At 36.8% G+C, this 846,565-nt stretch overlaps 2 protein-coding genes, 2 long non-coding RNA genes and 1 pseudogene across 9 annotated transcripts in view; 3 read left to right on the top strand and 2 right to left on the bottom strand.

The window, feature by feature from the left end:
* The window catches only part of TPH2 (tryptophan hydroxylase 2), a 97,992-nt gene extending 11,641 nt beyond the window's left edge, over window positions 1-86,351 (top strand). The window contains exons 5-11 of the mRNA XM_003906783.4: window positions 3,895-3,962; window positions 23,362-23,558; window positions 30,152-30,287; window positions 45,555-45,681; window positions 73,573-73,668; window positions 82,356-82,489; window positions 82,617-86,351. Of these exons, the coding sequence (XP_003906832.1) occupies window positions 3,895-3,962; window positions 23,362-23,558; window positions 30,152-30,287; window positions 45,555-45,681; window positions 73,573-73,668; window positions 82,356-82,489; window positions 82,617-82,791 (933 nt within the window). The 3' untranslated portion in view covers window positions 82,792-86,351. The remainder of the gene's footprint in view (window positions 1-3,894; window positions 3,963-23,361; window positions 23,559-30,151; window positions 30,288-45,554; window positions 45,682-73,572; window positions 73,669-82,355; window positions 82,490-82,616) is intronic.
* A 115,057-nt stretch (window positions 86,352-201,408) lies between these two features.
* Window positions 201,409-292,070, top strand: LOC103875845. 2 transcript variants are annotated; one of them, XR_634817.4, is made up of 4 exons: window positions 201,409-202,190; window positions 202,340-202,546; window positions 220,935-220,999; window positions 291,991-292,070. It is a non-coding gene; the product is annotated as an uncharacterized LOC103875845 (long non-coding RNA). The 2 variants fall into 2 exon arrangements; XR_002515715.2 differs by lacking the exon at window positions 291,991-292,070 and adding an exon at window positions 223,120-227,158.
* Window positions 292,071-302,137: 10,067 nt separating this feature from the next.
* Window positions 302,138-314,226, bottom strand: LOC108581025. The gene is made up of 2 exons (XR_001892774.3): window positions 314,186-314,226; window positions 302,138-304,242 (listed from the first exon to the last, which is right to left on the bottom strand). It is a non-coding gene; the product is annotated as an uncharacterized LOC108581025 (long non-coding RNA).
* A 4,023-nt stretch (window positions 314,227-318,249) lies between these two features.
* On the bottom strand, window positions 318,250-337,037 carry LOC101001574 (annotated as a pseudogene). The gene is made up of 3 exons (XR_001892771.3): window positions 336,500-337,037; window positions 320,136-320,497; window positions 318,250-319,361 (listed from the first exon to the last, which is right to left on the bottom strand). The product of XR_001892771.3 is annotated as an uncharacterized LOC101001574 (transcript).
* Window positions 337,038-337,220: 183 nt separating this feature from the next.
* On the top strand, window positions 337,221-754,234 carry TRHDE (thyrotropin releasing hormone degrading enzyme). 4 transcript variants are annotated; one of them, XM_009181217.3, is made up of 20 exons: window positions 337,221-338,241; window positions 351,619-351,892; window positions 442,366-442,492; window positions 536,537-536,691; window positions 539,839-539,952; window positions 569,874-570,011; window positions 612,009-612,074; window positions 632,288-632,353; window positions 632,981-633,168; window positions 643,726-643,814; window positions 650,372-650,505; window positions 650,604-650,659; window positions 698,938-699,085; window positions 701,165-701,262; window positions 701,697-701,804; window positions 741,044-741,211; window positions 741,746-741,886; window positions 745,591-745,672; window positions 747,368-747,538; window positions 751,682-751,765. In XM_009181217.3, exons 1-19 carry the CDS (start codon window positions 337,331-337,333, stop codon window positions 747,533-747,535), a joined length of 3,231 nt encoding a protein of 1,076 aa, XP_009179481.3. In that variant the 5' UTR covers window positions 337,221-337,330; the 3' UTR covers window positions 747,536-747,538; window positions 751,682-751,765. The 4 variants fall into 4 exon arrangements, with proteins under 4 accessions (XP_009179481.3, XP_017801497.2, XP_017801498.2 ...); XM_003906790.4 differs by lacking the exon at window positions 747,368-747,538 and having other exon boundaries at window positions 337,336-338,241; window positions 751,682-754,234; XM_017946008.2 differs by lacking the exons at window positions 698,938-699,085; window positions 701,165-701,262; window positions 701,697-701,804.
* The last annotated feature ends 92,331 nt before the right edge of the window (window positions 754,235-846,565 follow it).

The raw sequence follows: 846,565 nt of genomic DNA on the forward strand, positions 1-846,565 counted from the left end.
TTCTTGCAATAGTTTGCTGAGAATGATGGTTTCCAGCTGCATCCATGTCCCTACAAAGGACACAAACTCATCCTTTTTTATGGCTGCATAGTATTACTTGGTGTATGTGTGCCACATTTTCTTAATCCAGTCTATCATTGATGGGCATTTGGGTTGGTTCCAAGCCTGCTATTGTGAATAGTGCGCAATAAACATACGTGTGCATATGTCCTTATAGCAGCATGATTTATATTTTTTAAATTACACTTTAAGTTCTAGGGTACATGTGCACAACATACAAATTTGTTACATATGTATACATGTGCCAGGTTGGTGTGCTGCAACCATTAACTCGTCATTTACATTAAGTATATCTTCTAATGCTATCCGTTCCCTGTCCCCCACCCCACAATAGGCCCCGGTGTGTGATGTTCCCTACCCTGTGTCAAAGTGATCTCATTATTCAATTTCCACCTATGAGTGAGAACATGCGGTGTTTGGTTTTCTGTTCTTGCAATAGTTTGCTGAGAATGATGGTTTCCAGCTGCATCCATGTCCCTACAAAGGACAAAAACTCATCCTTTTTTATGGCTACATACTATTCCATGGTGTATATGTGCCACATTTTCTTAATCCAGTCTGTCACTGATGGACATCTGGGTTTATTCCAAGTCTTTGGTATTGTGAATAGTGCCACAATAAACATACATGTGCATGTGTCTTTATAGCAGTATGACTTATAATCCTTTGGGTATATCCCCAGTAATGGGATGGCTGGGTCATATGGTATTTCTAGTTCTAGATCCTTGAAGAATCGCCATACTGTTTTCCACAATGGTTGAACTAGTTTACAATCCCACCAACAGTGTAAAAGTATTCCTATTTCTCCACATCCTCTCCAGCACCTGTTGTTTCCTGACTTTTTAATGATTGCCATTCTAACTGGTGTGAGATGGTATCTCATTGTGGTTTTGATTTGCATTTCTCTCATGGCCAGTGATGACGAGCATTTTTTCATGTGTCTGTTGGCTGTATGCATGTCTTCTTTTGAGAAATGTCTGTTCATATCCTTTGCCCACTTTTTGATGAGGTTGTTTGTTTTTTTCTTGTAAATTTGTTTGAGTTCTTTGTAGGTTCTGGATATTAGCCCTTTGTCAGATGAGTAGATTGCAAAATTTTTTTCCCGAGATCATTTTTAAATCAGACAATGATTCTGTAGGGCCTAGGATTCTGTATTTCTGGTGATCTCCCAGATAAGGCTTGTACCAGAGAGCCTGGGGACCACATTTTGAGGAGCCAGCATCTAGACTGGGAAGGTCTTTCGAAGTGGGGTTCAAGGTTCACTCATAAGGTGTTTGTTAAAAATACAATATCTTGATGCTCATCTGAAGCCTACTGATTCAGAACTTTCAGGGATGGCCCAGGGATCTGCATTTAAAAGTATCTGCAGGAGACCTTGACGAGATCTAAAGTTTGAGAACTAATGTCTTAATTAATGTTCTAGCTCAGTGATTCTCATCCTTAGCTTTCCACTCAAATCACATGTGGAGAATTAAAAAGTACTGATGCTGGGGCCTCTGGGAATGTAGCCAGGTTTGATGTTTTATTTAAAGCTCCCAGGTGATTCTAATATTCTGTGAAGGTTGACCTATTTGGGATAGCTACTTGAGTGTCAACAGAAATTTAGCTGAGCACTTTGGAGTTCAGGCTGGGTCTTCAATTTCCTTTGATTTAAATTGAGAGAGGGAGGGTGGGTACTCTCTGGATGCTAGGGTTGCCAGATTGAGCAAATAAGCATCTGGGATGCCCAGTTAAATTTGAGTTTCAGATAAGGAAGGAATAGTTTTAGGGTATAAGTATGTCCCATGCAATACTTGGAACATATTTATACTAAAAAGATTATTTGTTGTGTATCTGAAATTCAAATGTAACTGAGTGCCCTGTATTTTATCCAGTAACCCTATCCCTGGCTTCAGTTCAGAATGGATGGCCAAGGAATGCTGTTTCTCTGTCACTACTAGTGCAGCTAGCATCCCTGTTTTACTTTGCCAGTACATGGTTCAATCCAGGAAGTTTTGGATCGCCCACAACATTTGCGTAATCACTGCCACACTAAGCTAATGAGGCATGATGAGTAAATCACTCTCTTGCGTCCTTGGAAAAGGTGCAGGTGTTTGCAGAAGAGAGGCAGTTGAGATTCTTCAGGAGGCCCAGCAGATTATGATGCCGTTACCATGGTGTCCAGTCTGGCAGGAACCGGGGAACAGATGCTATGCTTTTCACAGGACGCTTTTCCTTCTGTCATGGCCTGTTTTCTTTTTGAATAATAAAGGTGCTTAGAATTCTTTGGTTTTACCATCTCAAGTAGTTTTACTAGTGAGTGTTGAAACAAGTACTTTCTAGCATTACTGCGTCTACCCTATACAGCAGGAGACCTTTTCTAAAGGGCACAGATCTATTTGTGAATGTGGTAACTATTTATTTTATTATTATTATTATTATTATTGTTTTTGCCAAATACCCAAACTTCAAGGACAGTGGTAACTATTTTGTAAAAATTTTTATATAGACATTTTAGGACTTCACAAGCCTGTCTGTGAACCCCAGTTTAAAAACTCCCAATTCACAGTAAAAGAAAGTGCTAGTTTCTTGGACAGAGGATACTTCATTTCTACATGGTGTAAAGGTGGTCTCGAGTCATCTTCTCTCTCCTCCTCTTAGTAACTCTCTTGTCATTCCTGAAAGAAAGGTTGTTGACAATGGAAGTTCTTCATTTCTGTCCAGCAGATAGCCCTGTGAAGATTTCTAGCCTCGAGGCCAGTTTTCTTCAGCCAGGCAAGCGAGGGGCAATTTGCTAATGAGTTTGAGGCTCCTCTTGGGCAGCCCATCTTGCAGAACTGTCTTAGGTTCAGCATAGGTAGTCTAGGCCTTTGTGGGCCTCACCCTGTTCTTTCACTCTCCAATAGCATGATCCCAGTGGCTTGTCTCCTTGCCTGGCCTCCATTCTTAGGAAGCCATTGCTTTCTGGTTATCCTTCCAGGTTGCAGGGCCGTAGAGGTAGGAGTCAAATTGCAACAATTCCTTCTGAGCTTCCAACAGCTGGAAGAAACAACCCTGGAAAGAATTGATTGTCTGAAAGTGCTTAAAGGAAAGGAAAATGGAAAGTCTGTTGACAAGAGGAGAGATTTTTGAGTAAACCAAGAAGTCCTCTCTGAAGGATTTCACTTGACTGAAAAATGACAGACATAATGTTTAATTTCCCCAGTGGATGATGATGGATAAAAATCTTGAAGTTGGCTAAGACTAACTAGAATTGTAAGAAGTCAGAGTGGAATGGTGCTAGGCTGCTATCCTGTGCATGAATTCCCTAAAATCGATTTTGCATTACGTGGCTGTAGTCATAAAATAAAGCAAAACCTCTTTAATTCATACTGATTTGGGAATGTGTTGATTATTCTAAATGATAGGATTTATAATAAATGTCACATTTATTAGTTATTTATACAAAGCAATTAAAATTAGGTGAAGTTACTGAATAATCATGTTAAAGGGATCTGTTTTAAGGAATAGGATAGGATTAATTTGTGATTAAGATCAATTACATGCAAATGATGTTTGAAAACCTAAAGGTATTGTTTACAATATCAACTTGCTCAACTAAGTTATTCTGCTTACTTAGTGGAAAGGTAAACTTTAGCCTGAATTGCCACACATCCTAAATTAGTACAGCCCCAATTTAATGAAGTTTTACTGTAAGCACAATTTGTTTCTGTCTGTGTCATCAAGATGGCCATCCTAGGATACGATTTACATATGAATTGAACACTGAATAAACACCACAGTGATTTTCTTTTAGGTCTTCTGCAGCTAATTTTCAGCACTTTGTTAAATAACTTAATCTCTTTTGTGTTTAAGGGATTTAAGGACAATGTCTATCGACAGAGAAGAAAGTATTTTGTGGATGTGGCCATGGGTTATAAATAGTAAGTACCTGTATAACTCTTTCTTGTCACTGGCTAGTTAGGAAAAACACATGCTGTGTTAAACAAACCTGTCATCTCTTCACTTTAACTTTTGCAGAAGGCAGGCGTGAACCATTTTAAACACTCACCAACTCTGTAGGCTCTAAATGCCAACATTGATGTTTGACATCTGGGTATAATTGTAAAATAATGAGACCTGCGGGCCACATGCCAAGAGCTACATTTACACCATTGTGTTCCCAGCTCCACCAAGACAAAGACCATTTCTGTGCACTCTGCAGGTCTCAGAAACTGTGTTTTCATTTTAATTTTACTTTAGCCTTGACTTTTCAGTAACTCCCTTCAATCTCCTGCTTCCCCAATGAAAGTAGAGGATTCAGCAAGAATGGTGAAAGGGCTCATTTAAGGAGCCGTAATAGAAAAGACATGTGTTTGCTTTACATGGAGAGGAAAATTTCCTGTAAACTGCAGGGGTTATGGATGGAAGAGGAGGACCTCATTTCTCGGGGTGAGGACTGTGCATAGTACATGATGCTATGTGGTAGTGACAGGATGTGTTTGCGATGTTGTATGTTGACTGTAGGCCACGTTTAGAAAAATGCAGTGGTGGTTAGGCCTGTGTTTGTTCTACTCACGCTAGTATAACTCATAGATCATCACAATGCTCTCTTTCCTCTGTCTGGTATGGGATCAGCTACAGGAAACTTGTCATCAGAACAAAATGTAAATCCATACCTCGTAAGGGAAAGATTCGTCCTACCCCAATTGAGAGTAGGTGTGAAACTTACTGTCCTGAGAGGCAAATTTGTCATTGGTGAAAGTTTAGGACATTATGTACATTATAGAGGGTCTCAGTATGAGCTTTTTTTATAAAAAGGAATTTGACACACAGGTGCTTAAGACTGATGAGAAGATTCTTCATCCCACCTCTCACTGGGCATCCCTAGCTTCCTTTGATGCTTAGGTGCTCTTCCCTTCATCCTCCCAAGTCCCAGGCATCCTTCCTCTTTTCTCTACCACATTTAGGAAAACCATATTCTTGAAAACCAGGACCACATGGCACATGCCCTTTCACATATGCCTATTCTCATCTCCTCTGTTCTAAGCACCTTCCTTGCCCTCTCTACTGTGAATTTCCATCTCTTGCAATATCAGCATGCACTTGCCCTAGCCCAAGCCCAACCTCAGGCTCCCTTCTTACCCTCAGTACCACCACCCCTCTAGCCCCATCTCCCAGTGTTTCCTGATTAAATTGCCAAGAGAGGACTCGGACCAGCTGAGCTCACGTTTTCACCTCAGGCCCTGATAATGGTTGTGAGCCTTATGATTGGCTCCCCCTGGTCCACAGGCTTCTTCTGTGGAATCAGGTCATGACTGTATAGGTGGATCCTTAGAGGCGGTGTGGGCAGGGCAGTTTCTTTGTAGCATGACCTGCCAGAACATGGTAGAAGCTCAATGCCTGGCAGAGCCTTTTCCCTTAGATAAAGTAGATTGCTTTGTCACTCAGTCTGCCTCCTGAGTAGCTGGGACTACGGGTGTGTGCAACCATGCCCAGCTAATTTTTAAAATTTACTTTTTGTATTTTTGACAGGGTTTTGCTGTGTTGCCCTGACTGTTCTCAAACTCCTGGGCTCAAGTGATCCTCCTGCCTGGGCCTCCCAAACTATTGGGATTATAGGTGTGAGCCACTGTGCTTGGCCAGAAATTGTATTTTATATGTGGATGCTATATGTTTCATATATGTGTGTGTGTACGTGTGTGTGTGTATAAAATGACATGATTTCAGCTGGGTGCAGTGGCTCACGCCTGTAATCCCAGCATTTTGGGAGGCTGAGGCAGGCAGATCTCCTGAGGTCAGGAGTTCCAGACCAGCCTGACCAACAGGGAGAAAACCTGTCTCTACTGAAAATACAAAATTAACCAGGCATGGTGGCAATTGCCTGTAATCCCAGCTACTCGGGAGGCTGAGGCAGGAGAATCGCTTGAACCTGGGAGGCGGAGGTTGCAGTGAGCCAAGACTAAGAGACTAGCTCAAGTGTTACTTATTTCTTCTTGATAGAATTCAAAAGCTAAACAAAGGCAAGCTGATGTTGTGGTGATACAAGTAGAATATATGAGTCAACTAGTTTCATGGAACTTTGATAATGAGGAGTCATTTGGTTTTAAAGAAAATATATTTATATGGAGAGGACAGAAAATGAGCATATAGTCAAAATGATGGAAAGCGAGGTTCTCAAAGGGTTAACAAGATTTTGCATTTGCCACCTTTGCATAGCTAAAGAGTAAAATGAAGGTGTGATATCTGTAGGGAAAAAAATAGAAAATGGAGAAATTGATGGACATTTATATAATAGAGGGCTGGATGGAGCTGGGGCATTCCAGGATCTGGACCCAGTTTAGAGGGTTGGGGAGTGCTAAGGTTCAAGGGGCTTGACTCTTGGTAACTGAATGTTCAGGAGGCCAAGAGAGCCAGGAAATGGCCAATTCATCATTTTATAGTGAGAAACAACCCTCAAAGGACTCACAAAACCATCCTTATAGTCATGATAGCAGAGGAGGCAGGACTATAACCTTAGGCTACTTGGTGGCTGCAGAGTCAAAGCAAAGGATATTTACCTAACAGAGTTTAGAATCCAGGGCATTATAGCCCTCTCCCCTGGATGGTGCTGAGACCAAACTGACTAGACAGGATAACGGCAGGCTTAAAAACTGGGGCATTGGACTCCGACAGTCTCGGCTTATATGCACTCCACTGCTCCGAGCTCGGTGTGCAACCTCATTGTGCCATGGCTGTTTCATCTGGGAAGTGTGCCCAACAATAGGACCCATTTCACGGGGTTGTAGTAAGGACTAAAACAGAGAATGCATGTGCTGTACCTCACACAGAGCCCAACACATGACCAATGATTGTAAATGTCACTTACATTATTAACACATCTCCCCCAACCTTTTCCACAGGCTGTCTTCCATTTCCAGTGGACCTACTGTTTTCTTCTTTAGTGATGTTAATACCATTGTTTATGTGCCATTTTATCAAATAATGTAGCTGAAAACATTCTTGGAAGAAACTGTTTAGTTTCCCATTGAAGGGCTGTTGCATATACAGAAGCATTTTGTGTTGACCTACATTCCTCTTTACAGAGAGATTTCATAAAAAGCAGTCATATTCCTCCCCACTCCCTTTTTTTTTTCTGCACATGGGAAGCTGCCAAAATACTAATAACAGATTGCCAGTACTTCTTGTGAGTGGATGGACCAAGGAAGGTGCCTACCAAAGGTAGTTAAATCAGGAAAGCACGAACCCAGGACTTGTGGGAAGTAGAGCCAAAGATCATTCCTTAATGCCCTGTATGCTGTCATTGCTAAGGTTTCTCTGAGTGTGAGTTTGAGGATGGATAAGAGAGAGACAGTCCTGTGTGTCACTTGTGGGCTCATGTGCCTGCTGTGGTGCTGGCGGGGGTGGGGCACAGACACTGACAAATTCCACGTGGGCCTTCGCAGTTGTGTCCAGGCTGCCATGTAGCAGGTAAGGTTTCCCTTCAGTTTACAGGAGACAGGGATGCAGTTTCTAATTGAAATAGGTCTTTTTCTAGTGCTGATGGTTTTCTGAGTACATGAAGGAGAATGATGTGAATACCATAATTACTTCAAATAATCTCATTTAAGGGTGCAACAACCTGATTTTCCAAACTGACATTTAGAACCACTTTGTCCAAGGAATGGATCATTTGAGGTTGGGGTCGTTTTGAAAAATCCGGCATAGGCGGTCCTCACAAATATAGTTTGGTGATAAAATTAGGGACCATGCTGATGGGGAGAACAATTCGATTCCCTTCCCTGCTGATCATTAGTTAAGACTTTCTGGACAATGAGAAGAAGTCAAACATGTGGTCTGAAATGCAGAGAAAGATGGAGTATGGATATTTTGGGGTTGTAATAGGGGTTGGCAGGATGTAGTTTGAGGCGTCTAAAGGTAAGGAGAAGGGAAAGAAATGAAATACAGAATAATATATATTGAAACCACAGCCAAGAAGCCCTCTGGGGGATTCGTGTTGAATACTATATTTTCTGTGATATTCTTGAAAGGATAAAGCAGGGGGGAAGAATAAACACAAGCAGAGAAAAATGAAAAAATTCCACTCTATGATGAAAAAACAGCAGGCTCAAAGTCTGTATTACCATGAGCCCGAAAGAGGAGAGGGAGCGGGAAAGCGCCGGCATGCTGAGAACTGTCAATAGATGCCACTCAGGCGAGCTTCTGATTGACAGTGCTGCCGAGAAACATGATTGATTACCCAGAGGCCCACAGCCGCCTGCAGACATGAGTGTGGGAAGGCCTAATTGCCTCACCAATAATAGCACAGGAAACATTCATTAGTGCAAATATCATTCTTCATAGAAGATCTGAGAATGAACACCCTGGATCGAGAGGACACTGTTTCTGAAATCATCTGTGAGAGAATGTCTAACACACAGATCACACCTCTCCTCCCCCGCCCAAATAAAATAAATTCTAGTATAAACAGGAAAAAAGTACTCCATGATTAGATAATGTGATGTGCATATAGACTTGCAGTTCAGAGGAAATGGAAGTGCGTGGCGGGCAGATGGCATGTGAAGGAAGAGGAAATTGTGACTGCGATGTTGTAGCTGTTAGGTTTGTCTGAAACTGTCCAGTTTTCTGTCTTTGGTGCCTTCATATTTGAACCTTAGCATTAACTTTGCTGCATTTCTGTGGACTTCACAATTACTATATTGTTGGGGGAACAATCAATGATACATTTTTTCAGTTGACTGGAAATAAACACATTTTTCTTTTGGGGGCTGTTACAATGATTATTCCTCAACGATATACATGCATATTTAATTTAATTATATTTTTCGTGGGGATGGTGGTAGTTATTTCAATCCATCTTATTCTTTTGGAAAGAGGCCCTGAGCTCTAGCTTTAATTATGCCACTCTTGTTTGCTTAAAATGATTTTGAATATTATTGTGATTGTGTTTTATTATGAATGTACTTACTCCTGGTTGAAAGTAAGGTAGCACATGAACCTCATGTTCTTCTCATGGGGCTGCTTCCTCTTTGATTTATGTATTTTTATCCATGGAATCTGAAATGTAAATAGGCAACTACAACTGTCAATAGGTAAGGTAAACAAGAGAGTTTCAGCATGTCAGAATTTCCAACTCTAACCTAAATTAGAGCCGGAAAATTCCTTAATTTGCAAAGAAAACTCATTTGATTTCGAATTCAGGGATTCAAATCATCCCTTAACATTGCTTAGCCTCAGTTTTTCTCCTCTGTAAAGTGGAGATTAAAATATCTCTTCTGCCTCTCCTGGGAGTTTGTTTAAAGGATTAAGTGAAGTAAGTGGGGCATTGCTATACAATGTACTTTATTATCCTTATTAAAACAAGAGTCAAACACTCTAGACCAAAGGTATGGGGTTTACTCAGACCGCTGACAACATAAAGGCATTGGCTGTATTTCCTGTTTTTCTTTAGATCTGAGAGGCAGCGTGTGAAGTTTTTAAGTGTCAGAAGTTGGAGCTGCACTGCCTGGGGTGAATCCCAGCTTTACCATTTACTAACTGAGTGACCTGGGCAAATTGTTTAAATCTTCTGTACCTCAGTTTCTTTATCTGTAAAATGGGGATAACTCTAGTACTACTTTATAGGATTGTTATGTGGATTACATGAGTGAATATAGTAACAAAACTTAGAACACTACACGTGCTATATAAATATTTGATAATATTGTTATTTTCTCACTTCAAATGACCTCTTCTTTTTGTCTGTCCTCATGCTCCAAATCATTTTATTACCCTTTGGTTGCCAGCTGTCTCCACTCCCCTTGGCCAAGGCTTTTGTGCAATCCTGACTTCTGTCTGATTTTTACACTACATTAATTATTGCTACATAAAAAACAATCCCCAAATTTCGTACCTTAGAACAACAAACATTTATTATCTCACATAATTTCTGAGTGTCAAGAATTTGTGAACAGCCTAGCTGGAGGGTTCTAGATTAGGGAACCCTAATGTAGAACCCTAATCATAAAGCAAACTGTTGACCAGCGAAGCAATCATCCAAAGGCTTGACTGGGGCCAGAGGACCTGCTTCCAATATGGTTACTCACAGGGCTGTTTGCAGAAGGCCTCAGTTTTTAGCAACATGGCCTCTCTACCAGGTAGCCTGAATATCTTCAAGATATTGTAGCTGGCTTCTCCCAAATCACGTGATCCAAGAGAGAGAGCAAGGCAAAATCTATAATGCCTTTTATAACCTAGCATTGGAAGTGACACACCATCACTCTTGCTGTATCTGTTAATTTCATAGATCAACTGTGCCACATTGTGGGAAGGGAGACATTAAGAAACTTACTAAAGGTTACACAGCTGATCGTGCCACTTGCATAAAACACCAGGTATAGATGCTTCAAATTCCTTGGAAATAGAGCAGTAAATTGAAGAGTAGAACTGAAGCAAATATTTATAGTTCTAGGGTCATTTCCTGGATGGCCAGAATAGTTTCTGAGTAAGGTCACTTTTAGAGGTTTCAAGAATGCCACTGGTAGAATCTAAATGTCCGCTCAAAATTCCACACCCTTTTCTTTTTTGTTTTCTGAACAACAACAAAAAAAGTGGCTTTAGCAACTTCCACTTGACACAGGTGGTTTCATACACAAGCTGGAAATAACAGTGACAGAACTAAGTGACTTGCCATTTGTAACAGTTATTCTCCTTACAGAATTCTCAGCATATTTGAAATGCACAATCCTTGTAGTATTCAATATACTTAGAACTTTATGGACTCAGAACTCAAACCAGCCCTGTGACACTGCAAAACCATGCTGTTTCTCGCAGGTTGTTGGGGACATCTGCCAGGGTCTGGCATGGCAGTAGCATGTTTCCATTCCATGTGCTGATTTTTCCCTCTCTCCCAGGCCCCATGCTCTTCTCCTCCTACCCAAAGCCTGACCCTCGTGAGACATAGAATGAATGGAAATAAACACAGCTGGGCTGGGGCTTGAAAATTAATTGCCAGGAATGTGTCACTCTGGTTTTTACTAGCTGCTAGCCTATTTATTTCTTGATTTTTTTTGATTTATAAAATTGCACCCTTTGTGATTCATTTGCTCTGAGTGTAAGTACACAGCTAAACAGAGACCCTAAAACAAAACAGCTCCAAAAGAGAACTAGCATATTTGAAAAGTGCAATCACCAGCTCAGCAGGCACCTTCAATTTGGGTGAGCTTGTGAATATTCTACTCAGCTCCATCAGAGAGACAGAGAATTTTCTTCTTTTACATGCAGTGGTGGTGATGCTAACCTTCTCTTCTCATCAAAGCACAGAAGGGCATTTTCTTTTTTTACCCCTCCTCTTCCTGCTTATACCGCCAAGTACTACATGATGTCAAAACAAAGCCCTTTGGGACTGAGATTTGGTAACATACAGTGCATTTTAAGATATTTGAGTAGATACGTAAATATGGAATGGATGTGCCTTGGAATGAACATATTGGATTTCCAAGCCAGTATCTCACTTCTTAGGAGGTCTTCTCAGTTTCCTCTTTCACTAGATGACTCAGCCATAGGTCTGCAAAGAAAAAGAAAGAGATGGATGATCAGAGACCAATAAGAGTAGACTGCAGACTTGGAGTAGAGCTGTTTTGCTGCCCTGCCTCTCGCGCCCTACTGCTCAGTACTGAACGAACTGGGGTTTCTTCCGCTTGCAGGGAGCTGTGACAGTTTAGCTTTGTGTCTGAGCTAGGGGATTACTGCTGCTGAGTTTTTCCTAAGAGGCATTTGCAATTATTGCAACTTGCAGAAAAATAACTGGGGTGGCTTTACCTCTCCACCTTTCCAGAAATTTCAGTTGACCTTAGCATTTCTCATTTCATGAGAGAAGAGGCATGATTTATGGATCCTGCTTGGTTTCAGAATGTAGCTTAAAGGAATACATTACTAACAGGAGTTGTGAGTGCCACATTACCTATTTTTAGATAGGCGAATCTTAATTGGAAACATAACAAGTAGAAGGTAGAGGAAGAATGGAAGTGAAGGTTATGCTTTCTTAACAGGGAAAAAACTTAACTGGGGGGTTGCAAGTTTTTCTTATTAATGATGTTTTCCTCATCAGTTTCATTGACAGATAGTCACCTTGATGAATTGTAGGCTCTACTGTGATGTGAAACCAAGCTTTAATTTTTTTCGTTTCTCTGCCCTTTTGAGAAGAGGCACCTTAGAAGGCGAATATGTTTTCTCCCTGACTGAGCTAATTTTATCCCATTCCATTATCTTCCATTGATTTGCTTTCCCAGGTTTTGAATGAAACTGAGATATATGTGGCTCTTTGGGTACTTTGTGACTCCTGCATAAACACCAGTTGTTGATGCTTTAATTTCTCTGAAATGAAGCGGTAAATTGAAAAGTAGAACAAAACCAAATATTTGTAGTATTGGGGTCATTTCCCAGATGAGTAGGATAGTTTCTGAGGAAGGTCATATTAGGGACTTTTAGAGTGCTTCTCTTGTAGAATGCAAATATCTTTCTCTGCCCAAGATGCCACGTCTTTTCTTTTTTAAAAAAATCTGCTTAGCAACTTCCATTTGACATAGGTGGTATCCACACACAGGTCGAAAATAAGACCAATCGAATTAAGTGACTTGGGTTTTTATAAAGTTATCCTTCTCTTTACAGAAGTCTTAGCAGATTTGAAATGCACAGTTCTTATAAGGATTTAAAAGACTTCAGGCTTTATGGGATAATCATTTTCATGCCAAACGTTTCTCTCTACCTGAAGCGCAGCTCAATGGCTGAAAGGAAGGGAGCCTGAGAGTTGCAAAGAAAGACAAAAGGGAAAATTGATTTGGAAAATGTTTCTCCTTTTTGCTTTTTGGGCTTGGTGGGTTTTTTAGATGTGTGTGAATGCCTCAGTAGGATGCTGTCTGATTATAGTGTGGCTCCCACAGCTGTGGAAAACATTAACGCAGTATGGTCCTGTATCACTTACTGACAAGGACAACAGTTGCACCAAATTCTAATGTGTTTCACAGGGAAAGAGGTATGAGTATTTTTACTTTAAAATGATTTTCATGAACATGAAGGATTTGAATTACTTCTACAAGTCCTGCTTGAGAGGTGAATGGTTTACATGGAACAGTGCTGTTTTGTCATCTCCAGACCTGTTCCCAACCCTGCAGGGAAGTGATGAAATTTTATTCATTTTTATACACCTGGAGGAAGAGAATCAACCATATTGAGTACCTATTAGGCACTAGGCACTGGCCAGGATGTTTTACAGATGACCTCTCATTTGATCCTCACGATGTGAGAAGCCTTACTTCCCTGTTTTGAATGAGGAAATGGAGGCCAAACCTTGATGCTGGGTCCGTGTTGGGTACTCAGTACATTGTACTGATATGTATTGGTCAAGAGTGGGGTCTCTAGAGCTAGCCTTCCTACCTCTGAGTCCGCACTATTCTACTTACTAGCTGTTTGATCTTGGACAGATTATTACATTTGTAAGCCTCAGTTTCTTCAACAGTTAAGTGAGGAGATGAATAGTCATTTAGTGACTCTGTAAGATAAGCATTTTATGACATAATCCCTGTAATGAACTATTATAGTGTTGTTATTGTTACAGTGAAATGGGTGGGTGAATAAATGAATGCCACTATTAATTTGCACAGGGCCATGAGCTGTAGGATAATCACGCTTCTTCATCTATCACTCTGAAAAAGATCAGGGCCTAGTAGTTAACTGTGTTCTGTCCCTTTCAAACAAGGTGCAAGATGTATCTGATGAAATCTGTGGCTCTTAGAGACTCTACCTCTGTGACTCTTCATTCTAGTGGCCCAAGACTGTTAGCTGCTATTGGCGACTGGGAATTTTAGCTCTTTTCTGTATCAAGTTTTTTGAGCTCAAGCTCCTTGTGTATGTTGAGCATGCACATATTGATGGATGTTAGATACATTGTTGTTGCTGTTGATATTTAATTTCATGATAGTTTTTGCAGATGAAAATTACTTCTCTAGAATATGAAGAGGGCTTTCTGCCAGGTGAGAAAATGGTGGGAAGCCCTATCCTGTGGTGCACAGGACAAATAAAAACAAATAATTTCTAGGAGTTAAATCTTTGTTCTCCCTGAGGCTCCCTAGGTGCAGTAGTTTATTTTCATTATGTCTCTTGTAAAGGCAGCACCAATATTAACAATGTGAACAAAACAAACTAACGTTTTTGTTTGCTCCCATCTGAAAGTTCCTTAGGGCCCATAGACTCATTTACGAAAATTCATGTGCGCAAAACTCATTTGCAAAAGCAAATAAAATATGTGATCGCAAATGCTCTTTACCTGACTGGCCTAGGGGACTAGCTGAAAATGCGTTTATGCCTTTATATTTACTCTATGGCATGGCTTAGCAGTCATGGGGCTCCTAACCTCCTCTACAGATGAGTCCCCGTCAAGCCACGTATGTCAGCTGACTTGACTGTGTTTTGAAATTTAGGCGTAATTTAGATGGTTGTTAAGTTGCTGTACTGATTTGTGAGTTTTTGTTTGTAAAAAAATATTATTAAATAATTGTGGTCTGTAGCCTTGAAAATGCTTTTGAAGTTCATTCATTACAATGTCCAGCCAAGGAAACATCTCTGTATTTGGTTGAGTTTGGACTTTTCTCTCCCTTTGGGTTTACATATGCTGCCTTCTTTCCTGGTGAAAATTTTGGTTACAAGTATGACTGAGTGATGATGTCTAGACAAGGGTCAGGAAAACTGAATTGAGAAAATTAGAAAAAAGGAACCCTTGCATGTAAATTGTACATAGGAATAATTGGAAGTTACCAGAAAGTTTGTTAAAATCCTGAATCTTTGCTTTTTGCATAGTAATTGAAATATATGAGGCAAGACAAATACATATCTGCCAGACTCTAATGTATAACTACTTTTTCCCCAACATTTAAATTTGTATTTTGCTTTAGGCTGATTGATTGATTTTCTCACTCAACAAATATTATTTTTTTGTTTTGTTTTGTTTTGAGATAGAGTCTCTGTCATCCAGGCTAAGCTGCAGTGGCATAATCTCAGCTCACTGCAACTTCTGCCTCCTGGGTTCAAGCGATTCTCCTGCCTCAGCCTCTCTGGTAACTGGAATTACAGGCACACGCCACCATGCCCAGTTAATTTTTGTATTTTTAGTAGAGACAGGGTTTCACCATGTTGGCTAGGCTGGTCTTGAACCCCTGACCTCAAGTGATCCACCCGCCTTGGCCCCCCGGAGTGTCGGGATTACAGATGTGAACCACCGTGGTGCCTGGCCTGAACAGCTCTGCATTCCAGGCTCCACCCTGGGTAGCAGGGATACAAAAATGAACAAAGCAACAAAAATCTCTGCCTTCAAAAAGTGTGTATCCTAATAGGGAGACACATTTAGCAGAATAATATTTTGAATATTTTACTTTTTGCTTTTTTGCCTCTGGGCATTACTGATAATATTTTATCATAAATTTATTGAGTGTCCTTTATGGTCTGAATTCTGAAGTCTAATTTTATCAAATGCAGGACTCCCAGACTTTTCTTATGAATTCTTGGAAGTCAGTAAATCAAAATTACATTTGTTTTCTGGTTAACCCTTAATTAGAATTCATCATTAACTCCATTTAGTGTGTGTGTGTGTGTGTGTGTATATAATATATATGATTATTTTATATATAATACATATCATATATATAAAACCATATATATTATATATATACTAATACTATGTATTAGTGTATGTGTATATATATGTACTGCCCAAGAGACCACATGTTTTCTTTTTTAAAATATCTGCTTAGTGGCCAGGTACGATGGCTCACACCTGTAATCCCAGCTCTTTGGGAAGCTGAGGTGGGTGGATCACGAGGTCAGGAGTTCAAGACCAGCCTGGCCGATATGGTGAAACCCTGTCTCTACTAAAAATACAAAAATTAGCCAGGAATGGTGGCATGCGTCTATAGTCTCAGCTACTCAGGAGGCTGAGGCAGAGGAATTGGTTGAACCTGAGAGGCAGAAGTTGCAGTGAGCCGAGATCGTGCCACTGGATGACAGGATGAGACTCTGTCTCAAAAAAAAAAAAAAGAAAAGAAAAGAAAAGAAAAAAAATCTGCTTAGCAACTTGCATTTGACACAGGTGGTACCACACACAGGTTAAAAACACGACCACTCGAATTAAGTGACTTGGGTTTTTAAAAAATTATTCTTCTCTTTACAGAAATCTCAGCATATTTGAAATGCTGAGAATTCTTGTTGAAACCCACCAAGCCCAAAAAGCAAAAAGGAGAAACCATTTCAGAGAAATTAAAGCATCAACAACTGGTGTTTATGCAGGAGTCACAAAATACCCAAACAACCACATATATCTCAGTTTCATTCAAAACCTGGGAAAGCAAATTAATGGAAGATAATGGAATGGGATTTTATATATATAAGTGTGTGTATATATACACACACACATACATACTGGCAATATTCTGGGCATATATATACACATATATATTAGTATATATGCTTATTATATATTATATATTAGTATATATAGTATTCTGGCAATATTCAGAATATATATATATGTGTGTGTGTGTGTGTGTGTGTGTGTGTGTGTGTGTGTATGTATATATATGTAGTTGTTTTGCTTTGAGACAGAGTCTCTGTCGTCCAGGCTGAGTTGCAGCGGCGTGGTCTTAGCTCACTACAACCTCCACCTCCTGGGTTCAAGCAATTCTCCTGCCTCAGCCTCTCTAGTAGCTGGAATTACAGGCACACGCCACCGTGCCCAGTTAATTTTAGTATTTTTAGTATTTTTGTATTTTTAGTTGATGCAGAATATATATATATATTCTGGCAATATTTTTCCAGTCTCAGAGGCATAAGCAATCTTCTTGAATACTCATTCAGTATTTGGCTGTACTCTGTAGACACCTGGATGCAGGTGATACTATTTCGTGAAGGTGGTACCAACTAATGTAGTACTAGGCAACACTATGGTCACTGGCTAAAAGTGAGAGTCATCAATTATTGATTGAAATTTCTACACACCTGGTGTGACATCTCAGTTGTGAGACGTGCAACAAATGCTTGATAACAATTAATTATAAATTTTGTGATGATGAATTCTTTGTTTTTTTTTTTTTTTACTTTTAGTTTAGGTTTAGGGGTACATGTTTGTTACATAGGTAAACACGTGTCATGGGGTTTTGTTGTACATATTATTTCATCACCCAGGTGTGAAGCCTAGTACCCAATAGTTTCCTTTTCTGCTCCTAGCCCTCCTCTCACCCTCCACCCTCAGGAGACCCCAGTGTCTGTGGTTTCCTGCTTTGTGTTCATAAGTTCTTATCATTTAGCTCCCACTTACAAGTGAGAACATGCAGTATCTTTCTTCAAAGGCTCTGTCTAAATCTTTTTTTTTTTTTTAAAGGATTCTGTGGTTTTATTGATTCAACACCATAAATTACATTTTAGAAATTAAGATATAGTTTACACACAGTAAAATTATATATATATTTTATTATACTTTAAGTTCTGGGATACACGTGCAGAATGTGCTGAGGAGTGCTAATTGCTAATGAATTCCAAAGTTGATGCATTTAATCTCTTCTTATTTGTTTTCTGCAACCCTCAGGTAGAAATGTCAATCAAGACAGAAACACCAAAGGTGGGGAAAGAAAGAAAAGATGAGAGGAACAGTCTATTCCAGGCAGATAAACATCTCTTGAATAAGTGAGGCATTTCCTGCCCTAAGGAACATGTAATGAAATAAAATAGTAAATGAGTTCATTCTTAACTGTTTCTATCAGATTCTCCCATTCCCTTACTCAATTCTCTGTTATCTTCTGCTCTGTTTGGTCCTTGCCACTGAGAAAATCTGGCTCTTTTCAAATAACACAATTGGTGCTGTGTTTCAGACAGTCTTGCCATCTTGATGTAAATACTATCAATTGCAGCCTGTCACATCTTCCTCCAATGAATAAGTGAATTGCTTCCTCACACTGAAGTTTCTCTAAAGATAACACAAGCTGAGAAACTGCATCTCATATTAGGAATTCTAGCAGCAAGGATTCTAGGAGGCAGCCAGGATATAGCATCACAATCGAGTATTTTCCAATTCCCCTAATTTAAAAAAATGTGTAAGAAACATAGCTTGCTGTTAGACCTGATGGAGGAGAAGGAGAAGATCAAACAATAGTTAAATAAAATGAAAGCATTGTTGCTTATGCATCTGGCTGTAGAAAGAACTTCCACAATTTCAGTCTCAGTGGGGTATATGTCCCTGGATTTCTAAGTGTTTGTTAAACAACTTTGGTCTAACAAGCTCCGGACTCACACAGAATAACTACATCTATACCTGCCCTCAACTAGATTAGTCTATGCATTTTCCACTCCCTCTTCTCTGTAGGCACAAAGCTGGTTTTTCAGAATCACCTCCCTGTCTCTAGGAAGAGTGGAGTTTAACCATACAGGGAGACAGATGCCTCCCACAGCCTTCAACATTTTCAAAGAAAGTTCTTAGTCATCTCTGAGTAACATAATCCACTAGGGAGTTTTCCCTGTTTTCAAGTTGACATCCCCATGGTGACCATTTTAGCTTCTTTCTAGTACTGTTGTCTCTGAACGCTGGTTCCGTATCAATGCTCATACAATCTTAGTTTGCCATTCTTTGATAAGAGGGCAGAATCTACAGTGAATGGAGACTACTGAAAGTCCCATTTGTTTTTCTCCAGTAAATTAAGAACCTGTAAATTATAATTTTGGTGGTTGTTGAGAATACTGTAATCCCAACTAACTCCATATAAATGCAGGAGACTCTCTAGATATCCAATTATAATATTTACATATAATTAGTCTGTTGAGGAGTATCATTTTGTAGCAACACAAAATGGTTTTATTTTTCCCACTCTTTACTTTCAACTGTATTGGGTTGAATTCTATTTTCCTGCTGGGAAGCAAGTTCCTTAGCAACATCTAATTTCCTGTCATTTTCAATTATCAGTAATGTCTCGTTTGGGTATTTAAGACCTGGTCTTGTTCATTTAAAACATATTAATCTCAAACTTGATTCAAAGTATATCCTCCCTCTCCTGCAGTTATTTGGAGTGAATGTGTGGATATGCATGTGTTTTTTTGGGATTCTCTGGTTCTGAGACACTTTTCCTTCCCTTCTCTAGGACCTATTTCTTCTAGAGTTGGGGGCTGCGAGGAGGGAGGGAGGAGGCTGAGGCCCTTTTACATGCTTGCTGGAATGTCAGTGTGAGTAGGTCTCAGGCCACACTCACCCTGGTTCTGACAAATCCTTTTGGATAGAGTGTTCTCTGCTGAAATGGTGTTATTCATAGTTTTCTTGGGTGAGACCCTTCCCCCACCTCCACAGCTGCAGAAGTGTGCTCTGCCTCCCCTGGCCTTGTCAGTGACATACCATAGCTGGCGCAGCCCTCAGAGCTTCTTCATGACGGTGATGGGACCACTGTGGTGTCTTCTGCCTCCTGAGAACTGAGCAGAACTGGATGGTGTGGGACTTTACCGTCTTTCTCGCAGGCACACCGCATTGGGTCTCACATGAATGTCTAGATTTTGCTGGGCATTAGACTTAATGTTCACATGAACCTTAGATTTCAGAGAACATATGTTTAGGCTCCCCATGGTACACCATCCTCCCAGGCCTCCAGACACTCTCCCAGGGACTGTCAGTCCCCTGCTCTGCAGTGGTGGCAGCACCTGGGGGCCTGGATCCTGCTGCCCAGTAAGGGACCAGTTGGGAAAGAAAGTGCCCTACTCCACTTCTCACAGGTGCGCTCTCAGGGAGCAGCCTGCTGTCTTGACTTTGAGAGGAGGAAAGAAAGTGCCCTTTCCCTCAAACACGGACCTCTTCACAATGCTGAGCATTTCTGATTCCCTAGTACACTGGTGGATGAGGTCTGGGGAGAGTGTGGCACAGGTGAGTACAGGAGGAGTTTGTTGGTGGTAGGACAATTTGTGCTGCCTCTCACCAAGCCCTGTAAGGAGATGGTTGGCTTCAGCTGCTGGGGAATTTCTGTAGGATGTGGAGTCCTTACGTAACTTTAGTTTTCGACCAGAGCAGAGTTGTAGGATGCTGGAATATGACTTCTGTTATATACACATTACAACATGTGCCCACAGAAAGATGCATGATGACATATAAGTATATATCGAAGGCCCTGAAAAGACCAGGGTACCCCTCTCTTACATGATTTACAAAAAACCCACTAACCCATAACAAATTCAAAGAAATACAACACATTCTCATTTTCCCCATGACCATGATTTTTTTCCCAAATGTCAAATTTCAAAGTCCTAAAAAAATGTGGGTGCCCTGCATTCCTGGTGCCCCAAACACATGTTTATTTTGTTGAGGAGCCAGAAAAAACCTCACAGTCTTACTGAGAAGTTTAAATAAGTGAATAAAGATGAAAGTACTCTTTGTGATCCACAAATATATCCTAGTATCATGATGACATATGATTGTATATGAAATTTTCTACATAGGAATATATACACCAAAAACTTTATTTTAGTTTGGTATGTGAAAAATAAGTTGGGATGTGAAAAAATCAATTTTACTCCATCAGTCTGGAGTACAATTTTTCATTTAATTTGTGTATACTAATCCATTAAGATTACAGCCAGTCTTCAGCTAGACTGACTACGTTTTAAGCCTGAATCCATGATTTTAGACAAGCAGCTTAATTTCTCGGAGCCTCACTTTCCTCATCCATAAAATGGAGATAATAACAGTATCTACCTCATGGAATTGTGAGAATCAAATGGGTTAATTCATATAAAAACACTTAACCTTAAACATATGCCTGGCACATAGTAAGCTCTCAAATATCAGCATTACTGTATGCTTATATTAACTACACAGAAAAATGGAAAATTTCTTATTTTTTCTGTATTTTGGATATTTTCAATAGAAATGAAGTAGATAAAACTAGTATTTACTTTGTGATCAAATTGATTTTTAAATATTTACTTTAAAGAGTTACCTGGGGTGTGGGGTTAGAGTGGTATGAGAAATCTGTTGGTATGACCAGAGGCAGACTTACTTCTTACTTGGGTTTAGGGTAGCAGCAGTACATTGCACCGACTTTTAACTCAAAGAGCAGGACAAGTTATCCAGGACAGACAGACAGAACAGTTGACAACACACACGACCACTCATATTTCCAAGACTGTGAGGCTGGAAGTTCATTATTAAGTAACAGACCTATGTAACTCTTTCTTCCTATCCTAATTTACACGTGATCTCTTTCTGCCTCTTGAATATTCAGCTCCCCTCTGAAATGCTGCATGTTTGCAGATTGATACTGAAGGGAAAAGTTTGACCTAACGATTCTTCTCAAATGGCTTTTTGTTATTTCCTTTATTGTCCCAGCCTCATTGCTTTCCTACCTTCCGATCATACACAGCCCTTTGTAGGTTTACTGGCTTACCCAATTCAAATAGAGTTAGTTGAATTTTCTGGAACCAGAGGCAGACCATTTATTACTTATTTCCTTCCATCTTTTCTGTTTTTGTCTTTTCATTTCAAGCTTTCATTCTACATTCGTCACAGGTGCGAGGTCTTAGAAGCCTTGATCTTCTCAGAAAATATTTGCCAGGTTGTAGTTTTTTATTTGTTATCAACAGCCAAATTTAACCAAGGCTAATCTTGTTCTAATTTGGTTTGTGGAAGACCTAGTCTTGGTATTTAGAGAAAGTAAATGTGAATTTCTGTTTTTTTCTTCAGTATGTGTTATTCACTCATCCCTCATGTACTGCAATTAATTTTTTTTTAAACAAAAATAATTTGGGGGCAGGAGAAACTCCATTTGGATCCGAACTTTAAACAGAAAGTATTTTGCCGAGAACACTGAAGTAGGTAGAGGGCTGGGGAGGAGGAAGGCAGCTAGGGATCTGTTTGATAGCCTATTCCTGTTATCATCCTCTGTCTCATTTTTCTCTACCTCGGGGTGCTCCTCAACCATTCCAGCTCATTGAAGATGCCCCTCTCACTGCAGCAACCCTGAGTGACAGTTGCTCTCTGTGCATGGGTTCCTGTGGTGACCGCCTGCTATAGGCTGGATTTGTAGATTGCAGGGGCACAAATCCTAGTTTTATGTGTGTATGTTTGGGCTTCCATATGTTGTACGTGTATATTTGCTAATTGCGGAGGCAGAATTTCTGATGCATGGCCGGGGTGGGAAGTGAGGGCGTGCTGCAGGTGGCTGTTGAGTATGTCAAGAGAGGGTTTCTCAAATCCTAATTGAGTTTCAGAATAGGCGTCTTAATCAGAGGCTAAATTCAGATTCAAGTCCCTCAAGCAATAGCTTACAAAAGCACACGTTTATATTCTCTTCATCCCTGGTTGCATCACAAGGTATATTCCTTGCCTGTGGCTGCTGGCTGCTATTATATTAGAGCACCAGTTTCTCCTGACTTTCTTTTTATCAGAACCTGCAGGTCCTACCTGGCCAAAAAGTGTCAGCTCAAGTTGTGCCTCCTCCAGGAAGCTCTCTGACCACTTCAGTCCAGCACAACGTCTCAATATTCTAAACCAGTCATCAGCACACTACAGTTTATGGGCCAAATAAAGAAAAGTTTTGTTAAAATACACCTACATCCATTTGTTATTGTGTATGGTTGCTTTTGAGACATAGTGGCAGAATCGAACAGTTGTGACAGAGACTATATGACCCACAAGCCTAAAATATTTACTTTTTGGCTCTTTATAGAAAAAGTTTGCTGACCTCATTCTACATTGGGGGGCTTAATGTATGTATCCTTCAGCATGACCTGCAGTGAATGCTCCTTATTTTTTGGTTTGCAAAACTTTCATTTTTAAATTCAGCATAGTCTTTCAGTATCTCCCAGACATTTTGGACATTGAACAAATAATCTCAAAATTACACACTTGAAGATTGGGGTGAGTCTGGGCAAGGGACAGAGAGAACCCATAAAGCAATTTTATTTTTAAGAGACAAAACATTTATTTGTTACTGTTGTCAGGTGTTTGCAGAAAATGCTCTCAGAGAATAGTTTTGTACCTAAACCAGTTCCTTCCAACCCAGAACTATTACTTGTTACTGACCTCAGTTTAAGAATATAAATCTTACCACATTTTTCTAAGGATGTGTGAAGATATAACTTAATTAAAAAATAATTTATATGGAAATTCAAATACACATGCACAACATTAGAAGGTTAGCATTTGCTTTAAAAAATAATGCTTAATGGGATCCTTTCAGACGCTCACGTGCTCCACTTTGTCAGGGTCTGACTTGCGATAGGTATTGAGGTGAGAAAATACTTAACTCAGTGATTCAAAGCTAGATTCATTTCGTTTTCTTCTCTCCTGCCTAGTGGTCAGCCCATTCCCAGGGTGGAGTATACTGAAGAAGAAACTAAAACTTGGGGCGTTGTATTCCGGGAGCTCTCCAAACTCTATCCCACTCATGCTTGCCGAGAGTATTTGAAAAACTTCCCTCTGCTGACTAAATACTGTGGCTACAGAGAGGACAATGTGCCTCAACTCGAAGATGTCTCCATGTTTCTGAAAGGTAAGATTTCACACAGGCTGTCTCTTATTAGTCAATATCCTCAATTGCCTTCCAAGGACACAGGTTGTAGCAATGGCTCTTTTTCCAAAAGAGGAAAAATAGTGATTTAAAAAAATAGTTGGCTTTGAGCCAACAATTAGCTGTGACCACCCGTGGGAAGCAGAGCAGGGACTCAGCTGCTTTTGCAGCTCTGGGGCTTGCTGAAGCCTCTTTGTGGCTGGCTGCTGTAAATGTTAAGGCCCAAAGATATTTACAAGTTCAGCTCTGAGCTTTTTCTGATCCAGGAGCTGATATGCTGGGCTATATGAGTATGAAATGACCTCCAAAGGTGCCTTTTTTTTTGCATTGTTAAAAATTATGTACTGAATGATGAAATCTTATGGATAATGTTGAATATTAGTGACTTTCCTCTGGGGGAAATCAGGCAACTGTCAGAGGCGTTTGGACCAGAGCAACTCCATCTTGAATACGGGCTGGGTAAAATAAGGCTGAGACCCCCTGGGCTGCATTCTCAGGAGGTTAAGGCATTCTAAGTCACAGGGTGAGACAGGAGGTCAGCACAAGATACAGGTCATAAAGACCTTGCTGATAAAACAGGTTGCAGTCAAGAAGCCAGCCAAAACCCACCAAAACCAAGATGACGATGAGAGAGACCTCTGGTCATTCTCACTACTCGTGAAACACTAATCACAAGGCATTGGCGTGCTAAAAGACACTCCCACCAGTACCATGACAGTTTACAGATGCCATGGCAATGTTGAGAAATTACCCTAGATAGCCTAAAAAGGGGAGGAACCCTCCATTCTGGGAATTGCCCACCCCTTTCCTGGACAACTCATGAATAATCCACTCCTTGTTTAGCATGTAATCAAGAAATAACCATAAAAATGGGCAACCAGTGATCCATTCCACAGCTCTGCCTATGGAGTAGTCATTCTTTTATTCCTTTACTTTCTTAATAAACTTGCTTTCACTTTACTCTATGGACTCACTTTCAATTCTTTGCGTGAGATCCAAGAATCCTCTCTTGGGGTCTGGAATGGGACCCCTTTCTGGTAACAAAACTAGTCAATCAATTAACCAATTGATCAATACTTTACGTTATAATTTGTGTGTCAGGGATTGTACTTGTTGCAGATGTTACACTAGTGAACCCAGTGAGTCATACAGTGACATCATTTCACACTCTACGTGGATCCCTTCACTGACAACACCTCCTTGGAACAACAGCTAGGAAATAGGCTTGTGAGGGGTTGGGGGAAGAGGCAAAGTTTCATGGTGGTCCCGCTTCCTCCTCTGTTTTTCCTTGTGCTTAAATCCTTGGATTCTCTGCCTTTTCTCTCTCTTCTTTCAAGTGCTATAGTTCCAAAAGCAAAAACTTCATTGCCTGCTCTCTTTCCTGGAACTTCCTTTCTTGCTTGTCTTCCCAGTTTCTATCAGTACTGTTTTCTCTGCACTCTTCAGGCTTGCCTATAAGGACTCCTCTGAATTCCTACCCACCTGATCCCCCAATCCCATACTCAGTCCTTCTTTGTGTTAGTGTCCAATTATAGCTGTAACACATTACCACAAACTTTGTGACTTAAAACAACACAAGTTATCTCACAGTTCTGGAGCTCAGAAGTCTAAAATCAGAGTGTTGACAGGGCTCATTCCTTCTGGTGGCTTCCGTGCCCTGGCCTTTCCGAGCTTCTAGAGTCCTCCTGCACTCCTTGGCTCGTGGATTCACCTTTCCATCACTCCAACCTCTTGCGTCCATTGTCACATCTCCTTCTCTGACTCTGACCCTCCTGCCTCCCTCTTATAAGGACTCTTATGATTATATGGGCCCCACTCAAATAATCTAGGACAGCCTCTCCGTCTCAAGATCCTTAAGTTAATAACATCTGCAAAGTCTCTTTTGCCATGTAAGGTCACATAGTCACAGATTCAGGGGATTAAGATGTAGGCATTCTTTGGGGGCCATTATTTAGCCTACCACAATCTCTCCCTGTTGCCACTTATGGCTTCATGACATGAGGTAAATCTGTCCTTTTCTTTCCATTCTACTGCTACCACCCAAATTGAGGTCCTCATCATTTTATAACCTTGATGCCTATATTTTCTTCCCTTAACTCTCCACTGCCCATAAACATTACTTTCCAAAACATTACTTTTTTTCTGACATCTCTGCTCAGAAACTATCATTGGCAGCCGGGCGCGGTGGCTCAAGCTTGTAATCCCAGCACTTTGGGAGGCTGAGACGGGCAGATCACGAGGTCAGGAGATCGAGACCATCTTGGCTAACACGGTGAAACCCCGTCTCTACTAAAAAAATACAAAAATCTAGCCGGGCGAGGTGGCGGGTGCCTGTAGTTCCAGCTACTCGGGAGGCTGAGGCAGGAGAATGGCGGGAACCCGGGAGGCGGAGCTTGCAGTGAGCTGAGATCGTGCCACTGCACTCCAGCCTGGGTGACAGAGCAAGACTCTGTCTCAAAAAAAAAAAAAAAAAAAAAAAAGAAACTATCATTGGCTCCCTCTTGTTTTCACTGGGACTGGCAAACTTGTTTTGTAAAAGGCCAGATGGTAAATATTTTAGGCTTTTTGGGCCAAGAGGCAAAATCAAGGCTATTATATAGGTACTTTTATAGCCATTTAAATGTGTCTATTAAAAAATATAAAAACTGGCTGGGTGTAGTGGCTCACGCCTGTAATCCCAGCACTTTGGGAGGCCAAGGCCGGTGGATCACTTGAGGTCAGGAGTTCGAGACCAGCCTGGCCAACATGGCGAAACCCTGTCTCTACTGAAAATACAAAAATTTTTGTATTTTCTGTAGTCGCAGCTACTGGGCCTGCAGTCCCAGCTACTTGTGGGGCTGAGGCACGAGAATCGCTTGAACTTGGGAGGCAGAAGTTGTAGTGAGCCGAGATCGTGCCACTGCACTCCAGCCTGGGTGATAGAGTGAGACTCTGTCTCAAAACTAACAAACAAAACTATTCTCACTTACGGGGTGTGCAAAAACAGGCAGTGGGCTGGATTTGGCCTGCATGTGATAGTTTGCTGATCTCTGTTTTACACGCTCAAGTTTGAACAGCTCAGCCTCAATCCGAGGCCCTGACCCAGGTTTCCAAGTTAGTTTCCTGCTGCAACTGCCCTGTACAAACCCTCTGCCCTTGCTGTGGGCTCTCTTTACCTTTGCTGAAACTCTGTTCCTTACTAGAAAATTTCATCTCTTCTCCACCTACTCAAATTCTACCTGTTCTTCAGGACTCACTGCAAATCCTGCCTCCTTCATGAATCTTGATCGCAGCAGCCACCATGATCTCTCCCACTCTGATTTCATTCTGTGTTATGTGTGAACATCATCTACTATGTTTGTTATTGAGGAAAAGAGATTGAGAACTACTGATCAGTATCACTTAATTAACACCTAATTACATCATGTCTTACGTTGTTGTTTAACTAGACTGTATTCTCCTGTCTCGTTTTTCTTTGTTTCCCACAGAGCTATATGCATGTTACCTCTTTACCAAGAGCTCCTTATATGGAGATGGTTTTTTACTGCATTGTTCCCCAAACCCCAATAGTTAGAATATCATCTCATAAATATTGCCATATTTGCTCCCCCAATTAATATTCTTATGAGAGGCAGTATGGTCTAGTGGCTTGGACCATAGACCCTGGATGTAGAATGTCAGGGCTTGAGTCCCCACTCTGCCCCTTCCTAGCTATGTGACCTTAGAAGAGTCACCTTAACCTTTCTTGTCTCTGTTTCCTCCTCTGTCAATGGAGATAGTAATTTTATCTACCTCACAAGGTGGTTGGGAGGAGAAATTAATTGATATACCTTAAAGGCCTAATGTGCCTAACACACATTAAGCATAGCAGAGTCTTAGCTATTTCTTTCATTATTGTTTTCCACAACCCTTGGTGAACTGGATATATCGCCTAGTTTGTATCACACACTGGCATGTAGATAGTATGATTTCAGTATAGGTGTCCTTATATAATTTCATTGACTCACTTTTAAAATACCTAATTTATTTAAAACAGAAACTTTTAAAGCAATGGTATCTACAGATTCAAAGTTCTTGATGTCATGGTTTTATATATTTTTTAATTCACATAAAAATAAAATACGTAACTATTAAAATAAAAAATGTTCCTCTGTGTACTGTTATATGTGTCCCACATGTGGGATATACTGGCTTAATTGATGTAATATGGAAAAAGAAGAAAATACACTTATCTTTTTGATATTCACCAGGGAATAATCCAAAGTGAAGGCTTTTGGAATGAGCATAGTGCTGTTCAAATTATGGGTCTGAGGATGCCTGAGAACAGGTTATTTCCAGCAGGTACCAGAAATCCCAGGATGGGCCTGTTTTATAAGCTTAGTTGGTTCTTGCCTCTTAAGATCATTTTCAACCATTGTGTGGTATTCTCCTAATGAGTTCAAGTTTTCAGAATGGGAACCTTTACAATGCTAGAATCAGGGATAAGAATAGCCTTCTAGAACATTATGCTAAGTGAAACAAGCCAGACACAGAAAGAAAAATACTGCATTATCTCATATGTGGAATTTGGAAAAGTTAAATACACAGAAGCAAAGAATAGAACAGTGGTTACAAGGGGCAGGAGATGGGGTAAGTGGGGAGATATTGGTCAAAGAGTACAAAGTTGCAGTTAGCTAGGATGAATAAGTCTAGAGATCTTTTTTTATAATTATTATTTTTTAGACAGAGTCTTGTTCTGCTGCCCAGGCTGGGGTGCAGTGGTGCAAGCTCGGCTCACTGCAACCTCCACCTCCTATGCTCAAGCAATTCTTGTGCCTTGCCTGTGTTCCCCGAGTAGCTGGGACTACAGGTGCGTGCTGCCTATGCCAGCTAATTTTTTTATTTTTAGTAGAGACGAAGTTTTGCCATGTTGCCCAGGTTAGTCTCGAACTCCTGGCATCAAACCATACCATCCACCCACCTTGGCTTCCTAAAGTGCTGGGATTACAAGTGTGAGCCAAAGTGCCCAGTAATCCAGAGATTTAATGAATAGCATGAGGACTATAGTTAATAATACCATATTACATAAGGGAAATTTGTTACTAAATTTTATGTGCTCTTACCACACACACACACACACACACACAGACACATACACACACACACACGTGCACATATAACTATATGAGAAGAAAGATATATTAATGAACTTGAATGTGGTAATCATTTCGTTATTGCAGTAAGTCCTCACTTGATGTCATTGATAGGTTCTTGAAAACTGTGGCTTAAAGTGAAACGATGTATAACAAAACCAATTTTTCCCCTCATCAACATTATGACAGTACAATGTTGAAGGAAATGATATTATTCTGGGCACTGCTTTATGTCATTTCACTTAAAGACGCAATTTCCAAAAACCTTTTGACGACGTTGAGGACTTACTGTACGCGTGTATCAAAACATAAAGTTATACATCTTAAATATATACAATTTATATTAAAAATAGAACTGCTCTTGTGAGAAGAGAACAGAGCATAAAGCAGCTATTTAAAAATAGTCATGTACCACATATAGACTTTTCAGTCAACAATAGACCATATGCATAGTGGTGATCTTATCAGATTATAATACTGTATTTTCACCGTACCTTTTCTATGTTTAGATATGTTTAGAGACACAAATACTTACTAATGTGTTACAATTGCCTACAGTATTCAGTATAGTAATGTGTTGAACAGATTTGTAGCCTAGAAGTAGGCTGTACCATCTAAGTTTCTGTAAGTACACTCTATGAGATTTACACAACAACAAAATCACCTAACAATGCATTTCCTAGAATGTATCACCATTGTTAAGCAATGCACGACTTTATACAACAATTTAATAAAATGTGTATTTGGAAAAAAAAAAAAAAAGAATACCCCTTCTATTGTAAGTTTTCTGGGCCTTCCTGAGAAGAAAACATTATGTAACCCTTAGACTGAGAACACTCACAACTAATTCAATTAGTGGTATAGGACAGTTTTATAGACTTTATTGTATTCTTACTTTGTTTCCTCTTACCATAAACCAATAGAGCATGTAGGGCTTTGGTGTACCTCTTTAAATCATGATGATTAATATAACATCAAAGAAAACAATATAGAATGAAGGAGTTAGCGGGTATGGGCAATAGAAAGCCTCAGTGTGAACTGATTTGAAGATGCTAGTGAAGGGGGTGCTTAGCTGTGTGTCACTGAACACATGCACACAGAAGAGATCCCTAGGAAGGTCTCTTAGAAAGATACCAGGTGATGTGGAACCACACAACATCTGATTTCTGAGATTTCTTATCCTAATTGGGCTTCTGAATTTAAATCTCTAAATACTTTTTTCACCCTTCTTTTCATTTTTTTGAATGTCTTGTTCTCCTGGAAACCATCATTTGAGAGTGATTTTAGTCATCAGAAGCACCAAACATGATAGCTGTTAACAGTATATGTCATTCAGTTGTCAAGAGGTTTATGACCTTGATTACTTTGTTTCTGGATCTTCCTTATAAATCGTGGAAGCTTCTGCTTGGGCCCTCAAGTCTTGCTGGGTTAATATTTAGTTGGCTCTTTCTGTTGCCTTTTTAGAAAGGTCTGGCTTCACCGTGAGGCCGGTGGCTGGATACCTAAGCCCACGAGACTTTCTGGCGGGACTGGCCTACAGAGTGTTCCACTGTACCCAGTACATCCGGCATGGCTCAGATCCCCTCTACACCCCGGAACCGTGAGTACCTACATTAAAGCCCAGGCCGGACAGAGACCACCACACCACAAAGTGGTCAATGATCCCTTTACTTGAAAATGACTTCGGCCCTGTTTTACTTCCAAACTAATTTCTTTGAGTCAGTGAGAGTCACATCACTCACCTAAAGAAAAAAGGGCTCACTGAAGGTTCAGACTCCTCAGCTGGGTCCGTGGGGGTTCCTGATATTCCAGCTCTGGCTCGTTGCTCTAGCTTTACCCCAACACTGAGCCATCTGCTTGGCCAGATCTCCATTTCTGATGGGGAAGAGAAGGCACAGAAGTGTAAAGTAGACACTAACACATGGTCAGAACATGTGAGGCTTTCTCATTAGGAGGCCTCTTTCATGTGAAGGAGGTTCATGTCCACACACCATAGCAACTCATTACTAATCCCCTCTCATCTCTTTCATCACCTCCAAACTCAGAACTCTGTGCTTTGCTCTGCCTGCCATTTTAGTTTCTTGACCACTTCTCTAGTCCTGCCCGTCACCTCCAGATATAGATGAGGTTTGTGATTCTTCTCTGGTTCTGTCAGTTTTCCTTTGGGGCTTTTATCCATTCTCTCCTGGACAATGGGTAAGCTGGGAGTGGGGAGGGAAGCTAAGAGGTGATGCTATACTGCTCTGACATGGGTAGGAAGCAGGAGTAAGCTGGGAACACCCACATGTTAATCATTTGGCCTAATCACACATGGGATTGCACAGTCTCCAAGTGTGAAATGCCCTGTATCATATTTCTTTGAGTGCTTTAAAATATGTAACAAGTATTTACTGGGAGACAACTACATGCTTGGATTGTCTGGGAATGAGACAGCATTCCTGCCCTTCCAGGTGAATGGTGAAGACAATGGTTAGCATACAGACAGACAGATAGGTAATATGGTGTCAGGTGTAAGTGCTTCCATAAAGAGCTAATAAGTGCTGTGAAGACAAAGAGAGCATGGGGAGGAGACAGAGAGTCCTGGGTGCTGTTTTTTTGGATTGGGTCAGTACAGCTTCTTGGTAAACAACATCTGAGCAAAGACTTGAATGTGTATATGATGGGGTGGAGAATTTCAGGCCGAGAGAACAGCAAAAGCAGAGACCCTGAGGCTGGGAGCTCTGGGGTTCTTTTGCCTTCCTGGGCTCCATTAAAATGAGTGCCTTGCTTTAATCTTACCCCACTGTTCTTCAGGCCACTCAGGGTATCGCTTTGCTTATGATGCTGCTTTACTTGAATGCACTTGTGGTTAATGGGTTGCCATGGTCTTCACTGGGGAGCAGAGAAGCTTTTGAGGTTCAAGCAGTTAAGTAGCTGATGGTAGTGGAAGTGAGCAAGGATAAGTCAAGTCTCTGAAGCACCCCTCCTCTTCCTAGGCTGGCATAAGGCTCACTGTCCAGGTAGGTCCCTGTCGGGTCACTACCTTTTTTTTTTTTAAGCTTTTTTCGGCTTCCCTGAAAGTGTTTTCAGGGTAAACAAAGGTTACTTATAGGACCCCAGACATTTGGAAAAGAAATGCTTCTTTCAGTGGAGTGAGTGCTCAAAGAAGCATTGTCAGAGTTAGAAAGGCAATCTCTAAATCTAGCCCAGAGGGTTTACAAATGGCCCTGTTTACAAATAGAAGGCACTTTGTTAGTTCCCATTGAATAACTGGCCCTCCTGAGACCTGTGATAGCGTGCCAATAGGTATGCAGAGAGAGAGAGAGAGGCAAAGAAATGAGATGTTAGCCACAGAGGATACTGTGTTGCATTTTTACCAAAGTACTTTCGGCCAATTCATTCAGCAAACATTTATGTGCAATGCTAGCAGGGCGGTGCAGTGGATTCAGAGATAAATAAAATATAGTAGCTTTTTTGTTTGTTTGTTTTTTAAAGCAGCTCACATTCTGGCAGCAGAGATAGAAACATAAATAACTAGGAAATAGTGTGGTTAGGGTTATAATTAGTGTGTGTACAAAGTGCTGGAGAGCACAGAGGAAGGCACAGTCCTGAAAGGCTTTTCAGAGAACGTATAACCTGTGTGGGGGTCTGGAAGGATGAGCAGAAATTTCATTTTTGTACAAGGCTGGGTGGGGAGTGAAGGGGAAGCTTTCCAAGTCAGGAGAAACAGCAAGTGCAAAGTTGTGGAGACACGCAAGAGGCATACATGTGCAAGGCTTGTCAGACCAGAATAGCCAGGGTACAATTTATGTAGTAGGGATGAAATGTATCTTCAGGCCATGTTATAAATGACCATTTGTCAAACTAGGACATTTGGACTTTATTCTGTAGGCAATAAGGAGCTATCCAAGGTTCTTAAGCATAGTCAGGTATGTGTATTGGAGAAAAATGACTGGGGTAAGGACTGGGGAATTGTTGAGAATGAACCACATGGAAAACCGGCTGGGGAGCTCACATTCTATGAAGGAATATAGTTCATAAGGTGTGGAGCTAGATGAGGTCAGAGGTATAGTACAAGAGAGCACCTATTTGATGCCCTCTTAACACCATAGAGATGGAAGTAACAATATCCAGTGACTACAATAGGATTGAGACGAGGGGAGGGCCCCTAAGGTAATGCTAAGGTTTTTGTTTGGGATGCTGAGTGGAAAGTCATTTCTAATAATGACTGAGAATATTGGAGGAGGATCAAGCTTGGAGGGAAGAGAAAAGGAAAGAGGGAGGGAAGAGGAGGATGGGTTTAGGGTATGGTGTCTGTGAAGTGCCTATGGCTGGAACCTCCAGATGGAGAAGTTTCTCGTAGTTACAAATAAAGATGATAAGCTCAGAAGTGAATACAAAGCACCCACAATAGATTTGAGTAATTATTTTTCTCCCACGTCTCCTATGACTACACAGATAAGAGGAGACTAAGTCAGAGGATGGAAACTTGGGATTCACTAACTTGGGGTTGTTTTTACAAGCTCTTTATTTTTTGTGGGTTTCATATCATTTGTATTTTTTTTTTTTTTTGACAGAATCTCACTCTGTCACGTGCAGTGGTGCAATCTTGGCTTACTGCAACCTTTGCCTCCCGGGTTCAAGCAATTCTCCTGCCTTAGCCTCCTTAGTAGCTGGGATTACAGGCATGCACCACCATACCCAGCTAATTTTTTGTATTTTTAGTAGAGATGGGGTTTTGCTATGTTGGCCAGGCTGGTCTTGAACTCCTGACCTCGGGTGATCCACCTGCCTCGACCTCCCAAAGTGCTGGGATTACAGGCCATTCATTTGGTTTTTTAAATTATTACTTTATGAATAGGTAATACATATGCATAATTCAGAATTTAAAGTGCACTAAAAGGTATATACTGTGAACAGTGAGTTTCTTTCCATCCTCTGTCCCCTTGATACCCAGTGCATCCTCTCCAGAGGCAACCACTGCTACTAGTTTCCGTTTCATCCTTCCAGAAATATACTATGCAGACAAAATTCTCCGTAAAGATCTTTTTAATCCTTGTCTATTGCAAAGTCCTAAGTCCCTTCTCAGCCACATAGTTTGAATCTATGGGTACTATACTGGAAGGGATGTTTCCTGCCCAAGCACTTTCACAGGCATTGTCTTCGTAATGAAATCCCATTTCCTCAATTGAAAACCAACTGGAGGGCAGATTCTCCAATTTATGAAGTTCAGCTTGGCTACTGTGTTTGGTGCTTGTACTGTGCTTCCAAATAGCTGCTTTCAATTGCTGAACTGTTGTAGTGGAGGCTGCACTAATGAGACAAAGGTGAGCCCTGAAGACCCAGGTAGAAAGGAGCATGAAGCAACAAAAAAGACATTATCTGAAAAGAGAATTTTATTTTCGCTTTCAGTCTGGTAGAATGGATTTTGCCATCACAGCTTTCAACACACACTGGATTTTAAACATATCTTCGACTTCTTTTTACATTTTACAATTTTAAAGGCTCTGACTTCTCTAAACCTGGTACACTGGAAACCAAACCTCGCCATTACACAATATATTCCTGTAACAAATCTTCACATGGATCCCCTGAATCTATCAAAAGAAAAAAACAGTGATGGCAGATTAGACTGGTTTCCTGGGCGAAAGTTTTCCGGCCTGGAGGACAATAGAGAACCCCTGGTGAATTAGTGACTTCTGGTTTTCCTGGTGGGAGGAGTTGCTTTTCTATGCATTAATGCCTGGATTGAAAGGTCACTGATCTACTAGAAGAGGAAATGGACTCTTGCCTTTTCTCCCTTTGAGCAGTGCCTGAGGCAATGAATCTGCATTTCAGTATTGCCTGGCTGCATGCTTTGATCAGCTGTGATTGCAATGTTCTCACTAATCGGGTAAGGAAGTTTGCAAATAATTTCCTTTAAAAAAAATCAACTGGGCCAAATTCAAAGTTATTCCAATTGTACCTTCCCTCTCACTCACTGGAATGAGAGGGAAAGATGCAGAGTTCCAAGTTATGTAGCTATGTGAGCATCGCCTGGCATGTGTACAGTGGCAGAACAAAATCTTGAGAAGTTCTCGATCTCCCTGATCTCATTTTTGTCTCTCTGGGAAGTCCATTGTGCGCGCTCTCATGCTATGCCCTCCTGCCACCTCATCTTCTTTTAGAACAGGGTTACTTGCAGATCCGAGGCAGAGAGGGTGCAGTGTATCAGGAAAGCAGTCCTCCTTCAACCCTGGGCCCTGTGGATCGGAATGGAGAGTCAGGCAGAGAGAGGAGAGAGAGAGAGAGAGAGAGAGGGCACAAACCCTGGCAACTAGCAGAGTGTGAGCCCCTAAGGTTCGTGGTCAGATGCCTCAGTGGTCTGTTTAAAAGGCAAAGTGGGGGCGCAGTCTGCTAGGTAGGAACAATAACTCACAGTTCTTTTTACTGGCTGTCAGCTTGGCATATATGGGTGCGGTGTTCTATTTCTAATGCCAAGGCAGCACCCTTTGCTGTGTTGTTCCTATTCCACACATCTCTTCTTTTCTGCCGGTGTCACTTTTCAAATCAAAGAGCAAACTTTCAGCATTAAGGAATAATTCAGGGTACCAGTGACTAATACTGCAACTTATATTGCCATAATACAATGAGATACATTTGTGTTAAGGAACATCTTTTTTGTTGCAGTCGACCAGTTTAGAGGCAATTAATGTTATTATTAAATATAACTGTTTAAAGGCTTTGCAGTCAGGTGATTTTTCTTATAATTGCTGCTGTTTAATTTTATAAGGAAAATAAAAGTGAATTATTTCTGACACTATTTTTCATCCATTTCTAAGTAAAGTAAATGAATTTTTTGCTTAACCCTTGCTTATTAGGAAAGCTTGGTTGCTCCCGTCTTGATTGAACAGATGCCTCTCACTAGGTCCATAATGAGAGGAAAAATATGAAGTTTTCTTTCCCAACTTTTCCTCCTTGTTCCCACCTGAGAGGTTCTGGGACTTGGGCCCTGGCTGTTGTTGGTGTTTTTAATATCGGGCCTTGCTGAAGTCATCTCAGCATGGTCTTCCTGCAGAGCTGGGAGGATAAACCAGAGCTTTATGGAGTTTAACCTGCATGCCCACGAGCTGTGTTTAGCTTAAACTTGTTCTTTCCCACAGGACATGCGAGCCTGGTGCCAAGCTTCCTGCTCATCCACCTGGCTTCTTCCATAGCACTATTACCATTCTTGCTGCTCAGGATTGCAGAGCAGAATTATTACCAGTGATTCTTGGAAAATGGCATGTTCCCAGAAAGCCGGTCCCATCTGGCCTCCCTTTCCTGCTTTGTAACTGGTGCATATACCCTCAGTTTGGTAGCCATCCTCTAACTTAAGAGAAGTCTGGTTTGGGCTATACTGAGGGTCAGTTAAGATGTTAGTGGCCTCAAGACCTGAAAATACTTGAACTCCTTCCATCCTCTAGCATAGATAATCTTGACAGCAACCACAACAGCAGTAGCAACAATACTTTTACTATGAATAGCAAACAAACATGTCTACTATATATCAACTGGACACAGGTTTACTGTTAATAGCACCTGACACTATTTTTTGTGTTATGTATGGATGAACTCACCTAATAGTACAACACTTTGAGTTGTTATTATTATTATTCTGAGTTTATAGATGAGGAAATGAGGCACAGAAAGGTTAAATACATTGCCCAAGGTAACATAGCTGGTAAGTACGTGAGTCAGGGTTTGAAATTCAGGAGTAATACCAGCACCTGTGGGCTTAGCCACTATTTTGTTAATCAGTAACACTAAACAGAAATACTCACAACTTATTTCTATGCTGAGGGTGAATAGCATTTTTGTTGTTGTTTTCCAATGGTACATTTTGTAGAAGAGATTTGAAAAGACTCCTTTCTTTTTTTTTTTTTTTTTTTCAGATGGAGTCTCACTCTGTTGCCTAGGCTGGAGCACAGTGGTGCGACCTTGGCTCACTGTAACCTCCGTCTCCTGGATTCAAGTGATTCTCCTGCCTCAGCCTCCTGAGTAGCTGAGATTACAGGGGGCCGCCACTACAACTAGCTAATTTTTGTATTCTTAGTATAAATGAGGTTTTATCATGTTGGTCAGGCTTGTCTCGAACTCCTGACCTTGTGATCTGCCCACCTTGGCCTCTCAAAGTGCTGGGATTACAGGCATGAGCCACCGTGCCTGGCCTTGAAAGGGATACTTCCTTACTTTTATTTGGTGACCCTGATTTGCCAGAACCATAAGACTGTTTATGGCTATTATATAGTTTAGTGCTGTGCTGCTCCATCCAGTCCTTGGCCCAACTTCCTGGTTCCTTGGAGGCCCACCTTCTCCTTTGATTTTCACAAGGTCACAGTTGGTCTGCCCCATTTATCAAGAGGAGGAGGCATCTGCTGTCTCACTGGGAAAAAGAAGGGGACAGCACCTCTCTACAGTATTGAGCATATCTTATATGCTAGGCTTTTCTAAGCACTGCAGACCCAAATATGAACATGGCCTCACCTCTGTCCTGGAGAAACTTACTCCTTCTTAAGTGCTAAAGTACCTTCTGAGAGGGCAGTAATACAGATAGGAGACTGCTGTGTCCTCAGGCAGAAGGACCTGCCTGCCCAGAAATGTAGGCCCCACTCTCAGCTCCCAGCATGACTGTCAGCAAGCCATTTAACCTCCCTGTGTGAGCGATGATGAAATAACACTTTGATCTTTGGAGAGAAAAAAGCTTTATAAAAATACCAAGTAAGTCCACCCTTACTCGGCACCTCTTAAATTCATGTGGAGGGCTAATGTGCATCATAAAATTCCAGTGTGTCCTTAGTTACAAGGCCATGTTCCTAGACCTGGACTCCCAAGTTTTCAATCATAATATTGTGTCTAGTTTTGTGAAGTGCCTAAAAGCAAAAATAACCCCTGAGGCTTCTTATAGAGTCTTTTGTCTCAAGAGCTTATGCATTCTAACAATATACATTCTACTTTTTAAAAGTCCTATACATTATTTAAAATGTGCAGTGTGAAACCAAAATTGCATCTAAGTGTCTGCTGGAACCCTGTTTTTGTTCTTTTAGGCTGTTTTCTGTAGTGACTTGGGATAAGGCTTCAATGCTTCAGCCACCCTTCTTCTTCTTCTTCTTCTTTTTTTTTTTTTTTGCTGATTCAAAGCAGGATTCCTTATGTCACTCTTCCCTACCCCTGCACCCAGTTCTGTTTGCCTTGTGTGGAGCCCATAATCCAAAATTAGCACTCAGAAGTACCTGGCCCAAATCAAAATTTATATTCCTCCAGCACTCTGTAGTCAGGGAGAAGTTCATTATGTATTTTCAGGTGTGGAAGACTGAGATGACCAGGGAGAAATTTTTCCAGGAGTATTTGCATTTTTAAATTGCAAGTTCAGAAGAAGAAATCCAAAATGATTGAATTTTATGCAAGAAAGAAGTAATCACTGTTCATACCTCTTTACTACCGTGTAGAGAATTACATCTATGGATGGGCACAGAAGCCACCACAAGAGAGAAGGAAAGAGGGAGCAGACATTTCCCAAACACATTCTGTTTGTCTGGCATCATCCTACTCATCTCTATTAGGTCAACAGGATTGTCACCATTTTACAGATGGCAATTCCAAGGTTCAAAGAAGTCAGGTAATTTCCCTAAGGTTACACAACTAGAAAATAGCAAAACCAAGTTCTGGTCCAAAGCCTTTATGTGACACTGGAAATTAGAAAAACCATACTTGAGTTTCACTTGGATTCACTTCTATTTGGAGCAATAGAGCCCCATCATCACCTAGTCTATTCAGTTGAGTTAAAAAAGCAGTTATTGAGCCTATCTTATGTGCTAGGCTTTTCTAAGCACTGCAGACCCAAATATGAACATGGCCTAATCTCTATCCTAGAGAAACTTACTCCTTCTTAAGTGATAAAGTACCTTCTCAAAGGGCAAAACTTATTTGAGTATGATAGGCTTAGATATAAATACAATGTAATGTAATGAATAATAATACCTAACTGATGGGAACTAAGATTTTCCATGCATTCTCTTACTACATTGTTTAATAATGTAAGAGATGGCTGGGGGCAGTGGTTCACGCCTGTAATCCCAGCACTTTGGGAGGCCGAGATGGGCAGATCACCTGAGGTCAGGAGTTTGAGACCAGCCTGGCTAACATGGTAAAACCCCGTCTCTACTAAAAATACAAAAAAATTAGCTGGGTGTGGTGGCGGGTGCCTGTAATCCCAGCTACTCGGCAGGCTGAGGCAGGAGAATCTCTTGAACCCGGGAGGCGGAGCTTGCAGTGAGCTGAGATGGGGCTACTGCACTCTAACCTGGGCGATATGAGGGAAACTCCATCTCAATAAGAGAAAAAATAATATAAGAGAGAAGAAATCTTACAATCTCTATTTTATAGATGAGAAAACACTATGGCTGTGCTGTCCAATATGGTAAGATGTGGTTACCTACATTTATTAATTAAAATTAAATAAAAGTACACATTTAGTTCTTCAGTAGCACTAGTGACATTTCAAGTGTTCAGTAGACACCTGTGTCAAGTGGCTATTATATTGGATGGTACAGCTACAGAACATTTTTATTGTTGCAGACAGTCCCATTGGACAGTGCTGCTCTAAGTAATTTGCCTACAAAAGAATATGAGAGATGAACTTAAGTCTGACACTAGGGTATATGCTTTTGACTGTTGTGTTATATTGCTTTCTTAATACACTGAACTTGGAGAGGTGGAGAGAAAGTTAAATATCTCTTATTTCTCCAATAAATAAGAAATACTTCAGAAATGGTGGGTTTATTAGGTCATACTTGCATTGCTATAAAAAATACCCGAGACTGGGTAATTTATAAAGAAAAGGGGTTTAATTGGCTCATGGTTCTGCAGGCTGCACAGGAAGCATAGTAGCATCTGTTTCTGGGGAGACCTCAGGAAGCTTCCAGTCATGAGGGAAGGCAGAAAGGGAACAGGCACTTCACATGACAAAAGGAGGAATGAGAGAGAGAGAGTTAGAGGGGGTGTGCAACACACTTTTAAATGACCAGATCTAGGGAGAACTCACTCACTATCCTGAGGACAGCACCGAGAGGATGGTGCTAAATCATTCATGAGAAATCCACCCCCGTGATCTAGTCACCTCCCACCAGGCCCCACCTTCAACATTGGGGATTACATTTTAACATGAGATTTTGGTTGGGTACAAATATCTAAGCTATATCAGTAGGGAGCTAGTGACATACCAAACAGAATTTCCATTGCAGTCTTTCTGTGGTCCCTCTAAGAACTGGAAATTGTTTCTTTTGATGCATCAGGAAAGTTTGTACTTGCTATTTGATTGCCTTTTTCTGAAACCAGATGGTGACTTTTGCTAGGAGTTATTCTAAGATTATGCCTTGTTTACTTTTAAGCCCGAGTTCCTAATATAGCACCTGGTACAAATAGGCACACAATGAACTAAATTTTAAGAAAGACAACTATAATATCTGCCAGTCTTAAAAGAATTGTAATAAAGAAGAGAAACATCAGTGCACGCCCATGTGATTCCTAAGGGAAAAAGCAAAGAAGATTTTCTCCAGGGCAACATCCAGGTGCCCGACTTTAAAAAAAAAAAGAAAAAGAAAAAAAGTGACTTTGTAGTTATACTATGATAGGAATATAAGAAGGAGTGAGCATAAGAATTGCCTAAAATCTTATCTGGGTCAGATTTTACAGTATGCTATTTTAAATCGAAACTAAAGAAACTCTGTATATGGCTCCAAAATAAGCCCTGAGAGAAAGTTGCCTCACTACCAAGTTAATTCCCCTTATCATCTTTTGCAATGAAAGCAAACCAAGTCACCTGTCTGCAATGCATCCCAGTGTGTTATCCCACATTACTTGCATTTACCCACCAAATGTTGTGTGAAAGCCGAAAAACGCACCCTATTTTGCCTCCCAGCTCATCCTCCTGCTTCCTTTTATTAATGCAAAGTTTCCACCTCTCCCACTCATCTGCCTTTCCTTCTCTTCATGATTTAGCTAAAGTGTTGGCTTCTGTGTCATTTAGAGCAAACAAAACCTATAGAAATACGTTTTAACAGACAGATGTGCAGATTTGGGATGGGAAGCAAATGTTGGACGCTCACTCAATGCCTCGTAAAGGCTTTAATTTACACCAAAAATAAAAAGGAGTTGTTCAACATGTAGTGCAAGGAGTCAGCTTTGAAAACTGATAAGAGGAGGAAAATGCCAGACTCATTTTGAATTTGAACTTAACAACCAGAACCCTTATTTCTTCATAGCAAAATGATGGCTACTTTCTTGGACTGAGTTAAGAATTTCCCAGAGACATTTCACCGAGGCTCCTTTGTGGACCTATTTCTGCAGGCTTTAGAATCCCCCTAGCAGGGCTTATCAGAGAAGATTCCAATTTAGAGCAGCAAAAGTTTAGTGTCTGATATCAGCTCTTGCTTTTTTTTTTTTTTTTTTTTTTAATAAAAAGGAGACATGATGTTTTACAGTGTTAACAGCTTTGAAAGGTCTTGTATTTCCAGTGAACAGAGCACGTTTGTAAAAAGGACTCTAAAAAGCATTATTCAGGCAAAAATGTATCAAAGCAATGGGAGTTAAAAAGAGAAAAGTTTGCTGATGTAGAGATTGGAGGCAGCATGTGCTGACAGGTGCAATTATGGCCAAATAATTGAATCTTTTTGGAGAGATCTGGTGAGATAAGGCAATAGTCGTGAACTCACATCAGAAACCTGTTCATAATTAGATACTCAGGGGTTCGGCTGTGGATGATACAACCAAAGTAGGGATCTCAAACTACTTTACATGCAGGACCCAGTGCAGTGGCATTTGCACTTTGTAAAATAAAGTTTAATAGCATAATTTCAGCCCAGCAGACCTTAATTGGTACAGAGGTTAGAGAGAAGGTTTTTGCGGTCTGCAGTCTCCTTCAGACTACTCATAGCCTGGAACCCCTTTCTGCCCCAAAGAGTGGAGGTCACTTCAGCTTCTAAGTCCTCTGGTCTCAGAGAATCTAAAAAACGTAAACTTTTCAAAGTTAATGAATTGCTTTTATTAGTAATGTTAAAAATCTTTGCTCTCTGGTTGAAGAGTTTCCAGGCACTTCAATTTCCTTTGTCTACATGTACCTTAGCCAAAGACAGTGGGATAGAGAACAATATGGTGTTTATTTCTGAGAATGTTTCGCCAAAGACATAAAATATAATAACCTTGTTCTTGGTCTTGAAATACAGGTGCTCAAAGCCTTGGCCCCATGACATACTGTGTCCACACTTTGTTCAGGAATCTGAAGGGAAGGTCTTTCTCAGGGTCTCTGCATGGAAATGGAGCTGAGAAGAGGGCACAAGCTAGCAAAATACAGCATAATCATTTCTACTTGTAATAGAGAAAGGGTATATCTGAGGTTCCATTAATAATTCTGCTAGACATCTCGCTTCAGGCTTTCATTCTTAATGAAACAATATAACTCACTCTGCCGTATTGTATGATTCTTTTCTTCCAAATTTATAACTTCTTTTATCCTCTTCTTTGTGTAGTTAGATTACTTTGTTATTGTGATGGTATTAAAGGTTCTTAAGTTGGCTAGTGAGTTATAGGTTTCTGATAATGACATCTTAACACTCAGGTGATAGCTCCTTTTTCTACCATGGAGAACTGACTCCTGAATGTCTTTGGATCTCTAGTATTTTCCTAACTGCTAACTTTTCACCTTACCTTCTACCAGTAAGCTTTTGGACTCCATTAGTATCTAAGTAGACAGAAGACTGTCTTTTGGATTGGCCTTCTTCAAGTATTTAACAAGTTCAAAGGTAAATTCCGTATTGCACCAAGCATCTAACACCACTGTAGCTTTGACCTACCCTATTCTCTTCTTACGTTATGAAGCATTTAGCACAGTGCCTGGCTCATAGTAAGCATTCACTATAATTGTTACTTTAGTTTCTGCTCATCTTGTTTATGCAATGAGAGAATACTCATCATCTTCAGTATTTTCTTGGAGTTGACATAGTGACTAATTTAAAATTATTGTTGCCACATCTTTTGCCTGGATCAGTGGGAGCTCTTTAGCATTTACATCATGAGCTACAATGGAGGTTTTCAGATTTTTCCATGGTGGGTTACTTGATCTTAATTCCAATATTGGCGCAGGCGGCATGACCTTTTAAAAAATTGATCAGAAGAATGAGTCCATAGGGTCCACTCCCGGCTTAGAAGTATTGGACTTCTAACTGAATCAAATGCACATGGAGAAGGAATTAGTTACCCATCTACCTCTCAGTCACCACCTTTCATTATTCTTCAGTATCATGATGTAATTTTATTGGGATTAAACTTGAGCAGCTCTCGATTACATAATCACATTCAGTTGTAGTTTTAAGTACTGGTTGCTTGAAGCTTGCTAGGAGAGCTCCTAGAGTCATCAGTTATGACAGTGAATCTCAGCCCTGGCTGTGTCTTATTATCACCTGGTGAGAGTTTTAAAAAAAAATGCTCAGGTTTATCTCAGGGAGCCTGATTGAATTAGTCTAAGGCAGGGCCTAGTCATTCGGTATTTTTAAAACACTCCTCAAGTGATTTGGAAAGTTGAGAAGCACTGAGTTGGAGGAAAAGAGACTTAGGAAATACTGACTACATTTCTTACTTGTGCTAGCTAGCTTGACTAAACTCTCTTCCTACGGCCTAAGCTATGTACGCCCCAGCCCCTTTCTTGCTTACACCATATCTACAAATTGAAACAACAGAGAGCTGAAAGAGTGTAGGTTTGGAGTTCAAAAAATTTGATTTCGAACCTTGTCTCTGGGCTGGGTGCAGTGGCTTATGCCTATAATTCCAGCACTTTGGGAGGCCGGGGTGGGAGGATTGCTTGAGGTCAGAAGTTCAAGACCAGCCTGGGCAACATTGTGAGGAACCCCTCCCAACTTCCACCCCTGACATTTCTACAAAAAATTAGCCAGGTGTGGTGGCATGTGCCTGTAGTCCCAACTGCTTGAGGGGCTGAGGTGGGAGGATTGCTTGAGCCCACGAGGTCCAGGCTGCAATGAGCTGTGATTGCACTACTGTCCTCTAGCCTGAGCAACAAAGGGAGATCCTGATTAAAAGAAAAGAATTGTCTCTGTCTTTGCTAAAAATGTGGTAGCTTAGGAAAAGATTCTTAGATTTACTAAATTTTAGCTTCCTCATTTGTTAAATTGGAATAATAAAGCTTCTCTTATTTATATTTATTATTCCTTTATAAAACACGTAAGGAAAGAGTCAGTTACCAATGTTACTTGAAAACATTTAGCACATTACCTAGTACATAGTAGGAGCTCAGTATATTCTCTCTCTCTTCTTTATTTTTCATTTCTTCATATGTAAAATGAAGGGCTTGGATTACATTTAAATGCCCCTATACCCTGAAATCCAGTGCATCTGCTTCTTTGCCATAAGCAATGCGATTGCAGAATAACAACCTCATATTCCTTTTTTTTAAAAAAAAAACAAATTCAGTTCAGTTCATGTACAGAAAAGGAAGTTATTGACACAGTTGACAAGAGATGAATTTGGAGTTTGTTTCAGTATCCTGTTCACTATTCTCAATTGGCTGCCCTTTCAACCTGCTCTCTATGAAGTAACTGGCCAAGGTTGGGGATATGGTTTGGGTTGTGAGAATAAGACTTTTTGATTGAGTGATTGAGTGATGCTATCTATTTCATGTGGGCATCAATCTTGGCTCTTGACCATCATTCATTTGCTTCAACTGTGTGACCATCCAACATACTTTATAATTGTGATAATGGTAGCACCTGGTATTTGTATTCTAGCACCTATTTGAAGTGATAGATTTCAGAGGAGTACAAGTGAAATCAAAAATATCTTTTAATTACTACCTAGGTAATTGGTATTTTTTTTGGTCAGTAATTTAAAATGTTCCTGCATCTCAATCCATTCCCAGACAACCATAGGGGAATTCATTCCATTACAGCTTGGTATCATGGAACAGTTCATTATTCATGGCAATGACTCAGGAAGGCATCTGCCTTGTATTGTTGTGAAAGATACCTGTCTTTTGCCCACTTATCTGGCTCCAAATGAAAGCTCAGACAAATGAGAGGGGTTCCAGGCTTCTATTATTACCTAGTTCAGGCTAACCAAAGCAGAGAACTGGGAGATTCTTATAGTGTGTTATCACGAGAAAGTTGCTTATATTAGAGGTATAAATCATCTACTGGAAAAGCTACTTTGATGATGATGACAATAGAATCCTCTCCCGTTACCCATTGCCTGGCAAAGTGTAACAGAGTTGCAGTACAACTTAAGGGTTAACAGCAAAAGTTTAAAAATCATGACAAATTGGATTCCAATTTTGCCTTCCTCACTATGGCTCTATGATCTCAGTCACAACTACTCAACTCTGCAGTGTGGTCAAAAGCGCCACAGGTAATACACAAGTGAATGGGCATGGCTATATTCAAGTAAAACTTTTTTTTACAAAAACAGGCAATGGAACAGATTTGGACTGTGGCTGTTGTTTTCCTATCCGTGATCTATAGGATCCTGTGCTAACAAGTTACTTCAATTCTCTAAGGTTATTTTGAGAATAAAAGAGATAATGCATACAACAAAACACCTACCATGTACTTGGCATATAGTAAGAACTTGAAAATGGTAGTTGCTTTTATGTTATTAAAATATTATATATCATATGTTTTAATTGCTGTTAATTATGAGATGCACTGGGATTTCAGACATATTAAAATGATTAAAAAGTCCAAGGATTGATGAACTATAGTAACTAATTAATTATAGTGACAAGGTCTTATTTAGGATTTTAAGTTGTGTTCTACCAGTGGTAATTTAAAGCTTCTTATACAACATGTCTTTGTGATGTCTTTGTCAGAGACACATGCCATGAACTCTTGGGACATGTTCCACTACTTGCGGATCCTAAGTTTGCTCAGTTTTCACAAGAAATAGGTCTGGCGTCTCTGGGAGCATCAGATGAAGATGTTCAGAAACTAGCCACGGTGAGTTCATTTTCAACTTAAAACCAGTTATATTTATGTCCATTTGTAAGGTAAAGAAAGCTTCAGGGTTATTGACTATGAGTTATCGGTAAATTTTCTGGAGAAAGCATGGTGAACTTACCTTTTCCTGTGTTGTATTCTTTTGAAGCACAATGAGTTCTCAGCTTATTGACCACCAAAACATTTGTATTTTATCATTCTTATTCAGGGGTCAGCTAGAGATAAAGGGCTAGATAGTAAACATATTAGGTTTGTGGGTTGTAAGGTCTCTGTCAGAATTACTCAGCTCAGCCACTGTGGTATGAAAGCAGCCACAGACAACAAAAAAGTAAATAAATGAGTGTGACTGTGTCCCAATAAAACTTTATTTATAAAAGCTGGTAGTGGTCCAGATTTATCCTGTGTGCTGTGGCTTGCTGACCCTCACAGAAATATTAGTAATAGTAAAAGGCATGCATTTATGATAAAGTAGGGGTTGCCCCTAAAACTATCTCTGATTATTCTAGATGGTTGTAGTCAGACATAATTTGAGTCAACAACCAGTAAGATACTCAGGCTCAACAATTATTCTAAGTACAAAGCCAGAAAAATATTTAATGGGTGTTACAGTATCTTCCTAAAACTGAAGTTCTTCTGAAAACAAGCAATATGAGAGGAAAGGTCTAATGTTGGCTGCTACCTTTAAGATGCTGAAGGACCAAATCTAACATGCTCATATGCCTTACCCTAGCTCCATTTCTAAGGGTCCAGGAAGAGAAAAAGCAGTTTTAGCCAACCCATCACCTACAGGGACCAGTCAGTTAGCCTAGTGAGCAAAACCACCAGGGGATGAAAAATGTGTTCTTAAATTGTATGTATTCAGCACAGGTACACAACAGTGGCATATTTGATATGCAGGAATATTCTTCATTTCCGCTCAGAAATAAGTTTTCTCCTGGATTTCTTGAAAACACACAGACCTTTCAGTACATCTTTTGTTTCCTACTTTTGATAAAGATATAGGAACTGGGAAATATTTCTCAACTAAAAGTTAAATAGCAATGCAGAAGCCATCTAAATGGCAAGGACCTCTGGGGTCAGTATGGAGATGAATAGTCTCTGGTGGTGGCTGTGGTGGATGAGGGACAGCGTGTCTCTTGTATAGCAGGTGCTCAGCTTCCACTGCTTGTTACCAGAGGTGGGATGTAGGACTTTGTGTTGCTAGAAATCTCCTAAATTTTTTTAGAGAGACTGGCAATCTAGATTTCTAAATGAAATGTAATTATTTTTAAATGTTGGCTTATTAAAAAAAATCCCACTATTATGAGCTGAAGAAAATATATTTGTAGACTGAATCTAGATCTTGACTTCCAATGTGTAACTTCTGGTATAAGGATTGTATCTCATGTATATTGGCTATCCATCATGATATAATAAATTATCTCAAAGCTTAGTGGCTTAAAACAACAAACATCTGTTATATCATAATTTCTATGGTTGGAAATTTGAAAGCAGCTTAGCTGAGTGGTTCTGGCTCAGGGACTCTCAGGAGGTTGTAGTCAAGATGCTGGCTGGGCCTGTAATTGTCTGATGGTTTGGGAATTGGCTTCCAAAATGGCTCACTCATGTGGCTATTGGCAGGAGGCCTCAGTTCCACACTGTGTGCGTCTCTCCTTAGGCTACTTATGACATGGCCACTGGCATCCTCCACAAGTGATGAGAGAGAGTGAGAGCAAGGAGAAAGCTGTCATATCTTTTGTGGCTTGATCAGATGCTGTTCACATTGGCCATATTCTGTTCATTAGAAGGGACTCATTTCAGCCCACACTCAACTGGAGTGGAATTAGTTTTCACCATTTGGAAAAAGGATTGGCAAAGTATTTGTGGATATATTTTAAAACCACCATATCGTAAGTTGTTTAGTTCTGAAACCTTGGTTCTGGTTTTAAATGCCTTGTTTTGGAACCTTTTCTGTGCCTTTCAGATTTGCCTTGACATTTTCTGGTTTCATTCTTTGACTTCCTTCCGTCTATACCCTTGATCATGGAGCAAGATATATTGCTCACTTGTCTGACTTTGAATAGCCATAAACTGATACTCGATGGCCAGGCTGTGTGGAGCTGACTTGTGTGCGTGTGTGTGTGTGTGCATTTGTGCATGTGAACATGTGCATCCAAATAGAGGAGAAGAAGAAAAGCAGAAGTTTATGAATGTAAATGTAGGTGGATCCTCGTGAGTGCTGTTAATCCTTTTTTTGTTTTATTTTTATTATTATTATTATTTTGAGAAAGAGTCTCCCTCTGTTGCCCAGGCTGGAGTGCAGTGGTGCAATCTCGACTCACTGCAAGCTCCGCCCCCCAGGTTCATGCCATTCTCCTGCCTCAGCCTCCTGAGTAGCTGGGACACAGGCGCCCGCTACCATGCCTGGCTAATTTTGTTTTGTATTTTTAGTGGAGATAGGGTTTCACTGTGTTAGCCAGGATGGTCTCGATCTCCTGACCTCATGATCGGCCTGCCTTGGCCTCCCAAAGTGCTGGGATTACAGGCGTGAGCCACCGCGCCTAGCCTGTTAATCTCTTTTTTAAAAGCAGTGACATGAATACTGTTTTATTGTCCTTTATTTTTATAGTCCATCAAATTATGATTAATTAATTCCATCATTCAAATTACACTTGTAAGGAATATGACATTGTCCTCCCCACTTTTTGGAAAATTATAGCTTATATCGACAAAACAGATTTTTTAAGAGGAAGTTTGTACTGAATCTTTAAAGATGAGAAAAGATAGTCAAGTGGAGAAGAGTGAAAGAGGGAATAGAGGAATAGTTTCAGTCAGAATAATCTCTCCGGTTTGGCAGGGCTGTGTTCCTTTATGGGGGCTCTGGGGCATGATCTGTTTTGTTGCTTTTTCCACCTTCTTGAGGCAGTCTTCATTCTTTGGCTCATGGCTTTCTTCATTCCTCTTTAAAGCCAGCAACGCTGCATCTCTTCGATCTTGTTTCTGTCGTCACACCTCTCTCTCTCACTGACCAAGACTGAGAAAGGTCCTGTGCTTCTAAGGGCTTCTGTGATTAGATTGGGCCTACCCGGATAATTTATGATAATCTTCCCATCTCTCTATGTGTGGCCATCATCAACATCTGCAAAGGTAACATATTCACAGGTTCTGGGGATTAGGGCATCAAAATCTTTATAGGATCATTACTCTTTGTTTCTACTTTTATACTTTCTGGAAAAAATGAATACTCATACCTTGAAATCTATTTTACTAGGCCAGCAATTTGTAGGATGAGTAAGTTTTCTTTAGGAGCTTACATTCCTTAGGATAATTCCAACACTCTTGGCCTTGGGTTGCTTGAGCTCCAACAGCTAAAACCCCTTCCATCTGGTAGAGAACATTAGGCCATTAATCATGTTTCACCATCTCTCTTTCTCTCCCTCTCTCTTTTATTGTCCTTTCCCTGAAATGTACCTGCTTTTTTGCAAAAGTCAATTTAAGCTACCAGGTATTCTTTAAATGGCTAAAGGATCCTAGCTACCATGAGGTAGGGACAGGGGAAAAAAAAGAGCTGGTAGTTTCTTCAAGAAACTCACAGTCTAGTACTCCAAAATACAAAAAGCCCAGAGTCAATATTATTTTTTATTTATATACATGAGTAGTTATGTAGAAGAAATGGATTTAGCTGAATATTCACCGTGTGTGAGTGAGTTCTGAGTTAGTGTTGGAGGCTGGGCTTCAGGATAGGGGGCAGGAGCCGGAAGAGATGGTCTTCTCTGTATAGGTCATGGGTAGGAAGGATCAAGTGTCCACCAAGGAGGTCAACCTACCTGCAGTCTTATGATGATTTTGAAAGCTTAAAAAAAAGCGTAAACTTGCAAAGGACTTAACATAAACACTTTAAATGCAGTGAAGAATTTGGGATGGAGTAGGGTTGGGTGTTTGCCTCACCATGGTTTTGCCTAATTCACTCATTTCTCTTTTCTTTATACTGCTTGAGCTCCCACCCCAACTCACTCTGACTTTCTCTCTCTCATGCACCTTCCAGTTCCAAATTTTCCCAATTCTATAGACTGCCCATTTACTTCAAATAGTGTTTTGCAGACCAAAGAGAAATTTGGAAGGCTTTTTCTGTATTATGTGGAGAGTATGGAGGAGGATAACCTCATACAGTGTGAGGAGGCTAAGGGAGATTGTTCCTGAGATGATACTAAAACTGCTATTGACTTCAAGAGCCACATACCATCCATCAGTTAAGAACAAAGTGAATAGAAAATTGCCAGAAGATAGTCTTGGGGGAAAACACACACACACACACACACACGCGTGCGCGTGTGCACACACACACACACACACACACACAGATTCCAACCAGGCAATTTCAAAGTAAGCCCTGGCATAAATAACCTGTTGGATACCATGCATATTAATGAACCTCAAGCCATATACTGAAACTAGAAGGCAAATTTAATGACCCACTTGCAGAAACAAAAAGTTTAAGAGCTCAGGTCTTACTGGCAGGGATAAAAAGTCCATGGCAGGGGAATAGTGGTAGCTAGCAAGGCCAGAGGAGAAATAGAGGTATTATTAGCTGATTTCCTCCAAGTTGTTGACATTAAGTCTTCTGAAGAAGTAGAGGAAAATGAGCAATGAGATGCACCAAAGGAGAAAAATCTATAGAGAGGACAAATGGAAAGCCATGGAAATCACTATTTATGCAGAACAATGAGACAGGCCATATTACTCTTTGACTCTAGGTGAGATTTATATTATTAATGACTCTGTTTCTATAGTGCCTGTTTTTCCTTGTTTAGTGAATTTAAGCACTTAGGAAAAAGAGAGTCATGCCTAGTGAAAGCAGACACGTAATAACTTTCTGTGATGTACTATCAACAAATCCATCTAAAGAAGAAAATAGCCTCCACTAGGACTAATCGGCAATGCCAAACTCTTTGTCCAAAGCAGCTTTTGAACTTCTTGGTCTGATTTTCCAAGGTACTAGACTATATTGCCTATGGCTACTCTATCTCCTTGCTATATTTCTATAGAATATTTATTTTGACATTTTAATAGTGCTCAGTTTTGAGAATAAAGCTATCTCTGCTGTTTAATGGGGGCAATGGTTTCTATGCCCCGAGAACCATTTAAATGAACTCTTTTGTATCTGAAGAAATTGATGACAATACTTAGAAAATGTATTTCAAGTGCATTGTTATACATGTAAATAAATTGCCCTCTGGTGGATAATAAATAAGACCACTGGTTGTGGCAGCATTACTCTCTTCATACTCATCATGGCTGTCCAAGGTCTGTGTGTGATAGATATGCAAAAATATTCCCAATAAAGGCTGCTTAGAGTGTGTTATACTTTTGAGACCAGCTATTTACCACTGTAGCACCAGTGGAAGTGAATTTAATAGATTAGTGTGTATGTTAGGAGTGGTAAACTTAAATGTTACTTCAGTGGCCAGCTAGGTAGCACACATGTGTGAAATAGCCTGATATAAGAAAATAAGGAGTATTAGAGCATGTGGACAACTGGAGAATATATATTATGCTAAAGGGCTTCAAATTCAAAAACTGAAACAAGACAAAATGTTCTTTGGCTGCGAGTGGTGTCTGCAAAAAGCTGAAACAGAACTACAAGGCTCTCAATTCTCTGTCCTTGTATCTACAGTTAAATTCTACCTTAGACTAGACCATCCTTGAGGGACAAGCCCATGCTAGATTCTTCTTTATATCACATTGCACATTCTCAATTACTGTTTTCTGGACAGCACAATATTTTTCCTAAGAAAAGACAGCGATTACAGTGTTCAGTAGAGATAAGTATCTTATTGCAGTTGAGAGGTGACTGCTTGTGAGTTATAACTTTAAACCTGTTACAAACAACGACTCTCATACATATGCACTGAACATGTGTCAAATATTTATTTAAAACCCATTAATGAGGGAAAAGCAGGATGGTAAATCTAGTTCAAAGAAGAATTTGAGGAACCAAGAATATATAGTCACTGAAGGAAAGAATCTTGAAATAAGATGCAAAATGGTTAATGTTCTGCAGGGCAATAAAACTATAACCTTGAGGTTGTCTTTTCTACTGGGCAGAAATTATTTGCATGTCTAGTGGACAAAATAATTTGCAATTTATCGATCTTCACAAATTAACATTGAGCTTTACAGTCTGTGGACCCTAATAAATAGGAAGTCAGACAAAGATTATATCCCTTGGATCAGTGCTTCTCAAACTGTGTTGTATATGAAGTAACCTGAGGATCGTGTTAAAATGCAGATTCTGATAGAGTGGGTCTGGAGTGAGGCCTGAGACTCGGCACCTGACAGATCTCACATGATGCTGACGCTGCAGGTTCAAGGACTACACTTTGGTAGCAGGAAGGGTGGGTGACATTTTAGACATGCAGATCCATTAGACAATAGGAGAGTATGTCTTTCAAAAGGCACATAGTAATCTTTCATCCTTATTTCCATATTTTGCCTGATTTTCTAACAACTGGATGAACAGGATATCACCAGATAAATATCATGCAGTATGAGATGAGTGTATTTATGACTTATTCAAGCCCTGTAAACAGACCTTTGCATCTATGAGAGCCACGTCATTGCTTCTGTTTTGTGTCTCTGCTCTCATCCTCTTCTGTCTGCTGTTTTTCCATACGACTTACATTATTTATTTTTATACAAATACACAAACAGAAATTTACTGATCAGATGAATTTAGGAACTAGTCCCTGAAATATATTGATTTCCTTTCCCCCAAATGTTAGAAAATGTAAAGGGGCATCTTTTGTCAAACAGTACAACCCATCCTATGATGCAGATGGCTTCAATTCAGTCAGTCTATTCATTTCTCATATCATAAAGGCATTTGAAACAGACAAAGCTGTGAATCATCTGTAGGGGAAAGCAATCAGTATGAATACACCACAGATGTTTCCAAAGCAGAATAAATCGGCCTCTGGCCCAGTTGGAAGTTTTCCTCCACAAGAGTTTTAGGTGATCCATTCAGTTCTGTCAACCCTGAAACATGGTTGCCTTCACTTTCTAATTGAAGGATTTCTGTTACTGGGTCTTGGTAATGCTGATGAGAGGAGTCTTGGCTAAGGGTAATGAGGGAATAAGGAGTCTTTCCCAGAACCGGTTCCTGGAATGTTAGACTTATGGCCTTATGAAATGGTATTATGAGTTCTGTAAAAGGAGGGACCCATGGGCAAATGTATTTGGACAGCACTAGCTTAAATAAACAGCTTCGTGGTTTTTTTTTTTTTTTTGAGACAGAGTTCTCTCTTGTTGCCCAGGCCAAAGTGCAATGGCATGATCTCAGCTCACCGTAACCTCCACCCCCGGGTTCAAGCGATTCTCCTGCCTCAGCCCCCCAAGTAGATGGGATTACAGGCATGTGCCACCATGCCCGGCTAATTTTTATATTTGTAGTAGAGATGGGGTTTCGCCATGTTGGCCAGGCTGGTCTCGAACTCCTAACCTCAGGTGATCCATCCACATTGGCCTCCCAAAGTGCTGGGATTACAAACTTCTTAGAACCTTTAATAACATAATATGTGGAATGAATCTCCAAAAGTAATAAAAACTTATTTTTCTAAACTTACCATATCTCCTGCATTCGAAGGTGCCATTGGTTGTAAAACATAGTGTTAATTTAATAGTGGCTTTTTTTTTTAGAAGGAAAAAGATTCAGCTAGCAAAATTTTTGATATTGTAAGATGGAGCTCCATTTTGGAAATGTTAAAGTATAAAAAAAGTAAACTTGAGAATTGTTGGTCAAAGGGTACAAAGTTTTAGATAGATAGAAGGACTAGGTTTTGAGGTCTATTGCACAGAAGGGTGACTATAGTCAATAATCATGTATATTTCAAAATAACTAAGAGAGTAACTTTCAAATGTTTCACCATAAAAATAATAGGTAGGTAAGTGAGATAAACGGACATGTTAATTAACTTGATTTAATCATGCCACGTCACATACAAATATCAAAACATCACATTGTATCCCATAAATACATACAACCATGATTTGTCAATCAAAAATAATATTAGAAAAAGATAAATGCCATGCAAAGAGGGTCTGGCTGTTTTTACTCCCAGCCGACAAAGAAAGGGTGGCCAGTGCTTACAGTTATAAGCAGAACCACAGATGTCACTAGATGAATGAGGGGGAGAGAGACAGAGACAGAGAAAGAGAGAAGGGGAAGAGAAAGAGACAGCGAGAGACAGACAGAGAAAATGAGAATACACTGTAATCGTAAATTAGAATTTGGTTCTTTATCTGACCAGGAAAAGGGTGGAAGAACCGTGGCTACATCTGAGCTCTGATAATGGCAAGGGTAGAACCCTAAACATTTAGATACTGATTGCTATGGAGTGCACTTGACAAGTAATACAAATCTTAGAAACAAAACAAAACAAAAAAGAAAGAAAATACATTATATGGTCACAGTGGTCTCTTTTTATGAAATGCATATTAGCATCCCAAGCTTTTAGTATTCCAATAAACACATTTTAGGAGGTATAAATCTAGAATGTTTTTTGAAAGGGTGAAATTCATTGTGAACCTGACCAGACCGTCAGCTATTTTATTTTATTTTATTTTTTGCAGGAAAGAAGAGTCAGGAAATTAATAATACAGGGTTCTGTTTCTACTTTCCTTGATTGAAACAAATAATTTATTTGTTCCAAGTAAAAGAATTTGCATTGATTGGGGCTTTTGGTGGTCATGAATCACGTGTATTTGAATTTTCAGGATAACCAGTACTTTCTCATGCTGAGAGTTGTAATGAAGTGTACAGTCAGTCTTAAACTGATAATCAACTATAATTTATATTAGGAGTGTAATTATAAAGGTAACCTTAGTTTATAAATTGCTAATTAATATTTTCCTGCCTGCTGAGGATATTAACTTGTTTCCTGGTCCCTCTTGTCTTTGCGTACCTGGCTGGGAATGGGGAATCTTTGGATGCTGAAAGACTTATGCACAGTTGTAGTTCTTTCTGAACATGGATGACATTAAAAATGACCACTTTAGTATCTCTACAGAAAGCTTGAAATAAGCCTCAGGCTTATTTATTCCATGTAGAGTCTTTGAACTAGTTCAGCTGTTTGGATCATTTGATACAAAGCTGACAAAGGGCTGGGAGGAATGCACTTTTATACATTCTTAATTGAGATGTTTGTGTGGATGATCAGTTTGTGTGTTATTTCTAAGAGTAACTTAATTAAAAGTTAATAATATCTATTCCAAGTCATTACTTTCACTTTTATGTCTGCTGTGCATATAGAAAGGTAGTAGCATCTTGCAAGAAGCACTCGAATTCTTTAACTACTCACATAGACCTTGACTTCTGTCCTTTTTCAGTATTTTCACCACTACCTTTTCTTGGTCTTTTTCTACCTGGGTGCTCTACCACACTTCCTGCTGACTAATTCTCTCCTGAGAACTTTGATATTGTAGCCCAGGCTGTTTTGTTCTACTCATATGTTCATGTTTCCCTTATGATATTTGTTGTTGCCATTAGGAGGTGTTTGCCATCTATTTATATTATGATGAGAACACCACAGTCATCTGGAATTGCAAAAACAAACAGGAGCTCTGCATTGCCCACTATGTTCAGAAACAAATATATTTGCAATCTGGAATAGTTATATATTTTTGCAACTCAAGTCTTTCTTTGTTATTTAGAACTGTATGCTAGGGCTCTCAGAGAGCCATCATATAACTGCAGATGAGAAACAAAGCAACACAATCCTATTTTAGATATTTGGAAACTCATAAAGATAGGACTACCTTGGTAACTCTTTATTCTCTGTTCATGTGCTGAGTTGGGTGCTGAACCCACCGTTCTCTGCACACACTTCATTTTGTCCGTGTAGAAACACCATGGTCAACAGCTGGGATCTCTCAGCACTCATCCGAGCTTGATGAAGATGCTATTCGGGATGTTTGATGTGCAGTATGTGGTGTGGTGCAATGTGGTGAAAAGAATCTGAACTTGAAGTTAGCCCAACTGGGTTTAAGTGTTAGATTTGTTACTTCCTAACCTTGTGCTCAGCTTAGGCACAAAGCAACAAATTATATGTCATCTTTCAAACGAAGATATTCTTCTACCACCCAGTGTTGAATAAGGAGTAAAGGAGATGGCATACTTCAGTGATGTACATATGACATTATCTACATCATACCCAGGTCTGGAAATAGTTCTTCTCACCATTACCTAAAAAATTCTAACTGCATCAAAGGAGGTGTGTTATTGGATATATAATTTTAAAGTCATTTTAAGTCCTCCAATTCTCTAGTTCTTCCCATAATTCAAAAGTCCTGACATTGAGGCCTTCTTACTTTTTCTTCTCAAAGTAAGCTAGAATACATTCATCAAGCACAGATTTCTGCAGTCATTTCAGTTTCCATAAAGATATACAAAAGAAAGAGTTTTCTGGTTTAACTACAATGGAGTAGGCTCTCAAAATCTTAGACTTGTATTAACAGAAATATCTGTGGTGTAATTCCATTTCTAGCAAAAGCAGAAAGAAGATGGTTGGGATTTTTTTATGAGCTAGAATAGCAGAGGTAATGTTATATCAAACTATAGGGATTTAATTACCCCATTCCACAAATGTAGTTTTCAAATAAAGGAGTCAAAAGGATTTCTAAAGCTATTCTTCTGAACTGTGATATAAAAACCCAGAATACATTTAGTAGATGTAAAATGTATTACTGTACATTATGAGCCACCACAATGAATGGTATCACAATAAGAAACACGACATGAGATTGAACACACAGTGATTAGAAATCTCTTTGCTCTCTTCTTAGAAATATTGCAATTTGCTTAGAGTTTTATAGGCTTGTCACTTTAGTAAGGATGGGCATTTCTGGACTATTTCTGATGGGTGAATTTCACACTGGGGAAATGTCTCCTAGAAAAAGGAAATGCTGTCATTTGAGGGCTTAAATCCAGACTAGGGGTAAGTAAGAAATGCTGTTCGGTTTGGGAGGAATGAATCACCTTGTGAGGGGGGTGCTCATCATTTTTTTCAGCATTTGAAAGTCTGTCCTTTAGAATGTCCATAAAAAATCATCTCTTCAGCAACGAAGAGGAGGCTGATGCAGGGTGACTCAGGGACTTCTTTACTGAGGGGGCTTTAAAGTCTTCACAAAAACCTTTTTCCCTCTTTCTCTTATTAAAAAGGTAATATATATTTATTGTAGAAAATTTTAAAACATAGATAAGGAGGGAAAATAAAGATCACTTACACTATCACAGCAGCAATAAACACTCTTAACATTTTGGCATATAGTCTTCTAGTTTTTCTGAAAAGTCATTTTGCCAAGTCAAATAAGAACTTAGTGAATGGAAGTTCTGTCATTGGAAAAAGGAGCATGGAGGTGTGCATCCATTTATCAAACACTTGTGCTGTCAGGAGAGTCTTTATCTTTTATATCTACAGAGGAAAGAATAAATTGGGTATATTCTAGAAATGTGGGGTTTGTGACTTCCACTCAACTAAGTTGCAAAGTGTTTTAGTGAACATTATCTGCAACTAATGAGTTTTGTTTGCTTTTCCTTCTTTGTTTTGAGAAAACATTGAGCAGATACCACTTTTTAATTAAATAATTGTTTTCCACACATATTTCCTCAATCTTCAAATTTTCCTTTAGTTCTGTCCCCATTAGTGAGAGCTATTTTCATCCAATCTAATCAATACTTGCCCCTGTCATTGTTCTAATTTTGAGTTTAGATCATAAATATACAACTGCCAGTAGCAAAGTATTCTAAAGCTCGCCCACTGCACTTGGTCGCAGACACTCAAACTGGTAGGGTGTAAAAGGGAAACTGGAATCCACAAAATAGAGTGAACTCTACTGTATATGACACCATGCAGTTTTCCAGAGCTGTGCACTATAGGCACCTGCTAATGAGGCAGTATAGTATAGTGGGTGATTCCGAGTGCAGGTTTTGGGGTTAACTTACCTGGGTTTATACCCAGGTTCTGTCATTTACTGGCTGGATGAGGTTGAAGAGAAGATTATTCATAACACTTGTTAAAGAATGGTAAGGAAGACTTTATGCAGGATTATCAGGATAGGTGCAGAAACCATTGCGATCAAGTTTTGCAGTAGGGGAGGAAGATTAGGCTCAAATCCTGATACAACCAAGAAAAGTGAGAATTTATAGCCAAGGAACAGGGTTGTGGAGGTGGTGGTCAGTGCATGGAGAGTTACTAAGAGGAAACATCAGGGGCAAGGGAGGATTCTGGCTAAACTGACCTAACTGGACTCCTGTGGAAGGCAGGCCAGGATGATTCAGACATCATCCGGGGAAAGGTAGGGAATGAGGAATCTGATCAGATTCTGACGATGATCGAATATCAAGGGTGATTCCAATCAGATATCGAGGGTGATCAGATGCCAAGGGTGAGGGATTCTGGCTGAATTAAACAATTTAGCAGGATTCTTGCTAACATTGGGCAATGTAGACATGAGCACAGAAGCACCAAAGTCAAGATGTCACTGGAAAAATGGCTCAGAGGAACCTGATTAGAGTTTGGTTAAGATGAAGATCTTTGTCAGTAACCTTGGACAAGTTACCTAACCTCTCTGTGCCCCAGTTTTGTCGTCTTTAAAATGAGGCTAATGATATTATCCTATCTTGTAGAGCTGTTGTGAAAATTGACGAGATAATGTATTGCGAAGCTGCTTAGCACAGTGCTAAGTGTTCAAAAAATGCCAGCTAGCATGTTTCACGTGAGTGTACTCTCAGACTTCTAGGTGGCCATATCAGAAAGCACTCATGTCCAGGAAAGGCCCCTGGAGAGTTTCTCACTTTCTCCCGTGACCTTGGGTAATCCTCTAACTTTCAGCAACTCACATTTTCCCTTCTGAAGTGCAGACTATGCAGTTTATATTACAGAATGGTTTTAGATGGAGATAGCATGCTACTTTGCAATGTAAAGTGTTTTAACCATAAATAATAGAGGTAAGGCCTCCCCTAAGAGATGTCGAGCTTCTCCTTGGAGATGGAGGAGGCTTCCCCTGAGTTAACAGCACACCTCCCCTGAGCATAGAGAAAGGCAAGTCACAGGAAGCAGCTTGGGGAAAACAAATGAGAAAATATTGTTTGTGCCAGTGAGGGCCTGTGAAAGATGAATTCCTGACTAAACTTCTTAAGCAGATTAGGAGTGATGCTGTTCATAAATACATGCAGCCCTCCCTGAATAACTAAATAAAGCAATAAATTTGGGGTTTCAAATCTCGGCTGCTCCTCCTTATGAGTTCAAGCTGCTGAGAACTCCAGCCAGGTGTTTGCAGTTTGGCTGTAAGATGGCTTCATTAACATACAAGTATGCGAAGAAGCCATTGGAAGAGTTCCCAAATATGTTGTTTGCTCTAGCTTTGATGCGTTTTGGATATGTCTTCATGTTTGTACACAGGGGTCCTATGTTGGTGTCTAACTAGCAAGGTTGAAAAGTTCTCTGTAATAAAACAAGGGGAAGTACCTTAAAATGACATGCTTTAGAAACATATAATTGTTTAGCTCTCACAAAAACTTTTTTTTGGCTGTTCACTTTTTCCTCTTTCAAATCTAATTAAGGAGTCTTAGTTCTTCCAAGAAAAAAGCCAAGGCTATAATAGGCAAGGTAAGGGCATTGGATTTTGCTTCTTTGCAAAGGTGTTCTAGCAAAGGCATACTCTTATTGTATTCCTATTAAATATATTTTCCACAGCGCTGATAGAATCAGTTGTAGCCCATTCATTTATTCATTAAGTGATATTTACTGAGCAACTACTATGTGCCAGGATTTAGGAATTCAACTGTTAAACAGCTAGTCTTACTTTTTGGGAGCTTACAGTCTACCGAGGGATATAGATAAGTGAACAGGGACTTTATAGCTTGTGAAGGCAAAGATAGAAGAAGGAGGGCACTCACATCAGGTTCAGGGAGCAAGATGGCTGATCAAAGGTGATTTCCTGAGGGGAGGCTTCTCTCAGCAGTCAAACTGGTAAAGTTTAATTTGCTATTACATATGCTTACTGATAGAATAGATGTCAATACTTCAGGAAACGTTTGCATCTAATGGATTATCTCTACATTGGAAAACTCCTTAGATTGAGATTCAGAAACTGTTGACCTATAATTAAGCCCATGCTTGCCTAATAATAATTAGCTTGCCTAATCTCAGATGGGATGAGTCAGCCACACAGATAACTTTGTTCCTTATTGTCCCAGAGAAGGGAATCTTCACCTGAGTTATAGCTCTTACATTTATTTAGCATCTGACATGTGTTCATTCATGTGAGTCTCACAATGGCACTTCAAGGGAGGCAGTTTTCATATTATCCCTTAACACAGTCCTGGTATTCATTCACATGATGCTGCACACACAATTGGTGCTTAATACAATTTTGGTGAGGAAAGGAATCCCCATTTTAATAGGTGAATAAAGGGAGGTTCAGACAAGTTAAATGTTGTGTGTAAGACCATAATGCAGAATAATGGCAGGGGCTGAGCCATGTTTTCTGAGTCCTGGTCCAGTCTAGCAAACCACTTCTCAGGAGTTTAGGGTGTTAGGGTAAGTTGTGACCAGACGATACAGCAGAGGCCCTTGTTCATTGTCCTGGAGAGGCAATTTATTGCTACAAAGTGGATTTCAGGGTGTTTAAATCATGCAATCCTCTAAAAAAGGGATTACAAAGCAGCATCGTCTGGTCTGGTTAATATCTGAGGAGTGTGTGTGTGTGTGTGTGTGTGTGTGTGTATGCCTGCATCTTGCTTACGGTGTAAAAAATTGCCTATTTTTTACACATCAGAGGATATCACATGACATCCAGATTCTTAGCTTCTCTCAAAAACAAAAACAAAAAAAAAGAAAACCAGCTTCTCTGGCAGTCAGATTGCTTTATACCAGTGGCCAATTGGTCAGAGTTGAGTTGCTGTTGTCCCCTTAAATTGGGTTCATGATCCTCCACTGGGAAGTGGAACTTCATCTTCAATCACCTGCCTGTCCTGCCTCTACTGATTGATTGGGGGAAGGGAAAGAGAAGAGAGGGATTGTCATTCTAAGCTTGGGATTGTCATTCTAAGCTTGGGATTGTCATTCTGGCTACCAGCTCTCTTGGTAGCCAGAGCCAGAGAGTAAGTGGCAAAATAACTTGTCATGAGACACCAGAAATATTTCAAGTCATCATCCTTTATTGTCTCATGAATTTTCACTATCCTTTACCAAATTAATTTTGTGTCCATCAAATAATGCAAACATAAGTAGAATGCTGTAAAGTAATATTACATAGTATTTTGTTTTGTGCTTTGTAATATGGCTTTTTAACAGAGACACAACTTATTATATTTCTAAACTAGCCTCATTGATTGTAATCTCAGCTCTCACGAACGGTGCTAATTGGAGTGCCATTTCCAAATGGTGAGACTAAGAGGACTAGTCTTCCTTTTGTGATTTATTTATAGTGTGTGTTCCTCGTTGACTTTCAACAGGCCTGTGTTGTGTTTCTTAGGAGATCCAGGAGTCACAAAGGAAATGAAGGCACCTATCCCAGGGCAGGACATGGCAGAATGGCTGCAGGAAAGCTAGACAGACCCCTGTCTTTTCTGGCATACACCAAGCTCAGCTATCAAGAACACGATGTAAACATCAATTCTGGGGGTCTGTAACCTTCAGTCACTCTGGGGACAGGAGGATAGTGTGGTATGGTAAAAAACAGCATAGTCTTTGGGGGTTAGGCACACTTGATTCCAATCTACTTCCATTGCCCTTAAATTTGCAGAAGTTACTCAAGCTACATCTCAGTTTCCCCATCTGTGAAATGGAGGATTTAGCACTGGCAAATAATATAACTTCAATAAGTAGTAGTTATTTTATTTTCTCCATTTTACACACAGGGAACCTAAAACACAGAATGGTTAGATAACATCTCCAAGGTCAAGTAAATGGCAGAGCATGCCCTTGAACCTTGGTCTCTCAATCCAAAGTCAATGCTCAAACTACCACATTACATTACTTTCATAGTGTCTGCCTCTCAGGGTTGTTGTGAATATGATGTAAAGTGCTTAACACTGTGTCTGGTGGAGTGCAGGCTTCAGTAACTGGCAGTGATTATTATTAGAGAGAGGTGAGCTCAACTGAGCTTAAATGCCTTCTAGAGGTTCAATTACTAAAAGACCCTCAATGTGACAGGGACCCCAGTTCACAGGTGTATCTTTTCAGCCCCATTTACACATACAGATGCTTGGTGTCAGCCCTGAGTATGACAGATGATGATGCTAGTGGTGATGGTTAGTGACTAGAAAAGAAACATGACTTCATTAATAAAAACTTAAAATAGAAGACTGCTCAGTGCAATGGAGTGGCAAGAATGACTTTCCCTGCCAAACATACCTTTCTCGTCAGTTTTCAGACATAAAGTCATCTTCCAGGATTCTCTGTCTTGCGTGGAAAGAAATAGGGGAGAAAGTGCAAGCTCCTTAGACCCAATGTCTAGGAGGGTGTTGCTTTTAGTAATACAGGAATAAAAATAAAATGACCCTCTAAAAGGCAGTGGTGACTACCCACAGCTCACGTGGGAGTCAGTAAAAACCTCATTTTTCATAGTAGCATTTGAGAGCTGACCTTTAAAATCACCACATCTGGGGAGAATGTGTGATTTGATGCAGAACATTTTAGGGCATGCCAAAGGATGAATGGCTGAGAATGCGCTCATCAGTTTTCTTTTTCAAGGAGCTCAGAATTGCTTAGATTATAAAAGTCAGTTCCTGGGCACTGCCAAAGCTATAGAATTTGCTTAAGCAGGTCTTCTGTGCAAAGTAGATGAAGCACATATATAAATGGAATGCTGATCCATGAACCTGATATGAAAATGATATGTACCTGTGTGTGTGTGTGTGTGTGTGTGTGTGTGTGTGTCCGTGTCCTCACAGTGAAGTTTAGCTGTTTCAAGGTAGCTAGTTATGTAAGTTCAACAAAGGGTCATTTGGGAAAAGATGGACCTGCTTTAAAAGAAGAGCCAAATTCTGTCAATTGCTTTGTTATGGAGATGTTACACTGAGGCTCATGTACTATTTCTAAGGTTCGATGAGTGAGACTGCTGAATATAAAACTAGCTTTTGATTCGTGAAACTCAAAATACCTGCAGGTCCAGAAGGAATAAAAGCAGCCTGTTTGTATTCGTAAAACCCATTTTTAAAGAGACATTGAATTTTGTAAAAAACAGAATTGGATGGATGGACATCTCACAGATTCATCTCCAAGAAAAAATAGCATCTGTCTGATCTTGTGTTTCATCATCTGCTAAATGAAGGTCTGGGCAGTGATGCTGAGAGAAATTCCTCGTAGCTGCTAATTCTGAGCAGGTTGGGCTGTGAGGCACTTTGGAGCTTGGATCTATTACAAACTCCTCCATTCCCTAGCATTTTCCCTGGCTAGTCTCCAGTTGGCTACAACCTTCAAAAGCAGCAAACTGAAAAACTTTCCCCCTGACATTTTTGGATGAGAATCCAGATGTCAGAATCAATGGGTCTTCAGAGTTGCTGCTTGTAATGAAGGAGACCAGAAACCACTTAACCACAAAACTGCTGCCTATCTTCTATAGGAGCTACCTGCCAACCAACCTTCATCCATGCTCCAAAAGGCTTGTGGTGTCTTGGGGCCTGACTGTGGCAAGGAGGCTGGTTCCATCCTTCCTCACTGACTTGGGGACCACTGGCTATTGTTTAAAGGGAGTAAAGAGAGAGGTCAAAGAGCAGATCTATTTCTAAACCTATAAGTGAAAACCACTTTGATGGCTACTGTAGACTTTTACAGTCTGTAATACTGGAAAATTGACTGAGGTTAGTAATGACTCACTTAGAAGGCTGGCATCGGCTCTGTTGGCATGCCCTGCAGGGCAACTCTTCTTGCTTATCTATTTCCTCCCTCCCTCTCTTTATCTCTTTCTACCTTGACTATTTGCTGAGTACCTTCTGCATGTCAGGCGGGATGATAGAGGGCAGGAATTCAACAACAACAACAACAAACAACAACAACAACAACAGCAGCAACAACAACAACAACAAAAGTCAGACCTTGTTCCTGATTCCAGGAAGCTCAGGGTCTGGTGGAGAGGACAGGCAGGAAGACTGGCAGTTTCTTTGTGGATTCATATGGGCTACCTTGGGGATGGGAAGAGGGCCACCTAACCAGCCAGATGGACACGAATAAGACAAAGGGGCTGGGCAATGACAAGAGCATTCCAAGCAGAGAGAACACAGTGTGCAAAGGCCCAGGTGGAATCTGCAGAGAGCAGGATCAGTCTGTGCAATTGCCACTAGTTCCGCATGGGGTGGACAATTGGGAGGAAGAGGGTTGAGCAATGAAGGTTGAGAGAAAGCGGTGGCTAGACCATGGAGGGCCTTTTCTGCCACCTAAAGAAGTTTGGACTTTTACTCTAGAGCAGTGAGACAATGAAAGGTTGACACTGGGCTACCAGATGGTTGTCATGACCTACCATTGAGTCTTGGAGATGGGAGTATCTTAGATGGGTCTTGCCAGAGTTTTAAGTGTGGGCCAACTGCTTGGGTGGCACCAATGTCAAATGAATGCATGACATTCCTGTTAATCCTTAAGTGAAAGGAAGAGATTGGGGTATATTTCTTTCTTCTTTTTTTTATTTTAGAAAATACCATTAAAGGCTGGTATAGGAACTAGTGTTAAATAATAAGTCAGGTGGCCTTCTTTGCAGTTGAAAATGCTCCCGGATAAGCTGAGGAAGGGGCAGTAAAACTGAAATGGCCAGAGAACACTTAAACACAATCATCCATTTATTCTTGAAAGCAACCCAAAAGATATAGGAAGAAATAGTTAAGAAACACACAGAAAAATTCAGACTAAAACAGCGCTGCTGAAAATCGCCTACGTCGACGTATTCTTCAATAAAAGTTGTTTTCTGCTGACGCTTTTTTTTTCTTCCTACGGATGTCCCTCTTATATTTGATGATCAATTTTCCACAAGGTTTGCCGTAATGTTTCCTCAGAGTTTAGGTTTTTACATTTTAATTCATTCGATGACTGTTCTTAACCTAAGACAATGCATGCTGTTTTCACAATTCAGGGTCATCTTTTTCTAGCTGACAAGATGTTTCTCAAATTCCAACTCTTCTCTTTTCTCCACTTGTTTTTCCCTCTCTTGCTTTGAGGAGAATCACTGGTAAAAGAGGCCGTCTCTGCTGGTCTCAGGGGAGCCTGTGATCTGGTACATTCTGTAATTTGACTGACCTCCACCTTCCTATGACGTGCCTTTTGGGTTCACTGAAATCACCCCCATCCCACCCAATACCTCAGGCTAGTGTCCTAGACCATTTACTTTTTCCAATAACTTCTCTACTTGCAATCCTTCTAAGATCCCATTTCTCCTTCAAAATTTGGCGCAAGCATCATATTCACATCCTGAGACAGATAAGCAACGATGATTTCAAGATAGAATGAAATGTTTGTGGTAGGAGTAAAAACAGGAGAGATTTATTGTTATCATTAGTCCCTCTGTATCCATATCGTGCCTTTCTTAAGCAGAGAGACCATCTCTTCAGCTACTTTTGTCATCTCAACCAGAGCATAGCACAGCGGAATTTAGTACATTTAGTTTAAAAAATGTGGTTTGATGAAGTTGTGACCTACTGATTGCTATGGACCAGCCCTAATGTCTTCCGGCTGTAAGTTTCGAGCATATTTTACACTCTAGCTGGGGTAGGTGGTAAAGGGGTGAGAGTGGGAGGGGACCCTGAGGGGTCTTTACCTTTTCAACAGCAGTGAAATCGTGGGTTTCATTGAGAGGCTCAAAGAGAGTATATGGTAAAATATGAGAATAGAAATCTACGTTTAGTCACAAAAGGCATTTGGACCAGTGGTACTTGGAATCTATATGATGACCGCCTCCCAAATCTGTGAATGCTTGATTAGTGGGTTCCTATTGCCAAAGGGAAACTTCAAGACGTGACATGGGTGACTTGTGATTACAGAGCAGCTGCAGCGCCAGGATTGCACAGAACCATGTTAGTGAGGACTAGAACTCTGGACCAGCCCTAACATCTTCCACCTCAAAGTTTCTAGCATTTTACAGTCTTAATTTACATAGGACTAGCCCAGGGCAAAATAATAAAGCATGCAAAAACCTGTTTTCTGCTATCTCTTGAAGCCTAGTCCCAGAATTTTTTTTTTTTTTTTTTTTTGAGGAGTCCTACTCCCTCACCCAGGCTGGAGTGCAGTGGAGTGATCTTGGCTCACTGCAACCTCCGCCTCCCTGTTTCAAGTGATTCTCCTGCCTCAGCCTCCCGAGTAGCTGGGATTACAGGCAACCGTCCCCATGTCTAGCTAATTTTTGTATTTTCAGTAGAGAAGGGGTTTCGCCATGTTGGCCAGGCTGGTTTCAAACTCCTGACCTTAGGTAATCCACCTGCCTTGGCCTCCCAAAGTGCTGGGATTATAGGCGTGAGCCACCATGTCCAGCACAGAAAAATTTTTAACTCAAGAATCCTTGCTCTGCAAAACAAAGCACTGGTGTAGTCGTTGATGCCTTAGTGTGATTTGGCTTTATGTGTGACTCTCAGGAGTATTTGGAGTTTAAATGATTGAAGAGACAACAAAAATTGATGTCTGGTGGGAGGTTTGAATGAATGATGTTGGGATAGATATTTCAGAGGCAGTGGGACCTCCATAGTTTAAGCAATGCAGACTCTGTTTTCACTTCTGATTTCCGATGTTGATTTTTGTCACCTTAAAACTTCTATTCCAAAGCTTCCTGTTTAGCTATCAAGCCTCATTCTTATTTCAGTACTATTGTCATTTGCAATTCAATCAAGATTAAGGAATCTTGGTTAAAGGTGGGAAAACACTTGCTGCTTGTAAACTGATATTTTGATATAGCAAAATTCCAACTCTAGTAGCTGGGGTAGGTGGTAAAGGGGTAAGTGCGAGCGGACCTTGAGGGGCCTTTACCTTTCAACAACTTTGTAAGTGTATACATTGACATGCTAGTTGTCTCAAAAACTAGATGGAAAAATGTTAGCAAAAACACTGTGAAAGGAAGGCTGTGAGCCACAGAGCCCTTTTATGTGTTTTTATTTGCACTTACCAAAGCTACAGCCACTGATGTTAGAATATCTTTGAGTGATATTCTTCTTTTCTGAGATTTATCTTTTTGTTATGACGTGGGCCCCTAATAGCACAGATGCTTGCTAGATTAGCATCCGATCAGGATCCTGGAATTCCCAGCTTTATAGACATTGAGCCTTTATTGGCCAGATCATGAAGAAGTGACAGTGGTGGGGAGGGTGCGGGGGATGAAATCTAGAAAGGGATGGGGCAGTGTCAGTGGCTGGGGTCATGAGGAGCATAAGGTGATAGCTATTTACACTCATCCTGGAAATATTTCAGTATTTCAACAACAGGAATGGCTGTGCCAGTGTGACTGGCTGACAGTGGCCCTGTATCCATAAGTGCAGTTACTGATAAGAAAAGAATGCTGGATTTGTAGTCGGGAAACTTGTGCGTGATTCCTAGCTTTGGCAACCACTAGTTTTGGAACTGGGCAAACCACTTGAACTTTGAGTCTCAGTATTCCCATCTGTAAAATGGAAATAATAAGTGCTCTATCTACTTCACAATGGACAGTAAGGTAACATATGTGAGAACACTTTATTAAATGAGGAAGTCTTCTTCTGGCTAAGTTTTCCTATTATTTTGTTATTTCTGTATAATTGATGAATTCTGTTCTTTAGTGATAATGTTAATATGGAGCATTTATTTACTCAAACACCAAATATTGTATTGCTGATCTTTTTGGGTTGGGCTGCTTTTTGCACATATTTTTCTTGTTCCCCTCCTAAGTGATGGTGTGGGTTTGGAAGCTACGTAACTAAGCTTTATTAGAACTCGGTACAAGATAAGGATAACTAGGGTCTGAGGACCTGAGGGATTATCTTATAAGTGAAGTACACCAAATTTAGCGTATAACTTTTTGTTACGTTTGGCATATCTCAAACCAATCTCAAATCCATCTTAAAAGAGTCCTTTTAAGTTCTCTTTGATAACTTCTTGCTTCCTGCCTATGTGCTAGATATATAGATAACGGAATTCTAGATGTGGAATGATGTATGTGATTATTTTAAAATATATGCTACCAATATGCAAGATCAAATTTTTAGGGAAGGCGATAGAGAAAATATATCACTCAGTCACTTCCTCACTTGCTTACTCAGGAATTTATTTCTTAAATGACGTGTGTAAGCCAATTTCCTGGAGAAAGTGAAAGAAGTAGGCAACTCGGGCTTCCTCCTAGAAGTTTATATGTATCATTTTAATCTAATATGTGAATATTCAAGGACCCTTAGGAAGAGGCTATGTAATTATTTCAAGGAGGGATGCAGAGGGAGTGAGAGGAGGGAGGCAAAAGGGCCCTTCAGTAGGGAAATGGGAACAGTAAATTTCTTTCCCATCAAGTGTTCCTTGACAAAGTCATACATCTCTTTAATTGTGACCTTAGCAAGAACTTCAGGTGCCTAATGCCAAACATAACAAGGGTTTTTCATAGAGTGCTTCTATAAATCACCAGGTGACACCATTACATATTTTATTGGTGTGATTCTGTGTCTGCGGACTTGGTCCCTTCAAGCTTTTGCCACTGCCCGTTTGGCTAGGCCGGAACTGCTGCGAGAATGGTATACTACCAGTAGTGATCTGAAGATGGCAGCATTGGGCGACCTATCTCATTTTCCTAAGCACGCACACTGCAGCTCGGGTCCACAGCGTGTTTGGATTTCAGATTGTCACTCAGACTTTCTTCTGCTTAATGACTGTATGTATGTAAATGCCTCTGCTATTATTCCATAAAAGAAGTCGAGCTATCATTTCTGTTTTGTTTTTTAGTTAATGATTATATGTAATTATATCCAAATAAAATATTTATAAATAATTACATGTCATTAATGGTATGTGAAATTTGGAATTCATGAGCACCAGCTTTGATGAAAGGTACCCTTCAATTTGGGAGGTGTTAGTCTTAGTATTATTATTTGTTTCTGTTTAAAAGACATTAGTCGCCAAGAATCTGCAATTTTCTTTTACAGGTATTCTTACAAGTCTCAGCGTAGTTTTATTTTTTGGTTTTCTCGATAATAGGTAGGATTATTCATTTGATAAATCTCTAGGGAATATATTATAGAGCTACATCTGGAGAATTCTCTGAGGAAACCAAATTATATTTTCTTAAACTTTCATGAAGCAATTCATTATCCTCAACTTCTGAAGGGTCTTCAGGGGTCTTGAGTGCAACTCTAAGTAGGCTTTGCATTTAAAACTGTAGCAATGTGTGGTTGTCTCCTCCTCCTGATTAGTGATCATGCCCTATGCATTCTGAGGTCTTCACCAGTATTGAAAACAGAAAGAGAAAAAGAAAGAGAAAAATTATCCTAAGCATGTTTGTGATTCGAATTTTGCTAATAACCTAATTTCAGATGCAACTTACCATTTCTCTTTATCTGTTAGCCACACATGGAGCTGCAAACAGAAAACTGTCTCAAACCAAAAGGTTTAATTCTCTAAACAGAATGGGCTGCAGAAACAGCATTTAGGGGCCTTCCTTGGTTGAGGACAGCAGGAAACCAAAGGGAAAGGTAGATAAAGAATGAGCAGATGGCAGTATGTAAGGCCAGAGTTTCTGGAAGCACTCCCAGATGAGGTCTGGGGCCAGAGAGCATTCTGAGCGATGGGAAGGAAGAGCATAGGGGCTCGTTCCTCTGAGGTTGCTCTGATTCTAGAAGCACATTAACCAAAGACACACTGGGTGAGAGATTTAGCTTTCGAACTTTAGTTGAATTGGTGCAGACCTACCTTTTAATTCCTACCTTAGACTAGAATGGTTTGCTAAATCTATGTGAAGACGGTGTCTATGGCACACCAGATTTTTTCAGAGGCTCTCTTAGTGTGTTTTGGTTTAGATCATAAATGTGACCATGAATTATGTATGCATTGATTTAGCATAAAAAAATTAAACATGTGCTTAATAGGCTGACCCAAATGCTCCTGTAGCTGGCTCTGAATGTGTATTTTGGATGCTTTTGAATTTGACAGCACATTTTTTCCACAAGCTCTTCTATATTCAATGTTAAGGCTCCAAGGATTTCATGCCAGGTGTTGTAAGTGCAATATAAATTAGGAAAATCAGCCAAAGGCACACTAAGAAGATATTGTGACATTCTAGATTTCCTCCATTTTAGATTTTTATTTCTCCATTATTTGGTTGTGAAGGAAAATTATGCATCTATTAATTTTTTTATCTAGAAACTTTAAAATGTGACAGATGTTGATGTCAAGTTCCTTAAAATCCTGAGCTCTAGAGCTCTTAAATGTCACCGTCTAGACTGCTCCTGGGCAAATCACTTCATCTTCCTCAACTTGAATTTTCCTTTTGGTAAAATAGGAGAGCTGAACGTCCAGGATACTTCCAAGCCTTTGTTCTGTATTCTATGACTGTATGATTACTTCCCTTAATTGCATCCAGAATTATGCAAATTTTTTGGAGGATATACTTGAAGACTGTATTTTAGCTTTTCAACATGTATTTACATTTTTTATCTTGGTTCTTCTCCTAAGGGCTCTGTGATATTTACTTCTCCCAACTCCCTGCCATCCTTAGCCCAAGTCATACTCCTGTTCACTCACCACTCTTGTGTGCCACTGCCTTCTAGCTGGTCTGTTTCCACTCACTGTTGCTCCCCTACAATCTATTTTCCATGCAATACCTCCATGACCTTTTGAAAGCTAAGTTAGTACATATCTTTCACCTGCCTAAAACCCTCCAGCAACTTCCCATTGCTCTTGGAAATAAAAACCTATTCTGCCTCAGGGTCTTTACACTTGCTGTCCTCTCTTCTAGGAACATCATTTTCTCTATATCCTTGCACAACTGCCTTTTAAATTTCTTAATGAAAAGCTGCTTTTAAAGCTGTTTGCAGCTTAAACATTACCCCTTCACAGAAACTATCTCTGACCCTTTTTCTAAAATAGTCACATTCCCTGCTTAATATTTGACATATTATATGGTTTTGTTATATATATAGAATTTATTCCACCTGACATTATCTGGCGATTGATTTTTGTTTTTGTTATTGCCTGTCTCATCCCAGTAGCACATATGCTTCATGGGATCACAGGCTTTGTTGCCTTGTTCATTGCATATCCTTAGCATCTAGGGCAGAGTCTGGCATGTAATAGTTGCTCAAGAAGTATTTGTAGAGTAGGTGAATGAATGGATGGATGGATGTCACAGAATAGATGAACGAATGGATGGATCGAAGTCACAGGCAGGAAAACTACAACCCTGAGATCGGAGTCACATAGCTAATTAGAAGCAGAACTCAGACTAGAACTTGGATCCCTTTGTGTGTTTCTTTCTTCCAGGTCATTCTGCCACATGCCAGTTTAACTTAGAGATCATTAATTCATTCACCATTTATTTATTAACCCAGTGCTTATTGAGCTCTTGTTATCTTTCACACACTAGTCTAGATCAGTTGTTCTCAACCAAGGATGATGTTGCTCTCCTGGGAACATTTGCCAATGTCTGCAGACATTTTTGGTTATTAAAAAGGGGGTGGGGATGATACTGGCACCTAGTTAGTAGAGGCCAGAGATGCTGCTAAACATCCTACAATGTACAGGACAGACTTCCACAACAATTATGTAGCCTAAAATGTCAATAGTGCTGACTTTGGAAAACCTTGTCCTAAATGAACAGAGATACCTGCTTTTGTGGAGTTTATAGTCTAGTGTGGGGGGATAGATGATAAGCAGCACATATCATGCATACAGAAATTGCAGTCTATGTCAAAAAGTGGTTCATAGAAAGAATGAAAAGGTGGAACAGAGTAAGGAGGAGTGCTGCTAGGTGCTGTAGGTTGTGATAGAGGGTCAGAAGGGCTGTTATTTTATCTTATTTTTGAGATGCAGTTTCTCTCTTGTTGCCCAGGCTGGAGTGCAATGGCACGAACTCAGCTCACTGCAACTTCTCCCTCTCGATCTCCTGCCTCAGTCTCCTGAGAAGCTATGACTGTATGATTACTTCCCTTAATTGCATCCAGAATTATGCAAAAATTTTGGAGGATATGCTTGAAGGCTTTTTACAGGCACACCACCATGCCCAGCTAATTTTTGTATTTTTAGTAGAGACGGGGTTTCACCATATTGGCCAGGCTGGTCTTGAACTCCTGACCTCAGGTGATCTGATTGCTTCGGCCTCCCAAAGTGCTGGGATTACAGGAGTGAGCCACCACGCCCAGCCTAGGGCTGTAATTTTAGCCTCTTTGGAAGGTAAATCAGGAAAAAAAAATTTACTTCTGGAGGTTAAGCTCCATGACCTGGAAATGGTCAATCCTTTGGGTCCAGCCCAGTGCTGCAGAGCTTTGGATAATTCAACTTCAGAGATCACCCTGACATCAAAAAAATATATAACCTTCCTGAACCAAGGGACATCTTAGCCTCCAAATAAAAATAGAGCAAACTGCCATGTGCTGGAAATAATTATTATTTTCTGCCCCTTTTCAGGAGTGTTTAAATTCTCTTTCTTAACACCTTCAGTGCTCTATCATCACTAATGCAGGACAGTGTTAATTTGATGGAATTTTTATTGCTTGTTGTCAGCATCTCACTTTTCTTTCAGAGCAAAAATAGCGTGAGTTCAGCCTCTCTCAACAGCACTGCGAGATTTTTTTTTTTTTTTCTCGTTGTGCAGAGTTTCCTCTGTCTGTTTAGGTTGATTTCCTAAACCCAACAGAACCAATTTAAGATATTAATGTCCTGGAGAAGTTGTAGTAGTTGATGCTGATAAAACTTGGGCTAAGAAAGTGTGTGTGTGTGTGCGTGTGTGTGTGTGTATATAATAACCGCCCTGCTGCTTTCCAATTTATATTAGATCAACTTACAGTTTTTTTTGACTTCATGATGGTGTGACAGTGACATGCATTCAGTAGAAACCATACTTCAAATTTGGAATTTTGATGTTTTCAACACTTTATTATGAAATAGGCTTTGTGTTGGATGATTTTGCTCAACTGTAGACTAATGTAAGTGTTCTGAGCACTGTTAAGGTAGGCTAGGCTAAGCTAGTCTGTTCAGCAGGTTAGATGTATTAAATGCATTTTCAACTTAGGATATTATTTTCAACTTACTGGGTTTATTGAAATATAAACCTATTGTAAGTTGAGGAGCACGTACCTACACAAATACATATATAAAGCTACACATGCATATACACATGCAAACATAGATATACATTTAAGATTTTACTAAAAAATTACACTAAAATTGTGGTTTTTGGTAATTTGGTGTCATATAGAGGTACTTGCTTTCTTGGTTGCTCTCTTGTTTCTTTACCAAGCACTGGCACCAACAAATGTTTGTTGAATTGATAAACAAACTGCCAAAAGCAGTTAGCGATTACTGGATTCCAACTTATTTTTCCACATTTGCATAAACTGATTTATGTCACTGAAACACAATTTGGTAAATATATAGCATATTGTTATGGAGGTATCATTGTGATATATTTATTCATTTCTGTATCTGTTTTTTGTTTTTAAAATGATTGCAGGGGATATAATTTGACTCATAGGGCTTCTGAATTCAGGGAGCATAAGACTCTTAGTAGTTAATACTTTTTAAAAATACATTCAACCTAGGGAGAGAATATTAAGCAAGGGAATAGATTTCAATAAATATTCTCAATTTAAATGTATTTAAATTGATAATATTGAAGAAATTATGCACAGCACAGCATTTAGTTTTGGGTGCCATTTTATCCTATCAAATAACTCATTGACCAGTTCACTGGATATGTGTTCTTTTTTTTTAGTGCTATTTCTTCACAATCGAGTTTGGTCTTTGCAAGCAAGAAGGGCAACTGCGGGCATATGGAGCAGGACTCCTTTCCTCCATTGGAGAATTAAAGGTATGAAGCTGTGAATGAAAATACCCTTCCCATGCAAACTGGTTCAAGGTCAGAGAAAATATTGATTTGTTTGTCTGAGCATTCCTACTCACAGATACTCCATAAATATTTAACATAGAGGATTTGGCACCTCAGATGTGGGTGCTGAACTCACTTTTTGCACTTCTGAAAATGGGTCATGCCTTTCTGGGTTTGTAGTGTGACTCAAATGGATGAGCAGCCGTTTGTACAAATCAACAGCAATGAAAAATGTATGCCCAAATCTTGGGTAACAAATGGCTGGCCTAAATTTAATGCTGAAAAGTGGGCCGTGAGCTAGCAGTGATCCTACTGATTGAAGTTCACTCGTGAGCGTGGCTTGGCTCCTCTGATTTCCAACACCTCCCTGGCTCCTTTGGACTCCCCAGCATCTACTTCCTAAAGGGGAGTTTGATGTTATTTCAGCTTCTTCAAAATTAATGTACATTAAAACATGTGTGGACATAAACAATTTGGAGAAATAAACCAAATAAGTATATTATCAGAGAGGTATCTATTATGTGTAATGATGCCTAAAGAATGTCATTTTTTTGGTTTTAAAATACAATAAAATGGTTATTTTTTCCAGAAATGTTGAGACCTGGAATATTCTGATAATTTAAATATTCTTGCCATTTAAACCATGGGGGGATAGCAAGTTTTGGTGAATTTTAAATACAGTGTGATATACAATCTAGAATAGTACTGAAAATAATTGAACCTTTCTTTGACTATTCAGACTAAGGTCAGGATTGTGGATCATTCTTATTTTGAGCATTGATTATCCTTATGTAATATAAATGGGAAGTATATAGTTATTGATACTTTTTGGCCATTTGCATTATTGAGAGATGCAAAGTAATTATAGTTTTATTGAGTCTGGTTATTTGATGACTTCATTCATTCTTCAAACATTTGGTTGAACACCTAGTGCCATGTACTATGGCAGTCACTGGGGATAAAAAGACAAGTAATAATGATGAAGAATAAGAAGAAAGGCCAGGTGCATTGGCTCATGCTTGTAATCTCAGCACTTTGGGAGGCTGAGGTGGGCAGATAACCTGAGGTCAGGAGTTCAAGATCACCCTGGCCAACACAGTGAAACTACACCTCTACAAAAATGCAACAATTAGCTAGGCATGATGGCGGGTACCTGTAATCCCAGCTACTCAGGAGGCTGAGGCAAGAGAATCACTTGAACCCGGGAGGCGGAGGTTGCAGTGAGCCGAGATCACGCCACTGTACTCCAGCCTGGGAACAGAGGAGACTCAGTCTGGAAAAAAAAAAAAAAAGAAAATAATGATAACAGTCAGAACAAGCATTTAAATAGACAATATTTCTGGTGCTTTAGACGTATTAACCCATGTAATGCTCATAAGAACCCAATGAGATAAGGGATATTTTTATCACAGATGAGAAAACTGAGGCATAAAGACATTAGGGAACTTGCCTAAGATCACACAGTTAATAAGTGCTGAGCTGGGCTCAAATCCCAGCCATCTAGGCTCTAGGATCTGAGCTCCTAACCACTAGGCTGCACTCCCTGGGATCCCTGCCATCAGAGAGTTTACAGTACACTTTAGTGCAAGAGATGAACAACCAACCACATAATACAAAGAGTGTGACAATGCAAGAAATGTGCCTGGCTCATATTAGGCCATTCCTGAGAAGCCTTCCTGTCAAGGGCCCTGCTGTCCATGGTGATTCTTGAGGGATGGAAAGGGTAAACAAGGAAAGGATGGGGTACACAGATCTGTCAGTGGAGGGCCACGTGTGGACCCTCAAGATTCTAGTTGAAGTCTGGTCCATTGAAAGAACTGTCTGGAGTTCACTGGAATACAGGATAGTAATATTCAACCTAACAAAAACTTGATGACCTGATGTAATGTGGTAATTTTTTTAAAAACTAAATTCTCAACAAAGAATCTATTTGCTGTTAATCTTAGTGCAGTGGGCAAAGCCCACAGCAACAGCGTGATGTCATATCCCCATAAGACTATGCACTCTATAGAGTGTTTCTTGATTTCCCTGAATAATAGAGTCAGAAAATGATGTAGTTCTTGAGCTGTGTCTATTTATATCCTCCTCAGACGGTTTATAAGTTGCACCAGAAACAAAGGAAACAGATCTCTCTCATGGCCCTGACTTTCCACAGGGTCTTCTGGTCTGGTTAATGAGGCATGTGTGGGCAGCATTAGGATGAATCTGTTGTTTTTGTTCCTACCAGTGTGGACAGAATCATCTGGAAATGGAAATCAGCCAGAAATACGTACCAAGAAGGGCATTGTTCACAGAGTACCTTCTTGCTCTGGTCCATTACCTCCAATCATTAGCGTTCTTCCATTCTCAAATTTCAATACCTCAACATCCTTATGATTGCTATGATTGGACCATTTTTACAGTTCAGAAATACTTTTTATGTGAAATATCTTCTGATTTTTCACAGAGAATATGTAATACAAGATGCTTTCCCTAGCACCTCTTCCCCCACATTCTCCTTGCCCTGCTTGTGAAGGTACCCCAGAGCCCTCTCAAAGCATTTCTGAAAACTTTTAACCTTTATTTAAATGAAAAAATGATAGTCCTGGACCCATGTAGGAATAACTTTATAAATAACGTTATCATTATTCCTGTGTAAACAAGCTTACAGTTTTGAGTGCAGTTACCTTTTGCGGTAAAATATTTTATGCTGTTCCAACTGCAGCCCAAATGTAAGTCCCAGCTACTAGAGGGTTTTGGTGTCATCTTTATAACTTTTTAGATGGAGTTGCTGGAGGTTTTGGTGTCATCTTTATAACTTTTACATAAGTATCCACAATCACCTTCTCTTCTTAAACAGAACACATTCTACACTTTGTGCTATAAGGGGCTAAATTTTCCTGAGGCATAGATGTTGCTCTTTAGAGCTGGCCAAGTACTTCCAAGTGGTTTATCTATAGTTCAGATAACTTTCATTTTTTCCTCTTTTTTTTGGACAATAGAAACTTATTCTTTTTGAAGATAGAAACAAAATAAATATGGAAAAGCTTGTAAAAGTTAGCATAAATCTTATAACCATAAACACCACCTTTTCCCCCACAGCAGTGGTTGCCCCTCTTTTATTCTAATGATCTATTCTGTGGTGTACTTACAGGAATACCAAAAAGTGCATTTGGGTGGGGCTTTTCCATACCTTTCATCACTGTGGAGAACAATTAACAATGAGCTGAGTCACCTGGAACACTGACTTTAGAGAAAAGTTTGAAAGTAGGATAATTGCTTTACCCATAGTCTAACTTGTGTCTTTCACACTTTTTCTCTTTATCCTGAGTTAATCTAACTATATGTCTATCATTTTTGATTTATTATTTGCTTGCTTATTCATTTATTTTGTTCAGCAAACACAAAATTGATGGTCCAAGATTTCAAGAACTTGGAATGTAGTAGGGAAATTCTAAGAAAGTGATGATATGGATCTTTGTTGAGTCCAATTCTCTTAGAGAAGTGACAGTAAAGTTTTTTCACTTTAGGTGGTGAGGAAATGATTGCTAGTCAATGAATTGGCTGAGTCTTATATCAAAAAGCTAACCCATCTCAAAAGCAAAAGGCAATTTCTACTTTTTCATGAGTAAGGGTAAGGTCTAGATATTTATATCTTTTAGGCCAGAGATTAGATTTTTTTTTTTTTTTGCAAGTAGCCTTAACATCCACCCCATAGTAGTTGCTGACATATTACATATAAATATATCTATTTTGCTCTTTGAGTTTTGAAAAAGCTGATGGTTTAAACAAATTTTACTTATGATTTTTTGGCTTTAGTTTTAGGATATCTTGCATGACAAATTAATTGTGTTGCCTTGATATAGCTATTAATCAGCATTCTCAGAATAGCTTTATATTTAATACAAGCAATTTGTATTTATTACCACTTGCAGCAACTCTGGGAGGTGGTCAGAATTACTGCTAGTCTGTATAGGAGAGGCCCAAAGGCTTTGCAGGTTCTCTGGTGTCATCTGTTTGGTCAGTGGTGTGACTAGAGTAAGGACTCGCTGCTCCTGAGCTCTCACACATTTACCTTGTTCAGATGGCTTTCGAGTCCCTTCCTCCTGCTCTTTCTTCTCATGAAGTTGGTAGTGCTGTTGGTAATGACAGAGTAAATGCTGGATGTTGGGAGCTGGAAACTGTGTCTTTGGTTTTTGTGGAACGATTGCTTGAAGATGGAGGTTGTTCCCTTGGCCCTGCAGCTTATTCAAATTGGTGTAGCCTAATTGCCAATTTAAAAAAGTGTAATGCATCATTGCCTAATTTGGCAATGGGGATATAGATGTCACATTGTGCTTATTTGGCAGGATAAGCCTTTGAGGGAGGCTCAAAAATATTATATAGACACATAATGCATTTATACATATATGTATGTATTTGTTGTTCTTTTGATGTGGGAAAAGATGATTGTGGTGTGAGTGTAGAGTGTTTGCAAATTCTTATTCAGCATCTAGGGCCCAAACTATTCACAAACCTGACTTCATACTTGAGGTTTTTTTTTTTTCAACTTTAACCAGTCCTAATATAGATAGTGAGGATCACAGGGTTTGCGTCTAAAATAGTTGAGATAATAACTGTCATTGCAAAAGCAGGTGTCTGGGAAGGAAGATTTTAAACTGATGAACCCAGGGCAGGCACTATCATAGTCTAGGACCTGAAAGCCTCAGATCTGGGGCCATTTCATTCTCTATGGGTTTCAGACCCCTGAGGGAGGAGGGCTGCACAAATGGTGGAAGGTTTGGCTGAACATATTTGTACACAAAGCATCATTGCTGGACTGAATTAGTGATGATAACTAAATATACTGAGCACTTCCCGTGCCAGGCACTTTGCATCCATTATCTCTTTTAATTTTGACCACAACCCCAGGTTATAGATATGACTATTAGTATTTCCATTTTCCAGATGAATACCCAAATAGGCTTACAGAGATAAAGTAATTTGCCCAAGGACACGTAGTTAGGTAGAGATGGAGTCAGATTTACACCTCAATTCTTAACCATAAAGACCTGTATTCTTAACCATAAAGACCTGTATTTTTAACTACCTTATAGTATTGTCTACTAATAGTTGGATTCTGGGAAATTTTTTATATTGAAAAGAAATTTTTATATTAAAAAAACTGGAATGGCAAATAAGTCTTAACTTGTGCACCAAAGTCAATTAATTGGTAGTAACCACCTCTGTGGAGAAGGGTGGGAAGTCCATCCCCAGGCCCAGTGGGAAGGGCTGCTATGGTCAATTTATTGTGGCTGGTGTGGAGGGAGGTAAAGGTAGTATGAGTGCTGTATACTTGCGGTCTGTTAAAATTATATTTCAAGAAGAGTCTTAGAATTCATCTAGGTCAATCTTTTCAGTTTATCAAAGATAAAGCTGCTGCCCAACATGGGGTAGTTTCACTCATTTGATATTATACGTCTAGCCTCTGGAGACAGCTACATTTAGAACCCAGGTCTCCTGGTTCCCAGCCCTGTGCCCTTGTCTCTAGCACTATGGGTAAATCCAAAATAGTCCTTTTAGAGAGTGTTCTGAGGAGAGAAGGTGACTCTCAAGCATTCCTGTACTTTAAAAATGGCTTCAAAGTAAAAGATTGTCAACCAGATTCTGTCAGCATTATAAAGCTTCTCTCTGCAGGAAGTTGGATTAATTCTTGCAAACTTCAGGATATCAGACTGCTACCATTTCAAGATGGAATCACTGCAGAGTTCCCTGGGGACATCAAGTAGTTTGGTTCAATGTTTACAGAGAATCCACTCTGGACATAGAGAAGAGGGTACAATAGCTGCTCCCCAAAACTGAGGGGCTTAGAGTGAGACCTGGATAGAAACTGAGAAGCAAACTCAGTTGGACTTCTGCATTGGGCAATAGAAGGTGGAATCAAAGACATGGATGCTATTTTATACCTCTTGGGACACACTGTAATATTCAGAGATAGGAGATTTCGTGGGCTGCATGGATGTTCCTGGAACTCAGCACACAGTCAGCTCATGGTCAGGTAAATGAGGCCATTTATATGGGTGATCATCACTTCGTTTGTTGGCTTCATTCACTGGCTGCTCCCCCAAATCCAGGTTCTTGTCATCTCCAGGCTAATCCATGGGTACCATTATTACCCCTGTATTCATTAACAGCCAAACAGCAGCACTGGTCCCATACTCCTTGGGTGGAAAGGTCTCCAGCAGGTAACCAGCATATCACATGCATAGCAGGCTCCTGAGGATAGTCTGCATTTTTGAGAACTTAAGACAATTAACTTCCAGTTTTTCCTTTAAATATTACATTGGCCAAGTGTGATCTATATTGCCAAATGGTCTGTCTCAAATTACACATGTGTGAACCCACTGTTTTTTCTTGAAATCTGGGGCAGAGTGTCCTATGCTCTGGGCCTTTTCTTGATCTACTTTAATCCTTTTTAGCTGTTAAAATGACTAAATAAGTATCTGGATATCCAGTGGAATTGTCACAAAATGATTTTTTTTTTCCAAAACCACACTGATTTCAGTCTCTGTCATTGCATAAACACCTCTGGAGGCATCCTCTATACATAGTGACTGCTAAGGTTGCTAATGTCTTATAGAAGCAATGGAGACACAAACAGATGAGTTTCACTTCTTTCTTGTGCTTGTCCTTGACCCAGTGAAATGTCTTTAGCTTAGCAAGGATGTCCCAAGGGAGCCATGGCTTTAATGTTCTTACAGCCTGTTCTGCTACCACTCTGGCCATGCCCCTGAATGCAGGGATGAGAGAGTAGAAAGATTGAACACATTGAGCCAGCCACTGTCCTTCTTTCCATATGTACTGATGGATGAATGGACTATTAGAACAACATAGTACATTAATTGTAACCAGAGTGTATGGATGCAAAGAAAGCTAATTTGAATTCTGAAAATCACGGCAAGCCAATAGGAAGCCAATTTTTGCAGAGAAGCAACAGCTTTCATAAAGGGACATTTTGTTTCTTGAAACTGCGAATTTGTTTCTAAAATTGTGGACAGAATTATTGGTCATGTGGAACCAAAATCCCTTGATGTTCACTGCCCTGCGTTGAATCTAGCACAAATGCATTTGCAAGTGTAGTGACCTTCTGCTTATAATGAAGTTGTTCTGTGGGCCAAAAAAAATGAGTTCACACTGAGAGGCCCTCTGCATTCTGTGATTCATACGTGCATTTATCTGGACAACGGAACTTTGTAGGAAAGCAAATCACATGCAGGGTGCCCTTTCTCTTACATGTCAGTCTTTTGGTTCTCAATTGCATTTTCAAACTTAGGGAACCACAGACTTCTTCATGGAGGGCTATAAATCATTCCATGCATTTTGAAATTGTTGGAGGAATGCACCAAGAATATTGAACAGGAAAGGGTTTTCAGAACTTCTCCAGGGAACCTTAGCTGTTAGACACTGAGAAGGTAGAAAAGCACAATGGGTAGAATCCAGAGGCTGGCATAGAGATTGTCTTCAAAATCTTCCAGACCTGGACTAAAGTTACTCAGACCTGGACTGAAGCCCCAGTTTTCCAACTCTCAGTTCGCGGCAGTTTCTGCTACTCCATTTTTTTTCCTCTCTGCTTCTCTCTCCCAACTAATTTCCCCCTTAAATTAAGAAAAAGAATCAAGAGGAGTATTTCTCAAAATATAGTTCACAACCACTTATGTCAGAGTCACCTTGGATTCCTTTAAAATGAAGATTTCTGGGTTTCATCGAGACCTGCCAAATGAAATTGAGACCCTGGATATCTACATTTTCATAAGCTCCTCAGTGATTCTTATGCACATTGCGTTTTTAGAACCATCAATCTAGGGTCTATAAATAGCCAGGCGGCACATGGCAGGAAATGACCACTAACTTTTAACATCACTGAATTTATCTTGAGAATATAGTCATTCATTGTTCCCTGCTGTTCTTAGTGCCAGTCATGTAGTGAGCTGAACGGAGCTAATGATGGTTCAAAGAGTAATTACACCAGCTTTCCCGTTTTTCTAATACCTGCTCTTGGCATAACTCTAACTATTAGTATGAGCTCCTTTTCTTCTCAACTGGCAATATGTATCTGCTGTATATTGCTCTGCTGTAGTTGCTGGAAGGTAAATGAATGCTTTGTAAGTATCCTCAAATATACAGGCCCATTCCAGACTCTGTTGATACACAGTACCTGGCCTCAAAATATCCTGCAATGAGTCAACAAATAGTTTAGTCAGAGCCTCAATTACCTCTCCCCGCAGATAATTATTACTTCTGCCATTTAAGTGAAATTTTAGTACATTGCTTATAGCAATAAATTTAGGAGCATATTTATGCTGTCCCTGATTCTACTCATAGCATATATTTAAAATCCCATTTCTGTGGGGGTATAGCTCTGAACTGTCCTTCAGTATGAATTTGGTTGGTAATAAATTAAATAATACCATAATCTCATTTTCTCCCACAGTACCTAGTACACTTAAAAAAACAAAACAAACAAACAAACAAACAAAATCCTAGTGTCCAATTTACCCTGCACACAGGAGAGTTCTATATTTCATGACAGGCTAGTAACTGAGCAGCTCTGTAGGATTACCAAGCTATCAAATGTGTTGTAAAAATGTGATGTCACGGCACTTTGGAAGTCTCATTACAGAGTTTAACGGGTTTTGTGGTATATTTTGCAGCATGCCCTTTCTGACAAGGCATGTGTGAAAGCCTTTGACCCAAAGACAACTTGCTTACAGGAATGCCTTATCACCACCTTCCAGGAAGCCTACTTTGTTTCAGAAAGTTTTGAAGAAGCCAAAGAAAAGATGAGGTAAACTTTTTTTCTCCTACCTAGAGAAAATAACTCTTTATTTTTGTGTCTCTATTCCTTCCTTTTGTCTATCTCTTGTACAAATGAGGGTTGATCACATCTCTTTCTATTTCTGTTTATTCTGCAGGGACTTTGCAAAGTCAATTACCCGTCCCTTCTCAGTGTACTTCAATCCCTACACGCAGAGTATTGAAATTCTGAAAGACACCAGAAGTATTGAAAATGTGGTGCAGGACCTTCGCAGCGACTTGAACACAGTGTGTGATGCCTTAAACAAAATGAACCAATATCTGGGGATTTGATGCCTGGAACCAATGTTGTTGCCAGCATGATCTTTTTGCGGCTTAGCAGCAATTCCATCAGTGTCATATAACACAAATAACCTTCTGTGTCATGGCTTGGCTAATAAGCATACAATTCTGTATATCTATACCATCTTGTAACTCACTGTGTTAATATCTAAAACACCATAAGAAACCCAATGGCAGATAACCACTCATTGTATGAAAGAATGTAATATGTTTAAATGTCTTAAAAAGATTTGACATTCCTGCTTAGTCTCCTTAACCAAACTGCATCTACTTAAAATTCGTAAACAAATAGCCCTCTTACGAGTCTAACTTAAGCCCTTTTCTTTTTCAGATCTAAGCCTTTCCTCTGTGTTCGTTAGGTAAAATGAAAAAAGCAGTAAAGCTATTTCCATTTTCAACAGTATCAGTGTTTTCACAGCGTTATTTGATATAAACCCAGAATTGTAGGAAACTTCTCATCACAATAACAAAAGATTCAATATTCTGTTTCAAAAATTGTTGAGGTGATACAGCATTGGAATGATTCTTAGGTTGAATATTTACACAATGCAAGAAAAGACCTTTTTATAAATGGAATATGGAGGTTGCATTGACCTTGTAGAACCTGAGTTGTGGAAAGCTTCCTGAAGCATTTTGGAAGATAGTACTTTCAGAAAGGACATTAGGAAAGACTAAACAGTGGACAGTCAATCTTGGGACTATGAATTTTTTGCTGAAATAAAGTAAATTATCATGCTTAGGAGGTTAAACAATTTTTTTCTGGTCAGAGGAGAATAAAATCACAGAGCTATAAAGATCATCTCTGATTTCAGAGATGTGGAAATTGAGTCACAGAGAAGTTGTGATTTGCCTGAAGCAGCACAGTTAGTTGTGCGCTAGCATTCATCGTCCATTGCACTTTCCTTTTGTTTTCCTGATAAATTCGTCCTGGTGTGTGCATGTGTGAATATGTTATTGGAGATGGGAAATAATGCCTATCCAAACTAATGTTTATCAGTAAATAGAACTTGGTTTGTGGTCAAGGGTTGCCAACAGTATATTTGTTGTTTCCCCTCACAGCTGCACATCAGTCCAGATCTGTGGAAGGTTTTTCACTTTCCCAAAGTTTGGGCAACTTTGGGTAAACAGTAGTGACGCAGCACAAATTTTTGGTGGTCTTTGCAGTAAAAGATGACATTAAGTGGTTAAGTGAACAAATAGAAAACTGCTAAGAGTGAACGAATTTCTTCGGATTCCCTCACCGAACATAACTACTGTTCTTCTGATTCTGCATTTGGTAGTAAGGAACACTGGACTGGGGAAGGAGGGGGCAAGAAAAATTAGAGAAAAAAAAAATGATAAAATAACTTTTAGCAATTTAAAATATTTACTTGAGCAATTTCCAAAGATGTTCTTTTAGTAAGAAATTACATATAATTTTAAACTAATTCATACTCTTATATGGAGCCCACTAAGGGTCAGAAATCTTTGAACTAAATATATTCAGGAAGAACATGAGAAAGAGCTAAAAGACACATCAGGGAGAGATCAAACTAAAATGAAAACCCAGATGTTTGAGTGTTGGTTGTCTTAACTATTGAGGATCTTTTATCTCTGAAGCATTCTCAGAACAACTGAATTTTGAGAAATAATTTGGTGGATAGAATGTGAGAGTCACAAAATATAAACGCTATTCCGGGTGAAGGGAATAGTGCCTTGAAAAACTGGTGGTAGAGAAATGAGGAACAAGTTAAACCAAATTTAAAAGATCTAGATTGATCAAGCAGTCACAAATTTTGATAGTTTCATAGATCCATAAATATATAGCTTCTTATATCTTGCTTTGCTAACTTTAGATGACCCTGAATAAATTACTTATAAATTAGAATCCAGAATCATAATCCAGAATAGCATATCCACAAATTTTCAGAACTGGTTGCTGAATTTTCTCAGAGAAGAAAATTGCCTAAGAAATGCTCAGTGTCTGCCTTTGGTGTTATTTTCATAATTTGGTATTGCTTTAGACACAAGTCCTAGAGTCCTGTCATATATATATTCATTAAGAAACCCCTACAAGTAGCCATGAAGCTTCCCCCTCTAGTCGCATGAGATTAGAGCTTCTTAATTAAATATACTTGAGAGAAAATTATATTTAATTGTAAACAAATTCCCTCAACAAAAATAGCATTTGAGGTGTCTTCTGCTTGGCTTGTAGTGGAACCCAGTTTTCTAATATGTGCAAAATCTATCTTGTTTCAAAAATAGAAGAGTTACAAAGTAAATGGGCTTTCCCACAGAGCTTATATAGGTATCATACAAGGAAGTGGAATTACTTGATTCTTTTTAGATTTGTTCTCCATTTGGAATAGCAGTAACCGTGGTTTTCCCCCTGTGAAACAATGGAATCACGGTTTTCATTTGTTGTGAGCATTTAACATGCAAATGCCATTACAGCTAATGGTGGGAAAAATCCTATAAAATTTAATAGCCATCATAGGAAAAGTGTTGGCAGAAAAATTCCCTGTAAGGAAATAGTGTAACAAAATAATCACAGCCAGCTTCTTGTCATATTTGATACCTGCTCAGTGCAACCATTTATCTCAATTACGCTTCATAACCTAAAGCTAAATTAAATAGATCCAAGGGCAATTATAAATTTAAAGACACTTGCTCACTGTCATCTCACGGTGAGTTGTTACTTTATTATGGCTTTGCTGCTGACTTCTGTAATCAGCTAATCAGAAATCAACACAAAATTCCTGGCAGGACCAGGGTGCTTATGCGTCACACTTTGCAAAAGATAGCCAAAATCTGATTAGTCCAGTTTTATTCTTGAAACATTTTAGTCTATTATGAGTTAGAATAAGGCATACGGTATATTCTTGAATGTTCATTTTATTTGGCATAATAAAAGCATAATAGACTATTTATAAATTATACCTTTTAAGAGTGGGAAAATTTGACCTGAAATTTCTTCTTCTTCTTCTTTTTTTTTTTTCCACATTAGTGGTGAAAGTTGTGAGACTCGGGTTTCTGACTTAGTCTCATTTATTTACTGTGTAATTTACAAACGATGCTTTATGGGCATGATATATCTGTGCTTGTCTTGCTTGCTTATAGTAAATGGGCCTGAGCCTAATGATTGTGAAGTATTGCAACATTTACCAACATGAAAAGTCTGCAATGAGAAACAGTGTGTTTTAACGTGAAATCGAATAGAAATACAGAGTTTCATTTTCAAATGGAGTCATGGCTCGCATCACTTCATTTTCTTCATTCGAGAAGGAAAACATTAACACAAGATGTAGTTGTCCTCCAATTCATTTGATCTAATTTTCAGCTTCTAAAGAATCAAGCCCTGATGTTTATTCTCACAAACTTGTATTACTTACAATGAAGAAGAAAGCAGTCCAGAGTTTTCTGGTGTGTCTGAGTTTTTTTTTTTTCTTTTTGGAAAATGATTCTTATGCAAATTGTCATGTTCTGGGGAGAGTCAAGGGAATTAACAATGGGAGACTGCTTCTTGTAATATTAGATTTGCAAATGTTTGAAATAAAACCAGTTCTAGAACATAAAATGGTGATTCTTTATAATGCGACTTGGAGTTTCAAAACATTCATCCAGTTTCTTGGAACATGTCAGGCACAATATCAGCATTATTTTAGACACTGAGGATGTAGTGATGAATAAAGTAGAGGAAAGTTTATACCCACTTTGAATCTACCTTTTAGAGGGAGATACAGGCAAAACAAAACACAACAAAACAGATTAGTTGAAATCACAGCAAGTTCTATGAAGAAAATAATCAGGATGATTTGCTAAAGAGAAATGGGGAGATGGTGTCAGGGGGACTGGAAAGGCCTTTCTGAGCAGGTGGCATTTGACCACGAACCAGGGATGAGATGGAGCCAGGCCTGAAGAGGGGCATGGTTAGAGTGCTATCGGAAGAGGGAGCAAAAAGGACTGAAGGCTCCAAAGCAGAAATTGGGTTTATGTGTTTGAGGAAGAGACAGATTGTCAGTGGGTGGAATGGAATTATATAAGGGCAGCATGAAGGACAAGGATGAGATAATAATACAGGGTTCCACAAGAGCTCAGGTGCACTCTCTGTGCAGCGGAAGGTCAGCGGAGGGATGTAAGGAAGACAGTGACAAGATCTGATTTACATTTTTTTCTTTTTCTTTTTTCTTTTTTTTTTTTTATTATACTTTAAGTTCTAGGTTACATGTGCACAATGTGCAGGTTTGTTACATATGTATACATGTGCCATGTTGGTGTGCTGCATCCATTAACTCGACAAAAACAAGAAATGGGGAAAGGATTCCTTATTTAATAAATGGTGCTGGGAAAATTGGCTAGCCATTAGTTGATTTACATTTTTAAGAGCTTACTTAGGCTGCTCTGTGGGAAGGGAGTATAGTGGGGTTAAAGGGTGAGTGTGGGAATAAGAGTAGAAGTAGTGAAACCAATTAGGAGGCCATTGCAATATTGGGGATCTGCAAAATCAATATCTTACTTGATCATGGTGGATGTTGTTAAAAATAGTTGTATTTAAATAAGTTACAAAGTTAAGAGGATGGGTGCCATCAGATGAAAAACAGAAACTGGAATGAACTGTACCTGGGTTGATTCGCATTTGGCTGGAAAAGAAGGCGTCCAAACATACCCTGTGTCTTTCACAAATACTTAAACCTTCCTTTGACAAACATCATGTGAAACTTTTTCTGGCCAGTTTTTAAGGGAGAAAAAGCTAGAATGAAAAGCAAATGCATTTTTTTTTTCTTGTGACTCACAGATATTGACAACAGAAGCAAAAATGACACAGAAAATGAGGCATTATTGGTGAATGTTGGTGGTGCTGACATATAGGTTAATTCAGGGGGAAAAAAAACCCTCTCTTACCTCTAGGCAAACTGAATAGTTGTGTTCACTGTTCACTCTGCTATTTCTGTAGGAATAAGCCATATAAACGTTAGTGGATTAGTTAAGTCTATTTCCACTCTTCTCTCTGCCTCCCATCTCCCCAAATGCATAGTTCAGATATTCCAGAAAAGGTTCACCTGCTGTGATTTTGTCCTCTTTCCAAGAAGGATGGGTCTGGTGCAGCAGCTGGAAGTATATTTCCTTCTTTGGGAAGATTGCAGTGAGCCTGATGTTCAACCCAGGGGCATCTGTGGTTATGGTGCCTGCAAACAGCATTCTCATAATCCAGTCGATACAGTTTTTATAACTGAACAACAAAAACATCTGACAGATGTGGGCAGGGTAATTTGAAAGCTAGATGGCACAAAGAAATCAAGTTCATTTTCTGTCAAAATCAAATCTTTAAAAAACGGTACAGAACTAGTCCTTAGTTTACAGGTTGCGAAAGGCAATATTAATTATAGGTAGGTGGGAGGAAGTTCCTGGTCCCTCCTTCACTCCTAGATCTCTTGCAGTCTCCTTGTTTTTTAGCTTGTTCATTTCCATGGAACTAGCAAGATTGCTGATTCAGTAGGTCTATTATTCCCAAAGGTTTGCAAACCACTGAACACGTCTAATGTACAGCTTGCCCAATTTTAGCGAACAGCTAACTTCACAGACGCTAATGAGGCCAATTATTGGCAAGTGAATTTGAAGTGAAGAACACATTAGATTTGCCACTATAGCAGTTATTTGTTTATCAGGATTGATTGAGGCACGCTTTCTTTTGATCATTACATCTGATTGATCACTGCACATGGCATTATGAAAGAATGAGGTTTCCAAGTTAGATAGCTACTTGTAAGAAAAATCTCTACCTTGCAAGGACAGAACATGTTTCCCTATCCATTTCAGTGTGAAAGCCTAGCCATTAAATTGGAATGGATCCTAATTAGTCTCCTTGCAAATCTCTAAAACTTCTTGGTCTTTCCTGTTGAGCAGAACTTCAAAGAATCCTAAATTTCTCCCTTGCCCACGTAGAGTCAATATCAAAGAAAATAACTTGCACGGTATTACTGCTGAAAATGAGTGCAGACATAGCAATTCTGATTTGAAGTGGCATTGGAAAGTATAATTTGATTCACCCAGCCAAATGATTACTGAAGTACAGATCATCAGCATGGCCCACTCCAGGACATTTGAATTGGTGATGAGCTGACAGCTAATTGCCAGACTGAGTCTGCCTCTTGAGCTTCTGCCTGAGAACAGAGGGAAAAAGCCCCATAGCTCCTACAAACTCCTAACCTGGACGGATGCTATTTTTCCATGTTGGAAATATGTCTTTTAGGATGATTGTCTCTCTGATCATACCAGCCAGCTGTTGTTAGCCCAGTATCCATACCTTCGTTGTCCTATGACTGCACCATAGTTTTCCTTTTGTGAATCCTGTCCCTCGCTCTTATTCCTTATCTTGGGTGGGGCTGATTCCACTTCTCAGTTCTAGGGGTGGGCTTATGACCAGTGTTTAATCAGTGAGCTATTATATTCTTCTGGTCACAATGATTGGTTCATCGTTAGGCCAGGACCTGGGTTGGGCCAATTAAAGCCAAACCCTGGACTTTTCTGAAACCATTGAGAAAGAGGTGTGCTGCTTTCTCCTGTAATTTAAGGTGGTAGAAAGTGAGTCTGGAACTTCCATGGCCCACCAAATAGAGAATGCAAGGCCAAGAGTAAAAGATAGAGACGATGTCTTAGTGAGATTGTCAAGCTCACAGATTTAGCTGTGCATGTAGCTAGATGTACCTTTAGACTTTCTAGGTCCATGAGCTAATAAATGACCCCTCCTCTCTGCTCTCATTTTCCTGCATGCTATCACTGGCATCAAAAAAGTGCTAACATCCATGATGAAAGCAAGAGAGAAGGGGTAGAGGATTTTAGATTGCTTTCTTCACACTTTTCCTGTTGGTTCTGGGAATCACAACTTCCTGAAGAAGTACAGGCAAACCTCAGATATATTGTGTGTTTGGTTCCAGACCACTGCAATCAAACAAATATAGCAATAAAGTGAGTCACACAAATTATTTTGGTTTTGTTTTTTCAATGTATGTAAAAGTTATATTTATACTACACTGTAGTCTAGTAAGTATGCAATAGCATTATGTCTAAAAATGTAGATATCATAATTAAAAATACTTTATTACCAACAGATGCTAACAGTCATCTAAGCCTTCAGTGAATCATAATCTTTTTGCTGGTGGAAGGTCTTGCCTTGATGTTGATGGCTACTGACTGATCAGGGTGGTGGTTGCTGAAGGCTGGGGTGGCTGTAGCACATTCTTAAAATAAGACAACTGTAAAGTCTGCCATATTGATTGGCTTTTCCTGTTATGAAATATTTCTCTGTAGCATACTGTGCTGTTGATAGCATTTTACCCATGGTAGAACTTCTTTTAGAATTGGAGTCAATCCTCTTAAACCTTGCTCTTGATTTAAGAATTATGTTTATGAAATATTCTAAATCCTTTGTTGTCATTTCAAGAGCTCATAGCATATTCACCAAGAGTCAGGTACATCTCAAGAAAACACTTGCTTTGCTCATCCATAAAATGCAGTTCCTCATCTGTTCAAGTTTTATCATGACGTTGCAGCAATGTAGTTACATCCTAAGACTCCACTTCTAATTCTAATTCTCTTGTTATTTCCACCACATCTGAAGTTGCTTCCTCCACTGGAGTCTTGAATCCCTAAAAAGTCATCCATGAGGGCTGGAATCAACTTCTTCCATACTTCTCTTAATGTTGATATTTTGACCTCCTCCCATAAATCACAAATATACTTAATGACATCTAGAATACTAAATCCTTTCCAGAAGGTTTTCATTTACTTTGCCCAGATGTATCTGATAAATCACAATCTATGGCAGCAAGAGTCTTATGAAACATGTGCCTTAAATAATAAGACTTAAAAGTCAAAATTACTACTTGATACATGGGCTGCAGAATGAACATTGTATTAGCCAGCCTGAAAGCAATATTATTCCCTTGTATATCTTCATCAGAGCTCTTGGGTAACCAGGTACATTGTCAATGAGCAGTAGTATTTTGAAAGGAGTCTCTTTTTCTGAGCAGTAGGTCTCAACAATAGGCTTAAAATAGTCAGTAAATGATGCTATAAATAAATGCTCTTTCATCTAGGTTTTGTTACATTTCTACAGCACAGGTGGAGTAGAATTAGCATAAGTCTTAAGGGCCCTAGGATTTTTTGCAGTGGTTAATGAGCATTAGCTTCACCCTAACAGTCACCAGCTGTATAACAAAAGAGTCGGCTTGTCTTTTGAAGCTTTGACTTCTCCTCTCTAGCTGTGAAAATCCTACATGGAATTGTCTTCTGATAGAAGGCTATTTTGTCTACATGAAAAACCTGTGGTTGGTGTAGCTACCTTCATCCACAATCCTGGCTAGATCTGTATAACTCTGCTGCAGCTTCCCCCTCAGAACTTGTTGCTTCACTTGGCACTTCAATATGATGATGATGGCTCCTTTCCTTATATCTCATGAACCAACTTCTAGCTTCATACTTTTCTTTTGCACCTTCCTTACTTCATTCAGCCTCAAAAGAATTGAGCAGAGTTAGGACTTTGCTCTGGATTAGGCTCTGGCTTAAGGGAATGTTGTGGCTGGTTTGATCTTCTATCCAGACCACTCAAACTTTCTGCATAGCAGCAATAATGCTGTTTAACTTTCCTATCATTTGTGTATTCACTAGAGTAGAACTTTTAATTTCCTTCAAGAATATTTTCTTTGCATTCACTACTTGGTTAACTGGTACAAGAAGTTCAGCTTTTGGGTTATCTTGGTTTTTGATATGTCTTCCTCACTAAGCATAATCATTTCTAGCTTTGGATTGAAAGTGAGAGATGTATGACTCTTCCTTTCACTTGAACACTTAGAGGTCATTGTAGGGATATTAACTGACCTAATTTCAATAATGTTTTGTCTCAGCAAAGAGTAGATTTGAGGGTATGGAGAGAGATGGGAGAATGGCTGATTGGTGGGGCAGTCAGAGCACATATAACATTTATTGATTTAATTTGTCTTATGTGGGTGTGATTCATGGTGCCCCCAAACAATTACAATGCTAACACCAAAGATCACTGATCAGAGATCACCATAACATATAATGATAATAAAAATGTTTGAAAGATTGCAAGAATCACCAAGATGTGACACAGAGACAGGAAGTGAAGACATATTGTTGGAAAAATGGTGCTGATAGGCTTGTTCGATGTAGGGTTGCCACAAACCTTCAATTTGTAAAAAATGTACTATTTGTGAAGTGTAATACAGTGAAGTGCAATGAAATATGGTGTGTCTGTACTATTTGTGTCTTTTCGTCCTTCCTATGCTACAGAAATATGGGTTATCTGACCTGTTTATACTCCTCTAATGTTGGGAGTGGTGGGACTTGATTCCAGGGAGATGTGGCCAGCAAAATTGCTCAACGGAAGTATTAGATTCCAGGTGACAACTTGAGATTCATTCTGTAGGTCACTCACTGGTTTGTTCTATGGAAAAAGAAAACTGAAGTGAATTCAACTTGTGATGGGAGGCAGCTTAGATAACTGGATAAGACTTTTGCTGTCTCAGTTTTTCACTGTAACTCTTAGGATGATCTGGTTTTCAGTAGGATGATCTGGTTTTCATTAGGCACCTTTAAATAAAACTTGTTTCCCAGAGCATAGGAGAGAGAACATGGGCATTGACATCATGTAAACAGAAGTACGAATTCTGGTATCTCTACTTACTGGGTGATCACTACAGAATTATTGACACTTTTGGGGTTTCATTTTAGTTGTCTGAAAAATAGGAATGAAAATACCTCATTTATAGACTTATCATGATTATTATACATATAATTGAACTGTGGTAAGTGGGCTCTGAGCCATTCCACAGTTGTCTTTCTTGGAAAAACTGAAATACAGGGCATAGTGGTTGGTGGGTGTTATGTTCTAGTCACCAGACCATCTACTAAAAGGAAGGCCAAATCAATCCCCTCTATATTAGAGGTACTGCGTTCCCAAGGCTTCATTTCACAAAGCAATTGCTTAAGTTGTCTCTGACTAAAATAAACTCCTGGTCAGAGGGAACAAATTAGGTCCAGAATATAAATGTATATTATTTGCAGAGCAGGAAAGAGAAATGCTAAGTAAAAACAGGAAATTGGAATATTATGTGTTGAGAGAGCAATTCCTTTCATCCTTGCAGCTAATGGGCTGAGCAAAAGTGAACAATTTGTTTCATGTGATGATTCGCTAATACTAACTGACAAGGTTTCCATTTCTAAGTACCATTCCACATTCAGCTGCTTGTTTTGTAGTGCAGTAGTGCAATTATCCATCTTTTGCATTGCATAAACAGAATGGCTCAAATGTATGTGAGGAATACCCATAACTGCTTAAGTCCTTCCTGTTAAAAAAAGGAACAAGGGAAAGGCAATATGGAAAGTCTCCTACTTTCCTTAAAGTAACCATCTGTTTCTTTGTGATGTCCTCTTTGCTGGAGAATTCACTTTTAGAAAAATATCCTAATATGGGAAGGGGAACAATGGTTGGGTTCATTTTCCCTTTGAGCTTTATTTTTCTCTTCATTTTATCTTTGTTGTAAACAACATTGAAAGGAGCACTAATTCTAACCATCAGCCTAGACACAGAGCAATTATGCTTGTGGCTTGCCTGTATATGGGGAACCAGGGTAGGCCTTGGGAGAGCTGACATGTGACAGCCTACCTCATTTCAGTAGGGTTTATAATTAAAGACTGGTTCAGTTTTAGCTTCATTTTCCATTTCCTACATTTATTTTGTTGACTTTCATTTTTGTATCATCTGTATAATTTGGGTTTGCTTGGCAAACTAAAGGGAGCTTCATTGTATGTGGCTCACAGAATCCAAGAGCAGGGATGTGGTGGTCTTCAAAAGGAATGAGAGCTGGGAACTGAGAAGATTTCAGAATTTTCTCTCTGCCTCTACTATGCCTTCTCTGCACATGTGTTTCACTCTACCGTCTGTGGCTTTCTTTTCTTCTTTCTTCTCTGCAGATGGGATTTTTTGCTTACCCATATACATGATGGGATATGGTGACTTTATAACTTCTGAGTTACAGGTTATAGTTTTAGAAAAAGACAGACTCATTGCCTCTGATTTCAAATTCCAAAATCTTGGGAAAGGGAATCTGATAGATCCAGTATGGGTCAGCTGTCCATTCCTGGTCCAGTTTACTATGGCCAGCACAGAAGGGTAAAGTGACTTAGATATGACTGCAGAGACCCTCACCTGTGGGTAGGGAGGCTCTCCGGGAAGCAGATGGGCTGGACAGAAATCTGAATAGATCTTTAGAGTCCAGACTACAACCATTGGCCCTTTTGGAAATCACCATGCCTAACAGAGCTTGTCCTTGGGTCCTAAATGATCAGACTAAAGGGGTTCAATTTATGAACCCCTTTTGGATTTGCTGGCTCTTCATCCAAATATTCTAGTTTTTAGAATGGTTAAAGTGAACTTATACTACAGGTAAACCACCTTTAGCCCATCCATTCTTTCCTTCTCCCTTTTCCTCTCCCTTTCCCTAATGTCATCTCAAATGCAGGCTGGAAATGCTTCTGGGGGGACTCTTATGGTAAATTGGTGGCTGAAGAGGAGGAATGATGCAAACAGGAGGAGCATCAAGAGAGATAGGAGGCTTAGCAAAGTGTGGTCCCAGCAGCCCGAGGAGAAGGACTTTAAACAAAGGTTAAGGAACTATGGACTGTGCAAAACTGAGACTATGGTCTCTCCAGAGGTGTTGGTGGAGACCCTGGGCACTGGGCATAATGATGAGCAAAGCTGGACAAGTTCCATGCTTGTGGAGTATGTGTTCCTACAGAGATTCTTGCCTTACTCTGGGAGTGGTCTTTTTCTTGTTTTTAAGAAGTAGGTAGATTTTATTGCAGCCTGGTTTCTATCAAGATACTATCAGAAAAATAGGCTGACACAACAGATCTAAATCTCATTTGACTAGCTAGATGTCATATATGTGAAAGGTTTGTGGTACCCACAGTGGGAAAATTTGGTCCTGCTTATTTTCTCTGTCTTAAACTGTTCCAAAACCTTTTTCCTTTGTATACTGTGACCTTGTGGTTATGTTGGTTTGTGCTGTATAACCTAGAAAAATGAGGGCAGAGGCTGAAGTTTAAGAGGTCTACACAGTGTCAAATGTCTTCTTTAATCTTAGAAAGAAATTGACTCATTAACTTCACTCAATGCTTCAGAGTTGAAACTTCTACCTATACTAAAAATGTTGGCTTCAAATGACCACACTTGAGTTGTAAAGATATTTATAGTTTTCCTCTCTCTTTTTTGAAATGTGTAGTATTTTTTAAAAATGAGTTAAAGTGTTTCACTAACTAATCATAGTTTATCATTTAGAATTACCTATCTCAATCCAGAGAAAATTAGATAACTGCACACTAATATTAATTAGCTTGTTTTGTCAAGATTAGTTTAATATCCATTATTTTTAGTATAATTGCTACACATAAAATGGCACCAAAGAGAATGTAACAGTGGATTTGTCTGAAGACAACATCACGTTGTCCTGTATTTCAGAGGCACACACACATACAATTAAACAATGTCTCTCTTTTAGTTTATAGAATAATTTTCTTTTTCTTCTTCCTGAATGAGATTTAAAGCTTATCAAACAGTCAGTATTCTTCCAGTATTGATGAAGAAACAGGTTTGCTTAGGCTCAGCAGATATGTGGATTTTTTTTTTTCTCTGTGAAATTGGGGCTAAGAATGTAGATCCTGGGGTTAAAAAACACAATTGAGTACTCAATTCTGCTACTAACAGGGGTAATTGGCCTAAATGCTCATTTTTTTTTTTCTGTGAAATGAGAACTAATAATGGTACTGATATTATAGAGTGGCTGTGAATACTAAATGAGATGATACGTTTAAAGCACTCAGAATGGCACCTACCACCTATCTCACAAAGTTTTTGTGAATAGAATAATATACGGAAAGCATTTGGCCCAACGCTTGACACATGACATTTGTAGACACCCAATAAATGTGAGCTATTATTATTTTATCCATTGTTCATTTTTAATCATATGGTTATATCTTCATAACTTTTCTTTTTTCATACAGTTAATATGTCAATACATTGGACATGAGCCAAAGACATACAAGAATGGAGAATGAAGTGTGAACATTTCCTTTTGTCACCCACCTCTGTCAAACCCAATTAACTGTCAACCTTTGCTTTAGGGAGTTTTTGGTCACCTCATAATCAATCCTTCCACACCATTCTTTAACAATGACATTTTCTGTTTTTTTTTTTTTTTTTTCCAGTTTATTCAAAGGCTCAAGCAAACACAGCTTGGAACTGAGGATATTCTTAAAATGTCTGATCTCTACATCCACTTTCTATGCATTGTATTCACAAACATACGCCTTTCTCGGTGTGCTTGTATTTGGGACCATATTATACATAGTGTTCCTTTACTAGCATTTTAAAACTTGGAGTTATTTCCATATCAAAGTGTGCAAGTCAATCTCATACATTTATTAAACAACTCTGTCATGTCTATAGTACAAATAAGTCACAATTCATTAACTATTTCTATTTTAATGGATGTTTTTATTTGTAATTTTCCATGATTACACACGATATTGCAATAAATGTTCTTTAGAATTCCTGAACATATGTGGCTATTTCATGGGATGGATTTATTTCTGGAAGTGTAATTTCAGCGTAGAAGAATGTGCGCATTTACAATTTTGATAGCAATAGACAACTCAGAAAAACTTAATGAAAAACATATCAATTTAAACTACCACTAACTGTAAGAATCCTCATTTCTTATATACCTACCAATATGCAATGTCGTCAATCATAAATATGTTTTGCCAATTAGAGGAGCAAAGGATAAAAATGTCATTTTATTATTCAATTTGCATTCTTAATTACCAATAAGGTTACATCACTTTTTTGGGGGAAGTTTTTAGCTGTGATTTCTGTGTCCTTTTGTTAGCCCTGCCCTTTTTCTTCTCTCCTTGCAAGACTCCAGTGACAGGAATGTTAGATCTTTTGTTATAGTTTCATAAGTCCCTGAGGTTCTTTTCATTTTTTTAGTCTGTTTTCTCTCTGTTATTCATACTGCTTAATTTCTGCTGCTCTATCTTCAAGTTCATTGATTTTCTTCCTGTCTCATTTATTCTGCTGTTGTCTTTTGTTTTGGCTTTTGTATTTTTCAGTTCTAAAATTTTTATCTGGTTCTTCTTTATATCTTCTATACTTCTGTTGAGACTAGTTTTTGTTTGTTTCAAGTATGTTTGTAATAGTTTATTTCAAACATTTCTATAATGGCTGTCTTTAAAATATTTGTCAGATAATTCTGCCATCTCTGTCATTTTGATGTTGGCATTTATTGATTGTCTTTTTCCATTCAAGTTGAGATTTTCCTGGCTCTTGATATGATGAGTGATTTTTGATGGAAACCTAGACATTTTGGATATTATGTTACGAGACGTTCAGTCTTATTTACACCTTTTGTTTTTATTGACTTCCTCCAACACCACTCTGGCAAAGAAAGGGGTGGAGCCCGCCTTGTTACTACCAGGTGGGGGTAGAAGTCCAGGTTCCCACTCAGCCTCTGTTGACACCTGGGATGGGGAGGGGCTCCTCTTACTTCTGAGAGAGGGTAGAGGTGCCTTGTCGCTGCTTCCATGTCCCCATGTGGTCTCCACTGACACTGTAGGAGAGGACAGGCCCAGTTATTGCTCAGTGATGATGAAAGTCCCAGCTCCCTACTCATCCTTCTCTGACATCGTCTGGGTAGGGGGTTTGAGCTACTTCCTTACAACTTGGCAAAGAGAAAAGTCTAGGCTCCCCTTTGGATTTTGCTAGTTGGGGTGGGGCCACCGTTTTTTCTGCCATTTTGTCTGCAGTAAAGTGGTATTGTCTTGGAAGGCTGCACATTTCGTGGTTCTTTGGGTGTAGAGAGTGGCATTTGCTGGGGCTTTTGTTTTTTTTTGTCTGTACCTGTTGTTGTGTCTAGGTTACTGGCTTCTCCAGCACCCATTGTGGGATATGTAAGCCATAAAGGAAACCCCGGGAACTTACTGCTATGTTGTTGCTCAGATCCCAAGGTCTCCAACTGGTATGACTTCTTTTCTCCAACTTTCAGAGTCTTCTTATTTTGTTTTACATATAATGTCCTGGAGAGTAAGAGAAAAACCAAGAAAGAGAGCTAGTGAAAGAGAGTACAACACAGAGACACAGAGACAGAGACAAGGAGATATTTGGTCTGCTAATTAGGAACTGATAATTGTTAGTAGGGGAGTAACAGCACTATGCTTCCAGGTGAATTAATATTCTGACCAAAACAGGGTGAGAACCACAGAGATATAGGTGGGTTCTTGCCACTTCCCTCTGCCTTTTCCTTGGTTTTTTTTGTTTTGTTTTGTTTTGTTTTGTTTTTTTTTTTTTTGAGACAGAATCTCACTCTGTCACCCAGGCAGGAGGGCAGTGGCATGATCTTGGCTCACTGCAGCCTCTGCCTCCTGGGTTCAAGTGATTCTCCTGCTGCAGCATCCCAAGTAGCTGGGATTACAGGGACCCACTGCCACGCCCGGCTAATTTTTGTAGTTTTAGTAGAGATGAGGTTTCACCATGTTGGCCAGGTTGGTCTTGAACTCCTGACCTCAGGTGATCTGCCTGCCTCAGCCACCCAAAGTGCTGGGATTACAGGCGTGAGCCACCATGCATGGCCTGCCTTTCCTCTTGGTGAGCTACACAATACACTGCTTGTTCGTTCCTTGCAGATACAGATTGGCAATATGACCCGTACAAGCACTGTTTGGGGTGTTGTTCCAGAAACACAATTGATGTCTCCTAGGGGTAGTAAGACAACAGGATAAGCGGTGAGTTGAAAAGTTTCTCTGCTTTCAACTTGGAATGCAGTTGAATCATTGGAATGACCCAGCCCTGCTCTCAAATCTTCCTTTATGATTCATGGGTAAAATCTACTGACTTCATTCATTCAAAATATTTACTGAGCACCACCTATTCATTCATATGTATAGATTATGGAGCAAAGTGTCTTATGTGAGGGCATATATGTTTGTGTCTTGTGTGTGTGAATATATATGTGTGCATATATATCTATATATACACACATAGACACATAAACAAGACACATTGCTCTGTGATATAAACGTAATCATGAAGAAAATGCACACATATTATGTTCATACATGGATTTTACAATCACAAACAGAAGACAGTAATGAAATAATCATAAAATTAATGGAAAATGTTACTTTATCAGTTATAATGATTGCTATTAAGGAGAAGTATTGGCTCTGGCAGCATCACAGGCTGTCTGGGAAATCTTTCCTGAGGGAGTGAAGTATAAGCTGAAATCCTAAGGATGATGACGAGGTAATGTGGTGAAGGAAATGGATGGACATCATGTGGGGAGGAAAAAGCTTTCCAAGAGGAGGCAACAAACAGCATACGTGACTTGGAAGGATGGACAGGTCATCAGCAGAGTGGCCGTGGATAGCATTGTTTCTTTCCTAGTGTGTGTTTGGACCTTATTCACGCCTTGTGCCAATATTAGGTCCATATAGACCAGCTTCTTGATTACAGAGAGTTACGTTTAAGCCACATAATTATATGGAGCTTAATTAGGAAAATACACTGTCAACAAATAATTGAGTCTGTTTATGACTGGGTTTACCAGACCAAAGGGGAAAATCATAGAATGTCAAATATGAAAAAATGTCCAACTTTAACAATAATGTTAGCTATGTATAATACACTACAGATATCCATTCCATTCAACTGCTGTTAATTGAGCCCCTGTACGTGATATGGAAATGTGCCAAAATAGGGACATTTCCCTTCACCAATGCTCAGGCTAGCTGGGAGACAGATCTGCAAGTAAATATATCATCTACTGTCAGAAGATTTAGCCAAATTGAGATTTTAGCCAGACTCTGAGAAGAGGGTAGGATGTATTTCTGCAATTTTCTGGATCTGATCTCTCTTGCTCTGAAAGAGTAACTACTGAACTGGTCAATTCCTGAAAAATGTCTATTAGTTCTTACAAAAAAACTACAACATTAGTGACTAGCATGAGCAATTGAAAGTGCAACCCGGCCAGGCACGGTGCCTCACGCCTGTAATCCCAACACTTTGGAAGGCTGAGGTGGGTGATCACCTGAGGTCAGGATTTCGAGACCAGCCTGACCAACATGGAGAAGCCCCATCTCTACTAAAAATACAAAAATTAGCTAGGCATGGTGGCACATGCCTGTAATCCCAGCTACTCGGGAGGCTGAGGCAGGAGAATCGCTTAACCCGGGAGTCGGAGGTTGTGGTGAGCTGAGATTGCGCCATTACACTCTAGCCTGGGCAACTAGAGTGAAATTCCGTCTCAAAAAAAAAAAAAAAAAAAAAAAAAGTGCAACTCATTTGAACTCTAGTTGGTATTTAGTCCATGCCACTTACTATGTTAATTATTTTGCATGGATGTATTCTGTCTCCCCAAGTAGACTCTAAATTCCTTGAGAATAGGGATTGTGTATTATGTGTTTTTGTGTTCACAAGACCTAGCATTGTGTTTTGCTCAGTAATATTTTTCTGATGGAAGGCCAAGATAAATCAGGTTCTGGAAACTACTACTATCATATAAGTAGTACCTGTAGGAACAGGGAGATTTATGCAACAGAATATCTACTGGTAGATACAACTTTCTTCAGCCACGTAATTAACATCTGTGAATTAGCTACCTTAATACACTCCTATAAACATTCATAAAACTGTATGTTTTGTCAATTATTTTCCACTGCTACTGCCAATTTTACCAAATTATAGCCTAACTTTCCTTTTGAGCTTCAAGGGAGTCAAACTTCTTTTGAATGATGTTTTTCTTTATCCTGTTTTTATAAAACTTAAAATTTTTTTTCTTTAAATGGACTTTTCATGATACTTGGGAGGGGACTTGGGAGACATTTAGGTTTTTGGAACATTTAAAAAATAATTTTGAAAAGCAAAGAAAGATGACAAAAATAACTTCCAGTTGTATGGAGTCTCGTTTATTATTTATCAAATACAATGCTAGGCTAAGCCTTTGAAATGTGTTATACCATTAATCTTCACAACAGCCTGATGTGATAGATAATAAATAATAAAGATGTCTCTTTTTATTATGCTTTTTCCTTTTTAAGGTAAACAATCTGAAATTGAGAAAAGGTAAGTAACTTACCCAAGGTCATACCAAGTGCTGGTGTCATTTTTTAAAACCTGGAATGAGTGACCCCATAGTCCAGTCTCTGACCTCTGTGCTATTTTGCCCTATTTGTGCTGAAGTGGTACCAGGCACTGAAACTGCATAGATAAGTAAGACCTAATTCTTGCCCCCATGTAGTCCATTGTCTGAAGCAAGAGAGAAGCCAGAGCCTGTCTGCAGCTTAGCTCTGGAGTCACGCTATCTGGGTTCAGATTCTAGCTCTACCACTTAGTAGCTGAATAACTGTTGACAGGTTACTATACCTTTCTGTGCTTCAGTTATCTTGCATGTAAAATGGGTATAAAAATGTTCAGAGTTATTGCAAGGATTAAGTGAGATAATACATGTGAAGCACTTGGAATTGTACATGGCAGTGCACACAGCAAGTGCTCAATAATGCTAGCAGCTATTATTACTATCCTTGGTCATTTTCACTGAGGTTGGCTGAGACCAACTGGGCTGTCATACCCACTGAAGGAACAAGACTAGGCTGAGAATCTCAAAGGGACTCCTCCCATTCACAAAATGTGGGTAGATGAAGGGCCTTGTTTGGGACAATTACTTGGCATTTTCATGGTGCTCAGCTACCACAGCTCTGAAGAAGTTGCTTTTCTCCCAAGGACATATAGTGCCTCTCAAGCTTAGTGTGTCTCCTTCTTCCCATCTAGCATTAATATCCCATTTTGGCTGGGGCTTTAATTTGTATTTGCTCACTAACCAGAGACGATGATTTTGGTCCTACAATTTATTTTTAGGTTTAAATAAATTTGGCTTGACCCCACTAAGTCAGAGAACATAGTTCTCCTTTCCTCCTGGGCATACATGTAGATCACATTTCTTAGCCTTTGTGACAATTAGGTGTGGCCATATGACTGAGTTATGGCTAACAGAATGTTGAACATAGAAATATCTTGCATGGTTATCCACTCTTTCTCTCTCTCCTACCAAGAGCTAACTGATTGTCCAGGTTGACTTTGGAACCCATGTGATGTACCCTTTATCAGCCTGGGAACTTGAATAACTGTGTGGAGCAGAGTTCACACCTTGTCACTTGCTATCCATTGAACTGTGATATGACATAGAAATAAATTTCTATTGCTTTAAATCACTGAGATCTTGAGACAGGCAGGTAGGGTTACCTTAATACGCTCAATAATTTCTGTCTTATAGGGTGTCCAATACCCTAGCTATATTTTCTATCACTTCCTACGGAAGTGATATTATATATTTTATGGTACCTCTCTTTTCAATTTCTCATTTCCTTAAAGCCTTGAAGCTCACTCATCTCTCAACTCCTAGAGTGATTCTTTTCTTCTTTGCCTGCACCAACAAAGAGGGATGTGCAACTAGCTACTGTCCTTTGATTTTCTCAAAATATCATCATCCAAGGCATTTATATGCAAGGCATAGTTTACTGAGGGTTCACAGCGATCCTAGTGAATTGGATATTTAGAAATCTGTGTCTTATAAATCCTTACTTCACCTACTGTTGTGTTACTTCACTTCCTATTCCCTCTCCTCTTTCCATTTGTCTACTTTTCCTCCACCCCCAAATTAACCTTTTATGCAGAACAGTTTGTCTAGTCATTCTTTGGAAATCTTTTTTTGGCTATCAAGGCTATCCCTGGAAAGCTTCCTTGTCCCCAAAAACCACAGTCACGAAGGAATCTTAATTTATTTTGATCTCTAAGCCAGATGCAAAGAAAAAACAAAAAACAAACCCTCTGGCATCTCTTGGGTTAATATGAAATGGCCCTTTAGACTATTGAGCATGATGACACAAAAAGCATAGCAAAATCCAGGCAGTAAGCTCCTTTAGAAAAAAATCAGAAGAAATGGCAACAATGGGTGCACATTCTCAGATACAAATGGGCTGGAACTGAGTTTTTGTTGTCTGTATAGATTGGCAAGTGATCTTCAGTATGCCACAGATGCCCCCACTGTCATCTTCCATGTTATCTCTTATATAGGGACCATTTCACTCATTTATGTCACTTGCCTGCCTCCTTTAAGCATATGAGCTTGCTAGTTCTTTTCCATCTGGAAACAGTTTCTATCCTGATCAGAACAAAGTACTCAACTCTCAAAACAACAAATGTTCTCCCCTGTACACATATACATTGCCCATTTTGCTATTTATCTTGTCCTTGGAAGACCCAATAGTAACATATAAATGTATCATAATTTATCTATTTCTTTCAAGTTGTTAATTTAGGGAGTCTCCAAATCTTTGTATATAAGTGTTTATTTACTCTCCATGTTCACAGACCACATTTCTTGATGTAGTATCACTTGATGAAGATGTATGAAGAATTTATAGTACCCGTTACAGTCACTAAATTGTTCTGAAAAAGGTGATATCCATAATGGGTATCAGAATTTTGCTTGTAGTGGTTAACAGGGTTACAACTCAGTCTTCAATCATGGCTCCTAAAATACCTGGAGGGGTTTTTAAACGTTGAACTTTAATTTTGACTGAATTAATTGTATGAGATGAAAACTACATATAGTTTAGTATCTAGTTAACTTAAGTATAATTACATATAATAAACTATCAATGATGATAAAGAGACCAGGATTTTAACTCGCCTTTATTAAAGAGTGAGTACAAACCTGAGCTGAACAGCTAAACATGTTTGAGACAACAGTTTTGGTTCCAAATTTTCCTCCTGGTCCATCCAAGTTTTGTTGACTCTTTCCCATGTATTTCATGGTGTCCTTGTTCTACATTAGAAGATTATTTCCTTCGAGCAGGACATTTCTCACTATTTGCAGCAAATTTTTAGTTTCCTTCTGCTTCTGAAAACTATACAGTCTATTCTAGTGTTTGGAAGAGACTGATACTCTCTTCTGTCATGCTAAATACTTCTCATCTGCTCCATCCTACCTTAATGATATATATATTTTTTAATTTATTTATTATTATTATACTTTAAGTTGTAGGGTACATGTGCATAACATGCAGGTTTGTTACATATGTATACTTGTGCCATGTTAGTCTGCTAAAGGTCCTCTTCAGAGTCTTTCTTTGTTTCATGGATTGCCTGGTTATAGTAGTTTCATCTAATATTTTGGATTTAGGCAGAAATATTGGTCAAATTGTCTAGTAGCATAATCACCAGGATGTTTTCTATGTCACACTGTTAAGTGTCACTCAGGACTGGAGCAGATCAGTTTAATTATTTAACTACTTCTTAACCATATGCATGCAGCCTACACTGGTGAATGTAAAGTTACAATTTACTACAGCAAAACTCTTATTCTGACAAAAGCATTCCAAGGGAAACTTCAATGCAGAGATTCTCATCTATTTAGGAATTCACAAGCAGCTTGCCTTAAAGGCAAGTTTGTGGTTGATGCTCTTGTAACATTGTTCCTTTTCCAATAATTACATGATGAGACTTTACACCAATAACAACAAAAATCAAAGTTACTGTCCAGTTCAACCAAGTCATGTTTTTTCCGTGTTTATAAAGGATTTACTTTAAGAACGAATCATTGGATCTCTGTGTTTTGCTTGTCTAAGATAGCATCAGAAGTCCATTAATCTAGTTCATTCAAGACAGTAGTTGGTTAAAGAAGTTAACTGAAGAAGTTGCTTAAAATAGGAATTATTTTAAAGAGACACATTCAAGATTTTACTTACCTTAAAACATGTATATTTGTATTCACTCATCAATATTTTGATGGAGACCCACTGTCTTCATTTCTAGTATGGGTCCCCTGGTTGAAGCTCTGCATTGTCTTTCTTGCATCTACCACAACCACAATTCATTGTCTGTGAGTTCTGGTTTTGCTTTTGTAAGTGGAGCAATAACCCAAAGACATGGGTAAAGCAGTCTGAGTGCTGATACCTTCTATGTTTTTATGATTCTTTAAAAATATTTTGTGTTTGTCTCACTCACACCTAATCTGATAGCATGTTTCTTAGTGACTTATCTTTATAAAATCTTTCTAGCATTCCAGGTGGTTTTCAAAGAAGCCACATTTTTGCATTCATATATCATTGACTTATATAACATCTCATGAAACTATGTCATTATGTAATTATAAGGTTGAATTTAAGAGGCACTAACAGTGTTGGAAATAAACATAACTGACTCTTGGCAAGCATCCAACTCAACTAGTGGGAGTAGAACTGAGTGAGCAGACCAGAGAGCAATCTCTGCCAGGGGCTTTCTCTCATCTTTGGGCTTCAACAGAAACGCTTTGCAGAGAAAGGGAAGCATGTGGATAGGTAATCTGGCAAGTTGGCTGAGTGGAAATGGGTTACGAGAGTTCTACTGTGCTTTTAAGATCCTTATTAAATGCTTTATAGAACAATTTGAGTGCTACTTGCTATGATTTCAGTTTAGGTATGAAATATTTTGCAGAAACGCAAAATCTTTTACTTTGAGTTTCTGGAAAATTTTACGTTTTACATCATTGGCACTCTAACAGTACTCCTGCCCTAATCTTGGCAATTTCAATATCTGGATTGGATATTGGAAGGTGAACTTTCCACTACATTGACTTCTCACTTTCTTCATCTCCCCTCCTCCACCTCTCTTGTCCTCCACCCTTCAGATAGTTCTTCAGTCTCAAAGTCTATACCCCATCTTTGTGGTGGTTGATACCTGCAATCTCTCCATAAGCTCTGTTTCAAACAACTGCTTCCTGCCATCGCCACCCTGACTGTGAAGCTTCCTTCAGTAATCACAACTCTAAAAGTGCTTCCATCCAGTCTTTCACTTCCCCTCACTCCCCTCCTGTACACATTTCCCTTTCTCTCCAGCTTCAATTCCATGGTCATTCATTATTATTCCCTTGCCTGTGCTCTCAGCTTCCCTCATGTACCCTTTTTATAAGTTTTGTTTGGGAGAATCCTAACCTGTGTAAATCTAATTATACCTCTACTCTATGGCTACACCCATGAGACAATGTGATTGTGGATAAACACAGAACTATGTGATTGGTCTCGCTTTAAATTTGTGATCACTCACCTGACTTTAGGTAGTGCATTCACTGTTCTATTCTCCTATCTGATTATTTCACACTTTCTCCTTTCTTATTGAATGCTCAGATCTCCTCCCTCATTCTCTCTTAGCTGACCTTGCTTCCTGTTCCACTTGGAAAGTATAAGCAACCAAAAGATACTTTCTTTATGCTCTTACTCAACACTGCTTGCCTTCCAGCATGAGTTTCAATATACTCTGCCTTCTCTCCGGTTTATCAATTAGTCCCCTCTCTTCTTCATCAGGTTTTCTTCTCTGCTGGATCATTCTCATCAGCAAATAAAAAAAGCCATTCTCAATGCTATTAAAAAATCAAAAACTCCTTTTTAAACCTATTTTTTCTCTCTAGCTACTTTCCCATTTCTCTATTTCTCTATATAGCAAAACTTAATAAAGTCACCAGAACTTCACACTGCAGGATCCAATGGTGCTATTTCAGTCTTCATCCTACTTGACCTACCAGTATGTAATTTGGTCCAGTGGACCACTAATTTGGTTTGGCTCTGTGTCTCCACACAAGTCTCACCTTGGATTGTAATAATCCCCATGTGTTGTGGGAAGGACCCAGTGGGAGGTAATTGAATCATGGGGACAGGTTTTCCTATCCTGTTCTTGTGATAGTGAATAATTCTTACAAGATCTGATGGTTTTATAAAGGGAGTTCCCCTGCACATGCCCTCTTGCCTGCCACCATGTAAGATGTCCCTTTGCTCTTCCTTCACCTTCTGCCATGATTGTGAAGCCTCCGCAGTCATGTGGAACTGTGAGTCCAGTAAACCTCTTTTCTTTATAAATTACCCAGTCTTGGGTATGCCTTTATTAGCAGCATGAGAGGGACTAATACAGTCACCTGCTCTGCACATCATATTATTCACTAAACTTCCAGGTGCCATTCCTTTTTGGACCTTCTCCAGTACCTTTGTCTGCTCCTGCTCAGTCTCTTTTGCTAGTTCTTTCTCATTTTCCTAACATCTTGACACTGAAGTGTCTCAAGATTTAGATTTCATCTATTCTTTATCTACATTCACTTCCTAGAAGATCTTAACTGGTCTCATGGCTTTAAATACCATCTAAACTCTTATGATGCTTACATTTATTCATCCTATACCTCTTTCTTGGTATACGCAATTCCTATTCAATCTCCCCTTTAACATCTCAAGTTTAATATTTCCAAGACTAAAATCCTGTTTTCTCCCCCAAAACTTGGTCTTCCTGCAGAATTCCTTATTTTAGTAAATATAACTTTATCCTCTAAGTTGCTCAGTGTATCAGCTAGCTATTGAATCATAACAAACCACTCCAACCCTCAAAAACTTAAAACAACAATCATTAATTATTACTCACGTGTCTGAGGTTGATTTAAATTTGGCTGATCTGGGTTTGGCCAGGTACCTCTGCTTCAAGCTTCAGAGGCCAAGGCAGTTCTACTTCCTACTGCAGGTCTGTCGGTCACTTGAGCAGCTCTCTTATACCTGTTTCTTATCTTCCTAGAACATGAAAGCTGGTTAGGGTATATTCTTTTCATGCTGATAGAACAACTGTAAGAGGGCCAGAAATAATGTGCAAGGCCTTTTAAGTCCTAGGCTCAGAATGAGCAGGCAGTCACTTTTATACATGTCATTCGCCAAAGTTAAATTTGTGTTTGAATCCATAGTTAAGAAATGGAAAACCAGATGCTGCTCACAATGAGGCCACAGGGAGGGCATGGATGCTGGGAAACATGAAGAATCATATGGCTGATTACACTCAGCCAGAATCCTTGGTGTCGTAGTAAATTCCTCTTTCTCACATTCCTCTCCACTCCCCCTACATCCATTCAGTAAATCCTATGGACTTTACCTTCAAAATATATCCAACTCCTGATCACTTGTCACTACCTTCACTGCTTCCACTCAGGTCCCAGTCACCATCAGGTCTTATTTGGATAACCATAATAGTCTTCTATCCAGTTTCCCTGCTGCTATCTCTTTTTCTTGATCATATTTCTTAACAAGGTAACCAAAGTGGTCCTGTTAAAATGTCAGATCATGTCATTCTTTTTGAACTCTTCCAGAAGCTTTCTAACCTAGGAAAAAAGCCAAAATTCTTACTATGGCCTAAAAGAATGTACCCTGATCTTAATCCTATTCCCTTACCTCTATGATATCATTGTTACTTTCTTCTGTCTCGTGTTGCTGCAGGCTTATTGCACCTCTTGATGTTTTTTGAAAATGTCAACCATACCCTTGGGTCAGGCAGGATCTTTGAACTTGCTGTTCCTTCTACCTGAAATGCTTTTGCTGCAGGCAGCAACATGTCTTATTCTCTTACTTTCTTAGGTTTTTGCAAAAATTCTATCTTTTCAGTGAGGCCTTAATTATTCAATTTGCTTCTTTTCACTCATCTCAAATCTTGCCATCCCCAGCACTCCCCATTATCCTTTCTTACGTTGTTTCTCTATAGTATTTATCACCATCTAACATACATATGTTTTACTTTTTTGTTCATTTTTATTTTTGTTTACTTGAGTATAAACTCTCTTCTTACACCTTTTTTCTGAGTTTTCCCCCCCATCTTGTTCACTACTGTATCTCCATTGTTTCAAAGAATGCTTGGCATGTGGTAGTCCCCTAATAAATATTTTTTGAATAAAAGAATGATTGAATGAATTTTACTGTTTTATCAGTATTTAGTTTATAATGGACAGAAAGATTATTCATTTGCTTATTTGTGAATAATTACCAGTAAATATCTTAGGGATGTTTAACTTTTGACATATTATTATTTATAGTTTTCTGCAGTCAGCTATGGATTTAGGAATTATTTTGCTAGAATATTTTTATCATTTACATGTTGATACATTATTGTTACAATGGTAGACAATATATTCATTGGAATTATTTCTTTTTACCTGAACTTCATTTTTATTTTTTCTTCTTCTTGTTTAATCCATATTACTTACTCTGAACAGCACAGAATCTATGTCATTTATGTCTTTTGTAAAATGACTGTTTTTGGAATTTCAGCAAAAATTACCTCAGTTGTAGAAATAGATAAGTTTAATTCTCCTTTAGATTTTGAGATGAATAAGATTGAGAATGGGTCAGATTTTTTATCTGTTATTTTTTCAGCTTTAAACATTTATTTTCAAGCTAGTTTATTTTTCTAAGCCCCCCCAACTTTTTTCCTCCACTGAGGGCAAAGTAAATTTCTTTACCTTGCAGAAATGTGCCAGGAGCATCCTGCAAAATCATTGAGGAAGCTTATCCATTGTCATTAATTTTGAAAGATTCATGGAGCTCTGAAAATACATAAAAACTCTATGTTAGGAAGCTGGTTATTATTATTCACTTTTCTTTCCTTTCATATGCAAGGGGTAGGTGGGCATATTGCCTCAGTTTTAATGATAGTGAGACATGATCAGAGATCATGATATTGTCAAGCTCAAATGGGAGGGAGTGACTGCTCATCCAAGAAAATGGAGGCTGGTCTGCAGTCAGATTATGTGTGCGTGGATGAAATGAATTGGCGTAGGTCTCCTAGTATATATCAATAAGTTTACTTTCCTTTGCATATTTTACAAAGTTCCTTTCATTTCTTTTACTTTATGAAAGGTGATTGAAGTGGAGGTTTAAAAGAACTAAATATATTGCTGCAATTCTCTACAACTATTATGTTTCCTTCCGTATGTCAGGCTGAAGACAATTATCAATAAAATGTACAGAATTATTATTTAGCACCGACACACCACTTCTCATGCACATTTGTAAACGCACAGGAGATGTGTTGGGTTAGGTTTTCAAGTCTTTATAAATAGCTCTTTTGATTTTTGATTGTTTTCATTCAAATTTAAATGTTTTAAAATTCATTTTTAATCTTCAATTTGTATAGGAAACAAAATCCTCATTATCCTGCTTCTTCATGTTCCACATCCCAAAGGAGGATTTTTCTCTTTTTTTGGGAGGGGGGAGCACTGCGCAATCTTGTGTTTCTTTTTTTCCTCCAAAATCATCAAATGAAAATTTCTCTTTATATAAAAAATGGAACTTAATTGATGTCATTTTTAATGGCTGGCATATATTAAGAAAAATACTTTACATCTGGTATTTAATCTCATTCCTAAAATAAAAGCAATAGAGCAGTGGGTCTGTGAGAATGAATAGTGACTTTAGTATTTTCTTACTGAAACCTTTTCAGTTTGTCAATATGATCTTCTCACGTTTTCTTTGGGGCCCAGTGATCCTTTGTCCCCACGTCTCTTCCAGAAGATAAATAGGAGACTCCACCTTAAAGAAACAAATAGGAAGGAAAATGAATGGACATATCACCATGTACATACTTTGCAGATACTTCCAAAGTTAATTTCTCCCCAAGGAAGGGCAGTAAGCAGTCATTCACTTTGGAAGGTCAAAGTCTTATTTTTAGTCATTTAAAATGGGAATGTTAATAAGAACACAATTAGAGTAAACAGTCTACAGCCCATGTGAGAATCATCAAAGTTATGAACAAGAGGAGGCATTTAAGTGATAAACATAATTGCTGAAATCGGGTTGTAGAGATAAAAGGAGATTAGACTGAGAATATGCTGTGGGGGATTTTAATCAGATCTTTTCTTTTTTACAACATTCTACCTCCCACTCCCTTCCAGCCAAGTATTGGGCAAACTATGGTCATCCTCTTAGGCTAGAGGACAGGGTGTGTAAATCTTCATAGACAAGATAGTGAACATCCACTTTCCCTTTCCACTTCCTACCTATGACAACCTATTGACCCAGCCACTCCTGGTGGGTTACAATCCTTGCTGTAGCCACAACCACATGACTAGGAGGGAGAACCATTTTCCTCCACAGGAGGGTATATAGGGCGTGAAGTGCTGTTAAGACTTTCTCTACCTTAGGGGAAAGCTGAAAAAGGGGGTTGGTTGGACCTCAGCACACCTTTTTAAAATGTAAAAGCATTACGATAGGCACTATTGTAGAAAGAGGTTTTAAGTTTCTGCTTTTAGAGATTGTCAATGAAAACATTCAGTTAATCAACAGCTATTCACTGAGGCTTATTTTGTTTTCATGTTCAGAGTTTTCACATCTGCTGTCATATGACTATACCAGGACATTGAGGGCACAAGGAAGTTCTTTTTCTGCATCATTTAGACTTCACTTGTTTGAAGGCGAGAGGCCCCACCCAGTCTGCAGAGCCAGGAGACAGCTGGCTGGTAAAGAATGTGGCCTCTGTAGTCACATTGCCTGGCTTTGAGTCCCGGTTCTTTTACTCGCAAGCTGTGGGACCTTAGTAATTTGAATCTCTCTGTGCCTCAGTTTCCTCATCTGTAATATGGGGGAAATAATAATGCCTCCCTCATAGGGTTGAGGTAAAGTTCTTAGAACAGTGTCTGACACATTGTAGCTCATGAGCTGCGAGTGGAGGAGGCTGAGACTAAGAATGATTCTACTTTTTATTTAATGTGAGATGTGACTGAACCATGTAAAATTAAAGTGACTCATTAAAAAGTGCTACAGCAGCCGTGAATTTTATTCCACCCCAACACTTAGGTGTAAGATATTTCTTTTACTGGCATACCTCAATTTTTGCACTTCACTTTTTTACACTTCTCAGATATCGTGTTTTGCATTTTTTTTTTTTTTTAACAAATTGAAGCTTTGTGGCATCCTTGTGTTGAATAAGTCTATAGGCACTATTTTTCCAACAACGTGAGTTTGCTTTTTGTCTCTATGTCACATTTTAGTAATTCTTGCAGCATTTCAAGTGTTTGTATTGTTATTGTATCTGTTATAATGATTTGTGACCCACACTCTTTCATGTTACTATTGTATTTGTTTTAGGATGCCATGAACTGCACCCATATAAGTTGGTGAACTTAATCCATCAATGTTGTATATGTTCTGAGTGCTTTATCAACTGACCATATCCACATCTTCTTCTCTTCAGACCTCTGTGTTTCCTGAGATACAATAATATTGAAATCGGGCCAGTTAATGACTCTATAATGGCCTATATGTGTTCAAGTGAAAGGAAGAGCCACATATCTCTCACTTTAGATTAAAAGCTAGATATGATTAAACTTACTGAGGAAGGCATGTCAAAAGCTGAGACAGGCTGAAAGCTAGTCTTCTTATGCCATCAGTTAAACAAGTTATGAATGTAAAGGAATAGTTCTTAAAGGAAATTAATAGTGCTACTGCAGTGAACACACAAATGAGAAGAGAGCAAAACAGTCTTATTGCTGGTATGGAGAAAGTTTTAGTGGTCTGAATGGAAGATCAAATCAGCCACAGCATACCCGCAGGTCTAAACTTAACCCAGAGCAAGGTCCTAACTTTGTTCAATCTTTTGAAGGGAGAGTGGGGTGAGGATGCTACACAAAAGTTGAAAACTAGGAGAGGTTGGTATATGATGTTTGAGAAGAGAAGTTGTAACATGAAAGTGGAAGATGAAGATTCAAGTGCTGATACAGAAGCTACAGCAAATTATCCAGAATATCTGATTGAGATCATTGATGACAGTGGCTATACTAAATAACAGATTTTCCATGTAGACAAAATGGCCTTCTATCAGAGGATGAAGCCATACAGGATTATTATAACAAGAGAGGGGAAGAAGGCAATGCCTAGCTTCAAAACTTCAAAGGACAGGCTGAATCTTTTTAGGGGATAATGCAGTTGGTGACTTTAAGTTGAAGCAAATGCTTATTGATTATTTAAAAAATTCTAGTACCTTTAAAAATTATGCTATATCTACTCTGCCTATGCTCTAGAAATAGAACTACAAAACCTGGATAAAAGTCCATCTGTTTATAGTACGATTTACTGAATATTTTAAGGCTATTATTGAGATCTACTGCTCAGAAAAAGAGACTCCTTTCAAAATACTACTGCTCATTGACAATGTACCTGGTTGCCCATGAGCTCTGAGGGAGGTGTACAAGGGAGTAATGTTTTCGGGCCTGCTAATGCAACATACATTCTGCAACCCACGGATCAAGAAGTAATTTTGACTTTTAGGTCTTATTATTTAAGACATACATTTCATAAGGCTATAATTGCCATATATTGTGATTTATCTGATAGATCTGGGCAAAGTAAACGGAAAAACTTCTGGAAAGGATTTAATATTCTAGATGTCATTAAGAACATTTGTGATTCATGGGAAGAGGTCAAAATATCAACATTAAGAGAAGTATGGAAGAAATTGATTCCAGCCCTCATGGATGACTTTTTAGGGGTTCAAGACTCTGGTGGAGGAAATAACTGCAAATGTGGTGGAAACAGCAAGAGAATTAGAATTAGAAGTGGAGCCTGAAGATTGGATTGAATTGGTGCCATCTCATGATAAAACGTTAATAAATGAGGAGCTGCTTCTTACGGATGAGAAAGAAAATGGTTTCTTAAGACAGAATCTATTTCTGGTGACAGTGCTGTGAACATTGTTGGAAATAACAACAAAGGATTTAGAATATTTTATAAACTTAGTTGGCAAAGCAGCAGGATTTGAAAGGATTGGCTTAAATTTTGAAAGAAGTTTTACTATGAGTAAAATGCTATCAAACTGTAATGTACGCTACAGAGAAATCTTTCCTGAAAGAAAAAGTCAATCAGTGTGGCAAGTTTCATTGTTGTCTGAATCTAAGAAATTGCCACAGCCACCTGAATCTTCAGCAACCACCACAATGATCAGTCATCAGCTATCAATATGTAGGCAAGACAATCCACCAGCGAAAAGATTACAATGCACTGAAGGCTCATGATTTTTTTAGCAACAAAGTATTTTTAATTATTGTGTGTACTTACTAGACTACAGTATAGTGTGAATATAACTTAAGTATGTACTGGAAAACCAAAAAACATTCATGCGACTTGTTTTATTGCAATATTTACTTTATTAGGTGATCTGGAAAAGAGCCCACAGTATCTTCAAGGTATGTGTATACTTCTCTAAATCAAATTTAATCTGATCCAAGCCTTCATCTCATTGTATTGACTAAAAGTTCAATTTCAATAATTATTGGAGTTTTTTTCCATTTCTGGATTGGGCAAAGGTGCTGTTTAGAGTAGATGGGTGGAAGGCAGATCTTGATGTTTTTGGTTCAAATGGATTTCTGCCCAAACTCACATCAGCCCTTGAGGGGAAGGGGATCTTCTACTTTTGTTTCAAGCTTCAGCCTGTGTCTTCATGAGGCTGGGTGCCCAGGCACTTAGTGTCCAGTCTCCCTGCATACACAATGCAGTTGTTCCTTTCAGATGTCTGCCATCTCCTCCTTTTGTAGAACCTCCTTGTAGAACCCACAGATCTCAGACCCCATTGTAGTCTTGGGAGAGGCTTTCCCTTGACATATTCACCTTATTTTCTTTTCTTCTTACCCCAAAGACCTAGCATAACTCCCCAGATGAGTTTAGGATTTTAGGAAGAAAGAATACAGAAAAATGCATAATCTTTAGGTAAATTCTTTGGTCGTACAACATGAACTCCTCTAAGAAGAAAACCTGAAGACCTGGTTACCATCTTGGAGCCAGGAAACAAAATGATAGGAAAAATAAGACACATATGAATCTATGACTATCTTCATTCAACATTGGTTTCAGAATGTAGAACATGGGAGTTTTCTCTGAAGTTTGTGTTGATACGTCTTTCACACTTTTAAGAGTCATCTTAAATCCAGTCATGTTAAATGGCAGTCTACACAGTTTTAGCAATTTCTGGCCTATCTTAGAATCCATATATGTTCTTTCATTGGCACATGCAGTATGGTTCTTCCCACAACAGACATCTCAAATGATGGAGATGCAATGCACACCAGCACAGATCTTGAGGGGCCCAAACACACAGAGATAATACTATGTTAATTATATTTGGTCTGGATTTTAGAATTGATTTTTTGATTCATAGACTTGAAATAAGCCAATAACCTTTACTTCTGTAAAAACACTATGGATTTTTAAAAGTACAGTGAAGTAGGCTTTGGTCGTTCATGACTTTGAAATCTCTGCCTGACCTTGAAGGAATTACTGAGAGTCTGCCAATTCTCTATTGCAGGCTTATTGGTCTCTTTCTCTTCTATTTTCTATTTATTATTATTTCTTTCTCTTTTTCTCCTATGCTCTTCCTTATTACTTATTCTTTCTGTTTCCCCTGCCTCTTTTCCCTAATTTTTTTTTTTTTAAATCATAGAATAGTCATTTTATAGCCCCATCAAGAACATTCAGGACTAAAATGACAATTTCTATGTTAAGGTATTTTCTTTTTTTTTAAACTGAAGAGCTTCTTCATTTTCCCTTTAAGAGAATATAGATATGTTAATACTTTTATCTATCTATCCATCTATCTATATATATATATAGATGTGTATATATATATATATATATATACACACACACATAAATGGTGGTTTATGCAAATAGTGTTTGTTATTCTTTTTTTTTTCCTACCTCAAGGAACTAAACTATAATTTAGGGAAGCAACATAATCTCAGCAGTAAATATCATTCCTAGAGTTCACATCAGAAAAAAATCAGGTCAATTTTCTCTACACTAGTTCTTATGTTTCTAAACTGATATTCCCTTGGATCTTTTTAAGACCCACTGGTAGTATTGAGGTCAGGACTTTAATTGTGAAAATCCAGAGATTTTTGTTTTCATTAAGAAGCTGTATAAAAAAGATGTTCCATCCTGTTTCCATTTCTGCAGCAGCATTTTCCTAAAAGTGGTTAGTGTCAGTTATCATTGCTCCATATCTTGCTCTCTCCTGCCCTCTCTCCTTCTCTTTCTCTCTCTTTGTGGGTATATGTGCAAAGATCAGACTCCAAAATCAAAAGAATAAAGTTCTCCAAGTAGTTCGAGTCAATTCAAAAACTGCAAAGAGGATAAAAATAGTTCCTAGCCTCTAGAACAATGTTCAGCAAACTATGTTTGGGCCAAATATGGCTCGCTGCATGTAAATATAGTTTTATTGGAACATAGCCATGTTTGTTTCCATATTGTCTATGGCTGCTTTTGTACTTCAATGACAGGGGTCAATAGTTGCTACAGAAATGGTATTGCCTGAGAAACCTAAAATATTTCCTCTCTGGCTCATTATAGAAACCATTTACTTACTCTTGCTATGGAAGCTTACATTTAGTGTGGGAGTGCTGTGGAGAGTAATGGGCAAGGAGACATAGATGCCTGTTTGCTCAACTTTACTATATGTTGTGCTGGGTGAGGAGGCAAAATCATTTGTGTTTCCACTGTATCCTGTATATACTTCTTTTAAAGCACTTGCCATTAGGCAATTGCTGTTATTATTTCTAAATAACTGTCTCCCCTAGTACTTAACTGTGTTTCTTTTAAAAACGCTTATTGAGGGCCTCCTTTGTGCCAGGTATGGAAGATATAGTAATAAACAATAACAGCAAAATATTGACTCTCTTTCATGGGATTTCCAGTCAAGCCCAAGTGTTGCAAGTCCAAATGTTTTCAGGGAACAGGTTGGTAACGTAAATGAGTGAAGCAGCCCAGGTATAGGTCACTTTCTTTGACTATTAAGTGTGTAGAAACAACTTTCACTTCCACAGAGTTTGTGCTATTTCTTGGTTTTATTGAAAAATGAGTTTCTCTTAGATTATCCTTCACTTTTCCAATTATGATAGAGACACCTTTGAGATATATTTCTCTTCTACGAGAAAATAACAATGTGTGATGGCTGAGGGGGACTGACACTTGGCTTTCATGTCAGGAAAACGATAAGGAATGTTGGGGACTATTACACACTGGAGACCACTCACTTCTTCCAAGGGAACACCAGCTACTCAAGTCCAGAGTATTATTGTCATATAGGAATGGTAAATCCTTCTTCTTCCTCCCCTTCCTCCTCTTCCTCCAGCTTTTCATTTTCTGCTTGTCCTTTTTCTTCTCCATCTCCTTCTTCTTTTGAGGGGAGAGAGAGAAGCTGAAGAGCTAATCTGAATTTTAAGTGAACTTCTGATTTTTAAATGTTGACTGAATTTATAAAATACTGTGCAGGCCAAACTCAGTATATGTGCTGGTCAGATTTTGTTCACAGTCCATCGCTTTGTGTTCCCTGTGTGAGAATGACGTAAGGTCCTTGGGAACAAATACGTTGGTGTAAAAATGACAATATTCTCAGTGATTCTTTAATTGTGTGTTATTAGTTATATTAGTCCGTTCTCATGCTGCTAATAAAGACATACCCGAGACTGGGAAATTTATAAAGGAAAGATGTTTAATGGACTCACAGTTCCACATGGCTGGGGAGGCCTCAGTCACAGTGGAAGGTGAAGGAAGAGCGAAGTGATATCTTATGTGGCATCAGACAAGAGGGTATGTGCAGGGGAATTCCCTTTATAAAACCATCAGATCTCATGAGACTTATTCACCATCACAAGAACAGCACTGGTAAAACCCATACCCATGATTCAATTACCTCACACCGGTCTCTCCCACCACACGTGGGGATTACTATAATTCAAGGTGATACTTAGGTGGGGACACAGATCCAAACCATATCTTTTCACCCCTGGCCCCTCCCAAATCTCATGTCCTCACATTTTGAAACCAATCATGCTTTCCCAATTATATTAGTAAATTTGCACTCTGCTGATAAAGACATACCTGAGAGCAGGTAATTTATAAAGAAAAAGGTTTAATGGACTCACACTTCCACATGGCTAGGGAGGCCTCACAATTGTGGGAGAAGGCAAAAGACATGTCTTACATGGCAACAGACGAGGAAAAATGAGAGCTTGTGTAGGAAACTCCCCTTTGTAAAACCATCAGATTTCATGAGACTTATTCACTATCATGAGAACATCAGTGGAAAGACCCCCTGCTCCCGTGATTCAATTACCTCCCACTGGGTCCCCCTGACGACACATGGGAAATGTGGGATCTACCATTCAAGATGAGATTTCAGTATTAACTCAAAAGTCCACAGTCCAAAAAGTCTCATCTGAGACAAGGCAAGTCCCTTCCACCTTCGAGCCTGCAAAATCAGAAGCAGGTTAGTTACTATCTAGATACAGTGGGGGTCCAGGAATTGGGTAAATACACCTTTTCCAAGTGGGAGAAATTGACCAAAATGAAGGGACTACAGGCCCCATGCAAGTCTGAAATCCGGCAGGGCAGCCAAATCTTAAAGCTCCAAGATGAACTCCTTTGATTGCGTGACTCACGTCCAGGTCACACTGATGCAACAGGTGGGCTCTCATGGCCTTGGGCAGCTCTGCCATTGTGGCTTTTCAGGGTACAGCTCCCCTCCTGGCTGCTTTCATAGGCTGGTATTGAGTGTTTGTGGCTTTTCCAGGTGCACTGTCTAAGCTGTTGGTGGATCTACCTTTCTGAGGTCTGGAGAATTGTGGCCCTCTTCTCACAGCTCCACTAGGCAATGCCCCAGTGAGTACTCTGTGTGTGGGCTCCAACCGCACATTTCCCTTCTGCACTGGCCTAGCAGAGGTTCTCCCTGAAAGCCCCATCACTGCAGCAGACGTCTGCTTGGACATCCAGGTGTTTCCATACAGTCTCTGAAATCTAGACAGAGGTTCCCAAACCTCAATTATTGACTTCTGTGCACCTGCAAGTTCAACATGCTGCCATGACTGCCAAGGCTTAGGCTTACACTTTCTGAAGCCATGGCCTGAGCTGTACCTTGGCCCCTTTTAGCCATGGCTGGAGCAGCTGGGATGCAGGGCACCAAGTCCCTGTGCTGCACAGAGCAGGGAGTCCCTGGGCCTGGCCCATGAAACCATTTTTTCCTCCTAGACCTCCAGGCCTGTGATGGGGGGAGCTGCAACAAAGGCCTCTCACATGCCCTGGAGACATTTTCTCCATTGTCTTGATGATTAACATTTGGCTCCTCATGACTTGTGCAAATTTCTGCAGCTCACTTGAATTTCTGTTCAGAAAATGGATTTTTCTTTTCTATAGCATTGTCAGGCTGCAAATTTTCCAGACTTTTATGCTCTGCTTTTCTTTTAAACATAAGCTCCAATTCCAAACCCATATCTTTGTGAATACGTAAAACTGAATGATTTTAACAGCACCCAAGTCACCTCTTGAACACTTTACTACTTAGAAATTTCTTTCACCAGATGCCCTAAATCATCTCTCTCAAGTTCAAAGTTCCACAAATCTCTAGGGCAGGAACAAAACGCCTCCAATCTCTTTGCTAAAACATAACACTAGTCACATTTGCTCCAGTTCCCAACAAATTCCTCATCTCTATCTGAGACCACCTCAACCTGGATCTCATTGTCCATATCACTATCAGCATTTTGGTCAAAACCATTCAATAAGTATCTAGCAAGTTCCAAACTTCCCCACATTTTCCTGTCTTCTGAGCCTGCCAAACTGTTTCAACCTCTGCCTCTTACCCAGTTCCAAAGTCGCTTCCACATTTTCAGGTATCTTTACAGCAACACCTCACCCTACTGGTACCAATTCACTGTATTAGTCCATTCTCATGCTGCTAATAAAGACACACCTGAGACTGGGTAATTTATAAAGGAAAGAGGTTTAATGGACTCACAGTTCCACATGGCTGGGGAGGCCTCACAATCATGGTGGAAGGTGAAGGAAGAGCAAAGTGACATCTTACTTGGCAGCAGGCAAGAGAGCATGCGCAGGGGAACTCCCTTTATAAAACCATCAGATTTCATGAGACTTATTCACTGTCATGAGAACAGCATGGGAAAAATATGCCCCCATGATTCAATTACCTCCCACTGGGTCCCTCCCACCACACTTGGGGATTATTATAATTCAAGGTGACATTTGGGTGGGAACACAGAGCCAAACCATATCATTAGTATTTCTATTTTACAAATAAAACTGATGTTCAGATAGAAGTAACTGGTCTGAAGTCCTGAAAAATGTCTCCCTCTTTCTCCAAGAAAACACTGCCAAAAACAAAGGACATTTGTAATCATTTAAAGAGGCGATCTATGTGAAAATTATTTTGTAAACTATAAAGCATTGTGTTTCATGTGAAATATATGTGAAAGTTATTTTGTTAACTGTAAAGCCTTGTGCTTATATTGGTACATATTGATGCTTATATTGGCATATAAAGTGGTAAAAGAGAGATTCCACATGATTTATAAGAGTGAGGGAGAGAGGGATTTATTTGCTGTCAGAGACTTTGATGTGGACTTTCACAGAAGGCTGGGACTTTGAACATGTGGAAAAAGAGCATGTCCCAGGCAGAAGGAACTGCCTGAACAAAGGCCAGAGCACTTTCCTAAAAGATTTCTGGGAAGTCCACTGAAGCAAAGGCGTTTGAGAAATGCTGGTTTAGAAATAAGTAGCTCTAACTTCCCTTAGGGAACTGAGCATAATTGTGTGATGGAAACACAGTTGTGCCTACTGAACACATGTTTGGAGAGTTGGAAAATTGCTACATTGCAGAGGGCCTGAAGGGTGAGTCTGGAGAATCTGAACTTTATTCTGTAGGAAACAGGCATTAGTAGGGGTTTTAGGTAGGCAAGAGATATCTTTATACTTGAGTTTAAGGGGAAAATACACTCCCTTAACAGGCATAGGCATGATGGATAGCTTTGGGGAATTGACCAGAGGCTGGGAAACAGGTTTGTTCAACTAGGAAGACAGCCAACAAGTGCAAATGAAGGGTAGGATTGGGAAACGTTTTCCATAGTCATTCTCTTATCTTTGGTAAAGGTGGATTTTAATAAGGAGATATTTAGATCTGGCACGATTCATCCCAGAGAACTTAAAGAACTTTTATATCACTAAATTTGATCCTTCTGTCACCAGCAGTTTAGAGACATGAAAGCACTGGAGAAAATGACATACATTCATTTTTATTTAGAAAAATTTAAGTATGTGATGAAAAATCCATTTGGTGGTACCTGATGTCCTGATGTTCATGAAATATGGTGCACTGGGTTTACATGCTGGATCTGCAATAAGGATATGTTCTTCTAGGCTGTTGGTAGGAAGCTTCTAATACCTCCCCTCTCTTTATTTAGTGGTAGTGTTTAGACTTTGCTCCGTTTACTTGCTTCAGAATATTATCTAGTTTAGCAACTCATACCAACTTGTTCTGTTGTCATTATTTCTAGAGTTCTTGGGCAGATTTTTTTTTTTCTTTTCCCTTGTAGAGTTCTTTATCTAACAGATAATAACTCAAATGCTTCTGTCAAAGGCTAGTTTTCCAGGCCTATTGGAGACAGACTACTTGGACAAGAAACAGTCAAGAGACTTTATCATCTGTTTCTCCTATGTCTAAGTCAGTATTCTGTATCCACAGATGTTTTAATAGTATAGGTGTCTGATATCTCTTTGTAAGTCTCTAATTTCTACTTTAGCTTGTAAATGGACATCTCAAGAGAAAACTAGAGAAAAAAATCTGAGTAGATGGAGTTTATGCAGATTGATTCAGATTAGCATTATTCATTAACCTCGGCAGTTTGTGCTGGTTAGTAATCACCAACACACTACACTTTGGCCGATTACTTAGGTGGTGTAAATGTCCCTTTAAAGACGTTCTTGCTATTTCATTTAAAAGGCAATGAATTAGCACTGGACATCTGCCATCTATAATTTCTATCTAGTAGAAGTGCTCTCTTCTATAAAACATATTAGATTTTAGTGCTCAGAAAATTTCACCATCAAATAATATTTTGTTTCTCTAATGGGAAAAATAATTGAAGACCAGAATAATGTCAGGAGTGATAATAAAATTTACATAGGATTTTTTAACACAAATTGTTTACAGTTTATTTTTAAAGTACCAAGTAAATACATATTTAGATCAGGAAATATATATTGCTGATGTGACATTATTTTAAAACAGACTCAATTTTTATGGTCTAGAGGGTGATAGCTCAAATTCTGGAGACAGACAGACCTGGGTTCCATCTTAGTTCAGTCTCCTGTTAGGCATGACATGGATAAATTACTTAACCTCTATGAGCTTCAATTTCCTCAGTGCAAAATGAGGATAATAACAGCTACTTTATAGAGTGGTTTTGAGGATTAAGTAGACAGTGCTTAGAAAGCACTTAGCAGAGTACATAATACAGGATAGGCCCTTCTTAAATGGTAGCTATAATTATTATTGAATCAGATTCTTCCAAAAATTAATCTATTCCTTGATTTTAATTTTGACATATAATTTTGAAATAAATTCTTTCAGACATTTCTTTGTAGAGTTTGAAATAAGAATGAATGGTTTTAGAATGTATGATCTGCCATTTACTTAACTGTGTGACCATGGACAAATCATTCATTCATTCATCTACTCATGCATTTATTCGATGTAATTTGGTGCCATTATATATTAAGTTTTAGGCATTGGAACTAAAGAGGTGAAGAAGAAAGACAAGTCCTTTATCCTTATAACTCTGACGTTCTAATATCACATGTTGACAACCAAAACTGGACTGAAATGATAATAAAAAATAAAATAATTTAAACTAGTATTGTAAGGGGCGTAAAAATAGACTATTATTTTGGAAGGTAATTGGGAGGGGCAGATAGATAGGGTGGCCAGGTCTGAGAAGATGTATTTCATTTAGGACTTAAATCACAAAACAATTGAACATGCAAGGACCTGTGAGAAGAACATTCCAGATAGAGAGAACTGTACGTGCCAAAGCCCTGAGAGGGTAATAGCCTTGGCGGGGAGGCACAGGAAGAGGCCTCGTGCAGCTGGAATGCAGTGTGTGAAGGGGAAATGGTGGGTGATGAGAACAAAAAGGCAGATAGGGCCAGATGAGGAAGGCATTGTATATTATGGTAAAGAGTTTGGATCTAATTTTAAGATGAATAGGAAGCCATTGGAGAATTTTAAATCAGGAGGAAGGCATGTTCTGATTTCCATTGTTTAACCTTTTCCTGGATTCTGTTTCTTATGTATAAAATGTAGACAATAATGGTAGTTACCTGATAGGATGTTGGGGCATTAAATGAGATATTGTGGGTAAAGCACTGTCATATATAACCACAAAATAAATGTTAGTTTTTTTTTTAAAATGTATTATGACAACTGCTATGGAATGAATTGGGTGCCTCCAAAATTCCCAAGTTGAAGTCCTGACTTGCAGCGTGACTGTATTTGGAAATAGGACCTGCAGGAAGTAATTAAGGCTAAGTGAGGTCATAAGGGTAGGGCCCTAATTCGATAAGTCTGGTGCCTTATGAGAAGAGGAAGAGACGCCAGAGCTGTCTTTCTACCATGTGAGGACACAGTGAGGCTTGTTGGTGTTGATTACATGGGTACGTTTGATTTGTGATAATCCATTAAGCTATGCAGTTATGTTTTGTGCACTTTTTTGTATATATGTTTTACCACAACAAAAATGCAAATTCAGGAAATGAAAAAATTAGATTAAAAATAGGCTACAATGTAGATTAAATACAAAGCTTTAAGATAGTTTATCTCAAATGTATAAGGAGCATGAATTCCTTGCAGAATTAAGAAGCAGTATTATATCCTTGTGTTCATGTCAGTGACCATGCCCACGGCAGGCCTAGGTTTGGGCTGATCGTCCAGGATCTATAAGTAGGATTGGCCTCAGCTGGGCAGGAGAGAACGGGGCCGGGCTTTCACATAGTGAGCACTGTGAGGTAAGCCGGCAGGGGGCTAGCTGGTATCTGGGAGGCCTGGCAGTGGTCTGTAGGCAGATGTCCTGGCTAGTGGGTTAGGGCTCTCAAACTGGCAGCAGGCAGGCAGTGAGTGTCCAAGCCGGCAGGTGGTCCATGCGGGGAGTCCTTACAGCACGTAGTTCTGATCATGCCATGATAATAGGGTTCAGGGACCGGCCTTCATATCATGAGAGAGTTGGAGGAAAAAGATTGAATTAAAATCTCAGAGGAAGAGAGTACAAGGGAGAAAATAAGGCAGTGACTTAGTTCTTGAAAGTGGGGTACAATGTGGAGGTTTGGTCATAAGAGTCTCAAAGCCTGAAGCTATTTTGAGCCTACAGGTGGGAGTTAAGTGTTTGCAGCTGTACAGCTTGTGGGCTAGGAGAAGGAACCAGGCTGCTATACAATTTATAGTACCTAGGAAAAAATAATAGAAACATAAAATGTTAGTACCAGAAGGGACCTTAAAGCTCATCTAACTCAGTTCCTAATATTATTGAATATATACCACCTGTATGAAATGCCATTGATTGCTTTTAATAAGCTAATCTGTCTGATCCTGCTAACCACCCAGTGAATGAAATAGTTACTATTTTTCTTACAGATGGATCAGAGAAGTTAAGTAACTTCCTCTGTGTCACACAGCACAGTCAATATGTTTGCTGAAATCTGTACTGTTTTAAAGCCCTGTGCTGATTGTACTTCACTGCATACCAAGTTAAGGCACAGTGGGGTCTATAATTACGCCTTTTTGACTTCTAGGTTTATTCCATATACAACACAACAGAAAGGGCTAATTGTACTTACGTGTATTGACTGAAAAGGAGAGGATCTAAGATTTCAATCTCTTCTATCTCACTTGAGCTAAAAACATGGATTAACTGATTATTTACACTGCAAGCATTGGGTTCCTGTGTCTGAAGGTTGTTGAAAATCTGATTTGTGCCTGAAATGGCCTCAAACACAGAGAAATGGTTGAATGGATCAAATTGTATTATAGAGTTCCAGTTGAATTTTTCTATGTACAGCCTTAGTTTAGGGAAACCAGAGCGTGCTAAAGTAAAAAAAAAAAAAAAAAAGAAAGAAAAATAGGAGAAAAAAAAAAAAAAACCCCAAATACGAAACTTCTAGCCAACTATTCTGAAACTCTTTCTGGTGAGAGGTGAGCTGATGGAGTGGAGAGAGGCTAATGACACCCTTGCAGCCTACTCTCAGAGACCTATTAGCCCTGCGGCAGAAGTGGGGAAGACAGTGGAGGCACTCCACAGGGATAGAAGAGGAGAAATTTCCAAAGCCACCTGAAAAGCTAAATAATTATAGAGAGTCACCTGAAATTTAGCCAGAAACACAGCATGGACAAGTCACTTAACACCTTTATTCATCCTGTCTGAATTGCAGATAAAAGCTTTTTATCTATTTACCTTATAGAGACATAAGAATACATGCAATTTTTGTTGTAAGATTCTTCCAATTATTTCACAATGAATACTATCTAAAGACAATGTGTTGTTGTTACCATTTCTTTTTGCTTTGTGTCTAGGGAGATTTTGAAAGATGCTATAAATGAGTCAGATGGGTGTCATGGATAACATCTCCATCCCCCAGGAGTTGAAATCCGTGGATGGCAAGCTATTTTTATCCTCAGCATCTAAATGTAGAAATGCAAATAAACACATATCAATATGTACATAATATATAGAGAAGATGCCATTGTCGTAGTTATAGTGTGTTAATCATCTACATGTTAGTCAAGTGAGTCTTCTTGTTCTCTCTATATATCTTGCTATATGTGTTGCTCCTTTTTTCCTTCCTGCTGGTGCTCATTCTGCATTCCTTGTCAGAAATGTCTACATTTATTGAGATGTTATTTCACTTTCAAGTCCCTTTTCTAATCTTAACTTTTCATTGATCTTGTCAGCTTTCCCTGATCTTTGATTCTTGAGTTATTGTTGTAGTTATCTGAATATAACTATTCATTATTTTCTAGTTGTTCCATATATCCTATTTGGCACAATTTTCAGCCTCTATAGGAACTTTTATTTTATTTTTTATTTATTTATTTTTATTTTAAAAAACCACATGATAACAAAACTCAGTAATATGTCCTACTATTTTTTTTTTCCCTAATAGGTCATTTTTTGTTCCATAGGCTTTTGGGGAACAGGTGGTATTTGGTTACATGAGTAAATTCTTTTATTATTATTATTATGATTATACCTTAAGTTCTAGGGTACATGTGATCAATGTGCAGGTTTGTTACATATGTATACATGTGCCATGTTGGTGTGCTGCACCCATTAACTCGTCATTTACTTTACATTAGGTATTCCTCCTAACGCTATCCCTCCCCGCTACCACCACCCCATGACAGGCCCCAGTGTGTGCTGTTCCCCACCCTGTGTCCAAGTGTTCTCATTGTTCAGTTACCACCTATGGGTGAGAACATGTGGTGTTTGGTTTTCTGTCCCTGTGATAGTTTGCTCAGAATGATGGTTTCCAGCTTCATCCATGTCTCTACAAAGGACATGAACTTATCCTTTTTTACGGCTGCATAGTATTCCACGGTGTGTATGTGCCACATTTTCTTAATCCAGTCTTTCAATAATGGACGTTTGGGTTGGTTCCAAGTCTTTGCTATTGTGAATAGTGCCACAATAAACATACGTGTGCATGTGACTTTATAGTAGCATTATTTATAATCCTTTGGGTATATGCCCAGTAATGGGATTACTGGGTCAAATGGTATTTCTAGTTCTAGATCCTTGAGGAATCGCCACACTGTCTTTCACAATGGTTGAACTAGTTTACAGTCCCACCAACAGTGTAAGAGTGTTCTATTTCTCCACATCCTCTCCAGCACCTGTTGTTTCCTGACTTTTTAATGATCACCATTCTAACTGGTGTGAGATGGTATCTCATTGTGGTTTTGATTTGCATTTCTCTGATGGCCAGTGATGATGAGCATTTTCTCATGTGTCTTTTGGCTGCATAAATGTCTTCTTTTGAGAAGTGTGTTCATATCCTTCACCCACTTTTTGACGGGGTTGTTTGATTTTTTCTTGTAAATTTGTTTAAGTACTTTGTAGATTCTGGATATTAGCCCTTTGTCAGATGGGTAGATTGCAAAAATTTTCTCTCATTCTGTAGGTTGCCCGAGGAACTTTATTTTATACATTTTATACACTGATTTTGGTATCCCATTTTGCCATGCACAGTTCCAGGCACATAAAAGTGCTTCACAAATGGTCATTTGTTTCTCCCCCCTCACTGAAGGTCTACTCCTTTTCCTTTCTTCCCTCCTTCCTTCCTTCCTTCCTTCCTTGCATTAATTTTCCAAGATGAAACATGAAAATTTTTTTCATTCAGAATTTTTCTATGTGTTGACAAATATTCAAATGCTCGTAAACATCTGGAAATTTGAAAGTGTCTGTTTGGTATAATATTGAAAAATATGCAGACACTCCATTTCAATCCAGTGTTGGGACTAGTATGATAACCTAACAAAATGCCCCAGAGGTAAGAAACATGTGGTTCTCTCAGTCTAGATTTCATTTTATAAAGTAAAGTAGGCCAGGGGCTGTGGCTGACACCTGTAATCCCAATACTTTGGGAGGCCAAGGCAGGAGGATTGCTTGAGTTCAGGAGTTCAAGACCAGCTTTGGAAACATAGTAAGACTTTAAAAAAATATTTAAAAGTAGAAAAGAAATTAGCCAGATATGATGGTGTGCACCTGTAGTCCCAGCTACTTGGGAGGCTGAGGCAGGAGGATAGCTTGAGCCTAGAGATGAAGACGGCAGTGAGCTATGATTGTGCCATTGCACTCCAGTCTGGGTGACAGAGTGAGATATTGTCTCAAAAATAAATAAATAAATAAATAAATTTAAAGATAAGCAAATAAAGTAAATATACTTATATATGGAAAAGTATTAATGACTATGGCATGAAAAATAGATTGTGCACACTTGATAAAGAATTGTCGGCCAGGTGCGGTGGCTCATGCCTGTAATCCCAGCACTTTGGGAGGCCAAGGCAGGTGGATCATTTGAGGTCAGGAGTTTGAGACCAGACTGGCCAACATGGTGAAACCCCATCTCTACTAAAAATACAAAAATTAGCTGGGCATGGTGGTACATGCCTGTAAGGCCAGCTACTTGGGAGGTGCGCCACTGCACTCCAGCATGCGTGACAGAGTGAGACTCCGTCTCAAAAAAAAAAAAAAAAAAAAATTATTGATGGGAGGCAATGAGGAGATGTTGAGATGTTGGTTAAAGGTTATAAAGTTTTGCTTTAGATAAGATAAATAAGTTCTGAAAATGTATTGTACAGCATGGTGACTATAGTTAATGTACTGTCTACTTGAAAATTCCTAAGAGAGTAGATCTGAAATGTTCTCACTATAAAAAAGATAAATATATGAAATGATAGATATGTTAATTTGATTTAATTATTTCACAATGTACACTTATATCAAAACATTCATTGTATACCACAAATATATAGAGTTTTATATTTTTTCAATTATACCTTGAGAAAGCTGGGAGTAAAAAGAACTATTGAAAAATAGACTAGGGTCTGGAGCCAATATGGGGTGGTAGGAACTGTAGTTATTTATCACCACATGATAACATAGGGACGGTGTAGGCAGATTTTTCAAAATTTTAAGAAAATTCAGAAATTTCCATTTTTAATGTGCAATTTTTCAAATATTGGTAATCAATTAACAATCTTTTAAGATGCATTGGTAGGGCAAATGAAACATGTCTGTGGGCCAAATTCTGTTTATAGGCCCCAGTCTTTCAGGTAAGATATTGGTGAAAAATTTAGATTTTCATATACATGCAGTGGGAAATAATTGAATAGTCTTAGCAGAAGTGATGTGCTCTAATTTATATGTCCCAAAGAACCTCCTTGCCACAGGGTAGAAAGTGGTTTCTTAGGAGAGCAAGAGTGGAAGCAAGGAAAACAATGAGAAGGTAATTGCCATGGGCGTATTGAGATGATGGGCTTTGGAATATGGAGGTGACAATGAAAGTAGAAGAAGTGGAGTTACATTTTAGAGTTAAAAGGAAAGGACAGAATCAAGGAGGTCACACAAATTTCAGGCCAAAGCAATTGCATAGGTGGTGGTGCCATCTACTGAGATGGTGAAAAAAGTAGTAAGTTTCAGATAGGATTTTGGGCAAGTTCTTTCTTGAATCTCTTACTTTGAATGTTTAATTCACTAATATTTTTTTTAAAAATGGTGGTATTTCTGTTTTGACCCCATAAAGATTGTGATTGTGATTTTTATTTTTTGGTGACTTGTCCCCCAAGAGTCTGTTATATTTTTTATTTCCTTTTCAACCCAACTTTGTTTAGTAGAATATTTTTAGATATGTAGGAGGTCCTGGCTTTGTTATTGACTTCTTTTAATTGCACTGTATTTAGAAAATGGAGTTTATTAAAATTCTGCCTTTATAAACTTGTTGAGATATTCTTGGTTTCCAGTATTACATTTGTTCTTTTGGGAAAAATATCGATTTATTCACTTTACCAAGGCTTCAATATTTTAGAAGGCCTATCAGAATTTCATACTCAGATCGACTTCAAGAAACAAGAATTATCATTCTGTTTAGAATAATTTGCCAGTTATTGGAAATATCTAATACAAAATCAATCTTACGAGCAGGTAATGCCATACCATTTTTTCACATATATTTTCAGGTTAACACGGTGAAAATTTGCTGTAGAGTATTTACTTTAGATCAGACTTGGCCAAAAGGCAATTTCATTTTGGACTTTGTCCAAGGGAATTTGACTGCTTCCAAGGCATTGAAGCAACTGAAGGCTACAGTGTTACAGAGTCTCCAGGACACTTTCTCCTACATGTTCCCAGCCCTTGCACAACCTGCTGTTCCAGGGGCTGGTGCTCTCTCCATCGCAGATGCTCCCGTCTCAAGTGTATACTTCCTTTGATTCCCTCAGATGCTCTCATCACCTCTTTCTTTCACAAACCCTCATTTCTGTGAGTTCTTTGAGAACATCGATGAAGAGCTGAATCTTACGCACATACATTTCTTGGTACTTCCCTCTCTAGTTCAATATTGTGCAGCTGCTCAACAATGGAGTGATCATCTGATTACTGCCACTTTTTCCTGGCTTTTTCAGCCTCCTTTCTCTTCTTTTCAGTAATCGGTCAAGCAGAGCAAACTCTTGCCAAACTCCTATTTTTCGTTATATTCCATTGATTTATTTGTCAGTTTATTTTTTCAGTTTTATTTTCTCCTTTGGTTCCTATAAGGTGTTTATTTCACAAGCATAGGTAATTTTTAAAATGCCTTGTAATACAATATTCAACTGTAAATCTGTTTATTTTGTACTATTTTGGACTTCAAAGTACACATTTTTATATTCTCTTTGTGAATAGCTGAACTTCATTTTTAGTAGAAAGAAAATAATGAAAAGAGTCTAATGAAGTACCTTTATAGCCAAAAGCTCATGTAGGAAGAGATTCTCTCTGATGCAGGTTCTGAAATATCACTGAGGGAAAGGTTATACCAAGGGTGAGGTAAGGTAAAGAATTCAATTCAAATTCTTTCCCAATTGTTAGCTAGTATTTTTAGTGTACATTGAAAATAAAGTAGTCTACCAGTTACTAAGTAGGCTTGAATACGTTATTTTAGGAAAAAAATTATATGGGATTTAAGTGCAAGCTCAGGAAGAGAGAGGCCTAGGCTAGCTTTCTCATCTCCTCTGGTCCTCATTTAGTTGCAGTTGCTTCTGAAAGAAGCAATCAGCAGTGGTTTATGATGCTCAGACATTTCTATGATGTGCACTCACTGAAAATCATTGATATTTCTACTTTAACTAGATTTAGCTACTTTGGGTTGAAAGCTCTATGCTGCCTGAAATCCCATTTTACTAAACCCGCCAGTGAGTAAAACCACTGATTCCTTCAGGAAAATTCCATTGCACAGTTAGAGGAAGCTGTTAATTACAGCTACAATCAGTACAAAAACTCTACCTTAAAGGTGCAGAAATTCTGCCTGCTCCAACTGGTCTTTGTATCCAGCCCATGTGGCGCCATTCAAGTGGCATCATGTGGCTTAGACTCTTTTGATGTGTTTCCTGGGAACCTATGATTATTGTGTCCCTGCAAAAGGCTTTGAGAGCAAGGCCACAGATCTTTCAGGCATCTCTTCTCTTTTCCATTTCTGGGATTCCAGACCTCCCCATTCTGCATCCATCCTCCCTATCCCTAGCTTTAGCAAACAGCTAATCCTTAAAAAATAAGTCTAAACCAGCCCCACACTTGATTATTTGTAGAACTGGCCCTTTTGCACGGAAAATGTTACCTTGGGAACTAGGGCAAACTGTAGGCTTATGGATTATAAAGATTTTTTTTTTTTTTTGCCTTAATGAAAATTTAATTTGTTGTGAATGGTTCATCATAACATATGCCAAGAAGAGTGTGCCAGAAATAACAATCTGAAGGAACACACGGGATCTAATGCTTCCATACTTCTCCAAGAGTAAAAGAGATCATCGAAACAACACATGTCAGATGCTATTACTGTCATATTGTTGAGGCCATCTGTTAAAAACCAAGATCAGGACCTGCTGCGTTCATTGAATTTGGAGTTCTAGAAAGGACAATGTCACATAAAATTAAGTTGATTTTGTTAAGAGGAGTATATCTGAGGGATTAATTTTTTTCCTGAATGATTCATCCTTGTTATTTGTGTAAACGTCCATATAAACACAGCAGCTTTTAAAAAAGAGAACTCAAATTTGCATCACTATGCTAATTATTCAGTTTTTGAAACACTAAATAGCAATAATAGTTTGTATATCTAGATAGCTATTTGGATGCATGCATGTAAAGATGCAGAATGTGGATATACACCTGATAAAGCTGGCACTTAGAATGCTTAAGGGCTTTTGGAACAAATCAAGAATGACTGTAAAAGAATATGTGAAATTTGTAGGAAAAAACGTGCTATCTCCTTTGATATTCTTATGAAGCCAGAAAGGAGAATTTAAGAGTGTTTTTTAATGAGGGGTTTGCTCACTTTTCAGCCATTCTTGCTTTTATATTGAAATATCAAGCTGCTTTTATTAAACAATAACTACATGGGCTTCTCAGTCTCCTAGAATGTTTCTTTGGGCAGTATTTCAAGTGTCCCTGCTAACATCCCATTTGTCTCTATTCTGTGCTTTTTCACATTCTCTCCCAATACACTCTCCCTTCACACAAATAACAAAAGAGTATAGCTTCTCTTTCTAATTCTGTTTCTTAACTCTGATCAGTCTCTGTGGCTGGCATTCTTTAGTAAAAGCATGTTTACTGGGTGCATTGGTTCTTAACCAGTGGCTGAATGCATTAGGCAAGTCATGGGCAATCTTTTGATTTTAGTTTCCTCATCTATAAAATGTTTGGAGTAAATGTAAAGGTCACTAATATTATTTCTTCCTCTATAAGTCTAGGATTCTAGGGAAAGCAAAGTTGTGCCTATGTCTATAAAGCAATATGAGATGCTATATTTGATATTTATCCTACCAGATAATATAAAGTTAATGATATGTATATCAAAATTGGCAAGAAAATCTAAGACTTAGAAGAATCATATTTGATATAAATCTTTACCCACTGAAGACAAAGACATACTTTCCAAATATTTCTCTAATTTTTCTATAGATGTCTATATTTCCACTGAGAGTTTCTTCATCTTATTCCTTGTTTCACCACAAATTCATCTCTATCTGTCCTTCCTTCCTTCCTTCCTTCCTTCCTTCCTTCCTTCCTTCCTTCCTTCCTTCCTTCCTTCCTTCCTTCCTTCCTTCCATCCATCCATGCTTGCATTTATGAAGTTTCTTTTAAGGTCATTAATGACTTTGATGGATGCAGCTGATTTTTCACTTATTTTCTGTGTGTAAAGGTCAAGGCTGTTTTCATGTTATCATAAGTCTAGGGAATTGTTTCCAGTTTTCCCATGCATAACAATTGGATGGGAGGGGAAAGGAGGTGGAGTGGGGACCAAACCAAAATGGATGCAGACCCAGATGGTTAGAACTATAGGGCAACACTAAAGCAGTAGTGGTGGTTGTGGGTGGAGACAGGAGGCTCACTTTAAGGGTTTGAGGTGGGATTTTATTGCTGAAATCCTGTTATTTATCACTCTCTTTCCTGGAACTTCCAAAATAGGGAGAACAGATACTGAGAACTAATTTTAAGTAGAAAATAACATCTGAGTAGTTGCCTGATGGGCCTGTTTAATAAATGCTGGCGCATAAGACTTATTCCTGGAAGCCCAAGAGCCAGTTCCCATTCATTCCTTCTCACCTAATAGTTGACCTTCATGGCAGACCCAGTCTGACTCACTCAGCCATAAGTTATGAATTAGGATTTCTAATTTAACTGCAGTGATGCTGTTCACTTGTGAAATGAATCCAGCATTTGCCTTGGTCTCTGACTAGTGTCCTGTAGCATCCATTCCCTAGTTGAGTTCTGGGGAATTATGTATATGTGTGTGTGCGTGTGTGTGTGTGTGTGTGTGTGTGTGTGTGTGTGGCAGGGTGGGGTGGGGCGCTGGGTGGGGGGAGTGAAGAATGGAAATGAGCTAGTAAGGGAGTGGACAGTGGTGGAAGCATAGACAGGAGACATCCCTGTAGCAGAGCAGAAATACAAAGAGAGGGACAGAAATGCTCCCTGACGCCAGCACTTCTTATATAAAGAGTAAACATACCAAATATGGTCAGTTGTTCACCTTCTTTGCTCTACTACTATTCTTGGGGAACTTCCTGCTTACCATTCCAGATTGTTTTAAGAATTTAGCTTAATGAGATTGTACTTATTTACATTTGGGGATCAAAATACTTTCATCTTCCAATAAGGAGGGATTTGCTTATCAGGTTGATTGGAATTTCCTCTGAATTTATTTAAGTAAGCTACTGATTCATTATGACTCTTCGTAGATTGAGAGAGGGTCTCTAACCCCCGGGAAACTTTTAACTGGATTTTAATCTACATTTGATTAAATTAAACAAACCTTATTGTCTACCATATGAAAATCTCTGTAGGGTATGCAGAATTGTTTCTTGTTCTTGAGAATCTTACAGTTTGGTTAAAAATGTTAATACTGTACATATGGATTCTAAGAACACATGTCAACATTTCTAAAATAGGGATTCTTACAATTGGTGGCATGACATAGTTTAATTGACAGCTTTAAAATTTTCTTAATAGTATATAAAATCATGTGTCTTAAAGCTAATGTCTTCAGATTCAAAGAGATATGGTTGCACCAGCAATTTGGGCAACTCTCCCTGCCTGCCATTTTCCTTGATAAGCATATGGTGTCAGTGATTGAGGGTTAGGAAGTACAGATCTGTAGTTCTATAGCTCAGTGCCGGTTTACACATGTCTCTCATTGTGTATCTCACCAGCTGAAAGTGATTTCTAGGATGTAAAGATATATAATTGTCTTAGAACATGCTCTCTAAATGCAAACCAATTACCTCACTTGGCATTTAGTAAATGAAACAGAAATCTCTTCCAATATGGGAACACTGGGTATTCTAGAATTACTAAAATATAATAGACTTTAACTTGGTACTTTTCTAAGAGATTTTGAAAACTAATCTGATTATACATATTTTCCATCCATAAATCATAACTAAAAGACAATGTAAGATATGTTTTCACTTTATATTTGTTTTCACTTTACAGAACTAGTCAGGATATGGCATTTTTGATGTTGGTAGGAAGACTGTATGATGTCCAAGTCATTTCCATGCATTTGTACACTTGGAAAACATATCAAATGCCTATTATGTTAATGCCTACCCAGTCTGGAAGAGTATAACTGAAGGGACCAAGAGATATCATTATGATTTTTGCCTTCAAGGACTTTGTAATATAATACAGCAAAGTATATACAAATACTTAAATGAGCAAATAATTGTTGATATTATTAAATGAGTTAATATTTTAAAATGCATTTAGAACAACGTCTGAAACACTGTAAGTGCTACATGGAAGTGTTTGTTAACAAAAAGAAAGATACAAACAAAGGAAGGACAAACTGTAGTATAGTACAGTATGTGGTAAGCAACCTAAGAATGGTGCCAAAAATGCTATGGAAATTCAAATAGAGTGACATACTCCAGCTAAGGGAATTTTTGAGCCAAGTCTGTTAAGAACAGTAGGATTCCAGTGGAGAGATACAAGATAAGGCACTCCTGATCCAAAGAGCATCAGAAGAAAAGTCCATATAAATTAACTTACTATATCACATTGGAGCTTGTTTGCTACAGGAGAAAGCAAAGGGCAAGATAAAGTCTGAAAACACAGAAGAAAAATGGGATCAATAATAGAACATTACTTGGAGAAGAGGTAAGAGGTGATAGAATCCAGAATATGGGCCTAGGGATTAATCTTAGACAAGAGAAGTATGGAAGTCCTTTGGGACAGAAAGAAAGGAAGGAGGAGTAGTACAGATGCAAATGAATTAACTTTGGGGGTCAGGAACTTGGAACTAGAGGGAATTTGTGTCTGATGGCTCTATTTTCTCTTTGAAATAAAGAGGAGATAAGGTTTTCTGGTGATATGGAATGGGATAGTGTGCGTAGTGGCGGTAGTGGGTGGGTGAGAATTGATTAGAGTGATGAAGGCTTGGAACAACTGCTCAGGGAACAGGAGAGAAAACCGAGCAAAGACAATACGAAAAAAAATATTGCTCAGCAATACTGGAGGCACATTTGATTGTAGAAACCATAGCTGGTAGCAATCTGGGCAGTTGTGTGATTCCCCAAGCACCGTTTACCAGCTGAGGTGTAGGAGAACAGTAGGAGTAGGACTGCAGGATCTCTACAAGGTTGAGTTGTCTTGGAAGCTGCAGCTCAATGGAGAAAAAAGTGAAGTCAAGAAGGTATCCAAAGGAAAGGAAATTGAGGGTTCAGGATATGGAGGACTTGAAAAAGTTTATCCAAAATGTTTATACCAAATTTGTTTAAAAATTTGGTGGAAATTATGGAGAAGGTTATATGAAGGACAAGGAAATCCAAGAGGTTGTGTTTACAGAATAAAGTACTAGCATCTTGGGTGCTTAGGCTGAGTAAGGTCCCAGCAGTGGAAAAGTGGCTGTTGGATAGTCATCCACATAGATATCAAATTAACTCATCTTCCAAGTCCTCAATGTATCTTGAGAAGTGATATGAAGGTCAAAAGATGATAATAACAAGGAAGACTGGAAACAGTTACAGGAGAATCAAATGTACCTTGAAGAAGTGAGGGCACGTTTTTAAAAATTGTGAGTGGAAAGAGAAAAAATCTGCAAGAAACAATGGGAGAACGGCGAGTGATATCCAAATATTTTAGCATTAAAGTATATAGGCTGTTTGACAATGGATATTTGAGAGGTATATTAAAAACCTAATATTTTTAGAGGAAAGATGTGCCTTGAAGATTAGGTAGGTAGCAGTTTAGCATTCTAGATTAGAGTATGGACTCCAGCATTACACAAATCTAAATGAAATCCAGGCTATAGAGCTATGTGATCCTCAGCAGCACAACTTTGCTGTGCCTCAGTTATCTCATCTGTAAAATGGAAATGATGAAGTATCTGGCTACTTATGGGATTAAATGCTTCACAGACCTCCTATCCTGAGTTCTGTTTTCTCAGATCTCTCATCCTTTACTGGTTCTTTCTCTTCTCTGGGCTTTTACTATTGAAGCATTGTAGTGCTCAGACCTTGCTCTGCTTCATTTTCTAAACATTTCTTTTTCTCTGCTTCTCTTCTCCTTTTCTCTCCTCCCCTCCCATCTCCTCCCTTCTCCTGCCTTCTCTTATCAGTCAGCTTCTTGGTTTTAAATACCATCCATATGCTAATTCCCAAATATGTATCTTTAATATAGACCTTTCTTCCAAACTTCAGACCCATATATCCACCTGCCTATTAGACCTCTCCATTTGGATGGCTATTAGATATCTCCAAATCAATACGTGCAAAAATAGAAATCTTGATCCTTCTTTTCAAACCTCCTTTACCCATGGCCTTCCCTATCTCACTGATGGCAACTCTATCCAGTTTCCAAGGTCAAAACACTCGAAGTCATCTTCATCGTCCTCTTTCTTTCAGACACTACATCCACATGGCTCTAGTTAAAAAGAAAATCCCGAAAAGAACAGCCACTTCTCACCACATTCGCTGCTACCATCCTCATCTGAGTTTGTTACCTACATTGTTTTCAGCATCGCCCTCTCCAGTTTTTTTCCTCTCAGCAAGCTTGAGCTTGCCAGAGAGATCTTTAAAGACGTAGGTCAGATCATACCACTCTTTTAACACTGTACATTGGATTCCATTTCTCTCAGAAAAGTAAAGTCCTTTACAAAGGTCTACAAGACTGTATATAATCCATACTCTCCTTACTTCTCTGGCCTCATTACCTTTTGCCCTCTTCCTTTCTCATGCTGCCACAATCTGTGCAGCCTTCTTGGGGTTCCTTGAACAAGTCATTTAGGCTCTTGCACTAACAATTTTCTCAGTCTAAAATGCTTTTCCTTCATGTATTTTCTTATTTAGTTTCCTCATCTTCAAATATTTGTTCAAATCATAGATTCTTAATGAAGCCCATGCTGACGACCCCATTTAACAATGCACCACGTACCTGCCACTACTCCCCACCTTCCCACCCCTTGTACTCCCAGTCTGTTAACCCTGCTTTACTTTTTATTATCACTTCCTTACATACTGTGTAATTTACTTATTTATTCCATTTATTCTTTATCACTCCTCTCCTATGCAATGAGAAGTCTATGTGAACAGGGATCTGCATCTGCTTTCCCCTCTGATATACGCTAAGAACCTAGTATGGTGCTTGGCAAGTGGCGAATACTCAGTAAATATTTGTTGAGTAAATAAAACAATGAATAGATGATGGATGACTAAAGATACTTTTTATATGCTGAATATTATGCTAAGTACTCCATTAGTGCTACCTGTTGTTATTGGTGTTACTTTTTAGTTGGCAGAGAGAAATGAATACATCTTAGGAAGATTTGGGAAAAAGGAAGAATAAGAAGGAAAACATTTTAGGTTGACATAGACTGTGGCAAGTGGATTGTGACCCAAAAATAAACCCTAGTAGGCTATTGGTTTCTCTGTAAAAGCCCTCTGGAAGAAGGTGTCTTAGGGAGAGCATAGTTAGGTAATAATTTGCCCAGAGATAATTATTACTAACAAAGATGAGTCTTTTCACACCCTGACTCACTCAATGGAGACTACTTTTAAGTAATTATGTTGATTAAGTTTTATTAATCTTTTGGCACTGAACAAAATGGTGCACTTTATTGGAGGGCAGTATTCACCACTGAGGTTTTAAAGCTCTTGGGGGAGCATTTGAATGAGAATAGAATTTGATAGCAGGGTTGATTTAGGAGTGGTTGTTCACATTTTACTTACTTTTCCCCTTTTTATATCTTGAATGTTTGGGCAATTAGTGTGTTTAAGAGAGAACTGCAAAATTTTAGTTCAGAGAATATGAAATTTTCTGATTACTTGGAGTGTGTTTTTATGCCTTTTGAATTTTGATGCTTCATGTTCTTGTAGTGCCCATTGCCTTAAATATGGCTTGAAATGACTTAATTGCTATATTTGGACTGGGAATTTTATGGTAGACCCAGGGATATAGGTAGATATTTTTAAGTTAAATTAACCTTTTATATTACTGACATAATTCATACTTATTATAGACAATGATAAAATGCAGAAAAGATATAAAGAAAAATTCACTCTTATCTCTAGAGATAACCATTTGGCCTAGTGGTGTATTGTGCATGTTTTATTTTTAGTTATTTCAAAGATTGGATTTATTTCCTTTGGAATTTTTTTTTTTAAGGGACAGTCTCACTCTGTCCCCAGGCTGAATCTGTCCCCAGGCTGAAGTACAGTGGCACAGTCATAGCTCACTGCAACCTCTAACTTCTGGGCTGCAGCATTCTCCTGCCCAGCCTCCTGAGTAGCTGGAACTAGAGGCATGTACCACCATGCCTGCTTAATTTTATTTTTTGTAGAGACAGGGTCTTGCTATGTTGCACAGGCTGGTGTTAAACTCCTGGGCTTAAGTGATCCTCCTGGTTCAGCCTCCCAAATTGCTGAGATTACAGATGTAAGTCACAGTGCCAGGCCGAATTTATTAGTCATCAAACCACCTCCGAGTCTAGGAAGTGATTCCCAACCCTTTCTTGCATTATGGACTCCTCTGAGAGTGTAATAAAAGCTGTATATTCACTTCCTTCAAATTGCTATATGGTTATGCACATAAATTTTGCATTTATTATCAGGGATTTTATAGACAACCTGAATCCTGTAATAGCCTATGGGTTCTAGTTAAAATCCTTCATATAAGGTTCAAGCCTCTTTTTAACAATTTCAATATCTGATAAATTCTGAAAAATCAAAATGCTTTTCTATATTCCAAGTTTTACACTTGTTCAAAGGTAACTATAGTGGATATCTGCTGCTTTTATCTGTCTAGTACCCATTTTATCCTTTTCTTCTGGTAACAGTGCCTAACCACCCTTTTACAAGGCTGTGCATGTGACCCAGGTTGCATCAAGAAGAATATTGTTGGAGGCTGAAAGATTGAGGGTCGTGATCAACTCAGTATACCACTGGAGGCTATATGAGTAAACAGCAAACTCTTCTCATAAACGCAGAATGTTGGCAAACTGACAAACTGCATATGCCACCAGAAGGAATGCTGAGGGCAGTCATGACCCAGGCACAAATATCTCTTGTGATTAGGCACATATGAAGCCTGTTAGTAATAATATGAACCTGTGATCAATTAAGCACCTGACCAATAGTTACCTCCTCTTCCTTGTTCTTTCTACCCAATAAATACGAAGGGCTGTAGAAGCTCAGGGGCTGCCTTTGCTCACTAGAAGCAGGGAGCTCTCTTCTTCTTCCCCTGGACCCTTTCCTTAAAAGTTTCTTTTGTCTTTTGTTATCATTTCTATGTTTGTCCCTTCATTCAGTCTTGTAAATGATGGTCTCAGGCAGTAACAGTAGTAACTGCTGTAATGATGGTCTCAAGCAGTAACAGTAGTAACTGTTGTAATGATGGTCTCAAGTAGTAGCAGTGGCAGTTGGCCACAGAGTATCTGATCTTAGAATAGTTAAAGTATGAGTTAAAATAAAAAAAGATGAATATACTAGCAAATATGTAAGAATCTATGCATCTGAATGAGTAATTTCTTTTCCACTGTAATCACTTTGGGAAATTTCATTTTGATTATGGCTATGTCATGGTTCAAAATGTTTTTGAGTTTTTCTGGAATTGCCTTTAAAGGAAATTTGTAGCTATAAAAGAAAGTCACATTATCAAAACCTTTGGTTGAAAGACTTAAGCAAAAAAGAAATTTATTGGCCCACATAACCGGAAACTATAGTTAGGACCTCCATTTTCAAACACAAGTGGATGGAGAAACTCAAACAGTACAATCAGGATCTAGCTTCTTTCTTCTTGTCTCCGGGACCTGCTTCCTATTTGTTGTCTCCATTCTTAGACCGGTCTTCCTGTGTGGAAGCAAAAGCAACTATAGCATCCTTTCAGGCTGAAGTCCCTTAGAAGCAGAGAGCATCGATTCTTTAGCTCCCAGAGAAGTCCCAAGACTTAGACTGCATGCAAACAGTTCTCTGAGGCTAACAGAGTGCGATGTGATGTTTGGTGTAGTTTAGGGGCATGTGCTTTCCTATGGAGTCTTGGTTCCATCCAAAATGCATGTCCTAAGAATGGGGGAGGAGGTTAAGAGTCAAAACAGGGGGCTATTGCTGGAAGAAGGGTACTAAAAATACTCTATAGTTAATGATTCTTTTAAAGTCACAACTTACATGTATTATCAGTTTCCAAACCTCAGAACTTCTTTAACACACTCCTCTTCTCTACCATGGAAACTCACTGCCTTCTACTCCCCAAGGCTTCCTTGAAGTTTGTACATGTGTATGGCTTTGAGATTTATCAACCTCTCCATTTCCCCTGTGAGAGGGAGATTAAGTTTTGATAGTAGGAGCCCTTAGCATATACTTGTAGTAATTTCTTATTCTGAGCTGCTTGATACTTTATTGAAAATTAGAAATTATTCTTAAATTGTGAATTGGTTGGCAAGTTTTTTTCTTACAGCACTTTGATTATCCCAACTTCCTCCTGGTCTGGAAGGTTTCTGCTGAGAAGTCTGCTGATAGCCTATGGTTTCCTTATTTGTGATAAATCTCTTTTCTCCTGCTGCATTCAACATTTTCTTTTTGTCTTTGACTTTTGACAATTTGACTATAATTTGTCTTGCAGTATTCTTCTTTGCATTAATATTGCTTTGAGTTCTTTGAGTGTCACGAATCTGGATGTTTAGATTCCTCCCAAGAGTTGTGAAGTGTTCAGTCATTATTTGTTTAAATAAGCTTTCTATGTTTTCTTCCTTTTCCTGCTGGAACTCCCAAAATTCATATATTTGTAAGCTTGATGGTGTCATAGATCCCTAAACTTTTTTACTCCTTTTCATTCTTTTTTCTTTTTGTTCCTCTAATTGGCTAATTCCAAATTACCTGTTTTTGAGTTCTTAACTCTTTCTTCTTCAGATCAATTCTGCTGTTCAAGCTCTTTACTAAAATTTTCACTTCTGTCATTGTGTTCTTCAGCTTCAGAATTTCTGTTTGGTTTGTTTTCATGGTTTCTAGTTCTTTGTTAAACTTTTCTTTTTGTTCATTCATTGTTTGCTAATTTTGTTTAGTTGTCTATCTGTCCTCTCTTGCATCTCATTGAGCTCTTTAAGATGCTTATTTAAATTATTTTTCAGCTCATTTGTAGATCTCTATTTCTTTGAGGTCAGTTACTACAGCTTTATTAGTTTCCTTTTGTGGTGTCATGTTTGACTGGTTCTTTATGATCCGTGTGGCCTTGCATTGGTATCTGTATTTGAAGGAGCAAATGTCTTTTCCAGTTTTACAGACTGTTTTGTCAGGTAAAGACCTTCTGTTGGGTCCCTGGGATGATGGGATTGCCTCTGGGATTGTGGTTGAGTGGGATTGGAGCTGGGTCATGTGGCTGCTGTTGGGTTTGCAGTGGAGTCTGTGGTTGGTGGGCCTGTTATCAGAGACTGAATTTGGCATAATTCCTGTCTGGTCCTTGGGTGAGCTGGACTGCCTCTGGGGCCTTGGTCAGTAAGACTGGTGCTAGGATGAGGGTCCACAGATGACACCAGGTGCACTGACAATGTAGCTTTCTTGGTTCCTGCAAGGGGTGTCACTGGGTCACTAGGTGAGTCCCTGGGCAAGCAGGATTGGTCCTGGACTATGACTGAGAGGGGCTGGGGACTGAGTTACAGGGCTGAGTAAGGGGCCATAGCCAAGGCTGAGGTCTGCAGGCCTGCCTCTGGGGTTACTGATGAGCATATCTCTTGGTGGTTCCCTGGGTTGGCAGGTCTGTCATGCAAAACATTAGTAGGCATGACTGCGTCTGGGTTCCTGGCGGATGGTTCTGGTGGCGGTTGCCAGCAGGTCTGTCATGCAAAACATTAGTAGGCATGACTGCGTCTGGGTTCCTGGCGGATGGTTCTGGTGGCCAGACCAAGGCCGAATAAGGTTGCAGCTGAGTCCACAAGAGAATGAGGCTTTTTCTAGGTTCTCTGGAGCCAGGAACTCACACAGTTGGTGAGTCTGCCACCTGGGGATGGGTCTGCCCTTTCAAAGTGGTCCTCCTCAGTCTCAGGTTCCACCAGAGTTTCACAGCTTCCTACATGAATCCTAACACGAAGGTACTTTTGTTCATGGATGGCTGTGAAACTGTTATTGCTGTGGGGGAATATAAGGGGATACTTCCTATTCCACCATCTTGTTGACATTATTGCTGTAAAATCTTTCTTGATTATCATGAAATATCTTTTCTCTCAGAGGAGAAATTTCTTAAGAACATACCAGCTCTGAAGGACAGACTAGGAGATGTTTTTGTCACAAGTTCTGTCTTTCAGATATAAATTATTTTCCATTGGAAAAGCAAAATGTTCACCTGATATAGCTGAGAAAATCCTTTAGTGTGGGCTGTCTCTAGCAGTGCAGTGTCACCTTGGCTAGGCTGCTGCCAACACCCACGGACCCCTGTTATTGCCATTCTCAGCAGCACATGTCCTACTTTTATTTAAATAGCATAAAGGTTGGAACTGGAAAAGAGAACAATATCCAATTTGGCATTTGAAGCAAGTGTTACAAATATAGACTGTAGAGATCCTAGGAAGGAGTGAGATTGGTGGTCCCAGATGAGAAAGGAGATTAAAACCACCTCATAATTGAATGTTTGAGTTAGAAGGTACCATAGAGGTCACTAGTGCTACCCTCCCCCTCCTCACCTTAGAGATGAGGAAGCTGAAATCCAGCTTGATGACATGACTTGGTTAAGTTAGCACCAAACCTGCAACTAGAACTCAGGTCCCCCCACTTTTGGGACAATGCTATTTCTATTATATTCAACTCTGCTTTCTGTGTCTTTCAGATTTGGAAGTCAATGATGGCATGCTGGTAGGATATTTTCCTGTAGATCTGGATTTTGTAAGACAGAAAAAATTCAGTTGCTGACATGAAGAAATTTGCTAAGACTTGTTTCTATACTCAGTGTGATGGTTAATTTTATATGTCAACTTGGCTAGACTGCAGGTCCCCAGATATGTGGTCAAACATTATTCTGGATGTTTCTGTGAGGGTGTTTTTGTATGAGATTAACATTTAAATCAGTGGAATTTGAGTAAAGCAGATTGCCCTCTGTAATGTGGTTGGGCCTCATCCCATCAGTTGAAGGGCTGAACAGAACAAAAGATTGACTTCCCCTGAGCAAGAAGGCATTCTGCCAGCAGATGGCTTTTGGACTTGAACTGCTGCTTTGGCATCTCACTGGGTCTCCAGTGTGATGGCTCACCCTGCAGATTTTGGTCTTGTCAGCCTCCATAATCATGTGAGTTGATTCCTTAAAATAAATCTTTTCATATATATATATATATATATGATGGTTCTATTGGTTCTATTTCTCTGGAGAACTCTGTCTGACTAATATGCTCAGTGGAATATTTGTTTCTCTAATCCAGCATTTGGACCTTAAATATTTGTGCCCAGAACATCATCTTGTCTGATATTTTGGGTAATCATGTGCTATTATTTATTTCCTTTATCCATTGTAAACACAAAGAGGCTTCTCTTTTATTTTGGTATTACTAAAAGAAAATCTTTAACAATTATGTCAAGTTTGGGCAATTAGATTGTTTCTTCCTCAGTTATGGAGATCATTTCATCCTGAGTATCTTTATCAAATTCTGAAACCAGTGCTACTGCCTCTACCTATGAAGGCTAAGATAGCTTTTTAGCTCAGATGCCAAAGATGGCAAAAAAGTAAGCACACAACAATTCAGTTTTCATTCCTTTTCCCAAAAATTGGTCGTTGTTGTTCTGTCCAGTCCTCCATCTTGCTTCCCCAAGGTACTCCCAGGTCCTTTGCATCCTCCTTTTTTTGTACTAGTTAGAGCACTTTCACTCATGAATAAAGAATAGCCCAGCTCAATCTAGCTTAAGCCAAAATAGAATTTTATTTGCTTATGTAACACAAAAGCCTGAGGAAAGATCTGGGATATTGGTGACTACAGAGTCTCAAACGTTGTCACCAAGACCTAGTCTCTCCTCACCTCCCTGCCTGATTTTCCTTTGTGCTCCTGTCGCTTTCAGGCTAAGTTGCCATTACCATTGGCAAAATACAGTCAATAACTTCTAGCTCACATCTTGTTCACTTAAGAGCACAGCAGAAAAGAGTGCTAACAAAACTCCTGGGCCTAACCCTATTGACCAATTAGATTATCTGTCTATTACCAAATACACTGATTAGCTTACTACTGGATCATATGCCCATCTTCATACCTGAGTTAGGATTGTTCTCTATCAGCCCACAGGTACAAAGAGTAAGGAAGAGGTGGTTTTCTCAAAAGAAAAAGATAAATGGACGCCAGGTAAATACAATTAATAGTATGTACTACATCATCCTTGTCCAATTTGAACAGATAGTGTCTGGCAGGTGGGTAAGGGGCAGTGGAGAGGAGAACTAAGAAGCTCAGTCTTCAATAGTTCCACCTATGCTTCTGATAATAGGAGTCAGGAGATAAAGAGTACTAGTCTAGAGAGTCACCTCATAATTTTAGAAGCAGATGATGTTTCCTGGAAGGCTTTAAAGTTCTAGAATGGAGGTTATGGATATGTTTAGTCCCTCCTTGCCTTGTAGTAGCATTTTCTCACTGACTTTTTTTTTTTTTAAGATGGGGTTTTGCTCTGTCTTCCAGGCTTGAAGTTCTGTGCTTTGATCTTGGCTCACTGCAGCCTCGACCTCCTGGGATCAAGAGATTCTCCCACCTCAGTCTCCTGAGTAGCTGGGAATACAGGTGTGTACTGGCTATGTTTTGATTTTTTTTGTAGAGACAAGGTCTGGATATGTTGCCCAGGGTAGTCTTGAACTCTTGGCCTCAAGCAATCCTCCTGCCTCAGCCCCACAAAATGCTGGGATTAGAGGTGTGAGCCACTGCACCTAACCTAATTGACCATTTTATTGTCAGCTCCAGGACCTTCACTTTCATTCCTTTTTGTGGTTTGTTACAGATTTCAGTTAAATACTAGAAGGTAAGGCTCCATGATGAAGGGGTTTTAGGTCTGTTACCAAATGCCTAAAAGAGCATTGGGCTGTTTGTAGACAGTCAAAAAACACTCATGGAATAAATGGTTGGGATGTACTGCATATGTCATTTTACATATGGCCTCGCCATGAATTGATAAAATGTCATGATAATGAATTCTGTTTTTATTCACAATACTTTTTATTTTTATTTTTATTTTTATTTTTATTTTATTTTATTTTTATTTTTACAGAGGTGAGGTCTCACTGTGTTACCCAGGCTTGTCTCATACTCCTGCGCTCAAGCTATCCTCCTGCCTCAGCCTTCCAAAGTGCTAGAATTATAGACGTGAGCCACTGTGCTCAGCCTACATTACTTTTTATAATGAGATTCTTTCTGGTTGACTGTTTAAAAGTTAAACTTTTAATTTTGAAATAATTGCAGACTTACATGAAGTTATAAGATATAATGCAGAGAGAGCTCGTGTAGTTTTTACCCTGTTTCCCCCAATGGTCAAATCTTGCAAAACTGTAGTGTAATATCACAACTAGGACTTTGAAATGTTGACATTGATGCAGTCAATCTGGATGACTTTTTAAATATTTTTTTGTGGTTGTGGTAATTGTTTATGGCCACAATTTCTTCTCATCCAAAATACATGCTCTTTGGCAATGTAACTTTGCTGTTTCTGTAATTTAGAGGTGGAATCTTTTGTTTTATTTCTTTAAATTTGGGCCAGATTTGTTTTGCTTTGACCAGTAGAATTTGGTAAAAGTTATGTTGTGTCCCATAGTCTAGGCTTCAAAAGGCCAGATACCTTTTACCGCCTCTCTCGGTATGTTTTCCTGAGATCCTCTTGTACAGAAGACTGTCTAGTCACTGGAAGATCAGAGACCATGCAGAGGCCCCAGCCAACAGCTAGAATCAACTGCCAGACGTGTGAGTGAGGCCATCTTGCACCTCCCAGCCAGCTGACTGCCTTGCTGATGCATAAATAAGCCCAGGCAAAATCAGCAGAGGAACTGCTGAGTCAAAACCCACAGAATTGTAAGAAAGAAGAAATCACTGGCTGGGCTTGGTGGCTCACGTCTGTAATTCTAGCACTTTGGGAGGTAGCACTTTGGATCACCTGAGGCCAGGAGTTCGAGACCAACCTGGCCAACATGGTGAAACTCTGTCTCTACTAAAACTACAAAAATTAGCTGGGCATGTTGGTGGGCCCCTGTAATCCCAGCTGCTCAGGAGGCTGAGGCAGGAGAATCGCTTGAACCCGGGAGGTGGAGGTTGCAGTGAGCCAGATCACGCCACTGCACTCCAGCCTGGGTGACAGAGCATGACTCCGTCAAAAAAAAAAAAAAAAAAAAAAAAAAAAAAAAAAAAAAATCATTGTTGCTTTAAACCATTAAATTTTTTTTGCCAATCACCCTAAAAATTCCATTTGTATATATCCAAATTCAGTAGCAGATGGAGGGTAAAGTGGTGTGCTACTGTGACTGAAGTCTGACTAATTTGAATCTATTTGCCCTCTATCATTTCCATGTCAGCATAGCCATACCATTAATTTTTAGAATACTTGTTATATTGCAGAGGGTAACTGTGACAGCAGCATCTCACACTGAGAATCTTTAGGTATAAAGACTCAGGTTTTATTCTTGGATTTTGATATGGTGACTAGCAGGTAAGGATTGACTATGTATAGTTTGAATTTTTTTCCTTAAATACATAACCTGTCAGTTGATTTCATCTTGTTATGCTTTGACTCAGCTATATATCAAGAAAATCTGATGAATACCAGCTTTCATATCTCTCTTATTAGCATGTGGAATTTTTAGTGATAATTGGCAAAGAAATTTAATGGCTTCATGTAGATACAGACTCAGACTCTGTTTTTTAGGTTAATATTTTTGTCGACTTAAATCTAGTGAAACAAATGTTTCAGTGGAAAAATCCACATTATCATATTTTAAGATAAGAATGGAAATCTAGAGTTCAGGCTCAAGATGACAATTCAAAGGCTCTTTACATTTTTTGAAAACCATTCAGTAGCTCTCATTTTGATTTTTATGTTGATTCTAATATTAACACCAGTGATAAGTCTTTAACAAGATATGTTCTGAAAGGGTACAATGTTTCAGAAATCCCAGGAAAATATCTGGACACGCAGAGATTTCTATAGGTAGTAAAGATATGAATGAGCTTATATTTACTGACCCTTTACAATGTTTTTTTTTTTTTCTCAGAGATATTAAAGATTCATCAAATATACCAATGGGTAGATCTTACTTTAAATAATGGTTAGGAAATCTATCTTTAAAGTTAGATTCTCAGGGTTAAAATCTAATTATATCATTTAGACTCTATGACCCTTGGCAGACTGCTGAAGCTCCTTGTGCCTCAGTCCCTACATTTATAAAATAGGGGCAAAAATAATACTGTGTAAAGCTTGTTATGAGGATTAAATGAGAAAATGCACAATTTATACCACATAATAATTATTCAAACGTTACTTAATACTATGCCCTCTCATTACCTCTCAGATTGCAGTTATTATTTCACTTTATATTCCTGTTTTGGCCACTAATATGAACTGTCTTATTCCTAGATTCTTGTTATAACTTTAGTACTCTGAACACTTAACGAAAAGCCAACAGCTTGTCTAGTTTAAGCTTTTGTTACCATTAATAAATGTTTACTAGAAGGTCAGCAAAGTGTAGCATGAGAGAAGCTCCCACTGGGTCCAACCTGATCACTGTGGTGTGTTTGCTGTTGTCATAGTTATTTATCTTCTGTGGACATCCCTTCTACTTCCTCTGAGGGAGAAGATAAAGGAATAAAGATTTCTGAAAATTGCTGCTTGCTAGTCCCTTTGGGATCAGGTGAAGAATAGGACCCTTGAAATGAAAATGACCTCTCTTTCTCCTGGCTGTACTTACCTCTCCAAGACATATTTGTGATCAGGACCCAGTCATTCTACCAGAGTGAAAGCCTTGTTTCCATTTCTTAAATCATTAGCTGGGTCATCGACCCCCTCGCAGATATGGCAGGGTTATATCAATCTGAAAATTGATGAAAGCTAAGTCCTTAACAAGATCCCTCATACTTTCCGCTGAATAGCCGTGATTCATTTCGGCTGCTAAATTCATTAGAAGGCATATTCTGGGTCTTCTGGATGCAAATAAAGCTGCATGGGATGTATCCAAATGCAGAAGTAAATGAAGGGTAAAGTGATGTGTTAGTGTGACTGCAGTCTGACTAATTTGAATCTATTTGCCCTCCATCATTTCTGTGTCAGCATAGCCATACCAAAGTGGATTCTGTGAAGCTGATTGAATCACAGCATCTAGAAGCCTAATAAATTAGCTGCTGAAATGTAAATACTGACCTGGGGAATTTTGCATGGCTAATGAAGGCAGAGTTCGAAGTGCATGATTACATTATACCGCTTTACCAAAACAGCCAATAAATGTTTACAAATCCATTTGATCTACTCAGGTCATCTGCTCGAAATATAGGTGGGGTGATTATATTTCAATAATAACTTAGCTCTTCCAGGGAGAGCAGCATGAAAGGAATGAAGCAGTAGACACAGAGTGAGTGGCTGCTTTGAGTCTTGGTTTCAAGGATGGCTGACGTACAATCCTCAAAGTATTCTGTTTGGTGATTACAGGATCAGCTCTAAGAACAAGAAGCTTTCTGCCAATAAGTAGTGCAAATAGTTTTGGTTCTGGAAGGAAATTGAGGGGTGAGTGGAGAAAAGAGAATACAAATGCTTTGTGCTATGAATGCTGGATCTTTCCATCTGAAATCTGTAAATACAATATAGATTTTCCTGGCATTGGATTCGATTTGGCAGATCCTTCATTCCATTGATCTTGAAGGTAATAATATTTATCATAGTGTAATCCTTTAGTAGAAGCAAAAATGCTTCTGACTGAAGAGACATTCCAATTATTCATGTCCCTTTGTTATTGTGCTGTTATCTTTATGTTTGTTTTGTTTGACTGTTTTGGTAAAGACAGAACAGGCTGAAAAAAACATGAATTTGAAATGGTACAGGGTGGGTACCCTGCAAAATAATAAATGCATATGTTATTTTTCATTTTGAATTAGAGGCAAAGTTCCTTTCTAAACCAAAAACATAATTAGTTTTAACGATAGCCTATTTTGTTTAGATCATTTAAAATTTCAAAGTGTGTTGTTAAATACATAGATTCTTTCTTTTTGCTTCTTTCTGTCTGAATCTTTGCTTAAAGCAAGGGCCTCTCAATGGAACACAGGGAATCTTTAGAAAGCAGTAATTCAACCAAAATGAACACAACTGGGAGTGCAGAGACTTGGTGCAAATTATGCTTTTCATAGCCCCCAGATATATTTAGGTATCTGGACAAGCTAAATTCACATCCCAGGGCTACGCAGTGTGGGTGCCCTCCTACCATGCTGCCCTTCAGATAATAGCAGCACTTAGAGTAGGGCATTAGGAGGGCGACAGAGGGACATGCTTAAACCTATGGTCACCTCAAAGGAGCTTTCTTTCAAGCCATACTGGTTCAGTCATACAGAGACTCACCACATGTGGTAGAGGGATTTGGCTCCAGGACACAGATAAATGCCAGAAATTCGATAGGTTCATTGAATACTCAAATAACCTGATGGTCTTAGATGACCTAAACCTGATAGGCCTGAGTCTTCTGGGCCACCTGATTCCATATCCCAGCTTGACGCTAACCTTAACCCTAAATTTGGTTATTTATGGCATTAAGATCTAATCTTATACTTTAGTTCAGCTGATAATAGCCAGCTTATGGGATACCAAAAAATGTATGTGGAGCTAGGACATCTGGCAAAAGCCTTGGGAGTTTAAGGGGAGGAGAAGGGGAGCAACTCTGGGGAGTCACTGACAGTATACAACTTTCTAACCTATAACTGTTAAGCCCCCGGGAAGATCAACATGAGGCTGAGAAATTAGGCAGATCCCAGTGTATCATGAATAGTCATGGATGCACCAGCTAGGTTCCATTTCAAGGAAGGGCTTGTTGCTCCAGTTGGTTTGGTGGGAGTGGTCTCAGGAGACACCTTGGAGGCATTTTCGCAGCAGCAGAGAACCACCTGCTCACCGAAGCCCACATTCCTGGGCAGCCCGTATCCAATGACTTATCTAGGCTTGGCCATTTTGGCCAAACACAAGACAACTGACAATCCTTGCCTCACATCTTCCTCTAGCATTGACTTGCTTTGCAGTGTGACTGCTTCTTCTACTCAATCCTACTTCCTTCTTCCCAAAAGCATACCCTGTGCGTGAAATTCCATCTCAGAGGCAGCGTCCCAGAGAGCCCAGTCTGAGACACAATGTGAACAACTAGGTCCCATTTGAAAATGCAGCTAGAATTTAGTGAGTTAGGATAAAAGTGTCTTGGTTTGAAAAGTAAAGAAGGAGATTAAAGTCCTTTGCTAAACTAGCTATGTTAGATCCGATATTTAGGACATTGTATCCTAAGGAAGTATCATATTAGAATATCACTAAATAATTATTATTTCAATGATTTCATTGGAAAGTCTGCCACTTAAAAGATTATTAGGAGACAGAGTTAATAAGGCCCTAACCAGGTCACAGGGAAAGGAGACCAGTATGGCATAAGGGAGCTAGGTATCAATAGCAGTGGTCATGAAAGATACGACCTACAGCATGCCTTGCTGAAGGCCCTGTTATACAATTTTCATTTACTGTGAATCCTGTGGTAGGATTCTCTGTGGTTGCTCTTAGAGTCATGAGAAATAGAGGCATCTATTTTTCTGTGTTTCCACAGTCCTCATTTCTTTATTAAAAGAATGTTATTTGCAAGCTGGCCTTCCCCATTGCAGTATAAGTTCTTTAAGGGCAAATGGTCTTAGTTTGGGTTGCCCTGAAAGCAGATAGTGAAGCAAAAATTGGAATGCAAGTAATTTCTTTTCCTTTTTCAAGGGGAGAAATTACAGAAAATACTGACAGGGATGTAGAAATAGTTCGAGGGAGAGGAGATCAATAAATTGTCCATTATTAAGTTGGTAATACTGAGCCACTCCTGTGTCTCAGCATTCTGCCTCTCCAGTGTCAAAGAAATTAGAGTGTTTCCATACCCACTCCGATTAATCATTGCTTGAGGGCTGTAGAACGCAAGGTATATGAGGCTGAAGAGGCACAGGGAGGTGTTAATTCCCTGTGACTTCTGGCCTGCCATTGTCTGGAGGAGTGGTTTTCTGGAAGAATTACTCAAGCTCAGAGATACAGATACTAGCAGATGGAAGTTGAAACACCAAATCGGTGAAGTCTGAAATATATGGATGTGGGGAGATAAGCTTACAACGGGTATTCAGGCATAAATTTTATTATTTACTCTTATATTTCCTTTTACCTGCACTGGGCCTGGTCCATAGCATTTGCTCAGTGGCCTTAAAAATGAGACCAAGCTCAACTATGTGGTCCTTCCATGCGAGGATCCAAAGCTCTCAGCAGGGCAGAGAAGATGCATGTGTGTGTCTTGAGTCATGTCTTGTTTCTGAAAGAGAGAATAGAGAGAGTCAAGCACACTTAGACTCAGTTCTTAAAGATTAATGTAATACTTGGTTTCCTTGATAAGCTCTAAATTAAAGTTGGAAACTGCCTAGTGCAATTCACAAAGGTGCATACATAAGAAGGGAGAAAAATTCTGATTATAGTTTTATTTGCTGACACTCCTTAACAATTTATGTTCAAGTGCTATTTTGCTAATTAATGGCTGCTCAAGAAATGCCATGTGTCAGCAATGAATCACTTACTTTTGTTGCTCTTCAATGGTATATGGATAATGAACAAGGACAAGTCATATAATTAAAGCTGAAAATAGCCTGGCTGTGGGACAGAGGCCTGTCAATAAGAAAAAGATACATTTTCCAGGATCCATGCCACACTATTAACAGTTAAACAAGTGAAAAGCACAGGAGGGGACTTTATTGACATATATAACTCAATAGCCAAGGACTTGGAACAAGGGGTAGAACTAGCTTCAGGGACATTTTGAACCAGGAAGTAGAGCATCCACATTTCCACTTCACATCTCTCACCTTTGCCTCTCTCTGTGCTTCCTTTATTTTCTCATACTAGCTTTTCCATAAAGTTGGGGCCATGGATGTTAGAAGCTCCGGGCTCACACTAATACAGCTCAATGCCAGAGAGGAGAGGGCTTTTCTTCTTCATCAAGTGTGAAATACTTCAAGGAGGGACTAACCAGCTGGGAGAGTCAGATGGCCAAGGAAGTGGGCCTCAGACTTTAGAGCTACCATGTTTGAGGGAACATTTCTTAGGAGAAGGGGAAGATGCTGTTGAACAGTATCAGCAGCAGTACCAGGAAGTACATGATTAAAATTCTGGGTGAGCAGTCTGCATTAAAGCTGCCATTGTAATTCAGAGACGGTGCAAGGCATGGCTCAAGCGGTTGGGGAGGTGGACTGGAACATGAATTTGATTAATGGAAAGATCACAGAGAAAAGAGCATTTCAGATAAATGATGCTAAGTGAGTAAGTACGGATTCAGGATTAAATGCAGGGCACTGGGAAGACTGGTCTAGCCAGAGCAGAGCTGGTCTGTGTTTGGGAGTAGAAAGAAAGTGGAGGAAAAGGAAGATTATGGACAGCCATGAATGCCAAGCAGGGAAATCACAATAGAATTTTCAGCCAGAGAATAATATAATAATGGTAATAATAACAAATACGACACTCTGGGTCATGAATTATTTGAAGTGCTTTATATAATATTTATCTCATTTAGTCCTTATGATAAGTCCATCATTACAATTATCTTACAGAAGAGAAACTGAGGCACAAGTGTTATGTGGTCAAGATCATACAGCTAATAGGTAGCAGTCTGACTCCATGTCTGTGCTTTTCACTGCTGTGCTATGCCACTTAAAGGTAATACATCTTAAAGTTGAATAACACCTGATATGTGTATAATGTTTTACACACAACAAAATACTTTAATTCGTTTGAGCTTTGTAACAATCCCCTGAATTTAGTAGAGCAGTTATTTATTTCTATCTTTATTTTATTTTTAAAACCATTCAAATATACTTCTCTCTTCCTAGGCAATTTTCCTAAATTCATATGGCTGGAAAGTGGTTGAGATCAGACTAGAGTTGAGAGCTCTTGAGTCGTGTTAGTGTTTTTGCCTTGCTGCCTGAACATTAATGTGTTGCTGGTGGATGACATCAGAATGTGGCCTGGGGAGTAACCAATGGGGGAGAGATGATTCAGGAGGCTGCCTGCAACATCAGAGGGTTCTGAGAATCTGAGCTACAGTAGTACTGTTTACCTTCCAAATCAGGAGGACATTTTTCAATTTTTAAAATTAAATTCAATGTCTCTGATTTCCTGAAAAAGTGAAACTAACCATATTCAGATTTTTCCTGAGGAAAAAATCACTTAAAATATTGCAACTGTCTACTTTAAAAATTTAACATTGTAAACTTAAAATTGTATTCAATAAATGTGAAAAATACTAAAAAATTATTGTTAATTGATTTTAGTTAAAGAAAAGATAAATAAAAGTGAAGGAAAAGGGGTGAGTTAAAAGGAAATACATACTGAGAATAACAGATGTGAGAGAGAAAGACAATGAATGAGATTATATATGTGTAAGAAACTAGCACAGACTCTGGCACATTTATATGTATAAATATAGTTAAAGAAGCTCAATACATTCTTAGATGTATTTTAGCTCACAAAGTTGAAAGTGAATAACTTTTGTAATATTGATCCCTCAGAGATCTTTTACTTGTTTGAAACCTTGACTGTTTATAAATTCTACTCTTAATGTTATAGGCCAAAGAATCCGATATAGTAGATATTGCCACATTGTAAAAGCATTGATAATTTATTTATTCCCTCTATTCATTCACTGATTCATTCACTCATTCAACAGATATTCATTGAATATCTTCCATTTGCCATATACTATTCTAGGTGGTCCTGGTTTTTAAACAATTCTCAGTCTGGTAGAGAGAAAACTTCAGGTGTGCAACCAAATCCAAAATACTTTTTGATCTGTGATCTCATCAGCAACCCATGGGGTACTATCTTCAAATAACAGATAATGAATCTGAGATTTAGGCCTACAAGTTGCAACTTGAACTTCTCAACACCTGATCAGAGAAATATCACTCCAAGACTGTGTAGACTCAAGCCAAGTGCTGGAATTGGTCTTCTATTTGCATATCTCCTACTCATATTCTAAGTTTTAGCTAAATGAATAGTAATGATATGTCTATTTTAATTAATTCCGTTACTACTCTCATGTATCCATAAACTTTGTTGCTTTTTAGCCAGAAAAAAATTATAAAAGTTAGGCCAGGAGTAACAGTTAATTTTGGTGTAGTCCCTCAAAAATATGAAGGTCTAACTATGTGCTATCCCACAAATTCATTGGCAGCTTTGTTTTTTATTTGTTGGCAGGTCATTTCCAATTATCCTTAGACTGCTTCTCACTGATGGAAATCTGGTATCATAAAGTCTTTGGTACCGATGGGGTTCATTTTCTACCCAATGTTGAGGAGCAAAATGCAATAATAACCTAAATACATGCTAAGATATTTAGGAGCACACAAAGTGAGAGATGCCTCTCGGGTTTAGCAGTAACCTGTGACTTCATCTGCTGGATCTGTCTGTTGATTGGACGTAGGTAATTAGGTGAACTCTCTTTCTGAACTCTTTAGAATCTTTCGACAAATTAGATTATTCTCTGTTTTCTGTCTTCCACAAAGAGTTCTACATTGCTACAGCCTGGAGCTAATTCCTGAAGGTGCCCATGGCATTTGCTGACACAGAATTTTTAACCTTCAAAGCTACTGTGGCTCTTAAACGGCTGACTTAAACTGCTGGATACTACAGAAACTCTGCAAGACTGAGAATTATCAATGGCTTTGATCATTTGCTGAGAATTTAAAATGAACTTATTATAGGGCCTGTTTAGACATTTTTTGAAATCTATAATTTAATGAATTGATTTATTGAAGAATACTTCACTGTTTCACATGTTGGTTTAAAGGACTGCATACTTGCTTCCTTGGAACCGTGTACTCTAATCATCCAACTAATGATGTGACCTTTTGTTTTGTCTGCTTTCCTCAGGCGGTTTCTCACAGTTCAAGTACAAATATTGCCTGTATTTCAAATGTAAAAATTATGGGCTTCCTAATGAAATGCTAGGGACAGCCTGGAGAAGGCATAGCACTAATATTCAAACCAGCTAATTCTGGGAAGTGGTCTTGTTTCACACCAGTAAGTGAGAAAAGCAAGCATGACTTGCTCAGAAAAACAAGGATCATTAGAAGTGATATTGTTAATTGCAGGGCAACAAAACTGCTTTTTATGCAAATAGATGGCTTTGTAAGAACTAGGTTAGTTAAGGAGTAGATAGGCTGAATTTTGTTGTGGTGAATACTGAAGCAATCAGAAGAACAGTTCTTACCCCTCATCCAGAATAGAAGAAAGAGGAAGATATATGAATGGTTTTCGGTTTTTACATATGTTGACAGAATAGTTATAATACAATATGATAGGTATTATAAACTCAGAACACTGATACATATATTTTTTCTGGCTAGCATCATCCTGTTTGCAAAATGGACAGATGCTGTTTATTTTTGCAAGTAGTCAACTAAACTAATGTGAGTGCTAGCTTCTTCTTTGATGTTTCAGCTTTAAGAAAGTTGCATTAATGGAGGGCAATTATGGTAATTTGAATTAGAAATGGAATTATGGTAATTGAAAACTTCTGCAGTGACAGGTATTTGCAAGAACCTGGTATTCTGGTGCAGTTCAGAACTGCTATTAAGCCCATGGTAATTAGCATTTTCGCCCCTGAAATGGTTGAAAGAATAAGGGAACATAAAACAAAATTTGACAGTATGAGAAGGGAACTGGCAAGAACATCAAAACCTACAGTCAACACAAAGAAACACAAACACACGAATGGTCTTAGACTTTTTAAAAATAGAGAATCAGAAGAAAATCACAGCTTTGTATATATCACTGGGGAGGGAAGGATTTATGTGATAGGTCTGCAATATAGAGCCATTTGCAACAGAAAGATGAAGCATAGAAAGCCATTCTTGTTTTTTGGCTTCATTTCCAAATCAATTGTTGCAGAGAGGTCCATAGGTCCCCACCACACAAAACTTTAGAAAGCTACAACAAAATTAGATGAGTCACTCCACAATTATCATGTAGTCATTCAACAAATGTTTGTCGATTGCCTACTATGTGCTAGTGATGTGATGAAGACTAGGTTCCTGCCCTCAGAGAGATGCTGCAGTAAAGTAAGAATTGAGATCAATTTGGCCCACCTTAAAGATAGGAATGTATCCTGTTACATCTAGAGTTTATACTCCTAGCCTCTCTCATACTATGAAAGATACTATTTTTGCTCTTAATCTCATAAGGTATCTTTTTGCCTTTGTGATTTCTCCTGAGGCTTAAGGATAGTCAAAGGAGATAGTGTCTATAAATTAGTAAATGCTTGGCTACAAATAACAGGATACCTGACTAAAAATATATTCATGACTTAACGAATATCACATAATAAGTAAGAAATTCTAGAGTTAGTCTAGCAGGTCAATGGTATCACTAACAACTAGGCTCCTACTGTTTCTGACTGCTATTGTCTCTATGGTGGCAGTATTTCTCTAATGGTGACAAAATGGCTGTCAAAGCTTTAAGCTAATGTCTTTACACAACAATGTTTTAAACAAAAAACAAAACAAAAGGTGAAAGGAACAAAATACCTTCTCCCTCATTTCTAGGGGAGATATTTTTCCCCCAAATCACTAGGAGACTTCTCCTTACATTTTATTTGTCGAAACTGCATCATATGTCTACTCTTAGAACTTTAATTGGTGAGTGGGAATAGGATCAGCCTAACTGGTTTAGATAAATGGTTACTCATTGCCTGTGACTGAGCCCATTCCCTTTCTATGCAAATTAGGCTTTACTTAGCAGGAAAAAGGGGAAATGGCTTGGTTACACAGGCATCTCTGTGCAGTCAGAGATGATGGAAAAGTCTGTAGATACTTTCCTTTGAATTATACATGTGTAATTTTTCCTCTTGGGTCAAATAATTTTTCAAACATCTCTCTGTAAAAATGCAAATGCTTCTGGGAAAGGCATCATATCACGTTCCTAATGCCTCAGTCTGTTGGATACACTTTAATAAGAGAAAATGGGACACTATCACTGGGAATCTGCAAGTTTAAGATGAGGTTAACAAAATAGGAAAACCATGTAGAAATATGGGCTTGGGAGTGCTGAGGACACATTTTCCCTATATAATAATTTTACTAAACTTTTATGTAAAATTCGATTACTCCAAGCGAGGCCATGTATATTGACACCTATTATCTGTAGAGCGCTTTATCCTGTGGGCATTTAATTCCTACAACAGTCAGGTGAGCTAAGGCCTCCCTTTACAAGTGAGGAATACAAGGTACAGAGAGTTTAAATAACATGCAGATTGAACCCACTCAGGTCTGATGCCAAAATTCACCTTTTTGTTTTTTTTTTAATTGTCCCACATTTCTCCTCAAAGACCAGCATAGAAGGGAAGTCATTTGAATCTGAGGAGGTGGTTTATTAGAATTTTCTGTGTGTTGTGAATTTCTTTGTTATTCAATGCTAATTTCTACATAACATACCTCTATCCCAGCCAGAGTTCAAACACATTGGGGAAAAATTTTAAACTTTATCAAATATCTTAGGTTAAATAACACTAGGTTCTTTTGATAAGATATTAGGTAATTAATGTTCTGACTCTAGGTGATGCCATGATTGCTGTTCTACAATGATTTATTCCATATGAACTGTGGGTAGGAGATTTTACATTGAGCAGAGTTGTTTCAATGTAGACAGAGGAAAGAAATAGTGATCTATAACTCTAGCAGTAGCTATTGTTTTGTAAATGAGCCTAAATGGCCAGTAAAGATTTGTGTTATTGTTTTAATGGGAGGAAATTATGAAAAATAGAGTACAATTCCAATGTGCTCAAATGAGAACCATGTCCTATTAAGTTGGCAAGTACAAGTATGTCTCTTTTCCTGTCACTCTCAGGCAATCTATGTTTGTGAAATGTGTCGTATAGACTCTAGTTCAGCAGAGGATAATTGACCAAGTCAACTTTGCCAGTCAGTGGTTGTCATTACCAGCTATAATTCCACGTCCCCTGTGAGGAATCTGAGGCATACTTCAGTTACTGGAGTCCCTCTTTGAGAGAAAAAATTGTTTTCTGACTGTTGAACATTAACTCATGGTACAGATGTGGTTGAAACAAGGAAGCAGTCCATTTCAGAGAGTGGGGACACTGGTTCTATTGATAGTCTGATTTCCTTATCCTGATGACGTATATTAGATACATGAGTTTGTGTGTATTTGACAGCCCCTGGTGATAAAGGACTGTAAGCAAAAGGAGAATCTGTGTATTAACTGTTTCTACTCAGTTTCTCATACTATTTAACAAGCAAACATACAAAAAGGCAAACCTTCCCTGAGTAATTTAGAAAGGCTACTTATTTTCTTTATAAGTAGAAAGTAGAATGAAACAGCTCATTGTGCTGGAAACAAAATCCCATTTGGGACTATGAAAGAACAATTTGACAATTATCTCCCTAGTTCTAAGGTCTGAGGGAGAGAAATGACAACATTTTATTATAAAGCACTTTTAATTGAAGTAATTAGGAGCAAGAATGCTTGTTCAGGCTGAAAGACTGTCAGAAGGGAAATAGATTTCTGGTCAAGTTTGCTGAGTTTGGAGGCTCTTGATGAACTTTTGTGATAATAATTAACATAATACTTCTGAGGCATTGTTAGCCTTACCAAAAATTATTTTTCTCAGCCTCGTTCTTCTTTCAGATGAAATAATAATGTTTAGCACTTAGCCGGCATCTTTCATTCAGATGGGTCCCCTGGTTCTTAAACAATTTTTCTATCTCTACATGTGTGAATATGTGTCTACACAGAGTCTTTTTAGCAATTGCCAAAATTTTCAGCAATCCCACTGGGTAGCACGTTGCAGCTGTTCAGTATTATCCAGCAAAGCTACAGTGTTTGGGAGGAAGGAGGTATAAGGAAAAAAAAAGTCAAGAAAAAAAAAGTTTAAACTTGATGTTTATACTCTAGGAAGAATCTGGAAAGCAGAAATGTGTATATATACAAAAGGATTCGCTCAGCGTCTACCTACCCTTGCTTTAATATATGAGCCACGGAGTATCTGGGAGCCAGGAAGGGACTGTGAAGTCAGTTTTAAAATACCTTTGAAATATAGTACTGTCAGCAGCAGGGTTTCCTGATGCTGTACAGGGGCATCTGTTCAGCACTGACATAAAGCATATATGCCACTTCAATGAATTAGCAATGTACTTCCTATAGCCTGCTGTGTATTTCTTAGAGATCTCACTCAAGGACTGGCCGTGTGTGCTGTCTAGCTTTTAGGAGCTGATAAGTAACTGTGATCAGCCATTCAGATTTCATCTGAAAAGAAATAAAATGATTTAATTGCTTTAAAAATATGTGTACACTCACAGCATTGGTGTAACTGGAATTTGAAAAGTGATGACTGCTTTCTCCAGTAAATAGTGTAGTACCTGGCACACAATAGGTACCACCTATTAAATGAGTAAATGAAAGCATTGAATTCCTGATGATAATAGCCCTCATTTTGTATGATGGTAACTACTTTTCAACATACTTTCATAGATAACGACTTTTTTGATCTCATTGATATTTTACTGAATTTAATTTGATATGGTTAACATTGTAAGAATTTAATGTAAGACATACATCAATAAGATGACTTACATTTCTCTTTGACAAGCCATTAATCACATTCCTCAATGGATTAAACTTCTAAGTCCTGGCCTAGTCACACTGCATTCTGTGAAAAACTGCCTGACTTAGAGGCTTTGTTTCCTGTGAAGCCCAATTTTTAGCCATGTGATCCTTTTCCATTTTGTTGGCTCTCAAACCAGCTTCATAGGCCTAAGGTGAACCTCAGTAGTAGGGGTCTCACCAAAGGGCAGCCATTACAGGCTGCCCAGTAATGTATGACCTGTATCTTCATTTCCAAAGAGAAGTTGAATCAGGCAGATTTTCTCTTAAGAATTATTTTTTTCTTTTTTTTTGAGATACAGTCTCACTTTCTCACCCAGGCTGGAGAGCAGTGGTGTGATCATGGTTCACTGCAGCCTCGAACTCCCAGGCTCAGGTGATCCTCCCACCTTAGCTTCCCTAGTAGCTGGGATTACAGGTGCACACTATCACAGCTGGCTAAATTATTTTTTATTTCTTTGTAGAGAGAGGGTTTTGCCATGTTGCCCAGTTTGGTCTTGAACTCCTGGGCTCAAGTGATCTGCCCACTGTGGCTTCCCAAAGTGCTGGGATTACAGGTGTGAGCCACTGGAATCAGTCTTCTCTTAAGAATTTGCAGTCAGTGGCCGTGTGCAGTGACTCACGCCTATAATCTCAGCACTTTAGGAGGCCGAGGTGCATAGATCACTTGAGGTCGGGAGTTCGAGACCAGCCTGGCCAACATGGTGAAACCCTGTTTCTCCTAAAAATATGTAGTTTTATAGAGATGGAGTCTCCCTATGTTTCCCTGATTGGTTTTGAACTCCTGAACTCAAGTGATCCTCCTGCCTCAGCCTCCCAAAGTACTGAAATTACAGGCATGAGCCACTGCACCCAATTCCAACTCTTTAATTACATGGCTGCTTCCTTTGGCAACCAGCCCCCATCCTGAGCTTTCTAGGGGCCCACCAAGACTCACCTTAGCCTCACCCCTGTTATTTAGAAAATTCCATGGGTTTAAAAAGCTTTGTGCCAGGAACTCAGGACTGAAATCAAATATATATTTCTTATTATATCATAATATCATGTAATTGATATTATGATATTGGGAAGAATAAACAAGCTAATGCCTTGAAAGATGCTTTCAACTTTCTATATGGCCTGGGTTCTTTTTTCTTATTCATCATAGTGCTTAGGTGCTGCTCATTATATGGTTTACATCAGGTTCTTTGCACTCTAGGAGCTTATATTCCAACTCAACTGGTTATTTGTTAAAGTTTTACCTTAGTTTTTTTTTTTCTTTTTTACCAGAATCTTCATTGGTTCTCTCAGTCTTTCTCTGATTGGTTTTCTAGACCAGACCTATCTGCAGGTCTTGCATTCAGAGAAATTTGGGTCCTAGCGTGATAGCCTCTTATTTCTGAGTTAGGTTTATGCCAGGGGCTCCTGGATCTAACATTTTGGGGAATGAAAAAGAAAAAAAAAGCGTGCTGGGTAGGCAATCCAGTCAGCCAGTCTTATAAAACTCTGTAAAACATTCCTGTCTAAATATTTCACAGGTACCTCAAGAGCATTCGAAAATACAGCTGATACTGCAACAACTTAAGTGTTAGATGTGTCCACGCCTGTGCAGCTGAAAACCCATGTATAACTTTTGACTCTAAAATACTTAACTACTAAGAGCCTACTGTTGTCAGGAAGCCTTACCAATAACAATCAGTTGATTAACATATATTTTGTATGTTATAAATATTATATACCACATTCTTAAAGTAAGTAGAGGAAAGGAAATGTTATTGAGGAAAATCATAAGGAAAATAAAATATATTTACTATTCCGTTAAGTGGAAGTAGATTATCACAAAAGTCTTCACCCTTGTATTGTCTTCACATTGAGTAGGTGGAGGAGAAGGAAGAAGAGGGCTTGGGCTTGCTGTCAAAGGGAAGGGAGAAGTGGAAGAAAATCCATGTATAAGTGGATCTTCACGGTTCAATGATGTTTAAGGGTCAACTGTGTGTGCAATGATTTGGAGGTGAGAGAGGGGATGGCTTATAGATCAAATGTGGAGACCCATAAGTAGCACAGGATGTGGAGAGAGTAAAGAATGTGAGGAATAAGGAGGAGAACAGAGGCAAAATATTTGTTTCTGTGGTAATTTGTTCCCTGACAATTTAACTAAACTGGAACTGTGTTCCTCAGTATTATTTTCATGGTATGGTTCCTGCAAGGTTTGGGTTAACTACAAGATAAATTTATTATTTTGTTTAAAAAATTCTTATTTGTGAATTTTGTGGGTACATAGCAGATACATATATAAATGGGATATATGAGATATTTTGATATAGGCATACAATGTGTAATAATCACTTCAGGGTAAATAGGGTATCCATCTATCCTTTCTTTGTGTTAGATACAATCCAATTATATTCTTTAAGTTATTTTAAATGTTCAATTATTTTTGATTGTAGTCTCCATGTTGTGCTATCAAACACTAGATCTTATTTATTCTATCTAACTATATTTTTGTAACCCTTACCATTCCGTCTTCCCCCACCCTCCTCCCACTATTCTACTGTATCTCTATGAGTTCAATTGTTTTACTTTTTAACTTCCACATGTGAAGTTTGTCTTTCTGTGCCTGCCTTATTTCACTTAACATAATGACCTCTAGTTCCATCCATATTGTTGCAAATAACAGGATCTTATCCTTTTTTATGGCTGAATGGTGTACTCCATTGCATGTAAGTACCACATTTTCTTTATCCGTTTGTTTCTTGATAAGATGCTTAGGTTGCTTCCAAATCTTGGCTTTTGTGAATAGTGCTGCAATAAACACGAGAGTTCAGATATCTCTTTGATATACTGATTTCCTTTCTTTTGAGCATATATCTAACAGTGAGATTGCCGAATCATATGGTAGCTCTGTTTTTAGTTCTTTGAGAAATCTACAGAATATTCTTCCCAGTGGTTGTACTAATTGATATTCCCACCAAGCAGTGCACAATGGTTCCCTTTTCTCCACATCCTCACCAGCATTTATTATTACGTGTCTTTTGTATAAAAGACATTTTACCTGGGGTGAGACGATGTCTGGTAGTTTTGGTTTGCATTTCTCTGATAATCAATTATGTTGAACACCTTTTCATACTCCTGTTTGCCATTTATATGTCTCTTTTTTTTTAAAATTTTACTTTAAGTTCTAGGATACATGTGCAGAACATGCAGGTTTGTTACATAGGTATACATGTGCCAAAGTGGTTTGCTGCACCTATCAACCCGTTATCTAGGTTTTAAGCTCTGCATGCATTAGGTATTTGTCCTAATTCTCTCCCTCCCTTTGCCTCCCTACCCTCTGACAGGCCCTGGTGTGTGATATTCCCTTCTCTGTGTCCATGTGTTCTTATTGTTCAACTCCCACTTATAAGTGAGAACATTCGGTGTTTGGTTTTCTGTTCCTGTGTTAGTTTGCTGAGAATGATGGTTTCCAGCTTCATCCATGTCCCTGCAAAGGGCATGAACTCATTCATTTTTATGGCTGCATAGTATTCCATGGTGTATATGTGCCACATTTGCTTTATCTAGTCTATAATTGATGGACATTTGGGTTGGTTCCAAGTCTTTGCTATTATAAATAGTGCTGCAATAAACATACATGTGCATATGTCCTTATAGTAGAATGATTTATAATCCTTTGGGTATATACACTGTAATGGGATTGCTGGGTCAAATGGTATTTCTGGTTCTAGATACTTGGGAAATCACCACACTACCTTTCACAATGGTTGAACTAATTTACACTCCCACTAACAGCGTAAAAGTGTTTCTATTTCTCCACATCCTCTCCAGCATCTGTTGTTTCCTGACTTTATAATGATTGACATTCTAATTGGCAAGAGATGGTATCTCATTGTGGTTTTGATTTGCATTTCTCTAATGACCAGTGATGATGAGATTTTTTTCATATGTTTATTGGCCACATAAATGTCTTCTTTTGAGAAGTGTCTGTTCATATCCTTTGCCCACTTTTTGATGGGGTTGTTTTTTTCTCATAAATTTATTTAAGTTCCTTGTAGATTCTGGATTTTAGACCTTTGTCAGATGGGTAGCTTGCAAACATTTTGTTCCCATTCTGTAGGTTGCGTGTTCACTGTAATGATAGTTTCTTTTGCTGTGCAGAAGCTCTTTAGCCTAATTAGATCCCATTTGTCAATTTTGGCTTTTGTTGCAATTGCTTTTGGTTTGTCTTCTTTTGAGAAATGTCTATTTGGATATTTTGCCCATTTTTAAATTGGATTATTAGAGTTTCTTGAAGAGTTATTTGTGCTTTTTAAAATATTCTGGTTATTAATCCCTTGTCAGATGGATAGTTTGCAATTTTTTTCTCCCATTCTGTAGGTTGTCTCTTCTCTTTGTTGTTTTCTTTGCTGTGCAGAAGACTTTTTTAGCTGAATGTAATCCCATTTTTCCATTTTTTCATTGGTTGCCTGTGCTTGTAAAGAAGCCTTTGCCCAGTCCAATGTCCTGGAAAGTTTCCCTAGTGTTTTCTTTTGCTAGTTTTATAGTTTGAGGTCTTAGATTTAGGTTTTTAATCCATTGTGATTTGATTTTTTATATGGTAAGAGATAAAGGTCTAGTTTCATTCTTCAACATATCAATACCCAGTTTTCCCAGCACCATTTATTGAAGAGACTGCCCTTTCTCTGATGTATGCTTTTGGTACCTTTGTTGAAAATGAGTTGCTTGCAGATGTACGAATTTATTTCTGGATTCTCTATTCTGTTCTATTGGTCTGTGTGTCTGATTTTATGCCAGCACCATGCTGTTTTGACTACTGTAGTTCTGTGGTATAGTTTGAAGTCAGATAATGTGATTCCTCCAGTTTTGCTACTGTTGTTCAGGATCACTTGGTCTATTCTGGGCCTTTTGTTGTTCTGTATAAATTTTAGGATTGTTTTTGCTATTTGTGTGAAGAATGTCATTGGTATTTTGATAGGGATTGCATTGACTCCGTAGACTGCTTTAGAAAATATGGACATTTTAACAATATTTATTCTTCTAATCCATGAACTTGGACTATCATTTCACTTATTATGTCTAATTTCTTTCATCAATATTTTATAGTTTCCATGTAGAGACCTTTTACTTCTTTGGTTAATTCCTAGGTATTTTATTTTGCTTGTAGCTATTGTAAATGAAACTATTTCTTGATTTTTTTTTTCAGATTGTTCACTGCTGGCATATAGAAATGCTGCTGACTTTAGTATGTTGATATGTTGATTTTGTACCCTGTAACTTTACTGCATTTGTTTTTCAGTTCTAATGGTTTTCTTGTGGAGTTTTTAGGTTTTTCCAAATATAAGATCATATAATCTGTAAACAAGGATAATTCGACTTTTTCCTTTCCAATTTGGATATCCTTTTTTCTCTTGTCTGAGTGCTCTGGCTAGGACTTCTAGTACTATGTTTAGTAACAGAGGTGAAAGTGGGCATCCTTGTCTCGTTCCAGATCTTGGAAGATTTTCCCTATTCAGTATAATACTAGCTGTGGGTCTATCATATATGACTTTTATTGTGTTGAGGTATGTTCCTTCTATACCCAGTTTTATGAGATTTTTGTTTTAAATCATGAAGGGATGTTTAATTTTATCAAATGCTTTTTCAGCAGTATTTGAAGTGATCATACGGTTTTTGTCCTTCATTCTGTCGATACGATATATCACATTGTTTGATTTACATATGTTGAACCATCCTTGCATCCCAGGGATAAATCCCACTTGATCATGATGAGTAATCTTTTTAATGTGTTGTTGAATTAGATTTGCTTGTATTTTGTTGAGGACTTTTGCATCAGTATTCATCAGGGATATTGGCCAATAGCTCTTTGTTGCTGTGTCTTTGTCTGTTTTTGGTATCAGGGTAATACTGGGATTGTACAATAAGTTTGGCAATATTGCCATTCTATTTTTTGGAATGATTTGAGTAGGACTAGTCTTAGTTCATTCTTCTTTTATGTTTGGTAAAATCCATCAGTGGAGGCGTAGTGTCCCAAGCTTTCCTTTGCCGGGAGACTTTTTATTATGGCTTTGCTTTTGTTACTTGTTACTGGTCTGTTCAGGTTTTGGATTTTTTTCATGGTTCAGTTTTGGTAGGTTGTATGTGTCTAGAAATCCATTTCTCCTAGGTTTTCTGACTTATTGGCATATAGTTGCTCATAGTAGCCTCTAACAATTCTTTGATTTGCTGTGGTATCAGTCATAATGTCTCATTTTTTATCTCTGGTTTTATTTATTTGGGTCTTTTCTCTTTTTTCTTAGTCTGCCTAAAGTTTTGTTGATTTTGTTTATCTTTTGAAAAAAACAGCTTGTTGTTTTATTGATCTTTTGTATTGTTTTACTCATTTCAATTTCATTTATTTCTGCTCTGATCTTTATTTTAATTTTTTTTCTACTAAGTTTAGCTTTAGTTTGCTCTTGCTTTACTAGTTCCTTAAGATGCATCATTAGGTTATTTATTTGAAATTTTTCTTCTGTTATGACATAGGCATTTACAACTTTAAATTTCCCTCTTAGTACTGCTTTTACTGTATCCCATATGTTTTGGTATGTTGTGTTTTCATTATCATTTGTTTTAAGAAATTTTTCAATTTCCTTATTTTCTTCATTTACTCACTGGTCATTCAGGAGCATATTATTTAGTTTCCATGTGTTTGTATTATTTCCAAAAATTCCTCTTGTTATTGATTTCTAGTGTTATTACATTTTGGTCATAGAAGATGCTTTATACTATTTCAATTTTTTGAATGTTTTAAGACTTGTTTTTTGGCCTAACATATGGTCGATCTTTGAGAATTATCCATGTGCTGAGGAGAAGAATGTACATTCTTCAACTGTTGGATGATATGTTTTGTAAATATCTATTAGGTCTGTTTGTTTTATAGTGACGATTAACTCCAATGTTTCTTTCTTAATTTTCTATTTGGATAATTTGCTTAATACCGAAAGTGAAGTGTTGAAGTTTCTAGTTATTATTATATTGGGGTCTATCTCTCTCTTTAGGTCTAATAATATTTGCTTTATGTATCTGGGTGCTCCACTGTTGGGTATGTATATATTTACAATTGTTATATCCTCTTGCTGAATTGACTCCTTAATCATTATATAATAAGCTTGTCTCTTTTGACAGTTTTGTCATGAAATCTATTTTATCTAAGTATAGCTACTTCTACTCCTTTTTGGCTTCCATTGTCATGGAATATGTTTTTCCATCCCTTTATTTTCAGTTTATATGTGTCTTTATAGGTGAAGTGTGTTTCTTGTAGGCAACAGATCGTTGGGCCTTTTATTTTATTCATTCAGCCACTCTATGTCTTTTGATTGGAGAGTTTAGTCCATTTACATTCAATGGTATCATTGATCAAGTAAGGACTTTCTCTTCTCTCTTTCTTTTTTTTTTTTTTTGAGATGGAGTCTCATTCTGTCACTAGGCTGGAGTGCAGTGGCGATCCTGGTTCACTGCAACCTCCACCTCCTGGGTTCAGGCGGTTCTCCTGCCTCAGCCTCCCAAGTAGCTGGGATTACAGGCATGTGCCACCACGCCTGGCTAATTTTTGTATTTTTAGTAGAGATAGGGTTTCACCATGTTGGCCAGCATGTCTCGATCTCCTGACCTCATGATCTGCCCGCCTCAACCTCCCAAAGTGCTGGGATTACAGGCATGAACCACGATGCCTGGCCTACTCTTCCCATTTTAAAATTTGTTTTCTAGCTGTTTTGTGGTCTTCTCTTTCTTCTTTCCTTGCTTCTTGACTTCCATTAATGAAGGTGATTTTCTCTGGTGGCATGTTTTAATTTCTTGCTTTTTATTTTTGTTATCTGTTTTATGTTGTTTTTATTTGAGGTTACCATGAGGCTTGCAAATAATATCTTATAACCCATTATTTTAAGCTAATGATAACAACACTGATTACATAAACAAACCAACTAACAAACAAGCAAAGAGAAAACTTATAAGAATTCTACCCCTTTAACTTCATCCTCCTACTCTTTAACTTCTTTTTTTTTTTTTTTTTTTTTTTTGAGATGGGGTCTTGCTCTGCTGCCAGGCTGGAGTGCAGTGGCACAATCTTGGCTCACTGCAACCTCCACCTCCTGGGTTCAACCGATTCGATTCCCCTGCCTCAGCCTCCCGAGTAGCTGGGACTACAGGCATGTGCCACCACACCTGGCTAATTTTTTGTATTTTTAGTAGAGGTGGGGTTTCACCATGTTGGCCAAGATGGTCTTGATCTCCTGATCTCGTGATCTGCCCCTGTTGGCCTCCCAAAGTGCTGGGATTAAAGGTGTGAGCCACCGCACCCACTGCTCTTTAACTTTTTGTTGTTTCTATTTATATCTTATTGTACTGTCTCTGCCTTGAAAAATTGTAGATAAAATTTTTGATCAATTCATCTGTTAGTCTTTCTACTCAAGGTATGAGTAATTCACACACCACAATTACAGTGTTGTAATATTCTGTTTCTTTCTGTATATTTACTATTACCTGTGAGTTTTGTACCTTCAGATGATTTCTTTTTTCTCCTTAATGTCCTTTTCTTTCAGGTTGAAGAATTCCTTTTAGTATTTCTTGTAGGATAGGTCTGGTGTTGATGAAATTCCTCAGTGTTTGTCTGGGAAAGTCTTTCTTTCTCTTTCATGTTTGAATAGTATTTTTGCTGGATATACTATTCTAGGATATAAAATTGTTTTTTGTTTTTTTTTTTCCTTAATCCCTTTATATATGTCATACCACTGTCTCTTGGCCTGTAAGGTTTTGACTGAAAAGTCTGCTGCCAGATGTTTTGGAGCTCCGTGTATGTTACTTATTTCTTTTCTCTTGCTGCTTTTAGAATTCTTTCTTTATTCTTGGCCTTTGGGAGTTTGAATATTAAGTGTCTTCATTTAGTCTTCCTCAGATTAAATTGCTTGGTGTTCTATAACCTTCTTGTGCTTGAATATTGATATCTTTCTCCAGGATAGGGATGTTCTCTGTTATTAACTCTTTGATATTATTTGGCCCTGTTTCCACACCCAAATCTCATCTTGAATTGTACTACATAATTTCCATGTGTTGTGGGATGGACCTGGTGGGATTTGAATCATAGGGGTGGTTTCTCCCTTACTGTTCTCATGGTAGTGAATAAGTTGCATGAGATCTGATGGTTTCATCAGGGGTTTCTGCTTTTGCATCTTCCTCATTATCTCTCCCTACTGCCATGTAAAAAGTGCCTTTCTCCTCCTGCCCTGATTCTGAGGCCTCCCCAGCCATGTGGAACTGATAGTCCAATTAAACCTCTTTTTCTTTCCAGCCTCAGGTATGTTTTTATCAGCAGCATGAAAATTGACTAATACAGTAAATCGGCACCAGGAGTGGGGTGTTGCTGAAAAGATACCTGAAAATGTGGGAGCAACTTTGGAACTGGGTACTAGGCAGAGTCTGGAACAGTTTGTAGGACTCAGAAGAAGACAGGAAAATGTGGGAAAGTTTGGAATCTCCTAGAGACTCGTTGAGTGGTTTTGACAAAAATGCTGATAGTGATATGAACAATAAGGTCCAGGCTGAGGTGGTCTCCGATGGAGATGAGGAACTTGTTGGGAATTGGAGCAAAGGTGACTCTTGTTATGTTTTAAAAAAGAGACTGGAGGCATTTTGTCCCTGCTCTAGAGATTTGTGGAACGTTGAATTTGAAAGAGATGATTTAAGGTATCTAGTAGAAGAAATTTCTGAGCAGCAAAGAGATGAAAGAGATGACTTGGGTGCTGTTAAAAGCATTCCATTTTAAAAGGGAAACAGAGCATACAAGTTTGGAAAATTCATAGCCTGATGAGGCAGTAGAAAAGAAAAACCCACTTTTTTGAGGAGAAATTCAAGCTGGCTGCAGAAATTTGCATAAGTAACAAGAAACTGAATGTTAATCCCCAAATGGGGAAAATGTCTCCAGGGCATGTCATAGGTCTTCACAGCAGACCCACTATAGACCCAGAAGCGTAGGAGGAAAAAATGGCTTTGTGGGCCAGGCCCAGGGTCCCCTTGCTGTGTGCAACCTGAGGACTTGCTGCCCCACCCCCCAGCCACTCTAACGATTGCTAAAAGGGGCCAAGGTACAGCTCAGCCTTTGGTTTCAGAGGGTGCAAGCCCCAAACCTTGGCAGCTTCCATGTGGTATTGAGCCTGAGGGTGAACAGAGGTCAGTAATTGAGGTTTAGGAACCTCCACCTAGATTTCAGATGTATGGAAATGCCTGGATACCCAGGCAAAGGTTTGCTGGAGGGGCAGAGCCCTCATGGAGAACCTCTGCTAGGGTAGTGCAGAAGGAAAATGTAGGGTCAGAGCCACCCTGCGCCCCCACCCCAGAGTCCCTACTGGGGCATCACCTAGTGGAGCTGTGAGAAGAGGGCCACTGTCCTCCAGATCCTAGAAAGGTAGATCTACCAACAGTTTGTACCCTGCACCTGGAAAAGCCACAGACACTCAACACTAGCCCTTGAAAACAGCCAGGCGTGGGACTATACCCTGCAAAACCACACGGGCAGAGCTGCCCAAGACTATGGGAACCTACCTCTTGCATCAGTGTGACCTGGATGTGAGACGTGGAGACAAAGGAGATCATTTTGGAGCTTTAGAATTTGACTGCCCCGCTGGATTTCAGGCTTGCTTGGGCACTGTAGCCCCTTTGTTTTGGCCAATTTCTTCCATTTGGAATGGCTGTATTTACCCAGTACTTGTTTCTAGGAAGTATCTAGCTTGCTTTTGATTTTACAGGCTCATGGGCAGAAGGGACTTTCCTTGTTTCATATGAGACTTTGGACTGTGGACTTTTGGGTTAATGCTGAAATGAGTTAAGACTTTGGGGGACTGTTGGGAAGGCATGATTAATTTTGAAATGTGAGGACATGAGATTTGGAGGGGGCAGTGGCAGAATGATATGGTGTGGCTCTGTGTCCCTACCCAAATCTCATCTTGAATGGTACTCCTATAATTTCCATGTGTTGTGGGAGGGACCTGGTGGGAGATAATTTGAATCATGGGGGCAGTTTTCCCCATACTGTTCTTGTGGTAGTGAACAAGTCTCACGAGATCTGATGGTTTTATCAGGGGTTTTCGCTTTTGCATCTTCCTCATTTTTCTCTTGCCACCACCATGTAAGAAGGCCTTTCATCTCTTTCCGTGATTCTGAGGCCTCCCCAGCCATGTGGAACTATAAGTCCAATTAAGCCTCTTTTTCTTCCCAGTCTCAGATATATCTTTATCAGCAGTTTGAAAACGGACTGACACACTCCTTGAATAACCTTTCTGCCCACCCCCATCCACATTCTCTTTAAGGCCAATAACTCTTAGATTTTCCCTTTTGAAGATGTTTTCTAGAGATTGTAGCTGTGCTTTATTCTTTTTTATTCTTTTTTGTTTTGTCCCTCTGACTATGTATTTGCAAGTAGCCTGTCTTCAAGCTCACTAATTCTTTCTTCTCTTTGATCAATTCTGCTACTGAAAGATTCTTATGCATTCTCAGTATGCCAACTCATTTTTCAACTCCAGAATTTCTGCTTCTTTTTAATTATTTCAATCTTCCTGTTAAATTTATCTTGTAAGATTCTGAATTCCTTTCCTGTATTATCTTGAGTTTCATCAAGTTTCCCAAAACAGCTATTTTGAATTATCTGTCTAAAAGGTCACATATATCTATCTCTCCAGGATTAGTCCCTGGTGCTTTATTTAGTTCATTTAGTGAGGTCATGTTTTCTTGGATGGTCTTGATGCATGTGTGTGATCTTCTGTGTCTGGACATTGAAGAGTTAAGTATTTATGATAATCTTTGCAATCCGGGTTTTGTACCTCTTTTTGGGAAGGCTTTCCAGGTATGCAAAGAGTCTTGGGTATTGTGATCTAAGTTTTTGGTTACTGTAGCCGTATCTGCATTAGGAAGCACCCCAAGCCAAATAATGCTGTTGCTCTTACAATCTTATAGAGGTACCAACTTGGTGGACTTGGATAAGATCCAGAAGAAATCTATGCATTAGCAGGCAGAGACTCTTGTTCTCTTCTCTTACTTTCTCCCTAATGAAATAAGTCTCTGTCTCTGGGCTGAACTACCTGGAGCTGGGAGAAGGGTTACACAAGCACCCCCGGCACTGCACTGGGTCAGACCTGAAGCCAGCATAATGCTGGGTCTTGCCTGAGGCCTATGGTAATGACTGCTCTACAGTCAGCAGTTGGTGAAGCCAGCCAGGCTTGTGTCTTTCCCTTCAGGGTGGCCAGTTTCTTCCAGTTCCAGGTAGGTCCAGAGATGCCATCCAGGAACCAGGGCCTGGAGCTGGAAACCTTAGGAATCTATCTGGTGCTCTATTCTACTGTGTCTGAGCTAGTCACAAGAGAGTCTTTTCCACTCGGATCTCCCCTTTCCACAAGGAGAAGAGTATCTCTCCACAGCCACTGCTGCCCCAGGCCCCCAGAAGGTAATACCTGGCTAACTACCATGTTCACTCAAGGCCTAAGGGCTTTTCTGTTAGCTTGTGGTGAAGGCTGCCAGGCCTGGGACTCTCTCTTCAGGGCAGTGGGCTTCCCTGTGACCCTGTGCAGGTTCATAAATGCTGTCCAAGAGTCAAAGACTGGAGTTGGAGACCCCAAAAGCCTATTTAGTGCTCTACCAAACTGTGGCCAAGCTGATACCTGAGGTGCACCACAAAGCCCCCTTTATTCTCCTCTCTCATTTTCTCAAGCAGGAGTCTCTCCCTGTAGCCACCACAGCTGGGAATGTGCTGGATCACACCTGAAGCCAGCATGGCTCTGAGTCTCACCCAAGGCCACAGCAAGTACTGCCTTGATGTTAATTCAAGGCCCAAAGGCCCTTTGCTTAGCAGGTGATAAATCATGCTAGGACTAGATCCTTCCTTTCAACACAGGGGCTTTTCATCTGGCCCAGGGTATGTCTAGGAATGTCGTACAGGAGTGAGGGCTGGAATGGGGACCTCAGGACTCTGCCCCATGCCCTATTTCACTGGGGCTGAGATAGTATCTAAGATGCAAGACAAAGTCCTCTTTACTCTTCCCTCTCCTTTCCTTAAGTGGAAGGAAGGGGTCTCTCCCAGAGCTGCCAGTTCTGCTGCCTGGGGTTGGGGAAGGGATGGCACAAGACTCCCTTGGCCACCCCAGGTGTTGTCTCACTAGACCACGTGCTCCCCAAGTCCACTGGCTCCACTGGTGCTCCAGTACAGCACCAACATTTGTACAGGAATTGCAGTCCTTGTGGCCTAGACTGCCTTTCAGGTTTATGTCGGTCTCCAGAGCACTTCAGCTCATATTGGCAGGGCTTTCTGGAACTCAGGTTCCAACTGCTGTGATGGACAATTCCTTTCTGGCCAGGGTTGGTCTAATTGCTTTCTCTGTGGGCACCAGCTGAGTTTTGCTCTGTGTTGCTTTCCATTGTGACAGGGCAGCACTGAGTTTCAATGCAAAGTACCACAATCACCGTGCTCTCTTTCCTCTAAGCACAGAGATGCTCTCTCCATACCATGCAGCCACTACCAGGTGATAGGGGAGAGGTGATGGTGGCTATTCAAAACTATCTTTTCTACCCTCTTCAGTCCTCTTTCAGTGATGTGATGTTAAACTGGATACTATGATAGTTCACCTGCTTTTTGGTTCTTATGAAGGTGCCCTTTTTTTTTTTTTTTTTTGATGTGGCTAGTGGTTCAGTTTGGTGTTCCCATGGGGAGAACAATTGGTGGTGGCTTCTATTTGATCATTTTGATCTGCCCTGGTCTATGAGAGAAATTTAACTGAGATTTGGAAGGTGGAAGTGTAGCAGTAGCCAGATGCCTGTATAGGACCAAGTGATCTACTGGCTTGTCTTACCTGGGTGGTGTAGGGCCATAGCCAGGCCAGCTCTCTGTACCTCCCCTCCTTTTCCCTGTCAATACCCTCCTTCAGCTTTTCTGAATCCTGTCTTTGGCTTTGTGGTAACGGATATCTACTATACTTCATATCACTCACACCAAGAAGGAGGGAGGTGGTGGGAGAAATGAGGGTTCCAGTTTGTCCTTGTTTCTTCCATTTTGTCCTCATAAGTTGCCCCTTGTTTTTGTTCTTCCCCCATTTCAAACCCATATTTTCTTCTGTGCTAGTGGCCCTGCTGACTTCAGGCTGAGCTCTGAAGGCAGAGGCAATAGTTTACACAATTGCAAAGGATTTAATCTTTACAATCAATTCTTTATTCTGTGTCATTCATCATATTTCTTGCCTGTGATTAAACCCTAACTGACATCACTCTTATTAAACCTATTGGTTTAATTGATTAATTGATTAGTTATGACATTAACATTTTTCTCCATGTAAGAATTTTAGACAGTGACAAAATAGACTGTTTAGCCAGTTTTAATAAATCAGTAGCAGGATATTCTTTGCTGAAAAAAGTCCCATTTTTAAAGAAATGTTTTCCTGTAGTAGAATGTCATGTTCAAGAAAGTGAATTTTGCAATTAATGACTTCTAGAGAGTTTTTTCCCAATAATGGTACTATTTATATTTTAATTGCTTTTGTAAAGAAGGTAACTTTTTTTTTTAACTGGTAGTTAACTCAAAACACTTAGAGCTTTATATGGCAGCATTCAAAAGGAAGTCACTTTTTTGGATATTTGAGAGCTCTAATATAGACATTGCTCTAGAGATCATGGTATTCATGATCTAATCCAAAAAATAGGTCTTCTATGTGAGTAGAAGTGGCAACCCCAAATATATCTTTTTCTTTTTGTTCACAAGGAACTCCAAACCTAAATATTTTTTAAAATATTTTTTAAAAATTTATTTAAAAATATTTTTTAAATTTAAAAATTTAAAAATATTTTGTAAAAATTTATTTTAAAATATATTTAAAAATAAATAAAAATATATTAAAATATATTTAAAAAAATTTTGATATACAATTTTAAAATTTTATATTTTAATATTAAAAATATATCATATATTTAATTAAAAATATATCATATTTCAATATTAAAATACATCATATATCATATTTTAATATTTAAATTACATTATATTTTTAATATTTTAATTTTTAATATAAAATATAATATATTTTTAATATAAATATATATTTTAATATAAAATTACAAAATTTTATATTTTAATATAAAATATATTAAAATATATTTTAAAAAATTTAAATATATTTAAAAAAATATATTTAAATATATAGTACACAGCCTTTTAAAACATACCTTCTAAATGTTTCTTACCTTAAAGGATACTATGAGGACAAAAAAAGTGAAAGCTAACAACAAAAACCCACACTGTCTTGAGCTACACATTTAAAAAAAGAAAAATATTTTGTCCTAATCCCTGGTTGCAACCGTTAATCTGGTAGATAACTCAACATTCATACCCAAGGTTAATTTTTTTTTAGTTAAGTTTAATGTATAGTATACACAGGCAATAGTGTTTTTGAAACTGGAAACTTAGCAAACCTACTGGAAACAGGTTGTGATAGTACTGTGTACACTAGAATGAACTGAATTTAATCTCTTGGGCAATGGGAAGCCATGTAGTGTAGAGGACTACGTGCTCACAAACAGGGCGTTCCCGACAAGTCCTGCTCTTATGAAGCAGAAGCAGAGGCGTTGGGGCCTGTTATATGTAAACATCTTGAAAATCAGAAGTCAGGGAAGGTCAGAGAAAAACAACAATGTGTCTTGTGACTTGGCAACATTCCTGTAAACAGCCAATTGTAAAATAAAGCAGATAGCATAGTGAAGGCGGCCGCCATGTTTATCTTAATCTTGTATTTGTCTTGTGTATTCATTCCTTTGTTTAGGAAACTTCGCGGACCCACAACATCTAGGCATAGCGAGAGCAGGAGTCAGTAGCTCCACGAAACAAAAAGGACGGAGAGGGAACACCCGGGCAGGTAAATAAAAGAAAGAGAGGACCCGCAAAAAGGAAAATTATGAAATTCCGCATCTGTGGCCTCTGAATATTTGTGGTTACTGCAGGACTGTTGATGTCTATAGGAGTAGAAGTTAGTTAAAGGAACATAAGACTTTATGATGATTGTTTGCCCATGTTGAACAACATTGCTATTAGTTTCAATATCAAACCCAAGGTGCTGGCAGTTAAATTGAAAGGAATGGTTACAAGTGGTTAAAGTACTGCGTCGGAGAAGCTCTCAAGCGAGGCAAATGAAATCCACCTCGGCTTTTGTGGACTTTTGTGTATGGTTTCATTACTCAGGCATTAGAGTTACTTATGAGCAGAGAGCTCCAGAGCATGGCGATACTCACTGCACCACCACAGGAGTGAAGCATCTGAAGCTTTAGAGGAATGATCTTAGAAACATGTTTATGCCCGGTTGTTAGAGGGACGAGGAATTGGAAAAGAGCTAATGCCTCCTTCATCTGAAGGAAATTCTGATTTGCAGCACATTTTAGAGATCTTACAACAGTTGTTAAAATTGCAAGATGCAGCTGCTCTCTCATTTCTCCTATCTCTCCACCATGAGCCTTCCCTGTTACCTTCCTTCTGCTAAAAAGGATTTCCCTTTGTACCTCAACCTCTTTGCCTATGTCAGGTCAGGTTTTCTCTGTGCCTCTTCTTCCTATTAAGGACAAAAGAAGGAACAGAAAAAGGGTGATTTCAGAACTAGATTTATTCCCAATAACACGGGCTGCTTTACATTGTCTCAGTTCCCAAGCGGTGGCCAGAATGTGACTTTTACAGCCCTACAATTTAAATTTTGAAGAAATGGCTGCAATTTCTATTATGGACCTCAATCACCGTTTGTCCTTGGCCTTCTCGATTCCTTCTCTTCAAGAACATATGATGACTCTATTGACTGGAAACATTGGGACAGGCTGTCCTTGATGATTATAATGGCTTCAATTAAAAGTTGAGGTGGTGGGAGGAAGCAGAGTACAAACTAGAAAAAATGCCGAAATCCCCAGGGCTGCTCTGAAACGCTTATGGGTTCAGGACAATACACCACTCTTAATGCTCAGTCAGGCCTAGATGATATTGCTCTCACTCTGAATTAAAAGCCTTGTTTATAAAAAGCGTGGACTAAAGGTTGAAATAGTGGTAAAAACTTCAACATCTTTTGTAAAGATCCTACAAAAACCACTGAGGCCGTATCTGAGACTTTCTGAAACTTTAAAAGGCAATTCTAAATTAAGGTATATGCTATCAATGTGGGAAACCCAGTCATTTCATTTCATTTCATTTCATTTCATTTCTGTTTCATTTCATTTCATTTTATTTTGGTTTAGTTTAGTTTAGTTTAGTTTAGTTTATTTTTTGGAGCCCGGGTCACCTCGCCGCCCAGGCTGGAGTGCAGTGGCCGGATCTCAGCTCACTAAGCTCCGCCTCCCGGGTTCACACCATCTCCTCCAGCCTCCCGAGTGATTTAGGGGACTACAGAGGCGCCGCCACCATGCCCAGCTAGTTTGTATTTTTTAGTAGAGACAGGGGTTTCACCGTGATAGCCAGGATGGTCTCGATCTCCTGACCTCGTGATCCCAGCCCGTCTACCGGCCTCCCCAAAGTCTGCTGGGATTACAGGCTTGGGCACGCCCAGCCAACCCGGTCATTTTAAAGGAATGCTCCGGGAAAAGGTAGGCTCTTCTGTAAAAGAAAAAAGGTTACCATCTGATATGTGTAAGCGATGTGGCAGGGTCGACATTGGACCAATGAATGCCGTTCAAAACTGATAAAAGTGGGAATGTACATTCACCCTCTCGGGAAGCGGAAGCCGGAAGGGCCACAGGCTTGGGGCTGGCAGCCTAATGCAGGCCTACCCCAGTACCCAGTAAGCAGTGGCTTTACAACATCAAGGAATAGCCTCGAGTCCTCCTTAAAGACATCTTACCCTACCCCCAGTTTCTCCAGCTTTATGCTGCCACTAAGCAGAGTGCAGCTGCTGACCTAGCTATTGTCCAACCTTATACTTTATCTCCTAATAGAGGAATATAAGTTGGCTACCAAGTGTGTAGTCCTTTGCAAAGGACATGAGGACTTTACTAGGTTAAAGCAGCTTAGCGCTATCACGAGGAGTTAATGGTGGTCCCAATTATTGATCCTGATTTTACTGATGAAATCTTATTATGGTACAAGTCTCTGTATGCGCCTAGAGGCGGGAATATATTGCATAATTGCTTTTTATTGCCTTTTTCCTTTCTTATCTATAGAGATGTGTCTCGTCAAGGAGGTTTGGTAGTACTGGAAAAACTGTTTTCTGAAACTTTAGTTTCTGATCAAAAATCTTTATGTTCATTGCAAATTAATGGGATACTTTTTGTGAAACTTAGTGGAAACTTACAGGGCGGATGTATATAATAATGTTTGGCTCAATGGCCTGATCATTGGAAAAAGAAACAAATGTCGGTTACTCTATCCGGCCTGGGTACTGCTTCACATAGTCTACCAAACTGGCATCAGAGCCCTGGGCTGTGTAGGACCTGAAGGACAACAAGGAAAAGTGTTCTTTATATTGTTCCCTGATAATATTAACCTTTGAGGGCCGTGATCTTTGCACAACAATTTGATGCCTTTTAAGCATTCCTCATTTCTTCAGCTGCCAAAATATGATGTCAAAATGGGCTAAATCCTTTAAACTCTTATCACTGCCCACAAGCCTCAGGCTTTACAATTGAAGTGGAAGCTACAAGCTCCTGTTTGGGGTGGAACAGTGGCCATTATCTAAAGAAAGACTTAAAAGGCTTTAACGAGTTTGTTAAAGGAACAATTGGCCGAGGACATATGAACCCAAGTACTTCTGCATGAATTCCCTGTGTTTGTCTTGTCAAAAAGGAAAATGGCACTTATTAACTGATCTTAGAGCTGTAAATGCTTGTATTCAACCTATGGGGACTTTATCCTGTAGCAGAAAGTGTCATTTGTAGAAAATAGAATTAGTGAAGCTCATGATTATGTGCACCCAATCTTCCACTTTCATTTGTGTCTTTTCACTTCCTCCCCAAACTGCAGCCAAGGGCGTTTACAAGATAATAATATTCTGGAGTGGCTGTTTTCTGGCTAATAAAGCCATTAGAAAATTCACCATATATTGATAAATTGGCTGGTATAATTATTAAAGGGATGACATGAGCTCGTCAGTTGCTTGGTGCTGACCTGTAAAATTATTACCCGATTATCTAATCAATACATTGAATCTGCTGGAAACTCTTGAGGGTTGGCTTAGGTAAACTGCGCTGGTATACTGGTTCTTTTTCTCCAGCATTATCCTAGTAATAAATTGTTTTGCTTTTCTGCCTTAATATTCTTTACTGCCATATAATCCTATCTCTTGCTCAGTTAAAGGTCCCACCTTTTTACCGATGCTTCAAGCAATGGAAAGATAGATACTGGACTTCAGATAGTCAAAAATTTCTCACTATCCATTTTGAATCAATTTACAACAAGGGAGCTTTTTGCCATTCTTATAGTTCATACAAGACTGGCCTCCAAACCCCTTGTAATATAGTTAGTGATTCCCAATATATAATATGTATAGCTTAAATATATTTCTCAGACTTCTTTGCATTATTTCCTCAAACTCCTTTACAAAATTATTTTCTTTATTATTTGTAACTCTTACTTCCCTCACTGCCCCTTTTTTATCACTTTCCTTATTCGTTCTCTCATTCAGCTTTACTTAGGACCTTTATCTTTTGGCAATAGTCAGATTCGATTCTTTACTTATTAGCAGTGTCCAACGGGCTCCAGGACTGACACCAACTACATCATACTAATAGTTTAGAGGATTCTAGCAGTGATTTTCTATAACCGCCGTCAAGCCCGAACTATTGTCAGAGCCTGCCATCTTGTGCTCTAATGTGCACCTTTTTAAGTCAGGTATTAATCACTCGAAGGCATTCCAACAAAATCACATTTGGCAAATGGATGTAACCATGTTCCTTCCTTTGGGTCGTTTTAAAATATGTTCATCATACTAATCGATACGTGGTCACATTGCCCAGTGGGCCATGTACCACTCTGAAAGGCTGACTTTGTTATTACTCATTTACTTACTTGCTTTGCAGTTATGGGAGTCCTGCTGAATTACAAACCCTTGATAATGCCCCTGCTTATTGCTCTGCATAGGTGGCTGCCTTCTTCTCTTTATACCATACTCATCATTCCGCAGTATTCCTTTAACAGTCAGGTCATATTTTTGAGTTGCTAGCTGCTGGTAAACCAATGTTCACTTTCATGGGAAACATGTCCTTAAATCTTACTAATATTGCTAACCCTTTCCTTATATCTTTGCATCAGAGAATAGTTCTAGATATGTTGTTGCATGTGTAAGAAAGCTTGCTTGTTACGTGTAGGGATTTTTAAATGGGATAATAATACAGGGTAGTTAATTGTTAATACAAACAATTGTACATTCTTAAGTTGTATAAATACTACTTGGTGGAATAATAGTGGAATGGAGTCTCATTCCCGGTTATATATACTAGAGCCAGAAAAGAAACCTGGCTACCTGTAAATAACACATGCTTGGAGTGAATCTGCTGGGGTTACTCAAATTTACAAGGTTATGCAAAGATCTTGTCCACATGATCGAGGAGGATGGTTGGAATCGTAGTGACAGCGTTGATAGGACTTGTAATTGCTTCCACAGCGGCTGTTGCTGGATTAGCTCTACACCAGAGTATGCAGAATTTGTGCAACAATGGCATGAACAATCACATTTGTTGCGGCAGCAACAACAGGACATAGATGCTCATTTTGACTGAACGAGTAGATAACCTGGAACAAGTGGTTTTGCTTGGTTTGGGATATCAGCTAACAGTGTGGAGAATGCCCGGTTTTGTTGAAATGGTTGGAACACTACCCAATTTTTATTACTCCTGTTCCTTTTAACAGCACTGTACATAGTGGACTGAGATAAAGAGACTTTTAGTGGTCATAATCTTTTCCCTAGAAATACAAAATTAACACAGAACTTTTCTAGAGAATATTTGCATAATCAGTTACCGTTGCTGACTGAATTGCAGATATGATGACTGGTATTTCACAAGTTTGGCTTGTCTTTGAACCTATGAGTCCTGTAAAACTTTGCTGACCTCTGTTTCTAGTAATGTATTGATTGTTGTTCTTGCCTTTGTCATTTTCACAGTCTGCTGGAGGCGGTGCCAAAAGGCAAACACGAATCTATGAGCCCAACATGCAATGATGGTTTTAAAAGAAATTCAAACTTATGTAAATAAGAGAAATGCTTAGAGGACTACGTGCTCACAGGCAGGGTGTTCCCCATAAGTCCTGCTCTCACTGTACAAGCAGAGGCGTTCCCGACAAGTCCTGCTCTTGCAAGCCAGAAGCAGGGCGTTGAGACCTGTTTATATAAGCTTGTATCTTGAAATCCAGAAAGATCAGAGAAAGGTCAGAAAAACAACAATGTGTCTTGTGACTTAGCAGCATTCCCTGAAACAGCGGTATAAAATAAAAGCGGGCCCAGCATCATTTAGGGTGGCCGCCATGTTTGTCTTGTCTTGTGTTGTCTTGTGTGTTCATTCCTTTGTTTAGGAAACACGTGGACCCCAACAATGTAGGTTCTTGCACCAGAAAGTAAAATTCCAAGGAATTACTTGAGCAGGGAAGTGAATATTTTAGGAAGATTAATCCTAGGGAGCTATGAAAGATGTGTCAAAAATTATATATGAGTACAATAGTAATAGATATCTATTAAAATATTCTCTCTATATTAAAAACAATGCATTTTCATTAGAGAAATTTGAAAAACTCAGATAAGTAGACAGAAGAATATTACAAAACTCATAAAACGTCATCATTGAATCCCAATGTTAGCATTTTTGGCATATTTTCTTCTCACCTTTTTTTCTGTTTAGGGTAACAAAGTTTTAAACATGATATGTACATACTTTTTATCCTAATATCTTCTCATTTAACATTGTTGAATATCCTTGAAGTTTATAATTTTCATAAAGAGATTTTTTATAATGTTTAAATTCATTAATACCTTTGAGTGTATATTTTTACCTTTTTAAAAACAAGTTTATTAAGGTATAATTTTGCACAATAAACCTCAAATATAAAGTGGATAATTTGATGAGTTATGACAGAAATAGATATATGCATATATATATATAAAATGTATGTGTATATATATAAATATATACATGTGTGTGTGTATATATATCCATGAAACTGCCATTGCAGTCAAGATATTGAACATTTGCATGATCTCCAAAGGTTTTATCATGCCTCATTACAACCATCCTTCCCCAGGCAGCCACTGATCTATTTTATACCTTTGTGTATATTTTCTGGTATTTTATATAAAAGGAATCTTACAATATATACTCTATTTTTTGGTCTGACTTCTTTCATTCAGCATAACACATTTGAGACTCATCTATATTGTTACATGATCAGTGGTTTGTTCCTTTTTCTCACTGAGTGTTATGCTGTTGTACAGGCATATAATTTTCTTCATAAAATGTGCAGAGAACAACAAAACCACTGTGAGATTCAGACAGGAGGCACCTCCTGTATATTAGCCCTCATACATCTGATTCATAGTGCCTGTGAATCAATTAATGCCTCACCATAATTACATATTCTTATAAGCCATATAATTAAGGTCACCTGCAAATGGTCAAAATCCCTAATGTTCAATAAATTTATTCATATATTTAAGAGGTGTAAGTTTTCCAGGCCTTCTAGGTACTTGAGATACATCAGCAAACCAAATAACATTTTTTTGTTCAGATCATATTGTAATAGGAGAAGATAGGAAATTTTGTTTACAATAAGTAGTAAATAGAAACATGTAAGTCATCCAGTTTGTTAGAAGGTGATAAGTTCTACATAAAAAGGAAAAAATAGAACTGGGAACAATAGATTGGGAGTGTTGGGTATGTGTTTGTGGGGATAGAAGTAGTTGCAAGATTAAATAGAGTGATCAGGTTAGGCATCAGTGAGATCTAAGTGTTAAAATCTGATAATGTCAAACATCTACATTTTATGGCATTTTCTATGTAATTCTTTGTTAGTATTATATGACTACGTAATATTCACTTGAATGATTATATCATACTTTGCTTATTCAGAGCTATAGTGGAACATTTAGATTACTTCTAATTTTCACAACTGTATTTAATGGTGCTATAAATGTTGTGAGCAAAGTTTTTGAACTGTACATGTTTGCAGGCATGGTGGCACATATCTGTAGTCCCAGCTATTTGTGAAGCTGAGGTTGGGAGGATCTTGAGCCCAGGAGTTAATTCTTATAACATAACAAGATCCTGTCTCTAAAAAAAGAGAAATCATTGAATTGTCTATTGTTTACATAATATGGATTTAGAAAAGCAAAATTACTGTAACAAAATATATGAACTTTTTCTTTTAATGTTTTAGGTTTTTAAATGTTGAATCATTATTGCATTCCTAAAATAAATCCTCCTCAGATATGATATATCCTTGTTTCCTAAAAACACTGCTAGATTCAATTTGTTAATATTTTATTTAAGATTTTCCATATATTTAAAAAATAAAATTGACTTGTAATTTATTTTCTCGTGCTTTTTTTAAGCATTGGTACTAAGGTTGCTTTATCATCATAAAATAAATGGGCAGCTTCTCCTCTTTTTTCTATTCTCTGGAATCGTTTTGTATAGAGAGTTTTGTTTCTTTAAAATCTTCTGTTCTGGATCTTTATGGTGCAAGAGGTTCCTTCCAGGTTGTTTATATGTATTTACATTTTTTATTTCACTTATACTTTCTTACAGTTGTTTCCAATGCTTTTCTAATTAATTGAGCTGAATGCTTAACTATTAAAAAAAACCTGGACCTCAGGTGCCCATTATAGAGTTGGTTATATTTTTGGTATTAGGACAAGTGACCATCACCAGGCAAGAACCTCACCCATTGAATTGCTTGTTGGTTCCCTTCACATACCATCTTTAATACTCCTTTATCCCTCCAACATACACTCCTATGTATTTAATGTATTCCTTCCATTCATTGTTCATACACTTACATATTTTTGTTCTTTAAAAGTATATAGTATTTTAAAGTATGTAGCATTTTTTAAATGCTTTTAAAATCTACATAAATGATTTCTGGCCAAGATAGAGTAACAAGAGCAACAGCCTGAAACAAACAAAACAAAACTAGACAGAATGGTTTAGCCAGTGGTTTTCCAAACAATGGAAATCAGACAATATAAAAAAGAGTGATCCCTGAAAGATGGGAAAAAAATGAGGTGATCCCTATGATTTGCCCAGTTTTCCAGACCATGGTACAGTGCATGGGAACCACAGGTGGGTCCTGGAAGACTCCCTGAGTAGAAGAGATGGAACTGAGAATCTGGGGAGACCAAGGTGGCCTGAGTTTGCAGAATAGAGTACTATAGAAGAGTGAGCTGCAAAAAAACAGAACCCTGGAGATGTGCAGAAGGGGTCCTTGAGTATTTAGCAGAGTATTGATCAGGGCATATGTGTGAAGGAATTACCTGAGACCAGAGAAAGAATCATCAAAAATAATTGCATAGCCACACACACAAAAATACCTAGGAATACATCTAACCAAGGAGGTCAAAGATCTCTACAAGAAAAACTACAAAACACTGCTGAAAGAAATCATAAATGACACAAATGGAAACACATTCCATGCTCATGGATTAAAATAATTGGTGTCGTTAAAATGGCCTTACTGTCTAAAGCAATCTACGGATTCAATGCTATTCCTATCAAGCTACAATTGTCATTCTTCACAAATTAAAAAAAACTATTCTAAAATTCATATGGAACCAAAACAGATCCCAAATAGCCAAAGTAATCCTAAGCTCAAAGAACAAAGCTAGAGGCATCACATTATCCAACTTCAAACTATCAGGCTACAGTACCCCAAATGCGGTGATACTGGTACAAAAACAGACACATAGACCAATAGAACAGAATAGAGCATGCAGAACTAAAGCTACACACCTACAGCCATCTGATCTTTGACAAAGTCTACAAAAATAAGTAATGGGAAGAGGAATCCCTATTCAATAAATGATACCAGGATAGCTGGCTAGTGATATGCAGAAGAATGAAACTGAACCTGTACTTTTCACCATATACAAAAGTTAGGATGAATTAAAGATTTAAATGTAAGACCTCAAACTATAAGAATCCTAGAAGGAAACCTAGGAAACACCACTCTGGACGTTGACCTTGGGAAAGAATTTATGAGCAAGTCCTGAAAAGCAATTGTGACATAACTGAAAATTGACAAGTGGGGCCTAATTAAACTAAAGAGCTTCTGCACAGCCCAGGAAACTATCAACAGAGTAAACGGGCAGCCTACAGAATGGGAGAAAATATTTGCAAACTATGAATCTGACAAAGATCTGTTATCCAGAATTGAAGGAACTTAAACAATTAAGCAAAAAACGAATAAGCCCATTAAAAAGTAGGCAAAAGACATGAATACTTCTCAAAAAGAAGACATAGAAGCAGCCAACTAACATATGAAAAAAATGCTCTTTCTCACTAATCATCACAGAAATGCAAATAAAAACCACATTGAGATACTTACACCAGTCAGAATGGCTATTATCAAAACGTTAAAAATCAACAGATGCTGGTAAAGCTGCAGAGAAGAGAGAAAGCTTATACACTGTTGGTGGGAATGTAAATTAGTTCAGCTACTGTGGAAAGCAGTTTGGAAATTTCTCAAATAACTTAAAACAGAACAGGCATTTGACTCAGCTATCCTATTACTGAGTATATGTCCAAAAGAAAATAAATCATTGTATTAAAAGGACACATGTGCTCGTATGTTCATTGCAGCACAATTCACAACAACAAAGACATGAAATCAACATAGGTGCCCATCATTGGTGGACTGGATGAAGAAATGTGGTACATATACACCATGGACTACTATGCAGCCATGATATAAATGAAATCATGTCATTTGCAGCAACATGGATTCAGTTGGAGGCATTATCCTGAGCAAATTAATACAGGAACAAAAAACCATGTGCACGTTCTCACTTACAAGTTGGAGCTAAGCAGTCAATACTGATGGACATAAAGATGGCAACAACAGACACTAGAGGAGTAAGGGAGAGAAGGGGGCAAGTACCTAATGGTTTGAAAAACCATTAGGTACTATGCTTACTACTTGGGTGACGAGATCATTCATATTCCAAACCCCTACATCACAAAACATACCTATATGACAAACTTGCACACATACCTTCTGAGTCTAAAATAAAATTTGAAATATATATATATGTACAGACAGACATTGTGTATGTTTATATATATACATATATACACATGCGCGTGCACACACACACACATATATATAACATTGTATAATGGATCCTGGAAGACTCCCTGAGTGGAAGAGATGGAACTGAGAATCTTGGGAGACCAAAGTGGTCTGAGTTTGCAGAACAAAGTATTAGAGAGGAGTGAGCTACAAAAATACAGAACCCTGAAGATGTGCAGAGGGTGCCCTTGAGTATTTAGCGGAGTATTGATCAGATCATATGTATGAAGGAATTACCTGAGACCAGAGAAAGAACGTCTGTTCTCACCACCTAGTCTGATAAACTTCTACAGTTGCAGCACATTGCCTACTCACAAGGGTCTTGCCTCAGTAGTGGGAAATAATTAGCCCTAGAATAATCGTGGTCCCATTCCTGCCTAACACACCTTAAAAGTAAGAAATGATCAGTGTTTATCCATAACTTAACTGATAAACTGTATTCCAAAATTGCCAGCTGATTTGTTCTGTATTCCAGAACAAAGCTCAACGACATTCATAGAAACACAAAAAGATCCAGTGCTCAGCAAGATAAAACTGGATACTGAGCATTTAATCAAGGATTACCAGGCATGCAAAGAAGCAGGACAACATGATTCATCATCATGCAATTGAAACTAACAAGAATTGACACAGATGTTAAAATTTTTTAGACAAGGATATTAAAGCAATGATTAAATTATGTCATATGTTCAAAAACTCAAGTAGAGATATAAATAATATTTTTTAAAAGGATAAGTTGAACTTTTAGGGTTTAAAACTAAAATATGTGGAATTTTAAAAATCACTGTATGGGGATTAATGGCAGATGAGATATCACAGATGAAAAGATTAGTGAATATGACAACATTGCTATAGAAACTCTCCAAAAGAAAACATTCAGAGATTTAAGAGGGAGATTACAAAAATGAAAACAGAATCAGTTGGCTGTGAGACAACTTCAGGTAGCCTAATATACTTGTAATTCTGGTCTCTAAAGTAAACAGGGGTGGGGGAAATAGAAGGAACATTTGGAGAAATAGTGGCTGAAAATTTTCCAAATTTAATGTGCACTATAAACCCACTGACCTAAACATTTCAAAGAATGCTAGTGAAAGAAAGAGGGAAAAAGAATATCACTAAGGCACATCATAATCAAACTGCTCAAGACCAGTGTTAAAGAGGAAATATTAAAAGCAGCCAGAGAAGATGTCACCTGTGTACAGAGGAGCAAAGACAAGCATGAAAAACAGATTTCTCTCTGAAAACAGTGTAAATCTTTAAGGTCCTGAAAGAAAAAAGTCCACTTAGAACTCTATACCCAGTAAACATATCTTTCAAAATCAATGAAAAATTAAAGAGGATTCGAAACATATGAAAGCTAAAAAAAATTATCACCAGCAGACCTGCACTAACTGGAATGCTCAAATAATTTATTCAGGTGGAAGAAAAATGCTACCATATGAAAATATGGATATTCAAAAAGAAACAAAGAACATTGGAAATGGTAAAATGGGTAAATATATGAGTTTGTCTTATTGTGTAAATGCCTTTAAGCCATAATTACATATCCATTTGCATAGTGATGAATGCCTAGATAGTCTCCAATACCTTCTTAACACTCTGTAAATTGTGATAAGCCTTCTCTTATGTGTCTATGTAGGGTTTCCCTAAGGATGTATACTTCTTAGAAAGCTAGAATTAGAAGGGAACTTCTGGATGACAAAAGTTCTTTGCCAAAAGCCTTTATATGTAACAGAGAAACTTTGGATACATTTTATTTAATATTGGGAAAGAGAGAAGGAGGACCACTGTCACTGCTACTGTCCAACACAGCACTACAGGTCCTGGATGCTGCAATCAGTTAAAAAACTGTACACAAGACTTTTATTGGATAGGCAAAATTTTCAGATAAAATAATTATTTCTTAGAGAACCCAAGAGAGGTCAGTAAGATTGTTGAATGCAAAATCCGACGGTATTTCTCTATTTCAGTAAAGACCAATTAAAAATGTAATAGATATTATTTGCAATAAAACAAAAACTATAAAGCACTTAGGTGATTTACTAATACAGTTTGCACAAGATCCTTGTGGAAAATATTTTAAAAATTTCTATTAAGGGACATGAAATAAAAATAAATGGAGAGATATAGTCATTGTTGGAACATGTTAAAGATTAAGTTTTAGGCCAGGCGTGGTGGCTCACGCCTGTAAATCCCAGCACTTTGGGAGGCTGAGGCGGGTAGATCATGAGGTCAGGAGTTTGAGACCAGCCTGGCCAACATGGTGAAACCCTGTCTCTACTAAAAATACAAAAATTAGCCAGGCGTAGTGGTGGACCCCTGTAATCCCAGCTACTCAGGATGCTGAGGTAGGAGAATTGCTTGAACCCGGGAGGCGGAGGTTGCAGTGAGCCAAGATTGTACTACTGCACTCCAGCCTGGGTGATAGAGCAAAAAAAAAAAAAAAAAAAAAGAAAAGTCTTACCCAGATTACTTTATAAATTCAATGCTGAGGTAATTTTGAAAAAGAACAGAGGTGCAAGATTGCCTTATTAGATATTAAGAAATAATACAAAGCCATAGTTATAAAGTTAGTATTGTATTGGTATTGGACCCAACAAACAGACTAATGGCAGCATAAAGGTGGAAATAATTGATTATTTAGAATAAGGTCTCCAGAGAGATGAATAACCAAACTGAGGAAAATATAGGAGAATATCTTCATGACAATGGGATGTGAAAAGATTTGTCAAATGAAACAAAACAAAAACCACTAGGGGCGACATTAATGGATTTACCTATATCAAATTTCAGAGGTTTCTGTCAATTGAAAAACACCACAATGGGTGAAATACTGGGGGATCATATTTGTAAACTAACAAGGAAAGTTCAAAAAATGCAATAGAAAAATGGGCACAGGGTATGGCTAATAAGTATAGGAAAAATTTTCCAACTCACTGTTAATCAGAATAATACAAATTAATATGTGACTGCAAACAACTTCATACCACTGAACAAAAATGGAAAAGCTAGATAATATCAACTGCTCACGAAGGTAAAGAGAAACTTGAAACTTTATGCACTCCTGGTGGATTGTAAACTGGAGACACCATTTTGAAAAGTGGCAAAAATAAGAATTTAGGTCTTTTTCTACAAACTGCCAAATAGTTTTCCCAAGAGTACAGTGCCTTATGTCTGTTTCTATATTCCTTGTGCTACATAATGTATTTTAAATTGACCAAAAATTGTGTTAATTTCATTTAATTTTTAAATTTATAGCAGTGCTATATATTTTAAATTTGTTAATGAATTGATTTTTTAAAATTATCCCCTTTTCTCATATATCTTTTGGGAACTTGGTGTTTTCCCTTTATTGATTCACATGAGCTTTCATAAAAGTATTTTTATTTCAATATATTTGCATGAAATGATTGGATTGTTTGTTTTCAATTGTGCTACAGTTAACAAAATGATCCTCAAATATCAGTTATTCAGTGGCTGCTGTTTGGTGATAGCTTTTTTGAGATTTGCCAGGCTCTGCTCCATATCATTCTAAAATCCCAGCTCAGGGAGCAGCTCACTCTGGGACTGACTTTCTTTGTGCAAAGGATAAAAATCAAGTGAACAGGTGAAAACATATAAGACTCTTAAAGCTTCTGCTCTTAACTGGCATTGTCATTCGTGCTCATATATCATTAGCCAAGGCAAGGAGGGGAAGCATATTCCCCCTACAAGGAGGCAAGGCAAGTCATATGGCAATAGGCGGGAATGGGTCATTCTCTCACTGAGAATGGAGTAACGAATGATTGAGGACAATAATACAACCTACTATAGAGCTTATTTGCAGATAACTAATTTTTTAAAAAAGAATTTAACTCCTTTTATTCCTACCCTTTAATGATGTAACAATAGAGTAAGAGCATCTCAGAGGAAGGATATTTTAACAGTAAGAATTAACCCTGGAAAGGTACCCTGTTGTAACTTTTGGAGTTTGCAGCTTGCACTACCTTGGGTTGTTTAATCAAGTGGGGAATGTGGGAAGCCTGCTGGTTTGCCTGCTGGAGACTGGTGAGGCTAGCTGGCTGTATCTAGTAATACTAGCAGTTAATAGCACTTGAAAAAAAAAGCTGGGATTTCATAGCCATAAAAGAGTTCTGAAGGCTGAAGGGTTATACCAATTTTGAGAAACACTGGCATTCTTTCAGGGGGCACTGCTTTGGGAGAACATTCATGTGCCCAACGGGAACCAGATCAGAAAGTCAAGTCAGGGACATTTGGGTATAGGATTAAAAATTAAAAGAGTACAGCCTCAAGATGCAAGCAGTCACCTTTCCAGTCTCCACCTTTTCTGATTAACGAAGTTCTAACGTGAGTAAATCTGACCTTCTCACAACACTCTTGCACTCTCTCTCTAACAACTGCAAAATCAGCCCAACCCTCAGCTCTAAGTCTGCTCCACACATCAATCCTTGGTGTTTGAGGCAATTGTTTATTTCAGTAAGTATTTGTGGAATGCATTCACATGCCAGCTCTGTGCTGGGTGCTGGGGACACACAGATGAATAGAACCTGTGCCCTAACAAGCAGACATGAACACAGATAATTATCTTTCGGGGCAGACTGATAGACACTACAAGAGAGCCCAGAACAAGGATGTGAATTCAGCCTGGAGGAGGGTGGGTCAGGAGAAGTTTTGTAGAAAAAGGGACTTGTGACCTGGATCTTGATGAGGAGGAGAAGTTTTCCAAGCACAGAGGTAGCATGTACACAGGCATGGAGGTAGAAAGAGAAGGGATGATAGAAAAGACCCCATGTCCCAGAGCAGAGAGGACATGATGGAGGTAGGGGGAGTGGTATAAGATGAGTCCGCAGAATTGGGGCCATGATGAAGAGTATGAATTTTTATTTTGTGGGCAGTGGGGAGACATTGAAAGCTTTTTTAAGTATACATACAGTACCAAAGCACAGAGATTCATGCTTCAGAAAATAGCTATTGACAATTTAAAGATTAATTAGAGAAATAAGAGATTGAAAGTTGTGAAACCAGTAGGAAGTTAATGCCATCATCCAGACAAAATTAGCGAGTCCTAGTGAAAGCAGTAATAGTGTAAGTAGAATGGAGGGCAACAGATTCAAGCTGTATTTCAGAGGAGAAAAGGACATAGTTTGACAACAATTTGAAAGTGGTGGGTAACACAGGGATCAACAATGGCTGAGACTGCTGCATCAGGTAGAAAAGGGAGAGATTACAAGAAGAGTAGGTTTGGAAGAGAGGAAGGAGGTGCTGGGGAAGATAATATCACTATACCAGAAGAAGTCCTATTATAAGATGCCTGGGCTAGAACATTAAGCACCCAACAGTTTTTCAGTACACTATGTATTTTTCCATCTGTTGGTTGAATTTCAAGACGGACTAAAATTACATTGACATCACAGCATTTATGCTGAACTTGTGGGGTAATGACTGATAGAGAGGTCCATCGCTGGACCGCTAGGTGTCCCTTGTTGCATGCCAAAGGCTGCCCATCTCGTGACCCATACTATAATGAGTGTGCTGGGTTCTCTATGGAATATTTAAGTAACTTACTGTCCTGGTTGCTCCTGGGCTAGGTACACTGCTGGGACTACGAAAGCTGCAGCATCCCTTTTCTGACAACAGCTGCCTCTCCTTTCACCTCCTCCTCAGCTTTTCTCTGGGTGGCTGTTCTATATGCAGAGAGATAGCAAGCACTGGAGATAGGTGATGTTGCTGACTGCAAGCGGAGCAAACTGGCTTCTCTAGGCTTTTGTTTGTGCTGGCAGCTAAAGTTGTTAATTCACTTCTTGCTCTAATTAAAATTAGTTTGCTGGGTCCTGGGTCAAATTTTTCTTAGGGATAAACATTAAAATCTTATGATGGAACTGACAGGTTTTCTTAATTGTTACTGGCACAGGCTGATGTCTGGTTTCCTTCTCTCCAGGATTTGGATTAGAAAAGTAAGCATAGTTTGAAAATTCAAATCAAGAAAATAATTTCATTGTCCTCAGTCTGTTTTTTTCCCCAAGTTCATTTCTGGACACTTTCCAGAAAGAAGGCTGGTCCCTAATAGGCTTCATCCTACAAATAGGGGTGTCCTGACATACCTGCAGAATCACTCTATTGCCCCAGCTGGAGAAAAAAAAGTTGGAGGCAAAGCATTACAGAAGAAAACGCGGGAGAGGAGCATAAGAAGTAGGATAAGGAAGAATGAGATACATGGAAAAATCCACACCAGCCCTGTTACTTAGGGATAGAAGCAGATTTATTTTCAGCTTCAGGCCCTCTCAGTTGCATGGTCTCCTTCCAAGTTCCTAAGAGGGGCCCTAGCAATGCCTTGCCATCAATATATATTTTTGCAAAACTTTATTTGTATAGTATATATTTTTTTCTCAAAGAGGGTCTTCAAATCGTGTAAGCTGTAGGCTCCACAAAACCTGAATTTACTCTTAAAAAAGAAGAGAAAGGAAAAAGCTCCTAATACGTAGGAGTTCTTTGAACTCTCTATATGCTATATGTTAGCTTTATCTGGCTCACTGACATTCTGCAATTCTAAATGCAGCTATTTTCAAAGCAGGAAAGTTTGGGGGTTGGGTGCAGAGGAGGGGGTAGGGGAGTGGGAGACAAATTTCAGCTGGACCATTTGATTCTGTAATTTGCATAATTCCAGATAAACAAATGATGAAAGCAATGACTAATAGCTATTGTGATACTGCCTTAATTATTTCAAGCCAACAAAATGGTAATATGTCATTTGACGCTAGACTCTTTATGTTTGCTCTGTTTTGGATATATGTGTGAGCTTCAAAATTAGTCATCACAGTATGCAAAACACTATTAAAAAAAAGAAAAAAGAAAAGACAAGGATGTGAGCATGAATGTAAAAATGCATCAGGCTCCAACAGAAAATCAGATGAAAATTGGCAATAAGCCCAGGGCTTGTGGGGTTTTGGACTCTAGCTCAGTCACTCAAAATTGGCACTGAAGTGTCATTTTCTGGAGGCATAATTGGAATGACCAGGTCTCCATGGCCTCTTCAGCTTTGACAATTCTCTTCTGTTTATTATTAATTTGTTATGTTGTTTTCAAGCATTTCAACACAATCTTCTTATTTGAAGCACATTTCCGTTCATTACGAGTTCTGCAGAACCCTCACGAGATATGATGTCAGCTTTATCGACCTGGTCTTTCCATTGGTGACATGGAGACAGAATGAGATGAAGAAGGCTGCCTTAGGTCTCACAGTCAATTAATACTTGGGACAAAGCTCAGCAGTGGTTGGTAGCCTTGCTAGCCCTATACCTAGCTACTGGGACATCCTGCTTTCATGGTTTTTCTATAGTGTGTATGTGTGTGTATGTGTGTGTGTGTGTTTTAACTACAAGTTATTTTTAAATAAAAGGACTAGGGAAAAATGTATTCTTAGCTGCCTCAAGTCCCTGAAAGAACTCACAAGGGCTATTTACTGGTGATAAAATACAAGTGCCTTGTCGTGGGGATGAGATCAATAAGTAGTGTTCTCTAGACTTACTGCTGAACTCTGAGGAGATTAAGTTTGTTCTGCCTTCACTGAGGATTCTTCTCCCTTTAGAAGCAAGCTGTTGTGCTTCCATCCAGCTCTCAGGCTGAGTTATGCTACTGGGACAGATGTGCTGCCCCTGTGGCGTTTATTCTCTACATTTTTTTTTTTTTTTGTGATCAGTACTGACATCACGGTACTGGGCAGCTCAGTAATGGATATCTTGGGGCTCGTTTTTTTCCTGGAGACATCTGCTCTTCTACTTTTGCTGCATGGTTTGGTGCTGCTGTAAGCATGCTGTTCATTTGCATCAGCAGGGCTACCAATGCTCATCTTTTATTTGGACCATGAATATGTAGTGAAAGAGTCAGGTTTCAATTAATTTAGATATTTCTAAAATTTCTGAACACTGGCTGGCTGGGGAAGGGAGGATGTCTAGGCTTATTTTCAGTGCAGAATATAAGCAACTCTATGCTATGAGGCTATATGAACATCTGCAAAATGGGCTCTTTATGGTTTTAAAAAACGTGCACTGTAATGGAACAGAAGCATAACATAACCCATTAACATTAGTGTCAGCATAACAGCCTCTGAATTGCATATTGGTGAGAAAATATTGATAGCAAAGTGTAAACAACTGCAAATGGGAAATGCAATAAAGCTCTCTTCATAGAACCCGTAATTTACAATTAAATAGGCTACATTGAAATGATATGAAGCAGAGGTATGTATGTCCAAAGTAACGGGGAATTTAAATGAATGCTCGTACTTTTCCATTGACCTACAAGCAGGTGAAAATAAAAAAGAAAGAAGTAAAATGAACTGAGTGGATTCTGTGCCCAGCGTTTGGCTAATTATGGCACAAATAATATTGTTAATCATAGTTTGGGGTTGGATAAAACTTTTAGTGGTTAATATTTTATGTCCTGCTATTTAGTAGTTAGCTGATGGCAGTAAGACAATTTGTTGGAACATCTACACCCCACAGAGAGGGAATATCCAGTTGAGGGGGAATATTCTCCCAGGTATGCAGCTATATTTTGGATAAGAAATGACTGGTTTATTCTAGTAAATTTACATCTACCTTACAGAATTCCTGGGTAATAGAATTCTGTACACTAATAGATTTGCCCTAAATTAGTATTTTTCATTCTGTTTCTTCTGGGTCACTCTTGTGTTATATAATAAGGTAACAATGGGTAAGTTACTAGTCTGGTTCTTGGGAAAATAGTCAAGTTTAAACTATTTTGTCCTATGATTGTGTGTTGAGCTCTTGGAAACAAAATAGTACTATTATAGTTTTTGTCATTCTGAAGTAAGAAACGAGGGGAGTACTGGGATGAAGGAAAGGGGAGTGTCCCTCTAGGTCTAGTGCGTGGGAATAAAACACTGGCCAGGTACAGACTGGGAATAGGCCCTTGGGGAAAGCATGGTATGATGGTTAATACAGAGTGTCAACTTGATTGGATTGAAGGATGCTAAGTATTGATCCTGGGTGTGTCTGTGAGGGTGTTGCCAAAGGAGATTAATATTTGAGTCAGTGGGCTGGGAAAGGCAGACTCCACCCTTAATCTGGGTGGGTACCATCTAATCAGTTGCCCACATGGCCAAGATATAAAGCAGGCAGAAAAATGTGAAAAAAAAAAAAAAAATCTGGCTTTTCACATAGCCTCCCAGCCTACATCTTTCTCTTATGCTGGATGTTTGCTGCCCTTGAACATTGGACTTCAAGTTCTTCAACTTTGGCACTCAGACTGGATTCCTTGCCTCCTCAGCTTGAAGAAGTCCTACTGTGGGACCCTGTATATTTATACGTATATATGTATGTTTGTGTATGTGTGTGTATATATATGTATCCTATTAGTTCTGTCCCTCTAGAGAACCTTGACTAAAACAGACTTTGGTACCAGGAGTGGTTCTAGAGGAACAGAATATTAAGGATGGAGTTCTTCTGTTGGTTTTGGGGTTTCTGAAGTTGGCTGCTTAATAAGATTAGACCCCCAAATGCTAAGGACTCTACTTCTAATACTATGAGGAACACTGATAGTCCTTGGCATGAACTGTTTAGAGAGTTATGCAAAATAAATACATTTGACACTCCTGATTCATTGCTCATGAGAGGCAAGGAGTTTAGTGACTTCATACATAATACCTTTAACCATATGTGGAGAACCAAGGAACATAATGAGTTGGTTGTTTGCTCCTTGGTTCACTGGACAAAGTGATGAAGGAAAATGATGAACTCAAGGATTCTAACTCCCAGCTTCAGAAGTGGATATTGAGCCTCAAATCTGCTAAGATAGTCCTGAGTGAGAGTCTTATCTCCTGTAGAGAAAGAGCTGAAATTGTGGAAAAACAGACGCAAGCTCTTATCATGAGAGTGGTTGACCTGCAATGAAAGGTACATACACAGCCTCACCAGGTGGCTACTGTTAAAGTGAGGGCATTGATTGGAAAAGAATGGGACCCTGCAACTTGGAATGGGGATGTGTGGGAGGACCCTGATGAAGCTGGGGACACTGAGCTTGAAAACTCTGATAAACCCTTTTTGCCAGAAGAAACAGCTACCCCATCCCCAATAGTGGCAACATCCCCTTCCCAACCCACGCTACCATCAGCCTTTCCTCCTTTGTCAGAGGAGATAAACCCTGCGCTGCCTGAGGCAACAGTGATGGCCTCCCCTGAGGCAGTTGCCAGGTACGATAATGTTGATTCTCCTCAGGAGCCACCCCGATACACCTATTTGCTTCTAGACTTATAACTAGACTAAAGTCCTAGTGGGCCCCTAGAGGTAAGGTTCAGAGTGTGACCCATGAGGAGGTGTGCTACACTTGAAAAGAGCTGTTTGAGTTTTCTAATTTATATAAGGAGCAATCTGGGGAACAGTCATGGGAATGGATATTAAGGGTGTGAAATAAAGGTGGAAGGAACTTAGAGTTGGATCAGGCTGAATTTATTGATTTGACCCCACTAAGTAGAGATTCGGCATTTAATGTTACAGCTCAGGGAGTTAAAAAAGGTTCTAATAGTTTATTTACTTGGTTAGCTGAAATATAGATTAAAAGATGGCCTACTGTGAGCAAGCTGGAAATGCCTGATTTCCCCTGGGTTAATGTAGAAGAAGGGATCCAAAGCCTTAGGGAGATTGGGATAGTGGAATGGATTAGTCATGTTAGACCTACTCATCCAAGCTGGGAGGGTCCAGAAGATATACACTTGACTAATGCCGTGTGATTTGTGAGGGCAGCACCTGCATCTTTGAAGAGCCCTGTAATTGCTCTTCTCTGCATGTCACATCTAACAGTGGGAAACACAGTCACTCAACTATAAAATGTAAATACAATGGGAATAATTGGATCCCAAGGTGTCATGGGCCAAGTGGTGGCACTCAACAATCAAAGACAAGGTGCATGTAGCTACCGTAATGTACAGCAGAGGCAAAACAGCAATCAGAATAGTCTGACTTGTGTAGAGCTCTGGTATTGGCTAATTAATCATGGTGTCCCTAGAAGTGAAATTGATAGGAAGCCTACTGCATTTCTACTTAATTTATATAAGCAGAATACTTACAGGTCAAATGGATAAAAGACTAATTTGAATGATAAAAACAGAGAATCATGATCCCTCTATCAATTTCCAGACTTGAGCCAGTTTACAGACCCAGAACCCCTTGAATGAAGGGGAGGCCAGATCACCTTGAGGAAGGACCCCACTACACTCCCAACAATTTATGCAGTGAATAATTCTCCCATCCTTCCCCAAGAAGACCTCCAGCCTTTTACCAGGGTAACTGTGCATTGGGGAAAGGGAAATGATCAGACACTTTGGGACTACTGGACACTGACTCTGAGCTGACGTTGATTCCATGGGACCCAAAACGTCATTGTGGTCCTCCAGTTAAAGTAGGGGCTTAGGGAAGTCAGGTAATTAATGGAGTTTTAGCTCAGGTCCAACTTACAGTGGATCCAGTGAGTCCCCAAACTCATCCTGTGGTCATTTCCTCAGTGCCAGGATGCATAATTGGCATAGATATACTTAGCAACTGGCAGAATCCCCACATTGGCTCCCTGACTGGTAGGGTGAGGGCTATTATGGTGAGAAAGGCCAAATGGAAGCCATTAGAGCTGCCTCTACCTAGAAAAGTGGTACATCAAAAACAATATTACATCCCTGGAGGAACTGTGGAGATTAGTGCCTCCATCAAGGTTTGAAAGATGCAGGGGTAGTGATTCCCACCACATCCCATTCAACTCTCCTATTTGGCCTGTGCAGAAGACACATGGATCTTGGAGAAGGGCAGTGGATTATCGTAAGCTTAACCAAGTGGTGACTCCAATTGCAGCTGCTGTACCAGATATAATTTCATTGCTTGAGGAAATTAACACATTTCCTGACACCTGGTATGCAGCCATTGATTTGGCAAATGCCTTTTTCTCCATTTCTCTCCAGAAGGCCCACCAGAAGCAATTTGCCTTCAGCTGGCAAGGTGAGCAACATACCTTTACTGTGCCATCTCAGGGGTATATAAACTCTCCAGCTTTGTGTCATAATCTTATTCGGAGAGACCTTGATCACTCTTCACTTCTGCAAGATATCACACTGATCCATTACATTGATGATATTATGCTGATTGGACCCAGTGAGCAAGAAGTGGCAAACACACTAGACTTATTGGTGAGACATTTGTGTGCCAGCAGATGGAAATTAAACCTGACTAAAGTTCAGGGACCTTCTACCTCAGTAAAATTCCTTGGGGTCCAGTGGTGTGGGGCCTGTTAAGACATTCCTTTTAAGATGAAGGATAAGTTGCTACATTTGGCCCCTCCTACAACCAAGAAAGAGGCACAACACCTAGTGAGCCTATTTGGATTTTGGAGGCAACACGTTCTTCATTTGGGTGTGTTACTCCAGCCCATTTATCAAGTGACCTGAAAGACTGCCAGTTTTGAGTGGGGTCCAGAACAGAAGGCTCTGCAACAGGTCCAGGCTGCTGTGCAAGCTGCTCTGCCACTTAGGCCATATGACCTTGCAGATCCAATGGTGCTTGAGGTGTCAGTGGCAGATAGGGATGCTGTTTGGAGTGTTTGGCAGGCCCCTACAAGTGAATCACAGTGGAGACCTCTAGGATTTTGGAGCAAGGCCCTGCCATCTTCTGCAGATAACTATTCTCCTTTTGAGAGACAGCTCTTGGCCTGTTACAGGGCTTTGGTAGAAGTGAAGATATTTGTGTCTTATGTGAGTGCTCACCAAAGGATGAACTCTGAAGAGGAGTATTTTAATAATCAACTGGATAGGATGACTCATTCTGTGAACACCACTCAGCCTCTTTCCCCAGCCACCTCTGTCATTGCCCAATGGGCCCATGAACAAAGTGGCCATGGTGACAGGAATGGAGGTTATGCATGGGCTCAGCAACATGGACTTCCACTCATAAGGCTGACCTGGCTATGGCCACTGCTGAGTACCAATTTGCCAGTAGCAGAGACCAACACTGAGCCCTCGATATGGCACCATTACTTGGGGTGACCAGCCAACTACCTGGTAGCAGGATGATTATATCGGAAAGGGCAGAGGTTTGTCCTCACTGGAATAGACACTTACTCCAGATATGGGTTTGCCTGTCCTGCTCACAATGCTTCTGCCAAAAGTACGATCCATGGACTCATGGAATGCCTTATGCACCATCATGGTATTCCACACAGCACTGCCTCTGACCAAGAAATTCACTTTATGGCTAAAGAAGTGCAGCAGTGGGCTCATGCTCATGGAATTCACCGGTTTTACCATGTTCCCCATCATCCTGAAGCATCCGGATTGAACAGTGGAATGGCCTTTTGAAGTCACAATTACAATGCCAACTGGTGACAATATTTTGCAGGGCTTGGGCAAAGTTCTCTAGGAGGCCATGCATGCTCTGAATCAGCGTTCAAGATATTTTAGTGTTTCTCTCATAGCCAGGAATCACAGGTCCAGGAATCATGGGGTGGAAGTGGTACCACTCACCATCACTCCTAGTGATCCACTAGCAAAATTTTTGCTTCCTGTTCCTACAACATTACATTCTGCTGGCCTAGAGGTCTTAGTTCCAGAGGGAGGAATGCTGCCACCAGGAGACACAACAACAATTCCATTAAACTGGAAGTTAAGATTGCCACCAGGACACTTTGGGCTCCTCCTACCTTTAAGTCAACAGGCTAAGAAGGGAGTTACAGAGTTGGCCGGCTGTCAAGATGAAATCAGTCTACTACCCCACAATGGAGGTAAACAAGAGTATGCATAGAATACAGGAGATCCATTAGGGTACCTCTTAGTATTACCCTGCCTTATGATTAAGGTCAATGGGAAACTACAACAGACTAATTCAGGCCTGAATACAAATGGTCCAGACCCTTCAGGAATGAAGGTTTGGGTCACTCCACCAGGAAAAGAACTGTGACCTGCTGAGGTGCTTCCTGAAGGCAAAGGGAATACAGAATGGGTAGTAGAAGAAGGTAGTCATCAATACCAGCTACGACCACATGACCAGTTGCAGAAATAGGGACTGTAATTGTCATGAGTATTTCCTCCTCCTTTTGTTAAGAACATGTTTGTGCATGTATCACTTGTTAACAACACTTAAATGTGATATGAAGTCAATAAATCTTATGTCACATGATAAAGGAAAAAGGAAATGAAATGAAGGTATTTATATGAAGGATAGTTGTGTTATGTGAGGTGTAATTATTATTGTCTTTATCTGAAGATTGTGTATGGGTTGAAGTTGTCAAGGGGTGGCCTTGTGATGGTTAATACAGATTGTCAACTTGATTGGATTGAAGGATGCTAAGTATTGATCCTGGGTGTGTCTGTTAAGGTGTTGCCAAAGGAGATTAACATTTGAGTCAATGGGCTGAGAAAGGCAGACCCACCCTTAATATGGGTGGGCACTATCTAATTATCTGCCAGAGCAGCCAGGATACAAAGCAGGCAGGAAAAATGTGAAAAGGTTGAACTGGCTTAACCTCCAAGCCTACATCTTTCTCTTATGCTGGATGCTTGCTGCCCTTGAATACTGGACAAATTCTTCAGCTTTGGGACTTGGACTGGCTTCCTTGCTCCTCAGCTTGAAGGTGGCCTATTGTGGGACCTTGTGATTGTGTGAGTTTAATACTCCTTACTAAACTCATACATATATATATGTAATAGGATATATATATATATGTGTGTGTACTTTGTATGGAAGTTCTGTAAAAGATAAGAAAAGCACCTTGAGATTCCAAAGGAAAGATCTTGAAAGAAGTGTGACATATAGTTTAAACTAGAACAATAGGATATATATATATATATATATATATATATATATATATATATATATATATATAAAATAAAGGATCTCTGAAGGCAGATTTGAAGTGAATGCTATCATTGAATCTGCATGATTATTATTCTTTTTCTTTCTTGGAAACCAATAATGGAAGAAGCAATTTCTTGTTTTAGCCACATAATCAAAGGAGCAGGACTAGATCCAGTCCTATGAGACAGTTCAGAAAGAAATAATGACTGGCTTTTTAGCCCAAAGACAACAACATTCCTTCTCTAAAGTTGCAGGGGAAGGCTGGTCTGGACATGAATGTGGCTGAAGCTCAAAACTCCTTCCCCCGGTAGCCTGGTGTGTGGTTATATTCTAAGGAAAATGGCTTCCTGTGTGACTCATTTGAGAGCACTGTGCCACTAGCAAGCTATAATGCTGACAAGTTCCTCGTGATGGCTAGGAGGATAGTAGTTGTATGGAGGAGAAATTTCCCAGCACCTGATTTTTATGGCATATGATCATGGCAAAACCCGCACCTGCTGCAGCGTGTTTTCCGGCATGGTTGCTAGCTGATTGTAACATTTGTGGGAAGAAGCTTCCTCTTCCTGCACCCTAAGAAAACATTGTCATGCTTGTGACAGCAGTGTGTACTTTGGTCTCTGCAACAGGTTTCTGGACCACCTGTTATCCACTGTGACATCATAGGGCAACATCCCAGCAACAGTGAGTGAAACAGAACAGATTTTCCATTTCCTCTCTGGGAACGGTGCCCTTTGAAAAGAATAGGAAGACATTCTCAAGGTAGCAAGCGGAGGACTAAGAGTCATTTACATTGCCTGTCCTAGGAGAAATGGCTTATTTTGGACCCCAAGCTTGTGAAACAGGGCATTTTGGATAGATCCATGTGTGAGACAGATTCTAATTCTAGTTAGGCTCACTGTGGGCAATTGCATAGGTAAGATCAGTCATAGGTTCTCTTCAAAGGATGAGTGAAATGACCAGAACCATAGGGATTATTTTTTGAATCCTTGAGGTTCTCAGGCTTAGTCTGGCACTTCAAGGATCCCCTATATGCTATTAATAATGTTTCCATTTTCTTTTCAGGGATCCTTGTAGTACCAGACTGGGGCTGAGAGCCTCAAGGTTTGTAAATAAGCCCTGTGGTTCTGGCCATTTTACTTGTCCTTTAGAGAGAACCACTAATGCCCTTCCAACCTCATAATGATTGCGGCGAGGAATATCAACAAGGAAATCTCCGTTCAACAGAAGAGAGCTTTGAGGAAAGAGAAGCTAAGAAAGGGAGTAAATATGGTGAGATCATATCTTGAAATATTCATTTTTGTGCTTTTCTTTGCTGCTCTTCATAGTATGTGACCATTTCCTGATCAGTTAGAACTAGTCTCCTTCAGGAGAATTAGGATTGTGATAGCAGGCAGGCAAAAAGAAGGAAACAGCCATTGTTCGCTTTGTGACTTCCCAAATAGGTCCTTGAGATCCACATGAGAAACAGTTTCGAAAGTCAAAGCTTTCTGTTTTTAAGAGCCAAGTTCTGTAAAAGCTAAGAAAAGCACCTTGAGATTCCAAGGGAAAGACCTTGAAAGAAGCGTGACATACAGTTTAAACTAGAACAATGGGTAAGAAAGTGAAAATGGCAGTACTTCGGAACCCTGGCTGAACATAGAATCACCTGGAAGAGCTATTAAAATGCCAATTCCTGGGCCTCGCCCCAGGCTGATGAAATCAGAATATCTCAGAATGGTCACTGAACATTGGTATTTAAAAACAAAAACAGGCCAAGTGCGGTGGTTCACGCCTGTAATCCCAGCACTTTGGGAGGCTGAGGGGGGCGCATCATGAGGTCAGGAGACCGAGACCATCCTGACAAACGTGGTGAAACCCTGTCTCTACTAAAGCACAAAAAATTAGCCGCACGTGGTGGCGTGCGCCTGTAGTCCCAGCTACTCCGGAGGCTGAGGCAGGGAAATCGCTTGAACCCAGGAGGCGGGGGTTGCAGTGAGTCGAGATCGCACCATGGCACTCCAGCCTGGTGACAGAGCAAGACTCCGTTTCAAAAAAACCCAAAAACCAAAACCAAACCAAAACAAAACAAAGTAACAAATAAAAATCTCTGGATTTTTCTAATGTTCAGTGAAGGTTTGAGAATAAGTGAAAGTGGGAAAACCCAAGGCTATTTTGATCGGGGAGGCAGAAAGAGAGGAAACAAGGTATGCACCCGAAGTAGATATTTGGGGCCTGATACCAGAAGAGATGTAGGTGGATCTCATGGAGAAGATCAGTTCCAGCTTGGAAAACTGTCCAGCCCAATCTACTGCTATTAATAACATCAGATAATTGTGTGCAAGTTGAGGTCAATGACATTATAATTTGATTATGAGATTCTCTGAGTTGTTGCCATATTCCACATTTTCTGGGGAAGATATTCCTCTCTCCAGTGCTTGTAGGTCATCTGGCAGAAGTGACACTCATCAGTGCCCCGACATTGTTATGAACTATCCAGACTTCCCTGGTGGACATTCCCATTTTCATTGACCCCGAAACAGAGGGAGGGTGTCCTCAACACTTTAAGGTATAGTGAAGTTATGCAAAAAGCAGCACATGAACTTGGCTGTGGGAAGCAATACTGTGTTGAAACTCATTTTTGCTCTATAAAAAAGGGGTATCTCAACAAAACCAAATGATAAGCAGTAGATTTACTTCAGAAAGAGAATGGATTGTGTGAGCATAGCCTCTCTAACTAGGGGTTACCATGGTGATTTTGAAACAATCCTTGATGTACCTGGTAACATATTAGGATTTGGCTCTCCAGTGAAGTTGAGGTGTTCTTTTTAAAGGAACATTTAAAATTACTATAACTAGCAGAATTGAGTGTAAAAGGAAGAAATACAAATGAAAATGCTGGCAATATTTCTGCATCTACCACCAAATTTTAAATGGCAGAACTGATTTTTTTTTTTAAATGTAGTAAAATGGCTTTTAAGGGTAAATTTACCAATTTTTTTCAGACAACATGTAAATTTTGACAAATTTTATAATAATAAAAACTTTAGAAAGATTATAATAGTCATACTTGCATGACTTTAATGTTAATAGGGGTATAAAATATCGAAGTATATGTTTTATGTAAAATACATCTGAAGAAAGTCAGAAAACCTCACTAGCGGAGAGTTGGGGATTATTGAATCCTCCTCGGTGTGCATGTGTAGCCATTATGAATAGAAAGAAATGTTTTCAGCCAAAGCAGGAGATTTAATTTTTACAAAGAAGGAACGTTAGGAATGACACAGGTGGTAGTGATGCTGAACAGGAAAACAGAATTCTCTGTACTTTGCGCCAAGTAAGCTGACATTGAGATCAGCAGCACTGTGCATTCTAAAGTACTGCTGGATCAGTTTTGTATCGAAAGTAAAATTACCCTATTGTAAATCAAAAATAAAATTCTAAGCCCCCCAACCAACTGAATGGACCCCTCTTCTCGGTCAAGGGCGTTCTAAAGTAAACCTGAAACACTAGTTCTGGTCGTGATGGGAATGAGTGGTTGGATAGGATTCACTATTATCTTCCTTCCTTTGGAATTCAGGCATAACTGACCAGTGTTAACATTAAAACAAACTTTAAGACTTACAAAACAGACTTTTCATAGCAATAATATACTAATGTGACAGATAGCAGGCTCTGAAAGAGATCAAAGCATTTTAGCTCAAAATATATTTCTTTGACATATTTTGAAATGGCCTTGCAAAGCTGTCTCTTGTGGGGAAAGCCTACGTTCTGTAGAGAATTCTCTTCCCTTTCCAAGTCTTTTTCCTGATCCAGGAGAGAATTAATAAAGACTCTGGCACTTTTTAAAGTCTAGCAAGAAACATTCTATTCTCTCTGAAGAATACATACATATAGTCTATTTTCTCTGAAGACTTCATCTGCATAACAAGAACCTTGGTCCCCACAACCCCTATTTTAACTCAGACACTCCCTTGTAGTGACTTTAGGTTTGTAGATAAACTCTTTATCAATTACAAATCAGAGAATCTTCAAAGCCACCTAAGACTTGGAATCCACCCCCCACCCTCACCTCCACTTCCAGTTGTTTCACTTTTCCCGTCAAAACCAATGTATATCTTATATGTATTGATTGTTATCTTATGTCTCCCTAAAATGTATAAACCCAAGCTGTAGCCTGACTACCTTGGGCACATGTTCTCAGGATCTCCTGGGGCTGTGTCATGAGCCATGATTACTAAGTTTTGGCTCAGAATAAATCTCTTCAAATATCTTACAGAGTTTGCCTTCCTTTGTCAGCACTATTTTGAGAAATAGTCTTATTTAATGAGGATATAATTATTTTTATTGTGACTAGAGCAGCCATAATATGAGTGGCAGAGTATGTTAAGGAGCTGGATGGCATAGCCTAGTAATTAGTCTGGGAGTTCTCTGTTGTTTATTTTCCCTGTGCATGATTTTCTCAGGTATATGCTGAGATTGTTATTTCAACTGAGTTTTGGCACAACAGCCAATAAAAATAGTGTAGCTCATTGAGCAGAACATAAATGTTCTTAAAACAAATCTGGGGAGAGGGTGAGGAAGGAGTAGTAACTGCTGATATAAAGGGCTAAGCTGAAAACAATCAGAAAACTCCTATAATGTAATAGTTCTGCTTTTTTAAAAGTTTTAATTTTTTCTTACCAAAAAGATTATAGGATGCCAAGTTACATTCAGATTTCAGAGAAACAAAAAATGATTTTAAAAAAAGTATTAGTACATCCCATTTAATACTTGGGACCTACTTATATGAAGATATAGGGCACCTTGCATTTTATCTGGCAACCCTAAATAGGTAGTCACACCTATGAGGTGAGTCTTGAGCAGGCCCTCAAGGAAAGTTTCTATGAATAAAATGCTATTTTTTCCCCCTGACTACTCTAAAGCCTGATATTCCACTACAAAATCATTCCTTTGAGTTAAGACACTATCCAAGAGGTCTTTTTAAAATGCAAACATGATAGCATTATTTTATCTTAGTTTACCAGGGACTCATGCTATGAGACCCCAATTTTTCACTGCCCCGATAGCCACAGAGTAAGTCTTTTGTGACCTGTGGGCTTAGCTCCATCCATTCATTAGCTAGTCCTGAACAAAGTAGACAATGCTCTTGAAGTCTCAGAATGACCACCAAGGGGTTCTGGAATTATTTTTGTGGTTACGGTTTCTGCTCTTAGGATGACTTGGCTTTTTATTATAGCAGTTTTGTGCCTCTGAAGCTGCAATCTTCACTCACTCATATTTGTTGAGTCTCTCTATGCCTGGCACTATGCCAAGTATTTCAGATAAGACTAAAAATAATGATTCTTGTCTTCAATGAGTTTATAGTCATAAATATCAATACAACATGACTTGCTATAATGTAGGTAGTACAGTAGAAGGAGGCTCTGGGTGCCAAGGGAGTATGTAAGATAAACCTCCAAATCAGAGTGGGGGTATTGTTACAGGTAGTTAGGCTTGCACGGGGCAGGAGAGGGCTTTCCCCTACCCACTAGAAATGACAGGTGATGGTTTGGCAATTATCACATTCCTCTTTAAGAGTGATAAATTGGCAGCTGGTGCCAGGGAGAGGCTAGTTCCTGATGGTCCACATCTGTTAATATTAAAGTGTTAATTAAAGGCAGGCCCCAGGGAGAAGAAATTTCCTGGGCATGCACGTTAAGAGACAGAAATGGCAAAGTATGATCTTCTGGGTACACTCCATCAGAAAAAAAAAAAGAAATCTTCAAATGGGCATGCATACAATTTCCTAAACACACTGCACCTGCTCAATTCTGAAGGGTAAAAAGGACACTGCACATGTGGGAAGTCCACCATAAAGGAAGAATCACAGGAAAGAGGTAAGCCTGTAAAGTCCCAGGATCAAGGTTAAAGGCCCTTTTCTCTCTCTTTGACCTTCAGGTGCTCACTTGGATCTCTTCCATGGGTTCTTTTTTTTCTTTCCTATTCTAAAGCCTTTTTAATAAACTTCCACTTCTGCTCTGTAACATGCCTCAGTCTCTTTTTGGCTTTCTGCCCCTCAGTTGAATCCTTCTAAGGAGGCAAGGGCTGAAGCTGCTACAGACCTGCACGGATACCCCGCCAGTGACTTAGGGTAACGTGGATCTCTTCTACCCTAATAGTGATATGAACAGGAGATAGGGAAACACCAGGTAGAAGAGGGTGGTCCCCTGAAAAGGCCCCACCTTCAAGCCTGGGTGCCCATGGCACTAAATGAGAACAGGCATTCCTATTTTCATGCCCAAAAAGGTGCCTTTTGGCCCACCATGCTCCCTACTCTGCACCCATATAAGCCCCCAAACCCCAGGGTCCAGCAGCAGACCAGCAGACTAGCAGACCAGCAGATGGATGGCAGAATGACAAGGGAGAGACAAAGAGAAGATGAGGAATATCTGGATGCCAAGAGGAGTTCAGTAGGGGACGGTCAGGGAAGAGTCAGGCTGCTGGGCGACCAGACTCCAGGGGAAGATCATCTTCCCACTCCACTCCCCTTTCCAGCTCCCCATTCATCTCACCAAGAGCCACTTCACCACTCAATAAAACCTTGCATTCATCCTCAAGCCCGTGTGTGACCCGATTTTTCTGGGATGCTGGGGAAGAACTCGGGATACAGAAAAATGTCATACTGGCCCTCTGCCCTTGTGAAAAGGCAGAAGGTCCACTAAGCTGATTAACACTCAAGCTGTCTGTGGACAGCAAAGTTGAAAGAGCTTTGTAGCCCTGGGGTTGCAGGCACCCACCCCTAGACACTACTGTGGGGCTGAGAGCCTGAAGTACTTGTCCTGGCCTCTGCACCTGCCCATCTGCATGCTCCCGCTCCCACTAGGGGTTTGAGCAGTAGGGTGACCAAACAGATGAACCACATCCCTCTTGCACATCTTGTGACAGGGATCAGGGAACTCTCCCATTTCAACAGTGTTAGGAAAGACTTTTGGAGAAAGTGAAGCTTTAATAGAGTTTCAATGGCAATTAGGAATTGGCCAGATGAGAGGAGTAGGAGGAAGGAGGGAAAGGCCTTCTAAGAAGGGATTTGTTCATGCAGGGAAACAAAAGGGAGAGAGTACTCTGTGTTCAGAGAATTATGAATATGGTTCATGCTTAGCCCTAGGATGTCTGTTAGATTTGGGGTACAGGCTGGCGAGAGGTAATGCTGGAGTAGCAGGAGCAGATTATGAGGATGTCTCTGGCATGCTGAGAATTATTTACCTGCATTTCCCATATTAAATGGACTAAGTAGGCCTCTGTCTCAGTTTCCTTTTCAGCATTGGGCCATTTTTTTTTGAGGCTAGAGTATTGTTCTGACCCCTTTGGCAGGAATCATGTATCATCCTACTTGGTTCTTTTTAGTCTCTCCTTGGTCATGATGGTAGTGGTGGCTATGATGTGTGTGTGTATAAGTAGAGGGTTAGGGATGAACTAGATCTTATTTCTTGAATTACTGGATTGGGTTCAGATGCCAATATAGTAGAAGAAACCCAACACCATACCCAAATACCTTTCAAGTGTTTTTGCTCGTTTACTTCTGCCACCGTGTTCAATTACCAGATTGAACCTTCTTTGTTACAGATGATGAATTTATCGAAACTTAAGTTTATCACCCACTTTTGTAACTATAGATTGGACAGATTAACACTGCTTTTAAGGAGTGGGCCGGGTTCCTAGTGCCAGTAGTTCAAGGTTCTAATTTTACTAGCAACTGTTCACCTATGGCATCTTGTCATGCCTCAAAGATGAGTTTCTGGAATGATAGCTCAATCAGGAGATAAATAGTGAGGAGAGGAGGAATTCATTGCTTCTAGGGAGGACACACACCTCAGAAGAGGTTGACTTTTTAGGGGCCATGGTAGGACTCACAGTGGGTCAGTGTTTTTTGCCAGACTCTGTCTCTTTCTTTGAACCCCCTCCCCTGCAATCCACCCATCCTTTAAAGTTCTGGCTGCTTTGTCTCTATTGGTATCCCACCCAGCTATTAACTTCTACTGATTGCTAGCTGATTGTGCTATTGTTTTTGACAATGTCCTAGGGGTATAACTTGCTCCAAAGTCTAATCCAATTAAAGTCATATCATTTTGCCCAAGCACTCTTTGAAGTTTTCTCTGACTCCAGGTGAGTTTTAAGTTTCTCTTTCCCTGGTTCTCTCTTTTAAACTTCTGGGCAGGGGAGATGTGTTACTTGTGGCTATCATAAGCTACTAGCCTCCTTGTAAATGTTCACCATAAAATTTTCATTGTTTTCCATGAAGTCCCTGGGCTTGAATTCATCTTCTTTGTTCCAAATTGAGTTTTGGAGAGAGCTATAGAGCCCTCTGTCTGAATGGCCTGACTTTCTCAGTGGGTAGAATATCCATGCTACTCTGCTGGAGCTAGAGTCAGGAACAATAGCCCACTTCTCTCAGAATAACAATGCTGTTCTGTGAGTGGGCACTGGGGATACGTAGTAGTGTCTGGTGTTCTCAACTTGCCCCTCTTGGTGTGTAACATCTATCTCATGGGAGGGCCAGGGATAGGGTGATTGGAGCCCAGTATTCTCAGCCTGTCATGCCTGTAGCAGAGCTTCTGCTCTGCCAGGAGCTGGTGGAGGAGGGGAGTCCCAGACTTCTCTGCCATGTCTACTTGGAAGAGAGTTTCTACAACACAGGTTAGGGGATGAAGGTGGGCTTGATAAATATGGACAGACTGCCCCTTCCAGGGAGAAATCATCACCCTGGCTTGGGAGCTGGGAAAGAAGGAGGCCTGTCTTCTCAGCTGCACCTGCCCCAAGTAGAGTTTCCATCACACTAAGCTGTTCTTACTGAGATTTATTGTATTTTCTTCCATAAGTATTTCTCCATTTGCTATATGCCCTTAGGACAATTTCCAGAGACTTTAAATTGTTGTTGCTTTTTTTTGGAGATATAATATTCTCTAGTGATGGTTGTTTTGGGAAGAAGGTCCACAGATCAGCATACCACCATTCAGACTTGTTTCATTTAAAATTATGTCTTAGATTCCATCTTGAGGAAGAACCCTGGTTTATTCAACCTCTCTTTGTTTTTGGAGTTTTAATTTCTTCACAACACTACAAAAATGCTACAGTGGCCACCACGGTAGCTTGGTCTTAATACACATCCTGAATTATTTTCTTACGATATGTCTCTTGTCCCTTGAAGTTTCATAGATGGTTCTAAGCTAGTACCTGGCTAGATTCTAATGAGGGCTTGAAAGTAATAATCATTAGGGCTTGAAAGTAAAATATTATCTTTTTAAAAAATTCTGTTTTCGTGACACCAATTCTATTTCATGGTCAAAAGCTGACTCCTTCAAAGACCGAGTCCTTTCTGTATAACCCATTTCATTTTGTTTTCTTTATGAAAACCTCTTTCAGTCTTCAGATCATTTGGGTAGCAAAGGTATGGTTAGTTTTCTAGTCCTGATAACTAATTCTTCCCAGTTCTAGAATTTCTCAGCTTTTCTCCCAGTGCACATAGTGCCCAAATATCTTAAACAAAAAACACAATAAAACATGATTTTTATTAAAACTAAGACCTGTTCCTTCATAGGTTTTGGGAGTTGAAGTAGAGATTCCTAAAAGTAAACTTTTTCTATTTTAAAATTTCCTAATTTCCTCTAAAGATATTCCTGGTGCTAGTCTTATTTTAAAATTCTTATCTCCTACTAGGCATTTCTCACTTCTAGAAATGTGTCACGATAATAAGAAAATAATTTAAAAGATCTAAAATAAGGACCATGTGCTATTAAAGGTATTTAAGAGTGATCTCCTTGAGGAAAGTATATATTTAGGAGTGAGGCATACCCATGTATTAGTTATAACCGGCTAGCCTTCACTGAGAAACTAAATTCCTTGTCTTGTTTAAATACTCGAGGAGATGTGTTCAGTTGTCAACATTGTCCTTGTTTCTTTACTCTTAGACTGTATTAATAAGCTTGCAGAAACTCTCTTCTGTAGCAAATTTGGACTATTCATTTTTCCCCAAGTATGTAATGTCCAGGCTCACCTCTTATTTTTACTTATGCTACCTCGCCCATCTGAATTTCCATCTCTTACTTCTAATTATTTTTCAAGGCATAACAAAATAGCATGGAGAGGCTAATTTTTCCAGATATGAATATATTTAAGATTGGGTAGAACTAAATTAATGGGTCAGAAGAGAGTGGTGAATAACAGATTTAAATACACAGAAAATTTGGTCAATGGAAAAGTGTTTGGTTGCTCTGCAGCTCAAACCCCTTGAGGAAGGGGGAGCACGCAGACGGGCAGGTGCAGAGGCAAGCGCTCCTGCTCCGCGGTAGTGTCTAGGGGTGGGTGTCTGCAACTTCCGTGTTACAAAGCTCTTTCAGCTTTGCCGTCTGCAGACAGCTTCAGTGTTAACCAGCTCAACTGACCCTCTGCCTTATCGCAAGGGCAGAGGGTCAGTGTGACAGCCTTCTATATCCTGAGCTGTTGTCCAGTGTCCCGCAAGAATTGGATCATACGTGGGCTGGAAGAATGAGTGCAAGTTTTTATTGAGTGGTGGAGGTGGCTCTCAGTGAGATGGATGGGGAGCCGGAAGAAGGGATTGGGTGAGAAGGCCGTGTTCCCCTGGAGTCGGGCCGCCTAGCAGCCTGACTCTTCTCCAACCGCCCTGCCGAACTCCCCTCGGCATCCAGACGTCTCTCTTCTCTCTTTCTCTGCCGCATCATTCTGCCGTCGCTGGTGTGGTGGTCTGCTCTGGAGCTTGGAGTTCGGGGTTTATATGGGGGCAAAATAGCGGGTATGGTGGGCCAAGAGGCAACTTTTTGGGCACGAAAACAGAAATGCCTGTTCTCATTTAGGGCTGCGAGTATTCAGGCTTGAGGGTGGGGGGCCTTTGCCGGGGAACTACCCTCTTCTACCCAGTATATCCCTGTCTCTTGTCCCTATCGTTACCTGATTAAGGAATTTTGAAAACAGGTCTAAGCAGGCTTGGTTCAGCTCCTTCAGGTTTCCTCTCATTTGTGGACTGTCCTCAGATGGACAAGTTCTATTCTGCTTTGTCACCCTGGGGAAGCTTGCAGTTGTGCAGATCTACTAGAGTTGAGTGCTAAGTTTACCTAAGGGAATATGATAATAGTAATAGGCTAAATTGCATCCTATAATGTAATCTTATCTTCAATAAAACTGATTTTTAAAATCTACATCTTTTGGTAACAGCATTTACTTATCAGTTGGCTTTGAACTTGGAATAGAAAAGGAACATGATTACTCTAAAACCACAGTCTCAAACTCAAAAAGCCGTTAAAAAAGAAAACAATAAATAAAACTTCTATGAAGGCTCAAGACTTCTCTCATCATTGAAAGTCACGGTAAAATCTTTTACTTTCCATCTCCCAACCTTTATACTGATATTCCTTGTTTGGCACTTACTTATTGCCATGTGTATTTACAGATTTAGATGTATGACGTAGTCTCCTTTAGAGTGTGAACTTTTTGAAGGAAGACAATCTTTTAGTCATCTTTGAACACCTAAAGTACTTTCCAGGGTAAATGCTCAGCACGTGTTGAGTGGTATCAGCTGGGCTGAACAGCTCTCTAATGATTACTACAAACCAGTTCCTGATATAGTGACTTATCTTAAATAATAATGTTAATGAATTTGTTTTGTACTTTACAGTTTTCACACTGTACATCGAATGACATGACTTACCTTATTTAATCTTTAAAGAATCCCAGGAGACAAGCAGAACAAATATTTCTATCTTAGATGTGACAAAAAGATCTCAGAGAGGTGAATTGCTTTCTTAGGATCATGGTGCTTATAAATAACAAAATCCAGAACTTCTAATTCCTGGGAGGTAACTCTTTTATTTTTCCACAACTGCTTCTTGCATGAAGGTGAGACCCACAAGTGACCTTCCAGAAATGTAAATAATCCAACAGCATTAGAAAATATGTGACATTTCCAAGGCACTAGTTGAAATTTGATGTGAAATTCCATCTGACATGTTTGTAAAGCTTTAATTATTTAATCAATTTAATACTACAATATTTAAAGCAGCAACAAAAATCACTGGGCATAACCAATTTCATCCATAAATCAGACATTTTGCACCTCAATTTTTTACCCTCATTTCTGTTTTGTGAACTAATTGGCAACACTTGATGGAAATTGAAGATGTAGACAGACTAACAGGTGGAGCAATCGCATCTTCACAAGAAAATTAATTTATACACACACACACAAATACACACGCATATTCATAGCCTCTGATCCTGCCAAGGAAAGAGCCCCAACAGTGCGGTTAGCTGCAATTATGGTTAAGTGTCATAAAACAATTTTGGCATATCATGGTGCCCTTAGGAATCACAGTGATCTCTCAGTTCTTGGTCTTCCAAGCACGTTTCAATCTCATATGAATTCATCCTTGCAAATTTTCTTTTTGCTGTTTTGTTTGTCAGAAAAGTAATTTAACTACATCCTGCAACTTGTTTTGCGAAAGCAACTATCTTGCAAGCTGGACTAGAACAAAGTATGTCAGTATGATTTATAGAAATTGCTGTGACTCTGCTGCAATGAACAGACAGCTCCATATATGACAGTGCATATGTTCAAATGCCTTTTCACAAGAATGGTTTCACTCAGATTTCCTGATTTTTTTTAATGCTTCTGTGATTACATGGTTATCACTGAATGTTTGAGTAGAAGCAGTCTTTGATTACCTTGTGCCTTCTTTTTGGTAAATTCTAACAATTTTTTTTTTTTTCTGGCTTGAAAATTGCAAAACGAACAGAGTTCTTTGAGTTTAGATTAGACTATAGACCTGACTGCAAGGAGTCCAATAACTCTTATTTTCTCCAAACTGTAATTTGGAGTTCACTAGGTACCTTATGTAAGGTAAGGTGTGTGATGTGTACTAGGTGAGAAAACTCAGAATTGGTTATAAGTCCTCATACTTCATTCTTTCATATACAAAGACTGAGAGAAAAAGGAATAATTTATTATTATGAAATGTTCTATTCAATTCTTTAGTCAATATGAATTAGGAATAAAGCACTGATTTGGGATGACCTGGGAATGTTTCAAGAACAAAAGTATGGATAGTGAGTCTTAAATAGGTTGAGTAATAGAGAGAGTGTTAGAAAAATAGGAAGGAAAAAAGATTGCAGAAGTAGGAGGAGGTTGATCTTTTTGTGCCTCATAGGCTGTGATTAGGGTGAGTTCATTCTGAGTGGAAATTTTTTCAAAGTTCTAAATGCTATTTGAGGAATCTAAGTGTCCTGGAGGTGCTGATTTTAGGTGAAGAAACAAGGGAAACAGTCATTTATTTATCTGTCTTTCATCAAATATTTATGAAGCAATTATCTCATGCCAACCATATTTTATGTCCCCAAGAATAGGAAATGCTAGGATTCGGTAATTCCCCAAACAGAAGTCCTTGCCCTTTTCAAGCTGACATTCTAGCATCATGTAATAGAATGTTTGGTAGCAATGCATGTGAAAATTAAAGCAGGGTAGAGGGATGTGTGCACATGCTGTTTGGTAGGGTGATGGAAGGCCTGTTAAGAGATGACACTTAACTGACATTTACAAGCAGTGAACAAGTAAGCCAAGCCAATATCTGGATGATGATTGTTCTGGGCAGAGGAAATGGCAGGATCAGCAACTACACTGATGTTTTCTTTTTCTTTTTTTTTTTTTTTGAGACAGAGTCTCGCTCTGTCACCCAGGCTGGAGTGCAGTGGCGCTATCTCGGCTCACTGCAACCTTAAGTGATGGTTCTAAAAAATCCAGGAATATAGAATGTGAAGACAGTGATAGAAGATGAAGACAGAGAGGTAGCTAGGATCCTTGAAGGGCATGGTGAGGATTTTAGTTTTGCTTCTACATATAATGGGAAGGGATGAGAAGCTTTTGAGCAGAAGAGGGACATTATCTCATGTGTTTTAGGAAGATCATCTTAGCTGCTGTGTGAAGGAGCAAATGTTCAAAGTACAAGGACAGTTAGGAGGCCATAATAATAGTTCAAGCAAGAGATGATGGTGGCTTTGATCTGGTGATAGTAGCAGAAGTGGTGAAACATTGTCAGGTTCCAAGTATACTTAAAAGGAAGAGCTAGTGGGATTTGCTGATGGATTGGATATGGAGTCTTAGAGAGAAAGCAGTCAAGTAAGATTCCAATAGTTTGACCTTATATACCCAGTGAATGGTGGTGCTAGTTTTAGAGTTGGGGAAGACCATGGAAGAAAATGGGAGGTGGAAAATAAGAAATTCGTTTTGAGTATTAAGCAGCAGATGCCTATTAGATTTTTCTGTGAAGATGTTGAGTTGGCTGTTGAATATACAAGCCTGGAATTCAGGGTCAGGTCTGGAGATGAAAATTTGGAGATACTGACATTTGGATGGTAACAAAAGCTGTAGAAATAGATAAACCAGATAGGGAGTGAGTTTAGCCGGGAAAAGAGAAGATCATTGAGAAAGGAGCCTGTGATTTGGAGATCAGATGGGGAAAGGCAAGAGATAGGAGAAAGGTGAGAAAGGTATGGCATCTCAAAACTAAATTGAATATTTGAGAAAAAGGGCACGATCAATGTGTCAAATAGTGCTGGAGAGCCGTATAGGAAGAGGACTGAGAATTGACTGCTGGATTTCATAATGTAAAGTTCACAATGTTCATGCAAAATGTTTTGGTAGGAGGTGTCAATGAAAGTCTGACAGGAGAGAGTTTGGGAAAGAAAAGTGAGAAAATGACAAGAGGATATAGGCAATGAATTTTTTTATTTTTATTTTTTCTGTAAAAGGGATAAGAGGAATGGGATGAAAGCTAGAATGGAATACAATGGAATACAGAATCAAGAAAGGTTTGTTGTTAAACCAGCACTTGTACCCCGTGAATCTAAAATAAAATTGAAATTATATGTATATATATATTATATATGTTTCATACATTCATATGTGTATATATTATGTGTATCTTTCATATATACTTGTATATGTAGAAGAGTAGGCTCCTTTGTTGCGATGTGTGTGTAATTGCCTCTTTGTATCTTTCAGTAATTCTCACCTTTTTATTGATTTATGAGTATTATTTGTATATTAGAAACAATAATTGTTTACCAAATATGCTGTAACTTTTCATTTAGGTTGCCATTTATTATTCAGTCTTATTTCTGATATTACTTTTTAAATACAGTCTTAAATTTATATACAGTAAAGACTATTCATCTTTTTCTGTTTCAATTCTTGCTTCGGTGTTTATGTAACCCAGATATCAGGTTTTCTTTCAGAATTAAATAAGATTTGCATAATCCTCTGTTCTATTTTGTTGGAAGCCTTTCCTAAGATATCTGCAAATTCCTGATGGCTTATATCTTATAGCATTTTCTGACTTCATGAACATCTGATTTTCTATTTACTTAGTTATGATTCCATGCCAACTTATTCACCATTCCTTGAATTTCTCAAAAGCCATTCACACAAGAGATTGAGACTTATTTATTCTTACAAATGGCCAATCAATGTGCCAAGTGCTGAATACCCCTCTTCTGCCTTAAATGCCATTTTAATGTATTCAGAACTTCTATATAAACTTGGGTCTGATTCTAGGCTCTTTAATTCTGTTTGATCTGTCAGTCTACAATATGATTTTAATTACAGTAACTTTATATTTATTCATTTATTTAATGTATTTATTGACTACGTAACGTGTACCAATCACTAGCAAATGCTAGGAACACGGTGGTCAACCAGGCAAATATGGGTTTCTCTTTTTATGAAGCTTAAATTCTAGTGGAAAGTTACTAATAATTAACCATAGAATACATTGAACAAAAACAAAAACAACAATAATTGTCAAGAAACACATACTTAGAGTACAGTGATAGTAATTCAATGATCTACTTTATAGAGGAAGATCAGGAAAGACTTCTGATACTTTATTTAACATTAGACTTCACAACAGAAGGATGGGAATGACCCAGCCACATGAATTCTTTCAACTAGGCAGTGATGAAGCTAAGGCAATGGCAGAATTTCAGTAATATGAATGTAGGCGACATGATTCTTCTGCTTAGTAGTTTTGTATTTGTTAACCTTGAACTGCCATTTCTTCAAGATGATATATAATTCTTCTTGATCATATGCAGGGATTTTCAAATCAGATATCTAACTTTGGCAAAACATGTTTGAGAATGTTTTATTTTCCAATTATTTTGTTTTCTTCAGGCATGCCAACTAGCTATACATTGGACCTCTGTTGCTTTCACTTCATATCCATCTTTTTCAATTTAATTTTTTTTCTCATCTCTTCTTTATTTCTGTATGATTTACTCAAGTCTGTCCTCTACATTATGGATTTTGTTTTCTCTGTCTTTTCTCTGCTTTTCACTGCTGCAAATACAATGTTAAGTTCTCCCATAGTGTTTCTTTTTTCTAATTTCTTTCCTTTCCTTCCCCAGTTCTCTTTTCATCTCATTTTGTTGTCATGTTGTCTCATCTTACGTCTCTCATTTTATAGCATTCTTGATTTTTCTAAATTTCTTTAGAGGTTAGTTATTTTCTAAATCTAATTGTGAAATTATCTCCTCTGAATTGTGCTCTTTTTCTACCATTCATGCCATGCTTTTATTTTTTCTTCTTTAAGGGGACAGAATTTTTCCATATGTTTGATGTTTCTTTTCTTCTTTTTCCTCTGCTATTTATTTAGAAAAAGTTCTCTCTGGTTATGTTACATACCCATATTGTTGGCCAAGATTTCTTGGCTGCCCTCCCTGCCTCTCTGACTTCCATTTGAATACTGCTAGGAACTAAGTTGGAACTCACACTTGAATACTGCTAGGAACTAAGTTGGAACTAAGTTGGAACTCACAGTCAGTGGCTCTCAAAGTGTGGTCCACAAAACAGTAGCATGAGCATCTTCTGGCAATGTACTAGAAGTGCAAATTCTTAAGCCCCCATCCCAGGTCTCTTGAATTTGAATCTCTGGGATAAAACCCAGCAATCTATATTTTAAAAAGACCTCCTTGCAGGCACGGTGGCTCATGCCTGTAATCCCAACACTTTGGGATTACTTTGGGAGGCTGAGGCGGGCAGATCACCTGAGGTCAGAGGTTCAAGACCAGCCTGCCCAACATAGTGAAACACCATCACTACTAATAGCACAAAAAAATTAGCCAGGCATGGTGGCAGGCACCTGTAATCCCAACTACTTGGGAGGCTGAGGCAGGAGAATTGCCTGAACCTGGGAGGCGGAGGTTGCAGTGAGCCGAGATCGCGCCACTGCACTCCAGCCTGGTGACAGAGCAAAACTCCTTCTAAACAAATGAACAAACAAACAGAACAAAATGAAACGAAACAAAACAAAAGAAAAAACTTTCTCGTGATTCTTAGGCATATGAAGTCTGAGAACCATTGGTTTAGATATGTTTCCCCGCTCCCTCTATGCCACGTAGTTCCCTTTCTATTTATGTTCTTGTCATATTTCTAAATACTAGAATTCTGGGGCAATGTACTTGAAATTGATTACTGTTTTGTTGGTAGTATTTAGTGTTCTATGGGTGTTTGAGTAGAAGTATTCACTGTCCTGGAATTCCTTTTCATATATTCAATACCAGAGATTTTTTGGTTTGTTTTAGTAAATACAAAATAATTTTTGGTTCCTCTCACCTGTATCTCCTTTCTCGTTGGCTGCAAATTGTACCTGTATTGTATGACCTTCTCATCTTAGTTGCTGATAGACTTTGCCGCTAATAGTATGTGTTATCAGTTGTACCAAATAAAAACTTTTGCCAGCCGGCTACGGTGGCTCATGTCTGTAATCCCAGCACTTTGGGAGGCCGAAGTGGGCAGATCATGAGGTCAAGCGATAGAGACCATCCTGACCAACATGGTGAAACCCTCTCTCTGCTAAAAATACAAAAGTTAGCTGGGCGTGGTGGTGTTTGCCTGTAGTCCCAGCTACTTGGGAGGCTGAGGCAGGGGAATTGCTTGAACCCTGGAGGTGGAGGTTGCAGTGAGCTGAGATCTTGCCACTGCACTCCAGCCTGGCAACAGAGTGAGACTCCGTCTCAAAAAAAAAAAAAAATTGCTGCATTGATCCAAATTTGGAAGAATATTTGTGATGTTAGCTATACATCAGTTTGCTGCTATACACATTTAAAAGCCAGTGGTTTATATTATGTGTGTAGTCATATTGGTTTTTGTGGGAGGTAAGATGAGAACTAGAGCCATGCCCCAACCTAAGAGCTTTTCTTTTTCTGGGTTATCTGTGGGTGAACTGGAACTTTTGTACTGGAAGATAAGCTTTTTGGATTTGAGAACATATCCTGCTTTGTTGGCAGAAGGATAGGGAGGGGATTGGTTTATTTTCATATTTAAGAATGAGTTGGCTAATTTGGTGGGATGTCAAATGAAAAAGAGCTTCCATATTGGCAGATTACAAAGGAACCCAGGAAAACTTTTAAGGCTAACAGATATGTTTATTTGATCTTGGTATGTATTTTCATGGATATGAACACTCATCCCATTGTACACTTTAATATGGATAGTATATTGCATATCAATTATGCTTCAATAAATCTGTTTTAAAAGCTCCATGGGTTTTGTAGGCATGTCAGTACAGTTTGCCCAACAGTATGGTTTGTGGATGTGGATCACTGGCTCTAACCATGGCGCTTAGTAAATTTTCCTGTCTTCTCATCATCCACAGGACAGAAAGTATGGCAAGATATACTGGCTTTGTTAGGCCTATCACTGTGATTTTTGAAGTGTTTCTGATACTCAGTGAAAAGCATACTACAAGATATTTTGACTAACGTTCATCCTAGCTTTCTTCTTGTATGCTGAGAATGGAAAGCAGAAACAATATTCCTAGACTCCTTAGAAATATTATAGCATGAGACTTTGATTAAAAGAATGAATGTAGCAGACAGAGGTAGAGTGTGGGGGCACAGGTTGCTGCAGAGGTGACATGGTTCTGGAGCCAGCATATTAAGTGGTGACCTCCTAATGTGGAGATGGTTTCCTGATCCAGATGCTTCCTGTCACAGTGGTGGCAGTGTTCCAGTCACATCAGAATTAGTATGGTTTTGCAGTCAACAATAGTGCAAATAGACTCCTGATTTATTATCTTCCTGCATTGGCGATGGTTGGTTTTTCATTCACAGTAGTGGCAGAATGTTTCCGAGGGCTAGAAGTTGGTCCTGGGAGATTAGCCTGGAGCCAGTTCCTCCAGCTGTTCAAATTTATATAAGCACTGAATTCCCTATATAAAACACTTTCTGCTTAAACTAGTTAACATGGATTCTGTTGTGTGCAATGGAGCCCTGAGTCATAAAGTAATTAGCAGAAGTGGTTGCAGGCAATAGAACATAAAAAATAAGACTTTATTGTATGTACAGGCTATTATGGCACTGAGTGAGCAATTACTTAAATTATCACTTCTGGTTATCTGAAATGCTATCGAAGGCAAGGATTTGGAAGACAGAATGACTACTGTGATAGACAAGCATAGGGGGCATGAGGAAGAAAAGGACTTTGGGGTGGGTTGGTATTTCTTTTTTTCCAAATTGTGCTTGTGAACTAAAAGAAAGAAAGTGATAGGCTCAATATTTTAAATTCTTAGCTCTAGGAACTGTCTGAGAATCAAGGAATTTCTACAACTGTTCTTGAAAAAGCTCTCATCTTTTGTAGCCTCAAGACTAATTTAGATGGAAATCAGATGGAAAGCCTGATGCTGCAGTTTGTTGAATTATAAGGTAGGTTGAATTTACAGTTTTACCATTTGTTTTTCAAAAAATTGAAAACATTGCCTTGGAATGAGATAGACCTCATCATTGAAAGGGTTTCATTTAGGAGGATTTGAATATATATGCATACTCTATACCCTTGAACCTTACCAAGTCTCTTTTGCCAGCTAAAGCAGCTCCTCCTTTGCCTGATGATGTTGATTTTACCTTATTTGAAGGCCTATAACAGCTTGTCTGAGGCAGCTTCCTCTCAAAGTGATGACGATTCTCCTCTTGCAGTGTCTTTACTAACTTTATTGTTACCACATCCATAGCCAGTCAGATTCCTGCATATCTCAGGCAACAATTGCAATGTCAAGACTTAGGGGGAAAGGCTTTTAAATGAAATGGGTTAAGTGATTTTTGCAAATATATTTATAACAGCGGAAAACTAGAGATTATGTGTGGGAAATGGATTTTGATGTTGCTAGACCAAGGCTTTGATAGGTCTAAATTCATGATATGGACACAATTACCAGAGATGTGGGATTCAGTGTGTAGGCTGAGCATCTGAGAGTATTTATGTTTATTCTGATAACTGATTAATCCTAGACTTAATGGCGGCTTAAGCTAAATGAAATTGAGATGCTGTACATTTTTGAGTATCATAAAAAAGAAGAAATGCAAATCTTAGAATGGGTTTAACATGTAATTAGTTTAATTGTCCTATAACTATGTCTCTCAAGAGTCCTCACATCGGCAGGGTGCAGTGGCTCACGCCTGTAATCCCAGCACTTTGGGAGGCCGAGGTGGATAGATCTCCTGAGGTCAGGAGTTTGAGACCGGCCTGGCCAACATGGTGAAACCCTGCCTCTGCTAAAAATACAAAATTAACCAAGTGTGGTGGCACAGGCCTGTAATTCCAGCTAACTGGGAGGCTGAGGCAGGTGAATCACTTGAACCCCGGAGGTGGAGGTTGCAGTGAGCAGAGATCCGCTGCTGCACTCCATCCTGGGTGACAGGAGCGAAACTCTGTCTCAAAAACAAAGAACAACAACAACAAAAACTCAACAAACAAAACTCATTGATAAATGCATTGATGAAGGCAGTTTTCTTGATATGACTGTTTTCTATAGGCTAGAAATAAAGACAGACATATTGCCATTCAAATGGTATCACAACTTTAATGGGGATGTGGAATTTTATGTAATGAAGGCCAACTCTGGCAACAACCACATCAGAAAGCCTGAGCAGAGTTACCTCGATAGGCAGAAGGGTAAGGGTGGTTTGATGGTGTTGTGCTGAGCTCTTATTAACCTCAATAGGGAAGGCACCAGGTTCAAGAGGCTGAAGAAAAGACCCAGAGCCAGCAAATGAGACATGGGGTTTCACTAGGGACTTACATGCAGGGGAGAGAGTCCAGTGGTGGTGAGCTGAACAGAACTACCTTACTTACAGAAATGATCGAGTGGTGGCACGCTGGACAAGATGTCCACCTTACATACAGTCCAGTGGCAGTGGACTGCTTAGACAAGTTATCTACCTTACATACAGTCCAGCAGCAGCGAGCTGGACAAGATAATCACACGACCCAGTGATGACAGAATGGGTAGGAAAACTGCCACTGCTTGCAAACAGCATGTAGTTTGTATAGCATTTTCACTTAACACCATTTTCCTCTCTGATCTCCACCTGGCAACCTTCACTTAATCCAAAACTCAGGGCCTCAATCCCCTATAAGTCCTGTGTTGCAAGGGATGAGCTAGGGGCACAGATGTTTCTCACAGACAAGGAACAAATCTCTGGGCTGGCCACTTCCAGATTGCCAAGCTTGGAACACACATTCAGGGGCATCTGCCATACAGGATCATTCTAAGGATATGCTTAAATTATTGCTATCAGGTGCATTTGCCCTACAGCTGACATAAATGTTTAGTGTGGCTTATTGATCTTGGGGCCCTAGGAATAAAATAGATGGGCAGCTCATTAAAAACTCAAGGTCTGTGAACAAACACGTGAAATGAGATATCATGATAATCATGACCTCTCACCAATTCCCAGACCTGTCAGCACATGGATGAGTCTCTTGAATGAAAGGGAATCATTGCTCTCTCTGTGACTTTGGATTATTCCTTCTTTGTCACACCAAGGGACTTCTGGAACCTTTATTCTTTCTAGTCCACCATCAAATTCAAGTTTTCAGTTGACCAATGATCCTTGAAGATAGACTACCAACATCTCACAAGCAGATACCATAAATCTTCCTCCCATTGCTGATAATAAGGTAATAATGTATGGAGTAAAAAAAAATACTCAGATCTTTCAGCAATTATTGATATTTGTTCTGAAATAACACTAATCCCTGGGGACCAAGCTGCCACTATGGTCTACTTGTCAGGATGGGAGGCTTATAGGTTCTAGTGAGAGACGCAGTTTTAGCCAATGTCTACGTCAGAGTATTTTCGGTAGGTTTATGTGTATATACTATGGTTATTTTTCTAATTTCTGAGTATAGAATCCATATATACATATATAAACATATATAGCCACACTTTGCTTAACTTAAAATGTAGTTAGTCACACATATTCTGAGAAATGCATTGTTAAGAAATTTTGTTGTTGAGTGAACATCATAGAGTGCACTTACCTTATACACACGTGGATGGTTATAGCCCACTGCACACCTAGGCTGTGTGCCATAGCCTATTGCTCCTAGGCTATGAACCTGTACAGTGTAATACTGTACTGAGTACTGTAAGCAATTATAATACCAGAGTAGGTATTTGTGTATCTAAAGATATCTAAACATAGAAAAAGTAGAGTAAAAATACACTATTATAATCTCATGGGACCACTGCCATATATGTGGTTCATTTTTGACAGAAATGATGTTATGTGGCACATGACTGTGTATGTACATGTGGAGATATATATATATCAATCACATATACGTATGCACACACATACACAATTACCAGCAGAATTCACACATGCCATACTCTCTGTGGTAACTAACCATTCTCCTTTTGAAGAACAGCTCTTGGTGTGCTAGGAAACTCTAACAGGGACCAGATATCTAACCATAAAATTCCTAGATATCTGTATGAACTGAGCTCTTTCTCATGAATTTGGCAGTGTCTGATTCACCAAGTCATAAATTATGGTATAATCAGCAGTGCTCCATCCTCAAATGAAAGTATAATATATATTTCTAAGGCTTGTGCAGGTTCCTCTGATGCACTCCATTCTTCCTTTAACCCACATCTAGGACTGGACGGGAAGTTTCATATGACCTGAGATAGAAAAATAATGAATCCTGTGTAAAGATGATTTCTCATGACATGTAGCATGAGCTGGAAGTAGACTGACTGCTGAAGCATTATAGCTTTGCTCCAGGGTGTTAAGGGAAGACAGAGGAGAAGGAAATCTTCCCAATGGGCAGAACATACAGTGATAAACCTAATAGTCTATTTTGCCTAGAATCAAAGAATGAAAGATAGATGAACGTGTGTGTTTGTGTGTGTGTGTGTGTCTCAATCATGGGCAATAGCTAATGACTATGGGTTGAAAAGATTTGAGTACTGATGACAAATATTTGAGGATGCCCCCAGAGGCTGAGGCATGTGTCCTTTGTGATTATTCTCCAAAAGGTCTCAGTCTGAGACAAGGTTCTTAAAATCTGAACATGATGGTCACTTGTTTAGATGAGAGAGAAACTCTTTCTCCAGCCACTCCAGTGTTGGCTCAATAGGTTAATGAACAAAGTGACTATGGTAGCACAGGTGGATTTCTCTATCAGTTTAAGTACATCAACTTTCTTCCACCATAGTTGATATGGTTATATATCAACTAACTGCCCAAACTGCAAGGAACAGAGAATCATGCCTGCATAGTTTGGTGGTAGACAGATTATATTAAGCCCTTTACATCATGGAAAGAGCAGTAATTTTCTGTGCTAGAAATGGATTATTCAATCTAGATTTGGATTTGCCTTCTCTGCTTACAAAGCTAATGTCAGAGGACTTACTAAACAGATTATTTGCAGTATCCCACACAATACTTTTTCTGACCAAATAGCTAAGTTTTATAGCAAAAGAAGTAAAGCATCAGGTTGATGCTTAAGGGATTTCACTGGTAATACCAATCCAGAAGCAGTTGCTGTATACAATGATGGAATGGCCTACTGAAGACTCATTATGACAGTATATGTGTAACATACCTTGTGGGATTAAGGTGCTTTCTTACCAGATGTGTTATTTACTTTAAACCATTGATCAACATATTTCTCCCATAATTGGAATACATGGAGCCTGAAAATAAAATGAGAGACATGGGAATCACATCTCTCAGAATATATCAAATGACCTACTTATAACATTTTGCTTCTTGCTCATGAAATTTTAGGCTCTGCTTGTTCAGAGGCCTAAGTATCTAAGAGAAGACTGTGTCCTCCAGGGGTACAAAAATTTAACTGGAAGATGAAATATCAACTGGCTTTCTTAAGAAAAAGAGGCTAATCCTATATTGGTGGGCATAATTGATTCTAATTATGAAGGGGGAAACAGAGGGAGGCATACGGCTGCAACACTAGTCATTTTATGCCATACAACACTAGACATTCCAGAATGTCTCCTATAATTGCCAGTCTATAACTAAAGGACTAAAACAGATATGCATATTTTGGAGATTGTTTTGTTGTTTGGAAATACCAGTATGAAAAAACAGGTTATATGTAGATACTGGTTAAACCGAAAACAGCTTTTTAAAAGAAATATTCCAAATTTTCTAGAATGAAAGGTTGACAAACTAAAAACCACATTTTCAGGCTCTCTTGCAGCTGGAGTTCTGTACATAATTTAGATGATACCAATCAGAAGCATCTTTTTGTGTGTGATATATTGATTATTAATTGATTCACGTGGGTAGTTCTCGTTGATGTGATACATCCATTTTGCTTATACAAATAGAGGATGATAGAGGTTGCATAGTTCTGGGGTCATCTGCTAAAGCTTTCTCATTTAGAATGTGACTCCCTGATTCAGTAGGTTCTTTCAGAAGAAGTTTTCTTGATCATAGCAGAGACAGTGTGGATTTGGGAGCTGTTCAGATTCAATCCTGCTCCTCTTGACCTTCCAGCAATTTTGTAAGTACTTAGTTTTCTACATTGGATCCTGTTATCCTTTGACTAGCTAGGGTGGATTTTATTTTCTGCAATTGAACTTTGTCCAATATCTCTTCCCTCCAACTAGAGATATTAGTGAGATTTTTTTTTTTTCTGATAAATTTCCACTTCCAATCATGTCATGCTATTCTTTTGAGAAGGTAAATGATGTAGATTGTTGGCAACTTGTTTTAATTTAGTGCAAATGTAGACAATGTTTCTCAAATGTTGTCCTCTAAGGTCAGGATTCTGTCTTATTTACAGGACCGAGTTTCTTTACTAATTTTGATTCTTTCTTAGAGATTTATTTTCAACAGAGAAGAGATCTTTAGTAAGTTATTACATAAAAAATCCTGAACTGATTTATTCTAAAGTTATTTTAATTTCAAGCTCAGTTTACATTCTGTTGCTCAAGCTGGCAAGCTATATAACCATGCCTTCCTATCTATTTGGGGATTCCTTGAAATAGGAGAACAGATTCGTCTAAAGATATCCTCTCCAGTTCTCAAGTTATGTCAATGAAACAGACTTTTTTTTTTTTTTTTTTTTTTTTTAAAGAAGCCCAAGGGTTTCACTTCTACAAACCAGTGGCAGTTTCAGTGGTTCTCAACCTTGGCTATACACAGAATAATATGAGAAACTGCTAAAAAGTATTAATGCAAGGGTCACACCTCAGATAAATCATTCTCTTAGTAGGTATGCATTTTTAAAAACCTCCCCCAGATGTTTCTGATTCACAATTAATGTTATTCTGTGTAGACTGCCAAACAAAATGCCATATCCTGAGTGGCTTAAACAACAGGAATTTATTTTCTTACATATTCAGAGGCTAGAAGTCCCAGATCAAGGTGCTGTCAGGGTTGATTTCTGGTGAAGCCTTTCTTCCTGGCTGGTAGACGGATTTTTCTCTGTGCCAGTGTGGAGAGAAAGAGATCTCTGGTGTCTCTTCCTCTTCTTATAAAGATTCAAATACTAGTAGGGTGCAATGACTCACGCCTGTAATCCCAGCACTTTGGAAGGCTGAGGTGGGAGGATTGCTTAAGCCTAGGAGTGCAAGACCAACTTGGGCAACATGGTGACACCCTGTCTCTATAAATAATAACAATAATAATATAATAATGAAAGAAAGATGCAAATACCCTCAGAAAAGGGCCCCACCCTTATGACCCCATTAAGCCTTAATTACATCCTTCAAGGCCCTGTCTCCAAATATAGTCATTCTTGGGATTAGAGTTTCAATATATGAATTTTAGGGGACACAGTTCAGTCCATGACGTTGGTGACTGATAATCACAGCTTTAGTGGAGTCATTTGGACTTTGGGGTTAGATCTTAGGGCAAAAGAAAAAGCCAGAGAATCACAGGTTTACCAGATTTAGTCTATGTGGCAACCTGGCAACTTCCACAGGGTAGAATGGAAAGAAGTGACAATATATAGGAAAGGTATGGGCTGGAAGAAGGAGCTAGTCAACCAGAACATATAGTCTTGGTAGAATGGCAGGCTCAAGTCCAGTTCAAGCTGGCATAAGGTGTTAAGGTTTGTATAGCCTTAACGTTAAATAATTCACATTTAATGGTGAATTGCATAATGAGACTTGTCAAGGGCTGGAGTTCTTAAAATGATGACTTCTGAAGTAGACAACAAGAATATGAGAGCCAGGGTCCAATTTCAGTGGGGAATAGATGCATGGTCCTGGAAACTGGTTTTCAGAACAATGCTATTGACTTTATGTGATAATTGGAAAGTAAGTCTCGAGACCTCAAAAGCCAACAAGGACACACACTGGGGAGGTTAGAGAAGATTTAACGGAAGGCTAAATCTATCCCCATGGTCAGCTGATGTGGGAACAGCTGACTATCATTAAACTCACTTGTCGGTGGTGTAAAGAATCTTTTTAATACGGATATGGCTCTCATTGGTCTAGTCTCTGGAGCAGTGGTTCTCAAACTTTAGTGAGTGTCAGGACCACCTGGAGTGATTGCTCAAGCAAGGATTGCTTGGCTCTACCTTTGATGTTTCTGGCTCAGTAGATCTAGGATGGACCTATTCTGACTCAAAAGGTCAGGGGTGGATGAAGAATTTGCTGTTGTAACAAGTTTTCAGGTGCTGCTGGTTTGGAGACCACTTTGAGAATAACTGAACCTGTGTGCATGTAGTAGACAATTTATATGTGAATGCTTAAAAAGGTAAAGCATTATATATACGTGCCCATCTCCACAATTTCTCTCTCTCTCTGTCTTTCTCTGCACAAATAGCTAAATAGGAAAACTCAGAGAAGGTAGGAAAGCAACTTTTGATAATTGGAGACAGGGTGTTATATAGATATCCAGGAAGCTAATCTATTCGGAGGGCTTCTGGGTAATGGGAAAGAATCCTCCAGATAATACTCAACCAAGAAGTTATTATTTCTGCCTAAAGCTAAGGAGATCAATAAGTTCTCTTCTATCATAACAGTGGCCACATGTTTTAGCAAGGGTTACTGGCCCTTTTCGATGTGCATATTATCAGAATTCTTTGATATAAATTAACTTGTGCTCTTCTCTCAGTTTCCTTTCTCATCTTCAAACCACTAAAGATAGATTCTCCTCAAAAGGAAAATTAAGGATTTAGGGAAGGAATCTTTTAGAAAAAGAGGCCTTATCTAAATGTCCAAGAAAAAAATAGTGGAATTAGTTTTGTTAGTCCAAAGCTTAAAGAAAAGGGGAAAAGACCCAGGCTCTCACTTACAAGTGTTCTAACTCTGCTTTGTGTAAATGCAAGAAGTGCTCTTTCTAATGTAGCTTAGGCTTAAAAAATTATTTGGAGGATTATCTGATAGATGGTAGGAAAATATAATGAGAAAGGGGTCTTTTTCTAATTTATATTAAGTCTCCATTTGGGCTAGCAGGTTCCCAGCAGAATCTCTGGTTAGGTGAGGTTGGTGGACAAAAAGAGGGGAGTACAGCCTGTTGTGAAAGACTGTGTCCAGATGTCCTGGTCCATTTCTGAGGGTGCTCCTATATTTGTGTTGCTGTCTAGAAGTTGCCAAGCGAATGGTGTAAGAGAAGTACCAAGAGACGGATACCTTTCTCATGCTACAGAACTGAGTGGGACCAAGGAGCCAACACAAGCCCACTGCCTGTGGGATAGCTCCCAGAAGAGGGTATTTTAGTGACTAAGAATGTTATGGCCTATGTTCCCCAAGAGCTTTCCTACTGATTGTTCTATCATTATATGGTTCATATTGTCACCTGTCTATGCCTGAAGACTTGCTCACCAGTCTTCCAGCTGTTGAATTTGTGAGACTTTAAGTTGCCCACATTCAGAGTCATCAAATGAGTGGGGATAATATACTACATGAGCCTTGAGTCTTTACATGCCCACTGTTCAATTGCTCTGTGAGGATGCTTTCTCCCCAAACCCAATAACACTCTTAAGGCACAAGAGGGTTCTAGACATTTAGTGGAGTAAGTTTATGAGAAGGACCTGCCATATCTCTACCACTGGACAGGGTAAGGGCACATCAGTATCTTCCAAGAAAGGCACAAATGGAGGAAACTATATCTCTTACACATAGAAAGCTACATGGCCAATGTCTTGGCTCTTCATTCATCTATTAAGTAACAAACAGGACAGAATATCTGGTTCAACTGAAGTTGGTTAAAGTATGACCTATGTATGATTTCAGACAAAAAGATTGAGAACACTGTATGACAGCTAACCTTGATTCAACACTTACTGCATGCCAGATTCAATACTAAGCCTTTCACAAGTATTATCTCATTACATCTCCAAGCAACTCTATCAAGTAAGCATTTTTAAAATTTTCTCATCTTAAATATGAGGCAACTAAGGTTTAGCTCAGGTCTGCTTGTGTAGTGCCCATACAAGCAGTGCCTATATAGTGCCAACAGTACAGCACTATATTGACTCTGTAGAATAGAGCAATGTGATTAATATATTCCAGTTTAGATTCAAGGATATGACCAATATAACAATGACTGGTAGTCATTAGAGATGGGCACAAATGTGAATAGGGGTGGGAAATATCAAGGTTTCAAGTACAGGAGATGAAAGTGACATGGAGTAGAACCAAACCTAAGATAATACCATGGCCACTCCTAGCTAAAGTTTTCATCAGTGTCCTAATAATTTGAGGATTACAAAGTTGCTTCACAAGAAGATGGTTCCAATGTTAAATATGCTTACTAGAAGTTGCAGAGGATAGCTGCTTCTTAAAGATGCATAGTATACATTAGCTTATTACCAGAACCTGTTTAATGTTGGTTTTACTCAACATTTTTCAAACATATGTGGTTGCAGATCTCTTTTATATGTAACAACAAATTCCCCCAAAGGCTCTGCTGCCCTAGTGAGATGAGATTAGTAGTCAACTTCGGAAACACATTGAAGTTATGTCAGAATACTATCTTTTATTAGTGTATTGCATTTAAAATTTTTATTCTTGTATTTATGTTTGAGCTACTGACTAGTGAGCTATAAATTATTTTAACTACTTCTTTTATTGTCTCTATAATGCTCAAATAATAAAATAATGCCTTCAGATATTAATAATTAGAAATATGTGTTTAGGGACCCCAGTGCCATTTACAATCATTATCTGGTATCACAATTGGACAGAATAAAATAAAGTGGAAATGGAGTGACTTTGTGGATAGACAGACCTTCAAGTGACACAAAGCTAGTAGAGGTTGCTGTGACCTGATAGTGGGTAGGAAAGGATTACCATCCAGGTGCTCACCAGTTATCTGACTGAAGGTTTCACTTGACATTAGAGAGAAATGGCACAATTTCCTGTGATACATAATTCATAGCAGGAGAAAGATGCAAATATAAGGTTTAAATAAATAGGAAAGTACCCAAAACCCAGAACATAGGACACTCTTGAAATAGCCTCCCTGGCACCTTCCTTTAAGGACCTACTTATCCCATCCGCATTGTTCCTGAATGTGCTCTTGTGTTACTACAGTGATTGAAGGGAACCAATACCTCAATGGGACTTAGAAAAGGTTTTTATTATGAAATAATTGTAAACTTAAAGAGTTACAAGAATGGTACAGAAAAGTCCCATATGCCCTTTATATCCTTCATGTAGATTCAGCAGTTGTTATCATTTTGCTACATTTTCTTCCTCTCTCTTTCTCTGTGTGCACACACACACACATACCTACACACACACACATACCTACACACACACACACACATATTAATTTTTCCTAAACTGTTTATAAGTTGCAGACATTACATACCTTTGTCCTCAAATACTTCAGTGTATATTTTCTAAGAACAAGGATATTCTTAATTATACTATGATGCATTGCAAAATGGCTAAATATTCTTTCCATACCTGTATGCATGTCCTTTTATCATGTAATTTTGATGCTCTTCCTATCAAGAGAACCAGTCTATTTCTTCAACCCCTGAATCTGAACTTAGCCATGTGACTTGCCTTGGACACGGAATATTAAACGTTGATGTAAGCAGAAGCTTAAAAAATGCTTGTGCTTTGGGACTTGCTCTCTCTTGATACTGAGCATGTGTCTGCCACCACGTGAACAAACCTGTGCTAGGCTGCTATGGAAAGAGAGACATCTAGCCATCCTCTTTGTCAACATCAAGCCAAGTGTCATTAGTGTGAGTGAGGTCATCTAGACTATATCATTTCAGCTGAACCCACCCAGAATATAATTACTAGCCAATTCACAGAACCATGAGAAAGAATTAATGTTTGTGGCTTTAAACTATTAAGTTTTAACGTGGTTTATCTGCACAGCAGAAACTAATCTACAGAGTAAAATGATAAAAATAGGAAATATAATATTAACACAATTTTATTATCTAATCCATGTTCAAAATTTTCCAATTGTCCTAAATATGTTTCTTATATAATTTTTTTCTTCCCAATTCATGTTGCAATCCAGATTCATGCTCTGCAATGAGCTGTCACATCTCTTTCATTTCTTTTCATCTGGAACTCTTCCTAGCCTATTTTTTTCCTTCATGGCTGATATGTTTGGATAGCACAGAGCAATTATTCTGAAGAATGTCTTTTAGTTGGAATTTGTATGATGTTTCTTTGTGATTAGATTTAAGTAATACACTTTTTCTGTAAGAATAGTACATAAATGATCCCATGTCCTTCTTAGCGCTTCATATCAGAGTACATGGGATGTTAGTTTGCCTTATTATTGATGGTATTAACTTTGTCATTTCATTAAGGTGGTGTCCACCTCATTTCTCCACTGTAATATTACTATATTTCCCTTTGCTATTACTAAATAATCTACAGGGAGCTATATTATCAAAGTAAATATCTTGTTTTAATTCTACTTTCACACAATACTTTTTTAAAGTTTTAGTATGTATTATGCTTTTCAAAAAATTTTTATTTTATTGTGGTAAGAAAACAACCTGAGATCTAATCTTCATAGATTTTTAAGTGTATTATATAGTCTTGTTCACTATAGGCACAGTATTGTACAGCAGATCTCTAGAATGTATTCATGTTGAATAGTTGAAACTTTAAGCTCAGTGATTAGCAATTCCCCTTTTTTGCCTGGCTCCAGCCATTGGCAACCACCATTCTATTCTTTGTTTCTATGAGTTTTACTATTTTAGATACCTCATCTAAGTGGAATCATGCACTGTTCATTCTTCTGTGACTGACTTGTTTCATTTAGCATGATATCCTAAAGGTTCAGCCATGTTGTCCTACGCTGCAGGATTTCCCTTCCTTACTAGAAAAAATTACTACTGTGGTATTTGCAAAAGGGCCTCAATGGGATTTTTGAACATAGGATTTGACAGCATTAGGTAAATCTCTTTGTTTGACTGAATCTATAAGATCAGCAGTCAATGGTAGCAGGTAGATGTCACTGGAAAGACTCCCTTTCATGTGGAACAAGCTGGTCAGCAGAGGGAAGAATGAAGCAGAGCTCTGCTCCTGAGTCCTGGCTGCATCCTTGCCTTTTCCACATCCGAAGTGTTACAGCTTCTTAGTTCTCAGAGTCAATGAAGTCAACTTTTTGCTTAAAGTTGGGTTTTTGTTACTTATTATGAAAGTAATTCTAACTCTTTACCTAATGTACCACCCATACTTACAAGTACAGCCCATTAAAAGTATACTGCCAATGTAAATATTACTAAGGTAAACAAGATCATGAGTGTGAATTATGAAGATAAGCATGCCACTATGATTCTATGAACAACCTCAAATGGCAAAAGCAATTCAGAAGAATTTTAGAGTCTGATTGTGAAGAAGGATCAACTCTGAACATATATTGCAGGCCGGGATCTCTGGAAGTAGACGCTGAGATGGAGTTTAGGGTGTTAGATGTTATTTAGGGGTTAATACCTATGAAAGGAAAGAAGAAGAGGCAGAATTGGGCTGATACAGAACTGTGATTCAGGCCTAACAAGGCCATGGCCCACCTTGTCAGTCAGAGCACCCTGTGTCTGGCTAAAATTTCTGGTCCAGCCAGGCATGGTGGCTCACGCCTATAATCCCAGCACTTTGGGAGGCTGAGGCAGGAGGATCTCTTGAGCCTAGGAGTTTGAGACAAGCCTAAGCAATATGGTAAAACCCCATCTCTACCAAAAAAACCCAAAACACAACAAAAAAAACCCCACAAAAAAACAACAAACCCAAACTCCCCAACATTAGCTGGGTGTAGTGGCGCACACCTGTAGTCCCAGCTACTCAGGAAGCCTAGGCAAGAGGATCACTTGAGCCGGGGAGGTGGAGGTTGCAGTGAGCTGAGATAGTGTCACTGCTTACATTCTCACCCTACTTAGTCTAGATATGGCTGGCTTGGGAAGGGAATGAGCTCAGGCTAGCTGACTCTGCAGCTGATGCAGACCCTAAAGGAGCTGACAGCTAGAGGCTGTGAGTGTGGGCAATGAGTCTTTCTGGGTGGTTCATCTTCGTGCTTTCCATACTAAAATACTCAAAAAGGGGGTGACAGGTATTTGTATGAGTAAATACATGCTGTCTCAGTTAGTTAAAACTAATTGAGTGCATTAATGTAGTGGTATGATTTTTTCCTAAGAAGCTGTTATTAAATCTATGGTGCATGTGTAGCCAATGTCATCTTAGAATGGGAAAAATGCAGCAATTGAGATTGAGTTGTTAAATGAAAAGTGGTCATTAACTTGTTTGAAAATTTTCAGTCACATTTCGTTTATTTCAGAGATAGTAAAGGAACTCTGAAAACTTTACTTCCAAAAGAGTTACTTCTCATTTAAAGATAGTACAAAAACTAAAATAGTCACTTTGATATTTTGATACCAAGGTTGCTGTGGATTTATTTAGAAGAACAAGTTGAATAATACCTTAAAGAGAGGCAGAAAGCATGCAAGAAGAACAAGATAAATAATGGAAAATAAATTTTTTTTTTTCCATTGGTAAGGAAGCTAGGGCAGTCCAATAGATCATGACGACAAGTGAGCAGTGATAACTATAAAAGATATTCTTGGAATGGCTATCCCCACAATTCAAGTGACTGGCCTTAGTCCAGGTCTTTATTTCTAGGTCTTAAAAATGATATGTGTCGGAGCATCACCAAAGGTTTTTTTTTTTTATTGGAAATTGCTATAACTAAGGACAGATATGATTGGAATTTGGAAGGCAGCATTTATCATTGCTAAATTGGATTGCTTATATTTATAGTTCTTTCAAAAGTACCAAACATGGAAGGTTTCCACTTGCAACAATTCTATAATATTATATGTTAGCTTAAAAAATATGAGAATAAGGTACTTTTGAGACTTGATTTTATAAATACAGTTTGGAAAATATACATTGTGTCTTCAAACCTGCAACCAGAAGTCTAATCAATTCAGGTCATTCAGTGGCATTTATGTAGGAATGTATACTGAACACAGTATATTTATTTTGAAGATCAAGTAAATAGCTACAATAAAAACAACCCAAACAATCCAAACTACAGTCTAGCAAACTATGACCAGTAAGAACAAAATTGTAAAATTTCTATGTTATCATATGAGTAAATATATATTATAAATTCTACATATGTAGAATAAAGACTAAAAACCATTTTTTTTTTCTATAAAACTAGGTTTATAGAATGTCACAGTAAGGTGTGGGCTTAGACAATAAAACTTTTTTTCCTTTAAAAAATAAATATTTTAAACTGCACGGCTGCCTGAAACTTCAGATAGCTGTGGAATTATACCCCAAATATATAAAATAATAAATTATAAACTAGCATTAGAGCCTATATATTTATATTAGCCAGCAATATTACTTATGAAAGTAATGATTGGGCTGCCTATGAAAGGAAAAATAAACAAATACAAGTGAGTACTTGGAACTGTTTTCTAACCTTATGCCATATTGTATTTTGTCAAAGTAATCTCCAAGATACATAAAATAAGGATACTTTTTGAGAGAGAAGTCTGGGGCTATAATTGCCAAATATACATTTTAAAAAGTGTTAAATAGTTTTTTAAAGATCATTTTAACATACAATTCAGAAAATGAGCAATTTCTATGATATCGAGCACCATTAATTGAAATGTTTGCACCTTTGCTTTGATAAATTTGCCTCACAGATGATTCAGAAGCTTTTTTGATTAAACAGTCTACGCTTCTAAGTTGAAAAACACATAGGGAAAGTATTTACTTTGACTTAGTTTGGTAGCATGATGGTGTACATAGAATATTGTACTGTGTATTAGGATATTCAGGTCCAGATATTGAATCATCAGACAGTTTACTGCTATTATAAATAGCAATATTTATGAAAACAATAATAATAAGAATTATGGTAACAGCACTGATGATATCAAGACTGAAATTTAAAATTCCAAAAGAAATAATGACAATACATAAAGTGGTTTAGAACTCTAAGAACTGATTTTTAAAAATCTTGCCCAATAGACCAAACATTTTATTTTCCCAAACTAATAATACAAAGGAGCCTAAGCTGATAACTGTTTTACTAACTAGAAATATCTCAATAATAGAAAGGAACAAAATTACTGTAGCCTGTGGGTTTGACAAGATTTGATGAGGGATGGAAATGGAGGAACATCAAAATAGAGGTAGCTATCATGCTGAGTGGAGTAGTTCCAGAATGGCTAATGAGAAATCTTATATACCTGCAGAATCTATCCCACTCAGGCATCAGTTTAAAAGTTATCACTTTCTACTAATTGTAATACATAAGAAGAATATTTCTAACTTCAATACAAGATATTATAACGTATTTGACTAGCACTGTTAAATTGACTTGAGAACAGATTTATCTGAACCGTGAAAGCAAATAAAATGATAAATCTAGGGCAAGAAATATCAAAATATTTTTAAAAAATAAACAAAAGAAATATCTCTGATATTACTTCTCATGAGAAATTGACTGCAGAGGTAATTTCTACAAACTGAAGATATATAGAAGAACAATTTGGAAGGTTCCCAAATGTCACTGAAACAATATGGCCTTGAGAAGAGATAAATTGGACAGATGGAATCATGCAAATGTCACCTATTGGAAATACGAACAGGAGGTGACTGATGTAATAAAAGCAGCTTGTAACCAGAAAGCTCAGGACCTGACTTATTGCAGATTTCTGGTACAAGAAGTTCATGACAACACTTGGAGTTGTTACAGGATATATCGTGAGTAAATCAGAAGAATACTGGATTTAATAAGACACAGAAACAAGCAAAAACTGCAAATAACAGTATTTTGAAGTCAGTAGAATTTACATGAGTAACATTTTACCTACCTTCTATAAGCTATCGGCATGAGTTTTGTTATAGATTTGTCCCATTGGGAGAGAAACATCTCCACTGATGAGTTTCAAGGATTTTACAAATTACTGAAGGACTAAAAAACTAAACTATTATAGAATGTACCTGTCACCTCCAGGCACCTCATGTTCCAGTCACCCACTATCCTAACACACACCTTTACTTCTCCAAGTTACATATCTTTGCTAATGCTTTTTGCTTTTCATGGCATCCCTACCTCCCCATTTTTACATATCCCCATCTCACCTTCAAATACCACTTGCTTCGTGAAGCCATTTCTGGTCATCTCAGTGAGATACCGTCTCTTCCTTGTCTGAACTCTACAGTCATAACTCATGTATGGCTTTTTTTTTGCTTTTGACCTCATATTATAGCTAGTTATATTCTTATACTATTTCCTTATTAAATATAAATTCCTCAAGGGAAGAGTTTAATCAGAATGAGTTTCTCTACAGCAGTTAACACAGTATCTTGTATATACAGTAAACATTTGTTAAATCAACAAACAAATCATAGCCTAATTTCCAAACAGTTAATAAACTAAGAAATATGATTGAGTCTACTTGTGATTCTTCTAGTTATTTATGGGATTTATAAAGGTACAGGCAGTCCCTGCCCTTTGTTACTTTACAACAAGTTGTGCTATCCATGTAGCACATGGTAGCCAATTAATATTATCTAATAAATAATCACTATTAATAATTAGTAATTAATGTTACTAGTAATAATTACTATTGATTAGGTGGTATTAATTGATGCAGCTTAATTAATACTTGTGCCTCCATTCTGAAGTTCATTTGTTCTTTTATTATCTCAGCCTATGCAAATATGTATTAGGGTACTAAGGTGTGCTTTTTTTAAAAAATATTATGTTTTTAGAGCTTTGTTATATATTTTAAAGCAGTTTACAATTTAGATACTTTGAGGCAAATAGGACATATAGAAATATTTGTGTGACTTTCATCTTATTTTTAAAACATTAAATAATTGTCAACATCTTAATATTATAATAGGAATTAACATTAAAAACACTAGATTCCTGCCTTCTCTTGAAAAATTAGATCTGGTAATACTATGTCCCTATTTTTCAGGACAACAATTTGCTGGATTCAAATAGTGTCAGCCCCTTTAGGCATGGAATGTTCTCTAGTTTTGGACAGTTCCCAGGTCCTTTTTCTTATATGTTTCTTACCTGGTCATTTTAGACCCTTGAGTTTATTATTCTTATTTTAACATTCCTTTTGAAAAGGGATATTATAGCAGAGACCTTACCTCTTCATTACAATCAGTTTCTTTGTCCTGGATCTGAAGCTAGATTATGTTTTTCTAGCTTTCCATGCAGTTGAGTTTGGCCAGTAGATTGAGTTCTAGCCAATGAATGGAGTAGAAGCAATAATTGTTACTTTTCAGGCTACCCCATGCAAACTTTCCATGCATACTTCTCCACTGACTTTTTCCTTCTGAAGCTGGATGCAGATGAACATAAGGGCCCATGTACTTGGCAGAGCCACAAATGGAAGGAGTCTCATTCTTCAATGATCCTGACTATAGGAGAGCTGACCTACTGACTGTTATGCTTCCTGTTATGTGAGCAAAATATATACAACTATGGTAAAACTTTATTTAGGTCTCTTTATTATGGCAGTTAGCCTACCCTGAACAATCCAGAGTGCTAATGACCTGGTAATTGTTAATGGCAGTCCTGTATGAAGGTATCTGATTCTTGGTAACAAATAACAAGGTAGAAGAAGAGTGAGAATGGATGACTTATTTTTCCTGGTGGCACCATTGGTTTTGTTATATAGAGCTACATTTGAAGTTTTGGATTCAATTCAGTATACAATTAAGAAGTGTCTGGTGTGCAGCGCCTTGTAAATAAATTTTAGTAGTAGGAAGGGTTCACTGAAGGAAAGAAATGTTGGGTCATCCTTGACTTTTAAAATGCTTTCTACTCAGAGAAGCCCTATCATTAGCATCAACAACAATCCTCTACTGACCTCCGGGCTTAATGCTTCGAGTTCATCTCCAAGGTCAGTAGAATGATTTTGAATTTCTCTGCTAGCTTTATTGGAATTTGTTGAGAGAAAAAGAAAACCCCAGTTTCAACTCACTTGTGCAGCTTCTTCAAAGGGCCCTAGGCTAACCAAACCAGCTCACTTCTCTCTTTATAAATTACAAAGTTTCAAGCAACAAAAATTTAAATTAAATATTTAATGTGTATTATCATTTGCATATTAGTTTTAGGTTAATTTGAAGCTATAAACCTAGTTATTTATATATAGCATGATTTTAAATTATGTATTTGTATGCTAATAATATACTGGAGAATATTATACCTGTTTGTAAGATTTGAAGCGTGATTTTCATTGACCGGAGACTAGTTTCTACAATCATTCTGTCTTTGAAGTCTTCATCAGGGCAGGTCTCTGTGGGGAGAAGCCTAGAAATTTCTAGCTGTTCTGCTTGCTATTGGGTGGATAACTTCAATTTTGGAGATAGGGACAAGGAAGTTGATCAATTTTGAACTTTTATGCGCTGTACATGGCTGTAATATACTCAGTGGCCTACACCTCCCACTTATTATGTCGTTTTCATAGTTTGCTCAATGGCAACCCACTTTATGACATAATTTTTAGAAACACATTGCAATAAAAGTAGAAAATATCCAACATCTTTTAAATGTGGACTTTGGGTAGAAATGTTTTATATCTGTCAAATTGAGAGCTATCCTGTCACTGAATGCATTAGGTGGAACTTATTAAATAACAATGGCTTTACAGGTGAATGGTATTTTAGAGCCCTGAAATGTTAGAAATCAAAATAGTCCTTTGACTTTCAGTATGTCTACCCAACTTACCTTCTTTGGAATTTTCCCCACATTTTCTCCTGAAGAAGTAGACCTAGGCTCAAGTAACCTTACCCCTTTGGCTATGACTGGAGTAACTGTCCACAACAGGGATGGAGAGTTTATTTAAACTGAACCAATTAAATTATCTCACTTTCCTTTGTTTGAATTAAGAGCTATAAAGACCGAATTGGACAGCTGGAGGACCCAGAGCTGTTGTTAGGGAATGAATGAATCAAGTAATTGCGCTAAAGAAAAAGATTCAGGACTTCAGTTGTACCAAAATATCAGCTTTGCTATTACCAAATGTGAGTTGGAAAATCACCTGGACTCAGGACCAAAATTGGCTGGCTTCTTACCTGTTACCTCTGTAGTTGAAGTTTTCTTCTAGTAGCGGAAAGAACAGATATAATTTCACAGACCTCCCCCTTATCCACTCCTGTTGAAAGGAAGACTTGCCAGGATAAGCATTCTGTACAGCAAACATACCACTCTGGTGGAGAGAGAATACCCAAGCCATGTAGGAAGGGCAGGCCCCAAAAGAAAGAATTAAGAAAAGCCTGGATTCTACATGTCCAAAGATGCTCTTCTCGGCCTCACCAGTCAGATAGACCCTGCTTAGGGAAGGAAGTGTAGGAAGAGGGTAAAGAGAAGATGCATTTCCTTCCCAATACTCTTGAAACAGGGAAAACGTCCAGTTTTATGGGCCAAAGCAGGAGTCTGGGGCTGGAAAGAGGCTTATTTTCTCTATGTGGTCTTGGAACCAGTGTTGTAAGACAATGTTATGGGGGAATAGGAATTAGGAGTCTGTAAGCAGAAACAATATGGGAAGAGGAGGTGAGATATCAAACAGTTGGCAGAAAATGTGGAAAAAGGAGCTACCTGACATTTCTATTGCCATGAAGCTTGCCCCTTCTTCTTAGTATGGGTTCTGTGAGAGTCCCTCAACTCTTTATAACTTCTATTACTTAACTTGGATGAAAAACTTTCCTCTCTCTTTAACCAAGCCATCCCTAAGACACTAACTAACCTTTACTAAAACTTTATTACACTGTGGTATGTACCCGATAATCTTGAGTTAATTTGGTGAGAGGCTGATTTGTTGTAATGAATGTAATTAAAGATTTGATATTTAAAAGGTTTAGCATTTTAATAGCCCCCTTTGCCCCAATACAGACTCCCAGAAACTGCATAGAATATGATAAGGAGCACTTAGTAAAATCTTCTCTTGAACACTAGTTCATGTGTGGAGAATTATTAAACGCTTTCTTTAGATAAGATATAATTCCCCAGAATTGCTGTGAATACATTTGTCATAGTTCTAACATTTATTTGACATTATAAAATGGTCAAGTACAGACAAAAAGATCACGATATTAGGTTCAGCCATATGACATTTTCATTTTTTCAATAGGCCAAAATAGTCAAATATTGGTAATTTCATATGCATCAACTTTATTATGCACCATAATAGCGTTAATGGCTTTGTGTATCTGAGAGGTGAGGGCTTCTTCATGCAGACTGTTTAGAGTCTAGTCTAGACTAAAGCATACAGAAATGATGCACAAACCGCAGTTAAAATTTTGCAGTTTGTCTGTGCAAAGTGAGAGAAATAATGACAGTATGAAGGATTTTTTCAACAGTTAAATGTCTTCAATTTTAAAATCCTGATATTATGGGATTTGGGCTGGATAAAATATATATTTTTTTGTAAAGTGATGTTACAGTAGATGATACTTCTAAAATCTCACTCAAAAAAAAAAAAAACCAGCAGAAAATGTATATCAGCCTTCAAATTTGTTCTTGAATTTTTACTAATCTGTAAAATATAAATGGTTAGGAGCCACCCAAGGCTACATAAAATAGCTAGAAGCAGTACAACACAAATATAAACAAGTAGGGAAAATCAAAGGTTATGCAGGTCACTCGTTCATAATGAATTTTTAGTTGTTTTTCATTTATTCATGCTACATCTTATAGAACACCAAAGGTTATTTCTTGCTACCCTTAGGGGAAGAGGGTCTTCGGTGCCTGGGGTCTTCTATTCTGCTGTCACCTGTATTTCTCCTTTGCTGGATGGACAGGCATAACTCTTTCTTGTAATCCATTGGTAGCGACGTAACATCCTTCCAGTTCCTTCTCTTCCAAAGCCTGAGCAAGATGATTACAGAAAGGTTACCATTCTGTATCTGATCCTCCCCTCCCCGCTTCTTCCCCAGCCCAAGCACATGTTTAATTACTGCAGAGGTTTCTGATGTTTTTTAATGGGGCATCTTGAGGGTCTCAAAATATCAGAAGCAATCAAGAAGAACAGAGATGAAGATTTTGTCTCTCTTCCTTTTTTTCCTGTAGTATAGAAAGGAAGAACCTTCCTTTAATTAGGCTTTAAAAAATCCTCTCTCTCCCCTGAATGACTTCTCTTTCCTTGATAATTTTCTGTCTGCTTTCCTGTTCCCTGTTTTGTTCCCTACTCTTCCCTCATAGAAGGCAATTTCTATTCCCCTCACCTGCAATTTCTTCTTGTGTCTTAAGAGCTTCAGGCCTTGACTGTATCTGATTTGGAGGTGAAGGGTATGGCTTTTTGCCCCATTCATTAGGGAAAAGTAAGATTTTTCAAACCTGGTTCAGTCTGCCCTCCAGCAGTTGTTGTGGTTGATTTCCTCAGTAATTTCACCAAAGAAGCAAGGTAGGGATTTTTTTTCATAGACAACACAGTATTATCTGAAATAAGTAAAGTATATTTCTTCTATTAATGTAATTGACATTGCTCATTGCAAAACAACAACATCTGTAAATATAATTATTTTACTAAAAAGATTTTGACTTTTTATTAGATATGGATTTTTTTTTTTTTTTTAAGCCCTACTGCTGCAGTTGTAAGTGGCTCTCCTTCATTGGCCTGGGGGCGGGGTAGCACTAGTTCCAATTAGATTCCATTAGATTTTAAGTCTCCTGGCTGATAGGAAGTAGGACAAAGAGTCTGTGTTGCCAGCTTATCTTACCAATTTGATGATGGAAACTATATTAGGCATGGTGGAAGAGAAAAGGATGAGGCATAGGACCAGGTATTCAGAAGCTCACAGTTTAGCTGGAACTGTACTCTTACCAACATTTATATCATCATGTACTAAGTAGTACACTAGCCTAGAAACAGACTTTTGGCATTCAGTACAAGAAGTACTTGCTATTGAGGCAACTTTAAGAAGTCACATAGGATTAATTCATAACAGTTCATGAAGTGTTTTCCTTCTTATTATTTCATTTGATCCTTGTGATTATGTTATGAGGTAGATATTGTTACCTTATTTTACAGATAATAAAAGCTCAGAAAGCTGAAATAACTTGGTTAAGGTCATGTAGTGTATTAGGGTTCTTCAGAGAAACACAACTAACACACACACACACACACACACACACACACACACACACACACACACGAAGTCTCTATTTGCTATTTGCAAGCTGGAGTACCAGGAAAGCTAATGGTGTAATTCAGTCTGACTGAGGCCCGAGAGGATGGTGGTGGTGGCAGTGGTGGTGGATGGGGCATGATGTATCCGTCCCAGTTCAAGTCTGAAGGCCCAAGAAGCAGGAACACTGATGTCCTAGCTCAAATGGGGTGAGGGACAGTAAATTTGCCCTTCCTCTACCTATCTTCTCTAGTCAGTATACTGATGCATATGTTCATCACTTCTGGAAACAGCCTCACAGAAACACCCCAAAATAATGTTTTACCAGCTATCTGGGCATCCTTTAGCCCAGTGAAGTTGACACATAAGAGTAAACATCACACCCAACTTCTGAGAGGCAGAACTGGGATTTACATTGTAATTGAAAGATATATACTGCCTTTGACTGTTGTGAACTGCATTACCAGATTAAATGTAGCTAAGATTATATATTAACAGGTTATCTTTAAGTTTAAACAAATAAACAGTTTAAGGGTCTATTATATATATTAAACCAAGGAAGTAATATGAAATAATTAATATGAAAATATGAGATAATATAGCCGTAACAAACAGATGAAAACTCTGGCCAAAGGAACATATGTGTTGTTTGATAAACTTAAATTAACAGTGATAGTTACTGATGTTGCCCTTCAACAAAGCAACCATATAGAGAATTTACACAGCAATGACATATATTGTTGACATATGATTCAGAGGAATTGCTAAAACAAATGTGGAGATGGAACAAATTAAAGCTATTATGATTTTGGGATAGAGATTTAGTAATCAGTAGTTCCAAGTCTTGAGCAAGATGAAATTCATTATAGTTGTGAGTAAACTCTTTCAATTGCATTGGCATTTGGAATAAAACTAGCCTAATTTTCAGTTCTTCTTAAATAGGTAAATCCATTGTGAAAGTGTATCTCTAAAACAATTGGCATCAAATCAGAAAATAGTATTTTTGTATCTCAGCTATCAAGATCTGTTTCAGACCAAATTATTTATTGCCTATTTTTCTGTATTCTCTCAACCCTGTACCAAGTAGAGTTGGGATAGTAACAGTAAATTTAAATGCCTTCAAGAGCACTGTAGGCTACATTAATGGGAGAGAGTGGCCGGGTTTCAACAGACTATTGGGCTCCGTGGTGAATTAGCATGTGAACTCATCTACAGAGGCAGCCTTAGCTCCTGCTGATGTTACTGTGTGAAAATGTGGGCCTTAGTGCTGCCACATCATCCAGTCTTTCAAGAAATGCCAAGAAATCTGATTTTTTTTTGTATATGTGAAAGACTTTTAAAAAAAATCAGAATAAATTAAGCACTTTGAAAAAGACTTAGGGAAGGGGAAAGCATGCCTATGGCTAACTTTTGCCTTGCATATTGACAGTTGCATACTTCTGAAATTTAGCCTTGTTCCTTTTCCTTGTGTCTTTGGTACCACCTACTCAGCTGCAAGAATCTTCCCTATCCAAATAGATGCTTATCCCGTGAGGGTCAGGAGAAAGGCCTTTGTAGACAGACCTGCCATTTAAGCAACTTATTTATATTCCTACTCATTTTCTGTCCTCTCAGAAATGAGGATAATAAAATGCATATTCACTTAGCTGCCCTAAAAACTTGGTAGGCAGGGAAGGAAAGAATGAATAAATGAAGTAACATCTGCAATTGCGTGTAATAAAAAAAGATTCTTTTTTGCTTCAGTGCGATGATCTCCAGTAAATATTATAGAGTGAAGAAATCTGATCAACTAATTTTTACTAAGGTATAAATGATTGATAACAGCTTAATACTATATTCAACTCAGGGGTATACATCACTCATATTAAAGAATGTACTTTAATTTTAAATAGTAGGATTTCAAACCTTACAGGTAAATGGGTATTCTGAAGGGAGAATGATGGACGTTATGGATAGATGCTTTTCTATTCAGAGAAAACACCCTTTCACTGTCATATCATGAGTAATACCAACCCTCCAACTTTCCTGCTTCTCTGTATATGCAGACTCTTGAATATTTTACCATCCCAAAGGAAAATAGGAAGACGTACTTTAGTGTTAACATTATAATAGCAGGACTTGCTAAACAGGCAGTAACATGTACCCTAGATGCCCTGGTATGAAATATGTAATTTGAGAGTGGAAGAAAAATTTAAAGAAAAATGTAGGGGCTGGCCACCTTGTTGAAATTTCTGAGAGACCAGTAATTTGGGATATGAAGGGATATTCCCCCCAAATGCCTCTAAGAAGGAGGCATAATGCTTAGGGAGTCGCTTTGGACTTTGGAGGCAACATGGGAATCTTCTCTGACCTGTTTATTGAGGGAACCCATAAAGCTTTCAGATTTGGGTGAGAGTGGGAGTAAGAGAAGACACTGTAGCTGGTCGAAGCTTCAGTGCAAAGCTCTGCCATTTAGTCCTTATGAGCCTGCAGATCCAGTGCTGCTTGAAGTGTCTGTAGTTGGGATGTCCTATGTAGCTTCCAGCAGACACCTTTAGGAACCACATCCACCTACCTGAATATGTACTACATGCATCCAAACAAGTAGTATTCGGAAGTAAAAAATAGTCTACTCTTGAGAAACTGCTCTTGGCTTGCTACTGGGGCCCACTGAAGGTCTGACCATGTAAACTTAGTCTCCAATAATGACCTGAGTGTTTTTTGCCTTACCAGGCATTAATATCAAGTCTGTCTAGCAGTACTCCATCATCATGTAGAAATGGCATCTATACGACCAGGCTTAAGCCAAGCCTGTAGGCACTAATAAATTGTAAAAGCAGGTGACTCACATTTCCAAAATACCTACTCCTTTTGTAGTGTTACTTTGCCATCAACCCATGTGGCCTCATGAAGCATTTTCTACAACCAGCTAACTGAGAGAGAAAAAGTTCAAGTCTGGTTTACATGGAGCCCTGCCTGGCAATTGGGCAGTGCACAAATGCCCTGCTGTAGCATTTTAACCCAGGGAGGAGGTGGGCCTAGAGCATAATGGGTAAAGAAGATTCTTTTAGCAGGTGGAAATTTGAATGGTTTAAGTGATTTTCCATTTTGTCTGAATGGTCAGAATCACGGCTCAGTACCAATTCATGGAAAGAAACTAAGGAATTCAGGAATTTTGGAAAGACAATGGTTGGAAGATTGGTGATAAGTAAGTTTAGGGAAGAAATATGTGAATAGACTTCTAATAATGGGCCCAAAACGTAAAATTGTTTGTATCCATGTGAATATTTACCAAAGTTCCTCTTCTGTAGAGATCTGTTGTAATCTTGTGGACAAAACAACTTTTCCTGTAGATGTCATTTTTATCTTTCCTGGCCACACCGGGATCAATGGCAAATGAAAAACGTGACCATGGTGGCAGGGATGAAAGTAATGCATGGACTCCAAAACAGAGTTCTCTTCACCAAGATGGATCAGGCTACTGCCCTGCTCATTGTGTGATTTGCACCATACTATATAAAGATTTGGAAGCCACCTTAATGGTAGGTCATTTAAATAAGCCCTTTCTGTTTTAGAAGGGACAGCAACTTGTCATTGAAATAGTTATTCATTCTGGATTTGATCTGAATGCTGCCATATTTCTGCATGCACCATAACCTGTAGACTCACTGAATGCTTCAACCTCTGCTATGGTATTCCATACAACATTGAGCCAGAATAAATAACTTATTTTGAATAAAAGTTAAAGACAGTGGTTGTACTTTCATGGAACACACTGGTCTTACCAGGTACTATGTCACTTACAGACAAAAACCTTTATAGAATGCTTAGCGGGCTCTATTGAATACTGGTTAGTGGAGATCATGGCAGAAGTGATTTGATTCTGGAACTAGGAGCTATTGCAGTAGCTTCCTGATTCTACAGCCAGACTCTTCTTTCTATAGCTGTCTTATTGTATCAGGGACAGCAGCTCTCATAGCATCCAAGTTCTAGAATGAGACTTTGGGTGTCATTCCACGAATCTCAGACTACCTTCAGTTTCCACAGCCCTTCTAAAGACTGTCATGTAATAACCCCCTGTAACAATTTCCATGTTTGTTTCAGTTAGTAACTATGGATTTCATTTTTTCTCTTTCTGAATCCTGACTGATATAGGTGGGAAAGTCTTTCCTAATATCCTTCTGCAGACAACTGTTTACATACGAGTAAAGGTTATTTTAACCAGGGCCTTTTAACATGTGGAAATTTGAGAACATTTCAACAGTAATGGATTATAATATATCCTTAAAATATTTTATTGTTGTCATAATACTCAAACTTTGAGAAAGGGAAAAAACAGAGTATAGGTATTAGTTCTTTTGGAGTTTAAGTAAAAAAATGTAAAGGTAAACTAGCAATAATAAAAAGTGTTTGGAGATGTCAATGTGGTATTTTGTGATTGATGAAATGCGCTACAAAATAAAAGTGTAAACAAGCCTTAATATAATGCAAAAATTATATCTATTCATTATTTTTTAAAAACAGTGACTGAAATACTTTCTAAAAACAGAATCCTGCCACTGAAGTTGAGCAGCAATAATAGCATTAGTAAAAGATGTCTGCCTAAAAGTCTCTAAATAGAAGCTTTTCTGGGTTAGCTTTATAGATTGGAAAATTTGGGGGAATTTCAAAACACAAGGTCTGTACTTTCCAGATCTCACTTTGTGCATCTGCTGACCTCCTTTCATCATTATTATCAAATGCTAGAAGTTTATAGTGACTACTTATAAATGACTCTTGTAAAACTTCTTAGTGATTTTATGTAATATTAGAGGAGATTAGTTCAGAGTCTATGTGAACCTGGAGGACCTATTATTTATATTAGTGCTTCTGAAACTGGGGACTCAGCAGGTTGGAGTGGATTTTGAATTTCTGCATTTCTAACAAGGTCCCAAGTAATATTGATGCTTCTGGTCTTCAGATTGCACTTTGAATAAGAAGAAATTTTAAGCCGAAGTTTGAAATAGAAATCATTGAGTTGTCTTGCCCTTTTAAGATAGCAGCAATAATTTGATTGATTTACGTTATAATCAAGAGAAATTATTTGGATGCTGCATCTAACCAAGACCTAATGCCAATTCAGGATAAATATTTACAAAAGTAGAAAGAAGGCAGAGAATTTAAGGCTCTGATTGAAAGCACTGACAGAGTTTGAACTCTGGCTTAACTCTAAGGTGTTTCTTTCTACATTACAAAGCAGAATCTACTTTATAGTGTGAACTTTGGAGTTAGCAAAACCTGGATTTGAAGCCTGGATCTAAATTTTTTGTTGTTGTGGTATGAACTGAATAAATTTTTAAAAAACTCCTAACCTTGGTTTCCTGATCTGAATGCCACAGAGTTGCTGTGACGTTAAAAGGGACAACACAGGTGAAAGGCTTAATTGAGTGCTGTATATAATAAGAGCTCAAAAATTACCTATTTTGCTAGTTGTTATCTTCAATAAGCAAAGGAGTCTAGATCCAATTTGTAATTTTTATTGGAGTAAGAAGTCTTGACCAAAAATCTATTAGCTGTAGCCAGTGGATGAGGTGGTTTTGTGAATATTAGTTTATTACCATCATCATCACATCATTATGAAATAAGAAGCTGATAATTGCATATAAAATACTTTATCTGAAAGAAATTGTGAATATAAAATTTGGATAAATTTTATTTTCAGATTCTTATAATTGGAAATTGTCTCATTTAAAATTTTTGGCTAGGATCTTTAAGTATCAGTATACTAAATTTTGCCGTTGTTATAAATATGTAAAGAAAATAAAGTTTGTGTTTATAAAGATTTAGCTGTGTAGTCACCCTAAAGCCTCTGATGAATTCCATAAGCATACAGATTAATATTTAATATGTATTCAGCATGTTCCATTTCAACCTCAAAAAGTTTTTTTTTTCCAAATGAGGAGGCATTTGTGCAGTTGTTTGCATCTGTAGAACCCCAACATTGTATTTATGTAAAATTATACTTCAGGATAATTGCCTATGTAATTAACATTCAGGAAGAAATTATTTATTCAGTAGCACATTTCACAATTCAATTTCAGCCTGTGACAAAGAGGCTTTTTAAATGTTAATCTTATGAAAGAAAATGGAGCAAATAGTAAAGCCTGTGGATTAATACAAGAGGCAGCTATTTACAGCATAACATTCTCCCTCACTGGGAATTACCTGTTTTCTACCAGAGAGTCTAGGCATGTTTCAAACCTCACTGGGAAGTAGGGGGTTGAATCTTGTGTTTTGTGCATGTTACATGGTTTCACATCAGGTGACCAAATAAAAGAGCAAAATGATTACCAATAATTTTGTTGTTGAAGCTTTAAAAGAGACAGAAAGAATAAATCCACAGTATGGTGGAGTTTAAAAAATGAAAAAATAAAGAGGTATGTTTTCTCAGTCTCCATTCTATGGAAATTTTCCATTTTGGGTAATAATTCTTTCAAAATTCATGAACAGGATCCACACCTCCTTTCCATCAGCCAGCTACATTTTCCAGTAACTTATAGGTAACATCTCTTGAAAAACACAGGAACTATTCCTGTCACATACCTATGATTGTGGGAACTGGTGGAAGTATGAGGGAGATAAGAGTAATTAAAAATGTTGTCATCTATTATTTGCATGTTTTTTTGATTCCTGAATATCATGTTGTAATAAGGTTAAATAATTTGATAAACACCCAACAGAACATAAAAACTTTTGGGAAAGTAATTAATTTTCTAGCCATACATGTGATAGGAGATTAAAATTTTCTTTCTCTTTAATTACTCTGAGATATAATTTAAGAGTTTGAATTTATTTAAAAATAAATGTGTAAATACTCATTTAGAAAGATTATTGATGTTGATATACAGAATGAGATAACATATATTCTTGTTTAATCATAAAATAAAACTTTGTTGTCATTGTCACTACCTTAGTCTACATCACCAAGACCTCTCATCTGTACTATTGCACCAACCTTCTTATGGAGGTCCTTGTTTTCACACTTGCCCAATTGCCTATAGAGCAGCCAGAATGAACTTAAAAAAAATTCAACTTTTATTTTAGATTGAGGGATACATGTGCAGGTTTGTTAACTGGGTGATGCTGAGGTCTGGGGTACTGAGCATGATACCCAATAGTTTTTCAAATCTTTCCCCCTTCCTTCACCCTTCTAGTAGTCCTGTTGTTGCCATCTTTATGTCCATTGTTTAGCTTCCACTTATAAGTGAGAACATGCAGTAGTTGGCTTTCTGTTCCTGTGCTAATTTGCTTATGATAATAGCCTCCAGCTGAATTCACATTGCTGCAAAGGCCATGATTTCATTCCTTTTTATGGCTACATAGTACTCCCTAGTGTATATGTGCCACGTTTTCTTTATACAGTCCACCATTGATGGGTGTTTAGATTGATTCTATGTCTTTGATATTGCAAATAGTGCTGTTATGAGTGGGTGTGTCTTTTTGGTAGAACAATTTATTTTCTTTTGGATACATACCCAGTAATGGCATTACTGGGTGTGTTCAACTGTTCTCATGTTGCTATGAAGAAATACCTGAGACTGGGTATTTTATAAAGGAAAGAAGTTTAATTGGCTCACAGTTCTTCAGGGCTGGGGAGGCCTCAGGAAACTTACAATCATGGTGGAAGGGGAAGCAAACATGTCCTTCTTCACGTGGCAACAGGAAGGAGAAATGCCAAGCAAAGGGGGAAAAGCCCCTTATAAAACCATCAGATCCTGTAAGAACTCACTCACTATGATGAGAATAGCATGAAGGTAATCACCCCCATAATTCAATTACATCCCACTGCGTCCCTCCCACGACACGTGGGGATTATGGGAACTACAAGATAAGATTTGGGTGGGGACACAACCAAACCATATCACTGTGTCAAAGGTTAGTTCTGTTTTAAATTCTTTAAGAAATCTCCAAACTGCTTTCAACAGTGTCTGAAATCATTTACATTCCCACCAGCAGTGAGTCAGCCTTCCCTTTTCTTCACAGCCTCACTAGCATCTGTTGTTTTTTGATGTTTTGGTAATAGCCATTCTGACTGGTGTGAGGTGGTATCTCATTGTGGTTTTGCTTTGCACTTCTCTGATGATTAGTGACATGAAACATTTTTTCATATTGTTGGCCACTTGTATGTCTTCTTTTGAGAAGTGTCTGTTCATGTCTTTTGACCATTTTTAAATGAGGTTGTTTTTTGCTTGTTTTTGTTCCTTATAGATTCTAGATATTAAACCTTTGTCAGATTCAGTTTGCAAATATTTTTTTCCATTCTGTAGGTTGTCTGTTTACTCTGTCAGTAGTTTCTTTTGTTGTACAGAAGCTCTTTAGTTTAATTAGGTCCCACTTGTCAATTTTTGTTTTTTGTCGTAATTGCTTTTGAGGACCTAGTTATAAATTATTTCCGAAGGCTGATGTCTATAATGGTGTTTCCTAGGTTTTCTTCTAGGATTCTTATATTATGACGTCTTTATTTTAAATCTTTAATCTATCTTGAGTTAATTTTTGTATATAAGGTGAAAGGAATGGGTCCAGTTTCGTTCTTCTGCTTATGGCTAGTCAGCTATCCAAGCATCATTTATTGAATAGGGAGTGCTTTTCCCTTTGCTATTTTTGTTGACTTTGTCAAGGATCAGATGCCTGTAGGTGTACAGCTTTATTTTTGGGCTCGATATTCTGTTTCATTGGTCTATGTATCTTTTTTTGTACCAGTACCATGTTGTATTGGTTATTGTAGCCATACAGTATAGTTTGAAGTCATGTAATGTGATGCCTCTCACTTTGCTCTTTTTGCTTAGGCTTGCTTTGGCTATTCAGGCTCTTTTTCCGTTCCATATGAATTTTAGGATAGTTTTTTCTAGCTCCATGAAGAATGATATTGGTAGCTTGATAGGAATAGCATTGAATTTATAGATTATTTTGGGCAATACAGGCATTTTAACAATACTGATTCTTCCAATCCATGAGCACAGCATGTTTTTTCATTTTTAATGTAATCTATGGTTTCTTTCACCAGTGTTTTGTAGTTCTCCTTTGTATAGATCTTTCACCTCTTTTTTAGATGTATGCTTAGGTATTTTATTTTTATTTTTTTGCAGCTATTGTGAATGGGATTGTAGTCTCTATTTGGCTCTCAGCTTGAACATTATTTGTGTACAGAAATGCTACTGATTTTTGTGTACAGAATGAACTCTTAAAACTTCACTTTAATTATATCCACAGGTTCCCACCACCACATCTCTCCACCTATCTATACCTATGCCATTTTAACACTTTTTCTTTCTTCCTATTATTTTGAATAAACTCATTATTATTTCATCCAAGGCTAACCCTCTACTTGTGTGTGACATGGCATCTCCTCTTAGTTACTAAGTTGTACCAGTCCAGATGCCCTCTTGCCCTCTCTGGTTTCATCACTTTTTCCCTTTCCATTGTATCATATTTATGATCATATCTCTCCAAATCTCCCTCCAGATATTGCCCCATTTTTTGCTCCCTTTTACAAAAAAGCCCTCTAAATAGTAATTTATCCTAATTTCCTCCAATTCTTCCATTCTCCCTGAGTCCACTCCAATCAGATCACCACTATTATTTTATTGAAGCTATTTCAATCAGAGTTTTCCAATGACCTCCACATTGCAAAATTCAACAGTAAATGTTTAGCCTCATTTTTAACTGAGTTGTAGCCTCATTTGGCACAAATGATCATTCTTTAATCCTTGAAACACTATCTTTAGTAAGCTTCTGTGCCATCACAGTTTCCATTTTCTTCCTACCTCATTGGCAGTTCCTTCTGAGATTTTCTTATACATGCTCATGGCATGCTTTCTCACTTCCTTCAGGTCTTTGCTGAAGTATCACATCACAGTGAGGCCTTCCCATTCTACTCTATTTAAAATGGCAATCCACAATGGTACTTTCTTTCTTGGCTTTATAGCACCCACATTGCCATCCACATACAATATGCTTCACTTATTTATTTACTAGATAGCTGACGCCTTCACTAGAATAGTAGTTTCATGAGAGCAAAGGATTTGCCTAATTTTTTTATGGCTGTACTTCCTATTACAAAGCAGTGTTTAATACATAGCAGATGATAATTAAGTTTATTGAGTGAGCAGATGTAACTTTTTTGCTTAAAACTTTTAAATGGTTTACTTTTAGACTTAAGGTAAAATCTGAAATGTTTACTATGGACCATAAGTTTTGGGTGATCTACTCATTCCTTCCTGTCTGACTTCTTGTGTTCCTCTCTTTCTTGTTTCTAGTTTGAGTTCCCAGAACACACCAAACATTTTTCTGCCTCAAGGTCTTGATATTGTTCCGTAGTCTAGGAACACCATTTCCTCCTTTGTGTATCTGGATCCTGCTTATACTTTAGGTATGGGATTAATAACTACCACCTCAAAGAGGCCTTCCCTGGCCATCATATTTTCTAGGTATTCCCCTATCATTCTCTATTAGCGTACCCTATATGCTTTATTCATATATCTGAGTTCTGATTACATCTTTTATTGTTAAAATTGAATATAATCCACATGCCACAAATTTGTCCTTTTAAAATATACAATTTAGTAATTATTAGCATATACAAAGTTGTGCAACCATTACCACTATCTAATTGCAAAATATCTTTATCACCTCTAAAGGAAATCCCATACTCAATAGCAGTCACTTCCTCATTTTCCCCTCCTTGTGGTTCTTAGTCAACATGAATTTACTTTCTGTCTCTGCGGCATTGCCTTTTTAGGACGTTTCTTATAAGTAGAATCATATAATATGTGACATTTTGTGTCTGGCTTCTTTCACTTAGCATAATGTTTTCAAGGTTCATTCATGTTATAGCATGTATCAATACTTCATTCTTTTTTTATGATAAATAATATTGTATTGTATGAATATACCACTTTTTTTAATCCATTCATCAGTTGATGGACATTTGGGTTGTTTTTGCTTTTTTTGGCTATTAAGATACTCTTATAAACAATTATGTACAAATTTTGGTGGGATATATATTTTCATTTCTCTTGTGTATATACAATTTTTAATTATATGTTTATCTGCTTGTTCCTTATTTAACTGTCAATTTTAAAATAAGGATATGCTTTATGAGGACAGGGATTATACTATATTGTTCACTTCTGTAATAATTCCTCAGTATCTAGAATAATTCTTGGCCACAACAAGCACTCAATATATATTTGTTGAATAATAAAGGCTTGCAGGTACACCATACACAGCCTGCTTTTTCAGCTCATGGTTCAATGGGCAGGTTAGCATTTTATAGTGAATTTTATTTTAGGAGCACTGGATTCTAAGCTAGAACACTGGGCTAAAAAGTTCTTTCTGTCTGAACTAGATATGTGGCTTTGGGTAAGTTCTTAATATCTGTGGGCCGTTCTTATTTTCTCATTTGTAAAATGGAAAGATTGGAGTAGATCAGATATTTTCCAAATATTTTCTGTCAAGGTGAGTATATTAGTCCATTTTCACATTGCAATAAAGATACTACCTGTGACTGGGTAAATTATAAACAAAGTAGGTTTAATTGACTCACAGTTCTGCATGGCTGGTGAGGCCTTGGGAAACTTATAATCATGGCAGAAGGTGAAGGAGGAGCAGGCATGTCTTACCACGTGGAGCAGGAGAAAGAGAGAGAGAGAGAAAGAGAGAGAGAGAAAGAGAGAGAGAGAGAGAGAGAACGAGGCAGGAACTGCCACACACTTTTAAATCAAGAGATCTCATGAGAACACACTCACTGTCATGAGAATAGCATGGGGAAAATCCATCCAATCATCTCCCACCGGGTCTCTCCTAACACTGGGAATTACAATTCAACATGAGATTTGCGTGAGGACATAGAGACAAACCATAGCAATGAGTGTGAGGTTGCCTCAGTCACCATCCCTTTCCTTTGACTTGAGTGACTATGTGCTTAGAGTAACAGGCTCCTACATATTATGTCATTTAAAGATCACCATAGGAGGTATGTCAGAGCTTAAAAAAAAGACAGCTTAAATATTCACTGGACACAACAGAGGTAGGTCAAGCTGCTCTCAGCTCTAACTTCCTGTGACTTTAAGTGCATTTGGAAATAAAAGGAAAGAGGGACAGGTAGAGTGCCAATGACTAGGAGAGTTATCAGATACTACCTGGATAGAGCCTGTTGGGTTGGTGAAACTACCTGGGAACCATTTATGCCAAACTGTGGTAGCATGTTGAAGGGCCAAAGAAAAGACCACATGGAGGATGAGAATGTGATATAGATTGGAGCTAGAATTTGAAAGGCTGTAGATGCCAAGTAATATTTGTGCCCCAATACTCCTACAAATATTAAAGAGCTACTATGGTGGTTTAAATAGGTGACATGATAAAAAGGGAAAGAAGATAAAGACATAGTAAACTAGTATGCCACTCCAGCAACTGAGATAGGCCTTCAAGAGGCAGGTAATTCAATTAAGTTACTTTGTTCATTATTCATTCAGTGAATTAGGGGCTTGCCATTTAGTTCTTGGATTATGTGAAGATTCTTCTGGTCTCTATACACCAGTGCATTTTGATTAGGAAGCTCACACTATTTTCATGTTTGGATCCTAGTATGAATTTAAATTCTAAAGGGCTAGCTTGTTTGAGTTTTTTTTTTCCTTTGTGTTAAATTTGGTCAATTGTGGTGAAATTAGCTTGAACTCTTTAGAGTCCCTTTAGTGGTTATATGCATGTGTAAATTTTTTAGTGGGGATGTATGTGTGTCTCTCAACTGAATGTAGGGTACAACTGAGTAGTTTTACGGAGTTCTAAGATATTCCTTAAGTGAATAAAAAAGTGACTAGAGAGTCTTTTTATTTCTTGCATGTTGATGGCTGGAGATTTATTTCCAATTGACTGTGTTCCTCCAATGGAATAAGAACAGTGTCAGTTGCAATCCATTAAGCCAACATCTCTTGTAATTGAAAGCCAAACAGGTTTGTGTAGTATAGTAAGGATTGTTTGTGGATTTGTGAATGTATTGAGGAGAGGGAAGGTGGGATAGAAAAGATAGTAAGGAGGAAAGTCTGTAAACATAATGTTCAAACCTCAGTTTATTTAAGGAACTTGAAGTCTATCATAAGAGGGCTCCATTTAGTAAGTAATCCAAAAGATGTGTGTTAGAATAGACACCTGTTGCCTGAGAAAACTGGTATCTCATCTTGAGTTACGTTTTCTACAAAAATATTATTTTTGATAATGGTTTATATTATTTATTATGAAGTTAGAAAACAGGTTTCCTGAGCATAAGTGGCGAGTATTGACTCTTGGGAAACAAATAAAAATTACGAAGTTTACTTTTGTGGCTAGATTGGGACATGCAGGGAGTTAAAAGGAGATATAATGAAGAAATAACTTTTAGGGTTCAAATTTTATTGTTAACACTTAGTAGAACAATGGAGAGGCAGTCTTGCAAATTTGCAGTCTAGATCAAGCTGAAGGTACTGATTAACTGAGCCATTTGTACAGCTTGTCTTGCTTGTAAGGGTCTGACTGTCGAGTAGAGAAAACAAAAAAGTAAACAAGCTTATATAATACAGATGGGGCTAATTGTACAGCATGTTTATAAGTGTGCAAAAGCAGGGCACCTAAACCAATCTCGATGGTGTGGGGGTCAGGGAAGCATTTGGGAATAGCTGTGAGCTAAATTGAGCCTTAGCAAGAGGTCTGGAGTAGGACAGTGATACAGGAAGACTTCCTAATAGAGGTAGCAGCATGTAAAAATTGCTAGGGGTAAAATTCTGGAGTACTATACGTCATTAACTATATTAGTTTAGTTAGCTTAGTATTCCTGGAGGTCTCTTTGATCTCTCTAGGAGATCTCTCCTGGAGTGGGACTAGGGAAGAATGGAAAGAGATACAATTGAAGCAGTAAGCAGGGTCAGATCATGGAGTCCTCATAAGCCAGGTTAAGGAATTTCAGTCAGTGAAAGAAAAATAATTAAAGGGTAAAAAGAAATTGCCACAGCTGGAACCAATAACAGAGTTGCAAGATCCAAATCCAATCACTTATACTTATTATAGATTTTTTTTTTTTTTTGGAAAATTTTAGGGAGGCAGAGAGCTATCAAAAGAATAAAGTAGAAAATTGGAATAAGGAGAGATCAATATTTTTGGCTAAGATTTTGAAGTTCGGTTATTCCCTAATTTAGCCTATCTCTGTTAAGCTTCTAGTCAATTTCATGTGCTGCCCCTGCACAAGAGGTGACTTGAGGACTCCTCTAGGCTCCAGAACCTCTGAGAAGAGTCTCCTATGGATCATAACGGGGATCACCTCAAATACTTGTGGGAGTGAAGTAGTTAACCTAATGGAGTGAAGCATGCTGGGAGGTAATAAAACACGCTGGGAGGGGAGTGAAGTATGCTGGGAAGGGGGTAAAGCATGCTGGGAGGTGAGTGAAGCATGTTGGGAGGGAAACACAGGAGGGAAATGGAGCATGCCGATCCAAGCATGTGCCATTAAAGGAAGCAGCAGTTACTAGGCCAGCTGATGGCTAGTAACCCTGCCCTGGTGTTGCCACATCTGCTTTTTCAAATATTGACAACTGACTAAAGTGTCCTCTGGTCTCTCTCTTTGCTTATATCATAGCCACATGCTATCATTTACGTTGTTAGACTCATGAAACTATGGAAGCTACTACCAAAACTTTCATTAAGAAATAATCAACAGTTCATAAAGTTTCCATTTTTAGTAATTCCAGAACTCTGTTATTAATTTTGAGTGAAAATATAAAATGCAGAGTAGATGAGATATTTGTACTGGCCTCAACAGTACTGTCTCTTTCAGCAAGCAACCTATATGGGAAGCCAGTTAATCGTGATGATTTCTTGGTGAGATGACTAAAATCAGATTTTGATTTTAATTTGCATCCAACTCCATGGTAGGCCTTGGTCTTAGATATGCATGAGTTCCTCTTGTTTCTTTGCTGCTAGGATTCCCCTTTTGTCTATCAGTGAGATCCCTTGTCTTTTAGTTTCCTCTTTCTGGCCAGTGGGGAGCCTTGACAGGAGATCTGAGGAGAGGAGGAGAGTAAGGTCATGTATTTATTCATTTAAATGCCTCAGGGAGAATGCACATTATAGAGTTGTTGAGAAGTTTCAATAATATGAATTTAGCATAGTCCCTGGTATATTGCACTCTCAAAAATACTTTCCTAAATTAATTTTTGTTTTTAAAGGAGTAAAGTAATTAATATAGCTTAGGAAATCAAACATTATTTTCCTATCTCTACTGTGGGAAGCTGATGTCCCTTTGGGCCTAAGATTGGTTTTAGCTTCACTTCTAGTTCCAGATTTCTGCATTATCCTTTCTGGCTCGCTATCTCCACTCGGAACATTAAAATGAATTTCTTTTTATATAAACCCTCCTAGAATTATTCTAATATGAATGTGCCATCTACTTCCTGTGGGAATCCTGACCATTCAATACTTGAAACCTTTATCATCTCTAAGTCCCATTTCAGGCAGAGCCGTCCTAACATGCAATTCAGAATAGACCACTTCCCTTCTAAATAGTCTATGTATGTCCATTAGGTTAGACATTTGTTAATTGTATCATTTAGAATCTTTTGTTCTAATAAAATATTTATCTATATTATTAAATTTCTGAATACTCCATTTGGTTCTTTTTTATGTTTCTCATTCCTTTGGTATAATGTTCAGATTTTTCCTTTGGGTTTCAGCTATTTAATATTTTTATTATTTTAAACATATTTTATATATTTTTAAATTTTATTTCTGTAATCTCAAGTTTTCATAGTTCCAATCCAACTGTTTTTAAGTTTGCTATCTCTTACACATATTGAACTATTCTTTTATAATGCTTATTTTCAGTTCACCTTTGTGTGTGTATGAGAGAGAAAGAGAGAGAGAGAGAGAGAGAAGAGAGAAACAATGGTCTAGGCCAGGCGCGGTGGCTTACGCTTGTAATCCCAGCACTTTGGGAGGCTGACGTGGGAGGATCACGAGGTCAGGAGATTGAGACCATCCTGGCTAGCATGGTGAAACCCCGTCACTACTAAAAAAAATACAAAAAATTAGCCAGGCGTGGTGGCAGGTGCCTGTAGTCCCAGCTACTCGGGAGGCTGAGGCAGGAGAATGGCATGAATCCAGGACGGGGAGCTTGCAGTGAGCCGAGATTGTGCCACTGCACTCCAGCCTGGGTGACAGAGCAAGACTCTGTCTCAGAAAAAAAAAAAAAAAAAAAAAAGAGAATAATCTAATGCTGCAGAATGTGGGAGAGTCACTGCAATTCACTCATTTATTTCAGGAGTCCTAGGAATGTCAAAAGCCTGAACTATTTTATGCTATTTTATATTAATTTATTGGCTCTGAGGTTCTGAACACCACACACTAGCACAGGCCTATTTTTTGGTGTGTGATGTTTCTAATAAACTTTCTTAGTTGTTTACTCACTTGGAGCTCAGGAAGAGTTAAAGTCAATTACCATCTGCCTGTACTAGTGAATAAATTTTTTCTATTATACCCCTAAGTGATCATGTAACCCTAAGATCCTGGGTTTATGAGGGTATCTTGGTTGCAAGTCTCCACATACATAGACCAGACACATTCTTTTTTCCTTGTGTGTGTCAAGTCCTAAAATAGTAAGATTAGCTACTCTCCCTTTGACCCATCCTCGCTTTCCCAATTATAGCATCAGCTTATGTCATTATACGGTGTTTTGAGGATTTCCATGTTATTACATGGTAGTTTGGGGGAATCTTGTTTGGCACCTGATTATTTAACTTGTTTTTTTTTTCTGAGTTGAGTAATGCATTTCAAGAATGTTAAATCACAGCCAGATATCTTAGGATTTGCTGTGGGAGGGTTTCAGGTTATCAAGTCTGTTATATTTTTTTGAACATACACTCTTGAATTGACTCACTAGTCTACTCAGTCTTTCTTTTCTAGCAAAGTAGCCATATAATTGGTAGGTTCAATAGTATATTTCCTTTATCCTCCTCCATGGCTGCTGTGGCATTTGATACTCTTGCCCACATTTTCCTTCATCTATTACCCCATCTCTTTGCTTCCAGGGTGTTTCTCACTTCTGACTCACCTTCAGTCTCTCAGTTTACCTGAATCTTCTCCTATCCACCCCTCCTTCACTGTGCTTCCTGTTATTTTTTTTCTACATGAATTAGCTCTTTTCTCTTACACATTCTCCCTGGGTGATTATATAAAATCATAAATTAAACAATCACTTTTTGTTTGATGCCTCCTTATGTTTTCCTACTAGTCAAATTCTTTCCTGAGCTCAAAACTCCTGATTTAATTGATTAATTATTTCCAGCTGATGTCCCTCAGGCATCTCAAACATGTCCAAATTTAAATTCATTACTTTTCTTGCAATTTCTTCCCAATTTTCTATTTAAATTCTCAGCATCATTGTCAAATTAGACAGGAATAAGATTGGGTCATTAAGGTCAATAACTGTCTTTGAGTAAAAGATTTTGACAATACCAAAATGTATGCTTATATATATCAGAAACTAGATAATGAGCTTCCTATATACTTTTTTTCCTCACTAGTATTTTCAATGTTTATGTTTATTGGGTTGAGTTGCTTTGTCCTATGTCAGGCCATGAAAAACAGTTGTTCAAAATTTAAAGGCAAAAAGGTCAAGATTAAGTGGATTTACCATCTTTATTTCTTTTTCACACTTTCTAGGAAGGGTGCTAAATAAACTATGATGGATAATATTTTTACAATGAGGACATAAAATAACATTGTGTGCTGGTAAAATAGCTGTAAATTGTTACAGATAATGGAAAAGATGTTATTGTCTTTTCAAGGAACTTGTTTGATAAATGGTCTCAGCTAATCCCTCCGTAGCCTATGTTTCAGCCACTCAGACTGCTTATTCCTCAAACAATCCATGAACTTCCACTTTGGGTCTTTGTTCATGCTTTTCCATCCCCTTTGGTACATCAAAATTTTACTCACTATTGAAAACTCAGGTCAAATGCTGCCATGGCTCTGAAGCTATAATCCTCTGAATTAGAATTAATACTCTTCCCTTCACCCTTCCCTTCATGTGCCAAAGCACTGTTTTTCTTTTTCTTTTTCTTTTTTTTTGAGAAAACGTTTTATTATGCTAAAAAACATATAACATAAACTTATTCTTTTGAAGTTTTTAAGTGTACATTACAATATTGTTAACTATATGTACATCGTTGTACAGCAGATCTCTAGAACTGTTTCATTTTGCATGACAAACTTTATACCCACTGAAAAACAACCCTCCATTTCCCTTTTCCCCCAGCCCTTGGCAACCATTACTCTACCTTATTTTTCTATGAATTTGATTACTTTAGATACCCCACGTAAGTAGAAATATGCAATATTTGTCTTTATGTTATTGCCTTATTTCACTTAACATAATATCTTCAAGGTTCATTCATGTTGTGGCATATGACAGAATTTTCCTTTTTTTAATAAGGCTAAGTAGTATTCCGTTGTATGTCCATACTATATTTTCTGTATCAGTTTACCAATTGATAGACATTGAGGTTGCTTTCACATTCTGAATAATGGTACAATGGACATGGATGTTCAAATATCTCTTTGAGATCCTGTTTTTAATGCTTTTGAAAATATACCCAGAAATGGGTTTATTGGATTTTATGGTCGTTCCATTTTTAATTTTTGAGAAGACTCCATGCTGTTTTCCATAGCAGCTGTGCCATTTTATAATCCCACAAATACTTCACAAGGGTTTCAATTTTTCCACATCCTCATCAGCACCTGTGATTTTTCTGTTTCTTGATAGTGGCCATCCTAACAGGTGTGGCATGATATCTCATTATGCCAAAGGACTGATTCTCTTTTTTGAGATGGAGTCTTGCTGTGTCACACAGGCTGGAGTGCAATGGTGCTATCATGGCTCACTACAACGTCCGCCTCCCGGGTTCAAGTGATTCTCCTCCTTCAGTCTCCCAAGTAGCTGGGATTACTGGGATTACAGCCTCCAAGTAGCTGGCACCCACCACCATGCCCAGCTAATTTTTGTATTTTTAGTAGAGACAGGATTTCACCATGTTGACCAGACTGGTATTGAACTCCTGACCTCAGGCGATCCGCCCGCCTCAGCCTTCCAAAGTGCTAGGATTATAGGTGTGAGCCACCGCATCCAGCAGGACTGATTGTTATTAAATTCTGTCTTGCATTTGAATTAGTTGTTTACATGTCTATTTCTTCACTAATCAGAGAGTAGAAACTTTACTTGTAGTAACCTCATAGTGCCTAGTACATAGTAGGTGTTCAATGCATATTTATATTTAATTCCTGTTAGCAGGTTATCTATGTCCTGTTGGTTGTACATCTGTCAGCATGTATAGAAAGTGCTGATCTTTTCAACACCAGCCATCTACTTCTTTTTTTAATAGAAAAATATGGACTGTGTTTCCATATTATCCCTTTTCCCATGGAATTCTATTTTGTTGGGGTAATTATTCTATTACTGTTCCAAAATGAAAATTTTAAAAAAGAAATATTAATACATAATTATATTGCTTTGTGTGTAATAGCTTTATTTTAACATGAAATGTTACATTCTACAAATCAACATGTAAATACCAATATATAATATGTTTATCTACATATAATAATATATATAGGAGAAAATATTTTGCATATGGTGAATTGAACTTGGCACTAATGACAACTCAAAGTAAAGAAACAAACTTGTTGAAAGCAACTGGAACTACATGATTTATTGAACACAATGGGATGAAAATAAGACTTTTTACTTTTCTCTTTTAGTGTTGTACTGTAGGGTTCTCAACATTTTCTATTACAGCTTGCTAAAATGAATCAATAAATCTCTACATTTTACTTGCAATGTTATTTTATCTTTCTCTTGGACATCTGCTCATACTTCATCCTTTTGAGAAATTTTAAAAGGCTGCTTCCCCCCTAAGATTGCCTGTTACAGCTGATGACCAGAAAAGATAGTACAAAATAGAAAACGGGAGGACAGCAGGGCTATTACATATGGTCCAGTCACATTAGCTTAGATCAAAAGTGCTTATTCTGTTTTTTATCCCATGTCACCTGATCCTTGGAATCTGACTTTAGGCAAACAAAGAAAGCACAAGCTCAGTGGGACAATTAAAAGGTCACAGTTGAATTTTTTAGGACTTGAATTGAACCTTGTCTAGAGTGACAAGGTTGGGTACCATATGTCAATACTAGTGAAAAAAAATGCACAAAAAAGTTGCATAATAGGAGATAGAATTCCCTAACAAAAAGGACAGCAACTTTAATATATGGCTAGAATTCAATATTTATGCAATGATTACAAAAATAAACCTCAACAAAAAAGGCACCAATAGATTATAAGCTATTCTGGTAAAATGTCTATGTTGCCCTTTATTAGTAGAATATGTCAGCAGCTGTGCTTGACATGATCGAACAGGATAGTTTATGTTGCGTTGCACTTACTCTTCCCTACTGCTTTGTATACAGCAAACTAGGATATCTGCAGGCCTCACCGTTCTCTGCAAGCAGTGAAGCCACATTAACATTAATACCTGCATTTTGCTGCTTTGTAGCACTTTTCTGTACAACTGTGGGACATCAATTTTTTCCTTCTCCCATTTTAAATCTCCCCTGTTTATTTCTAGGCATCTCTGGGAGGGTTCTCATAACGTCTGAAGAAGAATCCCATTAATCTGCTTTTGTCTCTGATGTCTCAGCACTGTCGCTGGTGCTGGTGCCATGCTGAGCATCTCAGTCCATTCTGTTGCCCCCTCCATAACTGTCCCACATTTTAGCCCTTGGGGTCTACTAGGCCTGAGTAAATCGTAAGTCTCATGGAGTTCCTCTTAAACACAGCCTTTCTAGCTTCTACCTTCAACTTTCAGCTGTTCGCTAATTTCTACCTTCCATATTCCACCCTCTGCCCTTTACACACACACACACACACCACACACACACATTCACACACATACATCCCTCATACCCTTTACACAGTTTAGACACTCAAGAGTCAAACCTCCCCTTTAACCTAAAACAAGAGTCCTTCCTCATTTCAACTTAAACAAATGGATTCGGAGGAGGAGGGGCAGGGCACATTTCATGTATTTGCAGTCATTGTTCAGGTTCCACATGAATATCCAACCTGATATTCATGATATAAGAGACAGGGAAAATCAGGGTAAAACAGGTTAGATAGGGAAATGAGAGTATAAAATAGGAAGAGATGAGCTCAGTTATTGCAGCCTCTTGGAAAGTAAAAGGAATGGGAGTGGCAAACAGTAGTGCTTACGAGTACAGACTGCTGGGTTTCAAATCTAGCTCTACTACTTATATGATTGGGGCAAGTTACCAAAATCCTCTATCTATTTTGTTTCTGAACCTCAAATTGGGAATAATAATAGTATTTATCTTACAGGGTTTTAATGAGGATTAGATTAGTAAATATATGCATAGTACTTATGAAGGGTGATGTACCTATTGACTATTATTAACTATTATTGTTTGCCATGAAAAATATCAATGAATCCTAGATTCTATATCCATGCCTCAATCAGGAGTTGAATTAATTCATGCGTATATGCCCGTCTTGAAGCCACGATCAACATTTCTGAATCCAGAGACAGTTGTGTTCAGCAGGTTGTTAAAACATCCCACTCTTCTTAGAGTCTGAAACCCCCAACCCTGTTCATCAATGCTATTCTTATGATTTCACTAGGCTCCTGCGCCATAGATAATCACTGCCTTTCTGCTGCTCCAAGCCTGCTACCCCTGCCTTCTTGACCTTTTCAGATTTCCCTCCTTGTCTATTTCTCATCATAGAGGATCTTCCACATGTCTTCTGCTTAGCTGGACTTGTGGTCTTGGTCTCTCCGAGTCAGTCCTCTCCTGTTGAAGCTGTACCCTGCCATGACAGGACTGAATATTTGGAGATTATAAGCAGATGGATTGTGATGAATATGATCTATTTTGCCCTCGCTCATCTCAGTAACAGGTGGCTGCTCAGCCAGCTGGGGTCTTCTTGAGGACACTCTCCCAGGCCTCCCTCTGACCATATGCACTCCCGTCCAGATGGTGACATGGTTCCCCAGAGTCCTGAATCAATGTAATGGGAGATGGCAGGCCTATGCTGATTTTGCCTAGGGTCTAATACAAGCATGCAGTTTTTAAATCTTATTTTCTAATTTGGGAAAAAGGAACAAACCCTATGTGAAAATCATGTTCACAATGTGGTTTCAAATTCTCTCACAGGAAGTCTAAGTTTGTGTGATTAAATTAACATTCATAAATGCCAAGGCAAGGAAACAAATTAATTTAACTGTTGGAAAAGATAGAGATGATTTTGGATCATCTAATAATCTAATGTATTTGATGATTTACTTCACTGATCTGATTTCTCTTTGTAAAGATTCTTGCTACATTAAAATAGGGGTAAACATGCTTATTCTGTTAAGATTCATCTTGGTAAGCGGTGGAGACAAGTTGCTTTCACTTAAGGTTAAAATAACTACGCTCTATTCCAGAACTAACTTACTTTCAAACAAATTATGGCTTACAAAGACAGTACATATTTGCTTACAGTTTATCTCTGCTTATACAGTTTGTTTTCTGATGCATTTATGCAAGTGTTGATTAAATCCTTCATGCTGCTTGAATGCTTATTATCACTGAATTGTTGGTTAAGAAAATCAGAGAAAAATGTTCCAGGACCAGACATAGACATAGTTGAGGCCTAAAAAAGAGTAAATGATAAGGACATTATTTAAGAGGTTGAAAATTTATAATAACTGCAAGGGGAACAGTTTATGGATTTTTTTCCAGTTAATTTTAAAACTTTAACTATTTAAAATTTCAATATTACTATTTTAAAATATGAGCTTTGTGATATCTAGAACCACAAAGATTACAAGTTCTATGAGATCTATCTATCTATCTATCTATCTATCTATCTATCTATCTATCTACTTTCTGATAAAGTAGCATACCTATCTCTTGGGTGTGTGTACCTTTAGTGTATGACATTAAAAATTTTAGCAACGTTCTTCTCAGTAATATGCCTTCTTCTTGACATGACAGTATTCTGATGATGATCTCCATTGTTTCCCTTGTGCATCATCTATGTTCAATGTGTCTGCTATTGTTTATTTCTTGCCCTGCAGATTAAGCTCAGTGAAGAGGAAAGAAAGGTTAAGAAGGGAGAGGAAACTAATAAAGGACAGAAAGATCAGGGTAACAGCAATAATGCTGCCCAAATAATGTTCAATATTTTTGTTAATGGATAATATTTTTAAAAAGAGAAAATTATGACTCCTACAAATATGAAATGAATATATGTCAAAAATTTTATTTAACTTTTTAATTAATGAGAACCAGTAAGATGTTACAACTGGTTAAAAGGAGAATTTAACTTTCAACAATTTATATTTTCCTTTGGACAAAGTCTATTTGCATTTGTATGAACAGAAATCATTTGCATAACTTTGAACAAGAAACATTTTCATTACTATCAGTTTTCTAAATAGTATGGTCAAAACAACCAAAGATAGAGATAATCTTAATGGTGAGGGTTAACACCAACTTCTTTTCTTTTTCCTTTTTCTTTCAAGTATTTTAAAATCATTCATAATACTTTCTGATTCATACGCATAATGCCGAAATCTCAACATAACATTCATAAGGTAAAAAATTTCAAAAGCAGTGTTGCTTTATTTCAAAACTAATGAAATTTTAGGACCTTATCAGCTGGCTGGCCATGTAATTGATGCCTATCCGTTGATTCGACCACTCTCCTAGACCTGACTCCAGTATTTGTTTCCTCACACTTAAAGGGAACTCAATGAGTCAGGTGAATAATGTGCAAACAGGAACTCTCTGTCTTTTTCCTGCTTCTGGACAAAGCTTTGCTTGCCAGTCCAGCTCTTTTGGATGACAGAGGTTCCACACTAGGAGTGGCAATCAGAGAAAACTAGAGACCACCATTCCCAGCTCTGTTGCAATGGTGCTAAGGTTCTGCCCAAAGGGAAGGCAAGCCATGAGGATGAAGGGCTTCATAGTTCTGGTTGAAGGGGCTTACTTTGTATGTAACAGATAGGAAAATATATACTGTGCAAAAAGTAACAATGAAAGAGCTGAAGTGGCTGTGCTAATATTAGATAAAGTAGACTTTCAAACAAAATTATTTCTAATGATAAAGGGGAACATTTTATAAAATAGTCAATCTATCAGGAAGATATAATAGTCATAAACATATATTCATCAAGCTTTCGATAATTTAATCAGTGATCAAAGAACAACAGTGTACCGTTTCTAAAATATTCAGAGGTGTTGATAATACATATTAATTCCAACAATTATTCATCACTATTTTGGCCCTGGAATTTTGACAGGCCCCGGGGACCCAAAGCTATGTAGATTGCTAGTCCTGAAGAATTTAGAAGACATAGGTATTTCAAAAACTTACTAGTTTAATATTCTAATGTGATAAGGGATTTTATAGAGTATTTGGTGAAAGTATTTTAACAAGAAAGACTAATTTAACACAATAATAGAATAAAGCTAATTTACTCTATAGATGAAGTCTTACAAAATGCGTTTATAACATTATTTCTTTTGATTATCACAACTACTTGCTCTCATGCAGCTAAAACAGTTGAAGTTCAGAAAAGCCAAGTCCAAAAATCTGATATGCAAATATGTTTACAATATATCAAAGAAAAAAACCTGTCTACAGAACTGTGTGCATTATGTAATCCCACTAAAATGTATACATGCATACATGTACATATATATACACAAACATTGGAATACACATACAGAAAATAGGGTTTGGAAGTATAAACCAGCATGCTAGAAGTAGTTGTTTTGGGTTGTATTTTGTTTTATTATATTTTCATATACATATTTTCTGATTTTTCTTTAATGAACATGTATGTATTCATTGGCTTAGAATTAATGCATTGGCTTAGACACATTAAATTGACATAACAATAAAATTGAACCCAAATGTAAAAAGATAAAACTATAACACTCTTAGAAAACTTAGGAGTTAGACTTTATGATTGACTTTTTAGATAGAATACCAAAGGTACAAGCAACCAAAGAAAAAAAAGATAAATTGAACTTCATTCAAAGTAAAACATTGTGGTATGAATAATAACATCAGGAAGTTAAAAGAATCCACACAATGAAAGAAAATGTTATCAAACCACACATCTGATAAGGAACTTGTATCCCAATTACATAAATATCACTTACAATCCAATGACAATATAACAAATAACCCATTAAAATGGGTAAAGTGTTGGACATTTCTCCCAAGAAGCTATATAAATGATTAATAAGCATCATCAGTTATTAAGGAAATGGAAATTAAACTACAATGAGATACCCCTTAAAATCCACAAGGATGGTTATAATGTAAAAGATAGACAATAACGAGTGATGGCAAAAGTATGGAAAAATTGATATTCTTGAAAATTGCTAGTAAATGTATGATGGCACAACCACTTTGAAAAATGGTTTGGCAGTTCCTTAAAATGCTAAACATAGAGTTATCATAGAACCCAGCAGTCACACTCCTTGGCACATACCTGAAAGATGAAAACACATATCCACACAAGAACTTGTACATGAATGCTCATAGCAGTGTTATTCATAATAGTCAAAAAGCAGAAACAATTCAAATGTCTATTACCTGACGAGTGGATAAATAACATATAGTACATCCATACAGTGGGATATTATTTGGCAATAGGAGGAATGAAATACTGATACCTGCTATAATATAGATAAACCTTTTCCACATTAAATTAAATGAGGGAATATAGTCACAAAAGATTACATGTTATGTATATATATATGATTTCATTTCTATGAAATGTCCAGAATAGACAAATCTATAAAGATAGAAAGTAGACTAGTGGTTACCTTGAGATGAGGGTGGGGGAGTGTGTTGAGAGGGATTGTTAATGGGTATTGGTTACTTTTAGCGGGACACAAAATGTTCAAAAGTAGGTTGTGGTGATTGTTGCACAATCCTGCGAATATACTAAAAACATTGAAGTGTACACATTAAATGGGTAAATTATACTGCATATGAATTACATGACAATAAAGCTGTTAAAAGTATCATCTTTTGAGTGCATCACAGTTAGCAAAGGCACTTTTCTAGATATTTCTTTTAAATGCTACAATAAAGTTTGTTGCTATTTCTTAATAATAAATATTATTTTCAAACAAATTTTAGAGAGGGAACCTAGCTTCAGAGAGAGACAGTGACTTGCCCAAGGTGAAATTAACAGAGCTAGAACAGGGATATTAAATTTTTTTAATTGAAATCTCCTGCTGTTTCCACTGTACCATGCCATTGGTTATATTATACCTGCAAAGATCAAATTCCAACGTTTTCCATATACTTATTTAACTTATGTACCTGGATTTGTACAGGGATTTTGTAAAATTCAAAAGCAAATTACTTGCATTATTTGCATGCCATAACATAAAACAAAATTTGTTTAAACTTCTGTGAGCCAATTAAAAGGATTACATGTGAGTTGAATAAGTAATTTTATTATGGTACAATCCATATCACATGGATCATCTAATTGGGAACTGAGGGGGAAAATGAGCTTTAAATAACTAATACTTTAGATCTCCTTAACTTCCATATGCATGTTTAGTATGCTAAAATTCCAACTTAAAAGTAAAACACAAACTGCAAAGTTAATGAAAACAATAACAACCCTTTTAATCTTTGGTCAGTGATATATAATTAGATATTTATATTTTTAGGAAAGTTAAAATTTTGTACATTTTACTCAATGAAGATCAAGAATAAATAGCTGGATAATTTTATTATAGTTTGTGGGAGCGTGCCTTAGAAATGGTAAAGGGTTAATATACTTACTAATCTGGCTAACATTTTTTAGAGGGGGCACGAAGGTCTCTTACATTCTGCTGCAGTTCTCTTTCCAGAGCATTGCATTTTGAATACTGAAACACAGCACTTCGTAGAATGTAAAATAAAACCATTAGTTCTCTGTGACCCTATTCCAGGATAATTTGACTAGAAATTAATAACTGTCAACTAGAGATATTTTGCTGGCACTAAGGCAAAATGATGCGTAATTCCTCCTTTGGGTTACTCAGATTGCACACCACATTTACATTTGAAAATTAAGTTACTGGCTGGAGTGAGGAAAAGGATTTTAATCTGCAAAACAATTATTGCTTTTTTCTGAGGTCATGAATTTGGTTTTCTAGATATTTTGAAGTGCTGGCTCACTCAATTGCTGAGTAACAAGTCTAATGATAAGGTTTCAATGACTTTGTAATAAAGTATTCAGTGTTTTACATTTGCGTGGATCTCTACAAGATATTTGAAACAAAATTATCCCATGACAACAATATAAAACAAAACAAACAAACAATATCAATGACACATAATGTTTACCTAGTGCTGAATACGTGGATATGTTTTTGAAGAAAAAATAGACCCTATAAGACAAAACTTAAATTGGGATTAAAATCCATATTTACTTATACTTTTTCTCCTTTGATATCATTTCTCTTCATCCTACTCCTGGCCAAGGAAACAAAATAATTTTTCTATATATATATATTCTCCTGTGCTACAGCAGCAATAGTCCTGAATCTCTGAAAGCTTTGTAGACATCATTAGAACGAAAGAATTGTGTCTTTTTCACTTTTTAATTCTATGCAAACGATCATTTATTGAGTGCCTTCTTTGCGTTAGGTGTTCCCCATACATGACCTACTTGCCAGTGATGGGAGGCACGTGGGTTAGAGCCAGCTCAGGTTCCTAATTCATTATATACTTTTCTACCACTTCGTTCAACAACTGTTTGCTCATCTTCAACTGCCCTTACCAAATTATCATGGCAATAGTGTAGTTTGAGATCCCACAGCTTTGTTTTCAGGGCTTATGATGATTTAGATAAATTTGGGCTCATGAGGCAGCTTTGTTTGGTGTCTTCAGCAAGAGTTTAAAAGGACAGATGGAAATGTGCCCATGGCATATCAATGCCTTGGAATTCACTGCATGGCAGCAGTGACACCTGAATTCCTGGGATACAGGTGATTGGCCCTCAGAAATGGTTGGAGACTCACAATTTGGAAACTAAGCAGCTACCTTTGAATATGGAAGAGGATTGTGGTTATGTTAACATTTCACTTCGGAATATGCGCTTTCGCCAAAAGGAAAAATTTGGATGGGCTATAAATTTAGTTGGAAAAAGTTGAGGTATTGTAACAAGACAAAGCTGGGTTTACATGTCATCTCTTCTATCCTACTAAATGACATTAGGCAATTTAGTCAATGTGAGTCTTTTTCTTCATTTGTAAGATGTAGATAGGAAAATTTATCACTCTAGTTTGTCATAGTGATTAAATTAGACTATACAAAGACTTAGAAGGCATTTGAGTGTTAGTGAGCTTTATGCTTTCCAGAAATCTAGTGAATAAGGGCAACCAAGGAAAGACTGGGTAGATTTTGTGTTCAATTCTATGAAACTTTTAGGGTAGCAGCCTGGAATTCATGTGTAGTTACTAAAGCATGCCAGCTCTGTAGTATTTTATGATTTACTGAGCATTGTCAACCCATTATTTCACTTTATTCTTATGAAATCCTTTTGGTAGATGTAGGACCAGCATTTTACATGTATACTATTTAAACTCCATTTAATATAGATGAAGGGACTGATGTTTACAGACGTCTCATGACTTAGCCAAAGTCACATAATTATTAGGAGAAGCAAAGATAAAAGTCAGGTCTCCTGTCATCAACAGTGCCTTCATTAGGGGCCTCTTCTGAGAGGAGGGAATATGGTGGTCTTGCAGGGTTCATGGCATTCAGATCAATTGAACCTACAATTTCTACTTCATTTATTCTCCTGTAAGATATGTGCCTTAAAGAGAAAAAAAATGCCTTTTAAGGGAAAACACAGAAACATTCTAGTAATATTTTTATACCTTGACAATTTATGCTGATTGATTTGTTGTGTCACCAAACAAATATCATTTCTATATTTTCAATTACCATTTACATTTCCTCTAAGGTTTTATACCAGTCTAGTCATCCAATGAATTAAATTTGCATTCATTTCACTTCAGAAAGGTTGAGAGAATGTCTTATTATAAATAATTTAATGGAAAAAATTTACATAAATTGAATTCTTCAAATTTCGTTTTAATGGTATTGGCCATGAAAAGTAAACAGCAACCTAACTTCATGGGTATTTTTGCATTTTGTGTCTGAACGGATTTTAAGGTAATGCTAGTTTTTTTTTTAAAGTGAGATTGTGTTAAAGAAATTGTTCATATGAGCAATTATAGTTTTCTGATTTTACTATATACTCCATAAATGATTTCTTTTTGAATTTCAGTGTACATTGCTGTCCTAAGAAAACAAAATAGGAAGTGAATAATGTTTAGTGACAAGAAATCTTAAAAAAAGAAGAGCAGAAATGAAGGTATAGGAAACAGGTTCATATACACAGTATCTTTACTCTTTCCTGCTCAGCAAATCAGGCCTAGTAATGAACTTTGATTGTTCCATTCAATTTCAGCTAGTAGCTGTAATGAATCAAGTTACTCCATAACCTCATTAATACTAAATACCTCCCTTTCTAGCCTTTGGTTTCCTAAATAACTATCCATCCACATCTTGGTTAAGGACTTTTCCTAGTGCCTTTAGTAATTAATGGATGGTAGCTTTACTCAACAGCTTCTGAAAAAGCCAAAGATCATTTACTATATTTGGAAAAATTCAATGGATGTCTGACAGCACGTGAGAGTTCCTTGCATCTGTCAATCTCTTATTTGGTCATCAATGTGCAGTCTGTCAGTTAGATGGTCTCTGTAGGTAGAAGTAAGCCTTGTTAATCTCTATAAAACCCAGAAATCGCTGCTCCATCATTCCAACTTAATGACTGATTTTTATGCTGGAAGAACAGTGCATATACATTTAAAGTAGCAAGATCTCTGCAGATTCAACAGAATGCTAAGTAAAACAGAGATGCTTTTGTTGCACAATATAATGAATCAGAAACATGAGAAACATAAACATTTTAAAAACATAAGCTTAAATGTCAGATTGCAGAACAACAACAGCCCAAGCTTTTTACTATGTTTGATGGGAAAATGTTAGAACAAAATATTGCACTTATCTTACAGAGACCTGGAGTCACATATACTCATTTATTTCTGCATATTAAGACAAACTTTAAGATTAGTATTAATTTTAAATTTTTGTCTATAACAAAAATGTATACATGATTATGATTGATGATGTAGGTCACTTCATGATCTAACAATGGCACATAAGTAGTCTGCATCAATGGGCTTGAATTTTACTTTCATTCATGGTCATTCATTTAATGTTTTATTACACGTCTGTTCAAATACAGATACTAATGTGAGTTATAGATAATATAGGCACAGAAAAAATATGAAGTTACTTTCCATATGATCACAATTTTGTATCAGTGAGATTTTAAAAGGAAAATAATAGAAAATTTTATCATTGTGGCTTCTGGATCAGGTATAAATTTCGTCAAACAAGTTTGATTAAAAATGTAGCTTATGGCTATGTATGATTACCAGCTCTCAGCTAAAGGAAATGCAAAGTTGAGAGAATTGCCACTTTGATATTCTTCTTCTGACATAAAATACCAAATACAATGGCCTTTCTCAGACTATATATTCCTACAATTTCTTACATTTTCATGATGCTGTTTTTTTCCTCACTCTTCAATTTGAATAACCCCATGTATTAGTTTCTTAAGGTTCCTGTAATAAATTAGTACTAACTTGGTGGTTCAAGACAATAAAAATATATTCTCTAAGAATTTTAGAGCCTAGAAGTTTGAAATCAAAGTATCAGTGGGGTTGGTTTCTTCTGGAGGCTCTAAGGGGGGATGCATCCCAGCCCTTTCTCCTAGCTTCTGGTGGCTTCGGGCAATCCTTGATGTTCCTTGGTTTATACTGCATACACATAACTCTAATTCAGTCTCTGCCTTCACATGGCCTTCCCATCTGTGACTCAGTGACTCAATTCTCCCTCTCCCTTCTTCTTATAAGGATACTTATTACTGGATTTGGGCCCACCCTAAATCTGGATGACCTTATCTTGTAATCCTTAACCTAATTACATTTACTAAGATGCTTTTTCCAAATAAGATACTGAGGGCTAGGACTTGGACATATCTTTTGGGGAGCCATTATTCAACCTATTTTACTCCCTTATACCCTAGTTTCACAAACTGGTCAAGTCCAATCTAAATTTTGCCAGATAGCAAAGAAATAAAAGAATCAATGACAATAAAATTTTCACAAAGTCAAATAAATTAAATGCAGAGAATGGTTCTTTATTCTGAGGTTAGTCCTCCCTAGTTTCTTCTTATTAAAATGTGATAGTAATAGTAGATGGCAATTATTTTAAAACATTTGGTGTATTTTTTTTTTCTTGGCACATTTTTGAAAAGACTGTACTAATGCAATGAAACTCCTAAACTGATTTATCTATCAATTTATTAGGACTCTTATTTGCCAGTGGCCAAAACTCTGTTTCTGAGAATATAGCTGCTTGAAGTTTTGGATTCATTCATCTGACATATATTCTTAAGAGCTTATTTTGTGCCCATCACTGTCTTGCTATAAATGAGACTAAGAATGTTTTTGTTCTCATGAAGCCCAAATTGTAGTAATCCACATTTTTTCAACTTGATCACCAAGAGGTAAGAAATCTCCACAGCTACAGTGAGAGTCATTTTCAGGGAAGGATTCCAATTGGCTCAGCCTGAACTATGTGCCTTCCCACCCTTGAAGCAATCACTTTCCCATCTTGGGTCACCTGCTCAGCCCTGGGGGTCCACGTGATAGGCCTATTACTAAAAGGAGGTGAGAGAAACTGCATAGACAAAAACAGAAGATGTTGATGACCATTGCTAAAGGTCATCACAAAAGTGTGTTTTTGTGCACTACAAGTGCGTAGCATTCAGTTTTGGATTTTCCCTGTTAGTCCGTGGTCCTTTTGTCCATCTTGGTATTTATTTCATGCATGTGTTCACTGGAGTTCTGCTGAGATATTGTACCTGATTTTGGGAATGTAAATATAAGTAGAACACAGGTACTTCCTCCAAATAACTCACAATTTGTAGGCAAGAACCATTGTAAACTTTCAATTAAAACATAGCATGGTAACTACTCTCATTGGGATCTGGAAAAAGCACTGTTTGCAGAAAGAAATAACTAACTAAGCCTGGAATGTGTTAAGATTAACAAATGAAAGGACAGGCATGGAGTGAGCCTTACAGGCATAAATAAAAAATGGGATGTGAAAGGGCACAGGCTTTGGAAGGGGTACTGCATACTTTCAGATCAGTTTAGGGTAGTTAGATCAGTTTAGGATGTGTAGTGGGGAGAGTATGAAATGGGGCCAGAGGTTACAGAGTGAAAGCTTTATATGACTTGGATTGCATCTTTTAACAAGCCTCTTAAATGTCTTTGTGGTGAGTGGATTCTCTTTTCTTCAGTCCTGAAAGTTGTTATCCAATTATTCTCCTTAACGCTTGTTTTGGTCATGTTATCTTTTTGTTGAAAAATTGACATAGACTGCTATGACCTAAAACATATAGTCTAGGCTTGCAGCTCTTATTTTAGAGATAACATAAGTGAAGCTCTTGAGACAGTGCCTGGCAGGCACATGGCCAGTTCTCATTTCATGTAAATTACTCATGTTATTTGTGTTGTTAGCCTGGCATTCCTGCATTCTCTAGGTTATTTTTTCAATTTCTTCTATTATCACTTTCCAATCTGTCCAAAACCTAAGGAACTCATTGTTTTCCTGACTGTGTCTTGTTTCTTTCCAGCTTTGTTGCTGTAGTATCTTCATAGGTTGGAATCTTACCCATACTTCAAACTCTCACTTGAAGGTTACTCCCATCCCCCTTAGTCAGAAATTATTTCTCCTTTCTTCTTATATAATTTAGCTTGAGCTTCTTTGAAGACATTTAACATGGAGTTTTATATTGCAGTTATTTATGGATGTGACATCCTATCTGATTTTTTACATCAATTTGACTCTAAATTTTTGTTGTCGTTGGCTGACTTTTCTTCCACCAAGGACTGCTACTGGATATTTTTGATGTGGGTTTTTTGGTTGGCTTTCCTTATTATGAAAGTTGGTATGGTGTGGTTGTTTCTAAGAGAGTTTTAAATAAATATAACAATCTTCATTTTTTAAATGTATAAAAATCATGAACATTTTTCTGAAACCTTTAGCCAATGAAATGAGGCAAGATAATGAAACGAGGTATAAATATTAGAAATGAGGCAACAATATTATAATTATTTGCTGAAGACATAATCATCTACTTGGAAACAAAATATATTCAGTTTATTTGAGAGAATGCTTTCGCAATATGCCTATTAGAAAATATGTATGTATGCGTATTTGAGGAAAAATGATACAATCTAATAACATTTGCAACAGAAGTAGAAAATGCTTAAGGATAAATTTATGAAGAAATCCTTAGAAGCATGGAAAGAATGAAACTCAAGAATTACTGAATATCATGAAAGAAATTCTTTGAAAGAAGTATATGAAGAAATATATATGAATAAATATATCAAGTTCTGTGAGACATCTTACTGTTGTAAAACAAGCTAATCAGTAATCTTTTTTGTTTATTTATCTTCAGACCTTGTAAATTGTTCTAAAATTCATCCAGCAGACTAGAGATAACACTATTGAAATGGCAATTCAGGATGAGAAGAGTCCTACTCATTATTAAAATATAGTATACAGCTGTAATTAAAATAGTGTAGAAAAGGTACAGAACTAGGGAGACAGATCAGTAGTTTAAAGGAAAAAGTCCAGAAATAGACACAAGAATATGAACATATTTGACCTAGTAAGTGTGGCTTTTAAAAAGAACAAATAGAAGGTGGGATATTTCATATATGACATTGGATAACTGACAATATTTGGGAGAAAAAAACAAAGTTAGGTCACCAGAATACCATACATTCAGCTATCTACTCATAGTGGCTTAAAACAAGACCCTGTTTTTGTTATCTGTCTCAGATTCTGTGGGTCAGGAATTTGAGAAAGACCCATATGATTGGGTCTGGTTCATGTTTCCTCATGCAGTTGCAGTGAAATGATGGTTTGGAGCAGCTGGGTTCTGGACCAGCATCTCTCTGTTTAGTGTCAGGGCCTCTTCATGTGGTTTCTTCTCATGGGTGACTTTGGGCTTCCTCACAATGTGGAAGCTTCAGGGACTCCAATTTCTTACATTGTGGTTGAAGGCTTCAGGAACAAGTATTTCAGCAAGGAAGACAGAAACTAAATTGTATTTTGTTACTGAGCTATAGAAGTCTCACAGCATCATTTCTGCCACATTCTCTTGGTTAACACTGAAAAAAAAGTGTGTCCAGATTCAGGGGTAGAGGACATAGATGTGCTTTTCTGATGGAAGGGTTGTCAATATCATGGTGAGAAGAGTGTGTGGAATGAGAGAGATTGTTCCTGGTAAGAAGAGCATGTGGAATGAGAGAGATTGTTCCAGCCATCTTTGCAAAATACAGCCTGCCACACTAAGTCGCAGGTTGCTGACTGGGACCTCTTGGATAAATCTGAGGGAAAGTCTCCTCATCTCTCTATAATGATAACTGGCATCATAGATCAATGATTTTCAAATGTTAGCATGTGTCAGAATCACCTGGAGGGCTTCTTAAAACAGAGATTTCTGGATCTTTGGCTGGGTTTCTGATTTGTTATATCCGGGGATAAGAGGATGAGAATTTGCATTTCTAGTAAGTTCCAAGGTGATATTGATACTACTGGTCTGAGGAACACATTTTGAGAACCTCCATTCTACATTATAGCACTTGTTTCTTTTGACTTACTACTATCCTTCATGTGGATGTCACGGGCTGAGTAAGCAATCCTTTTCCATGTGTTAAATCCCTTTCAGGATTGTTTCAGACCCCTATTTGCATTCATAGCAGTCCTAGGGAGATCTGTGGGATAAGGAGAATAGGGGAAATTTCCAGGCTTTGTGAATTTCAGCCAGCCTGCACCTCTACCATTTGGAGTGCAAAGGTTACTTGAGTTTTTGGTGGAAAGGAATACCACAGAAGATAATTTGTTGCCATCTGACCCCTTAAAAAACTTCTGCCTCAGGCGCCAAAGATGAAGCTCCTCCTTTTATTAATATCTTTCACCAAAGGGCTGCTGATAACCTAAGACAAGTTCTATTCACATAGCACTGTGGTGATGGGCCCTATATAAAAAGTGTTGCTGTACTGCCCAAAACTTCTCACCAAGTCAGCATAGTGAACTGAGAAAGAAATTACAAGAGGCAATCTGGGATCCCATCAAATTTAAATATTCTTATAGTCTCCTTTTATGGCTTTAAAAAATTTCAGGTGTAATTAATCCTTGTGGGAAGACCCGAGTTTAGCTGTAAAATCAGAAAATGAAGGCAGATTGTACAGTATAGTCTCCTGGGATCTGAAATTGGTGATGATATCGTGGAAGCTTGCCATCCAGAGGACATCTGGAGATTTATTTTTCCTGGTTTTACAACCCAAGGTTAACAGCTCTGAACTTTGTAGAAACCCTGATACTCTCACTGGTAAAGCTTATTCACAGTTGACTTAAAAGCTCAAACCAAATAAGGCAGGCAGGGAAGAGCATCTTTTACCATAATTGTTCAAGGACAACTTTGAATATTGGGCTCTGATTCTGTCCATATTCATGTAAGATCATAGTTCTGTCTCAGTGCACATAGAATCTTCCTTATTCAATTTTTTTAAAAAGATAAATATTTTCTAACCCCAAATTACAGAACTGTTAATGTGATAGAAATTTATCTACCTATCTTAATCAGTATATTTGGTAATATGAACTCAGTGATATATAGATTTAAAAGATCTTAATTTTCTCCAATAATTGACTTCAAACATGCTTACTTGACATGCCCATATTCATCCATTATGTAGAATTTGGACAGATCTCATTGATTTAAGTCCCTTTCAGGTGTACAAGGTTCACTTTAAGGATTCTATCTCGCATCCAGCTCAAAGCACTGCATAGCCTCTAATTCACCCTTGGCCAGGTAGAGATTCTTGCTAAGAAAGGGAACAGAACCTATCATTTTTCTTCCTCCTTTTTTTTTTTTTTTTTTTTTCTTTGTGCTACTCTATCCCTTGGGGTATTGAGGCAAGGTGTAAAGGATGGGTGAAGGAGAAATATCTCCTGTTTAAGTCACACTATTGCAGTCTTCCCTTTATAGTTGATGACTTCTGTATAGGGGGCACTCAACCCTGGCTCCAGGGCAGAGTCACTACTGAATCATCCCTGACATGGGAGATGTGCTCCTGCAAGACTTCATCCAAGTACCATCAGTCTTGGATCCCAGTGGCACACCCAAGCCTCGCACGGCTGGGGCTTTCCTCTTTGTCAGGCAGCCTCTTTGGTTATTTTCTATGGTGTTCCCTCTCAATGAAACTCAGTGAGACTTAAATTCTTGCCACTTCAAATGATAAGAGTGCAGGCCAGCCCACTGATCGTTCTTTTCTCTCTCACTATTTCATTCTAACTTCTCCCCCACTGTTTACCTACATACACAATGTGGATCAACTAATATGCTACATAAGGGTATATCCAATCAGGAAGTGAGAGGTGAGTCTATTTTCCTTGCAAACATTCTTCATCTCTACAAGTGACCTTCAACTCTGTCATATCCAGTGCCCTCTTTTAAAAACAATACTTTGTATTGTTTCTTTTTTTAAATCATGAAATGAAATTCAGAGATAATGAAATTTTATAAAATAGCATATTTAATTTTTAAAGGAACAGAAATTTGAAAGAACAATACAATGCTCTAACTATAAAATAAAGGAGAAGGAACATAATGAAGTTTATAATGAAATAATATGCAATACATATTAATATGTAAGTGCTCTGACATGATTATACTAGAAAACATAATGAAATAGTCACATTCTTGCTACTAGTTATGATGAATATTTGGATTTAAGATTTTTAAAAACCCAGAAGCCATTCTCTATATAGGAAGAAAATTTAAAGGGCAGAAGAATGGGTGGGCCCTAATTAAAACTAGTGGAATGGTAAGTAATAATAGCCTGAGTTACTTGTAAATGGTAAGAGAAAAATAAAAAAAAACCTTGACAAGATAGGGATAACATGCCATCACAAATTACAAACTGTCAAAATGGAGGATTTTTAGAGTTAGCAAATGAGCTAGTATTACTTGTAAATATAGTATGAAAATAGTTTCTATCTTATGGCATAGGTTGGTCAGTGAAGAAATAACAGAGAAAACGTATTTCTCATTCTGGAATGCTACCACACGTCAGGACGTGTATTCAGTATCTGCATGTCTAGCAGAACATACTGGAATTATGAAGGTGTGAAACAAATCTTCACTGAGTGGGACTCTCTTGTGCATCGCAGGACATCTGGAACTTCTGGTTCCTTCCTACAGAATGCCTTTAATGCCCAACAATCACAGTGAGAACAACAACAACAATAATAAAAACCTCTCAAAATTTCCAAAATATTATCTAAGGGATGGTTTCTTTCTTGTGGGAAACACAACATCTTGATTTTTTCTTTCCTGAATGAAGCCAGATCATCTCACTTGTGCATTGAATGCTGCTTTCACTGAATTAAATTTTAGCATAATGTCACTGATTTACCCTAAAATTTAACATTGTATTTTCCACAAATGTAATATTGAAGGTACTATTCATATCTCATGAGTTCTTTCTATGCAGACTAATGGGGCACATTTATTTCTGACCCAGTATTGGGATACTTCAGCTTCTCCTGAGTCCTACTCACTTTCAGTCATGTATCTAATCATGTTTCCTTCTATGTGGGGCAAATGAAAGCCTAGAGTCACATTTCTGGCCTGTGTCCAGGAAGTTGATGAGATAGCACAGAATACTTTATATGTACAAACTTCATACTTGATTTATGTCTTATTTTGTATCCTCTTTTCCCTTGTGCTTTTATCACTTCATGTACAGACACAAAACATTAAAAATTTTACCTGTTTTTTTTTTTCCCTGAGATGGAGTCTTGCCCTGTCACCTAGGCTGGAGTGCAGTGATGCGATCTCAGCTCACTGCAACCTCTGCCTCCCAGGTTCAAGCAATTCTCCTGCCTCAGCCCCCTGATCAGCTGGGCTTACAGGCTCCCGCCATCACACCCGCCTAATTTTTGTATTTTTAGTAGAGATGAGGTTTCACCACGTTGGCCAGGCTGGTCTCAAAATCCTGACCTCATGATCCACCTGCCTTGGCCTTCCAAAGTGCTGGGATTACAGGCATGAGCCACTGCATCCGGCCATCTGTTTGTGAATTAATTATTTTTTCTTCTGTTGGGACAAACGAACTCTATACTTCCAGTTTTAAGATTGCAAATGGAACACATGGTATAATCTCCTTCTCCTTGCATCAAATCCCTAGAATGAATTATGTATATGTGTCCTATCTGTCTGTCTGTCTGTCTGTCTGTCTATCTATCTATCTATCTATCTATCTATCTATCTATCTATCTATCTGTCTATCTATCTATAATCTATCTATGCATGTATCTATTTCAAACTGTGGTTACAAATATGAAGGAACCCTGCTAGGTAGACTAGAACCAGAGCTGTTAGGATTATAAACTGCTAAAAATCTCTGGACCTTTACAGATGATGTCTACCCAAGAAAAGGCTATAGGTTGTGGTGCTCAGGAATAATGGGTATGGTGATATGGGAAGGTCAGCCAGTCAGGTTGATCTCTCAATATTATATCCTATTCATACCAATTTGCTCCATGTCACTAACTGGACTTTGGTGACTGCAAAATATTATTATGTTTTGCTTGGAATTTGGTTGTGAGAGCATCAGATGCCACATGATTCCCCAAGAGAGGGTTGTGGGAGAGATTACTTTTTAGAGGTAGTGGTAAGTTCTGCATCCTTATGAAAGAGTGGGATTTTCTTCAGGTTTTCTTCACACTGGGGGTTCCCCTAGATTGCCATTATGAGCTACTCAAAGATAGCAATCAACAAGCTATAATTCAGTAACAACAAAATTAACTGCTAGGATACAGTTTTATACTAATGAGTATTTTGCAGCATATGTATTTTATAAACCACCTTAAAGCATTAAAGTGAGTTATAAAGATTTTCAGTGGTATGATTATTAGCTATATCTCTCTGCTAATGCAACTACACAAATAGTTACATTTTAAATCATGTTAACCTCCCCTCTCTTTAAAATACTCATTATCTCACTCAGCACTTCATATTTTAAATCAAATGTTTATTCAATTTTATTTATTAATACTGGATCTAAATAATTTTAGGTTTACTTTGATACTAATAGCACAAACTCCATTTGCATTGATCTTAAGTAAACTTTCCTATTCTTGAAGCACTGGAGTTCTTCAGAGAAATACACCTCTTCCTGGCAAGTAATAATATAATAGTATGCTGTCTGTCATATACTAAAATGATGTAATTGACCAACTGTCAAGAAATGTTCTCTAAATTTTTTTTCTAGTGATCATGTTGAATTACTCTGTTGGCTGTAGTTAGAGATGCAGACTTGCAGAAAGATATTTCTGTCTATGAAGTTAATTGACTCAGATAAGGAATGAATGTGCAACATTAGCCTCATAAGCAGCACACCCTCTAACCAAGTGAATTGCTCAAATAATATTTATCACCATTACATATAAAAATCTATTATTTATTAAAAGCCTAGTGCATCTGCTTCTCACATAGCATTAATTCATCTCCAACTATCCAGAAAGTTAGAGAAAAGCCAGTGGAAAGACAGAAGAAAGCCAGGAAATAGGAATAGGTAATGGGATGATGAAGTAAGAGCTTTAAGCACAAACACTAAAATTCATTCAAAAGCTTTTCAAGAGATCTGATGGTTTATAAAGGGGAGTTTCTCTGCACAAGCTCTCTCTTGCCTGCCACCAGATAAAACATCCCTTTGCTCTTCTCCTTTGTCTTCTTTCATGACTGTGACAATTATTTGGAAAAAATAATTGTGTTGGCTTCCTTGTATAAAATGTGAGTTATTAAGCATTTAATGTAGTAATATGTGAAGGGTCAACTGTATTGTTTCTTTCTTTTCTGTTTATAATCACACCATTCTCCTTGGAAGGTGGGAGATCAGTTATCGTATTCCTAAAGATACCAGGAAAAAAGGTAATTTCTTTTGTGGTCCTGAAGTTTGAAGTTTCATGATGTGCCATTAAAACAGGGCCATGAAAAGAAAGGCTAGGTGTTTGTATTTTTCCCAGGGGTTGGAGAAATGAAGGTTTGACCTTTCAGGAAGTAGGAGAATTCCTCAGAGAAGAAGGAACCAGAGGCTGATTGTTCATTTGTGTGGTGAAGACTGGGATCGCACCAGAGAGTAGTGTCTAAGAGGTGTCATGACTCCCCGGATGATATTTGTCTAGGTGTCAGCGAGGATTGTATACCAAAAGTTGTCCTATGGGGACCACAGATTAGCTGGATGCTAATGATATGAATGCTATCTGCAGAACAGTCCACCTTTGGGTGTGCATAGGCATGATGAGCATTTCAACTGAGACCAGGAGCTCTCCTTTATTTCCACAGGATTTTGTAAGCTCAGGGGCCTTTATAAGCTTCTATGAGAGGGAAGGAAGCCATTTAAAATGACTGACATCGCTGACCATGGCAAATGAGGTTCTGGAGGTAGATTAGATTTGATATAAAAAGGAAACATAGCATTCTTAGCCCTTTGTGTATGAGGAGAAACTGCTCACATTAGCATGAACGCCTTACCTTGTTCACTCCTGAGAATTTCTAAAGGGATTAGTGCTATTCCTTGCTGTTAACATTCTCATTCCCTTTAAACTCCTATATATACAAAAGTATGGAAACAATATTTTTTATTTTGGGGAAACTCTTTAAAATTGGGTCAATTAATTTTAACTGCAGCATATTTGAATAGAAAAATAGTTATATTACTAAAATATAAATTACTTCTGTTTAGTAGAAATTCAAGTCATGATCTTTAGCTTATATAAAATAAACAGACTATAAGCCTCATTGCTGATTTGTGAATTCTAGAGACCAAATAGTAATTATTTGACTTATTGCAATAAAGAGTACACTAAAGTGATAAATAGAATCATCATTTAAATGTGCTGAGGCTGGCATAATTTAATATGTCATGGAGTTGGCATAAAGTATTTAGAGGTACTCTAAAATGAACAACAGACAAACTTAACCTCTAATTGAACTGGCACATGGCTGAGAAACTACAGATTTTTGTTATGATTCTATCAGATAATAATTAGCTGAAAAGATAAGAATGGTACCTAAGATTAATGATAACATCAATAAGCTACTTGAACTCAATAGGCTGAAAAATGAATATGTGGAACACAGCAATTAAGCACCTTTGGTTTAAATAAAGCACCCTTAGTCACCAGGAAAATTTCCCATGGCATTTATGTTTCCATTGGGAAATATTTCTTGGGATTGGGATAACAAAAGCATTTCAAAAACAATGGAAACAACAACCAAGATAAAAATATTTTAGAAAGAAAGAAATAAACCCTTCCTGGCTATTAATATCTTAAGTTCTTAGCAAAATAACAGAGTAGATATTAAGAAAAAAAAGTGTTATATATGTGTATTAGTCTTTTCTCATGCTGCTAATAAAGACATACCTGAGACTGGTAATTTATAAAGGAAAGCAGTTTAATGGACTCACATGGCTGGGAAGGCATCACTGTCGCGAAAGAAGACGAAGGAGAAGAGCAAAGGGGTGTCTTACATGGTGGCAGGCAAGAGAGAGCTTGTGCTGGGAAACTCCCCTTTATAAAACCATCAGATCTCATGAAACTTATTCACTATCACAAGAACAGCATGGGTAAGACTCACCCCTGTGATTCAATTACCTCTAACCAGGTCCCTCCCATGACATGTGGGAATTGTGAGAGCTACAATCCAAGATGCGATTTGGGTGGGGACACAGCCAAACAATATTGTTCTGCCCCAGGCCCCTCCCAAACCTCATGTCCTCACATTTCAAAACCAATCATACCTTCCCAACAGTGTCCCAAAGTCTTAACTCATTCAGCATTAACTCAAAAGTCCACAGTCCAAAGTCTCATCTGAGACAAAGCAAATCCCTTTTGCCTATCAGCCTGTAAAATCAAAAGCAAGTTAGTTACTTCCTAGATACAATGGTGTACAGGCTTTGGGTAAATACAGCCATTCCAAATGTGACAAATTGGCCAAAGTGTCAGGACTACAGGACCTACGCAATTCCGGGAAATCCAGGGGGTAGTCAAATCTTAAAGCTCCAAAATGATCTTCTTTGAGTCCATGTCTCATATCCAGATCATGCCGACGCAAGATGTGGGCTCCCATGGGCTTGGGCAGCTCTGACCCTGTGACTTTGCAGGATATAGACTCCCTCCTGGCTGCTTTCATGGGCTGGCATTGAGTGTCTGCAGTTTTTCCAGGTGCACAGTGCAAGCTGTCAGTGGATCTACCATTCTGGTGTCTGGAGGACAGTGTCCCTCTTACAGTTCCACTAGATAGTGCCCCAGTGGGGACTCTGTGTGGGGGCTCCAACCCCACATTTCTTTTCCTCACTGCCCTAGCAGAGGTTCTCCATGAGGGCTCTGCCCCTGTAGCACATCTTTACCTGGACAGCCAGACATTTCCATCCAGCCTCTGAAATCTAGGTGCAGGTTCCCAAACCTCAATTCTTTACTTCTGTGCAATCAGAGGCCCAACTCCACATGTAAGCTTCCCAGGCTTGGGGCTTGTACCTTCTGAAGCAATGACCTGGGCTGGATGTTGACCCCTTTTAGTCATGGCTTGAATGCAGGGGACCAAGTCCAGAGACCGCACAAAGCATGAAGGCCCTGGTCCTGGTCCAGGAAACCATTTTTTCCTTCCTAGGCCTCTGGGCCTGTGATGGGAGGTCCTGCTGTGAAGGCCTCTGACATGCCCTGGAGACATTTTTCCCATTGTCTTTACTTGTACAAATTTCTACAGCTGGCTTGAATTTCTCCTCAGAAAATGGGGTTTTCTTGTCTATTGCATCATCAGGCTGCAAGTTTTCTAAATTTTTATGCTCTGCTTTCCTTTTAAACATGAGTTCCAACTGCAAACCATATCTTTGTGAATGAATAAAACTGAATGCTTTTAACAATATCCAAGTCATCTTTTGAATGCTTTGCTGCTTAGAAATTTCTTCTGCTAGACATCCAAAATCATCTCTCTGAAGTTCAAAGTTCCACACATCTGTAGGGTGGGGAAAAATGCTGCTAGTCTCTTTGCTCAGGCATCACAAGAGTCACATTTTCTCCAGTTCCCAACAAGTTCCTCATCTCCATCTGAGACCACCTAAACCTGGACTTCATTGTCCATATCACTATCAGCATTTCGGTCACAAGCATTCAACAAGTCTCTAGGGAGTTCCAAACTTTCCCACATCTTCCTGTCTTTTTCTGATCCCTCCAAACTGTTCCAACCTCTGCCTGTTACCCAATTCCAAAGTCGCTTTCACATTTTCAGGTATCTTTACACAGTACCCCACTCCTGGTACTAATGTCTGCATTAGCCCATTCTCATGCTGCTAATAAAGACATACCCAAGACTGGTAATTTATAAAGGAAAGAAGTTTAATGGACTAATAGTTTGATATGGCTGGGGAGGCCTCACAGTCATAGCAGAAGATGAAGGAGGAGAAAAGGCATGTCTTATATGGTAGCAGACATGAGTGAGCTTGTGCAGGGGAACTCCCCTTTTTAAAACCATCAGATCTCATGAGACTTATTCACTATCATGAGAACAACATGGGAAAGACCTGCCCCCATGATTCAACTACCTCCTACAAGGTCTCACCCATGATGTGAGAATTGTGGGAGCTATGATCCAAGATGAGATTTGGGTGGGGACACAGCCAAACCATATCAATATGCATCCAGAGAGTAGTGAAAGCCTGGGCGATAAGCAGCATGGGCTGATACAGAACAGATCATGTCAGACATTGAATTGCATGCCTTTAATCAAATTGCAAAGTGGATGAAGGGAATTCAGTAGATGTAATATAACTGGACTTTACTAAAATCGTTTGCTTAATACCATATGAAAGCTTACTTAATATTTTAATTAAAATTAGCTTAACTATTTATACTGATACATAGCTTGAAATAAAGTTATACATAAAAAAGGGAGATGAGATTTAGCAGCAATCTATGAGGTGAGGAAGAGGGAGGTGGAAAACTTCTTAATGCACCCTAGAAGAACAATTGGTCTTTAAAGATAATGAGAACTGTCAAAAGAGGAGATAGGTGAGATGCTAATACCATGTTACAGGTCAGAATGGACTTCTCAAATGTGATAAGTCAGTATTCATTTTAAGAGACATGGGCAAATAAATATTTTTACAATATAAGAAATGACACAAATATTGTCAGTCTCTAGATGTGCTAGCAAGAGGGTCTGTGGTCTGCCACCACCTGATGGTTGTGTTCCTACAAAACTCCTGAGTTATCAAAAGTTGTGTTATAAAAACTGTTGTGCTCGTGAGAACAAAAGGGCCTTAAGACCTAAAGAGTTGTAAAAAAAAAAAAAAAAAAAAAAAAAAACAAGCAAACAAACAAACAAACAACTTGCAAAACTAAAATTGTATTCTCTGAAGGAATTTTACTAAGTATTACCTTAGACCCTATGTAGGTTTGGGTCATTAATAATGCTGTTTGTTTTCTCATCACTATTAACTATACCACCAGCACAGTGCTTCCATACATTCTTATCATCCTTATTACATCTATTATAATAAAGAAAGCAGCTGTTGTAACAGTTGCTTCAATTTTACTTCTTACATGAATGCATTGGCAACAAGACCTGATCCTGATATAACCAATAATCTGTGTTTTGCAAAACATGTTTTCTAATGTATCAATCACATCATAGTCAATTTAGAATATGGAAATTCACTCTGTCACATAAAAGCTGTCTACAGAAGTAAATTGTTCAGCCACACACCCAAAATAAATCTCATTCAGAGTAACTGGCTAAAATTTGCAGTAGCTGCTACTAGATGGTGAAATCCTCTGATGGTACAGTAAACTGATATTTTAACAAATTCCAGAGCTCCCCACTCACAACCCTAAGCTTTTCCCGGAGTGGCTGATTGCAAAAGCTCTCAGGACACAGAAAGACCCATCGACCTTATCAGAGTAGGGAGATGCATTTTCTTTCTACTGTCCTTATTATAAAATTCCACTCCAGCCAAATATACTTATAAAAGTTGATTGTGCCTTATAAACTGCCTAAGCTTATAAACTAGAAAATACGGTAATGTAGCATAAAACTCTATTTAAGGCAAACATACTGTTACTATGAATCATTATTCCGTTTTCATCACTGTGTAGAAATGTAAATGAAAAATAACATACTTGGGTTATTTTAGGATCAAGTATTAATATAAACCGTGAAAAAGAAGTAACAAAAATGATATTGTCATTTTGGAATTTGGACATTTATCAACACTTGGATATCAGAACTATGTCATTCCCATAGAATTAATTCACATACTAGGTAGAAATTTAGCATATAAGAGTTTTAACTGTCTTTTGATAAAAACATTAGAAGTACATAAAAACATATTTCTTTGTTACGACCAAGGACAGGCATGAAAATAAAAGAAAAATCATTACACACAAAAGCAACCAAAATATTGAATGTTTCTCTAGTCACTGAGACAACTGTAACATTTGGGATCAGGTTTTTATAAGTTCTAGCATTTAGTTACCTTCCCCTCCCTCTCAAATCACAGTCTAATGTGCCAATATCCAAGTTTGAAAAACATATTATGCAGTATTGACAAAATTTACTTGCTTAAGGAAGTCCCCCCCACCCTTTTGGAGGAACATTAAGCTTGATAAGAGTTCTGTTGTCCGATGGTTTAGGAAACTAACTTATTAAATTCCCATCAGAGTTTGGAGTGGCCCATAAGGCCATTCCTGCCTTAGCTGCTTTTGTGTTATCAAACCAAACAGGTGTTTTTCTTAGAGCCCAGAAAACGCAGAACATAGAATCTCCAGGGAAACCAACTTCTATGGTCTGAAGGTGGTTACTTCTAAAAAAAACTACCCATTTTCTTGGGTCACAAGATCTTCTGGAAAGACTATGCTTAGCTCAGATTTGGTTACCTCCTTGCTGAACATACTGCTTATTATTTAGGTGGTGGATGACATCTGATTAGGAAGCACCACTTATATTAAAGAGTTAACGATGTGGACAACTTGAGTAAGGCTATGGAGTGATGACAAGGGGTGATAGTTGTATAATCAGAGCTGGAGTAGAATTATTCTGCCATAAGGAAAACTTTTATTTTGTGTAGGAGAGCTAATTAATGTGCCTTTTAGTTATGGTAGACCCAAGACCTAGTCTGAATGGAAAGAAAACTACCCCTATTTCTCTGTTGAGGAATAAAATCAATTTGTAAGTTGTCTACTGGCTGCTAGGTAGGGACTTGTTTGAAAATGTACTTGGAATTTTGGTTTTATTCAGGTATGGTGGGGCCAAGAGATAAAGAGACAACTGCTACTGAAAAGATAGTTTGTTGCTCATGGTTCTCAAGAGGAGGGGCAGACCAGGCCATGCAGGGCCACATGGGAAGTGCCAGCGTCAGTCAGGAGATAGAATGATTAAAGGCAGGCACAGACAGAGTCTTTACTGTGCTTCTCACAGGAAGGAATGGGCCAGGCAGGTGAGCTGCTCAGCAGGCTTCAGATTGGACAGTCTGAATAACTTCAGCAGGCTCTGGCCTATAGAGGTGGGCCCTCCTTGTCTGGTACCTGGCCCTAGGGTAATCGAGGCAGAGGAATGCTGCCTCCGGGTGTGTAAAAGTCAGATACAGGAGGTGCTGGAATATGGGCTTTGGTTTGGTGAGTTTGTGTATAAAAAGTGCACTCCAAGGTGAATAGTTTGCTATTTTTAAGAACTGACTGCATCTAGGAAGGGTAGTCTCTCCCTAGTCAGTGAGGGCCCAGATAACAGAGCACCAAGAATACAGAAAATAACAAAAATAATAGAGTTAACGCAGAATTCTAGAATCAGGAGAAGGGTCTAGGTGGTGAGAAATTTGAGAGCTCAACCCTAGCATTCTCTTTGCTAGAACTCTAGTATTCCAGGGAGGCTCTGACCTTTGCGTTTGCTATTTTCCGCTACCTAAACCACTCTTCCAAACATTTCCCCATGACTTCTTCCCTTATTTCCTTCATGTCTTTTTCTAAATAACACCTTTACAGTAAATCTTTCCCCTACCACTCTACCTAAAAGTGCACCCCTTCCTACAGTTTCTCTGCCTTCTCTGCTTTATTTCTTTTGAAAACACTGCTCTCTAACTTATCTATTTTACTAATTTATTTTGTTTATTATCTCTCTTGAATAAATGGACTCCAAACGCTATCAAAGCAAGGGATTTAATCTGTTTTGTTCACTTCTGTAGCTCCATGATCTTGAATAGTGCCTGTACAGGATAAGAGCTTAATAAATATTTGTTAGTGAATGAGTAAGTGAATGAGAAGTGATGGTCAACATTCAATTTAAAGCTGTTTTCCATTTTCCATTCTCCCCAAGCCTCCAATAACACTCTGTAATACACACAACCTTTAGTAATAGAGCTCCAGTCAATGAACCAGGAGTACTGTCCAAGTTGGGATGAAATGGTGCCGAGAAGGTGGGAGCTCCAGGAGAAACCACTCTTATGAATCAAGAATTAAGCCAGAGCAGGAATTCAGAGTAAAATTGGAATGAAAGGTATCCAGAAGAATTGTAGGCAACTCTGCCCTAATTCTTAAGTGGGGCAGAAAGGGATTTGTATTTCCTCAAGCATGTAGTGTGGGGAGTCAAATCATTTTATATGAACATTCAAAGAAGTGACTCGAGATGGCTATGACTAAAGGGCTGGGGCACACAGGTGTTACAGTGACATTGCAAGATGGTCTTAGGTAAAAGACAGAAGCATTAAAAAACTTTAATAAGAAGAAGCAAATTTGTTTTCCAAGGTAAATGCAATTCATAAAAGAAAGGAAGCACACTGGGTTTTGTTGAAGAGTGAGTAGACAAGGCCATTACTTAGCATTATCCCAGGTATTTGATGATGTTCTCAGTGCATTTCACTGATAAATAAGAAACACAAAACCTCAGCATAAAATTTTATAGTTTGTGAGTCAACAGTACACGAACATGTACAATAAATAATATAGCAACCTCTAGATAAATAAAAACTCTGCTATTGTTTCCAAATGCTTGGCAAAGTTATTCTCTTTTAAAAGATTCCACTTTTTTTCAAGATTCCACTTTGAAGATTTTTTTTTTCAGCCAATGCAATACTTGCTTTGTTTTGTCACCTAATTTTTCAATCACCTAGTTCTAGCTGATAAGAAAAGAAACGAATAATATCCCGAGTGTATGCCCAATTCTGTGTTGTATTGCTAATGGTAGGAACTACTTGTACACAACAGTAGACCATTTCTCTAAACTGAGGATAATTTATTTTTATTTGTGATATGACACATCTACTATATACCTATGAAACAAGAAAACACTAAATTTTATTATAAAACTTGCTGATGAGATACAATAAACTTCAAACAGATTTTAGTATAAGTGAATTAAAGAAATTTTTTTGTCTAAGTGATATGGAGAAAATATTTAAATGTCGAGTATAGCCTTGTAATTTTTATGTTCACAGCTTTGTCAAAAAGATGTTATCTTCCCAGCAGCATTGTGTTATCGAAGATGCAGACCTTAAATCAACAGCTGTTACACCTCCAGCAAGTTATGAATTTTTCCTGATTTATAGCAATCATTCTTTTTATTTCTTTTCTCAGTCAAGCAGGGAAATTAGGGTTATTTTCATGTAAAAGATGCACACATTGTGGCTTAGTATTTTACATAATCTACATTTCTTACCTTTTAAATTAAATTTCCATTGAAATGAATGTGATCTGAGGGCTCTTTTTGATTAATAAGAGAAATAGTGTTAGTAAATAGAAGGTAGAGACAACATTATTTACATAAAAATAAAGTGAAGATAACACAGACATAATAACAAGAATCATTTTTATGATTTTTATTATAATGATAAATGAGAACAAAATGAAAATAAAGGCTGAAGAGATTTGAAGTAGCAGGGTACCTTTTAATGAATTTAGGTAAACAACACTTTGAAGTTAAAATCCACTTCTTAATAAGCTAAAAGTGACCTTGTAGTTCCTAAAATTGTTTGAGCAAATTAAGGACAACTAACATTTATTAAGTCTTTGCAATGCAATAAATATTGTACTAAAAGATTTTCTATAGAGCATCTAATATAATCCTGATAACTGCAGGGCTCAGAGCTATTATGGTACCTACTTTACTGATAAGGAAATTGAAACTCAGTGTCTGGCACAGTGCTTAGACAGTGAAACAAAAATTCAAATCCAGGTCATCTGACTCATCAGAAGAAAGTCTTCAACATATGGAACTCTTAAGTATTATGTAACACGAACTCCTGATGATGCTGGAGACAGTCTCTGGAGAATCAAGCACCCTCTGGCAGAAGCAACAAATATAGAAACCATCATGTCCTTGATAGAGGTCTTTAGGGGACACATTTATGGGTTAATGAGGTTTATTTTATTGATCCAGTATATACTATTTCGGAGGATGCTATGTACCAGGGACTGTTCTAAGAACTTTAAAAATATTAACTGCATGAGATTGATATTATCATCATCCCATTTTACAAGTGAAAAAACTGAGGCATGATTTAAATAACTTATACAAGGAAACATAGCTGACAAATTGTAGAGATTTGACATAAAGGACTTTAGGCGTACAGTCTGCACTCTTAACCATACTATGCTAAGGCAGCCTGTCTGTATCAGTCAGCTATTGCCTTAACAAACCATTCCCTGAATCAGTGTCTTCCAACAAGCATATAATTTTCTTGTTCACAGGTCTTCAGGTTAACCATAGTTTGGCCAATCTATGAAGGACTCAGCTGGATGGCTCTGTTTCCAATAGTGGTTCAGATGGCTTTCAGTCCAGGCTATAGATTGGATTCAGGTTAACTATGTACGTGATTTCTGATAGGCTTAGGCTGAAGGGTGTGCAGCTTCCCAGGGTATGCTTCTCAGGCAGATCATCAGAGCACTATAGCCAAGCCCAAATTACATGAGCATATTTAAGGCCTCTTCTCACAAAACATCTGCTAACAACAAAAGTCTGCAAACAAAGCAAGTCTGGCCAATGGACAACATCAGTAATGTGGGAAGTATATTACTGCATTGGAGTGAGGGAGTCAATATATACAAATGGGAAGTTTTGAAGTCCCAAAGCAGATTATGAGTCTTTTGAGAAAAATATTTTGTGATGGCATGATTTTCCTAGAGCCACTTAGAACAGGCATTTATCTTTGGTTTTATGAAAGTATACTGTCTTTCTTCGAGGTTCAGAAGAGTCACATTTTCCAAAATTAATGTTCATCATTTTTACTGACCATAACTAGTTAAAACTCTCCATCATTACGTAGCCTCATGGTTTTTCTTTTGGTATGTTTTTAAATATAAAATTACTCAGAAAAAAACAGATGGAAGATGAAAGATTAAACCTATTCTTCTATAGTGCCAAATCAAGGCAGAGTTGCAGCTATACTATGAAAACAAGTATTCAATTAAATATGTTATTCATGATATGACTCACCAGTTACTAATACAATTATAATGCTTGTTGCAGTGTAAAGCAGTTCAATCACATCACAGAAAAATAACTATAAAATACAAAATGCTTATTTCTTACCTTTTTATTTGCAGGAAATTGAAGCATCTAAATCATATCTTGTAACTGTCAGTTTTCAATCATTATTTATGTCAAATATATTATTGACTGAAAGTCAGATATTCCTTTCGCCTCTTAAAACACTTAGAATAGTTGCTCTTGTGTCTTGCATTTTTGACAAGTACTTTTTGTGTCAAAAACATATTATACCATAGCATAAATCATTGCTTCAGGCCCTGCATGCATGATTTTCTAAACGAAGATAAAATCTGTTAGGTTCCTCTAAAGTAAAAAAAGCCACATAAAACAAAACAAAATCCAAAAAACATATGCTACATACCATCCACAGCCTTTTAGATCAATTTATAGTACTTGCTTTGCACAAGTTATGCAGCACATTTAATTGGGAATGTGGATGAGATTTTTTTTCTATTAACAACATGAAAATAACAATGACAACTTTAATTAGGAGAATACATGCTTTAATTGATTTGTTATTTTCATGGGAATTTCTGTATCTTGTACCCTAACAAAAGAAATCTTGCAATGCTGTCAAAGCGTATATGGGTTTTGGGATTTTTAAAAATTTGGTTTAGATGGCCCTGAGAAATGTTTCTTTATTTTCTGTCTCTCTCCTCTTTTAAGTAAAATTGTTGGTTCATGGGAAAGAGCTATTCTCTAGAGTTAAAGCAGCTGGTGTATCAATATCCATATTTTTAAGCTGAAATAGCATAGTGAGATCATTGTGGATAGAAAAGAAGGAAATAAATCAGCTTGTGAGATATTATCATTCACTTTACATCGTGAAAAACAAACACAGCTGTCATAGCCTAACATTCACCACAGATAAATTGAAAATGTATATCATTATTTAATGTATTAAAAAAGAGAGTTTCTATGACTAAAGGATGTACAGTATTTTGGTAATGTTTTCTTAAAGCAAAGTAAATTGGCTACTAGGTGGTAAAATTGCAGGGAGCTTATCAGAGTGCTGAATCTGAGACTCAATGTATAGAAAAAAATCATAATCATTTAGGAGCAAATCCTATATTAGGGTTTATTAATCTCTAGAATGAAGTATAACATTGTGTGGCATTTACAAAATATAATAAAATATTGAAGTACATTTTTGTTTCCTCTGCACCTGTCATCTCTTTTGAGAAAAGGACTTGGTTTCTTTTGAAGAGTACCTCTCCCTCTTTCTCTCCTATACCTGTGGGAAGGGTTATTGCCATTTTGTAAACCTGCATTTCTGACCTTAGTGACTGCTCTGGGGGACGAGGGAGTCCTGTAACCAAACTGAGCCAATCATAGGATTTTAACCTGTCTTCTCACAGTGGATGTGATTCCAGTGGAGGCTATGAGAGTCAGTCCTTCCCCAGTAGTTTTATTTTTTTTTAAACTACAGCTAGAAACTGGGAGTTCCACAGTCAGTCTGCAATAGGAGAGAATGATGCTCAAATATAGCAAGAAGCAGAGAAGACAGAAATAAGAATCCTGTTTATGTTTGAATTTTTGAGTCTAGGCCCTAAAATCCTGGAAGCTTTTTTGTGTCTAGACTCTAAAATCCTGGAAGCTGCTGTACAAAGGTTTGGTTCTTTGGTATTTTTTTCAGTTCTGTGAGAATCCACAGTATCCTTCCAATAAACATTCCCCACCCCCTTTTATTTTTGGTCCAGGAAGTTCAAGTTAAATTTGTATCACTTTCAACCAAAGGAATCCTGGCATATCTATATATTCAATATAATTGTGTAATTGTGTATGTTTATGAAAATGTTCATTTAAATCAGGAAAATACTTAAATTAAAACTCCAGCACTTTTAAAGGCCAAGTTGATGAATTTTAATTAGATAATAAGGCATTTTGGATTATGTGTCTTCAAGGAATGTTTTGTAGAATATTTATTTGTCCTCAAAATCCCTGAAGACAAATTTTTATTTTACTTCATTTTGATAGCTGGTGAGAAAACAAGTCTCTAGGCACTTATTTGTGTATATTCATGCAGCAATATTCATTGAGAACTGCTTTATGCTAGGTGCTGTTCTAGGTGATACAGTATTCAAGATAAAACAGGCATGATGTCTGTCTTCATGGAGCTTACATTGTAGTAGTAGAAGGCAGACAGTAAAACATAATAAATAAAAAAGTAACAGTATATCAGGAGGCGAAAAGGGCCATGGAGAAAAAAAAAAATCACAAAGCAGGGAAGGTAGGTAGAGAGACTAGGGTAGGGGTTACAATTTTAAATCCGATGGACGGAGGGTCCTCAGTGAGTGGGTGAGATTGAACAGACTTGAAAGAGATGAAGCAATGAACGGTGAGTACGGTGACTATATAATTTATTATCTCAATTGAGACACTTTGAAGATTGCGCCTGTTATGCTGGGACAGTGGCACAGGTGGGGACTGATATAGTTTGGCTCTGTGTCCCCACCCAAATATGATCTCCAATTATAATCCCCATCTGTTGAGGGAGGGACCTGGTGGGAAGCGATTGGATCATGGGGGCAGTTTCCCCCATGCTACTGTTCTTGCAATGGTGAGGGCGTTCTCATGAGATCTGATGGTTTAAAAGTGACAGTTTCCATTGTGTGCACTCTCTCTCCTGCCACCTTGTAAAGAAGGTGCCTGCTTCCTCTTTGCCTATGGCCATGATTGTAAGTTTCCTGAGGCCTCCCTAGCCATGCGGAACTGTGAGTTAATTAAACCTTCTTCGTTTATAAATTTCCCAGTCTCAGGTGGTAAGTTTATAGCAGTGCAAAACCAGATTAATTCAGGGACTCTCAGGCAAACCAGGATCTAGGGACACCCTACCTATGTGGGATCTGGAAAAGAGCCTTCCATGTAGCACAAAGAGCTAATGCAAAGGCCTTGAGGCAGGAGTGTGCCTGGCTGGTACAAAGTCCAGCAAGACCACTGTGGTTAAGGCCAATGAGCAAAAGAGAGGGAAGAAGAAAAAGAAGGAGGCCAGGCCAGGCATTTCATTAGTGGCCCTGAAGACCATGGTAAGGACTTTGACAAAGAGAGGGAAGAAGAAAAAGAAAGAGGCCAGGCCAGGCATTTCATCAGTGGCCCTGAAGGCCATGGTAAGGACTTTGACATTGACTTTGAATGAAATGGAGAGTCACTGGAAGGATTTATCCAAGGGGTGATATGACTTGACTTGTGAGTAGGGATTTCCTTTAGAAACCATTGTAATACATTAGGTGAGAAAAGATGATAAGTGTTACTGGGTGTGGATGGTAGCAAAAGCAGTGGTCAGAAGTAGTCAGATCCTTGATATATACATATAAACTTTTTTTTGTAAATTATACTTTAAGTTCTGGGGTACATGTGCAGAATGTGCAGTTTTGTTACATTAGGTGTATGTGTGCCTTGCTGTTTTGCTCCACCCATCAACCGGTCACCTACATTAGGTATTTCTCCTAATGCTATCCTTCCCCTAGCCCTGCACTCACCTGACAGGCCCTGTGTGTGATGTTCCTCTCCCTATGTCCATGTGTTCTCCCTGTTCAACTCCCACTTATGAGTGAGAACATGAGATGTCTGGTTTTCTGTTCTTGTGATAGTTTACTGAGAATGATGGTTTTCACCTTCATCCATCTCCCTGCAGAGGACATGAACTCATCGTTTTTTATGGTTGCACAGTATTCCATGGTGTATATGTGCCACATTTTCTTTATCAAGTCTGTCATTGATGGGCATTTGGGTTGGTTCCAACTCTTTGCTATTGTGAATAGTGCCACAATAAATATATGTGTGCATGTGTCTTTATAGTAGAATGATTTATAATCCTTTGGGTATATACCCAGTAATGTGATTGCTGGGTCAAATGGTATTTCTCGTTCTAGATCCTTGAGGAATTGCCACACTGTCTTCCACAATGGTTGAACTAATTTACACTTCCACTAACAGTATAAAAGCATTCCTATTTCTCCACATTCTCTCCAGCATCTGTTGTTTCCTGACCTTTTTAATGATTGCTATTCTAACTGGCGAGAGATGGTATCTCATTGAGATTTTGATTTGCATTTCTCTAATGACCAGTGATGATGAGCATTTCTTCATGTGTTTGTTGGCTGCATAAATGTCTTCTTTTGAGAAGAGTCTGTTCATATCCTTTGCCCAGTTTTTGATGGGGTTCTTTTTTTTTCCTTGTAAATTTGCTTAAGTTCTTTATAGATTCTGGATATCAGCCCTTTGTCAGATGGACAGATTGCAAAAACTTTGTCCCATTCCATAGGTTGCCTGTTCACTCTGATGATAGTTTCTTTTGCTGTGCTGAAGCTGTTTAGTTTAATTAGATCCCATTTTTCAATTTTGGCTTGTGTTGCCATAGCTTTTGGTGTTTTAGACATGAAGTCTTTGCCCATGCCTATGTCCTGAATGGTATTGTCCAGGTTTTCTTCTAGGATTCTTATGATTTTAGGTCTTAGATCCTTGATAGATTTTAAAGGTAAAACCAATGGCATTTGCTGATGGATTTCAATGTGGACTGTGAGAAAGAGAGAGAGGAGTCAAGAACGGTTTTAAGATGTTTTGCCTGAGCAATGGAAGGATGCAATTGCTATTTCCTATGATGTTAGAGATCATCAATGGAGCAGGTTTTAGGGGAACTATTAGATATATTGAGACATATCAATAGACATGAGATGTCTACAAAATAGTCAAAATAGTTCTCCTAAATAAAATTGAGATACTATCATAAGAGACAAAAGTTTTGAATAGATCAAGTCTGAGGACACAGCATCTATTACTTGTAGCAATGGATTACTTGTAGTACCTTGATAAAAGAAAATGTACCTTGTCATGACTTATTTTCAGTGAGCTTAAGCTAGAATTTTAATGGTGCTTCTTTTCTAAGTTCTCCAAATCTGTTCTTTCAACAATTAGGCATAGAATTTTCCTGTAGTTTTACTGGAACTACTTTTGCATGTCTTCTGTTCTCCAAAAGTTCTTGCAGTGCTCTGGAGTGTATTTAATTGTTAACTTTTAAATAAAAATCTATGTGTTCTTTAACACCCCCTCATTTTGAGCTTCTGTTTTCTTAAAGTTTCTTTCACCCTTTTTCATTTTTAAAGTAATATGTGTGAATTGTAGAATGTTTGGGAAATACATATGCACAGCAAGATTAAAATCCTTCACCAAAAATAAAAACTGCTAACATTTCTGTGTATGTCCTTCTCACATTATATATATATATATATTTGTGTGTATATATATATATTTGAATATATATGTAAATCAAATGACATTATATTGTACGTTCTGTTTTTGTAACTCACCATTTTTACTTATGTAAGGTCATCTTGACAGATAACATGGAGGCATAATAAGATCAGATAGTTCCAACCTCTCTTTGTCATCTGTTAACCTTATACCATCTGCCCTTAGCAGAGGACTTTTTGCTTCCTTTTTTTCTCCAATTAATTTAAAAAAAATAAACAAGTTTATCTGGGCATTATTTTTTCACACATCTCGATTCAATCTAGAAATTTACCCATTGTCCCAATTTCTAACAGCCGCAAGCCACTCTCTTACCTTCATTTGTCCATTATGTGTGCCTATAATGATCACTGGTGGTGGTGTATTATTCATTCCTCTCTTCCTTCTTCCCAAAGGACTCCTGTTTGTTTTAATTATCCCTAATCCAACCCTGCACCCCACTCCCAATACATGCACCCATGTGTCTAATTAATTCCACTTAAAACAATTAACATACAAGGACTTTTTTGGTGTGCAATACCACACATTTTAATAAGTGTAGATTAATGTCACCACCACTACAATCAAGATACAGAACAGTTCTGTCACCTCAAAACACATCATTGTGCTATCCCTTTGTAGTCACATACTCCCCTTTATCCCTAACTCCTGGGGACTACTGATCTAGTTTTTATCGCTATCATTTTATCTTTTTGCAGGGGTCATGTAAATGGAATCTACAGTGTATAACCTTTTGAGATTGGCTTCTTTCACTACACATAATGCCTTTGAAATATATCCAAGTTGTTGTGTGCATTAATACTTTATTATTGCAGAGTAGTATTTTATTATAAATATGTACCACAGTTTGTTTATCCATTTGTTATTTATTCATTTACATATTGAAAGACATTTCAGTTGTATCTAATTTGGGCAATCAGGAATAGAGCTGTAGTAAACGTTTGTGTGTGAGTTTTTGTATGAACATTTTCCTAGGGCAAACACTCAGGAGTAGGATTAATGGCCATATAGTAAGTGTATATTTAACTTCATAAGAAGCTGCCAAACAGTCTTCCAGAGTGGCTGAGTCAGTTTTTGTTGCCATCAGCAATTTACAAGAGTACCTGCTGCTCTGCATGTTCACCTGCTTATGGTATCATCATCAGTCTTTACATTAGTTTTTTTTTTTTTTTAACATAGTCATTATCGTAGGTATGTACCGGTCTCTTGTCATGGTTTTAATTTCCATTACCCCAGTGGCTAACGATGTTGAACATATTTGATGCACTTATTTGATTTACATATGTCCATTGTGATGAAGTTCAAGTCTTTTGCCCATTTTTAATTGAGTTATTTCATTATTGAGTTATAACAGTTCTTTATATGTTCTGGATACAAATTCTTTGTCAGATATATATTTTAAATAGACTTTTACCAATCTATACATTATTTCATCATTATATTTCAATGTCTTTCATAGAACAATTTTTTAAAAAAGATAATGTTTATCAATTTCTAAATAGATTATCTGTATGGTGTCATATCTAAGACAACTTTGCATAATCTTGGGTCGTGAAGAATTTCTTTGAATTTGGTTATCAAAGTTGCTTTTTGAGCTCCTTCTTCTCCACTGTCTCCCCAGCAATTGATAGTTCCCTGCATTCCCTTTTTGTGGTTGGAAAGCTGGGGCTTTATTTACCCTGCTCTGCCACATTTCCAACTCCACAGTCAAGCCTCAAGAGGCTAGAGAGAGAAAAAATTAGTGGGGATTCTTGCTACCCTCTTGGGGCCACAGCTCCTCTGCTCAGAGAAGAAATTTATGCCAGAAATATCTTAGCGTACAGTATTCTTTTTTCTATATTTTGTACAAGTCTTCTGTTTTGGGTGCTGTAGGCTCCTGCTGCCATGACTGTTGCTGCCAGTAGACTCTCCTGCTTCTTGAGCGGGAAGTAGTGGGCTGCTTCTTGAGATCTCTCCACCCACATCAGTGTTCACATCTGGCTTTTGGGTTGCCTTGAGATCAGGCAGTGAAAAACTGGAGGACAAAAAATGATAACTCACTGCTGCTCAGAGGTGATTTGAATCCCATTTCCTTTCCCAATCTGCCTGGTACTATTCACTTTTAAGAGTCCTCAAGTAGATATTTGCATTTTGTCCTATGTGTTTTGTCCTGGTTTTACTGCTGCATTCAATGGGAAAGACAGGTCGGAGAATGGCTACTTCATCTTACCTAACCAAAATTATAACTCGCCATGTCCACTTCTTGATGGTGATTGGCTAAGAAATGGCATTTAACTCAACTCCAGTTAATGAGATATGAAAGAAATCCTATTGGGAGCAGTCTTTGCAAAGTTTTATCACTACTGGGAGAGACACACAAAAAGAGATGCTCTCTTTCTTCTACTTCTGAATGCTGTTATATCAAGATGTGACGTCTGGGACTACTGCTGCCATTGTGTTACCGGCCTTGGGATAAAGGCAACACCCAGATGGCAGAATAAAAACATGAAAAGAACCTGGTCTTTGATGACATGAGTGAGTCTGCCCTACTTCAGGACTTCCTGTGATGAATGCTACTGGCTTTCCCCTTTAAGCTTTTTTGAGGTTTGGGGTTTGAAGCTTTTACTTGCTGCCAAAAGTATCTTAAAGTACAGTATTCTTTTTTCTACATTTTATACACGTTTCTTGTTTTTACATCTGAACTTCAGAGAGTCCCTTCTATTGTCATCTATTTTCTTTAAATCTGTGCTGTCCAGTTGCAGGCGGTTCTTGAATACTTAAAATGTGGCTATTCTGAATTGAAAAGTACTGCAAAGTGCAAAATATATACCAGATGTTGAAGAGTTCATTTTAAAAAAGAAGGCAAAATATTTTAAAATAATTTTTATTTTTATTACGTGTTGAAATAACAATATTTTAAAAACATTGGTTTAATAATTATGCCATTAGAATAAATTTCATTTGTTTCCTCTAACTTTTTGAAATGTGACTACAAGTAAATTTAGAGTTACATATGTGGCTCACATTACATTTCTATGTAACAGCACTGCTTTTGAGAACTCCGCCTTTTCTGGTTCATTGGAATATTTTATATTTGCATCATGAGACTGTTTTAAAACCTTTTCAACCATCTTGATTTATCTTCACTTTTAAAGGCTTCATGGCTAATTTTTCCTTTGAAATTATTGAGTTCTCTTTTCCATGTACTAAGTTGTTCTCAAATATGACAGACCTGAAGCCTGGAATTATTGTAAAACATATTCTTAGACTTATCCTCTGAGAACCTGATTAATTAGGTCATACAGCCCAGGCTTCTGTATTTTTAACACTTGCCCACAGACCAGGTGTGTAGGATATGTATAACATATAGTCCTCCTGCGCCTTCCCTCAAATATCTCTGTTCGTTTAGACTACATCATAGTTTTCCATCATCTCACATCATTTACTAAGCCTGGTATTCAGTATGAGGCTCTATATATCACCCTATGCTATTGGATATATGTTATTATCCATTGTTTGCACATTGGTGTATAGATTTTGGAGACTATGATGTTACTGACCCCCTACCTAGTGACTTTCTCATTTTGCCTATTGGATCTTCACCATCACTTTATGTTACCCTGACATATTTCATAACGGCAGCCTTCAACTTGAGGCACACATAGGAGCAAATGAGCTTTTCCAAAGGATATTATGTTAGAGTTGGGTATTGTAAGTTATGCATTTAACAACACTGTTTGTACGTTCAGCTCCTAATAATGGCCTAACCATTCTTTTGGCTATTAATTTCCACTGGCCCCTCATTGTAGATAAAAATAATAATCATCCATGGCTACATTAACTAATTAAACAAAAAGAGCACCATCATTTCAATAAGAGACAAATTCCCAGTAAAATTTTACTTTTGTGTTTGCTAATTATACTAATTTTAGATATATTTATGATTTGATTAGTAATTTTAGCTATAATTCAATCCAGAAGAAGCACTGCCATAATGTTCCCATAAAATTTTTAAAAATTAAAAATTAAGTTTATATACATATTTTATTGAAGATAATATGATAGGTTGATCAATAAAATACTTTAAACATAACAATATATTACATTAAAATCAAATTCTTTGGGGATGGGGAAATGAAAATGTAAGTTTAGAGAGAAAAAGGAATGATATAAAATCCTGACTGCAAATGAAGAACTCAAATTATTATGGTATTTAGGTAGATTTCACTCACATTAAATGTGTAGACATGATTCTATTTTTAAATGTCATTATTTAAAATACACAAGAAATGTACATCCTTTGTAACCATTTATACTTATATTAGAATTTTTAGATGTTAATTCAGGAATGTGAAAGGCATGTGAATAATTTTACAACATCTTCTATGGGGTGCAGGAAAAACTGATGCCCTAGAGTAAAAATTGTCAAATTTTATCTGGGCATTTTTTTTTCTCCAGCTCATCCTATTCAATATAAATTTCTCTTGAAGAAGTCAAATAACATGTAGTCCATATCTCACCACTTGTGTGACATAAATACATTCCTGACTCACCATACCCATGGTTTAGAAATCCAGTCACATTCTTTGATTATATATCTGTTTGTTTGTATGTATGTATGTGTGTGTGTGTGTGTGTATATATATATGTGTATGTAGAGGGAGAGGTCTAGCTCTCCATCTCTCTACATAGGTGGATAGGTAGATAGATATATAGATATAGATATACATACAGATATAGATATAGATATAGATATAGATATAGATATGAGTGAATAGCTGGAGAGATGGAGGCTCTCTACCTACCCGTGTCTCCAGCTGCTCACTTCCCACATACTACTTTTCCTCCAAAATCTCAACCTTCAGAGGGAAAAACAATAAAAGCACTCTACCATCTCACAGTCCTACAAGGCTATAAATCCTTCAGTTTCCTCTTCAAGGTTTCATAGTCCTTCTAGAAGTTTCTTGTCTTCTCTCTACATGGAAATACACAATTTAATTTTCAAATTTATAAAATATCAAACTATGAGTATGTAAAGACAATTAAGGAGTATATATGTGCATATATGTATGTATGAACATATATATACACATATGTATATATTCAATACATTTTTCCCGCATAATATTCCTCTATCCAGGAAATTATTTAAAAATTTTTCAGTATACTTAAGTTCATACACATATATTTAGTCAAGGCATTTTTATACAACTGGGAGTATAGTATATATTCTGTTGATCTATCTTGTTATTCTAACTACAACAATGTACAAAGTACTATACTGTATTTAACCATCCCTATTATGGCCATGTAGGAGGTTTACAATGGTCAGCCTCTTTCTTAGTCACAAACAATGTTGTGACAAACATTCTTGTGAATATATCTTTGTGCTCATGTTTAATTATTTCTCAAGGAGGAATTCCTATAAATGGGATTTCTTGATCAATGACTACACATTTTCACCTTTTTTTGTCCTCAAAAAAACTATGCCATATTATGTTCAGATAACAATGGAAAAAATTTCCCTACACCCTCAGCAAAATTGCATATAGTAACTCTTAGAATGTGCCAACCAACTAGAGAAAGCCTGAATTCTTGTAGACATTTTAATTTTCCATCTCTGACTTCTGATGCATTACTCTGTGAGAAGTGACACGCACTTATTTTGAGTTTCAGTAATACTGAATTACTTTTCTTTCTCCTCTAGGCCATATTTATCTGTTCAGTATTATTTGGATATGATTTTTGATTCCCCTCTGGCTCCTAAAAAGACATACTTTCTGGTTTTCTTTTTGGATCATTTCCACTTTTCTATTTTTGTCTTCATCTTTCTTGATCAGCAGTATAGAGAGGTCTTCCTCGGGCCTGCTCACTTTCACCACAAGCAACTGACTCTTTAACATAAATAGCTCGATATTGCTTCCAGCAAGGACACAAACTGAGGACACTCCCTGAAAGGCCAAAGGAATAATCACCTCACCTTCTATTCCTCTTGCTTTGGTTAGCTCTAATACTTTGTTATTAAGTGTTGGAAAAGTTATTTTCTTCTTTATATTAAGGTGGTGCTGTTGAAACTTTTCCAACAAATTGTTCCTATAAGCACAGAAGAGTGAACTTGCAAATAATGATTTGTTTTTCTTATTTCAAACCTCTGAGTAAACTTAAAGGTGCAGGAACATTTGTATTTTCTTCTGTCAGTTCTCTTACTCTCTGATATAAAATGTCCTGGGTAAGAAAAACTCTATTAATTTGGGTGAGATCAAAATCATGATTAATTCAATTCAACTTTACAAAAATGTATATATTGCATGCTAAAGCTCAATTTAGCAATTACAGTTATTCTTCAGTATGCATCAGGGATTTATTCCAGGACCTCATGGACACCAAAATCCATGGGTTCTCAAGTCCCTTATATAAAATGGTACAGTATTTGCATGTATCCTGTGTATATCCTCTCATATATATTAAAGCATATCTAGATTACTTACAATACCTAATACAATGTGTTATGTAAATAGTTGTTATACTGCATTGTTTAAGAAATAAGAAAAAAATCTGTACATGCCCAGTACAGATGTAACTATGAATTAAAAAAAAATTTTCAACCTTCTGCATGGTTGAATCTATGGATGTGGAACTCGTGGATATGGAGGGCTGACTGTATATAGGAATTTTGGGGAAAGTTTTGACCTTTGACATCATAGATCCGCTGAAAGGGTCTCAGGGACCTCCACTGTTCCATGGACCATATTTTGAGAACTTCTGATCTAGAACAATGGCTCTCCATCTGTCTGAACATGATGTGTACTCTGAGCCTCAGACTCAGAAACTTTGATTCAATTAATTGGGATAGGCCTGGCCATTGTTATTTTATAAAAATTCCCTAGGTTATTTTAATGTGCAGCTGGAGTTCAAAATCACTGTAGAACATTGCATAGTGTTTTTCATTACAGACACTCAAAGTATATTTTGGGATTGTACTCAAATATCTTCAAGTGCAAAAACATTTAAAATATAATATGATTATCACAATATTGGGCCATAATGTGTAGATTAGGGTTATTTTGTGTGGAGATTGAGTCAGAGCAATTTCAAGACCCTCTTTCTCAGAATTACTGACACCAGAATGGTATTTTGGAATTTCATTTGCATCAGGTATAGACCACTAGTTTATCTATCAATGTATCCATTCATATATGTATCTATGTATGTATGTGTCTATCTATCTATATCTATTATCTATCATCTATCCTTTTATCATCTATCAATCTGTCATGTCTATCATTGATCTATCAATCAATCATCTGTCTCTCTGTGTATGTATGCATGTGTGTGTATGTGTGTATATATGTATGCACATACATAGCTAATGGAATAGAATATTTAAATTTAATAGTGAAGTGCTTAGGCTGGATGCGGTGGCTCATGCCTGTAATCCCAGCACTTTGGGAGGCCGAGGTGAGCAGATCACGAGGTCAAGAGATCGAGACCATCCTGGCCAACATGGTGAAACTCCATCTCTACTAAAACTACAAAAATTAGCTGTGTGTGGTGGCACACACCTGTAATCCCAGCTACTTGGGGGGCTGAGGCAGGAGAATCGCTTCAACTCAGGAGGCAGAGGTTTCAGTGAGCCGAGATTGTGCCACTGCACTCCAGCCTGGGCAACAAAGCAAGACTCCGTCTCAAAAAAAAAAAAAAAGTGAAGTGCTTATTCATATGTGTTTTCACATACATTTAAAAAAGAATCGAAAAATCAGGAGGCGGGCGTCCCCACGATGGCCGAATAGGAAGAGCTCCAGCCTCCAGCTCCCAGCGTGAGCGACACAGAAGATGTGTAATTTCTGCATTTTGAACTGAGGTACCAGGTTCATCTCACTGGGGCGTGTCAGACAGTTGGTGCTGGTCAGTGGGTGCAGCCCAACCAGCAAGAGCTGAAGCAGGGCAAGGCATCACCTCACCTGGGAAGCGCAAGGGGGAAGGGAATTCGTTTTCCTAGCCAAGGGAAACTGAGACACACAACACCTGGAAAATCGGGTAACTCCCACCCTAATACTGAGCTTTACCAAGGGTCTTAGCAAATGGCACACCAAGAGATTATATCCCATGCCTGGCCCAGAGGGTCCCACGCCCACAGAGTCTCCCTCATTGCTAGCACAGCAGTCTGAGATCTAACTGCAAGGCGGCAGTGAGGCTGGGGGAGGGGCGCCCGCCATTGCTGAGGCTTAAGTAGGTAAACAAAGCTGCTGGGAATCTCAACCTGGGTGGAGCCCATCACAGCTCAAGGAGGCCTACCTGCCTCTGTAGACTCCACCTGTGGGGACAGGGCATAGCTAAACAAAAAGCAGCAGAAACCTCTGCAGATGTAAATGTCCCTGTCTAACAGCTTTGAAGAGAGCAGTGGTTCTCCCAGCATGGAGGTTGAGATCTGAGAATGGACACATTGCCTGCTCAAGTGGGTCCCTGACCCCTGAGTAACCTAACTGGGAGACATCCCCCACTAGGTGCAGACTGACACCTCACACCTCGCATGGCTGGGTACACCTCTGAGATGAAGCTTCCAGAGCAAGAATCAGACAGCAACACTTGCTGTTCAGCAATATTCTATCTTCTGCAGCCTCCACTGCTGATACCCAGGCAAACACGGTCTGGAGTGGACCTCGTGCAAACTCCAACAGACCTGTAGCTGAGGGTCCTGACTGTCAGAAGGAAAACTAACAAACAGAAAGGACACCCACACCAAAACCCATGAGTACATCACCATCATCAAAGACCAAAGGCAGATAAAACTACAAAGATGGGAAAAAGCAGTGCAGAAAAGCTGGACATTCAAAAAATCAGAGGGCATCTCCCCCACCAAAGGAATGCAACTCATCGCCAGCAATGGAACAAAGCTGGACAGAGAATGACTTTGAAGAGTTCAGAGAAGAAAGCTTCAGTCGATCAAACTTCTCAGAGCTAAAGGAGGAACTACATACCCAGCGCAAAGAAACTAAAAACCTTGAAAAAAGAATGGAAGAATGGATAGCTAGAATAACCAATGCAGAGAAGTCCATAAACGAACTGATAGAGATGAAAACCATGACACAAGAACTACGTGACAAATGCACAAGCTTCAGTAACCAACTCAATCAACTGGAAGAAAGAGTATCAGTGATTGAAGATCAAATGAATGAAATGAAACAAGAAGTTTAGAGACAAAAGAGGAAAAAGAAATGAACAAAGCCTCCAAGAAATATGAGATTATGTGAAAAGACCAAATCTACGTCTGATAGGTGTACCTGAAAGTGATGGGGAGAATGGAACCAAGTTGGAAAACACTCTGCAGGATATTATCCAGGAGAACTTCCCCAACCTAGCAAGGCAGGCCAGCATTCAAATTCAGGAAATACAGAGAATGCCACAAAGATAATCCCCGAAGAGAGCAACTCCAAGACACATAATTGTCAGATTCGGCAAAGTTGAAATGAAGGAAAAAATGTTAAGGTAGCCAGGGAGAAAAGTCGGGTTACGCACAAAGGGAAGCCCATCAGACTAACAGCGGATCTCTCGGCAGAAACTCTACAATCCAGAAGAGAGTGGGGGCCAATATTCAACATTCTTAAAGAAAAGAATTTTCAACCCAGAATTTCATATCCAGCCAAACTAAGTTTCATCAGTGAAGGAGAAATAAAATCCTTCACAGACAAACAAATGCTTAGAGATTTTGTCACCACCAGGCCTGCCCTACAAGAGATCCTGAAGGAAGCACTAAACATGGAAAGGAACAACTGGTACCAGCCATTGCAAAAACATGCCAAAATGTAAAGACCATCAATGCTAGGAAGAAACTGCATCAGCTAACAAGCAAAATAAGCAGCTAATATCATAATGACAGAATCAAGTTCACACATAACAGTACTAACTTTAACGTAAATGGATTAAATGGTCCAATTAAAAGACACAGACTGGCAAATTGGATAAAGAGTCAAGACTCATCAGTTTGCTGTATTCAGGAGACCTATCTCACATGCAGAGACACACATAGGCTCAAAATAAAGGGATGGAGGAAGATCTACCAAGCAAATGGAAAACAAACAAACAAAAAGGCAGGCATTGCAATCCTAGTCTCTGATAAAACAGACTTTAAACCAACAAAGATCAAAAGAGACAAAGAAGGCCATTACATAATGGCAATGGTAAAGGGATCAATTCAACAAGAAGCGCTAACTATCCTAAATATATAGGTACCCAATGCAGGAGCACCCAGATTCATAAAGCAAGTCCTTAGAGACTTACAAAGAGACTTAGACTCCCATTCAATAATAATGGGAGACTTTAACACCCACTGTCAACATTAGACAGATCAACGAGACAGAAAGTTAACAAGGATATCCAGGAATTGAGCTCAACTCTGCAACCAGCAAACCTAATAGACATCTACAGAACTCTCCACCCCAAATTAACAGAATATACATTCTTCTCAGCACCCCATCACACTTATTCCAAAACTGACCACATAGTTGGAAGTAAAGCACTTCTCAGCAAATGTAAAAGAACAGAAATTATAATAAACTGTCTCTCAGACCACAGTGCAATCAAATTAGAACTCAGGATTAAGAAACTCACTCAAAACCACTCAACTACGTGGAAACTGAACAACCTGCTCCTGAATGACTACTGGGTACATAACAAAATGAAGGCAGAAATAAAGATGTTCTTTGAAACCAATGAGAACAAAGATACAACATAGCAGAATCTCTGGGACACATTTAAAGCAGTGTGTAGAGGGAAATTTACAGCACTAAATGCCCACAAGAGAAAGCAGGAAAGATCTAAAATTGACACCCTAACATCACAATTAAAAGAACTAGAGAAGCAAGAGCAAACACATTCAAAAGCTAGCAGAAGGCAAGAAATAACTAAGGTCAGAGCAGAACTGAAGGAGATAGAGACACAAAAAACCCTTCAAAAAATCAATGAATCCAGGAGCTGGGTTTTTGAAAAGATCAACAAAATTGATAGACCGCTAGCAAGACTAATAAAGAAGAAAAGAGAGAAGAATCAAATAGACACAATAAAAAATGATAAAGGGGATATCACCACTGACCCCACAGAAATACAAACTACCATCAGAGAATACTATAAACACTGCTATGCAAATAAACTAGAAAACCTAGAAGAAATGGATAAATTCCTGGACACTTACACTCTTCCAAGACTAAACCAGGAAGAAGTTGAATCCCTGAGTAGATCAATAGTAGGCTCTGAAATTGAGGCAATAATTAATAGCCTACCAACCAAAAAATGTCCAGGACCAGACGGATTCACAGCCGAATTCTACCAGAGGTATAAGGAGGAGCTGGTACCATTCCTTCTGAAACTATTCCAATCAATAGAAAAAGAGGGAATCCTCCCTAACTCATTTTATGAGGCCAACATCATCCTGATACCAAAGCCTGGCAGAGACACAATAAAAAAAGAGAATTTTAGACCAATATCCCTGATGAACATCGATGCAAAAATCCTCAATAAAATACTGGCAAACCGAATCCAGCAGCACATCAAAAAGCTTATGCACCATGATGAAGTGGGCTTCATCCCTGGGATGCAAGACTGGTTCAACATACGGAAATCAATAAACGTAATCCAGCATATAAACAGAACCAAAGACAAAAACCACATGATTATCTCAACAAATGCAGAAAAGGCCTTTGACAAAATTCAACAGCCCTTCATACTAAAAACTCTCAATAAATTCCTTATTGATGGAACTTATCTCAAAATAATAAGAGCTATGTATGACAAACCCACAGCCAATAGCATACTGAATGGGCAAAAACTGGAAGCATTCCCTTTGAAAACTGGCACAAGACAGGGATACCCTCTCTCACCACTCCAATTCAACATAGTGTTGGAAGTTCTGGCTAGGGCAATCAGGCAAGAGAAAGAAATAAAGGGTATTCAGTTAGGAAAAGAAGAAGTCAAATTGTCCCTGCTTGCAGATGACATGGTTGTATATTTAGAAAACCCCGTCATCTCAGCCCAAAATCTACTTAAGCTGATAAGCAACTTCAGCCAAGTCTCAGGATACAAAATCAATGTGCAAAAATCACAAGCATTCTTATACACCAATAACAGACAAACAGAGAGCCAAATGATGAATGAACTCCCATTCACAATTGCTTCAAAGAGAATAAAATACCTAGGAATCTAACTTACAAGGGAAGTAAAGGACCTCTTCAAGGAGAACTACAAAGCACTGCTCAGTGAAATAAAAGAGGACACAAACAAATGGAGGAACATACCATGCTCATGGATAGGAAGAATCAATATTGTGAAAATGGCCATACTGCCCAAGGTAATTTATAGATTCAATGCCATCCCCATCAAGCTACCAATGAGTTTCTTCACAGAATTAGACAAAACTGCTTTAAAGTTCACATGGAACCAAAAAAGACCCTGCGTTGCCAAGACAATCCTAAGCCAAAAGAACAAAGCTGGAGGCATCATGCTGACTTCAAACTACACTACAAACTACACTTCAAACTACAAACTACACTTCAAACTACACTACAGTAACCAAAACAGCATGGTACTGGTACCAACAGAGATACAGACCAATGGAACAGAACAGAGTCCTCAGAAATAATACCACACATCTTCAGCCATCTAATCTTTGACAAACCTGACAAAAACAAAAAATGGGGAAAGGATTCCCTATTTAATAAATGGTGCTGGAAAATTGGCTAGCCATAAGTAGAAAGCTGAAACTGGATCCTTTCCTTACTCCTTATATGAAAATTAATTTAAGATGGATTGGAAACTTAAATGTTAGACCTAAAACTATAAAAACCCTAGAAGAAAACCTAGGTAGTACCATTCAGGACATAGGCGTGGGCAAGGACTTCATGTCTAAAACACCAAAAGCAATGGCAACAGAAGCCAAAATTGACAAATGGGATCTAATTAAACTAAAGAGCTTCTGCACAGCAAAAGAAACTACCATCAGAGTGAACAGGCAACCTACTGAATGGGAGAAAATTTTTGCAATCTACTCATCTGACAAAGGGCTAATATCCAGAACCTACAAAGAACTCAAACAAATTTACAAGAAAAAAACAAACAACCCCATCAATAAGTGGGCAAAGGATATAAACAGACATTTTTCAAAAGAAGACATGCATACAGCCAACAGACCCATGAAAAAATGCTCATCATCACTGTCCATCAGAGAAATGCAAATCAAAACCACAATGAGATACCATCTCACATCAGTTAGAATGGCGATCATTAAAAAGTCAGGAAACAACAGGTGCTGGAGAGGATGTGGAGAAATAGGAACACTCTTAACACTGTTGGTGGGACTGTAAACTATTTCAACCATTGTGGAAGACAGTGAGGCGATGCCTCAAGGATCTAGAACTAGAAATACCATATGACCCAGCCATCCCATTACTGGATATATACCCAAAGGATTTTAAATCATGCTGCTATGAAGACACATGCACATGTATGTTTATTGCGGCACTATTCACAATAGCAAAGATTTGGAACCAACCCAAATGTCCATCAATGGCCGACTGGATTAAGAAAATGTGGCACATATACACCATGGAATACTATGAAGCCATAAAAAAAGATGAGTTCATGTCCTCTGCAGGGACATGGATGCAGCTGGAAACCATCATTCTCAGTAAACTGTTGCAAGAATAGAAAACCTCAGGAATAGAAAACCAAACACCACATATTCTCACTCATAGGTGGGAACTGAACAATGAGAACTCTTGGACACAGGAAGGGGAATATCACACACTGGGGCCTGTCTTGGAGTGTGGAGAGAGGGGAGGGATAGCATTAGGAGATATACCTAATGTAAATGACGAGTTAATGGGTGCAGCACACCAACATGGCACGTGTATACATACGTAACAAACCTGCACGTTGTGCACATGTACCCTAGAACTTAAAATATAATAATAATAAAAAAAGAATCAATATTAAAAATGCTTTTCCTTACTCATTGTGAAATTCCCTCCTACATTTTCTGAGACTAACCCATTTCAGAGGATAAATCATTGGAAATAGAACATCAGAGAAGAGAAAGGAGAACAAAAAGAGCAGGTTTAGAATTTACTGATTGTGTAGTGGTTTTTCTAACTCTTGACTACAGGAAAATGGGAGAATTGCTATTGAGCCCTCCTGTTGTCATGTTTTCTATGCAAAATGTATTGAGCTGTAAGAATTTCAAGAGCAAAGACAGAACCAGAGGTGGAATTCTTGAAAAGTGCACAATTAAGGTACGAATTCTTATAGTTAATGCCTTTGCCTTGGCAGATGAGAAATCTAGGCAGTTTTCTAAAAATCTAAGCAGTTTACATATTTGAAACCCTCACTGATATATCATAATGTTTTTATTTATTACATGGTTGGTAATTCTTTGGTTTTTAAAATAAAACATAGATCCTTTAATAGGTTCACTTAAAATAAGTTTTATATTAATGGAGACAAAGGGTGTTGAGCTCTGGTTTTTATTATTATTTTTGAATCAAAAGAAAACTAGAATGCATCCTAGCACTAAATATAAAAGATGTAACTATAACACATCTAGACAAAAGCATAGGAGATAATCTTCATGACGTTGGGGTAGGCAAAATTTTCACAGAAGACAAAAATAGCTAATAGCAAAACTTAAAAAATAATAAATTGGATCTTACTAAAATGAAAACACTGATCTTCAGAGACATTCATAAGTAAAACAAAAATTAAGCCTTGAATTGGGAGGCAATTTTTAATAATCTGTGTACCTGACAAAGAATTTTATCCATAGTACATAAACTGAGTCATAAGAAGAGAAACAACCCAATTAAAAATAAGCAGAAGATTTTAGCATATACTTCACAAAAGAAAATATATGAGCTAGGCATGGTGGTATATACCTGTAATCCCAGTTACTCTGGAGACTGAGGCAGGAGGGTTGGTTGAGCCCTGGAGTTTCAGATCAGCCTGTGCAATATAGTGAGAACTCTCAAAAAATAAAAAGACATATGAAAGCTGGTAAACACATACAAAGATGTGCAACATTATTAGTCATCAAGAAAATGTAATTTAGAACCATATGATAGACAACTATATACACACCAGAATGGCTACAATAAAAAGAATAAGCAAGTATTAGCAAGAATGCAACTGGAACTCTTATGTGTTGTTGATGGGAATGTAAAATACTCTAGTATTTATAAAGTTAAACAAATATACACTTGCTATTAGATCCAGTCATTCCACTTCTAGTTATTTACCCAGGAGAAATGAAAGCATATGATGGCATACAAAGACTCATACATGAATATTCATATTAGCTTTATTTGTAATAGTCCAAAACTTGTAGTGACTCAATGTCCAAGAACAGGTAAATGAATAAACAAAATATAATACCACTTATATAACTTAGATAACAAAAGACTACTACTCACCAATAAAAATAAACTGATAAGAAGAACTGCATGGATAAATATAAAAAATTATGCTGAGGAATTTAAGGAAGCCAGATGACAAAATAATATTCATTTTTTGCTTTCACTTAAGTAAAATTCTAGAACAGACAAAACTATAGTGATAAAAAGCAAAATAATGGTTGCCTGGGACTGGGGACCAGAGCAAGAGGCCAAGGGAACTTTTTAGGGTGATGGAAATGTTCTGTTACTTATAACAATGGTCATATAGGGCTGAATTCATTTGTCAACATGGCATTAAACTTATACTTAAAATGAGTGTTTTTTATTGTATCGTATAGGTAATAATTGTTATAGAAGTTTGGAGATGAGAGAGGTCATTATGGGCTGGCAGTGTAGAATGTACAAATGTCAGTTCTGGCTGAACACTATGAAAAGCTGCTGAAGGCAGTAGGAGGATCACACTGGCTTCGGAGTCAGATAATCCAACTTTGAGGATGCTTCCTCTTGTCTGAATTTTAGTACAGATTGAAACAGGCTGAAAGATGTTTCTTTGTATGATAAAGGTCAGAGAGTAATCAGGAACCAGATAAAAAGAGAACTCATTGTGTATAGTCAAAAGGCAACTTAAAAAAATCTTTCTATTAAGCTGCAAACAGACTCTTACTGGATGCTCAAAGAATGTTTGGCACTAAGCTGCTTTGAAATGCTATCAGAGGCTTCTCAGTCTAAGAAAGGCTTCAGAGTAGATCTGAGAATTTCTTTCCCTTTGGCCAGAGAAAAGGCCAGAGATAGTCTCAAAGCCTAACGTTAAAACTAATAGTGTATGCTGCTGTTTTTGCTTCTTTGACTTTTCCCCAAAATGGTGTGTAAATTTCAATATAATTTACAGATGTATAATTTTTTAATTTTTACTGCATACTTTCTCTATTTGGAGCATAAGATGCTCAGATTATCTCAGTTCTCCACTGGAAAGCCACTTTTTGATCTCTCTTATTTATTTAACTTTTTATTTTGAGATCAAGATAAATATGCAATTACAAGAAATAATACAGAAAGATTCTGTATATCCATCACCCAGTTTCTCCCAATGCTAATATCATCTTGCATAACTATAGTATAATATCACAACTGGAAAATTGACATTGATTACGATCCATTTACCTTATTCAAATTTTACCAGTTTTACATGCATTCATTTGAGTATGTATATATGTTTAATTCTATGCAATTTTATCACATGTGTAGATTCATGTGACTACCAACAGAGTCAAGATACAGAATAGTCCCATCACCATAAGGGTCCCTTATGCTGCCCTTATAAAACTGCACTCTTCCAGCCCTCTCACCCTTACAGTATATACCCCCTGAAAACCACTAATCATTTTCCCACTTCTGTAATTTTATCATTTAATAAATATTGCAGAAATTGAATCATACAGTATATAACCTTTTGGAATTGGGGCTTTTAAAAATTTCATTCAGCACAATTCCCTGGAGATGCATCCAAGTTATTTTGTGTGTGAATAGCTCATTCCTTTTTATTGCTGAGTTCTACTTCATGGTAGATATAGATGCACCATAGTTTGTTTAACCATTCACCCATGGTAGGACATCTGAGATGGTTCCAATTTTTGGCTACTATGAAAAATGCTATTATGAACATTCATGTATAGGTTTTAGTGTAAACATAAATTTTTATTTCTCCAGGATAAATGCTGATGAGTAGAACTGCTGGGATGTATGGTAATTCCATGCTTTGTTTTTAGAATACTGTGAAAAGGTTTCCCAGTGTGGCTGTACCTCTTTACATTTTTTTACTAGCAATGCATGAGTGATTCGATTCCTTTACATCCTGGCCAATATTTGCTGGTTTTACTATTTTTTAAACATTTTCACCATTCTGATTGGAACATAGTGATAGCTAATTGTTGCTTAATTCACATTTCCCTAATGGTTTATGAAGTTGAAATCTTTTTACATGCATTTTTGCTATCTGTACATCCTCTTCAGTAACATGTTTGCTCATATCAATTTTCTAGTTGAATTATTTTGCTTTTACTACTGAGTATTGAAAATTCTTTATATTCTAGATACTAGTCCTTTGTCAGTTATGTGGCTTGCAAATATTTTCTTTCAGTCTGTACATTTTTTATCCTCTTAACAGTGCATTTTGCAGAACAGAAGTTTTTAATTTTAATGAGGTCTAATTTATCAACTTTTCCTTTAATGAATTATGCTTTTGATATCATCTAAGAATTATTTGTCTAGTCCTAGATCCTGAAGACTTTCTTCTATTGTTGTGAAATGTTTTATATTTTACATTTAAGTCTATTATCAATTTTGGATTAATTTTTGTATAAGATGTGAGGTTAAGGTTGATGTTCTCTTTTTCTTTTTGCCTATGGGTGCTCGCTGCTCCAGCACAACTTACGGCAAGGCTATCCTTCCTTCACTGAATTACTTTTGCACTTTTGTTACAAATTGATTGGAAAACAATCAGTTGGAAATACTTATATGGGACTATTTCAGTGTTTTCTATTCTGTTCCATTGATCTTTGTCCATGCCTTGGCAAATAGCACACAGTCTTGATTACTGTTACTGTATTATAAACCTTAATATCAGGTAGACTGATTCCTCTCACTTTATTCTTCTTTTTAGATTATCTTAGATATTTTAGGGTTTGTGCTTTTCATATAAATTTTAGAATAGTCTAGCCAATGCCTACTAAAAACTTCCTTGAATTTTGATAAGAATTGTCTTATACATACAGATTACTTTGAGGCAAACTGACATTTTTACTATGCTGTCTTCCAATTTGTGACTATAGTATGTCTCTCTGTTTATTTGTCATCACTGATTTCTTTCATCAGCATGTGCAATTTTCAGCATCAGATAGTATACATCTATTTTGCTAAGTTTATACCTCAGTATTTCATTTTCCTTGGGTTGATTGTAAATGTGTTTTAATTTTGGTTTTCATATGTTTATTGTTACTACAGTAATTCTCACATAATGCCATTGCTAGGTTCTTAGAAACTGTAATTTTAAGTGACATGATGTATGGCAGGTCCTGAAATAATGTAGTTTTGTTCAACATCACTTTGTTATAACTTTGATGATGAAAAATTGGGTTTAGTTTTATGTTGTTTTGCTTAAAGTCAGTTTCCAAGAACCTATTGATGATATTAAGAGAGATAGGACTTACTGTATATAGAAATGACATTGGTTTCCATCTTGATCTTATATCCTGTGATCTTGCTGAAATCACTTCTTAGGTTCTTGGAGTTTTATTGTTGTATAATCCATGGAATTTGCTAAATAGACAATCATGTCATCTGCACATAAGGACCATTTTAATTCTTCCTTTTGAAACTGTATGCTTTTTATTTTTTTCTTTTTCTGTTTCCAACCTGCCCCCATTTCAGTGGCTAGAACTTCTAGTATTATGTTGAATAGGAGTGGTGAGAACTGAATCTTTGCCTTGTTCTGTATCTTAGAGAAAAGCATTCTGTCTTTCAGCATTAAGAATGACAGCTGTAGGTTTTTAAAAAAATGAACTTTATTTTTTACAGCAAGCTTAGGCTCACAGAAAATTGAGTAGAAGGTACAGAAATTGCTCACATATCTCCTTTCCCCACACATGTATAGCTTCCCTCCTTATCAACATTCACCACCAGAGTGGTACATTTGTTATAGTTGATGAAAATACTCAAGGTTTTTAAAGATACTCTTCATTAAGTTGAAGTAATTCCTATCTATTCCTAACTTGTTGAGAGTTTTTAATTACAAACGAATATTGGATTTTATCAAGTGCTTTCTCTGCATTAATTGATATAATCATCTTCTTTAGCCTGCTAATTCTTCCTCCTCATCCTGTTAATTTGGGGGCTTATGATGATGAGGTTTGCTATGAAAATTGAGTCTTGGTGGAAAGCCAGGTGTCAGTCATGAAGTGTTATAAATGAAATTCAAAGGAATGGATTCATAATATATAGTACAGGAATTCCCTACTGTACATTAAACTTGAGTGGCAGTCAGTGGAATTAAGTATGAATTCTTAATAAATAATAGTACAGAAAAGGATGCATGTATGTTGCATTCTGGAGCAAAGAGGAATGTATTGCCTAATGAGAAACAAAAGCCACTGTTTTCTAGGATTCACTGTGCCTTAAGCATAGTGACCTCATTTCAATAACGAGTACTGCATAATAATACTTCTTCAACTTTACAGGGACCTACAATCTATTAATTCTATCTCATTTCCACTATTTTTTACCTTCCACTCCTCTTATCCCTATTTTCCTTCAAATTCAGTTTTGATCGTGGTCCATGTTTATAATTGTTCCCCTGCCAATATCCTTTATCTCCCTTGTCCCACTCTTCTCTGGTTGTAGTTGCTTGATCCTCAATCCTATTAAATCCACCTCTCCAACTACTCCAGGCCTGCAGACACATGCAAAAATTGGCTTTAGAGAAAGTTCAAATTTGTGACCACCAATATCATATGAGCATTTACGCCCAACAATCCTAAGGGCCAGCATTTTCATTATCTATGTTCTACTTACGCATCCCCTTGGATTAGTATATCCTTTTCATTTTTTCTCTTCAAACCTTTAACACCTTCTTCCTCATCTTCACTCAGCTGATTTTTGCTTCCCACTTTATTGAGAAAATAGAAACAATGGAAAAGAAAAGAATGTTCACAAACATCCACTACCACAGGTACCCATCTTCCTACTGGTTCCTACAGATGAATTGCCTGACCTCAAACAAAGATGCTTTTCTTCTAGAACCCATCCCCTCTCACCTGTTATAGGACAAGATTCCAACAAATCCCTTTCTTTCTTGCATCAAGATTTTCCCCATTAGTAGATCACTTCTATTAGCATACAAACATACTATAATTAACTCTCCCCCCATCCAAAAGTGATGTCCCTTTCTCTATCACTCTTTAAAGAAAAGCCCCTGGAAATACTTGTCTGTACTCTCCACGTACTACTGCTCTTTTTCCATTCACTCTTGAACCTTCTTCAGTTAGGTATTTTCCTCCAACACTCCAACACTGAGCCTGTTCATGTGAGGGTCACTAATGACTTGCACAATGCCAAGGATAATGATCACTTCTTGGACCACATATTCTTGACTCTTCGCAATACTGACAGAAAAATCTTGATCTTCCCCTCAAATTTGCCCCTCCCTAAGCTTTTGCCATCTTAATAAATTGGGAAGTGGTTTCACCAATAACCAATCCCAAGAGAGGACTTCCACTCTGTGGAGGACAGCAGAGATTATCATCACTGCGTCAACCACAGGGAACAGGAGTCTGAACACTTCTGTCCACTGCGTCCTCGGCTACAGTGTTACCAATTCCCTGAGTCTGAGACAGAACACACTCATATGCAACACATTATATGCAGCAAGTTAATTACTTACAGATAAGCAGCAAGAAACAAAAGAAGCCTGTGATCCATTGTGAGTAGGTTCCCCAAGGTTTGAGAAAGCTGCCTTGAACAGATGGAGTCTTGATTGTGCTTGTTTCTGTTGCACCACAGCTGAGGAACCTGGAGAGGCAGCCTGCCACCACAGGGGTAGTGTGACTCAATGGATAAGCTTTGGAGGTGATCTTCCTTCCCAGGAGAGAGGAACAATCCCAGGGCTGTCCCAGGCAGTTCCTCTTTAACTTGAGATGTTACATTCCCTAGGAAGTACAGGAATAAGGTCCAGGCTGTTTCAGGCAGTTCCTCCTTATCTCAGGACATTGCATTCCCAGCACATTCTACAGTTATTCTTGGTAACTATAAACAAGAAAGGGGGAGAATTGGGTGGGTCCAGGGCCATTTGGGGAACTGTCCTGCGATAATGTCAACTTCATCCATCTAGCTGCTCAGATCAAACATCCTGGTATCAACCTTGAGGTTTCTCACCTACACGCCATGTATAATCCTTCAGCAAAACTCAATCACTTCTCACGACCCCTCTACTACCACCCTTATCCAAGCTACAATCACCTCTTGCATGGATTATTTCAATTACCCTCTTTTTTATCTTTCAGTGAATTTTCATCAAATCTACCAGAAGGACTTTTCTGAAACCTACAATAGGTCATGTAATTCCTCAGGTCAAAAGTTGACCATCCATCAACTTTCATGGCTCTTTCCAATTGAAAGTCAACATTTATCAGTTGCTTTCCATCATTTAGTAGAAGTCAAAGTACTTACAATAGCCTACAAAACCTTATCCAGTCTTGGCTCCCCATTATTTTTCCAACCCTACCTACTTTTCCTTTTTTCCTATCTTACTCCACTCTGGCCACCTAGACCTGCTTGCCATATCTCAGATACCAGCGACATTCCTGTATCAATTCCTTTGCTTTTGTTGTTCCCTCTTCCCCAGATATCAACATATCACTTCCTACAGATCCTTGTTCAAATTTGAGGGCTTCCCTAATTATCATATTTAGTATTGTAACCCTTCTTCCTGGGCCCAGCACTCCTTATCTCCTTGTTCTTCTCCCTATCTATTTTACTTCATTTTTAAAATATTTGTCTGTTTCCCCTATTACAATGCAAATTCCACAAGATTAGTAGTTTTAATCTGTTTTGTTCACTATGCCAAAAACAGTACCTGGCACACAGTTGTTGCTTAATAAATATTTATTGAATAAATGAATGAATGAATGAATGAATAGCAGAGATGACAACCTCCTTTGGACAAGTTTCCAAAGAGAAGCCTTGTGGTCTAATACTTGCATTAGTTACCATGTTGAAAAGAGATTGCTGTAAATTGGGGAACACATCTGAGCCCCTTCCTGTGGTACACAGAATATCTAAAGGACAGCTGCAGTCCTGTGAGAGATGTGGAGAAGATCCTGGGCCAGAAGAACAGACCCAGGCTCTCATCAGCACAGAGATGAAGCTTACTGAGAATGGCTCCACTGGTGAAAGCAAACAGCACTCATACCAGCTATGCCTGAACATGGCATCATGTGAAATGACTAGTTAAGTGCGGTATGCAGTTCTAGTTCCAATAGTTTTTTATTGTGGGAATCTCAGAGGGAATTATGACATTGGGAATCATTTTCATGAGGCCACAAATAGTGCTGCCAAGTGGCTTAATTTTTTAAATCATCTTTGTTGTAATTGTTGTCATCTTTATGATTATCCTTTCATAATTATTGGAGTGATTATGAGGAGAAAAGCACCAGCCTATCTAATACGAGTTGAACATCCTTAATCCAAAAATCTGAAATCTGACACTCCAAAATCCAAGACTATTTGAATGCCAACATGATGCACTCCAGGTCACAAGTGTAAAATTCCACACCTGACTTTAGGTAATGGGTCACAGTCAAAACAGTCAAAACTTTGTTTCATGCACAAAACTATTAAAAAATTATATTAAATTACCTTCAGGCTATGGTGTTTAAAGGGCATATAAAACATAAATGAATTTTGTGTTTAGACTTGGGTCCCACCCCTAAGATATCTCACTATGTATATGCAAATATTCCAGAATTTGAAATCCAAAACACTTCTTGACCGAAGCATTTAGAATAAGGGATTTTTGACATTTCCCAAGTTTCTGTGAGTTAGATTCAGGCAAGAGAGCTAAAATATCTCTCCCAATATAACTTGGGGTCATTGTTTCGCAGATGCTTTAGATGGATGAATATTGCCGGAGATTTTAGACAATCTGGTGGTTACTGTCTTCTTTCTACCTACCCTTTTATTACTAAAGAATGGTAGTCAAGGTAATTTGAATTTAGATCTTCTAAAGCTCTTTCTCTTTTAATAACTTCACACATTCCTGACAAGTGCTGTTTAGAGTGGCAGACTGTTACAAAGCCCTGACTTAATGCAGAGGAAGATGGTTGAGAAAATAAAAAAGTTTTAAAAGGGGAACGTTTACACCCTGATTTTCCTTCATGTTTCAAGTGAGGAGTTTGAATACTTTAGATTATAGGGGCAAGAAAATTTGCTGGAGGTCCACTTCTCTTTAATAAATTTTAAGAACAGTTTAAATCTCTGGTCCAAAGAAGGGGAAAATAGTGATGAAGAGGAAGAGGGAGGAGAGACAGCTGGGTAGAAGATGAGGGTGCAGAAGGGTAAATGTGTAGTTATTCTCTTCTCTTGTCTTACCAGATGCTACTTAACCTATTTGTCATGAGGATGAGCAGGATGAGGCAAACTACTTTATGTTCAGAATAGGTTCTTCCAGTAGGGTGAGTGCGGCTTCCAAAAATAAAGGAGAGTAGGAAGGAAGGTAAGAAAAGGAAAGAAAATAAAAGATAAAAGTAGTGCAGAAGGTATTCTCAAAGTATCTTCTGCTGTGTTTAAAATGGGTACACAGGCTATGTGAAGGGAAAATGTGAATAAGCAAAGCTGGTACCTACATGATGCCAGCAGAGTAGACAAACCCCAAACAGTAAAACCTGTTTTGAAAAAACTGGTTGGTTGACGTTATGTAATTAGTTCATCTTCTTTTACATTTTATTGATACTGTCATTAATTTCCCATTAATGTTCCTTTCTTGGCTTGTATAACTTTAGAGTTGCAGTGAGAGCTTAAAAAAAGAATTAATAAGAATAAAGTTGGTTTTGTTTTATTTTTTTCATTTTCAAATAATTTCAAACTTACAGAAAATCTGCATGAATGAATTTAATAAATTTGCATGAATAGTATTGTGGACTCCTGAATATACTTCTCCCAGAGACCTGATTCAAGTTTTGCCAGTTGTTCTCATAATGTCTTTATAGTAAAAAGGTCCAGTTCAGGAGAAGACATTACACTCCATTGTCTGCCATGTCTCTCTACCTTCTTTTAGTGTGAATGAGTTCTGCAATCTCTAGTTGACTTTCATGACCTTGACATTTTTGAAGGTCGGTTATTCAATAGAAGTTCTCCAAATTTCTGTTGTCCGATGTTTCCTCTTGATTATAACCAGGTTATAAATTTTAGAGAAGTGACGTTGTGTTTTTCTCATTGCATTTGATTAAGTGACATATGATATTGATTTTTCCAATTACTGGGAGTGTTAACTTTGATCACTTCATCAGATAGCGTCTGTTAGGTTTCTCCACTATAACATTAACTTTTTCTCCCTTTGTAATTAAACATTTTGTAGAAAGATACTTTGAAGCTCTGTAAAATTCTGTTTCTCATCTCACTTTCATCCACTAATTTTAGCATTTATTGATGTCTTGCTTGAATTCCTTTTGTATTTATTACTTGGCATTATAATCTAAGAAATAATCTCTTACCCAATCTCTTAACTGTTTATCTTCTTCCCATTTACCTATTTATTTATTATATAATTGTGGATTCATGGGTTCCTCTTTATGCAGTGGATTATAATCCCATTATTCTCATTACTTATTTTTATGCTTAAGTTTTTCCAGATTTGGTCAGTAGGAGCTCCTTCAAGGTGGCTCCTGGATTATTTGGTCATGTTCTCATTGTTTTTCTGAGAACTTTCTTACCTTCTGACCCAACATGTTCAAAGCTCCTTATTCTTCCCTTGTTCTACTTTTAGAGTCTCAATAAACTCTTGTTTCTTACAGTGGAAAGATGCATTTAGAAATCAAGACCAGGCATTAAATTTGCTCAGTGCTGCTCAGGCATTGTTGCTCCCAGGTTCCTTCAATGGATACATACAGACAGACCCTTAAATCCATGTTTATTTACATGTCATATATACTTATATATCCACTCTTCCAACTGCAATCTAATACCACATCATTCACCTCAACTTTTCCTCTTTCCATGTTTGTACCTTCTCCAGCATTAGGAAAGTGGACTCCCTGTGAGGAGCCAAGCATCTGATTCTACCAGGTCTCTGCCCTGCTCAGCAGCCCTCCCTCCATAGACCCTGACTCCCGTCAAACTGCCTTCATGCCCACTCCAGCTCCCAGTTTGTGTGGACCCTGACACTCACCGGCACCCTTTCAATGGAAAGAAAGAAAAGCAAGCATTGGCATCATTTTCTAACTGACCTTTCTGCATTGGCTGCCTATTTAGGCATCACGTAAACATAGTAGTGAATTGGTAGCAGTGTTCTTAAAACAGCCGAGTTATAGCATGTGAGTATTTTATTTATTCAAATTCAACTTAATTAAAATACTGAAAATATTGTAAGATGGCACATACTTTCTATGCACATCAATATATAAATGTTGCTGTATGGGAATGGATCTGCAAAATCATGGTTTAATGCGAAGTGTACACAGTTTAGGAATTTTTTTTTCAAGTGCAAATTTGACATTAGGTACTTCTTACCTTATATGCTGATTTCAAAATCTAACTCTTCTGTCAAGTATGACTCTATTGTACAGCCTAAATTGTTTCAACATTTAGTTGAATTATTTCTCCAGGAGAACCATCATTTGGTTTCCAACAAGGAAGCTGAGAGGATCACACACTGATTCTAGAACATATTATTTATTCAGGAAAAATGATGCAGTTCTTTTTGGTAGACAATCCTCTCTAAAATGTAGATTAATGCTCTGGTGACAAGTTTCTAGCCTAGAGCTAGGGAAGAGTAGGGTCTTGGCTGTGGGACCAACTCCAGTAGAGTGGCTCACTGGGAGCAACTGGACATGGGAGCAACAACACCTGAGCAGCAATGAGCAAATTCAATGCACAGTCTTGATTTATAAATGCATTTTTCCACTATAAGAAATAAGAGTTTATTGAGACTCTAAAAGTAGAACAGGGGAGGAATAAAGTCAAAGGAGGCCAAGCTGAAGAGCACCCTTATCAGGTATGCAACCAAAAGAGTGCTGGGCAAGGAAGAGGACACAAGCTTTAAATGAGAGAAGGGAGCAGTAAGGGCCAAGAAGCTGATGATAAATACGACCAAATGGAGCCTTCATTCATTCGAAATATGCATATGAAGAACAGTATGTCTCAGAATCTTTGCTTGCTCTGTGGATACAGAAATGAACATATGTGTTTCCTGCCCTCTAAGAAACTTTCATTCTAGTAGAAGAGAATCATGCCAATAGTTACAAGGTATCTCAAGAGTCTTGCTACAGTCTTTAGATTTGTGAATTTTGACAGCCGTTGGTAGATTACTTTCCATAAGGCTTATACCAGGTTATAGAGTTGGAAGTCATTACTAGATACTACTTTTTACAGCCCTTTCACACAGTATTTTATGTATTTGAAAGGTACAGTTTAAGAAAGATTTAGATTAAAATTTTAGATATTTCCCCTCCCCCGCCTTTCTTTCCTCTTCTTGAGATGTTAAGTAAGTATGAAGGAAGTAGATAATGATTTTCTGAGAAAAAGTCGAAGTCCTTACTAGTTGTATTTTCCCAGATCTTGATGGTACTGGACTGGACTCCAAAGGGTACAGAAAATTATCTTTCAGTTAAAGCACTAACTTTCATTTAGTGTTCATCAACTACACAATTTTAGAACAGCTTTTGAGTAAATGAACGTTATTAAGTTTAGTGCAAAGTTGTCTGGACTTTACAAAACCAGGCAGTCATAACAAACTTTTCTGCAGGTGGAAATGTGGCTGGCAGCGACATATTTTGAGGATTTAAATAAATGATAAATTACTCTTGGTGATTATAAATAATAAGCAATGCTATCTGTGATATTTACCTACTGCAGAAGTTTGGCTTTTGAAAATGGAATTCAGCTCCTTTCCCTTTACTTTTAGATATTTATTGTTCATTAGTGAGCTCTCTTTTATAGCTGCTAGTGGACCTTCTTTTGCTGCTGACATGCTTTCAGTTCCGTAGAGTTTGTGGGCAAAACGGTATTAGAAAAGCAAGTAAATCATCCTGATGTTCTATATATTACCTTGGCAAATAATTCTTTGGGCAAGAGCTCTAGACTAATAAATGAGAGCATGTGGATAATTTGGAATTGTTTCTTTTTTAGAATCAATAGCCTGGGAATTGAAAAATTCAAAGTGCTCTTCCATGGCATTATTGTTTGAATTAATTTTTTACAAAACAATTTCAGTTCATTTGGAACTGACTCTGTGTCTCTTCAATTTGCACTCCCAAGAAAGAACTGAAGAACATTGAACTTTGGAAAAAATTTAATAAAGTCAGTTCACAATAGAACACCAGAAGATAAAGTTCCTCAGGCCTAATTCTTTTAGAATTGTGGGAACAGACAGGAGGTGAAGATCAGCAGCTGTCCATCCATCTACAGAGCAGAAGCTCCCCTCTCAGGCTGGCAGTAGCAGGCAAAGACTGGTGAAGTGAGACTGAGGTCAAGACTACAATTCGTTCTCTTGTTTTAATGCAATTTCAACTAGCTAATATGTACAAGGTGTTTCAGGAGCATTAACATTTTGAGCCTTAGGCAATCAGATCTGAAGGCTCATTCTGTTTGATTCATAATGTGGATTATATTTTATAATGTTGCTAAGACTTGATTATTTGCACATCCTAGAGGGTATAGCTCCTGCTCTGAACATTTAAAAGGAAACTGCTATAGATCATTGAACATTAAACAGAAATCTACCATAGGTAAATCTCATAGAAATAGAAAAAGTCTATAAGCCTAGTGTTAGAATTAAGTATTTGGATGATTATCACATCAGCAGTTTAATTTGACTATCTTGGTAACCACTGAAAATGAAGGAGTGGCACAAAGAGCTACTGGTGCATTTTATAACACTGCAGGTTAGCATAGTGATAACACTTTTATTCAGACTATATAGAAACATGAACATCCGTCTCTCATCTACTTGCAACTACATCTTTACAGATAGATATAAAGACATATATACACCCAAATAAGACACAATGATCACAGAAAATGTTTGTAAACATTAATGTTAACTTGTAGACGTACATTGATTTGAAACAAATCCTTTACTTTAAATAGCTTTGATTTTCTGTCTAGAAGATGAAAGAGAACATTAATAGCCATCACATATGAAGTTTACCTAGTTGAATGTTAGCGCTTCTAAAAATGAATCAGTATTCATTACTTTTCCACATTGAAAGATTAAATGAATAAATAATTTCTTGAAACTGAAAATGAAATTCTCAGAAATATCAAGAAAATCTTTAGTGTGGTCTCATTTTAAGAAAAATCAAAGAGAGATCATAAAAACCATATTATATTAAAAAGGCTATTGTTATATAATGTAACCCAATTAATTAGGATCTGCTTAATTTGAAACATGTATCAGAGTAAAGGTAAAATGTGTTTTGCTTCTGATAACTTGTTTAAAAAACCCCATGTAGTTAACAAGAATAAAAATGAGAAGAGGATAAAATTTATCCCAGGAATTGTGTGCTGAGGTATCACGTATTTGTACATAGTTCAGTCCCCATTGCCCCGAAAACTGTATGTGTTCAAGAGGTTTTCTGGAGGGTCTTATGCAGAAGTATGTTCAACTTAAACTGAAGGAAGACATACTCTCACTATCAAAGCTAAAGTTGAAGCATGGGGGTGGGGGAATGGTCAAAACTTTTTCATGGTCTCCAGGTTAAAAAACACACTTTCTCTAGAGTGTGTGCATGGTTTTTTTTTTGTTTTTGTTTTTGTTTTTTGGTTCAACTCTAAAAACAGGACTTGTTCAGTGACAGCCACATAAAGGTTAAATGGAGGATTATAGATTAAATGTTACCATTCTAGTGTATCTTTTAATTTGCTCCTATACCAAATCCATAGGAAACTGTATATATATGTCAGAATGTCATGGACAGATTGATGTATCAATGGGTATAACAATTAAAATGCATTTTCTGAATTGGAAAGTGTAATACATTGCTTTTAGACACAAAGCATAGTATTCGCTCATTAAGAATAACTAGGGAGTTAAATTCTAGGGTTTCTGCAGTCTTACTCATGGTATTTGACTGCCTTGGTTCTATAATCGGATTTTAGCAAGCCTATAAAAATACTTAAAATTTTTTTGTTGTTGGTGGTGTGCTTCCAGCATAGATAATGGATAGCTTATGACATTCAGGTTATAGGTCAAATCTGAGGCCTTATTGCATATCCGGGGAAAATTACTTTTTGAGTAACATATAGTACAACCTTCAACTCTTAATAGGGCAGGAGGAGTTCAGATACAAACACTTACACATTCAAAGTGACCAGATTACATATGATTTCTACTTGTTCTGAAATGACTCCATAAATGCAATTTAAAAATTTATTTCTCCACCACAACACACAAAAATGTAGCAATAAATTCTAACATGTTCAGGTGAAACCATTCCTTTTCACTTGGCTATTCAAAAGATTATTATAACATGTCTAATACATGAAGAAGGTTTGGGAACCTGTAACATTTCCTGTGTGTCTCAATTAAAAAAGACATTTCAACACACTATACTGACTTTTCCTTATTCCCTTGTAAGTGAAACATAATTAAAAAACAAACTGAGTAAGGTAACTCAATGCAAATTCAATCTGATGTTAGAAGTAAGCTGCATATGAGACTAAATCAGATACAGGAGCTTTTTCTAAAACAGGACTAAACAGTGTTTCAAATCACCTAGAATCAATTATCATGGGACACTTGTAGAAATGATGATACTGAGTTAAAAAACATTTTTCTTATGAAAAAATCACAAGTCAGAGCTTGCCACTTATGTTATGCAAGATAAGTTTGATGATCTTGTAAATGAATATCGATTTCTGTGCAGATTCCAATATTTCTAATCTATGAGAAACTGTTCTGGGGTTCAAAATGGCCAACTTCAGAATCTTCTTGTGAAGTGGTTGCTTCTCTGAGAAAACAAACAAAATTGCCTCACATGTGAATTGTATCACATTTCTTTGTAAGTCTAACTTTAATACAAGCACAGTTAAAAACCTAAAAACCCTCCAAACCCTATATATGTATTGTTACTGGCTGACCCACAAGGTGGCACCAAAGAGAAAAGTGACAAAAGTGAAGATTACAGGCAAGTTAGATATTACATCAATTCTATTATGAGAATTAAATTTATTTCACAAAGTGATACCAAATTTTAATATGCTGATAACCCAAAACAGTCATCTTTAGGTTCATTGTTTTTTTTTTTTTAATAGAGACTGTTCTAGATCCAAAAGTTTCATTCCATCAAGCAGCTGGCTATTTTCAAGAATTAGTAATTGAACTTTTTGTGTAGTTATTTTGTAGGAAAGTTATATCTCTTTTTAGATACAGATTCCGTGATTATTATTTGGTTATAAACTCTGTTTCTCTTTTATCTTTTGTATAGTGCCTAGTGCTTAATGTTGTTAATATAAATGTAAAAGAAAAGACCCAACATATTTAACTTTATAATACAAAGCATACTAACATATTTAGATTTAGTATTTGTAATTATAGCATACAAATAAATTTTTTAATGACCAAGAAAAAGCCATTTTAGCCAAAGTCTAATTGTTTGAACTTCAGGACTAATTCTTGGATCCCCAAATACATTTTTCACCTAACTTTCACCTGGAGAGTAACTTCAGAGCCTGTATAGGGATGTGAATGGGACAATATACTCTCAGGAAAACATGTACAGAGAAAGAAAAAATGATATGATGCTGGTGTAGCCTTGGTGTGTAACCCTGAAATTAAAGAGGTTTCTTATAGCGTCATGAAGGATTCTTATAGTGTCATGTGGTGGAAGAAACTGGTAGTTTTCTAGCAAACATCTCTGAATATAAGCAACGAAAAGGCATGGATCCCCCCTCCCCCCAAAGAAGAGCTATTTTTCAGTTCACGATTAAGAAAATATATTATTTATGTACAGATCTAGTACCTGAAGAAAAAAAATCAGAATACATCTTTTTTCCGTAGTTTGAAAGTAGGAATTCAGTGAGGTTTTAAAATAAAACAATTGTAATTATTGTTGTGTATTTGCTATATATACACATATTGTGATCTATTCTCTAACAGAAGGGTGTTTCTCATGTTAACAGGACTGCATCTTTGACCAGAATCCTCACTTAGCAAAATTATATATATTTTATATTATGTTATATATCATTAAAAATAAGAAAGCACTGTAGTTCAAAATTAGGTTTTAAATTTTACATACATTTATATGACCTCAATACTAGTGATATTTCATTATCTAAAAGAAAAATTTCACCATATTTCTTCCAATGTCTCTTCATCAACCCATTTATAATAATCACTTGTTACTCAGATTCAAGAAAATACTGTAATTACCTCATTTAAACAGCTATATTGATAAACATGTATGTAGTAAGCAGAATCTATCTGTAGTAAGCAAAGTTTTTAAATGATAAACAATATTTTATTATTAAATGAAAGAATGGGAAATAAATGATTGGAAGACAGAAAAAAGTACGTGGACTAGAAGATACATGTGGATGAAATAAAGCAGGAGATGTCTTTACGTGACTTTACATTAATATTTGTCTATTGTGCCTTTGAAGCAGATACTTTTCATGGTTTGAAATAGGTGAGGCACCATTCAAATTATGTAAATTTGTGCTGTCAAATAAGCCTGGGTTAAATATATATTTTTGGATTCATTGAAGAGGTAAGATTCCTAAAGCATGTAAACTGCTTATTCTGCAGTATGAAAATAAGCTATAGTCAACTCTTTCAACTACTTAGTTCTCAATCCAGGAGTAATAATGTTGTCGAGTTTTCTTTTTATCATTATCTTACAAAATTATAATTATTTATCTGTTCAGGGTCATACTAGATTATTCTCTATTCATTTATTCAACAAACACATAGCACTTATCATGTACTAGGCACTGTCCTCTCCAAGGAGAGTATAGACCAGGCATGTTTGCTTCAGTGATACATCACTAGCATAGTGCCTGACACTGACTTCATAATTTATGTAGCAAGTATTCATTATGCAATTGGATAGTTCATATTTGGCTTATCTTTCAGGAAGGAGTATGACATAAAGGTTAAGTGTAAAGGTAATGAAATGACCTGCTGGCTTTGAATTCCAGCTCTGCCATCTACTAATTAAATGACTCTGGCCAAGATATTTAATCTTTTTTAGCCTCAGTTTCCTGATTTGTCAAGTGGAAGAAATAATAGCATTGACCTGAAGGCAGTGATTTTCATGATTACATAAGACAGCATAAAATGCTTAGACAAATACTTGGCACAAGTTAAGCCCTTGAAAAATCTTAGTGATTATTATTATTTTCATTAATTCTTCCTGCCATATTTATCTGGAAACGTGGATGTGAGCAATTTAAGTTCATGGTAGCAATTAGGAGTATATTCACTATTTCAATTTCTTGAGTGACTAGACAAATTAACTAGTTCAATGGAAACATTTCCGGAACAATACTTAATTTCTATTGTTTGTAGACTTTGGTCTATATTATGTTTGCATGTTTCATGAACAAATTGTAAACATTTCCATGATATATACTTTGCCTTTTTATAGAGCTTTCTTATAGAAGTCATAAACCAAAGAGTCTAGAGTGAATGCTAAAGCGTTTTAACCTAGCATTAGAGCCCCTCAAATAATGATATAACTTTCTTGAGATACTAATTCTCTCTTTGGATATAACATGTAATGCTAAAATTGGAAATGACACTTGAATTATTTGGTCACTCTTTTCCTTACATTTGCTCTCTAGAGATATCCATTTTATGCTGTGAGGCTTGTTCTAGCTTGGTATAAACATACTCAGGAGACTTTTCTGGGACTAATAACACACAGTATTATATTAATAGGTTAGGAAATATTTCTGTTAAAAACAACTTCAAGTACGAGGCTGCAATGAGCTCTTATCACACCATTGCACTCCAGCCTGGGCGACAGAGTGAGACCTAATCTCTAAAATAAATACAATAAAAAGTAAAAATAAAAAATGAAAAAAGATAAAAACAAATTCATGGTTTCACAGGTTTTTATGAGGTAAAAAGATATAATCAAATTTAGATGTAAATTCCATTTAGATTAATCCTTTCAAATAACAAGTCAGACAATTAACAGTTAAATGAAGGTGTTAATTGTTGTGACAAACTACAGAAATCATGAAATTTCACTATCTCAATTATAGTTAATTTTAAATAATTCTTTCCTCATCTTCAAGATCTTGAGGAATGTTCTGTCTGGAAGGGTAGTTCTTATATGAAACCCCACAACAACATCAACAGATCAGTGGGTCAAATGTTATAAAATTTTGAAAGTTTGCAATATAAAAATATTAATAAACTTTGCAGTAATGTTAATTGCTCTAAATTAAACATTTCATCAAATGATCAGTTTCAAATTTCAAACTGCTGTTTTGCTATTGCCACATGGCGGCACCACTTCAGCTGCTAAACAGAAACTTCACCATTCTTTTTTCATATTGGTTTCCAGTTGAGGGAGGTCTTCAGAAACATATCCCTCTCATATGATACATCAGCCTAGTTTTGACTGCCAGAATAGTAAGATTTGTTTGTTTCCCCTGTACTTTTTCTAGTACAGTGTGCTTTTATAAAATTTATTTACCCATTAAAGTTTTAGTTTTTAATTGAATTATTTTTTTGCTTCTCATGAAGATTAATTAAATATTTTTTGAGAACATAAAGAGGGTAGTATATTAGCTTCTGTATATTTTTCACAGAAGTCCAGAGCAGAAACATACCCCCAAATCTAACTCCTTTACATTAACACATTGAGAAATTGAGTCCATTAAGTAACTGGGTTAGGACAATGGAGGAAGATGAAGGTGATCAGGATCTAGCTCTTTCTCCCGAGCCAAGCTGTTTCTGGACATGAGGTTTTACTCACATGTGAAGAGACTAAGTACCCAAGGACACCTAACTATGTGCTTCTATATACCACCCAGTGTGAAAAGAAAAGAAAAAAAGGCAGTTAAATTGTACACAATCGAAGAGTAAGACCCTGAAGCCAATACATTCACTGAAGATAGTTCATTTTGATCATTTCAGGACCAAGGTGTAGATTTTATTAAAAACAACTTCTGTTTGGCCTCATGTATATTAAATATTCAGATAATTTTTACTTTTACAAGCCCCTGAATCAAATATGGCCACATCATGACTTTAGTGATATTTATTAGCTAAATAAAGTAATCATAAAATTCTCCTAACGAATAAACATGTTTCTGAGAGAAGCATCAGGTACTTTGGGAAGTTTAATTTCCTTGTTTACAGCACCACATGGCTCTAGTACTGGCAAAATCAAACCTATCTCGAATCCAGTGACCTATAACACTGAAAACAACTTTAAAAAGGAATATTAGTAAATTATGTCTTTAATATTTTTCTGAGGTACACACTCTGAAATTTCCCCCCTCCACTTTTGCTTTGAAGAATGAACATTCTGTAGAAAAATAATATTTAAAAATTATTTTACTAAAGTGCTTGCTTCTTTGGGAAAGTGTGCTATATACTTTCAGAAATTAAAAAAAGAAAACTCACTGAAAACCTTTGTAACACTGATATGAAAGGAGGAAATATTTACCTATTTGATCCTGATAGTAAGTTTTATTATGCAAAGTTACATTTAAGGGGAATCCATGAGCTAGTAAGAAATGTTTGAGACTTTCCTTGTAGTAATTTTCAGAAGTACATACACACACTGATAAAATACAAAGAAGAATAGATGGAGGTAAAGAGAGGAAAGAGTTAACAGACTGAGACCATGAGTGAGGGAAAGGGGAAAGATGACGAGAACTGGGTTAAAGGGTACAAACATACAGTAAGACAGAAGGAATCTAGCTGTTCAATGTTTGACAGCAGAATAGGGTAACTATACCTTGCAAAAATGCATTATACTCAGGTGATGGACACCTTAAATACCCTGACTTGATCACTACACATTATGTGCATGTAACAAAATTTCTCATGTATCCCACAAATTTGTACACATTTTTAAAAAAAGACAAACAGAAAAAGCCTTTGAATCTTTTCTTGACTAATGTTTTAGAAAGAGAAAGTCTTAAAGATCCCTTAGTGGGTAACTTCTTCCTTTAGGCAGTGGTTCTTAGACTCCTGGGGAGGATTCCAGAAGCCTCTGATAAACAAATGCACTAAATCCATGGATATTGGATCAGTAATACTGAATTACCAGTTTAAAACCCTAAAGTCAGAGAAGTCTGGTGACCTGCTGAGGATCTCAGGGCTCCTCTTACTTGCTTGCACTATAGTTCCTGATTCTGTGAAAACAAACCAAGGAACCCCAACTCTTCAGCTCTTAAAATGCATATAGCCAGATGCATATGGACAGCAAGAGCACAGACATTTAAAAACAGAGCAGAAAAAAGTAACTTGAACAGAATGTGGCATTTCCCTTGGTCTGTTGCTAACGGCCCACATACAACATGCTTAAAAAATCCCACCCTGGCACTTATTTTCATCATCATTTAAAAATGATTCAAATGGACATTTAGAATGCATGGCATTAAGCATGTATCCCATCTGGGGATAAACGAAAAAGGGCTTCCTCGAGCAGGGCTGTGTTTTTAGTGGTTATCAGGCTAAGGTTAATGTGTAATCGGTCTCTTTGGTCAAGCTTTTAAAGGCAAACACAATATTTTAATTGCCTATTTTCAGTACTCCAAAGCCAGAAGCATTAACTGTTTCTTTTTGTAAGAAAATAGCTATAGACATGATTTGTAAAATGCCTTCAAGATTTGAAGACATGAAAGAAACATGTAAAAAGGAATTACCTCATTTTCCTTCTATTATTCACTTTTTAAATTAACCCATAAGCCAATCACACTTTGTTTTATTAAACACTGAGGACTCCTGCTTCTTAGCTGTCACCTTTGGGGTGGCTGTTTTCTGAATATTGTTCCAATTAGAGTTCTTCACACAAATTCTGAGGGTTGGATATCCTACATATTTATACATACTCTGCACTATAATTTTAAACTCCAATATACTCAGACAAGAGTCCATAACCAGCCAATGGGCTATGAACCTATTTTGATGCTGCCTGCTGTCAGCAAACTGTCTATTGATAACTATCCTAACAAAGTTTAAACAATGTTCATGGTAACACTGGAAAGCTGCAAGAAAGTAATTATGGCTAGGTGAAATGAAAAACTGACCAATCATGGAATGTTTTCGTTTACTGTTCTACTAAGCTCATAGCCCAGCTTTTCTCAGTCTCAAGCTTTTGGTCCTGAATGTTACACTGTAGGCATTGTGTTTTAATCATTTCCCCAATCTAAAGATGGAAATTATCCTATGGGGAAAACATCACCTTGCTTTGGCCTTTACTTCCGGAGGATTTTAATGCTTCATTGCTAACCATTATTTTAGTACTGCACACCTGGACACATCGCACAGTATAATGTAATGTATGCAGTCAGGTTTTGGAGAATTTATTTCAGTTTACATACAATCCTCCAAATCCTCTGGCGAGCTTGATGTGAAATCTGACACAGCCACATCTCCCTAGCAGGATCTTCTTTTGCTCTCTATGCTAATAGCCAAAGGCTCCTAGGATCTCTCCGTGGAGCGCGGTGGGGCTAAGGAGTCAGGAAGAGGGGTGACTGTGGGGCTTGTTGCGCTAAACATTTACAATGTACTTCTTGCAGGCGGCTCAGCAACCCCCTCTGTGGCTGTGGGTGTCTGGTGTGACAGAGCGGAGAAAAGCTCTCTAATCTCCCAGTGCCTGCCTCTGCCGCTCAGTCGCTCCCCTCCCTCCCGCCTTTCCTGCCTCCTCGCGCGCTCTCTCTCTCCTTTGCCTTTCTCGGGGAGTTTCAGTCCCTCAATGCAGCTGGAGTAGCCCTGGCAATCTAAACCCGGAGCCCGTGTATATACACACACGCACACACGCACACACACATGCACACGCGCTCGCACATACGCACTTCGGCTCTCCCCCTGGGGATATGGAGCAAACCCAGAGCTTCATCTACCTGAAGGGGATGGCCCGGCCGGACACTTCTTTCTCACTTGTCATCTCCGGAGGGCAGAGCAAGACTGGAATGAGGCAGGCTCGCTGTCGGGTCTGCAACCTCCTGCTGTTTGCCGCCACCGCCGCTTAAAGCGCCCAGGGTGGAGAAGGCTTTTCCAGGACAGATCTCCGCCGTAGCTTCGCGGCCCTAGGACTTCCTCCTGCTGGTTCACTCTAGTCTCTCCCACCTCGGCCATCCTTTCCTCTCCAGCTGCAGGGTGTATGGCTCGGGTGCCTTCAGTGCTGTGGCCGCCGTCACTGCCGCTGAGAGCACATTCCACCCAGAGGACTGAACGCCGCCGCTGGAGTGGGGGGAGAAAGCGGAAGCCCTAACTTCCCTCTCCACACCCTCGCTCTTCCCACAGCTCCCGTCCTTCTCCCCAGGACCGGTTGGAAGGCTCCCGCGGAAAGCGAGGCGAGAGGGCGGCGCAGGGGAGGGAGAGCCGGGAGCCGCAGGCGCGCAGGGGCGGGCGCAGCATGTGCCCCGGCGCAGGGTGCTCGCCCGAGAAGTAGCGCGCGCTGGGCAAGCAAGACGCTTTCCAAGTTAGGCGCGTCCCAGAGCTCGCAGCCCGGCGCCTCGGCAGCCAGTGTCCGGAGTGAGGCGGGGCTGATGGGGGTCGCGAAAGCTGCCGTCGCTTGTGGCCAGAACCCGTCTTAAAAGAACCCGGGCCAGCATCCCCAGTCGCGCGCCCTCGGCCCGCGTGCGCTCTCGGATGCCTGCTCTGGGGGTGGCCCGCGCGGCCCGCCCGCGGGGGGTGCCGGAGGGGGCGGGGGAGGAGGAGGAGGCGGTGTGATGGCCCTGGACGGCGAGCTGGGGGAGCAAGAGGAGGAGAAGAAAAAGAAGAAGAAGAAAAAGAAGAGGAAGAAGAAGAAGGAGAAGGAGGAGGAGGGGGCCGAGAAGAGCAGCTCACCCTTCGCGCCCAGAATGGGGGAAGACGACGCCGCGCTTCGGGCTGGCGGCAGGGGGCTCTCCGACCCGTGGGCAGACTCAGTGGGAGTGCGACCCCGCACCACGGAGCGCCACATCGCGGTACACAAGCGGCTTGTGCTAGCCTTCGCCGTGTCCCTCGTGGCACTGCTCGCGGTCACCATGCTTGCCGTGCTGCTCAGCCTGCGCTTCGACGAGTGCGGGGCGAGTGCCACGCCAGGCGCCGAAGGTGGCCCCGCAGGCTTTCCGGAGCGCGGCGCCAACGGGAGCCTCCCCGGATCGGCCCGGCGCAACCACCACGCGGGCGGGGACTCCTTGCAGCCTGAGGCTAGTGGGGTGGCCAGTCCGGGGACCCCGTCGGCCCAGCAGCCGTCGGAGGAGGAGCGGGAGCCGTGGCAGCCGTGGACGCAGCTGCGCCTGTCGGGCCACCTGAAGCCGCTGCACTACAATCTGATGCTCACCGCCTTCATGGAGAACTTCACCTTCTCCGGGGAGGTCAACGTGGAGATCGCGTGCCGGAACGCCACCCGCTACGTAGTGCTGCACGCTTCCCGAGTGGCGGTGGAGAAAGTGCAGCTGGCTGAGGACAGGGCGTTTGGGGCTGTCCCTGTGGCCGGTTTTTTCCTCTACCCGCAAACCCAGGTCTTAGTGGTGGTGCTGAATAGGACACTGGACGCGCAGAGGAATTACAATCTGAAGATTATCTACAACGCGCTCATCGAGAATGAGCTCCTGGGCTTCTTCCGCAGCTCCTATGTGCTCCACGGGGAGAGAAGGTATGGAGGGAGGCGGTGCCCCGCGCCGCCCCACCCCGCCGCGCGTCTCGAACCTCTGGGCGGCCTGCGACCCCGGGGACCCAGCTGGCTTCCAATACTCGGGAAGCCAGGGGTGGGGGAAGGAAACGAAAGCGGGGTAGGGCAGTCGGAACCCCGGGGTCTCCCAGATGCCTTGGGGTCTCACTGCAGCCAACTCCGCAAACTGACTCGCCGGTGCCAAAAGATGAATGCCGCCCCGTCCTCTAGTGAGGACCTCTCCTCTTCCTGTCAAAGTTCCTTAGCCATTGAAATGCAGGGCCCTTTTTTCTGAAGGATAACTGATAATCTGAGCGATGCCAGAGTGACATGAAAAGCTTGCCAAGTTACTGTCGAGGGAAAATACCTGGCGCTGAAGGCCAAGACAACAGCGCATCCAGGTTAGCTTGTCAAGGCAGGTCAGGGACACACCGTTCTCCACCCCCGCCCTCACATGCCCATCTCCCCTGCCTATTAGTAGTCCCCTGCCAGGTGCAGAGCAGAGGATGGGCTTTGGCTGAGTAAACTTTCCCCAAACTTCAAGTTGAGTTTCGGAGTGAAAATAGTGGTTTTCAGAGATAGGCTGAGAGGACCGGGACGGGGGTGGAGGTTGCCAAGGTCAGAGCCAGCTATAAGTGGCCTCGCAGGCGCTGCCAGCTTTGTGCTGAGGCAGGGCGACTCAAGTTGTTTGTTCATGAGTTGCTGCCTCTGGAGATGATTCCAGTGGTCAAGGGTGGGAAAGCTAGTAGTCAGTTTCAAATGCCTTGTTACTATCTTTGGCGCGTTTCACATTTGGATACTTTGGTATTTTTATAAAAAAAAAAAAATTCTGAAAGTCCGTGGAGCTTTTCACCACTTGTGTAGAGCTCAGACTTCATAATCCAATAGAACCGAGTTCCAATCTCTGCTGTTCGTCCAACTGTGGTGAAGGTTTGAAGAAGGTAATTAACCTTTTCCTTTTCTAGTGCTTATTGCACACCCATGTACTCAATCCGACAAGAACCCTATGAGGTAGACGCTATTATCAGCATTCCCTATTTTACGGGCGGGGAAATGGAGGCACAGGTGGGTCACATAGCTTGACCAAGATCACCAAGAGTGAGCAAAGTACGGATTTAGACCTAGGGAGTTTGGCTCTTGAGCCTAGACTTTTAATTCTAACTTGGGGATACCAATAATAATATTCTGCTTGTAGGATTGGTGTAGACGTCTGTGAGTGAATGCATTACAAAGTACTTACCGCTGTGCCTGGCACATAGAGTATCCACCATAAATGCTAGCTCTCATGAGTGTCTTGTGGCAGTAAGCTCTCAGGTATATTGTTGAATGAATAAGTGATTCTTGTTCTTTGCTCTAACTCCCTCATTGCTAAAATAACTTCGATTAATTAAATGACTATAGGGCAGATGAACAACCAAAGTGAGCTTAAAAATTAAACCAAGAACTTTAGAAGAGGAGGCAGGTTGCAGATCAGTAATGAGGCAGAGCCTCTTCTTTTCTCAGGTGATTCTCACAACAGCAGAAAATGGGCTCAGAGAAGTCCAGGGCCCTGGAGGTGAGCAGGCTTGTCAGTGGAGAGCTAGGACTTGAACTTTGGTTCTCTAATCCCTGGACCAGACACAGCTTATGGTGTTTGGAAACTCTCAGAAGAAGTTATTGTGTAAGAGGCTGGGGAAATTGCAATGTGTTGTGAAACTAAACAAAAGTTTTATTATTTATAGAGTTCTATGAAGTAACCTCCCATAAATAAAATGCCCAATGCTTTAGTAGTTGTATGATAGTTAAAACCTCCTGTAAGTGAATGTATAAATTATTCACTGTCTTACTCCTGACATCAGATATGGATAATTTAAACCCCCTTCTACCACTTCCTCTGACACGTTCTAAATAATACAGATTAAAAATATTTTTTAAACCCAGAATTATATCAAATTTGGGGGAAAGGCATAGAAAACAAATTTGCATACTATGTTTAGGAACAAGCTTGTTATGTCAAAATGTCAATAGTGGGAGTTGCATATCATTACTGACACATCTTGCTGTGGTGAAATGAATGCTTTCGACAAATCCCGTTTTTTGAGCCATGCCAAAATATGTTTGGCAGAACTGAGCTTGTTTTGGTCAATGCTTTCAAATTAACAGGACTCTTAAAAAGACCAGATGTTTCTGCTTGACCCGTAACTGATTTCTTGTAACCCTAGTGCATATTTATATTCAAACTCTATCCTGCAGTTTTCCTCAAAGAAGTAAATAACTTGGTTGGAAGTTTAACCTAGTTCACATATAGTTAAACTCATCATCCCAATAGAAAAGCAGAACACAGTGTTTTGAAAATCCCAGGACTGTTTTATTTCTATACAGCATCTTAGAGGAAGTCTTTGTTCCTCATTTTTTTTCCATTCCTCATTATTATTACTAGAGTAAATCTCATAATTTCTTGGATGTTTCTACTGGAGTTGATAAAGCAAAAGAAATAAATCTAATAAACCATTTCATAGTTATATAAACTTTCTATTTATTAAACTTTTTTTGTTACTATAGCCACTTGAAGCATTTTTAAACAGACCCTTATCAGCATCTCAGCTAGGGTTGGACTTTGGTGATGATTTTGTCCACAAAATGCAATGTAAATTGGCATTCTGAAACCCACTTTCAAGTAGGACACAGATGTGAACACTGAATTTTCATTTGATTAATGATTAAAAATTTTGGTCTTTAGTTAGATATAATTTTACCAATTTAATTATAGGATAATTTCTGTGATAAAAACAAATATTTAATCTGATAAAGGAAGTCATATTGAGCAAGTTGAAATGCTTAAAAGAGCAATACTACAATACAGTTCACTTCTCAGCCTATGTGGAAACACTAACTCATTAAAATCCTATCAGTCTGATTCTTCAACTTGCTTCTCAGAGGCCTGAGCAAAATAATTTTGGCGACAGCAGGGAAATTAGATTCCACTGTGTGCTATATACCTTGGACCTCTGGAAGGTTTTATCTCCTGCTGGGTGTCGTAGGTAGCCTGGCTTTGTACAACTGGGAAGACTTGCTTTTCCTGATTTCCATACTGTACTGTACAAAGACAAGCTCCCCCCGTGAAGCCGAAGGTTTCCCAAGTTGAGACAAATTCTCTACCCTTGGTTCCTACACTTGTTGAATATTGAAAATAAATTCTCTTAAAATCAACATGTTTACACACCAGGAAGTAAATTAGGCAGAATACATACTCACTTTTTCATCAACTAGGTGTGCAGCAGGCAGATAAAAATGGGCATGTATTTATGCTGTAGTCTTCGACAGGAGAGTATGCTTGCTTAGAATTAGGTAAAATGTTCATTTACCTGAAATAATTGCCACTTTTGGGTAGCCAGATGGTGGGCACACCCATGTTCAAAGTAGGGTACCTTAATTTAGATCCAGATGGTTGGATTGAAAGGGAAATATAGCCAAGATAAAGAACATTTTATTCACTTTCAAAAGGGAGGCTGTTTTTTTTTGACGAACTTTGATAGGGTCTATAACATGCCAAAGTGAGACGACGTTAAAAATAGGAGGTCCTTTTCTATAAAGGATTGTTTAGAGAGAAACGATAGTCTCCAAGTAAAATGGGAAAATAATAGTGACAGTTCTTAAAGAGAATTGGGACCATCTTTTTGCAAAAATCTTGGGGAGAGAATGGAGGATTTTATCTCTGGGTAGGCATTTGCTCTACTGTGGTATTTCTGTGATCCGATGCCTTGTAATCTTCTGGGAATGAATTAATACTCATGGTATTTAATACAAACAAGACATTCACTACATTATTTTTAGATTGAAAGCAGCTTCATTTCTCCCATTCACTCTGGTAAGAAGATAGCTTAACATGAGCAAGTAGGAGTATATCGCTTTTTGTCCCTCTATAGAGGACTGTGAACTGAAAAAATCTTTGAGAACCATTTGTTTCTGTAAAAACTTTTTTCTATGATTCCTTAATGGACTTAGCTCATTGTTTTTGTGTCAGGCTCACATAACCATATGGCAAAACTCAGTTCAGTGCTGGATTTTGAACACAATTCAAAATGCTACCAGTAAATTATATCTAGACAATGTTTACTAAAAAAAAGCTCTGACCATTTAATAATGACTCACTCAGGGAGAAAATTTATGCAATTGGTGTTTGTCTTGCTGTGTTTCCTGTAGTGTCATTCGATTTCATCACCCTGGATAGTAATTAAATGTACAGTTTTTTTCAAATTATTTTAATTGACATAAAATTGTATGTATTTATCATGTATAACCTAATGTTTTGAAGTATGCATACATTTGGAACAAATTAGTTAATTAACAAATGCATCACCTCATATAGCTGTTTTTGTGGTGAGAATATTTAACATCTACTCTCAGCAGTTTTCAAGAATATAATATATTGTCATTAATTATAGTCATCTTGCTTTACAGCAAATCCCTTGAACTTATTCCTCTTATCTAAGTAATTATATATCCTTTGACCAGCAACTCCTCAACTCCATTCTTCCCCTAACCTCTTAGTATCTGGTAAACATCATTCTACTCTCTAACTCAATGAGGTCAACTTTTTTAGATTCCACATATGAATAAGATCACGCGATATTTGTCTTTTTGTGCCTCGCTTATTCACTTACATGAAGTCTTCCAGTTCCTCAGTGTTGTCTCAAATGGCAGGATTTCCTTCTGTTTGTCTGAATAGTATTTCCTTAGTGTATGAATACATTTTCTTTATACATTCATTCATTGATGAACTCTTAGGTTCCTTCTGTATATTGGCTACTGTGAAGAATGCTGCAATAAACATGTTGCAGATATCTCCTCAACATGATGATTTCTTTTTCTTTGGATATGTAATCCCCCAGTAGTGGGATTGCCAGATTATGTGGTAGTTCTGTTTTTAATTTTTTGATGAACCGCCATATTGTTTTCCATAATGGCTATACTAATTTACAGTGTACTCATTTTCACCAACAGTGTACAAGGGTTCTTTTTGCTCCACATCCTTGCTAACAGTTGTTATCTTTTGTCTATTTGATAATAACCATTCTTACAGGTGTGAGTTGACATCTCACTGTGGTTGCATTTCCCTGATGATAAGTGATGTTGAACATTTTTTCATATACTGATTGGCCATTTGTATGTCTTATTTTGAGAAATTTTCATTCAGGTCTTTTGCCCACTTAAAAAAATCAGGTTTTGTTTTTTCTTGCTATTGAATTGTTTGATTTCATTATATATTTTGGTCATTAATCACTTATCAGATGTACAGATTGTAAATATTTTCTCCCATTGTATAGGTTGTTATTTTACCCTATTGTTTATTTCCTTTGCTGTGCAGAAACATTTTAGTTTGATGCAATCCCATTTGTCTATTTTTTGCTTTTGTTGCCTGTGCAGTTGCCTTTGTTTTTATTTATTCAGTGCAACTCCAAACTGAGCCTATCTGCTTTGGATCCCTTTCAAATAAAGATGGACCTGATGCTGGCCTTCCCAGTATTTGTTTGGTTTGCACAACGTGTTTGTTTCTTTAAACTGATTGTTGCCATTGTGTATGTAGATGGGCTTGAGCAAATAATGCAGGACGATATTTTAGGTGTGCTTGAAGATGGTGACATTTGGTCAATATTATTTACAAAAATAGGACTTACCTCTTTAAGTATGACTTCAAGGAGTGATACAAAAACAGTGAAGAAGAAATGATTTACCTTTAAGGCATAAATGTTTTACAGTCTGTAGGGAGGGCATCCCTCCTTCACCCCCATGCTCATCCTCCCATCCCCAGCAATCATAATCTTCATCATCACCATCACCATCATCATCATTTCTCAATTCTTTGCTTGTTCTTTACTTCCTTCCAGATTTACATTACTGGCCAGCTTCCACCAGGGTTTTTCAAAGTTCATGCCATCCTACTTTCTACTGCAGGAGACTGTATACTTTCTCCCACAGATAGAATTTTAGTAGGCAGAATTTTGGAAAATTCAAATGTGAAAAATACTTCCTGCTTTTTCCAGTTTCCTGGACAACCTGAAATGATGCACAAACAGGCACAGCTGTATGGTGGTGGTGGCACTGTGAAGGTAGAATAAGATTGGCAATGTTGCGTGGAGCTGAATAAGGGTGAAGAACCCAGGCTCACCCTTCCTGCCTTCTTTGCCTGCAAGCTTCTGAATGCCTGAGTGGGCCTGACATTTATAGAACTCTGGCCCCAGTTGTACAGGGACAGGGAGAATTAATTCCTCCCAGTGCACACCTATGTGTGTGCTGCAGGATGAAGTTTTGTTTTAATCATTCGCGTCTTTCCTCATGACTACACAACTAAAAAATGAAAAATCAGAGGATAGACAAAGAAAGCAGTTTAAAAACTATGGTTGTTGGTTACTTTTTACGTCTTTAAAAAATAAATTATTTTTAAAAATCTTCTATCTTTTAAAAAATAGTCCACTTTTGTTGTGTTGCTGGATGGAAGTGTGTGTGTGTGTGTGTGTGTGTGTGTGTGTGTTTAGTGTGTTCATTCTCTTCCTCCTATGCATGGACTGTGGAACCAGACTGCTTGGCCTCATGTCCTGACTCTGCGACTTATTAGCTTTAAGACCTTGGCCAGGTTTCCTAATTGCTGTGTGTCTAGTGTCCTCCTCTGGAAAGTGGAAATAGTGATACTCTATTGTACAGGGTGGTTGTGATGATTACATCGGTAATAAAGCACTTAGAACAGTGTCTGATAATTAGTAAGCACATCTGTGGTTATTAAATATAATTTTACTATTTCATGGCTGGAGATCTGCTACTTGGGCTAGTACCGGGTTGTGTAGGACCAACATTCTTGCTTTGGGGTTTCCCCTTGCTGGCAAAACAGTGGGGAAATGGTCACCGTGGACATTCCTTTGACTGCTGTTTGTTTTTACCACCTAAGCAGAGTTCAAAAGACAGGGAATGGGAAAAGAAGGTGGGTAGGAAGAAGAAGAGCCTTGTCACCAGAAAAAAGAGAAGGAAATAAAGGTTGTGGTATTTCAGCCGGAGAACCTCCTAGCTTGGATCAAATACTGGGAGATAGAGAGGGTTGAGGGAGCAGAAAGACTGAGGGAAACGAGAAACACACAAGTCTCTGATTACAGCAGTACTCTCTATTAGCAGTGAGAATAGCAGGAACCAGAGACTGAAGGGTCAGAAGGGTACCAGTACAGCAAGAAGAAAAGCCCTAAGTACCAAGGGAAAGGCATCTCAATCATTAGATATTGTTCCTAAGACTTTATGTGAGTTTTGACAACAGCAGTACTTTATAATACTTATGTAATGTTTTGCCTCTTTCCAATAGAAAAACATGAATCTCAGACACTAATTTTATTTATTTTTATGAAAACCTAATATTATGACCTGGGAAAGTCATTTTAATGCATTCATAATACCCTTCAACAATGATGATCAAGTACACAGTACTTATTTTTGGTAAGCGTATTTAGTACATAAATGGTGAAACAATTATGAATATTATGCTCTGTTTTTATAACACGATTATTCACATATGCACCACTTCCTACATACATATTGCTGGCATTATTGCCTTATGTTTTTAGTTTACTCCAATGGTTATTTTAAAAAAAAATAGACTACACACTTGCTTATAGTATTGAATATTCAGCAGGAGTACTTCTCTTCTGAAATAGCAGAGGTTTAATGACTCATTGAAGTGCATAAAAACACACAGTCTAAACAACAACCCATTTTGGCTTAAAGAATTTTGTCATAGAGTAACAATTTGCATTTTGGATTAACAATTTTAAATGGGACACGTGTGACTTCCATGACCTTGTAACAGTCCGCTTACTGCAATCAGTTGAATAGTAACTAGATGTTCCATTGAAACTTTCCTTTAGGTCTTGGAAGTTTTTATTGCCAATCTTAAACTACTGCTTTATTAGAGAAATTGCAGTTACTATAGAAGTAGGTTCAAAATCATTTTCCTCTGTGTTATGCATAGATGTGGTCAAAAAGAAAACCTTTCAAATCACCCATGCTGTTTGTGAGGTTCTCTTGGTTTTGGTGGATTCCACAGTGAAATGCTGTGAATCAATCTGAATACTAACAGTGTTATGCAAATGTTTGTTTCCTCTGCATGTCTTACCTTTATGAAAAGGCAAACTGAAAAATAATGGAGCAGAAATTGTTTTGTATCACATACTGTAATTTGTTGGCAATATCAACCAACATTAATGCATTACTTCTGCTGAATGTTATCATAATGACTTGATACATGTAGCTTGCCTAGTGAACTTCCGCAGAAATAAAAAGAAATCAATTCTCTATATCCTTCAGAGGCAACACGGAGCTTTAAGCCTTCCTTCTTAGCTCAACCAAAATGTCAAATAGACAAGTTGTTAAGAAAATCAAATAATTTATTTTAGATAGAAGAGAATTAAAATACATGTATGTTATTCACATTTTTTCCAGTTATGCTAAAATGACATTCTAGGAATCACACTCCCAGAATGTCACTTTTGAAAGTGGAATTTTTTATGGTAATAGACAGATTCATTAAAAGATAAAAATGATTTTGTTTAAGAAAGGAGGAGAATAACAGACAACAAAATACTTATCCCCATTACCTTCTGCCTTTTGCTGTTTTGTTTACTTTTTGCTGCATTTACATATATTTTTCATGTCCACACTATATATTGAAATATTTCTATTTTTAATTAATTTTTTATATTTCTTATACTTGGTATTCTGCTTACCACCTCAAACTCACCACAAATTCACTCCAAACTTGTTATTTTTTTCTCAAAATCACCATTGTTGTGGGCCTCTTTGATGTTTTTAATGACCGTAAGCAGAAGAGAAGTCTCACTTCCACCAATTGAAGGCAACCACAAAATATATGAAGTGAAGACACAATTATATTTTTGAAATTCTGCAGGCATTGTTGCCTGTTAAGGGCACCGACCTGAAACTGGCTCTCTTTGTTAGAAAAAAGAGTATCAAGGTTGAAAAAGATGTTACAGATAGACTTGAAATACTGAGATCTGATGTAACCAGAATTTGCAAGACAGCAGACAGGGCACAAACTTTTTTTTTTTTTAATTTATTTATTATTATACTTTAAGTTGTAGGGTACATGTGCATAACGTGCAGGTTTGTTACATATGTATACTTGTGCCATGTTGCAGGGCACAAACTTAATATGTGAGTGAAAACTTTATTGAAGGCTTATTTCTGTGCTACCTATAGTCAGCTCACTCATTTCTACATCCAACTCTGACGTTTAAACTTCCACCCAGGTTTTCAGACCAATTATTATGCTTTCTTCTTCATAAAACCTTCTTTGAGTACTTTAAGCTAGTGGTTTTCAGCTGGGACAATTTCTTCCTACAGTGGACATCTGCAATGTCCAGAGACACTTTTGCCCATCTCAACTGGGGAGAGATGATACTGGCATCTAGTGGTAGAGGCTAGGGATACTGCTAAAGGCACAGGACAGTCCCCGCAACAAATAATTATCTGCCTAAAATGTCTGTAGTGCCAACATCGAGAAACTCTGCTTTAGGAGAATGTAATTTCTTCATACATTTTTCCCTTTGTCATGGCTTTGTTTGTATAATACCTGTCCAGGTATATGTTTAATTTATTTTATTAGCATAGAAACTCTTTGCAGGAAGGAACCATATATATTTGTCTTTTTCTTCCCAGTATCGAACACTCAAAAATAAATGATTAAAAGGAGCAAATGCATTATAGAACTTGTAGTAAAAAGCTGTTTAGTGGTAGAGTAATTTAACATCTTTAAATAACCAATCACATTTGGGGAATATTTTACTTCTGATTTTTGTTCAGTTGTAGGATCTCAAGCTTGGAAAACACCTTAAATGTAGTCTAGTCCAACTGCTCTTCTTTACCAAAGGACTTCTTTTGATTTTCTAAATACTGAATTGAAATTCAGTTGCAATCATCCTCAGGTGCCAGACTGTGAAATTGGTATTTCTTCATTTAGACATTATCAGAACACATGGTGGCCCTCTGTGCATGGGTATATACTGTGTATGTGAATTCATTAAGAATAGTAATTGCAGAAGAGGCCACTAGGTGATCTGTATCGTTCTTTTCAACCCGGAGGATCAGTGATGTAAATTGCTTCCTTCCCTAACATGCTTACTTACTTGGTAAGGCAAAAAGAGACTGCACTGTGTTTTTTCTCTGCACAAATATTTGTTTAATCAAATTATCCTTAGCCCAGAGGTATTTACATCTTTTACACCTAATCAATTCTTACCCACTAATTACTTAATATCAAAGACATCTTTGATTTTCACTTAAAGGCCAATTCATTCTAATTACAACCTCTCTGTTGAACTCTTGTAGAACTCTTCCCCTAGTATTATTAGTTGTCCTTTAATTTTCCATGAGAAAATATTATACACATATATATATATATATTTCATGGAAAAATATATTTTTCAATTAGACTGCAAAGGCCTTAAATATGAAAATGGTTATATCTTTAAAAAAATTATACCAAGTACCTAATACAGGGTGAGTATCCCCACTCCAAAACTTCAAAATCTAAAATGTTACAAAACCCAAAACTTTTTGAGTGCTAACATGGTGCTCAAAGGAAATGTTTATTGGAATATTTTTTTATTAGGATTTTTGGGTTAGGGATTCTCAGCGGTAGTATATAATGCAAATATTCCAAAATCTAAAAAAATCCAAATTCTGAAACGCTTTTGGTCCAAAGCATTTCAGATAAGAGATACTCAACCTGTATAGCATAAAGCTCACACATAGCAGACAATATTCCTTCAGTGATTGAATTGGAGTACTCAGATATTTCAAAGTTAAAAGGAAGTAACTTTGACTCATATATAAAATCCCATGGGCATCTTTTAAGTAGCCTCAGTGAGAAATATTAAGCTCAGTGGACATTTTAATTAATAAGCTGAAAGATAAGATTCACGAGCATTATGTAAGATAAAAGTATATGAAGACAAAATCATAAATGGGTGCATTTTAACTAAAAGTACTGACAATTCATTAAGCAGAAAGTGTATTACTAATCAGTAAAAAATAGTAAGAAAAATATTACCATGATACTGGCAAATTGGGAAAGAAGAATCTTTGTTACTTACAGCTGAATTAAGATGTTTATAATTATAGCTAAAAATTAATTTTACCGTTTTGAAATGTAATTCAGAAAATGTGAGTTTTAGACCCAGCTTTGTGCAAATTGTCTGTGTAACTTCAGAGAAATCGCTTCATCCTACTGGATCCACTTTTTCAACTTAGAAATTTATGAGAGTAGGACACTTTGTTTCTAATATTGCTTCCAGCTTTAACCTCATATTTGTATGAAGATTTACAGTTAAAATCTCCTTTCCATATATTATCTCATTTTATCATCTTGACTTTTGTAAGGAAAGCCTAGAAAACATATTTTCCTTGTACTAATGAAAACACAGGGTCAGATAGTTAAGTTACTTAACTAAGCCTGGTGTGTAGCAGCCTGTTGCTATTTACAAGATAACTCTCAAAAACCTTGTCTATGAAGATAAGTAACGATTTATCTTTAAAATGTTTTATTTTTCTCTATTCTAAAACTAAGATTTAAAAAATGGGGCCCTCAATGATCAATGTAAGCTTCATAATTTAAAAATAGTGTAAAATTTATACCTTGTGCTTTGAGCTAGGGATAGCCAATAAGATTCAATACACATGTCAACCTGTATTGATTGGTAGTAGTTGCCTGAAGTGCTGTGCTGAGAATAATTCTGAGGCCAAGTTTGGGTTCAGTGGGAAAGTTGCCATGTTAGATTAACCATGTATATCATGGATGATGGAGAGAGGAGTGGTGGCAGAACTACTATGGAGGAACAAACTTTTTAAAGAAATCGCTTCAGAACTCAATAGTATTCTATTAGCAGTCTAATATTGACTTGCCTTATATCGTTTGTAACTAGTATTATTTAAAAAGTTTGATTAACTTTTGTCATGAATGTTTTTCTTATTTAGAAGAGTGTCTGAGTGCCTTTTTTTTTTCTTTTGAGACGGGGTCTTGCTCTGTCGCCAGGCTGGAGTGCAGTGGTGCGATCTTGGCTCACTGCAACCTCTGCCTCCCGAGTTCAAGCGATTCTCCTGCCTCAGCCTCCCGAATAGCTGGGACTACAGGCATGCGCTACCATGCCCAGCTAATCTTTGTACTTTCAGTAGAAATGGGGTTTCACCATGTTGGCCAGGATGGTCCCGATCTCTTGACCTCATGATCCGCCCACCTCGGCCTCCCAAAGTGCTGGGATTACAAGTGTGAGCCACCGTGCCCGACTGAAGAGTTCTTCTTAAAATATTTAATCTTTGTCTTCATTTGTAACCATAAACCATGAAAGAATATAAAAGGTGCTTTCAGTTGGAATTTTAATAAGATACAGCTTGATCTGAAAACTTGAGTGCAATATATATGTATGTATATGCATGTGTGAGCTTACATTGACATTTATTTTATTCATATATTTATTATATATTTATTATATTAATATACATCTGGTATATTAACATTAACATGTATTAATATAACATTTATTATGAGGAGGAAAAAACAATGTTCTCCAGACTATTCAGTATAAACATTTATTCCTGTGCTCCAAGAAAGGTTGAAGATGTGAATCAGCAACTGCTCCATGCTAGTCACAGTCATAGGTGGTTTACATTCTTTCTTTTCCTCTAAGCTGTACAATACTTTTTGAGTTAGACTTGATTATTTACTTTTTCAGCAATGACCGACTACATCTTAGGAAAATTTAATAACTGCCCAAGATGGCATAGCTAAGAAAGTTTGTGGAGCCAGAATTCAGACCAGAATTTATCAGGTCTCAAAATCCCTTTTCTGAACAAAACCAGGCTGTGTCTTGTTGAGATTTTAGGGCACAGATATTTCCCAAGTGATGATCTATGTTCTTCATATATCTGAGGACAATTTTTGGATTTTGATTTCATTGTCTTGACATGTTGTGCAGCTTCAGGGAAGAAAGTGAAGCACACCAAAAAGGAGAATCATCACTTTCCAGTTCTGGCCAGTGTGATGCCAGTGAGCTGTTTTTCTGTAGTGTGTCATCTTTCATCTAACAAGCACTTCTCTGGGTTTAGCGAATTTATTTTAATTGAGACAGAAACTGCCCTGAAATCTTTTATGGTTGGGGAAGTATATTGCATATGGATTGTGCTTTCATACTATTCATGCACTTAAGTTTGGTTCACAAAAACAATTGCAATTTGGAATAATATATTATTTCATCAACAGACGTGTGAAATGTGGCCATAACTTAACTCATAACATGAATGTAATAGAGAATGTCATTTTCTTTTTTCCAGATTCCTTGGTGTTACTCAGTTTTCGCCTACACATGCCAGAAAGGCATTTCCTTGTTTTGATGAGCCAATCTACAAGGCTACTTTCAAAATCAGCATCAAGCATCAAGCAACCTATTTATCTTTATCTAATATGCCAGTGGAAACTTCTGTGTTTGAGGAAGATGGATGGGTTACGGATCACTTTTCACAGACCCCTCTCATGTCCACATATTATTTAGCCTGGGCAATTTGCAACTTCACATACAGAGAAACTACCACCAAGAGTGGGGTTATAGTAAGTATTTTCGGCTTAATGATGTTTTTGGATAATGTATACTGTGTAAAGTAACCTGATTTCTGGATTAACGATGAATCATTTCTAACCTTTTTACACCTTATATAGTGGAATTCTTTCTTTAATTCTTATGGGGCAGGGGGGTTACATATTTTACTGGTTTCAAAGAGTCAGAGAGAAACCTGTCTTCTATACCCAGCACTCTTATTCCCTTAACCACCTCCACCTCCCTCCCCCATCATCCTTATTCTTCCTTATCTCTACCTGCACTATTGTACATCTCTGGAACAGCTGCTGCTGTCTGTTTTGGAAAATTGCCTGTTTGTATGACTGGGAAAGCTCCTTCTTTTTATTTTAACATATTTGAAATGTACAGAACATATGGTGAGTAATATAGTAAACTCCATATACCTACTAGCCAGATCAACAGAACTAAATATTTTACCATCTTCAGTCTAATGTTACTGCTGAGAAAGTAAAACATAGGATGCAGTTGAAGCTCTCCATGTAACCATCCTTTGATCTCATTGCCTTGGCCTTTCCCTTAGAGATCAACACTGTCCTGAATTTGGTGTTTGCTATTTCCATACATATTATCCTGCAATTATTTCATATCTATGTATAGACACACACACACACACAATACATGACATATTTTAAAATTTCATGTAAGTGATTTTTTTATTGTAGATAATATCTTGCAACTTATTTTCATTTTAGTTTTATTTTCTTAGGAAGGATGAGATAGAGGGAGCATTGTCTGCATTAAATTTGTAATAAGAATCTATTGGATTCTCTTTGATGGCTATCATTTGTGACACCATGGTATTCTAGGCACTTTTTACATGCAATTACATTGCATTAGGGTAGACTATGCCATGTTGAATTAACAATTTTTGCCTCATTTCAATGGCTTACATGATATATAGGCATTTATTTTAATTTTCATATTAATATTAAGACAAGGTATTATGATTCCACTTTTTTTTTTTTTCCAAATGAGTAAAGTAAATCGAGTACAGTTTAAGGAGATTAAGTAAGTTGTCCAGGGGCTAAATGTAAGCAAATGGTAGAGCTGTAAATCAAGTTTGGTTGGTTTGATCCTACATTTTGGGCTTTTCCCCCTGTGCCTTACAAATTCTGTGTTCCACTATTTCACTTGTGTGTCTATAAGAAAATTCAGATTGTGATTCTTCTCATCCAGTAAACTTTGTATTCAGTGTTGCTTGAACACAGCAAAATAGGTGAATAGAAATCTATATTTTTAATTTGTAGGAAGTTGATAGTTCTAAAATAACCTAAATTTTGAAAAATAGTTTTGGCTACAGAAATTTTCCTCACTGTTACTTTTAATTTAAATCACCGTGGGACCTGTTTAAGAAATAAAATCTGCCAGCATACAAAATCAATGCTATTACTGAAAAACTGCTTGTAATGAATTCATCTATCTAATTATTAACATCATGTTTTAAATGCAGACTTTTTAGAAGGCTAGTAGGCGTTTTACTCTTTTGGACTTATAATCATTTGATATGTTGAATTTCTCTGATGTTTGTTGATGTCTTCTGTGGGCATTTCAAGGCTGTACTCATTGGACCATACACAGACATGGAACACGAAGACACCTCATTTCATTTTACGTCTTCAAAAGTTGATGATTGACTTGCTGTGGGTCAACTAGCATAGGGTACATTGGAAATTCTTTTTTCTAGTATGTTTTCTTTAAAGTATCTTAAAAGTGTTTTCAGCCCTAAACAATTATGCTTATTGCTAAGTGACCCATGTTTTAAAGCCAGACACACTCTAATAGTTATTTAGATGTGACTTTTTATTAGAGTTAAGAATCTCTAAGTAATTAGTAAATATTTTAAAATTCTTGCTTAATAATTTTTATGTAGAAATGATAAAACATTCTACCAGAGAACACTGAAAGGTCAATTGAAATAAAATTTTAGATTGCATAACCTAAAATACTAACATCTATAAAAAAGAAAACAAAATTGCCATTGGGAGCTCTTATTTATCAACTGTGGAAATATAGTTTAAAACTTACCTCCTTTTTTCTGTCACTCTTTTGAAATACAATCTGTTTTCTTTTCACTGCCTTTCCCCTTTATTATTCGGAGCATATGAGAATGACATTTCTCAACACTTAACAGCTGGAAGGAGTGGAAGTTTAGCTTTAGAATCTTGGATGTAGGACGGTCACAGGAAGTCCAGGTGGTCATTTCAGATCAGAAACTGAAGCAATTTTCTTTGAGATATGAAAGAGGAACTTGAGTAGCATATAAATAATACACAGCTAAATGGTAGCAGGGCCATAAATGTGAATATTTGAGACATCATCATCACTGTTATTCTTTGCTTATCAAGCTACCTACACTTTGCAAGGCTCTATTCTAAGTAATTAGAAACATTTTTAAAAAATCTAAAATCCTTCTGGTACAGAGATTGCAAATTCAAGTATTCAGACTGAATCCAAGGCTGCTTCCATGTTTTGTTTACCCATCCCCAAAATGGCTTAACATTTTTTTATATTAGTTGTCAACATTTAGAAAGTAGAAGATTGCACATAAACTTATTTATTTCTGGCTTCTCTTGAAAAATGGAAAGCTCTTGTAACACTTAGGTTATACTCCTATTTGGTACCACTTGTTCATTCATTTATTCCTTCAACAGGTATTTATTGACTGAATGACAGGTATTGTTCTAGACTCTTGTGATATAGCATCAAACAAAGCAGAAAACTTTCCTGCTCCCAGGGAGCTTATATTCTAATGAGGGGAGAGAGGCAATAAACAAAAAATATATAATATGTCAGGTAGTGATATATGCTATCATGAAAATCACTATGCTAGAGCTGGGTGGTGGTGACTCACTTATGTGGGGCATTTGCTTCCCAGTTTAACTTAATCCAGACCACTTTTGTTCTTTTGCATCTAGTCCATTTCACTGATACTTAGTTCCTGTTTTGATCAATCCTATAGATGTTCGGAGTTGAAAATCCACAGGGTAGCCTAGGACTGTACATAGGAAAAACAATGAATTCATTAATTGTGATTTAGAAACACTAGTATTCACATATTCATGAATTGCTTTGATTGAAAGTTGTGGAAAATAAGTTCAAGACTAGTTGGAAGAGGGAGAAATTGTTAATGTTTGAAGTCTAGGGATGTGCTTCATGGAGGAGACAGGATTCAATATGGCCCTGAATGATGGCTTGGCCTTACAGAGGCAGATAATGTGTGCATATAATTCTTTGCCAGGGAAATATTAATAGGAAAAGACACAGAGGTAGGGATATCTCTATGGAATATAGTGTAGCATGATGATTATAAACATTGATTTTAGAATCAGATTAGTCTGTTTCAGAATTATTGCTTTGCTTTGCGTCTCTGCAAACTTTGTTAATTACTTAACCTCTTTTTATTCTGATTTTCTTGTTTGAAAACTGAAAGTATGAATTTTTCCTTTACAATATTGTTCTGGTTTCTATCATGTCATTGCAAACTATTCCAGAACTTAGTGGCATAAAACAGCCATTTTATTATGCTTAAAGTTTCTGTAGGCTAGGAATTTGGAAGGGCACAGTGGTGGTAACTTCTCTGTGCTCAATGATGTCTGGGGCCTCAGTTGGGGAAGCAGGATGTTTGGGGGGTGACTTGACAGCTAGGGGCCAGAATCATTTGAAACCATCTTTGTCTGGTGGTTGTGCTGTCAGTCTTCTGGGATGTGAGCTGAGGCCGTCAGTCATATATCCATGTGTGGCTTCTTCATGTGGCCTGGGCTTGTTCAAAGCATGATGGTCTTAGGATGGTTGGACTTCTTATGTGGTAGTTCAGAGCTCCAAAGGTGAGTGTCCTAAAAGAACTAGGCAGGCGTTATGTGGAATTTTTTAACTTATCTTCAGAAGTCACAGAGCATCACTTCTAAGACATTCTATTGGTTATGAGTCACTAAGCATAGTGCTCTTTCAGCAAAAGAGGGCATAGACCCCAACTCTTGACAGGAAGAGTGTAAAAGAATTTGTAGGCCTGTTTTAAAATTAACATAGTCTGCTCTCTGCCTGCAGATTATTTATATTCATCCTACAGACAACATATACTTGTCAGTAGGTCTCATCCCATTATAGCATCAGGCTCAGAATTGAGGTCCAGGCTTCACCATCTAATTTAGGTTCAAGCATCGAAGAGATGACTTGGTTTGGTTTCTTGGGCATAGTTTCTCTCACTCTGAAGACCTGTTACTGAAAGATACAAGCTATCTTACCTCACTTTTCTCCCTTCAACAGACAATAAGACTGGAATATGGTTATGACAAAAGCCATTTCCATTCAAGAATGGAGGAAATGGGAAGATACAGTAGTCACTAGCCCACAGCAATTCTGAAACCCAACTGGGCACATGTTACCAATTCCTTAATTATGGATGAATGGCCGGTCCCTGAGAACTGTTCTCTTTGGCATTTGGCCCTACCCTTTGGGCTCTTTGTTTTGCCTTCTGAGGCATCCTTTCTCTTCTAATTAAAAAGTAGTTTGTGTTTGCAACCAAATAGTCATAATTGCATAAAAGTACAGCCAGTGCATATCCATGGGTTCTACATCCAGGGACTCAACCAGCTGTGGATTAAAACTATTTAAGAAAATTGTATCTGTATTGAACAGGAGCTAGACTTTATTTTTCTGGTTCTTCTTCCCAACAATAGAATATGGCAACTATTTACATAGCATTTACATTGTATTTGGTATTATATGTAATCTAGAGATGATTTAAAGTATACAGGAAGACATGCTTGGGTTCTATGCAAATACTATACCATTTATATAAGGGACTTGACCGTCTATAGATTTTGGTATCCATGGGAGGTCCGGGAACCAGTCCTCATAGATACCAAGGGATGACTGTAGCTTGTGTTTACAATAGATTTGAATAACCTCAGCTTGCTTCCTACCAGTAAAATGTTGGGGCTACAAACACCTATTTTTCTTTTGTATTGGCTCTGTTACATTCAGCCCAAGCAGGTACACTTATGTTAAAAAATGTTGGCTTTTTATGTATCAAGTTATATCCACTCCATTAGACAAAATGATACCCACAGATCTCTTTAAGATGAACCTTTGTCTACTTTGAGGCTTTGTGGAATAAAAATTCTTAGATGCTCTTTTATTTAACAGGCTTTATGAGGCATACCCTTAAGATCTTTATAAAGCCTTTTGCCTTTTTGAAGAGGTTATGGGGCATCACTTTAAGAGTTTCTGAGGTCTTGATAAAGACTCGTCCTTGGCTTCATCCTTAGACCATTTTTGTCCTGACAGTGACCTGAATTTGTTGTTTTTCTGAAGCTGTTTCTTACTATGAGAATCTTCCATTATCTGAAGAAGCTGAGAAGAAGGAAAAGTTTTAATTTCAAAACTAGCAAGTCCTGGCTCTTTTATATTTCCTCTAAATTTTGCTTGAAAACCAGACAGTTTAATCTTAACCTCATCTCTTCTCTTTTATAATTTTCATGGCCAGTGAGAAGAAGCCAGGTGGCACTTTAAATGTTTTGCCTGGAAATCTCCATAGCTAGAAATTATAGTTCAGTAGTTATATTTCTCATTTTCCATAGCACTACAAGTAATGAGGTTGCCACACTTTTGTGTACATAACAAAGGTCCCCTTTCCTTCAGTTTTCAATAACATTTACCTTACTATGCTTCAAGCTCTCACCAACAGCCTCCTCAAGCCCCAGAGGCTTCTGCTAACAATCCCAAGGCTTTTCTAGTTTTTGCTCCTAGTCTAGTCCCAAAGTCAATACCACATATTTTAAGGCTTTTGATATGGCGGTGCCCTAATTCCAGGTATCAAAATTGGTTCAAATCAATATTGCTGAATAAGAAATCATTTGAAAATGTTTCAACAAAAAGTAACCATTTTTAATGCTCACTGTGAAGAGTAGTGTGAGCATGAAAAGACCATGAAGGGATTGGATGGTACAGAGCAGGGAACAACTTATCTCTGCTACACGATGTCTGAGATCTCAGTGGGAGAGGCCTCATTGACTGGGGTTAACTTGATAGTTGGGGGCAAGAATCTTCTGACTGAATCTTTACTAAATGACTGTATTTGATGTTGTGTGTTTTATGGAACGTCGGCTGGAGCTCTCATCTGGGGCATCTACCAATGGTCTCTCCAAGTGGCCTGAGCTTCCTTGTATTAATAGCAGGGTGGTCTAATGTTGATGGGAATATTTGTTTTTTTCTTGCTAATACTTTTGAGTGTTTTGTAGATTCTGGATGTTAGTTATTTGTCAGATTCATAGTTTGTGAATATTTTTTCCCATTCTTTGGGTTGTCTGTTTACTCTGCTGATTGTTTCTTTTGCTGTGCAGAAGTTTTTAGTTTAATTAAGTCTCATCTATTTATCACAAAAAGGGAAATTTATTAGAAAGTGATCAAGGTGTATCAAGGAACCCAGGTTAGGGATGAACCTAGGGCTTGGAGCACTGTGGGCAGCTCAGAAATTCTGTTTTGGGTCTTTGTCAATGCTTGTTCTTTACTCTCTTACTGGGGACAGGCTTCCTCTCATCTTTGGTTCATATGCTGGAATATGGCTGCCAAAAGTTCCCAAGTTTTGCATACTAATGTGAAGACCCCAAGAAAGTGATCATTATTAATTCCCAAAGACCCCAAGAAAGTGATCATTATTAATTCCCAAACTCATAGGGAGTGAGTTGATTGCCCTGGCTTGAGTCAACGATCATTGCTGGTTACTGTGTATACCATGAACATGTGGCATCCTATTGTTATGGGATATTTGGGGTGTCGTTTTTCTGGCTGGGAACCTGTGGCCAATGGCACTTTTGACTGAGTTTTGCTTGGGCCAGCTAGGCTCATATCACCCACTTTGCCTGGCAGCTTCGCTTGGCATACACTATGGGCTAGGTCCCACACCAGCCAAGGGTAAGTCAGATATGGAATGGTGTGTGAGTGAGCGTGGGGTCCAACCACTGTGTACAATGAGATATGCCAGCTGCTGCAGTGGGGCAGGCAGCTCCAGATGCTGTCATGGGCACTGGACCAGGTGCATCACAAGCAGCTTTCATGGCTGGTAGCAGGGAATATGGTGGTGCCTGGAAACTTGGAGATGCCAGGAACCACAGGGCCCTAAAGAGGGAGTCACAGTCCTGGCTCAGGGAGTTCACAGGTCTGGGCTCCTTGAAGGACTGTAGCTCTTCTTTTCTTCTCTTTTCCCACAACATGGTAAGCAAGGGGCATGTCTCAGCCCTGTTTGTGTGACAGCTCTTTTAGCCTCACCATTCAATGGGTCTTGAGTTCTTGTCCTGTGCCAGGAAGAATAAGGTATGTAGGCAAGTGGAGGGTGAGCAAGATGAACAGAAGCTTTACTGAATGATAGAAAAGCTCAGGGGGAACCTGTGTGTGTGTGTGTGTGGTGGGAGGGTGGGCCGATCCTTTCCACAGCCAGGGTATCCTGATGAGTGTTCAGCCCCTAGAGAGAAGGTAGCTTCTCTCTGCAACTGGTCATCCTGTTGCTCGTGCAGCTTTCAGCAGAGAGGACCTAGAGTGTGTTGCTCCTCTCTGCATCCGGTCGTCTGGCTGAGCCTGGGGCTCTTATAAGCCTCAGTGGGGAGGAAGTGTGCACTGATTCGGCCATGGGTGGCCATTGTTGGGCCTGGAAAAGGCACCACAAGTCCCTACTCTGGTCTGTGGGATGGCAGCCTGTTCCCTGGTCTCACTGGGGACCCACCTTCTTCCACCTAGAAACCTGTCTGCCTCCTGCTGCCTGTCCATGGCACCCAGGCTATAAATGCCAAGGGGTATCTGCAGACCAGCATTGAGCTGCCCTCAGCCCCACCTTGGCTTCCCTCCTATGCTCATTGGCACCCAAAATTTGGAGGGGGCTGAGGCGGCAGGGAGCTGGAGTGTCAGCACTGCCCTGAGCATGTGCATACCCAGCCGTGCAGTGACAGCACTGGAGCTTGCCCCGACTTTGCTCCGAGATCAGAGCAGGCAAGGACAGCAGGGAGAAGCCAGGCAGTGGGAGCAGGCATTTATGGCCTGCAAGAGCAAGCGGGTCTTTCCTGGGCCCCCAGTAGTCCAGGGATGCTTGGGTCTGCAGCTGCGGTTTGGGTGACTGCAGCTGTGGTGGTGGGGGGCTAGGGGATGGAAGGGGTCGAAGGGTGGGAGGGATTGTGGACGGGGCCCCTGCCTGCTCCAGGGAGAGGGAGACCTGGGTCTTCAGCATGGTTTGGGTGGCTGCAACAGCACTGGGGAGTCCCTGCCCCAGCTCAGAAGGGGCAGGGCTCCCACTTGTCCCTGGCTCTCGTGGGCTCCATGGAGAGGGCAGCCCTGACCGCGCCTCCCTGCTGCAGCCAATGTGATGGCAGCAGCTGCTCCAGATGGCCCACCGCTGCCATCACTATGATAGGAACATGGTATCTTCTGTTTCAACCTCATGGATGGGAATATATATTGCAAAAAAGAAGGAAGTTTTAGAGAAGGGATGCTGGGCAAAAAACTGCTACAAGTACTCAAAACATACTGTTTAACTTTATTGTGTGGACTGAGTACAATAGGAAGGACACACACAATTTACAGTGGTGGTATCTATATATGTATGCCCACATCCAGGAAAGTACAAGACACATACATATAATGCACATTCCTGATGCTTATTTTTCTAGATATGATATTCTGTATATACACTTAAAACATAGGACTATTCTGTGAAGTTTCCTACTGAAAACAAATTAAGTCTATTTTTAATGAGAGAATTAAAGGAGGGTAGGTTAATGTATTCTAAGCATATATTCTATTTTTTGAAAAAATTACGTTAGTCATTAAAGTCCTGTTGTCATTAGACATTCTAATAAGATTGCATTAGAAATGTAATAATGATCCATAGAGAAATGAAAAGAAATAGTAACAAAAGAGTTGGATTACAATCTATTTAGGAATGTAAGTAGAGGCTTCCTTCCTACCCTAGGAAGTGTTAGTCATCCTTCTCCTCTCTACTTTTTGAAAACTTTTTACACTCATCTCTCATAGCTGTTTTTCTGCTGTTCGTAGAGCTTTCTTGCCAGCTACTTTAGACTGTGAACTCTTTGAAGGTAGGTACCATCTTTGTAAGATCTGCAGTTTATGTTGTATGTAGAAAATGATAGATACTCAGTGAAATTCCACTGGTTGTCTAAATAAGTGAATTTCCATCAGATATACCACAATGTCAAGGGTTTTCAAAACCTTTTGGCTAGGTTAATATGTAGGGCCTGAAAATTCATGCGAAATAATTTTGACCAATATTGAAATAAAAATAGAAAATGTTACAATACCAATATCATCACTTTTAAGGACATCTGCAGGAACATGTAAGTGAAAAGAGTTACTAAAGAGAGTCGGGTACTGAGGAGCAAACAGGGAACTGAATCCAGTGCAGACTCTGAGGAGAAATGGGATGGTTCCTGTGAGCAGAAAGACAAAGAACTGTCTCTGTTCTCCATTAGGAAAGCAGTGCCTGAGTATTGTTGATTTGTTAGTAATAGCTGAGTCATAGCTAGGTGGGGCCTGAGTTGGCTCAGTGGTCTGCAGCCACGTGGGTGCGTTTATTGCTTTTATGACGTCCAGCTCACCTCTGCTGCATGAGAGAGATGTCTGAGCCAGGCATGAGTCACCCAGTCAGGTCTGCAGTGGTATCAGAAGGCTACATGGCCAGGTCAGAAGTTTATTAGAGTCGAGGAGTTTAAGAAGTTAAAAAGCAAAGAATAAAATTGATGAACCTCCAGAAATTTCATTAGTGTGGTAGGAGCAGAGTCAGTAGGTTCTATTACAGAGTGTGTGTAGAATGAAGAAATGGTTGTAGTGATTGTAGACTGTTTTTAAGAGTGCTAGTTAAGAGAAGGGGTAAGAAAATTATGAATGCAGAGCTTGTTCCAAGGGGTTTTAGATTATGGGAGAGCTGAATCTATAAGAACAGAACAAAAAGTTTCCAGAAAGCAGCCAAGAGCTACCTGATGTTTAATGGCTTGTGTCTACAGGGGAAATAGCCACACTGTTTTGCACCTTTCTGCAAGTTTTAGGAACCCAAGAATAGGAATAGAGAAAGCAAATGTAGGAAGATTGAACTTGGGGAATTGACAAGGCACATGTGGCCAACAGTCATGAGGGCAAGACATCTAGAGTAATCATAACTATATTGTTGGAATCATTGGCCGTGGTATCCAGAGAAGCAGGGAGGCAGGTGAACCCATAATGGAAGTGATGTTCAGAAAAATGGATAGCAGGGGTGAAGACTACAAGTCACCTTGAAAATAAAATAAGAGTAGAGATATGAAGTGGATGAGCTGGAAAGATTGTATGTGATAGAGAGGAGGGTTTCAGATTTCAGGGTGAGTTGGAGGAATTTTAAGCCTGTTATGGCAAAGTTGGGTGGATGAAGGGAACTGAGGATAGTATCATGGAGTGAGCAGAAAGAAAGTAACCAGAAGGTTGTGTTGGAACAAATGTGAACAACATGGAGAGGTGATCCTGAACAGGTTGGGAAAATCTCTGAAAAAGCTGTATATCAGGCTTCAGATTCACAAAAAATGTTCAAGAGTGTCACCTGCAGGGCCAGACAGAAAATAGGAATAGTGAAAGCCATGAACTCTAAAAGAGGAGAGTTGTTTTCACGGAAGTGGAGGAACAGTGGTGTAAAAGCAGCAATGGCAGGAGCTGGGAAAGTGCTCATCCTTCTCTCTGCCTCCGAGGGTGGATGAGAGCAGATCTGCTTAAGGATGAGAGTGGGCAGAAGTAGTGGGAGTCAGGGGTTTTTGCAAAGGATAAAAGTGTTGAGAAAAAGGATTACTTACACAGCAGACGGAATGGTAGACTGGAGGGACATGTTAACAACAGAACAGAGGGAGGATTGAGCAGGCCAAATTTAGTTAATGGAGGAGCTTATAGAACCAATGAGCCCCAAGGTTTCCATTGGGATATTGATGTAATGGAGTGAGCCTCAGCAAATCTCCATCCCCTTGTGGCTGGCTTTGGCTGATGGTGGATTCAGTGATGAATGATAATGGGTTTTGTTATATAATCTACAATTTATCAACTTCCCTAAGGTTTAAGAGTCTACCTGTTGAAGAGGCTAATAGAAGCTAATAGAAAGAGCTTGAAGTGAAAAACAAACAAATCTAAAAAAACAGAACAGTTTGGTCAGTGTATCCATGATTACAGTGTGTTTACACTTGATAATGTGTGTGATAGATTGCATGGTGCACAGCCAGGTCTGTTTTTCCTTCAGTAGAGAGGAAGGAGATGATTCTGGCTGTGATCTTCCTTCCCTTATTCTTCCTGGTAGAATTTTGGGTGGCTCAAGAGGGAGCTGCCAGTCCAATTGTCTCTTAGATAAGGTCCTGGCATATCTAGAGTAAAGCAATGGCATATAATCTGATACTATTTAAAAGTTTGCTCTTTCTTTCTGGCTTCAGATTTGTTTTTATTTTTTGACTTTCCTCTTCTTTTATATTCCAGTTCTTTAGGACTTTTACTTTAAATAACTGTTTTTGGCCAAGCCTTTATAATCCAAGAGAGGTAGAGAGTTGTATAATACTGAGAAAGAAAGGAGTGAAAGATGAGGTTGGAGATTTATGCAGGAGCCAGATCATGAAGGGATTTGTATGTCATGTTAAGGAGTTTTGATTGTATGCTTTAGGCAGAGGGGAGCCATTGAAGGATTTGAACTTGGGAGGACTTCAGGGTTATATAAGGAGTATTCTTTAGAAGCATGGAGATAATACAAAATGTCTTACCCTCTTTGTCAAAAGACTCTCATTTTCTTTTCTCCATTATTTACCTGACCAGGATCTGTTTTCCTGTTTCATTAAGGCTGCCCTAGGGATCTAGCTCAGCTTTCCTGAGGATTAAGGAATAGGCATTAAGTGACTGTCTGGGCAAGCAAGTGGAGTTTAGGTTGCAGCTGGCATGAAAAAGTGGCCAAACTTTTGCACATGATGTGTTGCAGTACAGAGAAGAATCTCTGGGTGACCATGATACAAAACAAATGATAAGACAAAATTGTATTCTAAACGTTGATGTCACTCAGATGCAAATGGTTCTTAAAGGATTTGATATCAAATTTCAGGAAGATTAACCAAGACATTCTGTTGAGATATATTAATATTTCTAGGGATGAGACTTGTAGGAAACAAAGAGGCAAATTATTTCCTGAAGAATCAAATATTATTCTCAGAAGACCTTTGTACTCAGATGGATAAATAAGGGTGAATATTCAGAGTGGAAGAAGATAGCAAAAGTACTAATAGTACGGTCTGTCCTCAACCACTACCACCTACTAATGTTTCTTGACTTCCTTATCAGACCAGATGGCAAGATGAAGACTTGCTGGGTCTGGGAGATGCTGTTGTTTTCTCATTAAGTTTAATTTTGGGAGGAACTGGAAAATGCCTAAAACCAATCACTACCCATATGTGCTGTTCACATGGTACTGAAAATCATTTCTTACTGTCATTTTAAAACCATAGAAAAGCATTCTTTTATTAATTCACAAATATATATTAAGTAACTGTATTCAATAATGAACTGAAATATTTGGAAAATCCTGTCATAATTAAGATCAAAGAGAGCACTGACTGAGCAGAATTCATCAGAAGTACACATAGATGTAGGACTTTGAGTTACAGAGAGAGGAAAAATTTCTAAACTTTTCTGATTAACCTTAATCAACTCAGTGTCCTCTTTGGGCTTAGCGTCATCCAGACGATAAGACAAGATAAACATACTATCATGCACGATATGGTACAACATGCTGTTTTATAAAGAAAAGGTAACTTCAGTGGGATGCTAGATGTTAAAAAAGAACAGAGAAGAAGACCAGCGAGGGAATGGATAATGATTGAGAAGTATTGGATCTTGAGGGATGGATAGGCATGGTAGATGGAAGGCCAATTAGAGAGTTGTCTTCATGAGAGGAAGAGTGTACACAGAAAGGATGACCACTGGGTTTTCTTAGAGTAAGAAACACCTTTTTTAGTTTCAGGAATGGCTGTGATTTAATTACTGAGTGCAGATTTCAACCTGCTCCTGAATGACTACTGGGTACATAACGAAATGAAGGCAGAAATAAAGATGTTCTTTGAAACAAATGAGAACAAAGATACATAATACCAGAATCTCTGGGACACATTTAAAGCAGTGTGTAGAGGGAAATTTATAGCACTAAATGCCCACAAGAGAAAGCTGGAAAAATCTGGGGTGGTATTCTAATCACAATTAAAGAGCCCAGAGGAAGCAGAGCAAACACATTCAAAGCTAGAAGAGGCAGAGAAATAACTAAGATCCAGGCGGAACTTTGGAGGAGATGAGACACAGAAACCCTCTCAAAGAAACCAAAGGGAGTCCAGGGTTGAAAAGATCAACAGGTGATGGGCAGCTGGCAAGACTAATAAAGAAGAAAAGAGAAAGTCAAATAGACACAATAAAAAATGATAGGGGATGTCACCACGGCCCACAGAAATAAACTACTATCAAGAGAATACTTGTATCAACACCTCATAAAATAAACTAGAAAATCTAGAAGAAATGGATAATTTCCTGGACACTTACACTCTCCCAAGACTAAGCCAGGAAGAAGTTGAATCCTGAATAGACCAATAGCGGAAAAACACTGAAATTGAGGCAATAGTGTGTCAAAATCGTCATTCATTAAAGTGTTCAGCCATTGCATCTAATAATCTCATGGCAGAGACACAACAAAAAGAGAATTTTGGGCCAATATCCTGATGAACATGGTAGTCTCCATTAAAATGCTGGCAAACCCGAATCCAGCAGCACATGAAAGCTTATCCACCATGATGAAGTGGGCTAACCTGGGATCACAAGGCTGGTTCAACATGTAAAATCAATTAATGCCGATAAGCATAAAGCAAAACAAAGACAAAAAGCCACATGATTATCTCAATAGATGCAGAAAAGGCCTTTGACAAATTCAACAACCCTTCGTACTAAAAACTCTCCAATAAATTAAAATTGATGGAGCATTATCTCAAAATAGCCAAAGAGCTATTTATGACAAACCCACAGCCAATATCATACTGAATGGGAAAAACTGGAAGCATTCCCTTTGAAAACTGGCACAGGGATGCCCTCTCTCACCACTCCTATTCAACATGGTGTTGGAAGTTCACAAGCTGGGGCAATCAGGCAAGAGAGAGAAAGAAATTAAGGGTATTATTCAGTTAGGAAAAAGAAGAAGTCAAATTGTCTGTTTGCAGATGACATGATTGGCCTCCCAGAAAACCCCATCATCTCATGCTTTAAACTGATAACAACTTCAGCGTGAAGTCTCAAGTTATAAAATTAATGTGCAAAAAATCTGAAAGCATTCTTATATACCCAGTAACAGACAAACAGAAGGCCAAATCATGAATGAACTATTCTAGTTACTTCAAAAGAAAGAATAAAATACCTAGAATCCCAACTTACAAAGGGATGTAAAAGGACCTCTTCAAAGGAGACTACAAACCACTGCTCAGTGAAATAAAGAGGACACAAACAAATGGAAGAACATACCATGCTCATGGATGGAAGAATCCAATATGATGAAAATGGCCATACTGCCCAAGGTGATTTATAGATTCTGGTACCATCCCCATCAAGCTGTAATGAGTTTCTTCACAGAGGTGGAAAAACACTTTAAGTTCATGGAACCAAAAAACCCGCATCACCAAGGCAGATACCAGAATTAAAGGAACAAAGCTGGAGGCATCCTGGCTACCTGACTTCAAACTGTACTACAAGGCTACAGTAACCAAAACAGCGTGGTACTGGTACCAACATGGAGACATAGACCCATGGAACAGAACAGGAATATATGAAATAATATCCCATCATGCAGCCATCTGATCTTTGACAAACCTAGAGAAAAACAAGAAATGGAAAGGATTCCCTATTTAATAAATGGTGCTGGGAAAATTGGCTAGCCATAAGTGAAAGCTGAAACTGGATCCTTTCCTTACTCCTTATATGAAAATTAATTCCAAGATGGATTAGAAGCAATGTTAGACCTAATACCATAAAAACCTAGAAGAAAACCTAGGTAATACCATTCAGGACATAGGCATGGGCAGGGCTTCATGTCTAAAACACCAAAAGCCTTAGCAGGGGAACAAAGCCAAAATTGACCAAATGGGATCCTAATTAAACTAAAAGAGCTTCTGCTGTAAAAAAAAATACCATCAGAGTGAACAGGCAACCTACTGAATGGGAGAAAATTTTTGCAATCTACTCATCTGACAAGGGCTAATATCCAGAACCTACAAAGAACTCAAACAAATTTACAGAAAAAACAAACAACCATCAATAAGTGGGCAAAGGATATGAACATTTCTCAAAGGGACATTCATACAGCCAACAGACACTGTGAAAAAATGCTTTTAGTAAATCACTGGCCGTCAGAGAAATGCAAATCAGAAACCACAGTGAATACCATCTCACTCCAGTTGAATAGCAATCATTAAAAAATTAGGAAACAACAGGTGCTGGAGAGGATGTGGAGAAATAGGAACACTTTTACACTGTTGGTGGGATTGTAAACTATTTCAACCATTATGGAAAACAGTGGCAATTCCTCAAGGATCTAGAACTGAAACCATATGACCCAAACATACACATTACTGGGTATACCCAGGGATTATAAATCATGCTGCTATAAAGACACATGCACCGCATTATGTTCATTGCGGCACCTATTCACGTAAAAGACTTGGAATCAACCCGATATGTCCCATCAGTGACTGACTGGATTAAGAAAATGTGGCACATGCCATGGAATACTATGCAGCCATAAAAAGGATGAGTTTGTGTCCTTTGTGGGGACATATTAGATGCAGCTGGAAACCATCATTCTCAGCAAACTATTGCAGAACAGAAAACCAAAGCACGCATGTTCTCACTCTTAGGTGGGGAACTGTACAATAGAAGATCACTTGAACTTGGGAAGAGACATCGCCCACTAGGGCCTATTATGGGGGAAGGGGGAGAGAGGAGGAGGAGTTGCATTGGGGTTATACCTGATGTAAATGACTGGTTGATGGGTGTGACGAGTTGATGGGTGCAGCATAACTTATCTTTAAGTATACATAATGTAACAAACCTGCGTTGCACCCTAGAACAAAAGTGTAATAAATAAAAAAAATCTTAACCCCAAAAAAGAATATTGTTATAAAGGGAGGCTTCAGTAGCTGTTCTTCTATGACGGTATTCGTTTCATCTCCTCCATGCAGCCTTGCTCCAGCTGGATTGTTTTCATTCTTTGAACTGTAATAGGCCTTCAGTGTTTTGGAATCATTGTGCTAATATATTTATGTTGTTGTTTTCTCACATCTTTTATCACTTACTGGATTGCAAGATCTTTGAGGACAAGACTTGTTTCCGGTGAAAAAAAACACTCTCTCTCTCTCTCTCTCTCTCTCTCTCTATATATATATATACACACACACACACACACACACACACACACACACATTCCTGGGCAGCTCACAGAGATATGTATTATATATGTGTGTGTGTATTTTATATACACAGACATATATATGTATATGTGTGTGTATATATTTATTATATATGTATTTATCATCTTGGGAGGCTTATAGAAATAATGTATGGCATATATATATGTGGGTGTGTGTGTGCACGTGTATGTGTGCATGTGTATCCTGAGCAGCTCACAGATGTGTAGCTTGTGTGTGTATGTGTGTATATATATGTTATCACGATATATATAGTGTGTACACACACACACATATATGCACAGTATATATGTGTGTGTGTGTATATGTGTGTATATATATGTGTGTGTGTGTGTATAATCCCCATGGTACATAGCATAGCACAGCTCCTTGGCAACTGTAGTCATTCAGTAAATATTCAGAGGATGGTTGATGTAAGATGTAGTCTGAAGAAAAAAATCAATAGGTTTTGATGAGTGCCTTTATTTGGGCGACAAAAAAATAGAAGTGAATCAAAGAAAACCTCAAAGTTTCAAGTTGCCTGACTGAGTAGATGGTGCATTAGTCCTGTGCTGTTATTTCTGGAAGTTTTTCTCTTTGCATTCTTTCCCCTCCTCTCTTACTTTCACCCACTCTTCTCTGCTGAATTCCAGGTTCAGGGGGAGGACTGGCCAGAGTGAAACATTTTGCTTCCTTTCTTCCTTTGAAACTTAACACTATATGATTGTGTCGTATCAGTGGGAGTAAAATGAAGAAATACGGAGTTCTATTTTTTTTAATATGGCAAATTTATTACATGTGTCTCTCTGATGAAATGTAAATCTTTTAAATGGCAAGTCGGGCTGAAAGTTAGGTTATCTTCACACATGCCTAGAATTAATGCCAAAGTATCTCTCAGTATTTCAGATAGGGAAAAGAATAGAGGACCACTTTGTCTAAATGGGAGAGTGGTCTCTTTTTTTCCTTTCAGTAATTCATTAGACAATGAGAAATTCCATCAGAAGGGCCTCTGTGGGAATGTAAGAGATGCTTATGGTGGAGACAATCCTTTTAGCTTACCTTTCCCTGGGGAAAGGCAATGCGAACAGTGAGAGAGTGAAATAGTCCTATGCAAAAGAATCAACTGAGAATTTAGGGATCCTATTAAATGATGTGTTTTTAGAAGGCTATAGAGGAGTCAAGCACAGGCTGGAGAGAGAAAGTTAGTGGAAATAGCAGTGGTATTGGGCAGATTGGGATTGGGTTTTAGATTCCACCACTTATTAGAGGTAAGCTTCTTAACTAGATTTGTATTCTCTTACACAGAATAGAGATAACAATGTAGATGTTGTAACACAGTTGAGAAAGTTAAAACAATGGAAGTACAGTGCCTATCAAAGTGCTTGACACATAAGAGTGTGCAAAACTTGGCAGCTACACAGGCAAGATCAAGTTGATGTCTAACCAGTGAACAGGCTAGGACTGTAGGTAGGGTGAGGGAGAATGAGCACAGATGATTAAATGGGATCCTCTATAGGGACAGCTTAAAAAAGGTCATTTGCAAAAGGCAAGGAGGCATTGCTTATGAGGTGAAGACAGGAATACTGCTGTTTCTGTTATAATAGTGCTAGATTTCCTAGCATAGTGCTATGGTGGAAAGTGTTGCAAAATTTGTAGTGTTTATTTTTCCTGTGATTACCAACATTGTGCAAATGACTTATAACCTAATTATTAGAGGAAGTGAGATGTTTGTGAAGTATGTTCATTTATGATTCTGTTACATGTGGGAAGATGGAATGTTCTTGGGTTTGTGGAAGAATTGCTTCCAGGAAGAAACCAGAGAGAGAAAGGTGTTTGAAGAGATAGTGATTAAATCAGTAACCTAAATTTTTCTATGCTTATTATCTATGTGTATGTGTATGTGTGTGTGTGTTTGTGTGTGCATGTGTGTTATATACACAATTATATCCTGCGTGTGTGTTATATACACAATTATATCCTGATAACTATATTATAGTTATCAGGCTGTGATTGAAGGTGGGGTGGAGGAAAATGACATACAACTTGAAAGATGGAAAAGAGAATATTTCTGCCCTAAAGGAACTTCATAAAAATCATTCAAGTAATTTTATTTAAAAATTGGATTAAAAATAATTCATTATGTTTCAGGTACTATTCTAAGGTCTTTACAAAGATCATCTCATTTAATATTCATAATAATGTAGGGATGTTTCTACCATAATATTTTTATAATCTATAGATGAAGAAATGGAGGCTGAGAGAGATGGCATAACTTGCCCATCATAAATGCTGGAGTTGGGCTTTAAGCTCAGGTGATGTGACTGCAGAGATCCTGCTCTTCATTGTTTGGCAGAGGCTATGATCGAATGACTATAGGCAGACACAGGGGTGTCTCTTTCTCTTCGTGGAACTTACTTGTTAGCTAGATGGTAGACACTTCTCAGAGAATGTGAATTTTAAGCCTTCTAACAACAGATCTGTTGAGGAAGGTTTTACCTTTACCACCCTTTGGAACAGGGTTTCTCAAGCTCAACACTGTGGACCTTTTGGACTGGATAACTTTTGTTTTGGGAGTCTGTCCTGTGCATTGTAGGATATTTAGCAGCATCCCTGGCCTCAGCTAACTAGGTGCCAGTAGCACACCCGATGTGACAACTGAAAATGTCTCTAGACATTGCCAAATGTGCCCCAGCAAAATCACCCCTGGTTGAGAACTATGCTTGAATAATGACTTTGGTGGTTGATGGTCCTATGGTGGTGACTCCATCTGGAGGTGTGCAGCCCATTTGGAGCATAAATTCAAGGGGCGACATGGGCTCATCAAGACTCATTTCTCTCACTAATCTCTACTTCTCCAGATAAACGTGGACCCAAATGCAATGAGAAGAAACCTAGTATATATCACTAGAGACGTTAGGAATTAAAACAAAAGGGGTAAGATATAAACATTCCCCTCCCCCACTCTTTTTTTTTTTTGAGACCGGGTCTAGCTCTGTAGCCCAGGCTGGAGTGCGGTGGTGCCATCTCAGCTCACTGCAACCTCCGCCTTCCGGGTTCATGCCATTTTCCTGCCTCAGCCTCTGGAGTAGCTGGGACTACAGGCGCCTGTCACCAAGCCCGGCTAATTTATTATTTTTTTTTTGTATTTTTAGTAGAGACGGGGTTTCACCTTGTTAGCCAGGATAGTCTCGATCTCCTGACCTCATCATCAGCCCTCCTGGGCCTCCCAAAGTGCTGGGATTACAGTCATGAGCCACCATGCCTGGCCATAAACATTCCCTTTTAATAATAGGAAACAGCTCCTCATGTGGAAAGAACACACGAGAAGGACATTTTTGTAGTATCTTCTATGGTCAGGGATTGTTTGGAGGCTTTAGGAATGGTTTGAGGGTTGTTCAGTTTGCAGAGTTTCCAATGCACTGTTTGACTGATGTTCATTTACCCTTCATATTCTAAATGTGTGAGACTTGGTGGAGCCCCTATAGCAGTGGCTCTTAAACTACATGTGCATATTAGAGTCACCTGGGGACTTTTGTTTTCAAAATTCACATTTGTGGACCCTACTCGAGACTTAGTGAATCTGCACTTTCAGATATGGAAGCTCAGCTTTAAGGGTATATTAAAAGTCTCAGAGATACACCCTGGAGCAAGAAGCATAGACTAAAATTTTCCTTCCCATGCTCTCCATTTGGGATGATCTTTGGTGGCTCTGCTTCTTCCCTTTAAGGGCACAGAAGTCACACACAGAGCATGTCTTTAAAATTCATATTGGCCATAACTTTCTTATTTGCTATACCTAACTGCAGACTATGTTGGGAAATGTAATCTCCATGTCACACGGTCGTGTGTCAAACCAAAAATGAAGGTTCTTAAACTAAGGATCTAGGGGAAGGGACATTGGTGGATAATTAACAGTCCTTGCCACAGACTTTTATTAAAACACAGTAACAGTATCAGACAGTTGTTGAACACAGAACGTTTCCGGGGCAGAGAAAAGCAACTGGGTGATGTGGCTGCTAGCATTATCCTTATTTTATAGATGAGGAAATGCAATCTGGAAGGACTGAACACTTGATCATTGTCACATAGCTCATGGATGTTAGGGCTAAAATATTAAATAGGTTCTATCTGGTTCTACAAGCATTTTCCACTAGACTATCTAATCACACTCCCTTAATTTCCCCAACTGATCTGTTAGTTACAGATTTTAGGTCTTTAGATTTATATATATATAACATATTTTGCCCTTATTGGTAATATCAATGTCAATAATCTTAATTGTTCCAATTTTATTAGAATTATATTACTGTATATTTTGAATTTAATATCTACTTTGTTTTCTTAATTGTAAATGAGGAAAAGAAATACTACCATAAGGTGGGAACAGCTGCAGAGGGAGCCTGATGTTATTTAGTAAATTTGGCAACATTTTGAGCTTATGGTTCCCAATAATCCAGAGGATCATACATTAATAAAATGAAATCTTGAAGTTGTCATAGTGATCCCGCCAGGGTAAGCTTTATAGAAAGTCTGATTTGGATTTGTATGAATATATAGGCCTCTCTCCATGATAGCTAGTTCATGAATCAAGTAGAAAATATACCTAGTTAAGCTTATCTATCATCTTGAGATGACACAAACAACTGTCTCTAGAAAGTCTTAGAGCAATGTCTGTCTAATCGAGATGACAGTTGATAATGAGTTCCCCATAGCTAAGTCTATCCCTACTATGGTTACACTCATCTGAAATCTTTTCTAGAATTCTTTTGATTCCCACTGTCACTATGCCAGATTACACATCTAAATGAACCAGGGATGCTTTAGGAAATTATTAATATAGGGAATTCATTTATCCAGGCTATGACTGACTTTTTAAATGGTGAGTCATTTATAGCATGCTGATGTCTCTAGGGAAGTATTTCCTCTCTAAGCAGGTTGTATAGGGTTATAGGTTGTAGATAAGCAGAAATTGGTCTTAATGTCCCACGTGTCTGTTATCTTATCTTGTGGTTAAAGATTTAGAGGAAGAGAGAGCGAGAGAGCACGAGAGAGAGAGAGAGAGAGAGAGAGAGAGAGAGAGAGAGAGAGAGAAGCTAGATATTAGAATACTCCACTAGTAAAAAAGACCCAGAGAAATTTCAACAATAAAAGCCCTTAATTATGGGGAATAGTTACATGAATGTTGTATCATTTATAGTTCATTTTGTATTTTTATTTAAAAGTATTGAAATCCCAATAATAACAGCAAACAACTCTGACAAAGTTAGAAAGATAACATTTTGACATGTTCAGTAGGAAATAATAAATGTTATTCCATAAATTAGGTTAAATCATTTCAACAAATTAATCCTCCCTGAAAAATGGATTACTAAATCCCACCAAAAGGCTCCAGCCTAGGTCATTATGGACAATTACATAAGATTATGATGGAACATTGCTGTTGCTCATGGTATGACTTCTGCCAATGAAATCACAGAATCATAAATTGCCATCCGGGCAAGTCAAATAATTCGTTACCTAATGATAACTATGAATCCAGGAGGATTTTGGCTACAAGAATCATTTGCCTCTTCAGTAATAGGTTCTAACATATGCAATAGGATTCATCCTAACCATATGAGAGCAGTTGTATTAGGATGTACCTGCAACTGGAGAAAGGATGTTTCTGTGTCTAGTTTAATATGCAGGAGAAGGGCATTATTAAGTGGTTGAGCAATCCAAAGCTGGCAAGACGAAACAAAACAGTAAAACAAAAACTCAACAGTAGTGAGATTTTATGGTTGAAGATGTGAAGGCTGTGAAAATGAGTAGGCAGTCTGAAAAGAGGAAATCATTTACTGGTTCCACCGATTCTGTGCCTAAAATGTGGATTCTTTTCAAACATGGTTATATGAATTCTCCACACACTCCAAACCTTAGAAGACACTCCTAGATTTCTCTGTTGGTGTTCTACCTCTCTCTACCTTGGCCATGATTACTTTTTCGCTTATTTATACTTGACACTCCAGTGGTACGGACAGCCCCATCTTGCCAGACTTATTACCAGTGAGAAACACTAATCCAAAGGCAAGTCTCATGCAGTTTGGCTTGTTCTGTTATTCCATTTTCCCCTCTGCTGCCTCATGGCTGAGTGTTTTTTTCTGCTGGTGGATATCAAATTGAAACTCAGCTTTCTTGTAAAAAATTATGAGACTAGATGACTTAATCTAATATTTTGCAAGAGAAATAAATAGGACTTAGATACATCTACTTCTTACAAATGTTTTCTGTATTTGTGTATTCACTGAAAACAAACTGGAGGACAGTGTTCATTGGTTCATCCATCAGTTTTTGATTCCATGTCAGGAAGTAATTATGGACTAAGCATAGTATCTCTGTAAATCACAAGCTAGTCAATGCATTTTGAAAATCTGCATAATACTAACATTATTAAATGAGAGTGGGGAGGACTTATTTTATGATACACAAAATTCCAGTATTGAACCATATAAGACAGAGTTTTCCCCTAATTTCTCATTCATTTTAAATTTACATTAAACAACTCAGCAACAGCATTAGAGTAAGTAGACATACACACTTCAGCAGCAGCAAACAAGAAGACAAGCATTCTTATCTTTGTAGGTATCATGATTTCATTCATTCAGTCATGCAATGATGTTCTTTTAACCATTGTATACTTAAATTTTCACATTTTCCAGGCACTGTTCTAGGCACTGGGGACACAGCAATAAATAAAATGGGCGAAACTTCACAGAGCTTACATTCTTTCTGTTCCAGTGGGGTGAGGTTGACAAAAACATTAAAATATACGATATATAAAGTGATGATATATGCCAAGGAGAAAAGCAAAGTGGGAAAAGGAATGATGCAATTCTAGATAGGATGTTAGGAAAGGCCTCTCTGAATATGAGTGTTTGAGGAGAGACTGAACAGAGAAAGTAGACCGTGAGATATCTGGGGAAAGAGGATTTCACACAGAGGGAACAGGAGTTGAGGCAGGGGAATGCCTAGAATGTTTCAGGTGTTGCAAAGGCATTAGGATAAAGAGTAGAATGGTAGGTGATGAGATCAGATATGTATGTGTTTGTGTGTGTGCATGTGTAGGTAGGGCCTTCTAGGTGGGTATAGGGACATGTACTTTTTTTGTCTGAGTGCTATGGGAAGCCTTTGGAAGGTTTCAAGTGGAGGAGTGATGTATCAGACTTTTCCTTCCCTTCCCTTCCCTTCCCTTCCCTTCCCTTCCCTTCCCTTCCCTTCCCTTCCCTTCCCTTCCCTTTGTTTTTTTTTTCTTTTTTAGACAGACTTTCCCTTTGTCACGCCGTCTGGAGTGCAGTGGCGTGATATTGGCTCACTGCAATCTGCTCACTGCAACCTCTGCCTCCCGGGTTCAAGCAATTCTTCTGCCTCAGCCTCCCAAGTAGCTGGGATTACAGGCAGGTGCCACCATGCACAGCTAATTTTTTTTTGTGTATGTGTGTTTAGTAGAGATGGGGTTTTGCCACTTGGCCAGGCTAGTCTGGAACTCCTGGCCTCAAGAGAATCCACCCACTTCTCAAAGTGCTAGAATTAAAGGTGTGAGCCAGCACGCCTGGCCAGACTTGTATTTCAAAATAATCTCTTTGGCTGCAGTATGGGTATATACTGTGGTGGGGTAAGGCTGGAGGCAGAGCCTTATGTAAGTGGTTACTGCAGTGTGTGGAGTGGAGTGTAGAAAAGTAGTGGATTTGGGATATATTTTGAAGGCAGAACTTCTGGAATTCATGATATATACTTGTTGTGGATTGTGAGAAAATAAGAGAACTCGAGGAATACTCTGTTTTATGTTAATATGATGCCTACCATTTCTAGATTATACAGGGAACAGCTGAGCTGTTGCTCATTGTTGTCAGAAAGAGCAGCTCTGAATCAGCTCAACTTAAACTAAAATGAAAATCTTTCCATTGTCTAAATGGATAATACTAAATAACTTTACCCAACAAGGTAATTAATTGAGGCTTTAAGGATGAATTTTGCAGCTAACTCATTTTATGTGCACCTGTAAAAATGAAGTTTTTATTACAAATCAGATGCCTTATGGTCAAGGTAGGATTTTTTTTTTTTTGGTCATGCCTGTCTCTTTCATGTTATGTGGTCTAGCATGCTTAGGGTTCCACCAATAACTGCCTGAAAGTTTCAGTAGAATCAAGACTGATAGTGTATTTTTTGCTTTCTCGGAGATCATCCTCTAGTTTACATCGTTATGGAGGGAGGACCTTGAGAGACTCTAAGTTGGGTTCTCAGAGCAGTACAACTCTAACTCCTGCATTTCTTGGTGGCTAAAGCACATTTCTTTCTCCTCCAGTCGCATAGACTATTGGTACTTCATGTGCATGTGGGTGAATGTGAGGACAAATTGCCTTGACCCAGTATTTGCCAATAACTTCGTCAGACAATTGATATCTGAGAGAGGTCGTTTAATGGGCATGTGGACAATTCATTCATTTTTACATCAGTGGACGTGTGTGGCATAAAGGAAGGACTTTAAAGTTTGACAGATTCTGGAACTGATTCTGGTTCTACTCTGTGTTAGCTGTATTACTTAACCACTTTAAATAAGTAATCTAATCTAACAAGCATAATAAAAGCTTGTTAGATAAAATGGATTACACGTAAAAAGTACCTGGCATGTGGAGGATGATTTTTCTTCAATTCTTATCCATTCCTGCAGTGTATTACCTTGTCAAAAACTAATAAGCCCAGTCCAGGTTATATCAGTAGCTGTAAAAATGCTTTTATTGAGTAATAATTTAATGTTATATACTCATTTTTTAAAGTAGAAGGTGATATATAAAATGTCCAATTAAGTATTATTTCTATATATTTTTCAAAACTATTATGCTACCTAAAATCTCACAAGTAAAGCCTAAGTGATCATGGTATGATATGAAGTTATACCATGAAGAAACTTCTCTAATCCCTTTCTGACTTAGTTGAGAGGAAACTCCCATCTCAATTTAGTGCCTAGTTGCATAATTTATCTGACTTCACCTTTTGATAACTCTAATCCACTTCCTTTAAGTTCGTTTCTTTGTTCTTTTTTTAATGTTAGAACTCTTGTCACATTGATTTTATTTTTTAATTAACTTTTTTTGAAGTATAATTTATGTACGGGATGGCACCCTTTTAAAATGAACAAGTCACTGGGTTTCCATCGCCCCCAGAAGTTTCTTCTTGCTCCTCCCTCTGTTTCCAGTCCCCAGCAGCTGGTACACTGAGTTTGAGTTGGTGAGCCTTTAAAAGTCATTTTTGAGGTAGAAGGCAGATGGTATTTGTTTGAGAAACAAAGAAGAGGTAAAGAGGAGAGAGAGAGAACATCTACTCTTTCAAGCTGTTTGTCTGTGAAGAGAAAGTCCGAGAAAGAGAGGTAGTCAGACACAGATTAATGGAAGGATTTCTTTAAAGTTTTGCATGTATTATGTGCTGAATGGAAAAAGCAGTGGAAAGGGAGATTTTGAAAGTACTGAAAAGATGAGATCAATGATGAAAGAGGGTCCCTAAAGAGATGAGAGGGGCTGGGGTAAAAACCACAATTGGGGAATAACTGGAAATGAGGAAAAACAGCTTTTCCTCAAAAAGAGATGAGGTGGTCCAATATGATGCAGATAAGAGGTATATTACTATACTTGGAGACAGCTGAAGGATTCATATTTGATAGTTCAGTTTCTTCAATCATGTGCTAGAAAAGTTTACGTGTTGAGAGATGTAGAGAAGAAAAAAAATATAAAAAGGTGTGTGTGTGTGTGTGTGTGTTTCTTTCAATTGCTCTTTGTGGCCAGGATGTAGCAGAAAGAAAAAAAAAAAAAAAAAAAAAAGAAGAAGATGGGTTTTTTGATGCTGCAGATGGTGCAGAGGAAAGACAGGAAAATCAAGAAGTTGAATGCTTGTAATAGAATGGTTGATGCTATGCTATGCACCATGAAGTTTAAACAGATTAGGAAACCGGTCAGAGTCAGGAGTCAAGGGGTAGAGGTAAGGCAAAGAACATTTTATTTTCTCTGTTAGATCTGAAGTCCTATTTAAAACAAAACAGTGAAATGCTGATCATTCTATTTTGTTGCTTGTTAATGCAATTCTGTTTCCATTAAAACTAATGAAGAGAGGGTATACATTGGTGAGAACGGGCCGTATGCCCAGCACAAGAATAATGGAAGATGCTATGACACAATAGTTCATGGTGCTGGGCCATGGAATCTGGAGCCCTGTTGCCTGTGTTTGGATTTTCTAGCTGTGTGATTTTGTACAAGTTACATAACCCCTCTATGTCTGACTTTCTTCACCTGTTAAAGGGAGACAATAATAGTATCCACCTTATAGGGTTGTTGTGATAATTATGTGCCTTAATATGTGCCAAAAGCTAAGTCTAGCTTGTATTATAAGTCGGTAAACCTGAATTCAAGTCTCCTGTCTAAATTCAGAGCCTTTGGCCTGTGCCTGTGGGCAAGGCATTCAACCGTTGCTGATTACTTTTCACTTACTTTGTCTGTAAAATAGGTTTAAAAATCTTGACTGCGTTTATTTTCGTGATAAGTGAATGGGATAATGTACATAAAAGTGTTCTGTAACTTTGAAACACTAGATTTCTACATAATGTATTGTATTAATTGCATTCCAGTTAAATAGAATAAAGCAATAAGTGTGAAATTACTATGAAATATGAAATGTTTACATAAATGTAGACCTGGACTGGGAATTGGAAAAGTTTTGTCAGTTATTAGTATAATAATTTTGATTATATATTTATATGAGTGTATTTTTAACTTGTAGCTCTGAAGAATAAAAACAGTGGCAAGAAGGCAGCCATTTAAATTCCTAATTAAAATGAAGTTTTTGCTTTCCTCGTGGATCTATTTCCTTCCTTAGCATGTGGAGTGGAAATTTGACAGTCCCTAATCAATACCAATTTCAGCTGATTCCGACCTCTAATGGTATTGAGTCAAGAATTTATTCATGTATAGAATGTTGCAAGTTTTTTTTAAAGATTTCTGACAACTCTGCATTTGAGCTTCTTGGAGTATTATTGGAGAAAAAATCAGAGCATATTTTGTCACTCTGGCCCCTCTACTTTCTTTTTCCTTTTCCAATTAGTTTTTATTAAAGCCGGGTTATTGGTGTATACGTTATATACAATAATATTTACCCTTTTTAGGTATATAGTTCTGAGGATTTTGACAAATGCATATAGTCATTAACCACCACCACAATCAAGATATGGAACATTGCCATCACTCCAAAATGTTCCTTTATGTCTTTGTGGTCAGTCCCTTACCCCAGCTCCAGGCCTTGGCAACCACTGATTTTTTTCCTTTTCCCACTGTTTTGTCTTTTCTAGAAAGTCATTTATATCAATTATCTATTTTTAAACAGGTTCTGGAAACCTGTTATTGGACTTCATTACTAATGACACCCAGATTTATCCATCATCTGTGCATGTGTGAACATATCAGTGTATGTGTCTGTAGTTGTGGTCATCTATGGGCAGTTGAATAAAGATGGCGCTCATGGGTCTACAGATGCAAGCTTCATTCATATCTTGGAGCAGCTAGGGCTAGTGGTGCAATCTTCATGGATGAAATCAGCACATTAACATTGTTGAAAATCCAACAAAAGGAAGAGATTGTTTTTCACTTGTCATTCAGTAAATATTGCTGACTATTCATCAAATAAATGATACTTTAATGGGATACTAACTAAATAGCTTTACCTACTCTCAGGGAGAAACTCAGTTAATCTGGATGATGAGAATGATAATAATGACAGTATTAATCCTGTTTTGTCCATTATACTGACCAATTTGGAGTATCATAGTTGAGTCAGTACATTTTGGTAGATATCCAGTAATACAGAAACTGGAGGAAAAACTGGCAAAAATGGGCAATTGAGGGGCAATATAAATTCTTCCTAAACATATGGGGGGTAATGAAACTCACTATTTTAGCTGTCTGCTGTAATAGCTTGAAATCATTTAGTACTTTGCTTCCAGAAAGGCATCTTTTCTTACACTTCGTTTTTATTTTTATTCTTATTTTCTTCATTAAGACTATTATGTAAATTTCAATGTCTGGATTAGCATAGATGTAGAGAGAAGCGGAAAAAGAGTGAACAAATACTTGCTAAGTTTCTGCCACATGTGTTATAGACACTTAAAATACGTCTTGCTTGATCCTCGCAAAAACCCTGAGAAGTAGGTACTGTTATCACCGTTTCAGACATGCAAACTGAAAGGGAGCTTGTCCAGGGTCACACAGCTAGTAAAATCAGGACTGCCCTCAAAGGCCATAGTCAATTACCTCACCTTGCTGATTTCCTGTATTGCTGCCCATTATGCAGCATGATGACTTTTCAATGTCATCCCTTATGCTCTATTTATCTGCTGGCTAAATGTATTGATATTGTTTACAGAGCATCAACTTTATGATTATGTAGAATTGTTCAACAAATAACAGGAATCCCTTTTTATTTTCTATATATAGGAGGTTAGAACAACTTATAATAAATATGATGACCTTTAGGTCAGACATTTCCTGTAAAGTAATGATCAGACCTTCTCCAGCTTGCTATTAATTATGGTCCAAGAGCACTCAGCAATTGTTTTAAAAATAATAAAAATAAATAAATAACATAAGAAATGATCCTTTGGTTATTATGTAACAATGTGGTGGGTGTTAAAAAGGTAATATTGGTAGCCTACCACCATTTCCCGTTACTTCACTCAGAGAAGATGAACACATTTTCCGGGAGGCTATGAATTTACAAGATTTCATTGGGCTATATTGTTCTCTCAAACCTAAATAAAATGTCACAAAGGTTATAGTTCCACTTTTTAAGGTTATGCCACTTAAAAGATAAGATAAACATCAGCTTCGTAGGTAATAAAAAGGTATTTGGTCCAGGAATTTTATTAAGTACTAAAGTAGTGACCTCTACGTCCACTATTTTTCCCCTTCCTCCCTCTTTCTTCCTGCATCTCTGCCAATATACATCAACAAACATCTAGTTTTTGAGGGTCTTGAAGCAAAACTTTAATTAAAATTTTCAAAAACTTTTACAGGAAGTCATCCTTCCTCTCTCCCTCCCTACCCTCCTCCTACGTTCTTGGTTTTTAGCCATTTGAAATATTTTTACTCTTGTGATAATAAGCCTTTATGCTGTATTTGGGTAGAATATAAACATTACTTTTTTATAGCTATCAGGTTTATGATTTCATTATTGTGGGCAATATTTACAGGCTCAAACAACTGGGCCAGATAAATAATTTTACTGTTTTCCTAAAACCAAAATATTTGGCTCCTTTCAGCATATTGATGGATTTTAAAAAATTTTCAGACTTTATTGGCATTGTGGAACACCTGATAGACCAAATATTAATACAAGTTTTTTGTCTTGTCTCTTTGTGTTTTTTCTTTTCCTTTTGACCTTCTATTTAAATTAAAACATTCAAAAATAATACTTCTTAAATGTTCAAATGAGTGTTTTTAAAAGCGTTCTTTTATGCAAATATGATGTAACTGTGGTAGTATAAGATATAGCCCAAAATATATTATTGTACTGAAATTAATTCTATCATTAAAAGGGCGTTATAATTTTTATTTTTTTTTCTGTTTATTGACACCAAACTCTGCACTGTTTTATCATGGAAAAAATGTTCTCCTAGAATGTCTTTATTTTTAAGCAAAGTATAGAAGCTTTTAGAATAAATAATCTTAATGAAGTATGGAACATATAGCACAAAACTTTGAGGGACAAATCTGTAAGGTTTTCTACAAGTCTTGTGAAAGCTTTTGTTCAATTCTAGATTATCTTTTAAGAATGTTTCCATAGTTGAGGCATAGTAAATAACTTTAAAAACTAGAGATACAGTCTCCCTCTGGAGAAGAGGGCAGATTTGTTCCCTGATCAGGACAAACTCCTTTAGAAACAAAGATTAGGCAAGTTTGCCTACAGTTCACTTTGTAACACTGGGGATTTTTCAGGCTTGGGATTCCTGAGATCCAGTGTGTGTGCAGCATCCATCTGCTTTGCATCACCCCCACAGGACCTGGGAGCAAGGAAAGCCCATATGTAAATGAAGCTCATGCTGCCTGCTCTTCTCTGGATAATAAAGTTATTTGTTTCTGACCTAGGGGTCTCATGTCTTTCGTCAGCCTCTGTGAAACTGTGGCAGGCTAAACTCTTAACTTGCAAGCAATGCAAAATCTCAGACCCTTAGCAGTTCTTCCCAAAAAAATCTGTTTTATCACATGTGAACTGAATTGAATGTACCAGAACACCAGATACCAGGTCTTGTCTTTTCTTGTCTTCTCTTTTCTCCTTTTCTTTTTTTTTTTCTCTCTCTCCTCTTCCTTTCCCTTCCCTTCCCTTCCTTCTTTCTCTCTCTTTCTTTCCTTTTCTTTTTCTATCTCTCTCCTTCCTTCCTTCCATTTTTTTTTGAAAGAAAAAATACCTTATAGATTGCAAACTTTCAATCTGTTACTCTGGATTTCTGGTTGATTTTGAAAATTAAACTAAGAATGAGCCATTCATATATAATATTTTTCTTATAGACATTATCCACTATGGCAGCATTTACTGTAGACACTGTACATAATATGAATTTATTCTATTTGCATAAAATTGCTACTGTTTCAAACGAATGTCACTGAAGGAAAAATGGTAGGAAACACTGAAATGATAGTTTTGGGTTTGATATATCTACAGTTTGTACTTCTGTAGAGTGCCTCCCTTTGGACCCACCAAGAGTCACAGGTGAAGTTTATATTGAATTGTGGCAAGTGGATAAAATAAAATCAGAGTTTTAAAAAGTGAAGATGCCTGGTGACTGTGATTTTAATGTTTTGTGTTTGACATTGTGTCTTTTTTAAATTCCAAATTAGCTTCCCTGATTAAACGTTAGAATTAGGAATTGAAATTTGGAAACATTGTTACACTTACAAAACATTTTTAAAAACACTGCGTTTAGGACAAATGTTCAGACGGTTAGATGGCAGGTTTGTACTCACTGAACCACAAATACCTTTTAATATAATTCATGTTTTAATTGCAAATTTACCAAATTAACTTGTTGCTACCTAGTTAAAAATAAATTGTTTAGGCAGGTATATCTGTATAACTTACATTAGGATGATTTCTTAACATTTATTCAGAGTATTTTAACTCTTAGCTTTTTAAAATAATTTTTTTTTTGTTCAATTTAAAGGAAAATGGTGTCCTTTATGTTTTGAAACAAATTGACTCATTTGTAGTTTTTCTCAACTACTTGCCTCAAAACCTTTGCATAATTTAGATGAGGAAGATAAACTTTTACTTTAGACTCTGGTGAGATTAGGAAGTATTTTAAAGTGATAGCTAAGGATTGCTATTTGCTAATTTTGGAAGAAAAAAACCAAACTGATAGGTCTTATACAAGTTCCTCAAGGTGGCAATATTTTATGAAACAAGTAGTTTAGATTTTGTAAGTCCATATATACTTTAGATTTTTTTCAAGCAGCCATCTGTGCCATAACTCATGATTCCTTGTGCATTTTAATCAGCATCTAGTTATGCATAGCTCCAGCCTTATTGCCATCTAAATACTTAACACAGTAAAGTGCTGCAGAATAGTAAGACATGTAGCTGTAAAATTATGGTATGCACTTTCTCTCTGTACCTGAGCAGATGATCTGCAAATCAAGGCCTCTCAGAGGCACATCAGCAAAGCTGCTGGAAACTGTGGTTGACCACAGGAGCCCAGGACTGGTGGTTGAGGCTGCCAGGGGTCCTGGGTGTCTTTTGATTTAGCCTTGAGTCCTCCGGTTAGGTAGGACTGCCTGATGCTGCCTTGCCCCTAACTCACTTTGATCAGCCTGTTGGTAGTGATGGGAAAGGAGAGCTGGCAATGCAGCATTATTGCTATGTAGCCTGATTTTCTGCAGCATTTTAATTGCATTGTGTGGCTTTGGAATTATGGTTGCTTTAAATGGATGCTCAATGATTTTTTCCCCCTTTATATGTAATTTAGCTGGGGGAGAAAAACACAACTAAATTCCATTTTAAACAGAAATGTGTTGTGCCAGCTGCGGATTGAGGCCTGGCCTTGATTCTCAAATTTTCGTAGATTCAGAGGATGTTCTGCCAGCCGCCAGCATAATAGCTGGGGTATGGCCAAGGGGGTAGCTTCTCAGTGAATGTATTCTATTCCAGCTTCTGAATGCACAAATCCAAGGAAAGTTTTCCTTGAAAAGACACTGATATATTTACTTGGAATAGCATTATACACATAAATCAAGAGCTCTGGCAAGAAAATCAGTACTTGCAGGTTTTAGTTCTGCGCCATGGATTTGTTATATGACTTTGGGGTAGTTACTTTGCTGCCGCACCCTTCTCATTTTAAAAATGAGCGCATTGTCTGTAAACAGGTATGACTAAGAACCTGGAAGCAGCATAGGGTATAGCTAATACTCACGGCTATCACTGAAATATACATACAGAAATGTGTTTAAGTCGTATACTTATGTCCCAGTGACTTTTTACAAGACGAAAACACGCGGATAACCACCACTCAGATCAGGAAATGGACACCACCAACACCCATGATGGCACTCTCAGGTTCCTCTTAGTCACAAACTCCACCTTATTCCAAAAGGAAATTGCTGTCCTGCCTTTTACCCCATAAATTAGTTTTTGTGTGTTTCTGGATCTTGTGTAAATGGAATCATCCATACATGCTCTTTTGTTTCTGGCTTGTTTCACTCACTGATATGGCTATAAAATTTACTCATGAAGATGCAGGTAGCAAAGATCCCATCATATGAATATGCCATGATTTATCTCTTTAAAAAATAAGAGTGCATTGGGTTAAGTGACTCTGTAGTCTCTCCTGGGTGTAAAGTTTAAAATGGAATGATTATTCAGAGAAATGTGTTCTGGTATATAAGTTACACGTTATCTTGTGGTATCTCACATAGGACAGCATTTAATATAAGCTCGAATTCCTGAGAAAGTAGAATATAGTAATTTTTAAAGATGAAGATGTTTGGGCCTAATATATATCAAAAGAAGAGTTACGTGTTTTTTATTATGCCCTGTACTAATAAATTCACTAAACGTATACTGAGCATCAGACACTATATTAGGAACTTTTAGTTTTCACAACAATTCTGAGGGTATCATAATTCCATTTTTATAGGTGATAAGACAGTCTTAGAAAGTTAAAATTAGTTGCCTATTTTTATACTACTTCTAAGTGGCAGAAGTGTGAATTTAGGCTGCTTTATTTGATTTAAAATTCATAGTTTTTCTACTGTATCCCTTTAAAGATGACCAAGCGTTAATCTCTGCATGCCTGGAGTTTGTATTCTTGTGGGGTAGGGAGACACAAGTGGGTAAATTAAATGAGAATTTTAATATGGCAGATCAAAATTGTAATACAGGTGTTAGTTTGTTCTTGCTTCTATAATACAATACCGAAGACTAGGTAATTTAGAAATAATAGAAATTTATTTCTCACAGTTCTGGAGGCTGAGAAGTCTAAGATAAAGGCACTGGTAGGTTTGGTGTCTGGTGAAGGCTCACTCTCTGCTTCCAAGATGGTGCTTTGTTCTCACAGCAAAGAGGACCAAACAGGCTCCCTTAAACCCTTTTGTAAGGACACTAATCCCATTCTTGAAGGCTTCTAATTACTTCTTAAAGGCCCTACCTCTTAATATTGCATTGGAGATATAGTTTAAATTTTGGAGGGGCATAAACATTTAAACATAGCAACAGGTGTGGAAACTATAGGTACATGAAAGAGGGACACCAATGTCAGCCTGCAGAGTAAGAGTAAAAGAAGGGGGGAATTGTAGGATGGAATGGGCAGGGAACATTCAAGGGATAACAATGGCATGTGTAAAGGTATGAAATATTTGGGAAACAGTGCTGTGGTAAGATGTTCAAGATGGGTGGCAGGGGTGAAGGGGCAGGAGGAAGGATGTGGTAGGAATGAGGCTGAGGAACGAGGCACAGGTAAGAGGTTGGGGGAGTGGGTTTTCCTTCTCATGAGCTAAAACCTTTCCATGTAAGGAATTTATAGCCATTAAAGGACTGTCATAAGAGAATCATGACTAGAGGCAGTACAGCACAGCAGTGTCAATGTCCTTTAACCAAAGACCACCAGTAACACATCTTTAATTGTTCAGGTTGGATTTACTATATATGTCAATGAGGGAAAAATACAAAGCTATGAGCAATGCGGGGAGTGGTGTGTGTGTCTTAGAGGGTGTCAGAAAATACATAGTTGGGTGATTTTGTGGAGAGTCCAAAGAAATGAGGGTACATTCCAGATAAAGGTCTATCAGTAAACAGGAGAATACAGTGAATTGGTACCTCAACACATCTTATCTGAAAGGAAGGCAGATAAGTGCAGGCATAACCTTGTAATTGGTAAAAAGCAACAGTCACTCGTATTAGCTGGGAGAAGGTGATGTGCGATGTTTTTGTGATTTGCACAGTGACCTTGTTTTTGTGTATTCTTAGATACGATTATGCATTGGTCTTGGTGTTGGTCTCCGTTCATCACAATCACAGTGACCTTAGCCAGTACTGATGTTCCCTGAGATTGCTTTTCCCAACAAGAGAACACCACGGCCCAGCTGTGAGTGCGAGGCTAACTCCCAGGTGTCAGAAGGTTCTCTTTTTCAGTTGCTAGGAGTTCAGCGTATGAATTCAAACTGATCCTTTTTATACCCTGGCTCCATTATGTCCCAGCTGAGTGATCTTCCAAAAGTTATTTTATTTTTGTGCCTTAATTTCCTTGTCTAAAAATGGAGCTATTTCAGAGTTATGAGAAATGTATGAAATAATAAGTACTTAGAGCAATTCCTGGCAGGTGGTAAAATCTCAATCAATAAATGCTATTATTATTATTTTGTAATGGTTACTCTATCAGACTGGGAGAGGGTACATATGAGAAAGGAATGGCAGAGAAATCATTGGTAGGATGATTCTCTCCTGAATCAACATAGTGGAAGTAGGCATGGAGAGAGGGCACAGTCGGTGAGAGCTAAGGGTAGGGAGAGGAAACTGGATGGTGTACCATGGCTTGGGATTGAATGAATGGGTAGGATGGGAGGTCACCAGTAAATACTGGGAATACAGGAATAGAAAAGCACATTTCAGGGCAGACATTATGCCAGATGGAGATGTCCAGCTGACTGCTGATGACACAGGCCTGAAGCTCAGGAGAGCGGTCAAGTGCTGTAGCCTTTTTTGCTTTCTGATGTCTCATAGAGGGGCCAGGTGTTTAGGTGAGAAAAGAAGTGCCGCTGACCTTGGCCTCAGGTCCTTTCTTGACTTCCCTTTGCAGGACTGTGGGAGTGGGTCTCTTTATTTCATATTTAGTGTCAAACCTAGGTCCACCTCAGTAGACCATCAGAAGTTATGGATTTGACTTTAATCAACAACATGAAATATTTGTATGTCAAGAGCTTGTCAGAGATTTTTAACCTTGAACTCTTTTCTGCTCAATACTTAATCAAAACTTGGATGGAAAAAATGGTACATATGGAACGCCTGAAAGGTGTGCTTTTCTAGATACTTCCTTAGGTGATAACTTTATCTCTATCTTTCTCTATTTATCATCAATCATCACCTATCTGTTTTTATTAATCTGGCCATCAGATTTTCTGAGTACTTAGACCGCATTATGTTGGCTCTTTGCAGGATTGCTTTTTACTGAACTGTGATTTGGCATTATGCTGGCAGCTTGTATTAAGAGATAATAAGAACCATTATGTATTTTTTTATTCATTGTTTTAATATTGTGGAGTATCTGGTTCTTTATATTGCCCAAAGGGAACATTATGAGGACTCTTGGGAAAAAAATGTTTCCTAGAAATCAATAACATGTTTTTCTTTCTGGGCATAATTGAATTGAATAGCTGATGATGTTTCCCTCTTTCTGCTGACTGCTAGGAAGCTCAGAGTAAAATATATGGTCCCTACTAAAGCATCTGATAATTATGGCATTTTATTATTGTACTAATAATACTTCTGGCTTAAAAATTATTTATTTATTTTTTGATTCTCCAGGTAAGGCTTGAACGCTTTAGTGTTATTTTATCTACCCTACTTTCATTTCCCCTTACACATGATTTTCTCAATTATTTTAGTCTTGTAAATTGCTTCAGTTCTTGTTTGGAATGAGGGGTGTATATGTGTACACCAGCGTGCATACACACACACAGAGGCATGTACATACATATACGTATAGCCATCCCTCAATATCCGTGGGGGATTTGTTCCAGGACCCTCCACAGATACAAACATTTGTAGATGCTGAAGTCCCTTATATAAAATGGAATAGTATTTGCACACAATCTACATGCACTTTCTGTATATTTTAAGTTATCTCTAGATGACTTACAATATCTACAATAATGTAAATGTTACATAAATAGTTGTTATAGTGTATTGTTTGGGGAATAATGGCATGAAAGAAATCTGTACATGTTCAGTGCAGATGCAACCATCCATTTTTTTTCCCTATATATATATATGTATTTTTTTTTTTTTGAGACGGAGTCTCGCTCTGTTGCCCAGGCTGGAGTACAGTGGTGCGATCTCAGCTCACTGCAAGCTCCACTTCCTGGGTTTCTGCAAGCTCCACTTCCTGGGTTTACGCCATTCTCCTGCCTCAGCCTCCTGAGTAGCTGGGACTACAGGTGCCCGCCACCTCGCCCAGCTTGTTTTTTGTATTTTTTAGTAGAGACGGGGTTTCACCGTGTTAGCCAGGATGGTATCGATCTCCTTACCTCGTGATCCGCCCGTCTCGGCCTCCCAAACCTAAATATTTTTTATTTGTTGTTGGTTGAATCCTCAGATGTAGAACCTATGGATCCAGAGGGTTGACTCTGTGTGTGTGTGTGTGTGTGTGTGTGTAGCAAGTAATGTAATTGCATTGGCTCTTCTATGTGAAATATAAAAATAAAAGCAACACCTTAATTTCTGTCATTCCAGAGTTCTACCTTGATAAAAAGGATATATTTTTTAAAAATGCAATATGTGATAAAATGTGGGTCAGCCCTTTTGCTTATATGACAGAGTGTATTAGGTAGCACTCTGGATTTCAAATCAGAAGATTGGATTTCACCTTTCTTGGTCTGTTACTAGCTGTGTGGCCTCAGGCAAGCTGTTTAATCATTGCAAGTTTTGCATTTTATGGTGGAGTGAGGGTGAAAATACTCGCTCTAGCCAACTTAGCTTTATTAGAAAGATCAAATTAAATAATGCATGAGCCTCTGTAAACTGTAAAGAGCTATAGGTAAGATTGTTAATTAAGCTTTGATTCAAAGTGAAGGATATTTCAACTTATTAGTGGGAATTGTATCTGCCTTAGTGTAGAAAAGGAATCATCAACTCGAATGACAATAAGAATGAGCAGGGTGAGAGAAAAATAAACTTGTGGTTGTCAGCGATTTTTATGTCATTTTTGATAGAGGCGTTAGTAATAGAAATGCTTATCTTTTAATTTTACAAAAGCAAAATGGCAGTTGACACTCAGACACAGAATGAGTAGTAAGTGGTGGAAACTGAGATAACAGAAGGGAGCAAGTGCCCTGAACAAGAGGCAGCCACTGTTCAGTGCCGGCTGATGGCTTCTAGGAAAGGATTGGGGGTGGTGTGCACAGATAATTTTTCTCAAAATAATTTGGGAAATTAAATTTTTGTAAGCTCTGTCAATTTATAACTTTTTGCAGTTAGCCCCAAATTTAAAAAAATACATAAAGTGGGTTAACACTGCTCAGGGAAAACTAAACATGATATTTGACCTTTGGGATACTTGTTCACCATTTCTGCTCTGGAAAGTTGCATTTGAGGCTACATAGATCCAAGGAAGAAGACATTGTAAGTTGTTTTCAGAAAGTAAAGGTGCGTTTATTTTACCAAGCATTACAAAGCCTTTTCTCTAGTGAATATTCATTAAAATATATATACATTATATTCTAAATATATTCAGTTTTGTTTCTAAAAGGCACTCTTTACTGTGAATGCATTGTAGAGGTACACATTAAAATGCAAGGTTAATATACTTGTAAAGTACAAAAGCAGCAGTATTTGTAAATAACCATTTATACATAATGTATAATTTTGTTTAGTGTTTAGTATTGGTGCTCTCTGCCTAGTTGTGAATAATACACATATATATCTATACACACCCACACACACACACACCCCAAGAGTCCTAGAGGCTATATTCCACTAACATCAAAGGAACTGTTGACTGCTTATTATGGTAGTTCTTATGCATAGGAGATCATAAAGTATCAAAGAGAAAATAGGACACAGTTTATTCACCCAGTCTGTATATGTACAGTCAATCCTCATTCTTCATGGATTTCTTGTTTGAAAATTCTCCCATTTGCTGAAATGTATTTGTAACCCCCAAGTCAATGTTTGTGGTGCTTTCATGGTCACTCAAAGACTTGGACAGAATGGCAAAAAATTTGAGTCACCTGAAGTCAACATTCTCAGCTGAGGTTGAACAAGGAGATACTCTACCTACTTGTTTCATCCCTCATGCTGTAAACAGGTATTCTTTTTGTGGTCTATTTTCTTGCATTTTGCAGGTACTCTTTTTCTCTTGGTGATTACTTAAGGATTGCTATTTAAAATGGCCCCCAAACGTAGTGCTTAAGTGTTATCTAGTGTTTCTGTGTGCAAGAAGGCTGCCATATGCTTTATAAAGAAAACAGTATGTTAGATAAACTTTGTACAGGCATGAGTTATATTGTTGTTGATCATGAGTTCAATGTTAATGAACAGTATATATTTAATAAGCTGCCTTTAACAGAAACAGATATCAAACAAAGTTATGTATTGATGGGTTGACAAAAATGTGACGAGAGGCTCACGGTAACTTAAACTTGTATTTTGCGCAGGGACAATGATTCAGTATTTGCTAATTCAGTGTGTGCAACAACTTTATAGAAATAACAGCTGTGAATAATGGTAATAGATGTTTTATGAAAACACTGAGATGATTGATTGATTTTCAATATGTATACAGATTTGCAGATACCACTTTGGTATTGGAGGAAATACCTGATAAATTCAGTGCTAGCTAGTTATATGATAAACTGTAAATGAGTTTTTAGGACTTGAGTTATCCACATTTGTGTATTAGTTAACAGTGGATATAGGGGGTGCAGAAGCCTGGCTGGGGACTTAGCCTACCTGGGTTCTTGTCCTAGCTTCGTTACTGATTAGCTGTGTAATATTGGAGAAGCCATTTAGCCATTTTCACTGTCTTGGACTCTTTTTTCTTATCTCTAAAATCAACAAGTAGAGTGAAGATTTCCAAAGTTCTTTCCAGTGCTGAAATCATATATATTTATAAATGAAAGTCTTAATTTAGCACTCATGTGGTTCCCCGTGATCTTGGGAAAGGGGAAAGAGAAAGGTTACAAAAAATGTGTCTATATAAAGCACCATGCCTACAATTAAGAAGGTAATAACTAATTTGGGAGAACACACTAAAATTCAAATAGTAAACAATAAGAAGTGATGTCTAATAAAAAGATAAATTAGATCCTATTGAGCAGTAGTTTTCCACCTGGATGTGAATGGCAGAGAGTGGCTTATTAGAATCATCTGGTGGTGAATAATTTTCCAGATTAACTACACATAACCCTCCTCTCCACTTGTGCTGTTCCTTAGAATGTGTTCTAACAGAGTAAACTTTAGAACTATTGATAAAGAAAGTTGTTTAAGTTCTAAGAAAAGGACAGTAATCTACTTGCTGTCATTCTGGAGCTTTGTCCTTCCCACAACTCCATTTAGGTGGTCATGGTTTGGAAGGGGCTGCTTTTTCATGGTCATGTTTGTTCCAGGTGATCCTGACTCTACCCCCTCACCTCAGTTCCACAAATCGTTGGATTATACGAGGGCACTTGATACAAAAGAAGCTAGTCCATAGACTGTGACTGACTCTTGGGAAGGCTTGGTGCCAAAATATGAACTGAGCCTATCCAATTTCCTCTTAGCAAATTTGAACTAGGAAATAGTTACAGAACGAGACAATTGTGGGAATTGAAGGCCAAAGGCAATTGTGATGTATAGAGAGGTTGGGCTGTCATGGATGGGGGTCTTGCAAGATGAAATTATGGAGAGATAGAGAAAGAGAGGGAGAGAGAGAGAAAGAGAGAGAGACTGAGAGAGAGAGAGATGGAAAGGAGAATCTGGCTGATAGAGATGGCATCAGAGAAGTAGACACAGAATGACCACCTCAGTCACAGGGCAAAATATTTATTGAAAACCCCAAGGCTCAGCTTTGCTACAAAGTTTTATGCTTTCTGAGACCAAAATTGACTATAACGCCTGGTCTTCCTGATACCAGATTGTTCAACACTTCCTGTGCATGTTTATCCTTACAATAACCCCTCAGTTGCATCAGCCCCTTGATTCACTTTCTTCCTTGGAACCAAAAAGTCTAACAAAATTGAGTAGTGAGGCTGGAGTAATCAAAATAATTCATGTTTAGTGAGTACCTTTTAATTTGTTAACATCAAGTTAAAACTGACAGGAATCTTAGACGCATTTGAGGCCCAGAGGAGTTAAATGACAGAGTCAAAAATAAGTAATGTGTCAGAGCCAGGACTAGGACCTTGGTCTCCCTGATACCATAGTCCCTGATATTTACATACTGCCTCCATGAATAGATGAAGGCTTCCCAGAAGAGGGGAGGTGCAGGTGATTGGGAGGATTTACAGCGAAGGAGAAATGGACCTTTCACATGGAGGTAAAAACGTCATGAAGGATAGGAAAGGGAATGATACATGGGCGAGATGTCAGGTGAAAAGTCAGACATGAGCTGAAAATTCCTATTGTTAAATGTTGGCCACAGGAGTCATCAGATCAAGGCTCGGGAGTTAGGCGGGGAAGTTCAGACTCCAGCGGATACAAACTGTGCTTCATTTGTGACATAGTGAAAAATGGGCTGGGCTGGTTCTGTGGAGAAATTAGAGTCAGGAAAAGGGGCGGAATGTCACTGCATAAACGAAATATTTATATTGAGGATAACTTTCTCCTGAAACAGTAAATTATTTTCACTTTCGAATCTTTACAGACTTTCATTTGCATCCCTAGATTTCTATATCAGAAGGAGGCCTATGACACCATCTTTAGGTATGATTTTATAAAGCTCCTTAGTGGATAACTACATTTAAATGATGTTCTCTTGTCTTTCTGTCACAAACATCATTCTAGACATTGGGTATGGCTTGACTTTTTAGGAACTGCTGGTTACTATAATCCTAAATGTACAGTAGGTTTTACTTCTGGAGTGTCAATCATCAGCTGCGAGCTTTTGAGCCAAAATGTTCCTCTTGGGGATACTAAAAGAAAGGGGCAAATATTTGAATCCAAATAGAAAAATAATTTTAAAAAAGCAAAGCAGAATGAAACTTGTTGGAACTCTTTTGACAAAAACATTGCCCATAGCCATTTGCTTCCTTTTTTTTTTTTTTTAACTTGAAAAAACTCTTATTTTGTGTTATGTAGACATAACATTGTTATTTTTTAAAGGCTTAATTCTAAATGAAATTCTATTTTCTTCAGTTTAAATCTGTACCCTCCAGTTTTATTCTCATGTAGCCACCATTCTTTTAACACTGCCCACTAAAGAGATTTAGATTTTTATCTTCAGAGGTTTATGTATTTTCACATGTTTATTCAAATCCCAGAAAGGAAAAATCTAGAAAAAGAAAGCCATTAGAACAAATGAACAGTTCTGTTTACCAAACAGCCTTTTGTAAAGCAAGACTTCAGTGGCAATTTTGTTGTTGTAACTGGAATTCCATGTTTTAGGAATAAAGAAACCATGCAAATATAACAAACACCACCAACAAAATAAGAGATTATTTCATAGAAAAAATAAAGTCCAGAAAAAAGGTAGTACTTTCCTTTTGTCAGAAGTACTTTACCTATATTTAATCTTTTGTTTATATCTGTAGATCTCTATTATTTTCAGCCTTTCAGTGATTTTAATCAATGGTTATTAAGCCATGTTTCTCTCTATGTTGAGCACCATGGTTAAATCTTTCTATTGTAAGGATAAGTTTAATTACTTTGAAATGAGGAACTATTTAGTGAAATTGACAATACAGCCAAGCCAATTCTTATTTTAATAGTAGGTTTGGGGTTTTTTTTTTTTTTTGCTTAAATTAACTGGATAGTAACATGTGCAATTCACTATGCTTCGACACAAAATATGATTCTTGTTTTATGGAACTATAAACCAGGCATTTGATGTGGTGTGTTCACTCAAATAACTTGCCGGTTTGTTGGAGGAAAAGGGTCTTATTCTTGTGGAACCACTCAAAACAATTATCAATTCAGTTCTCCAGGTACTTGGCATTATTAACAAACTGCATAGAGACAGAACAACTCCAATATTTGGAGGGTCTCTTCTTTTTCTTAACCACCAACTGTTCCACGTTCATGAGAAAAAAATAGTCTTAATTATTATTATGTTTAAAGGACACCTATACAGTTCAAAACCAAAAAGCATTGACTTCTAGTCAAAAAAGACAAATCCTATATTTCATTCTGGCACTTACTAGACTGCATAACTTTGTTCTAATTTCTTTATCTTACCAGGCTTCATCTATAAAATAATAGTGTTTGGACAGAAACAGAAAACCAAACGCCTCATGTTCTCACTCATAAGTGGGAGTTGAACAATGAGAACACATGGACACAGGGAAGGTAACATCACACACTGGAGCCTGTTGAGGGGTGGGGGCTTAGGGGAGGAATAGCATTAGGACAAATACGTAATGCATGCGGGGCTTAAAACCTAGATGATGGGTTGATGGGTGCAGCAAACCACCATGGTACGTGTATACCTATGTAACAAACCTGCACGTTCCGCACATGTATCCCAGAACTTAAAGTAAAATTAAAAAAAAAAATAGTGTTTGGATTAAATAAAACTTTCAAGCTTAGGAAATTCACACAACAGAAAATTAAGAAAAATATACTGTGGACCAACACAGATTTGTCAACTTTTAGTTTGTCAAGTAATCACAAGTAACTCTTCCCCAAGCAAATCATCTTTATTACCATTATTCCATTAAATAAAGTATTTTAATGCCAAAAACGTAGGAAGTCCACTTTCAGAATAACAGGTAATCCTTCACATTGAACAAATTGAGCCTTATCAAAACTTGCTACATTGCCTTTATTTTTTTCATTTTGACTTTAATGGTGAACACTTTGACAAGGAGTGGCAGCAGCTTTGGGACTCTTATTCGGGAACTGCTGAGCTAGATGATTATATATCTATATCTTGCTATACCTACAAGCTCTACAGTTCTTTGATTTCATGATTCTATGTGTTGTTCCTTCCTTTAAGCATACATTTTTGCAGTTTGGAGGAAGATATAAGATCTATTATCAGGTTTTGATTTTTTTTTTTTTTTGGTCTGACTTCCTTGTGAGAACTTTTATCTCACTCATATCTTTCACAGAATCAAAGGTATTTCAGAAAATTGTTTGAGCTAACATGTCTAGTAAGAAAAGGGGGCATAGGGGTTGGAGACACTGAGCAGGAACTCTAATTAGTGAGAATGAAGCCTGAGTCAGGGAGCCTTTTCTTATTTTCCTTTAATTAACCTTAGGACTTCTACTGAGAAAATGAGGCAGAGGGGTGAGACCTGAGGGTTGGGCAGTGATAGGAGTATGGTCTAGATTTCCCATTGATTGGGAGAGTGTGTGAATGAATAAGTCAATGTCCTTTCTCACATCATTAAGACTTCTCCTGGTTAAAGAACTTAGGTTACGTTTATGATGTTCTAAAACTGTTTGTATTTGGGGAATCATTACAATGAAATGGATCATCTAACAGAACACACTGAATCACCAAACTGACCAGAGAAATTTATTTTCAGAATTCAACACTATATTTATAGTAACATTAGCAACAGGGGAAACTGCTCTGAGACCACAATTAAGAGAAGTTGTGTATTATTTTAGGAATTTTGTTTGTTTGTTTGTTTATCTGCTTGCAGACTTGAACTCTTTTTTTTTCATTTGAAACTTCTTAAATCTTGGATGAAACTAGCTTTTAGCAGCTGTTCTCTTTTATGGGATTAATTTTAAAAGAAAAAAAGATGGAACATAAAATTAACACCTAAGCTATTTGATTACATGTCAGACTGTAAATGTTAAAAAAAAAAAAAAAATCCCAGCTTTGACTTCCAAAGATTGTTTTGGGAATTTGTTTCGCTCAGGCTTCTTTTCGCCACTTGTCTCACACACATTTCCTCATCAATTTTCTTACTAGAAGTGTGTACAGGGCAAGCAGCCCAGTTTTAGTAATTGTCCTTGCTTGGCTTTTGTCTAATCAACACCAGTCACTCGGATTTTTGCATACTGACATGCATTGTAAATGGCCCACGAGTATCATCAGAGGAAGAAACCTGGCTTGCTAGGTTTAAACCATGTCAGATCGTGAATTATATCCATCAAAGCCAAAATATGCAAATCTGAGGTCTGAAAAGTCCATTCTGAAATTGATGCTAGTTTGGTGTACTTTTGTTTTTCCATGTATTGACACACACTAAAATTAGATTTCTATAAAGGTTCCCCTTGATAGGGTGGGCTAGGCATTCAAGGACGATTAAAACAGAAGCTGAGTGTTACAGACACATTATAAGTAATTGCCTAATTTGGAATTTCTTTTTCGTGGTAGGTCACCTTACTACAATTTAATGGTTTAAATTTAAGTTTGATCTATATTCTTTTCACAAACAACATTCACATTTCTATTGGTTTTTAAAAAATGCTTGTGCATGAGCCTAAAGTTTAAATCTTGCATTTACTTTTGGATTATTGATGATTTAATTAATCATGATCTGAGGAAGATAAAAATAGGAAAGCAATGTGTGTCTTTATGATTGGGGGCCTTTGTGGGAGCATGTGTATCATCTTTATTCTAGACACTTCTGGGATTTTAGTGTATTTTTACCATATTATATTTTAGAGAGAAACTGTACTACACATGCATAATAAGTTGACTGGGCCAGAAAAAAATTTGCTGAAATGGTTGAACATGAAAAGACTTGGGTGAAGTAATTTTATAGAGAGGAAAAGTTTCTTTGTTGCAAAGTTTGTTTAGCTTGTCATACTATTAGTTTTCAGGTAGCATAATTTCAAGGGATTTTCCTAATTGGCATCATCCTTTTTGAGTAAATACCTCATGGTTTATTTTAACTTATACCCTAATAACTAGTTTAATAGTTAAATTATATAAGCTTCTTTGAAATAACTTATCTTTTATATGGGATAAAATTATAAGTTACATTTTTTATGTGGTTTCATTTCTCTGGTGCCACTGAAAATATGTCTATGTAAAAATACAAAAAAGAGTCTCAAAGTTTTGTAAAGTTCTTCTTTATTCATTCTATCACAAAAATATTTACGAAGAGCTCGTATTCTTGTCCTTTGCTAGACTCTTGGGATATAGTAGATGTTTCCCAGCTCACAGTTGGCTCGTTAGGGACAGATAAGAAAATCAGTGATTATCATATATTGTCTACTATGTTAAACGAAGCAGAGGGCATTATGGCAAAGCTAGAGGCACATTCTTACTTTTGGATATTCATTGAATAAACAATAGTGGGCGTAGAATTTATCCACTGTAGGTAAACCGTCCTTAAAAGTTTAAATAGCAGAAAACAAGCAATTTTAAAAAATTAGGCTACAAGAAAATGCCATTTGATTTGGAAACATGAATCAGGTATATTTAGAGCAGATCTTGGGAAATCAGAGATTTACTCTGATGATAGTAAATGCGTTGAACCCATTTTTGCCCCTCCATATTGGTAATGCAATACTTTTTCTTACCAAGTCTTTAAAGTGGGTGTTGTGTAATATTTTAAAGGCAAGCAAATGGAATGTGTTCAAAAAACCAATATCTTTGTATTTTGAGGACATTTATAGCTCATTCCTATTTTGTTTCATTATTATATCATAGGTTGCACTGATGAATGGTAGAATCATATATAGCCATATTAAAGAAGAATAGATGATGGAAGTAGAACATTTTCTTTGATTATTGTTTGTCCCATTTGGATGGAGAAAAAAGAGGTTCCCATCTAGTTTACACCATGAAATTATGGCTTATTTATCCTATGCCAGTTCCCTCAGAGAGGAAAAAGATGTCTAGGGGCTTTTGATACAAGAAGAAATCCCTTGGCCTGGATTCAGTTTGTTCTCCTAAAAATTTGAGAACACTGATATGACAGGAGGGGTGGAGGGAGAGCACCAAAAGAAACATAAGGGAATCAGAGAGATGAGAGATGAACGTGGGACTCCAAAACAGATAAATTGATCCTCTGTCAGTTCTGTGGAATGAAAATGAGGTCAGTGTAGGCAGTGCCCATTTCCCTCCTCATGCCTAGCCACAAATACTGCTTTAAATAAAACGTATTTCTTTTATTTCCCATTTCTTGCTTGCTAACTTAAAGATAAATGACTTGCTTGCAAGTGCAGTGGAAAGGAAATAAAATCAGTAACAGGCAGTGCCCAAAATGCCCCAGCTGCTTAACGGCCTGGCCTTGAGCAATACACAGTTTTTATGGAAAAGTTTTACTGTTCTGCTGTTAAGGAAACAAAAGCAACTATCCCTAACGCCCCGACCCCCCACCTCCCGATTCTTAAAAAATAAAGGCAAAGAAAAGTAAAAAAAACAAAAAACAAACAAACAAAAAAAACCCATAGCTCAAAAAAGCCAAAGCAATTCATAATGATGCACATAGTTGGTTCATGTGGCCACAGGGATGTTACGTGAGCGAGCGGAAGTGTCAGAACCGGAGCTGAGCGAGCAGCGCTCTGCCTGGAATGCTACTCTCACGGCGATGGGAGAGCCTGTGGTCATGCTTCTGCAGCCAGGGGTCAGCGGCTGGTAATTAGACCCACGGGTGTTTCTACGTAGGCAATTGGATAAGCAATTAAATAGTTTGTGAGCAGCAGTTTGGAGCACTGTCAAAGGCTGGCAATTAGGCAGCTCTGTAATTTGAAGTAACTGGGTAGTTTCATACACTGGGCAGGACAGTTTAGTGCTGGGAAGTAGGAAAATAAAGTACTTTCAGAGCGAAAATAATATCCTATTAAAAAATTAGGAGACATTTAGTGGGTAGTCCCTCCTGTGCCTGACACTAAGCTTGGGTGGTTTACACCTACAGTTTCCTCAATCTTTAGAACAGTGCCTCTCAAACTTTAGCGCCTCAGATTCACCAGGAAGGCTTGTTACAACACAGGTATCTGGGCCCCATTGCCAGGATTCTAATTCAAGAGTTTTGGGGTGAAGCGTGAGAATCTGCATTTCTAACAAGTTTCCAGGTGATGTTGCTAGCTGTTGCTCCGAGAACCACATTTTGAAAACCACTGCCGACATGAAACCCTCTGTAGTAATAGTAACAATAGCAAACTTTGAACACCTGCTGTATGCCAGGCAATTTGCTAAGCAATTCACATCTGTTATCTCATTTAATCTTTACAAAATTTTATTGGGTATATCATTTACTCTCTTTAAGTGTAGAGCTTTGGGCTCCCACAAGTCAAAAGACTTACCCAAAGACATAGATATAACAAGTGATGGAGCCGGGATTTGAATGTAAGTGTTGATCTCCAAAACCGTGTGCTAACCACTATCCCATAGCACTTACCAGTGTCTTGTCTTTTTGTATAGCTTGAGTCATATTTTTGACCTGTCCCTGTGTTCCAAGAAAAGAATGGAAAAAGCTACTGAAGATGATTAATTCTCTTTACTTACTTAGCAGGGACTGAAGAAATACAAGAATGTTAATTCTCTCAGTAAATTGTGCCTTGACAGAAAGACATTTCATTACTATGCCATCGCATGAACTAATTATTTCTGCTATGGAACTGCTCACTTGTCACTTTGCTCTGCTTCCAATGTCTAAAAATAACTGTGAGATACAGACCTCCTGGGAAGGGTGGCATCAGGTATGGCTGAGCAAGCTGGGCGGGACTTCATGGAAGAGGTAGGACTTGAGCTGAAAAGGTGGGTGGACCCAGGTTTATGAGGGAAGAGGAACGAGTTGTGGGGCACTCTACGAGATGAATGTGCATTTGTATACATGCAGTGAGGAAAATGGCCCAACCTAGAGGAAGTTGTGTGGCAAGAGGTGGAAAGATAGGCATGTTGAATTACATATGGATCAGTTTGAATGACTAGAATGAGAAGCTGGGTTTAGAAATTATTTGACCAACTCTACATAAAGGAAAGTTGAATTAAGGTGAGTGCACTCCTTGTCTATATTCTTTACTTCTTGTGCCAAGCTATTCTTGAGCTGCTATAAAGACATACCAGAGGCTGGGTAATTTATAAAGAAAAGAAGTCCTATTAGCTCACTGTTCTGTAGGCTTTACAAGAAGCATGGTATTGGTGCCTACTTCTGATGAGGGCCTCAGGGAGCTTACAATCATAGCAGAAGGTGAAGGGCAGCCAGTGTAACCCATGGTGAGAGCCGGGGCAAGAGAGCTAAGGGAGAGGTCCCAAACTATTTTTTTTTTTTTTTTTTGAGATGGATTCTCGCTCTGTCGCCCAGGCTGGAGTGCAATGGTACAATTTCGGCTTACTGCCAGCTCTGCCTCCCGGGTTCATGCCATTCTCCAGCCTCAGCCTCCCGAGTAGCTGGGACTACAGGCACCTGCCACCACGCCTGGCTAATTTTTTGTATTTTTAGTAGAGACGAGGTTTCACCATGTTAGCCAGGATGGTCTCGATCTCCTGACCTCGTGATCTGCCCACCTTGGCCTCCCAAAGTGCTGGGATTACAGGCATGAGCCACCATGCTTGGCCCCAAACCCTTTTAGACAACCAAATCTTGAGTGAACTAACTGAGTGGCAACCCACTTATCACCCAGGGGATGGTGCTAAACCATTCATGAGAGATCCGCCCCCATGATCCAGTCACCTCCCACCAGGCCCAAACTCCAACACTGGCAATCACATTTCAACATGAGATTTAGAGGGAACTAACATCCAAACCATATCACTTCTTCTTTAATAATGTCTCTTCCTCAACTAATTATTTATTTCTAAAATATTTATTGAATATTTACTACATACTAGGTACTGAGTCTACTGTGCTAGACTCTAGAGTGAGAGTTGAAGGACAGAGACACTGCTCTCAGAGACCTAACAATGGAGCCCCCTGCTATTCAATGATCAGCAGCATCAGTATCGGGCATCATCTCGGAGTTTGTTAGAAATGCAGAATCTCAGGTGCAGCCTAGATCTACTGAATCAGAATGCACATTTAAACAATGTTCAGAGGCAATTCATTTGGACCTTAATGTTTGAGAAGCACTAGACCATTCAGCTTTTAGTAATTTGCCCTCTTCTCAAGTTTACTGCAATTATCACCACCTTTGGAGAACAGTCTGACTTAGGAGATGAATACATTTCCTAGAATGAGCAAAGGAAAATTAGGAATTTATGAGGATGCAAAGGAAATAAAATCCTTGACTAATGGTTGTCAGGTCCTTGATTTAATGTCCCTGGTAATGGGGAGTGTACTCAGTACCTTTCTATCTTTTTTTCAGTTTCTAACTCAGGGCAAAGAACTTTGGTGGCACTCAATGAAGACTAACAGGTTGGTTAGATGATGGAGAAACTAATACAAATTAAATCAGAAAATATAGATTTTCTCAAACGTTTACCAATATGTATTGATGTCCTACTATAAGATTCGATGTGAGGATAAAAACAATAAGGAAAGATATTTTTAGTAGATTTGAAGGTTGCCTGAATTGGAAAATGTTAACAATTAGGAATTTGGACTAGGAGAGAGTAGCAATCTGGGTGAAGAGAATTGAGACCTAATTTTAGAAAAAGTGTTTTGGGGAGATATTGTGAAAAATTTGTGACAGTAATGAGGTTAAAATCATAGCTCTGTACTACTGAAGATTTCTTGTTCTATGCATTACAAGTGGATAGACATGGGCGATAGGAACCCAGGAGATGGAAATTCACAAACCTCAATGATTAAGTGTATAGACAAGAATGCATACATATCCCCTTAATAAATCTTGTTTGATCCTCTTGCCTATATGGCATGAATACACTTCTAAAGATGGAAATGGGGACAAAAATATCTTAACACCATCAGATTGAGCCAGTGCTTTGAATGTGGGGTTGAGGTAAAGTGTTATTTTGAACCCTGGTCATCTCTTAATATTTTTCTCTTAGGAGTACATAGACTTCCTGTTGGAAATCCTATTATTCAAGAAACATGGTTTTTTAAAAAAGCATTATTATGCTGAATAATTCAAATTTAAGTGACAGTACATGGAGAGAAGTGATGTTTTATGGTCCAGTTATTTAGGGATTAAAGCCAACCTTTTGATTCTCTATAGCTAGTGGAATGGGTATAATTTTAGGTTTATTGAGAGTCTTCTGAATGGCTTTCCTAATTACTCTCTCTTTTCATTCTTTGAAAATGGGGAGAGAAGAGCAGCAGTGGCTTCTACCATTAGAATTGTATTTCAAGGGGCACGGCATAAAATAATCACATTACAGTGTTCATGGAGAGTAAAAATCTCTGTGTAATATATTGTTCAGCAAATCATTCATCATCATAATTGCCAGAGTCGACATTTTGCTCATTTGTAGATCTTTCCTTTCTTGCCAGAATTTTTCTTCAGTAAAAATGATTTAACGAGTAGCTACAGGGTTCAATCCGATTCTTTATGATAGAATAGAGGTAAGAATAGTGTATATTCCAAATCAACTCCCACTCGAACTCTAGCTTGTTGTTACTGCGCATTCCTTAGGAGCTTGCATTTTAAGAGTCCACAACTAAATTGGGGTTCTAGCACCAGAGCGGCTAGCAACCCTGCCCTAATAGGAAATGAAGGAGAGCCGGATATGGGTGTTTGTAGTGTATCTGTGTATCTTTTACAGGAAATTTCTTTTACCTGGCAGATGGCCTGATGCCCAGCTGTCTGATATGCAACCCGGGAGTCTCTCAGCTAGGAAACTTGTTTATCCTGGCAAATGCTCTTGATCCATATCCAGTTTATCCATGCCTGATCATCGCTCTAGCACTGGGAGCCTGACCTTGTGTTCACTCTGGCCTCCCAGGGAAAACCCAGCTTGAGTAGGCCCGAGTTCATCAGATGGAAGGCACAAATTCAATACACCACCACAATAGGAAATAAGTTGAAAGATTTATTACTTACAGATCCCGAGCGAGGAGGGTGCAATGATTGAGGGCAGTCCTTCATCCCCGGGTCACGCCAGGCAGGAATGAAAAGAGTCAGGCAGGGAGACAGAATAGAGCATGGCAACTAACAGTGTATATAAAAGGAATAGGATCTTGGTCACTTTAAGTTCGCAGGCAAATGCCAGAATGATCCCTTTAAAGGAAGCAGCAGGAAAGCAGAGAGTCCAGTCTGGTAGGCAGGAGAAATGCCTCTAAGTCTTACCTCTGGCCACAGCCTAATCCATTTGGGTGTGGTATAGAACTGGAAACTGTGTCAAGGGTGACTGTGCCCTGCTTCTGGCATGAGGGAGTTAAACTTATACTCAAAATGGATGCTGAGGCAACATAAAATTATAAGAATTCACTACAGCTTGCCAATCACAGAGAATTTCCTTTATGTGCTCTTGGGGGTAAATTCTAGATTCTAGCCGGAGATTTCAGGGAGCACAGCCTATTATTACTGCAAAGCCTTTATATCTATTTTAGGAAGATCATTCCTTGAACCGCAGACATTAAATACAAATGAACCAGTGGGCACCCATGTATGATACTAGAAATTAATTTGGCATTTAGTCATCTTTTATTTCAGTCTTTTCTGTGGTGGGCCAGAAAGATAAAGTAGACAGGAACTAAAACAAGACATTTGGCACCAAACACCAGACTGTACTTAGGTAGGCGTACATCACGCAGATCTTCCCCTGCCTCCTGTCAACTACCTCTCTGCACACACACAATCATTCATTAAGTAAGTGCTCTCCATGAGCACTGTAATGTGAGCAAACTGAGGGCACAGACGGTATCATAATCATGTAGGCTTGCCCTGTGGAGCTTTGCATTTAAGAATTTTTAAATAACACTTGAACTTATTGAATGAAACATTTAGTAAAATATTTCCCACAAACTATGTATCTCTGATCATATTTGGAAGCCCCAAATTGGAGAGAATAGTTTGATAAGTGGGCAGGATATTGGAATTCAGAGCTGCCTTAAAAAACCCAGGGTGTACAATTGCCACATCTGTATTTCTGTTAAATAACATGAGGTTCATGAACAATTATTTTAGAAATGCTTAGTGAGCAAGTTGGATAATACATTTAACACATCTGAAAAAAGAAGTAAAATTGTAAATTTAATGTGATTTTTGTTAGACATAAGCACATTTAAGTAGTCAGGAATGGAAGTACATATGTAGGATGTGGGATAGAGCATTTATGGTGAGGCTGGAGATGCAGTTTTCTTTAGGTGCCAATATAAGGAGAAAAGAGTTTTAACGTTTGTTGAGAACTTACCATTTATTATCTATTCTAAAACTTCAGAGCCAGGTTTTATTATACTTGTTTTGCCACTAGAAAACCGAAACTCAGAGAGGTTATTTGACTCCAAAACCTGTGCTGCACACTGTTTTACGTTAAAACATTGTAAAATCTTAGACCAACAAAAGGAAAGCAGCAGCTAATACAATCTCTCCTAATCCCAAAAGTTATTCATATTAATTATCTTTGAATGAAAATATCATGGGAATTTCCTCTGTGCTTTCTCCTTGTGTTTAATCAGCTCGAGGATTGTCCTCTCCATGAAGTTTGCTTTCTCTGTGCCTTTCAGGATGGGTTAGCTGCCTATGGCATGTCAACATGTTGCATTTAGTTATCCCTTTCTGTGTCTGTCTCCCCCAAGAAACTCAGCTCCTGGAGCTTTGGTACTTGTATTAGTTCATTTTGTGTTGCTGTAATGGAATGCCTGAGACTGGATAATTTACAAACAGTAGAAGGGTATTTGGCTCATGATTCTGGAGGCTGAAAAGTCTAAGAGCATGATGTCATTATCTGGTGAGGGTCTTTGTGCTGTGTCATCCCATGGCAAAAAGTGGAAGGGGAAGAGGTGTCCAAGAGCAAGAGAGCAGGAGGAGGCCAAACGCACTCTTGTAACAAGCCCACTTTCACGATAACTGACTGACTGTTGCATTAAGAACATTAATCCATTCATTTGGGCAGAGTGCTCATAACCTAGTCACCACTTATTAGTCCCTACCTCCCAAAACCGGTGCGTGAACTTTGGGGGACACATTCAAACCACAGCACTACTCAAAACGATCTGTAGACTGCCAGCATTGACGTCATCTGTGAGCGTGTTAGAAATGCCGAATCTCAGGTTTCACCCCAGACCTACTAAATCAGAATCTGCGTTTTAAGGAACTCTCCAGGTGATTTGTGTGCATTTTAATTGAGAAGCCCCATCCTAGCACATGATTAGTACTATTTGGAGCAATTAGATGCAACAGTAAATGATAGTAACGTACACGAAGCCCACTTCTCTGCTTGGGTTTTAGGAAGGTCTGGTTGCTCCAGCTTCCTGGAGTGGCAGAGACAAGTCTCTGGAGTGTCAGCTGACAGAGGTCTTTTCCTTCTGCTCCTGTAGTTGTTCTTTTCAGGCCGGGATGAGCTGCATGGCTGAAAGGAAGGGGAGATAGTCGTGCTCCTCGTGCAGGGACAGAGGAGCTTCAGGCACTCACCCTTCTGGTGCTCTGCCCCAGTATATCCCAGGCAGGAGCAAACAACTCTCAATACACATGTGCTCTGATGCCAGGAGGAAACAAAGGGAGAAGTAAATCTAAAACTTCATGTTTAGACCTACTTCAGAAACGAGTAGTTTCTCCCCTTAATTATTTATGGTGTTACCTTGGTGGTATTTATAGATTATGATCAGGTTCCTTCCTTGAAGCTCTTTCTCTAGACTGTATAAATTCAGTTTCCCTGAGTGTGTCTTTTCCTCTGAGCCAAGTCTGAAATGCATTCTATTCCCTTTTGCGTGCTCTGTGATTTATCTGCATTATTCCCAAACTGCTTGAGTCAGACGAGTTCCTGCTTATATCTTTTGCTGGTCTGGATTCACTGCTTCCTCCCTGCTGTTACCTGCTGTCCCTAATATGCATCTCTGAAATTTGCACTGGTATTATTATTATTATTATCATTATTATTATTATTATTGTTGTTGTTATTGTCAGACCACTGCAAACATTTAAATGTAACAGAAAAATACACTGTTTTCCCATTGCATGTAATTGGCTGTGGTTACACGTAATACTAGCAACACTTTTAGGTAGAAAGTTGAGATCTGTGAAAAATCTATCGACAAAATCAAGTAAATCTTCAAGCAGAACTCAGAAAAAAAAGCAACTTATAGAAATTTCGGATCTGCAGGAATTTTCTGCTAACTGGAACTCGAAAATATGTTTCAGATGACTTTTTGTACAAGTGTTGCTGTGCCTGCTTATGTTTTCACACAGAATGCTGGAAAGAAATGCTTTTTCTCTTTCTTGGCTATACTTATTTATTAGATTGATGCCAAGCTTTTCCTCTGAAGCTTTTTATTGCCAATGTGAGAATTTATTCTACCATCCTGCCTTAGGCAAAAATCCTGTTGTTTTCTAACTAAGGACGGTGGTGATGATTGTTTTTCTGCTTGGCAGTTGTTATGTCACGGTTCAGGTTGATCATGTAAACAGAATGTGATCTTAATTGGTGTTTTCTACTTGTAGCACTTGGTAATTTTTAAATAATTAAAGAAAGATGAAGAGATAGCTAAAATCACCTACAGAACATGGGATCATTGATGGCAGAGAAAAGAATGTAGTTGAGCATCAGTGTGTGGTACACAGGGGACAGAAGTACTTTGCCAAAAGGAGTTAGAGTGTAGGTTCTAGCTTTTTATCTGACATACACTCGTTATATGACTTTGCCCACGTCACCTCTTTGTACTGAGGATAAGTTTCTTCTACTTCACAAGGCTATAAAGAGGATTCAGTGGTTGATGTATGTAAAGCCCTGTGCAAACAATGATGTGCCATAAACATATCAAGTTGCAGATGATGATGAAGATGCTGTTGCTACTGCTGCTTATGGTAATGTAACTTAAGTCCCACGAGGAAGACATATTCTAGATAAATTTTGTGAACCTACAACATGTCTTTATAGAGAGATACTAACAAAAGGAGACTCTTAATATATGATTTCTCCAAGAATTTCAAGATACCGCAATCAACATGGTTTGTGTTCTTTAAAGAAGAAAAAGCCTTTAAAATCTTTCTCTTTTGAAATTGGCTTTTCATAGGAGGAAAGGATCATATTAAAGTAAACAAATTGAGTCTCTCTGTATTTTCAGCATAAGAATATTACTTAAGTAAAAATTCTAGAAATAAGCTTTTTCTTTGATGTGTTGAATATTGTGATCCGTTGAATGACAGGTAATTGCCATCTCGCTTTAACTGAATTTCCAGTGGAGCAATCCCTATGTAAAAGTCCACCTTCTTCACATCTCTTGATTTCTTAGGATACTCCTGTAATTTTTTCCTTTTTGGTAAATTTTCACTGTCCTGAAGCTCTTACACAGTTTAATTTCTACTAATTATGTTTACCTTATATTTTACTGAAAATATTGAAATCTTTGCTTTTAAATTCCTCCTTTACCTTTCCAGTAATATTGACTAGTGTTACTAGCTTCATCCACTGTTATCTCAACAAATGAAGTATCATTTCTTATCTTTAAGACTATCTTTCTGTACCTATGCCTTAACCCTTGCACCTACTGGTTGTGCCATTTCACACTGAAAGTGTACCTTAATAAGACCATGTAAGTTTTTTGGGGGTCTCATTTGCCTCATCTCTAAGGAATGTCAGCATAGAGCTGATAGGGTACTCCAATTCTATTTTACTTTATCTAGCAGGATTTTGCTCTCATAATTATGTTTCTAATGAACATCTTCTATTTTTCCTCTATTGATTTTATTCCTTCTGCCTGAAAACAGATGTAATTATTTATTGGTTTGATTATCCATCAATGTGTTCCTTCAAAACAAAATCAAATCATGGTTTTATTATGTTAGGCACTGGACATTTAGAAATGAATGAGACACAGCCCATGACTATGGTGGATATTCTAGTGCTCACCTGTCCCCTACCCGTTGAGGATGCCTGCTACTGAAGGATCATAATTGAGTCCCACTCTGGAAATTGCCCTTGGCCACAGGGACCTTATTCAGCCAAGGTTTATCTCCCTGGGAGAGAAGGGGTAAGGGCAAAATAAATGACTGTCTGATGTAAAGATAGACAGGTATGCCTTCTTGCCTCAATTTGTGACAACACTGAAGAAACTTCATAGCCACATATCTCCCCTTAGGATTGGCTGAGGTTTCAGTTGTAACTGCATTGCAGGTCACATTCTGCCTCTGCCCAGTCCTACCTTCCCCACTTCCTTATGGATATATCTTGTAAGAGTACATCCCAACAAACTTTCTGTATGCAACTCTCCCTGTTGCAAAACTCACCAGGGAGTAAGGGAACTCAGAAAATGACAGAGAAGTCACGATTGATGATCTGATACTTGGTGTCTGTAGAAGTTAGCTATTCAGATGAAGCAGATAAATGCAATTCAACCAGCCAAATTTTTTTTGTAATAAGGCTTGATGTATTTGGGCAACCCTAAATAGAAATGAACTCTGCATAAAGTGAATGGCTGTGTGCAGTAAGCATCTATTGCTTTATTTCTGTCTAGCACCCTTTCACTTTTTTCCAGTATTAACACATTGAGTTTGCTATGAGGAACTGTTTTAGTTCAGATTAGATTTAGCTGCACATAATGGAAATCCCACAAATAACAGTGGCATATACTAGAAATGTGCCTACTTCTCTCTCACATAAAAGGAGTATAGAGGTAGTCAGTCTGATGCTGCTGTGGTGCTTCATGGTGTTGGGGATTCAACTTCACTCTATGCTATTGTCCTTACATGGGTGGCTTCCAGTCTCAAAGCCACCTGATGTCCAAGATGCATGCTTGACCCATCTACTCCTGCATTCCAGCCAGCAGAAAAGAGGAAGGGGAGAAAAAGGCTTGTCCCCATCTTTAAGGATACTTCCCAGAGTTGTACACAGTAGTTGTACACTTCCCCTCATATGTTCCATTGGCCAGAACATGGTCACACAGTGTGTAGAATGGTAAAATTGTAAGCTTTATTATAAAGGACTACATATGAAGCTAAAAATAGGATGAAAAGACAGAATATTGTGAATAATTAGCAGTCTCTGCCACAGAAACTATCACCTCCCATTGGGTATAATCTTGTTAGATACAGGAGTGGGCAGTGACTTTAACTCAGCTAAGCCATGTTATTTGCCCATTTCTTCTGTTATGTTTATGGTGTATGAGCTGAGTGACCCACAGCTGACATGGAGGGTGTCCCTAAAGGACCATCCATGTGTTTCTAAGACTTGGAACTTCTTTTTTCTCATTCTATTTTATCTATTTTATCAGTCTTTCCTTCATTTTTTTAAAAATTATACTCTAAGTTCTAGGGTACATGGGCACAACATGCAGATTTTATACATAGGTATACATGTGCCATGTTGGTTTGCTGCATCCATCAACTCATCATTTACATTAGGTATTTCTCCTAATGCTAGCCCTCCCCCAGCCCCCCACTCCCTGACAGGCCCTGGTGTGTGATGTTCCCCACGCTGTGTCCAAGTGATCTCATTGTTCATTTCCCACCTATGAGTGAGAACATGCAACGTTTGGTTTTCTGTCCTTGTGATAGTTTGCGCAGAATGATGGTTTCCAGCTTTAGTTTTGTGAATCACCCCATGTGTCTTCTTAAGTCTGACTTTGTTTCTGTTATTTGCAAATAATTTTCTAACTGGCATATCATATTATTCACATTAAAGGATTCATTGTTATTCTATAGATGAAAGAGTGCATTGATGGTTTTTAAGCAGATAGTGTTGTTATCAGATGTTTGCTTTGGAAATTTTTTTGAAAACTTGAAAATTGGATGAATTGAAAGGAGTTAAGATTAGAAGCAGAGAGAGTTCTAAAATTAGTGCATTAATGTAAATGAGAAGTGGTGATGGGTAGAACTTAGCAATAGCAATGACAGAGTCAAGGGGCAGTATTTGAAAGATATTTGGGAATTAGAATCAACAGAATTTAAAACTTGTGTATCTGTGGACAAATAATGTATATTTAATAGAAAATGAATCTGGTGTTTTTAAAGACAGTTCTAAAAGCCTTCTAAAACTAACTTCTTCAAAATCCTGAGCTAGTAAGTTATAAGAATATTCAGAAGGAATGTTTGAAAATGATTTTGGAAGAACTAGTCTACAGAAATGACAAGCTACAAAACAGCAGGAAATAAGTCAGTATTAGGAAGGATTGAAATACACAATTCAAAATCATTGCTCAGGATACAAATTTGAGTACAAAGAAAAGACTTTAAAAACTCCCAAATTTCTGTGATTTGAAATAAAATTGGAGCTCACTTAGAGAAAGAATTGCCCACATTTGTTACTTCTCTTTCAAATTGTGTTTTACTGTTATATTTTGATTCTATTCACTCATTTTTATCATTACACAATAACCTAATTTAAAGAAAATCATGGTTATAACCTTTTTGTTAGATTGACAAATACTTGAGCAATGTGGTTTAAGTGAAAATAAGTTAAATCTGCCATACTAAGAATTTGTTATAGTTCTCAACTAATCATTTCTTTTTAAATGTGTACTCCAAACTAATTTTCAGTATCTTGAACTCTTAGAAAACAGAATGGGTTTTCAAGAAGTGGGAGATTCCAGTGTTTGCTAAAAATTTGAGACATATCTCTCCCTAAATAGTATTTTTGAATATACTCTGCCTGTTTCCTAAAGAAAGAAATAATGAAGAGAATACGATTAGTATAGGCAACTGAGATATGGAATTGGGTGAATTAATCTTTTTTATTTTCATTAACTAGTGAGGTAAGCAATGAATAAAGAGAAAAACATTGGAGTATAATTTATATGTTTGATAAGTAGATTTAACTAGTATCTTTGAGGAAGAGCTATTTTTATTGCCTTTCTTAATATTAGAGGAAGATGAAGTTGTACATATAGGAATTAGAACACATTCATTGATTTTCTTTCTTTACTATAGTGTTGTGTAATATAGTTTTATAGACAGGATCCTTGGATGAAGCATTTTTTTCCCTTTCATCTATTTGGAACTCAGCCATTGTAGCAACTAAGCTTTGAGATTTTATTTAGTTTTCATGATAATGCTAATAATTATAGCCAGTGTACAGCATTTATTATGTGGCAGGCACTGTTGTGAGTGCTTTACACATGTAATAATTCTAACGTCCTATGAGGTGGATCCTGTTACTACCTCCATCGTGTAACTAGCAAACTGAGGAACGAAGAGGTTATATAACTTGCACAAGGCTACATAACTAACTTTCAGAACCAGGATTCGAAGCCAGGCAGTCAGACTTCAGCCTATGGTCTTAATCACGCTGCTTTATAGGTAGCATATATTGATGATGTAGACTTGAATCTCCCAAAGAAGCAAACAGAGAAAGTCGCTTCTCAATTTGAGTACAATTGTCCCTCAGGATATGTGGGATATTGGGTATTGGTGCCAGGAAACACCCCGCCCCCGCCCCTGTGCATACTCAACTCTGCACACACTCAAGGCCTCGCAGTTGACCTGCGCTTTCTGAATATACAAAACAGTCGGCCGTTTATATATGCAAATTTTGCATCCTGTGAATGCTATATTTTTCAATTCACATTTGATTGAAAAATATGCCTATGAATGGACTTGCATAGTTCAAACACCTGTTCAAGGGTCAACTGTGTTGAGTTGCAAAGTTAAATATCATTAAGATTTGCATGATTCTTGCTATAGTCCATAACACTCCACATTTTCTTGTCCTAAGCCAGGTGTAATTGTCAACCTATTAACTGTTACTTTAAGTTCAGTTTTATGTATTCCTTCCTGTTTATTGTGCCAATTGTTTATGTTTTCAGTTTTATTTGTTTTAAATCATTCATAACTGATGATGAGTATTCTTCCCAATGGATATACTTTCTTATATGAGTTTTGAAGTGGAAAAAGAATTGACTAGTGATATAGAGTAATGTGAAACTTAAAAGATTTAAAGGAAGGGTTGAACTTCCTAAAATGCACTTCTTCTTCATTGGTTCTACAATGGGAGATCCCTTCTCAGGGCTGGGGAACCTCTTGCTGGTTGGCGCCCTGAAATAGATAATTTCTATCACATTGTTCACTGAAAACTTATCTTGCTATTGTTATTCTTGTCTGTCTACCAGTTTTTTGGTAGAATTAGATTTAATCTCCTTTATCTATATTTATTACATTTCTTATATGTATTTTTTTCATTGGACTCATTTGCTTTTCAGGACAACATTTCCTGAACCTATAGCCAGATTAAAGATGAGCTACATCTTTGTTAATATTTCAATAATCATTGTATTAGAACTTATAGAAGGTTAAATACTGACCCAAAATATATTATGGCTTTTGTAGGAGTAGATGAAGATCTGTTGAGTCTTATGATACAGACATAAACTTGTAAAGCCTGTTTCCACATTTCTGAAGTGGACATAATTATTATAATACTTCTCTCATAGAGGTAAAGTGTGCAGGGATTAAAATTTGATAATCTGTGTAAAGCATCAAACACAATGCCTAGCAAGTACGTGCTTAATAAAGGTTGCTACTATAATTATCACATATCTTTTAATGTTTACAAAAAAGGTTTATTAATTCTCATTTGCTGCTGAGGAAGTTAAGGCCTGAGGGCCTTATATGTGTTGCCTAATGCCACATAGCTAATAGATAATGGACCAAGATTGGAATCCGTAAAATTAATCTATTCGTTATTTTAAACTGCTGAGTCCTACTGTGTGCCATGTCCTGGTTTGGATCCCAGTGATAGGATGATGAAAATAAAAGAGCATCCCATGCAAGTGGGCCACATGAACAAGGGTTTGGCAAGAACAATTGTGCAGAGAATTCCAAGTAATCTGGTGTGCTGTTGGTGTGCAAAAGAAAATACAATTGGAGAGAGTGGTATGGGTCCTGGACTTCCCCAATACATGCAGAAGTGGAGGCCACTCCCAAGCCTCCACTCCTCAACTTTGACCTGCTGCCAACCCTCTTGTCTTTCTACTCCTGCTTGGTCAAGCATCATGAGGAACACTTTTCTTATGAATGAACACCCCTGGCTGCACATCTGTCCCTCAGGGGCACACACTCCAGGTAGCATGGTCCAGACTTGAGAGGAAGGATTAAAAAAAGAGGTTCGTGTTGGCCTTGGAAATGGACTCTGGGCCTACGGTGTGCTGGCATGTTTAACAACTAGCTTTCTGATTATAATTCCTACGTGGTTGTCATATGGCACAGTAGTTGATATGTTTATTTATGTTGAAGAGCAAGTGAAAAGAGCATGGCTCCCTTTTCTCAAGCACAAAGGCACCCTATGTACTACTGTGCTACCATGTGCTGCAGCTGGATTTTTTTGTTGCCAATGCTCAGTGCCAAACATAGAACCTGGCATGGAAGAGGCTCTCATTTGCTGAATGAATGAATAGGTGTAATGCCATGAGATTCATGTTTCAAGTAGATCTTTCTTGGCAAGCCGTGTAGAAGGTGGCTTGAGCAAGTGAAACAAACAAATAGAACTTCACTTGTTAATTAATGAGGAGTGCAACTATTACACTAAATTGTATAGTAGTTTTTAAATAGTGGCAGAATGTTTTCCCATTTTTTGTATTAATATATACATGTAAAAGCTACTGACATGACACATTTTAAAGTTTAATTGGTTTTATTAATATTTTCTCCATCACTTTCTTCTGCCTAGACAATGAAGAAAAAATAAATCAAGCCGTGACTTACAGTATTTGCTGATTTATATGGTGTAGATACTCTCACTAAAGCCAATTTCCAGTTGCTAACATGATGTCATTGAATGCAGAGTTGGGAAGAGATGCACAGTCGCACACCATTGTCTAGTATTGCCACCATACAGATGCAACAGGCATAAATAACAAGTACATAAACAATAGTAAAATAGTTAGAAACTGATGAGTTTTAAATACTAATTACCTTTGTTTTCAATATAACTGATTTAAGTTCATACACTTTATTTTTAATAATGGTCATGTCTAACATCCAGCTTTCAAAATTTTTGAAAATATAACAATGGACTTTTGTGAACCAGTAGGAGTGCCTCCAGGACACCATTGTCTGAGCTGTTTGGTCATGGGATTTGTGTTCTTGGGTATACAGAGCATTGTTTAATGGGGTGGAGGAATGTGTGGGCTCCTGGTGGGCATACCCCTTGGATACTTTATCCCTTGGGGAAACAGGCAGCTGAAGAGGTAAAGAGAGATTCTTCAAAGCCCAGGGCCAGGTAGGGGCCCTGTTTCCTCACAGTAAAGGACAGTTCTGAGGTCACATCACAGAGTGCCTTTTAGTTTGCCTTCTGTGCTTCTCAAGCAGTGACAGGTGTTCCTTGGTTGGGTGAATCTGAAAGTATAATACATTTTGATACATCAGTTTTACTCAGGAATTTGAGAGGAAAATCCATTATTTTTCTATTAAAATAAAGAATGAATGTATCATGGAATGATATGCAAAATTTGCATTTGCTTTTCAAAGGTAATAACACAGAACATAAATTTCATGCTCAAGGTACTGTATTTCTGGATACCTCTGGAAGATTCTATTATTCTCCACTGCTATTTTGGGGCCTTCTGTGGACGTTGAGACCTGTTGTGAAAACTGGCTCCAGCAAACTACTGTTTGGGCTATTGGAGCACAGGATTCTGAGTTCTTGGGTATCCTCGACAAAGAGTTGATGTTGAATCATGAAGGAATTTAAGTTCTGAAAGATCCATGAGAGCAGAGAGGGTACAGACCTTTACTCAGGTCCATCATTAATGGGCATGCAAGCCGTCCCTCACAAAAACATTTAGCCAAGGTGGTGGAAATGCATGCTAAAATCCAGTGGGCACACTCTTACCAACTTTTCCAAGATAGAGCTGTTGGGTTTGTCTGCCCATGTGGTGTGCTTTTGTGTTAACTGTTCCCCTGAGGAGCATCGTTATGTTAAGTCATCCTCCACAAGGGGGTGCCATTTCACAATTTGTCTGCCTGGGAATGGCTCCCTTTTCTCAAGCACAAAGGCACCCTATTACTACTGTGCTAGCATGTGCTGCAGCTGGATTTTTTGTTACCAATGCCTGGTGCCAAACTTAGAGCCTGGCATGGAAGAGGCTCTCTTTTGCTGAATGAATGAATAGGTGTAATGCCATGGTAAGATTCATATTTCAAGTAGATCTTTCTTGGCAAGCTGTGTAGAAGGTAGCTTGAGCCTGCTGGGAGCTGCTCTAACAAAATACCACAAACTGAGCGTCTTAAACAACAGAAAATCATTGTCTCAGTTTTGGTGGCTAGAAATCCTAGGTTAAGTTAAGGTGTCAGCAAGGCAATGCGTCTTGTGAAGACTCTAAGGAAGGATCTGTTTCAGGCTTCTCTCAGCTTCTAGTAGTTCCTTGGCATAAGGCAGGATAACTTCAGTTTCACATGGTGTTCTCTGTGTGTGTGTGTCTGTATCCAAATTGTCTGCTTTTTAAGGATACCAGTGATATTGGATTAGGGGCCCAGCCTAGTCCAATATGACCTCATTTTAATTAATTATATCTGCAATGACCTTATTTCTAAATGTGGCATATTTCTAAATAAATTCACATTCTGGGGACTAGGACTTCAATGTTTAAGTTTTTGAGGGACTCACACCCATAAGAGATGGATTCAGAGGAGACCAAATGAGAAGCAAGAAGACAAGTCTAAGTGAAAGATGCTGTGGTTCTGGAACTGAATAATCAGATTTTGGGTAGAGACAAGGATCTTTGCATTCTAAAATCAGCAATATATTTATTCATAGATGAGTATTAATTAGGAGGCTGTTTTCATTACGAATTGTACATTATCCATTACTGTGTAACAAATTACCTCGAAATTTAGTGGCTTAGAAAGCAGCATTTATAATCTCACAGTTTCTGTGGGTTAGCAATCTGAATGCAGTTTAGCTAGGTTATCTGGCTTAGGGTTTCTGATGAGGCTCTGATCAAGGTATTGGCAGGGGCCACAGTAATCTCAGGTCACCACTGGGGGTGGGGGCACTTCCAAGTTACTAATGTGGTTGTTGACAGGATTCAGTGCCTCGTGGGTTGTTGGGCTGAGGGCTTCAGTTTCTTGCTAGCATTGGCTGGAGGCTGCCCTGAGTCCTTTGTCATGTGAGCCTCTCCATAGGGCAAATTACCCTCACAACTCAAACTCACAACACAACAGCTGGCTTCACGAGAGTGAGCAGGCTAGAATAACAAGATAGAGCGTAAGGGAGGAATCACAGTCTTGTCTAACCCAGTCTTAGAATTGGCCTTCCATTACTTTTGTCATATTTTATTCAATAGAAGCATATTACCAGACTCACGTGACACTCAAAAGGAGAGAATTACAGAAGGGTGTGAATACCAGTAGGCAGGGGAAATCATTGGGGGCCCTCTTAGAAAGGCCACACATAGGCTTGATTGTTTATGAGAGTAAGCATTTGCACTTGAAGTAGCTGCTCAACTTTTAAAAAATATTTTAATTGACAGTTAAAAATTGTATATACAGTATTTATAGTATACAACATGATGTGTGTGTGTGTATATATATATACACACACATTGTGGAATGGCTAAATTACGCTACTTAACATACGCATTACCTCATATATTTTTTTGTGATAAGAACACTTACAATTTACTTTCTTAGCAGTTTTTAAATATATTTCTGTCAGTCATCTTGGATTTTATTTCTTTAATCCCATTAAAGCAATAGTAAGCCTCTGTGTGCTGGCTTAATTCTTGGTGTGTGCATGCTACACCACATCTCTTCTGCATCACCCTGGACCACTGGTGAGGCAGTTAATCGCTTTGATCCCTGACAGTGGCCTTGATCTTATACATCTGGGAGTCTTGCTGTTCGAGCAACTCTCTATTTGATTCAGGCCATCTTTCCTTTTTTCTGGTGTGAAATATTTTAAAAAGATTATTCAAGAAGCTGTTATAAATCTTAACTGATGTAAGTATACTGAAGGTGTTAAATCTCTGTTTGCCTTACTCTTCTTATTAGAGAAGCTAGGACTTCTTTCCCAGATGGAGTAATTTCACAATAGAGACAAAAACTTGGAATGCTTCACATCAAATCTGTGATAGTTAATATAATATTTTCTTAAATTAAAAAATGCATTTAAGTGTGATCCAAACTATATGCATTCTTTTGAGACCTATATACTCAGAGAAATATGTTGGTACTTTGATGGATATAGATGGCCATAAAAATAACCATATGCATTTTCTGGAAATTTTCTTTACTTGAAATCATTTATTTTTACATTTTCTCTGAGTTGGAAATCTTTTGTTTAGTAGAGGTCCTTTTTTGCTAATAGATTTTTTTCCAGTAAGATATGGTATATGGGAAGTTTGATTTTTTGTTTCCTTATTTCATGGTTAATGGATTTTGCTTTTTCAAGCTGAATTGTATGTCTTTCCCCTCTGACATGTTTCTAGCTTGAGGGAACGTAGTCTCCCTCTGGTCCATTAATATTAGCAATTGTAAGTGATGTAATCCTGTTTCATTTCTACTGTGGATTTTATACCATAGTTGTAACTTCTCATACATAAAGTTGAATTTAGCTAAGCATGCATTTCTGCCATTTTTTCCTATGAATATCTTTGCATTCCTAGAAATATTAACCATATATATCAGAAATTCATTTCCTCATACAAATATTCTGAATCATCATAGAAATACATGGTTTCATTTCTAAACTGCCTGACTTTATTTTATTGCCTTTATTAGACAAATAGATGCTCTCTATGCTTCTGAAAATTTTAAGCATTATATGGCAATCTTGAAAGGAATATCACCAGCAATGCTGTTATCAGAGGGACTTTATTTGATACCTTTGAGACTTTATTGATGCCTTGAATATGAACATGGTTTGATTTTTCTTCCTTCTGTTTTACCTCTAGTAAAAGGATTCCTTTAAAAGGTAGCTGGCATGCTTTTAGGTCCCCTTGCCTTTTTTGGGGGGAGGGAAAGGGGGCTTGTAAACAAATACACACCCTTACAGCATTCAGAACCGTAGACCCTACTGACTTTACACTGAGGCCTAACAATATCTGTTTTCTGTTGAGGATGATGATTTGTGACTGTAACTAATTGCATTTGCAACTCTTGTCAAAGAAGACCAAGCCATGTGGCCTTGGGATTGACTTTGGTGTAGTAAAAAGAGTATGGACTTTGAAGTGAGAAAACCTGATTAGGTCTTGCTCTGTTATTTTCTAAATATATAACTATAAATGAGACACTTCTCTGAGACTTAGCTGTCACATCTGTAAAATGGGAACAGCTATCATGCGTTTCTCGTGTATAGCTGTTAATTACAAACCAGAATATGCTTGTTCTTCCATAGATCTGAAAGGTCATGATACTGGATTCAAGTCTGTGATATCATTCCTTTTCTTCAATTGGTGGTATATACCATTTTTTGTGCCATTTCCCATATTCCATGCACTTTTTTTCTTTAAAACTACAATTTACTCTTTCCTCTAACCGTCTTTCCTCAACAAACACATATGCTAGCATCACTTTACCCCTTCCTCTCTCTCCATATATTCTTGCTGAACTTACTGAGTTTTTAAAATTTATTACTAATTGCTTCATGATGTGTTCAATCTTGTAACTTTCAACATGCCAGGAGACAGAGACGATTGGCACAAACTTTCCTTCTTAAACATCCCTCCCCATTTGGTGGATGGTCATGCCTGGAGGAAAGTAGGAAACATAACAAGGATGAAAGCAGTAATGGCAATGATAGCTCCCACACATCTCTCTGTTGCAAGCCGTCTATGTTTTATATTTCTCAATATATTAGTTACATAATGTAATATAGAACATAATATATTATAATCTTCTTTTTGTAAGAAACTGAGACTCAGGTAGGTTAAACAGCTTGTCCAAGGACATGTAGCTATTAAGTGGCAGAGTAACAGATTGACACAAAAGCCAGTGTTTTAAACCAGTGACTGCCTGTGCTGATGCATAGGCCCCCAATTCCAGAAGGTGGTTGGGATGGCTTGTTCTACTTGTGTAGGTTTTGATCTTCTAGGTACTGAACTCCCTTGCTGAATTGCTTATGGAAAATGAGGCTTGATAGAAAAAATAGGGGTACAGATATATTCTAAAGATTAAAACTGGGCATGTTTTCATAATATGTGAATGGATATTAACAAATAATTTGATACTCCAGTTGAGAGGACATGGCAAAAACTCACAACATCCCTAGTGGTTTTGGCTTAGCAAGGGAGAAAAACATTCATTTAAAAATCCCACAGGTGAAATTACTCTGAAAGACAGGCTCATGGTCAATGTTACTATGAGTGTCTATAATAAAAGAATCCTAAACCTAGCCATGTAGAACTAGCCAAATGCATAAAATTGACTGTGAACTTGAAGGAAAAATTGTAGCAAAAATCTTTAAACATGTTTGTGTTTCTGTCATACACACCTTGTTCAACACATGGGAGAGCTGGAGAAAAGGGTTAGAAAAAATTCTAAGCTTCTTCGGGTTTTACAGACAAAATAGTTTAGAAACTGCAAGAAATTCTTAGATGAGAATGAAGCTCTGGGAAGTAAGCACCCTGCTTGTGACAATCAGGTGTGCTGAAGAAACAAACGAGGTTAACAGCAATGAAAGTAATGGATGTCCCACAGGGTTAACGGGATCATATATTGGTCTGCAAAATTAGTTCCACCATGTTACAAAAGTTTAGATTACAGAATATCCAGAACTAAAAGTGTTCCTTATCACAAATGGTGCAGAAACTATTTCTTTAATGGATCCATGGAAAATTCTGACTGGGTATCCAAGCAGTCGCAAGAGAGCAGCTCCCTTTTAACATACAGAGATGTACTCAACTGGCAGCCATAATAGAGAAAGCAGTACAATGCCTGGAAAGATTCATGGAGAAATTATGAAAGAGGCATTTGTTGCCTCTCTCCTTTCCTATCCTGTCCTATTGATTTTGCCTCTTCAGTATCTCTAGAGTCCCTGAGCCTCTCCTTATCTCCATCACTATCACCTGGTCCGAGCTACTACTGTCTCTCCATTGGACTATGGCAACATCTTTATAATTGGTTTCCATTCTTGCTGCCTTTCCAATTCATGCTCTAAATTAGAAGCTCCTTTCCTAAAGCCCATCAATATCTTTCCATTGCACTTAAAGAACAAACACTTAAGATAGCCATATAGCTGGGCACATTCTGGATACGTCTTTTCTCCCAGGTTTATCTTGCATCTTCTTTATTCTTTTCATCCTAGCTATCGCTGTGGACTCAATACACTCTTTTGTACCCTAGAGTTTTGCACATATGCTTCCCCCTACTCATTTGCCTACCAGCTTAACTCATTCTTCTGCAGATGTTGGCTCAGGGAAGTTTTCTCTGATCCTCCTGACTAGGTCAGATTATTTCAGTATAGACTCTTGTAACGTTGACCATGAGCCTATCTTTCAGAGTAATTTCACCTTTGTGCGATTTTTAAATGAACATTTGTCTCCTCTGCTTAGTCATAACAGGGTTGTTGTCAATTTTTCCTCATTTTTATAAACTCCAGAATCCAGTAGATATTCATTAAGCTTAAATTGAATGATTGACTGAGTGAATCAGCATATCAGCTTTGGAATTTGTTGGGAGGAAAAAAAAAAAGATTTGGCCAACATTTCTTAATTGTGTCTCTTTTACCTAATTATTATGGATGTTTTACCTACTTACTGTTTTACCTATTATGGATGTTTTACCTACTTAATATTATGGATGCAGATAGAAACAATTTGTTGATCACCAGATGCCTTTTCTGTCAATGTGTGAATTCTTGTATAGATCACCTGGCCCTGTCATTTAAAAAAATCAAATAGCGTCATTTATTAGAAACCCATTGGAGTGGTATATGGAAGTGGTGGTGGCTAGTCATCACTGGTATTTCTAGTTTAGCTGTGATTCCCACTTCGCCATTTTTGTATAAAACATAATTTTTCAAGATGAAGACAGTTATTTTTTTGTTGAGTAATACTTTTGAATATCTATTTAATACATAATCTAGTAATTATAAGCTTCCTATATAGATCTGGGCTACGCAGTTTGTGTGCCACTGTTATCAATTTCTGTGTTGTTTTAAGTTACTAGAAAAATGTTCATAAAGTTTAGGGCTCATTACATAGATTTACTTTGAACCCTGATTCTTATCAAATGTTTATCAGTGCTCTGCTATGACTTTTTTGAGGGTTTTCTGTGTGATTTTATAAATGATTGCTAAGAATTCTATTAACTATGGCCTCTTAACAGTGATAAATAGTTCCTCTGGGAATCTCGCAGAAAATTATGCTGTTTGGGCAGCCTATTTTAAAGATTGAATTATAATGACTTTGAAATTGAGACAAAGTACTTGTCTCTGAGAAAATTTGACAGAAGTAGTACTTGTTTCTGTACCTTTTTTTTTTTTTTTTTTTAAATAACCCAATAAAACCACAAATACAATTGTTTAATTTTTCCAGTTTGGAACTAGGATTTGCTTTTCCCCCACACGTGTAGATTTGTGTTGTGGACATAGAAAAATGGAATATAAATTAAATTTTATTTAAAATGTATTGGTCAGATTAAAAATACATTGACATTCAAAATTATGTCCACAAAAATGACCTAGCAAGGCAGTGAGCAGAAAGAGCAAACAGTTGGGAGTTTTGTAAAACAAAACTGAAGTGTTCAATCTGTGATCACTCATTCACTTATTCAGATAGAAGTATTTGTAGTGGGTTGATACCCAGAATATACAAGAGGCTCATGTAAACCAGAAAGGAATATACAGGAAATATGGAAGAAAAGTGGTTGAAGGACATTAATGGGCTATTTATAGAAGAGGCTACTTGAATGAAAAATAAAAGTAAAAAATGTAAAAGATAATGACAGCTAACATTTTCTTGTCACAGATTTTATTCCCAGTGGCTAATTTTTTAACCATTTAATCACAAGAGAAGTACTAGTCATTCCTACTTTACAAAGGAGGTAAAAGATTCATGCACCTGGGATCCAAACAAAACTGCTCTGAGTCATGGAGAAGTTAATATACTCATGACTACTTGGATATAAATGGAAATCTGTTTTAGAACCTCTTACACATATATGAATACTCATCTCACCAATTATCAGAAAAAATATATATTAAAATAATAATAAAATATACCTTACCATAATCAAATTTGCAAAAGTGGGAAATTTTGATACTTGACAAATGCCAGGGAGAATGTGAAGACAAGGGGAGACATCTTCTACTATTGATAAGTGTGTAAAGTGGTGTGGCCATTTCAGAGAGCTTCCTATAGATCTTATGGAAATTGAGTATGCTAATCCTGATGTCATGGCAGTTCAACTCTTGGATATGTGGCAGAGAGAAACTCTCAAGGTGATGCACATGGAGACGTGTACTTGGATGCTTGTTATATCAATGTTGGGGTGTGGTAAGTTGAAGTACCATAGGTATCCTTTTTTAGAGAAATGAATACCTTGTTATATTCATAGAATGGTATACTATGGAATACTCAAAAGAAATTCACTAGATTTTACATGTAGAAATGTGATAGATCTCAAAATTAGTCAAATGAACAAATAATAAAAGTAAAGAAGAAAATGACATTATAACATAATACCATTTATTTTAAAAATGTAAAATACACACAAAATACTATATGTCTTTCTGGATATTCTTATATGTAAAAACAGATATGTTTGATGAATAGAATGTACAAAAGGGTAGTTACTAAAAAGGAAAGAAGAATGGTCTTGGGAATAGGGAATAAAAGGGAAAACAGTAGTAAAAATAAAAATCTGAAACAGAAGAGGAAACTTTCACAGATCACTGGTAAAAATGTAGCATAACATAATCTTAACGTGGGCAGAAATTTAGTTTTATTTATTGCTGTGTCCTGAGTGCCTAAATCAGTGCCTAGGGCATAGCAGGTGTTCAAATAAGTAAAATGAGAATGAAAAATGAATATATAAATTAAGGATGATCAATTCAGATCCACGCATCTGGGATCCAAACAAAACTAGTGCCTGATGCCCTTTTCCCAAATTCTTATTTTATATTTATAAGAATTTTTTAAAGTAAATTTTAAATACTTAAAAAATATGTATATAAAATATATACTTATTTTCTTATTTTATAATTCTATACACATAAATATATATAATATATAATATGCATATACATAGTTATCACTCTGTGTGTGTGTGTGTGTGTGTGTGTGTAGGCAATAGGCCAGTTGTCTAGCTAGAAGTGAAAAAGTGAATCAAATACATTCTTTGCCCAGAGGAGCTGTAATCTGTTTGGGGAGATTGAGTGAAAAACTGTTAATCATGTCAAATGTGATAAGTACTATGAGATAGGAATTTGCAGAATAAAATGGAAGCACAGAGGAGGAATTACTAAATGGTAATTCATTCATTCAGTCATTTGGCCAATATTGATTGAGTTCCTGCTTTTTGTCAATTCCTCTTCTAAGTGTGGTGAATACAATGTGGGACCTCTTAGTCTCCTGGGGAGAATAATCTTATTCAAATAATCACACAACAAAAGGGAAGGTGCAAAATTGCTATTGTGCCAAGTATTCATTATGAAAAATTATGAAAAAAGAATGAAATAAAAGCCCTGACCTACATTTGGGTTCCAAGGGTGGTTTCCCTGAAATAAGGGTGAGAAATTTGAAGGATCATTAAAGTTAATTCAGAAGTGGTTCGGGTTTGTGGAGAGTTGTAGTTAGAGAAGATGTTCAAGGTTAAACAAGGAATACATGCATAGCTGGTTAGACTGACCATGCAAACTTTGAAGGCCTCAGAGCAAATAAATTAAGATGGACACCACATGATAAAATTGCCTTCTAGAAAGAACCTTTGAAACCCGAGAGGACAACCTAGGCGGTACCATTCTGGACATAAGAACTGGCAAGAGTTTCATGACAAAGACACCAAAAACAATCACAACAAAAGCAAAAATTGACAAATGGGAAGTAATTAAACTTAAGAGCTTCTGCACAGCAAAAGAAACTATCAACATAGTAAACAGACAGCCTACAGAATGGGAGAAAATGTTTGCAAACTATGCATCTGACAAAAGTTTAATATCCAATATCTGTATGGAACTTAAACAAATTTACAAGAGAAAACAACCCCATTAAAAAGAGGGCAAAGAACATGAACACACACTTTTCAAAAGAAGACATACCTGTGGCCCACAAGCATATGTAAATAAGCTCAGTATCATTGGTCATTAGAGAAATGCAAATCAAAACCATAATGAGAAAGCATCTCACACCAGCCAGAATGGCTATCATTAAAAAGTCAGAAAATAACAGATGCTGGTGAAGTTGCAGAGAAAAGGGAATACTTATACAGTGTTGATGGGATGATCATTGTCGAAAGCAGTGTGGCAATTCCTCAAAGAGCTACAAACAGAACTACCATTCTATCCAGCAATCCCATTACTGGCTATATACCCAAAGTAATGTAAATCGTTCTACCATAAAGACACATACAAGAGAATGTTCATTGCAGCACTATTCACAATAGAAAAAGACATAGGATCAATCTAAATGCCCATCAATAGTATATGGGATAAAGAGAATGTAGTACATACACACTATGGTATATTACACAGCCATAAAAAAAGAATGAGATCATGTCCTTTGCAGGAACATGGATGGAGCTGGAGGCCATCATCTTTAGCAAACTAATGCAGGAACAGAAAACCAAATAACACATCTTCTCGCTTATAAGTGGGAGCTAAATGATAAGAACACATGGACACAGAGAGGGGAACAACAGACTCTGGGGTCTACTTGAGGGTGGAGGGTGGGAGAAGGAAGAGGAGGAGAAAAGATAACTAATGAGTACTAGACTTAGTACCTGGGTGACAAAATAATCTGTACAACCAACCCCTGTGACATGAGTTTACCTATATAACAAACCTGCACATGTAGCCCTGAACCTAAAATAAAAGTTAAAAAAAAAAAAAAAAAAAAAAAGAGAATCTTCTGGCTACATTATGGAAAGTGGATGTAGAGGGGAAGGAATGGATGTGAGAAGTTATGAGGTTTACAGCAGTCTATATGAAAGATGAAGTCACTTGACTAGGACTGTAGTGGATGTGGAGAAAAATGATAGATTAAAAATTTGTTAAAGAGGTAAAATTAAAAGGACTTCATGATGGATTGGATTGGTGAGGTAGAGGGAGAGATCAAGAATGAACTGAGCAGGATAAGTAAAAACAAATCCACATCTGGAAACATCATGGTGAAACTATGAAACACCAATCACAAAGAGAAAACCTACCCGTCAGACAGAGATCATTTTGTTAGGTTGATAATAACATTGTGGTTACATAAGAAAATATCTATATTTTTGGAAATGCATATGGTATGGATAAAATGACATAATGCCTGTGATTTCCTTTAGACAATTCAGCAAAATAGATGAAGCAAATTCTTGATAGTTGTTGAATCTGTATTCAGTTCTCTCTTCTTTTATGTATACTTAAAACTTTCCGTGTTTAAATAAAGCAACCAGAGATAACCCAAAGCAATTTACAGATTCAGTTCTATTCCAATCAAACTACCAACAACGTTCTTCACAGAATTAGAAAATATTATTTTAAAATTCATTTGGAACCAAAGAAAGACACTGAATAGTCAAGGCAATCCTAAGCAATACCTATTACTTACAAAATTCATCAATTACTAGTTCACAAAAAAATAAGAAATGCCAAGATCTTTTTACTGGTTCGTTTCATGTATTTGTTACTTCATATCTTTTGACCTACGTCTCTTCATTTTCCCCCTACTTCAACCCTGGCAGCCACTATTTTATTCTCTATCTCTATATATTTAACTTTTTTTTTTTTTTTAAATTCCACATATAAGTGATATTATGCAATATTTTTCTTTCTATATCTGGTGTATTTCACTTAGCATAATGTTTTCTAGATCCATCCATGTTGTGGCAAATGGCAGGATCTCCTCCTTTTTAAAGACTGAATAATATTTCAATGTATACATGCTATAGTTTCTTTATGCATTCATCCATTGATGGACACCCAGGTTGTTTCCATATCTTGGCTATTGTTAATAGTGCTGCAATGATCATTAGAGTGTAAATATTACTTGATATTCTTTTAAACAAGTAGATTATAGTAGCTTTTGTCAAAGGGGAAAAATGGGTAACCATGTGAAATGACGGCTGTTACTTTATTCTGCTATAGTAACTATTTTGCTATAGTATCTTACAACATCATGTATACCTTAAATATACACAATAAAATGTATTTTAAAAAAAGAAATACCAAGAATCAGTATCAAAGAGACCATGCTTTTGGCAGTAAAGTTAGATCTCAATAATAAAAAGATAACTGAAAAATTATGACATTAGAAAGTTAAAAAAAAACTTCTAAATAATGTATGATTCAAATGGAAAGTTATGAAATATTTAAAAATTAATGAAAAATAAGAACACTGCTGATTAAATTTTGTGGAATGCAACTAAAGCAGTACTTAGGAGGGATTTATAGCCTATGAGGAGATAGTGTAAAAGGTCTTCTTTACAACATGAATGATTTAAAATTATCAGATGACCACTTTATTGAAGAGTTTAGAGAAATAGCAGAATACCGTTGACTCTTGAACATGGGTTTTACCTACAGAAGTCCGCTTATGCATGAATTTTCTTCCACTTCTCCCACCCCTGGGACAGCAAGAGCAACCCCTCCTCATTCTTCTCCTCAGTTTACTTAGCAAGAAGACAATGAGTATGAAAGACTTTTATGATGATCCACTTCCATTAAATAAATAGTAAATATATTTTCTATTCCTCATGATTTTATTAATAACATTTTCTTTTGTCAACCTTGCTATATTGTAAGAATATAATATAGAATACACATGACATATAACATTTGTGTTAATCAACTGTGTTACCAATGGGGTGGTTGACAGTAGGCTATTAATAGTTAAGTTTTGGGGTAGTTAAAAGTTATACATGGGTTTTCTATTGTGTGGGGTCAGCACTTCTAACCTCCACATTGTTCAAGGATCAACTATGCAGGGAAATAAAGGAGAAAATAATAAAGATAAGATTAGACATTGATGAAATAAAAGCTAAAAGAATACTAAAAAGGCTCAGCCAAGCCAAAAAGAGTTATTTGAAAAGACTGTGAGACCTACTTCTGGCAATCTTAATGGAAAAAGAGAAAAGGTAGAAATATTATCAGAATTGAATATAATTGCAGATAAGGGAGAGATTTTAGAAATAGAGAGTATTATGAAGAATTTCATGCTCATGCTTATAAAACTTAGATGAAATGCATAATTTTTAAGAAAACGATAAGCTATCAAGAACCTTAAAGATACTGAATCTGCTGTCAAAACTCTAACCACTTCCCCCTCTACAAAAAGAACCACCAGGTTCACACAGTTTTATAGGTATGTTTAGGTATGTTTCACTAACTCTTCAGGAAAAGTTAAATTTTATCTTAAACAAAACAGGAGAGTTTCCTAACATGACTAATACACACCCACATCCCCAGGAAAGCAAATAATTAACACTAGACAATTTATTACTATAATTCATTACCTTAACAGATCACAAGAAAAAAAGAAGCAACATATTATCTGAAGAGAGGTGAAGAAAGCCTTCGAAAAATCCAACAGTATTCATGATACAATTTTTGGCAAACAATGAATTGAAGGGAACTTCCTTATCTTGCAAGCGAGAATTATAGTTGGTAGTGAAACAGTAGAAACATTCCAAATAAAGTCGGAAATAAGATAACGGTACCATCTTTCATGGCTCCTATTTGGCATTGTTCTAGATATCCTGACTGAGACAAGCCAATACAAAACAACACAGAAAAACTATTTGAATTAATTGAGAAAGTTGACTTGTTTCAAAGTCACTTTAGAAAAATCAATAGGTAGCTAATATCAGAAATAATAGATTAGAAATATGATTTTTCAAATCCCATTTACAGTAACAACAAACCATAAGGTATCTAAAAGCAAATCTAATAGAAGTTGTGCAAGGCTTATGTGGAGGAAATTGTAAAACTTAGAAATGGGGCAAAGACTGAAATAATCAAGTGATATTATTCCAAGGGCAAAATGCTAAGATCTAATATTTTGAAGGTGTCAAGTTGACATGCAAATCCAGTGCAATGCTAGCAACATTTACAATAAGACTTTGTGTATAAGTGTGGAAAATTATCCTAATATTCATACAAAATAATAAGGACATTTTGAAAAAGAATAAGGAGAGGGTATTGGTCTTTCGAGGCTTTGGGATTTATTGCCTAGTTTTAGTGATTACAGAATGTGGTATTGGCACAGTGAGAGACTGACTAGCCAATAAGAAACTATGAAGAGGCCAGTATAGATGAGAACTTGGTATATGCGAGAAGGGCATTATAAGTCAGTGGAAAGGCAAGACAATTCAGTAAATAGTACAGAGACAATTGATTATCCACACAGAAAAAATAAAATGAGATCCTCATTTCACAGCACTCACACAGTACATTCCACATGAATGGAAGCCCTGACTTTGAAAAACAAAAGTCTTAAATTTTTAGAAGAAAACAAAGAATCTTTTGACCTTGAGGGCAATGAATGATTTCATTAAAAAGACTCAGAAAGTACAAATCCTAAAGAGAACATTTGATATTTAACTACCTCCAAAGTAAAAAATTCTATTTGATCAAGGCCATAATGTGCAAGGCTGTCATAGACTGGGAGATTTTTGCAAATTGCACATTGGCAAATGATTACTCTCCAGGATATACAAGAATTTCTACAAATCATAAGAAAAAGATAAATGATCCAGTGGTAGAATAGACAGGTAAAATAGGCAGTTTGCAGAACAAGGCAGTTTGCAGAAGAGAAAAAATTGTCAATAAACATATAAAATGATGCTTAACCTCACTATTATCAGAAATAAGCAAATTACAACTAACAATGGAACACTATTTCGTACCCATTGTTTAACAAATATCTCAAAATAGAATTTTGGTGAGGATGTGAGGAAGCAGGGCTTGTACTTGTAAGATGTAAATTGGTACAACTCTTTTGAAGAGAAATGGATAATACCAAGTAAAACTGAGTAAAAAACAAATATAAAATGAATTGAAAATATATTGTACAGTTGACTGTGGAAGCCAATACTTCATGGCCATGGGTAATTCTAGAGCAGGAGGGATGGGAATCGGATGAAGTGAGTGTGTTGCAGTTATGATATTTTACATATTTTAAAAATTTGATTTAATTTTAAGTTCTGGGATACATGTGCAGGATGTGGAGGTTTGTTACATAGAGGTAAACGTGTGCCATGGTGGTTTGCCGTACCTATCAATCCATCTCCTCGGTATTAAACCCTGCATATATTAGTTATTTATCCTGATGCTCTCCCTCCCCCAGCCCTCGCCACAGGCCCCAGTGTGTGTTGTTCCCTCCCTGTGTCCATATGTTCCCATGGTTCAGCTCCCACTTATAAGTGAGAACATGTGGTGTCTGATTTTCTGTTCCTGCACTAGTTTGCTGAGGATAATTTGTGTATATTAGTGTCTGTTTCTCTTTTTACTTCTTTGTTAATTCTTCTGTGGAATTGCTCTTTAAAGCTTTTTTTTGTGCCCTTCACACCTTTTAGAAGAACATTAACTTTACCATGTTAAAAAAATCCCATGGAACTTATTCAGGTGTTTTGTTAAAACTATATGCTTTGGAGGTGAAAATCCAGATATTTTAACAAAGTTAATGTATCAAACTGAATGAAAGATGGATTTTGTGCTTAGACATGCATTATCTATAAAATGCCAATAGTAATATTTAATAGATTTGTTGGAAAGATGCAATAAAGTGTAAAAGATAAAAAATATCCAAAGCATATGCGGAAAAATATCAACATTAAATCTGTTTGAGGTATAAGAGTAATGTTATATTATTCTTTGTACTTTCTATTTGAGTAGGCATTTTATAATTTATTTAACAAAAGAGTTGAATGGATAGGTGTGAGAACTGATACAATGAAGATTTTACGGACATGGATAAGTGGCTGTTCCTGGAATTCATTCCTCTCAGAAACCTATATCCCTGTTACTCACATCCTCACTTTATATTTTTCCTCAAATAATACCTTCTGAGTGATGCTTTCCTTGGCACTGGACATTTCTTAATCCCCTGTGAACTTATTATTTAACATCCTATAAATTGTGTTGATCTGGCTATTACCTGTCTTTCCTATGAGAATGTAAGCTTTCCATAGTAGGGATTTCTACTTGTTTGGTTCACTCTATGTCCTCAGCACCTAGAAGAAGTCCTGGCACAAAATAGCTTCTCAATAAATGCTTGTAAAATGAATGAACAAACAAATGACTCCTGAAGTTCTTACCCTGGGGGACAGAGGGATGCCAGCATCATTCAAATATACAAGAGGGATAATCAGTGAAGGCAGAATGCTGTGCTTGAACAGGATGGTGTTGATTTAGAGAGGAAGATGGCATTCGTCAAAGTGAGGTCAGCAGGCAGCTGGGAATCAAGGAATCAAAGGACTGATGGGCCAAACTAAATTGATACTGAATTCAACTCTGCATTCAGCCCCTGTATTTACAAACAGATGTACCTGGCTGTCAGTCTTGCTGAAGAAGTTTGATCAGGCATAAAATAGATAGCTTAATAAGGAAATTCTGTAAGTTTATTCTCTTGTTAAAAACAAACCAACAACCAAAAAAGTGCAGTTCAGTTTACTACAAAAGAGGTACTCAGAGGGATTTCACAGAGGGATTAAATACTGCTGTTTTATCGCTGGGCTGTGACAGGATTAACCAACTTTTTCTGATTCCCAAATGTTGGATCCAACTTATCTGTTATTGCTTATTGTGCAGGAGAAAGATTAGTTGTTACAGTTAAAAATAATAACAGCCATGTTGAATGTATCTTCGTTGAAGACTCTGATGTTGAAACAGATTTAAGGAAACATGATACATATTTTTCCTGTGTGTTAGGCTTTTGCTAAATATTTCTTTCAAGCTTTGAGATTTGCTGGTTGTGGGGCTAAATGAACAAAAGCTTCTTCAGGTGATTCTAGTCCAGTGGTTCTTCAACTTTAGAATACATGTGATTCAACTGTAAGTGTGTTAAATGCAGGGCCTTGCCTGGGAGAGATGATTCAGAACTTCTGGTGTGGTTAGGCCCAGGAATCTGAATTTCAAACAATAACCTTTGGTGATTCTGATGCAAACATTGTGGGACAACACTTGGAGAAAAATAACTGTAGATGAGTTTAACTTTTTAAAATTATTTCATTTTCTTCTGTGTACCACTTACATGCATCAATGTATTGCAAGCTTGGTAATAATATAGGCGAGTAATACAGGTGTGCCAAAGTTAGCAGTTTGACAGCTGTGAAGAATTATACCTACAATAAAGAGAAAAGCACAAAAAGAACACACGCTCTGCTCCCACAGGAAGTTGAAAATCTAATCCGAAGCAGTGAGTTAACTGGCAAGAAGATAAGAAGGTGTAATATATTAGCTTCCTATTGCAACTGTAAAAAATTTTTGCAAATTCAGTGGCTTAACACAACACAAATTTATTGTCTTACTCTTCTGGAGATTAGAAATCCAAAAGGAGTTTTACAGCGCTAAACCAAGGACTGTGCAGGACTGGTCCCTGTGGAGGCTCTGCAGGGTGATCTGGTTCCCTGCCTTTCCAGCTTCTAATGCTGCATCCATTGCCTTCCCTGGCTTGTGGCTCCTTTCTCCATCTTTGCATCTTCATATTTCTTCACATTTCTCTCTGCTCCTGTCATCCTATTGCCTTCTCCTCTTTGGTGGTCCAACAAACTCTTTCTACCTCCCTCTTATAATGACGTTTGTGATCACACTTAGGATCTACTTGGATAATCCAGGATAATCTCCAGTAACCCAGTCATCTCTTAATTTAATCACACCTGCAAAGTTCTTTTTGCTGTAGAAGGTAACATTAAGATGTAGCTATCTTTGGGGGCCAATCACTCAGCCTACCACATACATGTTTAGAAAAATGTGACAATATCAACGTGAATATAGCAAAGTCCTTCCTGTTCCTAGAAGTCCCTGTAAGTAACTTCAACTTGTAAATTCAACAGCTTAGTAAATAAATGTGAAATGATTTACAAGAAGAGACTGTACAGTATGCCACACTGCTAATTTCCTTGCCTGAGGCAAAATGCAGTTGGAAGATGTAATCAATCTATTATAGCAGCATTTTACTGCTAGAGTGGACAAGGACCTTCAAAGTTTATTGCCATTTTATGGGACTCAGAAACATATTGTCAGTCCCCATTGAGTGCAAGGCATCATATTAGACACGGTAAGGAGTGAAAAGACAGACCCAATGGTTAGGAAACTTAACGTCCTGTAGAAAGATGAGTCAAACATACTTTAAGTATAAGGAGCCTATAAACCTACAAAATAAGGGCGACAGGGCCCAAAAATCCCCATAGGATGTAGCAAACCTGTTTCAGAATTTTTAGTGATTTTTTAGTAAAATTCCATAAAGAGGGAAGGGGGAAAGTACAAGCAGGGACAGGCCATTAGGGCAACTTTATCAATGACAATACTCGGATTTGCCTTGTAATGGTATTTGCTATGGTGTGAAATTTAGCATAAGGCTGATTTTTGACCTCAGTAAAGAAGTCTAAGTCGTTGTTCTCAAAATATCTATTATATGTATCTGTGGTGCAGATTCTTGGTGAGATTCACTGAGAGGCTCTGAGATTTCTTTCTGCAATGTGTTTTTGTTAGGTTTTGAGGTAGTTGTGGTTTTCATATCATCATGTGCCTCCTTCTTAGCACTGAGATTTTACTCCCCATCCATCACCAATTGTAAATTCTCCTCCTTCTCAGAATGAGTTCTTTGACTCTGGTAATGGAGAGTGCCTATTACCGGCTGTTCTTGCCATAAAAACCACAGAACAAATTCTTCACCTGTAATATTACGCTTTTCTACTCACTGGTCTTCTTGTCTCAATGCGTCTTAAGTTCTGTTGCCTAAATAATTCTGTCTTTGTCGTTTTCAATCATGTCACTCTGCCTCAAACTCGGCAGTGGCTTTCAACTCCTCAGCGCCACATGTCCAGTCTTCATATGAGAGGTCAAGGCTCTCTGACCTCTGCCACCTTCCACTCCCGGGCCAGTGCCTTCCCCTTCCTCCTTCCAGTCTCTTCTTTATGTTTATTGGCTCTTGAATGTGAATCTGGGCGTTAGTTCCCTGTTTCTGTTAGATTTTCATGTGTATTTATTTCCCTTTTGCTTAGGAAAAAGAATGTTATCTTCTGAATTTTAAATAAGACTAATACCCCTGGGCTTTTAGTTTCTTGTTTACAACATCCTTTCCTCTTCGTGTCAACCTGCTCCTTTTTCCCTGGCTTGTTCTGTTTTCCTGATTTGTAGGAAGAACCCCCAAATCAAATTATATTCACATAGGTGAATTAATTCAGCTTTACTGGCTGCAATTCAGTGCATTGTTGTGTTGAATTATTAAAGAGGGGGACTAGTTTTTCAGTTATAGGCAAAAGGAAAAGTAAATGTATTGTTATAGTGGTATTTTAAAGCTATGAAATAATTACTATGTCTTCCAAAGTTTCTAATGTACTCTTGCAGCGTAAAATTTTCTCAGAGAATAACTCTGGCAAGTCAGAAGGTTTATTTAACTTAAAGTACCAAATTACAAATGTCAAATTAGAGAAAATGTTATTTAAGTCTTTAACAGGTGCACTACTGTTGTAAATGTTTTTTTCTTTTTCTTGGCTGTGTGGTATAACTATACACTGTTTCACATAATTATATAACAACTACCACAAGTCATTTTTAAACAACAGATAATTAATACAGTCTAGAAGAAAGGCTTTAGACAGAGAGATTTAGTTTCATTCCCTTGAAAGCGAATCGATGACTAGAAAATCTCTTCAAATTCTTAACCAACAAAATCAGAATTTATTGCTAACTCCAGGTAGTTTATGATGATAAACTTAAGGTACATTAAATTATTAGAAGAAAGTCTCTAAATTTATTTTGTAGATTTCATAATAATTCTGACAACTGAATGTGTCTTTTTTATGATTTTGCATCATATTGTGATTATATATGTATTTTTACCTTTCTTTCGAAAATTTTAGTACAATGAAAGGTAGAACTTTATATGTAATAATTTGAATAATTGCTCATCTTTACTTTCATGGGACTCTGACCTTGTTCCTCTGAGTCACTATCTCTTTAGGTAGAACTTTTCTGAAGAGCGCATGTAAATTAGATCCACTTTGTTATTCTAAATTATAGGACCATGTTATTGTGTCTCCCCCAGTGGACTACAAGCTTCTTGAAAGAAGGGAGCTTTTGTCTTTTGCTTACCTTTGAACACTCAGCATGTGAATAGTGACCTGACCCTTAATAGACCCTTATTAACTATTAACTGAATAAATAAATTAACTGAAAAATCCCGTTGATGAAATCCTTAAACAGTCTTTGATGTTCTTTTTCTAAATTGCACAACTATGAGATATAATTAATTCAAATCTATCTGAAGTTCTCTTCCATTTTGACACTTTTCCTAAAGAATATTCTACCCTAATAGTGTTGAGTATCTGGCACCAGCGCTGTGTTTCCTACCCTTGTGTGCACAGCCGGCATTTCACGGATTACAGCACTTTTTTCTGCCAAGTCCAGATATGGTCTCAGGATTCTTCCCAACATGTCCTCTAGGCAGCCACCCACATTGTCAGGATAGCTGAAACTTTATTGCCATCTTTGACTTGTGGGAAAGTGAGATGACCAATGGGATTGACGATATCTGCCTTTAGTATGTTTTTCCTTTCAATGATAAAAATACTTAAAATTCTGTAAAGAGGTGAAATAAACATATTTATAGCGAATTCATGAAATTACAGAGTAAAGGTTGCTAGATCCCATAGAAACACCAATAGGAGCTCCCAGTTTGTTCTAAGTGATCAAAAATTTGTAGTCCTCCACCTTAGCTCATTACTATGATGTAGTACCACCAGGGTGAGGTCATAAGTGTATTTTTCCACAGCCAGCTTCTGTTTTGTATTGGTTACTACTACAGTGATTTCTGTTCAATCAGTATCAAGTTCATGGCCAATCAGGAAAGCAAAGAAGAATACACAGGAGTAAAGGATGGGGAAAGGTAACTGAGCAGTTGGTTTGTGTTTTCAAAGGAAATAAAAAAATGTAAAGGAGTAAAACTGTGTCAGGAAAAAAAAAAAAAAAAACCCTTTTCATTATTTTCTCTTCAAAATAAATGCAGACTAGATGAGAAGAATTTTGACATGTTTGTATGACACACCAACCTCTCATACATAATATAATAAATAGATAATGATAAACTATAGCCCCTAGAAGGAACTTTGAGCTGAGACCCAGAGAAGTTAATGACTCTTACAACTGCACAGTAGTTATGGGAAGTTGACCCTCCAGTCCCTGCATTTCCTAGTGTAATGTCCTTTCCACTGGACTAAATGTTCATAGAGTTTGGTTCATATTGGTTATTGGAAAAAGCTCTGCAGAGGAAGAGATAAAACCTAGTAAGCTATTTACAGTTTCAGAGCTGGGCTCTTACCATGGAATGTCAGAAAATGCTGCAAATAAGCAGGTGTAATAAAATTATATTTTATTACTTTTGAGTAATAGCTATGTTTATGAAGATTTACTCTCCGTGTTATGATTAAGTGGGACCTACTTACTCTAAAAGAAGAAAACAACTGTGATTTTTTCACAGTATAAAGTGAATTATTCTGCAAAATTCACTTGATTAACCATACAGTAATTACTCAGTTTGCAAAATATTTTGTACTTTTCTCCCACTTGTTCAACTGGGTCTCATGTGTTCCAGCAGGTCACTGGAGTGAGATACTGGAGTACAGATAAGGTGAATGATTGTTTTTAAGTAAAAATGCGACTACAATTGGCTTTACTTGGTAACTAAAGGACATGTTCAACAGAGTGTTAGGACTGATTGAATAAATCCATCTATTTCTCTGCATCCCTACTGCCATCTCTCCATTCCAAACCACTGTTATCTTTCACCCGGACTTCTACAATAGTCTAACTCATGTCCTTTTATTTGTTTCTGTTTCCTCCTAATCCATCATCTTCACTGCAGCTAATATAGACTGCTAAAACCTGATTCCGATCATGTCATTTTATGGCTTAAAATCTTTAAGTGACTTGCTTGTGCTGACGATATTAAATTCATATTTTGCAATTCGGTTTACAGACACTTGTGTAATATGTTTTGTAGCTTCTCTTTGCTTCTCCAGTGTCACCTATCACTATATATCTCCTCACTTTTCTAATTAGTCTTTCTGCCTGCAGTTTTAACAGGCAGCTTTCTATACCTCAGTTCACCTAGTATAGGTTGCTGTGGTTTTTCTGAAATATGAAACTAATTTTATCATGTTCTGGCTTAATATCCTCCTATGAATTCCCACACTTTTTAAAAATTCATTATTATTATTATTTTTTGAGATGGAGTCTTGCTCTGTCACCAAGGCTGGAATGCAATGGCATGATCTTGGCTCACTGCCACCTCTGCCTCCAGGGTTCATGCAATTATTCTGTCTCAGCCTTTCAGGTAGCTGGGATTACAGGCATGCACCACCACACCCAGCTAATTTTCATCTTTTTAGTAGAGAAAGGGTTTCCCCGTGTTGGCCGGGCTGGTCTCAAAATCCTGACCTCAAGTGGTCTACCTGCCTCGGCCTCCCAAATTGCTGGGACTACAGACGTGAGCCACGCACCCAGCCAATTCCCACACATTTTAAAATAACACCCCAGTATTCAGTAATCCCTTTAAGGTCATTTACTATTTGGTCAGAACCGTTGCCATAGTACATATTGTTACCATCGTCTGGGATATCATCCTCCTCTTGGTAGCTTCCTATGTCCAGCTCATCTTTCAAGATTCAGCTGAAACTTCCCCTCCTCTGAGATGGGTCCTTATTACATACTTCATACTTCCTTAGGACCTATACATACCTATGAAACTCATTCATTTGCTCATTTATTCATCAAAGTTGTATGTACTAGGCATTTGAGAGGCAAACTGAACAAAATATTTCGACTCACAAAACCGGCTCTTTCATGTGGCTTGAGCTAGTGGATAAAAATCTTTGCCCTCATACAATGTACATTCTGAAAAAATGGTAGCAGGAAGTAAAATGAATAAATAAAACATATTTTGCTAAACGGTGATAAGTGTTTCAGAAAACAATAAAGCAAGAAAAGGAGATAGACGGTCCTGGGGTCAGAGGGAAGGATTTTCAGAAAGTGTGGGATTTGGACAAATATCTAAAGAAGATGGAGGAACTAACCATGGGGCTATCTAGGGGAAAACTCCAAATCCTTGATTGAGAATCTCTCTGGTATGTTTGAGGAGTGACAAGGAAGCTAGTGTTATGGGTGGATTGAAGTTAGTGTGCAGCAAAGTGCTAGAATATGAATCCGGAGAGCTAGAAGGGACTAGATTAGTATAGGACATTTGGGGCCCTTGTAAAACCCTGGACTTCTACTGTGAGGGGAGAAGCCACTGAAGGAGGAAAAGTGGAAGAGTGCATGATTTGATGCTCATTTTAACAAGAAAGTTTTGATTGCTGTATACATAACAGCTTGAAGGCAGCAAGGGATGAGGCATCAGTAGGAAAATAAAGCAGTCGTTCAGGCAAGAAATGGAGAGGCTTGGACCAGGGTGGTAGTAGTGGGGTTGTGAGAATTGGTTGGATTCTGGATGTATTTTTAAAGGTAGAGCTTAGGATATGCTGACTAATTGAACATGGAGTGTGAGAGTAAGAGGGAAAACAAGGATGATGAACATACAGGGGTTGGGAGTGGACAGCTGGATAGAAGGATAGAATTACCATTAACTGAGGTGGGAAAGATTTTAGAAGGAGAAGAGGTGTGTGTGTGTGTGTGTGTGTGTGTGTGTGTGTGTGATAACAGGAGTTTGGTTTTAGACCTGTTAAGTTTGAGATGCTTGTTAGATCTCTAAGTAGAAATGTCAATGTCAAGTGGACAGTTGAATTAATGCATTTGGAAGTCTGGAATAACTGGATACACTTTTGGCATCTACATGATATTTATTGCCATGAGACTAGATGTTATCACCAAGGAACTGAGTGTAGCGGAAAAGTGAAGAGATCTGTGTATTGAAACTTGGGAACCCTCCAACGTTTGTCAGTGATTGGGATGAGTAGAAGGAGGAATTGGGCAGGAGACTGAGGAGTGGCAGTGAGATAGATAGAAAAGTAAGAGAAGTGAATAAAATGCTTTAAGGACAGGAAGTGATCTATCAGCTGTGCAAATGCTGCTGACAGCTGAAGCATGTTGAAGACTGAGAACTGACTGTTGGATTTGGTATCTTGAGGCCATTAGTGATCTTTATGTGAACAGTTCTGGTAGAGTAGTGGGAACGAAAGCCTTGTTGTGAAATGCATTCAAGGAAGACTAGAAAAAGGGAGTATAAATAGGTGAAAGCCTTACTTGCACTGATAGTCTCAGGTTGTAAGTATTCTCAGATGTGTTTTGGTTTGGCTGTTAACTGACATGTTCACCTTGGCTATACAGGAAACTCTTTCAAGGAACATTATCTGGAAACCATAGCTGGAGGAACTGTGATCAAGAAAGCATAGATTGGTGATGTGGAAGATAAAGGGGGGTATTTGGGGAATTATGCCTTTGAAAAGGCAAGAGGAGATTAAATGTGAAGAGCTTAGCCTTGGATAGGAGCTTAGTCAGTTCATCCTTTGTAATGGGAGGGAAGAGAGGGCACATTGTTGTATTTCTCACATTGTATTTTTGTTGTTAATTTATTTGTTTGTTTTTCCACATATTATGAACCTCTTAAGAGCAGTAAGTATAAATGTCTTACTCATTGTACAGTAGGAATTTTACTGTTCTATTTCTATTCCCTAGTACAATGTCTGGTGCACAGCAGGTACACAATAAAGGTTTGAATGAGCAAATGAAGACACTGTGCTAAACATGCATATGTTTTATCTTCTTGCTTAAATTGGATCATTTCTGTCAAATCTTGACAACCAGATTAATTTAATTGTGTTTCTCTTGTCTGGGTGTACAGATAGCTTGACTAACTGGTAAGATTGATTGATAGGAATGGCTATGTTTCCGCCAAAAACAGGGAAGCATCCTGAGTAAAACCAGTGACATTTGCTGTATCATTTTAGAGTAGTTCCAGTTATGGTTTTAACATGAATCTACTAGATACTTTATGTAGAATCTTTTGAAAGCTATCCATTCTTCCCCAGTATCCATTTTACATTTATATTTTACCATTCATATGGCAGGTATCATTATCTGTGGTCACAATGTAACTTGATAAATGAGAAGGTCTTTGAGAATGGTGATTGCATCTTCATTGCTTTTTATCTCAATAATGCATGCCTTCGTCATTGCTAAATTACATATGCTTAGTCCAGGCCCTGATACAAGGTGGGTGCCAAATAAATATTTGTTGAATGAATGAATGCACAATTAATGAAAACTGTCTCTTGTGAATGTTGTTGGTGCATAGACAGACTAGATCCCTTTTCCTGTTTGGTATGCATATCTTCTAGCTCCCACTGCTTTGCTCCTAACAGCTCACACAGGACATCTTCTCCAAAGGACTATCTCTGGGCAGTGAGACCTGCATCATCAAGATGCTCAAGAACCAGAAGTGCCTGGGGTTTTATGTCTTCCCCTTGGTAACCAGTAGCCAGTGACAAGGTGCAAGAGTATGGATGTCTAGTTCTCTTGCCCCAAGGCAGTGTGAACTCACCAGTGTAATTCACACTCCAGAGCTCCTGTGGATCAGGCTGAGTCCAGGACTTCACCTGAAATTGCACCCTTACTTGGTTTATTATACTCCATCTTCTTGCTTCCCCCATTCTCCTGTAAGTTTCTCCTTAGAGCACTTCTTTATTAAATCACTTGTACATTCATCTTTTTTTAAAGGTCTGCTTCCTAGGAACTTTACTTCAGATATTGCATATTTATTCACAGTTATTGTCAGGGGTAGGGGATCCTAACCACTGCCTTCTTAAGAGTGTCAAGTTCTGCTGTTGCAGGTAGTCTTCCTGATAGTTTTTGGTTTTTTAATACTGCCAGCCCAAATTGTTGGTGACTGTAGACTAAATTTGATGTTTTATTTAGTTGTTGGTAGGAAAGTAGCTTCACAATTTCAGTAAATAATTGTTATAGAATTTAGTAAATAACTTAGTGCATTACAAGTCTTTCGAACATACAGTCAGAATGTGTTTTCCTTGACTTTATACTCTTTTTAATTACACACATTTCTGTTCTCTCTCCTTAGGCAGAGATAATAGTTAATCATATAATCAATTTTTATTATAAATCATAATAAATGATGTATAACATGTACAGCTTTTTTTGTTTTTTAATTGAATGTAAATATTTAATGAGTACAACTTTCTTTTTTTATTGAATGTAAGTATTCACTTCTGTATTCTGAGTAAACACTTTTTTTTAGGTATTTGAAAATACCGCAAATTCCCTTATCTGTAAAATGGGATTGGAAGTAATGTGTTTTAGAACTGAAAGCACTTTAGCAGCCAGCTGGTGGCCAACACTTTCATTTTATAAATGAGAACATTTGAGACCCAAAGAAATTAACTAATTTGTTCAATATCACCCACCTTGGTTAGTGGCAGAGTAGGACTAAAATCCATCTCCCAAGCCACTGTACTCTCAACTGCTCCACAAAATACATATTTCTTATTCATAGAATTGATATGAGGATTAGGGACCACATCTGTGAAAAATAGATTTAGCCTTTGGAAAGAAAGATGCTAGATAGCTTTATGAAAGCTTTATGAAAACTAATCTCATTTTAACCTTTTCTATACAATTGTTAGTTTTGTTCAGTTTTACGTTACTTGCTTTAGGCTTTTTTTTTTTTTTTTTTGCCAAGGACTAGATAATATACAATGCTTACTTTAAAAATCAGTATGAAGTATCTGGATTGTGTTAGAAATATGAATTACTCTACTGAGTTTGAAGCCAGGAGCAGTTGCAGACAGCCTTCCAGAATGGTGATTGCTTGTATACATGAAAACTTTTCTATCCTTACTTTGCATATTAGGAATAAATACAGTTGATTCCAAAGAAAAAAAGGAAGCATAAATTACAGATATATATTCTCAGTCTGGTAATACTTCGGAAGCTTGATATAACCTGTCTTTAACAAACCATGAAGTTTTTCTCCTGCCAAGCCACCATATCCTGGCTACTTTCAGCATAGTCAGGGTCCCATTATACTAATCCACTGTACCTTCCTATCTCTAGCAAGCACATGTAAGTGATAACATTGAATATTTATTTTGATGCAAAGTGTGTAAATCTTCTCAATGTCATCTTGTAAAGTGAGGAAATTGTGACTTGCTCTACTTGGTTACTTCAATGACTTCAATTGTTTAAGTTTGGTCCTTTCAGCCCCAGTGTGCTTTGATGTAGCGTATGAACAAGAATCCTGTTTAAATTTTGTAGTATTCTAAGTGATTTGTGTAGATTTGTATTTGCAGGGAAGAGAAAACTCAAGTGCTAAAAGGCTAAAGTAACTTTTATATATATTTTTAATTAGGTACGATTATATGCAAGACCTGATGCTATCAGAAGAGGATCCGGGGACTATGCTCTCCATATAACAAAGAGATTAATAGAATTTTATGAAGACTACTTTAAAGTGCCCTATTCCTTGCCAAAACTAGGTAAGAATTTTCTTGGTTATTTTATTGGAAGGGCTCCTTGAAAGTAGAATTTCTTCTTCATGTGTTTATTTGGGCCATCCAGAAGCATGAACATTCTGAGATTTATATTTTTAGAGAAGATAAGCGTAAAAAAATTTCTTTTGAAGAGGTAAAATAAGATTTAGTGTTTCTGGAGTCTTGCCAAGAAGTGCTCATAGGAATTAAGAAAGGCATTATGTTAGTTTAGGATTCCAAAAGACAAGCCAAATAGCTATAATTTGTTGAATATGTACTATGGAGGGGTGCTTGCCAACATCATATTTAATCAGTAAAACTACCATGGGGGTAGGTACAACTAGAACATTTTCCATATAAGGGAGTTGAGACCCAGGGAATTTTCCATTCATCTAGACAGCCAGTAAGTGAAGGGGTTGGGATTTCAAACTAGGTCTTGATGACTCCCCAGACAACTCACTATTTTATCTGGAGAAGACATTCATTGATTTGTTTCTCTTTCCAAATTTTCACATGTCAGACCTCGATGTATGTTATCCCTTAGATTATTTTTGTTCAGTCATATATCTAGTATACTGTTATAGTAAATAGAATACAAATAAAAGAGAAGAGAAACTTGGTAATAATGGAGATTGTATTCTCTGTGAATGTTCTTATATTTCTTTCTTTTACAAAGAGAATGCACTCAGTAATTGTCGGTCAAATGCATAAATGAATTAATTGGTTTTCTGAATTTCAATGAGGCTGCTGTTTTTGCCAGGGAGTGAACAATACTTTCCAGGAAGTTAGAAGGGTACCTACATGCATTAGAAATGTGGAAGTTATTTTTCCTTCCCAGAAAACCTGTTTTGAAATATTACATCACAACAGTCCTTTGTTCCCCTCTCATCTCTCCTCTTCCCTTATCTTCCCCAAGAGCATTTTTGATCAGATTCCACATTAAAGGTATTTCTCATTGGCAAGAATAAAGTGCTTACTTGATCAAAAGTTTTTGTGTTTGAACCACAGGTTCCCCTCCCTGGAGAACCGGGCCGCTTTCATTAAAGTACTTGCCTGCTGTGTAGCTTTATTGGTCTTGCAATGAGTAGTTGTTAGTTCAGAAAGTTAAGAGAATAGTTGATATTGTTATCAATGGGCCTGACATACAATTTTTATGAGTGATATTACAAAATTCTGAGATCTTTTTGAAATATGTGCTTTTAGAATTCATAGACAAAATTTTATTTTAAACAGGATCAATGTTTTGTTTTGTTCTGTTTTCCTTCTCTTTTCTCCCTGTATACCAACTTCCCTGTTAGAACCTGTTACACTGAAATCTCCCTGGTGGTCACCCAAGGCAGAAAGGAATACTTGACCTCATTTGCATGGAAGGTGGCACTGTTATCTACTCCAGGTATAACTGGCTGGGAACTTCCCAGCTTGACCCTAATGTAAAATTCACAAGTGCTTATATTGCAAGTTCAGCAAGAGAAATAAAATGTGGATCTTTATTTGTCCCCTTCAGACCAGTAATTAGCAGAGGAACTCAATGTATAATGTCAGGGGGTTCCATGTAACCGTCAGCTTGCACAGGAAGCATTTCTGTTCCTCTGTTTCACTCACAATTGAACCATGCAGCCTTTCGTCTGTAGAAAAGAGCTTTGTTCACCATTACCACTTCTTGTTAAGCTACCTTATGGTGTATATAATTGAATGACTTGACTTATCCCAGCATACTTCCTTTTATGTATCTAGGGGAGTTACCATAACCCATGGTGCTTTGTAAAATTTCTCTTAAAGTTCTACTTATTTTATATATCTACAGATATTTAGATCTATGTTAATGGATTTATAAATATGCTTTGTAAATACCCCTTACATAAAAACCCGTAAGCACATATGCATTTTGACAAGTGCCTACTTTCCATTATACATTATGAATCATATTTTAAATAAATTCTATGGAAACCAGTTTAGTCTTTGTTGGTGATGCATATGGATGTATCCTAGATATCAGCTGAGGCTGCCTTGACCCTTCATATCTAAGATGGTTTTTGAGACCTATTCAACTCTTTCTGCATGCCCTAATTTGTTCTATAAGCATTTATTGATTACCTACCATGGACATTTTTCTATGGGAAGCAGATATACCAGTGAATGAAAAAGGCAAAATTCTTCTCTCTTCTGGGGCTTACATTGTTTTAGATGAATATAGACATTAAAGCAATTAGTAACATTTATAGCATATCAGATTGGAGATGCATGCCATTAAAAATAAAGCTAGAACAGAGGGATAGGAAGCATGGGGGACAGATGGGACATGGGAAAGGGGGTGAGTTTTTAAAATGGGCAATCATGGAAGGCTTCATTGGGAAGATGGCTTTTAAGTGAAGGACTAAACTCAGCAGATACCATGGGGCAAAAACTACAGGCAGAGGGAAAAAAGTGCCTAGATATTGAGGTGAAAGTTTTCCTGGTATTTTTGAGGAACAACAAAGATGCAAGTGTGACAGGAGCAGAGTGAGTAAAGGGGTGAGAAGTAGATGATATGGTCAAGGAGGAATGGGTAGGTGGCAGATCATGGACCACCAGCAGGCTGCAGCTCCCTCCCTCCCTCTTTTCCTCCCTCCCTTCCTCCCTCCCTTCTTTCCTTCCTTCCTTCCTTCCTTCCTTCCTTCCTTCCTTCCTTCCTTCCTTCCTTCCTTCCTTCCTTCCTTCCTTCCCTCCTTCCCTCCCTCCCTCCCTCCTTCCCTCCCTCTCCTCCCTCTCTCTCCTCTTTCTTTCTTTCTTTCTTTCTTTCTTTCTTTCTTTCTTTCTTTCTTTCTTTCTTTCTTTCTTTCTTTCTTTCTTTCTCTCTCTCTCTCTCTCTCTTCTTTATTGTTTTGTGAGATGGAAATCTATGGGTCCGTTTTAAGCAGAGGCATTATATAATAATCTGATTAATGTTGTAAAGGGTCATTCTGTGGCTAAAATGAGAATACACTGTAAGGCAATGATTCTCAATTGTGGGACAAATTTGTCCCTCAGATGCATTTGGTAATATCTGGAGACATTTTTGTTTATTACAACTTGGGAGGTGAGTACAGTGTGTGCTACTAGCAGTTAGTTGGTAGAGGCCCGGTGGATACTGCTAACCATCCTACAATGCACCGAATAGCTCTTCACAACAAAGAGTTATTTAGCCCAAAATATCAATACTACCAATGTTGAAAGAACCTGCTATAAGAGGACATGACAGAGGCGTGACAACTAGCTAAGAGGCTATAGCAAAATTCAGACAAAATATGATGGCTGCTTGGATGAGGATGTTAACAGTTAGAGGTCAGAAGTGGTGCCATTCTGGATATATATTGTAAGTAGATACAAAAGCTTTTAATAGTGAATGGAATATGGGATTGTAAGAGAAAGAGAGGCATCTAGGGCAATTCCAAGGCTTTTGGCTTGAGAACTAGGAGAGTGGAAGTGCCTTTTACTGAGACAGAAAGATTGTGGAAGGTGATAATTTTTGAGACTGCCATGTCTATTTAACATTTAGGTAGCACTTTTATGTCTTTAAGAAATCCAGGAATTTGGGTGAGTAATCTGACTAGAGATGTACATTTGCCAGCATATTGTGTTGTGTAAAGCTGTGAAGCTGAATGGGACTACCACAGCAGTGAAGGCAGATAGAAAGAAAATAGGAGCAAGCGGGCACTGGTCCCATGTTCAGAGGCTGAAGACTCCTAGGAGTCAGAAATGACGACTGAGCGGCAGCATATGGTTGATGTTAAGGGAACCAGGTGTTTGTGGTGTCGGGAGCATCAAGTGGAGAAAGCATTTCAAAGAGTAAGTAATACTTTGCATATTGGGAATAAAGATAGTTAATTCCAAAGAAAAAAAAGGAAGCATAAATTATAGATATATATTCTCAGTCTGGTAATATATTCACAGATTTTTTGTGGTTCCTCAAAATCACACACATCTAACTTGTGTTAAATCAAGTTAGATGAGGTCTCAGAATTAACCATTCATTGATGCTAGCAATATGAAGGTCACCGGTGACCTTGACAAAAGCAGTTCTAGAATACAGACTTGACAGGTGTGCTTAAAAGCAAATGGGCAGGGGGTTGGGGAAGGGAGACAGTGACTAGAAGCAGTGAGTGAAGATCATCTGTTTGCATTTCTAAAAATGTTCAGTAGGGAGGGTTCTGGGAATGGAGGGAGAGGGAGACGGACCTGTGGTATAACAATATTAACAATACCCACCTCTGAAGAAGAGCTGTTTCTGCTGAAGTGATGGCATTCTTACGTCACAAATTATTCCTGTCCCAAATCATGTCCAGGGAGGTGTGAAATTTGCCTCTTTCATTGGTTTGCATTAGAAAACCAAAAATTGAAATAAATAAATAAATAAATAAATAGGAAGACTCTCCACCAGTTGGCCTGACTTTACTGAAGCTTTGGAGGGAATGTTTGTCTGTGTGAATTTCAGGGTGTTACACTGCAAAACAGACAAACAAGAAAGTACAAACAAAGTCTTAAAACTTAGTATTGGATCCTTCTTCTCTCAAAAGTCGTTTTTCTGTTCTGTCATAAACTCTACAATACATTCTTTCTTCCCGAATTCGTTTTTATTTCTGATGTGGAATTAGTTTACATTTCTCCACTGTGGCCTCATCTCATGCTAGTTCATCTCTAAGGATTTGAGTTTCCACCTCAAGTAGTTTATCAGGATAGTTCCCTAAGAGGAATTCTGATTCTTGCTGTTAGGATAATATCTGATTCTTGCTGTTAGGATAATAATTTATTCTCTTTGTTACATAAAGGCTCTCCTTTATCATTGATAAGCCAAAATAAGTAACCAGTGCACACTATGTGAAAATTTGTTTTTAAATCTCTAACTGTGGTAATTAAAACTAAGGTTTGCAGAGATTTTCTATTTCTTGGTATTAAATTGTAATAAGAGGTATAGCACCTACTTAATACAATACAGCAATCCTTTCTATATCTATGCACCGTATTTTCATAAGAACTGTCAGAGGCATGGAGTGTTACTTTAAAAGAAAGTTGTAGACATATAAAAAAATTGTTATCTTTTTTATATCTCAAAAGCATATCGATAAAATGACACCTATTTGTGTTTACGAAATGTGAGCCACTTTTAAGGGCTTTGACCATTCTAACCCATTGAATCTTTTTTTTTTTTTTTTTTTTGAGATGGAGTCTGGCTTTGTTGCCCAGGCTAGAGTGCAATGGCATGATCTTGTCTCACTGCAACCTCCGCCTTCCGGGTTCAAGTGATTCTCCTGTCTCAGCCTACCCTGTAGCGGGGACTATAGGCGTGTGCCACCATACCCAGCTAATTTTTGTATTTTTAGTAGAGATGGGGTTTCACTATGTTGGTCAGACTGGTGTTGAACTCCTGACCTCAGGTGAGCCACTGTGCCTGGCCCCCCATTTAATCTTTATTTCAGCTTTTTCTGGTAATTCCTTTTTTTTTTTCATTTTCCAGATGAGGAAATTTAGGCACTCAGTGACTAAGTAATATGTTTTGATCACACAGCAGTAAACGTAGATTTGAAATTTAAACCCAGGCTGTCTGGCTCCAAAATCTTGGGATTCTGCTGAAATGGATTCCAGAAATTTAAATAATTCAGAGATTAAAATATAGGTTGCCTTATAAACTCAATGATTTGATTGTTAGAGGAATGATATAACAGCTATTTTTGTTAATTTTTTACTGATATTTTTACTGATGGTCTTTGAAGAGAATTTGAAAACTTAAAAAAGTACATGTGTTATAACTCATAATTGTATTAACCTGAAGACATATGAGTATTGCAAATATGTTTTAATCATACGTGCAGTATAATTAATTAGACGTCAGATAAAATGACTCAGGTTTATATTGTAATATTTTGTTATTCACCCTATTTAGACTTCAGTTAATGACAATGTTCAGTTTCCTTTTACTACTACTCTGTAATTTATAAATCAATGTTTCAAAAAGGAGTTTGATTCCTTTTTTTCAAGACACTATGCTTTTATGAAGAATTCAGTACTTATTTGGAACAGTGCTATGATTGTAGAGGCAGCTCAGGTGTTTTGTAACTAGAATTTCTGCCCTCAAGGAGATTGTGGTTTTGTTGAGAGAATGCAATATTTACAGAAATGAATGAATTAAAGACTCACAAAATATAGAATATAATCAAGCACCAACATTTTGTAGAGTAAATATTTAGTATTATGCTAAAAGAGTGGGATCGTTGTACAATGCTGTAGGAATAAAATACACATAAAGAGAAGTCTTATTTTTACTTCATGCTGGACCAAAAAATACATGAATTTAATTGGAGAAGAAACGAGAGAAGAGGCCATTTTGAGAATTGTGTAGTAGGAAAGTCCATGACTACCCTAGGATCTATGTATCATGCTGATGGAGTCAACATTTTTCCATAACAGAATAGATAAATTATGGGATAAATTACCCTATTGAGGTTCACAAATAAGAGGCTAGCTTACATGATTCATTTTTGCTTAAAATATAATAAATATATATTTTTATTGTGATGATGATGATTGTAATGATGATGATAATTTACTACTTGCAAATACTAAAGCTTTTTCATCACATATTTGTATTATTAAATTTATATAAAATATTTATAATGATTCTGGACATTTTATCCTCTGTGGTTATGTGTTTTTGTCTTTAGTGAATATGTTTGCAGTTTTTAATTTGAGGTTACACTTATGTAATACTATCTTGATCTTTATCAAATATCTCATAGTTTGAGCCTTGTCTTATGTTTTTTAAAGTATGACTTTTCTTGCCTTGTCTTTGATTAGGTAAATACTCAGTTACTATGTATGTGTTTTGTTACTGGCCTAAAGTAATACAGCCTATTAAAATAAAATCTCTGAGGGTTCTTTATATAGTTTTGTAGTTTGGTCTAATTTTATGTAATGTGAATTAACTCTCAAAATGTTTCCTTCATTGCTTGGTAGATCTTCCTCTATCCCTTTATTTCTCTGCATGTGAGATGGGTCCCCTGAATACAGTACACTGATGGGTCTTGACTCTTTATCCAATTTGCCAGCCTGTGTATTTTAATTGGAGCATTTAGCCCATTTACATTTCAGGTTAATATTGTTATGTGTGATTTTCATCCTGTCCTTATGATGTTAGCTGGTGATTTTGCTTGTTAGTTGATGCAGTTTCTTCCTAGCATCGATGATCTTTACATTTTAGCATGTTTTCACAGTGGCTGGTACCAGTTGTTCCTTTCCATGTTTAGTGCTTCCTTCAGGAGCTCTTGTAGGGCACGTCTGGTGGTGACAAAAATCTCTCAGCATTTGCTTGTCTGTAAAGGATTTTATTTCTCCTTCACTTATGAAACTTAGTTTGGCTGGATACGAAATTCTGGTTTTAAAATTCCTTCCTTTAAGAATGTTGAATATTGGCCCCCACTCTCTTCTGGCTTATAGAGTTTCTGCTGAGAGATCTGCTGTTAGTCTGATGGGCTTCCCTTTGTGGGTAACCCAACCTTCCTCTCTGGCTGCCCTTAATATTTTTTCCTTCATTTCAACCTTGGTGAATCTGGCAATTATGTGTCTTGGAGTTGCTCTTCTTGAGGAGGATCTTTGTGGCGTTCTCTGTATTTCCTGAATTTGAATGCTGGCCTGCCTTGCTAGGTTGGGGAAGTTCTCCTGGATAATATCCTGCAGAGTGTTTTCCAACTTGGTTCCATTCTCCAAAAATAAAGGGACGGAGGAAGATCTACCAAGCAAATGGAAAACAAAAAAAGGCAGGGGTTGCAATCCTAGTCTCTGATAAAACAGACTTTAAACCAACAAAGATCAAAAGAGACAAAGAAGGCCATTACATAATGGTAAAGGAATCAATTCAAAAAGAAGAGCTAACTATCCTAAATATATATGCACCCAATACAGGAGCACCCAGATTCACAGAGCAAGTCCTTAGAGACTTATAAGACTTACAAAGAGACTTAGACTTCCACACAATAATAAGGGGAGACTTTAACACCCCACTGTCAACATTGGACATATCAACGAAACAGAAAGTTAACAAAGATATCCAGGAATCGAAATCAGCTCTGCACCAAGTGGACCTAATAGATATCTACAGAACTCTCCACCCAAAATCAACAGAATATACATTCTTCTCAGCACCACATCACACTTATTCCAAAATTGACCACATAGTTGAAAGTAAAGCACTCCTTACCAAATGTAAAAAGAACAGAAATTATAACAGACTGTCTCTCAGACCACAGTGCCATCAAACTAGAACTCAGGATTAAGAAACTCACTCAAAACCGCTCAACTACATGGAAACTGAACAACCTGCTCCTGATTGACTATTGGGTACATAACGAAATGAAGGCAGAAATAAAGATGTTCTTTGAAATCAATGAGAGCAAAGATACAACATAGCAGAATCTCTGGGACACATTTAAAGCAGTGTGTAGAGGGAAATTTATAACACTAAATGCCCACAAGAGAAAGCAGGAAAGATCTAAAATTGACACTCTAACATCACAATTAAAAGAACTTGCGAAGCAAGAGCAAACACATTCAAAAGCTAACAGAAGGCAAGAAATAACTAAGGTCAGAGTAGAACTGAAGGAGTTAGAGACACAAAAAACCCTTCAAAAACTCAATGAATGCAGGAGCTAGTTTTTTGAAAAGATCAGCAAAATTGATAGACCACTAGTAAGACTAATAAAGAAGAAAAGAGAGAAGAATCAAATAGATGCAATAAAAAATGATAAAGGGGATATCACCTCTGACCCCACAGAAATACAAACTGCCATCAGAGAATACTATAAACACCTCTACGCAAATAAACTGGAAAATCTAGAAGAAATGGATAAATCCCTCTCTCCCAAGACTAAACCAGGAAGAAGTTGTATCCCTGAATAGATCAATAACAGGCTCTGAAATTGAGACACCAATTAATAGCCTAGCAACCAGAAAAAGTCCTGGACCAGATGGATTCACAGCCAAATTCTACCAGAGGTACAAGGAAGAGCTGGTATCATTCCTTCTGAAACTATTCCAATCAATCGAAAAAGAGGAAATCCTCCCTAACTCACTTTATGAGGCCAACATCATCCTGATACCGAAGCCTGGCAGAGACACAACAAAAAAAGAGAATTTTAGACCAATATCCCTGATGAACATCGATGCAAAAATCCTCAATAAAATACTGACAAACCGAATCCAGCAGCACATCAAAAAGCTTATCCACCATGATGAAGTGGGCTTCATCCCTGGGATGCAAGGCTGGTTCAACATACACAAATTGATAAATGTAATCCAGCATATAAACAGAACCAAAGACAAAAACCACATGATTATCTCAATAGATGCAGTAAAGGCCTTTGACAAAATTCAACAGCCCTTCATGCTAAAAACGCTCAATAAATTCGGTATTGATGGAACATATCTCAAAATCATAAGAGCTATTTATGACAAACCCACAGCCAATATCATATTGAATGAGCAAAAACTGGAAGCATTCCCTTTGAAAACTGGCACAAGACAGGGATGCCCTCTCTCACCAGTCCTATTCAACATAGTGTTGGAAGTTCTAGCCAGGGCAATCAGACAGGAGAAAGAATTAAAGGGTATTCAATTAGCAAAAGAGGAAGTCAAATTGTCCCTGTTTGCAGATGACATGATTGTATATTTAGAAAACCCCATCATGTCAGCCCCAAATCTCCTTAAGCCGATAAGCAACTTCAGCAAAGTCTCAGGATACAAAAATCAATGTGCAAAAATCACAAGCATTCTGATACACCAATAACAGACAGAGAGCCAAATCATGAGTGAACTCCCATTCACAATTGCTTCAAAGAGAATAAAATACCTAGGAATCCAACGTACAAGGGATGTGAAGGACCTCTTCAAGGAGAACTACAAACCACTGCTCAGTGAAATAAAAGAGGACACAAACAAATGGAAGAACATTCCATGCTCATGGATAGGAGGAATCAATATCATGAAAATGGCCATAATGCCCAAGGTAATTTATAGATTCAATGCCATCCCCATTAAGCTACCAATGACTTTCTTCACAGAATTGGAAAAAACTCCTTTAAAGGTCATATGGAACCAAAAAAGACCCCGCATTGCCAAGACAATCCTAAGCCAAAAGAACAAAGCTGGAGGCATCACATTACCTGACTTCAAACTATGCTACAAGGCTACAGTAACCAAAACAGCATGGGACTGCTACCAAAACAGAGATATAGACCAATGGAACAGAACAGAGCCCCCGGAAATAATACCACACATCTACAACCATGTGATCTTTGAAAAACCTGACAAAAACAAGAAACGGGGAAAGGATTCCCTATTTAATAAATAGTGCTGGGAAAACTGGCTAGCCCTAAGTAGAAAGCTGAAATTGGATCCGTTCCTTACACCTTATACAAAAATTAATTCAAGATAGATTAGAGACTTAAATGTTAGACCTAAAACCATAAAAACCCTAGAAGAAATCCTAGGCAATACCATTCAGGACATAGGCATGGGCAAGGACTTCATGTCTAAAACACCAAAAGCAATAGCAACAAAAGCCAAAATAGACAAATGGGATCTAATTAAACTAAAGAGCTTCTGCACAGCAAAAGACACTACCATCAGAGTGCACAGGCAACCTAAAGAATGGGAGAAAATTTTTGCAATCTACTCATCTGACAAAGGGTTAGTATCCAGAACCTACAAAGAACTCAAACAAATTTACAAGAGAAAAACAAACAACTACAAGAAAAAGTGGGCAAAGGATATGAGCAGACACTTCTCAAAAGAAGACATTTGTGTAGCCAATAGACACATGAAAAAATGCTCATCATCACTGGTCATTAGAGAAATGCAAATCAAAACCACAATGAGATACCATCTCACACCCGTTAGAATGACAATCATTGAAATATCAGGAAACAACAGGTGCTGGGGAGGATGTGGAGAAATAGGAACACTCTTACTCTGTTGGTGGGACTGTAAACTAGTTCAATCATTGTGGAAGACAGTGTGGCGATGCCTCAGGGATCTAGAACTAGAAATACCATTTGACCCAGCCATCCCATTACTGGATATATACCCAAAGGATTATAAATCATGCTGCTATGAAGACACAATCACACGTATGTTTATTGCGGCACTATTCACAATAGCAAAGACTTGGAATCAACCCAAATGTCCATCAGTGACAGACTGGATTAAGAAAATGTGGCACATATATACCATGGAATACTATACAGCCATAAAAAAAGATGAGTTCTTGTCCTTTGCAGGGACATGGATGCAGCTGGAAACTGTCATTCTCAGCAAACTATCACAAGAACAGAAAACTAAACACAGCATGTTTTCACTCATAGATGGGAATTGAACAATGAGATCACTTGGACAGAGGAAGAGGATAATCACACACTGGGGCCCATTGTGGAGTCGGGGGAGAGGGGAGGGTTAGCATTAGGAGATATACCTGATATAAATGATGAGTTAATGGGTGCAGCATACCAACATGGCACATGTATTCATATGTAACAAACCTGCACGTTGTGCACATGTACCCTAGAACTTAAAGTATAATAATAAAAATAAATAAATATAAAAAGTTTCCTTCAACAAGAGCTCTTCAAAATATTTGGAAGATCTTATACTCAGCTATTGTATGGTTTCTTGGTGGAAACTAACCTAAGGATCTCTCTGTGGGTTAGCATTATTAGTTCCTTTCTGGAGACTTACCTAAGGTGGTAGTTTGCTTTCTAAGTTAGCAAGTACCATAGAGAAATAAGTTTCTTCAAGGGACTAACCTTTTCCCCCATCTTGAAAATCAAATAAATGTTTTCTCCCTATTTTATGTAGGTAATTTAATTCTGAAAAACCCTTCATAAGTTTATTTTCTTGTAAACCAAAATACCAGTTATCATTTTTTTCAGTGGGAAATATTTTTATGTGTTTCTCACCCCCCACTCAGATAACCACTTGTGCTAAAACAACACCAAATCATATTAAAATGGACACAATTATTTCAATATTTAATAGTTATTTTAATGTAATTTAACAAGGCCTTTTATCCCTTCATTAATTATTCTATAATATGGCCATTTAACTGTTCTTGTTAAGCTATTTTGCAGCTATTACATGCTGTATACATTAAAGATTATAATAAAAAACAAAATATATATAGGATACTTAATGTTTATGATATTCAACCACTAATGCAAAAAAGAGAAATAAGCACAACAGTAAGGATGAAAGAAATCAATGAAAATAATGCATTTTAGTGAGAATAATGCATGAGATTATTACTTCTCTAAACTAATGCAATACAAACCAACATACAACTGAATTAATTGAACCAGCATTTATTGAGTAGTCACTATGTACATTGTGCTCAGCAATGATAGTAAGTGGCATCTTCTCCTAGAAGCCTAAAATCTAGTTGAAGAGAAGTTTTTTTTTTTATTATTTTGCTAGCTTGACTATATTGTTACATGTTTAATTTGTTTACTGCCCTCCTCCCCCTTTCTCTAGTTTTAAGAGTTTCAGACCTTCACAACTTTGGGTTTACTCCTAAGCATATATTCACTAATTCTAACAGGATTGTAACCTAATCAATGTGTATTTTAAAGAGGCCTCCAAGGCATTGTTTTACATAATCCAACAGTGCTTTGGCCATTACCGCTTTGCCATTAGGTTAGGAAATAACCATTTTTAACGTTTTCATATTTAGTCATTGCATAAGCCTTGTTCCTTATACACCGCTGTTTCCCCTATTACTATGGGTCAACTGGCATTGCTCTAGTAATAGATACTTCCTCCTTTGGTGCACCTCATCCCATCCTCTCTCATCTGCTCAAGGACATTGCTTCAGCAGTTTTTCCTTTTCTCTCCTGAATCTTCAATTTTCTCTCTTTGTTGAATTTTTCCCTATCAGCAGCAAAAATATGGTGCTATTTCTCTCAACTTAACCACACACATGCACATTCACTCCAGCTACTGACCCATTTTTTTCTCCTTCCTTTTACAGTTAGACTGCTTGAAAGGATTGTCCATCTGCACTGACTTGGATTTCTGTCTTGTCTTTTGAATGCATTTTATATCAGACTTCCCCTCAACACTATACTAAAACTTCTCAAGTTCAGTAATGCCTCCACACTGCTAAATCCAATGCTCCATTCTCAGTGTTTATCTTGAGCTATCAGTGGCATCTGACACAATTGTTCTCTCCAACTCCTTGAAACACAGTTTTTCATTTGTCTTTCAGGGCAACACTTTTTTCTGTTTTGTTTTTCCTACCCATTGGCCACTCTAAGTCTCCTTTCCCCTGCTCTATTGCCATTCCAGCTGCTTAAACCACGAATGCCCCAGAACTCAGGTTGGAATCTCTTCTCTTTGCTATTTACATTGGTAGTGGCCTCCCTTGGTTACCTCATTTAGTCTTATGGCTTTAAACACCATATGCTGATACTTATGATTCCTAAATTTTCATCTCCAGCCTGGTTCTTTCTCCTTAACTCCAGACTTTTATGTTTTACTGATATCAGTGCTCAGATGCCTAATGAGTATATTAAATTGGCATGTTTAAATTTGAACCCCAGATCCTAAACCACCATCATTTATATATAAAATCTTGGCCTTAGATACTTTTTCTGTAATGTGACACATCTGACCTATCAGCAAATCCTTTTGGCTCCACATTCTAAATGTATCCAGAAGCTGATCACTTGTCACTATTTCCATTGCTAGTACTCTCATTCCAACCACCATACTCTTTTGCTTGGGGTCAACCTAATAAAATTTGAAGTTAAAGAGTTAATTTACAGAGTTTTTGTGAGGGATGTTGAGTTTACCTGGTGATGTTGTTCTGCTGTTCAAAAATTCCAATGGCTTCCCATTACTCATAAAGTCTAGGATTCTGATATGGTTTTGCTGTGTTCCCACCCAAATCTCATCTTGAATTGTGACTCCCACAATTTCGACATGTGCAAGGGACCCAGTGGGACATAATTGAATCATGGGGGCGGTTTCCCTCAGACTGTTCTCCTAGTAGTGAATAAGCCTCACAAGATTTGATGGTTTTATATGGGGAACATCCTTTTGCTTGGTTCTCATTCTGTCTTGCCTGCAGCCATGTAAGATGTGCCTTTTGCCTTCTGCCATGATTGTGAGGCCTCCCCAGCCATGTGGAACTGTGAGTTCATTAAACCTCTTTTTCTTTATAAATTACCCAGTCTCAGGTATGTCTTTATCAGCAGTGGAAAAACGGACTAACACAGTAAATGATTCTTTCTGTGGCTTGCAAGACCCTGCATGCTTGCCCCCTACCCTTTACACCCTGGACCCTCTAGTCTCATTTATTTCCCTCCTACTCCCTCTCTGTTTCAGCTGCACTGCATTCCTTGCTGTTTCTCCAACAGGCCAAACCCACTACCAAGGCCTTTATTCTTGTTCTTCCCTTAGCCTAAAACATTTTTCATTCAAATAGATGCATGGCTGAACTATCACCCTGTTTTAGTGAGGTCTTTTCGGATCCTTCTGTTATATTGCAGCCTTGCAGATCATTTCCCAAATCTCTTCCCTGATTTACTTTTCTCCATGGTATTTTTTATTATCTCACTTAACTTGTGTTTTGTTTATGCATTGTTTATTTTCTTTATTAGTTGTTTTCCACATCTCCCTTATTTCTTTACCCAAATGTAAGCTCTATGAAAACCAGTGTCTTTGCCTGTTGGTTCACTGCTCTATTCCCTCTACTGAGAGGTGTGCCTGGCCCAAAGTTGCACTCAATAAATTCTTGTTAAATGAATAATTCCTAACTTCTTCCTGTTGTAATCATTTTCACAACACAGGAGAGGAAGAGAAGGCAAAGCTTCAGCTGCTGTGTAAATAAAATAAAATATGATTTCAAAGAAATAATGGTGATGTACCTTATACATTACCAAGAAAACTCTTTTCTGTAAATAAAAATAGAAGACATGAAGGATGACTTACCTATAGTTGCAGCTATTTTCTCATTAAGGATCCCTCTAAAGGAAATTGTTGGTGAAAAATGGATGACTTAGTACCTGGAAGAAATAATGAGCTTTTGGATTATTATCATAGCAATCCTATGGTGAGGCTATTAAAGAAGTTATGTTTCGTACCTGGGATGTTTTTGCAATTGGAAAATGAAATAAATATCTAGTTGCCTATCAGCTCTTCTCTTCCTTGTTTTTTTTAAAGAGAACATTTACTGTAGATTTGACAAACATCTATTGAATACCCTTGTGTACTAGACACTGCTCTATTAGGTAATAGAAAATCATCAATTAATAAAAATCAGCAATCCTTGTCCTCATTGGACTTATATTTTAATAAGGGAGAGAGGCAGAAAAAGTATTTATGTAGTTGTATGTAGAAAGTGATAACTGCTATAAAGAAAATACAGCAGAGAAGAAAGTGTCAGAAATGGTGGTGGTTGGGGAAGGATTACAGTTTTAAACAGGTGGGTGATCAGATAATGCGTTGCTGAAGTGGTGACAGTTGAGTCAAAATCTGAAAGAGTACGGAAACCCTAAGGAGGAGGACATCTGACTTGTGGAGTAATACCAAGGAGATCAGTGTCCCTGAATCAAAGTCAGTGAGAGCGAGATGAGGGTGAAATGAAATCTTTGAAGTAACTGTGCCAGATGGAGAAGGATCTGTTGTCTGGCCATTGAAAGATATGCTCTTTCACTTTGAGCAGAAGTATTATCCTAGTCACCTTGGGCAGCCATAACAAAATACCATAGACCGGGTGACTAAACAACAGAAGTATATTTTCTCATAGTTCTAGAGGCTAGACTAGAGCGCTGGTGGGGTCAGGCTGTGGTGAGGACTCTTTTCCTGGCTTGCAGATGGCAGCCTCCTTGCAGTGTTCTCGCGTGGCAAAGAATGAGCAAGTTCTCTGGTGTATCTTGTTATGAAAGCCCTAATCGCATCATGAGGGCCCTACCCTCACGACCTTATCTAAACCTAATTACCTCCCAAGGTCCCATCTCCAAATACTATCTTATTAGGTCTTAGGGCTTCAGCATGTGCATTTTGAGGGGATACGATTCAGTACATAGCAGGCGCGATCTGGTGTGACTTACATTTTTAAAGAATCACATTGGCTGCCTCATGTAGAACAGACTTGGGGGATGGGAGCAAAGATCAAAGCAGAGAGAAGCTACTGCATTAATCTAAGAAACAATAGTATATGGGACCAGAGTGGTAGTAATGGAGGTGGTAAGAAGGGGGCAGATTCTGGATACATTTTAAAAGGAGAATCAACAGGATTTGCTGTGTTATAATTAGATTCAAATGAAGGCTTGATGTTGGCTGTTTTCAACTGCAGTTTAGGAGACTGTGACAAGCTTGAAAAACTATGAGCTTTGTTTTGTTTTCCCATGTGGTTTGCTTGCTTGTGTAGCTATAGTAAAAAGGACCAATCTTTTTATACTTCCTTTTGTCTGTCTTGGTTATTTGAAATCAACATAGCAAGATACATAATTTGTATTTTCTGTATTTTCTAACCAGAACAGCTGTATTTAGAACAAAATAATGGTTGTAATAATCCTCTTCATGGAGTAAGTTGCTTCCTTCACTGGCTGTTGGTCAATCTGGAGTTAATTATAGACAAATAGCAATCCAAAGCCCTAGAGAAAGGGAGGAACATTTCATTAAAGTCTAGCTGGGGATTACTGCTGAAAGCAGCGCTGCCAATCAGCCAATTTTAAAAGAAAGGTGGCCATTCTCATAAACTTTAGAGCTAAAATAGCTTGTATTGAGATCAGAAGGTTTTTCAAAATAGCTTCATTTCAAGTAACTGAGACTGAGGCATAGTTATGTAAATTAGGGTTAACCATCTAAAAGTCAATTAAAGCAAAATACTATGTAAGAGAGAAATAGTCAAAATACATTTTTTCCTTTTCTTCCCAGTGTTATTGTAAGTGTTCTTTATCCAGAACTTTTCAGACCTTTCCATTGTAAAGATATTCCATGATTACTTATTGATTGATTGTCATTTCTAAGGCTTAGGAACTCTAAGTGGTTATTACAATCAGGACATCACTCCTTTACATTTTGCATTGAAGTCTTATTATCTTATCAGATAATGAAGCATAATAAAAATCTTTGCTGTAAACTGTGGGATATCTGCTTATAATTTTGTGGGGTAAGAAGCAGAGGTACTATTGTAACCTGAGTGAGATGTATTTATTTTGTGCACTTGCTTGTCTAATATAAAAGGCAAGTCCTCAGCACATCATATAAAATTCAACTTGGATGATTATTGAGAGATTATTACAAGAAAAAAGAATCTCAGAAAGAAATTTCCAGCCACTATAAAAGTGATATAATCATTTTGATAATAAATAATTTTTTTAAAATTGGCTATTTTTAAAAATCTTAAACTTATGACTGACTTTATCCCTCATGACACTGGAGGGGTTTAGGATTTGGAATGAAACATTTTGAGAGGTTTTAAATGAAAAATGTACTCCTGGCCCACCTTGTAGTCTTAAAGTCTTTCATTACTGTTTTTGAGAATTTTGATGCTGCTGCTTATGTACTTTGAAATGTAAAGTAGACTGAAGTGTGAAACAAACCTTAGCCTGTAAGGGAGGTTGCAGTACACAAGCAGAGCAAATCCAATATGGTAGTCGTAAATGAAGCCTTCAGGGCATCGCTGAAGCTTTTTAAAGGGTGATTTTGAAAGAGAGAGTGAGTCCCAAATGCCATTTTTCAGTTGGAGGAATTTTAATGGTTTGTAACTTAGATTTATTCTTTATTGGCTTTATTTTTTTTTTTTCCTTATGCGTTCTGTCTTCGTATGGTAAATAATTCACGAATGACCTAGAATGTGTCTTCGGTAGCATAGAATAGGATGTTTTTAAGGTTTTAAATTGTTTAGCTATTCTTCTTATTTTACAGACTGAAAAATATTCACTAAGCCATAAAATAATTGGTAGGTTGATAACATTTTGGATCATTTAGCTTCTTAAATACATTGAGATATACCGTGTCAATTTTTATTAGTATTAATAAAGGTAGCTGGTAAATGGTATGAAACTTGATGAGCCAAACTTCTCTAGTGGACAAAACCAACATTCCATGTCTGTAGCAGAAATTTGGGCATAATTTCTTATACCTATTGCTGTGAATTGAATTGTGTCTCCCCAAATTTTATATGTTCAAGCTCTAAAGCCTAATGTAACTGTATTGAAATAGAGGGTAACTGAGTCGTAATTAGGAGGCTTTATTAAGGCCACATTAGGTCATTAACATGGAATCCTAATGTGGTAGAACTGTTGGCTTTCTAAGAGGAAGAGAGATCTCTCTCTCTCTCTCTGTGTCTCTGCCATGTGAGGACAAAGCAAGAAGATGGTCATCTATCAGCCAGGAACAGAGTCCTCACCAGAACTTGATCATGCTGGCACCTTGATCTCACGCTTTTACCCTCCAGAACTATGAGAAAGTACATTTCTGCTGTTTAAGCCACCCAGTCTATGGTATTTCGTCACATAAACCTAAGCTGACTAATATACCTGTGTAAGGCTTAGATCATTTTGCTGAGATTTGTGATGGGGATGCCAGTGAGGACATGGCCAAAATAAAGAGTATGGCAACCACATGAATTACTCAGCTCCTTCAATCACAATTCAATTTTGTCTGAATTACTTTGATAATTTCAGAAGAAATTCTTGATGTACCTCCTTAAATATCTTCTACTCTGTGTCATCCCTGCTTCTGATCTATAGTGAAAAAATATGTGATTGAAAAAATTTTCATAATGTAAAGACACCTCCATAATCAATATCACAATGATCAGCAAACTTTTCTCTGTGTAGGGCCAGAGAGAAAACATTTTCAACTGTGTAAACTATATAATCTCAGTTCAATTATGCCACTCTGCTGTTATAGCTAAGCAGCCACAGACGAAATATACATGAATGGATATGGTTGTGTTCCAATAACATCTTATTTACTAAAACAGATGGTTGGCCAGAATTGACCCATGGACCACAGTTTGCTGAACCCTGCATTACTTGATAACCCCTTTAGTTTAATAATATAAAAATTACAAATCCCTGAAAGGCATTTATTCAAGATTTATTTTTCTACATTTTTGCATATGATCAAGAATCAAACTAAACTGGTACATTTAAAATAACTAGTACATTTTGTTTCTTTTAAGGGCATGCATTTGCTTATAAATATGTGCAGAATCATCACAGTAATGGAATTTATATTTGTGTCAATAAACACTATATACTATATTTTATATACTGTATATCAATTCATTATTACATACATTTAAAAACTATACACTACACATTTGTATACAAATTTATTTATATATACTGAGTGAATGTTAATGTTTCACCTATTGTATATTTATATTCAATATGACATATTTATGCAAAGACTCATGTTGCTTCATGTTATTTTACATTCTCACCTGAAGCGAATAATGTCAGGAAAACCTGAATTTTTTTGTCAGGATTAACACTTACTTTCCTCTGCAACCTCTAATAATGCTTCAGACTAAGATGGAAGATAGAGAATAATGGCTAATCATACAGACATTTGAATCAGGTGACTGGACTTAAATCTCAGATCTATGTATCTAATAATAATGCGTATTATTGATAGAATGCTGGTTCTCAAATTACTAAGTTCATCAAGTCTCATGCGTAGGCCACTGCAGTCCCTGTTTCAGAGCTTGGGCCCGAGAAAAGTGATTCTCTGTGTGCTAGAGCTATCCCTGAGAAATGCAGGGTGTGGGAGGCAAGGGCAGTGAGGGGAGTACATAAACAGACAGTGAATCTCAGAGAACACATAACATGTTTCAGAATCTGTCACATTTTTTAAACCTAACAAATGGTAAAAATGAAGATCTGTTCCCACAGTGTCAGATTTTGTATATCTGTTGTCAAACATATCAGTCACTGAAGATATGAGATGAAGAAAACTACAAATAAATGATCACAAAAAAGAAAATATGCTGATCCTTATTCTTGGATGGTGGTTGATTTATTTTGATCGATATAATGCTGTGTTATAGTTGACATTTTTTTGTACAGAGCCTAGAGAGCGAATCTTAGAATGTTGAGCTGAGGTGTGAAGTATGTTACAAGTATCACAAAGATATTACTATGAATTTCATGAAAATATTAAATCTTGCTTTTAATAAATCTTATTTCTTTCAAAAATCTGGTGGAGTCATGGTTAATATATCAATCCAACTCTCATGCATTTTCTTTCTGCAATCCTTCATTGGGAGAGAATGAATGGATTGGAATTAGAGCTAGTAACTGTAAATGTGTACACCTGGCTCATACGAACATACTCAGGTGTATATTACCCGTTATGTGCATTGAGGTTGACAAGTTTAAGAAATATGGTTTGGACAATTAATTCTATTGACTTGGAGACCTTAAAATGAACTATTATCAGGCTTACTTTATCACGCTTAATTTAAGTTTGTTACATCACCAGAGTCTAATAAATGGTGCAAGACAATACTTTCTGAGCTCTCAAATTCTAAACACAGAGAAATTTGATTAATAGTCCAATTAACAGTAGCTTCTGAAAATGCCACTTGCAATGGATTTAAAGGAGATCCATAGGCAGCAAGTATTTTTGCCATGAATTGCACACCTTTTACCTCCCAACACCATAACAAACTGCCTAAGAGATCAGTACAAGGAAGAACATCATAATTATATTAATTAGCCTTCCCCAGAGAGATGATTAATTCATTATCATCATAATCTCAAACATCCCAGGGCATCCCTTATCACCTTGAGTCTTTTTCACATATATATATATATATATATATATATGTACATTCCTTAATCTGATTCAAGTTCACTTCTTCTGTTCCAGACTCTCCCATTCTGCCCATTGCAAATCCCCCTCTGCCGTTAACTTCTATAAATGTTTTGTTTACTTTTTAACTCTTACTGAAACTTGGCTATATGTTGAAGATACTCTTTCCCCTGTGACTCTTTCAAGTGTGGATAATTTTCCTTTCACATCCTGCAACACACAAGCTTACAAGTGGTATAGGTGTCATATTGTTTAGAGCGAATTCCAGGTTACTTTTTATCTTTGCCACCTTCCAGAAACCTCTGGCTACCTGAGTGGATGCAGGTGAAGTATGCCTCTTGCTTCCTCAGCTTGGTTGAATTAATCTACTGTTACCTCCCAGGAATCATATTTAACCAAATGGTGTTTTCTTAAACATTTTTTAAATTAAAAAATTTTACGTATGTGTTGCTTACAACATGATGCTTGGGAATATGTATAGATTGGGAAATGTCTAAACCTAAATCAAGCTGATTAACATATGCACTACCTAACATAGTTACTATTTTTTGTGGTGAGGATACTTAAAATCTACACTCTTAGCAAATATAATACATTGTTCTTAAGTATAGTCTCCATGTTGTACAATAGATCTCTTGAAGTTATTGCTCCTATCTAACTGAAATTTTGTATCCTTTTACCAACATCTTCCCAACCTTCTCCCTCCTTCTCCATGAGGTTATTGATGAACCTGAAACACTGACTTTCCATCACTCCTTTATCATCCTTATTGGTGGCTTCAGTGTTCACATTGATGATCCCTCCAACACCCTTGAGAGGCCTTAATATTCTCAGTTCTATTGATGTTTTTCATTGCCCCCCATTCAGTTCACAGTCATACCCTGGACCCTGTCATTTCCAATAACTGTACCACCTTGAAACATCTTCATTTCAAGCATCCTACTCTGCTTGCAACATCCTATCTTTGTAGCCTTGTTCATCCAGTTCTTCTGCTCCAACAACTTGTCACCCTCCTTCTTCCTAGAATTCCCAAACTACTAATCCTACATATTTTCAGGATCATGACTCTTCTCGTATCCTCCATTTCATTTCACCCAGGTTAGATGATATAATATATCATTGTATCATTCCTTGGCTTTCATATTCAACTCTTTTGTGCCTTTCTATCATTCTCACCTGAAAAACATCTACCCTTGTTAATTCTATGCCTGCATTGACTTGATCATGGTATTTACTTTAAATTTATGACTATGCAGTAAAATGAGCCCTTAATTTTTTGCACCAATCATTCTATATTTCTGTAATTATATAGCTCTTCTATTCTCCAAGAAAACAATCTCACATCTTTTTCCCTCCCCTCAAACCTCTAGTGTTCTCTTTCCTTTCTCAATCTTAGCCAATGATCTGGATATTTCTTCCTTTTTTTTCTTTCTTTCTTTTTTTTTTTTTTACAAAAACAATCAGAAGTAAATTCCTTCTCTTATCTACCTGGGTCTGTACTCATATACCTTGTGTTTCCTCCTGGTATGCCATGTATGAATTTTCTGTACACCTATATGAGGCCAACTCCTCTAAAATGGTCTTGACCCTACATCCTCTGGGTGCTTTTAAAACTTTGCTCTAAAAATTATCCACTCTTTCTCGCATCATCAGGTACCCACTCTTCCAACTAAATTATCTTTAAACAAACAGGGTTCAATATACCCTGTCTTAAGCAAATAAGAAGCATTTCCTGATCTTGATTCCCCCTTTAGCTATGGTTTCTCTGTTACTGCTAATAGCATATTCTTCAAAATGTTTTCTCTACAGTATCCATTCTTTAACTCCCATTATCCTTTGAGCTCACTTTAATCAGGCTTTGAGTTTTGCCTGGGCTCTAAGGTTGCTGTGCAATGGGCAGCCAAGAGACCTAATTTACTTGGCCCCTCTATAGCATGTAGGAGAGTCGTTCACTCACTCTTTCAAGACTTTATTCTTGGCCAGGTGCGATGGCTCACACCTGTAATCTCAGCACTTTGGGAGGCTGAGGTGGGTGGATCACGAGGTCAAGAGATCGAGACCATCCTGGTCAACATGGTAAAATCCCATCTTTACTAAAAATACAAAAATTAGCGGGGCCTGATGGTGCACGCCTGTAGTTGCAGCTACTTGGGAGGCTGAGGCGGGAGAATCGCTTGAACCTGGGAGGCGGAGGTTGCAGTGAGCTGAGATTGCGCTACTGCACTCTAGTGTGGCGACAGAGCGAGACCCCATCTCAAAACAAACAAACAAATAAACAAAAAACAAAAAAACTTTATTCTCTTGGCTCTTGGAAAGGTACACCAGTTTCTTCTTACCTCACTGGCTGTTGTTTCTCAGACTGCTTTCCTGTGTACTTCTTATTTTCTCAATATTTATATATTAGATATTCCAAGAATGGACTCCTCACTCTCTTCTTTTCTCAGTTGTATCTCTACCTATTGATCTTATTCAGTACTGTGGCTTTGAAGCCACCTGTATGCTGATGCATTTATATCTTCACCTCTGACCTCTGTGGACTCTAATTTCTTATTTGAAATTTCCAATGTGAAATTCAAATGCAAACATTTCAAACACAGAACTCTTCTTTCACCCATCAAGCCTACTCTTCTACCTTTTTCATTTTAGTAAATTGCAAACCCATGCATCAGGCTGCTCTGGTGAAACAGAATCAGAGTCAACCTTGATTCATCTTTCCTGTATACCTTTTATGTAATCTATCAGCAAGTCCTACAGGTTTCTGCCTTAAAAATAATCTTGTGTTTTACTAATTCTCCACATTTTCGCTGCTATTCCAAGTCACCAAGTCATCACCTTTTTCCTCCTGGACCATTGAAACAGCTTCTAAATTACTCTGCTTACTTAATTTTTGCAACTTTTCCTATTACCAAACAACAACCAAGAGTAAACCTTTAAAAACATAAGTCACGTTACATGAGTATCTTCCTCTATTTCTTCCTATCAAAGTTAAAACAAGTCCTCACATCAGCCTATGAGGCCCTCCACCATCTAATCCCTGTTACCTTGCTTACCCAAACCACCATTCTCCTTGTGCTCACCTCTCCCTATTGATATGATCTTTTTATGCTTATTTGAATACATCACTGTTATTTCCCTCAGAAACTTTACGTTGTCATTCCCTTAGTCTGAAATGCTTTTCACTAGAAATATATTTTGGAAATATTTTCAAGTGCTACTTTCTGAGAGAAAGAGAGGCATAGAAACATCCCCTGATGACATTATCAAAAGTAACTGCCCATTAAAACCTTTTTGTCCTTTTTTATAGCATTTATTATGTTTTATAGAATTGAATTATGTACTTTGCTATTTACATAGCAGTGTCTATTTATTCAATTGAAAGTTTCTTGAGGACAAGAATTTTATTATGATATTCTTAATGTTTCCAACATTACTTGACCTATGGTAGATGCTTAATAAATATGCATTAGATAAGAGAATTATCCAAATATCAGTGTTTTATTTCAAATTACTCCTGACTTACTATTTTCTATAACAAATTTGAACAACTTTTCAATTACTTTAAGTCAGCAGAACTGCAACTGCATTTTTAATAAATTAAATCTTATCTGAGGCCCCTATGAAGACAACAAATATAAGCAGAGCTTCTCTGGTTAATGGGAGTGAGGGATTGGTAGGGTATCCCTCACTCTACCCATCTTCCAGAGGTGCAGATTAAGTTGTTATATGCTTTATGTTAATATAACCATTTTTACTAGTCCAAGCTTGACATGTTTACAAATTAATAGAAAAATGAAAACTTTAAGCCAGGGTTCTCCAACCCCCAGGCTGGTGCCAGTCCCTGGCCTGGTAGGAACTGGGCCTCACAGTGAGAGGTGGCCAGCGAGGATTACCACCTGAGCTCCTCCTCTTCTCAGATCAGTGGTGGCACTAGATTCTCATAGGAGCACAAGCCCTACTGTGAACTGCACATGCAAGGGATCTTTAGGTTGCGTGCTCCTTATGAAAATCTAATTCCTGATGATCTGAGATGAAGCAGTTTCATCCTGAAACCACCCCATACTCCCGCCTCTGTCTCTGGAAAAATTATCTTCCACAAAACTGGTCCCTGATGCCAGAAAGCCTGGGAATGTCTGCTTTAAGTATTATCTGAAGGCTAATGTTAGAAAAGTCTTCACAGAGTGGCTTAATAGAAACTTCCAAACATTAGATCATGAAATTGAGTTTGCAAGAGAGGAATATCTAATTTTTATTTGGAAAGTACTAACCATTTTATCCAACAAGTGGGTCATTTTCCAATTTCTAGAATAATCTGACTCCAAATTTGCTAATATCTTATTTATTTAATAATAATAAACTACTCTTGTGCTGCTTGTAAACATATAGGAAACAGAGATGTTTTACTTATTATTCACATAAGAACATAAATGTCAATGTTTCAAATTCTATTTCTCACCAAGAAACTGATTTTTATCATGAAAAACACTATAGTTCTTGGCAAAAGCAAAAATTTTCACACAGAAAGTTTAAATTAAACCCAGTTTGTAATTGTTGAGACATATAAGCTCAAAAATAACTTCCTTTTACTGGATTTTAGATGATTTCTGCAAGTTTAATTAAAAAACTTGTTTTATTTCTTCTGATTCTTTATTAAAGTGTAATTATTCTTTTAAGTTTAAAAACTAGGCTACTTTTTAAAAAGAGTAAATTTTCAATGATAAATGACTGACAGATTTCTAGATTCTTTATTGCCTCTGTATCTCAATTGTCTGTGGTCTATTTTAAAATGTAGATGAATAAGCTATCAAGGGAGAAAATGGAGTGCTATAATTTCAGTTTTAATTTCCTACTCTGCCACTAACTCACTCTTTAATTTTGGTCAAAAATCTCTCTGGACCTCGGTTTTTTAATCGAATAAATGGGTATCTTATGATTTGTCATATTCTTTTTGTTTAGGGTATTGACAGTTGGGTGTAAAGCTTTTTGAGTCAGAAAGTGAGTTATTGGGTGAATATAGAGTAGATACCTATATTCAATTTTTCTATCTGATTAGGCAAGGGTATCTTCTTGTATATTAGTAAAATTAATTTTTACAGTGAAAATATACTTATAGGACACTACAGCAGAAGGTATTTTGTAGAGTGTTCAAGTTTATTAATATTAAAATTATTCCTTGTTTTCTGAGAGTTACGACATGGCAATGTGAGAAACTAGGTGTTGGAATTAATTACTGTCGGTATGAGCAATTCTTTTGCTCAAAGAAGAGCTACATCTTAGACTACACCTACATTTAATTTAATATGTAGGTGTAAGCAAAATCAGGTTTTACATACTGATGAATAAAAATTCTCAGTGTAAACTGGTGTTTGTTGTGCCTATTAGCAGTTATGCACTGAGGGAGCTTTCATTTATAGATACTACATATTCTCAGACCTTGGGAGAGTAGTGAGGACTTTGCAGAGATACTAGCAGAAATATATTTCAAGCTATTACCATGTATTTATAAGTAACTTTAGGGAACCAGATCTCTAGTTTTAGAGATTTTAAATAAAACATGTTAGAACTGAATTACAGGTTACATGTATTGTTAATCACACATCTTATTTTATTGTACTTTGTACGCTATTCAGTCTTACGAAAAAGTTTATCTTAATTAGAGAAGCTATGATTTCCAAAACACTTTGCATGTTGAATAATGTTCTCTTGTGTCTTTTTGCCTAGAGCACTTTATTTATTTGCTCAAAGAAGTGTCTTTCAATTATAAAAGAAGAAAATGGAGTAAAATAATTTCTTCTTCTTGGGCTACTATATTTTATATACAGTTAAGATAAATGCACTCCAATGTGCTGAGAGTATTCAGGGAATTTTTTTTTAAATAAAATATTTTAAGATGGTCCTATTTAGCCAATTTCTCCTTCTTTTTTTCTATGCTTAACTCTTTATTCAGCTCTCCTTGGTTTCTAAATGAGTTACGGTAGGGATAAATGTAAAAATGAGAGAATGATTTTTGACCATTTTATAAATTTTTTAAGTGATATTTGGCTTTTGGTGGGTATTTGTCTTTTTTAAAGGCAGATCTCCATGACAGCTTTGCTTTCTCAATTTCCCATTAGGGAGTTAATACATACCTAATACTAACTACATCAACAATAATAGCTAACACCCACTGAGGTCTTGCTCTATACAAGGCTGTTGCTTAATATGCATTATCTCATTTAATTCTGACATCCTTATGTGGTAATTACTAGCATTATCCTCATTTTACTAACGAGGAAACTTTAAAGAGGTTGAGCAGCTTGCTAGAATCACATTTGAAGCAAGTGGAAAAGTGAAGATTTGTACCCAAGTAATGTGCTCCAGAGCCAGCAACTGACCATTACATCAACAGGGAAGTCTGTGTTTTCCTTTACACTGGCAATTGACAGTTCAAAAATGTAATCAAATGAACAAGTTCACATCAACAACAGATTTTCATAAAATACCCAGTGATATAATTAATAAGAAATGTTTGAACCTTATATTCAATGCCATTTAAACATCTATGTGAATTATTTTTTATATCATCTTATAATAAAGTTGGGAACTTAACAGAGTGATCCTGAAGTTCGGTTGTAATAATAGAAATAGATGAGCAAGGAGGAACCACGACCATTTGGGAAGATAATAGTAATAACTGGGGTGGAGAGTGTTTGCTTTTCTAGATATGAATGGTAAGCTTTTAGGTGGAATTGATTGCCTGGGATGAGTAGCATCTTTTTCTCTGTTTCAGTATTTTGAATACTTTAAAATGTTATTGGTAGTGGGTTTGAAGCTTAAAATGGTTACTACTACTGATTTTCTTGATGGTATTCCATTATACTTCCTTTTTTTTGAGATTCTCCTACTATTTCCTTAACAAGTCTTTATTAGTTTCTAGGGCTGCTATAGAAAAGTACCACAAACTGGCTGGCTCAAACAACAGAAATTGATTGTCTCGTAGCTCTGGAGGCCAAAACTGCAGATCAAGGTGTTGGTAGGATTGGTTTCTTTTGAGGGCTGTGAGGAATAATCTGTCTTGGAGTGTTCAATCTTTTGGCTTCCCTGGGCCACATTGGAAGAAGAATTGTCCTAGGTGACACATGAAATACGCTAACACTAATGACAGCTGATGAACTAAAAAAAAAAAACAAACAACAAAAAAACAACAACAACAAAAAAAAAACGCAAAAAATATCTCATAATGTTTTAAGAAACTTTACAGATTTGTGTTAGGCCACATTCAAAGCCATCCTAGGCTGCAGACAGCACATAGGCTGCAGGTTGGACAAGCTTGATCTATCCCATGCCTCTCTCTTGGCTTCTAGGGGCTTGCCGGCCATCTTTGGTGTTCCTTCATCTGTGGAAGCATCACTGCAATCTCTGCCTTTATCTTTAGGTGGCATCCTTCCTGTGCATGTCTTCCTACTGCATGGGTCTGTCCCTGTGTCAAAATTTTCTCTTTTTATATCGACACCAGTCATACTGAATCAGGGCCTACCCTAATGATATCATCTTAAGTTGATCCTCTGCAAAGACTATTTCCAAGTAAGGTCACATTCACAGGTACTGAGGGTTAGGATGTCAACTTCTTTTTGCAGACCACAATTACATACATAAAAATATCCCATTCTAGTTTTAATGATGCTAGATTTCTTATGAAATAGCCTCATTAATTTTTTTTTCCATAGGGCACAACTTTTTCACCCTTTATTTCGTAAGGTAAAAGGTAAGTAGTCCATGTTGGAGACACCATCTGACTCTCTTATGATGGAGGTGTGAGTGTCTTCACTCTGTCTCAGAGTTGAGGAGCAGCTCTAAGCTGATGACTGCTTCCTCATGAATCTCCCTTTGCTTCATCCAATCTCATTATTTAGCCAGTTGGTACCTTCTCATTTGGTGGTTCTGGCAGAAGATCACATACACAGTTTAGTTGAGCCCAGAAAAATCTGGTGCCTACGATAGGCACTGGGGCAACAAAGGTGACTAAGGTGTAATAACCCCTAACACACTCACATACATACATGCACACATGGGCCTCTCTCAGGAAGCTGACAATCTAGTGGTATGGACAAAGGGACACATGATACTTAATGTGGCAAGGACCGAGATAAAAGCTTGTTTGGTTTGTTGTGAGAGCACAAAGGAGGGTCTCTTCCTTGAATAAATAATTGAGCTGAGTCTTGAAGAATGAAGGTGATGTGAGAAATACAGGGAACATTCAGGGCCTTTGTGTTTATTTTTCAGACAAAATAATAAAACCAGACTAAATTACTCTTTTGTCATCCTTTTTTCATCCAATACGCTTTTGCATTGTATGCTATGTGCCAAGCACAATTCTGTTTTACATGTATTTTTTTTTTATTTCATTCTCACAGCAACCTGGTGAAACAGGTCTTAATATTTTTCACATCTTTCCAGTGAGGAAACTGAGGCTCAGAAAAATTAAAAGCTTGCCCGGGATCCCTGGGATTCAATCCCAAGTTAGACTTTAAATATTTATACTCGCCTTCAAGAAAAAGATGGATTCCAAAACAAGGGCCAGGACTGCATTCCCAATGACCTGGATTAGATGCTGGAGTAGAATAGGCCGGATCGAAAGGCAGCAGAGTTTGAAACCAAAGGTTAAATAAGATTCTGGAATGATGCCCACATTGAAATCCAGCTAGGAAGTCCAAGCCTGACTTCTGTCTGAAGAGGATAGTCAGAATAGCAGAAGTCAAAAGGAAGGAAACCAGCATTACCAGGTCGGATTATGGGGGCTTGGAGTGGAGTGGAGGGCATCGGTCATAGTTGAAAATGTTTTTCAGCAGGCATTTCTGATTTTGACTATGGATAGAAAGAAAAATGTTAAGGAATCGAGTTGGCTTAGACTTGAAGTTTGTGCTTTTTAAAACTAAACAGAATGCACACAAACACATCTTTGCCTGTGTGTGTGTGTGTGTTTCTATGATATCAGTACTCAGTATGTTGTACTAGTTGTACTGGCCAGATGTATTAGTCCATTTTCAACCTGCTAATAAAGACATAACTGAGGGCTGGGCTTGGTGGCACATGCCTGTAATCCTAGCACTTTGGGAGGCTGAGGCGGGTGGATCACCTGAGCTCAGGAGTTCGAGACCAGCCTGGGTAACATGATGACACCCTGTCTCTACTAAAAACACAGAGAAAATTAGCCGTGCAAAAATTAGCTGGGCTTGGTGACACACGCCTGAAGTCCCAGCTGCTGTGGAAGCTGAGACAGGAGAATTGCTTGACCTGGTAGGTGGATGTTGCAGTGAGCTGAGATCACACCACTGCACTCCAACCTGGGCAGCCTGGGGAACAGAGTGAGATTCTGCCTCAAAAAACAAAACAAAACAAAACAAAAAACAAAAACACATCATAATTAGATTTGTTATAAAGGAAAGAGGTTTAATTGACTCACAGTTTCACATGGCTGGGGAGGCCTCACAATCATGGCAGAAGATGAAGGAAGAGCAAAGGAACATCTTACATGGTGACTGGCAAAAAGAATTTATGCAGGGAAACTCCTCTTTATAAAACCATCAGATCTCATGAGACTTATTCACTATCATGACAACAGCACAAGAAAGACCTGCCCTCATGATTCAATCACCTCCCATCAGGTCCTTCTCACCACACATGGGAATTATGGGAGCTACAATTCAAGATGAGATTTGGGTGGGATCACAGCCAAACCATATCACCAGAGTGTGTGGGTTAAAAGTCTTAGCTCTGCTACTTCTGAGATAGGTAACCATGGGCAAGTTAGTTATCCTGTCAGTGCCTTGTCTATAAAATGAGGATAATAATACTATCTACATATAAATCACATAGACCAATACCTACTGTACAAAAACTTCATAATTAACAGTAGCTATTGATTAGCTATGATACATTCTTGAAGGAGATTGTAATGAGAGAGACCAATCTAAGTACAAAATTACAGTATAATTATAATGATTATTTCTTGAGTGCCTACTATGTTTAATGTGTGTGCTAAGGACTTTTAGGAGTTATTCTACTTAATCCTTAAGATATCATTAGCTGTTTTTACAAAAGACAAAACTGAAACAAAAGGGGACTCATGTATCTGATATATCTGATAGAACACCATCCCAAGACATTTTAACTTGGCTGTGGGTAAGGGGACAGATTATGTAAGACTTCATATAGGATATCACGTTTAATTTTTTTTTTATCTATGGACTTCTAGAATATTGTATATAACTTGCCCATTTTTGTTCATTTAAATGGACCTCTCCATAGATCCCTGCATTTACTATGTTTATGACGTCTTCACTCTCTGCAATGGTCACCTATTGTGATTTGAGTTAGCTGTACATTGGCATCTCTGGTATCTAGCTGTACATTGGTATCTGTGGTCTCTAATATTTGCTTAATTCCTAATTATACTTTTCCCCAGAGCCACCACTACATTAAGTCTATCTCATTGAAAGCTTCTGTTATTTCTTTTATTTTCTATACAAAGCCTTCTCTCACATCTGTTCTCCAAGTGCTTGGACCACAGAAGAGATAATTAAAAGCAAACAGAAAATCACTTGGCTACTTCAAAGACATTTTATGTAGATTGACTTAAACCCTCACTAAAGTCTTTTTTTGATATTTCCAAAAGGGCAAATGCTTGTTCAGTGTAAAGGAAAACATAACATTTTATGAAGATTATCTTCTCAAGCAAGTTGGCAGTGTTACATATGTGAAACAGTTGCTGAGGAAAAGATTCTGAGGGTGTAAATATCAAATAGATGGTCAGTATCCCTGTCTTCAATTCATATCACTATTACCTTTGCACAAACCTTTGCTTTGTAGGACTTGCCAACTGAAACAGCATTATCTCTGTCTCATTAACTCCCTCAATATTCAAACATTTCTTTGCTCACTAGCTCGTAGGACTTTTACTTCACTCTTGCTTAAAAAAGAAAAAGGAGGAGGAGAAGCAGCAGCAGCTTAAGTAACTTGGCTGTTTTACTAGAAAGTATTCAGGAATCTAGGACTCTCAAGGCTTTTGTATAAAATAATATGCTGTATTATTTCAAATACTATGTTTACAAAGCTCATACCGATAAAGATTAAAAGGATGTGCCATGACAAATCTAATTCTGAGCAGGATTGCCTTCTGCAAAATAGATCAGTTGCATTGAAGTAGAACTTTTGATTTATGAGAATTAGGGCTTCTGAGGGAATTGTGTAGTGCTCTATACGTCAACAGATTAGTGTTTCCACTGAGAGTCCCGGTGGATGTCCCGCAAAGTCTAGCAAAAATCTCTTGGCTTGTAATAGTATTGCTTCTGAGCAGAGGTCAAGATACTTGGGCTTTTCCTCATGTCAGAGGCACTCTGCTTTTAGAGGAAATAGGGTTTATATTGTGAGGTGCTGGTTGTCTTAATAGGAAGTGAGTGGGGGTACCTGGATCTTTTTGGTGAGGGTGAATTGTTTTCTTCTCCTAAGGGAGAGATTCTCTTAAGTTTTGTTAAATATCTCCTGATCTTTTAGAAAGCGTTACTGCTCTCCTCCCACTCTTCTTTGTGAGATACATATTTATTTCCCTTTGTTTTCACCTCTAGAGTTTGGATGTTTTTATAAATTAGTGATTATAAAGTTCCAACAATTTAGTACAATTTAGCACATCATGTCGTTTTACTTATATCTTTTTAAAAATAGTAAATAAATGGTGAAAATAGATACTAGCCTTCTCACCATAGCATTGCACAGATTACTGCTAAATGTGGTGTTAAAATTAAAAAAAATCAAATTTTCGTAATTTGTTTTTCATTATGACAAATGATATCAAAGTGTACAGAATGTTTCGTTCTTGACTGAGGTGTGAAAACCATAGGAAGATGCCAAGTAAGAGGACAGTTCGCTTCCCATGCAGAATTTACAAAATGACAAGCTGTTCCATGAGTCTTGTACTCTTCAGCGTGATCAAGGCCTTAAAGAATCAGATTTGGGAGGATGAGTTGTCACAAAGGTTTTCTTTCAGAGAGCTACTGCTCTGTGGAGTGTTTCAGTTCTGTTGCTGTGGGGAGAGGAATGGTCTGTTCCTTCCTCTGAAAGCTAGATGAAGAAGGCTTCAGTGAGACAACTCAGAACTTTAAATGAGTCTCCCGCAGTTGGAAGCTGTAGAGGACTCGTGTCTGACTCACATGTGAGAAAACTAAAGCAGAGGTTGGACTGAGGTCTGACTCCTGTCTGAGAAATCTGGAGGTGATAAAAGACTGAAAGATTGCTTTATGATAAAGCTAAGAGGGGGCTGATGTGTTTTGATTTACCTGCACTTTCAGAGTCAGAGCAAGGGATGTGGAATGTTTCCCATTAGCTGGATCTGGGCTACCCAGGAGAACGCTGGTGTGGAATCATTTTAGAATTTGTCCAGTAGTTACCCTCAGAGGAAAGCGTCAGGGAGAGGTCATTTGGGCCAACATTTGCATTGGAATAAAACAACTAAAAGTGCTACATACAATAGAAAATAAATGTATTTTTTAGAAATGTAAGATTTAAAAAGATAGTAAAGATCTACCAAGTTAAACTATAAGTAAAAACTGGAATCAGAATGTAAGAGAATCATTTAATCCACTTTTCTCTGGGGATGTTTGAAAATGAGTTAAATTTGAATAAAAGTGGAATAGGGTAAAGGGTAAACAAACACAGGGCCCACTCTAGGTAGAAGTCCAATAGACAGCACCTTTCTTAAAGATCTGGGAACCCCAAGGAATGAGAGGTAATTGGAAGTAAACTAGCCTCATTCTCCCAGTATCATGCATTTGCTACGAACGTGACCTTGATGCTTAGCAAAACAGAAGAGGGAATTGCCTTAGTTTGCTTTCTGTTGCTGTACCAGAATACCACAGACTGGGTAATTTATAAAGAAATATTTATGTCATAGTTCTGGAGGCTGGGAAGCCCAAGATGGAGGAGCCAGCATCTGTGAGGGCCTTCTTGCTGCATTACAACACAGCAGAAGGCATCACATTGTGACAGAGCAAGGGCAAGGGAGCTAGAAAAAACTTGCTTTTATAAGAAACCTACTTGCATGATACTAGGGTAACCACTCTCAGATAAGCCCTCTCTAATAGTGACATTAATCTATTCATCAGGGCATCGTACTCATTAATTCCTTTATTCATTCATAAGGAAAGAGGGATAAAGTTTCCAATACATGAACTTTTGAGGAACACAGTCAGAGCACAGCAGGAATTCTCAGCGAAGTTATAACCACAACGTGGCTTTTGTGAGTATTCAACACCCAAATTTACTAGACTGGTGGTTCTCAGTATCCATAGAAACCTAGCAAAAGTAAATTAAAATGTTTTTTGCAGAAAGTTATTTTCATCTTTATCCTTAAAGAGTACCTATAAACACACTTTTAAGGAAAATGACTAATGGGTACTCACTGGCAATAATAACCAATCACACACAAATAAACAAGGGCACTAATATTAAGAACCAGCTGACAAAACATAAAACAGAAACAAATCTGCAAAGACTTGATACTATGGTTATAACCACAAGTTATAAAATCCCATGCCAACAATGTTTAAAGAAATAAAAATATTCCTGATAATAGAATACTCGAAAAGTGCCCTAGAAGATTGGAAAAACCAAATAAAACTTTTACAAAAGAGAAGTCCAATAGTTGAAAGTAAAAACTCAATAGATGAATCAACCAGAATAATTGTTCTGAAGATCAGTCATAATAACTTTCTAGAATGTAGCACGAAGAAGCAAAGAGATGAAAAACATATAAAAGAGGCAATAAAAAGTCACGGAGGGCAGAAAGAGAAAGTCTAATATGTGAATTCTCATATATGTCTAATCGGAGTTCCAGAAGAAGAGGATAGAAAGAATAGAGAAGAGGAAATATTTGAGGAATTGTTGGCTGCAAATGTTCCTGAACAGAACAAATACGAATCTATGGATTCAAGATGTCCAGAAAATCTCAAGTGTGACAGGTGGAAAGAAATACACACTTGAATATATCATAGTGAAGCATCAGTGCACCACATACAAGTTAAAATCTTAAAAGAAGCCAGAAATAAAAAAGAATTATCTTTAAAGGAATAGCAACTAGACTGAGCTAACTTCTTAATAACAACAAAAGAGTCAGAAGAAAGGGAAAATGTATCATTATTGTATTAAATGGAAAAATACTAAGGAAATTGCATACCCAGGGAAGATATATTTTAAGAATTTCAGTAAATAAAACACAGTTTTCAGGGAAACACTGAGTTTTTCAACAACAGGTGCTATCTAATAGAAATACAAACACATGATGGAACAGATCATACTAATATATTAATATCAGTTTTTCTGGCTTCTTCTAATAGGGACCTTATGTCCTGATGACATCAGATTTGACCATATCACTTTATCAGACAATTTTATCAGACAATACAATGCATGTGGAAGTGACAAGCAACACTTCTGAGCACTGTCGAAACTAGTGTCCCAGATAGAGGATGACCCTTAAGCTTTGATTTTGAAATGAAGAGCACATTCAGCAGAGCTCTCGTTGATCCTCCATGGATGTAAATGTGACAGAAATAAACCTTTGTTACTGTAAGACAATACAATTTTGGATTTACCTGTGATTGCGGTATGATTTGGAGATGTGATTTAGGCTGAAGGAAAATGATCCCAGAGGGGAAATCTGGAAAGCAAATGCAATGACAGGAAATTATAGACAAATATAAATAATATGAATTACTTAAAATAATAATAATGGACTGTGGGGCATAAAATAGAATTATAGTAACTGTAATGATAACACATACATTGAGAGGGGAATAAATATAATTCAAGTGTTTGAAGGTCCTTGCATTATCCAGGAATAGGGCAGCAATTAAAATACTATAAAGCTATTAAAAAAGAAGTGATCAATAAAGCCAAAAAGTCGATTTTCTAAAAAGAATAATAAAATTTACAAATATCTGTTGAGAATAATCAAGGAATAAGAAAGAGAATGTACAAATAATTTAAGGAATAAAAAGAGATCACAGATACCATATATTAAAAATAATATTAGGGCTTTATTAATATTTCATGTCAATGGTTTTGACAGTTAAGTAAAATGAACAAATTCCTAGAAAAACAAACTTACTAATGTCGACAGACAAATAGATATATATGAATAGTATTTTATCTATTAAATAAAGTATGTTAAAATATTCCTACAAAGAACTCTGAGTCTAACTGTCTTTATTATTGAACTCTGTCATATTCTACCAAACAGTAAAATAATTTTTATACAAATTCTTAAATATTAGTAGAAAAGAAGGAACATTTCCCAATTTATTTTATGAGGCCAGCATAACTTTAATATCAGAAGCTGACACAGCCATTAGGAAAGGTAAAATCATAGGTCTTTCTCATTCATGAACATAGGTACAAATTCTAAGCAAAATTTTGCAAATATAAAAATACATTGCAAAGTTGAATTTATTCCAGAAATGTGAAATTCGTTGGACATTTAAAAATCAATCAGTATAAATTAGCACAATTTTAAAAAGAGAAAATATATGATTCTTTTAATAGAGGCAGAAAATCAGGTAATAAAAGTCAACATCTAGTTCATGACAAAAATTCTTAGCAAATTAGGATCAGCATCATTAATATAATGAGATATTATTTGCAAAAATTGCATAGCAGAATCAAACCTAAAATGACATTTAACATTTTCTCTTTTGGATCAGGAATCAATGACGCTGGCTGGCTGTCCACCATTTCTAGTCAACGTTACATGGGAAACCTGACCCAAATCAGATAGACAGACAAAAAAAAAAAAAAAAAAAGATTTGAGATTAAAAACAACATACAAAATTGCAACTGATAACAGTTGGCATGATTCTATATAAAACATCAAAGAGATTCAATTATTATGACTAATGAGAATTCAATAAGGTGCATATTAACATACAGCAATGAATTGCATTTTTTATATACCAGCAAAATAACAGTTAAAATGAGGTAATACACATTTTATTCTAACTTAAGAAAACATGAAGCAATTGGGAATAAATCTAACAAAGATATGTAAGAATTCTGTGGAAAAAATATAAAACTTTATATTAAAATGACTGAAATAAACTTAGAACAAAAATCAGTGGAGTGAAATATTCAAAATTATTAAAAATCTCAGTTCTATCTTAGTTGAGACAGAATTGATTTCTATATATTTAATGAATTTCAAATGGAATCTTAGCAGGCTCTTTTGTTCAATTCAACAAGCTTGTTCAAAATGTATATGGAACTTCAAAGGGTCAAGAAAAGCCAAGAAAATCTTAAGAAGGGAATATAAGATGGGAATAATTGACTTATCAGGTATCAAAACATATTTTAAAGTTATGTAATTATGACAGTGGCATGGGGTTAGGCAAGTTGGGGAAAAAACAGAGTAGAAAGTCCAAGAAGAGATCCACTTTTTGAGGGATATTTGAGCAGTGGAAGAGATAACTTTGCAGATTAGTGTGAAAAAGACAAACTTTTAAATAAATAATACTGGACCATTTAGGTATCAAACTGAAATAAAATTAAAGTTGACACCTACCTCACACCATATAAAAACTGACCTTTGTGCATATTAAATACTGAAATGTCAAAGGTCAAATACAAAGGTCTAGAAGATAATATAAAAGAATAATTTCAAGCTAGGAAAGTCTTTCTTATACAAGATACAAAAACCAGTACCTATAGAGGAAAAGACTGACATATTGATTTGTATTAAAATTAACAACATCTATCTATCAAAATACCCCCTTAAAAGTGTGGTAAGACAAATTACTCAGTTGGGGAAATTGATAAAAATTTATATAACCCAAATCAGCCAAACAAAAAGGACAAATATTCAGGACTTATAAAGACACACAAATCAGTAAGAAAAAGAGGCAACTTAAAAGAGAATATTCAAATGGTCAATGTGTACATAAAAAGATAACCAATTTTATTAATAATTAGATAAATAATTCTGCAATGAAATGCTATTATATTCTCATCTGGTTGGTAAACGTTATAAAATCCGACAATACCAGTCACTGGGGAGGTTGTAGCAAAACTCATTGCTGGTGGAAGTGTAAACTTATGCATCAGTTTAGGAAGGTTTGACATTATCTAGTAGAGTTGAAGATGGCCCTGTCCTATGATCCAGCAAGTTCATTCCTAAGTGTACTCTTGAGATACTCTTGGGCATGTACCTCTTCAAGGTAGGTGGACAAGAATTTTCAAAGCAGAACTGTTTATAATAGCCAAACACCAGAAAGAACTTGAGTGTAAGTCAGTAGTAGAATGCTACAGTCACACAATGAACTAATAAAGCCAGAAACATGAATGAACTATATCTAAACATGTATGAGTCCCACAAAGATAGCTTTGAGCAGATATTGAAATTCTCAAAATTATACACACTATGTAATTTCATTTATATGAAATTAAACAGCAGAACTAAACTGGTGTATATAGTTTGGGGGATGCATAACTAGGTCATAAAATTTTAAAGAAAAATAAGGAAATGATGATCATAAATATCAGGGTTGTATTTACTTCTAAGGGGGAAGAAATGGGCAGTGATTGGGGTGGTGCACACTTAGGGGGTCATTGGTTATGAAGTGGTTTATTAAGTTCTTTTTCTTGACCCAGATGGTGATTATTTGGGAGGCTGCAATATATCAAGATTTACATTTGTGTTTTATATACTACTTCAATCTATGTTATTTCATAATTAATAATTTTTAAAAGATCCAGTCTGGCAAAAACAAATCCACATAAGTGTCAGTGTTACTTTGGTACCCAGACAATTCTATGGCATAATTTTAAAAACTTCTTTTCAGCCTGTGTTTATTTTGCAAACTATAGAATGATAGGTTTCTAGGCTTTTTGGGTAGAAGAGAATTTGAAGTTCTCTACAGCTAGCCATACCATCCAATATTGGTAGCCACTAGCCACATGTGACTATCGAGCACTTGAAATGTGGCTAATTAAAGTGTGTATCTAAAATACACATTGGGTTTCTAAGATTCAGCATGAAAAAAGAATATAAAAAATTCTATTAATTTTATATAGATTATATATAAAATGATATTTGGACTATATATATGGTTAAACCTTATTAAAATTAACTCTACCTATTTCATTATTAAAATATGTCTACTAGAAATTTTAAACTACATATGTAACTAATTTTATTTCTTAAGGATAATGTCAGTTGAGTCCTTTTTATAGATAAAGACGAGTCCCAAATATAGTAAATTACTTGCCAAAAACTAATCTATTATAACTAATACACACATTAAATCTTAAAATTTTCCTGAGGTGTCTGGATATAAGAAAAGTTCATGAGCATCACAGTCCTCCAAATCTAGATTGTCATACACTTATGGTAAAATACAAAGAATTGTTGGCCTTGCTGTAGTGCAAATTTGACTTCAAATCACAGCAATGTAGCTATGTCACTTTCATAAAGTTACTTAATTTAATAAGGTCTTAATTCCTTTGTTTATAAAATTGTGTGATATTAGATTACTAAGCAATGGCAACAATAAAATGAGATAAGTATGCTAGTTTTTAGTAAGGTGACTTTTAAAGAGTAAATCTTTTAAAGGGTATTTCATTTTAGTATTATATAGGTTGTCTCTGCCATAGAATTTTTCATTTTCTTGTATATTGTTTTGGGATTGAGGCCTATTACTATTAGTCTTTTATTTTACTTCTACAAGTGGATTCAAAGTTACAGTAGGCAGATTTGAGGATACATCCTAACAAAGTTTCTAAATGTGAAAAAAAATATTTATATGACCAGGGTCAAATTTTAAAATCAATATTTTATAAACTTAGGAGTTTTTAAAGAAGCAATGAAACTAGTTACTTTATAAATTAGTAGGGGAAAACATCAGAGCCTAGGAACACCTTTGGATAAGTTTGAAAGACTAATGGAAGTAAGAGAGACAGTGAAATTCATGTGCTGTAATACTAACCCAATATTAGCTATTAGCTACTTGAGGTTATTGCTTCTTTACATAGAATTAGAAGAAAAATAAAGAAAGAAAGATTAAAAAGACATTCATAGATTTTAGTTTTAACAATGAATTGAAAAAGGCAAAGCATTTCTCAATAACAACTCTGTCGAATTAAGAATAGAGTAGGGTAATTGAATAAGGTCAAGAAGAAAGTGACTTAATTTGCAGTTATGTAAGCAATAGAGACCAACATCTTGGCAGCAAGGCTATTAATTACTATGATAACCTACTAGAGGTGGCTAGCTGTAAAATTGCTTTCCCTAAAAGGCTTTCATTTGTATAGTGTTTCATTTTGGTAGAGACATGGGATGTATTAATTGATCTTTTCTTAGTATCTTCTAGGGTGAGGACAGGGAGAACATAATTTATTCATTTACTACTCTTTGTTGGTCTCTTTACATACATTAAACCATTAATTATTACAACAGTCTTGTGATGGTGGTGTTACTATGCTTTTATTTTTAATGAAAAAACTGAGATTCAGAAAATTTAATTACTTACATTTTTTAAATGGTCTAAAATCACGTACTTAGTAAGGGACTAAACAAGGATTTGAATTTAGTTATATTTATCTGACCTGAGGCCTATGCAGGCGCTTCTGTCTTTGACAGGGGCTCCTACTGTTCGTTGGTTCATGAGTCTGTATTTTAGTATTTTGGAAGTGGAGTCCTTGATGCAAATTTATACAACTAAGATCTCCATGTGATATCATGCTGCTTTGCATTGCCCAGCTCCTCAACACCTCACTTGGAGAACCACTTCTACAGTTCATTAATATATCACTTTGTTAAAAATGTTTTTAGTTGTTATGCATGCATAAGAGTTGTAATGGATATATAATAGTTGTACATATTTATGGGATATATGTGATATTTTGATACAGGCATACAATGTGTAATAGTAAAATCAGGGTAATTGGGGTATCCATCACCTCAAACATTTATCATTTTTTTTGTTAGGAACATTCTAATCATTCTTTGGGTTATTTTGAAATATACAACACACTATTGTCACCTATAGTCACCCTATTGTGCTACCAAACACTAGATCTTATACCTTCTGTCTAACTGTATTTTTGTTCCTTTAAACATTCCCTCTTCCTCCTTTCTGCTCCCCCTCCCTACTACCCTTCTCAGCCCCCGGTAATAATCATTCTACTGTCTCTCTCCATGAGTTCATTTTTTTTTTTTTTGGCTCCCATATATGAGTGAGAACATGCACTATTTGTCTTCCTGTGCCTGACTTATTTCACTTAACATAATATCCTCCAGTGCCATTCACATTGTTGCAGATGATAGGATTTGTTTACTTTTAATGGCTGTATATTTCACTGTGTATATGTACCACATTTTCTTTATCTATTCATTTGTTAATAGACACTTAGCCTGATTCCGTACCTTGGCTATTGTGCATAGTGCTGCAGTCAACATGGGAGTGCAGAACTCTTTGCTATATTGATCTCCCTTTTTTTAAAAAAAACAAAAAACAAAAAACAAAAAAGAACAGTATATATCCAACAGTGGGATTGCTAGATGATATAGTGGCTCTATTTTTGTTTTTTGAGGCACCTCCGTACTGCTCTCCATAGTGGCTGTACTAATTTACTCTCCCATCAACAGTGTATGAAGGTTCCCCTTTCTCCACATCCTTGCCAGCATTTGTTATTGCCTGTCTTTTTCATAAAAACCTTTTTTAATTGTGGTGAGGTAATATCTCATTGTGGTTTTAATTTGCATGTCTCAGATGATTAGTGGTGGTGTACATTTTTCTATATTTCTGTTGCCCATTTGTATGTCTTCTTTTGAGAAATGTCTATTCAGATTTTTGCCTATTTTAAAAATTAGAATATTTGTTTTTTAAATATTGAGACATTTGAGCTCCTTATATATTCTGCTTATTAACCTCTTGTCAGATGGGTAGTTTGCAAATATTTTCTCCCATTCTGTGCGTTGTCTCTTTGTTGATTGTTTCTTTTGCTGTGCAGAAGCTTTTTGACTTTATGTGACTCTGTTTTTTGTTTTTTTTCCCCTGTGCTTTTGAGGTCTTAGTCAAATAATCTTTACCCACACCAATGCCCTGGAGAATTTGCCCAATGTTTACTTCTAATAGTTTCATAGTTTTAGTTCTAAGTCTTTAATTCACTTTGGTTTGATTTCTGTGTATGGTGAGAGATACAGGTCTAGTTTCATTCTTCCGCATATGGATATTCAGGTTTTCCAGCACCATTTATTGAAGAGTATCCTTTCTCCAAAGTACGTTCTTGGCAACTTCGTCAAAAATGAGTTAGCTGTAAATATGTTGACTTATTTCTGGGTTTTCTATTCTGTTTCATTGGTCTATGTGTCTGTTTTTATACCTGTACCATGCTGTTTAGTTATTGTAGCTTTGTAATATAATTTGAAGTCAGGTAATGTGATGCCTTCAGCATTGTTCTTTTTGCTTTGGAGAGCTTTAGCTATTCTGTGCCTTTTGTGGTTCCATATAAATTTTAGGACTACTTTTCTATTTCTATAAAGAATGGAATTGATATTTCGATTGGAGTTGCACTGAATCAGCAGATTGCTTTGCATAGTATGGACATTTTAACAGTTTTGATTCTTCCAATCCATCAACATGGAATATCTTCCCATTTTTTGTGTTGTTTTTAATTTCTTTCATCAATATTTTACCATTTTCACTGTAGAGATCTTTTGTTTCTTTGGTTAAGTTAATTCCAGGGTATTTCATTTTGTTTGTAGCTATTTAAAATGAGATTACTTTCTTGATTTCTTTTTCAGATTGTTTGCTGTTAGCATATACAAATTCTACTGCTTTTTGTATGTTGATTTTGGGTCCTGGACTATTAACCTTTAAATGACAAGTGTAGTAATCACAAACAGGCTGGAACATAACTTTGATAGTCCTAAGTTTTAATGTGTTATCTCAACAGACATGTAATTGGAATTGGTAGGAAGTGAGCATTGGCAGAGATTAACAATTAGACTATTTTTATTCTTCAAATTTCACATCTGCTTTGGCTTATTTGATGACTTTTATAAATGCCCTGTACAGTCTGGGACAAGCCACAGCATTACTCAGTCTCTCTGTAAAACAATTGTGTTTTGCAGGTTGCCCAAATTGATTCTATCTGTACCAAGTATAATATTGATAATTTTGAATTTGATGTTATTTTTCAGAGGGGGAAAATTGTACTGGAAGGTGGGACTTTAGTAATGTTATTTACTTTATTTTATTTACATTAGTACTCTGTGACAGATTTTTTCACCCAAATCACTGGGCTGTGCGATTCTATTTGGTGCATATAATTTATATTGTTACTGAAGTTTTTCCTAGCTTGATTCTGAATTTCCTAATCAACTAAATAAGCCGTAAGTACCTCTAGATCATCAAAATTTCCTCAATACAAATATTAATAGGTTTTTTTTTTTTAAGTTTACTGACGAGATTTCATTAGTCTTTCTCATATTTTCTTCTTTCTCAATTTCATGAGCAAATTCAAAACATTTATTTTTTACTAAATGAAGCAGAAAACTGTAGGTTTAATATATGGTCATTGTCTGGAAGAAGACGCTGTAAACTAAACTAACATGTTTTGTGCTTTCAGATTTCCCAACTAATATTTTAAAAAATATTTAAAAAAATATTTTAGGCCAGGCGCGGTGGCTCAAGCCTGTAATCCCAGCACTTTGGGAGGCCGAGGCGGGTGGATCACGAGGTCAGGAGATCGAGACCATCCTGGCTAACCCGGTGAAATCCCATTTCTACTAAAAAATACAAAAAAACTAGCCGGGCGAGGTGCCGGGCGCCTGTAGTCCCAGCTGCTCAGGAGGCTGAGGCAGGAGAATGGCGTGAACCCGGGAGGCGGAGCTTGCAGTGAGCTGAGATCCAGTCACTGCACTCCAGCCTGGGCGACAGAGCGAGACTCCGTCTCAAAAAAAAAAAAAAAAAAAAAAAAAAATTTTAGACTTTAAGTTTTAAACTTATGCTAAAGTTTAAATCTTGCCATAATTCCTACTTTATTAATTCTTGCTATCAAAAATAATCATCAGAGAGTTTATTGCTCAATTTCTTTGAGGCATAAAGATGTGAATCAAAATAGGTTCTCAAGAGTAACTTTTAATTCTCATATTTATTCAGGCATGAATCAAAGTTTTCATTACTTCAGTGTTTCTCTTTTTGTATTCCATTTTAGTGGCAAAATGTAAGATAAATATTTTCATGGATGACTTAAAATATGTGATATTTACTAATAAAATGCCAATTTTTAAAGATAAATGCATATTTAAATTATTTAAAAACTGTCATTTGCATACAAGATAAGTGTAATCTGCTTCAGGTTCTGAAGAAAACATGCAATTCAAAATCATTGATTCTTTTCCTATGTGAATTTCTTGTTTGCCCTCCAGCTATGTTACAAAAGTGAGTAAAATGGATTTTTAAAAAACTTTCTATAGAGACTGGTAAATTGATTTCCCCATCTTTTAAGGGGAAATCAGAGTAACAATAGAACAACTTTCATGGGAGGTATTCAAAGTGCTTTACAAACATTGTCTCATTAATCCTCACACCAATAATTGGAAAACATTATTGTCCCAGTATTTCAGGTGAGAAAAAGAAAATATCGAGAGGTCTTATTTTTTCAAATCACGTGCTGAGTCAGAGATCAAGTTTATAATAGAATTTTGTCTTTTGTTTCTGCTACCAAAGAACATTGCTATGTTCTGTGCATTTTGACGCTAAAGAAGAGAAGGCTTCAGAACAATCTCTATTATTAAAAAGTTACCAAGGAAGCACATGGATAATGATGATAAGCAGAAGTTACTTTATTTTCTTGGGATATAGAATGAGTAGAAGTACTGCTACTTCAACTGAAATTTGGGTAAAGAGATGTTAAATTCTAAAGGGAAAGGGATAGGAAGTAATTCTAGGTAAAAGCAGCAATGCCATCCAAGAGTTAATGAGGGAGGAGCTATTTAAACACTTAAGATGGAGACTCAAGAATGAGTAGATGGATCTAGAGGAACAGAAAATAACACCAAATTCTGATAACATAATTGGTGTTTAAAGAAATTGGTCTATTTATCCAGGAAGTTTCTGGTGGAAGTAGCTAGAGAAAAGACGTAAAAAGTTGTATACAATATGATGGAAGAAGAGGTGTGTGACCAGTTGTCTTAGTCCACTTTGTGTTGCTATAGATAAATATCTGAGGCTAGGTAATTATAGGTAATTTATAAAGAACAGAGGTTTTTTGGCTCATGATTCTGCAAGCTGCCAAGCAAGGCACCAGCGTCTGTTCCTAGTGAGGGCCTCAAGAAGCTTTTAATCATAGTGGAAGGCAAAAAAGGAGAAGGCATTCCACATGGTGAGAGTGGGAGCAAGAGGGAGATGGGGAGTGTCATACACTTTTAAACAGTCAGACCTCATGAGAAATCATTCACTATCTCAAGAATGGAACCAAAGGAATGGTGCTATCCATTTATGACAAATCTGCTCCCATGATCCAGTCGCCTCACATCAGACCCCACATCCAACATTGGGGATTACATTTGGTGGGGAAAAATATCCAAACCATACTACTTAGTGATCAAGAAAAATACACTTACCTCCTATAAATTAGCAGATTAAAGGAGATAACTGATATAGTCTAGCAAATTGTGGTTACTTAATAAATAAATAAACATTAGTTGCCATGCACTTCCTTCCCAGACCAAGATGAATTGTATCCCAGTGAATTACAGATGTTTGCTAGACTAGGCTAGTCATTGAATAATCACGAAAATAAGAATGGAAATGGAGAAGTGTCTCATTTTCCAAAGAAGCAAAAATACAAATTAGCAAAACTATAGTCAACAAATAAATAAAAACACATACAATTTTAGAATGCTTTATTTCAAAGGTTTTCATCAGGAATATAACAGAGGATCAGTCATCTCTATTAAGCAGTGCTTTTTTCTTGGCTTCTGCATTCTGCTACATCCTACAGCTAGTGTGAAACACCATCTGTAGATTCAGGCCACCCCATATCTCTACTAAGATCAGTACTAAAATTAGATTGAATGCAGTTGATCGTCTCTAAAACTCTGACAGTTAGTATTTAGGCAGTCCAGCCCTAATTTTGGAAACTTTGGCCTTGTCTGGTTGCATATTTTTAATTCTTTATCTTAGCAGCAACTCCTGGTATTCTAATTTTCATAAAATGATGGTTAGGAGCTGAGGGAACAATCTTGGGACAGAAAGTTTATCTCATGTCTGGAAGGTGTGAACTGTTTACATAAGCAATTATAAAGGACTTAGGACCTTTCTGATTCAAGCCAGTATTAAATTCAATGGATGTGGATCATAGGATATATGATATTATTCATGGTTCTTTGCATCATATGGGTTCTTAGTCATAGATAGGGGAAGCTGAAAACTTCCTAAAAGCAGAGTTTATTTCTGGGGAGAAGGTCTTGAAAAAAGCTAAGGGGATTAAATTACCATTGAAATAGACTGGGTTCAATTCCACCAGAGTTTAGGGAATAAAACCAATTATATAGACTGACAACACAGACGGTATATATAGGTATGCTCTTAATCAGTTTCACACATATTGGGATTGCCTTCATGTTTAGGCCATTAAGTGTAGGAAATATATCTCAACTATTAGTAGCTAAACTCCTAACATACTCTCAAACAAAATTCTCAAACTTGTCTTAAAGGCTGGGCATGGCTCTGAACCTGTAGGTGGCAGACTTTTCATACATGTGGCATGATTCCTAAATACTGAATACCTCCTATGTATTGGGTTCCTTTCTTACAGACTAATTATGGGATTGGTGTTTTTTTTTTTTTTTTTTTTTTTTTTTTTGAGACAGAGTCTCGCTCTGTTGCCCAGGCTGGAGTATAGTGGCACAATCTCAGCTCATTGCAAGCTCTGCCTCCCGGGTGGGATTGGCATCATTTCTATAACAAATATGAGCTAGGTTGAGTGTTCCAGTTATCTCATTCTGCGTAAGAAGTCAACTTAAATTCAACCAACTCAAATTTGTGTCTTGGAAATTTTATACTCAATTTGTCACACATCAACCATTTTGTTACACTCATGGATGTGTCACTTGTGTCTGCTCCACACTGTGTAAGGCTTCACTTGGGAGATCCTAGGGTTGGAGGTGACTCTTGAATAGCTGGGTTATAATTTGGAGGGTTCTTACTCACGTATCTGGTAACTGAGCTGGGAGGAATTGAAGCCTGAGCTCAGCTGTGGCTGATGATCTGAATAGGTACACGTGGTCTCTCCATGCGGTTTGACCTTCTTAGAGCATGGTGACAGGTTCTATAGGTAATGGCCAGAGAAGAAGCACAGAGAAAGAGCTGCCTGAGAACCAAGGCAGGAGCTGTAGGGCTTCTTTTGACCTGGTCTTTAAAGTTATGCGGCATTATTTTTGTTACATTTTGTTGGTTACAATGGAGTCTCTAAAACCAGCCACACTCAAAAGGAAGGGAATTTGCAAAATCATGTTGTAAAAGACCTTTTGGGGTGGGAGACATTGCTGTGGGAATTTTTGAAAAAACATCTGCCACACTATGCTGATTTTGGTTAGTTTGATTAATTTTTTTTTGGCCAATGAATTAAAGTGGAAACATCTAGGGAAACCTGCAAGTCACTTCTTGATGCACACTTACGCTTTTTTAGACTCATCTATGTTGGCAAAAGCCGTTCAATTGTGAGTTTTAAAATCATCACTGCCTCAGGATATTTTTGTAAAAGCTGTAATGGTTATATACTCATATATCCTATTCAATAGAAATGTGTAAACCAGAATGCCAAATATTTTATGGTCCAGAGACAATGGATATATATGTCTACCTTTATTCCTTAATATTGACATAGATTTATTGTTATAAAAAGTCCTGTGTCTTTTTCATAGCTACAATAATTTATTATCTCCCATCCTGAAACAATGGTTTAAAATGTTCTTGGGTTGCTGCTATTCATTTCTTGTATTATATTATTAATTTTTTATCTATAGGTATATAGTGATTTTTTTTTCATTTGGGGTTTTATGGTTCTTAGAAATAGTGACAAGAGGAGAAAATCTTGCCAGTTTTGTGCTGCACCTTTAAAACAATGACAAGAGTTTGAAAATTGGTTAACTCGCAGTTAGAATCATGCTGAAATGGAAAGGGGTAACGTTTATTACAACTTCTACCATTTAATTTTTGCATTCCCTATACAATCCTTCAAGTCTATATTCATTAGCTGTGAAAGAAAAGATACTATGTTCTGGTTTATGCAGTGTCAAGTGACTGAGACATTTTGATTAGCAATCTATCTTTTCTTTTTTTTTTGAGACTGAGTCTGGCTCTGTCGCCCAGGCTGGAGTGCAGTGGCCGGATCTCAGCTCACTGCAAGCTCCGCCTCCCGGGTTTACGCCATTCTCCTGCCTCAGCCTCCCGAGATGCTGGGACCACAGGCTCCCGCCACTTCGCCCGGCTAGTTTTTTGTATTTTTTAGTAGAGATGGGGTTTCACCGTGTTAGCCAGGATAGTCTCGATCTCCTGACCTCATGATCCGCCCGTCTCGGCCTCCCAAAGTGCTGGGATTACAGGCTTGAGCCACCGCGCCCGGCCTGCAATCTATCTTTTCAATTCTAGCCTGTGATTTATTCTTGGAGAGAAATGGATTAAGATAGGAATAGTTAATTTTTATGGCCTCATAACTGAGTAATACAAAATGGTTTTATTTCAATATTATATCTTTAAAGACTACAGAATGCTTTCATTTGATTCTTCCTGGAACAAATTTATTTCTGTGAGAGAAAGCAAATATGTGCAAGAAATAGTTGACTGTTTCTGTACCGTCTTCAGCTTCTTGACCTTCTGAGTGAAGATAAATTTACTGGATTGGTCCTCGGCTATGGTTTGAATGTGTCCCCCAGAATTTATGTCTCAAAAATGTAATCCCCAATGTGACCATGTTAGCAAATAGGGCCTAATCAAAGGTGTTTAGGTCATGAGGGCTCTTTCCTTATAAAAGGGCTTGTGGGAGTGGATTCTCATCTTTGTGCTCTTGCTCTTTCACTTTCCACCATGTGATGACCCAAGACCTTGATCGGGGACTCCCCAGTCTCCAGAACTGTGAGCCAATACATTTATATTCATTATAAGGTGCCCATTCCCAGATATTTCTATTATAGCAGCAGAAAATGTATGGAGACCCTCAAAGTTCTTTTGACTCTGGTCCTATCCTCATTTCCAAACTTCTTTTAGAATCCAAACTTATTTTTATGAATCCTTCCTTATGTTAAAACTCTACTTATTTGTACTTCCATGATCACAATATACACGATCCCTGACTTATGATGGTTCTATTTAAGATTTTTCAACCTTATGATGGTACAAAAGTGGAACACATTTAATAACTAGGCTAAGCTATGGTGTTTGGTAGGTTAGCATATTACATGAGTTTTCAACTACAATATTTTCAGCTTAATACATGTTTATTGAGATGCAACCCCATTCTAAGTTGAGGAGCATCTCTATTTACTTTCCTCTTTACATAGGATCAAAGCGTTCCTCCACTTGAGCTACTTTCTTCTCTCAAGACCAGCAGTCAAAAATTCTGTTCATCTTTTAAGGTGGTGTGGATTTTCTGATTCCCACTCATAATGCAGCAAGAGAAGCCTAGAAATCTGCATTTTTAACAGACAACAAAGTGATTCTGATATGGGTGTTCTGTCCACAACACCTTGAGGAACTTTAATTCATGGTTGGTCATAGGCAGAATAATGTTCTCCTAATGACATCCTCATTCTTATCTTGGGAAACATGGGTGTGTTATATTAAATGGCAAAGGGACATTAAGATTGCAAATAGGTAGGTTGCTATTTGCAATCAGTTTACTAAGGTTGTGTATCAGTTTAACTTTAAATGGGGAGATCTCCTAATTTGTCTAGGTGGGTTGCATGTAATCAGAAGAGTCTTTAAAAGTGGAAGTGGAAGCAGAAGAGGAATCTGTCAGAGAGGCGATGTGATGATAGAAGCAGAACTCAGAGCGATGTCATGTGAGAGGCAATAGACCTGCCCTTGCTGACTTTGAAGGTGGAGGGGGAGAGGGCCACTAGCTAAGAACCTCTAGAAGCTGCAAAGAAAGCAAGAAACAGATTTGCCCCTTGTACTCATTTCCTAGAGCTGCTATAACCAAGTACCACAAACTGGATAACCACGTACCACAAAATTTTAAAGAATCTGTTCAAATTCTTTGAAAGAAACTGGGTAACTTAAAACAGCAAATATGTTTTCTCAAGATCTAGAGGTTAACAGTCTCAAGATCTAGAGGTTAAACTAAGGTGTCAGTAGGGATATCCGTGCTCTGAGACTCTGGATGGGATCTTCCTTTGCTTCTCCCTGCCTTCTGGTGGTGGCCATTGATAGTTGGTGGTCCTTGGCTTGCCGCTGCCACACTCCAGTCTCTGCCTCTATCATCACGTGACATTTTTCCTGTGTGTCTCTGTCTTTCATGCTGTTTTCCTTTTCTTATAAGAATATCAGTCATATTAGATTAGACCTTCACTAATGACCTCATCTTAAATTGCTTCAAGCTAAAAGACCCTATTTCTAAATAAGATCTTATTCGCAAGTACCATGAGTTAGGGCTTCAACGTGAAAGAATACAAGGCTGCCAGTGCCTTGCTTTTAGCCCAGTGAGACCTGTGTTGGACTTATAATCTCCAGAATTACAAGATAATCAATTTGTATTGTTTTAAGTCACTAAATTTGTGGTAATTTGTTACGCAGCAGTCATAGAAAACTAACACATGGACCAACTCAAATGCTGTCTCGTCTCTGAAGTTCCTATCTCTTCTTGCTAAATTCCATCTATTCTCCCAGTATGAACTTGTTTATACTTCTCTAAATAAACGTTCATCACTAATCATTACCTTGTTGTTTTGTTATGTTTTGTGTCTCTTTAATATTAAAGCTCTTGAGGGAAGAAGCAATTTATTCTTTGTATCTCTTTGAGAAATTACCAGCTAATATTCATTTAATAAGTATTTAGTAAAAGAATGCTAAATTCTCATCTAGAACATAATTCCTTTGTCATAGTGTCAAATAATTCTTTGAGAGGTGCTACTTTGAAACTAAAATAAAACTGAAATCACAGAAAGGAAAAAAAAGTCCTTTAAGAATGTGCTATGAAACCATTTTATAGTCACTTTTACTATAGTTACTATAAAAACTTTACTCCTATAAGAAAAATAAAAGCAATATTGGTCTTGTGTTTTACCTTAAATTTTATTTTGGGTTTAGGACAGCTTGATAAAAAGAGCAATTGCATATGCATTTTGTTGTTGTTGTTAGTTTGGCTTACTCTAAAAGTGTAGCTTTGCAAGTGTAGCACGGAAAATGTTGGCATTCCATTGGCCAGCAAAACCCTCAATGATTTGCCCTGGAAAACTATAGCGGATCAGTTTTATTTTTCTATTTGGTTCAATTTCTATAGCTAATGCAGCCTGCATATTCCTGATTAAATATGCCTACTGAATATAGTTAATATCAGTCTTTATTTTTGTATGATTGCTAAGTGTTCCACAGTACATTTAGATGTTTTAAAATTGTTACTTATAGAAGAATTTGAAAGAATCTGTTAACCAGATCATCTGTGTGTATGTCTGTTGGCTCTATTTAGCTTAACAGTTGTACTTTAAGTTATCAAATCAATTGAGTTTCCATAATTTGTCATTAAGATCCTCACTTTGTGACAGTTGATGGAATGCTCTTAAAATAATTTTTTATCACAAGATTGAAGATAAATGAAAAAACAACATTTCTCTCTTGTCTCAATTCTAAGTAACCATTTATTTAAGATTTTAAAGTTTCTGTGCCATATTTCTGTTTCCAACATATGTTGAAAGAAGCAACTTAAAAAAATACCTTCATGCTGCCTCTTATTATTGCTGGAAATTAACTAATTAACTACTTTATTAATTAATTTACTATTTGCTTTTTACTATGGGTCTATGACCAATAAACCATATTCAGTGTTGTGGTTAACAACAGCAGCAGCAACACAACAAGAATAAATTTTCACTAAAGAAACGAAGAAGCTCTAGAACTATTGGAGCTACCAAAACTCATATATATACACATATATACACACACACACACACACACACACACACACACATATATATATATATAAAATTACAGAAGGTCTAAAAAAATAGCAAGACATCAACTGTTCATGCCAATAAACACTGGTGATAGAATCAAACAATTGAAATGGTGGCAGGGATGATGCTCACATTATTAAGGACTCATTTGCTATAGTGTGCAGTAAATGGATTTGTATGCAAGTGACGACAGTATATAGAACCTCTCAATAATTCAAGGTAGATTTGGTTTTAAAGTATGTAGTAACATGTTATTGGAGATATCCTAAATAAACATATGTTTGATTAACTGAAGAAATAATCACACTGGCATACATATTTTCTCTCTGTTGAATGTAATAAGATTGTTATTGTATTTTTTTTTTTTCTGTGAGATGGAGTCTCGCTCTGTTGCCCAGGCTGGAGTGCAGTGGCACTATCTCAGCTCACTACAACCTCCGCCTCCTGGGTTCATGCCATTCTCCTGCCTCAACCTCCCGAGTAGCTGGGACTACAGGCACCTGCCACCATGCCCGGCTAATTTTTTGTATTTTTAGTAGAGATGGGGTTTCACCATGTTAGCCAGGATGGTCTGAATCTCCTGACCTCATGATCCGCCTGCCTCAGCCTCCCAAAGTGCTGGGATTATAGGCGTGAGCCACCGTGCCTAGTCAATTGTTATTGTATTTTAATGGGTAAAATATGTTCGTAAGAATATGCCATATATGCTGGGGCTTCCTATTCTACATGTTTATAAATTGCAAACTTTATGTGAAAGAGACTGAGAAAAGTTTAAAACTTCTAAGAAAAACACTTTCAGTGGTTTAATTATATAGTACAACTGAAGATTTAAAAACTAACAACAGTAATAAATACTTCACATTGTTCTAGACACTGTTATAAATAATCTACATGTATCTACTCCATTAATCCTAACAATAAGCTTAAGAGGTAGGGACTATTATTTTCCTAATTTTCTAGATGAGGGACCTGAGGACTAGAAATAGTAGGTTACTTGCCAAAGGCCACTTATGTGGTAAGTGGTAGAGACAGGACAAGTTCAACAGCTATTTACTGAGTGCCTTTTTATGTTAGGTAGTGGTACAGGTGCTAGAGATATGGCAGCCACAAAAACAGATTTTAAAAAACCCAGTTCTTAATAATTTACATTCTTAGGGATTATTTTTCCTGAGAAAAGGGATCAGTTATCAAGAAGTAAAAAACATCCTGTAGCAAGCCACAGAGAAAATGATTGCTAATACTTCATTTTTTTTTTTGGTCATGTTTTTATCATTGCCAAACTTCTTTCTCCATGAAAAGAAAATTCATCTCATCTTAATCGTTTTTACTTTAGTGGTCAAACGTCACCTATATGTAGTCCTGACCCTCAGATGGCCCAGAACACTAAAAGTAGATCTTCAGTTATCTAGGTTCTAAAACAAATTCTGCCAAATTATATTATCTAGGCTCTACAGCAGTGGTGTATTTGAGGCTTTGTGGACCATTCAGTCTCTGTGGCAACTACGCAGTTGTAGCCTGAAAGTACCCGTAGAAGATCTGTAAATGAATGGATGTGGCCAGATTTGGCCCTGCAGGTTATAGTTTGCCAACCCCTGATCTAGACAGTAGTATCACCTGGAGACAGAGGCTTCTTTCCTAATTTGTGTATGCGTGCCATATTGCCTGATCTATAAGGGACCCTGATTATGGTGCTATCTTCTCCCCTAGAACTCTCTCTACAGCTCTTTAACATCTCTTTTCCCCAGGACCCAACCTCTCTTCTTCAGCTTCTCGGTAGGACTGTAAGTCATTTCATCCTACTGTATTTCACGTTGTGTAGTATGATTTCCTGTTAGCTCATGGACGATATCACACTAGAAGACTCATTGTTTTTTACTCTTCTTTTAATCTCAATACCATCTCTTTCTATTTGTATTCCTGGCTTTTGTTGGGGAAGGGGAAGGAGGGATTAGAGAAAGTTTCGTTACATGGGATATTTTACACTCTTTCTCGTATTGACTTAATGATCATTATTGCAATTCACATAAGTTGAGAATGCAAAACTAGCACCAAAAGGGTGGCTTTAATATATTTAGATAACATAAAGGGAACATACTACCAATAGAGCTCTGTGATGATAGAATAAGCTGCCATCTGAGATTGAGAGAGCCCTTTCCCTTCATGTGTTCATGCGCAGGCTGGATGGCCATATGTTCAAGATGCTGTGAAGGTAATTCTTTTATTAGATCATAAATTAGATAGACTATTGATTTCTAAATCCCACATCTGTGCCACTTGGACAACTTGAGGAAAACTCACATTCCTAGGTCATACCTCCAGAAGTGTAGTAGGTTTAAGATGAGGTCAAGTGATCTGTCTGTTTTATAAAACTCCACATCATTGTTAGGCGCTCAGACAACATAGAACATATAAAGAAAAAATAAAGGTTAACAGTAATCCCAGCAGCCAGACATTATTCCTTTTAACATTTTGGTTCACATTATTTCATATATATGTAATTTTGCAAAGATTGAATCTGTTTATACTTTGTGTTACACCCTTATAAAATTTGTCCTAACCATATACTAGGGACATATTTCTAGGTCATTTCATAGGAACAAATGTAATTACATCATGACTCTTGATGACAAGCACAGCATGTTGTAAGGTTTGGATATATTGAATTATTTCACTAATTCCATAATGTGTCATTTGTAAGCAATGTGATGTTGAATACTAATATGTATGTGTTTAATATGTATTTCTATCTCTATATCTATGTCTATATCTATCTATGGGTGTATATGTATATATTTGTATACTTGCTGAAAGGCTTTTGTCAATTATGGATAAAGTGTCGAAAAGGATCAAGCATTCTGTCTTTGACAAAGCCTAGATTAATTTTTTAATATAACAGCTTTATTGAGCTTTATTTTTATATAACAGATTTATTTTTATTTCTTTTTTATTAGAAGGGAGGAATAAATGCTGTACAGGCAATTAAAATATATGTACAATTCACATACTATACAACCAATTTAGATTGTTCAAGCAAATGATTTTTAGTATATTCACAACATGTGTAGCCATTGCCAACAGAATTTCAGAGAATTTTTACAACCTAAAAAGGAAACCCCATTTTCCTCACCATCCTCTGCCTAAAAATCTAACTATGAATCTACTTTATATCTGTGCAGCTTTGCCTGTTATAGAAACTTTTTATAAGTAAGATCATTCAATATGTGGTTTTGGTGGCTGGTTCTTTTCATTTAGCATATGTTTCAAAGTTCATTTATGTGTCACATGAATCAGTATCTTATTAATCCTTATGGCCGAATAAAATTCCTTAGTACAGATATACCACATTTTGTGACACATACATACCATGGAATACTGTGCAGCCATAAAAAAGGATGAGTTCATGTCCTTTGCAGGGACATGGATGAAGTTGGAAACCATCATTCTCAGCAAACTATCACAAGATCAGAAAACCAAACACTGCATATTCTCACTCATGAGTGGGAATTGAACAATGAAAACACATGGACACAGGGAGGGGAACTTCATACACTGGGACCTGTTGGTGGGTGGAGGACTAGGGGAGGGATAATGTTAGGAGAAATACCTAATGTAGCTGAGAGGTTGATGGGTGCAGCAAACCATGATGGCACATGTACACCTATGTAAAAAAACTGCATGTTCTGCACATGTAACCCAGAATTTACAGTATAATAATAATAATAATAATTCACAAAGAAAGAAATTTAAAAAAGATATACCACATTTTTATTTATACATTCATCAGGTGAGGGACATTTACATATTTCTACTTTCTGGCTATTACGAATAATGCTGCTGTGAATATTCATGTACTTATTATTCTGTGGATATGTATTTTCATTTTTCTTGGGTCTATAGCTAGGGGTGGAATTACTGGATCATATGGGAACTCTATATTTAACTTCTGAAGGATCTGCCAGACTATTTTCCAAAGTGTCTGGACCATTCTACATTCCAACCACCAGTATTGAGGGTTCTAATTTTTATACATCCGTGCAAACACTTGTTATTATCTGTCTTTTCAATTATAGCCTACTTAGTGTGAAGTGGAATCTCATCATAGTTTGATTGGCATCTGATGGCTAATGATGTTGAGCATCTTTTCATGTATATATTGGCCATTCATATATCTTTGGAGAAATATTTATTCAGATCTTTGTAAATTTTTAAATTTTTAAATTATTGAGTTGTAAGAATTATTTGTGTATTCTACATACAAGTCCCTTATCAGATACATATAAAAGATTTTCTAATGTTTTCTTAAATTCTGTGGGTTGTCTTTTCACTTTCTTGATGACATACTTTAAAGCACAACATTTTTAATTTTGATGAAATATGATTTAGCTATGTTTTGTTGTTGTTTTGTATTTGGTGTCATATCTAAAATGGTTTTGCCTAACTCAAGGTCACTGTATTTTTGTCCAAGAATTTTATGGTTTTAGCTCTTACGTTGAGGTCTGTAATCCATTTTTATTAATAGTTTGTTTTGGTGCATGATGTGAATGTGAGAAAAGAATCCAACTTCATTCTTTTGCATGTATATATATGCAATATATACATATGCATCTGTGTGTGTGTATATATATGTGTGTGTGTGGATATATGTGTGTATATATATACAGGTTTTCTTATACCAGTTTTTGAAGAAACTAATTCCATGTTGGATTGTCACTGCATTCTTGTGAAAAAATTAATTTACCATAAATGTGAGGATTTTTTTCTGAACTCTTCATTCTGTCCCCCTGATCTATATGTCTATCATTATCCTTGTACTACAAGTGATTTCTTGATTTCTATTACCTTAAAGTGTTACTACTCCAACTTTATTAGTCTTTTTCATGGTTATTTTGGCAACTTTGGATCCCTGAAATTAACATATGAGTTTTAGGATCAACTTGTCAGCTTTTGCTAAGAAACAAGTTGTGATTTTGATAGAGAATGCTTTGAATCTTTATGTCAGTCTGGGGAGTATTGTAATTATAATATCATGTATTTTGATCTGTAAACAGGATGCTTTTTAAAATTAATTTAGGTATTTAATAGGGTCTTTAATTTTCTCAACAACATTTTATAGTTTCAGTGTACAAATTTTGCATTTCTTTTGTCAAATCTATCTCTAAGCATTTTACTCTTTTTGATGTTATTGTAGATGGAATTGTCTTCTCAATTTTATTTTTGGATTGCTCATTTCTAATATATAGAAATACCGCTTATTTTTTGTATATTGAACTTGTATCTAGTAATCTTGCTGAACTCTTTTTAGTCTTTGTTTTGTAGTGAATTTCTTAGGGTTTTTTTTTTCTAGTTTAATGTATTTTAATGGTAAACATACAGAAATAGCACTCAAGAAAGAAAACATTAAAAACATGAACTTGTGTGTAGGACAACTCAGAAAAATATAGTCAATGGATGTACTATACTCTTTACTGTATGATAAAAATGCTACGAACACCATTTAGTTGCTGTTAATAAGAAATTTACTTATTTTAAAAACAAGACAAATGCTGACATTGTGAAGAAAAAATTAACAGGTTGATCTATAGTCGTTATGAAGTTGAATGGTTGAAACTTGATCACTGAAATATTTTGACTTACATTAATGCTTTATGTCCCCACATGTACATTAAAAATTCACACAAAGATGAAATGGAAAAAATGCCACTATCTGATTTCTGTCTTCTATTTTTCCACTCACAATCTTATATTTAGGTACCTTTTGATTCTATGGGAAAAAAATATCTAATGTTCAGATCTGCCAATAACAAGAAGAGGTTTTTCTTTTTTTTTTTTTTTTTTTTGAGAACGAAATGTTTCCCATCATAGTAGATTCTTAGGCATATACTTCACGTATGCGGTCTGCTATCTGGCTGTTTATTGGCATACCTGTTACATATTTGACATGGAGAGCACACAGGTTGATGTCTTTCAAAAGGTGGACCAGATAGGTCTCACCTCCTGCAAAGCTCCAATAGCTGCTCTCAGGAAGCACAGATGTTTTGAAGTCCTGAGCAATTTCTTGGACCAGATGCTGGAAGATAAATTTGCTAATCACTAGTTCAGGGGACTTCTGATAACAAATTTCACGGAGTGCCACAGTACCAGGCCTGTAACTATGAGGTTTCTTTCTTCCTCCCATAGAGGTTTCACTTTTGTAGCCAGTTGCTTCCTAGGTTATTTACCATCATTGATTTGCACGTGGTCTCCTTTATATAAGCCACGGTATAGAGACCTCCTTTCTCACCCCCTTTCTCCTTTGCTGGGTCTGATCAGAGGCATTAGAGAGCAATAGCATTACAGAGACTGTGTGGTGGACTGCTGGGTCTGTCCCACAGACCCTGGCCGATGGATGAAATGAGTACTCAGACATGGGTATGCAGTTTAAGAGCAGCTAGGTGACTGCCTGGCTCTAGTGGCCAGAGAGCAGCCCCGAGAAGCTGGAGCTGCTTGCTTTTATTCATTGCAGGCACAATGCCGAAAACCTGGAGCCAACACAACCTGTAGCTAATTAACATTTATTGTTCCCCATTGGGAATATCACACGTGCAGATGATCAAAAGTCAGTTCCTGGTCAACATAAGTAAATAAGTTTGTTTAAGATAAATTCCCCCACATTGCCTTGTACCTACTCCTTGCCCTCTGCCTCAGGGTTATAGAACAGCTGCCTTCCGCTATTTTCCCCCCCGGGATCTGCAGAATCTTCCGACCTTTCAGAAGGTTTGCGTCTTTTCCCTACAGTTTTTCCCACCACTCTGACACATCCCCCACAGCAGACATGATCGAACATTTGAAGCCTGGGTTTGGGGCATCCAGGGAGAAGCGATTGGGAGGAGAAGCAGCAGGTTAACCCCTGGCATACAGGCGTCTTGGGTCACAGTGGGGCATTAGGATTTTCTATATAAAATGTCATGTCTTTTGCAAATAGGGACAGTTTTTCTTTCTAATACAGATGCCTTTTATTTGATTTTTTTGCTTAGTTAATCTGGCTAGAACCTCCAGTATAATGATGAATAGAAGTGGAGAGAGTGAAAAATCCTTATCTTGTTCTTGATCTTAGTGGGAAGCATTTAGTCTTTTACCATTAGGTACATTGATAGGTGGAGGTTTTTCATAGATTCCCTTTATTAGATTGAAGAAGTTACTACCTATGTATATTTTTATTATTATGAAAGGGTGCTAGATATTTTCAAATCCTTTTAATGCTTCTATTGAGATGACCATGTGACTTGTGCGCTTTATTTTATTGATGTAGTGCATTACAGTAATCATTTTTGGATTTTAAAGCAATCTTGCCTTACTGGGATAAGTTATATTTGGCCATGGTATATAATCATTTTGATTTGTTTCAGGATTTGGTTTGCTAGCATGTTGATAATGATTTTTTTGTCTATATTCATGAGGTATTGATCTGTACATTTCCTTTCTTCTGAAGTTTTGTCTGCTTTTGGTCTCAGAGTAATACTGCCTTCATAGAATGACTTGGGAATTTTCTATTTGTGAAGAACTGGTATTCTTTAAACATTTGGTCCAATTAAATTCAGACCCCTTTGTGGGAGTAATTTAGGGTCCAGTCTTTGAGGTTTGGTTTGACTCTAGTTTATGGGTGGGGTGCTGGACAGGAGCAGTAGCCTCTAGTCTCCTTGGCTTGCCTCCTCGGGCATGGAGCCTTTGCACTATGAGCAAGCTGAAGCAAAGGCAATTAGGAACTCACTATTTTCAGCCTCCCACATCTATGGTAGAGTCTCCTTTACAAGTGGGGACTGGATGTAGAAAGAAGGCTCTTAATCTCTGGCTGCACATGCCTGAAATTTAGCCTCTGCAACAGGGAGCTGGTGATGAGGAGAATTCCTGGAAGCCTGTCTCTCCAGAGGAGATACTGTAGCCCGTGACTGAGAGCTGGTGGGAAAGAAAGCTGTGAGCTCCATCTCGTTGGCCGTCCTGCCTGCTGTGGAGCTAAAATGGGGAGCTGAACTGGGGAGAGGAGTGAGTGAGGACTAAAGTGCCACAGGCAGTCACCGTTTTACTGAGACTTAGTAAATTTTCTTAAATAAATGTGGGCCAGGCTCAGTGGCTCACACCTATAATCCCAGCACTTTAGGAGGCCAAGGCAGGTGGATCACTTAAGGTCAAGAGTTCAAGAGCAGCCTGGCCAACATGGTGAAACCCCTTCTCTATTAAAAATACAAAAATTAGCCAGGCATGGTGGACCCACGCCTGTGGTCCCAGCTACTCAGGAGGCTGAGGCAGGAGAATCACTTGACCCCGGGAGGCAGAGGTTGCAGTTAACCAAGATGGCACCATTGCACTCCAGCCTGGGCAACAGAACCAGACTCTGTATGTCTCAAGAAAAAAAAAAAAGTTTATTTATTATATGTCTTTGACCAACTTCCAAATACTTTATATGTTTGCTGTTTTTATAATTTTTATCAGGTAGGTTTTGTGTGTGTGTGAGAGGAGTGGTTTTATGGAGCTCCTCATGCTGCCATTCTGGATATATTCTGAATCCCTAGATTAGATTTTCAGTCACTACTGAAATTCCTGTAAAAATAAAGGTTTCTCAACAATTATTACAGTAAGCCAATTGGGGGGAGCATGGACAAAATGACCTTGTACATTCTTTCTAATAATAAGGTCCCATGCTGTAATTCATGTCTCTTGAAATCCAGGCTATATCTGTCTTCAGGAAAATCAAAGGCTCATGTAAATAAATAATAAATATTCACCTGTGTACACCTAATCTCTGTCCACTCCCAACACTTTCACACTTTGATGGGAAACTAATCTCACCACTTGTTCTCCTTCTGTTGTACCCCCACGTTTCTCCCTTAAAAAGGGAGAAACATGCCATTCCAGGGCATGAAGAATTGTTCTTTGAACTACGGGACAGGGATGGCAAATTTAAATAGTTTAAATATACCTTACATGTTTAAATGTGTGGTGGGGATTACAGAACTGAGGACTGACGCAAATTGGAGGTGTATCACCCTTTAAAGGGTAAATTTCTTCCTCATCAGCAGTTCATTGTTTCCTTATGAATATGTTTGTCATTGTCAGATCTTGTCATTCTTCAAGAGGAACTAGAAATGTAGATTTATTTCATATGAGAATGCTCCCAATTTTTAAACTGCTGACTACTAATTAAATTCTGCGGATTAAGCAAAACATGACTGCCATCTATACCTGGTCACCAGATGAATTAGTATCTACTTTAGCAATCTGTCCTCCCCAAAGGATGGAAATATGCCATCAAACTGCAGCAGTTTATTTAATCTTGTAGGAACTGATCGTCAGTTCATTGGCGTTGGTGTTCTTTCAGCTTGAGAGCCCCCTGTGTTGGGGAATTAGGCCATATCTAAACCAGGATGGGAAGCTATTCAGGATTGAATGATTCTCACCTAAATCTCTTTCAATCAGGTTTGTTACGTGTTTGATTAGAATATGAAAAAAATCTTCTAATTTTATGATGTTAATAACATTGTCCTGTTTTTATTGCAAAAAAAATCCATAATACTCTTGATCCAATTTTGTGGATATAGTACTTGAATGAAAATAGATCACCAGCTAGGATTTTTTTTTTTTTTTTTGTCAGAGTTTTTTCTATCCACTGTTGCCTTATGTTTGTTCTGAATGAAGTGGTTAATAGGCATATTTTCATAGTTCTTTGGGGATGCAATGTAAGAATTTATTATTATTAGCTGTTACAAGAGAAACATATAATTTTGAACTAATGACCTGATAGGTAAAGGAATAAATAGCTGCAATATAAAAACCAGTTCCCAAGGACATAATTATGCTATTACAAGCAAACAGAGAGTTTCTGGCTCATTAAGTAGGAAAGGCAAAAAAAAAAGTATAAATGATAAAGGTGAAAATTTAATTTTTTCACTTGTTCACATATGTTCCCCCCCGACCAATAAAAACAAGAGGGAGGCTTTTTACACTAAATGAAACTATAAATGACAAAGTCTTTCTTAAATCCAGGGTCATGTGTCTGTCCTCAGGTGTTTTATTATGTGGAGTTTGACCTTTATTTAAAGAGCATCTTCGTTCAATGATAATTGATGGTGCTTTGAGTGAGAGTTTATGACAGTACTTCTACTTATTGAAAATATTTTTCTTAAGGTGAACATGCTTCTTTTTGACTTTTGTCCTAGCTTAACTTTTGGAAATATCATGTCAGTTTAGTTGAATTTATAGATTCAATTAACATGTTGTGGTTTTCTTCCAGGTCATTAATAAAATATAGAGTATGACCAGACTTATTTCTAATCCTGATAATATACCAGCCTGTTAATTTAATTAATCATTTCTTCTTCTTTTTTGTCCTGTTGGTTTTTAGACTGATTTATCATGATACAAACCTATTAAAAATTTTAGATGTTCTTCATATAAAGACATTATGCTAATTATTTAATTGGGATTATTTTGAAGGACTACAAAGTAATGGTGTTTGTTTTGTTTTGTTTATTCAAGTGTACCCTATCTGCTGAACTTCACAGGGTTCTTATGAGGTCAGGCCCAGTGATAAGACATGGCCTGGGAATAAGTACTAATGTTTCCTTTAAGAATATTCCAAGAGAGTCAGCCTGACATACTCTTCAGAATTAATGATCTTGAAAGTTCAGTAAAGTTGACGTACTGAAGAACAGAGAGTAATTTTTCTAAATTTTCTTATTGTCTTGCTTTTAGAAGCCCATTCTGTTTGGTGCTGTCCATGAAGCATCTGGACAGGTGAAAAATACAGTATGAACTCCTTTATTAAGTGTCATAATTGAACAATCTTGTGAGCTTCATAGATCCTAAAGCATTACAACAAAATTTTAACATGCAACCACCCATCATCTACATATTAATTTTATATTAATATCTGGACATCCTCCATTATCTATTTTCAAGTATTTATATTTTCAGTTTATACATGTCCTGTTTAAGCTAAATACATATATCCCTTTATATTTGAGGGAGGCAGTATAGTATCAGGAATACAAGCCAGACTGAGCACAATTTTTGCTTACACTACTTACTAGCTATAGCATGATCTTGGACAAGTTTATTAATTTCTCTGTTTCCCCATGTATAAAATAGTAATGATAATAAAAGTACCTTCCTATTAATTTGGGTTGTGAGGAATACATAAGTTAATAGATTAATTTGGGTTGTGAGGATTAAATAAGTTAATAGAAGTAAAGCACTTAGAATATTGCCTTACAGAGAATGAATGCTCTGTGGAAGTAATTATTATTGTGCCTCTTTGTAACCTTTCCTTTTCTCTAAGTGAATTCAAAGTTCATCCATCTCTGGTCTTCTGTCACCCATTTCTCCATTGTATTTCTGCTAATCCAACTTTTGTCCATGCAGTATTTTAGGCTTTTAAAAGAGGTCTGATACCCTCATTCTGTTGTCTTCAGGAACAAAGTAATTTTTGTCAAACAATACTGAATGGGAAAATTAGTTCATTAGAAGTCAGACTCAGGCAACTTTTGAACTACTGTTGTGATTTTCAGCTTATTATGTGGTTTGATCACTTTTATGGAATCATAGTATGGTAGAAATCTTCAAAGTATACGGTGCAAAATGGATTCTATTTAATATTTTTTGACATTTTGACTCACTTTTTAAAAATTGACATGTGATTGCATGTATTTATCATAAACAACATATTTTGAAATATATATAGTGAAGTAACTAAAGCTAGATAATGAACATATATATTACCTAATGTAGTTATTTTTATGGTGCAAACACTTCATATTCATTTTCTTCGCATTTTTCAAGAATACAATATATTATTAACTATGGTAACCATTTATACAATAGAACTCTTAAAATTGTTTCTTCTATCCAAATGAAATGTTGTATGTTTGAATCAATTTATTTCCAACCTCACCCCAATCACCCCAGCCCTTGGTAAACACCATTCTATTTTTTACTTTTATAAGATCAACTTTTTTAGATTTCGTTTGTGAGTGAGATCATGTGGTAATTGTCTTTCTATGACTGGGTTATTTCACTTAACATAATGTCTTTCAGGTTCATCCATGTTGTCACAAATGACAGGCTTTTCTTCTTTTATAGGGCTGAATAGTATTTCATTGTGTATATATACCATGTTTTCTTTATTCATCTGTTGATGGACACTTAATTTGATTCCATATCTTGGCTATTATGAGTATTCTGTAGTGAACATGGAAGAGTGATATATCTTTGATATATTGAGTTCATTTTCTTTGTATATTTACCCAGTAGTGGGATTCCTGGGTCATGTGGTAGTTCTATTTTTAATTTTTTGAGGAACCTCCATACCGTTTTCTGTAATGGCTGTACTAATTTACTTTCCTATCAATAATGTGTGAGGATTCCCTTTTCTCTATGTGCTCACCAACACTTATCTTTCAACTTTTTTAATGATAGCCATTCTAACAGATATGAGATGATATCTCATTGAGATTTTAATTTGCATTTTCCTGATGATTAGTGATGAGCATTTTTTCATAAACTTTTTGGCTATTTTTATGTCATCTTTTGAGAAATGTCTATAATGGTGTTTTGCTTTCATCAGATTTTCTTGCAATCATATTTTCTTCCATCAGATTATTTGTTAATTGAGTTAAGTTCCTTATATATTTTGGATATTAACCATTTATCAGGTGTAGAGTTTGCAAATATTTTTGCAAAATCTTTGAAAATATTTTTTGTTCACTCTGTTGATTATTACCTTTACCATGCAGAAATTTTTTGGTTTGATATAATTTCATTTGTCTATTTTAACTTTTGTTGCCTCTGTTTTTGTGGTCATATCTAAAAAGGCATTGCCCAGACCAAGGTGTTGCAGCATTTCACCTTTTAGTAGTTTCGTAGTTTTGAACCTTATGTGTAAGTCTTTAAACCATTTGAGTTCCTTATGTGTAAGTCTTTAACCCATTTGAGTTGATTCTTCTGTATGTTGTGAGATGAGTCCAATTTTATTTTTTCACATGTGACTATCCAATTTTTCAAGCATCGTTTATTGAAGAGTTTGTCCTTTGCCCATTGTATGTTCTTGGTGCGTTTGTTGAATATCAGTTGGCTCTGGATGCATGCATTTATTTCTCGGTTCTCTCTTCTGCTTAACTGATCTATGGTTCTGTTTTTTTCTCCTTAGTACCATACTGTTTTGGTTACTAAAGCTTTATAGTGTATTTTGAAGTCAGGTAGTGTGGTGCCTCCAGCTTTGATCTTTTTGCTCAAGTTTTCTTTGGCTATTCATGGTCTTTTATGGTTCTATGGACAATTTTGAGATTTTTTTCTATTTTTTGAAGAATATCATTGGTTATTTTGATAGCCATTGCATTGAATCTATAAATTGCTTTGAGTAATATGAACATTTTAACAATATTAACTCTTCCAATCCATGAACATGGGATTTTTTCCATTTATTTGTGTCTTCTTCAATTTCTTTCATTCATAGTTTTCAGTGTGAAGATCTTTCACTTCCTTGGTTAAATCCATTTCTAGGTACTTAATTTTTTTGTAGCTACTGAAATATGATTATTTTTCTGATTTCATATTTTTGTGTTTATATATATCTTGAAACTTTACTTTTTTTTTAGTTTTAACAGTGCTTCAGTGGAGTCTTTAGGGTTTTCTATATATATATATATGATCATGTCATCTGCAAACATGAATAATTTAACTTTTTCTTTTCCTATTTAGATGCATTTTCTTTCTCTTGCTTAATTTCTCTGGGTGGGACCTTCAGTACTGTGTTGAATAAAAGTGGTAAGAGGGAGCATCATTTTCTTGTTCCAGATCTTAGAGAAAAAGCTTTCAACTTTTCTGATATAATAGCATACCACTGAGTATTGTGTTAGTTGTGAGTTTGTCATATATAGTCTTTATTTTGTTGAGTGACATTCCTTCTATACCTAACTTGTTGAGAGTTTTTATCAAGAAAGAATGTTGGATTTTCTCATATGCTCTTTCTGCATCTACTTAGGTGATTATATGATTTTTGTTCTTCATTCTGTTAATGTAATTTATCACATTTATTGATTTATTTATGTTGAATCATACTTGCATCACTCGGATGAATCCCACATGATAATGGGTAGTGATCTTTTTAGTATGCTATTGTATTCCATTTGCTAGTATTTTGTTGAGGATGTTTACATTTATGTTCATGGGGAATATTGGCCTATAGTTTTCTTTTTTTGCAGTGTCTTTGTCTGGCTTTGGTATCAGTGTTATGCTCTCGTCTTCTAATTTTTTGAAAGACTTTGAGAAGAATTAATATTAGTTTAATATTAGTTTTTCTTTAAATATTTTACATAATTTAGAAGTGAAATCATTAGGTCATAGGCTTTTCTTTGATATGAGACTTTTTATTACTTATTCAATCTCAATTTTATTTTCACATCCATATTTTTAAGAACAAATTGGCATCTGAGATTTTTTTTTACAAACTGTTTTTCATTTTGTAGAGGGCTCAAAATATATTTTTCTTTTACATTTTATGTTAATGCTAGATAAAATATATAAGCATATAAATGCTAGTACATATATTGACTCTTCATAACAGTCCAATGATATATATCCATATCAGCATACTTTGACAAAAACAGTAACAGAGGTACATAGAGATTAAACAGTGTCAGTAAGTGGTAGACGCAGGATTCAATAGGTAGCCTGGCTCTAGCATCTGAGGTATTAAACCCCCATGCTGTATTCTTAGTGGGAGTTGTGGTATGCTTGGAACATGAGAGTAGATCGCCCCCAACACAGGGTCTGTCACAGGTAGATGTTTGGTAACTATTAATGATAGCAACCAGGACTTCAGTTTCTGGGATTCAGATGACATAACATATTTACTTTGACTGCAAAGGATAGAGATGTGCACATTCAAAATGGATATTTATCAAGAAGCTAGTAACAATTGATTCAATAATAAACAATACATACTTGGCAATTTTTTGGAGTGAAGGATATTCATGTGTTATGACTTTCTGAAATGAAGATAATCAGGATAAATTAAGGGGAATCAAAATACTGTTATACTCAGTACCATGCTGTCTCTTGAGATTTCAGTACTATATAAGATGATAAGGGCTTAAAGAAAAAAAAATCGATGGATAAATTTTAACTACTTGCAGTTTACAGTGGCTATGTTGTAATAGACTCTGTTTTATTTTTGCTGTTGTTTTGCTTTGACTATAAATGATGATTTGCCTTCCTCTCATATGATGTTTTCCCTTTTTATCATAGAAGTTATGTAGTCATTTGCATGGAAAAACATAATTTGTTATTTGGTTACAGCAGTAATAACATTGATTAATAATAATTTTTCAATTTTCCCTTTACTCTTTTTGCTCTTCCTACCCCCATGATGACTTTCTTGCTCTGTCTCTCAAAGCCTTCAGTGAGGAGTAAGACAGTTCATCATTGTAGTACACAAGGTGATTGACATCAGGCTGGACAGGCAGGAAAGGGAAAAGGACAGGAGGTGTGGAGAAAACCTGATGAGAAATACAGCTTCCTTTTAATCCTTCTGGAGAATCTCTGAAAATGTTTTTAAGTGGTTTACTGTTACAGGCAGAATCATAAAATATAAGTGATATTGGGTTTTAGTTTAATGAAGAGAGCTGTTAAAGGTGTATTCTCATTTCCAGAGAACTCAAAGCTATTCCATTCCAGTTGACTTTGTTGGCCAAATACATCTCATAAATATTGAATTTTGATGATTTCAAAATCCAAAGATAAACAAGATAATAAAGCAAATGCTTGTAAGAAATAGAAATGAACAATAATATTTCAGCGATAGTGCTTGGAATATAAAATAAATGAATAAGTTGATTTGGATAGGAATCCTCCCATTTTCTGCCACCCATTTTTCCTTGAGTAAACTTGAGAACAGCAGACAGAATTTTCTAGAACATTCCTTGTGAACACTAAGCAAAAGGCTGAGTAGGGGGTGTTAACTGAAGCGACAAGTCTCTTTGTATTCTCTATAATTAGAATAACATTTCACCTTGCAAAGAGAGGATAGTCTAAATGATGCTGGGATTATTTGGTGTTTACGTTGGCATCCTGCTTCATCCTGCCCCTCTACATGAGACTTATTTAGGTGGTTGATAACTAGTCACATTGACTTTTAAATGTGATTAAGGCTTTTCATTCAGTTTAAAGGAAATAATTTTATTTTTAAGCCATCTTGATAGGGAGCCTTATCGATGTGTGATAAAATACAAAGGAGATTTTTGCTCCACAAAGAGAAGGCAGAGATACTTGGGCAAGTCTTACTTATCCACATGACTTTGCAATCTATGGAAGATTTACTGTTGTCACTTCTTTATCACTTAGTCACTCCTGAGCCTATAGCAGTCTGGCTGTCATCTCCAGCAGTCCATTGAAACTACCTGGCAAAGGCAAATTTGCCAAATCCAATAAACACTTTTTCCTTACTTATCTGTCTGCATCTCCTTGCTGCATTTGGCGTTATTGATCCGTCTTTCATTCTTGGAACTTTATTTCCTCTGATAGCACTACCTCCTGTTTTTCCCTCTACCACTTTGATTAATGCTTACTGGACCTCCCTTCATGGATTATGAGTTATAGTTTTGCAGCAGATCCAAACAGCATTCAGCTTCCCTGCTCCCATTTTGCACCCTGAACAGTTCGGCTCTTCCCATGTATTTTGTGTCTCAGATGTTTGCCCTCCCATGTAAGGAGTTGGCCTAAAAGCTATAAACAATAAGGAGAGGATTCTTAGGTTCCTTCACCTTGTTGCCTTCGTATCAGTCATCCAATTTCACATCTTAACTATTACTTAATTCTATCCACTCTTCCATAGTTCTGTTAACACTGCACAGCATAAGGACTCACTTTTCACTTATTTTCTTGCCTTCAGTTATTTCTACCTGAAATCCTCTTTTCAAACTTGAAAAAGGTAAATCTGACCATGCTATTCTCTTGCACTCTTCATTGGCTTCCCCTTGCTCCTAGAATAAAATACAAGTTCTTAGCATGACATATAAAGTCCTCCATAATTTGGCCATTAACTACCACTTTAGCTTAATTTTCCCAAATCCTGTGCTTCCAACACTGTACTACAATAGTATTCTATAGCTTATTTTCCACACATACTTTGCTACTTCTCTCCTGTGTGTGTGTGTATGTGTGTATGTGTGTGTGTTTTCCACTACTTAATCTGTTTGGGAAGCCTTGTATCCTCATTCTTTTTGTTCATAACTTCTTTATCTTTAAGGGAGTCTACTCAATCACCATTACTCTAGAAAGCGTTTTTTGTATTCCATGATTGAATTAGATGCTCTCTTTTTGTATTTTCCTAGTATCCCAGGTATTATATTGCACTTACTAGGTACTTAAACTATGTTTCATGACCTTGTTGAGACCTAAGAAGCAAGGACTTAGATTGGGTATTATTCACCTCTTTTTCTGTAGGATTTAGCATAATAGCTGGGTATAAACATTACAATGGTAATGAAGTAAACTGGTTAAAAATAAGGAAAACTTTTAGTGTATTGTGAGAAAAAATGGAGAACACATTGAGTGGAACATTTTGCATTAAGCTGTATCTATTTTTCTCTATATATTTTATATTATAATGTATTGTGACAATATGATCAGGAAGATAGGCATTTTGTTTGGTTCCTGCTATGAATCCTTTCTATATTTCTGGGTTTAGTACTAACAAGTAGGTAAAGGAGCTATTCACTGCAGATGGGAGAGGCTGCTATAGAAAGAGAGTGGATTCCAAGAGAAAAGTAGTGCTAGTGTGACTTACTATTATCAGGATTTACATGTGATTTACATATCAATTTACTCAAATATTCCATAGAAATGAGATAATTTTTCAATTAAAGGGGCCATAAAGATTGTGTAATTCATCATCCCATCTGACTGGTAATTTTGCCAAAGACAGAGCCTGGAAGATATTGAATAATAAACTAAATGTTAATTTATTTTATTCCTCTTTTTGCATATAAAGAAGAATTGTGACATCAGTTTAAAATAAAGAAACCAAAATGCCTTGGCCTTGGGTCGCATAGTTTCTTTATAGGCAAAGCTAAAAAAACAAGGTGTTCCTGATTTTCAGTGCACTCATCTTTTAGAAGATGTTCTGATTTCAGTATTTAAAAAAAAACTCAAAGATGAAGTTTTCTTTTTTATAAGTATAGACTCTAGGAGATATTCACACTTGTAACCCCCAATCTTGGCAGCTTCTGCTACAAATTCCCTTATTCTAATTGCACTGTAAAAGTCTGTCTTTCATCTGCTAATCTATGTCCTTTAGGGTGCTGGGTGCAGCTCAAAGTTCTGCTTAATTTTTTTAAGGGAAATGGTTTTATCTGATATTTCTTTGTTACTTAACTGTTATTGGCATATCCAACATTTTTTTTTTGAAATATCAGTTGATAGCAGAATAAAGTAAGAGATGATAGTTACCCTTAAATATTGAACCAAGAAAAACATCCTGCTAAACTTTGGTTTATTATTCTAATGGCAAAACTTGAAGACTTTATAAGGGCATAGTTGAGTAAAATACCTATTGTCCTAATTGTGGGCCTAATTGAAGGGATTTGGAGAGAAGTGAGAGATAGTATTTAATAATTTAATAAGATTAAATCTAAACCATATTATGAACACCATTTATCACAGGCTAAGAAATGTCTGTTAGTGAATCTGGAGAGCGAGCCACTTGAGCTTACAGAGTTAAGGATCGCATAGTGAAAGGAGTGTATTTTAAAGGAGGCCTGGTGAGGAGAGGCTGGATATTCTCCTTGGTCTTTTTCTGTGCCATTCCCATGGCCTTTATGAAACTTTGCTTGTTTATTGGTACTCTAGCAGAGTAATAAGCAGTTTTCATAATTTTTCTATTCTCTTTTCTCCCATTCAGATATGTAATTTGACTTTCATGATTCTCTCAGCCTGCTTAGTTGCTCTCTGTATTTTTCTATTCCTATGTGACCTTTTCAACAAGTACCTTCTTCTTCTTCTCCAGATAGCTTCTAAGACATCTTAACAAGTGATTATTTGAAGGTTTAAAGAAAAATACTCAATGACCAAGAAATCACTAAAGTATCAGACATTGAGCATGTTGTCAGCTGGAATTTTTTATTTCAAATTGCTTCTTAAAGGAAATGATATGATTTAATGCTATTAAATATAGATGAAAATGAACTGTGGAACTGAGGTTGTTTTATCACATATTTTTTAATAAGTGAAAATAAATTCTACGTGTATAATACTACTATTTTTCTTCCACTCTGAAGAAAATATTGCACTGTCCATAGGTGTATGTATCCCATAATCAAATGCCTCGGCCCTTTTCATTTTGAGATTGATTGCTTGTGCTTCTCAGGTTTTTCAGAGACAATCCCAACCCATTTCAGCAACCTCTCTTGCTTCCTACCTCATAGCTGGATATTCTTTCATCCATAACTTGTATTTCAAAGCTGCCCTAGCATTTATTTCTATTGCTTTGCTGAGTTCATGTTAGGTAGAAATGTGCCCTATGGAAAATAATTAACTGTTACCAAATATGTCATTCATCTTAAACTTTTAAAGGAATTCCACTGATTTATTTCCAACTGAATTTATGATTGACTCTAGATCAGACGTTACAAACGGACAAACTCTAGGCCTAATATGGCACATGGATAGATTTTATTTGGTCTTGAAGGTGTTACGAAGCCTTTGAATTAATTGCCAATATTTTACAGTTGGGAGATTTCACATAAAAATCCAGATTACTAGCTTGCTTGCTTTCTTTTCTCCCCCTGGCTTTCCTGAAATATTAGAGTATATGGCAACACTGGGGCTGCATTCCCACGTGGGCACTGGTTGGTTAGGGATGAAGGTTTTAGAGTATGAGCTCCCCAGTTATTTACAGGTCTCTATTCTATTTCATCCCCATTTGTATTTCTCCTTGTCTCGGTAGACTTTTTAATTGGTCCGTGCCCTAGACCAGTGCTTCTCAAATTTTAATTTACATATGAATCACTTGGGGACCTTGTTAAAATCCAAATATCAATTCAGTGATGGGTGGGGCCCAATTATGCATTTCTAACAGGCTCTTAGTGATGTCAGTGTTGCCATTCCAGGGCAATATTTTGAGTAGTAAGGTTCTAGAAGAGTGGTTCTTCATGTATGATTCTTAACCAAAAGCATTAGCAACTACAAAATCAAGTAATCTGTTTTATGAAACCCTGATGGTGACTCTGATACATACTCATGTTTGAGAACCACCATCTTAGTCTATCTCAGGTAGGAATATGATTTTTAAAATCACCTTCTAAGTCTGATGTTTTAAACCCTGGCTGGACGTTAGACATTATTTGGAGAATATTCAAAAAAGATTGGTGCTTGAACTGCACCCCTAGAGACTCAGAGAGAATTGATCTGGAGTGGGGCCCAGACATCAGTATTTCTAAAAGGTTCTCAATTTATTCTAAGGTACAGCACAGCTGAGAACCATGCTCAGTAAAGAGTCTTTCTTGGCACATTACCTGAATGTTCAATAGCTCTCTTGTCAGAAAAAATTTATAACTGTAACACTTCTAACTTAAGTCCATTTGTTTCTTGCTATATCCTCTGTAAAGAAAAAAGTAGCTGATTTCCCATCATGTTCTTAATGATTACTAGGTCCTTTGATCAAAAATGGTGTTTCATAAGTCATCTCTTTACAAGTGTATTTGTTATTTTGAAAGCCTTCACTATCTCCTTGCAGAATGCATTATATTTCTGTGCTTTATGGATTAGGAAACATTTCTTGCTAATTCTGTTGACACAACCTAATAGATTAAGTTGTGCACTGCACAACTCTAGAAGGCTGCCATTCACGTTTGTTGCCATCATAGATTTGTGCATTTATTCAGACTGTTTTCTGGTTGATGGTATTACATTGCCTTGCGTAAGAGGTGGCTTTTTGTAAATTGTGTAATGGCTTCATTTGGGCTAGCAATAAAGCTCTATTTAGTTTAACAAATAAAACCACCATGAATTCATGATAAAACAAATTTACTTCAACTGAAAAACATACTATGTAACCATTATTTGACAAATAAGCATTGGTTTTACTTAGTATCAGTGTTAAACAGTTAATACACTTTAGTTAATCTATTGGTAAACTTATGGTAGTAGTGTTCTAGAAAAATTATTCGAAGGTTAAATATTAACACCTAATTCATTTGACTATTTTAGAACTGTTTTTCAAAGTTGTGTCCATTATGTTTTATATTGTGAATTATGACATTAAGAATTACAACTTACTATCTCTAAAGTGTCTTAGAATATGTAAAATGCTATTACAGGTTAGCCCAATGATTTCAACCACAGCATTACAGAAAGCAATTTAGGAAAAAAAAAAGAAAGAAAGAAAGAAAGAAAAGGAGACATATTATCACTAGTCATTTTGTTTGCCTTTGGAGGTAATGGAAATTTTTGTTTTTACTTTTTTTTTTTTTTCGTATGTGTGGAAGAAGAATAACTTAAGCTAACTCTGCAAAAATAATGGATCACTTCGCCTTTGGGCTTAAAGTGTAAGTGACTGGCTTGTAATGCCACTTTACCACCTGCTGTTATATTCAGTCAGAGTGGAAATGAAACATTCGTATATTGTCGCAGTCAGTACTGTGCCATATATATTTTCTTAATTTGAAAATGTCAACAGAGCATGGTTTGCATCTTATCCAGCTTCCTTTTTTCCTCTAAGGTTTAAGATTACTAGTTCTTGTTAAGGGGTGTGTTTGTTTATGGCGGAGCACATTTTGATGTTTTTCATTGACACCAGATAATATACCATACTAAAGAATGCAGGCTTTCAGTAGCCAAAAAGTTTATGTTTGAAATAGAGATCTAATTAAATTTTTATATAAACTCATGGGCACTAAAGCAAAGAAATTTAGAGCAAGTTGACACAGAGTCTTGCCTTTTATACTACAATGCTGTGACAAGGGATTGAATATTTGTGGAAATCAACCATGTTAATCCATAATAAAACTGTAAATGTTGCTTATTTAATATTTACCTAGGTAATAGCAGAAACGCATGTGATCTGATTTTTGAATTTTTTTTTCTGGCATTTCATACACACTGCCTCTACTATTTTTTTTTCCTTTAAAAAGCTTTTGAAAACAATAGACTTTAGTTTACACTGCATTATTAGTAATAGAAGGATAGACAGCTCAGGCATGATCTTTTCAGTATCTTGTAGCTCTGGGTGCAGATCCCTACTATTTTTGATTTATTGTTGATCCTTTGAGCCCGTTTTCCATTAACATAAAAATAGAACAGGATGCAGCATAGAGTTGAGATTGCAAATATGGTCTCTGAAGCTAGGCAGCCCAGGATTTAACTATTTGAAAGATTTTAAAGACAGACATGGTGTTATGGGAAGGAACTTTTGTTATTACTTTTCCTTTACTAGCAATAAATGGAATTTTTGAAGTTAACATAACAAAAACATGGTTCGTTCTATTCTGTAATATGAAAATATTACCTTCTTTTTCTCCACTTATTTTCCCTCCCCTTCCTCACTTTTCCCCTTCTAGTTCCCTGGATTCACAATCTTGGTTAATGGAATACCATGATTCTTTTCATTTCCCCATTCATTCAGTTAGGTAGCATGGTCTATGCTTCTTTGGTGAGTTTCTCATCTGAATTTAATATTTAGTTAATTACCAAGTCCTGCCTGTTTCCACCTCTGAAATGCCTCTATATTTTACATAGGATTCTATTATTTCTTACTTAGACTACTACAATATCTGTTTCTGTTCTCTTTCCATCTAAAGCAGTGATTTTCAACCTTCATTTCACTTTTGGGCCATTTGACAAATGAAGAGGCCTAGGTCATACCTTAGAAAAATTAAGAATCTCTGGAAGTGAACACCAAGCATTAATTTTTAAAATTTATTAATTAACCATTATAATTGATAAATAAAATTGTATATACTTAACATGTACAACATGATGTTTTGAAATATGCATACATTGTGGAATGGCTAAATCAAACTAATTAACATATGCATTACCTACCTCACATACTTATTACTCTCTTACCAATTGTCAAGAATATAGTACATTGCTATTAACCATAGTCACCATGTTGTACAACTTGAACTTATTCCTCCTATCTGACTGAAATTTTGTACTCTTTGGAGATATACCCATAAGTGGGACTGCTGGATCATATGATAATTCTATTTTTAATTTTTTTAGGAACTTATACACTGGTTTTCACAATGGCTGTAATAATTTACATTCCCATCTAGGGAATGTGTGCAAGGATTCCCTTTTCTTCTTATCCTCTCCAGCACTTAGTATCTTTTGTTTTTTCTGTAGTAGCCATTCTAACAGGCATGAAGTGATAACTTGTTGTGGTTCTCATTTGTATTTTCCTGATAATTAGTGATGTTGACATTTTTTTCATATATTTGTTGGCCATTTGTATGTCTTCTTTGGAGAACTGTCTATTGCAGTGGTTTGCTCATTTCAAAATCAAATTATTTGTTTTCACCATTGAGTTGTTTGACTTTCTTATAACTTTCTTATATTAACCCTTTATCAGGTATACAGTTTGCAAACATTTTCTCCCATTCTTTACTTTGATTGTTTCCTTTGCTGCACAGAAGTATTTTAGTTTCATATAATCTGATTTGTTTATTTTTGCTTTTTGTTGCCTGTGCTTTTGAGATTGTATCCAAAAAAAATCATTGCCCAAAGCAGTACCATCGAGCGTTTCTCCTGTTTTCTTCTAGTGGTTTTATAGTTTCAGATCTTATGTTTACATCTTTAACCCATTTTGCATTGACTTGTGTATATGGTATGAGATCCGGGTCTAATTTCATTATTCTGCTTGTGGATATTTAGCTTTTCCAGCAGCAATTACTGAAGGGACTGTCCTTCCTCTATTGTGTGTTCTTGGCACATTTGTCAAAAGTCAATTGACCAAAAATGCAAGGATTTATTTCTGGGCTCCCTATTTTGTTCTATTGTTCTATGTGTCTGTTTTTATGCCAGCACTGTGGTGTTTTTATTTCTATGGCTTTGTAGTAGATTTTCAATTATGGCAGTGTTATGCCTCTGACTTTGTTGTTGTTGTTGTTGTTGTTGTTGTTGTTCAAAATTGGTTTGGATATTGGGCTCTTCTATGGTTTCATATAAATTTTAGGCATTTTTTTTCTATTTCTGCAAAAAAAGTCATTTGACAGGAATTATGTTGAATATATAGATTGCTTTGGGTAATTTATCAATATTTTAACAATATTAATTATTTCAATACATAAATACTGATATCTTTCCATTTATTTGTGTCTTTTTCTTTTCTTTCTTCTCTTTTATCTTTTTCTTTTTTTTTTTTTTTTGCGATGGCATCTTGCTCTGTTGGCCAGGCTCAGCACAGTGGTGCAATCTTAGCTCACTGAAACCTCTGCTTCTGGGTTGAAGCGATTCTCCTGCCTCAGCCTCCCAAGTAGCTGGGACTACAGGCCTGTGCCAGCATGCCCAGCTAAGTTTTGTATTTTTAGTAGAGACGGGGTTTCACCACGTTGGCCAGGCTGGTCTCAAACTCCTGGCCTCAAGTGATCTGCCCGCATTGACCTCCCAAAGTGCTGGCATTACAGGTGTTATTTCTATTTCTTTTGTCAGTGTTTTATAGTTTTCATTGTATAGGTATTCTGCCTTGTTGGTTATGTTTATTCCCGAGTATTTTTTTTTGTAGATACTGTAACCAGGATAGTTTATTTGATTTTTTTTGATGGTTTCTTGTTAGTATATAGAAACATTACTGATTTCTATGTATTAATTTTGTATCCTACAACTTTGCTGAATTCATTTATTAGCTCCAGTAGTTTTTTGGTGGAGTCTTTAAGGTTTTCAATATGTAAGATCATGTCATTGGCAAATAAGAACAGTTGAACTTCTTTTCTGGTTTGGATGATTTTTATTTCTTCTCTTGAGTAATTGCTTTAGCTAGGGCTTCCAGGACTATGTTTACGAGAAGTGACGAGTGTGGGCATCCTTGTCTTGTTCTGGATTTCAGAGGAAAGGCTTTTAAATTATTGCTATTGAGTATAATGTTAGCTATGGGTTGTCATATATGGATAATATAGTTTGGATGTGTGTCCCTGCCAAAATCTCATGTTGAAATCTAATTCCCACTGTTGAACATGGGACCTGATGGGAGGTGATTAGATCATGGGGGTGGACTTCTCATGGATGATTTAGTACCAGCCTCTTGATACTGTCTTCACAATAGTGAGTTCCCATGAGATCTGGTCATTTAAAATCATGAGCCCTCTCCCACTTCACTCTCTTGCTCTTGCTCTGGCCATGTGACATGCCTACTCCCCCTTTGCCATGATTATAAGTTTCCTGAGGCTTCCTGAGAAGTCAAGCAGAGGTCGGCATCATGATTCCTGTACAGCCTGTGAAACCATGAGCCAATTAAACTTATTTTCTTCATAAATTACCCAGTCTTGAATATTTCTTTATAGCAATGTGAGAACACAGATCATTAGTACTGAGCAGTGGGGCATTGCTATAAAGATACAGACAAATATGGAAACAACTTTTGAACTGAGTAATGGGCAGAGATTTGAAAAGTTTGGAGGGCTCAGAAGAAGACAGGAAGATGAAGAAAAGTATGGAATTTTTAAGAGACTGGTTAAATAATTGTGACTAAAATGCTGATAGTGATAGGAACAGTAAAATCCAGACTGATGAGGTCTCAGATGGAAATGACAGACTTATTAGGAGCTGGATCAAAGGTCACTCATGTTTTGCCTAAGCAAAGAACTTGGCTGGATTGTGTAAATGCCCTAGGGATATGTGGAAGTTTGAACTTGAGAGTGATTACCTAGGGTATCTGGCAAAAGAAGTTTCTAAGCAGCAGTATTCAAGATGTGACATGGCTGCTTCTAACAGCCTAGCGCAGATGTGGGAACAAGGAAATAAGTTGGAATTTGTATTTAAAAGAGAAGTAGAGTGTAAATTTTGGAAAATTTGCAGCCTGGCTCTGTGGTAGAAAAGAAAAGCCCATTTTCAGGGGAAAAAATCAAGCTGACTGCTGAGCAACCACTTACTAGAGAAATTTGCATAACTAAAAAGAAAGCAAGTGCTAATAGAGAAAACAATGGGAAAAAGGCCTTGAAAGTATTTTAGATACCTAAGAAGCAGCCCCTCCCATCACAGGCCCTAAGGCCTTGGAGGACAGAATGGCTTCCTGAGTCAGGCCCAGAGCCCTGTTGCCCTGAGCAGCCTTGGGACGCTGCTTCCTGCATCCCAGCTGCTCCATTTCCAGCTGTGGCTCAAAGGGGCCCAGGTACAGCTCAGACCACTGATTCGGAGGGTGCAAACCATAAGCCTTGGCAGCTACCATGCTGTGTTAAACCTGTGGGTGCACAAGTTCTCCTAAGTTGACTGGGATAAGTATTTGGGTTTCTCAGGTGATGGGCAGTGTCATAAAGCTTCCAAGAATTTATACCTTTTGTCACAGTCTCCTTTTCATTTTCAATTTTGTACTATACCAGACGTTTTTGAGTACATTTATTCTGACTTAGCTGAATTTATCTACTTTTGAAATAGTACACTTATGATTTTCAATAGCTAAATTTCAAGGCACATATGCACTTAGAGTAAGGTTCATTGTAAGGGTAATATAAATCAATAGTGCAAGTATGCTTGTTGATAATGTTTTTTAAAATATGTAATTAACTCTGTTTTTAACTTATAATGAAAATGGGATAAAATGGAGTATAATGGTTGAAGGATCTAAACATTTATAAATGTTAATGCCAATATAATATTTTTTTTCAGGAATCTTTTTAAGCTATCTATTTATTTTGTGAAGATTGTTTAAACTAGAAAATATAATTTATAAATTGATTTAAGTTGGTGCTCAGGTGCTATCACGTGCCCTTTTCCCTTGAAAGTGAATGAATGAGAAAGGCAGTGCTATTATGACATCTATAGAACCACTAAAACCTGTTCATGGACCTTGCTACATAAACAAAAGAGAATATCTTATGTTGAATACTGAAAAAAGCTTAATCTATTTCTTATTGTACCAGGCAAAAATAAATATAAATAAACATTATATTTTACTCTCCAATCTTCATGGATAGTCTTAAGCAACCTCACAGGAAAGGACCCCATCATGGAAGACTTACTCTAAGTCTGTGATTCTCAAACTTTAATGTAAATATAAGTAGTCTGAGGATCTTGTTAAAATGCATATTCTCATTCAGTTAGTCTGGAGCAGGTTCTGAGATTCTTCAGCTCTAACAAATTCTCAGGTGATGCCAATGCTGCTGATTCATGAACCACACCTTGGAGTAACAAGGCTAGAGTGTGATAGTTTTCTCCCTAAACACAAATTGTTCATGGTCCTGCACTATTTAAGTAAAAACCCATAAAGCTATACAATATCCTTCAAGATTTATTTGTTTCCATCCTAACTTGCCTCCTGCCATTTCTCTTCATGGATCTTAGGCTTCCCAGAACATCGAGAACACTTTATGATTCATTGAACACAGTATTTTACACCTTTAGTCTAAGACTCAGTAATATAGGATAAGAAAGTCAGGAAGGAAGAAGGGAGAGATGACTGTTTAATAAAGTCTCAGAGTCAATGGTGATCTCAAATTTAGAAACTTAATGACTTTGATGTTCTCAGGCTTAATATTTCTGATATTTCCAAGTGCTAAATCTTATCAATAGATGATCAGCGTAGAAAATTTTGTAAAAACTTTCTCAGGTACTCTTTGCCATTAAAAAAAATGTTATATGTGATCTGAAAATGCGGCATATCTTTGTAATATAATAATAACCAACTGGTTATTTGGTGCAAAAATCTGCATACTTTATACAAGTGTTTAGTAGTTGTGAACTTTAAAAATAATTTTATAAGTCAAGGCTAAAAATTTTGAAAGTTTTTTTTGTAAAGGTAAATTTATAACTTTTGGTTATTTAATGTGTTTTATAATGTTATATCTTCTGTAGAAATGTTTTTTCCTGAAATATCATTATACTTATTTGTAATTAAGTGCAGAATCTTTAATGGATGGATTTATGTTTCCAGTAACAAATGGAAGTGCTGGGGATGGCAATTACATTAAATATGAAAACTTACCTAGTAGTCAACAATTTATTAGACCCCTTTAGGGTGGTAGAGATCAGAATGTCAGGTTTAAAACAGTCTGAGATGTTAGAAGTGTCAGAAATAAAAGTTAGAGGTATTGTATTTATAATTTGGAGACTTTACAAATGATTTTTAAAAAGTACTATTTGCTGTTATTATTAAATTGGACCCATTGGGACAGAACCTACAAGTATAGCTTGGTTTTAATCTTTCCGTCTGCCTGGAGTTATATAGGACTAGATACAGAGGAGTCTACTTTCAGTATGAATTTAGAATCATAGACTCATAAAATTCAACTAGTTTACCAAAATTTGGCTAATCTTAATCTTACATGTGTATCTCCTATACATATATGTATATACTCACACACATATATTCTGAATTCTGATGTGTATATATGTAATATTATTATGCAGTATATACACTCATATATACTCAGTATAAATATTTATATAATAAAAGTATTATATAAATATAATATGTAATTATACCCCCCACACACACAGAGACTCAGATAGTTGGACATATGTTCCTTGAGTTTGTTAGCTTTCATCACATTCATTTTGGGGTATTCCCTGTCCAGGCTAGAAGCGGGGAAAGGTGGCCAGGCTGTAAGGGTTCCATCCCCATCCAGGACTGAAATATTCCAAATGCTACTGCAAAACATGAGCAGATGCTTTTGCACTCTTGGACCTCTGCATTTTAATATAGCACTTCATGTTATGTTTATATTAGAGTCCTGGCTTTCATTTTAATGACTATTCAAATAGATGCCAAGTATACAAATAAAAGATTTGCATAGTATATTTGGAGGACAAGAAAAAACAAATAATGAGGTGGGTGTTATCATTTTCTTCATGGTAGTCTCCTGTTGCAAGTGTAGTGATCAGTTACATGTCGTTTTGAGCTAAAGAACCCTCATGCTCTATTAACTGTGGTGTTAGGAAAATGGCTCCTGGCAATTTTCTATTATGTCAATTCCCTGAGTATTTACATTAGGAGAAACATTTTTATGATGAGTACAAAAAAAAAAATCTTTTCTCAGCATTTTCCCATTATGGGCACAAAGTGTTTTCCTCCTTATAAAATACAATTTAGGAATATAATTTAGTGATTCACATTAGATACTGGAGCTTGGAGAGGTAAAGGGTTCAGTTCAATCTCTGCCTCATTATTAGCTCTTTCTGTATTTCATTTCTTGATCTAATGTAAATTGAACTAGGGAATATTTGGAACACTAGTAATGGGTCTTGAAAAAAATCATTCAATAGAAGCTCTCAGAAATTCTTCTGTGAAAAAATTTGGAAAAGCCAGTTTCTTTATACTCTCAAGAAGATATTTATAACAAAGCATTAGGTACCTTCAGTAATGAAAGACATGGCTCATATTTTGATCAATGCCTCCCAGCTGATACATAATTCAACCTGAATGGGACATGGCATTCATTTTTCTTCATGACATTGAATGACGTGATGGTATTTCAAATGGAAAGTCTATAGGTTTGGATATAAAAAAGATAAAGTCTTTCAGTACTATGCAGGCCAAGGACTAAATTGATAAGGTTCTATTTTTAGTTCCCCTAAAGGCAAATTAGCTTCATCTTAGTGTTAAAATGTAGTAAAGTAACACCATGTCATCATATTTTCCATTTGTATAATTGTGCTGTTTTTAAATGATCTGTTCTTCTCTTTTCTCTGCCCTCATTACGCCAAGCACTCTCAGTTGTTCCTAGGAACCTATAAAATTCACAGTGAATTTCAGTATCTCCTGTTTATACAACTAGCTCTCTGATAATCCATTCATTGTTTAGATGCCAGTTAATATTAGGTAATACTATGCACTGCAATAAGTGATTTTTTAAAAATTAAGCAAACTTTGGGTATCAGTGTTTTTTTTTTGTTGTTGTTGTTGTTTTTTTTCCCTCAGGGGCTTCAACAAGTATTTGATTTTGTTTGAAATTAATGCTGTACAGTTTTAGACTAAGAACCGAACATTTGGTTCCTTTGGATTATATGTTTGCGTTTTTTATTGAATGTTGTGTGAACTACTAGTACAGCTTATGCTAAGAGGAACTGGCCTTAAGGCACAATACATCTTTGTTTTCACTTTACCAAGCCTACATAAATAATTTCTTTCAGAGGTAACCACTTTGTACTCACACTGTCTAAAGTACATAAGAATTTGGAAATACATTTTACTGACAACTGCAAATTTCAAGAGTTAAGAATGCTCATTTATAAATAGTATTGTTTTCCTACTCCCTTCTACTGGAAATGTGAATCTGTCAATTAAAGAGTGTCAAAGAGCTATTCAAACCGCTAAATTGATTTCCACCTACCTCAGACTTTGAAAACAGGAGAGAGTCCTGAGTTCCATGCTGTGGGATGGGCCCGCTCAGCAACTGACACTCATTAAAGAGCTAATTATGAGAACCCCTAACAGCACTGGTTTTTCCCTCCCTTCAGGTGATGGTGCTAATATATGGGATTAGATTTGGTGTTAGATCTGTGTAAAATATTTTACAATTTATTTGGGAAATCTGCTGAAAACAATATTGAATGAGAAACTAGTATTCTTTGAAATTGTTAATTAAAATTCAACTACTTGATTATATATTGCCTGTGTATTATAAATATACCTAAGATAGTCATAGACACTGTCAAGTCCTCCCTCCCCTGTGGATGGATCACTACTCTTGAATGATGCGATGTCACACTTCCCTGATTTTCCTTCCCCCTTTCATGACAGCATCTTGTCAGTATACTTTGTGGGCCCTACTCCAGTTGCCTTCGTCCTCTGCCTCTCTCTTAAATCTTAGTGCTCCTCAGACATCTGTCTTAGCCCTCTTCTCTACTCAGCATTGGTCATGGGCTCCTCTCATCTATGTGCTGATGACTTCTTAAATCTTTTCCCCCACCCCAGCCTCTCCCCAATGCATCAGACTTCTACATTCAGCCTCTTAGTAGATATCTCTATTTGGATGTTCTAGGGGTAACTCAAACTCAGCATGTCCAAAGCAGGATTTGTCAGTATATGCTTCAGTCATATTGATCCGGTTTTTTTGATTACTGAAGGTACTGTATTGTCTCTTCTTTGCCTATGCTACTTCCTTAACCTGAAATATATTTCCCCTCTGGCTACCCACTGTTCACTCAGCAGATGCCATAATTGGCATTCTCTAAGGAAGCCTTTTCTCATTTTTCTGTCAATATTAGAGACTTCTTTTACAGAGTAATGGTAATAATAATAAAGGTAATGATGATGATAATGGTTAACTTCATTTCCTATTGATGCGATAATAAATTAGCACCTAATTAGTGGCTTAACACAACACAAATTTATTATCTTACAATTATGAAGGCTGAAAGTCTGACACTACTCTCACTGGAGACTTTAGGGGAAAATCTTCTACATTTTTGGAACTATTCCAGCTTTTAGAGACTGCATTCCTCAGCTCATGGTCCACTTCTGTCTTCAAAGCAGAATGCCTGGTAGAGTCTTTCTAACATTTCATCAATCTGACACTGACTTTCTTCCCATCTCCTGTTTTCACTTTTCAAGACACTTGTGATGATATTGGGTCCACCTGTATAATCCGGGATATTCTTCCTATCTTAATTTCTGCTGATTAGCAACCTTAGTTCTGTTTGCAACCTTAATTCCCCTTTGCCAAGTAACGTAATATAGTCACTGGTTCCAGGAATGAGGACCTGGACATCTTTTATCCACAATAACTAACAGTTATTGAGAACTTAACAATTGCTAGGTACTGTTCTAAGCACGCTACCTATATTAATTTGTATAGTTGTCAAGAACTGTGAGGAGTCTAAGGTTTTACCTTATCCTACTTGTAATATCAACTAGTCAGACCGCCACTGTTTCATGAATGCTGGCAGAAGTCATGAAACTCTTGGACTAGAAATAAAAGACATTATTATTCTAGCTACAGCCATAGCCAGAGATAAGCATTTTTTATTCTTTTAGAGGCAGGGTCTCACTCTGTTGCCTAGGCTGGAGTCCAATGACAACATTATAGCTCACTGCAGCCTCGACCTCCTGGGTTCAAGCAATCCTCCAACCTCAGCCTCCAAAGTAGCTAGGACTACAGGCGTGCACCACCATGCCCAGCTAATTTGTTATTTTAGTAGGAACAGTGTCTGACTATGTTGCCCAGACTCGTCTTGAACTCCTGGGATCAAGTGATCCTGTTTCCTTGGCTTCTCAGTGTGCTGGGATTACATGTATGAGCCACTGTGTCCTGCTGGTATCATATTTTTTGTACCAGTTCCCAGAGCCCTAATTCCCAAGAGTGACACACATAGGTCCAGCTGATACCTGCACATACAGTGGATTCTATACCTGACCCTAGGGAATGTGGTTCTTTAAAAAGTGATAATATGTATGCCACCTTTTTGCTCTGGAGAGCCTACTATCTCTGTTTTTGCTATACAAAACCATCCTTAAAAAGAAAGTGTGGAACAAAAAGCAGTCAGTGCCTGTGTTCATAAGATATACAGAAATGTGAGAGACCCTTGAGAATTGTGTTTCAACAATAGTCCTCACAGTAATCCTGCAAAATAGTTGCAATTATAGTCATCTTCATTTTACAGGTGAGGAAAATGATGGGTAGAGAGGATCAGTTACGTGCCCCATTAAGTAGCAGAATCCAGTTCATGTTCTTAATCCCTGCTCTATGCTGCAACCATTATACTGTGCACTCATTGTAGCATATGCACTACATTGTAATTGCCATCATGTGTGTCTATAATATATATACTTTTTAACTTGTTTGTATCCCCCATTGGTTTTTAAGCTCCACAAAAATTTAAGGGGACTATGTGTTTATTGTTCAATGTTTATATACCCAGCCTAGATCAGTCTGGCCAGCATTAGGTAATGAGCAAGTGTTTTTGGAATAAATGAAAATACACTGTAAATGGAACCTTAATAGGAAGGAACCTTACATTCAACCTGTATTCTCTGAGATAACAGCAAATCTTTGTTATATAACAAGTATTAGTCAACTTGGGCTATCACCAGTGGATGGGCAGAAGGGGTCATTTAATGTCTTTTCTGTGTTCATACCTAATCATGTTTCTTAAAGCAAAGACTGTGATTTTGAAAGTACTAGATGCACAACAAAAAAAATATGATGGTGAAAATCAAAGTGGCACTAATTTTAAAAATTAAAGGGGTGAGAAACTGACAAATGTTCCCTGTGCATATGGGATATATCCTTTGGCATAGAAAGCCTTTTTCAGGGAAAAAAGGAAATCAAGCAACACGTGTAAAGTGTTCCTCCATTGCAATTGACAGTAATCAGTAAATGTCGAGGAAAATTGATTGCTGAAATGAAAAAAAAAATCTTTTGAATGTGTGGCAGGAGGATCAGCAAAAACACTGCCTGCCTATTATGGCCTAATGCTAATTCAGGAGAATGCTAGAAGTTTGAGAACTTGAAAGCTAAGCTTCTGAATACAAGTAGTGCTGATGAAAGTTCTGTTAGAATCCACAATGCGTAGCTGAAACTAGTCTGTTTTAAATGAATGATGCCCAAATAAAAGTCCATCAGGAGAAAAGTGTATTTTGCTTTAAAACTTTGAAGGACTGACTCCTAAATTTGGTAGAAATGTATCTAAGGATAGCGAAGTTTAAACTTCTTTGTCAAACAAACTGAAAAAGAGTCATTCAGAACCTAACTGGTTTATCAGTAAAAATCTTGGGAATATACCCTTGAACGGAAGAAAAAGAATGGTAGTTCTCATTTTATAAATATTAGTTATGGGTTACTTCTATAAATTTTGTCTTATTACTATTACTATTTCAAATATAGTTTATATTTTTACTAGCCCTGTATATTAATCTTCAGAGCAAGATGTTCCATTTTTTTATTCTGAAACACTAAGGTGTATAGACAGTCTTGAGCAACAGCCAGTCATGGTATAATCAAAATACAACTTTTTTTTTTTAACCTATGCCTTTAAAATTAATGTCCCTGGATGATAATATGGGCATATCTTATAATGTTTTTTGGCTCATTCTTAAGTAGGATCTATGTTGTTTTAAATCACAGGATAAAATTTTAATTTGAAAATTAAAATCTATAATGGAACATATTAACCTAAACTTCATCTTTGTTTGAAGATAAGACTCCTCCTCCTCTCTTTCCTGAGGCTTACGATGCATTCGATTCCCCAGAGTGGGGAAGGACTGGAAAGATCTCAAATAGTGATAACATTTATCTTGCTTACTATGTAGGACTAAGTTCTTTACATGGTATAACTCATTTAATCTTCACAGCAACTTGCAAAGCGGGTACTGTTAATATCCCTATGTTATCAATAAGAAAGTGAAAGCTGAGAGAGGTTAAACAATGTGGGTTTGGATCCCAAACCCAGTATGGATTCCACAACTTGCAGCTTTAAACATTATATCCATTGCCTTCTACCAATAAGATCTGAGGAGCAGAGCTGGAAAAATAACTTGGATTGTGATTGAGATGCTACTAGAGTATAGTCTGGTGATAACATTGAAGGTAAAATTCAAAGGGTGAAGTGGGGCGGGACACAGAAGTAAGAGTTAGGTCAGAAGGCTGCAGATTTGAGCACAAGATGGTTTTGGGTTGGAAGAATCAGTATGCATAGAGCCCATCTGTGAATCGTAAGGGAAAGCATCTAAGTGACACTTTGCATAGGAGTAGAGAGGATTTAGAAGAGCCACAGAGTTCTTTATGTGGCAGAGTGAAACCGTGGAATTCATGACCAGAACTGTGGAACCAAAGGCCCTTTCCTGGGTGGTGTTGACAGTGGTTATACATCTGTGTGGCTTAGGATCGCAGGCAAAACTAGTTGTAAGCTATATTTACCATGACTTGCCATCACATCACTTGCTATTCATTTATTTTGCAATTACCTTTTGAACATTAGCCATGTGCTTGGTACTATGCTAGCACTGCAAATGCAACGATTAAGATTAAAACTGCCCTGTCTTCCTGGATTGGGTTGATGTTTCAGCTTAGATACTAATTTTCGTCAACTTTTCCTGGTCATTTGATCAAATGTATTCTGCCTCCAACTCTGTTATTCTTTAACATATTATGTGTAATTTTCATGATAGTCCCAATTACAGTCTCATATTATCTACTTGTCTATTTGTGTATTATTTGGCCCCCTGCCCTACTTGCATTCCCCAACCCCTCAAAACTGGAACATGAGCTTGGACACAGCAGCATCTTTGTTAGTCTCCTTCTCTGCTCGAACAGAATAAGGACTCAGCAAACTTTATTGAATGAATGAATGAATGCCTGATTCAAAGAAGTACATTACATGTACAAGGAAAACCAGAAAGAACAAATGTATAGAATTTATTCTGTTCTGAAACCACAACTTCTAATATGAATGTATGGCACTTTAGATTTTCTGAGCAAAAATATCTTACATCCAATCAGAGACCAGTGCTGCTTTTCAGGAAGATGCCACATGCCCTGACTACACTAGGGGCTCAGCAGCAGGTCTGTTTTCTGCCTAGGCATGGAGGGATTGGCTGCTGAGGTGATGCTCCTGAATTGCTGGGATATTTATTTCTTCAGCATTAAAACTCTTGTCTTCCAGGACTTTCTATCCCTTTTCCCTCAGGATTAAGGTTGAAGTCTGGGGCATTCAGGTTCTGATCTTATTACAGACTTTGTTATGAATCTCAAATTAGCTAAATAAATGGATGACAAATCTAGAATGAACTGATAAGTTTGAGTGTGGACAACTAGAAGGCAGAAATTGGCTGGTGAAGAAATATTGCCAGGAAAAGTCAGTACTGTAGGTAGTATGGCTTAGGCAAAAGGAAAGTACGAGAGAAAGTAGGACAATTGATAACTCTCTGAGGTCACATATCAGAGAGCATCTCCTGTACTCTTCTCACACTTAGAGTGCGGAGTGTGAGCTTGATCATGTAGCGGAGAATATCTGAGCTGGAGGATACCAGACTCTTTCGCACTGGAGCCAGGGCTTAGAGGAGCTCAAAGCAGGGGCAAAGCATCTTATTCTGGACTGACTATCATGACCTGTGAGATAAGAATCTGACTGGCAGACAGGAGAGAACTGATATTGTACACATTTTTGTTAGTGATTATTTAATAATCTGGAATATATTAGAGTACATTTCTAGCTTACAAGGTTATGCATCAAAAGGGTAATAAGGCAACACTTTCACTAATGCTGGAGACTGGATTTCAGTTAGTATATACTATTGAACAGACCTCACTTAGTGATTCTTTGGACCTTTTGCAAAGTTGTGAGGTTTCTCCCTGCATGATGTTCTCAGGGCAATGGGCCATTTTATTTTATGAGGGCTGACTTTCCCTAGAGGGCAAAACAGAAAGCTGCAAGGCTTTCTTAACTTTCCTTTAGTATGTACTATTACACCAGATTAAAAGGGGAGAGGCTTACACAAGGAGGCACAGCACATTGGGGGCCTATCAAATAGCAGCCTACTATAAGATGCTTAGATATTTTCATCTAGTGCTCAAAGAGAGCAGTCTGGGCATGTGGGTGGTGATGGATGATGTTAAAGTGGATGAGAACACTCAAAGAAAATAAGTAGCAGAGTAAGTGCCTTAGTACATTTATGCTACTATAACCAAATACCTGAGACTGGGTAATTTACAAATAATAGAAATTTATTTCTTATAATCCTGGAGGCTGAGAAGTCCAAGATACGGCACAGGCCAGTTTGCTGTCTGGTGGGGTCTACTCTCTGCTTTCAGGATGACTCTTTGTTGCTGCATTCTCCAGAGGGGATAAATGTTGTGTCTTCAGATGGCAGAAGAGACCCATAGAGATTACATTTCAGTGTGAATTTCAGAGAGGACACATTTAAATCATAGCAGTTAGTAAAACAAAGCAACATAGAAGCCACAGATGGAAATCCTGGAAACTTTGATTTTCAAAAGTCAAGAGAGTGGCAAGAAAATGAAAAACAAAACGGAACAAAACAAGAAGAAAGGCTAATCTGAGAAGTGGAGGAAAAACATGGATATTCTGTTATTATAGACACTAGCCTACCATATGATAATTCTCAGCAATGCCAAAAAAAGATGAATTCTGAGAAGTGTCCATGAGAGTTTGTGAATTTAGTTATTCAGAGCTGTTTCAGGATAGTGTTAAGAATAGAAGGCAAATTATAGTGCATTGAGGGTGAGTAGGAGGCAAACAAGTAAAGCAAGTCAGATTTTTATGTTAATTTATGTTATCACATTCACTAGTATTATATGAATTATTTCATATCTGTCTATAGTTTTTTGTACTATACTATTTAATTGGAAGCAGACTACTATGCCTACTTTTATCAAGCATTTTCTTTGACTTTCCAAGTAAATTAGATTCTGAAACATTTGAATTTTCTTCTGTTTTCAAGGCATATGAAAGAGTTATGGGTATTCATTTTAATGAGTATGGTCTCGTAACAAATTTCTTTTGCAAAAATTAAAATAATTCATTGTGAATTAATGTTATCTGCCTTAAATAAACAAAAGAGTATTTTTGTTACTGAATTTGCTCTTTTTTTTTTTAATAGCTTCATTCAGGTACAGTAATGTACAAGAAAACTGTCCATATTTAAAGTATGCAATTTGGTGCCTTAACACATGTATACACACAGGAAATTATCACCATAATGAACATATTCATCACTCCCAAAAGTTTCTCGTCGCTATCTTCTAACTCCTCCCATCTTTGTCCCCAGGCAACCTCTGATGTGCTTTCTGACACTATAGATTAGTTTGCATTTTCTGGAATTTTACATAAATGGCATGAATCATACAGTAGATAGAGCTTTCTTCTTTTTTTACTCCATATAACTATTTTGGGATTCAATCATGTTGTGAACTGTAACCATAGTTCATTTCTCTTTATTGCTGAGTAGTATTTTGTTGCGTGGATATACCATACTTTATTTATTCACCTATTGATGGACATTTGAGTTGTTCCTAGTTTTTAGCTACTGGAAATAGGCTTTTATGAATATTTGTGTACAAATGTTTGTGTGGATATATACTTGATGTAGGTGCTCTTAAATTATAAACCTATTATATAAGATTCCTTAAGTTGTGAAGACGTAGAACAGAGCCACAATTAAAAATACTTCTCTGTAGTTGCTTCAACAAAATCTAAGTTTCTTCAATACACTGTTATAAGGTTAGTAGCATACAATATTTTCTTTATTTTTTCCCTACTCTGCCATCTATAATCATGGTTCCTCATATTTATTATAAAACCTGTGTATATATAAGAAGCCGTCCTCTACTACTGATCTGTGTTTTACTCTATTCTTTAATGACTTTAATTTGACTCTAGCTCCATTTGGTGAAGAGTCCTTGTTTGGTTGATCTGTGATCTTGTTACCCAGGCCTGACTTTTGTAACATCATACCCTCTCAATTCCAATATGTAACCAGCTGCCTGCTTAGGTCACCAGTGCCTGATATCTTTATCACCAGCCTCCAGTTGTTTCCACACCATATCTCCTTATGCTGTTAGTCAGGCTTTTGCTTTCTAACAAATGCCTCCAAGTCTACCTTCCTCTTTATTCCAAACTCCTAGACTGCATCTGGCTCATATGTGTCGAGTCTTCTTCCTGTGCTGTTTGAGCCAATCCAAATCCCAATGTGTGGCTTGATATGCTTGCTTAGCCTTGACGATCGACTACTCTTGGCTCCTGGAGGACTACAGCTTACAGAATTGCCTCTACTTTGTCACAGGCTTGGGTCAGAAGGCTTGATCATTAGTCACATGTTGCTACAAGTAAATGACACCAGACCTGCTACTACTGTTGCCATCTACTGGTGACAAAGTTGACACACTGTGGTCCTGTTACCTGGTTTGTTCATATTTAGACAAGGTGTTAAGGTAAAATCTTATATAAAAGAATATCTATTGCTTATGAACTTACAATTCATACCAGTTCTCTGATCTGTGTTCCTTCTCTTTTTATATTTCAGCCACATCAACCTTCTTTGTCTAGCATACTTGTCTCATTTTCACCTTAGGGCCTTTGCATTTGTTGTCCTCTCTTAGAATGCACTTCCGATTTCAAACAAGCTAGTTTCTACCATTACTCACATCTCAGATGAAATGTGACTACCTTAGAGAGGGCTGCCTTGACCACACCACACCTACCCCACCAATCAATCAATATCTTACTCTGTTACATTTTCTTTGTAGCATTTATCATTTACTAATTTTCTCATTCATTTATTACTGGTTAATTGACCTCCTGCACACACTCACATATGCATATAAGCACCATGATGACAGAGAGCAAGGAGCTTGCAGGACAGGGCAAAACCATGTCTATATTGAGCAAAGGAGATGCTCAACCAGTATTTGTGGTATATGTGAATGTGCAGATTACCTGTTTCTGCCCTTTGATATCCTATTTACCTTTTGAAGTCCAACTTAACTACCATCTCTTTGAAAATCTCCCCAATCAGATTTGTTTTTTTCTCTATCTCAGCACTCTTAATTCTTCAACTATTACCTCATATTTCCCTTTTTTTCGTGTTATAGCTGTTATGCCCTCATGCTTAGTCTAAAATGTAGCAGAAGATGGGGTCATATTTGACTTACTTTAATATACATTTCAGACTTAAGACCACAACCGACCAGGTGCAATGGCTCAGGCCTGTAATCCCAGCACTTTGGGAGGCTGAGGTGGTTGGATCATGAGGTCGGGAGTTCAAGACCAGTCTGGCCAATATGGTGAAACTCCGTCTCTACTAAAAATACAAAAATTAGCTGGGCGTGGTGACGCATGCCTGTAATCCCAGCTACTCGGGAGGCTGAGGCAGAAGGATTGCTTGAACCTGGGAGACAGAGGTTACAATGAGCTGAGATCACACCACTGCACTCTAGCCTGATCAACAGAGCGAGACTCCATCTCAAACAAACAGAAATAGCAACAACAAATACCCACAACCAATGCTGAGAAGATATTTTTTAAAGTCAGGAATAAAGAAAAATCAACCTTATTATAAGACTGTTGACTATTTTATTCTTTTTCTTATTTTAAAATATTTAAAGCATGTGGAAAAGAATCAGTAATATTATAATCAGCACCCATACCACCAACAGTGAAATATTCTTATTAAAAGCATCACTATTTAATTCACTGTGTGACTGTCTTCCATCTTTTTCCCCTCCTTTCTTCCATTAAGCCATCATGACTTTAATGTTTATCATTGCTGTATGTGTGTTTGTGTGTGCATCTTGCCATTACTGTCTCTGTGCATGTGTTCGTGTATGAGTATCCATTTACAACACACGGTGTTATTCTACTTGTTTTTAAATAGTGGATGTTATTATAGGGTCATTTTACTCTTCACTTATTTCCTCGATATTCTCTTTCTCAGATTGTCCATGTTGATGTATGTAGTGTTAGAATCTAGTGGTAAGATCAATTGTTTTGATTGCTGTGTAATATTCCTTTATATACCTGTTTCTCAGTTTCTTTGTCCTTTACCTTGCTTAAACGCAGTTAATTTTCCCTTTTCACCTGTACAAACAATACTATAGTGAACATTCTTATACAATTTTCTGTTGCATCGTAGGGAGTTACCCCAGGGTTATATAGAGAAGTAGAACTTCTGGGTCAGAGACTGTAAACACTATGCTTGGCATTGTGATTAAAAGCACAGGTGCTGGAACCAGGCTGTTGGGTTCAAATTTCTACCCTGCCACTTACTGACTTTCCCAGGAAGCAAGGAGCGCCAGCTATTTTCAACCTGTTTTCATGAGCATGCGTGCCCTACCTCAATCCCTGGCATTAAGTAGTAGCGTGGCTTAGGTCCTTTTGGCTCTGGAAGGATCTGCCAGAGCCAATTCCCAGCCGCCACTGCCTGATGCTGGAGCCAGTGCCCAGCAGGCCTGTGGCTTCACATGCAATCACCACTTTGCATTTCTGTACCATTTCTGGTCCAGGGAGAGGTTTATTTTTAAGCCTGGAGATGTTTTTTTCGTTTTCCCTTTTAATATTTTATTTATCATCACTATGCCTCTGGAGCAAAGGGAGTACATCAAAGCATGAACTCTTTGTGTCACCATAACCAGAAGTTGATAATACCTCTATGACCTTTTAAAATAAGCACAGATCTTAGAATCATCTAATTGTAGATATTTGGAGCTAGAAGGTTTTTTAGAGATAATTAAGGCTAATGACCTTATTTCATAGGTGAGGGAATTGTGCTCTTAAGAAGTTAAGTGATTTACTGATGTTGCATAGCCAGTTGATGACAGAGCCAGACCAGAGTCTGTGGGGCCCCTCAATAGTTTTTAGTTTTTTTTCCATTATATCCACTAGCAAAGCTTTCTCTGTAAGATATATACACTAGAATTTAAGCAATTAGAAAAATAACACCACATTTTAAACCAGATATAAAATGTTTTCTCTTATACAATACTGAGGTAAATGTAAGAATATAGTATTTACTGCATTGAGTCAAATATATTTTCATTAGAAGGCACAACGCTTTTGCCTCTGTAGGTTCCTGCTGCATTTGGTTTCCTTGACTTATAAAATTTATTAGGATGGGCCCATCAATAATGGCACTGATACTTCCAGCTACCTATAGCACTGGGCTTGAAAATGAACTGTGATGAATGCATATGACCAGCATTTGCAGTGATAGCCTATATTTCTGCTGTCATGTAGAAATGGCAGGTAGTTTAATTTGCCAAAAAAAAAAAAAAATCACTAAGTCAAATCAAGTATCCCTTATAATTAGGATTTCTGGACATTTTTAGCACATAAATTCAGAATCTGGTGTCTTTGTTAAAGCCTTTGGAACTGTTTTATTTTATTTCTAGATCTTTTAGCTGTGCCTAAGCATCCGTATGCTGCTATGGAGAACTGGGGACTAAGTATTTTTGTGGAACAAAGAATACTGCTGGATCCCAGTGTTTCATCTATTTCTTATTTGCTGGATGTCACCATGGTCATTGTTCATGAGATATGTCACCAGGTATGAGAAAAAGAATCAGGTGTAAGTATAATGTAAAAGCTATTGAGAATGATTTTGAATAGCTACATTAAGAGCTAAATTATTATCCTCCCAAATAAATTTTAATTTTATATGGAGCACTGTGTAGTTCTTTCTGGAAGATATGTCATTTTTCTTCAATCATAGGATAAACAAAAACAAACACCCTGATCGTATTGAGTAAGCAACTGTCATTCCATTTAGTTGAGCAGTGAGATGGCACTGCCACCCAGCAGCCTCTTTGGAGCCCCTATCTAGTCAGTTATCAACCTTGCTGTATTTTCTTGTGATTATTAGTGTGTATATAGGGTAAGTGCAGTGATGGCAATGATTTATTGCATCGCTGCAAGATGCAGCTGAGTTTTGTGTACGTGTCAAAATTTGCTTTTGCTGAAATCAATTTGTTATTCCCCTTTTCCCACCACATAGACACTTAGGAAGTCTTTCACTAACTCAGCCGTGGACTCTTTGTTCTCAAATGATTGATATTTTTTGTCTTGGCATGTTTAGAAATTCATATGTAAATTAGCCAACTTTGTAGTGAAGCTAAGATAAAATTAATTTCATTTTGATTTTATGCATTTTCTCACAATGAATGGATGGCATTAGAGAGACTTCGCAGTGCTTATTTGAATCTTAATTTTAGTGGGAAAAAGTCACTGAAAATAGATGTCCATGCCAACAGAAAGTGATACCTGTCCTGGCTACTAGTATTTATGGATAGCTTTAAACTTATAACACCAGAAATCTCACTGTGATACAATGTGATTTCAATAAATTATAAACCCCACAGCTTTTTAAAAGCTGAAAAAACGAAGAAAAGAGTGATGTGAAAAACACTGTCAGTGAAAAAAGGTAAACTGTTAAATGCTAATAAATGAATACTGTCTTAATGATGAAGTGATGCGGGCCAGAGGACTGTTTACATAAATGTCAGCTTTTTTTTTTTTTTTTTTTTTTTTGAGGCCGAGTCTCACTCTGCCACCCAGGTTGGAGTGCAATGGTGCAATCTTGGCTCACTGCAATCTTCGCCTCCCAGGTTCAAGTGATTCTCCTGCCTCAGCTTCCCAAGTAGCTGGACTACAGGTGCCTACCACCATGCCCAGCTAAATTTTTATATTTTTAGTAGGGATGGGGTTTCACCATCTTGGCCAGGCTGGTCTTGAACTTCTTGACTTCAGGTGATCCACCCACCTCAACCTCCCAAAGTGCTGGGATTACAGACATGAGCCACCGTGCCTGGCCCCTAAATGTCAGTTTTTTGCACTGAACCTGTAAGATGTTTGTATCTGCCTTGTTGACCAGATCTCTGAGGTGTGTTTCTCACCCCAGGCTTAAGGGGATCCTTTGCAGAGATGTCTGGTGCTCCTAGTCTGTACTAAAGAGGATGGTTTTGACTGAATATCTTGTAATTATTTGAGACAAAAGCAGTTTGCTTTTTGAATGCTCCTATAAATGACAAGTTAGATATATAGTTCTGTTGAAGTGAAAGTGCACTGATAATGTATAATTGTTCGAAGAACTGGATTTCATTTGTTTCATATTCTAAGTTACTTTCTTGTTATAGCTTAGTATTTGTAGGGCACTTACTATGGAGTCATGAACCAGAAGCTAGGAGAAACACTTGAAATAATTTCCATTGTCATTAACCAATTAATTTCTATGTTATCTTTCCTGCCCACCAATTTGTAGTCACAATTCTGAAGATAGGATTTCAAGTTACAGGAGAAACATGCATTTTTTTTATTTAAAAAGTTATTAAAAGGTTAAACATTTACTTTGTGGTCCTCAACATACTGAGAGCTGATTTGATTTGTATTTCAATGAGAGATTCTGTTGAAGAATAGATACTTTACTGTTACTATTGAAACTGTCAGCCAAGGTTGTTAATGTGGCTGCTAAAGCCACACATGATCTGGTATTTGTCTGCCTTTCTGGACTCTTTCACACTTTCCTCCTCCTGGTCCACTATGTTCCAGTCGCAGAGGTCTTTCTTCTGTTTCTTAAATAGCTCATTCCCACGTAGAGTCTTCACATTAAGGGTTAATTACATGTCCCTGAAATTCTCCTTCCCAAGCCTTTCTCATGACTGGCTCTCCCTTATCATTGAAGTCTGAGCTCAAATGTCACTGCTTAGAGAGAATGTTTTTGGTTTTACAATGTAAAGCAGTTCCTCCCTCATTCCTGTAGCACTTTGTTAGGATCTGAAATTGCGTTGTTCATTTGCTTATTTATTTTTTTATCGTCTACCTCCCCTCATCCCCCGTGCCTCTACAATAAAATGTCAGCTGCATGAGGAGGAACATTATATAACTTTTCTTCACTGAATCCTGTCTTTAGGCTAGCTCCTGGCATATAATGTATTTTTTGCTTTTTAATGAGAAAAGAATTTCCTTAACGTTTTCCTAAACTAAGCAAGTTTCGGAATAATACATCATTATCTAATCAAAATACCTTTTAAAATTACATTATTTTTCATAAAGGCATCTTAGAGAATTTTTTTTTGGTCTAAATCCTTATTATAATAGAATCATGGAGAGTCAAGTGTGAGGGACCTCAAAAACCCTTAGTTTTATCAATCAGCAAATATCTTCTCTGAATTGCCTCTGCCACTAGAGGGTGATGCTTACATACCTCCTGTGATGAACTGCTCACTACCTTTCAAGGCAGAATGTTCCCATCTTTGGCCATCTCAGTCTGTTAGAGAGTTTTCTGCATTTTCAGCAGACATTTACCCATGCTAATTTCCATTCATTAGTCTTGGTTTGTCACTTGTAGGGTCACAAGAAACAAGCCTTTCTTTTTCTACATAATAGGTCTCCACATATTTGAAGACAGCTCTCATCAGTTTTTCTCTCCTGAGCCCTTTCTTCTCCAAGTCAAATATTCTTTTGTGTTCATTGATTATTCTTTTTTGTTCCTCTCTGAAAGCATGTATAAAAAAACTAGTGTCACCCAAGTAGTCAAATAAATCAATACAGTTTTGCCACAATACAGTTTAAGATCACAAAATCAATTGGGGAATTAATTCCAGTTATAATAATCATAGTTTAATACATGTAATTTTAAATAAAATAGTTTGGGGACAGATTTTATTTTATTTGATGACCATTAATTTTGTTACTGCAGTGGTTTGGTGACCTCGTGACGCCTGTGTGGTGGGAAGACGTGTGGCTGAAGGAAGGGTTTGCTCACTACTTTGAATTTGTTGGTACAGACTACCTCTATCCTGGCTGGAACATGGTAAGTGCCCTTGAATTATTTGAAACTTTTAGTAAAAGGCTGATCTAGTGTTACATTAGGCTTATATCATCATTAGACATGGCTAAAGGTACCAACTGATGCATGAAAATGTATCGATAAAATGTAATCAAAAATTTAAATGTTAGTATTCTTAAAGAGTCATCTTTTACTTATTAGGAACTATATAATCTGATTTGCGATTCATTAGCTTCAAAATGCCACAATTTACCTAAATAGAAATATTTTCAATTGTAGTATTTTATAGTAAAGGCAAATTGTCCTTTAAAATAAAGAAGTCAAGAGTAGTTAATAATATTTTAAATATACAGAATATATCAAACATAGAAAAATGAGGACTTGACATCTCATTGATGAGATAAAACACAAAAACCATCTAAAAGATATGATGTATTATTGTTGTAGATATATGTATTTTAGGATTAAATGACTTAATAAGAGGTCATTAATTTTATTTACGAAGAGTTATTCATATTATACCTATACTTTGGGAATGTCAGAACTTGAAGAAAGGTTTTTGTGCCTTAAGCTGTGCTATTATAGGGCATCCTAGAAGAAAAAGTAGAAGGAGGGTGTAGTTTTGCTATATGTCCTTTTATATCAGTTTTTCATTTTATATAAGCTTTCACTGATCAATAAGCGACAATGTAATTATTAAATAGAACCCAGGATACATATATGTTGTTCTGAAATTAAAATTTTAAATTTATTTAAAGTGATACTATTAAATTAAGTAAAAATTGCAATGTACCAATACTTATCAACTTCCAAAAGCTCAAATTTTATTTTTGACATAGCATAGGTGATTTTATATATATATATATACACACACACACACATATACACATACATACATATATACACATACCTATATATACACACATATATATGTTCTTTTAAACCACTTTATTGATGCAAGATTGACATACAAAATGCTGTACATATTTAATGTATGCAACTTGATGAGTTTGGAGATAAGTGTACATTCATAACACAAATGGTCATCTTTTGTTTTATGCCATAAACGTATTCATCACCTCTAAAATTTTCTTCCTGTCTTCTTTACTTATTGTTTTTTGGTGGTAAGAACACAACATGAAATCTGCCCTTCAGCAAGTTTTCAGGTGTATGATACAGAATTATTAAATATACACATTATGCTATACAGTAGATCTCTAGGACTTACTCATCTTGCATTGACTGAAGCTTTGTACCCTTTGTCTAATACATCCTTGTTTCCTCCTCCCCCACGCCTCTGGCAACCACCGTTTTATTCTCTGCTTCCGTGAATTTGACTATTTTAAATTCCTTATACAAGTGGAATTATGTAGTATTTGTCTATTTTATCTCACTTGGCCTGATGTCCCAAGTTCACTCATGTTGTTACGAATGGCAGAATTTCTTCTTTTTTAAAGGCAGAATGGTATTCTCTTGCATGTATACACCACATTTTCTTTATCCATTCATCTGTCAGTGGATAGATTGCTTCCAAAAATATTTTATACTGCTCCCTTTTGATGTTCTAAAGTATTAATAGGCAGTTATCTACTTGTTTGTTATTGTTCCAAGTATAATTTGAAGAACACGTAAACCAAGGTAAAATATGAAAGCATCTGTAAGTCATCATATAACTTCTCCAACATAAATTTAACTGACTCCTGCTGAGAAAAAAAAATGAAATTACTTTAACAAAAATGTGAAGATAGTAATACCATATCAACGTGTTTCAATTATTTTCATGCAATTTTACCAATATTTTATGAAGGCAAAATAATTCAGTTGCACAAATGTATAAGATAAGTTTATTTGATTTATGTGCCTAGGTATTTATAGATGTATAACATAATTTTAATATCTTAATTGAAGTGTTTTATTTTGGCATTCAAATTAACAATGCTTTAAATGACTTTGAAGAAAAATAAGCAATACAATGTCATATTATTGAAAGTATTCTTTTAAAAATGTGTAATTTTAAAATGTAAATATTTACAGTTACTGAAACACTTCCAAAAGTATCTTTTGGTTTTTGATGACTTTCAACCAACTTTGTTTAAATTTCTCATTTAATTTTTATTATGCTGTGGATTATTACTGATTTATAATTTTGTTATGTTTCAATATTAAAAGATGTCCTTATTACAAGTGACATGTTATGCATAGGTATTGCTTTTTTTAGCTCATTCAGATACTTGTGATAAAATTCTTTCTATTCACCATTATGAAAAATACATCTTAGATTTAAAAGTAGTCAACAGAATTTTAGATGGGGTGAAAACTGACAGCTTTTGATTTTTTTAGCATGGTAATATATCTTCAGTTTCGGTGTCCTCATTCCAAATTTTGTCTTTGAATGACTTTTCATATTTCTTCATCATTTTATCAGTTACACTGTAAATATAGGAATTCTGGAAAATATTTTTTAGAGGTATTGAAAATGAACACAGAGTATAAATAAGACAATTGAGATTTTGTTCTTAATTGAACACAGACCATGCATTAGAAGTATAAAAACCTAGAGGTTAGTCAGATATAAGATTTGATTACTTCTAAATCCATATTTAATAATTAAGAAATGAAAACTAATGACAGAACAATTACAGTGTCACAGAAAACTCATCCTATTAAAGTAAAAAATGAAACAATAAACTCCATCACATTTAATTACACAGTTAATAATGAGAAGAAACAAGTCTTATTATGATGGCCTTTTTTTTTTTTTTTTTTTTTGAGACAGAGTCTTACTTTGTGGCCCAGGCTGAAATGCAGTGACCCCATCTTGGCTCAATGCAATCTCTGCCTCCCAGATTCAAGTGATTCTCGTACATCAACCTCCCAAGTAGCTGGGATTACAGGTGTGAGCCAACATGCCAGGCTAATTTTTGTATTTTTTGCAAAGACCAGGTTTCACCATATTGGCCAGGCTGCTCTCAAACTCCTGACCTTAGGTGATCCACCTACCACAGCCTGTCAAAGTGCTGGGATTACAGGTCATGATGTGTTTTTGTGTTTAGGTTATATAGATTTAAAAAACTTTCTGCTATTTGATTGCTTTTGCTTTTTAGTTTGTGAGATACCTCAATATAAATCCAGAAAACCTACAAGTAGAAACTCTATAGAGTTTCTGCCCCTCCATATGTAATTAATACCTTCTTTGCAAACAAAATGTTAAGAATAAGATAACCACATAAATAAGAGAGGATATTAAGTGCCTTGAAGGCTGTGCCAGCACTAATTTTCATAATGGCATCAGCAAAAGAGTGAAAGAAATACTCAGAAGAATAAGAGTGACAGCTGCATCAGCAGTAACTCATACTATTGTGATATGCATAAAAGCTTTCCTGTAAGTGCATGGCTTAAGGTTCACTAGACCTAAGCCTGTAATAGAAAAACCAGGAGTCAGGCTCATGTCAGGAGTAAAGAAATTCAGGAAGTTGACCTATTTTGCCATTAATCTCAAAAACAGTGCTTTTTTAGGCATCAAGGCTCAAACACTGAAAAACAATTTTATCTGCTAGAGAGATACTATGGCAATCTACCTTCCATGGACTAGCAATAAAGAAGCCCAGAATTACATAGTATTGTTAAGGAAGCTCTTGTTCTGACTTAGGCCAATATACTTCACTTAACTGTTAGTAAAATCTTAGGTTGTATGTATGTGTGTTTTCAGAGCCAGTTTCTGATATAGAATTAAGGAATACTACATATAATAAAATTATCACAATAAGCATTTTGTGATAATTTTGTCCTCTAGCAAACTAATCAAGTTTACCATTTTGTAGATATGGGGTTTTACAGGGAGTATGACATAAGTCAGGGGGATAGATTGGAAATAAGAAGCTTGGATTCCAAGAAAGGCATTTCCCCTAACTCATCATTTGAAAAATGGGATAATTATAGTGACTTAGTATGTCCACATAATTTTTTTTGAAGACAAAATAACTTATGAGGTCTTTGAAATGTATGAACTGCTATACAAATGTGAGTAGGCATCATGGGCCTGGGAAAATAAATTCTCTATTAGAAAAGTACATCAATTTTACATATAGATACTCTAACATTTCCAATCCTAGTAATCCATTTTGGCTTCTTAGGCTTATACCAATTATTTATGCATACAAAATAAACTTGGTATCTAAATTCAGTCTCACCAAATAAATTCTTATCTATACTGGCAATGCGGACTATTCCATAGGAACGTAAGCCTTAGATAATGTTTCATTCATCAAAGAGAAGTGTCAAGATCATTAGAAACAACCTCCTCAGCTTAGGGCTGAAGACACATTTCAAAGAGGATTCATGGCATGAATAGTCTTTTTGCCTGATGTTATTTTATCAAAGTTGGCTGTTAGTGACAACATTATTGGATGGATTAAGTTATAGTATGCCATTGACAGCAATCATATTAAATCTTATTGTGTTTCCTCAAAACAGATAAAAAGAAGAACTGACACAGCACAGTAACTGTTCTTTAACAACTCTTGATCATTTTAATTTGAAAAAAGTTTACGTTAAAATAATTTTACTACAGCAAAAAGTTGCTTGTTAAAATACTGCAATGGAGAACTCATTTTAAAGACCTGGTGCCGACGCAGGTCAACTCATATCCCCTGTGTATATTGCATAGGTTTCATTATAATTCGTGTGGTCTATATTCTAGGTGACTACTTCAGGTTCTGGAATGTAGCATTACAAGAAAGTGCTTCTATAATGAGAATCATTAAACATGAGCATATGTTCTTTCATTAAAGAACTTGGGAAGATAAAGAGCTTCACCCACCAAAAACATAAGTTATACTTTGATAAAGTCAGCAAACTGGAATTTTTCTCCTAAATTTCGTAAGGACACATACCTGAGCATAAAGATTATTATTAATGCAACTAAAATTCAGTCTGCAAAATAACTCCTCTAAAGTAATAAACTAGAAGGTGATCCAATTGTTTTAATTTATTGATATTTTATACTGAAATGACTGATACCCAGTGAATGTGAGAAATTTAAAGGCTTCTTAGGGTTGAACCTAAGGACTTTTGGTCTTTTTTATTCTGTTCAGTTGCTTAAAAGTGACGTTTACATTGAGAGACCATAAGGAAAGTAGAAAGCGTGCCTGTTTGGGTCTCATGGAATCCCAGTCTTTGAAATGGACCTCTTCGCTGACTGCATTTTCCTTTCTCTGTTCCCTCCTGCCTTTTAAAGCTATTTTATTTTTACTCAACAGAAGTTGAGAAAATCATTGACTAACTGAAATATAGATGATTTGCTCTATAAGCAAACTTTTTTCCTTACTGAAAATATAAACTTCTTTTTAAAGAATAGAAACATCTTTTCAAAAAACCAGCTCCTGGATTCATTGATTTTTTGGAGGGTTTTTTGTGTCTCTATCTCCTTCAGTTTTGCTCTGATCTTAGTTATTTCTTGCCTTCTGCTAGCTTTTGAATGTGTTTGCTCTTGCTTCTCTAATTCTTTTAATTGTGATGTTAGGGTGTCAATTTTAGATCTTTCCTGCTTTCTCTTGTGGGCATTTAGTGCTATAAATTTCGCTCTACACACTGCTTTAAATGTGTCCCAGAGATTCTGGTATGTTGTATCTTTGTTCTCATTGGTTTCAAAGAACATCTTTATTTCTGCCTTCATTTCGTTATGTACCCAGTAGTCATTCGGGAGCAGGTTGTTCAGTTTCCATGTAGTTGTGCGGTTTTGATTGAATTTCTTAGTCCTGAGTTCTAGTTTGATTGCACTGTGGTCTGAGAGACAGTTTACTATAATTTCTGTTCTTTTACATTTGTTGAAGGGTGCTTTACCTCTAGCTATGTGTTCAATTTTGGAATAAGTGCAATGTGGTGCTGAGAAGAATGTATATTCTGTTGATTTTAGATGGAGAGTTCTGTAGAAGTCTATTAGGTCCGCTTCGTGCAGAGTTGAGTTCAATTCCTGGATATCCTTGTTAACTTTCTGTCTCGTTGATCTGTCTAATGTTGATAGTGGGGTGTTGAAGTCTCCCATTATTATTGTATGGGAGTCTAAGTCTCTTTGTAAGTCTCTAAGGACTTGCTTTATGAATCTGGGTGCTCCTGTATTGGGTGCATATATATTTAGGATAGTTAGCTCTTCCTGATGAGTTGATCCCTTACCATTATGTAATGGCCTTCTTTGTCTCTTTTGATCTTGATGGTTTAAAGTCTGTTTTATCAGAGACTAGGATTGCAACCACTGCTTTTTTGTTTTGTTTTGTTTTCCATTTGCTTGGTTGATCTTCCTCCATCCCTTCATTTTGAGCCTATGTGTGTCTCTGCATGTGAGCTGGGTCTCTTGAATACAGCAAACTGATGGGTCTTGACTCTATCCAGTTTGCCAGTCTGTGTCTGTTAATTGGACCATTTAGTCCATTTGAAAAGATCAACAAAATTGATAGACTGCTAGCAAGACTAATACAGAAGAAAAGAGAGAAGAATCAAATAGATGCAGTAAAAAATGATAAAGGGGATATCACCACCAACCCCACAGAAATACACACTACTATGAGAGAATACTATAAACACCTCTACACAAATAAACTAGAAAATCTAGAAGAAATGGATAATTTCCTGGACACTCACACTCTCCCAAGACTGAACCAGGAAGAAGTTGAATCCCTGAATAGAACAATAGCAGGCTCTGAAATTGAGGCAATAATTAATAGCCTACCAACCAAAAAAAGTCCAGGACCAGACGGACTCGCAGCCGAATTCTACTAGAGGTACAAGGAGGAGTTGGTATCATTCCTTCTGAAACTATTCCAATCAATAGAAAAAGAGGGAATCCTCCCTAACTCATTTTATGAGGCCAACATCATCCTGATACCAAAGCCTGGCAGAGACACAACAAAAAAAGAGAATTTTAGACCAATATCCCTGATGAACATCGATGCAAAAATCCTCAATAAAATACTGGCAAACCGGATCCAGCAGCACATCAAAAAGCTTATCCACCATGATGAAGTGGGCTTCATCCCTGGGATGCAAGGCTGGTTCAACATATGTAAATCAATAAACGTAATCCAGCATATAAACAGAACCAAAGACAAAAACCACATGGTTATCTCAGTAGATGCAGAAAAGGCCTTTGACAAAATTCAACAGCCCTTCATGCTAAAAACTCTCAATAAATTCAGTATTGATGGAACGTATCTCAAAATAATAAGAGCTATTTATGACAAACCCACAGCCAATATCATACTGAATGGGAGAAAACTGGAAGCATTCCCTTTGAAAACTGGCACAAGACAGGGATGCCCTCTCTCACCATTCCTATTCAACATAGTGTTGGAAGTTCTGGCTAGGGCAATCAGGCAAGAGAAAGAAATCAAGGGTATTCAGTTAGGAAAAGAAGAAGTTAAATTGTCTCTGTTTGCAGATGACATGATTGTATATTTAGAAAACCCCATTGTCTCAGCCCCAAGTCTCCTTAAGCTGATAAGCAACTTCAGCAAAGTCTCAGGATACAAAATCAATGTGCAAAAATCACAAGCATTCTTATACACCAGTAACAGACAAACAGAGAGCGAAATCATGAATGAACTCCCATTCACAATAGCTTCAAAGAGAATAAAATACCTAGGAATCCAACTTACAAGGGATGTAAAGGACCTCTTCAAGGAGAACAACAAACCACTGCTCAGTGAAATAAAAGAGGACACAAACAAATGGAAGAACATACCATGCTCATGGATAGGAAGAATCAATATCATGAAAATGGCCATACTGCCCAAGGTAATTTATAGATTCAATGCCATCCCCTTGAAGCTACCAATGACTTTCTTCACAGAATTGGAAAAGGCTGCTTTAAAGTTCATATGGAACCAAAAAAGACCCCGCATTGCCAAGACAATCCTAAGCCAAAAGAACAAAACTGGAGGCATCACGCTACCTGACTTAAAACTATACTACAAGGCTACAGTAACCAAAACAGCATGGTACTGGTACCAACACAGAGATATAGACCAATGGAACAGAACAGAGTCCTCAGAAATAATACCACACATCTACAGCCATCTGATCTTTGACAAACTTGACAAAAACAAGAAATGGGGAAATAATTCCCTATTTAATAAATGGTGCTGGGAAAATTGGCTAGCCCTAAGTAGAAAGCTGAAACTGGTTCCTTTCCTTACTCCGTATATGAAAATTAATTCAAGATGGATTAGAGACTTAAATGTTGGACCAAAAACCATAAAAACCCTAGAAGAAAACCTAGGTAATACCATTCAGGACATAGGCATGGGCAAGGACTTCATGTCTAAAACACCAAAATCAATAGCAACAAAAGCCAAAATTGACAAATGGGATCTCATTAAACTAAAGAGCTTCTGCACAGCAAAAGAAACTACCATCAGAGTGAACAGGCAACCCACAGAATGGGAGAAAATTTTTGCAATCTACTCATCTGACAAAGGGCTAATATCCAGAACCTATAAAGAACCCAATCAAATTTACAAGAAAAAAAACAAACAACCCCATCGAAAAGTGGGCAAAGGTTATGAACAGACACTTCTCAAAAGAAGACATTCATACAGCCAACAGATACATGAAAAAATGCTCATCATCACTGGCCATCAGAGAAATGCAAATCAAAACCACAATGAGATACCATCTCACACCAGTTAGAATGGCAATCATTAAAAAATCAGAAACAACAGGTGCTGGAGAAGATGTGGAGAAATAGGAACACTTTTACACTGTTGGTGGGATTGTAAACTAGTTCAAGCATTGTGGAAAACAGTGTGGCGATTCCTCAAGGATCTAGAACTAGAAATACCATATGACCCAGCCATCCCATTACTGGGGATATACCCAAAGGATTATAAGTCATGGTACTATAAAGACACATGCACACGTATGTTTATTGCAGCACTATTCACAATAGCAAAGACTTGGAATCAACCCAAGTGTCCATCAGTGACAGACTGGATTAAGAAAAAGGATGAGTTCGTATCCTTTATAGGGACATGGATGCAGCTGGAAACCATCATTCTCAGCAAACTATCGCAAGAGCAGAAAACCAAATACCGCATGTTCTCACTCATAGGTGGAAAGTGAACAATGAGATCACTTGGACACAGGAAGGGGAACATCACACACCGGGTCCTATTGTAGGGAGGGGGGGAGGGATAACGTTAGGAGATATACCTAATGTAAATGACGAGTTACTGGGTGCAGCACACCAACATGGCACATGTATACATATGTAATAAACTTGCACATTGTGCACATGTACCCTAGAACTTAAAGTATATTAAAAAAATTTACAACCTAAAAAATAAAAAATGGGGGAAAAAAAAGAATAGAAACATGTTTTTCCAATTTAAGAGGAACTGGGAACCTGCAGCTCACTGTTACAGGAGAAAGGTAAACCTTTCTCCTAGCATTTGCAGTTAGAGCAGATTTTGGCATTGGTGGATAATGGGCCTACAGCAAAGACAAAGAAACTACAAAGAGGATATAAGAGCAGCAATGAGAGCAGCAGCTAGTGCCATTAAAGCAAAATATCTCCTGTGCTGTAGCTGTACTCTGAGTACATGCTTGAGGAATCCTAATGTGCATATGCCCCATCCATTGAGGATTAGACTAGAACTCCAAGGGTGTATGTATTCAGATAATTCAAAAAGAATGTCAGAGTTAAGCAGGCCTGACACTGGAATCTAACCAGTGGAGACTGAAGAGTTATTAATAATTTTTAGCAAAAAAAAAAACAAAAAAAAACAGTTAAAATAAGAGCTGTACCTGTTACACTAACGGGTTAAACTAGCTTTCACTGAGGCTAATGCAATAACAACTTATATTTACATATTTTTTCTCATTTTTGGGACTAATTCTGTACATTTTAGAACATGTCTTATAGTAGCATTGGTACCAATGTTAAGAACATCTGTTAGAAAGATGAATGAGTAAGGCTGGACAATCTTTGTTAATTGTTGAAGTATATTAACTGATGTAGAAATTGTGTAGCACAAATACATTTTTGAGTATAATACTACAACTGAAGAATACATAATATATACATGTTTCATTTTGTTTGCACTTGTAGTTCTTTTATAAAAATCAAGACTTTGGATTCACAGTTGCTTGGGAAATAGAAACTTTTGAAGAGCCTCAATGTTACAAAGATGTGTTAAGTTTCAGGAAATGAAAATCTGTTTCTTTCATTGCTTCAAATAAAAGATCAGCTTTTACTAAGTAAGATATCTTTGGAAAAGGAAGATAAAACAAACATAATTCATAAGTATTCATGTATATTCACTGTATATTCACATATATTTCTATCTACTCAGGTAAGTATCTGGAAGGTTTGTTAGTCACATTACCTCACATTCTTTCTTACATGAATTTTTAAAATGTAAAATAAAGCTGAAAATTTAAAAAATTATACATGTTTTTAAAGGATGATTTTTTTTTAAAGCAGAGTCATTTTGCTCAGAAAGATTGTTTCAGGTTTTGTATACTTTAAACCTAGAGATTTCAGATGAATGAGCATTCCCTATGGAATAAAGTATTTCTTCTGAGCACTGTGTTAGGATTTGCATAGAGTCAAGGTCCTTTTACATTTTTGTAGGAGTTTCAAAACCAACCAGTAACTTTACAGCATTAGACACTTTCTAAGAAGAAAACTCTTACTAAACCTGGAGTCTAACAATAATGCAAGGCCATCCTTTCTCATATCTAGAAATACCACAGGGAAAATGAACCTATTCATTCTCGTTTCAAGTAAGAGCAGTTCATAAGCAGAATATTCCAGCTTGCTACAAAACTGTCAGACACCACTTGATAAACCAAAAAATTGATAATCCAAAAATTATACCAAAATGACAAAATGTCTTCTTAGACATTATTATTCTCAAACATATAATAGTGGCCGTAGCATATGAGACAACTCTTTTATCTGTCCTTTTCACCACTCCTGGTAAAAACGTTATTCTCTTTTAATATATGAATGTTCAACATCTGATGTTATTCAGCATGTCCCCAGGTAAAATAAATTTGCCTTGCAAATCCTCTAACATAAACATAGCCAAAACTAAAAGCTGGGGACTCAGAGGGCAACCAAAGAAAAATTCATTAATTTTCTAATTATTAATCATCCTTAACCAGACAGTTATATGTTTTGAAAGACATTAGAACACAACTCATTTCTAAGCAAGGAGTGATTGTCTCAGTCCATAACACTTTATGGGACTTTTCTTTTTTCTTTTTATCAAGGTTACTTTAATACTGTTCAAGATATTACTAGACAAGGATGGCAGAAATAAAAGTAGTGAGTTCAAGTGATACAATAAAAAAAAATCAGAAAAATAGAAAAGAGCCTTCTGTGAAGAGAAAATTAGGGAAAAAAGGGTAATTTGAGGTTTATGAAGATTTTGCCTCAGTTACTCCTTTAACCGTTTTAATTATAAAGACTCATATAGCATTTACTTTGTACCTCTAAACACTTGATATATATTAATTCACTGTGAAATAGAGTAAGACCTGCCAGTATCTGGAGAATGCATAATTTCTCTATTGTCCTTTTTTTTTTGGAAGTCTGAAGAGTGTTATATTGGCTAGATCACTGTTCAGTTCTGCCATTCAGGCAGCTCTTCTCAACCATGAATTCAAAAAAGATTTTTGGTAGAACATATTTTGACATTGAGCTGAATAACTTCTGTGGATATACCATTCACAAACTTGAGTGAGCTCCCTTTGAAAATTGTTACATCTTTAGCTTTGTACCTTTTCCTCGGATTGATGAAACAAAATTCTACTGATTACAGTCTTATTTTTGTCAGTTTGTGTCATATGCATCATTAAAGATGAAGATACATGGGAATGCTTTTCTCCCCTTAGCACCCACTTCAAAAACACCTGTGTCCAATTAATTCCCTTAATCATTTTAGTTTTTCTTCTCCAGATTTTATTTATAGTTCAGTGAGGCCCTTCTTAAGTGCTGTTAATGGTATACTAGGTCAGTAATTGTATATAAGTTAGTTTGATGTATTGCTGCTATATATTTTTCTCATTCCATTCATTCATATATTTCATTCATTCTATTTATTTCCATCAGAGAATTGTCAAGTACCTAAAATAAGCCACTCATGCTAATTTCTATGGAATAAATCTCATGATAATATTAATATGGAATTGGTATCTATCAGTTTCTTGTGTACTTTGTATTTATCTTTTGCTTGGTGGCTTCAGTTAGTAGATGTATATAAATTTAGGATTTTTTTTTTTTAAGGCTTTAGCTGACTGATCACACCTCTGTCAGAAGTAGCTTTTTTACAGAGCAGCTCAAAAATACAGAGCCATCACCTCAGTCAGGTTGTTCACATTCATAGATATATTTGAAAAGTAAAATTGGGCATGGTAAGTTTCAGAGGATTAGCAAAATCATAGAACAATCAGAACATTTAGCTACCTATTATTTTTATATTACAGGACTCAAGCATATTTTGTAATGTTTGCTCCGATTAACCAACTTACAATGGCCATTTCATTAGATTTTTGAGTATCTTTCTGCTCATGTAAGTTATGCTTTTGAGTCTTGCTTCTTTCCCTAAACATCACAGCTTTGCTTGCAAGATAGGTTACTAAAAAAGCAGATTTCTGTTCTTTTGATTGTAGTGGCAGTGGTGGTAGTATGGTGGAATATTTTCATCTAAATATTGTTTATTTTATAAGTTTCCTGATTAAAGACAAGTTTAGATCGATTGCCCCTTCAGAGGAAAATTTGGCATTAATTACATTCTGTTCCTAACTATTCGCATGACTGGTCCAATTTGAGGCACTTGAATCATGATACACTATTGATGATGACTAATTAAAAACTAAAAAACTGTATAAACAAATTTGTTGCCCTAGTTTTAAAACAGGGAAGTTTTCTTGAAATTGTTGGCTTCTTTAGAGAGGTGACAGGACATATAACTTACCAGGCCTAAAAATAATTTGGCTTCCTACAACAAGATAATATTTTCAATTTATTGCTAAGTATTTTGCTGTCATATTTCGGATCTTCACTGACCAAATATTTCCAAGGATTAATCTGCACTGACTTGTTCTTTTCTTTCATTTAATAAACACTTACTGGATGCCCCCCTGCCTATTTTTTTTTTTTTGGCTGGTTTCTCATTAGGGACGGGAGACACTCAAATAAGTATGGAACATCACTGCCCTCTAAGTCTCACAGACCTATTTTACCAATTTAGTTAGATTATCTTCATTAGCGTTAGAGTAATACTACTTTACAGTTAGCTAGAATGAAGTTCAATTCCTTTTTCTGCCTATCCCATGAATTAAATTTTTGGCTGTCTGCTACTTAATAGCTGTGTGATCTTGTTTATTCATCTTCAAAATATGTATGAAATCCCCAGGTTGTTTATATCACAGACTGGTTTTAAGAATTAAAGAAATCTATATTCTTACTATCATTTTTAACCAATATTTTTGTTATTAGGTAGTTAAGTGTAATAGTATTATCTGCAGGGTAATAATATTTTAACATTTTTATGCTTTATAAATGGATTGCAAGTTCAAATTTTACGTTCTGAAGAGCAAAGCTTTTCTCTACTCATTATATAATCAGTTTATAAATATTATAATAGCTTACTTTGAAATAAAGTTTTATATGATAGGTTCTAATTGATTAACTTTCTGGGCTCTTCGTATGCTATATGTTCTAGAGTTGTTTGCTATGGGTTATCAAAATTTTCAAATTCCAAAAAATATGTTTTTTATATTCGTTGGAAATATAAAGACTTCTTATTATCTGACAAATGTAAGGTTTTATCAGACTGGGTTATCTGATATATTGACAATTCATATCACATTGAAAGTAAAGTACAAAAATGGTTTATTTTATAAAATCTATTGATCAATTAATAAAGATTAATAATAATCTTGTTACAGAATTAAGATCAGTTGAATGGATATTTATTTTATAAATTAAAATAACATAAATTTATCACCATGTTAATAACTTCTGGGAGTCTATTAGCTCATCCTTGGAATTCTTCCAAACCTGAATGGTATGAGAAAGTTTCCATTAGAAATTTAAATGGAAATATAATCTGTTTAAGAAAATTAGTCAGTATACATTTAAAAATGCTCTGAATTACATTTTGTCAATCAAAAAATGCCTTAATTCTCTTATGTGTCTGCAAAATATTGGAGATAACTCTCTGTGACTAATGTGCAAAATGAATGGATAAGTGTGAAAAAAGATTAGCCAATTTGATTTTATTGAAATGTCCTATCAGACTGTTAAAAAATTTAGCATGGAGGAAAATATTCTTACTGCCAAAGTAGGTATAAAATTCTTGAAAAGGTGAAGGAGGTATTATCTCCTAGAAACTTAAAATCTATGTACAGGATCCTGAAGTGACATTTTCTAGAAGAATGGGAATGAGTTCATATTAATTAGCAAAGAAGAGAAAGCAAGTATTCCCCACTAATGATATATGCTTTATCAGGGACTGTTTGTAGTCATTTAAATAGGGACTGTTTATTTCACCATCATTTCTCAGTATTTATCTGAAAGTTTAGCATATATGAGATGTTCAGCAATACAAATCTGGCCAAAAATTAACAGAAAGTTATGAAATGAATGTTAACAAATGTCAAGATCACTTATGAAAGATTATAGTAGTTTCTATGTTGCTATTAGGAATGCATTCATTGAACAAAAGAAGATATTGAAATTAGAATACCTATGAAACTATATTGGATAAATGTTTTGAGGAAACAGGAAAAGGTGGCAACAAATCCTGAAGGTTGGCTGTCAGCAAGATGGCCGACAAGAAGTTTTTAGTGTTCTTTTCTCCCCACAAGAAAAGTCCTCAAACAACAAAGAAACAACTACATTTTGACCAAAATAGCTAAAGGACAGCTTCATAGAACAACAAAGAAACAGCAGAAATCTTGTAGAGCACCGAAATTCAGGATGGCTGTGTAGGGAAGGGAAGGAAATTCATTGCCTCCATCACCCTATTCCCAGGGGTGGAATCAAATCAGAACCAGGAGGGACAACTTCCTGCAGAGAAAAGGTAAGCAAGAGGACCCAGGTAGCCTCAATCACCACCATGGATGCTGCGGTCTTTGCTACTGGAGACGCCTTCAGTCTTCATAGGCTCAGAGCCCAGCTGAAGAAGCTCTCCAGAGTCCACACACTGAGCTACACCCAGAGAAGGAGTGTGGCTATTCTCCATCCCCATGGCTCAAGTTGCTACTGTGCTATGCCACCTTGAATTAGAGCCACTATTAGAGTGTGTCCTGCTCCAGGGGTGAGTAGTCATTGTACCCTTCCATCCCTGAGACTTTGCTGCCCCTGCAATATGCCCAACTGGTAGCATGCCATTCCTGAGCTGATCTGCTGCCATTCCTTACCTCCAAGGGGCAAGCTACTGTGGAACTGCTCCAACCTCTGCATTCCAGTGGCTGGTGCACCCTCCTCCTAGAGCTGAGCTGAAGTAGCATCCCAGCCCCTGGGGACCTCAGGCCTCCTGCACACCACAACAGTCACATCTCTGGCATCACAGCTGAGTGCCCTGCCCCTGGGGACATCAGGGGGGCTCTGCCACACCAGAGCAGTTGACCCCTCCCCATTCTACAGGTGAGGCAGCATCCTGTCCCTGGGGATCCGAGTCTCAGGAATACCAGAGCAGTTTCACCCCCAATGTCACAGCTAACTATGAGTCCTGCCCCATACAAAGGTATGCAGAGGCTCTGTTGACCCATGTAGTCACATTTTATGGGGCTGAGAAGATTTAATACCATGTGTCCTGGAGAATCAGAGCTTTGGCTGAGCTGTACTATCTTGACCTCCAGGCTGAGCAGGTGCCCTGATTGAGATTCTAAGATGTCCCACCTCTATAGGGAGTGGTCATTTCTGCACTACTTCCTATCCTTCAGCTCCCAAGCCGTATAGACATCTTGCTATTCCTGGGTACTTGCTGCTGCTGCACCTGGTGTCACAGAACCTGTTCAGCTTAGTTCCATCATCTCAGGGTCTACAGTCACCACTGTGTGGTACCTCATACCCCACTGTGTTTTGTTGGTTCCAGGTCCTGCATTGCAGCTGTACCCTGCTCCAGGAGGCTTTAGCCTCTGGAGAACCTATTCTTCCCCAGAGATATGTCAATACTGTGCCTTGACACTTAGGATCAAAACTACAGCCACACCCCAGTTCCCTGGGTCCAGGTTGCTGGGATGTGCCTCAGAACAACAGTTCTTACCTCTGTGGGAGAACTGCACCCACTCATACCTTGGAAAGTGAAGCTGCAACTGAAGTCCCAGGTGCTATAATGGTTAGTCTTATAAGACCCTGATCCCAGAAACCTGTCTTCATAGTTTATCTGAGCACTCGTGCTTTGAATCCAAGTACCGTGCCTGTGGGCCATGTCAGACCTGACACCAAGAGAGATCCCCTCAGATAAGACTCCTACTGTAGGGAAGATAAGAAGAGAAGGATCCCTAAAGTCTTTGCCCTAATAACCTATACAGTCACCATCACTTCCACAAATTCCTGCAGCCAAGACCACTGAGGTACCACAGTTATTGCTAATGTAGATAACAACTGAAGAAGCTATACAAAGACTATGCCACTTCACCCACATGGAACCAGAGCACCTTCACCCTGCCCAGTTGGCACCCATAGGTCCATCTGCAGGTAAAAGTATTAGCCTCCAAAAGCCACTCTTAGCTTAGAAGAGGTGACTGTACCATTAAATATGCAGATGTAAATGCAGGACACAAGAAACATGAAAAAGCAAGGAATCCTGACTCTATCAAAGGACATAATTATCCAGCAACTAACCTGTAAAGAAACGGAAGTTTACAAACTGCCTAATAAGGAATTTAACATAATAATCTTAGGGAAACTCAATAACATACAAAAAGAATACAAATAGACAATGAAGTCAGGAAAGCAATTCATTATCTGAGTGAGGAGTTCAACAAGAAGAGATAGATATCATTAAAAAAGAACCAAATCAAATTTATGGAGCTGTAGGGTTCAGCTGTAAATAAAAAATACACTGAAGAGCTTCAGCAGCAGACTAGAACAAAAAGAAGGAAGAATCTTGAAGATAGCTCTTTAGAAATGCTTGTCAGAACTTTTTTTTTTAAATTAAAAACTGTGTAGTCAATGGGATTTATAGGACGCCATTAAGTAAAGAAATATTCACATTATGCAATTTTCAGAAGGAAAAGAGAGAAAGAAAGAGAAGACTTATTTAATGAAATAATTGCTGAAAATTCCTAAGTCTTGGAAGTGATGTGGTCAAAAGTCCCCAAACAGAAACAACTCAAAGATTTCTTCTCCATGGCACTTTTTGATCATACTATCAATAGTGAAAGACAAAGAGAAAATTTTAAAAGCAGCAAGAGAAAAGCATAGTCACATATAAGGAGACCTCCATTACACTATCAGTGTATTTCTCAGCAGATATCTTGCAGGCCAGGAGAGAATGGGATGATATTTTCAAAGTACTGAAAGAAAAAAAACCCTTTTTAGACAAGAATACTATACCCAGCAATTTTGTCCTTCAGAAACTAAGGAGAAATAAAGTATTCCTCAGACAAGCAAAAGTGAAATGAATATATTACCACTGTACTTACGAGAAATACTTAAAGAAGTTCTTCAAATGAAAATTAAAGAATGGTAATTACTCTCATGAATATGTATGAAAGTATAAAACTACTGGTAGTGGTAAATGTATAGTCAGATCCAGAATACTTCAATATAGTGATGGTGGTGTATAAATCCAATATATCTTTAGTATGACGGTTAAAAGTCAAAAATAACTAAAGCTACAAAAAGTCCAGGAACACACAATATAAAAAGATATAAATTGTGACATCAAAAACATAAACTGTGGAAGGAGATGGTAAAAGTTCAGAGTTTTTGTATGCAACAGAAGTTAAGTTGTTATCAGCTTAAAACAGTTGATTATAACTATGAGATGTTTTATGTAAGCCTCATGACAACCACACACAAAAAAATCAGCAGATATACAAGCAATAATTAGGAAGATATCAAAGCTCAGAATTACAGAATATTATCAAATCACGAAAGTAGATAATAAGAAAGGAAGAAAGGCGCAAAGGAGTTATAAAACAACCAGAAAACAAAGAATAAAATGGCAATACTAACGTATCAATAATAACCTTGACTGTAAATGGCTTAAATTATTTAATCAAAAAACGTAGAGTGGCTGAGCGTATAATAAAACAAGATCCAACTAGATGCAGCCTACAAGAGACTCAAGCTTTAAGGAGACACACGGGCTGAGAGTGAAGGGGTGGAAGGATTGCATGTAAATTGTAACCAAAAGAAAGCAGGGGTGGCTATACTTGTATCTAATAAAATAGACTTCAAATCACAAACAATCAAAAGAGGCAAAGATGGTTATTATCTAATGAGAAAGAGGTTAAATAATCAAGAGAGTATAAATATCGTAAATGTGTATGCACCAAACACTAGAGTACCTAAATATGTAAAGCATATATTAATGGGCGTGAAGGGAGAAATAAATAGCAGTACAATAATGGGGACTTCAATACCCCACTTTCAACAATGGAACATCAATCAGACATAAAATCAAGAAGGATATATTGTACTTGAGTTGCATTTTTGACCAAATGAACCTAGTAGACATATATAGAACATTTTATCCAATAGTAGCTGAATATACATTCTTCTGTAGAACCATGGAACATTGTTCAGAATATACCATATGTAAGACCACAAAACAAGTTTTAGAAAACTTAAGATGATTGAATTCATAGGTAGCATGATTTCAGACCACAGCTGTATGAAGCTAGAAATCAATAACAAAGAGAATCATGAAAAATCCACAAATATGTGGAAATTAAACAACATACTCCTGAACAATGAATGGGTCAAAGAAGAAATCGAAGGAAATAAAAAAAAAAAATACTGAGACAAATGAGAATGAAAACACAACATACGAAAACCTATGAGAGGCAGCAAAAGCCGTTCTAAGGGAGGATTTTATAGCAATAAATGCCTACATTGAAAAAGAATCAAGCTCCAGAGTAAATCATCTAATATTATACTTCAAGGAATTAGAAAAAGAAGACCATACTAAATCTTAAATTAGCAGGGGAAAAGAAATAATAGAAATCAGAGCAGAAATAAATCAAATACAGAATGGAAAAACCATAGAAAAAATCAATAAGACTAAGAGCTTTTTTTTTGGAAAAAAAAAAAATCATCAAGCTTTTAGCTAGCCTAATTAAGAAAAAAAGAGAGAAGATTCAAATCAAAATATATATAAAAAAAAATTAAAGTGAAGAAGTTGAACAGATAACTCAAAAATAAAAAAGAAGACACAAATAAATGGAAATAAATTACACATTCATGGATGTGAAGAATTAATGTGTTAAAATGTCTATATTACCAAAAGCAATGTACATATCCAACATGATTCCTCTCCAAATCCCAAGGGCATTATTCACAGAAATAGAATAAAGCAATTCTAAAATTTATATGGAAACATAAAAAACCCTGAATAGCCCAGGCAATCTTCAGCAAGAAGAACAATGCTGGAGACATCACACTTCCTGATTTAAAATATATTACAAGGATATAATGATCATAAGAGGGTGGTACTGGCATTAAACTAGACCCATAGACCAGTGGAAAAGAATATAGAGTCCAGAAATAAATCCAAATATATACGCTATGCTAATTTTTGACAATGCCACCAAGAAGACACGATGAGAAAATGATTGTGTCTTTAATACATGGTGCTGAGAAAGCTAGATTTCCATATGTCAAATAATAAAATGAGGCTCTTGAGTTACACCATCTATATAAATCAACTCAAAATGGATAAGACCTAAATGTAAGACCTGGAACTATAACACTTTCAGATGAGAACATAGGGAAAAAACTCTTGAACATTGTTGTTAACAATGATATCCTGGTGTGATATACCAAAAGCTCAGCTCACAAAAGAAAACATAAATAAATGGGACTACATCAAACTAAAAAGCTTCTGTACAGCAAAGAAAACAACAAAATAAAATGGCAGCCTATGGATTGGGAAAAAAATATTTTCCAGCCACATACCTAATAAGGTATTAATGTCCAAAAGATATAAAGAATATATGAGATTTAATAATTGAAAAAAATAATTGGAAAATGAGCAAAAGACCACAATAGACATGTCTCCAAAAGAGACATAAAAATAGCCCACAGATATATGAAAAGATGCTCAACATTGTTAGTCATCAGAGAAATGCAAATCAAAATCATTATGAGATACCACTTCATACCTGCTAGAATGACTGTTATCAAAAAGTTAAAACATAACCAATGTTGGAAAAGCTGTGGAATAAAGGAAAGTCTTGTACACTTGGTAGAAATATAAGTTATTATGGAAAATAGTATGGAAGTTTCTTTAGTGATTAAAAATATAACTACCACATGACCCAGCAATCCCTTTTCTGCATACATACCCAAAGGAAATGAAATCACCGTCTTGTAAAGATATCTGTACTTCAGTGTTCATTGAAGCATTACTCACAACAGCCAAGATATGGAAACAACCTAAGTGTTTGTCGATGAAGAAATTTTGTGTATAAACACACACACACACACACACACACACACTTTGTTCAAAGGAACAAAATCTTGCCATTTGTCATACCATGGATACGTCTGTCATTTGTCATACCATGGATACGACAAATTATGTTAAGTGAAAAAGCTAGACACAGAAAGAACAATATTGCATGATTTCACTAATATACGGAATCTGTAAAAAAAAAAAAAAAAAAACCCTCAAATATATAGAGATAGAAAAGAAGGCAGTGGGAACAGGTGGAGAGGTGGTCCCAAAATGGGAACATGTAGTTAAGAGGATACAAATTAACAGGTATGTAGGATGAACAAGTCTAGAGGTCTAAGATACAACATGAGGACTATAAATAATAAAATTGTACTGTGTCTGTGATTCGTGCCAAATGAGTTGATTTTAGCTGCTCTGGCCACAAAACCAAAAAAAAAAAAAAATAGGTAGCTGTGAGATGATGGATATATTAATTTGCTTCACTGTAGTAACGATTTTACTATCTATATTCCATGTTATGTTGTATACCTTAAATTTACACAATAATATTTATTAAAAGGAATACTTTAAATCACAATTCATAGTTTAAGCAACAAAAAAAAGAAATCCTCACAAATAAATGAAAGCTAAATGACATGCATATTTTTAAAGGATAAGCACATGGCATATGGCGATTATTTGCAGTGATTTTTTGGGCCGCTAGAATCAGAATGAGCTATGTAATTAGACAACCTGTTCATAATTATTACTGTGATTGACATTATTTGAAGCACATTCACAATTGTTCCATAAGACCCAGGATTATCATAAGTAATGAAAATGTGAGTGACTGATTGATAACTTCTGCTGTATCAATATTGCTATATTTTTAAGATTCTTGAGTAAGTCTGCAGAATAATAAGAATTTGGTTGTATATAATTAAGTTCATTTTGTGTTCTATCTTAGCATTTTCCCTTAGCTACATCACATCTTGGATAAAATGAGATATGACGCATTCAGCTTGGATGTTAAAAACAAAACATGAGGCAGCTGAAGGGTTTAGTCATAGAACAGACCCACAATTTAACCCACTTTCTCTGTGTTCATCGTGTTCCAGAGTATAGAAGCTCATAAAAACTGTGCAGAGGGTTATCTGGGATTATGAGAGGCACAAAATCATCTGAGATATTCTTATAAAAACATAATCGCTTTTTTAGTTTATGCACTGATTAAGGCATCTTAGAGATTTTGTAGCTTGGCATTGAATGAAATGTAGTTGATGGCTGAAAGAAATAACATATGGAACATATTATTTCAGTTAATTGTAATGCTTATGCAAAATCACAGAATAATGTTATATCAGTAAGAGATATGCCTGGAGTCTTGTGATCATGTAACACTTACCATAAAAGGTTATGCAAACAAACAAATAAACTGTTCAGCACAGTGTTTGTTTCATTGTAGGCATTAGTGGTGATTATTTTTAAAATTATTTTTCAAAAATACCTTCTGTATATAAGTGTGTTTACACAAGATTGGCTTTAGTATAAATGGACTGTTTTAACAGGCTGCAAGTGAAAATAATTATTAACATCTTGGACAAGTATATTTTACACATGAGATTTTGAAATGTTAATTTTTAAAGTGCATTGGTATATGGAAGCAACATTTATTTTCACAAGCTTTTACTTTCTCCATCAGTATGATTTAACTGTGCATAAATTATTTACTAGTCAACTAAATGATGATATAATTTTTCACTAGTAAATCTAGCTAACTTTCAACTGGTAGAACTTAAAATACTTTTGTACATTATAGAACTTCATAAACAGTTGGATGACAATATAAAATTTACAAAGTAAATTTCTTTCAATGTTATAGGAAATTCGAAGTCTATATAATTTCTAATTTCAAATATGGCATTGTGCTGTATGCTTACAAAAGATGATAATTGCAAAGTTACAGGGATACTATTTCACATAGATTAAAATCTGATGGATATTTTCCCCCAATATATTTACTTCTTTTGAACTCTTGATCAGATTTCTCTGCTTTAACCTTTGTCATGATTTGAGTAGGTAATGAAAAACAAGAAGGAAAAACACCAACTGTGCAATGCTAATTATGTGTTTATCCTTCATTCTAGCCTTGTATAAATAAGGAATTCAGTTTAGTAAAAATTCATGTGGTATTTTGTTTAACCTAGGTATTCTTAAAAGTCTTTATCATGTTATAGTATAGATTTCCAGAGAAGTAAAACATAAATTATATATCTTATTTGTTCTCTTTATGATAGATCAAGTAAACTTGAATCAACATAGTCTTAGACACTGAAAGCATTTTTACTCATAACATTCTCTCTACTCTCACAGTATTTTATACTATTAATAATACTGTACCTATCACATGGCATTAATGGGCTGTATGTGTATCTATCTTTCATACCATAATGGGAGTTGCTTAAAGGCAGAATTGTGTCTCAATTATGTCTCCTTTGCTTCTAACACAGGACCTCCTGTAGATGAGGGAGTCGGGAAACATATGTGGAATTAGATTGCATTGTTCAAGCATTATAATTTTAGTCAGACTTTCTATTTTTTATTTTTTTTTTTATTTTTATTTTTGAGACGGAGTCTTACTGTGTCTCCCAGGCTAGAGTGCAGTGGCGCAATCTCGGCTCACTGCAAGCTCCGCCCCCCGGGTTCACGCCATTCTGCCGCCTCAGCCTCCCAAGTAGCTGGGACTAAAGGCGCCCGCTACCGCGCCCGGCTAGTTTTTTGTATTTTTAGTAGAGACGGGGTTTCACCATGTTAGCCAGGATAGTCTCGATCTCCTGACCTTGTGATCCACCCGCCTCGGCCTCCCAAAGTGCTGGGATTACAGGCTTGAGCCACCGCGCCCGGCAAGTCAGACTTTCTATTGGTTTGATTCCAGCATTATAAAACTTCCTTTTTCTGTTCCTAAGAAATTATATCCAGATATTGTGAACATTACCATCTAGAATAGGATATTACATAAACAAATGAAAATACTGAAAAATGAAATAACTGTATTTGGATATATATATTTGCATCTACATACATTATAAGTCTGCCTACATTTATATTTATATCTATACTTAATGTATGCATTTTGGATTTCAAAGTAAATACATTGGTTGATCACCGTTGGTTATAAAATCGAGCTAAGTTTTAGATAAATAATTGGTGCAATGTGTTTTGATCACAAAGGTAAAGCACATATTGTGTGCTATTTGTGCACAATTATGCAATGTTGTCCTGTTTCTCTGTTTCCAGTTGTTTATCACTCTAGTCCACTTTCCTACTATTCAGAGATATTCAGAGTTATATCTCTAAATGTAGCCCTGATGATGTCACTTCCTAACACTAGCTTTCTGACTAGGCATGGACAAATTTTGATGATTTCATTATTGCCTATCTTTTTTTTTCTCATTACTAGTAATTTGCTATGTTAAACTCTGCCTTTAGCCACACAAAACATTGTAGTCTCCCAAACAAACCACACTAAGGTCTCCATGACTTTTCCCACATATTCCTTTCTGTCAAGAATGCCCTTTTCTGCCATTCCTCCTAGAAAACTCAAATCAGCGTTGAATATTCAATTCAAACTCTACCCTGCCTAAGGCAGAATAATTAGCAGCCTTTTCAGTGTAGTCACACTACATCCTGAACCTACTTCCATTTTTACATGTAGCAAGTTGTGTTTTAACATTTGTTTTCACCTTCGTCTATCATACTTCTATAGCCTTTGCAAGTATCTGTAGCCTTTGCCAGTATCGTTTGTCTTTGTATCTTTCTAATCCCAGAACCAGGCATACCATCTAAGATGTAGCAGGTGCTTAATAAATATTACTATAAATATTTGCTTATAAATATTTGTAGAACTAATTATCTTATTTAATTTTCACAACCACATATGTTTGCAACTGAGAATGCTGAGGTCTAAAAAGTTTGAGTAACTTGCTCAAGGTCATACAGCCAGTGAATAGCAGATATCCAGTCTGGAGGCTTCAATGTGTCTCCCTTTTATCCTAGGAATACCAGAAAAGCCATTTATGTTCAGATCTATCCTTCTAGAAAATTGAGTATTTGTAGCTGCTCTGATGTAACCCATGTCTCTTTGATAATTTTTCTTCTACTTTCTCCATGCCTATGAACACCTCACAACTACTTGAATTGGCTCAGTCTTGGCTCTTTTCTTCTTTGTCTCTGGTTTGATGTATCTGACTTTCTTTGATCTTGATTTAGATTATTCTATGATTTTTTGGTCTGCTTTTTGTTTGTTTGCTTGTTTTTTGTTTGTTTGTTTGTTTTTTTGTGGTTTATTTTGGTGACAAAGTCGAAGTATCTGCCTTGTGTTGCTCTTCCCTAAAATTAGTCAGCCTTCCTAGGGGAACCTGCCAACATCCTTACTCTTATTTCCTATTTTCCATCCATCACCAGTGACTGTGGCTATGCCAGGCATATTCTCTTTTAACCCCTCAGACTTTGACGTGTTCAGGTAGAAGCCATTACAAGACATAAAGAAATATAATTTCTCATGTGTGCCTAATGTGATAAGAACTATTGATAATTCCCTTCACAGATGCTACTGAATACCAACATATGAAATGCTAATACTGTAATAAATAACGTTTGAGTGAATTCTTTGTGAGATTACACACACACACACACACACACATATATATAGACTACAGTTTATTGTCAAAAGATTTTTAGCACTAGCCTCCTATCTCAGACCCAGGCTTTTACTTTCAGTTGCCTATGGCACATATCTTTTTAGATATTTACCTTAATTTTTGTTGCAAAATATCTGAAACTGGATGTTTTTAGCATATCCTCCAAACCAAACTTTTTTTCTACCTCTCCATTTCTGTCAGTAGTTCCTCCCCCGGTTTTTTTTTTTTTGGTTGGGGGGGGTTTCATCAAGTCTAAAAGCTATGTAGCTATCACTGAGTATTTCCTCTCTTTTATCTACTAAGGGAACCAAGGCATCAAAGTATCAACATTGGTTGAATTTTTGCATTCAAAATATCTCTCAGATCCAACAGTCCTTCAGCAACATCTTGTTCTAATACATCATCACCACATCCCACTTCCTGTCTCCTGTTTGCATGCATCATATAATCCTGTGTACTGCAGATAAGTTAATTTTCCTAAGACACTACTTTTATTATGTCATTATGCCTGCCACTGCCTGTTTATAAAGAAAAAAACTTCAACCTGATAATTGAGAATACAGAGTATCTTTCTTTCGTGTTTCCTCTGCCAGATTTGCCCTTTTTAGCTGTTTCCCCCATTTATCTGAGTAAACACTCATCCTTCAACAACCCACTTTAATGTCACCTCCTCTATGAAGCCTTTTCTGAACTAATTAATCATTTCATCCTCTGTGTTTTATAGCATCTATCATATTATATTACAGTTTGCTGTTTATCTGTACTTTTTTGTACTTTTTGTTCTACTCTTGAGTTATTTAAGGTTAGGGCCTAGTTTTTGCTTATATATTCATTCCTCGAATGCTGCACAATATCTGGCATAGAGTGGTAATTTAATACATATTTGTTAAATGAATGAGTGAATACATAAAATAATGGCAGTGTTATATGGTGTTCATTCTCAACTCTACATTTACTCACATTTTCTTTACTTTTCTGAAATGCCTTTGTACTGTTCTCCAAAAATTCAAATGCAATAGATTTTTGAAAATAGTTGAATATAAAATGATATATTTGATATTATTGTAACTATTTAAATGTGGGCACATATTCAACTACTCTAGGTAGCACCTACATTGAAGTGGTAGAATTTATGGTTACTGTTGACATTGAACTTACTGTAAACAGATTTTAAAGTTCTCCATTTTGTTTTATTGTGCTGCTTTTTCAAAGTGTTAGGTCACTTATCATGGTGACCTTAAAATATGATGTAAAATGATAAGTACCTGTTGAATATTCACCACAAATATATTATTTCACCATGCATGTGTACACACACACACCAAACTTTAAATTTCCTGCCAAGAGTTAGATCAAATTCTACTTCTTCCTTTAAATGTTCCACGAATCATTTCATTTAACAGAATTTGTATTAGTCTGTTCTCATGTTGCTAATAGAGATATATGTGATACTGGGTAATTTATGAAGGAAAGAGATTTAATTGACTTACAGTTCCACGTGGCTGGGGAGGCCTCACAATCATGGCGGAAGGTGAATGAGGAGCCCTCTTACATGGCGGCAGGCAAGTGAGCTTGTGCAGGGGAATTTCCATTTATAAAACTGTCAGATCTCGTGAGACTTATTTACTATCAGGAGAACAGTATGTAGGAAATAGCCCCCGTGATTCAATTATCTCCACCTGGCGCCACCCTTGACATGTGGAGATTATTATAATCCAAGGTGAGATTTGGGTGGGGACACAGAGTCAAACCAAATCAGTATTGTTTTTCTGGAAATCCCTTTAGCACATTCAGCCTGTAAGATGAAACTAGTGTTTCATTTACTATGGCCAAATATTCTGTTTTATCTCTTACCTCACATTAAAGCTAGGATTTCTTTATTTTTAAGCTTTCATAGTTTCAGGTAAACAGTAGGCAATTAACCAATACTTAATCTTGCTGATGTTGTTGATTTTGACGATGATGAGAGCCCCTGCCAGGGCTGACAAGCTGAGATCATTTCTTATTTTATAGTGACACAGGTCTTTATAAAAAATTAGCACCTTCTCTGCTGGAAACTCTTTGCAAGTCTGTAAAATTGAGTTTGCCTCTGGCTAGACTTTTCTTTTTTCCTCCTCAATTTAAGGTATTAGCTATTCTGGGATTTGTGAGTGTTCTCCTGCCAGGCTTTTTTCTTTGTTTCCCCTCTCTCTAAATCCATTTATGCATATAAACTTTTTTATTTTTTTCAATTACACAATATCATTCTCTCCAACAAGGTAGACAGATGAATCTTTTGCTAATGATTTAGCACTACAAAACTTAAACACTGCTTATTGAAAGTCTACTGAGTAGGCAAGGTTTGTTTTTGTTTTCCTCCAGAAGCATGAGGCAATAATATAATATATAATTCATATTTCTTTTAACAGGAAAGTTTTCTCTTTGGAATTTAGATTTTATTTTCTAAATTACATGGCCATTTTTCTTTATACCATTTTAAAAATTACATTTCTAGCAAACCAAGGTATGTTTAGTAAATTTTAATATTGATCAATATGAATTTATTGTTACCAACTTTTAAAATTAAGATTTAAATAAAGCATCATTTTAAGTTCACTTTACCTGGTTGTTTTAGATCAGGTGCTTGAATGATTTGTAAAAGAGCAGGCAATTGCTGTTTAAATGGCTAAATATTATTTTATCTTCAGAATGGAATCACGCGTTTAATTGGTATTTCTTATAAACAAAAGTGTTCATTGGTCAAGTTGAAGTATAATTATAATTTCATTATTTCTCCCATTAATTCTAATATCAGATAGTTTTCATCTACATTTTAAAATTGAATGAATAACAAGATTGTATATCTGCTTAAAAGTAACCTTAAATTTTTTCTTTTGAAATTGGTACATCAATTTTTCTTATTCTCTAAGACTATGCTATTTTTCTAAGATCTTATTGTTGCTTCTCAGTGGACTTAAATAAACAATGTGAATATTGGTGTTATTAATCTTAAAATTTTAAAGCATAAAGTCTAATTCTACTCTTTTTAATTTGTCTGGAATTAGGAAATTGGTTTGAGAAGAAATATAGTATTTATGTCATATTTGTCATTTAATTCAGTCTAAGTTTGAACTTCTCATCTGTGGCCTCTTAGGATCCGGAGCAGCCCTCAGGGACTCAAAATATGATTTGTCATTACCATATAATCCTCTTGGATGGAGAAAAGATCATTGCTGTGAAGCTCTTAGAGCAAGAGAGGACTGAGGAAGTTAAATATATGGACCATAGACTATAAAACATAATCTATTAGAAAACAAACCTTGCAGTATGTAGTCAGATGCCTAATTAAATACATTATCAATTAAACATACTAAATCATAGAGCTAATGAGGTTGAAAAAAAATCTTTCTTTAAAGCCAGATTTAAATTACCACACACATTTATGTCCAGTTAACAATTCTTTTCTTGGCATATTTTTTCTCCATTTCCATGTCTTTAAATCCAGGATTGGTGTATTCTCAGCTTGAAATTACAACTCACTGAGAAATAACATGCTGTTTATCTGCTGGGCTCAAAACTAGGAGACTCCAGGAGTGAGTTCAGAATTAGCTAGAGCAGTTTAAGCATTGGAGTGTTAATCTCTGTAATGATACTCCTCAGGTCACAACTATCTAGGGGCTATTTAGCCCTTGTTATATTTTGCAATTTCTTTTTTCTTACTCTCCTCTTTCAATGAAGGCAGGAGGCCGAGAAGACTACTAGCTGCCAGCATTTCTATTAACAAAACCCTAGCTGTTTCTTTAAAGTGGGCTTTCCAAAACAAACAAACAAACAAACAAAAAAAACCCAAAACAGAGAAGTACTTTTTCTTTACAGTTTATGTTTTAACATAGCAAATCAGCTTTTACCAGAGCAAATGCTAACGTCTCAATATGCAGAAAATGGAAATCTCATGATTTTTCTATTTTCGTTTCTTCATGGTAATGGATTATTAATACTGATTGGTCTCCACTTTATGTCCACTATTTTGAATCCCCAAATACATCCACCAGTATTCTAGCTTGATGTGAAGAGTGCCTTTTATTACTAGTTGTGGTCTCTTGAAATTTTTTCAGAAAATAAATGTGTGTGTGTGTTTTATGCGAGTGTGTGAAGGGGGAGTGAAGGGAGGGAAGGACAGGGAAAAAAAAAAAGAGCTGTTTAAATGGTATTAGAAATCCATGGTATGAATAACAGAAGGTTAGTATTTCTTATATTGAACTTACCTAAAAGTTCATTTGGGACTGGAATTATAATGTTTACCCTGTAAAATGCACAAATAAGTCTGCATCTTATCATTGTTATTATTGCCTGCCCATTGTCCAAATTTGCTTTAGCCACTGTTAAAACACAAGAGTTCACTGTTTTCATCTACTTAGGGACCAATGTAGTCCATTGATTTTGTTTCATGTTGAGCTTAAGTCAACCACCTTCATTTTAGAGTAACTTAAGGAGCATTTTTACTGGGTTCACTTTAGAGTTGAGTCATGCCTTGGAAGACTGATCAACATCAGCAATTAAGTGACATACATTATGTTCAAGTCATCATACACATTCTCTCTAACTATGAATCACCTATGATATTGCCCTGTCTACTGTATTGCAGGAAAAACAGAGGTTCCTGACCGATGTTCTGCATGAAGTGATGCTGCTGGACGGCTTGGTCAGTTCCCATCCAGTATCACAGGAAGTGCTGCAGGCAACAGATATTGACAGGGTGTTTGACTGGATCGCATATAAAAAGGTGGGAATAAAGAACAAGGTGCCAATTAGATATTTCACTACCAAGATAGCTAAACTAATTCATGTTAGATGTGTATATTTTTCTTTTCTTCTGGGCGGATAGACATAGACTGTGAGTTACAAAACAGAGTCACTAGGTTCATGAGCTACGGTTTTGCTTTAAAAGTTGGCAAAATGGAGATTAATGTTTGCCAAATAATGCATAGAAATATTGGAAATACTAATAAATATTTGGAGAATCCATATGAAGTTGCTCTACAAATGAAGTTATGTAAATGTCAGTTTTTATTATTATTAATAAAAGAACTGACCCATATAGTGACAAATTAATTTTCACCAATGCCCTTAAATACTAATTTATTTTGATGGGCCAATACAAATGGAGATAGGTAATGACATGATACATGCATCTTATATATACTATTTGAAAGATATTTTGAAAATTAAACATGTTTCCTGAATAACTAAACATAACAAATAAAATTTTAAAAAGACTAGACGTTGGCAATGAATAATTTTGAGCCAATGACTAAATGTAAAAATAAGGTAAATATGAATTTTTCCCGTTGTTACTTGGATTCGGATTTTTCTTTGTATCTCTTCGTTGTTCTAATTTTAACGTGATGATGTGCCTCTTCGTGTTTTACACGTACTAGTCACTTAATGATGGTTGAAATAGGATCAAAGTCTGCTGTGATCTTTAGTGTAGGTTAAATTGCATTTTTTGGAATTTCTATGTACTTTTTTTTTTGAGACGGAGTCTCGCTTTGTCACCAGGCTGCAGTGCAGTGGCGCCATCATGGCTCACTGCAACCTTTGCCTCCCGGATACAAGTGATTCTCCTGCCTCAGCCTCCTGAGTAGCTGGGACTACAGCATGGGACTACAGGCATGTACCACTACACCTGGCTAATTTCTGTATTTTTAGTAGAGACAGGGTTTCACCATGTTGGCCAGGCTGGTCTTGAACTCCTGATCTCAAGTGATCCACGAGCCTCAACCTCCCAAAGTGCTGGGATTACAGGTTTGAGCCTTGACGCCCAGCCTGGAATACTATTCTTGATACTCTGTGAGGGGTAAAAAGATATCATGAATAGCAGCATGCAAATAACTAGGAAGGTAGAAGTTATTCCCTGAAGCGTTTATTGTAGTTAACACACACACAAAATATTTTGGTTGGGCCCTGTTAGTCCTCCAACTTTGTTCTTTTTCTTTTTTTTTCTTTTTAAGTTTCTTTGGTCCTTTGCATATGAGTTTAAGAATGAGTTTGTAAAGTCCTACAAAAATTATACTGGAATTGCAGAAATGTGCATTGTGTTTATAAAACTATTTGGGAGAGTTGACATCTTAGCAATATTGACTGACCCATGAATACAGTATGCCTCCAGTTCCTTTAGGTCCCCTTTATTTCTGTCCATGATGTAGTTCTTAGTGAATACATTTTTCATATTTTTTTTCAGATTTATCCCTAAGTATTTCACATTTCCAGGCAATTGTAATAGTAGTATTTTGAAATTTCATTTCTAATTTTTGTGTTGCTATACATAGGATACAGTTCATTTTTGCCTATTTATCTGGTACAATATTAAATAGAAGTGGTGAGAGCAAACCCTTGTGCTGTTCCTAATTTTAGAAGCAATGCCTTCAGTCTTTATCCATTAGTATGTCTCTAAATATTTATAAATGCCTTTTATCAGGTTGAAGATGTTGCATGCTCTTTCTACATTGCTAAAAGTTTTAATCAGAAATGGGTATTGACTCAATTCAATGCTTTTCTCCAGCATCTATCAAGATGGTTATATATTTTTTTGTTTTTTAGTTTGTCATTATGGTGAATTATAATGATTAACTCTTTAATGTTAGGCCATCTTTGCATTTCTGAGACAAATGTCATTTAGTCATAATATATTATCCTTTTTATAAATTGTCGGATTCAATTTGCTAAAAACATGTTTAGAAATTTTGCACCTGTGCTCATGAGGGATCTTAGTGCCTAATTATCTTTCTTGTAACGTCTTCCTTGTTGTCACTATAATACTAGCATTATGTAGTGGCAACTATTATCTTTTTCAACTTTCTGGGAGAATTTGTATAAAATTTATATTATGTCTTTCTTGAATGTTTGTTAAAATTTACCAGTATAACAGTAGAGACCTGAAATTTTCTCCCTGGGAAGGTTTTTAACTAATGATTTAATTTTGTTAATATGTGGTAGGTTATTTATTTATTTTAATGTGAGCATTGGTGGTTTATTTCTTTCTCAAGGACTTGGCCCATTTCATCTAAAATGTTTAATTTATTGGCATGAAGTTTTACAGGATATATTCCCTTATTATCCCTTTAATAACTGTAGCATCTCTAATCATATAACCTCTTTCATTCCAGATATTGGTAATTTGTGTATTATTCCTTTTTTTGTGATTTGTTTAGCTGAACATTTATAAATTTTATTGATCTCAGAAAAGCATCTTTTGTTGTAATTGATTTTCTCTCTTGTTTTCTATTTCATAAATATCTTCTCTAATCAATATTTCCCTTTTCTACATACTTTGAATTTAAATTTTTCTTTTCTCTAATTTCCTAAGGTAGAAGCTGAGGTCATTAACTTGAGACCTTTCTTCTGTTCCATTTTAAGCATTTATTCTGTAAATTTTTTCTTAAGTGTACCACCTAGGAAATCTCCCAAATTTTGATATGTTTAAGTTTCATTTTCATTCACTTTAAAATGCCTGCTAATTCTCCCTTTCATTTGTTAATTTCCCCATGTCTTATTCAGAGTGTATTATTTAGATTCCAAATATTAGAAGATTTTTCCAGAAAATTTTCTGTTATTCATTTCTTACTTAATTTTATTGTGGTCAGTGAATATACTCTGTATGACTTGAATCTTCCTAGATTTATTATGGTTTATTTTATGACCCAGAAGTTGATATGTGTTGGTAAATGTACTGTATCCACTTCAAAAGAATATGTATTCCACTAGTGTTAGCTGGAGTGTTCTATAAATGCCAATTAGGTGAGGTTGGTTGATAGAGTTGTTCAAGTGTTCTGTATCCTTATTGATTTTCTGTCCACTTGTTCATCATGCTTTCTTGATGAGCCTTCATTGTGTGGACTCCCTCACATAGTACCAAATCAAACATCTAAAACTGTGGAGAAAAATAGTGACCCAGTTATCTGCTGGCATATCTGAAAAATAATTTTCAAATGTGAATATGGAGAAAGGAGGATTAAAACATTTAGGCTGAAATTTCAGGGACTTCATTTTGATAATCTCAGCATCAGGCCTTGATGTAAATTCAGTTTCCTAGCCTTGTTCTTTGATTTGGCTTCACTCAGGTTCTTCCTATAAGAAAACTAGTATGTGCATAATGGGTAATAACCAATTACTTTGTAAGTAGAACAAAGGTAAACTATGTTGGGTTTTGTAGCTTAAACAACATCATTCTGGGATGTCTGACAGGTAATATAGATGATTCTGGAGACATAAATAATAACTGCTAACATTTATTACATGGATACTCTGTACTAGTCACCAAACTAACATTTTACATTTATTATATAATTTAATTCTTATAAGCATCTAATGGGGTTGTTATGATCATCATCCTCACTTTAAAGATAAATATGTTGAGTTATGGTAAATTCAAGGATATGTTTCCCAGAAAATCAGATTCCAGAGCCAGTATTCTTAATTATTTTCATATTTGATTAACAAACTTGGCTGGAACATTTATTCCAAAATCATTTAAGCCTGTGCTTATGTTCTAGGCACTGTGTGCTGAGTAGAAGAGATCTAACAATCAGTAATACACAAAGGAGAGAAAACATAAATAAACCAGTGCAGTAACATATGAGTGCTATCCAGCAATATTTCCATATTAAACGTTGACACCTACCTGAAGTCATCTTGAGCAATTTATTCAATCTTGTTGACTAAATAATGGGTAAATTTGATATGTAGTATTAACTTTCAGAATGGTTGAGTTAGATATTTACAATATCATCAGAAATCTACCTTTCTTCAGTTTATTGGATCTCTTTCTCTCTGACTTAATTTCTGGATGATCCTTAGGATGCACTAAGACTCATCTCATATGGGCCTCAATTTTGTATCCCTACTGAGTTCAGAGAAAGAGTAAATTGACTCCCATACAATAGAATCTATATCTGTTTCCCCAAAGGGCTATGATTTGTTTTGATTAGGAAAGAGATTATCACTGGCCAATCCTTGTGTCTGCCGGGATGGAGTATTCTGACTGGTCAGTGAATGTCATGAGCTCATCCTCTGTGATGTGAGACAAAAGTCCCATAGCAGTTAGGACTCCTGGGATCACTCAAAGTAGAGGAAGAACAATTTCCGAAAGAAAACGATCAGTAGAAAAAAAGTAACGGATGCCACCTCAGAATCTAAGGAGTTATGATAGAAATATCTACAAGATACAGTCACGAGATAGGGGAGTAGAGGGGAACTGTAAGAAAACAAGAAAATCATCCTTCAGAGGAAGCTCAGAAAAGAAAACTGGTGATTAAGTGGAACATCAAAGAGTTAAACATAATCATAGCGGAATGTGAATTTTGAGTAGTAGACAGACTGGAAGAATAAGCGGGATATGAACTTGGAAGACATTTCCTTTCACACTAAGAATTTTTATTGATTGATTGATTGACTGATTGATTGATTTTGAGACAAAGTCTCGCTCTGTTGACCAGGCTGGAGTGCAGTGGTGTGATCTCAGCTCACTGTAACCTCTGCCTCCCAGGTTCAAGCAATCCTTCTGCCTCAGCCTCCTGAGTAGCTGGGACTACAGGTTCCCGCCACCACGCCTGGCTAATTTTTGTATTTTTAGTAGAGATGGGGTTTCACCATATTGGCCAGACAGGCCTTGAACTCCTGACCTCATGATCCATCTGCCTCAGCCTCCCAAAGTGCTGGGATTACAGGCATGAGCCACTGTTCCCAGACAGAAATTTGTATTTTATCCAACAGGTCAAACAGAACCAAGGAGAGTTTAAAGCCGAGGAGTAACATAATTAAAATTGCGTTCTAAAAAGAATATTCCTGTAGATGTAGAGATGGAGTTGATATTGATAGTTCAGGACAATTCAGGAAAGATTGTAGAGACGGGAGTTGTAGAATATATCACTTATATTTGGTAATATTGTGTGTAACACAATAAAAATTTCTTGCCACTGCTCTTCTGTGTTCTTCTCCCTAAAGGTCTCTGTTACTAGTCAACATTAACCTCTGCCAACAGTCAAACCCTCATTGCATCAGTGCTTTGCTAGCTTATCATCTCTTGTAATTATTCCCTTAATAATTATTCTAATTATTCCCAGTTCTGTTTTTTGTTATTCTCCCTGAATAGTAATTACAATACACTTTAAATAACTTTTTATAAAGAAATGTATTATAGCAGAACAGAAGATTATAAAAAAAATAAAGGTTAGGAACCAATAGGCCAGCTACTAATTTGGGATTGAATTTAAGAGCTGACTGCCTTTGAAGAAATACTGGGTAATGTTCCATATGGATAGTTCCAAGACTATTATTAAACAAATGAAAAACTCCTAAAATTGCAAGCATTTTTAAGAATGGGAAGAGAAAAACATGAAAACTACACTATTTCAAAAAATTAGGTCTGGTGAAATAACAAGTTTCCCATTTTAATAGTAGATTGAAAATGCTTTTATTCTTGAAGTGTAACGGAAGCAGGAAAATACTGTCCATAGACTGGAAGGACTGGAATAGGTGGATTGAGACAATCTCTTTGTTCTAGAAGCACAAAGGAAACAAGAATCAATGACCCAATGACCTAGATGATGAAAGTGAGTGAATGCTCATTAAATTTACATATGATGCCAAGGTGGAGAGGGTTGCTATAAGCTTGGAAGAGAAGAACAGAGTTCAAAATGACTTCAATTTTAAAGAGATCCTTTACAAACAAGAACACTTTTCCAGCAATTCTTATGTCATGGTTAGTATATTTGTACACCAAACAAAATTACATAAAATAAAAGGTAAGAGAATTAGCAAGTGAAAAAATCTTCAAAGGAACACTGGGGACACAAATTTTTTAAAAAGTGATGGTGGTAGAAATCTAACTTGCTGTGCTTTGCCAATATATTCCACACCTTAAATTTGAAAACCCTTTGACCAACAGAAGTCAACATGTGAAATTTCTGTCATCTTTAGAAATGAATAGGAAAGGCCAATCATCCATTTGCATCTATCATCCCTTGTAATACCAGGCTCCTCATCCACAAAATCATGCCAGTCAGGTGATGATTAATGTGCAGAGAGAGCACTATTAATGCTACACACAGTATGCCTTACTTCTGCAAGGGGGAAGAAAAAAAAGATGATGCCTTTCTTCAAGAATGCAACCCTGCCGGGCATGGTCGCTCATGCCTGTAATCTCAGCACCTTGAGAGGCTGAGATGGGAGCACTGCTTAAGCCCAGGAGTTCAACACAAGTCTGGTGAACATAGTGAGACCCTATCTCTACAAAACATTTAAAATTTTTTTAAAAATTAGCTAGGCATCATGGTGCATGTCTCTAGTTCCAGCTATTCAGAATGTTGAGGGAGGAGGAATGCTTGGGTCTGGGAGTTAGAGGCTACAGTGAGCTATGATAGTTCTGCACTCCAACCTGGATAAGAGAGCAAAATCCTATGTCAAAAAACAAACTAAAACAAACAAACAACAACAACAAAAAGAGCAAGAAAAGAATGCAACCCAATAGAAGACATAAAACACATGAAATAATAGTAGTAATTGTACTGTGAGTACTACTAAAGCATATCTATCATTTAATGATCACTTACTATGTACAATGTATTTTGTGAAATGCTTTGCATGTATTATCCCATTTACTCCTGACAGAAAACTTGGCATGCAGGCATTTTTAACTCATTTTACTGATGAGGAAACTTACACTTAGGTACTTAAGTGATTACCACAGCATCAGATATTAAGCAAATAAACATTTCAGGATTTGATGACAGATATATCTAAGTTTGAATCCTGAGCTCTTATCTACAAAGTCTTTCACAAATAAATATATTTCAAGGCAAATTATGATATGGGCCATCTCAGTGGATGGCAACTCCAAGCTCCCAGGCCACCCTTGATCCTGTCATGCAGAGACAAGATATTCTACTCTCTTCTTCCTCTTGCCACTGTCTACTTTCTGTTGCTCTCTCTCTTCCTCTTGCTACTCTCTTCTTCCTCTTGCTCAAGCCTTGTAAGATATGCCTCTTTCCTCTTTGCCTTCCACCATGATTGTAAGTTTCCTGAGGCCTCTCAACCCGTGCTTCCTATACAGCCTGCAAAACTGCGAGCCAATTAAACCTCTTTTCTTTATAAACTACACAGTCTCAGGTAGTTCTTTATAGCAATATGAGAACTAATACAGAAAATTGGTACCAAGAGTGGGGCATTGCTATAAAGATACCTGAAAATATGGAAGTGACTTTGGAACTGGATAATGGGCAGAGGTTGAAACAGTTTGGAGGGCTCAGAAGAAGACAGGAAGATGTGGGAAAGTTTGGAACTTCCTAGAGACTTTTTGAATGATTTTGACCAAAATGCTGATATTGGTATGAACAGAGATGGTCAGGCTGATGAAGTCTCAGATGGAGATGAGGAACTGATTGGGAACTTTGAACTTGAGTGTGCTGGTTTATGGTGTCCGGTGGAAGAAATTTCCAAGCAACAAGGCCTTCAAGATGTAGCCTGGCTGTTTCTAACAGTGTATACTCATATGTGTGAGCAAAGAGATGATCTGAAACTGTCTGAAACTGGAACTTAAATTTGAAAGGGAAGCAGAGTGTACAAATTTGGAAAATTCATATCCTGGCCATGTGATAGAAAAGAAAAACTTATTTTCTGGGGAGGAATTCAAGTGGGTTGCAGAAATGTGCATAAGAAGAGCTGAATGTCAATAGCCAAGACAATGGGAAAAATGCCTTGAAGGTATTTTAGAGATCTTTGTAGCAGGTCCTCCCATCATAGGCCTGGAGACCTAGGAGGGAAGCATGGTTTCATGGGCCCGGCCCATAGCCCTGCTGCTCTGTGTAGCCTTGGGACATGACACCCTGTATTGTGGCTGCCCTAGTTCCAGCTGTGGCTAAAAGGGGCCAAGGTATAGCTTGGGTTATAGCTTCGGAGGGTGTAAGCCATGACCCTTGGTGACTTCCATGTGGTGTTAAGCCTGTGGGTGCAAAGAGGACAAGAGTTGAGGCTTGGGAGCCTACCCTAGATTTCAGAGAATGTGTGGAAATGCCTGGGTGTCCAGGTGGAAATCTACTGCAGGGGAGAGCTCTCATGGAGAATCTCTACTAGGGCAGTGTGGAGGGGAAATGTGGGGTTAGAGTCCCCACACAGAATCCCCTCTGGGATACTGCCAAGTGGGACTGTGGGAAGAGGGCCACCATCCTCCAGACCCTAGAATTATAGATCCACTAACAGCTTGCAACGTGTCCCTAGAAAGCCACAAACACTCAATGCCAGACCTTGAGCACAGCCATGGGAACTGAGCCCTGCAAAGCTACAGGGGCAGAGCTGCCTAAGGCCTTGGGAGCCCAACCCTTGGATTAGTGTCACCTGGATGTAAGACATGGAGTCAAAGGAGGATATTCTGGAGCTTTAAGATGTAATCACTGCCCTGCTGGGTTTCAGACTTACATGGGGCCTGTAGTCCCTTTGTTTCGGCCAATTTCCAAATGCTTTTGGAATGGGAGTATTTACCCAATGCCTGTATCCCCATTATATCTTGGAAGTAACTAACTTGTTTTGATTTTATAGGCTTATAGTTGGAAGAGGTTTGCCTTTTCTCAGATGAGACTTTGTTTAATGCTGGAATGAGTTAAGACTTTAGAGGATGGCTGGGAAAACATGATTATATTTTGCAATGGGAGAAGGACATGAAATCGCATTTTGAACTGCAATCTCCAGTGTTGGAGGAGGGCCTGGTGGGCAGTGATTGAATCATGGGGGTGGATTTCCCCCTTGTGGTTCTCATGATAGTGAATGAGTTCTCATGAGATCTGGCTATTTAAATGTGTGTAGCACCTCCCCTGCTCTTTTCTTCCTTCTGCTCCAGACGTGTAAGATGTGCCTCCTCCCTCTCTGTCTTCCGTTATGATTGTAAGTTTCCTGAGGCCTCTACAGCCATCCTTCCCGTACTTCCTATGGAACTGGGAGCCAATTAAACCTCTTTTCTTTAAATTTTATAAATTACCCAGTCTCAGGTAGTTCTTTATAGCAATGTGAGAATGGACTAATATACCACCCCAGTCTAAATCAGCACCATTTTGCCAGAATCATTTTCTGCAACGTCTCTCTGCTTTTAATTCTGTTCTCCTACAGCCTATCTTTACCAAGCATTCAGAGTGATATTTATAAAACCTGTGTCATATTGTGCCAGTTCTTTGCTGGAAATTCCATAATGACCCTCCCCCGGCCTGGACAAAATAATAATAAAAGACACAGTCTTCATAGTGACCCACGAATCCCTTCCTGATCTCTACTCATTCTATTCTCCCCAGTGACTTATGGAGCTCTGACTCTTATTTTATCTCTTATCTATCTGAATTATTCTCTTATTAATCTCCCCTCACTAATGGTGCTACTGTTCTACCAGCTCCCTTGTTTCCCCTGAGCTCTACCAAACTCCCTCCCACATGAGGGCCTTTGAATTGGTCTTTCTCTTTGTATGAAAAATGTTACTCCACATAGTGTCATTGTCCCAGCTTGCTCTCCTTGAAACCTTTGCTTAAATGTCACCTTCTCAAGAAGACCTCCCATTTAAAATTGGAACTGACACCTTCACTCTTTTTCCCCACTCATTTTTGTTATTCTGATCCTATATTTACTATTTTGTTTGTTATATTTACTATATTGTTTGGCTTTCCACTTTCCCCCATTGAATGTGAGCTTCATAAAGGCAGAGATCTATGTCTAGGTTTATCACTAATGTATCTCCAGTACCTATTATACTGCCTGTGTGCAGAAAGCACTCTGATAAGTATTTGTTGAGTTAAATTAAAGTAAATGTCAGAAAAACAATATAAACAAAACATTCTGGTGTTTCAGAGGGAAAGATCCCATCTGTTTATAGGAATTAGGAAAAAGAATTGGCTCTTGAAATAGGATTAAGGAATTTCCAAGGTAATTCCATATGAATTCCAGAGGGGAAAGAAAGATTGTATTACCCAGTCATTTAGTTTTCTAATGGGTTTCATCACATGTGGCCTGACCCCTCACCCCTGGACCTCATGGGACCGCCTTCTGTGAGCTCAGCTACTCTCCTGCTGTCTGTTCCCTCTCCTGCCTCAGGCACAATTAGCCTCCTGTTCTGCAAGTCTTCCTGGCTCTTATTTTTTTAAACAGGTCCTTCTTAGACTTTGCTTTCCCTACTCACAGTGAATCAATTACATATATACTAACAAATGAATGTAATAGATCACTATTTTGTGATACTCTTTAGATGTCCTACAGTATCTGGTATATTACATGTATTGGTTAAATATAACACTTGTGGTCATTTCTGTAAAATGGTTGGACAATAGGCTTTTAGTGTGCTATATGATGGCAATAATAGGCAATAATAGTATCAGCTGTTTTTTGTCACTGAACATCCACTTATTTAATCTCCCACACTTGTACAATATAAGGTATATATTATTATCTTCAATTTACATAACAGTAAATAGAGGCCTAGAAAGTTTAATGATGTGCTCCAGCTCCTAAACGTCAGACCTAGGATTCACATGTTATTGTTTCTAACTCATATGCTTTTCACTCTACCAGGATTCTTGTCTATTGTGCCATTGTTTCAATAGAAAATATGATTTGAGTTTTCATTCCATGAATGAAAAAAAAGTCTTATTTAAAAATAAGTAACATACTGGCATGCATATCAAAAATAAAGGTTATAAAATCTGAGAAGTATAAGCACTGATTATGATCATCTCATAAGGAAAATGTGAACAAACTTGGGACTGAAAAAATTAGGCAAAGGAGAAAAAGCCAGAAAAAGAAGGGAGGAAGAGAGATTGATGTTGGAACATTTGGAGATAAAGCTTATAGAAAAGGCTAAAGAACTTACATATGTCCACCCTGGAGGATAGAGGGTTAAGAGGTGACTTAATAATTGGCTCCAATATGTGAATGGTCATTATGGGAAGGCTGCTCACCACTTCTCTGTCAACATCAAGGTCAGAGTAAGATAGATGGATTTAAATTACAGGAAGAAATTTCAGTTAATATAAGAAAGAACTTCTTGACATAAAAGGCAATTAAACATTTTAATATGAACTACTTAGGCTTGTGAAATCTTCATTCTTTGATATTCTTTAAAAATGAAATTTAAAATGTGCTCCCAAATTAACAAATTAAATTGAAGAACTACTGAAAAAATTCCTCCTGGATATTAACTTCACGTTACATAATAGTCAGATAGTACAAAATTTATAGCATATCAGAAATTAATTTTTTATTTGCATATTTATGTGTGTATCATTAAATTTCTTTTTGTTTTAAATATAGAAGTGTGAGTGGTTAAAAAAAGAACTACTAGCTTCTTAGGTAAACAGAAAAAATGTAAAACTAATTCCCATCTATCACTGAATGGTCTACTGATACCTATTAAACATCATCACAATAATTTCTAGATATAACATATTTTTGTTATTCTTTTTCTGTGTTACCAGACTTTGCTTTTGAAGCTAAATCAACGTTATACTGAACCAGCAGCAATATTAAGACATTCTGTAAAGAAAATTCCTATTTGCCTTCATAAAGAAAATGTACATGTGGGAGGAGATACTTTCATTGATGTTTTGTGATAAATGCCTTTACCACTTACTGGTAAATTATTAATTTGTGCATTTTGCTGATGGAGGCAAGTTTTCCTTTACACACATATTTGACTGGTTCATCATCATTTAATGGTTTCTTTTTATTTTTTCCTGTGCAAACCTTAATACTTAATACAGCTTATTTTCGTTCCAGACACTTGCACCTCTCCCCATTAGATGTCCATCTCTGGTTTGGCATTTACTTGATGAGACGGAAAGAAAAAGTCTGTATTTAATAAAAATAGGTAGCAGATTGCTGAATAGAGTAAGGAATAGATTAATCCTATTCAAATGATTCTTGTTATCTTCTCCTGTCCCTCTTTGTGTCACATTGTATTATTGTTAACTAATGGTTTAGATAACTACTTTTGAATTCCTCTGTTGCACACAGTTTCTGTCTTTTTTACTTTGATGAAAAGCTTAACAAAGTGCAATGTTGGTTTTGACTCTATTCTTCTGCTTTCTTATCCAGGCTTTGTGAGAGCCAAAGTGGTGATCTCATGATATGAGAAGCTTAAGGGCCAGAACCATGTAACCCTTAGCTAGCAAAACTTGGCTGTAGTGAGGTTATGCTTTCACGACTTTCAGAAATACTTCTACAGCTACAGTTGTTCTTGTCTTCTGCTTATGCAAAAAGCTTAGTTCTAATGACTTTTGCAGTGGGTTTACTTATGCTAGACTTCATCAGTAGTCATATTGAAAAATAAAAAGTTAGCATTTAAGTTAGTATAAATGGTAATATGTAATATTATAACATATTATATAACATATAATATAAATGGTAATATAGATTTTTATAGACTTTTCAGAATGACAGAATTCTATAGTACTTAGAAAGGAATAAATTAAGATGTAAAGGATAAATAAGCAAGGCAACTAGAATCAAGGACTGACATTTTGATAAATGAAAAGTAGACAGGAAGGAAAAGGAGAATAGAGATAATACTTCCTATTTACAGAAAGAACACTTGGAGAAAATTCAGAATAAACATATTTAGAATGTAAGTAGTGTTTGTATATCTAACAATATTGAAAGTGGTTGAACTGAATTGATTTTTCCTGTGGAATAATTGTGAATGAGTTGTGTTTTGGCATTTGAGGAATGATTTTTAATCAACATAACCACACACCAATGTTTAATCAACCACACATGGTATGTTAATGAAATATAAACATCTTCAAAAGCCCTATACAGTTAGCAATGTTATACATGATGTTCAGAAGCATTAGTACACAGTTGTTTTTACCATTGAGGTCACCTTTTATTACTATTTCCTTTTCATGTGGATCTAAATATTATCTTGTTTCATTACAAAAATTGTATTTTTGAAGTATTTAAGAGTTCAGGTTAATTAATTGAAGACATATATAAACCTCAATCAGAATTTCAGCTTCAAACAGGTCAAACTATGTTGCTCCGTGGGGCAGATACAATTCTAGTCAAACAACAAAGACGCCTTTTCTCTTTGTCCCAAGTCTTATTTTCTCAGGTAAATATGTTATTTCCTTGGAAATGATGAAATTGTTTCTTTGGACATACTCTCACAGATATTTTTATGGATTCTTTCGTGGGAAGCTAAGGACCATTTGATGACATACTGAGAAAATTATCTAGAGACTACATGTTGTCTATATTCATTGTCATTCATGTTATTGCGTATTTCCTAGGAGGACCAAAATCAAGTCGTTGATTTTTGTACTCTTAAAAATAGAATGTCTTTCAGCTTTTTCTGAGTTAATTTTGAATCAGTATTAGGAGGTTTAACTGTGATTTCATGCAACATACTGTTACCTTGAAGACACAGAGTTTTTTAAAAAAGTATAAAATCTGGCTTTTGTCTTAAAGGCATTTTCCCAAGAAGGAGAATTTAAGCACCATTTTTAAGGTTTCACAGAGAAATGAAAAGAAGACAAAGCCGAAGGTGAGAAGTTTAATCGGAGGCCTCCCATAAAGCCAGGACCTTAAAGAGTTACACCTTAGCACACAGATGAACTAGAAATAAACCTATCCCCATCCTCAGGGGACTACAAAGAAATTACCTGTTCCAAACTTTGGCAGCAAGTAAAAAGGGAAAGAAAATTTCTCCTGAAAATTTGCAACTACAAGCAACCTTTGACTGGCATCAGATCTCAGATGAAAACCATCTTGGTACACTGTGAACCTCAGGCCAGGATTTAATTTAAAATGGCTGGTCCTGGACTAGAAGGTGTCCCCAGACACCAGACAGACACTAAAACATATCCTTTCTAGAAAAGCCCACCTTCATATCTCATCTCAAAAGATTTCCACAGACAAATCTCAAGGAAAAAAAAATTTACAGTCAAAAATCACCAGTCACACAAAGAAACAGGTTTCCATGAACATGAGACAGCAGAAACAATTAAGAGAAGAATCATTTGTGCATATGACTGAGACATTAGATACATGACTTAGAGCATAAAATAGTATATTAATAAATTTGAGGAAATAAAAAGAGACATTATAAGCAAAATGTAAGCATATATAAAGAACAACTAGTGAGAATTCTTCGAAATGAAAATGCAATAACTTCATTTAAGAATATAGTAAATATGACAGACGAGTTCATCACAGATTTAAAAAAGCTAAAGAGAGAATTATAAACTAAATGATAGTAGTGAAGATACTATGTATTCAAGAGCTCTGCAGGAGACATAAAGATGTATAGAAAAGGCAGTGAGAATTTGTAACACATGGATTCAAGCCTTAACTTCCCTTACTTTTTCTATCTTTTGTTTCTTTATCAAATTATAGCTTCTTAACATCAGAAAATTTTTGCCTGAAACAGTAATATCATTTTTAGAACCAGAGCTCTGAGTTTGATCTAAGTCTTAAAGTAATAAGGTTCACCCATCAACATAGCCCAATTTTATCATCTTTATCTCTTTTATTACCATATTAAAAACTTGAATGAGATAAAACTGATATTAACTTTTAAAATTGTACTTTTTTCACATTAACTGTTATTTATTGAGTGTTTGCTATGTTCCCAGAGTTTTACCAGATATCATACAATTTAAACTTTAGATTAAGCTGAAAGATAGTTTAGTTATTTGGCCCAGACTCATAATAGCTCATGAGTAGCAGAACCAAGATTTCAACCCAACCTTCCCAAATCCAAATTCTACCCTGTTGTGTGATTGCCTGATTACATAGTCAAATAGGTATTGATTTTCACAGTAGAGAATACTATACATGTATCCAAATAATTTTTCCTTTCATCTGACCATTTATTTCTTCCCTCTTTGGAAATAATTTTCAGATACAGTTTCATTCTTTCCTACAAAACCAGTCTCATGATTTCATAGTTCCCAAAGAGTCTATCTTGATGAGATACTTTAATTTGCATTGCCTCCCTTCTCACCAATCCCTATTTTACCCTATTTAGTACTTTCTGAATTACCCTCTGCATTTCAGCGAACAGCATAAGGACCTCAGAAAAATGCTATGCCAAGGCTATCTCGGAGCTCAGAGACCCTGAGTGGAGATGAGCATAATGTAGAGGGGAGAGTGTGAGTCGCAGCGATTCTGAGAAACATGGTTTGGCTTCTACAGAGTAGAACACGTCCAGGCAAGCCAACTTGTGCCGTTTAGTTGTGCGCTGCCTCTCTGCTGTCATTTTACAATAGGATGCAGTTAACTCGGTGCCATCAAAATATCTAGCTTAAAGTAGAGAATTTTTGGTATGTATTCCCCTGGTAAGTACTATAAGCCCAAGTAAAGCAATGACCAAGCAGCTGAATGTCTGTGTTTTGCTTACATAGTCCCCAAACTGTTTTCCAGCTCCACAATTTTAAGATGAAATGTGCAAACATTTATTGCCACATCATTTTCCTTCTGGAAGGGGATCTGTCACAGCAGGAACCTTGCTACTAAATTGGAGCTGTTGAAACTATTTCAGTAGTCACATTCGTTAAGAGTAAAAGCAAGAGTTTTAAGTGCTGTCTAATGCCTAAAAATGTTTTTCCAGTTTGAAATGAGTGTGATGGTAGGGTTAGGGAAAAGTTAGCAGGTTTTGAGATGGTTATGTATGAAATAATAACCTCAGTTAACATGAATGTAATACTATGTACCAGACATTTTTGTATATATTTTTTTTACGTATATTAAGTCATTTAATTCTTACAGCAATCACATGCTATATTAATACTCTTTCCATCTCCATTTTACAGATGAGGACACTCAGGCAGTAACTTAACCAACATTGCAGTTAGTAAATGGTGGAGTCAGGATTCAAACACTGGCCATTCTATCTGTGCTCTTAGTCACCTACACCAGACTGCTTACCCTTTGATTTCTTTTTATGTTTATAGAGCACCTTACCCATAAAACATGAAGAAACACTCATTTATTTTTCAGTCGAGTTATTGTATTTTGTAATTATTTACATATATCTGTATAATTAGTCCTTTTAGAATTAAAGTTTTAGAAACATCCTAGTTATCCCCTAGTGCAGTGACTTACAGATACTGAGCAAAAACTAATACTTATAGTTCAGGATTTAGAATGAATTTAACAGTGATTAATCCTACTCTTCAAGCCCACAGAAGCTTTAAGGTAGTCTTTCAAATTGAATTTCTGGTTGCTTCAGATTACTAACAGCAATGGGTTTTGATAATTTTTAAATTGTTAAACGTCTAGCATGAAAAGAGAAACATGACTCTATACTATGAAGCAATATCATACTTTATTAATAAATGTTCCTCTTAACTTTTTAAAGAGTTTAGTTTGAACTAGTCACATCTCTTCTGAAAAATACTGGAGAATAAAGCTTCTTTAGTTTGCTCTAAATTACTTTCCTCAAGCACCAAGTGATAATCCCTATTTCTGGTGTCCTGTGATGCTTTATACAAACCCGAGGGAGAAGTTAGGAACATGCAGAGCACGCCCCTCACCTCTGAGATGAAGGTCATGGAGAGCAATGAACATACCCGCCTCTCCACATCCCCTGATGCTTTTGTCAGCTCACAGTCTGACAGACCATTGATCTGCCCCTTTATGGTAGTTTTGTTCCTAATTCCACTTTTGTTTACTTTAAGAGCTAAATCTTTCACTGTTTTTCACCTCTGCTTGAGAAAACATTTTTATAGCTTTGGGACCAAATGTTTTTTATCACCTTATTTTAATGTCTCTTATCAGTGACCCTGTTGTAGGCAGAAGCCACGATGTTGCCAGTGGATTACATGAGAAACTCGCCACAAGTGAAATAAAACACTGTTTCTTTTTCCTGAGGAACAAGGACCTAAGAGTAACTTGCTTTTTTTTTTCTTTCTTACATTTGCTCTATATTAAATCATAAGAATGTTAAGTTACCTTTAATTGTTTTAAAATGAAAAGGTGCTAGATCATCTCGTATTAGGGTGTTTATTTCTTCTAGGCTCCTGTTAGTAGCAACTGTCAATATTTCTTCTTTTGGTTAATGGAAAAAGAATGGAAGAAAGCTAGAAGCAGAAACTTGCTACCACATACAAAAAGCTAAAGTTTGGAGAGGCCATAACTGGACCTGTGATGTGGATATTTGCTTAGAGAGTGTTAAATGCTTACTTATAGGTTCCTAGGGTAAAGGGCATTGTTTTTTACGTATATATCTTGAGAAGTTTTATTTTATAAAGGTGGTGCTGCCCAAAATGTAATTTGTGGAATGCCAGTTCTACAATATATTTTATAAAAATTATTTTCTTACCTTTAACTCAGATATTGAAACTTCAGATTTCCTTGATTTAACTTAATGGCATTACACAAAACTCCACCTTCAATGAAAGCCTTAAACAATGAATTTCTTACATGGGCTTGCCGAATACACTCTAATAAGACTGTATTTGCTTGTCTTGACATAAAAACTTGGGCTGATTCTGCTCATGATACACCACTGTCAGAAGAGTTTGCTTTGTGATAAATGGCTTGTTTTAGTTCCCTGGACTATGTTTTTGAGTTTTGAAATTCTCCAGGGACAGAATACATCTGTGCTTTGCCACTCTGAAAACAAAAAGCAAAAACTGGAAGCGAAAGCTGTCCTGTTTTACAAGCTGAGATGGTGATGATTATTTACCTCATTGATGGACTTCTAGATTTTATCAAGTCCTCAATACTAACCTGCTCTCCATTATCCTCTGCTATGCACAGCATCCACACTGGAGTTGTGACTTCTGCCTTTTTGGAAGAAAAGCAAAGAAAGAAATCATCTATTTCATGGTGATATACATGAAGAGGCTAATTTCTTTTCTTTCTTTCTTTCTTTCTTTCTTTCTTTCTTTCTTTCTTTCTTTTTTTTTGAAACAGCTGAAGGTGGTTTGATGAAACTTTAATCAGGACATTTCATCCTCTCTGTAAACTCTCCCTGAAGTCAGAATAGCAGAAAGGGAGAGAGAGAAAACCTTACTCAAGCAATTATTTCCCTTATCCTGCAAATATTGGTAGAGTAAAATGATTTTCTTCGCTTCCAGAAAATCGGTCATATCATGTATGAGTGAATTCAACAATGAAGATTACAAAGTGTCATTCAGTTACCAAGCCCATGCCCTAGACAAGATTTTTTTTTTTTCTTGCTTCTCTACATATATATGAGTGATGAAACAAGGTGCAGATCTCAATTGGTCCATTTCCTTTGCAGATTAATTGGTGTGATGGAAACATCAGTTATGCTGGTATTCACTTGTAATACATATTTTATTTATTATGGATCTAGCAGGATGGTAAATTTAGTTTTATAGCACAGTGGAGTTTGAGAAGCATGGCTTTATTCCTTATTGTTCTTGAACTCAGTGATGGCCCATCTGTGTAAATAATCTCATCAGCCTCTTATGTGAGCCCATCCTTGAAGATTTCCTCATATGGATGCTTAATGAAAAAGTATACTATGCTTTTGTCCTTGTCTGTCGTGTCAGAACACAAGAGACGTTCACCACAACTGCTAAATAAAGCTTCTACTATAAGAGGAGGCCCCACAACACTTTGTCTGAAAGAGTAAACAGCTTATGTATCCTGGTTTTCAAGGAAAACAGACAATGCTGAGTACACGTGAAGGGCACAGTTATTTATGGTTATGTCTAGCGAATCTTTTTCATATGGACAGTATGCCTAAAATTCCAGAGAACTGACCTACAAGACTCAATGTCCTTGACTTAAATTTCCTTAATTTTCCATGGAATCTTTTAACACCTGTTCTCACTGATGCATTTATCCATCCAAGACAAAACTTGTACTAAGACATATTTGAATCTGGAGTTTCTGAATTAGATAAACAAATTGTAGATGTTTACGCAAATTACCCTGTGAACAAATCTGTACTCTTATTTACTTCAATTTAATGGTGTTTTTAAAAGTCACTTGAACATATTCATGGTTTAGGAAAAATGGTTTTGAAAAGCTAGAATCTCCTTTTAAAATAAGAATAAAATGACTTCGTGCTTTAGATATTTGCATTTTTTTAAAATTTAAAAATATTCTATTTTGAAGTCAAAACCCAGTTTTAATTTTTTTTCTCAAGGTTTATCATTTCTAAAAATATCAAGTCTTTTAAAAATAAATAATGTAGTATGATGAGATATTTAATAGTAATTAGATTAATAATCTAATTAAAAATAAAATTAAAAGATTATGCCTGGTATACCTTAGGATGACATGATTGAAATTTATACTCAAATTTGTTTGCCTTTATCATTTATCATCACAAGGAGCCTTGAAATACCATACTAGACTGCTCATATTTTGTGTGTGGTATGTGTGTGTGTGAGAAAGAAAGAGAGAGAGAGAGAGAGAAAGTTGGTGATTTTTCGGCCATTCCCTTCTTTCCAGTATCAGTGAACTATGGTAGGAAACAGTTTTGGAGCAGCTGTTTGATTGTGGAAGGTCTTTACAGAGAAAGTTTTTCTACTTGCTTGCAGGTCAATACTTAAATTTTTAACACAAAAAGAAAATATAGTTTATTCAGGCTACCTTTTGAAAAACAATCTAAGTGTACCATTAGTGATTAATGCCAAATAGTAAGGCTTTCATGGTTTAAGGAGCACTTTCTGCCTTTAGTATTTCTGTTTCAGTAATTTTTTTACCCTGTGGTTGTTATTTAACTCCCAGTGGAGTTAATCAGCTGACCACATCTACTATATATAAAACTTTTGCACATTTGAAAATTATTATTAAGTGTTTGGCCCCCATTTTTCCAGAAAAAAATTATATCTAGTTTTTAACTTATTTTTTTAATCTATGGATTTTCTCTGCTGTCCTCTGACATTTTTACCTATATATTTTTTCAGTACATAGTTATTGCAAATCATGTTCAATATAATGTTTTTTCTGCATGATATTTTATATCCCAATATCATGTCCATTCTGAACAGTTTCAGGATACTTGGGAGCAAATACATGTATTCTACTGTTGTTTGACTGGATTGATTTCTTTACACATTTTTCAGATAATTTATTGCTAAAGTCCTTTTTCTTAGCAACTCATACAGTAACAATTGCTTACTTTTTGTCAGCTTTTGGTAGAAGATTTAGAAATATTACCTCAAGACTCCAACTTCTTTGGGCTTGGTTATTAAGCTCATAATTGATATTTTATGTTGTTGGGATGACTGTACTTTCTAAATGTTTTGTTGATGACAAGTCATAATTCAAAATTATTATTTAAAAATAAATATGCAAAGATATTTTCTCAAATACTATCAAATCATTTCTTCATATCCTGCAAACAAATTTTCTCTGGCAACAAAAGGATTAACCAAAAGTGCCTGTCCTCAGCCATAGTTCATCCTTTACTAAATGTCACTTTCATTAAGGATGTACTTGGTTATGTTTCAGCTGAATATAGAGTGAGTGAAGTGTGTCTGCACGTGGATATCTGAGTTTTGGAGCCATGTATCTTTATGACTTTGATATAATACCAAAATGAACTTTTATGATTCAGAATTATAATTTAATGATTAAGTGGATGAGATTCAGGCAAATGATGAAGAGAGAGAGAGAGAGAGATAAATAGATAGATTATTAGGGCAAATCAACAAAAGGGAATTGTAAGTTTGAGAATCAGAAAAGAGGAGTCAATATAAATGAATAGTGAATTCTGCATCCAGTTTTAAACAATTATTTTCTTCTTGACCTCTCTACTTGTATTGGTTTCTAGAAAATAGAAGAAATTTTACCAAGGATTAGTCTTTGTCTCAAATAATACTGCTCTTATACTTATTTAGTGTTTTATTTTTCCCTATAATTTCTTACTAATATTTTGCACATTAATGCAGTTACTGAGATATCTAGTTTAACACGTATGTATTGAATGTCTAGTCATGAAGCAAAATACTGGGTAGTGCAGAGCATGGCTCCTCCATTCCTGATTCCTAATGCTATGGCAAGTATATGTTATGTATAAATTCTGAAATAAGATAGAATGTTCTATTTCCTGAGTTATTTAATGTATATCAAAACAAGTGTTATAAAATTGTGAAAACAATTTTAATTTTGACTTGAATTGGGAAAGATTTCTTAGAAATATGTGATACTAGAGTTATGTTGCATAAAGTTAAAAATTCGATTTAGGGCAGTTGTGGAATTTTAGGCATGGAGAATGTATACAAAAATAAGGATAATGGGAAGTACAGAATCTGTTTCAGGGACCAGAAGAAGTGGCCATCAGAGGCAGGAAACCATGCAGGTAACTCTTTTCATAGTCTCTCAAAAGAGAATATTATTGGGAATGATAGTAAGAGGAGTTCAAAAAAAAAAAAAAAAAGACAAAATAAGCCAGAGTCTGAGAGAGAGATTACGAAGAAGAGACAGATCCAAGAAAATGTTATTTTCATAAGAATCACATGCCCATTATTTTTTTCTTATTTTAATATATTAAAAATGTGAAGGGACTGACATATGCTATATATATATTTTATACACATCAATATTACATACATCAACATACACAATAAAATATTAGAAAAGAAAAACTAGAAAAAAGCATGAATTTCATCATGTAACTAAATGTGCTTATAAACTAGTTTATGAATAACTTTCATATATTTGCGTATTTGGCATTTTGTTGCAAAAGTGAATGTTTACATTATTTAGAAAATATGTATCATAATAAATAACTTTTTAAAAGCTAACCCTATGCTCAACTTTCAGACAAACTATCTGACATTAAAACTTTATAACACTAATATATATTTTTTTGTATAATAAACCATATTTACTTAAGTTGTTACCATTCAGCCAATTCCAGTCATGCTTCTTTAAGATTATGCCATCTTTTATGTTAGATGGAAATTGGGAAAGTATTTTGTATTCAAAATGTGCCTAAAATCTAATTTGTAATAATTCTGTTAAGTATTTTATTTGTGACGTTTTCTGGCACAATATTAAGCAAGCATCTTTTAAAAGCCTTGTTTATTTAGTACTTTTGAAATGACTTCCTCACTAACATTAACTCACATTGTATCTTTCTTAATACTATAATTTCATATTGTTTCTAGCTGTGATAGTTTAACTCTGACAAGGAACAATTGTTCTACAATAAATGACAAGAATACTATTTGTTGGCTGATATTAAAAACACAAACAGTGTTGTTGTCTTTGGTTAGTTATTCTACAACCTGTTATTCATAAGTTCTGAACTGAATTTGGAACTGAATTTTTTACAAACAAATAGTGTTCTCTGAGCTTCTGTTTTTTTGTTTGTTTGTTTGTTTGTTTTTGAGACGGAGTCTTGCTTTGTCACTCAAGCTGGAGTACAGTGGCGTGATCTCAGCTCACTGCAACCTCTGCCTGCCGGGTTCAAGTAATTCTCCTGCCTCATCCTCCTGAGTAGCTTGGATTTATAAGAGTGTGCCATCATGCCTAGCTAATTTTTGTATTCTTAGTAGAGATGGGGTTTCACCATGTTGGTCAGGCTGGTCTCGAACTCCTAATCTCGTGACCCCCCCCCGCCTCTGCCTCCCAAAGTGCTGGGATTACAGGCATGAGCTACTGTGCGGGCCCTTCTTAAAACAAAATTAAGTTAGTTTTACTCATTCAATACTGTTATTAGTTTGGGGCATTTTAGTCTTCCACTGGATCCGGAAATAAACAAACTAAATATTTTTAGCACTTTTAAACCATTGCTTTGCTAATACCTTTATACTTTAATGGTGATTATAATATATTCACTAATAATTTTATTCTTAAAATAAAATAATTATTCATTAGATCTTCATTGTTTAAAAGTTACCTCAAGTGTCTGGCTAAATTTAACTTATTTCATTTTTCCTTTGTCAGATAAGTTTATTTTAAATAAAAACCAAAAAATTAAACTATAGGACTAAAATACTCTTAAAAGGCTCTAGAGAGAGATCATGGTGCTTAAACCAAGAGGAGTAAGAAATTTATATAAAACATGACTGAACTAAATGAGATCAGTTATAAGGTGTTGCAGGTTAGCAATTTTCCCAAAGACTCCTATTTGTTATTTTTAAATAAAAATCTCAACTGAGAAAATTTTAAACATACAGAAGATATTACCAGATATACGTGTACTCAAGACCCAAAGTCAGCAGTTATTATTATTTAGTTTGTTGTATTTACATGTGACTTGTTTTAAAGAAAAAAGCATTAAAGTCCTCTAATCCCTTTCTTAACCCCCGTCCCTCCCTCTCTTCCCAGAGATAAGCGTTAAAGAGACATAACTCTCATTCATATTTTAATACTCAGACCTCTATTTTATTTATCTTTGTTGCTCTACAATATGTAAAAAGCACAGTTTACAAATCCATCCCCCTATTAATGGGCTGATGTTTGTTTGACGTTTTTGTCTATCATAAACTATTGAAATTAGAATTAGAAATTAGAAACAGTGTTGCAAATGACCTCTTTCTACGTCTTTCTACGTGTGTGCTTGTGTTCATATGTGAGTGCTGGTCATTCTGTGTATCCAGCTAGAGAAATTGTGGGGTTGGGAGGTACATGCATCCACATTTCCCAACTCAATTTATCATTCTTCCAGACACCTAATGCCTACTTTTTTCTCAGTGTTCACACTTGTTTTCCCTCATCACTCTTATCTGATTACTCTGCTTTTATTTCACTAAAATATTGGAAGCAATAAACAAACCAATGTTCTCACACCTCCAACCCTGTACATCTCACCTATCAATTCCTGTATACTCTGCTTCCCTTGCTATTTGTCACAGTGGATGAAGGTCTGTACTATGATATAGGCCAATGCCTCCACTCTGTACCGGACCCCATCCTCTTGTCTAGTCTATGATATTGGTCACGCTCAGCTGTTTCTTGTCTTTTGAAACATTCATTTTTCCTTCTCCACTCAATTATTCTTCCCTCTGTAGAATGTTAAAATATTTTGATCTTGTCTAGAATATAAACTACATGAAAGCTTTATTTGGTTTGTTCTCTGCATCATTTTCAGACCCTATTGTAGTGCCTTACACAGCAGGCACTCAATAATTGTTGGTTAAATGCACAAATAAATTAATCTCAACATTTATTTTAACATAACATTTTCTTCCCCAAAGCATTTGTTCCTATGTACACACTCCTACTAGAGAGTTTGAGAAGATCCTATTTTCTCACATCCTCATCTGTGCTTATTATTGTTAAATTCTCAAAATTTTGTCTGGTCAATGGCTAGGAAATGCTCTTATTGTTTTAATTTATATTTATTTGTTTGTTAATGAGATTAAATATTTTTCATGTACTTATTGCCCTTTGAGTTGCTTACTTTTTGAATTTTCTTTTTTTTTTCTCTTTTAATGGCTTTATTGAGATATATTACATACCATATCATTCACCCATTTAAAGTGGTCAGTTCAGTATTTTTTAGTATATTCACAGATATATACATTCATCACCATAATCTAATTTTAAAACATTTCTCTCTTGCAAAAGTAACCCTGTACCCATTAACTATCACTCCCCAGCACCCTCCCACCATCCAGTTCTAAGCAACCATGAATCTACCTTCTATTTCTTTTTTTAATTTTTTTATTTTTTATTATTATTATACTTTAAGTTCTAGGGTACATGTGCATAACGTGCAGGTTTGTTACATATGTATACTTGTGCCATGTTGGTGTGCTGCACCCATCAACTCGTCAGCACCCATCAACTCATCATTTACATCAAGTATAACTCCCAGTGCAATCCCTCCCCCCTCTCCCCTCCCCATGATAGGCCCCGGTGTGTGATGTTCCCCTTCCCGAGTCCATTGTTCAGTTCTCACCTATGAGTGAGAACATGTGGTGTTTGGTTTTCTGTTCTTGTGATAGTTTGCTGAGAATGATGGTTTCCAGCTGCATCCATGACCCTACAAAGGACACAAACTCATCCTTTTTTATGGCTGCATAGTATTCCATGGTGTATATGTACCACATTTTCTTAATCCAGTCTGTCACTGATGGACATTTGGGTTGATTCCAAGTCTTTGCTATTGTGAATAGTGCCGCAATAAACATACGTGTGCATGTGTCTTTATAGCAGCATGATTTATAATCCTTTGGGTATATACCCAGTAATGGGATGGCTGGGTCATATGGTACATCTAGTTCTAGATCTTTGAGGAATCGTCATACCGTTTTCCATAACGGTTGAACGAGTTTACAATCCCACCAACAGTGTAAAAGTGTTCCTATTTCTCCACATCCTCTCCAGCACCTGTTGTTTCCTGACTTTTTAATGATCGCCATTCTAACTGGGGTGAGATGGTATCTCATTGTGGTTTTGATTTGCATTTCTCTGATGGCCAGTGATGATGAGCATTTTTTCATGTGTCTGTTGGCTGTATGAATGTCTTCTTTTGAGAAATGTCTGTTCATATCCTTTGCCCACTTTTTGATGGGGTTGTTTGTTTTTTTCTTGTAAATTTGTTTGAGTTCTTTGTAGGTTCTGGATATTAGCCCTTTGTCAGATGAGTAGATTGCAAAACTTTTCTCCCATTCTGTAGGTTGCCTGTTCACTCTGATGGTAGTTTCTTTTGCTGTGCAGAAGCTCTTTAGTTTAATGAGATCCCATTTGTCAATTTTGGCTTTTGCTGCCATTGCTTTTGGTGTTTTAGACATGAAGTCTTTGCCCATGCCTATGTCCTGAATGGTACTACCTAGGCTTTCCTCTAGGGTTTTTATGGTATTAGGTCTAACATTTAAGTCTCTAATCCATCTTGAATTAATTTTCGTATAAGGAGTAAGGAAAGGATCCAGTTTCAGCTTTCTATTTATGGCTAGCCAATTTTCCCAGCACCATTTATTAAATAGGGAATCGTTTCCCCATTTCTTGTTTTTGTCAGGTTTGTCAAAGATCAGATGGCTGTAGATGTGTGGTATTATTTCTGAGGGCTCTGTTCTATTCCATTGGTCTATATCTCTGTTTTGGTACCAGTACCATGCTGTTTTGGTTACTGTAGCCTTGTAGTATAGTTTGAAGTCAGGTAGCGTGATGCCTCCAGCTTTGTTCTTTTGACTTAGGATTGTCTTGGAGATGCGGGCTCTTTTTTGGTTCCATATGAACTTTAAAGCAGTTTTTTCCAATTCTGTGAAGAAACTCATTGGTAGCTTGATGGGGATGGCATTGAATCTATAAATTACCTTGGGCAGTATGGCCATTTTCACGATATTGATTCTTCCTATCCATGAGCATGGTATGTTCTTCCATTTGTTTGTGTCTTCTTTTATTTCACTGAGCAGTGGTTTGTAGTTCTCCTTGAAGAGGTCCTTTACATCCCTTGTAAGTTGGATTCCTAGGTATTTTATTCTCTTTGAAGTAATTGTGAATGGAAATTCATTCATGATTTGGCTCTCTGTCTGTTACTGGTGTATAAGAATGCTTGTGATTTTTGCACATTAATTTTGTATCCTGAGACTTTGCTGAAGTTGCTTATCAGTTTAAGGAGATTTTGGGCTGAGACAATGGGGTTTTCTAAATATACAATCATGTCATCTGCGAAGAGGGACAATTTGACTTCTTCTTTTCCTAACTGAATACCCTTGATTTCTTTCTCTTGCCTGATTGCCCTAGCCAGAACATCCAACACTATGTTGAATAGGAGTGGTGAGAGAGGGCATCCCTGTCTTGTGCCAGTTTTCAAAGGGAATTTTTCCAGTTTTCTCCCATTCAGTATGATATTGGCTGTGGGTTTCTCATAAATAGCTCTTACTATTTTGAGGTACGTTCCATCAATACCGAATTTATTGAGCGTTTTTAGCATGAAGGGCTGTTGAATTTTGTCAAAAGCCTTTTCTACATCTATTGAGATAATCATGTGGTTATTGTCTTTGGTTCTGTTTATATGCTGGATTATGTTTATTGATTTGCGAATGTTGAACCAGCCTTGCATCCCAGGGATGAAGCCCACTTGATCATGGTGGATAAGCTTTTTGATGTGTTGCTGAATCCGGGTTGCCAGTATTTTATTGAGGATTTTTGCATCAATGTTCATCAGGGATATTGGTCTAAAAATCTCTTTTTTTGTTGTGTCTCTGCCAGGCTTTGGTATCAGGATGATGTTGGCCTCATAAAATGAGTTAGGGAGGATTCCCTCTTTTTCTATTGATTGGAATAGTTTCAGAAGGAATGGTACCAGCTCCTCCTTGTACCTCTGGTAGAATTCAGCTGTGAATCCATCTGGTCCTGGACTTTTTTTGGTTGGTAGGCTATTAATTATTGCCTCAATTTCAGAGCCTGCTATTGGTCTATTCAGGGATTCAACTTCTTCCTGGTTTAGTCTTGGAAGAGTGTAAGTGTCCAGGAAATTATCCATTTCTTCTAGATTTTCTAGTTTATTTGCATAGAGGTGTTTATAGTATTCTCTGATGGTAGTTCGTATTTCTGTGGGGTCGGTGGTGATATCCCCTTTATCATTTTTTATTGCGTTTATTTGATTCTTCTCTCTTTTCTTCTTTATTAGTCTTGCTGGCTGTGTGTCAATTTTGTTGTTCTTTTCAAAAAATCAACTCCTGGATTCATTGATTTTTTGGAGGGTTTTTTGTGTCTCTATCTCCTTCAGTTCTGATCTGATCTTAGTTATTTCTTGCCTTCTGCTAGCTTTGGAATGTGTTTGCTCTTGCTTCTCTAATTCTTTTAATTGTGATGTTAGAGTGTCAATTTTAAATCTTTCCTGCTTTCTCTTGTGGGCATTTAGTGCTATAAATTTCCCTCTACACACTGCTTTAAATGTGTCCCAGAGATTCTGGTATGTTGTATCTTTGTTCTCATTGGTTTCAAAGAACATCTTTATTTCTGCCTTCATTTCGTTATGTACCCAGTAGTCATTCAGGAGCAGGTTGTTCAGTTTCCATGTAGTTGAGCGGTTTTGATTGAGTTTCTTAGTCCTGAGTTCTAGTTTGATTGCACTGTGGTCTGAGAGACAGTTTAATTTCTGTTCTTGTACATTTGCTGAGGAGTGCTTTACTTCCAATTATGTGGTCAATTTTGGAATAAGTGCGATGTGGTGCTGAGAAGAATGTATATTCTGTTGATTTGGGGTGGAGAGTTCTATAGATGTCTATTAGGTCTGCTTGCTGCAGAGATGAGTTCAATTCCTGGATATTCTTGTTAACTTTCTGTCTCGTTGATCTGTCTAATGTTGACAGTGGGGTGTTGAAGTCTCCCATTATTATTGTATGGGAGTCTAAGTCTCTTTGTAAGTCTCTAAGGACTTGCTTTACGAATCTGGGTGCTCCTGTATTGGGTGCATATATATTTAGGATAGTTAGCTCTTCCTGTTGAATTGATCCCTTTACCATTATGTAATGGCCTTCTTTGTCTCTTTTGATCTTTGATGGTTTAAAGTCTGTTTTATCAGAGACTAGTATTGCAACCCCTGCTTTTTTTTGTTCTCCATTTGCTTGGTAAATCTTCCTCCATCCCTTTATTTTGAGCCTATGTATGTCTCTGCGTGTGAGATGCGTCTCCTGAATACAGCAGACTGATGGGTCTTGACTCTTTATCCAGTTTGCCAGTCTGTGTCTTTTCATTGGAGCATTTAGTCCATTTACATTTAAGGTTAAGATTGTTATGTGTGAACTTGATCCTGCCATTATGATACTAGCTGGTTATTTTGCTCGTTAGTTGATGCAGTTTCTTCCTAGCCTCGATGGTCTTTACATTTTGACATGTTTTTGCAATGGCTGGTACCGGTTGTTCCTTTCCATGTTTAGTGCTTCCTTCAGGGTCTCTTGTAGGGCAGGCCTGGTGGTGACAAAATCTCTAAGCATTTGCTTGTCTGTAAAGGATTGTATTTCTCCTTCACTTATGAAACTTAGTTTGGCTGGATATGAAATTCTGGGTTGAAAATTCTTTTCTTTAAGAATGTTGAATATTGGCCCCCACTCTCTTCTAGCTTGTAGAGTTTCTGCCGAGAGATCTGCTGTGAGTCTGATGGGCTTCCCTTTGTGGGTAACCCGACCTTTCTCTCAGGCTGCCCTTAAGATTTTTTCCTTCATTTCAACTTTGGTGAATCTGGCAATTATGTGTCTTGGAGTTGCTCTTCTCGAGGAGTATCTTTGTGGCGTTCTCTGTATTTCCTGGATTTGAATGTTGGCCTGCCCTACTAGGTTGGGGAAGTTCTCCTGGATGATATCCTGAAGAGTGTTTTCCAACTTGGTTCCATTTTCCCCCTCACTTTCAGGCACCCCAATCAGACGTAGATTTGGTCTTTTTACATAATCCCATACTTCTTGCAGGCTTTGTTCATTTCTTTTTCTTCTTTTTTCTTTTGGTTTCTCTTCTCGCTTCATTTCATTCATTTGATCCTCAATCGCTGATACTCTTTCTTCCAGTTGATCGAGTCGGTTACTGAAGCTTGTGCATTTGTCACGTATTTCTCGTGTCATGCTTTTCATCTCTTTCATTTCGTTTATGACCTTCTCTGCATTAATTAGTCTAGCCGTCAATTCTTCCACTTTTTTTTCAAGATTTTTAGTTTCTTTGCGCTGGGTACGTAATTCCTCCTTTAGCTCTGAGAAATTTGATGGACTGAAGCCTTCTTCTCTCATCTCGTCAAAGTCATTCTCCGTCCAGCTTTGATCCGTTGCTGGCGATGAGCTGCGCTCCTTTGCCGGGGGAGATGCGCTCTTGTTTTTTGAATTTCCAACTTTTCTGCCCTGCTTTTTCCCCATCTTTGTGGTTTTATCTGCCTCTGGTCTTTGATGATGGTGATGTACTGATGGGGTTTTGGTGTAGGTGTCCTTCCTGTTTGATAGTTTTCCTTCTAACAGTCAGGACCCTCAGCTGTAGGTCTGTTGGAGATTGCTTGAGGTCCACTCCAGACCCTGTTTGCCTGGGTGTCAGCAGCAGAGGCTGCAGAAGCTAGAATATTTCTGAACAGCGAGTGTACCTGTCTGATTCTTGCTTTGGAGGCTTCCTCTCAGGGGTGTCCTCCACCCTGTGAGGTGTGGGGTGTCAGACTGCCCCTAGTGGGGGATGTCTCCCAGTTAGGCTACTCAGGGGTCAGGGACCCACTTGAGCAGGCAGTCTGTCCTTTCTCAGATTTCAACCTCCGTGTTGGGAGATCCACTGCTCTCTTCAAAGCTGTCAGACAGAGTCGTTTGCGTTTGCAGAGGTTTCTGCTGCTTTTGTTGTTGTTTAGTTGTGCCCTGTCCCCAGAGGTGGAGTCTACAGAGACAGGCAGGACTCCTTGAGCTGCTGTGAGCTCCACCCAGTTCGAGCTTCCCAGCGGCTTTGTTTACCTACTTAAGCCTCAGCAATGGCGGGCACCCCTCCCCCAGCCTCCCTGCTGCCTTGTGGTTAGATCGCAGACTGCTGTGCTAGCAATGAGGGAGGCTCCATGGGCGTGGGACCCTCCCGGCCAGGTGTGGGATATAATCTCCTGGTGTGCCTGTTTGCTTAAAGCGCAGTATTGGGGTGGGAGTTACCCAATTTTCCAGGTGTTGTGTGTCTCAGTTCCCCTGGCTAGGAAAAGGGATTCCCTTTCCTCTTGCGCTTCCCAGGTGAGGGGATGCCTTGCCCTGCTTCAGCTCTCGCTGGTCGGGCTGCAGCAGGTGACCAGCACTGATCGTCCGGCACTCCCTGGTGAGATTAACCCAGTACCTCAGTTGAAAATGCAGAAATCACTGGTCTTCTGTGTTGCTCGCGCTGGGAGTTGGAGACTGGAGCTGTTCCTATTCGGCCATCTTGCTCCGGCCCCCCTGAATTTTCTATTTATATCCATTGCCTATTTTCCAATGGGGTCTTTGTTTTTTAATCTGTTTTCCTATTCATTTTAATAGTTAATTAATGAGAGTTGTTTTTTGTTTGCATTCTGGATACTAATCTTTCACTGATAACAGTACTGCACCTTGTCTATGAATTTATGATGTCTTTTATCGTATAGATTTTAAGGTTCAGATGTAATCTGTCTATTTTCTCCTTTATACTTCATGCTCTTTGTTTTGTTTTGCTTAAGTATCCTTCTTTATCCCAAATTCATAAAGATGTGTTTTTTTTTTATTTTCACCTAATATTTCCAAAGTTTTGCATTGTATATTGAGTTCTTTAATCATCCATTTGGGTATTTTGGGTGATCTTTCTTTGTTGATGTTGTGATGTCCAATGTAATTTAATTTTAGTTTAGATAACCAATCATTCTAGTGTAATTTACTGAATTTCCTGCTCTTATGCTGCTGGTATCACTTACCATCTCTGTCAGCTATCACTGATATCAGTATTGACATATCTACAGTCCCTTGATCTGGTCCCTAGTTTATATGTTTATTTCTACTCCAACATTACCATCAGAGGGCTAACCACTATAACTCTGTAGTTTTGTTATCAAAAGAGATGATTCACCATCTTTTTCCATTTCAAAATTGCTGTTGTTTACTCTTTGCCAATCCATGTGAATTTTCAGATCCAGACAATTTCTGTGAAAAAGAAATTGTTTTGAGAAGTTTTCACGTTAATTTTAGGATATTTGACATTTTTGCAATTACTTTTTCTAGCTTTCTAAAGAATGTAGTTCTTCATTTTTAGGTCCTTGTGTGTTTGGTTAAGTTCTGTAATTTTCTCCATGAAAACTCTTTACAATTTTGAAATTTTTTTTATTTTGTTTTGTTTTGTAATATTTCTTTGTACTTTTCCTTTTGAGAATGCAACTCAATAAATTAATTCCTTAGATTCTATTTCAGTAACATATTAATTCTTTTGATTTTATTCATTAATCTCATGTCAGAGATTAACTTAATGAATAAATAATTCATTAATCTCTTTGCTGTACTCTTTTATTGATTTTATATGTTGCTTCTATATATTTTAGATTTCTGTGAGAACTTTCACATCATCTTTGAATTATGAAAATTTACTGCTTTAGTTTTTAATTTCATTTGTTCATTCATTTTATTATACTTTTCAATAGAAATGTTAGTAGAGTGAATTCTTATTTTCAACTTTAAGGAGAATGCATCTCATGTTTCACTATTGAGTATACTTTATAAAGATTGCCTTTATTGTAAATGGTCCCCTTCTTTTCCTAGTTTATTAAGATATCTTATTATTTTGAATAAGAATGAATGAATGCTAAGTAATATTAAATGGTTTTCCTACATTTGAGATGATTAAAAAATTTGTCTCCACTATTAATGCAATTAGTTATAATATAATTTTTGCTCTTAAACAATTTTTAAATTTCTGGAATGGACTCTTCTTAAATATCTTCTCTCACTTCATGGAATATATATTATATATAGATAGATTATATTATATATTGTGTTGTATATCACATGTAATATATATTAAGTTGTCCTTATATTACTGTATATTACATATGTGATATTTATCCCATCAATTATGTATATATTTACATACATGACCATATGAAGGATATTGGACTATATTTTACATTGTCCAGTTGGCATATCAGGTACACAACATCATGAAAATGTTGAAAAGCTTGTACTCATTTTCAATTCCTTTATAATACTTTATCTAAAACAAGGGTAATATGTGAGAACATTTTCTTAAAAGTTTGCCTTTAAAACTATCCTGGATTTTGGTATGTGTGTTTGTTGTCGTTTATTTTTGGTGTATTTCTTATTTTTAAACCATTACTTTTTCTTTAGTAACATTACAGTTTTATAGAAAATTCTTTTTTTTTGGCAGGGGGGTACAGTTTTGCTCTTGTCCCCCATGCTGGAATGCAGTAGCATGGTCTCGGCTCACTGCAACCTCGGCCTCCCAGGTTCAAGCGATTCTCCTGCCTCAACCTCCAGAGTAGCTGGAACTACAGGTGTGCACCACCACACCCAGCTAATTTTTGTATTTTTAGTAGAGACAGGGTTTCACCATGTTGGCCAAGATGTTCTCGATTTCTTGACCTTGTGATCTTCTGCCTCAGCCTCCCAAAGTGCTGGGATTACAGGCATGAGCTACCATGCCTGGCCAAAAAATCTTTCTTTTAATCTGAGTTTTCATATTTATTAGTATATGTTTCTAGAATATTCTTATTATTTTAAATTTAAAAACTTTTTTCTGTAGCTGTGTCCTCATTTTTAATATTTACATTATTTTTTCTTCTTTTCTCCTTTTTTACTTCAATTAATTTATTTCTCAGAGCTTTGCTATTTTATTAGTCTTTTCATAGACTGTTTGTTTTATTTTTCATCTTAACCATTTGTTTTCCATTTTTTTTGCTTTTATGTTTTATCCTTCTATGTACATTCATTTAATTGTACAGTATTTTTATGCTTCAGATTTCTTGATTTGAATGCTTTCATGCAAGTGCTATTTCTGACACTGTTGAAAGTTGTTTTTTTTTTTTTGTCTCTGATATCTGTGATCCTCTTTGAATACTTTTTGGTCTCCTATTATCTTGAATATAGACTACCCTGTTTGAATGCCATTACCTGAGAATACTGAAAAAACATATTGCCTCAGTAAAAGATATATGCTGAATTTCATGACAGGGGAGACTGATGAGTACCTGAGTATAGGCTGCAATCTCATAGTCTGGATTGCTGATTTGAAACTAGCAAGGAGTTGGTGGATAATTCTCTTAGCCGGGATTATATTTCATTGGCAATGGAAAAGTTATGTCATCAACAACTAACAGATATGCCAATGGTTAGTTTAAATAATCTAGTTAAACTAGATTAATGTAGTTAAATGACCTACATGTAGTTGTGGGAAGGAGACAAAGTCATGTGAAACAATTTGAGTGATTTAAAATAACTTGACAAATTGCTTAGTTCAGACTTAAATAATTTATGACTTCGGAGGGACAAAAACATTGAGAGCTAACATAGTTGTGGGAAGTTTCTTATCCCTGTTTTCTTGTTCCTGGGATCTATGGTCCTCTTTAAATACCTTTTTGGTGTCTTATTATTTTGAGTGTAGACCAGCCTGTTTGAATGCCATTGCCTGAGAATGCTCAAAAAATGTACATTCCCAGTGAAAGATATATGCCAAGTTTCTTGATAGGGGAGATTGACTACTGTGTACTCAATTTTGGGGGGCAGGGGGCTAGCATAAAATGATGATATTGATGATGATGAAGATAACAATACCTACATACATTTTTGAAGTTTATATACCAAACACTGTGCCAATTACTTTATATGAATAATTTAAAGTAATTCTCAGAAAATTTTGAGGTAAATATTATTATTATTATTATTATTATTATTACTGGTGGCAGTATAGCTATGTGGACTATACTACGGTATGGGCTTTTCCTGTGCTTTTAATAATGTATAGAGCTCAGAATATAGGATCAAAAAGGATTAATATTGCTGCTGATATAAATAAGCATGATTAAAACATCAGTGTGTAAGGTATGCTCATGGGATAATGGGAAGATGAGCTTAACTAGTGAAGAAGCTGATTATATGATCATATGGAAAAAAGCATTGGTAAGTAGTGGTGAATCTCATTATGTATGGCCCTGATTACTCCCACAGGACTTTTTTTTTTTTTAAGTAAAGATTTGGGGGGCAGGGGACTAACATAAAAATAATGATAGTGATGATGATGATGATATCAATACCTATATATTATTTAAACCTTATTATATGCTAAACATGGAGTATCTAGTGCTTTATAATAATTTAAATGAATTCTCAGAAAAATTTTGAAATAGGTGTTCTTCTTATTAAAGGTAGTAATATAGTTGTCATCATTTTTATTGTTATGTTCTAATTGTAGATACTTAGATCATCTCACATGCCTAAGTACATGACAGAGCCAGGACTCTTAGCAGACATTATACTTCTAAAATAATTATTAAAATTAGTCTGATGTGGTCCATAGGATGGATTCCTGAGAGTGAGAATGCATCTGGGGTTGTCTCTAGGAGGCAGTGAAATAATTCAGCTATGCAGAGGTAGAGGCTTGGCCTCAGGAAGTAATAAATCATAGAGGACTCCAAGCCTCCAAGCATGGGTAACTGAAGCAATGGGGCATTAATTCTGCTTTCTTGTGTGGAATTGACTTGCTTTTCCCTTTCATTCTTTTTTTTCTCTTGTTCTATCCTCTCTTTCTGCCTTTCTTTTTTGTAATCAACTTGTGAGTAAGGGATATTCAGGATTAGGTATTTCTTTTTCTGTTTTTCAGATGCTAAATATAGCTAACATATTATCATGGAAAAAGAAAAAAAACAGAGAAGAAAACATGTTTTACAAAAAACCATGGAAGATTTAAGATGTGCTTTTATTCCATATCAAAAGACATGCTTCAGTAATAAATCTTGTTAGAACATTGTTTTATTTCCACACATGTCCAGAATTAGTGCAGAGACATCATTTAGAAATTTACATTTTAAAAGTACTTTGATTTTGAATCAATAGACTAATCCTTTCAGTAACTCAAAAAGTAACAAGAAATTCTTACTTCATAGTCTTTTTGCTAATCAAAGAACTCAACAACTGAGTGAATGGAAGCAAGTAACTTTGGACAAAGCACCTAATCCCTTCACCTCAGTCTCTCCTGTATGTCAACTGAAAGTAATGATACCTTATTTCTTACCTTCTCCTGTGCTGGAGGAGAGCAAACCATTATGCAAAGACATTTGTAGTGTAGAATATATACTAGCCAAAGATTTCCTGAAAGGTCTAAGAAGGAAAAGATTATTGTGTTTTGGTGGATGTGCTACTTGTTAACTAGAGTATTCTCATTACCAGCTTATTTTAGGGACCTATCATTAGTTTATATTTGTGTGGACTTCTGCACTGAAAATGGAGCTACTAGGTTAGTCCAGATTTTCTAAGAAGCAGAAAACATTATATGCAAAAGATTTATTTGTTATAGAAGCCAGAGAAGGTAGGGGGAGCTGCCTTCAGACCACATTACAATTGACAGTCCTTGCAAGGACAGAGGAAAGGAAGAGGCGTTGGGTTGGTAGTTTCAGACTTCAGCTCTATTCCAAAAAATCATCCACACCAATGACGAGTCATCTAGTTAGAGTTATCCATTGGCAGAGTCTCCTGTCTCACTAGAACACGTCTGCAGTAGTTACACTGTTCTGCTCAGTGATTGGCTAGGAGTAAACTGAGGAAAGTGTGGCCTTTGTGATGGTAAATGCAGAGGGGCAGCAGTGGGAAATCTGAGCAGTGCATTTTCACAGCTGCCACATCCACATACAGTGATAAAAATATCACTATTTTCAATTTCGCTAGCCTTTTGTTCTTACCAAACCTGCCATAAAGAAGCTTTATGTCTCCTAGACCATAAACATGTCCTATTCCGCAAGTTCATATCTGTCTTCTATTTCATCCCTAATCCTGGGAATATGGGTCGGGCATTTCAACTATGTCCTATTGAATTAGACTTTCCTTCATCCTCTTCTGTGAGCATCTCACTGATTTCAAACTCTCAGTAACTCTAAGAATTTCCTTTATTTTTCTAAGTTCTTGCGATGCACCATGTTTCTAGAGATAGTCATGTAAATATTTTGAATTGGGATCACAAGAGGTTGTCTAAATTGGTTTAAATTACTGATTTTGGAGCTGAGTATAAGTGGGTTTCTAATTCTGGCTCCATTTTTTACTACCCATGTCAATTTCTACAAGGTGTGTAACCTTTATGCCTCAATTTTCTGACCTGATAAATATAGTAATATTTTCCTTATGATATTATGGCCTTAGCATGTAGTACAAATAGTTAATGAATGACAGGTACTTTATTGATAACTTCAGCTAGGATTTATGATATGGTTTGGCCCTGTTTCCCCACCCAAATTGCATGCCGAATTGTCATCCCCACTTCTCAAGGGAGGGGAACTGTAATCCCCACGTGTCAAGGAAGGGAACTGATTGGATTATGGGGGTGGTTTCCCCCATGCTGTTCTCATGATAGTAAGCGAATTCTCATGAGATCTGATGGTTTCATAAATGGTAGTTTTTCCTGAGTGCTCACACTCTCCTGCTGCCTTGTGAAGAAGGTGCTTGCTTTCCGTTCACCTTCCACCATGATGGTAAGTTTCCTGAGTCAACTAAACCTCTTACCTTTGTGAATTACCAAGTCTTGGGCGGTTCTTTATAGCAGTGTGAGAATGGACTAGTACAACTTACAACTTTTCTACACCTTTCCACATCTTAAACTCCTTATTACGTTTTCAATGGGTTACTTCAAACCTAGTTCCACTCTTTCCAACTCATGTTATCTTCAGACCACATCTCCTACATTATTGGAAAGTGACGGTCCATCATGTGTTCAGTATTTTTTGAGAGCCTGTCATGTGTCAGGAACTGCTTTTGGCAATGAGCGTATAATGGTGACAGACCAAGTCCCCACTTGATGGAGATTACAGTCTATTCTGTGCAATGTACTTTCTTAACTTCTATGCTTTACACTTAAAAATCTCTTATTTATCTTTATTTCCCCTTTCTGCCTCAGTCCTACCTCAGAGTAGATTGTTGTTATTCTTTTCCAAGATTAGCCTAAATTCTTATCTAGCTTTTCGAGAATCTTACTTCAATAATGATTTCTTGGTTGACTGTGTCTTCAGTTTCTATCTCCACTGGGTCATCTTTTGCTTTGCAGAAAAAATTTCTCCCATTTTCTACCAAAGAAAATCACAAATGAACCTTTCATGTGAATTTGCTTCTGGCTTTCTCTTTTCGTCCTTCTGTTTGCACTTGGCTTTCATATCCACAAGTCTATTTAAATAGCCCTCTCTTAAATATGGCCTACTATGGCCTTCTCCTAGCTATTATTTTCCTTGAACTCTGAAGCACTAATTCTTAAAACATGTCTTCTTCTATGACACCACTTATACCCAGTTTGCCTTCTGTTTTTTATCACAATGTGTCATTTTTTTCTCTTAATTTCATTTCTTCATTGATTTCAATGGATATTTGTTGAGCACCTGTTACGAGCACTGAAGTGCAAATCATAAAACAGAATAAACAAATAGAAAACAATTATTTGATTCTGTTTTATATTTTTCTTACTGAAGCCTTAGAACTTTTCTCTTGGCAGACTCATCCACTCTAATTCCCAATATATATATTCAATCATAACCTTCCTCTGAATTGTATTCCTGTGGTTGCTCTTGCCCTCTGTTCCTTGAGTTCTATACCTGTTCCTCAAACAGCACATTTACAAACAGATGTTATTATATTCACCTCACCAGCATTTTCTTCTAAATTCTGTATATCTGCTAATGTCATCATCCACTCTAGCTTTAAAATACAAACTTATCTTTGCTCCATTTCTTAAACCTCTTTCTAATTTTTATCCTCATTGCTATCATTTGTTTCTGGTTACTTTACTTCTTTCTTGGAGTATCATAGTTAAATCCTGACTTTTTTAAAAACCGGTTTTCCAAATTCCTTATCCCTGGTATTCAAACTCTTCTAAAAACTGTTTCAATCTTATTTTCCATCTAGTCTTCCATTTTCCGGTTTTATTTACTGTCTTTCCATGTAAATCTTCCTACTTGTGATTTCCACTTTCACACCTATTTGACCACATAAAGTTCATTCCTGTCATAACATGCAACTGCTTTTTGTTTATCTTAACTCATGGAACACTTTTCCATCCTCCAAGGTTCAACACAAATACTACTTCTTTAGACCCTCGTTTTCCTTCATCCCTCCAGATATAACCTCTACCTCTTCTGAAACACAGTCGAATACTTTCTCTTGTCATTCATTTTATTTTGCTTTGCATCTCATCTCAGTTATGAGATTTTGAAATCCTCAAAGACAGAGACTTGTGTCATTTAGGATGCTGAACATACCACCTTATTCAATAAGCATGTGCTAAAGAAATAGTTGAGAATATCTCCCTCTCCAAAAGTGAGGATTTCTCACTGATGTATACCAATGAAGTAATAAACTGTATATCCTGACTGAATAGCTCCTCTGCAAGAACACAAAGTAATTGTTACATGCGCAGAATTTTATCTTTCTCTCTTTTCCATGTCTTACATTAAGGGAGCACTTCCTCTGAGCCAGACGTAGGAAGAGGGTGATAGCAAGTCATGAGGACACAGTTTTTTTCTCTGGGGATGTTAAGTACCTCAGAGACTGATGTGCACGCAAATGGCTCCAATGTAAAATAAAAGAAAATTTAGGTGGGAACTTACATTAAAAAGATATTCCAAATATAAAAATTACTAAATGATGAATGAGTTTTATAAGCCTACTTTTGTGGAATATTCTTTATGAAACTTTAGAAAAATCAAGTAGATATCTTAATATATCCTTGAATATTAGTTTAGCAAACAGTGATTAATTCTCTAGAACAAGTCTAAAAAATTATTACATTTTGAAGAAATAGTATATTTACTTTTCATAAAGCTACTTGGGCTTCCTAAATGTCCAGTTTGTTTGACTGGGGCTGGAGTTTTGAATCAAAAAGTAATATAAGTTACAATATTGTAAACAAAGTTTGCTTGATAAACAAATGTTTTAAAGAAAGGATGAAAAGGAATTCTGAGTTTTCTTTAAAAAGTTTATAATGAGCTCCGCCTGTGTTAGGGGTTGTGATCTTTGTTATAATCCATACATAGTATGTGCTTAGTATATGTTGGCTAAACCCTGACAGTTGGAGAGCCCATCTGTCTATGAAGTTCTATAAAATAAGGATTTTAAAATTTTAACTTTGGAAAGAAAAGGCTAGTTAAACATAGAAGAGTGCATGCCACTCCAGAGACTGTTAAAATGTTCAGATGGGTAACAGTCATATTTTCTAAAACTTAATTGAGTTATACAATATAATCAGGAACTAAGTGATAGTCTATAACTTTTGAATACTGATTGTACTTTCAGATTTTCTTTCCTGTTACCACTCTGTCCAGCTTAATTCAGACAGGAAAACTGGTACATTCTTTATGATCAGAAAGGATTCTTGTGTCATTAGACCATGCTAAATTAATAGTTTTTATAACTTGACAAGAGACCAAGTCATCATTACCTGGAGGGAAACACTTAAATCATCTGAAGAGGGCTGTTCAGTGCTGAAGGAAAGTTTAAGTTGACTGCTTTGATACTAAGTCTCAATTCCCAGGTGTTAATGGTCAGGTTTGCTGAAAAATGGATAGTTTTCACCCTCAGGATGGGTCAATTATATTGAGAAATGTATAGGAGGAGAGCTTGTCAAGGAAATTCAAGGAACACAGCTGATATGTTCTAAAGGGAGTTCTAAACTAGTCCTCAGATTGAATCAAAAATGCTTCTGTTTTATGGTCATATGCAAATATGCAGAAGATTAAGAGGAAGAAGCTAAAGAAAGAGCAATGAATGGAAGGTGTGAGAAGAAAAAAATATCAGAAAAGTCATAAAACTATTATATTTCAGCCTATCATTTGTTGAGATGAGAATAAAATACTGACTTGGGGAGCAATTTTGGTGGTGGTTGAAATTATAATACACATCTTTTAATGGTGATTCATAGAGTCTGAGTATTGCACTGCATTCAAGTCCCAGAATTCTAGCAAATCATTCTAGTAACAAATGATGGAAATCCGTTGTTGTGTTGCTGGACTGCACAGCAGTCCACGCCCTGGCTGAATGATTCTATTTGTGATTCTTACAATTTTCTTGTGAAAAGAGACATCTTGCAAGAAATGAATTATTACAGTTGTATATTTGTACTGAGTATGAAATGGGATATGTAGTCATAAAGAAATTTGTAACCCCCAAGCCAGGCTACAATTTGTATTTAAACATTCATTGCTTACAATCCATTGCTCCATACCAATTCAATTTGGTCAAGTGTCTTCTTGAAGACTTATTTATATTTTACATGAAGATTTGTTATAATCCATACTTAATTGTCATTCCTTGGAATGTTTCATATTGATTACATACCTACCTTTTTGCATTCGTGTTGTTCTGTCATATTATAATAATGGTTCTCAAGATAAGAGAGACTCTTGTAAATTAGTATTTTCTTCTATTTCTCCAGTTACTTATATTGATCTCATTGTTTTACTTGTATATGGATATATATGGCTAAATACAGCCTCAAAAGGAAATAGGAAATAAAAATGATTAGACAATTTGAAATAATACTGATAGCTAACACTCCTATATGGCTTACTATTTTAAAGACCTAGCGCAAACTGCTTTACATATATTGAGTTATTTAAGCTTTAGAACAGCCATATTAAATATAACTACTATTAACTGCACTTTACGAGGGAGAAAAGTAAGGAGCAGAGAGCTGAAATAATCTTACTGAGTAAACATGGTAAGTAGCAGACTTAAGTTTTGAACCTAGGCAGTCTGACTTCTTGGTACTCTACTCTCTACTTCCACAACTGAACTTTTCTTGGTTAAGGAGTACATTAAGTACCTATTTTACTTCAAAGTCATATTTTAATATGATTATTTATTAACACAGATATCCTTCCCTGAACAAATTATGAGATTGTAAGTACAAGAACCGTGTTTTATTAAATTTGCCATATATAGTGTTCAATAAAATATTGAGTACTCCTGAATTACAGCTTATCATTGCCCTGAGATATTCTTTCTAGAGGACTTCCATTTTGTAGTTGTAGGTTTTACATAAAACTTCAAAATTCACAAGACAAAAAAATGAAATTGTTATCACTAAGTTGGATGTTGTTTTCATGATACTCCTGTTTCTTAATTATTTTTGAAAATAGAATAGCATGAATGAAGTAGGCTAGGTTTGATTAAAACAATTTTACAATCATGATACTTTGTTGAAATTCTTTTCTTTTTATTACTCTTTCCTATAGGGTGCTGCTTTAATAAGAATGCTGGCTAATTTTATGGGCCATTCAGTTTTCCAGAGGGGTTTGCAAGTAAGTAAGATGCTTTTTATTTTCTTTTACATTTTTCCTTGTCAATATGTTTCACAGCTTGGGAAATGGCTGGTACAAAATTGCTGAAATTGATAGAAAACTTTAAGATGTGTAAGGTAAGCAATGTCTTTCTATATGACAAATGAAAGTTCTAGATAGGATACTCACGATATCAACTGACAAAACTTGAACTGTTGAACAATTTAGAATCTGTTTGATTTGCATTTTTAAATTGAAGTAATTTTAAAATATGCCAGATCCTAAATGTTCTACAAAAGACTTCTGGAAAGACTACCTTCTTTTTCTTCCATTTAAAAATTCAAATAAGCTGAAACAAATTTTGTTAGTATTATTTGAATTATGTATTTGAGAAATCTTAAGGCTATTTTTCAAATATGTACCTTATGTGTTTTTGTTATTTTGCTGTTGATATACATAGATTGTTATTTGTTCCAAAGGTTTTTAATTGTTTTTATTTTAATTAGAAAATATGTTTTTCTTAAAAAAGGAAGAAAAAGATACAGTTTTTATCATAATGCATTTAGAGTATGAAGTATGGAATCTAAGAATGAATTCTTAGAAAAGGAAGATTATGAAACTTCTTAAAGCAGACACAATATATAAAAAAAACCTTTTATTCCATTGAATCTGCTGGAGTAAATCATGTTCCTAGTAGCTGTGATTGATGAATTATTTATGATGCATTCTGCTACTTAGAAGTGTCCTTTAAAGTAAATTGATGTTCACCTGAAATACAATTATGCTAAGACAGAGAGAGCAATCAATCTTATCTGTTCTTAGTAAGCTTTTCATTTTGAAATTTAAATAAACTACATCTGGGTCCAGGTCATATTTTAGTAGTATAATTCTATCTGTACCCCCAAATAAACTGAAAGATAAAATACAAGGCAAGAGTTAACTATGTTATGACAAACTCTCTCTATATACTTACAACAAAAACTATATATGAAAACAACTTTTTTGAAGAATTATTTCCCTCAGAAAATATTTTTACAGATTTGTTCCAGCAGGGTTTGAAATTTACTTTAATCAGCTCTTTCCATTAGGGACACCTTCAGAATAGCTGAATCCATTGAATCTATTTGTTGTATATTAAAGGCTCTATTCTGATCACATAGTTGGGAAAATCTTTTTTTCTTAAGGAGTGTCCTTCATGAATATCAACTATCTGGAGGAATGTCCTTCCTTATCCCCATTCCTTTGTTTTTCCCCATTGAAGTTGTAGCATGACAGTTTCAGAAAATTTCTAACTGTTCATAAGGGCAACACAAATTGAATTTGATTTCTTCATAGCAAGTTGATGTGAAATCATTTTCTGTATAAAATTCTTATTGTTTTTCTTCATCTGTGTGTATGGGTTTGCTCAGCAGATTGAATAACTACAGTTATATTATTTGGAAAGGATTATTATTTTGCAGCATTTTTCTTCGTCCTGTCATACTTTCTGTGGTGTGCAAAATATATCAATTTTTAATACATTCTTTTCCACTGACCCACTCTGCTCAGGTTTATATGAAACAGTTAGAATATAGCCTCTGACTCATATCATATTAAACTTTCATTCCTAGCTTGTATTAATGTGTGCCTTTATGCTCTGATACTTGATTTGGTTAATTTTCAACTGAGGTACTCTATGTTTGTCAACACTGCATTTCATTTGCCTGGTGACATCTCATTGATCAGATAGATCTGTATCCTTCAGTACTTCGCTTGCAGCTTTATTTATACTCATCATTCAAACTGATTTAGTGTATCATCAGCAGTTTGGATTAGTTTACAGTAGATCCCTACATCTAGGTGATAAATTATCTTCTCTTGTGCATGAAGATGTATGGGATACATTTTGGAGATGACCTCCTGAGCAGACACTTCATGTCATGGTGCTGAGTGGTCACAGAGTTGATATTAATATGCTTCCCATCCAGAAGGCCCTGGGGAGTCTTGGTTTACAAGTTGTTGAAAGAGCTAATCTAGGCTGTCAGCACTTATCTGGGCTGGAAAACCTATGAATTGTTTTTACATTAACCATGGTTATTTCCATGTTGACAAATGAAAGTTTACTATTTGCAATTCCAAATTGCGGATAGTGTGTTTTTCATATATATTTTTATTCTCCCACTTTTTTTTACTCCTTTCTTCTCTTTTTCTCTCTTGCTCTCTTTTCTTCCTTTCTTCTTTTTTTCTGGACTCAGACCCTAATCTTCATGTTCCACATAGGAAAAATGTCTTAATGCTCTTTCTTCTTGATTTATTATCTACCTAAAATTTATGTTCTCTTGCAATTTATGTATCCTTACGACCCACCTTAAGGTCTTTTGGGAACAAGGCAAACTTTAAAAATACATACCTGTATGTATGTGTGTGTGTATGTATATGTAATATAGAAAGGTAGTAGTTTTCTGGGTTAGTTCACATATTCATATTTGACTTATAAAGTACCAGTGTAGTTTCAACTACATTTTCAATTTTTTGTAATATTTTATATAGGAATATGTTTTAAATTTCAATTTAAACATGTATTTTTCAGCAGGAAGAGACTCTAGAGATTTTCTGAGAAAAATTTTGTTTCTAATAGTCATATTACCCACTGGATCAGCTATGAGAATGTTTAGGAGAACAATTTCTTATTGAATAATCACAGCTTTTGTTGGTGATTTGTTGGTAACAGCACCAACAAATTGGCTTGCATTTTAATGTTTGAATTGAAAGTGGAACTGGACTGAATTGAGCTTAAACATTTCTGTGGTTATATTATGTGTCACTAATAAATAATATATATTTTTAAATGCAAAAATGTTTACATTTTTGCAAATTCTACATGTCCACTGTTCTGTGTAATCCGTTTTCAAAATGATAGCAGGCATATTTTGAGAAACATTAGGCAATAGAATAAATAAGGAGAAATATTTCTCATTTATACCTCCAGTTAATAGTGGTTTTCTGCAAGTCACTAGACCTCTTTTGACCTCTGACATTATCGTTATGAAATGTAAGAGTTGGACTAAATACTGTAAGATTCCTTTTATCTTTTATATTCTCTAAATCTAGGATTACTTTAATGCAGTTTACTAGTTAGACAATTTGGGTTTGATATATTTAATTTGGGACAGCTGTTTTAATTTGATGGACACATTTGTAAACTAGATATGCAAGAGTGACTCCATTTTTTTTGAATCTTTAATCATTTGAATATTAAGACTGTATTATATAACTATCAATATATAGAGAACTATAAATGTAGTCAAACCAGAGCAGCATTTTTGTAACAGGGAGTTTTTGCTGGTGAGTTTTATTTTTCTAGTATCAAGAAACGACTTATATTTCTTTGGCTTTTATTTACTTGTTCACTTTCATAATTGGCTCTGGATACTTTACAAATTTATGATTAAGCTGCAGTGGTTTTAGATGTTATATGCTAAGAACTCTTGAAATTTCTTGGTGATTTTCAGTGTAAATTCCATCTTCTAATGCTGAAATTTCTACTTGAACTCTTGAAATCTGCTGAAACCAATTCTACCTATTGGTTTTGCATTTAGATATGTTGGAATTGGTTTTGAGAGGAGTCAGCAGCCTCCTTGATGAACGACATTACAGGGAACTCAAACAAGGGGAATTTGCTTTTTCAGAGACAAGAAAAGCTACCACGGAGGCTCAGTGAAATTTAGACCTTTGAGGCCTGCATTCCGATTCTGCATCCTACACTTTCCTAGTCCATACCCTAACTCTCACATAAAAGACAAAATTTACTTGAGTTGTAATTTTGCCATTCAGAATTTTAAATCATAGTTTACTCTTTGGATACATTGATTCTAAGCCTAAAAGAGATACATGATTCTTTTCACATAATCATAGATCTCTGGTTCCCTGCCAAACCTTCAGCTGAGAATTTAAAGTACTAAGGTTGTTTTGTTTTTGTAATCTCTCCAGTCCAGTCAGAAATAGCCAAGCCTCTCAAAGACTTTGTAATTCTCTATTCATCCATAATGTTCTATTGAAACAGTCATTTGTTTTCCCAAATCTTATTCTTCAGTTTAGGAAACTATCGATAATCATTTAAGCAACTGTTTTGGCCTGAAAATGGTTAATTATCATGATCCTATTTCTCATTATTAATGACATTACCTTCTTTAAATCTAATCAAGGCAGACAGACAACTGTAGATAACCATCTCTAAGGGTCTACAATCACTTCTGGTATGTAATTCTGTAACATACTAAAACCTTTAGTAATATTTCAAGCAGAAAGGGAATTAACATTGGATATAGTCATTTTCTGAAACTGTTGGCAGGGTTATGGAAGTAAAGGTCAGGAAAGCTACTGCCACCCTTCCAGAAGTAAAGACATTTGAGTTTCATAGGGAAGTAATGCACATATTCTCAGCTGCCTGGAATACACCTGAAAGCCACTGGTAATACTTTACCCCTGCCTTCTGCCAAAGCCCACATGCCTGCTCTCTGCTATCTGAGCAATGACAACTCCTCCTTCTTTACTGCCATCCATATTTTTTTATGTGTGCTTTTCATTTTGCAGAACATAAAGTTGAGCCTAACTAGCAAAGGATTCCTGGAAATGTAGCATTCAAGCTTCTAACCCATGCAGTGCACAAGAGGGTAGATGGTAGGGGAAGTGGTGGTGAATGGCCAACAGTCTGACACACTTAATCCATAAATGTCTTTGTTCTATTGATTAAATATTATTTGCATTGTTTTTACAGGTTGTTTTATTACCATATGGATATTTAAAAAGTATTAACTCCTTTATTCATCTCTTCCTTAATATTGTATTAAGACCATATTATACTTCCCTAGCTAGAGCAGAGAATGTTCTCAACTGATTTCAATAATTTAACCAGGACATATGATGTGAGAGATATAAGGAAATCAAATCAACAATTACCACATTTTACTAACTTCATAACTTCAGTCCAGTTGTTTGTGGTCTGTAATATCCAGTTTTCTCTTTGAATGAGTAGATTTGATTATATCATGGTGAATCAGTACCAGTAATATATAAAATTTGTAAATTTCTAAAGTGATTACTCATAAAATAAGGATCTGGAAAAAAGACAGGGAAGTTTACTACTGTGAATAATTGTTTTGGTTTTTTATTAACTTACGAATTTAGCCTTTGGTTTGCATAATCACAACTGTAGGATCCTCATTCTTACCTCCCCAGGTGGGCCAATCCTCCTGGGATAAGTTAAAGTACAGCAGCAGTTCACCAAAATTGCTTTTGATTTAAGACCACCTCTACATAGGACATCTGGAAAACAAGATTATGTGTTCTCCCAACCCAAGACTTTCTCCTAGCGATAATTCCAGAGAGTAATGATGACTAAGAAAGCATCTGCATAATACATGACCTGTTGCAACTTAAGCAGAGTCAGTGAGAAATGCAATAGGCAGGTCGGCAATAACTAGAAACTGTCTCTTGCACAGAAGCTCCAGTTACAATTTTTAGATTTATATCATTCTTATCTTTAGCACCTCATTTTTGTTTGTGGTATACACATCTCCAAATTCCTTCCTGGGTCATTTCTAAGGACAAGCTAGCAAGATCACTCATGGGTTTCATGCCTATTTAATATTTATACTATTGGAATCTGGTTTTCTCATTAAAATGTTGCAAGCATAAGTAGAGTCCTTACTAGTGTAACTTTGGGGTGGAATATGTGCAGTGTAACCCCACTCCTATCCTCTCTTCCTCTTGGACAGACTTTAGGACCCAGTGTTGTTGAATTTCCCTTTCTGTGTGGTACCTGGAATATAAATATACTGCAATCTTGCCCTAATATTTTTGTCTGTCTCTATAGAAGTTCTTGGTGATTTCACATATCTCTCTGAAATATTCCCTTCTCCTATAAATAAATGTTTTATCTAAATTCCTTCTCTAATAAAAATTACTCACCTAACAGCATCTTTTGTTAATTATTGCATCTCTCACTTACAGGGTTCTTAGTGTTTACATGCATATACATTACTATTCATCCATATACAACAATGCTTATAGTTAAAATATTCATTTGATCAATAAATTAGAATCTACTTCTTTAACTTTGTTTTTATAATTTAAGTCCAATAGTTCAAATCCTGATTCTACATAAGTAGAATAAGTCTTACTTTTAAAGTAAGTAATTCAAGTAATGATTCTTTTAGATATATATCTTTACATGACTTGGATTTTTCTTATTTCATTTTTATGTTTTAATCTCCCTAATTACATTTTTTTCAGATTTTTCTGGCAATAAAAATTAAAGCTGTAATTATAAAATCCTCAGATAACATTGACTGGCTCGGTAGCTGTTAAAAAAATAATTAGTACCTGTGCTATGGCTTTTTCTTTCAAACAAAACAATATTGTTTTAATGATTTGAGCCTAGTCGTACCATTCTTCACGTTGTTATGAGTCAACACCAGGGTATTGAAATTATAAAGTGAGATCATTATTAAGCTTGATACAAACCCAAAAGTCTGAAATCCCTGTCAGAAAGTGAGTCACCTTCCTGCTCAAGCAGTGAGGGTAATTCAGCATCATCTAAAATATGGTTGAATAAAGAAAGATTTCTCTTGATTAGTATTTAACTGCTCTTTTCCATAAGGTAACCTACAACAAGATGTTTGGCTCCAATTATCAGGGTGGAAATTGCTTATGCAAATCAATGTAAGGCAATGAGGTGTGGATAAAAAGCAAAAGGGAAATATCATTATTATTGGTTTGTGCTCATAAAATTCTGATAGCCTGAAGGTAATGACAGACACAAAGCCATAGGGATTATTAGTAGCAACAACATACTCAATAACTTGTGTTCCAATGAAGTGTTATATGGTAACACGTGTATGCAGGATTTTTAGTTGAAAACTGCAGGCTTACATTTGCGAGAGAGTGTTTTCTCCCTTACATGTAGGTTTTCAGATAAGTAAAAAGTCAGAAAATAATAGAGGAGCAGAGACATTGTGTCAAAGTTAATTTTCTTTCTGAAGAGATAATATTGTGTTTTTATCCAGATGGCAGCTGAATCATACTTAATCTAAAATGAATGACCATAGACAGCTTTTGCTCCAGTGTCTCCTAGTTTTGCTTAAAATGCTATGCAGTTTTAGATATGCTATGGGTAAAATGGTTAACAACTTGAAAATAATTTGATGTGTTCACTCAATGTCATATGATAATAATGTTATCATTACTAATTTTTAATTATTTGATTTGACTTAATTGGCATTTAATTTATTAAAGACATAACTATAAAGAAAAATTAATGAGCATGTTATAGAGAAAGAAATATTTAAGTTTCAGAAAAGATTTGATGGATTTTAGAATTAAGAATTCCATCTTTAATACAAACAAGTACTTTAAAAAAGTAAATAGCATTCTGTATTCATATTTCTGGATCAGAGAGAAATAACTTTTATTCATCAGTTTTTTAAAAATACAGCCACTGATTGAATCTTTATTATTTTTCTTCTGATTTATAGGTTGTTAACCGACTAATGTGGCTATATAACTAAAAAGCCCTTATTTTTAGAGACATATATCTCTTTTTAATAATCCTGCAGGCATTTGTCCAGCTCAACAGGAGGTCTCATATGTTTATATGTATTGGTTATCTTTTATCTGTTAGTTAAAGGCTCAAGATGTATTACATATTGGCTAATTGGGTTGATTCTATGAAATGACATTTTTGGTTATTTAAATGTATCTGTGAAATTATTAGACACATTTAGTTGACATATGGATGTATTTGTATGTTACTATATGCGTAAATGCACGCCAATCTGTAAATATGGACACATCTACTAAAAACTGTCTCTGACTCTTCGTAGACATTACCATTTGGTTAGATCGCTAGTTCTGTACTATAATAAACTTGCCTTACAGGCATTTTTCTGTAACCTACTTAGCTCCTGCATCAGCAGTTTTCTTTCTTTTTCTTTTAAAATTTATTTTTCTTTTTATTTTATGTTCTCTTTTTGGAAAGTGCATGTAATAGCCTAGAACTATATATTTGGAAACATTACAAAAATTGCTCCTAACTTAAAGATACTTCTCATTTACTAATATTTTCATAATTGCTTGACATGATTCTGTTACATAGCTTAGTTTAATACTAGTAATATGACATAGATGTACCGTAATATATTTTGTTTTATCCATGTTTGTGAGCAGTTACATTGCTGTCAAATTTTTGTTAAATAACACTCTAATAATCTCTACATTGTTTATTTTTTCCATTATATTTTCAACTATCTCTTCATATATATATTTTAGGAGCAGAGTATCAATTTTTTCTCCGAAATATTAAACCAGTGTATAATGCTAGAAGTTTGAAAGTTCTCTGTTTATACTATACTAAGTAAACAGGATTCTTATAACTTTTCAGAATAAATTTCTTACTAATTTAGTAAGTAAAAAACTTTTTTCATTGTTATTTCAGTGTATACATTTTATCATAAATGAGGCTATGAAATGTTTTAATACATTCTCTGCTTGCATTTCCTTTCATTCACTCTTTTATAACATTTATCCATGTGTCTTATGCATTAAAATTGAGGTCTTACTCTCTTTTTAGTAACTTTATTTAGTTATAAAATAAAAATAATGAACTATAACATATTTACTGCAAATTCTTTTTCTCTTATATTTAATATGTCAGAATTATTGTTATGAAAAAACACCTTATAAATTATTGGCCTAGGAGTGTTACAAAGACTTAAGTTACATATTTTGAACCTGGTTTACAAAAGGTTTGTATGCATCCAAAATTTCCCTTTTGTCTACCTCTGTATTTTTGTTTATGGAAGAGAGAACTTCGTGTTAACACGGCACAGAAAGAAATGGTAGTTATTGTTATACTACCATAGTATAACAATATTCACTTGTTATACTGAATCTGATTTCCTTTTGCAATCAGTCTCCTGTATTCACCTTCTCTCTTCTGCTCAAGGTCTCTCCTTATGATTATTTTACAGATCAGTTTCTTTTCCATTTAAGAAAAATAACACATGCGGCCGGGCGCGGTGGCTCAAGCCTGTAATCCCAGCACTTTGGGAGGCCGAGGCGGGTGGATCACGAGGTCAGGAGATCGAGACTATCCTGGCTAACATGGTGAAACCCCGTCTCTACTAAAAATACAAAAAACTAGCCGGGCGAGGTGGCGGGCGCCTGTAGTCTCAGCTACTTGGGAGGCTGAGGCGGGAGAATGGCCTGAACCCGGGGGGCGGAGCTTGCAGTGAGCCGAGATCACGCCACTGCACTCCAGCCTGGGAGCACAGCGAGACTCCGTCTCAAAAAAAAAAAAAAAAAAAATCATTTCTTAATGTTTTGTGCTAAAAAACAAAATTATAATTTCTCTTCCTGTACCAGCTTTGCTTAGTTTTATATATACAGTTCACATTCCCCACCCATTAGACATGTCCAGTCATTCATTTATTCCACATGTATTTATTATGCATCTAGTCTATGTCAGACATCATGATAAGTACTAAGTATTCAGGGCATGCTGTACACAGTAGATATGGCCCCTGTTCTCATGAATCATGTAACAGGATAAAGGGAATACACCATAGATAGGAAAAAACAAATGAATCTATTTTTTGCTCAATGTGAAAAAATTCTAGGAAGGAAAAATAGGATGCTGTGAGAAAGCATAGCAAGTGGGTGGTTGGAACAACTCTAGATCGGTTGTTTAGGGAATCCTTGAGAAGACGGTAGGTATGCTGAGGTCTGAAGGAAGAAAGATGGGAGTCAGGGAGATTCCAAGAAGAGGGAAGGGCTAAAACAAGAACTGAGCACGTTTAAGGAAAAGAAAGAAACTGGTGGATGCGTAGAGTTAGTAAGAACAACAGGTAGGAGAGGTGAGCAGCAGGTGACCATGCATTGCCCAATAGTCTGTGCTAAGAAGATTTAATATTATTCCAAGTGCTGTATTAAACAGTTTTAAACTGGATATGACATGGCTCTATTTACATACAGAACAGTTCTCTGGCTAATTGTAATAACACACTGGGATTGGGGCAGTCAGAAAACCAAGAAAGGGATTCGGAAAAAAAAAAGTAAGGAGGATATTTTTATATTCAGGTGAGAGATTATCAAGGCTTAAATGGTTCATAGAAATGGAGACATAGATGGATCTCAAATGTTTTTTAATGGTAGAATACAATGGACCTAGGGATAAATTGGATGAAGAGCATGGTATGCGAAGTGAGGAAGAGAATGTAATCAAGAATGATTCTGAGGTTTCTGGGATGAGGACCTGGAAACATGCCTTGAACAACTGTAACAACTGGGGGTTCAGAGAAGAGGAGGAGCTCGTAGAGATGACTGAGATGGAACAGCTAGAGAGGCAGGCAGAGTACCAAGGCATCGTATCACAGATGCTTAGAGAAGAGTTTGTTTCAAGAACAAGAAAGTGGGTGACCAACAATGTTAAATGCAGTAGCAAGGTGGAGAAGGATAACAACTGTAAACTGTTCCTTTTGGTACCCTGTAAATTCATCGATTTCAGTGGAGTAGGTTAAAGAGTGAATGGGAATGTGGAAATGGAAACAGAGTATGTAGAATAAAATTAAACGAATTTTTTCAAGGAAGGAGATAAGAAAAAGAGGGTCAGTTGTTAGAGGGGGATAAAGGCTAAGGAAGATTTTTGTTTTATTTTTAAAGATGAGAGGGAGTTGTACTGGTTTTAAGCTGGCAGATAAAGATTCAGGAGATGACTCTGATAATGTTGGAGAAGTGAGAAATAACTCCAGGACCTTGCTCTTTGAGAAGGTGAAGGCACTTGTCTTTAATAGGAGATTTATCTCCAGTAAATTTGGAAAGCTGGCAATGGGGAAATCAGAAATCCTTTCTGATGACTTATAGTTTTTTAGTGTTTTTTGAGAGAAGGTCACTAGCTGAATGAAAATGAGGTAAGAGTGGGAAGTGGAGAAAGTTGAAGATAGAGAATTCAAAGAGTAGAAAGGTACTTTCTAACAGTTTTGAGTTTCTATTTGAATTTGGTGATTATGAATAAGCTCAGCTTTTCAATTGCATGATTTTCTTCTGCGATATTCAGTGTATGAGTACAGGTTTAGAGAAGACAAATATTTGGATTCCTCCATGACTGGGATTTTTGCCAAGCTACTGTAATTGAAGGACAGTAAAACAAAACAGATGAGGCTGTTTCCCAGGATTGATTAAGATGATCTATGAAATCTAATCTGGATACTCAGGGAAGAGAAGACAGGAAGAATCTGCTAGACAAATAACCCACCATTAATAATAAGAACAGTAAGATTAGTGTCTTTATTGCATGAGTGCCAACTTGGGTAAGTCTCTTTTGTGCTGAGTCGAATTAGTGTACCCATTCCATGAACTGCCCATCAGGGGTCTTGTCATCTCAGTAGAGCTCTGTGAAAGACAGGCTGCTAGGCCCCACAACTTGGAGAACTGTCCAAAACCCATTACTTTCCTGTATTTGGAAGGAAGTCTTGTAAGCAGCTTTTCTCAAGCCTAAAGGAAGCTTTGTTCTTAATTTTTCTTTTCCTTTTCTACTGCTCCACTGCATCCCCCCACCCAGGCAATTTCCTCCTTCAATTAGTACATATAATGTTCTTTGCTTTGCTTTGCTTTGCTTTTCTTTGCTGTTCTCTCTTCTCTCCTCTTCTCTTCTCTTCTCTTCTCTTCTTTTCTCTTTTCTTTTCTCTGCTCTGCTCTTTTCTTTTTCTCCTTCTTTTTTTTTTTTTTTGGAGTTTCTCTCTCGTAGCCCAGGCTGGAGTGCAATGGTACGATCTCGACTCACTGCAACTTCTGCCTCCTGGATTCAAGCCATTCTCCTGCCTCAGCTTCCTGAGTACCTGGGTTTACAGGTGGCTGCCACCTCACCTGGCTAATTTTTGTATTTTTAGTAGAGATGAGTTTTTACCACATTGGCCAGGCTGGTCTTGAACTCCTGACTTCAGGTGATTCACGTGCTTCAGCCTTCCAAAATGCTGGGATTACAGGAGTGAGCCACCGCTCTTGGCCAAGTCCATATAATTTTCTTCTGGTGTCTCTAGAACATTTTGGCTTCTCTTGGAGGGAAGATTGAAGAAGACTTTTGACACTAGCCCTTTTTCCCCATTTATCTTGCTAGTAAAATAACTGAAGTTTTTTGGATTCTTTATGTGGTTGGTGTTTTTCTAAGTCGTTTATTTGTTTTATATCATTTTCTGTGCATACCCTTATCAGGTAAGCACTACATTATGTACATTTTTCAGTTGAAGAAATTAAGGTTTAGAGAAAATAGATACTTTAACAGATCACATGACTAGTAGGGATCAGCCTGGATTAATACCTATACCTAGTTTATATATACCTTCTTTCTCAACTAAATTACATTTCTTCCCAAATTGCCACCAGCACCAGGGCTGAGAGAGCACAGAGGTGGGAGAGGGGAACTCTGTGTATATGTCTACAATCAGTGGGCAACTTGATTTACAAGAAGCAGTCCATTTTTACCAACCAGGATGTAATTTATCTATTTTGGGAGTGAGTGATGATCAAAGCCCTTTATCAGGATATTCAGAAAAAGCAATTCACAAACTTCATTTTTACCAATAGATTCACTTTATGTCTCAGTAATATTTCATGCCAGCAGCAAAAGTGAGATGTAGAAATATTTTAGTACCCCAGAACTCCTCTATAGACTGTGACACATTATTTCACTGACAGGTGTAGGACCTTGTCACTTTGTTCTGGAATGGCATAGAAATCCTACAACGGAAATATTGTAACTCTGGTCATGTGCCTGCAGGTTGAGGAATTGACGGTATGATCTATAATTACAACATAGGAGATATTTGAAAACAAAAGTGGTGTGAGAAGATGTCATTATCTGTCATTTAAAGCAAACAAACAAGAAACCCTTTCATGAGCTGGCACATTGTTCTGATTTAAAACGTTCTGATGTTCTACTATATTTAGCAGCCACTTATAAGAATACACTTATTCTTACAAAATTTACATTAATTGGGTGGAGTAATGGATTTGCAAAACATGTAAAATGACTTTTGTGTTCTAAATACTCTCATATCTAAGCAAGCCACTTCTAAAGGTAAATTTAGGGTAAACATATTTAAAAATTCAGAATCAGAATGGCATGCAAAGCATGAAAACTGACTTTCAGTTATTCTTCTTCTATCTCTCCAATAGCTTTCTTTCCTAGATCTGTCATCTCTTTTTTTCTTTTCATGTCGGGTGGCTTGAACGGCTGTACCTCAAAAAGTTTAGTAATGGTTCTTATTATACTGGACTTATGTCTTGGAAACCTAATATAATTTAATAATAAAGAAAAGTTTCAATAATTATTTATACCTTTTCATCTTTGACTCTTATCTAATTAAAATATAAATATTATTTTTTAATCTTTGCATAAGGCTTTCTTAGTGCTTTGTTACTCATTTTTATTTAATCTTAAAATTTCCATCAATTTCTAGGTATGAATCCAAATAGATACCTTGGTCTATAGTCTAGCTTTCTTTGTTTGAGTTGGTCACCTGTCACTGTTGTAGTCTCCTTGCTCCTGTTTGTCAAGGTTAGGGAATGTAAAAACATCCTCTGAAGTGCATGGGCCAGGCTTCAAATGGGTTTCATCCAACTCTTGTGTGACTTTGCTGTGATCTGATACTTTCAATCTACTTTTGCTGTTGTTCATGGATCTCTTTAAGATCATCTTACTCTAATAATGCACATACTTACAAATATATAAGTTCAGAACTTACAGTTCTCAGTGCAGAAGTCACTGCTTTGGAAGCTTTGTTTAAGACAAAAGTGTTGCTTTTTAAAATGTTTTTGTTGTTGTCACTCTGTCTGCCCCCCCATCTATAGAACCTTCTCCACTGTATTTCAGTTTTAATCTTTCTCTCCAACATTCTTGTCTGCTTTTAAAACATAAAAAATTAAGTATACATGTCTTTCATGCCATACCTACTGTTCATAACAACAAAAGCCTAACTGATTTACTAAATAGACTTTAATGTTCTTTAGCTTTTATTTTGTGTAAGTTGTAGGCAATAGTTTATTTTCTTACTAGGGTTCACTAAGATAGTGTAGAAGTGTCTTCCTTCATTTTGTTTAACCCATTAGGGTTGTATTATGCAAGCAACAGAAACAAATTCTGGTTAAATTAGGCAGAATGGAAATTTTTTGAAGGATATAGGTAGCCCATTGAATCATTGGGAAAGCTGAAGAACCAGGCTTACAAAATAGAATAAGAACTAAAAGAGATAAAAAATCAAGAGATGTAGCCAAGGTTATGCCACAGGAGTGTCAGGTTCAGCTTTCCCCATTACAGTGGCTACCACAGGACCCTTAGTGTCACCATGACAGGTACTACTCTTTTAGGATTCATAGTGCTAGGACAAAGCATCCCCTTGTCTGAGGCCAGAGCACATGCCCAGGCTTTAGCTACCAGGGAAAGTGGAGAAGGAATATTTAGTATTTTGTCCCTTCCATTTCAATAGAGGAAGGCAGAGATTGTGCCTTCCTCCCAGATTCCATAGTGAGTGATTGCCCCCCTATAAAACTGGTGTTTAAATGCTGGAAAGCCAAAAAATGACAAATGCCCACTACAAATTTTTTGAGGTACAATTATTCTTGATAGAAAGCAACAATATTTCAAACTCTTGCTTCAGCCTTCTTGTCACATAGTCAGAAAAATCAATGCTTGAATTTACCTAGCATTTCCAGACTAGTCTTACAAGTATAGGACATCCTACTTCCCAGTGTCAATGAGTCCCAGGCTGCTGTACCCTGTCTTACTGGAGAAAGCACTACTGGTGGTGGTCTTCCTATACCTAGTTGCCTCCCTTTTTTATTGGCTGAATTCTGATTTTTTTTTTTTTTTCCAAATTCTCACCCTCTTCTAAACAACCATATACTTGAGAGGACTGTCTTTCCTTGGGTAAAGTTCAAACAATGCTCCCTTAAGATGCAGTAACAGATTCTTGCTAGAGCACATGATGCAATTTTGACAAATGACAAATGTGGGAAATTTGCTGCAGAATTTGAGGGGAAGTTTTCCTGATTCTTTAAAGGAGGTTCTCAGGAAGAAATTCTGTATCTTTCCTCTGTACAATGTCATGTCTGAATATGATGATTGCTGCTGCCATCTAGCCACGAACCTGAAAATGGAGCTAAATCTTTTGGAGGTAGGGACCAAGATATTCAGAAAAGAAAGTGGCTACAGCTCTGTCCTACCTACTTTTTGACAGAAAGAATCAAACACAACTTTTTGAGAAAGGAGTCTCACTCTGTCACCAGGCACAAGGTGCAGTGAGGCTGATCTCTCTCGACTCACTCAGCAGCTCACCTCCTGGGTTCAACGCCATTCTCCTACCTCAGCCTCTGGTAGCTGTTTCCCTGAGCTTTTCCCTTCCATGTGTATGTTTTGTATTTTTAGTAGGGGCAGGGTTTCACCGTGGTGGCACCGGGATGGTCTTAAATCTCTGACACTGTGATCCGCCCACCTCAAGCCTCCCAAGTGCAGGACCCACAGGCATGAGCCACTGCGCCCAGCCTAAATACTGCTATTTTAAAAGTCATTCTCTGGTGGATCTTGTGCACGCAACTAAACACATATGTAACCTTGAATCCGCCTGGTTTTTAAGCCTTAAGAATCATCCCTTTATGTCTCAAGGAGTAAACCATTTATGTGGTTAATCTCTATCCTAGCATGCTGAAAGACTCATTAATAGGAAGCAATTATTCCATAATTATTTCCATAAATCTTATTTCCATAAATCTTAAAAGATAATAGAGCTTTACTTCCTTAATTCACTCTTTACTTTTCCCTTTGTCTTTATTAGTCCTGTTGGATTTTACACATGACATGTTATGAACCACATCACTTGTTAGCAAATGAAATAAAACAAAAATGGCCTTGTATGCAATAGTTCACAATTTTTGATGACATTATATGCAATCACATATATCCATTCAAGTTATATGCCTGACAAATATATAGTGAAATAATGAATTATGTCCCATCTTAATATTTAAATATGATATTTTGGGGGATCCTGATATACATATATATATATGGAGGGAGAGAGAGAGAGAGAGAGAAAGAGAAAGCACCTGTTGTGTACTAGACTGGGCACAAAGATGTTGGTTAAATAGTGGTAAACAAGATTGGCAGTCATTACTCTCACGGAGTTTACAGACTGTGTGAACAGTCAAACTAATAAACAGGCACCTATGACACAGTGGGATAAATGCTATTATATAGAACATTGTGTGACAATATAAAAGAGATATTTAACTTAGAATTAGGAAGGAGGTTGAAGTGGATGGGAAATGATTCCTGGAGGAAATGCATCAAAATTGAGTCCTGGAAATTGAATTGAATTGAATTGAGGTAGCCAAAGGAGAAAAGGGTATGTAGAGAATTGCATGTGCAGAGAACCAGAAATGAGACAAAATATCCATTAGACATCTTCAGAAAGCTGAAAGTGGCTAAATTCATGCAGGGAGCAACAAGTTAACAAATGGGATTTGAGAAATACAGAGGGACAAGACTATGAGGGCAATTTTTAGGCTATATTAAGGAGTTTGGACTATATTCTGAACATAGCAGGGGTTTATGTGTATATTTAATCAAAAATATTCTGGCTTTGTGGGAGAGACTAGATGTGAAAGGAACAAAGCAGAAACAAGGGCAGCTGTCATCATCCATGTAAGATTCTGAACAGTGGGAATCTTGGAGTATATTTAGTTCATGTATTATTAATTGAATGTGGTGGAAAGGGCAATCAAGGCATCAAGATAACTCTTTGCTAGGGGTGGATGAAAAGGTCTTCACTGGAGAAGGGCCACCAAAAGGATCCAATGTAGGGGAGGATAATGAGTTCAGTTTTTAATAGGACTCGGTTATCTATGTGGCTAATAGGACTCAGTTATCTATGTGGCTTGGATATCTTGGATATTGGATTTGGGTAGCCAGAGGCATGGGGTTTGGATGTAGGCTAAAGCCTCTGAGTTCCAATGTTCTGATTTCTTAGCTGATGATGATAATATCTACCTCTAATGTTGTTGTGTGGATTGAATGAGATAAAATATAAGACAACTCGCACAGTGTTAAAAAGGAGACAAATATTACTGTTTTCATGTGCTGTGCTCTTTCATTATTATTGATAATGATGCATTTCCTTCTCAGTTACTCAGTTTTCCAACCTATAGCCTGAGATTATTAAAAAGATTACCACAGAGAAGGCCCACCGAATATTTATGATATGTTAGGCACTCTTCACTCTTTTAACACTGTATATTGAATCATTCAATTCTCAGAAAAATATATATAGTAGTTATTTTATTATCCCCATTGTTACATATGTGAAGATAGGCACAAAGAGTTAAGCAGCTTTCTAAAGCTCATATAGCTAGTGAATGTTGGACCTTGGGTTTGAACCAAGGCAGGCTCTTGTTACTGCATTTTAAACCACTATGCTGTGATGCCTCTCTCCATAGGCAGATGTAATATATTCTTGTTTAATAGAGTTTTAACTTTTAATCAGTCTATATTATTTGTTATGTCTCTTAAGAATAGTCTGGTGATTATCTTTATTTGATTCCTTACAATAACTCTATTATTTCTGAAATACCTAGTATAGAGAAACCACAATTCTTTTAAAGTTAATATTAAAACATTCTTCTATTTTATGTCATAATGTCAAATCTGCTGAAGATTGACTTTTATACACATAAACGTAAACTTAGATTTCCATTTCAGATTTATATCTCTGAGGACTTTCATATTCACTGACTTAGAGGTTTGAAAAGAACTTAAAATATTTTTATTCAATGAGATACCAAATATGATTTCATCTTGCCAAGTGGTTATTATACCAAGATTTCTATAGCTTCAGTCATGGAAATCTCCCTACACAAATCACATCTCAGTATTTGTGGTTGTTCTCAGTAATCTTTTCTTCACCATTGTTTCCCCTGTACTAGAAAGTTACCTGAACACGCTAAGTGCTCCATACATTTTGTGGAATTAATGAAAAAAAAAATAGATGACTGATTATTAAAACATACTTATTATCCTTTAAGTTTCATTATAATTCTGCAAAATTTTCTTAATTCAAGTTATGAGTATGTTTATGCAAGCTTTCTCTTTAAAAAAAAAAAAGGGAAACTTTTTTTTAAAAAAAGTTGGCACATGTAAAATTCCAATAACATCTGAATATCAGAGTTACTGAGAGTTCAAGAAGATATGTTATCTTCCCTGAATACAGAGGCAGGCAAGTTGGAAATTGCTTCTTATGTCTGGATAATTTTCATTTCAGCCTGCTTGAAGTGGAAACTTGAACCTTTTTCTAAACTGAGAAGGGAAGAAATAGTTCAAACTGATGATAGTAGGACAAGGTCAACTCATATTATGAATAGTTAGACTTTTATGATCTTTGAGAAGAAAATTGTATATTGGATTTTATAGTATTCCTTTATTTCCCCTTTGCTGAATTAGCCTAGCAGCACTACCCATAAACAGAACCTAAGACTAAAGAGTTCTAATAGTAGCACCGTTTATTATTACATCACTAAAATAAAATGCAAGTTAGGCACTGTGGCTAAGGCCTGTAATCTCAACCCTTTGGGAGGCCATGGAGAGAGACTAGCTCAAGCCCAGGAGCTCAAGGCCAGCATGGGCAACATAATGGGATCCTGTTGCTACAAAACATTTAAAAAATATATATAGCTGGGTGTAGTGGTGTGTGCGCCTGCAGTCCCAGCTACTGAGGAGGCTGAGGAAGGAGTATCACTTGAGCCTGGGAGGTAAAGGCTGCAGTGAGCCCTGATCATACTACTACACTCCAGCCTGGGTGACAGAGTGAGATCTTGTCTCAAATACAAAATTAAAAAATAAAACGCACTTTTATATTTTGTAAATCTTATTCCCAAATTTATTCATTTAAGTGAAAAGAGCTTTGAAAGTTAAATCTGAAATAATCTATTTAAATCCTGGTCTCTGGGTTTATGTTGAAAAACCTCACATGGAATGTTCAAAGCCAAATTAGGATTCAGAATCGTTATTCAGGGTTATATGTTTTAACAAAGTTATTCATAACACCTGATGGCAATGATGAATTTGTGGTTGCTAAGTTAGTGTTGGACATTGCATCTCTAGGCATCTGATTAAGTGGGAGTTGCCATTTGCTGTGCTGTGAGTTGCCAACAAAAGCTGAACCTGTCACAGGTGTTACAATTTGTATTTCAGAAAATTTGCTTCCCCCAAGTTTAATTATCCCCAGAGTAGCCCACTCCATATAAAGTACTGAAGGAGTCAGCATTTTTCTTTTCAGTACTTTGATGTCATTTAGGATTTTGTCTACTATCTATATGTTGCAGAGATAATGGAATTTCAAATGAAGAACGAGGGACTTTTACAATATAACACTATTTTTATATTCATATTTCTGTTTTGAAAGCAGAAAAAATAATGCAAACCGGCCGTAACCAAATAGCACCCTGACGAGACAAACCGTGCTTCTTAGAGGAGAACAAAGTGTGAATCGGATAGAAAGTGTATAGGTTTTACCACTAATAACTAAACATTAAAAATGGCAAGTCCAAAGCCCCAAAATATTAAATAAACTTAGGAATGACTTTTTCTTATCAAATATTAATGTGTGTTTCAAATCCATGGAAATAAGTATTTATCATTATTGTAATAGGCAGTCTTTCCTTTGCAGAGAGACCACTGCACTGGAGACAGATTGTGAAGAGAGTATTCTTTCGGCAAAGCAATCCCTCTTAACATCAGCATATATTAGCCCTTTCTTTTTTTCATAAAATATTTCTTTTTCAACACTTTAACACAAAATCCTGATGGGAGAGTTTCTCTAAACCTTTCATTGAAGAGGTAGTGTTTTCAGAATTGACTGAGGTTGACTCGCTTAATTAGAGAAAGATATTTGACCCTGGATATCTGTAAGAAGTGATTATGGTTATGAAAATAATTTTTAAGAGATTAATATTGGTTGATGACTTAATTAGGAAATATTCTATACTTAAATCTCTTTGGAATATTTTAAAATGAGATTCTTTATCTTCTTTTATGTCCTTTTTTAGTAATATAATTCCAACATATGAAAATTATTAACTGAATTGAGACATAAATGTGTTTACTAGTTACTGTTTAACCTTTGAATTGTAATTCTAATTTTATATTCTTGTAGGATTATTTAACCATTCATAAGTATGGCAATGCAGCCAGAAATGATCTCTGGAATACATTATCGGAGGTAAAGTATAGGAAGTTCAAATATCAAAACCTCTACTTGAATATTTGAATTGCATTTATAAGACATTCATAGCCTTTATTGACACTGACAGTTTGTTTTCACTTTTTACATTTTTCATTTGTTCATATTGATTTTTTGTTTTATATAATATATTGTAAAACAAAGGCGTTTAAAACTAAACTACAAATGGTAGTAAAAGATGCCTCGCCTACTTTCAAACATGACAATATTTCTGAAATATAATTTTAATATGGTATAAGATATTCATGTTAAAAACATAAATATTGAAGTTTGAAATAATTTTTCCTATATGTCAAATATTTAAATGTGACACTAGACATGCTGGGAATACTTACTGATGCTGCAGGGATTTGCTTTAATAATAACACATTTTATTTTATGTTATGTAAAAACTTTAATGTTAATACAACTTTCATTTTTATATACATGTATGAAGCTTAACTTAGGGTAAGAAGATTAATTTCACTAACATTATATTGGCTTCACTGACTTTAAATGTTTTCATATTTAGGTAAATAGTAAAGATAGAAATAAAAATGGCTTAATGTTAATTATGTTGATAATTCATGTTTATAAAACTAATTTATACATTTTTTCCTTGTAAAGGCTTTAAAAAGAAATGGGAAATATGTAAATATACAAGAAGTAATGGATCAGTGGACACTCCAGATGGGTTATCCTGTTATCACCATCTTGGGAAACACAACAGCAGAAAATAGAATAATAATTACCCAACAACATTTTGTCTATGATATCAGTGCTAAAACTAAAGCACTTAAACTTCAAAATAGCAGGTACAACATTCTTTTTTACATGAAAAATATTGTTTTTATTCTTACATTTGCAGTTTTAATATTTCAAAGAGCATTAATAACAAAATTCTGAAATGCTTTTTGTTATTAAAACATATATTAAGTGAAATATAGTTTTTGTTTCTTTATTTACACAAGTTATTTTGATTCTCTTTTTACTCCTGTTTCCTGGATATCTGAACCTTCAAGCTGAAAAAACATCAAAGTTATTTGTTTAGGAAGACAGAATTTTAAATAATCATGGTGTTTAAAAAAAAATAAAATGTTATTTTTCACTTTTCCCCATGAATGTTTCTTGAATTAAATGCAAGAAAGTTAAAATGTGTTGCTGTGAATTAAAAGGAATTGAGCCCACTGTGAGATTTATAAAGCAAGTGAGAACAGAAACTCATAATGCAGAAAAACTAAAACAAAAATCAAATGAAATAATGTCTGAGTCAAAGGAATTTAAAACGGTACCTTGAAATGATCTAACGATTAATGTCACTTAGTATCAACATATGTTCTTTCTCATTTTTAGTGTTTAAAATCAATCAACAGCATACATAAAATCTTTATTTGTTGTTTTTTTAACTTTCTGCTGAAACTTAATTACTGATAACTCAGCATGTAGCATTTTTCTTTCTTTTCTACTTTATGTTTTCTATTTTGTGTCTCATTAAAGTCTGGGCCAAGGAAAGATATTAAAACTTAAATCAGTCCATTTCATTTCATTTAAGATGCCCTAATAAGACTTTGGTTCCAGTGAGGCTGGGGGTGGGGGTGGGGGATGGGAGGTACAGGAAGAGGGAGAGAAGTTAAAATTGATAAACACAATGAGATGTTTGGATTAGGTTACCCATGCTGTCTCCCATTATCTTGGAAAATTAGGAGTCTGACTTTATCATCCACCCATGTCCAGGAGAGCTGGAACAGACATTAAGTTTGCTTTGTCATCTCTAAGAAGAATGGAAATTGTTCCCCTGTAGGCTAGCTCCAAGACCAGCCAGTCACTCAATCTAAGTGACTGAGAAATTCATGAATGTTTCTGGTGACTACATTTGGAATCCGATTTAGAAAAGCAGTGTCTTGTATCTCTCCATATACAGTCTATATTTACCTTCAACACGCTACCCTTTGCAATCCAACTGTGTAGACTCATGGAATGTGCTTGTACCCTGCCACACTGTCACCACTGTTAGGGGCTGACTCTGTCATTGCTTCTTCCCCCAGCCTGGATTTCCCACATCTGCCAGGTGCTGTTTCTAACCTTCTGATGTCTGGCCCGAGGCAAAACAAGCACAACCGTAGGCATCAACTCTGGCCTTGCCGGGAAGTACATAAAAACTACTTGACTGTGGCAAAGTTAGAGAGATTTGGGCCAGGCCTTTGAGAATGATCAATGTGACACAAGCATCACTGATGCAGAAAAACATAAAGGACACGCAGATGACAGAACAAATTTTGAACAAAAATATTCTGTCAACCTATAACATACATCAGATGTACCGGCCAGGAATCTAATTCTTTAAAGGAAGAATTTCTCCCAGGCTGTATAATCATATGTAACATCTAGACAGCTTTGTCGGTTTGTCTTCTGGAATTAGAAAATCATATGTATGATTTTGAACTCTGAGAACTTAGCATATAAAATAGTAAGAGTAAGATAATGCAGGACATCCTGTCTAAAAAATGATTTTCTATTTATTTTGCAATTATAGACCTTGTAGCTGAAAATGGATTATTGCAATTTTACATTATTGATCATTTAATTCACTGTAACATCCTGGTCAAAGCTTCAATTTGATTCTCTCTGGCCTATGTATATAGCCTTCCTAGATCTTTATTTCACAATGCAAACAGTTGATGGAGTAAAACCAACTGCCCATCTATTCCAGAAATCCTGTGAAATCTGTATATTTTCTGACCCAGGAAAATCAATTATTTGTCTTTTCATTTTTCTAAGAAACACTAGAACATCATTGCAATATGCCTAGAACATTTTAAGTGAATCCAGTAATTATATTTTTATATATAATAGTTGTATTACAACATAGAAAGGAAAGATCTTTACATAACTAAATAGTCACATAAAGTTAGCTGATGTGTAACAGAGTGTCAAATATATTCCATAATTTGGGTACTTGGGAAGTTGTGAATTTGCGTAGCCTTTTCCATTATAAAGTTAATGCATTGCAATGTAAAGTAATGTCTCCCTATACACTGAGGAGCTTCTCAGTGTTCTTTGCTGCGGAGAATTTTACTAACCTCCACAGTCATACTTTCCTTCTCTTAATGCCCTGATGACAGTGACATCTGACCAGTTTTTCACAAAGTCTGGACAAATGCTTCATTAATTTTGATGCTATTTTATAAAAAAAGTCTCATTCAGGTTTATATGCACCTATTCTTTGCTACCTTAATATAATCATTAGAGTAAAAGTTGCTTTATTATAACAATGAAAATGACTGATAAGAGAGGTAGTCCCAGGAACTGTTAAAGAAAAAAATATCTTGGGAGGTCTTTTTTTATGCTTAAAATAACATGATGACAAGTCAAGTTAAAACTGAGACAGCTAGAACACAATCTAATATCCTGAGTTATTTTTTCTAATATCGTTTTAAACATAATCCATTGCAATCTTGGATTTCTTTACAACACAGAGGGCTTTTCACTAAACTAAGTTTAGGATCTTCTAGTCTTTTAAGTTAAAATCACAAAGCAACATAATTATGAGGCTTTCCTTGATTTTAAAACGAAATTTATGAAAAGTCCACATATATGATGTTTGGAAAGTTGTGAAATGTATTCACAGTATAGTAGTTTAAAAGTAAATACAAATTTCAAATATGCTTTTAACTTGGAACTTTTAATTTGTCTTTGTTACTATATGTAGATTTTGGTTATGTGTGTGCATACACACAAACACACATAGAATAGGGAACAAAAAGATTCTTAGGAAGTATATAAATATGTATTTTTTAATTTTTAAAAACTGCCTCAAAGTTTGTATCCCCAAACCTTATAGTTATAACTATAAGGTTTATAGTTTAACTTAGTTAACCTTGTAGTTAACTTGTATCTGAACAGCTATGTGATACAATGTCTGACATTTAGGAAATTTGCTGTATATATGTGGTATTGACATGCAGGTATTTATATGAATCATTTTCCTGTATTTTAGAGATTTTTTTCTAAAACCCAAATATAGAAACAAACCAACTTTGATCATAATCTCTAGTTACTTAGAATAAATAATTTAAATATATGGAAATTCTGTTTATTTATATTGGGGCAAACAATGATTCACAAACATTTTATGATTATGCTACAAAAAAGACACAATTATCCTTGAGAATTTTTAAATATCCTCAATTTTTATATATCCTTTGCCTTAACCAGTACTTATTTGGCTCCACAATTTAGCTGACCCAACTCAATATGGATAGGTACTAAAGTCAAGTTAATGAAGTTATTCTGTCTTACCTATAGATGGGTTTGATGCCTTTTATTTCATTTTATTCCAAGTCCATTCAATCAGATTCAATACTAATTTATGATTTAGAGTAGAAATGCCTCCTATTTTCAGGCTTTTTCAAGACCTAAGTACACAAAAATGAGCTTATCATTTAATTTGAGAATCAGACACAGAGTTGGGCATCATTGTCTCTTAACTAAGTGTTCCAATTAACCAAAAGAGATCCATTATTTTTAAGAGAACAGCTGTTAATGAAATGGATCAGTTCTTTGTCTCCTCCTGACAGTAAATCTGTCATTAAATATCTGGGGCATATTTTTAAACATATATTGAAAGTTTGGAAGTATTTGCTAAAGAGTTTACATGAGTTGTTGTTCATGAACTACTGTCTAAAGAGTCAATATAGATTTTGCTATTATAAATTGTTGTATTACTAGACCGATTGTATGCAGTCATTATTAGTATAGTATAGTATCTCCACATAGTTAGGCCCTCCAAAATGTTTTTTTTTTTTTCATTAAGTATAGGACACAGTTTTAAAATCAACAACTGTAAACATATTATTTTGATTTTCCATACTGGAGATAGGAGTTGCTATAAAATTATGAATTTCTTTCAACCTTCCATTTGAACTCTTTACTATTACTGAATTCTGTTTATTTTGAATGCAAAACATGGGATTCTATCTTCTGCAGCCTCTGCTGCTGATACCCAGGCAAACAGGGTCTGGAGTGGACCTCAAGCACTTCCAACAGACTCTACAGCTGAGGGTCCTGACTGTTAGAAGGAAACTATCAAACAGGAAGGACACTCTACACCAAACCCCACCAGTACATCATCATCATCAAAGACCAGAGGCAGATAAACCACAAAGATAGGGAAAAGCAGGGCAGAAAAGCTGGAAATTCAAAAAATAAGAGCCAAGATCTCCCCGCAAAGGAGCCGCGAGCTCATCGCCAGCAACGGATCAAAGCTGGACGGAGAGAATGACTTTGACGATGAGAGAAGAAGGCTTGTCCATCAAATTTCTGTGAGCTAAAGGAGGAATTACGCACTCCAGCGAAAGAAAACTAAAAATCTTGGAAAAAAAAAAGTGGTGAAATTGATGGCTAGAGTAATTAATGCAGAGAAGGTCATAAACTTAAATGAAAGAGATGAAACCATGACACGAAATACGTGGACAATGCAATAAGTCTAGTAATCGACCATCAACTGGAAGAAAGAGAATCAGTGATTGAGGATCAAATGAATGAAAATGAAGCAAAGAAGAGAAACCAAAGAAACAAGAAGAAAAAGAAATGAACAAAGCCTGGTGCAAGAAGTATGGGATTACGTAAAAGACTAAATCTACGCCTGATTGGGGTGCCTGAAAGCAGGGGAACGGGAACCAAGCTGGAAAACACTCTTCAGGATATCATCCAGAGAACTTCCCAACCTAGTAGGGCAGGCCAACATTCAAATTCAGGAAATACAGAGAACGCCACAAAGATACTCCTCGAGAAGAGCAACCCAAGACACATAATTGCCAGATTCACTAAAGTTGAAATGAAGGAAAAAATCTTAAGGGCAGCCAGGAGAAAGGTCGGGTTACCTACTAAAGGGAAGCCCATCAGACTCACAGCAGATCTCTCGGCAGAAACCTCCAAGCCAGAAGAGAGGGGGGCCAATATTCAACATTCTTAAAGAAAAGAATTTTAAACCCAGAAATTTCATATCCACAACCAAGCTTCATAAGTGAAGGAGAAATAAAATCCTTTACATAAGCAAATGCTTAGAGATTTTAGTCACCACTAGGCCTGCCTTTACAAGAGACCCTGAAGGAAGTACTAAACATAGAAAGGAACAACTGGTACCAGCCATCGCAGAAAACATGCCAAATGTAAAGACCATCGAGGCTAGAAGAAACTGCATCAACTAACGAGCAAAATAACCAGTTAATATCATAATGGCAGGATCAAGTTCACACATAACAATCTTAACCTTAAAATGTAATGGACTCAAATGCCCAAATTAAGAGGACACAGACTGGCAAACTGGATAAAGAGTCAAGATTCCATCAGTCTGCTGCTGTATTCAGGAGACCCATCTCACACGCAGAGACATACATAGGCCTGCAAATAAAGGGATGGAGGAAGATTTACTGCCAAATGGAGAACAAAAAGCGGGGTTGCAACCTAGTCTCTGATAAAACAGACTTTAAAACCATCAAAGATCAAAAGAGACAAAGAAGGCCATTACATAATGGTAAAGGATCAATTCAACAGGAAGAGCTAACTATCCTAAATATATATGCACCCAATACAGGATAATTCCAGATTCATAAAGCAAGTCCTTAGAAACTTACAAAGAGACTTAGACTCCATACAATAATAATGGGAGACTTCAACACTCCACCGTCAACATTAGACAGGATCAATCCAGACAGAAAAGTGAACAAGGATATCCAGGAATTAAACCACCTTCAGCAAGCAGACCTAATAGACATCTATAGAACTTCCACTTCAAATCAACAGAATATACATTCTTTCTCAGCACCACATCAGACTTACTCCAAAATTGACTAATGCACTGGAAGTAAAGTACCTCAGCAAATGTACAAGAACAGAAATTATAAATAAACTGTCTCTCAGACCACAGTGCAATCAAACTAGAACCAGGACTAAGAAACTCAATCAAACCGCCAACTACATGGAAACTGAACAACCTGCTCCTCTGAATGACTACTGCATAACTAAAATGAAGGCAGAAATAAAGATGTTCTAAAACCAATGAGAACAAAAGATACAACATAACAGCAACTTCTGGGACATTTAAAAGCAGTGGAGGGAATTATGCAGCACCACCACAAGAGAAAGCAGGAAAGATCTAAAATTGACACTCTAACATCGCAATTAAAAGAACTAGAGAAGTGAGCAAACACATTCCAAAGCTTAAAGAAGGCAAGAAATAACTCAAGATCAGAGCAGAACTGAAGAGATAGAGACAAAACCCTCCAAAATCAATGAATCCAGGAGCTGGTTTTTTGAAAAGATCAACAAAAATTGACAGACCAACAGCACTGAACAAAGAAGAAAAGAGAGAAGAACAATTAATTAAAAAATGATAAAGGGGATATCACCACCCACCCCACAGAAATACAAACTACCATCAGAGAATACTATAAACACCTCTAATGCTAAATAAACTGGAAAATCTAGAAGAAATGGATAATTTCCTGACACTTACACTCTTCCAAGACTAAACCAGGAAGAAGTTGAATCCCTGACAGACCAATAGTTAGGCTCTGGAAATTGAGGCAACAATTAATAGCCTACCAACCAAAAAAGTCCAGGACCAGATGGATTCACAGCTGAATTCTACCAGAGCGGGCGAGTGAGTTGGTACCATTCCTTCTGAAACTATTCCAATCAATAGAAAAAGACGGGAATCCTCCTAACTCATTTTATGCGAGGCCAACATCATCCTGATACCAAAGCCTGGCAGAGATACAACAAAAAAGAGAATTTTAGGACCAATATCCCTGATGAACATCGTATGCAAAAATCTCAATAAAATACTGGCAAAACCGGATTCAGCAACATCAAAAGCTTATCCAATTATGATCAAGTGGGCTTCAACTCAGACGGGTTGGTTCAAATTCAAGAAATCAATAAACATAATCCAGCATATACCAGGAACCAAAGACAAGAACCACATGATTATTTCACTAGGATGCAGAAAGTGCTTTGACAAAATTCAACATGCCCTTTCATGCTAAAAACGCCAATAAATTCGTATTGATGGAACGCATCAAAATAATAAGAGCTATTTACATAAAACCCACAGCCAATATCATATCACTGAATGGGCAAAAACTGGAAAAAATTCTCGAAAAACTGGCACAAGACAGATGCCTCTCTCTCACCACTCCCACCATAGTGTTGGAAGTTCTGGCTAGGCAATCAGGCAAGAGAAAGAAATCAAGGGTATTCAAAGGAAAAGAAGAAGTCAAATCTGTCCCTGTTTGCAGATGACATGATTGTACATTTAGAAAACCCCATTGTCTCAGCCCAAAATCTCCTTAAGCTGATAAGCAACTTCAGCAAAGTCTCAGGATACAAAATTAATGTGCAAAAATCAACAAGCAGTCTTATACACCAGTAACAGACAAACAGAGAGCCAAATCAGGAATGAATTTCATTCACAATTGCTTCAAAGAGAATAAAATACTCAGGAATCCAACTTACAAGGGATGTAAAAGGACCTCTTCAAGGAGAACTATAAACCACTGCTCAGTGAAATAAGCAGAGGACACAAACAAATGGAAGAACATACTATGTCGCGGATAGGAAGAATCAATATCGCGGAAAATGGGCCATACTGCCCAAGTAATTATAGATTCAATGCCATCCCCATCAAGCTACCAATGAGCTTCTTCACAGAATTGGGAAAAACTGCTTTAAAGTTCATATGGAACCAAAAAGAGCCCTGACTTCAAGACAATCCAAGTCAAAAGAACAAAGCTGGAGGCATCACCCTACCTGGACTTCAAACTATACTACAAGGCTACAGTAACCAAACAGCATGGTACTGGCAACAAACAGAGAGATATAGACCAAATGGAACAAGAAATCAAGAGTCCTCAGAAATATAATACCACGCATCTGCAGCCATCTGATCTTGGACAAACCGAGGAAACAAGAAATGGGGAACCATTCCCTATTCTAATAAATGGTGCTGGGAAAATGGGCTAGCCATAAGCAGAAAGCTGAAATTGATCCCTTCTACTCCTATACTTAAAATTAATTCAAGATGGATTAGAGACTTAAATGTTAATCTAATACCATAAAAACTTCTAGAGGAAAACCTAGGTAGTACCCATATTCAGGACATAGGCATGGGCAGAAGACTTCATGTCTAAAACACCAAAAGCAACAGCAGCAAAAGCCAAAATTGACAAATGGGATCTAATTAAACTAAAGAGCTTCTGCACAAAAGAAATCACCATCAGAGTGTAAATAGGCAACCTACAAAATGGGAGAGAAAATTTTAAAATCTACTTCCATCTGACAAGTACAATATCCAGAACCTACAAAGCAACTCAAACAAATTTACAAGAAAAACAAACAACCCCATCAAAAAAGTGCTGGGATATGAACAGACATTTCTCAAAAAAAGAAGACATTCATACAGCCAACAGACACATGAAAAAATGCTCATCATCACTGGGCATCAGGAGAAATGCAAATCAAACCACAATGAGATACCATCTCACACCAGTTAGAATGGCTTATCATTAAAAAGTCAGGAACCAACAGGTGCTGGAGAGGATGTGGAGAAATAGAAACATTTTACACCTGTTGGTGGGATTGTAAACTGTTCAACCATTATGGAAAATAGTATGGCGATTCCTCATATCTAACTAGATGTACCATATGACCCAGCCATCCCATTACTGGGATATACCCAAAGGATTATAAATTATGCTGCTATAAAGACACATGCACACGATAAGCTTATTAAGTGCACTATTCACAATAGCAAAGACTTGGAATCAACCCAAATGGTCCATCAGTGACAGATTGATTAAGAAAAATGTGGCACATATATACAATTCATGGAATTCTATGCAGCCATAAAAGATGAGTTTCTTGTGTCCTTTGTAGGGACATGGATGCAGCTGAATCCATCATTCTTAGCAAACTATCACAAGAACAGAAAACCAAACAATCGCAGAGATGCTCTCACTCATAGGTGGGGAAACTGAACAATGAGATCACTTGACTCAGGAAGGGGAACATCACACACCGGGCCTATCATGGGGAGGGAGGGGAGGATTGCATTGGGAGTTATACCTGATGCAAATGACGCAGTTGATGGGTGCATGACAACTAACAAGGCACAAGTATGATATGTAACAAAACCTGCACGTTATGCACATGTACCCTACAACTTACAGTATAATAATAATAAATAAATTTTAAAAAAAACAAAGAAAAAAAAAAACATGGAATAAGAAAATAGTCAAATTTTACACGACAGATTCATAGAAGATGTCCTTCTCTCTCACTCCCCAAAAGACATATTCATTATAATGTTTATTACCCCCAGGCATGTTTCCCAAACATTTTTTAATTCTTTATTTATTCTCACAGTTATTGAGGTCACACAATATCTCTTACATTTCTAAAATAGAAAAATATATTTTTCCAAACTGGAATTGTTGGCTACCCTATTGATAATGGTGAAATGATAGATTGAAATAATCTGGCTATATTTCAAGGCAGGAAACAAATACAGTCATGTAGTCATTGGACTTGGAGTAAGACCATCCAGCATATCTCTGGCTATTCATTTGAGATTAAACTGATATTACTTCATGTATAAGTATAGGCCTCAATTTTTATCCTATAAAAAGGGAAATGTTGCAAAATGCTTCTCTTTAATAGATGAGTTTCATGATTGGTCCCTGCATGTTGGTGGCTGCTTTCACATATCAAGTTAGAAATTTCACTTCACAAAACAGGGCATTAAGTGCATCCCACAATATTCTTTCTATTGATCTGGATTGTATGGAAATCTGACTAGTTTTTATTTTTTTCTTTTCTGCTGAATCACTTTAGATATGTCATATTAACTTTCCTGTAAACTAGATTAATAATGTCCCACAGAGTCATTAGATAATAAATAAGGAGAATATTAAAATGTAAATGCATGGAGCCACTGAGATGTGTCTTAATCTAACATAAAAACAAGTAGAAAGGAGTTATGTTTAGACCTTAATCAATATGGCTCAAGTGTATAGATATTAGTTACTTTTTATTTCAAATTCAAAATGCAAAACCTTTTCCCCCCAAGATAAATGCTTTTGTTGGCAGTTCTCTTTGCACTGCAATTAAAATTCGTAGAGGCCAAGTCTCCTTAATGGCATTGAAAGAGTGAATTCATCTTTTTGACTTACACCTTACTTTTATGACTGGAATTTTTTTTAGTTCACCTAATGAGAGTAGTAAAAATCACACAGAAGGCGCATGGGAAATGTTTTTTGTTTTTGTTTTGATATAGCTATTTTTATTCTTAAAGCTTCTCTTTTATTTTGCAGTTTCCTGTGGCAGATTCCATTAACTATTGTGGTAGGAAATAGAAGCCATGTGTCTTCAGAAGCAATTATTTGGGTATCGAACAAATCAGGTAAACTATATATTCTCCCCTGAGGAACTATCTGGTTTCAGATAATTGTTTAGCAACTTAACCTCTGGTTTCAGCTGTTATAAAATGTGAATAAAGACAAATTAGAAAGAGAATATAAAGGAATGATTATCAACCCTATAAAATTAGATATAGGATAGTTACTAAATAGTCTAATTTCAGTTTGTTTATGTAATTACTAAATTTATTTGTTTCTTTAAGGGTAAAGACGAAACTTAAAAATAAACGTTTGTAATACTAATCTTAGGTGTTTAAGATTGTATTACTTTATAACTCCACATGTAATTAAAATATAATTATAACCTCAAAGAGAAGAGTATGCCAAATACTGAAAAAAAAAAAGGGCTCATTTTTTCCACTTTCCTATCTTCTCTTTACCAGACTGTCTCTTTAAAGGATGAGAGAGGCAATATTCTCCATGGAATTATATAATATACAGGGCCAGAAGGTGGGGGGCTTGGACAGGTTAGCAAGCCATCTCTTAGGTGGGGTCAAACCTCAAGGAGCAGAGAGAGATGAGATTCTATTCCCTTTCTAAATATCTTCAAATAAGATAGTGACCTATTTCAATTTACTGTCAGAAAGCTATTTCTTGAATCCAATCTATAGCCTTCATTCTAGAGTGTGAAACAGGTCCCTTTTATTTATGTTTTCCATTGAGTTAGAGAAAAAGTCAATTATCATCTTTTATGTAACATTTCATTTAGGTTTAGATAGTCAAGTGTGCCTAGATATTGTTTTTCCTACTCCTTTCTCAGATGCTGTTAATTGATGTTATTTTGCTCTTTCATAAGCCTTATTTTAAAAAGCCACAATTTTTTTATTTGAAATAGGGTGAAGTATAAATAAATAAACAAATACAATTTCTTATCCTCAGACTTGCTATTATAAGGGAGGTTTAAGTGCTCAGAATACATATATGTATACGTGCAAGAAAAAGTTGTTAGAGTAAAATGGAATCTGGTTATCAGCAGTATGAACACTTACAGTTCCATGCAGATATTTACATACATTTTCATGTTATTATATTTGTAACACATAAAGACATACAATGAAAACATATGCTTTCATTTATATACACTATATATGAAACATTGATATGTAATGTAGCAATGTATTGAGATACTTTAAAATTTGTTGGTGTTTTTCCTTTTAAATTGTTCATTATAATCTATTCTTTCACTTACTGGAATTAGTGTTTATATCGTGATTCTGAATTCACACTTCCTGTATTACTTGACTTTATATTTGTCTTTTCCTGTCGTGTAGTTGTTTATCTACATAAGTTGTTGTGAAATGATGAGGGAGAGCAGTGAGTTGTTATAATGACCAAATTAGAAAGAAGTCATCTCTTTATAGGATTCCTATGAGATGTGATAGAACTATCTTCAGAAATAAGGTAAAATATTTATCTTTGGAAGGTAGAATGGAAATGGGAAAATGAGTGTAAAGATACTGATCAAACATGGGGATTCTCCCAAAACTTCACTTTTAGATCATGCAAGGATTCAGGATGAGTAATTCTGGTGGATACCTTTCCGGGTCCATTTCTTCTCACTTCCTAGTTATTTCCATGCTGTTATTCATGATATCTTTTTATCTTTCACAGAGTATCCCAGGCTGGGTGTAGTGGCTCACGGCTGTAATCCCAGCACTTTGGGAGGCCAAGGGGGGTGGATCACTTGAGATCAGGAGTTTGGGACCAGCCTGGCCAACATAATGAAACCCTGTCTCTACTAAAAATACAAAAATTAGCTGGGCATGGTGGTGGGTGCCTGTAGTTCCAGCTACTCGGGAGACTGAGGCAGGAGAATCACTTCAACCCAGGAGGCGGAGGTGGCAGTGAGCCGAGATTGCGCCACTGCACTCCAGCCTGAGCAACAGAGAGAGATTCTGTCTCAAAAAAAAAAAAAAAAAAGTAGGATAGTATACCAGCTATACCAGCTTTTCTTGACCAATGGCCACAGTTTATGTTTGAGGGATTGTTTTCCTTTACTGTCTTTCATTATTATTCAAGAATAAAATAATGTATTGGTTCAAACCATATGTTTGCCTAAAATATCACCTATCTTGATATGTATGGTCCTTATACACAGCTGCAGAGTTTGTGCAGTACATAACTCTAGGAAGCACTATTTGCACAGGCTATGATATGAATGGCACAGGCCCACACCCCAAAGTTGTGTAAGGTGCGACTTGGACATTTTAATGAAAAATGACACATTCATAACACTATCTTCTGTTTGATATAACATTGGCACATTTAGAATATTAAAACTTGCAGATTGCCCATACTAAGTTAATGTTTCCTGAAATGTTTTCTGAAAACTTTGTAAATACAAAAATCTGCAAAATTTACAAGAGGCATCTAAGACTGAGCACTTTCCTGTTTGCCTTTTCAGTCCCAGTTTATTGTATTCAATTTTTTTATGAAGTCCTTCATTCTGATGACTAATAAAAAACTAACAACAAAGAAAAATTAGGAAAAAAAGAGAAAAGATTGTTAATTTTTGTTTCCTTGTGTATGTTGTCCAATCTCCTCTTTTTCAAAATATTGTCAACTAAATCACAGTGAAAACTGTTTCCCACAAAAACATGAAGAAAAAATTCTGCTCAATTCTTATAAACATATGTAAAACAGTTCCATATTTAATTATAACAATCGGGTCTATGTTTTTGTAGTTTTTCATTGTCATTAGTGATATAGATTTGATCTACATGATATTAATGCAATCAGTGGTGAATAATATAAAGTACAAATTAGATTTGGATCATCATATATTCTTGTCAGTTCATTTTTGGAAAATACTTTGGATAAACATTTAATTAATGCTAAGGTAAAGCATAGATCATTTTATCCTAAAAATAATTTTTAAAACAATTTTTCAGTTTTAGAAAACAGGTTGAAGTGTTTGTCTTTTTCATTATTATGAAAATACCAAAAATTCAGACATTTGTATATGTAGTAGCTTGCATGTTGACTGGCTATTCAATTAACGGTTCGTGGAGAGGAATAAATGTAATGCCAAATGTTAGGAAAGAAAATATTAAAATAGAAGAGAAATTAATCCTGAAAATTAAAGCAATCATGAAGAGTAGCATAATGCAGTAGTGCTTTCTTGAAGCACTGGTTTATTTGAGACTCACAACCTTTCAAATGTGTATTATTTTATCCCCATTTTACAAATGAGGAAATTAAGACTTGAGAAGTAATTTGTCCAAAAAATCAGTTGATTATGTAAAGAAGTGGCTTTAGAAAGTTGGCTTCCTTTGCTTCCTACCCTTCACCTGACTCTGCAAACACACACACGCGCGCGCGCACACAAACACACACACACACACACGATTTATTACTATGGTAGATTGCTTTGTGGATCTGTCAGTTATTTAATATGATGTCTTTGATTATATGCACATGATTCTTTATAGGTTTTACAAAATATTCTCATTTGATTTTCACAAGAGTCAAGTGATAAAACCAATATGTATTATTTTCCCTGAGTTTGTCTCACATTGTTACTCTGGTTGACCTTTTAAAAAAGTTTTTAAAATTCGAATTCTTTGCAACTGGCAAATATTGAATAGAGATACCTAATCTCTTTTCCCTTTTTATTCCAATAGAAAGTAAAAAATATAAAATCTTATAAAATACCAACTACTCTGTACCTCAATAGCCTAAGCCTTGTGCCATTTTGGATACATTCTAAATATAATTTTTAATTATTATTGCCAGCATCAAGATATAACTTCCATACATTTTATTATGGTACTCATCAAATACCATACCTCATTAGGCCATTGGAAAAGATCTCTTTAAAATTCATTGCTTGCCATAAGTTAATTTGAAGAACATTTTAGGGATATAATTAACTAGAAGAGAAAAGATATTTAAAAATCTATTACAAAAAATTTCAGGGAATCATTTCTGCAACGATCTCATTTGTAACAAAGGCATAAAAATATTCATGAACAGTAATAACCTTCAGGTTTTAGTAGTAAATTTAATAATGACATACTTAAAAACAATAGAAGCCTGTCTTTCTTATTCTGGTCAGACGGTGTAGAAAGTACAGGAATTATTTTCTTATTTTAATATACATATTAACTTAAATTTGACTATATCGTATCTATAAGTTGTTGAAATCGAGTAAGTTTAAAAATTAGATTCGAGCGAATCAAGTGGGGCTAAGTTATTCTAGTTATCTAAAATGTGAACAGGAAATAACTTTAAAAATATAGTTACTGTTACAGTAACGCATGACCATTTCAAACTTGTAAAAATCCAAAGTATGTGTTTATATGTTAAACTTGATGCTTTAACATTGTAACTTTTTGAAAAAATAGATAAAATTTATCAACTTTTCTCAGCTCAAGTGAATTCAAGTATACTTTAAATATTTCTTGTTATAAAAATCTTAGTATACTTGAAGACACTTAGAGATTAATTATTTCTGCCTCCAAGGTTACTAATATTTTTACAATAAAAAAGAAACAATATTCTCAATATTTAAGTTTCAATTTTCATTGTCTGAATTCAGACATTATTAATTAAGATCTCTGTTTATGAGGTTATTTTAATTTTAAAGAATGGTATTTTCTTATTTATTTATGTAGTCATTTTTACATCTTTAAAATAGATATGAAATTCTAAATTTTTGTAGCAATTGTTTGAATAAATACACTAAATTTTGAAAACTATACAATCATAGTTTTGGAGACTAGAGAAATTATTTGCATTTTAGAAAATATATGTGATGATTTATTTTTCTGAGTTCCATGGATTAAGTATAGTATAGAAAATAGTATACATAAATGTCTTCTTCCATTGAATCATCGATTTGGAAGGAAACTTAAGGGCCATTATTTGTCCCTCAGGTTACAAGTAAGGAAATTGAGGACCAAAGAGAATCAATGGCATAAATTTAAACACTTACGTATAGGAAAGCTGAGACAAGAATTTAGCTTTTCTATCGTACTCTGATTCTTTTTCCAGTGCCATTTTCTCCCTTTCAAATCAACGTTAGACTGTGAAAAATGTATATCATATTACAGTAAAAGTGTTATACCATCTTGTATCAATAGAATATAACATAGTAAAAATTTGGACGCTGAAGTCAGGAGACATAAGATGAACCATTTCTTTTCTTGGATAATTCGATTAACCTGTCTGAGCCTTGTTTCTTTATCTGTTCTAATAGACACAATTTATAAAGGTGGTGGGAAGTTGTGATACTGGAAATGATAAACATTAAATTTTTATATTCAGTATACTTTGGGGCTTAAGTACATTCTATTTTACTGCAGATTTTAGAAAATTGATCATCTATAACATGCATTGGGTTTATTAGTTCACTTCATTCCAAACCTGAGAAATGAGTGGTCATTAATGTCCACCCAATAAGTTTTGTGGTATAAATTCTTCTTGTGTGGTCTCTACTTGAGAGTGAGTACTCTATAAATGTATTCCTTCAAGGACATGAGAGGGAAAATTTATTTCCTATTTTGAAGTCTGAATGTGTAAAAACTTTGACATTGGAGTAAGAACTAGAGATGTATCCCTACTCAGACCAGAGGCTTATGGTTTTTATGATGCCTTTTATAGTTCTGAGTCATTGTAGAAATTAGAGTAGACCCATGTGGTTTTGATTTTTTTCCACCTGGATGTCAGACTATGTATGTCTGTGTGTATGTGTATACATTTAAAGTCAACTTCACTGTATAAATTTTATGAAATATGAGACTTGAAAATCAACAACATAATTATTATAATAGTCAACTGTGTTTCCGTGGAGTCAATAAAGGCTATATGTTCAGTGAATTGTGTCCCTTTTTTGTATCATTTTTGAAGGAGTTAAATATGTAAGAAGTTATAATATTGTTTCTACTTTTTACTGGCTTCTATTAATGAATTAGTTGGTGAGGATAATCAAGTTGCCATTTTCCAAAGTGATCCCAATAAGCAGAATTTATTATCTTTGTTTCTAATTCTATGTGGAAATATTAAAATCTTGAACAAGCAAGTGTTATTTTATTAGCATTATTGACGATGTTTAAAAGTCTGTTATTTATTAGTTCTCTCAAGAAAGCACAAGAAAAAAGGCAAACACCAGTGACTTTCAAGTAAATGAGCTCTATTGTTTTAATATTTTCTTACTGAATAAAAATAGTAGAATATGCATCTAAAACCTCTTCTTTCATTCTAGTCTCATATCCCCATACAATCTAATTAGAAGTTGCCTGAATACAGTGGTAGATTTCTAGGTTACACTTACTTTGAGAAAGAAAATTATGTATATGTAATGGAGTTTTGTCAAGAACAAAAATGCTAATTATAAGAAAACAATTAATTGAGATGATAGTGAGTAACCAATTAAAGGTGTTTCTAGCATCTAGAATTAGATTAATTAAAGAGTAGGCTTCAATTAGGTATTTAAAATGGCATTCACTTAATTATTGGTATTGTTATATCTGGCACTAAGAAAACATACTTCATTTTAACTCTTAAAATTTAAAATATATCCCAAAAATGCTGTTTTCAGAGCACCACAGAATAACCTATTTGGACAGAGGAAGCTGGCTGCTGGGGAACATCAATCAAACTGGCTATTTTAGAGTCAACTATGACCTAAGGAACTGGAGATTATTAATTGATCAATTAATCCGGAATCATGAGGTACACTCCAGATTTGCTTATCAAATACCTTTTTTGATATGTGAATATCTGCCATTTTAATCCTAATTTATCATATTATTTTTTCTAATTGGCCTTAGGTTCTTTCTGTGAGTAACCGAGCGGGCTTGATCGACGATGCCTTCAGCCTAGCCAGGTATGTTTTCCTGTGGATCTCCCCGATAAAAATTCGTGCCTGCAAGACTTCCTCTATTAAACTGCATAGTATGTATATGTCTTTTATTTAGGACATTTAAAAAAATCTATTTCTATCTTATGTTCTTTGACTTTGGATATGAGTTCTAATTAGTCTCCCAAACTTTCTATCAATAATAGCTATAGGGTATTTCTAAGTCAGGATAAGCTTGATGAATTTCTCCACAAGTTCAATTTAACACTGAAGATTAATAGTCTCTTCCCGATTTCATTAATGAACTCTATAAAATGACCATTGGGCCGTATTTAAGTTTTGATAGAAATTACCTTCAAGTATTGGCAATTTTTCCCTAATATATACTAGTATATCTTTTAAAAATGTTTTTTGAATGTTATTCATTCTAAGAAGCTTATGCTGCAGAACAGAAAGCAATATTCTACTGAGTAAGACTGTTCTTAACAAAATGTATGTCAATCTTGTAGAAGCCTTTAGTTGTACTATAGTAATATTTGTGTTATTTCCATAATTATGTTTACAATATGAAAATTAGTTATTCCTTTGAATAGTCATTAAATGAAATGTTGCTCATAAACTGAAGCTATTTGCTCAATTTTGAGACTAAAATGTAAAACAAACTCAGTTCCTTTAATATTTTATACTGTTTCACATCCAAGTACAGTTTTAATTTTAATAATAGAATTATACAAGCTGTCAATTAAGACATGGGTGACTCTCCTTACTTACCTAGTTATCATGATTTACCACATTTTCTTCTAAGATAATCAGGGGAAACTGGTTAGTTATGCTTGTGCTGATATTAACACACGACTTATCTTAGTAATAGGCTTTGTTTCATGGGACCTGAAACTGCTTTTACAGTTTATGTATTCAATCAAAATTCAATTCTCTTCCATATGTTAAAAAGCATATTACACACTACAGGATCCTGATCCATCAAAATAATGAGCTTACACATAGAAGACTTGATAATTACTTTGATAGAAGCAAAGCCAAAGTTTGGGATCAAATTACAGAGATTGATTTTTGTAAAAACAAGCAATATAGAGGGGAGAACACAAGTATATAGAGGGTAAGGAAAAAATTTCAGGTGCTTTTCTATTTAAAAAAATACTCTGACTTTTGCCTGCCTTATTGCTACTAAAGAAACCAAAAACATTGCTAATATTTTTCTTATTTGGTGAGTGATGCTGTATCAGTGCCTCATTCTGACCAGACATGTACAATTTCAGGCACACATTTGCCTAATAATTGAATGGCAAACCTAAGAACAATTTATCAGCAAGGAAACTGCTAATGAAATTGTACCAATTGAATGTATTTGTGTAATAAGAACTAGGGTTCAGTTCTAGTAAAGATAAACGAAGGCTTTTCCATGCCATAGCACTATCTTATTGGGCAAAAATTTAGAAATAATAGAGCTACATAAAGGCCTGCTGAGATAATCATGTGTGGAGATAATGTTTAATATGTAGCTTTTGCTCTGCAGTAAAATCTGAAGTCTTTGTAGAAAGTTTTATGTATGAAACAAAGATTACTTTGGCACAGAAGTTTAGAGAGTCCAGAAAGCCAGAAGGATAATGTATTTAATGTGATAATGTACTGAAAGAGAAGCAGAAAAAGAGAGAGTGAAGTGTTGAGTACCACAAAGAAAGGGTAAGGAACTCAAAGAAAGCTGTTTTCATTAGCTAATAATTATTAAGCACTTTTAAGGAGCCAAATGCTTTTCTATTTTACATATAGTAATTTGTTTAATTTTCACAACTTTATAAGATATATAGGTAGATATTATTGTTATTATTATTCCCACTTTATTTTATTTTCTTTTTCTTTTTTTTTGAGATGGAATCTCGCTCTGTCGCCCAGGCTGGAGTGCAGTGGCCGCATCTCAGCTCACTGCAAGCTCTGCCTCACGGGTTTACGCCATTCTCCTGCCTCAGCCTCCCAAGTAGCTGGGGCTACAGGCGCCCGCCACCTCGCCCGGCTAGTTTTTCGTATTTTTTAGTAGAGACGAGGTTTCACCGGGTTAGCCAGGATGGTCTCGATCTCCTGACCTTGTGATCCGCCCGTCTCGGCCTCCCAAAGTATTCCCACTTTAAATGCGAGGAAATGGAAGCTCAGAGAGGTCACACAGCTGATAATTGGCAGAGCCACAGCCTGGATCCAGGTGGTCTGTCTGCAGAGCCTCTGCCATTAACCAGAGCACTAAGCTGCATCTTAGAAGTAATAATATTTATTGTAATAAAAGAGCCAGACAATATAGAAGGACTGAGGGGTTTCAAGGCAGTTGTTCATGTGAATCGTTACGGGTTTGAAATGATGGTGAGAAAGCAAGTAAGTAGTGATAGCCTAATGACAGAGACCAGATGGAAATTAAAAGGAAGGGATCTGTTGACTCATCTGCATTAAATGATAGAAGTTATTTTTAGATGAAATATTTTATTTAATTTTAGTGGATAAATTTCTTTTTCAAAAATTAGATTTCTTCTTCACTAAGAGAGAACATTGCTTTCAATTCCAATTTTGGATGCTTTCAATTGCAATTTTGGGAGCCTTAAAAGTTTGAAGTAAATAATTTCATGATCATTTATATAAATTCACCAGAAAAACATGCAAATCTCATTGAATATATACTTATAATTTGTTTTATTGCTTAAGAGATAATTTTCCTATTACAGTAAGAATAAATAAATAAAAATTTAGATTCATTTAGGCAAATTCTCTGCTCTTACTTGGAGTTAAGGATTATTCATATATCACTGTAGTATTGTAAATATTCCGTAGTTTTGCTATTCAATCTGTATCAACCTTTTCTCAATCTCCTGAACACATCGTGCACTCTGGCTTCTTTAAAGATAACAAATAAAAGAATAGCAAATATTTATGAAATGCTTATGCTTTTACGAATGATCTCTATCAGTCTTCTCAATGAACCAATGGAGTGGGTGTGGTTACTTCTTGACATTTTATAGCTAAGGCATTGAGATTGAGAGAGGTTAAGTTGCTTAGGTAAGGCTGCACAGCTTTTGGGGCAGGGATGGAGGCAGTAGTTCAACCCCAAACAGTGGCACAGCAGAGTCCATGACCTCAAGTAAGAGTAACTTTGCCCATTACATGAAATTTCTTGCTATCCTCATTCCACTTGACTGTTCAGAGTATTATCATACACTGAAAAAAATGTATGATTTTACTCACCTTCCCTCATTGAGGACTTATCTGTCCTTCTCAGCAAAAGTAAGGTGATATTCTATGGATCTGTGTCACAGCAATTGTCACCTTATTGCTCAACCAGTTCCTTTTCTGGGTTCCTGATAGTTCTTCGATGATGTGGAGGAGAAGCCTTTGTGTCATCCGTATATGACTACTGTCTTCCCTAATGTTTGCTACAGGATTATGCCTGTGTATATTTGTTACCTGAATTGATAAATTATTAATTATTTATACTATTAACTTTATGCCACTATTTGTTGTGAGATTAAGCAAACTTGCTTTAGTCATTCTTTATTTGGTTGTTTTTTTTAAATATATAAATTTGCCTGAACGCATTCTAATTGTAAAGGACTGAAACAAAACAAGAGATACAATGTGAAATCTTCTTTTACTCCCTTCATTCCCTGCCATTTGATCCTGCTCACAGGTAAAATATTTGGCATGTATTTATCTAGCCATTTTTCTTTACATTTTCTTACTGTTTCGTGGTTTTTTTTTTTTTTTTTTTTTTTTATGAACAGAAAGTCTATTCTCTGACTCATTTACAAAAATAAGTCTGGGGATCTTTTCATTGTTTCTAATTTTTCACTATTAGAATCAAGACTGCAATGAGTGTCCATGAGGAGTCTTTTGTTGTATATGTGTCTTTTTTTAATATTTACTTTTGTAAGTTGAATTTGGGGTATGACTTTTTAAATAAATATTAGAAATTGTATTCTGAAGGCTTTTCCAATTTAACCCTCCATCAACCATGTGTGAGCGGGTCCAATTTCCTCAAATCCTGCATTATAATGAATGGTATATATTTTTTAAACTTTTGACAGTCTAGTGGCAAAAGTTATTTTATAAAAGTTATTCATTACTGGTTAAAAGAAGTTGTGCATCCTTTCATATACATTTGCTGTTTGTATGTTTTCTTCTGTGAACTATCACCCAATTAAAAACAAAGTATTAAAAACCTAATAGAAAATGAGCAAAGGTATTTCCCACTATACTTTCCTATATATTTTGGATGTTTTTGGATATTAATCCTTTTTTGTAGCATACACTTTACAGTAGTTTTCACGCAACACGATGCCAATTATTTTTCAAACTTTGTGGTGTTTATCATGATTCAGAGGTTTTTAATATATATGTCAAGCCATTCCTTTTATAGCTTTCTGGTTCTGTCCAACATAGAAGGGCTTCCCTATCTGAAGATTTTGAAAATATTCTATTTTTTCTTAAGAGATTGTTTTTGTTTTACATCTGTCTCTTCAACCCTTCCTTCTCTGATCAATTTTTATATTTTGAATGGAGGTCTAATTTTCTTTAACTTTAATAAGTGCCAATTATTTTAATCCTACTTATTTAAAGGTTTTCATTTTTATGGATATGAAATGATATCTTTATCCTGATGCAAATTCCCATGTTTTAGAGATTTTTTTATTTTGCCTAACTGCTCTGTTTGTTCTTTTTTGCACCACTGTCATATTGTTTTAATAGGTTTAGATTTATTGTACGTTGCCATTGGCCAAATTTTATCTTATTCTTGTTCAGAATCTTACCTATTTCTTTTCAATATAAATTATTATATTATTTTTAGAGTCATTTTGACAACCTCTACTAAAAAATATCACACTACAGTTACGACTAGATATGCATTGGATTTATAAATCATTTTGTACAGTATTAACATCTTTTCTAATTTGAGCTTTCCAATGACAATGTTACTTGTCTTCGTTTTTTCAGGTCCCAAAGTTAAGCCCTATGGTTTTTTGTACATGGGTTCTGCTAATATTGTGTTATTTTTGAAAAGGTATATGCTGCTTTACAATATGGCACTGTTTTCACACTTACATATTATAAATTTCAATGCTTGCAGTTAGGGAATAAATTAATTGCCTTTTCAAGTTTCATTGTATTATGGCTTGCACTCTAAAATTAGTGACTAAAATGCCTAGATATTTTTGTTATTGGATGTTCATATTTGTTTTTTGTTTTCTTGAGTTGGAGTTTCACTCTTGTTACCCAGGCCAGAGTGCAATGGCATAATCTTGTCTCACTGCAACCTCTGCTTCCTGGGTTCAACTGATTCTCCTGCCTCAGACTCCTGAGTAGCTGGAATTACAGGCACCCGCCACCATACCCAGCTAGTTTTGTATTTTTAGTAAAGATGGGGTTTCGCCACGTTGGTCAGGCTGGTCTCGAACTGCTGACCTCAGGTGATCCACCCACCTTGGCCTCCCAAAGGGCTGGGATTACAGGCATGAGCCACAGTGCCTGGCCTGTTTTTTTTTGTTTGTTTGTTTTGATAAGCATGGTTGTATTGGGGGATATGAAAGTGAACAAGATGCATTTCTTATATTCAGTGAACTCACAATCTAGCAGGGAAGATGCATGGTACGTAACTAACTATATTCAGTGTATACATGCTATGAATAAAATGTTATGAACGCCTTAAGGAGTAAAGAATTAGTGTGGCCTAGGAATATTTTGGAAAACATCAAAATATCCTGTAGGAAATAACATCAGGAGAGTGAAAGTTTACTATGGAAATACATTAAAGGTTTAAAAGTAAGAGAATCAGAGCAGAAAAAAGTATAAATTAGAGGGTAAACTTATGACAGAACTATTACAGCAGCAATGCCTCATGGCACAATTTGGATAAAGCAGAGATTTGAGATTTCTCAGGAGGTGAATTGGCAACTAGATAAGGTGAAAATTCTTACCTAATTTTTGAAATTGTTTATCAGTTATTATATGATAGAAACTAAATATTTAGAAGATTTAAAATAGAAAATATAATCAATGGGTTGGATATTTAAAGCTTTTGACATGCTCTTAGTACAATTTTTAAAGTTATAAATATGTATATCACTGGGTTGTGAATTCACATGGCATTTTATTTGAAAATATCCAAAATACATGAAAATCATTTGGAAAATTGTGTATACCCAAAAGCATTACAGGGTTAAATCATGATCATCGTTATCGTCATCATCATAAATACCATCGTAGTCCTTCTTGCTCTGGGCAGTTACTATGTTAATTTTTAAAATTTAGCCACCAGTTTCCTGGAATATTCAATTTTGCAAAACATATGCAAATCTATTGTGTTTTTAATATTATAACATACTTTTTTAGTGTGCATAACATTTTTTAAATTATGTTAGAGACTACTCTGTTAAAAAATCCAGTTGTTTACAAATTTTCCCATGATGAGGGCAAATTATTACACTTTAGTTCACAAACTGTTTAGAAATAAGATGTTATTTTTTGTAAATTATGAGTGTTTTATTAAAAAGCATAAGGGCCTGTGTCTAGAAGTTATGTTTGTCCCTCTTAGAAGTGCTGTTGGCACTGGAGAGCAATCATCAGTAGTGCATAATACATCTCTGATGAATATATAAGTTAAAAAATAATAAATACACTTTTATTTACTTGTCTAACAGCTTATACATTTGAGATATATTAGAAGTCTGGGAATTCAGCCTCATAGCCACTGAAAATATAATGGCTAAAGAAGAAGAAAATGATGAGAACATTTCAAAAACGTATAGATTTTTGTTTTCATTTCTGAGCCTTGTTTCAGAAATGGAAACAGCATTGTTAAAATAACCTTAACAACATTTGCAAACTGTGGAATTTATCTGCTCCTGTTGGGACTTTTTTCAGCATGGTTTTTGTTAGAAGTTCTTTTGTGTCTTCTGGATGGCTCTCTTGTACCTTGTTTAAGGTTTCTCTTGCAAAACATGTTGATCATTTTTTCACTTATTGCAGAAAATAGTAGTATAATGTGCCTGAAAAGCAAGTGCACCCTGACCCTGGCTAGATGAGTAGCAATTTTTCCTGCTTTGATAGCTGGTTGTTTAAATGTGTAATGTGCTGAAGTTACAAAAATGAAATTGAGAAGGAATGACTTATAAACCTTTTGTGAGAAATACTTTGGCAGACTGGACTTTTTGTTTTGATTTCCTCATTCTATAATGGAGATAACAGGACTACATTACTTCAGCTGAACACTGCCATGAGAAAACCCGGTTAAGGATCCTGGCTCCCTCTAATATACTGCCTAATGCTTTATAAATGTTGATTTTATAAAGGATGCTTAGTTTCAAAATTATTTCTTTAATCCCTATCTTTTTCTCTTTTTACAGTACTATACAAATCTCAGTATAAACATTTTTATTTTAGTTGTGTTTTACAATGAAATTATGTGCCTTAATAATAATGATAGAACATTGATTTGAATGTGTTGTTTTTTGCTCTCATTAGACATGGAGAGAAGGATGATTCTTCAGCTATTTGTATTAGATTCATTTGGGAGTGGTGTCTATGTATGGTTATAGCTCTTAGTTATCTTTTGTTAAGCCACCAGAATATGTGTGCAAAAGGATAAATATTAAATATTTATGAAGTCCTGAAAATGATAAAATTGTTTATTGCAAACTACGATTTATTGTTGACTATATGCTTACACTCTTCTGCCATTGACCAAAAGTTATTAAAATCAGCTTGTTGGTATCCTCTCAGCCTTTCTAACTGGTATAGGTTGTTCCATGATATGAGCAGGGACTCACAGTGAATCCTTCCAGGAGTTTCATGGCCATTCCCAAAAGATCACGTTTCTCACATCTCTGAGGCTGGGGATTCTAATTATCTATTTGTTATCATCAGTGAAGGCTCAGTCTTGAGACATGCAAAAAAAGTCACCTTGAAGCATTCCTGTTTTATACCTTTCTGCATGCAATTATTTAAAAATTCATATCCCAAAGACCTCTAAATTAGTCTTAGTTTATGCAACACTTTGCCACAGATAAATGTTAAAAATAGTCTGGAAACATTTTCAGGACATTTAACTGTAACAAGCTGGGAATCTTTAGACTTATTTCTATTATAACTCAGTAAAAGCCTAGAGTATATTTCCAGATTTTCAAACTACACTGTTCCTGCAGGAATATGCTGGTTTGCTCAAGGTTAGAGATTGAGTTAATACATTCCTTTGAGCTGTCTTTAGAAATCTGTTGAGGGTGGAGTCACAGATGTTGTCCTTGGGGTGAGGATTTATGAGGAGCTACAATACCAGGTACTTATGAGAAGTACAAATCTCCTGAGGCATTAAGGGGCAGGCTTGTGGCTCTTAAGGATGGCAAACTTTCTTAGAGACTTTTAAATTGTTCTGCATTAAATCAAAAGCAAATTTGTAACCTTCCAGTACAAATTTGTGTTTCATCTCTATAGGAGAAAATGTTTTAATATTAATGCCTACTGTCTGAGAGTGCTGAGTAGAAAGTAAAAGCAAAGTATTTTGACATTTTTCTGTAGGTACGGTCCATTTTATTTTTTTTCAATTGACACAATATCGTATGTATTAATCATATACAGCACGATGTTTTGAAGTATATATATGTTGTGAAATGGTTCAGTATTGCTAATTACTGAGTGTGTTATCTCACATCATTATTTTTGTGATGAGAACACAACATTCACTCTCTTAGCATTTTTCAAGAATACAATATGTTGTCATTAACTATAGTCATCATGCTATACAATAGATCTCTTGAAATTATTCCATCAATATAGCTATGATTTTAAATCCTTTGGCCAATATCTTCCGAACTCCTTCTCCTCCAACAACCCTAGCCTCTGGCAACCACCATTCTAGTCTCTATTTCTATGAGATCATCTTTTTTCGATTCCACATATAAGTGAGATTATGTGGTATTTTTCCTTCTGTGCCTGGCTTATTTCACTTAACATAATGTCCTCCAGGTTCATCCATGTTGTCACAAATGAAAGGGATTTCCTTTTTTATGGCTAAGTAGTGTTCCATTGTGTATATATACCACATTTTCTTTGTCGATTCATCCTTTGATAGAAACTTAGGTTAATTCCATATTTGACTATTGTGAATAATGCTGCAATAAACATGAAAGTGCAGATCTCTCTTTGACAGCAACAGTACTTTAAAAATAGCATATTGTCCCTATATTCTCCTAATAAGCATATAGCCAAAGTAGAGCCTTCATGTTGGGAAAACCTTATCTATTTGTCACTATTTTTATCATTTTCTGCGAGAAGCTCTGCCTCTGCCTGGTGCCTGCCATTTAACTGACTACTATTATCTGCACATGCCTGAACATGACCAGTTTATACCATGGTTGTTGGCAACCATTTGCTTGAAATTCCTTAGCTAGGATGGGACTATAGCCTCTACAAGTCATTTTTTGTCTGTTTCTTCATATCGTTTTTAATTGTATTAAAATTTATATGTTGATCCTTTCTGTATCCTAGAAATTCATTTTGTCTTTTCTCTTTCTTCTTTGTCTTTTATTTTAAATACTAATTCAAGTCTGTATAATTTGATTTCCTTTCCCAACTGGTAAGAGCATCGGCTATCAAGTTACATAGAATTGGAATTATTGCTCTATGAAATAACTAACAATAAATAAATGTTATTTAAATAAATGCTAATTTTGTTCTGTCCCTTTCCTGCCTTCACAGCACATACTCATGGTCACTCCAGAGTAAATAGACATCATTGTTATTTCCTATATACTACCTTACAATCCACCGTATTCATTGATCTTCTAAACTGACCCCTTTCCTAGGCTGCCCCAAACCATCTGTATACACACATCCTAATGCCAACTCTAAGAGGAAGTAGAATATAAGTAAAGCATAGCTGGTTTTGCTTCTGCTAAAGAGGACAGAAACTACTTGCTTTTTGATTAGATGTAAGAAGTCTGACAGGGACTCAGCCAAAACGGGACATTCTCTTCTACCAGAAAAGAAAATGAGAGTTTTGAGGTAGACCAAGACTACTGAAAAATGAAACTGAATCCTTCTGACATTTGACCTGTCAATATAAAAGCCTCATTTTTATAAAGATCTCTATCTACTCTGTTTCTCAAAAAACTCAAAATAAAAATCTCCGTATTTTTATTATGATTAATTAAACTCTAAAGAAATTTTTTAAATGAGGACTATATTAATACAGGTACTAATACAGGCTTTATGTTTGGGTAATTACTTATTGCTTTAAGTTGTCTCATTATGATCTTTTCCTACCTCAGAACAAAGAGTCAGAGGAGCCTTCTGATAATCATCTTTCTTACCAAACATGCTGATTAGCCAGTGATAAAGTAAAGAGCTGCTCGTATTTTTTAATCCCAGAACTCATGAAATCTATTTTTGGCTTCAACTGTAGGCAAGGTAGCAGTGCTATCATGATAAGAGAACTAGAATAAGATAATAGAAAATAAGCATCTTACATTATTTTCCACTAGTCATGAAATATAAAAGATTCATTTTTAACTATGAAAAGGTGATAATTTGGGGAAGAAAGAAAAGAAAGAAAATCTAGTTCCAACATTTTGTGCAATGAAGGTGAATGGTTAATTCGAAGTAACATACACTTTGCTTATGTGGCAAATCGTAAAGCCTTAGGAGGTGATTTGAAATACATGATGTTCTCTCTTAATTGCATGCAATTTGAGCTATTCTTTGTGGAATGCTTCAAATGTCCTTATGTGGATGGAGTACCAATGAAGAGGCCTTCACTATTTTGGATGTAAGAAAACATCAGATTAAGAAAACCTGACTTGTTGCAACTATGTCAGTGCTTACTTAATGGTGAAGATGTTAGTACAGGCCAACAGAGAAGCTAAGAAGTAGTGCTGGGCCCTGTGAACTCAGACCACATTTGAATCACAGATTAGATTCTTCCTTCCTAAACTAGGAATGGCCTGGAGTGCAGTTGATTCACGCCCCTAAAGGGAGGTAGCAGAGGCTTCCTGTTGCTCAGCTGCTTCATCTAATTAGGGTGAGGATTAAACAGAAATTCAATATAAACTCTCCAGGACACCAGGTGGTCATGCTAACCAAAAGGAAAATAAAAAAAGAGAGTTTGCAATAAGGAAGAAAATATTGTTAGTCTAGAAGTCTGTGTTTGACAAATTTGAGTAAGGCTAATAGGCCCTGAAGAGAATAATGATTGAGTATCGGAGAGTTTTATGTGGATGCTGACTTAAACACACTCTAAATTAGTGGGCAGTTATTGGGAATGCTGTCAAAAATGCCAAAATAGAAAGAACTATAGAAGAAAATTAGTTGGTGTTGCATTCCCAGTGTACAAATATAAAAAAGTTAATTGTGTAAGCTGAGGGCAGATCATGAATTTTATCCATGACATGTTGAGGGAAATATTACTTATCCTTTCTCAACTGATAGTGAAACTACAATTATTACACAAAAATAGTTACTGTGCAGAGCAACTAAGTCTCTGGCCTCCTAGTTTACTGTAGTTTTTAAATTTTCGTCTTTGTAGAGTTTGCCAGGTTTCCTATTTCCCTTTATTTTAAAATGTTTTTAAATTCTGTTGAATTTTAACATTGGTAGATTATCAGTTTTTTTAAGTATGAAGAGTTGAGAAATTCTTATGAAAATTTTTGTCTCAATAGACACAGTATGTAGGTTATTTCAATAAATTAGGTATACAGTGTGTACATTAATGAATTTGTAGATAGATGATAGATTGCTAGGTATGTAGATAGATTAGATAGATAGATAGATGATAAGCAGATGAATTATCTGAAAGTAGGTAGATATAAAAGTAGATGGATAACAAATATAAAGCAATAGCACTTCATGCTATGGTGAAATTACTATATTTAGCCTCAGAAAGACATCTTTGCTATGGTATCATATGAAAAAAATTATACAGAATTTTAAAATTAAAGGGTCACAGCTCATATGTAGTTAAAATAAATTCAAGTGATTTTCTTGGTGGAATAAAGATATTACTGAGAGAAAGTATTTTCTACAAATGAATTATATACTAAATAGCTATCACATGTAACATAAGGTTGCAAGTGTTTGATGCAGAAATTTTTAAATATTCACCTGCTTCAAAGATATGGTAAACTAAATGTAAGGTATAAATCTGTTCTTAGTTTGTTGGTCTGTTTTTAAAAATTTTAAATTTTAAAAACACATAAAAGCTTATAGGAAAATCTTTCAATATTTAGTCAGGTTTGTATGTGCTATCATCGTTCAATACCTATTTCTCATTGCAAACAAGTCAGTTTCTGAAGTGTATATCCACAATATTAAATGAACTATATTTTCCCCTTATCCTGTACAGGTAAGCGATAAGCAAGCATCTGTCACAGACAGGCAAAATAAAGATTCTAAGAAGCATGAGAAGCACTTCACAATGCTTATAGTGTATTGATTTTTCTCATTTTAATTTTTGTTGCTTGTTAGTAAGAATAAGTAACAAATGGCAAATTCTGTAATACAAAGTTAGTCAGTATTATCTTTCTGTTATTTAATAGCTTTGTACATTTGGAAAAGAGTTATTTTAAATATGGTGGTCAGGGAAGCCCTCATTTTCCAGTTGATACATGAGAAGTAGTTTGAAAGAAGTAAATAAGGGAACCATCTGAGTAGAGCATTCCAGAGGAACAGTAAGTGCAAAGGTCTTGAGGGAGTATGTGCTTGGCATGTTTAAGGAAAAGAGATAGGTAGACGTGGCTCTAATGGAGTGAGTAAGGAGCAATGCAAGCTAAATGTGTTTAGGCAGGAACAGGACATTGATCGTGTAATAAACTATTGTGAGAATTTGTAGTTTTATTCAGAGTGAAAGGTAAAGCATCTGGGAGGGTTTTAAGCAGAAGAGTGATATGACCAGGCCTGTGTTTTTAAAGGATCACTCATTCTGTCTGCTCTGTTAAGAATATACTACAAAGGAATGAGTTTGAAGCAGGGAGCCTAGTTAGAAAGGTCATCAGGACAAACTCTATAAAGACTGTTGAAGATGATACTATGGCTATTTACCTGGTGTATTAGTCCATTCTTATGCTGCTATGAAGAAATGCTTGAGACTGGGTAACTTATAAAGGAAAGAGGTTTAATTGGCTCACAGTTCTGCATGGCTGGGATGACCTCAGGAAACTTACAATTATGGTGAAAAGGGAAACAAACATGTCCTTCTTCACAGGGCGGTAGGAGAAGGAAGCGGGAAGCAAAGAGGGAAAAACCCCTTTTGCAACCATCAGATCTCCTGAGAACTCACTATCATAAGAATAACATGAGGGTAACCACCCTCATTATTCAATTACCTCCCACTAGGTTTCTCCCACACATGGGGATCATGTGAACTACAAGATGAGATTTAGGTGGGGACATAGCAAAACAATATCACCTGGCAAGGATCAAGAGATGCCCAGAGCAACATGGTAGCCTCTGGAATGACAGAGGTTCACATATCATAGTTTGAGATGCAGGCAGATGTTTTCCTTTAAACATCAGTCATTATGTTGGGTGAATAATATATTTTCTTATGATTGATCTGATTCGTATTTCTCTGATGACCAATGATGCTGATAATCTTCATATGCTCATTTGTGTTTCTTTTTTTCTTTCTGTTGCACTTTTTTTTTTTTATTACACTTTAAGTTCTGGGATACATGTGCAAAATGTGCAGGCTTGTTACGTAGGTATACATGTGCCATGGTGGTTTCCTGCACCCATCAACCCATCATCTAGGTTTAAAGTCCAGCATGCATTAGGTATTTGTCCTAATGCTCTCCGTCCCCTACCCCCCACTCCCCTACAGGCCCAGGGGTGTCATGTTCCCCTCCCTGTGTCCATGTGTTCTCATTGTTCAACTCCCACTCATGAGTGAGAACATGTAGTGTTTGGTTTTCTGTTCCTTTGTTAGTTTGCTGAAGATGATGGTTTTGAGCTTCATCCATGTCCCTGCAAAAGACATGAACTCATTCTTTCTTATGGCTGCACAGTATTCCATGGTGTATATGTGCCACATTTTCTTTATCCAGTCTATCATTGATGGGCATTTGGATTGGTTCCATGTCTTTGCTATTGTAAATAGGGCTGCAATATACATATGTATGCGTGTGTCTTTATAGCAGAATGATTTATAACCCCTTGGGTATATACCAGTAGTGGGATTTCTGGGTCAAATGGTATTTCTGGTTCTAGATCCTTGAGGAATCGCCACACTGTCTTCCACAATGGTTGAACTAATTTACACTCCCACCAACAGTGTAAAAGCGTTTCTATTTCTCCACATCCTCTCCAGCATCTGTTGTTATCTGACTTTTTAATGATAGTCATTCTAACAGGCATGAGATGGTATCTCATTGCGGTTTTGATTTGCATTTCTCTAAATACCAGTGATGATGAGCTTTTTATCATGTTTGTTGGCTGCATAAATGTCTTCTTTTGAGAAGTGTCTGTTCATATCTTTTGGCCACTTTTTGATTGGTTTTTTTTTTTCTTCTAAATTTGTTTAAGTTCCTTGTAGATTGTGGATATTAGACATTTGTCAGATGGATAGATTGCAAAAATTTTCTCCCATTCTGTAGGTTGGCTGTTAACTCTGATGATAGTTTCTTTTGCTGTGCAGAAGTTCTTTAGTTTAATTGGATCCCATTTGTCAATTTTGGCTTGGGTTGTAATTGCTTTTGGTGTTTTAGTCATGAAGCCTTTGCCTATGCCTATGTTCTGAATGGTATTGCCTAGGTTTTCTTCCAGGGTTTTTATGGTTTTAGGTCTTATGTTTAAGTCTTTAATCCATCTTGAGTTAATTTTTGTATAAGGTGTAAGGAAAGGGTCCAGTTTCAGTTTTCTGCATATGGCTAGCCAGTTTTCCCAGCAACATTTATTAAATAGGGAATCCTTTCCCCATTGCTTGTTTTTGTCAGGTGTGTCAAAGATTGGATGGTTGTAGATGTGTGGTGTTATTTCTGAGGTCTCTGTTCTGTTCCATTGGTCTATATATCTGTTTTGGTACCAGTACTATGCTGTTTTGGTTACTGTAGCCTTGCAGTATAGTTTGAAGTCACGTAGCATGATGCTTCCAGCTTTGTTCTTTTTGCTTTTAGTATTGTCTTGGCTAGACGGGCTCTTTTTTGGTTCCATATGAAATTTAAAGTAATTTTTTTCTAATTATGTGAAGAAAAGTCCATGGTGGATTGATAGGAATAAACCTATATTGAATAAATAAATTCAATAAATTAAACCTATAAATTACTTGAGCCTATGGCCATTTTCACCATATTGATTTTTCCTATCCATGGGCATGGAATGTTTTCCATTTGTTTGTGTCCTCTCTTATTTCTTTGAGCAGTGGTTTGTAGTTGTCTTTGAATGTCTCCTGTAAGTTGATATTCCTGGGTATTTTATTCTCTTTGTAGCAATTGTGAATGGGAATTTACTCACGATTTGGCTCTCTGTTTGTCTATTATTGGTTTATAAGAATGCTTGTGATTTCTGCACATTGATTTAGTATCCTGAGACTGATTGTAGATTTTTGATACACAGGTCTTGCACATATCTTATTACATTTATTCCTGTGTATGTTATTTTTTATGTTGCTTTTTAAATTTCATGTTTGTCTGCTTTGTTGTTAATAGATAGCAGGGATTGCAAACTATGGTGCACTCACTGCCCGACAGTTTTTGTAAATAAAGTTTTATTGGAACACAACCATGCTCATTTACTTTTACATTGTGTATTTCAACTTTCATACTACAAAGACATAATTGAGTAGTTGCAAGAGACCTGAAATATTTATTCTCTCTTCCTTTAAAATAAAATATGGCAACTTATTACATAGAGAGAAATATACCTGAGTTTTCTATGTTGATTTTATATCCTGCAACCTTGCTAAGTTCATTTATTATTTTGCATAGTGTTTTATAGTTTCCTTAGAGTTTTCTATAAACATTGTAATATCATCTGGATGTAGCAATAGTCATTTTTTTTTCTTTCTGTTATGTATGTATTCTATTTCCCTTTGTTGATTTACCACACTGGCTAGGATCTCCAAGACAAAGGTGAACAGAAGTAGGGATAACTGACATCCTTACCATGTTTGGGATCTTACATAGAAAGTGTTGAGCATTCTACTGCTAAGAATGATATCTGTAGCTTTATCATAGATACTTTTTATCAGAATGGGGAAGTTACCTTCTTGTTTTCATTTGCTATTTGTATCATGAATAGATTTTGAATTTTATCAAATACTTTTTCTGTATCTATTAAAATAGTGATATGGTTTTGAGCATGTAGTGAATTATATAGTCATATTTCAGTATCTCTGGGGGACTGGTTTCAGGTCTCCCCCAACAGATAACAAAATTCACAACATTCAAGTCTCCTATATAAATGATGTAATATTTGCATATAACCTATACACATCCACCCATATACTTTAAATCATCTGTAGATTAGTCATAATATCTAATATGATGCAAATACTATGTAAATAGTGGTTATACTGTATTGCTTAGGGAATAATGACAAGAAAAAAACATCTGTACATGTCTAGTACAGATGCAACCATTCATTTTATTCTGAATATTTTCAATCCCAGTTGGTTGAATCGACAGATATGGAGCCCATGGATATGGAAGGCTGACTGTATTAATTATTTTTTTATATGTTAAACCAACCTTGCATTCTAGGGATAATTATGTATTAAACTTTTAAATATTGTTGAATTTGATTTGTTATTTTTTTTTTAAGTTCAGCATATGTAGTCATGGGGAATATTGTTTGTGTTTTTCATTTCTTTTGATTTCTTTGTCTGGTTTTGGAATCAGTCTTCATAAAGTTTGGAAGTGTTCTTCCTTGTCTATTTTTTTAAAGGGTTTATGTAAGATGACTGTTATAACGTTCATATATTTGATAGAATTTACCATACATATGTGATAAAAATTTACCATCAGATGGGTGTGATGCCATGTGAGCCTGAAATTCTCTGTATGGGAAGGTCCTTAATCATGAATTTAATTTTGCTCATTGGTACAGGGCTGTTCAAATTTTCCGTTTCTTCTTGAGTCTATTTTGGTAATTAGTCCATTTCATTTAGGTCATTACAGTCATTGGGATAGAGTTATATATAATATCTTCTTATTATTCTTGTAATGTCCATGAGTTTTGTGAAAATGTCTTCTCTCTTATTGTAGATATTGGTAAGTTTTGTTTTCTCTCTTTTTTGTGATTCTTTTAATTAGAGTTAATTTATTGATATTCTCAAATAATCAGTTTTTGGTTTTGTTAATTTTTAAATTATTCAATTTTCAATTTCATTTATTTCCACTCTTATCTTTGTTGTTTATTTCTGTCTGCTTAGAATTTAATCTGCTTTACTGTTTCTAGTTTTTTAAATGGAGTCTTAGATTGCTGATTGAGATATTTTTTCTTTTCAATATATGCGTTTAGAACCATAAAATTTCCTCAAAACACAGTTTTATTAGCATCCCATAAAATTTTATATATGTTATTCAGTTTAAAATATTTTCTAATTTCCCATGTGATTTCTTCTTGAAAATAATGATTACTCAAGTATATTACTTAATTTATATTTTTTTATTTATTTATATTTTATTATTTGTTATTTTTAAAACAATTCCATTGTGGTTAGAGAACATACTCTATATGATTTCAAACTTTATATTTTCAGTCTTGTTTTATGGCCCAGATATTACTCTATCCAGGTAAACATACTGTGTGTACATAAGAAGAATGTGTATTCTGCTGATGTTCAGAGCATTTAAATCAAGATGAACAATAGTGCTATTCAGAATTATGTGTTTGTTGATATTTTGACTAGTATTATAAATTGATGAGAGAATGGTCTTATAATTTTTGGTCATTTGGAAACTATCTAGTTCTCATTTCGGTTCAGTCATTTTTTGCTTTATATGTTTTTTTTTAATGGGGTCACATACACATTTCTGTTTGTTATCTCTCTGATTAATTGATGTTTTTATCATTATGAAGTATCTTCCTTGTACATGGTAATACATTTTATTGTGAAATTTATTTTATCTGCTATTAATATGATCATTCCAGCCTTCTTAATCTTATTTTTGCATGCTATTACTTTTAATATGTTTGCTGTAAATATCTCTGTATCTTTACACTCAAAATGCATTTTTATACAGCTTATAATTTTTAAAAATTTTATTCTGACAATCTCTGCCTTTTCATAAGAATGTTTAGTCTTTTAATATTTAATGTAACTATTGATTCAGTTGTATTTAGGCCTCTCATTTTGTTGCTATTGTTTTCTTCTTGTCTGTTATTGTTCCCTCTATCTTTTTATTATCTAGATAATTTCAGATTTCCTTTTTGTTTTTTCCATTTGTATTAGTCTGTTCTCACAGTGCTAATAAAGACATACTTGAGACTGGGTAATTTATAAAGAAAAAGAGGTTTAATGAACTCAGTTTCACACGGCTGGGGAAGCTTCATAATCATGCGGAAGGCAAAGGAGGAACAAAGGCATGTCTTACATGGTAATAGTAAGGAAAATGTGCAGGGGAACTGCTCTTTATAAAACCGTTAAATCTCAGAAGACTTAGTCACTACAATGAGAACAGCATAGAAAAACCTACCCCCATGATTCAATTACTTCCCACCGGGTCCCTCCCATGACGTGAGGATTATGGAAGCTACAATTCAAGATGAGATTTGGGTGGGGAAACAGCCAATCCATATCACTGTTGAATTTTGAGCTATGCTTCTTTGCATAGTTTTTCTACATTTCTCTACATACTATAATAAACATATTTAACTTTTCAGTTATTTTATAGTTAACAATTTATCCCACCAAATAAAATATAGAAATCCTCCAACTACATTGGTCCGTATGCTATTTGCTTCCTGCCTTTGTATTAAAATGTACATATAATGTATGCATATATATACTTAAGAAAACCCAAAAGAAAATGTTATAATTTTAAAAATATTTATATGCTTATGAAGAAAATAAGAAAGATAAAGGAAAAATAATTTTGCACATACCCTAATATTTGCCAGTTTTTGAATTATCCATCAATTTCTAAGGATATGGATTTTTTCCCTACTATTTCCTGAAGTGCAATTCTGCTGACAAAAATTCTCCAAGAGTTTTCTTTCATATGAAGATTTCTTCATTTTTTTTCAGTCTTGAAGAGTTTATTATTATTATTATTATTATTGTTATTATTATTACAGAACTATGGATTGATGGTGTCTTTCACCCACCACTTTAAACATTTTTTTTTTCAATGTCTTCTGGCCTCAATAGTGTCTGATGAGAAATCAGCCATTAATTGCCCATTATTTCCATATGCAATTGCATATTTTTTTCCTCCTGTATTCAAAGTGTGATTTTTATCTTTGACTTTTGACAGTTTAACTGTGATATATGCATGCATGCACTTGGTGCTTATTCTGTATGGTATTTGTTTAGCATTTTGTATTTGCAATTTTTTTTCCCATTGAATTTGAAAAAAAGCTTGGCTGTTAATTGATCAAATATTTTTTTCTTTCCCATTCACTCTTTATGTATTTATATTATTCCAGTTATACTTAATGTGAGCCATTTGGTATTATCTGCCTTCTCCCCAGTATTCTTCGCCAAGAATAATTTGTATAGATCTCTTTCCAAGTTTACCTTTTCTTCTCTTAATTTCCCCCATGTTCAACCAGCTGTTAGGTTTATCCAGTAAAACTGTATTTTTTAGCTCTTGAATTTCCATTTGGTTATTTTTATATGTTTCTATATTTCTTCTGAAATTTTATATTTCTTACCTGAGTTTTACATACCTTGAGTACGTGCTTTGTATTACTTCTTTGAGGACAGTTATAAAAGTCATTTAAAAGTACTTGCGTTAGTTCCAACATCTGATTCATTTCAGTAACAAGATTAATTGATTTTTTTAACGTATGTTCTATTATTTTGATTCCTCATAAGTTAGTTATTTTTGGGTTATATACTTGGTTATTTGCACATTAAGTTGTGGTGATTTTTTTCTCTCTCTCTTTCTCTATTTTTGTTTTTTCCTTTATTTTTCCAAGTAATTTTCTTGGGTAGGTTTGAAATGCAGTTTTTCTGTTGAGGCAGCTCTAGTATTACTTAAGGTCTTTTGCCTGTAGGTGTTTTCTTTTCTTTTTCTTTTTCTTTCTTTCTTTCTTTTTTTTTTTTTTTCTTCTTCTTTGAGACAAAATCTTGCTCTTGTTGCTCAGGCTGGAGTGCAATGGTGTGATCTCAGCTCCTTGCGACCTCCACCTCCTGGTTTCAAGTGATTCTCCTGCCTCAGCGTCCCAAGTAGCTGGGATTACAGGCGCCTGCCACCATGCCTGGCTAATTTTTTTGTATTTTTAGTAGAGACACGGTTTTGCCATGTTGGCCAGCCTGGTCTCAAACTCCTGACCTCAGGTGATCCACCAGCCTCGGCCTCCCAAAGTGCTGGGATTACAGGCATGAGCTAAGGATATAGATTTTTTTGCTACTATTTCCTGAAGTGCAATTCTGCTGACAAAAATTCTCCAGGAGTTTTCTTTCATATGAAGATTTCTTCATTTTTTTTCAGTCTTGAAGAGTTTATTATTATTATTATTATTATTATTATTATTATTAATAAATATATTGGTGAAATTGTTAAAATCTCTTTCTTTTCTTTCTTTTTTTTTTTAAAATTATTATACTTTAAGTTCTAGGGTACATGTGCACAATATGCAGGTTTGTTACATATGTATACATGTGCCATGTTGGTGTGCTGCACCCATTAACTTGTCATTTACATAAGGTATAGCTCCTGATGCTATCCCTCCCCTATCCCCCCACCCCATGACAGGCCCTGGTGTGTGATGTTTCCCTTCCTGTGTCCTAGTGTTGTCATTGTTCAATTCCCATCTATGAGTGAGAACATGCGGTGTTTGGTTTTTTGTCCTTGCGATAGATAGTTTGCTGAGAATAATGGTTTCCATCTTCATCCATGTCCCTACAAAGAATATAAACTCATCCTTTTTTATGACTGCATAGTATTCCACCACGTATATGTGCCACATTTTCTTAATCCAGTCTATGATTGATGGGCATTTGGGATGGTTCCAAGTCTTTGCTATTGTGAATGGTGCCGCAATAAACATACATGTGCATGTGTCTTTATAGCAACATGATTTATAATCCTTTGGGTGTATACCCAGTAATGGGATGGCTGGGTCAAATGGTATTTCCGGTTCTAGATCCTTGAGGAATCTCCACACTGTCTTCCACAATGGTTGAACTAGTTTACAGTCCCACCAACAGTGTAAAAGTGTTCCTATTTCTCCACATCCTCTCCAGCACCTGTTGTTTCCTGAATTTTTAATGATCGCCATTCTAACTGGTGTGAGATGGTATCTCATTATGGTTTTGATTTGCATTTCTCTGATGACCAGTGATGATGAACATATTTTCATGTGTCTGTTGGCTGCATAAAAGTCTTCTTTTGAGAAGTGTCTGTCATATCCTTCACCCACTTTTTGATGGGGTTGTTTGTTTCTTTTTCTTGTAAGTTTGTTTGAGTTCTTTGTAGATTCTGGATATTAGCCCTTTGTCAGATGAGATTGCAAAAATTTTCTCCTATTCTGTAGGTTGCCTGTTCACTCTGATGGTAGTTTCTTTTGCTGTGCAGAAGCTCTTTAGTTTAATGAGACCCCATTTGTCAATTTTGGCTTTTGTTGCCATTGCTTTTGGTGTTTTAGACATGAAGTCCTTGCCCATGCCTATGTCCTGAATGGTATTACCTAGGTTTTCTTCCAGGGTTTTTATGGTTTTAAGTCTTTAATCCATCTTGAATTAATTTTTGTATAAGATGTAATGAAGGATCCAGTTTCAACTTTCTACTTATGGCTAGCCAGTTTTCCCAGCACCATTTATTAAATAGGGAATCCTTTCCCCATTTCTCATTTTTGTCAGGTCTGTCAAAGATCAGATGGTAGTAGATGTGTGGTATTATTTCTGAGGACTCTGTTCTGTTCCATTGGTCTATATCTCTGTTTTGGTACCAGTACCATGCTGTTTTGGTTATGATAGCCTTGTAGTATAGTTTGAAGTCAGGTAGCGTGATGCCTCCAGCTTTGTTCTTTTGGCTTAGGATTGTCTTGCCAATGAGGACTCTTTTTTGGTTCCATATGAACTTTAAAGTAGTTTTTTCCAATTCTATGAAGAAAGTCATTAGTAGCTTGATGGGGATGGCATTGAATCTATAAATTACCTTGGGCATTATAGTCATTTTCACGATATTGATTTTTCCTGTCTATGAGCATGGAACGTTCTTCTATTTGTTTGTGTCCTCTTTTATTTCACTGAGCAGTGGTTTGTAGTTCTCCTTGAAGAGGTGCTTCACATCCCTTGTTAGTTGAATTCCTAGGTATTTTCTTCTCTTTGAAGCAATTGTGAATGGGAGTTTACTCATGTTTTGGCTCTCTGTTTGTCTGTTATTGGTGTATCAGAATGCTTGTGATTTTTGCACATTGATTTTGTATCCTGAGACTTTGCTGAAGTTGCTTATCAGCTTAAAGAGATTTTGGAACGAGAATGGGGTTTTCTAAATATACAATCATGTCATCTGCAAACAGGGACAATTTGACTTCCTCTTTTCCTAATTGAATACCCTTTATTTCTTTCTCCTGCCTGATTGCCCTGGCCAGAACTTCCAACACTATGTTGAATAGGAGTGGTGAGAGAGGGCATCCCTGTCTTGTGCCAGTTTTCAAGGGGAATGCTTCCAGTTTTTGTCCATTCAATATGATATTGGCTGTGGGTTTGTCACAAATAGCTCTTATTATTTTGAGATATGTCCCATCAATACCTAGTTTACTGAGAGATTTTAGCATGAAACATTGTTGAATTTTGTCAAAGACCTTTTCTGCATCTATTGAGATAATCATGTGGTTTTTGTCTTTGGTTCTCTTTATATGCTGGATTATGTTTATTGATTTACATATATTGAACCAGCCTTGCATCCCAGGGATGAAGCGCACTTGATCATGGTGGATAAGCTTTTTGATGCACTGCTGGATTTGGTTTGCCAGTATTTTATTGAGGAGTTTTGCATCGATGTTCATCAGGGATATTGGTCTAAAATTCTCTTTTTTTTTTGTTGTGTCTCTGCCAGGCTTTGGTATCAGAATGATGCTGGCCTCATGAAATGAGTTAGGGAGGATTCCCTCTTTTTCTGTTGATTGGAATAGTTTCAGAAGGAATGGTAGCAGCTCCTCTTTGTACCTCTGGTAGAATTCGACTGTGAATCCGTCTGGTCCTGGACTTTTTTTGATTGGTAGGCTATTAATTATTGCCTCAATTTCAGATCCTGTTATTGGTCTATTCCCATATGAGTGCTACAGTGATCCGCCATAAAAGTGAGTAGAGTTGAGGAATATGCTCACTGTCTCTTTCATTTTGGGGATCTCCTACTCACTTCAGTGTTTATGGTTTCCAAGTTCATTTTTGGTTACCAGTCCAGAAAGGCTGTGTTTCCACATGTTTTTTGCTGGCACTATGCCACTATACATGCTGCAGAAATTGCACTTAGCCCCAGCCTAAATGGGAAACCTCACCCCTATTTTATAGATAAAGTGACTAAGGCTCAGAAAGGGTAAACTTGTTTGCACACCTTTCAATCTATTATTACATGTAAGAGTTGGAATTCATCAAAATCAATCTCAGTGACTGCAAAGATCATGTTCTTTTATTGTCACCCTTACAACATTTTTTCAGAGGATTAAATTCACTGATACTTTTATGCTCATTGGGACAATAATGAATATTATACTCTTAAACAGTTTTTTTTTTTTTTTTTTTTTTGAGACGGAGTTTTACTCTTGTTGTCCCGGCTAGAGTGCAATGGCGCGATCTTGGCTTACTGCAACCTCTGCCTCCCGGGTTCAAGCAATTCTCCTGCCTCAGCCTCCTGAGTAGCTGAGATTATAGGCATGTGCCACCATGCCAGGCTAATTTTGTATTTTTAGTGGAGACGGGGTTTCTCCATGTTGGTCAGGCTGGTCTCGAACTCCCAGTCTCAGGTCATCCACCCGCCTCAGCCACCTAAAGCTCTGGGATTACAGGTGTAAGTTTTTTTTTCTTTTTAATAATACTAGTAGTAAAGTACTAATAAGAATTACTCATATAATCCCATTTGGTATTTATGTTTTGAAATAGTTCCCACTTGTCATTTTATTCATTTAAAATTAAAAGTATTTTCTGTATTTTATAAAACAGTTTCATGTTATTGGAAACATTTTCAAACTTTTACTTATGAACTACTCTAAAGAATATTTTTGTACATGAATTTTTTTTATTATGAATTATCTACTAAGATTTGTCTTTAGAACTTTTATTGTTAGGGGCATGATTGTAGATACGTTTAAAACTATTGAGACAAATTGTCAAGTTGTCATTAAACATAAGCAGATTTCTCTCAAGCAGAATATGAGAGTGTTTTCCAGAGTGACTAATATTAAAACTGATGTCATTCATTTCACTTTTTATATTATTCTATACTCTAGACAAAAAAGTTAATAAATGATTATTTGAAAAAAAAAAGTGTTTCCTTTTTAAAAATTTTAATTAAAATGTGCAGTGGTTAAGTTCACTGACTCTGGAATTAAATATGAACCTAGTCTTAGCTTCAATAAAATACGTGACCTTGAGCAAGTTACTAACTTCTCTTATGGTTAGATTCCCTATCTACAAAATGTGGATAAGACAATATTTGCATCAAAGTTTTATTTTGAACATTAAATAAGATAGTATAATTAAAACATGTCATATAGCTTAGGTCCAGTGAGTGTTTAATGAATATTTTCTGTTATTGTATAACAGTCCATGGCAGACTCAGTCATGAATCATAGTAATAATATTCAAAAGATAAATTATATTGAGCTGAGATTTCAGGACTAGAAAAGTAGTGAATCAGGGATATTCTCTATTTGCCTTCATTTCACATCAGTTTAGAACAAATTATTCAGGGTTGATATTATTGAAAATATATACCCAAGTTTTAGTCTGAGTCCATTTTTATGAAGTTGTTGACTCTCAGTTTTCATCTTCATTCATCTTTCTACGTAATATATCCTTTCCTAGTTTCCCTTTGGTGAGAAATATCATTGTAATCTAAAATAATCCTTCCAGTATGCAAAATGTAATTTTAGATATGTCAGTTGCATATTAATATTAAATTTAGTATTTTTGAAAAATGGATAGAGGAGTTGCAAACATCTTTGAATAAATATGGCTTGAGAGCAAAGAACCTATTAAAACCACTTTTACATAGAAAATAAAATTCTTCATTAAAGCATAGCTATAAGAAATGTGTATTTCAGTCATTCACTGAATAAATGTTTATGAGTACTCCACTGTAACACTGTCTTGAACTAGATATATACAACAAAAATCTCATAGGATATCCTCAAATGCCTTAGAATTTTGAAAGCTATTATAATTTCACAATTATCTAATGTAGCATTTTACCTAATGTAATAATACATTGGTCTAAGGTATTTAATGTTTGCCTAAAATAATATTGGGTGGTTTAAATACAAATATAACCAAGGAAGGAGTAGTCAGTTCTGGATAGTGTACTGAAAATTTCCTCATGCTTCACAGAAGAGGTGGCAATTAAAGATTTAGGATGACCTTTGATCTATAGGAGGCAAGTCATATCACATGAATGATATAAAGACATCTCCATCCAGCATTATCTGATACTTGATCTCAAGCACTTTAGCGGTAGCTAGTATTTCAGGATAATTTTCAAAGAGACTCAAAATAAAGTGACTGCAACAGATGAATGTAGAAGGAGGAAAACATTTTAAAAATCAGCATGAAAAAGATAAAATGATAGTATATTTGTTAAATTTATGTTTAAAAAGGAATTCCTTACCATTATGAAAATCTATTCTGAATTTTAAATTCAAAAACATGCTCAGATTTTAAACCTCCAGATAGAGGATATACAAATTGTGACTATACCTAGTTAGAATGATCTGCAAAAATAGAAAGACCATTTAAAAATGTTCCCTTGCCAACCAGTTTTATTTTTTATGTGATCCAGTTTTAACCATATTTCTCTAAATTATATCACTGAGATAGCACTATAAGAAAGTAAAAAGCTGTCACTCTGGAGAACATAAGTATCTCTAGTTATGCACTGCTATGCGGGAACTCACTGATGATGTGAAAATACGAATGTCTCTCCTTTAGGCCTCATTGAATTGAAAATATTTTGGGGTTTCTTAGTGTTGGATCCATGCTTAGAATATTACATGGTATGCATTTTTGGTAATTATTAGCAATTTCATGATTCTTTTTATATTGTATTATTAGTCAATAGTGATTTTTGAAAACTAAGAGAGGGGCCAGGCACGGTAGCTCATGCCTGTAATCCCAGCACTTTGGGAGGCCGAGGCAGGCAAATCACCTGAGGTCAGGAATTTGAGACCAGCCTGGCCAACATGGTGAAACCCCATCTCTACTAAAAATATAAAAATTAGCCAGGTGCAGTGGCATGTGCCTGTAATCTCTGCTACTCCGGGGCTGAAGCAGGAGAATCGCTTGAACCTGGGAGGTGGAGATTGAGTTGAGCCGAGATCATGCCACTACACTGCAGCTCGGGTGCCAGAGCAAGACCTTGTCTCAAAAAAAAAAAAAAAAGTAAAAAACTAAGAGGTGTGTATATGTATATATGCATACACACACAGACATATGTAGATAGATATATATTCTAAAATAGAAACTATGTATGAGACTTTTTTATAATTTTTAAAATAGAAAGTATATGTGAAGCTTCTTTAAAGACACAAATGTGCTATACTATTTCTCCTTATACATGTCATAACTCAGGAGGAAAAAGGAAAGGAAAACTGTTGCAATCTTTTTATATTATTAAAATATACCGTTCTTTAAAATACCATTTGCCTCAGATATTACCAAGTAATATTTATTTTTCAAAAAAATTGAGCAAATTTAACCAACTCTTGCCTGAACAAATTGATTATGTAACATACCTAAAAAGTGGCAAAAAAAAAAAAAAGAAGAAAAGGAAAACAAAGAAAAAACTCAAATGGTTTATATTTAGTAACTAACAGAGCTAACATCAGTGATCCTATCTATGAATATAATTAGAATCAACATTTTATTCAATATTTTGTTTACTTAGAATCAATAACCTTTATTCATATTTGATTGCCTAACTTTACAGCTAAGTTTCTACATGGCTTTTTATATTTGAAAACTGTAGAGAAAACTTTACTTGATAAACTTCAAGGAGTAGATAGGTTTCCCACATATCTTCTTTATATTAAATGAAATGCCAATTTTTTGCATGTTTGATTTATATTATTGATCAGCAAACTGGGAATTTAAATGCTTACCTTCTGCAATTTTATCTTTTGAATACAAACCAATGTCCCAGCTCAAAGTCCAGTATCTTCAAGTGAGGCACACATCTCTATGTCAAGTCTGGAAACCTATGCGTTAACAAGTTGGTTGTCCCTTATACAACCAAGTCTAAGTGGTGGGGCATGGAATAAAACCTGCCATTGCAAATAGGGAGAAATGGAAGACACAAGGGTCATTGTGAAGAATTCCTGGAGAGCAAAGTTTATTCATTAGATTTTGGTTTTGCTTTTTGAGACTAGCTTCCTGGTTAGTTTTTCTTTTCTTTTTAAAAAATTCAACTTTTATTTTAGATTCAGAGGGTACATGTGCAGTTTTGTTATATGAATATATTGTGTGATGCTGAGGTTTGGGATAGAAATGATCCCATCAGACAGATAATGATTGTAGTACTCAACAGTACGTTTTTTAACCCTTGCCCCTCCTCCCTCCATTACCCCTCTAATAGTCCCAAGTGTCCATTACTGCCATTTTTATGTCCATGAGTACCTATTGTTTAGCTCCCACTTATAAGTGAGAAAATGCGGTATTTGCTTTTCTGTTCCTGAATTAATTAACTCAAAATAACGGCCTCCAGCTGCTTCCATGTTGCTGGAAAGGCCATGACTTTATTTATTTTTTATGGCTGCATAGTATTCCATGGTGTATATGTACCATATTTTCTTTATCTAACCCACTGCTGATGGGTACCTACATTGATTCCATGTCTTTGCTATTGTGAATAGTGCTGCAACAAACAAAGAGTGCAGGTGTCTTTTTAGTAGAACAATTTATTTTCTTTTGGATATATACCTAGTAATGAGATTGCTGGGTCAAATGGTAGCTCTGGATTCTTTGAAAATCTCCACAGGCTACTTTCCACAGGGACCAAACTAATTTACATTCCCTCCCTCAGTGTAAAAGTGTTCCCTTTCTCCACAGCTTCATGGGCATCTAATATTTTTTGACTTTTTAATAATAGCCATTCTGACATGTAAGATAGTATCTCATTGTGGTTTTGATTTGCATTTCTCTGATGATTAGTGATGTGGGTCATTTTTCAGGTTTCTTGACTACTTGTATGCCTTCTTTTGAGAAGTATCTGTTTATGTCCTTTGCCCACTTTGTAATGAGGTTGTTTGGTTTTTGCTTATTTAATTATTTAAGTTTCATGTAGATTCTGGATAATAGATCTTTGTCAGATGCATAGTTTGCAAATATTTCCTTCCATTCTATAGTTTGTCTGTCTACTCCTTTGATAGTCTCTTTTGCTGTGCAGAAGCTCTTTCGTTTAATTAGGTTTCACTTGTCAATTTGTATTTTTGTTGCAATTGATTTTTAGAAGTTAGTCATAAATTCTTATCCAAGGCTGATGTCCACAGTGGTGTTTTCATTGTGGTAGATTTTCTAGAAAATCCTATATTTTCTTTTAAGGGTCTTAGAGTTTGAGTTATTACATTTAAATTATTAATCCATCTTGACTTAATTTTTGTGTACAGTGAAAAGCGGAGGTTCAGTTTCATTCTTCTAGCATATAGCTAGCCAGTTATTTCAGCACTGTTTATTGAGTAGGGAATCCTTTCCACATTGCTTATTTTTGTAAACTTTGTTAAAGATCAGATGGCTGTAGGTGTGCAACTTTATTTCTGTGATCTCTAATCTGTTCCATTGGTCTGTGTATCTGTTTTTGCACCATTACCATGGTGTTTTGGCTTGCTTACTTATATTTGGTCTTATAGTATAGTTTGAAGTTGGGTAATGTGATGCCTCTGGCTTTGTTCTTTTTGCTTATGATTTATTTGGCTATTTGGGCTCCTTTTTGGTTTCATATGAATTTTAGAATAGTTTTTTTTTTCTAATTCTGTGAAAAATGATGTTGGTAGTTTTATAGGAATTGAGATGAATCTGTAGATTGCTTTGGACAACATGGCCATTTTAATGATATTGGTTCTTCCAATGCATGAACATGGAATGTTTTTCCATTTGTTTGTGTCATCTATGACTTATTTCAGCAGTGTTTTATTGTTCTCCTTGTAGAGATCTTTCACCTTATTGGCTAGAGGTATTTTAATTTTTGTGTGGCTATTGTAAATGAGGTTGCATTCTTGATCTGGCTCTCAGCTTGAATGTCATTGGTGTATAGAAATACTATGGGGTTGTATTCATTCATTTTGTTTTCTAAAACTTTACTGAAGTTGTTTGTTATTTCCAGGAGTCTTCTGGCAGAGTCTTTAAGTTGAAGCTAATGCTCGTTTACTATTTTGAAAATTCTAGGACCCTTCAGGATTACACTAAATTTACTTTCCCTGTGCTTTATATAAGAAACAACAAAGCTTGGATGACAACACATCTATTTACAGAATGGTTTGCTGAATATTTTAAGCCTACCGTTGAGATCTACTGCTCAGGAAAAACTATTTCTTTCAAAACTACTGACAATGCACCTAGTCACCCAAGAGCTCTGATACAGTTGTACCAGGAGATTAATGTTGTGTTCATGCTTGCTAACACAATATCCATTCTACAATCTGTAGATCAAGGAATAATTTTAACTTTTAAGTCTTATTATTTTAAAATACATTTTATATGTATATGGCTACCACAGATAGTGATTCGTTTGATGGATCTGAGCAAAGTCAATTGAAAACCTTCTGGAGAAGATCTATCATTCCAGATGCCTTTAAGAACGTTTATGATTTATGGGATGAGGTCAAATTATCACCATAAACAGGAGTTTGGAAGAAGTTGATTCCAACTCTCTGGGATGACTTTGATGGGTTTAAGACTTCAGTGGAAAAAGTCACTACAGATGTGGTAGAAATAGCAAGAGAAATAGAATCAGAAGCGTAGACTGAGTATGTTGCTCAATTGCTACAGTCTCAGGATAAAACTTTATAAGAAATGTTGAATTGCTTCTTATGGATGAGCAAAGAAAGTGGTTTCTTGAAATGTCATCAACTACTGGTGAAGATACTGTGAACTTTGTTAAAATGACAACTAAGGATTAAAACATTATATAAACTTACTTGCTATTCCATAAAACTTGCTTGATAAAGTATGATTTGAGAGGATGAACTCCAATTTTGAAATTAGTTCTTCTGTGGGTAAAATGTTATCAAACAACATCTTACACTACAAAGACGTCTTCCATGAAAGAGTCAATCAATACAGCAAACTTGATTGTTGTCTTATTTTAAGAAATCGTCACAGGCACACCAACCTTCAGCAACCACCACTATTATTCAGCAAGCCACTGTACCAACAAAAAGATTATGGATTACTAAAGCCTTAGATGATTGTCAGCTTTTTTCTTAGCAATAAAGCATTTTTAATTAATGTGTGTACATTCTTTCTTTAGACATAAGGCTATTGCACACTAACTAGATTATGGTACAATGTAAATGTAATTTTTATATACACTGGAAAACCAAAAAAAATGTGACTTGCTTTCTTATAATACTTGCTTTATTGCAGTATTCTGAAACTGAACTTACCATATATCTGTACGTGGTAACCCTCAATTTTGATGTAATTGGGTACATGAAGTCTGGTTGTGTCCTCAGGATTAAAATAAAATTTATTTGGTGAAGAACAAGCTGAATTCTTTATAGATACTAATTGAATATCCTATCAGAGCTTCATGAGAGTGCTGGCTTCCACACATCCTTCTGAAGGACCATTTTTTGTTTGTTCTGCTTTGATTTTTAAGGACATTTAAAAAGTTGAAGGGAGAGAAATATACTTACTTCTATTTCTCTGATTTCCCAACATCCATATCTAATAACCATCCCAGCAAGGAAGGAAAAAGAAAACACAGGGTTGAAAACTCCCTGTGTATGTGTGTGTGTGTGAGAGAGAGAAAGACAGAGACAGACACAACTCCAAACACTAAAAGTAAAGAACTACTGAAAAATATTGTGAATTGTGGATGAAAATGCAGAGGGATTCTGAGAAAATATGAAAAAATTACAGATCCTCTATAAGACAGAGAAATCTACAAAAATAAGACACATCTCTGAAGGGACTGCCTTATTTGGAATAATGAAATCTGGAGGTATGGTGGGTTACACTGATAAATCTTTCTCCACATGGAAGAGCAGGAAGCAAATTCAGGCCTGAAGGAGAAGACATGCAAAAGTACCATTTTGCAAGAAGCAGGGGGCAGAAGTGGTGGGCTGGAGAAGAAATATATATGGCAATTGGCTTGGCAACCATTAATTGAGACAGCTGGAAAAAAACAATTAAATTCTAAATCACCACAATGAGAACCTGCAATATACAGGGTTGAATTGTGAATCACACAGCTCTCCAGCATATTCTGAAATGGGACTATGGAGCAGAAATATGCCCCTAAACAGATGGAACCACTAATTTGATTAGAACCATGTCTGAAATAACAACTCTAAATGTAAACTGCTACTCCTTCAATCTATTCCCCACAATTGCCCTTTAGCCACAATCCAGTAGCAACTACTTCTACTGGATAGGACTTGCCCCTTCAACTATGAATGATATTTAAACATAAACCAGACTGAAATCCTTAGAACTGTAGAAAAATACCAAAAGAAGGATAGTTAGCAATAGCCATAACAACAGAACTATAACACCAAGCAGAAGTTTCAAATATACCCATCTATGTGAGTTCAAAGAGTTCAGATAAAGAAATAAGGCTTCTCTGAGGCGAGTTTGAAAAAAACATGCAAAAGAATAAAGAAGAGATAAGGAAACAAAAAGAATGAAAAAGATCTGACATTGCAAGAAAGAAAGCCACGTTAGAAGCAGTAAAAGATTTTATAGGTTCAGGGGAAATCATTGTCAGGCGAAATGGAGAATAAGCTTGAGATAGTTGACATAAATGAAATGGAAAAAGCAATGAAAGTCATAATGTAACAAGAGGTATCCTGTGTGTTGGCAGGTGTGTGTGGTGTGTGTTGGTGTGCTGGTGTGTCTATATTAGATATTTATGAAAGCAAAGGAAAAGAAGTATGAAGATATAGACAGAGTAAACTTTCTTATAATAACAGTGTAAGTGTGGGCCAGGCACTGTGGCTCACGCCTGTAATCCCAGCACTTTGGGAGGCTGAGGTAGGCGGATTACGAGGTCAGGAGATTGAGACCATCCTGGCTAACACGGTGAAACCCCGTCTTTACTAAAAATACGAAAAATTATCTGGGCTTGGTGGTGGGCGCCTGTAGTCCCAGCTACTCGGGAGGGTGGGGTAGGAGAATGGCGTGAACCCAGGAGGCAGAGTTTGCAGTGAGCCGAGATCGTGCCCCTGCACTCAGGCCTGGGTGACAGAGTAAGACTCTGACTCAAAAAAAAAAACAAAAAAAAACAAACAAAAAAAAAACAATGTAAGCGTACAGAAAGGGCACCCTGTGTTTTAGGAAAGAACTCTCACCCAAAGGGATTAACACTGAGACACATCATGGTGACTAAACTGAGCTTTAAAGATTAAACAAGGCAAGTTAGCTAGAAAGTAGAAAATTCAGGCAGGCTGAGATTTCTATAAGCAAAGATAATCCAGTGGCTAGAATACAAAGTATTATATGTAATCAAGTTATCCTTTGGCTACTAAAGGATATGGTGAGTCTTGAATTTACTTACACATGGAATCAAAGGTAAAGAAACAGGACAATGAAGGTTACAAAATAGAAGGTAAATCTGTAAACTAGGAAAATTTAGAAGTAATTTAACAAATAAAAGTTCAGAGGGGATAAAAAACAGGTGATATAAAGTGTACGTGTGCTTATTTCCTCATCTTTCTTAGCAGAGACTCAGAAGATACAGATTAAACAAACTACAGACAAATCCATAGAAAAAATATTCCTTTAAGGTATTTTAATTGAGATGAAATTCTCTTTGAAATAATCAAGCAGCAAGTGTAAGGTTTTTATTTTTTAAGGGCATTTTAGTCATAGGGGATGTACCAGTTTCTGTCATTTTATCTAAAACTATCAATTTTGAAAAAGATTTTATCACTTTATCATCTTTTCTCCTAGGTTTCTGCTTCTTAATATTAAACGTGATTCTTGAGAAAATTATTGTTGTGTTAGCATTGTATATTAAACAATAATAATAATGACTGTTATTAAATTAAGGTTCCAGAATTTTCTTCTTGTATCAGTGGTTCTCTTACAGAAGAGAAATTTCTAACTCTTTCAATTTTATACTCTTTCAGTTTTAATAATATTGTTGAACTATATGTGATCATTATAGTAAAATATAAAATATTCTTTAATATAATTCTTATTTAAAAAGTGTCACTTTATTTTGCACTCACATTTTGGAATAATATTAATATATATCCTTGTTCTGAATTAACTAGCACTTTTTTGCTATTGTTTTGTATCTTCATTGATGCTTCAACTTTAGAAAATTACTTCTTACAAGTGTTAATGAGGAGTAAATTTTCAGACAGTAAGCAAGGACTTAACTATGAGACTGTTATTAAAATTAATGAGTGTCACTGTTAGAACATGGTAAATCTATACCATTAATGTCTTCTAATTGTTAATCATCATTAAGGAGTTAGAACATCATTATCATTACTTTTTCTATGTTTTATTTGAACATTATCACCATTAAAGAAAATCAAGGCAAAGTTACAGTCATATTTCTGAGCTGGAGATCCAAGAGTAATTAAATATTTCTAGATGAATAGTGTTTTTTGAATTTTGTGACACTGGAAGTTGCAACTAAAATTGAGAAATTTGATAAATAGGTAGCTATCAGAAGCAACTGTCTTCCCTATAACCTCTGTCCCTGGATGTTTTAAAAACTATAAGTTAATGTCCCAAAGGACAAAAAGTATCAGTTATTATATTATATAGATGTTAGATGATTTCAAAAAGGTTTCAATGTATTTTAATTCTAAGTATTAAAAATTTCCTTAAATAAATCCAAAACACTTTGTGGGTTCAAATTTTAAAATAAATTGTTAGCATTATTTCTATGTCACCATTTACATTATACTCTTTGTGGATCAGTGTATTTTTTTTTAGCTTTGCCCTTTATTTCTTTCAGTTGCTATTTAGTACCCTTGAGGGAGAGCAAAGTACCAAAAATCTAAGATTCCTGCTTCCTGAAAGATGGTTTCAAGTGTGCACAACTATCTTTTTGAAGATATTAAACCGTTTTCTATACAATGAATTATATATTTGAAGTCCTTTTTCTGTCTCACTAGTAATAAAACATATTTTTTCTTTCCACACTTCATCTGAAATAGCATTGAGGGATTTTAACTCTAATTTGGAATACAGCATAATATTCTGAGAGGCAGGAAAAGATCACTTTAAATCATAAAGAATTAGATTAGATATTTCATTTCTCTGTAAGTAAAAATGGATATTTTACTAAGATTAGAGAATGTGAAAATGCATGGCACACATAGAAGTTGTGTCCTTCTCTATCCATTTTCTATTATTCATTATTGCTTGAAATAGTTTCTTTGACATGCCTTAATATCTTTTTGCAGCTGTAATTCAATGTAAGAGAAATATGAATGACTGTGTATTATTGTTACTAAATGAAAAAAGCCTTTTTTCCTTTGATGCAATAGATAAATGTTTAAAGACAAACAAATAAAATGCCTTTCTTATGTTATGCAATCTACATGAGACAGATGATAGGATATTTCTCTAACTGATGGCTGAGTAAATCACTTCATTTTCATTGTTTCCACAGTGTTGACCAACATGCTGCCAGTCTAGCTTCCCAATTCCGATTTAAACACATGATTCAGAATGACTTTGGAGGGTTGTGATACTCATGAATTTATGGAGCACTTGTATGTGGGATTCTCATCACTGTACAGCAACCCTGTCGTTTTTGTGACAGAGACTGTTTGACTGGTTTTGGATTTATGATGGAAATAATTCAGAACAGAGTAATAATTTTCCCTTGGCAATTACACTACCATTTGGTACTTTGTCCCTAAGGGGAAAATGAATGTGCTGGGATCTGTACATGAGTTTATTAGCTCAATGTAGGGAACAAATCAAGGTCAGAATACCGATGCACGGCACGTGATGCTGAATTCTAGTTCTAGTTCTTCAGTCTTAAGGCTGCGACCTTTGTGTGGCACTTTACAGTTTACAAAATACTCTTCCATTTCTTGTCTTTTAACTCATGATGGCGCTAGAAGGTAAATATTGTTTCCTCCATTGTATAAAGGAAGAAACTGAGACTAAAATGGTCGCCTTTCTTGAAGTTTGTTATTCAGCAAATATTCTTAAGCATATGCCATACGAAGGCTTTATGATACATGCTGGGGATACAGAGATAAATAAGATTTAGACTCTGCTTTGTTTTCTAACTATTTATTGTGAAGAATTTCAAATGTGCACACACACTGGAAAAAGAGTGTAATGAAGCTGCTGTATCAATCATTTTGCATCAACAATTGTTTACTCATGGTCAATCTTATTTCATCCATGTCCCCATCCAACCTTTTATACTATTTTGAAGCAAATTCCACACTTCAAATTAATTTATTTAAATAATTTTCACTGTGTATCTCTAATAATTATTATTATTTTTAAACATGACCATCTAAAAATGAACATCCCTTTAGTAATATCAACTATCCAGGAAGTGTCTAAATTTCCAACAGTCTCATAAATGCCATATTGTTTTCACAGTTTGCTTGAATTAGGATCTAAATGATTTTACTTCTCAGTGACTAGTTAATATCTTTTCAGTTTAAAACTATTTATTTTTCATTTTAATTAAAAAACAATTTCCTTCCCAACTATTTAGTGAGGAAAGTTGTTTTTCCTATTCAACTTTCCACAGTCTGGATTTTGCTGATTGCATCCCCACTGTGCACTTTTATGTGTTCCTCTGTCCCCTCTTTTCACTGTAAATTGGTAACTGAATCTAGAGGCTTGATCCAGTACAGGTTTAAATTTTAGGCAAGATTACTTCAGAGTTGATTCTATATGCACACATAACATAAATAATTGTCTGTCTTTTTGTGATATTCACAACTGTTGCTGTCCAATGTCTAAATCTGTTAATTCACTGGGTGTTGCAAAATGCTGTTTCCTTCATTCATGGTTTTTTTTTTTTTTAGTGTAAATGGAATAGGTTTTCAAAAAGAAACTTGCTGTTGTTTACTATTTGGTAACCAGTGATACAGTTTCTTTTTTTAAAAAAAGTCAGAATAAATGCTTGATGGTTTTCTTTATTTTTCAGTTTCAAAACTAATGAGCCAGTTCTCTAGCGTGCTCTATAGTGACCAATTATTTTGTTTTGGTTTGTCTTTAAGTTTTGTTTTGACCTTATGAATTTAAGTCTATCAGATAGATTTCAAGTCATAGCAGTTTTATTCTTAATGACACTCAAAAATGGTCTAACTTTGGCCAGGAGGTTCTTTAAGTGGGTTGCAGAGCACAGATTAAATGGGTTGCTATCACTTTGCTCTTGGTAGAGTCCCTCTGTCTTTTTTGGCTGCTCTTTTAAAGCCTTTCAAAGCCTTTCCAAGCCTTTTCTCTTTTTAAAGCCATCATTCTCTTTAGCATCACTAGATTACACTCTTAAAAGTGTTTCTATTTTTCCTTCAAAAATGTACCATTTTTCGGAGTGTTGTATTGTCTTCCTGCTTAATTATTAAACTTTGTGTCAGTCTAAAATTTCAACCTTAGCCCTACATTTAAAAAATTATAAAAGGCTCCTATATGTATTGATACCTGCATGTATGAGCTAGAGCTTTACTTGGTTTTGAGATTTAGTTTTGAAATATTTAATTGAGATGGGCTATCTTTGGGTTTCTTTTCAGGCCCAAAAGTCAGCCCTACAGTTTTGTAGAGGATGCGATTACTCCCATGCGCCATATGCCATTATTTGAGTCCTTCACCCTTTCCTTCTCAGGCAAAGTATAGAACCCGAAACCACTTTCCATAGCCTTAATTCTTGCCTTTCCTATAAAACCTTGAGATAGAAAGTATTTCTTTGTTTGAAGCGTTTTTTCTTATGTAAATTAAATATACTTTATATCATTACGTCCCCTTTTTTGGGGGACCACATCCTGGTACTCTATTTGTTTACCTGTGTCAACAATATTTCTGAAAGCAAAGTGTTATTGTAATGCATGCTGTTCATGGTAGGTATAGTGCTGGTAACTGAATCAGCCTCTGTAGGCCAGAGTCTGGGCTAACAGTGTTCTCTGATTCGTGTAGACTGGATGAAATACTAAAGGAATCCAGGGAATGGGATCAGTGGTTAAGAACATGGCTTTGGGTAATGTGGCCAAAAAATGGCCAAAGGCTAAAAGGAGTATTTATGAGTCACTAAGACCTCCATTTTAATGTCATCCATGAACCAAACTTCTCCCTCCATCCCCATTTATTGTTATGCTTTTCTCATAAGACCTCCATGGATTATTCCCACTTGATATCCCCTATAATTTTCTCTCGTATTTTCTTTTACTAGAACATGGTAAAGAGAATAAAAAATTACCACCAGTTCTTTTTGGAATAGTGGCAAGAATATCATGGGCATGGTGTAGGAAGACTGGGTTCAAATTCCAGCTCTCCCCTTATTTGCAATATGACCCTAGGGAGGTTAGAAAACTTTTTTGAGCCTCAATTTTGATCTGTGGAATGGGGATGGTAATACTGCCAACCTGAGAAGATATTTTCAAGGATTTAGTTACATAATACATGCAAAGCATTGGCACAGGGACTGACATACACAGAACCCGAAAGCAATGTTGGCTATCACAGTGCCTGTCTGATCTATGTAAGGCTCTCTGCTCCTTTGTCTGGGATCATTTGCTGCTTTACAAAGACTGAAAACATGTACTCAGAGATTTTCCAAGAAACACATGTTTAGCTTAATCATTCTAATTTGGGTATTCTATCCAAAGAAAATCATTCAGAACATGTAAAAGTTTATGTACAAAGATGTTCATAGACCTGTTATTTACAATATAAAACATGTATATAACCACAATATTTGACAATAGTGAACTACACTAATCTTCTCAACAGAATATTGTTAGAACCAATCCAAAGGTAATTATGAAGAATTTGAATAACATGCAAAAAATTTTTTGAGTACTGATTTTATTTCCTGCTCTTTTCTTTCTTTATTTTTTTTAACTTTTATTTTAGGGTCAGGGGGTACATGTGCAAGTTTGTCATATAGGTAAATTGAGAGTCATAGGGATTTGGTTTGCAGATTATTTTGTCATGCAGGTAATAAGCATAGTACCTGATAGGTAGTTTTTCAATCTTCACCCTCCTCCCTCCCTCCACAATAAGTTAAATATATAAACTTCTTTGTGTAATATATAAAAGACAAAACTTTTGACATACATATTAGACTAGAGAAGACAAAGTCAGTTCTCCTTAAGTTGTTTGGTTTGAGTGATGTTTTTACTCTTTTCTAGTTTCCTGTTATTCACAGATTTCTCCAAAAAGCAGCCATATAGGAAGTTAGAAGCTTCACTGATTTATGGACCTTTAGGTTAACGATTGGATGTCCTGATGGCAGTAGACTCAACCTCTGAAAAATCCTGTTGGAATTTTTTATTCTTTTTACTCCCATGTGGCCCCTTTAGAGCACTGAAAAACTTCACTGCTCAATAAGCAGAATTCCATACTAGCTTTAAGAGTTGCTTTTTCTGTGGAAATCATAATCTCTGTGGATTTTTTTTTTATTCATTTCCGGCAGTAGTCTGTATTTAAATCCTAGGCTAATTCTGCTAATTAACCCAAAGTGGAATATACACTTTCCTGTACATAAAGAATATATTATTTTAAAGTGGATTCATTATTGAAATTATTTATCAGTGACCTTCCCTATGTTTTCTAATGCTGCTTTTAACATTTAAACAATAAAAAATGTGTGGATAAGTTTTGTAATTTCTTTTCTGATATTTTCATAAGAAACTTTCTAAAACAAACATCATGCATGGTCTGTCTTTAAAACTCATATTCTCTGTTTTTATGTCATTCATTTCACTCACTAGGTATATATTTTTCTCATGTAAGCATAGTCCATATAGTGAGACAAGACCAACTGGGAAATCATATTTCACATCCTTCTCATCTTGAAAGACCATGTGGCACATTTGAGTTTGCTCTCCGTAGCAGCCAGAGTCACCCTTTTAAAGCATAAATCAGATCGTGTCATTTCCCAGTTCAAAAACTTGCGGTGGCTTTCTATCACACGTAGAAAAACAATCTGAGCTCCCACTGTGCAGCAAAAACTTCGGGTGCCTGCATGTGTGTGTATGCACCTGGGTCTGCGCTAGGTCTCTGCAGGGGCAGAAGCAGGAACCACAGGTGGACTGCCTGCCCCCACGGAGTCACCTTCTAAGCGCATGAGAATGAGAACATCACCATGGTGCAGGGCATCTGACTTTCAGAAAATGTAACTGATGGAAGAAAGCAACTCCCATCCTCTAATTTAATGTCGCAGCAGTGTTCTGCTGTTTGTGGTGCATCAGTTTTTTTCATGAAGATTTAAAAAGAAGAGTACCTGAGGAACTGGCATTGGAGCATGCTAAAATAAAGATTCTGAAAATCAGAACTAATTAAAGCAAGGTAAAGAACTGGACCAACCAAGAGAGGGCCACTGCCAATGAGCTTTGCTTCAGAGAGTCTATCAAGTGAGGAGGAAGGCTGTAAGGCAAAGCACCTGGCTAAGCACCTGGAAGAGAAAGACCTAGTGGCAAAACAACAGGATACATTTTACAAGGAGCAGCTGGCTAGACTGGAGAAGAGGAGCTGAGTTCCACAAAGTCACCACTGAGCAATATCAGAAAGCTGCCAAAGAGATGGAAGTAAAGTTCAGTGGCATGAGTTTTGTCCTATCTGTGCTGATCTGCAGGCCATAATTCTTCAGTGTTGTCATGAGAGCACACACCAGACCCTCAGTGGTTTTGCAGTAGCTAACCTGTAAGTGTGCTGTGTTCATCATGCCAAACAGGACATGATTGGGAAGAGATGGTAATATCAACTTCTGGAACAAGCAAATCTCCTTCAACGTTAATTCCAGAGGTAGAACTTTTTTTTCCTAGCAAGAAATTAACCCATTTAAAGAGAATACCATTAAAGAGAAGCACCAGAGGGTGAATTCTGACAAATTATGTCACATTTTGATCAGTAATGATTTGAAAAGACAGCCTTCTTGACCTTTTTGCACTTTCTACTTCTACTGGCCATAAAAACTTTCTCTTCTAATCAAGCTCCTTCATTTCATGAACCTTCGCTCTAACAAAGCTAGGGGTGAGGGTGAGGCTAAGTTATTGATAATTGGAGCGTAAAGAAGAGAGGGAAAAAACCTAGATCTTAGGAAAAGAGTGCTGTGTGAGATTATCTAGGCTGTGGCATATTGGTTTTCTCCTTTGACTGTATAAGAGTTCTTTCACTTTAACTTCTTATGATGATCATGCCAGTAAGAGACAAAAAGGAAGGAAAATTTACCTCTTGTTAGAATAATGTTTATGATTACAAGTGAAATAAGGCATTTAAAAAATCAGTATAAAGGCAACCTTAAGCTTTTACAATCTCTTCTCTATCGTGAATACTGACATCTTTTCTTCATTCACTCTTAATAACAAATACATTTTCTGATGGACAAAAGAGAAAAACAACCCAAAGCCCTTATTATTTCAGGTTTTTCATGCTCTGGTTACCGCTGACCTCTGCAACTTCATACCCTGACCTTTTTCCTCAGCTAACTCCACGCCAGCTACAAAGGCCCTCTGTTATTCCTTCAACATCCCAGTCTGTTCCTGTCTCAAGACCTTTGAATTTGCTGTTTCCTCAGTCAGTATTCTCCTCCCACCAAACTTGCTGTTTCCTCAGTCAGAATAATTCTCTCACCAGAATCGATCAACCTGTTCTCTCACTTCATGCAGGTGACATGTTCCCTAACCACCCTATTTAAACCACTCCCCTCTAATTCTTCTTTCCCTAACCCTGCTTGCTTTCCCTTCATATCATCTGGGACCACATTATGTATGTATTTGTGTATTAAGTCTAATGTGATAAATTCCATGAAAGTGGCATGCAAGCCAGATGTGAATGGAAGGAAGGAAGAAAGCAGTTAACCCTAATTCAAAGATGTATTTTGAGAGGTTGCCTCATGGGGTAGAACCAGCAGGAGCTTACTTGTCTGTCCTGGCTTTGAATTCTAGCCCTGCTACTCGTTAGCCATGTGAGGTTGGCAAGGGGCATATTTTCTGAAACTTTAGCTTCTTTCTCTAAAAACAATGGCCATAATAGTACTGATATTGATGTTTAGTATAACTATTCTAAAGGATAGTAGACTGAAATAAATTTAGACCATCTTTTCGTAACATCATAACTGGTATACATTAATTCCTCAATACATGATAACTTGAAATTATTAAGTGGATAGTTTCCTAAACAATAGTTGACTTGGGCCTTAAAACTAAGGTTTTTTTCTCTTTTTGACCAAATAACTGACATCTGTTAATTCTTCCAATTAATGGTCAAACATTGACCCTATTTCTTGACACTATTAAGTACCCAGTGGACTCTGTTTTAAGATGATGGTTGATTTCTTATGATATTATGTTTGGAAATACAGAAGAAAGCATGTGTAGAGAAGAAATGCTGGATGCAATGATGGTGGTAATGAGACTACGTAAATTACAAAATAAATGTTTCCTGGATGTCTTATTTTTAATTTTTAAATGTTTACTGAAGAAGGAACTCTAGAAATCATGTTGTTTACCCTTGCCAATTTTCTGACTAGGAGAAAGAGATTTCTAAGCCTTCCATCAATTTATTTAAATGAATGGCATAAATAACACGATTGCTTCTAGGAAAGTAATTTGCTAATCAGAGAAAAATAAATTAGAGATGTTTGTATAATGCCTCTACATGCTCACTGGCTGTAAAGCTATTTTATTTTGGTATAGACTCGCTAATGTAAAGCTGTTATCTAGATACTTGTGGCCTTCTTGTCTTCTATATGTGTTATCATTAATAAAATAGATGAGAAAAAATACTATCAATATCGCCCTAATAAAATTCTCTCATCCTGCTGTTTTTTAACCTTCAAAAATGCTTAATTAAAAATGTGGTTATGTTTAAGTTTTATAGTATCTTTGGCAAGTGCTCCTGTTTTTAAAAGCTATGACATTATTGACATAATTTAATTTGGTTTAAGGACCATTTATTGAGTGCCTATTTTGTGCTGGGTTCTGCATTAGGCTGTGGGGATAAAAAGACGGGTGGAGCATATTTCATTTTCTGAAAGAGCTAAGGCCAGTGAGTAAGATAACACTGTGAGAAAATAATGACTAACGTCCTGATAATTATTATGAATAGAGGTGTTCTCAAAGTGTTAGTTGAACCCAGAAAAAAGGTGCCTAAGTCAAGTTTGGGATCAGGCTTTCTGAAAGAGAAGGAGCAGAAGGAGGAGGGGCTCTGAGATCTCTTCTCTGTGCACCTTTTCACATTACTAATTGTGTTAGGCCATTCTTGTAATGCTATACAGAAATATGTAAGACTGTGTAATTTATAAGAAAAGAGGTTTAATTGGCTCACAATTTTGCAGGATGTAAAGGTAGCATAGTCCTGGTGTCTGGGGAGGCCTCAGGAAACTTCTACTCATGGTTGAAAGTGAAGTAGGAGCAGACACATCATCTGACAAAAGTAGGAGCAAGAGAGAGAGAGTCAGGGGGAGGCATCATATACTTTTAAATGACCAGATCTCATGAGAACTCAGCATCAGGAAGACAGCACCAATCCATGAAGGCGGATCTGCCTCACGATCCAAACACCTCCCACCAGGCCCCACTTCCAGCATTGGGATTTACAATTCAACGTGAGATTTGGGCAGGGACAAATGTTCATACTATATCACTAATTTTATGGGGCTACAAATTAGTAACTTCCTTTTACATCTCTTCAGACAATTAAGCAATGGCTGAATGATATCTTTTTTTTCTCTCTAGAAACTGATCAAATGAGCTGTTGGTTGACAGAGATACTTCCCCTGTGTTTTTCCCCTTTTATTCTATGGTACATCAAGAACTATTGGGATTTCCAATCTGTACCATAAGGTTTTCCCACAAAGAGCGTATAAAGCCTTTTAATAATGAATAATGAAAAATAACAGATAAATCCTACTAAATTTTTTAATTAAGCATTTCAGCAAGTGCTTTAAAAATCTGTGCCCTAAGGGACAGTGACAGTATCTTCAGCGAGCATTGTGAAATATGTAGGAGACTGTTTTGGGGCTTTAAATGAATATTCAGTTAATATTCATTTATTAGAGTATGATGTAGAGTATCAAGAGTAGAGTATGATGCTCCAAAGAATCTGAGAATTGTGTTTTATTTGTATTTCTCTAAGTTTCAAGCCCAGAAATCAATTGCCTTTAAAGAAAACTCACAGTTAAATAGGTTATTTTCTATACAAGCCACCCATCTCAGTAAGATTCAGGAGTTAACATTCAAAGGAATTCAGAATGGTTTTTAAAAAGCAATTTTGGATCTTAGGTGGAAACAAAGCCAGTTAAGGTCAGAGCATTTCAATATCAGCTAACATAGTCTTGTTTTAATCTCTTTCTTATAAAATACATTATCTAGTGCACTTAAAGATATATTTTATTTCAAGCTCTTATAAATTGGAGGAGGAGGAGGGAAAGATATGTGTGTGTGTAGCGAGGGATGGGAGGAACAGCTGTCTAGCTGCATATGGACAATCTTTTATTTATTTTTGTAACATTCCTCATTTGCCTCTTTCTCATTGTCTTTTCTTTGATTCCCAAATCATTTCTTATGCTCATCCTCACTTCAATAGTAGGGGAGAAAGGTATAATCTACAACCTCTTCCTAAAATATTAATAGGACACAATTATATATGAAATACATACAATATGTATTCTTTAAATTTGCTATTTTTAATTTTTGTTAGCAATATTTCCCTGTGGTGATGCAAATTTAGGGAAACTGCATTTCACCATCAGAACCCTAAGTGTGCTGCCTACTGGGCCGATTACAGTGAGCTAATGTCGTGTTTCATTCACTGGATTCCACATACTTCCCTATATTGATTGCACTATCAGTAGTAGTAATCAGATATCATTACCTGCCAATTACACAAACACGCATCTGAGCTAGGTAACCTATACTCCAACATTATCTCTTACAGTTCTTAATTTTGTAATGAAGCTGATCATCCTCTTGCCCAATTAAGTGTACCTACATATTGTGATGTCGTGGGCTTAAATGCAAGTATATTAAATTATGTAGTTGGTAATTACATATGTTGGTACCACAGCAGAAGGAGGGCAATTTGAGTATAATCTGTTTCTTATTCTATTCGAGGTCGACATTAAAGAAGGTTAACTGCTGTTAAAAAAAAAAAATGACCCCAAAACACATTTGGTAAGATAAAATGGAAATTATTTCTGCTCACATAACAGGAGTGTGTGTGAGAATTGACATAGTCATGCAGTCATCCAGGGACCCAGGCAGGTTTTTGATATATTCAATACAAGACTGTCAAGGTCACCTGGAAGGTTCACTTAAGGAGAAAGAACATAGAATACCTAATGGGAGATGTCTAAGGACAATCCAGGCAGAGAGGCACATTCATATTCTATTGGCTAGATCATAGTCTCATGACCACACCTAAGTACCAGGAGAACTGCGAAGTATAGTTCATTCAAAGAAGAAGAGAAGAACATGGATCTGGGTGAGCAGTTAGAGATTCCTGCCAAAAGGACTCACAACAGAACTTGCTCCATTTCTCTGTTTAATGAGTGGTTTTCCTTACTTGCCTTTCCATTACTTGGAACTTTTATCAAGTTTGCTTTGCTTTTTTTTTCACACAATGCCAGATGTCTTATAAAACCTAGATCCACGTCCTGTCTCCTAGACTTGTACATATTAAGCAACTAAAGAATGGAGAATATAAAATTACAAAGTATTTTTCAAATTGTTAAATAGTTAAATTGTACCCATATTATTACAATTGTTTTTCAGTAGATTAAATTGTAGATATATAGGTTAGATTAAAAGCTTTTCTGTACCATAATGGGTGTCTCTTAGTTCCATCCTTTTATAGACAAAGAATGTGAGCATTGGAGAGATAAATTATTTGCCTAATTGTACAAGTGTGGTAGTAGTCAGATTCAGGCTCTTTCTCAAATCTGAGTTTCTTTCCATAACATTATTTGTCATCGTTTTTATTTGTAGGCAAATTCCCTACAAAGTATGAACCATTAAATAATGTCTATACATTTTTAGAGATGAAATAAAACACAATAAATTATAATTGACATAAAGCTATCATGTCCAAATTTATGGGAAATGAGATTCAAGCAACTTTCCAAACTTATTTGAAGTTTTGTAATAAGTTAGCTACTTACTAAAAGTTTTTTAAAATAATACATTACTTTTCTTATTTAACAAAATAATAATGACTTCTAAATAAATCTTCAACTTTAACATTATACAATCCATGGCATGTATAAAGAGAAGGTGAATATTTAATCACCACACTAATTAATATTTAGAATTAAAAGTTAGAGAGAAACAAATTACAAAATCTGAACTACTGGAAGCTACATTTCTTTTAAGGACATAATCTAAAATATTATTTTAATAAAAATTGTATTACATTTTCAGGGAGTGGAACAAACCTGTGAAATCAAAATTTAAGTTATTATTGGGATGTTGTCCTGGCTAAAATATAGTTGCTTATTTAATTATTGTTGCCATAGCCTAATTTCATGCTATTTCTACAAAAATATATAAAATGGAATTTGCACAGGAAAAAAGTGGCACTAATCTAGGTATACTGTAAATCATAAATTTTCAGATTTTTAAATTATGTGAAATTTGAAGTTTGCTCACTATTTTATTTATGTGAATTATGAACCTGTGATCTTGTACTATGGTTGATCTTGTACTATGGTTGAATCAAAATCGTTAGCGTGTCACACATTCTTTTGTTTTAATTAAAAGAAAACTGCAGCACCCTCTTCAGAATTGGTTTTTATTATGAACATTATAAGCACAATTATAAGCTAATATTCATCCGTAGGGTAATTTTTGCATGTGACTTTGAATGAAGACTGAATAATATGGAAAAATTATTTTAACTGAAGATGAAAAGGGCTCTGTTTCCTCCCTGTCCACTTTCCACCATGCACAAATACAAAGGTCCATCTAATTTTGTTATGTTACAAAAGAACAGTGTGAAATGTAGATAATTTCTAGCTTTGTAGCTTTCTAGCTTTCATAGTTCCCTCTTCCCTATGTTAACAGTCTGCATTCAGTTGATTTGTCTTAGTCTGTTTGGGCTGTTATAACAAAATACCTTACATTGGGTAATTTAGGAACAACAGAAATTTTTGTTCATGGTTCTGGAGGCCAAGGAGTCCCAGATCAAGTTCCAGCAGATGAGAGCTTGCTTCAGAGATTGTGCCTTCTTGCTGCACACACCCTGAAAAGAAGAGTCAAGAAAACACATTGGAACCTCTTTAATAAGGGCACTAATCCCATTCCTGAAAGTAGAGCCCTCATGACCTCATCACTTCCAAAGGCCCTACCTCTTAATCCTGTCACAATGGATATTAGGTTCCAACACATACATTTTAGGGAAATATCAACATTCAAACCATAGCGAATATCAATGCTGAAAAATTCCACCAAAATACATGATGTCACTATATGCAGTGAAGACATCAAGGCTAAGACCATCTTTTAGTGTATTGTGGACTCTCATTTATATTGCTTTGATTTTGCTAGAATATTACCTACAGTCCACTGGAAAAAAGAGATATATAGTTCTTTTTGGCTTCTTTTCTTGATACGGCCTCTTATACTATAGACAATATGTATTAAGATAATTTTTCAAAGGTACAATTTAGTATTTTCTAAGGAAACTGATATTGGTTCTCAAGGTGACACATTTTATTTTGAAAGGAAAATAATAGAAGAAAAGAGCTATTCTCGGCCAGGTGCGGTGGCTCACGCCTGTAATCCCAGCACTTTGGGAGGCTGAGGTGGGCAGATCACGAGATCAGGAGATCGAGACCATCCTGGCTAACACTGTGAAGCCCTGTCTTTACTAAAAATACAAAAAAAATAGCCGGGTGTGGTGGGGGGCGCCTGTAGTCCCAGCTACTCAGGAGGCTGAGGCAGGAGAATGGCGTGAACCCGGGAGGCGGAGCTTGCAGTGAGCCGAGATGGCACTACTGCACTCCAGCCTGGGCGACAGAGCGAGACTCCATCTCAGAAAAAAAAAAAAAAAAGCTATTCCTTTAACATTTTTATAATTTGGACTTTATTAAAATCTAGCTCAGATTTTCATCAGTGTTATAGAAAGCAACTTTAAAAAAAGGTTTGAAAAACATGCTAATATTGTATTCTAACAAACACTCAGAACTGCAAATTGACACTTTAATTTGATGATCTTTTAAAAAACAATGTGTATTAAATATCATTACCCTGAGCTAAATGACAAGTAAAGACAATACATGGAGAAACTGAAATTGCATTTCAGTAATCAATTATTTTCAATTGCTTGTTAACCTCTGAAGAGTTTCTGTGAAGGGACATATCTAGGCTTGGTCTTGCTTATATTCCACAATTGCTTGCTTTTAAAACAATATGCATTCTGATGTTTTTGTATTCATAAATTTTTAACTGTCCAACTCTGCATATATTAAGGTGGCACTGGCATCCTAAGTACGACTATATTTTAAAAGTGAGTAATTTTATTTTTATAGCACTGAATATGCTTTCTTTATACTGTGATGAATCTTGCTTTTCTGTCTTTTATTTGCGTAAAAATCTTCGTTTATGCATCATCATGTATCTATTTTTTTTAACTGTAGGGCCGGCTATTTGCCTCAGAATATTCCTCTGGAGATTATCAGATACCTGTCTGAGGAGAAGGATTTTCTTCCATGGCATGCTGCCAGCCGAGCTCTTTATCCACTAGATAAATTACTGGACCGCATGGAAAACTACAACGTTTTCAATGTAAAAAGATACAATTTTTCTTTCTAATTTTTAGAAGATACACTATTTTATTCTTTTTCTACTATTATGTATGCAACTGATCCCAAGTTATTTTAGTTTGTTCTTCTAGTTTGTGCTATCCTGATTTTTGTCCTAATTGTCTATGCAACACAGATGACAATTATTTGAAGAAGAAATTTAATACAAAAGCTACCTTTTGCTCTGACCTAAAAGTGTCAATTAAGCTTAAATGCTCCAGAATTAAAGAAGAAATATACATGGCAAAGTTTTAAAGTTCAAACTTAGTTTCCAAGAGTTAGAGGGCTCTGTGTTCACAAAGGACTTAACCTGGGTGGAAAGATCCCAAAGATCTTAACAGAATATAGGCATTTTCAGTAACGATTCTTAGTCATTATTTTTATCCAAAAGGGCATAGTGAATTCAATTCACTGCCTTAATTAACAAGGATAAGATCAACATTGAGGCAAAAGCCCATTCATAATTGGGTCCAAGGGGATACAGGAAAGCAAACAACAGATAATCTAAATAGACAAGAAGACATGACAAACATTCCAAATTGTTACCTGACCAGATTTTCTGAACTCAAAACCTAGTAAACCAAAATTACACTGCTCATGCCACCTAATCTGATTTAATAATTATTTTCAATAATATTAGGATTAAGTACTGCTCATGAGCCTTTTGATTCTTAAATTTCTTATCATTGTGCCTTCCGTGATCTTTGAACACTATTTGTTTTCCTTTAGTTAATGTAAGAGACTGCTCTGTGTTTTATAAAATTATCTTATTTTTTATATCATACTGACTATACTAATTAACATACACATTTGGGATTACTGAAAAGTGGATTCCTGTGACATGAAATCTTTTTATTGGAGCCATCTGATTTCTGATGGCCATCAGAATTCCTTCCTTTTTATTTTTACTTTAAACCTACAGAAAATAAACTGTTTAATGATTTTTTAATGGGAATAATTACGTTCATTGTTAGTTTTGTCTAAGCCCTTAAAACAGACATGCAAATAAATGGGCTGTTATAGTTATGATATGATTTTTTACCTGCTAGAGAAATATTACACATTAATTTCTCCCTAACACAAAAACACTGCGATATTAAATCTTTGTAAAAGTAAAATATATTTTTGAATATATTTGTACATTAGAATAGTGTATCATGTCAGATTCTTTGTTTTCAGTAAACCATTTAGAATTGTTTTCATTGTAATTTCAATGTTTGTAATCCTTTGGCAAAATTTAAGAACCACATTAAAGTGAGGGAGAGCCAACCTGGGCAACATGGTGAAACCCCATCTCTACAAAAAAAATAAATAAATAAATACAAAAATTAACTGGATGTAGTGGCTTGTGCCTGTAGTCACAGCTACTCGTGAGGCTGAGGTGGGAGGATGGCTTGAATCTGGGAGGTGGAGGATGCAGTGAGCCGTGATTGTTGCCACTGCACTCCAGCCAGGGCAACAGAGTGGAGACCCTGTCTAAAAAAAACAAAAAATAACGAGGGAGAGCATGCCTTACCTTGATACTGATACCTAAATATGTCATTAGCTGAATGAATTGTTGACTTTGAAATACCATTATAATTACACTGAAGAGTTCTGTGTATCTCAGCTTCATCAATACTAGGCTATTGGTTGGGCCAACATAGTAGTTTTGCATTAAATATGCCCTGTTGATATAAAATGCATAAATAATAGATGTCCATTTTCATATAGCATATCTATATACATTTGTACATATGTACACATAGGTGTTATCAATATTATTTATTTTCCTCATTTTGTTACAAAAGTCATCATCTAAAATATTTACTCATGCAAATTAGTGATTTAATAGGAAGAAGAGTAGACTTGTACCATTCCAATAGCATTTTATCCCTATTTTCTATATATGAAATATTACATTGAATAAAATTATAATAGAACATTACTGTACTTATAATTTTACTGATATTTGAAAGTAGGTACATTTTAAGAATATTTTAATTTTATTATAGAATTTTAATTATTAGTATATAGAAGTTTTAAACTGACCTTATGTTTATTTATTCTATACCCCATTTAGGAATATATTTTAAAGCAAGTTGCAACAACGTATATCAAGCTTGGGTGGCCGAAAAATAATTTTAATGGATCTCTTGTTCAAGCATCCTACCAACATGAGTACTGTTTTATTTTCTTATCCTCTTCATTTCCCGTAGAACTGTACAATAATGTACTACTAGTGCCATTGTGACTTTAGCAGCATGAGACAATCTTCCTTTCATTCTTCATCTTACATTTCGCTTTCCCAAGAGGACTGCCGCTGGGTAGCACAGTTTCCATTGCCTGATCCTGAGAACAAAGACGTTTCCTTGCTGTGTTTTAATTTAAGATCTACCTTTATTGGTGATATTGAGATCGGAACCCATGCCTCTCACTGGAGTACTGTCAAACTTTTAGTATGTTTAACTTCCACTCTGTCTAAGTGACTTTTACTCAGCAGCATAGGATTTCCAGATCTAAAAACCATTCCTATGTTAATAATCTATCTACTATTTAGGGAATGAATTTCTCTAACTTTCTTTTTAATTTGTTTCCCTTTTGATGATATCTAGAGAATTACGTAGAGAAGTTATAATGCTGGCCTGCAGTTTTGGCAACAAGCACTGTCACCAACAGGCATCAACTCTTATTTCAGATTGGATTTCCAGCAACAGGAACAGGTAAATTGAGCCAAATCCTGTATTTCTGATATTATTCAATAGTGCTTTCAGCTTCTCAGTGGATGCATTTCATTTACCAACTGGAGAAAAACAAGACAAGGGAAAACAAAAGCATGCAGCAACATTTTGTATCAGGTTCACAGCTTCCAAGGCAATAGTGTGAAAGTCACAATACAGGTATCTTTGAAATGTTTCATTGAGTTAATGCTAACTTTATTAATTTAGATCTTTATTTTTAAATATATATATAAGTTGTCACCTTATTTCAAGTTTTGAAAGCTCTGCTATCTCATGAGAACAAATAATGAAATTCAATCCAGACTCTTTCAGGTTCTTTATAAAGGTTGTGGTATTTATTCATAAAACAATTACCAGCATATGTCATAAACAAAGTAGCATAACAAATGTTAATATTAAAAACTAAAAATAAAAGGTTACGAAAAAAAGATCTTTCTTTTTTCAGTGACCCTTGACAATGACCTTAAACTTGTATCTTATCTTAGAATTTTGCCATATAGTATTTTAATATATGAGGTTAAAGTTGTTTAATTAAATTACTTTTGAGGAAAAAATACTCTGCCAAATGTCACTTGCTAATGAAAGGAATACTAAACATTAACATAATCAAAGATTATTAGTATTATGCCTACAGTATTTTAAGTCTTCTTAAGGTATCTATATATTTTCAAGGGTATTAATGTACTGTTTCTTTTTACACTTTGGACAACTGATATCCATTCCTCTCCAGTTTCTGGCCCCCATAACTAGAGTCTTTCCTCCTAAAAGGAAGAGAAGCTAGGGGTTGATTTGTACAGATGATGCTACGTTATTTGCAATAGCAGGGTTGTTCCTGATATGCGTGTGAGGGATGATCCCATGGGCAACAAAGAAAGACACTTGTTCTGGATAAACTTAAGAGAACTGCAGTCAGAATAACCTACTTATTGATAATTGGTATTTGTCTTGTTAAGCGCTATTTAGGTTTAGATTTTTTTTTTTTTTAACTATACTTTAAGTTCTAGGGTACATGTGGATAATGTGCAGGTTTGTTACATATGTATACTTGTGCCATGTTTGCGTGCTGCACCCATTAACTCATCAGCACCCATCAACTCGTCATTTACATCAGGTATAACTCCCAGTGCAATCCCTCCCCCCTCCCAACTCCCCATGATAGGCCCTGGTGTATGATGTTCCCCTTCCCGAGTCCAAGTGATCTCATTGTTCAGTTCCCACCTATGAGTGAGAACATGCGGTGTTTGGTTTTCTGTTCTTGCAATAGTTTGCTGAGAATGATGGTTTCCAGCCGGATCCATGTCCCTACAAAGGACACAAACTCATCCATTTTTATGGCTGCATAGAATTCCATGGTGTATATGTGCCACATTTTCTTAATGCAGTCTGTCACTGATGGACATTTGGGTTGATTCCAAGTCTTTGCTATTGTGAATAGTGCCACAATAAACATACGTGTGCATGTGTCTTTATAGCAGCATAATTTATAATCCTTTGGGTATATACCCAGTAATGGGATGGCTGGGTCATATGATACATCTAGTTCTAGATCCTTGAGGCATCGCCATACTGTTTTCCACAATGGTGTAATTAGTTTACAATCCCACCAACAGTGTAAAAGTGTTCCTCTTTCTCCACATCCTCTCCAGCACCTGTTGTTTCCTGACTTTTTAATGATTGCCATTCTAACTGGTGTGAGATGGTATCTCATTGTGGTTTTGATTTGCATTTCTCTGATGGCCAGTGATGATGAGCATTTTTTCATGTGTCTGTTGGCTGGATGAACGTCTTCTTTTGAGAACTGTCTGTTCATATCCTTTGCCCACATTTCGATGGGGTTGTTTGTTTTTTTCTTGTAAATTTGTTTGAGTTCTTTGTAGGTTCTGGATATTAGCCCTTTGTCAGATGAGTAGATTGCAAAAATTTTCTCCCATTCTGTAGGTTGCCTGTTCACTCTGATGGTAGTTTCTTTTGCTGTGCAGAAGCTCTTTAGTTTAATGAGATCCCATTTGTCAATTTTGGCTTTTGTTGCCATTGCTTTCGGTGTTTTCGACATGAAGTCCTTGCCCATGCCTATGTCCTGAATGGTATTACCTAGGTTTTCTTCTAGGGTTTTTATGGTATTAGGTCTAACATTTAAGTCTCTAATCCATCTTGAATGAATTTTCGTATAAGGAGTAAGGAAAGGATCCAGTTTCAGCTTTCTACTTATGGCTAGCCAATTTTCCCAGCACCATTTATTAAATAGGGAATCCTTTCCCCATTTCTTGTTTCTCTATGGTTTGTCAAAGATCAGATGGCTGTACATGTGTGGTATTATTTCTGAGGACTCTGTTCTGTTCCATTGGTCTATATCTCTGTTTTGGTACCAGTCCCATGCTGTTTTGGCTACTGTAGCCTTGTAGTATAGTTTGAAGTCAGGTAGCGTGATGCCTCCAGCTTTGTTCTTTTGACTTAGGATTGTCTTGGAGATGCGGGGTCTTTTTGGTTCCATATGAACTTTAAAGTAGTTTTTTCCAATTCTGTGAAGAAACTCATTGGTAGCTTGATGGGGATGGCATTGAATCTATAAATTACCTTGGGCATTATAGTCATTTTCATGATATTGATTCTTCCTATCCATGAGCATGGTATGGTCTTCCATTTGTTTGTGTCCTCCTTTATTTCACTGAGCAGTGGTTTGTAGTTCTCCTTGAAGAGGTCCTTTACATCCCTAGTAAGTTGGATTCCTAGGTATTTCATTCTCTTTGAAGCAATTGTGATGGAAGTTCGTTCATGATTTGGCTCTCTGTTTGTCTGTTACTGGTGTATAAGACTGCTTGTGATTTTTGCACATTAATTTTGTATCCTGAGACTTTGCTGAAGTTTCTTATCAGCTTAAGGAAATTTTGGGCTGAGACAATGGGGTTTTCTAAATACACAATCATGTCATCTGCAAACAGGGACAATTTGACGACTTCTTTTCCTAACTGAATACTGTTGATTTCTTTCTCTTGCCTGATTGCCCTAGCCAGAACTACCAACACTATGTTGAATAGGAGTGGTGAGAGAGGGCATCGCTGTCTTGTGCCAGTTTTCAAAGGGAATTTTTCCAGTTTTTGCCCATTCAGTATGATATTGGCTGTGGGTTTGTCATAAATAGCTCTTATTATTTTGAGATATGTTCCATCAATACCGAATTTATTGAGAGTGTTTAGCATGAAGGGCTGTTGAATTTTGTCAAAGGCCCTTTTTGCATCTATTGAGATAATCATGTGGTTTTTGTCTTTGGTTCTGTTTATATGCTGGATTACGTTTATTGATTTGCGTATGTTGAACCAGCCTTGCCTCCCAGGGATGAAGCTCACTTCATCATGGTGGATAAGCTTTTTGATGTGCTGCTGGATCTGGTTTGCCAGTATTTTATTGAGGATTTTTGCATCGATGTTCATCAGGGATATTGGTCTAAAATTCTTTTCTTGTAGTGTCTCTGCCAGGCTTTGGTATCAGGATGATGTTGGCCTCATAAAATGAGTTAGGGAGGATTCCCTCTTTTTCTATTGATTGGAATAGTTTCAGAAGGAATGGTACCAGCTCCTCCTTGAACCTCTGGTAGAATTCAGCTGGGAATCCATCTGGTCCTGGACTTTTTTTCATTGGTAGGCTATTAATTATTGCCTCAATTTCAGAGCCTACTATTGGTCTATTCAGGAATTCAGCTTCTTCCTGGTTTAGTCTTGGAAGAGTGTAAGTGTCCAGGAAATTATCCATTTCTTCTAGATTTTCTAGTTTATTTGCATAGAGGTGTTTATAGTATTCTCTGATGGTACTTTGTATTTCTGCGGGGTTGGTGGTGACATCCCCTTTATCATTTTTTATTGTGACTATTTGATTCTTCTCTCTTTTCTTCTTCATTAGTCTTTCTAGCGGTCTATCAATTTTGTTGATCTTTTCAAAAAACCAACTCCTGGATTCATTGATTTTTTGGAGGGTTTTTTGTGTCTCTACCTTCTTCAGTTCTGCTCTGATCTTAGTTATTTCTTGCCTTCTTCTAGCTTTTGAATGTGTTTGCTCTTGCTTCGCTAGTTCTTTTAATTGTGATGTTAGAGTGTCAATTTCAGATCTTTCCTGCTTTCTCTTGTGGGCATTTAGTGTTAAAATTTCCCTCTACACACTGCTTTAAATGTGTCCCAGAGATTCTGGTATGTTGTATCTTTGCTCTCATTGATTTCAAATAACATCTTTATTTCTGCCTTCATTTTGTTATGTGCCCAGTAGTCATTCAGGAGCAGGTTGTTCAGTTTCCATGTAGTTGAGCGGTTTTGATTGAGTTTCTTAGTCCTGAGTTCTAGTTTGATTGCACTGTGGTCTGAGAGACAGTTTGTTATAATTTCTGTTCTTGTACATTTGCTGAGGAGTGCTTTACTTCCAATTATGTGGTCAATTTTGGAATAAGTGTGATGTGCTGCTGAGTAGAATGTATATTCTGTTGATTTGGGGTGGAGAGTTCTGTAGATGTCTATTAGGTCTGCTTGCTGCAGAGATGAGTTCAATTCCTGGATATCCTTGTTAACTTTCTGTCTCGTTGATCTGTCTAATGTTGACAGTGGGGTGTTGAAGTCTCCCATTATTATTGTATGGAAGTCTAAGTCTCTTTGTAAGTCTTTAAGGACTTGCTTTATGAATCTGGGTGCTCCTGTATTGGGTGCATATATATTTAGGATAGTTAGCTCTTCCTGTTGAATTGATCCCTTTACCATTATGTAATGGTCTTCTTTGTCTCTTTTGATCTTTGATGGTTTAAAGTCTGTTTTATCAGAGACTAGTATTGCAACCCCTGCTTTTTTTTGTTCTCCATTTGCTTGGTAGATCTTCCTCCATCCCTTTATTTTGAGTCTATGTATGTCTCTGCATGTGAGATGGGTCTCCTGAATACAGCAAACTGACGGGTCTTGACTCTTTATCCAGTTTGCCAGTCTGTATCTTTTAATTGGAGTATTTAGTCCATTTACATTTAAGGTTAACTGTTATGTGTGAACTTGATCCTGCCATTATGATATTAACTGGTTATTTTGCTCATTTGTTGATACAGTTTCTTCCTAGCATCGATGGTCTTTATATTTTGGCATGTTTTTGCAATGGTTGGTACCGGTTGTTCCTTTCCATGTTTAGTACTTCCTTCAGGGTCTCTTGTAAGGCAGGCCTGGTGGTGACAAATTCTCTAAGCATTTGCTTATCTGTAAAGGATTTTATTTCTCCTTCACTTATGAAACTTAGTTTGGCTGGATATGAAATTCTGGGTTTAAAATTCCTTTCTTTAAGAATGTTGAATATTGGCCCCCACTCTCTTCTAGCTTGTAGAGTTTCTGCCGTGAGGTCTGCTATTAGTCTGATAGGCTTCCCTTTGTGGGTAACCCGACCTTTCTCTCTGGCTGCCCTTAAGAATTTTTCCTTCATTTCAACTTGGTGAATCTGACAATTATGTGTCTTGGAGTTGCTCTTCTCGAGGAGTATCTTTGTGGCATTCTCTGTATTTCCTGAATTTGAATGTTGGCCTGCTCTACTAGGTTGGGGAAGTTCTCCTGGATGATATCCTGAAGAGTGTTTTCCAACTTGGTTCCATTTTCCCCCTCACTTTCAGGCACCCCAATCAGACGTAGATTTGGTCTTTTTACATAATCCCATACTTCTTGCAGGCTTTGTTCATTTCTTTTTCTTCTTGTTTCTTTTGGTTTCTCTTCTCGCTTCATTTCATTCATTTGATCCTAAATCACTGATACTGTTTCTTCCAGTTGATCGAGTCGGTTACTGAAGCTTGTGCATTTGTCACGTATTTCTCGTGTCATCGTTTTCATCTCTGTCCATTCGTTTATTGCCTTCTCTGCATTAATTATTCTAGTTATCAATTCTTCCACTCTTTTCTCAAGATTTTTAGTTTCTTTGCGCTGGGTACGTAATTCCTCCTTTAGCTCTGAGAAGTTTGATGGACTGGAGCCTTCTTCTCTCATCTCATCAAAGTCATTCTCCATCCAGCTTTGATCCGTTGCTGGCGATGAGCTGCGTTCCTTTGCAGGGGGCGATACGCTCTTATTTTTTGAATTTCCAGCTTTTCTGCCCTGCTTTTTCCCCATCTTTGTGGTTTTATCTGCCTCTGGTCTTTGATGATGGTGACGTACTGATGGGGTTTTGGTGTGGGTGTCCTTCCTGTTTGTTAGTTTTCCTTCTAACAGTCAGGACCCTCAGCTGTAGGTCTGTTGGAGATTGCTTGAGGTCCACTCCAGACCCTATTTGCCTGGGTATCAGCAGCAGAGGCTGCAGAAGATAGAATATTGCTGAACAGCGAGTGTACCTGTCTGATTCTTGCTTTGGAAGCTTCCTCTCAGGGGTGTACTCCACTGTGTGAGGTGTGGGGTGTTGGTCTGCCCCTAGTCGGGGATGTCTCCCAGTTAGGCTACTCAGGGGTCAGGGACCCACTTGAGCAGGCAGTCTGTCCCTTCTCAGATCTCAACCTCCATGTTGGGAGATCCACTGCTCTCTTCAAAGCTGTCAGACAGAGTCGTTTGCGTCTGCAGAGGTTTCAGCTGCTTTTTGTTGTTGTTGTTGTTGTTTAGCTGTGCCCTGTCCCCAGAGGTGGAGTCTACAGAGAAAGGCAGGACTCCTTGAGCTGCTGTGAGCTCCACCCAGTTCGAGCTTCCCAGAGGCTTTGTTTATCTACTTAAGCCTCAGCAATGGCGGGCGCCCCTCCCCCAGCCTCTCTGCTGCCTTGCCGGGAGATCGCAGACTGCTGTACTAGCAATGAGGGCGGCTCCATGGGCGTGGGACCCTCCCAGCCAGGTGTGGGATATAGTCTCCTGGGATATAGTCTCCTGGTGTGCCCGTTTACTAAGATCCTTGGTAGAGCGCAGTATTGGGGTCGGAGTTACCCGATTTTTCCAGGTGTTGTGTGTCTCAGTTCCCCTGGCTAGGAAAATGGATTCCCTTCCCCCTTGAGCTTCCCAGGTGAGGCAATGCCTCCCCCTGCTTCAGCTCTCGCTGGTCCAGCTGCAGCAGCTGAGCAGCACTGATTGTCATGCACTCCCTAGTGAGATAAAACCAGTACCTCAGTTGAAAATGCAGAAATCACCTGTCTTCTGTGTCGCTTGCCCTGGGAGTTGGAGACTGGAGCTGTTCCTATATGGCCATCTTGCTCCACCCCCTAGGTTTAGATTTAATATCTAAATGACTAGATCAAAGAGTAACTATTCTGTTCAAAAGGTCTCTGTAGGAATCTTTCACAGCATTATTTAGTAACTCATCATAATACTTCACCTTCCTGTAGCATTTCCTGCTTGCCCTCTAAATTAATTGTTTCTGGTCTTATATAAGCTAAAAAGGAAAATATTTTATCAGTATCATCTGCCAATTGATCTATCATCTATTTGAAGACAGCAATCCAATATTTCATCTGTCTTCTCTAGAACCAAAGTGTACCCATTTTTTAAATTTTCAAGATATTTTGCTAAGTCTTCTGAAAACTATTTCATTAGACCTGAAAATGTTATACAAACTTTTTTACTATTTTTACCACCTCCTTCAATTCTACCACATATAATCTGACCATGGAAGTAAATATTTATCCAAAATAAATACAGCCACAATTTTATTAAAATCCATATCATATATACATATAAAAAAGATGAAATGTATTATGGAGAAATTATAGTCTCTTCTTTCTTCCCTTTTGTTTTTGTGTGTTTTGTTTGTTTTTGTTTTATTTTGCTATACACGTGCGCTTTTTCAGAGCTGATTATTGTTTTAAAACTTTAATGGGTCTACTCGTATAAACATGTTTTTCTACCATGTTGTTAAAATTGGACTCACACCATTGCATCACCATAATTTCTCTAGAAAGCATTCGACTCCTAATATCACTGTCTAAATTTTAGAAATATAGCTTTTGGGAAAAATGCTACGTTAAAAATAGTTCATTTATTTAGGAAGATTTTTTGAATAATTCTCAGTACCATCTGGTAGCTGGAAATCAAAGAAGTGGATCTTAACATTCATAGAGGAACTGTTTTTTAAACAATTTGATTTTGAAATAAGAACTAAGTACAAGATAGAGTGTGAACACAAAGAAAGGAAACATTACTATCTTGGAGGGATCTCATTTTGATTCATGAAGCATAAGTAAGACTTAAGTGGATAGGGCAGGACTCAAGGCAGGAGTAGGTGTCTATGAATATGTAAGGTGGGTAGATGGGAATTCTAGACAGAATAAAGCCACACGTGTTTCTGTTTAATTTAATAAGTACGGTAATATTTGACTTGTAAACTTGAACAATTCATCAGCTCATTTTGGTTTTGGTAACTCTGCCACTTATCTGTGGTAAAATAATAAAATTTGGGCCAAACAACTTAAGATTCTTTTGTCATTTCCTTCATTACTTTCATTTTATATTCTCTGCCTTGCTTTCTTTTGTAACAGGGAAAGTAAACATGTTAAGTGAAATTAACTCTGTATTTACTAAGATTTGCTTAACCCACCACATGACATGCCCAGCAAGCACAGGTCACCTCCGGCAGTGAGGACAGATGATATCCACTATGCTACTAGGTGTGTGTGAAGATCAGAGGTGTAATCTGTATTTTTTGGATGACAGCTTGATAATTAAACAATAATGCAATCTTGTAGTTGGTGCTGAGTTTAAGTTTCTCAAATTGAGTCAAAAAAGAAAGAACAATATTTCTTTTTAAAATGGCCCTGTAACAATAGACCAGTAATCCTTGTTTGTTTGCTTTTTGTTTAACTGAAGCCTTAAATAGAGTGATTTACAAAAGTCATCTCAGAAAAGAATACTAGAGGTAATGTAGTAGACTTATGAAATATCTTGGGAAATACATATTTATTCTAATATGTCTACAAAACAGTGAGTCATAGAAGTAGCAGGGATTGCAAATTTGGGGGTGTTGTACTATACTATGCAGCATAATATTGATACATTGGGGATATGGGTAAAATCAGTGACATCAGAATCACAAAAATGGAATGAATGTGAAAGGTGCTGCAGGGAGGGATAATGGAACCAAAAAGTACAATGAATAGCTAGAGATTGTAGCAGCAGAAAGAAAAATTCAAGAGCTACAGTGGATGATAAATTGAATGAGTTGACATTCTAATACCTGTTAAAATATTCAAATGCTACAGTGTGTTGAATTGTAATAGCGATGTCATGCATAAAAAGGGATTGAGCTACATTCAGGTCTTGTTAGGCTGCAATTTGGAGACTCAGTTCAACAAAAAAAGCACATTTCAAAAAAGAGACAAATTGCCAAGCATTTGGTGGAGATACAATACAAATGATAAAAAGATCTTGAGCACATGAGCTATGAGAGGAGCTTGTGAAAATTGAAAATCTTAAAAAATAAAAAAAAAAGACACAGAAAAGATGACGGCCTTTTTCTATGCATAAAAGCATTATAAAGGGAATAGAAATTGGTTTCTTTCACTGGTTGGTGCAAATAAGGAAGAAATAATAGGCCCAAGTCTCACTGAGTTTAAAAAAAAAAATTGGACATAGTATTACTGCAGATATGGTATTATAGGGTTTTCCCTAAGTAATAAATTTGACCAGCAGTTAAATATGTATCATAACAATGTATTTAAATACTGTTAAAGGGCACAATTTAAAGCTGTAAGCCAATACAACATAAAGTTTGAAAGGATTTATTTTTATTTTATTTTTTGTTATGCTTTAAGTTCTAGGGTACAGGGGTACAATGTGCAGGTTTGTTACCTATGTATACATGTGCCATGTTGGTGTACTATACCCATTAACTCGTCGTTTACATTACGTATATCTCCTAATGCTATCCCTCCCTCCTGCCCCTACACCACAACAGGCCCTGGTGTGTGATGTTCCCCTTCCTGTGTCCAAGTGTTCTCATTGTTCAATTCCCACCTATGAGTGAGAACATGCGGTGTTAGGTGTTAGGTTTTCTGTTCTTGCAATAGTTTTCTGAGAATGATGGTTTCCAGCTGCATCCCTGGCCCTGCAAAGGACATGAACTCATCCTTTTTTATGGCTGCATAGTATTCCACCATTTATATTGCCACATTTTCTTAATCCAATCTGTCATTGATGGACATTTGGGTTGATTCCAAGTCTTTGCTATTTCTCCATATCCTCTCCAGCACCTGTTATTTCCTGATTTTTTAATGATTGCCATTCTAACTGGTGTGAGATGGTATCTCATTGTGGTTTTGATTTGCATTTCTCTGATGGCTAGTGATGATGAGCATTTTTTCATGTGTCTGTTGGCTGGATGAACGTCTTCTTTTGAGAAGTGTCCTGAATAGTATTGCCTAGGTTTTCTTCAAGGGGTTTCATGGTTTTAGGTCTAACATTTAAGTCTCTAATCCATCTTGAATTTGTTATTGTGAACAGTGTCACAATAAACATACGTGTGCATGTGTCTTTATTGCAGCATGATTTATAATCCTTTGGGTATATACCCAGTAATGGGATGGCTGGGTCAAATGGTATTTCTAGTTCTAGATCCTTGAGGCATTGCCACACTGTCTTCAACAATGGTTGAACTAGTTTACAGTCCCACCAACAGTGAAAGAGTGTTCCTATTTCTCCATATCCTCTCCAGCACCTGTTATTTCCTGATTTTTTAATGATTGCCATTCTAACTGGTGTGAGATGGTATCTCACTGCGGTTTTGATTTGCATTTCTCTGATGGCTAGTGATGATGAGCATTTTTTCATGTGTCTGTTGGCTGGATGAACGTCTTCTTTTGAGAAGTGTCTGTTCATATCCTTTGCCCACTTTTTGAAGGGATTGTTTGTTTTTTTCTTGTAAATTTGTTTGAGTTCCTTGTAGGTTCTGGATATTAGCCTTTTGTCAGATGAGTAGATTGCGAAAATTTTCTCCCATTCAGTAGGTTGCCTGTTCACTCTGATGGTAGTTTCTTTTGCTGTGCAGAAGCTCTTTAGTTTAATTAGATCCCATTTGTCTATTCTGGCTTTTGTTGCCATTGCTTTTCGTGTTTTAGACATGAAGTCTTTGCCCATGCCTATGTCCTGAATGGTACTACCTAGGTTTTCTTCAAGGGGTTTCATGGTTTTAGGTCTAACATTTAAGTCTCTAATCCATCTTGAATTAATTTTTGTATAAGGTGTAAGGAAGGGATCCAATTTCAGCTTTCTACTTATGACTAGCCAGTTTTCCCAGCACCATTTATTAAGTAGGGAATCCTTACCCTATTTCTTGTTTTTGTTGTTTGTCAAAGATCAGATGGTTGTAGATGTGTGTTATTACCTCTGAGGGCTTTGTTCTGTTCCATTGGTCTATATCTCTGTTTTGGTACCAGTCCCATGCTGTTTTGGCTACTGTAGCCTTGTAGTATAGTTTGAAGTCAAGTAGCGTGATGCCTCCAGCTTTGTTCTTTTGACTTAGGATTATCTTGGCAATGTGGGCTCTTTTTTGGTTCCATATGAACTTTAAAGTAGTTTTTTCCAATTCTGTGAAGAAAGTCATTGGTAGCTTAATGGGGATGTCATTGAATCTATAAATTGCCTTGGGCAGTATGGCCATTTTCACGATATTGGTTCTTCCTATCCATGATCATGGAATTTTCTTCCATTTGTTTATGTGCTTTTTTATTTCGTTGAGCAGTGGTTTGTAGTTCTCCTTGAAGAGCTCCTTCACATTCATTGTAAGTTGTATTCCTAGGTATTTTATTCTCTTTGAAGCAATTGTGAATGGGAGTTCACTCATGATTTGGCTCTCTGTTTTTCTGTTATGATTGTATAAGACTGCTTGTGATTTTTGCATATTGATTTTGTATCCTGAGAATTTCCTGAAGTTGCTTATCAGCTTAAGGAGATTTGGGGCTGAGATGATGGGGTTTTCTAAATATACAATCATGTCATCCGTACCAATTTGACTTCTTTTCCTAATTGAATACCCTTTATTTCTTTATCTTGTCTGACTGCCCTGGCCAGAGATTCCAACACTGTGTTGAATAGGAGTGGTGAGAGAGGGCATCCCTTCTTCTGCCAGTTTTCAAAGGGAATGTTTCCAGTTTTTGCCCATTCAGTATGATATTGGCTGTGGGTTTGTCATAAATAGCTCTTATTATTTTGAGATACGTTCCATCAATACCTAATTTATTGAGAGTGTTTAGCATGAAGGGCTGTTGAATTTTGTCAAAGACCTTTTCTGCATCTACTGAGATAACCATGTGGTTTTTGTCTTTGGTTCTGTTTATATGCTGGATTATGTTTATTGATTTGCATATGTTGAACCAGCCTTGCATCCCAGGGATGAAGCCCACTTGATGATGGTGGATAAACTTTTTGATGTGCTGCTGCATTTGATTTGCCAGTATTTTGTTGAGGATTTTTGCATCGATGTTCATCAGGGATATTGGTCTAAAATTCTCTTTTTTTTTTTATGTCTCTGTCAGGCTTTGGTATCAGGATGATGCTGGCCTCATAAAATGCGTTAGGGAGGATTCCCTCTTTTTCTATTGATTGGAATAGTTTCAGAAGGAATAGTACCAGATCCTCCTTGTACCTCTGGTAGAATTTGACTGTGTATCACACTTTTTTTGGTTGGTAAGCTATTAATTATTGCCTCAACTTCAGAGCCTGTTGTTGGTCTATTCGTGGATTCAACTTCTTCCTGGTTTAGTCTTGGGAGAGTGTATGTCTCCAAGAATTAATCCATTTCTTCTAGGTTTGTAGTTTTTTTGCGTAGAGGTGTTTATAGTATTCTCTGATGGTAGTTTGTATTTCTGTGGGGTTGATGGTGACATCCCCTTTATCATTTTTTATTGCAGGTATTTCATTCTTCTCTCTTTTCATCTTTATTAGTCTTGCTAGCAGTCTATCACTTTTGTTGATCTTTTCAAAAAACCAACTCCTGGATACATTGATTTTTTGGAGGGTTTTTTGTGTCTCTATCTCCTTCAGTTCTGCTCTGATCTTAGTTATTTCTTGCCTTCTGCTAGCTTTTGAATGTGTTTGCTCTTGCTTCTCTAGTTCTTTTAATTGTGATATTAGGGTGTCAATTTCACATCTTTCCTTTTTTCTCTTGTGGGCATTTAGTGCTATAAATTTCCATCCACACACTGCTTTAAATGTGTCCCAGAGATTCTGGTATGTTGTATCTTTGTTCTCATTGATTTCAAATAACATCTTTATTTCTGCCTTCATTTCATTATGTACCCAGTAGTCATTCAGGAGCAGGTTGTTCAGTTTCCATGTAGTTGAGCGGTTTTGATTGAGTTTCTTATTCCTGAGTTCTAGTTTGATTGCACTGTGGTCTGAGAGACAGTTTGTTATAATTTCCGTTCTTTTACATTTGGTGAGGAGTGCTTTACTTTCAACTGTGTGGTCAATTTTGGAATAAGTACGATGTGGTGCTGAGAAGAATGTATATTCTGTTGATATGGGGTGGAGAGTTCTGTAGGTATCTATTAGGTCCGCTTAGTGCAGAGATGAGTTCAATTCCTGGATATCCTTGTTAACTTTCTGTCTCGTTGGTCTGTCTAATGTTGAGAGTGGGGTATTAAAGTCTCCCATTGTTATTGTTTGGGAGTGTAAGTGTCTTTGTAAGTCTCTAAGGACTTGCTCTGTGAATCTGGGTGCTCCTGTATTGGGTGCATATATATTTAGGATAGTTAGCTCTTCTTGTTGAATTGATCCTTTTACCATTATGTAATGGCCTTTTTTGTCTCTTTTGATCTTTGATGGTTTAACGTCTGTTTTATCAGAGACTAGGATTGCAACCCCTGCCTTTTTTTGTTTTCCATTTGCTTGGTAGATCCTCTTCCATCCATTTATTTTGAGCCTATGTGTGTCTCTGCACGTGAGATGGGTCTCCTGAATACAGCACACTGATGGGTGCTGATGCTCTTTATCCAATTTGCCAGTCTATGTCTTTTAATTGGAGCATTTATGCCATTTACATTTAAGGTTAATACTGTTATGTGTGAACTTGATCCTGTCATTGTGATATTAGCTGGTTATTTTGCTTGTTAGTTGATGCAGTTTCTTCCTAGAATCAATGGTCTTTACATTTTGGCATGTTTTTGCAGTGGCTGGTACCAGTTGTTCCTTTCCATGTTTAGTGCTTCCTTCAGGATCTCTTGTAGGACAGGCCTGATGGTGACAAAATCTCTCAGCATTTGCTTGTCTGTAAAGGATTTTATTTCTTCTTCACTTATGAAACTTTGTTTGGCTGGTTATGAAATTCTGGGTTGATAATTCTTTTGTGTAAAAATGTTGAATATTGCCCCCCACTCTCTTCTAGCTTGTAGAGTTTCTGCCAAGAGATCCGCTGTTAGTCTGATGGGCTTCCCTTTGTGTGCAACCCGATCTTTCTCTCTGGCTGTCCTTAACATTTTTCCTTCATTTCAACTTTGGTGAATCTGACAATTATGTGTCTTGGAGTTGCTCTTCTCGAGGAGTATCTTTGTGGCATTCTCTGTATTTCCTGAATTTGAATGTTGGCCTGCCTTACTGGGTTGGGGAAGTTCTCCTGGATAATATCCTGCAGAGTGTTTTCCAACTTGGTTCCATTCTCCCCATCACTTTCAAGTACACTAATCAGACGTAAATTTGGTCTTTTCACATAGTCCCATATTTCTTGGAGGCTTTGTTCATTTTTTACTCTTTTTTTCTCTAAACTTCTCTTTTCGCTTCATTTCATTCATTTGATCTTCAGTCATTGATACCCTTTCTTCCAGTTGATCGAGTCGGTTACTCAAGCTTGTGCGTTTATCACGTAGTTCTAGTGTCATGGTTTTCATCTCTATCAGGTCATTTAAGGACTTCTCTACATTGGTTATTCCAGTTAGCCATTCGTCAAATCTTTTTTCAAGGTTTTTAGTTTCTTTGTGCTCGGTTCGTAGTTCCTCCTTTAGCTCGGAGAATTTTGATTGTCTGAAGTCTTCTTCTCTCAACTCATCAAAGTCATTCTCCGTCCAGCTTTGTTCCATTGCTGGTGAGGAGCTGCGTTCCTTTGGAGGGGGAGAGGTGCTCTGATTTCTACAATTTTCATCTTTCCTGCACTGTTTTTTCCCTCTCTTTGTGGTTTTATCTACCTTTAGTCTTTGACGGTGGTGACATACAGATGGGGTTTTGGCATGGGTGTCCTTTCTGTTTGTTAGTTTTCCTTCTAACAGTCAGGACCCTCAGCTGCAGGTCTGTTGGAGTTTGCTTGAGAACCATTCCAGACCCTGTTTGCCTGGGCATCAGCAGCATAAGCTGCAGAAGAGTGAATATTGCTGAACAGCAGATGTTGCTGTCTGATTGTTCCTCTGGAAGCTTCATCTCAGAGGTGTACCTGGCTGTGTGAGGTGTCAGTCTGCCCCCAGTGGGGGATGTCTCCCAGTTAGGCTACTCAGGTGTCAGATACCCACTTGAGGAGGCAGTCTGTCCATTCTCAGATCTCAAACTCTGTGCTGGGAGAACCACTACTCTCTTCAAACCTGTCAAACAGGCACATTTATATCTGCAGAGGTTTCTGTTGCCTTTTGCTTGGCTATGCCCTGTTCCCAGAGGTGGAGTCTACAGAAGCAGACAGGCCTCCTTGAGCTGTGGTGACCTCCACCCAGTTCGAGCTTCCTGGCCGCTTTGTTTATCTACTTAAGCCTCAGCAATGGTGGGCGCCCCTCCCCCAGCCTCTCTGCCACCTTGCAGTTAGATCTCAGACTGCTGTGCTAGCAATGAGGGGGGCTCCATGGGCATGGGACCCTCTGAGCCAGGCGCAGGATATAATCTCCTGGTGTGCCATTTGCTAAGACCTTTGGTAAAGCGCAGTATTAGGGTGGGAGTGACCCGATTTTCCAGGTGTTGTTACGATTTCCCTTGGCTAGGAAAGGGAATTCCCTTCCCCCTTGCACTTCTTAGGCGAGGCAATGCCTCGCCCTGCTTCAGCTCTCACTCATTGGGCTGCACCCACTGTCCTGCACCCACTGTCTGACACACCCTAGTTAGATGAACCTGGTACCTCAGTTGGAAATGCAGAAATCACCCATCCTCTGAGTCGCTCACACTGGGACCTGGATGCTGGAGCTGTTCCTATTCGGCCATCTTGGTGCCAAGTCCCCAAGGATTTAATCTAAAGCATTACTCAATAGATAATAATGTCTATTCCCTAACATAAATTGAAGACTGGTATCTTCACTATACTTAAAAAAATTACCCTGAAACAACACAGCACCTTCTTATATAGTAAATGTTTATTGAATTGAAATAAATTGGGTATTCATTTTGAAACTGAAAAAACAAAACAATTCCATAATAAAAATTCTAAGTAGAGGCAAATCTCTACTTTGCAACATACACAATACATGAGCTTCACTACTTATTTAATTAGTTATAACATTACTAATATTGTCTTTAACGATAATCATAAAACTATATTTTCTTTATTTTCTATATTGAGCATTTACTGCATTGTGAGTGCTGGCTAAGTGCTTTTTGTGTATTATCTCACTATTTTTATTTTTGTTTCTTACCAAAACCAAATTCTAAATTTACAGAAGTTATGCAACTTGCCAAGATTATATGACAATAGGTGGTAGAGCTGGACTTCTTTACCCAGCTTGCCTGCCCCCTAACGCTGTTGCATGTGGTTCTGCAGTATATCACACTACTATATATCAGTAAAATACATTTGTTCCAAAATGGTAAAATGAATAAATAAAAATTGTCTGACAGACGTCAAGTACTCACTTCAGTGAGTAAGCAACAGTTTTATGCACATGGATTGCATGGTGCTATATGGCAGAAGCCAGTGGTTTTTGAACCTGAACATGCACCTGAAATATCAGATGGGATTAAAACAGTTTGTTGGACTCCACCTTCTGAGTTTCTGATTTAGTAGGTAGAATGAGGCCCAAGGTTTTGTATTTATAACACGTTCCCATGTAATGTTGATGCTGGTGGTATAGGTACCACACTTTGGGAATCGCTGGTTTAGTGAAAGGTTACTGTTTTCAGAGTTAAGACACTTGTGGTCAAATTGAAGTTGTTTCCCTAAATAACCTTGGAAAAGTCTTTTAGTTTCCTCATGTGCAAAATGGCAATCATATTACTAACCACACAAGTCATGAGAGTTATGTAAAAGAATGCCTATATAATACTTAACCTTTGCAGAAAATTATAAAACACTGGTCTTCTTCAGGGTTACCCTCTACTTGTTTTCACTATCTTTGGATAGTGGGCAGTGTGAATTTTAAGTGGGTACAGTAGAAATAGTAACACTTATTGAATGCCTTCAATGCTCAATCTACCCTCTATAAGTTTTGAGTCTTACAAGGATGTGACCTGTGACATAAAATATAAAACAAAATGCTACCATAGAGATTCTCAATTTAGGAGCAGGAGGACATTTGCCCCTTTTCCCCTATTTTGAGGAATAGTGCCTGTCTTGGCCTCCTGGCAGATATAACTGTTTCATCTTTGCTCTTCTTAATCAGCTGCTATTCATGGGAAATATCCCTTTGTCCACCAGAACTCACTTTATCTCATAGTGTAGAGTGTTCCAGATAGCTGTGTTCCTTTATGTCTGATCCTTATCATCAATGTTTGCTTTTCTTATGTGAGAACATAAATGTGGAGGGACAAAAGACTCTTTCCACTATGGTCTGTGTATATCTCGTCCAGAAACCTCATGTTTTCTTTCCCCAAAACATAGATCCTAACTTATTGTTTATGTTTCCAAGTTGGTGTGGTCCTATTTCCTCAGTTCTTTATACCACTATTTTTATTTTTCTTATTATAAATTGTTTCACTCTAAACTTTCATAGGCTAAAGTCAGACCTGCCACTCTAGTGCTGTAACCAACATAGACATTTTGTAGACCAGTGAGCATAGCAAGGAGTTTGTATGGAATAGAAAAAAGAACAGGGCTGCCCACCCTTCCAATGAGTTGGGCTCAGGAATTAGCTTGTCCTTTGTCATTAAACAGTTGTGGCTTTAGACAAGTCAGTTAAATTCTCTAAATCTCAACTGTATTTCTGAAGTAAAGAGATTGCCCCCAAATTTCCAGTGCTTATATCAGCTCTAAAAGTTCAAAATTTCACACTCACTGTGTATGAACATCAATCCATAAATCATACAATTTTCCCACAATAGGACTAATTTCATTTCTCTTTGGATTATTGAGTTGAATGGTGTATGTTTTATGCATATGCACTCAATAAATATACATCAAATAACTCCTATGTGTTGGGCAGTGTTAGACATTTAGAATGTGTCATTCAGTCAGTCAACTAATGCTAGCCCCTTTTATTGTCAGGAATTAAAAATACATAGTTCCTGCCTTTACACACCCCAAAGTCAGGTGGAGTGGTAAGAAGGTAAGAGGAAAATAAAAGTTGTTCAAATAGTCACACAAAGGTAAAAATACAACTCAAGACAAGTGCAACAAATGAAAGTTTGGTGGTGTTCTGAGAGACTCTCAAATGAGAATTTGGTAAGTGCAAGGAGATGAGGAAAAAATGTCCAGCCCTGAGAGCTGGTAGTGCAAATGAAAAGGATTGGAGCTATTTGACCATTATTGAGGAAGAAAGAGTGACGGGAGTTAATGATTGCATTATTGAGTAAGAGAAAGAAATGCATTAAGGACAATTTACTAGAATAATTGAATAGCTCTCAAACTTTATGTACATGTATCTCCTAAAATAATATGTTTAAGTTTACATCTAAAATTCTCCATCATACATTTAGATAATTGCAAGGATTTAACTTCTAGCATATTTTTATAGGCATTTTCAAATAAAATATTTTCAGTCTCTCTAAATGTATCCAGTATAATCTAAAAGCCTAGCTATTTTTTACTTTAAAATAACGACCGTTAGTCATAGCTATTTTTTACTTCAAAGTGGCCATTAGTCATTTTTAAATGTGATGAAGTTTTTAATTTAATAGTCACAGACTTTATATCATTTCTCTCTCTCCCCCAAACTTGTGTTCCAATATATTGCTTCCTGGAAATCTTTTATGTATCATCCTATCATACCCCTCTGCAAAAAAAAAAAAAAAAAAAAAAAAAAAAATCCAAACACACATATATATGTTATTTTTTCATGTCATACTAAAAGTTTGTGTTAAATTTGTTTTCTAAATCGACTTATCATTACAATTGTTAATTTGATAATTTCCAAACATAAAAAATTGTTAAATATGGAAGTAAAAAAATAAGATAGGCCATTTTCCAATGAACTTACATATTTAAGGAAAAATATTACTCATTTCTGAATGAGAAAAGTTTCACCATCAATTCCATCCCTATTTTCATGTTAAAGTTCTGAGAAATCTTATGCATAAAAATAAGTAGATGGGAATGAAAGGTGTTTTGTTGTAGCAATTTGACACAGTTCTTTACAATCTTCCCAAATTCATGCTAAATATCACGTAGTAATCTATTACCAAAATTTTTAAACTATCACCTGAAAATTTGATTAGGGCTTTCTCCAGATTTTATAGAAGTAAAGAATTTAAAAATTCAAAACTCGTTTCCTAAATATCAGCACTAATATTTAGAATTTTCTCTTTGCTACTACAGTACAACGGACCCCTGGAAAAGGCAAGATGAGTGAAAAATATGTTTTTCTCCTGGAACGTGGAAAAAAACAGAAAGGATTTTATTAAAAGTATCCATATGAAAGTTTAGGATTTGGAACTTGATGCTCATGATACTATACATATTTTTGGGTACTCCTTGGAAAGTCATCTTTTATCCCCAGAGCTATGAACGCCTTATTTTGAATACAACTGCACCGGCATGTGGGTAAACACTGAAAGGATGATAAGTTGGTGAGATTGTCCAGGCAGAGAATATACATAAAGAGGAGTTCAACACTAAGACTTGAGAAATCACAGCATTAAATACCTGGGTATAATCCAGACATAAGCTGTGGCTCCTGAACTTTAACAGTTACAGAGTATTCTAAAGTGGCTTTATTTCTTCTATCAATTTTTATAAACCTTTTTGTCATTTATTATTCTTTCCACTAAAATTCCAGACTTTTACTCTCTGTTTAAAGAAATAGATGCATATCTATATAGATATATTAAAATGATATATTTTATAAGGATTTATTCCTGGAATTTACTTTTATATATGTCCCCAGGAAATTTACACAATTCTTAATTTTATTTTTACTCATTTTCCTTTAAAATATACAACTACTTGCACTCTATTTTATATCACATAATAGACAATTTATATTTTACTTTCAAAATAATTTTAATCACTTTCTTACTATTAATAGTTAGCTAATGCTGATTTTACAAATCAAGTTATGTATCTCTTTACCTCCTACTGACCCTGGGCATAGAAACTGCTTTTTTCATCAGAATATTAAAAATTATTAAATTTTTAATTTTTAAGAGTTTAGAAAGTATGCCATAAAAAGTAGTTATATTCCCAGCAGATTATGTTAAGTAACTAAAAACTGAGCAGTATATTTAGTCATTCATATTTTATCTTGCATGTGAAGTAATACAGCATCTCACACTGTAATTTCATTTGGCTAATTCCCCATACCGTATTTTGCACAGTACGGTACACTGCTGATAGAGAGTGTGATATACCTCTCATTATTTTACCCTGTGCAAATTCTACCCTACACATGCTTCATGACAGGCTCATTGAGGGTGAGGGGAACAACACCATAAAAAGCCTACTTGCACATTTGTAGTACAGATTTTTAAAGTACTTTTAGCTAGTTTTCCACCAATACAAAACTTGAGGGCACTTTTTTTTGTTCTCACTCTCATCATATGCTTAGAAAAATAACTTTAAAGATAATCATCTTCCTTCCCTCACCTTTCTGCCATATATATCAGTAATTATGGCTATTCAGTTCATTGTGAATTGTTGCCTGCAGAGTCCTAGCACAAAAACTTAGAGATTGGTAGTAAGAGTCTTTAAAGAAGAAAATGGTATGGGCACTTCTGGCATTCACAATTATCATGAAAATCATTACTATTGACATCTCATTTTCAATTTATTCCTTCATAGTTCTTTAAGGTTGAAAAATAAAATATTTAATATGCTGCATCCCTCATTGTGGACAGTTGCAATGTTGTAGGGCCAGATTCACCAGTCTACATATGGATAATGGCATGTCTGGTTAACAGTCAACTTGACTTGACTTTCTTTTTTTTTAGTAACTAGGTCTTGCTCTATTATCCAAGTGCAGTAGCACTGTCATAACTTCCTTCACCCTCAAATTACTAGGCTCAAGCAACACTCCCACCTCAGCGTCCCAGTATATCTAGGTCTACAGCTCCACACCACCACACCTGGTTAATATTTTTTTTTTTTTTTTTTTTTAGAGACAGGGTCTCACTATGTTGCCCAGACTAGTCCTCCTAAACTCCCCATCTCAAGCAATCCTCCTGCCGTGGTCTGTCAAAGTGCAGGGATCGACTGGACTTTTAAGTTTTCTAAAATAAGATGTTATTGCATATTTCTTCCATAGTTATAAGTTGACTTGTTTTAACCAGTATTAATTCAAACTCTTACAGTATTTGATTCAGATGTAAAACATGCCGAGCCTCTGCCATGTTCCAGCCATCATGCTAAAAGTCACCAAGGATCCAATGATGAACAAAAGAACATGGCTCCTGCCTTACAATCTAATGGGGTAGACAAATGCTAATCAGATGTCAGATGTAATACAAATAATGTAGTACTTAACTGTGATGAGAAGCCAGATGGAAAGTTTACAAGAGAAGGACAATTCGACCTGTCAGTAAAGTTGACTTCCTTGCAGAATGGCAAGTAAACTGAGGTCGCTGGGAGAGACGCACATTCTTTAGACTAAGAAGGAAAGCAGGTGTTAAATGGAAACAACAGCGTGTAAAAATGAGCTTCTTTCACAACATCCTTTCTCAAGATTAGATTCTTCATACTTTCAAAAATTTACCTGATTGGGCAGAATCTATACTGAAACAACAACATCCTCTAAAAATTTTGCAAGCTAATTTTTAATTTAATCACTTTGTTTTGTTTTTATTTGCTGAGAGGAGCAAAAATCCCAGTAAGTTGATTATGCTCTTTCATCAAACCTTTAGAGGATCTCTATTCTAATGTTAGAATATGTTACCAAACAAGTGTTTTGGAAAAGCTATGTAGAAGAAAAATAATATATGAAATGTAGTGAGTGTACTTGCTATCTGAATTTATCCTACTGTGAATTCTTTTGTCAAAATGAAAATCCTTTTCATAGACAGGAATTGCTACCTGGCTTATTATTTGTATAATTACAGGTCTTCATATATTAGAATTACTTAAATAGTGGCTATACCTGAATATAGACAAGAACTTTTGATCCTTCTTTTCCCTAAGCTTTTCTGAAATCACACTGAGAATACCGCTATTCCTTGCTATTTAGAGAATTTAATACATGCCAACTCAGTTCAGTCCATCATGAGATAAATGTTTGACTGAATGACCTACTTGAGGGAATAACTAATCTGGTTGTATTTTTAATTTAGTTTTTATATAGCAGGGACTTTAATTGCTTCTATGGCTAATATAACTCCAGTGAGTGCATAATTCTATTCATTTTCTTATAGTCACATTTAGTTTCTAATCTAAATGCATTAACGACTTTATATTCTAATTTAAAATGCAGAAATAATCATACACTTGTATTCCTTTTCCCAACACTTTGGTCTTTTCCTGACATTTTCCTCTTAAAAAAAATTATATTACTAGCCATGCATAGAGGCACATAGTCAATAGTTATTTCTTCAAAGTATCTTAATTTTTACATAAGTATGCTTTTCTGAAGGTAATGTGATTTAATTTAATTTTTTTTCTTTGCAGTATAATTGGATCTCCCCCATTACTGCCAATAGTAGTTTTCTTATTGTGCAAGTATTGTTTACCTAAAATTATACTGATTTCAGACACTTTTGTGTCTTCTATCAAAAGACATATGCCTACTGATTAGTTGTAGAGTACCTCTATTTTAACAGCCCAACTGTTTATTACAGTACAAGGGCTCGGTGAATATAGATTCCCATGGGCAACTAAGAACAATGCTTATTAAACTTATAATAATAAGCCTTATTATTTGCTAAACTGGAATTTCGTTTGCTGAATAGCCAACAAAAATATTTGCAGCTTCCAAAACATTTGTACTAAGACACAGTGAGTGTATTACACTGACAGATTGAGTATAAAATTCATTGCAATCATTGCCAACCACTACAAAGAAGAGATTTCCTTCACATTTTCCTATGTAATGTAAGCATTCATACTATCACTAAGGGGAGTCATTCAACAGAACTAATATTTCCTTTTTGTTTATTTTTTCCCCTTGTGATTAAGGCTTAAGACTGATTCTATACACATAATTCACTCTATTTCAAAATAAAAATGAAAATAATTTATGTTAGTCTTCTAATGATACTGTGATAACATTAATTTAACATTGTGATAATTATGGTAAAATATGGAAGAATCAATATTGTTTCATTTTATGTATATATAATGAATATATATAAAGTATTTGAAAGGTAGGAAAATTAGAACTTTTATGGTTCAGAAATTCTTGGCAATAACAGCAAAATTAAAAGCACACCCACATACGTCCATGGGTTGAATAGTGGCCTCCGAAAGATGCCTCCAAATCCTAATCCCTATGTTTAAATGTGATTTTATTTAGAGGTAGGATTGTTGCACATGTAAAAAGTTATGGATCTCAGTATGAGATCATCCTAGGTTTAGAGGTTTCTCTAACCTAGGTGAGTTAGATGAGTGTCCTTATAGGGGAAAAGTAGTCAGAGAGAGATACCGGGAGTAAGTCATGTAAAGACAGAGGAGCACCAGAAGCTGGAGAGAGGAATGGCTATATTTTCCCTTAGAGTCTTCAGGAGAAACTCACCATGGTTTTGAACTTCTGCTCTCAGAGCAGCGAGAGAATAAATTTCTGTGATTTCAAGCCACCAAGTTTATGGTAATTGTTTTGGCAGCTCTAGAAAACTAATGCACACACCCTCAGTCTCTGCCTTATATTCAAGCCTTGATGTATAATCAGTATTTTTGAGTTTTTTCCTTTTTTTGATGGAATATCAGGGAGGTATTACAAATTAAATTTTTCACTTTAACAAACTTCATCCTTATTTTTACTTAAGATTTTCATTAAGAAAAGGAGGAATTAAAAATACTGAGAAAGCAGTTTCTTCTTGTTACTCACAAAATTAAGATAAAATTGTAATCATCAGCCAAAATAATATTATTTTTAACTGTATAGGGAAAAAATCATGGGAGTGATCCATTCCATGAAATAGAATAATATGTGGAAATCTCCCTAAAATTCATAGCAAAAAAAAAAAAAAAAACACCCATATTCGTTTTTCAGGATCTCTTTACTTAGAGTTTCTTCATTTTTTTTCTTTCTAATAACTCGAGATTCCATTTCGAGATTCGAAATCAAATAGAAAAAATAAAGTGACATTTAATTTTCATATATGAATCTTATTTTATCCTATTTAATAGATATTATGTTTAATTTTCATATATAAATAAAGTTTATTTATATATGAATAGTGAATAAGAAAATTTCTCTATTTTTAAAAAGTACAGCATTTTCTTATATAATGAATCAATTAAATACAACTATCAATTAAAGGCCTAGAGAATTATATTTTGAGCAATACACATAAACACACATACACACAAGTAGCAAAATTTATTTTGGCCCAAATAAAATCCATTTTTGGTTGGGAAACTTCAATTGAGAAAAATGCAGTATTGTTCTACTCAAGGCAGCTTTATGGTTATGCCAAAAAAACTCAGCAAAATGGCAATAATCAATTCTTCCCAGTCTGAGGAATCAGGCTTGTTAATCTCAGTGACCTTGACAGTGCATTAGAGATTAAGATAAACCACATTTGCACTGATTCCTCACATTTTTGGAAGTATTACATTGATGGATAAGATAAATCTCTGTAATTTTTCAACATTTGTGTGAAGAATACAAAAGATGATGACAATTGCTATAAATCATTCCTGAGCAACAAATGTTATTTGTCGAGGTGGAGCCTAATATAATCCAGTGGAACTTTCATAGACACTCAGACCTGGGTCATGATTTGAATGAGGACAGTGCTTGTGTATTTGCTATGGTAACTAATGTTTCATTCTTATAATTTATCTTTCATCTTAACAAGTTAAGCTAAAGTGCTAATTCCCAATTATTGTGATTCAGACAACACCATTAATTTTTGTTTCTATAGTTAGACTTTATATGATAGCAGGTACTTAGATTTACAGTGCCCTGACCAGAGCTGAGTGAAGAAGCAGCTTAAATATTCATTGTCAGGATGGAGCAGATGAGTTAAAAAGCCATGGATAAGAGGCAGGTGATTATCAGGATACAATTTATCTCATCTTTAACACTGGAGTCTATAAATAGGGCAATTTATCAGCCATTTCACAACTTCTACTACAATTGTATACCTCTTAAGTACTAAATTATGTTATGCTCACAGAGCTGTTTATATTAGCAGCGTGCTGTTCACTGTTTTAGACTGAGTCATCATAGATATCTTAATTTTTCTACTTATAAAGCATTTTTAACTCTTATAGGTATAATTGATGCTGGATATATTGCAAGAAAATCACAAGGGTTCTAAGTTGTGAAATGTTAAATACCCAGCATTTAGGCTTTTCAGTAGGATGTGTTTAACATTGGACCATTAAAAAAAAAGAAAAAAAAAAAAACACTAGACAAGTCACGAATTTTCCTCTAATTATTTGCTTTTTTTTCTTTACCTTTTTGTAGGTCTTTGCCATTTTTGCCTTTGTCATTCACACCGAAATTTTTGGCCTCTGTGAATTTCTCACTTGTGTTCTTTCTGTCTTTTTACTTTTCCTTTGATGTCTCCTTTTTGACCTTTTCTTTTTAATGTTATCTGGGCAACTCAGTTTCTTATGTTTTTGTGCTTTGGCAATTATATTTTATAAAGTGATCTTATAGCCCAGATACTTAACCTTCATCATCCTTCTTTCTGACCATCCAATTTTATTTCTGCAGAAATAATAGCAATTTTATATATGGAACTTAAACCTTTACAAAGTAATTTCATATATACTACTTAGATAAAGTGAGTGTCCCTTTCAAAGTACGTTTACTTTAATTTTAAAAGCCAATTGAAAGGAGTACAGTTACTTTAAATCATAATCTTTTGATAGATTCAGGCTGTTAAGAATTAAGATCCCTTGTCTCCCACCAGCAAGTCTTTCTTTTCATATAGAAAGAGCTGCATATGCCTCTTTGCAAACATGCAAAATTAAAATATTAAGGAGTATTGAACATCATTTTAGAATATATTCAGATAATTTTAAATACATGTGTTCTGTTCTTACCAGGTTTTTCCAGTGCTATTCTTCTAAGTTTCACAGGGCCTTTGCAGACTGTTTTTGAACTGCCTTTTCCTTTGTTTTGAGATTTTCCTATTTCTTTTGGTTATACTTAAGGTTCAGTGGGAACGCAAATGCTGTTTGGGCACAAGTGAGAGAGCTCCCTAGAAACAGAACCACCCTAGCTTCAGCGTGAAAAGTGCCTAGCAAACAGCGTTGCTTCCTAGTGACCTTTCCACCCATCACTGGCTATGCGTTTCACTTGGGATTCTGTCCCCTATTTGCTAGGGGGCATTGTAGAGATTTCTAGAAACCACATTCTTCCTGGTTGCCAGGGTTTTTGTGAATTTAGTGGTACTATATTTGATTGACAAGTATACTAGTAAAGTTAGGTGGGATTATACAAGTGTATTTTATTATAATGCTTTAAACTTGAGACATATCAGTCAGGTTTTTCAATAAATTACTCATTCACTTTCAGTGAGATTCTTATTTTTACTGGTGCTTTTTAAAAATTCCATTACTCATTTGGGAAAGATGGTTGTTACTCCATTTCAATAATAATAGTAATAAAAATAATGAGGAGGAGGAGAGTCATTATCAAATACTGAGAACAATTTGCTGTTTTCCCAGCGCTGAGAGGTGCGCATTGTGGAGATAAAGCCCCTGCCGAACCCTTTATATACACCAGGCACTGTGCTAAGCACTGGACAGACATCTCATTTAATCATTGTGACAGTCCTGTAAGGAATTATTATCCCCTTTTTCCAGAAGGGGAAACTGACACATCGATATAAAAAGTTGCTCATTCCTTCTAAACAGCTTTAGGTTTTATTCATGGTGGCTTTATTAGCAGCAGACAAGAGGCTAAAGAATGAGAATAGAAAGAAATGAGAATAGAGGACACTGTGAACAAAGTCAAACTTTGTAAATGCAGGTTATTTTTCAGTTTGCTATTTCAAAGTCATGAATTGCCTGTTCCCGAAGAGGTAAAGGTATAAGCATTTGTAAGGCAGAACAAGATTTGGAATATTTTCAAGGAAGCCTCCACCAAAGCTTTTAATTTTCAGTTAGAGTAGGCAAACAATCTTTCAAATGAATGAATGAATTCTAAATTAATTGTTAGGCCTCACTCTAAATCAATGGCACGTATACTGCCACTGAAAGAATGAGGTGCTCTTAGAGAGGCTAGTGGTTTGAGAAATGCTTTACATTGTGTTTGAAAATAATTAAATCCACATTTCAGTGTTAATACAATCACTAATGAAAGAATCTTGTACTCACAGAGCAAGAAGGGACTGTAGAACTCATGTATTTAGCCCTGTCCAATTAGGGTAAAAAATGAAGCCCAAAGCAATGACCTTGACTTACCTGGATCTAGAGGCAGTTACTGGTCAAATTAGGTCCGCCAAAAACTTGCTTAGAAATAGACTTATGTCATAATTAAGTATCAAAATTTGTATTTTAAATATTGTTTTTTCTTTGGCAAGTATAATTTTCCTCTGTAAGGTATTTTAAATTTATCTCTACATATTATTCAATATCGTTTTTATATATTGAATGTATTTTATTTTAACATTAACATAATTTATTTTTACAAATGAAATTATACATTTACTTATTTCCAAACTAATTATAAAAGTTTTTAAATGATTTCCAAAATATATGAGCTTAAAAAAAGAAAGAGTAGTTACCTGTAATAACCAAACCCTGAGGCAGATGTTAAGATACTCGTTTTTCCTTCAGTCTATTTTTCCTAAGAACATACACATTATGTTATTTTTGAAAACTTATGCAATGGTATTATACATATTATTCATTAATATGTGCATTATACTATATCTTTAGTATATTTTATTATATGACTACATACTAATCTATATTATTCTCGGTTGCTATTTGCATGTTAACTTAAACCAGTGCCTTATTGTTGATATTTTAGTTGAGTTCAGATTTTCTACCACAAAGCAATGAAAACATTCACAGCAAAATCTTTGGAAATTGTCTTAATTATTTATTTTATCAATTCATTTCACTGTTTTTCATTTAATAACTAAAATACCAATTTACTATGATTTAGTTTCATTCAACTGTTTTTATGAATGAACAACATATTTTTCTCCCAAATTTGTTGGTTGAAATCCTAACCCCCAATATGATAGTATTAAGACGTAGGGTCTTTGGGAGCTAAATCACAGTGATGCTGAAGCCCTCACAAATGCGATTAAAAACCTCATGAAAGAAACCCCAGATTGCTTTTTCGCCCTGTTTCTGCCACGTGAGAATGCAAGAAGTCAGCAGTCTACAACCTGGCAGGAGGCCCTCACCAGAACCTGACCATGCTGTTACCCTAATCTCAGACTTATAGTCTCCAGTGCTGTGAGAAATAAATTTCGGTTGTTTATAAGCCTCCCAGCATATGGTACTTTGTTATAGCTGTTCAGACTAAGGCAGCCATTATTATTATTTAACTCAGTAAAACATTTTTCCTGAAAGATGTATGTCTTTATTTTTCCACCTACTTAATTTTTTAACTTTTCCTTCCAAAGCATTTGCTTTGAGTAAGATAATAAAGTGAAATATATCACTAAAATATGAAAAGAAATTATTTCACAATGATACACTGAACTTCTATGCTTTCGAAAGTGTTATCATACAAATGAACTCTGTCACAATCCTATTTAAAATAAGAAGGGAATAAACAAACAAGTTACTCTAATTAGGTAATAATATCTGTAATGTCAGTATCCTAAAAAAGATAAAGGTATTTTATTTTGGCTAAGCATTACCCCGGGATTCATCTTGTGTGAAGGTAGCTAGGAGAGGCTAACTCACTGTTCGTGTTTATCGTGTATACCATACCTAGAGAAAAACAAACACAGTTTTCCTTCCCAGATAATAAAATTCTATTAAAGAATTTAATTCTCAGGCAGCATTTAAAGAGAAATGACTGTGGGAATTTTCACATTTTTATAAAGAATCTCCATGTTCACTAGGAGGGGCCCTCTCCTTGTAATGCTAATATCAAGAGTCTCACAGGACTCATTTGTACTGTTCATAAGTGTGGGTTCTGTGGGGTTTTTTTAGCTCATGCTTTACAAACAAATGAACATTTTCATTTGTTTCTAATGACTTTGGTTTATACAAAGAGATCTTAAACTGTCCCCAGAGCAATCATTTTGCTGAAATGTTATTAGAATATCTTCAGAAATTTAGCAACAAAAGGGGGTTTCATTAACAATGGAAGTCATTGGGAACCGAAGGCCCTTGACATATCCGGTGCATACCAATCTTGTTTCATTTATAGGCATGAGTAAAAATGATCTCATGAACTTTACATTGATTCTTCATCTGCTGCATGGATAAAAAACATGAGTTGATGGGGTGAGAAGAGGTGCTACTTGTTCTCTTTTAAGGAGCCATATAAACCTGTGCAATTGTACTTCTTAGCAGCTGCTAATAGAGTCATTTCTTCCCTGATATTTTGGGGATTTGTAGCTGAGACTAAGAACTATTTTTCAATGGACCATCAACATACTTTAAATTATATATGTAAACATATGTGTGTTTCATTTTCATAGTAATGAAATTTCATCAAATTTGATATATCTGCTATGTGATGGACAGCCATTGAGAAGACTAAAACTTGACCAGCAGTTTTTTGTAAAGCATGTTCAAAGTATGCAGTCTTTCTCTTGATTTGAGGCTACAGACACAAATATAGAACCTGCCCTTGTTATAGGCAGCTTTGCCTTCAAAGACCTTCTTTGCCCCGTATTTGTGTTAGATTCCTTCAGGGTTGTCTGTCTGTTATTTTATCCATTTGTGTCAGATTCCTTCAGGGTGGCCTGTCTGTCATTTTATCCAGTATTTTATTGCTGAGTGTCCTTTCAAAATCTCTTCTTCTTGCTCTGTGTATGACCAACTTGCCATACAGTAGCTCCTTAAATATACTGCTACTTTATATCCTTTTAACTCACCCAGAGGCTGTGTTTTAGCAAGTATCACTTCAATGCTGGTGAACACAGTGAATACTTATTTTCAGAAATCCAGTCTTTCCAACATCAAACATTTACCAAAGATGACTGATTAAACTGTAGATTTTTTTTAAAAAAAGTAACTTAAAAAAAGTTACAGGTAACATTTGTGTACAGTTCAACTCTCAGAAGATTATATGCTAGATGCCTTGGTATTACTCTGCAGCTCACTGGTTAGGCCCAGGGCATGGTAATGATACCCTCTTGAAGGGTATACAATTTTTAGTGCGATGTCAGCAAGATGGTAGAGCAGGAAGCACTGGATTCTTCTTCCCCTGACAAACACAATGATTCAGCAACAATTAATGGGCAAATTCCCTTTGTGAGAAATCCAGAAACTAACTGAAATGTTCCTGTATCATTAGTGAGTGTAAAACCACTCATCAAAGCTAGTAGAGTGATTCAGGATGCACACTTATCAGAATCTCTACTCCCTAGCACACAGTCAAATGATCAGGAAGAGAATTCCTCCTCCCAGCTTCTCCCAGGGGATAAAAGAGGTAGATTCATGCATCCAGTATCTTACCATTTTCAAAGGTATCCCCAGAAGACTGGCTTCTGTCTTGCCTGCCTTGGAACTCTAAAAAGTCTAGCACAATATAGCCGTATGAGGGAGAATGGACGTGGTGGCTTGAGCTAGAGATGCCATAATTTTTTCCTTTGTTCAGCACAGAGTAATGGGGAAAAAATATCCCGATTCTTGACAGTCTCTTAGAGAGGGAGAGATTTGATCTGTGCTTCCAGTGCTCCAATGTTTCTGGTGCTGCCCAAAGAATGAGCATTTGCTTTACTAGTCTTGGAGCTCTGACAGATCTGCCATAGCCTAGCTAGCTGGAGGAGGACAGAGATAGGAGTTTGGACTGGTAAATGTCATAGATCTTGTCTACTGCTCAGCACAGATCAAATAGAGGGAAATTCCCAGCTCTTGGCTTCCCCATGGGGAGGGAAAGAGTTGATCTGTGCATCCAGTGCTCAAACTTCTCTGGGGCACCCCAACGAATTAACATCCTACTTCTCAGTCTTGGCGTTCTGATGGGTCTGATGCAGGCTAGCCACCGAGAGAACAGAAACAGTGGCTTGAACTGTTAAGACACTGCAGCTTCTCCCCAGCTCAGCACAGAGCAAGCAGACACAACCACAACTGCCTGCTTCTCCCTGGGAATAAAGACGGTAGAGGTTCCCAGAGTCTCTAGCCAGGCTATTGGGTGAGTATCTTCTTCTGTACAAGGCCAGTTTGTGAATTTGGAGAAGTAATTGATTAATGTGTAGACATCAACTGATAGAAAAAAAAATAAGAATCTAGGAAAGATGTCCCAAAGAAACAAGATAAAACTTCAAAAGTTGACCATAATAAAACATATGATTTACCTGACAGATAATTCAAAATAACTATCATAAAGAAGATCCCTGAAGTCAAGAGTACAGTGCATTAAAAAATGATAATTTAAACAAGGAGATATAAAACACTTAAAAGTACTAAACAGGTAATGAAGCGGAAGTACACAATAACTTAACTGAAAATCTACTATTAATAGAAGGGTTAAACAGCAGATCCGATTCATGAAGATGGATTGATCAGCAACCTTAAAGACAAGTATTTAAAAATTTACTTAGAAGGGCAAAAATGTAAAATAACGAAAAGAAGTGAAGAAAGCTTAAGGGACTTTTGGGATACCAGCAAGTGAACCAATATATACATCATGGAAGTCCAAGAAGCAGAAAATGCAATGACTAGAGAGCTCTTTCAAAGATATAATGGCTGAAAACTTCACAAATCCAGAGAAGGAAATGGACATTCAGAAGCAAAAAGCCCAAGCACCCCAAATAAAGTGACCTTAAGGAAATGTATACCAATACACATTATAATCAAAGTGGCAAAAGTAAAAAAGAGAATTTTGAAAACAGCAAAAAGAAAGTGACTTGGCACTTGCTAAGGAATGGTTGTAGAAATATCAAAAGATTTTCCAGCAGAAATCTTGCAAGCTGGAAGGAAGTGAAATGATATATTCAAAATGCTGAAAGGAAAAAGAAAATTGTCAAGCAAGAATATTATACAAGCAATAATGTCATTTACAAATAAAAGAAAAATAATGACTTTCTCAAACAAAAGCTAAGTGAGGTCATCACCAGCAGACTTACCTTAAAAGAAATGCTAAAGGAAATTATTCAAGTTGAAATAAAAGGATGCTAAATAGCAACAAAATAGCCTAAGAAAGTATGAAGCTTATTGGTAAAAGTCAACATATAGATAAATACAAACACTTTATTACTGTAATGGAGGTGGGTAAATAATTTTTAATTCTAGTATAAAATTTAAATGACAAAAGTATTAAAATCAGTATGACTAAAATATATTAAAAGGTACACAATATGAATAGATACAAATTGTGAAAACAATAACAGTGTGAGGAGAGGAGTTAAACTGTGGAGTTTTTGTGTGCACTTACGCTTAAGTTGTTATCAGCTTAAAATAGACTGTTATATGTATACATCAAGGTAAGCACACTAATAAAGCCACAGAAGTTACACAAAAGAGACGGAAAAACAAGTCACAGCATATCAATATAAAAATTCAAAAAAAGGAAGATGGCAAGTGAGAAAAAGACAGGAAAAAATACTACGAGACCAATAGAAAACAATTTTGTTAAAATGGCAAAAATAAATTCTTCTCTATCAATATTACTATATATATAAATGGATTAAACTTCTCAATCAAAAAAAAAAAAGTGGCTGAATGTATTAACAAAGCAAGACCTAACTGTGTAGTGTCTATAAGAGTCTCACTTTAGCTTTAAGGACACATATAGGCTGAGAGTGAAGGGATGGAAAAAGATACTCTGTGCAAATGGAAAACTAGAAGAAAGCAGGTGTAGCTATGTTTATATCAGACAAAAAAGACTTTAAGTCAAAAGCCATCACAAAACAAAGAAGAGCACTATATTATAATAAAAGTGTCAAACCACTGGAAAGATATGACAAATTATAAACATATATACATTCAACATTAGAGCACCTAAATATATAAAGCCAATATTGACAGAACTGAAGGGAGAAATAAAAAGCATTAAAAATAGTGGAAATTTCAGTATTCAACTTTTAATAATAAATATAATATCCAGACAAAAGATCAATAAGGAAAGAGAGGGCTTACCACGCTATAAACCAAATGGACTTAACAGACATACACAGAATATCATACCCTACGACAACAGAATATACACTCTTCTCAAGCACACTTAGAACTTTCTCCAAGTTAGATTACATGTTAGGTGGTAAAACAAGTCTTAACAAATTTAAGAAGTTTGAAATTATATCACATATTTTTACTCAACAAAATGAAGTGAAACTAGAAATCAATAGCAAAAAGAAAATGAAAAAATTACAAATATGCGGATTAAGCAAGACACGCTTGAACAACAATTGGGTCAAGAAGAAATCCAAAAGGAAAGTAAAAAGTACATCAAGACAAACAAAAATGAATGCACAATGAATGCACATCGTAATGAAACTTACGGGATACAGTAAAAACAGTACTAAGAGGGAAGTTTATTGTGATAAATACCTATATTTATAATGACCTGAAACTACCTTTACACCTCAAGGAGAGAGAAAAAGAAGGACAAACAATCCACATAGTTAGCAAAAGGGAGGAAATAACAAAGATAAGAACAGAAAAAAACAGAATAGAAAACAGAAAAACAATAGAAAAAATCAGACAAGATAAAATTGATAAATCTTAAACTAGATTAGTTTAAAAAGAGAGAAGACTCAAAAGGAGAAATGAAGGAGTAGATATTACAACTGATGCCACAGACATAAAAAGGATCAAAAGAAACTACTATGAACAATTATATGCCAACAAATGAAATAATAAAAAAATGGACACGCTCCTACAAAATGTAGCCTATCAAGACTAACCAATGAAGAATTGGCAAGTCTGTACAGATCTATAACTGGGATGGAGATTGAAAACCAAAAACCTCTCAACAAAGAAAAACCTAGGAGTAAATGACTTCACTGAAAGGTGAATTCTACCAAACATTTAAAGAATCCTTCAATCCTGAAATTTTCAAAAGAAATTGATGAGGAACACTTCCAAACTTATTTTACCAACATCACCCTGGTAGCAAAGTCAGGTGAAGACATCACAAGAAATGAAAACTACAGGTAAATACCCCTATGCAGAAATCCTCTACAGAATGCCAGCAGCCTGAAACCAATAGTACATTAAGGGATAATACACCATGACTGGCTGGTATTTATCTCTGAGGTGCGAGGATGCTTCCACATACAAAAATCAATTACTGTTACATACCGCATTATTAGAATAAAGGATAAAAATCACATGATCATCTCAATAAATAAAAAGCACTGACAAAATTTAACATCCTTTCATGATAAAAACAAATTCTCAACAAATAAATAAGGAATAAAAGAGAAGTACCTCAATGTAATTAAGGCCACATATAAAAAGCCTGCAGTTAACATTATACTCAATGGTGAAAAATTGAAAGCTTTTCCTCTATAACCAAGAACAAAATCAGAATACCTCCTTTAACCACTTGTATTAAACATAATACTGGAAACCTTAGCCAGAGAAAATAGGGATGAAAAAGAAATAAAAGACATCCTAATTTAAAAGAGAGAAGTAAAATTGTCCCTGTTTGCACAAGACATGATCTTATGTATTGAAATCCCTAAAGTCCCCACCAAAAAACTGTTAGAACTAATAAATTCAGTATATTTTCTGAATATGAAATCAACACACAAAATTCAGTAGTGTTTCTCTACACTAACAATAAACTATCTGAAAAATAACTCAGGAAAGCAATCCCATTTACAACAGCACCAAAAAATAAAATAGGCTGGGCATGGTGGCTCATGCCTGTAATCTCAACACTTTGGGAGGCCAAGGTGGGAGGATCACTTGAGGCCAGGAGTTTGATACTAACCTGGGAAACAGAGAGGGACCCCATCTCTATGAAAAAAATATATATAAAAATAAACTTTCAAAAGAATAATATACTTAGAAATAAGCTGAACTAAGGAAGTGAAAAATGTGTGTACTAAAATCCATGAAACATAGATGAAAGAAAATAAGACAAATGGAAAGCCATCTGATGTTCATGGATTGGAATAATTAATATTTTAAAATTGTAATACTATCTAAAGCAATCTACAGATTCAATGCAATTTCTATCAAAATTCCAATGACATTTAAAAAATTCTACAATTCAGATGGAACCACAAAAGACTACTTTAATAGCCAAACCTATCTTGAGAAAGGAGAACAGTGCTAGAGAAATCATACTTGCTAATTTTAAAATATATTACAAAGCTATGGTGGTCAAAATAATATGGTACTATAATAAAGACAGACATGTACACCAGTTAAACAGAATATAAAGTCAAAAATAAATTCACAAATATATGCTGAACTGCTCTTCAACAATGGGCAACAAATACACACAATAGGAAGATGATAGTCTTTTCAACAAATTGTTCTGGGAAAGCTGGATATCCACATGTAAAAGAAATAATGAAATTGGACCTTTGTTATATACCAGACACAAAAATCAATTGAAAATGAATTAAAGACTTAAATGGGATCCCAAACTGTAAACTTCTTAAAGAAATCATAGGGGAAAACTTCATGACATTGATCTTGGCAATGATTTCATGGATATGACGTCAAAAGCATAGGCAGCATAAAAATAAATTGTGGAATTGCATCAAACTAAACAGCACAGCAAAGGGAACAATCTACAAAAGTAAAAAGGCAACCTACAGAATGGGGGAAATATTTGCAAACCATATACCTGAAAAAGGTTTTATCTCCAAAATATATAAGGCACTCCTTCAACTCAACAGCAAAACTATATACACATATATAGGTTTTTTGTTTTGTTTTGTTTTTGAGATGGTGCCTTTCTCTTATTGCCCAGGCTGGAGTGCTGTGGCGCCATCTCGGCTCAGTGCAAGCTCTGCCTCCCGGGTTCATGCCATTCTCCTGCCTCAGCCTCCTGAGGAGCTGGGACTATAGGCGCCTGCCACCACACGCCTGGATAAATTTTTGTATTTTTAGTAGAGACAGGGTTTCACCGTGTTAGCCAGGATGGTCTCGATCTCCTGACCTCGTGATCCGCCTGCCTCGGCCTCCCAAAGTGCTGGAATTACAGGCATGAGCCACTGCGTCCGGCTGCAAAACAATATTAATCTGATTACAAAAAGGGGTAAGGATTTGAAAAGTCTTTTCTCCCCAGATGACATGGCCAACAGGTATATGAAAAAAAGTCACTAATCACCAGGAAAATGCAAATCAAAATCACAATGAAATATCACCTCACACTCAGGATAGCTATTATCAAAAAACAAAACACATCAAATGTTGTCAAGGTTGTGGAGAAATCAATACCCCTCCACACTGCTGATGGGAATGCAAAATAATGCAGCTGCTATGGTAAACAGTATGGAATGTTCTCAAAAAACTAAAAATAGAACTACAATATAATCCAGCATCTCATTTGTGTATATTTATCTAAAAGAATTGAAATCAAGATATCAAAAACATATTAGCATTCCCAAGTTTGTTACAGCAATATTCACATTAACCATGATGTGGAAACAATGTAAATGTTCAACAGATGGATGGGTAAAGGAAATGTAGTGTATACATACGATGAAATACTATTCAGCCTTTACAAAGAAGGACGTTTTTCAATATTGACAATATTGATGAACCTGGAGGACTTTATGCTCAGTGAAAGAGACAGTCACAGAAAGACAGATAGGATTCCACTTATATGAGATATTTTAAAAAGTGAAGCTTATGAAATTAAAGAGTGGAATGATGGTTGCCAGGGGCTGGGTACTTTTACGGGTAGCTGTAGTATATGGCACCGGTATAGTATGTGGTACTCAAGTGCTTTCCGGGCAACATAGTTTAGTGTATTCTGTTACATATTTTTCTATATTTCTACGTGCCTTTTCTTCTTGAACATTGATATTGGAGTTTGGTTCTATACGTGATAAAAATCCTGACTTAAGGGGCTTTATCCCTATATTCTCTCTGGTATATTGACAGCTTAATAAATATATCTTAGAAAGTAAACTGTTACTATAATATCATGCTTAACATTGAGGAAATGTACATTGATTGGTGGGTTAGTGATTTCACTAGATATTTTATTGATTTTTTCTTGCAAGTTTTTATTCACTCCTTTGGCAAAAGTAGGGCAATAATGCAGTGTTGTGCTCTGCAGCCTGTAATATATGGAGGAAAAGACCCACCCTCTTTTATAGCTGTTGATTTAAGTTATTAAAGATGGAGGCATCTCTGTAATCTTAACCAGAACTGAGCACATCCTTCAAAATGTGGTGACAATGCCTTCCTTAGTGATTTCAGGGATGCCCTGTGTCAAGCTGGTCGTAAACACAGCAGAGAGAACATGTCACCAGTAATTGAGAAGGCTTTTGTTAGTACTTTCCACAGGGCTTGCAGGGCTGAGATGGAAAACAAGAGAAAGATGTGAAGCTCTTTAATGGTTTATTCTATGTCTGTATTCCTTTTGTTTCATTAAAAACAAATCAAACAAAATGCTTTCTAATGCCACAAAGCAAAAGGGCTTCAGTTAACCAAATTAAAGTAACTTTTCCCCAAATACTTTATTTGTTGAAAAAGACAGAATAAGTTTAGCCTTTTCTGGGAACATGAATTTTGTATGATACTTTCTTAGAATTCTACACACCTGGTATAGTGCCACAATATCCTGATTGTAGCCCTTCTTAGCTGCTTAACAAAATGAGATTCAGATTATCTTACTGGCAGTTATTCACACAATTCTTCCTGTTCTCCAAATACTCCTTTAATCATAACAGTATTTTAATCATCAAGGTCCTAAATCTTTAAAAGGCATTGTTTGCTTTTGCTATCCAGAAAAAGCAGTATATAACTGCCACATTCAAATTATTAATGAGATGTTTGATAGTAGATGAGTGAATGTTGGAAAAAAGCAAAATTAAATTTTGAAACCTTAAAAAAAAGTATTGGAGCATTTTTCAGAGAAGCGTATTAAAAAGTCAGTAAATGTAGGGTACATACCAAAACTTAAAGAAATAATATTTAGTAAGAAAAATCACTATGACAAAGTAGGGATGAAAATTTAAAACTTATGAATAGCCAAGTCTAATTAAATTTACTGTTTCCCACTATAATATTGCATTTCAGATCAAAGTCAAATTTTAGTATATTTTAAGTTATTTTATAAACATAAGAAAAAATAACTTTCTACTTATGTTTTGGTATCTGTTTATTACCTATATTTATAATCTTCTAGGTCTCCAAAATTTGGAGAGTTGCTTGAGAAAATTACTTATAAAGTTATCTAAGAATTTAAGAGAAAATGTTTCTGTTCTATCCAGATTAATTAGTCTCCTCAGCTGGTACTTTCTCGACATTCTTGGGTCTACCAATTATGAGAGCAAAATCTTTGTGTAATAAACATATTAAAGTTGGTGAAAAGATAAAGTGCCTTATTTTCATGGGTTTATGAAGCCTTTATGTTACTACTTTTGTTTAAGTATAGTAAAGAGTAGAAATAATAATTATGTTCAAAACTACCTTTGAATAAAATACATTATTCATTCAGTGAGAAATATTTTGAAAATATTATTACTATGTAGTATTCTATTTCAGGTAAAATCTAATTAGCAAAATAATCTTTTAAAAAACTGACTGTAGTAAAGCAAAATCTGTCTTTATTTTCAATACTGTTAAGCTTTTAATTAATAGAAAACCACCATGGGTTGCTTCTTTAGAATACCACTAAATGTTAGAGACATCGTATACTGTACAGGAGTGTCACTACTGGATGAGGATGTCTGGGAATTCATATGGATGAAATTCCATTCCACCACAGCAGTTTCTGAGAAGAAAATATTATTGGAAGCCTTAACTTGCAGTGATGACAGGAATTTATTAAATAGGTAAGTCAACTGATTTTGTAAATTTGTTTCTGTAACAAAAGTATTCTCTGGTAATCAAATTGCTCTGAAATTGCTTTTGTTTACTTGAATATATGTTAGTTATTTTAAAATACATCTTCCTAAAGGTGAGAAAAACTGCCATGTTAAAGACTAAAGCTACTTGATTTCAGAGGTTATATCTTTTAATGACTAATTATTTTATATAATTTATATATGTTTAAGAAAATATTTCATTATAAAAGGAAGTGTTTAGTATAAAGAGTTTTAAAGGAGAATTTGCATCATCAAACCAGAATTGTGATTTGTCCTTCCACAAGATTTTTTTAGAGTTTAATGTTTTTAATTAAAATACCATGAGTTTGATCCTCTCTCTTTTATAAACGAATGTGTTCTATTTATAAATTTGCATTATTAAAGATTGCACTAGACTATACTTTTGAAGAATATGACAAACTAGGTCCTAAAATTTTAGTAAGATTATAAAAATATTTAAGTTATTGGACTAAAAATTTTTACAAAATTCTATCTTTGTAGGCTTCTAAATCTGTCACTGAATTCTGAGGTGGTGCTGGATCAAGATGCAATTGATGTCATAATCCATGTAGCTCGAAATCCACATGGCCGAGACCTTGCCTGGAAGTTTTTCAGAGATAAATGGAAGATACTAAATACCAGGTAGACATAAGAATTCTTACTTGAATGAGTAAATTAAAGCTGAAATATGAAGAATAAAGGCCCAAGTTTTGTATTAAAGCTAAGATCCATGCAATAGGATTAGATTTTAAAATACTCAACCAAGACGAATGTTGCCACTCCTGTGAAACTCAAAATTACTTTTTAAATTCTATATTTCCTTTATTAAAATTGATAACCTTAATTAATTATATGTGCAAACATTTGGAGTAAAAAAGGTTTAGCTCAGCAACTTTCCTGGAAAATCTATCAAACTGTCCAAAGTTGAAGACATTGTATCATAAAACCCCTATATCTTGAATATGTTATAGAAATGATTTATAAATACAGTGCTATTATAAAAATAAAACTTTAATTACTTCCGTATAATTGTTTTAAATTTTCTTTAAATATAAATATCTTAAAATACCTGAATAAAACCATGATATAGAGAAGTAATATTAATCATTTGAATCATTGTATAATTCCACTTGCAGTAAAATCTATTCCCAGGACATCTTGTTTCATGGTGAGAATTCTTTAGCCTCAACTTTATAAGATATTTCATTATGCATTTAAATATATTATAATACACGCTAATTTATTACTCTGATCATCTCTATGGCCTATTAAAATTCAATTTATTATAGAGCGTGTAAATGCTGCTTTTTTTTTTTTTTTAACTTCAATGATCCCAGACAGTACGCAGACCTATTGTTCTGTCTCTGAAAAGCTAGTGTGCAATCTTTATTATTTTTAAGCATACCTTCATCAGTTGCCCTGGTATAATAAGTTCAATTAGAATGGCTGTGTCATATTAAAACACTCTATCCTTAGGTATTTCATTTTGAAAAAACACTGATATTTCTATAAGACACTTGACTTTTAATATTTTCAGCTCAGCTCTTGTAATAGTTGGACGATTAAAGCTTGCTTTGCTTTTGTGCATATAATAGAGCGAATAGTCAGACACTTAAGGTAAAATTAATGTATACAAACATCTAACTTAAAAGAATATCAAACATCTACCAATACACTGTTTCTTTAGAGAGTGGTTTTGTAAGTCAGAGTTCAGGGCAATGCAATTACAGGCATATATAGTTTATTTCCTACCAAAAAATGCTTGGTTCCTGATATGCTTATTTTGTCTCACTGAATCCATGATCTCCATCCTATCCAAAAATACAATGGTGTTTACATTGACAAATAGGAGCATAATCTTCATGGGCTTCTGCTCCTCTGTCGATTTTTTGAATGCTGGCATTCACAGAGCTCTGTTGAAGGCACCCTTGTTCTCACTCTACAAGTTCTTCTTGATTTTAGATGTCTTCTACTCTCATGGTTTCAATTACTCCCAAATCTGTATCTCTAATTCAGACATTGTCCCTACCTTTCTCCCTGTAATGGATTATTGCCCATCGAGGTTGCCTTTATGAGTGTGCCTGCAAAGCTAAATCCATGATTTTTCTCTTATCCTCCTTTTCGCAGTAAATCTTGTAGCCATCCACCAATTGCTCAAGCCCAACATCTGGAAGTCTAACAGGCGTCCCCTTTTCTCTTGTCATATATAACAATTAGACTTTAGGTCGTGTCAATTGAACAGTTCCGAAAGTTTGTTGAATTCTTCCTCTCTTTTTTTGCGATGACTTCCCTAGTGCAGGTTCTCATCTCTTCCCAGTACTCTTAAAATAACAGCCTTCTGTCTCACTGCCTCTATAATTACACAAACACACTTTAGCCTCTTCCCTTTATCCCAAGAATCTTTCAGAAAGGCAAATGGGATATTTCCCTTCTATAAAACTTTCTAAGTGAGATTTATAATCTAAGTTCCTTAATATGTCCTCTGCATATTTTCTCAGCGTCTTGTTCTTCAATCCCCAGGCTCACAATGTATCAGTGTATGGACTAATTTTTTTTTTTTTTTTTTTTTTTTTTTCCCTGAGACAGGGTCTCACTCTGTCACCCAGGCTGGAGTGCAGTGGCACAATCACAGCTCTTTGCAGCCTTGACCTCCTGAGCTCAGGTGATCCTTCCACTTCAGTCTCCTGAGTAGCTAGGACTACATACATACACCACCACGCCTGGCTTTTTTCTATTTTTTGTATAGACAAGGTTTCCCCATGTTGCCCAGGCTGGTCTCGAACTCCTGGGCTCAAGCAATCCACCTTCCTTGGCTTCCCAAAAGTTCTGGGATCATAGGCATGAGCCATCGTCTTGGCCTGTATGCACTGTTAATATCAAACTGCTTGTAGTTGTCTGCACAAACCATGTCTTTTCACATCTCTTTGTTTATGTTCATCTTTTGCCTAAAATTACATTCTTCCCTGTTGCTCATAACTACTCCATGGTCAATCTGGATGCCATTACCTCCCAGAAGCCATTCCAAAACCCTACAGATAAAGAGATCCTCTCTGAGCACTGTGTATAATTTTATCACCACCTCATTTAGCCACAATACATGGAAATTATTTGATTACATGTTAAACTCTTCAACTAGATAGTATAATACCTTCAAGGGACAGACTGTACCTTATTATTATCGTCACAGGACAATATAAGTAAAAGCAACTAATACCCCTTTAGAAAAAAAAATGTTATTTGCCTGGATAGTTGGACAATTTTGTACCCACATACTAATTGAAAGTGATCACTTTTATTATTATTGAATAGCTATTTGCTTGCTTTTACCTAGCTAACTTTTTTTTCCTGTGGAATAGTTCAATGGTAGAATTATAACAAATCTCAGTGGTCATCTAGTTCAGCCTTCTCATTTTATAGATGAGAGAACTAAATTCTACAGAAGCTAAATTAAATCTTATATTAGATACTTAAGATCCCACAAGTTATGGAAGCATTAGAAAACCTCTTGTAACAGTGTGTAGATCCTTGTGTTTAAAAATTCAGAGTCTTGTTTTTATTATAATTACCTTAGTTCTAAAAGTATGATGACCTGTGATAGGTATCCTTAGCATAGTAGGGACAAATCAGTAAAATGAGAATTCTTTTCAATTCACTGACACAAGTTGTTCCTTGCCTTGGGTGAAAAGTCAAGTAACTGTGTTTGTGGTACAAGGATTAGGCAATCCAAATGAACAAGTAGATGTTATACTTTAATGTACCCATGAAAAAGCTAATATTTTGGAGAGCATTTTGGAGAATGCATTTTGCCTCAGTTTCTAAGAATGAAATACAAGGAGGCATTTTTGAGAATGCATTTTGCCTCAGTTTGTAAGAATAAAATATGAAAATGCCAGTGTCAATTATGACTAATCATACCAAAGGATCTGACAGTGCCCAAGTTGATCCTGCAGCTCCTCTTGCCTTTGTTGGAATCATTTTCCCTTCCAGTGAGCTAGGTTGCTTTGTGATTGAAAGTTTTAAAATATTTTGTTCTCAGGCCTTGCCTTGGAAATATACTGTTAATCCCTAAATCCAGTTATAGAGGGCTCCTTTAAAAAATTTGCTACAACTCAGACTTCTCTGAAACACTGTGAGCCATATTAGGTGGGAACTGATGATATCCCATAGCCATAACTGTCTGTCCGTCCCCGAATCCCTAGAGAAATGGACTTGAGTGCTCAGAGATCTGGCCGTCTCTGACAACATTGATCAAATGGAACCATTGAGAAGAACTCTAAAAAATCTTTATAGTAATATTTTTGTAATTACTACCTGCATTAACATTAAGACTCTTTTTTTCTTTTGAGGTACGGAGAAGCATTGTTTATGAATTCCAAACTTATCAGTGGTGTCACAGAATTTCTTAATACTGAAGGAGAACTCAAAGAGGTAAATATTTTAAGATAAGGTCTAATTATTTTCTTTTATAAACATTTGAAATTATGCATTTACTTCAGTCATGTCTTTCCAACAGATTCATATCCATTCCTTTTACTTACACATGCACACCCCCCCCCCCCCCCCCACACACACAGACACACGTTAAAGACTACTCAATTCATAATTTGCAAGGAGTACTTTTAACATATAAAACATTAAAGGCCTGCAAGAAATGTTTGAATGTAATAATTTTCAAACCTGTAGATCCACAGTCCACTTCAGAGATCATTGATCCAATCAGATATTCCTCAAATGATTCTATTAACCCACTGTAGGATTCACTAAACGACAAAACCATCCTGTTAATGACTCAGTATTTGTATAATGGACGAAGGTTGGTGTTGAGATACAGACCATGGGTCTCACTGCTTTGTGGTCAGCCTTAAACAGACAATGGACCTACTGTACATAATAATATTGCTTTGTGCTATGTAGCCTCTTAAATGAAACAAATTCTTATGTGTAGAAAGGAGCATATCTGGTAATACATATTGAGATTAATAAATTGTTTTAAAACTGCTTGGTACAATCACAAATGAATTTCATTAATGAAAATAAACTTGATTTTTAAGGACTGGTGTCCAGATTACGGAGTATTTAACATTTCCTTACTATGTTATTTCTGGTTTATTACTTTGGAAATTTAAGCCAGCTAGTTTTGTTTGTTTGTTTTGCCATTAAGTCACCTTACTAATATAGAGAGATGAGAAATGGGGAGAGGGTTAAGGAGGAAGGAAAAAATAAGCAAAATATAGATTCTTTTAATTGATTACAGTGGATCACGCTTCAAACATTGATTGCCTTTTCTCGTGCTCCTATTCTCCATTGTAAAATATAGCTGATATTTGACATTGAGAATGATGGTTTTCTCAGTTTTCACTGACAGAATGCTTAATGCTGTGCCCCGCAGCTAATCACACTGAGCACCATTCCCTAGAGGCATCAACCCTGGCACCATCCTTAATGTCTTCTAATATTGTCCAGTTTCCTGTGATTATCCCGCGTGCACTAACTTGGATTCTTTCACACCATGAGCTAAGCTAAGCTAAGTCTCTGATTGTAATGATTTGAAATTCAGTCTTTATCCCTGCTATGTGTGTTCCCAACCCTGAAGGATTAAATTTGAACGCCCCGGAACATATTTTACTATTTTTTAAATAAAGGAAGCTAAATGGAAAGGACTGTTTTCATATCCACAAAAAACAGAAAGAAAGAACAATTAAATTAATGATTGCTTCCATTTTTCACTGTATTTAAATGAAGTACTTTTAATTTCATGATTTCACATTCAATAATCTGGGAATGAAAGACTCATTTAGTCACAACCTCTGCAGCCATTGAAGTGAGCACAAAGCGAAATCTCTCCCTCTTCTCTTCTCTCCTGTTTGCTCCCTTCATTCTCTGTGCTTCTCTCCTTCTCTTTTATCTCCTCTCCTCCCTACCTCTCTCTCATCCCTTCTCTATTTTTCTTCTTATTTCCTCTAACTCTGTCTGCCTTTCATAGTTTCCTGGACTTGGTAACACCCAGACCATGAAAAGAAAATATTTTAGACATTTAATTGATTTTATCACATACTGACTGTTTTGTCTTACATATTTCACTGATTTATTAAATTTTTACACTTTATTTAATTGCCATTTCAGATGTTTCAAAGTGCTCCTATGATGAAGGGTATAATTTCAAAGTTGAAACTAAATTATGGCTTTTATTTCATTATCTACAAAGCAGCTAACGTCACAATGCAATCTCTAAGTGGCATGAGGAATGAATCTCTTCGCTCTGGAGTTATTTACTCTGGCTTTGCAGTTTAACAGGTGCTGCCTGGGGCTTTTTAATTCTTACATCATCTATAAGAGTGAGGAACACTATTGTCAGATGGGGTGGGGGTTTTGGTTTTTATGATGATAACCTCCCTTTCTTAAATAGAAAAGGCTGAGGAGAATGCAGTTGCATTCTACCATAACCCATAAACCTCATAAGCAGAAAGCCCAATGTCCTCCCTGTGGATATGGCATATTCTTATTTCTAAGGGTTTATAGATCAAAAGGGAATCAGCATCTTTATGAATTCTGAAAACTCATTCCAGATTTTAATGATCCTCATCAGCTTTAGGTGGATTCAGTAAAGACACTTACATTGTTCCATGGTTTTCTCCCAAAAACAGTATTCTAGTACCTGAAACTGGAGTTTCCTTTTAATTTTAATTGAATGGCTCTGGCAATTGGAACAATATTGCTCCATAAAGCAATCTGTCATTTATTTGATTTTAAACTAATGGAGACAATCTTCTGGAACCTCAGAGGCCCTTGCCATTTTTCCACATTAATGACCATTAACCAATCTTTTCACATGCCCATTTTTCTGCCTTTTAAACCTAACATACCTCACTGTTGTGGAGGAGCATAGATCCTGTGCATCGAAGGCATCACATTTACAGTTTTAATATTGAAGATATTAACTTTATAATAGGGCAATAGTTAATTCTATTCATTTACATAGTTACTAAGAGTATATTATGTTTTACAATCTACTCTAAAAATAATTTATCTTATGATAGGATACCCTGAAATAAGAGGAAATTTTAATGCTAAAATCTTTTTAATAGAAAAATTAACAAGCATGCTTCAAAGTTTTGTGCTAAAAAGATAGGGAACACAAACAACATTGCCATTTTACTAAATGTTATTTTATAAAAGTGCCTAAACTTGCAACATTTTAAAATAAAAGCGTATCATGGTATAGTTAGAAAACAAACAAACAAAACACTAATGATGTAGGGTCCAGCTCTACGGGACTTAGCAGGTATTCTCCCCATTTGCAGAGACTGTAAGAAATAAAGACACAAGACAAAGAGATAAGGAGAAAACAGCTGGGCCCAGGGGACCACTCCCATCAAGACACCCGCCCCCCTCCCAATGGCTGGGCGTGCTGATATTTATTGTATACAAGACAAGGGGGCAGGGTAAGGAGGGTGAGTCATCCAAGTGATTGATAAGGTCAAGCAATCACGTGATCATGGGACAGGGGGCCCTTCCCTTTTAGGTAGCCAAAGCAGAGAGGGAAGGCAGCATATGTCAGCGTTTTCTTCTCTGCACTTATAAGAAAGATCAAAGACTTTCACTATTTCTTCCACCGCTATCTACTACGAACTTCAAAGAGGAACCGGGAGTATGGCAGGAACATGAAAGTGGACACGGAGCATGACCACTGAAGCACGGCACCACAGGGAGGGGTTTAAGCCTCCAGATGACTGCGGGCGGGCCTGGATAATATCCAGCCTCCCACAAGAAGCTGGTGGAGCAGAGTGTTCCCTGACTCCTCCAAGGAAAGGAGACTCCCTTTTGCAGTCTGCTAAGTAACGGTGCCTTCCCAGGCACTGGCATTACCACTTGACCAAGGAGCCCTCAAGCGGCTCTTATGTGGGCGTGATAGAAGGCTCACCTCTTGCCTTCTAGGTCACTTCTCACAATGTCCCTTCGGCACCTGACCCTATACTTGCCTGTTATTCCTAGGTTATATTAGTAGTGCAACAAAGAGTAATATTAAAAGCTAATGATTAATAATGTTTATACTAATGATTGATAATTGTCCATGATCATTTCTATATCTAATTTGTGTTATAACTATTCTTTATTCTAACTGTTTTCTTTATTATACTGCTAAAGTTTGTGCCTTCAGTCTCTTGCCTTGGCACCTGGGTAATCCTTTGCCCACAAATGGCAGCATAAATCCTACCAGAGAGTGAAAGAAAGAAGCAAACTAGAAAGCTAACCGCCTTTCTTTTACCCCAAGCCCTCTAAAGTGAGGCAGGGGTTTGCAAGGCACTGTGAGTGTGCACTAGGGCCAGTCAGAGGCAATTCCAACCACATGTTGGATATCAGAGCTATGGAGAATTACAAGGCATAAGATCAATTAATGGCAACTGTGGAAAGAAGGCCAGATGTGTTCTGATGAATAAGTTCCTCTTAAGATGCATATGAGGCACCTCAGACTCTCTGAGCCCACAAGGGGAGTATTTACCGCACTTAAATCATGATTTAAGAAGTGAATCTCTGGAGACACACCAGTTCACATTTTCTATTGAGAGTTATTTTGCAGGATAATCCAACCTACTCTCCTTCTGTCAATAAACGTTCATATTCAAACCCATAGTTTGCCCTTGAGAAGGACTTAAGAGTTTTACTTCATGTGTTTAGGCTGGCTTACCATCTCATAAGGAAACCAAGAGCATGCTCCACAGAGTTAAAGTTGCTAAAGGGTCATTTATGACTCTCTGGTGTATTCAGTGACTGCCTAGGAAAAAATGTAATAATTCAGAATATACTTTAAAAGGAGTATAAGCATTTTTTTATGATTGACCTATAACATGTAAATAATGCCATTACAATATCATATTTTATAATAAAACAAAATTCGAAATGAATCAAAATGTATTACTTTTTGCTTTAAGGATATAGACTGGATGAATCTGAACATAAATATATAAGTACAAATGTATTCTTATGTTAATCAGATAAAGTTTAAAATTATGAGTCAAGTACTTCCATTAGACTTCCCCTTTATATATATGTGTATCTATATTTCTATTGCCATGGCACAATGCCTGTAATATTTATTAATATTTATTAACTCCAATCCCTTTGCTTCTTCCTTTTTTCTTAATGTATGTAATTTGGTCAAATGCCATATCAGTTTTAAGGACAACACCCATAATTCTTTGTAATACATTGCCTATTTTACATGTTTGTTATAAAATCACGGTGTTTTTGAAATCTTCTAAAGGATGTACCTCTGAGATACAGTTATCTATTGCTAATGCTGCTGGGCAAAGGGCTTTGTAGGAAAGCAGAGTAAAAACTCTGAGAAAACCCATCAGTATCATGTAATCAAAGTAACGCTTATAAATAAACTAAGCTACCCATGAACTAATTTCTAAAATAATTCAGAAAGTTATTACTGCATTTTAACTCCATCCTCCACCACCATTTCTGCCTGCCCCTGAGCCAATCTTGATACACTGCATTTCTCTCCTGGCATATCCTCCATGTGGCGCCCACCATATGATGAATCACACCCCACACTAATTACACCACATAATGTTTCTGTGTTGCAAGTTGATTTTTCACATTTGTCTATTAGCATCACAATTGTTAGTTCGTTGCCAGCTTCTTAAGATATATCAAACAGAAAGGAAAAACTTCTGGTATTTAATCTTGAAGTAAAATCTTGGAGTATTTCCAGAGTATGTGAACTCTCTAAATAAAATTTTATGTCAAAAATATGGCAAAACATTTAAAACTTGTAACTTAAATGCTCAGATTCTCTAGCTAAATAAGACCATATCCCTCCTTTATTATTTCAAAATCTAGTTACACAGGTGATTGCCATGTCATTAATCATCCAGTTTTCATAGCACCATTGCTTTTTTTCCACCAGACAATACTTTGGTTATTCCTTGACATCAAAGATAATGTCAAGCCCAATATCATTCATTTGGAGAAGATGAAAAATAATTTTCTCTCTACTGACAAAATGTGAACTTTAATCCTTATATTCAGTGTTTAAGGCTACTTGGTGCATTGTATACGCATTGAAGTTAGAACTAGTCCTTGCCACAATCCCATCAACTGCTTTTAAAATAATCAATTAAATGTCTGTTTTAATATATAATTGTGAAACATGAAGCTGAATTTGGAGCTATTTAAGTTGTAATGTCCACTCTTCTTTTTTCTGTTCCAAAATCAATTACTTCATAACTAATTGACATAATCTGTCATATTTCATTTCATTACCAAACTCACTCCACAGTATTAAATATGTCTTCTATAGTGGTTGTGGCATTTTGTTTCAAATATATTGGGTTTTTTTATTTTTTAAATAAATTCTTGTTCATGTATGTTGGACATGAGTTCATTTTAAGACAGGCAGATTTACCATTCAAAAATTTCTTTTTCCAGCTCAAGAACTTCATGAAGAACTATGATGGGGTAGCTGCTGCTTCTTTCTCACGAGCTGTGGAAACTGTCGAAGCCAATGTACGCTGGAAAATGCTTTACCAAGATGAGCTTTTCCAATGGTTAGGAAAAGTTCTAAGACACTAATATATGTATCTTATAAACAATTCAACTCAGAATTTTATGAGAAGACACGTTTTTTGTGGAATGAGGAAAATGTACTACATGGAAAATGGCCAGATTTTCAGTGTTAACATGTGGGAGGAATTTTTTTTTTTTTTCTTTAGTTTTTAGCTTTTAGTTTTGGGGGATTTTTTTTTTTTTTTCATTCATTCTGTTCTGTTTCTCTACTGGGTGTTCCTCTCTAAAGAAACTCTTGCAAGTGAAACTAGCCATGATTGCTTCAGCTGTACATTCCTTGCTGTACAGGACCAAATATGATAGTGATGCATGTTGATGTTACAGTCAATTTGGAAAAACATATTCAGAATATTCTCTGCATGGATATATGGTCCTGCCTGTGTTCCAGCATGCTTATTTCAAATGTCCAATGTTGTGTGTGAATATATGTTACATCCAGGATGGGCATTATGCAAAAGCACAAAGATTATATATGACAATCAGTGTTGCAATGAAAGAAAAACTAAAAACAGAAATGATATTCTCAATTTTGGGCAATGTGAGAAGTAAAATAGCCCTTGAAGTGATGAACATCACTTATTTCAGCACTTGGATTGTCTGGCAATGATTACTGTGTTGCTAACTCATTTTCTTTGAGTTAAAGCTGTGTATACATTTTAAAAGGCATATAGATAGTGTATACATATGTATATGTACATAGGGAAGCCCCATATGTATATAGTATGTTGTACACTGCACATGTACAAAGAATGTCTTCAGATCAAAGAAAATTTATCTCTTTTTATATACTTAAGGACAGTTGCAAAAGGCTTCAAAGAATTTATCTCAACATTATTCTTTCTATGTCCTGACTAAATTTCTCAACTCTTATGAATTTTTCATCTACTTCTTGAACAGTGGTCTATTCTACTACATGAAGATGAATACAAACAAAATTTTTGTATAAACTAACCACTCTTCCAGTTCTCCTGTGACAGCCTTACATATACATTCTGCCATCATTTTTGTCAGAGTTCCTTTTGCATGAAACAATTATGTAAACTTATAATTATTAGTGCTGAAAAACAATTTATTTTCCATCTTGTTTTCCTACCTTATGTTGAATAGTTCAGAGAGTTAAAAATTCTCTGAGTGTTGGTTTTTAAGTCTGTTTTGTTCTAATCCTCCATTAAGCAAGCATACCTCAAGTGGGTCTATTAGCATTTAATGACCTTTTATGCCAGTTGTGCCATCCCTTAAGATGAAAAGTTCCTTTTCTTGTGTTAATGTGCAAAGCTTTTCTTTTGGCACTGACAACTGTGTTCTACCCGGGAATTTTGAATAGCCATTTTCATGGCTGTGTGTTATGTAACACAAATGTTTTTAAATGGTATTCTCACCCAGTAGGCCAGCTTTCCAAACATTGCTTAGATGCTTCAAAATTAGCATATTTTAAGTTTACCAGTATAAAATAACAATGCAACTACTTTACATAGCCAAATGTTTGTAAATCACTTCTTATTTTCCTGAGGAGGTTTTTCACTCCTCCAAATCTTACAAATCATTGAAAGAAATATATTCTAACAGTACTCACTGAATAGTGAAAATAATTAGACATTTTAGAAATCAGAGCCATAGAATTATTTTAAATTAGTAGAAAAGAAGAGCTATTTCCTAATCTACAAAGCACCACCTAAAATTGAATTTTATCATATAAGCAAGTAATACCTATTAGTCATATCTAAATTTTTCAGCACTTCATTCAATTAAAATACATGAATTTTAAATATTTTACATGATGTGAATAGGCATGGTAATAGTATAAAATCTAAACTTTTTCCACTTATCAGAAGTGATAAAATCCAGTTACTACATATCACATTTACAAAATCCTTAATTAAATGGGTAACTTCTAAAACATAACAGTAATAAATATCACACTGCAATGCAGGTCCCAAATATGTGCTATGTCACCACTGAATCTATGTAATAGATAAGAAAAAATCATAGGTGGATGTCTTGCTTTGTGTCATGAATTACTAAAACCTCTTAGTAGTTGTGGTATACTTTTGAGTAAAATTACCATTTCCAGATTTGAGTTTGAAGGGCTTTTATAGTTGTATTTTCCTCCCCACTGTTAATAATCATAATCCTTTTTCAGTATTTTAGTGGCCTTGAACAACTGGTTTATCTACAATCTCAAATTCTAACTGTATAATTATGTGCAATGTTCAATACCTCATATAATACTTGTTCAACAGTATAGTGGTATCAGTGGCATTAAGATGGTGTTTTTGTTCTACATATTTTTCAATAATTTATTCTTTCTAATGTTGAAACTATATCAGGCTTTACCGGTTTTTTTAGTTGTTTAAATAAGTAATATTTTCAAAATAATAAAATAACCAATGATATCTCTTGGAATAATCTGTAAAATGTAGTTATAAAATTCTATTTTCTACTTAGAGTTTTTATCTTTTCTTTTTTGTCAGTTTTACAAGTTATATATATGCATGAAATAACAAACTGTTGAAAGTGTCCAACCTCCAGCCATAGCAATTTGCTGCGCCAATATATGTACAAAACAAGTAGTTTCAATTAGAAAAGGCAACATTATTTATCACATCGAGTATTAAACATTTCCAGGTAACTTGTAAATAAAAAGATTTCTCCATTTTTACACATTTTTTTCTTAAAATTTTTCTATAATCTTTGAAGTTTCTAAAATATACAATCTCAACCTCTAAGGCTAATATGTACAATACTAGGTCTATTCTTGAGTTTCAATAACATGTATTTTAGTTGGGTCATAAACTCACATTAGTTTATATAGTCTCCAGAACAATTATATCATAGGACTGAGATTTTTGTGATAGTATTATTTACAAATATTATAACTATAATATCTTGTGAGGGTATTATTAAGATGATGCCATGTATTGATAAAATGCATTGCTTTCTCAAAGAACTGTTACACATTTTGTTTTATTTGACTTATCACAAAAACATAATAAATGTTGTTAGCCCTAATATTCTGATGAGAAAACTGGGGCTCAGGTAGCAACATGAGCTATTTAAAACTTCAAAATGGGGCTGGGCACAGTGGCTCATGCCTGTAATCCCAGCACTTTGGGAGGTCGAGGGTAGGAGGATCACTTGAGCCCAGGCATTGGAGACCAGCCTGGGCAACATATTGAGACCCCATTTCTATGAAAATAAAAATGAAAACTTAGCCAGGCATGGTAGTGTGTACCTATTGTCCCAGCTACTGGGGAGGCCGAGGTGGGAGAATCATTGAAGTCCAAAAGTTCAGTGCTCTAGTGAGCTATGATCACTTTACTCCAGCCTGGGTGACAAAGTGAGAACCTGTCTCTAAAAAAATAAAATAAAATCACAATGTTGTTATTTTGGGAGCCAATATGATAACCTACGTCTATCACAACATCATTCCCCACTAAAATATAAATATATGTTGATAATATCTCTATCCATTGCATTAGTCAGAGATTTTCCAAATACTAGACCAGCATCAAAATACAAAATTAAATATATTTACAATAATTACATTGTTTGTTAACTTTTGCATTTCTAATTTGCAGGATGTTAAACAACTGGATGAAATGTTATGATTCAATTTGGTGGGTATAAGTAATCAAATATTGGGATAAAGAATTTAATTCATTAGTTTATTAATTATATTTCCTGTCTTTTACTGAACATTGTTTAAACATAACCTTAAAGTACTGATAATTTGCTTAATTTTCAACACAAATTTATCTGATAAATTCTGTCTGTGGTAACAGATGGTCAGAATGCAGATAATTGTGTGCATCTAAATCAGTAAAAATAATATTTGATAAAATGTCTATAAATCTATGCAGACTAAGTTTTGAAAAACAATGCAATTTTAGTACTACTGGATTAGATGCAGTAAAGGAATCCCTAAGGAAGTTTACAGTAATACATTTAATTAAAATCTACTGGCAATTAGAATTTTAAGGAATTCTTTTCTAATAAGTTGGAGAACCTAAAATAGCTTGCTTATTCTCCTGGGTACTCTCATGAAGTAACCGTGTACACCTAATAAAGAAGTAGTAAAAGCACATATAATGAAAACTAATTCTTACAACTGATTTTTTTCATTATCAGAGATCATAGCTAAATTATCATTTGACACTAATAGCTATATATTGATACAATATATAACTATACTTAAAGAAATATTTATTGAGCATCTTTTATTTCACAAGGCACTTAGTGAGGGAAAGGAATACAGAGATGAAAATGGCCTGAAGGAATGAATTCATATCACAATAAATGAAAAAGAAAAAGAAATAATGAACCGGGGGAAAGAGGGCAACAGGAAAAATAATTCCTTGCTACAGAGAGGGAAGTAAATCATTTTTAGGTATACATAATATTATACAACTATTTTTGTACACTAGTTCTCAAAACTTTTACGATACTTAGTATAATTTTTATTGTTTGATTTCCTAGTGCTCAATTGTGTTTTACAGAAATATGTTACATTTTGAAATTATAATCAAATAATAGAGTTTAAACTCTAATAATTGTAATATAAATTGAGATGGAATTTATCCTTAAGAAAAGCTGTTTGAACAATTTAGTAGTATTAGTAAGTTGCAGGAATACTTTAATCTACTTATGAAAAAGTAGTTCAAGTTTTCTAAAATGGTTTCAGCATACTATCGATATCTCACAATGTGTTAATTTTAAGTTAATTATATATTCTTTAAAGCAGATTAAATAATACTCACCCTAAGCAATAATTTGTTGAAATTAGTATATGTGAACTTATGAAAAAATGTTCTTGTAAATTATTCTAGAATCCTAAATTTTAATTATATAAGAACAACCTTTTGTTCAATTTCTTTGAACTAATGAAGAAGTTTTTTAAGAAATTAGTATTTTATTTAATGTGATATAGATTCAGGAAAAGTCTAACAAAAATGTATTTCAGTAGTTTTTATTTTTTATTTTGTGAAATTTTATTTTAAAGTTTAGATAAGGAAAGTTTGCAAACTGTCTTAAATATTTAATAAAACAGTTGTTAAAAATATATGTTCTAATGTTAACTATACTACATATATGCCATTGCATGCATTTTGTTTTTTAAATAGGTTTTTCACAACTGGCCCCACTAGTTGATGATTTTACCCCAGATTTTGAAAACATACCACTTTAACAGCTTTTATTTCAAATACTTAGTACTTTAGGGATAGTATTTTGAAGATGTTTATCTTTTGTACATTCCTAGTTCATTTATTAATGTACTAAGAGAAAAGAAAACAAAATGACTGATTCTTTTGCTCTGAATTAAATGTTTGTGCTGTGTTAATGTTAAGTAAGTTAAGGTAAAGGGAAGCTACAAAAATTTGAATGCCTGCTGAATGCTAGGCACTTTATAGGTATCATCTCAATTAATAACCCTGTGAAATGTCATTAGATTTAATTCACCAAAGAGTAGATGGAGGCAGAGTTGTTATCAGTTTACATGATTAATTAGTGGTATTTGCTGGGATTCAAAACTCTGCAAACTCAAGCCTTATATGGCTCAAACTAGTCATTAATCTGTCTTCAGCATGCATGAAAACGTAATGTTTATCTGTACAGACCATTCTCTATAGCAGATTTGAATTGATACTTAGCACACTTCATCATTGTCACTGGCTCTTTCGAAAGAAATGTTAATTTGTGTATTCTGGTTTACCATTCATTTCTTAACAAAGTTGCTATATACATTCCATAAAAAGTTTTCATGAAAACATTTTACATTAGCATGTTGTGTAGTGGATTTTAAGTTATAACAGATAATTAACAGATATTTCAGCCAACGAGCCACACACATGAAAAAAATAAGTGAAAAGACAAAATAAATTGCAAAGATTTTACCAGTGGATCACAAAGTTAAGGTTAAACTTCTGTCTTTGCACGTGGAGGAGACACATTAGTCTAGCCAGAACTTTCCTTTTGCTTAGTAGTGAGGTCAGAGAAGTATCTCTGTCATTCTGCTTAGAAGTATAGATGGACTGCAATTGCTTAATTTATTTAAACTTACATTTTCAACGGGTCTGCTGTGTGAAGATACAGTCTAAGATAAATGCTTTGACTTGCCTCTACACAGGTCAACTTACTTCTCATCACACACATTTTTCTTATGTCATGTAAGTAAATGAAAGAGTGAAACGTTTTATAGAAAATATTACAATGGAGTTAACATCTGCCTCAAATGTACAGTGCATTTACTTTTTAAGTTAATCATTTAGTAGCTACCCTTTTAACCTCTACTATGTTCACAGTATTGCATTTGCTCTTGTAAACAATTCTGTTCCCACCTTTACATAGCTTATGACCTACTGGGTGAGAACATTCATTATTAAGTTTTTTGCTATTTACTTTTATTTAAAATAGGTTTATTAACTAGCATTTCTCAAATGCCAAACATTTTTGAGTGAATTTTTCCTCAAATGTTGTATTCTACCTTCAAAACATTGTGTAACAGCAATTCTACATTATCCTTTTGAATGCTACCTATATATTGCCACATATAAAGCTATTTATCATTTTTCATTGCTATATTTTAATTCCTTTGCATTTTGATAATATCAAAAACAGATTAGGGCTGAAAAACTAAAAAAGATTAGGACTTGTATTATGCATTGTCTAGTTACTGGAACAATAAGACAAATTCTATCTTTGAGCTTTTGTAGTTGGCTTTCTGGACACCACTGACTTTATTAGATAACATTTAAAAATATTATATGAACTATTTTGAATGAACCTAAATTTACTCAGGAATAAAATTTATTTTCCTAAATCCATTCCCCAAGTGAACAGGCTTATTTAAAATACGCCATATAAAAGTACTTTTCCTTTCTAATATTTAAGATTTAGGAATTAAAAAGTAACTTCTTTCAGTAAATGAGTGTTAATAAAACATTGACCAAATAAATGACCTTTTGTTAGTTTAGTAGATAGATGTTTCCAATTAATGCTTTTAAAATTATTCAGTAAAAATTGAATTAGTATGTATTCAACATGAAATTTTTATTCCATTCTGGCCAAGCCCTAACAAAATTAATTTTTCTAAATGAGAAAATTTGTCTTCTGTATTTTAAGCAGTACAAATATGAATTTTGCCTCTGATAATCAAATTTTATACAGTAATGTGTAATGTATCACAATTTAAAAAGTTTTAATTTTCTGACATGCAGATAAGGCCAAAATAAATAATACCATCTGTTTTTTTTAATGCTTCTTTTTTCACTTGAAAATACATTTTTTAAATTTTGAGTATATATATTGTAGAAGTCCATGCAAATGGAAAAAGAAATTATTCTCTCTGAGATGGACTTTTTCAAGACTATACACATGCTGAAGCTAGAATAAAAACGTATGTATTTGTGCTATATTGTAAAAATAAAAAAAAATACCAATTTATTCTTCTTTCTAATTATATGCCTTTAGAATAAATGAAATGATCTGCACTTTGGTAAAAAGTGATTTCACCTGAAATGCATTTCAGATTGCTTTTTAATAGGTTTTCTGCATTCGACAGACTGTCAGTCTCTGAATTTCAAGAACAGTTTTCAATAACAACAGGGCTATAAAATATATATAATCATGATTCGTAAGTAGTACTCAAAATATATTTTCAATGTCTCTGGGTTTTTCTCTTTCTAAGGATTAGACAGAAAGCATTAGAATTTGAATTTGCAGAGCCACTCATTTTAGCCTTTCCCATAATACTTTATACAGCCATAGATAATCCTCCTCTGGTCCGTGAACATGAGGGTAAGAAAGAGAAGGCTTTCCAAGCCAGAGCAAAGAATATTTCTATTAAGGGATATAGACAGTGTCGTGTGTGTGAGTGTGTGTGTTTGTATGTACATATGTATTTATATATCTCCAGTAGTGTCTACATTACATATACATGTATAACATATATACATATATTTATGTATAACTATATATAATAAAATATCCATATAGTATGTATATATATAATCTTATATACATACATTATATATACATAAGTGTATATATCCCCAACAGCACATACACATATATATTATTTATTTCCCTGTCCAAGTGGTAATTGTGCTGCAGAAAAATCACATAAGTCAGAAAATGGCTATTGCAAAATATCAGATGGGTACCATCTTAACTTGGAGAGCCTGTCAAATGAATGGTGAATTATACTGGCATGATAGCAAGGGTACTCTGTAAAACCCACACGGGAGCTTATAGATTCTGACTCAGTAGGTGTTGAGTAGTATATAATCATCTACATTTTGAACATGGATTGTATGTGATTCTGGCGGAGGTGATCCATCTAGACTGCGCTTCAAGAAACATTGGCTAGATAGAGTGGTTCGCATCCCTGACTTTATATTAGACTCACCTGAATTGTTTTTAAAACATGCTGATGCCTGGGTCACACTTCAGACCAACTAAAGAAGACTCTGGCATGGGGCATTCATTTAAGCATTTTTAAAAACACCTGAGTTTAATATATAGCATTCAAGACCCCTGAGAGGAGGTACCAAATTAAGCATAAAGTAGCTTGAACATTAATTACAGAATACTACCGGAAGTACCTATTTTTCAAGAATCTAAGCTCATACTATTATTTGGCATTCTTCACCAAATATGGAAGTCAAAACATGTTCTCAATTAGCTTAATAGTGAAAAGCAAACACGAAGTTTGGACAATTGACTTTACTGCCCTGACATGTCACTGCCACAGTATAAATCTGAGTGGTCTGGCGCCATCCACGTGGCTGCCTGATCTTTCCTGGTTCTCACTCTTTCTGCTGTCACCCGCTTTATCTTACCACCCCCTTTCCCCTGTAGTCCTATATAAATGAGGGTGAATAATTTCACATCTACTATTATCAACAATAGCAAATTTTTAACTTTTGTTTTGCACACGTATCGTGGAACTTAAAGTAAAATACAAAAAAAAAAATTTAAAAACACTAAAAAAGGAGGTTCCCATTGGGAGCGTTTTCCATTAAATGACTGTACCTTTACTCTGCTGAATAAAACAATTTTTTTTTTTCTGCTACTCATTTCACAATTGCCTGACATTGGAGATCAGGAATGACATATGTTAAAGTTGTTACTCAGAGAGATAAACACACCATAAACTATTACTATACACTATTGTCATCTGAAATGTTACTCCTTTTCCAGTTGTCTTTTGTTGTGGTTGTTGTTTTTACTTTATTCTCCCTTCTCTTTTTCTCTCATGTGACCTGCCAGATGAGCACTGAGCCTTTTCAGCCACAGACACTGTATTTTTACTTGACATTGCAAAAAGAACAGTGGAAGTTTTAAGCTGTTTCTATCTGTGTGCATAATAGAAAGTGACATGTGTTCCTGGGATTGTCAAACAAGACCCAAAGGGCATCTGGATACATTGAAACTACTTGGTTGTACTTTTGAGTCTTTGTGCTCATTCGTCAATGCTTTAGTTCTGGCTTCCCTTCGGTTGTTAAAATTTGCTTTTCTTTCCTAAAGTCTCTAGTTAATTACAGATTTCAGCATACAAACTAATCTTTTTTTTTTTTTTTTTTAGTAAAAGGAGAACTGGAAATATTGTCACCTCTTGAACATTTTAGCAAGCTGGTAGAGGAAAGGGTGAATTATTTAATTGGATAACTCTTCAGCCGTATCTGACAAAAAAAAATAAACTCTAATCCTCCTGTCCTCCTTTTGCTATTTTTTTTTTCATTCTCCATCCTTCACCCCTTGTAATTGTTTTTATAGGATTTAGTATTGAAACTATTTTCATGCAGAAAGGAAATTTTGCTGTAGAGTAAGACCTTCCAAGTTAGTAGCTTCTTATTAAGTTACCAGAATTCTTAAGATGAATAACTTTACTGAGACATCTGTGACAAATTTAGGTCTACCCAAGAACTCCAACAACTGCCTGCTGGGTAAAGAAAAAGAGGGAAATGCTTAATGAGCAAAGATCTATGTAAAAGTCCTAAAGCTAAATTTTAATAGGAATGGCTTTATTTCATCCACTTGGAGGCATACATGAAAATTTAGCACAAAATAAGGGATTGGAAAATAGGCTTGCCATATTTATGACAGTGGTGGACTTTAGTAGACAGAGAATATGCAAAGATGCAACAGGTATGTAAATAACTCCAGGCAATTTCAGCAATCATGAATATATTTTACAGGCAATAGTTACCCTGGTTCTCGGTTAATCCAAATATTTTCCAGTGAATTTATTTGAGAAAAATAATTGAGAGAAATAAATATAATGTTTCAGGTGATAAGCACAAGTTTTAAAGTAAATATTAATTTTAATCCTTCAATCTTACTCACATTGCCTATGAAGCACAAAAACTGGCTAGTGTTTATGAGGTGTTTAAGTGTGTATGTATGTGTGTATGTTTCGGATGGACGAGGAGGGAGAATAAGAAAAGGTTAAGACCAAATGACACAACTTTTGACCAAGCATATTTTCACATAAAATTGAATTTAAAGTCCCATGTTACACATTAATATATTTTTCAATATTTTAGAATTAGTTTCTCCAATTTGCCAGTTTAAAAATCCTCATATTCTTGCATATGAAAATATACTTGGTGAGTTGGAGGAGGGATTTAGACTGAAGTGTAATATTATTATTTTTGGTTCAATAGAAAGTGATGTGAGTTTCTAGAACTGTCAAATAAGATTCAGTAGATATCTGGGTACGTAGAAACTGGGTGTTCTCTTGAGAGCAAAAGGAAAAAGCAAAACCAAACTTTGGATAAATGAAACTGAAGAACTCATGTTGCCCTTTCTGTTAGTAACAAAACGCAGGAAACCCAAAGCGACAGGTGATATATAAGCATCTCTTTGTTCTGCCACAAATTCTTTTTAAAATAGAGGTCCCCATGTGTTAAGTTTCTAGTCATTCTCAATTACTTGGATCAAATGAGTGAAAGCAAATACTTTGCCTGAATTTCATGCACAAAAATCTCATTTGCTTTGACTATAGATGCTTTCCTTGCTTACTATAATACTCATCCTCACTTGAGATATTTGGTTTTGTAGTATAGCCCTAGTATAGATTAGCCACACTGCAAAGATAAAGCAAAATATCATTTGGCATACCCTAGTTTCTATACTTCTAGTAACATCTAAATTAACAGTGTCCTTATAAAGATGAGTTTGATCTACATAGCTCTTGGCTCAATTAAATATCCAAAGTTTGAATATTGTTAAGCCAACTCTCAGTTAAATGTTGGCTGTTTTATACACACAAGACAAGAAATTACTATTTTTTCTTGCTTAATGTTGTGTGAGAATTTGGGGATCTCAATAATGTCATTCCTTGTAACAACTTCTCTTTCTACATGTGAGTAGCAGGTCACCTTTGTCCTCATTTAAATAATGACATGAGATTGTCATGGGAATTTTCCCCCCAAATGTCATTGTGCCAGTAGATCAGATACCTGCCATTAGTTCTTCCGTTGATTATGTGTGTAGATCCAGTGGTTAGGCTGTGTTTACTTGGTACTATATGTTGTTTGGGGACAACTTCTCTGTGCTCACAGACTATGCACTGCCTTCTTTAGGGTTTAATAGAGGAGCTAAAATAACCTGGTAACAGACCCCTATACTTGTACATTTCTAATCACTTTCTTTTAGCTACCCAAAAAACAGAAATGGCAGTTATCAATACACCATATAGCCAAAACATAGTTTTACTCTAATATCTTGCCAAAGCTTTTTGAAGGAGGGAGGGAATTTTTCTTTCTCAAAATTCCCAAATACATCTGACTAAAACCAACTGGAAATCTTACAATCTACATTAAACATTCATTTATTCATACTCAAAGCTAACTTTTTTTATTTTTTATTTTTTTAGACTGAGTCTCACTCTGTCGCCCAGGCCGGAGAGCAGTGGTGTGATAAAGCTAATTTTTTGTATCAATTTAACTGTCTCTCCTCTGAACAGATCTTCTTTTTACATGTGTATAATTCTTACTGACTATACGATACATATTTTAAATCGATATGTTTTATCTCCTTGATAGATTATGAATTCTTCAAGGTTACAGATGGTATTTATTTCCATTTTTGACAGAAACATCAAATATGATAAATTCTCAATCACATTTTGTTGATTGAGAACAACCTAAGTTCCAGTATTAAAACCAACAACTTTCCAGTATGAGCAAAAAAAGCAGAGCAAGAAGAGTTTTAAGAATGTAGAGCCACAACCATAATAAAAAGTGTTGATCATTTTAAAGCATTGCAAAGCTAAAGCTTTAAAGCTCACGCCATCTCTTTAATTTGTTCAAAAATATCACTTTAAAGCAACACTAGTTATGGACTTTGACCCACTTGGTGGAGTAAGTAGAAGAAGAGGAGGATAATAAGATGCTATTTCATGACACATCTATTACAGTAATTCATTTATAGTACGGAACCTTTGCCAATGATAAATGCATGTTACTGTGGTGCAATTACGAATGTACCTTAGCTTTTCAACAATAAAGCTGCCAAAAGGTTGCAAAATGCACAAGGGAGAGAGAAACTTTAGTTGAAAAATTGAACTAACCAAGATAATTTTTAAAAAAATAGTGTCTATGTGGCTTATTCAAAGAGATTTTTGTTCACTGTTAATAGAAATTCTATGATTTTAAAAAAGCACATTTTCCATTTAATGATCTATCAACTTCACGTATATTTGATTTTGCATGTGTGCTGCTTTCTCAAGTTATCATCAGATGGAAAACATTCTCAGTATCTCCTTTATTGCCACAAAATGTACGTCTATCCAAGAAAATGATGCCATTTATGGATTTCAAATGTCTTGCAAGATTTTGGATTGGACTGGGAAAATTTCATTAAGCTTTTATTCTTTGATATTTTAATATAAAACAGAGATCAGGTAGAATTATATAATCTTTACTAAATGCTAATGGTCTAAGCTATATCCCACTATGGAGCTAATAAGTAGTATATTATTGTTGACCTACTGTGTGCTCAAATCTATATTAGATGCAATGCTGACATTAAAGTAATATAAGGCATAGTTTTTAGTCTAAAAGAACTTTTTCTTGTTTGGGCAAACAGCAATTACAAATAGAACAGAATACCATATAAAGTATGATATAGTAAAACATATTATATATATATATATGTATATATGTTTTCCTGTATCCTATTTTGTATATATATAATATATAAAAATTCTTCAAGGTCTATATATTATATATAAATATATAGTATTAATGTGTTAATATATGTATATTCTATATTATATATTTGTTTTAATATGCTATATTTATTAATATGTTTATATATCATAATATATATAATAGAATACAGGAAAACATACAAAATATATTTTGAGGTCACTACAGAGGAAAGGAAAGTTGTGTATGGACTGAATGCTTTAAGAAAACTTTATGGAGTAAATGGAGTTGGAGAAAGATTACTACCTATTACCTGTGGTTTCCATGAAAGGCAAGATAAGAAGCTGTGGGGCGGTGTGGGTAAAAGAGACATGTAATGATATTGAAAGAATTAAATAAGACCTTGAGGACCTCTTCTCTTCACCATTTTTATCCACCAAAGATGGAGAAAGGCTCTGACTAGCTTTATTTTTTTCTGATCCGATGAGAACAAAGTATTTCTATTTTGAGGTTTATTTTTTAGAATAGTGATTACCATAAGAAGAACCTAATATAGAGAATAAATGCCTGCTTAAAATGTGAGTGATGGAACTATATGGCGGGAAAGGAACTAAACAAATATACGTATAATCCTTTAATATTTTTATTTCCTGATTTTTGCAATTCGCAAGCCTCAAATTTGTCTCTGTGAGGGGTTCCGGCCTAGGGTGTTAAGAGGATCATAGAGAGTGAAGAGCTGGAGAACTGGGGTCATTGATTGATTAGGGTAATGAGGATAAAATCATCCGGATGTAGAAACTATATTCTTCCATGGGTCAGCTCCTTGCTGGACCCTTCAGATCAGGTGATGGAGGTAATTTACTGGTTTGCAGAACTTAAAGGAGAAACTCAAGTGGAAAACTTATCATCTCTCAATTTCTTAGACTTTATTTATAGAACAGAAAGAAACAAAGAAACTTCTGACAAGGATTCTATGAACCTGGTGTAGCAAGCAGTGACTTCTATAAGGAAGTGGACCAAAGGGCAAGCTGCCTTAATGATTGCTGCTGATTGTGCTGCAAGCCTAGTTGAAATTTATTTTTTCCCTTAATCAATTTTATAAAAATTCTGTGGAGACAGTTTCAAAAACTCTTTAAGAAACAAATTGGAATTAATCATGTAAGTACATGTCTTCTATAGGTCAACAAAGGATTTTTGCAGGGACTGACCAAGAATAATTCTAACTCCATGTATCTGTTTAAAATTCCTGTTTGTTTTGCTTTTAACCAATTTCTGCATGCTTTCCATACTGTAGCCAGTTCAAACCTCCTACAGCCAAATTTGGATCATGTTTAATGATTCCCTTTGGTCTGTTGAAAAAAGTTCTTTGCCCTAACATTCAAGATCTTTTACAATTTGCCTTTGATGTACTATTTGTTCCTTGGTTTTCATTTCCTGTTGTACATCACACATTGGCTATAATTTTCTTGACTCTTTTGCAGGTTTTCTGTGGTGATGAGCATTTAGAAAATTCTCATTTGCTGGAGGCTGGAAATGGGCTCTTTACCAATCGCATTTTTTTTTTTTTTTTTTTTTTTTTTTTTTTTTGAGTTCTAGCCCCAGCCTCTGCTGCTTGAGCTACATGCTGACACAGATAAGGAGTGCTAGTTTCCTTTTCTTTAGTAGAATGTTGTGTGAGGGCAGATAATATGTAAAGTAGGGATGTGAGTGAAAATAAAATGTAAGTGAGGGATTCCAAGCTTATGCTCAGAAATACAGGAGACAGGAAACCCCTAACCATTTGCAATTGGATATAGGAGAAAGGTAATTGACTCCCCTCCCCCAACTCCACGAAGACCATCATTGGCACATGCTATTGAGTACTGTTCGCTGGCTGCAGGGATACAGTGATCCAGCCTGGCACCAGCAAACAACAATTACTCAAAGCAGACCAACAGAAAACCTGTAACTGCATATTGTTTCACAAATGAGCTGACCGTAAATGGGCACATGCCACATGCCTGTAATCCAAGCTACTGGGAAGGCTGAGGCAGGAGGATCACTTGAGCCCAGGAGCTCTAGACCAGCGTGGGCAACATAGCAAGACTCCGTCTCAAGAAAAAGAAAAAACAAGTGAGCTTGTCACTTTGCTGGGCTCCCTGATGAGTTTCCGGGAATGTTTTCCCTTGTGTTGTCCTGTAGCTGTTTAGAAGAGCTTTCCCTGAAATGTGAGAACTTCTTATTGATATTTTATTTACTCTTTCATCAATTTTGGATCAACTTAGAGATAATTTTTGAGTAGTACTATGAAATATGTTCTGTTGCTAAACTCTAAGACTCCCTTTCTCTGGAACTGCTCATCAGAAAACCATTATTTTAATAGGTTAATCCTGATTAGGGATTCCAACACCCCTCCCCAGCCTGCCGCCCACCCACCAAGGTGAGATCCTCACCATTTTATCTCCTTTCTAAATTCCATCATTCCTTTCATCTGAATACTTTCTCCTTTTATGACTGCCATCTCAATGCTATTTATCTTTTAAGGCTCTAAGCATGTGTTTTTAAAGCAGGGTACTTGGGCCATTTCTATCTCAATCACCTAAGGTGCAGGTTAGAAATGCAGATGTTAGAAATCAGAATCTCTAGGGATGGTCCAGATATCTAAATTTTAACAAGCTCTCCAGGTATCTTTTATGCATGCAGAAGTTAGAGAAACACTGTTCTACTCAAACGCCATGAAGTCATTTTCATTCCCCTGGAAAACCAATGTACTTTCTCCGTCTTTGGAATCTCTTAAAAAAAAAAAAAAGTTTACTTTTTACCCTTTCTTTGCTATTTATAACATTCTGTCTTATAATTTATCATAACATAATGATCTGTGAACTTGTTTTATTCCCTCTAGAATAGAGGGAAGCTCCTTGCAGGCTAGGCCTGTGTATCTCCAGAGCATCTGGCGTGGGGCTTTGCTTCTAGCAGGTGCTTAATTCTTATCTCTAAGAATGCATGAAATGTTACCTCCAGGCCTTTCCCCGCCTCTTCTGTCAAAGCTCTGTGAACATAAGCTACAATGTAACTCCAAATCGCTTGCACCATATTAAAATAAATGAACTGCTTAGAAAACCTCTTGCTTGAACTAAGCTTAGTTCACAGAATTTGGTCCCAGATAAATAGTTGACTCAGGCTTTTTTGTTCTCTGTAAATCTTCTTATCAGCAAAAGGTTTATTTCTGAAACTCATGGCTCAATATAGTGAAAAGTAGTCACTTGAATCAAAAACTAAAGAACGATTCATGGTTCAGGTCATAAAAATTACCTATATGTCTGTCACTGGTGAATCATTTATGATGTCCTCAGTACAGCCTGAATTTTCAAAAGGTTAACTTTGGATGTGCATTTTTGGAGTGTGTATATTTGCTTACAATATGTCAAGCTACAAAAGGGCATTTTCATAAAATACCACTGTTTAATTTCTACAAAATCCATGTGAGTGAAAAAAAGCATACTCAAATCACAGATTGGAAACATGGCTTCAACTTCAAATGTTTAGCTGCAGTTACTATGAGACTATTTCTTGATATTTTGTTTTCCTGAAATCAGGCTATATCCTAACCACGTCAAACATGCTTTGCTATGGATTTAAATGACCTGAATGATATGCTTTGTTTTCTAATATTGAAAAGACATGATGCTTCTTCTTATTTTTTAATAAACCAAGTAAAATCCAGTGAAACAAACACACACAAACAGAAAATGTAATTAAACTACTTATTTAAAAAAGAAAAAACTTACAAAGAGAACACGGATTTCTCTAAGCTTGCTATAGATATTGCAAGAGCTTTAATTAGCATACAATATTGTATTTAAACATTAAATATTAGTGAAATTATATGAATTCATTACACAAGAGTTGACATCTAAATAATATCCATCATAGAAAGGATATCACAAATACTTCTACAGAGGTGAAAAAAATACACTTGAATATTTTATGGATGTATGCCTTTCTCAAATGATAGAGGTGAAAAACATTTTAGGGAGCAAACATTTTAGGCAAGAAAATTTTACAAAAGCCTAAGGCTTAAATAAAAGGTGACTGTGATATTTTAAATTCAAAGAAAATAACTTATTAGCATGCCATCGAAAAAGTAATATAAATGCAGAGAAATAGACTGTCAAATGTTAGAAAGTACACATTTTAGAACTATAAAATCTCCTCACAATGAGGTATCCTCTGAAAAATTTCAAGGAGCCTTAACTCTGTCTGTCAGTGAATTCAGTTATATCAACTATCTCCAAACCAATATTCTTTGTCCAACCTCTTCTGGATCATTTGCAAATCTCAGGACTAAATCAGGTTTGAATTCCTCTAGAACATTTCTGAGTGTATCTTGTTGCTTCCTGTCTTCTCCCTGCCTATCTTCCAACTCGAAGATTCCATCCTACACATCTCTGCTAAAATGATTCTTTTAAAATGTTGTTTTCATCAAATCACTCCTCTGCTTGAGAATTTAGAGTGACTTTCCATAACTTGTTATATAAAATCCTAACTTGCCTCTCAATAACATCTTTCACCAACTGGGCTACCCCTTCATCCAACCAAACAAATAGTCATCACTCTCAGAAACATGTGGGACTGTATACATTACATAATATGCTTGATGTTTTTAGGGACATTGTGAAAGATTTTTGAAAAAGTTTACTGATGTCGTTTCAAAGGAATGTTGAATGTTTTTTAGGGTAGTCTTCAAGAGTTATTTTATCTTATGGTATTTCATGGTATGCACCTTTGAGTTACTTGTGACTGGTGTAGTTTTCACCTTTCTAGAGATACAGATAAACTTCTGAAAGGCTGATGGCAGTGCAGATACTTCCTGTCCATAGTGACGCAAATGATTCCCGCTCTTGGCAGTTTGAAGAATTGGTCTTACAAAGATTAAGACTCTCTACTGTTGTTCACATCTTACTAGTTCCCTCATTACTTAACAAGCTAAAGTGCTGAATTATCTTTATTTTACATTTTTATGAGTCATGATCTTACCTTTTTAAAATTATGAGTTAACAGGGTTTACTATGCATAAATTCTATTGCCTTCTTTGCTTTGTAAGTCTCCATGTGTCACCTGCCCTCCCTTCTTCTAGTGCATACCTACACTCTCTCTTTGAAACTCAATTCATATTCACCCCTTTCTAGAAACCTTATCAATTTGAATGGTGTAAAGAGATAGTTAATGAGAAATTAACAAATGAGATGATAATTAATGGGAAATAGTAAGATGTTATAAGCTGTTCAAAACCTCAAAGAACCACACGGATATAAGACCACCAGGAATGCTGATATAAATGCACTTAATTGAAGACAAACTGGTAAAACTGGTCAGCATTCACCAGGCAATAAATCAGGCAAATCTCTACCACACACAACTTGCTTGTCTATGAACAAGAATCATTTGCATTACTATTGGATATTTCACATAAGCAAAAGAGATACAGTGGTAAAAACAAAATCCCTGCCTTCTTGGAGTTTACATTCGTGTGTGTGTGTGTGTGTGTGTGTGTGTGTGTGTGTGAAGGAGTTAAAGTCAAATATTAAACAAATACATATGTAATATGGCCTTTAGAGACATGTACCATCTATAAAGAAATACAAAGCAGGATACTAATGCCAAGTAATATAGGATAAAGGGAGTATTAATTTCTATGGAGTAATCATTAAGTTATCTCCACAAAGGTGATATTTAAGTAGAAACCCAAAGGAAAAGGAAGCAAACTGTGAGGCTATGAGAGTTAAGGGGAGATAATTCCACATATAGGGAACCCTGAGTACGAAAGCCCCAGAGCAGGGGCACTGGGACTTCAAGTGGGCCTGACGCAGTGAAACGTAATGAGTACCAGGAAGAGGAGTTGTGAGAAATGACCCTGGGGTGAGTATAGGAGACAGGCAAAGGGAGCTCATGATGAACTTTTTGTCCTCTTTCATGACACTGATTTTTTTTACTTGCAGGGAAATGGAGCATTACTAAAGAGTTTACATGGGAAGCATTCTGACTGCAATGGAATGAATAGTCTAAAGGAATCAAAGGGAAAGCAGGGATCAACTGGGAAGTTTAATGAGTTTAATTGTATCTCCCAAAATGATGTGTTGAAGTCTTAATTCCCTGATACTTGTGAAAATGATATAATTTGGAAAGAGGATCTTTGCAGATGTAATCAAGTTAAAATTAGGTCATTATGAATTAGGGATGTCCCTTATCCAATGATTGTTGTCCTTATAAAAAGAGATAAATTAGGACCCATACGAACAAGAAAGTCTTATGAAGACAGAGACAGAGATTATGTTGACACAATTCAAGAAATAGTAAAGGATTGCCAGCAACCACCAGAACTGGGAAGCAGTCAGGATCTACACCGTCTCCCAGAGCCCTCAAACAGAGCATGGCCCTGTTGAAACCTTGATTTAGGTCTGTAAGTCTCCAGAATATGATAAAGTAAATTTCCGTTGTCTTAGTCCACCCAGTTTGTGGCACTTTTTAATGAAAGCCCTAGAAATCTAAATGAGGAGGCTCTTATAATAATTCATGTGAGAGATGACAGTGATTTTGCCTGTTTGGTGCTGCTGGAAGTCTTGAGGGGCACTGGATCCAGGGTATTTTAAAAAGGTAAAATTGACATGATTTGTTGACTTGTCTGTGGTTCATAGAGAAGCATTAGAAGTAATTCAAGAACAAATGCAGCCTTTTGCGCTTAAGAATTGAACTCAGGAAAACTTGACAGCCATATTTCTGAACAATAATGATAGATGTCCATGTTTTTTTGTTTGTTTGTTTGTTTGTTTGTTTTTTGAAACGCAGTCTCACTCTGTCACCCAGGCTGGAGTGCAGTAGTACTATCTCGGCTCACTGCAAGCTCCATCTCCTGGGTTCACACCATTCTCCTGCCTCAGTCTCCTGAGTATCTGGGATGCCCCGCTAATTTTTTGTATTTTTTAGTAGAGATGGGGTTTCACCATGTTAGCCAGGATGGTCTCGATCTCCTGACCTCGTGATCCACTCGCCTTGGCCTCCCAAAGCGCTGGGATTGCAGGCATGAGCCACCGCACCCGGCCCCATGATTTTTTTTTATTGCAAATTTACAATGGAGATCAAACCTAGAAGGATCAATTATAATGGGAGCTGTCTATTAACTGATCTCATTCTTTGTGCTAGGCTCTTAATATATACATGTCATTTAATCCTCCCAAGGCTCCTGCAATATAGACATTTTTACCTTCATTTTACAATAGGAACCCATCACGGAAATATGTTTTGTATGTACTCAAGGAAGTATTAGAGGAAAGACTGAAACCCCAAATTTCCTGATGCCAGCACCGACCAACTTTCTATCAAGAAGTAAACTATGCTTTAGGGAATAAAACAAGGTTTCCGAGAAATTAGGATGCTAAATAAAACATCTCATTTACAGCTCAGTTTTAAGATGCTTTTCATATATTCTTAGAATGTATGGAATACTCCTGCCTTTGTTGTTTTTGTGTCTTCATGGAACCTAATTTACTGCTAACAATGAGTAGACACTCAAGGAATACCCACTGGATTTAAATTAATGTACTCACTGGCCCCTGGTATTAGACAGATTTCTATGATGGTGTATTATTCTATAGGGAATCATCTGTTTATATATACTTGATATAGGTTAAATAATACTTATTTACATTTGTATAATACTTTACAATTTGCCAAGGACTTTCGTACTTGTAATAATATTGACAGGATAAATAACAGTTTCTGTTATCTATTGCTGTATACCAAATCACCCTAAAATTTACAGGCTTCAAACCACCTGTGATGGTTAATAAATTGAGTGTCAACTTAATTAGACTGAAGAAGGCAAAATAATATTCCTGGCTGTGGCTGTGAGGGTGTTGCCAAGGGAGATTAACATTTGAGTCAGTGGACTGGGAAAGGCAGACCCACCCTCAATCTGGGTGGGCACAATCTAATCAGCGGCTAGCACAGCTAGGATAAAAGCAGGCCGAAGAACATGAAAAAGACTAGACTGGCTTAGTCTTCTGGCCTACATCTTTCTCCCATGCTGGATGCTTACTGCCCATGAACATGGGACTCCAAGTTCTTCACCTTCAGGTCTCTTGCCTTCGACCACAGACTGAAGGCTGCACTGACAGCTTCCCTATTTTTGAGGTTTGGGGACTTGGACTGGCTTCCTTGCTCCTCCCCTTGCAGACAGCCTATTGTGGGGCTTCACCCTGTGATTGTGTGAGTCAATACTCCTTAATAAACTCCCCTTTATGTATGCATCCTATGAGTTCTGTCCCTCTAGATAACCCTGATTAATATACCATCTATTTTTAAAAAAAATATTTTTCATTATTCTGGGAATTGACTGGGCACAGGTGGTTCTTGCTCAAGGTTTCTCATGTACTTGAGTCAGACAGTGGCTGGGTCCAGAGTCATCTTAAAGATTTCTTCTTTTACATGTCTAGGATTGATACCAGGTGGAGTCCTACTAGAGCTGTTGGCCTGAATGCCTACACACAGCCTTTCCATGTGGCCTGGCCTTCCTCATACTTGGACACTAGATTCCAAAAGAGAGCATCCAAGGTGATAAGCAGTAGATGCGGCAGTTTCTTAAGGTCCATGTCTGGGAACTGTCACAGTGTCACCTCTATTGAATTATGTTGGTCATTTACAGAATCTGGATGCAAAGGGAGGAACATAAACCCCATGTCTTGATGGTCAGTGTGCCAAATAATTTTAAAATCACATTTAAAACTGCAAAATGAAAAAACTTAATTTTTGTATTTTATACTAGAAAGGTTAAAAGTTGAGAAATTGGGGATCTTTCATCAAATCACAGAGTTAATACAGGCTGCAGCAGTGATTCAAACCAAATTCTTCTTACATTTTGTACTTTCAGTCATCAGAAAGCAGTGAAGTGGAGTGTTTGAGAACTTGATATCTGGAGTGGGATTGTCTGAATGTGAATTTCAGTTCTTCTACTTTCTAGCTCTGTGATCTTGAGAAAGTAACTGGCTTCTCTTGCCTTGGTTTACTCATCTGTGAAATGTTAATAATTGTACCTAACACATATACAGAAGTAAGAAGATTGAGCTAATAGACATAAGAACTTAGAACAACACCTGGACTAACATATAGTAAGTAATCAACAAGAGTCAGCTATTATTGTACATTTCACGACTGGCTGGCAGAATTTTGAAGAAATTTTGCAATTTTGTGGGTTAAATGTGTACATGTAAAGCATGCATGGAGAAAGTTTAAGTGACAAGAAGTGTTTTTAATAAGATGTGATACATGCTCTGTCAAGTGTTTAGTTACCTTTCTTCTGTACTTTCGTTGAATCAGATCTCAATCTTAAACCTTCCACACTGCATAGAAATCATCTGTTTATCCATTTGTCTCCTTGCTAGAACGTCAAGTCAAGGAGGACAACATTATTCTTATTTATCTTTGTATCTTAGTGACTTACACAGTATCTGGCACATAGTAGGAGTTCAATGCTTTGGTCAAATAGATACATAGTAGGTATTCCAATACATTGGAATAAAAATCTGAAATGAGGGAAGAGCACTGTATTTATTCTGTAAGAATTTTCCTTTGTGGACTTGTGGGCTTATCATACTTTGAAAATTTCAAAGAAAGTACAGGGGAGGAAATTATAGACTGAGATCATAACCAAGCAACCCATTTACTTTAAAATTTTTTCATTCATTCACTCATCCACTAAGAGACGAGTTATTTGCCTCCTTACAAAAGAGTAAAATAATTTTCAATTATTTCTATTTTAGAAACAACTTGTTATGTATTGTGCAATCCAGCCACTCAATTAGATAGGGCTCAGCACTATGTTTATACTCGAGAAAAAATACCTTACCCTTTGAATTCATTATCAAGCCTGATATACATTAGAAGCCGCAGTCATGTTTGAACACAGAGAAAATGGGGATCTCCTCTGCTCCAAGAACTTATTAATTTAAATATAGTTTTAAAATTTACATTTTATTTTGACATATGATGGTTTTTATCTTTGTTGCGATGTTGGTAATCCCTTGAGAAATAGCAGAATGACGTGGAATTCTAGTTTCTAGAATCAGTATGAAGAAAAATAAAGATAGTAAAGCTCTAAAATTCCCCAGACTAGTAATTGAATCAATAGGATTTTGATGCAAAGAGCTCTGTTGACACATTATGATACTGCCCTTCTTGGAATGTATAGTAGAGTTTTGCCTTGTTCCACATTACATAAGGTATCCACTAAATGCAGATTATCTTTCTTTTTTTTTCTGGAGACGGAGTCTTGCTTTGTCGCCCAGGCTGCAGTGCAGTGGCGCGATCTCGGCTCACTGAAAGTTCTGCCTCCCGAGTTCACGCCATTCTCCTGCCTCAGCCTCCCGAGTAGCTGGGACTACAGGCGCCCGCCACCACTCCCGGCTAATTCCGGCTAATTTTTTGTATTTTTAGTAGTGACGGGGTTTCACCGTGTTAGCCAGGATGGTCTCGATCTCCTGATCTTGTGATCTGCCCGCTTTGGCCTCTCAAAGTGCTGGGATTACAGGCGTGAGCCACTGCACCCCGCACAGATTATCTTTCAAAGGAAAGGCAGAGATTAATGAGTAAAACCATAGTGTTGCATTAAATGAGCCTGATGAGAGAGCTCACGCAAAGATCCCTCAAAAATATTCATGAAATAAGAATAGCTGTAAAGTGATTATTGAATGATAAATTTGAGGTAAGAGGCCCTACCTAAAAAAAGATACTACACTACTGAAAAATATTTATAACATGTTAAGCAATTTTTGACAATTTGGCTTAGGATGTAATCACTGCAATTGTTTGCGTGGGTATTTTCTTGGTACTTTCTGAGTTTCCATCAACTTTTCTGTCTGTAGTCATCAAGTTCTAGATCATAGTTAAGAAAAAAAATTAAGAAAATATGTCTCCTTTGGCTCTTTCACATCGTCTACTTATTCTCATCCTACTCACATTAAAAACATAAGGAAAGCTTGATGCTAAGGAAATATTCCTCTTCCATTAGTTCAGTGTAGATTTGTTTCATTCTGTGAGTAAATACTTGGTTCTCTAGGGACTTAAAATCTCTCATAAGCAAAATTACTCAATCAGTGAATCAGTTAACTTTATTAGGAGGAGGGCACTGACCAGCTGTTTTCTTCCTCAGGGGCAGAATTGGACGAAATAGACTTACATAGGAAATGGAAAGTTATAAGGAAGGAAACCTTCCTGATGATAAGGTTGATAGAAGCCTAAAGGGTTCAAGTTTTCTTCCGAGAGTAAATGTGACCCAGTGGATGAAAGCGAGCCTGTAACCTGAGATAGGTTCCTGAATCTGCACTTTCCTAGCCGAGTGTGTATCCTTAGACAATTTGAGTTTTCCTAGCCTCCATTTAATCAACTGAAAAAGGGGAGAAGATAATATTTAACATTTAGAGCTACTGCATAGATTTTAAAAACTATTTACATGAAACTCTCGAAACATAATTCACAATGAATAAATGGTAGCTGTGATTATTATCACTACCACTGACTTGGGGACATGTAATCTCACATCAGTTCAAGGTGATTTCAGTGGCAATGATTTTCCCAGTCTTCATTTGGAGGAAGGAAGCTTGGCAAATAACACACAAAGTGGTTCTTAAAAAAATAACTGATAATGATTATTTTCCCTTTAATAATAGAAGAACGAGAATTCTCCATATTTCTTGGAGGAAGAAACCCATTTTTCTCTAACAGCATCTCATAATATGCTGCTGCCCATATCCCTGCCATTCTAATTTACAATAATAATATGCTAATTTTATGCTTGTAATCTTAGATTGGATTAAGTACCAGATTTTTAGAGAAATAAATGACAAAATATATTTCTTTTGGAATATTTTTATGTAGAACAATACTTAAATACTTCCTATGATTCAATGGTTATATTTAGCATGCACATCTAAAACTTGATTATGTTTTGCTCAGGCTGGTCTTTTTGAGTGCATTTTCAATGATAATGTATAGTTGTTTAAGAAAAAGGATTTTGATTTTTCAATTTTAATGTTAATTATGGGATTTTTAAGAAGAGCATTAAAGAACTCTTTAGTTCTTTAAAGTTTGTGTTTGTTTGTACTGAGATTAGAAGTAGTCCTATTCTTTTAATTTTGTTTGTACTTTTTTTACGATTAGAACAAATACATAAACTATATCAACATGCATTGTGTGCAGAACCCAGACCTACATACCTTGAAATCAATATAGCTACAAACAGTATATATTTCCAAGCCATGAAAAAATAAAAGCCCAAATTAGATTAATCTATGAAGGGATCTAATGGCTCCCACTGACTTTTCTTATAAGATGGAAACTATGAAAACGGCTGTGGGCTTCTTATCACAGAGATCTTCTTTCTTAAACTGGATGCTCAGTGTTGTTTTAGAGATCTTAAGGAAGGAAGGCAACCTTCCATACCTGGAGTGGAAGTTGGCTTTTATTTGCTCCTATTTTTCTCTGTGTGGCACTGTCTAACTTTTCTATTAGATAAGTTAAATGGAGTGTTTTAGATTGCCCTTGCTGATAAAGTTTAATCAATTAAAAAGTATTTACAATGTTCTCTGTACTGTGGTAAGTACCCAAGAGATTAATATGGAAAGAAAAGACATGGCATGCCAATGACGTACTTACTGAAATATTTCTTGGAAGAGCAAGATTTATTCATGCAAATTAACTTACAGGCAACCATTTTTAATCTCTCCTAATTTATTCCATTCGTTCAATCATTCCTTTCCCCAAAATTTATGAAAACATATCATCTTCTAGAAAGTGCTAGGCTAGGGTTTGAGGTTACAACAAAGAAAATAAATGGTTCTTGCCTTTGCAGATGATGTAGCAATAATTATGAAGGAGTTGTAAACAAAGAGCAATGGGCCCTTAAAAGAAAGCATACCTAATTCTGAGGGCATGTCAAGGAATCCTTAATAGAGTTAATTTTTTTAAAAAAACTGACTCTTGAAAGTTGACTTGGAATTCACTAGGCAGAGTATGATCAATAGGCAGTAGAGTATTGGGGTTAAATGCATTGTTACCTGGGGTAGAAGGAAGGGATACACGTGGAATTGTGAATCAGAACAGCACATTTGGAAAATGAGTAATTCAATATTGCAGGGAAATGGGAACAAAACAAATGGCAGAAGATGGGACTATACTGAAAGACACTGGTCAGATTATGAAGTATCTTAAATTTCCTACTAAGGCATTTATGTTATTGGAAATGGGGAGTAATTGAAGGATTTTATGAAATGGGTTATCATGATCATATTCGAGTTTTATGAAGATAATACTTGTGGTAATTGAAAATTAGGATAAGGGTGGAGGCTCTGACGTCAGTTGATAGCTTATTGTATTCATCCATATCAGATCTGATGACGTTCTCAACAGAAGCATGGCAGTGGAGGTGGAACAAAGGTAATGTCCTTGAGAACTATTAGGAGACAGAAACTCTAGGATGTAAGCCACTGTTAGTATGATGGCTATGGGATAGGAAAGAGTTTCCAATCATAAATAGGTTTCTGACTAGAGAGACTGGGTATTTTCTGTCAATAAACCAAACCTATTGTAGAGTTAATAGCACAGAACCTGGCAGACATAAACAGTAGGGATACTTATAAAGCACATGTAGATCTCGGGGATCCCATAGAATTAGTTACAGAAGAATACTTTTTGGGGGGTTAAGACCAGGTTTGGGGTGACCTGGCTACATTTTTGGGGAGAAATCTGATGTAATTTTTTCCTTTGGTAGATATACTTTAAGAAACTTATTACAAAATTACCAACACAAATCTAAGTTGACACATTGCTAGGTCCCCTCTTAAGTTTTGGAAAGGTTTGTATTATAAAAGCTTTTAAAGTTTAAGCTTCATTAGTGTCATGGAAAATCCACCTCTGGCTAAGGTAGAATTTTATTTCTCTGTCAGTTATATTCCCACCTCTACACACACACACACACACACACATATTTATTCTCCTGCCCCTGTCCTGCACTCCTTGCCAGGGAATTCTATGTTATTTCCTGTAAAGTCAGTTTACTTTGAAGTCTTACAAGGCCAATGAGCCCTTTGTGAGAAGTCAGTACATTTTTTAAACCTTAAACACAAAATATTAAAACAACATTTCAATCTGTAAGCAATGCACTATTCATTCTTTCTTAAAAATATCACAGATAAAGAGGTTTCAATAACAATTATATTCAATATTTATTAATTAAGCACTAAATAGCAGATGGTCTCTTTATATGTGGTAACCTCCTTGCTCCTCACATAAATCCTTTGCAGTAGGTTCTATTTCTCTTCCGAATTTACAGATGAGAAAAGTGAGTCCCAGAAGGGTTAAATAACTTTCCCAAGTTGTAAGCAGTTGATAAATGGTAGGGCCAAGTCTTGGATCTCAGTAGTTTGGCTCCAGAACCTGTACTCACTTTAACTTTCATGTCACTGTATCACTTCTTATGAAGGTACTCATGTTGTGAATTTATTCATGTGATAAATGGCAAGCACAGAGACCGTATTAGTAGGCATTTTAGTGAACAGTTAAAAAATGAGCTCGTGAAGAGAGACAGACAAGTCAGTAGAAGTAATAAACATTTACTAAGCCCCTACTATATACTAGTATAGCTAAGCTTGGGAGACATTTTCTTTCTGTCCTCTAGGATATGTTCCTATTTTCTTTCTAGATGAAAAGTATCAGAAAAATTGATGATAGAATAACTCTGGATTGGGAGCCATTTTCTGGTTGTGGAGCATTGTACTCTACAAAGATCTATCTTTTAGTGCTCTTCAGATTCCCATGGGGTGAAATGGCAAGAATCATGACTCTTCTGTCTTCCCCTGACCAAATGAACACTGACCCTCATATGCCCTAATTCTTCTATCCTCCTTGTCTTCCATGGAACTCACTTGAAGGCAATCTTTGCAAACATAGAGGCTCTCAGAGACCAGGCGTGTAAGAAAATTGTGTGAAGCAGGGCAGAGTAACGTAATAAGGAATGGTGGGAAATGTGGAACCAGTACGCATATACATGCCATCCCAAAAGGCATTCAAATTCACTTTAGAAACAATGCAAACAGCAAACACCCCGCTAGCCAAACAAAATCTTCAAACAGATGCGGGTTCTTTATTTTCAATCAACCATCCCGTTTGTCATCCCATTTCTACCATGTGTCTCCTCCTCCCCTTTTCCCACAGGCGAAACCAGAGTGAAACCAAGCTGAGATAAGCAGAATAATGGCCTCAGAAGATGTCTGCACGCGAATCTCTCAGTAACTGTGAATATATGATATTAGTTGGCAGATGAATCAAAGTTAGAGACCTTAAAATTTTTTATATATATGTATATATATATCTCCTGAATTTTCCGTCTGGATTTGATCTAATCACACGAGCTTTAAATGTAGAGAATTACCTCCATTGAATCAAGCAGGAGGGAAAGGCAGAGAGATTCAGAGTGAAGAAATCAATGCCCCGTTGCTGGTGCAAAGATGAGAGGGGCAAAGAGCAGAATGCAAGTGGTCTTTGGTAACCAAGAGAGGCTCACAACTGAAAGTCCGCAAAGAAACATATACCTCATCTCTATAACCATAAGGAACTGTATTCTGCCCACTCATCTGAATGAGAAAGCTGACTCTTCTCCAGAGCCTCCAGAAAGGAATGCAATCTTGATTTCCTCCTTGGGGAACTCTAAGTAGAGAAACAGCTGAGTCACACTGTGCCTGAACTTCTGCATCACAGAAAATTTGAAATAATAAATTGGCATCTGAATGTCCAAGTGTTTGGTAATTGGTTACAGTAGCAACAAAAGGAGTAGCAAACACCCCTTCTTTTGTCTTACATTGTGGCATCTCAGACTTCAGTTGCATATTAATGGAATTAATTAATTTCTGCTGGTCCCAAAGAGAAGTGGGAAAAGAGAGAGCTCTGGCCCTGTGGCTGGCTGCAAGTCTCAGACAATAGATATTGAAACTCAAGTTTTTCCTCTCTATGTTAATCAAGACTGTGGCCAGTTTTTTTCTTGAGTTATGTCAAAATAAATACTCCTCAACAAGGAGATTACTAATTGTTTAAAAACCACACGATCTATTTAATGCTATGCATTTTTTTTTTCTATTTTCTCATTTAATCCTTCAACATTGACAAGCATTATTTTTCCCAAGTGATGAAACTTGCAGGAAAGTTCAATAACAAGTAGTACGGTGGCATTCAAATTTAAGTCCTTTGAATTCTAGCAATGTTGGGAAAAGAGTGGGTTACTTTATTACAAGGCACTGGAAAGCTGGGATGAAGCAGAATTGGGTCTCATCCATCCTTTCACCTCAGATGTACTATCTCTCCACCCTTATATGTAACCCTTTTTAATCTTTATAAGAAAGTGATCCCACCCCAGTGTCTGTAACTAGATTGATGACTGTCAGTTGAACATTCAGAACACCAGAACACTTGATTAATTGCTACAGGGCATTTGTTATTTTATTAAGGTGTTTATAATTCAAAAGCCATGCACTAATCTCATGGAGTGAAATGTGTTGATGTATTTTCATAGAACATCATCTGTTGCCACCAGGAGGCTGAGAGGTCTGCATCAGTTACTTCCCGCATCCATTTCCCATTGTTTCATGCTCCCAAAGCATTCTTTCTATTTCTTTAGACTAGAAAGCTTATCTTGGTAGGATTGCTGTTTTTCTCTCACTGAATTGTAAGCTCCATAAAAGCAAAGACCATTGTATTTCCTGGAATAGTTCCTGGAATATATAAAGTAAGAACTCAATGCATTTTTGTAAAAGAAAGCAAATAATGAAATCTCATAATTAAAAACAATGAATAATAAGAATTGTAGTGTTCTACTGAGAGAGTAAGAGATAGTCTTACCCTGAGCATTACCCACTTGATTTTATATATATATATATATATACACACACACACATATATATGTATAATTGTATGGGAAAGTAGCTACCAGGAATTCTAAGTCATATGGAAACTCTTAATTTGTTCTGCAAATTTGTCTTCTAACTTTGGCTTTAATTCTTTTGTTATTATTGTTTTTGTTTATTTTGCAATGATTTTGTTATGTGCTTATTGCTTGACTGAGGACAGGTTGTTATAGTTTAGAAAAAGGAATATGATTAAAAGGTATAATGCAGCCAGGTGGAAGCTTGGCTATTTAAACTGAGCTCAAGGCTACATTGTCCTGTATGAACCCTTTGGGTGAATTAAAAACAAACAAACAAACAAACAAGCTTCCCTTGGGCAGACTAGACCAGTGGAGATGCCCCCACTGGCATCTCCAGTCGGTTTTATACACTGAACAAGCTGAACAGCTACACATAGCCACCTGCCTGGTTGGTCATTGTCAAGGATACCAGTGTAACATCATTTTGGGCAATTCCTAAGACCTCCTGTAGCTTTTCGTTTCAATTTATTTATTTATTTTTTGTACCCACTTCCAAATTCCAGACTCCTGTTTCTCCAGACCCCTACTCTGAAGTCTGCCTCTGATAGCCTCACATTGAATGACCCTCTGAGTCACCTTCTACCATTTTGGTTTGGACATTTTTGCTATTTTTGTGGCTTTGTTTGCTTCTTTGGCCTCCATGACCCTGATATCAGGGAACGAGATTCCCAGCTCTGGGCTTGGCCCAGCAGAATCCAAAACCCCACTCAAAGCAAGCCCACCCCAGCATCCTAGGGGAAGAGAGGAAATTAAAACAGCACCAAAGCTTTTAAATAATTTATGTAAATACCTCCAAGAACAACTTCAAATGTATCCATGTGATCAGAAGCATCAGACAAAGGTAGAGTCAATGTGATGTTCTCAATGGCCATAGGACCTCACTGCATAAACTACAGGGCAAATTTGATTGCCTTTGGAGAAAAAATACATTGAACCAGCTGAGAAGTGAAAAGAATTACATCACAAAAAGTTTCATTATGTAGAAATGGAAACTTTGCCTTACGTTAAAAAAAAAATTCATGAATGTATGTTATACTAACAGTGACTGTTATTGATCACTCTTAGGCTGTACAAAGGGAGCAGGTAAGGAGACGTATTGGGACATCTACCACACTTCAGTAATCGCATTCATTAAAGTACTATAGGAAAATCATTATTATAAATAAACATCCTTCCTCTCAATATTTTCTTCTAAAGGTCGTTATTTCTAAAGAATTTACAATAAAAAACAATCTAAAATTTAAAATAATCTAAAAATTGTGGAAACAAAAACTAAGACTATCCCTTCCAACTCTGGCCATAGCTGTTAAAGTCTCATTAAATAATGCAAATACCTATTCCCAAACATAGCTGTCTTCAGAAATTCCCTTTTCACCATCCATCACCCACCATGATGTTTTCATCAGCTGCTTCTAACGATTTTGTTGCTGCTTCTGACTTGAAATTTTAAGGAGATGAATGAATTGATAAATGGATGAATGAATGCATGTTAACTTAGAACTGTCTTGTTCTGAGTGAATGGAAGTCAGTCAGATAGCACTGATGGGGAATGTGGGAAAAAAGAGTGCTCTTCTTTGTCCATATTAATGAAACTCTGTCTTGTTATAACTCAATAATTTTAGCAACTGATGGGAGACAGACGGCTGCAGTGAAGACAGGAATTTTAAAAGAGCTCAATGCTCAGGTTGCACAATTAGAACATGTTGTTAAGAGCTTTGACATTTTTATCCAATGACTTAAATAATTTCACTGTAAATGGATTTTTAAAATTTATTTAAATGAAAGTAATGCATTAAAGTGGTAGTAAAATATCTGAAGAATTGAAATCTTCCTTTTTCTAATCCAAACTCTTGACCAGCAATTTCAATCATTGATGATAACAATAGCTTCCTGATTACAATCTTTCCTGTATCTTTCTAAAAATAATTGCAAAGATAAACAAGCACATTTGTGTGTGTATGTGTGTACATCATTTTTATTCATACTAATGGGATAGTACTGAAATACATTTATATACTTCACTTTTATCTGATGATAATGTATTTTAGAAATCAATTTAAACCAGGAAATTGAGATCTACTTCATTTTTTTCTATTTTCAAAATGTATCTTAATTATTTTCAAGGCAATGGTAAAGATTAAGTTTTACCTATCCTGCCACTTATACCTAGATGCAACTATTTTATAAACTATTTTTTGTTTTAAAATCATTTGGTGATTAATTTAAGCTACTATATAATCACCTCTAAAATAACCTTTAAACAATTACTTTTGACTCCCTTTTATGAAACATGATTATTTGTCTTGCTGACATTAATTCCGTCCCTCTCTTTCTAATTTTTGATAGCTGTATTGATTATCTTTATAATTTTGAATAATACATTTATTACTATTTCTTGTTCCATGATCTTCAGTTAGGGCCTAGGATCCCCTATAGTTATTTTACCTTCTGAGGCAGAGACTACACCAAAATCCATCCTCCTTTACTTCCATATTAAAACAGTTTTAGTTAAAATGTGGCTGCCCAACTAAGTACTACGGTTCTCAGAAAGACTTGTTGCTAAATGTAATCATGTGACAGAATTCTTGCTAATACAACATGGTGTGGGAATGATATCTGTTAGCTTCTATACATTTGCTTAAAATAATATTATTACCTTCTGTGATGGTTAATACAGAATGTCAACTTGATTGGATTGAAGGATGCAAAGTATTGATCCTGAGTGTGTCTGTGATGGTGTTGCCATCTTTTGAGTCAGTGGGCTGCGAAAGGCAGACCCACCCTTAATCTGGGTGAGCACAATCAACTGCCAGTATGGCCAAAGTAAAATGCAGACAGAAGAACGTGAAGACTAGACTGACTTAGCCTCCAAGCCTACATCTTTCTCCTGAGCTGGGTGCTTCCTGTCCTTGAATATTGGACTCCAACTTCTTCAGCTTTAGGACCCAAACTGACTTTCCTTGCTTCTCAGCTTGCAGACAGCCTATTTTGGGACCTTGTGATCATGTGAGTTAATACTCCTTAATAAACCCCCATATATATACATAAGCACACATATACACATACACATACATACACATATATACATATATACACACATATATACACATACATGTATAGATATATATGTACACATACATATATAGACACATATATGTGTTATATATATACATATCCTATTATATAGAGAACCCTAACACACATTCTATTCTTTTCTCCTTCCTCTGGTTGAAAAGATGATCATTAGTGGGGCTTGGAAGCCATATGTTGAATATTGTAAAACTTCCATAGTCTTGGAATCTGAAAGATGGCATGGACCAGTTATTGACCAGGAATGTTGAGCATCCCATGAGAGGAAAATAAGCTTCTATCGTTTTTTGAGCCATAGCATTTTGGGAGGGTCTTTGTTATGATATGTTTTAAGTCTAAGAAATAAAATTTTTTCTTCCTCTGGCCGTCTGTCTTTTCACTTTCCATCAGATCTATCATATGCAGCACATTCATGTCCTGCTCAGATCCTCTTAGCACTCTCTGTGCCAGTGCATACCACAGGGCCCTGCTGCAAATGACTGCCACTTTCAGCCTCAAGGCTTTCCCTCCTTTCACCTCTGAAAGTAATAGGAAGTTACACCCCAGGAGCAGTCCTTGGCCACCGATGGACTGGAGTTTGAAGAAAAATACTCCAGCTTTCCTGACGATTTCCTTGGGAAATGTAATTTTGAGGCATGTTTTACGTTGTCTCCTAGAGTTCTCCAGCAAGATTGCATTCTAGTTGCCCACATATTTAACTTGATGGATAATACAGTCTTCCTTCCCTTATTTGTATTATTTTCTTCTTCCCCTGACAACATTTTTTGGGAACATGTCTCAAAACTCTCAAATAAGCTGCTTATCCTCAAAAATTTTTTTTTTTTTTTTGAGACAGTTTCACTCTTGTTGTCCAGGCTGGAGTGCAATGGCACGATCTCAGCTCACCGCAACCTCTGCCTCCTAGGTTCAAACGATTCTTCTGCCTCAGCCTCCCGAGTAGCTGGGAATTACAGGCATGTGCCACCATGCCTGAATAGTTTTGTGTTTTTAGTAGAGACGGGGTTTCTCCATGTTGGTCAGACTGGTCTCGAACTCCCAACCTCAGGTGATCCGCCCACCTCAGCTTCCCGAAGTGCTGGGATTACAGGCATGAGCCACCGTGCCTGGCCTTATTTTGAGATATGCTAGTTGAGGAACTCAAAGTAGTATGAAAAGTTCTGATCCTAATCTATCCCTTGATTTAAAAAAAAAATCTGGAATTAGAGAGTTTTCCAGTCAGTTGGTGATAAGAACTCCATCAGAATGTGTTTCTGAGCTCTTGCGAATGGCCTCTTGAGGTAACCCTTAGAACCAGCTAATACAAAAGCTAAACACTTGGGCCTGGATCAGGGGTGGTTTGCTTGATATGTTGGTGCAAGCAGAAAAAGGAAAACTACCAGATTTGCTACTCAGAGGTAGAAAGATAGCAGTGAGGAAATGTCTTCCCTAATGGGCAAAACTTCATTCAGTACATCTTGTCATAAACTTTAGGGAAGGACGAAGTGGTCTTAGATAAAGAAACTCCTGGGAACTGGTCCATGACTTAGTAACTGACAGATGTATACCCTGGCATGCACAGCATCACTATTGCTAAGGCTCTTACCTGTGATGACTTGTAATAAAATACAGGTGGAAGGGGATGCACTGGCTTATGCTATAGCTCTAGCCCTTGAGAGACATGGTGGAAATGATTATTATTTACATCTTGGAGTTGATTGACTATTGTTAACTGCCCCAGATATCCTGAAGGAAGAATACGAGAGGTTTAGGTCAGCTACTAATTACCAAAGGATTGTGCAAAAACTGGAAAGTCTCCATGGCAATAATAAAGAGAATCATAAATCTTGCGCCAAAGGGAACAGGATCTGCTGAAAATCAGAAATTCCTGATTTTAGTTGTTGTGCTCTTATGAAGATTTAAATTTACAGTCCTCTTACATCAATGTCAGGACTCTAAGAGGGAAGAAGTGGGACCCTTAGAGCTAGATTAAGATATGTGGGTGAATGGACTTGAAAAGCTTGAATCCCAATATTATCCCAGATAGTCTACATTAGCAAAAGTCCCCCCATCTCACCAACATTCCTTTCAAGAAGAGAGAATCCAACCTCTTCTTGTTTGCATGCTTACTTTCCTCAAGATCTTCCACTGCCTCACCCCATTGCCTTTAGACCAATAAGTAGAGTTGTTTCAACATGGCCCAAGTAATGAAATACTGTACTGAAACAAAATGAAAAGGATAATTTACCAGAAGAGCAGTAGGAACTGGCAGAAATATACTACCAGAAATTGGGATAATATGCCTCATAATTAATCTTGAAATGCTATACCAGAAGTAGGGGATGGGGTAATGGAATATAAGGCTAGATAGTGAACACTAAGAATGTATTAGTCCATTTTCATACTGCTATGAAGATATACCTGAGACTTGGTAATTTGTAAGAAAAAGAGATTTAATGGAGTCACAGTTCCACATGGCTGGGGAAGCCTCACAGTCATGGTGGAAGCTAAGGAGGAACAAAGACACATCTTACATGGTGACAGGCAAGAGAGTGTGTGCAGGGGAACTGTCCTTTATAAAACTATCAGATCTCATGAGACTTACTCAGTAGCATGAGAACAGCACAGGCAAAACCTAACGCTATGATTCAGTACCTCCCCATGACATGTGGGGATTATGGGAGTGACAATTCAAGATGAGATTTGGGTGAAGACACAGCTAAACCATATCATGCCACCCCTGATCCCTGACAAATCTCATGTCCTCACATTTCAAAACCAATCATGCCTTCCCAACAGCCCCTCAAAATCTTAACTCATTTTAGCATTAACTCAAAAGTCCACAGTCCAAAGTCTCATCTGAGATAAGACAAGTGTCTTCCACCTATGAGCTATAAAATCAAAAACAAGTTGGTAGGTTCTTAGATACAATGGGGATACAGGCACTGCGTAAATATACTCATTCCAGATTGGAGAAACTGGCCAAAAATGAAGGGGCTATAGGCCCCATGCAAGTCCAAAATCCAGTGAGGCAATCAATCTTAAGGCTCCAAAATGATCTCCTTTGACTCTGTCTCACATCCAGGTCACACTGATGCAAGAGGTGGGCTCCCATGGTTTTGGGTAGTTTCGCCCCTGTGGCTTAGCAGGGTACAGCACCCCTCCTGGATGCTTTCATGGGCTGGCATTGAGTGTCTGTGGCTTTTCCAAGTGCACAGTGCAAGCTTTCAGTGGATCTACTATTCTGTGGTCTGGAGGATGGTGGTCCTCTTCTCACAGTTCCACCAGGCAGTGCCCCAGTGGGAACTCTGTGTGGGAGCTCTGACCCCACATTTCCCTTCTGTACTGCCCTAGCGAGGTTCTCCATGAGGATTCCACTACTGTAGCACACCTCTGCCTAGACACCCAGGTGTTTCCATATATCCTCTGAAATCTAGGTGTAAGGTTCCCAGACCTCAATTCTTGATATCTATGTACCTGTAAGCATTGCACCATATGTAATCTACCAAGGTTCGGGGCTTGCACCCTATAAAACAATGACTTGAGCTGGATGTTGGCCCCTTTTAGCCATGGCTGGAATGCAGGGCACCAAGTCCTGAGACTGCACAAAGCAGCAAGGCCCTGGGCCTGGCCCACAAAACCATTTTTCACTCCTAGGACTCCTAGCTTGTGATGCAAGGGCTATGATGATGTCCTGGAGACATTTTCCCCATTATCATGGAAATTAACATTTGGCTTCTTATTACTTATGCAAATTTCTGCAGCCAACTTGAATTTCTTCTCAGAAAGTGTTTTATTTTCTTTTCTATCACATCGTCAGGCTACAAAGTTTCCAAACTTTTATAGTGTGCTTCCCTTTTAAACATAAGTTCCAATTACAAATTATATTTTTGTGAATGAATAAAACTGAATGCTTTTAAGAGCACTCAAGTCACATCTTGAAACCTTTGCTGCTTAGAAATTTTTTGCACCAGATACCCTCAATCATCTCTCTCCAGTTAAAAGTTCACAGATTTCTAGGGCAGGGGCAAAATGCCACCAGTCTCTTTGCTGAAGCATAGCAAGAATCATTTTTACTCTAGTTCCCAATAAGTTCCTTACCTCCGTCTGAGACCACCGCAGTCTGAACGTTTTGGTGAAGACCGTTCAACAAGTCTCTAGGAAGCTCCAAACTTTGCTACATCTTCTTGTCTTCTTCTGAGACCTCCAAAGTGTTCCAGTCTCTGTGTGTTATCCAGTTCCAAAGTTAATTCCAAATTTTCAGGTATCTTAATAGCAGTGCCCCACTCTTGGTACCAATTTACTATATTAGTCTATTTTCATACTGCTATGAAGAAATACCTGAGACTGGGTGGTTTAAAAAGAACATGAGATTTAATGGACTCACAATTCCACATGGCTGGGGAGGCCTTACAATCATGACAGAAGGCAAAGGAGGAGCAAAGGCATGTCTTACATGGTGGCAGACAAGAGGTGGCAGGCAAGAGAGTGTGTGCAGGGGAATTGTCCTTTATAAAACCATCAGATTTTGTGAGACTTATTCACTATCACAAGAACATCTTGGAAAAAAACCCACCCCTATGATTCAATCATCTCCTACTGGGTCCCTCACACGACACATGGGATTATGAGAACTATAATTCGAGATGACATTTGAGTGGGGACACAGCCAAATGATATCAATGGAGATGGGGTAGTAGTCTCTCATAACTCAGGATTAAAATTCTGGAAATGTGATCATGAACTGCTTCTATCATATTATTGGGTTAACTGTTTAAAGCTTGGAATGATAGCCTAAAGTAAATAAACTTGCTTTAGCAGAGTGTGACAGAAGGGGTGAAAATCTCGGAGAACCAAGCATGTTAAAATGAATGTATTATATAAATCTAGAAAGTACATCATCTAAGTATGTTTCCTGGAGGGGCCTAGAGAGCACTCTTCTTACTAAAATGATAAGGAATTCACCATTGACAAAAGTGCCAACACTGATGACAAGTATAGTTGTGACTGTGTCTATGATTCTGGGTTGATGATAGAAGATTTTTATATGGAACTTGTGCCTTTGGGGTCAATATGGATAATAAAATCATGGCATATTTGATATCAGGTGACAGCATCTAACCATCAGTAGCAAAGCATATCTACTTATAAGGATGGGTAGCAAGGTCTGGATGACATGCAGAGGACCTACACTGCAGATCCATTATATGTAATAGGTCATAGAGCTAGGGATGAGATAGACAGGTAGCCAGCAACCAGCATTATTTGACCTGTATCAGGGTCAGCTGACTACAGCCTGTTGGTCAAATCTAGTCTTTTGTCTGTGAAATGTGACCATGTCCATTTATTTACCTACTGTTTATGGCTGTTTTCTGCTATGCTGGCAAAGTTAAGTAGATAAAACAGAAACTGTATGGCCTATAAAACTATGAAATATTTACTGTCTAGACCTTTACAGGAGAAGTTAGGACCCTGACCTATATAATCAAAGAAGGTTAAGAACAAGTCAGAAGATTGATGTCAGCCTCTATAATGGAAAATCACAATCCTTGTTTCCAGATCTTAGCCAGTTTTCAGACTCAGAATTATTGATTGAAGGAGAGGAAGAACTCATAAGAAGGAATATACATAAAAAGCAATAGCAATCCCCCACCACCATTCCTTTTTTCTAATAAGATAGCATACATTGGGAAAAGGAGAAATACATAGATCTCCCGAGAGAGCACTTAGATGCAGATTCTGTGCTGACATTAACACCAGAGTACCATAAAAATCAACATGGCCACCCTTGTCAAGGGAGGCATACAGAGGCCAAGTGATAAATGAAGTCCTAATTCACATCCATTTCACATACATACAGTGTAGTAATTTTTCTGGTATCTGAGGGAATATTCAGTTTGGGTAAAGTTTTTAGATGTATAAACCTCACATTGGTTCCTTCACCAGAGACTCTTGTTTGTTGTTTGTACCAACGAACTCTTCCTAAGCTCACAGGCACATTGTCTTTGAGGATTCCTTGAGAATAGCTGATAGAATTGCAAAACACCTAGGCCTGGATCATGGTTGGAATGTTTAAATGTTTGTTCGAACAAAGAAAGTACTTCTGTCACACTGCTATCACTTGGGGTGGCACTAAAATTTGGCAGTGAATAAAAAGTTTTCTACTGGGCAGAGGCTTACTCAGTATACATGACATTAATTTTATGTTAAGAAAGAAGTGGTTTGAGATATTCAAAATACTGGGAAGAACTGAGTAGCTTGACAGCTTGTTAAGGAATCTGGAAAATGCAAGTGTCGATTGAAAACAAGAAGATATAGGTAAGAGGCAGGCAAATGGACACATATGGGAGTGATACAGAAGCTTGTTGATGATGATGATTATTATTATTATTATTTGCTTTAGGACAGTTCTCACTAGATGTTTCAATTTCAAAGAAGTTACTAAAATCAGGTGGACAGAGTTACTCATTTCATATACACTAACCAGCCTCTGTTCTTCCAACCTAGTACTTACATGAGTGGCCCATGAATAGAGAAGCCATGTTGGCAGGGATTTGGGCTGTCTAAAAGACCAATAGCATGAGTTCCCTTTTGCTAAGGATTATCTGCTGCTGAATGTCTGACTACAGAGGTATCACACAGCCACAGAGGTATCACTAAACTGCTAATATGGTATCATCTTTTGAGGAATCCAACCAGTAATTTGGTGGCTAGTTAATTATATTGATAACAGTTCTTCCTTACTGAGATTGATATGCCTTCCCTGCCCATAGTGCCTCAGCTAATAACATTGTCTGAAGGTTCAAAGAGTATCTGATTTATTGTTAAAGGATCCTCATATAATATTACCTAGGATTAAGAACCCACTATTGGATTAAGGCAGTATAACAAGAGGCACATGATCATGAGTTCCAAAGGTCAGAAACTGTTGGCCTTAGAGAGTGTTGGAAAAGCCTCTCAAAGTGCACATAAGGTGTCATCTGGAAAGGACATCCTTCAGTATTGAGCATTGTTCCTCAAAATGCAGTATATACTTTAAATCAATGGTCATTTTATGCTACTGTGATGCAAATAGCTAAAGTACATGGGTCTATGAAACAATTGGTGGAAGTATAATAGAATGTCTCCAACTCAACATTACTCCTCTTTATTCTTGTCCTTACAATTTAGTCTCTATTAGACTAAAATTTTTGGTTCCTTTATGAGGTAAGGGGAGGGATGGTGGTACAACTGGGAGCATAGTGAATATTCAACTAAATACAAGCCGAATCTGCTACCTGATGATTTTAGGCTACTTATGCCCGCAGACCAACAGGCAAATAAAGGAATGACTATACTACCAGAAGTAGTTGACCTGATTATTGCAGAGATACCGTGCTGCTGTAACATATTTGGGCAGTGAGAAGTATTTCAGGACTCAGGAGACCTAGTAGGTTGCCTCTTGCTGCTTTCATTCTCAATGATAATCATAAATGAGCAATTGCAGTAAACAAGGTTTGACAAGGGCACAGTGACCAGGGACTCAGATACCTCGTGATAAAGGTCTGGGATACCCACCAAACATGCAATCTAGAATAACAGAATAATGTTCAATGGTGAGGGAAATCTAGAATGAGTGCCAAAAATAGAGAATAAATATCTAAAACAGTAGCTTTTTCCGTGAAGTTTCCTAACTTATAAGTCATTTTTCTTTTTTTTCCGCTAGAAATTTTTACTGTCCACTAGCCAAAAACAGAATAAATATCTAAAACAGTAGCTTGTCCCATGAAGTTTCCTAACTTGTAAGTCATTTTTCTCTTTTTTCCCCTAGAAATTTTGACTGTCCACTAGCCTAAAGATGAAGTGATAGCTCTTAGTAATATAACCTTGTGAGTAGATATGTGAGTAGATCTGAATATGTGAGTAATATAATATGTGAGTAGATCTAAACAATGCAAGATGTGGACATTAGCAGAAACTGTTGGCACTCATCTAATATTTCCTTAGCATTATAATTCCCATACATTGTTTCTTGCATCTGAAAACACCTCTGACTTTGCATGAGGGCTTCCTCTCCAGCCTCCCACAGGGCAGGCCACAAGTATTAAGCTTTAGCATGTGGCAGGTGAGATTTGGAAGACACATACCCCAGTATCCTTACCCCTCCGTGGAAGGCAACTCTGAGGCTGGATTAATCTCAGTTTTCCAGTAGGAATGAGGCTCAGACGTCCACAGAGATAATGTGCTTAATAATAATCCTTTTATTGTCTTCCTTCCTGTCCCTGTTTCCTTTCCTCATTCCTCTCTTGGTTTTTCCTGGAATTAGCTCTACTAAAATACCTGCACTGAAATCTTTATCCGAGGGTCTCATTTCAGAAAAAATCAGCTTTAACATAATGCATTTTTCATGTTACAATACTTTACATTCTGTTTGGTCATTATAATTAGTATTAAAGGCTTTGTTTAAAAAAAAAAAAAAAGGAAAACACAAAGCCAAAAGGCACTAAACAGAGGTCACATGATTAAGATTAATGATATACTATTTGCTACATGACAGCATAAAATCATAATTTCTTTTCCATGTGTCCAATGTTAAGGCTTCTGAGCCACTTAAAGAAAAAATCTGAAATCAAATTGATTCTCTTTTCTCCCATTACATCAGTTTACTTTAAAATATGCATTTTGATTTATTTTACATATTTAGTTTCAGGTGTTGGAGCTCAGGAAATGATAGCCCAAAATATGCCACTTTGCACTTCAAACCAAGAGCACCTTGAGAGCAGCAAATGCAGGAACAGACTTTTTCTGAAGTTCCCTTATGTGACTTAAGTTCCCTCATGTGGAGTTCCTCTAGAAGGAATGCAATTGTCATGAGCCCCCATCCGTATCATCTCATCAAACTGGAAATATTAACTCATAGGAAAGGATACTAAAGGTCCACATTGTCTATTCTTCTGACAACTGATACCTCAGAAATTATATTTACATTACAAGGTAGCTTTTGTTCATCATGCATTTCCTCCCCTCACCCTCCCATTGCTTATGTAGCCATCTCCCCTTGAGAAGCCCCAAGCCCCTATTTCTTTCTGCAGCTCAAAATGCTATTTAAGCTTCAACCATCTGGCCTTTCTTTGAGTCTCATATTTTGTGTGGATCCCATGCATATGTGCACATAATAAATTTGTAAGTCTGTTCTCCTATTAATCTGTCTGCTCTCAGTTTGTTCCAGAGACTGAAATTATCAAAACTTCAGAAAGTGGAAGAAAAGTTTCCCTCCCCTCTGCAGTTTCGGAGAGAAGCCAGGCGAACAAATCTCTCTGCTCACTCTGAAGGCTGTGAGACCCTGAGACCTGACGAAGCTGACAAAAGGTAAGAATTATTGTCAAGTCAGTCTCCTGGCTTTCTGCCTGTGGAGTCTAGTTGAGCAAGTGGCGGGAGTCTCTCTTTTTCTCTTTTTCCTTTCCAAATGTAGATTAGCAGGAAAAAAAGTGTATGTAAATGAGTTCTTGTATAGCGACTTTGGTGTTTTTATTTTTAGTGTGAGTATTTCTGTTTTATGATCCTTTCCCTCTCATAGATGGTCTTTATTTTTCTTTGTATTCATCTTTTGTGTCATTTTGTTATAAAGAGAAAAGCTAAAGCACACAGGCTTAGGTCCTGTAAACCTACTGTTCAAGCCAGCCTTGAACTGGTTAGTTCACAGTTCTCATCAGAGCAGCTTCTCCTTAGACAAACTTTCCTGTGGGTGCCCAACACAAAAACTGGATGAGAGGTTTTCCTTTTATATTGTTTTGTGTCTTGGGAGCTTGGCTTTCTGACCCAGTGAGGAAGGACGTCGCTTTCTTGTTTCTGCCACCCAGAGGGGTGCAATTGTCAGGTCGCATCTGATAGCTAGTCAAAAAGGGTTATAACCCAAGACACAAAGTACCAAGCAACATTCTCTTTGTCAGGCTGTTCCATCTCTCAGGGGAGTTTATCTTAAGAGTCCCCAGTCCATAAAGGCTTTTGTCATCATAACCTCTGTTACCTGGAGAGTGCTAAGAAAGCCCAATCCCAATAATGTCTGCCCAGCCAGTGTCACAGATGATCAGGTTTGTGACTGGAGGCACTCCATGTGGCACCCCATGACCCATAGGAGTCTGGCGATGCTGTATTCACAAACGCAATTCTTAACTGTCTGTGGTAATGAAAAGTTTCTTTGCTTTCTTATTCTGTCTCTGGGAGTAAACTTTCTAAATTGGTGGCAGGGCTGCATCTTGTGCACCCACTTTGACAATGCCATGGTATTCTAAATCTGAAAAGTTACCTCCATGTCTTTCCATGAAGAAGGATTATTGGTTTCAGTCACTTTTGGAATAAATTGGCTATGTTTTCTTTTTTTTTTTTTTTGAGACGGAGTCTTGCTCTGTCACCCAGGCTGGGGTGCAGTGGCCGGATCTCAGCTCACTGCAAGCTCTGCCTCCCGGGTTTACGCCATTCTCCCGCCTCAGCCTCCTCAGTAGCTGGGACTACAGGCGCCCGCCACCTCGCCCGGCTAGTTTTTTGTATTTTTTAGTAGAGAAGGGGTTTCACCGTGTTAGCCAGGATGGTCTCGATCTCCTGACCTCGTGATCCGCCCGTCTCGGCCTCCCAAAGTGCTGGGATTACAGGCTTGAGCCACCGCGCCCGGCCAATTGGCTATGTTTTAAAAGATGATTTTAAAAAAAGATTTTTTAAGGAAATATTTTCTTAAAATATTAAAAAGATTTTTTAAGAAAAGATTTTTTAAGAAAATATTTTCTCAAAATCTTTGAGAACTTCTTTTTATGAAAAGATCAAATTAAAAAGAGGACACAAAGAAATGTAACGGCTAACTTTAGAGAATTTCTTGGCAAAATTAAAAGCAGAAATCAGTTAAAATTCATAAATTCCCTTCCTCTGAGCTGAAAATCTTCTGGATCTCTGAGCTCCTGGTTTAAAATTTCCTTCCTCTGAATGTGGCTCTGTTTCGTCAGGAAATTTCTATAGTTTCAGAGAAAAACTTTTATAAGAATTCTTTTGAATTAATTTACAAGAATTAGTTTAAACTAATTGTTTTGAATTGGTCTGACTCTTGATTTTTGGGGTACCCATTTGTTAGTGATCCTCTTTTCTCTTATGAACAACTTTTGTTTCCCTGTTTATCTTAGCAACTGATGTCTTTTTTAAAACTCTCTGTCTATTGTGGGGATACAGGTTATAGGACCTTTATGTGTAGGCTACCAGCCAAAAGGTTGAGAGGTCTAAGAATATGGCTGGACAGAAATGTGAGTAGTACCTCATTTATGGATAAGTACACTAACTGTTGAAGCTTTTCTTTCTTTTTGTCTATTTTTGGGATCTCTAAAGGGCTGGATCTTTTTGCTTTCTCTTAGGAAATCTTGGTTAAAGCCATTAAAAGACTTAATAATTTTGCCTTGCATACTAGTTTTGGTCTTGAGTCACTTGTAGATATACCTTCGGTTTAGTACTTTGGTTTATATTCAGAGTGTGATAGGATTTTTTTGTTGTCTTCTCTCCTAAGCTAAAATGGAACTGCATACTCAGAATATAAGAAGCAAGTTTATTAAAATATTTCAAAGATGAACAGCTCTAAATCTAAAACAGATAAATCTTTTGATTTATATTTTAGTGGGAAATCTTCTCCTGATTAAAAAAAAAAAAATTAAAGATAATGCAATGAGACTAGACGGATGGGTCAGTCCATTGGTATCATTTAATCTGCATCGCAATTCTTTGAAGAGTTAAAAGCAACCGTTAGGGTTTTACAGAGTCTTTTACAAAAACAAGAATGTGCGTTTAGAGGCAATTTGAAGCCTACCTATTTTTATCAACCCCAAAACCTCAGCTACCCATTTCAGGATGCCTCCAGATACTGTAAAATGTCAGAATATTGGAACTGAAATTGTCCTGCACTTAAGATAATGAAGGAAATATAATTTTAAAAAGAGCTCTGTGGTCAGAAGTCAGCTTAATTCAAAACTGATATTCAGGCTATGGTTTTTTGTTTTGTTTTGTTTTGTTTTGTTTTCCACTCTGATTCTCTCTATAGGATCCTGCTTTTCCCATGTGAACATCTCAGTCAACTGAATTTCTCTCTTCTCCAAGCCATGCTAACTATATACTCTGCTCCCTATGTCTGCTTTATTTATTGCAATGATTTTTGCTGAGGATAATATAAAACTTCATTGGCCTCTTTTGTAGACTTAAGATCTTTCCAAACTGGCTCCTCTAAGACTTGTTCTTTCATTTCCTTCTGCTCCTCCTTCCTTTTCCCACCCTCAATCTTCCATCTGGTCCCCTTGAATCCTTGATATGTTCTCCATCAAGTCCCTGCTTTTTTTATTTGGTGGTCAGTGAGAGAAAATTACTAAGAGGATACATGAGGGGAGTAAGAAGTATTCACATTTCTTTTTCCTTTGTTTTGAGACAAGGTCTTGCTCTGTCATCCAGGCTGGAGTCCAGTGGTGTGAACATGTCTCACTGTAGCCTCGACCTCTTGGGCTCAAGTAATCCTCCCACCTTGGGCTCCAGAGTAGCTGACACTATAGGTGCACACCACTATGCCTGGCTAACTTCTGTTATTTTTTGTAGAGATGATGTTTTGCCACATTGCACATGATGATCTCAAACTCCTAAGCTCAAGTCCACCTCCCGTGCCCAGCTGGATTCACATTTCCATAACCAAATGTAGTTAGACTTCTGAACCTTCTCTAGGTCCATCTGTGTATTTCTTTGTAAAATTCTATAATTTTTGGTTACTTGGGCATCCATTTTAAATCCTCCTCTATGTCTGACCTTACTGACACACCCTAAAATCCTTCTTGGAAAAACTTGCATTATTTTCTCTTTACCTTTGGTATGTTAATTTCCTATCCAATCTTCTCTAGAACTTAGTAGCTATCTTTTGGAAATAAATTTCAGGGTAATGACTCACTAGAAAAATTAAATCATTTAAAACTTGACCAAATAAAAAATATTGAAGGCATTCTTACTATTAGTAAAGGGCTTTAGCCTTATGAACTGGTTCACTTAACTTGCAAAAGCACAATTTGGATGCAACTGTTCTTTATAAACTATTGAGTTTTATGTTATTTTACCTGTCTCATAGCTAAAATTTGTTAAATGAAACCTATAAGACCTTTATGTATGTCTGTATTTTTATGTATACATGTGTACATATTTTTTGTATTTTGTGTCAACATTGACCCCATCTTTACAGAATTATGATGGCAAGAGAAATATGACATAGTTAACTCTATCTTGCTTCTAACCTCTAAGCTGTCCTTGCCATGCCTGGAGATAGGCCAAGCCAACTTTGGAAGAAATTTAGTTTATAGTTTCACTTTAAAGCAAGACTGATAATAGCCATTCCCAAAACTAAAATGTCTTTGTAAAACGAATGAAAGTCCACAAGGTTAAGTTTATGAGAGGGGCCTTTATTTTGTTAACATGCAGGCACAGGTAAATAATAAGCCGACATTCTTCCAGAAGAGAAAGTCAGGCCTGCTGCAGAATTTTGCATAAGTAATGAGGAGCCAAATGTTAATCACCAAGCAATGGGGAAAATGTCTCCAGGACATGTCAGAGACCTTTGCAACAACCCCTCCCATCATAGGCCCAGAGGTTTAGGAAGAAAAAATGGTTTTGTGAGCCAGGCCCAGGGTCCCTCTGCTGTGTGCAGTCTAGGCACTTGGAGCCCTGCGTTCTAGCTGCTCCAGCTATAACTAAAAGGGGCCAAGGTACAGCTTGGGCTGTTGCTTCAGAAGGTAGAAGTCCCAAGCATTGGCATCTGCCATGCAGTGTTGAGCCTGTGGGTGTACAAAAGTCAAGAATTGAGATTTGGAGACCTCTGCCTAGGTTTCAGAGGATGTATGGAAATGCCTGGATGCCCAGGCAGGAGTTTGCTTTGGGGCGGGGGTGGAGGGGGGCTTATGGATAACCTCTGCTAGGGCAACGCAGAAGGGAAATGTGGGGTCAGAGTTCCCACACAGAGTCCCTACTAGGGCATCACCTAATGGAGCTATGAGAAGAGGACCACTCTCCTCCAGACCCCAGAATAGTTGATCCACGGACAGCTTGCACTGTGTGTCTGGAAAAGCCACAGACACTCAATGCCAGCCCATAAAAGCAGTCACGAGGGAGGTTATACCCCACAAAGTCACAGGGGTGGAGCTGCCACATATGGGAGCCTACCTCTTGCATTAGTGTGATCTGGATGTGAGACATGGAGTTAAAGGAGATAATTTTGGATCTTTAGGATTTGACTGTTTCACTGGATTTTGGACTTGTATGAGGTATGTAGCCCCTCTGTTTTGGCCAATTTCTCTTATTCAGAATGTTTGTATTTATCTAATGCCTATACACCTATTGTATCTAGGAAGCAACTAACTTGCTTTTGATTTTACAGGCTCATAGGTAGAAGAGACTTGCCTTGTCTTAGTTGAGATTTTAGAATGTGGACTTTAGAGTTAATGCTGAAATGAGTTAAGACTTTGGGGGACTGTTGGGAAGGCATTCTTGGTTTTGAAATGTGAGGACATGAGATTTGGGAGGGGTTAAGGAAAGAATGATATGGTTTGGCTCTATGTCCCCATGTAAAACTCTTCTTGTAGCTTCCATAATTCCCACATGTTGTGGGAGGGACCTGGTGGGAGATAGTTGAATCATGGAGGTGGGACTTTCCCATGCTCTTCTGCTGTCCTTTGCTACTGAATGAATCTCACAAAATCCAATGTTTTTAAAAATAGGAGTTTCCTTGCACAAGCTCTCTCTCTCTCTTTGCCCACTGCCATTCATGTAAGACATGACTTTTCCTTTTGCCTTCCACCATGACCGTGAAGCTTCCCCAGCTACGTGTAACTGTAATCCCATTAAAGCTCTTTGTCTTGTAAATTGCCTAGTCTTTGGTATGTCTTTATCAGCAGCATGAAAATGGACTACTACAGTACACAAGGACGATTTTTTGTATCTCAATGATGATGGCATTCTCAACCAATTAGCATTACTCTTTCCCTAGTCCCCCTCCCACCAAACTGTCCTTGAAAATCTCTAACCTCCATGGGGAGATTGATTTGAGTCACAACTTCATCTACATGGCTTGGCTAGCTTCACATCAATTAAACTTTTTCTTTACTGTAATGCCATGGACTCATTGAATTTGTTTTGCCTGTCCATCAGGCAGAACAAACAAACAATTAGGTAATTACAACATGGTTTGGAATCTCTTCACAAAATCCTATTAATGGAGGGTGGGAAGAGGAGCAAAAAAAAAAAAAAAAAAAAAGCCATTGGATACTAGGCTTAGTACTTGTGTGATAAAATAATCTGTACAACAAACCCCTGTGACACAAGTTTACTTATATAACAAACCTGCACATGTACTCCTGAATGATGGTGGCATTTTGATGTGAATTGCATTGAATTTGTAGATTGGGTTTGGCTGTATGGTCATTTTCACAATATTGATTCTACCCATCCATGAGCATGGGATATGTTTCCATTTGTTCGTGTCATCTATGATTTCTTTCAGTATTGTTTTGTAGTTTTTCTTGTAGAAGTATTTCACCTCCTTGGTTATGTATCTTCCTAAATATTTGATTTTTTCACAGCTACTGTAAAAGGGGTTGAGTTCTTGATTTGCTTTTCAGCTTGGTCTCTGTTGGTGTATAGCAGAGCTACTGATGTGTACATTAATTTTGTATCCTGAAACTTTGCTGAATTCATTTATCAGTTCTAATAGCTTTTTGGAGGAGTCTTTAGGGTTTTCTATGGGTATGATCATATCATCAGCAAACAGTGACTGTCTGACTTCCTCTTTACCAATTTGAATGCCCTTTATTTCTTTCTCTTGTCTGATTGCTCTGGCTAGGACTTCCAGTACTATATTGAATAGAAGTTGTGAGAGTGGGCATCCCTGTCTTGTTCCAGTTCTCAGAGGAAATGCTTTCAACTTTTTTCCATTCATTGTGAAGATTCCTTAAAGAATTAAAAGTAAAACTACCATTTGATCCAGCAATCCCACTACTGGGGATCACCCCAGAGGAAAAGAAGTCATTATATGGAAAATATACTTGCACGTACATGTTTATAGCAGCACAATTCGCAATTGCAAAATATGGAACCAGTCCAAATGCCCATCAATCAGTAAGCGGATTAAGAAAATTTGGTGTGTGTGTGTGTGTGTGTGTGTATATATATATATATATATGAATAGTATTCAGTCTTAACAAGGAATGAGTTAACGGCATTTTCAACAACCTGGATGGAACCGGGGACCATTATTCTAGTGAAATAACTCAGGAACGGAAAACTAAACGTCTTATGTGCTCACTTATAAGTGAGAGCTAAGCTATGAGGATGCAAAGGCATAAAAATGATTCAACGGATTTTGGGGACCTGGAGGAAAGGCTGGGAGAAGAATGAGGAATAAAAGACTACAAATTTTATACAGCATATATTATTTCAGTGAAGGGTGCACCAATATCTCACAAATCACCATTAAGAACTTATTCATGTAACTAAACACCACCTGTTCCCCAAAAACCTATGGAAATAAAAATAAAATAAAATAAAACAACAGATAAATAAATGTAAAATAAAATTAAAAATTTAAAATGGAAGAAAAAGGGTAGTAAAAGGAGAGGGAATTAAAATATTTTGCATGTATTTGTTAAAATTATAGTATTAATATTGATTCATTCTCCTTCAGGTGTGTTGGGTGTTTCAATTGAAAGAGTAGCTGAAGACAGCTCCCAGATTCTGGACTGGGAAAGCTATATGAATAGCTGTGACATTAGACAAAATAAAGAATACAGGATAAAGAACAGATTGTTTGTCAATATGATAGATTTGCATCTAGTTTTATTGATATAGAGGCTCGACTGGAACTATCCAGTGTGCTGTACGATCAAAAAGATCTAGTATAATTTTTGAAATAGTAATTAAGAGGAGATGAGATCACAATTAATGGCTTATAGAAGACAGTAGAGAAATTGATCTTGTTGAACACTAACACTTACAGTATTAACAAAAGCAGAGGGGAAATCCTCAGAAGATTTTGTAAAGGAGTGGTCAGGGAGGTAGGAAGAAACCAGGGAAGAATGTTGATAAACAACCCAAAGAAGGAAAATTTCAAAGAGAAGGTACTGGTAAATATTAGTACCAGAAATTGGTATCAAATGATAGTATCAAATACATCAAAAATTGAATTAGGTGTGTACTTTTTAGCTATGTAGAATCTAAAAATTCTAGGATAGCAACTTCTGCGTTTGGTAGATTCAACTGGTAGTGGTTTGAATGGGAGGTTAGAAAGTGCCTGAGAGCTGTTAACATTGCTGTAAAGGATAATGGTTCTAGTAAAGAATATGGGTGTCAACCAGGGTAGACAAAAAATCTAGCATAAATGATTGTGTAACTTTGCTACATATATTAGCCTTTAATAGTAAAATGGTTTTTAGGTAAAATGCTAATTCCTTTCAAGATCTAAAAAAAAAAAAAAAAAAAAAAAGATCTTATTTCCTTAAGTTACTTTTCTCATTTATATCTTTAAATTGTGTATAAAATTTGTTGTTTTGATTGTAATGCTTCTTCCTGGCCTTTGGCAGAGAAATGTGCTAGGATATAGCACATTTAAATGATTTTAATGCTACATTCCAAGTTCTTCACAGAGATAACCCATTGTTTTTAATCTATTACACACTGGGAAAGGGAGTGAAAAAGTGGAATGTAAACTGATGTATTTTTCTACAGCTCTTAATTTTCAAAGATTGGTTCAATACCGCCTAACTGCAGCATTCCCCACAATAGAATTCACAAAGTGCAAACTTATAGGATTGTTTTCCATCCTAAGGGTGATTACAAGAATGCAGAAAATCCCAATGGGCAGTTTATCATCACTATAGATTTAATGCAAAATGTTCTACTGGTGTCGTATAACCAAAAATAGGAAAATGCAGTCTTCTCTTGATTAGCCATGTGCAGATAGTTTTGTGGGTTATAGTCACAAATGTTTATTCCCAGTAGCCAACATCCTTGAGTGCTCTCACATTCTTACAGGGCTTGTGCTGCTGGGGAGGGAGGGGGGGAAGCATTTTAATACTAATTTTAATATGAGAAACTTGATTAGCAGGATAAATCAGTTCACTATATATGTTTCTAAGACAGTTATGTTTTGCATTATTGATAACATGTTTTTTCCTCTGTGTGTGTGTATGTGTCCTATATATTTAATATGTTTGATGCCAGAAACTTTTACCAAGAGATTTGGCTACTGGGGAAGACCATCCCTGTGAAAACAGGTCATTCTTTGATTTTTGTCTGTTTCCACTCCTTGGTTGTATGACTTAAGGAAAATGACTTAACTTCTAAGGGTCTTATTCTCAGTTATGAAACTGAGACTGTAGAAACTCTGGGGGTTTTCTAAACTGCAAATTAGGCTGGGCACAGTGGCTCACACCTCTAATGCCAGCACTTTCGGAAGCTGAGGCAGGAGGAGTGCTTGAGCCCAGGAGTTTGAGACCAGCCTGAGCAACAAACAGAGACCCCATCTCTACTAAAAAAAAGTAAAAATAAAAATAAAAATTAGCCAGGCATGGTGATACCTATGGTCCCAGCTACTCAGGAGGCTGAGGTGAGAGTATTATTGCTCGAGTCCAGGAGGTCCCGTGATTGTGCCACTGCACTCCAGCCTGGGCAACAGGGCGAAACACTGTCTCAAAACAAACAAACAAACAAAAACAAACAGAACAAAATATAAACTACAAATTAGATAATGCATTCAGGTAAAGTGCTTAACACAGTGCCTAGAATTTAACAGAGTATCTGTTCTTTCATAATTTCACAGTGTGTCAGAAGCTTTTCCCCTTAAAGAGTATAAAGACTTGCTTCTGTTCAGAAAGCTACCAAGAGCTCTGCTCCAGAATTACAAGCATTTTTGTAAGGTTCAGCCTCGTATCCTTTATTCTAAGCCTTTTCTCTATTTCTTCACAACTCTAGTTTTTGTCCATTCCTTATTTTCACTGTATTCACTATTCATTATGTTCACTACCTAGTCTCATGAAACTACTGCTTTATCTCTGGTTATGGTTATTCAGATCTCCCTTAGTTCATGCTCTGGGACCTTCATGTCAGTCCTAGCATCATTGCCATATTTTGATACTAGAATCTGTTAAACAAGAATTATGAGGGACTATTGTTTTGAACTGATCTTTTGCAATGGGCCTTAACAGACCAGACCAAAGCAAAATGGCATCACTTATGCTAAGTGCCACATAATTATACTGAAATTTCAAGAAAGCAGTGGGATCCCTAAACATATCATTTTTTTCCTGAAAACAGGATATTCATAGCACCCAATCCAAAAGAGCTCAGGTCACCCACGTCAGTGTAACAAGGAAGTCCCCTGTGCTTTTACCCTTCCAAGAAAAGAAACTTGAAATAGCCTAATGTTCACCAACAGCATTTTTTTTTTTCTATTATCCTGTTTTGTTGTTTTTACCTTACAAATCCCACTGTTCTGTCAATTGCCCAGTGGGAGCTTTCATCTATTTAATAGAATAAAGGCTGCCCAATCCATGAATCATGAATAAAAGCCAATTAGATCTTTAACAAAATTTATTCTAATTTTGTCTTTCAACAGACTGCAGCCTTAGACTAGCACTATAACACATCTTTTCAGGAGGGGGATTTGAATAAGAGTATTGTTCAGTGACATATTTTAATGCAACTTTCACCTATGAGAAAAGAGTCTCATTGTACTGGCTTGCTTAACATTTGAGTTTTGAAGATTACTGTACCTACTTAAACAACTCTCTAATTACCACTTCCATTGTCGTAAGCTGTGTTTCTCTGTCTTATTCATAATCTTATAAGCCAGTGCTGATTAATAGGAAAAACTTTGAGGAGGACATATTCATTTTGCCTTCTCAATAAATATTTATTATGCAATTTATATTATGCCAAGAGCACTGGCTAGTTGTTTATGACTCTTAGCCCATACTTGCTCATGTATACTCTTCTCTGCATTGCTAGAACTAGAAAGCCGCAAATGGTATTTCCCAGCTGATTTCTGGTTAAGTTATGTCACTGGGGAGCTCTGACCAGAGAGTAGATGACAAAAGAGATGTTATTTTAATTTTTGCTCCAGCAGGAGCATAGTAGTCATAGTTAAAGAATTTAGAAAGCTCAGTGTAACTGGAGTAATGAATGAGTGAGGGGAAATGGTAGTAAGATTCATCAAACAGTATGGTAGGATCAAATCATGTATTTAGGGCCTTGGAAGTGTTGGTATTGTCTGTAGATTATATTTATGGTGTGATGGGAAGCCAGCAGAAGGCTTGAAAAAGAGGACTGATATAATGTTTTATGTGCTAAGAGAGAAATTAGCTGCTTGGTTGAAACTAGTCTATAGGTATGTGGAAATAAGAGCAATATCAAGGAAAACAGTTTGGAGATTGTATCGGTCAGGCTACGTAACAACAGTGCAAAGTGTGCTGTGGTTGGAGGCATTTCTACGTGCAGCGTTGTAGGTTTTTTCAATTTCATGGCACCACCACACCAACAGGTGCTTCTACAGTTGCTGAAGAAGGGAAAGAAAGGTCTAGAAAGTCAGCAATGGTAATTAAATGACTTCATTTGGAAGTGAAACAGATTATATTTGTACGTATCTTACTGTTTCAGAAAAGTCACATGGCCGAGCAAGAATTTTTGTACCCACAAATAGAGAAGAACCAGATATTGGTTAACAAAAATAATGCCTCTCACAAAGGCTATTTCAGTATTATTGGGAAAAGATAATGGTAGCATCTGTGAAGGGGTAGAAAATTGTCAGAACTGACACCTATAGGGGATACATTTTGATAGTAGAATTGGATATGCTGATAAATTGGAAGTGAGATGTTAGAAAAATAGAATAGTTAAGAATGACCACAGAATTCAAGACTAGAGGAATGTATGAATGGAGATGTCTTTTACTGTGATGGGGAATTCTTTGGAGTTGCAGCTATGAATATGCCAAGTTTGAGGTGACAACTAGGCATTCAAGAAGAGCTGTCGTGAGTCTAGCACTTAGAGGAAATGATTAGGCTTGAGATATAAATTTGTGAGTCATAAACATTAGATGATGCCTTAGTCTGTTTTCTGTTGTTATAACTGAATACCTAAGACTAGGTAATTTGTAAACAAAGTATTGATTTCTTATACCTCTGGATGCTGGAAAGTCCATGGTTGATGGGCTGCATCTGATTAGGGGCTTCATGCTGCTGAGATGGTATGCTATTTCAGTTTTTTCTTTTCTTTTAAAACCACCAATACTATCAAGGGAACCCCACCTTGATGGCCTTATCTAATACTAATTACCTTCAAAGACCCCACCTTTTAATACCTTCACAATAGAGATTAAGTTTCAATATGAGTTTTGGAGGAAACTTCGAAACCATAGCAGGTGGCATTTAAGCAAATAGATACAAAGATGTAAACTAGGACAGGAAAAGTAACTGGATTTGAGGGTAAGTGGGAAAAAAAAAAAAAAACCATGTTGAAAGTTAAAGAATCTTTTTGTATCCATATTGAGCTGTTATATGCCAGTCTGGAGGAGCAGGTTCACTGTGCACTGGTTATCAACTTGTCTAAGTCCACAGAGACAGAGCACACTCATATGCAACAAGTTATACGAATTGGATTTATTATCTGCAGGTAAGTTGCAAGGAACAAGAGAAAGCTAAGATCCCTTGTGAGCCAGTTCACTAAGGCTCAGGAAAGCTGCCTGCGGCAGATAAAATTATTACTATGTGTGCCCCACTTGCATCACAGCTGAGGGCCCCAAAAGGCAGACCACCCTAGATTATATAACTCAAAAGCAACAGGACCAGTGAGCAAAGCTTCGAAGGACATTCTGCTTCTAGGGGAGTGAGAAACCAGGCCTCAGCTGTCTTAGACAGCTCCCTTTAACTCAAGCTGTTACATTCCCTAGGAGGAATAGGAATAAGGCCGAAGCTGTTGCAAGCAGTTCCTCCCTACCTCAGAATATTGTATTCCCAACACATACTATGATTATTCTGAGAGCCACATGAAAGAAAAGCGTGGGTTCCCTCTTTTCTTAGATATTTTATTTGTCCTTGGATCTTTCCTGGATCAGTCAAAGGCCACCATGAATAACTGTGCTGTAAGTCTCTCTTCTATATGCATTATATGTATTATCTCATTTAAGATACATGATAATCTCTTATTTTAAAACAAAATGAAACAAAAAACTATTAATCACACTTCCTCCTCTAGCTACTATTATTTTTCCTTTTTTTTTTTTTTGTTAGTAAAATTTCTTGAAAGAGTTGCCTAGGAGTTGCTATCTTTTGTTTCACCCTTTCCCTTTTCTCTTGTCCTCATTTCAATAGTGCTTTTGTCTCCACCATTTTACCAAAATTTCTCTTATCCAGGGCAACAGTCATTCCCATGTTACAAAATTCAATAGTTACTTTCCGTTATTCATCTGCTGATAACAGTTGAAACTGTTGATTACTCCTTGGAATATTTTCTTCCTTGATTCTCTGGAATTTTCTAAGTGCACCTCCTTTTTTACTAGCCATTTCTTCTCAGGGCCCTTTGTGGGTTTCTACTGATCTTCTCTGACTTCAAATACTGGAATGTCATAGAGTTTAGTTTTTAGACCCTGTATCTATCACATTAACTGTCCAGAAGAAGTCACATAGTGTCTTCACTTAAGATAATGGCTGCACATTGATGGATTCTAAATTTATATCTCCATCTTTTTCTGAACTTCAGTCTCCTATATGTAAGTACCTACCAATGAGCATTTCAAATATATTACATCCTTAACCTCTCTTCTCTATCAACAGTGCTCCTCTTCTAATTTTTACCATTTCAGCATATGGTAATTTATTTCTGAGGCAAAACACCTTCTCTCTCTCTCCTACCCAACAGTCAATACATAAGTAAATTCATTTAAGTCTATTTTTTTAATGATATCTTGAATCTGTTCACTGGGCTACTACATTAGTTGGAGTTGCAATTATCTTATTTCTTACACTTTTCTGTTTCCATTCTTTCTCTCCTACTGCCTTTTCAACTCATCAGCCAGGGCTATTCTACAAAACATAAACAAGCCTGTGTCATGTTTCTGCACAAAATCCTCCAATGGCTTCACATATCAGTCAAAGTCTTTACCTTGACTCAAGGTCCTGTATGATTTGCTACCTTCCCACACACTGCCCCTTATCTAATGAAAATCACCTTCTTTCCCTTCTTACTTTGCTGAATCCTCGTTGGTGACCCTGCTGTTATTTGTACAAACCATACGTGTTCTTGACTCAATCCTTTCTACGTGCTGTTCTCTGACTAGAATGGTATTTTTTTCCAGAACATTTACATGACTTGTTATTTCATTACCTTCAGATTCAATTATTTTGCTGAGATCTTCACTGAGAATCTTTTCTAAAATATTAACAGCCTGCCTACTTTCTTTCCCTTTCACTCTCTATTCTTTTATCTTGTATTATCTTTGTTCCTTGACCAATTACATCTTTATTTATTGTCCCTCTCCCCCGCAAATTCCATGAAGTCAGAGATTAAACTTTATTAATGCTGTATCCATGGTGCCTACAACAGATCACAAGAGAACTGAAAACAGGCATAATTATCTCTTTAATTTTAGTATTAAATTATTTATCATATTATGAGATACCTACTAACGTTATCCTTATTTATTCATTAGGCTCAGAGAGGTCCAGTGCCCTGCTCAGTTAGTAAGTGGTAGAGATAGAACTCGAGTCACGACTGTTTTGAGTCCACAGTCCATGTTCTCACTCAGTTTCCTGGCTATTCGCAGGCCCCTGCAACCTTCTACCCAGCTCTCCAAATCTGCCTACTACATTTTTAGCAATTTGTGTTTCCCTTCATGTGTCCCCATGACATTCATTTTAACCTGATTTTATTTATAAAAATGCATTTATGGCAGCAAGAGGCACAATAAGATAATCTCCTATCCCCAGAAACTACTCCAATCATGCCTGAGCAGTATTTCACTGTCTGTGGAGAAGGCTTTGCTGTCAACCAACAATTAAGAGTTGGCAAAATTCCAATAGTCCACAGGGCCGATGCCCTTATCAATTTAGTTCTTAAAAATGAAAAGTAATTAGATAATTGGAAACAACTGTGATATATAATAGCGTTTGAGACCTCAAGAGAAATAAATAGAATAAAATGAATAAAAACTAGAAAAACCAATATAGACCATCTTGTCATTCTAGTTATGAGGATTCCAGGGGGAGAAAATGGATCACAAAAGAACTGAAAATAAACACAATTATCTCTTTAATTTTAGCCATAAATATGCTTACTCAGACTCTTTGTTTTTAACCAAAATCATCTTGAAAGGCAAACATTCATTGAATGCTTACCATTTTTCATGAGTATCAACTTTCTTGGAGATTTTAAAGGTTTTATTGGAAAAATCCAACATAATGTACTTGAATAAAAAACTAAACACTGTCTTTTTACATATATATACCAAGAAATAAGAAAGGTAAGCATATCCAAGTCACTATATCACAGAATCAATATTATTCAAGATTCAGAAAAAAAACGTTACTTAACTTTTATGTCCTTTTTTATGTGCAGTTAGAAGATTCTGAGTTACTTTTTCTGTGGTACTAGAATGAACTCAAATTTCATTCCATTGGATTTATATAAATTCCATGAGTTGATAACTAGTTTAGTATAATATGAATCAGAAAAGTTTTATACCTATGACAATCACCTGTGTCTCTTCTCTTGTACTTTAACAAATATTTTCAAAATGTTGTTTTTAAAAAATGAATTATTGCTACCATTCTTATGTATGTTTTCAACTAAACAAGTCTTTGAAAAATTGCTTAGATATCCAAAGGGAAATAGACAGGATTATGCCTTTTGAATTTATTTACTATGTTCTTTGAAGATAGCAATTTCCCTGCCTTAGAAGATAAAACAATGAGACAAATTCAGTCAGAAAATAAACTCAGTTTAGATAACTTGGGGAAAACAATTCAAATGCATTTATCAGAAATGTATTCAAAATATATTTTTGCCATTATTATTGAGAAAAAACTATTTAAAAATATTTTTATTTTCAATAGTTAATATATTTTAAATTTATTGACTTGTAAATCTGGAAATACCATTGGAAAAAAAACACATCTGTTTGTTTACAATGGAATTTCTGAGGATGAGAATGCCCAGGTCTATTTTTACCTATATATGTGCTTATATAAAGGTGCCGAATTAATATGCACAAGAAAAGTCACTGCTGAAAATTATTGGACCATTTACTGTCTTGTAATGCTGCAATATTATTTAAAGAATTATTCCCCTTTGAGGCCAGGTGCGGTAACTCATGCCTGCAATCCCAGCACTTTGGGAGACTGAGGCAGGAGGATCACGAGGTCAGAAGATCAAGACCATCCTGGCTAACACGGTGAAACCCCGTTTCTAGATAAAAAAATACAAAAAATTAGCCGGGCACAGTGGCTAGCACCTGTAGTCCCAGCTACTCGGGAGGCTGAGGCAGGAGAATGGCGTAAACCCGGGAGGCAGAACTTGCAGTAAGCCAAGATCACTCCACTGCACTCCAACCTGGGTGACAGAGCAAGACTCCATTTCAAAAAAAAAAAAAAAAAAGAAAAAAGAAAGAAAGAATTATTTCCCTTAGAACCAATGAAATTACTCAGTTAGGGTACTGTGGTCAGCCAGAGGGTATATCCAAATATTGTACTTTTGAAAATATTTCTATCTTGCTACATCGAAGTCTGCATCCATTAGAAGGGTAGCCAGAAAATAAATACTACCTGCTGCTTAAGAATCATAAATTGCCTTGTCATGCTATTCAATGACAAACAGACAAACACAAAAGCAGATTAAATGAGTATGAAAAGCAGATTAAATGCGTATGCAACATAAAAGCAAATTCAAATCATTTGCGGAAAGTGAATATTATTTTAACTCAATTCATAAGTGGGAAAGAAAACGCTTTTTCATATTCAAATACAAGTACTGATGAAATCTAGAAGATTCTAAAAGATAAATATTCTTTTACCATTTCCAACATTGTGATTAGAGAAAAATAGATTTTTATAAAACCATTACATGTTTCATGGCTAACACAAATATTTATTTCTGACCAAGTACAATTCCAAACAGTTTTACTTAGCAAAATAAACTTCTTTTCAATTAATTTTCTGTAACTACCTTAAGGTTGTATTAAAGAACCTCAGGTTGAGTTGATATTGTATTTTTAATGGCCTTAAATCTTTTTTTTTTTAACAATGTGTATATTAATCAATAAAAACATATATTTCTTGGCCTTATAAAAAACTCTCTGGCCCCTGCAACATAATTCAATAACAATTCAGTTTGTAGACATTACAACATTTTTATAACATAGTTTCCTTTTGATCTATGAGCTCTGCAAGAGGCTTTAAGTGAGAAAGCCTAGTAGGAAGCCTAGTAGAAAGCCTAGTAGGTAAATCAGAGAAAGAAAACCATGGATCTGCCTTTGTTACTCAGGAGAAGCACGTTGGAAGGGTTTTTCCAAGGCAAGACAAAGCTGGAAGCATTATTACCCAAACAAGTCTATGTACACATCAAGTTAAATCATCACTTACAGCTTAGAGGAACAAGAACACTCAGCAGTTTGGAAAAGAAAAATGGATGGAAATTGTTTGGTCTTTAATCTATTCTGGGTATACATTGAGTTCACATCTCACAAGCTATGATATCGTCAAGCCTCCAGGCTTCAGTTTTCTTCTCCGTAAAATGGGCTTAAAAATTATACTCAAGTCACAGAGTTATAGAATGAATTATATGATCTAATATGTATTAGGCAACTATCACCATGTCTGGCATACAGAAAACACTGGATGCATACTGTGTTGGGTATTGTTACTGTATTATCATTGTAAGTATCATCATTACTATCATCATAGAAAGAATAGAAGTCAAGAAGTAGAGACCTTGTGAGGAATGCAATGCAGCACAGACAAAATAAGTCAGTTTAGGAAACGAAGTTGGCAAATTCTGACATAAAGCAGATGTTTCTGTCATGCAGAGCTCAGCGTGCACTTCCAGAACAGGAAAGCTCCTTAAAGGTACTGCTCCAGGCCAATAATGAATCAGGAGGAGCATACATAGCCCCAAACTGTCATCCACACTACCAAGCTAAACCTTGTCATTAAATACAACCCTTTTTAGGTCATGTGTTGACCACTCTGTGTGAGAAAAGCTTGTGTGATTTAGATCCTAGCCAAAAATACAATATCATCAAAATACTGTATTAAATTAGGAGACATGGGAAAGGATGATGGAAAGACAGCAGCAGTTAATATTTTTCTAGCCATGTAGCAATCCAGCCTACATTCTTCTATTACAGCTGTACTAAAACAGATTCTCCAGCTTCTCTAAGAAGTGGGGAAATGAGGATCAACTAAGAAGATACCTCATCAATATGCTTAAAAAATGTCACACACGCTACAGCTACATGACTTGACCTAAAACTTTTGTAAATAATAGGGTGTCAGGAATTACACTGGTAGCTTCCAGTTAACTAAAATTTGTTCACTTGAGAGGCCACATGAGACACTCATGTGGGTACAGAGAAGTATTATATAGGAACTCCCTATATAAAGCTCCTGGCAATATTGCCCGGCTATTAGATGCTGGAGGTTAAATGCAGCAGGAAGCAGAGTGCTGTTTTTAAAAAGTCAATTAAATCATGTCATTTCCCTACTGAAAGCCCACTCCTATCACTTAAAAACAAAATTACATGACTTGCAACTGTCTGAGTAGCGTTAAATAAAGTGACCTGGTTTACCTTTCTGAACTTACCTTTTAGAGATTGTCTCATGGCTGACTCTGCTTCATTCAGATCTGAGTTCAAATCCCACATTTCTGAGAGGTCCTTTTCCTGCCAATCAATCTCCATCATTTTGCTTGGCCGGTAGTCATGCCATACTGGCTGTTAAATATTTTGAATATTATCCTTACTATGTTACATATTTTGCTATATATATATTGACATATTATATATCAAACGAGTACTTTAAAGAATACTCAAGTCACAGTGTTGTTGAATGAATTATGTGAGGTAATGTATGTTAAGCAACTATCTCCTTGCCTGGCACAGAGAAAACTCTGGATGCATACTTGTGCTTATTTTTATTGTATCATCATTATAATCAGCAGCAGCACAGAATGAGAAAAGAGGTCAAGAAGGAAGCTGTGACAAAATAGGGCAGTTCAGGAAAGTAAGCTGGCAAATTGTTGACATGAAGCAGATGTTTATGTCATGCAGGCTCTGTTGACTTCCTTTATAGTATTGATCACTGTCCAAAATTGTATTTGTTAACTTGATGTTTTTTTCTTCTATCTCTTCTTTAGCTCATAAGTAAGTCCCATGAGGGCAGGGACTTTTCCTGCTTTATTCTCTACAATTTCAACAACTCTTTGATATACCTTTAACATATGTAGCATAGTAGTATATATTACATAATGCATTAAGTTTGTTCAGAAGTAATTGTGCAGTTTTTGCCAAAAACTGCAATTAATTCTGCACCAATATAATAAGAGATTACTATATATTATGTAACATATATATATATATATATAAACATGTTTGTGTGTGTGTGTGTGTGTATATATATATATGGAGAGAGAGAGAGAAATATATACAGATTTCAAGTTTATGATGGTGTGAAAGTGACACACATTCAGTGGAACCCATACTTCAAGTATGCATACAACCTCTTTGTTTTCCACTTTCATTACAGTGTTCAATAAATAACACGAACTATTCAACAACTAATTTTAGTAGATTTTGGGTTTGAAAATTTTGCTCAGAAGTAGGCCAGTGTAAATGTTCTGAGCACATTTAAGGTGGATAAGGCTAAATTGTGATGTTCAGTAGGTTATGTGTTTTAAATGTACTTGTGACTTACAATATTTTCAACTTATTATGAGTTTATCTAAACATAACCCCATGGTAAGCCAAGGAATATCTGCACATATTGATATATATAACTCAATAGATAATGATATATAATATAGTATAATATTTAGCATTACCTGAACACTGGCCAATCAGAAGGGAAACTGCTATGCTGATGAAGCAAGGTCCTGGAGGTCCCTGCTGGTTCAAGCGTTAACCCGTTAGGTGATGCATCCATATGTCTAAGAGCAATGATAGCCTGATGACCAGGTATGGTGGAGGGGTATTCAGGAGCTTAGGCAGAAGCTATTTCCAAACTGGTAGAAGTATTTAACATTTTACTAACCAATGTGGCTTTATTAATTATCAATTGCTACCTTACAAAGTACCAAAAACTTAGTGGTTTAAAATAACAAAGTTATTATCTCATAAATTCTGTGGGTTATAAGTTCAGGCACGGCATAACTGGATGTTCTGTTCAAAGTCTCAGAAGACTGCAATTAAATGTTTTGGTCAGACTGCATTCTGTTCTGGGGCTCAGGGTCCAGCTGCAGACTCACAGAGATATTACAGAATTTAGATCCTTGTGGGTGGATATAGACTGAGATTGTTATTTCATTGTTAACTTTTGTCCATGGGTCACTTTCAGATACTGGAAGCCTCTCACAGTTGTAGAGGGGTAGCCGTCTCTTATAACTCACTACTTCTTCTAGAAAAACAGGAGAATCTATGAAATCAGGGAAGGCTTGTCCTCTTTAAAAGAGTTCACCTAAGAGCTCACCTCTGACCCTTCACCAAGCAGGGCCCCTGGCTCAGGATTACACATGAACTGCCCCACCTACTACTGAGCACACTCGCTGGTATTGGCTCTGAGTTTTCCTGGGGAGGGCCACCCAGAGGCAACTGACAGCCCCTCTGCCACTGCCACAGTGGTGGTTCTTCCTCTACTGCCCTCAGTCTGGGGAAGAAACAAAGAGCCTGAGGGCTCACGCCCTACAGGCCACAGTCACCATATGGAGAGGAGATCAGTCTCTCCTCCCTGTGAGTCCGTGACCCCCGTTGCTCCTCCTCAAGCAGAACCTTCAGATCAGGCCAGCAGTGCAGCTGCTCAACCACCTGGCTGAACATTCCCAGTAGCAGTGGCTCCCTGTTTCTCTGAGATGGAGCTCCCAGAGAACACCAAAAACCCCTCTCTGACTGCCACTACAGTGGTACTGCCCTTGCTGCCCTCAGACCGGGAAAGAAGCAAATACCATGGGTGCTTTAACTGCACCTCTAGCAAGCTGCAGTTGCCCTCAGGAGAAGAGATGAGTCTGTCTCTCCTGTTACCTGCCCTCCCTCTTTGTTCACTACTAGGAAGGGCCCGCCTGTCTTGGCCCCACAGTTCAACTGCCCCATCCCAGACTGATTGCAGTGATTGATAGCAGCTCCACATCTCTCTGGAGTGGAGCCCCAAGAGACAAGTGAAAGGCCCTCTGCCACAACCACTGCTAAAATCCCTTCCCCTGCTGCCTCCAAGCTAGGGAAGGAACATAAAGCCTGAGCTTGCTCCAGAGCTACAGTTTGCAGCCTGAGAATGCCAAGCTGAGATCTGCAGCCAGTAATCAAGTGAGAGAGGAGCCCACACTTTCAGAACACTGAGAAGGAGCATGGCTACCATCTTGAAGAAATAAAGAGGAGTCAAGTGGCTGAGCAGGAGCCTACATACTGGCCATTTTGGTTTTGTGCCACCTACTGGATCACAGGCCAAATCTTCAACACCAAAAATACTTTGCTAATATACCAATCCTGGGAAACCAAGGACAATAATTCAGTTACAAATAAAGACCCTGGTTTTTTGTCCTTGCAACAGTTTGCTGAGAATAATGGTTTCCAGTTTGTTCTCACTCATAGGTGGGAATTGAACAATGAGAACACTTGGACACACAAGGGAATATCACACACCAGCATCTGCCATAGGGTGGGGGGAGTGGGGAGAGACAGCATTAGGAGATATACCTAATGTAAATGATGAGTTAATGGGTGCAGCACATCAACATGGCACATGTATACATATGTAACAAATCTGCACGTTGTACATGTACCCTAGAACTTAAAGTAAAACAAAAAAATATATATATAAAAATAAAAATAAATAATGACCCTGCACAGGGTCTCCACTTTCTGAAAATATCCAGAAAAGACTACTAACTGCTCACAAATTACACTTCAGTTAAAGGAACAATAGCCCATATGTATAAGAAAGAATGAGTGCATGAACTCCAGCAACTCAAAAAGCTAAAGTGGCTTCTTTCCTCCAAATGACTGCACTTGTATCCCAGCGAGCATTCTCAACTGGGCTGACGTGGCTGAAATGACAGAAAGAGAATTCAAAATATGGATAAGAACGAAGATTATTGAGATTCAGTAGAACATTGACACCAACTCCAATGAATCTAGGGATAAAACTAAAAGAGTAGAGGAGCTGATTGATGAAATGGCCAGGAAAAGAAAGAACTAAAATGATCTGACAGAGCTGGAAAACCTATTACAAAAATTTCATAACGTAATCAAAAGTATTAATAGAATAGACCACACTGAATGAAAAATTTCAGAGTTCAAAATCTCCGAGTTCTCTCAGAACTAACTCAGTCAGCCAAAAATAAAGAAAAAAGAACAAACAAAAACCTCTGATAAATATGAGATTATAAAAAGAGAGACAATCTTGACTCATTGGAGTTTCTGAAAGAGAAGAGGAGAAAGCAAGCAACTTGTAAAGTATATTTCAGGATATCTTCCATGAAAACTTCCCCAACCTTGCTAGAGAGGCCAACATTCAAATCAGGAAATGCAGATAATCGCCATGAAATACTACATGGGACCATCCCCAAGGCACATAAACATCAGTTTCCAAGGTCGAAATGAAACCAAAAGGGTAGGTCACCTAAAAGAGAAACTCATCAGGCTAACAGCAGATCTTTCAGCAGAAACCCTATAAACCAGGAGAGATTGGGAGCCTACATTCAGCATTCTTAAAAGAAAAGAATTTCCCATTAAGAATTACATATCAAGCTAAACTAAGCTTCATAAGTAAAGGAGAAAAAAGATCCTTTTCAGACAAGCAAATGCTGAGGGAATTTGTTACCACCAGAGCTGCCTTACAAGAGGTCCTGAAACGAGCAGTAAATATGGAAAGAAAAGACCATAATCAGGCACTACAAAAGCACACTTAGGTACGCATACCAGTGACACTTTAAGCAACCACACAAACAAGTCTGCTTAATAACCAGCTAATGACACAATGACAGGATCAAATCTGCACATATCAATACTAACCTTGAATATAAATGGACTAAATGTCCCAATTAAAAAGTACAAAGTGGCAAACTTGATAAAGAATCAAGACCCAGTGGTATGCTGCCTTCAAGAGACCCATCTCACATGCAATGATATCCATAGGCTCAAAGTAAAGGAATGAAAAAAAATCTACCAACCAAATAAAAAATAGAAACAAGCAAGGGTTTCTCTCCTAATTTCAGACACAACAGACTTTAAACCAACAAAAATCAAAAAGACAAAGAAGAGCTTTACATAATGGTAAAAGGTTCAACTCAACAAGAAGAGCTAACAATCCCAAATATGTACTCGTCCACACAGGAGCACCCCAATTTATAAAAGAAGTTCTTACAGATTTATGAAGAGACTTAAGTTCTCACACAATAAAAGTGGGAGATTTCATTACCCCACAGACAGTATCAGACAGATCATCAAGGCAAAAAATTCACAATGATATTTAGGAACTGAACTCAGCACTTGACCAATAGACCTAATGGAACTTTACAGAACTCACTACCCCAAAACAACAGAATATACCTTCTTCTCATTGCCACATGGTACATACTCTAAAATTGACCACACAATTGGACATAAAATAATTCTCAGCAAAATCATTTAAAAAATACTAATCATGCTCTTGGACCATAATGCAATAAAAATAGAAATCAATGCTAAAAAGTCATTCAAAATTATACAATTACATGGAAATTTAACAACCTCCTCCTGAATGATGTTTGGGTAAATAATGAAATTAATGCAGAAGTAAGAACATCTTTGACACTAATGAGAACAAAGATACAACATACCAGAATCTCTAGAACACAACTAAGGCAGTGTTAAGATAGAAGGTTATAGCTTTAATGCCCATATCAAAGAGTTAGAAAGGTTTCAAATTAACAGCCTAACACAACTAGAGGAGCTGAGAAGCAAGAGCAAACCAAACCCAAAGCTGCAGAAGACAAGAAATAAGCAAAATCAGATCTGAATTGAAGGAAATTGAAACACAAAAAACATAAAAAGATCAATGAAACCATGAGTGTCTTATTTAAAAACATTAATAAGATAGATAGACTTCAAGCTAGACTAATTTTTTTAAAAAGAGAGAAGATCCAAATAAACAATTAGAAATGACAAAAGGGATATTACCACTGTCTCCAAATTTTAAAAAAAATATAAATTAGAGTACTATGAATACCTGTTTGCACACAGACTGGAAAATCTAGAAGCAATGGATAAATTTCTTAACACATACAACTTCCCAAGACTGAACCAGGAAGAAATTGAATCCCTGAACAGACCAACTACAAGTTACAAAATGGAATCAGTAATAAATAGCTTACCAACCAAAAAAAGCCCAGAACCAGATGGATTCACAGCTGAATTCTACCAGATGTATAAAAAAAGCTGGTATCATTCCTACTGAAACTATTCCAAAAAGTTGAGGAGGAGATCCTCCTCCCCAACTCATTCTATGAAACATCATCTTGACACCAAAAGCTGGCAGAAACACAACAAAGAAAGAAAACTTCAGACCAATATCCTTGATGAACATAGATGCAAAAGTCCTCAACAAAATACTTGCAAACCAGATCCAAAAGCACATCAAAAAGCTCATCCACTGTGATCAAATGGGCTTTATCTCTGAGATGCAAGGTTGGTTTAACATATGCAAATCAATACACATGATTCATCACATAAGGAGAAGTGAGAACAAAACCACATGATTATCTCAATAGATGCAGAAAAGGCTTTTGATAAAATTCATTTTATTGAAACGAATTCATTTTAAACATCTCTTCTTGTTAAACATCCTCAATAAACTAGGCATTGAAGGATCATACTTCAAAATAATGAGAGCCATCTATGACAAACCCACAGCCAACATCATATTGAATGTGCAAAAGCTGAAAGCATTTTCCTTGTAAACTAGAACAAGACAAGGATGCCCACTCTCACCACTCCTATTCAATACATTAATAGTCCTGAAAGTCCTATACTTGCTTGAAGCAATCAGGCAAGTGAAAGAAATAAAAAGCATCAAAATAGGGAGAAAAGAAATCAAAATACCCCTTTTTGCAGATGACATGAGTCTATATCCAGAAAGTCTGATAGTGTCTGTCTGAAAGCTCCTTGATCTGATCAACAACTTCAGCAAATTTTAAGGATACAAAATCAATGTACAAAAATTGGTAGCATTCCTATACACCAACAACATCCATGCTGAGAGCCAAATCAGGAATGCAATCCTATTCATAATTGCCACAAAAAGAACAAAATACCTAGGATACAGCTAATCAAGAAGGTGAAACCTTTGTACAATGAGAATCACAAAACATTTCTCAAGGAAATCAGATATGATACAAATGGGAAAACATTTGATACTCATGGATATGAAGAATCAGTATCATTGATTCTTGGCCATACTGCCCAAAGCAATTTACAGATTCAATGCAATTCCTTTCAAATTGCCAATGACAGTTTTTACAGATTTAAGAAAAAACTATTTTGAAATTCATATGAAATGAAAAAAGAGCCTGAATAACCAAGGCAATCCTAAACAAAAAGAAGGAAGAAGAATAAAGCATTACATTACTTGACTTCGAACAATATTACAAGGCTACAGTAACCAAAACAGCAAGATACTGGTATAAAAACAGACATGTGTACCAATGGAACAGAATAGAGAACCCAGAAATAATGATGCACACCTACAGCCATCTGATCTATGACAAAGTTGACAAAAATGGGGAAGGGACTCTCTATTCAATAAATGGTGCTGGGATAACTGGCTAGCCATATGCAGAAGATTGAAACTGGACTGCCTCCTTATACCATGTACAAAAACAAACTCAAGATGAATTAAACACTTAAAGGTAAAACCTAAAACACAAAACCCTGGAAGATAACCCAGGAAATACCACTTTGGACATGGGAAATGGAAAAGACTTCATGACAAAGATGCCAAAAGCAATTGCAATGAAAACAAAAATTGACAAGTGGAATCTAATTGAACTATAGAAGTTTTGCACAGTAAAAGAAACTATCAATAAACACACAACCTACAGAATGGGAGAAAATATTTGCAAACTATATATCTGGCAAAAGTCTACTGTCTAGAATCCATAAGGAACTTAAATTTCTAAGCAGAAAACAAACAACCCCATTAAAAAGTTGGCAAAGTACATGAACAGACATTTTAAAAGAAGACATACATGCAGCCAACAAGCATATGAAAAGACTATCTACCTCAATAATCATTACAGCAATGCAAATCAAAACCACAATGAGATAGCATCTCACATCAGTCAGAATGGCAGTTACTAAAAAGTCAAAAATTAACAGATGCTGGCAAAAAAAGGGAATGCTTATACACTGCAGATGGGACTATAAATTAGTTCAGCCTTTGTGGAAGGCAATATGGTGATTTCTCAAAGAACTTAGAACAGAATTACCATTCAACCCAGCAATCCCATTATTGGGTATATACCCAAAGGAATATAAATCATCCTACCATAAAGACACATGCAGTCATATATTCATGGCAGTATAATTCACAATAGCAGAGACATGGAATCAACCTAAATGCCCATCAAGGGCAGACTGAATAAAGAAAATATGGTACATATACACCATGGAATACTTACAGTTATTGAAAAAAAAAAAAAAAAGACTATGTCCTTTGCGGCAACATGGATAAAGCTGGAGGCCATTATCATAAGCAAACGAATGCAGGAACAGAAAACCAAACACCACATGTCCTCACTTATAAGTGGGAGCTAAACAGTGGGAACACATGCATGGTCATAAAGAGGGGAACAACATGCACTGGGGCCTAGTTGACAGTGGAAGGTGGGAGAAGGGGAAGTATCATAAAATTATCTGTTTGTTTCTATGCTTATTACCTGGGTGATTAAATAATCTGTACACCAAACCCCCGTAATATGCAGTTTACTTATATAACAAATCTGCACATGTCCCCTGAACCTAAATTAAGTTATAATTTTAAAATTAAATATCATTTAAAAATTAAATAAACAAACAAATAAATAAATAAAGGGCTCACTTGATTAGGTCTTGCCCATCTGAGATAATCTCTTTTTTGATTAGCTCAAAATCAAATTATTAAGGATTTATTTACATCTGCAAAATCCCCTCACAGTTGCACAATTAGCTTACGATGTAAACTAGTCATAAACTAATCACAGTGTTTATGTTAACCATATTCCAAAGTCCTGCCCATACTTAGGGAGAGAGGGATTATACTGGACACATACATCAGGGGGTGTGAATCTTGGAGACCATCTTAGAATTTTGTCTACCACAATATCTTTACCAGTAAGAACTGAAGCATGAGCCTCATCATTCAATAACTTTTTTTTTTTTTTTTTTTTTGGCCGGCTCTCAGGTGTAACTTGCGCACATGATGTGGTATCTTTCTTTGAGCTACAGAATCTGGAAACTTTGAGTTTGAGAAAAATAAACGCAACAGTATGGAAAAAGCTTTCTGATGATGCACTTGCAGGTTTTTAACAGCCTCTCTGTGAAAACTTTATAGTCATGCAATTAGCATTCGTATGTTTTATTTAATTTTTTTAAAATTTGAAGGACAGCTAAAATAGATCTCTATATAAACTAATACTTTAAAGGATTTTTATATACTACAGATCTAAATATAACCCCAATAACATACCATGTGTTTGTTAGAAATGTATGAAAATAATTATATAAAATTGCATTTAACATTAAGTCATTGCAAGCAATTGACCAGCTGTGTATTTAGGCACTAATATAGGAAACTTCTGTTTTTCAAATGCAAACAAAATGACACTTTACACAAACACATAAGGATACTAGGAATTTTAATGACTTCTTTTTGGGCACAAAGCCTTTATCTACCATAGAATAGCCATTTCAAATTATATAATATTTTAAATCTTCCACTTCCGTTTATCAAGAAAAGAAGACGGCATTTGACCAACACCACAATAAAACAAAAACTAGGGTTAAAACTGACATTTGAAGAAACAGTTTTCACCTACAAGACAACAAACAGAAGATAGTGGTCCATGAAAAAATGGAAAAAATGAAATGAGTTCTGCTATTCTCCTGACTTTTTGCCTGGAGAAGTGTTTCCAGACAACAATGTGGGGACGTGAGACTCAGAACCATGATTCATGGAGCCAAAAGGTCAGTAATAGGAGTTCAAAAAGACAAAGGCAGCTAAATTTTGCTGGTCAAAGTGTTATAGAGAAGGGAGCTACATAGATAAGAAGCTCAAAATCTGTATTGAGGTCCTCTTGGATCTTTGGCTAAGGACTTGACCTGTACACATGTATAGGGACATTTCTCATGCTCAGGGAAATAATACTAGTGTGTTATAAGTCAAACAATTTCCATAGCTTGTAGAAGATTGGTAGAATTTCAAGTTCTAATTCATTAGAGTGGTATAACCTCAGTGACACAAAATATGGGAATTCAATAAAGACCACTACAACATTGTGATGCCTAAGGCTAAAGCAGCCCTAATAAAAAGACTACTAGAGAACCACTCTAAGAAAACTTGAAAGCAAGCCACAAAAGGATCAGCCTTATCAACAATTAGCTTTATACCTGTTGTAAAAGAAAATTACATTAGACTGGTTAAATGGACAAGGAAGACTTTGTTCAAAATTATTGAGACAGGGCACAGAAATAGAACTCAACTTCACTGAAAAGCAGGATAGTTTTTAAGCAGTTGGGTGACCTAGATGAAAAGTACCAGAAGACATTAGTGGGGAGGTTGGTTAATACAATTAGATCACCTATGTTTGCTAATCGGCATTTATGGAAGTCAGGTTCCTACTCCTCAGCAGAGACTGGGATAGAGGGATCCTATCTTCTTCATGATCACATTTCAAAGAGGTGGTCCCAGGTCCTTGAGAAAGAGGGTTCTGGATTGTGGAAGATTTGCATCTCAAAGGGGCAGAGGAACAATTTACGATTCCAAGTGTTTTGAAGTAAATGCTTTAGCAAACAGGTGGACAGAGGCCTATAGTCTGGAAGAGGCCTATCTAAAATTTAGTCAAGCAGAAAGGAATGTTAAAGTAGTCTTGGTTAGTTGCTCCAACAAATTATCATATTCTGTAAAGAAAAACTAGATAGCTCTATGGATTTCAGACTGGACTTACACATTGTATAAGCCAATTTATTAAAATAAATCTCTCTAAAAATCTCTCTAAGTATGTATGTACATGCATATGTATGTACATATGTGTGTGTGTATGCATGTATATGTGTATATATATTTCCTATTGCTCCTGTTTCTCTGGTAGTATCTGACTGAAACAGAGGGTATCCCAATGCTGTGGTTGTTCATGATGGACTCACGAACATTTTCCACACCACTTTCCTGATAGTTTGAGTAGTATATTAAAGATAGCTGCAGCTTTTGGGTCATTCTTTTCATCAAGTGGTAGTTTATTTGGGCTTTATTTCCCTTCTCCTTGAATTTGAGCTTAACCTGTGACAGCTTAACTAACAGAAGGTGGTTGAAATGACATTTTGACAGTTCTAGCCTAGCATTTAGACAGACTCTCAGCTTTTGCTTTAGCCATCTTGAACCATTTCCTTTTAGGACACTCCCTTTGTAACATAGGCACCATGCTATGAGAAGCCCAAGCAACATAGAAAGATCATGTATAGGTGAACTGGTCCACAACTCCAGCTAAGCAACAAGTCAATAACCATATTAATTACGACATATAGTGCATTCTAGCCCAAGTCATGCCCTCATTGATTACAGACCTTGCCCACATCACATTGCACAAAAATCCAGCCAGCTATCTAGTCATTGCACCAAATCATAAGAGGTGATTAAGATAGTTATTTTAAGTCACTATACCACTCAGTTCTGGAGTGTGGTTCATTATCCAGAAGTTAATAAACAGATCATTGGGCCGGGCACAATGGCTCACGCCTGTAATCCCAGCACTTTGGGAGGCCGAGGCAGGTGGATCACCTGAGGTCAGAAGTTCAAGACCAGCCTGACCAACATGATGAAAACCCATCTCTACTAAAAATACAAAAATTAACCAGGTATGGTGGTGCATGCCTGTAATCCCAGCTACTCAGGAGGCTTAGACAGGAGAATCACTTGAACCCAAGAGGTGGAGGTTTCAGTGAGCCGAGATCACACCACTACACTCCAGCCTGGGTAACAGAGTGAGATTCTGTCTCAAAATAAATAAATAAATATAAACAGATCATTTGGATGGTGTTGTGATAGAATATGTTTGGCCGATATGTTTGGCCGACTTCTTTAATATGTTTTTATTTGGGAACAGCCATAAACTGTGGCACAATTCAATACTTCCACAGTTCAACAATATAGTCTTCTAAATATAACATCTTACTTGTACTCATAATAATTGAAATGATATTTAAGTCCATCCCACTTCAGCAAAGGAAGTGTTTCCGTTTCCTGAAAACTGACACAAAGAGACTAGAGGATGATGTGAATCATTATCTATTTAGCTTTATCTCTCCCTCTCTCTCTCTCTCACACACACACTCTTTTTTCTCTCTATGTATATATATATATATCTCTATCTGTCTCTCTCTCTATGTATATATCCATGTATCCACATTTTTAGTAAGTCATTGTGGTGGATATTTGTTATTTTTGCATGCTCTGAAGCTTTTTCTTTGAAAAGTTATCCTTTTCCATCTGGTGGGTAAAAATAAAGCACACTTAGAAAAAATGTTGAGACAGTGATAAGGAGCGAGTGAAAGGGAGAGTGAGAGAGAGGGAGACCTAAGGGTAACATAAGTTCCTGGTTCTAGCTCTGTGAGGGTAAAATTTTTAATTTAAAGAGCCCATGAATTATAATATCATTTTAGCTTAATCTAGTTTGTTATGTTTCTGTCACATTCAAGCAAAATAGTAGATTATTAAGTGCCATTCAGGTCTAAGACCACTACTAGGAACCTTTGAGAATCTCCTTCTCTGTTTGATCTTCCTTCTTCTCCTTTCTAAACCCACCAGTCCTGTTCTAATCCTCTTTGTCCACCCTTAACTTTCCCTTCTGTGTAGCATGTATTTAGTTAAGGTAAAGCTACCTGCTGTAAAGACAAATCCCAAATCTCCAGTGACTTAACACAATAAAAATTTCTGTCTGACACAAACTACAACCCGGTGAGGGCAATCTGGGTCAGTACTCAGGGACCTTAGATGCTTGCTGCCTCAGAGTTTTCTGTGTCTGGCCACTGGAAAGGAAACAGAAAGACGTATATGTGGAAGATTTTATTTGTCCAAACATAAAGTGGCATTTCTCAGTTCACTCATATTCCTTTAGCTAGGACTTACTGGCATGAGCTTCAAAGTGCGCTTGTAGATATGATCCAGCTGCTTGGCCAGGAAAATGGTAAAAAGAATATGGGTGGATAGTAGGAAGCCTTTTTCATACCAGGGTACTTGTTCTACACTTAAAACAGAAGGGTGGGTGTATGTAGACTCTAAAAAGTAGCACAAATTCATGTTACAATAACAATCATAGTAAACAAAAAAATAGTTTCCTATTTTTTTATTTACTCAATGACTTGCACTTCATTGTGACAACCCATTCTCTAGATAGTAGGAAAAACAATAACTGTATGTCTAATTGATCGAATAATTCAAACGTCCCTGGTGGTAAAAGTTAGTCTTTCTTAGATACAAGTTTCCAGTGTCTCAAATGCTAAAGACTCCCTCTTCCTCTGCTTTTCTCCTTCAGGTGAGGTCTAGTGCATGGGTGGAAGGGTGTAGGGTATAGATGATCTCAAGTTAGAAAATGAAAACTCTTCTTTTTCCCTTGGGCCTAGTTTTCTCTGGCTGCTGAAGCAAACTCATGTGCAACTGGATAATCAGGGCTCTGATAGCCTCTGTTGCTCAAGTCTGTAGCTGGTGAACCCATCATTATTATTTAGCATCCCCTCTGTGGCACTCCTTCACTTTGGATTTTGCTGGTTGTAGGACCGTGGGCATCTGCCATATTCTCCATCTGTTGCACTGGCCTGGGGACCCTTTCACGAACTTGACAGGGAAAGGGGAGCACCTTCCTCACTCATAATGCATACCTTGCAGGCCATTGACTCTCATCTTATCCATGTGACATGGGAACCGAGAATGGCTTGAGAGTGTAGCCACCTAGAGTCTTCTGTTGCACCAGTTACCGTGATTTTTCAAAGCCTGAAACTGTGACAGGCATTTGGGGAGACAGTCTTCTCTTTGAACTCTAATCAGGAAATGCAACACTCTCCTCTTCCCTGGTAGTGCTTAGAGACAGTACAACTCTACTTGTCTCTTTCTTGAATTCCATTTTTCATCTTTCCTCAGTGTCCCAGGGGAAAAAGAGCAATTCTTTTAGTTACCTGATATCATATGAGTTGTATATCATAAAAATCATCTGGATTTCTGAGGTAGGTAAAAGACTGTTTGTAACATAGGCACCATGCCTATAGGGGGAACTCTATATTCTATGTATTTCAACTTGTGTGTCAAGGTAAACGGGGAACTAAAACAATCCAGTAAATACTCTCTCAAGAATGTATCCTAGACGAAAACACTATCATCTCAGTGCATAACCCTGAGTTACATATCTGAAGCCAAATATTATACTGTTCCTTCACCAAGGATCCTTTCTATGTCAAGTCTCAAATTTCTTGTCATTCTCCATAGCACTGTTCACCTGCATGCCCTAGTAGATGAAGGCTTTGGGTGGATCTGTTGAAAGTCTTGTGCTTGAGAAGACAAAGGAGACAATTCATGGTTAGTATTCAAAATGTTGCTCTCACCACAAATGTCCTCATATTCTTCTAAGTAGAATGTCTACCAGACATGCTATTTTTTCTCCAGCAAACAGAGTGAACAACTATCCTGGTTTGTCTGAGACTTGGGATTTCTTTCTTAGGATGTGGAATTTTTAGTGCTGAAACTAGGCTAGTCCTGAATAAACTGGACAGTTGTTGACCCCACCTGCAAAGTTGAGCAACTTTGATGATAATATCATTGTGATAATATGCTGACAAAGTCTCCACGGCTTCATAATGCCTAACAAAACCTTCTGTTTCTATAGAGGTGAAAGGTTTTTCTATAGAGATGAAAGGTGTTTCTACAGAGGTATATGGGTTAGAGGTGAAATTACAATAAGGGAGTGTCAAGGTCCTCTCACAGTTAATCTGTTTCTTATTGGTAAATGTTTTAATCACTGACCTCTTAACCAATATCACAAAGGCTAATTCCTGTGGCATTGTTAGATGCAGCTCATTCTTTATGTGACCAGACTTTTGTCCAATATATTGCTAGTTTAGGTTTTTAAATGTTTTAAAATAGCTGTTCTATGCCCATTTAGTAACACATATTAACTATTGTGATTTACTTCTAAAATAATTACTCTTACAGTGGATTTGCATATTTTAGTAATGTTTGCATTTATAATTGTTCTAATAAGGTTTGTACTACTTTCATTATAATTGGTTTATGATCCAATAAATGATAGATTAAGGTAGAGGACAATCCAATAGTTTAAATTTAGATATTTATATTGTCCCTAAATATTGTGACAGGGTATTTCTTTCCTTAAAGAGTAAGTATAATGCTATGACCTAAATATGTAATCATTTTAATATTTGGTCATATGCTTTAGTCCTTCTCTCTGTCTCTCTCTCTTAGTGTGTGTGTGTGTTTGTCTGCATGCACGCACACCTGTCTGTCTGTCTCTGTTTGCTTCCTCTTTTTAAACTGAACCCAGTTCAAAAAGCTGAATGGCTTAGCTGTATCAAAATAGTATTGGTACCACGTTAAAGTTTCACATTTTAGCACTTCACCACAGACCTAAGGAATCCGAATATGTGATGTGTAGGGTAATTTTGATAAGCCCTTTATGCACCTTAGTGTTTCAGGAACACTGATCTGTTGTACAAATAAGACCCATTGTACATCTGGTAGCAGCTGCAGTGTCTGCCTACGTGTGTTAGTCTAATTATATGAGCTCTTTGATACATATTCTTTTTCTATGTGGAAATAAAACCTGCTCTGTAGAGTCAATGAAAGCAACAAAATAGGTTCATGGACCACAAATTCAAATGTGTAAAAAAGTAACATTATTTTTCCATACCTGAAGTTAATTTCTATCTTGCTCCCCAATTCCATCCAGTGTCAGAATCTGTAATCTATTCACTCTAGGGAAACTTAAACATGTTGTAATTATTTCAAACTCAAAATCAAATGTAGAAATGTTTTCCTTTACTTTCTTTATCTCTGCAGTTGATTCTATGCCTCAAAGTTTATGGGAAAAGCCTGTATTTTTGGAAGGGAGAAAACTCCACTTCCTGGTTTTAATCTGTTGTGTAGTTGTATACAGAGATGCACAACTGTTTGGCTTCCAATTTCACTGGCATTTGTTGCAGTGGCATTTTGCCACACAGTCTCAGCTACTGTTTCTGGATGCATATCTTCATTGAGTTAAAGATCATCTTCCCAAGTGAATTTTATATCATTCTCCTAGCTTCAGGTAAGGTTCGATTGTTTGAATATTTCTGAGACTGAGGGTACTCATCAGATATTGTCTGCCACTGAAATACCAGGAGCCATCATGATTCTTTTTTTTTTTTTTTTCCTTTTTCTGAGACGGAGTCTCGCACTGTCACCCAGGTTAGAGTGCAGTGGCGCCATCTCAGCTCACTGCAAGTTCCACCTCCCGGATTCACGCCCTTCTCCTGCCTCAGCCTCCTGAGTAGCTGGAACTACAGGCGCCCGCCACCACGCCCGGCTAATTTTTTTTTTTTTTTTGTAGTTTTAGTAGAGACGGGTTTCACCGTGTTAGCCAGGATGGTCTCGATCTCCTGACCTAGTGATCCGCTCGCCTTGGCCTCCCAAAGTGCTGGGATTAAAGGTGTGAGCCACCGCACCCGGCCACCATCGTGATTTTTCTGGTCCCTGCTTCACTGTGACCTGTGTCTCATTTGCGGTACACTCAGAGCTCAGCTGGGAAGTGGACTTCGAATACGCCCTACCTTCATTTTCCACAATTTGAAAAGGCATGTCTACCTCAGTTTCATTATTTTCAACATCAATAGTCAAGCTTTTTTTTTTTTTTTTCATCCAACTATCTTTTTGCTCCCCAGCTCACAGCCTCTTAGAAAATTGGAGTGGTGGTCTGTGGAGAGGGTACCAGTGAAATGTACAAAGTTGCTGTACCAACTTTCACCTAGACTGAGAGTTTTTTAAAGCTCAACAGGCAATGATTAATGACGAGTTCTCCATACATTAGGATGATAACTCCGCTTGGAGCCAGAGTGGTCTCATTTCTCAACCCCAAAGAGAAAAACGTGTTAGGCTAATATCATATGAAGTCTAAAGGAGGATTTCAGAGAAATCAAAACGATTCCTGCACATGTAAAGAACTAATTGATAACTCATCATAGCTACAATAGTGTTTTAAACAAAAAACTGTGTCATTATTCATTAGCTCTATGCAAAACTCTTTATATGTGTAATTTCATTTAAAACTCACAACATCACCATGTGGTATAAATTATTATCTTCATTTTACTGATAAGAAAACAGGCTTAGGGAGATTAAATAATTTACTCAAGGACACATAGCCAGCAAGTTGGAACTAAGTCTCAACTCCAATCTATTTTACAGTCTAGCACTTTTTCTTAAACATATCATCATCCCATTACTACCTTTCCTGTTTGTTCTCCTGCTGTAAGGCTATCTTACACACATAACTTTTAACATGATAAGGAATAACAGGGATTAGAAAAGAAATGAACTTGACGTGTTTGTGTGTCAGTAATGCCAGTCAAATATAAAAATACAGTTTTTGTGAAAACATAATAAAACAATAACTTAAAATAAAACATATATACACATGAAGGCCTTATTAAATTTGGATCATTGAAAGCATAAATGGTCCAAAAATTCTCATGTTTTGCATCCATAATACTTCTGGATTTTCCACATGAGATTTCTTATCATATATTGTTTCATATTTTCCTTCAGCCAAATTTGCTAATCAATCTGTTACTTTTAGATCCCTTTCTACATTAAATGTCAACTCTTCAACAAAAATCCCGTATCTTGATCAAGGTACATTTCAAGTGGAACATTACTTCATTCATCCTGTCTCTTGGAATTTGTCAATTTGAGTTTTAAGAATGTTAGGCCTTTTCCTGGCTACCTGTCACTGTGGAAGACTTAACTGTATCTCCACAGCTCTAATTTACTTTGTCTTCTTTTAACTTTGTTTAGGCCTTAATATTATTTGGTAAATGATCAGTGAAAATCTGAGTTTAATAATAAAATAGCAGAGGCATCTTGGTATAGGTCTGTGAGAAGCTTCATATATTACAGTATGTCTTGCTCTAGAAACCATTTTTTTTCCATCCCTGGATTCACAAACATTAAAAATAAGTCTCTGAGGTTTTACTGAGAAAAATCTAATGACATAAACCAGGAAAAGAAATAACATCACCGATCATCAGAGAAATACAAATCAAAACCACAGTGAGATGCCATCTCACTCCAGTCCAAATGGCAATTATTAAAAAGTCAGGAAACTACAGATGCTGGCTGCAGAGAAATAGAAACACTTACACTGTTGGCAGGAATGTAAATTAGTTCAACCATTGTGGAAGACAGTGTTCCAATTCCTCAAGGATCTAGAACCAGAAATACCATTTGACCCAGCAATCCCATTACTGGATATATACACAAAGGAATATAAATCATTATACTGTAAAGACACATGCACACATATGTTTATTACAGCACTATTTACCATAGCAAAGACATGGAACCAACCCAAATGCCCATCAGTGAAAGACTGGATAAAGAAAATGGGGTACATGTAAACCATGGAATACTATGCAGTCATAAAAAGGAATGAGATCATGTCCTTTGCAGGAGCATGGATGAAACTGGAAACCATCGTCATCAGCAAACTAACACAGGAAAAGAAAACCAAATACCGCGTAAGCGGGAGTTGAACAATGAGAACACATGGACACAGAGAGGGGAACAACACACATCAGGGCCTGTTGGTGGGTGGGGGCTGAAGGGAGGAAACTTAGAGGATGGGTCAATAGGTGCAGCAAACCACCATGGCACAAGTATTCCTATGTAACAAACCTGCATATTCTGCATATGTATCCCTTTTCTTTTTTAAGAAAAAAAAGAAATTAAATATTTCTAGAAGTTTCCAATATTTGTGTCATGATAATGTAGAATCATTTTAAGTATATATTTTTATACAAACGATGTTAGTACCATGCTAAATTTGTTGATTAAAACACACAAATATAGTTTTGAGTAGGGCTTCAAGATGGCTGTCTAGAGGTATCTGACATTCACCTCCTCCACAAAGAGGAACTAACAAAGTGAGTAGATAATCAGATTTGGAATGGGCCATCTAAGAGAGAGCACTGACATTCAACAGGAAAGTGACAGGAAACACCTAAGGCAAGGAAGGAGAGTAAAGTGAAGCAAGCTCCTTGTCCAGTATTGACTAGCAGTCTGGAGAGGCTACTCGTTGTGGAGAAAGAATAAATGACAGATCCCCAGTGATCCATATTCCCACTGCAAACGCCTGTAATCCTAGCCATGGGAGAGCCTCTCAACGCTCAGGGACCCTAAAACTAATATAGTGAACTGCCTGGGGTCTGTGTGACTCTATTGCTCCAGAGAGGGAGCTCACACTGGGTCCCACACAACCCCAGAGACCTAAGCAGTTACAGCATGGTGCCATTTTTTAGAGCACACCCCCACCAGATTGCATCCTGCCCTCGGGCCCAACACCCCCTACATCACAACAGCACTGGAGCCCCACTGACATCCTCTGCCTGAGCTGCTACTGCTGCTGACGGCTGCTGCCAGGGCTGAAGGTTACTGGCAATGACCTCACTGTCCCCAGCAACTGAACCATTGTGCATCTGCATGTGCTGTGAGGACAAGAGCCCCCACCTGCAGCCACTACTGCTGCCAGGACTGAAGCACAAGCCACTGGTAGTGACCCCACCACCTCTAGCAGTGGGACTTCCATGCATCTGCACTTGCCTTAGAAATAAGCTTCCTTACTCACAGCTGCTACTGTTGCTAGCTGCTGCCACTGAGGCTGAAGTGCCAGTCACTGGCAGGAGCCACTGGCAGCAACCTTGCTACCCACAGCAGCAGGATTGTCATGCATTCACAAGTGCCCAGAGAACAAACTCTCCCCACTGGAGCTGCTGTCTGGAGCTGAAACACATGCTCCCCAGCTGAGATGGTTTGGCTGTGCCCCCACCCAAATCTCATCTTGAATTGTAGCTCCCATAATCTCCATGTATTTGGGAGAAACCCAGTGGGAGGTAATTGAGTCACCGGGGTGGGTTTTCCCATGCTGTTGTGATAGCGAGTAAGTCTCATGAGATCTAATGGTTTTATAAAGTGCAGTTCCCCTGCGCATGCTTTCTTGCCTGCCACCATATAAGATGTGTCTTTCCTTTCCCTTCACCTTCCGCTATGTTTGTGAGGCCTTCCCAGCCATGTGGAACCATGAATCCATTAAGCCTCTTTTTCCTTATAAATTACCCAGTCTAGGGTATCTCTTCATAGCAGTATGAAAACGGAATAATATGCCAGTCACCTACCTATGGCTGTTGCCACTGACAATAACCTCACACTCCCCATCCCCAGCAGCAGGGCTATAGCCACTGGCATGTACCCTGAAGCAGGCTCATCCAACTGAATGTGTTAATACAAGCCTGGAGACTAGCTCTCCAAGACCATCGCAGCCACCACTAACACTATCATGGATCTCTTGGGAGCCAGAGGGTTATTCCACCACTGCTATGGCCATTACGCACACCACACTGCCTGCCAAGGGGCCTGAGGACCCACTCATTCACAGCCCAAAACTGCCTCTGCTGTAAGCCACTTGGAGGACCATAAATTGACTGACCTGGACATGCTAACACTGGTACCACTGTATACCTCCACTGCTGCCACCACTGGAGCCTGAGGACTAGCCCACCTGGCATCCCTGTCCTAAGCAAAACTTCACCACAGCTTTCACTAACAATTGTACCCTAAGCCTCTGAGGAAATCACAGAGACCACTGATTCTGTTTATATCTGAAGAAAGTATATTCACACTATGCTGCTTCATGCACCCAGAATCAAAGGCAAGGTGCCCCTACACCATCAATATTATCAATACATCTTTAGGAAAAATCCTCATCTATAAAAGCAAAGCCAAAACATTGGAACAAGCATTAATCACATCAGATGTCAATATCAACATAAGAACACAAGAAACACGGAAAAGCAAAGAAATATGATACCTTTGAAGGAACACAGTAATTCTCAAGCAATAGACTTTAATTAATAAGAAATTTATGAAATGCCAGAAAAGAGGTTTAAATAATGGTATTCAAGAAGCTCAGTGAAATACAAGAGAACACAGATAAACAATATGAAGAAATGAGAAAAAAAGCGAGTATATGAATGAAAAATGTACTGAGTAGACAGAGATCATAAAATACATTCTAACAGAAATCCTGAAGCTGAAGAATTCATTGAGTAAAATAAAAAAAAAAATACAACTGAGAACTTCAATAATAGACTAGATCAAGAAAAAGAAAGAATTTCAGAACTTGAAGATAGGCCTTTGAAAATAAAGCAGTCAGCAAAAATAAAGAAAAAAGAATAAAAGGAATGACAAAAGCCTCCATAATATATGGCACACCATAAAGCAACCAAATATTTTAATGTTAGGTGTTGCAGAAACAAATAAAAGGCCAAAAGGACAAAAAAAAAAAAAACCCTATTTAATTAAATAATAACTAGAAATGTCACATGTCTACCAAGAAATTTTGACATCCAGACACAGGAAACTCATAGATTCCCAGAAAGTTACAACACAAAAGATCTCCAAGGCACATTCTAATCAAACTGTCAAAAGTTAAAAAAAACCCTGAAGATATAATTCTAAAAACAACAGGAAAAAAGTGTCCAGTCACTTATAAGGGAACCCCCATCAAACTAACAGTGGATTTCTCAGCAGAAACTGTATGGGTCGGGAGAGAACGGGATGATGTATTCAAAGTGCTGATAGAAGAAATACTGCCAGTCAAGGATATACCAGGAAAGTAAGTTATTATTCAAAATGGAGAAATAAAGTCTTTTCCAGACAAGCAAAAGCATACAGAGTTCATCACTAATAGACCAGCTTTATAAGAAATGCTTAAGGGAATCCTATACATAGAAATGAAAGGATGGTATCTACCATCAGGAAAGTATAAAACACACTGGTAGAGCAAACACATGAATAAGAAAGAGAAAAAAACGCATATATGACCACTACAGAAAATCATCAACCAAAACTATAAAAAATAAGAGAGGATGAGGCCGGGCATGGTGGCTTACACCTGTAATCCCAACACTTTGGGAGGCCAAGGCAGGTGGATCACAAGGTCTGGAGATTGAGACCATCCTGGCCAAAATGGGGAAACCCTGTCTCTGCTAAAAAAAAAAAAAAATTATCTGGGTTTGGTGGCAAGGGCCTATAATCCCAACTACTCAGGAGGGTGAAGCAGGAGAATCTCTTGAACCTGGGAAGTGAAGGTTGCAGTGGAAAAAAAAAGAGAGAGAGAGAGAGAGAGAGAGAGAATAAAAAGGACAAAGGATAAACACAACAACCAGAAAATAATTTAGTAAAATGACAGGAATAAGCCCTTACATATCAGTAATAACCTGGAATGTAAGTGGATTAAACTTTCCACTTAAATATATACAGACTGAGCAAGTGGCAAAAAAAAAAAAAGACTGATTTATGTACCACCTACAAGAAATTCATCTCACTCTAAGACATATATAGATTGAAAGTAAAGAGATGGAAAAAGATATTCCATGCAAACAGAAACAAAAATTAAGCTGGAGTAGCTATACTTACATGACATAAAATAGACTTTAAGAAAAAAACAGTAAAAACAGACAGAGAAGGTCATTATATAATGATAAAGGCATCAATTCAACAAGAGTATAACAATTCTAAAGATATATGTACTCAACACTGGAATACTGAGATATATAAAGCAAATATTATCAAATCTAAAGGGAGAAATAAACTCCAATACAATAATGGTTCAATAGTTCAATACAATAAGACTTTAATATCTCACTCTTAGCCTTAGATAGATCATCTACACAGAAAATAAACAAAGGAACATTGGATTTAAACTGTACTTTACACCAAATGGACTTAACAGACATTTACGAAACATTTTATTCAACAGTTGCGGAATACACATTCTTATCAGTACATGGAACCTTCTCCAGAATAGACCACATATTAGGCCACAAAATTACCCTTAACAAATTTTAAAACATCAAAATCATATCAAGTGTTTTCCCACGATGATATAAAACTAGAACTCAATAACAAGAAGAATTTTGAAAACTATAAAAATACATGGAAATTAACCAACATGCTCCTGAATGACCACTGAGTCAGAAAATAATTTAAGAAGAAAATTTAAAAATTTCTGGAAACAAATGAAAATTGAAACACAACATACCACAATCTGAAATACAGCAAAAGCAGTACTATGATGGAAGTTATGAAAGTTTATATAAAAAGTAGAAATATTTCAAATACATAATCTGATGATGTACCTCAAAGACCTAGAAAAGCAAGAACAAACCAAATACAAAATTAGTAGAAGCACAAAAAACAAACAAACAAACAAAAAAACCAAAAAAGCCAGATCAGAGCAGAACTAAATGAAATACACACTAAAAACAAAATATAAAGTATTAATACAACAAAAAGTTGAATTTTTGAAGATAAAATCAATAAACCACTAGCTAGACTAACCAAGAAAAAAAGAGAGAAGACCCAAATTAACAAAATTATAAGTGAAAAAATAAGACATTAAAACTGATACCATAGAAAAATAAACAATAATCAGAGACTATTATGAACAACTATACACTAACAAACTGGAAAGCCTAAAGGAAATAGATATTTTGGAAACACATACCCTATCAAGAGTGACTTAGAAAGAGATAGAAAAAAATCCAAATAGAGCAGTAATAAATAATGAAATTGAATCAGTAATAAAAAGTCTCCTGACAAAAGATAAGCCTAGGACCAAATGATTTCACTGCAGAATTCTACTAAACTTACAAAGAAGACCTAACATCAATTCTCCTCAAACTATTCCAAAATCTTGGAGAGAAGAAACTTCTCCTTAACTCATTCTATGAGGCCAGTATTGCTCTGATCCCCAAACCAGACAAAATACTACAACAACAACAACAACAACAACAAAAACTACAAGCCAATATCTCTGATAAACACAGGTTTTTAAAATCCTCAACAAAATCTACCAAACTGAATTCAAAAACACATGAAAAAGATGACACATCATGATCAAGTGGGATTTATCTCAGAGATGCAAAGATGGTTAAAACATTGAATGATAAAAACTCAACAAAGTAGGCATAGAAAGAATGTACCTGAACACAGTAAAGGCCATATATGACAAACCTACAGTTTTCATCATACTGAAATGAAGAAAAGCTGAAAGCCTTCTTCTAAGAACTGTAGCAAGACAAAGATGCCAACTTTCATTACTCCCATTCAACATAGTACTGGAAGTCCTAGACAGAGTTATTAGAAAGTAGAAATAAATCAAAGGTTTCTAAATTGGAAAAGAGAAAGTTAAATTGTCCCTCTTTGTATATGACCTGATCTTATATCTAGAAAAATCTAAAGGCTTCACAACAACAAAAAACCCTTTTATATCCAATAGATAAATTTAACAAAGTCGCAGATACAAAATCTACATTAAAAAAATCAGGAGTATTTCTAAACACCAATAATGAAATAGTTGAAAAAGGAATCAAGAACAACAATACCATGTATATATATGTAACAAAATAAGTTACCTAGAAATAAATTTAACCACTGAGTTAAAAGACTTCCACAAAAAAAAGGAAAAAAAAAACCTACAAAACTCTGATGAAAGAAATTGAGGAGGACACAAACAAGTGAAATACATCTCATGTTCATAGATCAGAATAATTATTATTGTTAAAATGGCCATGCTACCCAAAGCAATCTATGTACTTATTAGACTCTATAGTGACATACCAATGTCATTTTTCACAAAAATAGAAATGCCTAAAATTTATATGGAACCAAAATAGCCAAAAGAACAAAACTGTAGACATCAAACTACCTGACTCCAAAATATATTATAAAGATACAGTAACCAAAACAGCATGGTATTGGTATAAAAACAGAAATATAGACCAATGGAACAAAATAGCAAACTCAGAAATAAATTCATGTATTTGCCGCTAACTAATTTTTGACATATGTGCCAAGAACATACATTGAGGAAAAGACACCCTTTTCAATAAACAGTGCTTTGAAACTGTATATAAATATCCAGAAGAATGAAAGTGAACCCTTATCTCTCATCATATACAAAAATAAATTTAAGGTGGATTAAAGACCTAAACACAAGATCAGAAACTATTAAACTCCTAGAGGAAAACATAGGGGAAACAATTTAAAACACTGGCAAAAATTTTATTGCTAAGACCTCAGAAGTGTGAGTAATAAAAACAGAAATAGTCAAATGAGATGATGCTAAACTAAAGACTCCTTCATGGCAAAGAAAACAATCAATAGAGTGAAAAAACAACCTGTTGAATGGAAGAAAATATTTGCAAACTATTCCCCTGATATCTAACAAGAGACTAATATACATAACATATAAGAAACTCAAACAATGCAACAGGTAAAAAAAAAAAAAAATTCAGAAGTAAGCAAAGAACATGAATAGACATTTATCAAAAGTGGCCATACAAATGGCAAACAGGCATATGAATAACGTTCAACATCACTAATCATCATAGAAATGTAAATCCAAACCACAATGAAATATCATTTTACCTCAATTAGAGTGACTCTTTTTTTTTTTTTTTTTTTTTTTTTTTTTTTTTTTTTTTTTTTAGATTGAATCTCTGTCGCCCAGACTGGAGTGCAGTGGCAAGATCTTGGTTAACTGCAACCTCTGCCTCCTGGGTTCCAGCCATCGTCCTGCCTCAGCCTCCTCAGTAGTTGGGATTACAGGCAACTGCCACCACACCCAGCTAATTTTTTGTATTTTCAGTAGAGACGGGTTTCACCATGTTGGCCAGGTTGGTCTCAAACTCCTGACCTCAGGTGATCTGCCTGCCTTGGCCTCCCAAAGTGCTTGGATTACAGGTGTGAGCTACCACACTCTACCCTAGAATGGCTATTATTAAAAAGACAAAATATAATAGATGTTAACAAGGATGAGGAGAAAAGGGAACTCTTATACACTGTTGGTGGGAATGTAAATTAGTACAGCTACTATAGGAAACAGTATGGAGATTTCTCAAAAAAACTAAAAATAGAACTACCAGAAAATGCAGCAATCCCATTATATGGTATTTATCCAAAGAAAAGGAAACCATCATATCGAAGGTATGCCTGCACCCATATGATTATTGTGGCACTATTCACGATAGCAAAACTGTAGAATCAACCTAAGTGTTCATTAACAGATTAACGGGTAAAGAAAATGTGGTATATATACAAAAACAAAACAAAACAAAACAAAACAAAACAAAGTTTTGGCCATTAAAAAAGGAATCATGTCTTTAGCCTCTAAATGGATGGAACTAGATATCATTATGTTAAGTAAAGAGAGGTTGGTTAATGGGTACAAACAAACAGTTAGAAGAAATAAGTTCTAATGTTTGATAGCAGAGTAGGATGACTATAGTTAAAATAATGTATTGGATATTTCAAAATAACTAGAAAAGAGGACTTGAAATGATCTCAACACATGGAAATAATAAAATACTGGAGGTGATGGCTTGATTATTACACATTCTATGCATGTAACAAAATGTTACATGTACCCCATATAAACGTACAAATATTATTTATAAACTAAAAATACCTCAAAATAATGATCCAAGTACACTACATGAAATATATTGGCACCAACTATATTTTGTGAAACTTTTATGGTTATTAGGATTGAAATCAAATTTTGATGATTAGTTAAACTGAGATTCTAAAATGATTAATTCCACACTCAGCTGTATCCAGGTACAGCATTTTACATTCTGGACATCTTCTTTTCCTGATAAAGAAAAACCCCAAAGTCTCCAGATAATTGGCAGTTTATTTTTATAAACAATGTCTACAAATAGGTGATAATTTAAATCTAGTTTATTTGGTATCATTGCATGAGAATTCACATCCTGTCCAGGAGACGCCTTAGTCCTGGCATGCCTTTCCATGGCATGATAGAGGTCCACATACTCCCTCTTTCTGACTCTGCCAAATTGCCTTTTCTCTTTCCAAAGGAAGTAGTTCAGAACACACATTTGAAATTGTAGGATTCATCCTGATCCCTTGCTGGTGGCAGTCTTGAAAATCCCATCTTAGCTTGGCAATTAAGTTACTAGCTTGAGGCTCTACATACAGTGTTACTCCATGAAACATGACTTTTATTTTTTATATTTATTTATTTATTTATTTTTGGTGAGACGGAGATTTACTCATATTGCCCGGGCTGGAGTGCAATGGCGCGATTTCGGCTCACCGCATCTTCCACCTCTCAGGTTCAAGTGATTCTCCTGCCTCAGCCTCCCGAGTAGCTGGGATTACAAGCATGTGCCACCATGCCCGGCTAATTTTGTATTTTTAGTAGAGACTGGGTTTCACTGTGTTGCCCACGCTGATCTCGAACTCCTGACCTTAGGTGATCTGCCCGCCTTGGCCTCCCAAAGTGCTGGGATTACAGGCGTGAGCCACTGCGTCTGGCTGAATTGTGACTTTTAGTAAAGATATTTTTGAAGTTTGTTGAATTGATGCCACATTAAAATACATATTTTGAGTCTGGTTGATTTATTCCACAACCATTCAGTAGACACTGTCCATATGCTAGTCACAGAACCAAATATTGACTTCCACTCTCCAAGTAGAGTTTGCAATGCACCTGAACTGGTTTTGATTCCTCCTTCTATGAACTTTAGCAGCTTTAGATATTTCTTAATATCTTTAATCTTCAGTTTCCTCATTTATAAAAAGAAAATATTATCACCTTATTCACAAGTGTTTAATTAGGTGAAATAATACTTCAAAATTACTAGCATGTTGTAAAGTTAAGCATTCAATAAATGTGGGGGTTGTAGATATTTGGAAATCGTCTTGAGTATGAATTCTAGATTTTTATCTTATGGTCTATGAAATTGGACCATGTTACATAGAAAACAATTTGTTTTTTTATTTGTTACAAATTATTTAACTCACAGGTGGTATGTAGTTAACAGAGAGAGCTTTTTATGCAGGAACTAATCTAAGTAATCTAGAGGTATTACTCCCTGAATCTTTATGAGTTATATAAAATTGATCTCTGTGTTTTACAGAGAAGAAAATTGAGTCTTAAGAAAGTTCTGTTCCACAGAGTTTCTCTTACCATTACACAAGACCGTTGTGATAACAAAGTGTGCTAGAGTAGCAAATATGTATAGCACAATGTGTAGAATATCATAGAAACTGGAAAAATATTTCTATACTTCTAACTTCTGTCTAGTAACAGTCTCAGAATTTTTTTTTTTTTAAAATCTAGAAGTGTTTGGTCTGTACCCAGAGAAGCAATTAGTACCCGTAAGGTTTGCAAAGACATTTGATATCAAATAATGAAATTCATGACAAAAAACACTTTTACTTCAGTGTGGTACTAAAATATGTACATTTCTTTCAAGGGTCACACTTCTGAATCCTTAACGAATGCTACATCCCTAGGAGCTTAAAGACGTGAATCCTTAAGTTAGATAAAAAATAAAAAGGCAAAATTTATTATAAAACATATTTGAACTACATTTTCCACTGGGATAAAGTTACAGGTTATTGTACAATTCTAGTTTCTCCAGGCAGTAGGTCTGTAAGCACAAGTTGTTTAGAGCAACCAGAAACAAAAATCATATTTCAGTGGCATTTCAAGTAAAATTCCCCCTTCTCCTTCCCAACGCTGTGAAAAAGGACTATGTCTTAAAGGAGAAATTTCAAATGCCACTGGAGACTTTTGAAATAGTGGAGATTATATGAAGAGTGCTTTACCATAGGGTCTTTAAACACAGGTCCTGAATGGTGACCACAGTATATAAATGGAGAGATAGAGAATTAATTCATCGTACAGTGGAGCAGAAAACTCACATCTGTTCTTTCTACAACCCAGTACACCCCATTTATTAATGCTGTTCTCTGCACTGTCAGGTCTAAGCAATTAACTTGCACAGACTGGCTTCTGTGGGGATAGATAGATGGTGTGTTTTTCACTAGGAATATACTCGTTTTAGCTCTTTTAACAGAGAAAAAGAAATAAGGTATCTCCTATGTTCTATCTAGATTGAGGACGTTATACACTTACAGTCATGGGATAACAGAGATATTGCAGCCATGTGGTTTAGTTATCCTGATTTGATTATTACACATTCTATGTTTGTGTTGAAATAGCACATGTATCCCATAAATAGGTATAATGGTTGTATATCCATAATAATAAAAAATAAAGTTGCAAAAAAGCCTTGGAAAATTTTAGCACCAAAGTAATATTCAAAATTTTAAGTAGGAGATACAAGTTTAGAAGGATTTTTTTAAAAATCAACTAGGAATAGATCATTTTGAGTGACATCCTATATAGTTATTTTAGTTTCTTGGTGAATGATTCATTTCTAAATATATTGGTTACCACCATCACTATGGGTATTTTTCTAAATATATTGGTTACCCACATCACTGAATCTGGAAGGCAGAAAAAAAAAGAAAATGATTCTGTCATTGCCATTAAACACAGCCACAGAAATAGATATATATTCACATCTGCTCCTCATCTGAGGTGCTACTCTATCAGTTCCAATGATTTTATAAATAAGATGATGGTGTATTTTGTATGGATTCCAGGTTTCATGGTCAGGAAAAATGGCATATAACCCTATTTTACCCTACATTTTCTATTTTATATTTCAGCTTTATTTTCTAGCTCTTCCACGGATACAAATGCATATTTCTCCCTAGTTACATTAATTTTGATTGAAAGACAAATGCACAAAGTTAGTCACTTTCTCTTTCTTCTAAAATACTTTTTTTCATAGGCTTCCAGGAGATCACACAAGTTCTTGTCTTCATTCTATTTCAGTAGTCATTCCTTCATCTCTGTGATGGAGCAGTCCAGGATACCAACATGGTGTACTCCAAGGCTCCAACCTCAGACCTCTTTTTTACCCACACTCATGGCTTTAAATATTATCTATATGCTGGTGGCTCCCAAATTTGTGAAACACATTTTGGAATTCTACAAATTGCCCAATTAACATCTGATTTACATGGAAAGTAGCCATCTCACATTTGCTATACTCAAAAGTAGACTCTTGATTCTTTTCCTATTCTTCCCCACCCCATAGCATAATCTTCTTTTCTTGGTGTTCCCAATTTCAGTAATTGGTCCAATCATTCTCTCAGTGGTGACCTGGTAACCTTGAAAACATATGAGTTCTTTTTTCTCTCACATCTAATCTGTTATCAAAATCTCTTCAAAAAAGATCCCGAATCCTACTACTTCTTATTTATTTTGCCATCACCTTACCCACTTTGACCTATGCAATATCTCGAGCAAATCACTTATCTATTCAAATTCTCCAATGATCTCCTTTCACACTTGGAATAAAATCCAAAAGGCAGCACATTATCTAATGTCCCACATGCCTCCAGTGACCTTAATGTTTCTCTCCTACCACCCTCTCCTTACTTTCCCTGCAGAAACCACACTGGCCTCTGCTTGCTCCTGCTTCAGAGCTTTTGCATCAATTGTTTGCATTGCTTAGAATGATTTCTCACCACATAACTGTCCTGCTCATTCCCTCACTTTATTCCTATCTCTGTTAAAATGTCACCTCCTCAGGAAAACTTTTTCTAACCGTCTTTCAGAAGTGTATCTCCATTATTTTTGACTTCTTAGCATTTCTCACTGACATTATAAGTTCATTTGCTCATTGACTGTACTTACATTAAAATATAAAAGAAGGAACTTTATTTCATTTTTTCACTATTTCAATGTACAGAATTATAGCTGGTGGATATTAATGCTTAATTAATATGTGTTAGATGAAAAAGTGTACGATGAGACTATTATATCTGCAAAAATTTATTTCCGAGAAGGCCTCTTTTTTGTCACATAGCTTCATTAACAGCTAAAAGTTTGGTTAATATTTACTTACTGAGATTATTAACAATTAATAAAATGTGATTCATAAAGTATTCCAAGCTTAATTCTCTTAGTCTGTAGTGAAAAATATTTATAGTACCATGAATCTCTTTCATTTGGTGTTGTGTGGACATAGACTGAAACTGATACTTACCAAGTGCTATGAAATTTTGTTACTGGAACAGATCGCGAACAAAGCTTCTGAGAATATAATTGGCTAAATTGCCTTTGAAGCTTTTCAAACAATAAATAAAATACTATATGACAGAGAGAAAGAGAACTATACATACTAAAAAATGAGAATAGAGATTATTTGTAAAAGTTAGAAGACCATGTGTTCCACAATATTTGTTCATCGATTCCCTTCCTCAGTGCTTTCTAGAGTCTCTGATTTGAGGGGATAATTTATATGCAATTTTTCTCTAAGCAAATATGCTGTCCTCTCCAACTGAGACTTAGGATTGTGTGCAACACAGCCAGTTGATACATAGAGAATACTGAAATGAAGCATGACTAAGAAGGAACTCTCTCCAGAAATATCTTGATAAACCCCATTGCTCCTTCCTCTGTATTTTGCTTTGTGACATTCATAACTTAGTGTGAATTAATTTGTAAGACAAATTACATCCTGACGAATAAAATAAAGTTCTGTCTGGATGACTTGACAGAATATTGAACTACATATTTGTTAGAAAGTAATATTAAAAATAAACCTTATCAATAAGTCCTATTTCTTTCTCATATTTTTTTTCTGCTTGTTTTTTTCTCAAACATGGATTGCGTTCATTAAGGAAACAAAAGAAATTTTAAAAGTGAATGTACCTGAGGGGCGGAGCAAGATGGCCGAATAGGAACAGCTCCAGTCTCCAACTCCCAGCGCGAGCGACACAGAAGACCAGTGATTTCTGCATTTTCAACTGAGGTACTGGGTTCATCTCACTGGGGAGTGCCAGACGATCAGCGAGAGCTGAAGCAGGGCAAGGCATTGCCTCATCTGGGAAGCGCAAGGGGGAAGGGAATCCCTTTTCCTAGCCAGGGGAACTGAGACACACAACACCTGGAATATCCGGTAATTCCCACCCCAATACTGCGCTTTAAGCAAACAGGCACACCAGGAGATCATATCCCACACCTGGCCGGGAGGGTCCCACACCCACGGAGCCTCCCTCATTGCTAGCACAGCAGTCTGTGATCTACCGGCAAGGCAGCAGCGAGGCTGGGGGAGGGGTGCCCGCCATTGCTGAGGCTTAAGTAGGTAAACAAAGCTGCTGGGAAGCTCGAACTGGGTGGAGCTCACAGCAGCTCAAGGAAACCTGCCTGTCTCTGTAGACTCCACCTCTGGGGGCAGGGCACAGTAAACAATAACAAACACAGCAGAAAGCTCTGCAGACGCAAACGACTCTGTCTGACAGCTTTGAAGAGAGCAGTGGATCTCCCAACACGGAGGTTGAGATCTGAGAAGGGACAGACTCCCTGCTCAAGTGGGTCCCTGACCCCTGAGTAGCCTAACTGGGAGACATCCCCCACTAGGGGCAGTCTGACACCCCACACCTCACAGGGTGGAGTACACCCCTGAGAGGAAGCTTCCAAAGCAAGAATCAGACAGGTACACTCGCTGTTCAGAAATATTCTATCTTCTGCAGCCTCTGCTGCTGATACCCAGGCAAACAGGGTCTGGAGTGGACCTCAAGCAATCTCCAACAGACCTACAGCTGAGGGTCCTGACTGTTAGAAGGAAAACTATCAAACAGGAAGGACATCTACACCAAAACCCCATCAGTACATCACCATCATCAAAGACCAGAGGCAGATAAAACCACAAAGATGGGGAAAAAGCAGGGCAGAAAAGCTAGAAATGCAAAAAATAAGAGCGCATCTCCCCCGGCAAAGGAGCGCAGCTCATCGCCAGCAACGGATCAAAGCTGGACGGAGAATGACTTTGACGAGATGAGAGAAGAAGGCTTCAGTCCATCAAATTTCTCAGAGCTAAAGGAGGAATTACGCACCCAGCGCAAAGAAACTAAAAATCTTGAAAAAAAAGTGGAAGAATTGATGGCTAGAGTAATTAATGCAGAGAAGGTCCTAAACGAAATGAAAGAGATGAAAACCATGACACGAGAAATACCTGACAAATGCACAAGCTTCAGTAACCGACTCGATCAACTGGAAGAAAGAGTATCAGTGATTGAGGATCAAATGAATGAAATGAAGCGAGAAGAGAAACCAAAAGAAACAAGAAGAAAAAGAAATGAACAAAGCCTGCAAGAAGTATGGGATTATGTAAAAAGACCAAATCTACGTCTGATTGGGGTGCCTGAAAGTGAGGGGGAAAATGGAACCAAGTTGGAAAACACTCTTCAGGATATCATCCAGGAGAACTTCCCCAACCTAGTAGGGCATGCCAACATTCAAATCCAGGAAATACAGAGAACGCCACAAAGATACTCCTCGAGAAGAGCAACTCCAAGATACATAATTGCCAGATTCACCAAAGTTGAAATGAAGGAAAAAATCTTAAGGGCAGCCAGAGAGAAAGGTCGGGTTACCCAAAAAGGGAAGCCCATCAGACTAACAGCAGATCTCTCGGCAGAAACTCTCCAAGCCAGAAGAGAGTGGGGGCCAATATTCAACATTCTTAAAGAAAAGAATTTTAAACCCAGAATTTCATATCCAGCCAAACTAAGTTTCATAAGTGAAGGAGAAATAAAATCCTTTACAGATAAGCAAATGCTTAGAGATTTTGTCACCACTAGGCCTGCCTTACAAGAGACCCTGAAGGAAGTACTAAACATGGAAAGGAACAACCGGTACCAGCCATCTCAAAAACATGCCAAAATGTAAAGACCATCGAGGCTAGGAAGAAACTATATCAACTAATGAGCAAAATAACCAGTTAATATCATAATGGCAGGATCAAGTTCA

This window comes from Papio anubis, chromosome 9 (assembly GCF_008728515.1).
Source record: "Papio anubis isolate 15944 chromosome 9, Panubis1.0, whole genome shotgun sequence".
NCBI lineage: Eukaryota > Metazoa > Chordata > Mammalia > Primates > Cercopithecidae > Papio > Papio anubis.

What these genes read in the sequence shown, in the direction of transcription:
- TRHDE (XM_009181217.3), top strand. Translation starts at nt 337,331, where the DNA reads ATGGCCCTGGACGGCGAGCTGGGGGAGCAAGAGGAGGAGAAGAAAAAG. An exon ending in TTTTCCAGAGGGGTTTGCAA is followed by an intron (nt 612,075 to 632,287) that starts GTAAGTAAGATG and finishes ATATTCTTGTAG; the next exon opens with GATTATTTAACCATTCATAA. An exon ending in CTTAAACTTCAAAATAGCAG is followed by an intron (nt 633,169 to 643,725) that starts GTACAACATTCT and finishes TTTATTTTGCAG; the next exon opens with TTTCCTGTGGCAGATTCCAT.